Source organism: Ciona robusta, chromosome 3, assembly GCF_009617815.1.
Source record: "Ciona robusta chromosome 3, ASM961781v2".
NCBI lineage: Eukaryota > Metazoa > Chordata > Ascidiacea > Phlebobranchia > Cionidae > Ciona > Ciona robusta.
The window spans coordinates 2,082,064-3,044,810 of record NC_143237.1 but is presented as its reverse complement, the minus strand read 5'-3'; the positions used below and the strand labels follow the sequence as shown (position 1 = coordinate 3,044,810).

General features: G+C 34.8%; 97 protein-coding genes, 16 long non-coding RNA genes and 111 other non-coding genes across 293 annotated transcripts; 168 read left to right on the top strand and 56 right to left on the bottom strand.

The window, feature by feature from the left end:
- The first annotated feature begins 21,274 nt into the window (after positions 1 to 21,274).
- LOC149737828 (uncharacterized) lies at positions 21,275 to 24,978 on the top strand. The gene is made up of 4 exons (XM_089873682.1): positions 21,275 to 21,656; positions 24,531 to 24,605; positions 24,684 to 24,758; positions 24,953 to 24,978. The coding sequence occupies exons 1-4, from the start codon at positions 21,401 to 21,403 to the stop codon at positions 24,976 to 24,978; spliced, it is 432 nt and encodes a 143-aa protein (XP_089729808.1). The 5' UTR covers positions 21,275 to 21,400.
- A 5-nt stretch (positions 24,979 to 24,983) lies between these two features.
- Positions 24,984 to 25,360, top strand: LOC149737827 (uncharacterized). The gene is made up of 2 exons (XR_016384678.1): positions 24,984 to 25,062; positions 25,137 to 25,360. It is a non-coding gene; the product is annotated as an uncharacterized LOC149737827 (long non-coding RNA).
- A 1,476-nt stretch (positions 25,361 to 26,836) lies between these two features.
- On the top strand, positions 26,837 to 27,354 carry LOC149737826 (uncharacterized). Its single transcript, XR_016384677.1, has 2 exons — positions 26,837 to 27,056; positions 27,131 to 27,354. It is a non-coding gene; the product is annotated as an uncharacterized LOC149737826 (long non-coding RNA).
- Positions 27,355 to 28,302: 948 nt separating this feature from the next.
- LOC149737825 (uncharacterized) lies at positions 28,303 to 29,158 on the top strand. Its single transcript, XR_016384705.1, has 3 exons — positions 28,303 to 28,711; positions 28,786 to 29,009; positions 29,084 to 29,158. It is a non-coding gene; the product is annotated as an uncharacterized LOC149737825 (long non-coding RNA).
- Positions 29,159 to 29,567: 409 nt separating this feature from the next.
- LOC149737824 (uncharacterized) lies at positions 29,568 to 29,798 on the top strand. Its single transcript, XR_016384531.1, has 2 exons — positions 29,568 to 29,644; positions 29,724 to 29,798. It is a non-coding gene; the product is annotated as an uncharacterized LOC149737824 (long non-coding RNA).
- Positions 29,799 to 30,391: 593 nt separating this feature from the next.
- LOC149737823 (uncharacterized) lies at positions 30,392 to 31,675 on the top strand. The gene is made up of 3 exons (XR_016384672.1): positions 30,392 to 31,062; positions 31,137 to 31,521; positions 31,601 to 31,675. It is a non-coding gene; the product is annotated as an uncharacterized LOC149737823 (long non-coding RNA).
- Positions 31,676 to 31,909: 234 nt separating this feature from the next.
- LOC149737822 (uncharacterized) lies at positions 31,910 to 32,579 on the top strand. The gene is made up of 2 exons (XR_016384674.1): positions 31,910 to 32,128; positions 32,203 to 32,579. It is a non-coding gene; the product is annotated as an uncharacterized LOC149737822 (long non-coding RNA).
- Positions 32,580 to 33,559: 980 nt separating this feature from the next.
- On the top strand, positions 33,560 to 33,934 carry LOC149737821 (uncharacterized). Its single transcript, XR_016384675.1, has 2 exons — positions 33,560 to 33,636; positions 33,711 to 33,934. It is a non-coding gene; the product is annotated as an uncharacterized LOC149737821 (long non-coding RNA).
- Positions 33,935 to 34,254: 320 nt separating this feature from the next.
- LOC149737820 (uncharacterized) lies at positions 34,255 to 34,542 on the top strand. Its single transcript, XR_016384676.1, has 2 exons — positions 34,255 to 34,393; positions 34,468 to 34,542. It is a non-coding gene; the product is annotated as an uncharacterized LOC149737820 (long non-coding RNA).
- Positions 34,543 to 35,867: 1,325 nt separating this feature from the next.
- LOC149737819 (adhesion G protein-coupled receptor G7-like) lies at positions 35,868 to 44,447 on the top strand. Its single transcript, XM_089875263.1, has 18 exons — positions 35,868 to 35,955; positions 36,073 to 36,126; positions 36,742 to 36,870; positions 37,032 to 37,154; positions 37,811 to 37,899; positions 38,125 to 38,298; positions 38,565 to 38,647; positions 38,988 to 39,100; positions 39,398 to 39,553; positions 39,823 to 40,010; positions 40,136 to 40,279; positions 40,524 to 40,642; positions 41,006 to 41,228; positions 41,637 to 41,773; positions 41,903 to 42,032; positions 42,381 to 42,540; positions 42,841 to 42,955; positions 44,308 to 44,447. Exons 9-18 carry the CDS (start codon positions 39,505 to 39,507, stop codon positions 44,417 to 44,419), a joined length of 1,377 nt encoding a protein of 458 aa, XP_089731389.1. The 5' UTR covers positions 35,868 to 35,955; positions 36,073 to 36,126; positions 36,742 to 36,870; positions 37,032 to 37,154; positions 37,811 to 37,899; positions 38,125 to 38,298; positions 38,565 to 38,647; positions 38,988 to 39,100; positions 39,398 to 39,504; the 3' UTR covers positions 44,420 to 44,447.
- Positions 40,524 to 49,082, bottom strand: LOC149737818 (uncharacterized). 2 transcript variants are annotated; one of them, XM_089875273.1, is made up of 8 exons: positions 47,905 to 49,082; positions 47,626 to 47,748; positions 47,128 to 47,166; positions 45,696 to 47,052; positions 45,504 to 45,616; positions 44,878 to 44,969; positions 41,608 to 44,431; positions 40,524 to 41,238 (listed from the first exon to the last, which is right to left on the bottom strand). In XM_089875273.1, the coding sequence occupies exons 1-4, from the start codon at positions 48,356 to 48,358 to the stop codon at positions 46,976 to 46,978; spliced, it is 693 nt and encodes a 230-aa protein (XP_089731399.1). In that variant the 5' UTR covers positions 48,359 to 49,082; the 3' UTR covers positions 40,524 to 41,238; positions 41,608 to 44,431; positions 44,878 to 44,969; positions 45,504 to 45,616; positions 45,696 to 46,975. The 2 variants fall into 2 exon arrangements, with proteins under 2 accessions (XP_089731399.1, XP_089731400.1); XM_089875274.1 differs by having other exon boundaries at positions 42,374 to 44,431.
- A 3,234-nt stretch (positions 49,083 to 52,316) lies between these two features.
- Positions 52,317 to 57,901, bottom strand: LOC149737817 (alpha-tectorin-like). 2 transcript variants are annotated; one of them, XM_089875270.1, is made up of 8 exons: positions 57,451 to 57,901; positions 57,128 to 57,242; positions 56,875 to 57,047; positions 56,583 to 56,687; positions 56,355 to 56,514; positions 55,350 to 55,589; positions 52,741 to 54,497; positions 52,317 to 52,439 (listed from the first exon to the last, which is right to left on the bottom strand). In XM_089875270.1, the coding sequence occupies exons 1-7, from the start codon at positions 57,670 to 57,672 to the stop codon at positions 54,424 to 54,426; spliced, it is 1,089 nt and encodes a 362-aa protein (XP_089731396.1). In that variant the 5' UTR covers positions 57,673 to 57,901; the 3' UTR covers positions 52,317 to 52,439; positions 52,741 to 54,423. The 2 variants fall into 2 exon arrangements, with proteins under 2 accessions (XP_089731396.1, XP_089731398.1); XM_089875272.1 differs by having other exon boundaries at positions 55,365 to 55,589.
- Positions 57,902 to 58,043: 142 nt separating this feature from the next.
- LOC149737816 (inhibitor of apoptosis protein-like) lies at positions 58,044 to 60,746 on the bottom strand. 2 transcript variants are annotated; one of them, XM_089875277.1, is made up of 4 exons: positions 60,326 to 60,746; positions 60,101 to 60,268; positions 59,002 to 59,114; positions 58,044 to 58,832 (listed from the first exon to the last, which is right to left on the bottom strand). In XM_089875277.1, exons 1-4 carry the CDS (start codon positions 60,331 to 60,333, stop codon positions 58,744 to 58,746), a joined length of 378 nt encoding a protein of 125 aa, XP_089731403.1. In that variant the 5' UTR covers positions 60,334 to 60,746; the 3' UTR covers positions 58,044 to 58,743. The 2 variants fall into 2 exon arrangements, with proteins under 2 accessions (XP_089731403.1, XP_089731402.1); XM_089875276.1 differs by having other exon boundaries at positions 60,101 to 60,746.
- An 841-nt stretch (positions 60,747 to 61,587) lies between these two features.
- On the top strand, positions 61,588 to 63,873 carry LOC149737815 (marginal zone B- and B1-cell-specific protein-like). Its single transcript, XM_089875275.1, has 3 exons — positions 61,588 to 61,868; positions 62,655 to 62,866; positions 63,325 to 63,873. Exons 1-3 carry the CDS (start codon positions 61,644 to 61,646, stop codon positions 63,494 to 63,496), a joined length of 609 nt encoding a protein of 202 aa, XP_089731401.1. The 5' UTR covers positions 61,588 to 61,643; the 3' UTR covers positions 63,497 to 63,873.
- Positions 63,477 to 67,053, bottom strand: LOC149737814 (proton-coupled folate transporter-like). The gene is made up of 7 exons (XM_089875269.1): positions 66,813 to 67,053; positions 66,192 to 66,532; positions 65,810 to 65,931; positions 65,356 to 65,544; positions 64,707 to 64,873; positions 64,147 to 64,387; positions 63,477 to 63,650 (listed from the first exon to the last, which is right to left on the bottom strand). The coding sequence occupies exons 1-7, from the start codon at positions 67,051 to 67,053 to the stop codon at positions 63,584 to 63,586; spliced, it is 1,368 nt and encodes a 455-aa protein (XP_089731395.1). The 3' UTR covers positions 63,477 to 63,583.
- A 35-nt stretch (positions 67,054 to 67,088) lies between these two features.
- Positions 67,089 to 73,908, bottom strand: LOC149737813 (proton-coupled folate transporter-like). The gene is made up of 8 exons (XM_089875268.1): positions 73,781 to 73,908; positions 72,869 to 73,141; positions 72,130 to 72,470; positions 71,352 to 71,470; positions 70,486 to 70,674; positions 69,768 to 69,934; positions 68,933 to 69,173; positions 67,089 to 68,110 (listed from the first exon to the last, which is right to left on the bottom strand). The coding sequence occupies exons 2-8, from the start codon at positions 73,116 to 73,118 to the stop codon at positions 68,035 to 68,037; spliced, it is 1,383 nt and encodes a 460-aa protein (XP_089731394.1). The 5' UTR covers positions 73,119 to 73,141; positions 73,781 to 73,908; the 3' UTR covers positions 67,089 to 68,034.
- A 275-nt stretch (positions 73,909 to 74,183) lies between these two features.
- On the bottom strand, positions 74,184 to 79,117 carry LOC149737812 (uncharacterized). Of its 2 annotated transcripts, XM_089875266.1 has the most exons (9): positions 78,536 to 79,117; positions 77,997 to 78,219; positions 77,110 to 77,217; positions 76,446 to 76,530; positions 76,156 to 76,321; positions 75,905 to 76,103; positions 75,438 to 75,580; positions 74,930 to 75,053; positions 74,184 to 74,619 (listed from the first exon to the last, which is right to left on the bottom strand). In XM_089875266.1, exons 1-8 carry the CDS (start codon positions 79,006 to 79,008, stop codon positions 74,936 to 74,938), a joined length of 1,515 nt encoding a protein of 504 aa, XP_089731392.1. In that variant the 5' UTR covers positions 79,009 to 79,117; the 3' UTR covers positions 74,184 to 74,619; positions 74,930 to 74,935. The 2 variants fall into 2 exon arrangements, with proteins under 2 accessions (XP_089731392.1, XP_089731393.1); XM_089875267.1 differs by lacking the exon at positions 74,184 to 74,619 and having other exon boundaries at positions 74,929 to 75,053.
- Positions 79,118 to 79,761: 644 nt separating this feature from the next.
- LOC149737811 (uncharacterized) lies at positions 79,762 to 85,257 on the bottom strand. The gene is made up of 9 exons (XM_089875265.1): positions 83,663 to 85,257; positions 83,109 to 83,331; positions 82,909 to 83,016; positions 82,674 to 82,758; positions 82,261 to 82,426; positions 81,623 to 81,821; positions 80,940 to 81,082; positions 80,051 to 80,174; positions 79,762 to 79,912 (listed from the first exon to the last, which is right to left on the bottom strand). Exons 1-8 carry the CDS (start codon positions 84,163 to 84,165, stop codon positions 80,057 to 80,059), a joined length of 1,545 nt encoding a protein of 514 aa, XP_089731391.1. The 5' UTR covers positions 84,166 to 85,257; the 3' UTR covers positions 79,762 to 79,912; positions 80,051 to 80,056.
- A 142-nt stretch (positions 85,258 to 85,399) lies between these two features.
- Positions 85,400 to 106,393, bottom strand: LOC149737808 (adhesion G protein-coupled receptor G7-like). Of its 6 annotated transcripts, none has more exons than XM_089875256.1 (44): positions 106,233 to 106,393; positions 105,808 to 105,974; positions 105,530 to 105,585; positions 105,119 to 105,218; positions 104,535 to 104,687; positions 104,041 to 104,165; positions 103,885 to 103,958; positions 103,014 to 103,222; positions 102,660 to 102,721; positions 102,208 to 102,301; positions 101,410 to 101,568; positions 101,076 to 101,203; positions 100,676 to 100,752; positions 100,419 to 100,445; positions 99,819 to 99,854; positions 99,728 to 99,763; positions 99,196 to 99,249; positions 99,027 to 99,080; positions 98,779 to 98,814; positions 98,529 to 98,576; positions 98,062 to 98,100; positions 97,749 to 97,781; positions 97,448 to 97,480; positions 97,184 to 97,216; positions 97,027 to 97,101; positions 96,878 to 96,952; positions 96,058 to 96,099; positions 95,782 to 95,823; positions 95,198 to 95,326; positions 94,401 to 94,523; positions 93,075 to 93,163; positions 92,680 to 92,853; positions 92,146 to 92,228; positions 91,755 to 91,867; positions 90,685 to 90,840; positions 90,096 to 90,283; positions 89,555 to 89,698; positions 88,922 to 89,040; positions 88,467 to 88,689; positions 87,483 to 87,619; positions 87,228 to 87,357; positions 86,836 to 86,995; positions 86,398 to 86,509; positions 85,400 to 85,856 (listed from the first exon to the last, which is right to left on the bottom strand). In XM_089875256.1, the coding sequence occupies exons 1-44, from the start codon at positions 106,285 to 106,287 to the stop codon at positions 85,733 to 85,735; spliced, it is 4,326 nt and encodes a 1,441-aa protein (XP_089731382.1). In that variant the 5' UTR covers positions 106,288 to 106,393; the 3' UTR covers positions 85,400 to 85,732. The 6 variants fall into 6 exon arrangements, with proteins under 6 accessions (XP_089731382.1, XP_089731385.1, XP_089731387.1 ...); XM_089875259.1 differs by having other exon boundaries at positions 103,050 to 103,222; positions 106,233 to 106,392; XM_089875261.1 differs by lacking the exon at positions 95,782 to 95,823.
- LOC149737810 (uncharacterized) lies at positions 88,430 to 89,040 on the top strand. Its single transcript, XR_016384673.1, has 2 exons — positions 88,430 to 88,539; positions 88,870 to 89,040. It is a non-coding gene; the product is annotated as an uncharacterized LOC149737810 (long non-coding RNA).
- On the top strand, positions 95,190 to 101,181 carry LOC149737809 (uncharacterized). Its single transcript, XR_016384670.1, has 3 exons — positions 95,190 to 95,329; positions 100,724 to 100,855; positions 101,047 to 101,181. It is a non-coding gene; the product is annotated as an uncharacterized LOC149737809 (long non-coding RNA).
- Positions 106,394 to 109,116: 2,723 nt separating the features above from the next.
- LOC149737807 (brother of CDO-like) lies at positions 109,117 to 119,189 on the top strand. Its single transcript, XM_089874599.1, has 12 exons — positions 109,117 to 109,303; positions 109,615 to 109,691; positions 110,027 to 110,149; positions 110,407 to 110,602; positions 111,426 to 111,500; positions 112,182 to 112,294; positions 113,699 to 113,795; positions 114,421 to 114,599; positions 115,168 to 115,332; positions 116,325 to 116,475; positions 117,056 to 117,266; positions 118,197 to 119,189. Exons 1-12 carry the CDS (start codon positions 109,243 to 109,245, stop codon positions 118,636 to 118,638), a joined length of 1,890 nt encoding a protein of 629 aa, XP_089730725.1. The 5' UTR covers positions 109,117 to 109,242; the 3' UTR covers positions 118,639 to 119,189.
- Positions 119,190 to 119,660: 471 nt separating this feature from the next.
- Positions 119,661 to 136,172, top strand: LOC149737806 (tenascin-N-like). Its single transcript, XM_089874596.1, has 28 exons — positions 119,661 to 119,818; positions 119,988 to 120,097; positions 120,326 to 120,491; positions 121,551 to 121,673; positions 122,396 to 122,536; positions 123,105 to 123,276; positions 123,750 to 123,841; positions 124,270 to 124,318; positions 124,392 to 124,458; positions 124,853 to 124,986; positions 125,050 to 125,081; positions 125,494 to 125,616; positions 125,983 to 126,110; positions 126,583 to 126,741; positions 127,217 to 127,319; positions 128,065 to 128,200; positions 128,748 to 128,875; positions 129,091 to 129,258; positions 129,864 to 129,956; positions 130,609 to 130,682; positions 131,021 to 131,114; positions 131,698 to 131,899; positions 132,257 to 132,438; positions 132,930 to 133,044; positions 133,973 to 134,091; positions 134,463 to 134,604; positions 135,057 to 135,188; positions 135,903 to 136,172. The coding sequence occupies exons 1-28, from the start codon at positions 119,752 to 119,754 to the stop codon at positions 136,006 to 136,008; spliced, it is 3,357 nt and encodes a 1,118-aa protein (XP_089730722.1). The 5' UTR covers positions 119,661 to 119,751; the 3' UTR covers positions 136,009 to 136,172.
- A 2,747-nt stretch (positions 136,173 to 138,919) lies between these two features.
- On the bottom strand, positions 138,920 to 268,454 carry LOC149737708 (lactadherin-like). Of its 2 annotated transcripts, XM_089874617.1 has the most exons (6): positions 268,437 to 268,454; positions 141,422 to 141,679; positions 140,829 to 140,876; positions 140,291 to 140,446; positions 139,353 to 139,528; positions 138,920 to 139,188 (listed from the first exon to the last, which is right to left on the bottom strand). In XM_089874617.1, the coding sequence occupies exons 2-6, from the start codon at positions 141,654 to 141,656 to the stop codon at positions 139,051 to 139,053; spliced, it is 753 nt and encodes a 250-aa protein (XP_089730743.1). In that variant the 5' UTR covers positions 141,657 to 141,679; positions 268,437 to 268,454; the 3' UTR covers positions 138,920 to 139,050. The 2 variants fall into 2 exon arrangements, with proteins under 2 accessions (XP_089730743.1, XP_089730742.1); XM_089874616.1 differs by lacking the exon at positions 268,437 to 268,454 and having other exon boundaries at positions 141,422 to 142,094.
- LOC149737805 (proteasome activator complex subunit 4-like) lies at positions 144,635 to 152,235 on the top strand. The gene is made up of 5 exons (XM_089874592.1): positions 144,635 to 146,399; positions 146,761 to 147,298; positions 147,539 to 147,730; positions 148,131 to 150,103; positions 150,205 to 152,235. The coding sequence occupies exons 1-5, from the start codon at positions 144,732 to 144,734 to the stop codon at positions 151,573 to 151,575; spliced, it is 5,742 nt and encodes a 1,913-aa protein (XP_089730718.1). The 5' UTR covers positions 144,635 to 144,731; the 3' UTR covers positions 151,576 to 152,235.
- On the bottom strand, positions 152,846 to 158,686 carry LOC149737804 (uncharacterized). The gene is made up of 12 exons (XM_089874604.1): positions 158,529 to 158,686; positions 157,986 to 158,078; positions 157,376 to 157,465; positions 156,663 to 156,743; positions 156,242 to 156,385; positions 155,706 to 155,777; positions 155,393 to 155,455; positions 155,007 to 155,081; positions 154,589 to 154,651; positions 154,178 to 154,264; positions 154,027 to 154,113; positions 152,846 to 153,568 (listed from the first exon to the last, which is right to left on the bottom strand). The coding sequence occupies exons 1-12, from the start codon at positions 158,611 to 158,613 to the stop codon at positions 153,450 to 153,452; spliced, it is 1,059 nt and encodes a 352-aa protein (XP_089730730.1). The 5' UTR covers positions 158,614 to 158,686; the 3' UTR covers positions 152,846 to 153,449.
- On the top strand, positions 160,795 to 165,653 carry LOC149737803 (uncharacterized). The gene is made up of 4 exons (XM_089874603.1): positions 160,795 to 162,067; positions 162,238 to 162,353; positions 164,540 to 164,721; positions 165,012 to 165,653. The coding sequence occupies exons 1-4, from the start codon at positions 161,418 to 161,420 to the stop codon at positions 165,420 to 165,422; spliced, it is 1,359 nt and encodes a 452-aa protein (XP_089730729.1). The 5' UTR covers positions 160,795 to 161,417; the 3' UTR covers positions 165,423 to 165,653.
- Positions 166,442 to 167,449, bottom strand: LOC149737802 (uncharacterized). Its single transcript, XR_016384608.1, has 2 exons — positions 167,150 to 167,449; positions 166,442 to 166,574 (listed from the first exon to the last, which is right to left on the bottom strand). It is a non-coding gene; the product is annotated as an uncharacterized LOC149737802 (long non-coding RNA).
- LOC149737709 (glutathione S-transferase theta-1-like) lies at positions 167,852 to 268,454 on the bottom strand. Its single transcript, XM_089874619.1, has 6 exons — positions 268,437 to 268,454; positions 170,346 to 170,476; positions 170,140 to 170,227; positions 169,203 to 169,319; positions 168,551 to 168,687; positions 167,852 to 168,237 (listed from the first exon to the last, which is right to left on the bottom strand). Exons 2-6 carry the CDS (start codon positions 170,455 to 170,457, stop codon positions 168,041 to 168,043), a joined length of 651 nt encoding a protein of 216 aa, XP_089730745.1. The 5' UTR covers positions 170,458 to 170,476; positions 268,437 to 268,454; the 3' UTR covers positions 167,852 to 168,040.
- On the top strand, positions 171,069 to 178,365 carry LOC149737801 (peptidyl-prolyl cis-trans isomerase FKBP8-like). The gene is made up of 8 exons (XM_089874600.1): positions 171,069 to 172,118; positions 172,347 to 172,516; positions 174,436 to 174,577; positions 175,222 to 175,377; positions 175,801 to 175,982; positions 176,582 to 176,668; positions 177,197 to 177,322; positions 177,649 to 178,365. Exons 1-8 carry the CDS (start codon positions 171,215 to 171,217, stop codon positions 177,730 to 177,732), a joined length of 1,851 nt encoding a protein of 616 aa, XP_089730726.1. The 5' UTR covers positions 171,069 to 171,214; the 3' UTR covers positions 177,733 to 178,365.
- On the top strand, positions 178,377 to 182,525 carry LOC149737800 (epoxide hydrolase 1-like). Its single transcript, XM_089874606.1, has 7 exons — positions 178,377 to 178,542; positions 178,691 to 178,817; positions 179,289 to 179,383; positions 179,820 to 180,009; positions 180,745 to 180,980; positions 181,215 to 181,336; positions 181,892 to 182,525. The coding sequence occupies exons 1-7, from the start codon at positions 178,377 to 178,379 to the stop codon at positions 182,006 to 182,008; spliced, it is 1,053 nt and encodes a 350-aa protein (XP_089730732.1). The 3' UTR covers positions 182,009 to 182,525.
- LOC149737799 (putative methyltransferase-like protein 24) lies at positions 182,961 to 188,928 on the top strand. Of its 3 annotated transcripts, XM_089874612.1 has the most exons (8): positions 182,961 to 183,925; positions 184,202 to 184,339; positions 184,703 to 184,732; positions 185,256 to 185,326; positions 185,800 to 186,004; positions 186,394 to 186,507; positions 187,372 to 187,466; positions 187,904 to 188,928. In XM_089874612.1, the coding sequence occupies exons 2-8, from the start codon at positions 184,231 to 184,233 to the stop codon at positions 188,225 to 188,227; spliced, it is 948 nt and encodes a 315-aa protein (XP_089730738.1). In that variant the 5' UTR covers positions 182,961 to 183,925; positions 184,202 to 184,230; the 3' UTR covers positions 188,228 to 188,928. The 3 variants fall into 3 exon arrangements, with proteins under 3 accessions (XP_089730738.1, XP_089730739.1, XP_089730737.1); XM_089874613.1 differs by lacking the exon at positions 184,202 to 184,339 and having other exon boundaries at positions 182,966 to 183,925; XM_089874611.1 differs by lacking the exon at positions 182,961 to 183,925 and having other exon boundaries at positions 183,939 to 184,339.
- Positions 189,777 to 192,392, bottom strand: LOC149737798 (putative monocarboxylate transporter 5). Of its 2 annotated transcripts, XM_089874615.1 has the most exons (6): positions 192,277 to 192,392; positions 191,713 to 191,865; positions 191,519 to 191,658; positions 191,180 to 191,444; positions 190,774 to 190,890; positions 189,777 to 190,381 (listed from the first exon to the last, which is right to left on the bottom strand). In XM_089874615.1, exons 1-6 carry the CDS (start codon positions 192,284 to 192,286, stop codon positions 190,176 to 190,178), a joined length of 891 nt encoding a protein of 296 aa, XP_089730741.1. In that variant the 5' UTR covers positions 192,287 to 192,392; the 3' UTR covers positions 189,777 to 190,175. The 2 variants fall into 2 exon arrangements, with proteins under 2 accessions (XP_089730741.1, XP_089730740.1); XM_089874614.1 differs by having other exon boundaries at positions 191,519 to 191,865.
- Positions 194,297 to 197,866, bottom strand: LOC149737797 (1,4-alpha-glucan-branching enzyme-like). Of its 2 annotated transcripts, none has more exons than XM_089874597.1 (15): positions 197,660 to 197,866; positions 197,435 to 197,601; positions 197,256 to 197,365; positions 197,056 to 197,187; positions 196,766 to 196,992; positions 196,485 to 196,694; positions 196,310 to 196,428; positions 196,110 to 196,249; positions 195,951 to 196,049; positions 195,752 to 195,862; positions 195,502 to 195,664; positions 195,230 to 195,414; positions 195,040 to 195,170; positions 194,832 to 194,949; positions 194,297 to 194,764 (listed from the first exon to the last, which is right to left on the bottom strand). In XM_089874597.1, the coding sequence occupies exons 1-15, from the start codon at positions 197,773 to 197,775 to the stop codon at positions 194,435 to 194,437; spliced, it is 2,358 nt and encodes a 785-aa protein (XP_089730723.1). In that variant the 5' UTR covers positions 197,776 to 197,866; the 3' UTR covers positions 194,297 to 194,434. The 2 variants fall into 2 exon arrangements, with proteins under 2 accessions (XP_089730723.1, XP_089730724.1); XM_089874598.1 differs by having other exon boundaries at positions 196,110 to 196,246; positions 197,660 to 197,865.
- On the top strand, positions 201,121 to 207,226 carry LOC149737796 (epoxide hydrolase 4-like). 2 transcript variants are annotated; one of them, XM_089874608.1, is made up of 7 exons: positions 201,135 to 202,349; positions 202,505 to 202,631; positions 203,191 to 203,285; positions 203,445 to 203,634; positions 203,879 to 204,087; positions 204,464 to 204,585; positions 204,948 to 207,226. In XM_089874608.1, exons 1-7 carry the CDS (start codon positions 202,184 to 202,186, stop codon positions 205,056 to 205,058), a joined length of 1,020 nt encoding a protein of 339 aa, XP_089730734.1. In that variant the 5' UTR covers positions 201,135 to 202,183; the 3' UTR covers positions 205,059 to 207,226. The 2 variants fall into 2 exon arrangements, with proteins under 2 accessions (XP_089730735.1, XP_089730734.1); XM_089874609.1 differs by lacking the exons at positions 204,464 to 204,585; positions 204,948 to 207,226 and adding an exon at positions 204,341 to 204,455 and having other exon boundaries at positions 201,121 to 202,349.
- Positions 204,464 to 212,719, top strand: LOC149737795 (dynein light chain Tctex-type 5-like). Of its 2 annotated transcripts, none has more exons than XM_089874621.1 (4): positions 204,464 to 204,585; positions 211,217 to 211,327; positions 211,714 to 211,814; positions 212,249 to 212,719. In XM_089874621.1, exons 2-4 carry the CDS (start codon positions 211,246 to 211,248, stop codon positions 212,570 to 212,572), a joined length of 507 nt encoding a protein of 168 aa, XP_089730747.1. In that variant the 5' UTR covers positions 204,464 to 204,585; positions 211,217 to 211,245; the 3' UTR covers positions 212,573 to 212,719. The 2 variants fall into 2 exon arrangements, with proteins under 2 accessions (XP_089730747.1, XP_089730746.1); XM_089874620.1 differs by having other exon boundaries at positions 211,711 to 211,814.
- Positions 213,412 to 214,390, top strand: LOC149737794 (intraflagellar transport protein 20 homolog). The gene has a single exon (XM_089874622.1). The coding sequence runs from the start codon at positions 213,665 to 213,667 to the stop codon at positions 214,061 to 214,063; it is 399 nt and encodes a 132-aa protein (XP_089730748.1). The 5' UTR covers positions 213,412 to 213,664; the 3' UTR covers positions 214,064 to 214,390.
- LOC149737793 (MFS-type transporter SLC18B1-like) lies at positions 214,427 to 221,126 on the top strand. Of its 2 annotated transcripts, XM_089874601.1 has the most exons (11): positions 214,427 to 214,864; positions 214,964 to 215,098; positions 215,412 to 215,507; positions 216,232 to 216,305; positions 216,861 to 217,074; positions 217,733 to 217,823; positions 218,150 to 218,289; positions 219,120 to 219,217; positions 219,502 to 219,702; positions 220,322 to 220,493; positions 220,633 to 221,126. In XM_089874601.1, the coding sequence occupies exons 1-11, from the start codon at positions 214,427 to 214,429 to the stop codon at positions 220,759 to 220,761; spliced, it is 1,788 nt and encodes a 595-aa protein (XP_089730727.1). In that variant the 3' UTR covers positions 220,762 to 221,126. The 2 variants fall into 2 exon arrangements, with proteins under 2 accessions (XP_089730727.1, XP_089730728.1); XM_089874602.1 differs by lacking the exon at positions 220,322 to 220,493.
- LOC149737792 (microfibril-associated glycoprotein 4-like) lies at positions 221,715 to 226,317 on the bottom strand. Its single transcript, XM_089874610.1, has 6 exons — positions 225,104 to 226,317; positions 224,524 to 224,796; positions 223,923 to 224,080; positions 223,451 to 223,547; positions 223,295 to 223,391; positions 221,715 to 223,155 (listed from the first exon to the last, which is right to left on the bottom strand). The coding sequence occupies exons 1-6, from the start codon at positions 225,153 to 225,155 to the stop codon at positions 222,855 to 222,857; spliced, it is 978 nt and encodes a 325-aa protein (XP_089730736.1). The 5' UTR covers positions 225,156 to 226,317; the 3' UTR covers positions 221,715 to 222,854.
- Positions 227,324 to 229,575, top strand: LOC149737791 (beta-1,3-galactosyltransferase 5-like). The gene is made up of 4 exons (XM_089874607.1): positions 227,324 to 227,683; positions 227,999 to 228,141; positions 228,229 to 228,454; positions 228,649 to 229,575. Exons 1-4 carry the CDS (start codon positions 227,589 to 227,591, stop codon positions 229,208 to 229,210), a joined length of 1,026 nt encoding a protein of 341 aa, XP_089730733.1. The 5' UTR covers positions 227,324 to 227,588; the 3' UTR covers positions 229,211 to 229,575.
- LOC149737790 (beta-1,3-galactosyltransferase 5-like) lies at positions 230,214 to 232,447 on the bottom strand. The gene is made up of 4 exons (XM_089873675.1): positions 232,350 to 232,447; positions 231,764 to 231,906; positions 230,957 to 231,221; positions 230,214 to 230,834 (listed from the first exon to the last, which is right to left on the bottom strand). The coding sequence occupies exons 1-4, from the start codon at positions 232,445 to 232,447 to the stop codon at positions 230,387 to 230,389; spliced, it is 954 nt and encodes a 317-aa protein (XP_089729801.1). The 3' UTR covers positions 230,214 to 230,386.
- On the top strand, positions 233,908 to 234,021 carry LOC149737789 (U5 spliceosomal RNA). Its single transcript, XR_016384778.1, has one exon. It is a non-coding gene; the product is annotated as a U5 spliceosomal RNA (small nuclear RNA).
- Positions 235,694 to 235,808, top strand: LOC149737788 (U5 spliceosomal RNA). Its single transcript, XR_016384754.1, has one exon. It is a non-coding gene; the product is annotated as a U5 spliceosomal RNA (small nuclear RNA).
- LOC149737787 (U5 spliceosomal RNA) lies at positions 236,109 to 236,223 on the top strand. The gene has a single exon (XR_016384779.1). It is a non-coding gene; the product is annotated as a U5 spliceosomal RNA (small nuclear RNA).
- On the top strand, positions 236,524 to 236,638 carry LOC149737786 (U5 spliceosomal RNA). The gene has a single exon (XR_016384782.1). It is a non-coding gene; the product is annotated as a U5 spliceosomal RNA (small nuclear RNA).
- On the top strand, positions 236,943 to 237,057 carry LOC149737785 (U5 spliceosomal RNA). Its single transcript, XR_016384740.1, has one exon. It is a non-coding gene; the product is annotated as a U5 spliceosomal RNA (small nuclear RNA).
- On the top strand, positions 237,358 to 237,472 carry LOC149737784 (U5 spliceosomal RNA). Its single transcript, XR_016384731.1, has one exon. It is a non-coding gene; the product is annotated as a U5 spliceosomal RNA (small nuclear RNA).
- LOC149737783 (U5 spliceosomal RNA) lies at positions 237,773 to 237,887 on the top strand. The gene has a single exon (XR_016384781.1). It is a non-coding gene; the product is annotated as a U5 spliceosomal RNA (small nuclear RNA).
- LOC149737782 (U5 spliceosomal RNA) lies at positions 238,189 to 238,302 on the top strand. The gene has a single exon (XR_016384777.1). It is a non-coding gene; the product is annotated as a U5 spliceosomal RNA (small nuclear RNA).
- On the top strand, positions 238,596 to 238,709 carry LOC149737781 (U5 spliceosomal RNA). Its single transcript, XR_016384783.1, has one exon. It is a non-coding gene; the product is annotated as a U5 spliceosomal RNA (small nuclear RNA).
- On the top strand, positions 239,204 to 239,318 carry LOC149737780 (U5 spliceosomal RNA). The gene has a single exon (XR_016384786.1). It is a non-coding gene; the product is annotated as a U5 spliceosomal RNA (small nuclear RNA).
- LOC149737779 (U5 spliceosomal RNA) lies at positions 239,618 to 239,732 on the top strand. The gene has a single exon (XR_016384792.1). It is a non-coding gene; the product is annotated as a U5 spliceosomal RNA (small nuclear RNA).
- On the top strand, positions 240,033 to 240,147 carry LOC149737778 (U5 spliceosomal RNA). Its single transcript, XR_016384827.1, has one exon. It is a non-coding gene; the product is annotated as a U5 spliceosomal RNA (small nuclear RNA).
- On the top strand, positions 240,447 to 240,561 carry LOC149737777 (U5 spliceosomal RNA). The gene has a single exon (XR_016384729.1). It is a non-coding gene; the product is annotated as a U5 spliceosomal RNA (small nuclear RNA).
- LOC149737776 (U5 spliceosomal RNA) lies at positions 240,850 to 240,964 on the top strand. Its single transcript, XR_016384749.1, has one exon. It is a non-coding gene; the product is annotated as a U5 spliceosomal RNA (small nuclear RNA).
- LOC149737775 (U5 spliceosomal RNA) lies at positions 241,269 to 241,383 on the top strand. The gene has a single exon (XR_016384825.1). It is a non-coding gene; the product is annotated as a U5 spliceosomal RNA (small nuclear RNA).
- Positions 241,684 to 241,798, top strand: LOC149737774 (U5 spliceosomal RNA). The gene has a single exon (XR_016384767.1). It is a non-coding gene; the product is annotated as a U5 spliceosomal RNA (small nuclear RNA).
- Positions 242,100 to 242,214, top strand: LOC149737773 (U5 spliceosomal RNA). Its single transcript, XR_016384762.1, has one exon. It is a non-coding gene; the product is annotated as a U5 spliceosomal RNA (small nuclear RNA).
- On the top strand, positions 242,504 to 242,618 carry LOC149737772 (U5 spliceosomal RNA). Its single transcript, XR_016384728.1, has one exon. It is a non-coding gene; the product is annotated as a U5 spliceosomal RNA (small nuclear RNA).
- Positions 242,906 to 243,018, top strand: LOC149737771 (U5 spliceosomal RNA). Its single transcript, XR_016384789.1, has one exon. It is a non-coding gene; the product is annotated as a U5 spliceosomal RNA (small nuclear RNA).
- LOC149737770 (U5 spliceosomal RNA) lies at positions 243,326 to 243,440 on the top strand. The gene has a single exon (XR_016384824.1). It is a non-coding gene; the product is annotated as a U5 spliceosomal RNA (small nuclear RNA).
- LOC149737769 (U5 spliceosomal RNA) lies at positions 243,738 to 243,850 on the top strand. The gene has a single exon (XR_016384780.1). It is a non-coding gene; the product is annotated as a U5 spliceosomal RNA (small nuclear RNA).
- LOC149737768 (U5 spliceosomal RNA) lies at positions 244,151 to 244,265 on the top strand. Its single transcript, XR_016384823.1, has one exon. It is a non-coding gene; the product is annotated as a U5 spliceosomal RNA (small nuclear RNA).
- LOC149737767 (U5 spliceosomal RNA) lies at positions 244,503 to 244,617 on the top strand. The gene has a single exon (XR_016384727.1). It is a non-coding gene; the product is annotated as a U5 spliceosomal RNA (small nuclear RNA).
- Positions 244,892 to 245,005, top strand: LOC149737766 (U5 spliceosomal RNA). Its single transcript, XR_016384765.1, has one exon. It is a non-coding gene; the product is annotated as a U5 spliceosomal RNA (small nuclear RNA).
- LOC149737765 (U5 spliceosomal RNA) lies at positions 245,303 to 245,417 on the top strand. Its single transcript, XR_016384822.1, has one exon. It is a non-coding gene; the product is annotated as a U5 spliceosomal RNA (small nuclear RNA).
- LOC149737764 (U5 spliceosomal RNA) lies at positions 245,714 to 245,826 on the top strand. Its single transcript, XR_016384791.1, has one exon. It is a non-coding gene; the product is annotated as a U5 spliceosomal RNA (small nuclear RNA).
- LOC149737763 (U5 spliceosomal RNA) lies at positions 246,123 to 246,237 on the top strand. Its single transcript, XR_016384821.1, has one exon. It is a non-coding gene; the product is annotated as a U5 spliceosomal RNA (small nuclear RNA).
- Positions 246,539 to 246,653, top strand: LOC149737762 (U5 spliceosomal RNA). Its single transcript, XR_016384726.1, has one exon. It is a non-coding gene; the product is annotated as a U5 spliceosomal RNA (small nuclear RNA).
- Positions 246,946 to 247,060, top strand: LOC149737761 (U5 spliceosomal RNA). Its single transcript, XR_016384748.1, has one exon. It is a non-coding gene; the product is annotated as a U5 spliceosomal RNA (small nuclear RNA).
- On the top strand, positions 247,363 to 247,476 carry LOC149737760 (U5 spliceosomal RNA). Its single transcript, XR_016384790.1, has one exon. It is a non-coding gene; the product is annotated as a U5 spliceosomal RNA (small nuclear RNA).
- On the top strand, positions 247,778 to 247,892 carry LOC149737759 (U5 spliceosomal RNA). Its single transcript, XR_016384725.1, has one exon. It is a non-coding gene; the product is annotated as a U5 spliceosomal RNA (small nuclear RNA).
- LOC149737758 (U5 spliceosomal RNA) lies at positions 248,185 to 248,299 on the top strand. The gene has a single exon (XR_016384751.1). It is a non-coding gene; the product is annotated as a U5 spliceosomal RNA (small nuclear RNA).
- LOC149737757 (U5 spliceosomal RNA) lies at positions 248,607 to 248,721 on the top strand. The gene has a single exon (XR_016384820.1). It is a non-coding gene; the product is annotated as a U5 spliceosomal RNA (small nuclear RNA).
- LOC149737756 (U5 spliceosomal RNA) lies at positions 249,023 to 249,137 on the top strand. Its single transcript, XR_016384842.1, has one exon. It is a non-coding gene; the product is annotated as a U5 spliceosomal RNA (small nuclear RNA).
- LOC149737755 (U5 spliceosomal RNA) lies at positions 249,430 to 249,544 on the top strand. Its single transcript, XR_016384747.1, has one exon. It is a non-coding gene; the product is annotated as a U5 spliceosomal RNA (small nuclear RNA).
- LOC149737754 (U5 spliceosomal RNA) lies at positions 249,849 to 249,963 on the top strand. Its single transcript, XR_016384819.1, has one exon. It is a non-coding gene; the product is annotated as a U5 spliceosomal RNA (small nuclear RNA).
- LOC149737753 (U5 spliceosomal RNA) lies at positions 250,263 to 250,377 on the top strand. The gene has a single exon (XR_016384766.1). It is a non-coding gene; the product is annotated as a U5 spliceosomal RNA (small nuclear RNA).
- Positions 250,678 to 250,789, top strand: LOC149737752 (U5 spliceosomal RNA). The gene has a single exon (XR_016384794.1). It is a non-coding gene; the product is annotated as a U5 spliceosomal RNA (small nuclear RNA).
- LOC149737751 (U5 spliceosomal RNA) lies at positions 251,091 to 251,205 on the top strand. Its single transcript, XR_016384775.1, has one exon. It is a non-coding gene; the product is annotated as a U5 spliceosomal RNA (small nuclear RNA).
- Positions 251,512 to 251,626, top strand: LOC149737750 (U5 spliceosomal RNA). The gene has a single exon (XR_016384841.1). It is a non-coding gene; the product is annotated as a U5 spliceosomal RNA (small nuclear RNA).
- On the top strand, positions 251,931 to 252,045 carry LOC149737749 (U5 spliceosomal RNA). The gene has a single exon (XR_016384761.1). It is a non-coding gene; the product is annotated as a U5 spliceosomal RNA (small nuclear RNA).
- Positions 252,347 to 252,461, top strand: LOC149737748 (U5 spliceosomal RNA). The gene has a single exon (XR_016384763.1). It is a non-coding gene; the product is annotated as a U5 spliceosomal RNA (small nuclear RNA).
- On the top strand, positions 252,768 to 252,882 carry LOC149737747 (U5 spliceosomal RNA). Its single transcript, XR_016384840.1, has one exon. It is a non-coding gene; the product is annotated as a U5 spliceosomal RNA (small nuclear RNA).
- On the top strand, positions 253,187 to 253,301 carry LOC149737746 (U5 spliceosomal RNA). Its single transcript, XR_016384760.1, has one exon. It is a non-coding gene; the product is annotated as a U5 spliceosomal RNA (small nuclear RNA).
- On the top strand, positions 253,603 to 253,717 carry LOC149737745 (U5 spliceosomal RNA). The gene has a single exon (XR_016384776.1). It is a non-coding gene; the product is annotated as a U5 spliceosomal RNA (small nuclear RNA).
- Positions 254,011 to 254,125, top strand: LOC149737744 (U5 spliceosomal RNA). The gene has a single exon (XR_016384757.1). It is a non-coding gene; the product is annotated as a U5 spliceosomal RNA (small nuclear RNA).
- LOC149737743 (U5 spliceosomal RNA) lies at positions 254,430 to 254,544 on the top strand. Its single transcript, XR_016384818.1, has one exon. It is a non-coding gene; the product is annotated as a U5 spliceosomal RNA (small nuclear RNA).
- Positions 254,845 to 254,959, top strand: LOC149737742 (U5 spliceosomal RNA). Its single transcript, XR_016384746.1, has one exon. It is a non-coding gene; the product is annotated as a U5 spliceosomal RNA (small nuclear RNA).
- On the top strand, positions 255,260 to 255,374 carry LOC149737741 (U5 spliceosomal RNA). The gene has a single exon (XR_016384735.1). It is a non-coding gene; the product is annotated as a U5 spliceosomal RNA (small nuclear RNA).
- LOC149737740 (U5 spliceosomal RNA) lies at positions 255,679 to 255,793 on the top strand. Its single transcript, XR_016384737.1, has one exon. It is a non-coding gene; the product is annotated as a U5 spliceosomal RNA (small nuclear RNA).
- On the top strand, positions 256,094 to 256,208 carry LOC149737739 (U5 spliceosomal RNA). Its single transcript, XR_016384839.1, has one exon. It is a non-coding gene; the product is annotated as a U5 spliceosomal RNA (small nuclear RNA).
- LOC149737738 (U5 spliceosomal RNA) lies at positions 256,516 to 256,630 on the top strand. The gene has a single exon (XR_016384772.1). It is a non-coding gene; the product is annotated as a U5 spliceosomal RNA (small nuclear RNA).
- LOC149737737 (U5 spliceosomal RNA) lies at positions 256,931 to 257,045 on the top strand. The gene has a single exon (XR_016384838.1). It is a non-coding gene; the product is annotated as a U5 spliceosomal RNA (small nuclear RNA).
- On the top strand, positions 257,350 to 257,463 carry LOC149737736 (U5 spliceosomal RNA). The gene has a single exon (XR_016384793.1). It is a non-coding gene; the product is annotated as a U5 spliceosomal RNA (small nuclear RNA).
- LOC149737735 (U5 spliceosomal RNA) lies at positions 257,764 to 257,878 on the top strand. The gene has a single exon (XR_016384733.1). It is a non-coding gene; the product is annotated as a U5 spliceosomal RNA (small nuclear RNA).
- LOC149737734 (U5 spliceosomal RNA) lies at positions 258,184 to 258,298 on the top strand. Its single transcript, XR_016384773.1, has one exon. It is a non-coding gene; the product is annotated as a U5 spliceosomal RNA (small nuclear RNA).
- On the top strand, positions 258,599 to 258,713 carry LOC149737733 (U5 spliceosomal RNA). The gene has a single exon (XR_016384803.1). It is a non-coding gene; the product is annotated as a U5 spliceosomal RNA (small nuclear RNA).
- On the top strand, positions 259,020 to 259,134 carry LOC149737732 (U5 spliceosomal RNA). Its single transcript, XR_016384817.1, has one exon. It is a non-coding gene; the product is annotated as a U5 spliceosomal RNA (small nuclear RNA).
- LOC149737731 (U5 spliceosomal RNA) lies at positions 259,435 to 259,549 on the top strand. Its single transcript, XR_016384774.1, has one exon. It is a non-coding gene; the product is annotated as a U5 spliceosomal RNA (small nuclear RNA).
- On the top strand, positions 259,776 to 259,890 carry LOC149737730 (U5 spliceosomal RNA). Its single transcript, XR_016384768.1, has one exon. It is a non-coding gene; the product is annotated as a U5 spliceosomal RNA (small nuclear RNA).
- LOC149737729 (U5 spliceosomal RNA) lies at positions 260,191 to 260,305 on the top strand. Its single transcript, XR_016384785.1, has one exon. It is a non-coding gene; the product is annotated as a U5 spliceosomal RNA (small nuclear RNA).
- Positions 260,545 to 260,659, top strand: LOC149737728 (U5 spliceosomal RNA). Its single transcript, XR_016384807.1, has one exon. It is a non-coding gene; the product is annotated as a U5 spliceosomal RNA (small nuclear RNA).
- LOC149737727 (U5 spliceosomal RNA) lies at positions 260,961 to 261,075 on the top strand. Its single transcript, XR_016384770.1, has one exon. It is a non-coding gene; the product is annotated as a U5 spliceosomal RNA (small nuclear RNA).
- LOC149737726 (U5 spliceosomal RNA) lies at positions 261,376 to 261,490 on the top strand. Its single transcript, XR_016384758.1, has one exon. It is a non-coding gene; the product is annotated as a U5 spliceosomal RNA (small nuclear RNA).
- LOC149737725 (U5 spliceosomal RNA) lies at positions 261,791 to 261,905 on the top strand. The gene has a single exon (XR_016384836.1). It is a non-coding gene; the product is annotated as a U5 spliceosomal RNA (small nuclear RNA).
- On the top strand, positions 262,198 to 262,312 carry LOC149737724 (U5 spliceosomal RNA). The gene has a single exon (XR_016384835.1). It is a non-coding gene; the product is annotated as a U5 spliceosomal RNA (small nuclear RNA).
- On the top strand, positions 262,617 to 262,731 carry LOC149737723 (U5 spliceosomal RNA). The gene has a single exon (XR_016384813.1). It is a non-coding gene; the product is annotated as a U5 spliceosomal RNA (small nuclear RNA).
- On the top strand, positions 263,032 to 263,146 carry LOC149737722 (U5 spliceosomal RNA). Its single transcript, XR_016384834.1, has one exon. It is a non-coding gene; the product is annotated as a U5 spliceosomal RNA (small nuclear RNA).
- LOC149737721 (U5 spliceosomal RNA) lies at positions 263,453 to 263,567 on the top strand. The gene has a single exon (XR_016384833.1). It is a non-coding gene; the product is annotated as a U5 spliceosomal RNA (small nuclear RNA).
- On the top strand, positions 263,875 to 263,989 carry LOC149737720 (U5 spliceosomal RNA). The gene has a single exon (XR_016384771.1). It is a non-coding gene; the product is annotated as a U5 spliceosomal RNA (small nuclear RNA).
- Positions 264,290 to 264,404, top strand: LOC149737719 (U5 spliceosomal RNA). The gene has a single exon (XR_016384743.1). It is a non-coding gene; the product is annotated as a U5 spliceosomal RNA (small nuclear RNA).
- Positions 264,710 to 264,824, top strand: LOC149737718 (U5 spliceosomal RNA). The gene has a single exon (XR_016384750.1). It is a non-coding gene; the product is annotated as a U5 spliceosomal RNA (small nuclear RNA).
- Positions 265,125 to 265,239, top strand: LOC149737717 (U5 spliceosomal RNA). Its single transcript, XR_016384732.1, has one exon. It is a non-coding gene; the product is annotated as a U5 spliceosomal RNA (small nuclear RNA).
- Positions 265,547 to 265,661, top strand: LOC149737716 (U5 spliceosomal RNA). The gene has a single exon (XR_016384788.1). It is a non-coding gene; the product is annotated as a U5 spliceosomal RNA (small nuclear RNA).
- On the top strand, positions 265,962 to 266,076 carry LOC149737715 (U5 spliceosomal RNA). Its single transcript, XR_016384802.1, has one exon. It is a non-coding gene; the product is annotated as a U5 spliceosomal RNA (small nuclear RNA).
- Positions 266,383 to 266,497, top strand: LOC149737714 (U5 spliceosomal RNA). Its single transcript, XR_016384816.1, has one exon. It is a non-coding gene; the product is annotated as a U5 spliceosomal RNA (small nuclear RNA).
- LOC149737713 (U5 spliceosomal RNA) lies at positions 266,798 to 266,912 on the top strand. The gene has a single exon (XR_016384815.1). It is a non-coding gene; the product is annotated as a U5 spliceosomal RNA (small nuclear RNA).
- Positions 267,139 to 267,253, top strand: LOC149737712 (U5 spliceosomal RNA). The gene has a single exon (XR_016384806.1). It is a non-coding gene; the product is annotated as a U5 spliceosomal RNA (small nuclear RNA).
- On the top strand, positions 267,554 to 267,668 carry LOC149737711 (U5 spliceosomal RNA). The gene has a single exon (XR_016384784.1). It is a non-coding gene; the product is annotated as a U5 spliceosomal RNA (small nuclear RNA).
- LOC149737710 (U5 spliceosomal RNA) lies at positions 267,908 to 268,022 on the top strand. Its single transcript, XR_016384804.1, has one exon. It is a non-coding gene; the product is annotated as a U5 spliceosomal RNA (small nuclear RNA).
- Positions 268,455 to 268,666: 212 nt separating the features above from the next.
- LOC149737707 (uncharacterized) lies at positions 268,667 to 273,710 on the bottom strand. Of its 2 annotated transcripts, none has more exons than XM_089874595.1 (2): positions 273,422 to 273,710; positions 268,667 to 273,030 (listed from the first exon to the last, which is right to left on the bottom strand). In XM_089874595.1, exons 1-2 carry the CDS (start codon positions 273,453 to 273,455, stop codon positions 268,748 to 268,750), a joined length of 4,317 nt encoding a protein of 1,438 aa, XP_089730721.1. In that variant the 5' UTR covers positions 273,456 to 273,710; the 3' UTR covers positions 268,667 to 268,747. The 2 variants fall into 2 exon arrangements, with proteins under 2 accessions (XP_089730721.1, XP_089730720.1); XM_089874594.1 differs by lacking the exon at positions 273,422 to 273,710 and having other exon boundaries at positions 268,667 to 272,733; positions 272,869 to 273,380.
- A 2,103-nt stretch (positions 273,711 to 275,813) lies between these two features.
- LOC149737706 (U5 spliceosomal RNA) lies at positions 275,814 to 275,928 on the top strand. Its single transcript, XR_016384769.1, has one exon. It is a non-coding gene; the product is annotated as a U5 spliceosomal RNA (small nuclear RNA).
- A 301-nt stretch (positions 275,929 to 276,229) lies between these two features.
- Positions 276,230 to 276,344, top strand: LOC149737705 (U5 spliceosomal RNA). Its single transcript, XR_016384812.1, has one exon. It is a non-coding gene; the product is annotated as a U5 spliceosomal RNA (small nuclear RNA).
- A 300-nt stretch (positions 276,345 to 276,644) lies between these two features.
- On the top strand, positions 276,645 to 276,759 carry LOC149737704 (U5 spliceosomal RNA). Its single transcript, XR_016384753.1, has one exon. It is a non-coding gene; the product is annotated as a U5 spliceosomal RNA (small nuclear RNA).
- Positions 276,760 to 277,065: 306 nt separating this feature from the next.
- Positions 277,066 to 277,180, top strand: LOC149737703 (U5 spliceosomal RNA). Its single transcript, XR_016384808.1, has one exon. It is a non-coding gene; the product is annotated as a U5 spliceosomal RNA (small nuclear RNA).
- Positions 277,181 to 277,484: 304 nt separating this feature from the next.
- On the top strand, positions 277,485 to 277,599 carry LOC149737702 (U5 spliceosomal RNA). The gene has a single exon (XR_016384759.1). It is a non-coding gene; the product is annotated as a U5 spliceosomal RNA (small nuclear RNA).
- A 301-nt stretch (positions 277,600 to 277,900) lies between these two features.
- LOC149737701 (U5 spliceosomal RNA) lies at positions 277,901 to 278,015 on the top strand. Its single transcript, XR_016384832.1, has one exon. It is a non-coding gene; the product is annotated as a U5 spliceosomal RNA (small nuclear RNA).
- A 293-nt stretch (positions 278,016 to 278,308) lies between these two features.
- Positions 278,309 to 278,423, top strand: LOC149737700 (U5 spliceosomal RNA). The gene has a single exon (XR_016384756.1). It is a non-coding gene; the product is annotated as a U5 spliceosomal RNA (small nuclear RNA).
- Positions 278,424 to 278,727: 304 nt separating this feature from the next.
- Positions 278,728 to 278,842, top strand: LOC149737699 (U5 spliceosomal RNA). Its single transcript, XR_016384814.1, has one exon. It is a non-coding gene; the product is annotated as a U5 spliceosomal RNA (small nuclear RNA).
- A 301-nt stretch (positions 278,843 to 279,143) lies between these two features.
- On the top strand, positions 279,144 to 279,258 carry LOC149737698 (U5 spliceosomal RNA). The gene has a single exon (XR_016384745.1). It is a non-coding gene; the product is annotated as a U5 spliceosomal RNA (small nuclear RNA).
- A 301-nt stretch (positions 279,259 to 279,559) lies between these two features.
- On the top strand, positions 279,560 to 279,674 carry LOC149737697 (U5 spliceosomal RNA). The gene has a single exon (XR_016384744.1). It is a non-coding gene; the product is annotated as a U5 spliceosomal RNA (small nuclear RNA).
- Positions 279,675 to 279,979: 305 nt separating this feature from the next.
- Positions 279,980 to 280,094, top strand: LOC149737696 (U5 spliceosomal RNA). Its single transcript, XR_016384736.1, has one exon. It is a non-coding gene; the product is annotated as a U5 spliceosomal RNA (small nuclear RNA).
- A 300-nt stretch (positions 280,095 to 280,394) lies between these two features.
- Positions 280,395 to 280,509, top strand: LOC149737695 (U5 spliceosomal RNA). Its single transcript, XR_016384831.1, has one exon. It is a non-coding gene; the product is annotated as a U5 spliceosomal RNA (small nuclear RNA).
- Positions 280,510 to 280,814: 305 nt separating this feature from the next.
- On the top strand, positions 280,815 to 280,929 carry LOC149737694 (U5 spliceosomal RNA). Its single transcript, XR_016384830.1, has one exon. It is a non-coding gene; the product is annotated as a U5 spliceosomal RNA (small nuclear RNA).
- A 303-nt stretch (positions 280,930 to 281,232) lies between these two features.
- LOC149737693 (U5 spliceosomal RNA) lies at positions 281,233 to 281,347 on the top strand. The gene has a single exon (XR_016384810.1). It is a non-coding gene; the product is annotated as a U5 spliceosomal RNA (small nuclear RNA).
- A 304-nt stretch (positions 281,348 to 281,651) lies between these two features.
- LOC149737692 (U5 spliceosomal RNA) lies at positions 281,652 to 281,766 on the top strand. The gene has a single exon (XR_016384734.1). It is a non-coding gene; the product is annotated as a U5 spliceosomal RNA (small nuclear RNA).
- A 303-nt stretch (positions 281,767 to 282,069) lies between these two features.
- LOC149737691 (U5 spliceosomal RNA) lies at positions 282,070 to 282,184 on the top strand. The gene has a single exon (XR_016384811.1). It is a non-coding gene; the product is annotated as a U5 spliceosomal RNA (small nuclear RNA).
- A 303-nt stretch (positions 282,185 to 282,487) lies between these two features.
- On the top strand, positions 282,488 to 282,602 carry LOC149737690 (U5 spliceosomal RNA). The gene has a single exon (XR_016384741.1). It is a non-coding gene; the product is annotated as a U5 spliceosomal RNA (small nuclear RNA).
- Positions 282,603 to 282,906: 304 nt separating this feature from the next.
- Positions 282,907 to 283,020, top strand: LOC149737689 (U5 spliceosomal RNA). The gene has a single exon (XR_016384797.1). It is a non-coding gene; the product is annotated as a U5 spliceosomal RNA (small nuclear RNA).
- A 306-nt stretch (positions 283,021 to 283,326) lies between these two features.
- LOC149737688 (U5 spliceosomal RNA) lies at positions 283,327 to 283,441 on the top strand. Its single transcript, XR_016384739.1, has one exon. It is a non-coding gene; the product is annotated as a U5 spliceosomal RNA (small nuclear RNA).
- Positions 283,442 to 283,747: 306 nt separating this feature from the next.
- LOC149737687 (U5 spliceosomal RNA) lies at positions 283,748 to 283,862 on the top strand. The gene has a single exon (XR_016384752.1). It is a non-coding gene; the product is annotated as a U5 spliceosomal RNA (small nuclear RNA).
- A 306-nt stretch (positions 283,863 to 284,168) lies between these two features.
- On the top strand, positions 284,169 to 284,283 carry LOC149737686 (U5 spliceosomal RNA). The gene has a single exon (XR_016384730.1). It is a non-coding gene; the product is annotated as a U5 spliceosomal RNA (small nuclear RNA).
- A 303-nt stretch (positions 284,284 to 284,586) lies between these two features.
- Positions 284,587 to 284,700, top strand: LOC149737685 (U5 spliceosomal RNA). The gene has a single exon (XR_016384809.1). It is a non-coding gene; the product is annotated as a U5 spliceosomal RNA (small nuclear RNA).
- A 305-nt stretch (positions 284,701 to 285,005) lies between these two features.
- Positions 285,006 to 285,118, top strand: LOC149737684 (U5 spliceosomal RNA). Its single transcript, XR_016384755.1, has one exon. It is a non-coding gene; the product is annotated as a U5 spliceosomal RNA (small nuclear RNA).
- Positions 285,119 to 285,424: 306 nt separating this feature from the next.
- Positions 285,425 to 285,539, top strand: LOC149737683 (U5 spliceosomal RNA). Its single transcript, XR_016384826.1, has one exon. It is a non-coding gene; the product is annotated as a U5 spliceosomal RNA (small nuclear RNA).
- Positions 285,540 to 285,845: 306 nt separating this feature from the next.
- LOC149737682 (U5 spliceosomal RNA) lies at positions 285,846 to 285,960 on the top strand. Its single transcript, XR_016384837.1, has one exon. It is a non-coding gene; the product is annotated as a U5 spliceosomal RNA (small nuclear RNA).
- A 305-nt stretch (positions 285,961 to 286,265) lies between these two features.
- On the top strand, positions 286,266 to 286,380 carry LOC149737681 (U5 spliceosomal RNA). The gene has a single exon (XR_016384829.1). It is a non-coding gene; the product is annotated as a U5 spliceosomal RNA (small nuclear RNA).
- Positions 286,381 to 286,680: 300 nt separating this feature from the next.
- Positions 286,681 to 286,795, top strand: LOC149737680 (U5 spliceosomal RNA). Its single transcript, XR_016384828.1, has one exon. It is a non-coding gene; the product is annotated as a U5 spliceosomal RNA (small nuclear RNA).
- A 303-nt stretch (positions 286,796 to 287,098) lies between these two features.
- On the top strand, positions 287,099 to 287,213 carry LOC149737679 (U5 spliceosomal RNA). Its single transcript, XR_016384742.1, has one exon. It is a non-coding gene; the product is annotated as a U5 spliceosomal RNA (small nuclear RNA).
- Positions 287,214 to 287,518: 305 nt separating this feature from the next.
- On the top strand, positions 287,519 to 287,633 carry LOC149737678 (U5 spliceosomal RNA). The gene has a single exon (XR_016384738.1). It is a non-coding gene; the product is annotated as a U5 spliceosomal RNA (small nuclear RNA).
- Positions 287,634 to 287,934: 301 nt separating this feature from the next.
- Positions 287,935 to 288,048, top strand: LOC149737677 (U5 spliceosomal RNA). Its single transcript, XR_016384787.1, has one exon. It is a non-coding gene; the product is annotated as a U5 spliceosomal RNA (small nuclear RNA).
- Positions 288,049 to 289,216: 1,168 nt separating this feature from the next.
- On the top strand, positions 289,217 to 296,511 carry LOC149737676 (solute carrier family 23 member 2-like). Its single transcript, XM_089873708.1, has 13 exons — positions 289,217 to 289,362; positions 290,021 to 290,143; positions 290,535 to 290,701; positions 290,991 to 291,174; positions 292,061 to 292,242; positions 292,650 to 292,773; positions 293,331 to 293,467; positions 293,746 to 293,913; positions 294,214 to 294,334; positions 294,714 to 294,886; positions 295,155 to 295,336; positions 295,851 to 295,968; positions 296,053 to 296,511. The coding sequence occupies exons 1-13, from the start codon at positions 289,297 to 289,299 to the stop codon at positions 296,108 to 296,110; spliced, it is 1,803 nt and encodes a 600-aa protein (XP_089729834.1). The 5' UTR covers positions 289,217 to 289,296; the 3' UTR covers positions 296,111 to 296,511.
- A 1,825-nt stretch (positions 296,512 to 298,336) lies between these two features.
- Positions 298,337 to 301,330, top strand: LOC149737675 (acetoacetyl-CoA synthetase-like). Its single transcript, XM_089873554.1, has one exon. It carries the CDS (start codon positions 298,766 to 298,768, stop codon positions 300,794 to 300,796), a length of 2,031 nt encoding a protein of 676 aa, XP_089729680.1. The 5' UTR covers positions 298,337 to 298,765; the 3' UTR covers positions 300,797 to 301,330.
- Positions 301,331 to 301,335: 5 nt separating this feature from the next.
- LOC149737674 (DNA-directed RNA polymerase I subunit RPA49-like) lies at positions 301,336 to 302,981 on the bottom strand. The gene has a single exon (XM_089873559.1). The coding sequence runs from the start codon at positions 302,844 to 302,846 to the stop codon at positions 301,623 to 301,625; it is 1,224 nt and encodes a 407-aa protein (XP_089729685.1). The 5' UTR covers positions 302,847 to 302,981; the 3' UTR covers positions 301,336 to 301,622.
- A 179-nt stretch (positions 302,982 to 303,160) lies between these two features.
- On the top strand, positions 303,161 to 317,697 carry LOC149737673 (insulin-degrading enzyme-like). The gene is made up of 22 exons (XM_089873544.1): positions 303,161 to 303,443; positions 304,077 to 304,213; positions 304,587 to 304,690; positions 304,853 to 304,956; positions 305,516 to 305,685; positions 306,000 to 306,235; positions 306,880 to 306,969; positions 307,580 to 307,745; positions 308,062 to 308,184; positions 308,817 to 308,970; positions 309,547 to 309,772; positions 310,159 to 310,294; positions 310,939 to 311,030; positions 311,526 to 311,636; positions 312,126 to 312,339; positions 312,698 to 312,808; positions 313,604 to 313,760; positions 314,170 to 314,305; positions 314,721 to 314,868; positions 315,326 to 315,460; positions 316,698 to 316,759; positions 317,411 to 317,697. The coding sequence occupies exons 1-22, from the start codon at positions 303,298 to 303,300 to the stop codon at positions 317,504 to 317,506; spliced, it is 3,054 nt and encodes a 1,017-aa protein (XP_089729670.1). The 5' UTR covers positions 303,161 to 303,297; the 3' UTR covers positions 317,507 to 317,697.
- Positions 317,698 to 320,384: 2,687 nt separating this feature from the next.
- LOC149737671 (sugar phosphate exchanger 3-like) lies at positions 320,385 to 327,185 on the bottom strand. 2 transcript variants are annotated; one of them, XM_089873556.1, is made up of 12 exons: positions 326,992 to 327,185; positions 326,556 to 326,670; positions 326,037 to 326,129; positions 325,538 to 325,569; positions 325,215 to 325,266; positions 324,663 to 324,905; positions 324,188 to 324,323; positions 323,492 to 323,640; positions 322,880 to 323,021; positions 322,175 to 322,276; positions 321,414 to 321,679; positions 320,385 to 320,865 (listed from the first exon to the last, which is right to left on the bottom strand). In XM_089873556.1, exons 1-12 carry the CDS (start codon positions 327,036 to 327,038, stop codon positions 320,779 to 320,781), a joined length of 1,464 nt encoding a protein of 487 aa, XP_089729682.1. In that variant the 5' UTR covers positions 327,039 to 327,185; the 3' UTR covers positions 320,385 to 320,778. The 2 variants fall into 2 exon arrangements, with proteins under 2 accessions (XP_089729682.1, XP_089729683.1); XM_089873557.1 differs by lacking the exon at positions 326,037 to 326,129.
- On the top strand, positions 324,211 to 326,671 carry LOC149737672 (uncharacterized). The gene is made up of 2 exons (XR_016384520.1): positions 324,211 to 324,345; positions 325,179 to 326,671. It is a non-coding gene; the product is annotated as an uncharacterized LOC149737672 (long non-coding RNA).
- A 74-nt stretch (positions 327,186 to 327,259) lies between the features above and the next one.
- Positions 327,260 to 329,498, top strand: LOC149737670 (heat shock protein 70 B2-like). The gene has a single exon (XM_089873555.1). The coding sequence runs from the start codon at positions 327,398 to 327,400 to the stop codon at positions 329,279 to 329,281; it is 1,884 nt and encodes a 627-aa protein (XP_089729681.1). The 5' UTR covers positions 327,260 to 327,397; the 3' UTR covers positions 329,282 to 329,498.
- Positions 329,451 to 332,553, bottom strand: LOC149737669 (WD repeat-containing protein 36-like). The gene is made up of 2 exons (XM_089873545.1): positions 332,533 to 332,553; positions 329,451 to 332,378 (listed from the first exon to the last, which is right to left on the bottom strand). Exon 2 carries the CDS (start codon positions 332,358 to 332,360, stop codon positions 329,631 to 329,633), a length of 2,730 nt encoding a protein of 909 aa, XP_089729671.1. The 5' UTR covers positions 332,361 to 332,378; positions 332,533 to 332,553; the 3' UTR covers positions 329,451 to 329,630.
- A 1,311-nt stretch (positions 332,554 to 333,864) lies between these two features.
- Positions 333,865 to 336,560, bottom strand: LOC149737668 (dynein axonemal light chain 1). Its single transcript, XM_089873584.1, has 9 exons — positions 336,461 to 336,560; positions 335,972 to 336,047; positions 335,748 to 335,786; positions 335,530 to 335,639; positions 335,277 to 335,332; positions 335,006 to 335,061; positions 334,713 to 334,802; positions 334,296 to 334,386; positions 333,865 to 334,181 (listed from the first exon to the last, which is right to left on the bottom strand). Exons 2-9 carry the CDS (start codon positions 335,972 to 335,974, stop codon positions 334,054 to 334,056), a joined length of 573 nt encoding a protein of 190 aa, XP_089729710.1. The 5' UTR covers positions 335,975 to 336,047; positions 336,461 to 336,560; the 3' UTR covers positions 333,865 to 334,053.
- Positions 336,561 to 336,634: 74 nt separating this feature from the next.
- Positions 336,635 to 339,563, top strand: LOC149737667 (tubulin-folding cofactor B-like). Its single transcript, XM_089873570.1, has 5 exons — positions 336,635 to 336,776; positions 336,955 to 337,098; positions 337,600 to 337,693; positions 338,094 to 338,285; positions 338,677 to 339,563. Exons 1-5 carry the CDS (start codon positions 336,660 to 336,662, stop codon positions 338,868 to 338,870), a joined length of 741 nt encoding a protein of 246 aa, XP_089729696.1. The 5' UTR covers positions 336,635 to 336,659; the 3' UTR covers positions 338,871 to 339,563.
- An 18-nt stretch (positions 339,564 to 339,581) lies between these two features.
- Positions 339,582 to 347,827, top strand: LOC149737666 (exostosin-2-like). Its single transcript, XM_089873548.1, has 11 exons — positions 339,582 to 339,832; positions 340,366 to 340,533; positions 340,938 to 341,291; positions 341,624 to 341,753; positions 342,220 to 342,462; positions 343,087 to 343,270; positions 343,716 to 343,917; positions 344,362 to 344,458; positions 344,924 to 345,090; positions 345,896 to 346,081; positions 346,757 to 347,827. The coding sequence occupies exons 1-11, from the start codon at positions 339,585 to 339,587 to the stop codon at positions 346,893 to 346,895; spliced, it is 2,118 nt and encodes a 705-aa protein (XP_089729674.1). The 5' UTR covers positions 339,582 to 339,584; the 3' UTR covers positions 346,896 to 347,827.
- A 4,259-nt stretch (positions 347,828 to 352,086) lies between these two features.
- Positions 352,087 to 371,885, top strand: LOC149737665 (uncharacterized). Its single transcript, XM_089873540.1, has 23 exons — positions 352,087 to 353,742; positions 357,672 to 357,984; positions 358,880 to 359,031; positions 360,271 to 360,390; positions 360,832 to 360,993; positions 361,365 to 361,542; positions 361,988 to 362,100; positions 362,446 to 362,568; positions 363,213 to 363,389; positions 363,870 to 364,056; positions 364,486 to 364,628; positions 365,317 to 365,516; positions 365,894 to 366,014; positions 366,343 to 366,444; positions 366,652 to 366,764; positions 367,400 to 367,519; positions 367,760 to 367,892; positions 368,093 to 368,214; positions 368,321 to 368,489; positions 368,710 to 368,832; positions 369,683 to 369,790; positions 370,268 to 370,843; positions 371,103 to 371,885. The coding sequence occupies exons 1-23, from the start codon at positions 353,694 to 353,696 to the stop codon at positions 371,333 to 371,335; spliced, it is 3,837 nt and encodes a 1,278-aa protein (XP_089729666.1). The 5' UTR covers positions 352,087 to 353,693; the 3' UTR covers positions 371,336 to 371,885.
- Positions 371,886 to 375,186: 3,301 nt separating this feature from the next.
- LOC149737664 (uncharacterized) lies at positions 375,187 to 377,949 on the bottom strand. Its single transcript, XM_089873572.1, has 4 exons — positions 377,427 to 377,949; positions 377,077 to 377,226; positions 376,559 to 376,683; positions 375,187 to 376,205 (listed from the first exon to the last, which is right to left on the bottom strand). Exons 1-4 carry the CDS (start codon positions 377,586 to 377,588, stop codon positions 375,962 to 375,964), a joined length of 681 nt encoding a protein of 226 aa, XP_089729698.1. The 5' UTR covers positions 377,589 to 377,949; the 3' UTR covers positions 375,187 to 375,961.
- Positions 377,950 to 378,487: 538 nt separating this feature from the next.
- On the top strand, positions 378,488 to 382,022 carry LOC149737663 (uncharacterized). The gene is made up of 2 exons (XM_089873583.1): positions 378,488 to 379,525; positions 381,804 to 382,022. Exons 1-2 carry the CDS (start codon positions 379,129 to 379,131, stop codon positions 381,986 to 381,988), a joined length of 582 nt encoding a protein of 193 aa, XP_089729709.1. The 5' UTR covers positions 378,488 to 379,128; the 3' UTR covers positions 381,989 to 382,022.
- Positions 382,023 to 383,101: 1,079 nt separating this feature from the next.
- LOC149737662 (tubulin polyglutamylase TTLL5-like) lies at positions 383,102 to 404,051 on the bottom strand. 4 transcript variants are annotated; one of them, XM_089873535.1, is made up of 32 exons: positions 403,617 to 404,050; positions 403,218 to 403,333; positions 402,817 to 402,899; positions 402,331 to 402,437; positions 401,710 to 401,840; positions 400,297 to 400,379; positions 399,843 to 399,997; positions 399,428 to 399,529; positions 398,825 to 399,024; positions 398,211 to 398,292; positions 396,297 to 396,358; positions 395,855 to 395,919; positions 395,481 to 395,531; positions 394,537 to 394,769; positions 394,035 to 394,101; positions 393,421 to 393,556; positions 392,388 to 393,081; positions 392,084 to 392,207; positions 391,542 to 391,723; positions 390,827 to 391,021; positions 390,456 to 390,622; positions 389,663 to 389,884; positions 389,044 to 389,136; positions 388,539 to 388,691; positions 387,720 to 387,842; positions 387,095 to 387,243; positions 386,450 to 386,568; positions 385,897 to 385,973; positions 385,286 to 385,428; positions 384,707 to 384,924; positions 384,232 to 384,350; positions 383,102 to 383,811 (listed from the first exon to the last, which is right to left on the bottom strand). In XM_089873535.1, the coding sequence occupies exons 1-32, from the start codon at positions 403,718 to 403,720 to the stop codon at positions 383,759 to 383,761; spliced, it is 4,608 nt and encodes a 1,535-aa protein (XP_089729661.1). In that variant the 5' UTR covers positions 403,721 to 404,050; the 3' UTR covers positions 383,102 to 383,758. The 4 variants fall into 4 exon arrangements, with proteins under 4 accessions (XP_089729661.1, XP_089729663.1, XP_089729662.1 ...); XM_089873537.1 differs by lacking the exon at positions 388,539 to 388,691 and having other exon boundaries at positions 403,617 to 404,051; XM_089873536.1 differs by lacking the exon at positions 395,481 to 395,531.
- A 596-nt stretch (positions 404,052 to 404,647) lies between these two features.
- Positions 404,648 to 407,733, top strand: LOC149737661 (transmembrane emp24 domain-containing protein 10-like). Its single transcript, XM_089873574.1, has 5 exons — positions 404,648 to 404,866; positions 405,606 to 405,729; positions 406,084 to 406,151; positions 406,837 to 406,963; positions 407,181 to 407,733. The coding sequence occupies exons 1-5, from the start codon at positions 404,693 to 404,695 to the stop codon at positions 407,300 to 407,302; spliced, it is 615 nt and encodes a 204-aa protein (XP_089729700.1). The 5' UTR covers positions 404,648 to 404,692; the 3' UTR covers positions 407,303 to 407,733.
- Positions 407,734 to 408,080: 347 nt separating this feature from the next.
- Positions 408,081 to 421,220, bottom strand: LOC149737660 (uncharacterized). The gene is made up of 13 exons (XM_089873534.1): positions 420,355 to 421,220; positions 419,981 to 420,081; positions 418,755 to 418,824; positions 418,029 to 418,133; positions 417,334 to 417,426; positions 416,781 to 416,912; positions 416,156 to 416,185; positions 415,333 to 415,488; positions 413,994 to 414,234; positions 412,775 to 412,978; positions 412,153 to 412,369; positions 409,924 to 411,957; positions 408,081 to 409,192 (listed from the first exon to the last, which is right to left on the bottom strand). Exons 1-13 carry the CDS (start codon positions 421,123 to 421,125, stop codon positions 408,592 to 408,594), a joined length of 4,755 nt encoding a protein of 1,584 aa, XP_089729660.1. The 5' UTR covers positions 421,126 to 421,220; the 3' UTR covers positions 408,081 to 408,591.
- An 8,559-nt stretch (positions 421,221 to 429,779) lies between these two features.
- Trnaq-uug (transfer RNA glutamine (anticodon UUG)) lies at positions 429,780 to 429,851 on the bottom strand. The gene has a single exon. It is a non-coding gene; the product is annotated as a tRNA-Gln (tRNA).
- Positions 429,852 to 430,580: 729 nt separating this feature from the next.
- Positions 430,581 to 439,501, top strand: LOC149737658 (coiled-coil domain-containing protein 170-like). Its single transcript, XM_089873546.1, has 17 exons — positions 430,581 to 430,764; positions 431,006 to 431,076; positions 431,491 to 431,533; positions 431,992 to 432,093; positions 432,383 to 432,493; positions 432,851 to 432,996; positions 433,518 to 433,668; positions 433,991 to 434,176; positions 434,522 to 434,650; positions 434,875 to 434,967; positions 435,291 to 435,386; positions 435,662 to 435,862; positions 436,267 to 436,440; positions 436,910 to 437,152; positions 437,576 to 437,812; positions 438,195 to 438,364; positions 438,587 to 439,501. Exons 1-17 carry the CDS (start codon positions 430,645 to 430,647, stop codon positions 438,714 to 438,716), a joined length of 2,403 nt encoding a protein of 800 aa, XP_089729672.1. The 5' UTR covers positions 430,581 to 430,644; the 3' UTR covers positions 438,717 to 439,501.
- Positions 439,502 to 440,593: 1,092 nt separating this feature from the next.
- Positions 440,594 to 445,781, top strand: LOC149737657 (flotillin-1-like). The gene is made up of 6 exons (XM_089873558.1): positions 440,594 to 440,967; positions 441,121 to 441,274; positions 441,699 to 441,858; positions 442,291 to 442,492; positions 443,755 to 443,954; positions 444,533 to 445,781. The coding sequence occupies exons 1-6, from the start codon at positions 440,803 to 440,805 to the stop codon at positions 444,930 to 444,932; spliced, it is 1,281 nt and encodes a 426-aa protein (XP_089729684.1). The 5' UTR covers positions 440,594 to 440,802; the 3' UTR covers positions 444,933 to 445,781.
- Positions 445,782 to 446,750: 969 nt separating this feature from the next.
- Positions 446,751 to 447,614, top strand: LOC149737656 (large ribosomal subunit protein mL51-like). Its single transcript, XM_089873585.1, has one exon. The coding sequence runs from the start codon at positions 446,801 to 446,803 to the stop codon at positions 447,269 to 447,271; it is 471 nt and encodes a 156-aa protein (XP_089729711.1). The 5' UTR covers positions 446,751 to 446,800; the 3' UTR covers positions 447,272 to 447,614.
- On the top strand, positions 447,559 to 450,698 carry LOC149737655 (uncharacterized). 2 transcript variants are annotated; one of them, XM_089873561.1, is made up of 6 exons: positions 447,559 to 447,700; positions 447,851 to 447,935; positions 448,382 to 448,496; positions 449,053 to 449,119; positions 449,188 to 449,229; positions 449,751 to 450,698. In XM_089873561.1, the coding sequence occupies exons 1-6, from the start codon at positions 447,685 to 447,687 to the stop codon at positions 450,515 to 450,517; spliced, it is 1,092 nt and encodes a 363-aa protein (XP_089729687.1). In that variant the 5' UTR covers positions 447,559 to 447,684; the 3' UTR covers positions 450,518 to 450,698. The 2 variants fall into 2 exon arrangements, with proteins under 2 accessions (XP_089729687.1, XP_089729688.1); XM_089873562.1 differs by lacking the exon at positions 449,188 to 449,229.
- Positions 450,699 to 451,398: 700 nt separating this feature from the next.
- LOC149737652 (dnaJ homolog subfamily C member 17-like) lies at positions 451,399 to 485,296 on the top strand. 3 transcript variants are annotated; one of them, XM_089873567.1, is made up of 11 exons: positions 451,399 to 451,615; positions 451,738 to 451,807; positions 452,275 to 452,333; positions 452,394 to 452,481; positions 452,577 to 452,647; positions 453,080 to 453,158; positions 455,594 to 455,721; positions 456,007 to 456,084; positions 456,269 to 456,421; positions 473,243 to 473,336; positions 485,007 to 485,296. In XM_089873567.1, the coding sequence occupies exons 1-10, from the start codon at positions 451,529 to 451,531 to the stop codon at positions 473,285 to 473,287; spliced, it is 858 nt and encodes a 285-aa protein (XP_089729693.1). In that variant the 5' UTR covers positions 451,399 to 451,528; the 3' UTR covers positions 473,288 to 473,336; positions 485,007 to 485,296. The 3 variants fall into 3 exon arrangements, with proteins under 3 accessions (XP_089729693.1, XP_089729692.1, XP_089729691.1); XM_089873566.1 differs by lacking the exons at positions 473,243 to 473,336; positions 485,007 to 485,296 and adding an exon at positions 461,131 to 470,369; XM_089873565.1 differs by lacking the exon at positions 473,243 to 473,336 and having other exon boundaries at positions 451,401 to 451,615.
- On the bottom strand, positions 453,831 to 455,050 carry LOC149737654 (uncharacterized). Its single transcript, XM_089873569.1, has 2 exons — positions 454,271 to 455,050; positions 453,831 to 454,219 (listed from the first exon to the last, which is right to left on the bottom strand). Exons 1-2 carry the CDS (start codon positions 454,677 to 454,679, stop codon positions 453,837 to 453,839), a joined length of 792 nt encoding a protein of 263 aa, XP_089729695.1. The 5' UTR covers positions 454,680 to 455,050; the 3' UTR covers positions 453,831 to 453,836.
- On the bottom strand, positions 468,854 to 470,982 carry LOC149737653 (cdc42 effector protein 2-like). The gene is made up of 3 exons (XM_089873568.1): positions 470,490 to 470,982; positions 470,272 to 470,366; positions 468,854 to 470,097 (listed from the first exon to the last, which is right to left on the bottom strand). The coding sequence occupies exons 1-3, from the start codon at positions 470,679 to 470,681 to the stop codon at positions 469,569 to 469,571; spliced, it is 816 nt and encodes a 271-aa protein (XP_089729694.1). The 5' UTR covers positions 470,682 to 470,982; the 3' UTR covers positions 468,854 to 469,568.
- Positions 485,297 to 485,448: 152 nt separating the features above from the next.
- On the top strand, positions 485,449 to 494,366 carry LOC149737651 (adhesion G protein-coupled receptor L3-like). Of its 2 annotated transcripts, none has more exons than XR_016384517.1 (14): positions 485,449 to 486,639; positions 486,774 to 486,827; positions 487,343 to 487,393; positions 487,696 to 487,725; positions 488,114 to 488,206; positions 488,416 to 488,475; positions 488,722 to 488,796; positions 489,184 to 489,294; positions 489,771 to 490,537; positions 490,838 to 491,069; positions 491,316 to 491,512; positions 491,866 to 492,052; positions 492,313 to 492,499; positions 492,954 to 493,091. XR_016384517.1 is itself a non-coding variant. In XM_089873547.1 (14 exons), exons 1-14 carry the CDS (start codon positions 486,591 to 486,593, stop codon positions 493,175 to 493,177), a joined length of 2,256 nt encoding a protein of 751 aa, XP_089729673.1. In that variant the 5' UTR covers positions 485,449 to 486,590; the 3' UTR covers positions 493,178 to 494,366. The 2 variants fall into 2 exon arrangements, 1 of the variants encoding a protein (XP_089729673.1); XM_089873547.1 differs by having other exon boundaries at positions 491,866 to 491,991; positions 492,954 to 494,366.
- On the top strand, positions 494,227 to 519,121 carry LOC149737650 (protein retinal degeneration B-like). Of its 3 annotated transcripts, XM_089873541.1 has the most exons (30): positions 494,227 to 494,366; positions 494,733 to 494,865; positions 495,955 to 496,158; positions 496,598 to 496,773; positions 497,507 to 497,564; positions 497,754 to 497,923; positions 499,070 to 499,139; positions 499,654 to 499,725; positions 500,050 to 500,142; positions 502,350 to 502,439; positions 502,501 to 502,559; positions 504,565 to 504,666; positions 505,450 to 505,583; positions 508,096 to 508,279; positions 508,701 to 508,811; positions 508,960 to 509,220; positions 509,777 to 509,924; positions 510,590 to 510,758; positions 510,903 to 510,979; positions 511,366 to 511,485; positions 512,313 to 512,396; positions 513,224 to 513,372; positions 513,830 to 513,943; positions 514,823 to 514,963; positions 515,500 to 515,624; positions 516,172 to 516,321; positions 516,663 to 516,846; positions 517,106 to 517,234; positions 517,620 to 517,697; positions 518,056 to 519,121. In XM_089873541.1, the coding sequence occupies exons 1-30, from the start codon at positions 494,289 to 494,291 to the stop codon at positions 518,143 to 518,145; spliced, it is 3,753 nt and encodes a 1,250-aa protein (XP_089729667.1). In that variant the 5' UTR covers positions 494,227 to 494,288; the 3' UTR covers positions 518,146 to 519,121. The 3 variants fall into 3 exon arrangements, with proteins under 3 accessions (XP_089729667.1, XP_089729669.1, XP_089729668.1); XM_089873543.1 differs by lacking the exon at positions 508,960 to 509,220; XM_089873542.1 differs by lacking the exon at positions 512,313 to 512,396.
- A 524-nt stretch (positions 519,122 to 519,645) lies between these two features.
- On the top strand, positions 519,646 to 530,208 carry LOC149737649 (E3 SUMO-protein ligase PIAS3-like). Of its 4 annotated transcripts, none has more exons than XM_089873552.1 (13): positions 519,647 to 520,094; positions 520,532 to 520,666; positions 520,948 to 521,039; positions 521,988 to 522,112; positions 522,335 to 522,479; positions 523,006 to 523,069; positions 523,770 to 523,931; positions 524,549 to 524,728; positions 525,302 to 525,396; positions 526,311 to 526,501; positions 527,724 to 527,910; positions 528,236 to 528,309; positions 529,684 to 530,208. In XM_089873552.1, the coding sequence occupies exons 1-12, from the start codon at positions 520,056 to 520,058 to the stop codon at positions 528,294 to 528,296; spliced, it is 1,476 nt and encodes a 491-aa protein (XP_089729678.1). In that variant the 5' UTR covers positions 519,647 to 520,055; the 3' UTR covers positions 528,297 to 528,309; positions 529,684 to 530,208. The 4 variants fall into 4 exon arrangements, with proteins under 4 accessions (XP_089729679.1, XP_089729678.1, XP_089729675.1 ...); XM_089873549.1 differs by lacking the exon at positions 528,236 to 528,309 and adding an exon at positions 528,613 to 529,082 and having other exon boundaries at positions 519,649 to 520,094; XM_089873553.1 differs by lacking the exon at positions 520,532 to 520,666 and having other exon boundaries at positions 519,646 to 520,094.
- Positions 530,209 to 530,770: 562 nt separating this feature from the next.
- On the top strand, positions 530,771 to 553,059 carry LOC149737648 (integrator complex subunit 1-like). The gene is made up of 39 exons (XM_089873533.1): positions 530,771 to 531,195; positions 531,587 to 531,807; positions 532,583 to 532,853; positions 533,387 to 533,546; positions 533,773 to 534,013; positions 534,616 to 534,744; positions 535,156 to 535,303; positions 535,884 to 536,060; positions 536,406 to 536,503; positions 536,808 to 536,975; positions 537,325 to 537,524; positions 537,969 to 538,219; positions 538,812 to 538,918; positions 539,440 to 539,681; positions 540,221 to 540,347; positions 540,686 to 540,772; positions 541,061 to 541,206; positions 541,540 to 541,767; positions 542,057 to 542,264; positions 542,604 to 542,804; positions 542,984 to 543,178; positions 543,626 to 543,793; positions 544,159 to 544,336; positions 544,561 to 544,680; positions 544,798 to 544,919; positions 545,395 to 545,631; positions 546,174 to 546,285; positions 546,651 to 546,760; positions 547,133 to 547,257; positions 547,728 to 547,791; positions 548,159 to 548,328; positions 548,536 to 548,717; positions 549,402 to 549,550; positions 549,767 to 549,868; positions 550,269 to 550,448; positions 550,831 to 550,971; positions 551,472 to 551,675; positions 552,231 to 552,443; positions 552,547 to 553,059. The coding sequence occupies exons 1-39, from the start codon at positions 531,051 to 531,053 to the stop codon at positions 552,859 to 552,861; spliced, it is 6,642 nt and encodes a 2,213-aa protein (XP_089729659.1). The 5' UTR covers positions 530,771 to 531,050; the 3' UTR covers positions 552,862 to 553,059.
- A 459-nt stretch (positions 553,060 to 553,518) lies between these two features.
- On the top strand, positions 553,519 to 554,987 carry LOC149737647 (uncharacterized). The gene has a single exon (XM_089873564.1). The coding sequence runs from the start codon at positions 553,671 to 553,673 to the stop codon at positions 554,640 to 554,642; it is 972 nt and encodes a 323-aa protein (XP_089729690.1). The 5' UTR covers positions 553,519 to 553,670; the 3' UTR covers positions 554,643 to 554,987.
- A 454-nt stretch (positions 554,988 to 555,441) lies between these two features.
- LOC149737646 (trafficking protein particle complex subunit 4-like) lies at positions 555,442 to 556,582 on the bottom strand. The gene has a single exon (XM_089873573.1). The coding sequence runs from the start codon at positions 556,457 to 556,459 to the stop codon at positions 555,809 to 555,811; it is 651 nt and encodes a 216-aa protein (XP_089729699.1). The 5' UTR covers positions 556,460 to 556,582; the 3' UTR covers positions 555,442 to 555,808.
- A 133-nt stretch (positions 556,583 to 556,715) lies between these two features.
- Positions 556,716 to 562,347, top strand: LOC149737644 (uncharacterized). Its single transcript, XM_089873586.1, has 2 exons — positions 556,716 to 556,966; positions 557,194 to 562,347. The coding sequence occupies exon 2, from the start codon at positions 557,215 to 557,217 to the stop codon at positions 557,647 to 557,649; it is 435 nt and encodes a 144-aa protein (XP_089729712.1). The 5' UTR covers positions 556,716 to 556,966; positions 557,194 to 557,214; the 3' UTR covers positions 557,650 to 562,347.
- LOC149737645 (uncharacterized) lies at positions 559,535 to 560,505 on the bottom strand. Of its 2 annotated transcripts, XM_089873576.1 has the most exons (5): positions 560,370 to 560,505; positions 560,178 to 560,301; positions 559,863 to 559,977; positions 559,738 to 559,799; positions 559,535 to 559,675 (listed from the first exon to the last, which is right to left on the bottom strand). In XM_089873576.1, exons 1-5 carry the CDS (start codon positions 560,501 to 560,503, stop codon positions 559,586 to 559,588), a joined length of 525 nt encoding a protein of 174 aa, XP_089729702.1. In that variant the 5' UTR covers positions 560,504 to 560,505; the 3' UTR covers positions 559,535 to 559,585. The 2 variants fall into 2 exon arrangements, with proteins under 2 accessions (XP_089729702.1, XP_089729701.1); XM_089873575.1 differs by having other exon boundaries at positions 559,738 to 559,977.
- Positions 561,931 to 564,489, bottom strand: LOC149737643 (uncharacterized). Of its 5 annotated transcripts, none has more exons than XM_089873579.1 (4): positions 564,031 to 564,487; positions 563,747 to 563,793; positions 562,251 to 562,346; positions 561,931 to 562,113 (listed from the first exon to the last, which is right to left on the bottom strand). In XM_089873579.1, the coding sequence occupies exons 1-3, from the start codon at positions 564,368 to 564,370 to the stop codon at positions 562,317 to 562,319; spliced, it is 417 nt and encodes a 138-aa protein (XP_089729705.1). In that variant the 5' UTR covers positions 564,371 to 564,487; the 3' UTR covers positions 561,931 to 562,113; positions 562,251 to 562,316. The 5 variants fall into 5 exon arrangements, with proteins under 5 accessions (XP_089729705.1, XP_089729708.1, XP_089729707.1 ...); XM_089873582.1 differs by having other exon boundaries at positions 564,052 to 564,487; XM_089873581.1 differs by lacking the exon at positions 563,747 to 563,793 and having other exon boundaries at positions 564,031 to 564,485.
- A 905-nt stretch (positions 564,490 to 565,394) lies between these two features.
- On the bottom strand, positions 565,395 to 574,913 carry LOC149737642 (prestin-like). The gene is made up of 16 exons (XM_089873587.1): positions 574,497 to 574,913; positions 574,218 to 574,328; positions 573,598 to 573,770; positions 573,233 to 573,397; positions 572,702 to 572,881; positions 572,307 to 572,389; positions 571,644 to 571,791; positions 571,000 to 571,089; positions 570,287 to 570,388; positions 568,610 to 568,750; positions 568,058 to 568,192; positions 567,597 to 567,776; positions 566,967 to 567,057; positions 566,551 to 566,672; positions 566,111 to 566,165; positions 565,395 to 565,838 (listed from the first exon to the last, which is right to left on the bottom strand). The coding sequence occupies exons 1-16, from the start codon at positions 574,807 to 574,809 to the stop codon at positions 565,684 to 565,686; spliced, it is 2,244 nt and encodes a 747-aa protein (XP_089729713.1). The 5' UTR covers positions 574,810 to 574,913; the 3' UTR covers positions 565,395 to 565,683.
- A 1,787-nt stretch (positions 574,914 to 576,700) lies between these two features.
- On the bottom strand, positions 576,701 to 578,388 carry LOC149737641 (uncharacterized). Its single transcript, XR_016384519.1, has 2 exons — positions 576,822 to 578,388; positions 576,701 to 576,765 (listed from the first exon to the last, which is right to left on the bottom strand). It is a non-coding gene; the product is annotated as an uncharacterized LOC149737641 (long non-coding RNA).
- Positions 578,389 to 578,498: 110 nt separating this feature from the next.
- LOC149737640 (uncharacterized) lies at positions 578,499 to 581,289 on the top strand. Its single transcript, XM_089873560.1, has 2 exons — positions 578,499 to 578,610; positions 579,936 to 581,289. Exons 1-2 carry the CDS (start codon positions 578,574 to 578,576, stop codon positions 581,033 to 581,035), a joined length of 1,137 nt encoding a protein of 378 aa, XP_089729686.1. The 5' UTR covers positions 578,499 to 578,573; the 3' UTR covers positions 581,036 to 581,289.
- Positions 581,290 to 582,063: 774 nt separating this feature from the next.
- Positions 582,064 to 632,985, top strand: LOC149737639 (axonemal central pair apparatus protein HYDIN-like). Its single transcript, XM_089873532.1, has 92 exons — positions 582,064 to 582,310; positions 582,694 to 582,819; positions 583,218 to 583,337; positions 583,619 to 583,696; positions 584,100 to 584,356; positions 584,953 to 585,077; positions 585,457 to 585,658; positions 586,128 to 586,311; positions 586,683 to 586,901; positions 587,202 to 587,434; positions 587,907 to 588,049; positions 588,495 to 588,616; positions 588,914 to 589,072; positions 589,285 to 589,398; positions 590,113 to 590,277; positions 590,776 to 590,928; positions 591,251 to 591,354; positions 591,717 to 591,993; positions 592,484 to 592,596; positions 593,138 to 593,396; positions 593,700 to 593,888; positions 594,389 to 594,549; positions 594,874 to 595,141; positions 595,699 to 595,923; positions 596,315 to 596,415; positions 596,718 to 596,826; positions 597,335 to 597,550; positions 597,770 to 598,024; positions 598,441 to 598,589; positions 598,993 to 599,129; positions 599,608 to 599,744; positions 599,981 to 600,172; positions 600,642 to 600,791; positions 601,120 to 601,359; positions 601,970 to 602,135; positions 602,573 to 602,670; positions 602,958 to 603,036; positions 603,347 to 603,493; positions 603,957 to 604,057; positions 605,041 to 605,179; positions 605,561 to 605,694; positions 605,974 to 606,114; positions 606,528 to 606,711; positions 607,131 to 607,272; positions 607,372 to 607,514; positions 607,835 to 608,012; positions 608,310 to 608,545; positions 608,865 to 609,055; positions 609,396 to 609,551; positions 609,915 to 610,141; positions 610,525 to 610,746; positions 611,263 to 611,553; positions 611,858 to 612,017; positions 612,445 to 612,603; positions 612,812 to 613,024; positions 613,276 to 613,475; positions 613,865 to 613,967; positions 614,396 to 614,524; positions 614,669 to 614,794; positions 615,077 to 615,188; positions 615,875 to 616,041; positions 616,499 to 616,669; positions 617,059 to 617,169; positions 617,550 to 617,723; positions 618,072 to 618,284; positions 618,801 to 618,954; positions 619,539 to 619,708; positions 620,167 to 620,455; positions 620,813 to 620,925; positions 621,351 to 621,446; positions 621,891 to 622,051; positions 622,366 to 622,503; positions 622,776 to 622,943; positions 623,234 to 623,458; positions 623,869 to 624,007; positions 624,340 to 624,505; positions 625,019 to 625,166; positions 625,489 to 625,696; positions 626,015 to 626,260; positions 626,528 to 626,697; positions 627,001 to 627,199; positions 627,521 to 627,790; positions 628,269 to 628,441; positions 628,618 to 628,672; positions 628,986 to 629,150; positions 629,515 to 629,724; positions 630,142 to 630,305; positions 630,739 to 630,889; positions 631,154 to 631,384; positions 631,734 to 631,958; positions 632,159 to 632,443; positions 632,687 to 632,985. The coding sequence occupies exons 1-92, from the start codon at positions 582,152 to 582,154 to the stop codon at positions 632,891 to 632,893; spliced, it is 15,780 nt and encodes a 5,259-aa protein (XP_089729658.1). The 5' UTR covers positions 582,064 to 582,151; the 3' UTR covers positions 632,894 to 632,985.
- Positions 632,986 to 649,427: 16,442 nt separating this feature from the next.
- LOC149737637 (dynein beta chain, ciliary-like) lies at positions 649,428 to 701,572 on the bottom strand. Its single transcript, XM_089875429.1, has 87 exons — positions 701,363 to 701,572; positions 700,961 to 701,163; positions 700,675 to 700,793; positions 700,202 to 700,395; positions 699,683 to 699,854; positions 699,425 to 699,524; positions 699,040 to 699,125; positions 698,600 to 698,725; positions 698,204 to 698,347; positions 697,632 to 697,721; positions 697,218 to 697,385; positions 696,779 to 696,895; positions 696,261 to 696,410; positions 695,612 to 695,751; positions 695,404 to 695,472; positions 695,007 to 695,133; positions 694,336 to 694,482; positions 693,697 to 693,805; positions 693,297 to 693,400; positions 692,816 to 692,956; positions 692,356 to 692,493; positions 691,805 to 691,993; positions 691,329 to 691,466; positions 690,768 to 690,884; positions 690,459 to 690,602; positions 689,878 to 690,081; positions 689,362 to 689,478; positions 688,859 to 689,089; positions 688,172 to 688,315; positions 687,565 to 687,723; positions 687,181 to 687,303; positions 686,896 to 687,018; positions 686,272 to 686,497; positions 685,738 to 685,823; positions 685,191 to 685,322; positions 684,727 to 684,879; positions 684,300 to 684,464; positions 683,638 to 683,838; positions 683,082 to 683,242; positions 682,326 to 682,587; positions 681,400 to 681,546; positions 680,571 to 680,813; positions 680,095 to 680,250; positions 679,555 to 679,671; positions 678,986 to 679,246; positions 678,153 to 678,305; positions 677,666 to 677,812; positions 677,006 to 677,151; positions 676,415 to 676,574; positions 675,614 to 675,882; positions 675,245 to 675,322; positions 674,741 to 674,906; positions 674,094 to 674,294; positions 673,671 to 673,778; positions 673,066 to 673,203; positions 672,368 to 672,545; positions 671,723 to 671,892; positions 671,167 to 671,358; positions 670,657 to 670,800; positions 670,087 to 670,193; positions 669,460 to 669,604; positions 668,962 to 669,066; positions 668,581 to 668,736; positions 668,058 to 668,201; positions 667,619 to 667,741; positions 667,089 to 667,247; positions 666,351 to 666,533; positions 665,821 to 665,946; positions 665,243 to 665,475; positions 664,653 to 664,775; positions 664,195 to 664,282; positions 658,879 to 658,995; positions 658,406 to 658,550; positions 657,960 to 658,120; positions 657,146 to 657,316; positions 656,602 to 656,724; positions 656,027 to 656,220; positions 655,391 to 655,570; positions 654,810 to 654,906; positions 654,043 to 654,270; positions 653,376 to 653,567; positions 652,573 to 652,752; positions 652,206 to 652,388; positions 651,617 to 651,799; positions 650,856 to 650,999; positions 650,138 to 650,363; positions 649,428 to 649,816 (listed from the first exon to the last, which is right to left on the bottom strand). The coding sequence occupies exons 1-87, from the start codon at positions 701,383 to 701,385 to the stop codon at positions 649,569 to 649,571; spliced, it is 13,380 nt and encodes a 4,459-aa protein (XP_089731555.1). The 5' UTR covers positions 701,386 to 701,572; the 3' UTR covers positions 649,428 to 649,568.
- Positions 659,363 to 664,041, top strand: LOC149737638 (uncharacterized). 2 transcript variants are annotated; one of them, XM_089875430.1, is made up of 2 exons: positions 659,363 to 662,622; positions 662,683 to 664,041. In XM_089875430.1, the coding sequence occupies exons 1-2, from the start codon at positions 659,670 to 659,672 to the stop codon at positions 663,792 to 663,794; spliced, it is 4,065 nt and encodes a 1,354-aa protein (XP_089731556.1). In that variant the 5' UTR covers positions 659,363 to 659,669; the 3' UTR covers positions 663,795 to 664,041. The 2 variants fall into 2 exon arrangements, with proteins under 2 accessions (XP_089731556.1, XP_089731557.1); XM_089875431.1 differs by having other exon boundaries at positions 659,363 to 663,134; positions 663,577 to 664,041.
- Positions 701,573 to 702,164: 592 nt separating the features above from the next.
- On the bottom strand, positions 702,165 to 716,340 carry LOC149737636 (uncharacterized). 2 transcript variants are annotated; one of them, XM_089875432.1, is made up of 9 exons: positions 716,179 to 716,340; positions 714,783 to 714,874; positions 710,469 to 710,600; positions 709,538 to 709,708; positions 709,159 to 709,368; positions 706,155 to 706,259; positions 703,790 to 704,269; positions 703,333 to 703,701; positions 702,165 to 702,974 (listed from the first exon to the last, which is right to left on the bottom strand). In XM_089875432.1, the coding sequence occupies exons 3-9, from the start codon at positions 710,542 to 710,544 to the stop codon at positions 702,832 to 702,834; spliced, it is 1,554 nt and encodes a 517-aa protein (XP_089731558.1). In that variant the 5' UTR covers positions 710,545 to 710,600; positions 714,783 to 714,874; positions 716,179 to 716,340; the 3' UTR covers positions 702,165 to 702,831. The 2 variants fall into 2 exon arrangements, with proteins under 2 accessions (XP_089731558.1, XP_089731559.1); XM_089875433.1 differs by lacking the exons at positions 702,165 to 702,974; positions 703,333 to 703,701; positions 703,790 to 704,269; positions 706,155 to 706,259 and adding an exon at positions 706,971 to 708,515 and having other exon boundaries at positions 716,179 to 716,334.
- A 4,650-nt stretch (positions 716,341 to 720,990) lies between these two features.
- Positions 720,991 to 734,498, bottom strand: LOC149737635 (chromosome transmission fidelity protein 18 homolog). Of its 3 annotated transcripts, none has more exons than XM_089873835.1 (22): positions 734,277 to 734,498; positions 733,639 to 733,830; positions 733,036 to 733,147; positions 732,437 to 732,543; positions 731,712 to 731,848; positions 731,238 to 731,330; positions 730,626 to 730,841; positions 730,071 to 730,232; positions 729,563 to 729,693; positions 729,207 to 729,330; positions 728,572 to 728,693; positions 728,051 to 728,144; positions 727,533 to 727,657; positions 727,112 to 727,216; positions 726,641 to 726,773; positions 725,866 to 726,090; positions 725,415 to 725,564; positions 724,794 to 724,924; positions 724,321 to 724,471; positions 722,648 to 722,758; positions 722,362 to 722,425; positions 720,991 to 721,199 (listed from the first exon to the last, which is right to left on the bottom strand). In XM_089873835.1, the coding sequence occupies exons 1-22, from the start codon at positions 734,386 to 734,388 to the stop codon at positions 721,081 to 721,083; spliced, it is 2,916 nt and encodes a 971-aa protein (XP_089729961.1). In that variant the 5' UTR covers positions 734,389 to 734,498; the 3' UTR covers positions 720,991 to 721,080. The 3 variants fall into 3 exon arrangements, with proteins under 3 accessions (XP_089729961.1, XP_089729962.1, XP_089729960.1); XM_089873836.1 differs by having other exon boundaries at positions 731,712 to 731,851; positions 733,639 to 733,832; positions 734,288 to 734,498; XM_089873834.1 differs by having other exon boundaries at positions 731,712 to 731,851; positions 734,277 to 734,497.
- A 414-nt stretch (positions 734,499 to 734,912) lies between these two features.
- Positions 734,913 to 743,860, top strand: LOC149737634 (radial spoke head 10 homolog B-like). Its single transcript, XM_089873838.1, has 18 exons — positions 734,913 to 735,259; positions 735,596 to 735,723; positions 735,969 to 736,083; positions 736,536 to 736,736; positions 737,233 to 737,409; positions 738,405 to 738,552; positions 738,761 to 738,876; positions 739,164 to 739,350; positions 739,794 to 739,908; positions 740,120 to 740,348; positions 740,661 to 740,768; positions 740,932 to 741,038; positions 741,313 to 741,406; positions 741,460 to 741,526; positions 741,954 to 742,067; positions 742,455 to 742,653; positions 743,060 to 743,159; positions 743,620 to 743,860. Exons 1-18 carry the CDS (start codon positions 735,032 to 735,034, stop codon positions 743,716 to 743,718), a joined length of 2,532 nt encoding a protein of 843 aa, XP_089729964.1. The 5' UTR covers positions 734,913 to 735,031; the 3' UTR covers positions 743,719 to 743,860.
- Positions 743,848 to 746,160, bottom strand: LOC149737633 (type 1 phosphatidylinositol 4,5-bisphosphate 4-phosphatase-like). The gene has a single exon (XM_089873862.1). It carries the CDS (start codon positions 745,626 to 745,628, stop codon positions 744,822 to 744,824), a length of 807 nt encoding a protein of 268 aa, XP_089729988.1. The 5' UTR covers positions 745,629 to 746,160; the 3' UTR covers positions 743,848 to 744,821.
- A 1,552-nt stretch (positions 746,161 to 747,712) lies between these two features.
- LOC149737632 (sodium- and chloride-dependent GABA transporter 3-like) lies at positions 747,713 to 758,900 on the top strand. 2 transcript variants are annotated; one of them, XM_089873850.1, is made up of 13 exons: positions 747,713 to 747,943; positions 750,742 to 750,918; positions 751,526 to 751,657; positions 751,835 to 752,084; positions 752,340 to 752,472; positions 752,855 to 752,989; positions 753,784 to 753,887; positions 754,311 to 754,404; positions 754,668 to 754,811; positions 755,104 to 755,241; positions 755,426 to 755,641; positions 756,346 to 756,513; positions 757,586 to 758,900. In XM_089873850.1, exons 2-13 carry the CDS (start codon positions 750,777 to 750,779, stop codon positions 757,664 to 757,666), a joined length of 1,737 nt encoding a protein of 578 aa, XP_089729976.1. In that variant the 5' UTR covers positions 747,713 to 747,943; positions 750,742 to 750,776; the 3' UTR covers positions 757,667 to 758,900. The 2 variants fall into 2 exon arrangements, with proteins under 2 accessions (XP_089729976.1, XP_089729978.1); XM_089873852.1 differs by lacking the exon at positions 747,713 to 747,943 and adding an exon at positions 751,419 to 751,472 and having other exon boundaries at positions 750,780 to 750,918.
- A 611-nt stretch (positions 758,901 to 759,511) lies between these two features.
- LOC149737631 (uncharacterized) lies at positions 759,512 to 761,964 on the top strand. The gene is made up of 6 exons (XM_089873674.1): positions 759,512 to 759,924; positions 760,065 to 760,192; positions 760,448 to 760,557; positions 761,072 to 761,224; positions 761,495 to 761,639; positions 761,824 to 761,964. The coding sequence occupies exons 1-6, from the start codon at positions 759,872 to 759,874 to the stop codon at positions 761,916 to 761,918; spliced, it is 684 nt and encodes a 227-aa protein (XP_089729800.1). The 5' UTR covers positions 759,512 to 759,871; the 3' UTR covers positions 761,919 to 761,964.
- Positions 761,965 to 762,005: 41 nt separating this feature from the next.
- LOC149737630 (protein arginine N-methyltransferase 5-like) lies at positions 762,006 to 763,565 on the bottom strand. Its single transcript, XM_089873859.1, has one exon. It carries the CDS (start codon positions 763,480 to 763,482, stop codon positions 762,307 to 762,309), a length of 1,176 nt encoding a protein of 391 aa, XP_089729985.1. The 5' UTR covers positions 763,483 to 763,565; the 3' UTR covers positions 762,006 to 762,306.
- A 3,561-nt stretch (positions 763,566 to 767,126) lies between these two features.
- Positions 767,127 to 772,601, bottom strand: LOC149737629 (uncharacterized). Its single transcript, XM_089873817.1, has one exon. The coding sequence runs from the start codon at positions 771,040 to 771,042 to the stop codon at positions 767,521 to 767,523; it is 3,522 nt and encodes a 1,173-aa protein (XP_089729943.1). The 5' UTR covers positions 771,043 to 772,601; the 3' UTR covers positions 767,127 to 767,520.
- A 320-nt stretch (positions 772,602 to 772,921) lies between these two features.
- LOC149737628 (negative elongation factor D-like) lies at positions 772,922 to 781,367 on the bottom strand. Its single transcript, XM_089873849.1, has 15 exons — positions 781,229 to 781,367; positions 780,711 to 780,820; positions 780,233 to 780,342; positions 779,703 to 779,812; positions 778,658 to 778,765; positions 777,740 to 777,895; positions 777,209 to 777,339; positions 775,774 to 775,945; positions 775,085 to 775,216; positions 774,517 to 774,653; positions 774,084 to 774,198; positions 773,837 to 773,965; positions 773,667 to 773,774; positions 773,294 to 773,423; positions 772,922 to 773,130 (listed from the first exon to the last, which is right to left on the bottom strand). Exons 1-15 carry the CDS (start codon positions 781,280 to 781,282, stop codon positions 773,096 to 773,098), a joined length of 1,737 nt encoding a protein of 578 aa, XP_089729975.1. The 5' UTR covers positions 781,283 to 781,367; the 3' UTR covers positions 772,922 to 773,095.
- LOC149737627 (fasciculation and elongation protein zeta-2-like) lies at positions 781,292 to 784,137 on the bottom strand. Its single transcript, XM_089873857.1, has one exon. The coding sequence runs from the start codon at positions 784,026 to 784,028 to the stop codon at positions 782,775 to 782,777; it is 1,254 nt and encodes a 417-aa protein (XP_089729983.1). The 5' UTR covers positions 784,029 to 784,137; the 3' UTR covers positions 781,292 to 782,774.
- Positions 784,138 to 785,952: 1,815 nt separating this feature from the next.
- On the top strand, positions 785,953 to 798,419 carry LOC149737626 (N-acetylglucosamine-1-phosphotransferase subunits alpha/beta-like). 2 transcript variants are annotated; one of them, XM_089873815.1, is made up of 21 exons: positions 785,953 to 786,188; positions 786,530 to 786,939; positions 787,137 to 787,396; positions 787,724 to 787,907; positions 788,559 to 788,670; positions 788,902 to 789,042; positions 789,334 to 789,499; positions 789,932 to 790,056; positions 790,611 to 790,757; positions 791,139 to 791,258; positions 791,556 to 791,760; positions 792,795 to 793,224; positions 793,541 to 793,612; positions 794,205 to 794,435; positions 794,488 to 794,625; positions 794,679 to 794,757; positions 795,273 to 795,397; positions 795,804 to 795,912; positions 796,312 to 796,500; positions 796,729 to 796,862; positions 797,169 to 798,419. In XM_089873815.1, exons 1-21 carry the CDS (start codon positions 786,060 to 786,062, stop codon positions 797,479 to 797,481), a joined length of 3,819 nt encoding a protein of 1,272 aa, XP_089729941.1. In that variant the 5' UTR covers positions 785,953 to 786,059; the 3' UTR covers positions 797,482 to 798,419. The 2 variants fall into 2 exon arrangements, with proteins under 2 accessions (XP_089729941.1, XP_089729942.1); XM_089873816.1 differs by having other exon boundaries at positions 785,955 to 786,188; positions 792,798 to 793,224.
- Positions 798,420 to 798,527: 108 nt separating this feature from the next.
- Positions 798,528 to 808,449, top strand: LOC149737624 (uncharacterized). The gene is made up of 7 exons (XM_089873864.1): positions 798,528 to 798,621; positions 798,890 to 799,038; positions 799,378 to 799,489; positions 799,773 to 799,913; positions 801,284 to 801,426; positions 801,688 to 801,798; positions 802,042 to 808,449. Exons 1-7 carry the CDS (start codon positions 798,544 to 798,546, stop codon positions 802,238 to 802,240), a joined length of 933 nt encoding a protein of 310 aa, XP_089729990.1. The 5' UTR covers positions 798,528 to 798,543; the 3' UTR covers positions 802,241 to 808,449.
- On the bottom strand, positions 804,275 to 807,018 carry LOC149737625 (uncharacterized). The gene is made up of 3 exons (XM_089873858.1): positions 806,734 to 807,018; positions 806,463 to 806,558; positions 804,275 to 805,505 (listed from the first exon to the last, which is right to left on the bottom strand). The coding sequence occupies exons 1-3, from the start codon at positions 806,889 to 806,891 to the stop codon at positions 804,548 to 804,550; spliced, it is 1,212 nt and encodes a 403-aa protein (XP_089729984.1). The 5' UTR covers positions 806,892 to 807,018; the 3' UTR covers positions 804,275 to 804,547.
- LOC149737623 (uncharacterized) lies at positions 807,793 to 818,776 on the bottom strand. Of its 13 annotated transcripts, none has more exons than XM_089873822.1 (25): positions 818,582 to 818,776; positions 817,795 to 817,931; positions 817,376 to 817,536; positions 816,986 to 817,280; positions 816,704 to 816,816; positions 816,375 to 816,503; positions 816,134 to 816,280; positions 815,595 to 815,692; positions 815,182 to 815,308; positions 814,850 to 814,978; positions 814,032 to 814,199; positions 813,546 to 813,638; positions 813,453 to 813,490; positions 812,988 to 813,099; positions 812,708 to 812,791; positions 812,065 to 812,154; positions 811,639 to 811,740; positions 810,891 to 811,082; positions 810,540 to 810,674; positions 810,226 to 810,300; positions 809,872 to 809,958; positions 809,563 to 809,727; positions 809,279 to 809,335; positions 808,897 to 809,028; positions 807,793 to 808,714 (listed from the first exon to the last, which is right to left on the bottom strand). In XM_089873822.1, the coding sequence occupies exons 1-25, from the start codon at positions 818,674 to 818,676 to the stop codon at positions 808,661 to 808,663; spliced, it is 3,015 nt and encodes a 1,004-aa protein (XP_089729948.1). In that variant the 5' UTR covers positions 818,677 to 818,776; the 3' UTR covers positions 807,793 to 808,660. The 13 variants fall into 13 exon arrangements, with proteins under 13 accessions (XP_089729948.1, XP_089729944.1, XP_089729946.1 ...); XM_089873818.1 differs by having other exon boundaries at positions 807,793 to 808,717; positions 818,582 to 818,775; XM_089873820.1 differs by having other exon boundaries at positions 807,793 to 808,717; positions 813,453 to 813,487; positions 818,582 to 818,775.
- A 1,721-nt stretch (positions 818,777 to 820,497) lies between these two features.
- LOC149737622 (uncharacterized) lies at positions 820,498 to 821,992 on the bottom strand. Its single transcript, XR_016384548.1, has 3 exons — positions 821,813 to 821,992; positions 821,473 to 821,586; positions 820,498 to 820,759 (listed from the first exon to the last, which is right to left on the bottom strand). It is a non-coding gene; the product is annotated as an uncharacterized LOC149737622 (long non-coding RNA).
- A 2,247-nt stretch (positions 821,993 to 824,239) lies between these two features.
- Positions 824,240 to 832,124, bottom strand: LOC149737621 (uncharacterized). Its single transcript, XM_089873846.1, has 8 exons — positions 831,209 to 832,124; positions 830,740 to 830,865; positions 830,494 to 830,625; positions 830,027 to 830,178; positions 829,882 to 829,946; positions 826,619 to 826,669; positions 826,133 to 826,217; positions 824,240 to 825,968 (listed from the first exon to the last, which is right to left on the bottom strand). Exons 1-8 carry the CDS (start codon positions 832,031 to 832,033, stop codon positions 825,158 to 825,160), a joined length of 2,247 nt encoding a protein of 748 aa, XP_089729972.1. The 5' UTR covers positions 832,034 to 832,124; the 3' UTR covers positions 824,240 to 825,157.
- A 4,531-nt stretch (positions 832,125 to 836,655) lies between these two features.
- On the bottom strand, positions 836,656 to 843,865 carry LOC149737620 (organic cation transporter protein-like). Of its 3 annotated transcripts, none has more exons than XM_089873855.1 (14): positions 843,034 to 843,865; positions 842,470 to 842,628; positions 842,321 to 842,411; positions 842,102 to 842,248; positions 841,725 to 841,828; positions 841,247 to 841,401; positions 840,573 to 840,762; positions 839,993 to 840,116; positions 839,387 to 839,537; positions 838,771 to 838,944; positions 838,287 to 838,395; positions 837,913 to 838,012; positions 837,220 to 837,362; positions 836,656 to 837,063 (listed from the first exon to the last, which is right to left on the bottom strand). In XM_089873855.1, the coding sequence occupies exons 2-14, from the start codon at positions 842,625 to 842,627 to the stop codon at positions 837,003 to 837,005; spliced, it is 1,707 nt and encodes a 568-aa protein (XP_089729981.1). In that variant the 5' UTR covers position 842,628; positions 843,034 to 843,865; the 3' UTR covers positions 836,656 to 837,002. The 3 variants fall into 3 exon arrangements, with proteins under 3 accessions (XP_089729981.1, XP_089729980.1, XP_089729979.1); XM_089873854.1 differs by having other exon boundaries at positions 843,390 to 843,864; XM_089873853.1 differs by having other exon boundaries at positions 842,470 to 843,864.
- Positions 843,866 to 844,708: 843 nt separating this feature from the next.
- On the bottom strand, positions 844,709 to 861,624 carry LOC149737618 (echinoderm microtubule-associated protein-like 2). Of its 6 annotated transcripts, none has more exons than XM_089873840.1 (20): positions 861,407 to 861,624; positions 859,814 to 859,975; positions 859,334 to 859,478; positions 858,166 to 858,234; positions 857,529 to 857,690; positions 856,548 to 856,697; positions 856,031 to 856,100; positions 855,717 to 855,743; positions 854,424 to 854,528; positions 854,125 to 854,220; positions 853,863 to 853,997; positions 853,495 to 853,620; positions 853,036 to 853,155; positions 852,759 to 852,884; positions 852,214 to 852,336; positions 851,904 to 852,072; positions 851,278 to 851,463; positions 850,842 to 850,937; positions 850,131 to 850,261; positions 844,709 to 845,246 (listed from the first exon to the last, which is right to left on the bottom strand). In XM_089873840.1, the coding sequence occupies exons 1-20, from the start codon at positions 861,444 to 861,446 to the stop codon at positions 845,121 to 845,123; spliced, it is 2,364 nt and encodes a 787-aa protein (XP_089729966.1). In that variant the 5' UTR covers positions 861,447 to 861,624; the 3' UTR covers positions 844,709 to 845,120. The 6 variants fall into 6 exon arrangements, with proteins under 6 accessions (XP_089729966.1, XP_089729965.1, XP_089729967.1 ...); XM_089873839.1 differs by lacking the exon at positions 861,407 to 861,624 and adding an exon at positions 860,075 to 860,234; XM_089873841.1 differs by lacking the exons at positions 855,717 to 855,743; positions 861,407 to 861,624 and adding an exon at positions 860,075 to 860,234.
- On the top strand, positions 845,647 to 850,485 carry LOC149737619 (uncharacterized). Its single transcript, XM_089873856.1, has 9 exons — positions 845,647 to 846,277; positions 846,354 to 846,420; positions 846,725 to 846,779; positions 847,249 to 847,758; positions 848,050 to 848,160; positions 848,472 to 848,591; positions 848,872 to 848,954; positions 849,275 to 849,413; positions 849,788 to 850,485. The coding sequence occupies exons 1-9, from the start codon at positions 846,205 to 846,207 to the stop codon at positions 850,154 to 850,156; spliced, it is 1,527 nt and encodes a 508-aa protein (XP_089729982.1). The 5' UTR covers positions 845,647 to 846,204; the 3' UTR covers positions 850,157 to 850,485.
- A 945-nt stretch (positions 861,625 to 862,569) lies between the features above and the next one.
- On the top strand, positions 862,570 to 872,611 carry LOC149737617 (C-1-tetrahydrofolate synthase, cytoplasmic-like). Its single transcript, XM_089873837.1, has 17 exons — positions 862,570 to 862,728; positions 863,090 to 863,240; positions 863,659 to 863,870; positions 864,019 to 864,192; positions 864,847 to 864,975; positions 865,773 to 865,900; positions 866,365 to 866,573; positions 866,763 to 866,878; positions 867,173 to 867,260; positions 868,383 to 868,531; positions 868,834 to 869,058; positions 869,532 to 869,652; positions 869,908 to 870,060; positions 870,493 to 870,689; positions 871,165 to 871,352; positions 871,706 to 871,907; positions 872,175 to 872,611. Exons 1-17 carry the CDS (start codon positions 862,609 to 862,611, stop codon positions 872,415 to 872,417), a joined length of 2,805 nt encoding a protein of 934 aa, XP_089729963.1. The 5' UTR covers positions 862,570 to 862,608; the 3' UTR covers positions 872,418 to 872,611.
- Positions 872,612 to 872,919: 308 nt separating this feature from the next.
- Positions 872,920 to 907,172, bottom strand: LOC149737614 (acetyl-CoA carboxylase-like). 4 transcript variants are annotated; one of them, XM_089873811.1, is made up of 47 exons: positions 907,010 to 907,169; positions 897,756 to 898,575; positions 897,344 to 897,533; positions 896,722 to 896,970; positions 895,868 to 895,979; positions 895,321 to 895,529; positions 894,556 to 894,719; positions 894,095 to 894,251; positions 893,699 to 893,809; positions 893,244 to 893,395; positions 892,845 to 892,933; positions 892,272 to 892,416; positions 891,893 to 892,043; positions 891,302 to 891,405; positions 890,641 to 890,793; positions 890,064 to 890,138; positions 889,233 to 889,484; positions 888,778 to 888,886; positions 888,290 to 888,436; positions 887,887 to 888,107; positions 887,537 to 887,750; positions 887,026 to 887,187; positions 886,307 to 886,462; positions 885,765 to 885,883; positions 885,215 to 885,271; positions 884,263 to 884,418; positions 883,746 to 884,034; positions 883,226 to 883,321; positions 882,657 to 882,872; positions 882,138 to 882,271; positions 881,698 to 881,814; positions 881,197 to 881,308; positions 880,616 to 880,840; positions 880,219 to 880,293; positions 879,588 to 879,746; positions 878,931 to 879,083; positions 878,481 to 878,639; positions 877,927 to 878,055; positions 877,261 to 877,525; positions 876,660 to 876,871; positions 876,232 to 876,346; positions 875,734 to 875,878; positions 875,312 to 875,457; positions 874,786 to 874,940; positions 874,149 to 874,319; positions 873,732 to 873,869; positions 872,920 to 873,410 (listed from the first exon to the last, which is right to left on the bottom strand). In XM_089873811.1, exons 1-47 carry the CDS (start codon positions 907,053 to 907,055, stop codon positions 873,288 to 873,290), a joined length of 7,854 nt encoding a protein of 2,617 aa, XP_089729937.1. In that variant the 5' UTR covers positions 907,056 to 907,169; the 3' UTR covers positions 872,920 to 873,287. The 4 variants fall into 4 exon arrangements, with proteins under 4 accessions (XP_089729937.1, XP_089729939.1, XP_089729938.1 ...); XM_089873813.1 differs by lacking the exon at positions 897,756 to 898,575 and having other exon boundaries at positions 907,010 to 907,172; XM_089873812.1 differs by lacking the exon at positions 885,215 to 885,271.
- On the top strand, positions 899,337 to 903,756 carry LOC149737615 (uncharacterized). Its single transcript, XR_016384549.1, has 2 exons — positions 899,337 to 899,471; positions 902,857 to 903,756. It is a non-coding gene; the product is annotated as an uncharacterized LOC149737615 (long non-coding RNA).
- On the bottom strand, positions 899,576 to 902,854 carry LOC149737616 (uncharacterized). Of its 2 annotated transcripts, XM_089873847.1 has the most exons (3): positions 901,248 to 902,854; positions 900,940 to 901,014; positions 899,576 to 900,854 (listed from the first exon to the last, which is right to left on the bottom strand). In XM_089873847.1, exons 1-3 carry the CDS (start codon positions 902,335 to 902,337, stop codon positions 900,265 to 900,267), a joined length of 1,755 nt encoding a protein of 584 aa, XP_089729973.1. In that variant the 5' UTR covers positions 902,338 to 902,854; the 3' UTR covers positions 899,576 to 900,264. The 2 variants fall into 2 exon arrangements, with proteins under 2 accessions (XP_089729973.1, XP_089729974.1); XM_089873848.1 differs by having other exon boundaries at positions 899,576 to 901,014; positions 901,648 to 902,854.
- Positions 907,173 to 908,010: 838 nt separating the features above from the next.
- LOC149737613 (3 beta-hydroxysteroid dehydrogenase type 7-like) lies at positions 908,011 to 910,751 on the bottom strand. The gene is made up of 6 exons (XM_089873860.1): positions 910,574 to 910,751; positions 910,172 to 910,330; positions 909,581 to 909,804; positions 909,095 to 909,283; positions 908,587 to 908,799; positions 908,011 to 908,291 (listed from the first exon to the last, which is right to left on the bottom strand). Exons 1-6 carry the CDS (start codon positions 910,731 to 910,733, stop codon positions 908,118 to 908,120), a joined length of 1,119 nt encoding a protein of 372 aa, XP_089729986.1. The 5' UTR covers positions 910,734 to 910,751; the 3' UTR covers positions 908,011 to 908,117.
- A 563-nt stretch (positions 910,752 to 911,314) lies between these two features.
- LOC149737612 (3 beta-hydroxysteroid dehydrogenase type 7-like) lies at positions 911,315 to 914,539 on the bottom strand. Its single transcript, XM_089873861.1, has 6 exons — positions 914,255 to 914,539; positions 913,665 to 913,823; positions 913,142 to 913,365; positions 912,740 to 912,928; positions 912,219 to 912,431; positions 911,315 to 911,856 (listed from the first exon to the last, which is right to left on the bottom strand). Exons 1-6 carry the CDS (start codon positions 914,412 to 914,414, stop codon positions 911,695 to 911,697), a joined length of 1,107 nt encoding a protein of 368 aa, XP_089729987.1. The 5' UTR covers positions 914,415 to 914,539; the 3' UTR covers positions 911,315 to 911,694.
- A 1,456-nt stretch (positions 914,540 to 915,995) lies between these two features.
- LOC149737611 (elongation factor Tu, mitochondrial-like) lies at positions 915,996 to 922,506 on the bottom strand. Of its 3 annotated transcripts, none has more exons than XM_089874544.1 (11): positions 922,299 to 922,506; positions 922,105 to 922,151; positions 920,325 to 920,472; positions 920,085 to 920,251; positions 919,576 to 919,749; positions 919,105 to 919,197; positions 918,441 to 918,576; positions 918,013 to 918,111; positions 917,575 to 917,726; positions 916,932 to 917,051; positions 915,996 to 916,367 (listed from the first exon to the last, which is right to left on the bottom strand). In XM_089874544.1, the coding sequence occupies exons 1-11, from the start codon at positions 922,336 to 922,338 to the stop codon at positions 916,164 to 916,166; spliced, it is 1,380 nt and encodes a 459-aa protein (XP_089730670.1). In that variant the 5' UTR covers positions 922,339 to 922,506; the 3' UTR covers positions 915,996 to 916,163. The 3 variants fall into 3 exon arrangements, with proteins under 3 accessions (XP_089730670.1, XP_089730669.1, XP_089730671.1); XM_089874543.1 differs by having other exon boundaries at positions 920,325 to 920,487; positions 922,299 to 922,496; XM_089874545.1 differs by having other exon boundaries at positions 920,325 to 920,469; positions 922,299 to 922,495.
- Positions 922,507 to 925,407: 2,901 nt separating this feature from the next.
- LOC149737610 (uncharacterized) lies at positions 925,408 to 927,925 on the bottom strand. 2 transcript variants are annotated; one of them, XR_016384607.1, is made up of 5 exons: positions 927,271 to 927,925; positions 927,163 to 927,219; positions 927,038 to 927,096; positions 926,946 to 926,983; positions 925,408 to 926,802 (listed from the first exon to the last, which is right to left on the bottom strand). It is a non-coding gene; the product is annotated as an uncharacterized LOC149737610 (long non-coding RNA). The 2 variants fall into 2 exon arrangements; XR_016384606.1 differs by having other exon boundaries at positions 927,163 to 927,925.
- Positions 927,926 to 928,350: 425 nt separating this feature from the next.
- LOC149737609 (ARF GTPase-activating protein GIT2-like) lies at positions 928,351 to 943,009 on the bottom strand. Its single transcript, XM_089874537.1, has 17 exons — positions 942,800 to 943,009; positions 942,512 to 942,600; positions 941,434 to 941,591; positions 940,983 to 941,160; positions 940,088 to 940,313; positions 939,703 to 939,785; positions 938,555 to 938,727; positions 937,469 to 937,569; positions 936,599 to 936,706; positions 935,850 to 935,971; positions 934,533 to 934,734; positions 933,754 to 933,878; positions 933,261 to 933,418; positions 932,957 to 933,107; positions 930,171 to 930,290; positions 929,515 to 929,631; positions 928,351 to 929,157 (listed from the first exon to the last, which is right to left on the bottom strand). Exons 1-17 carry the CDS (start codon positions 942,855 to 942,857, stop codon positions 929,044 to 929,046), a joined length of 2,283 nt encoding a protein of 760 aa, XP_089730663.1. The 5' UTR covers positions 942,858 to 943,009; the 3' UTR covers positions 928,351 to 929,043.
- Positions 943,010 to 943,334: 325 nt separating this feature from the next.
- On the top strand, positions 943,335 to 944,793 carry LOC149737608 (NAD(P)H-hydrate epimerase-like). The gene has a single exon (XM_089874555.1). It carries the CDS (start codon positions 943,771 to 943,773, stop codon positions 944,632 to 944,634), a length of 864 nt encoding a protein of 287 aa, XP_089730681.1. The 5' UTR covers positions 943,335 to 943,770; the 3' UTR covers positions 944,635 to 944,793.
- LOC149737607 (ATP-dependent DNA helicase PIF1-like) lies at positions 944,634 to 946,991 on the bottom strand. Its single transcript, XM_089874541.1, has one exon. It carries the CDS (start codon positions 946,758 to 946,760, stop codon positions 944,910 to 944,912), a length of 1,851 nt encoding a protein of 616 aa, XP_089730667.1. The 5' UTR covers positions 946,761 to 946,991; the 3' UTR covers positions 944,634 to 944,909.
- Positions 946,992 to 948,164: 1,173 nt separating this feature from the next.
- On the bottom strand, positions 948,165 to 953,043 carry LOC149737606 (protein disulfide-isomerase A3-like). Its single transcript, XM_089874542.1, has 10 exons — positions 952,780 to 953,043; positions 952,265 to 952,352; positions 951,601 to 951,718; positions 951,382 to 951,492; positions 950,833 to 951,067; positions 950,351 to 950,476; positions 949,743 to 949,910; positions 949,287 to 949,518; positions 948,720 to 948,857; positions 948,165 to 948,446 (listed from the first exon to the last, which is right to left on the bottom strand). Exons 1-10 carry the CDS (start codon positions 952,920 to 952,922, stop codon positions 948,375 to 948,377), a joined length of 1,431 nt encoding a protein of 476 aa, XP_089730668.1. The 5' UTR covers positions 952,923 to 953,043; the 3' UTR covers positions 948,165 to 948,374.
- Positions 953,044 to 954,247: 1,204 nt separating this feature from the next.
- Positions 954,248 to 959,900, bottom strand: LOC149737605 (uncharacterized). 2 transcript variants are annotated; one of them, XM_089874550.1, is made up of 7 exons: positions 959,752 to 959,900; positions 959,166 to 959,239; positions 957,908 to 958,061; positions 957,407 to 957,534; positions 957,093 to 957,170; positions 955,683 to 956,223; positions 954,248 to 954,540 (listed from the first exon to the last, which is right to left on the bottom strand). In XM_089874550.1, exons 1-7 carry the CDS (start codon positions 959,772 to 959,774, stop codon positions 954,339 to 954,341), a joined length of 1,200 nt encoding a protein of 399 aa, XP_089730676.1. In that variant the 5' UTR covers positions 959,775 to 959,900; the 3' UTR covers positions 954,248 to 954,338. The 2 variants fall into 2 exon arrangements, with proteins under 2 accessions (XP_089730676.1, XP_089730677.1); XM_089874551.1 differs by lacking the exons at positions 959,166 to 959,239; positions 959,752 to 959,900 and having other exon boundaries at positions 957,908 to 958,092.
- Positions 959,901 to 962,747: the final 2,847 nt, after the last annotated feature.

The window sequence follows — 962,747 nt, the reverse complement described above, 5'->3', positions numbered from 1 at the left end:
TAACTGATTTGGTTAAACCAAAACTAGATACGAATAAAATTTGAACTTAATATTTCAGAAACAACAGCAGAGCCGACCACACCTGGATCTGATATTACTACTTCACTACCATTAAATGAAACGACCACAATAGGTAAGCAAAAATACCAAGTTTTATCTGATTTGGTGAAACTAAAACTGTATATGAACAAAGTTTGAACTAAATATTCCAGAAACAACAGCAGAGCCGACCACACCTGGATCTGATATTACTACTTCACTACCATTAAATGAAACAACCACAATAGGTGTGCAAAAATACCAAGTTTTAACTGATTTGATTAAGCCAAAACTAGATACGAATAAAATTTGAACTTAATATTTCAGAAACAACAGCAGAGCCGACCACACCTGGATCTGATATTACTACTTCACTACCATTAAATGAAACGACCACAATAGGTGAGCAAAAATACCAAGTTTTATCTGATTTGGTTAAACCAAAACTGTATATGAACAAAGTTTGAACTAAATATTCCAGAAACAACAGCAGAGCCGACCACACCTGGATCTGATATTACTACTTCACTACCATTAAATGAAACGACCACAATAGGTGAGCAAAATTACCAAGTTTTACATGATTTAAAAAAGCCAAAAATGTGTACCAATAAAATTTAAACTAAATATTCCAAAAACAACAGCAGAGCCGACCACACCTGGATCTGATATTACTACTTCACTACCATTAAACGAAACAACCACAATAGGTGAGAAAAAATACCAAGTTTTAACTGATTTGATTAAACCAAAACTAGATACGAATAAAATTTGAACTTAATATTTCAGAAACAACAGCAGAGCCGACCACACCTGGATCTGATATTACTACTTCACTACCATTAAATGAAACAACCACAATAGGTGAGCAAAAAATACCAAGTTTTAACTGATTTGGTTAAACCAAAAAAGTAGAACGAATAAAATTTGAACTTAATTTCAGAAACAACAGCAGAGCCGACCACACCTGGATCTGATATTACTACTTCACTACCATTAAATGAAACAACCACAATAGGTGAGCAAAAATACCAAGTTTTAACTGATTTGGTTAAACCAAAACTAGATGCGAATAAAATTTGAACTTAATATTTCAGAAACAACAGCAGAGCCGACCACACCTGGATCTGATATTACTACTTCACTACCATTAAATGAAACAACCACAATAGGTGAGCAAAAATACCAAGTTTTAACTGATTTGGTTAAACCAAAACTAGATACGAATAAAATTTGAACTTAATATTTCAGAAACAACAGCAGAGCCGACCACACCTGGATCTGATATTACTACTTCACTACCATTAAATGAAACAACCACAATAGGTGAGCAAAAATACCAAGTTTTAACTGATTTGGTTAAACCAAAACTAGATACGAATAAAATTTGAACTTAATATTTCAGAAACAACAGCAGAGCCGACCACACCTGGATCTGATATTACTACTTCACTACCATTAAATGAAACAACCACAATAGGTGAGCAAAAATACCAAGTTTTAACTGATTTGATTAAACCAAAACTAGATACGAATAAAATTTGAACTTAATATTTCAGAAACAACAGCAGAGCCGACCACACCTGGATCTGATATTACTACTTGAACTTAATATTTCAGAAACAACAGCAGAGCCGACCACACCTGGATCTGATATTACTACTTCACTACCATTAATGAAACACCACAATAGGTGAGAAAAATACCAAGTTTTAACTGATTTGGTTAAACCAAAACTAGAACGAATAAAATTTGAACTTAATTTTTCAGAAACAACAGCAGAGCCGACCACACCTGGATCTGATATTACTACTTCACTACCATTAAATGAAACAACCACAATAGGTGAGCAAAAATACCAAGTTTTAACTGATTTGGTTAAACCAAAACTAGATACGAATAAAATTTGAACTACTGAAACTAAATATTCAAAAACAACGGCAGAGCCGACCACACCTGGATGATATTACTACTTCACTACCATTAAATGAAACAACCACAATAGGTGAGCAAAAATACCAAGTTTTAACTGATTTGGTTAAACCAAAACTAGATACGAATAAAATGTGAACTTAATTTTTCAGAAACAACAGCAGAGCCGACCACACCTGGATCTGATATTACTACTTCACTACCATTAAATGAAACAACCACAATAGGTGAGCAAAAATACCAAGTTTTAACTGATTTGGTTAAACCAAAACTAGATATGAATAAAATTTAAACTAAATATTCCAAAAACAACAGCAGAGCCGACCACACCTGGATCTGATATTACTACTTCACTACCATTAAATGAAACAACCACAATAGGTGAGCAAAATTACCAAGTTTTACATGATTTAAAAAAGCCAAAAATGTGTACCAATAAAATTTAAACTAAATATTCAAAAACAGCAGAGCCGACCACACCTGGATCTAATATTACTACTTCACTACCATTAAATGAAACAACCACAATAGGTGCAAAAATACCAAGTTTTAACTGATTTGGTTAAACCAAAACTAGATACGAATAAAATTTGAACTTAATTTTTCAGAAACAACAGCAGAGCCGACCACACCTGGATCTGATATTACTACTTCACTACCATTAAATGAAACAACCACAATAGGTGAGCAAAAATACCAAGTTTTAACTGATTAGGTTAAACCAAAACTAGATACGAAGAAAATTTGAACTTAATTTTTCAGAAACAACAGCAGAGCCGACCACACCTGGATCTGATATTACTACTTCACTACCATTAAATGAAACAACCACAATAGGTGAGCAAAAATACCAAGTTTTTATATGATTTGGTTAAACCAAACTGTATACAAATAAAATTTGAATTAAATTTTCCAGAAACAACAGCAGAACCGACCACATCTGGATCTGATATTACTACTTCACTACCATTAAATGAAACAACCACAATAGGTGAGCAAAAATAGCAATTTTTAATATGATTTGGTTAAACCAAAACTGTATATGAATAAAATTTGAAAAAATATTCAGAAACAACAGCAGAGCCGACCACACTGGATCTGATATTACTACTTCACTACCATTAAATGAAACAACCACAATAGGTGAGCAAAAATACCAAGTTTTAACTGATTTGGTTAAACCAAAACTAGATACGAATAAAATTTGAACTTAATATTTCAGAAACAACAGCAGAGCCGACCACACCTGGATCTGATATTACTACTTCACTACCATTAAATGAAACGACCACAATAGGTAAGCAAAAATACCAAGTTTTATCTGATTTGGTGAAACTAAAACTGTATATGAACAAAGTTTGAACTAAATATTCCAGAAACAACAGCAGAGCCGACCACACCTGGATCTGATATTACTACTTCACTACCATTAAACGAAACAACCACAATAGGTGAGCAAAATACCAAGTTTTACATGATTTAAAAAAGCCAAAAATGTGTACCAATAAAATTTAAACTAAATATTCCAAAAACAACAGCAGAGCCGACCACACCTGGATCTGATATTACTACTTCACTACCATTAAATGAAACAACCACAATAGGTGAGAAAAATACCAAGTTTTAACTGATTTGATTAAACCAAAACTAGATACGAATAAAATTTGAACTTAATATTTCAGAAACAACAGCAGAGCCGACCACACCTGGATCTGATATTACTACTTCACTACCATTAAATGAAACAACCACAATAGGTGAGAAAAAATACCAAGTTTTAACTGATTTGGTTAAACCAAAAGTAGAAAGGAATAAAATTTGAACTTAATTTTTCAGAAACAACAGCAGAGCCGACCACACCTGGATCTGATATTACTACTTCACTACCATTAAATGAAACAACCACAATAGGTGAGCAAAAATACCAAGTTTTAACTGATTTGGTTAAACCAAAACTAGATACGAATAAAATTTGAACTTAATATTTCAGAAACAACAGCAGAGCCGACCACACCTGGATCTGATATTACTACTTCACTACCATTAAATGAAACGACCACAATAGGTGAGCAAAAATACCAAGTTTTAACTGATTTGATTAAACCAAAACTAGATACGAATAAAATTTGAACTTAATATTTCAGAAACAACAGCAGAGCCGACCACACCTGGATCTGATATTACTACTTCACTACCATTAAATGAAACGACCACAATAGGTGAGCAAAAATACCAAGTTTTAACTGATTTGGTTAAACCAAAACTAGATACGAATAAAATTTGAACTTAATATTTCAGAAACAACAGCAGAGCCGACCACACCTGGAACTGAAATTACTACTTCACTACCATTAAATGAAACGACCACAATAGGTGAGCAAAAATACCAAGTTTTAACTGATTTAAAAAAGCCAAAAATGTATACCAATAAAATTAAAACTAAATATTCCAGAAACAACAGCAGAGCCGACCACACCTGGATCTGATATTACTACTTCACTACCATTAAATGAAACAACCACAATAGGTGAGCAAAAATACCAAGTTTTAACTGATTTAAAAAAGCCAAAAATGTATACCAATAAAATTAAAACTAAATATTCAGAAACAACAGACCACACCTGGATCTGATATTACTACTTCACTACCATTAAATGAAACAACCACAATAGGTGAGCAAAAATACCAAGTTTTACTGATTTAAAAAAAAAAATGTATAAATAAAATTTGAACTTAATATTCAGAAACAACAGCAGAGCCGACCACACCTGGATCTGATATTACTACTTCACTACCATTAAATGAAACAACCACAATAGGTGAGCAAAAATACCAAGTTTTAAATGATTTAAAAAAGCTTAAAATGTATACGAATAAAATTTGAACTAAATATTCCAGAAACAACAGCACAGTCGACCACACCTGGATCTGATATTACTACTTCACTACCATTAATGAAACAACCACAATAGGTGAGCAAAAATACCAAGTTTTAACTGATTTGGTTAAACCAAAACTAGATACGAATAAAATTTGAACTTAATTTTCAGAAACAACAGCAGAGCCGACCACACCTGGATCTGATATTACTACTTCACTACCATTAAATGAAACAACCACAATAGGTGAGCAAAAATACCAAGTTTTAATGATTTAAAAAAAAATGTATACGAATAAAATTTGAACCTAATATTTCAGAAACAACAGCAGAGCCGACCACACCTGGATCTGATATTACTACTTCACTACCATTAAATGAAACAACCACAATAGGTGAGCAAAAATACCAAGTTTTAACTGTTAAACCAAAACTAGATACGAATAAAATTTGAACTTAATTTCAGAAACAACAGCAGAGCCGACCACACCTGGATCTGATATTACTACTTCACTACCATTAAATGAAACAACCACAATAGTGAGCAAAAACACCATTTTATATGATTTGGTTAAACCAAAACTGTACAAATAAAATTTGAACTTAATATTTCAGAAACAACAGCAGAGCCGACCACACCTGGATCTGATATTACTACTTCACTACCATTAAATGAAACAACCACAATAGGTGAGCAAAAATACCAAGTTTTAATGATTTGGTTAAACCAAAACTAGATACATAAAATTTGAACTTAATATTTCAGAAACAACAGCAGAGCCGACCACACCTGGATCTGATATTACTACTTCACTACCATTAAATGAAACAACCACAATAGGTGAGCAAAAATACCAAGTTTTAACTGATTTGGTTAAACCAAAACTAGATACGAATAAAATTTGAACTTAATTTCAGAAACAACAGCAGAGCCGACCACACCTGGATCTGATATTACTACTTCACTACCATTAAATGAAACAACCACAATAGGTGAGCAAAAACACCAAGTTTTAACTGATTAAACCAAAAGATACGAATAAAATTTGAACTTAATTTTCAGAAACAACAGCAGAGCCGACCACACCTGGATCTGATATTACTACTTCACTACCATTAAATGAAACAACCACAATAGGTGAGCAAAAATACCAAGTTTTAACTGATTTGGTTAAACCAAAACTAGATACGAATAAAATTTGAACTTAATATTTCAGAAACAACAGCAGAGCCGACCACACCTGGATCTGATATTACTACTTCACTACCATTAAATGAAACAACCACAATAGGTGAGCAAAAATACCAAGTTTTAATGATTTGTTAAAAACTAATACGAATAAAATTTGAACTTAATATTTCAGAAACAACAGCAGAGCCGACCACACCTGGATCTGATATTACTACTTCACTACCATTAAATGAAACGACCACAATAGGTGAGCAAAAATACCAAGTTTTAACTAATTTGGTTAAACCAAAACTAGATACGAATAATTTGAACTTAATTTTCAGAAACAACAGCAGAGCCGACCACACCTGGATCTGATATTACTACTTCACTACCATTAAATGAAACAACCACAATAGGTGAGCAAAAATACCAAGTTTTAACTGATTTGATTAAACCAAAACTAGATACGAATAAAATTTGAACTTAATTTTCAGAAACAACAGCAGAGCCGACCACACCTGGATCTGATATTACTACTTCACTACCATTAAATGAAACAACCACAATAGGTGAGCAAAAATACCAAGTTTTTAACTGATTTGGTTAAACCAAAACTAGATACGAATAAAATTGAACTTAATTTTCAGAAACAACAGCAGAGCCGACCACACCTGGATCTGATATTACTACTTCACTACCATTAAATGAAACAACCACAATAGGTGAGCAAAAACACCAAGTTTTTTATATGATTTGATTAAATCAAATCTCAATACAAATAAAATTTGAACTTAATATTTCAGAAACAACAGCAGAGCCGACCACACCTGGATCTGATATTACTACTTCACTACCATTAAATGAAACGACCACAATAGGTGAGCAAAAATACCAAGTTTTAACTGATTTGGTTAAACCAAAACTAGATACGAAAAAATTTGAACTTAATTTTTCAGAAACAACAGCAGAGCCGACCACACCTGGATCTGATATTACTACTTCACTACCATTAAATGAAACAACCACAATAGGTGAGCAAAAACACCAAGTTTTTTATATGATTTGGTTAAACCAAAACTAGATACGAATAAAATTTGAACTTAATTTTTCAGAAACAACAGCAGAGCCGACCACACCTGGATCTGATATTACTACTTCACTACCATTAAATGAAACAACCACAATAGGTGAGCAAAAATACCAAGTTTTAACTGATTTGGTTAAACCAAAACTGATACGAATAAAATTTGAACTAATATTTCAGAAACAACAGCAGAGCCGACCACACCTGGATCTGATATTACTACTTCACTACCATTAAATGAAACAACCACAAAGGTGAGCAAAAATACCAAGTTTTAACTGATTTGGTTAAACCAAAACTAGATACGAATAAAATTGAACTTAATATTTCAGAAACAACAGCAGAGCCGACCACACCTGGATCTGAATTACTACTTCACTACCATTAAATGAAACAACCACAATAGGTGAGCAAAAATACCAAGTTTTAACTGATTTGGTTAAACCAAAACTAGATACGAATAAAATTTGAACTTAATTTTCAGAAACAACAGCAGAGCCGACCACACCTGGATCTGATATTACTACTTCACTACCATTAAATGAAACAACCACAATAGGTGAGCAAAAATACCAAGTTTTAACTGATTAAACCAAAACTGTATACAATAAAATTGAACTTAAATTTCAGAAACAACAGCAGAGCCGACCACACCTGGATCTGATATTACTACTTCACTACCATTAAATGAAACAACCACAATAGGTGAGCAAAAACCAAGTTTTATATGATTTGGTTAAACCAAAACTAATACAAATAAAATTTGAACTTAATATTTCAGAAACAACAGCAGAGCCGACCACACCTGGATCTGATATTACTACTTCACTACCATTAAATGAAACAACCACAATAGGTGAGCAAAAATACCAAGTTTTAACTGATTTGGTTAAACCAAAACTAGATACGAATAAAATTTGAACTTAATTTTTCAGAAACAACAGCAGAGCCGACCACACCTGGATCTGATATTACTACTTCACTACCATTAAATGAAACAACCACAATAGGTGAGCAAAAATACCAAGTTTTAACTGTTAAACCAAAATGTATACAAATTGAACTAATTTCAGAAACAACAGCAGAGCCGACCACACCTGGATCTGATATTACTACTTCACTACCATTAAATGAAACAACCACAATAGGTGAGCAAAAATACCAAGTTTTAACTGATTTAAACCAAAAATGATACGAATAAAATTTGAACTTAAATTTCAGAAACAACAGCAGAGCCGACCACACCTGGATCTGATATTACTACTTCACTACCATTAAATGAAACAACCACAATAGGTGAGCAAAAATACCAAGTTTTAACTGATTTGGTTAAACCAAAACTAGATACGAATAAAATTTGAACTTAATTTTTCAGAAACAACAGCAGAGCCGACCACACCTGGATCTGATATTACTACTTCACTACCATTAAATGAACAACCCAATAGGTGAGCAAAAATACCAAGTTTTAACTGATTTGGTTAAACCAAAAAATGATAAATAAAATTTAACTTAAATATTTAAAACAACAGCAGAGCCGACCACACCTGGATCTGATATTACTACTTCACTACCATTAAATGAAACAACCACAATAGGTGAGCAAAAATACCAAGTTTTATGATTTGTTAAATCAAAACTGTACGAATAAAATTTGAACTTAATATTTCAGAAACAACAGCAGAGCCGACCACACCTGGATCTGATATTACTACTTCACTACCATTAAATGAAACAACCACAATAGGTGAGCAAAAATACCAAGTTTTAACTGATTAAACCAAAATGTATACGAATAAAATTTGAACTTAATATTTCAGAAACAACAGCAGAGCCGACCACACCTGGATCTGATATTACTACTTCACTACCATTAAATGAAACAACCACAATAGGTGAGCAAAAAACACCAAGTTTTATATGATTTGATTAAATCAAAACTATACAATAAAATTTGAACTTAATATTTCAGAAACAACAGCAGAGCCGACCACACCTGGATCTGATATTACTACTTCACTACCATTAAATGAAACGACCACAATAGGTGAGCAAAAATACCAAGTTTTAACTGATTTGGTTAAACCAAAACTAGATACGAATAAAATTTGAACTTAATTTTTCAGAAACAACAGCAGAGCCGACCACACCTGGATCTGATATTACTACTTCACTACCATTAAATGAAACGACCACAATAGGTGAGCAAAAATACCAAGTTTTAACTGATTTGGTTAAACCAAAACTAGATACGAAAAAATTTGAACTTAATATTTCAGAAACAACAGCAGAGCCGACCACACCTGGATCTGATATTACTACTTCACTACCATTAAATGAAACAACCACAATAGGTGAGCAAAAATACCAAGTTTTAACTGATTTAAAAAACTATACAATAAAATTTGAACTTAATATTCAGAAACAACAGCAGAGCCGACCACACCTGGATCTGATATTACTACTTCACTACCATTAAATGAAACAACCACAATAGGTGAGCAAAATACCAAGTTTTAATGATTTGGTTAAACCAAAACTATACAATAAATTTGAACTTAATATTTCAGAAACAACAGCAGAGCCGACCACACCTGGATCTGATATTACTACTTCACTACCATTAAATGAAACAACCACAATAGGTGAGCAAAAATACCAAGTTTTAACTGATTTGGTTAAACCAAAACTAGATACGAATAAAATTTGAACTTAATATTTCAGAAACAACAGCAGAGCCGACCACACCTGGATCTGATATTACTACTTCACTACCATTAAATGAAACAACCACAATAGGTGAGCAAAAATACCAAGTTTTAACTGATTTGGTTAAACCAAAACTAGATACGAATAAAATTGAACTTAATTTTCAGAAACAACAGCAGAGCCGACCACACCTGGATCTGATATTACTACTTCACTACCATTAAATGAAACAACCACAATAGGTGAGCAAAAATACCAAGTTTTGACTAATTAAACCAAAACTGTATACGAATAAAATTTGAACTAATATTTCAGAAACAACAGCAGAGCCGACCACACCTGGATCTGATATTACTACTTCACTACCATTAAATGAAACAACCACAATAGGTGAGCAAAAATACCAAGTTTTAACTGATTTGGTTAAACCAAAACTAGATACGAATAAAATTTGAACTTAATTTTCAGAAACAACAGCAGAGCCGACCACACCTGGATCTGATATTACTACTTCACTACCATTAAATGAAACAACCACAATAGGTGAGCAAAAACACCAAGTTTTTATGATTTGGTTAAACCAAAACTGTACAAATAAAATTTGAACTTAATATTCAGAAACAACAGCAGAGCCGACCACACCTGGATCTGATATTACTACTTCACTACCATTAAATGAAACAACCACAATAGGTGAGCAAAAATACCAAGTTTTAACTAATTTGGTTAAACCAAAACTAGATACGAATAAAATTTGAACTTAATTTTTCAGAAACAACAGCAGAGCCGACCACACCTGGATCTGATATTACTACTTCACTACCATTAAATGAAACAACCACAATAGGTGAGCAAAAATACCAAGTTTTAATGATTTAAACCAAAAATGATACAATAAAATTTGAACTTAATATTCAGAAACAACAGCAGAGCCGACCACACCTGGATCTGATATTCCTACTTCACTACCATTAAATGAAACAACCACAATAGGTGAGCAAAAACACCAAGTTTTAACTGATTTGATTAAACCAAAACTAGATACGAATAAAATTTGAACTTAATTTTTCAAAACAACAGCAGAGCCGACCACACCTGGATCTGATATTACTACTTCACTACCATTAAATGAAACAACCACAATAGGTGAGCAAAAATACCAAGTTTTAACTGATTTGGTTAAACCAAAACTAGATACGAATAAAACTTAATTTTTCAGAAACAACAGCAGAGCCGACCACACCTGGATCTGATATTACTACTTCACTACCATTAAATGAAACAACCACAATAGGTGAGCAAAAACACCAAGTTTTAACTGATTAAACCAAAATGTATACGAATAAAATTTGAACTAATATTTCAGAAACAACAGCAGAGCCGACCACACCTGGATCTGATATTACTACTTCACTACCATTAAATGAAACAACCACAATAGGTGAGCAAAAACACCAAGTTTTTTATATGATTTGATTAAATCAAATCTCAATACAAATAAAATTTGAACTTAATATTTCAGAAACAACAGCAGAGCCGACCACACCTGGAATCTGAATATTACTACTTCACTACCATTAAATGAAACAACCACAATAGGTGAGCAAAAATACCAAGTTTTAACTAATTTGGTTAAACCAAAACTAGATACGAATAAAATTGAACTTAATTTTCAGAAACAACAGCAGAGCCGACCACACCTGGATCTGATATTACTACTTCACTACCATTAAATGAAACGACCACAATAGGTGAGCAAAAATACCAAGTTTTAACTAATTTGGTTAAACCAAAACTAGATACGAATAAAATTTGAACTTAATTTTTCAGAAACAACAGCAGAGCCGACCACACCTGGATCTGATATTACTACTTCACTACCATTAAATGAAACAACCACAATAGGTGAGCAAAAATACCAAGTTTTAACTAATTTGGTTAAACCAAAACTAGATACGAACAAAATTTGAACTTAATTTTTCAGAAACAACAGCAGAGCCGACCACACCTGGATCTGATATTACTACTTCACTACCATTAAATGAAACAACCACAATAGGTGAGCAAAAACACCAAGTTTTATATGATTTGGTTAAACCAAAACTGTGTACAATAAAATTTGAACTTAATATTTCAGAAACAACAGCAGAGCCGACCACACCTGGATCTGATATTACTACTTCACTACCATTAAATGAAACAACCACAATAGGTGAGCAAAAATACCAAGTTTTAACTGATTTGGTTAAACCAAAACTAGATACGAATAAAATTTGAACTTAATATTTCAGAAACAACAGCAGAGCCGACCACACCTGGATCTGATATTACTACTTCACTACCATTAAATGAAACAACCACAATAGGTGAGCAAAAATACCAAGTTTTAACTGATTTGGTTAAACCAAAACTAGATACGAATAAAATGTGAACTTAATATTTCAGAAACAACAGCAGAGCCGACCACACCTGGAACTGAAATTACTACTTCACTACCATTAAATGAAACGACCACAATAGGTGAGCAAAAATACCAAGTTTTAACTGATTTGATTAAACCAAAACTAGATACGAATAAAATTTTAACTTAATTTTTCAGAAAGAACAGCAGAGCCGACCACACCTGGATCTGATATTACTACTTCACTACCATTAAATGAAACAACCACAATAGGTGAGCAAAAATACCAAGTTTTATATGATTTGTTAAATCAAAATTATACAAATAAAATTTGAACTTAATATTTCAGAAAAACAGCAGAGCCGACCACACCTGGATCTGATATTACTACTTCACTACCATTAAATGAAACAACCACAATAGGTGAGCAAAAATACCAAGTTTTAACTGATTTAAACCAAAAATGTATACAATGAAATTTGAACTAATATTCAGAAACAACAGCAGAGCCGACCACACCTGGATCTGATATTACTACTTCACTACCATTAAATGAAACAACCACAATAGGTGAGCAAAAATACCAAGTTTTAACTGATTTGGTTAAACCAAAACTAGATACGAATAAAATTTGAACTTAATTTTTCAGAAACAACAGCAGAGCCGACCACACCTGGATCTGATATTACTACTTCACTACCATTAAATGAAACAACCACAATAGGTGAGCAAAAATACCAAGTTTTAACTGATTTAAAAAACCAAAATGTATACAATAAATTTGAACTAATATTCAGAAACAACAGCAGAGCCGACCACACCTGGATCTGATATTTACTACTTCACTACCATTAAATGAAACAACCACAATAGGTGAGCAAAAATACCAAGTTTTAACTAATTTGGTTAAACCAAAACTAGATACGAATAAAATTTGAACTTAATTTTCAGAAACAACAGCAGAGCCGACCACACCTGGATCTGATATTACTACTTCACTACCATTAAATGAAACAACCACAATAGGTGAGCAAAAACACCAAGTTTTTATATGATTTGGTTAAACCAAAACTGTACAAATAAAATTTGAACTTAATTTTCAGAAACAACAGCAGAGCCGACCACACCTGGATCTGATATTACTACTTCACTACCATTAAATGAAACACCACAATAGGTGAGAAAATACCAAGTTATAACTGATTTGGTTAAACCAAAACTAGATACGAATAAAATTTGAACTTAATATTTCAGAAACAACAGCAGAGCCGACCACACCTGGATCTGATATTACTACTTCACTACCATTAAATGAAACAACCACAATAGGTGAGCAAAAATACCAAGTTTTTATATGATTTGATTAAACCAAAACTAATACGAATAAAATTTGAACTTAATATTTCAGAAACAACAGCAGAGCCGACCACACCTGGATCTGATATTACTACTTCACTACCATTAAATGAAACAACACAATAGGTGAGCAAAAATACCAAGTTTTAACTGATTTAAACCAAAAATGATACAATAAAATTTGAACTAAATTTCAGAAACAACAGCAGAGCCGACCACACCTGGATCTGATATTACTACTTCACTACCATTAAATGAAACAACCACAATAGGTGAGCAAAAACACCAAGTTTTACTGATTTGGTTAAACCAAAACTGTGTACAAATAAAATTTGAACTTAATTTCAGAAACAACAGCAGAGCCGACCACACCTGGATCTGATATTACTACTTCACTACCATTAAATGAAACACCACAATAGGTGAGAAAAAATACCAAGTTTTAACTAATTTGGTTAAACCAAAACTAGATACGAATAAAATTTGAACTTAATATTTCAGAAACAACAGCAGAGCCGACCACACCTGGATCTGATATTACTACTTCACTACCATTAAATGAAACAACCACAATAGGTGAGCAAAAACACCAAGTTTTATATGATTTGGTTAAATCAAAACTGTGTACAAAAAATTTGAACTTAATATTTCAGAAACAACAGCAGAGCCGACCACACCTGGATCTGATATTACTACTTCACTACCATTAAATGAAACAACCACAATAGGTGAGCAAAAATACCAAGTTTTAACTGATTTGTTAAACCAAAACTAGATACGAATAAAATTTGAACTTAATTTTTCAGAAACAACAGCAGAGCCGACCACACCTGGATCTGATATTACTACTTCACTACCATTAAATGAAACAACCACAATAGGTGAGCAAAAATACCAAGTTTTAACTGATTTGGTTAAACCAAAACTAGATACGAATAAAATGTGAACTTAATTTTTCAGAAACAACAGCAGAGCCGACCACACCTGGATCTGATATTACTACTTCACTACCATTAAATGAAACAACCACAATAGGTGAGCAAAAACACCAAGTTTGAGCTGATATAAAAAAGCCAAAAATGTATACGAATAAAATTTGAACCTAATATTTCAGAAACAACAGCAGAGCCGACCACACCTGGATCTGATATTACTACTTCACTACCATTAAATGAAACAACCACAATAGGTGAGCAAAAACACCAAGTTTTTTATATGATTTGATTAAATCAAATCTCAATACAAATAAAATTTGAACTTAATATTTCAGAAACAACAGCAGAGCCGACCACACCTGGAACTGAAATTACTACTTCACTACCATTAAATGAAACGACCACAATAGGTGAGCAAAAATACCAAGTTTTAACTGATTTGGTTAAACCAAAACTAGATACGAATAAAATTTGAACTTAATTTTTCAGAAACAACAGCAGAGCCGACCACACCTGGATCTGATATTACTACTTCACTACCATTAAATGAAACAACCACAATAGGTGAGCAAAAATACCAAGTTTTAACTGATTTGGTTAAACCAAAACTACAATAAAATTTGAACTTAATATTTCAGAAACAACAGCAGAGCCGACCACACCTGGATCTGATATTACTACTTCACTACCATTAAATGAAACAACCACAATAGGTGAGCAAAAATACCAAGTTTTAACTGATTTGGTTAAACCAAAACTAGATACGAATAAAATTTGAACTTAATTTTCAGAAACAACAGCAGAGCCGACCACACCTGGATCTGATATTACTACTTCACTACCATTAAATGAAACAACCACAATAGGTGAGCAAAAATACCAAGTTTTAACTGATTTGGTTAAACCAAAACACCTTAATATTTAATGAAATGAAATCTCAATACAAATAAAATTTGAACTTAATATTTCAGAAACAACAGCAGAGCCGACCACACCTGGAACTGAAATTACTACTTCACTACCATTAAATGAAACGACCACAATAGGTGAGCAAAAATACCAAGTTTTAACTTTGGTTAAACCAAAACTAGATACGAAAAAATTTGAACTTAATTTTTCAGAAACAACAGCAGAGCCGACCACACCTGGATCTGATATTACTACTTCACTACCATTAAATGAAACAACCACAATAGGTGAGCAAAAATACCAAGTTTTAACTGATTAAAAAAACCAAAATGTATACAATAAAATTTAAAACTAAATTTCAGAAACAACAGCAGAGCCGACCACACCTGGATCTGATATTACTACTTCACTACCATTAAATGAAACAACCACAATAGGTGAGCAAAAATACCAAGTTTTAACTGATTTAAAAAAGCCAAAAATGTATACCAATAAAATTAAAACTAAATTTCAGAAACAACAGCAGAGCCGACCACACCTGGATCTGATATTACTACTTCACTACCATTAAATGAAACAACCACAATAGGTGAGCAAAAATACCAAGTTTTAACTGATTTGGTTAAACCAAAACTAGATACGAATAAAATTTGAACTTAATTTTTCAGAAACAACAGCAGAGCCGACCACACCTGGATCTGATATTACTACTTCACTACCATTAAATGAGACAACCGCAATAGGTGAGCAAAAATACCAAGTTTTAACTGATTTGGTTAAACCAAAAAATGTTTTTAAATGAAATTTAATTTAATTTTCAAAACAACAGCAGAGCCGACCACACCTGGATCTGATATTACTACTTCACTACCATTAAATGAAACAACCACAATAGGTGAGCAAAAATACCAAGTTTTTTATATGATTTGGTTAAATCAAAACTGTGTACAAATAAAATTTGAACTTAATATTTCAGAAACAACAGCAGAGCCGACCACACCTGGATCTGATATTACTACTTCACTACCATTAAATAAACAACCACAATAGGTGAGCAAAAACACCAAGTTTTGACTGATTAAACCAAAAATGTATGAATAAAATTTGAACTTAATATTTCAGAAACAACAGCAGAGCCGACCACACCTGGATCTGATATTACTACTTCACTACCATTAAATGAAACAACCACAATAGGTGTGCAAAAACACCAAGTTTTTAATATGATTTGATTAAATCAAATCTCAATACAAATAAAATTTGAACTTAATATTTCAGAAACAACAGCAGAGCCGACCACACCTGGAACTGAAATTACTACTTCACTACCATTAAATGAAACAACCACAATAGGTGAGCAAAAATACCAAGTTTTAACTAATTTGGTTAAACCAAAACTAGATACGAATAAAATTTGAACTTAATTTTTCAGAAACAACAGCAGAGCCGACCACACCTGGATCTGATATTACTACTTCACTACCATTAAATGAAACAACCACAATAGGTGAGCAAAAATACCAAGTTTTAACTAATTTGGTTAAACCAAAACTAGATACGAAAAAAATTTGAACTTAATATTTCAGAAACAACAGCAGAGCCGACCACACCTGGATCTGATATTACTACTTCACTACCATTAAATGAAACAACCACAATAGGTGAGCAAAAATACCAAGTTTTAACTGATTTTTAAACCAAAAATGTATACAATAAAATTTGAACTTAATATTCAGAAACAACAGCAGAGCCGACCACACCTGGATCTGATATTACTACTTCACTACCATTAAATGAAACAACCACAATAGGTGAGCAAAAACACCAAGTTTTTATATGATTTGGTTAAATCAAAACTGTACAAGAATAAAATTTGAACTTAATATTTCAGAAACAACAGCAGAGCCGACCACACCTGGATCTGATATTACTACTTCACTACCATTAAATGAAACAACCACAATAGGTGAGCAAAAATACCAAGTTTTAACTGATTTGGTTAAACCAAAACTAGATACGAATAAAATTTGAACTTAATATTTCAGAAACAACAGCAGAGCCGACCACACCTGGATCTGATATTACTACTTCACTACCATTAAATGAAACAACCACAATAGGTGAGCAAAAATACCAAGTTTTAACTGATTTGGTTAAACCAAAACTAGATACGAATAAAATTTGAACTTAATTTTTCAGAAACAACAGCAGAGCCGACCACACCTGGATCTGATATTACTACTTCACTACCATTAAATGAAACAACCACAATAGGTGAGCAAAAACACCAAGTTTCTAATTAAACCAAAAAGATACGAATAAAATTTGAACTTAATATTTCAGAAACAACAGCAGAGCCGACCACACCTGGATCTGATATTACTACTTCACTACCATTAAATGAAACAACCACAATAGGTGAGCAAAAACACCAAGTTTTTAACTGATTTGGTTAAACCAAAACTGTTACAATAAAATTTGAACTTAATATTCAGAAACAACAGCAGAGCCGACCACACCTGGATCTGATATTACTACTTCACTACCATTAAATGAAACAACCACAATAGGTGAGCAAAAACACCAAGTTTTTACTGATTTGGTTAAATCAAAACTGTGTACAAATAAAATTTGAACTTAATATTCAGAAACAACAGCAGAGCCGACCACACCTGGATCTGATATTACTACTTCACTACCATTAAATGAAACAACCACAATAGGTGAGCAAAAATACCAAGTTTTAACTGATTTGGTTAAACCAAAACTAGATACGAATAAAATTTGAACTTAATTTTTCAGAAACAACAGCAGAGCCGACCACACCTGGATCTGATATTACTACTTCACTACCATTAAATGAAACAACCACAATAGGTGAGCAAAAATACCAAGTTTTAAGTGATTTAAAAAACCAAAATGTATACCAATGAAATTAAAACTAAATATTCCAGAAACAACAGCAGAGCCGACCACACCTGGATCTGATATTCCTACTTCACTACCATTAAATGAAACAACCACAATAGGTGAGCAAAAATACCAAGTTTTAACTGATTTGATTAAACCAAAACTAGATACGAATAAAATTTGAACTTAATTTTTCAGAAACAACAGCAGAGCCGACCACACCTGGATCTGATATTACTACTTCACTACCATTAAATGAAACAACCACAATAGGTGAGCAAAAATACCAAGTTTTAACTGATTTGGTTAAACCAAACTAGATACGAATAAACTTAATTTTTCAGAAACAACAGCAGAGCCGACCACACCTGGATCTGATATTACTACTTCACTACCATTAAATAAAACAACCACAATAGGTGAGCAAAAACACCAAGTTTTGACTGATTAAACCAAAAATGTATACGAATAAAATTTGAACTTAATATTTCAGAAACAACAGCAGAGCCGACCACACCTGGATCTGATATTACTACTTCACTACCATTAAATGAAACAACCACAATAGGTGAGCAAAAACACCAAGTTTTTTATATGATTTGATTAAATCAAAACTCAATACAAATAAAATTTGAACTTAATATTTCAGAAACAACAGCAGAGCCGACCACACCTGGATCTGAAATTACTACTTCACTACCATTAAATGAAACAACCACAATAGGTGAGCAAAAATACCAAGTTTTAACTAATTTGGTTAAACCAAAACTAGATACGAATAAAATTGAACTTAATTTTCAGAAACAACAGCAGAGCCGACCACACCTGGATCTGATATTACTACTTCACTACCATTAAATGAAACGACCACAATAGGTGAGCAAAAATACCAAGTTTTAAACTGATTTGGTTAAACCAAAACTAGATACGAATAAAATTTGAACTTAATTTTTCAGAAACAACAGCAGAGCCGACCACACCTGGATCTGATATTACTACTTCACTACCATTAAATGAAACAACCACAATAGGTGAGCAAAAATACCAAGTTTTAAATTTGGTTAAACCAAAACTAGATACGAATAAAATTTGAACTTAATTTTTCAGAAACAACAGCAGAGCCGACCACACCTGGATCTGATATTACTACTTCACTACCATTAAATGAAACAACCACAATAGGTGAGCAAAAACACCAAGTTTTTTATATGATTTGGTTAAATCAAAACTGTGTACAAATAAAATTTGAACTTAATATTTCAGAAACAACAGCAGAGCCGACCACACCTGGATCTGATATTACTACTTCACTACCATTAAATGAAACAACCACAATAGGTGAGCAAAAATACCAAGTTTTAACTGATTTGGTTAAACCAAAACTAGATACGAATAAAATTTGAACTTAATATTTCAGAAACAACAGCAGAGCCGACCACACCTGGATCTGATATTACTACTTCACTACCATTAAATGAAACAACCACAATAGGTGAGCAAAAATACCAAGTTTTAACTGATTTGGTTAAACCAAAACTAGATACGAATAAAATGTGAACTTAATATTTCAGAAACAACAGCAGAGCCGACCACACCTGGAACTGAAATTACTACTTCACTACCATTAAATGAAACAACCACAATAGGTGAGCAAAAATACCAAGTTTTAACTGATTTGTTAAACCAAAACTAGATACGAATAAAATTTTAACTTAATTTTTCAGAAACAACAGCAGAGCCGACCACACCTGGATCTGATATTACTACTTCACTACCATTAAATGAAACAACCACAATAGGTGAGCAAAAACACCAAGTTTTTATATGATTTGTTAAATCAAAAAATACAAATAAAATTTGAACTTAATATTTCAGAAACAACAGCAGAGCCGACCACACCTGGATCTGATATTACTACTTCACTACCATTAAATGAAACAACCACAATAGGTGAGCAAAAATACCAAGTTTTAACTGATTTAAAAAAGCCAAAAATGTATAAATAAAATTAAAACTAATATTCCAGAAACAACAGCAGAGCCGACCACACCTGGATCTGATATTACTACTTCACTACCATTAAATGAAACAACCACAATAGGTGAGCAAAAATACCAAGTTTTAAGATTTGGTTAAACCAAAACTAGATACGAATAAAATTTGAACTTAATTTTTCAGAAACAACAGCAGAGCCGACCACACCTGGATCTGATATTACTACTTCACTACCATTAAATGAAACAACCACAATAGGTGAGCAAAAATACCAAGTTTTAACTGATTTAAACCAAAAATGATACAATAAAATTGAACTTAATATTTCAGAAACAACAGCAGAGCCGACCACACCTGGATCTGATTTACTACTTCACTACCATTAAATGAAACAACCACAATAGGTGAGCAAAAATACCAAGTTTTAACTGATTTGGTTAAACCAAAACTAGATACGAATAAAATTTGAACTTAATTTTTCAGAAACAACAGCAGAGCCGACCACACCTGGATCTGATATTACTACTTCACTACCATTAAATGAAACAACCACAATAGGTGAGCAAAAACACCAAGTTTTTTATATGATTTGGTTAAATCAAAACTGTGTACAAATAAAATTTGAACTTAATATTTCAGAAACAACAGCAGAGCCGACCACACCTGGATCTGATATTACTACTTCACTACCATTAAATGAAACTACCACAATAGGTGAGAAAAAATACCAAGTTTTAACTAATTTGGTTAAACCAAAACTAGATACGAATAAAATTTGAACTTAATATTTCAGAAACAACAGCAGAGCCGACCACACCTGGATCTGATATTACTACTTCACTACCATTAAATGAAACAACCACAATAGGTGAGCAAAAATACCAAGTTTTTTATATGATTTGATTAAATCAAATCTCAATACAAATAAAATTTGAACTTAATATTTCAGAAACAACAGCAGAGCCGACCACACCTGGATCTGATATTACTACTTCACTACCATTAAATGAAACAACCACAATAGGTGAGCAAAAATACCAAGTTTTAACTGATTTAAAAAAGCCAAAAATGTATACCAATGAAATTAAAACTAAATATTCCAGAAACAACAGCAGAGCCGACCACACCTGGATCTGATATTACTACTTCACTACCATTAAATGAAACAACCACAATAGGTGAGCAAAAACACCAAGTTTTTTATATGATTTGGTTAAATCAAAACTGTGTACAAATAAAATTTGAACTTAATATTTCAGAAACAACAGCAGAGCCGACCACACCTGGATCTGATATTACTACTTCACTACCATTAAATGAAACTACCACAATAGGTGAGAAAAAATACCAAGTTTTAACTAATTTGGTTAAACCAAAACTAGATACGAATAAAATTTGAACTTAATATTTCAGAAACAACAGCAGAGCCGACCACACCTGGATCTGATATTACTACTTCACTACCATTAAATGAAACAACCACAATAGGTGAGCAAAAACACCAAGTTTTATATGATTTGGTTAAACCAAAACTGTACAAAAAATTTGAACTTAATATTTCAGAAACAACAGCAGAGCCGACCACACCTGGATCTGATATTACTACTTCACTACCATTAAATGAAACAACCACAATAGGTGAGCAAAAATACCAAGTTTTAACTGATTTGATTAAACCAAAACTAGATACGAATAAAATTTGAACTTAATTTTTCAGAAACAACAGCAGAGCCGACCACACCTGGATCTGATATTACTACTTCACTACCATTAAATGAAACAACCACAATAGGTGAGCAAAAATACCAAGTTTTAACTGATTTGGTTAAACCAAAACTAGATACGAATAAAATTTGAACTTAATTTTTCAGAAACAACAGCAGAGCCGACCACACCTGGATCTGATATTACTACTTCACTACCATTAAATGAAACAACCACAATAGGTGAGCAAAAACACCAAGTTTGAGCTGATATAAAAAAGCCAAAAATGTATACGAATAAAATTTGAACCTAATATTTCAGAAACAACAGCAGAGCCGACCACACCTGGATCTGATATTACTACTTCACTACCATTAAATGAAACAACCACAATAGGTGTGCAAAAACACCAAGTTTTTTATATGATTTGATTAAATCAAATCTCAATACAAATAAAATTTGAACTTAATATTTCAGAAACAACAGCAGAGCCGACCACACCTGGAACTGAAATTACTACTTCACTACCATTAAATGAAACGACCACAATAGGTGAGCAAAAATACCAAGTTTTAACTAATTTGGTTAAACCAAAACTAGATACGAACAAAATTTGAACTTAATTTTTCAGAAACAACAGCAGAGCCGACCACACCTGGATCTGATATTACTACTTCACTACCATTAAATGAAACAACCACAATAGGTGAGCAAAAACACCAAGTTTTTTATATGATTTGGTTAAATCAAAACTGTGTACAAATAAAATTTGAACTTAATATTTCAGAAACAACAGCAGAGCCGACCACACCTGGATCTGATATTACTACTTCACTACCATTAAATGAAACAACCACAATAGGTGAGCAAAAATACCAAGTTTTAACTGATTTGGTTAAACCAAACTAGATACGAATAAAATTTGAACTTAATATTTCAGAAACAACAGCAGAGCCGACCACACCTGGATCTGATATTACTACTTCACTACCATTAAATGAAACAACCACAATAGGTGAGCAAAAATACCAAGTTTTAACTGATTTGGTTAAAACTAGATGTTAATATTTCTGAAATTGATTAAATCAAATCTCAATACAAATAAAATTTGAACTTAATATTTCAGAAACAACAGCAGAGCCGACCACACCTGGAACTGAAATTACTACTTCACTACCATTAAATGAAACGACCACAATAGGTGAGCAAAAATACCAAGTTTTAACTAATTTGGTTAAACCAAAACTAGATACGAACAAAATTTGAACTTAATTTTTCAGAAACAACAGCAGAGCCGACCACACCTGGATCTGATATTACTACTTCACTACCATTAAATGAAACAACCACAATAGGTGAGCAAAAATACCAAGTTTTAACTGATTTAAAAAAGCCAAAAAATGTATACAATGAAATTAAAACTAAATTTCAGAAACAACAGCAGAGCCGACCACACCTGGATCTGATATTACTACTTCACTACCATTAAATGAAACAACCACAATAGGTGAGCAAAAATACCAAGTTTTAACTGATTTAAAAAAGCCAAAAATGTATACCAATGAAATTAAAACTAAATGTTCCAGAAACAACAGCAGAGCCGACCACACCTGGATCTGATATTACTACTTCACTACCATTAAATGAAACAACCACAATAGGTGAGCAAAAATACCAAGTTTTAACTGATTTAAAAAAGCCAAAAATGTATACAATGAAATTAAAACTAAATTTCAGAAACAACAGCAGAGCCGACCACACCTGGATCTGATATTACTACTTCACTACCATTAAATGAAACAACCACAATAGGTGAGCAAAAATACCAAGTTTTAACTGATTGGTTAAACCAAAACTAGATACGAATAAAATTTGAACTTAATTTTTCAGAAACAACAGCAGAGCCGACCACACCTGGATCTGATATTACTACTTCACTACCATTAAATGAACAACCCAATAGGTGAGCAAAAATACCAAATTTTTTATATGATTTGGTTAAATCAAAACTGTGTTTTTAAATGAAATTTAATTTAAATATTCTTAAAAAACAGCAGAGCCGACCACACCTGGGATATTACTACTTCACTACCATTAAATGAAACAACCACAATAGGTGAGCAAAAACACCAAGTTTATTATGTGATTTGGTTAAATCAAAACTGTGTACAAATAAAATTTGAACTTAATATTTCAGAAACAACAGCAGAGCCGACCACACCTGGATCTGATATTACTACTTCACTACCATTAAATGAAACAACCACAATAGGTGAGCAAAAATACCAAGTTTTAACTGATTTAAAAAAGCCAAAAATGTATACCAATGAAATTAAAACTAAATTTCCAGAAACAACAGCAGAGCCGACCACACCTGGATCTGATATTACTACTCCACTACCATTAAATGAAACAACCACAATAGGTGAGCAAAAATACCAAGTTTTAACTGATTTGGTTAAACCAAACCTAGATACGAATAAAATTTGAACTTAATATTTTAGAAACAACAGCAGAGCCGACCACACCTGGATCTGATATTACTACTTCACTACCATTAAATGAAACAACCACAATAGGTGAGCAAAAATACCAAGTTTTAACTAATTTGGTTAAACCAAAACTAGATACGAATAAAATTTGAACTTAATATTTAGAAACAACAGCAGAGCCGACCACACCTGGATCTTCTAATACTACTTCACTACCATTAAATGAAACAACCACAATAGGTGAGCAAAAACACCAAGCTTTTTATATGATTTGGTTAAATCAAAACTGTGTACAAATAAAATTTGAACTTAATATTTCAGAAACAACAGCAGAGCCGACCACACCTGGATCTTCTAATACTACTTCACTACCATTAAATGAAACAACCACAATAGGTGAGCAAAAATACCAATTTTAATATAATTTGGGTAAGCAAAAACTGTATTAAATTTTAATTAAATATTGCAGATACAACAGCAGAGCCGACCACACCTGGATCTGCTAATACTACTTCACTACCATTAAATGAAACAACCACAATAGGTGAGCAAAAATATCATTTTTTAATATGATTTGGGTAAACCAAAACTGTATTAAATTTAAACTAAATATTCCAGAAACAACAGCAGAGCCCACCACACCTGGATCTTCTAATACTACTTCACTACCATTAAATGAAACAACCACAATGGGTGAGCAAAAATACAATTTTTTAATATGATTTGGTTTACCCAAAACTGTATTAAATTTTAATTAAATATTCCAGAAACAACAGCAGAGCCGACCACATCTGGATCTTCTAATACTACTTCACTACCATTAAATGAAACAACCACAATAGGTGAGCAAAAATACCAAGTTTTAACTGATTTAAAAAAGCCAAAAATGTATACCAATGAAATTAAAACTAAATGTTCCAGAAACAACAGCAGAGCCGACCACACCTGGATCTGATATTACTACTTCACTACCATTAAATGAAACAACCACAATAGGTGAGCAAAAATACCAAGTTTTAACTGATTAAAAAAGCCAAAAATGTATACCAATGAAATTAAAACTAAATGTTCCAGAAACAACAGCAGAGCCGACCACACCTGGATCTGATATTACTACTTCACTACCATTAAATGAAACAACCACAATAGGTGAGCAAAAATACCAAGTTTTAACTGATTTAAAAAAGCCAAAAATGTATACCAATGAAATTAAAACTAAATGTTCCAGAAACAACAGCAGAGCCGACCACACCTGGATCTGATATTACTACTTCACTACCATTAAATGAAACAACCACAATAGGTGAGCAAAAATACCAAGTTTTAACTGATTCGGTTAAACCAAAACTAGATACGAATAAAATTTGAACTTAATTTTTCAGAAACAACAGCAGAGCCGACCACACCTGGATCTGATATTACTACTTCACTACCATTAAATGAGACAACCGCAATAGGTGAGCAAAAATACCAAATTTTTTATATGATTTGGTTAAATCAAAACTGTGTTTTTAAATGAAATTTAATTTAAATATTCTTAAAAAAACAGCAGAGCCGACCACACCTGGATCGGATATTACTACTTCACTACCATTAAATGAAACAACCACAATAGGTGAGCAAAAATACCAAGTTTTTTATATGATTTGGTTAAATCAAAACTGTGTACAAATAAAATTTGAACTTAATATTTCAGAAACAACAGCAGAGCCGACCACACCTGGATCTGATATTACTACTTCACTACCATTAAATGAAACAACCACAATAGGTGAGCAAAAATACCAAGTTTTAACTGATTTAAAAAAGCCAAAAATGTATACCAATGAAATTAAAACTAAATGTTCCAGAAACAACAGCAGAGCCGACCACACCTGGATCTGATATTACTACTCCACTACCATTAAATGAAACAACCACAATAGGTGAGCAAAAATACCAAGTTTTAACTGATTTGGTTAAACCAAACCTAGATACGAATAAAATTTGAACTTAATATTTTAGAAACAACAGCAGAGCCGACCACACCTGGATCTGATATTACTACTTCACTACCATTAAATGAAACAACCACAATAGGTGAGCAAAAATACCAAGTTTTAACTAATTTGGTTAAACCAAAACTAGATACGAATAAAATTTGAACTTAATATTTTAGAAACAACAGCAGAGCCGACCACACCTGGATCTTCTAATACTACTTCACTACCATTAAATGAAACAACCACAATAGGTGAGCAAAAACACCAAGCTTTTTATATGATTTGGTTAAATCAAAACTGTGTACAAATAAAATTTGAACTTAATATTTCAGAAACAACAGCAGAGCCGACCACACCTGGATCTTCTAATACTACTTCACTACCATTAAATGAAACAACCACAATAGGTGAGCAAAAATACCAATTTTAAATATAATTTGGGTAAGCAAAAACTGTATTAAATTTTAATTAAATATTGCAGATACAACAGCAGAGCCGACCACACCTGGATCTGCTAATACTACTTCACTACCATTAAATGAAACAACCACAATAGGTGAGCAAAAATATCATTTTTTAATATGATTTGGGTAAACCAAAACTGTATTAAATTTAAACTAAATATTCCAGAAACAACAGCAGAGCCCACCACACCTGGATCTTCTAATACTACTTCACTACCATTAAATGAAACAACCACAATGGGTGAGCAAAAATACAATTTTTTAATATGATTTGGTTTACCCAAAACTGTATTAAATTTTAATTAAATATTCCAGAAACAACAGCAGAGCCGACCACATCTGGATCTTCTAATACTACTTCACTACCATTAAATGAAACAACCACAATAGGTGAGCAAAAATACCAATTTTTAATATGATTTGGTTAAACCAAAACTGTATTAAAACTGAACTTAATATTTCAGAAATAACAGCAGAACCCACCACACCTGGATCATCTAATACTACTTCACTACCATTAAATGAAACAACCACAATAGGTGAGCAAAACTACCAATTTTTATATGACTTGGTTAAATTAAAACTGTATAATATTAAATCTGAACCTAATATTCCAGAAACAACAGCAGAGCCGACCACACCGGGATCTGATATTACTACTTCACTACCATTAAATGAAACAACCACAATAGGTGAGCAAAAATACCAAGTTTTAACTGATTTGGTTAAACCAAAACTAGATACGAATAAAATTTGAACTTAATTTTTCAGAAACAACAGCAGAGCCGACCACACCTGGATCTTCTAATACTACTTCACTACCATTAAATGAAACGACCACAATAGGTGAGCAAAAATACCAAGTTTTAACTAATTTGGTTAAACTAAAACTAGATACGTATAAAATTTGAACTTAATATTCCAGAAACAACAGCAGAGCCGACCACACCGGGATCTGATATTACTACTTCACTAGCATTAAATGAAACAACCACAATAGGTGAGCAAAAATACTAAGTTTTAACTGATTTGGTTAAACCAAAACTTGATACGAATAAAATTTGAACTTAATTTTTCAGAAACAACAGCAGAGCCGACCACACCTGGATCTTCTAATACTTCTTCACTACCATTAAATGAAACAACCACAATAGGTGAGCAAAACTACCAATTTTTATATGACTTGGTTAAACCAAAACTATATTAAATTTAAACTAAATATTCCAGAAACAACAGCAGAGCCGACCACACCGGGATCTGATATTACTACTTCACTACCATTAAATGAAACAACCACAATAGGTGAGCAAAACTACCAATTTTTATATGACTTGGTTAAACCAAAACTGTATTAAATTTAAACTAAATATTTCAGAAACAACAGCAGAGCCGACCACACCTGGATCTTCTAATACTACTTCACTACCATTAAATGAAACAACCACAATAGGTGAGCAAAACTACCAATTTTTATATGACTTGGTTAAACCAAAACTGTATTAAATTTAAACTAAATATTCCAGAAACAACAGCAGAGCCGACCACACCTGGATCTTCTAATACTACTTCACTACCATTAAATGAAAAAACCACAATTGGTGAGCAAAAATACAAATTTTTAATATGATTTGGTTGAATCAAAACTGTATTAAATTTGAACTAAATATTTCAGAAATAACAGCAGAGCCGACCACACCTGGATCTGCTAATACTACTTCACTACCATTAAATGAAACAACCACAATAGGTGAGCAAAAATATCATTTTTTAATATGATTTGGGTAAACCAAAACTGTATTAAATTTAAACTAAATATTCCAGAAACAACAGCAGAGCCCACCACACCTGGATCTTCTAATACTACTTCACTACCATTAAATGAAACAACCACAATAGGTGAGCAAAAATATCATTTTTTAATATGATTTGGGTAAACCAAAACTGTATTAAATTTAAACTAAATATTCCAGAAACAACAGCAGAGCCCACCACACCTGGATCTTCTAATACTACTTCACTACCATTAAATGAAACAACCACAATTGGTGAGCAAAAATATAAATTTTTAATATGATTTGGTTGAATCAAAACTGTATTAAATTTGAACTTAATATTACAGAAATAACAGCAGAGCCGACCGCACCTGGATTTTCTAATACTACTTCACTACCATTAAATGAAACAACCACAATAGGTGAGCAAAAATATCATTTTTTAATCTCATTTGGTTAAACCAAATCTGTATTAAATTTAAACTAAATATTCAAGAAACAACAGCAGAGCCGCCCACACCTGGATCTTCTAATACTACTTCACTACCATTAAATGAAAAAACCACAATTGGTGAGCAAAAATTCAAATTTTTAATATGATTTGGTTGAATCAAAACTGTACTAAATTTGAACTAAATATTTCAGAAATAACAGCAGAGCCGACCACACCTGGATCTGCTAATACTACTTCACTACCATTAAATGAAACAACCACAATAGGTGAGCAAAAATATCATTTTTTAATATGATATTTTTTCAAAAACACCAAGTTTTTTATATGATTTGGTTAAATCAAAACTGTGTACAAATAAAATTTGAACTTAATATTTCAGAAACAACAGCAGAGCCGACCACACCTGGATCTGATATTACTACTCCACTACCATTAAATGAAACAACCACAATAGGTGAGCAAAAATACCAAGTTTTAACTGATTTGGTTAAACCAAACCTAGATACGAATAAAATTTGAACTTAATATTTTAGAAACAACAGCAGAGCCGACCACACCTGGATCTGATATTACTACTTCACTACCATTAAATGAAACAACCACAATAGGTGAGCAAAAACACCAAGCTTTTTATATGATTTGGTTAAATCAAAACTGTGTACAAATAAAATTTGAACTTAATATTTCAGAAACAACAGCAGAGCCGACCACACCTGGATCTTCTAATACTACTTCACTACCATTAAATGAAACAACCACAATAGGTGAGCCAAAATACCAATTTTAAATATAATTTGGGTAAGCAAAAACTGTATTAAATTTTAATTAAATATTGCAGATACAACAGCAGAGCCGACCACACCTGGATCTTCTAATACTACTTCACTACCATTAAATGAAACAACCACAATAGGTGAGCAAAACTACCAATTTTTAATATGATTTGGTTAAACCAAAACTGTATTAAAACTGAACTTAATATTTCAGAAATAACAGCAGAACCCACCACACCTGGATCATCTAATACTACTTCACTACCATTAAATGAAACAACCACAATAGGTGAGCAAAACTACCAATTTTTATATGACTTGGTTAAATTAAAACTGTATAATATTAAATCTGAACCTAATATATAAATTTTTAATATGATTTGGTTGAATCAAAACTGTATTAAATTTGAACTTAATATTACAGAAATAACAGCAGAGCCGACCGCACCTGGATTTTCTAATACTACTTCACTACCATTAAATGAAACAACCACAATAGGTGAGCAAAAATATCATTTTTTAATCTCATTTGGTTAAACCAAATCTGTATTAAATTTAAACTAAATATTCAAGAAACAACAGCAGAGCCCACCACACCTGGATCTTCTAATACTACTTCACTACCATTAAATGAAACAACCACAATAGGTGAGCAAAAACTACCAATTTTTAATATGAGTTGGTTAAACCAAAACTGTATTAAAACTGAACTTAATATTTCAGAAACAACAGCAGAACCCACCACACCTGGATCTTCTAATACTACTTCACTACCATTAAATGAAACAACCACAATAGGTGAGCAAAACTACCAATTTTTATATGACTTGGTTAAATGAAAACTGTATAATATTAAATCTGAACCTAATATTCCAGAAACAACAGCAGAGCCGACCACACCGCGATCTGATATTACTACTTCACTACCATTAAATGAAACAATCACAATAGGTGAGTAAAAATACTAAGTTTTAACTGATTTGGTTAAACCAAAACTATATTAAATTTAAACTAAATATTCCAGAAACAACAGCAGAGCCCACCACACCTGGATCTTCTAATACTACTTCACTACCATTAAATGAAACAAGCACAATTGGTGAGCAAAAATACAAATTTTTAATATGATTTGGTTGAATCAAAACTTTATTAAATTTGAACTAAATATTTCAGAAATAACAGCAGAGCCGACCACACCTGGATCTGATATTACTACTTCACTACCATTAAATGAAACAACCACAATAGGTGAGCAAAAATACCAAGTTTTAACTGATTTAAAAAAGCCAAAAATGTATACCAATGAAATTAAAACTAAATGTTCCAGAAACAACAGCAGAGCCGACCACACCTGGATCTGATATTACTACTTCACTACCATTAAATGAAAAAACCACAATAGGTGAGCAAAAACACCAAGTTTTTTATATGATTTGGTTAAATCAAAACTGTGTACAAATAAAATTTGAACTTAATATTTCAGAAACAACAGCAGAGCCGACCACACCTGGATCTGATATTACTACTCCACTACCATTAAATGAAACAACCACAATAGGTGAGCAAAAATACCAAGTTTTAACTGATTTGGTTAAACCAAACCTAGATACGAATAAAATTTGAACTTAATATTTTAGAAACAACAGCAGAGCCGACCACACCTGGATCTGATATTACTACTTCACTACCATTAAATGAAACAACCACAATAGGTGAGCAAAAACACCAAGCTTTTTATATGATTTGGTTAAATCAAAACTGTGTACAAATAAAATTTGAACTTAATATTTCAGAAACAACAGCAGAGCCGACCACACCTGGATCTTCTAATACTACTTCACTACCATTAAATGAAACAACCACAATAGGTGAGCCAAAATACCAATTTTAAATATAATTTGGGTAAGCAAAAACTGTATTAAATTTTAATTAAATATTGCAGATACAACAGCAGAGCCGACCACACCTGGATCTTCTAATACTACTTCACTACCATTAAATGAAACAACCACAATAGGTGAGCAAAACTACCAATTTTTATATGACTTGGTTAAACCAAAACTGTATTAAATTTAAACTAAATATTCCAGAAACAACAGCAGAGCCGACCACACCTGGATCTGCTAATACTACTTCACTACCATTAAATGAAACAACCACAATGGGTGAGCAAAAATACAATTTTTTAATATGATTTGGTTTACCCAAAACTGTATTAAATTTTAATTAAATATTCCAGAAACAACAGCAGAGCCGACCACATCTGGATCTTCTAATGCTACTTCACTACCATTAAATGAAACAACCACAATAGGTGAGCAAAAATACCAATTTTTAATATGATTTGGTTAAACCAAAACTGTATTAAAACTGAACTTAATATTTCAGAAATAACAGCAGAACCCACCACACCTGGATCATCTAATACTACTTCACTACCATTAAATGAAACAACCACAATAGGTGAGCAAAACTACCAATTTTTATATGACTTGGTTAAATTAAAACTGTATAATATTAAATCTGAACCTAATATTCCAGAAACAACAGCAGAGCCGACCACACCGGGATCTGATATTACTACTTCACTACCATTAAATGAAACAACCACAATAGGTGAGCAAAAATACCAAGTTTTAACTGATTTGGTTAAACCAAAACTAGATACGAATAAAATTTGAACTTAATTTTTCAGAAACAACAGCAGAGCCGACCACACCTGGATCTTCTAATACTACTTCACTACCATTAAATGAAACGACCACAATAGGTGAGCAAAAATACCAAGTTTTAACTAATTTGGTTAAACTAAAACTAGATACGAATAAAATTTGAACTTAATATTTCAGAAACAACAGCAGAGCCGACCACACCTGGATCTTCTAATACTACTTCACTACCATTAAATGAAACGACCACAATAGGTGAGCAAAAATACCAAGTTTTAACTAATTTGGTTAAACTAAAACTAGATACGAATAAAATTTGAACTTAATTTTTCAGAAACAACAGCAGAGCCGACCACACCTGGATCTTCTAATACTACTTCACTACCATTAAATGAAACAACCACAATAGGTGAGCAAAACTACCAATTTTTATATGACTTGGTTAAACCAAAACTATATTAAATTTAAACTAAATATTTCAGAAACAACAGCAGAGCCGACCACACCTGGATCTTCTAATACTACTTCACTACCATTAAATGAAAAAACCACAATTGGTGAGCAAAAATACAAATTTTTAATATGATTTGGTTGAATCAAAACTGTATTAAATTTGAACTAAATATTTCAGAAATAACAGCAGAGCCGACCACACCTGGATCTGCTAATACTACTTCACTACCATTAAATGAAACAACCACAATTGGTGAGCAAAAATATCATTTTTTAATATGATTTGGGTAAACCAAAACTGTATTAAATTTAAACTAAATATTCCAGAAACAACAGCAGAGCCCACCACACCTGGATCTTCTAATACTACTTCACTACCATTAAATGAAACAACCACAATAGGTGAGCAAAAATATCATTTTTTAATATGATTTGGGTAAACCAAAACTGTATTAAATTTTAACTAAATATTCCAGAAACAACAGCAGAGCCCACCACATCTGGATCTTCTAATACTACTTCACTACCATTAAATGAAACAACCACAATTGGTGAGCAAAAATATAAATTTTTAATATGATTTGGTTGAATCAAAACTGTATTAAATTTGAACTTAATATTACAGAAATAACAGCAGAGCCGACCGCACCTGGATTTTCTAATACTACTTCACTACCATTAAATGAAACAACCACAATAGGTGAGCAAAAATATCATTTTTTAATCTCATTTGGTTAAACCAAATCTGTATTAAATTTAAACTAAATATTCAAGAAACAACAGCAGAGCCCACCACACCTGGATCTTCTAATACTACTTCACTACCATTAAATGAAACAACCACAATAGGTGAGCAAAAACTACCAATTTTTAATATGAGTTGGTTAAACCAAAACTGTATTAAAACTGAACTTAATATTTCAGAAACAACAGCAGAACCCACCACACCTGGATCTTCTAATACTACTTCACTACCATTAAATGAAACAACCACAATAGGTGAGCAAAACTACCAATTTTTATATGACTTGGTTAAATGAAAACTGTATAATATTAAATCTGAACCTAATATTCCAGAAACAACAGCAGAGCCGACCACACCGCGATCTGATATTACTACTTCACTACCATTAAATGAAACAACCACAATAGGTGAGCAAAAACACCAAGTTTATTATGTGATTTGGTTAAATCAAAACTGTGTACAAATAAAATTTGAACTTAATATTTCAGAAACAACAGCAGAGCCCACCACACCTGGATCTTCTAATACTACTTCACTACCATTAAATGAAACAAGCACAATTGGTGAGCAAAAATACAAATTTTTAATATGATTTGGTTGAATCAAAACTTTATTAAATTTGAACTAAATATTTCAGAAATAACAGCAGAGCCGACCACACCTGGATTTTCTAATACTACTTCACCATCATTAAATGAAACAACCACAATAGGTGAGCAAAAATATCATTTTTTAATATGATTTGGTTAAACCAAAACTGTATTAAATTTAAACTAAATATTCCAGAAACAACAGCAGAGCCCACCACACCTGGATCTTCTAATACTACTTCACTACCATTAAATGAAACAACCACAATAGGTGAGCAAAAATACTAAGTTTTTACTGATTTGGTTAAACCAAAACTAGATACGAATAAAATTTGAACTTAATTTTTTAGAAACAACAGCAGAGCCGACCACACCTGGATCTGATATTACTACTTCACTACCATTAAATGAAACGACCACAATAGGTGAGCAAAAATACCAAGTTTTAACTGATTTGGTTAAACCAAAACTAGATACGAATAAAATTTGAACTTAATTTTTCAGAAACAACAGCAGAGCCGACCACACCTGGATCTGATATTACTACTTCACTACCATTAAATGAAACGACCACAATAGGTGTGAAAAAATACCTAGTTTGAACTGATTGGTTAAACCAAAACTAGATAGGAATAAAATTTGAACTTAATATTTCAGAAACAACAGCAGAGCCGAACACACCTGGATCTGATATTACTACTTCACTACCATTAGATAAAACGACCACAATAGGTGAGCAAAAATACCAAGTTTGAACTGATTTGGTTAAACTAAAACTAGATAGGAATAAAATTTGAACTTAATATTTCAGAAACAACAGCAGAGCCGACCACACCTGGATCTGATATTACTACTTCACTACCATTAAATGAAACAACCACAATAGGTGAGCAAAAATACCAAGTTTTAACTGATTTAAAAAAGCGAAAAGAAGGATACAAATAAAATTTGAACTTAATATTTCAGAAACAACAGCAGAGCCGACCACACCTGGATCTGATATTACTACTTCACTACCATTAAATGAAACAACCACAATAGGTGAGCAAAAATACCAAGTTTTAACTGATTTGGTTAAACTAAAACTAGATACGAATAAAATTTGAACTTAATATTTCAGAAACAACAGCAGAGCCGACCACACCTGGATCTGATATTACTACTTCACTACCATTAAATGAAACTACCACAATAGGTGAGAAAAAATACCAAGTTTTAACTGATTTGGTTAAACTAAAACTAGATAGGAATAAAATTTGAACTTAATATTTCAGAAACAACAGCAGAGCCGACCACACCTGGATCTGATATTACTACTTCACTACCATTAAATGAAACAACCACAATAGGTGAGAAAAAATACCAAGTTTTAAGAATCACAGCTTCTACTTTAATGTAACTTTATTATCAGGTTTTGTATTATTATTTTTTATTTAGGGCAATTTATTTATCTTTTATAGAAACTACTATCAGACCCAACACATCTAAAGCTACTGAAGCTACTACGTCAAAGCCAGATGAAATTATTACAACAAGTGAGAAAAATTTCTTTTGTTTTCATGTATTTTTCTTACTATATATTTACTTTTGTTAACATGAAATTTGTATGAAAATATAAAAGATGAAGTATTTACCAATAATTTCGACTTCAGAATCAACTGTTGTCCCAACCACTACCTTAAGCCCAGTTGAAACTACCCAACCAGGTGAGCTGTAATGCATTATAAAAATAAATTAGAAAATTAAAAGTTTATTCACTGCTCAAGAATGTCTGAAGCAATGTTATTTATTCTCGCATTGTGTGATGCTGAGGCACAGTGGTAAGCGCGTCTGTCTTTAACCCAGAGTTTATGGGTTCAAGGCTTGTTGCTTCTACTTTAGGGGCGTATGTGTCCATGGGCACGACACTTTACAACATTAGTGACCACTGGGTGGGACAACCCATTAGTGACCACTGGGTTGGAGCAATGGCCAATAAGTGTCTTGCCCAAGGACACACAATGGTAGCAGCGACGAGCTTCAACCCATTACCTCTGGGTTAGGAGCAGGCAATAATCACTTTTCCACGGCGCCGGACATGTCTTGCCCAAGGACAATTAAAGTGGCTACATACAACCAAAATAAGACCAGCATCAAGCCTATAATTCGGTATACTTTAGTTAATAGCCAAGCATTCTGACCAATATGTGCTATGATGCTTGTTGTTTTTTTGTAACCAATATGTGCTATGATGCTTGTTGATTTTTTGTAACTTACATAAGCTTTAGTTTTAAATATCACACGTAAATATTTTTTTTCATAAACGTTTTAACTTTTACCAGCATCATGTCTATCAACATGTGATGGTTGTGATGGTCCATGTAGCCGACCCTCCTCAACAGCTGAATGTGTTTGTCAATGTATTGCTGGATACATACCTAAGACACCGTCAGCACTTGGATGTCAACCAGGTGAAATTTTTGGCTCTTCCATACCCTGTTAAAAATTGAATATATTTGTTTAAATATTTCAAAATTTTAATTGCACCATTTTTAGAAGTTTATGTATATTGTTATGTAAATTGTGATTTTTAATGTGTCAGTGTCAGTATAATTTGAAATTTACTTTATAGTTGTCTGTGATACGGAGACATTACTCTACCCCTTTGAAAACTCTACTAATGTGACCTTCCCAGCTACACAAGCAGGTTTTACTGCTATCTCTAACAACAAGTGCCCGGTTAATTCATCAAATGGTAAGTGTGTAGGAAACAGGGTATCAGACATTAGTATTGCTTAAAACATAAACTTGCATGTCAGCAGCAATTATATATCCTATTTACACAAATCCCATATTTTAAAATTCTACAGTGCAGTCAGTGTTAATCTTACCATGTTTTAATTAAATCAATGAATTAATTTTTTTTTGTCACGTTAACGAAGATCAGGAAAGTTTACAAAAGCGAAAAACACGAGTAGTAATGGTAAAACAACAGTTGCTAAAACACGCTAATGGACAAAACAGATAAATTAATAATGTTTTGGATTGTCCGTCGCGGTGACAAAATGGTTGGCGCGCCTGCATGTAACTCAGAGGTAATGGGTTCGAGGCTCGTCACTGCTACCATTGTTTGTGGGCATATGTGTCCTTGGGCAAGACACTTAACGGCAATTGCTCCAACCCAGTGGTCACTAATGGGTTGTCCAAATTATCAATCATACATAAAAAAATCTCTCCAAAAAATAATGACCCACAAAGTAACATGCATGGTAACTCGTAAGCTGGCACGAGGTGTATGAACACCCGTGTTATAACGACTGTCGTTTTCCGGCCACGTAAGGATAAAGTACGTTACACTCATTTATTAAAGGCGTAACTATTACACCCTACATGTTCTATTTTATCTTCCAGTTGGAAAACCATACGGCAACAGAAAATGTTCTTTAAATGGAACCTGGGTAGTCCCAACGTGGCTAACATCCTGTGATAATGGAGTCGAGGTGAAAATTTACCTTTGTAAAATATTGTGTTATATTAAACAAAGTACCTACGTTTATTGTGAAAATAGGAAAGAATTTAAAAAATGTCAATTTTAAAATAAAACAAAAGCCATTTTATATAGAATTAAAAAAGTGTAAAAAATGATGCTATTAAATAACAGTTTTCATGCATTGTCGCCTATAAATCGTAACCGTCTTCTCCTTTAACCGCTTCTTAATTTACAGGAGATCTTGAATGGACTTCAAACAAATTCAATAGAAACTCATGAGCAGCGCCAACAAGTGGCGAACGATCTTGAAGTCATCACATCAGTTTCAGCGGATCTTACAACAACGGATGTCACTCAGACATCTCAAGCTCTGACAGAGATTGTCAACACAACTACACTTACTCCAGAGGTAAGGGAGAATTTGTTATATATGGGCCATTGCAAAGTGGTTATTCATCTGCCTTATGGGTTTAAGGCTCGTCAATGCTACCATTGTGGGCATAGCAAGATGGTTAATTGTGTGTGTATGTGTCCTTTTATAAAGAGCATCTAGTGTATAAGGAAAAGTAGTTATCTACATATACAGAGAATAAACATTCCATATACCAAATCATTTTCGAATATGTATCATAAACCTATGTAATATTATGTTTGATTTGATTTCTTCCTTTAAAGACATCGAGTTCAGTTGTAGCAACTGTTGGAAATTTACTTGAAGTTCCTGAAGATCAGTTACAACAGAGCGGTCAAACCCAAGAGTGAGTGTCATGTAACACATAAGATTGTGACATCATATACACTTACTTTAACAGAAACCAAGGCAAAGTGGTCATGGGTTTAGGGTTTGTCACTGCTACCGTTGTGTTCGTATGTGTCCTTGTACAAGACAGTTAACGGCAATTGCTCCAACCCAGTGGTTACTAACGGGTTGTCCAAATTATCAGCCATATATAAAAATATGAAATATCCTAAAAAATGATCACCTACAAAATAAGACACGAGGCAACTTGTAAGGTGACACGAGGTGTATGAAACAGAACACTTGTGTGATAACTAGGGATAAAGCAAATACACATACTTACACTTATTGTGGTTCAGGATCCTGGCAACATTGGATTTAGTTGGTGAGAAGGTGGAAGTGGCTGAGGGAGAGGAATATACAGAAGTAAGCGGCAGTGTTGCCATTGCTGTTGTACATCCTACTCAAGATGGTAAGCTTTAATTAAAACATAACATAGTTTTTAAATAAAAGTTCAAAATACGATAGAAGTATAGAATACAATTAATTAAGGCGGCTACACCAATGACACAACAAAAATTAACCCACAGTTGGTTGAAGTAAATTAAAACAGATTAGGGGGTAATAGAAAGAAAAGTGCGCGCAAAGAGACAAAGCGTACAATTACCAATATTTTTACAACACAATAATATTATAATAGCTATATATTTGTCTTTTCGATAACTGTAACGAAGTTTTTCCCAAATTTTTTCTTAATGCTCAATTACAGACGCAAACAGGGGTATAGGATATGGAGTAACAAATTTATCGATTAAAAATCTGAAAGGATTCAGATCTGACCAACTCGCAACATTTTTTGAGAAGCCTCATTCAAACATGACTTCATACATTACTGTACCTGGCTCTGCAACAAATGATCTAGCAGGTATATGTACTCTTGTTTATTGTTTTAAATATACCAAATTAGTTCAACGAACAAATTGATTGTGTGTGGTCTGTTTTTACATTAAAAAACACAGTAATATTTTAATACATTTACTTTACATTAATATAATACAATCATTAAAGCAGAAATTTATTTATGACAACACAAATTCTAGATTCACAGCGTTTTCTTGCTATGATAACTAACAACTCCACAACATGATCATAAAAATTCCATAGTATAATCTCATTATAATTTCCAAATTTCAGATCGAAGAATCAGTTTTTTGGCTTTTCCTGATGACAAATTGTTCCGTTCCAATTCTCCGAGTACATTTACTACGTTTAACAATGTCACTGTTAATTCTGATGCTGTGTTGTCGGCTACTGTGGTCAATGCAAGTGGACCTTTGAATAACCTTGATCCACCTGTTGAATTGGGTTTTAGTATCACTGAGGTAAATAATGCAAATATAATTGGGAGCTTTAGAGTTTGTCATGTGGTAAAAAATTTTAACACCTATTGTATTTTCTGCTAATACGATCTTGACGTCATTGCATTATTTTATTTGTTTCTCTGCAGGGTTTGATTGCAGGTAGAAGTGTTTGTGTTTATTGGGATGAAGTGACACTTACTTGGTCAGATGTGGGTTCTGTAATGACCAATTCCTCAAACACCACGTTGACTTGTACATTTAACCATCTCACCAACTTTGCAACTTTGTTTGTGAGTGTAAAGTACTGTACTTTAATTTTCAAAGATTGGGCATGTATTTAAAACAAAAAATGATATGCCAAAATTTTCAACATATTTTTAAAGCTACAGTGTATTTAATGTCTAGTTTTAGACTGTGGGTTCACTTGCAGAGAAATATTACTTAGATTTATAACACTAGTATCATAATAAATGTACCAAGTTATCACACATACACACCATGTAGACTGTTTGTTACCAAATTATTTACCAACAGTTGCCTGGAGATGATACCAGCATCAGTAATTCACATGTTCTTGATATCTTGACTGTGGTTGGTTGTTCCATCTCCGGTGCCTCTTGTCTCCTCCTCATTCTCATCTTCATCTTTGTTCCGTGAGTTTACAGTGTTGCCACTTTATTTTTCCCAGTGTTGCCATTTTTCACAGTTTTAGAATGAGAATATATGTTATTAAAAAACATGGGCAAAAAACATAATTTTTAATTATTTAGGCACTTTAACTTTAACAGAATTGACCAAGATTGTTTGCCAATATGTTCATTAAAACTATGTTTTAAACAGTATCATAATCACGTAATAATAAATGAGGGTATAAACAATTTTAAACATTGGAAGAGGTGCTGGTTTCAGTTAATTACAATCCAGCTAATTTGTGATCAGGATTACATCAGTTCAAAATAAAATACCTAGTTGATTTTTTTTTTAGGTTTAATATTATGTGATAATTCATTTTGCAGAAAAACCAGAACAAAGGGTCGTAAAAGAGCGGCCGTTCTTCTTCTTAATCTCGCGATCGCAATCCTTCTTCTTGATATTTTCCTCATTGTGAGCGAGCAAGAGATTGTGACATCATCGATGACATCATGCCTTGCTGTGTCAGTGCTTACCTACTTCTCCATGATGAGTGTTTTCACTTGGATGATGGTGGAAGGTTTCAGCATTGCTTCTGTTATTATGCTTGTAAGTTTTTCTAAATGAAGTAGGCTATGTATTAAATTCATTTTCTAATATATTATCTTTGTAAGTATTACTAAATTAGGTCTTTTGCTAAATCAAATTCATTCTCTAATGTATTATGCTTGTAAGTAGTACTAAATTAGTTCCTTGTATTGAATTGTTTAACGCTCGACATTGCTACCATTGTGGGCGAATGTGTCCTTGAGCAAGACACTTAACGACAATTGCTCCAACCCAGTGGTCACTAATGGGTTGTCCAAATTAACAGCAATACATAATTTTCCCATTGATACTAAAGAGATAGTCACATAGGTTACAAACCGGTAGTTGGGTATTGCATAATTAAAAAAATATCTATGAAAACTAAACCAAATTTTTGTACCTTGAACTAAGCAAGCATACTTGTTCCAGCCATTTAAAACTCGAGGAAAGTTATTTGGTAACTGGTTCATGATTGCTTCATGTTTGTGGGGTTGGTTGCTACCAGCGTTAGTTATCATGTTCACCACAATCTTTAACATTGATATGTACAAGAGAACAGATGGAGAGTAAGAAATTTTTTATATATTTTTATATATTTTGTTTTAATTTTTATTTTATGTATTTTACCAGGGTAAAATTGAAAAAATTTTATTGTGTTATATTTGTTAAAAAAGTGTAACAAACTCTTTCACCAGGTGTTACATTCAACCAGGCCTGGTGTTGTATGCTGTTCTTATACCAGCAGGCATAACACTTGGTGTAAATCTGATGTTGTATGTCTTCCTAACTTATAAAGTGACTTGTGCAAAACGACCTGTGTCAATGGTAAGCTGTCTTAAATACTGACAAGTCAAAAGCATATTGTGATACAGAACTCTTGTGTTTAAATATTTACACTAAATTAGGTATAAATTTGGGTGAACAGCCATGCTCTTTACATTTCTACTCTTTCTCAAACTTTTTATCCATAGCGTTGTTTTAACAACTTGATTCTCTTCGTTCTTTAAATAACATGGTCTGCGCTGTTGTTTTTTAAGAGATGTATAAAAACTATGTTATGATGCGGATATCTAACTTAACATAAAACTGAAAACATTCAATAGAAAAATGCATTAACTAAACACAGGTTAACAACTTCGTTTCTTTTAATAAACATTATGCATTACTTTTCAGGCTGGCAAGTCGAAAGGTTTACAAAAGAATTTGCTTTTCTCGTTAACTTTGTTCGTCACGCTTGGATTAACATGGATCTTTGGTTTCGTCATCATTCCAGGAAATGGGGATGCAAGTTTTGCTTTCTCCGTTTTATTCACTGTGTTCAACTCATTACAAGGTGGGGGAATTAAATAATTATCCTATAATTACATATAGTAGAGCCGTGGTATGCAATCTACAGAACACGATATTCTGGTGTCAAAGACTTTTAAGGAACAATATATGAAAACTTTAAGTCTTTATCTATTCATATACAATCAAATCTAATATATAGCCTTCTAGCTTTTTTGCTCATAAGTTATAGACAACAATATGAGGTATAATTTCATATTTTGCTGGAACTTTTATTTAAATAGCTTATCTACAATAAAAAAAAACACATATTAATTAATTTTTAAACATCATCTTTTTGACACAGGTTTCTTCCTGTTCTTGCTATATGTGGTTCGTCAGAAGTTTACTCGGTCGGCTATATCTGAACAAGTCCGAAAAATCTCAGCATTCGTAATTCCCACCACGTGGTCGACCAGCAGGTTCATTATATAAATTATACTAACATAAAAACACATAACATAATTGTTTATTTGTCTGTGAGAATACATGTGAGAGTACAACGAAAAACAAGTTAAGTAATAAAACAACAAGGATAAAACAACAAGGGAATTAGTAAAAAACAACAGTCGTTATATAAGCACATTTCTTATAAAATCTACTTGAATGAGCGTTTCAGATAAGACTCCATTGCTACAGTACTGTACAAGATAACTCTCATTGAGTTGTATTTAATTAAAACAAGTCGAATGAATGAAATTTATTTCCTCTCTTTGGTCAAGAGAGTTGATGAAAGCAAGAAGACGGGTAGTACCGATAAAAAAAACAGTTGTTAAAACATGCTGATAAAAGGAAAGTAACAGTAAAACAACAGCTGTTAAAACATTGATAAAAAAGAAAGAATGTTTCAGATAAAGGCGTGACTGTTACACCCTACAGACTATATAATGCGAAAATTAATTAATTGGAAGCAAATTGTGTAAAAATTAAGATGTAATTGGAAAAAAAAGTGTGCAACAACTAAAAATTAAAGTAACATGTATCAAACATACAAAAATATTGAGAATTTTTACGAAAAAATTAATAGAAAAAAACCAGGCCTGGATTTCAACTGAAACCATAATGGTATCACAGAAGCTAGGTCTATATAAAAAGCTTACTGAAACACAATTGATAGTTACAAAACGTTCTTAACCCAGATTGCAAAATACTGTTTTATCTGTATTAACCACAAAAATAAAAACAAATAAAACGCGCATCTTCAATGTCGGTAAAGGAGAGAGGTGATACACTTTCTCTCTTTCGCGACTCGTTCCCGTTTAGTTTACTATTATAGCCAATGAAATCAGGGCGTTTTATGTAGTTTTTCTTCGTTTTTTGGCTTAATTTAAGGTCATGGGGCAAAACAACTATTTTCTGATATATATGTTTCCAACAAACTGTTTGTTTGAATGTTTTTAATTAAATTTATTAAATAATAAAATTTCCTAAACAAGTGGTAAACTGTAAGCGTTAACCCACCAAATAACTAAACTGGCCTAATAAACTTGAATAGTTGGTGTACTTTTTGAAATAAACACCTAAAACTACTGTGCGCCTATCTTTTACAATGGAGACCAAGCGAAATGGGGACGGAGTTGGCGGTCACGTGAATAGAAAGAAGACTTTATCACGGTTTTGGGCAGTTGCGCGTTCTAGTCTTTTTTATTTCTGTGGTATTTACCCACAAATCCAGATGCTCTTAAAACTAATATGGAATTAAAACTGACAAAAAATTGAAATGCAATTCGTTCTATTCTACCTCAAAATAAGTTACCTTATTCTTGACATTTAGAACCTCGAGACCTAACGTCTCATATTCAACAACATTTTATGAAAATGATGGTTTTGATGATGAGATCAGAAACTGGAGAAGCGAGACATCCGTTATACAAAGTTCTCACTAAATGAGCTGTTCACTAAATAAAATGTATATGTGTTACACTGTTACATTATATGCACTGTTTGATCAACGATTTGTAACTTTTTTTAAACTTTTAATGACATTGTGTAAGTCACCTAAAGCTGTCTAGGAATTGTTGCTACAAAGGTTTCTTGCAATAAAAGATAGGCTACATTAAAACTCACCCAGAAATAATTGCAAAGCAGTCAATTTGACTGACAAACAAGAAATGGTGCAGTATCACTAAACATTCAAATTAATTTTCCTGTTGCCGATTTTCTTACTTATTTTTTACTGTGTTATTTAATTTGTGGCAATAATTCTCCCAAACATTAATATCCTAATTCTTTTCATATTGTCAGAAACCCGATTTGTTATTTAGTTTTTTTTTAACGGGGTCAGTCGACCGTGACAGTAGTAAAACCGTCAAATAAAATTAGACAAATTACAATACGTGCTTACTCGTTGGAGCTAAGCGCTCTTGTTGTTGAACTTTGCTATGACATTTTCCCCACGTCTCAGGGTGTTGTTTTGTATACTATCAGCATACTACTCTGAAAACGTTGTATAGCCTATTACATACTAAATCTATCACCCATATAGAATATACAGCCTTACTTACGCAAAATCACGTTGATGAATGTAACTTACTTTATCCTCGCGTGGCCGGAAAACGACATTCGTTATAACATGCCAGCTTACGAGTTACCATGTATGTTACTTTGTAGATATTTATTTAGTTTTTTTTTTATTTTTTTTATTTTTTTGTATGGCTGATATTTTGGACAACCCATTATAGTGACTACTGGGTTGGAGCATTTTCCGTTAAGTGTCTTGCCCAAGGACACATACTTACTTCCACTATGGTAGCAGCGACGAGCCTTGAACCCATTACCCTTGTTTACAGGCAGGCGCACTAACCACTTTGCCACGGCGCCGGACTATAAACTTTCATCTTGCTATGAGATCTTTTATACACAGGGGTGAAATATCGAAATAGTTTATAGTCAATAGTTACAAATAACGATTTAAACAAAACAGGTCGCAGACTGCCATTATATTGAATAAAACGCGTACATTTTACTTACTCTTTGTTGCATGCATCTGGTGAAGAAACCTCTCAAAGCTACTGTTTCTTCAATCCGCGATGCAGACCGAGAATGAGACAACGCTCTCTTATGTATGTTACTGGGGTGACACCCTTAGAAAAAAACAAAATATTAATTTAAAAAATACAAGTTGGTAACAGCGATTAATATTGCAGAAGTTTTTTACCCTACCATTTACAAGAACCAGTATCCCCGCGAAAATTACAATTCTCAACATGTTCAAGATATGTTCTTCGAATAACTTGTTGTGCCAAAACTTTCGATCTAACCAAGCCGCCTTATTTTTCTGCGGTTCCAACATTTAGCCCAGGGCAATTCGTATTTTGTACGAGAGGTTACACAAATCGCATATGTATATTATGAAACATGTCGCATATGTATATTATGAAAATAAATGAATATGGATTAAACAAATGTTCATTAAATACGTAATTGGCCATATAGATCAGCGCTCTTCAACCTTTTTTGGGTTGGTAAATCCCTAAAGTTGTTGCGACGAACTCATGCACCCCTGGTTGCTTTAACGTAAAACTAATGACGTCATCAAGGAGAAATGCGTACGCGGAGAAGTTCCCTGTTTAGTCAAAACCATCGCTAATCAAAAACATTATTACGAATAGGTGGTCTGCGGTTAAAGAGAAGACTAGTTTAATTCCCAGTTATGCAAGATATAGAATTCATATATATATTTATATATATAAATTATAAAGCAGCTCCGAATTGGCGTGAAAATAAGATAACACAAAAAACTAAGGACCAAACTGTAGAAAAGTGGCTGAATATGATAAAAGTGTTTAACTTTAACAAAAAAATACTCAATTTTTTTAAATAAGCTAATATATATTTTTATGCTAATATTTTTTGAAGTTTGTGATGATATAATACATGCGTGCCCAAAACGCGGCCCGCAAGAGCAAAATAAATGGCCCTCAGAAGACTTTAAAATACCGATAATATATATTTTTATGCTAAAATTTTTTAAAGTTTGTGTTGATATTTTGGTGCACCCAAGGGTACACCGTGCACACTGGTTGAACAGCACTGATAAAAGTCATTTTTTGGTCGACCAATTGGTTTTATCCTTGTTGTTGTTGTTTTTTTGCCATGCGCATGTTTTCATATGTCTTTCTTAATTCTCGATTTTACTCTCTAATATCTTTATTAGAATCAAATTATATTACAGTAAAGTGGGGGAAGATGGGACACCTTTTCATTCTAATTTCTCGTCCCATTTAGCAGTAAACAAAAAAAATTAAATGATTATAAAACCATATCCTGACAAAAATAAGAGAGAATATGTGCTTAAATGTTTTAACTCCCCCCACTCTAATATATGTTTGTTTAATTACCTTTTAAGCTTTAAGCCATCTACGTTATTTACATCTACTTTACCCCTACTATATATTTGTGGGTTATTAATTATAAAGCTTTTGAATTTATCGGGTATCTCATCACTGGATGTGAACGTGTGACGAGCCGATGGCCGACCTCTTTACTTTGCAATTATCCATATTTAGCTCGGACAGCCCTGTTAGGAATTAAATTAAATGATATAAAAATATGAAAATTTATATTAAAATTAACAAATGAAATGGTTTCTTACTTTGCTGACGACTTCCACCCACAAAGCCGGATGCAGAACCTGCAAAAAATAATATTTAAGAGTCTCCATTTGATAATGGATGAAAAAGATATTAAACGGTACACTTGGAGATAATTAAAGTAGCTTGTGGGAAATACACTGTAGCAATACTCAATTTGTGTCAAAAATATAAACTTCGATATACAATAGGGTGGGGAATGATGGGAAATATTTTCATTCTATTTTCTTGTCCCATTTGTATCCAAACACCCTGATCGTGCTTTAAACAATTAACAACCAAATGGGACGAGAGAATGGAATGAAAAGCTGTTTCATTTTCCCCCACCCTACTATATTTATTTTACGTATTGTAAATCAATAAAGTATGATGGTACAAATTCATGCGGTATCGCCAATAATTGTGATATTTTTATTTTTAAATTGGGCAATGTGTTAGGTAATTTACACCACCCTTTTATAGGGAATTTATTTAGTAAATAGTTCTATACAATTCAATACCTTTCGAAGATTCGTCTTTGCTGCCAATATTTATATGGTCCGCAGCTATAGCAGATTGCTCTACATTCGTATCTTTCATTGAAATGTGGGCTCCATCCGCAGTTATTTGTTCAATTGCAATTTCTGGAAATTTAAAATCTTGGTTATTCGTCAAAAAGTTGGACGTGTTATTAGATATAAAATATACAAGTAGATATATGGTATTTTTAAAATTTAGTTCCATTGCATTGATTTTTTCAAAAAAAGGTTGTTGTATTATAAGTGACTAAGTTAAAATACCTTGGCATGAATCTATTTTAAAATCCTTAGTCGAAAATTCTTCCGGGTTTTCTTTCATTATAGCCAATGTTTTCTTTTCTAATTCTTCAGAAAAGGAACCATTATTTAACTTTTCCCGAGCTTCCTTTATCAGATCTGGTTCGTCCGTCATAACGAAATTAGCACCACCAGCAACTTTATAGAAAGGCCCCGCAACATATCGAAGTTTGCGCAAAGCATAAAGAGTTGCCGTGAGCACGCCTCCAGCCAAAAATAAGCCTTTTAGATTGTCGCACTTGCTAAAAATCGCAGTTGTTAGCAGTAAAGCGTCACCACCGAGCTTAACAGTAAACTGCCCTTCTTCATTTACGCCCAAATCACAATTTAAATACTCCGACTTCAGCTGGATTCCAAGGGTGGAGGAACCAGGAACACCAGGAACAGTGCTTTTTGGATCAACTTTCGACATGGCCATTTCTCGCTTTTCAGTTTATTTGAAATAATTCCGTTCGTAAAAACTGCTAATACATGAAGTGTAGGATTAAACAAAAGAAAGTTTACAGAAAAATAGAATTCAAGTTGCACCGAGTACATAGTAGAGTGGGGAAAGATGGGACACATTTTCAATCTATTTTCTCGTCACATTTAGTGTTATTCAAAAAAACATTTAGATAACTATAAATTCGTTTCCTCACGACTTCCATAAACGAATATTATGTGCTAAAGGTGCTCCCTCTCCCCCACCCTACTATTTGTCGGCCATTTTAACTTTTCTCAGAGGCAAACATGAGTGAACGCAGTTTATATTCATTCGGCCTGCTTCAAATCATAACCTTATACCTATATATGTTAGCCTTTCTACTTTTTAGTATACTGAATACCTGCTTTCATTCAATATTATTCACTATGATTCTTATGCATTAAATGGTTTAAAAACACCCGGCAAGATTTTCAACATGTTTCAATCATAGGCAGTGACAAAACAAGTACCTTAACGGTGTGTATCTGTGTATAGACAACTAACACCTCACCTGACTATTACGTTTAATGCTTTCTGAATATGGAAAAGGAAATGGCGTACGTGTGTCATAATGATGCTTCATTGAATTCCTGCAATGTTTTATACTGATACACTAAGTGGGCGCATAGGCCGTATTATGCTGGTGACTGGATCTACCATTACTTGTATTGAAACTATTGTCATTAACAATATCAAAAAAGCGGATATAACACCTTGCCTCAGTGAAAGCTTTGTTTTGCGTTACAGACAGAAAAAAATGTTTTGCGTTACAGACTTATAACTGGCATATTAATCTTCTATTAAACTACCTTCCTTCAATAAATTCTGGTTCAAATACAAATGTAGACTACTCAAAAACGGTTCGGTTTTAAACAGAAACCTCATATCGTTACATTCAACTCAGTAAGGACTATTTATATATCAGAAAAAATTTGACTTCAGTTCCTCCTTGTGAGAATACTGTCGAATTATACTGTAATATTTGTTTTTGTATATTATTAAATAGGTACCCGGAAAAAGATATTCTATAAAAAATAATGCCCTAGTCCCGTCTTCCCTCACCCTACTATACATCAGATTTCAAAAAGTGACTTTGGTTCGACTTTAAACCTACATATAGTATTATGGGGGAAGATGGGACACTTTTAGCACCTAATAACCAAATATCCTGATCAAGTTTTAAACAGTTAAAGACGGTCTATGGAAGTTGTGAGGATACGGTTTTATAATTCTTTGAATGTTCTTTGTTTACTACCAAATTGGACGAGAAAATAGAATGAAAAAGGTGCCCCATTATTTCCCACCCTACTGTACAAGTTTTTCATTTTCGGTCCTAAATAAGTTCCTCTTTTTGTTTGAAAGGCTGACGCAATACAGCTGACGTAACCGTTACACCTGGTTAAAAATACAAACGGCAAGTTTTCGTAAAGTCGTGAAATGGTAACATATCATATTTCATCAACACAGTACACAAAGATGCCTCTACGCCAAGTAAATATTGGCGATGACGCAACAACGTAAGTTGAGTTCCGCTTTTCACTTACTGTAAATCGTAAGGGTGGAAAATTTTTCTAAAGAGTGGGAATTTCCACCTTCTTCGTTAGTTCCACCCTTAATGTTGTTATATTTTCACCTATTGACTTAACTGTCCGTCACACCCTGTTCTTATTAATAAGGTTGCAAATTCATCTCGCATGGTTTTAATTAAATTGTAGATTTTTAGATTTTACAAAATATGCGTTAGGATGGATTTAATTTAAACCTTGTTTTCTGGTCGTGATTTGAACAATTAACGAAGAGTGGCGGGGCTATATAGGCTGTATAGTTCTGTAAATATTCTTTGTTCACTACCAAATAGGATGAGAAAAGTGAATGAAAACACATCCCATCTTACCCCACCCTACTATATTTTTTCAACACTTTGTAACATGTCTTTGTAGCCGGGTATTTTAACTTTTACCATAACAAGTAATTGTAAGCACACCATTCACCAAGCCAACATGAAAAATAAGAAACTATAAACCATTTCTAGGTGTGTAAGATTAAACAAATGAGTAAATCAAAAAGTTCTAAAGTTTATTTTTTAGTGCAAGGCACTTTATTTTCCTAACCCTATCTAAACAATGCATAAAAGTAAAGCCTACGTTATTCCGATACAGCAATAGTAATATTAAAATCTAGACTGTTTCACAAAAAAATACAACTTGATTCTAATATAATAACGCTCATATAACATGCATACAAAATTCTGTTTACACCCTCTCCTAAAGTACAGGCCTTTCTGAATTACAACACCTGTAACTGCAATATAATTCCGTACGATCTGCTGTATTTCAGTTCTTGGTATTATAAATTTGACGGAACGTCCCTATTTATATTTTTTTTAGACAAAGACCTTATTGGGCGAAGTTCCTCTTTTGGTGTTTGGATATCGTTGCGCAGTGTTGCAACTCAAGTCAAGTGAACCGTGATTAGGGCGTAATTACCAAAGGGAAATATTGTACTGTGCATTTTTGACAACGCTGATTTTTTGCCAGCTTAAATATTTCTATTAAAAAAAATATTAATAAAATAAATTAATAATTGGGCACGGTGTTTCGTTTCATAGTGCAACCATTTTATTGAAAATGTTTTTTTAAACGTCAATGCCAACAGCAGCGTTTACTTGGAACCAAAAGCACTATGATTATTTAAACTTTCAAAACAAAATGGTGTATTAAAAACACTCGGCACAATAAGTATTGAAAAGTGGCCCATACATGTTAGTATACCGTAGTATATAAATATGTGCAGCTTTGCCCAGTGTATATGTAAATAAGGTTCTACAATGTACATTCTACAATCTACATGAATAGTTTAAGCGAGGGCCCGTTTGATTTGTTTTGCTCAAGGTTGACCTATGGTGGACTAGATTTGACAAACATTCTTTAGATATGCGTCAACATCCACCGTTGCTAGTTGCTAGGCAAACCTCTGGTGCTCTAGTGGGGTTAGTTAATAAAACTGATATACAAATTCGCTTTACTGAAAGAATATATTTTACCTAAGCTAAAGATAAAAACAAACGTAACAAAATACCAAAATCCTAATCATTTTTAGGAATTACATTAGATTTTCCCCAAACATAGATTTTTACTGTCTAAAAATCGAGTTTTTCAAGACAGGTGAACGAAAATTTCCATTTTAGAATTAATAAATTTTATTCCAAAAACATTAACTTTGTTCTAAAAACACTATTTTTAAGCAAAAACATTTTGTTCGAAAAATATCAATTTTGTTTAAAAAACATCATTTTTGTTCGGATAGAACAATATCTTTTTATTATACGATAACATTATATTTCGTTTGAAAACAAAAGTTTTCGTTCCCAAAAGAATATCTTTTGTTCCGAATATAGCCTACTATAGACATTTCTTTGATTAAAACATTGTTATAAAATCCTTATAATTTGCTTCAAAAACAGTTGATTCTTTCGAATGCAATTTGGAATGTCTAAAAATCGCGCCTTTTCCCAAAAAACATGTTTCGTTTTGGGATCATTAAACTTTGTTCCGACGACCAAAACTTTTTTTCGTTCTGATAACAATATATGTTGTACTAAAATTGATATAATTTTTTCCAAATGTAATATAGTAGAGTGGGGGACGTTGGGACACATTTTAACTCTATTTTCTTGTCCAATGTGGTAGTAAACAAGGAACTTCCAAAAATTATAAAACTATATGCTCAAGACTCCCTTATGCGCCGAAGGTGTCCCATCTTCCCCCATCCTACTATATATGTTTCCTCCATTACATTTATTATGAAAAACACTGTCCTAAATAACGCTTTACAAATTGTGTTACCGATTTACTCCGTCAACGCAATCCGTTTTGTTGGCTAACCATTTTCTTATTGACAATAAACATAAATATTAAGAGTATTCTTGTATTAAGTTGCATTGCTTAATCAGTACAGTTTTATTTTATGTACCTTATTCAAGGACTTCGTCTGGCATGATCTTTAGATTCTCGGGTAATTGATGCTTGAGAACCATCTATGCATATATGTTAAACAATTTTTTAAAAAAGGTTGAAGTGTGACGAAAATGAAAAATTAAAATATATAAATAATTTTTCCTTTAACAACATCTTATCTTTTGCTCTGTTAGCGGTATTCTGCAAATTACTGAGACCATAGTATATTGAAGTGTGGCGTAACTGTGCACTCATGCGAGAATAGTGGTCACGTGGTCTCGTTAGCTTACTATTACTTTAGTACTACGTTAAGACTGAAACGAAAACCGACTATCTATTCTTTAAATACATCCAAATAGGTTAGTTTTTTAATCTTCAAACCTTTTTTCGTTCTTTAAGAAAGTAACAAGCTTTGTAACAAGCAAGCTTTGGTCTATTTTCTCTTCCAATAAGTAGAATGATGAGAAGTCTTCGATCCATCTTTTGTTGCTGTTAATCAACTTGGAAATCTTATTAAACTACCACTCCATTTATACTGCTCTGTGTCTTATAGAATCTGTTAAGAAACCTATAGGCTTTATTACTTTGAAGTGGGGAGGGGCGCCTAAAGGAAGTTATGCTTTATTTTAATTAGATTGCTTCTTAAGCGCTTCTTTAACTACCCTTCAAGTCAATGCATCTAAATATCTGTAACATCAATGCAGCAGCAACATACAATTACTTGTGTTACTTATTTATTCGCTTCATATAAAATCAGGTACACACAGTAGCGTTAACACACAGTGCAACAATGGCGTCCGGTCATTACCATAAAGTCAAGCGAATGCTAAATCCTAGCGGTAACAGACCAGCCAACACGGGGCTAGCACCACGTCGCATGCCAAGATTGCGGCAAGAGACGTTGAATTTAATTAGGCGCGGGCAATCACCCACGGACTGAAACAAGGATTACTACGATTGTTACACTTGTAAGTTTGAGTATGCATTCTAATGAAGAAACGCCTAGGTTTCGGGTCTGAGATAAGGGCACATCCATATTAAATTACATTCGCGGGAGGAGTAGCTAACACATCCCCAATTAAATCCAATATCATTTAGTTACGATGCGAGTTTTCTAACGGTCTAACTATACACTATAGCAAAGGTATTTTTAGAGAAATCACGTGACTCGGTTTGCTAAAACTTTTAAAATAAAACGTAAAGACATCCCTTTTATTATTGAAAGAGCGCATCCGCAGCCATTAACGTCCCCCAAAAAAGTCGCTATACAAACACAAGGCATTAACTGTTTATCAGGAAATCAAATGAAATCGGCATATTCGCGAGATGATTAGCTGTACTGGCGGAAACTCAATCATTTATTTATCAGAAATATTAAGAAGTCATTTCAGTATTACGGGCTTGGTTTAATGGCTCTTACCTTGCACGTAATCTAGTATAGTGAACAACACTCTGATTTCAGGAAATACTCAAACATGGCTGTTCTATGCCAACTTTTAGCGATCCTCGTTTTGTGGCGATATCCTGTATCAACTATTTTTAATCTTCGCCACCAGAAGAGAAGAGAAAACCGGACCGTATTTAACAGCTCTTATTATTTTCTGCGCTGCGGCGCATGCGCCCTTTAGGGCCCGCCTAAATATATCTTAATATATAATATTATACGTATAGCTACGTGATAAATTGCTTAAACCATATAGATCTAATATCACTTTTGAAATAAATCACAAAACAGAAAGGAGAACTGCATATGTGGTTTTATTAGCGTGTGTTACGAAACAAGCAAGTTCGTTGACTAAAATATAGAATTCGTGGGTTTCGCACAGCTTATGTTTTTTCTATGGGTACTAAAATTAAAAAATATAGAATTAAGAAATATGACAGCAGCAGTAGGTGTCAAAGCTCTCCAATTTATTGCGAAAATGATTGACAGATTTTTTACACGTGGAGAAAATTTCTTCATATTCAAGTTCGCAACACCAAAGGTGAAAAGCAATTCCCTCACTTTAAACGTGTGTATTCGGCACATGCTTATTTATATACCCTGAAAATATTTGGCACTGGTCATGGAACGGTTGTTGTTGTCTCGTTTACTTGCGGTGTACTGACGATTCTTTGAAGGAACTTCGAAGGTAGTTCTAAATATTTGGCATAAAACATCAACAGTTGATAATTTTGTCTGCTTTTTTTAGTTTGTTAACTTTATTTCTTAAGTGTAAATTAAAACATGTACAGAGTGGGGTACGATGGGACATGTTTTTGATTTTTTTATAGTCCCATTTGAATAGTAAGCATATTTTATTTTCGCGATATAAATGGGAACATGTATATAGCGTGGGGTACGATGGGACGTGTTTTCGTTCTCTTTATAGTCTCATTTGGTGGAAACATAGAATATTCAAAGAATTATAACTATATTCTAACTATACTTTAAAATAGTGCTGTTAACGTTTAGAGAATATAGGATATATTATATGCTAACGGTATCCCACATTACCCCTTAGGATTATATAGTAGGGTGGGGAGATGGGACACCTTTTCATTCTATTTTAGTCTCATTTGGTAGTAAACAAAGATTTTTAAAACCGTATCCTTACGACTCTCATAGACTGTTGTTAATTGGTAAAAAACGATCAGGATATTTAAATATTTTGTGCTTAAATGTGTCCCATCTTACACCACAAGACTATATTACCAGCATGCGCGATGTAGGCAATTTAACAGTTTAAGGTTTGTAAGAAAAGCCCCACCCTAATTATAAATTGGTCAACTTTCAGTTCATGGTGGTACCCGACCGGTAACTAGTGCTCGACAACGTTAATTACTTGTTTCCCACAGCTAATTGCTTCTTCCTCGGCCCGTTAGTTGGGAGTGATTTAATGACACGGTAAAATTAACACTGGCGAGTCATTCGCGGCAAAACTTTCCGGACAAACCAGTTTGACCAAATTACACAAAATCTTTACCGATAAAACAGCTACTTTAATTACCGGTAACTCTCGTACAGAATTCGACCGACGAAAGCTCTCGCCATTCGTATTGATAGTAATCCGGGTCATAGCGACATTCAATCTTGATTGATACTCGATTGTCTTGGGTAGAGTATCCGGCCTTACAGAAGTAGAATACGTAGAACGACCATTGATCTTTGTATACAGTTCCAATGAAATTCCCGGCTCTGTAAACGTTTGCTTCTGAAGGTGGAGGGTTAATATCCCCGCATGGTGAACCTGGTTTGTAGTAAAGATCGTTTAACAGATTTTATAAGCACACTCCCGCGCGGATTAATTAGTGTAGTACTGTGGGGTAAGACGGTCGCCTTTATAATATCCAAAAATCCTGATCGTGTTTTAAACAATTGACAATGGTTGGTGGGAGTGGTGAGGGTATGGGTTTACATTTATTTAAATTTTCTTTGTTTACTACCAAATGTGACGAGAAAATAGAATGATAAGGTGTTCCATCTTCCCCCACCTAACTATTAAGTAACTCATGCGTATATACGTTTTCAGTTATCAACAAAATCTAACCCCATGCGTCATAAAGAAACGGATACTCGATTTGTGCCCGTAACCAATCAATATAACAGCTTAATTATTATAATGCAGATCAAAGTCGCTACATTACGCATAATTTTTAAACAAAATCATGAGGGTATATCGAGGTACCCATAAAGTACGGCTGTGTTTTTAAATGTCTTGGATATAAACCCCTATCCCATCGACGAAATAAGAATCAGAATGTGTTATAAAATACGGGAAGGACAGTAAACCAATACTTTGTTGAAAACGCGATATAAAGACACAGCTGTTTATTCATTAGAGCGACCACCGAGAGTTACCGTAATCATCACCTATTCTGGCAGCTGGAGATTACTATTCGGGTCACAAGGTGTAATTTACACGAATAGGTGACGAGATCCGCTAATTAAATTGGAAAAACTGACGTCGACTTAAAAACTCGTTTTCGAAAACCACCTGAAAGAAATTTCTCACCAAAGCTCGAACATTGCAAAGGCAAGTCGATTCTCCAGTAAAAGTTGCCTTGGACACCGACGTTCGACTTTGCCCACAGCCCTGCGACCTCTTCCGTTCCTGAACCCGGCAACTCACTTGAACAACTTAATACGCCCCCAGTCAGGACGAATTGGCCCGCCTAAACATTGAGAGTTCCGATAAAGAAGGGCTTAATTGGGCAGTAATAAGGTGGTGGCCTTGACTCACCCGCGCATAGTACTGTTCTGATTTTATCCACTGTAGGTGATCATACGCATACCTCACGTACGTTTTGTCGCCGTCCGTCGCAAGGGTAATTTGAAAACAATTAATCTAAAAGAAAAGAGCTTTAATTGAATGTGAATTTAACTTGCGCCTTTATCCTCGCGTGGCCGGAAAACAACAGTCGTTATAACACGGGTGTTCATACACTTCGCGCCAGCTTTCGAGTTGCCATGTATGTAACTTTGTGGTTGCTTAATTAGCGCCACAATATTGCAAAATGCACAAAACAACCTACCAATTCCCGAGATTGTGTTGTATTTGTACGGTACATAGGTATGAAGGTAACAACAAGTGCTCGCTGTGCTAAAAACTCGGAATTCCCGATGGCAACCCGAAAAGTTCTTTGAATTTCTATTTTTTCCTCTTCGCTTTGTGGCTCACGAAAGAAAAGTTTTCGAAAAGTCAAATCTAAAAATACAAAAGAAAATAGCTCGGAAATCACGCCTCGTCACTTCAAAAAGTAATTAACCAAATCTCTTACGTCATACCTCCGTATTCAGTAGCCAAAAGAAATGGTGCAAGTATGATGACGTCATTTTGGATTTGGTCCAAATGATGAGTAAGAACAGGTTGTCCAAAACTAATCGCACCGACTGTGTTTATCTACAAATACAAACAAACAAGCTAAAAAAACAATTAATGAAATTAATATACACTACATGACAAAAACTGTGGAAAGAAAACTCTATTTTTTTGTTTAGAATTTTTAGATGGTTATATTGATCAAGTTGAGAGAAATTATATATTTTATTTTCTTTAATATCCGTGCACCTATTTACAAATAACAAATGTATATTTCAATGTAACTCACGTATAGTTCATTGAACATCGCTCTTCCGTATACGTTAATTGAACTTGTTAAGTTAACCTTTACATATCCCCTGCTCCAATCTTCCAGGCTTAACCTGGAGTCGCCATACTTCGACCCGAAAGGCAGCAGTTTCTGACAAACCGATATCGCAATCAAGGCATGAAGTACAGTTACCATGTACAGTGACCGTGCTGTATCTGCGAAGTATCCTGCCATTTGCATCTCCCCTGATTGGCAAAAACAAGATGACCACTCACTTAATCACTGCCAGCCTCAAGTGCGAGACCCGCTTCAACCCAGCGCGACTTTTAGCTATATGACGGCGACTTCTCTTAAAATCTTTAATTCTAAGTCTGGACGCCCACGGAGCAACCATCACTTGAGGCGGATAAACCTTTTTGAAAAAAGCGTAACTTCTTTATTTAAAATTTTATCCCTGTGAAAGCGACTGATAATTGAATCTAAATGCAGACGATGCGAACTTAAATAAACCATATATATTGGAACTAATTTTAACAGTGCCGACATTACACCAAAAAAGTTTCAGCGTAAAACCATGTTTTTAAAACTGAAACGCGTACCATACATTAAAACAGTTTTTGTCATCTTTATTACGTCACCATAGTGCGAAATCTATAGGTACGAATGATTTAGGAAAGTTTAGATTAGAATTTGAAAGGGATTTTTAAAATGATTGCGTTACACTGAAGAGGTTATTACTGTCATTAGCCACTCACAAATTATATACTATAATAACAACATAATCTAAAGTCAAAACACGGATAAACAACACAACAAATATAAAAACATATAAACTAATTATGACCAAAAACAATACTCACTATAACACATATAAACAGACAACTTACTAATACGAATTTTACCGACAGTATATTTAGGCACAAGTAAACAAACGATAGGTTTTGATATGGCTGCAAAAATACTACGATCAAACGTACATGAATTAATTATTTGGTACAAGTGTCTCCGTAATAATTCTGTACAAGCAAATTAACAACTACAAACAGAAGTACAAACACGCGTATACAAAGCACCAACAAAAACAAACAGATACTAAAAGTTCATTCACTAAACTAGCTCTATAATATATAGAAAGACGAAGGACCAATAAAAATATATATAAGCAAATATTGCTAACATGAAGTGCTGTTACACTTATAATATCGTCCTTAAACGGACGTACAAATAAATTACGCTATGAAATACTTTCATAAGTCTTGCATCATTTGACGCAAGGATAACTTTCTACTGATAGTAAAAAGTAACTTTCTACTAATAGTAAAAAGTTTGCTGCTGAATGGGACCGTAATGTGAATTCACTGGAATGTCACTCTCGGCAATGCAGACCATTGTGTGGAACGCTGTATATAAAAAAAACAAATTTATTGGCAACTAATGCATAAATGAATATAAAGTCCGGTATTCTGATTAAAAATGTTGTTTAAAGTTCAAGCCAAAGTGTGAAACGCTGAATAATATTCAGGTAACGGAACCATATATGTTAGTCCGATTAAAATGTTTGAAATGTACCTCTCGTTTCACTTTGCTGCTCGCGTCTGATGCTGAAGTCACAATCTCTCGTGTGCCACCTAGGGGATGTAACACAATCGTCCACATTCCAATTCTCCTTTACAAAGTTGCACCTTTATTGAAAATTACATAATATCTTTGTCAAACAACGGTTAAGAAAGTATAAAAAAAGTAAACTGCCCTAAAAAAATAATAAGTCAGACGTGTTGCTTCAAATGGCGAGTTATAATTCGGAAAATTGCTTCCGCCGGTGTCGTAATATATTCGTTCCGATTGATATATTTGTACCGGGCGTTATTGCGCATGCGCCGAGACGCTACTGCGCATGCGCAACAACTCGAAACAAATACCATGACCACCCGGTCCAAATTTATTACGACCCTCCATTGAAAACGTTCCAGACAAGATGTTTACACGTTAAAACTTTAGTTTTTGATTTAAAGTCATCAGAACTGAGTTGGTATGTTATTTGTAGCCTAGAAAACGTTTATGCTAGTTCAATAAGCACATTTAACTTATAATTTACGGTGCTGATGAACCAAGGTGATTCTAGAATACAAAAATTATAGCGGCAACTTCCCATACCTTCTACGCGTGCTACTACCATAAAATTTGGGCACTATATTAACTAGACCCCAGCGGTACCGATTCTAAAACAAAATTTTTCTAATTAAAAAAAGATAATAATTAAAAAAATTAATATTGGTCATAATAAAACATATTTATGGATTTTTTACCGATCCAGCTTTGAATATGTTATAGAGCTACGTAACACCTAAAAATGAATCATAGCGACGCCAACAGTACAGATGGTAGAATATGTATTGTGATATTTTCCCCGGAACTTTTTTTAGTCGGTACGTATTTTATTAGCGCTCGTATTGTATTTGGTCCGAGCTACTGCGCATGCACAATAGCGCCCGGTACAAATATATTAATCGGAACGAATATATATCGACACCGGCTATTGAAGAAAGACATTGTTCTTCTAGTAGTTTGGTAAAGATTACATAGCAGATAGTATCAAACAAGTTTAAGTTAAATTTATTTTCCGAACCCATCGTCCAGCTATGTTGTAACATGTTTCAATCTAACTTACTTATAACACTTTACTCTATAAGCATGCCCTGTATAGTAGAAGCCGGCCCTTGCTAGATGACGTGGGTTGGCTGGAGAATCGGGTGGAAACCTCAAGAACGTGCTCATTCGGAAACTTTCATTTGACTTGTCCCCAACTATCTCTTCGTGAGCTGTACTGTCTTGTACGCTAAAATCAAACATTAAATTAAAATCAAGTACACACTTATGTAATAAGTTAACTTACGAATTCATCTTTTGTTTAACAATTTATCAGATGTTTGAGGTCAAATAACTAATGGGAACTCAACACAGAAAAAGCTCTACCTATAAAGCAAACCAGCAAAAATCTGAAAAGAACCGTTCACACTACCCGGTAAATAACCGTTCACACGACCAGGTAAAGTACCCCGTCAAGTTCCAGGTGGCAGGTGCAACGAAGAAAAAGTTAAACAAAGCATTGTTCGTCATGCCTGAAGTCGCGAGGTTTATTGGTAAGGTATATGCGTGACTTTGTATAAGCCAAAACTTGTTTTCAATTCGTTATGCGCCACTAATAACAGGAATATGAATTGAAAATAATATGATTTGTCTTAGATTTTGCCTATTCACACTTTAACTGCTAGACAATTTATTTTTATGTCGAACGTAAAGATGTAAAGTTATGATAATCATCATAATCAACCAATTATTTATCGAATAAATTGTTTTTCTACACGGAAATAAACCAAATAAATATCAACACGTGTCCTTAATACTGCAAATGTATATAAAACACGAAGTTACTGATTAACCAATGAAAGTGCGAGACAGTGATGGCGTCACGGGCTTTTATGCCCGCGGCGCTTTTCTTTGTAAACTATAAAAGCTGCAACAAACTTGTAAAATCTAATTCGACAGTTAAGCTATTGATGCAGTGAAAGGACAGTGTCGAAACTTACTTACGTGCGAGAAATAACGAATGTTTGCGTAAAGCTGAAAGATATGGCAACAATACATACATAGTACAGTTGATGTAATAAATAAAAGTTTCCTGAATCAAGAAAGTAAACATGCTTAACCAGCAAGGCACGTTGATTGATGCATTGATGACGTCATAGTGTGCCCGGAAAGACCGAGTGGCAATTTTCAGCACGTACCAGCAGACGCCGAGTTTATAAGGCGCAAAATGTACAGTGTATGCTTAAACAAAGTTACAGTCAGTACCTTGGTTATTAGTTATTTTAAAAATGGGTAAAGCTTTAAACCGAGGCGCTCAGAAACCGGTAAGCCAAGTTTCTGCTTGGCAGCAGAAGTTTCGTGATTCAGTTTTGTTAACAACGATCAGACTGTTTTGTAAATATAGTTGTTGGTGTTCTGCGGCAACAGCGTCGGATTTTAGTATGACCCATATATACAATACAGTATTTCATATCGTTATCGGAGTATTGTGTTACGTTAATTAACTATAACACATGTAATTTAATAAAAAGCAGTCAAAAAACGAGTTACTTTAAGAGGTACACATTAAATATATTCCCAAAACTAAATATAGAATTGTAGTTTTAAGGATTCTTTAAACAACTATGTATCTGTATTCGCTTTCCTTGATTATACTGAGCCTTTCAATGGGCGGGTTTTGCCAGATGGGCAAATCGAGTGTAACACAAGACGGTGATAGCAACTCGGGTAGTATTAGTATGGGACCACCTGATTTAAGTGACGAAGAATCTCAAGCAAATTATATGCCTGATATTCTTCGTTGTGAAGCTTGCACAGGGATTTCGGAAAGATTCGCCACCACACTACAGGTGACTGAAAAGATTGGTTTTAATCTCTTTGAAGTGACTAAAAAAACGTGTAAATATTAAACATAAAGTGTTGAGTTTTGGTAAAAAAGATCATAAACAAAATTCAGCATATCTTATATACTGAGACTCCAAAAACTAACGGGTTTATTCATATATAGTAAACCAAGTAAAGAATGGGGAAAGATGGGACACATTTGGCACATTTTATTGAAATATCTTGATCATGTTTTAAACATTTAACAACGGCCTATGGGAGTCGTGAGGATAGGATACGGTTTTATAATTTTTTGAATGTTCTTCGTATACTACCAAATGGGACAAGAAAATGGTATAAAAAGGTGTCCCATCTTCCCCACCGTACTATATCGCTATATCGTGGGGTGGGGTAATATGGGACATTTTAAAAGTGTTTTATACTGACACTATTTCATCATAAAATATATGTTACAGGATTTTTCGACAGTGTTCTAACGACTATATATATTATAAGAATCGTAATAACTAACACTTTCTCATCTTAACCCACGGTACTACATACAACATTACATGTCCTACTTTAAGTATATACAGTAGGGTATATAATTCTAAAATCCAACCTTCACGACACCCACAAACCGTTGTTAATTGTTTAAAACGCGATCCGGATATTTGAATATATTGTGCCAAAGGTGTCCCATCTTCCCCCACAGTTCTATAAATCGTGTACAGCACTGTAGTCTATCACTAAACTTCTGAACCAGTGTATTTATTAGCCGACAAACGTAGTGACTTGTCGTTACATCACAGAAAAATATCGACAAATCGAAAGCTGTCAAGTCTGGCAAGAAGGAACTGGGAGAGGAAAAATTGCTCGAAATATTTGAAGGAATTTGTTCCGATAAGGAATGGAACGGGTATGGGATCAAGGAGGTGAATGGAAAGAAGAGGATCGTTTATCCAGGCAGCGACGCGGAGGATGTACCAGGAATTATGCAAGGAGGGGGACCTTGGCCGAGAAGGTATAACGCTTGAAAGAGTTTGAGCTTTAGCCTTTGAGATATATGGTGTGACGGCAAAAAAAAATCCAAAAAATAATCACCCAGAAAGTAACACACACGGTAAATCGTACGCTGGTACGAGGTGTATGAACATCCGTGTTATAACGGCTGTCGTTTTTCGGCTACGCTAGGGTAAAGCTTACATTCGTCCATTCGTACTTATCCTGGCAGGGCGGAAAAACGATAGTCGTTATAACACGGATGTTCTGTTTCGTACACCGCGTGCCGGCTTATACGAGTTACCATGTATGGAACTTTGTGTTTTATTATTTTCTGTATGACCGAAAATTTAAACATTAGTGAACACTGGGTTTGAGCAATTGCCGCTAAGTGTTTTGCTCAAGGACAAATATGCCTATAATGGTAGCAGCGACGAGCCTTGAACCTGGGTGTTATTTAGTCTGCTTTTGTTTCAACAGACTTTCTGATATGTGCCACTCTTATCTGGGAGAATATGAGGAACATGAACTGTACACGACATACGTACAGAAGAAAACTAAAGGATTGAAAAAACTTTTATGTTCGAGCGTTTGCCGAAGCTCTTCAAAGTCATCGCATAAAAAGAAGAAACCAAGAAAAACGGAACTTTAATAAAATGCACCGAGTTTTAAATGTTAGACAAAAAACATAACATAGCAATCCACGTATCAGCAAACGATGTGTTGATATACACGGCATTTATATTTCTTCTGTTACGGTCTGATACGCCAACGATAATCGTGGTAAAGTTTTGACATAGACGAGCCTGGAAAATATGTTAACATTGCAATTAGTATATTCTGGGCAATAAAAACAGGATTACAGAAAATGCCATGAAAAGCATCACATGTGTTCGTTTCACATTGTAATCGTTTTTCAAACATTTACCGAAAGCAAACATTACGTAACTGCAAATATTGCTATCTTATATACAATTAACAGTCTATGCGAGACTATATAGTTATAATAATACACAAACACAAACCATACCAACTGTTGAGTTATATTGTTGAATAAAGGGGTATCTTAGGGTGGGGTAAGATTGGACCTGTTTTTATTATTTTTTTCGTCCAAACAGGTAATTGGTGGTAAACAAAGAATATTTACAGAATTATAAACAGTACAGTAGCCCCGAGACACTAAAAGACGGCTGTTAAAGGTTTATAACACGATCAGGAATTATACATTTTAAGTGCTAACGGTATCCCATCTTACCGGACAACGGACAAGTATTATAAAACTGTACTCAAACAGATTTTTACCTGAAAATTAAGAGCAGTGCTCCGCCAATAAATGCTCCGATTACGAATATTGCTCCTCGGAAACTGGCAACCGTTGCCGAATAAATCCCGTTAAAAATAAACGAAGCAATCAACAGCGAAATATTTTGAGCTGCCGCTATTGTGGCAAACACAGCTCCTTGTTCGTCATGCGTCACCATTCGTGACATCATACTACGTAAAACAGTGGCGGGAATCGTGTAAAAACAACCGAGAGCCAGACCTGTTAATTGTTTGATGTATTTTTAAGTATATAGTAGGGTGGGGAAAGATGGGGCATCTTTAGCATATAATATTATGGGGATACGGTTAAATAATTCATTGAATTTTCTTTCTTTACTGCCAAACGGGACGAGAACATAGAATAAAAAGGTGACCCATCTCCCCCCACCCTACTACACTTTTTTATTTGACCGTATATAGGCGATAATTTGGACAACCCAAAATATTTACGTTGGAAAAATGATTGTACAGTATCTTTCTCAAAGATACACACACATTATGGTACATTGTATCTAGAAAACTGATATTTTATGCATTACCTAAAAACAACGACCATGTATACTGAGAAACTGCGAAGGTTACCAAATTACATATGGATGACGTCATCCCCATGAAAAAAATCCACCAATCAGAAAGTCGAGCGTACAGAAGTTTAAACGCTACTAAACCAAAGATTGAAGTTGAAGAATGAATCATTTGACCGTATCTGGGTCGAAATATAAGTACAGATGTTAGGCTAAATTTTAGAAGTATAGTATGGGATGCCTATTGTGGCTGTATTCTATACTGTGTTTTTAGGCGGTACAAAGCATATAACAATGCATATGTGTGTATGCATATGTGCATTTGATTTTAAATATGCATGTGTTTGCTTTTAATTTTATAGCAAAGGCACAGATGCCTCCAACGTTGTAATAGAGCAGGGTGGGGTAACACGGGACAGATTTATATTTTCGTTCCCACCCCATTTGGTAGTAAACTAAGAATACATACAGAAATACATAAACGTAAACCTGCTACCATAAACAGCGATGTCAAAACACAATTAGGAAATATAGGATTTAGGTTTTAATAATATTTCATCTTACCCTGCAGTACTAACGTTTCAAAGTGACGCACTAGCAATTTGCAAACTTTCCCTCACAAATGACCTAGCTTGCTAAGTTTTAACCAAACTGAACACCTTACCCAATCAAGTTAGGCGACCAACAAAACGGCTCGCTGAGTTCGTATACTATACTGACGTCATCCAAACCAATATAAAGCACCATGTGCAAGAATAAACAGCCGAGAAGTGAGAGTAGAAAGTAGCACCTCTGCTTCTCCAGTGTAAGCATGCCCCATATGTTTAGGAATGGTCGCCAAGTGAACAATTCTCTAAAATTATGAAAAATTTTAAACTCTTTCAAGGTAAAATGCAATGGGTAAGATAGGACACATTTTCAGGAAAGATGAGACACCTTTTTAATTCTTTTCCCTATAGTAATAAACAAAGAACATTCAATGAAATATAAAACCGTCTTTTTACAACGCCCACGGACCGTTTTTAATTATTTAAAACACAAACGATATTTGCATATTATGTGCCAAAGGTGTCTGGTCTTCCCCCACCTTACTATGTAGCTAGTTCTGTATAAATCACCTGAAATCATGGCGTACATTTGTTGATCTTTCAATTGATCTGGATTCGGGCAGGAAAAATATAATGTACAAAAAAATGACAATTGAAAGTGCCAAGAGAAGCCACAAAGGTTCCTCAAATCCCTGAAAATTTAGTATGCGCATTAAACCAACAAATATGGTGCAATTTGTGCAACCAAAGACTTAAATTTTAAATCAAATAGTTTTAGCGTCGCTTTTTTGTTTGAAACCTGTCATAGGATGTAAAACCTTGATCGATTTGCGATGTGTAACCAACAACATATTGCATACAAGATACACTTTTAAAAGTTGACCCGAAATCTATATGTCCGAATTTCACACACCACAACAATTTAATAGTTTCTATTATAAATCAAAACTACCTGTGAACCAATCCAAATGCCTTCCGTAATTCCAGCTAACAAGCCAGCTAACCCCAGCATTGCTTCACCCACTGCAATTCTCAACGTCCGTTGTTCTGTTTTGCTAAGGTCGGATAAATACGCAAAACACACGGCGACCATTGCTGGAAAGTCGCCAGTCAACCCGCAAACCAGTCTCGCAGCAAGTAACCAGGCGATTGGTAGTTTCAAATTAACGACAATAATGTAAATTACGATCAGAAATATAAAACCACCATATATAAGAATCAATGGCATCGTCCGACCAACGACGTCTCCCCATGAACTCATAACAGCAGATGTGAAAAGGCTTGGAATTGTACCTGTTAAAAAATATATTTAAATTAAGAAAGATAGCCTACCGTACATATCTAATCAAATAATAACTTTAATTGGCTCTTCGATTAAGGTAGCGAAGATTTAGAAAAATTTTAAACGAAAAGACCGGATATATCGACAAAACAACAGTTGTTAAAACACACTTACATTTAAAAACATATTTACATTTAGTTGGAAAAAAATAAGAGAGGTCGCTACACCTAGCTAAATTAAAAGTTGTACATATTGGCTATAATACACATGATAAACTATTTCATTACCAACCTGCAACATTAAGGTAAAGAATCCATAAACTTGTTTCTGAAGATACTTTTTCTTCAAGTTTAACAACAGGATCTGATTCATTGAATTTATTACAAGTTTTATCATGGTCACCAAACAAACCATTGCTTTCTGCTACTTGCTGGTATATAAACTGCTGGGATATTGTTGAATAAAAATTGATAATGAACATGCCACTAAACAGCAGAGGTTCAACTGAAATTTCTTTCACAAAATTCCTCATTGTTATCTCATTTTCAACCTAAATGCCTATCAACGTCTGAAACAAAAAACAAACACTCAAAGTTTTTTTACTCAATGTACAAATGACAGGATACGAACTATGAAGTGCTGTAATGCATTATAACTCTGTTAATGATTAAATGTAGTTGCACTGTGTAAACAATATTTGCAGTAAAAGATAGTTAAATTATGGTCGACTAAATACTGAAACAGCTTTGACAGGGCTAAATTTCGAAGACCAAAACTTAAATTAGTTTAGAAAATGTTCTTTATATAATAGCTACTGGCTATAGAAAATGAGAAATTAAAATATAGTTTTATATCCTGCAACTAAATTTGAAATGTTTAGTTTTGGGGGTTGGGGTAGGTTTTAGCTGAAATTCAGACCTGGTTTTACAAATCAGAAAAACCCTATTACGAAATGCTTAAAACAAATTTTCTAGTTTCAATATTTACAATAAATAGTTTAATGTTGATTATTTGAATTTTTAACATCTTAATATCTTTTAGCATCTTATGGCAATATGTTTTATAAAACCTAAAAACACCAAAGTATCTTAAAACAGATAAAACTTAAGAAATATTTTAAAAGACAAGAAAAAAAAATTGAAATTAACATGCATAGTTAAAAAAAGGTCCCATAAAAAAATTATATCGAGGTATCATGAATGCCATGGCTGTAGAAGTAAATTTGTGTTGTGAATAGTGCAAAGTATTAGTTGTGAATATGGAACGCATTAGTTGTGAATATGTATGTATTTAAACTAAAGTAAATAATCTTTCAACGGCTCATCTGGTATAAAAATTTGTAGTTTGTTTCTTATGTTAAATAAACTTTAAGTGGCTCATCTGGTTAAAAAAAACAAAGTGTATTTCTGGCGTTTCGTCGGAATTACACTACGATTTTTTATACCAGATAAGCCACTTAAAGATTATTTACATTGTGCTTGGTAGCAGAACACAGAAAACAAAGTATTTAAAGTTAACAATTTTCTTCAACTTGTGAATATTCTGGTATCTTCAACTGCAATCGATCTTTTGTGTATTTGTAGACAAAACTGTTAAAATAAAATTGTTGTTTCAGTTGATTAAAATTTAATTATCTAAAGTTAAAGAAAATTGTATCTTATTAAGACCAATACCATAGATATAGAAAGTCATACAGTTTTGTGGCACAGTGGTAAGAGTGGCACAGGATACAGTTTGAGACTTGCCACTTACACCATTGTTAATATGTCGCAGGGCAGGACAACTGTCACTGCCCAGTCACCCGACAGGCAGAGATAAATAATTTTTCTTTGATTATTCATAACCAAACTAAAATATTAATCTAAAAAAGTTCTCCTGGCAAGTTTTTTTTTCGTTTTTTTATACAACATTCTTGAATAAAATGTAAAAACTTTGCAACACAAAACAAATTTTTTAGAAGAGCAAATTTAGAAAAAAAACATTTCTGGAAGAAACAGTTTATATAAGCAGGGACTGATTCTTAGTAAATAACTAAATATATACATTATGTTAAATTTAGTTTTGATATAGTAGGGTGGGGGAAGATGGGACACCTTTTCATTCTATTTTCTCGTCACATTTGGTAGTAAACAAAGAACATTTAAAGAATTTTAAAACTGTATCCCTACGACTTTCATATAGACCATTTTTCAAAACACGACCAAGATATTTAGAAATTATGTGTTAAAGGTGTCCCATCTTCCATCACCCTATTATACAATAAATTAATCCTATACCTTATCAAAACATTTATCACAAGCAAAACTATAAATTGTTAAGAATAAGTGTCCCCTTATATATTCTGTTGCTTATATAAAAAGTTTCTAAACATTTTATCACAAGCAAAACAATCAGTCATAAGTTTTTTGCACCTGAATATGATAAGAATAAAGACTGATATTCCAACTGCCACAAGAAACACAGTACCAGGGAAAAATGCGACTGTCTCTTTGTAAATTGTGTTGTACATAACTGAAGCGCTGAATTGGGAAATAGTTTGTGCACAAGCAACTAATGCAAATATTGAACCTTGCTCTTCAGGGTTGACTAACCGAGACAACATACTGCGTATTGCCGTTACAGGCATTGTGCAAAGTATACCAATTGAACAAGCTGTTAGAAAAAGAAATACAAGAGTTTTACACTAACTGGAATAAGGGCAAAACATATTAAAGATAAAAAATTGAATGAAAATATTTTGTTTTGCATTTCACTCCCAATTAACACAAATTTATGTACGTAACTTCTTATTTTATCCTTCCATGGCTGTAAAACGACAGTCGTTAAACACGGGTGTTTTGTTTCATACACCTCTTCCCTGCTCATGAGTTACCTAGTATATATATTATATGTTACTTTGTGGGGATTATTTTTTGGTGGATTTTTTTTATATGTGTGGCTGATAATTTGGACAACCCCTTAGATTATAGTGACCATTAGGTTAGAGCAATTGCCGTTAAGTATCTTGCCCAAGTGCACATACTCCCACAATGATAGCATTAACAAGCCTCGAACCCAGTACCTCTGGGTGGGAGGCAGGCGCGCTAACCAACTGTGCTACGGCGGTGGACAATGAAAATGTAATACTTATACATTTTATATTTTACTCAGTGTAGGTATGCAGGCATCTGTATAAAATTTTTAATGTAAAAATAAATTTAAAAATATCCAGTAGCTGTACGCCACTAATTAGTCTCTGTATTTTACCTAGATAGATATTCCATGATTGCTTAGCAAATGCCAGGATAAGAAATGAAGTTGTCATTGACACAACACCTATGAACACAAACCACCAATCACTACATCGATTATTCAGGAGTTTAAACGCAACGAGAGCGACTATGAAAGATCCGGCAGTGATCATGGAACCATACCTAGAATATTTCATATTTTATAATAATATGGGGGTTGTCTAGATTGTCACTCATACTATATAAAAAAAACTAATTATACACCCACGAATTAAAAAAACTTGGTAACTTGCAAGCTGGCACGAGGTGTATTAAACAGAACAACCGTATTATAACGATTGTCGTTTCCCAGCCATGCGAAGATAAAGCAAGTTACATTCATTCATAGTAGTTTGGAGTAGGATGGGATACATTAACACAAAATATTCTAAATTTCCTGATTGTGTTTCAAAAAATTAACAACGGCCTTTTAGAGTTGTTAGACTTAAGACTATGGTTATAAAATTCTTTAAATGTTCTAACGAAACCAGAAAATATGTCTCATCTTACCCCAACCTACTGTATTCTATAATATATATATATATACACAATTATAAACAGGCAACTAAAAAGGGCTAGTGCTGTAGCACATGTGAGAGCACTTCCCACTGTTAAGCGCAAATATATGAATATATATTGACCAATCAAACAATGACTGGTACAACTACCATTCATAAAAAGATTTTTTAGCTTACCCGATCTGGTCCGAAGTCCAACAAAATGGTGGGCTAAGCTCATACACCACTATGACATCACTATACCCATTATACAACACTAACACAAGAAAGAAACAGGACAAGACAGATAGAAGTTGCTTTCCTCGTTTTGCCTCGAGCGTTAACATTCTCCATAAACCAACAAATGGATTACAAGTAAAAAGTTTTCTGGAAACATAAAACATTTTTTTAGGAAAAAGTATGTTTAGATTAGGGTATTAATAAAAGACTAATGTCTACCATACAGTTTCTTATTTCATAAAAATGAACTCATATGAATTTGGGCCAATATTACTCAACTTTTAATGAGATATACTTATGTCATGGCATGCTTTAAAAATACTTAACCCCACAGCCACAGCTCATGCTTAATTAATTAAATATTAAAGATATAGTGAGGTGGGGGAAGACAGGACTTATCACATATTATCCAAATATCCTGATTGTGTTTTAAACAATCAACAACGGTTTATGGGATTTGTAAAGATATGGTTTTAAAATTCTTTAAATGTTTTTTGTTTACTACCAAATGGGATGAGAAAACAGAATAAAAGATGTCCCATCTTTCACAAACTACTGTATGTTTTATTATGGTGTCGTATTATATAAACAACCCTGTGAAAAGAAGTCTCTTCATACCCTCCAAAACAACTCGACCGACCAAACTAGATTTTAATTTAAGGATAATTTCAATAATGAGACATTAAAAGCAATTTTTATTTTAACCTCATTTAAAAAAAAATTATTTTATTTTGAACACCTCATTTTTTTAGGTTACATTATGTAAGTTTTACACAACCATACTATATATTACTATTACTAATATAAAGCATGGAGTAATATACTTTAAATCTTGGAAAAATGAAACATCATCTCTTTGTATTGATTCCGGTAGTAAAAAAAGTGTGTAAACGAATCCAAATATGGTAAGAGCGAATGGCAACCACAATGGCAACTCAAGCCCCTGGAAAATAAAACAAGTAATAATAATTCTACAGGTTAAAATGTACTATACTAAATATTTAAAATATATACTAAATATATATATATATTAAAGCAACCGAAGTGTTCAGTAACAGTTCTATTTTACTCAAGAGTCCGAAAAATCATACAAAATAAAACTAGTTTCACACTACAAACAAATATAGGTGTATTAGTATAAAATCCATTGAACATATATAGATAGATTAAGATATATATTATATTAGTATCAAACAACGGTTCTTGAACTTGATTAAACCCATGTTGAGGTGTGTTGGACAGAGAGATATTACTAGCTTAACACAATTCAGACTTAGACAAAATATTAAATAATTTCAATAGAAAGTTATCACGCTGCAATAAACTTGGGTGCTCAATAAATACTGTCAACGTGGCAAGTATCAACAAACTGTTAAGTGGTAGTTAGAAATTTGCTGAGCCATACTAAAAGATAACAAGACTAGTCAGCATAGTTTTCTCTTTAATAATTTTTTCGTTCGTTGTGAATTTGCTATTTGGTAAGCTACGAATCTCGTTAAAGCTCGGCGAACACAAGTTTTTACACTTTCAACACATCCCTAGTAGCAATTAACAACCAAAAGAATTCAAATTGTTGTATATTTTATATATACCTTTTCTTACCTGTTGTTTTACCCAAGCACCAGTTACATAGCTCCCAACCACACCCCCAATGCCAATAGAAGCTTCAGCTACTGCGAATCTTATTGTACGGCTCTGTGTTGAAGAGATATCGGCAACATACGCAAAACATGAAGCGAGTAAGGCAGTAAAGTCCCCACTTAAGCCACAAACCAATCTCCCAATGAGAAGAACATACAGTGGAAGTCGAAAGTGGAATACAGATATATAGATAGAGATCATCACAACTGCACCAAGGTAGACAGATATCATGGGCTTCCTTCTACCAACTGTGTCACCCCATGAGCCAATCAATGTAGCAGAAATTACTGATGGAACAACCCCTGCAAAATTAATTATTAAATATATATTATTTACTTCATTAGGTTAATGTTGCTGATAAAACTGAAGTCAAGCGCATAGAGATGGTTAGAGCAGTTGTTCTTAACCTCCATATCTCTTTCCTGCTGGTCCGCCAAACATATTACAATTTACTTTGCTTTGCAGATACTCCAATTGAACCACATAATAAAATTAGGCTAAATTATCAAAAAAATAGCAGCAAAGTTTTCACCATTTTTAAGTAAATAAATACCTTACTGTAAAAAAACAAAAATATACAGCAGATACAAAGTCGAGAGATTTTTTGAGAGCTAAGTTTGTCATTTAAAACTAAAACAACATATTTACTTATTTAATATTAGATGCCCCAAACAGATTCTTTATTCTATGATTTTCTTACCGGCAACATTTAAGTACAAAACCCATAGACTTGTTTCTGCTGAAACTTTTTTCTCCAATTGTGCACGAGGGTCAGTAGAGTTCAATGAGCATTGATTGTATTTTCCTGTTGCGTTAATAAGTCCGTAATCAAACGAGAATCGTTTGTAAATATATTGCTGAGAAATCATGGTATACATGGTAATAAACATCATTGAAGAAAATAATAAAGGTTCTACGGTAACACGTGGCAAGCCATTACCACACTGCATGTTGGGGTTTGGAAAAGGAACACCTGAAAAGTATATGAATATAATAAAAGTACTGTGGGGTAGGATGGAACACCTTTGGCACATATAATATCCAAATATTTCGATAAACTTTTAACCAATTAACAACAGTCTATGGCAGTCAGAAATATACAGTTTTATAATTCTTTAAATGTTCGTTGTTTATTACCAAATAGGACGGGAGAATTGTACAAAAAGGTGTACCGTCTTCCCCCACCTTACTATATTGGTTTTGATAGTATATATAATATATATATATATATGCAATTTTAACATTGGTATAAAATAAATACAAACATTTAAAGCCTGTTGGTACAATCTATAGTATCTATTCTGTAACTTATGCGTGGGAACTTTTACCCAAACTGTTAGCTGAACAAAAAAACGAGAATCAGTTCAACAAGCCACATTTCGCTTTGTTTAGCTGCAACTGGAACCAGCAGAATCAACGTGCACGTAGTAAGGAGAAACGCATGGAATCACTGATGCGGAAATTATAAAACATTACTCATAAAAATGTATTAAACAATTAACGAAATATTGGTTCTATGTTTTATGTATTTGAAACCTATACATTCCGACTATTGTTTCTATTTCGTTAGGTAGATTTTTTAAAGTGAATGTAATAAATAAATGTAACTTACTTTATCCTCGCGTGGCTGGAAAACGACAGTCGTTATCACACGGGTTTAACAGCACCTCGTGCCAACTTACGAGTTACCATGTATGTTACTTTGTGGGATAAGTGAGTTTAAAACTAAAACTTTTGGAAAGGCGCGTAAAAGTTAAACGCCAAACCTCTAAACAGTGCCGTATACAGACTCTGAGTAAGACTATACAATACTGAATACCAAGGTTGAAAGAGCATTATGGTAAGACTACTTATATTCTAATACGTAAATATAAAACTGCCGTTGTAGGCTCGGTCATCTCCAGTCTCGTGCAAACGACAACAGCTTCCTCAATGAAAACGAAGACAGATACGACATACGAGTAAATGTTTTTGGCAGTTTTATTTCTAACAGTGAAATTAATTTGGTCCATATATAGGATTAGCTACTCATTTTAATCTCACAAGCAGGGTATGCCAGGACCAAAGTTACTATGGAATGTGATAATGACGAAGATTCCTTTATTTAATCTCATAAACAGTCTCCATCGTCTCATTTGTTGTTCCATACGCTCATCGAAATTAAAGGAATCTTCGTCATTATCACATTCCATATAGTAACGTTGGTCCTGGCGGGATCGGCAAAATGTAACCGTTTATTTGTCGATAAACCGACATTATCACCCCGAATGACAATCACCAGTGAAGAAATCTCCAGACGCAAACAACGAGCCCAACATAAATAAATAAATACAAGATATTTCTATAAAGTTTCGTATGAAGCAAAACAATGGAGAAAAGCAGCGTAATTCTAAATACCACATTGTTCGTGAAGTGAAGCGTGGTTCTAAATACATCTGCCACGGTTGTTTCCTGTAAAAGCAACTCAATTTCATTTTCGTTCGCATCTTAGTAATATAATACTGCAGGCCCTAGCGTGGAGTCAACTAAAATTCCGTTAGTAACTGCATCCCATATTTCCTAAAGGTGCTTTAAATTTTTATCAACGCTCTTTTAGAGTCCCGGGCTACGGTTATATATTTAAGTAAATAATATTGTTTACTACCAAGTGGGACAAAAAAGGATCGAGAATTAAAATATGTCCCACCTTACCCCGCCTTACTATAAAACTTTTTATGTCTCTACGAAATGATTGTCAAATTAAATACGGTTTCGCTCAAACCTGATGTTAAGTGGGACTATCTTCTGTTCTAAGAACATCGCGTATTGCGGCTAATATTCCGTAAGTAGGTTCGCTGGCATTGCGTGTAAATAAAACTTCTTTCGACCAACTTGACATATCAGATCTGAAAACAAAAAAACATATTTTTACGCTAGATTCTAAAGTGCAATTTACCCTTAGGATGTGTTTTTTTAGATTACGTATAGCATAATCTAAGTTTTTACTTCTTTTCATATAAAACGGGTATTCTGTTTCACACACCTCGTGCTCACTTATTACAAATGAACACCCCTGGTTTGGAGCAATTAATTGCTGTTTAGTGTCTTGCTCAAGTATACACACCCTAGCACAATAATAGCAGCTTCGTGCCTCGAACCGACAACCCTTAACTATAAGAGACGTTGCAAAGCCTAATCACTTTGCCTACGCGCTGGAATGAAAGCATTTTTATCTGATATGCAAATGTAGAGTGTTTAAATTAATTTGTACACTTTAACAAAGTACATACGAAAGAAAGACTTTTGAAATTGTGGCGATATCCATCTCTATAGTCGACTGTATGTCGTCACGGTTGGATGATAACCAATCACATGACGAGAAATATTCGTCCAGATATTTTACCAAATCCGTGTCAACGAAAACTCGAAGGTGCTGTAGAAGTATTCACATTAGTGATAAATTAGATACGGTAACATGAGTTAAGGTGGGTCATGTTTTGATTCTCTTTTCTCGTCCCATTAGGTATAGTAAACAAAGAAATATTTACATATAAAATAATCTTATCCTCCAGACCCTAAAAAGCTTTAATAATTTTTAAAAAAACGATCAGGAAAATGGAATTTAGATGCTAACGCTATCCCATCTTATCATATACACAGGACTATATTTAAAAATAGTAGGCTATGATGTGTTTCAAATAAATTGTGGTGTTTACTCTTTTGACTTTATACACAGAATGTAAGTAACTGGACCTACGTAATTTTGACGTAAAATTTTAGAAACATTTTGAATAAATTCCGCTTCTGCTGGTGGTGATGCAATGTACACGTCACCACATCCGTACTGGGTGGTTTGATGTGCGATTGCTCGAGCGACATCTTGCGGTCGGAAAGATTGTATTTCTTTGCATAGCTTCATCCAGCGTGGTGTTGCCCAAGGATTGTCATGCAGGCATCTACATTTTAGTTGTTTAACATGAATCTTTACTTTGCACTATTGGTTTGCACCTTCTCATAAAATCGGGACGATCAAATCTCCAATGCACAAATAAGAATTGTCGTGTTTTAATGACGTCATCAACGTACTGTGACGCCATATGTCTTGTATGGCGAGGGTGAGGTGTATGACGTCTTATCTCCGAAAATAGATCAGTCGGAGTTATTTCACTTAAATCTAAAAATAGTATGAATAAAGCAAAACTATTTAAATAATTACACACGTCATAGCTGTTGTATACGCGTATGTTTTATGGTAACTAATCGTAGTTGAAAACATAGTATGAAAAAAATGACAGTACTTATTTTTTTGGGTGTCTTTTCTTTTGGTTTGAAATCGGTAATCAACAAACTTTTGTACGGTTCTGGGTAGAGAGCGCACGGATCCTGGTAAAAACATTAATGTCACACACAAAGTTACACCTCTGTACTTGTAACTGGTAAGCGGGTACGAATGTATAAGTCACCCGTGTTATGACTCCATACGTTGCCCTGTCACCCACGCGAAGATAAATAACTTTCATTCAGTTATATTCACATTTTACAATGTGAATGTATTTTTCTTCCGAGACATCAAAACAGATTTGTTTAACCTTAAGGCTGTCATCCCATGTTACAAATTGTGAATGAAGAAATGGATGAATATTATTTTATTCTCGCATGATGGAGCGATGACTGGTGATAAAACAAGGATATTCTGTTTCATTCACCTCTTATGCGCTTATTCGTTACCAGGCACGTATTGAAATTTAAGGTGGTTATTTGTTTGTTTTTTTTACTTTTTTTAATCAAAGAGAACAATTTAGACAACCCATAAACGAACCACTAGGCTAGAGCAGTTTGCGTTAGCTGTTCTAGCACACATACGTTCACCAAAGAATCTTAAACCCATTAGCCTATTTCTGGGTTACAAGCACTTGTGCTAACGCTCATGTCACATCACCGGTAACTTGTTTAAAAATTTACCTTGCTATCGTAAGCATTCAAAACTTCTTCCTTCGTTGCTTCCAGTTTAAAGTTATGTGGTTTTGTCAAATTCTTGCTCAAAGGAAACTTTGGCAATGCGTAAGCTTTCTGTGTATAAATATACAGAAAGTGTTAAAAATATAAAATATGCCGTTTTATCGTAATGTGTTTTTAAGCTTAAAAACACAGTATTATACAGTGCGTATTATTAATACAGATACCTGTATTTAAACTGTGTTGCAACGAAATTAATTTGGATAATAATAAAACTACAAAGAATATTGTACTGTTGGGTAAGATGGGACACTTTTAGCACATATTATCAAAATATCCTGATCGTGTTTTAAACAATTAATAGCCGTCTATTGAAGTCGTAAGGATACGGTTTTACAATTCTTTGTTTTTTTGTTTACTACCAATTGGAACGAAAAAAATAGAATGAACAGGTCTCCCATCTTCCCCCACCCCACCCCACCCTATATATTGCTGCGGGGTAAGATAGGACACTTTTAGTAGATATTATCAAAATATTCTCATCGTGTTATAAACAATTAACAACAGTCTATGAGAGTCGTGCTGAGGATACGGTTTTATAAATATTTCTTTGTTTACCTTTACCACAAAATGTAACAAAAATAAGGTGTACCATAACCCTCCAACCTACCATATATATAGTAGAGTGGGGGAAGATGGGACACCTTTAGCACGCAATATTCAAATATCCTGATCGTGTTTTAAACAATAACAACGGTCTATGGGAGTAGTGAGGAAACGGGTTTGTGATTCTGTGAATGTTCTTTGTTCACTACAAAATGGAACGAGAAAATAGAATAAAAAGGTGTCCCATCTTTCCCCAGCCCACTATATCCAAACATTAATTTTAGTACATTACGCTTAGTTGAGTGGTGGAATTCGTCAATTGTCATATTCAGCAATTTTTCGAACCCCCTGTATCTGTTTGGGGATAAGAATTTGACTCGAAACACGTCATTAATTCTGCCTTCACATGATTGGCGAAACTCATCGAGCATGACAAATGGAATAAGGCGACCCAAAGCATCAAGATCAACACGATGTGCGATGTTTATAACGTTCCCATTACGGTTTTGTCTGTTGTTTTGAAATACAATAAGGCACAGCATGATAATATAGAGTAAATCTATTGAAAATAGTAGGTGGCTAATACTGGGACACATATATTGCCTCCTACTTAAAAATTCTCTTATAATCAGATTTTCAGTGATACCATGAATTTGTGCTATTATTATTGGTATTTGGAAAAAACTTTATATAAACATAATATTGACATACGAGAAGTTGTCTAATGATTCGCCCACTGGGTGCTATTTTAGCAATGTGAAAGGAGGCGATGTGAATTTCGGGATGACTCTTAGTTTAACTTTTTATTACAAATCATTGATCTTACCTGTCAGTTTTGTGCTTGAACATTAGAGGCAAAACTAACGTCCTGTTCAGCATTATACAAAGAAATATTGCGTCTCTTAGACTTGACAGCTGATTGTTTGGTCCATTTTTCACAATCACGAATAGAAATCGGTCGTTTCTCAAACGAATCATTGGATTTTTATTTGAAGAACCAAAGTTAACTTTAACCGGGCAACTGTTTAACTTTGTACTTCTTGAAACATTGGAACTTGTGTTTTGTCGATGAACAGAATTGCCACCAATTAGTTGCAAGGGCAAATTTTTATAAACCGCAGAATGGTTAAATTTAAGGTTTCTTTGAAAAGTTCGTTTAAATTCCGCAACCCTGTTAACTGTTGCATTCGACATTGCGTAAAAGTGGCGATTTTCTTCAGAATTGTTGACTGTAAATTCCATCCATATAAAAACCAATGCTATTGCACTCATATAACCAAAACATTTCTTAAGCTCCATTTCCTTACAAACTTGCTGAACTAAAAAGCGATGCTATACCGTTACAAACTAAAAGAAAACTAAAAAATACATACTGGATTATTTTATAATAACAAATACAACACCTTTCATCTCACATCGCATAAAGTAACTTGAATAAAACAAATCCGAACTTAAAATAAAAAATAACCTGCTTCATACAAAATAGGCACTATATATATATAAGCACAAGCTTATAAATAATCGAAGTACATGGCCTAGGGATATCATCGAAAGTATATAACTTGGAATCATTTTTTTCTTAATTCGCTTCTATTTAAATTGCAAAAGCCTGAGGATGTTTCCTGTTTCACATTAAGTTAGTCATCCGGTGTGTCGATTAATATCCAAATTCAACGTCACAAATCAGAAACCGTATTTACTCAAGCGTGAACGAATGAATGATTTTTAATTAAATTTATGTTGTTGTGATATTGCAAAGCGAGTTAAAAAATAATTTTAAAAAAGTTTATGTTCTAAGCTTAAACAGCAGTTGCGCTTGCTATAGCTAAATTTAAAGTTGTGAAATATACTAATGGCTGTACACAGTATCCGGAATTCGTCCGTTTTGTTTGTTTTGTCCGGATTTCGCCCCCGCATGCGGAACTCGGTAATGGGCTTGCATACGAATTCATCGCAAGCGAATTCGCATACCTGTTACTGTGTACAGCCACCTTAAAAGTAAAGATCAAAAGCTTTGATTCGGCCGCATTGCGTTATTAAAAATAACTGATTTGTAGAAAATACAATTTAAATTATTCTAGTTATTTATTTCGTCGAACATACATCACACACAAATTTGTTTCTGATTAATTGAGACCAGTTATTTGATTCCAGTTTAGGTGACTATAGGTTTACGGAGAGAATTCCCGCTTATAGCAGCTTCCTATAAACGTAACACGGGATCAATTTATCATCTCCCACTCTTAATTGTACTTGTGGTAATATACATAGTTATTACTCTCAAACGCTAAAGGCGTTAAACTTTACAAACTTTATTCAGTGAAAGTAAAGCTTACCTAACCTGTTTTTAAGTGAGGTCGTCTTTCGATCTCAGAACGTCACGTACTAACTCAAGTATTCCGTGGTTTAGACAGCTAGGCTTACGTGAAAACACAACTTCTTTTGACCAGCTTGACATTCCAGATCTGGCGGTAAAGAATCTTTTCATTTTTTCTAAAGTTTCATTTAACTTAAAAAGCGCCATGCTGGTTTGTTTATTCATTTTATACGTTTCGTTTAAACGTTAACCCGAAAAAAACACATGATTGACCAAATATTGCAACCTGATTGAACTTGAATTTTTTACTAAATAATTCAGCAATGGACCTTACATAAAGAAGTGCCAAAGACACGTATATAAGACTTTAAAACACGTATGGTGATACGGTATAGCACGTCAGATGTTTTATATAATAGGGAGTTATATCGGTTAAAGACCACTGCTTAAAAATCACGTAGGTAATCACCGACCCCTACTGTACGGGAGTCTTCTTTACGCAGACTTTTGTTTCTATTAGTAAATTAAATTTAAAAATATTTAAACATAAATGACTCGCTGGTTTGTTTTATCGTTCAATATATAATAGGACGGGGTAGATGGGACACCTTTAGCACATAATATTCAAATATCATGATCGTATTTTAACAACGGTCTATGAGAGTCGCGAGAATATAGTTTTATAATTTTTTGAAAGTTCTTTGTTTACCACTAAATGGGACAAAAAATAAAAGTAAAAGGTGTCTTCCCCCACCCTACTTTATTTCTAAATCTTCGCTATATACCGTAATCGAAGAGAAAAACAAAGCTATTATTATTATTACAGTTTACGACAAGTTTGTGAAGAAGAATTTGTATTGCCCCTACATACTATAATTATAATGAGTAAAGTGAAATATATAAATATACGTACGAAAGAAAGATTTTTGAAATTGTGGCGATATCCATCTCTATAGTCGACTGTATGTCGTCACGGTTGGATGATAACCAATCACATGACGAGAAATATTCATCAAGATATTTTTCCAAATCCGTGTAGGTGAAAACTTGAAGGCGCTGTAAAACAGTATAGGAAGTTTTACAATTAAAAAGTATATACTAGATTACGGGATGACGAGACAAATTTTATTCTAATTTCTCGTCCCATTTGGTAGTATGAACAAAAACATTCAAAGAATTATAAAACCGTATCCTTTTATAGATCGTTGTTAACTGCTTAAAACATCAAAATATTTTAATACCATGTGCCAAAGATGTCCCGTATTTCCCCTTCATACTATATACAAATGTCTTAGTCAGTAATCCTTTGTTTGCATCAGACGTGCGGCTTTGGATGTTTATTAAATAGTGCGTGTGTTTTAATATGAATGAATGTACTTTATTCCCACTTGGCCGGAAAACGGCAGTCGTTATAACACGGGTGTTAATACACATTATGCCAGCTTACGAGTTACCATGCATGTTACTTTATGGGTGATTATGGCTGATAATTTGGACAACCCATTAGTGCCACGGCGCTGGACATGTGTTTATTAAATAGAACGTACGCATTAACACATTTAACTAGTCATATGTGAAGTAAGTAACTGCACCTACGTAAATTTGGCGTAAAATATTTGAAACATCTCGAATAAACCCAGCTTCCGTTGGTGGTGATGCAATGTACACGTCATCACATCCGTACTGGGCGGTTTGATTTGCGATCGCTCGAGCGACATCTTGCGGTCGGAAAGATTGTATTTCTTCGCACAGTTTCAAGCGAGCAGAGGTTGCCCAAGGCTCGTCTGCCAGGCATCTGTGTTAAATGCATTTAGTATAAGTATAGCACTGTGGGTAAGATGGGACACCTTTGGTGCATAATATCCAAAATCCTGATCGTGTTTAAAACAATTAACAACGGTCTATGAAAGTCGTGAGGATACGGTTTTAAATATAGTAGGGTGGGGGAAGATGGGACACATGTTCATTCTTTTTTCCCGCCCAATTTGGTAGTAAACAGGGAAAATTCAAAAAATTGTAAAACTGTACTTTCACAACTCCCTTGGACCGTTGTTAATTGTTTAAAACACGATCAGGATATTTAGATGTTATGTGCTAAAGGTGTCCCATCTTCCCCCACCCCACTACAATTTGTTGAATGTTTTTTTGTTTACTACTAAACAGGACGAGAAAAAAATAAAAAGGTTTCCCTTCTTCCCCATCGTACTATATACCATTGAACCATTAAAATGTACCTTCTCATCCAATCTGATCGGTCAAATCTCCAATGCACAGATAAGAATTGTCGAGTTTTAATGACGTCATCAATATATTGTGACGCCATCTGCTTTATATGTTGAGGATGACGCGTATGACGTATAATTTCCGAATACAGGGCAGCATAACTTGTATTAACAATATCTATAGAAATTGTATTTAATAATTTTTTTTTTTTGCTTACGTGGGTAGTAAAACAATCGTTAAATAAGGTTAGCGAGTCAGCATAATTATGGGTATGAGCAGTGTAGATTTAAAATATTATTTTTATGTGACTTCTCAGATGTTTCATTTGTCACCGTGGCAAACTACCCCACAGTATTATATGACTACTTTACGTGCTCAACATTGTCCCCCTCCCCCAACCCTATTATATAAAATATTTTAGTACTTAAGTTTTGAGGTGCTTTCTCTTGCGGTATAACTTCGTGAACGAGCAGATTTTTATACGGTTGTGGGTAGAGGGCGCATGGATTCTGGTGATAGAAAACTTCATTATAGAAGTATTAGAAACATTGGAAGTTTGGGTGGAAGAACTGAAGAAGCGCAGTTATTGACACAGAAAGAAATCGTAACAATATAAGAATGGTTTAATGCGGGCAGCTGCCGTTTTCTGTTGTGTTTACCTTGCTATTATAATACTTTAAAACCTCTTCCTTCGTTGCAGCCACATGAAATCGTTGTGTTTTTGTCAAGTTCTGTTTTAATGGAAACTTTGGCGTTGCGTAGACATCCTGCACACAAAATGACAATTAAGTGGAAATGCATTTCTGTAAGTTGGGGAAAACACAGAACTGTTTGTACTTCAAACTGGGATTCGACTTACCTTGCGATTGGTTGAGTCGTGGAATTCGTCAATTGTCATATTCAGCAATTCTTCGTACCCCCTGTATCTGTTTGGGGATAAGAATTTGACTCGAAAAACGTCATTAATTCTTCCATCACATGATTGGCGAAACTCATCGAGCGTGACGAACGGAATAAAGCGACCCAAAGCATCAAGATCAACACGATGTGCGATGTTTATAACGTTCCCATTCTCAACTTGTCTGTTGTGAAAACCAAATACTGTTAGCAAGTCAATGACAATATATATAGAATACTGTAGGGTAAGATGGGACACCTTTAGCACATAATATCCAAATGTCCTGATCGTGTTTTGAACAATTAACAACGGTCTATGGAAGTTGTGAAGATACGGTTTAATAATTCTTTGAATGTTCTTTGTTTACTACCAAATGGGACAACAAAATAGAATGAAACGGTGTTCCATCTTCCCCCACCCTAATATACCTACATATATGTACGCTTCTAAGCGTTTTGGCATCACCACAAAGTACGTGTAGCTTGATGCGTACGAGCTTCACTTGGTCATCTTACCTGTCAGATCTGTGCTTGAACATTAGAGGCAAAACTAACGTCCTGTTCAGCATTATACAAAGAAATATTGCGTCTCTTAGACTTGACAGCTGGTTGTTTGGTCCATTTTTCACAATCACGAAAAGAAATCGGTCGTTTCTCAAACGAATTATTGGATTTTTAGCTGAAGACCCGAAGTTAACTTTAACCGGGCAACTTTTCAGTGAAACATTGTCCGGAGTTTTCGGATGAGCTTTTTGAAGTGAAATAGTTCGTGATAAGCCAACAATGTGGATATGCAAATTTCTTGATACATGACGGTTTTTAGTAGCTGGTTTTAGCTTGCTTGCTTTGTGGGAAATTACATCCGACCGTGCATGAGACGTCCCTTTTACATTTAGTAAATTTCTTTTGCTCGGAATGTCCCCTAACAAACTGTCCTTAACAGTAACTAGCGTTATCAAACCGACGAAAAAAGCCCCCACGTATTTCCATTTTCTTCGACCTGTATTACACAACCACATTCCACCCTAAACCCTTACAAATTTCGTTAGTAGCAAAACACATAAAGATAAATCTTTCGCTATATATGAAAAGTAGCTTACAGACTCATTTAGGCAAATGCTATCTTTTAGTTAAAATAAATCTATTAAATTGTCGTCCAACATAAATCTGTATCATAGCAACCTAATGCCGTCAATTTTGTAACACGATAAAACATGCTGAGCTCCGTTACGTTATGCCTGAGGGTGTAAAAATGTACAATCAGTAGGTTCAATTACATTTATTTAAAACATTTGTATTATTTAAGTTGGTTGGTTAACAGCAAATGCTTTTTAATTTTAGTTAGTAGGTTCAGTTTTACTATAGATTTTTCTAATACGAAAATAGAAGACAACTAAACCGACGAGCTAAGTATATTAAAAGAAACACAGGATAATCCTCTTTAAAAGCCGCGCTTGTTCCGCTTCAGTTACTTTAATAAACATTGTTTGTTTATTTCATTTTTCAGCTACAGGCCGCGTAATAAACAGAGCTTATAAAAAAACAGCAAGGAGGAACTAATAAACAAGTTGTTTGATTATGCGGAATTAAATAGTTTGGAATCAGAATTAAATATTATTTTAGTAATGGGTACGAGTAAAGAATCCTTCGGTACGTTACAGATTAGGCTTAAGGAAGGTGTCATGTTATCGTAGTCATATAGATATACTGTGGCAGTGCTTTGACCATGGATATAATAATATAGTAGGGTATGGTAAAAAGGGAATATTTTTAAATGTTTTAATGGTTATAAAATTATACAATTATTATGTATTGGTTGTGACGTGTTTCATTTATCAAATGCTGGGTGGAGTGTTAACTGTTAACCTTTACCGGGAGAAACGGCAGCCCGGACTTTGGTTCATCATTTTTTACCAGGTTTGAAGTCCCCAGTGCAATTCATTCGGATCAAGGCTGTGTGTTCTAAAATCCATGTTGTTCTGGAAAATCAGCCACTCCAGATTGAGAAAACACGTGCAATTCCGTACCATTCTCATTCATCAGGTTATGTTTAGTCTTCTACAAACGTTTAGCATATGCGGTGTGGCACGAAAAGGAGCCTTGTTGTGGTGCCACGCCGGTGACCAGATCATAGAAGGATGTTACACCTTTTCTCCCGTATACCGTTTTTAATTGTTTTTTTACACGATTGGAATTTTTTGATCTTACGAGCTAAAGCTGTCCCATCTTACCCCATAGTAGTATAATACGATGTTCGAAGATTACGTCTACATTTATCACGATAATAAAATAATAAATTACGAGTACGCTTGATGTATGTTAGAAGTGCTACAAGGTACTAAACAGGTGGGCTTCTAAGTTTCAAATTTGTACATTCAACACCTTCGCTTCGCAGACCTTTTCCAATCTATTAATAGTAATCTGGTATTTTACATTGAGTAAGAATCTGTGCAGTCAATGCGTCAACTTGACGCAAAATCCGAAACTTCAGCAGAGTTTAACATGGATGGGATCAATGTTCTGCTTCATAGATTCGCATATATCAAGTTATAAACACCACTTTGTTGGATTTACAGTAAGGTCGACTTAGCGAGCTCCCTGCTGCACTACTGAAGCCTCGCTTCTCCAATTTTCGATTTCCTCTTCGAATGCATCGTTTTCATGAAATGACGTCGATGATGAAATGTGACGTGTTGAGGGCCGTGATGACCTGTTTAAAGTACATATTATTATATAAAAAATGCACCTTGTTTTATCATCACGGGGGAGGCAACGATAATAATTACAACACGGGGGTTTTGTTTTGCACGTCTCGTTTGGGGATTTTTTTTATTGTAGGGCTGACAATTTGGATAAAACCACCCATTCAAAATATATCTAAAGTAATGCGGGTTTGGAAATGAGATGTACCCATGTGTGGTGAATCCATATTTTAGCTTTATCTAAGATTGTTAAATTGTGTTATATCTTAGCTCTGTTAGTCTTCAAAACTTTTGCTGAATGAATGAGTGTAACTTACTTTATCCTTGCGTGGCCAAAAAACAACAGTCGTTATAACACGGGTGTTCATACACCTCGTGCCAGCTTACGAGTTACCAAGTATGTTACTTTGTGGGAGATTGATGAGTGTTCCAAATGATAATGGTCCAAATATAGCTTCAACCATTTTTCCAAAATCATCCAAGTTTCTACATTATCTCTACCTTTTCCCATATGACTTTTCCCAACCCCTTACATACAATGTTACTTACTGAGTTGTCCTGGTTGTTGGGATTGCATATGTTGAGATTCTGCGTGCTTGTTCAGATATGGCAGACCTAGTAAACTTCTGACGAACCACATACAGCAAGAACAGGAAGAAACCTGGGAATGTGTTTTCAAATTAATACACGTTGTGGGTAGATTGGTTACTATGCCTGCCTTTAACCATAGAGGTTATGCGTTCAAGACTTGCCACTGCTACCATTGTTGGCATATGTGTTCTCGGGTAAAACACTTAACAGTAATTGCTCCAATCTAGTGGCCATTAATGGGTTGTCCAAATTGTCAGCCATACATACTTTAGACCAAGGACACATTCACAATGGTAGCAATGATAAAATGTTGGACCCATACCCATTATTCGACTGTGTTAGTATTATTATGTGCATATCAAATGAAACTATGTTACATATCTTGTGTTCCCCAACCTTGTAATGAGTTAAACACAGTGAATAAAACGGAGAAAGCAAAACTTGCATCCCCATTTCCTGGAATGATGACGAAACCAAAGATCCATGTTAATCCAAGCGTGACAAACAAAGTTAACGAGAAAAGCAAATTTTTTTGTAAATCTTTCGACTTGCCAGCCTGAAAAGTAAAGCATTATGTTTAATAAAAACAGCAAAGTTGATATTGTCTGTATCCAAAATTAGCTTTTAAAGAATGAAGAGAAGAAAATCAACAGCAAAACGACAGTCTTTAAAACATGTTATGGATAAAGGGTGTTGGGAAAAGCATCAGTTATAAAGTGTGGCTGTTGAACCCAAGATTAGATAAACCAATAATTAAAAAATGATATTTGATACAAGTTTTAACTTACCATAAAGTTTGGTCGTTTTGCACAGGTCACTTTATAAGTTAGGAAGACATACAACATCAGATTTACACCAAGTGTTATGCCTGCTGGTATAAGAACAGCATACAACACTAGCCCTGGTTGAATGTAACACCTGGTGGAAAAGTTTGTTAAACTTATTTATGAAATATTAACACAACATTGTCTCAATTTTACCCTGGTTTGAACTAAAATACATAAAATAAAAATTAAAACAAAATATAAAAAAAAGTTTCTTACTCTCCATCTGTTCTCTTGTACATATCAATGTTAAAGATTGTGGTGAACATGATAACCAACGCTGGTAGCAACCAACCCCACAAACATGAAGCAATCATGAACCAGTTACCAAATAACTTTCCTCGAGTTTTAAATGGCTGGAAAAAAATAGTTACAAATGGTTAAGGGGGCAAACAAACAAAAATGAAAATTTGTATATGAATCTTCAGATCACATTTGAGCATTTCTGTCACTACACAAATTTTGATTTGTTTTATTGGTATGCCCTTTTAAGGTTTTATGAAAGTATTAACTCAACGCACAATTGTGCTGGGTGGTATTTGTACTGAATAAAAACACATAAGGCCACTTGTTTATCCTTGCATGCTGTGGGCTTACGAGTTACCATGTGATTTTTGGAGCAGTTAGCTCAAGCTCAAAGTGTCTTGCCCAAAAACACCTTTTAAAAATTGTGGCAGCTTCATGATATAAACGGAGTATTCTCTAGTTAACAGAGGAGCATTCTAACCATAATAGCAGAGTGTTGGTATACACGTATTTTAAAAAGTGTACAATTATCTAAACTACTGCCATATAGGCTACAACAAATAAGTCTGTACAAAGAACTGCTGAAATATTCAATAAAAAGTTTGTTAATTAAAATATATGGCATGTCTGTCCGCTAGGTGCAGCGACCATGCTTATTTTCCTCTAATTAAATGTAAATATGTTTTTAACTGCAAGCGTGTTTTAACAACTGTTGTTTTGTCGCTATATCCTGTCTTTTCGTTTAAAATATTTCTAAATCTTCGCTACCGTAATTGAAGAGACAAATCAAAGTTAATATTAACTACCTTCTGCAATATAAAGTACCAGAAAAAAATAATGCGAACCAGAAAATCTTGTGGTTAGAATAATAATGATAACAATAACATCAACAAAGTTTCAAAATATTTAAACTAATTTCAGAACTTTATTATTATGAAAAATTGTAGCAAAACTTACATAGATGATAATAGAAGCAATGCTGAAACCTTCCACCATCATCCAAGTGAAAACACTCATCATGGAGAAGTAGGTAAGCACTGACACAGCAAGGCATGATGTCATCGATGATGTCACAATCTCTTGCTCGCTCACAATGAGGAAAATATCAAGAAGAAGAATCGCAGTCGCGAGATTGGCAAGAAGAATAGCCCCCTTCTTACGACCTTTAAGACGTGTTTTTCTGTATGAAAATCGAGAAATATTTTAAGTGTTTGAGTTTAAACTATAGGGGCTTTTTATTACAAATGAATTTAAAACGTTTTCAGTCTTTGTCAATGCCGTTAAAGTACTTAAAAAATAAAAAAATGATTTTGCCCAGCTTAGCAAAGTTGATTTAATATCATATATTCTCAACCTACAGTTTTCAAATGGCAACACTGAAATATAATAAAGTGGCAACACTGTAAACTCACGGAACAAAGATGAAGATGAGAATGAGGAGGAGACAAGAGGCACCGGAGATGGAACAACCAACCACAGTCAAGATATCAAGAACATGTGAATTACTGATGCTGGTATCATCTCCAGGCAACTGTTGGTAAATAATTTGGTAATAAACAACAGTCTACATGGTGTGTATGTGTGATAACTTGGTACATTAGGTTTTGATGCTAGTGTTATAAATATAAGTAATAAATCTGTGTGGCTGAACCCACAGTCTAAAACTAGACGTTTAATACACTGTGGGTGTATAACCATTCTGAAAATTTTAGACATACCGTTTTTGCAATCATGCCTAATTCGATTAAAATACACTAAATTGACACTTACGTTTAAAGTGTACATATATTAAAATTTAAGGCAAAATTTGATAGCAAATAGGCTATTATTGTTGGAAAACCCTAAAAACCTTATTATGATTTCACACTTGATTCGATAACTACAATAAAGCAATGTTGTTTTGAAATATTTCAGTTTACTATTGCATGACATTGATCATAATGTATGAATACCTTATTCATGGTCAAATTATCTTAAATGATGATTAACTAAAACAACAGATACATAGATTATTAACTACAGGGTACTTCAAATTGTTTACTCACAAACAAAGTTGCAAAGTTGGTGAGATGGTTAAATGTACAAGTCAACGTGGTGTTTGAGGAATTGGTGATTACAGAACCCACATCTGACCAAGTAAGTGTCACTTCATCCCAATAAACACAAACACTTCTACCTGCAATCAAACCCTGCAGAGAAACAAATAAAATAATGCAATAGCGTCAAGATCGTATTAGCAGAATCTTTTTTACCACCTGACAAAAAAACAAAGCTCCTGACTATTTTCGTTAAATGAAAATGTAAACTATGCATCTACATATCATAATATTATACTTCTAAAAGAGGTGTCCTGCCTCTCTGACAGTATAACACAGTTTTTAGAATGTGTCCAGACTAAAAAAGAGGCCAGTCGCACTATAATACCAGTTTATCAAGATTGCGGCAAGCGACGGGGTAATTAAAGCATGAATAACCTAACCACGGTCAATTGCCTACACGTCCAATAATTAAGGCGTTTCATCAAACTAAGTGTGCAAAAAAATGTCATAACTTCAAAGCACTGCTAACTATATTTGTAGTAGTTACCGTAGTGGTTCCAAAACCCAATTCAACAGGTGGATCAAGGTTATTCAAAGGTCCATTTGCATTGACCACAGTAGCCGACAACACAGCATCAGAATTAACAGTGACATTGTTAAACATAGTAAACGTACTCGAAGAATTGGAACGGAACAATTTGTCATCTGGAAACGCAACAAAACTGATGCGACGATCTGAAATTAAAAAATTTAATTGTGATTTTAACAAAACGCATTATAATATTGGTTGAAAGGCATCAATAACCAGCAATAATGTTGTTTCAACAAAAAAAGTACTAATATTAAAAGTCTAAACTTGTGTGTGTAGAAGAGAAACTCCTTCGGTCTAAACTACAACTAACATAAAGCCTTTCCCTCAATGTTTAGGGTAATTTTGTAAGCAAAATAATAAGTAAATAATCTTTAAGCGGCTCATCTGGTATAAACATAGTGTATTACTGTTTCGTCTGCTATCCGGCAAGACTTGAAGTGAAGTAAAAAAATATTTACATTATGCCTGGTAGCCGAAGTAACAGAAAAAATAAGGAATTTGTAATGTTTTAACTAAATCAATACAATACATACACAGGGCATACCCGCAAGATTGCTTATTGCTGATCTAGGAATGGTGATAAATGAATTCATTGTAGTATTAGGAGCCGCAAGATATGTAGAAAGTTGGTCTGATCTGAATCCAACTTGATTTTGAATTGATAAAGGTGTTACTCCATAACCTATACCCATGTTTGCAGCTGCAATGAATAATACAGATTTATTTAAACAAGTCAGTAATATTTAAAACAAGCCAGATATATGCAAATTTCAACACACCAGAATGCTAGCCAAGGGATTTCTGCCGGACATATACAAGTTGGATAAATATTTAAAATCACTGAAATTTCAGCAGTTGCAAAACATTTTAAATCCAGATTACAATGAATGTCTTTGTTATCTGGAAAAACTTAGAGTTTCGTAACCTCTGGTATTAGAAATCCAGCCCTGATGTTAGTTTAACTTAATGTGTTCTGTTTTACCTTACCCCCACATTACGAGTTACCACGTATGTAGTTTTGTGTGTGATTATTTATGTTGGATTTTTTTCTTTATTTTTTACCATGTATAGTTTTTAGTTTAAACAACCACTGGGTTGGAGTAATTGGAGTTAATAGTCTTGTCCAAGGAAATACACACTCGCAAAGCATCACCAAGCCTTGAACCCATTACCTCTGGGCTGGAGGCAGGCGCGCTAACCACTTTGCCATGGCTCCGAATTGTTAATTTTAACATTTCAATAATTAGTCTACAACAACCGGCCGTGGCAAAGTGGTTAGCGGCCTGCCTGTAACCCGGAGGTAATGGGTTGAAGGCCTGTCGCTGCTACCATTGTGGGCGTATGTGTGCTTGGGCCAGACAATTAACGGCAATTGCTCCAACCCAGTGGTCACTAATGGGTTGTCCAAATTATCAGCCATGCATAAAAATAAAAAAAATAATTACCCACAAAGTAAAATACATGGTAACTCGTAATCTAGCACGAGGTGTATTAACACCCGTGTTATAACGACTGTCGTTTTCCAGCCTTGCGAGGATAAAGTAAGTTACATTCATTAAAAACTGACTAAAATATGTATCAGCAACAGTGTTTACAAATGGTGCCAAAGCTTACCTTGTTCAGTAGGTTGTACAACAGCAATGGCAACACTGCCGCTTACTTCTGTATATTCCTCTCCCTCATCCACTTCCACCTTCTCACCAACTGAATCCAATGTTGCCAGGATCCTGAACCACAATAAGTGTTAGTGTGTGTGTATGATACCATTGTGGGTATATGTGTCCTTGGGCAAGACACTTAGCAGCAATTTTTTCAACCTAGTGGTCACTAATGGGTTTTCTAAATTGTCACTTATACAAAAAAAAACATTCACCAACAAGTTAGCACGAGGTGTATGAAATAGAACACTCATGTTATAACAACTGTCGTTTTCCTGCCAGGCGAGGATAAAGCAAGTTACATTTATTCCGTTTATTCACAATGTTATGTAATACATGACACTCACTCTTGGGTTTGACCGCTCTGTTGTAACTGATCTTCAGGAACTTCAAGTAAATTTCCAACAGTTGCGACAACTGAACTCGATGTCTTTAAATGAAAATTTAATCAAGAAATTAAACATAAGATGGCATAGATTTATATACAACACATGTGCGGGATGGTTTAACTTTATGAAACCTACAAATCTCATGGAGATTGTAGGTAAAAGTGTCTTTACTAAAGACTAAGTACAAATAGATTAGGAGGAAAACATTAAATTAATATAATGACTCACGGGTTGTGAAAAGTCTGTAAAAAATGAGGAAATAGTAATTTGCAAATGTCGTGAAAAAAACTGAAAAGCTGTCAACCTTTATGTTAACTGCTGTAACAACCTGTCAATCAAGAGATAATGACCAATGCGTTTGTAACTTCACTATGTAATTTTTGTTATCTTTTTTGTAATGATGACAAAAAAAATGATGCAGTAAATTTTTTTGTCATCATTTTTGTATAAAAATTGGAGTAATACATTTTAATGTTACTAATTCTCCCTTACCTCTGGAGTAAGTGTAGTTGTGTTGACAATCTCTGTCAGAGCTTCAGATGTCTGAGTGACATCCGTTGTTGTAAGATCCGCTGAAACTGATGTGATGACTTCAAGATCGTTCGCCACTTGTTGGCGCTGCTCAGGAGTATTTATTGGACTATCACGAACATCATTCCAGATGTTCTGATAATTAAACAGGCGTTAATTTTTGAAAACGTAGAATTCTCTGAAAAATGTCAATATAATATAACAGGTATTTTTAAAATTACCATTATCCTTTAATATTTAAAAAAAAATACCATTATCCTTTCATAATAAAAAAATATTTAAAAACACATTTAAAAAATAATATGGCTTAATAGCATTGTTTCAATGAAATTAACTACTTTCCAAGGTATTATTACCTCAAGAGTAACACTACAACTTGTAAGCCAAGTAGGTGTTGCCCAGGTTCCATTTAAATAACATCTTCTGTTACCATATGGTTTTCCAGCTGGAAAATATTATAAATTTTAAGAATCTTATAAAAAAATTCGAATTTTTTTTAATTAAACATGATCTTATAAATTTCAAGAATCTTATAAAAAAAATTCTAAATTTTTTTAATTAAACATGATCTTATAAATTTCAAGAATCTTATAAAAAAAATTCAGATTTTTTTTAATTAAACATGATCTTATAAATTTCAATGACTGAAAGGAGTCTAATTAGCGAGTAAATAACATTTATAATCTAAATTGTTTATTAATAAAAGTTAATGAGTTGTATAATACAGTGATGTATTTGTTGTGATGGCGTATAGAGTACACTTTATATTATCATAACATTAGATAAAAATTAAACTATAACCTAATTAAAATAACTTACACAATATTGCTATGGTCGTGTAGCGGTTAGGTGTGCTCCGAGCACAGATGTTTAGAATATATAATAATCTAAATTTCACTTAATGTATAAAGACTGCCTGTTGTGTAAAGTTGCCAGTTGGACGGGAATCAATATTTTCCTTTGAATAATATAACAACACTGGCGCACAACAATGCATTATTATTATATTAAATATCTGTACTGTGCTTGAAGCACACCCAACCGCTACAGTGGCCAACTTTATTTTTGTTAGTGTGACTCTTTGCAATTTATAATATATTTTTATCTTATAATATTTTTAATCAAATTATAATATATATATGTGTCTTTTTAATAAAGCTATGCTCTCTTTTCTAGTAGGCCCGACTATTTACTTGAAAAGATTACATGAATGAATGAATGAATGAGTGTAACTTACTTTATCCTCGCGTGGCCGAAAAACGACAGTCGTTATCACACGGGTTTAACACCTCGTGCCAGCTTACGAGTTACCATGTATGTTACTTTGTAGGTAATTTTTTTTTTGGATTTTTTTTTATGTATTTCTGATAATTTAGACAACCCATTAGTAACCACTGGGTTGGAGCAATTGCCGTTAAGTGTCTTGCCCAAGGACACATACGCCCACAATGGTAGCAGCATCGAGCCTTGAACCCATTACCTCTGGGTTACAGGCAGGCGCGCTAACCACTATACCACGGCGCCGGGATAACATTACATAACACAAGAATATATAAGTTTTATGAAGAAGATAGCAGCTTTACATAGATAAGAAATTAAATAAACTGCTCCTGAAATGGAGGTTTATGTTTTAAATCAACACTAAAGTCTAATATTCCTAGTTCCCCTATATTAGTACTTACCATTTGAAGAATTAACTGGGCACTTGTTGTTAGAGATAGCAGTAAAACCTGCTTGCGTAGCTGGGAAGGTCACATTAGTAGAGTTGTCAAAGGGGTAGAGTAATGTCTCCTCATCACAGACAACTATAAAGTGAATTAAAATGTTTTAATGATACCAGAACTATAAATTGTGTAAAAATACAAACAGCTCTTAAATTCTTTTAATAAACCAATTCCTATGTGTTTTACTATAATAATCAAACAGTAAGAATGACATAAAATATATAGAATGACCGCTGGGGTATTCTGCAGTTACTGTAAAACTGAATGTTATATGACCGTTTCTGGTTTAAGTACTTAATGTATTTTATTGGTCTATAAAGTAGGTACACTGCGAACCAGGCACTGGAATTTTATTCAAGGCCCAGACATAATGAAAATGTATATATAGTTTAACGGCTGTAACTTCTACCACGAATTTTTCACACATTTTGTTTCACAACTTGACGTACTTGACAAAAAGGAATTTCTAGTTTACAGTAAATTGCTGCAAACAACAAGAATGTAAATGTAGCAGTTGGATTTAAGTAGAAATATAATTAATTGTTCATGCACTTGGTACCCATTAGGAGGTTTTTAATTTTTTTACAACAACAAAAAATAGCAGTAGTACATCAGACTAGCATATTATAAGGCATAAAAAACACAACCACTTAGAAATCTGCCTTTCTTACTTTGTTTTCTTTTTATCAACGCGCACGTAAGTACAAAAATAAATAAGTTCGGCCTAAAAATAACTTTAAACCAAATATTTTCACCTGGTTGACATCCAAGTGCTGATGGTATCTTAGGTATGTATCCAGCAATACATTGACAAACACATTCAGCTGTTGTGGAGGGTCGGCTACAGGGACCATCACAACCATCACATGTTGATAGACATGATGCTGGTAAAAGTTAACAAGTTTAAGAAAAAATGTTTACTTGAAATATTCAAAACTAAAGCTTAAGTAAATTACAAACGACCAACAAAAGCATCATCTCAGCACATAGTGGTCAAAACGCTTGACTATTAAACAGTGAAACTTAAAGAAGAAAAGTGGAAATTTAAACATAATATTAGAATATTGTGAGACACAAAATCTTATATCCTAAACTCATTTTTTCGTGTTTTTTTAAAGAAAGGATCTTCTGCTACAATTAACATGAGATTTTATTAAAACTAAGTTTTTTTTTCTGCCATGCTTTGTAAGGCATAACAATTTTGATAAAATCTATGTCTATATTTTTTAGGGTAGCAGTAACAGCTGAGTATTATGATTTATTTGTATTAATAAATTTTAAAAAAATTGTTTAAATTTTTTTGACTTTTTTCTTGGAAAATATTGAAAAATGAGTTCACCTGGTGTAGTTGTTACAACTGGTCTCAGTGTGGTGACCTCAACTGATATTGAAACAATAAAATTTAGCTTCTGATACAAATAATTTAATTGGATTTTATTAAACTAAGCTTTTTTTCTGCCATCCTTTGTAAAGTATAACAATTTTGATAAATCTATGTAGATATTTTTAGTGTAGCAATAACAGCCCAATAAAATAATTTATTTGTATTAACAAATTTTAACGATTTTTGGCTTAATAATTAACCTTTTTCTTGAAAATTAAAATATAATCCCACCTGATGTAGTTGTTACAACTGGTTTTGGCGTGGTGACCTCAACTGATATTAAAACAATAAAAGTTAGAGATTGGTTTTATAAAAAAATATTTATGTGAACATAGAATACACTAGTTGATGCTCATTTGTTGAGGTATGTAGTTGTTTCTGCATTGTTTTGTTTAAAATACATTTTAACAAAACTTAAAAATAACCACATCATAACTATTTGCTTACCAAATGCGGTAGCTTTATTTGAATGAATGAATGAATCTTACTTTATCCTACAGTCGTTATAACACAGGTGTTCATATGCCTCGTTCCAGCTTACGAGTTACCATGTATGTTACTTTGTAGGTGATTATTTTTTGGGGATTTGTGTTATATATTGCTGATAATTTGGAAAGCCCATTAGTGACCACTAGGTTGGAGCAACTGCCGTTAAGTGTCTTGCCCAAAGACACATACGCCCACAATGGTAGCAGCGACGAGGCTTGAACCAATAATTATATATATTATGTATCTAACTCATTACCTTTGGGTTACAGACAGGCGCGCTAACCACTTTGCCACGGCACCATTTTTGATAGTTGTATTTTAGTAGTAGTTAGTATATTAGCTTTGGTGTTTGTCATTGTTTATAAAATAGCTTTTATTTAGTACAAAAATGTTGTTGAGAATTTTTGCAAAATCATTTTTTTATTTTAATGGTAGTGAAGTAGTATTATCAAATCAATGTGTGGTCGGCTCTGCTGTTGTTTCTGGAATATTTAGTTTAAATTTTAATACAAAAAAATATCAGTTTTTAAAATTACCTTTAAAACTTGGTATTTTTGCTCACCTATTGTGGTTGTTTCATTTAATGGTAGTGAAGTAGTAATATCAGATCCAGGTGTGGTCGGCTCTGCTGTTGTTTCTGAAATATTTAATTCAAATTTAATACAGTTTTGGGTAAACCAAATCATATTAAAAATTGGTATTTTTGGTCACCTATTGTGGTTGTTTCATTTAATGGTAGTGAAGTAGTATTAGCAGATCCAGGTGTGGTCGGCTCTGCTGTTGTTTCTGAAATATTTTTGTTTATTTTTAAAAAGACTATTTTTTAATTAAAAAAAATTAAACTAAGTAATAATGGAAATTGAAAAACCTCTGTCTGTCGTGGTTTCACCCGAACCCAATTCTAAAACAAAAAAAAACAATAAAGATTTGAGGTTGATAACTATAGTGTTTTTGAATGTTTATATTCTGAAACAGCAAATATTAAGAAGCATAACCCTAGATAACTCATAGTTTAAGTAGAATTCAGTTGAAATTTTATCATACAACAATAGTAGCATGATATTATTTTACCCAAGCCCTAAAAATGTTACAAACTGTCCAACTTAAGAATAGAATTTAGATTTCTGCTCACCTGCTGTAGTTGTTTCAGCTGTTGTGGGCGAATCTGTTATTTTGGAGAGAGAAATAAATTAGGTGAAATTTTCAGTTTTGTAGTATTGTGGGGTAAGCTGTGACACCTTTAGAGCATAATATCCAAATATCCTGATCGTGCTTTAAAGAATTACCAATGGTTTATGGGAATTGTGAGGATATGGTTTTATAATTCTTTGAATGTTTTTTGTTTACTACAACATGGAACGTGTAAATACACTAAAAGGGCACGTCATCTTTGCCCACCATACTTTATATATAAAATAATCAAAAAGACAAACCTGTTACTGTAGTAGTTTCACCTGAACCTGAAGCTGAAACAATTATATTATGTGTTAGACTTTATGGAATTTAAACACGATCAACTGTAAATGTGTTTAAATATCATTGGTCTGAAGAATATATGTAATATGTGATCTGATTAATTTTAACATTAATTTTGGTTAATAAATGTATAAAAAGACATGTTAGTCTTACATGACAATGACTACTGGTATAAAAGGGACAATATAACATGAAACATGCGGTATTGATGGCAAAGGCCAATCTACAAAAGATTACAAAATGTTTCACTGATAAAAAACACAAACTTACACTCAAATAAATCCAGTATTTCTCGCCGGAACCTTACTTCTGAAAAATAACATAACATATCGCTTTTTAAGTATTTATAATGAATAGCATCAATAGTTAAAACAATAAGATAACTTTTAAAAATATATATAAAAATGAACATAACAATAAAAAGGCAAAATCTTATATAAATCAAGAATGAATGAAATTAAATTTTATCCTTCAGGGCTGGGCAACATTGCACATGCGTATCTAATTTCATACACCCTGTTAACTACAAGATACAACATTTGTAAATTTGTAGGTGATAACATTTTTGGGGTTTTTGTTTTATGTATGACTGAGAATTTGGACAACCCGTATTAACGGTTGGGTAAAGGCAATTGTCCATAAGTGTCCATGGAAACTTATTCAAACCAGTTTTGAGCTTTAAACCAATATACTTTGAAATACAGATAGAAATCTAGTAACCAATCCACAAAACTTACGCTCATTGTTTCTTCTGCGATCGTTGACAGAATCCCATTGCATATAACCTGATAACGCAAGAAGATTTAAATCATTTAATGTCACACATTCTGACAAATAGAAATTTTAACAAGGCAGCATTATACATCAATTAATTTTTTATATGTACAGAATTTAACATGTAAGTTTGCCTATCAGTTGAACTGTAAAATAATCAATAACAAGCAACAGCACAGAAATACATCAATATATGGTAATTAAAGTACCTACCTATGTTTTCTACTGGAAATATAGAGCTGGTGTAATCTAAATTGAGGAAAAGAATAGATAATTAAAATAATTTTTTCTGAATCTGAGAATAAACTGTTAAAATAATTTTATTTTAAAATTTCAATAACGCATATATATATATTGTAAATCACATCTTTACAAAATGGCCGCACAATTTTTCGGAATCACTGCACAGTAACGAGAAATCTACACTCCATTAAATTTACAGCTTAACAAATATGTACCACCTTGTAAATGTTCATTGTGTTCTCCTAAGTCAATGTTACTTTCAATAGCGATAACTGTAATAAAATGTCAGAATTTATTACAACTCTAGTTTTTGATTATTTTTACTGCCAACTGTTTAGTATTAAACATTTTAATTTAAATATAACAAAAAGAATAAAGAAAACTTACTTTTAATTTCTTTTGTTTCTGTTTCTTTCGCTTTTGTAATTTCTTCTCTTTTTACTTAAAAGAAGTTTAAATAATTAAAATTAGGTAAATTAGTAACATTTTTTTACTGTGTATGTATGATTAAAAACAGTTTGTAATACAGTATAAAAATAATACAGTTCATGACTGTTTGGGAATTTCAAAAAATGAACAAAACATGAAGTAGTAAACACATGAATCATTAAAGTGATCTTTGAACCTAGTACATTGATATGTACAATGCCTAACAACAGGTGCCGGTTATAACTGTAGGGAAACTGTACAGTTTTGATGATGAACAATAAATGTGTGGTGTGATTTTGATTTTTATGAAACACTTTTAAATGCATTTAGATGGTAAATAGCAGTTAATGTTGAGTAGTAATATATTGCGCATGTTTCTGACTGAAACACTTTGCTATTACATATACACAGATCCGCATATGGTGATAAAACATATAGACTGCAACGTCTCTTTTTAAAAAAACGTTATGATAAACAAGCATAAGCCTACCTGGAGTGCTCACTATGTGAGTTGCATTCCTGTAATCTAAAAATAGAAAAAAATATTAACGAGAAATGATTAAACGTAATTATGATAGTACCTGGTTGAGATGGAATCTTACGTTCAGTTGACTCATCTGAAAATAAATTTAGTAAAATATATTTTAAAAAAAAATCTATTTTTAATTTAGTAAAAATATATTTAAAATTAAATAACAAATATATATTTAGAAAATAAATTTAATAAAATATATTTAAAAAAATAAAATTTACTTTGTTTCATTTTATTTTGATTAAACATATACCACCATAGGTGTTGGCTTGGAACAAAGGAATAATATATTACATAACAGTCGCTATTTATTTCATTGTCATAAATCAATTTTATTTGGTTAATATATTTGCTTTGCTCAAATATTTTTCAAAACTAAAGGCTACATTTTTTTCGATAAGTCATCAGTGTATCAATATAGGACAATTTCATTTCCAAACAATTCAATTTTGAATGCTTTCTTATATTTTCTTATGATTATCGTTCTTATATCTACATCGCTTTATTTAATGTAACAAAACACTTTCGTTTTTAAATCTATATTTAGATACGGAAATCAAAGTAATTAAATGCAAATTAAAAACGGAATGAAATATAAAAGTTTGGTTTATCGAATATTGGTAAATAAACCAAAATGACTATTTCTTACCTATTTCTATATTCAAATCTTGCAAGGCTACAAAATTAAAAAAAATTATTAAGATTTTGTAATAATGCAAAAATAGGTGTTTTTGCAGCAACACATTTTGAATTTTTATGTTTTCTATATTTGTTATTATGTTTTCATTTTTTTATATACTTGGATTAATTATGGAAAATACAATTTTGATCCTAAAAATAGCATTGGGCATAGAGTAATAATAACCCTTGTTTCATACAATTTTTATGAACTACTATATTTCTTACAGTTTGTAATTGAACCAACAATTTTTGTAAGTGCTTCTTTCACTTCAGATTCCTGAATCAGACCAACGCCTGGATATCTGGAAAAAGGCAAATATTGGATTAAAGATGTTTGAAGACCAAGTAGCCTACCCAGTTCATTTAGCAAACAATATTTGACTTTGAACAAGCAAGCAAACATAAGTAAGGAAACTTTTACAGACGAACAATAGAGCGGTATTTACTCAAGTTTAATATTGTAACAAAAGTTGTTTCAGAAAATCAATTTTTTACCTCTATTAACCAACATATCCGCCTACAATGTAAAAAATGCACCAAAGCAATAAAAGGTGTGGTGACGATACATTACGTAATACATCCCGCATTTTGTTTAGGTTACAATATACCAACTTTCACTCAATACCTGGACAACAAGAAATATCCAACCAATGTTCTCCTGATTCTTCCACTGAACACAATCGTGTTTGTCAAGTAATAAGTGTTTTCGAATGTGACATCATAATGGCTGTCTATTGCTTCTGAATGCCAGTCCTGCAGCATAATTAACAATTTATCTCTTCTTCAAAACGATAGTGAAGATTATAAACAAAGAAAAAAAATTAACAGCAAACAAATAACTAAATCAGTCAAACAAAAATGGGGTGTTTTATCATTAAACATGTTTTTTTTTATATGTTTCCTCTACTGTCAAGTATCTTAAAAAACTAAAGATTTATGCAACTAATTTATTTTCATACCTTTGGGTTTGAAACTTGAAAATAAACTTCACATATACTTGGATGTATTCTGTCATATAAATGTGTGACATCATATGTGACATTAGAACCCATAACATCAAAGCAACCATGATATTCTGTGTATGATTCATTTCCATATACGTTTGCAAAGCTAGTGACCTGAGTTTGCAAACAATATGATTAGATCCATGCTTGCATTGTGGTAACTGTTATCACTCTAACACCGATAAGCTTTTCATGCAGTATGACAAACAATCAAACATGCTTGCTTTTCAATCGTGATCATTTTAAAATTAGATAATACAAACTTGGTATTTAGTGTGTCAACTGATGTATAGTACACCTTGTAAATGTTTTGAATTACACACCTTAAAAAAACTAAATTTATTTACAATATGGGAAACTTAAACTTAATCAACAATTTACACTAATCATGTTTAAATACTCATATTAGCAATATTTCATAATATATCTGTTTACTCAATTCATACATATAAAAAACGGAACCAATTTTTATTTATGAATTTATTTATGGCTACAGACTGTAGCCTACAGTTTTGGTGTTACTACCAACATAAGGCAAAGCAACAAGGTAAATCAAATCAATATTGGATGTCACATTAGTGAAAATTGTGTAGGGCAGTGTGTTGGTAACAAATGCATTAGTAACATAGAGACCATAATTAATCATTTATGGTCTTAGTACTTGGATAAATATTCCATAAACATTAAAGCATTTAAAATCAAATATCCTGTTTGTAGTTTTATACCAACTCAGCTTTATATTAAAAGACCAACCTTCATTGAATAAACATTATAATCAGGATTGTCAATCCACATCAAGGCAATGAATGGATGAGTTGCTCTGCTACCAACACAGAACTCAGGGTAGCTAAGATTCAAAATAGGTAATTAGTTAGAGAATTATCAATGTAATAGTTGTTCAGTATAGCTAAATGTACTAAACATATATATGATTCATAATTTGAACAAAAACAGTATGACAACATTTGTGAAATATAAATCAGTTGATCTTAATTCAATATTGAACACGTGATAATGAGACATTTATTACCCTGCGCCATGATATTGTTTATCAATTTTCTATAAAAATGTGATAAATTGTTTTATATTGGCAATTTATTACCAGTGAAACAAAATGAAAGTGATTTACTTTCCACATGAAAAGACATAAGGGTTGGCTGGGTCGCTATGGAAATAAATGAATAATATAGAATAAAATATTTTACCATTTATTTTGGTTGTAAAATAATATTCTCTGGGTGTTGTAAATGTCTTCAGAAGAAACAATCTGTAAAAGTAAAATACATTTATTTTTGAAAAACTTAGTTTGTTTGGGCTAAATAAAAGTAAACAAATAAAGTGAGATTAAAAATTTCACTAGTTTTTTAATGGGTGTAATATTCATATGTGCCAATATTATGCGAAATGAATTCATTTATATGAATTAAAGTAGACTGTTGGTGTTTGATGAAATTTACATGTTACCAAGTTTTACAAGTTACGAATATTAACCACTAATATCGAAAGTGGTTTCGCGGACGCGCAAGTCGTTCATCATTATGAGAGCACTCCATAAATACCCGCATACTTAGCAACAAATACAAAAGCAACTTTACTTTGTTTCCCCACGTCTCGTAAACAGCATTATCACTAGAACTGGATAAACCATTTTCACTATGTGGAAAAACCAAATGTGCGACATTATCTCTTATCTCTGGAGCAGTTTCTTCTTCAAACACTCGCAACAACGACGTGACGTAATCAGAGCCAGTGGACGATATTTCTGCAACTAAAAATGGGTAAGGCGTTATTCGTATGCATTGGTTGCGTACAGTATAATACTATAATATAAACCATTTCGTTAAATTAATTGTACTTTGAACTTTTTGTAAAGTCAACCGTAAGTAAATGGATTGCGAAATATTACAGCACAAATTAACGTGTTTATTTCAGATGGTGGCTGTTTAATATATATTTTCAGGACTAATTTCAGATTACTTTTTTACTTTAGTTAAAAGAGAAGGGTGGGGAGATAGGACACTTTTTCATTCTATTTTATCTTCCCATTTGGTAGTAAATAAAGAAAATTCAAAGAAATATAAAACCGTATTCTCACGACTCCCTTGGATCTTTGTTTTTTATGTTTAAAAAAAGATCGAGATATTTATATATTATGTGCTCAAGGTGTCTCGTCTCTCTCCACCCTACTTATATTTAAAAATCGAAAGATAATTCTTGCCACGTTGTTAATAAGTAGACATACGAATCGTATAAATGATTAACTAACTAGACACAAAACTTAACTCAATTTCGAAAAGATTAATGTGTCTTATGCAACTAAAATTAATGATCAACACTAGCAAACAATATTTACAAAATAAATTTCGTACCGGTACGTCACAATTAAACAACTAGAAATGCTACACGAAATGAAAGAATATTTATCCAAACCTTTGCTAAAGGAACGGACGGTTGGGACGATAAGATTATGTATGTCTGTCGTTTTTAATGGTTCTGCAGCGGATCTGTATAATTGAAATAAATAAATTAAGTCTTTGTTTTTTATCAAACTATATACAAAAAAAAGAATTATTGAATTTCACTCACTTCGATATTGGAATATAAACGAGCAGAGTGTCTTTTGGTTTCCCGCTTATTCTAGCTACATTTAAACTGAACGAATCGTTGTCACTTTTAGCTTCAACAACAAATTCGTAATCCGGTGTTTCGCTCTGATCAAAATTTCAAACATGTTATTTAGTACCGTGGGGTAAGATGGGACACCTTTAACACATAAAATAACAACGGTCTATATGGCAGTCTTCAGGATGCAGTTTTATAATTCTTTAAATGTTCTTTGTTAACTACCGAATAGGACGAGAGAACAGAATGAAAAAGGTGTCCCATCTCCCCCCAACCTACTATATCACAAATAACTGACGCCGAGTATAGAATATAAAGAATGCAAATAATTTCGCGATACCACTGACTCAGCAGTGGTCCTGGTGACGTTCAAGGTATTATAGATATTTGCACATTGCATTAATGGACCCAAAGGTTAACACAGGCGCATTATGTCATTACCAATAACGTCATCTTACTTTCTCTATCGTAAAGTAAATCTCACAAACGGTTGGATTGAAGTCGCTGTAGTACTCTATGACGTAATAATGGACTTTTGTTCGGTCAACAATAAGAACGCCGCTGTGTGTGATTGAATAGCCGCTCGCCAACGCGGTCGGGTAGCCGGATACCTGAATATGACGAAATAATGCAACTAACTAAATGAACATTTTACAAAAAAACTGCAAAACATAAAATATATTTTTTTTGAAAAACAAACAAATTAAAATGTCGTAAAGACAGGGGAATTCTGGAATCGTACACTGTTTGCCAAAGCAGAACTACGGGCAATTTATTTCTTTACCAATCTGCTACATTGGAAATAAATGTGTAAATAAACCTTGCGTAATTTGATTTCTAGTTAGTGCGAGACGCTCGTATAACATTTTTAGTTTTAAAAACTAGAACCCAAAAAAGGGGAAAAAAATATTTTTGGGATGGTGTGTAAGTTAACCTAAACAATTGAAACCGTTTTTAAATTCTCGGCCTTCTTCAAACACGCATTAAGTTTGTTTTAAAATCTATCTTTTATTAACTGACCTCTAGGATTTTATTAACTGACCTGCAGTCTGTAGTTGTGAAATTCGTCGTCTTGATTATCTATGGCCATCAATGCAATAAATGGATATGTAGATTTGCTCCCAAAAGCATAGTTCGGGTAACTGTAAAAAAGAGAATATATAGTACTGTGGGGTAAGATACCGTTAGCACCTAAGTCCAATATTTCATCATCTTATTTTTTAACAATGTTTCATTATCTTATTATTTTAAAAAATTAAACGGGAAAAAAAAAGAAAAATGTCCTATCTTGCCCCTCCTTTTAATAGGTGAAAATTTATACATATTTTAACACGACCGTTTATTGAATGGTGTTCATTGTTTACTATCAAATAGCAAATAAAATGAAAAGGTGTCTCATATTCCCCCACGCTACTAAACCATATATGGTTAAAATAATAAAATCATTAAAAACCTGTAAACCCGTCCGTATTCCATTGCTCCATTTAAATTTACCTCCGAAAATGATACCTAGAGAAGAAAAACAACACACTGCGAGGGGAGGAGAAAATAAAAGGAAAAAGTGTCACACTTCCCCCACCCTACTATACCAATTAAATTAGACCCAATGTAAAATTATATTTTACATCCGCCAATTATTGTTTTGTTCATGACAATACCTTATTATACTGTTAACATTGTGTATATTAGTTTATTATATGCTTGAGTATTATATGCGTTACATAGACCCACCTTGTTACTTTGAAAAGTCAAATGTAATCCGTCGTACATTGAATGACCTCCTGTTTTAACGTAATACCCAGTTCCATCGTATGGGTATTCATAAAACGTATTCCCCAAGTCCGTTTGCACCGCAGCGTCCAGCGCTGTTTCAAGGACTCTCCCAAATTCATACTTGCCTTTATAGAAATACTTAATGCATAGCAATATGGGGTAAGATGGGTTGCAGTCAGCACCAAAATCCCATATTTCCTAATGATGTTTTTTTAATTCAACACCGTGTTTTACAGTCGTGGGAAATAGTTATAGAATTCAGTATAAATATTTTTGTCCACTAACCAATGAGACGAGAAAGAGAATGATGAAAACAAGTCCCATCTTGCCCCACCTTACTATATTTATATTTTGTATAGTAAAAAACAGTTTAACAAGCTTACCTTGTATTCCTTGGATGACACCGACCAACAAAATTATACATACTTTGATATCCATGATTTTTTTATTAAACTATTTATTTTCGCAGATATTTCCGAAATACTAAAGTTTTATATGTATATGTTTAAATACAACCGACTGATGCTATAAGAGTATCCTGCAACTAAAATATAAAAAAAAAATTCAAAAGAAAAAAATATAAATGATTTGATTTTTTTGCTATAGTGGGGTGGGGGAAGATGGGACACCTTTAGCACAAAATATATAAATATCCTGATATTGTTTTAAACATTTAACAACGGTTTATGAAAGTCGCGAGGACAAGGTTTTATAATTCTTTGAATGTTTTCTGTTTACTCTCAAAATGTACGAGAAAATAGAATGAAAAGTGTCCCATCTTCCCCCATCCTACTATATATATATTGTATAAGTGACTCCATTCATTTAGAATGACTAAGAACCCTCACGTTACTTATATGTACCCCCTATATTGACATGTCGTTTCGAATAGCCAACAAAGTTAATGACCATAAGCACGTAGGCGTCATATGATATGGACAAACTCCTTAGTTGTATTTGTTTACCATTTTGTTGGTAAAATTGCGTATACAATTAAAGATTTAACGACAAACATGCATAGCTTTTTTAAATATGGAACGCGTCATTTTGCGTGTCATCCCTGCGCTTGTGAAATGGGTAAAAATATACCCGATAAAGACGCACTCCTATCGGTACAAGCATAAAGTAGCGCTCACTAGAAAATAATATTTCTTTTCCTAATCTGTACAATTTTTTCTGACCCTGTTCTCAAAGTGGCCGCAATAAAATGACAGGATTTGATTTTGAACATTTTAAATTACTTATGTTTTCAAAACATATTATGCAAAATTATGCACTGCTCTGCTGTCATTTCCTATCTGACAAGTTTAGACCATTAACACGCGTCAATGTTCAAACCATAAACAAACAATAATAACAATAACATCATCCGATTTGGTTCGAAAAATAAAAACTGCGTGTTAAAGCACAATGAGAGGCTATACATTATATTGTCGTTTACTGCCACGCCAAGTGCGGTGGTTCCCAACCAGTGATTCAAGAGAACATGTGCTTATCGTTTGGAATGTTTGCTCCATTTGCAACTGTTGACCCAATGACGCACCAATACCCCAGTATCGATTTTTAAATAATTTTACCGGTGCGCACAAATATATAGGCAAATGGCTCTTTTGCCCCAACTTGCGGCAAAATTAATCGAGAAAGCCGGTGTGGCGGAAATCTGGTTCCCATCGGCTACTGCGCATGCGCAGACACAATGCATTTTTATCAGAAATCTCTAAATCTGGTTCCCAGAAGTTTACTTGAATAACATGTTTTTAGATAGTTTATTCTATTTAATGTAAAAAAAGAAGGTTTGTCGCCCTTATTTGTTGTCAATGACGTGATATGGGCAGTAGTCATTGGTCATACGGCATTATGTATAATTTAAGTTAAAATACAGCATACATTTTTGTTAAGAAGATAAATATTTAAAAAGAATTAGGGTATAAAATACTTTGCATCTAACAACTGGTATTTTTAGTCGCAGCCAGCATAGTTTTGAATTCCTCATAAACAGTTTTTTTTAGCCTATGGGAACCAGATTTCTTGGGAACCATTTCCGCGACACCGGATAATATAGCACTTTTTCTAATGACAGCCTTAATAACTAAGGCTTAGTTATAGCCGTGCTTTTAATGAACTAAAAACTATGATAACTTGAGGGCAAAAAAATAAATCGTTTAACTGAAAAAACTCAGCAAACCAATTGATGTAATATATGCAAATACAAACATGGTAAAGTTTATGCATGTAAACAATTAAGCGGTGACGAACGTGTAATAGGCCCATATCATATATTAATAATCTGTAAATAAACAAAACAAATCATTAAATTTGCGGAAATGACGGTTGCTGAACAAAATAGAAAATTGAACAAAATAGAAAATTATGGTTTGTTGAAAATATAAATGATAACGTTGTTCATGGCATAGAGGTATGCGGCGCGGCTGCCTTTAGCCTAGAGGTTACGGTTCGAGGCTCGTCGCTGCCACCCTTGTTGCTGTGTGTGCATGGCGCCCTCTATAACGGGCGCCATGTGTGTGTGTGTCCGATATCGTGTTCTCTTTGTTAGCGCCCGGTACAGATATATCAGTCGAAAGAAATATAACACGACGACGTAGGTAATGACGAAACTTTTTTATTCAACTGCTATAGATATATTAGGACTGGGAAAGATGGGACTCTTTTTTGTTTATTTACTTGGTTGTAAACAAAAAACATTTAAAGAATCATAAAACCGTATCCTCGCGACTCCCATATGCCGTTGATAATTGTTTAAAACACGAACTGGATATTTGGATATCATGTGCTAAGTGTCCTGTTTTCTCCCACCCTACTGTCGTTTTCCGGCCACGCGAGGATACAGTAAGTTACATACATTCATTCAGTAGGTTGAGGTAAGATGGGAGATGTTTTCATTCTCAAAAAGGCTTTATGGGCTCACTATCCCATCTTACCCCTCGGTACTGTACCATTCGTGTATTGCGTATTTGCATATATTATACGTATTATAAATATAAAAGTAACAAAAAAACACTCCAAGAAAAGATTGAAAATCAATGAATATCCATCTGCAAAATAATTTCCACTTGGAGAGTGTGCATAAATACTTTTTTACTTGATTCCAAAGGTACCGAAAATGGACGATGCTACATCTCTCTGCAATACTGTGTGTATGATCTATTTTGGTCGGTTCGTAAATGTTGCGAGTTCCAAAGCGAATCGGTTTCCCGTTCAGGTTGCGTCATGGGTCATGAAATTAATGATTTCGCCTGAATTTTTGTTCACTGTAGTAATCGATATCACTTATTCTGTCTCTCAGGTAGCGGTACTACGTCTAACGTGTGAATAAAATGTAATTTTGAAATGTAAATTCTGCAATTTTTTTTCCAAGTCGAAACGACAAGCTCAATGCTTTGGGTTTTCGTGGCAGTGTTGCTTAGCGGTGTTGCAGCTATCAAAAACAGTTCAGGTAATGTAGAATGTAATTTTTGTTTAGATATCAATGATATTTATTATTTACATAATTTACTATTTGTTTTTATCTGTAAACGTGTTTTAACAACTGTTGTTTAATGTTTTGTCGCTATATCCTGTCTTTCCGTTTAAAATATTTCTAAATCTTCGCTACAATAATTGAAAAGACGAATAAAGTTATTTTTATTATTATTATTTACTATTCTTGCTTGATTAGCCAAATCACCCTCAAGTTTTTAAGAAGTTAATTTGGTTTTTGACTTCTTCTTAGTTTATAGCTATTATTCTCTATTGGTTCTTTTATAGATGTCGGTCGAGCTGGAACAGAAGGGAGCTTAAATGAAGGACCACAAGATTTTTTTGAAACTTCAAGTTATGTCTTGGTATGTTTGCACCTTTTCTTGTTAATATTTATTTTAAGCTTTGATATACAATCGGATCGACTTTATTATTGTCTGTAACATTTCCGTAGCTCCAGATCCTTAAAGCTGCATCTAGTAGTTTTAATTTCATCTAATAGTTTCAGTTTTAATCAAAACAATATTTACCCTCAAAGTTAGATATGTGGTAACTCATAAGCTGGCATGAGTTGTATAAAACAGAACACCCGTATTATAAACGCTGTCTTTGCCCAGCCATGCGTAAATAAAGCAAGTTACTTAAAAATATTTATTGCATTTATTAAAATATTTTTCTATAAAATTTCTATGTTGAACAGCTTGCCCCGTCTCCACCGATCATAACAAGTTCCTCTCGAACATCGGAACCAACCTCGTACTTGCTGTCATGGAAACCAAACCAAGATGAACATTTTACATCTTATAAAATACGATATATAAAAGTGGGTAACTACAAATGACTCTGTTTAGCTATCGGCAAATACAGTTTGTTTTATTATTAAAAGTATGGTGACTTAGATTGAATTATAAAACAGTATCCTTCCGACTGCCATAGACCGTTGTTAATTGTTTAAAACAGGATATTTGAATATTATGTGCTAAAGGTACTCTATTATACAATTTGATGAAATTGTTTTTTGTCCTTTAGTATTTCAAAGCACAAAATCCTAATTAAAACCAATCTTTGTTATTTAAACAGGACCAACATCTTAAAAACACCACCCTTAGTAAAAATGATGTTTCTATGTTATGGTACTACATCTCCGTCTCATCCAATTTAACGTCACGTTTATTAAACAACCTTGAACCATCAAGTTTGTACCAAGTTGAGATGGTTGGGGTAACGAACAACGCTACAAGCCAATTAGCGGTGTCATCATTTAGAACGGGATCTGGTAGGATATGATATGTTTTCAGTAACTGTAATCTGACTAATAGTTTATTTTTCATTTTTTAATTGTCGAAGACCTGGGATTTAGGCCAGATTTGGCCCATTACTCCAATAAACTGACTAATAGTTAGTAATGCAGCCAAAACAAATTATCTAGAGACATAGGCTATCCCAAAGGGACTCTATTTTTAAGGAACTCATTTTTATAACTAAAATTTAGGCCATATTCCCCCCTCCTACATACATCAAGAAAGTTGTCAACTGCTGATTTTATGTTTTTCTAATATTTTTTTTGTTTTCAGGGAAAATACGCTTCCCAAATACCCATGGATGGGTCACTATTTTTTGTAACAGTTATTTAAATATATATATATATTATATAAACTTTTTAAATCCAGTCCTATTAAAACTTTTAGTTTATTATGTTTCATTATGCATGTGGATCATTGTTTTGTTTATATAATTGCCTTTTTCTAAGCAGTACTTTTGATCCAGATAAATAAATATAGTAAGGTGGGGGAAGATAGGACACCTTTTTGTTCTATTTTTTTTGTTCCATTTGGTAGTAAACAAAGAACATTCAAAGAATTATATAAAAACGTTTCCTCACAACTGCTATAGACTGTTGTTAATTGTTTAAAATATAATCAAGACATGTAGATATCATGTGTTAAATGTGTTCCATCTTTCCCCACAGTACTATATTCATTCATATATATATATTACTATCACAAGATTTAAGAATTCTTGGTTAGCATTGCCGGTTCATACTTTTATTTCAAAAGTATTTGGTAATAATTGTATCAAAATTGACATAACCTTACCAGAAAAGCAACCAAGACTTCCCATCTTTACCAATTCAAATGTGGGGGTAAATAATCCAAAGCAAAACCAAAACTTAGGTAAGCATGTAAATAAACTATACTTCTATTGGTTAATTTTGTTATATATTATATATATACAAGGAATAGTAAAGCAAAACACCTTTTTAAAAACGTGTTTTCTGTTAGGTTCAGCAGTTTGTTGTAGTTTGAACAAAAATAAAAGTTAGTATAAAATCCCATGAGTACCCAATCATGTGGTAGGGAAAATAAAACACCCTCCCCAAAAATCCCTATAAAATTGTTTCAAATTGTATATATATATATTTGAATATATTGAGAGACATTTTATATCTTGTTAGACATGCTTTAGTTTAATTAGAAATGACTAAATCTCTTAAAACAAAAAACTAGTAATGGCATCTGTGTTTTCAGTTCAATTAAATAAGAAAGTTTTTAAACCAATAATTATTAGTAAAAGGTAGTTTTTATTTAAATAAAGGTTCAAAGGACCCCTACCACCTGGTATACGCCTATGATTTTTTTTAACACCATTTTTTTGTTTGCATTTGTTTGTATACACCGTACATACCTTTCATTATCATTGGACCTTTCATAGTTTAACCTACCCATATATATATTATTATGTAATATATACATCACATAATACATATATGTATTATTATGTAATATATATATGTATTATGTGATGTATATAGGATTTTTTGATTGTATTTATTTAATACTTTAACATTTTTTCAGGAAATCCTCCCGAATCTCCTTCCACACCCACGGTGACCGATCTTTCACCAACTTCCGTTTCACTCATGTGGTACCCTAGGTATAACGGGGGTTCACCTATCACAGAATATATAGTAAGTCGGGTTATTTATTATATTTAAATATGTTCTAAAAACACGAATTTACATTAATTTGTAAATATTGTGTTAAGGAAAACAGAACAAGTTTTCTCTTTAAAAACTCTTTAAAAGTAACGTATATCTTAATACCTATATAGTAAATAGGGTAATTGATAATATCAAGATATATATATTTTAAAAATGAATAATTTTCATTCTTTGTTGAAGCTAAATTTTTGTTGAAGCAGTTCAAAATAAATATTCATTATATCAAACAACTTTTTTAAAAAATTCCTATTTTTAATAACACATCACAGGAGATATAACAAGTGGGGTAGTTATTAATATTAAGATTAAGATATATATATGTTTTAAAACGAATAGTTTCCATTCTTTGTTAATGCTAAACTTATGTTTAAGCGATTCAAAATATATATGGACTTTTTAGACCAGTACAACCTTTTTAAAAAGTGGTTCTTTGTAATAAACACCTTTGATTTTATGTGATTTCATATTTAAAGCAGTAGAAAAAATGAAATACTACTCCTTATACCACTTGTTACAATGGTTTGCTTTGTAAATGTAACGAAAGCTGGAACAAGTTTTGCCCGGATTTTCTGGGTGGTGGTTCAATTATGTCCGCTACTATTTTGACTCCAAACACGGTGTACTTTATCAATTTCATGGGCGTTTCAAAACATTATAAAACCGTTTCGTACTGACTTGTACCGGTATGAATTCATTTTGTTATTTTTTCGTCGAACTCAAATACCATCCTGTTATTGGCGTTTGCCACACAGGTAGTTCTGATTTATTGGAAAAATTTGACAGAGTGATAGCTAATACCTTAAGGCTGTTGTGGCAGCACTTATCAACGCATCGGGTGGTTCTTGTTTTGACTTTAAACATGGACGGTCTAAAATTGCGTGCTGGAATCTTAATGCAAAACTGATTACCCCACTCTCAATATTGTTCACAATTGCATAGGTTTCTTACTTTGTTTGTGCATAAGTTTTTTACTGAATGTACCGATCTAGATTAAAAATAAGAAAAAATAAGAGCAATAGGCCTAATCAATAAGTCAATAATCAATCTCCAAATCATTTTTATTAAACTGTTTTATTTAATACTTAGTATAAATAAATAATAAATATATATTTTTTTCTTTACAAATTTGCATTATACCTTGACTGCTTGACAGTACATTTTTAAAGCTTTATGGTAAATTAAAAGTCCTATATTTCCGATCTTCTAGTTTAGAAAGTTTTTTTTTAATATTAAACGCTTTATGTACTATTAAACGCATTAGTGTTTATGTCAAAAATATCATTTCCCGCAAAAAAATTGTTTGCATTCTTATCCAGTAACACCAAATTTGTTGTTTTGTAATAAGTCAAACTTGTTGTTTTGTATTTTCAGATTGAGATAAAAAAAGTGCGAGCAGGAGGATGGGAGAAACTTAATGAGTTTATATCAGCTGATTCTACAACCTTTATGATTACTGGGTTGAAACGAGGTAACCTAGATCATGTTTCACAAAATTTACTTCTAATTTTCAGTCATTGTTACTTTTACAGTTGGTTTCTGTTTTGAGGTTATTTTTCTAACTGTAACTTTTTTGTTATAGTTTTCAGTATAAGCTATTCAATTGTTTTTAAACAAACACGTTTGGGGGCCTCGAGATCATATTAAAACATTTCTACCAATACACAAAATTTATATTTTGTTGGTGTGCCCATTTTGGAATAAAATATGGTTTTTATTTTAAAAATGGGATGCTAAAGCATATGATGTCAATTCTGCCTCAAAATTGTTGAGATAACATGTCGCCCCATGTCCCCATACACCGCTAATGTTGAGTGCCCCTCTGACTATAATGTATATATATATAATATACATATGCAGTAGGGTGGGGGTAGATGGGACACCTTTTACCTCTGTTTTCTTCATCTTGCCTATTTAGTACTCAACAAAGAACATTTAAAAAATTTATAAAACTATATCCTTACGACTCCCATAGATCGTTGTTAATTGTTTTAAACCTGATCAGAATATTTGGATATTATGTACTAAAGGTGCCCCGTCTTCCCCCACCCTACTATATATATATATATAAACTTTTTTAATAATATTTTTCCCAGGTGCTGCTTATAAGTTCCGGGTTACTTCAGTGAACACATATGGCAGATCTCGTCCATCGTCAAGCACTGACCCGCATTACACAGACTTTGGAAACCAGAGCCCAAAAATACTTATGTCTGCACCAGAAATCACAAGTGTGGTTTCCACCAATTGGAGCAATGTTCAAATTAATTGGAGTGTAAGTTACTAAGTTATAGTAAAAAATCGTTTAAGGGTTCATCTGGTATAAAAAAACCTAGTCTATTTCTCTATTTGATTCTATTTAAATAAGAGACCGACGATGCCATTTAGGTGAAATATATTTCTCTATTACTATTAATAGTTGGACTTGATTTTTGTTGGTTGCGTTTTCGTAGCACCGGATCATTACTGTACTTTACCATACAAGAATCGTTTAACTATATGAACATCAGATCAGGGTCAGATTCGCAGAATTTATTACCAGTCTATTTCCGGCGTTTTATCTACCGTAAACAACCTTTTAACCACTCATCTGGTATGAAAAAAGCTTAGTGTATTTCCTTGGCCATTGGTTCATAGACAACATTATTCTGTTTATTTTTTTTGGTAATATTAAAAAGAATATGTGTAATGTTGTAATATGTATATATATATATATATATTACACATGTTCTCTGTGAATTTTAAAGAGAATATGCATATTATTAATTTATAATAAATTTATACATATTTTTTCTGTAATTTTTTTTATATATATACAAATTAAACTATTAAACCTTTACTAGTATGATGAAGCCATGAGCAAGAAATTAAACGGATATCTCATACTATATTGGCCATCTGATCGTCGCAAGAGAAAACACAAGAAAAAAAGATTAAAAAATGCATTAGCGACGTCATATGAACTGACTTCACTTCAGTCTGGTGTTTTGTACAATGTTAAAATCCAGGTGGGTGGTCATTTTGCTGGATTTCTTGTGTTTTCATAATAAAACAATGTTAGCCAATCTTATTTTCTTGGAAACTTTGATGAACTATGACTACTGTTATTAAGGTCCATGAAACTCTTCGTTAAGCAGCTGCTTGTTATTATAGCGTTATTTGTTACTGTGGCAGAAAAATTGACGTACTTCTTGATTTGTTTATATTAGTCCTATTAAATTTATTCAAAAAATGCATTTGACACTATTGGGTATAATGTTGTATCTTTAAAAATGAGCATGTACCACCCTGCGACATAATTGCCCTGGCAAAAGGGCAATTATGTCGCAGGGTGGTACAAGGTGACTTTCTTAGACTGCGTAAATTTTTCTCTTTAAATTTTTTTGTTCCGGCATTTTCTGTATTTGTTTACAGCACAATAAATTTTTAAGGGCTTACATTTTACAAATTAGCACTAATGCAAAGCTTATACTATAAGCTGCAGCCATGCGCGCTTTACTTGATCTTGTATTTCCTCATTATAGGATTGAATTACATTATATGATACTTTGTTTGTTGTTTTTTGACCTGACTGGCTGTGTGCTGTCGCTTATTTAGTTTTATTTCTGGTAAAGTGGTGTAAATTCAAGGCTTGTCGTTGCTACCATTGTGGGCGTATCTGTCCTTAGGCAAGACAGAAATTGCTTTAACCCAGTGGTCACTAATGGGTTATACAAATTGTTAGCTATACATAAAACAAGTTACACACATGGTAATCCGTAAGCTGGCACGAGGTGTATGAAACAGAACACTCCTGTTATAACGACTGTACAGAACACTCATGTTATAACGACTGTACAGAACACTTATGTTATAACGACTGTACAGAACACTCATGTTATAACGACTGTCTTTTTTTGGCCATGTAAGAATAAACCAAGTTTGATTCATTTACTAACATAGTAACGTGTAGTTGGAACTTAGACCACATTGGTTGATGTTATTTTTATTTTTAAACCAGGCATACAATTCTCGTGGAAAATCCCCAGTTTCGAACCTTGTTGTATTTGAAATGCCGAACAATCACTCAAGCCCTCTAGTGGTGATGCAGGGAATTAGAAACGTCGATAATGATGAAGTTTCCGACCCTGGTCACGCGAAAAATCATTATGGTAAGTTATTTTCAAAATCGAATCTTAGTAAATTTACCAAAAAATGAAAAAAAATTAGTACTTTAGTCAACTCCAAGGTTGCACAAAATTAATTTCCTTCTGCGTAAACTTTTCGTAACTTCTCAAAATAATAGTTCTTTATAAGTATCTTGAGCAGACACTCTGATGTTTTAGAGAGAAAAAAAACGAGTTTCTTTATCATTGAAATTAAAAATTTGCTTACATCATACGCAGACATTGTGTATCCCTGGCCAACTCATAGTTGTAAATTGTTTACCCCATAACTTTTGGGCCCTTACCCCTGTAGTTACTAACCCCTACCTATTCCTTAACTCTACGGCATTATTTGTTCGCATACTATTGTTCACTTGTAATGAAAAAAATTTTGTATTCACTTATACCTCATATTATATCAATGTGGATCATTCCATACAACCTCTGAAACATTTTTTTTCTATGTTATGCAATCCTCTATTTTGTACATTTTAAAGTTTGTGTATGTTATTATGTTTTCTATTTTATATGTTATAAAGTTTGTCTATGTAATAAATCAAAATTTAAATTCCTTAACTTATTCCAGGTGATGATAGTTCAGATAACGACAACAAGAGTAATAATATAGTGGTAAAGCAGCAAATATCGCGCCGTGATACGGCATTCATGATCGCTGGTGGGGCTCTTGTGTTCGTGATAATTGCTCTTGCAGCATCAGGTATAATATACAGAAGGAGCATGACCAATATTAAGAAGTTTTTGGGCAGAAAACCAAGTAATGATAAAATAACAGCCAGGTAAGGAAAGGTTTCCTTTTTTATGTGCATAAACCTATGTTGTGCCTAGCAATTTTGGTTTTATTTTGTGTGAGTAAGGTCCTACAGGGCATGCCATGGGACCTGAGATTTGGGCTAGAGTTGCCTATTATCTCAACACCCAGGGTGTTATAGCATGGACCTTACTAGATGTTGAAGCCTGTCACTTCCAAAGGTGGAGATTTTTCTTTAAAAGCCTGGCCAAGGTTGGATGCTTGGTATGCTCCCATCTAGCCTTTACATCAATCAATCAATCAATGTAACTTACTTTATCCTCGCGTGGCCGGAAAACAACAGTCGTTATCACACGGGTTTAACACCTCATGCCAGCTTACGAGTTACCATGTATGTTACTTTGTAGGTGATTATTTTTTTTTGATTTTTCATTTTTTATGTATGGCTGATAATTTGGACAACCCATTAGTGACCACTGGGTTGGAGCAATTGTCGTTAAGTGTCTTGCCCAAGGACACATACGCCCACAATGGTAGCAGCGACGAGTTTTGAACCCATTACCTAATGGTTACATGCAGACGCGCATTTTATCAAGTCGATAGTTTAAGTTTTCCACTGTCTTAATAGTGGACACAAGGCTACTGTCCTAAAGGCCTTGTCAATAAATTGTATAGGTTATAGAATACAATAATAATTACTAAACATGTGTTGTACCCATTTGTTTATTTGCATTCTTGTATTAAATAGAAGTAAGCCAATCAGATGTGTAAAGTGTTTAATTTTATAATTAATCTCTTTTTTTATACATATAAGCTAAAACTATTTTTGTTTTTTTCATTTTTTTAAATTGTTAGGTTTTTTTTAAATGATTCAGTGGATTTTAAATTGTTCACTAGTTTTCTTACAAAACAAATAATATGTAGTAAAAAGTTAAACAAACCTTTAATATTTCTTTAGCAATGGTGCCACACCCAACGACGAGTATTCTGGTTTGAACGAGGGAAATCCCCCGTACTGTGAATGCAAGGAAGTAAGCGAACATGGATACGAACATCATCATGTTCATAGCGATCATATACTGTATTGCGACCACCAGGAGTGCTTTGCGAGCGCGCCCTTATGGTGGGTAAGGGGCGAGGAAAGGGGGGAGTTCTGCCATATCGTGCCAGCTAATGCCAAGCGGCAACCGCCGCCAAATCCTGCCGGTGGTGCCGAAGCCACACCACAGACTGCAATGGTCACAAGGACCTATGCTGGCAATATTGCAGGTGGATACCTCAGCCACCCCAGTCAGGGTGAAACTACCGAAATTATTGAATCGGTTGAAACTTCGTTGATCGACTCTGTACAGGCCCCACTTGCCACTGAAGAACCCCCTAATTTGACCCTAGATCAGTAAAGTTACACCTTCAAAGTTGCAATTTTAATATAGACCAAACATCCTGATCATATACAACATACTACTTTTTGTACAAAGTTTTTTTTTTTATTACATCATTTTTCACTTATATGCATTGTTACCACCAACCATACACACTTGCAGTAATAATGCATGCAGTATAAATACATTCTTAATCTCCCTCCCACTATTTACTGAACGTTGTACGCTAACCTCAACGTAAGTATTGTTTTTTTAGAACAGTGTGCTGTCTTCATAAATTTGATCATGTTTTTATTTTTGCCAAATCAAATTTTTTAGTACAAGTGCTTTACTTTTTTACCCGTTTTACTGCTCCCTTCTTTATTGTAGTATTTACACAAATAATTGGTACCACACTTTCCTATCAACTTATTGTTGCAATTGAACAGAATGTTTGTACATTGTCGTATTGCCTGCCATTCCTCCGTTTTGCGCCCAGTATTATCTTTCCGTATGGTGTCGCAAGGGAGCACTTTTTCACGTTGAACCAGTTACTAACAACATGATTTAAATAAATTCTGTTCTTATAATTGTCTGGTAACCTCGGTCAAGAAAAAAAATGAGTTTAGTTTTTTTGTCAACGTTACTTAAAATACTGTGTATGAACGTTATTTAGAAGCTATATTTGCCGATTACAAGTCATGGTACATTTATTGTTTGCGTGTCCGAAATCTAATCCACATTTTATGTAGAACTACCAAATAAACATATAGTATTGTAGAGTAAGACGGGACACCTTTGGCACATAACACCAAAATATCTTGATTGTGTTTTAAACAAATAACAACGGTGTATAAGAGGATACAGTTTTATAATTCTATGAATATTTTTAATTTACTGTCAAATAGGACGAGAAAAATTAATGAAACGATGTCCCATCTACCCCCACGTTACTATATATAACAACGAACCATAATTGCGATTGCACAAGCCAGTTTGGCGGAGTCTGGAAATTCGTCTTCGCATGACGTCATCATACTTGTTTCTCGCCGTATCCCGAGGCGTCCATGACGTGTTTTGTACGTTCACCAATCAGACGACAATCGTATTAAGAAATTTGTAGCTCGTTTGTATGTTGTAGTTGTATGTACCATGGACCGTGTTTTGTCTGCTTTAGTTTGGGTTTTGTTGATATCAGAAGCTTTTACACAAGGAATACGTAAGTGGGAGCATACAATATCGTAGTAACTAAATTTACGTGAGTTAAAACAACTAGGAAGTTTTTTTTTTTTAAGAAAATTGTTGAGAAAGATTAAGCCAACCATCGAATTCGACAGACGAGCGTATGAAATTAGCTCAATGTTTCTAAAAATCCTATTTTACCGCAGATCGACCACCGCTTGCCGCCCCCGTGAATGTTGTAGTTACCCCTAACTCGGTTACCCATACGTCAGTATGGCTGACTTGGGACGTTGTACCGAAAGCGGAAAGTTACACCGTAAGTTGTGGTTTATAGTTTGTCGTCTTAGACTTCGGTATTAAGGAAAGCAGATAAATACACCAGCCTTCCCCGAATCGATTTCGAATTTCGATTATCTATAGTCCCCAAACAGGGAAAGTACCACTGTAGAAATATTGCAAAATCTTTTTTACTTGATTTTAAAAAATAGTTTTTTTCACTTTTTCTGGCGTTAGTTGTTATTACTACTACCCCTAATTTTTTCAGGTTCGAGTTTCACCCATTAGTTTAACAGCAACGGGAACCGGTTCTGGAATCCGAGAGAAATTCACTCGAATTCGAGGTTTGCAACCCAACACTGAATACGAGTTCACCATACGAGCTGTACAAGGAAACAATGTTGGAATTGCAGCTTATATATCTCAGAGAACCGGTATGTTGCATATTCTGTGATGATAGTGAAGAATCCTCCCTCTATGTAACGCAATCTTTAACATACCAGGGAATTTTTATTACATGGGACTATACAAAGAAGACGGAAAATTTTTTCCGCTAGGGGCGGTAATTATTTAAATTAAAAAATACGGAAAAACGAACAAAACAGCACTACAAAGTGTTAATAAGTGTAAAACAAATTAATTAAATAATAAAAATACCTTTCTAAATACATAAAACATTAGTAAGAACATATTTCCCACATTAGGTCGGTTATATACGCTCTTTCGTTGTGTTTATTGTCGTCGAGTCTGTGGTGTAGCGGTTTGCGTGCGGTCGTAATCTCTCTTTGTTTCATTTTTACCGGGTTCGAGTCCCGCACAGTGGAATACTTTTTTTATATTTTTTTTCAAGTTTTTTTTGTTTGGCGAGTTTGGGGTTAGGAGTTGGGGGTTAGGGGTTAGGGGTTAGGGGTTTATATCTTATGTGTATAAACCGTGAAACTAACTGCTCCCCATAAAATAGAGAAACGAATTTGTCATCGCCTCCTAGCGGAAAAAAATTTCCGTCTTCTCTGTATAGCTCCATGTATTTTTATTAGTGCCAAACAGTTTATTCACTTTATAATATTCAAGTAATTTTTAATCTTTTTAAGTTATTTCTCACCATGTGTAATCATACATTAGATTTTTTGTTACATGAATAAACAGTAGCCACTGTTTTTACTCATAGAGCAATCTCACCTCAGATATCTTTCTATTACTAATTTTGCTATAGTAGATGGCTTGTTGCTTTCCCCCCCTTCTGAGTTACACAATGTTTATAAGATACCGAATGTTTAACTTTGTATATGTTATTTTTACTTTTTTCTGTGTGTATGGAAGAAATTTAACCATCCATGTGGGACCAGTTAGTATATTTTCCATTTTCAAACTCTCCCAAATATGATTTTGACTGTGTCTGTGTCCCTATATCCTGTCTTTTCTTTATTTCATTTCTTAATCTTCACTACCGTAATCGAGAGGCAAATAAAAGTTAATATTTTATTCCTTGTCAGCATTGCCTGCCCCAAGAAATGTGGTTGTCAACCAAACCACATTACAAGCGAACTCAATGACAGTAAGATGGTCTCCAGTTGTTGACGTGGACTATTATAAGATCTCTGTGGACCCTCCTATAGGTTGGCATTAGTCGTAATTATTTAGCATTTAAACAAACAAATTTGAGAAATAGCAGTTTTTTTTCTTTTGCATCAAAATTATTATACAGATTGTTTCTTATGCTCATTTCATTTCATTACATTCTGTTTTGTTTAAATTAATTATTTATAATGCATTTTTGTGAAAAATTTGAAGTATGTTAATTTTAAGCTACATATTTTCTACATATTTAACCACTTTTTTGTTATTTTGACTGATAATATTCATCGTTATCATTTTCAAAAAAGAAAAGTCCTTTATGTTAAAATATAAAGTGTATATTAATTTATGAGTAAATTCTTCTGGTAATGGTAAGATTATGTCTAAAAGCGTTTTATAAAAGACAAACATTTTTAATAACACAACGTAATTTTATTTATATCTTTAAATAAGATAGCGGAGATTATGTAACTTAAATTACGAAAAGGCAATCAACAGCAAAACATTAAAAAAAGTATATATTTAAACTTTTTTTTAGCTTTTTTTTGCTGAACTTCTTTACTTTACTTTTAATAACTTTGAATTTACATTTCAATAAATACAGGAATAAGTGGAATTTATAAAACATAAATAATTTAATAAAAAAATTACTTTTTTTTCCGAAAACAAAAGCAAAATTTATATTATTTAAATAAAGAAATTAGGAATCACAATCAAAATATTTTTTTTTAAATACCTTTACTTTATATTTTGATAAATACAGGAATAAGTGGAACGGGAACACGAAGATATTCAACAGAGATAACTTTGCAAGGAATGTCAGCTAATACTCAATATACTGTAATTATTGTACCTTATAATTATGTTGGGGAAGGAGCACGCGCTACAGTGACTCAATATACAAGTAAGACTGATGCTACAATACATTATTAGAGATATAGTAGGGTGGGGAATACGGGACACCTTTAGCACATAAAATCCAAATATTCTGATCGTGTTTTAAACAATTAACAACAGTCTATGGGAGTTATGAGAATACAGTTTTATAAGAAAATAATATGAATTGTCCCATCTCCCCTCAACCTACTATATATCATTATTTTTGTTCATTAATTTTATACCTCTGCCATTTACCTATATTTAATGGATGGCCTCGCCCAAATTAAGCAAAATCTGGCCCACCAGCCCAAACTATACAGTTATGGTTTCATTTAAAAAATTAACCAGATTTTTATAGCACCATAAAAACTTAAACTGTGACTGAAGTCATGTTAAATAAAATGAATGTAACTTACTTTATCCTCGGGCTGCCGGAAAACGACAGTCGTTAGGTGTTGATACACCTCGTGCCAGCTTACGAGTTACCATATATATTACTTTGTGGGTGTTCTTACTTTTTGTTACTTTGTGGGTGTTTTTGTTTTATATACATATTAACTAAACATTTTTTTATAAAATTTTTATAACGCCAGAAATGAGGCCACCCACCAGACTGGTTGTCAACCGGGCGACCGTGACATCATCAACCATCGGTTTCCATTGGCAACAAGTAGATGGAACTCTCGGTTACCGGATCCGGGTCAGTCCTCGAGTGCCAGATCTTGATCTGAATCAACTTATTCTTGAAACTGAATTTGTTCTTAGGTAAGAATGAGTGTGTGGGCACTTAACGGAAATTGCTCCATCCCAGTGGTCACTAATAGGTTTCCTAAATTATCAGCCGCAATTAAAAAAGAAAAAGAAATATAGTAATCAGCCACAAAGTAACATACTTGGTAATTTCTAAGCTGGCACGGCGTGTTTGAAACAGAACACTGGTGTTTAACGACTGTTGTTTTTCCGGCCACTCGAGAATAAAATGAAAAATTACAAAAAGCGGTATAACTTCCAAATGTTACCACCCAAGAATAAAAAAAATCTTTACATTGTTACATGGTAACTCCTAACGCTGGCACTGTTTGAAACAGAACACCCAAAAAATAAGAATAAAGTAAAAAAAATTACAGAAAATATAACTTTTAAAGTTACCACCCATAAATAAAAACGAAAATTATTCTTTTTATTGATTCCTATACACTAACATTTATTTTTAGGCTTAAATTAATTCATTTTATCAGGGGTCTGTCACCGGATATTCTTTACATAATTCAAGTTGCTGCAGTCAACATTGCTGGTGATAGTAGATACACCATGGTGTCCCAGAAAACTTGTAAGTCATGTTTAGACTGCTAACATTGTTGGCAGATGTGTTGCTCCAACTCAGTGTTCACTAATGGGTTGTTCAACTGTCAGCCCTACATAAAACAAGAATTAAAAAAATCCTTCAAAAAATAATACGCGATAACTTATAAGCTGGCACTAGGTGTATGAACATAATACTCGTGGTACATTCACTGTCGTTGCCCCGCCATGAGAGGTTAAATAAGTTATATTTATTCATATCGTTAGCACATAATATTCTTTATTTCCAAATCTATTTTGAACAATTAACAAAGCTATTTTGAAGTTGTAAGGATACGGTTATATAATTCTGTAAATATTCTTTGTTTACTACCAGTTAGGATGATAAAAAATATTAAAAACATCGACAATTAAACATGCTATGTTTTAAATATTAATAATTTTATTTATTTTCAGTGTCCATGTGTTTTGCTCAAGCCAACCAATATGAGGAACATACGTTTTCGTGGGTGTTTTAATGTGTTTCTTTAAAATTTATACAAATGTATATCTTTATTATATAAGATTTCTGCTTGCAGAGTAATTTGTCCAGCAGGGTGCGCCAGACACCGGAATAGTGTTTATGGAACTCGTATCTACACGCTGGTAATTTGCATTAATTTCCATGTTTTTTTTATTTAAGACAGATATACAATAATTCCTGTTTTGTGGATTCAACCCTAAATAGGTCGTCATATACTCTTATGATTCGGCTGGGCCACAACTAGTGTTTGTTTTTGTTTATTAAAACCAAATGATTTATTTTGCACTTAAAGAGCTAAATGATTTGTTTTGTATATAAACTTATGTAAAATGTAGTTTCAAAAATCGCGTTGTCATTTGTGTTTGTTTATGCCTCATATTTGACTCCATGCAAAATAGTCCGAAAACTACTAATTTATTACTTAAAGATATATATATATTTTTTTTTTCATTAATTTCAATTTACTGTATATGACATTCCTTATGACATCATAATCACACTCATGACATCATACAGGACTCGTACATATGCAGTGCAGCCATCCATGACGGTCGAATCGACAACGAACTCGGGGGCACGGTTATGGTTCGACGAACACTCGGAATAAACGATTTTGTGGGCACTTTAATGCACGGTATCGTCTCGCAAGAGTGAGTCAGGATTTTTTTAATTTTAAAAATGTCATTTTTCTAATTTTTCTGTTTGCATTTTAGTTATGGAAGTTATCATGATGCTTTTGTATTCGGTAAGTTTGTGATTTTCAAAGTTTATTTTGCAGTTTTTATTAAAATAAGTTGCATTTCTGCCATATTTTAATATATTCGTATTATATTAATGAATGAATGTAACTTATTTTATTCTCGCTTGGCCGGAAAACGACATCGTTATAACAGGGGTGGTCTGTTTCATACACCTAGTGCCAGCTTACGAGTTACCGTGTATGTTACTTTGTGGGTGAATATTAATATATATTTATAACAACAATATATATATTACTCTATACTTGGTTCTTGGTTACTTTTTTAATTACTAGATTGTCATTTTTGTCTTGAAAATTATTAAATGGTCACTCAAATAACATTAGGTAGATATTCTACACAATTTTTTTTTTTTAATTTTTTTTAGTTTTGTGATATATCATGAATTCACATTTCCAGCACTTCAACCTCCACAAAACATTCGAATCAAACCTGGATCCGTGAGTTCTGATTCGTTCATCGTACAATGGGACCTCGTTCGTGGGGCGGATGCTTACAGGGTCCGAACCTCACCCTCGGCAGGTTGGTGGGTAGAATTACTGATCCAGAAATTGAGCGCCAATGGCCAATTATTTTCTTAATGTGGTGGGGTTACTTTGTAGTATAAACATACCAAAAACGCAGCAAAATGATGATTTAAACTTTATTAGAAGTTTAACTTAATTAAAATAAATGGCTTGTCTGTCCGCTAGTTGTAGTGACAATGCTTATTTTTCTTTTAATTAAATTTAAATATGATTTAACTATATGCGTGTTTTAACAACTGCTGTTTATTCGCAATATTCTGTCTTTTGGTTTAAAATATTTCTAAATCTTTGCTACCATAATCGAAGAGACAAATACAGCTCTTATTATTATTTCTTGCTAACTCTATTTGTTACCCTACAGTTGGTGATGAAGGAAACATTGTTGAAACCGAAGTTCTTCTGCATTCAATGGCACCAAATGTAACTTATACTGTTCAAGTTGAAGCTGTGAATGAAAGAGAAACAAGTGAAGAAGGGGCAGTAACTCAGGTATTTATCAGCCACACATAAAAAAATGAAAAAATCACTTCAAAAAATAACCCACAAAGTAACATACTTAGTAACTCGTAAGCTGGCACGAGGTGTATGAAACAGAACACCCGTGTTTAACGACTGCAGTTTTCCGGCCACGCGAGAATAAAGCAAGTTACATTCATTCATAATACACAAAAAATAATTTTAAAAATACAAAAAATTAAGATAAATAGAGTGAAGTAAATATAAAATAACAGTCGTTGTGACTAACTACAGGGTTAAAAATGTTCACATCCTATTAGATAAAAACGTGAATGTAATACTCAACAAACAGACAGCTCTATTCAAAGATGAATTCTACAACATAATGTTATCATTGGAAAAAACTAAGCACAAAAACCTGTGGAAAGTAGCAAGGAGCAATTATTAATGTATAAACATTTTTGCAAGTTACAACCATATATTTATATTTTACATCATTTACCAGAGAACTGCCTTGCCCGGCACTGCACGAGTGACTGTCGATAACGTGGCACAAAATTCCTTTCTGGTGTCTTGGTTACCTGTACCAGGTGCATCCAGTTACCGAGTGAATGCATCGTTATACGAACGGTTGGTGTTCACGATACAGACAACCGCACATGAGGTAAATGATATCGTATTTTCGGCTAAACACTAAAGTTAGTCAGTCGCGGTTACCATTGATTACCCCTAAAATGCTACATTAGTTTGCTAAAATTAGTTATTAGTTTAGCACTGTGGGTTTGTGGCACACTGGTTACAGCGCTTTCTTCTAGACTAGGGGATACGGGTTCGAGTCTAGACGCTGCCACCATTATGTATGTATGTGTCTTTATGCAATGCAAAATATTTAACAGCAATTGCTCCAATCTAGTGATCCCATATGAATTATCTAATTCGTCAGCCATATCAAAAAATTAACCCCAAAAATGATCAACCACAAAGTTACATATGTGGTAACTCATAAGCAGGCATGGAGTGTATGAAACAGAACACCTGTGTTATAAAGATTATTGTTGCCACGCCACACAAAAATAAATAAATTACATTCATTTTTTTCAATATAAAATTAAATAAGATAAACTTAACTTTCTTCATAGGTGTTAATAAACAGCCTTGCAAGTGGTACAGTATACAATGTAACAGTTCAATCAATCAACCACATTAGCATTGGAAGTCCAACTACCATTCAGCAGTTTACTGGTAAGTAATATCATTTCAAAAATATATTTCTTTGATTGTATTATGGCTCGATGCTACCACTATTGTGAGTGGGGCAAGACACTTAATGGCAATTGCTCTAAGCTGGTGGCTCTTATGGTTTGTCTAAATTATCAGCCACACATAGAAACAATTAAAAAATCCAAAAAAATTATCATTTACAAAGTTACATACTTGGTAACTCGTAAGCTGGCACAAGGTGTTTGAAACAGAACACCTGTGTTAAAACGACTGTCGTTTTCCGCCCAGACAAGGATAAAGTAAGTTACATTCATTCAAATTCATTTGGTCATACATTACAAAAAAAAATCTAAAATAAATTACCACAAGTCCACAAATTACATATACGAGGTAACTTGTAAGTTGTTTAAAACAAAACACCCTGTTGAAACAACTGTTGTTCCCTAGCACGCAACGATAAATAAGTTGCATTCATATTTCATCTAATAATATATCTTGCTGAAAAATTTTGTTTATTTCTCCATGCACACTTTTTTCTCTTAGAAAACCAACTTGATAATAATTAAACATATATGGCTTGTTTGTCTGCTAGGTGTAGCGACCACGCTTTTTTTTCTTCCAATTAAATGTAAATATGTTTTTAACCGTAAGCGTATTTTAACAACTGTTGTTTTGTCGCTATATCTTTTCGGTTAAAATATTTCTAAATCCTCGCTACCGTAATCGGACAGAGAAACAAAGTTATTATTATTATTATATTATTCAGGTTTGGACGTTCCATCGAATCTAAGGGTTCTTTCTCTTGGATCAGATAACATGGTGATATCATGGTTACCTGTCAATGGGGCAGCATATTATTCAATATCTTATTCAAAGGATGTTTTGGACACATGTTGCATGACGTAAGTACTTAAACTTCTGGCTTTACTATATGTAACGTATTCATTGTAGTGTAACGTATTCTTTGTTGTGTCTGTGTGCGCTTTGAGTTGCATCTAGCGGACATCCGGGTTCTGCATAGTCTGGAATCTAAATAACCTTAGTTTTCTCGGTCATTATATTTTGGACACGCTAGCGAGCGGTCCGTTGTAAACCGCAGCCTAGAATACCGATATAATAAAAGCTCTGATTGTGACAAGTTAGTTACACCATATAGGCTTTTATTAATAATTTTTTGTCGGATTTTTACAAACAATAACAATAACATTATATTTGACCTGAAAATAAAAACATTTTTTTGAAACGAAATAAAAGCACAGCACTGTACTGTAATCCAAAATAAAAACAAAACACTGTTTTTGTTTACTAACTACACCATATCCCTGACAGTATTAGCGAACCTGCCTTTAAACTAGAGGTTACCGGTTTAAGGCTTGTGTCTGCTTTAAGATAAAACAAGATTCATACATTTAATATACTTAAAAAAATTTCTTGTGTCCGTTTTTACAGGAATCTTACAATTTATGAAAATCGTGTTTTACTTTCTGAATTGTTGCCGAACCAGTTATACGTGGTACAAATCACGGCTTCAAACCAATTCTCAACAAGCAGAAGGGCAATGCTGCGACAAGTAACAGGTATGATATGAAATGGTAATTTAATAAAGTAGTTTATGGGAAGAAGTAAAAAGTCAGGTTTAATTGAAAAGTGTGTGTTTAGAGTAATTTAAAGATTGTATGAATTTACTCTTCAATTACGGTAGCGATGATTTAAAAATATTTTAAACAAAAATACAGGATATAACGACATAACGTATTATAATCTTATAGTTTAACTTCTCCTTTCTACCCAGCTTTACCCCAACCTCCTAATCTTCGTGTTGTAAATGGATCTCTCACTCAAAACTCCGTCTTTCTGTCTTGGGACGAACTCCCGGATGTGCGGACATACATTATATCTGAGTTGAACGACACAAGACGTAGAAGTTTCAACACCAGCAGACATACCATCAAACTACAATGTAGGTACCATTGCGGGCGTATGTGTCCTTAGGCAAGACACTTAACGACAATTGCTTCAACCCAGTGGTAACTAATAGGTTGTCCAAATTATCAGCCACACATAAAATAAAAAAAATCACCCTAGAAAAAAATACCCACAAAGTAACATACTTGGTAACTCGTAAGCTGCCACCTGAGGATAAAGTAAGTTACATTCATACATTCAAGTTACCTACTACTTCTCCAATGTAACTTACATGAATAGAAAAATGTAAATGTATCAAATTTCATCACTTAGTTAAAACACTCGGACTGTGGATTTTGAGATTTAATTATGTTTTGCAGTTAATATTGTTAATTATTTATTTAGATATTGGTTAAAGATGTCTGACTTTTTTATTGTTAAATATTTGTTTTAAACTCGACTTTCTGTTTTTTTTGTTAATCCAACTAAAATAACCTGGAATCAAAAATGTTTTATAGCCACTGCGAAAAAGGTATGCATTTATTGGTTGTTCAACTTGTCTAATAAGTAACAATTTTTTATATCGAAATTACCAAGAAATTCCATATTTAAGTTTCTATATTGTGTTTGCTTGGTTTAATTATGAATATCTTTTCATAGCTTTGTATCCACGAAGGACATACAGGATTCAAGTAATTGGATATTCAATTCATCACATATCTGGTGACCCGTCTATTGTGGAATTCACCACACGTGAGTTAAATTATTGAAAGTTATTTATTTTTACATTAACTGTCGCTGGTATCTTTATCCTTTGGTAAGACACACCAAAAAAATGAATCACCTACAAAGTTACATTCGTGGTTACTCGTAAACTGGCACAAGGTGCATGAAACAGAACACCTGTGTTATAACGACAATAGTTTCCCAACATGCGAGGGAAATGAGTTACGTTCATTCAACCTATAATAAGGGTGAAAACTATTTTTTTCCATTGGCATTCCTACTATTTAAAAAGATAAGGTGACTGTATTAAATCCTAGTTATCCTACTATGCAAAGATACTATCATGCAATACCCTGCGCCGTGGCAGAGTGGTTAGCGCGTCTGCCTGTGACCCAGATGTTATGGGTTCAAGGCTCGACGCCACTACCATTGTCGGCGTATGTGTCCTTGGGCAAGACACTTAACGGCAATTGCTCCAACCCAGTGTTCACTAATGGGTTGGCAAAATTATCAGCCGTATATAAAAAAAATTACCTACAAAGTAACATACATGGTTACTCGTAAGCTGACACGAGGTGTATGAACACCAATGTTATAACGACTGTTACTTTTGGCCACGCGAGCATAAAGTTAAATTCATTCATTAAACATGAACTGATGAACATTGACCTCAATTTAGTTATTGAACCACCTGAGAACCTTAGAGTTGAAACAGCTAACAACAACAACCAAGTGAATGTCAAATGGAATCCGGTAAATATAATACCTGAGATTATGTAAACCAGTCTCATATTTAAGAAAGTGATTTGTATATAAGTCTAGGAGTTGTGTTTTATAGAATATTTTAACTTAATCACCCACAAACTAACATACATGGTAACTTGTAAGCTGGCACGAGGTGTATGAAACATAACACCCGAGTTATAACGACTGTCATTTTCCGGCCACATGACAATAAAGTAAGTTACATTCATTTGTTCATTCAACTGTTCCTCAATAAAAGTGTAAACCAAAAATTTATTTTAATGTTTTTCTGTTTTAAAAATGTATTTTAAAAATTCCATAATAGACATAAATATCCTATTACATAGGTTGTAGGTGCCACTTTATATCTTGTGACATGCAATCCATCGGAGGGGGTTATAGGTACAGGAGAGTTGTTGCAACGTAACGTTATTTTATCAGGTAATGTTTGAAGCAGAATTTGTAAATTTAATTTTGATTAAAAAGCAGTTGGCATAGTTCACAGCTTCACGTCATAGTTGCATGTTTTTTTTTAGCAAATAGCAAAAAGAAGACATTGATGTAGCTTATTTACCTTCGTGGATGGGTAAGGACAGTTATTATAACACGGGTGTTCTGTTTCTTACACCTCCTGCCAGCTTACGAGTTACCACCTATGTAACTTCTATGAGTGATTATTTTTTGATTTTTTGTTGTTGGTTGGTTGGACTTTAGATTGCCCATGAGGGCCCATTGCTTTAGGTTCATCTATCCTTCGGGCAAGAAACTGAACGACAATTGCTCCAACCCAGTAGTAACGGCAAATTGCTCCATGGGTTTTTCAAATTATCAGTCACACATAAAAAAAAAAAAAAATCCACAAGAAGTAATCCCCAAAAAATAACATACATGGTAACTCGTAAGCTGGCACGAGCTGTAAAAAAACGAACACCTGTGTTCAACTATTGCGTTTTCCAGCCATGCGAGGATAAAGTAATGTACATTTAGTACAATTCAATATTAAAAAGTTTTAATTTTTATTAAGGTTTGCAATTCCGTGTGTTGTACAATGTATCCGTAGCTGCCATGGTGGGGACAAAATCTGGTATGAAATCTTATGTGAGTTTTACTTTGGGTGTTTCTGTAATGGGCTTGGTTGCTGTACACAATGTGACAAGGACTTCAATGCTTCTGCAATGGAACCACGATGATATTGCTGTCACACGACTGCAGTATAATATGGCTGGGTGAGAATTAATAGTTGTATTTATATTGCAGTCAAAATATTTTCTGTTTCCTTTGTGTGTTTTGCATAGGAAAAGATACACTAACACCAAAGTCCTATGTCCTCTGTTAAATATTCAAGTGTTTAAAGAGACTACACACTAGTGCACTGTTTTTATTGTTTTCGTTTAAAAATTGTTTTGATTACACATACATTAGGAACCACTGTACTAGTTACCTGAAAACTACTCAAAAAATACGTTATATAAAACTGAAAACTACTTATAAGCTACTAACCTACTATACTTAATATATTTCATAAACTGCTTCATTTATTTTCATATAAAACAATTGAATTAAATTTATTCTCATGTTCGAAGTTCATCAAATCGTCTAAGTATTGCCAGCAACCGAAGTATGAGTGAAATTTCCATTCATGGAATGCAACCTTATACAAGGTATAACCTCGTCGTTACCTATGAACATCTTTTCACTTCACTGCACAACAATCAACAGAATCAAGAACCAATTTCTACTGCAGTCGTCACTAGAAATTTAAACGGTAAATTGCTCAATTTTGCTTAAACACAATAAAATTACAGCAAGCCCTATATTTAAAGTTTAAAGCAAAAGCATGTATTATCAACAAAAAAATTAAAAAATTTTTTGTAAGTACTAACAAATTGAGTATAATGTGATCATTTTTTACGTTTTTTTTGTGTTTTTAGGTCAATTTTTTCATTTAGTCATTTTTTTTTTATTCTTCATACACGGCACATTGATAGCATGCCTGTCTCTTACCGAGAGGTTATGGGTTCAAGACTCATCCCTGCTAACTGCTACCATTGTATGTGTATGCAAGACACTTAACAGCAATTGCTCCAACCCAGAGGTCCCCAATTTTTAGGCCATACATAAAAAATAATCACCCATAAAGTTACATACTCGGTAACTCTTAAGCAGGCACAAGGTCTATAAAACAGAACTCACATGTTTATAACTACTGTCGTTTTCCATCCACACGAGCATAAAGCAAGTTACATTCATACACAGATACATCAGATGAAGTAATTTTAATGTGGAACCAAGTACCCGGAGCTACAAGTTATTCCGTCACCTCCATACCTGGTTATAGAATCACTGGGTTGAGAAACTACACAGCCACCACGTAAGTTAGTAAATCCAGCTTTGGGTTTAAATTTTTGGAAATAGAAAACGCTGTACACTGACAGAAAACGCTGTATAATAGAAAAGGTTGGATTTAAAAGCAAGATAAAAAGAATAACAGTAAAAATATAGTTGTTAATGACATGCTAAAAAAAGAATATTTACTCCAAACGAAAAATGTCATTTATTGCCATAGTTAAGTGGTTTTAAATAGCTATATTAAAGTAACTGATATTTAAAGATATTACTAAAAGATACATTTAATGATAAAACATTTATGTTTGAAATGTAAATCCACTAATGCCCTTTTTGCATGGTAAAATGTTTATGCTGATAGCGATTCACATAAAGTCGTCATTTGGTAATTCGCCAACCCCGTTATTTTGCATGGTCATTTGTTTGTGCGCATATCAACATTGAGTTAGCTTATTTTAGCGCAATATTGCTAAATTAGGTTTATAATATAATTTCTGATATTTTATGATGCTATTACCCACTTAAAACTGTAAAAATAATACCCAAAAAAGATTAGGCTCTTAAAAGTGAAACTGTATTTCCACCATATTTTTCTTTACTCGCATAATGCGAGTAACAACCAACCTTCTACAGCAGATGACACGCTTATGACGTTATGTTTGTTCTTGCGAGTAAATATGCGAGTACTTACGCGCATAATAGTCACCATGTAAAAAGGGTATATCTATGGTCTATATTCTATGGTGTACAACATGAATGTTATTGGTAACCTTTTATGCTGTACTTCTCTCAAGAACCGAAATTAAAAAAAGGAAAAAAATTAAATCGATTTTTCTCCATTTATCCAATTACAAAATTACAGAGAATGTTATTGGTAACCTTTTATGTTTTCCTAGTCTCAAAAAAAAATTAGTTCCTTTTTTTTCTATTAAAACCAATTACAAAATTTACAGTGCAACATTAACTGGGTTTCGAAGAGGAACAAATTACATGATATCAGTAATAGCGTGGACTGAAGAAACCAGCATACAGTACTTACCTGCAACCGTTAGCATTGAAGGGATTGTACCAGGTTAATACATTCAATTTTTTTACGGTGAATGAATGAATGTAATTTACTTTATCCTCGCGTGGCCGAAAAACGACAGTCGTTAAGCACAGATGTTCTGTTTCATACACCTCGTGCCAGCTTACGAGTTACCAAGTATTTTACTTTTTTTACATTAACAATTTAAAACATTTTTTTTATTTTCATGGCTGCAATTACAGATTAACCAACCAGAATTATAAATCTAGGGAGAGTTTTTAGGTTCACTCAAAAAAGTTATATAAAAAGGTTAATCTAGAATGCTGTTTCACGCAACTGTACCTGTATATACTACAAACGCACTTATTTTTATAAATTGAAGTGGTCAGAATTTACAACTTTTCTATTTCTTTTAGATTACCCAGGACCTTCAGTTATAACGGTTGAACCAACGATTGATAATTACGAAAACAGTGCAACTGGTGATACTGTTTTTCCAACTGAAGTAAATCCTAATGGAAACAGTAACAACAACAACAATAATCAAGGACAGACAGGGTAGGAGGTTTTGCCAATACTTGTTAAAACTATTAAATTATCCCCAAAAAATAATCACCTATAAAGTAACATACATGGTAACTCGTAAGCTGGCACAAGGTGTACGAAACAGAACACCTGTGTTATAACGACTGTCGTTTTCCGACCACGCGAGGACGAAGTAAGTTACATTTAAATTAAGCAAGAAATTTTGTTATGAGTAATTCGAATGATTTAATATTAATTATCTGTTTCATATATTGAATGAATGTACCTTATTTTATCCTCACATGGCCAGAAAACGACAGTCGTTATAACACAAGTGTACTGTTTCATACATGTCGTTCCAGCTTAGGAGTTTCCATATATGCTACTTTGTGGGTGTTTATTTTTTTTGAAAATTAAAGAGAGGCAGGCGTGCCAGCTACTTTGCCACAGCGCCGGACACTTATTAATCAGTTTATATTTTGCAGAAATGAATCGGTGCAACAAAATAATGTGACCTGGATTGCAATACTTGTAGTTGTTGGGTTACTTTTCACTATGTTTGTTGTTCTTGTTACTGTTTGTATTTGTGCTGGAGAAAACAGAAAACCATTATTCAGGTTTGTAAAAGTGATGTAAATTTATCAATTTGTTTTGATAGTACTTGATTTTATTATTATATTTCATGAATCGCCGCCGCTACTGTACCACAGTTGGTTAGCGCCTGCCTGTAACCCAGAGGTAATGGGTTTAAGGCTAGACGGGCGTATCGCGTATGTGTCCTTGGGCAAGACACTTAACAGCAATTGCTTCAACCCAGTGGTTACTAACGGGTTGTCCAAATTATCAGCCACACATAAAAAACATGAAAAAAATCCAAAAATAGTTCAAGGCATGATGCTGCTGACTGTGTTAGTGTTTTATTCCTAGAACCAAACACACTAATCAGTAAAGTTGAAAACATGTGTATGAAATAAAATACCTGTATTAAAGCAACTTGCTCAGAAACATATTATATGAATGAATGTAACTTACTTCATCCTCGCGTGGCCGGAAAACGACAGTCGTTAAACACAGGTGTTCTGTTTCATACATCTCGTGCCAGCTTAAGGGTTACCAAGTATGTTACTTTGTGGTTGATTATTTTGGGAGGAGTTTTTTTTATGTGTGGCTGGTAATTTGGACAACCCATTAGTGACCACTGGGTTGGAGCAATTGCCGTTAAGTGTCTTGCCCAAGGACACATACGCCCACAATGGTAGCAGCGAAGAACCTTGAACTTGAGGATTATATGAGTGAAATACATCCATTCAAGTTTAAAACTTTGTTAATAGAAATTGTGGGTGCTGTTGGTGCTGCCGATGTGCCAGTGGAGTGAAATCTTGTTCATGTCGTGGTTGTTGCTGTGAGGATGATCAGTATCGAGGATCTTATTATTAATTGTAATTTATTATGTAGTAAATATGTTGTGCAAGCCAGTTTCACCATAACTGTGTAAAATAGAGTGTATTGTGCTGTTTTTACGCCTTATGTATTGCCAAGTACTTTTGGTGCATTGCAAATATTTGTTTTTTACGCGATAAATACAAAATATGTACGGAAAATGGGTGTTTTGTTGAAATCTTCCCATAAAAAGTAATAAATAAACCCATTGCTCTCTCGCGTAAAAGTTAGAGTTTGTTCTTAAGCTAATGGTAAGGTTTGCAAATAACGTATCAAAATATTTTTTTTGTAAAACGTTATTTTGTTTGCGTATTTTTACTTAGTTTAGCATAGCTATAAGCACAATTTAGTAGCAAAATTGTATTAAAGGTTAAGACAATGTAAAGCATTTTATAAATGTGTCGTTTAAATTTTGAAATAAAACTTAAGAGACGGGAGCTTTAATAAACGGGTATGCCTCGTTACAAAATAGTTAGTTTAAAATATTGGATCAAACGTTTGTAATAAAAAATAAAGCGCATAGGTACTGCTACGGTACAACCCGCGTTTTCGCTCTTGTAAACTTTCTCGCTCTTCGTTACCGAAAAAAAACAAAACAAAAATTTCGGTTTTAACAAGACAACTGTTCGATGAAAAAATATCTAGATCGCCACTAAAGTGCCAAAGAAATATACATACGTGGTAACTCGCCCGCGTTACAATTTCAGTAGCAAACATGAGAATCCTAAACGTTTGTAACTCGTTTCATCAGATTTAAACCTGGCGCACTTTGCTGTTGAAACGATTCATTAGCTTTATTAAATAAGGTTTAAACAAACTTAAAACGATTCATAGCAACCTAAAAGAAACAAAGAGTTAAAGTAGTTAAAGACAACTTAAACGCGCACTCGAACTTAACTGCAGTACAAATCTCAAGTAACACATGCAAATTGAGTAACGTGGCAAATTAAGAAATGCGGTAGAAACGTAGGAATGTTAATTAGGAGCGGCGCACTTAAAGCGGCGCGTAACAATAATAAGAGAGAAGGAATTTACTACAGCTGTTACCATGAGTTTTGCATTCAGCTAAATAATAAATAACCGTAAAAAATGGCACTTCGTATGCTTTTAACGCAAAAAATAGTACCTAGATGCCTCTTAGTTGCATTGTATGCATAAAACATGAAAGGTAATTTTAACCCAGGGGGTAGGCCTACGTATTAAATATACCTGTCAAAGTTTAAGCGGTAACATGTACCTCTTTTGTTGATGTCATTGTCTTCTACAAGGAGGTACATTTTTGTTTTAAGAGGGTACAGTTCATTATAATACAATCCTTGTTTACCGTTTATCGAGTTATAGATGTCGAAACATAATCGTTAAAGGTCAAGCTGAAGAATCAACAAACATGAACACGGTGGTAATTGTATAAGCGCTTATGTAACTTGAGATATTTCATATGGGTTTGTGCTTGTGGAGGGTTCGGTAAACAATTGTACCTTTATGAACGAGTGTGAAATGTTGTATTATAAGCCGTTGCTGGAAGAAAGAAGTATATACATTTTTGTAACCCGGATAAACTGAATAAATAGCTGTGTTTTGAAAGTACGGAATTCATTCAGTGCTTATACGTCCTAAGTTCACCTAGAGACACGCAATTATCTAGCAGGGTAAAGTTAATTATCTAGACATGGGAATAAAATAACTCTGGACAGTGGTACATAATAGTCAGTTTACTGAGATACGACAACATGTACGACGTACAAGCAACCACAAAAGATGCTCAGTCGAGCAAAGACCTCTTAGAAACCAAATACTACTGCAAGATTGAAGATCCGACTTTAAAGGTAAAAATTAAATAAATGCAAGCATATATAAAATTTGCATGTTGCAAAATTTGCATGTTGCAAAATTTGCAAAAGAATAATTCGTATGTTGGAATTAATATTTTAAAGTTAAGATCTCTGCTTTTTTTTTAGTTTTACCAGGAGATATAGTATGATGGTGTAAGCCGAGACACCTTTAGCACATTATAGTTTTATAATTATTTTAATGTTATTTGTTTACAACCATATATGGGACGAGAGAGTAGAAGAAAAGGGTTTCCCATCTTTCCCCACCTTACTGTATCTGTAGTAGGCCGTAATGCACATTTAAAAAAAACTGCAGAGATCTATAGTGTAAACTATTAATTTCTACACACGAATTATATTTTTTTGCAAATTTGCCGCATTTAATTCATTTTTACCTTAACGGTAACACGTAGCGACATTTTCAGGAGATTGAGGTGGTTATGGAGTTGGAAGCCAAGGGGAAACCAGAAGTAGGAATCTTCAATCGTTTCGTATTGTTGATTGACGTGAGCGGGAGTATGGATCATACTGCTGATGGACAATCTTGTACCTTACTGGACAGAATGAAGGTTTCCTTGTGCGCCTATTGGCGTTTAACGAATAACTTTATCTTTGTTTATAGAAATTCATCGAGTTGTTTATTAACAATGCAAGCGACACTTCTTGGATCGGAAGCGTAACGTTTTCCTCAACCGCAAATGTCATAATGGAACTCAAGCAAATGACGGCGGAAGCAAAGGTTAGTAGAGATATCTAAAGTCGCTTTCTGTTGAGTGGTATACGCAACGTTAATTGCATAGGTGTATATGCAAAAACAACAGTACAAAGTCTCACGACAGATGCTTGTACCAATATTAGCGTGGGCCTGTACACCGATGCATTAATTAAACTTACAGCGCATAATGTACTTGCTCTTGGTATCATGTGAACCGCTCAAGGGATTTTATAGCGTAACTGATTAAATCCGCGTTGTGACTGGTTAATTATGCTTTAGTTGAAGTTTCACCTTTTCTGAATATTATATCGATTTCGAATACAATGGTGCATTGGTGCGGACTTGATAATAACAACATATATGAATGCCTTGATACTGATGCTGTATTTACATTTATGAATGCTGTATTTACAAACTGTTGTACAGAGGGGCCTCGATAAATTAAAGTTGGCATTAATCATAAGTTGTCTCGGTCGTTCTTGAGAATGCAGTTTAACAAGTCAGGTATTCCAATCTTATTGTTGCCCATACTTGATAAGTAATATGCATGAGACGCACATAACGTCCAATGATTGGAGCAGGAAACATATTTGTAACGGACGTATTAATATCTCTATTTCCTTGGAATATCTAAAACACAAATTTATAAAATAAGGTTGTGATTTGGCTTACATTGTGTAGGCATTTCTTAAGTATAAAGTTGATATGTTTTAATACAAAGAGTATATAGATTTGGAATTGAAAGTATATTAGCTTATATGGAAATTCGTTTGCCAAGTTTTTTTAAAACTCACCAAGTCGTTCCCGTCACTGTTTTGAATGGTTTGAAAACTGGTTTGATTTATTCCATATGCGATTTTGTAACTTGTAACCCATTGCATAGCATGTCCGCCCGGTCTGCCTTGAGTCACAACTCCAGTTAAAACAGTTGGAGATTTAAGATCAACTTGAATCCAATTTCCGGAACTTACTAAAAACATTTTATTGTAAACAATGGTTGGGCATTTTCACAAAAAAGTAACCAAATAACTAAATATAACTCAAGACTTATTTTGGATAATTATAACACATATTTAACTCCTTTCTGCTGGCTTTAAATCGAAAACTTAAATTTCAACATTAAAACGTCGTGCTCGGATTGTTATATGGTATTTGTATTTAACGACCGGTGTCGTGATATATTTTCAACGAAAAAAAAAAAATTCAAAGATCGGTGTCGTAATATGTTTGTTCCGACAAAGAATTGGTATTATTCGATTATCAAATATTGTATCTTAAATGTGGATGGAAACTTATATTAACAGAAAATTTGAAACCCCAAGTTGAAACATTTTTATATAAACATTATTTTGCCACTTGTGTAATCTAATAAATTTAACCGGTTCTGCTAGTTTCGTTACCGCATAAACTGTTTATACAATTTTTAATCGGTATTACTGGCCATATTTCATACCACATTTAAAACATATTGACCGCTGCCTATTTTCCAATGTATACATCCAATGTATATTTTATTAGCAAAAACAAACTGTTTTTGAATGGCTATTTAAACTCGCAAACTCCAAATTTCGGCATTTTGAACATGATTCAGCGAGAAAATAAACACTTTATTATTACGCTTTTTACCTATTGAGAAGTACTTACTATAAATGGGGCCTCGTAAAAATAAATTTCAAAAATATCCCGCATTACCCCACGTCCGACTTTGCCCCACTATTACTATATTTCTTACAATTGCCAGATGCCCATGCTCCAATATGACCCCCTCTTGCAACATTATCCAATCTACCATGCTTTGGATGGTGCCGCTCTACGTCAAGTAGAGCAGATGCGGTGATGTCTTCATCTCTAACTCTCCTATCCTTCATTCCAACCGAGCAGTATGTTACTGTGAAACATATTATAAATTAGAAAGCATGAGCTGGTTCGGAGCTATTTGCCGGGCTGTTTCTTTGCTGCTATTTTACCCATAGCCATTTATCCCGACCCATAGCCGTTTATCCGGCCCATAGCCATTTATCCTGACCCATAGCCGTTTATCCGGCCCATAGCCATTTATCCCGACCCATAGCCATTTATCCGGCCCATAGCCATTTATTCTGAGCCATAGCCATTTATCCGGCCCATAGCCATTTATCCTGACCCATAGCCGTTTATCCCGGCCTTGACTATATTTCCGCTGGTCTACCCACCTACCCAACTGCTGTTTTTTTATAACCAAAGCGAAATAGTCAGTTACCGCCTGTGTTTGGTGTCAGCTTAAAACTTACGCTTATCAGTATGAGAATGTTGAAACTGCTTGAGTTCTAGGACCTCGCCTAAAACAATAAAAAAGTAAATAAAACACTTACCTATAGATAAATATTAAGTTGGCACTGCATCACAATAAATACAATAAACCGTCGTACCCATTATTTATGTTTTAATTAAAACTATATCCGGCGCCGTGTCATATAGTGGTTAGAGCGCCTGTCTGTAACACAGAGGTAATGGGTTCAAGGCTTGACGCTGCTACCATTGTGGGCGTATGTGTCCTTGGGCAAGACACTTAACAGCAATTACTCCAACCCAGTGGTCACTAATGAGTTGTCCAAATTATCAGCCATACATTAAAAAAGAAAAAAATCCTCAAAAAAATAATCACCCACAAAGTAACATACATGGTAACTCGTAAGCTGGTACGAGGTGTTAAACCCGTGTTATAACGACTGTCGTTTTCCAGCCACGCGAGGATAAAGTAAGTTACATTCATTCATTACATTACATTAAATTCTATTAATTTTTTAAAATGGAAATTGTATATCAATTTATATGAATACACACATTCTTTATGTAGATATACACCTTACACACTGCCACTTACGACTGAGTTCTCGCATTTCCTGACGAAGTTGAGACATTCCATCACAAACACACTGACCAGTTGGACCAACGTCACCCTTGTCACCTTTTCCTCCGGGAGGTCCTCTCTTACCTGGTCTGCCTGGGTTAGGATTTGTTGGAGGACGAAAACAAATCTCTTCAGGTTGTTGAGATTTAATTTCTCGAACATTGTGTAGAAGGAAACAGAACGTAAAAAAGAAAAACACTTTAAACATTTTAAAAGTTGGACAATATCCCTCTGTTGGAAACAAGAGCGACGGACTAAACACTAGAACGATTAAATATTACGTTACTTTATTACCATCGAATCAATACCGTCGGGAATGTTAATGGTATTTAGAGGCTTGCGCCAAGTCGTTTTTAGTGACGACATGGTTTAGAATATTAACCCATTATTTAAGTGTTAGGAGTCCCAACTTAAAACTTCGAGCCTGGAAACTATCGACTTGGTATTAAATGCGTTTGATTTGCTGCTAACTATAGTATTTGTTAACTCAGTTATTGTTAAACCGAAGTTTTGTATTGTAGGAATAACAGCAATATTTTCTACCTCCCAGAAACGGCTGATCAACTAATGATAAGAACACTCACTAACACTATGCGTTGCCCAAGCACTTTGTTTGGAACATTTTAATTAATATATCACGCTTTATTGTGTAACGTCTGTGTTTGTTCGGGGACGTCATTTATCTTACTTGAACGTGTTGGGGGCGGTGTCAATCGTAAATGATTGTTTGGTTGAGGTCGACTCCGAACGTTGTTAATCTTTTTTAAGTGCTTATTGACTGAACTGTCTTCTTGGTTGCTTAGACGCAGATCGATTAGACGTAGCAGTAAAAGAAAAACCACCCGCTCAACGGTTTTGACACCTTTATTGACACGAACAACGATGACGGAAAACAGGTCACGAGAATGCTTCTTGAAAATGCGTTCACCAAATGCGTAGTGTCCCTATATATTGGCACCCATTTCATAATCGTAACACACACAGTAAAACGACAATAAAACGCCCAGTGAGTTTGCCCCTTAGTGTGTGCAACGTTAGAAATTATACGAAGATAGACATAAAAAGAATCGGGAGTGTTTAAATTATAAATTTCCCATAAGTAAAATCATAAATTTCCCGATATTTTAATAAAAAAAATTATGAATGCATTCTACCAACTGCACGCTCACAAATAGTGACTTAAAACCACTTTGTTGGTTAATTTTGGTTTGTTTTTGATCGAGCTTAGTCATGATCGATCGTGACGGTAGAAGGGTTAATTAAAATTATGCAAATTATTATATTACGTGCTCACTCTTTAAAGCTATGCTCTCTGGGCAGCTTATAATTGTAATCCAGGGCTCGAATTGTATGTTTAATAACAACAGCGGAACTGTGAAACTACAAAATTCTGTGAACATTACAAGAATTTGTATCGCCAGTTGTTGCCTTGTATAAATAACTGTTTAACTCTGGTTTGAGGATAAGCGATTTATTCGGCAACTTCATATTTAACATCTGTGCGACGAAAATTAATTTATGTAAAAATCACTAACGCGCCCAACAAGAACAAACAACAATGAATCATCAGGAAAAATGTATATGACAATTAACGTGCCCAAAAACGCATTTAAGATAAGTAATGCCTATCAGAGTCGTATAAACACCGAGTAGTCCAACTGCCGTCTATGTGTGTCCAAAATAGAGCAAAAGTGGTGACTTTGACAATGGGTTTAAACGAACTTGTTAAGTTTTGTTTGTGTTTTCCTTTTGTGAGAAGGTGTAAAACAGCTTCTATTTACCTTACCAAACATTTTTTAGAAAAAATGTATAAATTTAACCGCATTAAATGACTAAAATGTCGCAAATCAACCGCTTCTAATTCTAATTTTTGACTTTTTTTGACACAGAAAACAAATAACACATGTTTTTTACATTTTTCAACCTTTAAATTTGCTTTTAGGCCCAAGTTTTTCTGTAATTTACCGAAAATCATACATTTTCCCTATACCTACTGTGTTATTTTGGACCCAAATTGCCGTTCAATTTGTGTTTTACGTAACAATGGGTTGGACTACTCGGTATTTCTATGGCTCTGATGCCTATTAATGCCTACGTCGCATGGGAATTAATATATTCTTCAATTTTGCTTGATAAAAATGAATCAGCTTTATTTCGTAACAGTTTCTAATTGTAACGTAGGTGAGTTTTTTTAGTATAAAAGCCGGTGCATAATAGTCAGCAGGTGCAGTTCCGGTTTGGACAGTTGAGTATTTTTACTGTAGCAGTGTAGTACCTTAATTACTGCAGTATTTTGAATAGATTTTAATGTAGAGGTTCTATGAATGTTTCTATAAATTATTTTTTTGTAGGCTGTTAGCTTACAATCTTTTGAATTTGATGCACTTTTATACCGTTTTAACTATATGTTTTAACAAAACCATAGCCATATAGGCCCATTGATTATGTTCGTAATCATATAACATTGTAATTTGTGATGTTATTAGGTTTATTAACAAGACTGTTAACATTTGTGTCCTCAAATTTCCACAGAAATACAGCTTACAATTGTGTGCCACAAATTACTCAGAATAAGAATTTTTAACATAAGACTCTTTAACAGATCATCACTCTCTTTTTTCACAAGTGGGCGTTCATTTTTTTAATATTATTTTCTGGGGACTGTAAAAAACGTCGTTTTGTGACATATAAAACGTGTATTGGTATAGTATTTCAATATTTTATAAAAAATCGTTTACTAACAGTTAGTTTTACAGTTTACACACATATGACTTTAACCCCTAACCCGTAACCCCTAACCCGTGCTAATCACACAAAAAAAACTTAAAAAAAAACGTATTGTAATGTGCGAGACTCGAACCTGGTAAGAACGAAACAAAGAGATTAAACGACGGCCTGCTAACCGTTACACCACAGAGCCGACGATAGTGAACAGAACGAAAGAGCGTATATAACCTACGTAATTTGGGAAAGATGTTCTTACTAGTGTTTTATATATTTATAAAGGTATTTTCAGTATTTAAGTAATTTGTTTTACACTTAGTACCAATTTAAAGTGTTTCTTTGTGTATTTTTTAAAAATAATAAAAAAAAATTAGCGCCCACTTGTGAAAAAAGAGAGTGATGATCTGTTAATGAGTCGTAACTGAATTTTTAACCTTTCATTACCTTGTTCTCCAATATTTAAAATTACAACTTATGTCATGAACAGATGTAAAATACTTTAAGCTAAAAATTTGAAATTAATTTCACATTTTAAAACTTGTGGTGTTGAAGGTTAAACATGGATACGGACTGTTCAATTGAGGAAAGAAATCTTGGTTTTGTTCCTCAACGAGAAAACGTTTATAACGACCATCTTCCCTATACCAATCAACACGATTTAGACACTGAGTCAAACACAGCTTTTAAAGTTGTGAAAACCAATCTGGTCAATGCAGTTTTGCTCAGGGATTTGAGGCCTGGAGTTACATACTGGACCAATAAACTGACAAGGTATATCAGACTTTATGGGCTCAAGTTTTCAAAGGAGGATCATATACTGTTGGTGAAGCTGTTCTATGAAATTCTTTCTATTCCTGAGTTGGAGTTCATTGTTGTTGATCATGTTTGTAGCATCCTTAAGAAACTGCTCAAAAAACGGGAACTTTTAGACAGAAATGACCTGGTATTGGAGTGGAGACCACTGCACAGAATATGTGAAAAGTATTTGTTTTCTAAAATGGAACCAATGGGCCTGGAGTGGTTTAGTGTAATGGATGGAAAACTTAGGGGTTTGGTAAGATGCTGCCGTAGTTATTTCCCTCCTAATGTTACTCAGGAAATGCTGGAAGAATGGAGACCATTGTTGTGTCTCTTTGATGTCACAATGGGCAAAGCTTCTCAGTTTCTTGATTGGTTTCTTCCGACTCTCACTTTCACTGAAGAGGAACGCAAAGTGTCGTGGATGTTGTGGAAAGATGAGTTTTTATCGCTATTTGAATCTGTGCGTAACGGACCAATGTGGGAACAACACTATGTCAAGTTATTTGCGAGACTGGCGCATAATAACATTGGGTATATTGACTGGGGTCCCTATGTTGAAGTTCTTTTCACTCGCTTGTTAAGAACCTTTCAACTGCCAGTGGGTAAGTTGCAACACACCACTGCACTTTCCAGTGGACTCCCATTTGAAGCTGCTGCTTCTTGGATAATATCCATGATGGGGGGCGAGAACACGAAAAAAGTTTTGCAAAACCTCAAGCTGCTGTTTGACTGCACAGAAACTTATTTCCACCCTTCTAATTATGGCAAATGGTCTCCTAACCTGCTTAATTTTATGTTCAGCCTGGCTGTCAAATTTGCTAACAGAATTCACAGAGAGAGATACAAGACCAAGTTCTGGGAACCTAAAATACCGGAATCACATTTAATCACAGATGACATTATTACCGAGTTCGTGATGATCTTAAAACCAGTCACGCTTATGTCACTCTACTCTAAACTTGCATCCATATCTTCACCACGAATCTTACAAATATTAGCATACCTCAGGCCTGAGTTAATAATGCCTTCACTTGTAGAAAAAACGTACGTAGCTCTAAACACGCTCACTGAACCACACCAAGTTCGTGCGTGCCTTTCCGCGCTTTCATTTTCTTTACAACCAGGGATCAAAGGTTACCCAGAGTGCCGACAACATGTCATACCGCTACTCTTCCAGTGCTTGCCTGGTTTAGACCCAAATGATCTTCCAAAATCTGCGGTGACATTTCAGTTCATTCACACCGTGATGACCCTCGTGCCTGCCATCGATTGCAGCTCCAGTGTTGACCGGTTCCCGTCGCTCACAGAGGAAGAACGAGAGCTGTGTTACGCAACAGCACAGTTTGAAGATTTTCTTCTTCAGTTTTTTGATCGTTGCTTTATATTATTGGAAGCTCTGAGTCAAGACAATGAACATCAAAGCCAGGTAAGTTGTAATATGAAACTATATCTATTCTGGACAGTTTAGCATAACCGTAATGTAACATTTCAGGATAGAATTGTGTGGGGTTATGAAAAATGGTGGAAATTAATTGTTTGTTTTTTGTTATCATGCAAAACATTTTTATGGCTTTACTATTTTTTTGGTTACTGCTGTCTGCCATCAAATAAAATACGCAATGTTGTTTGATTTCACAGAGACTTAATATTACGTAATATGCCTAATTGTGACGCAATACGCAAATACTAAATGGTTTGCATTATGCAATATAGGTTTAATTGGGTAATAGACAGAATGTCAATCTAGCTTTCATTAACTTTTATTGTTAAATTTTTAATACTTATAGTTACAAGATGGGGACCATAAATCCACTGAGGTTGAGAACGTATCCGAAATGTTGTTGGTGACTGCAACATCAATTGTCCTCCAACAAGCTTCCAAAGAAATCTACACCTTATGTTTGAAGAAGTTTTTCCAATTCTCGACCACTCATCTTTATGAAGGAAAGACAGCAAGGTCCTCCACTTCCACCATGATCGCTGCAGCTGCAAAAGTTCATCCGGAGATCTCGTTTCCGATCTTCATCCCACACTTTGTCTCTGAGATCATGAAGAGCTTTGAGGACAATCCGGAGTCGATAAAAGATGAGAAAGTTGACAAACAGGTGTTGTGGGATTTGACGATCCTATCTGAGCTGTGTCGTTGCGGTGCCGTTGAACTACTTGAATACAGACAGCAGTTATATGAAGTAGCACGGATGTGTCTTTCGATGAAATCTAGACAAGGTTATCTCTTGGGAGCAAAGATTTTGAACTTGTCTATCTGCGCATGGGTTTCCTTTCATACAAACGATCGGCGTAATGTGGGTTATGATCATGATCCAGGTAAAAATAAATTTATGAGAGGTACAATATAATATGCTCTAATATGTCAGTTTGTGTTTTGAAAAAATATGTTTTTCATCCTTTTTTTTACACTTTCTTTATATTTTTACCAGTAAAAGTATTTTTTTTTTCAGAGATTTATTTTGTAGCGAGCAAGTTTTGTAGAAAAATTCCTTCGTTTTCTTTGATTGGAAAATATAGCGATCAAAATAATATTAAAGTCTAAATTTTTTTCCGCAGAGGAAAATCTTGTGTTGCGTGAATGGGGAGCGACATCCAACCCGAGCAATATCGCCATCAAGTGGCATGTACCTTCGGAGGAAGAATTGGAGGCGGCGTTTTCTTGCGTGGAGGAATTTCTTCTTCCTCAGCTGGAGGAACTGCAGAAGTTTAACTTGGACCAAGCAGAGCTGGATAAAGACGAGTTGTTAGGTAAGTTAGTGTTGGCTTTTTTCATGGATTATTACAGTTTTTTACATGTGTTGAGTCTTGCATTGAACTAATTTTAATTTTATTGGCCTACTTGTTGTTGTTTTTATATGTTGCTTGGTGTTGGTTTTTCTTTTACGTTATGAGTTTTGCCTGGATTATAAGTATATAACTTTAGTTTAATACTTGTTTATAAGTGGTTATTTTAGGTTATGAGTTTTACATGGATTATAAGTATATAATTTTAGTTTAATACTTGTTTATAAGTGGTTATTTTAGGTTATGAGTTTTACATGGATTATGAGGAATTTTATTTTTATACTTGTTTATAAGTTGTTTTTTAAAGTTCTGATTTTTACATGGATTATAAAGTGATTATATTTTTATATTGTTTTTTTTTTAGGCAAATTGGAGATAATTAAAGATATTTTTTCTGGTTCATCTTACCTCATGCCCGTTGATACAAAGGACGTAGTCGATGTCCAACCTGATTCTCAAGTCTCGTTTAAAAGTTGGAAAGTCACGACGCTTGAAGCACTGCCAGCTTATCATGTTGTTGTTAACCGTGGTGACCGACAGAATTTACGGCATCGCATTTTCACAACCGTCCGTGAAACTTTGTTGAAGATCCGGCAGTCCAGGGAAGATGATGTGAAATCGATTTGCATGATTATCAATATCTATAGTCTGTGCGCAGTAATGCACGAGCTGCCGAAAGCTACATTTGATCACCAGTGGAAAGCATTCGTCGCGTATAAAGCAATGATAAGAGACCCTCTTCGTCAGGACAAAAAAAGGAGTCGAATTTCTCTGATTGACCGAGTTTCCCTGCAGCATATGATGCGACTGCTTGCTGTGGAACGTGCAGTGTATACACGGATGAATCACCAGATTATGATGGATCTTTTGGACTTATCAGTGTCTCACTACATGAAGGTGAGAGTAAATGCACAGGGTTTGTTCTTCCATGGACTTCTTCTACTGCCCACATTCACCTACAAGCACTACTTGCAACCGATCCTATCTGCTCTTGAGAACACTCCCCAGCACAACCACCAGCAATTAAAAGGTGGTTTGTATCTTTTACTTGGCAAGTCTAAAAGCCAGCAGTTTTTTGGTTGTTTCCAGCGCTGGGATGTGATGGAAAAAGTTTGGCCCGCACTTATATCCGCTCCTCACTCAGAAAAACCTTCAATCACTAAGATGTACATCAAGCTTGCCACCAAAATTCAAGCCAGTTTTAAAACTATTGCTATAGAAGCAAAGATGACAGAATCATGCACACAAGCCGCTCTCAATGTGATGAAATGGACATCCTCGGATGTTGCGGAGGTTGTTGCAGAAGGGGAAGAGTATGAGAAAAAGATGAACGCCATGAACCTTCAGCTTTATAACAGTCTCGTCAACAAACTAATCGAGATGTTTCACTCAAGTGAGTTGACGTGGAAGTACATGGAGCTGGTGACTGGGATGTTGTCTCTTATGCTCCGATATGATGTCCATCTTCCTTTGGAGGGGGTGGACTTGTTCGTGAAGCTCCTTGTGGATGACTCCCTCGCTCTCCGCGATCTTTCCATCGCGTGCGTCGCATCACTGATGAAGCAGATGAAGCGTGAGCATAAAGTTCGGAAGATGACTTGGGAAGAAATATCTGGCGTTGTAAGGGACTCTAAAAGTTTTGGAAAAGTTCCCGGTGACAGACCAGATAACTTGTGTGTACAATACAACATAGATGATCTCCCGGATACCAAGGAAAAGTTTGAGAAATTAAACTTCATTGATAAAACACATTGGGGATACTATTGCTGGCCAACAAAAGTTAAAATATATGCCCCTTTTAATGAGCAACCAAGTTTAGATCGTACAGACAACATGAGCGCTTCAGAACAAGCGGTTTATAATAAATTTACAGACCAAAGATTCGTGGAAAAATTCGTCAATTTTCTTTGCTTGGAAAACGAAAAGGGCAAAGATAAATTTGACCCAAAACGAGTAGATTTGTTCCGAGGGTTATTCCGAAACTTTGGTGATTCATTTCTTCCTTTGTTCAAAACTCATATACAACGCTTGGCTCTGGAAAAGAGGGAGAGCTACAACAGATGTTGCGCTGAAATTGTTGCCGGCATCGTGATGGGAAGCAAACATTGGGACTTCATGAGGTTGGAGAAGATGTGGATGTGGTTGATCCCTGCACTGCGGGATGCGGTCGCCAACATCAGTCCTGAAACAATGAGGGATTGGGACAAGGCGTTCGCAAACATGGTTCAAAATCGGGACCCACGTAGAATACATTGGTTGATCGATTTTCTTGTTAGTGAGCCCGCACAAGCAAGCACAAGTGCATTGGTAGAATCAAGCAAACTCTATGTCTTACAGGTAGGATTATTTACCAACACTTTTATTTTTATGATTTTTTTAAATTACCCTTTTTTTTAATTTTGAAAAAGGTATTTATTTTTAACACTTGCAACCCACAGGGAGGAATTCATCAGCAGGAATGGAGGGTCCCACAACTTCTTCAGAAGATTTTATCTATGGTTGAACCAATGATTGGTCATCCCTACAAATCTCTCAGAAACCGAATCGGTAGCGTGTTAGCGAGTGTCTTCCTCTTTGATTTAGAGGTGAGAGGAGAGAAGCAGCTTGTTTCTCGTACTCCTAGCGTGAGTGATTTCATGGATCGGATTCTGCCTCGTCTCGATATTCTGCTCTCGGAGGAAACTCCTCCGCTGAGCAACGTGTCATCTGAATCTTCTGCCGGATCATTTTCAGGTGAAGATTTAGAGGAGGAGATCAATTTATCTGCTCCCTTGGCTCCTGCTATCATTGAGCAGATACAGAGTGGATTAAGAGCGATGCTTCCTCCCGGATCACCCGTTCCTGAAATCTCGAGCATCCGTGATCAGTTGAACACCGATGCTTTGATGGGATCGAGTCCCCTTCTTCAGAAGTTTAAAAGAGCAATGAAAGAGAGTGGAAGTCCCAACATCCAGCTGGATGACTCTCTCACAATGTCCGTGGATGCAGATAGCGTGAAGAGTGAAGCGGTTCGAGTTTTTAAAACCGTGATGAAGTGGGTGGTCAGCGCTCAACGTAGCACTTTACAACCTTTCAAGACTCCTCTTCTTAAACTCCTTCCTCTGATCTGCAAGATGTATCCCGTGGATCGTCAAGGAGTGGATGAGGAGTTACATCGTAACATCCTCATGAGCATGTCGTGTATTGCGCAATGCATCGTTCCTCCCGAACATCTTGATCTCATCACTTCATCCATAGAAATGATATCAACGTCAAAATCATGGCACGCTCGTCACTCTATCCTTCCCTATATTCAAGTCTTTGTTTACAACAACTTATTCGAGGTGACAAAAAACGAAAGTTGTGTAAAAAGAATACGAGACGTCGTATTGCATTTGCTTGAGGATGAACGACTTGAAGTTTCGAAAATGTCGCTCGTAACGCTCAGCGGTCTACTACAGTGCCGCGTTATTCAAATGGACGACGAACTCTTGTCTTTAGCTTTCAAAAAATGCAAAACAAAGTTACAGAAAAAGTCGCCGACAACTGATTCTCAGAAATCAATCCTTCGTAGGCATGCAGGTGTTCTAATACTGAGTGCTTGTGTCCTATCTTCACCCTATACTGTCCCTGACTGGATGCCCAGGCTAGTAATGAAGCTGGCTGACCACTTGCATGACCCACAACCAATCCAAGGCTCCATAAAATCTACTTTATCCGATTTCCGTCGCACCCACCATGACAACTGGCATGACGACAAACAGAAATTCACCAGTGACGAACTGGCTATTCTAACAGACCTTTTGGTGTCCCCGTCTTATTACGCTTAAGTTATTTATTTAAGTCTTGTATTTTTATGATTTAAAAATAATATAGGCCAAATTTGGTCGACTACCTTATTCTTTAATTATTCAAGTGCAAATTTACTATGCTGTTCAGGCTGTACTGTATAAGTGATGGACAGTGAATTTACTGAAATTGGATGCAATTTTTCCTAAACAGATTTTTTTAACAATTCATTTTAGGAATTTGTTTAATGTTCTTGTTTTTTCGTGTGTGTTTTTCTGTAATTCTATTCACATAAACAAACAAGTTCCTTAAAAACGGAGATAAAATAAAAAGTTACCATCCACATTTATACACTGTGTTGATACATATTTAGTTTCTGTCTTCCATAAATTCTCCTAATTTATTGTAAAAATTAACCATTTACTTATAGTGTACCAACCATTTAAAAGACACACAGTATATTCTGAAATTGTCGTAATTGTTATTTCACCTGCGTGTTTTAACTTTATTAAAATGATCTTTTTCGCAAGCGTTGATATGCTCTTCAATGGTACTTTCGTTATTATCATATCCAAAAAAAATGTTGTTTTTTTTGTATGTAATGTTGAATCAATGAGTGAAACTTTTTGTTGTTGCGTGCTTAATAAGAGATTTGTGTAATGACAATTTTATTAAAAACGGATAGTTGTTTTTAGAATTTAGATACTGTCCGGTTTTTAACTTTAGAAGGTTTACTTTAGCTATTGGAAAAGTTGACCATCTGGTTTGAAAGTAAAGTTTAAACATCTCCCACAAAGTTACATACTTGGTAACTGATAGGCATGCTCTTGATATAAAGGAGCATACGTTGTATTATCAAGAGGGGTGCTAAAAACCACAGTCGTTATAACACGGGATTTCTGTTTCACACATCGTGTGCCAGCTCACGAATTACCACGCATGTAACTTTAATTTTGGATTTTTATGTATGGCTAACAATTTGGACACCCTATTAGTGACCACTGGACTGGAGCAATTGCCGTTGAGTGTTTCACCAAAAGACACATACGCCTACAATGATAGCAGCGACAAGCCTTGAACCTATTACCTTTCTGGTTGGAGGTATGTACGCTAACCAACTGTACCACGGCCCGTGAAGTTGCTTTGTCCCGCGACAATAAATCAGTGTAACATCTTTCCTATGTTTATGAGCCGACATAAAACTAAAATATAGTTCTAGAAACTAAAGTATAGTTCTAAGATTAGTTATTGCATGTGCGGATAGTTATTAACATGTTATGCGTGTGGGTTTCAAACTTTTGCTGAGAATAAAACCAGTCGTCTTTTCTACTGTAGCTATGGTTTTATTGTAGCGATAAGCACAGCGATTTTCTACAAAAATTCAGGTGGTGTTCCGGTTTGCAAATTACACTTTGGCTTTAAAAAAGCAATATAGGAAAATGATAAGTAGTATTGATGTTTTAATTTAAAATAAGGTCTTATAAAGCAAATAAGCGGGGCATTCTACGTCACAAAAGCCTAAAGCAGAACTATGAATAATAAGTGCGCGATGTGCCAGTGTAGTTAATTCGTGTTCAGTATTGTTTATAAGTTTTGGTAGTTTAAATCTATAGATGACATTAATTATTTTTTTTAGTGTTATAAAGCAAATGGTGCAGCTAATCAAAAGCAGGGTAATATAGTAGGGTGGGGGAAGATGGGACACATTTTCATTCCATTTTCTTGTCGCTTTGGTAGTAAACAAAGAAACTTTAAAGAATTATAAAACCGTATCCTCACGACTCCCATACACCGTTGTTAATTGTTTAAAACACGATATTTGGATATTATGTGCTAAAGATGTCTCACCCCCCCACCCTAGTATATTACAAGCAGCATACACGGCGCATGTTTAACCAGTATATTGGTCAGCAAACTACACCAGCATGATGCCGGACATAATATCGTTGACCAAAGAATCAACCGCACTAAGATTCTCTTCCTCCGGTGGAGGCGCCAACACCTCTTCTTCAACTATCTCCGCCTGACACATATCTGTAATAGAACGAATGAATGTAACTTACTTTATTTTCACGTGGCTGGAAAATTACAGTCGTTATAACACGGATGTTCATACACCTCATGTCAGCTTACGAGTTAGCTTATCGCATGTATATGGTAGTGTGGGGAAGATGGGACACCTTTTATTCTATTTCTCGTTTTATTTAATAGTAAACAAAGAACATTGAAAGAATCAATGAAATGTATCCTCACCAGACCGTTGTTAATTGTTTAAAACACGATCAGGATGTTTGGACAGTATGTGCTAAAGGTGTCTCATGTTCCCCCACAGTACTATATGTTACTGGTTAATATTTTTGTGGGGGTAGAATTGAAGTTGTCAGTCAGAAAGTAAGACTAGGATTACTAAAAAATAGTAGCACTGTTTGAACTAATACTGCTATAAAAGTTGTACATTTTAAAAACAATTTAAAATAGCATGTAAAACCTACCGGCCATGCTTTGTTCTATAAATGAAGAGAATATGGTCCATTGAGCTCGAGTAGTGGCGAAGTCCTGATTGTTGTTCATGTTACTCACTGCGGAAAAAAGTCATTACAGCTGTGTTTCTTTTTTAAATGTTACAGAAAATATTAAACTTACTCGTTTCTAAGCTATTCAGATTCATATCGATAAGAAGTCCTAACGTGGTCATAGCACTCGGCGAGCAGGACTGAACTTGTTGCAGCGCTGTTGGTTTAAATAAGAATGAATGAATGTAACGTACTTTATCTTTGTGTGGCCGGAAAATGACAGTCGTTAGAACATGGGTGTTCATACACCTTTTGCCGGCTTAAAAGTTACCATGTATGTTACTTTGTGGGTGATTTTTTTTTTGTATTTTCTTATGTAGCTGGTAATTTGCATAACCCCTTAGTGACAACTGGGTTGGAGCAATTGCCGTTAAGTGTTGTGCCCAAGCACACATACGCCCACAATGGTAGCAGTAATAGTAAAAGTGTACTCGCCATAGGAACGTTAAGATAGAATTTCGAATATAAGTTTTTAACTCACTATTTCCAAAGTGTGCGAACTGTTGGTCGACCCATTCATCGGTTTTGGGGTCGATTTTCACACCTATATGTTTTAAATTAAAAAGTTAAATTATACTTTGATTATATATATATTATAACGGGTGGGAGAAGATGAAACAACTTTAGCACATAATATGGAAATATTCTGACAGTGTTTTAAACAACTAACAACGTCTATGGTGGTCGTGAGGATACGGTTTTATAATTTTTTGAATGTTTGATCTAACGCCAAATTGGACGAGAAAATAGAATAAAAATGTGTTCACTTCTCCTATATCCTACTATTTATATTAATCAGATCATCAGTATATTTGGATATTATGTGCTAAAGGTGTCCCATTTTACTACACGAACAGCATACATATATAGTTCAATACAGAAGCGCTTTAGTTACTTACTTTTAAACACAAGGCGCACAAAATTCAAGTACTGGACCCTCCAAGACTCATGTTCAGCCATGGCAGCCTTTAACCCTGTTGCAAACGAATAAATGAATGTCACTTACTTTATCCTCGCGACAGTCGTTATAACACGGGTGTTCATACACCTCGTTTCCCAAGGAAATATACGCCTACCGTGGTAGCGGCGACGAGTCTTGAACCTATTACCTCTTGGTTACAGGCGGGCGCGCTAAACATTTTGCCACGGCGCCGGAAATAGACACAGTACCGTTGTTTTATAGCAAAAGCAAGGTAGAAACTTTAAAACAATTTAAAACTGATAATTCAGATTAAACCATTAAACAGTAACATACGATTAGCAGAAAAATCTATCAATATATAACCTGTTGCGTAATCTTCGACGAGGCTTAGAAATATGTCAAGATCGTCGCTGTTTTCCTTTAAAACTGAAAGTATATTTTTAGTTTCCGAATATGTTTACGTAGTATATATGTAGTAGGGTGGGGGGAAATAGGACACATTTTCATTCTATTTTCTCGTCCCATTTGATAGTAAACAAAGAATGTTGAAAGAATTATAAAACCGTATCCTTTTGTTTCCTATAGACCGTTGTTAATTGTTTAAAACACGGTCCGGATATTTGGGATATTATATGTGCTAAAGGTGTCCCATCTTCCCCATATTACTAAAACATACGATCTTCTGTGATGTCGAAGATAGACATCGCCCAATTCATGGTTTCTGTTCCATCGATTGCAAATTCGACATCTAAAAAGTAACATCCGTTATAGTTTATATAGCGCATACCAGTTACAAATCTCAAAACAAACCAGTAATTTTACGTGTATTTTTATGGTAGCCTAAAACAGAGAACAATTTTATAATTGGGGTAAAAAAACAAAAATCCATTTAATTTGGGTAGGAATTGGTAAAATATATATTTTTTTGATAAGGAAATAGAACACGGATTAGGTCTGTGTGTATTATAGCACTGAAGGGTATTAGGTTATGATGCAATGAATCGACCAACAACATGAGTTTGAAAGATCAGAGCCAGATCAACTAAGTTAAGAACATTTATAACCAGGCTATAACAGGGCGGGCATTCATTAATGAATGCTATAAATGAATGCTATAACAGGACGTTACTGAAATGTATGCTATTATGGTGCTATGACAGGGCATTCATTTATTTATTCATTCATTCGTTTATTCACATTAAAATGATGTACCAATTACGCTCTTCAGGGCAGTGACAGCGCGATCTTTGTCCGCAGATCCAGATGAAGATGAGGTTAATGCACTGAATATTGAACTGAAATCTAACGAGACTCCACCAGTAGAAGCAGCAGAAGCAGAATCAGGTACGATTTCAGCTGCAAAATGGTATTTAAGAGAAAAAATTTATTTAGTAATAGGGTGGGGGAGATAGAACACCTGTTCATTCTATTTTCTCGTAAAAAAAGAACATTTAAAGAATTATAAAACCGTGTTCTTACGACTCTCATAGACCGTTGCTAATGGTTTAAAACATGATCGAGTACAATATTTTGACTTTATTTATAAGGTAGTTATAATTTTACTCCTGTGTTGAGTTAAACACAAAGAAAATGCTGAAGAAACGTTTTTTTTATTTTAATTTTAAAAACTTACAAAGATAGGCATCAATGACTCGTGTACTCATGAGACATTGCACAACCGAAAAACCGTCAGCTTCAGCTGTAACCCCAGCACCTATCAGTAAAAAGAAAAGAAAAGTTAAAATAAAACCAAGGTTTTAACCCAGAATAATCATCGTAGGTATACGTTTTTCTTTTAATTTCCCATTAGTTGCATTCAATTTTGATAATTTTATCTGTGTACTAAACTATAGGGCTAGAATTTAGTATTTAACACCCCTTTGGAAGATTTACAGCCTTCCCATAGTATGGGGCATTTTATACTAAGGTTGCAATAAATTGAATTAAATGAGTGAATGTACCTTGCTTTCTACTCGCGTGCCGGGAAAACGACAGCCTTTGTAACGCGGATATTCTATTCTCATATACACCCATTTTTGTGTTGCTAACAACTTAAACAACCATTAGTGACCACTGGGTTTGAGCAATGGCCGTTAAGTGTCTTGACCAAGGAAACACACGCCCACAATGCGCAGTGACGAGCCTTGATCTCATATACTCTGAATCAGAGGCAGGCACGTTAACTATACTGTGCTGCGGCTTGCACGGTTGGGCAGAAACGGAATTAACTTCCGAAAGCTTTACTGGTCTAAGAAATGCAGCACTGAATATACTTAGATATAATTTTGGCAGTTTGTGTATAAGATTACTGGCTTTATTTAAAAGAGTAAGTATTATTCAACTTACAATCTGAACCGAAGTTCGCTTGTGCATATGCAAGAATTTTTGGAGTCTGTTCAGCACCAGTAGTCGTATTGCAAAAGGGAACACACAGTTCTGTAAAAGACGATAATAAAATCAACAACAACAAATTGCTATACAGTAAGTTGAGGTAGGATGGTAAATGTTTTTAATACTTTTTGTTGTCCTATTTAGTAGTAAACAAAGAGTCATTGAATTATGTAACCATATCCTCACGACCCTAAAAACATTTTTAATAAAACACGATTTGGAAATATAGAATGTCTTTTGCTAACATACGGTATCCATCTTAGGTTGGGGTAAGACATACTTTCAACCTTTTTTTCTCGTTTAATTTGGTTGTACACAAAGAATATTTAAATAATTATATAACTGCAGTTCCACGACACTTAAAGAGCTCTGGGATATAGTTTGCTGATGGTCTTACCGCACAAAACTATACTCTTATTGCAGGCATTATAGGGACAATTATTTTTTGCATGTGATATCATTAAACTATAGTTCGCCTGTATTGGTCAGTCGTATATAGACTACAACATAAGGCTGTAGACTCTAAAAAAATAAATTGAAATAAAACAATCGACATGCAAATTACTTTTTGCTTCAGAAGCGGTCTCAATGGCGCTCAAATCCGATCCGAGCCATTTTTGGTAAATTGTTCGAGCCGACGAAAAGCCGTAAATCTTTCCTGTTATAAAGTTATTTCCCATTAGTTGCATTAACAAACAACACTTTACTAATTTTTCAACTTTTAAAGAAAAACTCGCAGATGTAAAACACATAATCAATCTTTTATAGCGTCCCATGGTAAAAAAACGTATTTTCGACGTTTCGTCGCCATACGGCAAGTATTATAAGGAATGTCATATATGTAAATACATGTGTTTTTTTATGCCAGCTGAGCTCTAAAAGAATCTTTACAGGTTACAATATGCTTAGTAGCAGAGTAAAATACTTAATCTGAATCATTTATAGTAGAGTATAGGGGAATATGGGACACCTTTTCATTCTGTTTTCTCGTCCCATTTGATAGCAAACTGCTTTGTGTCGTGAAGTAATTAGACAACACACTATTAGAAGTTTAATTTTTGCTTATCAAATTTTCTACTAAATTGCCCTAGCCGATTTTAAAACTTACCCAACTGTGCGAACTTGGCGCTGTTGGCATTTACAGACCCACATAGTAGCAACACTGAGGCAAAGAGAATGCCTCGAGAAAACATTTTCTAACTTTGTAAAATTTAAAATTGACAAAAATCACTAAGACCTGTAAAAACTAGTTTTGACTTAAGCGTTTTTTTCTACTAGCCTATACAAGAACCTGCTTGTCTGTCAAGTACAAGTCTAAAAGTGATCATGGGTTCGAATTACATCGTGTTAAATAATGAAATAATTTCGTAGCCTATATATAACGAATAACTGCCTATTCAAAGTTAAACAATTGTTCATTAACACAATACAACAGAATCTCGTGCTATAAGGTTGTCTGGGTCGTTGGAACTATTTTTACAATTTGCATGGCTACAAATTAGTTGGTTGCTATTCAACGCAGTTATGTCGCTTTTCTATGACGCGTATGTTTCTACTTGAGCGTGATAAATTGAATAGCAACCAATTACTTGGTATATTTGCTAGTTTCGCAACTGTAGGCTATTAACATTTAGTTAATTAATTGAATAATTGGAAATAATAGGGGTGTGAAAACTTTGAAAATATACTTGTTATTACAGATGACCTTATATGTGATATACAATACATTAACCTTTACCATACTTGCAAAATAACGGAAGCATTTTAGCAAATCCAGTGCATAGTTAGGTGTGGGACATCCCATTTGCTAGTAAACATAGACTATTTACAGAATTATGTAATTGTGGCCCCGCGACTCAAAAATTGAGTGGTTAATAGTTCAAATTACGATTAGGAATTATGGGTTGTAGGTGCTAACGCTATATCCTTTCATACGTCCCAGGACTGTGCCAATTTCTACCGAAAATGGCTAATATATTTAAATCCAGCAGTCCATATTCATATATAGTAGGGTGGAGGGGAAATAGGAGACATTTTCGTTCTATATTTTATCGTCCCATTTGGTAATAAACAAAGAACATTCAAACAATTATAAAACCGTATCCTCACGATTCCTGTAGACCATTTTTAATTGTTTAAAACACGACCAGGATATTTGGATAATATGTGCCAAAGCTGTCCCATATTACCCCACAGAGTACCGTACATTATAAATCTAATGGTTAGATGTGTGTTCAAAGAAAACGGGACGACGAATGGCGATAATTATACCTTTACATAACGTCGAACAATTTATACGATTTCCGAATTAAAATAGTTTGGTTTGCTTCGTTCCAAGTATAAAGAAGAGCTACCCCCTCAGGGCACGATGATGAAATAGATAAGCTGACGAACACTTACACAATCGACAGAGGATACCTAATTAATTAACCTAGTTTCCTATGTTGAAGGGTATTTGAAATAGCAGTTCAAGTATAGCTCTAGGTTTGACTTATTGTAAACACATATTTTGGAGGATTGTATGATCTTTAAAGTGGTTTCGTGTATATATTCACCAATATATAGATAACTTTGAATGCGGTTTAACAGCGATATCATATATCATATATGTATATGTATAATATATACTAGGATAGGGAAAGACGGGACATCATTTTCACATAATGTCAAAATATCCTGATTGTGTTTTAGACAATTGACAGCGGTCTATAAGGAGTCGTAGGGATACGGTTTTATAATTTTTTTGTTTGTTCTTTGCTAATATACCACCGGGGATGGAAAATAGAACGAAAATGTGCCCATCTCCCTGCACCTTACTATATATAAATAGATTTACCAAGTGTATATTTCGTATATTTGCGTACCGAGTAATTAAATTTAGTAGTAACTCTTTTTACGAACATGCTGAGGCTATAAAATTTCTAAAACATTTTCCTATGAATTATAATGAAAAAATATTGATTTTGGGAATATATAAGAAAAAGAAGCTTTGTGTCTCTGTTTTATGTTTTATGCCTAAAAATCGTCAAAATTGCAATCACGTTGCTTTTTAGCGTTTCCCGCCTTGGGCAATGAGTCGTTGGTGTTGTTGTTTAATTGCTTGTTCATGCATTCGTGCTAAACCAATTATAAGCTTAGCGTCACCGTGAAAGTTGAACATGCGTCGTACACGATAGTAACGCGTATACAAGTGTATGTTTGTTTACGTACAAGCTTCTAGGGGCGGTGACATTAGTTGTTTATATCCGCCAATTCAAAACGAAAATGTCGCCGCCAGGTATGCAAAGCAGGAAGTGCGTCAACTGTTTTACTGCATTTCGGAAGGTACGAGTTTAATGGGGAACAGCGCGGCTGGCATTTAAATGGTCATTACTGCAATTATCATTGCGGGGTGCTGTACCTGGCAGGCGTTAAAACACGTGCATGACTACTAACAGCTAATAAATGTATCATCAATCTGCGCCGTCGCGATTGTCTCGCAATTTGCCCGCGGTAATGATTGTAGGACTACACAGACAACCATGAGACAGCGAAGACCTCAATGTGGATTGAGTCATGTTTGCTAGGGTTTCTCCAGGCTATGTGATTTTAATCAAGATGATGAACTTTGCTGATCGGGGTTTTACTGGAAACCTTTTAACAGAGGAAAGTTTCAGTATATGCTATGCGTACATTATGTGTATTTATATGTCAATATATAGTAGGATGGGGGGAGATGGCACGCCTGTTCATTCTTGTTTTTTGTCCTTTTTATAGTAAACAAAGAAAATTCAGGGAATTATAAAACCGGATCGTCACGATTCCTATAGACCGCTGGTAATTGTTTAAAACTCGATCCGGATATTTGGATATTGTGTGCTAAAGGTGTCCCATCTTTCCCCACCCTACTATATAAACTATTTTTTTATGTTTTTGTTATACTAACTTTTTTGACAGGCGTTGCTAGTTTGTTAGTGGAGTGGTGTTGGATGTTTAAAAATTCGATCAAGGAACCAAAATGGCGATGTCGAAGTGCTGCTTCTTTTTCTTACTCCTCATCGTGCTGGCGGCGTTAGGTGGGGGGGTTGGAATCGTTATCTGGGTTATGAACAAAAATACAAAAGTAGAAAATCAGGAGGTAGCTACAACTCCTGCTCCTGATAACTTTAGTGGGAGCAGGGAAGAGTGCGAGAACTGGTTACGAAACCCAGCGGGGACTTCGGTCAGGTTTACTGGTGTACTTGGTCGCAGTAGCCTCGCTACAAGAACCACCATGCTTGAAAGGAGCAGCGAAATAATTACGAGAAATGCCCACTGGTTGACCGGCGATGAAACAAAAGACGCGACAGCTCTACGTGGGATTCGTTTGGAGGCATGTGGGGGCAAAATACCGACAGTTGTAATTCGAATTCGGCCTACTGAAGGTCTTCAGTTGAACAATGGTATTTCGAACTGGGATTATTACAAGCCTACATCGCCGATTTCTACCTGGACAGAGTACGACGAAAAGTTGAATTCTTACCTGCGAGTCCTCGCTCCAATCCCCGCCGTTGTAGTTTTGGAACCCGATCTTTTAATGTATGCTTTCGATTCGGTAAACCAACAATATAGATGGAGGAACGCACAATATGAAGAAGAATTTCTAAAACGCGCTCGAAAAGTCATTGTGTAAGTAAATATATATGATTTACAATATATTTTATTGTACATAACTATTGTATTTTGGACAGTTTTAATAAAACACCTATGAGTGACCGCCATTTTATATTCATGACATTTTTAAACTGTAAAACGCGGCGCATACGCAGAACTTAAGTATGACGTCATCAATATTTCAGGAGAATGAACAAGGCTTGGGTTTATGTGGATGCTGGTAACGCTGGGTACCTTGGTAGCAGCACTGCAAATCTCGACCAAATGGCGACAACTTTACTTAGACTTCCAGGACTGCGCGGTAAAATGTTATATGCTAGTTTTAATTTTTTTTGTAAATTAGTGTTACATATCTAACCATTATAAACATGTATAGCACTTTGGGGTAGGATGGTACACTTTTGGCAAATAATATCCAAATATGCTGACGTATTTTGAACAAAAAAACAACAGTCTAATGGAGTCGTGGAGATATATAGTTTTTAATTCTTTGGCTGTTTTTTTTACCACCAAAGGGTATGAAAACGTGTATTGAAAAGGTGTATATAGTAAGCAGACTATTATGGTATCGCAAAATCGCGCAATCTCCAGCACCATCATATACTCATAGATTGCGATGTTCGACCTTTCACGCTCAAGTCTGCTGATTAAGTTATTGCCGATGACTCGCTTGGTAGGCGTTTATAGCATTGTATTGCACAAGTGTTAATCTATAGACAAACGTTTTTGTCTGTTTTATTTATATTTAAATAGTTCAAAAGGTGGATTCGGAATATCCTGATCATCTTTATAGTTTAATTCTTACAGTGTTTATCATTTATATACTCAAACAAACATAATATTCTATGTACACCAATATTAATGGTGGCCAGTAATGGCTGATCAACTTGGTAAGTAATTTAGGCTAAATTTCAGGCGTATGTGTATTGCAAGTACCATACGCATGTTATGGGACATATAACAGGCCATGTTTGGTTTAGTATCGTTTACACTTTTGAACCGTATTGTCACCAACATAATAATTCAAAACCAGTTACCTTAATCGTGTGAAATTCGTTCCACTGTACAATAAATGCTGCCGCTAATGACAAGTTGACAACGTCACAATAGAAGATTATGACATATTATTCTCATCCCTCAATGACGTCAGAATAAACAGCGCAGTGGTAATTACGCAATTTAAACGTAAAACGTCAGCTTAACGACGTGTACTAAAATTATACCGATACTGTTGAAACTAAATGCAAATGATCATATATGTATATATATAAATAATGTAGAGTGGGGGGAAGATGGGACACATTTTACACATATTATCCAAACGTCCTGATCGTGTTTTAAATTTATTACCAAATGGGTTGAGAAAATAATATGAAACGGTGTCCCATATCCCCCCACTCTACTATACGACTATAACACCATCAAAGCTCCAACACAGCTTTCGTAATTTGCTATATTGGCGTTTTTAAATCAATGTTGTATTTTAGTTGTTTTCTCTTAATAATAACCTGTTAAAATTCCCCAGTTTTAATCAGTTTAATAAGTTCTTGTCTTATATTTTTTTAGTTTACCTGCCCCTAAACCATAGCTTTATGGCTTTATAATAATATTCGCAGAGGCAGCTCTTTAGCATACGTCATTTAACACGAATATATAGGTCACTGGTCGAAATGAGGTAAATAGTAGCATTGGCAAGCGTTGTAGATAGATATCAGAATATAAACACATAACATATACAAGTCCTGAACGCCAGAACTTAGTGTGGCAAAAAGAACATCGTGTCTGGTTCATAAATCTAAATGGGTATAGTACTGTACAGTGATACAGCAATGTTTTTCATCAAGCAACATTCCGCGCAGGTGAATTTGTTCGTATCCAGTCATAATCTCATATTAAGCTTTGCGAACTACACGGTCCTTAGAGCTTAGTAATGAAAGGTTATGATAAACTCTCGAGTGATTTATTTTGGCTTTGAGCTTACGAATTGCCTTTAGCTATTTGCACTCGTGAAAGTGCATGCAAAAGAAATTAGGCAAGGCGGCACTTTATAAGGCCTTAAATATCGGTTACCTGCGAATTGCGTATTTCGGTGTGGGTTATAATAAATCTGAAAACAGCAGCTGAAGGCTGTACTTATTCATTTCGTTTCACATTAAATCACCAGTTACTTTATTGGAGTTTTTAATACATACGACATTATGCAGCTGGTATATACTGTTTTATTACAGTTTTATCCTATTATATATTTTATAATATGGTGGGGGAGACGGGACACCTTTAGCACATAACATTCAAATATTCTGATCCTGTTTCAAACAATTAACAACGGTCTATGTAAGTCGTAAGGATACGGTTTATAATTCTTTGAATGTTTTTTGTTTACTACCAAATGGGACGAGAAAATATAATGAAAAGGTGTCCTACACTACTAAATGTTATATAGCGTCACCAAATTATTTAAACTAATTTTAAACTTCCATACTATAGGCTTCTCGATTAACACAATGCATTTCATCAACCAAACTTACAATAATTTAATTGCGAGTCGACTGCACTGTCGTACGGGTCTTAACTTCGTAGTGGACACAAGTCGTAATCGAGGAGAATTTTCAACCAAGTCAATTCTTGAGATGGAAAGATGTTTGTTTGATCCACCGCATGTGCGAAAGGTATAAATCATCACCATATATAGTTCTGTGGGGTAAGACGGGACACTTATTATTCCATTATCTCGTCCAGTTTAGAAGTAAACAAGGAAAATTAAATTATTATAAAATCGCATGCTGACGACTCTATTATAGATCGTTGTTAATTGTTTAAAACATGATCAGGATATTTGGATAATATGTGGTGTCCCATCTTTCCCCACCCTATGCTATAGATTACTGTAGGTACTGGGCTGTTTTTAAAACGATTTTAGTACCATATATATCTATATCTTTATGTTAATTTTAAACAGGGGCAAATACCGTCTTGGGGTTGGGGATCAAAGACAGCGACACTAAGGACCAAACGATACGCCCAGCAACAACAAGTTGACAGAAATAACAACAACTTCCAACAAACTTCATCTCCAACTGCGACAAACTCGAATTCGAATCGGTTCCGAGTAAGAACCGTTGCCGAAGCATCTGAGATGTTACGATCTTTTCGATCTCGGCTACGACGTTGCGCAACGAAACCTAAATTCGCAGGAAACGATGCGAATTTGTGGCTTAAAACACCAGGAGAATCGGACGGCAGACTTTACCCTTACGGGACGTTCAGATCGTGTCTGCTTGAGCACGCACAAGGTTGCGACGACTCGTGTCAGATGAACCAGCAGCGAGACTCGAACCAAAGACCTCAGCAATGCCAATGCGATTCATAATAATTTTTCAGCATTTAACATCACTTCGCTTTGTGTTAGTTCGATTTATGTTGGCGGAAATGTAAATCAGTTCAGTTCGTATGTGTTGGGCCTTTATTATTGTGGTAAAACATCCACGGGCGTCTGAGGCTTGTATGTGGTTGATTGTTGTATTTCGTGCAGAGGAGCGAAAATCATGATAAAATCATTAAATCACGGATGTTTTACTAATACAACTATTTCACTAATACATATGTCATGGAGTCACATATTTAGCAACGGGTACCAATTGCGCTTTTTTGTCATGACTTTCCAATTTTTTAAGTAGAGAAGATAATGAAGTAATCAATTTATAGGTATTTCTAAACTATTTTTCAGATAGTGACTAAAGTGAGAATGCTGTCATTTATATGCCTGACACTTTAGTTTAGTGGATGGCCTTCTTTTATCGTTGAACAGTTGCTGTTGGTATTTGCCACATGCGCAAAGCACATCCAAGTTTCTAAACCCCACACACATTTAAGGTTGAAACCACATCAGTATATAGTATAGCGGAGTAAGATGGGACATTTTATTTTTCCATTTGGTAGTAAACAAAGAACGTTCAAGGAATTAAAAAACCGAAAAATGACAGGCAAAATTTATGTGTGGTAGTAGTTTACTTGCTACCTCGTCTTCCCTCGGTAACCTTCCGGCGCTTTTATTTCTGCTCCCCGCGCCGAGTAATTAACGCTTTTGTTGTGTCGTGTTGTGCGCTCAGGCGCATCAGTTAGTTTGGTTGGTACTGCAGTATAGTTACGTTGTATAGCGTTTACTTTAGATGTATTATATCGTTATTATATATGTTCGTAGGTATCCATCGTTTTAGATTGTTAAACCCAAATATAATAAGTTACTTTATCACAATATGAAATCCGAAAAAGCCTCTGGTAGTTGCGCACAGGCTCCACTACGGTTTCCGCAATTGTTTCGCGAGTGTATACGTGAACGCCGAAGTTCAAACTGGAACCTTTCGAACCAAATACTCAAAACACCGGCAGTTCTAAATTCTTGATGGTTTATTTTCAAATATTTGTTCACGAACATTGGTGCAACACAGAATTCGAAGATTACTCGAGTTTGTCCAGCAGTTGCTTCTCCTGTTCTGTACTCTCACCCACTGACTCATCTTGTCTGCATAAAAATGTAGAAAAGCTGAGTAACTAAAATCAATAATTTTAATAGTTTTAAGTTTTAACTCGATAGTATGTGATATAGTACTGTGGGGTAAGATGGGACACTTTTAGCACATAATATTCAAATATTCTGATCAAGTTTTTAAAATTAACAACAGTCTATGTTAGTCGTGACGATACGGTGTATAATTCTTTGAATGTTTTTTTTGTTTACTCCCAAATGGGACAAGAAAATAGAATGAAAAGATGTCCCATCTTTCCCACGCTACTATATAGTAGGGTGGGGGAAGATGGGACATATTTTTACTCCATTTTCTCGACGGATTTGGTAGTAAACAAGGAACATTCAAAGAATTATAAAATCGTATCCTCACGACTCCCATAGACCGCTGTTATTGTTTAAAACACGATCAGGATATTTGGATATTGTGTGCTAAAGGTGTCCCGTCTTCCTCCACCATACTATATATACGTTTTATAACCTTTTTATTCTAAAACACAAGTACCAATACAAGGTAAAGAATTGTATAAGACGATTACCGCATCAGATAGCCGGAACATCTTAAAACTTACGCGGTTTGATTCCAGCGGCGGCGGCGACGACGACGACGGCGGTGATGATGGTAGTGATAGTGGTGATGATGATGCCAGTGGCGGCGACGACGCCTACGACGACGAAAGAGCCATCCCGCCTCGGTTTCTAGAAGTATCTGAGAGACAAGCAGCAGTAGAAGCAACAACGCCAAGCGGTTCATCTTGGTTGATCTGACTCCAAATGAACAGTTGCCTGAACGTTTATTCCTAACTGCTGGCAAACACCAAGATTCTAATAATCTTTTCCGGTTGGATAATGCGAAGAACGGCCTGAATGGTTCCTCGAAGTCTATTATGTTGTTTTGAAGCAAATAATACTTTGGGAGGAGTCGCTAAATTGTCAGGAAACAAATCGCAGATGGTAGCGTACACTAATACTTATGTTTCAATAATTTCTTAACTATGAATGAAAGTTTGAATATAACTTACTTTATAGAATGTATCAACATGCAAGTTCAAAAATGCAACTGACAATGCATCTAAGGTTGGCCATCAAATACAATACAGGTGCTGGTGTCAATGTAACGTTTTCTCTTTTAGAGGTTTTAACAGACAAGGTTATGCTATGTTATGAAAGTTATAATATGCCCACATTATACATGCTGTATTCATTCATTTATTCATTCCATTTTTAATGCCTGCTTGCAGTACTCCGGTTTATAATATTATAAAACATATAAATATGGCATAAGTAATTTTATTTGCGAAAAATTGTAGCAGTTAAGTAAAAAAGAATTGCATATGTGTTTATTTTCATTGACAAGATTACAAAAAATTAACAACACATTGAACTAAAGCATTTCTGTGGGACAAATTGGAAGCACGTAACAATTAAAAAGTAATATACCAGTACTTAAATAGCAACAATATTTAAAGTTTATTCTGTACTCTGGCTGCACTGGCATTGAACACTGCATGTGCCTCATTAAAATGGGGCTGGGTGGCAGCTTTGGCACGCTGGAACCATTCGCGCAACTTCGGGTGGCCTTCAAAGATGTCTCTACCACTCATAGTTGGTTGCATTAGTTCACATATTGCAAATATGTCAGCGACTGTCAATTGATCACCTATGAGAAATGCAAGGAAATGACTATAACTTTATAAAAAATTATACATTGGATCAGATAAAGGTAACTCATAAATAGATATATTTCTTTTTTAAAAATCCTCAAAACTATATAAACATAAAATAAATCGTATATTTATAAGTTATAAGCACATTTAAACAGGTACAAAGATTTTATTTAAATAAAAGGCTGATGATGCTAGTAATTGACGAAATATTTAAATCTTTAATACACTATTAGTATCAGGGCATGGTTTTTGAACTGTTTAGCAGTTTTAATTTATTCTGAAATGTTGCTATTTATAGTTTCATACCGGCAATAAAGTCTTTGTCTTTAAGGAACATAGTTTCAAGTTGATGAAGCATTTTTTCCATATTTTCTACAGCGGTTTCTAATGGTTCCAATGGGATTTTTAGATTTTCAATGAGAAAAACTTTGGATGACAAAATTCTAGAAGCAAAGAATCCTAGATTTATATTGGGAAAAGCAATACAAAATAAGACAGAACATGCACTGTATTATTGCCAGCCAAAAATATAATCTAACATAGGAGTAATTTCTTCTACTGGGAATAAAAACATACTTGGAGTGAGAGACACCATCATACAGGTAGCAATGCATTAGTTAGAGTGCTCATATTAGTAACCATGCAGTAGTTAGAGTGCTTATATAGGAACATCATATAGGTTTTATTAGGTAGCAATGCAGAAATACAAAACTGTGGAACACCATAGTTTGCAAATTGCAATGCAGTAGTTAAAGTGCTCTTATAGTAACAAGAAATATTAACTTGCTGGCATCGTTATTGGGCCCTAGGAGGCATGGTTTTCATTAACTGTAATTGCTCCTCTTAGTGGTCAGACTGGTCACTAAATGAGTTTTCCAGATTGGCCATAAATAACAGGCCAACCAAGTCGTACAATCGGTAAGTCTTAAAAATTGAAAATAACAAACAGTTTATAAACCTTGTATTCACATGCTGCCATTCCAAATATTCATCAATCTTTGCTCGCAATTTTAGATTCTTTGGATACAAAGCTTCAGTTGGATAGCTACCAGCCAAATACCTAACCATGGCAATACTGTAACAACAAAAATTAATATGGTATTAAATATATGTATTATTTTAGTCTCTTTGATTACTAAAAACCAAGACATTATTTATGGCCTTATTGGTTATGCAATTTGAATAAAAAATGTCAATTATTTTTCTCAGTGTGGTTTGTAACTCTTGGGAAGTTTTTATTACATGTTTTAAAGTTTTAGATAGTATGCAACTCAATGTTTGTTGTTTTTTTTTACCTTGAACAGCTGAATTGGCTGAAATATTATTGTAAAAAATTTGTATTAGGTTTTTTGCCTAGTGCCCAGCACGTTTAATGGGAGCATTGTTATGCTTCAACAGACTATTTTTATAACTTTTAAATTAGTGGAACCACAGATACATAAACAATCTGTGGTATTGTTTTATGTAACTCTAGTGAATGAATGAATGAAGAATGAATGAATGTAACTTACTTTATCCTCGCGTGGCCGGAAAACGACAGTCGTTATCACACGGGTGTACACCTCGCGCCAGCTTACGAGTTACCAAGTATGTTACTTTGTGGGTGATTTTTTTTTTTTGGATATTTTTTTTCATTTTTATGTATGGCTGATAATTTGGACAACCCATTAGTGACCACTGGGTTGGAGCAATTGCCGTTAAGTGTCTTGCTCAAGGACGCATACGCCCACAATGGTAGCAGCGACGAGCCTTGAACCCATTACCTCTGGGTTAGAGGCAGGTGCGCTAACCACTACGCCACGGCGCCGGAAGTGTAACCTATAGTGTAACCTATTATAGAATATCAATACAATTTTATAGCATTTTTAAACATATCCAATAATACCAATGCTAACCTTTCAGTGAGGTAGAAATTGTCATCTTGTAACACAGGTACTTTTCGCAATGGAGTTATCTTTTTAAACCAATCTTGCCGATGTTCTCCTGTAAAGTTACAAATAATCAGTTTTAACTTAAATGTGATGAACTTGGGTCTATAAGACTCTATATATACCCTATATATATATATTATAAATGTATTTTATCATCCCCAAATAGTCACCTTTTCTAAGTGCAACAGGGTGAACCACAAAAGGAATTTTTGACATCTTCATAAACATGTCCAATGCTCTACATGGCTGTGACATGTAGTCTAAATAGAGTTTTAACACCATATTTGTTACGTGGTATATTCTGCATAAAAATAATCAAATGTTTTGTACATGGCAACATGAGTGACGACGTGACGATATTTTATAATTGTAGAACAGCAGAAAAAAACATGATAATTCTGACGTTATTCTACGCTCGTAATCGCTGCTTTGCAATTACCATTTACTCATTTGTCGTTACATTTCGTCAAAAAGCAATTTATTCGGTACCACTAGATCTTTTCACTTGCTAGCCTAGGTTGCAGTCTCTGCAAAACGACGTCGATGCATCCATACAGGCACTGTCTACCACATCTCTGGTATGCCGTGATACAGGTATATCACATTGCCACTGTGGTCAACACAGTGTGAGTTTAGCCGAATTGCAATAGCATTATTCGAAACGAACAGCCTGCGCTTCGCGTCAGGGGGCACTTTGCGTTGGGTATATAAAATATAAAACCCCACATAACACAGCCGCTCTCGCCTGTTCTCTAGGAAGAGACTGGATAATTGCAAAACGGTAGATGTTGTAATAATATGTCATAAAGTGTAAAGATCAACCCTATCTTTCAAATTGTCAGTGCATTTTAACCTTTGCACTGCACTCGCGTATTTACTTTGTAAACTTCTGACGCCACCTAGCGTAATTTATTACAGACCAAGACTCAGTAAATGTGCGACCTGTCAGTTGTTGTTGTTGAATTACCAAAGATTGCCTGCAAACACAGTGCACAATTTAAAGATCAACTGTAATTTACCCAAGGCACATAAAAGCACCATGGATTTAAAAGAAGAAAGGGCAAGTACTCTGCAACACAATATTAATGGGTGTGGTTTAAAAGTTGATAAATATGATACTGAATATGCAAACGGCCTAGAAGATGTCACCGAGAGTGACTCTGACGCTGAAGTAGAAAAGCGAGCTAACGACATTGTTAATGATGTGATTGACTCTGCATCTATGAGTCTGCTGAGTGGTGGAGACTTTTCTTTAGCCGGTTCATTGCCAGATGAGAAAGCGGTTTCATTGGACGATGTAAATGAATCATGTCATGACAGTGAGATTATTGTTAATGCTGAAAATCATCAAGACGAAATTGTAGAACATCAGTTAGAAGAAAATGTGAATGGTGGCAATGACGAAGAGGAATTAAATCAATCGAATTCAAATTCAATCAGTGTACTCCCCAGGAATAAAAATGAAATACAAACTTCTGAAGTGCCAAGTAAAGAACAGTCACCAAAAGAAGCTTTTATGGAAGATGAAAAAAGAAATTCTAATATTGGAGAAACAAACTCAAATAAAGATGAAGAAAATGTTCTGTGCAATGAAAAACAGGCTGCAAATGCCGATACTGCTGTGAAAAGTAATATTCGCGTTTCTTTTGATATACCATTCCAAGAATCTACAGAAACTACACAAGAAGAATGTGCAGACACGAAACAAGAAACATCTTTAGGCGAAAAGCAAGAAGTGTCTGCTGAAACGAAACAGATAGAATCTGCAGACGAAGTACAAGATGATTCTGCAGACGAAAAACAAGATGAATCTACAGACACAAAACAACAAGAATCTACGGTCACAAAACAAGAAGAATCTGCTGACTCAAAACTAGATGAGGAGTCATTGGATAATACTTCAAAAAATGATGAAAAGGAAGAAGAATGGTTGGACGTTCTAGGTAGGCTAATGTGTGTATTAGTTTATCTGGTTTGTGCTTTTTCGATAAAAAAAAACACATTATATATAAATATTATATCTAAAATTAAGACTTTTTTTGATCGCTATTGGAAAAAAATGGCATTCTGGGAAGAAGTTTTTTGAAAACTGAAAATGTTGGGTCTGGCTGATACAGTCTTGATAATATCACGATATATATATATATACATCTATTCGTTTTAATTTTTAGGTAATGGTCTGCTAAAGAAAAAGACAGTCACAAAGGGTCAAGGGCGTGACACAAGACCAGAAAGAGGTCAAGAGGTGACTTTGGATTTAGAAACTCGATCTTCTGATGGAACAATTCTGGAGGAAATGCATTCAATTACTTTTATTCTTGGAGACCATGAAGTGCCAGAGGTGAATGTTTATAATTAGCACCCATTTATTCATACCTTTTTTCAAGATATATATTTCGCAGGATTGTAAAAGTTGTAAATCCGGACGGTGATCGTTTAATTTTATTGAAAATCCGGACGTAATATATTTTACGTGCGTCTGTCACCCAAGCTACCAAATCTTGTTATAAAGCGTATTACTGACTATCACCACGACACCACAGTCTAGTGCGGGCGCCTGTGCGATAGAAACCGTTGTTAAAGCTACGATCTAATGTTTTATGTTCGTCACGTGTTCGTAATAATCAGCTAACGAAGTCGCTCGAGTAACAAACATTGCCGTGCTGCAATTTGACATTTTGCGATTGTTACGTCACACGTCTTATTGCAACATAACTATTAACTATGACGTTTCATTACGTAACAATCGGAAGGAATGGCCACTGCCCAACGAACCACGAGATCGAAACATCGTGTATGAGCGTCTTTTTACGCTCTGCGCAGGCGTAGGAAATAAAGAAAGACGCATGCGGTAGCATACATTCTACACCTAACAAACGAAGCAATCGTTGTGAATTTATTCTCGTGACGTAATGAAACTCTGGTTCTCGTGCGGTGCCAACGAACGATGTTTTTTGGCTTCTGTCCAAGCTCGACCGGGAAGATAATTTGTAATATCATATTACAATTTGCGTTGGTTCCAACTTACTGATAGCGTCGCTCCTCGCTCTTATATTTGCACCAATTAAAATTCACATAAACGCAATTTACCTGCATTTATTAAAGTTTAAACTATTCTTGGTTGCTTGCTTAAAATTATATCGGGATTAAAACAATTATACGAAATATAGAAGCACATAAACCACAATTGTTATCTAAAATTTTAATAGTTTATCAAAGGTATTATGACGTAATCATCGTTACATTTTTAATCCACGATGAACGTGCGTAAAACTTTTTATTTGTTTCTACCGATTTAGATACGTCGTTTTGATAAATGTAATATCATTTTAAATTCACAACATAAAGGTTCCATGTGACATGATTTGTGACAAAATTAGTATAGTAGGTGTTAGGAAAATGCATTTTTTTTAATGTTTGCACGAACCGTTTCGTCATTTTAGCTATTCGCCGTGTTCTCGCAATGTAACCGATGCGGTTAAAATAGAGCGCACGTTTATGTCGTCAAAAATTATGGAACAAAGAAACCAAAGAGTATATTGTCGGCCGAACGTAAGAAAGTTGATTTTAATATAAATCGGATTTATTTCTACAAAAAAAATCCGGACGTTTTTCGCCGATCCAGACGGTGACATTATCACTGAAAAAGGGGTATTTTTACAATCCTGGATATTTCGTAACAAAATTAGTGGTAAACGCTCATAGAGGCGATGGTATCTCCAATAAAAAGTTGTTTTATTAAAAGGTATATTATTTTCGAATGCGAAAATGCAGTAAACTGATACCTCACAACCTGAAGTAAACGCTATACCATTATAACTAATGCTGTTACGACTAAACAAACTGGTGCCTTGACGTACAACATGAAACAACAGAAAATTAATCACTTTGGCAATTTAAATGATGGTAATTGGTGCCGCTTTATTTAACTTTAAGGTTTTTTTTAAAGTTTTAAAACTTATATAGTAGAATAGGGGAAGATGGGACACCTTTAGCACATAATATCTAAATATCCTGTGTTTTGAAAAAATAACAACGGTCTATGGGAGTCATGAGAAAGATAAGAATAATATCCAGGATAGTTTTGTTTTATAGTTTTATAGTTCTTTGAATATTCTTTGTTTACTACCAAATGGGACGAGAAAATAGATTGAAAAGGTGTCCCATCTTCCCCCACCCTACTATATATATATATATATAGAGGATGGTTTAATATATATATTATATATATATACATTTATAACACAAGACAATTTGTAGAGTTTGGATATGACGATCAGTTTGATGGAACTTGGTGAGAAAAGTGAAATTACTTCCGACGCAAAGTATTGTTATGGCGATGAAGGGAAACCACCTAATATAGAACCAGGAATGGACCTCTGTTTCACTGTTATTCTACTTAGTAAGTTTGTACCACTTGGGGGTGTCGATTGTGTATGTATAATGCAATAGTTAAAATGTGTACTTCATGTTTATAACCTTGTTACTTAGTATAAGGGTATGGTGCTACAAAAAATGTTACAGACAAGAATTAAGTCCAAGCTCCAACCAATTGTATAGTAAATGATATATATTTCGCCCAATTGGCATTGTCTGTGTTTTATTCAAATAGAAAATAGAATCAGTATAAAATGTTGATTGTTGCCAGCCAGAATGTCTAAAACCGGATCTGTTTGGAACTTTAAGTTTTAATGACAAATGAATTAATTTATCACAATTTAGTTTAAACTAGCCTTCAACTATCAGAACATAGTTCTGTTAACCGAAAGTTTGTGTCAAGCTTCAACAACAGCGTCCAGCTTGGTTAGAACTGAAATCAGGTCCCAACTGACTCAAAAACTGCTGGTCATTGCCATTGGTCCCTTTATCAGTGACAGTGCTACAGTTATACTTGGCGTGTCATTGTGTACTTGGTGTGTCATTGTGTACCTTCACTTTGTGTAATTGTGTGCTGAGAACAAACTTAGGTACTTCGAGTGTACTTTAATCGGTGCGGCTTTCTGCTTGCAACGGGTTTCATTCATTAAAGTTTTTACTTTCACATAGACATTGATGAAGGGCCATACAACACCTCGGTGCCTGTTAGGAAGCGTCTTGATTGGGTTGATAAAAACCGTAACCGTGGTAACCAATTATATCTGAAGAAGAAATTCTTTGAGGCTTCAAATGTTTATTTAAAGTGTACGAGAGTTTTGCAGCAAGGTATGGTATTAAAATTAAAACATAGGGGGACTTATTTAGACCATGTTGAGTAGTTTAATGTATTATATATATATATATATATAATGTCTTTTTTTTATTCAGTATTAAAATAATTTTTTATGTTTTGTTTGATTGTTTGCTATGTGAGAATAACCATATAAATATTTCATATACATTGCTTACCAGGCAACAAATTAATAATAACAGACATGTCAAGTGTTTGACATAGAACAGAATGTGTGTGGTAATTTATAGCTAAGCAGTAAATGTTTATGAAAACAATTATAAGCTATACTTTTACCTCATAAAAACAGTGTTTTTACCGATTTTGTTCATGTATTGGAAATTTGGAATATATATATAATGGTGCACAATGTGGACACAGGATTTTGTTATTGATTTTTTGTGATGTTTTTACAACAGCTGCAAAGCAAGAGCAGCCGGACGATACAAAAGCTGAAATTGAAATGTTTAGTTTAAAATGTCACAACAACCTTGCTGCTTCATATATGATGCTTGAACAATGGAAAGAAGCGTTACAAGCTTGTCGTGTGGCTGAAGGGATTGACCCAAGAAATGTGAAAACATTATTTCGGAAAGCAAAGGTAGAAATTGTTCCTAAATGACAAATTACATGCGTATTACTCGTAGGCGCCAAACTTTTTAGAATGCAGGGAAGGCAGAGATACTTAGACGTGCATCTTTAGAATAAATTTGGTGCCAATGCTTACTGATTAAAGCCGGGTGAAAGTTTCAGTTTGGCCTGCCTACTCTACCACCTTAGCTCCCTAGGTTTGGCGTTGATGCTAATACTCCTGTCCTGGTATAAGGGACAAATATTTTGTTCATTGTTGTATCATGAGTGGATAGTGTATATAGCACACGTCATATGCCTTCCTTTGCATTGCTTCCTCTATTTTATCGAAAACCACAACACCAACACTCAGTAGTACTGTGATGTAACATACCACCCTTGTTGCGTCAAAGTTAATACTCATGGTGAAAATGAGTTTAAAATAAAATTTCATTTACTAATTTTATAAATACAAGTGAAAAAGCATATTTTTAAAATCCAATTAAAAGAATTCTGCTATTTTATTATATGGTTTCGCTCAATAAACATCATATCCCATTGTATATTATTACAAATAATTACAAGTGTCTATAAAATGAAATTGCTTTTACAATTTTTGTTATGTTAAAGGTACTACATCAGTTAGGAGACCTACAACGTGCTATAGGTGCATTAAAAATAGCTTCTCAGATAAATCCTGATGATAAATCAGTGCAGGTATGTGTGTATTTATTATTCATATGTATGTCTTGGTCCAAAAAGATCCCAAAATTCATTCATCATGATTCATGGCTCAATGGTTGGCCCCCTGCCTCTAACAGAGTTTGTGGGTTCAAGGCTCGTTGCTGCTACCGTTGTGGGCGTATGGGTCCTTGTCCTAAACATTTAATGGCAGTTGCTTCAACCCAGTGGTCACTATTGACTAAGTTGTCAGTCAAACAGAAAAACTATTAGGCACAAAGATAAATACATGGTACCTCGAAAGACACAAGGTGTATGAAGCAAAACACCAGTGTTGTAACAACTGATACTTTTCTGCCACACAAGGATAAAGTAAGTTACATTTATTCAAATAGATAATTGAAAATGACCCATCATTAAAATTACACTTGCATAAGTAAGTAAAAGAATGTATGAAAATGTTTTATATACCTTATTTTACTTTTTTGTTCTGAAAATATGAAATGTTATACCTGAATTCACTTATAAACAAACAGTATAATAACCTTTATCATTTCATGGCAGACGGAACTTTCAAAACTGACGAAAAAGCTTTCGGACCAAAAGTCTTCACAGAAGAAAATGTACCAACGTATGTTGGGTAATAACAGCCCACCCCCCAAACCTGAGGATAAACCATCATCATCATGGGTGGGTGCATATATTTATGTGGATATTATTACCTATTTTTTTAGTACCTTTGTTTTATTATTAGGTAAGCTTTTTACAGCAAAACAATTTTTTTTTTTAATTTTTTTTATTAAAGATTTAATGAAGAGAGAAAAATAGTTAATACTAAAGCAGATATATTTTGAGTTTAAAAAGTCAAGTTTCATAACATACATTAAAAAATAAAGGTCATTTAAAACATTCCATAAAAGAGTTTATTTATGTTTGTTAAATATATATGTACTTTACTTACTTAATAATCCACTGTTTAACCTAGTTTAGTAATTTTCTTTATTAACTATATACAGACAAGCACCGGACTTCTAGTGACTGGGTCACTGCTTGCAGTGGGTGGAGCTGTTTTACTTGGAGTCTTTCTTTCCCATAGATAAAACTATGCTTTAAAACAGCCGTTTTATTCTTTGGCTTTAATTGTTTATTTCACAGCAGTCTGTTCTTGTTTTCACCTAGCAAAATAGAACTCTAGCATAGTTACCACCATGCAGTGAATCATGTCACACCAGATGACTAAACCACAGATATTTCTTGCTTTTGATACCGTCCATACAAAGTAGTTTGGTTAACATACATTTGCGTAGTTTGCCTGCCTATTTGCATTCCGAATGCATAATAACACGCTTGTACATCGCGTCAGCAATCATATGTGTGAACTCCACTTTAATCTTGTTCTGAAGTCTTTATGTAACTCTTGCTAAATGTTTAATATTAGCAATGCGGAAAACTTGATTTGCTATTACTGTGAACCTCTTTTTGTTTTGTGTTATCGACCGTTTTCTTTAACTTGCAATTGTAAACTTTCTATCGAAACATAATTACTCTTTTTAATGAAACAATACAACCAAATGTAGGTGTTGTGATTGTGTAACAATAATATTTCATACCTTTTGTACAACATGTTCAACACTGATTGTTTTGTGTTTAAAATCACTGGGATTAAAATTAGATCTTTTGGTAAATATTTATTTCAACTAATTGTGTCCACTTGCTTTGTTAGTAGGAAATAAGGTTGTGTATTATGGCTGGTCTGTTGGTTAGATGGATTACTGGTGTGCTTTTCTTTGCAATTGGCTTTCTCTGGGCAGTCTTTGTGGTTGTTACAACTGTTGTCACAACTCTATTTGGAGGAAAGAAAGGGATAACAAGTTTCTTTGAAAAGAAAGACCACAGCAAACTTCCTGATGGTAAGTAATGAGAGCAGGTATTCTACTTTTCAAAGAAATTAACAGTTTGGTTTAAATGTTAACAAGTTTTTCTGAAAAGTGTGAATTACTTGCATAACTGTAATAAATAATTTATGCACACCTGTTTAAAATCTTGTTTCTCTTTTAGTTGCAAAGGCAGTTGATGTTCAACATGATTTTGTCCGCACAAAATCGGGCATGAAGTTTGAATATGTTCATGCTGGAGAAGCAGATAAACCTCTTATGCTGTGTATGCATGGCTTCCCAGAATGCTGGTAAGCTAAAATTTTTAATTTTGGCTTTCATAGCATATATAGACAGGCACGCTAACCACTTTGCCACAGCATTGGACTGATACTATGTTACATAACTTGCATGTACGTGATATGTTTAAAGTTTTATATTACACAACATGATATGACTCTTCAAAATGTGGATATGTCTTTAATTAGTCCTGCGCTGTAGCACAGTTGGTTAGCACGCTCGTTGTTGCTATCATTGTGGGCAAGATACTTAAGGGCAATTGTTCCAATACAGTGGTCACTAATGGATTGTTCAAATTATCAGCCACACAAGAAAAAAAACGTAAATAAATAATTACCCACAAAGTAACATACTTTTTAACTCATAAGCTGGTGCGAGGTGTATTAACACCTCTGTTATAACGACTGTTGTTTTCGGTCATCGAGGATAAGGAAGCTACATTCATTTATTCATTCAATTAAAAATTATCCCACCTTGCACAGGTATAGTTGGAGATATCTTATTGAAAAATTCCGTGACAGATACCACATAGTAGCTTTTCATTCTCGAGGGTATGGTAATTCAGATAAACCAAAAGGTGGATTATGGTATAGTGTTGTTTCTGTTTTACAAAAAAAATATTGGACAAATCACATTACAAAAAACTGTAAGGCAAAGAGATGAAGGACTAACAACTCTTGTTATTTGAACATTCATACCTATATTAAATATGCAATCTGCCCAATAGGGGCTTAAAATCAAAATACTTACCACCGTTTGTTCCACTTAAGCGACACGGTATGAATTGTCTACATTGTCGACCGAACACAAAAAATCCCTTTAAAAATAATGTAATAATGAGCACAAGGTGTGTGAAATAGAACACTAATGTAATAGCAAATGCTTGTTTCCCCGCTATGCAAGAATAAATAAGTTATGTATATTTTTTCTATTAAATTTGTGTAGCAGTGTGTAGTTGTGTAAAAATGTTTGTACTTTATGATTTAATATGTGTATATTGATATTCAACGCAGAAATTAATAAATATCACATGAATTATCTGGTAAACGACGTTGCTGAAATAATTGAAGCACTTGGCTACCCTCGTGCTACATTAGTTGCACATGACTGGGGTGGTGCCATTGCTTGGGAAGTACCAAAATACTTTCCTCATCTTGTTGATAAAGTGGTCATCATGAATGCTCCAAATACAACAGCAGCACGGTAAGTTTGCCCTATTTGTAAAATGGAAAAATACGAATACCTTGCAACTGTTTGATCAGAATTTGTATACTTTATATTGATGGTTTACCAATTCGCAAACATTTGTAATATACTGGAATTATTTAAATTTGCTATTCTCAAAGGAATGGTTCTACTTTTTTATTCAACTTTTTTGACATAATGTTAACATTTAAATGTCATAATTATTTTCTGGACAATTAATCATTTGTCATATATAGTCTCACAATTCCCTCAGACAGTAGTCACTTATTACTAACTTTGGAGGTTTCTTTGTAATCTTAGCTGACTACAGTATTTTTGCTTATCTTAATTAGTTCATTGTTTTAATCAATTTGACCATTGTTAGCATACTTATCATAGTGTGGCGTCGTGGCATATTTGGTTAGTGCATATGCCTCTAACTCAGAGGTAATTGTTTTCTGGCTTGTCGGCTAGGTGTCCTTGGGTAAGACACTTAACGACAATTGCTGTAACCCAGTGATCACTTATGGGTTGTCTAAATTGTCATCCAAACATTAACAAAGTTACAAAAAAACAATCAACCATAAAGTTACTTTCTTGTTAACTCATAAGCTGGCACAAGTTGTATCGTATGAAACAGACCCCCCTGTTATAACGACTGTTGTTTTCCGAAGATAAAGCCAGCTACACTCATTCATTCTTACATATCTTAAGAGATATAAAAAAAGTTATGTCATTTTTTATTTTTTATAGAAAAGGCATAGGATTTAGTCAATTCTTAAAGAGCTGGTACATATGCCTGTATCAGATGCCATATCTGCCTGAACTTTTGGTACAATCAAAAGACTTTGGATTGCTTGGAAGTGCTTTTAATGGAAAAAAGATGGGAATCAAAAATAAGTCGAACAAGTTAACTCGTGAAGAAATTGATGTCTATAAACATTACATAGGGAACAACATCTCGGGTCCATTAAACTACTACAGAGCAAGTTAGTTTACCAACATGATTTTATGTTATGTACACCACAGTAAAACTGAGTTACCTTTTTTAAGTGTGACATATTAAGGAGTTAAAATACATATGGCTATTTCCTAATACTTTAATTCCTAAAAACTTCAGGTATTTCTATAGATAAGACCTTTACCAAACCAAAGAAGAAATAACAGGAAAACTCATATATGCATATTTTTAAATGTTAAAAAATTGTGTCTATACTTTACAGTCAACCCAATATACCGTGGATTTGGTCTCAAAGCAAAAACTCGTAAGGTAGTTCACCCAGTATTGTTAATATGGGGTGATCAGGATGCTGCATTGGGCAAAGAACTTGCAGAACTTGCAAAGGTGGGCTTGTTTACAAAAATGAACCTTAAACCTATAAAACTCGGGAAAAAAATATATGACTGCATTGTCTGGCTGCGCTATTTTTGACACTACTGAGTCATTTTTATTTCCTCACCAGCATCAAACCAGACAAAGTATAGTTTGAAGTGGCAGGAAATCGCAACCCAGACAATATTACAATGATGACACAAAAACTAGAGCTTTTAGTCTGTTCATTCAGATATCCAACATGCTTGCACGGCTCAGTAGTGACACATCAGCCAATCAAGCCTAATTGGCTTGATTGTAAAACACTTTGAAATCTTTAATTTGATGTCAAATTATGCTATAAATCCCAAATTAAATATTCTACATTGTACTGTGCTATAAGTCTTAAGTCATGAGGTCTACATGCCCAGTTTTGGTGTTTGTAACTCATTGTTTTACAAATAGTAAATTGTTCCTGTTTTATGTTACAGATAAATTTTAATGGAAACAGTTTCTCGCTTTGTGTCTTGGCTTTTAAAACTAGAATATGTCTTAAACAAAAGTAGCCAATCTCAGTATTTATTTCAGGGTGGGGCAACTGACATTACCGTGGCCATGATTCCTGGTGCAAGTCATTGGGTTAACCAGGATGAACCAGAGAAAGTACATGAACAGATGGAAAAGTTTTTAATGCAGAATCAGTAGCCGTATCACTTATTTACACCAATGTTTACATGCATTAATCTGGAAAACTGTGTTTAACCAATTTTTTAAAACAGTTTTAAAGTAGATTTACTTATCGAGTACTGAATTTTAAGATATCTGTGAAACATCCAGATATAAACCAATATATTAATATATTCCTGAAACTCTTGTCAATGTAATTGACATGCCTTAATGCCTATATACCTAATAACATATATTATTCTCCAGCTGTTTCTAGAATTTTTAACATGCATATCATGCAAGCCCTTAATTAGTTATATAGCTTAAATGCCAATTATCTTCAAATCATATTTTGATTGTTTATTTTTAGTTGACTATGTCACTAGTAATTTATGCACTTGATAAATCACGTTTAAAGTCTTCAATACAGTTTTAATGTGCAGTAAATTTAGTGAGTCTAATTACTATTGCAAGAAGTAGTACATTTTGTAAACTACATGTTTGTTGACCATTGTTTTTTCTTCAATTTAATTATGCAATAAAATTATATACTGTGTGGGTGAATTAGTTTTCAGCATTAATTGTGCAGTTTGTAATCCTAGAGCTTATTCGGATATATTATTTAAAGGCATAGTTCTATTGAATCGAGGACAAGTTGCTACATTATTTCTGCTGTTGTCTCCATGTGCTGATATGTTTTTAATTTGGAGGAATAATGCATTTAAACCTAATATGTACCACAGATTGTAACCAAAGCTTTAAGCCAGTTTTGGATTCAGATGGACTAATCACATACTTGTTTACATGATCGGATTGGATTGGAATTCCATCTAAACATGTAACTAGGTTGACAGACAAGCAATCTTTTATAGTGTGTTCACAATCTGATCACTTACAAGGTGTATCGATTTCAAGTAAAACGCAACACGCGAGTACCTCGTAAACTGACTATAATCACGGCCTATAACGTATTTACCAGTAGACTCTCTTATCTGTGGTAAGCCAAAAATGCATTTTCTAATCAAGGTTTGTATAGAAAGGAGGAAATACAGCATGCACGTTCAACTGACTGTATATAATAAACTATACGAGCATTAGAATAGTTGTAACCTAACATAATGTACGGGCGGATGAATGTAACCATAGATGACTAAACATATGATGTAATTTATTTTATCCTCGCGTAGCCGAAAAACAGCGTTCGTTATAACACAGGTAGCCTATTCTGTATTATAGCCTACACCTCGCGTGGCTGATAATTTGGATCACCCATTAGTGACCAATGGATTAGAGCAGTTGCCGTTAACTGTTTTGCCCAAAGACACATACGCTCATAATGTTAGCAGCTAGAGTCTTGAAGCCATTACCTCTGGGTTAGAGGCAGGCGCGCTTGGTAATTATTATGTTGCATCTCGTGCTGCATGCTTCTTTGGATTATGCGCTCTCTCCGACGTGTTTGACTCTCTCGGCGTTGTTATGAGAGGTAATGTAACGTGTTGCTAAAGCAGTCAGTTTGTGAGAGGTCAAAGTAATAGCCAATCGGTCGTTAAAACGGGCGCTGGCAGATTTCTGTTATTTTAAAGTCTGCGGATATTTGTTTACTTTTTCATTTTTCTCTTGTTTCAGTCTAAAAGGTATATAGTTGTAAAAGACAGCATACTGTACCATTGTTTGTTCATAAATAATTCAGTAGTGTCTACATTTCCTAATCAAGGTTTGTGTAGAAAGGAGGAAATACAGCATGCACGTTCAACTGACTGTATATAATAAACTATGCGAGCATTAGAATAGTTGTAACCTAACACAATGTACGGGCGGATGAATGTAACCATAGATGCCTAAACATATGATGTAACCAGAGATACATAAACAATTATCTTGCATCTCGTGCTGCATGCTTCTTTGGATTATGCGCTCTCTCCGACGTGTTTGACTCTCTCGGCGTTGTTATGAGAGGTAATGTAACGTGTTGTTAAAGCAGTCAGTTTGTGAGAGGTCAAAGTAATAGCCAATCGGTCGTTAAAACGGGCGCTGGCAGATTTCTGTTATTTTACAGTCTGCGGATATTTGTTTACTTTTTCATTTTTCTCTTGTTTCAGTCTAAAAAGGTAGGCTATATAGTTGTAAAAGACAGCATACTGTACCATTGTTTGTTCATAAATAATTCAGTAGTGTCTACAATAGCACTATCTCGCAGGCCGCTCAAACAAACTATCTTTACATTTGCAACAGAGCAGTTCAAATCACTTACAGCTCAGTAAATGATGAGAATCTATAAGAGTTTCCCAGTGATCTGCATAATCATATTTATCATTATGTTTACTTATTATAACATCAGAACGTTGGAGTATGCACTTTTCAGAACCATAGGTAGGTTAATGTTACGCAACTCATTCGTTTACAAAAGGTGTACCTTTTCTTTAAAATACGAATTTGTGATTTTTCGCTTTGAAGCAAAGTCAGGGGATCGGTTCAATAGGTGTAAGCACTTAAGTTTGTTTTCAGGAAGAGAATTAGTTTAAATACAGGAACCCATACTGGCATCAAAAGGCATGCATTTCGTGCCGCACATACTTTGTATATAGGCCACTGTCACTACTTAGGACGAAAACACTGGCACGGCAACAGCTGGATACTTTCTTATACCACATACCCTTTGGGAATTCCCTGTATCGCTGTGTCTAATTTCTTGTGTTTTTATATTTACTAGCATAAATTTATTTTTGTTTGCAGAAGTGCTCACCGTCCACGAAAATTATAACGGTAGGTCATAAATACGATAACGCAAGTTCACCTATAGAGTATACTATACTAAACTAAACAAGTTTACAAACTTGGTAGACTCTGCCTCTGCTACTACTGTTGTAGTTAATTTTAAATTTATTACGCACACAGCGTGTTTTAATGATTTCTAAGAGTATTTAGATAGATTACATTCCGCCAAACGCCCGAACAGTACGATCATTCGTTGACCAAGAAATTTTGTAACGTGTAAAATTATTGATTTTAGTCGTTTCAAGATGACAACAAGAGAAAATGGAAAGCCCGCCGTTTCCCCGATATAAGGGCAAGGCGCGCGCTCAAGCGAGAAGTTTCATGACGTCACCGGTTAAAATACGAATTCCTATAACTCAAAAACGAAACCGTTTGAAACGAAAAAAATCGTACATTCAGTTCAGATTTCTCTAACTAGACACGCAATTATTATTATTAAATATGACTTTATTTCCGTATATACCAGTAAGCAGTAATCGCAATTAAAACTAATATACGATATTCCACTTAGTCGGAGTTATTGGCCATGCGCCTCCACAGGAGGAATCCGAAAGACTTTGGGAATTTGTTCACAAACTTCAGGTTTTAATCTTGAACTAATTTTTTGAACCATATACATTAAACAATTTTTTCTAGAAAAAAAACTATATAAAAAGAAAGGAATGCGCTGAAATGGGATTTTCATGTTTTTAACTGGCGGATTCATATGTAACTTCATAGTAGGGTGGGGGAAGACGGAACACCTTTAGCACATAATATTTAAATGTACTGGTTGAGTTTTAAACAGTTAAGAGCGGTCAGTTGGAGTCGTGAATATAATTCTTTGAATGTTTTCTTTTATTATCAAATGGAACGATAAAATAGAATAAAAAAGTGTCCCAGCTCCCCCCTATCCTACTATATGTCGTTTTGGATAGGAACGAACCATTACATATTTTTTTCGCCAAGTTTTCTAATTTGGTTTAGCAGGTTTATACAGCAAATATGTTTCAAACAAAATCACTAAAAGTTTTTGATGTGCTCATTTGCGCTTAATAACGTTAACCTTCTTTCAGTATCAATGTAAAAAATCCGCTCGAATTGGTGGAAATAGCCATAATGGAGACGGAAGTTACGAAATCTGTTTTGAAGATAAGTATTGGCCTCTTCAGTCAAGCTCGTCGCATAAATGTCTCGTCTATTCGTTTGGTATCGGTGGTGATATTAGTTTTGATGAAGCTTTGGCGAACAAAGGCTGCGAAGTTCACTCATTTGACCCAAGTATGAGAACATAATTTTCCTGTACATCATTTTAACAGCTTGATTCCAACCTAGAAGCTAGAATATACTAAAATTACGTGGTATGTGAATAATAAAATGTGATTTGATTTATTCTCGCAAGGTCGGAAAACGAAAATCGTTATATATATATACAGTGCTGGGTTGGGGTAAAGTGGTTCTTGTTTTCATTCATTTTTTTCTTTGCCCAAACAAAGAATATTTACATAACTATATAATCGTAGCGCCGTAGCTCTAAAAGAGCGTTGTTAATTGTTCAAAAAACGAACAGGAAATATGCTTTTTTTGTGTTAACGGTATCCCATCTTAACCCACCCTATACTACATATTCGTAACCGCTTCAATAGTTGTGAAACATATGTTGTACATAGGTACGGAGTGGGAAGATGGTCGAGTGTTTCCTTCGGGTGTAACCTTCCATAAGATTGGAATATCAGATAAGGATCTCGATGCAGATGAAAGCGGCTGGAAGATGAGAACACTTAGTAAGTATATCTATAACAACAGCTTATAAGATGTATATTGAAAAGTGAAAACAAATACCAGCGTCGGTATTTTTTTGCTTGTGTGCTGGTATGTTAGTCTTGTTTGCAAGGTATAACGTTTTATTATGTATATTAGGCTGGGGGGAGATGGGACACCTTTTTATTCTATTTTCATTTCCCATTTGCTAGTAAACACAGAAAATTTAAAGAATCATACAACCGTACCTTCACGCCTCCCGCACACCGTTGTTAACTGTTTAAAACACGATTAGGATATTTTGATATTTCCCGCTAAAGATGTTCCGTCTTTCCCCACCTTTATATATAGGATTATTGCATTTCTCCATTATATGTGAAATCACTGAAATGTGATGACTCATTAAACGTAACGGTGCAAGAGGCAGACCTGCTAATCACTATTACCCTTTTAGCATGGTAAAAAGTTAATGCAAATAACGATCCGCATTAACTCGTCATATGATAACTCGCTAACCCGCGTTATTTTGCATGGTCATTGGTTTATGCTCGTATTAACATTGAGTAAGCTTATTTTAGCGCGATATTAATAAATCTAGTTTATAAAATGAGTTTTAATACTTTATGGTGCTATTACCAACGAAAACCTATAAAATTAATACCCAAAAAAGATTAGGCTCTTAAAAGTGAAACTGTCTTTTCACATTACTTTTTGCATAATGCGAGTAACAACCAACCTCCTACAGCAGATGACACGCTTATGACGTTATGCGTGTTAACTTTGTTTTTGCGAGTAAATATGCGAGTACTTACGCGCATAAAAGTGACCATGCAACTATCCAGGTATTATCTTATAAATAAAGCGTTATCGTATGTTTTACTGTATAGAAACCATCTTGAAAGAGCTCGGACATTCCGGAAGAGTTTTGGATGTATTGAAAGTAGACACCGACGCTCCAGACGGGGGTGGCTTCGAAGACAGGGCAAGTTAAATTTGCTATTTGTTATTGTCGTATTGAGGTCTGTTTTGATGCCGCTTATCGCTGTCTGTTATAAAACCTTTCTTCGAATAGTTGTGTTTGTTTTTTGCTTTGAAAATTTCGGTATTTTTTATTCTCATATCTCTTAGCCTCATAGCTCTTAACTGATATTAGACGTTTAGTCACACTGTTTGTTCAAAATCAGTACGTCGAAAATGTATGGTACAGTTTAATTACACGATAAGATGTTTTAGGCGCTATAAATAAAAAAATGCCCATTTTTTGTATTTTATTGGTCTCTTCGTTTTATAAAACAATACGTATTTACGTATAATAAATGTACAAATGACGTCGTAGACTCGTAATTATCGTGTCCATTAACCAAAGCTATGCTCTCTTGTTGTATATACCAAACTGATTATGTGTTTTAATATACACAGCTAATGCAAGAGCTACTGGACACTGGCTTGCACAGCTGTGTTCGCCAACTTACAATGGAAATCCACATTCCTGGACCAATTTCACGACCGAAGTGGTTGAATAGATGCCGCACTGTGTATCAACAGATGATGCAAATGAACGATAAAGGATATAAAACGTTCAACGTGACGGACAATGTCAGATACTTACAAACGATTTTTAACGACCCTACAATAACCGGAGAGAAAAACGTGCGGCCGTATTTAGCATACGGAATAAACACGGCGCTGTGGGAAATTACGCAAGTTAACACCCAAGTGACAGATACATGCGTTGTAAAGTAAGGTGGTGGAAGATGGGACACCGTTTCATTCTATTTTCTCTTGCCAATTGGTAGTAAGAAAAATCATTCAAAGAATTATAAAACCGTTTCTTCAGGACTCCGATTGGCTAATTGTTTAAAACACGATCAGGATATTTGAATATTGTGTTCTAAAAGTGTCCCGTCTACTCCCACCTTGTTATATAACTTCATGTTTTTATCATGCACACAAGCCTGTTTTTACGAATGTGCCGTTTGTTTTGTAGATTCATTTTGGCCGAACATTTGTTCTTGTTGGACACGTTGGAGACATTTCTTGTCTCATATTTCCAAATATCTATCAGAGTTAATTTATGACGCATTATTAATTATACTTGTTCTCGTTCACACACAAGCCGACCTATTTGGCTGACCCATTCGTAACGTGTGAAACCGGAAGCATGTATAATCACTGCATTCGTAACGTGTGAAAACCGGAAGCAGGATCGCTACAGTATCGCATATACCATGTATACGTTGTTATTATCATATTAGAAGTTTAGCGCAGTAACGCCCTTTTGAGATATCGCAGTTTAAGTTACATATATATTCACTTGTACAAATTAACCGTGTTATTTATATATATATTCTATTTAAATAAGGGACTGAATAAGTAGTCATGCCAACTGCTGCAACTTATATTTACCGTCGCATACGAATTAACAATAAAGATATAATCAGATACTGTTCGAGTCATTGCAACACAGATTTAACACTGGCCGAGTCGTCCTTTATAATCGAGGCTAGATATTCCAAAAGGACAATTGGTATTAGACCCTACGAGACTAGGGATAGCGTTCAACCTACTGCGTCGGGAGACTCGCACGCCGTGACTATCGAAGCATCACATTCCGAGCGACACCTACTGAGGAACAACCTCAAGCGTTCAACTTAACCAACTAATTGCTTCAAAGTCACTAAACGATAATTTCTCTAGAAGTGGTACCTTTACGGAAGTACCGTTGCCCACTACCACATCAGTTGGATTCGTTTTCGGACGGGGAGCATCCACACGTATTTAAATTGTCTGGTGTCCTATTCTGTTTATCAATTAGTTGAACATAACGTTTATCCGTTTTATCGTAAATATATGCGACGAAAAAGTTACCTCGTTTTGTTTACCAGAGTCTTTGGCATTAAATATATAAGCGACGGTGTAAAATTTATAACGGTATGCCATAAATTTTGATCTATTTTAACATTTTTTTACCAATTGTGTAGGCCGCAATCTGAAACCACCCACTAACAATCTTATACCGCAGTTAGTTTTACAAGGAGAAAAGCTAAGAGAACATGAATAGTGAATACCGCTTATACAGATTCATTCGGCGCTCTCGATTCGCCAACCATCCGCGCTTGAGTACCTGCTACACTTGACCTTTCTGCGCCGCCTTAGAGTTGAAAAAATATCAACTATGTTTGGTTATCTCTGATGCATTTCTCTACACACATTTGAACTATACCTATTTTCTCTCCTTCTTTCAAAAACCTTCTTTATTAAAATCACATTGTATATTTGGGTATTCATTAAAAACAAACCTTTGAATATTTATCCGTTATCTGCATTATGTACGTTTCTCATTTTGTTATTGAACGTTTAAATATTAAGATAAACATCAGATATTTAAAATACATTGGTAGCAGCATGGGGCCTCAAACCGTGGATTGGAGGCGGCGTATTCACCATTAACGTGTCACAAAGCCAAGTTTTTTATTCTATTTTTTCGTCCCATTTAATAGTAAAGAACGATTATTTTAAAAATAATAAAAACCACATTCTTACGACTTCCATAGACCGTTATTAATTGTTCAAAACACGTTCAGAATATTTTGATATATAACTTGCAAAAGGTGTCCCGTCTTACCCCACTATAATAAACCATTGCAATTATTTTGTCACGAGAAGGTGTATATTTCGGTTCATATCTAGTCTACATAACATCTGTCACGTGGTCGTTCCGAATCACCGCATCCGACATAACTTCTAATTTTGGTGGAGAGTGACGTAGAACAATAGGGAGAATTAATGTGGTAAATGCACAAGCAAAAAAGAGTCCACCACACATATATAATGCGGAAACATAAGATCCGGTGACGTCGTATATTGCTCCTGATACAACCGGCCCAGTTACCATGCCTAAATTGCAAATATTAATTCAGTATACTATTTTATAATTATAATAGTATTGTAGTATAATTACAATAGTATTAGTATTGTAAGTATAAAATAGTACTGAATTAATAGCTAGAGTTAAGGTAGGGTAAGATGGAATGTATTTCTATTTCAATTGTTCTTCATATTTGGTAATAATCTAAACAAAAAAACATGCTGAGTTATAAAAATGTATACCCTCGCGTTTTTAAAATACCGTTATAAATTGTCAAAAACACGATCTAGAAATACGGGGCTTTATGTGCTACCGGCATCCCGTCTTACCCCCATATGATAATACTTGAGAGTATACAGTGTTCCGGTTTTGAAATATTTTTTTTTTGTTTTTGGTTAAAACGTTTACTATATATTGTTACCTATGGCCAGCGTAAGGTTTGCATATCCCCATACATCAATCCCCAGTTTATCTCCAAAGAATTGCATCGTGGAAGCAAACATTACAGATTGAAGCGCCGACGTAGTACACCCTATTACTGTTGTTGTAAAGAATTGTGTGAAACATTTAAACAACTAATGCTAAGTAGGTTGGGGCGTTAGGGTATCTTGTAATATGTTTTAATCCTTTTATCATCTCATTTGATAGTCAAGCGTTAAAACATGCAGTATTATTGGTATACCCATAAAGCATACAGCATAATAAATTTATATAACCATATCCCTATCACTACGAGTTAGAAAAACGTCAAATCATTAAACTCGATTGGAAAATATATAAGACATGTTATGTGTGGTATATTAATCTTATGCTTGAGAGTACCATACCTATTACATAAGCGTAGACGACTCCTAAATATTTCCACTGTGGCGTTAGCATTGTTACAAGGCCCGCGATTACTGAACAAACAACATAAACGGACGCAAGACTAAATCTTCTGCATGAATCTTCCCCAAACATTGAACCGTAAGCCATAATCTTTTCACCAATAATAGCGGCAAGTATTCTGCCAACAAAAGAGGCAACCCCGTATGCAGTTAATACCCAAGCTCCGGTTGCAGAAGGTATACCGATACTTTCCATGTAATCAATCTGCAAGAAACAATAAGCTAGTTAAAGTTTCGTCTTTACTAACCATAAGTAAAGTGTATTTAGAAAGCACTTACAAGAAAGACGCTGGGCAGGTAGTAGCTTACACTCCAGCATAAAGTTGCAAACAACCACAAATAGAAGGCGGGTGTTTTACACAAGGTTATGAACGCCTCGCATCTGTTTGACTTGGTGATCACTATCGTATCGGAATTTTCTAAAAAAAAACATATTAAAAAGAAATAGCAACTTGGCGTTTGTTTAAAGATACCTTCACGTGAAGATGTGCTTTCAATTGCGGGTTTAAATGTAGCTACGCATGGTAAGCCAACTACAAAAATGATTGATGCAAATATTTGAAACCTGTGCCGCCATCCAAGCTTTGTAACAATAACCTCGGATATGACATTAGATAATAAGGCTCCTGTAAAACACAAGCGTGCGGTTACCAATTGCTGGGGTATTTCACTCGCTTCCTGGTCTCGCTTTGATAGCATTTATTCGGTGCTTTATTCCTGCAGCGCGCGTCGAGTAATTAACGCTTTTGTTGCGTCGTGTTGTGCAGAGTCGTCAGTTTAGTATAGTCAACGTCGGTTCAGTTACTGTAGTAGTTATTTTGGTAAAGCGTTTACTTTAGATTAAGATGTGTTATCGTTTACTATTTGTTTGTAGATATCCATTATTTAAGTCAGGAAAAGCTAAATAAAATGTCAGTTTATCACAACTGGAAGCGGTATATAAATATGAGTTATTTAATGTTTTCCATAGCAATCGCATGGAACATAGCAAATAAGGCTAGTTAAATCTGTGTATATACATCATAACAACGTCTCACCGAACGACATCCCGCTTGAAGCAAGTCCAGTGGCAAGAGCCCGATTCTCGTTAGGAAAGTATGCGCCAAGCAAAACCGTGCCCGAGTTTATAATGAAGTTAAAGCTTATGCCAAATAAAATACTGCGAGAAAAGAAATATGGCAGATCAAAAGTTTTTAGAGCGGTTTAAAAGACGCTCATTAGGTCGTATATATTTACTTAATGTTTATTCTAACCTGTAGGTAAGAAACATCAAATACAGATTACGAACGAACGACGATGCTAGCAAAGCAGCTGAAGCTCCAATTACTCCAATCAACGCAACATATCGCGCACCAAGACGACTTTGAATGAGGATGTTGCTAACTGGTGAAATGCCACGGGCGAAACCAGCAACCAACGATCCAATCCACCCTTAAAGAACATGCTCGTATCAATCGAACCGAAAACTTCCCCAATACAGCAAAAAAAGAGTTTAACCAAGGTATCAAATAAAAAGTATATGTTTAATAACACTTCAATAAATATACTAAATACATAATATAAGACTATTTTAAGCGATTCGCAATCAGTCACTGTAAGAACGGGCTGTTTAAAACCATTGTTATTTTAGATTAATAAAATAAATTAATTAGGATAACACGTAAAAACTCGACAAGCATTTAAAATGAGCATCATATTTTTATGAATTTTAATTTACCGGATTCGAATCTAGTGGCATTGAATTCATGAGATAATGGTGATACGATGGTACCAAAACTTGCTACTTCTAGAGTAGGGGCTGCATTAAGAAAAAAGGCTGCCACTACTACGACCCAGCCCCATCTCTAAAAAGATAATTTTACAAAATTTTAAAATTAAAAAAATAAAAATTTTACAACTAACCATTTTTAGATTGTTTTTTACAAGTTGAAGCACAGAAGGTCTATGCTCGGTAACGTTTTGATCAGCTGCAATAAATTATAACAGTTTCGTTTAATCAAAACCCAGTCTGAAACCAAAATAATCATCACACTCACCCATGCTGGTGTTCGAAACACAATTTCAAGTTATAATCGATGTTGTTAATTTTACTTGTACATAGCCGGCCTGCGCTGTTATACCTAAAAATGCCACGACTCAAATTACTGTAACAAACGTTAAGCGACGCGTTCTAGTTGATCCATCAACGCGTTCATGCATATAGAAGCCTTTTTAAAACTAATATCTGTTCGTAGAAGAAATGTACTGACGTTTTGTTTACCAGGTTCGCTGTGGCTATAAAAATAAACAGACAGTAACTATATGAAAACATTTGCTTAATACACAGCACTCCGAGAAATATGTTTTTTTTTATGTTGAATATATTTCTGAAATAATTGAAGGTTTACCAACCACCGCACGCAAATAAGCGTTTTACCGCTTGTACACTATAGCTTATTGCTTTCTTAAAAGATATGGTCCTGGTTGCAACCGCAAAGCTGTTGTAATATCAATCGGAAATAAATTCAACCATGGCATTGGGTGTTTCTTTTTAATTTTAAAACAGCTTCGTGATTCACAATTGATCGTGAACCCAAAATGTCCAAGTATTATTCGACAGTTTTCTTACGGTCCAACAAAGCGCGCGGTAGGGATGATTATTGTTGTTAATTATTAAAATGGGATGTTGAACGAATATAACATTTTTTCAATGACAGATAGAAAGCATATAAATGCTCTTGGATTCATATTAAAACTGTCGAAATTTCTTGGTTTGCGAGTTTGAATCATCAAGTTATGGTATCGTAGTTTAATAAAGCATAGTAGGGTGGGGGGAAAGGGGACACCTTTAGCACATAATATCCAAAAATCCTGATCGTGTTTTAAACAATTACCAACGGTCTATGGTAGTCATGAGGATACGGTTTTATAATTATTTGAAATTTCTTTGTTTACTACCAAATGTGACGAGAGAATCGAATGCTAAGGTGTTAAGTGTACAGCTGAAAAAAGTAAGTTCTGCACTCAGCAAGAGTATATTGACTGTTTTACTTTATAACCCAAAGCAACAAGCATGAATAAATTAAACTTCGTTTATTGGACATTAATATTTATAAGGCATCGAACAATCAGAATTCCACAACAATACAACACAAATCTACACACAATAAGACACGTATTCCACAAAAAGAGTCTACAGGTTTGGTGCGAATGGTTCTACCAGTATTGCTGACGACTGTTGTATTCATGACCTCGGTTCTTGTATTCGTCGCTGTAAGATCTTTTGTTAAAATCTTGACCATATGCTCCACTGGTGAATTTGTTGTCGTATGCTCCAAATGAGGATCGGCTTTCGTCGTTATATTTGGAGGATTCACTGTGGCGTTCGAGATCAAATCGAACATTACGGCTGCAGCCAGAAATTGAGTCATTTTGGCCTGGGCCGTAGTAAGAAGTGCAAGCGTTGTTGCTACTGTTGACGTAGTTGCTTCTGTGTGCAAGGTTGGAAAGAGAAAGCACCAAAGCTGATCTTGAAGGCAAGTAGATCTAAAAGTTAAGCAAACGATTTAAAAAAAGTTCTAGGGTTCAAAACACTTTGTTAATATAAACTTGCCATCATTGAATTAGGGAAGTTGTCGTAATGACCCGTCTTGGCATGGAATTCAATATTGGATTGGTTTCTGCTGTGACCACCAAAGCAACGACCATCAGAATCCAACACAATTTTATAGCTGAAAATATTCAAGTTTGGAATAATATCCGGTTAAAGACATTGCTTGTATGTATGCATGTAAATATAAAAGATTTGCGCATTCGTCTACCTTCCAAATCGTTCCACTGGGATTCTGTAATCTGGGTAACTCTTCGTTGGGTGAAAGTTAAACGCGAAAATAAGTCCAGCACGTTCGAACACAAACACCTTGTCACTTTCCTCTGCTCGAGTTACTACAGCCTATTATGTGGAAGTTGTTATACATCAGATTAATGAAGATTTCGTTTGAAATAATGTACCTGATTAGATTTTAACCACCCATATCGCTCTTCTGTCTTGTTCATAGCTCGGTCGAATCGGTTTAGAAACTTGTATCTAAGTTGTTGGTTGTCAGCTAGATGAAACTGTCTTCGAGCGAGTTGGTAGCTGTCATTATTTGAAGGGGAAGGGAGCTCAACCCAGTCAGGATGGCCAAACTCATTCCCTATGGAAATGTATCACAATAAGAGATACATAAACAACTTTTAAAACGCATAGTTATAACAAAGGCAAACAAGTTTACATAACTCACCAATAAAGTTAAGAAATCCTTGTCCGGCAAATGCGTGGGTAAATAACCGAGTCATCTTATACAGACTCAACCCACGATCTAAACATGGGGTCAACTGTTGTGATTCCGACATTGACGAATCTCCGATCAATTTACGACTCATTGTCATTCGACCAACTTCGTTCTGAGAATTACAAGAAGTCGATTAAAACAATCAATGTGAGATGGAACACTCTAAAAATCATCTCGTGATACATCTTTTCCAACAAACCTGTTCGTGATGTTCTGTGAACATGATTCGTTTTTCTTCGACTCGATTTTCTCTGATTATTTGTCTGATAAAATGCATATTCCAATCTTCGTCTCGCGTATCATTGAATAACTGTAAACATGAATTTTGCTTGATAACAACTGTCACGTAACAATGAATATACTAATTTTAGTAAGATGCGTAGCTGGTATGAACAAACCTTTGCCCATACGTTTGCAGCATCCTTAGAAAGCCTGTAGTCGAATCCAAGTCCTCCTTCGCTTACGGGTCTGCAAAGAGCTGGCATACCTGGTACATCCTGTAATTGAACAAGTTAGGAATCTTCACCAATCACAAGGTGATATTAAGGTGCTTTTACCTCAGCAATGGTGATCACGTTCGGGTAGAAATTGTGAAGCATATCGTTCATTAACATGATGTAGGCCAAACCGTCAGTTTTCATTTGCATTCCGAAGTATTGGGAGTCTTGATTATCTCGGAGAGAAAATCGTTGATCTGCTGGGAAAAAAAACTTAAAAATAGAAACTTTGTTTCATTGAACGTACAACCCATACATACCATATCTGGACGAGTCGTGGAAGATCATTGATGACAATCCGTTGAATCGGAAGCCATCGACGTGATATTCGTTGACGTAATAACGTAATTGCGACATAAGGAATCGAAGAGTTTCCCATCTGCAAGTTTATAATAAATGTACATGCAAATATTTATTTTTAAAACTATCGCATACTTTTTATAATCGAAAATTCGGGTATCATGTTCGTTGTTGAAACCCCTAGCTCCCTCTTCAAAGAAGCAAGCCTCAGTTCCATCAAACATGTTCAATCCATCCAGAACGTTCTTGGATGCTTCTCCGTGCATGACGTCAACCATCACATAGATACCCATTCCATGAGCAGTTTGGACAAGTTTTTTGAATTCTTCAGGTGTTCCGTACCGACTGAAATGTTACGGCCGTTAATTAACTGCTATGATTTGCTTATAAGTCGGTTAGATGGTCGCTGATATTACCTGGAGGTGGCAAAATAATTAGTGACTTGGTATCCCCAACTTGGGTAGTAGGAATGTTCGATCACAGCCATAAGAAGAAGCGAGTTGTATCCCTGATCCCGAATGCGAGGAAGAACGTTTGTTGTGAAGTGACGGTAAGTGGAAACTTCACAACGATCGGATGCAATTCCAATGTGTGCTTCGTAGATACGAAGACGATCCGGTTTGTTTGGTCGTGTATGAGTAAACTGCAAAGCAAAACCGTAAGAACAAGAAATATAATCGTACACGTTGTTGTAATGACATCAGACCTGTACTTGTTGCGACGAAGGAGGATTCCAGAACCTCCATTGAAATCCTTGGTTGCCCCCACGCTGAACAACATACTTTGCCCATGGAGAAATTCGTTCGATTCGTTGGTTGTCTTTCGTTTCAATAACGATCTGTACAGAATTTCATACATAATACCAGCAGTTTTCAACATAGGTTTCACAATTACTTTTAAACTTACCTTAAGCTCACTGCAGTGACGAATAGCACAAGATCCGTCTCGGTTTGGAGGAATAAAGAGTTCCCATTTACCGAACCCGATCTCCCGATATTGAACAAGATTCCAGTTATCTGTCAAATGATTTCAATTGGAAGTCTGACTTTTTCTTTACAAGCTACTAAGCAAAAAACGAGTCTTACTAAATTCTCCTTTTAGATAAACAGCTCTCGCATTCGGAATCCATTCCATGCATCTTACTCCTCCGTCTCCCGTCATTATCACTCCGAACTCCTTGTGTCCTTGAGTAAATCGCTCCGTACCCTCCTTCCTTTCAATCGACATCTTTGTCTTCTCGAACATTCCATATCTTCAACAAAAAGTTGTTATACCGGCATATAAACCGATTTGTTATCTATCACACTTACCTTGCCTGAATGTCGCCTTCGTACATTCGTAGCTGAGGGTAGCTACGAAAGAGATTCTCAATAGCGGAAATTCTGAACTGATGCATAACTTGGTTGTTGTAGCTTGAGCATTCCATTATGATAAGAAGCAGAATTGTCTTGAGGGTGAAGATGCTTTGATTGAAGTTTGAACTGAATGATGATGTTGTATTGTTTCGGCCCACCCTTTTATACTCGATATTGTCTAATCTCTTTACAATTAAACCCTTGGGAATTGCTTGAACCGGAAAGTTTCAAATTACTTTCCTGCAACTACGCCCCACTAGTCTAATTGCGATTTTGTAATCCTTTATCATTTTAATCCGATAAATAGGAAACAAACGGGTTTAAGCGTGGGAGTGTTATTACGTGTAAGGCATTATTGGTTAACTTTTTTAATGTTATCGTATAGTAAACATATTACAATGGGTATATAGTAGGGTGGGGCAAGATGGGACATCTTTGGCACATAACATACAAATATTCGATCGTTTTTTTACCAATTAACAATGATCTGTGGAAATCGTGGGGATATGGGTTTATACTTCTTCGATGTTCTTTGTTTACTACCCAAAGGGACGAGAAAATAATAAAATGAAACGGTGTCCCTTCTTCTCCCCTTACTCTAATGAAAGCAGCATATAACAGCAATGTAAGGTTTAAGAAGCTTCAAAGCGTAATTACTTAAACGGCCGATGCAGAAACAAATGTATAACATACGTGTACCGCTAGATAAAATTATCAATGGTCAACTGTAAGTCTTTAAATTGTGTACATGACTACAGTCTAAATATTTTTATAATGAATCGTATATGCCACAAGTTATATAAAAATATACACAGTAGTAAAAGCGGACCGTGCCACGATATTGAACACAAGAGATCACAGATCTAATGAATGAGCACGTTTAAACTAATTAGCATAATATAGTAGAGTCGGGGAAGATGGGGCACCTTTAACACATAATATCCAAATAGCCTGATCGTGTTTTAAACAATTAACAACGGTCTGTGGAAGTTGTGAAGATACGGTTTTATAATTCATTAAATGTTCTTTGGTTACTACTAAATCAAAAGAGAAAACAAAATGAAAAGGTGTCCCATCTACCCCCAACCTGCTATATTAATTAATCCTTTTACTACAACGGTCGACTGGGCTCGATCAAAAACAAATCTGAAGTAACAAACAAAACGGGTTCTAGTCGACATTGGTGACTGTGGAGCAGTAGGCAGAATGTATTTATACATGTATTATAACTAATGAACGTTATGATTATGAGGATTGAGTGATTGGTAGAGAATATGTGTAAATACGCTTTGTACAACTCCTGTACCATGCGTTTACTGTAAACTTACACTAGTTAACATTGTCGTCGCTTGAAAACGTTTGTTTTCATAAATTTTGACAAACCGTAATCACGCAGTAATCAGGTAATGTTAGAAGTTAATATTAATCATATGATGTTGAATTAAAAATTATGGTTTAATTACGATTAATGATAATACGGTATAAGAGTAATGCATTTAATGCGTCCCCACTTAAATGCTAATAGTTTGATTCAGTCGTGAATCGTTGTGTGGATTTCTTATCTTATATAACACGTGCCGTCGTTCCCCGCCAAATTCCAGACAGTGTTTTCGCTAAATGTAAAGTGCATGAGGAAAGTAATCGTTAATTAATCGCTCATCGTGCGGTTATAAATCTAAAAATTCAGTCCAAAAGTTATAAATATATATTATGATTTGATTTAAATCAAGAGATCAAAGAAAAATGCTAGAATTAGGAATTGAGATAAGTGCGGAAAATAGTCTCGCAAAAAACAACAACAACAACAACAACAACAAGAACAACTGTTCAAAGAAAAGAGATCTATATGATCACTAACGTGCTCAATAAGTTCACGCTATAGGCCAATTAAAGTGGAGCATAATTTAATATGAAAGATTAATTAGTAAGTTCCAATTTGACAATCTTTGAGCGGAATGATGACAGCGGGGATTTTTAATAAGTTTTCAAATTATTAGAGCATAATGACAACAGCGGATGTAAAAGTACATTTTAAGCCAGATAAGATTTGTGTAACAAAAACAATGTCTGGTAATTAAAACTTCCTTCCCATTTAATTCATAAGGATTAAAGAGATCAGACACCCTGGTCTATAAAAAGGCAGACCGAAACAATACGACATCATCATTCAATTCAGGCTTGGGTCAACAAAGCATCTTCAGCTTTAAAGACAACTTTGCTTCTTATCATAATGGATTGCTCAAGCTACAACAACCAAGTTATGCATCAGTGCAGAGTTCCCGCCACCCTTAGCTTCAACTGTACAAAGGGGACATTTAGGCAAGGTAGGTGTGACAGATAATAACTTGTGTTGTATGTCGGTATAACAACGTTTTGTTTAAGATATAGTACAATGGGGGAAGATAGGACACTTAAGCACATATTTCCAAATATTTCCAAAATCAAAATAGATGACGGTTTTTGGTTAATACCACGAATTAGTACTATCATTCCTTTATTAATTGACACCAATTTAATAAAAAATAATAAATCACACGAGGACTTATTTAACTATCCGCACAACAAGTGAAATTTTACAAATTCGAAAACACACAGGATAAGATGGGACAGTTTGAAATCATTGTTAATTTTGATTATTAGGTGTATTTATTTATAGAAATATACGTAAATAACACGAAATAATGCTGTACGCTTTGAAAAGTAAGTCAAAACATTCTTTTTCTTGCCCTACTGCTATAGTTTTTAACATGTTACCTATACATTATATTATTGCATAACAATTGGTACAAAATATTATCTTTTTATTATATCAGTATCTTATAGTTGAAAACCCCCTGAGGTATAAATTACTAAATTAAAAGCAAATCTTTTAAAGTTTGGCAATGAAAACATACAAAACAATGTGGGGGAAGATGGGACTCTAAATTGAAATATATTTACATTAGCAGTATTCTACAACTTGTAGTTAACCTACCGAGTTTAACAAGCTGTGCTAGTTTCTTTGCCATGTAAACTTTATATATATACCGTTTAACTGATATTTTTTGTTGTTTTTTTATCTCAAATTAAAGTCATATTGACCACTGCCTGTTTTCTTTATGCTTATATCTCAGTGTTTTTTTACAAAACTAAAACTAGTTTTATGAGACGGTTGTTTTATGAAGCTATGAAACTAGTTTAATCGTTCGCACACGCAAACTAAAAAAAATCATTGGCTTTACTATGATTTAGCGGGCATTAAAAAATAGCACCTTACTATTTCGCATTTTTTTTACCTGTTCAAAGTATACTGTTTCTATTTTACATATTTTTTTAATATTTAAAAACAGTAATGAGCTTTGACGGGCGTTTTATAAGGTCGTGATAATACTGTCGAATAATTCTGTAACCTTATTTTCCTGATTATCATTACATGGGGGTCTGTAAAAAGAAAATTAAAAAATAGTCTCGTCTGACAAAGTGTCCCATCTTCCCCCACCCTACTATATGAAATGTTCGAGAAGACTGTAAGATGTCAATTGAAAAGAAGGAGAGTTTGGAGCGATTTACTCAAGATCCCCGGAAGAAGATGGAGGAGTAAGATCCCTGGAATGGATTCCAAACGCAAGAACTATTTATCTTAAAGCAGATTCAGTAAGATCTGGTATTATCTCAATGACACAGTCGTCTAATGAAAATCACTTGACAGATAACTGGAATCATGTTCAAATATTTGTGTCAAATAACGATTGTCAACGGCTGTCAGTTCTTGGTATAAACTTGTGGGTCTATAAATAAATAATAGACCGACCAAAAATACTGATGTTTTTTGGCAGTTATACAGAAAAAAAAGAACGACCTACAAAGTTACATACGTGGTAAGCGGGCCCAAGCTGCATGAAACAGATTATCCGTGTTATAACGCCTGTCGTCTTATCTCCATGGAAAGATAAAACAAGTTAAGTTTATTTATTCAACTTACTTTATGAAGTTGTATAATATACGTACCCTTTCATTAAATCTCTGCTCTTTTGTTAAATGTTAGCGCGGGACTCATTTGGTTTGCGCCCCAGCCTCCAGGATGTATGCAGTACAATTCGATAACAATATTTTCCGAATGGTCATTTATTTTACACAAACATAGTGAAATTGCAAATACACTAAAACGTTACAGTTGAATTTTATTTCGGTATGAGCACGGGGCATTGTCGGAGTTTTGTTTGCTTAGCATGCACCGACTGTTCCGCATTTTTGGCCAATCATTCCTCAGATTTGTATAAGTTGCCTAAACTTCCTATCTACCTATTACTTCCGTTATCTAATTGGTCAGCAGACTTCGCCGCCAACTCTGCCACTTTATGCGGCTTTAATTACGTACCGCTCGCACTGTTGTCTTTTTAATGTACTTTCCTACTTTCTTGTTTAGTTCTATTTGCCACGTTACTCCTTTTGCTGCTTGCAAGTAAAGTACTGTAAAGTACATTTCAGCAGAAAAGAATCATGAGCAACAGGGTCTTAGACATTTTTCTTGGTCTGTGCTATTATGCGGTTGGTTGTTTCTGGGCTAGCATTGTGGTCCCAGTGGTCACCGTTTACACCCTATTAGGGGGAAAACAACGAGTTAACAAGTTTTTTACGAAGGGAGATCATTCTAAATTACCCGAAGGTAATAAATAATATTTGTTATTATTATTTTAAACATGGATCGTTTGTTTGTATAAGTGTGATGCCATGTAATCGCAAAGTTCATAAATTCTTGTTATATATGTATATTGAATTATACAAATGTTTGAACTTGGAACTGTTTTTGATTTCATTTAGTCGCCAGCTGTGTCAAGGTTAATCATGATTTCATTCAAACTGAATCTGGAAACAAATTTCATTATGTTCACCTTGGAGAAAAAGATAAACCGCTGATGATCATTCTTCATGGATTCCCGGACTGTTGGTAAGTTATAAGCCGTTTTACCAAACTTTTTGTGATACACACATAAATGAATGAATATTACCTATTTATCCTTACGTGGGGAGACAAAGACAGTCATTATAACGAGGGTGTTTTATTATACATCTCATGCTTGCTCTGTGTATTTGAACAGATTGTCCTTAACTTTTTGGGATACATATACCCTTTTAGTTATCCGGCACCCCAATATTTCATAATGAGTTTTCTGATTAACAGGCCTTAGCAGGGTAGTTCGATCATTTGTTGTTAACATTATGTTACCATAAACGGCAAACTAATTTAAACTGATTGAGCGATACCAATTTATATTACTACTTTAGTGGTATAATATTAAATAGGTTTTTAAAATGATCTTTTTTAAAGAAGGATAATATTTTTAGTTGTGTGATGACATGCTCTTCAATTCCCCTTGGGAGTCGGTGGTCACAGACTCACAGAAGTGATATTTATTAGACAACTATTTCATATAGCTATGGTTAAAGGTTATGTTTCAAAATGAGTTTGTTACACCATAGTCGTTTTATGAACTTTTTAATTGCAGGTATACATGGAGGCACATGATGAAGCAGTATAGTGATCGTTATTATGTTGTTCTATTTGAGATGAGAGGATATGGTGATTCTTGCAAACCGGAAGGTATAAAGCCCAAATCAATGTTAAACTGTTGATATTATCATCTAATGAAGAAAAGTAATGAAGAAAGTTTTTTTTCAGGAATTTTATACACACTTTTTTAAAAAAAGCAAGAAAATTATATTTTTTGAACATGCTAACTCAAATTAATTTTTATTTCAGGAATTAATAAGTATCACATGGATTATTTGGTAAACGACGTTGCTGAAATAATTGAAGCACTGGGCTTTCCTCGTGCTACATTAGTTGCGCATGACTGGGGTGGTGCCATTGCTTGGGAAGTACCAAAATACTTTCCTCATCTTGTTGATAAAGTGATCATCATGAATGCTCCAGTTTTCAGTGCATTAGTGTAAGATATGAAATAAAACGTAACAGTTAAAAATAGTAATTAAATACCAAAACATATAAACTGCATCAAGTGAAATACTGACAGTTTAACTATTAATTTTGTACAACCTTGTGATAAAATATCGTTTTGCAGAAAATGCTTGTCTCGGAATCCCATCCAGTTCTTAAAGAGCTGGTACATACTGACAGTTAAACCATTACTTTTACACAACTTTGTGGTAAAAATGTAAAATATCATATTGCAGAAAATGCTTGTCTCAGAATCCCATCCAGTTCTTAAAGAGCTGGTACATATTCTTGTTCCAAATCCCTTGGATTCCAGAGCTCTTGATAAAGTCTAATGATTATGGTGTCTTGAAAGATACACAGAAGAACCTGACTTCTGAAGAGGTGAATGTTTTTAAGCATTGTGTTGGAAGGAACATCACGTATCCGATCAACTACTACAGAGGAAGTAAGATCGAATAAACAACAGCTCAAGATCAAACATGCCTACAATTGTAGCAATTCTTACTGTTTAGTGCATAGCAAAAAAAAATATATATCAATAATTTTGTTTTTGCAATTTTCACTAAAGCAGGTATATGTTTGCAAGGGTGTATTTTATGATCATCCTTTTTAATATCCCTAATTGTCAGTATTTAATACGGCTGTATTTTTTGATACTATCTATAGTTTTCTGTTGTATAGGCTATTGGTTTTTTTAGGAAATCCTATTTACCAAGGCCTAGGACTTCCACAGAAATGTAAGCAAGTAACTTCCTATTATTGTTTTTTTTTAGAAAATCACATACAATTTTCTGTTGTATAGGCTATTGTTTGTTTTTTAGGAAATCCTATTTACCAAGGCTTAGGACTTCCACAGAAGTGTAAGCAAGTAACACAACCTCTTCTCCTAATATGGGGTGATAAGGATACAGCCTTGGATAAAATACTGGTCCCATATTGTAAGGTAAGTAAATTTTTGTTCCTCAACATTTTTCTGAAGTCAAAGGTGTATGGAGCCAGATGTGTGTGAAAACGTAAATTTGGAAAAGTATTTAAATTATTTATCTTGAGAGAAAATTGGCTGTTATTGCTATATATATTTATTCTGAAACATATTTACAACAGAATATATACTAAATTGGAGAGTAGGCCTACCAAAATGTACCTATGGCCATGTTTTTAAAGTCTGTGCTGCATGGATAGGCCGAGTACAATAATCTGTAATATTAAGTCAAATTCTATATAACATCTAATTCAAGTAGAGCAGTATTCACAATATAGTCATAAAAGACGAATGGATATTGGTTTAATAGTATAAACATTTAGGAGCATGCAACCAACATGAAAGTTTGCATGGTAGAAGGAGCAACACATTGGGTAATGCAGGATGAACCAGATATAGTTTATAATGAGATGGACAAGTTTCTGAATATTTAAACCTTGTTGTGTGCTTACGTACTGCATGTGTGATTTAGTTAATGGCAGATCTTTTTGCTTCTTTGTTTAGTGCGGTCATTCTGCATGGTGTAAGTGCAATACACACACATTTAGTATATAAGCATTATACATTGTTATGTTATATTTAATTTTCAATGATTTTAATCTTGTTGCATAATTATACGATGTAGCTATGCTATGCAGAAAACAATATTGTTTTTTACTTGACTAATCAATTTAGATTTAGTTTAAAAAGTGTTATATGGAGATTTCATTTTGCTTTAAATCATATTTGCATCAAAGATTGCTTGAATTTCATTCAATAATGTCTCATAATGTTTTATTTTTTCCGAATAGTTAAATAACAGAAATGTTAAGATTGCGGTTTTTGTTGTAGCCAGATATAAATTTGTGAAGCACAAAAATAATGGTAAAACTATAAATGGTAATTTGTTGTAAAATAATATTACCCTGATATCTTTGGACTCAAAACTTTTCTATACATTTTACCCTAAAAATTTTCTTAAAAAGTCTATTAGAAGTTCGGTAGAAAAACATAGGAAACAAGATGATGGTATTTCTTAGTTGCGAATATTATATATATTTTATATTTAACAAAGTATATTTACTTATCTTAGTTTGATTAAGAAATGGAATGATAATTTCACGTTCCCCGTAAAACTGTTAATGAGGCTCTTATGGACTTGCGAAAAATTAATTTGTTGGACAATGTTTATAATATCCATATTAAACGAGACTATTTATACAATGTATGAAACTTGTAAGCGATAAATCAGTCAGATAGGTTAACCTGTTAGCTGTTACTCTGTTGGCTATTTGGTTCAGGTGTAAAATGCTACTCTGTTTCTTTTTACGACTGCAGCACTGGGTTTATGCAAATAGTAGTGGGCTTAAGATTCTAATGTAGGAATAAGTTTTACATATTAAGCAGTACCACAGCATGATCAAAAGTAAAACTTTGTCATATTCCTTGTTGCTATGTGTACATATCACAATATGAGATTAACAGCTCCTGTTTATTTATATACAAAGATTTTTATGAATGTGCATTTACTTCTACAGTGTAACATGGCTTGAATGAATAGGTGCTTCAGTGTATAGATGTAACAAAGCATCAAGGTAAATAAAACAACAATTTAAATAGATGACAAAAATATATATTTACTGCACAGTTAATAGTGGTTGAAGAATCTCACATGTCATAGAATTTTTAATACATTGGTATTTAATACCCTCTAAAAATCTGCACCCAATTTACATGTGGATTTTACAAGCGTACCACCAAGTTTGAAGCACTTTTCCTTATTATTAATGGAACAATGTTACAGTTATTCTGCATAGACAAAATAAAATAATAAAACTGAGTAAAATGACATTACCAAGAAAAATAGAATGGTACCGTTAGCTATGCTACTGTCGCTACTGTCGATACAAGAGTAATATGTATGTAGCAATGTTTAGATCTTTTGTGCTACCATTACATCATCTTTGCCAGTGTCTTTTTTAGAGTGGACATCTGCATCATAAACATCACTTTCATCCTCTTCAGAAGGAACTACTTTTAACTTTGGATTTCCTGATTTCTTTTCACCTACCAGGGGCTTGGATAGATTTTCATTTGCCGCTTGTTCTTTCAAAGATACTACTTTTTTTTCTTCGATTCCATCTTTTGGCTTATTTTGCTCAGTGGTTGCTTTTTCGGCCACTTTTGTTTTTACCTGAACACTAGCTTTGATTCCCTTCTCTGGTAGAATTTCTTTTATCTCTGACACTTCTGTGTCCTTGCTATCTTTTTCAACAGATTCTTTTGCTGTTTTTGGTTGGCCTAATGGTTCAGGATGGTCATTTTTTTCAGGCAATTTGTTTTGTGTTGCTTCAAGACCAAGGGCTGTATCAGCAGGTTTACCGGTTTTGGTTTTATCAGAATCTGGATTTGCCACTTTGGGCTTCTCAGTGCTATGATCAGATTTAAATATGTTTGATGTATTAGCTACATTGTAAGATTCTTTTTTCACATTTTCAGCATTTAAGTTTGATTCACTTGATTCTGGAGATAGACCAGTGCTCTCTAGGGGCTCAACATTCTTAATACCTTGCAGTCCTAAAGATAATGCATCTTCTTTTAAAGCAGGGTTTCCTTTCTCCAATGGTTCAACATTTTCACTTGGTTGCAAAGTTTTACCCTAAACACAAAATAAAATTTAGCTAACCTAGTTATTTTGCACGTGTATCTTCCCTATCAATTGCCAAATTATTATTCTGTTGGCCACAAATCACAAACGATACATATTATGCGTTTTTTAAATTAACTTTTATCACTGCCTATTAGTACGTAAATAATGTTTATTTAAATAACCCAGAAAACAAAAGTTTTTAAGGGGTAACGATATTAATGTATGCTGGCATACCACGATGTGTACTGCACTTTACAATACTGAATAGGCATCTTTATTACTTAGTCTTAGATATATTAAATTGTGCAATTAATCCCATTTATAGAGCTCTGCTCTATTGTTTTAGTTTGTACTGAATTTAAACCTTTTTGACATAATGGTCAAACATCACGTGATAAACCAGTGTATAACATTATTGCACTATAGGGTATTCAAATATGACGATACAGAACAAAACTGTAACAATAACATATTGATATCCTGATGTGTGATTTTATCGACAGGTTAACCTATTGTACTGTTAAAACATCCTGTGCGCTGCATGCACTGGATCATGTTTCATACAGACAGGGTTTAGCATTGGTATAATAATGCAATTTTGTAATAATATATAGGATATAGACATCAATCAATAAGCTGTATTATACTAAGCAAAACACGTTCTCTAAAATGTACTATTTTGCTCTCAAAGAAACTAACATTCATATAATCTAAATTCCATAGAATATTAAAGTTTAGCCTCCTAAAAAAACTTACATTTTTTTCAAAGGTATCCACTTTTAACACCATTTCATGAAGTTGTTGCTTTAGTTCCGCATTTGTATTTCGTAATTCTTCCAATTCGCTTTCCTTTTCAGCTACTGCTTGCTGCAACTCAGTTATTTTGGATTCCTTTTCGACTCTGTATTAGTAAAATTTAGAATTTAAAAATAATGCCCAATAAAAGTACCTATTCTATATGTGAGGCTTACAAAGAGGAATTTTGGCCAGAATTGATGGGAGTTTTGGTCAGTGGTCACAATAGTCAGATTTTCATATTTTTATTATTCAGTATTTAAATTAATAAAAACTAAAAAGCAAGGATTTGAGAGCAAATCAATTTGTTTACTTTAAACAAACTATCATACTCTATAAACTGATTTTAATTTCTTACAAATGTTTGTGTGCATCATCTCTTTGTATTCCCATCTCCAGTTTATTTGTTTGCAAAGATTTCTGAAATTCAATTAAAATAACATTTTACAGTTGAACTTGCAAGTAATATTGCATTTATAAATCACAAAAATTTAACAACTTGTTGGTTCACAATGTAATTTTTAGCTGAAATGCAACAATAAGCACACAGTTAAAATCAAGGCTTACAGAGCATGGCAGCTACAATGCATATCTGTTTTTTTAAATGTTTTTTATGTACACCACAGATGTGAACACCAATAAATTTAACAACATATAAAATAAATAGGCATTTGGAATACTTCAGCATTGTTTATGAAAATGCTTCCTCTGTAAACCTATTTAAAGATTTTACTTGTGCACATGAGAAATATATGTGTGATACTTTATCAGAAAACAGCATATCTCTAGACAAGTATAAAAATGAAACTATAGACTACCCAACAGTGTGATATCATTACTATTCCACTAAAACATTACCGTTAAAGCTGAGCAATCATTCAAATCAGAAGTCAGTTTAGATTTCTTGTTCATAATTTCGATGTTTTCTACTTTTTTACTGTTAAGTTCCTCAAAAATAATATTTTTGTTGGAACTACATGTCTGAAAAGTCTTTAGTGTTTGCCTATATTTCTCTTCCATATCATCAGCTCTTTCCTGGATGAGAATGAATAAATTTAACTATTTATCCCATCTTGTGCACCATCACCATGTATATAAATAACTTTGTGGGTAAATATTTTTGTTGGTATAGATCAGTGATTCTTAAAACTTTTTGTATGCTTTACTCATTCAACAAAGATGCTTATCAGATTTACCCCCAACATGTAGTATGATGCTTATTTATTCAAATAAATTTACCCAAGTTTAATAAATGCCGGTATAGATCAACCTATCTGTGGCTACTGCACACTATAAATGTCTTGCCCAAGGAGAAATAAAGTACTGCATTTATATTTATGCATGTTTTAAAACTGAAACTGTTAGGGAATCAAGGATTGCTAAAACCTTTGAAAAGCTCTGATTTAGCTTACAAGTTGTAACAAAAGGGTTGGATCCATAAAAGGTAATCACCTTCATGCTAACTGAGGCTTGTTTGTAGCTAAGTGCAATTAGCAATGCAATGCACATTGAAAGGAACAGGAAAATCATTATCCGACCACCTTGCCTTCCATTGCGAACTGTGAAACAAACAAATAACAGCTTAAGTTTCATTACTAAACTTACTAACAAAAGTAAAAATATATTACCAACAGCCATCGAAAAAGGTTAATATCACCAAGATTTAAAATAAATAATTACCTTTATCTCCGTAATGCACCATGTTATTCATTGCAAATATATTATGGGCAACCAAAAGTTACGTCTTGTAAAAAGTATCTGTAATAAAATAAACGTTCATGATATAAACTAACTCATTCCATTACCATTATGCCTACTGAGTTGTTGTGAAAACATAAATAAATTTCAACTGACATATATCTGATTTGTTGTGTTCTATCTACTTGCTACTACATAAGTATTATTACGTTCCTTAGGACGTACACCGGCATATGCAGTCAATCGTGACCAATACGTCAACGTCATTCGCATGATTTTAGCACCCCGAAAGTTAATTATTATTATTTTGTTACTGTTTTAAAGTAATATTTTGCGTAAATCGACGTATACGGATAGCTTACTATTGTACGTATTTATTTAACTTGCCTTAACATAGGGAGGGGTACACCATCTAAACGGACTAACCAATGCACGATTCCAGTTAAAGTTAATATAGTACTATGGGGGAGATGAGATACCGTTAGAACACTATGTCCAAATATACTGATCGTGTTTTAAACAGGTAACAACGGTCTATGGGAGTAGAGAGGATACGGTTTTATAATGCTTTGAACGTTCTTTGTTTACTCCCAATGAAAATGTGTCCCATCTTCTCTCAACCTGCTGCTTTTAAATACCGAGTGGGCTATATTTTATTTTGCTTTGTTTCCGTACCGTTCACTTAAAAGCAATCTTCCACGTTGAAAATGCAATGATTGGTTGTACTGTATTGGAGAATAGCTACACTATATGTGAGTTCACCCTTGTTGTGTCGATAAATACATTTATAACACTTTAGCAGCGTTGCGCGTCCATTTTGTCGCAGAAAGTTTATAGAAACCAATGACGTTTTCAAGGATATGGTTAGATCCATAATCATTCCTTCCCGATTCTGAGTATCAATTGAATGAATACACATGATACCGCAGCGGTTTTATCCCCATAGGCCCATCAATAAAACAATTGTCTTTCCCAACAAAAGATTCAATGGGACAAAACATCCGTAACTAAGATACGACCACCATTGAAAAACTTCACTGGAGGTGTAAAGCCTCAACGCTTTTCATATTTCAATTTTGATTAACTTTTCGCTGTCAAATTAGTTTATCTAGTAAAGTTCAAACCCAGATAACTCGAATGTTTTCGCACGTGCGCCCAACATTTATTGTAGGTCTTATGTGCCTAAAATCACTTTTCTCTACAAAGGCTCGTATAAGAAGAACGTGATAGTTGCACTGCAGACAGATTTAGGCATGTCGAGAGCATGGTAATAAAGAATAACCAATATTTTTATTGATATTTCGATCAAAAGTTAAAGATTTCAGCCGTTTCGCTACAGGTGTTGCTTTTATAGAACAGAGCATATATGCGCAGACCAAGAATAATATTTTGTAAACCAATATTTATTGACTGAAATGCCTCTTAACTGCATTTTTATATCTCCCAATTCTAAAATCATATCTTTTTAAGGTATTTGTTTCATTACTGAAAGATACAAAATGAGCAAAGCTAGAAAGGTGAAGCTTGAAAAATCGAAGGGCAAACTGCTTGTGCCCTCCGATAATTCGCCAATGGACGATGGTAAGTTCCTTTTCTTAGTTATTTATGAGACGAAGCTAGTGGTTACAGCTTATTTGAGATGGTAAATGTTTACATAGCCGGTCTGTCAACACGTCAACTTCAAATACAAATATTGAATAGCCTCGATCATTGCGTATAGAGAATGGCGATAGTAACTGTATGGCCACAGTCCAAAGACATAACATCACATAAACTATGAAATAATGATTAACCTTTGCTCGTTTTCATTTGTTAGTTGTAGATTCCTATGTGCAACATGCCTTAATTTAAAATGGCGTTTTAGTATAATCACGCATATATTCTGCTTGGTTTATATAGTTTTTGAATATAATAGATTTAATAAATCGTACAGGTATTTTCGTAACAAAGTTATTACCCAACAGTAGCCATTGAGGAATTAAGATCTCAACAAGCAGCCAGCGAAGCGTCATTTTCGATTCATCCGAAAAAGGTGCAGTACGAAAATACGTACAGGATGGATCCAGAGGTAAGCGAAAATTATATAGATGTATAACATTTTCTTGGGGTCAATAATTTACCCGTATAAACGTGTTTTAACGAATGACGTTTTGTCGCCTTATTCCTGCCATTTCGTTACTTCGTATAGTATAGGGTGGGGAAAGATGGGACACCTTTTCGTTATATTTTCTCGACCAATTTGGTAATAAACAAAGAACGCATGCAAAGAATTAGGAAACCGTATCTTCACGACTTCTAAAGACCGTTGGTAATTGTTTAAAACACGATCATAGTATTTGTATATCATGTGCTAAAAGTTTCCCATCTTTCCACAGTACCCTATTATTTTTTGGAGACTAACATACAAACAAAAGACAAAAAAATATTATAATTATCATTCATATATAGGACTTTCACGTCTAGGTTGTTGAACTTATTATTTTTCTTTTTTATAAAACGCAGGATAGATTTAAGCCGTACGAGATTGAAGGAACTGCTATGAACATATTAAAAAGTCATCTTGGTGAAAGTGCTTATGACCCAGAAATGTGCCGCAATGAATCTCTTGCCATCGCGGCCAAAATATCCGAAGCTCTCAAAGCGAAAAACTACAAGCGATACAAGCACGTTGTGGTGGTCAGTATTGGTAGCCTGAAAGAACGTCCTGGTGTGTATCTTGGCAGTCGCTGTTTATGGAACGACAAGACAGACTCGTTTGCAACAGTACGATACCAAAACACGTCGTTGTATGCCATTGCCATGGTATATGGTCTCTACTATGAATAGTTGGTTTTCCATATGCGTGATGTTTTTATCTTGAAAGCCATATCTCCTGTAGTCGTTTACTTGTGAGCTCCTATATTTTTTATTTCTCTTTTGTATGTCTTCAGTGTTGCAGCATTGTTATGTGAAATTAAAAGAAGCTCAATTTTATGCTCTTAAAGTGTAAACGATGAAAGAATAAGTTAAGCATTATATAGGAAAGTAGTGGTGGTGACGTCACACTCGCTTGCTCTACTTAGTGTTAACAAAGCCATAAAATACCCGTTATAAATGAATAAATGTAACCTATATTTATCCTCGCATGACAGACGATTTTATACACAAGGGATTTTTTTAGTTTAATGTACATGACTAACAATTTGTATACCTATTGGAGGGTTGGAGCAATTGTTGTTAAGTGTCTTGCACAACACATACGCCCGCAATGGTAGCAGCGACGAGCCTTGAATTTGTAATGCCTGTGTTATGGAAAGGCCCCCTATCCGCTGTGCTACGGTGCCAAATGCTGATTAGACTCTTAATTTAATATTATGTTTATACCATTTAATGACCGCTAATTCACCCAGTGGTACATGTACTGGCTTGGTGGCCAACGTTTGCGATTGGCGGCTAGCGTAGATAATAAACATACAACGACTGACTTTATTAACCATTTATATAGAAGTGAAGTTTCACTTGGAAGCACGCCAGAGATATAGTTTATAACAGAGGACCCTGGTTTATAATATGTCGGTGACCAAACATAAAAATAATAAAAACTATTGAAGCCAACGAAGCGTAACATACCAAGCGAACAAAAAAGTTGAGGTGGTAAATAAACAAAATTGAAATTACACCATCGCACCGAAACATGCCGGACGTTAAATGTGCATGTGCTTTAGCTTCGTAGCCTTTAGATTACTGTTCAATGAGGTAAATGGACGCTTTGGTGGCTATACGGTTCTACAGCTGGTCAACTGCTGTCACCGCCACGCAGTGACAGGTCGACTGAATCTGAGCTTTAGAGATTAAACAATAACTGTATATTGTCACTTTAACCTATATTGTTAATAGCAGGTCTTAAATTGTCGTTACTTATTAATTAAAAGCTGGATCATGATTTCCGAAGATATTTTGGAGAAGGCAGGGCTTCATTTTGACGAAGTTAACAAGCTCAGAGTCTTAAAACCAGAGACTAATCAGCAGACATCTGAACTGAAAGAGGAATGCCACGAATTCGTCTCGAAAATCGACCAGTTTCAAAAACTTGTTGGTAGCTTCATAGAAATGACCGACGCAATCGCAAAAGATGTTGAAAATGAGAAAATGAAAGCCATCGGTTCTCGTAACATGCTCAAGTCAATTGCCAAGCAGAGGGAATCCCAGCAACAACAGTTGAAAGCACTCATAGCGGAGAAGAAAACACAACTTGAGCGATTGAATGTGCAACACCAGTCTCTAAGAAAACAAGAGGCTGAACAAGTTGAATTCATTGACCAATTCTCAACTTCTTAATTTTGGTTTTTATTCTGAATTTCTCCTTTAAAAATGGAAGTTCCTAAAGCAAATTTATTGTACTATATTCTGAAATAGTAATTTCTTGTTTTTGTTGGTGCTTATTTTGGTTGCAATGAAAATTAAACTATTTTGTTAGTAGTAGATGTATAAGCAAAACATAGAACTATTATTCAATATTCACAATATTTTGTCTGTAATACGTCTATGTTTTAAACTTTAAAATGTTTATATATTATACAAAGTACAGAAATCAGAAAATGTTTAGTGCTTATTAAAATAATAATTGTCATTACTATGTATTTAATTTTGTATATATTTTTGTAGTGATGTTGTACAGAGTAGCTCCTTGATGTAAAAAACATGCCTGAAAACATTGATAATCAAGCAGATACTTCTGTCGATGTTTCACATTGCTCATCCGAGTGTGACCATCAAAACCCTTCATTGGATTCTGTTGATATACGATTTTCTGGTTCAAAAACCTTTGATATTCCTAACAACACAACATCAAATTCCTTATCTGATCATGGACAACAGTCTGAATCAAATCCTGATCAACAATATAACATACGAGGCGTTCTGCCGTTATATCGACGGTCAAATTCTGTTTCAATGGCTCCGCCAAGTCATGCAGATATAAGGGAAAGAACTTCAAAGAGTTTTTCAGTGAATGCTGATAACCCAACGTCATATGGGTCGTTTGAACACAATCAGTTTGTATCAAATCTCGTGCAACCTTGCGATGTAGACGATATATTTGATGATGATCCCTGCACTAATTTAATAGAGAGAGATAAGGTAGTGTGTGATACTGACTGTGTGTATTAAAGTAATATATTATTATACATAGCTTTTAAATGCTTTTATTTTAACATATTGTCGTTTGTTTATTTTTAGGATCCAGATGATGTGGTGGAGAAATTATATTGGGGATACACAAAACGTCAGTTAAAAGTTTTTGTTTCACTAGTGTTACTGTCATTAAATGACATCATGGGCTACTCTGCAATTGCTCCATTTTTTCCTGTGGTGGTAAGTGTAACTTAAAGGGCCATTCCAAATCATATGAATACTATGCATTATAAATTCAGTGTATATTTTGCTGACTGGAATCTATTACCTTCAATATCTTGGCTACAGAATCATACTGTTGAAGTAACTCAAATTAAATAATTGTAAAAGTTTAAAGTTCTTACTAAATTCTAGTAACACTCTCAGCTTTTAATGTAAAATGCAGTTAAATATGTCCTGCTCAACAGTTATAAATTTCTTACAGGCAAAAGCAAATGTGTGAATTAGATTTTATGTAATAAAGCCCTTTATATATATATATTTATTTTTTTAGGCCGCACAAAAAGGTCTTACCTCAGTTCAAGTTGGGTTAATATTCTCATCATATTCGATCACTGGAATCTTCTTTTCTTTTGTTACTGGAATTGTAGTATGTTATCTTTGGTTGGCATTAATCATAGTTTATATTAAAAAGATGTTATATAGCTTTTGGCACATAGTTGTTGCTACATCAGGTATAATGTCGTTGCTACATAAGGTATAATTAGGGATGCACATTACAGAATAATTAGGTATTCTAGGATATCCTAGAATACTTTAATTCGAATCTAGAATTCCGAATCTAGAATTTCGAATCTTTTTATATTTATAGGAAAAAAAAATTTTACCCACAAAAGTCAGTTTATTGACCCTTTCATAACAGCCTTGTTGGATCTTGAGTTGTAAAATGATCAAAAATTGTACTATTGGGTAGTTTTTGCGTCATGAAACGTATAGCAGGCTATGAAAAGACGTTACGAAACGTTTACTCTCGAAAGTCCCACAAACACAAAAATATTTTTTTTCAAAATTAATAAGTTTCAAAAATTGTTAATATAGTATATGAGATGATGTGTAATGACGTCATTAAATAGAATACCGAATCCCGTAAATAGATTCGAATACAAAAGGATTCGAATCTCATGGATTCGAAATTCTGTAATGTGCATCCCTAGGTATAATGTCGGAAATAAACACTAAAGTTGTGTGTTGATTATTATAAGAAATATGTGTATTGAATTTCAAAACCTGCAACTTTAATAATAATTTAATATTTTATATTAAGACTAAAATGGCCACATCCATAGTATAAACATCTCTTTTACATTATACAGTTAGTTCGTGTTGGTGCCAAGTTTTGTGTTATTGCTGGAATGTTCTGGAATGCTGGAGCAATCCTCTGCTTTGGGTAAACACATATTTTTACACATACACAATACACTAACAGCTATCATTTCCTGTGATCATTAATTTTTAGCCAAATGTAGGCTTACATTCCATACTTGGTATTAAAGATCTAATTGAATAAAATTTTGGCTTGAAATTAAATAAATCTGGTCAGTGTTATAAAACCGTATTTTTAGCGAGTTTTCTGTCAACATTTTATATAAAGCAATATAACGCTTCTAGTACATTTTATTTGGTAAGATTTGGCATCCAGTAAGCTGTATGCTGACTATATTGGTCCATGTAACGAACACATCTTCCCACTCAGTACTACGTGTTTTGTTTATCTGCTATTTATGAGTTCTACGTAATGAAAAACATGTGAACCACTTCCTGTTACCAAGCATTCCACCACTTATAACAATCTTGCACTTACAGCTTTCATTTTAGTAGTGATAATGTGCTTGAGGTAAAAATGTAGTCCAATTGAAAGGGTTAATGTCAATATATATCACACTGAGCACTATGTTAATTCAATCAGTGTACTTCCCTTGTTTATTAATGTATCTTTCACCAGGCTGTTGGGAAATGTCGATGCCACTTCATTCCTCATACTTTCCATTATAAGCAGAGGCTTAATGGGTCTTGGTAGCGGCGCGGCCTTCACTGCCATGTTTGCCATTGTATTCCAGGAGTTTTCCGAGCGATCAATAACCGTGTTGAGTTTATCTGAAGCTTTAGTTGGCGTTGGTGGTATGTTAGGACCAGTGGTTGGAGGAGTTCTTTATACCGTAAGTTAAATTAACATAGACCCTTAAATTTACTGTGTCGTTGATATACTAAGAAAAGTTTTGTAAGAATGAGTTGGTACACGAGGAATGACCTTGTGTTTAGGCCATGGTTGGGCTACTACTAAGAGAAAAAAAGTTGTTCTTTGTACACAGATATCATGTCTTTTTAACACAAATCTGGGGTGGCATTGTTAAAATTCGATTACCTGCTTAGTCTTAGTTATCAAACATTAGAAACTTCTGGATTAATTCAGTAAACGCATTAAACTGTTGCTGATCTTTTTATATAGACACCCAACATCAGCTTAAAAGCTGGTATTCAGTTCAAACATGGTGTTAAAACATAAGGATGTCACCCTATTTTATTGCTTGTATGCCATGGCATAGTGGTTAGCGCACCTGCCTGTAACCCAGAGGTAACGGCAATTGCTCCAACCTAGTGGTCACTAATGGGTTGTCTAAATTATTAGCCAAACACAATAAAATGAAAAAATCCCAAAAAAATAATCACCCACAAAGTAACATACATGGTAACTCATAAGCTGGCACGAGGTGTTAAACCCGTGTGATAACGACTGTTGTTTTCCCGCCACGTGAGGATAAAGTAAGTTACATTCATTCATTTATTCATTTATGTGTAAACATGATGTTTTAACAGGCAGGAGGATATATAACTCCATTCTTAGTACTTGGTGGAACACAAATATTACTGATGTTTGTGTGTTGGTATACTCTACCCCATGTACCAGGTGAAAATAATCTTTATTTTGTGTTTTAAATACGCGCCATCAAGCACTTAGAAATTAGCACCCACAAAATAACATTTATAATTTAAAACAGTTGTTTCTCATTTTTAGTTGGTCTCATTTTGTGAACCCTAACACATTCAACATGTTGTATTAATGTATTCTTATACATACAGAGTCATTGGTCAATAAAAACTTAACTAATTTATCTTGAAAAAATGAGCAAGGATTTGATATTCTATAAATGTGTATTAATAAAAGGTTACAATCCATGCAGAAACACAGTAGTAATAAAATATTAATAATTATGAAAAAACTTTTAATTTCAGTCGAGCCTCAAATTTCATCTACGTCACCTATGTATTTGCTCCGTCACTCAAGTTCGCTGTTAGCGAGCCTTTGCATTGTTCTCGTTTTTACACTGAACAGTTTCCTTACTGCTACCTTTGCTGACTACCTTGATGCTGAGGTAAGGATAATTATTAGTTTGTTGATCTCCATTTTTAAGCTGACAAAATATGGAAATTGGGGTCAAAGGTTTATGTTCTGTATGGGTAAGGTCTTACTGTGAGGCATGCTAGACCTCCTTGGATTTAGGTCACAGTTGCCCATTATTCTACACTTAAAGGTTGGTCTAATAATTAGGGTATTGGGTAGAGATATTACTGGTTATGGGTTAGCAGTTAGGGCTTAGGAATTTTTAATTACAAGTGTTTAAATTGCTGTAAAAACATTACGTAGAAAAAGTCTGAAGGTGTATGAGATTCCAAATTCATTTTATTCAACAAACTAGTTTTAAGCTGTAAAAATCTTATGCAATAATTCATATTGGTAAAGATACCGAATTCCTTAACATTTATATTTGTTGAGAATATTATGCGAAGGCAATTATATTTTATCTCTTGACATGCAAATATCAATATATAAATTTGTGAATTGTCGCCACATTTTTCACATGTGTGTAGATGTGTTCAAATGGGTTGTTGACTTAGTCAGGTTTATCATGTCCATAGCATGTGATTCTCCATGTGAATTGAGTAAGCGCGTTAATTATGTCCTAGTGCAGCTTAAAACATCAATTTATTGATTGTGCATTATCGCTTAGCAAATATTGTGCAGCATAACAAATATAAGTAACCTGCTTTAGCATTTACCCATACCAAATTATCCCAACTTTTACACAATTTTCTGTGTTAAGTAGAAAGTAAATACTGTTAACCTACTTATAAAAACAATTGACATTAAATGCAGGTTTAATTTTAAAATAATCCTGTTTAACAAAATCTTTTCTTTCCCCAGTTCCACATGAGTGCTGCGATGATTGGAGTTGTTTCCTTTGCAGGCAGTGTCTGTTATGGAGGTCTATCACCTCTATGGGGTTACATAGCAGATAGATGGTAAAAAAATGTATTGTAATGAATTATCACCAATTTTTTTTTTAATTCTTTTGCTTCCATTGCTATAGTTTATTATAAGGAATTGAAAAAAATGATGTTTCATTCCTGACATCAAAATATTTTTTGTAAATTCTTTTTTAATATTAAATCATATAGTTGCTTTTTGGTCCTCTAAAAATTAGTCAAATAAAGAGCCATAAAAAAGGTCTTGCTTAAAACTTGCACAGCGTCCACAAAAAGTTCCCATATATATATTTATTTTCAATAAATTGTTCACTTTTCAGGAAAAATTCCTATTTGATGGAAGTTGGTGCTGTTGGGTTGACAATAGGAATGCTTCTTATTGGTCCAGCATCACTTCTTCGCCATTTATTTGGATGGAGCTCTCAACGTGAATGGTTGGTCTATGTAAGTGTGGTCATCAATGGGGTATTTTTCGGAGCTGCATTGATGCCAACGTTCAATGAGATGCTAATGGCGTGCAAGTATGTTACACTAGATAAACAGTTATTTTTGTACAGATTAGGAATTTATTTTTATTATAATATTAGTACACTGGCTTTACTGTTTTGTTGTGAAGTTTGGAAACTTCTGTAGATCTTAAGTTAGTTGCGTATTTGCATGACAGCAGTACATTTTAAATGACATGTGAGCTGGCTCTATGGTATTGGTTTGGTGTGGTTGTTTTTACTGCGATGCAGTGTCTCAAAGTTGATGTCAAGAATCAAGAGCATGAGTTGCAGACTTAATCCAAGATCCTCCACGAGATTTATCCAAGATTGCCTTGAGACTTAGTTCATGACTTGAGTTGGATGGAGTTGACTGGATTGTGTTGTGGAGGGAGTTGGTTGGACTGTGTGTCGCGGATGCAGTTGGGAACTGTATTGTCGATGGAGTCTGAAATAGAGCAGCACCGGTCGTCTAAAGGACTTAAATGGACTTCCCGGGTGCTGGGGTAATCGGCCAAATCTGGCCTAAATCCCCAGGTCCTTAAGGACCTTACCCATAAAGAATAGAATAGAATAACAGTCATCCATAAAGTTACATAATTTCAGATGTGTTTTTTAGTTTTTAAATAAAATGTTTTCTTATTGTTACACTCAGAGAGCTGCGTATACAAGAAAGTGAATTGGCGCAGTATGGGTTGGTATCTGGATTGTGGAACATGGCTTTTTCTATTGGTGACATTATTGGTCCAACAGTAGGTGGTCTACTTGTACAAACATTGACATTTAGTGATGCTGCAGCAGTTTTAGCACTCTGTTCACTAACTTTGGTAAGAAAATATTTTGAAGGACTTTTTCCTCCCAAAAAAAGATGAAATAAATTATAAATTTCGCTGTATAGGTCCAAAGTTAATATAATGTTAATTACGACCTACTATAACTTTATTCATGTTTTTATGTTATATACAGGCTTTTCTAAAGCTCACACAGCGTTTTTATCGATACAAAACGCGGCATAAACGTGAAGAGATTGCCGATGGATCTGAAAGCGAAGATGAAACCAAACCATTATTATCATCCAATCCTGTAATAAATTAATTGGGTGATCGTCACACAACATTTTCATGGCCATTCAAATCAGTGCAAATTAAAACTGCCAAGAGAATCCTTAATTCATAAGCACTTACATTATTGTTACAAGGTAGAGCTGCGCTTTGACGCATTTTGTTTTGATTTGTTTTCTTAAAAACGCTGGACAACGGCAATTCTGTATCATGACATTTCACTGTGGTTTACATTGTAGTGCAATAGCATGACTGCCCTTGAGTATTTAGCTGATCGTTTTCACTTGATTTTGTGTTTTACGGTACATATTTTCAGTTAATTTTTTTTAATTTCGTAATGCCGGAAAAGGTATTATTCTAACAAAATTTTCCGTTTCCTCAATAACACACTAATCTGTATGTGTTGTGATGATATTTCTTTGAATAAGGCAACATTCTTATTAAAGTGGAGAGAATGAAATTAGATAACATAAAAAAAAGAATAAGCAAGTGCTACTAGCAAACTTCTTTTTTGAACAAGTAAACAATGCGAAATGCGAACTATATTCTTTGCTTTACAAAATAGAACAATACTAACATATTCAACTGTAACAAATAAGCGATTAGGTTGTTTGTTTCATTAATGGTAATTATAGGCACAGCACAACTTTTGACGTAATCAGACATAGCGACGCCAACAGTCTGAATGGTAGAAAATTTTAAAATGGGTAAATTAAAGTTTAGTTGATGTGCCGCCGTCGGTATTTCACACTAAATGTACCAGACTCCTAGACGTGTCATAAGCACCAACAGGAAACAGTAGTTCGACTACTGAGTATACTAACATTGCTCATTTAGCACCTTTTAGGCTACTAGGTGCTAAATATATAATACGTATACGCGTATGCTTTGTTCTGGAGAGACAACTCGATTCCACATGTAAGCCAAAGCAACACATATAGCATGATACGAGTGTGTGATAAAGTTGTCCCATCTTTCCCACATCACTATATGATGTTTATATAAAAATTATGTTTAATATCATAGTATACTGAAGTGATAATATGGTATATAAGAGCGGTCCTTTCAATACAGCCCCATAAAATGATAATAGTTTGATACAGGTGTTGGGGTGCAGTGTACGTAGTTTAGCGGTCGCGCCCGCATCTCAAGTAACGACTCCATAACGCTAAGTCTACAACTCAGTTTATTATATACGCACAGACGAGCGACATCAGGCTAGGAACATGAGGACAGCAAGAGTATAAAAGAGCTCCCGCTCCCCTCCTGACACAGAAAATAGGAGGGCTGAAACATGTGCGCAAACACAAACCACGGAAGAGATAATTGACACCAAAGAATGGCAGGCTGTCATACTATTTCCTTATATATCTTTATGCATTATGTTAATTTTAATAAACTATAACATATATCTGTGCTCGAAACACACTCAATCGCTACACAGGCGTCAATCGTTGTGTGAATTCTTTATCTCACTAACACGTGTACTCCCAAATTCCTATATACAGTACAATCTATATTGTAACCGAATGTATGATTGAAAACGGTGGCCCAACAGTTTGGGCCCCCATATAACACAGCTGCTTTGTTTTACACACCTCGTGCCAGCTTGTAAGTTGGCACAAATGTAACTTTATGGGTCATTTTAATATTTAAATACAACTTCAAGGTATTTAAAGTTTCATGATTAACGTTTTCGTACTTTTATGTAAAGGTTAACAAATTATTAAGTGTTTGTAATAATGTTTATTTATTGTTTTGTTTAATTTATTTGATCAAAAGCTTAAATCCATGAGATAAATGGGTAAAATGTAAACAAAACCATTTAAATAAACAATATTAATGTTCTAATTGAAAGAAAGGTGTGCGTGAGGACACAACCCGTACAATGGGGAGTTTGCTTTAAATTGCTCTAAAGATTAGAGTATAATGGAAAAACAAAACCCCCAAAAAGAAACTCCATCAAAGTTTAAAATAAACTTTTCTTAGGGCACACTTATAAAAAAATTAAAAGAATATTAAAAACACACAGGCGTTTAAAAACACACAAACAATAAAAATATATATTCAACAAAAATATAAATATTTTTTATTCAGTGGTACACAAGCGGGCCATTAATATTCGTATTAATTTCTTGGTCGTATTTTCATCTCTATGAACCTTGCACCCCTGAATTCGTTGTTAAAATGATACCAACCAGCGTTCACTTGTCCGGAGCTACAGGGTGCGTACAAACCGTTCAAATTTGCAAGGGCACAATTATTGTACCACCAACCCCCGCGGTCCGTTTTGACGCATATTCCACCATTGCGGTCAAAAGTTTGAAATATTTGTCCGTTATGGTACGCCAGAGAGTCTCCAACATCGCCACTGTGTCCATTTACTTCTAGTCTATAATTAATAGACGAAGAATAAACACGAAACCTCCTATATTGAGGGAAATAGTGTAAATAGTAAAGTCAACGTTCAAAGATAATACCAAAACATTATTTTTCCTAACTCTTCGATTACGATAACGATAAGAATAAAAATTAAAACAAGATTGTTATGTGTTTGTATAACTTACGAATATTGAGCGTATTTTGTAACGTGGTTGCAGTCAGTAACATCAACTCTCAGATCATAGTTTTCGATGGTGGTCAGTTTATTCAGCGTCACTAAGCCTGTTAAAGTTAATTTATATGTAATGTAAGCTTTAGATGCCGTAAACATAATACGCAACCAAGCCAATGCTCTCCGTCTCTAGTTCCGAACCCAGCGGAGTAATTTGCCCAATTCCTTTCGAAATTCACCGATCCGTCTTTTCTGCGCTGAATAACCTATTAAGAAAAGAAATCCATAAATGTCCTACGCAAACTGTTCAGTGAGGCTAAGCATTATTGTATATCCTATACGTTTCGGAGAAGACGTAGTAAACAAAGATTATTAACAGAATTATTTAAGCGTATTCTTATAAATTTTAAAAAGCCCTAACGGTATCCATCCTATACCCTACAGCATTAAATTGTGTCATATTCCTCATGGAGCCGCAGACCTCCTTTCCATAGCATTCCTGTGTGCCTCCTGTACCTTTACCCCACACTAACCAACTATATTTCGCACCGAGCGCTTTTTTACAACTCTAAATATGAAGGTTAAGCCTGTTTTTAAGTGTTAAAGGAAAACAATATTTTACGAGGATTGGTTTGACTTACTGTCCATCCTCCCCCAGCAGTGTTCATATCACAGTAAACCTCAACGACAGTTGAGTCTTTCAATATAATTTGATATTTTCCGCTTGTTTTTAAACCAGAATCCAGAATAGCCTTGCAGTTCGGCTTGTTGGTTTTTGTAACACCTTCTTTGTCCAGTTCTTAAAAAAACGGAGATTAAATATGTACCTCATTTCGCGTTAGGGGAAAACGACTGATCTAATGACACGGATGTTCCGTTTCTAACACTCGTGCCCGCTGATGAGTTAACACGTATGAAACTTTGCGGGTGATTGTTTTTTTTTTCTGTGTGGCCGACATTTTAGACAACCCATTAGTCACCACAATGGTAGCAGCGACAAGCCATAAAATTATATAAACTCTGGTTAAACTGATGTTCACAGTATAGCACCAGCGTGTCCGTTACAACCTACAAACAATTTAATATAATAAACCATTCAATTCATCAACAATATAGTTTTGATTTTTATTAATTGAAAACAGTTACAGTTTTCGATTGAGTATATATTTTCGTATACTATAAATTAGTAAATAAAACTAAACAGTATGTTTGTCTAAATGTGACTGCTATAACTTCACTTACCATCCATGGAAACCCAATCCACGGTGATTGGAATTTCGTCCCAACCGGACTTCTGATCTGTACGTTCAAGCTGGACCAGTACACTGTACCGCTGTATATCTATTACTGTAACATTAAAGGTGTGTGGTAGTGAAGGATTCGTTGGTCGGGCAGTGGCTTTAACATGAACCGGTGTGGAAGTCAGACAGATTTGATACAAAACATTCACATATCTCTTTGGAGATTTCGAAAACTCATTTTTCTGAAAGCTTCCCCGGTTCACTTGAACAGATTCTGCAAGACAAAGAATTATAAACTTGTGTCCGTGGTTAAGAAATGACACCCATATACATATATATGTATAGTAGAGCGGGGGGAGACGGGACGCATTTAATACATAATAACCAAGTATCCTAATCGTATAATTCCTGAAAAGTTCTTTTTTACTGCCAAATGGGACGAGAAAATATAATGAAAAGGTGTCCTATCTTCTCCCAACCTACTAAAAATATAGCGCCTGTCGTTGCTCTGTCACGCCCGGTAGCAAATTTATTACCAGAACGCATTTGTTGTTGTAGTAGTGTATATAGCTTATACTTACCTAACATCGGTACAACTAATATTAAAAGCAGGGCTAAATAAATCCATTTCATCGTGTAGTGCTTGCTGTATATGCCAACGTTGTAATGTGAACACAACAAACAATTATTGTATACGTTTTATATATTGCTAAATGTTAATAAAAATAATTAAATAATAAAGCATCCGAGTATTACAATATAGTACTGTGGGGTAAGATGGGACACCTTTAGCACATAGTATTCAAAATTCCCGACCCTGTTTTAAACAATTAACAACGGTCTATGGGTGTCGTAGGGATGCGATTTTATAATTCTTAAAATGGGACAAGAAAATAGAAAAAGGTGTCTCATCTTCCCTAACCCTATACTATACCATTTCTTGCCAAACCCTGTTTTTAAATTATTGGCTGGCCTGTATATAACAACGAATTTATCCTACTAACCACAGATTACAGTTTCGAAATTGTTTGGTATTTATGTTGTCTACGTATTCTAACTGTATATGTGCCAGTTTTTCGACTATATTGGTTATGCTAGTTAACTTACCCGCTGTGTACCTTCTATTTAAAGAGACCAAATCCTACTAACATTACTCACGTTAATATGCAACACAACATTGATTCTTTACGTAAGATAAATATTTCCTATGAAGTCTCCGGAAATACGAGAGTCTTCCGGGTTCATAAGCCATATTCTGCTGTGCGCTATAAAAGGCTAAAATGAATGAATGCCCTTATATTAACCTCGCGTGTCCGGAAAATGACAGTCGTTATAACACAAGTGTTTAGAGTTACCAAGCATGTATGTAACTTGATGGGTGATTATTAATTTTGTGGATTTTTATTTTTTTATGTGTGGCTGATAATTTGGACAACGTTAAGTGTCTTGCACAAGGACACATACGCTTACAATGGTAGAAACGATAAGCCTCGACTCTTTATTTCCTCTAGTATAGAGGCAGACGCGCAAGTCAACTGTGCTACAGCGCTGGATTGTAAAATTAAATTAAAAACACAGTGCTGTCAAACTTTTATTGAGATGACTAAAGGAGGCTGTACACAGTATCCGGAATTCGACCGTTTTGTCCGGATTTTGCTGTCGCGTGCGGAACTCGGGAATGAGTTTGCATACGACTTCGCGCGCCGCACACTGTGTACAGCCGGGGAAGGAAATCATCATTTAGATCAATCAATGCAGCGCAAAACGGAAATTGTGTAATGGTGTACGTAATGTGTAAGGATGGGGTATAGGATACAACACTTTCTTTCTCATTTTCGTTTCAATTGGAAGTAAACAAAGAATATTTACAGAATTATATAACCGTATCCCCGCAACTGTAAAGGGGCGTTGTTTATAGTTCCCATTGAATAAATACGATTGCTGGTTGGGCTGCATGACTCGTGTTGAACCGACTTCATATGCAGGCTTCAGCGGCTTACTATGTCTACTGTAGTACTAATTGCTTTTATAACCAAAAACTCAACAGTTCACGATATCTTGCTATATTTTATTCTATTATCTTATACACAAGCACACGATACAGTACCGGGCGAAAGATTACTTGATGGCCGGGCAAGGGCTCTTAAGAACCCGTCATGAACCTAGACTGATCTCGAGGTCCCAGGGCAGATAATGGCGTTAGTTGGGTTGTTCTCGTTATTGCTGAGTAGTTCTCGTGAATTATATATCAGACAGAATCACGTGACAGCAGTGTGACGTCATGCGATAAAATGATAGAAACGATTTGGGCCTGTCGGCGGCTGAACGGGATTCTATTAACTTCGTTCAATGAGGTTTGTTTCCATGAGAATATAGTCTCCCATGAATTAAAGTCGTATCCGCAGTGTTGACATTGATTAACGAAGTATTGTGATTGTGTAATGTGACGACACTTTAAGCGTCAGTTGCAACATGTTAATTGTTCAAAACCCAATCAGGTATTTTATATGTGCTAACAGTATCCTATCTTATCCCACAGTACCACAAGTCTGTATTATACTTCAGAAAGCCAATAACGCAAATATCAACTCTATACACATAAATGGTCAAAATGTTTATAACTTGTACATAGTGCCGATGTCTACCATTTAGTGAGTTTTTTTTATTATAGGACTATTCAATTATACAAGCGAGGGTCGGGTATATAAACCAAAGTTAGTATAGATGTAAACCAGCTTCATTATGGTATGTTATAAACCGGCTACATTGTGACATGTTATAAACCGGCTACATTGTTTAAACACATATGAGTTGCGAGTGCAACAATACCTTTTTGTCAGTTTCCTGTAAGACGTGCTGTTCCGAGGTGTTGTGACTTAGCCTATATGTGTGACTATAACTGTTAATCGTAGGTTTTATTTCGTTGCGATTAAACTGTGTTGTTATTGTAAAACGTAAATGAAGGTGCGTGTATTTTATTTGTAATTTTCCGCTAATTTGGAAACGTCACATGCTCTTACGCAGAACAATAATGTTTAAGCTTTACGCTTTGGTTTATATACTAGAATGCATAAGCCTAAAAAGAAAGATGCAATATTGCTCGCTGTCATTTCTTTAGTTGTTGTCAATATAGTTTACGTGCAGAAATACATCAATGGAAAGTGAGTACAGTTAAGATAAGTTATACATTTTAATGGATTTTTAAACTGTCAGCGACTTGGGTTTTTATCTATATGTTTAAATCGTTGTCATAACTAGCAAAATAGGTACATGAGGTTACATAACACCATTTATAAGGAATGCACTTATACTAAACGTTTTATTGAAATATCCGATCTAGTTTTACTTTGTACGTTTAGCAATGTTGCAGTGTTTAAAATCTGCGGTGAAATTAACACGGTCTTTATACGCATAATCCCAACTTGTGTAGAACTGAAATAACAGAAGAAGTTATATGTTGGTAAACGTTTTTATAGATCGGAAAATAAAACGACACCATTCGTTTCTCATCAAACTACCACACCACCAGTTAACGAGCAACAGAACAAACCAGGTTATAACTTCATTGTGCAGCCGAATCTAACAAGAAACTGTGAAACAAAATGTCCGGATTATCAAGGTAGAAAAATTATCTTTAAAACTAGGTCTATTTATAATCGGTGATTGTTCTTCATCTTTCTCAATAAAACTGCTTTATTTTTACCAGATCAAAACCACTGTCGAATTTTCATTTTTGTAAAATCCTTGTATTTGGGAATCCACAAAAGAAACATGATCCGAAGTACGTGGGCATCTGTAAGATACATTGAAGGTTGTGCTTTCATGACTATATTTGTTATGGGCAACCCTTTAAATGACACGAAGGCGGCAGTAAAGCAAGAAATGTTGGTTCACTCGGATATTTTGCAATATGATGGACCTGACGATTACAGGTGTGTCATCAGCACAGCAATTCTGTTTCTTATGCGTTGACCTAACTGTACTCGTGAATGAATACTTCTGTATAGCATCTTTAGTTTGTTTAGGTTTGCGGCGAGTACGGTCGCGTATTTTGTTGTTTTTACTAAGTCAAACACAATATTTTCCAAACAAAGTACCAACACTTTACAATATTTTAACTTGGCAGAAATATTACGACTAAAACCCTCGCCGGTATGCACTGGGCAACAGCAAATTTAAAATCCGAAGACATCTACATTTCAGCTGATGATGATATTGTGATAGACATCAATAAACTTCAGAGGGCAATTCAACAGTTCAATGAAACCAGAGCGGCTAATTTGTGGCCGGAATTTCCCATTATATGTGGACTCCGCTTAATGAAAGGATTTCTGCCACATAGGTTTACCAAAAGCAAATGGTTCATTTCAATCGATAAGTACAAATGGCCTTCCTACCCAAACTTTTGCTTGGGCGGGATGTACGCTACCAGTATTAGTGTGGTCTCGCAGCTGCTGGAAATAGCTCAATCCACCAGACCTCTGCACTTAGACGATGTGTGGATAACTGGCATACTTCGTTTAAAACTCGGGTTGCCCGACACGATGTTAGTTGCTCCTGACCACAGTTTATCCGTGCATTTGGAAGGGTTTTCTGGAATGAATGCAGAGCAATCATTAACAAAAGTTCGTCAATATTGGACACCAATTTTCAACTCACTTACGAACGAAACTTGCTTTTGCAAATAAAGGTTCAAAGTCGATAACTCAGTGTGGTGTGTGTTGCAGTATGCAATGGCTTGCCTAATGTATGAGCGCATGCAATTTTTCACTAAAAAAAAAATGTTTGAAAAAAACTGTGAGTAAAGTCAAACTTTGAAACAGTTCGATGCTTCATAATGTACCTGCTTATACTGTTAATATGTATAATCGCGATTTAAATCGGTATTTTGTTTTAAAAGTATATTTATATATATATATATTATGGTAAGATATTGGTTAAAAGTTGTAAGGATTGATTTGTTCTGTGTATCTCATAAATTACGAGAACTATTGTTCGAGGAAAAAGGATCCACATGACTAATACGTGCTCAATAAAAAGTATACAACTCCAACCATGTGGTAAACTTACACCTATTACTTTTTCGTCGCCTCGTTCATATAATGATAGATGTTTGACTCCAATACAACTATAAAACGCGACCAGCAACATATCGGAACGTAACCAGCTATCGGGTGTTTATATACATTGGTCGGTTCCGCATTGCCAGAGAGGCAATGTAATGATCGATTAGCGAACCAATACTAATATAATCAAGCAGTTTTTCTTCAGTTGGGTATTGCTATATGATCTTATCTATGTAAATAAACGAGCTACAAGAGAATTTAAGTAAAGTTTACCCCCGCATTATTGTAGTATAGTAGTATACGTTTAATTGGAAATACAGATATTGGTGTGAAAATAGTCATCTTAAAAATTATAAAATATAAGTTTACGCACGTAATTAACAGTTCCTGTAAGTATATCCAAACTGTTTAAAACAATTAGGCCTCATAAGAGAATGAGACTAAATTACATTGGAAAAATAAGATGCACAATTGTGAATTGATAATGTTAAATTAAACAAATGATAATTACCTAGAAACAGGAGAGCTAAGCTCTAATGAATAGGCACGGTTAAACGGTTCCATTTTAACCGCCTGTTTTTAAATTACTAAAATAGCACAAATAGTGTACAGATCGCGACGCAACTCCCCGTGTGTTTTAGTATATTTATTGCAAGTGTTTAGCTGAAAAAATGTTTCAAATATGATTAAGTATATTGAGCTATAACGACGAAAAGAAAAAGAAAAAGAACAACAGTTTGCCGAAAAAATATATGACCACCACATACCCAATATAGTCTGTGCACAACTTTGTAACTATCAATTGCAAAAGCAAGTCTCTTTCGGAAGTGAATTAAAAATCGGTGCCCATTGGCGACGAACTACTTCTAACGATCGCTCTGCATTCATTCCAGAAAACCCTCCCAAGTGCACGGATAAACTTTGGTTAGGAGCAATTAACATCGTGTCGGGCAACCCTAGTTTTAAACGAAGTATGCCAGTTATCCACACATCGTCTAAGTGCAGAGGTCTGGTGGATTGTGCTGTTTCCAGCAGCTGCGAGACCACACTAATACTGGTAGTGTACATCCCGCCCAAGCAAAAGTTTGGGTAGGAAGGCCATTTGTACTTATCGATCGAAATAAACCATTTGCTGTTGGGTGACCTGTGTGGCAGAAATCCTTTAATTATAGTCGTAATATTCCTGCCAAGTAAGGGTTTTAGTCGTAATATTCCTGCCAAGTTAAACCATTGTAAAGTGTTTGTACTTTTTTAGGAAAATAGTGTGTTGACTTAGTAAAAATAACAAAATACGCGACTGTACTCGCCGCAAACCTAAACAAACTGAAGATGCTATACAGAAGTATTCATTCACGAGTACAGTTAGGTCAACGCATAAGAAACAGAATTGCTGTGCTGATGACACACCTGTAATCGTCAGGTCCATCATATTGCAAAATATCCGAGTGAACCAACATTTCTTGCTTTACTGCCGCCTTCGTGTCATTTAAAGGGTTGCCCATAACAAACGTAGTCATGAAAGCACAACCTTCAATGTAGCTTACAGATGCCCACGTATTTCGGATCATGTTTCTTTTGTGGACCCCCGAATAAGAAGATTTTACGAAAATGAAAACCCGACAGTGATTTTTGTCTGGTAAAAGTAAAAGTATGTTGTTATACAAAATAAAACGTATTCGTTTCGTAATCCAGTTGCTGTTTATGTTTACTTATGACAAGGACTTCTGGCCTAGCTGAGCTCGCACACAAGCCAAATGCTTGTATGTTTATAAGGTTTAAATCAGCGCACGAGTGTACTAGTTTCGCGAATCATTTCGGGCCCACATAACGTAACGGCTCGCTTCTTGTCTTCTGTATGGATGTTTTGTAATTATCACTCGCTACAACTACAATGCAGTGCTTATTAATCACACTATTCTGCAATGAAAATATCATTTTTGTTTCGCAAGCTGTGAACCAAAGTTTTTTTTAAAAAAACAAGGTTTGTGACGTTTTTAAGAAGTTGGTAGGTATAACCCCTACTCAATATGACAAGGACATAATACGTTACACTGGTTGGGTTATCTTTCCCATAAAGTGTGTTGTGTCTGCTGTGCAGTTGTGATTTTACAGAACTACCACCCCTTCTGTTTATAAATAAAAGTAACAACTATGATTTAGAGATAGTTTTCTTACTTTGATAGTCTGGACATTTCTTTTCACATTTTCTTGTTGGATTCGGCTGCACAATAAAGTTATAACCTGGTTTGTTCTGTTGCTCGTTAACTGGTGGTGTGGTAGTTTGATGAGAAACGAATGGTGTCGTTTTATTTATCGACCTATAAGAACATTTAGCAACATATAACTTATTTCGTTATATGGTAGGATAGGGGACGATGGGACACCTTTGCATTCTAATAAACGAAGAACATTTAAGGAATTATAAAACCGTATCCCCATGACTTTCTTATAGACCGTTGTTAATTGTTTAAAACACGACCAGGGTAATTTGATTTTATATACTAAAGGTGTCCCATCTTTTCCACCCTATTATATTAAATTTACACTTATTGGGAATATGATACCCGTAAGACCACATAGATTCTACCGCAGATTTGAAACTTTGCTATACTGCTATAAAAAAAAATAAAAAAAAACCCATTCGGTTCTTCTGCTTAGTAAAACAACTTAAATATGTATAAAGCCCAACCCAATAACAACGGTTTATATTAATCACGCGATATGTATAATTATTGATAATGTAGCACAACTATATACTCACTTATTTTTACCAATGTATTTCTGCAAGTAAATTATGTGGACCACAACTAAACAAATAACGATGAGCAATATTGCATTGGTGTTTCTAGGCCCGACCATTGTAGCATACAAACCTAGCGTCACCTCAAACATTGGTGTTCTGCTTAATTTGTGAGGCAATTAGCAGAACTGTACTAACAATAATCGACTAAGTATGAACAATCAACGTCTATTTTGTTCGAAACGAAATAAAATCTGTAATTAACAGTTATGTGGCATAATACCTTAGCGCACAGCGATTTCATACAGTATAAGTAACTGATACTCGCAACAATAGATGTTCTAGAACAGCAAATCCGGCGCTTATACATCACTGACTTGTTCTACACTTTATTAGTATTCACATGATTCTAATACGAAACAGGCACCGGCATTTATATAAACGTTGAGTGCACGCGGTAAAAGATATAGTAGGGTGGGAGAAGATGGGACACTTTTAGCACACAATATCCAAATATCATGATTGTGTTTTAAATTACTACCAACGGTTTATTGGATTCGTGAAGATACGGTTTATAATTCTCTTCATTTACTACTAAATGACACGAGAAAACGGTATGAACTGGTGTCTTACCTCTCCCCACTCTACTTTACATTGAAATTGTAACCTTAAATAACTTGCATAGTGCCCATTTTTACTGTTATTAGTCTATACTATAAACTAACAATGGTTTAATTCTGTCACACAATTTCTGCTTTGCGCTACGATGATTTAACCTATTGATGATTCTCAATCATTAAATAATATTAATACAAATTTGACCGCACTTTGTTGTGAAATCTATTTTAACATATGCAAGCACCGTTTCCGGCCTTAAAATTAAAAAGTAAAGTACGTTGAGATAAGATTGACCATGTTTCTGTTTGGTAGTAAACAAAGAATATTTACAGAATAATATAATGGTATTAAAAGTAAGCTGGTGTGTGAAACAGAACATCCGCGGTATAACCACTGTCATTTTCCATCCATGCGTATACAAAGCAATCAAGTTACAGTCATTCATTATAAAAATATCAGTAGGAATTCGTGGCGCGCGACTTAAGGTGGCTGTACACAGTATCCGGCATGCGAACTCGCCTGCAAAGTCGTATGCAAACCCATTACCGAGTTCAGCATGCGGCAGCAAAATCCGGACAAAACGGACAAAATTCCACTTTCCGTAACTTCGGGGTGGAAAAGGGATAGGGCTGACATTTTCTGCTCATCATGCATAAGCTCTTTTTACTTTGGCTTCTCTTCAGTGCATGATGGTGTTGAACAATTGGTAAAACTTCCAACCAATTTCGTGAACCGCATGACGATATCAAACTACGTTTATGACCGACCTTTTAAAACAATATGTAATGTAACATGCCAACCCATTCAAGAATATCTCTCTTGTTCAAAATATTTTCTGTAATTTAGTCTTTATCAATGCGTTAAACGAATACGTTTTGGATTCGTTGATTGTGCGCATGGATTGTACCATAAACTTTAGGTTTTTTTCTAAAGATACCAGATGCCGAAGTACGTTTGATTGTTACTCTGGCTTCTCTTCAACGCATGATTCTTTCGCCTTTTACTAAAGAACTCCGTGGAGGGGAGCATTTCAATGAGTCTTTGACTGTTTTTCCACACCTGACTTTGGTCAGGACTATTTACTGTTAACTAATTGTATACATTTGGTATCGCACAATGGGTAGAACTTACAACCAACTTTATAACCGCGTGACGGTATCATATTATCATCGTTTATGACCGACATTTTTAATGAATATATAATGTAACATGCCTACTCAGTCAAGAACAGCTCTCTTGTTTAAAATATTTTCTGTAATTTAGTCTTTATCAATGCGTTAAACGAATACGTTTTGGATTCGTTGATTGTGCCATGGCCTACTCAATACACGGCCTAGGAATACACCGAAACTGCTCAGAAAATAAGAGGCCTATTGACGCGAATAATGCCCATTATAATACATTGTTACGTCACGGTTTTATAAATGGATTTCCTTCATTTTGAATGCAGTTTGCAGTTGTTGGTAGGTTCAATACCAGTTCTAGGTTGTTTTAACTTACAGTTTATCACAGAACGTGTCGCAGGGATACTTTCTTGTTTAGTTAAAATCATACCAGACATATAAAGCAGCGCAAAAGGTTTATTAGTATATAAATATCAGTTTATTAAGCATAAAGAGGGACGAGCAATCAGATTCAGTTTACCAACACAGAAAACCTACGTTTTGATTATATTTAATTTAGTAGACAGGCATTTGGCAAGTTTTATAATGCAGCACACCTTTATAATTTTATTTAGATTAAATTCTAAGCCACCAGAATTATTAAGCAAGCTATTTAAGCATGGTCAATAGGTGTTCCGTAGTTGGATAAAAATATTTGGATAAGGGTACCACTACCATCTTTGCATGTTTAGATCATGAAGAAGTGGCAAGAAGATCTTCAATCAGTAACATCATCAATATATTCTTTAACAACAAACAGACATGTGTAAATAATTGTGTCAGGAAGGAACACTAGTGAAATTTAAACAGCGACAAAGGTCTAAAGTTAGACACAACACTTAAGTACGAAGGGAGGCTATCGTGAGTTTGTTTGTATACAGTCTCAATTTATGATGTGCTGTATGACCCATTTTTGGACCTCGAGGCAGAGCCTCTGTCCTGCTTTAACAAAAAAACCTCGAGTACAAAATGGGTTATGAGCAGCTGGACAGATCACGGCATAAGCACCTTTAGACAAAAGGCTAATGCTTGTGTTTATCCAATATCCTATATTGTTTTTAAGGACCGGTTTTAAAAGTCCACAACGAACATATCAATTAACTTACTTGTTGTTACTGCGGTGTTCTTTTGCTAGATATATATAGGCTTTCTTAAAAAACTTCTGTTTTAAGCGAAATACTATTTTCACTCAGCGACTGAGCCAAACTAAACTGTCGGTAAAACTTACTTGTATGCCGCACGTGGTTAAAAGTAACTCCTATCTGTTCAGTCATGCTTAAACATTTATGAAAAATATAAGATGTTGATAAAATAACCCGAAAAATAAGGTAATTTAACCGGGAATGGTAAATAAACTGTTATTTGATGCAAAAACTACAGCCAGACAGCAAAATCCATTCATAAAACCATGACGTAACAATGTATTATAATGGGCATTATTCGCGTCAATAGGCCTCTTATTTTCTGAGCAGTTTCGGTGTATTCCTAGGCCGTGTATTGAGTAGGCCATGATTGTGCGCATGGATTGTACCATAAACTTTAGGTTTTTTCTAAAGATACCAGATGCCGAATTACGTTTGGCTGTTACTCTGGCTTCTCTTCAGCTTATGATTCTTTCGCCTTTTACTAAAGAATTCCGTGGAGGGGAGCATTTCAATGAGTCTTTGACTATTTTTCCACCTCTGACTTTGGTCAGGATAATTTACTGTTAACTAATTGTATACATTTGGTATCGCACAATGGGTAAAACTTCCAACCAACTACATAACCGTGTGACGATATCAAACTATCCTCGTTGATGACCGACCTTTCAAAAGAATATATAATGTAACATGCCAACTCATTCAAGAAAAGCTCTCTTGTTCAAACATTTCTTGTAATTTAGTCTTTATCAACGCCTTCAACGAATACGTATTGGATTCGTTTATTGTGCACTTGGATTGTACCATAAACTTTAGTTTTTTTCTAAAGATACCAGATGCCGAATTACGTTTAAATGTCACTCTGGCTTCTCTTTAGCGCATGATTCTTTCGCCTTTTACTAAAAAATTCCGTGGAGGGGAGCATTTCAATGAGTCTTTGACTATTTTTCCACGCCTGAATTTGGTCAGGATTATTTACTGTTAACTAATTGTATACATTTGGTATCGCACAATGGGTAAAACTTACAACCAACTTCATAACCGCGTGACGGTATCATATTATCATCGTTTATGACCGACATTTTGAATGAATATATAATGTAACATGCCTACTCAGTCAAGAATAGCTCTCTTGCTCAAACATTTTTTGTAATTTAGTCTTGATCAATGCCTTCATCGAATACGTGTTGGATACGTTGATTGTGCGTTTGGATTGTACCATAAACTTTAGTTTTTTTCTAAAGATACCAGATGCCGAATTACGTTTGAATGTTACTCTGGCTTCTCTTCAGCGCATGTTTCTTTCGCCTTTTACTAAAGAATTCCGTAGAGGGGAGCATTTCAATGAGTCTTTGAATATTTTTCCACACCTGAATTTGGTCAGGATTATTACTGTAAACAAATTGTATACATTTGGTGTTGCACGTTTGTTAAATCCTCTTTTAGCCAATTTTGTGAACCGCATGACAATATCAAACTATTATCGTTTATGACCGACCTTTTAAAAGAATATGTAATGTAACATGCAAACTCATTCAAGAATATCTCTCTTGTTCAAAAAAAATTCTGTAATTTAGTCTTTATCAATGCGGTAAACGAATACGTTTTGGATTCGTTGATTGTATGCTTGGATTGTACCATAAACTTTAGTTTTTTTCTAAAGATACCAGATGCCGAATTACGTTTGATTGTTACTCTGGCTTCTCTTTAGCGCATGATTCTTTCGCCTTTTACTAAAGAATTCCGTGGAGGGGAGCATTTCAATGAGTCTTTGACTATTTTTCCACGCCTGACTTTGGTCAGGATTATTTACTGTTAACTAATTGTATACATTTGGTATCGCACAGTGGGTAAAACTTCCAAACAACCTTGTAACCGCGTGACGATATCAAACTTTTCTCGTTGATGACCGACCTTTTAAAAGAATATATAATGTAACATGCCAGCTCATTCAAGAAAAGCACACTTGTTCAAACATTTCTTGTAATTTAGTTTTTATCAATGCCTTTAACGAATACGTATTGGATTCGTTGATTGTGCGCTTTGATCGTACCATGAACTTTAGTTTTTTTTTAAAGATACCAGATGCCGAATTACGTTTGATTGTTACTCTGGCTTCTCTTCAGCGCATGATTCTTTCGCCTTTTACTAAAGAATTCCGTGGAGGGGAGCATTTCAATGAGTCTTTGAATATTTTTCCACACCTGACTTTGGTCAGGATTATTTACTGTTAACAAATTGTATACATTTGGTATCGCACAATGGGTAGAACTTAAAACCAACTTCATAACCGCGTGACGGTATCAAATTATCATCGTTTATGACCGACATTTTGAATGAATATATAATGTAACATGCCTACTCAGTCAAGAATAGCTCTCTTGTTCAAACATTTTTTGTAATTTAGTCTTGATCAATGCCTTCATCGAATACGTGTTGGATACGTTGATTGTGCGTTTGGATTGTACCATAAACTTTAGTTTTTTTCTAAAGATACCAGATGCCGAATTACGTTTGAATGTTACTCTGGCTTCTCTTCAGCGCATGATTCTTTCGCCTTTTACTAAAGATTTTCGTGGAGGGGAACATTTCAATGAGTCTTTGACTATTTTTCCACGCCTGAATTTGGTCAGGTTTATTTACTGTTAACTAATTGTATACATTTGGTATCGCACAATGGGTAAAACTTCCAAACAACCTTATAACCGCGTGACGATATCAAACTTTCCTCGTTGATGACCGACCTTTTAAAAGAATATATAATGTAACATACCATCTCATTCAAGAAAAGCACTCTTGTTAAAACATTTCTTGTAATTTAGTCTTTATCAATGCCTTTAACGAATACGTATTAGATTCGTTGATTGTGCGCTTTGATTGTACCATGAACTTTATTTTTTTTTCTAAAGATACCAGATGCCGAATTACGTTTGAATGTTACTCTGGCTTCTCTTCAGCGCATGATTCTTTCGCCTTTTACTAAAGAATTCCGTGGAGGGAGCATTTCAATGAGTCTTTGAATATTTTTCCACACCTGACTTTGGTCAGGATTATTACTGTAAACAAATTGTATACATTTGGTGTTGCACGTTTGTTAAAACCTCTTTTAGCCAATTTTGTGAACCGCATGACGATATCAAACTATCATCACATTTTGAATGAATATATAATGTAACATGCCTACTCAGTCAAGAATAGCTCTCTTGTTCAAACATTTTTTTGTAATTTAGTCTTGATCAATGCCTTCATCGAATACGTGTTGGATACGTTGATTGTGCGTTTGGATTGTACCATAAACTTTAGTTTTTTTCTAAAGATACCAGATGCCGAATTACGTTTGAATGTTACTCTGGCTTCTATTCAGCGCATGATTCTTTCGCCTTTTACTAAAGAATTCCGTGGACGGAGCATTTCAATGAGTCTTTGAATATTTTTCCACACCTGACTTTGGTCAGGATCATTGCTGTAAACAAATTGTATACACTTGGTGTTGCACGTTTGTTAAATCCTCTTTTAGCCAATTTGGTGAACCGCATCATGACGATATCAAACTATCATCGTTTATGACCGACCTTTTAAAAGAATATGTAATGTAACATGCCAACTCATTCAAGAATATCTCTCTTGTTCAAAATATTTTCTGTAATTTAGTCTTTATCAATGCGTTAAACGAATACGTTTTGGACGTTTGTTAAATCCTCTTTTAGCCAATTTGGTGAACCGCATCATGACGATATCAAACTATCATCGTTTATGACCGACCTTTTAAAAGAATATGTAATTAACATGCCAACTCATTCAAGAATATCTCTCTTGTTCAAAATATTTTCTGTAATTTAGTCTTTATCAATGCGTTAAACGAATACGTTTTGGATTCGTTGATTGTATGCTTGGATTGTACCATAAACTTTAGTTTTTTTCTAAAGATACCATGCCGAATTACGTTTGATTGTTACTCTGGCTTCTCTTCAGCGCATGATTCTTTCGCCTTTTACTAAAGAATTCCGTGGAGGGGAGCATTTCAATGAGTCTTTGACTATTTTTCCACGCCTGACTTTGGTCAGGTTTATTTACTGTTAACTAATTGTATACATTTGGTATCGCACAGTGGGTAAAACTTCCAAACAACCTTGTAACCGCGTGACGATATCAAACTTTTCTCGTTGATGACCGACCTTTTAAAAGAATATATAATGTAACATGCCAGCTCATTCAAGAAAAGCACACTTGTTCAAACATTTCTTGTAATTTAGTTTTTATCAATGCCTTAACGAATACGTATTGGATTCGTTGATTGTGCGCTTTGATCGTACCATGAACTTTAGTTTTTTTTTAAAGATACCAGATGCCGAATTACGTTTGATTGTTACTCTGGCTTCTCTTCAGCGCATGATTCTTTCGCCTTTTACTAAAGAATTCAGTGGAGGAGAGCATTTCAATGATTCTTTGAATATTTTTCCACACCTGACTTTGGTCAGGATTATTTACTGTTAACAAATTGTATACATTTGGTATCGCACAATGGGTAGAACTTAAACCAACTTCATAACCGCGTGACGGTATCAAATTATCATCGTTTATGACCGACATTTTGAATGAATATATAATGTAACATGCCTACTCAGTCAAGAATAGCTCTCTTGTTCAAACATTTTTTGTAATTTAGTCTTGATCAATGCCTTCATCGAATACGTGTTGGATACGTTGATTGTGCGTTTGGATTGTACCATAAACTTTAGTTTTTTTCTAAAGATACCAGATGCCGAATTAACGTTTGATTGTTACTCTGGCTTCTCTTCAGCGCATGATTCTTTCGCCTTTTACTAAAGAATTCCGTGGAGGGGAGCATTTCAATGAGTCTTTGACTATTTTTCCACGCCTGACTTTGGTCAGGATTATTTACTGTTAACTAATTGTATACATTTGGTATCGCACAATGGGTAAAACTTCCAAACAACCTTGTAACCGCGTGACGATATCAAACTTTTCTCGTTGATGACCGACCTTTTAAAAGAATATATAATGTAACATGCCAGCTCATTCAAGAAAAGCACACTTGTTCAAACATTTCTTGTAATTTAGTTTTTATCAATGCCTTTAACGAATACGTATTGGATTCGTTGATTGTGCGCTTTGATTGTACCATGAACTTTAGTTTTTTTCTAAAGATACCAGATCCGAATTACGTTTGAATGTTACTCTGGCTTCTCTTCAGCGCATGATTCTTTCGCCTTTTACTAAAGAATTCCGTGGAGGGGAGCATTTCAATGAGTCTTTGAATATTTTTCCACACCTGACTTTGGTCAGGATTATTACTGTTAACAAATTGTATACATTTGGTGTCGCACGTTTGTTAAATCTTTTTAGCCAATTTTGTGAACCGCATGACGATATCAAACATCATCACATTTTGAATGAATATATAATGTAACATGCCTACTCAGTCAAGAATAGCTCTCTTGTTCAAACATTTTTGTAATTTAGTCTTGATCAATGCCTTCATCGAATACGTGTTGGATACGTTGATTGTGCGTTTGGATTGTACCATAAACTTTAGTTTTTTTCTAAAGATACCAGATGCCGAATTACGTTTGAATGTTACTCTGGCTTCTATTCACCGCATGATTCTTTCGCCTTTTACTAAAGAATTCCGTGGACGGGAGCATTTCAATGAGTCTTTGAATATTTTTCCACACCTGACTTTGGTCAGGATCATTGCTGTAAACAAATTGTATACACTTTGGTGTTGCACGTTTGTTAAATCCTCTTTTAGCCAATTTTGTGAACCGCATGACGATATCAAACTATCATCGTTTATGACCGACCTTTTAAAAGAATATGTAATGTAACATGCCAACTCATTCAAGAATATCTCTCTTGTTCAAAATATTTCTGTAATTTAGTCTTTATCAATGCGTTAAACGAATACGTTTTGGATTCGTTGATTGTATGCTTGGATTGTACCATAAACTTTAGTTTTTTTCTAAAGATACCATATGCCGAATTACGTTTGATTGTTACTCTGGCTTCTCTTCAGCGCATGATTCTTTCGCCTTTTACTAAAGAATTCCGTGGAGGGGAGCATTTCAATGAGTCTTTGACTATTTTTCCACGCCTGACTTTGGTCAGGATTATTTACTGTTAACTAATTGTATACATTTGGTATCGCACAGTGGGTAAAACTTCCAAACAACCTTGTAACCGCGTGACGATATCAAACTTTTCTCGTTGATGACCGACCTTTTAAAAGAATATATAATGTAACATGCCAACTCATTCAAGAAAAGCACACTTGTTCAAACATTTCTTGTAATTTAGTTTTTATCAATGCCTTTAACGAATACGTATTGGATTCGTTGATTGTGCGCTTTGATCGTACCATGAACTTTAGTTTTTTTTTAAAGATACCAGATGCCGAATTACGTTTGATTGTTACTCTGGCTTCTCTTCAGCGCATGATTCTTTCGCCTTTTACTAAAGAATTCAGTGGAGGGGAGCATTTCAATGAGTCTCTGAATATTTTTCCACACCTGACTTTGGTCAGGATTATTTACTGTTAACAAATTGTATACATTTGGTATCGCACAATGGGTAGAACTTAAAAACCAACTTCATAACCGCGTGACGGTATCAAATTATCATCGTTTATGACCGACATTTTGAATGAATATATAATGTAACATGCCTACTCAGTCAAGAATAGCTCTCTTGTTCAAACATTTTTTGTAATTTAGTCTTGATCAATGCCTTCATCGAATACGTGTTGGATACGTTGATTGTGCGTTTGGATTGTACCATAAACTTTAGTTTTTTTCTAAAGATACCAGATGCCGAATTACGTTTGAATGTTACTCTGGCTTCTCTTCAGCGCATGATTCTTTCGCCTTTTACTAAAGATTTCCGTGGAGGGGAACATTTCAATGAGTCTTTGACTATTTTTCCACGCCTGAATTTGGTCAGGTTTATTTACTGTTAACTAATTGTATACATTTGGTATCGCACAATGGGTAAAACTTCCAAACAACCTTATAACCGCGTGACGATATCAAACTTTCCTCGTTGATGACCGACCTTTTAAAAGTATATAATAACATACCATCTCATTCAAGAAATTTTGTTAAAACATTTCTTGTAATTTAGTCTTTATCAATGCCTTTAACGAATACGTATTATTCGTTGATTGTGCGCTTTGATTGTACCATGAACTTTAGTTTTTTTTTAAAGATACCAGATGCCGAATTACGTTTGAATGTTACTCTGGCTTCTCTTCAGCGCATGATTCTTTCGCCTTTTACTAAAGAATTCCGTGGAGGGGAGCATTTCAATGAGTCTTTGAATATTTTTCCACACCTGACTTTGGTCAGGATTATTACTGTAAACAAATTGTATACATTTGGTGTTGCACGTTTGTTAAAACCTCTTTTAGCCAATTTTGTGAACGGCATGACGATATCAAACTATCATCACATTTTGAATGAATATATAATGTAACATGCCTACTCATCAAGAATAGCTCTCTTCAAACATTTTTGTAATTTAGTCTTGATCAATGCCTTCATCGAATACGTGTTGGATACGTTGATTGTGCGTTTGATTGTACCATAAACTTTAGTTTTTTTTCTAAAGATACCAGATGCCGAATTACGTTTGAATGTTACTCTGGCTTCTATTCAGCGCATGATTCTTTCGCCTTTTACTAAAGAATTCCGTGGACGGGCATTTCAATGAGTCTTTGAATATTTTTCCACACCTGACTTTGGTCAGGATCATTGCTGTAAACAAATTGTATACACTTGGTGTTGCACGTTTGTTAAATCCTCTTTTAGCCAATTTTGTGAACCGCATCATGACGATATCAAACTATCATCGTTTATGACCGACCTTTTAAAAGAATATGTAATGTAACATGCCAACTCATTCAAGAATATCTCTCTTGTTCAAAATATTTTCTGTAATTTAGTCTTTATCAATGCGTTAAACGAATACGTTTTGGATTCGTTGATTGTATGCTTGGATTGTACCATAAACTTTAGTTTTTTTCTAAAGATACCAGATGCCGAATTACGTTTGATTGTTACTCTGGCTTCTCTTCAGCGCATGATTCTTTCGCCTTTTACTAAAGAATTCCGTGGAGGGGAGCATTTCAATGAGTCTTTGACTATTTTTCCACGCCTGACTTTGGTCAGGATTTACTGTTAACTAATTGTATACATTTGGTATCGCACAGTGGGTAAAACTTCCAAACAACCTTGTAACCGCGTGACGATATCAAACTTTTCTCGTTGATGACCGACCTTTTAAAAGAATATATAATGTAACATGCCAGCTCATTCAAGAAAAGCACACTTGTTCAAACATTTCTTGTAATTTAGTTTTTATCAATGCCTTTAACGAATACGTATTGGATTCGTTGATTGTGCGCTTTGATCGTACCATGAACTTTAGTTTTTTTTTAAAGATACCAGATGCCGAATTACGTTTGATTGTTACTCTGGCTTCTCTTCAGCGCATGATTCTTTCGCCTTTTACTAAAGAATTCCGTGGAGGAGCATTTCAATGAGTCTTTGAATATTTTTCCACACCTGACTTTGGTCAGGATTATTTACTGTTAACAAATTGTATACATTTGGTATCGCACAATGGGTAGAACTTAAAACCAACTTCATAACCGCGTGACGGTATCAAATTATCATCGTTTATGACCGACATTTTGAATGAATATATAATGTAACATGCCTACTCAGTCAAGAATAGCTCTCTTGTTCAAACATTTTTTGTAATTTAGTCTTGATCAATGCCTTCATCGAATACGTGTTGGATACGTTGATTGTGCGTTTGGATTGTACCATAAACTTTAGTTTTTTTCTAAAGATACCAGATGCCGAATTACGTTTGATTGTTACTCTGGCTTCTCTTCAGCGCATGATTCTTTCGCCTTTTACTAAAGAATTCCGTGGAGGGGAGCATTTCAATGAGTCTTTGACTATTTTTCCACGCCTGACTTTGGTCAGGATTATTTACTGTTAACTAATTGTATACATTTGGTATCGCACAATGGGTAAAACTCAAACAACCTTGTAACCGCGTGACGCCATCATTCAAGAAAAGCTCTCTTGTTCAAACATTTCTGTAATTTAGTTTTATCAATGCCTTTAACGAATACGTATTGGATTCGTTGATTGTGCGCTTTGGATTGTACCATAACTTTAGTTTTTTTCTAAAGATACCAGATGCCGAATTACGTTTGAATGTTACTCTGGCTTCTCTTCAGCGCATGATTCTTTCGCCTTTTACTAAAGAATTCCGTGGAGGGGAGCATTTCAATGAGTCTTTGAATATTTTTCCACACCTGACTTTGGTCAGGATTATTACTGTTAACAAATTGTATACATTTGGTGTTCGCACGTTGTAAAACCTCCAATTTTGTAACCGCTGACGATATCAAACTATCATGACCATTTTAGAATATATAATGTAACATGCCACTCATTCAAGAAAGCTCTCTTGTTCAAACATTTTTGTAATTTAGTTTATCAATGCCTTTAACGAATACGTATTGGATTCGTTGATTGTGCGTTTGATTGTACCATGAACTTTAGTTTTTTTCTAAAGATACCAGATGCCGAATTACGTTTGAATGTTACTCTGGCTTCTATTCACGCATGATTCTTTCGCCTTTTACTAAAGAATTCCGTGGAGGGGAGCATTTCAATGAGTCTTTGAATATTTTTCCACACCTGACTTTGGTCAGGATTTACTGTAAACAAATTGTATACATTTGGTGTTGCACGTTTGTTAAATCCTCTTTAGCCAATTTGTGAACCGCATGACGATATCAAACTATCATCGTTTATGACCGACCTTTTAAAAGAATATGTAATGTAACATGCCAACTCATTCAAGAATATCTCTCTTGTTCAAAATTTCTGTAATTTAGTCTTTATCAATGCGTTAAACGAATACGTTTTGGATTCGTTGATTGTATGCTTGGATTGTACCATAAACTTTAGTTTTTTTCTAAAGATACCAGATGCCGAATTACGTTTGATTGTTACTCTGGCTTCTCTTCAGCGCATGATTCTTTCGCCTTTTACTAAAGAATTCCGTGGAGGGGAGCATTTCAATGAGTCTTTGACTATTTTTCCACGCCTGACTTTGGTCAGGATTATTTACTGTTAACTAATTGTATACATTTGGTATCGCACGTGGGTAAAACTTCCAAACAACCTTGTAACCGCGTGACGATATCAAACTTTTCTCGTTTGATGACCGACCTTTTAAAAGAATATATAATGTAACATGCCAACTCATTCAAGAAAAGCACACTTGTTCAAACATTTCTTGTAATTTAGTTTTATCAATGCCTTTAACGAATACGTTTGGATTCGTTGATTGTGCGCTTTGATGTACCATGAACTTTAGTTTTTTTTAAAGATACCAGATGCCGAATTACGTTTGATTGTTACTCTGGCTTCTCTTCAGCGCATGATTCTTTCGCCTTTTACTAAAGAATTCGTGGAGGGGAGCATTTCAATGAGTCTTGAATATTTTTCCACACCTGACTTTGGTCAGGATTATTTACTGTTAACAAATTGTATACATTTGGTATCGCACAATGGGTAAACTTAAAACCAACTTATAACCGCGTGACGTATCAAATTATCATCGTTTATGACCGACATTTTGAATGAATATATAATGTAACATGCCTACTCAGTCAAGAATAGCTCTCTTGTTCAAACATTTTTGTAATTTAGTCTTGATCAATGCCTTCATCGAATACGTGTTGGATACGTTGATTGTGCGTTTGGATTGTACCATAAACTTTAGTTTTTTTCTAAAGATACCAGATGCCGAATTACGTTTGATTGTTACTCTGGCTTCTCTTCAGCGCATGATTCTTTCGCCTTTTACTAAAGAATTCCGTGGAGGGGAGCATTTCAATGAGTCTTTGACTATTTTTCCACGCCTGACTTTGGTCAGGATTATTTACTGTTAACTAATTGTATACATTTGGTATCGCACAATGGGTAAAACTTCCAAACAACCTTGTAACCGCGTGACGATATCAAACTTTTCTCGTTGATGACCGACCTTTTAAAAGAATATATAATGTAACATGCCAGCTCATTCAAGAAAAGCACACTTGTTCAAACATTTCTTGTAATTTAGTTTTTATCAATGCCTTTAACGAATACGTATTGGATTCGTTGATTGTGCGCTTTGATTGTACCATGAACTTTAGTTTTTTTTCTAAAGATACCAGATGCCGAATTACGTTTGAATGTTACTCTGGCTTCTCTTCAGCGCATGATTCTTTCGCCTTTTACTAAAGAATTCCGTGGAGGGGAGCATTTCAATGAGTCTTTGAATATTTTTCCACACCTGACTTTGGTCAGGATTATTACTGTTAACAAATTGTATACATTTGGTGTTGCACGTTTGTTAAATCCTCTTTTAGCCAATTTTGTGAACCGCATGACGATATCAAACTATCATCACATTTTGAATGAATATATAATGTAACATGCCTACTCAGTCAAGAATAGCTCTCTTGTTCAAACATTTTTTGTAATTTAGTCTTGATCAATGCCTTCATCGAATACGTGTTGGATACGTTGATTGTGCGTTTGGATTGTACCATAAACTTTAGTTTTTTTCTAAAGATACCAGATGCCGAATTACGTTTGAATGTTACTCTGGCTTCTATTCACCGCATGATTCTTTCGCCTTTTACTAAAGAATTCCGTGGACGGGAGCATTTCAATGAGTCTTTGAATATTTTTCCACACCTGACTTTGGTCAGGATCATTGCTGTAAACAAATTGTATACACTTGGTGTTGCACGTTTGTTAAATCCTCTTTTAGCCAATTTTGAACCGCATGACGATATCAAACTATCATCGTTTATGACCGACCTTTTAAAAGAATATGTAATGTAACATGCCAACTCATTCAAGAATATCTCTCTTGTTCAAAATATTTTCTGTAATTTAGTCTTTATCAATGCGTTAAACGAATACGTTTTGGATTCGTTGATTGTATGCTTGGATTGTACCATAAACTTTAGTTTTTTTCTAAAGATACCATATGCCGAATTACGTTTGAATGTTACTCTGGCTTCTCTTCAGCGCATGATTCTTTCGCCTTTTACTAAAGATTCCGTGGAGGGGAACATTTCAATGAGTCTTTGACTATTTTTCCACGCCTGAATTTGGTCAGGTTTATTTACTGTTAACTAATTGTATACATTTGGTATCGCACAATGGGTAAAACTTCCAAACAACCTTATAACCGCGTGACGATATCAAACTTTCCTCGTTGATGACCGACCTTTTAAAAGAATATATAATGTAACATACCATCTCATTCAAGAAAAGCACTCTTGTTAAAACATTTCTTGTAATTTAGTCTTTATCAATGCCTTTAACGAATACGTATTAGATTCGTTGATTGTGCGCTTTGATTGTACCATGAACTTTATTTTTTTTTCTAAAGATACCAGATGCCGAATTACGTTTGAATGTTACTCTGGCTTCTCTTCAGCGCATGATTCTTTCGCCTTTTACTAAAGAATTCCGTGGAGGGGAGCATTTCAATGAGTCTTTGAATATTTTTCCACACCTGACTTTGGTCAGGATTATTACTGTAAACAAATTGTATACATTTGGTGTTGCACGTTTGTTAAAACCTCTTTTAGCCAATTTTGTGAACCGCATGACGATATCAAACTATCATCACATTTTGAATGAATATATAATGTAACATGCCTACTCAGTCAAGAATAGCTCTCTTGTTCAAACATTTTTTGTAATTTAGTCTTGATCAATGCCTTCATCGAATACGTGTTGGATACGTTGATTGTGCGTTTGGATTGTACCATAAACTTTAGTTTTTTTCTAAAGATACCAGATGCCGAATTACGTTTGAATGTTACTCTGGCTTCTATTCAGCGCATGATTCTTTCGCCTTTTACTAAAGAATTCCGTGGACGGGAGCATTTCAATGAGTCTTTGAATATTTTTCCACACCTGACTTTGGTCAGGATCATTGCTGTAAACAAATTGTATACACTTGGTGTTGCACGTTTGTTAAATCCTCTTTTAGCCAATTTGGTGAACCGCATCATGACGATATCAAACTATCATCGTTTATGACCGACCTTTTAAAAGAATATGTAATGTAACATGCCAACTCATTCAAGAATATCTCTCTTGTTCAAAATATTTTCTGTAATTTAGTCTTTATCAATGCGTTAAACGAATACGTTTTGGATTCGTTGATTGTATGCTTGGATTGTACCATAAACTTTAGTTTTTTTCTAAAGATACCAGATGCCGAATTACGTTTGATTGTTACTCTGGCTTCTCTTCAGCGCATGATTCTTTCGCCTTTTACTAAAGAATTCCGTGGAGGGGAGCATTTCAATGAGTCTTTGACTATTTTTCCACGCCTGACTTTGGTCAGGATTATTTACTGTTAACTAATTGTATACATTTGGTATCGCACAATGGGTAAAACTTCCAAACAACCTTGTAACCGCGTGACGATATCAAACTTTTCTCGTTGATGACCGACCTTTTAAAAGAATATATAATGTAACATGCCAGCTCATTCAAGAAAAGCACACTTGTTCAAACATTTCTTGTAATTTAGTTTTTATCAATGCCTTTAACGAATACGTATTGGATTCGTTGATTGTGCGCTTTGATTGTACCATGAACTTTAGTTTTTTTTCTAAAGATACCAGATGCCGAATTACGTTTGAATGTTACTCTGGCTTCTCTTCAGCGCATGATTCTTTCGCCTTTTACTAAAGAATTCCGTGGAGGGGAGCATTTCAATGAGTCTTTGAATATTTTTCCACACCTGACTTTGGTCAGGATTATTACTGTTAACAAATTGTATACATTTGGTGTTGCACGTTTGTTAAATCCTCTTTTAGCCAATTTTGTGAACCGCATGACGATATCAAACTATCATCACATTTTGAATGAATATATAATGTAACATGCCTACTCAGTCAAGAATAGCTCTCTTGTTCAAACATTTTTTGTAATTTAGTCTTGATCAATGCCTTCATCGAATACGTGTTGGATACGTTGATTGTGCGTTTGGATTGTACCATAAACTTTAGTTTTTTTCTAAAGATACCAGATGCCGAATTACGTTTGAATGTTACTCTGGCTTCTATTCACCGCATGATTCTTTCGCCTTTTACTAAAGAATTCCGTGGACGGGAGCATTTCAATGAGTCTTTGAATATTTTTCCACACCTGACTTTGGTCAGGATCATTGCTGTAAACAAATTGTATACACTTGGTGTTGCACGTTTGTTAAATCCTCTTTTAGCCAATTTGGTGAACCGCATCATGACGATATCAAACTATCATCGTTTATGACCGACCTTTTAAAAGAATATGTAATGTAACATGCCAACTCATTCAAGAATATCTCTCTTGTTCAAAATATTTTCTGTAATTTAGTCTTTATCAATGCGTTAAACGAATACGTTTGGATTCGTTGATTGTGCTTGGATTGTACCATAAACTTTAGTTTTTTTCTAAAGATACCATATGCCGAATTACGTTTGATTGTTACTCTGGCTTCTCTTCAGCGCATGATTCTTTCGCCTTTTACTAAAGAATTCCGTGGAGGGGAGCATTTCAATGAGTCTTTGACTATTTTTCCACGCCTGACTTTGGTCAGGATTATTTACTGTTAACTAATTGTATACATTTGGTATCGCACAGTGGGTAAAACTTCCAAACAACCTTGTAACCGCGTGACGATATCAAACTTTTCTCGTTGATGACCGACCTTTTAAAAGAATATATAATGTAACATGCCAACTCATTCAAGAAAAGCACACTTGTTCAAACATTTCTTGTAATTTCGTTTTTATCAATGCCTTTAACGAATACGTATTGGATTCGTTGATTGTGCGCTTTGATGTACCATGAACTTTAGTTTTTTTTTAAAGATACCAGATGCCGAATTACGTTTGATTGTTACTCTGGCTTCTCTTCAGCGCATGATTCTTTCGCCTTTTACTAAAGAATTCAGTGGAGGGGAGCATTTCAATGAGTCTCTGAATATTTTTCCACACCTGACTTTGGTCAGGATTATTTACTGTTAACAAATTGTATACATTTGGTATCGCACAATGGGTAGAACTTAAAACCAACTTCATAACCGCGTGACGGTATCAAATTATCATCGTTTATGACCGACATTTTGAATGAATATATAATGTAACATGCCTACTCAGTCAAGAATAGCTCTCTTGTTCAAACATTTTTTGTAATTTAGTCTTGATCAATGCCTACATCGAATACGTGTTGGATACGTTGATTGTGCGTTTGGATTGTACCATAAACTTTAGTTTTTTTCTAAAGATACCAGATGCCGAATTACGTTTGAATGTTACTCTGGCTTCTCTTCAGCGCATGATTCTTTCGCCTTTTACTAAAGATTCCGTGGAGGGGACATTTCAATGAGTCTTTGACTATTTTTCCACGCCTGATTTGGTCAGGTTTATTTACTGTTAACTAATTGTATACATTTGGTATCGCACAATGGGTAAAACTTCCAAACAACCTTATAACCGCGTGACGATATCAAACTTTCCTCGTTTATGACCGACCTTTTAAAAGAATATATAATGTAACATACCATCTCATTCAAGAAAAGCACTCTTGTTAAAACATTTCTTGTAATTTAGTCTTTATCAATGCCTTTAACGAATACGTATTGGATTCGTTGATTGTGCGCTTTGATTGTACCATGAACTTTAGTTTTTTTTCTAAAGATACCAGATGCCAAATTACGTTTGATTGTTACTCTGGCTTCTCTTCAACGCATGATTCTTTCGCCTTTTACTAAAGAATTCCGTGGAGGGGAGCATTTCAATGAGTCTTTGACTATTTTTCCACACCTGACTTTGGTCAGGATTATTACTGTAAACAAATTGTATACATTTGGTGTTGCACGTTTGTTAAAACCTCTTTTAGCCAATTTTGTGAACCGCATGACGATATCAAACTATCATCGTTTATGACCGATCTTTTAAAAGAATATGTAATGTAACATGCAAACTCATTCAAGAATATCTCTCTTGTTCAAAATATTTTCTGTAATTTAGTCTTATCAATGCGTTAAACGAATACGTTTTGGATTCGTTGATTGTGCACATGGATTGTACCATGAACTTTAGTTTTTTTTTTCTAAAGATACCAGATGCCGAATTACGTTTGAATTTTACTCTGGCTTCTCTTCAGCGCATGATTCTTTCGCCTTTTACTAAAGAATTCCGTGGAGGGGAGCATTTCAATGAGTCTTTGAATATTTTTCCACACCTGACTTTGGTCAGGATCATTGCTGTAAACAAATTGTATACACTTGGTGTTGCACGTTTGTTAAATCCTCTTTTAGCCAATTTGGTGAACCGCATGACGATATCAAACTATCATCGTTTATGACCGACCTTTTAAAAGAATATGTAATGCAACATGCCAACTCATTCAAGAATATCTCTCTTGTTCAAAATATTTTCTGTAATTTAGTCTTTATCAATGCCTTCATCGAATACGTGTTGGATACGTTGATTGTGCGTTTGGATTGTACCATAAACTTTAGTTTTTTTCTAAAGATACCAGATGCCGAATTACGTTTGAATGTTACTCTGGCTTCTCTTCAGCGCATGATTCTTTCGCCTTTTACTAAAGATTTCCGTGGAGGGGAACATTTCAATGAGTCTTTGACTATTTTTCCACGCCTGAATTTGGTCAGGTTTATTTACTGTTAACTAATTGTATACATTTGGTATCGCACAATGGGTAAAACTTCCAAACAACCTTATAACCGCGTGACGATATCAAACTTTCCTCGTTGATGACCGACCTTTTAAAAGAATATATAATGTAACATACCATCTCATTCAAGAAAAGCACTCTTGTTAAAACATTTCTTGTAATTTAGTCTTTATCAATGCCTTTAACGAATACGTATTGGATTCGTTGATTGTGCGCTTTGATTGTACCATGAACTTTAGTTTTTTTTCTAAAGATACCAGATGCCAAATTACGTTTGATTGTTACTCTGGCTTCTCTTCAACGCATGATTCTTTCGCCTTTTACTAAAGAATTCCGTGGAGGGGAGCATTTCAATGAGTCTTTGACTATTTTTCCACACCTGACTTTGGTCAGGATTATTACTGTAAACAAATTGTATACATTTGGTGTTGCACGTTTGTTAAAACCTCTTTTAGCCAATTTTGTGAACCGCATGACGATATCAAACTATCATCGTTTATGACCGATCTTTTAAAAGAATATGTAATGTAACATGCAAACTCATTCAAGAATATCTCTCTTGTTCAAAATATTTTCTGTAATTTAGTCTTATCAATGCGTTAAACGAATACGTTTTGGATTCGTTGATTGTGCACATGGATTGTACCATGAACTTTAGTTTTTTTTTTCTAAAGATACCAGATGCCGAATTACGTTTGAATTTTACTCTGGCTTCTCTTCAGCGCATGATTCTTTCGCCTTTTACTAAAGAATTCCGTGGAGGGGAGCATTTCAATGAGTCTTTGAATATTTTTCCACACCTGACTTTGGTCAGGATCATTGCTGTAAACAAATTGTATACACTTGGTGTTGCACGTTTGTTAAATCCTCTTTTAGCCAATTTGGTGAACCGCATGACGATATCAAACTATCATCGTTTATGACCGACCTTTTAAAAGAATATGTAATGCAACATGCCAACTCATTCAAGAATATCTCTCTTGTTCAAAATATTTTCTGTAATTTAGTCTTTATCAATGCGTTAAACGAATACGTTTTGGATTCGTTGATTGTATGCTTGGATTGTACCATAAACTTTAGTTTTTTTCTAAAGATACCAGATGCCGAATTACGTTTGAATGTTACTCTGGCTTCTCTTCAGCGCATGATTCTTTCGCCTTTTACTAAAGATTTCCGTGGAGGGGAACATTTCAATGAGTCTTTGACTATTTTTCCACGCCTGAATTTGGTCAGGTTTATTTACTGTTAACTAATTGTATACATTTGGTATCGCACAATGGGTAAAACTTCCAAACAACCTTATAACCGCGTGACGATATCAAACTTTCCTCGTTGATGACCGACCTTTTAAAAGAATATATAATGTAACATACCATCTCATTCAAGAAAAGCACTCTTGTTAAAACATTTCTTGTAATTTAGTCTTTATCAATGCCTTTAACGAATCCGTATTGGATTCGTTGATTGTGCGCTTTGATTGTACCATGAACTTTAGTTTTTTTTCTAAAGATACCAGATGCCGAATTACGTTTGAAAGTTACTCTGGCTTCTATTCACCGCATGATTCTTTCGCCTTTTACTAAAGAATTCCGTGGACGGGAGCATTTCAATGAGTCTTTGAATATTTTTCCACAGCTGACTTTGGTCAGGATTATTACTGTTAACAAATTGTATACATTTGGTGTTGCACGTTTGTTAAATCCTCTTTTAGCCAATTTTGTGAACCGCATGACGATATCAAACTATCATCACATTTTGAATGAATATATAATGTAACATGCCTACTCAGTCCAGAATAGCTCTCTTGTTCAAACATTTTTTTGTAATTTAGTCTTGATCAATGCCTTCATCGAATACGTGTTGGATACGTTGATTGTGCGTTTGAATTGTACCATAAACTTTAGTTTTTTTCTAAAGATACCAGATGCCGAATTACGTTTGAATGTTACTCTGGCTTCTCTTCAGCGCATGATTCTTTCGCCTTTTACTAAAGAATTCCGTGGACGGGAGCATTTCAATGAGTCTTTGAATATTTTTCCACACCTGACTTTGGTCAGGATCATTGCTGTAAACAAATTGTATACACTTGGTGTTGCACGTTTGTTAAATCCTCTTTTAGCCAATTTGGTGAACCGCATGACGATATCAAACTATCATCGTTTATGACCGACCTTTTAATAGAATATGTAATGTAACATGCCAACTCATTCAAGAATATCTCTCTTGTTCAAAATATTTTCTGTAATTTAGTCTTTATCAATGCGTTAAACGAATACGTTTTGGATTCGTTGATTGTATGCTTGGATTGTACCATAAACTTTAGTTTTTTTCTAAAGATACCAGATGCCGAATTACGTTTGATTGTTACTCTGGCTTCTCTTCAGCGCATGATTCTTTCGCCTTTTACTAAAGAATTCCGTGGAGGGGAGCATTTCAATGAGTCTTTGACTATTTTTCCACGCCTGACTTTGGTCAGGATTATTTACTGTTAACTAATTGTATACATTTGGTATCGCACAATGGGTAAAACTTCCAAACAACCTTGTAACCGCGTGACGATATCAAACTTTCCTCGTTGATGACCGACCTTTTAAAAGAATATATAATGTAACATGCCAACTCATTCAAAAAAAGCACACTTGTTCAAACATTTCTTGTAATTTAGTTTTTATCAATGCCTTTAACGAATACGTATTGGATTCGTTGATTGTGCGCTTTGATCGTACCATGAACTTTAGTTTTTTTTTAAAGATACCAGATGCCGAATTACGTTTGATTGTTACTCTGGCTTCTCTTCAGTGCATGATTCTTTCGCCTTTTACTAAAGAATTCCGTGGAGGGGAGCACTTCAATGAGTCTTTGACTATTTTTCCACGCCTGAATTTGGTCAGGATTATTTACTGTTAACTAATTGTATACATTTGGTATCGCACAATGGGTAAAACTTCCAAACAACCTTATAACCGCGTGACGATATCAAACTTTCCTCGTTGATGACCGACCTTTTAAAAGAATATATAATGTAACATACCAACTCATTCAAGAAAAGCACTTTTGTTAAAACATTTCTTGTAATTTAGTCTTTATCAATGCCTTTAACGAATACGTATTGGATTCGTTGATTGTGCGCTTTGATTGTACCATGAACTTTAGTTTTTTTTTAAAGATACCAGATGCCGAATTACGTTTGATTGTTACTCTGGTTTCTCTTCAACGCATGATTCTTTCGCCTTTTACTAAAGAATTCCGTGGAGGGGAGCATTTCAATGAGTCTATGACTATTTTTCCACACCTGACTTTGGTCAGGATTATTACTGTAAACAAATTGTATACATTTGGTGTTGCACGTTTGTTAAAACCTCTTTTAGCCAATTTTGTGAACCGCATGACGATATCAAACTATCATCGTTTATGACCGACCTTTTAAAAGAATATGTAATATAACATGCAAACTCATTCAAGAATATCTCTCTTGTTCAAACATTTCTTGTAATTTAGTCTATATCAATGCCTTCATCGAATACGTATTGGATTCGTTGATTGTGCGCTTTGATTGTACCATGAACTTTAGTTTTTTTTCTAAAGATACCAGATGCCGAATTACGTTTGATTGTTGCTCTGGCTTCTCTTCAGCGCATGATTCTTTCGCCTTTTACTAAAGAATTCCGTGGAGGGGAGCATTTTAATGAGTCTTTGACTATTTTTCCACACCTGACTTTGGTCAGGATTATTTACTGTTAACAAATTGTATACATTTGGTATCGCACAATGGGTAGAACTTAAAACCAACTTCATAACCGCGTGACGGTATCAAATTATCATCGTTTATGACCGACATTTTGAATGAATATATAATGTAACATGCCTACTCAGTCAAGAATAGCTCTCTTGTTCAAACATTTTTTGTAATTTAGTCTTGATCAATGCCTTCATCGAATACGTGTTGGATACGTTGATTGTGCGTTTGGATTGTACCATAAACTTTAGTTTTTTTCTAAAGATACCAGATGCCGAATTACGTTTGAATGTTACTCTGGCTTCTCTTCAGCGCATGATTCTTTCGCCTTTTACTAAAGAATTCCGTGGAGGGGAGCATTTCAATGAGTCTTTGAATATTTTTCCACACCTGACTTTGGTCAGGATTATTACTGTAAACAAATTGTATACATTTGGTGTTGCACGTTTGTTAAATCCTCTTTTAGCCAATTTTGTGAACCGCATGACGATATCAAACTATCATCGTTTATGACCGACCTTTTAAAAGAATATGTAATGTAACATGCAAACTCATTCAAGAATATCTCTCTTGTTCAAAATATTTTCTGTAATTTAGTCTTATCAATGCGTTAAACGAATACGTTTTGGATTCGTTGATTGTGCACATGGATTGTACCATGAACTTTAGTTTTTTTTTTTCTAAAGATACCAGATGCCAAATTACGTTTGATTGCTACTCTGGCTTTTCTTCAGCGCATGATTCTTTCGCCTTTTACTAAAGAATTCCGTGGAGGGGAGCATTTCAATGAGTCTTTGATTATATTTCCACACCTGACTTTGGTCAGGATTATTTACTGTTAACAAATTGTATACATTTGGTATTGCACAATGGGTAGAACTTACAACCAACTTCATAACCGCGCGACGGTATCAAATTATCATCGTTTATGACCGACATTTTGAATGAATATATAATGTAACATGCCTACTCAGTCAAGAATAGCTCTCTTGTTCAAACATTTTTTGTAATTTAGTCTTGATCAATGCCTTCATCGAATACGGGTTGGATACGTTGATTGTGCGTTTGGATTGTACCATAAACTTTAGTTTTTTTCTAAAGATACCAGATGCCGAATTACGTTTGAATGTTACTCTGGCTTCTCTTCAGCGCATGATTCTTTCGCCTTTTACTAAAGAATTCCGTGGAGGGGAGCATTTCAATGAGTCTTTGAATATTTTTCCACACCTGACTTTGGTCAGGATTATTAATGTAAACAAATTGTATACATTTGGTGTTGCACGTTTGTTAAATCTTCTTTTAGCCAATTTTGTGAACCGCATGACGATATCAAACTATCATCGTTTATGACCGACCTTTTAAAAGAATATGTAATGTAACATGCAAACTCATTCAAGAATATCTCTCTTGTTCAAAATATTTTCTGTAATTTAGTCTTATCAATGCGTTAAACGAATACGTTTTTGATTCGTTGATTGTGCACATGGATTGTACCATGAACTTTAGTTTTTTTTCTAAAGATACCAGATGCCGAATTACGTTTGATTGCTACTCTGGGTCTCTTCAGCGCATGATTCTTTCGCCTTTTACTAAAGAATTCCGTGGAGGGGAGCATTTCATTGAGTCTTTGATTATATTTCCACACCTGACTTTGGTCAGGATTAGTTACTGTTAACAAATTGTATACATTTGGTATTGCACAATGGGTAGAACTTACAACCAACTTCATAACCGCGCGACGGTATCAAATTATCATCGTTTATGACCGACATTTTGAATGAATATATAATGTAACATGCCTACTCAGTCAAGAATAGCTCTCTTGTTCAAACATTTTTTGTAATTTAGTCTTGATCAATGCCTACATCGAATACGTGTTGGATACGTTGATTGTGCGTTTGGATTGTACCATAAACTTTAGTTTTTTTCTAAAGATACCAGATGCCGAATTACGTTTGAATGTTACTCTGGCTTCTCTTCAGCGCACGATTCTTTCGCCTTTTACTAAAGAATTCCGTGGAGGGGAGCATTTCAATGAGTCTTTGAATATTTTTCCACACCTGACTTTGGTCAGGATTATTACTGTAAACAAATTGTATACATTTGGTGTTGCACGTTTGTTAAATCCTCTTTTAGCCAATTTTGTGAACCGCATGACGATATCAAACTATTAACGTTTATGACCGACCTTTTAAAAGAATATGTAATGTAACATGCAAACTCATTCAAGAATATCTCTCTTGTTCAAAAAAATTCTGTAATTTAGTCTTTATCAATGCGTTAAACGAATACGTTTTGGATTCGTTGATTGTGCACCTGGATTGTACCATGAAATTTAGTTTTTTTTTCTAAAGATACCAGATGCCGAATTACGTTTGATTGCTACTCTGGCTTCTCTTCAGCGCATGATTCTTTCGCCTTTTACTAAAGAATTCCGTGAAGGGGAGCATTTCAATGAGTCTTTGATTATATTTCCACACCTGACTTTGGTCAGAATTATTTACTGTTAACAAATTGTATACATTTGGTATTGCACAATGGGTAGAACTTACAACCAACTTCATAACCGCGCGACGGTATCAAATTATCATCGTTTATGACCGACATTTTGAATGAATATATAATGTAACATGCCTACTCAGTCAAGAATAGCTCTCTTGTTCAAACACTTTTTGTAATTTAGTCTTGATCAATGCCTTCATCGAATACGTGTTGGATACGTTGATTGTGCGTTTGGATTGTACCATAAACTTTAGTTTTTTTCTAAAGATACCAGATGCCGAATTACGTTTGAATGTTACTCTGGCTTCTCTTCAGCGTATGATTCTTTCGCCTTTTACTAAAGAATTCCGTGGAGGGGAGCATTTCAATGAGTCTTTGACTATTTTTCCACGCCTGACTTTGGTCAGGATTATTTACTGTTAACTAATTGTATACATTTGGTGTTGCACGTTTGTTAAATCCTCTTTTAGCCAATTTTGTGAACCGCATGACGATATCAAACTATTATCGTTTATGACCGAGCTTTTAAAAGAATATGTAATGTAACATGCCAACTCATTCAAGAATATCTCTCTTGTTCAAAATACTTTCTGTAATTTAGTCTTTATCAATGCGTTAAACGAATACATTTTGGATTCGTTGATTGTGCGTTTGGATTGTACCATAAACTTTAGGTTTTTTTCTAAAGATACCAGATGCCGAATTACGTTTGATTGTTACTCTGGCTTCTCTTCAGCGCATGATTCTTTCGCCTTTTACTAAAGAATTCCGTGGAGGGGAGCATTTCAATGAGTCTTTGACTATTTTTCCACGCCTGACTTTGGTCAGGATTATTTAGTGTTAACTAATTGTATACATTTGGTATCGCACAATGGGTAAAACTTCGAAACAACCTTATAACCGCGTGACGATATCAAACTTTCCTCGTTGATGACCGACCTTTTAAAAGAATATATAATGTAACATGCCAACTCATTCAAGTAAAGCACACTTGTTCAAACATTTCTTGTAATTTAGTCTTTATCAATGCCTTTAACGAATACGTATTGGATTCGTTAATTGTGCGCTTTAATCGTACCATGAACTTTAGTTTTTTTTTAAAGATACCAGATGCCGAATTACGTTTGATTGTTACTCTGGCTTCTCTTGAGCGCATGATTCTTTCGCCTTTTACTAAAGAATTCCGTGGAGGGGAGCATTTCAATGAGTCTTTGACTATTTTTCCACGCCTGACTTTGGTCAGGATTATTTACTGTTAACTAATTATCAAACTTTCCTCGTTGATGACCGACCTTTTAAAAGAATATATAATGTAACATGCCAACTCATTCAAGAAAAGCTCTCTTGTTCAAACATTTCTTGTAATTTAGTTTGTATCAATGCCTTCATCGAATACGTATTGGATTCGTTGATTGTACCATGAACTTTAGTTTTTTTTCTAAAGATACCAGATGCCGAATTACGTTTGATTGTTACTCTGGCTTCTCTTCAGCGCATGATTCTTTCGGCTTTTACTAAAGAATTCCGTGGAGGGGAGCATTTCAATGAGTCTTTGACTATTTTTCCACACCTGACTTTGGTCAGGATTATTTACTGTTAACAAATTGTATACATTTGGTATCGCACAATGGGTAGAACTTAAAACCAACTTCATAACCGCGTGACGGTATCAAATTATCATCGTTTTTGACCGACATTTTGAATGAATATATAATGTAACATGCTTACTCAGTCAAGAATAGCTCTCTTGTTCAAACATTTTTTGTAATTTAGTCTTGATCAATGCCTTCATCGAATACGTGTTGGATACGTTGATTGTGCGTTTGGATTGTACCATAAACTTTAGTTTTTTTCTAAAGATACCAGATGCCGAATTACGTTTGAATGCTACTCTGGCTTCTCTTCAGCGCATGATTCTTTCGCCTTTTACTAAAGAATTGCGTGGAAGGGAGCATTTCAATGAGTCTTTGAATATTTTTCCACACCTGACTTTGGTCAGGATTATTTAATGTTCACTAATTATCAAACTTTCCTCGTTGATGACCGACCTTTTAAAAGAATATATAATGTAACATGCCAACTCATTCAAGAAAAGCTCTCTGGTTCAAACATTTCTTGTAATTTAGTCTTTATCAATGCCTTCATCGAATACGCATTGGATTCGTTGATTGTGCGCTTTGATTGTACCATGAACTTTAGTTTTTTTTCTAAAGATACCAGATGCCGAATTACGTTTGATTGTTACTCTGGCTTCTCTTCAGCGCATGATTCTTTCGCCTTTTACTAAAGAATTCCGTGGAGGGGAGCATTTCAATGAGTCTTTGACTATTTTTCCACACCTGACTTTGGTCAGGATTATTTACTGTTAACTAATTGTATACATTTGGTATCGCACAATGGGTAAAACTTCCAAACAACCTTATAACCGCTTGACGATATCAAACTATCCTCGTTGATGACCGACCTTTTAAAAGAATATATAATGTAACATGCCAACTCATTCAAGAAAAGCTCTCTTGTTCAAACATTTCTTGTAATTTAGTTTGTATCAATGCCTTCATCGAATACGTTTTGGATTCGTTGATTGTGCGCTTTGATTGTACCATGAACTTTAGTTTTTTTTCTAAAGAAACCAGATGCCGAATTACGTTTGATTGTTACTCTGGCTTCTCTTCAGCGCATGATTCTTTCGCCTTTTACTAAAGAATTCCGTGGAGGCGAGCATTTCAATGAGTCTTTGACTATTTTTCCACGCCTGACTTTGGTCAGGTTTATTTACTGTAAACTAATTGTATACATTTGGTATCGCACAATGGGTAAAACTTCCAAACAACCTTATAACCGCGTGACGATATCAAACTTTCCTCGTTGATGACCGACCTTTTAAAAGAATATATAATGTAACATGCCTACTCAGTCAAGAATAGCTCTCTTGTTCAAACATTTTTTGTAATTTAGTCTTGATCAATGCCTTCATCGAATACGTGTTGGATACGTTGATTGTGCGTTTGGATTGTACCATAAACTTTAGTTTTTTTCTAAAGATACCAGATGCCGAATTACGTTGGAATGCTACTCTGGCTTCTCTTCAGCGCATGATTCTTTCGCCTTTTACTAAAGAATTCCGTGGAGGGGAGCATTTCAATGATTCTTTGACTATTTTTCCACACCTGACTTTGGTCAGGATTATTTACTGTTAACAAATTGTATACATTTGGTATCGCACAATGGGTAGAACTTAAAACCAACTTCATAACCGCGTGACGGTATCAAATTATCATCGTTTATGACCGACATTTTGAATGAATATATAATGTAACATGCCTACTCAGTCAAGAATAGCTCTCTTGTTCAAACATTTTTTGTAATTTAGTCTTGATCAATGCCTTCATCGAATACGTGTTGGATACGTTGATTGTGCGTTTGGATTGTACCATAAACTTTAGTTTTTTTCTAAAGATACCAGATGCCGAATTACGTTTGAATGTTACTCTGGCTTCTCTTCAGCGCATGATTCTTTCGCCTTTTACTAAAGAATTCCGTGGAGGGGAGCATTTCAATGAGTCTTTGAATATTTTTCCACACCTGACTTTGGTCAGGATTATTACTGTAAACAAATTGTATACATTTGGTGTTGCACGTTTGTTAAAACCTCTTTTAGCCAATTTTGTGAACCGCATGACGATATCAAACTATCATCACATTTTGAATGAATATATAATGTAACATGCCTACTCAGTCAAGAATAGCTCTCTTGTTCAAACATTTTTTGTAATTTAGTCTTGATCAATGCCTTCATCGAATACGTGTTGGATACGTTGATTGTGCGTTTGGATTGTACCATAAACTTTAGTTTTTTTCTAAAGATACCAGATGCCGAATTACGTTTGAATGTTACTCTGGCTTCTCTTCAGCGCATGATTCTTTCGCCTTTTACTAAAGAATTCCGTGGAGGGGAGCATTTCAATGAGTCTTTGAATATTTTTCCACACCTGACTTTGGTCAGGATCATTGCTGTAAACAAATTGTATACACTTGGTGTTGCACGTTTGTTAAATCCTCTTTTAGCCAATTTGGTGAACCGCATGACGATATCAAACTATCATCGTTTATGACCGACCTTTTAAAAGAATATGTAATGTAACATGCCAACTCATTCAAGAATATCTCTCTTGTTCAAAATATTTTCTGTAATTTAGTCTTTATCAATGCGTTAAACGAATACGTTTTGGATTCGTTGATTGTATGCTTGGATTGTACCATAAACTTTAGTTTTTTTCTAAAGATACCAGATGCCGGATTACGTTTGATTGTTACTCTGGCTTCTCTTCAGCGCATGATTCTTTCGCCTTTTACTAAAGAATTCCGTGGAGGGGAGCACTTCAATGAGTCTTTGACTATTTTTCCACACCTGACTTTGGTCAGGATTATTTACTGTTAACAAATTGTATACATTTGGTATCGCACAATGGGTAGAACTTAAAACCAACTTCATAACCGCGTGACGGTATCAAATTATCATCGTTTATGACCGACATTTTGAATGAATATATAATGTAACATGCCTACTCAGTCAAGAATAGCTCTCTTGTTCAAACATTTTTTGTAATTTAGTCTTGATCAATGCCTTCATCGAATACGTGTTGGATACGTTGATTTTGCGTTTGGATTGTACCATAAACTTTAGTTTTTTTCTAAAGATACCAGATGCCGAATTACGTTTGAATCTTACTCTGGCTTCTCTTCAGCGCATGATTCTTTCGCCTTTTACTAAAGAATTCCGTGGAGGGGAGCATTTCAATGAGTCTTTGAATATTTTTCCACACCTGACTTTGGTCAGGATTATTACTGTAAACAAATTGTATACATTTGGTGTTGCATGTTTGTTAAATCCTCCTTTAGCCAATTTTGTGAACCGCATGACGATATCAAACTATCATCGTTTATGACCGATCTTTTAAAAGAATATGTAATGTAACATGCAAACTCATTCAAGAATATCTCTCTTGTTCAAAATATTTTCTGTAATTTAGTCTTATCAATGCGTTAAACGAATACGTTTTGGATTCGTTGATTGTGCACATGGATTGTACCATGAACTTTAGTTTTTTTTTTCTAAAGATACCAGATGCCGAATTACGTCTGAATTTTACTCTGGCTTCTCTTCAGCGCATGATTCTTTCGCCTTTTACTAAAGAATTCCGTGGAGGGGAGCATTTCAATGAGTCTTTGAATATTTTTCCACACCTGACTTTGGTCAGGATCATTGCTGTAAACAAATTGTATACACTTGGTGTTGCACGTTTGTTAAATCCTCTTTTAGCCAATTTGGTGAACCGCATGACGATATCAAACTATCATCGTTTATGACCGACCTTTTAAAAGAATATGTAATGTAACATGCAAACTCATTCAAGAATATCTCTCTTGTTCAAAATATTTTCTGTAATTTAGTCTTATCAATGCGTTAAACGAATACGTTTTGGATTCGTTGATTGTGCACATGGATTGTAACATGAACTTTAGTTTTTTTTTTTCTAAAGATACCAGATGCCAAATTACGTTTGATTGCTACTCTGGCTTTTCTTCAGCGCATGATTCTTTCGCCTTTTACTAAAGAATTCCGTGGAGGGGAGCATTTCAATGAGTCTTTGATTATATTTCCACACCTGACTTTGGTCAGGATTATTTACTGTTAACAAATTGTATACATTTGGTATTGCACAATGGGTAGAACTTACAACCAACTTCATAACCGCGCGACGGTATCAAATTATCATCGTTTATGACCGATATTTTGAATGAATATATAATGTAACATGCCTACTCAGTCAAGAATAGCTCTCTTGTTCAAACATTTTTTGTAATTTAGTCTTGATCAATGCCTTCATCGAATACGTGTTGGATACGTTGATTGTGCGTTTGGATTGTACCATAAACTTTAGTTTTTTTCTAAAGATACCAGATGCCGAATTACGTTTGAATGTTACTTTGGCTTCTCTTCAGCGCATGATTCTTTCGCCTTTTACTAAAGAATTCCGTGGAGGGGAGCATTTCAATGAGTCTTTGAATATTTTTCCACACCTGACTTTGGTCAGGATTATTACTGTAAACAAATTGTATACATTTGGTGTTGCACGTTTGTTAAATCTTCTTTTAGCCAATTTTGTGAACCGCATGACGATATCAAACTATCATCGTTTATGACCGACCTTTTAAAAGAATATGTAATGTAACATGCAAACTCATTCAAGAATATCTCTCTTGTTCAAAATATTTTCTGTAATTTAGTCTTATCAATGCGTTAAACGAATACGTTTTTGATTCGTTGATTGTGCACATGGATTGTACCATGAACTTTAGGTTTTTTTTCTAAAGATACCAGATGCCGAATTACGTTTGATTGCTACTCTGGCTTCTCTTCAGCGCATGATTCTTTCGCCTTTTACTAAAGAATTCCGTGGAGGGGAGCATTTCATTGAGTCTTTGATTATATTTCCACACCTGACTTTGGTCAGGATTAGTTACTGTTAACAAATTGTATACATTTGGTATTGCACAATGGGTAGAACTTACAACCAACTTCATAACCGCGCGACGGTATCAAATTATCATCGTTTATGACCGACATTTTGAATGAATATATAATGTAACATGCCTACTCAGTCAAGAATAGCTCTCTTGTTCAAACATTTTTTGTAATTTAGTCTTGATCAATGCCTACATCGAATACGTGTTGGATACGTTGATTGTGCGTTTGGATTGTACCATAAACTTTAGTTTTTTTCTAAAGATACCAGATGCCGAATTACGTTTGAATGTTACTCTGGCTTCTCTTCAGCGCACGATTCTTTCGCCTTTTACTAAAGAATTCCGTGGAGGGGAGCATTTCAATGAGTCTTTGAATATTTTTCCACACCTGACTTTGGTCAGGATTATTACTGTAAACAAATTGTATACATTTGGTGTTGCACGTTTGTTAAATCCTCTTTTAGCCAATTTTGTGAACCGCATGACGATATCAAACTATTAACGTTTATGACCGACCTTTTAAAAGAATATGTAATGTAACATGCAAACTCATTCAAGAATATCTCTCTTGTTCAAAAAAAATTCTGTAATTTAGTCTTTATCAATGCGTTAAACGAATACGTTTTGGATTCGTTGATTGTGCACCTGGATTGTACCATGAAATTTAGTTTTTTTTTTCTAAAGATACCAGATGCCGAATTACGTTTGATTGCTACTCTGGCTTCTCTTCAGCGCATGATTCTTTCGCCTTTTACTAAAGAATTCCCTGAAGGGGAGCATTTCAATGAGTCTTTGATTATATTTCCACACCTGACTTTGGTCAGAATTATTTACTGTTAACAAATTGTATACATTTGGTATTGCACAATGGGTAGAACTTACAACCAACTTCATAACCGCGCGACGGTATCAAATTATCATCGTTTATGACCGACATTTTGAATGAATATATAATGTAACATGCCTACTCAGTCAAGAATAGCTCTCTTGTTCAAACACTTTTTGTAATTTAGTCTTGATCAATGCCTTCATCGAATACTTGTTGGATACGTTGATTGTGCGTTTGGATTGTACCATAAACTTTAGTTTTTTTCTAAAGATACCAGATGCCGAATTACGTTTGAATGTTACTCTGGCTTCTCTTCAGCGTATGATTCTTTCGCCTTTTACTAAAGAATTCCGTGGAGGGGAGCATTTCAATGAGTCTTTGACTATTTTTCCACGCCTGACTTTGGTCAGGATTATTTACTGTTAACTAATTGTATACATTTGGTGTTGCACGTTTGTTAAATCCTCTTTTAGCCAATTTTGTGAACCGCATGACGATATCAAACTATTATCGTTTATGACCGAGCTTTTAAAAGAATATGTAATGTAACATGCCAACTCATTCAAGAATATCTCTCTTGTTCAAAATACTTTCTGTAATTTAGTCTTTATCAATGCGTTAAACGAATACATTTTGGATTCGTTGATTGTGCGCATGGATTGTACCATAAACTTTAGGTTTTTTTTTAAAGATACCAGATGCCGAATTACGTTTGATTGTTACTCTGGCTTCTCTTCAGCGCATGATTCTTTCGCCTTTTACTAAAGAATTCCGTGGAGGGGAGCATTTCAATGAGTCTTTGACTATTTTTCCACGCCTGACTTTGGTCAGGATTATTTAGTGTTAACTAATTGTATACATTTGGTATCGCACAATGGGTAAAACTTCGAAACAACCTTATAACCGCGTGACGATATCAAACTTTCCTCGTTGATGACCGACCTTTTAAAAGAATATATAATGTAACATGCCAACTCATTCAAGTAAAGCACACTTGTTCAAACATTTCTTGTAATTTAGTCTTTATCAATGCCTTTAACGAATACGTATTGGATTCGTTAATTGTGCGCTTTAATCGTACCATGAACTTTAGTTTTTTTTTAAAGATACCAGATGCCGAATTACGTTTGATTGTTACTCTGGCTTCTCTTCAGCGCATGATTCTTTCGCCTTTTACTAAAGAATTCCGTGGAGGGGAGCATTTCAATGAGTCTTTGACTATTTTTCCACGCCTGACTTTGGTCAGGATTATTTACTGTTAACTAATTATCAAACTTTCCTCGTTGATGACCGACCTTTTAAAAGAATATATAATGTAACATGCCAACTCATTCAAGAAAAGCTCTCTTGTTCAAACATTTCTTGTAATTTAGTTTGTATCAATGCCTTCATCGAATACGTATTGGATTCGTTGATTGTACCATGAACTTTAGTTTTTTTTCTAAAGATACCAGATGCCGAATTACGTTTGATTGTTACTCTGGCTTCTCTTCAGCGCATGATTCTTTCGCCTTTTACTAAAGAATTCCGTGGAGGGGAGCATTTCAATGAGTCTTTGACTATTTTTCCACACCTGACTTTGGTCAGGATTATTTACTGTTAACAAATTGTATACATTTGGTATCGCACAATGGGTAGAACTTAAAACCAACTTCATAACCGCGTGACGGTATCAAATTATCATCGTTTTTGACCGACATTTTGAATGAATATATAATGTAACATGCTTACTCAGTCAAGAATAGCTCTCTTGTTCAAACATTTTTTGTAATTTAGTCTTGATCAATGCCTTCATCGAATACGTGTTGGATACGTTGATTGTGCGTTTGGATTGTACCATAAACTTTAGTTTTTTTCTAAAGATACCAGATGCCGAATTACGTTTGAATGCTACTCTGGCTTCTCTTCAGCGCATGATTCTTTCGCCTTTTACTAAAGAATTGCGTGGAAGGGAGCATTTCAATGAGTCTTTGAATATTTTTCCACACCTGACTTTGGTCAGGATTATTTACTGTTCACTAATTATCAAACTTTCCTCGTTGATGACCGACCTTTTAAAAGAATATATAATGTAACATGCCAACTCATTCAAGAAAAGCTCTCTGGTTCAAACATTTCTTGTAATTTAGTCTATATCAATGCCTTCATCGAATACGCATTGGATTCGTTGATTGTGCGCTTTGATTGTACCATGAACTTTAGTTTTTTTTCTAAAGATACCAGATGCCGAATTACGTTTGATTGTTACTCTGGCTTCTCTTCAGCGCATGATTCTTTCGCCTTTTACTAAAGAATTCCGTGGAGGGGAGCATTTCAATGAGTCTTTGACTATTTTTCCACACCTGACTTTGGTCAGGATTATTTACTGTTAACTAATTGTATACATTTGGTGTTATAGCTGCCTTTTCGTCGGGCGTGGCCCACTTGTCCCGAGGCAGTATATAACTGAAACTATTCGATTGGGTGTAGACGTGACCGTGTGTCCCGTCTGAACTTCTCTCTGTGCTTACAACGCGTCCTTTATCAGTAGAGCACTACCAGCCTTCCAAACTGTCTTAAGGTTTATTGTGTGAAGTAGAGGAACGGTACACTTTACGGGACGGTACTCTTTAGGATACGGGACGGTACTCTTTAGGATACGGGACGGTACTCTTTAGGATACGGGACGGTACTCTTTAGGATACGGGACGGTTAAACAGGGTGAGAGGACAGGGCCACTCCAGGTGTTACATATAGTTACAAATAAATACAAATTTCACTTACATGTAGTAACCTTATTCAAATAGAATCCTTCGTTAGGGTTAAACACTATAATTAATACAAACATTAACGGTGAAATATATACGAACGGATGGATTACGTCCGATCCGCATTCGGTTACTGGAAAAGAGGAACAAAAAGGGCAAACGAACAAGGCCACGTTTCTTGAAACTAAAAACAATAGAAATAACAGAAAGAATAGGAGCCGGGGATTCTACACTCCCCCCAAATTGCTAAGTCATAAAACGAACAATTTAAACACAAAATCCACGGCGCACATTCGCACGTGGTAACAATAAATGTCTAGAAACGCGAACGCGCTTCTTAGGTGGTCGTCACTTCGGTCGGCATCGTCGCCGGGTCATCATCCTCCCTTCTCGGGACTCGAACATCATCGTCGTCGTCGTCGGCGGGAGCTATCATGCATAGCTTATGGATCGGCCTTCGCATCTCGAGGCCGCGGGCCCGCACAGATACTGTGCGAACGATTCCATGAGCGTCGGGGTAAACCTCACAAATTTTGCCTATGGACCATTGTGAGCGTGGGGTCGAGTTATCGACCAACAGGACAATATCTTTGGATTTAAAGTTCTTTTGACGTAGGTGCCATTTCTGGCGGGCAATGATTGTACGTAAGTACTCGCGGGACCACCGAACCCAGAACTGTTCGGCCAGGTACTGTACATAGCGCCATCGCTTGCGGGCGTAACAGTCTTTCTCGCGGGTAAGTGTCGGTGGTAGGTCAGCGGTTGGCTTCACGCGGAGCAGATGGTTCGGGGTCAAAGGTAATTCACTATCACAATCGATAGTGACCGGGGTGAGAGGACGTGAGTTCAGTATCGCCTCGGCTTCCAGCAGTAGGGTCTGTAGTCCGTCGTCTGTCAGCGGACGTTGAGCGGAAAGGGAGAGCAAGACGCGGCGGACCGACCGGATCATTCTTTCCCATGCGCCGCCCATGTGGCTAGCACATGGCGGGTTGAAGCTCCACTGTATGTCTTTCTGTCGAAGAAAACTGTTAATTTGGGCTTGGTTCCATTCCTGCATTGCTTCGCGCAGGAGCCTTTCAGCGCCAACTAAGTTGGTGCCGTTGTCTGAGTAAATATACATGGGAGCGCCTCGGCGGGCTATGAAGCGCCGCAGCGCATTGATCATCGCGTCAGCAGTTAAATCTTTCGCCAGCTCCAGGTGAACGGCGCGGGTAGTCATACACGTGAAGAGACAGCCATAACGTTTAACAGAACTTCTTCCCTGGCGGACCATAATAGGTCCAAAGTAGTCCACTCCGGTGTATGAGAACGGCGGGGCTTCCACTTGCAGTCTTGGTGACGGCAACGAGGACATCAGTTGTTCGGCAGGTTTCGCATACCTGCGGCGACACGGTACACAGTTGTTCAGGACTCGACGGACAGCAGCGGTAGACTTCATGACGAAGAAGCGTTGACTCAACAGGTTCAGGGTATGATTTAACCCAGAATGGCCGGCAGCAGAATGATGGTAGGTGATGATCAAATCCGTAAGATGAGAGGTATGCGGCAGGATAGCTGGGTGACGTGCCTCGTACCCAATGGGCGCCCTTTCCAGTCGGCCACCCACCCGGAGCACACCATCTGAAACAAACGGGTCAAGCTTGAAGACGGGCGACTTTCTACCTGGCTTAAGGGGATTCTTGTCACTTGCGACGCCAAGCATCCACTGAGCATAATTCTGCCTCTGTACATACTTAATAAGTTCAGTTTCGGAGTACTGGAGTTCAGCGACGGACAACGGGCTTGATTCAAATTTCGGGTCCAGCTTCTGGGCACGTTTGCGTAAAAAGCGTTTGACCCTAAGTAGCCAGGCTGTGGCGACCTTGAGGCGGTAAAGACTAGAGAATTGAGATAGCAGCGCGTCAGTAGCGGGTATTGTCACTTGTAACGAGAAAACAGTTGCAGTTTTCTTATCGAATTGCTTTATGTCATGGTCAGACATTTCCTTTTTCGCGAAGGCGTTCGGCCAGTTTTCGGGATCCAAAGTAAGAAAGTCGGGGCCGGAAAACCAGAGGCGTGTCTTCAAGAGTGCGTCGCCACTTGCGCCTCTCGACGCGTAATCAGCAGGGTTTGATTGGGTGGGAACGTGTTTCCAGTTGCTGGTGCACGTATTCTCAGAAATCATAGCAAGACGACGTGAAACGAACAGAGGGAAACGTCGCCGTTCGTTGAATAAGCTCTGCAGTACAACAGCCGAATCGGACCAAAAGATCGAAGGACGCAAATCCAGGCCAAGTTCTCTTCTCAGCATCTGATCCATATTGACGGCGGTGACGGCAGCCATCAGTTCCATGCGGGGAATAGACACTTCGTTCTGAGGTGCCAAGCGGGACTTTCCCATAACGAAAGTGCAGTTCACATTCTGATTGCGGTCGACGGTGCGCAGATAACAAACCGCGCCATACGCGATTTTCGAAGCATCTGCGAAAAAGTGCAGCTGGGAGCGTTGCATATTATCGTACGCTTGCAGACCAAAACTTCTGGAGATGACGATGTCGCGCAGTCGCGGCAAACTAGCAAGCCATTTTTCCCAACGCTTTAGTTCCGGTTCGGGTACTGGTTCGTCCCACTCGAGCTCCTGTTGACACAAATTACGGTAAATAAGTCTCGCTTCTAGAACGATAGGGGCAACAAATCCTAACGGGTCGAATAGGGAGTTCATAGTGGATAACATTCCACGACGAGTGCGGGGTTTCATAGGTAATGCGACCGTGAACATAAACTCGTCTGTGTTCACGCTCCAGTTTATACCAAGTACCCGTTCATGAAGTTGATCGTCAAGGGTACGGACTTGTAGAGATTTCGAGCGTTCTTCTTCTGGGATTGAGTCGATGACTTCCTTGGAGTTCGACAGCCACTTGGTCAGGCGAAATCCAGCTTTAGCCAAAATACTTCGCATATCCTTAGCCATGCGTATACCGGCCTCCGCGTTCGGGACCGAGACCAGGCAGTCGTCGACATAAAAGTTACGCTCAACCGCTGTTGCAACGCTGGGGTCGTACTCACCACCGAAATCCACTGCGGCTTGTCGTAGGCAAAATGAAGCGCAGCTAGGCGAGGACGTGGCTCCGAACAAGTGTACCTTCATGCGATGACATCGGGGTTCAAGTGTCAGGTCTCCGTTCGGCCACCACCAAAATCTTAAGCTATCACGGTCTCGGGGAGTGACGCGTACCTGGTGAAACATCGCCTCGATGTCCGCTACCAGAGCGATAGGTTCCCGACGAAACCTCGTAAGTACACCAACCAGGCTGTTCACCAAATCGGGGCCTTGCATAAGAACCTGGTTAATAGAAATACCTTGATGTTTGGCTGCACAATCAAACACAACGCGCAGCTTGTCTGGTTTGCGGGGATTGATGACGGGATGATGGGGAAGGTACCAGGCTCTGCGATCAGTGTCGATCTCTTCTTCTGGCGTAACTTCTGCGTAGCCCTTCGCAATCATGGTGGATATCTGGTTGACGTACTTCATCTTCATGTCGGGGTTGCAGGTGAGTCTCTTCTTCAGACCGCTCAATCGTCGCTTCGCCATCATGCGGCTATCTGGAAGAATCTGGTAGTCGTGACGCCAGGGCAGGGGCAATTCGTAATGGTTATCTGTAAACTTAACTGAATCTTTCATCAGCCGGTAGGTTCTTCTATCCTCTACGGACAGGGACGCTCCGAGAGCCGATTCATCGGGGTTCGTATCGGCGGTAAACGGATGCAAGTCGCTCTCGTCTTTCAAGAACATCACGTGGGCGGCACGGAGGACTTCCGTGTCTTCGGCCTTAATAGAAATAAAGTTAGAACAAGCAAAGCTGGCAGTTGTGGCGTCAAATGATGGACCCAACAGGGACCATCCCAGGGGCGTCTTAATTGCATCCGGGCATTGGCCGGAACCGCTTCGTGACGACTCGACGCGGAATGCCTGTGGTACGTCGGCGCCAATCAATATCTTCACCGTGCCATTCTTTACATGGCGTAGTTCGACGTCTCGTAAGTAGTTGTGGCGTCTCATCAATCTGGAACTAGGAACAATATTAGGCTTAATCGGAATTGTATCGACAGCCACCACACTAGGCAGCTGCATCCATTCTCCGCCGTCAAGTGACCGGACGGATAAGGTCAGTGAAGTAGTGTCCAAGGACTTCGCTGATGTTAGTGTCTGAAGGGTGAGGCGCCTCGGTGTGCCGGTGGCGTTCAGCTCGTCAACGAGGGATTGCTCACAGAAGGTCGTGGTCGATCCTTGATCCAGGAACGCGTATGTGTTAAGTTCTCGATCCTTAAATCGCACCTTGACTGGAACAACGTTAAGAAACACAGCGGAGGCATTAACACTGGCGCTATATTCGGTTGAGGGGGTAATTTTCTTTGGTTGTTTAACATGCAGCTCCTTGAGCCTCGGGTTATGTAATAGCGTGTGGTGATAGATACCTGAACATCCTGGGGCGTCGCAATATACCGGACTTCTGCAGTGACGGACACTATGCGATTCCTGGAAGCACCTGAAGCATATCTTCTTCGAGCGCACAAAATCCCATCGCTCATCTAGGGACTGAGATTTGAACTTTCCACAGGAGTCTAGCGGGTGGCAACCTTTACAAAGAAAACAAACGTTAGTGGCTTTAAATGTCGGTCTAGACTCCGGATTGGCGGTGCTGCATGCCATTGCTCTGGTTCTTCTATTCGCGGTACGGTTAGAAGACGGGTGTATCGCTCTCCCAAATATCGAATTCGCAAGGGTACTCTGAAGGCAGACAAACTCGGATAAATCGGTGAACTTAGCGCGGTTACCGGTTCTGCGTTCCACGTCGACAGACCACTCAATCCATTTCTCGTGCAGGACTGGGGGCAGTTTGCGGATCACGGACAGCATCACCTCCATCGAATCGACACTGGATGATTGCTTCACATCATGGAGTGAGGTACAACACTTGTCCATCAGAACCGACAATTTCTTTAATCCTACATTATCAAATTCGTTTACCTTGGATGCATCCTTTAAATGCTCTTCGCAACATCGGGCGATAACGTGTGGTTGGCCGTACTCTTCGTGAAGCGTGTTCCAGGCGGTGCGGTAGCCAATATGAGGCGGTTTCGACGTAAGATGACTTATCTTTTCTCGGACGTTTTGCTCGCAATGCTGTATAAGATACAATAATCTCAAATCGTCACCTTGTGTCTTCTTGGTGATGTGGGTGTCGAACTGTCGCACAAAGGTCCAATATCCCATGGGGTCGCCGCTAAACTTCTCGATAACGGGTCGTGGTAGGAAGCGTTCTCCCACGTCAGTTGTTTGGTATTGTTGACGATTGTGGTTGTGTTCGTACTCCTTCTGTGTTCGCAGCACCGGTCGGGGGGACAGGTCGACTTCTGTAAGGGGAGTCGCTTCGAAGGAAGGCAGAGGCGGATTGTAGGGTTCAGGGAAACGTGGTGACGGCGATATCGGGATCGGGAACGTGGGAGGCCGGGGTTCTCGGCGCACGTCAGCTACAAAGCCAGCCGTAGGGTTTGGAGCCGTTCGCAGGGAGAAGGGATTAACGCGAGTGGGGGCTTGATGCAACGGGTTGGCGTGATCTTGCATGGGAGACGGGGAAAGGCCTACCTGGGCGGGGGTTTCGTGCACAACGCCAGGGGGCATTGTCAGGGGTTCGCTTCGGGAAAGTCGAGCGGTGTCGGCAATGGGACGTGGAGGGGCAGCGGAAACTGGCGAACTAAGGGCGGTGCGCATGGATGGTGCTGGCGGGGCGTCATCTTCGTCTCTCCATGCGTTGTCGGCAGCTTCAGCCATTTCCAATTGTCTCTGCTTGTCATTTAGGGATCGTAGGGCTTCCTCTTCGATTTCGCGTTGTTCTTCTTGCGCTTCACGTGCTTTTCGATCAGCATCTTCTTGCGCTTCACGTGATTTTCTTTCGGCATCTTCTTGCGCTTCACGTGCTTTTCTTTCGGCATCTTCTTGCGCTTCACGTGCTTTTCGATCAGCACGTTCTCGGGTACGTTGACGGGTTTCGTGCAGCTTCTGCTCTTCATGTTCCTTCGCTAGAATAGCTAATCTCAGGTTAACGCGACTCTTACGTCGTTCGCTACGTCGAGAACTAGTGGTGGAGCCACCGTAAGATTGTTCTGAACGTCGCTCTGCAGGTAAAGTTTCTCGGGGCTGATCAGTCTTCCTTAGCCATTCCTGGACGTGAACGTCGAACTCTTCCTTTTGATTTCGCAAGTCAGACAGGCGTACGTCTGTACCTTCTAACGGGACGGCGGGGGTAGAGGCACAGGCGTTCATTAAGACTTCGAAATCATTGTCAATAACGGGAAGCAGTTCAATCAGAGGTCCTTTTCCTTCGGGGGATATCATTAACTTTTCAGCAGCAACATATTTCTGATTCAGGCTTTTCAGGGCATCAGAATAAACAACACCTTCTGACGTCATAATGAGACGTGTTGCAATATACCAACAAACAGTAATAAATTCTTGAAATGTCAATGAACAGGCAAATGTCCAACCTGTTTAACGATGTTATAGCTGCCTTTTCGTCGGGCGTGGCCCACTTGTCCCGAGGCAGTATATAACTGAAACTATTCGATTGGGTGTAGACGTGACCGTGTGTCCCGTCTGAACTTCTCTCTGTGCTTACAACGCGTCCTTTATCAGTAGAGCACTACCAGCCTTCCAAACTGTCTTAAGGTTTATTGTGTGAAGTAGAGGAACGGTACACTTTACGGGACGGTACTCTTTAGGATACGGGACGGTACTCTTTAGGATACGGGACGGTACTCTTTAGGATACGGGACGGTACTCTTTAGGATACGGGACGGTTAAACAGGGTGAGAGGACAGGGCCACTCCAGGTGTTACATATAGTTACAAATAAATACAAATTTCACTTACATGTAGTAACCTTATTCAAATAGAATCCTTCGTTAGGGTTAAACACTATAATTAATACAAACATTAACGGTGAAATATATACGAACGGATGGATTACGTCCGATCCGCATTCGGTTACTGGAAAAGAGGAACCAAAAGGGCAAACGAACAAGGCCACGTTTCTTGAAACTAAAAACAATAGAAATAACAGAAAGAATAGGAGCCGGGGATTCTACATTTGGTATCGCACAATGGGTAAAACTTCCAAACAACCTTATAACCGCTTGACGATATCAAACTATCCTCGTTGATGACCGACCTTTTAAAAGAATATATAATGTAACATGCCAACTCATTCAAGAAAAGCTCTCTTGTTCAAACATTTCTTGTAATTTAGTTTGTATCAATGCCTTCATCGAATACGTTTTGGATTCGTTGATTGTGCGCTTTGATTGTACCATGAACTTTAGTTTTTTTTCTAAAGATACCAGATGCCGAATTACGTTTGATTGTTACTCTGGCTTCTCTTCAGCGCATGATTCTTTCGCCTTTTACTAAAGAATTCCGTGGAGGCGAGCATTTCAATGAGTCTTTGACTATTTTTCCACGCCTGACTTTGGTCAGGTTTATTTACTGTTAACTAATTGTATACATTTGGTATCGCACAATGGGTAAAACTTCCAAACAACCTTATAACCGCGTGACGATATCAAACTTTCCTCGTTGATGACCGACCTTTTAAAAGAATATATAATGTAACATGCCTACTCAGTCAAGAATATCTCTCTTGTTCAAAATATTTTCTGTAATTTAGTCTTTATCAATGCGTTAAACGAATACGTTTTGGATTCGTTGATTGTATGCTTGGATTGTACCATAAACTTTAGTTTTTTTCTAAAGATACCAGATGCCGAATTACGTTTGATTGTTACTCTGGCTTCTCTTCAGCGCATGATTCTTTCGCCTTTTACTAAAGAATTCCGTGGAGGGGAGCACTTCAATGAGTCTTTGACTATTTTTCCACACCTGACTTTGGTCAGGATTATTTACTGTTAACAAATTGTACACATTTGGTATCGCACAATGGGTAGAACTTAAAACCAACTTCATAACCGCGTGACGGTATCAAATTATCATCGTTTATGACCGACATTTTGAATGAATATATAATGTAACATGCCTACTCAGTCAAGAATAGCTCTCTTGTTCAAACATTTTTTGTAATTTAGTCTTGATCAATGCCTTCATCGAATACGTGTTGGATACGTTGATTTTGCGTTTGGATTGTACCATAAACTTTAGTTTTTTTCTAAAGATACCAGATGCCGAATTACGTTTGAATCTTACTCTGGCTTCTCTTCAGCGCATGATTCTTTCGCCTTTTACTAAAGAATTCCGTGGAGGGGAGCATTTCAATGCGTCTTTGAATATTTTTCCACACCTGACTTTGGTCAGGATTATTACTGTAAACAAATTGTATACATTTGGTGTTGCATGTTTGTTAAATCCTCCTTTAGCCAATTTTGTGAACCGCATGACGATATCAAACTATCATCGTTTATGACCGATCTTTTAAAAGAATATGTAATGTAACATGCAAACTCATTCAAGAATATCTCTCTTGTTCAAAATATTTTCTGTAATTTAGTCTTATCAATGCGTTAAACGAATACGTTTTGGATTCGTTGATTGTGCACATGGATTGTACCATGAACTTTAGTTTTTTTTTTCTAAAGATACCAGATGCCGAATTACGTCTGAATTTTACTCTGGCTTCTCTTCAGCGCATGATTCTTTCGCCTTTTACTAAAGAATTCCGTGGAGGGGAGCATTTTAATGAGTCTTTGAATATTTTTCCACACCTGACTTTGGTCAGGATCATTGCTGTAAACAAATTGTATACACTTGGTGTTGCACGTTTGTTAAATCCTCTTTTAGCCAATTTGGTGAACCGCATGACGATATCAAACTATCATCGTTTATGACCGACCTTTTAAAAGAATATGTAATGCAACATGCCAACTCATTCAAGAATATCTCTCTTGTTCAAAATATTTTCTGTAATTTAGTCTTTATCAATGCGTTAAACGAATACGTTTTGGATTCGTTGATTGTATGCTTGGATTGTACCATAAACTTTAGTTTTTTTCTAAAGATACCAGATGCCGAATAACGTTTGAATGTTACTCTGGCTTCTCTTCAGCGCATGATTCTTTCGCCTTTTACTAAAGATTTCCGTGGAGGGGAACATTTCAATGAGTCTTTGACTATTTTTCCACGCCTGAATTTGGTCAGGTTTATTTACTGTTAACTAATTGTAAACATTTGGTATCGCACAATGGGTAAAACTTCCAAACAACCTTATAACCGCGTGACGATATCAAACTTTCCTCGTTGATGACCGACCTTTTAAAAGAATATATATTGTAACATACCATCTCATTCAAGAAAAGCACTCTTGTTAAAACATTTCTTGTAATTTAGTCTTTATCAATGCCTTTAACGAATACGTATTGGATTCGTTGATTGTGCGCTTTGATTGTACCATGAACTTTAGTTTTTTTTCTAAAGATACCAGATGCCGAATTACGTTTGAATGTTACTCTGGCTTCTCTTCAGCGCATGATTCTTTCGCCTTTTACTAAAGAATTCCGTGGAGGGGAGCATTTCAATGAGTCTTTGAATATTTTTCCACACCTGACTTTGGTCAGGATTATTACTGTTAACAAATTGTATACATTTGGTGTTGCACGTTTGTTAAATCCTCTTTTAGCCAATTTTGTGAACCGCATGACGATATCAAACTATCATCACATTTTGAATGAATATATAATGTAACATGCCTACTCAGTCCAGAATAGCTCTCTTGTTCAAACATTTTTTTGTAATTTAGTCTTGATCAATGCCTTCATCGAATACGTGTTGGATACGTTGATTGTGCGTTTGAATTGTACCATAAACTTTAGTTTTTTTCTAAAGATACCAGATGCCGAATTACGTTTGAATGTTACTCTGGCTTCTCTTCAGCGCATGATTCTTTCGCCTTTTACTAAAGAATTCCGTGGACGGGAGCATTTCAATGAGTCTTTGAATATTTTTCCACACCTGACTTTGGTCAGGATCATTGCTGTAAACAAATTGTATACACTTGGTGTTGCACGTTTGTTAAATCCTCTTTTAGCCAATTTGGTGAACCGCATGACGATATCAAACTATCATCGTTTATGACCGACCTTTTAATAGAATATGTAATGTAACATGCCAACTCATTCAAGAATATCTCTCTTGTTCAAAATATTTTCTGTAATTTAGTCTTTATCAATGCGTTAAACGAATACGTTTTGGATTCGTTGATTGTATGCTTGGATTGTACCATAAACTTTAGTTTTTTTCTAAAGATACCAGATGCCGAATTACGTTTGATTGTTACTCTGGCTTCTCTTCAGCGCATGATTCTTTCGCCTTTTACTAAAGAATTCCGTGGAGGGGAGCATTTCAATGAGTCTTTGACTATTTTTCCACGCCTGACTTTGGTCAGGATTATTTACTGTTAACTAATTGTATACATTTGGTATCGCACAATGGGTAAAACTTCCAAACAACCTTGTAACCGCGTGACGATATCAAACTTTCCTCGTTGATGACCGACCTTTTAAAAGAATATATAATGTAACATGCCAACTCATTCAAAAAAAGCACACTTGTTCAAACATTTCTTGTAATTTAGTTTTTTATCAATGCCTTTAACGAATACGTATTGGATTCGTTGATTGTGCGCTTTGATCGTACCATGAACTTTAGTTTTTTTTTAAAGATACCAGATGCCGAATTACGTTTGATTGTTACTCTGGCTTCTCTTCAGTGCATGATTCTTTCGCCTTTTACTAAAGAATTCCGTGGAGGGGAGCATTTCAATGAGTCTTTGACTATTTTTCCACGCCTGAATTTGGTCAGGATTATTTACTGTTAACTAATTGTATACATTTGGTATCGCACAATGGGTAAAACTTCCAAACAACCTTATAACCGCGTGACGATATCAAACTTTCCTCGTTGATGACCGACCTTTTAAAAGAATATATAATGTAACATACCAACTTATTCAAGAAAAGCACTTTTGTTAAAACATTTCTTGTAATTTAGTCTTTATCAATGCCTTTAACGAATACGTATTGGATTCGTTGATTGTGCGCTTTGATTGTACCATGAACTTTAGTTTTTTTTTTAAAGATACCAGATGCCGAATTACGTTTGATTGTTACTCTGGTTTCTCTTTAACGCATGATTCTTTCGCCTTTTACTAAAGAATTCCGTGGAGGGGAGCATTTCAATGAGTCTTTGAATATTTTTCCACACCTGACTTTGGTCAGGATTATTACTGTAAACAAATTGTATACATTTGGTGTTGCACGTTTGTTAAATCCTCTTTTAGCCAATTTTGTGAACCGCATGACGATATCAAACTATTAACGTTTATGACCGACCTTTTAAAAGAATATGTAATGTAACATGCAAACTCATTCAAGAATATCTCTCTTGTTCAAACATTTTTTTGTAATTTAGTCTATATCAATGCCTTCATCGAATACGTATTGGATTCGTTGATTGTGCGATTTGATTGTACCATGAACTTTAGTTTTTTTTCTAAAGATACCAGATGCCGAATTACGTTTGATTGTTGCTCTGGCTTCTCTTCAGCGCATGATTCTTTCGCCTTTTACTAAAGAATTCCGTGGAGGGGAGCATTTTAATGAGTCTTTGACTATTTTTCCACACCTGACTTTGGTCAGGATTATTTACTGTTAACAAATTGTATACATTTGGTATCGCACAATGGGTAGAACTTAAAACCAACTTCATAACCGCGTGACGGTATCAAATTATCATCGTTTATGACCGACATTTTGAATGAATATATAATGTAACATGCCTACTCAGTCAAGAATAGCTCTCTTGTTCAAACATTTTTTGTAATTTAGTCTTGATCAATGCCTTCATCGAATACGTGTTGGATACGTTGATTGTGCGTTTGGATTGTACCATAAACTTTAGTTTTTTTCTAAAGATACCAGATGCCGAATTACGTTTGAATGTTACTCTGGCTTCTCTTCAGCGCATGATTCTTTCGCCTTTTACTAAAGAATTCCGTGGAGGGGAGCATTTCAATGAGTCTTTGAATATTTTTCCACACCTGACTTTGGTCAGGATTATTACTGTAAACAAATTGTATACATTTGGTGTTGCACGTTTGTTAAATCCTCTTTTAGCCAATTTTGTGAACCGCATGACGATATCAAACTATCATCGTTTATGACCGACCTTTTAAAAGAATATGTAATGTAACATGCAAACTCATTCAAGAATATCTCTCTTGTTCAAAATATTTTCTGTAATTTAGTCTTTATCAATGCGTTAAACGAATACGTTTTGGATTCGTTGATTGTGCGCATGGATTGTACCATAAACTTTAGGTTTTTTTCTAAAGATACCAGATGCCGAATTACGTTTGATTGTTACTCTGGCTTCTTTTCAGCGCATGATTCTTTCGCCTTTTACTAAAGAATTCCGTGGAGGGGAGCATTTCAATGAGTCTTTGACTATTTTTGCACACCTGACTTAGGTCAGGATTATTTACTGTAAACTAATTGTATACTTTTGGATCTGTAAAATGGTTAAAACCACTTTTAAACAATTTCGTAAACCGCGTAATTGTATTCAACTATCCTCATTTATGACGGACGTTTTGAATGAATACATAATGTAACGTGCCGTTTTTTTATAAAATGGCTGTCTTGTTCCAATACCTTTTCTGATTTCGACTTATTAATGCCTTTAACAAATACGCATTTGGTTCGTTGATTGTACGCTTGAATTGTACCATAAACTTTAGTTTTTTTCTAAAGATACCAGATGCCGAATTACGTTTGATTGTTACTCTGGCTTCTCTTCAGCGCATGATTCTTTCGCCTTTTACTAAAGAATTCCGTGGAGGGAAGCATTTCAATGAGTCTTTGACTATTTTTCCACACCTGACTTTGGTCAGGATTATTCCTGTAAACAAATTGTATACATTTAGTGTTGCACGTTTGTTAAAACCTCTTTTAGCCAATTTTGTGAACCACATGACGATATCAAACTATCCTCGTTGATGACCGACCTTTTATAGAATATATAATGTAACATGCCAACTCATTCAAGAAAAGCTCTCTTGTTCAAACATTTCTTGTAATTTAGTCTTTATCAATGCCTTCAACGAATACGTATTGGATTCGTTGACTGTGCGCTAGGATTGTACCATGAAGTTTAGTTTTTTTCTAAAGAGACCAGATGCCGAATTACGTTTGATTGTTATACTCTGGCTTCTCTTCAGCTTATGATTCTTTCGCCTTTTACTAAAGAATTCCGTGGAGGGGAGCATTTCAAAGAGTCTTTGACTATTTTTGCACACCTGACTTAGGTCAGGATTATTTACTGTAAACTAATTGTATACATTTGGAGCTGCAAAATGGTTAAAACCACTTTTAAACAATTTCGTAAACCGCGTAATTGTATTCAACTATCCTCATTTATGCCCGACGTTTTGAATGAATACATAATGTAACGTGCCGTTTTTTTATAAAATGGCTGTCTTGTTCCAATACCTTTTCTGATTTCGACTTATTAATGCCTTTAACAAATACGCATTGGGTTCGTTGATTGTACGCTTGGAATGTACCATAAACTTTAGTTTTTTTCTAAAGATACCAGATGCCGAATTACGTATGATTGATACTCTGGCTTCTCTTCAGCGCATGATTCTTTCGCCTTTTACTAAAGAATTCCGTGGAGGGGAGCATTTCATTGAGTCTTTGATTATTTTTCCACACCTGACTTTGGTCAGGATTATTACTGTAAACAAATTGTATACATTTGGTGTTGCACGTTTGTTAACTCCTCTTTTAGCCAATTTTGTGAACCGCATGACGATATCAAACTATCATCGTTTATGACCGACCTTTTAAAAGAATATGTAATGTAACATGCCAACTCATTCAAGAATATCTCTCTTGTTCAAAATGTTTTCTGTAATTTAGTCTTTATCAATGCGTTAAACGAATACGTTTTGGATTCGTTGATTGTACGCTTGGATTGTACCATAAACTTTAGTTTTTTTCTAAAGATACCAGATGCCGAATTACGTTTGATGTTACTCTGGCTTCTCTTCAGCGCATGATTCTTTCGCCTTTTACTAAAGAATTCCGTGGAGGGGAGCATTTCAATGAGTCTTTCACTATTTTTCCACACCTGACTTTGGTCAGGATTATTACTGTAAACAAATTGTATACATTTGGTGTTGCACGTTTGTTAAAACCTCTTTTAGCCAATTTTGTGAACCGCATGACGGTATTAAACTATCATCGTTTATGACCGACCTTTTAAAAGAATATGTAATGTAACATGCCAACTCATTCAAGAATATCTCTCTTGTTCAAAATATTTTCTGTAATTTAGTCTTTATCAATGCGTTAAACGAATACGTTTTGGATTCGTTGATTGTACGCTTGGATTGTACCATAAACTTTAGTTTTTTTCTAAAGATACCAGATGCCGAATTACGTTTGATTGTTACTCTGGCTTCTCTTCAGCGCATGATTCTTTCGCCTTTTACTAAAGGATTCCGTGGAGGGGAGCATTTCAATGAGTCTTTGATTATTTTTTCGCACCTGATTTTGATCAGGATTATTACTGTAAACAAATTGTATACATTTGTTGTTGCACGTTTGTTAAAACCTCTTTTAGCCAATTTTGTGAATCGCATGACGATATCAAACTATCATCGTTTATTACCGACCTTTTAAAAGAATATGTAATGTAACATGCCAACTCATTCAAGAATATCTCTCTTGTTCAAAATATTTTCTGCAATTTAGTCTTTATCAATGCGTTAAACGAATACGTTTTGGATTCGTTGATTGTGCGCATGGATCGTACCATAAACTTTAGGTTTTTTTCTAAAGATACCAGATGCCGAATTACGTTTGATTGTTACTCTGGCTTCTCTTCAGCGCATGATTCTTTCGCCTTTTACTAAAGAATTCCGTGGAGGGGAGCATTTCAATGAGTCTTTCACTATTTTTCCACAGCTGACTTTGTTCAGGATTATTACTGTAAACAAATTGTATACATTTGGTGTTGCACGTTTGTTAAAACCTCTTTTAGTCAATTTTGTGAACCGCATGACGATATCAAACTATCATCGTTTATGACCGACCTTTTAAAAGAATATGTAATGTAACATGCCAACTCATTCAAGAATATCTCTCTTGTTCAAAATATTTTCTTGTAATTTAGTCTTTATCAATGCGTTAAACGAATACGTTTTGGATTCGTTGATTGTACGCTTGGATTGTACCATAAACTTTAGTTTTTTTTCTAAAGATACCAGATCCCGAATTACGTTTGATTGTTACTCTGGCTTCTCTTCAGCGCATGATTCTTTCGCCTTTTACTAAAGAATTCCGTGGAGGGGAGCATTTCAATGAGTCTTTCACTATTTTTCCACACCTGACTTTGATCAGGATTATTACTGTAAACAAATTGTATACATTTTGTGTTGCACGTTTGTTAAAACCTCATTTAGTCAATTTTGTGAACCGCATGACGATATCAAACTATCATCGTTTATGACCGACCTTTTAAAAGAATATGTAATGTAACATGCCAACTTATTCAAGAATATCTCTCTTGTTCAAAATGTTTTTCTTGTAATTTAGTCTTTATCAATGCGTTAAACGAATACGTTTTGGATTCGTTGATTGTACTCTTGGATTGTACCATAAACTTTAGTTTTTTTCTAAAGATACCAGATGTCGAATTACGTTTGATTGTTACTCTGGCTTCTCTTCAGCGCATGATTCTTTCGCCTTTTACTAAAGAATTCCGTGGAGGGGAGCATTTCAATGAGTCTTTCACTATTTTTCCACACCTGACTTTGGTCAGGATTATTACTGTAACAAATTGTATACATTTGGTGTTGCACGTTTGTTAAAACCTCTTTTAGCCAATTTTGTGAACCGCATGACGATATCAAACTATCATCGTTTATGACCGACCTTTTAAAAGAATATGTAATGTAACATGCCAACTCATTCAAGAATATCTCTCTTGTTCAAAATGTTTTCTGTAATTTAGTCTTTATCAATGCGTTAAACGAATACGTTTTGGATTCGTTGATTGTACGCTTGGATTGTACCATAAACTTTAGTTTTTTTCTAAAGATACCAGATGCCGAATTACGTTTGATTGTTACTCTGGCTTCTCTTCAGCGCATGATTCTTTCGCCTTTTACTAAAGGATTCCGTGGAGGGGAGCTTTTCAATGAGTCTTTGATTATTTTTTCGCACCTGATTTTGATCAGGATTATTACTGTAAACAAATTGTATACATTTGTTGTTGCACGTTTGTTAAAACCTCTTTTAGCCAATTTTGTGAATCGCATGACGATATCAAACTATCATCGTTTATTACCGACCTTTTAAAAGAATATGTAATGTAACATGCCAACTCATTCAAGAATATCTCTCTTGTTCAAAATATTTTCTGCAATTTAGTCTTTATCAATGCGTTAAACGAATACGTTTTGAATTCGTTGATTGTACGCTTGGATTGTACCATAAACTTTAGTTTTTTTCTAAAGATACCAGATGCCGAATTACGTTTGATTGTTACTCTGGCTTCTCTTCAGCGCATGATTCTTTCGCCTTTTACTAAAGAATTCCGTGGAGGGGAGCATTTCAATGAGTCTGACTATTTTTCCACACCTGACTTTGTTCAGGATTATTACTGTAAACAAATTGTATACATTTGGTGTTGCACGTTTGTTAAAACCTCTTTTAGTCAATTTTGTGAACCGCATGACGATATCAAACTATCATCGTTTATGACCGACCTTTTAAAAGAATATGTAATGTAACATGCCAACTCATTCAAGAATATCTCTCTTGTTCAAAATATTTTCTTGTAATTTAGTCTTTATCAATGCGTTAAACGAATACGTTTTGGATTCGTTGATTGTACGCTTGGATTGTACCATAAACTTTAGTTTTTTTTCTAAAGATACCAGATCCCGAATTACGTTTGATTGTTACTCTGGCTTCTCTTCAGCGCATGATTCTTTCGCCTTTTACTAAAGAATTCCGTGGAGGGGAGCATTTCAATGAGTCTTTCACTATTTTTCCACACCTGACTTTGGTCAGGTTTATTACTGTAAACAAAGTGTATACATTTGGTGTTGCACGTTTGTTAAAACCTCATTTAGTCAATTTTGTGAACCGCATGACGATATCAAACTATCATCGTTTATGACCGACCTTTTAAAAGAATATGTAATGTAACATGCCAACTTATTCAAGAATATCTCTCTTGTTCAAAATGTTTTTCTTGTAATTTAGTCTTTATCAATGCGTTAAACGAATACGTTTTGGATTCGTTGATTGTACTCTTGGATTGTACCATAAACTTTAGTTTTTTTCTAAAGATACCAGATGCCGAATTACGTTTGATTGTTACTCTGGCTTCTCTTCAGCGCATGATTCTTTCGCCTTTTACTAAAGAATTCCGTGGAGGGGAGCATTTCAATGAGTCTTTCACTATTTTTCCACACCTGACTTTGGTCAGGATTATTCCTGTAAACAAATTGTATACATTTGGTGTTGCACGTTTGTTAAAACCTCTTTTAGCCAATTTTGTGAACCGCATGACGATATCAAACTATCATCGTTTATGACCGACCTTTTAAAAGAATATGTAATGTAACATGCCAACTCATTCAAGAATATCTCTCTTGTCCAAAATATTTTCTGCAATTTAGTCTTTATCAATGCGTTAAACGAATACGTTTTTGATTCGTTGATTGTGCGCATGGATCGTACCATAAACTTTAGGTTTTTTTCTAAAGATACCAGATGCCGAATTACGTTTGTTTGTTACTCTGGCTTCTCTTCAGCGCATGATTCTTTCGCCTTTTACTAAAGAATTCCGTGGAGGGGAGCATTTCAATGAGTCTTTGATTATTTTTCCACACCTGACTTTGGTCAGGATTGTTTACTGTTAACTAATTGTATACATTTGGTATCGCACAATGGGTAAACCTTACAACCAACTTTATAACCGCGTGACGGTATTATATTATCATCGTTTATGACCGACATTTTGAATGAGTATATAATGTAACATGCCTACCCAGTCAAGAATAGCTCTCTTGTTCAAACATTTTTTGTGATTTAGTCTTGATCAATGCCTTCATCGAATACGTGTTGGATACGTTGATTGTGCGTTTGGATTGTACCATAAACTTTAGTTTTTTTCTAAAGATATCAGATGCCGAATTACGTTTGATTGTTACTCTGGCTTCTCTTCAGCGCATGATTCTTTCGCCTTTTACTAAAGAATTCCGTGAAGGGGAGCATTTCAATGAGTCTTTGATTATTTTTCCACACCTGACTTTGGTCAGGATTATTTACTGTAAACTAATTGTATACATTTGGAGCTGCAAATTGGTTAAAAACACTTTTAAACAATTTCGTAAACCGCGTAATTGTATTCAACTATCCTCGTTTATGCCCGACGTTTTGAATGAATACATAATATAACGTGCCGTTTTTTTATAAAATGGCTATCTTGTTCCAATACCTTTTCTGATTTCGACTTATTAATGCCTTTAACAAATACGCATTGGGTTCGTTGATTTTACGCTTGGATCGTACCATAAACTTTAGTTTTTTTCTAAAGATACCAGATGCCGAATTACGTTTGATTGTTACTCTGGCTTCTCTTCAGCGCACGATTCTTTCGCCTTTTACTAAAGAATACCGTGGAGGGGAGCATTTCAATGAGTCTTTGATTATTTTTCCACACCTGACTTTGGTCAGGATTATTACTGTAAACAAATTGTATACATTTAGTGTTGCACGTTTGTTAAAACCTCTTTTAGCCAATTTTGTGAACCGCATGACGATATCAAACTATCATCGTTCATGACCGACATTTTAAAAGAATATGTAATGTAACATGCCAACTCATTCAAGAATATCTCTCTTGTTCAAAATATTTTCTGTAATTTAGTCTTTATCAATGCGTTAAACGAATACGTTTTGGATTCGTTGATTGTGCGCATGGATTGTACCATAAACTTTAGGTTTTTTTCTAAAGATACCAGATGCCGAATTACGTTTGATTGTTACTCCGGCTTCTCTTCAGCGCATGATTCTTTCGCCTTTTACTAAAGAATTCCGTGGAGGGGAGCATTTCAGTGAGTCTTTGACTATTTTTCCACACTTGACTTTAGTCAAGATTATTTACTGTTAACAAATTGTATACATTTGGTATCGCACAATGGGTAAAACTTCCAACCAACTTCATAACCGCGTGACGATATCAAACTATCATCGTTGATGACCGACCTTTTAAAAGAATATATAATGTAACATGCCAACTCACTCAAGAAAAGCTCTCTTGTTCAAACATTTCTTGTAATTTTGTCTTTATCAATGCCTTCATCGAATACGTATTGGATTCGTTGATTGTGTGCTTGGATTGTACCATGAACTTTAGGTTTTTTTCTAAAGATACCAAATGCCGAATTACGTTTGATTGTTACTCTGGCTTCTCTTCAGCGCATGATTCTTTCGCCTTTTACTAAAGAATTCCGTGGAGGGGAGCATTTCAATAAGTCCTTGACTATTTTTCGGCACCTGACAATAATTAGCAAATCATTTTGAAGCGTAGTTTTTATGTTCGTAAACCAGATGTGGAATTACCAGCCAAAGCAATGCACTTAAGGTAGCATAAGAAAAAAATATATTTTATTGCTCACTTGTAATTCTTCGTATTTGTTTCTCGCTTTTTTTTTAATCGCCCTTTACCTTTGTTTACTTTTTCAGTAAACGGGATGCATGAGTTCGTCACACACTTTTTTGGTACGGTAAACCAAATAAAGGTTGAAGAGCACTCATGTATAGGTAAATGGGAAAGTCATTTTGACGCATATATGAGCATTACAGAAACTTTTATAACCTACTTACTGGTATAAATATATGTGCATCTAAAACCGCAGCAAAGAAGTGGTTTAGACGTGAAACCAGCATACATTATTTTACGCGATACCGCTATAGTTGTATAGTAATCGTGAAAAGTTTAAGAATACGAATTAAGTGCAACGTTTACATTATGTCATTATTCCCTGCATATACCACCGTGTTAACCGCAGGGTCTTGTAGGTAATTATTATTTTGATGCCGATTGTGTGACTTGCCACGACTTGCATGATTGCGCTTCCTATAAGTTTCTTTGCGCTATACTGGATCGCTTTGTTATTTTGTTGAGTGGTCGTTTTTTATACACCTTTTGTGCCAGTTTACGGCTAACGTTTGTGAGATTCATATTGTGTGGTTAGTACAACGTATTATTAAAAAAGTCAGTATGTCAAGTCAGAGCAATGAGCCGTTTAGACAAGGAGTGAGACAGTTTGTTACAGTAGTACAATTTTTTAAACATGCATGGACTTGATTATCAATAATACTTTATGTTTTAGGCTTCTCCTTTTAAAGAGTAATATCTACAAAAATTAGCGAATAGAGATTCTCAGATGTGATAAAAACGAAACAGCTTCTAAAAAAATTAGCCTGAAATAGAAATTGAGTAAAAAATGTTCTTGCCCTAAGCAATCTTGAGCATTATCGCACGGTTGATTTTTTCACTCCAGCGAATCGCGATATTGACACGCGTTATTTCAAAAGCTGTTTCGTTATTTGGAAAAATGGTGGGGTAGGCTACCTTTAAATCACAATTTAAGCATTTTATCAATATACGAATTTTGATATTTCGTTGGCATGCCCCTTCAACTCTATAAGAAGTTGCGCAATCATGTAATCTTGCGCCCTTTTAAACCACTGCAGGTTTCTCAAAGCAATATTACTTTGTTGACTTTGTGTAGAAACTTAAACAAGTGTGCGCAAAATGTCGGAGCTACAAACATTTATAGATCCGGAGTCGGGAAGTTGTAAAAGCAGAGAAGTTGACCAGGTAAGAATTACTTCATGCAAACATATCGATTCTGACTCGAAAATATAACTTACCAGCATGTTCAGTTGCTGGCTTAATATCGTTAGTTTTCAAACCTATAGCTGGATGCTTGAGAAAAATAAAACGACTTATTTTAATAATAAGCCATTTTTACAAATGTTCAAAAAAGTCACCTAAAACTTAGGTGACATGGCCTGTCACGCTCTAGGACCTCAAAGAATTTAATAATATTTCCAGCCATAAATGTTTATAACGAAGGGCCGCTCTCATCCAAACCATAAATGTTAGTAATAAAGGCCGCGCTCGACGTTATTACTGGAACACAATTTCCGACACTCTGCAATTTTATTTTTAAAAAATCGAGGATTTTCTGCTTCGTTATGTCAAAATTTTCAAATTTAAATTTCTCACAAACAAAGATTTTGTACAGTAATTAACGAGGGGAAAGATGGGACACCTTTTCATTTTATTTTGTCGTCCCATTTGGTAGTAAATAAAGAACATTCAAACGTTATGAAACCATATTCGCACTACTCCCGTATATAATTATTTGTTTTAAAACACAATCAGGATACTTGGATGTTATGTACCAAAGGTGTCCCTTCTTTTTCCATCCTACTATAATAGGAATATTCTAACATGCGTTACGCTTAAATAGCCAGATGATAACACGAACAAGAAAGCAGACACCCCCGCAGATGAAAAGCAATCGTCGTCGGGTTTGTTGTATGGATTGAACGATGTACCTCCATGGTATCTTTGCATAGCCTTTGGTTTACAGGTACATAAAATAATGTGCACAGCAATACAGTGTTGTATAACCCACAGAGTTTTCGTGACACAACATGAGCATAATTTATTGGTATCCAATATCAAACGACAATTTCTCCAACACAGTGGTCCCATATGGATTGTCTAAATTGTCAGCCATAGAATAAAAAAAACAACCCATTGAAGTATTTCTTACAAAGCTACATGCGTTGTAACTCGCAAGCGGGCCCAAGGTGTATGAAACAGAACACCTGTGTTATATAATGACTGCTGTTGCTCCGCCAGGCACGCGAAGATAAGTCAGACCTTATTGTTTTTTTACACAAACGAAAGGATTTTAAGGCAGTTTAAATATTTTACTCCAATTAAAGTTACACATTTATAACATCTGTGCCACCCAGCACTATCTGGTCGCTATCGGATCCTTAATTGGAATTCCAATGATGTTGGCTTCCAAGTTATGCATCCCAGATGATGGAGAGGGGGACCTGGGACGAGCCAACTTGATCAGCGCAACGTTTGTCGTGTCAGGGGCTTGCACGTTGATTCAAACCACAATAGGAAACAGGTAACGTCAATTTTTATTTATATAAAGCACACGTATGTTCCGTTATATTTTTTGCTAAAAGAGTGCGAGTCTCCGATGATTATCTGGCAGTTGGTAAGGTCAACTGTCTATTTTCGTGTGGTGGCGCACGAACAGGCCTAAACACGTGTGTTCTGTTTTACACCCCCCATACGCTCACAGTGGGTTAGAGGCACCCATCTATACATTGTGCCACGGCGCCGGGAATTTAAATCGAAGAGAACAGATCATGACAACGATCTTTACCATGCACGTTTATCAACTATCGCAGACTTCCAATCATGCAAGGAATCTCAATCGCGTTTCTTCCGCCAACTCTTGTGATCTTGTCACTTCCGCATAACCAATGCCCTCCAGCGCTACCTGACGGCTACATGAATACAAATGTGACTCTGTACAACGACAGCGGTCTCATCATCGACGGGCAAGAAGTTTGGCATCGCAGAATAAGAGAGGTTAGAATGTATATTAGGTTGGGGTAAGATGGGACATGTTTCATTCCCTTTTCGGTCCAATTTGGCAATAAACAAAGAAAATTTACCGAATTATATATTTATAAACTTGCGAACCATAAAGGCCATTGTTATTTGTTTAAATTAAAACGTGATCAGAAAAAAAGAGCATTGTTAATTTTTTTAAAACATTATCAGAAAATATGGGTTTTAGGTAATAACGGCATCCCATCTTACCCTACAGTACTTATGATTTTAAGGACACTCGTATACTGATTTTTTTGTTGAGGTAAAAGTTGTAATCTGTCAGTTAGTTTAGGTTCGATTGTGTTTCTTCTTCTTATTACTAGTCCTGTTATTTCGCGTTCCTTATCCCCATTTTATTTACGCACGACTTGTTTTCTGTACTTGTTCAACGTTTCCGTGTGTTCTTTGCCGCTAGCCTGATTGCTGCGTGTTACTTGCTGCGCACTGCGCGCTTTCCTCCTAGTTTTGGATATATCGGGCAGTTCTCGTTGTACTGTGTTGGCTGAAGGTTGTTGATTGTGAGCGAACTGTGGCATTGCGTCGTTATCAAGCAGTTGTTGTTTATGTTGTGAAACGGCTAAGGGTATCTTCTAATGTAACTTTTTAGACTGCTTTATTAAATTTCATGTTTTTTCTATATAGTTGAGTCGTATTTAGTGCAGCCTATAGCGGACTTCAAGAGTAAGGCCCCGCAATTGGCTGTTACAGCAGCGTTGCTGACCAAACCACATTTATAAGCGTATAACAGTAAAAAAACATAGGATTAACATTACCACTTTACCTGCACGGTGCTCGACTTTGCCAGGTTTATAACTTGATTAACTGAATAAGTCTTGAAAATATATTTTGTTTTCACAATTAGGTTCAAGGAGCTATCGTAATTGGTGCGTTTTTTGAATTTCTTCTCGGGGCCACAGGGGCAGTTGGGTTTCTTATGAGATTTATTGGTCCTTTGACGATCGTTCCTACTGTTACATTGATTGGGTTGGACCTGTTTACAACTGCGGCGCGTTGTGCAGAAGTTCAATGGGGAGTCGCTTTTTTGTAAGTTTAAACTAACTATTTTTACGCACACTTTTCTGCTAATCACATCTTTATTCGATTTATTTAAATATAGCTTAATATGAATTAAATTATGCTGCAAAGTGAGTTAAGCAGCCACGCTACTATCTAGAACTTTTATTTAGGTATAGTTTTTACCTGCACCGTGTGTATAACGACTGTCGTTTTGTTGCTAATTCGTCCCTTCTCCTTTTTTTGTTGTATTAATTAACCTGATGGTCGCTACTTTACCCAAATAGATAATTTAAAATTATGTTATAAAATGTACTCAAAATAATGAAAAACGAGCAGTTATTCCTATGCTGCTATGTGTCAAGTCTTTGTCGTTTCAGCTGCCTGCATACATTTAATGCTACGTATTTTATACATATAGTGTTATATTTCTTCAGCACTATTACGGTGTTGACTCTATGCTCTCAGTATTTGAAAAAAGTTGAAGTTCCTTTCCCGAAGTTTAGTTTTCGACGTCGAAAATGGTACATAGAAAAAAGTGGCATTTTTAGAATGTTTCCTGTAAGTTTTTTGTGTGAAAAATCTAGCTTCATCTACGCGCATGCTTAAAATAACAGTAGTATAGCAGGGTGGTGGGAAATGGGACACCTTTTAACTCTATTTTCTCGTCCCATTTAGAAAAACATAGAGCATTTAAAGAATTATAAAACTACACCCTCACGATTCCCACATACCGTTGATAATTGTTTAAAACACGATCAGGATATTTGGGTATTATGCGCTAAAAGTGTCTCATCTTCCCCCACCCTACTATTTTGGGTATTATGCGCTAAAGGTGTCCAATCTTCCCCACCCTACTATATGCATAATGTATATGATTAGCCTGCACCAACACTCTATGTCATGCGTATAACAAGTAATTTTGTAGCTTAACCGCAGTGATCATCAGGCGAATGATTACTCCGCCATGACTTGTAATAGAAACACCCATGTTATAACTCGACAGACCGCATAGGGTGTTGCACACCATGCGTATAAAAGGGGAAAACCATTTCATAGCTAAACAGTGAGCAGGGGGTATATTAATAAGTATACGTCCTATGTTTTTTCTCATCCAGGTTCTGATTGCCTTGTTATCAGCGTGGTTACTTTGCTTCATACTGACCGTCACCGATGTATTTCCCAACGACCCATCCAAACCGTACTACAAAGCACGAACAGATTTACGAGCAAATGTTATATATAATAGCCCATGGTAAGCATCTATGTTAGTATTGGTGTTTTTGTTGTTTACCTGTTTAAAAGAATGATAAAACCATATCCTAGCGGCACCCATAAACCATTATTATTTTTTAAAACACCATCAGGATATTTTGATACTGTGGGCTAACGGTGCCATTTTATCCTACTATGTACAATAAAATAAACTCACAATAAGTTGAAATCAATAGAACAAACTTAACTGTAATGGGAAAAAGTTTACATTAAGATGAAGAGATTTTCGTTCTAACACTGATCACTTAACCGTTTTAGGTTTCGCTTTCCCTACCCGGGGCAGTGGGGTTTACCTATTGTGACAATTGGAGGTGTCATTGGGATGTTAGCTGCGATAATATCCAGCACTATTGAATCTATTGGTGATTACCACGCGTGTGCTCGCTTAGCTGATGTACCACCACCCCCAAGTCATGCCTTGAACAGGTTAGGCAAAAGTATATTTTATTCTCCCGACGTATATTGTGTTCGACGCCCAGTATGGGCTACCATTGTCGTGTATGTGTATAAAGGACTCTTAAACCGGTTTTGCTCTACTCCAGTAGTCACTATACTGTTCTGTAGTTTTTAATCTATACGAAAAAATCAACAAACTAAATCTTCGCAGTTGTATATACGTGGTAAACTTGCAAGCGGTCTCCAGGCTTATGGAACGAAACACTCCTGTTATAACGACTGTCGTTGCACCGTCACACGAGAATAAAAATTATATTTAATTATTTTCAGAGGAATAATGATGGAAGGAATTGGAGTTATGCTAGCAGGTCTTCTCGGAACCGGATCCGGGACAACCTCTTTCAGTCAAAATGTTGCGGCAATTGGGATAACTCGTGTAGGAAGCAGAAGAGTAAGTTTACGCAGCTAACTGGCTGGCATTCTCATGTATACTACCTTTTTATATATGAATGGATGTGATTTATTTTTCCTTGCATTGGAATAACGTCCGGTACTTTCTTGATTGCTAACCTGTATAAACCGTTAGCCGATGACCAAATCCTTACACACGCCTTATATAAAGAAGCAAATAAAAGTAAGTTGTTTATCTTTGTGTGGCGGGTAATGGCATTCGTTTAATCACGGCGGGTGTTTTGTTTCATACACCTGGTGCCCGCTTACGTTTCAGCACGTATGTAACCCATAAGAGACCACTGGGTTCGAGCAATTTCATTCATTCGGTGATCCATAATCTATATCGTTTGCTCAATATGACTATACTTATAATTTAGGTCCTTCAAACGGCTGGCATCATGTTCATGTTTCTTGGATACTTCAGCAAGTTCGGAAGTATATTCGTCACTTTACCTGATCCTGTTATTGGAGGCATGTTCTTCGCCATGTTTGGAATGATATCCGCTGTTGGGTTGTCTAATCTGAAATACGTTGACCTCGACTCGAACAGGTGAGCAATTCAACTAGGTTAAAAACGAATGAAGAGATTATTGTAAGTTGCTTTATTCTCGTGTACATCGGGAAAAGTCGCAGGTATAACAGAAAGTTCGGTAGCTGTAACAATATGCAATCAGAACTACAATTCTCGTGTCCAATTCCATTGTAAATAACGTAATAGTTTCATACACATCAACTGTACTTTAGAGGAACAATTTTACCAGTCTTCATATTGGAACCCTTATTAGATGTGGTTTGTAACATATTAAAACCGTACGTAGAAACATCTTTGTCATTGGAGTCTCTCTATTCACGGGATTGGCTATGGCGAATTGGACGAAAGCAAATTCTTCCGCAATAAAAACTGGAGTCACCGAAATTGATCAGATATTTACAATCATACTGTCATCTGCTATGTTGGTAGGAGGGGTGGTTGGGTTTTTCCTGGACAACACTTTGCCTGGTAAAATATTATGAATTTTATTCATCTCTTTAAATACGAAAACTAGATTGATTATAAAACAACGAAGAAAATAGAATTGGTAGCAAAAATGCATGTTATAAAATATCACGACGGGTAAAAAAATGAAAAAAAAGTTTAAAACAAGCGTGGCTGCTAAACTGTAAAATAGAGAGACACAATACAATAGAAATTAACTCATAGTTGTATTTAATTAAAAAAAAACTATCCAGACATTTATATTCCTATTCCTGCATGGTTTAAGTTCCTAGTTTACTCTTGTATAGTATAGGGTGGAGAAGACGGGCACCTTTGGCACTTAATATCTAAATATCCTGATGTTATTTAAACAGTTAACAACGGTATGTGAAAGTCGTGAGAATTGTGTACGATACTTTAAAATGTTCTTTGTCCACTGCCAAATGGGTCGGGAAAATATAATAAAAATGTGTCCCATCTTCCCCCACCCTACTATAAAAACTGATTCTTAATTATGACAGTCTCTACACTTATAAAGGTACTGAATCCGAGCGTGGATTGAAAGCCTATAATGTCAAAGAGAATGAACATGGGTCGAGCTACCAATCGAAAATAGATGAAAGTTACAACCTTCCTTTCCCGACGACGTGCTGCAGGTTTGTAAAGTGAAATTGTGCCTTTGCCTAAAGTAATCGTGGGGTACAGAATCTGTAGTATTTTCCCAAATTCATTTTTTACAGATTTGCCCGCTACTTTCCATTTATGCCTAACTACAAGAGCAATACAGAAAAATCTTAATTGAAACATGGAAATGAGAAGACAAGTTTATAAATAACATTGGTTCCAATGACCGGGTAGACTAATTCTCTGCTAAAATAAACAACCAAACGCCTAATCCTCCAGTCTTCCTAAACTTTTATCACTAATTCAGTAGGCTATATTTGGTGGGGAAAGATGAGACAACTTTCATTCTGTTTTCTCATCCTATATGGTAGTAAACAATAAGTATCATTCAACAAATTATAAAACCATATCCTCACGACTCCCATAGACCGTTGGTAATTGTTTAAAACACCATCAGGATGCTTCAATATTATGTGCCAAAGGTGTCTTCGTCTTACCCCACCTTACCATATACATTTTATGTAATTTACAGTAATCCATTAAACAATGCGTTAAAAAAAAACAAAAAAAGAAAAGATTTATGGTTTCTAGTTGCATGAAGGGCAGTTAATGTAAAAGTGATAATAATGACTTGGCAATAGAAGATCGAGGTCCAATAATATATATTAAGATGGTTCAGAGAAAATTATTAGAGAGGCCTCAAAGTTTTGCCAATGTTGAAAGAGTCTCGATTTTTTTGCAACACATATAGTAGGGTGGGGGAAGATGGGACACTTTGTCAGACAAGACTTTTTTTAATTTTCTTTTTACGGACCCCCATTTAATGATAATCAGGAAAATGAGGTTGCAGAATTATTCGACAGTATTATCACGACTCTATAAAACGCCCGTCAAAGCCGATTACTTTTTTTAAATATTAAAAAAAAAAAGTGCGAACGAATAACCTAGTTTCATAGCTTCATAAAAGCATGAAGAAAATGGGCAGGGGTCAATATGACTTTAATTTGAGATAAAAACAACAACAAAAATATCGGTTTAACGTTATATATATGGAGTTTACATGGCAAAGAAACTAACACAGCCTGTTAAACTCGGTAGGTTAACTACAAGTTGCAGAATACTGCTAATGTAAATATATTTCAATTTAGAGTCCCATCTTCCCCCACATTGTAATTTTGTATGTTTTCATTGCCAAACTTTGAAAGATTTGCTTTTAATTTAGTAATTTATACCTCAGGGGGTTTTCAACTATAAGAAAATGATATAATAAAAAGATAATACAATTTTAAAAATATATTCGAAATTTGTTCATTTGCACTTGGTATTAATTTATAAGAAGTGGCATGTGCCAAAAACAGAGTAGTAATACCCAATTTGTAGCAAAAATAAAAACTCTATCAATAGTTATTAACAATTTTCTGTTATTACAAGTTTATATACATTTTTGGATACACTATTTATCCATTGATGTTCGAACATTACCCATTGTCGTTCAAACAATACCAATTGTTATGCAATGTTAAAAACTATAGCAGTAGGGCAAGAAAAATAATGTTTAGGCTTAATTTTTAAAGCGTATAGTATTATTTTGTGGTATTTACGTATTTTTTATTTATAAATACACTTAATAATCAAAAATAACAATGATGTTAAACTGTCCCATCTTATCCTGTGTGTTTTCAAATTTGTAAAATTTCACCTGCTGTGCGGATCGCTAAATAACTCCTCGTGTGTTTTATTATATTTTATTAAATTGGTGCCAATTAATAAAGGAATGATAGTACTAATTCGTGGTATTACCCAAAAACCGTCATCTATTTTGATTTTGGAAATATTTGGCAATATGTGCTTAAGTGTCCCATCTTCCCCTATTGTACTATAAATTTACAGCAGTTAATTTGCACTTAAAAAGTTAATATACAATAAGAAACTATAAAAAGATTAGACCTTTGTGGCGAGAGTGACGTAATGGTTTGTAGCAAGTTAGGTGTATAAGTAAGTGAAACTATGCAAGGGGCCAAATTAATGGAGTTTAGATAAACTCAGGGAAAACAAAACATCACGTCGTGCCATCGGCTGTTTACGAGAGAGGGATACTAAGCGTGCACTTTATAAAAAGAACTTTTTGAACCAAAGCTACCTCTGTTAAATAACTAAAATATCACAGTATACTCAATCCTTTGGTAACAGAGATCAAATTACCCACGTTTTTAAAATTTCTGGTGTCCAAACTTGTTTTTGCGCCCGAGTTTTCCTTCAATTTACCGAAAAATACGTACTTTCCCTACATCTATTGTGTTTTGGACACATAATCTTTGCTCTTGAGTTTTCTGCGGTTTTGATTTGATCTGCAGTAAGAGACACAGTAGAAAATCATTGTTATAAAACAAAAAGAGGTGATGTGAGGTAACAATAAACTTACGAATTTGGCAACTTTTTATTATCTTTATAGTAATACCATGCCCTTTCATTAAAGCTAAGCACTCTTGTTACACGACCGTTTCCACAGCAGGAAGTGACAATCGTGAGTCGTCTTGTGTCGGTCGTGTACGTAATAAACAACAAATATACGATTTCCTACAGTCTACCAAACATACATAAACAAGAGGAAAATTATTTATGTACATTAGTTTGTGGTTTGTTTGTATATACATGTTTATGTAAGAGTGTTAATTTCTATGAAGAAACAATGGAATAGGATATGTATTTACATTTATGGCGATTTTTTATATATTGCCTTGGTATGTAATCATATATTCATTCTTTCATACAATAAAATTAACTGTTTTATGAAGGTATTTGTCTATAATCTAGCAATAAACGTATAATATGGGGCCAATTAAACAAGATAGTGAAAAGGCATTAAATAGAGTAATGTGGACCCCAGACTTCAGTGTAAAGGACAACAATATGATCAACTTTATGCAAAGAATAAACAAGAAGTACAATTTAGCACTGCAAAGTTACGACCAATTGTGGGAATGGTCAACCAAAAATTATGCAGAGTTCTGGGGGGAGGTGTGGGATATTATGGAAATACTACATTCTACTGGGTATGTTGAAGTTGTGGATGTGACGAAAAAGATTACTGACAACCCAGAATGGTTCTCTGGTGCAAGATTAAATTATGCTGAGAATATGTTACGATATGATGATGATAAAGTGGCAATACTATCTGCTGGTGAAGGAAGAAATATTGAAAGTTTATCATACAAAGAGTTGCGCATTAAAGTTGCACTGTATTCATCAGCACTGCGTAAACTAGGGATTGAGAGGGGAGATAGAGTAGTGGGGTACATACCTAACTGCACTGATGCCGTGGTAATTATGCTGGCAGCTGCAAGTATTGGCGCAATATGGAGTAGTACATCACCTGATTTTGGAGTTTCTGGAGTTTTAGATCGGTTTCAGCAAATCAAACCAAAAATTATATTTTCAGTGGATGCAGTTCGATATAACAATAAAATTCATACGCATTTGGATAAACTGCGACAAGTGGTTAATGGTCTATCAGATCTACAGTCTGTAGTTGTGATTCCTTTCGTTAATAACATGGAAAGTGTTAACATAGATGACATACCAAAAAGTATGATGCTATCCTCTTTTCTTCAGATTGGGTCAACAACTGATAGGTTGCAGTTTGAGCAACTTCCTTTTAACCACCCACTGTTTATTATGTACTCATCTGGCACCACAGGACCTCCAAAATGTATGGTTCATTCAGCAGGAGGGACTTTAATCCAACACATGAAGGAACACATGTTACATGGTAACATGATGCGATCTGATAAAATATTGTATTACACCACCACAGGATGGATGATGTGGAATTGGCTGGTTGGTGCTTTATCATCCGGTGCAACCATTGTTCTCTATGATGGTTCACCATTTCAACCAAAAGCTAATGTCATGTTTGACTTAATAGATAGTTTGAAAATAACCATTTTAGGAACCAGCGCAAAGTGTTTAGATGTGATGGAAAAGTACAAGCTGGAGCCAATGAAAACTCATAATTTAAGTACCTTGCACACTGTTCTCTGCACAGGTTCACCCTTAGCTGGCCACCAATATGATTATGTTTACAATAATATCAAGGACGATGTTTTATTAGGCTCAATAACTGGAGGAACAGATATTATTTCATGTTTTATCGGACAAAACTGGACAGTGCCTGTTCATAGGGGTGAATTACAGTCAGCTAATCTTGGTATGAGCGTTGCTTGCTTTCTAGAAGATGAAGAGGGTAATGCGATTCAGGTTTATGATAAACCAGCAGAGCTAGTGTGCACTGTTCCATTCCCGTGCATGCCTACTTGCTTTTGGAATGATGATTCAGGAGAATTGTATAGAAATGCATACTTCAGTAAATTACCTGGTGTGTGGTGTCATGGTGATTATTGTATGCAGAATTCACAAACCAATGGCTTTGTTATGCTAGGTAGAAGTGATGCCACACTGAATCCTAATGGAGTTAGATTTGGAACTTCTGAGTTATACTCCGTAATTGAATCTCGGTTTAAAGAAGAAATAAATGATTCTGTTGCAGCTGCTTACCGCAAATACACAAAAGACAGCACAAGTTACACAGAGAATGTCATCTTGTTTTTAAAGATGGCAGATGGTTTTTCACTTGATATGAAGTTGGAAAATGAAATACGCCAGCAAATTCGTGCCCAATTAACCCCACGCCATGTCCCAGCTATTCTAATGCAAGTACAAGATATCCCATATACAATCAGTGGAAAGAAAGTAGAAATGGCAGTCACACAAATTCTAGCGGGTATGGATGTCAAACATAAAGGAGCTTTCAAAAATCCAGAAGCTTTGGAGTTATATAAGAACATAGTAATACCCAGCTAACTTTTTACATGTTTAATTTCAAGTTTAACTTTTATTTTAGTAGACCTAGTCGGTTGCTGAACGTATTATACACATTGCTTCATTATCATTATAAAGAGGAAGTAATAACAAATACAAATATAATGTCACAACAGTAGAGTAATTAATCCAAGCACTAACACATGTAAACAGGGTTGTTTGCACAAATCCAAAGTAAACAACTGTAGCTTTTATGATTAGCCATTATACACAACTGCATATTATTTTCGTAGTTTGATTTTTGAAGATATTACTTTAGTTCTAATTGTTGTAAAGACCAAAATGTCACAGATTTCAAATATAATTTTTAGCTGTGTTTCTATTTTATGCAATTAATTTTTACTCTGTTCTAGAAGTTCGAGTTCATTTTTTGTGTTAGCAACTGTGTGAATTTTATAACGAAGCATTATATTTATACGTTTCACTATTATGGCATAGTCTTAGGACTACTTAAAAATGCTTAAGAGCTACTGCTTGTTTTGTATCTTAAATTATTGTTTATTTATTTACAGAAAACTCAGTAAGATAGAACCTTGTTTATTTGGATGTTAAAAATCTGGTGTTTGATTCGAAGACAATGAAAAAACAATTAATAATGATTCACAATTTGGCCTTCCAAGACAGTTCCAAAAAGAGAACATACATTTTACATTGAATGAAAGTTATGAAACAAGTTAATTTAAACGTAATATTCTATTCTATAATAACATAAGATATACTGAATGCAGTATGACTGACCTCTTAACGTATATATTAAACAAAAACAATGGCAGTTAATAGTAAAATAAGGATTCTGTTTCCCCATGTGCTAATGGCCTTGTCCTCTGCCCTTAAAAGCAGTATTTGGAAACTGTAAAGGCAATTTCAGGATAACACTTGTACGTTTAAAGCCATTCTTAGATAACAAGTTTACATTTCCACCTAGTGCTCGAACATGGGTTGATAATTTTTTTTGTGAAATTGAAAAAGCCTCCTTAATCATGTCCCCATCAGTGCTAAAGGAATCCATATGCCAGGCCAGCACAATAGCATAAGCCAACACCTTATCTTTCATTCGGGTAGGCATTTTTCGATTTCTGTTACAACCATCCAAAAAGAATTCAGAGAGTACCCAGTCTCGAACTGGTTCAGCTAGATCAGTAAATACTGTCTTTGCACGATATTCACTTGATTTTACTTTATACAATCTGATGAGACACACCATGAGTTGTAAGCAGCAAGCATACTCGGTGTGAATTTGAGAGTTTTGCACGATTGCAAGTGCAGGATTCTTCGCATGTTCAACAATAAATCGAGATCCCAACCCTTCCCCTTGATTTTTCCATTCTGTAATTTCTGCTCCCGTTGGGTGAATAAATTTTTGAGCTTCCTCAATCAAGCAGCGACTTACATGATCAGGGAAGATATTTGTTAACGGGTAAACATCTTCTACGGTCTCTGCAGTTTTACAACATGGAATTATCATTGTGTCCAAAGCACCTTCTTCATCTAAAAGTAAAGAGGTGTCCGCATTTTCCATGATTGCTTCAACTGCAGTTTGAACAGCATCGGTGCTGTCTTTTACTTTGTTTCTTAATCTCGTTACCATCGCACGTTTTCTTCTGTGGCTTCCAAACACTTCAGTCAGGTCATCTTGCCTCTCGATAAAGCTACGTTCATCTTGCTCGAGCTGTTTTTCTGTCATCTCTCTTTCTTCATCAATATCGATGTCCTCACTTCCAATAATGGGTCTCAATTTAAAATACTCAGTTTCAAAAATCTTACCCACTTGTTTTTTTTCGTCAACTTCCATAAGAACATATCTTGATGCAGTTGGATTGGCATGCCTATCTTCATAATTGTTTCCAACATATTTTAAATGTGATCCTTGCACAACGAGCACTTTGTTGTTTTTGAATTTTGGGTTCTGCAAACGTTTATCCGCATATAGAGAGCATTGAAACTCTGAATCAGGTTTGGGTGTGCCATTGCTGAACTCTACAAGAGTTTTTGTACTAGATTTATTATCATATTTCAGTATAATTTCACTCATTCTGTCTGGGGGAACAAACTTTATAAGTTTTTTTAAAAGAAACACATTTTTGTAGCATTTTTTTAATATTGCATAAATATTTTATATTTTCAATTATGCATAAGTATTAATATAGCAAAGGCAATATGCAGCTAAGAGTTGTGTCTTGTGTGTTATAATGACTACACTGGCACTGATGCAAACTTTACAGTATAATACAATGACTGGTTTGTAATTGCTGTGTCAATATGGGTTGTAGTAAACTCAAATTAAAACAATTTGTAAACATTTTAAAACAACGCGTTCAATTTCTTTAAATGTAAGTTGAATTTTCTACCAAACTCGTAGAAAACACGTGCGTCGCACTGCACTCTACTTTATGGAAAGCACCGTCATAGTTTGGTCACGTGTCTAAACGCTGACTAACGGTAGGTTACTAAGAGTCATCACTTTTCGCCAGCGATCGGCGTGAATGTTGTGCAGTACAATATTTAGGAAAATATTAAGAATAAACTGCCGTTCTTACATTGTAACCACAACTTACACCATGGCCCCAACAAATCCAAGTAAAGGAAGGAAGCTGAAGTTGGTTTCGCGACGATTAGACGACATTCTAAGGTAAGCATAATAGCATATTAACGCATTTAAATTCGGTTTTGAATGAAAATGCATCATGCTAACTGGAATATTTTGTAGGTTGATAATTATGTAATGTATATGTACGACGTTACAGTAGTTAAAATGCTGGTCTTTAACCAAAACAAAATATATATTTTAGAGGCTGATGCTGCCATTATTTTAAGTGTGTGTTCTTCTGCAAGATGTTCGACAAAAATTGCTCCAATCTAGTGGTCACTAATAGGTTTTCCAAATTATCAACCATACAAAAATTAACATAACTTCAGAGGCTACTAAAAAAATGCCCAGCGCCATGGCAAAGGGGTTAATGTACCCGCTTCTCTCCCAGAGGCCATGGGTTCAAGGCTCATCGCTGCTACCATTGTTGGTGTATTTTGTCCTTGGGCAAGACATTTAACGGCAATTGCTCCAACCCAGTGGTCGCTAAGGTGTTGTCCAAATTATCAGCCACACATAAAAAATACCTAAAAAGTAATTACCCTCAAAGTAACATACTTAGTAACTCGTAAGGGAGTTGTATTAAACAGGACACATGATTATAAAGACTTTCGTTTTCCAGCTTTTCAGAATAAAGTATGTTACATTTATTCAAATAATAGCACATTTATGCAGTGTCCATGATGGAATTGTGAAATCGGATTCAGATAAACGTGAATACCGTGGTCTACAATTAAACAATGGGTTAAAAATAATGCTGATTAGCGATCCAAAAACCGATAAATCTGCTGCTTCTATGGATGTTAATGTTGGTAAGTTGAATTTAAAGGTAATAAACAGCAGTCTGATGCAGTGGCACAATGGTTAGCTCACCTGCCTCTTGTGAAGAGTTTATGTGTTAAGGTTTGCCAATGCTACCATTGTGGGCGTATGTGTCCTTAGGCAAGACACCTAACAACAATTGCTCTAACCCAGTCACTAATGGGTTATCCAAATTAACAATTGAAACTAAAATCAATTGCAAAGCTAAAAACGTGATAACTCTTAAGGTAGCACGAGGTATATAAAACAGAACACCTGTGATATAACGACTGTCATTGCCCTGTTTTGATTAAACTTCTTCACTCACAAGTTTTTTGTTTTATTTTAACATTTTCGTTAAACAACGTATTATCACAAACCCAGGTAGTTTATCCGACCCAAAAGAATTGGAAGGACTCGCTCACTTCTGTGAACACATGTTGTTTCTTGGAACCGAGAAATATCCTGATGAAGATGAATATAGCAAAGTAATTAAGATATATTTTCAAGTTTTAACCATTATAATGTTTATTAAATTTTTACTTTGTTTTTCTTCAAATTGTTAACGTTTTAATTTAGAATTTTTATACATTCGTCTAATTTTTGTTATGAGCTTTAGTTTCTGTTTTAAATTTATTTTTTCCCATCAGTTTCTGAGTCAACATGCAGGAAACTCCAATGCATATACATCAGATGATCATACAAACTATTACTTTGATGTGGGACATAAACATCTGAAAGAAATACTGGACAGGTACCATGAGCGTAAAGTTATGGGTGTGTGGAATACTGGAATGACATGTTATGCCCATTTTTTTTTATACAAGGATCACAATAAATGTTTTGCACATCAGTTTTACACATTTATAGCGGTTTTTAATCAGAGGTTTTACTCTGCTATTAGTTGTCTACAAACAAGCAGATCCAAAGTATATTGCATTCACCAGATGTCCAGATTAGTCAGTAAAGTTGCTATATATTGCATAATTTGCATTCACCACATTATTTGATGAAGACATAAGTGTAACTGTATTTTAACAAAGTAACACCCTATTTTACTTAAAATTTAAAAACATGTTGCTTTAATTCTAAAAACTTTAAATATAAAAAGGAATACTATGTAATAAGTAATTCATCGTTTTTTTTCTTTAACAGTGACTTCATTCATGTTGTTTATTATTTATAAAAGAATGAATATTTTGTATAAATTATTAAACAGTTTGATTATTTATTCATCACTTGTTTATCAATATTTGTGTCACATTAAATCACAACACAACTTTCTACTTAAAGTAAAATATTAATTTTTTCAGATTTTCTCAATTCTTCATCTGCCCTCTCTTTGACGCGAGTTGCACGGACCGTGAAATGAACGCGGTGCACTCGGAGCACGAGAAAAACGTGATGTCTGATGGGTGGAGACTTCAGAGACTTGATAAAGCAACAGCTAACCCTAACCATCCATATTCACAGTTTGGCACTGGTAATTAATAATTATCTCTTGTATTGTCTTCTAAATATATTTTATAGTGAAATAACAGTATTTCTAAAAAAGTTAACATAAAGTATTTTACATGTTACTGTAATATTATTAGACCACTGAAAATGAGGTTGTTCAGTGTTTATAAATAGATATTTATCCATAACGTGTTTAACCACTTTCATTTTGCAGTTAATTTCCGTCTTTTTATTTTGCTAACTATTGTTGTCTCTGTTATAACATTCAAAAGAAAGGTGTATTAAACTTTTGACACGCTATTATCAGTTATATACATAAGAAAGTTTTATTTTCCACAGGTAACAAAGAGACCCTTGACTCTGAGCCTAAAAAAAAAGACATTTGTGTTCGTGATGAACTGCTTAAGTTTCATGACTCAATGTACTCAGCAAATATTATGGCCCTTGCTGTGTTGGGGCGAGAGTCATTAGATGAACTGACAGATATGGTTACGCCCATGTTTTCTTCTATTAAAAACAAACAACTAACTGTGGAGACTTACACTGAATCACCATACACTGAGAAAGAACTAAAGGTATGTAGTTTTCAACCACCTGTATCGTTTTGTTGGATACGTTTTGTTGAATTGAGGGCCTACCCTGACTATTTTTGCACCACATTCATCCTTAAATTATTTGTAAACATTTGTATCATTTTTTTCAAATGTTGCATGTCCTATTATCCCTGCCTCCCCTAAAATAGTTTGGCAGCTATGTATTGGTATAAATATTCTTTTATGACCACTGAACCAGTGTAGTAAGCTCATAGTAAAGGTATTTTTTACATTTGTTTATGGTTTACAAATATTTGCGTTTATAGCTGTTTAGCATTTCATAATATCGTATGTCATCTTGTGTTTGTCAGTGGTTTCTAAGTGTGTGTTACAGGATACACTACCCACCAGTTTAATAGCAGAAATTGGCAGGATATAGCTAAACTATTAATGCTTTAACTTAACACACTGTTTTTCGATTACGATTTAGTGTCATTTTTAAAATTGGCTATGTCTAGTACATCACAAAGCCTTTAAAATGTTGTACAATAAAAACTGTCTTTCAAATGCTTACATAAATTTGTATTTGTGTGAAATACAGATTCTGAAATTTGGTCACTAAATTGTTTCCATTACATAATAAATACTGTAGCTTAAAAAGCATTGACTTAATACCTCTTACACAGGTCTGCATGAAAGTGGTTCCAGTTAAAGATGTTAGAAACCTTGTGCTAACGTTCCCAATTCCTGATCTCACTGAACATTACCAATCCAATGTAAGATAACTTACAACATTTGAATGCGGTTGTGAATTACTGTTTGGCAATTTTGTTGTCCAAAAGAAAGTAAAAAATAATTTTTGACAAAAGTTAAAACTATGCATAACCTAGCTTGGCTGTTTAAATATGTGTTATATATTTAAGGATCTGGTACTGTTTTATATTTGTGTTACTGAAAGAATATTGTTGAAACATACCAGAAATACCACTGATTCAGAAAATTGTATTTGTTTAAGAGACTGATGATGCTAGATTTCTCAAAATATATAAATCTGTGTAATATTGCTAGTTGTATTGTGTTTTTATTTATTGCTGATTTTTTTTACATTTTACTCGGGTGACATTCTTAAAATGCAGTAACATCCAAAGTCAGACATACCAAACCTTTTTGAATTATATGGAAATTACAATACTTACGCCTTACCTGTTTGTATACATATTCAACAACATGGTGAAAGCTGTATTGTGCTTGAAAGGGGGCTAAACAATAAAAAACAATTAAAATATGTTTTTGCTAAAGTTAAGCTGAAATGTTACCCCATGCACCCCTTTACCCATACATTTTACATACTTACCCTATTTAATTCGAAACATATTTAATTAACAGCCGGGTTCTTACCTTGGTCACCTGATCGGGCACGAGGGGCCGGGAAGTTTGTTGTCTGAGTTAAAATCAAGGGGTTGGGTGAATTCCCTGATGGCGGGTGAAAAAGGGGGGGCTCGTGGGTTCGACTTCTTCATAATTCAAGTTGATTTAACTAAAGAAGGAATGGGTGAGTTGTTTGCTTGGGTTTGGTAAAAGTAAAATATTCTTGTATTGGCTATTTTGGTATTTAAAGTTAAAAACATAGTTTGTTTTCTTAATGTCAGATTTCCTGATAACTTGCCAGATGGCAGATTATTTACATTATGCCTGGTAGCTGAAATAACAGAATACAATGATAATATATTGTAAACCCTACAAAATATAGGTATAAAAGGTGTAAAGTAACAGATATACAGATGAAATGTAGACACCTCATTATTTAAGTTTTCTGTCAACTTGTAAAAGCTTTTTTAACTTTGAGTTATTGTATCTCTTGTTTTCAGCACATGTGGATGACATAGTAGTTTGTATGTACCAATATATTGATATGTTAAAAACAAGTGGAACACCCTCGTGGATATTTCAAGAAATTAAAGATCTCAACAACATGAGCTTTAAATTTAAAGGTGAATTACTTAAATGTTAAATATTGTTAAAAATGTGATTTTTGTGTGTCGTTTTCATAATTGTCAATTAGTTATTAATATTGTTAAATATTATTGTGTCATTAGACATTGAATTTATTATTCTATTCTATGTGGGTAAGGTCCCACAATGTGACACGCAGACACGCCATGAGTCCTAGGATTTAGGCCAGGATTGGCCCATTCCCCTATTTGATTCATTAACTAAACTAAGAGGATAAATATTGATATATTAGAATAAATAATGAAATACAGCACCACTATTTACTCTAAGTGCTTTGCATATCGATACACAGTTCTTAAATCAAACAGGAAAAAGGAAATAATTCTTAGTACTTGTGTCTTGTGTCTTGTGTGGTTATCCACATCTCACAGCTTATGTATTGGAGAACTTTAGACCGTAGCTGCACTAAACACTGTTCAAATTAGACACATGCAAATTTCTCTAACATTTATTTAACGTTCATCCAACAATTTAAATTTATTTGTGTGTATTTAAATTTTACAAAAAAAAATGATCTAATATGAAACGTTTTTGGACTTTTTGTAAAGAGTTTTTGAATTTTTTTGGACTCTAGTTTTATTGTAAAGAATACCTTGTACATTGTTTTTAGACAAAGAAAAGCCAACTTCATGTGTGCAGAACTGCAGTGAGTCGATGCATTACTTTCCAATGGAAGACGTATTATCAGCAGGTCACCTCGTGAAGGAATTCCGACCAGACCTTGTTGAAGATCTCCTTGCAAGGCTTAACCCCGATAATATGAGGTGGGGGATTGATGTTTCAATCAGTGGTGCAGCCAGGGTGGTCACCTTTCCCTTTTAAATAAAATTATAAAAATAAAAATAAATATTTAAACTTTTTTTTTTTTTTTTTGTGTGGCTATGCCACTAATTGCACCCATTGTTTTTTTTTGCATAAATATTACCAAGTCTTATAAAGTTACTGATTACATGAGAAAAACCTATTCCGCCCGTCTTTGTATCGTCATCCATCAATCCATGTTATCCTTTTTTTAATGTTCCCTTATATTCCTCTTACTTAGTTATGTTTTAACTGCATGGATTAATTGGAACATTTAGCCTTAGCTAATACAATGAGTGCGGTTTCAAGTGCAAGGGTGCTAACTTATTAATTATGAGTTTTAAAAAGTTAAAAATGCATACTTTTTTGGTGTTTTAACTTCCTGACTTTTACCTAAATAAACATTTTAAAATGTTTTCCAATTTTTTTTTTTAACACAGATTTTTGCTCATGTACTTTTTCCCTTGCAACCCATAACAGCTGAATCATAATACATATATATCACATAACCAACAACATAATTTTAATTTTCACCACAGAATAACCCTTGTATCGAAATCCTACAAAGATGAAGTTGACGTCACCGAGAGGTGGTACGGAGCAAAATACAACCTCACCCCCATCTCCGAGGATCTTCTCAACAATTGTCGCAAAGTAACCCCCTCATCCAAGTTCCATCTCCCACCCCCCAATGAATTCATTCCAACCGACTTCACGATTGCCCCCCTTCCACAAGGGAGTTCCCCTATACCAGAACTGATAAAGGTATCTCGTATCTGTTGCGGTTAACAAAAAAAAGTGTTTGATATTTTTTGGGGATGTTTTTTGCATTTTGGCATTTCTTTAATGGCAAAATTAAGATACGAATAATGTAAGTCAATATAAAAAAAATAAATGTTAATAAACTTTGGCTCATTGCAATGATCATCTGGTGCCATGGCTCCGATTAAGCACCTGTATCGTAACTGCAGGATACTGGGTTTGATGCTTGAAACTGACATCATGATCTAAATTGGTTGTAGGAAATTGTAGCACTTTTAATGTGTTAAACCAAAACTGTAATTTTCCCTATTTAAAATTGGCACAACACATCACTACAAATCTTTTTATTAATTCAAAAATGACTATTTTTATTTTAACCCTCTCCACAGAGAAACCAGTTATCGCATGTTTGGTTCAAACAAGATGATAAATTCAAACTCCCTAAAGCTTGCATATTATTTGAGTTGTTCAGTCCAGTGGCTTACTCATTTCCCCAGCATTGTAACATGGTGTATATGTTTACTGGTATGTCTACTTTTACATTGAATGTTTTAATAACTAACATAATAAAAATCTATTGAATTGTTTATCATAATTTTTTGCTACCCGCTAGCCGCTACCCACATAATGTATTTTTCAAGAAGACTTTCCAATATATTTTATTAAAGAGTTATATTATTCTGTCAATATAACCCTGACAAAATCTCGCAGCAAAGCAAAAATGCCAATGGTTTTTAATAAAGTCTATGTCTATTATTTGCCTAAAAATTAGTTCGTAAAATTGATGTTTTATATGTAAATACCTGAATGGTAAATTTCACTCAATATTATGCTGTATAAATGTAATAAACAAAAATTTAAAAATTTACAGGGTAGGCTGCCAATATTAACATGCTGAAATATATAGTAGGGTGGGGGAAGATGGGACACCTTTAGCACATAATTTCTAAATATCCTGATCGTGTTTTAAACAAATAACAACGGTCTAAGGGAGTCGTGAATGCACAGTTTTATAGTTGTTTGAATTTTTTTTGTTTAATACTAAATTGGACGGGAAAATAGAATGAACAGGTGTCCCATCTTCCCCCACCCTACTATATATATATATTTGTTTTAAAAATTTCCTTATATTTGAAATACAAACGTTTTACGTGTATTTTTCGAAACAGAGTTGTTTAAGGATGCATTGAATGAATACGCATATGCTGCTGAACTTGCTGGATTGAGTTATAAGTTTAGCAACAGTGTCTATGGTATTCATGTGAGTATGGTTTTCTTATATTTATCATATTAATTATGGTTAGCAAATATTTGTCATATTATAATGCATAAGTTCTTAAACTTTCACATAATATTTTTGGGCAAAAACTTTGTCTCTTACAGACAGATTTTATGTCTGGCAAAGACATTTTATGTCCTGGACGAATATTTTTATGTCAGAAATTCTAAAGAACATTTGGACTCGAGATATTGTAAAATGACTATTATAATATTATAAACATATATTATATATAGTAGGGTGAGGGAAGATGAGTCACCTTTAGCACACATTATCCAAACATCCTGATCATGTTTTGAACAATTAACAACGGTCTGTAGGAGTCATGAGGATACGGTTTTTTAATTATCTAAATCTTTGTTCACTACCAGTACCAAATGAGATGAGAAAACACAATAAAAAGTGTCCCATCTTCCCCCACTATATATATATATATCTTTTTATATAATTTCTTTGAACAAATTTTCTGTTTCCCAGTTGACCATTAAAGGTTACAACAACACGCAACGAGTTTTACTCGAGAAGATTTTGACGAAAATGACAACTTTCAGTGTTGACCAGAAAAGATTCCACGTTATCAAAGAATTGGTGAGCAGTGTTGCCAGAACCCCTTTGTTTAACTTAGTCATCATGTGGGAGCGATAATATAGATAACTATTGCAACAATTTACACAATCAGTCACAGATATTAAAGCAGTCATATCGTAGTTGATTTTATGTCACAAATTTTTTTAAATCAACCACAAACCATCGCTAATTTGGCGTGTTTTATATTTACTACTGTCTGTCGTGCTTCCGAACACCACCATCCGTTTTTGGTCATGATAAAGCATGCATTCCACGCCCCAAGTGGAAACCAAGATGGCCCCATTGTTTTTAAACAATAAATGTGTTTACTTCCTAAAACAGTGTTGATATTTTCACTAAAAATCTAAAGAATCCTCTAACATCTAAAGAATATATATGATTCGTTAAAAATAATAAAAAAAAACTTTAATATCATTATTTTATGTTATTACAATTCTGCACTCTCTAGTTAAAACTTAACATTCTTATGCAAAGTTTATTTATTCACAGTACACAAGGTCACTTAAGAACTTCAAGGCTGACCAACCGTACCAGCATGCATCCTACTTCAGCCATGTAGTCAAGTCCGAGAAGGCTTGGACCAAGGATGAACTGAGTGCAGAACTCGTCAACCTGACTTCAGAGATGCTGCAAGAATTCATTCCAAAGTTTATGAAGAGATTGCATGTACAGATGCTTATGCATGGGAACCTCACAAAAGCTGGTGAGCTGTTCTCATGTTAATATACTGCAGGATAAGGTGTAAATCTATTTCAAGTTTAGCGTTAAGCTTATTTATTATACTAAACTAACAAAAGTTATAAATTTACCAAATATTTTTTATATATTAAGTTGTCTGGTGCCGTGGTTAGGCGCTTACATAGTAACGAAAGGATAATGAATTCGATGCTTAAATAAACGTATATGCCCTTGGCCAATACTCTTAGCAGTAGTTACTCCAACCCAGTGGTTGTAGCATCCTAGGTGTCCGGGTAACAGGCCAACTCTGACATAACATTGTAAAAATTGCTCATTAATTTTAGCATATTATCCAAAAACGTCACATATTCTTTTATTTACAGAGGCACTAAAGATATCTGAAACAGTTGAAGAGATATTACAACACAAAGCATTGACTGAACCACTATTGCCAACTGAGCTGCAGAAACATAGACAATTTAAAATACCCAACGGTAAGCATCTGTAATCTTCGTGAATTTACTAAATAAGTAAGCTAGATGTACTTTAATTTTTTGTAACTAATTTAAATATTTTATATTCTATTCTGTGTTCAGAATAATTGTTACATATTTTTCCTCATATGATGGCCAAAATAAGTTTTATTATGGCTGCCTCATTTCATACAACTCGTGCCTGCTTACAAGTTATCAATTATACAACTTTGTGGGTAAATATTTTTTAAAACAATTTTTGTATGGATGACAATTTGGACACCTTATTCCTTGCTGGTGGTGGGTGAAGCAACTACTGTTAGGTGTCTTACCTTTAAACAAATACTTCTCTAATGTTGCCATTCCCAAACTTTACACCATGTGTCTGTGAATAAAGCGACATGCGATCTAACCACTGCAGTAGCTAGCCAATGTATTCGCGTAGCCAAAGTTGGCAAATATCTAAAATACAAACTGGAAAAAAGCCTTATCCATATATAACCAATAAAATTATTCTGTCATGCTAGAATTTCTGTGGCTTGGTTAGTTTGGGCATGCTTGGTACAAAAATACACAGTGTTTGGGCATGCATTATACAAAAATACACAGTGTTTGAGCATGCGTTGTACAAAAATACACAGTGTTTGGGCATGCGAGTACAAAAATGCCGTAACAGAGCAATTTAATTGATTAAAAGGGGGGTGGCTGCATACCAATTTGTGTTTGAAAAATACACAAACAGTTTCGATCACAATTGTCAAATACCGCGTAATGTACATCTCAAATATACATCCATCAATGTTATAAATTCCCCAGGTAGTTCATATGTGTTCCAATATAAAAACCAAGTTCGAAAGATCTCATCTATGCTGGTTTACTTACAAGTTGGTCTACAGAACACAACAGATAACATGTTGTTGCAACTATTGGCACAAGTTATATCGGAACCTTGTTTCAATATACTACGTACAAGGTGGGTAGGAACTATTCCACATGAATACTGTCGCAGCCAGGGGTTTCAGCAATTGCTAACCCCCATTTTAAAAATAGTTGCAAATTGAAACATCCCCTCTTATCTATTTTTTTAGATTAAAACTCACTCTGGAAATTTTTTTTCTGGCAATGCTATGCTTATAGGCATAATGTCATAGGTTTCTGGCCACATTACCCTAGTTTTTAAGAAGTATTGTTCCATGTTTTAGCACCCTAGTTTTGAGCCTAAAAGAGTTTTTAACAAACAAGCAGAGCCAAAGTACAACATCTTTTGTTCTACTGTTACTTCCCGTCTTTTAGCTTTTGTAAACTTTTCCTATCTTCGTTATGGTGACCGAAGAGACAAAATAAATTTCATTTATTCATACCAACAAATTATTTTGTTCCAGAGAGCAGTTAGGTTACATTGTGTTCAGTAGTGTTGATCGTGGTAATGGAGTTCAAGGTCTAAGAATCATTATCCAATCTGAGCGAACACCTAGTTATTTGGAAGGAAGAGCTGAGGCTTTCATTGAACACGTTGGGGTGAGTTCTAAATTGTGGTGTTGCTGAAGGGTACAGTGGTACAAATAAATGCTTTTAAAGGGAAGGGCCAAAAAATGTTTTACAATTTTTTTTTAATTGTAACATTGGTGCCTTCTTATACACCAGACACACATGATGTAATCATGCACCTCATGCTCACTGTTGAGTTTTTTTTATGTTAAAATGAATTCAAAGATTTTAAATTTTTTATGATTTAAAAATTTTTAAATGAATTTTAATGGTTTTAAATTTTTCAGGATTTTAAATTTTTAAAATGAATTTTAATGGTTTTATTAAATTTATCATTTTTTGTCTTAAAATGAATTACAATGATTTTAATTTTTTTAAATGGGTTTCAATAATTTAAAATTTATCACCAAACCATTAACTTGTAAACGTTTGATCTTTACAACAGGATCACCTTAATGAGATGAGTGAAGCTGAGTTCCAAAAACACGTTTCTTCACTTGCTGCACAAATATTGGAGAAACCAAAGAAATTGGGGACGGAAACATTAAAGTATTGGTCGGAACTTTTGTCGGAACAATTGTTTTTTAAAAGAGGTGACTTCAATTTAGATGTAGTTTGTTATAGTATAAAAAAAGGATATTTTTTTGTTTGAATATGTTACCGTTTGTCCTGGCCCTTTTTTTTAAAAAAAAAAGAGGTAAATTAAATTTAGATGTAATTTTGTTGTAGTAGATGAAAAGACAATTTTACTGCTAAAAGTAATAATGTATTACTGTTGCCAATTTGCCATGGCACTTGTCATTGCACTATTTGCTCGGCGTCATAGCTGTTTTCCTTTTAACAAACAGTTACCATTGAGTTGCCCAAATTGTCCGTCATGTGGTATGTACAAACTAATCATAATCTTTCAATCTATATTTTATATTTATTTATATGAAACTTATACCTAATTATTTTTATTACCTTTAAAACTTCAGCTTTGTGGTTGTGTAGAAAAAAATACAAAACTGGTACCATTTAAAAAAAATTAAATTTTTTCTTTAAAAACAGATGAGGTTGAAGCCGAACATTTAAAAACTTTGACCAAACCGATGTTACAAGATTTCTATAAACAGTACATCCATGTTTCAGCACCAGAGCGTTCCAAACTAACTGTTCATGTGCTCGGGAAAAATTTAGATAGTTGTAAGTTTTATTTTTTGTGTATTTCTATGTGGGTGATCTCTTACAGCAAGGCAGGCCATAGATATAGGCCAAAGTGAGGTCATTACCCTGCCACCCAGGGTGCTATCACTAATTTAATGACCACTGGGTTGGATTACAACAATGTATGTTAAGTCAAGTGTCTTGCCTTTAGACATATACGCCATAAATGGTAGTATCGAGCTTTGAACCTGGTATCCTTCGGTTACAACGCATTGCCATTGAGCTAGAGTCCAAAGAGAAAAAATTGTTTGTTTATTTTTATGGATTTGTTGTCTTGGTTAATTTTCATGATTAAACAGTTTTGGTTTTTTAAATTGTGAGTTTACAATCAGATTCACAATCTGTGTTTTTACATACCACTTGTAGTATGTTACTAAGTTATGAGCAAAATTTGGGTATGTTGACCCATTACTCCGACACCTAGGGTGCCATAACCCATTCAATACCTGATTGATTTAATTATAACAATGTATGTTAACAAACTTAACACTTTCGGTGCTGCGTTAATTTTGAGCAGTTATACACTTGGTGCCACAATAATTTTGGATTTAAGTAAATGTAAATGTTAACCTATTGATTTTTTATAGTTGTACAACTACTAATTGATAAAAAAAACGCAACGAATAATAACGCGCAACAGAGTCAATTTGTTTGCAAGAATTTGATCTCTTGAATCAGGCGTGCCCAACCCGTCGACCGCGGTCTACTAGTAGTCCGCGAACCTATCTCAGGTCAACCGTGACGGGTGTAATAAAAAAATGGCGTAGGTCAAAAAAGCAAATCAGGAGCAGCAGAGAGGTATTTTCCTGCAAAAATACAACTACGCTCCGCTAAATATGACGTGTGACGCAACAATTGTATGTGTGACGTTTTTCGTTTGTTGCATATTAAAAACATTTCAATTAGTTTTGGTCATTGAAATTTGTGTAGTAATTAAAGTAGAGTTTTGTTGCTGATAAATTAAAACCATGAGCATAGCTTATTGAACCGGTGCAGTTGCTTACAAGGGATAAACGCATACAAGAGATATTCCGGCATACGTTGACGCTAGCTGGTAGACCGCGTGCAGTGGGTTAGTTGAAAAGTAGATCAAGGGTCAAAAAAGGTTGGACACGCCTGTCGTAAATTAAGTAGGTTTATAACTACTAATAATTAAAACGCAATAGTAATTAATAAGGAACATTATAATAATAATAAACATGAAATTAACCTACAGGTCCAACTCAAGCAGAGCCAACATGTCAAGGTGATTTGCTTCCATGTCCAAAACTTCCAGAAGTAAGTTTAGACATGTTTTACATTATATATTAGCATCACATTGTATGATGCCGCTGCCAAACATATTTAAATTTGAAAAAGGATCTACAGGAAAAGTCGCTATTTTAGGATGAAACTTTTAAAAATTCCCAGAATTTTTTTTGGGGGGGGGGATTAATCAATATAAACTATAAAACAATAACATTCAAAGGGGATTTTGAACTACTTTAGAAAATTAGGCTTTTTTCTTTGCATTTTATCGCCTTGTTAAAAATCTTTGCCGCCTAATTTTTAAAAATTCTAAATTAAAAAAAACTTATTGGTTACAATCAGGATCTGGTGCTACGAAATACATAACAGACAAAAATCAAGCAATATTTGTTGGTCTTGATCTTTAGCAGTTACTTATACTGACTGTATTTCTTTACACAAGAATCGTCCTGTCTATGAGCACCAGACCAGGGACAGATTCACAGTATTTATTACAGTTACCATGTATTGTTTTATGGACTTGATTTTTCTCAGTCACGTATTTTGTGACACCAGATCCTGACTGTATTTCTTTACACAAGAATCATCCTACTCTATAAGCACCAAATAAGGGTCAGATTCGCAAAATTTATTACAGTTACCAATTCCTCACACCTCACGTATTATTTATTTAATCCACAGTCAACATTGATATCCGATGTAAACCAATTCAAACAAAGTCTTGAGTTATACCCACGGGTACGACCATATTTGGACATCAACGAGGCTAAACTATAATAATTGTGATTCATGTTGTTGTGAAGACACAGAATGAGGTCTTAAGATTTCTATGTTTGTCGGCTATTATTTCTATGTTGTGCTTTATTTGTCCGCTGCTGTAATTACCTGTATAACTTTGAAGACCAATGAATATGAAATTTTTGTTCCTCGTTTTTCAATGTTGCTCAGATTAAATGGTTTTAGGAAAATTGTTTGTTTGTTTTAATTATCTGTTGGTAATAAAATTAAACAACAAAAAAATTGTATATGTTTTTACTATGCAACTGTAGTTTATTATTGCTGCATATATTCTGTGAAATTTTCATGGCCGATAAATTAAAAGAGATATGAATGACATAACATTTAACCATGCAACATATATCGGTACTGAACTCGTTCGAAAAACCTGTAGGAATTTGTGTCGTGGTTTTGCACTCAAAATACGAGTGTTAAAGTAACTCGGTATTTTTGTTGACTGGCTATATTTTGTGCGGTTATGGGAAACCTGCTTGCGTGTTAGACCAGCCATGGAAACTGCTAGCTAGAAAATTTAAAGTTCGGAGCTGCCACTATGATACAGCACTGTGGGGTAAGATGGGATACCGTTAGCACACAATATCCAATACTTCCTCAATTTAAAAAAAATTAACAACGCTCCATTTCTATATGGTTATATCAGTTTGTAAATATTCTTTGTTTAATACAAAATGGTACATGAAAGGGGGTTGAAAACATGGACTATCTTCCCGGGTACAAACTATATCGACTGTGTGCTTATACTAAAAAAGTAGTGGGAAGATGGACACACTCATTCTATTTTCTTGTCCAATATGGAGTAGTAAACAAAGAACATTAAAAAAATATAAAGCCGTGTTCTCATGACTATTGTTAATTCTTCAAAGCACGATCGGGATATTTGAATATTATGTGCTAAAGGTGTCCCGTCTTCCCCCACCCTACTATATATCTTGAAAATAGCGTAAAAGTTAGTATGCTCCGAGGCTTTCAAAATCGCCTCCACGTGCGTGAAATATATATGACTTGAGTCCCGCCAATGATTTAAATTGCCTCCATCGATGTGCTAAACACTAAAGGCCACATTTATGTTAATGCCACGTTTTTGTAGCGTAACGAAAATTCAAAAGGCGTTAGATTTCCTACGCTTGTAGCATTCCTGCTGGCAATTATTATTCTACTTGCGCGTCGGATTTGTTTTCAAACGAGTTTGCCGCTGGCTCATTTATTTAGAGTCAGTACTGTATGCTGAGTGTGCGTGGCGAATATTTTGGAAAACCTAAGAGGCGTACTGAGTTGTATTTAGCGTTTGTTAAGGTTATGGGAAGAGTTTTTGCTGTGTAGCACATGCAGTAACGATGTGTTATGACAGTGTTTATTTGCAGAATAACAGTGTGCATATGTAAGGTGATAAAAATAGTTCAATTGTTTTGTTAGGCATAATTCTAAAATAGGTCTTCTGGCATTTTAATTACATTACATTACGAAGTCATTCTATGCATATAGTCCTCATTAAATTGAATATCACCTATAGACTGTACATGAATGAATGTATGTAACTTGCTTTATCCTCGCGCGGAAAACGACAGTCGTTATAACACGGGTGTGCACTTCGTGCCAGCTTAAGAGTTACCAAGTATATGTTACTTTGTAGGTTATTATTTTTTGGAGAGTTTTTTTTTTTGTATGGCTAATAATTTGGACAACCCATTAGTGACCACTGGGTTAGAGCAATTGCCGTTAAGTGTCTTGCCCAAGGACACATACGCCCACAATGGTAGCAGCGAGAAGCCTTGAATCCACTACCTCTAGCTGAAAATATATAAACACTGACCGTGTTCCTGCGCGGAGTTGGCTACGTCCCACTGCCAAGCTCTGCGTCTTCGACCCCAAAGCCCTTGTGGGTCTCTGGAGGCTTCGCACCAACCAACAACAAGGCGAAAATTGCAAGAGCGACGATAAGATACGTGTTCATCTTAAACGAAGGTAAAGTTAAACCTTTTAAATGCATGGCTGGATTTGTAGGATTAGAGCTTTACTAACTATGAGTTTGTTCAAATAGAAAACCGTCGCCATGACACAGTCGTTATAGGCGCTGCTTAAAATCAAGAATCTGAACGATTCGGTTATATAAAACTTTGATAATAACTTGTAACTTTGATAATAGCTCGTAAGTGGGCAAATTAGCAGTCGTGACGGGGATAGATAAGTTAATTCAATTTTAAGTAATACAGTTTAAAATGTATAGTGACTATATATTCAAGTGGGGAAGATGGGACAGCTTTTCATTCTATTTTCTTGTCCCATTCGGTCGTAAACAAAGAACATACAAAGAATTATAAAACCATATCCTCACGACTCCAATAGACCGTTGTTAATTGTTTAAAACACGATCAGGATATATGTATTAAAGGTGTCCCGTCTTCCGCCACCCTACTTTATGACGTCGATAGTAATTCGTAAGTTAACAAGAGGTGTATGAAACATATCACCCGTGTTATGACAGCTGTCGTCCTAGGATAAATAAGTTAATTCAAATCTAAGTAACGGAGTAATGTAAAGCAACTACAACAAGCATTTTGGTGAAAATAATTGTCGAGCTGAAAAATCTAAAACTCCAATGTATATACTAAAATAGGACTACAGTATTACCTTTCAAGGTTCGCGTTGTAGGAATAATAAGACGATAAAGCTTTAACGAGTATATGCATATATCGTGTTGTGAACTTTTTTCTTTCGCTACACAGCAGGCTACCCTGTCCCACACGCTAGCACGTTGGCATGTAGGCATACGCCCCGCACGTTTTTTATCGGAGGTTTTATTCTTTATCACCATTTTCCGCGATTGAATCCAAATAGCCGAACTAACCAGGCAGCGATGTGGTAGAATTAATATTGGCATCGTGTAGTAAATGAATCTTCATTACTATAAAATTTTAAAACTACAAAAGTTAAAAAAAAATATTCGGTTGGGGTAAAATTGTTCATGTTTACATTTTCTTTTATCGTCCCATTTGATAGTAAACAAAGAATACTTACGTGAATAATATAACCATATCCCCACGACTTCAAAAATAGCGTTGTTGTTTAAAAAAGATTAGGAAATACGGAATATTGTCTGCTAACGGTGGTATCCATTTTACCCCACAGTATTATAGTTTTACAGAACTTGTAAAACAAGAATTAAAAAAAAGAGAATAAGTAAAAACAGCATGGAAGTAAAACAACATAAGGAACATTGCACATTAAATTTAAAACTTCATGAAGAAACTAATTCAACTTGATGTCAATCTTGTCTTTAACCATAATGTTTTCACATCATTTGCAATCATAGGAATCAAACAAATTAATGCAAGAATTATCTGAAATAGAATTGAATGAATGTAACTCATTTATTCTCACGGAACGGAGCAACCACAGTCGTTGTAACACAGGTGTTCTGTTTCATACAACTTGTGTCTGCTGCCAAGTAACCACATATGCAACTTTTAAGGGATTTTTTTGATATAACGCTTATAATTTGGACAACCCATAGGAGACCACATATTAAACAGATATTGAAAAAAAAAACTAGAATGTATACAATACCCCGCATATATATATATAGGGTTTCACAATTTTGATAACGTGTTCTTTTAGCAAGACACGAATAATCATTTCAAACAGTCAGCTATATACTTGCAACCAAGCACAAGGTTTATGAAATAATGTTACAACTCCAAAACTTGCCTTGCCACACAATGTTAAAGGAAACATGCGAACCAAAAAACTTAAAAATATGGATAGAGATGCTCAAATGTGATCTAAAGGTACCACCAAAGTTTTAAAAATACAAAACAGCTCCTAAATTTTGATTTTTCGTTTGTATGTCCTTTTAATTATCTAGCTAACGAAACAAAAACATACTCACCATTATTATAAATGAATAAAACACCCAATCCCAACCCAAATTTGTTTGTATCACAGCAACAAGATATTGTCCAACTGCCGCAAAAATAGAGCTGGTGCCATCTAATATCCCAGTAACAGTTGCAAGTGCGTCAACATTCTGACCAACTGCAGGCTGCTTTCCAAGTTCCGCAGTAACAGCTGAGCTTATAATATTAGAAGCACCACCAACAAAGATTCCAATTAATGACATCAAAACACTGTTGATTGCCACATTATTTGGGGAGCCTAAAAAAATTAAAACGGTGTGTATGAAAATAGAGTACTGTAGAGTAAGATGGGACACCTTTAGCATATAATATCCAAATATCCAGATCTTTAAACAAAAAATATGTTTTTAAATAACAACGCTCCATGGGAGTTGTGAGTGCGCGGCTTTAAAATTCTTTAATTTTTTTTGTTTACTATTACTACCAAATAGGATAAAAAGTAGAATGAAAAGGTGTCCCATCCTCCCCAACCTATTATAATGACATATATAAAGAAACATCAATTTTTAACACTTTTCAGCTTCTTTTCATTCAATATTTTTTTTACATTTGTCATCTCTAAATTCAATTTTATAAAAACGGAAGAAAAGTTGTAGGAAACGCAAATGTTAAAAATCATAGTCATGTTTGAAACTGTGACAGATTCCCCCCTAAATGTTTAAGCAAAAATTTCAGTTTAAAATTAACCATGCATTTAATAAGTATATAGTTTACTTTTGCATGCATAACTTACGTTCATACCCCCACACAGTAAATGGAGCAACCACCAACATTCCCACCAATACAGGAGCTCGATTCTCAAATCTATCAGTTATTACTCCAAACACAATTCCACCTGAAAACAAACAAACCTATGATATTGCATTGATTTATTGGACGGAAGATGTTCTATTGCAAATTCAAGGTGAACATTGCAGTTAAATGCAACTTACTTTATCCTAGCAAAGAGAAAAAACAACGGTCCTTACTCGCTATAACACGAACGTTCTGTTTTATACACCTTGTGCTAGCTTATGAGTTACCACGTATGTTACTTTGTGGGTGATTATTTTTTCTGTATGGCTAAGAGTTTCTTTTTTAGTGGCCACTGGGTTGGAGAAATTGGTGTTAAATGTCTTGCTCAAAGACACATACACACACAACAATAGCAGCAGAGAGCCTTGAACCCACGTGCCACAGCGCTGGACAAGTTAAGTTAAGATAGGCAAGTAAAACAGTACGTGTATATATATCACATATCCTAAAACTAAATTTTTTTTACAAAGAGTTTATTCTTAATCTTGGATATTTTATCTCTTGCCTACATTTTTTTATTTTAAAGGGGAAATTTTTTTTCTAACAATGCATGGAACAACATGATAAAAACTGTTTGGCGAAAAATGCCAATAGTTGAAAATTAAAAAAAGTCTGGGGTAAAACATTATAGTTCTAGGCTCACCTATTATACCACCCACATCATACCATGTAGACACATCATCTGCCTTGCTGTCATCCCATTTAAAGTTGTTTGTAAGATAGTAAGGGAGCCAGAAGAAAAATGCGTAGTTGACAAGCTTGAGGCAGCCATAAGCAAGCGAATACTGAAACAAAAACAAAAATTTAATTATTATTTGTGACTATTATATATCATATGACTATTAGTTATGTTTTTGAATATTGTACAAAATTTGGGTAATTTTGTTAAAATGCAGATATATTTATAGTCATCAAACATAGGGTTCCTCATTGATTAATGTAGTGAATAGATTATACTTTGGCTCGGATTGTTTGTTATAGACACCTAACAGCAGGGTTAAAGCTTAAGATTTTATCTGGGGTAAAAATACATAACGTCACCTCTCTTTTAATACAACTTGTCTCCCTGGGTCCCCTTCAAAACATTTCAATAAAACAGACAAAATTGATATAATACACCTTTGCTGCTATTGCCTCTTTTTCACTTTTAAAAGTCTGACATCTATGCTTACTTGGCAAAAATCTTGAAAAATTGATAAAAAAAATATATTTTAAACTCTTCAAATTTTAAGAAGAAACTGTTGAAAAAGCTTACTGGTATAACACCGGGCAGAAGTATTGCACGAAAGAAACCAATTGGTTTTGTTTCATTCTCATTTTTATCACTGTCTTCCTCATTAACAGATGGATTACTCCCCACTACAAGTGGTTCGTCATCTGAAATAATCTCTCGAATCGATGCCACTATAATTTAAAAGGTTGGTAATTAATTTAATATGTTAATACAATAAGATATTATAGAAATTTGAATTTATTTATGATCACACACAAAAGCTCCTATTAGCAAATGAATTATTCTTAAGATAAAAAATAAATTTGTATCATTACACAACCAGCCAATCAACGACATCACGCAAAAAAAAGGAATTTTTACAATTTAAAAAAAACGAAGGAATGCATCAATGGTAACTAACACACGCTATGTAACTTAAATTGGAAACAAACTAAAACACACTCTGATCAAAACAAACATGTTTGAAAGTAAAATTTCCAGCAGCTATGTGGAGAAATAAAATAGTTTTGTCTGACATGTGACAATCTAAGTTAATCATTAAAATACCATAAACCTGCATATGCTTTGGCACAGTTAAGTATATTATAAACAAAAAATTATTATATATATATATGTATATATTATTAATGCACATAATTTTTATTCCTTTTGAGAACAAAGGCTTTTGGCTATTAAATAAATGAACTAAAATAACTGAACAAAAACTATACAACTAACCTGATTCATCTGGTTTGATTTCGGGTTCAATTTTATTTGGGTCACTCAAGCCAATTTCAGTTGGAGAGCTGACAAGTCCAAAGAAAACAATAAACCCTGTACAGAATAATGGGACAGATGTGACCAAAAAGGCTTGCTGGAAAAATAAAAGAAAAGAGGTGAGTTTTGGTTGAAATTAATGTGTCCTATTAAAAACTAAGTTACGAATATCACAATGACGAGGTCTTTGTTTTAGAATATTTAGTCATTTAACAATATTCTAAACTTTCTCAATCAAGGTGTAAAATAGGGTGTTTCAGATAAAAAATGAAAGTTTTGATAAAAAAATATATTGCGCCCCAAGCCGCATTGAAAATTCCACACTTATTATTTTATGGTTGCGCCAATAACGCATGGGTAGAAATATTAACGAGTGAACAATAATTGCTAGCGGCTTTGTAGTCTACTTCTTTTAACTTCTATTATCACAACACACCTCATAACCATAATCTATAACTTGAGAAGCAAGCAGAGTTCCGATTATATTGCCAACGGAAGCACAAGAACTCCATAAACCAAATACTAAACCACGGGACGATTTACCGAACCAGTTCCCCATCACAGCCACGACACTAGGCCATCCACAGGACTGAGCTAATCCATTTAGACCCCATATAACAATGTAAAACGCTTTGTTGTAAAAATGCACCCACTGGGTCAAAGTTCCGAATGTAAAAACCTAAAAATTAAAGCAGACTAGTTAATTCTTATTTGTTGACTATATTCACTGTTACAAATATGCAAAATAATTTTTAATGATTGTTTTATTGAGAAGTGGAGAACTTTTAGGGTCATGGCAAATTCAGATTTTTTTTAATTCGTTAGCACACCAATTTTTAGAACCGTATACAACACTTGTCAAATTTTTTTGATTTATTATTGTTAAACTAGTAATATTTTTACAGCACAACAGTTTAAAAGGATTACAGGTAATATAATATAATTTTTACAGCGCAATACACTAAAATGATGAATACAAGACACTCACCAGAATTCCTGACAACCACATGCCAACAGCTAACACTTTTCTCAACTCAAACCTAAACAGCGAAAACAGACAAGTGTAAGTCATTTTTTTAATAATAACAGAAGGAAATTTGTAAGAATGCAAATAATAAAAACTACTGTTTGGTTTAAAAATGTGACAATACACGTATAAAAAGTGATCAAGTTATTTGGTATTTTTTTATATTATATTGGTAAGGTCCTTCAAAAACCTAGGATTTAGGCCAGATTCAGCCCACTACACTACTTGGCCCACATGTTGGTATATGCAACATCACCTTTTTATATAAAGTTAAAATACGATACCTGTCGCCAATTATTCCACTGAAGTACAAGCCCTGTAGATAACAAACAGTAAGTAAGCAAACCAAACTACCCTATATATTTAATAAATTGTTGTGCTTCTTTTTAGTAGCTAGGTCAAAAATAGGAAGGAAATTCTTTAAAAGAATTAAAACACTCTGCTTAACCTCTTTGATTTTTTTTATATCATATGAGTTTGAAGTCCTTTTTACGTTTAAGACCCCTACTTATTTTTTCAACTGGGCCGTTGTGTATATATTAATAGTAGGTTGGGGTAAATTGGTTCTTGTTTCTGTTTTCTTTCATCCTCCAATTTAATAATGAATGAAAAATATTTACATAATTAAACAACTACGTTAGCAAAAAATCAGTGTTAATTGTGAAAAACTTGATTAACAAAGTATGAGATACTACATACTAACAGTATTCAACTTACAAAACAATACTGTATATTATGTTTATTCAAAACAACTGCTTCTGTTTTAAGTACTGCATAGCTTACCACAGCGTAACAGAACATGAAGACAGTATCAAGCAACCCTAAAAATGGTTTGGCATCGTCATAACTTTCGAACAAATTATGTGATGACCATGTCTGCATAAAATGCATTATTTTTGTGAATAAATCAGCAACCCAAAATTAAAAGACAATTAAACAGACTGCAGAAACATAGATTAAATATTTCTGCAAAGGTGGGCTCCAAAGACACGCCAGGTTTTAGTCCAGAATTGCCCCATCATCCAAACACAAGCCTTGTGGATATGACGCCATCATTACCATCCATGGTGAATGCATTTAACTTATTTATATTCTTATGTTATACACCTTGTATCTGCTTGTATGTAACTTTGTAGGGGATTTGATTTTCAATGTATTGTTTACAATTTAGACAACTATTAAGAAGGGACCAATGAGTTAAGGCACCTATATATACCGTCACATGTCAGAAACCCAAAAGCTTATACAGTAATAATTAATAAATATATACCAACTAAATAAGTGTAAATTGGTAATATGCACCTTGTTTGGCGATGGACACGGCCATGTTAAGTTGCATGGTGTGGGTGTCCATTCTTTTGATATATCATCTTTAACATTGCTAAAGGTTTTTCTTGTAGCATGAAACCAGACATAACTGAAATAATAAATTAGCTGAAGTGTTTTGGTTTTATTAAAATTAAAATATTTAACAAGAAAATTGTCATTACGCTGCATTTCAACACAACAGAAATCAAATTATAGATCCTATACCTATATGTATCAATGTAGGTTAAGAGGTGTACATATACATATTTTACATGTATAAAACCTATAAATAAATAAATAAATAAAGTAGTTTTGGCAAGAAAACTTCCGTATACCACATAGTTTGCAGTCGTTCGTCGTTTATGTTAATATGTATAAAAAGTACAATATATATGTTCTGCAATTAGGCAGGATTGCCAATTTCACCTACCAAAAGAATGTGAGGATAAATACAGCGACATGATGACTTGTTAGCATTATGTTTGTATTGTATTATGTTTATCTACATGATGGTATCTAATGCTGCAGGAATATAACGCACAAACATTACAAAATAAACGGGAATCAGCTGATATTGATTGAATCGTCGGGAAACTTCGCGAAGCTTCGCGCAATTTCGTGTTCTAAAAATAGGTGGCGCGCGTCAACGCTTCTCGAATATGCGCGAAGGTTCTCCATTTATCTTCGTGCGTATATAAGGAGACAGCTCACAGCAGACGGCATTCTATCTAGAAAAACGAAGCGAAACTTAAAGAAAGAAAACTTCTTAAAGAAGATATAATATTATTGTAAAGTTATTGTTACAATACTATAAAGATATTCAGAAGATTACAAGAATGTCAACAGCAGTAGGAATCGATCTGGGAACAACGTATTCATGCGTCGGCGTCTTCCGCCATGGCAAAGTCGAGATTATTGCCAACGACCAAGGTAATAGAACTACACCAAGCTATGTCGCATTCAACGAAACAGAAAGGTTGATCGGTGATGGGGCCAAAGACCAAGTTGCCAGAAATCCCGAAAATTCAATTTTTGACGCAAAGAGATTGATTGGAAGAAATTACAACGATCCAGCTGTACAGAAGGATAAAGAACACTGGCCTTTCAAGGTAGTAAATAAGAATGGAAAACCATTTCTTCAAGCGGAATATCAAGGCGACGTGAAGACGTTTTCGCCCGAGGAAATCAGTGCAATGGTTCTTACTAAGATGAAGGACACTGCGGAAGCATACCTCGGTGAAAATGTAAAGGACGCGGTTATAACAGTACCTGCTTACTTCAACGACTCACAACGACAAGCAACAAAAGACGCTGGCATCATCGCAGGACTGAACGTACTCAGAGTGATAAACGAACCCACAGCAGCGGCATTGGCGTACGGACTCGATAAGAACTTGGCTGGCGAGAAAAAGGTTTTAATTTTCGATCTTGGCGGCGGAACCTTCGATGTCTCTGTGCTCACCATCGACGAAGGATCAATTTTTGAAGTTCTTTCAACTGCTGGGGACACCCATCTTGGCGGAGAGGACTTCGATAACCGAATGGTGAAGCATTTCACTGAAGAGTTCAAGCGAAAACACAAAAAGGACATCTCAAAGAGTAACAGGGCAATTAGAAGATTACGGACGGCGTGCGAGCGAGCTAAGCGAGTCCTCTCAACCTCGACAGAAGCTGCTGTCGAGTTGGATTCTCTATACGAAGGAATTGATTTCTACAGTAAAATCTCAAGAGCAAGATTCGAAGAACTGTGCTCCGATCTCTTCCGTTCCTGTCTTGACCCTGTCGAAAAAGCTCTAAGAGATGCTAAGCTAGATAAAGCGAAGATCGATGAAGTTGTTCTTGTCGGAGGGTCAACCAGGATCCCGAGGGTGCAAAAGTTACTCAGTGATTTCTTCAACGGGAAGAATCTTAACAAATCAATCAACCCTGACGAAGCAGTTGCCTACGGTGCTGCGGTGCAGGCGGCAGTGCTTACAGGCAACTCCGGCGTGAAAGATGTATTGTTGGTCGACGTTGCACCTCTATCGTTGGGAATTGAGACAGCTGGCGAGATGATGACAAAGCTGGTGGAACGAAACACAAGAATCCCACACAATACTTCACAGGTGTTCACCACGTACGCTGATAATCAACCTGCCGTCACAATTCAAGTTTACGAAGGCGAACGAGCACAGACGAAACATAACAATCTGCTCGGAACATTTAACCTCACTGGGATAGCACCAGCACCAAGAGGTGTGCCAAAGATCAAAGTTTCGTTTGACATCGACGCAAATGGAATCTTGCAAGTCTCCGCCAAGAACGAAAGCACGGGAAAGGCGAACCAGATCACGATCAACAAAGGCCGCTTGTCGAAGGCAGATATAGAAACTATGCTGGCTGATGCTGAGAAATACAAAGAAGAAGACAATAAACAGATGGAAAGACACAAGGCCAAAAACGAACTGGAGTCCTACATGTACGGTTGCAAAAACGCTGCCGAAGAGGCCGGTGAAAAATTGTCTTCTGCGGATAAAGATCAAGTCACACAAATTTGTGACGACACGCAGAAATGGCTGGATGGAAATTCTCTTGCAGAAAAGGAAGAGTTTGAAGAGCGCCTAAATGAACTAAAAAAGGTTTGCTCGCCCTTAATGAGCAAGATTCACGCATCGGCTGAAGGGCACCAGCAGAATGGCCAAGGAAAACCTGACGGCCCAGTGATCGACGAAATGGACTAGATGGCTTAATCTCTTTTTTCTATTCTACTCAACTTTTGTTTGTACATATTCACACATTTAACTCAGATCCAACCGTTCACTATTTTTTCTATTCTACTTGACTTTGTTTGTATATATTTATATATAAAATTTCTGTCTTACCATTGAAACTTCTTTATCATGCAATATGTTTCCTGTAGTGTTCGTGTATTTTCAAATACATTATTTACCACAAACATTTAATGCTTTTTGAATAGCCATGACAAGATGAAAAACTTAGGAAGAAAGGCACCAAAATATTTGTATGACTAAAACAAAACAGTTGTTATGTAAAAGTACATAAAATATTTAATGAAAGACAGAATTAGATTTAAATTCCAGCAGATTTTATAAAATTTGTTACACACATCGCTTGGTTTAATAAGTATGAAATTTCTTTTCGGTCTTCTTCTTGCCTCTTAAGGATTCGTTCTAGTTTAGACTCTACCCCAGGTATTGAGGCAAGTGTGTCGGCATGAATTTTTAAAAACAGTCCGAAATAGGCTTGGATTGCCTCAAAATCGCGTCGAGAAATAAAAATTTCTTCAACGAAATCTAAAAAGATCTCAAGTAAAGCATTTGAACCACCACAAAAGGGGTCTAATGAGCGTAACGCAGTGTCTATGGCGGATGGACCTTGTTTTTTTAGGTATTCCAAAGCTGAGCTGTAATTTTCAATTGAACTGCAATTGTTTAAAATGGCTGCAAATTCTGAAAAGTTCTCGATAGATTTTAGTGATGTGATCTTCGAAGAATCGGTGTCTTTTACATCCGGATCAGTAATAAAGCTTGGGACGAGTGCAGAAGCTGTTGGGAGAAAGAATGGAGCAGATTTAGGGACTTTTGGGGCTTCTTTCGGCTTGTTTCTTTGCTTTATAACATCAAGTTGAAGAAGATTTGCCCATCGTGACTGAGGGAGACAAGCAAGGGTGATTAGATCACTTTCAAGTTGTTCACACTTTATGTCTTCATTTGCTTGCTTTTCTTCATCAGGAGTTTCCGCAACCTCTGAAACAGGGAGAGGAATTGTGAGGGGGAGATCCACCGCATCATCTGGCTCATAGTCCAATGGCAATGGCTGAAGTGAAATATGAGAATACAAAGATCTATTTGACCAAATATAAACACCAAGATCATCTACATGGGATGTTGCCAGCATGTCACAGTTGGGAGACAAAGTTAAACTGGTGACTGCATTATCAACGGCAAAGCAGTCTATAAGAGTAGCAGATGGTAAATCCCACGTTCTTACTGTGCAATCACTGGATGCAGTGATCAGCCATCTTGCATCACTGCTCCAACATAGATCATTAATCACACCAGTATGGTGAGTAAAGTTTCGTACAACTTTTCTTGTATCAATATCAACCACTTTGACGGAAAAATCATTACATGCAACCGCTACCATTCCACTGTCTCTGTGCAAGTTAATTTGCGAAGGAACACAATCCAACTCCAATTTATCCAGAATCGTGTTCTCCTTAAATCTCCAAAACTTAAAACATTTTTCGTTTCCAGCAGTCACAGTTATTTGGTTCAGAGCATCCACAGCCACCCCAATCACAGATGCAGAATGTGCTTTGTGTGCTTTGTCACCAGCAGTTTTCCCTAAACTTTTATCAACATAAGTGCCACGATGAATACCAGATTGTATGTTGTACATATCAAGGTGACCGGTGCTATATCCAATCAGAGTAAAATTCCCACAAGCTGTAAGCGCTACGCTTGTAACATGGTGATTTTTAAACGACACCAACTTCTTTTCACCTTTTCCAGCAGTTTTAAACCTGTCATGAAGGAACTTATGAGACCCCATGCGACTGCACTTGACGTTCCAACTTGTGGCAAGTGGGTGCCGGTAGTGAACAGCTACAAGTCCATCCCATTGACTTTCTCTTGCCCGTTCAACACAAAACTCAACTACAGGAGGCAGTTTCTTGTCATCAATTCGAATACCCTTCTTCTTTGCTTGTGCTCGATTCATTGAAGCTTGGCCGAAGTTTTTATCTTTACTGCTATGTACACATGAAAATAATCGAATTGTTGAGTCATAACCTGATGAAATAACAGATGTCTCATCGTGAAAACGAACTTTGACTGGGGGACCATAATGGCCCGATCTCTCCCTCAATAAACGCCCCATACCATCCTCTGTATCAAAGGCCCAGATTTTAATAGTATTATCCGCAGCATTTGTCACCATTAAAGGCTGTGATGGAATGAACGTCAAACCAGCAACACTAGCAGCATGAGCATTAGACATTAACCCTTTCAGGATCTTTTCCTCCAAATCCCACAAGCAAATATGACCCGATACTGTCCCAGTAGCCATAGTGCTTGAACCATCAGTCAAAAAGCTTATGCAAGTAACTGGTCCATAGTCTTGCATAAACTTCATTAAAACATCTCCAGTTTTTAAGTTAAGTAACAAGATATCACCTGTTTCTGTTCCCACCCCTATAATATCCACTGCAGAACTTTGCTCAAGGCATGTGATACGGGAGTCTTTCCAAGGTCCAAACTCATACAGCATTTTATTCCTTGAAACATTCCACAACTGCAACAATCCTTGCTTACTACCAAACAAAACCTTGTTCACATAAGTACTTGGATGAACCAAGGTAGTTATTTCAAACACGGATGATAAAAATTCTATGTTAAGATATTGTTCACCAGTTTGTACATGCCATATCTTGACACAATTTGACTTATCAACTGAAATGAGGTGCTTGCCTAAAGGATGTATCAAATGTACATCACTTGTGTGGCCTTCAAGTGTATATTTGATCTGAGTATTGTATTCAAATACTCTCACTACATTCTGACATCCAGTGTAAACAAGGAATGAATCAGCAGCAATACATTCAATATCTTGTGGGTGACTGTTGCTAACGTAACATATTCCCAATTTTGAGCAGTTGTAGGTGTGGAAAACTTTCCCAACAGGTACAATCACATAGAAGTCATTCAATCTTCTGTGTAGTCGTATAACATGTCCAATATGAGAAGAATGTAATCCTAAGGCTTTAAAACCCTCGAATATTTTGGATTGATTTCCCATATTACATTTGAAAAACACCTGAAACATAGAATTGTTTCATCATAATCTAGATGACCAAGGCGAAAGCATAAATATAGAAAAAATGGGGTAGTATAAGGAACAATCTATTATGACGCTACAGATTTGCCAATACGTTACGAGCTACAGAGGAGGATTCTTTACTAGCACCTACATTTTTTGCTGCCCAACATATTTTCATAAATTTACTACAGTTTAAAACAGTAGCAAGTTTAACACGTAGTGCCGTAGATGTTTACTGTAATTGCATTGCCATGTGCGATTTTGGTACACAGTAAATCGGATGATCGGAAGGTCGATTAGGTAAAAGCTTGTTGTTTTGGGTTTAAAAAGGAAACTAAAAGGGAAAGGAATGTATTTCTGGGTAATTAGGTATCTATGGTAATATCAAATTTAATATATTTCTAAAAAGCGTTAATCGTTAGTCATAATTGGTCGACTTGAGTGTCAAACGGAAATACACAGGGGATTATAAACTTGAATTTTACTTATGGCGCGAATATACCACACCGAAAACAGAAGTTGGATAAAAGAGCTGAAATAGAAAATGGATTATTGAAGTATATTAAGTCAAAGATAGCATATTGTCATGATCGTGGTTATTATTTTGCATAAGTCTTATACCTTACTTTAATAAAATGGTTTATAATTTCTTTTCTAAAGGTATAGGGTGAAATAATTGAGCTTTTTGAACAGTACATAAGGTGATGCAGAACATAAACATTTCACAAAGTGAGTTTATAGATGACTACTCTAATACAGTATATCTCAATAGTTGCTAAACCCCAAATTGCATTTGGCTAGTAACCAAACCTTTGTTTAAATGTTCTAAACCCTACATTTTTTAGTTTTTTTTTTAAAAAACTTATGAACTCCCATCTTGTTTAATTCATCCAATGATGAGTTTGAACTTGAATTTTTTTGTCTATTTTTATATCTCAATTTTTATTATCTTGCTCTTAAACCTATTACTGGATCAGTGGATCATAATTTTGTGGTCATTTTCTATGCCACAATTAACAACCTTCTCGTTTCCGTGTCTAGTAATGACTACGGGGGTATAACAGAAGCTGTTTGAATCTTTTTGAATACATTTCTTTTCATCAGGGCTATTCTCTCATTAAAATATTATTATAACCCATTTAATTATTATAACCCGTGCTTTTACTCTTTGAACACTACTTTAATGTTAATTTACTTTCAAAATTAAATTATGCTTTAGTCACTTTAGTGACTAGTCTATAATTGGTAAGTATAGATGGATTTTACAGGAAAATCTTCACTTTTAACCATAACATTTAAACCAGTGTTCAGTTTTGGTGATTTTGAAGTGATCTTTATTACCTAGTTTAAATCTTAAATGACTTAGATGTGCCAATGTTAAACTTCAATATGCCATCCTTTGGTTTCAAGTTAACTTGGAAAGGACTGTGTTATGTTAATTAAACATTGTTTAATTTTTGTTTTAGACTCTAGAAGCCAAGTGTTAAGCTGGTGCATTTATTAAAAAGTAATAACAAAAGTTACAGAATAATGGATAATCCAATACAGTGGTTCAGAAAACAAAACATTAAAATCAACAAAAACACTCATCAGATTAAAAATAACCAATAGAAAATGCGGTTTAATAAATAAACCTTGAAATTATTTCGTCAAATATTTCTCATATATTGACTTAATCTTCCTCTTCTTCATCGTTCTTGATAATTGGGGTCCCATCTAGTTTTTTTAAGGCTTTGAGTGACTTTGTTACTCTGTCTTGCCAGTCTCCCTCTGCCGAATGTTTTTCTTCTAAAGGATTGCCTATAATATTAAAATACAACTGAATTAATGTGATTGCAAATTGAGACAACATTGACTTCTAGATTACATATAAAATTGTACACCACATGGCAATATGAAAGGTTAATAATTTACCAACAAATACAAGTTCCATGAGCACTGGTAGCTCCTGTAGTTTGTTGAATTCGCCCCAGTCTTTTACTTGGTTGTTGCTCATAAGAAGTACCTGTTGAAATGACGCATATAACTTCATATGGCGTAAATGTTTATTTAAAGTAGGACAGATGATATGCAATACTAAAAAATTGCTGCATGACATTAGGACACTAACTTAAGGGTGCTTCTAAAATGCACACTGCTCGTTTTGCCTATACTGAACACACTGCCTCGACTGACAGAGGTACCGCTAACTGAGGTAACTAACTAAACTAACTAAAAAATTTGTAGAAGCAATATCTATTCACATTAGGTATGTAACTGCCTATCTTAACAGTATTTCACAGTTTGTTGATATGTCAAAACATACACTCAATGCTTTTAATTAATACAAACCTTGAGCTTCTTTAAAACATGAATTCCTTTTAACTTCTCAATAGAATTGTAGGAGATCCATAATTCTTCTAGTGAATCACCTACTGCTTCCTATATCAAATAATACTAAGTTTAATAAAACTGAAATAACTAGTGAGGTTTTTAAAATAAAAAAAAATCAGCCACACCATATATTAAATTCAAAGTGCAAAACTCTGTATCTAAGTTGCAATATTCAGTGGATGCATATTTACAAGCACAATAGTCAGAATAATGCATTTTAGACATTCACGCTAAAATTAGGTTTAACTTACCAAACCATTTAAGTTCTTAATGTTGTTTCTTCCAAGAGATAAAATTTTGAGGTTTTCTGTGTAAAATAATACAATACTTGTGAAGTTGTGATCATTGTCAAAAATGTATCAGAAATGAAAATATCAAATCATGCTTGTATGGGAAATGCAATTTCAAACGGGTACGGTATATTTATATATTTATATATCATAGTAAACATTGCATATGTAAGTTACATGTGCAATGTTTAATGTAACTAGTCCTTTAGTAATATAATTTAGTAATTCTTACTTAGTCCATTCAGGTTGGCAATCTTTTCGATACAGTTTGTTGAGAGTGAAAGTTTTCTGCCAAAATTTAAAAAAAATATGAATGTAAAATACTAACAGATATCAACTATTTTTTGCATTATTATATGTATGAACAAACAACAGTAGTTTTTATGTTGATTCTAAGCAGTGGACAAACAGTTCGGTCGGTCAGTATAAGACCAAAAATCAAATTAACAAGTTCATAGCTGTAAAATAGGGCAATAATTACATACTCGCAAACTGTTAAAGTAGATAATGAAGCATCCATCTTTTCTATTGGAGGTAACATCTGATATAACTTCACTTCTTTGGCTTCAGCCGCTTTTTCAGAATTTTTTTCTTCCTGAAAGTAGCATTAAGTTGATAATAAGAAAATTTTCTGTGGCTCTTAGTAGTTCTGTCAAAACATATATACTTAAAAGGAAAACATGAATGTGGACATAGTACATACCCATTTTGATAAAGCTTCTTTGATGCTGGTTCCCTTTGACTGTAAAAATAAATTAAAGCCTAAGGTCAGTACCGTTTATTGAAAGTAAAACATGAATGGGTTAGTTAATTTAATTCTTTTGTTGCTATATGGGCCACTGCTTTGCAAAACTTAAACGACGAGTTTGTTGAAAATGAAATAATATAACGGGTTAAAGATAGTGGAAAACTGTTGCTTAGACCTACCATGTTCGATTATTTGCGTCCAAATGTTAAAAATTGGTAAAATTCTGTCTAATCGGTGAAATTGAGTCTTTTAAATCTAAAAAAATAAACTTCAGAGAAAACCGCCGGCTTTCACGTTGTTATGGAAACATTCGGTGCTGTTAAATCCAATGACGGGAACTACACGTAGTAAAAAAATGTTTGACAAATTAAACTCGCTTCTCGGCTTATGCAAATAATAACTACATATATACACATTAAATGCAGTTAAGATTGATTTATTGGTTATTAGCCATAAAACTTTGTTTTGGTACGAGAAATAAAGTTGTGCATGAAGTAACAACTAGCATTTTTCCAGAATCGTGTTTAACTTTAAGTAGCACCTTCAAGTTTCTGAAAACGTTGTCTATCGTACAAAAGCTGTGGTAATGTAGGCTTAACCCTTAAAATAATGGTATAAAAAGCTATTGAGCGACATTTCTCCCAAGAAATCATTGGCCGTTTGCTTACGTTAGGGGCGCCACAAAACCAAAACCGCTGCTTTCGTTCTTCAGTTCAATCAGTGAGCTTTCGTCTTGTTTCGAAACGGAAGTGCGCAGTAGTATTGATAGATCCCATTTACCAGTTATGTGTCTCCAGATAACACGGTAGTTTTATGCGTAGTGTTATATATTATCCAGATATTTTAACTTAAGCATTGAACGTACCTATGAACATGCCGGATATCCATACACCAAGTATTGTCCGTGTTACAGTTAGTAATTCACTGACGTCTTTCGTCAGCGAACGAAGATTTGACCGCGGTTTACCTATCCCTGAAATAAAGGTTAGTAAGTTTAACAATTTATTTGATTAAATACCTTAAACCAACTCTTAAGATATGTAAGCTTAATATTACTGCATATAGTGTAACTGTGTAGTTGGTTGTCCTTAACAGTAGTGAAGATTTATTACTGTATTGCCTATATATAGTTATTTATATTTTAAATGGTTGTATTTTCTAGGGCAAGTTAGAGTTAATGACAGGATGTATGTCTCAATCCATGCAACTTGAGGTTTACTCCAAGGAAGATAAACTGTTGTTTAAAATCGGTGACACAGAAGAATTGTTGGGATCATTCGCGATAGATGATGGAATGAGAATCCATGTAAACAGATGAGCCTAATTTATTTCATATTTTTGTGTGATACCAGGAGAGTCATTAGTCTACTGGTTGAATTATCGAATATATATATATATGATTATATCATTTGTATTACTAAACTGCTTTATGTTAATATATTGACCATGCAAAGATACATGTGAATTAAGAAAAGTTAAACTTGACGAAACCAAATTAATAGGATTTTCTCATATTTATATCTATATATATAGGCTATGGATACTCTTCTCTTTTTCATATCCAGTGTATAGTTACAATTGAACAATTTGTCATAAATGAAAACCAATAGTATAATGGAATATTTAAATATTATTTCTTGGCGACCACAAAAAGTATAACACCAGTGTCGTATTTCATGAGTTATATTTATATTAGATTAAATCCTTATCTGATTTTTAATAATGAGTTTGGTAGTTCATATTGTTTAGGTATCTTATGCTAATTTTGTCCAATTCCAAGATTCCAACTAACTTGTTACAATCACAGGTTATTGATACAAATCCACAACAAACTGACTTCACTGATGTTTCCCAGTGTGAGAAATACAACATGCCAGATGAAAATTACAACTCGAAGAGAGGTAAATCTTGATTTAAAACATTCTTGAAAGTAATCAGCCTACTAGATAGATAGCTAATATAAATGCTATATATATATTATCTTTAATTTAAATGTAATTATGAACATAGGCATAATGTTGGGGGTGTCTAGGGTGACACGTCTTCCCTAACTTTTGAAACCGGAGTGACACCATATGTTTAGGAAACCAAGTTTTCTACTCCACTATTAAGTGTCTTTACAAACAAGCAGAGCGTAATTAATTCAACTCTTTAATTAATGAGGTTCCTAAGTCATACAACAATAAGTGTAACTGCATTTTCGCTGTGTTAACCCGGATTTTGTGCAAAATTTAAAAATCATTACTTCTATAACGTAAGTATAAACATTTTGCAAAATAAACATTCAAACAAATTCTTCAGACACAGTTCGATCTTTCTTGAAGAACAACAAAAAGGGAAGATTTGATCCGAAGAACATGGAGCAGAGCAAGTTGATGAAGGAGAAGTTGTTGCAAGAGGAAGAGGAAGCAATGCAGAAGATCCACGTTGGAGACCGATGTGAGGTATCAACACCTGGTCAACTTGTAAGGAGGGGGTGTGTCAAATTTATTGGTAAGGTTAAAAGATTTTAACACAAAAATTTAACATATGGTGATAACAAAATATTAATTTTGTTTTTCTGTGCCTTTATACTAGTTTGTGTTCTGGCAGTTCTGCTAGTGACCATTTATTTATATAGCTTGTATTTTAAAACATTTCGTGAGTGATTCTTATTTTACTAACTAGTAAGTAGGCCTACATTTTAGTTTTAATAAACATACAACGTGAGCTTGTTGTATCGTATGACTAAAAAACAGATAAGTTGGTGATAATATATAGGCTATCTATTTAAATACCCATCACAATATTTTAACATTTTTCTAAATATTTCTGTTAAAATAATTGAAAAAATAATATTTTTGGTTTAAATTTAATTAAGCCTTACACAATATTTACCATCTAGGGTACACGGAGTTCAAACCAAACCTTTGGGTTGGGGTGGCATACGATGAACCCCATGGTAAAAATGATGGTTCTGTTGAGGGGAAACGTTACTTCACATGCGACCCCAAATATGGGGCGTTTGTCCGACCCAAAGTCGTACAAGTTGGAGATTTTCCTGAACTTGATATTTTTGATGGTGATGATGAAATGTGAAAAGCATTATTTTCGACGATACACTTAAAGTGAAAATGCTGCAAAATATCAAAACGCATCTAATTTTTATCGAAAAGAAGGTTAAATTTAGGGGGGGAAATAGTTCCCTTTTGTAAACTATAGGCATGAAATAACCATGCTTCATTGAACCATAAATTTGTTTTTTTGCGTGTCATATAAAAAAATTATTTAAAAATACAGCTCGAACCTTTTTGTAAATTCCTGAATGCACCCCTGTCTGTATTTACCAGTGTGGTCAATACATTACAAAATAAGTGTGTAAGTAAGTTAATATAAGTTAAAGTGTAATTACAACGGTCTCTTTAATGGTTATTGTATTTTTGTGATTTAAAGCTTTTCTCTAAACTGGTGCTTTTTATTATTGTATTTAACACTGTTTAAACAAGTGTTTTTCTTCATGTTATATAATTGTTACTGTTATATGTATCATATTATCAACCTTTTTGTTTGTACTGTTCCATACTGTGTCACTTGCTTGGTTTCTTTCCAAATTCATTCTTTTAAATTGTACATATCTAAACATAATGGTAATAGTTTGTCTGGAAAAACAATAATATCCTGGTTTCCTCGATTTTTTTAGTACTTTTGTAAAGACTAAAAACTGATACAGTGCCATCTATTTCACATAGGTTTAATTTAATTAATTTGTAATTTTGTTTCTTATCCCTTTAGGTTGTGAGAAGAGTTAGGAAAATGTCTGTTAAGTTAAAGCCTGTTCATCATAAAGTAATTTTAGTTCTACTTCTTTTATCTGGTGTCGCCCTAATTTTTAAATTCAATTGGAACTATCAGTCAAAATCAAGGGAAGAATTTCGTATGGAAACACTGCACATCAACTCTGCTCATGATTTACCTGTCACACAAATTTCATTAGATGGTATCCAGCCCAGTGACAAAGCAGATCTGAATTGCAAAATGTACAATTGCTTTGATATTTACCGGTAAGTTTTATTTGTTTGTTTTAATAAATGTTAGTGATCACCAAAAAGGAATTGGAATCCTGTGAATTTGTATAACGTTTCACTAGTATGTGTCCCTCTACATAAAAAATAAATGTTGTTTACATTCGCATTTGCGTTATTTAGAAAAGATATTGTTCACAAGTCACAATGGAAAAATCTGGAATCTGGTAATGTTCATGAGAGAGCCCAAATTCGTTATTGCTTCATTTCTAAACAAACAATTAAATAAATCGTTGCAATAAAAGACATATGCAGCAAAAATTAACTTTTTAATGCTTTAGCTTAACTATACTACAGTTTATGTGTATCCTTACATACAAATAAATGTTTTTATAAACGGAACTTTGTTATCCGCAAAAAGTCTTTGAAATTATTCACAAGAAAGCCAAAATTCCGACATTGCTTTATTTTTAAACAAATATTTCAAAAGTTAAATAAAAATCATTGCTTCAAACAACACTTTAAAAATTTAAAGTTTACATTCTTTGCCTAAACTATTCTTTACTATCCAGATGTGGATCTGATGAAAATCATCCAAACAAGATGAAAGTCTTCCTTCATCCGTTATCTCAATACACAGATGAATCTGGTGCTTCAATCACTCCTACATTATCCAAGGAATTTGTTGAAATGTATTACGCAATTGCACAAAGTGATTATTATACTGGAGATCCTGATAAGTGAGTACCAAGTTACTAATATTAATATATGATGCATTTAGTATAGTAGGGTGGGGGAAAAGGGGAAATGTTTATCACATAATATCCGAATATCCTGACCGTGTTTTAATCAATTAACAGCAGTTTAATATGGTACTCCTGAGGTTTTGTAATTCTCCGAATGTTCTTTGTTTAAAATGGGACAATAAAATAGAATAAAAAGATGTCCAATCTTCTTTCATCGAACTATATATTAGTATTAGTTAAATATGATTGAAATAACGTTTTGTTTTACTGTTTAAAATTGGATAAATTATCATATCTTTATGTATGTATAAAAGTGTAACTCGTAATATATAGAAATATCGAATATATATAACTATAACTATAAATGATAAATAAAATATATATATTATTTTCCACAGTGCTTGCATATTCATTCCACCTGTTGATATGCTTAACCAAAACCGTTTAAACGTACAAAAAGTTGGACAATTACTGACCAAACTCCCGCATTGGACCCGTGGAACCAACAACCTTATATTTAACTTTTTACCCGGCAATTCCCCGGACTACAGCACAGCTATAGAGGTCCCACATAATAAAGCAATAATTGCTGGCGGTGGTTTTTCGCACTGGACGTATAGGTCAACATTTGATGTTAGTATCCCAGTGTACAGCCCATTGGTGAAAGGTGTTAAACTGCAGCAGGAAACTGATGGTTTAATTAGAAAGTGGCTTCTAATATCTTCACAAACTAATATACATCCTGAGTTCAGGTAAATAGAAATAAAAATTTCACAATTTACAATAGACACTGGTTCAGCTAGGGGGGTTCCTTGGGTTGCACACCCCTTTCCCTAAAAACAAAAAACAAAAAAATTCCAAACCATTTATTTTTTCTTGCTGAGCCACTTTACCATATTGTTATATGCATGTAGCTTAATATAGAACTCAGTTTTACCGTTTATAAAAACTTTTTTTTTGCCAGGCATTTAAAAAAACATAAGCCCTGTTCACATCTGTGGTTGCAATAGGAATGGATAGATTCCGCCCCCAAATAAAATCAAGTTTTTCCGCTCCTTTTAAATATTAAACTTTTACATAACAGACAAGAATTAGAAACCCTCGCATCTTCAAGTTCGGACTTCCTCCTCCTCGATAAATGTAGGAATGTTCCAGAGGATGTTCCTCTTCAACTTACAAGATGCAAGAATGACGAACAAAAGAAATATCCGGAGGTAAAAAATTTTTCTGGAAAAACTTTTTTTTACAACATTGGGAAATATGTGTAAAGTTTTTTTTACTGGTTGTGTGTTTACCGATTTTTTTGTTATAATTCATGACCTTTCTTTATAATTTGTAATAAATCATAATATTTTAATGCAAACCCGTCAGTGCTGGAATGCAGCACACAGTTGGCCAATTATCACAGAGTAACATAAATCATTCTTTTATCACCAAAAATAGAAAAAGTTAAAATATCCAAAAAATATTCACCTACACTTACATATGTGTAACTTGTAAGAGGGCATTGGGTGAAACCGTGTATGTATATGTAACATCCATATTATAGTCGCCGTTGATACCAAGCCATGGATAAATAAGTTACATTTATCTATTCATTCTTTTGTTTAAAACTGATCAAACATTGAAATTTAATATAATATAAAGTGCAATTTTCACATTATTTTTTCTATCTTTCAGATTTTACAAGAAGGAACATTTTGTCTCCTTCTTCCTACATCCCGTCTCGGACAGAGTGCTCTCATGGAGTCGATGCAAGCGGGATGTATTCCTGTCTTCGCTTGCGATACCTACATCCTCCCATTCTCTGAAGTCCTTGACTGGAGCAGAGCATCCGTTCTTATCAGGGAAGATTCTCTTCCGGACATCATGAACATTTTAAGGAGGATCCCGCATGAACAAGTTGTGCTGATGAAGAAACAGGTAGATAGATTTAAAATGAGCTATATATAGTACTGTGGGGTAAGATAGGACACTTTTAGCACATATAGTAGGGTGGGGAAGTGAGACAAATTTAGCACATAATATCCAAATATCCTGATCGTGTTTAAAACAATCAACAACGGTCTATGAGAGTGGTGAGGATGCGGTTTTATAAATCTTGGAATGTTTTTTGTTTACTACTATGAGACGAGACCTTCCCCCATCCTACTATACAATTAAAAATCGGATAAAAAAGTAGGTAAATGCCTCTGTAATAAACCTCGTAAATTTAAATCTTATCTAGTGCTTAAGAGTAGAAAGACTGTTGTGTTATGAAGTAGTAAGCATCTGGTGCTTAGAAATTTTGTAACAGACAAAAAAATAAAGTTGAACTATCTTTGTGTAAGGAAATACACTTAAGTCAGGGTCTGGTGCTATGAAATACATAACTGATAAAAAATCAATACATGCTTCCCATGTTTATTTAACACTGGTGTTTTGCCAAACAGTATTTTGTTCTTTTTATTTTTATTTGCAATATGTCAGGGTAAGCCTGCATACCCTGTCACCCCAAGTTTGGTGCCTATACACATACTCATCATTTCATGAACAAATTACATCCAGGTTGAGTTCTTGTACACAAGTTACTTCACGAACATCCCAGCCATCACCATGACGACTCTACAAATCATAAACGACCGTGTTTTTCCTCACGTGGCGACTACTTACGAAAAATGGAATAATCCTCCATCATCAAACAGCGTTCAATCTCCACTATTCCTCCCACTAATATCACCCAAAGAAGACGGTAAGTTTTCTTTATATAATGATAAAAAAAAACATCTACACAAAAGAAAAGTTGTAATGGTAAAAAACTGGTAAAAAAACATTTAAACATACGAAAAGTTGTAATAGTAAAAGATGTGTAATGGTAAAAAACGTATAAACGTACAATAAGTTGGACAATTACTGACGAAACTCCCACATTGGACCCGTGGAACCAACAACCTTATATTTAACTTTTTACCCAGAAATTCCCTGGACCACAGCACAGCCATAGAGGTTCCACATAATAAAGCCATAATTGCTGGGGGTGGTTTTTCGCACCGGACATATAGGTTTTTTGTTGACCATATATAAAAATAATTTACCCCACAGGACAAAACAGATAGAGGGACCTTACGAAACGTTACAAAATTTGAAATAAAGAATTATTTTTACTAAAAATAAATATTTTTACCATTTTTACATAGGGTTTACAGCCGTGATATTAGCTTACGATCGTGTGTTGAGTTTATTTCAACTGATAAAGTCCATTGACAAAGTTCCAAGTTTACGGATGATATTAGTTGTTTGGAACAACCAGCATAAGGCATTCCCTGCAAGAAACGAATGGCCCATTATTGAACATGAGTGGAAAGTCATTCAAACAAGCTCAAATGAATTAAGTAACAGGTTGTTGAACTTGTATCTGAAATTCTCAATCCGTGTGTGTCATTTTAAAATTAAAAAAAATATGATCAGAAAAATGTACATTTTAAAAAAATTTAAAATACCAAATCGAATAATTAAAGGGTAGTGCTAAATTAAATATATGTTAGGTTTCTATACAAGTTTAAGGCTCGTTGCTGTTACCCTTGTAGTTATGTCCTTGGGCAAGACCCTTGGTAGTAATTCTTGTATATCAGTGGTTCGTTTAGGACAGTACGTTTTTCAAATTGTCAGTCTTACAGAAAAAATTAATAAATAAGCACGCACAAAGTTACATATGTGGTACGAAACAGAACATTCTTATAGCGACTATCGCTGCCCTGCCACGTTAGGATAAATAAGTCAAATTCATTAAAAAATATTTTTTGGTAAAGTTTGTGGATTTGTTTACCAAAAATAACTTTCTAGGTTCTTCCCCTATAATGAGATAAAGACGGAGGGTGTTCTTGCGATCGATGATGACATCATAATGCTCACTACAGATGAAATCGAGTTTGGTTTCCAGGTTTGAATATTTTAATATTTTGTGAGACCAAGGTTGCATAATATGTTTTAAAAACACAGTTTTGCACCATAAAACAGCTTTACCCTGCTGTTAGGTGTCCATACCACCAAGCAAGGGGCCAAAGTGTTTTGCATTTGCCACATTAATCAATGAGGTTCTCTATGTTGCCCACTATGAGTGTAACTGCATATTAACAGTCTCACCCCAGATTTTACCCCAAGTATGTATACAAACAAGCAGGCCCAAAGGTATATTGCATTTGGCACTTTAATCAATGGGGTTCCTTATTTTTTCCCACTTTTAGTGTAACTGCATATTAGCTATGTCACCCCACATTTTACTAAAAATAAGAATCAAAAACTTAAAAAAGAAAAAATTATATATATTTCTTAATTGTTTTTTTTAATGAAAATTTAAACAAAAACATGGCCTGTAGTTATCGTTAATATATCATCACATTGATAGGTATGGAGAGAATTTAACGATCGAATCGTTGGTTTTCCACCAAGACTTCATATTTGGGGTGATGACGGGAAAATGAGATATGTTTCTGATTGGACGAATGATATTTCTATTGTGCTCACTGGTGCTGCGTTCTACCACAACTATTATAACTACCTCTATACTTACAAGTATGTATATGTTGTATAACTTACCCCAGACTTACAAGTATGTATATGTTCTATTTACTATTTAGTCGTGGGTTTGGTTAGTTTATTTTCATGTAAGCAAATGTAAACAGATTTTTTTTCAGTCATAGGCAACTCGCTTTTGTAAATGCAAGGGAGGCAGTGATAGTTTAACACACAAACAATCTTGTGAAATTAATTTTACCTCTGGTTGTTATGTTAACTGTTTAATGTAATGCAAAATAATTCAGGGGTTTAGAGCCTGTGCTCACCGTTAAAGTTAATGTTAATACAGTTTATTAACTTTTATATCTTCATGGTGGGGAATTTAAACCACACATTATCGTCTAATATTCACATAGTTTAATTGCTGTGTCTACTGCATTATACACTAGGGCACAGTGGTTAGGACACTTGACTTTAGAGGAAATGGGTTCTAGGCTGGTTGCTGCTATAATTGTGGTTGTATGTTTCCATGGGCAAGACACTTAATGACAGTTGCTTCAACCCAGTGGCCTTTTTTGGGTTGTTCAAATTGCCAGCCATACATAAAAAGAAAAAATTCTTAAAAAGTCACCCACTAAGTTGCATATCTGGTAAAGTCATGTAAGTTGGCATGTGTTTTATGAAACAGAAAACCTGTTTCATAACAACTGCTGTTACTCTGCCATGCAAGGATTAATAAGGTACATTCAAATTACAATTCAATGTATTTGTAAGCATTCTAAGTAGTTTTTGCCAACCAATTGATGGCCAGCTTTTGTAATACATTGTAACCTGTAACAATTGAAATTATTTTCGTTTTTAGGATGCCAGGTGGTATAAAAGACTGGGTTGACAACCACATGAATTGTGAAGATATTGCCATGAATTTTCTCGTTAGTAACTATTCAGGAAAAGCACCCATTAAAGTTACTCCTCGTAAGAAATTCAAGTGTGCTGAATGCGCCACTGGGGGTAGCCTTTCACTCGATGAAACACACATGGTGGAAAGGTGGGGGAATGTTATTTCTATGTGAAATTTAATTCTAGTGAACTTCTAACTTAATAACAACTGTTTTTCTGATATTGATAGTTGTAAGTTTTTATGAACATTGCCTCCGTTTACTGTGAGGTATTACTGGTTTTAACATAAATAAACTCTAGTCCGGCTCATTGGTTAGCCACCTGTATCGTAATGGGACAATATATTTGGTTTGATGCTGTCGCTTAAACTGATAAGTGTATGCCGCCTTGGAAAAATACGTAGCGGGCATTGCTTAAACCAAGTGGTCACTAATAGATTTTAGCATCCTGGATGTTAGGGTAAAGAACCAACCCTGGCCTAAATATCAGTCCCGTGGCATACCATACTGTAGGACCTCACCCACATAAAATAGAATATGACATAACCTGTATGTAAGAGTTAGGGTAAAGAGCCAACCCTGGCCTAAATATCAGTCCCATGGCATACCATGCTGTAAGATCTCACCCACATAGAATAGAAAAGGACATAACTTGTATGTAATGTACATATAAATTAGACATAAAATGCTTTAACTTCTTATCTAGTGCAAACATTTTATAGTTCTAGTAACTTTTATAAACCTTTACCTGTTTAACTCTTAAGTAGTTGCAGCAATTACTGGTAACATTGTTTGATGTCTAAACTTAACTTCCTTTCTCCCAGGTCTACTTGTATGAACCACTTTGCTTCAATATATGGTGTTTCGTCTCTCAAGGCAATAAACTTCCGTGCAGACCCCGTACTTTTTATGGACAAACTTCCGGAAAAGCGAAAACATTATCCTGATATTGGCTCACTTTGATTTGAGCCGGAATTCTATTTTTATGAATTTATAATCGTGCTGGTTACTGTTAGAGAACGACTGGCGATTTTGAAGCGCTTAAAATGTTGAAAAATGTGTCCGGGAGATGTCGCAAGAGATCCACGCGTCTTATATCATGTTCTCGTCAAATAACGTTGAATTTCGTCCGATTTTGCCAAATTTCGTGCTATTTTTTCTTCACTCGAACCGCAATCCACTTGCATGTTACGTCATAGTATTAATTATTCTTTTTTTGTTATTTCTATTGCGTGCTACGTATTTTCTGGTCAAATGAGATCTTAAGCCAAAATTGACTACCTAGAAATAATGAATGTAATATATTTTTTCGGTTCTAAACATCTCGCTGTATATTTTTGAGTGCTATTTTTAACTTTTTTTCCAAAATTGCGTATTTTTTCCTTGCCTTTCAATGGTACGAAGCAATGGTGTTAATTGTATCTTTTTGACATTTTTCTGTAACTGCCATCCTTCTGTAATTTTCTTTCCAGCATCAAACCAACTTAACTTATCAATTCAACTGTTTATTACTGCAAAAAATATTTGCTACTTTCTACAGGTCCTCTAAATGCCTCATTGAGGCTTAACGTTATACAAATTTACTACTATGGTTGCTATATACAGTATATTGCCGTGTTTAAATTCTATTATCCAAATTTAATTGTGCTTAAAACTCTATTAGCAATTTTGCTTTCTTTTTACTTCTCAATAGCCTCAAACTATTTTTGTAGCATTTTCCAAACTGATGAAGCTACCATATATATAATACGCTCGTTACGTGGTACGATGTATTATACCGTATAGCGAAACGATGTCTTATCATTATTTTCGCTAAAATTGTTAAAAATCTTTTCGTTGTTACAGCACTGTCACTCAGTATTACTACGTTTTGCAAACAATTTAGAAAAACGAAATATTGGAGTGATTTGTGTTTTCACAGCTGTAGAGAAGACGGGATACGAGAAGTGTTGTTATTGTTGTTATGAGTAACAGCTTAAATATTACTCTGTCGGTTTTAATGGCGAAAATCTTTTTGTTTCGTCTGCATATGTTGGAGCATGTGTATTGAAGATAATATCGAAATAGTTACCACACTTGGTTGTAAAACATAATTAATTTCATGGAATAGCATTGCCTTAAGTTTAACATTTGTACGGGAACTTTAAAAATTGATTTTAAAAAGGTGTCGCAACATGCCCACGTCCCATCATACCTCACCCTACCCTAAAACGTGTTTTGTTTTTTTCATCATCTTCATCAGTATATTTTATTAAAAAAAAAACATTTTTATCAGTATATTTTATAAGGTTAACAACTGCGTTGGCCTTTATTAAAACTTGGTATTTTTTTACTTCCGCAGTTTACCTTTTTTCCTATATAAAGGTTCGGTGTATAGTAGGGTGGGGTATAGATAGGAAATGTTTTCACTCTATTTTTTTCCATTTGGTAGTAAACAAAAAACATTCAAAGCAATATAAAACCGTATCCTCACGACTCCTATGGACCATTGTTAATAGTTTAAAACATGATCAGGATATTTAGATAATATGTGCTAAATGTGTTTCGTCTTCCCCCACTGTACTGTATAACTTCGAAAATCCGTTCCAAGCGATCGTTATTATAAGCTTACAGCCACACAACTTGCTTATTATTGGTCACGCCTCTACACGAAGTGTGAACGTTGGTTAAGATTCAAGCATTAGAGAGCAGATTATAAAGCTTATAGATGGCGATTATAACGTGCAGGGATAATGCAATCTCACTTACATTTTCTGAACAGCTTTATTAATCCTCGAACACGGATTATTTCAACCCCGCTATTAAGAAGGTGGCAATATAAGAACTGTTACAATGTGTTAACTGTTTCTGTTTTCGCTGTATACCGCTGTGATTTTACTCTATCGTAAAATTCGTTTTGCTGTGAATTATAAGAACTACTTTAAGTTGTATAACATAGAGGGAATTGGGGAATATGGGACACTATTTCATTGTATTTTCTGGTCCCACTTGGTAGTAAACAAAAAACATTTAAAGAATTATAAAACCGTATACTCACGAATATTTTGCAACATATATTATGCACTGTTAAAGCTGCTACAACCATTTTTGTTTAACACGCAAGCGGTTCGTGGAATAAAAGAGAACATGTCACGAAAAATGCATCTAAGATACATTTCCACGTTTAGTTGTTGTGGTTAGTAGTATATCCACGTCCCAACGATTATATATGCATAGTGTATCTTACCGCACACCCTGTTATTTATTCCATACATCAACAACGGGTAATGATACCCCTTTTGGGGATTTGTAATTATGCACTCGCCTTTTAATTATTGATAAGTCATAACGGTTGGTTTTATCTATACATGCCAGCCATTACAGGGCAGCACTTTGCCCCATGGCCGACGCGTCGGCAATTTTCTCATTCGAGACATCGTCTGCTTCGTGTGTGTATACAAACCTGTATATGCCAAACTAGGTTCATAGGGCCTATAGCTTTCGTTGGTGTTTATATATTGTGTTGTTTATCAAGTTGTATAACTGTTCCTACTTGATAAGTTATAACTGTTATCTCAGCTAGGTTGATTGCCGAAAGTTCAGTAAACAGACTTACAGGATCATGCTATAGTATTGTAGAATTTAGTTTTGTCTGGCCAGTTGTATTTCGTATAAGTGGCAAAGAGTTTTGCAGACGTGTTTTTAAATAGATTCATTTCTCAATTCTTTTGTCTGTGTTGTGAATTTTTCTTTCGAGGAAAAGATTTTTGCGCGCTCGATTTTAAACGCGTAATTAATTAAAGCTTCGCAACACAACAAGGCTGTTGCCGTATTTGGACTTGCGATTGGACAGTTGCTTATGTAGAGGTTACAGGTCATTGGTCAAAGGTTTAAATATTTTCAAAGCCCGGACCAAAGGCGTTAATGCCCAATGGAATATCCACACGGGTGCTTGATTGATATTGTTACGAACGACATATCTTGGTATTGTATATGCGACCCTGGACAAGATGTGTTAATCTTTGAAATGTTTTAATTCTAACCACAAGTTTAAATTAATCGATATTACGACGGTGAAATGGTCCTGGTTTAATATATTGAATTATAATATTGATGGCACCAAGCATGCAGACAGGTATATAGACTTTATTCTCGTAAATTCTAACTGTGTGTACATATTTTTTATTTGTCGTGTCGTTTCGTTATATTTATATAGTTTTACCCATGAGAAAAATAAGTTGAATTTTATAAAATAGCGTACTTTGAGCGCAAATTAGTGATGGGGAATGGCTATACAAACACAATTAAGCTATACTTAACTACGACATTAGTATGTCGGTAGTTGGACGTTTATTTGGACAACGTCCTAAAATCCCATGCGTTTCATGTAAATTGATTGTATATATATGAGAAAAAATCAAAGGAAAAATGAAAAGGGAAGTTAGGATCATAGCTTTAGTAAGTTAGTTATAGTTAACTTGTGTTGCAATAGTAACAGATTTTCGATTTGTTTCGGTCGTATGGAAATGTGTGGGTCGTGTTACATTCTGTCTTCGTAGAAAAGCGCTGATTGGAATGATGGATTGTCTTGCGCCATCTCTAAATTCTACGGTTCGTGGCGCAATTTTAGATTGATGACGTCAGGCATGTAAACAAGAATCTTATTTTGAGAAATTTAGTACTGTGGGGTAAGATAAATTCTGCTAGCACAACTGTTACATATTTTTTAATCGTGTTTTAAGATTTAACAACACCGTTTCGTGAGGATATGCTAATATAATTTTGTATTCTTTGTCTACCACCAAAAGGGACGAGAAAAGAGAATCAAACCATATTATATATATTTATTTATACATATATATTAAAGTTCACAAAAAAGCTTGGAATGATACTTTTTAATTTATTATTCCCTAAGTCGAACTTTTTTTCGCATTCTTTGGTTCCGCATATTATTTCGTTTTCTTTACGTTCTAAAAGCACGTGTACAAGACCTATAGCGCGTTGATTACAGATTTCGACGAGCTCATGCGGCAGGTGTTGCTAGGAGAGCGCTCTCCCATCGGCAACTGGCGAGTGATGAAAAACGCGCCGTCTCGAAACGCGAGAGGTAACGTAATCTGCTGCAGACTTGAGGAAAAGGTGTTCGACAGATGCGAGGTTCCCACAGGAGTTCCGATTGCCGTTTACTGAAGATATGATTGAGATATATATAAAGCAGTTAACCTTTTAAGGCGCAAGTTACAGTACAGTGTATTAGAATCTCTTTCACATATTTTTAGTGAAATTTAGACTTGCTTTTAGAGTTACAATATGTCAGGCGTAAAAAAGCGACATACGTTGCAGTTTCTAAGCAAATTTGTAGCAGGTATAATTGTAGTAGAGTTTGACGCAGATTATGTTAGTTTAAGTTACTTTGGTGTAAGTTGCAACGTTTTAGTTTTCGTTCCCAATAGAGAGAGACCTGTGATATGTTATGGCTTGCTACGTATTAGGAAGCCGTTAAACGGCCCGTGGCTGTGTCGTGTTATTATTTGCGTGTTTGACATTCGTTTGTGTAGTGCTCAGTTTGACATTAAACGATCGGCGCATGTTTTAGCTTACAGTCGTACAAATAAATGCGTATGGCCGACATCTTTCGTATGATTGAATTGTTTTATGGAAGTTTATAATAACGGTAATCCTTTAGCTGGTGGCCACCTGAAATTTTGGTTTCAAAATGTTCTATAGCCCTCACTGATACCTGCTGTCTAATTTTTTTTTCAAAAAAGTCGGGCGTTCGTGTCGAAAATTAACTTTAAAAATGCGCAAAAACATGCTTCGTCACCGTAATTCGTCTGATTTGCGTAAGGTTAACGATTTATTACGTCACAATCGCGGTCTGTTACGTCACAATAGTGGTATATTACATACGTTATAGCCTTGTTTTTCCCCACTGTTTTAACGTAGGAATCAAACGTAACAATACGCATTCTATGACGTAATAATCCAACCTTGGTTTAATTCCTAACGGCTGATGTGGAAAATACGGTGACGCAGCACGATTTCGCGCACTTTCAAAGTTAATTTTCGACACGAACGCCCAAGTTTTTTCAAAAAAAATTATACAATGAGTATCAGTGAGACCTAAGGAACATTTTGAAACCAAAATTTCAGGTGGCCACCAGCTAAAGGATTACCTATAATAACTGTACGATGTATTGTTATAGTACAGTGTCGGGCAAGATGGATACCGGTATGGTATATAATTCTATAGATACTCTTTATTTACTAGCAAGTGCCAAGTGGGACCTAACATGTGACTGAAAACATTGACCATTTTAACCCAACCTATACTGTACATCGTACAACATTCGTATAACTTGCGTGCGAAGTTGCTGCCTAATTTCGCCATATCGTAGTCATTTACGCAGCAAAATCAGTATTTATGACGTATAATGAGGATTAATGTCGTCACAAGAAATCTTGCGAAATCTGCGCAGACGAGAAATTCTTCTGGCGTCGTTTAATTGAATTCGCGTGGCGCGGCGTTGCTGGAATTAAATTGGCGAACGAAGGGATTAATTATTCATACATATGCGTCGGGCATGATCTTCGAAAGTTGCCGGGTTACCCCACTATATTGATTGCTATACATGAAAGGACCAAAAGGCCAATTGAAAATAATAGGGCGATATTAGCTGACCGTATCCACGTGTGTCGAGTATCGAATGCGTGGCCGCCAAAAACGTGCTGTGAATGTAAACGGCGTATACTGTATAGTCATAAACATAGACAGTCAAAGCGGTATAGGGTAATTCTAGTACAGTGTTTTGAAAAAGGATTTGACGTTCAAGGGGTAAATTTAAAAACATTGTCGGGAAGTAATAAGCTACCTGACGATACAATTTATTCCGCTACGGTTTTAAGTTACGGAATAAATAAATAAATGTCTTAACTGTGGCGTAGTTACGGTTGAATTGAAGTTGTACTTAATTCGTGACCGCTTTTGGATTGCATGGATATCCAATAAGCAAAAAGCATTCACATAAAATTTTACTTTAAATTTTACCAATATCCAAAACTGTAATTATCAAAAAGGCACTCATAAGTTTGGTTTATGGAATGGTCTACTTTGCGCGGACTTATGTAAATAAGATACAATTCAGTCAAGACTTGTTCAAAAGCTTCTGATAATGGCAAAGCAAATGTTTAAATAAAGTTTCCCATAAGTCGTATACAGCTATATAGTAAAGCAATCACTTTAAAGCCTATACGACTTATATACCCGCCTCTACGTATAAATACCATGCTTTGAATGATTTGTCAACAATACACTCTCAACGGACAAGTTTGTTCGTTCACAATGTAACATTCCGTGGTCTTATCGCTTTAACTAATCGATATTAATATTCGTATCGTACAGTCCTGTATCATATTTACCTTTGTATAAGAGTGCTTAAAACTGTATATTCATTCAATGATAGCAGTTATGTGCAATTAGTTGTTCAAGTTTTGTCAGTTCAGCGCATTTAAAACACTTACGTTTTCAGTCGTATATTATACCATCAGTAGAAACAGATTGCCTTAACTTGAGTTATTTTGTAGGTGGTTAAAATTTAATTTATTTTTTAGCAAATTAAATCACATCATTTTATCACATATTTCAGGTCTTACCGGTAGGAATTTTTGACAAGAAAGAGCGACTAAGTGATGTTTTAATGCTTAATCGGGCCTCTCGGGCAAAAGAAGTGACATTACCCAGTAATTAAGCTTCAAGGTTAGGCAGGACGGAATGTTATAAAGATGACGATCATGTACTTTATAATCGTAACATCAGCAATTATAATTTGCGGTAAGTAAAAGTTTGATTGATATTAAATTGATCTATGCCACGTTACAACAACTTTATTGATTTTGTGGCGCTTTATTTAAACATATTATGACGAAAATTTTGCCTAAAATGTCTATCGTCTGTCTATTAAGTAAATAATGCTTATTGGCACGTTCGTGTAAAACTGGGGATTTTCTAAAGTAACTGAGTTATGACTTGTACTGTGCGTATATATGTTTGGGTGAGACGGTCCATGTTTTAACTTTTTATCGTCACCAAAACACACCAGGTTCAAAGGACCCACAAAGTTATATATAATGGGTGGGGGAAGATGGGACACCTTTTCATTTTATTTTCTGGTCCCGTTTGTTAGTAAACAAAAAACATTCAAAGAATTATAAAATTAACCGTATCTTCATGAATTCCATGAGTCGTTGGTAATTGTTTAAAACATGATAAGATTATTTGGATATTATGGGCTAAATGTGTTCCGTCTTCCCCACCCTACTATGGAGTAGGGTGGGGTCAAATAGGACATGTTTTCGTTAACTTTACTCGTCCCATTAGTAAACAAAGAATATTAACAGACTTATATAACCGTAGCTCTTCTAAGAGAGCGTTGTTAATTGTTAAAAACTCGATTAGGAAATATGAGATATTATATGTGGTAACGGTATCCATATTACCCCACGGTACTATATATACCACATTGTTGCTCGCTATATAAGAGTACTTGCAGATTATCAGTTTTTTTTAAACCAGACTGGGCATGTCTTGGTAAATATATTTATTTTACCACTTCGAATGACGTACGGCGTCGCTTTTTAGTATTGATGTGAAATTTCTAAACGTGTTTAAATATTTAACAATCAATGTTGCCCAGTATTGTCCATAATATTTTAAAGCGCTGCTTATTTCGATGTGTGTATAAAGTGTATTACGCAGTGAGTAGGCAGCTTATGAATGAATGAATGTAACTTACTGCTGGCGTGGCCGGTAAACGACAGTCGTTATAACACCTCGTGCCAGCTTACAAGTTACCGAGTATTTTGCTTTTTGGGTGTCGGTATAAAGGTTCCCTCCTTTTCAAACAAAACCCATTACCCTGATTATAGCAATTCAGCATGATTTGTTATTACTTTACAACATAAATTGTGGGCAGTAGGCGATAAAAACGCTAACTCGGCAGCGAGCATGGAGTCATTCAAAACGATTAAATAACGATTATTTCCACTATAGCGAATAATGTCAACTTTTTGATACGGAAAACAGAGAGCATGTACCAGACTAGACATAGATGCTAAACTGTTGTGTTTCGTTGGAAAAGTGAATTATTTCACTTCGCGTCTGTCAATATCAATTATATTGCTGCTGTCACTGCAACAGATTGTATTTTATATTCCCCAAAGCCCACTCAAGTTATTGACAGCAATTACGGGGAGAATTGTAATTATAAGCATGGACAGCTACCTGTCCGACCGTGTCAAGGCGACGGATTTAAAACTGACTCAAGTTTTCCATAACGATCTGTAGAAGTCGATTTGTGGCATTAGAAAACGGAACCCGAGATTTTATTTCTTTAAAAAGCGAAACGTAATTGAAAAGGAACAAAAATAAATTATCGTTGCCTTTACTAATCGGGCGTAATCTACCAAGGTTTTCCACGCAAATATGTTTTAAAACAATCAGAAACCAATTTTCGACTCGCCACGATTAGAAGCCGTATTCTCGCTTCCTTATCTTCGTATTTTGTAAACATGGGCCATGTCAACTTTCCCTTTAGCCTCAAGTGCGCGATTGAGTTTCTCGCTTTTCGCACCATCGATGCCAGACGTTTACGTAATAGGATCATATACCAGAACGTCTAGTTAGCACACACGTACAATACATTAACGGCCATTTGCCGCGACCATTTCTTCCACAGCATATGGTGAGTGTAAAAGGAAAACATATGTCCCGTGTTATTGAAACGTCGTCGTTTTTCAATCATTGCCAAGGTATAATCACATCAACATCGCCTGATTTTTAATGAATCTAAACCTATTACAAGCGTGTATTTTGATGCTTAATGCAATCGATTTTTTCAGAATTTCCGCCCTGAATAATTTAAAACAGAACGACTGTGACCTGAAAATGAACTTGTCTGGAATGCTAATTTAGCAAAATGTCCCGAAAAGTCCTTTTATAAAGTGTTCATGCACTCGTAAATACGACACGTATAAACAGTAGGCCATTTGTTCGTATTTATGCAACCGTAACAGCTTCCGTTTTGGATATTTTTAAACATTTCGTAACCAACACATGAATACATTTATTTATTGGTCCTTAGATAAGCAAGTCAACCGTCTAACCTTGTTTCATGTTTAATTTAATCAGCATTTTTAACACAAATATCCTGACTGTGTTTTAAACAACTACAACGGTCTATGGGAGTCGTGAGGATACGGTTTTATAATTTTAAACGTTTTTTGTTTACTACCAAAAAATGAAAAATGTCTCCTGAAATAAAACCATGAAACAAAAACATAAAGCTATCTGTACCCAAACAACTTTTGCAGTAAATTAAGTTCCCAGCAGCAGGACCGGTAGAAATATTTCACGCATGCGCAATTAGATTTTCCCAGAAGCTTCTCACTGGGTCGTATTTCTCGAGCTATTGTTATCAAGCTTACCCCTAACCCTGTTACCCATGGGGTCTATGGGGCGTCACGTTGCAGTTACACAAGCGACACCACATGCACTTAAATGTTCAAAGAGCCCAAACGCAAGGGACAATGGCCACGGCGTCACACATCAGTCAAACAACAATGGGGTAAACGAGGTCATAACGCGCAGTTCAACACGAAACACCGGCCTTAGTTTACGTTTAACTAGTTCAAATACAGAAGCTATTTTTAAACATTTTTTTCAATTTACTGACAGCTCACTTTGAATGCAGTACTAATTAAATGCATTAAAAACCACACAGAAAATATTTTCTACAGATATTTATTCCCTGACCCTAATTTTTGAATTTATTGTTTCCTATTTTTAAACTTATTGTTATGAATTATTTGTGTCATTTGTTACGGAAAACCAGACCCATATTTTACGGAAAACGAGTTGATTATCTGTCTAGTTTCATCGACCAGTTCAAAGAAAATGAGTTTCATTTCAAAATAGTTGAGATAAAAATCTATAATTGTTATCGTATTTCAACCTTGCGATATCTTAATAACATTGGAAATCAATTTCGTTATGTTTTCTAAACGCGTTTTAATCCCGAGGCTCGATATAATGAAACAATACGTTATATTTTGCTGATTCATGGAGTCCCATGGACAAAAACGAAAACAAATTACTTGTAATGCTGTTCCATCTTCACCCACCCTACTACACGTTATATTTTGCTGATGTACAAGACAAAATGGAAACGATTCTCTTGTAATATTTCAAATCCTATTTAGTTGAAATCGGAAAAAAAAAATCTTCAGCCGATTAAAATTTGCAAGACTCTCGGTTTTACATTTTCGTTTTGAATTTAATCGTAGATTAAATAATCGGAGATTTAAATTGGGTAACTCAGTCAGACAGAAAGAGAAATTAATTGCGCGTTAATATGAACATATGGTTTACGAGTCGGTGAACAAGTTGATTTAACACCGGAACATTAATATTATCAAAGTACTTGGTGATGTCATCATGTTTAATGATGTGCGTCCAAAACTAAGAAATGCTGCCAAGATTGTGGGTATTTATTTAGCTAGTAACCAGTAGAAAGTTTGGCTTAAACATATTAGTTAGGTCTTACTACTGGTGCTGAGTATGTAATTCCATTTTATAACTGCGCGCACTTTTGATTCCATAGCATTTTATTCTAAAAAAACGCGAAATTTAAGCCGGGAGTTTTAGTTTTATTTTAATGTGTTTTTTTCTGAAATATAATTTTAATTCGTATTTTATTTTCCAAGTTCAAGCAAACCTGAACGTCACATCCGGGTTCGATTCTCCAATGACTTTTGACCCTGATTCGAACTTTACCCTCCGCTGTCGATTCCGTAGCGACTCTGACGTCACGATCAGCTGGTTAAGAGACGGTGACGTCATTGCGGTTGGCTTGAATAATGGGAGTGAGACTGACGAAGCAACGGGGGTTGGTGGGGCAAGAATTGGGGGCGATTTCACCCCGTTATCGATCTATAAATATACCCCAAGTACCTCGACAGAGACAAAGACATCTCGAAGTGTTGGACGATCAAATGACGACGACACACGTCACAATAGGTTTGATTACTGTCGGGATTTCTCGTGTTTTTAATTTTATTGCAATCTGATGTAAAAAATATTTGTGGTGAATCACACCCAACTCGTGCGATCAACAATTCATTTATTTCCTTCAAAAAAAAAGCTTTTTACATCACAACATCTTCAGATTACGTCCTAGTGCGTCAATTTAGGAATATCTATTAATCCAAATAAATAATTGATTATAAAAAACGTAATGGTTTAACTTGACCATGAACTTAAATTGACAAAACTTTGATTTTATGACATCTGTTTTATTTCAAAAATTCCATATACTTCATAGTTTTATACCGTTTAGGTTGGGGTAAAATGGTTCACGTTTTCATTTTCTATTATCGTCCCATTTAATAAACTAGAACAGTGCTCTTCAACCGGTGTGCACGGTGCACCCCAGCGTGCACCAAAATATGCCAGAGGTGCACCAGTGCAAAATGGTATACAAGGATGCATCACAAACTTCAACAATTTTTAGCAATAATATTTAGTTTTAAACTTTTTAACCAATTTAGCCACTTTCCTATAGTTTTTTATATGAATTCTATATCTTGCATCACTGGGAATTGTGAAACGTCATTAGTTTTACGTTAAAGCAATCAGGGGTGCATGAGTTCGCCGCAACAACTTTAGGGGTTCACCAACCCATAAAAGTTTGTAGAGCACCGAACTAGAATATTGACAGAATTAATAACCTGTATCCTCATTCCTTATAGTACCAAAGTAGCTCTTCCATAGACCGTTGTTACTGTTTAAAACACGATAAGAATATTTTAATATTATGTCCTAAAGTGTCCTATCTTACCCCATAGTATTATACATTTAGTTTCATTACATGTAGTTCCACATGTATTCATACTAATAATATCTTTTGTTGTAGAGTGTCCTCCGTGATCTTCCGGGAGGATGGGGATCAAGTTGGAGAATTAAGAGTGGTAGGGAGCAATTTAGAAGACGGAGGAATCATCACTTGCTCTGCTTCCAATGCCAGAGGAGAAAGAGTAGAACATGCTGGAAGAATTGTAATAAAAGGTAACAATTTATATTTTATTTAGTTGGTCGTTAATTGTAGGATTTAAAAATGGATTTAAACTTTAGTAGGGTGGGGGAAGATGGAACACTTTTTTATTCCCTTTTCTTGGCCCATTTGTTAGTAAACAAAGAATATTCAAAAAATTATAAAACCGTGCTCTTACGACTCCCATAGGCCGTTGTTAATTGTTTAAAACATTATCAGGATATTTGGATACCTTGTGCTAAAGGTGTCCCGTTTCCCCCCATTCTACTATATATATTTGTAAGTTCAACACATTTGTCAGACTTTTAATCTTTTCCGGTTGTTGTGAAAAATTAGAATTGTGTTTTTTACAATTATTATAACTTTTTCAGTCATAGGGAGACGATCATGAAATTGTGTTGTTAATCTTTTGTTTACCACCATATAGATGATGTGTGAAAACATGAGCCACTTTACCCCACCCTACTAGCATATATCATGCCTTAAAGGCTTAAAATCATACATTTCACCATTCGTCCTGTCATGCGCGTTTCACGTTAAATAAGTCTTATTTATTATTTACCCCGCAGTAAAATCAATTACATTATAAAATATTCACGACTCGCTTTTGTGCATGATATGCATCCAGCTCATAAAATAATGCAGCACGTATTATTTATTGTCGCCTAGCTGTCGTACATATATACATATATGGAATTGTATGGAACTGTATGGAACCATGAACCATAACAAAAGTATTAATGAATTCTCAGCAGTCTTTATATTAACACCAAGACACTGATTATGTTTTAAAGAGTTTAACACACGGGAACATAGTTTGCTGGTATAATAAATATCAGCCAATAATTTTTCCCGAATTTACCAGCTTGGTTTATAATATCTAAAATGGCAATAAAATAATTTTAAAATTTTGAATGAATGAAGTCGTTATAACATGTGTGTTCTGGTACACCTCGTGCACACTTTATACATATAGTAGAGTGGGGGAGATGGAACACCTTTTCATCCCATTTTCTTGTCCCATTTGGTAGTAAACAAAGAGCATTCAAAGAATTATTAAACCGTATCTTCACGACTTCTACAGACTGTTGTTAATTGTTTAAAACACGGATATTTGTATATTATGTGCTAAATGTGTTCCGTCTTCCCACACTCCACTATATATGTAACTTTGAAGGGTATTTATTTAAACCTGATATATTGTGTTTATACTCCTAATACTTTCATGTACATTAACATTTATAACGTCTTAGGTCCGATGTCAATTCGTCAGCTTCCCCCAAGAGAAGTACTTTCCGGATCTGACGTCACGATCACGTGCTCTGTACTCGGTTCCGCATCATGGCGTTCGATCACGTGGTTTAAACGCACGGGTAAATAAACCATTTTAAATTTTACTTTACTTTGTTGAGTTTGTTAATGTTAAAAAATACCCCTACGTAAATTATTTTTAAATGTATATGGCATTGGCAGCATGAACACCTTTTCATTCTATTTTCTCGTCTCATTTGCTAATAAACAAAGAACATTAAAATAATTATAAAACCGTTTCCCAGCGACTCTCATAGACTGTTGTTAATTGTTTAAAACACGATCAGCATATTTGGATATTATGTGCTAAAGGTGTCCTGTCCTTTATCACCCTATACTATATAATGGGCTCTCCCAAAAATAAGACACTCTTATACGTCCAAAAATGTTTTTTTTAATTTATACCGTGTACAGTATAAACCCTATCAGTTAACTTGTAATTCACGCCATGACCAATATAGATAACACATTAGTTAAAGAGCCTAAAGTTCATATTATTACAGGGCTTCATCGGACACCCCTAATTTTCACAAACCGTATTCAATCACTTGGAACCTCATTACACATACGTGACGTACAAGTAACAGATCAGGGAAAGTACCAATGCCAGGTTGAGGGTCATGACAAGGTCAAAGCGACGATGACGACAGAGTTATCTGTTCTTGGTAAGTTCTGAGACACATAAGAGTTTTTAGGGTATAGTGACCAACCTGGGTTTTCTGTTTCATTTGTTGCACCACAAAGTGTTAAAAACGATGAAAATAAATTAGTTTTAATTGGTTAATGTTTTACTGGGTACAGTTTGAGATTTCCTGGTCTACAGTAATGTTTCTTGTAATGTAATTTTCGGTATGCATATGGGCAATGTATTGTTAGTTTTTTACTCACATAAACCCAGTAGAACACTATTTTAATACTGTATATATAAAACAAACTCCCGCGTTGAAGCAACTTTGTGTTGTGACTGTTGTTGCTCTGTCACACGAGAATAAATGGCTTGCATTCTTTCATTTAACTTAATCTGTTTTCATTTCAGAACTCCCAGTCATTGGTCCGATAGTTCTTAACCAAGAAGCTTATAAGGTCAATGACCTTGTAATTATGACGTGCTCGGTGAAGAAAGACAATGAACCAATCAGATTCGAATGGGTGAAAAACGGTCAGCCTATCACAACAGAGGATTCGGGTGTGCAAATTTTTCCGCTTGGACGAAGGTAAAATTTAGTAACTATTAAAACTTAAGAAATAAAGAAAATTAAAAGGCGTATACATTTATTTGTATTTTATCACGTTGAACTTGGGGCACTTTAGTTGTGTGCGATGTAAAATCATCTTTTTATTTATCGATTCATCCCTATTTATGGTGAAAGTATAAATATACCTTATGAATGCATGCCTATAACTGTAAATGTATATGCCTTGAATCGTAAACTGATGGTTAGTAAGTAACTAATGTTTATCTAAATCCACAAAAATGAGTGTTTTCAAGGGTAAATACAAAGGGCAAAGACAGTAATATGTGTGCTTATACAGCAGTGTCCCACGAATTCTGCACTGTACAGCACATATTTACGCATTATCTTTTTGGCTACTGGTAAAAACTTATACCTAATGATTATATTGTTGTAAAAGTGGTAAATATTCTGTTTATATCTTTAGGATTTCAAGCTTGGTAATCGAACAAGTAAGTTTGAAAATGGCGGGAAACTATTCATGCGTGACGAGCAACCGTGCTGGTTCCGCATCAGAACACACCAAATTAATAGTCAGAGGTACCTTATTTGCATAAATAAATTTACATACTTAACAATATTTTATTTTAGTACTGTGGGGTAAGATGGGACACTTTTAGAAAATATTATCCAAATATCCTGATCGTGTTTTCAACAATTAACAACGGTCTATGAAAGTCCTGAGAATACGATTTTGTAATTCTTTGAATGTTCTTAGTTTACTACCAAATGGGAGGAGAAAATGAAATAAAAAGGTGTTCCATCTTTCCCCATCGTACTATATTAGAAAACAACATACGATTTTTTAGGTGTTTTAAAAATACTGATTGTATGTGTTATTTTGTTCATTTTGCATTTATATAACTCTACACCTCAAACTTTCAGAACCACCTTCGATTCTAAGCCTAAAATTGCCCGCTACTGTCGCGCTGTATAGTGACGTCACAATGTCGTGCGTCGTAAGAGGATTTCCATTGCCCAAAGTTACGTGGTATAAGTACAACGTGGGTAAGTAAACGTCATAAATCTCATTCTTACGTCATAATTCTTGAACATAATTAGAAGTGTCGAAAACACGGAATTAAATCTTTAGTGCTTTGATGTCTTTATATGGATGTGTGACAATTACGATTTTTCTCTTTTCTTTAATAACATGCGTGTCAAGTGCTTTAAATCACGGGTTCATTTAACAAATTATGAATTACCTGATCAAACGTTAATAATTTTGCAAGTATGGTAGTTTTGGAAAAGACGGGACACCTTTAGCACATAATAATTAAATATCCTGATCGTGTTTTAAACAATTAACAGCGGTTTATGGGGTTGTGATGATACGGTTTTATAACTCTTTGAATGTCCTTTATTTACTACTAAATGAGGAGGAAAATATAAAGAATAGAAGTCCTATCTTCCCCCATCATGATTTTATATCTTTAAAATCCCATTTGGTGGTATACAAGAATATTTACCAAAATTTATAACCTCTCCATCGCGACGTTATAATGTTATTGTTTAGAACACAACTATAAAATATGGGACATTATGTGCTAATAATATACAACTTACCCCGCAGTACTATATTATTGACCAAAATTTACATATAGGAAAATTTTTCTAAATGGGCCTTAAAGATGCAACTTTTTATTCAACAGACGTATCGGGTAAGGTTTTCGTGCCTACCAGCAACATGACACGGAATGTAACTTCGTTAAAATTGACGAGTTACCTCACGTTGAGAAACGTCAGTTACGACGATGATGGTTTGTACGAATGCTTTGCCAATAACATGGCTGGGGTCGATCATAATATGATTTCTATGAAAGCACACGGTGAGTGAAACTTATAACATCTTTATGAGATAGAAAGAATTTGTCTTAATTTTATTGCAAACTGTATTATAATTAGTTACAATTTTTTGACCGTTTAATTGTGTTTTTGAGGTAAATGTTTATCAGGCTATGCTTTTTATTCGTTTTTATTAATAATGCACAACAAATTTCGCCATACTTTTACTATAGTAGGGTGGGGGAAGATGGAACACCTTTAGCACACAATATATCCAAATATCATGGTCACAATTATCAACGATGTTTTAAACAATTACCAACAGTTTATTAGAGTCGTGAAGAAACGGTTTTATAACTATTTGAATTTTCTTTATTTACTTCTAAATTGCACGAGAAAATAGAATGAACAGGTGTCCCATCTTACCCCAACCTACTATATTAAAAAAATTTACTAAATTTTATTCCCACATTAGCTATAACTTATATATCACTGTTGTTTAATCACGCTCTTTATTTTTACAGCACCAGCAAGAATTTCCAACTTTAGCAATTTGGTGGAAATAGGCTCAGGCCAGCCTGTCTCGTTACGTTGCGCCACACGTGGTGATGGAAGTTTGAATATCACGTGGTACAAGGATGGAAATCTGATTGGTTTAACCAAAAACGCGCGAATTTGGACGACAGTCCGAAACTCAGTTACCAAAACAGGGTATGATAAAACATTATAAAAAGAAATTATGTTATATATTAATTTATTCGGGTAGAAATTTTTGTTAGGATCTTGCTGCTGTTGCCAGTTTGTGATTAATTTTATCCTATAGCCCAGTTTTGACCCCTAAGTCGTAATCTGCACCACATTTAACGTGATTTTGCAATACTGTCGACGAAGCGACAATGTGATAGCTTGTAGCCCATAAGGCATAGCAGCTTCGAACCTCGTCGCTGTCACCATTGTGGCCGTGTGACCTTGGGCAAGAAGCTTAACGGCAATTACATCAGGCCACTTAGGGGTTGTCTTTTGGTTGTTAGAACCCTAACCGAACACCCATATTACAATCACTGTCGTTTTTGTTTCCGTGCCAGCACTACACGGGTATAAATAAATTGCATTCGTATTCAAAATTTCTGCTTTTCACAGAACTCATAACACAAGAAAATTGAACAAAAGCGTCAGCCATTTCCACTTTTCTGTAACGTCACAACAAGACGCAGGTCTATACACTTGTCTTGTTAAAAATAAATTCGGTGAACACTCCATGACGTCACGATTAATAGTACACGGTAAGTTTATTTTTCTTCGCATTACATAATACGATATATATGGTAGATTAGGATATATATTGTTGTATACCTATGAAATATGTATGTTGTTGTGTAAATAAGACCAATTTTTACACTACTATTACGTCTGTTTTTGTGTTTGTTCTTGCTTACATACAAACTTATATCGAAAAGCATAATCTGTTCTATATCTTTGATTTAGGAATTAGTTGGCCGGATGTGAATATTAAGCATATGATATACTAGTTAAAAAAATGCCCCCCCCCCCTCCAAAAAAAAATTAATAAAAATAAAAACAAATAAAAAATAGTCACTTTCTATTTGTAGCACATGTTAGTTTGCTTTACGTTGTCCTAGTGTTCTGGAATTTCTTAACATAGTGTCGGGTGCAGACATAATTAAACGCTCATTAAATATTCATTACGAACGAAGTGTGTGCATTATAAGTAGATTGCTGTGCCTTCAACTGAACTAAGTATATGGGTTTCTATATGTGTGTTTTCTATTTTACCCATAACGTGTTTTAACGACTGTCGTTTTGATTTCAATTCCCTTCTCTTGGCTGTTTTAATTGCATTATCTTAGCTACTGTATACGAAAAAAGATAAATTAAATATATGTTTAAAAAAAAAACTGAAAACGACGTAATTCTACACCTTACATTGTGACGTCATTATCCCTTCCCCAGGTATACCCGACCCCCCTAGTGACGTCACAATCGTGGAACGCGGCAGCAACTTTCTTCGTTTCTTGATTTTCCAACCGAACAACACCGGTGGACTGCCTGTGACGTCATACATTCTGGAATACAAAGCACTACGTCACGATGACGTAGAAGAGACGGTGGTTCAACACGAAATCAAATTGTCAAGCGACAGGAATTTAGAGGTAATTTATTTTATGACTTATTCCGTTATTCGTTCCGCTTTTCTTTAAAAATAAAAATTTATTTCAGTGTATTTGGAACCAAGTTGTATTAGAAAGTTTATAAAAAACTTAGTGGGGAAAAAATGATGCAATTTATTTCATTATCGCCTAAAATACCTTATTTATCCTACTTATAAAAACTATAACCCGCATAGCGTTATTACCGGGCATTTTACCGCATAATTTATTACCGTTGCTGTCATCATATTTACTTGAATCTTTTGCTTGAATCTTTATTTGAAAAAAAATTACATAATAATAAGTTATCTGAAATATTTCTCCCTTTTGTGCTAAAATAAATTTGCTTTAATTATAAGAACGAAATGTTTATTTTTCAGTTTCAACCTTACCACGTGGATGCGCTAGAGTGCGGGAGCTGGTACGAGTTCAACGTCACTTCCGTCAACCCGGTTGGTGAAAGTCACGTGTTCACCTTATTAGGAAGAACGATTGGCGAAGGTAAAATTATTATTCTTGTTTGTTTTTTTCGGCAAATCTTGAAAAAAAGTTTTGCTGTGTTAGATTGGGGTAAGATGGTTCGTGATTTCTTTCTCTTTTCTTGTCCCATTAAACAAAACTTTTTGCAGAACTAAATTACCCTATCCTCACGACTTTAAAATAGCGTTGTTGTTAACTGTAAAAAGCATGAATGAGAAACATGGGGTATTACGTGCTAACAGTATTCATCTTACCCCCAATACAATATTCTTAATGGCCTTCAAACGATATAATTTTCCCAATCGTCTTCTTTTTTGTTCATGTCGTTATAAATTTTACATTTTTTCAGCCCCAGTAATAGCATCCGTCAAAGACCTGGTGACATCTGTCAATCAAACTTCAATGATGGTTGACCTTTCAACCTGGCATAACGGTGGTTGTCCAATCACAGGCAAGTAATACATGTTACTTATATTTCATAACAATTTAATTTCTGTTTTTTTTTTCTAAAAAAATAGGGGTTCCAATAATTAGTACCACAATTTAAAATTATTTCGCTTGTTCACTAACAAATGCGACGAAAAAAATAAAATGAAAAGGTCTCCCATCTCCCCCCACCCTACTATACAACATGTTACTCTTCTTTTTTGTCTCACAGGTATAACCTTGGAATATTCGGGTGACGTCAGAAGCGTCAATTATTCGCGGACAATGAATAAAACAAAGATCATTGTTTCGTCACTTCGTAAACTTCCCCTGCACGATTTGCACGTAAGTGGGGGCTTCAATTTGTATTGTTTTTAAACTTGATTCACTTTTAACCAATATTTAACCCATATTTAACCCAGCATATCTCTGCGTATATTCTACACTAACTCTATGGGTGATTGCCAACTGGCCAAATTTGGCCTAAATCCTTTAGGTTCCCTTTGACAAGGTTATTGCCCATATAGAATAGAATTCCACCCTGAGTGTTGGGGCAATTGGTCGAATCTGATCCAAATCATAGGTCTTCTGATAGGAATCTTGCCCATATACAATAGACTGGAATTCCATACTGAAAGTGCTACATTATTAAAGGATGGATTCGATTCTCTATGTGTGAGGGCTTATGATTTGGGCCAGAGTTGATCCATAAAACCAAACATCTAGCCTGTATACTTATGGATTGTTGTGTGTGCTACTTTATTAAAAACTTATTTAGGTTACCATTTAATCTACTGTCTGTTGATTAAATAAATAAAAGTAACTTATTTATCCTTGTGTGACGGGACAACGACAGTCTTTATAACACGGGTGTTCTGTTTCATATACCTTGTGCCCACTTATAAATTACCACGTATATATCTTTGTAGGTGATTTTTTTTTAAATATTGTTTTGTAAAAAAACCTTTATTACATCACAGCCGGGCACGTGGTACAAGCTTCGTATTTCTTCATGTAACGTAGTTGGGTGCAATGACGTCACACATAGCGTTGCGACGCTTGACGCAGCTGGGATGACGTTGGCAGATGTAACGTTGAAGGTAATGAACACGATTTTTACTTTTGAGCTTGTTGGCGTGTACCACAGTGGTTAGCGCCCGCCTCTATCACAGAGGTTGTGTGTTCGAAGCTCGACGCTGCTATAACGTTGTTGGCGTGTGTGTCCTTAAAGACACTTCACGGAAATTGCTTTGTTACCTATATGAATTATTATTTGTTTTCAGATTTTTAATACTAAAGCCTGATATTGTTTCCATTTTAACTTTTATACATGAACATAGGGTGGGAAAGGAGGCCTTCTGCTACATTACGTTGTACCGATGGTGATTGGGTTTGGATTGGTGATTTTACTTCTTCTTATTCTTCTACGTTATCGGTATAAACAACAAATGAAGAAGCACCGACGTATGAAAGGTGATATATATATGTATATACAAATAACGAATTGATATTGTTTCTTGTATGTGCTAACGTAATTATATCGACACGACTCCCATAGACCGTTGTTAATTGTTTAAAACACGGTCAGGATACTTTGATATTATGTGCTAAAGATGTCCCGTCTTACCCCGCCCTACTTTATATTTTTTCAACTTTTCTATCTTCTCTTACAGAAGCGCAGAAAATGGCGGATAGTTTACTCGGCTCAAATTCCAAACAAGATCCTCCTTCATCCAAGCGTGACCGAAACTATGACCACGTGACACCTCTCGATTTCGGACAAGAAGGCGAAGACGTAAGAGCTGAACCAATTTTTAACGCGATAGCTCATGGCGTCATAGATTTTATGACGTCACATCATGTTTTTTAATGACGTCACTAACCGGTTATGACGTAAACAGGATGTCTTTCTACCGCCATCACAACCGACGAACAACAATCTACGACGAGCAACACGAAGCGCAGAAAATCTTTCCCCAAATCGACGGAAATACGAGAAAGTACGTCATAAGAGTGACGTCACACGACGAGAAGAGTTGAAGCCCTTCTTGGCCGATGACGTACACACGGGTAAGTTTGGTTTGTATAGAATATGATTTTAAATAACATTAACTTTGATAATCATCAACAAAGTTACATGCGTATAGCAACTTATAAGCTGGCATAAGGTGTATGAAACATAACACCCGTGTAATAACGACTATCGTTGCCCCGCCATGCGAGGATAAATACGTTGAAAAAAGTTAAATTCATCCATTTGTTCATATTAACCATTTGTTTTTTTTATCAGTTCCTCCCAACCTAAATAAACGGAGATTGCTCTCATACAATGGCGATTTCTCTGCAAGCGATACTTGGTCATACAAATCTAATAAACAATCGTCAAGTTCCAATGCTTCACATAACAACACAGGTAAATACAAAACATATTGTCTTTATTTTCAATATAAAGTTTTAAAAACAAACACGCGCTCGGTTGAATTTATTGTCTTAAAAAGCTCCGCCGTGGCACAGTTGGTTAGCGCGCATGCCTCTAACCCAGAAGTTTACGGATTCAAGGCTCATCACTGCGACCATTGTGAACGTATACACATATATGTGTCTTTGTGCAAGACACTTAATGACAATTGCTCTAACTAAGTGGCCACTAATAGGTTTTTCTAAATTGTTAGCCATTCATAAGGAATATGAAATAAAAAAAAACAATTACCCACAAAGTTATATTCGTGGTATAATTCGTAAGCTGGCACGAGGTGTGTGAAACAAAATACCAGTGTTATAACGACTGTCGTTTTCCGGCCACGCGAGGATATAAAGTAAGTTACATTTATTCATGTGATCTAAAGTACTTATAAACTATTTCCAAAACACCAACGTACCTTATTATCTTAAGCAAAACAAATGATGCTACCTTGTTTTGCATACGATTAAACTGTTTCCATATCATGAATAATAAATTAAACAGTAAATTAAACAGTATAATATAAATATTTCAGTATCTACTATCTATTGAAGTAGGGTGGTGAAGATGAAACACCTTTTCATTCTATTTTCTCGTCCCATTTTGTAGTAAACAAAGAACAATCGAAGAATTATAAAACCATAGCCTACCTCCACACGGCTCCCCAATATATAACGTTGTTAATTGTTTAAAACACGATCAGGGTATTTGGATATTATGTGCTAAAGGTGGCCCGTCTTCCCCCGTCCTACTATAGAAAAAAAAATTATTGCAAAATGTTTTAATAAATTACTTTTTTTAGGAAACAAAAATCGTGAAAGTATTCTAAGTATGTCGGAAACCGACGAAGAAGTTGCGAAAGTTTTTGAGAGAGATAATCAACAAAACGAAGCAGATAACTCCAATAAAGGTAGTTAGAAAATACATGCCAACCTACATATGTATTATTTATACTTTGGGGCAAGATGGATATCGTTATCAAATCATATCTCATATTTCCTAATCAAGATTTTAACAATTAGGAATTCCCTTTAAATTTGTGAGGATATATATAGTTTTATATTTATTTTGCTTTTTACCAAAAAAGTTGATAAAAGAGAATGTAAACATGTACCATCTTACCTCAACCTAATATATGGTTATTTGACCAAAACGGTTTAAGAATTTAATTATATCTTGTTCAAGCATAGACCTCGCTACTATCTATTGCAGTTGGCACGAGGTGTATAAAACAAAAAAAACAACCGTGTTATAACGACTGTCGTTTTCCGGCCACGCAATAGGATAAAGCAGGTTACATTAAGTTACCATATTAAATGCGAACAAACTACAAAAAAACTAACCTTTAAAATATATGGAAAACGCTAAATTACTATCTTTTTTCCAGGTAACATCCCAATAGTTGATTTCCAAAGCACGGCAGTAGATCCACCAATCCCAATGCCACGTTGTAAACCTCCAAATATTTCCGAAAATTTGAACGACGGTCGGCCAATGAGAAAGTCTGACACCGAAGTCCCAACTTTAAATCAACCAATCGAAACGCGCCGTGCACGACCTGTCTTGCGCCCTCTACTGGGGACACATGGCGGCCAGAATGCACGCAACTACAGCTGTGAATCACTGCCTTCATGGAAAGGCGTTTTCCTCGACCAGCAGCAGCGAAACCGGGTCAACTCTGACAACACAGTGCTCTCGGATAAAAACCCAATCTGGTTCGACCACAAACACAAACCGCTTCTTGGTTCCGTCAGATTAATATCGGGAAACACTGGAAAGCGAACACGGCCAGTGATTCCGCAAATGCAGACAAAAATCAAAACCAATAGTGCATTGCCCGCGTATAAAGATGTGGTCAACACTGGCATTGCTATCACTCCAAAGCAGCCTCCGTGTATAATTACGTCACACGATATGACGTCACGAGACAACATTCCACACGACATTGCATTTACTTACCGTGGTGAGTACCTGCATTTAAAAACCTCTTAACTTAATGTTTTATTTGCTTTCATCGTCCAACTTGGTAGTAAATTAACACCATAAAAAGCGCATTAAACGTATGTTAATACAAGCTATGAAAAAATATACGATATACGGGGCGTATGGAAAAGAACACCCGTGTTATAACAACTGACATTGCCCCGTCACGCGTAGATAAATAAGTTACATTCAATCATTCATTTAATTGTGTGTAATGATTTTTTTTATTTTCACCACAGATCGTAACAACCGTATTATGATCGGTCCACCTCCAGCTTACTGCAGGACCTCACTCCCTACACCGCCGGACAGCAGTCCGGACGAAGGGGAAAAATATTCTTCCAAGCCAATGTCATTGCGGCTCCCACAAGCTTTCAGCAGCGTGGATTCCATTAACTCGCGCCTTGATGCGCTTTGCGACTCGCCACTGACACCTGGCGGGAGTGAAGATCGGTTTTCGACTCTCGTATAACGGACAGTTGAAATATCACTTGTATAGGAGGGTAGGGGAGGATGGGACACCTTTTTTTTATTTTCTCATTTCTCGAAAAAAAGAACATTCAAAGAATTATGAAATTGTATTTTCACGACTACCATAGATCGTTAATTGTTTAAAACGCTATTAGGATATCTGGATATTATGTGCCAAAGGTGTCCCATCTCTCCCCACTCTACTTCATAAACATTGACTAAAACTGATGCATGGCATTCATAACACAATAGCACATTAATACAAACACACATATATATATATGTGTGTGTGTGATGTCCATATAAAAGAATAATATTATTCTTAGCAAAATCGCCCACACATAAATCCTTGTAATAATATCAATTCAATCTTGCATGTTCATCGTGTCGATGAAAACCGTGTTTTTTTATTTTGTTCAATCGTTTTTTTTTTTACCTCCGTTCTGTTTGACGATCCTATTTCATTTCTTTCTCTTCGTTTATTTTCCTTCCGTTCCACTGCTGTGTTCAATCACTGAAAATGAAGTTACCATGTTCATGAACCTGAGAAACAGCTTGTTATACAGTGTTAGGTCATTTATAGCCAGAAAGTATTGTTTTCGTGTACATACACCTGAAACGACAGACGATCAGAGGGTAAAGTTTGGTGTAGCGCTATGAATATAATGAATATAACCTATGGCCATAAGCAAACTGACAAATGGTAATTATAAATTAAGAAATCACCCACAAAGTAACATACGTGGTAACTCGTAATCTGGCACGAGGTGTATGAAACAGAACATCCGTGTTTATAACGGCTGTCGTTTTCCGCCACGCGAGGATAAAGTAAGTTTCCTTCATTCAAGAAATGCCATTTTTCGTTCGTCACGGATATATAGTACTGTGGGTATGATAGATACTGTTGGCACCAAAATCACGTATTTCCTGATTGTGATTTAAATAATTACCATTGCTATTTTAGTCGAGGCCACGGTTATCTAATTAGGCAAAATATTAAGAAACGAAAAAAAACTTATCCTAATTACCCAACCCCACTATTTTTGTCCGCAAAAATGCATTGCCCAGACACTATAATGAAAAACGAATCTAACTCGACAGTAAGCACGGGGTGGTATAACTCGCTAGGATAATATTAAACATTTTTTTAGTAATTGACAAACATACCTTATTTTCAGACCTAACATTTGACAAGCATTTCCAATTTTAAATCTCTAATTATGGGAAACGCAAACTTTTTAATTTTTGGCGGAAAAATTCCCACAATTTTGATTTTCCCGCTAATTATACCACGTGACTAACGCCTCGCACCAGCTGATTACTTCTCCCCGCTTTTCGTTGATTGGCTGGTTTGCAAAGCGTGGCATTTGCACCACGTCCCAGTTCAGATACAGTTGGTTCACACCAGGTTACAAGTTGGAAGGTTTAAACAAGAGTTCTCGCAAGACTTAAGTTAAGTATTAGTAGATTATAGCTGACTATAAAGCATTGAATGAATGTTTTTTTCATAGTATATTACTAACTACTTTATTACACTAATATAGCCTACCGCTATATTAAAATTTTGATTAGTTATTTTAACCAAGTTTTGTGCCTTGCGAGCAAAACTAACATTATTTTAAATTGTTTTTAACTCCGCATGATTTCAGGAATCGCGATGTTTCTTTATTATGGTATTATAAACGTCACTCGCGACATTACGTCACAATCACTGCGTTCGTTACGTCACAATCGCCTTGCTGGCTTACAGATTTCGCGTTACCATTACGTCATGTTTCGTCATCGCTCTACAATTTGCGCTTGCCACTTCACAATGCGATTTGTTCTACGCGTGCGTTTCGTGTTTTTTTTCATGGGGCCCCATGCGCGCTTTGCATCGACGCAAGGCACATTACTTGCATACTCTAATTAAATTTGCGGTATTAGCGCGAAGCAAGATGATCAAAGAACTGGTAACGTATAAATTACAATTGACATTGTTACGTACATAAGCTTTTTTCTAGAAACATCGATGATGTGACGTCACGAAGTGGTGATGACGCAACAGAAGAACCCACTTCGTAAGTTCATTGTTTCGTCACAAACGTTTATCCAAATAAAGTCAGTTTTAAGATGTTGGACATTTTTAGAACACGGTATGTGACGTCACAGAGGATCAAGCCGACCATGACGGTAGAGAAGAACGAAAGTAATTATGACGTAATAATATATAGTACACTGTGGGGAAAGATGAATCACCTTTAGCACATTTTCTCCAACTATCCTGATCATGTTTTAAACGATTATTGTGGGGTACAGTTTTATATTTCGTTGAATGTTCTTTGTTTATTACCAAACGTGACGAGTAAATAGAATGAAAAGGTGTCCCATCTTACTCCACCCTACTATTTACAATATCTAACGTTTATATTGTTACAGAAAAGTCAGCGAATAAAGCTGCCGAGGAAAAGCGCAAGGTATTTTATTTTATTTAATTGTCATTGTCTTATATTAGTGTATTGCCGAACAAAAATAAATTTAGTTATTTTAAATATTAAAATCTAACAAAATTAATTAAAGTTTGAATTTGTAACAAGGAAATATAAATCTGTTACGTAACTATAAGCTTATTTTTTTACAGACGAAGAACAAAGACGAAGACGCCAATAAGGATACCGGTTTGAGGTGTTTGTAGGCCTAAGTGTGTATAGGTTTAATTATGTTAGCGGCGGTAAACCCGCGAAGAAAGAAGATCAAAAACGAAGACGCCGATAACGGTTATCGGTTTCAGGTGCTTAGGTTTATTGTGTAAGTATAATTGTGTATGGCTGTATGCGAATATGTGTTATAGCTGGTATACACTTTAACTGTGTTGTCAGCCATTTTTTTGTTGGATCTAACCTTGCCAGCTATGTCCTCTAAGCACTTTTCAGTGCTTCTACATGTCTTTGAAATAAATGCATAGGAATTGTTGCAACATTCTTACTGGATTACTAGATTCTTTCGGCGGTTTTATAATTGTCTCGGTTTGCTTTGCGAGAACTGTCTTGGTACACATATACTCGAGTATAATATAAACGGGCATTATAATATACATCCATTTAACTTTCCTCATATTTTATGTATTTCAAATTTAGCTGCAAATGTTCCTGCCCCGGTAAAAGTCTTGTACGTTACCATGACGTCACGTTGCGTAATTGTGATGATGGCCACGTCACAATTTCTCAACGTCACGTTGATACGTTGGGTCAGCATCGTCTTGACCCTGCGTTCGGTGCGGTTATTCCACGGTCGGCTTAGTTAAGTTACAGCTGCGGGTTTGTTACGTATAGACGTCGCCGCCTTGCGGTTCGTAACAGCCACAGTATGTCGTAACGGTCAATGCGGTGCGTAACAGCCGGACGTTATTATATTGTGTGAATATATAACTAGAGTATCGCGGTACCAAGATGTTTTCTCGATAGGCCGGGCCTTTGTTGACTTCGAGCCCTTGCAGGTGGGTGCTCGGTGGCGTGCGCACTACAGGTATTTTCTGTACGATTGTTGTACCTTTTCAAATGTCGGTATTTCATTGATCATGTTTCGCTTCTTAAATATGCCTGTTGGTGTAATTGAGCTTGTGTTTATCGCTGTTTAGGTTAATGTTGCGCAGTATTACTTTTGTCATCGGTTTCTTTTCCTTGCAAGGTCTATCCAACAAGGGTTTCTCACCAGAGTAGAAACCCACTACCATTGGCTGGGGGCTTGTCGTGCCGTAGTGGCTTTCCACCAACGCCAGCCACATAAATATGAATTTTAATCTTGTTTTTTATTTTCCAGATATATACAACTGCTAGACGCTTGGACTTTTAATTTAATTATAAAAAATAAAACAGTCTCCATATACGAGCGTGTTACATTCTGTTATTGTTTGTTGTATTGCCAATATTTCTGTGCACAAATTAGTTTCTCGCTTATTGACGTCCTCCACCGGTATAAGCTTCTATTTTACCATTGCCGACAGGCTGTTTTAAGGGAATGAAATTGGTGTTGTTAATTTGAATTGCCTCTAACCCAGAGTTATTGTATTCGAAGCTCGATGCTGCTACCATTGTGGGCGCGTCTTCGGACAAGACACTAAACGACAATTGCGCCAACCCAGTGGTCATTAAGGAGTTGTCTAAAACCCCAGCGGATTTGTCTAAACCGTCACCTATATAAATACATTACAAAAATGATGTAATACAAAACTAATCACTAAAAAGTCCTATTTTGTGGTAACTCGTATACGGGAATAAGGTTGTGTGAAGTAGTGGTCCCACCCTAGGTGTTACAACAACTATTGTTGCTCCGCCACGTACAGATAATAAAATGCATTTTTTCATTCATTTATAAATATATATATATCGCTGGCGCAACCTACAAAACAATTTAAAATAACAAAAAAAGTTACTGAATGTATAGAACACCAGCACAATGTAATTGGATTGCTGCAAATTTACACTTTATTGCCTTAATGGGACTTTTTACCCCAATAACACACGTTCGCTTATTGCACGCTTCTGCGCAGTATAGACCCTGGAAGTGAATTAAACTAAAACACAATTTTAATAACTCTGGACTTGACGTTATACTTGGATTAATTATTCGCAAAATATTTTACACATAATTAAAGTTTGTGGCTTGCACGATTCACTGCTGATCGAAAATCCTTGTATACTACAGGAACACAGCCGTCTATGACTTTAGCCTGCGCAAAAACCGCTTCATTGGTGAGACTGTCACGATATGAGCGTAGGTCTATCTTCTTTAAAAGCTTCCAACCCCACCGACGAGTTACTTTTATAATTTTCTCTGTTAGCGCAAATGCAATAATGACATCGAACCCGAGACCCTCCGCTTTTTCAGTTGTGCTAAAACAAAATAAATAAGTATAGTATGTTGGGGGAGGATGGGATACCTTTTCATTATTTTTTCTCGTCCCATTTGGTTGTAAACAAAACACATTCAAATAATTATGAAACCGTATCCTTACGACTCCCATAGACGGTTGTTAATTGTTTAAAACACTATATCAGGATATTTGGATACTTTGTGCTAAATAGGTGTCCCGTCTTCGCCCACCCTACTGTATTTCTAAAATATCATTCAGCTGGTTCCTGTAAATGTATCTTGAAGCATATGGGATATGCCTGTTTTTAAAATAAGCTATTACAAAAAAAGTAAAACTATAAACCATATTTCAGAGTCTTTAAAAATTGTTTACCGTCGTATGAACTCAGTCGCTAATCCACGGTTTGAATATTTTGGCGAAACAACTGTCAGATCATCCAGGAAAATGTTAGATGTTCCGAATTCTTTTGTGAGAGTGGATTCCGTCCATTCAGCAAACTAAACATACACGTTTATAAGCATTCGCGCCTGCCTCGAATACCACATAGGTTACGGAGTCAGGGCTCGCCGCTGCTACCATTGCGGGCACATGTGTAATTAAGCAAGACTTTTAACAGCAATCGCTTCAACCCAGTGCTCGTAATACTTGTCTAAATTGTCGAACATGCAATCTCTTTTAATTGCTACCGTTTTTTGCACAGTAACTACTATAACTACTGGGGTGATTGGTCAACTCTTGCCTAAATCCCAGTTCCCAAAGCATGGCGTGTCACACTGTGGTACCTCAGCACCCACGTGAAATTAAAATTCACACTACACTATTCATTTATTCAGTTCTCGACAGTCCACATCACATCATATCTTACAATGTTACAAGCTAATTCTCCTTACTCGAAAAAGGAAGGCGGCTTTATGCTTTGAATTGGCCACGGCATCTTCTGTATATGAACAGTCAGAAAAACGTTTGCACATTGAAAGACCACATATTTCATTTGTCCCACTGATGACAGCTGCTGTACTCAGACAATGGGGCAGGGTTTCCTATTATAATAAAACTAATTATTGAAATAAACGTACGAAGGCTGTATCACAAACTAAAACCAAAAACATTCTGTAATCTGTAACTTACATGACAAGCCACTGTACACACATTGAAACGGACCAGTCTTGGCTATAAACTTTGATTACCAAACGTCGGTAAATAAACTGACACAACAAACATGTAGAAGGAGTTTACAAACCTCTGCTTCTCCTTTAGCGTAAGCATATGTTTCTTCTTCGGTGAAAGCAAGACACTGCGACATTGGTTCATTCGGGACATAATACAATGCTAAAAATTCAGCAACAATATCAATATCGTCCGTAGTTAATGGACGAAACGAAATAGATAACTTGCTATTCATTCTGCTCAAGTGCCCTTTAGTAAAACATCCGCTTAAATGTTTAATATTACTACGCAGCAGCTGAAGTCAAGTTACTTATTGACAAACTGCTGGATTATCTTTTTTCACAGAAATTACAACCCGCCTGTGTTATACGTGCTGGTGTTTGTACGGTACATGTGTAAGCCTTCTATTTGAAGGCTGAGGTAAATAAAAGAGGCATAAACCCGATTGTGTATCCAATAGTTAAAATGTAACCTAATAGCAAATCTTTATTAACTGGATTTATGGTATAGCAGGGTGGGGTAAGATGGGACAGCTTTAGCACAAAATATCCAAATATCTTAATCGTATTTTAAACAATTAACAGTGGTTTATGAGATTCATGATACTGTTTTATAAATTTTTGAATGTTCTTTGTTTACTACCAAATGGAATGAGAAAATAGAATGAACAGGTGTCTCTTCTTCTTCCACCCTGCTATATAAGCTTAAATTAATGGTTATTTGAGCGAAAGCACTCGTCTTCCGTGCTATTAGGTTACCTCTTCATCTCTGTATAAATTTTAAGGCAAACTTCCTCTTTGATAATCGGTTTTCATTTTTATGGATTTTCCAGAGTCCGTATATAAACATGTTTATATCCAGACTCTGGGATTTTCCTTCTCCTTTTTGGAAGATTTTCGTTTTAATTTCACAGAAATGTTCGAGACACAAAGTTGATTTTTGTGCGATCTGCACTGTGCTTAAATAAAAAATGTGCCTACTTAAACATACAACCGCCACTGGTGTTAAACCCCCAAAAAATACATTTTAAAAGTTAGAAAAAATAGCTCCCCTCGGATTAAAAATACTCTTAGTTCCACCTAACGGAAACAAGATTAATTCTTCTGCTATCAACTTGTATTATTATTATCAGATATCAGATATTCACTGTGCACGCTTTTGTTAAGTGAGAAACATGAACCCAGTTGTAATAACTTTATTACGAACTTACGCGCCTGTTTTATTATTGCCAATAACTGGAACTATCGGATTTATCGGTTATAAACTAGAATGGTGGATGAAAGATGGAAAAGACCAAGCAAATGATAAAGTCAGTGTTTTGGAACAAAGGGAGAATCGACGCTTACAACAACTGCTACAACCCACACCACCAGAACCAGTTGTTAAAGATGGCAAGAAACAAACTATTTTTGACAAAAAAACTTGATTTCAAAATTTCTGTTGTTGCAGGTAGAAAAAATGTTGTTACGTTCATAGGTTCATTTACCTTTTTTTACACAGTTGTATAACTTGTATTCATGCTTTGTACAGGCTATGATATAGACTATTATAGACTATGCAAGCGCCCAATTCGGCTGTTACTTTAACTCAAATCTTTTTGGTTCTTCCAAGCATAATAATTGTTTTAAATCGACAGTAGCGTGTCTTAATAAATTGTGTCCTATTTTAAAGTACAACTCCAAAATTTAGGGCTGTATCACTTGAGGTGAAAAAAAACATTCGGTGTTCATTTAGCATAAAAGTATGTGATTTAAATTATATATGTAAACTTTAAAATGGGTGAAAACAAAGGACTGTTTCAAATAAAAGCAGAGGCACGGGTAAAAAAGCTGGAAACACTGCAAAAAAACGAGGCAACACTGCTGCCTAGGAAGTTCAGACTGGTAACAAAACAATCAGCAATTCCAGCATTTTTGGGGGCAGTTGTATGGACTGTAGCTGGATACTATGCTTATTCAGCATGGAAAAAAAGCGAAGAAACTGAAGAATTTATTGTCAGGCCTGTAGAAGAGAAACCAGCTAATGCGAAGCCACCAACACGAATTCCGTATTGGACACCCCTTACTATGGAAGAAAGAGGATATAAATACTTTGGCGATGGAAACAGTTTAGCCGATGCTCGGAAGTTAAGCAAGACAGAAGATACGGTGGTGTCAGTTAATGAAGAATATGGTGAGAAGTCTTTATTTTCTGAGTGATTGACTGTCTTAATCTTGTGTTCGGAAATTAATTTTGTGTTTGCAACTTTTGTTGTTTAAAGTTGGCCAAAGTTTTTACCTTAACATGAACCAGAGGTAATGGTTTTAAAGCCGGTCGTTGCTACCGTTGTGGAAGTATGTGCCCTTAGGCTAGACACTTAACGGCAATCGTTCCAACTCAGTGGTCACTAATGGGTTGTCCAAATTATAAGCCATACATAAAAAATAAATAAGTAGGTAATCACCTACAATGTAACATATTTGGATATACTCGCAAGCTGCACAAAGTTATGGAACAGAACATTCGTGTTATAGCAACTGTTATTTTCCGGCCATGTGAGGATAAAGCAAATTACATTTATTCAACATTTTAAAATATTAGAATTTTGTTTTAAAATTATTCAGTTTGTGAATTATATTTTGATTTGTTGTCTATGTTTTTGCTTATAATTCATAAATCCCCCTAGGCCTTTAGTAAGTAGTCAATTTTTAGGGATCCAAATTTGATTCTCTCATGCAGTGGCCGACTATTTTGAGTTTGTAACACCAAAAAAATTATATATATTAATTATTGACAGCATTACTTGCATTAGCATTTTAAAAATAGTTTAGTAGCGATTTCTGTTTAAGACTATAGGTGTACTGTTATAGGTGCCTGGGGTTTCACTTTTAAACCGGGGTAACATCATATGTTCTAGCACCCCAGTGTTACACAGTAAAGCTTTCACTCTGCTTATAGGTGTCTATATAATTTACTATAAAAGCCTAACCACTATATTTAAGACAAAATATTATTGTACTGTCTTGCAGCCAAAACAGCAGTAAACTTTAGGGACATAATTTTACGATATAGTAGGGTGGGGGAAGATGGGGCACCTTTTTCATTCTATTTTCTTGTAAACAAAGAATATTAAAAGAAATATAAAACCGTATCCGCAGGACCATAGGCGCCGATTCTTTTAAATTGCAGAAGAGGCCACGTTTATGATGACGTCATTCGTTTTGCAGAAATTAGGAAAATACGGTATACGCGAGTTTTTTTCACTCGCGCCAAAACACGATTAAGCTATACTTTCCATGGCAGCAGTAACAATAACGGCGACTATTAAAGTTTGCCAAAGCTGCTGACTATCGTTCATGCGGGTATGAAACTGGCAAAATCACACAGTCAAACTCGTTCGTCGTTCTTTGAAGGACGTTGTTCCTACGATACGCACACGAACATTAATGACGCCTCAAGAAACATCAATGCTGTTGATTATTACATAGGTCTTAATTTTGTACAGATCTAGTGTTTGAGGGGTTTTTAACATAGGCTTTGCCTGTCAATCGTTACTTTCGATGACGTATTAATTTTACGAGCAGCTAAAGTTTGTTCCAAAATATGTAGCAAGCACCTATGTCTGCAGATAGCTGTTAAAGTACTTAATTGAATCCAAGGACATCCGCCACGCACAAAGATTAAACCGTTAAGTTAAAGCTTTAATGTGTTTAATACAGACCAATGTATGTGTTATTTGTTTTATTTTAATACAGTCGTTGTATAACCGTATTTTTAAAGGCGCTAGCCATATACTCATAGCAAGCTGTTTTAAGTATAAAACTAACGTATGTTCACTTTTCGTTAAAGTTTTAATAAACAGTCTCCACCGTAAACGTACACTCTTCAGTTTGCTTTCTCTTGGATTGCTAATAATGAACGCGTCAAACCGTATTATGACGTCAATAATCGACGCATCATATAATAATATGACGCAAATAATCAGCGTGTGAATCGCTACTATGTCGTAACAAAGCGTTATGCGTGGACGCGTGGTTGAGAAAAACATTACAGAAAATGATCGTTGTTACGCCAATCGATGGCGTAATAACTCAGAACGTTTGAATATATAGTTCTTTAGCTATTTGCGGGCTTAAAACGACTAGTTCTTTAATTTTAAACGGGTTTTATTAATAAAATGCAGTTATACGCAGCAGGTGCTGCACCGTCTGCATAATATCCAGAGTAGGCCGGCCTCGTCTGCACCATATAAAACGGCGCCCATGCGCAGGACTCCCATAGACTGTTGGTAATTGTTTAAAACCTGATCAGGATATTTAGATATTACCTGCTTAAAGTGTCCTATCTTCCCCCACTCTATTATACATACATTAGCACCTGTGGCTATGTCCTATTACAATGTTATTAAAAGAAATTGTTTTTTTCTTCCTAGTCTTAACCATTAAAACTGTTATATTTCAAATTTTACCAGAACGAATTGAAGTGATGAAGCTTTCAAAATATGGTTGGTACGTTTGGTCATATCCCTTTGATGTTGTTGAGAGAGACAAAGATGGAAACTTTCTTTACAATGATGACGGCAACCCAATATTGGTGCCAACTACTTTAGAAAAAATAGGAATTTCTATTCGAGAAAAATTCAAGCTTTTCTTTTAAATTTCTATTATCAAATAAAAAAAACAAAAATTTACTTAGAAGATTCATGTTTGAGCAGACATTTATGCAGAATTTAAATGTTTTTTATTTAACATTCGATAGTCATGACTAGTGGGGCAGCCAGGGGGAGTTTAGGGTGTCGCGACCCCTGCTCACCTTTTAAAAAAAATAATAATAATTAAAAAAAAAATTAAAAATATGTTTGTTTTTTTTCTGGCTGCGCCACTGTTCATGACAAACATAGTAGGCAAGATAGGCAGGCCCACCCTTAAGATTTCTTCTACACTACATTAAAAGTAAACATTAAAACGAAATGTGTTTCATAGGAATTTGCATCAAAGCATTCTTGCGTACCCTGCATTTTTAAAAGTTTGGCGCATATGGTCATTCGACAATCTTTATTTGTTTATTATTAAGAGACAATGAGCGATTGAAAACGTGCATCTGTAATTCTGAATGTTGAGTAGTATGCTTATCTCTTGATATATAAGTTAGTCTTTCGGTGTCGCTCTGGTTAACGCATTTTTTTTAGTTGGAGGACTAAATCTTATGTATACTAAGTTTTGGTTGAGGGATTAAAAAGTAAAATTTAAATTAGGCAGCGTCAGGAGACGAGAATGTCATCCCTAGCCTTGTTAGAATTCAGGTTTAAGTGAGCACCAGTCATTAAATAAAACTGGTAAGAAGCAGAACACGGTGGACATCATGTGTGTGCATTATATCCTAAGGACACCAGACTTAGTGTGCATTATATCCTAAGGACACCAGAAGAGGTAGCTGATTGGTTAGAGTTCTCACTTTAAAATTGTAGAAAACTGGATTAACTTAACTAATTTAATAGGCTCCTACTTTAGTTGTTGTGTGTGCAGAAGTTGCTGTAACCAAGTAGCCCCTTTTAGGTTGTCCAAACAAAGCCTAAACTGTCAGCCATTTATTAAATATAATAAACACAATGTACAATCACCCACAAGTTATATATATGTGTGAAGCAGAATACCTGTGTTGTAACGACTGTCATTGCCTTATTATGCGCGGAGAAATAAGTTTCATTAATTAGGATTTGTCGTTGGTCAATTTCTGGTAATTTCATTAATTTTAAAATAACACAACATATTTTGTGATAAAATTTAATTACTGGAATGAAAAACAGTGTCTCACAGTAACGAGATTTGAAGATTCTAGACTTTGCTACAAACAGCTAGAAAGTATTTACAACTTTTTGCCAAATAAAGCAAGTGGGACAAGGAAAGTATAAAGCTACTCATAAGCATTGGGAGTGCTAGGGTTCGTAAAAAGTTTTCGGACGGTGCACATTTGACTCAAATGTGAAAATTACATCTATTAGTATTATAAAAGCTACTATTGTATTACAATAACAGTGTTAAACTAGGTTTGGTGTAACAGCATATCAATTTGGCTTTAAACACACAAACTTTATAAAGGAATTCAAGTGCTACAAACCGTTGCAGATATTTTTAAGAATTAGTTATTCAACGTTTGTTGTGTAAATTCAAGGGATATTAAAATCTAATAAACTGTGAAATCTAAATTTAGTTTAAAATATTTTTTTTCTAAGTTCAAAAAAGGTAATGAATATAGAAATATCCTAAATGCAGGATTGCCGATTATACGTTTAAATCATAATTTTGTAAAAAAATTTTCTGACCGAATGAGATTGGTATACTTATACCGAATGCTTAAGTTGCATTGGACTCAGTTTTCAGAATAACAACTTCTAATTTAAATTTTAAAACAGAAATCTAGAATATATTATTTCCATGCTGGTTGTTTTGGTTCAATAATATGCCCAGGTTCTTTATTTTCTACAAAATAACAAGTGTAAAGTTAAATAGAATTCGTTTTTTTGTCAGTATTTAAACTATTAAACAGCATCATAATGAAGGCAAAATGAGTGAAGTAGAAAGAATGTCTCAGTTTCAGAAGCAACAACTTGGGTTTTACATTATTCCAAATATTAACAATGATATTGCAACAAACTGTTCATATTAGTTGCTTAAATTTGCTTACTAATATAACCTAATTGCTCCAACCAAGTGGTCCCTTTTGGGTTGTTTAATTTGTCAGCCTTTTAATAAAAACAAAGTTACAATTGTGGCAATTCATAAGTGGGAACGAGGTTTGTGAAACAGAACACCCATGTTATAATGACTGTTGTTGACACGCAAATATAAACAAGTTGTTGTTGACACGCAAATATAAACAAAACATTTATTCAAACAAACCTGTAGGAACAGCTTTCATTGGCCTTCTATCTCCATCATAAAGTTTGGTTGACCCAGTATTTGAATCATACATTAAACTGTTGTAGTAGTTTCCAGAACCACCAACTCGATTCGGAATTCTAGAAATATTTGGGTAAATCATTTTAAAGGCAAGCCTATATGTAATAAATGGTTTGTTTATACTTCTATTCATCAGGTTTATACAGTGATTATGGAGTTTCATTATTCACAGTCTTACAATTCCATTCTTCGTGGATGTACAGCATGGGACCTAAGATTTAGGGTACAGTTAACCCATTACCCTGACATCCACATTGCCACAACCCATTTAATGACTACGAAGTTGGAGCATTGTCTGTGTCATATTTAAGAACGCATACACATTTGAGTACCAAACCTTTCCTTCGCCCCAATTAGAAAAGGGTTTTTGAGTCAGTGCAAACCTTACTAAAAAAATAGAAAAAAGTAAACATACCTTGGGTTTGTGAGGGGTTTTCTCAATGAAATATTTCTATCCCCTAGTCTGGGTCGTTCTGGGGGCCTTGGGGCTGGTGGGGGTCGCATTAACCTTAGTGACTGGGGGTGGTTGGATAAAGGGGGTTTATCGGAGTTTGCATGTGTGTCAGGAAGCTTTCCTATTGGCTGATGATTCTGTATGACTGGATCAGTCTGGTGTGAGACTATGCTGTGAGCCTAAAAAGTAAAAAAAAGCGTTTTTTTTTAAATTAACAACATAACTCATTTTATAAATTTGAATCAATTTGAATGAAAGGCCGGTGATTTTATTTTAGTTGAAATGTGTATCTCTTATCATACGCAATTTCTTGCACTTGTTATTTGTCTGTTCTGTATTTTTTAGCACTTAATCCGGACTTTAATATCATACATACACAGTTACGTACATAATGTTTTCTATTTTCTAAATTGGAAACAGTGCTATAACTGTAAAACCAAACTTAATTAAGTTAAGTATCATTATCCTATTTCCTTTTGTAGTGTAAACCTTTTATACTAAAGTAATATAATTTCCTTATATTTTAAAACATATCCTCACTGGTTTGCTTTCTTTCTGTTGTTTCTTTTTCTTACTTGGTTGTGGACACTTCCATTGTTTGGAAGGTAACTCGCCACATTCAAACAAATCATTTATATCTCGCAATAAACTACGACTTTCCGATTGAACTTCATTTTCCATTCCTGGTAAGACTAACTTTTCATATTTCTAATATTAATTTTTTAGCCTAGTAAACATATTATTAAACAGAAACTTCTAAGCTGTAAAATAGCTGTAAATATTACATTTTCATTCCTGGTTAAATCTAACTTTAATATTCACAATATTTTATAAAAAATCATTTCTTGTTTTTTTTAGCCTAGTAAACATTCTATTAAATAGAAATTTCTAAGCTGTAAGGTGGTTATAAATGTCTTGCCACTAGGGTACCTTCAGCTTAGAGCTCACTGAGGTAACTTTTTTTAGATCAGCTACAGCACATGTATTGGTGATATGAATGATATCCATTTATCATAATAGGTATTTCTGATCGTGTATTTACTATATCCTTTTTTTAGTCTATGTATTAGTGTATTTACATGTGTTTATTTTTAGTGAATGCCTGACTGTATATTTACTATTTTACTTTGTTTATATATTACTATAATTACTCTGTTTTTGCTGATTTCTGGTGTCCCATATCTGCTTTGCATTCTTTCTCATATCAACATTCCCTGAACCTTGAAACCTGCAACCTAGATCTCATGATTTTCTGCATTTACGGTAATGGGTGCTAGTGAAGAGTCCACTTCTACTTTTTGCTAACCATCAATCCCCTTCTACTAACCCCCTATACCTCCTACCTACCAACCCCTAACACTTCCCACCAGCCTAATTTGTAACATACCAGAGGATTCTCCAATAGTGCCATGTTCTAATTCTATCTACAGTTCTGTATTACTACACAATTAAAACTCGTTTAAACATACACCTTACAACCAAATAAACTCTGACAAGGTTCTGTTTTATACACCTCCTGCCAGCTTGTGAGTTACCAAGTATGTTACTTTGTAGGCGATTATTTTTTGTTTTTTTTCATGTGTGGCTGATAATTTGGACAACCCATTAATGACCACTGGGTTGGAGCAATTGCTGTTAAATGTCTTGTCCAAGAACACATACGCCCACAATGGTAACAGCTTTCGGAGTCCTTTTTCCTCAAACCTGTTATCTGTGTAACTATCCCCACAACCTTGAACTAAAGCTTTGATTAGAGTTGTTTTAATCATCTGCTGCCCTGCACTCATGGCTTCTTGCTCTCCTATACCCCATAACTGAAGTACCTGAGATTAAAGTGATATCTGATTGTCAGACTTCATTAAAACTTAGACTTCAATTAGCAAATTGCATACGAAGTCTAACTTTTGGGTGTGGTTATAGGCTTTTGTAAAATTTAAAAACATTTTCTTAATTGTAAAAAAAGTTTTTAAAAGTTGGAACCACTGTTTTAGGGTACAGTTTAAAGTAGCAGCTAAGAATTTATTTTAAGCCCTATACAACAGTTCAGAACACCAATGGAACCAGTCATATATCTCACAGCTGTTGTATGTATACCATAGACTATTAGTTATTACACCAGTGAAATTAGTTCCGTATTCCACAGTTGTTGTATAATTATTGTAGGTTATTACACCAGTGAAATTAGTTCCATATTCCACAGATGTTTTATATATACCATAGTTATCACACCAGTAAAATTAGTTCTATATTTCAAAGTTGTTGAATGTAAACCATAGATTATTACACCAGTTGAATCAGTTGCACAATGTAATGAAAACAGGGCGTGCTTATCAAGTTGGCTCTGTTTACCTGGGCAACCATAGCTTGGTGTTTAGCACGGCTTTGTTGCAACAATTCTTTACTTTGTTGAGCGAGTATATGAGGGTGTTTGGTGAGTATGTTATTTCTATCTTGGCCATCGGATAAGTTGGCCGTGCTCATCGACTTAGTTGGATGAACTGAAAGAAAATTTTATTTAAATACAAGAGTTTCAGATTATATTTCGGCATAATCCCATTCTGTCCTGTCCACCATGGGGGCACAGTGGTTGCCTAAGGCTTGTCGCTACCATTGTGGGTACATGTGTCTTTGGGCAAGACACTTAACAAAAATTGCTCCAACCCAGTGGTCCCTAATGGGTTTTATAAATTCAAAAAAAACAATCACACGTATGTTTTGTTTTATACACTTCGTGTCCACCAACGAGTTACCATGTATGTTACTTTGTAGGGGATTTTTTATTTTTAAATGTATTGCTGACAATGTAATGAACTTAGACAACCCACTGGGTTGGAGAAATTGCTGTTTAGTGTATTTAAAAAGGACACAGACATCCACAATGGTAGCGACAAGCCTTGAACCGGTAACCTTTACTATAAGCTGGTCACTAACATAAAGCTATGCCGCAGGACCAATATGGGACATATCATCAAACCTGAATCATGGTCCCACACACCAGGGTCAACCATGCTTTGTACTGATGGATCTACATGGGCAAGATCCGATAAACTTGATGCTCGTTGGTTGGTTTGTAGTTGACGGTGAAGACTATCGCTGCCTGTGGAGTTTTATGATATGGTTTATGTGCTTCACTGTGTAAAGTACACGTTAAAAACTAGTCTTGAATTAGGATTCAGTGGTTAGGCACTTGCATTGTAATTGAAGGATACTAAGTTCGATGTTACAATATGGTTTATGTGCTTCACTAGGTAAAGTACATGGTAAAAACTAGCATTTAGTCAGGGATAGTGGTCATCTATTGTAATCAAAAGATACTGAGTTCAATGCTCCATACTGGTACTGGTACTAATGTGTATGTAATTGGCAGGACAATAAGTTGATTTTGCTTAAAAGCCAGCGGTCACTAATAGGTTGTAGTACCCTGGGTTTTAGGGTAATAGACTAACTTTGGCCTAAGCCTAAGGTCCTATAGTGTGTCAGCTGTTGGACCTCACCCATGTAGAATATTAGAATTATTGTGTGTCAGTTTAAAAGAGCAAGCCGTGGTTATTGCTCAATATCCAATCATGACGTAGTATGGAGAGAAAAAACGGGGTAAAACATTTTTATACAAAACAAATTTGACTTTTTAACCACTCTTGTTTCCCCTAAATCCCTTAAATCCCTAAAAAAAAGATACAATTTTTTCGAATAGGACAGCGGTTGAAACATTCTTGCTTGCACCATTAGTGTATTGGCTTGTTTTCTAATGAGAAAACTATAACGATATAACAAACTGGGCAAAGTGACTCACTAAGTTGGTGAGGTCGCTTCATATTAGCGAGAGATAATGTTGATAAATGCTGAGTAAGTGAAGTTAATTGAACCGATGACGCGGAATATTGGCGAGCAGCTTGTCGCTCCGACAATCTTTGCAAAGCATCAGCAATTGCTTCTTCATTTACAGCTGTGTTTGTTTTAATTAGGAAATTCAAGTAATATTGCAAAAAATGTATGAAAAAAGTGTATTTATTTAATTAAGGTTATATTGCAAAAATGCGTTTGTTTGAATTAATGTAATTAAAAAAATGACAGTAAAATGGCAAAAAAATTATGAATTCTACGTTTTGCTATCATTGCCAATTCAAGTGTATACGAAAAAACAATTTCTACACAATTTTTTTACATAAAATTTTAGAAGAAACATAAAATTTATTTACATAAAATTTTTCTACTGAAGGTATAAATAACACAGTGCATGAGGTTGTGAAATTAAAAGTAATTATTTTGCATTTACCATTCACAGCACAAACACTCACCAGTCTGATAATGGATGCTGCTTCCAAGCAACCTACTTGCAGCAGACATTGGTCGGTTTGTAGTTGACGGGTTACTGAATAATGAACTTGTACCTAAGGTGGGAATACAGGGGTTATACATTAACTGAAGTATAAATCAAATATATATTTTGAATTATTTTATGTAGGTGAGGTCCTGCAGTGTGACATGTCATGGGATCTGTTTTTTAAGTTAATTATGTTTTTTTGGAAAACAAATGATAAAAATATTTTTTTTAAATGACAGGTCTCACATGTTACACACATAAAGCTGATTTAAATAAAAAAATTCACTTTATAAATCAGCATTGGGCATAGAGCATCTAGGATATACCTTAGTGTTTGTCTTTGATATATGTATTAAACAACTTAAAATTCTAAAATGGTTAGCGCGTCTGCCTCTAACCCGGAGTTAATGAGTTCAAAGCTCAGTCCTAGCATTGTGGGCGTATGTGTCAAAAAAAATGTTACATACATAATACCTAGTAAGGTGACACGAGGTGAATGAAACAGAACACTTGTGTTATTATGACCGTCATTTCATGGCAGGCGAGGATAAAGGAAATTACATTCCTTCGTATCACACACTAAAGATATTTACTTGAAGTGGAAGGTGAGAAGGTTTTAGCGCTTGCTGGTCTCCGTTGGATTGCTTTTGATGTTGGAGGTGTGAGTTTTGAACTGTAGATGTAAGCTGCTTGTTGTATGGAACTCATACCATGGGGGGGTTGGTGGTAAGATGGGATGCGAGATAAAGATGACGAAGAAGAGGATTTGGTCAAACGAAAGGATGTTGGACTTGATGACAGCTGTTGGTCAAAACCTGGAGGTTTTTAGATTTTTATTTTTTTAATTGTTCGAATAATTTACTGTTGTAAGTATTTCTTTTCCAAGGGGTAAATGAGCTGTACTGTATTTTAGCATTTTGCTGTGTGAATGACCCCCTGAAAAACGAAATGTTTGTACACAAACAAATACAGGAATAACTATTTTAAAAAATTATTTAATATCCTACAAGTGTAATATTCCTACATTGTATAATGTAGAACTAATCTTACAAATTATATCTGTGTTTTTTCTAGGTTATGGTTTAATGTGTTGTTTCTTTGCAACAGTATAGGACAGTTTGAACACTGCATGTATGTATGAAAGAGAGTACCCTTGTAAATGAAACAGAACACCCATGTTATAATGACTGTCATTTTGGGTCACGCGAGGATAAAGTAAGTTACATTCATTCGTATTTTCGTATAACAAACTAAAGATATATTTACTTGATTGCACTGCACATGCTTGGATTATTAATTACTTTGTTTGGTAACGTTTTTGTACGTAAAAAGATAAAAACAATTAATTATTGGGTGTTGGTAAAAAACAATTTGTTGGAATCTTACTTTCTTTGTGTTCTTCAGATTGTGAAGAATATGTCCTCACGGTGGCGTAAGGGAGGCGCTCCAAACTTGGAACCCTGGATCGTAGTTGTCGTGGTGTTGCCACTCCCATGGTTACTGGTTGTCGCGGCTCATTGAAGTCATGGCTTGAAGTCACAGCTTTCTCTCCTCTGCCAAGCATTTGTTAATTTAAAAAACTGGAATTCTTTTTTCTTTTATGTAAAAAAAGTAGAAAAAACAATTCCTAAAATAAGAAAGAGGCATAAAGTAAGATTTCTGGTGTAAAAATGATCTCCAAAAAAAGAAGAATTTTGGTGTAAAAAATCAAAAAACAACCAACGAAGTAAAACCTTATAACAAAGATTCTCACACACCTCGTAGCAGCAGATTTTGGTTTGCTTGCTCCTAGAAACACAGAAGCTGATTTATTCTTGTGAGTGTAAGTTGTGAGAACTTCTTCTAATTCCATCTCTGTGGCGCTGCTTACAAACGAACGAAAGTCCAGGTTGGGAATATCGGGAGATTTTCCTGATTGGGGTTTTAATGATGAACCACCATCATTGTCAAGCCTGAAAATATTTGTTTTTTAAAGAGTGATTATTACTAGTTTATTTGTTAGTGCATTGTTATGCTACTGCAAACTTTGGAAACCCTTAGTTCAGTGGTATGGCACTTGTTTTGTAACCAAAGGATACCAGTATATACAGATACTGATAACCTTAGGCAAGATACTTAACAAAATTGCTCTAACCAGTGGTCACTAACGGGTTGTAGCACCCTTGGTGTTGTGGTAATGGGCTAACTTGGCCTAAATCTCAGGTCTCATGGCATGCCACGTTGTGGTACCTCACCCGCTTAGAATATCCTATTAAAAACCTTGAAACAAAATATGACCTAGGGTAAACGGAAGACCAAAAAATAGTTAAAGTCTTACCAGACATATTATAAAAATAGTAGAAATTGCATTTACCAAAAAGGATTAAGTTTTATGGCAATTGATTTTTTGTTAGTTTTATAAATACTGACTTTTTAGAATGAAAGTATTCCTGTTAAGATTGGCACCCACCCTCCTTTGTAAAACCAACTTACCCCAGATGAAACTTATGCTCCATGGTGTCGGTTTCCTTGTTATAAATATGAACAAAGTCCCCGAGTTGCTTCGCTAAGATTCGTTTACGATCAGAGAGAGCAAGACGACGACTAGGAACAACGACTGAGAATGATTGTCGTAAATTTCCTGCTGCTCGCTTTAAGAATCGTAGAACTAACTCCTGTAAGGGTAAACAGGGTTAAAATAGAGGTAGGGACTCATAGACTTATGGCTTGTGATTTTGTTCATATTTTTGTGAATTACCCAGGCACATATATCCGGCGCCAAAGTTTGTTCAGCGCTGTAGCAAAGTGGTTAACGCACTTGCCTTTAACCCAAGTTACGGGTTAACTTATCAGCCAATGAAAAAAATCCTCAAAAAATAATCACCAAATATGTAACATTTATGGTAACTCATAAGCTGGCACGAGGTATATGAAACAGACACCCGAATAATAACAGGTGTTGTTTTTCGGCCTCGCGAAGATAAACCAAGTCCCATTCATTCATTCATACAAGTAATTTTTAAATAATACAATACCATTTGTTCTTCTTGTTTAACAACAGTTTCCGAAGATTCTTGATTATTTCCCTCTGATTCAATCATCAGTCGATGTTGAACTCGAGATAAATAAGCTGAGAATGCTTGTCGTGCTTGGACTTTGCTATAAGGGACAATTGTATTTAATTTTTTTAAAGGTATATTCTATGTATATATATATATATATATATATATATATATACATATCTATCTGATTTTTTGTTGAGGACCTGTGGTTTAGGCCAAATAAAACACCTTACACCAAGACTGCTGGTATGCTGCTCACTCCAATACCAAATCTCACCTCAAATTTCCTCCTGATTTAAGAGATTGCAAGACACTCACGCCTTTCCTGTTTCTTCCATTTATTATCGGCTTTTGGGCGACATTTGCGACTAATTTCTTCTTCGGCTGCGACTTTTTCGAGCTTACAGCGTTTGACTCATTTTCTGACGCTGAATCGGCCGAAGACGTTTCTTGGTCCCCTGATTTCGAATCCGTCATCGATTCCGTGGATTTTGAAGTCACTGAGTTTTGTTCCTGAGATTTTGAGGCAACTGCTGCATCATGAAGTTTCTTCAGTTTAAGCGTGGCACTGCTGGTTTCATTGGAACCACTAGACTTGTACATATACACTCTATGGGTGGGAGCTTGCCGGGATTTTTTGTCGCCACTTTCATCAACAGATTTAACATTGGATGACGATTTTAGACTTTTGTTCGTTGAAGTCTCAGAAGTTTTACTTTTCTCTGCCTTGCTCTCATCTTTTTTATCCCCATCCAATTTATCAACTTCTTTCTGTCTGCTTTTCAAACGGGTCCCACTTTCCGGGGTCCCGGATCTGACTCGAGCCTTTGTGTCCGGAGTTGGGACCCGAGATCTCACTGATGTCTTTGTTTTGCTCCTCACTGGTTTTACATCCACATCTGAGTCCTCTTCTCCTGACGAGGATCGCTGACGCTCAAGACGACCTTGGGTCAGTGGTTTGTTATCGATTCCTGTAAATAAGCAGTCAGTAACAAAAATCAGTTCTTTTCAGTTTTATTTTATTTTATGAAACATACCTACAACTAAAACACATGCAATTTTACACATAGGCTTATTTTATGGTTGAGTTAACAGAACAACATTGGTCTAAATTCCAGATCCCCTTGCATGCCTTTCCGTAGGATTTTATCAACAACTATTTGTTGCTTCCAGGCATATTATTACATGAATGTTCTAGAAATAATTTGTTTTGTTTGTGATCCTAAATGATCTAGAGTTTTTTTCCCTTATAGATTATACAAAAAAAGTGTTACACTCTATATACAAAACTGAAAAAAACATTAACCTACCAACTGGTGTGTCTTTCTGTTTGACCTTCCTGTGTGTTTGAGTCGGTCGTTTCCTCTTATATGATTCCAAGGAGAGAAGTTTCCTCTCATATTGCATTATTCGATCCGTGATAAGATGGCGTCTGCTTTCCAACATCTGGTTGTAAACAAAAGGTTAAGTTTCAACTGCTACGAAACAATAATTGCGAAAGTTATTGTTACGAACGTTAATGTTGCGAAAGTTATTGTTACGAAAATAAGTCAAACTGCGATATATATGGAGCACATTCCTTTAATACATACAAAAATCGCCTGTGTGTTGAGGTAATAGGCCAAATCTTGCCTAAAATAGGCCAAATCTTGCCTAAAAGTTTATGACTGATGCAACTAAGAATTAGTGTTGTATAAGTGTTGATTTGGCTTTAATGTTTATTGCATTGTCAGGACCCAATACATTATATCACATACTATTTATGTAGCGTTAATTTAAAACATCTTGTTAGGCACAAAAAAAAAGTTAAAAAACTTAGAAAAATCTTCAGTTGTTAACTAATTATAAATGGACACTGCCAATATTAAAACTGTAACTAAGACAATGTATAATGGTAATAAAGCAACAAAAATTATAATTATACCTGATTAGCTGTTACACTTCTCATACGGGCTACTGCAGAGGTATAAGCTCCAGTCTTTGCTTTCGCCCTAAAATTTTATTAAAATATTTTTATTACAACTTGTTTATTAGCATTACAAACTGTTTATTTTGCATTGAATACATGTATATAAAATCGAGTTTTTTATAACATTTTCAAGTGATATGCATAGTAATACTGCATAAAAGTCACTAAATTATCCCAGTAATCATAGGATACTGGGTTCGAGTCCCAACACATTGTGCTTTCATGTCAAATTATAAAAATCTAAATAAATTAAAAGGCCAACAAGCGATTGTTTACTTTCATCAAGCCTGAGTATTATTGTTAAAGATCTTTATGTAGTCTAACCAGTTGGAACAAATTTTTAATAATAATGTTTATAATAAATTTTTAAAAGGGCCAAATATTTTGCTCTATTGCTCAAGTCTGATGAGTCCCTTCTATGTATTAAGGTTTTCATAATTATATAGCTTTGAATTACCGATCAGGAAACAACTTCTGTGCCAGCATAAGGTTCATGTTTGATTTATACTCCAAGAATGATCCGTACAACTCCCATGTCTCAGCTGTTGGAAATATACGAACAAAACTTCCTCTTCTTTGGTATTGTTCTTTCACCATCTTTAACACTCTCGCCTCTTCTATAGAAAGTCCTCCTTTAGCTCCAGGAGCTCCATCTTTGGTCCCAGCGGAAGCGGGCCTTTTGTTTTGAACCTGTGTGAGTGAGTTTGTAAGATTTATTTAACCTTGAAATGTGCATAAATTATAATATATAAGGTATATCTTTTAACGTGTCCTCTGGTATAAAAAAACATAGTATATTTCGGACGTTTTGTAATATATAAGGTAAAATCTGGTAAAAAACGAAATGTCAAAAATACACCGTACACCGACAAAACGTCGAAACTACATCACGTTTTTTGTACTAGATGAGGTGTCACAATTATACTTAAAATGATAATTCTCACTAGCAATTTTAAATAATTTGTAAAACCACAGGCTAAATCTACAAAGTGAAGGACAACCACACGTCCACACATGCATACACCAACTACAAGGTTACTAAGTAATATTATTGCACAAACAACACCAAGAAAATAAATACAGCCATAAGTGTGGTATTTTTTTATTTTTTTTTTACAAAATCTGGGTTGACATTGCTAAAATGGGGAACCTCATTGATTAATGTACAAATGCATATACTTTGGCTCTTAAAACATATGGTGTATTCCTGTTTCAGAATTTGGGGTGATATGTCACCCCATGCACTCCTATCGTTACGCTGAAATACACAACATATACGGTTGTTTATTATTTTCGTGATGAGGTTTCACTCAACCACTATATTACACCATTTCAGATGTTAATATTGAATACAAAACTTTAACACTCATCGTACAATGTTAGTGTTGCACACACTCTTACCCCTGGAATTACAGTGTTTCCAGATATTGTTTTCGAAGCAGAATACGGTCGCTTTTAAACAAAAATAAAACTATAAAGAAATCAGTACAAAAATACATCAAATCCTCTAACAGCAAAACATTTATCTATTACACTGACTATTAAATAGGACATTTTAAGTTGTTCCAGTAGGTAAAAGGTCTTTTAAGGCCCATTACAAATTTAACAAAGTAGTAATAAATGAACTATATCACACAAATTTTACACCCAGCTTAGGAGCTCTTACACTTTATAAACAATGTCAGAACTTTGAACAAATCCAAATATGGTATGTATTAATTTACAAAAAAATAATGAAACTTTTTTGCTATAATTCTAATATAAAAAATACAAACTTTAACTCGGAGAAATTCTTGTTTCTTTGCTTTGCTTCTCGTCATTGGATCAACACATAGAAATCCTAAAAGTAAAAAAAATATTTAAATCATTTTGTTACCCTGGTTACTTTAGCCCAGTAACCTTTAAATAATTAAACACAACTTATTTATCCTCGCATGGCCAGCATTATTATAACACAGGTGTTTTGTTCCACCGACCTCGTGCACGCTTACGAGTTTCCATGAATCTAACTTTGTAGGTAATTAATTTTTTTTAAAGGGGGGTATGTGTTTTTATGTATGGCTGACAATTTGGACAACATTGGTGGCCACTGGGTTGGAGAAACTGGCAATTATTTTCTTTCCCAAGAACACATACGTCCACAATGGTAGCAGCAACCACCCACAGGTTACTGCGTTGACTAACTCGCAAATTACTCAAATGTAAACATAAAATCACCTGCCAAGCTAAAGAAGTCAGCCACCATACTGGACTTGATTTTCAGATCCAAAGGCGCATCACTGTAAAATAGAAGATTGAATATTGATATCAACTTAAAGTCCTTTCAAGTTAGTATTTTTTTTGCTTTAGTATTAGCATTCAATTTTACCAAAAACTTACTGAACTATTTTTGGAACAAATTAAAACAAATATTGCCCAATTGTGCTTAGTTTTCATGTAATATTTAAGCAAATTTAATTTCAAATATGGAACATACGCTTATTTTTGCTATGTAATATATTTGTTATTTTAAACATATTTGTCAATAAGTCATTAAAATTAAAAGTCACATTATTGACATTTTTTACATTTTAACATTTTTTAAAACTCAGAAACACAAATTACATGAAGTGTCATTCCAAATAATGGTAATATGATGTGATAAAGTAGATTGTGACATCACAGACAATTCAATAGAACAGAATAATGGTATTAACTCTATCTAGCGTTAGGGATACAATAGTGAAAAGGCTTTGTTAGGGTGTATTAATGTAAAGAATTGTATGCTATGTAAGTGTTAGGCACACATAGCCCCATTTACACTGTCAGCATGGTGATAAGTTGTATAAATACTCAGTTTTGTACCATATGTATAAAGAGTACACCCATTTAAATACTTATGACCAATATTTTAATAAATTTTGCCCCAAATTTTTACAACAAATGTTTTTTGAAATCCATTTAAATGATAAATTTAAAGGTTGTTAAATATGTTTTGGGTTTAATTCCTGATCATAGAAAACTAGTTGTTGTATATTAAGTGTTTTTGTAAAAGCTAATAATATTTATGTATACATAGATGAAAATAATTAAACATAAATGGCTGGTTTGTCTGCTAGGTGTAGTGACCACTTTATTTTTAAATATGTTTTTAACTGTAAGCGTGTTTTAAAAACTGTTGTTTTGTCGCTATATCCTGTTCTAAATATTTCTAAATCTTAGCTACCACAATTGCACAGACAAATAAAGTTATTATTGTTTATATTAATATCAAGAAGTTTGGTACATGAAAACTTCGAGCCTTTATTTAATTTCAAAATATAATATTAGTTTAACTAAAAGCAGTTTAACCAGTAGTTATATTGTTAGCAGGTCAGGAATTCATTGAATGGTAAAGTAGATCGGGTGACTTTAAAACTACAAAGACACAAAACTCAATTAAATAGTTTGAAGAACGCATTGTCCCGAAATTTTCTTTCATCAAAGTGTTGCCCATTATTAAATGCTAACTGTTTTAAGCTCATTTCTTTACCGCACTGAGAAACAATGAAACAAAAGCAAAAGTTTTCAAGTGGGGAATTACAAAGGCTTAATTGGTTGCTTTAAACTTGACAAGACTTAAAGTAATTGATTTTTAGAACAAAGAAATGACATTGTAAGTATAACAGATTAACTCTACAAGACCAAAGCAGGTTTTATTGGTTTGTTTTATCTATAGGTCCAGTAAAACCACTCAAGGCCTGTCTTAAACCAAAATGCTATTAACATTGATAAGTGGTAATTTTCTATACTTCTGTGTTGTGGCACAATATTACAGAAAAAACATTACAATTCTTTTTAAAGCAGCCGCAAAATTTCTGATTTACATATTTTTTTAAAGCAGCCTAAAAATTAAAATTCGATTGTAAAATCAAAAATGTGCGTTTTATTCAGTTGACACAAGCCTCAATTAAAAATATTCCTTTTTTAAATTGAATTTACATAGCAACAGTTAACAAATTTATACTGTACAACTTTGTTCAAAGCACCCATAAAATTTTATAAAATTTATGATTAAGATGTAAAACTAAGAAATTCCCGTGTTTAATCTTTGAACACTAACCTTAATTAAAAAAGCTAATTTTTAAATTTAATTTACAAAGCAACAGTTACCATGCCAGTGAAGGTGAAAGATTGCCTTCCAGAATCCACGGTTTAAGATTCTCATCAATCAAAATGTCAAAGCCATATAACTCTATTGGAAGAACAAATAAAGAAATAAGACAACCTTAACATTGAATGTGGGAACTAATATTAAAATATTGAAGTAGCTCAACTAGTGGACATTGTTATATGTGGGGGTTGGGATATTTACTCAAAGCCATAAACCTAAATAAAGTAAATTTCAATATTATTTAACCTAACCCATGATTTTAAAAAAGGCCTCAGGGTTATAAGTGCAACACAATTTGTTTTGATTTTTTTGACATTTAGAGTTAAATATTTTAACACACTAATGCGGAAGCACTTGGGAAAAAATCTCGGCCATGAAAGATTTAGAAAAACAATATGAAAATAATCTTTACAGAAATTACACGAAATTGCTTTTACAGTAATATCTAAGGAGCAATATAGCAAAAAAACATTTATGAGGCAAAATAGAGTAATGGGCTAACTTTTAAATTTCAGGTTCAATAGCATGATACAATGTAGGACCTCACCTTCATAGAAAAGAGGCAAACTTAATGGGAAGTAATTTTTTTACCATAAATATTATGAAACCTCACCTATACAATTCTCCCGATGTGGTACAAACATCCGACATGCGGTGGCGATAGGGAGCTCAGCAGCGAGAATTGATTTAATAATAACGGCTTCAATCCTCATCATAAGAAGTGAGGTGTCAATACCTTCCTGTTTCAAGTATCGCAACATCGCACTCATGCTCCATTTGTTCCCATAATCCTCCACTTCTGGGTCCTCGCATCTGTGAAGAAGACGTTAAGATCACCTTTTTTTTATTGATAGATTTTATCTTGTTCTGTGTACAACATTTTTAGGATTTTATTTAGAAAAAAAGAAGGTCTTTTGTGTTGAAAATTTTTTTGAAAAAGTTGTTCATGCTATTAATGTTAAGGCTATTGGTCTACTATAGGTTTCAGAACTATTCTATTCTATGTAAATGAGGTTCTTTTTAGAGGACTTTCGCCCATAACCTCAGCACACTGACTGCTTTTAAGTACGAATGAATGAAAGTAACTTATTTATCCTCACGCGATAGGGCAATGGTTGGATTATTTTTTTTTGTATAAAAATAAACAAATAAAATTGTTTTTCTCCGAATTTAATATAGAAAATTTGAACTTTATTTAATAAGTAACAAACCATACCTGACATAATCATGACTCTTTTTATTGATGGAATAATTGGTGAGATGCATCATCTGGTTCTTTAAATGTCGATTCGTCTTTTCATATTTAACTGTGGCAAACCTAAACATAGGAAGAACTTAATAAACAGATACATATGAGCTTGTAATATTCTATACTGTAGCAATAAAAACCTACATTTTTGCAAAACCAGCAAATCAATAGTAAAGCATTGACTACCCAAATACAATTGACTAACTAAATAGCATTCAATGTTTTTAAACGCTTTGTAGGCAAATCAAATGGCAACTCATTTTTTCATCAATCAACTATTTTTTCTATTCCACTTGGATGAAGCTCTATGGCCTATGGTATGGTATGACAAGGCTTCTGATTAAAACCAGAGTTGTCTCATTTCCCCAAACAACTTATTTACCTGGTCAGTCCTTCTTCAAACATATAGATGAGCAATGGGTCATAGGAGGTGATGGCAACGTAAACACGAACATCGAATTTAAACCCGTCAATCAAGAGAGGATTGCTTACGTATTTACAAACCATGATGTTGTCTTCTAGCGGAACTTGGTTTGGCTAAAACATTATTGTTCTAAAGTTAAAAAAACGCTGACTTGAAGTTTGGCAAATTTTTTTATGGACAGGTTGTTTAGAGATATGGATAAGAAAAAAGTTATTTTTCAACACTTTATTCTTTATTGTTTATATATAGATGATCGTTTTTTCATCACGTATAAAATAAAATACAGAAACCCTATAACTATATTCCACAAAAAAAATTTCTAACATTCACTTTATAATCTATATTTTAGAAAAAATTCTTATATTTAAAAAAATGTTTAGTGAAAAATGTTAAGCAAAAGTAACAAACTGACATTATTAATGAGATAAATTCCCCTTCCTCTTGATGAAGCAATTGGTTTAACAATCCAAGATCCTTTCTCTTTCATATAAGTGGCTGAAAGTATATGATGGTAATGGTGGGGTTGAAATAATAAGTGCTATATGGCTATGCCACTAATGGTACACCAGTCATTACTCATTATACCAGAATGTACCACACAGAAAATCTCATTTTTAAAGTCTTTTTTGTGCAATTGTTTCAATGAGGTCAACCAAGAACTACACACAAGTGCAAATTACAATTTATGCCCCACAATTAAAGATTTTATGAAATTTAGTTTTACTAGAGACACAAACAGTCATGAAATGTGTCTACACATAAAACCTGCATAAAAATTAACAAAACAATTTTACACCAATTATTTCACATAGGTTTCAAGCGATTTCTAAGAAAAATATCAGTAAAAAAATATTCTGTTTACAACTAAACAATTAACACAAAAACTATAATAGAAACGCTTGTTGAAGGTCGTGTACAAAACAAACACAACAATGAGCAGGTTAAAGATCATTGTGTTCTCATTGTGAGGTGAAAACAGATTATTGTTCTGTCACAGATTGAATGTAACCATAAAAGATTGTAGTAGCCTACCCATTACAATGTGGATAAAGACTTGGGATGTAAAAAATAATTCATTATCATATAGTCATTTACTTTGATGACATGTAATGTGAGAGGACTTTACAGGCTCGGCTGTGTATATCAGCTACACTGGAGTGTCTGCATTTAGCATTTGGCCTAGTTTAACATATAAGAAAATCAAATATAACGAATACATATAATTTTTTAGCAGCTCATTTGGTATAAAACATTGTGTATTTCAACATTTCACATTCCCTAATAAAGTCTTGCAGGATGGTAGACGAAGCGTCAAAAATACACAATGTTTTATACCAGATAAGCCGCTAAAAATTTATTTACATTATGCCTGATGGCAGAAGTAACAGAATATAACCAATAAAGTTGGCAATGTATCTGCTTTGTTTGCATATTATTTAACTAATTAGATAACATACTAGAATATATAACAGAGTAGATGTTTCTGTGTTAAAACACAATATGATAAATCTATGTCTTTTGGGGAAAAAAGTGGGTTTAAACACCAGAACACAACACACATAATACCAACTATTCAATCACCTTATATAATAATTAGTGGTAAGGTGGGACCAGGACACCTTTAGCAAATATTATCAAAATATCCTGATCCTGTTTTAAACAATTAACAATGGCCTATAGAAGTCGTTGGGATACTGTTTTTTATTTCTTTAAATTTTCTTTGTTTACTACCAAATGGGACAAGAAAATGGAATAAAAAGGTGACCCATCTTCCCCACCCTACTTTACAATAAAAATACTAAGTATAAATAATAAAAATACTCACAGCAAAACTCCTGGTATTCTGAAGGCATCAAATAACTTTGTGGAATAAAATCAAAATGTTTGAATCCTTTTGTATGAGCCATACGCTCAATATTCTTGTACAACCGATCTTTGCGTGTTATCTCATATGATCTGAAATAATTTAGTATTAATTTAACAGAATTAAATTGATCAACACAGTAAACACCACTGTATGGTAATGAACCAAAAACTGAGTGTTATGGCATATGACAATTTTTGTGCATTTTTTTAATCACAGATACACCAAATATAGATGAAACAATATATTAATGTGAAGCAGAGTATTTTGCAATGGCAATGGGCCATGGGCATAGGCAGAGAACTTTAAAAAAAGATTATTGTAAAACATTTGGCCCATTATACTAAAAGCTGTGACTTTTTATTTCCGTTTTTTTTGTTTAACCGCTCTTTCTACTGGCCGTTTTACTCTGTATGGTTTAATTTTTTATTTACGTTCGCAACATAAAGTTGCAGTTAACTAAAACACATTTTTGTGCAAAATAAATATAATTTGGGTTCTAAATGAACCAATGCTGTACAATACAAATATATAGTTGTTAAAAACTTTATACTTCTAACTGCAGTTTAAAAACATTCTAACCTTGGAAAATGGTTAACTTTTTGAAAATCTTGTAAACTTCTCAGTGAGAATGGTTTAAGGTGCGCACCTGTCCACATTAAGTTGAAATCAGCACTGTTTGGGTGAACCTGCAATTTAAAAAGGATTAAAATGAATGAATGTAACTTGCTTTATCCTGGTGTCCGAAAACGACACTCGTTATAACAGGGGTGTTTTGTTTCATACGCCTTGTGCCAGCTTACGAGTTACCACAAATGTAACTTTCTGGGTTATTGTTTTTTTTAGATTATTTTTATGTATGGCTGACAATTTGGGACAACCCATTAGTGATCACTGGGTTGGAGCAATTGTTTTGGCCTTAAACTCATAGCCTTAAACTCATAACCTCTTAGTTAGAGGCGTGCACACTAACCAAATGTGCTATGCCGCCACATAAATAGGCATTGCCATGACTTAAATATTAAACCTTAAGAAACTACGATTTCATAAATGAATAATTATGGTTACCTCATGAAATCCATATGCTGATAAAACAGATCGCACAAGTTTGCTCTCAGTTTTCACCATCTTGTACGCCAGGTGGTATTTCTCTGCATGAAATAACTTGGTAACACAAAGGTGTTTTAGTTTTAAGGGTCAAAGCAAGACAGATATTGAAAAATCCTACATTACGTAATGTGTTGTTTAAACAGACCCAGACTAATGGCTACATATACAAGCCTCAACCACTTTGAAATCAGAGAAGGCAGAGGTAGTTAGTTGCACAATTCTGTGAACCAAATCTCACTCAGTGGTTCTAATGTGAACTAATAAATGCAGTGCAAATTTAACCTCAGGGTTGCCTGCTTACTGTTTAAGGCAGCATTGATACCTGTGACTACACTTTTATGAACAAACAGCATTATTACCTCCAATGCTTTTAAGCTTCTTGTCCCTATTAATCAGCGACTCTGGTCGAAACATAATCAACGGACATCTCTTTGACCCACTGCTTGTTGTTGTCCATAGCAATGATGAATTTTCCCTGAAATAATAGGAAATGTAAATACAAGAAAAATAAACAAAACCCCTGAATGATCAGCACATGTATTCAGTACATGTAACATGCAACGTGGCGCCAAACCAGGGTGGGCAAGAATGGAAGGGTGGGCAAGCTTACCCTGGACTTTTTCGCATACAATAAACATTAGAACCAAAAAATTAGATTTGTTTTTATAGAAAGCGTGTCTAACCACCTCTGCCTTCCATGTGTCTTATAAAGTTCTGCACCTATGTGCAGGTTAAATTATAATGGTTTTAAATCTCACGTTATTTTTTGATTATCCTCATTTTCTTCTTCTTCATCCTCCTCGGATGTGGATGGAGTGATCGACCCCGAATAATCCGATGTCACTTCAGATGTACCAGGCATATTTACTGACTTAAAAAAACAAATCAACTACTATCCACTGTGGTATAAAGTTATAAACAAGACTTTGAAACACTTTTAATCTTCATGAAATGAATCTATAAATACATGTTTGACTGCTACAAAGATACACTTTTCCTCAGCACTGCTCTATAGTGTGGGTATGTTCGATACGGGTACACAATAACAGATGTAGTGTCTTGGTTAATGTTCAATTTGATTATTGTTTGAACTTGCCGGACTGGAAGCTGCTGTAGCAACGGTAGTGTTGCCATCTTAAACAAAACTATAACTCATCGTTTTGTGTTGTCCATCCGAGTGACATTGTGGGTAATTTAAATTTGAAAAAACGTATCAATATTGTCGTAATATCAAAGATTTTAAGAACTTGACAAAATTGATACCATTCTACATTAAAAACTGCTTTTAAAGTTCTAGAAAAGGCGCAAAGTCTATATTCCATTATTTTTGCGCTTTTTTCAAGTTTAAGCTTTTATTAGATTATTTCTGCATATTTTATTGGCATTTATCTAATATAAATACTATAACTAACACTATTTGCATGTCAAAACCACCTTAGCTTATACAGTTTAGATTGGAATCGTCAGACGTCACGTTTTAACTACAACGGAAACACTGCGATAAATTAAACGTGCATCACTGCAGATACTAAAATCTGATTGGCTGTTGAAATCTTATGCGCCACGTTACTATGAAATTTTCTGGTCAGTTTGCTAAATGTCAGTTAACGTTTTGTACTATTTAGACGTTGACATAGTTGTAAAAACTGTTTAAGTATTTAAATTATCAAATATATGTAACTTTTTATCTTTTTTGTGATAAATCGTTTTTCTCCAGGTTGTAAAATTTGAATTAAACGTAAATAAACTTATTTTTATATGTTCATGTATTTAATACTTGTGTATACTTCTAAACGATTTATTATTTATAATTTAGCAGTACCCAATAGTCACTATGAATTTGTACATACTGTTTGGCACCTTGCTTCTCATAAAGGGGGCTTATTCAATTTATTTTGAATTGCCAATGGACACCGAGAAATGTTTACGAGAAGAAATACACAAAGATGTTTTGGTCACTGGTGACTATGACGTCAGCACTCAACCATCGGTTAAAGTTAGTTTGAAGGTAAATACGTTGCATCTTTATCTTAGAACTTCGAAGTAGCACATTTATGTGGTTCATTAAATGTCTTAAATTTACAAACTTAAGTTATTTCTATTTAAATAAGAGACTGACGCGAAATATATCCCTTATATTATACTGTTGGTTGGACTTAATTTTTGTCTGTTACATATTTTATAGCGCTGGATCCTGACAAAATTAAACCTATTCACTTTCCTCACAGAAAGCTTTATTATAGGTCTATTAATGTATAAAAATGTACGAAACCAAACCCAAAATAATGTTTCGCTAACTAATGTAAAAACACCAAGCCCGTATTCGATTGTACAGTATTGGATGAAAAAACAAAAAAAAAATTGTGCAAATAAAAGAAAACACAACGCATCTTTTTTAAATTCCCTTTATTTATATTTCTGTTCGTTGTGATAAATTCGTTGGCACGTAATGAATCATAGCATCCGCCAATTATCCAGTGGCCAATGTTTCTGATTTAATAATTTATAGCAAGAATTGTAAAACTTTTAAAAATTGAATGCATTTCTGTGTGCTTTTCCATTTGATAACAACATAGCTTTAAAGTTTACTTGTTAGGCCTAACTTTGCCTGAGTGTTTGATGAACATAAACTTTTATGACTCCAGCCTATCACTACGAACATGCGTGAAAAACAATCATTTCATTTTTTTCAAATATAAATCAAAAAGAACAAACAATAATCATTAATCACTTCTTATATTTCACAGGTAACAGATACAAACGGTCACATATTGTACCAGAAAGATGAAGCAACTCAGGGTAAATTTGCGTTCACCACAGATGATTATGACATGTTCCAAATTTGCTTCACCAGCAAAGCTGATTTCAAAGGTTAATTAACACAGATTTATTTTAGTTTTGTGTGTGATGACTTTGGGTTTATCTTATTTTTCAGTGTATTATCTCATTGTTTAAAACTTTTATTGCTAAGTTGCTGAGGCTACTAAACAGGCAATAATGACATAAAAAGCAAGTACATTTTGTGACGTACTTCATGGAAACTAAAGGGGCAGCCATTTGCAAATTTGTAAATAAAGTTTATGTTACCCTATTTAGTAATTTTGGATTTTCTACCGCCAAGTAGGTTGTACTTAGTAGAAGTTTGTTTGTGCCACAAGCACTTTACCATAAGTATTTTGATATAATAGTATGAATAATTATATAACCAACAATTATTTCCTGCAGGTAAAATGCCACCACAAGAAGTTAAATTGCTGCTAAAACGTGGAGTTGAAGCAAAGAATTATGATGAGGTAAGACAAGGAACAGATGCATCTGATTAGGAAGGAAGTAATACTTAACTCCTAATCCACAAGCAAGATATTATCTAATCTTGTGGAAAGGCTAAAGTTTTTTTCTATGAAAAAAAATAATATTATAAGATAATTAAGTATTTAACAATAGTAGACAATTATAGATAGAGTTATAAGAAAAGTTTTATTGAAGTCAATTTTCCTATGAATATTATTAAATGTTTTTGAATCCTGGTTCTGTTTTCTTGCAGTGGCCACAAATACATTTTATCATTTTGTTAAAAAACTCTTTACTGTAAATTTAGATTTTATCATTTTTGCAGTTTCTTTTGTAAAATATCTATTAAGTTGTTAATTGAATAATTTGGTTAGATGAAGTCATGCTTACAGTCTAATACGTTCATTATTATAATCATGTTTTTCTTTAAGGGTATCTTACCATAACCTAGATACTGTTAGTGTTTAGTTATTTGAACCTGAGGTGTAAAATTTAGTGTGTAAAAAGTGTAAAATTTAAGCACCAATTAAATAATTGAATAAATGTTTCTTGCTTTATCCTTGCATGGCTGAAAAAACAACAGTCTTTATAACACTGGTATTCATGTACCGCTTACGAGTTTATCATGTATGTTATTTTGTGTGGGATTATTTGTTTGCATTTTACATTTTGATGTACAACTTATAGCTTGCTAAAACTGAGAAACTGAAGCCACTTGAAGTTGAATTACGAAGGTTGGAAGATTTATCGGAATCAATCGTGCAAGCGTTCGCTTACATGAAGAAACGTGAAGAAGAGATGAGAAATACAAACGGTAACTTTAATTTATACTTGTCTTACTTTCAAATAAATATCAGGAATGTAAATTTATTTCTATAAATTTTACAAAAATGTTTTTTTTATTCACTGGGAAACTATGGGTGTTCTCATTATTAGTTGGTGTGTGAGTTCACTGAGTTGGCATAGTTTAATAAATTCATAATGCCAGCCTCGTTGAAAAATTTACATTAAGCTACATTTCTCACCTACAGAATCAACGAACTCCCGAGTTCTTTACTTCAGCATGTTTTCAATGCTTTGCTTGATTGGATTGGCCACTTGGCAAGTCCTTTACCTCAGAAAGTTCTTCAAGTCAAAGAAGCTCATTGAATAAATCAATTTCTTCCAATTTTAACCGTTATTGTGCACGGGAATCTGGTGTTGCACGTACACCAAAGCTTTAACGGTGGTTAGGTATACGATTAATGCATTTTCGCTGGAAAAATATTTATTTTGCAGCACTGTAAACAACACTGCTCCTACAGTTTTTTTTAAATTGCAAAAATACCACTTTTTAAATTGCAAAAAAACACCACCTTTTAAATTGCAAAAAAACACTAAAATTTTTTGAAAATATCTCAAAATAGTTCTGCCGTACAAAGCAAATACCGGAATTTTCATTTATTTTTTTCCTGTATATTTATGTTGTTTAATTTTGGCAAACGGGAATTTAGTTGTGCAGTAATTTTGTTCACTGAACTTTAAATATTTTTGTAGATTTGTGTTTTACGTGGTATAGGAAATAATAACAAGAAAAAAGAACAATTTGTTTAAAGGTTTTTACCAATCATACTTTTCACGTTGAAAGTGTTATGAAATTTTAAACTTTTTCTTTGTTGGTGTTGCAGAGAAAAGTAATCTTTTATGTTGTCTTTGGCCAGATAATATTTTAGGGGTGCAGATTGGATATTCAGATATATTTTTTATTCTAGGTAGGCCTATTTAGTTATTTGAGGAGTTTTATATGTATTTTTTGTCTTACCAGTGCTGAGGAAAGTTGCTGATTTGTAAGAGTGAGTAAACCGCTATTGATATCAAGTTTCTACCTTACTTGGGGAGTTGGTAAATATTTTCTGCTGTCTTTTGGACAAACTATTACATAAACATCATACTTGATAACATGCAGATTGCAAGTTTATTATTTCTGTTAGACAGTATGGAAAAACAGGTAACTGTCCATAAGCACGACATTCTAGTGTGGTGAATAACCATAATACTGATTATGCACAGAATGGCATCAGAAGAAATTGAGTGAACCAACCATGATAAAATGAAAGTAGAGGAATTATTGCTAATATGGGAGGATAAGAGAGAACATTACCATTGCAGAAACAAATAATAAGGCATGAAACTTTCTAAAGATTGAAACCAAATAAGTTAGCAGTAATAAACTTGCAAGCATAACTTGTGTACAGTAACACATAATATTGCAGTGAATAAGTCTAGATTATGTTCTTTCATTTAAGAACAACGTTCGTTACAATTGTCTATGCGGTTGAACATAGTAAAAGTAGCAATGCCTTTGAAAGGTGAAAGCTGCTTAACTTGAGGGTAGAATAAGAAAAGTAAGGTTAGGTATCTACAGTAAATGGAACATAATTAAAAACTTGGTAAACGAAACATTTACTCAGTCGTTTCTATTTTTCGGCAAAACATAGAAATAAAATCAACAGAATCTGATTCTTCTGGAGTGTTTTTTGAAGCTTGTTTTTGGGGTGAGTATTTGGATGTATAACGATGTGAGTAATATTCGGTTGGTGTGGAACGAATTTTCGAGGTGTTTGATAAGCGAAGGGTGGTTCGTGATGTTGTGCTCGTTGTTGTTGGAGTTGTCAAAGTTATTGAAGTAGCAACAGCATGTGATATGGTCGTATTGGTTACTGTTGAAGAATCCGTCATTTCTTTTTCAGCTACAGTTTCAGTGTCAATTTTTTCTGGAGATATTTTAGTTTTGGTCTCACTGACAATCTTCACAGTTTTATTTTCAGTACAAGGGAGATCGCATGAGTCTGTCTGAGAATCAAGCTTGGAAGGTGGGACTTCGGAATATCTTTCTTTATTGGCTGGTATATGATTATGGGATGTTTTAGCAGGGCTGGAATGATGGATAGGTTGATGAGATGTCATGGTTGTTGTGGTCGTGGTAGATTTGGTCAAATTCTGTGTTGTAGTGTTTTGTTCGAACTTGTTTTTTAGCTCTGTGGTTGGTTTGAAACCAGTATACCTATAAAAATGTTGAATGATTATCTTAATAAAAATGTATTTTTTTGCAATAAATTAAAAGTATATTGGTATAATAAACCGTTAGCAACTTAATGCAATAAATTTTGACAAAACACTTTTTTTCCGCTACCATTGTGGGCATATGTGTTCTTGGTCAAGACACTTAATGGCAATTGCTTAAACCCAGCGGTCACTAATGGGTTGTCCAAATTGACATACAGAAAAAAAATTTACCCAAAAAGTTACATGAATGAATGAATGAATGAATGTAACTTACTTTATCCTCGCGTGGCCGGAAAACGACAGTCGTTATCACACGGGTTTAACACCTCGTGCCAGCTTACGAGTTACCATGTATGTTACTTTGTGGGTGGGTGATTATTTTTTTTTGGGGGATTTTTTCATTTTCTTATGTATGGCTGATAATATAGACAACCCATTAGTGACCACTGGGTTGAAGCAATTGTCGTTAAGTGTCTTGCCCAAGGACACATACGCCCACAATGGTAGCACCGACGAGCCTTGAACCCATTTCCTAATGGTTACAGGCAAGCGCGCTAACCACTACGCCACGGCGCCGGACATATATATACTGCCACGGCGCCGGACATATATAACTCATAAGCTGACATGAGGTGTATGAAACAGAACATCTGTGTTATACCGACTGTCATTTCCAACCAAGCGAGAATAAAGCAAGTTACATACATTTATTTAAAATCAAAAGCTTACCTAAATTTGTTTAGATGTTTTCCTGCTCCGACAGATTTACTTCTTTGTTGTTGTTTTGTTGGGCTTGCCAAATGATTAAATTGTGAAGTAAGTTTTGCTACAATGTTTGGCGTTGTTGATTCCACTGATGATTGCCGATTTCCCCTCGCACGATGGCGACCTCGAGTTTTTGGCGCGTTTAAGATAGGGGTTGTTGTTTTTGCATCCACAGGGATGGGGGTTGTTACTTTTGTGTTTGCAGTATCTTCTTTGCTTGTCACTTTATCCATAGATAGTGTATTAGCTTGAAATTCCTTATTTTTAGCTGAAATGTCATTTAAGACTGGGCTTTCCATTGCTGCTTTGTCAGTTTCAGTTTCATCAATGACAGTGTCTTTTAGTTTAGAGTTTATCTCTTCAGAAATAGAACGTTTTACAATTTTTTCTTTGTTTTCTTTTTTGTTTCTTTGTTGGGAGGTTTCTGACTTGGAAGATTCTTTGCCAGATAAAATAGAGCTCTCGTCCTGTGTGCTGGTGTCAGTATGAACAGGATGCTCTGTTTCCAGATCCTTCCAAACATGATCAACTTGCTCTGAAAGCTTGTCAGTCATGATGTTCTTGTTTTCAGGAATATGGCCAACTTTTTGGGACAAAAACGCTTTGGAATCCAGTGGACTAGATAACCTACGATTAGATGCATAAGATGGATCAGTTTTTGAGTTGGAAGCGCCAAATGCTTCTGAATCATCAAGGAGCAAATTCCGACTTCTTCTTGTACAGGATCCATGATCTTGAGAGTAGGACCTCCACAGAAGAGTAGGCATTGTTTTGATCAGCTTCACTTCAGATTTCTCTTCAAAAATATCATCTCCACTGCTGCTGCTGGTGGTGAAGTCGAGTGGAAGGCTTGCTGTGGTGAGAGAGGAAAACCGACTGTTTCGCATGGAGTCAAGATCCAAACTTCGAATCGTTGATCTTCGGAAACGAACTTTTTGCTCAGGAGGATGGAATGAAGTAACTAGTGGCGGAGATTGTGGAGATTTTTGCTTTTCCGGTACAGTTTCGTTGGTTTCTCTCCACTTAGTGAAAAATGGATTTTCTGAAATGTTGTTTTTCTGTGGAGATTTTACAGAAAATCCTGGTGTGTTTGGAGAGGTGGGTGACAAACTGCTTTTATATGAAATACTCGGTGATGGAGTTATTGGAGATCTGGCTCCTAAACTTTGATCGTTTATGCTAACTCTATGTTGAGTTATCATATTTTTCACTCTTCCCTGAGGGATAGCAAGCCCGTCAACACCAAGTATTCGTTTTGATATCCTACGATCTCTAATCTCCTTCAAGCGTTCAAAATACTTTCTCCGGTTTTGGTTCGCACTATTGCTTCTGTATAAACTATCTCCTGCCTGTGACCGCTGTTGCGTGCAGTCATGTGACTCCTCCACGCTTGGGTTTGGTTTATCATCACTAAACAACATTTCACTCGCTTCAGCATTCGATGCTTTCCGATGAATCAAATGATTTGCATCAACGCTGAAATTATCACATGCACCATCACTTATCCTCCGCATCTTTATCTCCTCATCCTGCTGCTCTTGTTTAAAACTTGTCTCCGTATCGCTCTTATGCATCACCTGCATCGCTGGTTGAGTCTCGGTTCGATTCAAATTAGACCGCATCGGGCGAGTGGTAGCTCTTCTTCTCATCTTCTCTGTCCATGAAGATGAGAAGTCCTCATTTTCTGAACTCTCAGATGATGTGAGGACTTTATTCTGTGTCTTATGGACACTCAGTGGTACAGCAGTGCTTGAGATAGGGGGAGGGGGATCAACATCAGCTACTGGAGGTTCCTGATTCTTAAACCTCTCAAAAACTGCCTCCACAATCTGGATGTCCCAACTCACACTCTCTCTACTATTCTCCACACTGAAGTTGAGGAACTCATCCAAGTCATCCGGATCAAGCTCCGTCTTCCCTTCTGCTGCTTCATCTATTTTGATGCTTAATCTCTTCTCAACAAATGTAATTGGTTGACTCGTTCGACGCTTGTGTCTCCTATAATGGAACAAAGTAAGCTAAATAAACCAATACATATTATAGCTAGGCACAATAAGTCAAGCAGCAAATTGCCGCCATAGAATTTGGTGAAAGGGAAAAAGCTTGGTGAGCTTATTGTTACAAGTTGCGCTTGAATGAGCTTTATTTTGAAACAAACAAACTGTCGAGTATTAAGTTACTTCAGGAGCTTACCTATATATAACTGAGTCTTTATATTTTGGGGTCGGTTCAGCTTTTTTTGTCAGTGCAGGTTTGGGTTTTGGGGGCACAGGGGGTGAGTCATGTTTGGACCCACCAAGACGTGGGACAGGGAACGAAAAGCGGGGTTTGTTAGAACCTGACGGGGTGTTGGGAACTGAATCGGAACTGAAATCATCGCTCATTGTGACTTCATCGCGACGTTTTAATGCTGAAGATAAAAATATAAAAATTAATAAATTAATTGGAATTTAAGGTCCTTTTGTATGTCATCTTGTAAAAGTTAACGTTCTTAGAAAAATCTATTTTAAGTTAATTTTAAAAACATTAAGTTATTTAAAAAAAAAATAACTTAATGGTATTTTTATAAACATCAAGTTATTTTTGAAAAAAATGAGTCCCACACTCAGTGTCTGACTCAGCTCAGTGGTTAAAGCGCTCGCATTGTAATTAAAGGTCACCAAAATAACCACAAAGTTACTGTGGTAACTTGTATGCGGGCACGAGGTGGATGAAGTAGAAAACCAGATGTTTTAACAGCTGCCTGTGCCCACGAGGATAGGAAAGTGTCATTCATTATAAGAAAATAAACTTCAAAATAGAAATTAAACCTCACCTTTCAGATGAAGCGATTTCTTTGAAGATGAGTCTGATCTTCTCCTTGTTTTAGGAGGGAAAACCCCTATTCCGAGACCAGAAGATGAGATAGTACTTCCGAATCTTGACAATGTTGCTTTTGTTTTGTTTTCATCCATAGAAATGTTACTGAAGCGAGAATTTTTAGTGGGTTGCCATTCATTTGTTTGAACCCCATCTTCACCTGTGAGTATTTAATAATTAACCGTTTTGTATTATATTTATATTTAATTAAAGTATTTTGTACTCTACATGGTCCTTAATGATGGCATGCCAAGGGGCCTCACAGTTAGTTCATTACCTCAACTCCCAGGGTGCTAACAACCATATAATGACCACTAGGTTGAAGCAATATGTGCTAAGTGTCTTGACTAAGGACGTATACGCCAAACAATATCACCAAACTACTATGCCATGGTATTGGACCCTATATTGTATTGGAAAAAGCAGTCAAATGACATTAGATTGTTAAAATGTAGAACTATCCTTGCATTCTTTACATCCATTAAAAAATTCCTGAATATTAAATGTACTTCCAGTTTTCTGGGAAATATTTAAAAAGCTTTGCCAAATATTTTAAGCAAACAGGCGAACCATAAGCACCTGCCAAGTTATATTCTTTACCCATTGTTATGTAAGCTTATTTGAATATGGCATTCATAATATTTGTATAAACAGCCAGTATAAGTAAGCCACAGCATAATAGCACCCAGGCATTTCAATTGTGTTGGTGGTTTATGAAAATTCCAATGGCTTACTGTCTTGGTAAAGTTTGTAAACAGTTTACTTCAGTTTGCAAAACACAGGTTAAGATTTACTAGCTTTGACTGACAGGTTTAAACCCCATGTTGAAAGTACTTGTCTGTTTTCTTCACTTGACAACTGAATTAGATCAGTTGACAAATGAACAAATAAGTCATATACCAAGAATGTTCTATTTTTAGCTTTGAAAATTGTAGAAAACATAAAAATAGTGCTGCTAGGACAAAAACACATTTTTGCAGCCCATTTTTAAAGCAAGATTTTTTCCTGTATCTTTTTTCGGCAGAATTTTTATATATTTTACCAAATTTATTTCTTATAATATTGTTAAAACTAAGCGTTTCAACACAGTTTTGTTTAATGCAAATACATTTCGGATAGAACCTAATACAAATAATGATAATATTCAATTGCTGTTTTAAGATAAATGCCTTTACCTGGTGATAAACTCAGTATAGATCTTTGTGCATGTATTGGAATTGCTGCGTGATGGTTCTTTATAATAAGTCGCTTTATATTATGGGTCCACAACTTCTTTTCATCAGCCGAGCGAGCAGTAAGGGTGTATTGCAACTTCCGTTGCTGCCCATGGTTATGGGGGGAGTAGTTATCAAATGGGAGAATGAGGAATCTTAGAGGATTGTTTTGAATGCTTTCCAACAACATTAAGTCAGAACACTGTAAGATAACGAGAGGTTTAATATAAAGAAACTGTTTCTAAATAAAATGTAGCCCACAAAAGAAATAAGAAACACACTAAATGATTAATATGCTCAGGTGCTTCTATGACACTGAGAGAGGTTTAAATTAATGGGTTTTATTTAAATAAGGGACTGACAGTCCCTTTTAGGCGAAATATATTTCTTATGTTGTACAATTTGTTGGACTTGATTTTTGTCGGTTACGTATTTCATAGCACAAGATCCCTAATAGGAAGTAACTCGTTTCTGATTAAAATGTAGCTTTCAATAGAAAATTGAAAAAAAATATACTAAAATAATTATATGCTCCTATGCTTCTGTAACATAAACTATAAGCAATGAAACAGAAACAGAAACATTTAAATTCCCTTTTATGTTCTTTGTTTTACCTGTTGGTCATTTTAAAGGGTTAGATAAAATTTAGATAAAATAAATCTTTATCACTCAACCAGAATTAAAAGTAGTTTAATTTGGAGCAAGTAGTTGTTTAAAGTGAATTTAAACACTTGACTCAAGTAGTTTAAATCAAATCAAGACAAAAGAATAAGTGGTTTTATATTTGACTACACATTTATTGTATACTATTGTACATTAAGTTAGTTCAAGGGTTTGAAGTCTTTGTATTGTAACTGAAAGGGTGGCCCCTTATTATTGTTAAGTGCGGTATAACTGTTTAATTGATTGAGCTACTTTCTTTTGAATTAGTTCTCATTATACCCTATCATTTAATACACAATAGCTGCGGAAATTTTAATTTTTATTGTTAATGTTTACGTCAAGAATAATTATTCATATTGATTTCCTTTTTATCAAATCATAGCACATGAGTGTTCATACAACGTGTCATGCTATTTCCACCAATCGCAAATATAAATTAATTAATATTTTACAACACATTCATACAGTTATGTGGTTAATGTGTTTGTTACATTTAGGAAAGTTGAAAATTAATCCAATCTACTATAACTATTAACAAAACTGTCAAACTTCAGAAAGATTCGCAACTAAAGTGTTTGTATTATGATATAATCACAGTGATAAATACCGTGATATAAACATATGAAAACATTCTTACCATGATATGAACTTTGCAGACAAGGAAACCGTCCTCTCTCCTCTTTGTGATGAGGATCATCTTGTCAAAGAGAAAAGTCAACCTCTCATTCTTTGCACCTTGCAATTTCAGTTGGCCCTCCATAGCTAACTCTCCGTAGGTCGTAAGATCATCTCCCTTCGAAGAAATATTGGTGAAGGTTTGCACGCGTGTGGCATCAGTCAACAAATTATTGTGGTAACTCTGCTGGTGGTTTAAATAAGACCCACGCAAAGTTCGACACGAACTGAAGACTGATGTGGTAAAATTTTATCTTGAAATTTAAACTATGTATCCCACAACATAACATTTAAAAGAAAAATATGTTTTTAACTAAATAAAACTAAATGAAAAATAATAAACTAAAATGAAAAATATTGAATTATTAAACAACCAACAGACAACGAACGAAGGATATATTTTTTCATTTATAACTATTGTTTAATTATAACTATTGTTTAAACAATTATAGAATAGAAAGTCAAACCATTAATTAATAATTCAAATCCGAAAAGGAAATTATTTGTGATTGTTCAAACAATTCTGACTCATGACATTACAATGGTTAAGCAAAAACCCAGTAGCTCTGCTTTAAAAAGAAAGATAATAAAATCGACTATCTTTGTTTACTCATATGTTCAGAGTAAGATTGTTATGAATAATCCAATTCAAGAGCTCTGTGCGGCTACCGGTTGTTTCTGTAATCATGTAATTCAAGAGGGAAAAACTTGAAATGCTTGAAACTTAAGCACACTTATGATATAAGCAGTCGTTGAAAACATTTCATATTTCTATGTTCTCTTACCCTCCAATTTGTGAGCAGACTTTGGATTTCCTGCAAATGAAATATTTTGCATTAATTTTATATATTTGGGCAGAAGTGAATACTTTATTTAAAATTTTGAACTAGAACGTTCAATGCAACGAAATTTCCTAAATTATATTTTTTAGTTTGATTTGTAAAACTTTTTTGTTAGTTTTTGTTTTGCAATACTTTACACCAAATTGGCAAAGATTTTTAAGTTCTAATGCAAAAGCATAACAAATGCTACAAGGCATAAGCAAGGTTACAGTAAAGGCAAATACAGTACAGGCTTGTGGCAGTAAATATGTCAAGTAGGATCGACAAGCAGGAATTTTGGAACACGTCATTGTAGGATTGTGTTATGTGTCAATGTTATTCAAGCATTACATATCGAGAGCACGGATTCCTTTACCCAAATCTAACAATGAAACAAAATATTTCCCTTTATATTTAAGACTGCATGAAACATGGATTAGGTAAGTTTTTACATTTCAATGAAAAAATCAAACAAATTTGACCAAAGGCTTTGTATTTTGAAATTAGCTGCCAAGGAAGAATGAAAACAAGGAATCTTTTGATGTTTACCCAAGTTTGTTAGTTTTCTTTAAATAAACTTTAACCGCACCTGTACATGAACTGCATCTTCATGTTTTCGCTTCATTTCATTTATATGATGCGCGATGTACGTCATTGTGCTTAACGCACGCTCTATGATGTCATAACCTTCCAGATCCTTCTTACAGTATTTGACGAGCTCCTGTGAAGGTTGACACGGTTGGTTTCAACTTAATCCACTTAAAATTTGGCATTAACTTATGTGACACTAAATGAACTGAGACGGGCATCTACATCATGTAATTTTACTCTCAACGTCGTTTGCCGCAGACTAATCGCTTACAAGTATCAGTGTAACAATTTAAGTTGCATCAATCAAGTTATGTAACACAGTGTGGGTAATAAACAAAACTTACATATTGGTACCTTGTTTACTCTTCACAGATTATAAGTCATAAACCACAATATATGAGGCAGTTTTTATTTATAACAGATGAGGTAATGAAAACTGTTAGTGATTATGATGGTGTCCAATTATTAAATACAGTTTTTGGTGAAAAACATGTTTTTTGATAAACAAATAGGTATATTGGTATTCAATACAATTATTTTGTTTAACCTACTTGTAATATAAGATGGTACTTAAGAATTCGTTGTACTGGCTTTAATAAATAGGATCCTAATGGTAAACTATGACGAAGAGAATCCTGTTGATTCTGTAGAAACAGAAAACAGTTTTTAATTTGTCCGATATGTTTAACTAGTACAAATTGTATTTATAGTTTTATAGTCAATTTTTTATAAAAATCAGAATTAACTATAAAATTAAATCACCCAGAATAACAAATATTAAATTTGTTCATTACCTTTTTAATGTATATATAACAGGGTGGGGGGAGATGGGGCACCTTTAGCACATAATATCCAAATTTTCTGATCGTGTTTTAAACAAATGACAATGGTCTATGGGAGTTGTGAGTATATGGTTTATAATTCTTTAAATTTTTATTGTTAACTATCAAGGGAGCGAAAAAATGGAACAAAAAGGTGTGCCATGTTCCCCCACAATACTATATTTGTTTTGTTTTTTTTTGTATAGCCCATATACAGCCCAGTTAAATATATATTTCAATTTATTTATGTATTTTTAATTGAATATACAAGTATAAAATTGAATAACCCAAAATAAATATTTTAGATTTCTTCTTTAGAATAATAGTTTTTTTGGATATACATTATATATATATACATATATTTATATAATTTAAAAAACATATAATTTTAATTTCGGGTATGTTTCATTCAATATCCAAAATACCTTGAAGAAGTCAGCCAGGGTTGGAATCTTCATACATCTTGTTAGCATGGCTACTGACCCCGGATATGAAGTGCAGTATTCAGTATACGAGGTGAATGAAACATCCTGGTAATTAAATACTATTGGTAAACTAGGGGGTGAGGTGACTCAGTGCAGTTTATGTGAGAAATAGTTTCTGCTTTAAAAATGTAACAGATGGAATGTATTTAAGTGTCATGTGAGGTTGAAATTCGTTGTCTCAAATATTTGCCATACTTTTGCTTGCTTTAGGAGTTTTGGGTTGGAATTTGAAATATTTTAAAAAGGGTTTCTGTGTTTTTCATAGTTATAGGCTGTATTAAAACGTTTGAATTTTTTGAATTAAATGTGTTAATTAAACAGAGCGAAATTTTGGGGGCTTTCTGGTACTTTCTCCTAAACCCTCAACAAACAAGCATGACTGCAGTCATATGCTATATAAGGCATGAGGAATATTTAACTTTTTGTTTACCACTACCCCCATAACCTTTGTTTGACATTCTAAACTTAGTAAGCACACAAAATGTTGCAACGTGTAATAAATTGGTGCTTATCATATTGTTTAATGTGTGCACTACCATTTAAAATTTGCATTTAATATTAAAACACGTTAATAAGCAGTTAAGTGAAACCAAATTCAATTTAAATCATTTTTTGGTATATAGAAAGCACATTTATAAGTACATGTATTTATTTTGTTGTTTTTACCTCAGATACAAAACAAGCAGCAATCTTCACAGGATTCCTTTCACAGTTCTCAATGTATGACAAAAAGCCCCTGCAAATTAGAAGCATTATTTTCTGATCATAACTCAACAATAGGTAACTGTATATGTATTTACCATTTAATACAGTTTTTGTTCAAAATCAAGTGTTTGGGTTAAAGAAAAAGTTACATTTATATCTTTGTAATAATATTTTTTGTCGAAAATCAAATGTTTTTGCAAAAAATATTTTATTAAATCAGTGTGAACAGCTGCGGGTTAAAATAAATAAAATCTACAAAGAACGGAGACAAAAAATACACAAAATGGTCTTTAACCCAACAATTGAATGTAATAACCATATCAACCATTGTGCGTTATGTTTGATAATCTGAGATCAATAAGTCAATGCACGCAAGCAGCGATCGCTAATTCAACAAACTACCTTCCTATGAAGTGTTGACTTAACAAACGTGTCTAGACAATAGCAAACGATGGTCCAACACGAATGCCCCATTTACCAACACAAAATAAATATGATCAAGCCAGGATAACATAATAAATTAAACTAATTTTCAGGGGCCCTATTTTAATGTGATATTAAATGTTTTTAATTGAATTTAGAACAGTATTAAGCTGTATTTGAAAAATCTGTTACAGACTGCTCACTAAACGGTTTAAATAACAGCAGTACCACATCAATTAAAGTTTAATTAGGGATGAATAACACACATTTTAGAGAACTTTTGCTCAATTTACCATTAAAATATTGGGTTCATTTAAAATTAAATAAGTTGTACTTTTAATTCTGTGGTATATATGGCTTTTTTAGTTTCAAATAAAAAAAATTGTATTTAAATATAATTTTTTTAATTTTCTATGTTGGGAGGTTAGCTCAATGTTAAACTTAGCATTATTCGAATGAATCTCGTGCCGGTTTGTTTTGACATGAGTTGTGCGTCAGACAACCTCCCTTTACTTACCTCCTGCAGCCTTTTTCATGGAAACAACAAACCACAAAGTTCGTGTAAGCACCCGCTGGTAAACTCTGATATTATTAGCACTCGCCGTGTAATTATGGCTCCCTAACCGTTTATTTATTTTTTCAGATCAACGTTAAAATACCACCCACTTTTCTGGATGGAAAAATGTTTAAGCAATTTATCTGATAAATCAGGTGAGTGGTTTTTAAGTGGTGAAACATAACAAATATAAAAAGGCAATACAAACCTGTTGAAGACATAAATATCTTTAATGTTTCCAAACAAAACCTCAACGTCAGCAGCAGAAATGGGAAGTTCAGGTGTATTCTTTATGGCAAGAATGTAACCCTAATGTGAATAAACAGAAATTTAATTTAAAGCAATAAAATTTAACAAAAAATTGTTTTCCTTTGAATAAAATTTTAATTAAAACTATAACATCAAGCATGGTGTGGTTAGTATTTTGCACAATCCAAAACTTAATTAAATTTTTCTAAGCAATAAAACAGTAAAAAGAGTGCGCTACACTCAACTGCATACTTAACATTTTAAGCCAAAAGTTTACAAGTGTTTTGTTTAACTTTAGTGGTTTTTATGAGATGAAAATACATTCAATCTTACCGCCAAGACATCTTCAAGTGCCCGGACAAACATTCTCTCAGTTTCAATGAGTTCTAAGATGATTCGGTCCACGTAGGTAAGATGAGGGTCAGCCAGCATTGCCATTGTGGAAACGGGGGAAAGATGGTCCACTTCCCTCAGTTTCTTATTAATGTCTCTCACTGATACAGTGTTGGGTTTCGTAGTAGGAGGATTGAAGCGCGTATTTCGAGGAAGAGTTAAATGCTTGCTCACTCCATTTTCTTTCTTTAATGTCTTTGGAGGCAGCTCCGGTGCTTCATCATCACTACCTTCCTCCTCCTCTCGTACAGAGTCATGGAGCCGGAATGTCTGAGATGTTTTTCTTGGAACAACTTCTCGCACATCAGGGAGAAGCTCAAACGTCCCGTGTCGGTACGAGGTGACTTGTCCATTCTCACCTGTGCTTGCGCTGCTGAAATAATCGCTTCCTCTTGATGTTCGGGAGGAAAGAGTTGAAGTGACGGAGCTTAAACTCATCGGACGACCACTATCTCTCGATCTTACATCACAGGAGTCGTCGGGGGTCTCGGATGTCGTTGTGGGTGAAGCAGGGGGGGAGGGGAAGCAGTTGGTTACAATCACATCAGCGTTGTGAAGGTAAACCCTGCACCCTGTACTAGGTTGCTCTGGATTTGAACCACGTTTAAAATTATAATCATTCTGGGTCGAACCAGTACTTGTAACTTTATCAGAGATCTCAGATTCACTTCTGGTTCTTACACGGTTTGTTGTAGGAGCTGTGGAGAGCATCTGACCAAATAACTTCGCATTAATCCTTGAATGGTTTTCAGTTTTTTATAGAATTCGACAACTACGATCTAAACCTTTAACAAAACATAGCCTACGTTTAAAGATATCGTCCCATATTTAAAAAATGTAAACAAAATTAGTTTCTCTGCAGGGAATTCCCCAAACTCAAATCGAATTATATTTCTAAATAAACTGAATCGTTAATTGATGTGGTTCAAATAAAATCTAATTTAGAATATTTTCTATATATAGGTAAAAATTATCAATAAAATAATCAGTTATAAATTTACGTCTTAATTGGCTGACACGATTTAGACCAATTATCATTCTAAACATACTTTTTCGGTCACATCACTTCGTACAGAATCCTCAAGAGTAAAATTAAATCTACCGCTAGCAGGAAGGATATCGTATAAAATATCTGATTACGTCATTCTGTTCTCCAAACTAGCACGCCACTAAAGAATCCCGTTTTAATAACTCGGCTTTCGGTATTGCAAATGTCTAGACTGGTAAACAACGGCGAGTATGAATTAGCAAACACCGTCCAGCAGGTGCGGTACTAATAGCGCACATAATAAATCCTCGTCTGCCAGCGAACAGCGCTAACCCGACCGAACTAGCGTACTAAATGACGCACTCAACTACGATAATAAAACCTTCACAGAACTCCTTTTTCTCGCGTGTTAACCTCGCACTTCGTAACGCTTCGATGCTGAGTATGACTCTCAAGCATAACTTGCGTGACCATACGTATTAAGCAGATAATACAAATCGGGAGACACTAAAACTTTAATCCTAATGTCGTTTATATGCTGAAGGTATCTCGTATATGCTTGATCTGAACGACTAGGTGCATTTCCGCTTTGGTTTTCGAGAAACCTGTGTTTACTGTCTCGGGTTTAACCATGTCACCTGAGCTGTATAAAACAAAGCTAATAGCCACAAACGCCAGTCTGTCTGGTTCATTTAAGAGAAAAATTACCGTCTGCCGCTTCCTGGGCCGTTTGTTCATTAACTTCATAGATCCTTTACTTACGCCATTAAACGTTCGTGCTGTCATATTAACAAAGGCATCACTTATCGTCCAGTCGTGTGACGCCGTGGCACACTGTCTCAATTCATACAAACTCACTTTTAATTGACGTATTACTACGTACATAGTGACGCTAAGTTTCATTGGTATCGTGAAACAAACAACAACAGAACATAACCAAACCATATTTGAAACTTTAAAATGACCCGAGGCAACCGAAAACTTAATTTTTGGAATTGGTAATTTACAAATTTGTCGGTAATAATCTGATCAAAGATCGGGTTTTTACCACCAGTCATAACTTGCACTGAATCAGTCGAAATTACCGATAAATCCAAATAAGCTAAAAATTACGTCATACATCCTGAACAAGCTAATAATTCGAAGTTGAAGCTTACGTAACTAGGCGTATTGTTTGCTTTGCAATAAATCTAATTGTCAACTTGTGTTACGTTTTATCATCGTGCGAAAGTAAGCGGACTGGAACGTTGCGTTTGAAGTTTTATTCGGCTATGTTAAATACTGCGAATAAATAATCTAATAAAACGTAAAGGAATTTTCAATTTGGAGATTTTAGGATTTTTTAATTATTTTTGTGGGAGATTTTTAAACAAAGTGTGTAATGTTAGATGTTACAAAGCTTTTGATAAACGCTTTTAAAAAAACATATTGCATACTACATATATAATATATAACATTACATACCAGACTAGTATTAATCAAACCTTTTACATTTACTAATTACATCCATAATGATCAATGGTAGGTTTATCTAACGTCCTTAACAAGTGATATCCCGTGGTTGGATGATTGCTAAATAAGCGGGTATCGTAGTTACCCTCACAACTATTATATAAGGTACGTAAGCCCTATGGCTTAAAATCTATGATGCAAGAAGTCGAAATTGTCACGTTTATTATTACGGGATAGAAAACGATCTCTTATAGAAACGACAGCTTTCGGCAACTTGTTTAGACTTATGTAACACATTTGTTTCACCTCGAATCATTCTTTATCATTTTCTTGTTTTGTTAAAATAGTTTTACACCATACCAAACAAAAAACAACCGTCAATTTGAGTAATTACCAAAACCTAGCAACCCTGAACTTAAAATACCTACAGGAAATATTATATTGTTTCTCATGTTTACCAAGCGTACCACGAAGGTTCTTTACTTGAAATGTAAACTGTAAACCGGATAGCATGCAGGAACAAACACGCATATCATATAAGCATTTCTGACTTAAAAACTATCCGGGATTCGAACGATTTTGGCAGAAAGTTGGCAGCTTAGAGGTAAATGCAAACTACCGTGTCAATACTTTGACTTGACTATTCACATAGCCTACATTGTGAAAGCTAAACTAGAAAGCGGTTATACGGGTTATTCTTCCATTGTTCATATTTCCTCTGAGGTGGAAGTCCAAACCGTCCAATTATTTTTCCGAATATCTTTAGGTTACAAAAAGCAAAAGGTGAAAACCTTTGGTTCTGTTGAAATGTACACCAACCACTTCCTATTTAAACACAACCTAGCAAAAGGTCTTACGTGTGATATATTGACTGTACACTTATTTATGCCTATATTTTATTTTTTAGATCAGTATTGGCATTAACCAATTCCCATTCGCTAATTTGGCCAATTTTAACGACAGTTTAAATCTCGTTATATTTTTATCATCATACACTATTTTGACAGGTTGAAATGTAAACGTTGCGCGAATTTACGACGTAATATAAATTTAACAGTCGAGGAAACTATTATACAAGCTTATATTTCATCGCTAAACACACCCAGTTTACGAGTGCGGGTTTTTGGGCTGTTTACGAAGAAAATGATTTAAATCCGGGAATTTAATCGTTGTTTTTTTTAGCTTTTATTACGTTTGTTTTGGAATGACTAATTTGCGTTTTACATTATTTCCTAGAACGCCTGAGATGACTAGAATTGTTTTAACGTGTATTTTTCAGCGTAGTTTAATGTTGCGGAGCGACAAAGTTTAAGTTTTGATTGTTGATATTCGAGATATGATTATGACGTGATAGTCGCGCCATAGGTGTAGTATTCGCCATGCACACGCGCGTTCTCCCAAAGGCACCACAGTTGTTCTGTGAAACCCCGCGAGTCCAAGTGCTTGTCCCGAAAACAAGTTGGCAGTCGGCAGCTGAAACTCACGTTTTCAAACACTTGATAAGCATCTAACAGGTGATCGTTGCATCCTTCCCCGGGGCTCTGTTACGTCACCGAATTTGAAAATTAAGGTAATTAGGAACTGAGGGGAATTAATTAAGTTTAGGGAGTTTTAGCTCTACTTTACTTGGGCGTGGTTGTGAAATATGTTAATAGCCAAGGGAACAGGACCCGGAGGTATGCTATAGCGAAGCTATTGATAGGTATAATTAGATATTAGCTAAATCCTGACTCAAAGGCCACTAAATTCGCTTGGTCGGCATGTAAAGCACATTGTTACCACATACAAACACGTTAGCATCGGTGGGGATTACACTGTTGGTTTGCGACCCGAAGTCTAAAGGGCGGGCACATAACAGGGCGTGAGGTTCGGTGCTTGGGAGCAATCGAACACAAGTTTACAACCCTACTTCACACTGTAGGGCACTTATACGGGCGACACTTATTATGACAGCACAATGCTCTTTGTGAAGTATATCGGCCCAGTTTCGGTCATAGATGCCGATTGTACAAAGAAACAAACCCCGGTTTTGTTGCTCAAATAACCGACGTTTTTTAACTTCACAAAACGACGTAAAATGACGTCACACGGGTATAAAAGCCACAACGTACGAAAAGAAACATTTGTAATTTTACCTCCACGCTAATTGAGAACAGGCTACTAATTGTTTACGGCTCGCTAATCCGCAATTACAGTTTAACGTTCACTCGGCATTTCTCGCTTTGCAAGGTTTTGAATAATTAAATAATTATGGGTCGGAGCTAGACCGAGTGTAACAAGTAAACTGCACGGTATACCAGCCCACTGCATTGTGGCACACTATATATATATATAATTATTATCAATTCAAATTTGGGCATGTAAGGCAAGCCCAAAGTTTCGGGTTACTGGATTTTGACATGGCTTGCCTCATGTGCGTGATAATATTATTGGGCGCAAAGGCGGGGAAATAAATTCCAGCATTGGGTTACTGGCGTCTGCTTGAGAAGTAATTTCGCGCAATAAAAGTCAATTTTCTCCACTCGAGATAGACTGATTCGGAAAAGCTTGATGTAAATGCGATAAAAGTCTGTTTTGTACCATCGTCTTAGTACAGGTTACGTCATGGCCATACAGACCACTTAAAACCAGCTAAAACTTTCGTAAAAAACGCACTTAAAATCTAGGTCAGCGGATGCTTTTAAAACTTGGACCCCAGTCAGTTGTAATTCACAAAAATCACACTGGCGCTACAATAAACAGACTAAGCTGTCATAAGTTGAACAGTTTACACTCGAAAGTGTACACAGAAGGATTTACCTTGACGGAATGTTGAAGATTACGTTTCCGCTTTTCCGCCGAAACTTTAGATTTCATAGAAAGACGTTTCCCTTTCGGAACAAAGAAACATTAACTCAACGATACGGTCCGACTCATTGGTATTAAGAGAATGTCCGACCACAACGACCACGCCACTGCCTGTTCTCCCCTGACTGCTACTGAACAGTGAACCTCGCTGTCTATTTACAATTCCTTGCCAAAGGAAGAGATATTGTCTGGGCAATATCTATAGTGTTTACTAACTTAATATTATTTATTTCGGCTCCCTTTTCTGACTCCCAGGCGTGAAATTAGCAGGGTTATATAACTTTTGCTCCCCTAAACTATTTCTAGCTGAATCAATATTTTGACAGGTTACTAGAAGGCCACCAACATGGCGAACCTCAAGGAGCAGAAAACAACCGCCTTCCCCTATAATATATTATTCAATTTGTCCACGGCAGTTAGCCCTAAACTAATAACAAATAGATGCCGATATGAGCTTTCAATTTGCTCCGGTAAATGCATTAAACCGGTCATTATCATTAAGCGGTACTTGGGCGCAAGTGCCCAAACCAATTCGTCAGTGGTTTGTTGTGATAAGCAGCCAAGCAATTTTCACAACTCCCTAGTAATCTCTGCTTATTTTAACGCACAACTATTCGATGTATTTTAAACGAGGTGGTTCGTAAGGTTACTTTACGATTAATCCTCTACCAAGAACAGATTTTTTCTGGTAAAACGTCCGAGCGGTCAGCAACATTCGCCTTAGGGCTTAACAAAGAATTCAAGTACCGACAGATGTCTTCGAAAACCGCACTTGTTGTAAAACAATACTTCTTCTGACGTAACAAAACAACTACGAGGGTTTAATTATAGCGTGATAATTAAAAGTATGGAAATTTTAACCACCTGCGAGCCCTCGTCTTCGCGCTGCATCAAATTCAAATCTTCGTTTCAAATTAACTTTAAAAATTCCACTTGCGCAACCCTGCCTTGAAGTTCAACTTTTTCTGCCTTTTGTAATCTGGTGGAATGTCTTGCAATCAAGAGCGGAGGTGTTCGCTTTCAAATCTTCCTGAGTATCATGGCTTGACGTAGCGGCTAGAACCTCTATTGACGTGCACGACAGCAGTTAGCAGATAGAGAGTGCCAGTGCTGACCAATATTTTTTGTACTTTTACAAAAACATTCCATTTTATGCAACATTATATAAATGAAATGGTTTAAAAACGAATTGATTTATAGTTTTATGGTAATTTGTTTAGAAAATTCAATATTTTTTATTGTGCAGCACTGGTTACGACATGGGCCATCTACCCGTCACGCAACGAATAGCTCTTGGTTTCCTATTTCCACCTGTACTGCAAGTTGGTCGAAATACAGAAGAAAGCTGCTAACCAGCGTACTCGAGGTGGCGGTTTAATTGCCTCGCAGCCAAGAAACCGGTGTTGTCAAGTCTCGATTAAAATGAGCTTCGCCAGACGTGGATAGAATGCGAAGAACGCGTCGAAAATTGGCGGAAAATTAACTCTGAATTGACGAATTCCGCCGTCAATCTCACTGACTCTGCTAAATAAAAGCAGGTGTCGTAAAATGGCCGTCATGGCTGGTTGAATACACCCGTGTGCGTGACAGTTTAACCTCGTATTACCTCTGGTAAATAAGCCCGGGTGTATTGAACCGCGCGTCGTACGAAACTTGCCTTTGTGGACATGGCTATGTTTCATTGTTGTTGGTACGTCGCCAACCCACCCGTTCATCTCGGTTTGTTGAAATAGTCACATTTTTATCAGTTTTGATGATGTATGTTTCCTGCGGTAAGGAAACCGTGTGTCGGAATCAGCTGTGTACTGTACACAAATATCCTCTCGACATAGAAGCACCTTACGGCACCAATGGCTACTCCACTCTGCAGGTGGGTGAGTGAGTGGGTGAAACGCAGTGGTGAAGTTAAAATTGCGTCCGGGATGTCTCCCAAAAACAGGCCATGGTCCAGCGACGAACAGGAATGCATGGGCCGTCGGTGATTTGTCAAAACCTATTATCAGATTCGGATCGCAGGTCCGATGACTTTCGTGTCGGGCGGAAAATATTTACATCAAAATAACGAAGCTTTGTTGATAAGCTTGAAGGCGAGCACGTTCTTTTCATGGGTGTTTCTTACGCATTGAAAGTCAATCAGCGTGTCTTCTATTCGAGGTGAATTAAATAATGATGCGCTCGCCCTTTCGAGGTTAAGGCTCCACCACTGCCAGCACCTGTGTGTTAATTGACCGCAAGTTGTAATGGATTCAAGGTTGTGTTAAAATAGAACGCAGTCGTGGTTTGTAGCGTTCACCCTTCGTGCAACGATAGCTCTATTTTCATACAGTGAATTTAAAGGTCTTAGGTCAAATACCACTGAACGCAAATTTTAAGTCGAGTCACCGGACAACTTGTTTATCCACAAACACTACTGAAATACTTCGCAGTCATGTTCTGAAAAACCGACTTGCACGGTTGTTTATATCGTCCACGTGTTGCAAGCAAACTGTTTAAAACTTTAAACCTCTGGGCTTGATTTTCATAAACCCCGCGCCCTAACTGTAACAACAGCGAAAAGTTATGTGACCCGTAAATGAATGTGGCAGCTTAAAATCTCGCTTCGGCGTAAAGTTGCGCAGTGAGCTTGCTGAACGTTACATTTTAAACAGGGCAAATGTGACTTATGCAACGTGAAAGGGTTTATACTACCTTATATTCATTATAGTATAGTGACGGAACATCGGACACCTTTCCATTATATTTTCTCGTCCCATTTGGTAGTAAACAAAAAAAAAACATTAAAAGAATTATAAAACCCTAACCTCACGACTCCCGCCGTTGTTAATCGTTTAAAACACGATCAGGATATTTGGATAGTATTTGCTAAATGTGTCCCGTCTTACCCCACCCTACTGTATATAAAACTTTTCGCATTTTTTCGCATGTGGTTTTATGTAGCGGCTACCATTCCGTGAGAAGGCTCGCCTGACGCAATAGTTGACTCGTAGTGTTGAGAATAGACGACAGCCGCCCACCCCAAACCACTAATGTGCAAACATTGCTATCAACACAATCTTCCGAGTGCGTTGGAACATGCTATTAAAATAGCATTAGCGTACCACTGTGCGGTTCTTTGGTGTGGGTGTTTGTTTACATGTAAAAACACGTCACCACTTTCCTATATTACGAGAATCGAAAACAACGATGTAAAATGTGTTTTTGGGAAGCCTGCCAAAATATAGCGATGAAAATTGTTTTTCACCTTTGCGAGTTATGATTCAGCTTGCCTCTCGCTATAGGCAATAAAATGACGCATACGCAATTTTTTTTTCAGTCGATTCAGCGGGTTGGTATATGCTATAAATCACACTAGATTTTTAATACGAAAATATTTTTCAATAGCCTATATCTTAAATAATGATTACTAAAGTGTTTTTTTTTTCTGTTTTTAGGCGGAGTGGTATGTATTGATTAACGAAAACTGGTATGCATTGATATAGCGCTTATACGAACTTATTTTATACAGCAAGGTGGGGGAACATGTTGGGGTCACCCTTTCATTCTCTTTTCTTGCCCATTTAGTAGTAAACAAAGAAGATTCAAAGAATTATAAAACCGTGTTCTTACGACTCTCATAGACCGTCGTTGATTGTTTAATACACGATCAGGATATGTGGATATTATGTGCTAATGGCGTGTTATCTTCTACCACCCTTCTATAAATACATTCGTACTTAAGTTGTTTACAATACGACAATCGTAGGAAATACGTATCATCTACGGTTGATCGAGTTCTGCGTATTTTGATTCTTTATTCCGGGCTTAGCGACAGCGGTCTAAACGTTCAATCAAAAATGTGCACACGAACAAAACACTGCGTCGAAATAACAACATAAAAGACAACATAAGCCGAAAGAATCTTGTTTACCGAGAAAAACCGAGCGTCGGCGAGACAGCGTTTTCAAAACCTATGGTGCAACGTATTTTATGAGGTATTCCATTTCCTGGTTTAATAAACAACATTTTTGGGATTTCGAATTTAACAATTGCTTTGAATATTAAAAATACCAAAGAAAAAAAAACATTATTGAAAAGGTAGAGGTCCCGCCGAGATTTGAACTCGGATTGCTGGATTCAAAGTCCAGAGTGATAACCGTTACACCACGGGACCGACGCTCCAAACCATGCGAAACGTATCATCTCAACAGAGACGCACTACTGACATTGGACAAAACTAGATTGTGTTGGGTAGTTATGAAGTTATGCAATCAATTGTTTACTGCAATTTATTTCTTTTGTTATTTATTTATCGAGTTTATATGTTTTTGTCGAAGCAGTGTATGTTGTTAAACTTTATCTAAAAAAGTCCAAAATACTAAACACAAACGAAAACGTTGTTGGTCTTTAGTGGCTTCACTTTCACAAAAGTTTGAGTGCTTTTCAACAGGCCTTGAACCTCTGTGTTTCAACAACTGATGCGGTGTAATCGAAAAAAGCTAAAACCACAAATTTAACCAAGCAAGCTCCCCGAAAGCGTGAGAGGGATCACGTGACAGCGTCAAGATTACTATTAAGCGGCGTCGTATATTGCTTAGCAACGTGGATTGTTTTGCGACATCGCGTTTTTTTCGACATCGCGTAATTTGTTTCAATATTTACGATCTGTTGCGATGGTACAGCGTTAGGTAGACCTAAAGCAAGCCGGTTTTACTGGTATATTACATGAAATACATCGGACAGTTTATCATTAGAGATGGTTAGAATATAGCTTTAGTTTAATTTGTAATCCATAGTATTACCATTTAGCTTAATGTCTGTGGTTTTTAATCGTTACCATATAAAGTGGGACTCTCTCACTTTAGTACTATTTTTTGGTCTAAAGTCTTTCTATAATTTTAACATTTATATATCTTCATTATAGAGATAAGTTGGTTCGTTTTGAGAGAATCAGCAACATTGAAAAAATGAATTCGTTACCAAGACTGGGACGTCATGATAACTTGATTGACGTCAATGAAAACCTCGGATTAACTTCTTTATCTTACAACCCAACGTCATACTCACCAACACGAGTTGTTTCAGAGGTTTGAAATAACCAAATTCATAGTCGAGATAACTATTTTTAGGTTTTCATATTTCCTACGCCGTGGCACAGTGTTTGGCACAGATGGCCACAATTTATGGGTGCGACGCTCGATGCTGCTATTATTGCAGGCATGCGTGTCTTTGGGCAACAAACTTAACGGCAAATTGCTTCAACCTAGTAGTCACTAATGGGTTCTAAATTGTCAGCCATACATTAAAAAAATATTCAATATTTTTCAGCTTCAAGAACAATTGAAATCATACAAAAGAGAGTTGGCACGAAAAGATGAATTGATAAATGAACTTTCAACGTAAGTTTATTTAGAACACAGATCAAGCATCCTTCTTGCGGAATATTAAAGTTAAATATTTGAAACAATTAGACAGCTCTACATAGAAACATAAAAATAAGAAAGACAGTACTATCGTACTGGCATAGTGACACAGTGGTCAGATATTAGTCACCTCTTTACCTAAAATGCTGAGTTTAAATCTGAATGTGATGAATCCAAGTTTTTGCTAAATATAAAAAAAGCAAAAGCTAAATCAGGAGTAATGCTTAATATTTACTTAACGGAAAATAACATCTATTCATTTATTCATTCCTAAAATAAATAAAAAAAATCCCAGGTTATAAAAGTATTAGGAATAATAGACAAAAATAATAGGATTTTTAACTTTATGTTGAAAAAGGAAAGTTTAAGGATGTCATTATTTGTTTGCAGATCTCCAAGGATAACTCACATACACCACCCACCACCAGTGAAGGTAAAAAGATAAGTTACAAAACAAAGCATAAGAATAAATAATGTCGTTATGCTGATTGATGGCATTCATTCTTTAATAATAATTAAACTACATGACAACGTTTTTAATCCTTTAAATTTGTTTTTATACATTGTAAGAAAAACTTACGGGTATACGATGGCGTAATGTTTTGGCGTATACTGTAAATGTTTCTTTACCTAATGGTTGACAAGTTGAATTATTTTGATTATCTGTACAGTAGGGTAGGGGGAAGATGGGACACCTTTTAGCTATATTTTTTGGTCCGATTTAGTAGTAAATAAAGAACATTCAAGGAATTATAAAACTATAACCTTCCGACTTCCATAGACCATTGTTAATTGTTTAAAACACGATCAGGATATTGGGATATTATGTGCTTAAGGTGTCCCATCTTCCCCCACTCTACTATATGTGTTATATTTAGTATTTACCCACAGTTGGAGTGCCCACAATATCGAACAGACACAACGTTCAATTCAGATTCGGCCACTGTAGAGTTGGCTGGAGCAAAAATCAAAATTGAGAATTTGTCTGCTGAGGTAAGTCAAACGTGTTAGGTAAGAATTTTACAAACTCAGAATTATAAATATGAGTTTAAATTTAAAAACATAAACTATATTTGTGAATGATTTTTGAATTACCATATGTATATTAGTACAGTTATTACTTGAAGAATCTAGTTTTATTTTTTTGAGGTTTATTGTATGCACATAACATGATGTGAAAATTGTTATAAGAAGGGGCTCAAGGACAAAAATGAAATTGTTTCCTCTTGAATAAAAAACACAATTTTAAAACATTGATTTTAATTTTTAAATGTGTTAATAGAATCATGATTTGCGGTCACGCATGGATTTAAAAGACAACCATGTTAGAGAACTCAAATCAAGGCTGGAAATTGCTAAGGAAAACTCAGCCAAGCAAGATGTTATGCTGCAGGTGAGATGATTTAAACATTATGAAAATCAATAGGTCACTAGTATTCTGTATCAAGAAACATTACTGATGTTAATAATAATAATATATACTAATACATATAATTTTTCTCTTTGTTTTTGGTAGCGAAGATGTATAAACATTTTAAACGAAAAGACAGGATATAGCGACAAAACAACAGTTGTTAAAACACGCTTACAGTTGAAAACGTATTTATATTTCGTTGGATTGTTTTCTTCCATTGTGACTCCAATTGTCAATTAAATTTTATTTATTTTATTTCAACTGTTTTCTTCCATTTTAATCTCAATTGTCAATTCAGTTTAGTTTATTCAATTCTACATTATTTTTTACGAACAGTCGTTGCGAGATCGTTTATTTTCTGCTGAAAATCAAACTGGTGAATTGGAACAAGTAAGCACGAGGGGAAGCGCAACAATCCAATCTCTACAAAAGCAAAACAGGGAGGCACAAGATAGAATTGTGGAGTTGGAAGCTAGATTAAGGTAAATGTTGATATATCAATCTAAATATTTAACTAATTGTGGCTTAAACAAAATTTAAACCACAATTATTCTCCAGGGACGCGGGGTAGCCTATTTACTGCATTTCTCTTTATTCTGTAAACAAGAATTGTTTCATAAATATTATTCATTTTCGTAAATTTTTTGCTAAGCTAATTGACAAAATTGTAGACAGTTATCTTTAAAGCTTTATAGTTCAACCCGGTATTGATGTTTGAATATTTCCCCATTTGTTGATTTAACAGCTCTGGAATTTGAACTCTGTATGTGTTAGTTTTGAAAGTGATGTGGTGGTTCTGTTTAAGTTCCATTTTGAATTTATAGTAGACCTATCTTAATAATGTTGTATAAAACAGTTTCCTTACGAGTTCCGACTCCCATAGACTATTGTTAATTGTTTAAAACACAATCAGGATATTTGGATATTCTGTGCTAAATGTGTCCCGTCCATCCCTACCCTACTATATGTTAAGTTTTATGTTCTCACTTCTGTCCATACACAGGAACCATGTCCTGAATAAGGAAGAATCTGAACAATCAGCTGAAACTTCTCAACGCTCATTCCATGATGCGGTTGCAAGGATGGGAGATGCAATTAATGTTGATACAGAAGGAGGGCACATGGATGGGGCAGTAGAAGCCATAGTGGAAAAGGTGGGAACATTGAATTAATTTTTTTTTTTATAATCCTGAAATAAAAAAAACGACATAATTTTTATGGTTGTAGCAGAATATGAATACAGAAGTTTGCAATTTAGTAACATGGTTTGTCCAATTTGGTTATGCTTGTCTTGAATCAATGAATGCAACTATTGGATGCGGTGGGGCAACATCAGTAGTTATAGCACAGATATAATATTTTATACACCTGGCGCCAGCTTACAAGTTACCGTGTATTTTACTTTGTGGGTGATTATTTGTTTGCGATTTTTTAACTTTTAATTTGTTTTACCATTGTAAAATTTTAATTCTTTAGGCCAAAGCAATGTGTCAGGACAATCTGCTTCTTCAAAGCAAACTCCAAACCATGGAAGATGCATTGAATGCTCACACATTAGAAACCAAAGCAAGTCGTGAAACAATAATGAGGTTGGTGTCAGAAGTTGGAAAAGAACAAAAAAGTGTTTCGGAGAATACAAATCAACTCACTAAGCTACAGAGGGTAAGTTTTGATATTATGCTTTCTGTTTAATATAATCCGTGAATTCATTTATGCGAATTTCGATTAAATAAATAAATGTCACTTACTTTTCCTTGCGTGGGGAAAAAATATCAGATGTGAAAAAGTGTGTTATTTTATACATGCTTAATATGTTTTCTTTCAAGACAATCTGTGTGTGCCCACCGGGTTGGAGCAATAGCCATTAAATAACTTAAATATTTGGTTTTGTCATTTAATTTGTAAAAATGGCTGTTAAGTAATTAAATAATTTGGTTAAATTTAACTTGTAGCAATAGTTTACATACCTACAGCACATAACATCCATGCACTATTTTTCCTTTCCAGGACTTAGATGATGCAAATTACAGCAAAGAAGGATTGGAAAGAGAAAACGAAATGTTAAAGGAGAGAATTGCAGCCAATGATAAAACATGGGCGTCATCTAGGGATGAACTTTCACAAACTAATACAAAAGTAAAAAGTTTACTTCATTCTTTATCATTGGAAATTGAAATAACCAAAACCCATATCTTACTGTTGCACAAAAACACAAAATATCAATATAAACTAAAATGCATCAAAACACACACATACATCACTGTGAAATCGTTTTAAAATAAATATGGTTCCCAAATGTTTACATGGGACATCTACCAAACTTATCTATACACACTAATGTTACATTGTCTATTGTTTAGATCACAATGCTAACTGATGATGTAAAGAGATTGGAATATGAAAGGAATTTGGCAAACAATGAATTCCAAACCTTTAGGAGTTCCATGGCTAAGGTAAATGACTGTGCAGTTTTGTAAACGTATGTATTACTAGTTAGTACCAACAATACAGAAAAAAAAATATATGTACTGGATACAAAGAACGTCACTGTGTTCTTGAGCAGGACACCTAACGGCAATTGCCTTAACCCAGTGGTCCCTAATGGGTTGTCCAAATTATCAGCCATGCATAAAAAATGAAAAATATCCCAAAATAAATGATCACCCACAAATCAACATACATGGTAACTCTTAAGCTGGCACGAGGTATACAAACACCTGTTATTCACTGATATATTCTGTTATGTCTTGTAAAAAAACGTTTTGTTTTGTTTCAGATTCTCAGTGATCCTTATGTTGAGGTTGAACCAAGAGAAGATGCAATTAAGGATAGAATCAAAGAAATGGTTTCAAGTGAACATGAGAAGAAAGCTGTAAGAGAATTCAGCAATATTATAACAAACTTTTAACTTGTTTAAACATACAGCAAAATCAAAACAAAGCAAAATATTATTTATTGGTAATGTATACAATTTTTTTTAAATATGCACAGTGTACATCAATAGGTCTTTTTAAAGTCTGGTTTCAATAAATTATTACCTTATAAGTAACACATGGATTGTTTTTAAGTAGTTTATAAAGAAAAATAGTTTTAAAAAAAACTGTTTTTTAAAGAAACATAGTTTTATAATACAATGCTTTGTTTTAGCATATTGATGTTCTGGAACAAAAAGTCACTGATATGAACAAGGAACTTGAGAGACAGTGTGAGTTGCATCATGAAACTGTTAGAAGAGCAAAGAAAGCAGAAACCTTCACTTATCAGAATGAAAATCGTCTTCGAGATTTGGAGGGCGAGCTTGCTTCTACTGAAGTGTTGAGAGATACATTAAGAAATGAGAAAAACAGGGTAATTATAAACATAGTTTATTACCAAGAGGGATTAATGGTTAAATTAGAGAAACTATCCTTGGCCGAGCTGTCAAGAAAAGATCTTTCATCTTTTATTATTATCCCGTTAAAAGGGGCAATTGCCAAGATATGTTTTATGCATAATATTTTATTTTCAAGCCTATAGGCTACTGTATCAAAAATCTGTAAAAAGTAATTCTATGTTGAATGCTTATTCGCTTATTCGCTTAAATATTATAGTTATAAAAACTAAAGATACCTTTTTTGTAAACTTACTAAACAAACTCAGTTTAATAACTTATAAAATACTATTCTGCATGTAATAACATACACTATTTTGCTAAATGTTCCAAGCACTAAAAGTAAATTATTATTAACTTAGAAGCCATTTTATATTTCCAGTATTTGAAGTTTTTGGAGCAAATGGCTCAAGCAATGCACATGGAAGATGTGGCAGTTGATCTTGGGTATGATCTCAACACTGATGTTTTAATAGCAAGAGCTCATCAATTACAAAGGTTGGAATCTGAAACAGTTGTTGAAAAAACATCCAATAATCATGTCCTAAGGAGAAAGGTGAGTTGGAATATAAATTTGTGGAGTTTAGTAGGTTGGGGAAGATGGATACAGTTAGCACATAATATGCCACATTTCCTAATCGTATTTTTATCAATCAATTACGCTATTTTGGAGTTGTGGAGAGTATATAATTCTGTAAATGTTCTATGTTTACCATAAAATGGGATGATAAAAGAGAATGAAAACATGGACCATCTTACTCAACCAACTGTATTTTTTATTTAAGATGATGATAAACAACATATTAAAAACAATTTTTAATAAATTAAATTATAAATGTCGGTGGTAGTTTAAACAATTAAAGATAAATTCACCACAAAGTTTTTTTTTGGTCATTTGTAAAAGGCACGAGGTGAATGTAACCTATAACCTATATAACGATTGTTATTACCCAACATGCGAGATTCAAGCTTTGTTTTTACATGTTATGAAATTGTACAACCTATTTAATATGTTGTAAACTTAGGTGAAAGAATTGAAAGAGCAAGTGAAGAGCAAAGAGCTTCACATGGAGTTGCTCCGGAAGAAGATTGCTCAGCAGGATGAGAGGGAACAAACAAGATCAGGTCTTGCTCTTGATCGAGATGATGCCATCGTCACTGTACAGAAACTACAGAGGAAAGTTGAGAGGTTACAACATGCATTGGGGGATGAGAGAGTGAAAGTAACACAACTTAAAGCTCAACTTGCAGAAACCAATGAGTTGAAGGTGGGGTGGTATAACTATGGTTATATAGTTTAAGTAGGGGTTATATAGTTCAGTAAAGTAGAAACTGGTTTAATGTTTTACTTTTTTCATATTTCATCTATGTGGTATTTTCAGTAGATTAAAAATCAATAAAACTTTGCTGCCAACACTTTTTTCATATCTCATCTATGTGGTATTTTCAGTAAATTAAAAATCAATAAAACTTTGCTGCTTACAAGAGCTCTTCTGTTATATATTTGAGTACTGATGCTCGATGTCCCATGCAGTTCGTCATTATCAGGGTGAAAGACACTCTTGTCTTGTGCTGTTGAGTATCTTACACCTTGATAAAGATAACCTCTATAGAACATTGAAGTATTGGTACACAAATAAAAAAGATGTTTTACAAACCCTTTGAAATAAACTTTGTTGCTGTCTTACTAGGCTGTCACGCTTGAACAAAGACGTCGGATTGATGAATTGGTGACAAGTGTAGGCAAGTTGTCGACTTCTAAGGATCGACAACGACAAAAACTTTCTAGTTTGAAGCAGAATTTGAAGATGACAGGAGAAGATGCGAATTTGAATCATGAAAGACTAAGGACACAACTTGATGCTGTGACAAATGATAACAAATCAACTAAAACTGCTCTTGATGAAGTTACAAGGAGAGAAAAGCAGGTAGGTTACATCATTTCAATGTTTGACTTTATGTATGACTATTATACATTGCTTATACAGTAGCGTACATTATATCATAGCATGTATTGCATGTTGTATACAAATTGTCTTAAGCTGTCGAAAATTTTATATAAAGTAGGTTGGTGCGAACTATTTCAGGTCTTTATTCTGTCTTACCATCCAATTTGTATTAAACAAAATTTTTTTACACAATCATATGATCGTGTCCTCAGGACTCTATAAGAGTGTTGTTAATTGTTAAAAGCACAGTTAGGAAATATGGGACATTTTATGCTAGCAATATCCAACTTACCCCATAGTGGTATAGTGGTTTGTTTTGTCTATTTATTAACTTTTAAGGCTAACTATGTTTATCCATTAGCTGGTAGATTTCCGTGAGGTGGTAGCTCGTATGCTTGGACTGGATGTTACCTCACTTGCAATTCCTGATTATGAGATTATTTCAAGACTTGAAAAATTGATCAGGAATCACCATATTGGAACCGCAGCTACTGCAACTTTGGAGCGATCGTTTGAAGCTCTGGATCCAAGGTTTGTTAATTATTTTGTGCAATTTTTAAAGCTATTCTGACAAATAACAATTTGAGTGCTAACATTTTAATGTTATAGTCAGATATTAAATTGGGTAATTAATACTGTATAAAAACACACTTTCCTAGAAAAGCATTGCAATTTAGCATGTATTATACACATGTAATATTTAATAATAAGCATACATTATACAAAAATTGACTGTAATGCGGAAAATTGCAGATTCCGACAAGGTTACACAGAGGTCGATTACACAAGGTCAAGGTCGCCGCATTATGAAAATCGAGCGAGAAGTCCAAGTCCACGACGCCATCATCATCGGTCACGATCTCCTTCCCCACGTAGATATTGATGCAAGAATAATTCAAGAGCGATAAGAAGCATTGTTACTTAGGAATGAGATTGATTGCTACTGAAACACCACATGCGATCCTAGATTTAGACTTTTTAACTACTTGGAAATATCGTTTCTTTGAATTATTGTACGTTAATGTCAAATATTTTAGTGATTTTACTTTTATATTGAAGTCTACTTAAAAAAGAATATGGTAATATCAACACAGAATGTCAAATTTGTTATATTAATATCTAGGGTAGAAATATAAGTTAACTGAGATAACTAAGCAATTAAACTTATCACAGTCTGGGTTTCAAATATTTATTACTAAAAGCATTCTCGAAGCTTTTGTAATAGTGTTCCGGTTAGGTACCAGCTGAATTCCAGTTGTGCATATAATAATTACACACAGAAACCCTTTTTCAATTTGCACATGTGATAATTCTATTAAACTATCATTCAATGTCATTATACACATCTAGCATAACCCATGCAGTATATCACTTGCATACAGCAAACAGTTAACTTATAGTTACATTTTCAAGTCACATCAAGTACGTGTGTTTTCATGTTGAACAAATCTTGTTTCCCAATATTTTTAATGATGTTTTTGTATGAATTGGTTTACCAACCTCAACTATTATAGTGCCTATATTGTGTTGGAATGTGCATGAGTGCCTATTTGTTTTAGTTAAACTGTAAAAGTGTAGTCACTTTAGCACTTAGTTTGTTTTGTGATGTAATTTTATTCCGCATTATTAGATCATAATTAAATAAAAATCAAGTAAATTTGTGTTGAATACTGAAGCATTAGATTAGACCAAAAATCTTAATAACATCTGCTATTTCAATTGCTAGTTTATGTTCACGATATAAATACAGAAAAGTTGCAAAAAAAACATGTACAGCAGAAAGATTGTAAGGGAGATTTAAGTGATTTAATGGCTTGAAAATACTCCTAATACTTTTATGGGACTGATACTGTGGTATATGATAAATATGTCATTGGATAAAATCTGTAGTAACTGATATTGTTCAACCGTGTGTGTCTTTTTACGACACCCATATCAGAGTCGGTATATAAACAGTCCGTATGTGTTTATATACGGACTCTGTCCATATAATAAGTTTTGATTCGATTATTTCGGTTTATATCAAATTATAAACGATACGTTGATACAGATAAAAATAAGTAAAAAATGATTTTGAAGTGAATTCTTGTTTATCATGTTTCTATTACGGTGTAAGTCAGTTCCCTATTTGGGAGACTGTTTGTGTTTTATCGGGGGTGTGAACCGCAGGATTGTAACGCACGTAAACACATGACTCTCGTGATTTAAATTTTTTAGTATTATTCCACGGGATCAACAGAAAAAGTTTGCGGCTGAAATTCTTATATTAGCTACTTACCTAGCATTTTTAGGTAGTGTTAACTTTGAAAATAAACAAGTTTTAGTTTAATTTTTGTTGATGCAGTTGCTGTTTGGGTTAATTTAGGATATGTAATGTACCTGTTATTTTATAATGGTAATCTATATATTTCAATGTTCTGTAATTTAACAGTTAACAATTACCAGAGATGATTATATATTTTATAAAAAAATGTTTATTTGCACTTTTGCAATAAAGTTTTGCTTTGATGATGCATAGTTTTGAAAGTATACATATCACTTAACATATTATGTTCCACTTCTTTAATAGCTTTGATATTTTATACTTATATATTTACATTTCACATTAGTAAAAAAGGTTAATGGAAAGTGTTAATTAAAATAAAGACCTTCTGTATGGTTTTTCTTTGGTAATTTGTTTGTTTCATTGTTAGCAATAAAGGTGTAGTGTCACATCCATTTCCTATTTATTTTGTTGTCTTTTGAATGTTGTTTTGTTCGTTGTTCTGTCTTTTGATTATTGTTTCATTATTTTCGATCACAGTAGGCCTAACACATTAATGGGCACACTGTAAATAGTAAACCTCCGAAACTTTTTTGCTGTGTCTCAGTGGTAAGGCGGTCCATTAAGGATGTTTTCAAACCCTAAATAGTTTACACTTCTATTCACAGATTATTTTTTGTATCATACATAAAGTAAAATAATTAAAATGGGTTTTGAAACGTGTGGACCAAATGAAGCCATGGTTGTGTCTGGTTGTATGCATAGTCGACCACTTATGGTTCCTGGTGGCCGGGTTTGGAAGTGGCCGGTGGTTCAACGACTTCAGAGAATATCGCTTAACACAATGACATTGAAGATTCATTCTACAGAGGTAAACAAATGAATATAACTTGCAATATCTTTGCGTGGCTGGTAAACAACAGTCGCTATAACACGGGTGTTCATACACCTCGTGCCAGCTTATGAGTTACCATGTGTCCATGTATGTTACTTTGTGGGTGAATATTTTTTGGGATTTTTTCAGGTGAACACATTAAAGGGTGTGCCCATCTCATGCATTGGGGTTGCCCAGGTTAAAATCCAGGGGCAAAATCAAGATATGCTTGCCAATGCATGCATGCAGTTCCTTGGTAAGACTGAGCAGGAGATTCACAACATTGCTCTTGAAACCCTTGAAGGTGAGCAAAATTTTTCAGAATTTTATTTCAGTTTTAATATACTAGTGCAGCGTTTCTAACAGAAATCGAAAAATCATTTACAGTTCAATTTTTTTGATCTACATGTAATGCAGTCTTTGAAAACAAAATATACAGTCTTTTATTGTGTTGTAGTGGGTGTTTTTTTTCATTTACTTCTTATATAATTTGCCCAGTATGAAAATTACAAATATCCCTAAGCTCCAAACTTTTTAAAATGTAGGGGTGTCTCGTGTCTGGGATAATTAAATGCCTATTACTGTTAAACAAATCTTAACCAATTGGTTCCAATGTTTACTAATTACTGCAGTGCAGAAAACTTTAATGTACGCCTGCCTGCCCCGCCACCCAAGGTTTGGCGCCTTTGGCTATACAAGTTTCTGTAAAAATTTTGCGTTACACTTAGGTCATCAGAGAGCAATCATGGGCAACATGACAGTGGAAGAAATCTACCAAGATCGAAAAAAGTTTGCAAAAAATGTGTTTGAAGTTGCATCATCTGATCTTATTCAGATGGGCATTACAGTAGTGTCGTACACTCTAAAGGATGTTACTGATAATGAAGGGTAATTACTAATTAGATGTGTAGTTATATATTTTTGTACTATTGTACATTACCAATGTACCACAGTAAGAGATAGTAGCTTTTTTTTGCCGCAAATGCCATTAATTTTCAATGAAGCGAAAAAGTAATTCCATGATTTTGTTAAGTTTCTTACTAGTTTCCTACATCCAAATAATGCATTTAGGTAATTGGATAAAACATGGTCTGTACTATCAGAAACATGTGGATCTTCATTGATTAATGTGCCGAGTACTGTATTATTTGGCCCTTGTTATTGGCTGTTTGTATAGACTAGTAATTAACTGCAGGGTCAGTAAGTTCTGTATTAGGATAAAAAACTGGAGTGCTAAAACACCTCATATCATGTCTATTATAATAGTTATGGTGACCCCAGGCCCAAGCATCCTTAATGTGACGCCTATGTATACCACAGATATCTTTCTGCACTTGGTCAAACACGAACTGCTCAAGTTCAGAGAGATGCAAAGATTGGAGAGGCAGAGTCGAGGAGGGATGCCGGGATCAAGGAAGCGATTGCCAACCAAGATCGTATGAAGGTTCGTTACGAGAATGACACGGAGATCGCAAAAGCAAAGAGAGATTATGATCTTAAGAAAGCTGCTTATGATATTGAGGTAAGGTTTGATGCTTGTATTTATGTTGTTGATTTTCCCCATTTAAATTACACAGTAGTCCATTACCTTAGCTTGCAATTAGTAATTGGGTTATTGTGAATTTTTATTATTATTATTATATATATACATATATTGCTGATGTTGCATTTGCCACACATTTTGTGAGTAAACAAATAACTAAGCTTAAATTCTTAACATATTTTATACAAATAGTTGTTTGCGCGTGATATATGGCCTATGTAAGTTATATTTTTTGCTTGACCAGATATTAGGCAACGAACATCTGACTTGTTCCTATTTTAAAGTTCTCTGCTTTGTTTGTTTTCCTCATGTTTAATTTATTTGTAATGGAAATCCTGAATGTGTGGTTTCTACGTTTACAAATGTATATATAAATAAAAATATATATACAATATATATTAAAAATATATAAAATATATAAATATATATAAATATTTCAATTGCATGTTACAATGCAAAATTTCTATAAAACGCAAAATTCTTGGACATTTGTTCACTTTTACATGTTGTATGCTTTGTATATTATTTACATAGAATAATTAATAATATTATTAATGCATGGCTTTTGTGCAATAGAACACTAGGAAATAAATGATAATCACTTCCTTATCAGTCAGTTAATTAATAATTACTGCTGTAGTTGGTTTGCTAGAAAGAATATATCCTGTTCACTGTATACATTATAATATAAAATATATCCATCTATATAATATTTGTTTATGTCTATATATTTTGCTTGCTAACATGTATTTGGATTAATACTATAACATAACAATCAGTATATAAATCTTTCAAGATTTATATAATTCAAATTTTCAACTATTAAAACTGATAAATAAAACATCCTTTACAATAAAACTATGTATTAATTAATGCCCTAGCCAATGTTATCTCATAACGAATTTCAAATTGAAGTTTTAAAAACACTTTTCACTAGGCCTATCCCGCAAACCTTACGCCCTAATTGTTGGATATGCTAAGTATTTGTAAATTGGTTTTATATTTTTTGATTAGAATAAAACGCCTAGATCATTAGTTGTTCTATTTAAATATTGCTGACAATGAAACCTTATGCACATATTTAATCATAGAAACCTAATATGTGTATTTTGCTTTTTTGTGCATATGTATGCCCTTGAATCGATTAAAGTTAATTGAATTTTAAGTATCAATCAAAGGTAAAAATTTTTTTTTAAGAATGACACTATAGGTATTCAATACAAAACAAATTGTCAATTTAGGTTCATACTAAAAAAGCCGAATCTGAGCTTGCTTACGATCTTCAAGCTGCAATTTCAAAGCAATCGATCAAAGAAGCAGAGATGCAGATCAAGGTTGAAGAAAGATCCAAACAAATTCAAGTCCAGGAGCAAGAGATTCTGAGGAGAGAGAAAGAATTGGAAGCTCAAGTGAAGAAACCGGCTGAAGCTGAAAAATACAGGCAAGAAAAGTTGTGAAATTAGTGTTTTATTTGGTGTTCTTTAATCAAGTTATAATTGTTTAATGCAGTTTATTACTAAATATGTGTTAAATGTAATTGTTATCATTTCTTTATTTTGTCATGGAAAAAATATTACAAATGGGATTATGAAAGTTTATTTGTTTATGAAATTCATTTTTCTTTGATAAGTTTCTGTATATATTATGATATTTAACATTCATGGATCAACAAGTTTTTTTAATCTTTTTTTATGTGTGCATTTATTTAGGCTTATGATTCAAACATTCGACCAAAGGTCACAGTCTAAAACATGGTCATATCATATCTAAAATATAGCTGAATGATTTTTTCAACTCGGTGTCCTGCATCCACTTAAATTTCAACATCTAAACGTAGAAGTAAACTTTATACTTGTTTTTACATTGTGTATACTTTTTCTTTGAACTAATGAAAAACTTCTAACCTGGTAAAATTTGAATTAGTGTGTTCATGCAAATAAATAGGGTTAAATGTTTTAAACACAGAAGCCACACCTGTGATTGTACTTTGATGTTACATATTAACTCAATACATATTAGATTGGAGACCATTGCTGAAGCAGAAAGAAACAAAGTTGTTCTTGAAGCAGAAGCTGAAGCCGAATCTATCAGAATGAAGGGAGAAGCTCAAGCTTTTGCTATCGAGGCTCGTGCTAAGGCTGAAGCTGAACAGATGGTCAAGAAAGCTGATGCGTGGAAAGATTACCAGGAGGCTGCTATGGTTGATATGGTTCTGAGCACTCTGCCCAAGGTTGCGGCAGAGGTGGCCGCTCCTATTGCTACAACAAGGAAGATCACTATGGTATCTTCTGGCAAGGGAGAAATTGGAGCAGCTAAGTTGTCAGGAGAGGTGTTGGATGTGGTTGCTAAGCTGCCAGAAATGATCGAGAAGCTTACTGGTGTAAATATGTCCAAAGCTATGAAAATAAAGGGACATTAAGCATCTTCCTATGTAAACATAACTAAGATGGAGATGTTAACCTTTGCATTAAAATGTTGCTTGATACGTTAATACAGGCTTTATAAACATATTCTTCACCTAATGTTACTTATACTACTAACAAGTGTTGTTGGAAAATAACATTTTCTACTTTTGGAACTGAAAGGGCACTTGAATTTGTGTCATTAGTAGAAGCCAAATTAAACCTTATGTACATTAAACAAACTTACAACAGACAGTAGCCTGGTAAATTCATTTGCATGTTTGTAATATTTATGTAATCTGATACAGAATTATGCCTGGTGACATCACCTTCATTTTAATGTCTTGAATTTCTTTGTTAGGTGTTTTCTTTTTATGGTTTTTAAATCGAAATTAAAGTCTTATGAGCAGAAGATGTAATGTGGTGCCTTATAAACAAAACTGCAAATTACATCCATGATAGTTATAAGTGTACACTTTACAAAACCTTTGTTTTTACTATTTTACACTCATAGTCTCACTATTTCTCCTACTCAGCGAATATGTATTACCGCAGTAGTTAAAAACCAAGTTACCGAAACCATGCTTTAGGTACGGTTAAACTCTTTAAGTAATATTCATGCATGCATATGTATATTGCATTTGTTGTATCAAAAGTGTGACTTAAAATGTTTAGCTGGTGCTTTTTTGGCCGTATGTACTTTACCAAACAACCATATAAAATTTGTGGTTGTAACTGAATCAATAATTATGATTTATTTTAGAACAAAAATATGGAGAAATTTTTGAACTGAATTTTTGTTTCCTATTGTTTATATTTGTAGCCAGAATAAATCCTCAAGTTGTAAATAAAAGTAAATAACATGATTTGTGTTTTGTAAATTTTACAGTAAGGGGTATTATTGGTAATGGCAGTACATGTAAGGTTTCATGAATAAGATGTCAGAAAACGTGTTAAAATATGTGATGTTCACTTGACCACAGATACAATATAATAATATATGTGTTCATCTCGTGTGATTTCTATTTTTATTAACAGGTGGTAATAATAGAAAACGTAAAAAAATCGTTTACGAATCGGGGGCGAACATTTCAAATTCTGCTCGAGGGCAAGATTAGCGTTGTTGGATTCAGATAGTTCGACAGTTTTAATGAGTTTCATGCTTACCATTAGCGTTATTACACCTCCTATCAGTATAAATTACTACAACGTTCGTTTTAACGTAGTTTTGTTTACACTTTAGACTACAATACAGGTGTTGAGGGGCATGTCTAAAACCTTGAAAACCTGACTGCCCTGAATTGCCTGAATTTTAATTCAGTGTTGCCAGATTATTTTCGTATTTTTTAATACGTTTGCAAAAGCGGCCCTGACTTTCGTGATTGCAAATAAAAGCAGCCCTGAACTTTCGTAATTGTGTGTATATATACATCCCTGAATTTCGTTATAGTATGTATATTCAGCCCTGAATTTCGTTATAGTATGTATATACATCCCTGAATTTCGTGAATATACATACTATAACGAAATTCAGGGCTGTATATACATACTATAGCGAAATTCAGGGCTGAATATATACATACTATAACGAAAGTCAGGGCAGTATATATACACAATCACGAAATTCAGGGATGTATATACATACTATAACGAAATTCAGGGCTGAATATACATACTATAACGAAATTCAGGGATGTATATATACACACAATTACGAAAGTTCAGGGCTGCTTTTATTTGCAATCACGAAAGTCAGGGCCGCTTTCGCAAACGTATTAAAAAATACGAAAATAATCTGGCAACACTGAATTAAAATTCAGGCAATTCAGGGCAGTCAGGTTTTCAGGGTTTTAGACATGCCCGGTGTTGAGCCAGCGTAACCCGAATGTCTTGTTTGAAACTTACATCAAGAATCATACTGCAACCTCTTGGTTGGTTATACAATCCTGTAAACCAGTTATCAAGTACACTAACTTTAAACTCTACTTCAAGACGTTTTAAAAAACGCTGGATAAACACTGACCAATGGCCGAAAGCGAAGGTAAACGGAGAAACGAAAACATGGATGCCGAATGTTCCACTTACAAAGGTTGAGGACGATTTGTCAAGGGAAAAAGCTTATTTTGGAATGTATGACTACCTAGCTGTTCTGGGAAACGATGTTACCTTGACACCAAAACTATTTTGCAAAGGACCGGGTTATGTAAGGGCAACAAATCAAAGAGAACTTTTCATGTTGTTAAAGAAAAGGTCCATGCTTGGCCACCATATGCATATTGAAGATATGAATGCAATGCAAAAGAGGATTAAATATTTAATGAAACTTGAAAACAGAGTTAAAAAGTCCAGAGGTTGAAAGGGCAATTATCTAAACTGATGACTATAAAATAAATTAATGTATGTTCCACATAAACTTCCTATTTGTATTGAAAACTTACTTTTGAAATTATTCCTGTAAATTTAACACTAATGTAATGTAACAATGGCCTCCCACTTCAGTTAATAACCTTGAATGTTCAGTACCTAAACCTGCTTGAGTTCTGTACCAATATTCCATGTGTTAACTGTTAACCATTAACTGTCAAAATCACATGCTGTGTATCTATAGTCTATACATCTACAGAGTACAAGTATCCTGCTGTGAAAGTGCAAAATCAACACCTAATGACTACTTCTTTCCACACTTTGTAGCTAATAAAGTGATTTGCATTAGTATATAACGTACTGTAAGAAGTAATTTGTTCATTGAAGATACAACAAGTCAAAACTATGTCTGATCCAACAGGTATGTTTTATCAGCCTGTTTTAATTCTTAGCGTTAAAAGTTTTGCGACATGTTTGAAAATTTAAATTGGCTTATTAACATTGTTATATTATACTTATCAACTTATGTATCTGCTTAATAGTCAATATTAAACTATATCTTATATTGCAGTCAGCACATGGACAGGTTTCTTTAAAGACGCCGGCATACCATCAGGATTGGATATGAAATATGCGATATTATTTTGTGACCACAGGTAAGTGTGTCACAAATCTATTATGTAAACTTTGTTCTTAAAATGGTATGTCTAAGTCTTAATTCAGCTATGTAAATACAGCGGTCGAATCTTGTCTACCGACTAAATTATACATGGCTTTTTTTTAGTGGCAGGTAACCATAGTGACCCCAACCAACAAACATTAATCGATAGACGAGGAGAATACCACCTCAGTTTTACCTCTTTGTAAATAATTTGACTCATTTACAAATGTTTTACCTTTACTCAAAACTGAAAGTTGGTTTGTTTAAAACTAATATTGTCATTACTCATTTATTCCTGTTTAGTAAACTTTTCATTAGGTGTAATATTCAAGATATCTTACAAGTCACAACCCGTGGTTTTAATATAGACAACTAAATCATAATGTTTTATACTGAATACTATGTTAATATAGTTTGTAAATGAAAGTTACTTTGCTCCAGGATACAGAAAGAAATCTTGGGGGATTTGAATCGTGAATATTTGTTAGAAATGGGAATAAAAGCAATGGGAGATGTTATTGCAATATTGAAGCAAGCTAAACTTGTATCAGATGAGGTAAATAGTAAATACATTTTACTGTATAATATAGTAGGGTGGGGGAAGATGGGACACCCTTTCATTCTCCTTTCTCGTCGCATTTGATAGTAAACAAAGAACATTTAAAGAAATATAAAACCGTATTTCCAGGACTCCTATAGGCCGTTGTAAAATGTTTAAAACCTGTTCAGGACATTTGGATATTACGTGTTAAAGGTGTCCCATCTTCCCCCATCCTACTATATATAAAAACTAACACGGACAGCATAGCTTCATTTTTAAAAACTAATGTTTTAACATAATACAGTTTTAAAGAATAAGTATTTAGGTGAACTAAAGCATTTTTATATCCATAATATTTACCTGTTTTTGTTTACATAATTAGGTATTCATATAACATCTAAATTTTAAAAATAAGTGGAATTATGTTGAACATTGTTGTGCTGAACTAGCATGTGTAGAAGTGCTCATATAATAATATATACATTACATTTTTGTTAATTTTGTATTTGTTATAAACTGCATTTTGCATACCAAACTCTACTTTAACAAAATATTGTTTCATAAACACAAGGTAACAAGGGAAAAGACCACTAATCTTATCAGACCAACCAATGGCCATCGATCAAACCACATGGACAGTAAGTTTTGTTCTAAATTTTATTAAGACTGTCAAAAAAACTCTTTTTCAGAAAACATTATTTTTCAGCTTTAACAGTTGCTGCTAAAATTGACTCAGTTGTGCACAGTGGTAAGTGTTTGTAAAATGCTCTTTGTTAATGTGGGTCAAAACGCAAGAATCACAACAGTTATTTCTTACTAAAATATGTTTTGTTTGTTTTTTTCTGCACGCATATACCACTCCAAATTTGAATAGGTACTTGAGCACATATAGCTTGTACCGGATGTGATTCATTAGGAAACTGATAACTAACAGGATGTGGAATTATAATTTATTTTAAATTAAAATATTTTTTGCTCTCAGTTCTAGACATATAAATACATTTTTATTTGTCTTATAAGTGAAGCATACGAGTGTTGGTAACTTTTTTGTAAGCACTAATCTATGGATGATAATTAAAACAACCTGTAAGAGACTTCTGGGTTGAAACAATTGCCGTAAAGTGTCCTTTCCGAGGTCACACAACGCTTTCATTATCGAGCCTCGAACCTCTACATCTGGTCAAAAGGCAGGCTATATCCACTTTGCCAAAATAAACTATTTCTTAAACATCAACAGGTAAATTTTCACAGTAAAGGTTTATGTTACAGCCGACACATCAAAATCAGTGTTCCAGCGTCTTGGAGAAGATGCTCCAACTCCGGAAGATTCAGCTGGAGTATTTCGTCGATTGGGAGAGCCTGTTGTCTCAACAACTGATGATACCACTGAAGAAAAATTAAGATCAATCAAGAAAACGGTAAATGATACACAGAAATTAAAAACTGGGAAGAGAAAAAGTGTCTTAGATAGACTTGGGCCACCTTCTGATGAAGCACCAGTGAAGAAAATGGTGAAAACAGCTGGGAAAAATCAACCTAATATTGTCGTCACTTCGTCAAATTCTGTGAAAAAGAAAGTTAGAGTGCAACGAGTCAGTGATGTTACTTCAAGTGAAGATTCCGTACGGATGAAACCTAAAACTGTTGTGCGAATGAAGCCACTGCCGAAATCTGTGAGCACATTGAAGCAGAAAGTTATCATGAAGAGAGTTACTAATCAACCAGCCATAAAAAGGAAATCTAACGTGATGGACAGACTTGGTGGTAAAGTAAGCAGCACAATGGTTAAACCAGGTGTCAAGTCACTTACAAAGTCCAACCTTCGTATGAGAATGGACAGAATGGAGAGAAGCAAAGTCGCAACAAAGAGCATGAAACAGTTGCCCCGACTAAGATCTGACATGATGAGAATTAAACAACCCACAAGGTTTTCAAAACCCATCTCAAGTAACACTGTATCAAGCACTACTTCTGCGGGAATCTTTCGTGGTAAAGGTGCAGTATCGCACAGTGTATTTGACAGGTTGGGAAAATGAAATAATCAACAATTTTAAATTTGCACATATGCTTGCATATCAGTTGCTATTGATTTTAATAGTCCCTGACTGCCTGTTGATTACATCTTAGCGCTGCTCTTGTCGTGCTTGTCATATGTGTATATCTCGTAGCAACATAGATGTACATATGCAGGTTAAATAAATTATTTTACACGTTGGAGTATTGAGTTTTTGTTGATAGTCAAAACAGTTGAAATCTTATGTAGTGTAGGTAGTACAGGTCAGAGCCATAGAAATACCGAGTAGTCCAACCCATTGTTACGTAAAACACAAATTGAACGGCAATTTGGGTCCAAAATAACACAGTAGGTATAGGGAAAATGTATGTTTTTCGGTAAATTACAGAAAAACTTGGGCCTAAAAACAAATTTAAAGGTTGAAAAATGTAAAAAACATGTGTTATTTGTTTTCTGTGTCAAAAAAAGTCAAAAATTAGAATTAGAAGCGGTTGATTTGCGACATTTTAGTCATTTAATGCGGCTAAATTTATACATTTTTTCTAAAAAATGTTTGGTAAGGTAAATAGAAGCTGTTTTACACCTTCTCACAAAAGGAAAACACAAACAAAACTTAACAAGTTCGTTTAAACCCATTGTCAAAGTCACCACTTTTGCTCTATTTTGGACACACATAGACGGCAGTTGGACTACTCGGTGTTTATATGACTCTGGTACAGGTAAGTAGTGCGCATTCTTAGACCACGTTAGGTCGGTTGCCAGCGCTCTTACTATATGCTAATGGATTTATTTTTAATAATAAAGTTAAGACTGCAACACAATACCTTTGTATTGGGTCGTATCCTTCACTCGATTGTTTTTTGCTCCCCATCAAAAGTTGACAATATATATAGATATAGACAGGGGAACTCCCGAGTAAAAGATTTTCTTATCGCGAAGCAACGTAAAGAAAACGATTTTGATCATTTTTTTTAATTCAAAGGTAAGTCAGCACACGTTATTATCGTTTTTGTAATAATTCGGTAGTTAAAAGATGACGAACAATAAAAAGAAAGATGATATAATGAAATTAGACCTCTACAAACTCCTGGAGATTGCAGAAGATGTTACCCCGAAACAGGTTTGTTATTTTAATATTTAACACGGATTGTTTAAAATCAAATACCTCGTATTCATTGTAATTGTGACCTTGCTTTATTAAATATATAAATACAGTTTAAAACTCACGTTATAATTTTTTAGATTAAAAAAGCTTACAGAGCAAAAGCATTGAAATGTCATCCAGATAAAAATCCAGACAACCCAAAAGCAGGTATGGTTATTAATATTAGGTATATATTACTTTATGTAATGTGGCATTTGCTTAGAACGTTTTTATGTATTGTGATATTTGCTTAGAATTTAAATAAAATATAATGAGAAGGTTGTGTTAACAGTAAACAATCGCACTTGTATGTCATTTCGAAATAAATTCCTTAAATTAGAGACCTACCGATATTATTTTTTCTGCTAAAGTGATACTGTTATTCTAGTTGTTAGACAAAAAGAGGCTGGTGACTCTCGACATTATTAAACCATGATGCATGTAATGTGTAAACCGCAACATTAGTAAACTATTATTCACTGCAATATGAATGCTAAACTACGACTATATCACCTTATATTTTGTTTTACCAATTCTACATGCTAGAAAGTTGACTGCGCATTTTGTCCTATAGAAAATAAACTTTAAGAAATTTGCTTGTTGGTTTTTTATTTATGCTTGATTGAATGTTTCAGCGGAAACATTTCATCAATTGTCACAAGCTTTGGAAATTCTGTCAGATGTTGGAGCAAGGGTATGAATATAACTATAGAATTTGTACTTATATGAAGATCTGTTTGGTTTTGTATTACAGGCTGCTTACGATCATGTTTTACGGGCAAGGAGAGCGGCAAAAGAGAGAACCCAACATCTTGATGCTAAACGAAGGAAAGTAAAAGAAGGTAATAAGTTGTAAAACATCAAACTTAAATAAATCCTATTCTATAATATCTTATGTAAAATTGCTCCTGTTTTACATTATATTTTATTAACTTAGATTTAGAAGCAAGAGAACAAGCTGCGGATCAGATAGAGAAGAAACAAGCAAAAACCAATCTGAAGCATGAGGTGCAAAATAATTTATTTTCCATGTCAAATTTTATATATATATATACTTTTTTTAAGAAACTAGCTAACTAATCTGAAGCATGAGTTTTAATCAGCAGCACATCTTTTATGTTCTACAAATGTGTATTTTTTTTTAGGTTGTATTATTTATACATAAAACAAATATATTCTTAATCTTTCAATTAAAGAAAAATTTAAAAGTTGTATTATTTATAGATTTATATTTTTGTTTTATGAGTAATGAATACAACTTCGTCTTCATATTTTACCTTAATCTTAATGCAGTATTTGGTTTACCCAACTTTTAAATTTTCTTTCATAAGAATAAAACTGAAATATTGAGAATATATTTGTTTTATGAATATAACATCATATTTTTACCTGAATGCATTGTCTGGTTTACTTACAAATTTATAAATTTTTGTTTATAAGATTGAAAGATTAAGAGATGAAGGATCAAGAATATTGGAAGAGGAACAACGTTATATGAGAGAACAAATGAAAAAAGAAGGTAAGTTGTACAGTTTTAGTTTTGTGGGCTTTTATGTTTTGTTCAGGCACAGTGGATAGCGCTTGCCTTTAGCCCAAAGGTTATGGGTTAAAGGCTGAACGCTGCTACCATTGTGGTTGTAAAAGTCTCCACCCAGTGGTTCATTATCGGCCATTTTTATTGTCATTTATATAATAACACAAAATTACCCACAAAGTTACTTACATGGTGTATAAAACAGAACACCTGTGTTATACCGACTGACATTTCCCCGCAACACAGGAGGTTAAAATTGTCAAATTTATTTAGTGTGTTGACTGAACAAAATAATCTTTTATTACATTCATGCATTTAATGCATTTATTTGTGATGTAATGACCTGGACTTTTATTTTATACAAGCATTTGTTTTCATTTATCACTCATCAAAGTTATAACAGGTTTGAAGTGATGAAATAAACGGTAATAAGAAAAAGTTTAAAATTATTAAAAGCAAAATCTTAAGTTACACTTATGCAGTAGGTTAGAAAATAAAGCAAGTTATAAATTTACAAATAAAAAATTGTACACAATTAGTTGATTCGCCTTTTACCTTTAGGAATACACAGTTAGGTTAGGTAATTTTGGTTATGTAGTGTTATGCACAAAAACAATATGTACACGGTACACCATGTGTAACATATATTTATTTGTGTTTGTTTTACACTTGCTCTTGGTAATTGAATTGTCCCATGTTGTATGTCATATTGTTTGCCCCCTGATTCACTGGTGTCATGGAAACTGCTGTAGCTGTCATTGCAGTTACATTTTCTGAAGGACTAATACTGTATAACACTGCCTGTTGGGTCCTGTTTTGTTCCTTTGCCTTTTTGTTATTTTTTTTCGCGCTTTGGCGAGCAACCTCACCCCCGGTCATTGTGGCGGCTCCGGCAGCCATCATTGCTGCCCCCGCTGGCCATGTAACCATTGCAACACAAAAGAACGGCATGGTTGCTAGGCCGATTGCAATAAGAGCGATCCCACCAAGCATTTCAAGCACACCAACCACACATAAACCTGTGCAACACAACTCATCTCGTGTGGCTGTGAAAATAAACTGTTTCAAATTTACTAAAGCGAATAAAGAAAACTCACCTTTACTCTTTGCTTTATCTCTTTCTTCTTGTATTTCTTCATTTGTTCGTTGATTTTGTGCAAGAAATATTTGTTGATTGTGGTGTGTTGCTGCGACAGGAGGAGTTGTAATATTGGATGCCACCATTTGGGGGTTGACTGGTTTTATATTTATTGCCATGCTGTGAGTTGGTGGTTGTTTTGCTTCGTTTAACAACCCCTGTTGCTGCATGCCACCTTGGTATGACAACCCCTGTTGCTGCATGCCACCTTGGTATGACAACCCCTGTTGCTGCATGCCACCTTGGTATGACAACCTATGTTGCTGTACGCCACTGTGTTGCAACAACCCTCCTTGACTTGGTGACAAATAAACAGGAACAAGTTTCATCTCAGCACCTGTGTAAGGTGGAGGAGCTGGAACTGCCATTTTGTCTTCTCTAACTTTTTAAGTTAACTTTAAAATCGATCGACATTTGAAAAAACATCTACCATGTCTATGTTTCAACAAAACGAATTAGATTTTAACTTAAAATACATGATCGGGTAAGCAGTAACGCAATATTTGTTTCTTACCACAATCTGCACACGAATAGTGAAGCTTTCCAATGACGTCGTGCTTTACTGTGCTCAAGTTCAGTGATGCATGAAATAAGTTGTTCATCTTACTCTGTATGGAATTTTGTTTTCTTTATCTTCTTGTGTTTATGCACAAACTTCAAGCAGTGTTTCCAGATACTTTTCTTATAAAAACTAACTGTAACTGAAACATTATAGTAAATTATACTCAACAAAAAAAAATATTAATCCATCAAAGTGAACAACACTGACTGTTTGTTATGTTAAATTTTTTCACACGTTTTACTTTCACACTTGTGTTTGATTAACTTTAAAAAAACTTATATACAAGTCATAACAGGTGTGACGAAAATTACTTAAAAGTTGATACATAACATTTTATTGTTGTTACGCAGGTACCTTTTTATTTCCCATGTATTTTTTATTCATCGCATGTTTTAATGGCTTGCTTTTATGTTAGTTCTTGTCTATTGGTTGTTTTCAATTAATATAATTCATTAATTTCTTATCATAGGATAACTTAATTCACATATGTTGTTAATTAAAGTATGTAGCAAACTAAATTAAGTTCAAATATACAATTCGTTGGGACTTCATTTTTGTTTCCAACATATTGAATAGCACTTAATCTTGGCTGTTATTTTTTAAGAGAATGGTTCAACTTCATCACCACTTGGTCGTGGCCAGATTTATGTAATTCACCATACACATATTGTTATTAATTAAAAATCACACACTTCACATTAATGTAACTTTATTTTACAGAGAGCACTCTTATACATAATGACCAACCAAAGGAACCTGCCCGCCTCAAGTTAAAATGGAGGTCGCTCAAAGAAGATGAAAACAATGGTGGTTATAACGAAGATATGTTAAAGAAAATGTTTTCCAAAGTATGTTTTTGTTATGAAACTTGTATTATTATTTTGTACATGATCAAAAAGCCAAACGTTGTAAAAAATGTATTGTTTGTATTAATATTTTATATTTTCAAGCATCCATTTGATCCAGCATAACTCTTTGTACTTAGATCGTACTGTTCTGTTTTTTAGCTTTAACATGGTTGTATGCGGGGTGAGACCAAATTGGTTAAGTCTGCAGTGTTACATGTAAGGTCATATTATACCTTCCTATATTAGGTTTTTCCTACATCTTGTAAATCAAATGTTCTTGTACAGTATTGCAATGTAAACGGATTGATTTTATCAAAGAAGAAAGGAAGTGCCATCATCGAACTGGCTGATGCAAAAGCTGCGGTAATATACCTTGTTTATTAATTTATATTTTTTTACTTTAAACTAATACTTATAAGTTTTTTAGCACTTCATGGTTGCTGTTAACATAAATACACATACTCTAAATTGCCGCACAATGTGTGACAGTGACATTCATTTATACAATAATAAATATGTTTTTTTTTATTTAAATATTTTTAAACAGGAACTAGCAAAATCAGTCGAACTCGGATTGCCAAGTAACCAACTTCGAATATCTTGGTTAAGTGGAAAACCAAATACAGCGCCACCTAGCGAACTTCCGAAGCATTTCTCTGACCCACCAGGTGGCATGGGAGGGGCAACTGCCAGTTATAAGGTGAAGTGTATTTGTGGGTCTGTGGGAAAATATACTGCATGAGTTTCACATACAGATATATAAGCTGAAATTAATTACAAAAAGTGTTATTTATAAGTATGTTTAGTTAATTAAATAGGCAGGTTTTGTTACGAAATATCAACAATTCTGTAAAAAGGAATCAATTCTTAATATACCTTGGGGTAACAGTAATATGTTGTGTTTTTACCTGTGGCTGTCTTAATAAGATTTAAACTGAAAATGAAATTGGTTATACACTGCATGGATAGTGTGTTATCTGTAGTTTTGGATTCTTTTTATATATTTTGAGGTTATCATGTTTATTATGAAGTAGATGCAGCTTTGTTCATGATTTAGTAAGATATTTCTTTTCTTTTATGGGAAATATCTTGATGTGGCATATAATGTGATTTGAAGTAAGCTTTATTTGACTTTTCGTTGTTTGGTTATATTTAAATTCTCCTAATTAAACATGTGCAGGGCAGATTTGGGTTAGTTTAGCATATTGTGTATTTTGATATTCGATATTAATCAACATTCTGTATCTAAGCAGATAAGATTTATTGCTGCAAACTGAAGATGTGAGATTTGGCAGTGTTGGATTCAAACAGGTTATTTATCAGGAGAAAATAAAATTAAATGCAGAAATCAAGACAAAGATGCATTATGCAGTGAAAAGTCAGAGTCTCGAAGGCCATGTTATTTTGACAGATATTATGATCATAGAAAAAAAATCGTATTTTAGTTTGTAGTCTAAATTGTTAAATTTTGGTTGATTCTTTGACCATACAAAAAGTTGATATTACGATCATAACAAATTGACCGATATTACGATCATGGAAAAAATGGTATTTTAGTTTGTAGTCTATAAATTGTTATGTTTCGGTCGTTTTATTATCTGGGCGAGGTCTTGGCAGGGTGAAAGTTAATGCGGGCTTTACTAATCCTATAATGGGGTTGGGGCATCCCCAATCCGTATTTGGCTTGCTTCTGCTTGCGTGGACTTGCTCTCAGCAGTATACTGGTAATTTGACTTCGGCACGCAACTCGTTGTTGCTGTCGCGTTCCGCAAGGGTGGCCATGTGTGACCAGTGGAAAATTACCGCAATAGTGCACGAGAGAGGCGACACAAAATGCATGCAAAAGTTGCGAGCGCAAATATTTTTGTAAGTAATCCAATTTCAGGATTAAAAACAACAACAGTTGTGAGAGGACCATAAAGCCAAAAGCGTCGTTTGTGTTATCCGTATCAACTATGCGAAATGTGATTCACTGCAACGAGTGGTAAATTACATTTTAATTGCTATGTCGACATTTTTACGCAGACATCTGTAATTATCCAGTTTCTGCGAAAATTTACACATTTGTCAGATACATAACATAAATCATACAAATATGAATTGAATGCTAATACAGCAGCTTAACTTTTTTTATATAAACACTAAGCTATCTTTAACCAATGCTTTCGTAGTTATTTTTGCAACCTGATAACTTATCCGATTTTCTCACTTAGCAAGTGCACATGGATTCTTTATACAATTTTCATCTCTTGACAGTTGAATGTTTCTCGCACATTGCGGAAACACGTGCCATAACAACCGAATAAGAGTGCTTCCTAGGCCTGCCATGTTTTGAACATACCTGTCGACTTAAATTGTTCACTTTTCTGTCAGCTTGTTTTGGAATTTAATTGCGGTAACACGACAAAGCAGTAGCAGCTGTGTGCTTGAATTTAGATTCAAAACTAGTCAGTTTAGTTGCGAAATGCTCAAATAAGGCCATCTAAGTGATGTTATTGCAGTCGCAATCAGTTTGATTCTAATCTTGTTTGCCGCTAGCCGCTGTTGCGATTTTAAGTGCGTGTTATTTTTAACTGAACTTGTCCAATTTCAATGTATGTTCAGAACATTGAGTCATTTAATTGCACGGTTTTACGCGAGTATTCGTCGGTGGGACTTTTTCTGAAGTGTTTATTGCGGTTTCGACTGTGCAAAGGTCCAACACGAAGCGCAATCTATGTTTTTTGAACTCCTTCAAATTGAATCTGATTTTTTGGGGAACTTTTACGAATGTAATAATCGACCATATTTTTGCTGTAAACCGTGTTAAATTGACAATTAAAGTAAACATTACAGTTGGCAGTATGTAAAAGTAGCAAATTCGTTTCTGCAATTTCCATTCTCCTTACACTATTATCACATTCAACTTAAGAAGTTTATTCAGTCTTTGATTACAACAGTTGTATTCTCAGTTAACATATTATTGACCTCTGTTTTGATTGACAAAGTAAGAAGATTTATATCCGTTGTAAACAAGTAGTATTAGTGTCTGTGAATCATGCATAGGGAAACCACATTTTGGACCCTGGTAATTCTAGGCGTACGTTTTCGAAATAAAAACGCGCAAAAAAGGTTTAGATGCCTATGTGTGTCCCTTATACTCCTGTAACTGGTCTCGGCCACCCAAATTTCGTCCTTTTCGGCCACTGGATAATTGTTGCAACCTAAACTGGCCACCACTACTCGTAGCACCTATTGGAGTTTACACAGTAAACAACAAGTCTCTAAATTCGGACAGGTGTCCGAATCTGTTGTGTCAATTGGCCCACGCTTTTAAACTTTACCAGTTTAAACCTAAATTCTGGGATTTTAAAATAGACAGACCCTGTTTGGTTTAAACAAAATAAATTAAAGCCTAAATTAGTTGATGTATTTTCATTACCGCGTATATATCCAGCCTGCGCAAAGAAAATTATCAGGAGAAAAGCCGATTCTAATTTAGTTTGTCAAAGTTTACGGTGTCGAATTATCGTTCGAACTCGTGAAGACCACAGACTGATAACGTCCGTCAGCATTTAGAAAATGTGTTTACTATTTATGCATTCCAAAATTGTGTGGACCTCATGCAAACCATACGTCCTTGGTTCCAAAAACAGATGCTTTAGCCTTTAATAAAATTCGTACAGTACTGTGGGGTAAAATAGGACACCTTTGGCGCATAAAATCCAAATATCTTGATCGGTTTTAAATAATTAGCAATGGTCCATGAGAGTCTTCAGGATACGATTTTATAATTCTCTGAATGTTTTTGTTTACTTCAAAATGGAACGAGAAAATATAATGAAAATGTGTCCCGTCTTCCCCACCCTCCTATATATTTACTTTCGTTGGAAACGACTTAAAAGTTTTTTTGGATCATCATAAGCTGTGGTCGGTTTCCTATTGCCACTACAAATGACTTCATAGATATGGCACGTTATCTAAGTTGCCGTGTCTGTTCTGGTAAAATTGGTAGCGTCCCTTTTAGGTATCGTGACTAATAACATACCGAACACATTTACCCTAAAAACACCATAAATATGAAACACACCTTAATTTATTCCAAAGTAAAACCGTGCACTATTACAGTAATAAAATTCATATTGATAAACATTACAGAAGTGTTTGTTACATAAGTTCACGGACCATGTGTTTATTCGTTAGGAGTTGAATTTTATACCTGTTTGTTTATACACGTACTTCGTATGCGTTGTGCCGGCCGCGTGACAAGTCTTGGAAAGTATACGCTCGTCTACCTACATTGTAGTGATATACATAGGAATTTTAATCCTTTCTCGTTGACAGCGCATTAATTACAAGAATGAAGTTTGTAAACTATGTTCGTGTTAAACCGACCGCCACCTGCGTGAAAAATTAAATTGGCCAACTTTATTAACACGAATTGCCAATCATCTCTTAAAACTATCGTCTTTAAAAACACACCGATATAGTAGCAGCTGGTGTTATTTAATTATCTTTCGTTAATTTTTATAACTTCCTGTAGTAAAGCACCAATGTTTGGAGTTTAAATGCAGAGATATTCAAGGTAATTTACTTGGGATATCTGTTTTAAACGATTTAATGAAACACGAATTTTGGAACATAGTACTAACACCTTGTGTTTGATGTGTGAAAATTATGGTGAATCGTCGTGTTTCGGTAACTAGTATACGATTTTCTTTGATATTTAACTAATAGGTGTCATCGTACTATTATATCGGTAGCAATTGCCGAGTGTAAAATTACCAAGTTGTTAATTATGAGTTTGCAGCTACCTTTCCCATTAATGAGGTTTTATACCACACCCTATACAAACCATAAATGCAACATGTAAAAATTGATAGCGTATTGGTTTAAATATTGTGGGTAACTACACTAGTTAGAATTTAAGATAATTTGAAAATCATAACTTTTAATAAACCGTACTTATTAGAAGTTGTTATAGTTATGTTACTATGCAACACTTTTGACGTGTGGAAACATATCACATGCGTGTATATTACAGTGGGGGAAGACGGGACAGCTTTTACACTATATTTATATGTATTATGTGCTAAAGGTGTCCCATCTTCTCCTACCTTACTGTATCTTAAAAGTAATCTGTGTTTGTGTTATTTGCGATAAAATATTGATTCCTTTTGAAAATATTCCCATCGGAGCATAATTTTACTATCACGCCAAAATATGGGCCGCGCATATAAAATATATATTGACGAACGTAGCGAAATACTTTCGTGTTTACTACACCACCCAAATCACATATTAGAATCAATCACGTACAAAATACCACGTATACTACCATGCTTCCTTTCCCAGCCAAACACCCCCAGTTCCCACAGTAAGACTGTTTATTGTTTATCTGTCAAAGGGAAATGTTTCCAATATTTTCAGCTGCGAAGACCAAACAAATGTAAAAAGGAAGCAACTCGAGGTCACCACTAGATTCTTAACATTATACGGTGTTTTCTCTTTAAATCAAATATTCACTTATTTACTGGTGTATGTAGCCCGAGATTTTAATTCTAAATTTTGTTCTGAATTTGTTTAAAAATGAGTAGTATTTTCGCATGTTTTTTTTTGTTTTTTTTTTTGTCTAGAAAGTATTTCGCCGCTTAACGACATATATACCATATATTTTAGGTCGATATAAGTTATACCAAAAAATCTTACTCCATTTCTCAACCGTTGCACAGTTTGTGACTTTTGCTGCATTTGCCGATACTGTGTTTTAAAACAGTAAACTTTAAAAATTATTAACTTAACTTTGTAACCTTTGACCTTTTCATTGACCCGTGATGTCACGAGTATATGTTATTTCTGTGGAATGTGGGCGTGTCTGTTACGCATCGATGAACATATGTTTGTTATGTAATTTTATGCCATAATTAATAAATTGTTCTATTCCTGTACCAGTCAAGCTAAAATTATATCACATTTAATCCTCAATGACGAGCGTTTATGTTTTAAGTACATTTACATCACCTCAAATTTGGTCCTAGTTTATCTGCTACTGCAAAGTTCTAAATCCAGCAGCCATCGCCGTATAAACCACATTGGATTGTCGTAAAGCCGTCGTAAGAGCGGTTTACAAGAGGGGAAGTTAGCTACTTATCCATCATTGTCTTTTGCCCCTTTCTGCCGTTTTGAAGCTCGGTGGCTTTTATCATTGTTCGTAAATCCCGCCTCTCAAAGTTCGATTTATTTCCATTAACGACTTTCAGTATTTTGCTTTTCCGCACGATCTCCTTTTTTTCCATCGCCAATAATATTTGTGACGTCACAATGCGCGTTGTGCCCCTGAAAGTACCCCCTATCTTACCACATTGACGTCACGAAGGCCTGGAATATGTCACGTCGTTATGGGCAACTAGAAACGATCGTAACTCAGAGTCAACTTTAACACGTCAACCTTGATTTGCTTATCTTTTTTTATCAAAACAGAATTTCAAATAAAACTCATACATCAAAAAAAAAATCGTACCTGAGTTGTACTGACTATTTTAATTCACCGACTTACAACTGCGTTGTGACCCCGGCGTATTTCTGTATTTTTTTAGGAAAAAAAATGTGCTTGGTACCATAAAAACGAGTTAACGTTGGCTGTATACTCGCTATATAAAATATAGTTGGTCGGGGGAAGATGGGACATCTCTACCACACAATATCCAACCTGATCGTTTTTTAAACAATTAACAACGGTCTACGAGAGTCGTGAGGATACGGTTTTATAATCATTTGATTGTTTTTTGTTTACCATTTAATGGGTCGAGAAAGTAGAATGAAAAGGTGTCCCATCTTACCCCACCATGCTATATGTGTTTGTACGTGACACAACATCTAATGAACTTAGACTTACCATACCAGTTGTGATCAGTTCGGTATTTTTTTTACATGTCGTCCTGTTATCTATGATTTTATTCGAGCTTTCGCCAGAAATGCGGAAACCGAAAAAAAGGATTTTCTCTTCAGAAACTTTCTGTGACGTCACAAAACTCATTCTGCGGTCACCAATCGCTGGGGTGGAAATATTTTTAAAAATCTTAACGACCACGACGCACGAAAAAATACCTTGACTCAACTTCTAACCCGTTAATTGTATTGACCCAACATATTATATTCTTTTATTTGTAACATTGGCGTTTTAATGTTTGCACGATGCTTGGGTCTAACGAAAATAGAACTCTTAACTTTAACTCCTTTCGGTTCATTTTCTCAGTACAAGTTCTCGTAAACGCTCAAATACCAATTGTCGTAAAACGATATTTCGGTTTAACAGGACGCAGTTATGAGGTATATGTTTCCTCAATCGATTAACTTTAAATTATCGGCTCAGATAAAATGAGATTTGAAACTTGATCGTCCTGCCAAAATTTTTATGAAGTAAAATACGTGGCACAGATTCGGATGACAGTTTAAGGCTAATTCATTTTGTGGTATTGTCCCGTTTTTGCGATGTTTTTGTTTATTTTATGATCTCTATTTTGAAGCTTCTTAGACACGGTCCGTTGCCCCCAATTGTTCGTCACCACTTCACAACGCCTTTTGTTCCGTCATAACCACCAAATTTTCATTTTCCCCTTGATTGACGTCACACTTCGAGATTGTCTATGACGCCACTGTTTGTCAACAATTACGCACACGCTAACACAAATCTTCTGAATTTTTTATTAACAATTGTTGTTTTAGTGAAAACGAATTTTGGCGTTTTCGCTATTCATGCGCACGCCGTTCAAGACAGCATGTTGTCGAATGAATTACGTTGAATATTTAATTCAGGTGACTTCGACTAAATCGTTCGCCTTACACGGAACTCATTCTTAATTTATATCATAAAGGGGAAGCAACGTCTTTCGTTGCTCTAGTTTAATTTTTAAGGATTAGGGAATGAACTTATTATGTAAACCACACCATTGTAAGTTCCCTTTTTATTTTTTCGTCTCATTTGGTAGTAAACAAAGAAAATTAAAAGAATTATAAAACTGTTTCCTCACGACTTCCACAGACCGTTGTTAGTTGTATAAAACACGGTATTTAGACATTATATGCTTAATGTGTCCTGTGTTCCCCCAGTCTACTTAATATTCCGTATTTCCTAACAGTGTTAAGTCGTAAGGATTCTTTGTTTACTAACAAATGGGCAAATAAAAGAAAAAACATCAGAAAATTTAATAAAAAGTGTCCCATCTTTCCCCACCCTACTAAATGTTTTGTAAAACTTGTTCACACTGAAGCCAGTTTACCATGCACTAACTCTCATACACACACTATTGCCCACACATAACTATTACGTACATCCTGGTTAAGATTTCGGATTATATTAAAGTATCTATGCTTTCAAGACCATTCACCAGTGGTTAATTAAGTAGTCGATAAAAGCCTATTTTCCAACATTACCCACAAACCACTCCCCAACTGCAAAATCCGTTAACGGCACCCAACAGTCAAAATTGCTACATTAGTATGTCACTTCTGTTTGTAATCTGGTATGTAGGGGTTTAACATATATCTCATAATTTACTTTAATATGGGAAATATTTGGTTAGGTGTTGTATATATTATAAAACACTCTGTAAAGTAAGCTAATGAATATAGCATACTCAAACATATACTTAATTGTAGCTTTATAAATGCATCCTTTTAACCAATGCTGAACCAAATTAGCTACATTCAAAAATTCCGCGCATAGTTTTTACCCGCCAAAATACTGAGTGTTGGGGAAAATAGTAAAGCCGAGATATTTTGCAGTATGTGCTAATGTCGGCCTTGCACGCTATATGCCTTACTGTTGAATCTTTGAAAGGTCTCGGGGCAAATTTTGAAACTTAATGCTATAATCGTTTTAAACTTTAAAACTTATGGGCTTTCTAAATATCCATATCGATATGTGTTCAAAGATTTTCTTCAAAACACCATGCGCACTGGACAGTGGCGCAGATTTTACATCTTACATTCAGGCTTTCTAATTTTAAAATAACTTAGAATAGACGATAGGGATAGGGTGGCCCATGTTTTCATTCTGTTTTATCTTCTCATTTAGTAGTAAACAAAGAAATAAATAGTAGGATGGAGGAAGATGGGATACCTTTGACACATAATAGCAAAATATCTTGATCATGTTTTAAACAATTAACAACAGTCTTTGGAAGTCGTAAGGATATGGTTTTATAATTCTTTGAAAGTTTTTTGTTTACTACCAAATTGGACGAGAAAATAAAATGAAAATGTGTCCCATCTTCCCCCACTCTACTATATAAACGTATCCTTACGACTAAATTGTAAAAAATAGATTTGAAATATGTCATATTGTGGGCTAACGGTATCCCATATTACCCCACAGTACCACATTTTAATCAGTAGGATATATTTGTATTGAGTGCTTTGTGCTTAAACTAGAAGTTTTGTTAATATTGTAAAAATGTAACAGAACAATGGTTTGAACCAAGTTCGTATCTGCGTTTCCAAGTATAGTCCTTGATTATACCTTTTCATGGTTTAAACCACTTTGACCTGTAATAACCCCGTATTTCCTTTGTTTTACGTTGCGACCAAGTTCAGGATATCGAAACGTCACACACAGGTCATAAACTATGACCTTTCAACCCGTTCGCATGGTAACAAAGATTGATAAGATGACCTGTGGCATAACCTTGTACCTGATAACAATATCAACTGAACGAACAATCTTTTCTCGTCCCATTCAGTAACAAAGAACATTTAAAAAAATATAAAACCGTATCCTCACGACTCCCATAGACCGTTGTTAATTGTTTAAAACACGATGAGGCTATTTGGATATTATGTGCTAAAGGTGTCCCGTCTTTTCCAAGACTACCATACTTGCAAAATTATTAACGTTTGATCAGGTAATTCATAATTTGTACCAAGGTGATGATATTTGGAACCAGGCAGCTACCCTACGTTCCACATTGTGTATACCCTGATAATGTATTGACAAAACAGTTTAAAAATAGTTTTTATTATTTTACGATTCTTAATGTGTTTACTTGAAGGTTGGTATTTTTGGTTTAACTTTTATTTTAAATTAGATTTAGTGAGATCATTGTGTTTTGGGTAGAATCCGTACCCGTCACCCTTGACCCTTAAATCGGATTTATTTTGCTTGTTTGTGCCATAGTTACGTCATAATCGCCTCTGAAATTTAGCACCTGTTAAAATACCAGCACCTGAGCATTTAAAATATCCCGAACTGTAGCACACTTTGATAGCAGGCCGATTTTCCGCTCAAACCAGCGTGCGAAAAAAGGCTCGGCATAGACGCCGCGACAACTGGTGAAATGTCAATACCGCTTTTCTTTTTTACTGAATATCAATACATTTTGACTGATAGTTCATACATTTTCAGAAACTTGTAATAGACGTTAATTTAGTTTGAACTTTAAAGCGACTGTTTTTGTTAGGAATTTCAGGCTGGGCGTTTAATAATGAAAGGATTTGTATCAGTTTGCATCATTTGTGTTGGAAATTAGATTTCCATCTTCTCCTGTCTTTATCTTTTCATAACATCACAAACCCCAAAAATTTGATACCCACGTTTCGGGAATTTGCCATATCCATATTCATGCGTATTTGAGGTTAATGCGTTTGTGTTCAAGCTTCAGAACTCATCAAAACAAGGGCGTCTCCTAAAGCCAAACTGATATTTACATTTAAAACCTGATCCCGCACTTCTTCCAAAAAGAAAGAGCCAACGAGCTGTTGTATAAGAAACTGGCAACTGTTGCCAAATGCTCTATCACGGTTTAGTCGACGTTTCTGATAGATTAGGTTCAAGATATGACAATCAATCACAAAATGAGTTGTTTTCAATGCTTTTGGAGAATTTCATTCCATTCATTTATATTTTTCCGACCTTATCACATTTCTGATGTGTACGCTGGGTAGTTTAACCTAAAAATTATTCTAAACAGTTTAAAAAGCGGAAGATTTTGACATATAAGCAGTTTACAGCATTACTTCCTAAATTAAAAAATGTGACGGTGTCTTTTAATTACAATACAGTGTTCAGTGCATGTACTACGTGATTTCGCCAATGTACGCCACGCCTTTCCACTACCATCTAGATTGTTTTTATTAAGCTCCATGGTACAAGAGTTTTGAGGGTAAACATTTGCCCTCACACGTCACAGGTGTGGCTATTACTCTTCTAAGTGGGCGCAGTTTACAGTAACCAACATTAAATAACCCATAACATCGGGTTCTTGGGTCTGTGGGTTGCTTAGTGACCCATGTGAAAGTAAATTTGGGATATCCCCCATTTACTGACCACCCTGTTTAAAGTAATATGTGGCTGATTTTCTGCAATTAACTTATTTGCACTATAAACAGTATCATTTTGATCTTGCATATTACAAATTTTCAAACAGCTAAAATCCACCGTAAAAATGTCGTTTTGGTCTTATTCCACAAAATTCACCAATAGATAAGTTTCGTAATTGTTTTAAAATACCCTCGTTTCGTGCGTAGCGAAATTTAAACGCTCTTTGTTTACATAACATAACAAGCCACGTTACTTTTACACGGCCCCAAAAAATTAGTTTTCTAATTACCCTCGAAAAAATGTGGCCTGGTTGCTTTGGAGTAATATATGACGTTGTTGGGCAACTGTTGTTTAACAATGAAGCAATTGTTTTCATAATCTCGGTGCCGGTACTTTGATTGACGTTTAGGTATTGTACTGAATAGTAAAACAGGAACTTATTTTACCTATATTTTGCTTGTGTGATTTTTTTTATCATAAAACACAAATTTAAACAAACGCGAGGTATCGATTGTAGTATTTTACGCGCTATATTAAAAGCTTTGTCGGTTACTTTAAATTGGCACGTTGTTACTGTAAAAACAGAACGAGTTTTCGTATTATGTGACAACAGAGCTGTTAAACGCATGTTAGCTGCACCAAATTTACTATTTCCATCGATATGTGTGGTCTTTTTATCCCCAAAGCCCTCAAATCCAAGTTTTGCTATAAAACCTTTGCTTCCCTAAGCCCAGCACCTGAAACAAAGGTATAAGAGGTGGTGACTTTTACGTCGTACTTTTGCTACCGTCTGTCTGCTCTGAATGACTTATTTCCTCTGCTAAACAATGCCCAGGACAAGTTTAGGTACTGTTGGTATTATTTGCGTGGTATATGATTGATACTCTAATACACGGGTTAAGCCCTGTGATACGGTTGACTTATGAAAGTACTTTTACTCCTTCTATCCTTAAATTCGAATATCCACTTGCACGTCTGTTAGTAATATGCGCAGAAACCGTCTTTGTGTACCGAAAAGCTACTTTTAATGTGTATTAACAGTTTGTGAGATTGGAAAAGTTTTAACAAAAAATACCTGACATAGTTGCTAAAGTCCCATTCTAAGTTCTGTTAGACCCAGGTTTACCCCAAGCCACACGGCTTTGTATTGCCCATTCTGTAAAGTTCACTTTAGGTCGTTGACCGTAAGGATAATCATCGCGTACACGGTACTTTAAAGTAGATATTTGGCATACACTGATTTTATGGTAGTACTTTAAAATGTATTGATGATTTTGTCCCCGTTTTTTAGTCAACATGGTTGTTTTGGAGGTTTTTAGGTAATTTGGTGATTTAGTTTCGGCCGCGGGCCAATTTTAATACGTCACGATCCATCAAAACAACATTCCTCCCGTTTCAGTTTTTAGGGGAGTTGAGTGTTTTCACTCGCACCTTTTAATGAATTCATTAGGAGCTTTACGACTGCGTTAAAAGAGCAGCGGTTCCACTATCCACGCTTTTTAAACTATCTCTGCCTTGCCTAACTTGGGTTTAAACACAACTGACGTGTGCTTACACTGCAATGTCAACAGACCGTAATTAGTCCACTTAACGCGATTGCCATGTTGCACTTGCTTCCAGTTTAGAAATATTGACGTAAGAATGGCTATTATGCGGAAACATACTCAACTGAGTTAGGATGATACCCCAAGGTCTATGAGGTCCCTTTTTACAAGATTATGTGCAAACAATAGGGGTGTTGTGACTCACAATCTTGTCTACCGAACCGTGGTCTCAATCTTAAAAAAATGTTAAGAATGATTTACACTTCAGCTTGTCTCATGCAACACCACTACATTACAAGCAATGCGTTTATTTGGTAATAGGCGAATATTCAGTTACGAAATATACACACACATCGTCACTGCATTTAAAAATCTCGGCCGCGCGATGGAATTCCCTCACATGAGCAGATATGTCTGGCGTATTAAGTGTCGCAGCTGCGCTCACTTTGTAGGAAAGAATTAATCCGCGCGAATAAGCATGCGCGTCTGAACGCCATGATTCTGATATTGCACATCGAACGAAAATCATTTACAAAACTAAGGTACCATGCAGGCAAAGCAAAAGGTAGGGTGTATAATATATCCTTGTCTTTATTGTTTGAGAACATAAATTAGGTGGGGTTGCAACAAAAAAAATCAGCACAATATGTCCTTGCAAATTTTTAGTTAATTTTTTTATCAAGTTACACCTCACCATGAGTTTACATATAGGGGGAGAACTGACACCCCATACACCCTGCGAATTGCGCCTCAGAAGTTTATGAACAGCGGACTGCGACTGCGGTCAATGAAAGTAAAGTAATACGGTTATCAATATTTCAACGTCAATTTTTAGAACCAAATCGGCGTGTTAGTGGTTCGTTAAAGTAAGAAACGATTATAATGCGTACGCTGTCCTTATCCTCACGGTCTCGTGCGAGACTTTGCACGCTTGGGTGGATACAGCGACTGTTTCCAGCCCTACACCTCAGCGACTGCATATTATGTCAAGTTGTTGTTGGGTAAGGTTATAATTCCACTCTGTCGAACACGCCCATTACATCGTCCATAAGTGAACAGCCCAAGTCCACATTCCAACCGTCTAACACTGATGAGGTATCAAGGCGTGCATTGTATCCAAGGAGACCGCCGGGTTTCTGCGTGTACACATCAGAAGACCTTCGCAGTTCGCTGTGCTTGTCTACTGACCCGAGTCCGTTCGGCTCTTCATCCATAATCCTGCGGGGTTTCGGTGGCCCGTTTCCCGTGCCGTTTGGCGTAGAGGCCGGGGTAGTGTTGATACCGTCTCCATAGCTTCGGCTGTGAGATTTGCCGTTTGAAATACAGTTGTTGTTCATGGTTTTCTTTCCTTTGGCTTTGCTGGCAATGCTGCCTCTGCTGTGCACTGGAGAAGTATCTGTAGACTCGCTACCGTGGGGTAACAGAGGCAAGGAAAACGCACTTTGCAAGATAGGTGACTCAGCTGGCCCATATCCGTCATACGACTGTGCAGATACTGATTTTACGTCAGCAGGTCTCCCATTTTCATCAGGAACACTGAATAAACAAACATAGATATAAGTATTCTGTAAAAACCCTACAAACTTCTTCCCAGGCTTGAAAAGTACAACCAACTGAGGTTTAATAACATAGCATTAAATCGGCATAACAATCCCCTTTTGGTTAAAACAGCATAAATTACAAGCAAAATATTATGTTTTGTACAATTACCTGTAATTACGAGACTTGTTCGTTCCTTTTCTTCCTAAACTTGATGTTCGTTTCGTATCAGTTCCATCATTTGCTTTGTCGATCTCGGTCTGGTTCTGTGATTAAGGATAGTATTGAAACAAGGAAATATCAAACAAACTGCTAATCAGAACTTTTTAGGTTTCTCTTGTCTGTGGTACAGTATCAAGCTGTTGAAAAGACTGAAGTTAAAATCCTACCTGCAAAAAAGTAGTATCTCCAAACATGTCGTCAGCTCCCCTTCCAACGTGAGCCATATGTCGAAAATCTCCCAACGGCGGGGAAATCATCTCTGTCGATAACAGCTCCCGTAATTTCTTGCCTCCCTTGCTGTTACCGTACCCGTTTTTGCCCGCGCCTGCCTTCAGGTAGATCGGTGCTTTGGCAGGCATGATGTAGTTGTTCTTTTTCCTGCTCACAGAGGTCTTGGTGAACGCTAACAATGTGCTCGCCAGTTTGATTGCTCTGTGTTCCTCTTTGAAGCAAAGAAATTCAAAGGATGTTACGCAGTCTTTTCAAGTGTCGTGTATTTCCGGGACTTCTTTGATGCTTGAATAGGCGATAAACTATTTGCCACCAATTTGTATCACAGCTCTACTTTCAAAAGTGTGAATATTTTAATTCAAATCCAAGGCTCTATTGCTCAACAAGTAACAGCTTACTTCTGTAAAATGAAACATAAAATTCAATACAAAAGCTTAAATCGGTTTACTTTTGCCTCAGCGCAATATTTTCGCTCTCCTGTTTACGCATTACCGATGACGTGAGATTAAACAACACTGAAGCGTCCTGAGCTTAAACCCGCCAGTTCTACACTGAAAGATGCGCCGGCGGCCACATAACACTGATGATGCGCAGAAAAAAATAGCCTTCTTTGTCTGTCGCTCTGCTAAGCTGCAGCTCACTGTCGTTTTAACGTTGACCAGTTTCTAAGGCCTCGGGACATTTACAAACCACTGTACTCTACAAGGTTATATTTAGCACCCTTACCGATAGTTGAATAAAACAACTGACAAGCATGGCATCCATTTAGAGGTTTATTGCGGTTACCAATGCACTTTACGTACATCACTACAAGCATTCATGGACCATAAACTACCATCTAACTCTTACTGCGCTAATGAAATAGTTCAACAGTCTTCAACAAAACACTTCCTTCTGCTTCTCGCGTAATGAGAAACTAACTTGAAATGAACAGACAATGAATATCGAGCTTTCTGTTGAGAAGTGTTCTTGAATACCGACATACCATATTAGATGAAACGTTTTCAAGTGACTAACACGTTAGTTAGACGTTACAGCTTTTAAAACGAGGGTAGAATCCATCAAATAATGTCCCCACACGTCACTATATCGCACTAAGTACAATAAGCTTTAAACCCAAAGTTTCTAAACCCTCCAAATCATCACAGTACACTATATGAAGATAGCAACACGGCAACGTTATTTAATACCAAACTGAACTTTTTTTCGCATGTACTTCCTGTAAAGACGAGCCTTGTTTATTTGCAAACTTCCAAGTGAACAGGCAACAAAAAGCAGCCGACAATCTAATTCAAGTCGGAACTACCAAGGAATGATAAGCTTTATTTGCTAACTTTGTCCCGAAGAGGAAATGGCTCTGATTTCATATCATGACGTCACCTTATTTACCTGTCTCTCTTGTTTAAAGGAAGTCTGCTCACGACCAATGATATGGCACGTTTTAATTAGACAAGTCCCTAATATTCCATTTAAATCAAACAAGGTCGTCTTTGTACAAGTGAAACATTGGAGACTTAGAACTCTGAATGTCACGTCTTACGTACACATTGTCTTCTACGCGCACAAGTGTATATGAGTTAAGACCCGCATTGACGTAAGTGCGAGACGATAATACTTAAGTCATTTAATTACGTGCCTACGTACACAGCTCTTATACAATTTAATCTACAGGAAGCTTACCCCACGCTCTTAGTTGATAATACGCGACTGACAAATAGTTCTTTAGCGGTAGATATACTATGCTTTCTGACATTCATAAATGCGTTTGAGTGCATTTTCTTTCGGCCATAAAATGTACGGTAATTAAAACAACGAAGCTTTTGTTACTGAACAAGCAATCTTTAACTGTCAATGTCGACAAGGGCGTTATCTATCTCCTCATAATAACGACTGTGACGCAAAACAGGTTACCCAGAAATGGCACTGTGGCGCAATAACCATCGTAAACAAAACGGTTTATCGCTTTCGTGTTACCACCCAGATACAAATCCTTCACTGACACAACATATTGTTTCATCTTTCCGGCCAATATTCATAATACGAGACGCGACACACTTTGCATTAGTCCGTATTGCAAACATATTTGTACAGAACAGATTCTGGCCTATTTCTAGTACGAACAAACAACAATCCAGACCAACTCAATTCAGAATAATATTCAAAGCGTTATGCGAAACAACTAAAGCAACTTGAATAGAGTTAATTGTTTCCATACTGAGAACGGGAAGTTAGTTCCCAAGAGAGAATACGTAATCGAATTCACGCTCGCCAAATCTATATTCGAACCATGACGTCATAGTCAATATCGCGTTCAAGGCTGCATTGAAAATGTTTTGATGAAGGAGCGCAATATTTCGTTGTAAAATCCCTTTACTGAACATTTTCACCGTTCATTTGTCCTAATTAGGTTCTGCATTAATTATGTAGCTAATGTTTTTATGCCCTTGGGAAATACATAAAACCAGCTAAACTCGTACACTCGCTGTACCATTCTAGTGATTCCAATTTCACATAAGTTCACTTGATAGCCTACTGTATACAATCCCACGAAAAACATATTCGCTTGAATGGATTTGATTGCCACATTTCCTCTACTTCTGTGATAAATTTAGCCTTCCATGTGTCTGTCATGCTTTAATACTAGCACTATACTGTCAGGTTTTCAACAGTCTTCTTGTTTACTCCACAGCTATGTGGTTTCTGTGATGTCTACTGCCAATTCATCTCTCTCTAATGTCTACAGTCGTACAATATTAATTTGCACTGAAATATAGTAGGACGGGGTAAGATGATTCTCGTTTTCATTCTCTTTTGAGGTCTCATTTAGTTTTTCATCCCATTTATCCCACCTTACTATATATAAATCTTCAAAATTCAGTTGTTACTAATTCCATTAACAAATCATTCCAGTATGATATATTCGAACACCGATATTTTGCTATTAACTTCTAGGTTTGTCAATTGTTAAACATCGCTTTGTTTGGGATAATGTCATGTTGTTGGAGACTTATATTCATTTTAGCATACTGTAAAGTCTACCTTGTTATCCGCGCCACCCACTCAACCTATGAAACCTAATACCCTAGCCATGCCAATCCCACTGCTAAGGTTACTGTCTGGCTCTTTGATATTTCAGCACTTTCACTATCAGGGTGGGACCTTAACCGGGTATCTTGAAACCTAATGCTTCAGCCACGACCGCGGTTGAAATAACTCAAGTCAGCTCTAAAATCCTGCTAGCCCAAAACAGCTTTAGTATCGAGACAGCGGACGCCATGGCGTGCTTGCAGGCTTACCAGTGTCTTATCTTGAACGTATACAATCGTTACCGCAAGCACTGCGATTGGATTATAAAAGCACCTGAGTTTACACATCGTAAATCGCTGCTTTATAAACGCAAATCTATCTCCGTTTCGGATTGAGCATTTTCTATTTAGGAGACGATCTGCTTTAAATTGAACCGACTGGTGACTGCTATAAATTTAACTGGTATGCGCTGCAGCTTTAAAGACAATTTAAAATTGTGCACCCTTCGTTGCTCTACTGTCAGCTGACTTACCACGGTCGTAAATAATTAATCATTCAACAGACTTTGGCTTTCGCTTCGTCATCTAATTTCAATGATTACTTTGAACCCGGTTTGGCCCATTCGTCGATAAAGCCTTGTTTGCTGTATACGTATTTACCAACTCCGCTAATTACAAGGTTATATCATTCACAATTTACGCACAATATTGCTTATGCGTACTTTCAACACGTAACTTCCCAGACGCGCCGAGTTCATCAAAACCACATTATTGAACATACAAACCTTCAGCATTTAAATTCAAGTTGGCAAACAGAAACTTGATACAACTTAAACAACACTGAATTCACTATTCTTTCATCGATACCGTCCGCACCTCGCCTCAGCGACGCGTCACTGGTTTCCGATGGCAACAGCTTCACCCAGGTGCGAGCCTCTACCTAGGTTTCCCACCAAATAAGGTGTTTTACCCACAACCCATGCATGTTACCCCCAACCCCCTGTTACAACCAGCCTACTCCGATGTCAAGACTTTCTCACCACACCCGGTCAAGCGTGAGAACGACGCCCAGTTTTAAGATTCCAGACACATTGTCATGCAAATGCTTATAGCGGGAGTTTATACAAACATCGCAATTACTGTCAACCAGCACCGTTGAAATATGTGGTACAATAGCTTAAAGCTGAATTTGCGTTTGTTATTCCAAAGTCTTAGTCGACACGTGTCGTCTAAAGCCCTAGGCGTAAGGAAACTTGTATGCGACCACATCGACTCTAATGGTTCAAAGCGCAAACCACTCCAGAAAGCACGGCTTTTCAAAACTTTAAACCATTACCTTTTCTGCTCTATGAAAAGCAAAGACTTTGCGAAAATGTTTTGCACGGTATCTGATTACCTACTAGCTACTCATGACCCTTCGGAGCAATGCTACGTGTTGGCAACATGTTAAACCCGTTTTAGGATAATATGAAGACTTCAAGTCTGCGATATGTTCGTCATTACTGACCTGAGGGTCAAGCTCACCACGTGTAGATAAATTGAACAGGTACACCGCCACCGCCACTTAATTCAAGTGTATAAACGCCACGCTGCCACTTGTTTCACAAGCGCATTGAACCAATGTGCCCGCTTGACCTTTGCTTACTTCAGTCTACAGAGCTGTTACACGAGCACGAATATCTGCAAAAAGCTGCAAGTTGCAAATCACGAAATCACGAAATCGACCGGCTTTGGCTGAGTAAATGGCAAGTGTTTACCCATTGCAATGCAATTCCGCGCAATGAACGTAACAGGCAAAAATTATTTTTCAAAATGATGTCGAACAACATAAATCAACAACAATTCGATTGCTTACAAACCGCAAACAACGATCCTTAATTAAATGAAACCGATGAAGGAAGTTATCAGTAAAATCGATTTATTTAACCGAGCAATATCACAAATATTTACTCTATGCTGTTTTGATGGTGGCGCCTAACAGCTGAGGCTAGCAGATGTGGCTGTTTATCTCGCTAAGCCAGCAAGACTGCAAACATAAATTTGCTAACTCTTTCACTTTCACACTGCCATAGTACTGTTTATTGCTTCCATGATGTTTACTTGTGCCGCTCAAAGTATACATAATTTGCAAGACCTGCTAGAACAGCTAGATGCAACTTAAATAAGCACCCTTTCTACTGTAACCACATTCGACCTTACAATGATGCAGCAGGGTGCAGTGTTGGTTAAAAGCAGTCAGCGTTCTTCCCTCGTTTCTTTGTACAACAATTGAAATCGAGAACAACAAGTTCACTTTCGGCTATTGTGACGTAATAATAGCTTTGTTCGAGATAACCGCACTGATTCTGGGCGCCAGTCTTGAAACTTGATTGTCTAAAATTCCAGATTATCAATGTACTGTTACGTCTTGAAAGAAATTCCTATTAACTTAAAATTTCAGCCAAAATGTGTTTCACTGTTATTTGATACTAGAGGTTGGTAGAGTGTACACATTGGTGCAATTTAATAGCAACTCATTAACACAGGCCCCATTAAGTTGTTAATATTTAACAGGAATCGACCATGGTCCTTTACAGTCTACAACGCTCTAAGCCATCTGTAGTCTAGTTAATTCATGCGGAACAATTGCAATTGTTGGAAAACAAAGCAAGCAATTGTACCTTGCTTGTGTAGAAACTACAGTTATTTAGTCTGCGACTTCACCCTCGATATATTGTGCGGTTCACACGGGTTTAGCTTAATCAGACTTATTATTCTCGTAAATTACATCGGTAAGAGTGATGTATAACTCTTTGGTTTTCAACCGAATTTAAAAACAATAACAATCTGTCTGTATCGGCGATAACCTTGTACAGATAGTCAATTAAATCGCCCGATGTTCATAAATTTCCATAAAGGTTTCGTGCTAAACAAACAAGATAGAAACAGAAAGTACATAATCCAGTAGTTCCTAAGACCGAAATCGGCCCTGTACCCTCAGTTTTAGAGTAGACAAGTTAATTTTCCTTCCAGAAAAATTGGAGAAATGATATAGCCTAAACGCTCCACGGCCTAAAAAATAACAACTGATTTTAACAAAACGTCAATCTTTTATTGGCTCAAGGTCGATAAAGATAATACGTTATAATTGTTGATTCAAGGCGCCCTTTTCTTCTGGCGTTTATTATGAATGAACCCATATAGCTAGCCCGGTTAGAGAAATCAATTTACCCCATCACGGCATCACTTAATATACCAGGATAAGATAAACAACCATGTGATGTTTTTTTTTAACTATGTAATGAAACACGAAACCCTATAATACAAACAGAGGCAGCTCACCATAAGCACGGTAAAGGTTAGTGTTACTCAATTTTGCCTCGTACTATCCTTTGCCTTTTAATAGCTCCACCTAACTGTAAGTTTCATAAACATTTTTAGACCTATTTTCTTTCTTGGCAATCTCAAAACAAACAAATACCAAACAAATCAACTGTGTCCATATAACCACAACGAACGCCCAGCCTACTAACAACCAAGTACATAACAAGAATGACAACTTCCGATACTTTTCCTGTCAACATTTTGTAAAAAGGAAACATAAAGAGAAGTCTGAACTGAACAACACACTACGCTGTAAACAGGACCTCCAGTTCTGGCTGTCACGGAAAACTAGCATATGATATTCTATTCGAGTCCAAATTCCCGCCTACAGTTGCTATAACAAAAACTTTTACCAGCAAACACAGTCGACACACCTACAAACGTCGGGGTTGTCGTCGCTGTAGAGTTAACTACGAGTAACAAAATTGTGGTTCTTACTAACAGGTGTGGCTTTTACTGTTCCGTACTCGAGGGGATTGTCATTAAACGGACAAATCTCAAGGGAAAAGTTACGTTTAGTCTGCGCTATTAGGCATTTCTTTGCCTCATGCTGTGGCTGCCACAGAGAAACGTTTATTCAAAAAAGGCCGCGAAAAATATCCTGTTGAACGTAACAATTGCCTTTGATGACGCAGCTGCCCGGTCAACCAGCTTAGCAAACAGAAAGGCAACACTAGATAATTGCACAGTCAGTGATATTATCCTATTTTCCTGTTTAAAGTTGCGATAATCGGTCTTAGCCATGTGAAAACCGGCGATAGGCATACGTCAGGATATCACAAGTAGTACGTTGCCAAAACGATCTTACATCATGCTCCAATTTGACCCTTTCTTCGTTTACAGTTCTTACTCGCACAGTGAACTAAATCAAATGATCTTAAATAATTCAGTTTTGAAATATTTCGTTATGAAAATCGTTTTTACGCACTGCTGAGCCTAAAATAGAAAATTCAATTTCCTGGTGCATTGAAACTTGTAACCGTGCACGAGTCACAAGACTAACTAACATTCATAATTGTGCTGTAACTATAGTAACTGAAGTAAATGTCTACATACGTGGAAGCAACTTATGAATATAACGTTGACACGTCACTTGGTTTCTACTTGTTAGCAGCGTTAACTTGTCTAAATACGTCAGCAAATATTACAAATCCAGTATATAACTTAGTATTGTTGTTTACGGTCTTTGTTTCTTGACGCTTTTTTTAGGTTTGTCCGCAGTTTATTTTGTGAACAACAAAACTTACGAGTAGTTATGTTAAAACAGCCTAAACCTAAATATCTTGTTTTTTTGTTAAAATTGCGTTCGCACAGGTCTAAAATATATAGAAAACACGGGATATAAAACGAATTTGTTTTATATTACGAATTCTGCAACATATCGCGCTTTTTACTTTGACATAAAATTTTGGTTTTTGAAACGACTGACACGACACTGTACTTCCGTGTGAAAGAGAACTCACGAGACAAACATATAAGTTCGATGTAAGACAACCATTACACATGTTACTTTCGTATACAATGTTTCTTATACAGAATCAATATGCCTACTGCACAAAAATAGCAATGACCGCTTGCGAAACTAACTAAAAACGTGTTTATAATAAATAACAACCAAACACGAGTAAATAACAAGTATTTGTTAAATGTTACGCACCTATTTTCACACAACTCTACCTTATAACTCATACTTGTACTGGTAGCTTTATACCACATGTTAAACTGTACAACTACATAACCATATGCTCCAATATGTTTCAACCTTTCGTTTCCAAAATGTTCTCGATGTAATCATTGTTGCGTCACAACCAATGTTTCCGGTGCATGGTTACTGCCCAATTAAGGTTTCTGTGATGTAACAATACCAATCTCGTGGTTCAATGGCCTTATGACCAATTAGTTCATTCTATAAAAGGAAAACCCTAATTCAGCGATACTTAGCTTAAAGCTTTTATCCGAGAATTTCCTATTTTAACCGGTCAATGCTTTTTGAAGCAAATACGGAAAAATTTTTCTACTACGCAGTGCTATATAAACTCTCTGTGCTGTTTTGCTTGTATCTTTACTACAAAGCGAACTTTTGTAATATAACAACACATACCTTTAGAAGCAGTTACAGTATATATATTTTGTCATACGTAAAATAATAGAATATGTACCAAAAGTTTCCAAGAAAATATTTGCCGAAATGTTCGGATTGGTTTGTCTTATTTCCTGGTACCATTTTGACGTCATTATTTACGCTATGAACGCTATTGTATATCGTTTATCGTTACTGGTGTCTCGTTGGTTTTGAAAATTCCGTAACGGTTATGTTTATGTACCGTATACACACCCAATGTATTTACCTAATGTCTAATTTTCGAATCTTTTTAACCTGACTTTTTCAGCGAATTTAGACATTATTACCTTGTTTGCAGTACATGGTATAGTTTACTGTTACTTTCACGCTAATTTGTCGCGTTTTTATTTACGGACCTATATGATACTCGGTAATAGAGTATGTCCGAACAGAACTATAAATAACTCAGTTTAACATTCTAAGGTAGTTGCAGCATGAACTATGAGACCAAGTCCTGTCCTTTTATGTTTGATCAACAGACTAAGTCACCGCGATCTCGGGTTATTTCTCGATAATCGTGTTATTACGTCATTCGTCTCGTTATTCACGTTTATTTTTGCCGATTAAATTTCGTTTTCCGCAAAACCACGCTTTCGCTAACATCATTCATTCAGTTCCCAGATACAATGAATTAATTCATGCTCTGTTAAGGCGTAAAACCCGACAATTTTACGTGGTCTTTGCCCGACAATTTAATTGGATTATTATCATAACGTCATGGGCACTTTTTCGGTGTCCGTTGTGGTTAAGTGACTTGAACAGGTTATGTCATCTAACCTTGCTTAATTAACAGGTATTAGGACTTTATCTGAAAGTGTAAAATTAAAGTTTTGGTTCTGCCGGTTTTCGTGGTAAAGATTTACAAATACCGTACTAACAAATTCTTAAAATAACTTGTACCGTTTTTCCACACTGTTTTTATGCTAAACTTGCAGCTCAATACTTCGTTTTTCCATTCTCTAAAGAGTCTAAATTATTAAAAGAAACTTCATTCTTTCCGATCGTGCATATTTTGACGCCATATACCTACGTAGAAAAGAACAATCGTTGCCGTCATAGAAATAGTATATGCGGTATAGATATTAGAATCTGTATGGTTGCTGTGACGTAATAATCGTAAAAGTTAATCTACAATGACCTTTTCGGTAACGACAAATAGATGTATCAATAACACACGAATCACCTATTTAGTTTACTTAACACGGTGTATGGGTGTTTGATGCATCATAACAAACAACTTATTGTCTACATCTTGGTTAGATTTTTCGTAATGATTTTTTGCGGTCAACTAATTAGTCATGAAGGGTATTTGAAGTTGGTTGTTACGAAGTTTTTCTGTAAAAATCAATTGTTTTTGTTTGTGGTTAGGGTTGTATAAGTGTTGTTCTGTATGTAATTGTTTAGGAATTGTTTTTGGAAACTTCAATTTTTTATGGTAGGTGCAGTGGGGTAAGACGGTTGTACCGTTAGCATATAAACATGGCATTTTATAATCGTGTTTTTAACCACTAACAACGGACGTGAGGATAAGGTTAAATAATCCTTTCAATATACCGTTTGTTTACTTTAAATGGCGTAAAAATAATGAAACTGTGATGTTCTTACCTAATACAATCAAAATACTATATACAATCAAAATGTCTTTCACGTCAATTTAAAGTCGACCATTCCTAGTACTCTCGAGATCCTAAATACCCACTAACCACAAACCCTTTATTTTGATGGCTTGGGTGCGATCTACGTTAATCACTCAACATTTATATCGTTTGTTTTTAAAATCGGCAATCAACATCTTACCCCACTCTACTATACACATGCCTCATGCGCAAAAATATTATCTGTGAAATCGCTTTGAGGGACATAAAAATGAAAAAAATAAAAAATTCTAGACAACTTGGGCGTGCTTATAAGTGATTTTTATTTTAATTGCATTTACCCAAGTATTTTACTATCTCAGTTTACACAGGCGGTATTGGCTTGTCTAGGAACGATGAAAGAGAAATTAAATCGACCGTGTCTCTTCGTTTCCTATCAGCTCAATTGCTGGCACTGATTGACGTTATAATAACTATAAGGGACAGCATTTGTGAGATTAATAGACGATCTAAACTACCGACCGTTTCTTTTATCAGATTAACATAAATACTAAAGAATCTCGGTTCAAAATATATCTTAAACAACGTAGAAGTTTCAGTGGCAAAATGTATTTGATTTTGTTCTTATTTCAAAACTTGGTTTAACAGCTTTAATTACGTTGGAGACATCGCTTATTTTTATATCAAGGTTTATAAAACATTCTCAGTAGCCATTACATACTTTTTTTCTATATCTTAAATTAAAAACTAGTTTTGATTAGTTTGTGTCACTTGTACGTCATCACTCGGTCATCCTTCATTGACCAATCAGAATGCAGTAAGAGTGGATGACCACTGGTGACGTCACGAACAGGTGTACAGCGCTATCCCAACCTACATCATCGTCGAGACATGCCCGTCTTTTTGTTGTTCATCGGGCAGGTCTTAGTTGTGTCTACATTTCAAGGTCTCTGGTTTTAAAAGCTGTTACACTTTGCGAAAATAGGAATATTCCAAGCTTCCGTATTTTAAGTTATTTGTGTTTGAAAAAAGTTTTTCACATTATTGATATTTTTATTTTTAACTAGTTTTATGTGGTAGGGTGGGGGTAGATGGGACACTTTTTAAAAATAATATCCAAGTATCCTGATCGTGTTTTAAACAATTAACAACGGTCTATGGGAGTTGCGAGGGTACGGTTTTATAATTTTTTGATATTCTTTGTTTACTACTAAATGGGACGAAAAATAGAATAAAAAGGTGTCTTACCTTCCCCACCCTACTATACGATACTCGAACTGCTACCCACTTAATAAAATTACAACGGCATTTTTTAGCTTAGATTTTAAAGTGTTTGACTTAATTTGGCCATTCGGGAAAATGCTATAAGATGGTATAAAGTAATCCTGGAAATGTAATCATATGTGTACGAAATACCAGACGCCGTTAAAATAATTTTACGAACCGCTGCGCCTAAATAGGTGTACGAAACACGAATTACGAGGGAGCTTTATATTTCGAGCCTAAGTTAGATTAAAATATCTCGCTGTCTGAATCTAATCTCGGGTCACTGCCATTGTATTTCGACGCGGTCTCGTTTCCAATGAATGGCTTGTTTATGACGTAACAGTGACGCATGTCCTGTCGGATTCCAGAATTGAATTTCAGTACTTTCCGCTAGAGCGATTTACACTATAGGTGTTTTCACTTCGATTGCTGAACTCGTGATATGTTTGTTAAGACGATGTCTTGTTTAATTGACCTGTATAAATGTGTCTTGCTTTTTCGGTATACTAGGGTGGGAAAAACGGGACATTTTTAGCACATAATATTCAAATCCTGATTGTCTGTTCAATAATTAACAACGATCTATGAGAGTCGCCAGGATACGATTTTATCATTCTTTGAATGTTCTTCGTGGTTTACCACAAAATATAAAAGAAAACAGAATAAAACTGTGGCCCATCTTACCCCACCCTACTATATTACCTATTACGATCTAAAACCTATACATGACGTATTAATTATTGTAAGATTAAGAAATCCTATTGAAAATGATGCGGATTACTGTAAACAGTGTTATTGTACAGAATGTCATTGAAAATATGACGTAACTTTTGGGTTAACTTTGTACAAGTCACTCCCAGTAACAAATTGGGATATACAAACTAGATATTATGAGTTATGTTGATCTTTGTGTGTGAGATTGCCTGCTTTATTTAAAAACAAGCCTGGCTATTGTTCCTAGGTGGTCATAAACACATATGTTGCTTCTATTGTTCTCAAGTCATTCTAGTAACCGAAACTTATTTGTTTTGTACCGTGTTTGTGGCCACAGCAGTTTTATTATTGTATAGCATTGTTTTTATCATAGGATAATAGAATGATGCCACAACATAGTCTACTTTGTTATTATTTTCAAGAATTCCATTCTTATGTAAAGATGTACTATACGAATTACTTTATATATTCAAATTGTATTATATTGTGGCCCGAAAGGTTAGGTGTTCATTACCATTGCACTAAAACAACCAAAATTGCTTTAAATATTTATGTTTTCTGTGTTGCGGTTTTTATTCTGTTTTCGCTGTATGAATTAATTCGCCCCTGTCAATCATTTTACGTCATAATCCACACGCTATTTCGGCTTCCGCGCTATTTTTACGTCACATTGGAGTAGGTGCGTATTCAAATGTCTTCATTCAAATCAAAACAACAACTTGAACTCGATACGCAGTCAAGCGAAACCAATGACATTGTGTCGAAACAATGCATTTTTCAGTTGCATTCTCGACAGTCAGAACTAAATTCGCCAAAACACAAATCTCGGTAAAAATATTAAATGAAATACTGTACTATAATATATGTATATGGAGGTATATATCGCGAATTACACATTGTATTAAATAAAGGGATTAATTCGGTTACAATATCATTTAATCCGCATACTACTTGACCCTTAACCCGAAATCTTAACCCGTAACCCGAATAATAATAAATCAAAACCGCACAGTCAATAAACAATACTTTTAATCCGAATATTGAGTAATGGAAATACCACAGCTGGTACATTAAATCTTCGACCTTGGATATCGCCTTATAAAAAAGAATGTTGGCAATATTTTTCTAGTAGCATTATCTAATGTTGAATCTTAACTGCGTTTTGATATTTAACGATCATTTTCACAGTCCGAAAATTAGTTATTTGGCGATGTACTTTTCGCTCGTGTCATATTCCATTTACATTTGTTTGATGCATTAAGAAAACACCCATACCATATTTTAGATATAATCCGTACTCTGCAAGTCGCTAAAGGTTATCATAAGTTATGATTTTGTAACCCAAGCCTAGGGTAGCGCTATATAAGACAGATTAAATGTACATCATGTACCTTGTCACGCGCGCATAGCCTTATTTTAACTAAAGTCCATAGAAATCATTTCTATGAATTTTGATTTTAACGACCTGATTACATGTTTTGGCAGCCACGCGTACGCTTTAACGTGTGCTATGTATAGATTAAAGTGCATTCAGGGTAAAGCAAAATGCATGTTTCCCTGTTTTATTCTTCCCAGGTACAAGATGTGTTAAACCGTTAGGTGTGTCCACTGTTTTGAGTAACATGATTCTCAAGTTGTAACTCGTTTACTTACCGTACAAGAAGTTGAAATTCTGTATTGTGTTACGAATTGTCGTTGATTTAAATTTATTTTAATCTCGATTGGACATGAGCCCAATGTGGTTAAGCAAAGACATGGACGTTAAGTGAACTTGTGCCAAGTTTAACCATCACTTATTTATTTACTGCATCTAATGCGGTCGAACGTACAGCAGACGCGGAAACCAGGGATAATAAACAGATGTCTGACTTTTACGGAAAACTTTCAGCCAGATACATTTGACATCAATTTATTTCATATGAGGATAAATGCGGTGTAATTTAACGATCGGCAGGTGTGCTTTAATCACTGGTGGATTTTTGTTTGATTTTTATAGATAAAGAACGCGCGAATTGAATCAATTTTTAAACCGAATACGCGAAGAACCTTTTTTAATCTATGTTTTTTTTGTTACCTAGCTGTATAAAACTAAGCATAACATACTATTATGCAGGTTACGGTTTTCATAATAGACAAAAGTAGTAGCGTTTCACCCTATGTCCGGTTCAATGTAAATTAATGTTAATGTTTTATATAAACGTCCCTATAATTAGTTTCACCTTATCGTGGCATAGCTATTCCGTGTCTGTCATTGTAATGCCTGGAAGAAACTACTGGGTTACTGATTTAATCCAACTTAAATTTGTTGTGGCAGTGGGACTGCATATGGCTGGAATGCAATAAATTAAAAACGTTTTTTCGTCACAGTCAGCTTCCACTAGTACCTCTGCGGCGCCGTCTAGCAGTAGTAATTTCGGAACAAGTGACGATTTTGAGGAAATGGTTCTTCGAAAGCTAAGAAAAGCTCAAAGAGTGAAAAACCAGATATTGACTGAAGAAAACGGATGAAAATACTTTCTAGAACCCAGCGTAACTTTATCGCAATGGCCAGTCTCGTGCCGTGGAAGAGTCGGAGTATTTTATCTAATATTTTATGTTTTAATTATTACGTGTGCATTCTATACAATAAACCATTTTATAAACCCGTATTTGCAAAACTTGAGTCACTATTTTACTGCTCATGGAAAGGTGTCCCATCTTCCCGCAATCTACTATGTACCACGCGTAAGCAAGCATAGGCCAACGTCGTCTTGGCAACCGATTCCGCTGCATGCGACAGTTGCGATGTTGTATATTTCGCTGCTAGAATTCGGAGACGCACCAGTCACCAACTGCATATTTTCGTCGCTTGAATTTTAAACCAACCACTGTACATTTTTTAAACCATCCGCTTCTCATCTAAAATACGTCGTGTGACGTATTTTAGAAATCAGGCTCGAGGTGTATGAAACCGAACAACCTTGTGGTAACGACTTTTGCCGCCACGCGCGGAGATTACCAACGTAACCATTATTCGTACAGTCTTAGCTTTGATCTTATTTGCGTTAGGTTATAGGCTACTATCCGTTTAAAATGACTTGATGCATGCAGGTACAATGCAGCTTTGCAGTTGAATTGACCGAACCAGTCTAAAGTCGTGTAAACTGTAGATAATTATTAGTACTCGCGCGTGTTTTATATTTGTTTGTCGTTGTTTGGCAGATTTTGTTTTATGATTTGCCAGCAGTTTTTGTCAAGTCTAACTTTTTTATTTGCACAAGACCATGCTGGTCTCAAACATTCAAAAAAGTGTATTTGGGGTATTTTGGAAAACTATAGTCGCAATTTATACCTACAGGGTGGCCGTTCCTAATATATGTCGATTAATTGTGGTTTCATGAAATAATATGACAACAATAAAACTAAACTCAAGTTAACAATACAATTTAAAGAACACGGCTGTAGAATAATACGACCACTAACACCAAATACGACGATTTCATTATCATAATTACGCGGCTGTACCATGAATATTGTATGAACGATCTCATTATTGGGATAAGCAACAATAGCTGTGTCATTTCCTAGCTTTAAGTATATGTATGCGAGGAAGCGCAGTCGCAATAAATTGCTCCAGCGATTCTATGCGGTGGCTGCTAGCGTAGAACTTAAATGGAATAAAAATAATTTGTTTACCAGTTGGAGCAGTTTATAGTACTGTGGGGAAAAATGGGATACCGTTAGCACCTAAACTCCCATATTTGTTATCGTATTTTTAACAATTACCTTTATACTTGTGATTACATTTCATGAGTATTTTAAGTGAATATATTCTGTAAATAAAAACTCAAATAGTAAAACCAGAATAGATTTAACACGGGTGTTTCGAGGGTTAAAATAAGATATCTTAAATACGTTTTAGGTACATTTTAAACAGGCATAGGTCGGTGATAAAGATACAAACCTGCGAGGATGAGATTTGTATTTTTAATAATTGTCGTTCTACGTGTTAGTTGTCAAGGTAATAGTTTGATTATTTGTTTACTCATACAAGTACATTAAAATCAGCCAACCCCGTTAATTGAACCAAGCCAAACTGACCCGATTAAGCTAGTTTGACTGTATTGTTATTAACCACAATGTTATTCATTGCAGGTTGCACCGTGTTGCGATGCTGGGGTACAGATACAAGTAAAGATCTGGATTGCTGTAAGTTTGTTGTTCACATTCATAGCCTATATAGGTCAAGCACTCACTTATTACAGGATATATTTAACAAAGTTAACGCGTACGTGCCTGGCGTATGGATGTTTATATGTTAAAGTTTTTGTCAGAAACTAGGGCTTATAAAATATTTAATCGGGATTTTCCTAAAGCATTAGTTTCGACCGGGTTTTTCGTTACGATTTTTTGTAATATCTGTAAAATATATACAAGGATGGGGGAAGACGGGACTCATTTTAATGCAGAAATTAATATGTAAATGCCCTAATTGTGTTTTAAACATTTTAAAATGGTCTATAGGAGGCCGTAAGAATACGGTTTTATAATTCTTAGAATGTTTTTAGTTTAATACGAAGTGGGACGAGAAAATGGATTGAAAAGAGCCCATGTTTCCCCACTCTTATACACATTAACGTTCCTTAATTAGCCGAACTTACTAAATGACTGGGGTATATATGTTCAAATTACTTTGTTTCTTTTTGTTAAATTCTGCTTTACAGGCTTGGGAGAATACAATGATACACTCCTGACATGTACTACCATTGGGATATGTAAGTTATGTGGATTTGCAGAATCAATAAACCTAACTATATGAAAAATACAAATTACAACGCATACTGCATAATGTTTATTTTTATGAATGTTTTTTGTTTACTACCAAATGGGACGAGAAAATGGAACGAAAAGGTGTCCCATCTTCCCCCACCCTACTATATCTTGCATATTTTGACTAAAGAATGTTGTTTGTAAAAATCTCAAATGTACCAAAATAGTGTTGTTTGTTTATACTAGCACACATGAGTGTATAGTAAGCCATAAACACAAACGAGATTTAACAATGTAATTTTCTTAGGGGATTCCGATAAGATCCATCTCCCAACAAGTAAGCAGCCCCTACTTATGGTCCGCATGCAAAATTTATCACTTCGTATAATTATTAAAACTAAGAAATGGTTGAGACTAAAATGTATATACCAAATGTAAGATAAGAAACATAATTAGTTTTTGCATAGGACCGCATCGTTTGTCTTGTTAACTATGGAGTTTTATTTTTTTTCTTGTAACAGCATGCCTACTTGTACTATTTGCGATGTGCATTATCACATGATTACTGTCCTATAAGCACCAATCGTGTCGAAATGGCAATATCACGGACATGGTTTGTACAGTACAAAAAGTAATAATTTGACACCTTAATTATCTTTTTTGAAAACCTCGTTTTGATCGAACGAATGCTGTTTCATGCCGAATGTTTTGCTTTGTATCTCTAGTATCACCAAGCACATGTTTCTACACAACGAACTGTATTACGGCTTGGTTCGATCATTCGCAAGGATATTTCGTTGTCAAACTTCAACCACAGAGTTAGTCCATCTTGTAAAGTATAGTAAATTTAAAATTAGATACAAACTAACATTATGATTTAATTCTATAAACTTATGATTTATAAAAAAATAACTTGTATTGGAATTTATGTGCCAACAGTATCTCATCTTACCTAACAGTGTCTAATGTAACACGAAGTAGCCTTTATGTTTTATACGAATACATAACTGATGTACTAATGTTGCAGATGGAACATCAGTGCCCGTTACGGACAACTACAGTTTACATTTTCGTGGGTCGCAGAAATGTAAGTTTTGTAACATTTAGGTGTAAAACTTGAATGGAACTAAATAACCCTTTAGTGATGTAATGGCAAATATTTTACAAATATTTATCATATTTTAGTTTTGCAATCGGTTTTAAAATACCTTATTAATTAAATCCGTTTATCTATACTAAACAATAACGTTTTTGATTTGTTTTATCTCAAAATGCGTGTTTTAATGTGTTTTTTTTTGCAAGTGTAAATCGCAGCTTGTTTTAATGTCTGCAGGTTGTTCTGGTGTGGCTGCGAATATAAACCCACCCATCTGCAGATCACAACGTAATGCAACGACTGTTCCAACAGGTTTGTTGTTCTACCTTATTTTGAGAAACATTTGAAACACACTTGATAACCTATAGTATAAAGGGACTTAGAAATGGTGCTTTTCTTTGTGCGATAAAAGCCCTGGTACTGAAGAATAATTTTGATATCACTGAAACAGATATAGGAATAGGCTAGTCCGAACTTGTTCGGTGCCGTGGCTAGCGCTCCCGTCTCTCGCCCATGAGTTATAAGTGCAAAGTTCGACACTGCTACTCTTTACATATTTATATATGTATTAGTATATAGGTACTCGTAAGCGTGCAAGTGCTGAGGTGTGAAACAGAACAACCGTTTTTTAGCGACCGCCGGTGCCCCTCCTTGCGAGAATAAAGCATTTATTCGTTCAAATATACGCTGCATTTACAGATACAACACTTGGAAAGACAACAACGGCTGCCTTTACAACACCAACCAGTGGTATGGTAGATATCTTGACATCATCACCTACAACATACACCTATACCACTACATCAAAAGGTAAATGACAACAAATAAACGTAGTTTACATCGCTTTTATCTGCGTCGTTTATTTTTAGATGAATTATGGTACTTATTTATTATGACGCCCAAACAAGTTACCACGTATGTACCTTTGTGGGTAATAATATCCAAATATAGAAGCCGTTTAAAAAATATCCTTTAATCTGTAGGCTAATAGCTTGGATTATTTTTAAGATAATTAAACATTTTTATATGCGGTTGTCGCCTCGCCAGGTGTATATTACTGAAAGAGATCTTCTGGCAATTGTTTGTATTAAGATTTCATCTTTCATGCGGCTAAACAGGACCAACGTTTCGTCTGTAATATACAGCTGGGCATAATTAGGTTTTATTTTGTCTTGTCCAAAGACACATACAGAAATTTGGCAGACAAAACGTTATAGTCTTGATCACAAAACAAATCATTGCCAGAAAATCTATAATGTAGACGAATATTATGTATTTGTTTAAAGACGAAACTCCCAGCCCCGATAAAGAAAAGCTGAATACTACGTCAGTGAAGATTTACATCATCTTGCAGCAAATGGCGAAGGAATTTCAGTCTGAAGATTTCGTCAGTGTTCAGAACATCACTAAAAGCTTGGAAGAGTTAGAAAGCGCTGCTGCTGAATTTGCGTTTTCCATTACAAATGAATCTGCCTCTGCTATATATGGGGAAGTAGAAATTGGGGTAACTGTTTCAAACTCTTCCTCAAAAAGTTGTTTTAGAAACTCTACTTCCCACGAAGATTGTCTGCTTGGTTTCTCCAAGGTAGCTATTCCAAACATTGTGGTCGAAAACGGTCAACTTGGAAAGAACTCGACTTCTATATTGGTAGCAACACAATTTAGATTGCCAAATGTGATTCTTGAAAAACTTGAACCGAAATATGAAGAAAAAGGCACCGAATTGTTCCAAACCCAAAAGTTTGTCGATCACACCGGTAGCCAGTTATCCGCGTCTGTGTATGATAAAGCTACAAGGAAAAAACTGAGGTCTTCGCTGACGTACCTCATGAAAACGAAAGGATTTACATCTGGCCATGAAATTGGAAAACGGAGAGTCTCCTCTATAACGTATAGCTGCGAATACTATGACGTCATCCGGCAGCAGTTTTCCTCGACCGGATGTAGGCTGATGACGTCAGATGACGAAGATGTCACGTGTTTTTGCAACCACACAACAATATTTGCAGTTCTGCTTTCAGTCACAACATTTCAACCACCTCTAGCGGTTAAGGTTCGTGAAATGTTATGTTGGAAAAATAGTATAGGCCTAGTAGGTTAGGGTAAGATGGTCAATCTCTTTATTCTCTTGTATTGTCCCATATTTGGCAGTAAACCAAAAAAATATATAACAGTAACATCAAGACTCTAAAAGAGGGTTCTTATTTGTTGAAAACGCGATTATGAAATATGGGATATTATGTGCTAACTGTAACCATCTTACCTTACAATACTATCAGTATGTATGTTTATGTTTATCTCGATTTAGTTCTTGACTGATCTGTCGATCAACTCAACGCCTTACCATGTACAGGTGATATCATACGTTACGGAATCATTATCCGTCGTCTGCCTTATCTTTACACTGGTTGTGTTGGTTCAAGTTCGGAAACAGCTCCGCTCTGAACGTACCGTTGTGCAAATAAACCTCACAGCTTCCTTGCTGCTTCTTCATCTCTTAAACATCATTCACGAACTCGCATATCTTCACACCGTTTCGTGCACAGCTTTGACGTTTGCCTTGCACTTTTTCTTGCTGTCCTCTGGTAAGTGTATAGCTATAATAGATGTAATCTGTTCATCCCAGAGTGACAGGGCAACGACCGCCTTTATAACACGGCTGTCTGTTTCACACACCTTGAGTACGCTTAAAGTTACCGCCTATATAACTTTGCGTGTAATATTTTTCGGCGTTTTATGCATGGCTGACAATTTAGACAACATAAGCGATCCTCGAATCCGTGAAGTCTGAACTGAACAATGGCAGGTTTTTAACTGAATGCTCGGTACAGGTGCTTGGATGTCTCTGGAAGCTTTCACATTAGCGATGATGACATCTCATAAAGCTCTTTACTTCGATTCTGTAAGCAGAAAGAAACTTTACATATTTCGTGTTTTTCTTGGATGGGGAGCCCCTTTTATGGTTGCCATGGTTACTTTTGCAATCGGGATGTCGACCGGAAACTACGTGAAGAAAACGGAAGCTCAAGTAAGTTAGCAGCAGGATAAAGTTATCTTATTATGAAAGTATTATTTTACTACCAAATATAACGATGATTGAATAAAAACATGGACCGTCTTATTCCCACTTACACCTATATAGAAAAAAAGTAGGGAGTGTAGCGTAGAACATCTTTTTATACTTTCCTGTCGCATTTGGTAGTAAACAAAGAACAAGAATTATAAAATCGTATCCTCACGACGCCCAAATACCGTTGTTATTTGTTTAAAACAAGAACAGGATGTTTGGATATTATGTGCTAAAAGTGTCCCGTCTTCCTCCACCCTACTATATATAAATATAATATACATGTAAATTACGGCATATTAACTCCGTCCTAGATTCGAGGATTTGATGCAAACGAGTTCGATCGATGTTGGTTGACAAATAAAGGAGGGGTGTTGCTGGGAGCAGCTGTCATACCACTTGCTCTTATCTGCGTAGTTAATCTTGCCGTTGCAGTCAAGGTAATGCCAGTAAATTTGAACATATGTTGCGGTTTCTATATCGCATGTACAGTACTGTGGGGTAAGATCGATATATAAATAAGGACAATAAATGAGAATGAAAACATAAAGCATCGTACTCCAACTTATTCTATGTATATACCTTATATATATATGAGCCACTAGCGGATTATTTACATTATGTGTGCTGGTAGCAGAAGAAACAGGACACTTTATACCATTTCTACGCAATTAGATGCTGTTATTGCCTACTGGTTGTGTATTTCCAGCAGTGTTGCAACTTTAAAATATCCTCTGACAATTTTCTCCACTATTTAATAGGTTCTACTTTTCATCCACGAGAAAAGCAAGGAATCTTTAAAGTTTCTCCCGATGCCAGGTAAGGTAAACCCGACAGATCCAGCAAAGCTTACCAGGATAGATATGACCCATGTTAAAGCGGCATTAAAAGGATTCATCTTTTTATTCCCCGTTCTTGGGCTGCCGTGGATTCTAGGCTTTTTAACAGGTAAATAGCAGCTAGGAGTAAGATGGCTCATGTTTTCGTTTTCGATTGTCGCCCCATTTAGTATTAAACGAAGAATATTTATTATAGAACCGTATCCTCATGACTCTAAAAAGCGATGCCAATCTTTAAAAAGGGGCTTAGAAATCATGGTATATTATGTGCTAACGGTATCCATCCTGTCCAACAGTATATATGGTTAATTTGAAATTGGATATGCAAGTTTTTTTAAAAAAATCACATCCCCATCTCAAATTTCCAAGCTTGTTCATTTATATCCACACTTTCTGCTGGTAGCATATAAAATATAGGCCTACAGCTTGTCAAATCGAAGGCAATCTTGAATGGAAGTTTCAAACAATTTTGTGGAAAGTTTGCATTCCTTATGACAAAGTGTTGCAAAGAGTTCCTAATTAACTCATTTATGGTAGAAAGTAACCCGTTGTGTTTTTTTCAGGCATTGATTCTTATGAAGCTTCTGTTGCGTTTATGTATTTGAACGTCGTTTTGAATGGACTCCAAGGTGTCTTTCTGATGCTGATATATTGCGTAATTGGTAGTGATGTTCGCAAGGCATGGCTGAGGAAAATCAGCTGTGTGTTAAGAACCGAGGTTGGCAGCTCTACAGAGACGTCGGGCGGCGTCGTAGTTACAGCGCAAACTAGTTTGCCACGAACTTGAACTTCTTGATTGTAAAAGTTGTATGTGTAAGAATATTACAGACATGGTCGCTAAAAATAAATTTTACTCACACGATTTGCTTTAATGGTGCAAACAATATATTTGGTTACAAATACACTACTAAAGAATTTGTTTCATGTTATAACGAGTTTGTTTCATGTTATATTACGGTAATGTACGACGTTGTTTTTAAGTTTTGTCTTGTAGTGTCTCACATCTATTTTCCAGGTTATATGTTTCATTTAGTTCAGCTTACGATGTGTTTAAGCAACGCTTTTATGTCGCAGTGTTCTACCAGAAATGCATAAACGATATATCTCAACTAGTATAGTATCCCGTTTTATGTGTGGGGGTGATAAAACCATCCTAGCGTTGGTGGTTATTAAGATTTTACGCCGCGCAAGGGCGACGTTGAGCTAATGTTTTGAAAGTCTTTACAAGGAGAAAAGGGAAACGAGATAAGTAGACAACACAACACTGACATATTTACTCATAGTGTTTAGTGACGTTGTGTGGAGATGTTAATCATGTTTGCCAGTTGTTTCCTGCTTGTTATGTGTAGGGTATTTGGTTTAGTTTATTCATATGTTTGAATCATATACAAATACAATATGTTCAATATGCATTACCACTTTTAGGTGTACGCAGTCATTTTAGAATGTAAAGTGTTACGCATTGAATTATTTCCGATAATTTAAGTTCGTTTCTGGTAATTATAAATTTCGCGCTTGATTTAAACCGCTGTATTTCTTGGAAGTCTTCACTAAATGGCAGCTATTAAAAGCTTAACATTTATGTCACACATTAAGGCATGTCATTCCCTCGAGAAATTAATGTAATAAGAATAGATTGGCTGTAAATGGATCAAAACAGCTCCTGAAATGTCATTTAAAATCAAAATATGTCTACACAGAATAATTAATGATGTGTATTAAGTAGATTTCCTTCATTTTATGATTTTTTCCTTAATTGCAGCAGATTCTGTCGGATTTTGCAATTGTTCAGCAGTAGTACAACAAAATTCTTGTGCCACCAAACCTAGACAAATATAGTATGAAATGAAATTTTCTTGATAACTTTGTGTATTGGCATTGGAACTAAAAATATAATCATGTTGATTAAGGAATATAAGATTCCGATGCCACTCAGTGTACAGGAGTATAGGATTGCTCAACTTTATATGATACAAGTAAGATATATAGATTATATATATACCTACTTTTCACATAAAAAAGTACTTTATTTTTGCACAAAAAATAAAGTATTTTTTTTGCAATAGATAGATTGGCCTATGGTATTGGTTAAAAAATTATAATATATATATATTCATATATATATAAATAAATTAGTTGTATAATATATGAAAAGCTTTATTTCCCATTTTGTTAGTAAATATTCAGGTTAAATTTGCGAAAAATAAAAAAAAAATCTAAAAAATTTTTGATTTTTAAAACATCTTTTATAACCTTTAAGCTATATAACCATATGTTTAAATGAGTGGGCCTACTGTATACTTTCATATATATATATATATTATATATGTTTGTTATTTTAGAAAAAAAGTCGAGAAGAAAGTCAAGGCACTGAAAGCGGGGTTGAAATTATTCAAAATAAACCTTACAGTAATGGCCCTGGTGGGGACGGTCAATATACACAGAAGATCTATCACATAAGCAAACACATACCAGGTAACCAGGTATTAATAAAATGATGGTTTTATGACACTGAATATTGATTGACGTCAATATTTTTATTATGATCTGTTAATTTTATTCTTCTTTCACAAAATTGAAAATAATATGCATATAGTAGGGTGGCTGAAGGAGGGACGCCTTTAGTACATAATATCCAAATATCCTGATCGTGTTTTAAACAATTAACAACGGTCTATGGGAGTCTTGAGGATACAGTTTTATAATTCTTGGAATGTGTACTACCAAGTGGTATCAGAAAATAGAATGAATAGATGTCCCATACTCCTCTACCCTAATGTATATATAAAAAAAATAAATAGATTTTTTAAACCTACAAATTTTTCCCAATATGATTTTTTAAAGCATGTGATTCCTAGTAGCAATAACAGTGGAACAAATTGGGCTATTTTATTTTTGAAATATTGCAACGATTCCAGGTAATCGGTTTGACATTTGTTAAATACCAGGGTTTTCCGGTCATGATCCAATTGCTCAGTTTTAATAAATTTGCTTGAATCATTCCAATTTCCTGTATTTGTGTGCGGTGGATCTCTCTGTGCCTTAATTTAAACACAATGCTATAAATAGATTTAATTGCATTCGCTGTGGTTTACATGTGGCGCATATGAGTACTAATGGGGCAATTAATTGAATGTGTGGTTAGGGCATTGTATATTTGGCTAACCCTGCCAGAAGGGACATAATGTAGCTGCATTTGTTTATATATACATCAACCACACATTTTAACTGTGGAGTAATTATGGCGCCATGGCAGAGTGGTTAGCGGCTAGCGCGTCTGGCTTTAGCCCAGAGCTGAGAGGTAATGAGTACAAGGATTGCTGTTGTTACTTCTTGCTACCATTGCATGCGGCTGTGTGTGTCCTTTAGCAAGACACTTAACGGCCTTTACTTACAAAGTTACATACATGGTAACTCTTAAACAGCCATGACGCAAAAGACAGTTTGAAATAGAACACTCGTGTAAAATCGACTCTAATTACTCGCCTCCAAGGATAATAAGTTACATTCGTTCATATTTCATTCATACATGAATAAGTCCTAATCATTGTTTTACATTCTCAGGCTGGCTTGTTGCTATATTACCTAAGGATGCATTGATAGTAGAAGAAGAAGCTTGGAATGCTTATCCATACACAAGGACACGTTACACTTGCCCGTTCATTGAGAAATTCTCAATCGATATTGAAACTCGTTATTTTGATGATACAGGAGAGCAGGAAAATGTGTTTGATCTTCCAAATAGTGGTTTAAGAAGTAGAAGTGTGGGTGGGTTATATTATATTACTTAACTTACTTAATTATCAGTTTTTATTACATAGGCGAACGTCTTTTTCAATTTTTACAAAATCTAGAGTGATATTGTTACAGTTTCACTAATACATAGTTTTAAAGCATAGGGAACCTCATTGATTAATGTGAAGAGAAGAACCATTGATTAATGTGCTGTATATTCTAGCTCTGCTCTTTGCATAGATAGGCACCTAACAGCAAATTGAACAATGAACACTGTTTTAAATGTAAACCTAGGTTTTTATCCTTGTTTAAAAAACTATAGTTGTTTATAAATGATGGTGCATATTTTATATTTTGCCAAAAAGTGTTTTAAAAAAGTCACACTTATGTTTCTATAAATAATGGTTGTATTTTATATTCTACAAAAAAAGTTTTGCAAGAAATATATTTTAATATTTGTATTTGTTTTCAGATGAAATAGACATAGTGAATGAACAATCCAGTGATTACAAGAAAGAGGAAGACCCCCGTCACTATGTTTCCAAAGCAACAGGAAGAGGTCCCTTGTCTGATGATTGGCTAACGAATGCTAAGAAGTGCCCGCCTGAAAAACGAGGAAATTTCATGTGTGCATATAAGCAATGCAAGGTAGGTGAAGGTAGATTCAAAAAGAATAGAGTAAAAAAAAACTGTTTATACTACTGTGAAAAGTTTACTACTTTTTCTAAAAAGAAATTAAAAGTAAATTTGTTTTAAACGTAAATCAAAAAAATTAAATGTAAAGTGGAGGTCAACTTTTATTTTACTTTTTGGTCCTATTTGGTAGTAAACAAAGAACATTCAAGGAATTATAAAACCGTATTCTTATGACTCTCATAGACCGTTGTTAATTGTTTTAAACACAATCAGGGTGTTTAGATATTATGGGCTAAAAGTATCTCATCTTACCCCACAGTACAAAATTTTGTGTTGGCTCACATTTTACCAAATTGCATTATCATTTTTTGCAACAGACCATTTTCATAGTTGTATTAAAACTTGTAATGTATATGTATTTGCAGAGCTTCAATATATTATGTTCCGTAAACACTTTTATGACTTAGGTAACTTTGGTGGTAATTATAATATAGGTGCTTAAACATGTTGTAACTAAGTAGGGACTTAGCGCCTATGTAAAAACGCTTAACTTAATTGACAATATTTTGTAAAGTTTCAATCTCAGTTTGTTTAATAAATAAATCAAAATTTTTGGTACATAATCCAAACCAAAGAAGCAAAACTATTTTTTTCTTTTTTTAACAAAAAAATTAGTATATATATATATAATATTAAATATTTATAAATAAACATAACAGTTCAATTTTTTACCCTTTTATTTTAGGTGGAGTTCAAATACTGGGGAATGCAATCAAAAATAGAGAAATTTATTCATGACACAGGTATAATATAATATTAGTATAGAATTAGAATTACCTAACAATATTGTAAAAAAATGAGTATATATGTATATATATATTTTACCAAAAGTTCTGATCATTTTATATTTACTTTCATTCATTTTATTTTCGCTTAAATGATAATTGATGTAGACCAGTTTTCAATAACTTGCGACACAACTTTCTACTTAGGCTTACGGAAAGTGATGCTACGAGCTCACAAGCAAGCGTGGTGTTGGCAAGATGAGTGGTACGGACTAACCATTGATGATATACGGAAACTTGAAAAAGAAACTCAACTTGCACTTCAACTTAAGTTTGGTACCAATCCAGATATGGAAGATACGGAAAATACATTAACAGTAAGTTGTATTAACGTATATCTATGTTTGAGTTTTTATACACCGAGCTGTAGGTTCAGTTAATTTACTGAAAGCTCGTTTTCTGCTACCTTCGTTACCAGAATAAATAGCATTTATATATATAAAAATATATTTTTTTATATTTATGTAATTGTTGAAATATATATTTATTTCTAACTTTCTTTTTTATTATACGCATATATATATATATTTTAGCTTTACCACCAGGTATTAAATATTACTACGGAAATGATCTTCTGGCACAATAGGTTTTAACTTATAAATAAAGTTTAATAAAACCTGACATTTCGTCTGCCATGTAAGGAGACTGCGTCAAAGTCAAAATGTTAGTTTTCACGTAAAATCTAATTAAAAATTATTGTATCATCAGATTAGTTGCATAAAACCATATATTTGTCACATTGAGTTTTATTTGTAGAAACATTTTCTGAAGTGTGGTTTAATTAAACTATTGTGTTTGCTCTTGCTCACGTGCTGTCTATCAACAAGTTATAATGTATGGTAGTAAAATACTGTCTCATAAATCAGGCAAATGTACATTGTGTGTTCTTGACTTAGTTGTCCTGGAACGCCTTTCATAAATATTGGGATTATTTTTGTTACTCTTCAAATTTATTATACACTTATAACTTGTTGCTTCTGCATAAATCTTTCATGGTCACTGCCGGTAAATTTGTAGTGTAGTAGTGTACTCATAGAAACAAAAGCTGCAGTTTTTTTTATTGATTTTAAAGTAACAGTGTAACACAAATAAAAAAAAATGTAAACTTAAATAAACAAAAATGTTATATTGATTGAAAAAGTACATGTAAAAAATGTGTTTTTTTTACAGGCCTAATGTATGAAATATATAATGTGTACCCACTGCTCACAATGTTAATCTAGAAAAAAAACTTTGTTATTTTTAATTTATTCACACATTGTTTTACATAAATTGTATTTAAATAATCAAAACAACTAAGCACTTTCCATATTCTAACACAGGTTGAGATTTATATCAGTATCAGTTATTTTAATACAAACCCTGAAACTTATATCTGCACAAAATAATTTTTGTAACATTTTTTTTAAGATTATTCTAAATTTGATGTAACATTTTTTATAACATTATTCTTACATTTTCAGGATGGTGAAAATAAAGTTCAAAACAATGAAGACAATATTTCATCAAATTCAGTTACTTTAAGAAACACAAGTAAGTATTTGTTTATGTTTAATAAAAAAAATTTTTTTTCATCTTAGTTATTTTCTCATGTCATGAGTCATGCAGACTTTAAACCGGGTATTAATATATTAATTTTAAGTGAGTTTGACATGCATCCAATGCAGTGCTTCGAAATTGCTTAATGGCCTAAAAGTGGATCGCTATTAAATATGGTTTAGGGCAGGCCCCCCTACAGGGGTTAAAAAAGTATTTTTATAAAAACTGTTGTAAAAGTTGAATCATTTTTTATATGCTTACAAAAAATTTCACCTAACTTAGTTAATAAAAAAGCTATTAAATTTGATTTAGTACCCTACTACATTAAATCAAATCCTCTAAAAACTATTTATGTAAAAGTTAAATCAAAGTTAGGTAAATTTCAATTGCAAAAATTTGTATTTTAATCTTTAGTAATATTATTTATATACTAACGATTTCGGTCGTGCTATAAAAAGATCTTGCAGCACTGCCCCTAATGAGATCAAATCTTTTAATTTATTTCCAGCAAGGAGAAAAGTTTTGCACAAACAATCATCCAATATCTCTTCCCATTCGGTGCAGAGTAATCGTCTCGATGGTAAATATTTTATTGCCTCTTAAATTTAAGCTTGTTACTTTCCTATTAAATGTGTGTAGAAACAGAGTAGTTTCATCAGGTTTTTAATATAATCTTTTGCTGCTGTTGCTACAAAGGATATTATACTTACCCAAAGAATAATATTCAGGCAGAAGTTTTAATGTTGAATTTATAAAATCAATGTTTCATTCGCATAAGACTTGGCTCAAACAGGGTTATCACTTATCAGTTATGTAACATAATATTTTTGCTATTTCATATTATATTCAGGAACTAGATAGAATTATCTGATTTTGATTATAATATTACTGTTTTCCCCACTAGTCCCGAATAATATGCAAGAGATCGGCATTGAAGGAATACGAAGATATAGTTCCGATATTTCTTCTGATGAAGAAGAATTCTTTGATGCTCAAGGTAGATTTTCTTCTGTTTATTGTAGAGGATAAGGTTTAACCTATTTGAATTTCATTGTAATGCTTATGTATTATACTAAACTAACGAATTGCCAGAGTTACTGGGAAAGGAAAGGTGCACGCATTGCTGAAAATATATTGGGTTATAATTTAATTTTTTTGAAGATTTTTTATTTTTTGACGATTTTTTTTGTGTATTTTTTGAAGATTTTGGAATAAATAATATGAGAACAAGACGTTTGAACCTAAGTTTTCTAATATAATTCAAAAGTTTGTTTAATAATAAATATATTATGATCGAAACTCAATTGAGTGTTTAGTCTGAATTTCTGCACCTACAGATTTAGCACAAAGCATATTATGTTAATCGCATTGCCTTGCTATATGTCTTGACATTTAATATTGTAGCATGATAATGTCACAGTACATGGTTACGTTGCCTGCTGAACTTTAAATATCAGATTGGCGGTCTGTTCTTTATATAAACCATCTCGAAATAAATTTTATCTCAAGAATTATTTGTTTGTGTAGTTTCCCTTCACAATATTGACAGGTTTTCACTCATTGAAGTTTATTTTGACTCCTGTCTACCAAAAATACTTCTAAAACATATTTAAGTGTTTGTTTGTATGTCTGTGGGGGGTTGTGTACTTGTGTTTATTATTTGAACATAATATTTGTTGTTATTCAACTTATAGTTGTTTTTATTCTTTTGCAAAACATTTTCATTAGAGATGTAGTTATAAACACAAACGTTTGTTTATATTGTTCTGGTCAAGTTTTTATGCACTTGCCACTTTCTTTCAAATATTAAAATATTTTTTGGATAATGCGAACATTTATTGCTGGTCATGCTTCAAAATCAATTCTGTTTTTTACCTTCTGGATAAGGAAAGTAAATTTATTGCTGAGTCAGTAAAAACTAGTAGAAAACACTTTGAGTGGTCTCGCATAGAAACGAATGCATTTACCACTTCCCTGTCTATTTATAGCACCACGGTGCTCTATGTGCCATATACCTTGATGGCCCACGCAGGAAAACAGAGTAATCTACTTAGTCCTCCCAACATGAACTGTCAATCTTACTTTACATGTTATGTGATGAAACAAATTTTTGTGACCCTTCAAAAACAGAATTCAAAGTCCCTAATCCACTGGCTTGTTTATATGAAATCTGTTTTGAATTCCTTCAAGAAAAGCAATCTCTTAAAACCAGGTTTTCACTTCAAATGCCTTCTTAGGTATATAATACACTGTATAGATTAATCAGGACAGAGTACTGGTGTTGCAATGCAGACGCAAGTATTGATTCTGCCACAACCTATTGCAGCCTTACAACATCACAGGTTGTTGATTAAAATTGTAAAACAAAATGTAATCCACCACTTCAGACATTGCTTAAGATTATGCAAATTCCACATTTTAAACTGATTTGAATTTTCGTAACATGGTAGCACGTTAAAAATAGTTTTGAATATATTTGCTATAAATAGTTTCTTTTTTTGGCGTTACCAATATACATTATTTAAGGTCACAAAGTTTTTATTATTCATATCTCTTTAAATATTTATATAAATGCTGAAATCATGTTTTGCATCGGAACAGATTTATTTAAAAGTGTAACATACTAAATGCCATGCTGTACAAAAGTTTAATTTCGGTCCGGTTATACCTATATCATACATATATTATAATCTTGCCAGGCAAATGTATAATATTTTGACGCTGATTCTTTGCTGTCATTATTTATTGCTGTTTTTTTCGCACTTGAAGTTTGTTTTTTCATTACCGAAATTTTTTTACTATGTCCTCTTATCCAAATATTGGTGAATTATCTTTTTATTGGCATGTTGAGATATGCTTTTACAAAGTGGTCTGTTTGACAGACCATATGTATGATACGATTTTTGTCTCCAGCGTTTTGGTTTTCAAATTAAAACCATCTTCGATGATGTTACTTTTTTAATTACACAGTGTTTTAACTTTAAAGCAAATTGGTAAAAATGCTTCAAATTTTAACCCAACCCCCTAGTTTTACATATTGGAATATTAACACCTTAGTTTTACACAATAAACAAAAATTTTAACCTTTTTTACACATTGAAAAACTCCTCAAGTTTAAACATTATAATGTTAACCCCTTAGTTTTAAACATTAAACTGCTTACTCCCTAGATTCAAACATTTAAACATATTTTCCATTGTTTAGATGAGATTATGAATGAGGAATCGTTCAGATCATTATCAACCTGCAGATGGGGAAGTTCAATTGAAAACCTCGCTGAAGCTTCAACTGGAGGTTTGTGGATATTTTATGATGTCTATGTTGTTTTTATAACATTTCTGTGATGTTTATACAGATTCTCCGAGATCGCTGCTTCGTGACAACAGTTTGGATCATGAGATACTCGGTGAAACTGTGAGTATTGTTCGTGAAATATATGATAATATAATAAGGTTGGGGGAGATGGGACACTTTTTAATTCCGTTTTTTTTTTCCATTTGGTGTTAAACAAAGAACATTCAAAGAGTTATGAGAGTGATCCTTACGACTCCCATAAACCGTTGTTAATTGTTTAAAACAACAACCAACATATTTGGGTATTTATGTGCTAAAGGTGTCCCATCTTTCCCCACCCTACTATACATCATATGGTGTTATGTTATAAGTTAACTATTATCCCAATCAAGCATCCAAGACTTTTGCTTGTTTCCCTTTAATGTGTCACATCTGGATATTTGAATACTATTTTGCTTCCTTTGTTGATAGGCCTTGTTTTTTACAATTTTTACACAAACTGTGAAATAATTCGATGTACTTTTTCTGTGTATTTTTAAAAAACTTCCTCGGTTACTTTTTTTGTTATCAAAAAATATTGTTGATTATAGCTACACACAAAACAATGCCATGATGAAAAGTTCGGCTTTTTGTTGTACAAAATAGTTGGGTAATAGACCAGCCTCTCAAAAGTATTGATTTTGTTGATGAATTAATTATTATCATTGACAACTGACAGAAGTAAGAAGGAAATTTATTTTTTAATTTCTCAAGAATTCTAAATTTCCACACACTAAAAATGTGACCTAACTCTGCACCAAATAAATAGAGCTTTGTGTAAAAATGGCCTTACAGTAAGTTGTGCCATTTTAAAATCTTATTTTTTATTAATAAAACAAATTATGATACCGTAATTTTCTGCCATATTTGAATACAGAAAAACTTCGATGTAAATTTTTATTTTTGTAAAACTAAAAATTATTTTACATATAAACAAACTGTTTCTGCTAGGCATATTATCAATATAAAGTAGCTTTTCTAGTACTAATAATGAGATCGGCCAAGGTAAAACGTTCATTTGCAAAATTCCCAGAAAGCCTTTTTAGATTTAAAATCGTTTTATTTAGTCTGTTTAATTGTGCTGTGTGCCATGCAAACACATGTTATTAAAATAAATATTTAATAATTATTTTTAATAAATATTAGATTAGGTCTTCCCCTTAAGGGGGGGTGGTTGCATTTGCCAACATACGACAACAATAATACATCATCATGTAATATTTATCACAAGATTTATTGTGAGTTAAATATATATATACGACATTCACTCCTAAATTGTTTCATATTACTTAAATAAAAGTAACGTAATAACTTTCTTTTCGTGGCAGCATTGAGCTTTGAATCCAGTATCTACTTGTTAACAGCATTTTAATTGACTTTATGTGGTATAATGGGTTATAAACATAAGTCCTAAAGTTTTCTAAATGCAGGGGAGGCAGGGATAGTTAGACACATATTTCTTCAAAACAATTTGACTTTTCGGTTACTAGTAAACTGATTAATGCGGTGGTAAAAATTCCTGGGTAGGCCTGCCAACCCTGCCACCCCAGGGTAGGCGCCTATGGTTATAAATGTAATTACACTGATATGTGATGATAATGTATCCATGTAGCAATTAAATTAAATCATTACTTTTATCAAATAAAGAAAATGCGCCAGTTTTTATGAAATTATAAAATAAAATCTTATTATACATCTGTTCGGTATAACTATAGTTCAATTTCATTTTATCATTAGATTTATATGTAAACCTAACAACCTATTACCAGTTATTTAATGTGGCAAATTTAAAAATCTTAGATAACACTATGTAAAACTAGTTGAAAGTTGTTACTTTATTTCAAGTGTAAGCATGTAATTTAATGGAAATGCTTACAGTATACTATTTTGATATAAAGAAAAATATATTTTTTGTTAGTGCAATTTAAATGTGTTAATTCTACTGACCATTTATTTTATAAGCCTTTTTTATTTCCCAATTTTTAATTGTTATTTTTCGAATGTTAGGGTTTCAAAATTCCAATTTAAAAATACTTTTGTTTTACGATAGGCATTGTGATGACATATTGTTTTATTGTTTCCACAGTCATATTCTCCCTCGCCCTGTAAAGTGAGTGTCCTCTTATTAGTATTACATGGAGGAAATGGCCTGGAAGCTTCAAACCAAGGTCTACATTCTTCCAAACAGGTAATAACGCTACTGTTGGAAGTCTTTATCTTTTACAAGAGTATTTAATTGTTGGTCAATACAAGTATTTATCTGTTAGCTTAACTGTTTAATGTTTACAGCATATCATGCACAATTTAGCTGAAGTATATTTTCAACAACTTTCCCATCACCACAACAAATAGAAATAATTTATGCAATAACATAAATATAGTATAAAACACACACTGGTTGTGGCAGACACAGAATATTAAAAGTAGAAACACGGAATGTTGAGCTTTACCAGTAATTATAAGCTTTAACACTTCTATCAAAAACCACAAGCGCAAGATTTCTTGTGCACATTTCATACAGATCAATGCACTGCCCTTTTTGGATCATTCGTATTCAGACTGTCTAAGGCCTACCAATAGATAATTTAAAGTAAAACAGTTGTTTTGGCATATATAGTAAACCAGTAAACCAGTAATAGTTGTTTCCTTTGGTTTAATGTAACAATTGTCAAAAAAGACCTATTTTGTTTTAGGTATAACGTATTGCATTTAGAAAATATTATTCATTTGTGTTTTATGCAACAAGATTAATTTAAAACATTCTACAAAAACATTATTATAACAGCACTGGTGTGACTGGGTTTGTTAGCTGTATCACACATTGTTGAACTTAAAACAGTTCAATTGATTCATCACGAACGAATTGTTGCTTTGCTTTTATTATAACAAGTTATCCCACATATGTATGTTTTTAGTTTGTTTATGAAAATTAGCTTTCAATATGATTCAACCATGTTATTTATTTTTTTAGAGTGACGTACATACTTTACAAAGTACTTTAGAAGTGGTTATGAAGTCACATTATAAATCAGCATTTGGACATCTTGCTGTACGTCTCGTATCTTGCCCCGTTATATGCAACGAGGCTTACCATCTCTTGCAAAGGTAAAAAAAATTGTCAAAAAAGTTTTAAAAGTTATGCTGTAATATGGAAGCATAGTTTTATTCTTTGTGTGCCACCATGGATCAGTTGTAAGACCTTTGCATTTTAACCAAAGGTTACTGGGATCAATACCTGATGCTGCCACCCTTTTGTACCCATGTAGTAAACGGACATTATTTATTGCTTCAACCCAGTAGTGACTTGTGGGTTGCCCCTAAAACACTCTTTATAGTTATACATGTGGTAACTAGTAACCAGGCACAAAGTGTTACAATAAGACACCTATTTATAACAACTATGGATGCCCCGCCACACAAGAATGATTAGGTGCCATTTATCAGATAATGTAGACTACTTTTCTACACATAAAATTAGGGATGTGCTGAAGTTGAAAAAGCTCGGGTTCGCCGAGCGCCGAGCTTCAACGAAAAGCTCGGCACGAGCCCGAGCCCGAGCACCTATGACGTCATCAAGGAGAAAGGCGTACGAGAATGCGTTCCTATTCAGCCGAAAAGCGCCGCTAATCAAAATAATACAGAACACGTGGTTTGCGGTTAAAGACGCGTCTCGCTTTTCATAATTCCTACTGTTGCAAAATGTAAAATTCATACAAAAAAATATTTAATTAAAAAATTATTTATAACTGTTACAGCCAGTGGCACAACTAGCAAGTTTCTACGCATGTTCATCTTGGATAATGTAACGATTATTTACGTCAGAATAAACCTTTACGATCGTTACATCACAAACGAGATTGTTGGAAAACAATCGTGTTTTATTTGCTTCCATACGATCTGTAGTTTGTGTATAATTTTTGTTTCTGATGATTAGTTTAATGCAGGTAAATCGCCATTATGTGAATTTTAATTGGTGCAAATATAAGAGCGAGGAGCGACGCTATCAGTAAATTGGAACCAACATAAATTGTAATATGATATTACAAAGTATCGTCCCGGTCGAGCTTGGACAGAAGCCAAAAAAACATCGTTTGATGGCACCGCACGAGAACCAGAGTTTCATTACATCATTTTTCACGAGAATAAATTCACAACGATTGCTTCGTTTGTTACGTGTGGAATGTATGCTACCGCATGCGTCTTCCTTTATTTCATACGCCGGCGCAGAGTGTAAAAATGTGACGTTGATACACGATGTTTTGATCTCGTGGTTGGTTGGGCTGCCCAACTTGGGCAGTGGGCACATTCCTCCCGATTGTTATATTATAAAACGTCATAATTAATAGTTACGTTGCGATAGGACACGTGACGTAACAATTGAATGAAAAATTGTTCTAATTCCAAGCGAAGGAATGTTATATTGAATGCAACGCGTGTGTGTGCGTCTTAGCACTTACTGGCTGCGTGCTTGTCTGCGGTAAAGGTGGCTTAGGGGTTGCAAAACCCTGTGGTTGCAAAACCGTGGTTGCAGCAATTTATATTATTTCATTATAAAAAAGTTTAAGAGTTTTTGGCTATTTATTTAAAATGTGATACGAAAACATTGGGCGCTCGTGTAATTCGACACCTGCTGTAATTCGATACGGGCAAATTCGCTGACGTTGCGATTCGTTACTTGCGAGAGAGCAAATTCACAACGAACGAAAAATAATTAAAGAGAAAGCTACGCTGACTAGTCTCGTTATCTCTTAGTAGCTTCACTTTTTTCATTTTTAATATTTTTCGCTCTCGCGTGCAACATTATAGCATAAGGCTCGGCGCTCGGCCCAGTTTTCAGCCGAGCGCCGAGCTTCAAAAAAGGAGACGCTCGGGCACGAGCTTTTGAGTTCGGGCTCGGCTCGGCACATCCCTACATAAAATTATGGATGTGGTATGCCATTGAGAAAAAAGGGATTTTCTAAAATAAATTCTAGTTGTTACTCTTATAAACCGTTGCTGCCAGACATAGTATTAGTGTACAACATCTATTCTTTTGACAATTTATTTATTTTTAGACGATATATTTGTCATTTTAGTAACCTATTCAGGTTGCCTTCATTTTTTTGTTATACGAAAATAGACTTTAAAAAAAACGACTGATTAATATTACGAGTGTCATTACTGCTGTAATAGTACTCTGTGTAGGCTATTCATTTAAATTAAAAATAAAATCGTTTTTTTTTAAATATGATTGTAATCTAATCTCAATGCTGCTAACATTGTGAACATGTGTGTTCTTGGGCAAGACACTTATTGTTAATTGCTCTATAATCCAGTGGTCACTAATAGGAGTTCACATTATCAGCCATACAATAAAAACAATTACTCGTTAAGGATCTCATGCTAAGAAAACGTAACAGATAAAAATCAAGTCCAACCAGTGATATAATAGAAGACATATATTTTGCCTAAATGGCATCGTCAGGCTCCTATTCAAATAGAATCCTTATTAAGTCATTTTTACATATGTAGTAACTTATGTTTACAATGAAAACTTCAAGTTATGACTGTCGACGCCCCGGCATGTAAAGTTAATTAATAACATTCATTTATTATGTAACAATGCATTTTATGACAGTTTGAATCCATCAAGTCATGACAACAATATCTCGAACAAGCACACAATCTCAAGTTCGTTGTTATCTTTATTTGGAACTTCTACCCCAAGATATAAAGAAATAATTCGTCTCCTGTCATGCTCATGCAACTTCGTTTACAATAACTTTATTTTAAGCCAGGAAGGCAAAGGCTTCAATGGACAGGTATGTTTCCTATTGATTTTAAGTAATAGCCTTCCATACTTGTGCTATGTATTATGCATCATCATTAATGGCAATGCTGAATAATTTCAATGACATTTTGGTTAAAAGCATTTCTAATCTCAGTGAAAGCCTTGTCTGCTCCATGGCAACCAACAGACATTTAAGTCTGACCTTAATAGGCTGTAAAATTTAAATAGAGCAATAATACTCCGCAAATTACTTTTTATTGTTTGTTCAAAACAGTCTCAAAGCTGTATTTTGAGATTTATTTATGTTTGCAGATTACTTTAAAATTTTTATAAAGTGATATACTTTCAACAGTGTATAGGTTTTGTTTTACTTTTTAACAGAAATTTTTTGTCAATGTCCAGTGTAACTACATGGTCATGGTCTTAGTTAACAAGTTGTGCTATTGTTTCAGGTTTGTATTATAAGTGACACCATTGGCAGTGTATTGGCATATGACTTGCTTTGTAACTTCGCTGCTACAGAAGCCACAAGCAGACGTGGAAGTTCATTAAGTTATCATGAGGTAAGCTTCTACCTTCTTTACATGCATGGTAATGGTGTGTTTATGTGGATCTAATAATTTGTGGATAAGTTCCTTTTTATTAATGCATGGGTTGCTTGGTTATTTCTTGCGTTTGAAATTTTTTCGTACGAATTCCTGGCAAATTTAGGAAGAAGACGACCACAGTTATATTGCCATGTCGGGGCCACCCTCCTCACCCAGCTTACGGGTTTCGGGGCCCCAGAAGTGGGACATACCCCAATCTAACCCTATTATGCTAAATCGGCGTGGTTCGGCACTGCCAAGCTTGGGTGGCGACTCAAAAACTCTTGACACTTTTGCTGCTTGCGCAAAAACCAACATGCTTATGACGCCAACAGCATCGCTTACATACAGAAGAATGAGTGATAACAATTGCCTTGACAATCAGGTATTACTTTAAACTTCACAGAGCAAGTTCAAACTTCATAAACCAAACTCTTTAATTAAGACTATAACTGTAAGCACTAAGCTACTTATTTAGAGTTTTTGAAATTTATTTGAAATTTTATGATAATTCATCAAAAATAGTTTTGCTTGGTATCAGTAATTAAACCGGTAAAATTCCATACTCTTTAAATAACCTACTATCTTGTCCATTTTTGATATGTGGGCAATTCTGGTCTGCTTTCCACGCTCTCTGGTGTCTCCACCTATACAAAATACAATGGTATATTCTGAACTATACTTAAAAATTAATTTTAGGAAGTTTTATTTTAAATAATTTAGTGCTTGTGGGTTTTAGTAACTTTGTTTTGACTAATTTGTTTATGTTATTAAATATGCATGTTACGTGTAGATTACTTGTTTTTTTATTTAAAAAAACTAATCAATTTTATGAGTGTGATCACTGTGACAGTACTGTGTGTAGGCTTATATTCATTACAAATTTTTCCTGTTAAAAAATAAAAAAAATAATATAAAATTGTTTTTATTCAAATTTAAAGTCTCCGCTAAGCTACCAGCGCTCGGTATCGCATTTGGGAAACTCCCTGCCCCGCCAGTCACCCCCACGTCAGGCATCGGAACCAATCGAACCCCAAATCACCGGCCAAACAAAACTTGAGTTTGAAGTCTCAGATTTCTTCATGTTAGGTAAGATATGAATGAATGCAACTTATTTACCCTCGCATAGCAGGGCAACTCGATCATTACAACATGGATGTTATGTTGCAAACACCCTAGCTCATGTTACCATGTATGTAACTTTGTGAGTGGTTATTTTTTTGGATTTTATTTTTTTTTGTATTACCAAAATTTGACAAACCATTTTTTTGCCAGATATGTTGATATCTAAATATAACAGTTAAGGTTAACAGGGCATTCCAGCAAAAAACTAAAATGCGTATATAGATGGAAATGATAAAATGTGATTTAAAGGTACCACCAAACTTTAAAAATAAGAAACAGCCTCTGGAAATGATGAGTCGAACCGCTGGAGTGAAAAATAAGGCCGTGTGACATTGTATTCCTTTTTATTACTCAAGCGGTATTATTTCACTCATTTTTTGTAGAGGCTGTTTTGTGTTTGGAAACTTTGCTGGTTTCCTTAATTCACATTTGAGCATCTTTATGCATATACAAATTTTAACTTTTTATTTTTATGCCCCATTAAATGGTCTGGTGTCATGGCTCCACGGTCTGTTGTTTATCATAACCAAAGAACACCAGTTTCGGTGCTCAATAGTATGGATACTAATAAGCGTCTGTGTACTTTATGAACCAATATGTTGGCATGTCAAAATATTCTTTCATTCAAGGCTCCCCCCTTGGCTTGGTGCTGGCTATGCGACAATTCAGTGAAACCCACGACAATAAGATTTCTATGGCCAACACTAATGTGTTACGACCAAACTGCCGACATGTTTACAACCTCTTCTACTCTGCTGATCCTTCTTCTGCAAGAATTGAACCTTTACTTGATTCAAGGTAGTCGATTGCTATATTTGTTTATTTCAACATAAATTTACCCCAAAAGTGATGAAATTTGTTGACAATATTTATTCAAATTTGTCAAAGTAGATTTTCACACTTGATTCAGTTTTAACTAGAATTAAATTAAATGTTGTTTAGATTTTCTCAACATTCTCCTGCCAATGTATCCAAGTATCATCTCTTCCCACTTGGTGATGGACAATCTAATACATTAAGTAAGAGAGTTAATATAGTCTACTCCCATAGTTCAATGGTTAGGCACTTAAATCATGACCACAATTCTGTATGGGTGAGGTCTTTGATGACCAGATTTTGGCCAAATGTGCCACATTACATCAAAGTAACCCTAAGATACTGGGTTCTATGCCCAATACTCATAGGCGTATATGTCCTTGGGCAAGACACTGTTGGCAGATTTAAGCTAGTGGTCACTAATGGGTTGTAGCACCCTGGGCTTCGAAGTAATGTGCCAACGATGGACTAAATCTTAAGCCTTATGACATGCCGCGCTGAAGGACCTCACCCATATAAAATGAAACTATCTGTATCCAGTGTTAGTAATGTTAAGTCTTATAAGCAAAAACTGACTTGTCATATTCAGGTGATATATTATTGACGAGTCCCGAGTTCATGGGGTCAATCGATACGGGTCGTCGATCAAGCGAATGGAGCATCGGTTCCGCTTCACTGGATCCTCAGTTATCTGGCAATCTCGCTAAAAGTAAGTTGTGATGTCACAATGCTGGTTGTGATGGTGGGTTTAAGTGACTTTCGTTTAAAAATATGCATTGTTTGGGATTTACTTGCATTGCTGGTGACATATTACACTTAAAGTGTAGAACATGACAGTCATATATAAAAATGGACATTAGTGGGTGACACCCTTTATTTTACATACTTCCAATAAACATTTATAATGTCCTGAGAATACTTGGACATTTTCTAATCTTCTCTAAATAGTATCTGGTGAACAAACATATTTTATTTCAAGCTACTTTATATGTAAAAAGAAAGTTTTTATATTTTTTTACCACATCATATATTCCTTACTTTACATGGAAAAATATCATTTCAACCTGCTTTATCAAGCATATTTCCACATTTTGGGTTATTTTTGGCGTGCGTTTCTTGCACGGGGTTATATTATAGCATGCGTTTTTGCACGTTCATTTCTCATGGCTTTGATTATTCATTGATTGTTTTCAAACACATGTAATGCTGCTACATGTAATGCAGATTACTCTGCAAGAAATCAATATTTATAATCACTGTGTGAGCTGTTGCAGCGTTAGGCATTAATCTAAATTGCTTTCTGTCAAATATGCAAAACAGCAAGCAATTTAATGCGATAACATGAACAATTTTCATTGTCTTAAGAAATTATGTTTAACCTTGCAATTTTTTTTATTTTTTTGAGAGTTTTACGCAACATTATAATAATAATTGAATTTATTTGCATTGCTGGTATTATTATAAATAAGTAAAAAGTTTTTTGCAATCTGATTTTCAATCTTCATAATAATCATTGTGCTGTTGCATGACATAAAGGACACGCTGTGCATGACTCATCATTTATCATTGATGATGATGCAGTTTTCAAACTTGAACCCCTTAAAGATGGCAACAACAAAGGTAAAATCATTCATTATATCAAGCATGAAGTTCCATCAGCAAACTTTTTCTATACAGCAGAGTTTTAAAGCTGTTTGGTAATTTAAACGCCGCAAATTTTTACAAAATTTTGCTAATTTATAAATTTTACAACATTATCAAACAGAGTTTGTTTAGGCATTTGATTTTTTCATAATTAAGCATTTGATTTACAACTGAGTTGCGCTGATCATTGTCGGAATCCCACTGTTGCTGCTATCCTTTTTTACTTGTGTGAAAATTTATCTACATTTTTTTATCTACGGTTGTAAAATCAGTATTCAGTATATTACTTCAAGAACAATATGGGTGTGGTCACTAAATTCCCTGACAGTCATCAGAAAGTTTAGTTTAAAGATCCAAATGTTAATTCATTTGTGTATTATTTACAAAATTTTAGTGTTATACATGCACAACTAGTTTTTATGTTTAATGTCCAATTTGGCTTTTAGCAAGTGTTGTAAAACTATTTAAGTTAAAGAACTTTACATTGTAACCATAAACATCACCTTAAATTTGTTAACAAAATCTGGGCTGACATTGGTAAAATACTGCTAATTGGTTATTGTTATGAATACAATACACTTGGGCTTAGCTTGTTTTCATAGACCTTTAACAGAGGATAAAAGGCTAGTTTATATTTTAAACTGGAATGCTGAAACATAATAACACTCCTGTTTTAAAAGTTGGGTTCGCATGTCACTCCATGCACCCCTAACATTACGCCTATTCTACCATAATTGTAGCTTTCGCTTAGTGTCACAAAACATTAACATATTAATAAAACAACCCAACCATGCGATCCTCAGTTGCTAACCATTGGTGGGGAGACAAGAGAGTTGATTTTTCTCTCTTCTGTCCTGAAGTCCTCTCAGGATTTCCTTCTGCTTCTCTTCCGTACCTCTTCCACTCAAGCTTCTGGGAGTCAGTGGATGTGGCTGCTTTTCTTTTACGTCAGGTAAGTTGTATTTAAGATTTAACTCATTACTCACTGCTCAGATTATCTTATATAATATTCCATCTTATTAAGATGAATAGTAAATTATTTTCACAAAAAAAACAAAAAAAAAGATTTTACAAAAATCCAAAAAATGATTTCACAAAAATCATGTTTTAGTTATTTAACTTTCATTATATAATAATAATTGTTCAAACATATTCACTAAATGTGACAATTAAACTTCTACAGCTTAAAACATTATGCTAATTTGTTTACGATGTGAAAATAATAAAAGGCTAAAATATATTAATACAAATATAAGTTACTTTGTTAATAGAGGAGAGTTGCTTGTTTTAAAGTGATACAGTAGCCATTAATTAAAAATGAATGACTTTAAACCTACCTGAATTTAGAAGCTGGTTTATTGTTTATGTATCCTGTTCTTGCTGTGTTGAATATTTTTACCCCGTTGCAGATATTTCAATACGATAACTCACATTATCAGATGAACAACAAAACTGAGATACAATTTAGTCAAACATTTCCAACTGAGAAGTGGTTAAGAAAGAGAACTAATGTCAAATTAAGAGTAAGAAATATCTATTGGAATTATATATTTGTCCATGTAAAAATATGTTTAGTACATTACTTTATTAAATGTCTGGTTTAGTTAGAAAAAAATCATTTTAAAAATGTGGCTGAATATATACAAAAAAAATTGAGTGGGTCAATTGAGGACAGTACCAGCTGAAATACTGAAAACAAATTAACTAGATAACAAAAAATTGGTATGCCCACACCAAAAAGTATAAAGTCTACAATACAATTTAAAAGAAGAGTATTTTTGTTTTACTGCGTTTTGTACCCCATATAGTTTCTTTATAGGACAAATAATCAATTTTGTTTAGTGAGGTGTAGATATTCAAAGATGGACTGTAGTTTATATACAAAAAAAATTTTATACCTTGTACTTTGACCTCAAGCATTTTATGAAAATATCAAATATGTTTTAAAACAATGCACCTATTTCCAACAACAAAGAACAATGCACCTATTTCCCCACAGTTTACAACAACCTGATGTAAAAAATTTTTCAGTTTCCGATTTTTCAAGTGACTGCCGTTGTGCGTTTTTGCCCTCTCACCGTCTCTTCCTTACAGTGCCCTTATCACGTTAATATCGCCTTTTTCTCACCCTTTCCTGCTTTTCGCTTGTTGTAACTGTTGCGTTTCATTCCCTGATGAAGTCTCCCCGTATGGCAGACGAAACGTTGGAAATACACTATACATTTTTTTTATACCAGATGAGCCACTGATATATTGTTTGTACTATGCCTGGTAGCAGAAGTAACAGAATGTTTTAAAACTACTCGCAACGATGGTTCTAATTTTTGCTAAACTTAATAAAGTAAATATATTTAATTTGTCCAAATTGCTTTTCGAAATTTTTTATGATTTTTTCTTTCCAGAATTTAACAGCCAATCACAGATGCCGGGACAGCGTCGCGCTTGAGAACACACCGCAAGTGCTTGTGGGTAGATTCATGTACGGACCTCTTGATATGGTGACGCTGACTGGAGAGAAAATAGACATTTATATTCTTACACCAGTATGTAGTTTATGTTGATTATTCTTTTATTCTAACATTTTAAATAAGACACACCACATTTGCATTATAACTATGATTTGTTTTGTTATATTTCGAAAATAATCTATAGGCTATATTTTTGAGGTTTTCCTTTTTACAATTTAAAAAACATAAGTACACCACATTTGCATTATGTATTTTGTTCCTTTTCTAGAATAAATCATGAGCTGAAGTGTTTTTACCAAAAAAAGCAGATTCAAAATATTTACAAAAGTGGGAAACACCTTTTGATTAAATGAGTATTGTTAAAAACAAGGGCCCACATTTCTTCATGGCCCATATTATTCAGATTTAGTTAAGAATTATAGGTTAAATAAATTGTTGGAAAAAAAAAAAGATCTCTTATTCCCTCAAAAAATCTTTTACGTAGTTCCACATGTGGTAACTCATAAGCGGGAGTGGGGTGCACGCCGTGTATGAAACATAGCAACCATTTATAACGACTGTTTTAGTACTGTGGCTTGTCCTACCGTATTTAAGTCCATATATCCTTATAGCCGCCATCATCTGAGTGGGTTTACATGGACACAGAGATATGCACGGGGCATGGGAAGGTTACGTACACAATACCAGATTCAAAATCATTAACACAAGGTCTATACCCAGTCAAGATGATTGTCAGGTAAGAATAAGAATTGTTTTTTACTTTAGCTATTCCAATGGATTGTATAGTTACAAAAAATATATATTTGTTTTATTCAGGGTGTGTTTTACATTTTGTTCTTTGTTAAGTTACAGTGTATGTGTTAATTACCATTGGCGCATTCCTTCCTTTTTCATTTTGTAAAATTTTTATGTTTTGGTGCTGTTGATTGGTTGAATATGTGGGTGTAATATCATAAATTATTTTTATTAAGAATAAACCAGTTGCTTGTAGGAGTAAATGTGTGGTCATAACGCATAACGAGTCATAAATATAAACCAAGAAGGACATATCATTTTTGTCATATTTTTTTATCAGCCTTGTTGAGAATTCTATTACATATTATATTATTTTTACATTAAACATGTTATGATTCAAAAGGATGTAAAAAAATCATTATAAATTTAAAGCAATTGTTTATTCTTAATTGATACCTGCTGAAATGTAATACAATATTCTTTTAAACTACTTAGTAACTTTTATAAACATATAAACCAGCATAAATAAAACGAATATTATTTTCCAGAGGTGACCACACATCAGCAGACAGCAACTTAGCTGTCCTACCACAGAACACAGAGTGTGTTATATTCAGCATAGATGGTTCGTTCACTGCAAGTGTTTCAATCATGGGTTCCGACCCAAAAGTTCGTCCTGGAGCCGTGGATGTGGTCAGGTATTCATATTATTCCTAGATTTTTATTCTGTTACTTTTGTTATTTCCCTATTAATATTATAATTTGTAATATTTCAATATTATTTTTGCATTATGTATATCATATTATTGCTAAGTGAGGTCCTACAGCATGGGACCTAAGATTTAGGCTAAAGTTGGTCCGTATATGCCTATCAGTATCAGTGTCAAGCATTGAATCCGGTATCCTTTGGTTATAGTGCAAGCCCCTATCCCACTAATCAGCTAAACTATAGAACAACTATATAATGACCAAATTATTACTTATACAAACAAAAAACAATCACCCACAAATTGCCTACTTACTAAAAACCTTCTCACAGATTGTGGCAAGATCTTGGCTACCTTATCATCTATGTTACTGGTCGTCCAGACATGCAGAAGCACAGGGTGGTCACTTGGTTGTCTCAGCATAACTTTCCTCATGGGATGGTTTGGTTTGGAGATGGGATTTCAAAAGATCCACTCAAACAAAAGACGATATTGCTAAAAAATTTAAAAGCAGATGTAAGATTTGCTGTGTGGTTTATGGTTATTATAATTATGTAAATTAAGTGAATTAGCAAATGATGTGGGTTGGTGAGCGTTTGAACAAAACTTGCTTGGTCTTTTATTTTATGCCAAAAAAATACTGTCTACATTACTTCATGTAAAGAATTACAGCTACAAATCTTGTGACCTCATTAACAGATAATATATATACATATATATATATATATATATATTGGTCTTTTATATAAAATGATGTTCTTTGTTTGTTTTTCAGAATAAACTTATATATGCTGCTGGTTACGGGTCAAGCAAAGATATTGCTGTTTATTCCCAACTCGGTATCGAACCTGACAGAATATTCATTGTTGGAAAAGTTTCCAAGAAACAAGCAAACCAATCAACTGTAAGTAGAACTAGTTTAAACTTGTGAAAAAACACTTGATTTTACTAACGCTGTTAAAAAGTGGTTAGCATGCCTACTTTTACCCCAGGAAATACAGGTTAGAATACACGCTTACAAAATTATATACATGGTAGCTTGTAAATGGACATAAAGTATATGCAATAGAACACCCATATTATAAAGAACCTCATAAATCGGCACGCAAGAAAGTTACATTCATTTATTCATTTTTTTATTATTTGTAAATATCCCGAAATGTTCCAGGTAATTTCCTAAACCAACTAAATTGTACAGAGTTATGTAAAATTGGCTTATATAATGTCACTTGTTATACTATTACATTAACATGTTGGGTTATTCATTAACTTCTATGTTTAATATTCAGTGGCTTAATGGAGGATACTCGGTGCATCTAGATAAGCTTTCTGTTGGTGGATTGAAACCTGGTAAAGTAAATGCACAGGTAAGACTAAATACAAACTTGCAATGTTTACACGCTTTGAAAAAAATGTTTTTAAACAAGTTTGAATTTGCGTTAATATTGATTTGTTCATATTTGGTTATATTCTATGTGTTTGAGGTCCTATAGTTTTGCATGCCATTGGACCTAAGATTTAGGCCAAAATCGGCCTATTACCTTGACTGGTTGGGTGCAACAACCCGTTGTAGTAGCTACTGGATTAGAAAAACAGTTGTCTTACTCCTATCAGTGTCTGGCATCGACCCCGGTATCCTTTGATTATAATGCAAGCACCTAACCCCTGATCCAGCCCTTTGTTAGAGTTGCCAGTCAATCTCTTTAACCAAATTATTTGTTACAGATGTTGCTAAAAAATGATTGTTTTGGGTTGCCGGGGCAACCAATAAATAAGCGCAGCCACTCGATGAAGAGAAGGACAGGAACTCGATAGTCGGTTCGATCATGAGTGATTTTCATTATCATCACATTTACTTATTTCTATTTTTTATTATACAAAAAACCAACCACTTCCAAACTTCGTTGCTATAATTCATATAATGCTTTAGTTTAGTTTCTTTACAGTTGGAAAAATTGACAGATTTTTAACAAATTGGAACAGATCACCTGTCATCTTAAGAGTTTAGCTAATGTTAAATCACTAATTTTACATCAGTGTTTATTATTTGTTTTATTTTTACACAGAATTCTAATTTATAAAATACTGTATGAACTAAGAATCATTCAAAGTTTTATTGTTTGTTCATGACTGAGTGACATAGTATTACCTTCCCAAGACAGTCTCACTGTTCACTGCAAAATCTTTTTATTTACATTTTAAAGGAGATTGACTCGTCTAAATTCTTTACCTTTTACATACAAAATTCTACGGTTATAAGAATTTCAGGTTTGATTTGTATTTTATTTACTAAACATTGCTAACTAAGTAATTGCACAAATCTTCAAGCTTGAAAGACGAGTTCCATTGCACGTTTCGTTACTGATGTCCCTAGCTGTGTTCATTCACTGCACAGTTTTTAGAAATCCGCTATTGCTTCATGCCTATTAAAACTTTTTTGTGACCTTTAATATATTTTAAATGCTTAACAGATCTATTATGTGAAACAACCGCTGTTTTGGTTTATCATCAAAGTGATTATTCTAAATTGTTTCCTTGTTATTACACAACTCGTTAATGATTTATAGTGCAGACAGTCATTCACACTCGTGCAAATGTAGTGTATTTGAAATGGTATTAACTGTATTTAGCACTTGCTTCTGCATCGTGGAATTGTTTGTAAGTAACGTACTGGCTTATTTCATCAGAAGGCCGTGCAATAAATTCCTTTTTTTTATTTCTTTGTTGTGTAACTGTACAGATTTCATGCCATATGATATTCATTATCAATAAATATTTTATTATTTATTTAGATATGTTTAGTTTATAGACTGTTTTTAACTTTGGTTTAAACTTAAAGTTTCGTTTAGTGTGATTACAGAGAGATGTGCAGACATGAATACTTCAGGGGGGGGGAGCTAATTTGCATAACACAAGTGGGCTGGTTATCAGTTACTTAATATAAGTAATGTTTAGTTGATCAGGTACAATTACAAAATAATAGTTACAGAAATTATTACCCCACTAAACAGGTAAAATTGCATGCCAAGTGCCAGGATAAGAGAAAGTGACCCTTAAGTGAGCAGTGTTAAATTGCATAAAACTTTTTTTCTGTAGTTCAGAAAATGTGTTTTCTTGTTCGTGTACCAATATTGGTATAACTTTTATGGTTTGAACATCAAAATGTATAAATATTAAGTTATTTTGACTATATAATCTTTGGCAATTGCGCTAAAAAAACGATTTGCATTTTTTGATCACAGGAACTACCTCTTATGGGATCTAGTTATTTCGACAGCAGCGGAACAAGCTTAAATAAAGAAAGTAAAGTTACCGGACTAGATACTAGATAGGTTCTATTTAGGTTAATTTAACCACTTTGCTTTTCTGATTTTTGGTGAATTTTAAGGATTATATTCAGATTCTAAAGACCAGCCACCCTTTTATCAATAAACGAAACTTTTTGGGCAATTTTTTTCGCAGTTAGTCCGATGTATTTATGCAAACTAGTGTGTGATTGTTTCGAATTTTGTTTCTCGACAATTTAATCTTTTGTTTGGGTTTCGCTCTTATTTTTGGTAAACAATTAATAATTTCAGACGCGATTTATCGTCTTAAACCGTGTAAAGTGATTTTATGTTCTTTATTTTGGTGGAAAGTAGCAGTTTATCTGATATATGTTGATTGCAACCAACTGAATACAAATCAAGTGGTTGAAAGTGAATATTCAACTTCTGAATACAAACATGGCGTCTGCCCAACTTGATGTGGACCATGAATTAAAGGTGTGTATTAGATCATTATGTTTTTTGTTTATGTTTGGGGTTATCTCTCTGCACCATTTTATTTTTTGCACTTTTCAGTTGCACAATTTTAAGTTCTGTGTTTGTATATATAAATATTGGTTTATTTTTTAAATGTTTAAGTTTTAAATATCGGTATGCCTTTTTTTCTTTATATGGATTTTGTGTTAGCAATATTGTGCAGGTTTTGTTTCTGTAAATGTTAAAAAATAAGTTGATATAACTTTTATCTAGTCTTATTTAAAACATGATCTAAACCTAACTATCAAAATATCTTGTGCAAATATAACCATTCCCCCAGTAGCCTACATTAAATTCAATTTTCATTTAGCATTTGAAAAATTTCTCTTAATCTCTTTGTATGGGTTTGCTTTGGCGTAAACTTTCCCACGCTAATAGGCAGTTCTGTGTTTTTTCAGAACATGGTGTTGAGTTTCCGTGTTTCTGAGTTGCAAGTTCTCCTTGGCCATGCAGGGAGGAACAAAAGTGGTCGGAAACATGAATTAATGAGCCGAGCATTACAATTAATTCGATCATCAGGCAGCAACAAACTAGTAGGAGAATGTATTAATCTTTAAAAAAAATGGATTAAGCTGATTTAAATGTGAAGGATGTTTTATCACGCATTGTACTGCTCAACTGTCTGTTTTTTATTACACTTTTGTAAGATTTTGTAACTGGTGTAGTAAATAAGTTCATTTAGATGTTTGTTTTTCTTAGCAATGTAATTCTAGCTTTATTTTTATTTCATGTTTTGCACCGTTCACATCACTTCTATTGTTTTATGATTTTTCGTGATCCTTGGTTCAGAAATAATTTGTTTATATTTCTTCAGATTCAATCCACAATCCATGATCTTTATGGCAAGAGGCACGCCCTAAGCAACAACAATTCACAACCAAACACAGTGGAAAGTCCCCATCAAAGGTAAACTCAATGCACTCGTGCGAACCCGAATCTTTTGTAAAAGTCCCGAATAAACAGAAACACTATTCGCACGAACCAGAATAGATTCGCGTGCGATGCGGCAACTTCACGGTCTCTTGCATCACGTTCACGTATGTTGTTGAGCTACTAAGAGTTGGCACTTTTATCCACTTAATGCAGAGCGCTAACTTGTTCATAAACGTAGACTCATACGTATACCTAATTCAACTCGTTCGTAACAATGTAACGTATTAAACTAGGTCAAAGCGTCGGATCATGCATACACCGCAAGTCATGTTTATCAGGCGCGTGTAACGTCGAGGTTACTTTAGGTCACTTACGCATTTTTTTGAAAGTTAACATAAAAAATACACAAATAAACCGCATTAGCTGATAAATATAATGTTTGTTTATCGGAGGGGAGGTAACATTTATTTAAAAACAATTACAAATTAACCAATTAATCAATTACAAGTTCACTAAGAACTAGTTAATAGTAATTGAGCCTGTAGTTTGATTTTTATTCGCTATATCAGATTTTTTGGTTTTATTTCGTCAAGTTTTTAGGTGCATTAAAATCTCGGTTTTCGGCAACTGTAATTTACAAAATTTCGGTATCAGTTTGAATAAAGCAATTTCGGTCGGCTCTACTCTAGGTGTTGCAATAATTAAAACTGTCACAAATGCTTTGTATCAACCAAAGTGCTATTATGGGAATTCGCCGGTGAATCCCGCGTGCTGTGGTGAAATCACGAAAGCAACCTGTTGCGTCGACGAGTTGAGCATCGATATAAACTTATATTTCATGTGCGTAATAAGTAAAGTAATGTCTAAATGTTTGATAAAGCTTGAAAACATAGTTATAATAAACTGAAAAAGAAAATGTAATTTTTTATCTCCGTATAAAATAATGTATAAAACGGCAGAATATTATTCCATCTCTCTTAGTATGACAGTTCGTGACGTTCCTCATCCAAAGCCAGTCAACCCACCTCAAGCCGCTCCTATTGTACAATTCAAACCTTCACCGTTCTACAAACAGATTAGTGAAGTTCTACAACCAAGTTGTATAAGTAAGTAACAGTTAAACTTAATCATGTTATAAATATGCAAAGCTACTACTTGTACTCTTTGTTTATCTACACTTAATGCTTATATTAGCAGTAACAATTTCAGGATAGGCTACTGTATAAGTGTGTCAGCATACAAAATACAGTACGTTTCTTATTATTTCCTCAATGTAAAACAAAGTTCATTTTTTTGTCTGTTCTTTTAATACTAACCCTGCCTTACAGCGAACAGCAAGAGCAAAATGGCTCACAGCAAAAACTTCACTTTTCTGTTGACTCACCATCAGCGCGAAGTTCTATGCAAAGATAGAGTTCAAGTACAAAGTATGATCCGGCAAAGCCCAAAGAACCACACTCAAATTCAGCTCAGGTAAAATGTTGTTTCGATTGTTTTTTTTTTGCATCTATGTTTTCACTGGCCCTAAATGTCCTTTCGGTCAAACCTTTGTTTTATGTTTTACTTTTTATTAAGGTTTTGTTCTTATTCCTAACACATACCTTTTAAAACTTAAGTCTCTTGATTGCGAACAAACCAACCATTATACTTTTTGCATATATATTTATATAAGTTATTTTGCCATTTTTACGGATTACATTGGCATGGTGAATTTGAAATTCAACATTGCCAATTAGCGAGTAATTAACTTTAAATCCTTATTCAAAAAAATTAGTTGGTTAAGACTAAAGAGTAAATACAGTTGTGTGTGTGTACATAGTACATTGTTGCGCAACACATACATTCTGTGCTTTACAATATAATATGTATTTACTATTTACATTTCATCTTTATGAGTCAGCTTATAATATTTTATGCCCATTCATAAGATCCTATTTGTTTTGTTTATATTCCTTGAAATAGAAAATCAGTGCGTTAACGTATTGTTTATTTTAAACAGGTTCTGTAAGCTAGAAACATCATGTGAGCAACCTGATGCACTACCACCACATCTAACGGTGAAGGTACGTATCATATATCTGTGTTATGTACAACTAAATCATTTAAAAGTAATGATAATTAATATATAAGTTAATGTGACTATTAGGCCAACTCTGGGCTCTGGCTTATTTATCCGCTGTAAATAAACACTTTACAAAAAAATTAAAAATTGCACAACATAATTGAATCTCAAAATGTACATATTTGAGTAAAAAATAAACTTTAATAAAAACTTTTTTCTGGCTGCGTTAATGTATAACACTATAAAAACGTAGAGGTTTTAATTTTTTTTGCAATAAAAGTAAACTTTGGTGGTGTAATCATTTATCGCTTTCTAATATAAGTCCTTGGGTTTGAGTAACTCTTAGTAAATTGAACCACACTCGTGCAATACTCTTGTTCTAGCTGGTGAGGCTGATTCTTAACTTTTCCAAGAATTGTTTGAATACTCATAACTGAAACATAAAAACTTGTTTCTTTCCTTATATTAAGCTTGATATTTGTTCATGATGTTAAGTTTCCATTTAGTTTAAAATATATTTAAGTTGTGTCCCTACTCAATCATGGTACTTTCGTTATATGCCTTAGTGATTTTCCCCTTTTTTCTTTTTTGTATAGGCACCTGTGTTTTTCCTAACCTAACCTAACCTGTTATTGTGCTGTAAGGAATTACTGAGAAAATGTCAACAAACTTGGTATTAAACTTAACATATACATCAATAGGTCAACAATGTATCTGTTGTTCTTCCGAATTTCATCCCACCAACAAAAGCTGGTATGGAACCCCGACGTCCGAATCGTCCACTAAACATCACCAACTTATGTCGACATTCATCTAGTGGTCAAAACACGTTAGAAGTTCGCTATTCCTCCAGTGACCATGAGGTAAGGATATATTTGTTTGAAATAGTATATATTTTGTATAATAGGTTGGGAGAAGACACCTTAAATACATAATATCTAAATATCCTGGTCGTGTTTTAACAATTAACAAAGTTTATGGGAGTCGTTAGAATACAGTTTTATAATTCTTTGAATGTTCTTTGTTTAGTATCAAATGGGATGAGAAAATTGATTGAAAAGGTGTCTCATCTTCCCCCACTCTACTATTTATTGCTTGTTTTTCATGCGAGATTAGAAAATATATTTTAGGTTTATATGCATTTATTGGTTTGTATAGTTAAATTTAGTAAGAGTCCCCACCTCATAATCTGCCTGGTTCAAAACCTCAATGCTGCTGCCATGCCAGGATAAATAAATGTCATTTGATAGCTTATGATTATACTATGCATCTTTAACTTAGGGAAAAAACGAATTGTGTTTCAGAGTATTTAAAACAGTATGGAAATGTGTTCCTTTTTTAAATCGAAAAAATTTGCGTAATATATTTTGTATGCATTACTGTTTGACATGTCACAGTCACAAGAAGCATTACTGTTTGACATGTCACAGTCCTAACTATACTATATCTAATAGATATCTATGTTATTCTTTACCCATAGGAGTACTGTGTCACTGTGAATGTGGTGAAACAACTTTTTGCTGAAGACCTTCTACAAAAACTTAAATCACAGCCAGTATTAAGTGCAGCCACAACAAGATATCGAATCAAGGAAAAGCTTAAGCGGGATTTAGATTCCGATGTTTCAACAACAAACCTCAAACTTTCCCTTCGTTGCCCAGTAAGTAAAATCATAGGCACCTAACATGGGTATGCAATAATGCAAGGTGTACCCTGAAAATAAATCAGACCCATGAGTAAGAAGAATAAATGCATAAACAATTTAATAGCCTATCTTACAAACATGTCCTAAAATAAACACTATACAGTAGTGATAGTGCAACGATCAGTTTATTTCGTAAAAAAACTAATAATGTGACAAGAAAAAAATGTTCATGTTTTTGCTGGCATAAACTTTTAGTATTTAAAACTTATGGGTAGTTTGGCTTTTTAATAATTAGACGAATATTGTAAAAAAAGTTGTGATTGGTTTATTTTTGATGTTTGGTAAAAACTATTAGAGCGGCAACACGTGATTAATCTATTTTTCCACCTGAAACCACTGTTTTATGACCAAGTGTATTGGTAGTTTCTATTCTACATGGGTGAAAATGTAATTTCTTTTAGTGAGGCATGTCAAGGGATAATTAAATTTTAAAGAAAGTCACTGAAAGCCAAGGTTTTAAAGCCTCATTGGACATTTAGAGTATGAGTGTTTATACTGTTGGTATATTTTAATTTGTTTTATTCACAGCTCGGTAAAATGAGGATTTTGACTCCAATACGCGGTTGCAAGTGTACGCATATTCAATGTTTTGATGCCTTGTTGTATATTAGGATGAATGAAAGGTAAGAATATGGTGTATTAGTGTATTTTAAGTACAGATAATTACTGTTATTGACTTGGGATCAAATCAGTAAAGCTTGGTGGAAATTAAATGCACACCCTGTTAAGCATATGATATAGATATGCTTGAACAGGACAGAGAAAATATGTACAAAGCGTTGAAAGCAAAACATATGTTTGATGGAAACAGAAGTTAAGACCAACTTCAATTAAAGACACTGTAGTCTTATTTAGAATTCTCAAACCATAAGAAAACTATTTCTTAAATAAATTTGTCATTTTTTTTATTTAAAAATGCTTGCACAATTATCCATACCCCATTTAATGTGAATATTTACCCCGTTTAAAAAATGCTTCTAGCTATACTAGATATAAAAAAAGTAGTGTAAATGTTTCTTCACTTGTATAGTTGTATTGTATTCTCTGTGGTAAGGTGCTACAGCATGGCACGCCATGGGTTCAGAGATTTAGGCCAGGGTTGGCCCATTTACCCTGATAAAAGGTCCTAAGGTGCTTCAAGCATATGTGACCATTGGCAGTATAAAAACCAGCACGGATAGCAACAATAAAACGTGTTAACTGTAGGTGTATTTAAAGTAGGTTTGTACTTTTATTTAAGAAGATTTTGGGGGTAAAATGCTATTTTAATTAAAAAGTCCAGAGGTTGCTGCAACCCTTGCAAAAATGTCAGAATAGGCTTGCATATTCTGTACGATATAAATTCCACTGACCACTGGGTTTAAGTAATGTCCAAGTGTCTTGCTGCAGGACATAAACGACATCAATGGTATCAGTAATGAGCATTGAACCTGGTATCGTTTGGTAACAATGCAAGCGGCCATCCACTAAGCCATAGCATGGGGTTAATACACTTGTACTAGTATATCCTCATGTAACTCAACCCCTACAATAATAGGAAGCCGACCTGGTCGTGTCCTGTGTGCGACAAACTCGCTGAGTTTACATCTCTCGTTATCGATGGACTGTTCATAGAGATCTTAAACGAATCAGATTCCGATGAAATTGATTTTACTGATGACGGAAATTGGAACTCTAGTAAAAATGTCACCGAAACTTTAATAGTTGGGACACCTATTAAACCAATTGGTAAATATTTATATGTGGTTACTTTTTTATATAGTACCGTTGGGTAAGATGGGACACCTTTAGCACATATTGTCCAAATATCGGTCTATGTGGGTCAATGCGGTTTTATAATTCTTTGAATGCTCTTTGTTTACTACTAAATTTAACGAGTAAATAAAACAAAGAGGTGTCCCATCTTCTCCCACCCTACTATACTTGTTTTAATTATCATATATTTAAAATGTTTGTAAATTTTTTGATAGTTGACAGTTTAACTACACAGGCAGCTTTTTATTTTATTTTAGAAACTTAAATAATATAATACATTTAAAAGGATAATTTTAATTGTAATATTGAATAAAAATAGACCCAGCAAAAACACAGATGTTTCATTCAATTATTATCTTTAAGCTGACGAAGCAAAGAAAAGTCAGGCGTGAACAAAAGCTTTTGCTTTTTTTAGAAATAATTGCTTTGTTTTGTATTACACATATATGTTAATGAACTGTGTCAGGAATTGGGTTTATTGTTAATTTATGTTGCATAGTCATTTTTCAATGTATCACTGCTGTTCTGTTTAACTAACATTATGCCAGTTGTAGCCAAGAAAAGAAAGATGGAAAAGATTAATCCAAATAAAGAAAAGTATAAAGAAGGAGAAAGGCCGTGCAAGAGATTAGGTGCATTTCTTATTTACTGTTCTAGTAAATGCAAATGTTTACAAGCTACAATATGCAAACAGTGTTTCTACTGACCTTTACAGCACAGCTGCAGTTTAGTCACTGTATTAAGAACTTATATTATCAGTTTTAGTTTTCTTATTTAAAACTCCAGGTGTAGTTATTCCTTATAGGCAACAGAAACATATTTTTTATGTTGGTTATCTTATTGGTCATTTAATAACATTGTATTCAATATGGGTGACGCCTTATGGCAGTATACAAGGGATATAGGCAAGGTTTGGCCCATTACCTATGATATTAGCACATTACTCAAGTAACTAAATTATATTCTTGTTTAACAAGGGTGAAATACTGTAATGTCATACCATGGGAGCTAAAACTTAGGTCTGAGTTTGATTATTACCTTGGTACCAAAGGTGCTACAACCCATTAGTAATCACAATGTCCGCCAAGTGTCTGTACCTGGTATCCTTAGCATACAATGCAAGCACTTTGCACCTTAGCCATAATACCATACCATTTAACTAACAACCCTTTAAATATCAAACTTTTGCTCCCAGCTCTTGACCTGAGTCGCACTGCTCCGAAAATAAAACCCGCATCCGAGAAGAAGAGATCGGAGCCGGATGTGATCGACCTCACCTGCGATTCGTCGGATGACGATTCGCCGATTGAAGTTGCTTCGTCCAATCAAAACTCAGGATCCGAGAATGTGCTTGATGACATCACAATGTCTGTTTCATCATCGTAAGTTTTTTAAAATATTTTTCAGCTTAATTTTTTGTTGTTAATTTAAACAAATTTTAATAACAAGTGTTCAGAAATGGATCTAAATATATTTAATGGTACAAAAAACAATAAAAGTTGTTTAGTTGAGAACTATTTTTACTTTACTGCATAAAACACTGATTTTTTGGACAGTTTTGATAAAAACATAAAATCCTGTAATTGTATATATGGCACAATTTTCTCGATATTTTATAGTTTGTTGACGCTGTCTGAATTTTCCAACCTGTGTTAAGTTACATCTGTTTAAAATATCCTACTTTCGCCAAATCTTATTTTGATTCAGCGCCGCTCACGATAAACTGGCCAAAACATTTGGACATTCGGTGGCAATTCCAAATATTTGAATCTTTGACTCAGGTTTAATCTTTACACGGTTGTTGTGTTTAAAACACAAGGGTTTTTCTGCACGATTCACAAGTTAAAATAACCTACTTATTTTGTTCTTTGTTGTTTTACACACACCACACTTTGTTGCAGTGAAAGACACTTTGTTGAAAAATGAACAGTTTCAAAATACAATACTCAATACAGTTTTAATTTAAAACTTCCCACATTAAACAATACAACTGGAATTGCTATTTCAAATGGCTGTCAATTTCTCAGGGTGTTTTTCATGTTTTATTATTTCACAATTTGAAGTTGTGCACTCACTTTTACCAGGCCGGCTGATGTTGGGAGTCCCAATGTTGCTCCAAGATTGCTTGATGTGCCGCTCACTAAGTACACAAGAAAGAGCCCCTCAACCCACAGGGATTACCACCATACTACCGCCACCCCACCCCGACTCCATTCACCCTACTACAGGCCGGTGAATTCCCCCAGTTGGGAGTCAAAGTATACCCCCACCATTTCACCCCGAAGAAATACCCCACCCAATCCCAGGCCCCTAATCCACCACCATTCACCAGTGAACCAATTAAATGGTTCGGTTATGACCCCGCCACCTTTACCTTCACCTTCACCCCTAGTTAGCGGGGCTTCTCCCCCTGTGGCCAGCACCTGGCGAACCAGTTTACCTGGCGAGCGGGGCATGGGGTTAAACGGTTATAGTACACCCCCTGTTTCATCACTAGTTGGATCATTGAATGACCACTCCCTAAACATGGGCTTCCCTCCTTTCTCAGCTTTCGGTATGTTTTATCATTTTTGCACATTTTATGCACCTCATTTTCACTAACACCCCAAGGTTACAGGTGCAGTTTATTTATAACAGCTCAGCCCAGTATATTAATTAGCAAGTTTAAAGTTTAAAGTAAGCTTCAAAGGCCCTAGTTAATAAGCAGTTATTAAAAGTAAGTCATCAGTTTGTTATTTACAGGTTTGGTATTTAAAGTGCTATTTTTTAAGAAGTTTATATCAATACAATGTATTTCAGGTGATTCCAATGACTCAGTTCACTTTAAGTGTAAACATCAGTAAGGTGAATTAGATGAGGTGCAGTTATCTATTTGTTTTGCGAATTTCATTTACTTATTTAATCATTTTAATCTTTAATGGTATTTTTATCATGTTTAAAATCGAGACTCAATTTTAAAACCAAGAGCTTCAATAACTAAAAGTTGATTCCAATCAAAACTATATTTTTTTAATCAGGGTTTCAGTGTCGTAACTGCTTTAACTTATCAGACTGTTTAATGTGTATTCAGCTAAAATCCACTATGCTTTTGATAAAAAAGTCAACTTTTAAGCTGTAAAGCAACCATTGCCTTTTTCTAACATTCTGTTTTCTAGATATCCTCAATCAACAATACCGACATCATCAGTTTCCACTCTTGTTTCCCCCTGGCGTTGGTAGTGGTCTCACTCCATATGATTTATTTCCTCCCAGAATTCCTCACACAGCAAATATTCCAGAACGGTCAAGAACTGATTATCGGGAAGAAGATTATCCTGACATAGTTATTGAATAAGTAGTGAAATTAAGTTTGTGCTTTTTGCAGTTTTGGTGCATTTGGTTTTATGAAAAGATTAGATTCTTTTCTGAAATAGTCCAATTTAAATCTCCTTCTTGCAAGACTGCACAATTTTATATTAAATTCTGCCGTAGTCACCGGTGGTGTTTGTATTTATATTTTTCTTTACTATTCCGTTAAATGCAATGCTAATTTAAAATGTGATGCTGTTGTTTTGTGAATTAATGACTTAGTTCATCATTACCGTTCTTCTTTCTTAAACTTTTATAGCTATTCCTCTTTTGACAACATTGTCAGTTTTTCGTTGAGTACAAACCATTCTATTACAACACTGGGGAGCATTGAGGAGCCTATTTCTGACTAACATTTTTAAAATGTTTTATAACTTCATTCACAAATAGAAAATTAAGTTTGCTTTTGTAGTAGTCCTTGATGTGAAATACCAGTTGGTGAGCAAATTGCATTTTATGCTGCCGGTAGTATGGGTTGCATGTTTATTTTTGATAGGCCATGTATGGTTTTGTACACATATATTTATTTATGTCTATGGTTTGATTCGCAGCAAATACTGTATGCTTTGTTGTTTACTGTAGGTCTATAAAAATACAAATATTAAAATCCGCGCGGTGGCGGTAGAGCTGCAGAACGCTCTGCCGTGTTTTGAAGAAATTCAAGTGCAGCAGAATTAAACTCTAAACCGGTTTGTATGTAGTTTCTCGTCCGTGTAGCCAATAATAAGTCACGTTTTAATGAAAGGATTGGTGCTAATGAAAAATCCTTATTTGCTAACCCCTAAATACTTCTACTAACCACCAACCTCTAACATTTTCCACCAGCCTCCACGTTTTACCTAGGACCCCTATTCTGCTATGTACCGGAGGATTCTTAACTAGTGGCTATTGATTGTAGAGCCACTACGGAATAACACCATGTATCAAATATAAATTGTGTTTTTTTTTTAACTGGGCACCTGAGCCATCGTGTTGTATTATCGACTCAACTCAAGTGCATACTACCGTTCTGGCAATAGTACTAATGCAAACCTGTACATCTTGTGTGATGAATAGTTATGTTCGTTAGAATTGTTTCAAAATCTCTACACTAAGCTTCCTAATTAAACAGAGACAGCATAGAGCAGTAATATTATTTACCATTACCCTACTATATTACATCATACATGTTGGTATGAAGAAAGGTATAGTTGGAAGTAAAAGACCAAGGGTGGGGCAAGTCACCAGGCCAGGACAACCAACTGATTTCATTGCCTTGGGATCCAAGCAAAAGCAAGAACATTTTCGACCGCATTCAACTGATAATGGATCTCACAGTAGTAAGTGCTGATTTGTTGTTTACACGTACCTACAGAATTCTGCACAGAAACCAAAACCATAGTCCAAATTTTACCTAAATGTGCTGGTAAATAATCCTTCCCCATTGTTATATGCTAACCCCCAACTACTAACCCATATCACTACTAACCTCCTATATCCCCTAACTAAAAATTCCTAACTGCTAACCTCTTACACTTCCCACCAGCCTAGGTTCCCTTACTGTTACTACCATTGTGTGCTTATGTTTCCATGGGCAATGCACTTTATATAACATTTCTTCTATACAGTAAAACACCTATAATAATAACCCATGGGATAACTGTGCCCTACAAGAACAAATAATCAACAGATTCATTCAACGATATCTAACATTCTCTCATTGTTCTTCAGATAAATATTACCCTTTGCCACCAGCGAAGAAAATCAAGGTCCAAGCTCAAGAAACTTCTCATTTCCACCCAATAACCCCACATGGGAGGTTAGCTGCTGAAGCCCAGTCTCGTATGTCGCCTACAATACCTGAGCCCACTGGTGTTTGCTTAGACTGTCCCTCAGTGGAGCTTGTACACCAGGTTATGAAGCACGTTGATGTTTATCCAAGTCAAGCAGAGGTGAGCAGTTTGTGGCTTTATGGGTTAATTTAATATTAGTTAACCTTGTAGTTTATAACACTTAGCAGTTAGCATGTCGGGTGCCATGACTGGTTAGTAGCTTGCATCATATATAGTGGTTAGTAGCTTGCGTCATATATAGTGGTTAGTAGCTTGCGTCATATATAGTGGTTAGTAGCTTGCGACGCTTGCGTCATATATAAAAATACTGAGTTTGATTCTCGCTTCTGGTACTTTACAGAATACCGATAACTGATTGACATATGTGTCCTTTAGCAAGACACTCCAAAGACATAGCCCCAATCCAGTTGTCACTAATGGGTTGTAGCACACAGGGTGTCAGGGTAGTGGTCCTACTCTGGTTTAAATTTCAGGTCCTATAGCTGTAAAACCCCACACGTAGCTGCAGGTCCCATAACTGTAGAACCCCACCATTATTGAATAGAACACTTCACTTGTGTTATTTCTTTGCAATGTATGGTCACACAGTTGTTTTGTGTGATACCAATTACTAAACCAGAAGAATTTGTATAACAATAATACACCTGTGTTTTTACAACTGTGTTTCCATTTTCACTCTTTCTTTTTCACTAACTATCATTTATTCTTTTTTTACTAGATCATAACATTGACATGCATTATTTGCATGTACTATCCATCATTTTATATTGCAGCTTAAAAGAGCCCATGTAATAAAACAGGGTAATGCACAAATGCAGTATTGTATTCTGTATAGGCCTACCAAAATAACAAGTTTTCTCATTAATTCCGACAGGCTTTCCTTTGTGGAGCGATTCAATCTTTACGAGTTAATCGAATAAAACCCGATCACACAACTGTGTTATCACTTCTCACACTTGCTAAGCAAAGGCCAGATATATTTAACAACAAATCTGTTGTTGAAAGTTTGGCAAGCCTTCTTAAGAAAGACATTGGGTTGGAGTATGTCAAGTCAAAACACAACAACATAGTGGCAATCATTGCCTCTAGTATACTAATGGAAGTTCTTGACCAAGAAGAGAACTGGCCTCTGTTAATTGTTAGAGGTGTGTTTCATTTCTTGTTTAGCATATAAAAACTAGTTTTATTTTATTTTTTTATCACTGTTTTAATGCAAAGTTTTTGTGTGCCATACTACATACACTGTTAGTTGATATATATATATATATATATATATACATATATATATACTTTCTGTTTTCCTCTTTGTTTGTTTACTTGGAAATGTTTAAACAGATCAGTTATTGATGGGGTACAAACAATATACTAACAATTTTACCATTAAGAACAGGTCACCCCAAGTTTTGAGACCGGTGTGAAATCATATTATGTTTAAATAGGCAACCCAGGTTTAAATTAAAAAAAAACAACATTTATCCTGCTTTTGAGTGTCTATACAAACAAGCAGATCCAAGGTTCTTTATGTTTTAGACAATAGGTGTTTTAAACATCCTAGATTTTTTTCCCGGATTTTGTTCAAAATTTAAAAAATTTTGTTAAACAATCTAGAATTTGTTTGGTCACCACCTTTTTGGGTGGTTAAAAATGTTAAAACTGATGCCCATTCTTACCTTCACAGTGTTCTTGGATGACTCACTGGGTGAACGAATATGGGTGGACCATGTTCATTGCCAGCAGTTCGTCCACACAATAGTCGCTGCTTATGGAACCAAACCTAACCCAACACTTGAAGGCGACGTGGAGATGAAAGAATTTCCAAAAGAACCTCCAGTTTTGAGGTAAAAGTTAGTTTCTTGCCTAAAAAATATCAGCTATCGAAAATTTATTCCGGATATATTATAATTAGTAATTTGTACCATATATACATAGGCTGTATTTATAATTTTTTTAATTATTTTTATTATTTAATATTTTATCTGAAGAAATATTAAAATTACAAGTTTTTATTATGTCATACAAATTAACATTTTCCAATCATTTTATGTTCTTATTCATAAATCTTAGGTTTGAAGATAAAGTAGATTCAATCCACCAAATTACAATTGAACTTTTGCGTGATCGCCTTACAAGAAGACAGGGTGAACTGGGGAATACCCCGGGTCAAGCTGGTGGGACCCCTAATGCAGTGGGGAAAACCCTGATTCGAACCCTGACTTCCGTGTGTGGTTTACAGGAAGTACGACTAATGTCGATTCAGAAACTTGAAATGTGGCTTCAAAATCCAAAGTTGATTAAACCAGCACAGGTAAATATTACAACAGTACTAGATGTTATAATAATTTCAAGGCACTGTCTCAGTCTGAATGTCACTATGAAGTTTGAAAGTTCATCTGAGGAAGTCATAAATTTAAATTTATAACTGTAGCTTTACAGTTGTCATAAAATTTCATTAGATAGCTTTTTATTAGATTTTACTTAAAAACACTCACATGGTAACTTTTCCCCTTTTAAACTCTGAGTTTATATGGCTGCTGTCTATATTGTATTAGTAAGTTTTGTAAACATGTATATATTAGACAAAACAACTCTTATTATATATATTTGAAGAGTCAGATGTGCCACAGTGATGTACCCTCTAGCCGAGAGGTTATGGCCCAACACTGCTACCATTGTGAGCATGTGGTTTCTAGGGCAAGATATGGCAATTGCTCCAACCAAGTGTATCCTATGCATTGTCCAAATGTACATCTATACATTAAAAATTGAACAAAATTTTTTGTATGTGGTAACTCGTAAGCAGGCACAATTTTATTAAAACAGAACACCCATGTTATAGCCATCGTTGTTGCCCAGCCACACAGAAATAAATAAGTTACATTCATTTATTCATTTATATCTAATCTACAGGACTTACTGTTGGCAATATGTGTGAACTGCAACACTCATTCACAAGAAGATGTTGATGTCATCGGTCACATGACAAAAATGAGGTTAAAATCAAAACTTCTTCTTAACCATTACACACTGTGTATCAAGGTGATTAACTTAATGGATAAATTAGAGGTGTATATATTTATTTATTTGGAGGTATATATATTTTTTATTTTTTTATACAACAGTGTATTTTTTTACATATATTTTTCTGTATATAGAATTATTCAGGGAATACATTAGCAGTAGTTAATAGTAAACTGATATATTATATATATCATTTAATATATTGCATTATATAATTTATTATATATAATGTATATAATTAATTGTTTACTAAGCTTGAGGTACATTGTTTATTAAAAGCTTAAAACTTGATTTAAATTTGGGATTTAAATTTATTAATGCTCAATAGGCCTTCTAAAGTATAAGATATACATGCAGCATTAAAGTGTATCAAATTTAACAGATTAACATTAAGATTTTAAATCATATTTTATCATTGTTGTTTCTTAGGAATTGATCGAGGCACACCCTGACAACTTAAAGACAATGTTCAGCTACGTTCTTTACAATGAATTATCCAACGCACGTAACCCTAGCAATATGGCTGTTGTTGTCTCAACTCTGCAGTATTATCCGGAATCTGCAGCTAAAACTTTGGGTTGGTTTGAAAAATATTTTTATTTAATTTTTATTTTAACTATTTAATGGCCTTTTTTTAAACTCTTTCAACCTATTTTATGTAGATAAGGTTCTACAGCATGTTTAATCAAAGGACCTAAGACTTAGGCAAAAGTTTGCTCATTATCCCGAGTCCTGGCACCCAGAGTGCTATAAATAACCCATTAGTGAGCACTAGTTTGAAACAATGTCCCTCAAGTGTCTAGCTTAAAAACACTTACACATATTAGTATTAGTATATTTAGGTCGCAGATGATTGTCAAGTTAGGTATGCACTTAGTGTCCTTTCTCTACATTGCAAGCAAATACCCACTGAGCCATATCACTGGTCACTTTAAACCCTTCACTATTCAATATGTTAATGTTTAATGAAAAGTAAAAACTGAATAAAGGTCGTTCAAGGTCGCACCAAATAACAACACTTCTTGATCCAATGCATGTGATATTGGAATGTCACTCTGGCACATAAACTTAGCTCATATAGGAGCAATCTTATTGAAGAAAGGCTATCTGATAATATAAAATTAAATATCAACATTTAATGGTAGATATTTCCACAGCTTCAGTTTGTCAAGACCTCCTTCTTCAACACGAGGATTACCTTCGTGCTGTGCGTGGTTTGCTGCGTGAGATTGTACGTTCAGTGAAGCATGACATGCAGTTCCCTGCATTAGCATTAGGTTTGATGCAAGAACCAGACATGGAAAAGTTCTCAGCATTGGACCAACCTCATAAAGGTCATGTATTCTTATATTTCACTGTGAATAACACCAAGACCCATATTTTATTATATTAATATATATATATATATATATATAAGTAAGTAGCTTTTCTGGTATAAACGTAAATTCTTTTAGCCAGATTTAAGACGAAACAATGGTATAATATTAAAATTAACGTTTTTACCAAAAGAGATTTACTTATATATAATCTTATATTGCGTGCTAGCAAAAACAGCCGAATGATTATATTTTTAACAGAAACTGGAGCTTTTTTAAATAAAACTGTTTATTTTTCAAATAATAAATTACAGGTTATCATTTTAATATACATGGCCCCCATAATTGTCCATTTTTTCACAGATCGTTTTATATCATCTACATGTGACCTGGTATGTTTGACAATGTTACTGAGTATCACACCTCACGCCAAGGAAGTTATTGCTTATATAAATGGAAAGGTAACAATATTTTCACTATTATTACAAATTGAACTGCATTTAATTTGGAAACTTTATATTGTTAATTGTATTAAAATTCCTTGTCTAAACTTAGAGCCTATATATATATATATATATATAAATGTATATTATTTAAAATTATTTACTGAACATTTGACATTATATATTTTTTATAATTTTTTCGTCTCATTTATTAGTAAACAAAGAACATTCAAAGAAATATAAAACCGTATCCTCACAACTCACATAGACTGTTGCTAGTTGTTTAAAACATGAAAGTTTTGAAAAAATTATGATTTTTCAGAAAAAGGCACTTGAAGGTCAAATGTCTGATGCTGAGATAGTCTATGCTCAGTCCAAAGAAACCCTCGCTAAAATCCAACACAATGCATTATGGTGGGCACATGCTGTGGTTGTACCTCGACTAGCACCTCGAATTTCAGCACAGGAGTTTATACAACTGCTGCAAAAGGTATGTTATCAATTTTTTGTGTTCCCTTTAAAAAATGTGGTAAATTATTTTATAAGGATATCAACTGTAAAATCCTTTGCTCTTATAAAAACATTGGTACTTCTGTTAAAAGTTTATCATTTTTTAGACATAACACAGTGGTTTTTGCGCCTGCATCAAATTCTCCCAAAATAATCACCTACAAATTTACATAAGTAACTTGTAAGCCGGCAAGAGGTGTATGAAACAAAACACTGTTATATTGACTCTAACGAGTCAACAATTGCCATTCGGACATTCCCCACCACGCGAGTATAAACAAGCTAAAAACACGTTCACTTGTTTTATGATTTATTTTTCATCTACCAAGTTCTTGTTTCTGAAACCACCTGATACTTACCACACACGAGATAACTGGCCACCAGAATCAGAACGAACATCCTTAGTTAAGATGTGTCACGACTGTTCAGTGTTGGAAGGTTCCATACTCAGACTGGCAGCCATTGGGTTGTCCACTGACCACCCACTTGTACCAGCTGAAGCGTTGGATATGATCGGACAACTTGTAAGGTAGGGATAAGTGTATTGCTGTGTTGGATGTTTATCTGGCATATGTGTCAGGTGCCGTGGCTTGGGGGTTGGGCGCTTCCATCATAACCAGAAATTGCCCCAACTTAGTGGTCGCTAATGGGTTGTAGCACCCTAGGTGTTGGGGTAATGGTTTGCATACATGTTTGCCATGATGTCAAAATCTTGCCCAAATCCTAGGTCCTCAAGTAAGGAGCAAACCCATATAGAATAGCATACAATTACACCAAATATACCCATAAACATATTTTATGCTGTATAGAGAGCAAATACCGATCACGCTAAATCCTAGGTTCTTAAAAAAGGTCAAACTTCTAGAAAACAAAATGGAATAACACCACACATATCCATAAAAGAATTTAACGCTGTATAGAAGGCACATACCTATAACCCTCCAAAAATCTTCCTAAATCCTCCCCTCCACAGACGAGCAGGAAGCATCGCTCGCCCGGACTTCAACTCTCTCATCACTGAGAGAAGCGATGTGATTGATACAATCCTCGCTCTATGTCATTACCACCATCCAGGGAACATTCGTCTCCCAGAAGATTACACCCCACCCTCACTAGCAATATCCCAGTTATATTGGTCAGCTCTTCAAACTTTGTTGATAATCCTCGCATTCAATCCGTCTACTGTTGGTCACCAGGCATGGACACAATATCCCATGCTTAAAGGTAGGGTTGTATGGATATAGGAAAACAGAATTGGATTTATGTTGCATACAACGGTGTCTGAGTAATGGGCCAAATTTGGCCTCAATTTTGAAGGGCCAAATTTGGCCTCAATTTTAGGTCCTTGAACAAAGACCTTACCCATATAGAAGAGAATGCATTATACATTTTTTTTTAAATATAAACAAATGGGTTTTAGAAGAGTGGATACGTGTTATTGTAACTTATTCAATTTAATAATCTTAAAAAGTAAAATGGTGTCAAAATAAAAAAATTGAATTTGATAAATATCAGATTTTTTTCTAATTATATAACAATCACAATGCATTGCTTACATAGATTCTAATATATGGGTACTGTTATACAAACCCTGTATTTTAATCTAGTAATATTTTCAGTGTTATATAACAATTAACAATCCCAATGTATTGCTTACATAGATTCTAATATATGGGTACTGTTATACAAACCCTGTATTTTAATCTAGTAATATTTTCAGTGTTATATAACAATTAACAATCACAATGCTTACATAGATTTTAATATATGGGTAATATTATACAAACTCTCTATAATAATCTGATAACGTTTTCAGTGTTCATGGAAATGTCAATCGTAAATCGATTCTCGTATCCCCCGGTAACTGTTGTCGATAGCGATTTAAGAAGTCAGATGACGGGGAAAGAATTACAAATGTCACTCGTAAGTTTAATTTAAATAAGGATACACAATGCTGTGTTCATTGTGCATGCCTTTTATCTATAAATGGTTTATGTTGGTTTTTGTATGTGTTTAAAACAACATAGGATTTTTTTTGTATTTTTCTGTCTGATTTAGGTTTAATTTTATTTACAGTTTTATTGTCAATAAATGTTTCTACCAAAACTTTGTTTTCAATTATCGAATAATAGTTAAGAATTTTAGGTGGGGTGCTACATTAATCAATAAGTACCCTATGTTTAACGACTATAGATTTAACTGCATTTTTACAATGTCACTCCAGATTTTTCTAAAAATTGAAAAAATGTGACCCCTTTGTCAATGATTCTTACTTTTTTTGGTTATTTAAGGACTAATATGTTTTCACATTTTAACCTACTTCTTTTCAAAATTCTTTTATATATGGCCAAGGTCCTTGTTGAAAGCCTTCAATTTACACAAAATTTGACCCATTTTTTTCCTTCATAAATAAATAAATAAAAACTAAAACCAAAAAATTCTAGGTTGAAAAAAGTGAAGTTCTTGAATTTGAAAGCCACCTCGCCGCTGCCACGACCAGGTTAGTTGTCACTGAAGAGACAAGCCTTCTACTGTCACAACTCATTGCAATGGACCCACAAGGTCACCCCCGACGACCCCCTGATCGGGTGTTGGAGCAACTTAGTGCATTGTCTCAACGAATGCAACTCGGGGTCCTACTTTGTCAATCAAGACAACCAGATTTTCTACTGGAAATAATCAACAGGTATGAATCAGCTGTTGTGATGAGTCAGCTGTTTCATGTGATGATGTAATATGACTAGAAATGCGAACATATATTAGTTCATACAGAGTTTTATAGAACAGTGCTTCCTGATCATTTTTCAAAAAAACTAAATTTTAGACATAAATTATTCATTAATTTTGGCAACACAATGTTTTTAAACATTTTGTAACTTGACGGGGCAATGACAGCTGTTATAACACGGTGGATCTGTTTACAGCTTGTGCCTGCTTACCAGTTACCACGTATATATATAACTTTGTAAATGATTAGTTTTTGGGCAACATAGAGCTCTGAACCCATATTCTCTTAATTAGCGGCAAACGTACTATTCAATATGCCAGCAATCTGATAGACAATCTGATCAAAATCTAAATATATAAACACTTTGAGATGTAATTATTCATTCCTATTAATGAGAAGCTCCATTTCGACACAAACACCAATAGTTTGATTGTCCAGGGTATTTGGAAAGATACTGTTCACTTACATATGACTTACCAATATGTATGTATTTCAAGGCATGAGGAAAACCAATCCATGACGTGGCTTCCTGAGCTTGTGGCTTCCACCAAAGGTCAAGTAGGTTTGCTACCCGTGCAGTGTCTGTGTGAGTTTCTACTTGTACAAGATAGTGAGTCGGAAAAGGTAAGAAAATTGTTTTATTGTAACCTAAAAAAATAAAAATTAAATTGTGTTGGTGGAAAAAATGTGTATTGTAACCTAAAATAAAATTATAAAATTCCGCGAAAAAAAATCATTTTATATCCTAAAATTAAAACTGTGTAAACGCATTTGTGTTGTTGGGTGAAAAATAACATTTCTTTAAAAAAAAAACAACTATTTTTATATATTTTAAGGCAACTTATTTCTTTAAAACTTTGCTCCTACATTCATAAACATAAAAGTTCCATATTCCATAAGCAGTAACGAAGTCCCCCTTAGCACCTTACATCAACCCTAACTATATAATTTTTCTTCCCCAGTTACTAAGTGGGGGAATACACATCGATGAGTTGGTCATTCAACTTCGGAAAATTATCACCAGTGATAATTATGAAGATTCTTTACAGGTTTGTGCAGAAAGATTTTGTAAACCAGAAAAAAAACATTTTTCTTGGATCAATTATTTAGCTATATATATGATTGGTTTATCCCTGAAAAGTTAAATAAATAAAATTTTATCGTGTTCGCAGCAATTTACTTATAATTTTTCTACACTGTACAGGACAAAGTAACTTTGCATCTGTAAAAAGCCAGAAACCAATATATGACATCACTTTACACGGTCATGACCTGACCCCCACCCACCTTTTTTATGTCTGTGTGCTGCTGACATTACCCCTATTATTAATACACAGGTGGTTCAATATTTCTTGAAGCGATTATCGTCGCCACAAAAACTTACCCGGAGTCGATCACGTTACGCTCTGTCGCTCGTGTTGTCCGAGATAAATGAGGGAAAAGAAGGTTTAAATTCAAGAGAGAAAAGCGAGAATAACTTTAGGTATTTACGTGAATTTGTTTTCTAAAAATCTAGATTTCTTACAAAATATTATCTTTAATTTTAATAAAACATTTATACTTGATTAGTGATGTTTTTTTTCAGATTTTAACACTGTCTAATTTTACTTTCACCGTCACTGGAAATCTTTTAAACACTACTCATATTTTTTTCAATTATTAATATATATGAATATGTTCATACTGATTATTTTTCTTTTTTTAATTTTTTATGTTGCAGATTATCATTCTATCTTTGGAAAATTTCATTTTTACAAACATATTTTTCTACTTAATTTTAAACGCATAAAACATCACTAAATCATATCCCCCACAGCTGGTTGTTAAATGACCTCCCACAACTCCCACATTATATGACGGTGATTCGAAGTCACGCCATCGACGCCGTTCGTAATGCTGCGCTGGTTGAATCGTTCCCATCATGCATTGCGGCGTACGTCGCGTATTTATGTCACGATCTAACGCAGTACGCGAGCGATGATGTTGAAATAATGGAATCTTCATCTAAAGCTGCAAGGATGTCTGCTCATCTACTGATAGATAGGTTGGTGGTTGTTTAAATTAGTTATGTTTGGTTAGAGTTTCTTAAACAGGGCTGTGGCTCTGTTTGGGAGTCAAGATTTTTTTTGAGGGGTAACATTTTAGCTTCTGCTCCTGAAATTCGATTACAATAAATGTCAATAAAAATATGTAAACTATTTTTTCATATTTCCTGTTTTCATCAAGAATTCGTTATTTTTAGACTTTTTTCCCAAATTTACATTAATTTTATGTTGCAAAGTAGAATAAAACCATAACTGTATTTTTTTTTAAGAAATGTTACGTTGTTGCAGACGTACGGTCGTTGAATCAGCGTTAAAACTCACTCGACACCAGGTGTCTCCATCGAGCAGCGAGAGCACAGCCAGTAGTCTCATGTCAGCCTTGCTCCAAATATTTTTGACCCACGTGACAATTGCCATGGCACACGAGGCACAGAGACAAGCCGCGGCAGGTGAAGACGGCACCAACCGAATGCCGTGGAGTGATGTGCAAGATGAGGTGTGTTGAATAAAAATTAATATGGCTTTTAATTTATAGATTTAGCCTTTTTCTTTTTTTAAATTCCTTTTTTTAGTTTTGGTGCTATTTTTATTAAATACATAAATTTCTTATTTCTGTGCCATATATTTCATGCTTTCAGTAATTTAGCCTTTTATAGCAATTAATATTCTATTTTTTTGTAAGGTTTGCTGCTATTTGTTTTAAACACATAAATTTACCATTGGTTTAAAAAAGTTATCTACTAACTCCCCCGCAAAAAATAATGTTCTTCCATGTAATGATCAATCCAAATTACCTCAAATTCAACTTAAAATACGAAGAAAAAAATTCCTACAGGTTTATGTAAGGTGGCCAGGTCAATACAAAGCAGCTACATTACATATCATCATACCACAAGCAAGTATAGTGTTGCTTGGATACGGAGCGCCTTCACAACTCTCGTTCACGTCAAGAGATCTCCGGCTCCCTCATGTGGATCTGGTGTATAACGAGTTGATGGGTTTATGGTTCACTGAAGAAGGATACGTTTTACCACAGGTGGTTTTACTATATTTTCGTGTTAAATATGTTTTGTCTAAATGATTTTTTTTAAATATATATTTTATAAAGTTAAATTTTTGATTAAGTTCTGTTCAGTTGGTATTTTAAACTGTAAGAAAATTATTTCAATAAATTTAAAGTAATTTTTGTTTAATTTCACTATTTTACATTTTCAGGCTTTCTTAATGGACACACAAGAGGAAGCGTTGCTTCTTCCTGATTGGTTGAAGTTGAAGATGTTAAGGTCGAAGGTCACGCCATTGTCACAACGTTTAAGATTTGCTGCAGTTCGTGATTTAACAGTTCAACAACTTGTATTCTTTGTTCAGTCATTTGGAGTTCCTGTTGAAGCCATGGATTTATTACTAAGGGTGAGTTGTGGCTAGGTGCTTGGATTATAACCCAATGGTACCGGGTGCTCGATACTGATATGCGTATGTCTATCTTTACTTGGGCAAATGTTGATAGGTGTATGTGTCTTAGGTTATGCGCTTGCATCGTAACCGTGGTTACTGGGTTCGATGTTTTACACTGGTACGGATAAATCAATCAGGCATATGTGTTCGGGCAAGACGCTCAGAAGACATTGCTCCAACCCAGTGCTTACTAAATGGGTTGTGGCAGCCTGGGTGTAGGGGTTATTTGTTAACCCTGGCCTAAATCTCAAGTCCCATGTAAAACCTTACCCACATTTTTAAAATTTGCCATAATTTAAAAAAAAACTGTGCTCAAAGCACAGTCAACCACTACAAACCTATATTTTTTGTGATAAATTAAAATTGTACTTTTGAAATTAAAATTGTACCACTTTTTTTCAGGTTCTAGATTCCCAATGTGATTTAAACCGTGAAGCAATCCTAGCTGCCACACGAGGCAATACAGAGTACATGTCACGCTTGTTGGACGTACAGAAGTTACGAGGTTGTAAGGCGGGTGGAAACTTTGCTGCACTGCTTAAATCTCAACTACCTGATCAAGGAAACCAAGTATGTGTTGAACTTATTTAATATAAATATAAAAATAACTGTAGACTACTGCACAGTAATTGGTCAAATCCTGCCTAAATCCCAGGTCCCTGACAAGGACCTCACTCCTGTAGAATCGAACACAAAAAAATACTTTTTTAAATAAGTTGTATCAGTGTTGGGGAAGTTGGTCAAATCTAGTCAAAATTCCAGGTCCTTTACAAAAACCTCATTCTCATAGAATAGAACACAGATTAGACTTTCACTCTGGGTGTTGAAATAATTGGTCAAATCTGACCTAAACCCTAGATCTAGAATCAACAGCATAGAATAGAAACTTAGTAGTTTCTCAATTATCCCAATGTAAGCCCCTTTATATTCAACAGGCAACAAAGTCTATCCCATCCACATCCCATGATGTGATTGACCTCATCAGTGATAATGACGAAGCAATGGATGTTTCTGTACCCGCACCCAGTGGTAGAAGACGAGGAAAGGACGGAATATTTGCCGAAAATATTCAAAGCATGGAAAGATCACTTGAGATGATGTTTTCATCCAAAGGTAAAAAATTCACAAAAAAAAAATATAAATAAATAAAACTATTTCTTTTAGTTTTATTTGTTTATTATTTTTCTACATAAATAATAATTATTATCGGGATTTAAGGGTTCGAAATATAGTTTTACCAGAAAATTTACCAGAAATAAAACCATTTTTGATTCTGGTGCTAAAATATAACTGACAAAATAAAGTTACAGTTATTTCCCATATTGTTTATTCCACAGGAAAAAGTGTTGTTATTTGGAGGGAGCTTCTACAAGCTTTCAATCAAACAAAAACCGGAGGAGACCAGAATAAACCGGTTTTGCTATGTGTGCAAGCATTACATAACTTGATATTAACAGGTAGGTGGAACCAACTCTGGCTTTAATTACCATAGCTCGCCCATGTAGGCCATCTCTATATACAATAGTATAAAAAAATTGTAATTGGGTTTAAAATGATAAAAAAAATTTAATTAGATTTTGTGACGAAATTGATCAACTTTCCATCTCGAGCGACGAGTTTGTTACGCATGGTCGACCGTGCATTACGTTCCTGTCAACGGAAATTTGATCAGAATATTCAAAACAAATTTTCTCAGGTAAGAATATGAGTTGACCAAACTTTAGACATACTGTGAATTAAATCTAAATTTCCGATTCCATTGTTTACTGATTAATGCAGTGTTGAAAATTCCGGGGCTGGCCTGCCTACCTTACCACCCCAGGTTTGCTGCTTAAGGTTGTAACATCACATAGGTTTTTACTAATGCTTATTTATACATTGTGTCATATGTCACTTCAATTGTTACCACTTCACTTGTAAATGTACATACATTGCACCTTGCACGAGTCGCTAGGTGTAGCGACCACACTTATTTTCTTCCAATTAAATGTAAATATATTTTAACTGCAAGCGTGTTTTGCCAACTGTTGTTTTGTCACCATGTCCTGTCTTTTCTTTTAAAAAATATTTTTAAATCTTCCCTTACATAATTGAAAAGACAAATACAGTTATTACTTTTGTAAGTCACACAAATTGTTGTGCCCATTTTTAACCCACTATATTATCCATAGCTTGTCAACATAGTCTCACAAAATCTTGGGGTTGAAAAAAAGGAAGGAAAGGTAAACCCCCTTTACAGCTTTGTGACATCATGGAAGCCATTGTCAGGGTCACAGAGACTCGGGGTTCAAAGGTCACCGTCGGTGGAAAACAGTGAAAATTTAAGGCAATCTGATTGGTCAAAACTGGAGGAGTTTTTGCGAGATCAAATTACTTTGCTTGATAAAGATGAAGGAATCAAAGCTAAGGTAACTTTGAATTAAAACTTTGTCATGAATGATATTAGTGCATTTTGTAGCCACCAGGTGTATCATAAGTGTGAATGGTTTTTATAACTACATGTGTCCATAAACACAACAAAATCATGTCATTTTAAAACAATAGTAATATAGTATTATGTAACAATTAACTCATTTTTATATTATAACAGTCTGATAGTTTTACAGTTAATTTGTATTAAGTTTATCAAAAAAGCTCTTGTTACCAAATAGGCTAACTCTGTCCTATATGTTAGGCCCTATGGCCTACAGCACATGATGGCACTTGGGATTTAAGTATTACCCGAGTACCAAGGGTGAAACCCATTATAGTGACCACTGTGTTAGAGCAATGTTTCTTATGTGACTCGTCCAAAGACATATTTGTCTACCAGTATCGACACCAGTGGTGAGCTTTGAACCCTGTGTCCTTTGGCTAAGCCCTGACGCCAGCAATATCCTAGGTCACTTTGCGTTATAAAATCCTATATAAACCTTATATAATGGAATAAAGTTGATTGCCATACACACAGGTTGGACTTGTGGCACAAATATTGCTTGAGGAAATTTCCCACCGAAGGATCTTGGTTGGACGTGGTAGAGCAGACACCGATGATGTTTGTTTCACCAGCATTGGGACAACAGGTAGGTTTAATTATACGTGACGAACCTTGGGTGGTAGGGTGGACATGCTTACCCTGCATTGTTTGCACAATCAGTAAACTTTCAGTGAAAAGTTCAATATTGTTGCACAAAATATTTAACACAAGGGAGGAAGGGATAATTAGACACATAATTTTATAAAAACAGATTTCGCCCTATTGGTTTTAATGTTTGCTGACTAATCTAGTGTCGAAAAATCTCAGGTTGCCATGCATATCTTACCACCCCAGGTTTGCCGTCTATAATTTATGACACAGTTTGCTGTAGTTGTTTTACATTATTTCATAAGAAATGTTGAATAAGGTAAAAACCAGGTTTGGTGCTCATATATATATATTTTATCCAAGGTTTATTGGTGGATTGGTTGCAACTTCTTGATCCCGAACTTCTCGCGCACTCTCCTACTTTACAACGGAAACTTTTGTTCGAGTCAGGAAAGAATGACTCAGCAGGAAGTGTAAGTTTGTTGAGAAATTTACTCGCTTTGTTCTTTTTTGCTGAGTCATCATGTTATTTTCTAGATTTATTCTTAAATGTATTCTAATAAAGTTTAATCTCAGAAAATATTTTGTTCTTATTTTTAAAACCCTTTTTTTTTTAATTTGTCTGATTTTTTTATAATAACCTATGAAATTCCAACAGCAGTCAAAATGTTAAAATAAATTTCATGTTTTATATACAAAATTAACACATAAAAAGATATTATACATTTTGCCTGATAGCAGAAGTAACAGAACAGAAAAGCTATTTAAAAAAATATATATTTTTGAAATATTTTACAAAATATATAATTTTTTTTTAATTTTTTTACAAAATTATTTTCTTGTAGTCGTTAATGTTCGACCAAGCGTATCTTCTCTCTCTCCTCGCTGAGCATTGTAACTGGGAAACCATCCATAGTGCCATCAAGTGGTTGTTATCTGATGCAACTCCTGACCCAACGTCAAGGAATACGTGAGTTAATAAATTTGAATATAAACTTCGTAAATATAGAAACTTTCAACATTTTTTAAAGTTTGAATATAGGAAAAAAATACAACCATTATTAAAAAAGTTCTAAAATGAAACTGTGACTCTAAGTTGTATTTTCAAGCCCCAAATACAGTCTGGTGCTGTAGCTCAGTGGTTATTAGTTGTAGTTGTATCCGCTGGATTAGAAGCTCACTTGTTGCTGATACTTCACTGGTTACTTAAAATTCTACTGGCTTACTAGTTAGGCACTTGTATTATAACATTATAAAAAAGGAAATAGCATACCAACCTTTATATTGGAGAAATTTGATGATTACCTGGCTTAGACATAGAATGCTAAAAGTGCCTTTAATATTGGCGCCAAACGGCTTTTGTTAAATTAAATGTTGAAAGGAAGTATCATTGGTTTCTTAACCAAGTAAATCATCTATGATTATGATTATTCTTTGCAGGAAATCCACAATTGATCCAAAGACTGCGTTAGATTTTTTATGGGTAGTCATTCAAACACCAAAGGTGAGTAGTGTTTATCGGTTACCTTTGTAGGGTAGGGTTATATGTGTTACAATTATATATGTTATAGTTATGCAAATGCTTAATTTTTATTCAAAGGAAAAGTTTATTTTAGTTTTTTTTTAGTGGTTGACTTGAAATTGCCACGGTAGTTTTTCTATTATTTTCTTTCTAACTGTTTGATATGTAAAAAATGTTCATTTTAAAGTATGATAAATTAATGTGTATTGTTTATCCTCCCGAGCAACCTTCGTTTAACGACTGTGATTTACCCCATATGTAACTTTGTTTGTGATTTTTGGATTTTCCAATTTTGGGATTTTTTTCTTATTAAGATTTTTTCCCATAACTTGTTATAAACCCTCCATAGATATGGCAAGGACGAGAAAACAAAAGTACGAGCGTAAACGAGTCTGTTTTGAGTCTAACTATCGACCAATTTTGCCGACTCATCACTTACATGGTTGCCACGGAAGCAAGCATGAAATCCGACCAATCAAATTCAACGACGTATTTAAACTTATTCAGTGTTTATTTCAGGTAAAAATAAATATTCATATCTTTAAAATTTTTGATTAATTTTTCCTTTAAATCATTCATTTTTTTTCTAAAATAGTGATGTTTTTTTTCCCAAAATTTGTCAAAAAGTCATTAATTTTTTTCATAAAATAGGTGGTTTTTAAAATAAGTCAGGTTTCTAAAAACATTTTTTTTTTAATTTTAAATTTCTTTTTTTTTATTTTCAAGTAAATTTTCTCAATCTGCTTCGAACGTGGACCACATCGTAAGCTTCATGTTAAACAAAGTTAAATCCGATGAAAGTATCTTTACTCCCATCTGGTGGCAACTTATAGCGCAGATGTACGTCCTACAACCACATGCGGAGGTGTGGAACAACATGGTGGACCCCGGAACAAATATTAAACAAGGTTTATATTATTGCTGTATAATAAAGAGTTTTATCAAAAACAATAAATAGTTTAACTAAAAATAAATAAAAATAGTAAATGTTTTGTTTAACTCAAAATAAAAAAATGTTTAGATTTTTATTTAAAACCGACTATTTTTAAAAAATAATAAAAGGTTTATTTTTTACTGTTGGCGCATATTTGTTCATATTCCTAGAAATTGCATATAATATTGTAAAGGTATATTGCTCATATTATGTGATAAAATACCAATATGGTAAAAATTGTTCACTTTGTATTTTTTAATATTCTTTTCTCTTCTTTTTCGTTCACATAGAATACATTACGATATAACATGGCGCGCCATGTGACCTAAGATTTAGGCCAACATTGGTCATTACCCTGACACTCGCATATCCGTATCAGAGTTGAGCATCGAACTTGGTATCCTTTTACGATGCAAACACCGAACCACTAAGATGTGGAACTGCACAGATTTTGTAGTAAAATCTATCTTAATCATTTTTCTAAAACATCTGTTTGGAAAGTTATCTTGCTAACCTGCATTGATTTTTGAGTTTTTTTCCAACTATAATGTGCATTATTTTTTGGGTTATGTTTAAACATTTTATCACATAATAAATTCACTATCCATGGAAAACCTAATATCCATAACAAACTTAAAACACATGGAAAATTTTACAGACAAGAAATTATCAGATCCTGAGATTGAAAGTTTGTGTGATGCGGTCGCCATGGTAAACGTCGGTTCAAACTGTCGCACTGATGCCCTCGTGTGTTCCTTGCTGAACAGACTCGGATATGTTCGTTCAAGCGCGTCTAATGATTCACAGGTAAAATGCTATTTCTATCTTGTCATGTTATGATTTTTAGATAATGTTTTCGGGTTAATGTAAAGTTAATGTAATTTTTTATACATTAAAAAAAGATTCAACTATTATCCATTATGTTTTGAATTTAAACGTAGTTTACATTTTTCATAATAGCTACATTTTCATAATAGCTAAAACTCAAGTATATATATTATTTTTTTAAATTTAATTTAATAGTTTGGAGCAAGCATGGTGTTGTCGAGCATAGATTCTGCATACGATGCAAGTCTTATATTGATGAAGATAGCAGGGTCACGACCTTTGCTTGTTCTACGACAGGTATTTATATATTCACACAAAATTTTTGTTTGCTTATTTGTAAAAAATAAACTTAAGTTTTAGTTAAATAATGGTATAAAAAGTAACGCGTATTTTCTCTCAACTAACAGTTTTCTGTTTTTAGCCAAAGTTTTAATATCTTGTAGGAAATTTCATGTATTGTCGCTGAACTTTTTTTTAATTAAAGGGTTCGTTCTCATAACTTTTTTCTAACGCTGTTTTGTTTTTTGAAACTAGTTGTACCTATAGACCACATTTGAGCATCTTTACTTATATACAAATTTTAATTTTTCGTTATTACCCCTTTAAACCTTTATTTAATACAGGAATATAAATAAAAATAAAAAATAGAAACTTTAATTTTATTAAATTATCGTTTTTCCACCCCCTTTACCTCTAGCTCCCTCTAATGTCCTCGATGCTCCGAGGGCGAACACGTCACGAATTCAGCGAGTTTAAAGTCCTCCACCACCTCCCACTGATGCTCAACACAGTGATCCTCCTGAGGATGACCTCCCCGCTTCTCTTCCGATCCTCACATAACAAACATACAACGGAAATAATGACCATGTTTTGGCAGGTTGGTAATTTATGGGCAAAATGGGCAAAAACTACCAAAATAATTTGCAAAAAATGTTCTGGCAGGTTGGTTAAACGTATGTTATATTTTGTAGGGTAAAATGTGCAAAAATAACCATGTTTAGGCAGTTAAAACATATAATATATTGTATTGGGTAAAATGGGCCAAATCTATATTAAATCGCAGGTTTTTAACAACCTATACAAAATAGAAAGAATGTGAACTCAAAAAAGGCAACTAATTTGGTGCTGTCACTGTTGAGTAAGATGAATACCATTAGCTCATAAAAAACATAATATTCTATATTTCCTATTTGTAATTATAATATGCAATATTTTCAACCCCAGTTTAAAAACATTTATACAATATTTTAATATTTCAGATGTTGAAGCAATATTGCCATCGTGCACGTAGACAGATGATGACCGTGTTGGTGAAAACTTTATCATTAACTCATCAATATCTTAACCATCAACCAACTCAAGCTGTGGCTCTACTTTCAAAACATTCGCAAACATTACAGGTAGCTAATATATGTGTGATGATTCGATGCCTTGGCGCTGTGTTGCTATATCTTACTAGTTTGTGTGGCCTAAGTGGTAAGCACGCCTGCCTCTATACAAGAGGTTAGGGGTTCAAGGCTCGTCACTGCTACCATTTTGAGCGTAGGTTTCCTGGGGCAAGAAACTGAACGGCAAATTGTTAGTTGTAACATCCAAGTGGAACTTTATGGGCTATCTAATTTATCAGCCATACATTAAAATAAATAACATACATTGTAAATCGTAAACAGACTCAAGGTGTATCAAACAGAACCCCTGTGTTATAACTACTGTTGTTGCCCCGCCACGCAAGAATAAAAAATAGTCCTCCTGTTCAACTATTTTTTTATTTTGTCATATATTTTTTCTTCAGAATATATAAAAAATGCAACGAGAAATTTTAGATGATAAGAAATTCATCTAAAACTTTCCCTTAAAAAATATTTTTGACTTTGTTCAACTAATTATTTTCTTTGTGCAGTCGTTGATAAAAACGTATCATGATCAAGATCACATTCTCCCATCTCTCTCCTCCTTCCAATCTGCTGCCATGTCTTCATGGACGGAGGGATCATCCGATGCAGTGAGATCATTCTACATCCCGCATCTTCTGTGTCCGGAACAACCAATCTCCGCTTATCTTGAGTTAATTGGGAAGAACCAGGACCTTGAGAATCAGTTGTTGGTGAGATTAGTTTTTATTTAGACAAATGACAATTATACTGATCTGACTATAGCAGGCATTGATTTCTACAGTGTTGGTAATAAAGTGCTGCTAATTAGAAAATTTGCGTTGCATTTTGACTGTATTGTCTCTTAACTGGCCGGTTTATGTAATTCCAACAAAATTGTGTTATGTACAATTTACTGTATATAGTACTGTACAAAGCATGTGCTTTCTGTATTTCTATTTAAATAGGAAGGTTTTTCAATAATAATTCTGAATAAGAAAACATAAATGTCACATTTGGCAAACTCATGCCCAACCTGGTATACAATTGAAATCGCTTTACTGGCGCCATGTTCACATTGTTTTAGACTTAATTTGCGTTTGCGTGTTTGTTGGTTTATTTTGAATGTTTGTTCATTTAGTTGGTTTGTTAATTGAATGGTTGCTACATGTTAATTTAATTTTCAGTTTGCTGCATGATTTAGTTTCTAAGCTACATCTAATGACATATATGTCTATATACTAAGAAAAAAAAGACAAAATTAAAAAAAAAACAAATTTCTTCCTTAGGTGCTGCATGATTTTGATGAGTCATCAAAACGTAAAATTGATGATGTCACTCCCTTTCTTTCGGATCTGCGTCGTATTTTCTGCAAAGGGCGCGACCCAGTGGCAAGAAAACTTGCACTCGCTGCCACCCTCCGTCATGCGAGAAGCCACCCTGAAACAACACGAAACAAAATCCTTGAAGATTTTATTTCATGTTTAAAACAACATAACAAGGTATGGTGTAGGTTTGGACACTAATTTTCTGTGGTGATAAGTTTTTTAAAGTTTAGGCAATAATTTTATCAATATTCTCTAAATCCTATTTTATTGGATTTAGTGCCTAGACAAAGAAAGTGACAAAGTTCATTTGACGACTTCCTTTCCAAACTCCGTTCTTTCGTCGATATCGTACGAGAATGATGTCGTTGCCCGTGATGTCATCAATTTCCTTCCAGACTTAACAGTTTTGTGTCGTGAGGAAGCGCCACGAATTCTTGGCGCTGCATTTGATGCCGCTGTTCGGGACTCCTCTGGTGCAAAATCAGGGGATAATATCGCAAACAAGAGTGAAAGTTTCATTATAGCAAGATCAATGTGGTTGCTTTGTGGGTTGGCTGAAACAGAAATGCTTCCAACTGCTGGTCCATCCTAATCATAACCGTGTTTCTTTTTCTCATTTAAATTAGTTCATTCTTTACAATTATGAAACAGATCACTCAAAGATGCAAAGTATTGGCCTTTTATTTGGTTTGTTGACCAACAGTGCCATTCCATTTGTTTTGTTCGCACAACTGTTCTGTTTCTGTTTTACATGTTCCTTTTCTCGAATACAATGTGCTACCAGAGTAAACTGAAGTGTTTATGCTACAGTTTGGAAGGTTTATATATAAATAGGTATGCCAAGTTTGTATTAAAATTTTGTCTGTATAACTGTAATAACTTCGCAACATCCTGTCATTCGTGCGAAATACTAGTCGTGGTTGACTCACCGATATAATATAAACTGTGGGTTGACTCCATTTTCCACCCCGCGGATAGCTAAACGGCGAAACAGTTAGCGCCCTCTATATAGAAGGCGCCATTATCGCAAAGCGAGATTTCATTTTTTTACTTTTGTAACAAAGTTGTCTGTTGTAATATTTAGATTTATTTAGATCAGTGTGGTAGCAGTAACTGGAACAGCTGGCCACAAAAACTACTAAACAATTAATAAAACCTTAAAGAAGAGCCTATAGGGCTTGCTTTTAAATTGTAGGTTACCTGGCTGCATTTATGTTTGATCTATTGTATTTTGAAAGTAATTTCGCAGTCTCTGCGTTTATTTGCACCATTTTTTGTTATTGTATTAGACCAGTACTTGAAAGTTAGACACCTTATTGCTTATACTATTGTTATTTAGTAAAAACGAATTCTATTGCAGTGGTTATACTTAAAGGGTTAAGGTTTACCTGTTATACATTAATGTCTCCCAAAAAAACGAAAAAATCCAACAAACCGGTTGCAAACAAAAAGTGGAGTCCTGTAACTGAAGTTAAACAAGAAATCGTTGAAGCACTTCCTTTTCCTGCTGAAGAGAACAAAGACGAAGAAAATACTAACAAGTTAAGAAAAACACGCTCGCACACCCGCAAGGAAAATGGATTACCGAAATTGATTTGCTCCATTTGTAATAAAACTTTCCAGTCACAGAAAAGACTGGCAAACCATATGAAACTACATGATGAAGATGACCAATTCAGTTGCGAAATTAGTTTCACAGATTTGTGTGTGATGGAATTAACAGAACCGGAAACTGCAGAAACAAACGAAGGAGAGGGAATGAAAGCTGAAGTAGAAGTTACTGTAGATGACACTGTGCCAATATTTAAACCTGAAAAGATCAAAATGTTTAGAACAATTGATTATCGTGGACGTCCAAAGGGCAAAGAAATGAAAACTTGCCCAACTTGTGGTAAAACATTTGAATCAACGGCCAAAACAAAGCAACATATGCGACGAGTGCATGCAGAAGTTAAGAATTTTCAATGCAAAGATTGTGACAAAAAATTTTGTACAAGAAGCAATTTATGTTCACACATGCTCGTACATTCAGGGGAAAGAGCTTACCAATGCGCTTCTTGCAATCATGCATTTAAAACGCGTCTAGCATTAAAGCGCCATTTTCTAACTCACACTGGCGAGAGGCCGTACAAATGTCCATATTGTGATAAAACATTTCGACTGTCTTCTACACTAATTCGACACAGAGATGCTCATGTTAAAGAAAAGAAATACAGCTGCGATATTTGTGGAAAGAATTTTCATCAGAAAGTGAATTTAAAACAACATCTTCTCATACACACTGGAGAGAAACCTTTCAGTTGCAAATTTTGCAGCAAATCTTTTACACAAGGATCCAATTTGAAATCTCATGTTTATAAAATGCATAGCTAAGAATTTTCTTATGGTCAAAATCCCATAACTGGTTTCATTCTGTTGTCTGTGTAATTTCAAAAACTACTAATCATATTTAAGTTAACAAATTTTCAGGCATCATGTTGTTTTTGTTGATACTTTTTTTTCATACAATTAGTATGTAACATTAAATTAAAAATATGTTGTCAATTTATCATCTCTAAAATAATTCCCTTACCTGGTATACATTGTTGTAAAGTTATTAGATGGCATTTATGTTACTATGTATTGTTACATGCATGGTTTGAGTTATCTTCAGTGAATTGTAATGACGTGTAAAATGTTCGGTTATTATGTAGTTAGACATATACTTCTACACCATGACTTGGTTGTCTCAATACATTCTCCATTCAAAAAAATGAATATGATGGATCAGAAAGGTCATTCATAACAATCTGGGAAGTTGAACTGTTAAGGTTGAAGAGTTGAATAGAAACTAATGCAAAGCAGGCTAGTAGGCAGTAGGAAATGTGTTAACTTGGTGTGTAACCTTTTACAGGATTCAGTAAACAATATAGTTTTTCATATTCTGCAAGTAAAATACAGAGTGTTCAGAAAGTTACTGATCAAATATTTTTTATAATTACTGATTGTGGGGTTTGGAAAAATAAATAAAAAGGGACCAAGTCAGTATTGATGATAACGGAGGTCACTTTCAACATCATTTGTAATTGTCGTTCATATTTATCTCCTGAATTCTACACTGAAACTGGTCAAATTAAGCAAAAAAGTTTCTACTTTTGTTGCATATACAGGCAAATGCAGTGATAAGCTGAGCTAACATGAACCTAATGATTTTATTAAGATTTTAACTCCCTGGAAAGTTACCAAAAATTAGCGAATAGTTATCATGTTTAGTTCAATAACTTGAATTTTTAGCATTTGCTTGAGAGTTGCAGGCAAAGTTACATTGCATATTCTCAAGTTAAACATTAATCAGGAAATAATATTAAAACAAATGATAAATGATAAAAAATCAATAACTTTAACTATGGATTCTCCATGTGTTGTAAAAAAGTTCAAATGATGCCTATTAAGCAATTTCCATGTTGTACCTGTATAAATATTAGTGGTACATGCTTAAAATATGTTTGGTTAAGTGAAAAGTATAAATTTATTGCACAGCTGTATCGGTACAAATAAGTTTAAATAGCAGATCCAACTTTTTCTGTTTGTTCAATTGCTGCAACTACCTGGGAATCAAAAAGCTCGGTTCGAATTGGCATTTCAAGTGAATAAAATGGGTTTTTAAGAGCATAGTCTGAATAGATGGTGTATAATCTTGCCAGTAAACTGTCAACTCCAACCTGCTTGGGGTCAGAAATTACAATAAACTTCACCCCAGTAACAGTTTGATGGCAGTGCAGTGTAAATGAGTCAGTTTCAAGCTTCTGGATGCCAGAGCTGCCACTTTCAGGCGATAACTGGACACTGATGGCGTACAATGAGTGGAACATACTTGCCATCATGATTTTTTGATTAGACGACAGTTTTGGTCGTCCGAAACGTATGTTTAAAGGGTAATTCTTCTCATTTTCTATGAACTCCATCACGTCTGAACCATCTTGAAGCTTTCTTCCATTTGCTGGTTTTCCATTTACTGATAAAATAACGTGGCCAACTTTTATGCCGTCTTGTTGCCCGAAAACGACAGTGACATAATCAGTTTGTAGCTCAAGTTTTAAATCCAACGGATAGCTGAAAGTCTTCTCTAATTCGATTGACGTTTTCTGGTGGTCATATTGGAAAACCAGGCCACCAGCTTTATTGACCACATACACGGAAAAGACAGTCATATTATTATTGGAAAATCGTCATTTTAAAATAAACACAAAAATCAAAAACATTAATAAACAGAGTTGTGCTATTTGCGTGGCAAGACACGGATTGACACCAGTGCCCCCAATGTTTGTGATACAAAGCCATCGAAAACATTTCTATGACTCTGATAAGATAATGATGTTTATTAATTTGACAGTCACAATAGTTTTTAATATTGATTATCTATTACTGTATGTGTAGTAGTACTTAAAATCAGAGTCTGTTTATATACGGACTCTGCTTAAAATGCATGCATTACACGGAGTTCTGGTCTTACACATTGATTTTGGTACAAGTTTTCTCAAATGTATCAACCCGCATTCTCGCCTTACGTGCCCCAGGTCCGAATGTGAAGTCGGCGCGTTTTCTCTTCACGACGCTCCTTTTGTAACGCGTGAGCATAGTACACTAACAGTTAGTATACTACGGTGTATGTTAGTGATTGATCCAGAAGGTTCTATTAGGTTGCGAAGCTAAAGCGGGTGAGTAAACGGCTGATTTCATATTTTATCATACTGTGATATATAGTTGGGTGGGAGAAGATGGCACACCTTTAGCACATAATATTCTGATCAAGTTTTAATCAATTCGAAACGGCCTATATGAGTCATGAGGAAACGGTTTTATAATTCTTTGAAGGTTCTTTTTTACTACCAAATACGACGAGAAAATAGAATAAATAGGTGTCCCATCCTCCCCCACTCAACAGGGGTCGAAAGCTAAAGTGGCCATGTCCCCTGGCCACCCTCTACCAACATGGACATGGCCAGCTACCAACATGGACATGGCCAGCTACCAACATGGACATGGCCAACTACCAACATGGACATGGCCAGCTACCAACATGGACATGGCCATCTACCAACTTGGACATGGCCAACTACCAACATGGACATGGCCAGCTACCAACACGGACATGGCCAACTACCAACATGGACATGGCCAGCTACCAACATGGACATGGCCAACTACCAACATGGACATGGCCAGCTACCAACATGGACATGGCCAGCTACCAACATGGACATGGCCATCTACCAACTTGGACATGGCCATCTACCAACATGGTAAGGCTGGCCATCCACCAAAATGGCACGGGGGCCCGACTACCAAACTGGCGAGGAACCAAATTGCAAACTTGGGACCAAATAGTTCTCAGAGATAGGCTATGCCAATCTTAGAGATATTAATATATAACACTATATATGGTATATAAGTATCTCTCTGATGTCAATATAGTGAAGTAGGCTATATGCAAATGTTAAGTGAGTAGTAAAAAGAACAATGAGGTATTTTTTATATCAGTGTAGTTAAAGACGGGAATAGTTATTTATTTATATTTATTTTGTTGTTTTTTTAGTTCATTGGATCAGTGTACAAACCGAAATCATACCAAAACAAGATAAACACTTTAAACCCCCAATGGTTTGTGGTGTGTTTTAAAGTTAGCATACATTTAAGAATTTGGGTTAAACACTTTACATGTTGTACCAGGACCCTCTGACAAGACTTTGATAGAATGTAGTATATTGTGATTTAGTCTTTTTTTTATAGAATGTAGTATAATGTGAGTTAGCCTTCAAGAATGCAGTATAATGTGAGTTAGTTTCAATTATGGGCGCCATGGAGGGGCAGGGTAGACAAGTCTACCTTAAAGTTTTCTGCACTGCAATAATCTGTAAACATTGGCATTATTTTGTTTTAAAAGAATGGGTGCAAGTGAAGAATCTTCCCCCAACCTTATTTGCTAACCACTAACTACTAACCCCTATAACCACTAACTCCCTATCCATCAACACCTAACCCCCTAACTTAGGGGTTAGTGGTTAGCAAATAAGGTGGTGGGAGATTCTTTACTAGCACCAAAGAATACATGTCTAAATATCCCTGCCTTTCTACTTTCTAAAAAGTTTGGCGGGAATGGTTTTTAATGTCATTTGTCAAAAATGTCAAAAAGCTGTTCTTTTAATTATAGGAACATTGTTTACAAAAAGTTGATTGGCAACTGATTTGTTTATTACAGTTTAAATAGGCTATAAGTTCTGAAGGATATATTTAAATTTTTAGATCTCATTTTATATTCTATTCGCTCCTAAGCATATTATGTTGCTATGATCAACTTAACTTACACGTTCTGGATATGTAACTACGCTGCAATAAAATAAAACAACACAATATTGTTTACATTTTTTTAAGTTCATTGTAAATAGCAGGCAGTGCAAAACAACACAATATTGTTTACATTTTTTTAAGTTCATTGTAAATAGCAGGCAGTGCATGAAATTTATCATTAAAATCATATTCAATAAAATATTGCGGAAAATCACAGATGTACTGTGACAACGTTCTGGAAATAATGGATTGTTTCTCATCATTTAAACTGCAAAAAAAATGTAGAATGTGAGCTAAACAAACCAGAATATCTACTGTGGTAAATTGGTCTATTTCATACTAATACTACAGAACGATTTACAAATTTGCCAATTGGGAAAAAGTTTTTATACCTCAATAGTGCACTTGTTTCAGGACTATGGTTGGCTGAATCGACTTGAAGTTTTGCAAACCAGGTATTAAAGTCTTTTTCGGTTCCACATTTAATGCCAGTTTGGCTTGTTTTCTCAAGAGCGTCTATGATTTTTCCCTTTTCTGAACTTAATTTTATTGCAATTTGAAATTTGTCTTCAAACTCTGAAAGAAAATATTCATAAAAATCTTATATTAATAATAACTATATTTGTCCCTTCGATTGCAGCAGTGAAGATTAAAAAATATTTAAAACAAAAAGACAAGATATAAGGGCAAAACAACAGTTGTTAAAACCTGCTTATAAGGTTAAAAACATATTTACATTTAATTGGAAGAACAAAAGCATGGTTGTTACACCTGGATAAATCTCTAAATAGCCGATTTTTTTAGTTATGGTTGAAACAGCTGTATATATACATTCGTTGTAAGATGTTTATGAATAGCATCAGTGTATAACTTGCATATATGCTTTCATTTGATTTTTATGTGCTCAAACGATTACCTTTATTTGATAAATGATTCAGCTGTTGACTTTTTATTTCATATTCTGTATGACAAATGCAAACAGGACATTTTCATTCTTCTATTTTGACATGTTCGAAAGATTTTTTCGGAACATTAATGCACTTCCGGTGATACCACCGGAAACATATGTCACATCCAATCTAAAATATAATTTATTAATATTTAAATATAATGAAATCTGAAGAAAAATATGTTAACTCACCCAAGGTGATTGAGTTACTTCCTGTGATCTACCACACACACTGCACAGGGTTTTCAGGTCATCTAATGAAACATACACCCCAAAATAAATTTTTATTAGATTTATAACAATATTAACTCTTTTACCTGAGTTTTGTAAAATTTTTACAGCAATACTGTATCTTAAATTTATTATTTTTTTGTTGTCGAAATGTATCCTCTTTCTTATTTTCTTCTTATTGCTTAACAAAGCTCCGGCAATCTGTACAATCAAAACAAAGGAAAGCAGTAAATAATAAATTTCAATAGCCAACATAGTCAACACTGGTAAAACAAACAAAAAAATACTCTGTAAGATGTCTGTAAAAAAACAAACAAACAAATTAAAAATTCATATTATATTCTACCAAAAGTTGTACTAAGCACAATTTAATAAACAAAAATATGGTTTAATTTATTTACCTTCAACACAAATATCCCACAGCTAGAAGAGTCTGTTTGTTTTGGATGGGTTAATTTGCCCTGTGTCCATTTTGTGCTTAAAAGCTGATCGTCAAATTTGTTGTTGCGAATTTTGAGGTAATTTCTGTTTAAGGCAACAGAAATTTTATAAATGCTAAGGTTAATCAGCAGTAACCATATCTATTTATTTACCTGAATTTTGCGATTACATCAGTGATGCAGTTTTGAAAGGGTTCCACTAAAAACATTGTTTTTGTTGGCAAATGAATGTACTGCAAGGAATATAAAATCACATTTACAAACTGATGTAATATTAACTGAAACATTATTGTTTTTATAAAAAAAAAATTGTTTTGGAATAGTTTACATGGAATAGTTTAAGTGTAATATCATGGAACGACAAAGCCGCTGCAGAACAAGTGTTGCTGTTTTTTAACTAAAAACGACTTGCGACATCAGAAACCGTTTTTTGCTAAACCTTGGATATTTTCTTTATAATTAGCATACACAACTAGCTTTATGAGACTAAATTAAACTGTGCAAAATATATCTAAGCTTCTTTATAACCCTCTGAAACTAGTTTTATCGTTCATGGTCTCAAACTGAAAAGTTTCATCGGCTTTATTATATATGATTTAGCAGTCATTTAAATTAGCACCTTGCAATTTTGCTTTTTTTACCTGTAAAAAAAGTTTTTTTTAATAAACAACAAATGAAAGTCCGTAAAAAAAATCCCACCCGACAAAGTGTCTTATATTCCCCTACCCTACAAAATCTCCTGTCATAACACTAAATTTTCTGCTGTGTTATGCCCCATATAATATTATAGTACAATGGGGAAAGATGGGACACTTAAGCACATATTGCCAAACATTTTCAAAATCAAAATAGATGACGTTTTTTTGGTAATACCACGAATTAGTACTATCATTACTTTATTAATTGACAACAATTTAATAAAACATAATAATACACACGAGGAGTTATTCAGCGAGCCGCACAACAAGTTAATTTTACACACAGGATAAGATGGGACAGTTTAAAATCATTAAATTGTTAAATTTAATTATTAAGTGCATTTATAAATAGGAATATACGTAAATAACACGAAATAATACTGCATGCTTTGAAAATTAAGTCTAACTCTAAACATTCCTTTTCTTGCCCTACTGCTATAGTTTTTAACACGTTACCTGTACAATATATTATTGCATATAACAATTGATATTGTTTGAATGACAATGGGTAATGTTCGAATTTCAATGGATAAATATTGTATCCTACAAATGTATATGAACTTGTAATAACAGAAAATTTATTATAGTGGAGTGGGGGAAATGGGACACCTTGAGCATATATTGTCCAAATATCTTAATGGTGTTTTAATTAATTAACAACGGTCTATGGGAATCGTAAGAATACGATTTTTATATTCTTTTAATGTTATTTGTTTCACTACTAAACAAAACAAGAGTGTCCCATCTTGCCCCACCCTGCTATATTCAAAATGATTATAAAATTTAGACTCTATAACGTTTATAATTGCAAATACCGTTTTGTTTTTTAACAGAAACAACAAATATTTTTAAAAGAAAAAATACAGCGGGTAAAGAGAAAACATTAGTATCAAATATATTTTTCAGCAGCTGTTTTGTTGTTTAAAACCTGCAAGCATTTATATTAATGTACTATTTTCCTTTAAAATTTAATAACAGACAGTTATTAATAGCACCAGTGTATGAGATGTGACTCATAGAGGCAACCAAACATTTTTATTATAACTTTGACTCGACGTTGATTGATTATTTTCACACTCAGTACGAAAAAGACAAACAGGACATTTCTATTGTTCTATTGTGACAACATGTTTGAAGGAGTTTTCACGAACATTGATGCACTTGCTGAAATACCATTAGAAATCTGCCTCAGATCCAATCTAAAATATAATTTATTAGATTTTAGAAAATATATATAATAAAACTGTGGTGTAAGATGGAATAGTGTAAGCACCAAAAACCCATGTTTTTTGGTTGTATTTTTAAAGGTAACAGCACTCCAAACATAGTCTTTTACCTGGTTTCGTAAAATGTTCACACTATAATACGGTGTTTCAATTTGGTGTAAAAGTTTCTTTCTTGTTTACTTCTTGGTGTTTAGCAAAACTTCTTTCTGTAAAAAGCAAGGCAAAAGTAGAAAATGGCAATAAACAAATTTCAATAACTAAACACTAACAAATAATAAGTTTACTGTATAACATACCAAATAAAAAAAATTTTTTTTTTAAACAAATGCGTTAATCCGGATTCCGGAGAAATTATAATATAGTTCTGCTTTCAGCATAGTTTCACTATGCTTGATTTTAAATTTGGTAAACAATCTGATCCATTTATTTGGCATGTTAAACTGGAAGCCATAAGAAACGACTAGTCATAATTCTAGGTGCCACGGCAGATCTTTAGTGCCACGGCTTCTAAATTTTAGCGCCGCTACTTTTAAATTCAAGGTGCCACGACAAATATTTAGCTGCGGCTTTAGTGCCACGGCTTCTAAATTTTAGCGCCACAATTTTAAATCCCAGGTGCCACGACAGATGTTTAGCCGCGGCTTTAGTGCCACGGCTTCTAAACTTTAGCGCCGCAATTTTTAAATCCCAGGTGCCAAGACAGATATTTAGCTGCGGCTTTAGTAAATCCCAGGTGCCAAGACAGATATTTAGCTGCGGCTTTAGTAAATCCAAGGTGCCACGACAGATATTTAGTACTGAGGCGTATCTTATATTTATTATAGCACCTTACGCGACCAAACCATATACAAAACTGCGGTTCACCTCCACAAACTTGTCACACCCAAAAAGAGAGAAGGAAACGTGGCGAGCACATGACAAACACGTCACACACAGGAGTACACACGCGCGTTACAACAACAATAATAATAATACGGCGCCTTCTTTGCCTCGAGCGAGCTCGAGTTGGCGTGCAGGAAATACACTACAGCACGTTACATGTGGAACCACAACACCAAACAGCGCTACAGTACCATGGTTTTTAAGCTTTGCGCTGTGGCCTCTAAATTCCAGGTGCCACGACAGATATTTAGCTGCCGCTTTAGTGCCACGGCTTCTAAATTTTAGCACCGCGGCATCTTGAAAAATGGAAGTCATAGCTTCCAAACATTCTTTGTGGCACCTGGAACTCAATAGCTGTCGCCTCTATGGCTTCTAAAACATTCACCGTGTCACCCGAAGTTTTGGCCTCTTTGAGCTATGGCTCTATATTCATTGTGGCAACTGGAATTTACACTGCAGCTTCTATATATACCGATTTAATGTTATAAGGCGCAGAGATAAAAAGTTTAATCCCTTTTCCTGAATTGCGACATTTGGTTTACATTGCACAAGGCTAGCATTTAACCTAAAAACAAACAGGTAATTTACATACATCACGCAAAATACCTGAAGGTAATAGTAACTAACCCTTGACTGCCAACCCCTTACTAAACTAAGTCCTATATAGCCATCACTAACTCCTAACCAAGAACTTTAAAAGTACCAGCTTCTAACACAGACTAACCTGTATCGTATCGGAGCATGCTTTACTTGTGTCCTTTTTGATATCCTCTAAACAAACAACACATTAACTAAACAAACAACCCATACCAAAATATAAAATAAACATAAGTAGGGCAAACGCGGTAAATACTATGCAGAGACTCTTAGCGATTAAATACTTTTGGGGAGGATCGATTTTTTTGTAACTAATATTTCATAGTTTCATAAGCAGTTCTGCATATTCGCCTCAGTTAACTACACAGGTATAGAAACATAATAAACTTTTCATAAATCTTGATTTTCTACCTTTACTTTGAATATTTTTACCGGGCCAGGGGTTGCTCTTTGGTTCCGCGATAGTTTGGTAGATGGCCATGTCCAGGTTGGTAAATGGCCATGTCCAGTTTGGTAGATGGCCATGTCCAAGTTGGTAGATGGCCATGTCCATGTTGGTAGCTGGCCATGTCCATGTTGGTAGTTGGCCATGTCCATGTTGGTAGCTGGCCATGTCCATGTTGGTAGTTGGCCATGTGCATGTTGGTAGCTGGCCATGTCCATGTTGGTAGCTGGCCATGTCCATGTTGGTAGTTGGCCATGTCCATGTTGGTAGCTGGCCATGTCCATGTTGGTAGTTGGCCATGTCCATGTTGGTAGCTGGCCATGTCCATGTTGGTAGCTGGCCATGTCCATGTTGGTAGAGGGTGGCCAGGGGACATGGACACTTTAGCTTCCGACCCCGTCTCCCCCCACTCTACTATATCTCTACGAACATTGATTGTGTCTGCATTTCGCTACGACAAATACGCTGCATAAAGGTGGCTGTACACAGTATCCGGCGTGCGAATTTGCTTACGAAGTCGTATGCAAACCCATTACCGAGTTCCGCATGCGGCAGGGAAATCCGTACAAAACAGACAAAACGGACGAATTCCGGATACTGTGTACACCCACCTTAAATAGGGTTTTATCATTGAAAGGCCTGAAGCAGTCTATAACTAAACTGTGAAATGAGCTTCAGGACCATAAGACAAGTATGTAGTAGGGCGGAGGAAGAAGGGTCACCTTTAGCACATATAATATTCAAAGGTCTTGATCGTGTTTTAAGAAATTATTTAAACAATTACATTTTTTTTTAAAAAGCTTTAAATGTTTTTATAGTTTACGACCAAGTGAGACGAGAAAATAGAATGAAAAGGTGTCCCATGTTTCTCTACCTTACTAAATAGTTTATAACGGTCTAGAAAACGACAACTTATGAGTTCATGTGAGTAAAACAAGTTTAATGTTATCTTGTCTACTTCTAATTACTTTTTGAGCCTAAATTATATTGTAATCTGCGTGTATAAATCCCTTTTTATCGTCGGCTATATATGAGTTCTGCTCGCGCCCTTCCTGATCATCTATATGTTTACCTTTAGAATATTTAGAACACAGGCTAATAATTACCAGCCCTTCTCGTTTATAACCAACCGAGCTTTGTTACGCTTAGGTTAGGGGATAATTTTAAACGACCTAATTTATATTCTGCTCGGACGTGCGTTTTGTAGAAATTTGTTGTCACCGAAGCACAAGAGTGAGATTTGATTGGTCAAAGAAAGAGGATGACTGATGGGGTACCAGACTGCGTATAAAAAAGCACTCTACCACAAATAAGTTTTACCTGTCGTTTATTTTGGTTTGATGGAGGTTAATGTATTATTGTCCGAGTTGTCGTTTTACATTGTTATGATTTAGAAAACGTAATCATTCGTAACAACAGTTTATCATCTTGTAGGATAGCGTTAAATATAACTTGACACATATAGTTAGGTAAGACAACGTCTATATGAAATTATTAAATGGCACAGTTCAGTAAAGTGTATCACTTCCGTTTCTCGCAACACAAGATATAAACTTTCGCAAACTCAACAACAGAACAAAATTCCAAAGGCATTCAAAGCATTGATAGCTAAATGGAATCTAGAGTCTAGTTGTTTTATTATTTGAGTCGTGATTAGTTTTTAATGACGCTCTTGAGTGCCACCACGTGACTGCGTCATGCACTGATACAAAAATGACGTCATCACCAAATTTTGACAAAAATCCGCCGACTGTAAGAATGTGGAAGACTTCGCCTGGAATAGATTACGGATTTAGTTGCTTTAGCTTAGTAATTCGGCCAGTTCAATGTGTTTACAAGATGTTACATCGATAATACATAAAAACAAAAAAATCTTGCCAGAGCAATATTGCCCACAAAATTTACATACGTGGTAACTCGTAATCCAGCACGAGGTGTTTAATGGTACAACCGTGGTATAACGACTGCCCAGCGACGCGAAGGTAAATAAGTTACATTCATTCATTCAAAAGTATTTTACTTAAAAAAAAAGAATAGGCAACTTACTGCAGACGTTAGCAAGAAGCATTTTTATCTCCAATGTCTCGTAATCTTCAAACATCTAAAAACGGCATAACACATCATCAAAGCTTATAAAAACATTTTCGCCAGGACGCAAAAAATTGCAATGAGGTGGGTTAACAGGTTTGTGTATAAATAATAGGATTGGGAAAATAGGACACATTTTCATTCTATTTTGTCTTCCCATCAGGTAGTAAACATAAACTATTAAAGAATTAAAAAAACGTATCTTCACGACTCTCATGAAACGTTGTTAATTGTTTAAAACACGATGAGGATATTTGGACATTATGTGCTAAAAGTGACATTCTTGTCCCACGGAATATGTAAGAAATGCTACGTGTTTGCGCGAATCAATTAACGTGGTATAAGTTGTTATTATTTATCTATACATATGATGCTGTTGTTCATATTCTTCGTCTTACCTTTATTAAAAATTTTACACCCGGGCCGTCCATAAAGTTTATTTGGCCACAGTCAATCACAATACATTTCACTCGTACTGATTTCGTTCTTTCTGCCTCCGCAACAGCGGCACCTAATCCATCTGTGTGAAAATAAGGATGAGACTTTATACACGATTTCGTAATATCGTTTATGTGTTACAAATTTCAAACAAAGTTTGGTATTAAATGAATGTAACTTATTTAGACTTGCATGGCGGGAAAATAATTCATACACCCAATCTTAGCTTACGAGTTACCATATATGTAACTTTGTAAATTTTTTTTGTGTGTGTGGTGGGGGTTCTTTTTTATATAATGTTAGCTGACAATTTAGACAATCTATAAGATTACTGTTTTGGAACATTTTTCAGATTGTTTTTATATAATCCAATTACTTCTACTGAGATCTTGACTGCCCATTTCTATGTCCATCTCACTAGTTGAATTGTTTTCACTGATTTCGATCACGCTGATGTTTTCCATAATCTGCATGGGATATTTTACTTCAGTTTAATGTGGTAGCGTAAGGTTTTTGTATGAAGTGGCACAGTATAAGTCTGAGTTGCCCTAAAGTTTTGGGTTATTTGTATTAGATAGGAATGAGTGCCATTAATAATCTTTTTATTATTTAACATTTGCTTTCATGTAGTTTGCTGTGAATTCACGAGAGGACCCTTCTTGCCGTATTTTACCTTTACCGATAATTGGTCTTCGTCGCGCGTGTAACGTTTTCGACCGAACCGGTATTGAACAAAACCGACAGCTCTCGTTGTGCAGCTAACATAGTGGTATTGCGGTAAAACTTTGTTAGAACTTCGTGTTAAATGTTGACATGCCTTTTTATGGCATCTACTTTTATGTATACGTTATTACATTACTAATTAAGAAAGCCTACATAAAACCTGGTCTTTATAGCTGTAGGTTCAGAGTATCTGGATACTAGTTGCTATATATGGGCCCCATCTTTCCCCACCCATATACAAACAACTTGAAAAGTTTAGTATGAGCTAAGTCTACAAACATACCTCCTTTTGCATTTCTAATATTGCTTTCTTCCTAATCATATCAAGCTTCTTTTTCCTTGTTAAATCCTTGGCAAGGTCGACTCCGCTACATCTTGTAAGGGCTCGTGCGAAAAATTGCTTGTTAGCGTAATGTAAAGCTCCTCTGAATGCAAGAACAACAACTTCCTTGTTCTCGTTCTCCTACAATATATGTTGCCATGTTTTAAATACAAATTATTTTGATTGTGTAAATCAACAGGCTTGCCGGTAAACTCTCCAACTCAGTAGTCCCTTATAAGTTGTCTGATTTTTCAGTCACATATTACAAAAAAATGAAAAAATGAATACCCTTACGTCTTACATAAGTGGTAACTCATATATTCCCCAAGAGGTGTATATGAAACAGAACACCCGTGTTTTGACGACTGTCATTGCCCTGCTGCGCGAGGATAAACAAGTTACATTCATTCAAATAGAGTTACCGAGTTTGGAAACGATCCAGCTTTTCTGTACACTTCCGTATCTTTAACTTGAGTTATTTTTTCCGCTGCTACAATTTGTGTTCTAATGACAACCGCAAAAAGAGACATCAATATCCCAACTACCAAACCTGCTGTCTGTAACAAGATAAAATGATCTTATTATCAAACCAATACCTCTGACTCTTGGCCGAAACACAGTATTATTCTACTATATATATTAGGGTGGGGGAAGATGGGACACCTTTTCATTCTATTTTCTCGTCTTATTTGGAGAAAACAAAGAACATTTAAGAAATATATATGGGACTCCCATTCACCGTTGTTAATTGTTTAAAACACGGCCAAGATATTTGGATAATATGTGCTAAAGGTGTCATGTATTTTTGCACTCTACTGCACAACCAATACCTATAACTACAACAGTTTTTATCTTGGCAGAAACACACTACATTATTCTATACCATGTAATGTCAAGATTTGTCTGTGTACTTTAAAGGCTACAATCTCTTGGTAAAATATACGTTCTATCTTCTATATTAACTTAATGCTTACCACATCCAAAAATACGGTCGCCAACATTGTAACTATCCAAACCAATGCATCAAGTTTACTGATTCTCCACATCGGCGGTAAATCCAAAGCTTGCTTAAGCATTCCTTTGATTGCTACGACCACGATAGATGCTAGACAAGCCTGTGTAAAATAACACCATATTATCCCTTGCTACTGTTAGATTTTCAGCAGACAGGAATGGAACGACTTGGAATTAATGGGAACTAAAGTCAAAGTTTATAATGTCTGTTCTATGTGACGTCACACCAGCCGTGGCGTCATTAGTGCAAATATAAGTGAGGACTCGAAAAGGATACCATATTTATTTAAAAAGAAAATTTAGGTTGTAGATTTAGATCAGTAAGGCTTATACCTGCACACCAATAATAAAATTTGACTTCAGTTCCCGATTAGGTGTTTAGGGCGTTTTCCAAGTCAATTCGCGTATCATATATGTTTTGCCCAACGTTAGTAAGACCGTTAGTAAGATGTGTTTTCGGCACTGGCTTAATTTACTAGGATTAGGCGTACTATCAAGGTTTCCCGTCTTTTATGCTTCTGGACTGATTGCTGCGTGGCGGGCGCTTTCTGTTTCTTGCTTACATGTTTGAGCCCTATGGATACAGCTATAGTTCTCGTTGGACTGTTTCTCGGTATGGTTGTATTAGAGACCGCTCTTATGTGAATGAAAGTCGTCAAGTTAATGCGTAAGTGTTTAGCTTCGTTTATTATAATATATATTTATATTCTATTGTCGCCAACCTAGTTGATACTATCTGTATGTGCATTTGTTATTAAACTAAAGTTTTGGTCCGGCGTCGTGGCTCAGTGGTGTAGGCGTCTGCATCGAGAACCGAAGGGCCCCGGTTCGATGCTCGACGGCGGTACTAATACTGATCGGCGTATGTGTCCTTGGGCAAGACACTTAACGGACATTGCTCCAACCCAGCGGTCACTTATGGGTTGTCCAAATTACAGTCATACACAGGAAAAAACAAACAATTACCCACAAAGTTGCATATATGTGGTGACTCGCTGCCCAGACGAGGATAAACCTTCTGTGGAAGTGCGTCCGGTTGTGACGTTGTGAGTACGAGTGTAGTTCTCGAATGATGTTCGCGAATCGTGTGAGAACGAGTTCGCAGAAATAGTCCGCAGATGGAGTCCTATATATACGGGTCAAGAATCGGGACAAAAAACGGAACTTGGTCGGACCGGAGAACGAGTTCGCAGAAATAGTCCGCAGATGGAGTCCTACGGGTCAAGAATCGGGACAAAAAACGGGACTTGGTCGGAACGGAGAACGAGTTCGCAGAAATAGTCTGCAGATGGAGTCCTATATATACGGGTCAAGAATCGGGACAAAAAACGGGACTTGATCGGAACACTGGAGTCGGAACATGAAAACAAGAACTTCACTACCGCGAGCACGTCACTTCCGGACGTACAAGGGTGTTGGGGTAATGGGCCAAGTCTGGCCTAAATCCCAGGTCCTCACAGACCTCACCCATACAGAATAGAATAGAATAGAAACTAAAGTTTAATTTTGTCCATGCCTTTTAATGGGACTGCGGCAGACAAACTGTTGTATTGGTCGTTAAGGCAACGTTTAAGACCAAAATCAATGCGTTTGGTGCAAGAGGTTAAGTAGGAATATATATCATAAACCTTACGTACCTTTGGTATTGTCCGAAATATTGGTCCAATCCATAAAAGAACGAGCATCATTATAAATCCTGATACCAAACTAACAATCTGCGTTTTACCTCCGCTTTCCGCCTGTAAATATTTATGTACAGTTGTTTAAACTTATTGCGACACGGTAGTTTATATTATAGTAGGGTGGGGGAAGACTGGCCACCAGCATTAGCATTTCATATCCAAATATCATGATCGTGTTTTAAACAATTAACGGTCTATATGAGTCGTGAGGATACATTTTTGTAATTCTTCAAATGTTTTTTTTATTTACTATCAACTGGGTCGAGAAAAAATAATGAAATAGTGTTTCATCTCCCCCCGTCCTATAGTATATATTTAGAGTAATTGCATTATAGTAGTTGGGGTAAGACGGTTCATGTCTTCTTAGTCTTTTATCGTTTTTGGTAGTAAACAAAGATTAGATTTAGTAATAGACGGAGAATGTTCACATAATTGTCTAACCGTATTCTAACGAACCTAAAAGAGCGTTGTCAATTGTTAAAAGCACAATTAGGAAATAGTATTTAGGGGTATCCATTTTACTATACAGTATACTATAAAAATACTTTGCTAAAATTCAATATATGTGTTCATTCTACTCCCATTATTACAACAATACCCTATTACAGTCCACAGAGTTAAATACATTTGTTTTCATATATATGCCTATCTGATAATGTTTATCCAACCTGCACGCAACTTCTTGACATTGATGGGAAAGCGGGAAAACAGGAGAAAAAAGAAGCGATGATATTTGTAGCTCCCAATGCGAATAGTTCCTATATATAAGTGGTAAGCATTTGATTTGACTTTTTATTTGTAAGTTTCAACAATAGTGTTTGCTCGGCGCTGTAGAACACTTGTTTGCGCGCCTATTGCTGCCTCCAGAGACCAGAGGTAACGGGTTCGAGACTTGATATTGTTTTGGGGCAAGTCACATAACGACAGATGCCTCAACCCATTGGTCATGATGGTTATCTAAACCACCATTAATACATTACAAAAACACTACCTAATTCAAACAGAAAAATTGTCAACAAAGTTACACATGTGGTAACCTGTACGCGGCCAAGTTGTGTATTAAACAAAACGCCCGTTTTATAAATACAAAACCAGTCGTTGCTGCGCCACGCGAAAGTAAACGAGTTACATTTATTCATTTATCTATTCGTATATGTGGCTTATATAAAACGCTCAGATCTAAAACCGAATACGTTTTTACCAAATGTCATTACTTTGATTACCTTTACTATACCATTATTTACTGCTGAAAAATTTGTTCCATATAACATTAGGTTTATAATAGACATAGTGGTTAGTTATGTTAGGTCACCTGATTTGGCCTGACTCTATATCCAAATGCTTCTCCAAATATGTTGCCGATTGTCATAGCTACTGTATAGCCGACTATCGCAAGCGGAATTGCGGTTCCAGCCATCTGGGATAGTTTATCTGCTTCTGGGGGTCTTGGGATGGGAATTCTCAGAAAATATTCATAATTTTTTATATACAAGATATAGACTGGTTTTACCTTACTTTATTAAACTTGCATTAGCATTATCTCAGCACGGTAATTCTTTATTTTACACTACACAATATTTATTTCTTTTCTCCGGTCACGATAACGAAAAACGGAAGAGTTTACAAAAGATTAGTAATAAAAAATAAATAAATAACGTTTTGAATAAAAAGCGTGACCCTAATTTGGATGCATGGTGTTAGTTTAATAATACCTAGCTTTAAAATGAACTATATACAGTAAAAGAGAAACCGCTTCTTACCCCCGATAGACCGTTATTAATTGTTTAAAACACGATCAGGATATTTTGATATTATGTGCTAAAGGTGTCTCATCTTCCCCCACCCTACTATACATATATATGCTTGTGAGTTTTGAAAAGACGTAGCCTAAATTGGCCCCAGCTTATAGCCTATACTATAGTCGTGGGATCATTCTTCACAAAGCTAAAGGATTTGAGATACAAAATCAGCTTACCCGCTAGGAATATTTCCGATAATTTGCACGTTGAAATTTTCATATAAATTTGCGGCATAAGATACTCCAGTACCAACAATAACCTATAAGGAAGGAATATGCTTTATATTTTTCTGCATTTATTCACGTATACAACATTGGTGCAGCTTTCAGCTTCATGATTGACCGACCACAGTTAGCATAAACCGTATATAGAATAGAGAATATATAATATAGATACAAAAAACATGGTCCGGATTTTGAATCTCTTCAACATTCTATTTGGTAGTAAAGCAAGAATATTGACAGAGTTAAAACCGTATCTTCAAGCGATTAGAGGAAAATCTTAGCGGCGCACTAGCGTTAGGCTATAATCACTGTACTTTTCAATCCTTGATAACAAAACTATAATTTACCACTATGACTTCACCGGGTATGGGAATCCCAAACGGCAATTTCTTTTTATATCTTGCGTTTATTTCTTTTACAACAAGAAGAAACGTAATGCAAATAGCAGATATAACGACGGTGGCTGCAACTTGTGTTCTGCCGTCATCGTCAAGCGTCGTCAGGTTCACAATTACATCTCTTATTACCTTTATAATAAATGGAAAAAATTAGGATGTTTGGTATCAGAAAATATTGGCTTTTTAGGTATTGGCACATAACTTTATCATTAAATTATCAAATATCAAATTTTCGACTTGTGTATATTATATACTACAACCACCAGATTTCCATCCTTCGCACGTTAAAGTTAGTAATTTTGAGAGACGAGAAATTGAAAAGATACTTTGAAAAGTGACAAACTTTTACCCCAATCGTTACGCGAGAACAAAACTTTCCAAACAAAACTTCGTTATCCCTAACAATTTTTGCCATTTCGGAAAGTTATTTCGTTATTCGTGAAAACGGTTTAAAAAGCCAAAATGCATTGGTGTTCCTACCCATACTATGTTCAATGCACCAGAATAACTTCCAGCAGAAACGCCAAACAACCCTTTAAGTTGTGACGTGAACGCTTGCACAGCGTTACCGAATATAAAACCACTGGTCATCGGCTCAGAAAAGTAAGTGACGATGAAACCAAACTTTACTATGCTCATGCACGCCTATGGAGAAATGTAGTGAAAGACGTTAGTTGGGTAAAAGTTTTGTCCAGCGTCGTGGTACAGCGGTTAAAGTGCGTCTATGTCATTGGGCAAGACACTTAAACGACAATTGCTCCAACCCAGTGGTTCCTTATGGGTTGACCAAATTTTTAGCCATAAATTAAAAAAAAATAATAAATACTACTTTACGTGCAACCCACCAAGAATATACCAGCTATCATTCCTGTAGCTGTACCGAGCAGTATTCGTTCATCGTAAACCACATTCCATAATATGTCTTGTTCCTCCTGGGTGCTGTTAGCGGCAACTAGCGGATCAGGAACAGCAGTCGATACAGCATTACCGACCATTAGACTTGTAATCGTAAAACAACCTGAAATACAACAGTATACTGTAAACTTACTATGAATGAATAAAATCTACTTTATTCTCGCGGGGCCGGACAACGACAGTTATAACACAGGGTATCATACAGCTCGTGCAGTCTAACGAATTACCATGTATTTAACTTCGTGGGTGATTACTATTTTCTTGTGTCTGATCATTTGGACAGCAGCTCAATAGTGACCACTGGGTTGGAGCAGTTGGCGTGCAAGTGTCCTGTCCGAATACACATACGCCCACAGCGGTAGGAGCGACAAGCCTTAAACCCGACCATTTAACCACGGCGCCGGACAAAACTATTGCCTACTAACTAAAATAACAAATTAAAACCATGAATGTAACTTATTTACCCTCGTGCGCTGGGGCAATGACAGTCGTTAAAACACAGGCGTTCTGTTTCATCTACTCATACATTAGGTTACCAACAAATCCTTACCTATCGATAGATGTCTTGATGTCCCAAATATTGTGTAAAGGATCCCAGGAAAGAATGAAGTATACATCCCATATATTGGATGCTGTCCGGCTAACAACGCGTACGACATACCTGCATTTAATTATAGTTGTAAACTAACAATTTCAATTCAAAAACGATCTAACATATATTTTATGCCTATTTTACGTACTTCTATGACAGTAACCCATGAAATGTTAATATCCGCTATTACGTGCACGTGTATATAGTTAGCAAACTTATTCATAATTTTTTTCTCACCTTGAGGTATCTGCATAAACCCAACAGTAACTCCTGCAATAATATCAGTGACCAAGTATCTTCTTGGTTTATAATGAGAAAGCCAGGTAAAAATAGGAAGCAAATCTGTCACAAATTTTCTCGCAGAGTAAAGTGGTCGTTCAGCTTTCTTATGATAATATTCACTCGATTTCCTTTTGATTCTTTCAAAAGTCAGCTCTTTTGGAATCACCGGTTCCAAAAGAAAGTTCTCTTGGAAATTTTTGTCGGTGTAAATCGGTCTGTTTATCACCACCCTGCAATTGATCGCCTCTTGGCGTTTTTTTCCAGTCATTATATAACCTATAAACTCTATTTTGTGTTATAGCTTTATATCTATTGCTAGAATAAAAGTAGCCATTAATTGTTGCGTATATCTCTGAGCTAAAGACCGCACATAAGGCTACCCATCATCATTTGTCACGTATGTTATTGCTGCAATCTTTTGGTCATTTTAAGACAGGCTATAGTTTAAATATCGTTGATAGGTTTAACCGATCACGCCTTGGGGCATGTATAATTTCTAGGGTTGTTTCTTATTGTTTTATACCCCCGTTGTGTGTAAAGTTAATGATTTCTATTGTGATTCAATGTTTCGATGTTGATTCGCATTCTTCACTTCGTGCGTCATGACTGTTCAAAGTCCTTCCAAACAGTTTCGAGAAATAGAAAAAAAGATCTCGGGCAAATAAAAAGCAGTGCCACTTATTTGCAGCCGATATTTTGAAATCTGCAAAGTCAGAGCTTGCAATGCAATCAGGTCAGGTCATCTCCAAGAAATCTCACCCCTGTCAATACACATTGGGGTCCGTATACATCTCAAATATAATGTAAAAAATTATATTTCATTCGCCGGTATAAGCTATAAGATATTTGGCCTTGTTAAAGTTTGTTCATTTAACCCACAATGACCCGGCGACCTCACGCTAATTTGTTTGCTGTCTACCCCCTCAAGCCCAATCAGATGCAGCCTAATTGAAGTGTTTTTCACTAATCAGATTCGACCTTTTGGTACCATTGCGAAAATATTGACATACAAATATTACAATCTGGATAGATTAGATATATATACCAAGCTAAACAAGATTTAATAATTAACTTGGCGAACGAATCACGTATATACACTGCAGCCAAGTATAAGTCGATGTAGCCTAATATAAAGAAACCTAATACATGTTTCAACTAATACTTGGCTATATTGTTTCTGTCGTGCAGACTTCCCGCGCTTCCTCGAAATATTTTAAAGAGTTAATCAAAACAAACTTGTGTATTGTTCTAATATGCAATGCTTCACGAAATATTTTGCTGCATTTCAAAGTTTTTTTTGTAATCCTGTTTACGAATTAGATTTAATTCAAAGTTCTCACTGCATTTTAGCATATGATATTCACGCATCAACCGTTAAGCTGGTTTATTTCATACAATTTCATGCTCATATACATTTTGGTACACTTTTCTATTTTATTTCACAAATATTACAGTAACATTACAGTCATGCTCTTTAATTCTTTTCTTTTACTTGACCACATCTCGAATGCAGAAACATGGTTGTGCTCAAGAGTTCTTGATCATTTTCCTGTGAAGTGTACCGAGATGGTCCTTATATAGCCCATAGAGTCTAATTCGTTGACCCTATCACGCTTAGAACCATGGTGTTTACGCATGACCGTCGCAAAAACACGTTGTCTGAGTCATGCTCAGTTGAGTCTTTTCAGAAAGCTACAAATGCTTTGCCGCGAGGTGGCGGTAGTGTGTTGGTCACGGCTGAATCTACAACTTGGCTTTAACTCTGCAGAACAGTAGTGTTGTGTGCTTAAATTGTTTTATTTTAGCCACCGCTTGAGTTTATTATAATCAATTAAAAACCATTGGACTTTCAGTAGTACCCTTGGTGTTACAGTTCCTGTTCGTGTTATTATGGACGTGTAGCACGAGGCTGGTCTTATATACCCCGTGTGGTCTCTTTGTTTAAAGCGATCACGCTCTGAACCATACTGTTTGCGTGTGAGCGCCGAAACACGTGTTAAAGTGGCTGGGTTAAAAAAACCAACCCTGAATTTCCTAGAAGTCATCGTTACATTCTTGAAACTTTATAATGTTTGCTGACTCACAAATGCAACGTCACGTACATTTACACAGTTTAAAATTTGAAACTTTGGGTGTAAGCATAATCATAAAATACCAGCAAAGAGAGTGTTGACCGCCGGATATTGTTTATTCGTGGTTGTTGTAACTGGTCAATGAATGTAACCTATTTATCCTTGGCATGGCAAAGCACATTACAGTCGATGAATGAATGAATGTAACTTACTTTATCCTCGCGTGGCCGGAAAACGACAGTCGTTATCACACGGGTTTAACACCTTGTGCCAGCTTACGAGTTGCCATGTATGTTACTTTGTGGGTGATTATTTTTTTTGGATTTTTTCATTTTTTTTATGTATGGCTGATAATTTGGACAACCCATTAGTGACCACTGGGTTGAAGCAATTGTCGTTAAGTGTCTTGCCCAAGGACACATACGCCCACAATGGTAGCAGCGACGAGCCTTGAACCCATTACCTAATGGTTACAGGCAGGCGCGCTAACCACCACGCCACGGCGCCGGACGATATAACACGGATGTTCTGTATGATTCACCACGTGCTCGCTGACGAGTTACCATGTACGCAACTTTGTGGATAATATAATGCATAAGTGGACACCAGGTTGGAGCAATTTTCATTATCTATTTGGCCCAAAACCATAAACGCTCCCAATAATATGACAGCGTCGAAGCTTGAACTCGTATTGTCTTGGCAGGCGCTGGCGTGCCACAGCGTCAAAACTTTGGTAACCTGACATAACCACTAGTTCCACGGCGTAGAATGAAAATGTCCAATTTCAAAATTTAATTTTAATCAAACGCAGCAAATAAATACAAAAACTTTTTCTATATATAGGGGAGACCGGGGATGGTTCGGACGTTTTTTTGAAAATTGCTAATAATTTTTTTTATATGCGTCACATGAATTTAAATGTTAGTTTGTTGTAAAGGGTGATCCTTTGCCGAAAAAGGGTAGGAGAGTCGCTTGCCAAAGCATACTAGAAATGCATGTAAAAGGTCAAATTCCTAAGGCTCCCAAGTGTCCGATGTTGCCCCGGTACTGGGGTAACATCGGACATGACCGGGGTCACCTCGGACAGTATACGTCTTTTTGGTTTTATTCGACACCGTTGGTAAAAACGACAAACGAAATAATAACGAATCATCTAATATATAAATCAACTAGGCTAAGCTGGTACTTTAGCGCATATTAAAACAGGAAAGGTTGATGAGAAATCTTAATCCTTAATAGTCACCTGTCTGTACGAGTTTCATCTTCAATAACTGCAAAAATAGCTTTTTTCATTCGGTTGCCTGATGCTCTCCTGCTGTCGTCTTTCTTTTAAACGTTCTTACTATTTTTTATGATCTAAAACTATTGTGAGCATACAATCTAATACACCTTACCAACCCGGGCATGTTGTCCGACGTATCCCCAGACACGTGGTGACATAAAAAAAGCAAAAACATAGCCGCCTGTTTACCTCCTGCTCAAAATCTACGTTTGCTTATTGAAGTGTTGCTTCTAAACTACGACTTCCACCGCAAAAGAATTACTTTCGGCTATCAGCAACCGAACTATACCCTTACAACCAAAAACTTAAAAAGTAGATATTTCTGTTAAACTAACTTTTTTTATTTTAACTAATCGGTTGAACTGCGCATGCCCCCAAACATTATGCTGCTTTGTATTGGAAGCAATAAGATTTGTTAATAATGATATCACAATGCTCTATTGTGACGTCATGTACATGGTCCGAACTATCCCCGCGTCCGAAGTATCCCCGGTCTCCCTATATCAATTTTTGATTTTTAATATTTCTGTCAAAAAACATGTTCGTGTTTAGGGGAATTACCAACTATGCATTTTTTTTCTTTTTACTGACTTTTTTCCTCTGCTGTAGACGTGTGAAGGGCTCGGTTGTTAAGGTGTTTATGGCTGCTGTTGTTACAACAGAACAGCAAAACTAACTATGGAAGAAAATGAAACGACCAAATCAACGATAATTTGTAAGTGTCCTTATCATAAAATAGCAACCTAGCCTATATAGCTATTGTTATTTTTACCTTTCTTTATAAAACAAACTTGTAAATGGTGCTACAGGTGAGAATTTCCATGGTATATACCTGGTAATCTTTACATGGGACTATACAAAGAAGACGGAAAAATTTTTCCGCTAGAGGCGGTAATTATTTAAAATTAAAAAATACGAAAAAACGAACAAAACAGCACTACAAAGTGTTAATAAGTGTAAAACAAATTAATTAAATAATAAAAATACCTTTCCAAATACATAAAACACTAGTAAGAACATATTTCCCACATTAGGTCGGTTATATACGCTCTTTCGTTGTGTTAACTGTCGTCGAGTCTGTGGTGTAGCGGTTTGCGTGCGGTCGTAAACTCTCTTTGTTTCATTTTTACCGGGTTCGAGTCCCGCACAATGGAATACTTTTTTTATCTTTTTTTTTCAAGTTTTTTTTTTGTTTGACGAGTTTGGGGTTAGGAGTGGGAGGTTAGGGGTTAGGGGTTAGGGGTTAGGGGTTTATATCTTATGTGTATAAACCGTGAAACTAACTGCTCCCCATAAAATAGAGAAACGAATTTGTCATCGCCTCCTAGCGGAAAATTTTTTCCGTCTTCTCTGTATAGCTCCATGTGTAATCTTTTAGCTGGTACTGGTAATCACATTCACTGATTAGTAATTTTTGGCCCCTAGGCCTCCCTGATACTCACTGTGTATTTTTTTGGCAAAAATATTGGTTATTTGTGTCGAAAATTGACTTTAAAATGAAGGAAACACAGGTGTTGTTACAATAGCTTTATGTTACGTATAATACTGTATCACTACCATATAAGCTTGCAATTCAGACCATTTTTTTGTTATAATAAGTGACTAAAAATGATAGCAAAGGTGCACAGCCTTAATATAAAAAAAAAAAACAGAAACAAATTTTCTCTACGCATTAAGGTGCATATCTAACAGATAACCATGACACAACAAAGTACTTTGTTTTTAACTAAAGCTAGGTAAAAAGTATTTGGGGAATATGGCATAAGAATCTTACTTTTGTTTAATTCATGAGACGTATCACAATACCATGGTAACCAAAATATTTGACTATGGTGTCAAATTAAACATGATAAAAAAATAAACAGCAAACTCTATACAGTGGTAAGCAAGTTGAAAGATTAATTGCAAATATCACTTTACTGCTTTTCTCAGTAGTTAATGGGGTTTGGTTACCATGCCATACCTTAATTTTGGTCTGCTAACAATGTTTTTAAAGTCGTAATATGTACCCTATTATATATTTACTTATTACTTCTTTAGCATTGAAAGAAACAAGAACCCTACTTACTAAAACTGGTGAAGATTTAACAAGCAAATTTGGGGAATCTTTTCAAGAGTCTAGGGATGCCTTGGAAACATCTGTTGAAGATGATAAAAATTTAAACAGCATTGATCCGACAACGACATCTGTAACGCATAATCTTGAAGGCATGAACAATAATGAACATAGAAATGATGTAATTATAAAAGAAGAGGTACCACAATCGTTTAGTCAAATTCAACAGCTGCTAAGTAGTTTCACTTATCAGCAAAACAGTTTTAAACAGACTTTGAAGGAATACCAATGCACAGTTTGTGAAAGCCGGCTATCCTCCTCAAGAAATCTGAAACGACACATGACAATTCACTCCGATGAGAAGCCTCATACTTGCCATCAATGTGGTAAAGCATTTGCACGGACCGAGTATCTTTCTGCACATAGAGCAACTCATATGAAGGAGAAAATGTTCAAATGTTTGCTGTGTGACAAATCTTATACACAGTCTGGAACTCTAGCTGCTCATATGAATCTCCATGACAGAAACAATCCTTACAAATGCACTGTTTGTGATAAAGACTTCACAAGACCATCTGATGTTGTGCGACACATGCCTATTCATTGGAACAGGGGATGCTATGAGTGTGAAGCTTGTGGAGATGTCTTTTCTCGCTCTTCAGGTCTAAAGTTTCATATGTTAATGCACGATCCTAGTAACCCTTTAACTTGTATGTTATGTAAGAGCTCCTTTTTTGACGGGGAAAAATTTAAAGATCATACAAAACAACATGTACAACGTAGGCCTTACAAATGCTCAACATGTCGGATGGCTTTTTCAAAGAAGGAAAGTTTAGAAAAGCATGAGCCTGTACACACTGGTGACTCCAGCATGATTTCTCATAATTGTCCAACTTGCAACAAAGCTTGTGCCTTTTCTTCTGACTTGATACGGCATATGAGGGTACACACCAAAGAAAAACCATATTCTTGTCAAGTTTGCAATAAAACGTTCACAAGAGCTCATTCTAGGAATGTTCACATTCAAAATATGCACTGTAATAAAAACGTGGATAATAATAGCTTGAATGCAATGAATGTTTGATTTGTTTGTCTATTTATTATTATTTGAATGTTATTATTTGAATGTTCCATTATTTATATTGTGCTACGTCAACACCAGAATGGTGTTTATGCAAATTTGTGTTTTAAAATATTTTGGGTTTAACTCTTTTGTATATACTGTAAGTTGCCATAACGGAATATTTAGGTTCTTTTATTTTTGTGTTTTAGAGTTTTTGTATGTGTGATCTTATATGGATAAAACCAAAATACAGTAAATTTAATGCTGTATAAGAATTATTGCTTGGTCAGAAAGATTCAGGGTCTTAGTAGGACAATTTGACTTGCTTAGGTATATGCTTCCACGTTCTTACATTGCATGGTCTGCTAAATTGAAAGAGCTTACTTACGATCACTTAAAACTGACGCGGCGTTATCTAATTGCTTTGCCATGTCTGTGGTAATTATACTACCGAATGATTGACAGTGGGTATGAGGTAGGTCGCGATTGCCGATTACAGGATTGTTAAGTCATAGAAGTATCAATTAATTATCGTTGCAGTATAAGCAATGCCTTCCTAAAATGCAGAAAAAAAGCCGACGTGCTTCCTTGTTCCTGTGAAATTCCCTTGACGTTTTTGATTTGCGAGTGTAAGTCTTTGTCCATTTTGTCTCCACTACAAATGAAGTAAACAACAAATTGTATTCAAACCTTAACAAAATAATTGTCACGATGAATATAGTTTGATCATAGACAACTTATATTGGTTTGATCATAGTTTAATAATACAACTTCTTTATTAAACTATGGTTTGATCCAACTTTGGTTTGATCAATACCCTATTACGTGTTTTGGTGGAACATTGATACCCGCGAAGGTAACTATAACTTACCACAAGGGGCGCCAGCAGGAAGACATGGGTTGTCATGGAGACGTGGTTAAACTCAGTTTGTTTTTGATTTTTTTCGACGGCACTGTTGTTAATATATAAAAGAACAATATATCTAGTTGCTGAGAACGTTACTAAAATTAAATTTGCCTTTTTTTATTTATCTTTGAGTTAACTTTTATCTTTATAATATTTTAGCTTGTGTGATTAATTCTTCAGTAGCATACGCGATTGAATTTTCAAGCACAGTGGTTAAACAAGGACACAAAATGCCAAGTCCTGCGAAACCAGGGCTTGGTGCCACTGGGTTTATGGTGACCAAGAACATCAGTCAACTCAGTGATGAAATATTTAATAAGTTTGAGAGCAAAGTCACAGCTCCCAGGAACCCAAAACTAATTAGAACAACAGAGTTACCAAAGCAAAGGGTGAGAATTTATGTATCAAGCGGGTTGTTTGGGGCTTACCCTCTTTAAATTTTAAAAATTTGTCATAATTTGGCTAATTTAGAAAAAAATCTAAGATTTAAATTTGTTATAATTTGGCTGATTTGGAAAAAAATCTATACATTGATAATCATCCCTTGGCATATTAATGCCTTACTAAATAACAAGAAAACATTAGCTCAAAAATATATGACTTAATGTATGTTGAGATAGACCAGCCCATTTGACTTATGGGTAATGTATAAACCAATAAAGCCTAAGTTAAATCCTAAAGAATATGTTGCTTATACACCACAGTAACCTAGTGGAAAATGAAAAGTAAACATAAAACTTTATTCCACATTTTAATTAATTCAACAATGTAGATGACACCTTCAATGTACATGAGAGAAATGAACATGAATACCGAACAAAAACTTGCTGACACTCATGAGATGAGACTGCCTCGTGTGGTAGCATTACTTGACATGTCTGAAACAACCCATCAGAAGGTAAATTGATTTTATCAAATATTAACCACAAATAAATTAATTTAATCTAATCTTAATTTGAACCACCCAGTTTAACTAATTGGATTTTGGTGAACTGCTAAAATGTTATATACCTATAATATGCCCATTATTTTCAATTACATTTAAAAAAAAGTTTTTAAAAATTTAATATGTGTTCACTCTATGCTAGCTTTAACAGTCTTTTTATTATTTCGGCCCTTCGCCACTTTAACTGCTTTTTAGTACTTTCCATACATACATATGAATTTGTTGTTTATTTCAGCGGTAGTAATTTTATTGTTATTTTTTTTATTGTTTTAATTAGTATCATATTTCTTAATGTATTCCTAAAAACATTAAATTTTAAGTAATGTTATAACTTTAGTTTTAAATCCCAGGTTTCTTATGTTGATATTGAGGAAGCGATGTTTCAACCATTTCCATCTGAAATTTATTTTCAAAATTTTGAACCTTTTCAAACTTATGAGGTTCCCTTGCTTGTCAGGAATAATGACAAAGTAAGTTAGAGTTCAGCTACAACATTATGTAACAAATTTTTCCACTCGTATGTGTTTTTCAAAACATATGTGTTTTTGCACCCACCACTTATTACAAAAAACTTTTTTCATTTACTGTTCATTTGTTTGATTGGTAAATATGAGTTTATTTTATGTAATACCTGGATAACGTTCATATACCCCAAGGGCTTTCACTGTACTAGAAGTATGCCAAGTAGTAGTATTAAAAATAATTTAATATTGATGTTGGTTTATTTGAAAAATGAAATATTTTCCTAAAGGTTCCACGACTGGTAAAAGTTGTTCAGAATGATTCACCTTACTTTAAAATCATCAGCCCTGATGATGTCAGCCATAAGGTAAAATATAATTTAATGTTAAAGGAAAGCTACAGAGTATTGTCCTCCATAACTGAGTGATACCCAGTTTGAAGCTCACAAATGATAGTCTGATACCGATTCTGATATGTGCATGCATCTTTTGACAACTTTTTTTAGCAATTTGCATCTTTTGACAACTTACTTTTTAGCAATTTCTCCAACCCAGTTGTCCATTATGGGTTGTCTAAATTGTCGGGCATACAGAAAAACAATTACTCACAAAGTTGCACACAAGTTACATGGTAACTAGTAAGCAAGCACTATCGTTCTTTTGTTCTTTGCGAGAATATATATTTAACTTTCATGTTTTTCCACATGAAATATAATAGAACAGATCGCTGAAATTCATGTTTCTAAATAAAGCGTCCTATATGTTTTTAAGGTTGCTCCTGGCATGGCCTCCATCTTTAAAATCCAATTCACGCCTGAGATGAAAAAAGATTACCATCATGAGTTGATATGCATGACTGAGCGCGAGAAATTTATTGTACCCGTCTTTGGGATCGGAGCACGTGCGATTCTTGACTTTCCAGATGAAGTTAATTTTGGAGTGTGCCCAGTCAAGCATAACACACAGAAAGTTCTCTTTGTGCGAAATATAGGAAATAAAGAAGCAAAATGTTCATTTTTAGTTGATCCGTAAGTAGATTTAATAGTGTTTTTATTTTTTGTTTTGCACTTATGCCTGTACCTGTACTGTTGTTTCTAACCCTACTTTGTTGGTGTCTATAAAAGAAGAAAAATGTTAAAATTTATTCAAATACAAATTGCAATAACTCAAAAAAGAAACAGATTTTAAACAAAATAGTCTAGTTAGGCTGCAGCAGAAAAATATACATTATTTTATTTACCAATTTTACAGCAATCTATCTAAAGCAAACAAAACCATGAGTCAGAGGTATGTTTATGTCCCATCTCTAATAAATCTGACTACTGATTACGAAACCTTGGTATATATTACATAGGTGTAGTTGTGTTACTGTGTAGAACAGTAGAAACGATTTTAAAATCTGTTTTATAACACTTTGCAAGCTACAACATTTTCTGTTAATATCCTGCCCTGGTTTGAAAACTGGTACTAGTGTTTTATAATAGTTTTCATGAATTTTAAATGTTTTCCAATATTATTAAAAAAATTACAATATTTTCCAATATTATTGATAATTTTGCAATGTTTTTTAATATTTTTGCCAATTTTGCAATGTTTCTAATATTTTTAATAATTTTCCCAACAGACCGTTCTCAGTGTCAACTTCATCAGGATTGCTGGCAGTTGGTGACAGCATGCAGGTAACTGTGGAGTTTAAAGCAATGAAGGTTGGAGACCATCAAAAGGATTTGATCATAAGATACAACACAGGTTAATTTATTTCTGTTACAATACATAATATGTCTTTTAGTTATAAAATTGGGAATAGTTTTCATTTTATGACCTAAACTAAATATATCATATATAAGAGCCTTATAATAACATCTGTATGTCTTTGAGCAAGATACTTCACATTAATTACTCTAACTCAGTGGTCACTAATGGCTAGTCGAAGTTGTCAGTCATACATAAAAAAGTAAAATAAATAGGTAACCTCTAAAAAATAATCGCCCATAAAGTTACATATGTGAATGTGGTAACTTGTAAGCGGGCCTGAAGTGTATGAAACAAAAACCCAATAAGTTAGATTTATTCACTTATTTAACCTTTTATGTAAAGTGAACTTCTCTTTCTCACACTTTCTTTTCAGGTGAAGATGTCCATGTAGCTTTGTATGGGGCATCAGCAGACAGCAATGTGAGACTTGATAAGAATTCACTACGAATCGACAACACATTTATATTTATGGCCAACCAACGAACTGTGACCATCCACAACCGAAGTAATGTCCTCGTACATTATAAATGGTCACCATTCCCCACTCTGGAAGATGAAGAAATGCAAAAACAAAAGTAAACAGAATAATTCATTTGTTTTTGTGCTCCTTTTCATTTACTTCTTTTTTATCGTTAACCACTTTGTGTCAGCTCAGTATTATCCAATAATACATTCATCAAATTTTTTGGATATACAGCTGTGTTAACTCAATAGCAAACAAGTAAGCTTGAAAATATTGTTAATTTCTGTCGCAGTTGTAACTAGGTCCATAATAAATATTTTAAGAACTGGTCTTCTGGCAATGGACTGACATGCATTTTTTAATCCATCGTTTTATTTGCCATGCAGTGGAATGTTACCAAAAAAGGAGTTTAAAAAAATAGATTTTGCATAATTGTCTAAACTCCAAACCCTTTTTGATAAAACACCAACAATTTTTTTGTATAGCTAAAATAATTTTGAAAAAGCCAAAAAGATTATTTAGCTTGGTGTCTATGTTTTTATCAAAGTTATGAAAATAAACATAATCATCACATTTTCCAGATTTTGCTCCGAACTCACTGAGGAAGAAAACCAGGAGCAGGACAGATTCTTGGAGGAATGCATCGTTGATCCAACACTGAGAGATCGTCTTGCCATCCTCACGAGGACTTTTGATAACAGGAGGAACATCGTCAAAGATGACCCGCTTCTTTTCAATGATGATGTCTTCAAACTTTATCCTCTGGTGAGTTAAAAAGACATTTTCTATTCTTGTAAAACAGCAGTTCTATTACATTTATTTCTCATCTTTAAGGTTCATTTGTTTTAAACATTACGAAAGTTCCATTTGACTGCATTTTCTTTTAAATTGGTATTAACTTGATGTACAATTACTTATTGACAGCATAATACTATAACTGTGAAGTGTCGTTTCTGATACAACAGTAGGCGTATAAGTATGACTGTGGTAGGATCCAGCATTGAATCTAGTACCCACTTGGTAAAACTTTGAAGCTAGCTTGCTGACCACTGTGATTTGTGTCTGTTAATTTGGCTCAACTAGATTTAAATTTGCCATTAAATGCATTGAATATTGTGGTTCATTTATTTCTCTAGGAAGGAGACATCTGGCCCAACTCAACTGCAGAAGCCACCATTGTTTTCAAACCAACTGCAGCAAAAACTTACCAGCAAACAATCTTCTGTGATATAACTGGTCGTGAAACCAGACTCCCATTAAAAGTTAAAGGTTGTGGCATGGGACCAAAGCTACATTTATCATTTGATGTTATTGATATTGGAAATGTATTTGCAAGTTCATCACACACATATGAGGTAATTGTAAATTTTGCATGCTTTATTTATGGGGAATATAAACACCTATCAGGTTGAAATAAATTTAGAATGCTCAACACTTATTTTATAATTTGTGATCAAAAATGTGCTTTCATCATAAACCACATTAGAAATCAGAATAATCTAGAATCAATGTTCACAATTATTATAATTGGGTAAATACTTCAATTGTATGTAACAGCATAACAAAGCTGGCACAAGGTGTATGAACACCAGTGTTTTAACGACTGTCGTTTGCTGGCCACTCGAGGATTAAGTATGTTACATTCATGTATTCAGGCGATACTGGTGAACAAAGGGGATATTGACGCTATTTTCAACTTGGTACCTGAGCGAGAATCTTCTGTTTCACGCTTCAGCGAGTTTCGTTTCGAGCCCGTTGAAGGAATAGTGCTCCCTAGTGGTCACCAAGCGTTGGAGTTTACGTTTAGGTCCGAACGCCTCGGTTCTTTCCAACAAGATTTCTCCTTCAGTGTTGATGGCTCACCTGACCAAATCAAACTTACTGTTAAGTGAGTCAAACACTATTGTATGTATACATGTCAAGGGGAAACTAAAGTCAAATTTTATAATTGGTTTACAGATAGTCCTACTGACGATAACTTGAAAACGGTACTTTTAAACAAAACAATTGTAGGTCTACACTCAGCTCACGAATGACAATTTGTACACCAGTTTTTCCAGATCCACTTTAAAGTGCTTTTTATAGTTGCAACATAAAACACTCTATTATCGCTACACTGTCAAACACATTCGATTTGCCAGTTTTGTTTTTCAGAAAATTGCATACCTCTTCGTAACTAATACATTGGCTGCTAAATAATATATAATGATTGCACTGCCAAAACCATTTTAAAAGTACTGAATGATAATGCCTTGTTTATTAACAAAAAAAATGAAAAAAAAACATGGCATTGTGCAGATGGTAGTTTAACCAATTGGGGTGTTGAAGTTATCGAGTGTTAAACATTTTCATATTTGCAGAGGAAATGTGATTGGACCAACTTTTCACTTTGATGTTCCCAGACTTCGGTTTGGAACAGTTTCTTATGGCTTCAACCATACAAAGATCTGTACATTGGTCAACACTTCTCTCGTTCCAATGACCTTTGTGTTAAGAATACCAGGTAAATTTAAAGTTAAAACAACTACTTCAATTTTCCATTGCTCTGTATGGTTAATGTGTACCAGTAAAATCACCGACTTATAAATGCTAATTTAAATTATATATATCTTCTAATAATGACATAGGCTTCATAAGGCCGCTTACATATGAGAGATTGTCACCTATTTATTCTTTTATAATCTGGCTAGGTACAACACTGAAATTTATTTTTACACACTTCTGCTTACTTACAAGTTTCCTTGTGTGTGTAACTTTGTGGATAACTGTTTTTATGTATGTCTGGTAATTGGAAACCTAGTAGTGACTACTTGGTTTGAAAAATTGCTGTAATGTCTCTTAAACACATTTCTACAGTCTACATTGAGTTTACATAGTTGGTAACTTAAAATCGTGGAAGCGTTAATAAGTTACATTCATTCATTTGTTTATGTCTGTATTTCAACCAGGCGATGGCAAAGGTGAGCCAAGCATCTCAAGCTTAAGTTGTTTAGAAGACAACTTGTTTAATGAAATCGGTGCTTCGGCAAAAATTAACTCCCCACGAGAGTTCGATATTACACCTGTTCAGGTAAAAACACCAATGTTAAAGCTTATAGATTTTTAATTGGGTAAGAGTGTTTTAGCCACTGCTAATTTGTTGCTAATTTTGTTTTCGCTATTGTGCAGTTTTCTAATCTTTGCTAATGTAAAGAGACCTATTTTATTCCATATGAGTGAGGTTCTTTTGAGTCTCTAAGATTTAGGCCAAATTTGATCATTACCCATGATACTTGAAAGTCATGTTATGTAAAAATCTTGATGATAAACAACTGTCTAAATATATCTGAACTTCAGTTTTTAACTTTTAATCTTCCCATTAATTTAGGGAACCATTCGCCCTCAAAGTGAAGCTCGTATTCAAGTTACTTTATGTTCAAATACATTGAAAAGATACGATTGTCAACTTGTTGTCGATGTTAAAGGGGTTGGGAAGGAAATTTTATCTCTTCCTATTTCTGCAAAAAGTGTGGTGCCAAATATACAGGTATGATACTGATTGTTATGTGCTAGGCCAAATTATAGTTACATTGTTATCTGGTTTATATCATTATAAAAAACTATTAAAGACTGTGGTGCAACAGATACAGGTGTAATACTGTTTTTCTCTACTAGGCCAAATAATATTTACATTAGTATTATTACTTGAATATCCTTTTTTATCATATGTGGGAAAATAATTTACTTTGTTTATTCCAGGTACTTACACCACACCTGGATTTTGGTCGTTGTTTTATCAACCATCCTTACCAATTAAAAGCAAAACTTGTCAACGATACCGACCTTGCTGCTAAATACGATCTCGTTCCTCAGGTAAATGTATGAATGAATGAAATTTATTTCGTCTCTTCGGTCACGATAACGAAGAACAAGAGAGTTGACAAAAAGCGAAAAGACGGGTAGTAACGATAAAACAACAGTTGATAAAACACGCTTGTTGATAAAAAAGAAAGAAATAATGTTTTGGATAAAAGGCGTGACCGTTACACCCAACAGACGATACAATGTCAAAATTAAATAAATAACATTTAATTAAACATATTAAAGTTCTAATTGGAAGAAAAGTGTGCGTAAGGACACAACCCGTACAATGGAGGGAGTCGGCCTTATGTAGATACACTTTCTATGTTTTTTGACTGTTGGATTAAATTTCAAATAGGTTAGGCTGAGCCCAAGTAAGGTATTTTACTACGTAGATAAATTTTATGTTTCCAAATATTTGTTCCTGTTCACGTGTGTTTTGTTTTATACACCTATCCGATATTTTACTTACGCTTTTTTTGGTTTGACTGACAATTTGGATAACCTTTAAGAAGCCACTGGGTTGGAGCAATAAATATTATGTGTTTTATTTAAAGACATGTTCAAAAATGTTGTGGTATCAATCCTCAAACCTGGTTACTGATTATAAGGCCAGTCATTATATCATTGCATCAGTTTATTTAAAAAATAAAACGCATAACATTTTTTAATTTAAAAAAATTATTTTTTGAAATTTTAACTTTTTAGCATAAAATTTTATTCCAGGTTCGTGAAGAATTGACTACAGTGGTTTATGGGAGCTCAGCAACTAAAGGATTAATTGAACCTCATTCAGAAGTTAATGTTCCAATCCTCATTCAAGCTCAAGATGTTGATGACCAAGAAGTCACTGCTTATTTCTCAATATTTGGAAGTCCCGAACCACCTCTAGTATGTTTTTTAAATATTTTTTATTTTATGTGGGTGAGGTCATACATTGTGACATGCCATGAGAATTTTAGGCTAATTTGGTCTCATTAACCCCGCACCCAGATTGCTACAGCCCAAGAGTTATAATTTGGCAATGTCTGTTAATTGTCTTGCCCAAGAACAAGTACGCCATTAATAACCTTTGGTTACGATGCAATTGCCAAAACACAGGATTCCGATGCAGGATATTTTTTAAATGCCGCAAGAAAAATATATATATATATTATATTTTGTATTAAATCAGAGTTAAATTTTTATAGACTGTTTTAAATCTATGTCTTCGATAAATGATATATTTAGTTATACCCCATTTATGGTAGTTTATAAAAGGTTAGGAATTAAATATTTCAGTAACTTTTCCCTCCGTTGTTTTACATGATTTAATGTAAATGTATAACTGTTTGAAATAGATAGTTTAATATGTTTCCACTTAAGACTTACATATAATCCACATTACAGCCACTTCTAATAAGTTGTATTGGAGAAGGGCCTGTGGTTCACATAACACCTGAATCCATGAATTGGGGACAAACAGAAGTTCTTACTCCTTCTGTTAAAACTGTTGAACTTTCAAATGAATCCCTTATACCTGCCGACTTTATTGCACAAATGGTAAATATGTTTCAGTTTTGACTTATTTATTTAACTGCAATTATTGGTGTCTTTGTTTTGAAAAACAATGTATTTTTAGACGAATTAGGCCAGAGTTGACTCATTACCACCAGATAACTTTTAAATCTTTTTATTCAAATTTGAATATTTTTACATGTGCATGTTCGAACATGTTTCATATACCAAATATTATACAGCATACTAACTTAAACTTATAATTTTGTTGGGGAAATTTTTCTTATACTTTCATATGCAATTGCCAATATACTAATTTTATAACTAAACGACTCCAGTCAGTCCTAACCTATTATATTTTATACAGATGCGATCCGACTCAATTTGGAAAGTGGAACCAGAGCAAGGGACAGTTCCTCCTGAGTCTGTGCTTATTGTCAGTGTTACGGCTATGTTGGATGATTGTATACGGTAAGTTACCTTTGTAGATATGATTCTATAGTATGTGGGTCGAGTCGTGGGGGGCCATGGGACCTGAGATTTAAGCCACAGTTGGTCGATTCACCTGACACATAAGGAGCTACAATACTAGTAACCAGTGGGTTGAAGCAATGTCTGTTTGGTGTTTTGCCCAAAGACATTTTTTTGGTTTCTTGGAGAAACACATTTGCATATAAATACCAAACGACGAATCCGGTATCCTTTGGGTATGACGCAAGCGCCCAACCACTGAGCTGAATCACCAGACTGAAATTGCATATAATTATATTTGGTCATCACCTGCTACTTTAAAAGTTCTTTTCCACAATTCTACATCAAATTATAATCTCCAGGTTCACTGACAAGTTGACAGTGACAGTTATTAAAGGCCCAACAGTTACAATTCCTGTCCACGCATATGGGCATGGCACCACCATTGTCGCTGAACCACCTCTCACACCAGCTGTAAGCCTTGGACCTCACTTTGCCAAATCGAAATGCATTCGAAGATTCAGATTGACCAACAGAGGTCGTAGACATCAAGCATTAACATGGTCCACTGATGGGTTTGTAAAACCAAAATCGAAACGAGAGAATCATGCGGCGAATGCAAAAGACATGAAGTACAGGGTGAGAAAAATTGGTAGATGTAGTTTTAATTCATGGGTTGTGTTTCATAATGTATGATTTTTCCAATCTTGCTTGTTTCCTTGCCTACATGACCATAATCTTAGTTATATAAATTGCTGTGATCTTAAAAACCTATAACAAGTCCTATAATGGTTTGTATAAGTTATATAGAAACAAAATGAAACAATGTTGATTTACAAAGCATTTAAATATAGTGCTTTGGGTTCAGATGGTCCTTTTTAGAGTTAGGATTTTTCATTTTTTTTATTCTTTTTTTATTGTCAAATTTGGTAGAAAATAAACAAATATTTACAGAATAGTATACCAGTATCCTTATGAATTTAAAAAAGCAAAATTGAATGCTAAAAATACGATTAGGAAATATGGGGTATTATGTGCTAACAGTATCCGTCTTACCCCACAATACTTTATATTCTCAAATATTTAACAATTATGGAAAAAAGCTAAATTGTTGTTTATTGTTACACAGACAATGGCTGCCCCTCCTCCCCCACCAGAACCTGTGTTCCAACTTCGTCCAACAAGATTAGCATTGGAACCTGGACAAAGTGCTATGGTTACATTGGAAGGATATTGTGATGTGTAAGTTATGTTTGTAACTTACTCTATCCTTGCATGGTTGGAAAATGACAGTCGTTATAACACGGGTGTTCTATGCTTCATACACTCCGTGCCACCTTACAAGTTACCGCATATGATGCTGTTGAATTGCGTAATCTAAACTTGTTGTACAATTTATTTATAAAAAATATCTGAAAGTATTAGTAAATTTATGTTGCTGCTATTTTGCTACAGGCATAATGTGTTTTTAAAACTGAGCTTTTTTTAAAATGCTCAAAAATGTCATAGTTTTTACTAAGATCGTTTTTGAAAATTTTGTTTGCCATGAATATATCATGTATTTTTCTGCCGGAAAATCAGTATATGTATAGTATCATAGCCTTGATTTTAATTACCCATACCAAAAATGCAAAATATTTAAAAACCTAACTTAAAGATTCACATTTAATTACAGTTACTTCATATTTAATAAATCTTAAAAATACGTTTAATGACGCAAAAAATGCCAAACAGCTTAACCTTTGGTTAAAGTATGTTTATTTAAAACTCAACACATTCACAGGCCACGACAAGTATGTGAGACACTTCTATGCCACGCCATCATAGGAAAAGCAAACGGCAAGGAACGAATAATCCGCTCAGCCATCCGTGCAGACTTTATCTCTCCTGTTCTGGAATTATCCAAAGATAAAATTGAGTTTCGGGTTGACAAACGACCTGATGATGTCACAGCATTGACCCCAAAAACCAGAACCTTTGTGGCAAGAAATATTTCATCGCTTCCATTGACTTGTGTTCTGCATGTGGAGTATCCATTCCAGGTAAATGTTTTTAAACTGCTAGTTCATTTATTTGTGTCTTAATCTTTGCTATCGTTTTTAAAGAGATAACTTAAAATATGTGATGTCTTGAATAGGGGGTTACTGTTAAAAGGTGTGGCTATTGTGTTTTTATGAATGAACTTATACAGCAAGGCACAACCGGGGACTTAAGATTTAGACCAAAGTCGTTTTATTGATCCAATACCTAGTGTTTATTGGGTTTATATAGATTAGGCTACTTGGTTCACTGAATTAGTCAACGTTTTTCCCTTATTAAAACTAAAGAGCTATTCTTTTGTTCAGATATTGGATTTCTATGGCAGCCCACAATCACAGCTTGAAATAAATCTTGCAATCAGCCAAGAACTTGAAATCACAGTGAGGTTCGATCCTGCCTTTAAGGATGATCTTGTATCAAGGGTGGCGGAAGGAGAAGTCAAAATTTCTTACAAAGAACATCCACATATGGATTCAGTTAAACTCAAAGGAGAGGTAAGGTTGTCAGAAAATACTGGATACTGTGCTTATACTATTACCATTGTATAAGGTAGTCTTTGGGCTGGACACAATAGCAATTGTTTTGACTCAGTGGTTATTAACTGGTTATCCAAATTGTCAATCACACAGAAAAAAACTCCCACAAAGCTAGTAAGGAGGTAACTTGTAAAAAGCGTGTATAAAAATGAATAAACTACATTCATTCATGGCAAATATTTGGAGGCCTTCCTGTATTAGCAATTTTAAAGTGCTTGTAATACAGAACGCTAGTGAACAAGCTTTCAATACAAAATATCATGCAAAAAACTCCTTCTATTCTGTGTGGGTGAGGTCCAGCAGCGTGACATGTAATGTAACCTAAGATTTAAGCCAAAGTTGGCCCATTACCTCAACACCTAGGGTGCTACGACCTATTTGGGACCACTGGGTTGGGCATTGAACCCGGTGTCCTTCGGTTACTTTAAAATCGCCTAAACACAACATCAACTTTCCAGGTGAATTTCCCCAACCTTGATTTTGATAAATCAACCATTGACTTTGGATGTATATTGAATGACACTGAAGTAGCAAGATATGTAGATATAACAAACACAAGCCCGCTACCCGTGGCTTACAGATGGTCCTTTGTTGTCACTGAGGGAGAGCAAAATATACGGTGGGTGTTCATTATAATATTAATGGATTTTTTTTATTTTAAATACTTTGTAACATATTTATAATGTAAAAAAATGCAAACAAGTTCTGGTAGTTTTTAAATTTTTATAACATTACCTGATACTATGATTAAAGCTGGTCCCTGGACATTGATGTTAAATGTACTGCCTAAGCCCCAAGGACCCACTGCCACTATTGGTAGTAGCGCTAAACATCACACTCATAATCCCTGGCCTAAAAGTAGACATGCGAACCACTGTGCCACGGCACTGGCTCTGCTTCTAATTTCCCAATTGTTTTTTCATATCCTGAGCTTTTCTATTAGATACATTGGAGAAATAGCGAAACCTGCTGAACCTGAACCTCAAGTTAAGATTGAGGAACCTTTGCCTGAAGTTGTTGCTTTGGATGAACCAATTGTTGAACATGATGGTGTGTCTGGTGTCAAGTCATCTGTGGAAAAGCTACCCACTTCCCTCACTACTGGTCATGAGGAGCCAGCATTGAGCAAGAGCATTGAAGAGAATAAAAATGGGGAAAATGAGGAGAGTGAGATAAAAGTGGGAGAGAGTGCTGATCATGATGCAAGTCAGGTAAATTTAATCATATGGTTTGTATGTGTTTTAAGAATTAAAGTTTATTTTATAAGTGACATTTGGTATGGGAATTTTTTTTAAATTTACTTATGGGAAATATGATGTTTTATTAAAATTTTCAGTTTCAGCCAGAAACAACATAAAAATGTTATGATGTATTTAAACAATTTTTAAAACATCTGAATCTTTTGATACTTGCTACTGTGGATGTTTAAACCCAAGTAAAACCAAGTTTAATAAAATACTGAACCACAGTCAGTCACAGCGGACCTGTTCTAAATTTCTAAAACGCTAAAAGGGTAATATACTGAACTTATATAATTACAACATAATTAACTTGTGGTAGCAGGGTTTGCAGACTATTTGAAAAAAATTCTATACTGTAGTAATCAGGAAAACTATTAACCAATAAGTTAGATTTCCAAGAATGCGTCTTACTATCACTGCCTGCCCTGCATTCTTAAATTTGGCTTTTTTGACTTTTCCTATATAGAATAATATTAACTAAATTTACCATCCAAAATTTAACATGAACTTCATCATGTTGATCTTAGGAGGAGAATATTGATCTTCCTCCGAGCACGGAGTGGAGCAAGGAGGAGCTTGCACAGCATGATGAGGTCATCCAGCAAGCTCTGGAAGAAGAAAGAAGAAGAACAGCGAGCAGGATATCCTCAAGGAGTCAACCCTCGCATCCCTTCAATACAAGAGCAGCTGATCTTCCATTGTTACCATGGTTACAACCCGGTGCAAGTCATGTTCCTAATGGAGTGGAAGAGGTGGGAGGTTTATAAAATAATGTTTATGTGGGAAAACATTATAGTAGGTTGGGGTAAGATTGTTTATGTTTTTGAAGTGGTTCTATAGTACGTTGGGGAAAGGGGGTTTAAGTTTTCAATAGAATGTTATAGTAGGTTAGAGCAAGATAGTTTCTGTTTTTAAAGTAATATATAGTAGGTTGGGGTTAGCTGTTTCATTTTTGTTTCTTTTATATCGTCTTATTTGGAGTAAACGTAGTATTCATAGAATGTAAAAGCGTTGTTAATTGTTAAAAACATTGAAACATGGTATGACAATGATAACAATTGTGGCCAATATATGTGATGTTAAGTTTGTATTAAAACTCACCAAAAAATGCGTTCCAGCTTATTCATTAAAGTCATATTCCAGGTGTTTGATATCCTTCCATTATATGGAACACTTGAACCTGGTGAAACACAGCGTGTTACATTCACCTATTATGGACATGCTGATGTTAGTTGTAATGCAAGGTTTGTAATGTTTTGGAACAAATTATAAGAGTATGGTCTAATGGTGAGGCATGCCAATGGATCCAAGATGTATGCTAAAGTTGCTCCATTACCCTAATGTTAATTTAATTATAGATAAAATTGTAAAATATCAATTAAGTATTTTTTGTTATATCTGATATAAGTAAGGGGTTGGTCTATTAATTCAATTCAAGATTGAGTTGTAAAATATTAAATTAGCATTTTGTCATATAATATGTTAATTGTAAAATTGTAAAATACCAAAAAAGTTTCTTTGTCATATGTTTATGAATCAACCACAGAGCTGTATGTGAGGTGCAGGGAGGTCCAAAATATGACGTGAAACTTGAAGGGGAAGCTTCACTTATTGAATATAAATTCGACCGAGCAGATGTTGACTTTGGGAAAACTGTAAGTTGCAAAACCTTGAAGTTTTACTCTAAAATTTACAATGTATTTGTGTTAAACATGCAAATATATAAAGGAAAGTTTTATATGATGCTTATTCTAATTTTATTCAGATGGCATGGTTGTAGACTTCACACACCATGAGCACACTAAAAGTTACTCAAATAGCAAATAAAATATTCTTATATTATACACCTTGTTACAACATTTGGTTTATAGTTTTAGGGACAGTAAGTAAATAAAATTACCACACATTTTTAACTCTTTTAAATGTGCTAAACCTTCTGTTCATTAAACTCTGATATACCTTATTGGTCTTTATACATTTTCCTGGATATTAAATTAATCGAAAAATTATACTAAACACTAAGCTATACCTGAAAAATAATACCGAAAAATTACACCAGAAAAATTATAGTAAAGACAAAATTTTAGCTGAAAAATCAGACTGAAGCTTATCAAACCAAACACTTTTAGGATATTTACCATAAAACTGTTTCCTTTTCAACAGATGTTTGACCAAGTTGCAGTTGGGGAACTGAGATTGGAAAACACAGGAAGAGTTGGTTTTAACTTTGTTGGCTTGGCTGGACTTGGTAGATCAGGTCCATCCCCAGGGGTTCCAGTGCTTAAACCATCCTCTGGTCATGTTCCTGCATTCAGTGATACAACACTGCAGGTGCTTTACTTACCAGGGATTCCAGAGCAGTTTCACAAGTCATTTGAGGTGAATATTTATATAACATGTTTTTTAAAATGTGAATAGAACTATATATAGACATTGCTTGAAGCCAGTGGGGTGTAGCACCCTGGGTGTGAGGTATTGAGCCAATTCTGGCCTAAATCTCAAGTCTCATGGTGTACCTTGTTGTAAGCTCTCATCCACATTAAAATGGAACATTACAACATTATTTTCATCAAATAATTTCAAAATATTTTCACTCAGATTCAAGTTGCTCACTTTGAGCCCGCCATAATTAATGTTCTTGGTGAAGGAGTTTTCCCCCGTCTCGCCCTTGACTTGCCCCGATTTATTCCCGAAGACGAGCGTTACGCTTCATTGGTCAAAGAAGCCAAGGAAAATCTCGAACACGAGACAAACAAACAACCACCAGGGTCGCTACAGAGCAGATTATCTACACCAAGAAAGATAGCGAAAGAAAACGAGTTCGATCAAAATAACCAGTTCAATTCAACTGAGGTGATTTGAAATTAAATATTGAGTTTGTGAGTTTAGATTCTAGTTTAAACCATATTCCAATGTAAAAATGTTAGTTCATTTTATAAAGTATAACTTTTTTTGCTGTTACAAATATATGATGGAAACTGATTATGGCATCATACATATAAATTTACTATTATAAATTCTGTTATAATATTATTTTTCCCTAACAGTTGATTTTCTGTAAGTCTCTATTAGCTAATTACCCCTTGGCAAGCTTACATATTGGGCCAATGAGTTAGGGCTAAGCATGCCTTTTAATCAAATACTGTGTCTAGTCACCAGAAAACTAATAAAAACTGGTGATTGGACGCAGTATTTGGATAATAGACAAGCTTAGCCGTCAGCCGTAACTCTCTAGCCCAAAAGCAGCGTATGACTTAAACTGATCCCAGGATCTTCCATCTGATCTTGATATCCACATGGAGGTTGAACGACTCCTCCTCCGTGAGTTTGCATCCGAGAACCAACATTTCCTCGCTCCAGGAAGCGTCCCTGATCCATCCAGTGGCGGAAAAAGCAAAAAGAAAAAGAAATTTCCAAGGTTAGATTGTGGTTAAAAATGTTCATAGCTCAAGTGTAATATACTAATGTTGTTACCAAGTATAATTGAAATATTGATATCATAGCGAAAAACATAGACATACTAACATAGATTTAAATATACGATGTCTTGACAATGCTGCTTTTAATAAAAACTGTTATATTTTAAAGCTAGACACTTAAATAATCACCTTATAGTCCAAAGGAAATGTTAGGCTTTAAAAATAAAAAATCCTTTCAAACAAATTTCCCACAAAGTTACTTATGTGGCAACTAGTAAGTGGGAAGGAGGTGTATAAAACAGAACACCCATGTTATAATAACTGTCATTGCCACGCACCATAGATAAGATTCATTTATTCATTCACATTTAATCAAGTATGGTAAACAAATAAAATTTACAGAGTACGTCTGACCGATTATTTACTTGATTTTGGATACGTTGTCCTTGGTAATGTGAGGTCACACATCGTCAGGGCAACCAACACTTCACATTTCCCAATCTCGTTCTCTGCTGATCGAAGCAGTGTTTCCCATTCAGGTTTGTTTTATGTATGCAACACTAAAAGATAGGTCACGTGGTAAACACTAAAAAAATGGTTAGCTTGGTAAACACTAAAAAAATTGGTTAGCTTGGTAAACACTGAAAAATGGTTTACTTTGTTTAAATGGCAGGGTGCCAAATGAATTATATTTTTTTCAGTGAGTACTGTATTTTGTATCATTAGACAAAACAAACAGAAATTTCTCTAAACTAGTGATCGCTAATGGATGTTTAAATTTTCTGTCCAAAATACAATTTCTTGATAGGCCAAATATGTGGTAACTCATAGGGGTTTTAATGTGTATCGGTATCAAGCATTGAAATCCAATATTCTTTGGTTATGGTGCAAGCATCTGACCCTTGAGCTGCTGCACTGAAAACAAATTTTCTCGGGATAAATAAGTAACTTTCTTCAAATATCATTATTAAGCCATTATGTCATATTGTAAATACAACCACTAATTTACTTTAACAGGCTTCAGTGTTGAGTTGGATCGTGTGAAACAACTTCCTGGAGCTCCAGATCATGAAACAGTTGATTTTAAAGTGACCTTTGACCCAAGAGGAGCCAATATTGGAATTGGACCAATCGAAGCTGTGATACCTGTCAATGTAAGCTCACTTTTTATTCATAGCGTGTTTTAACAACTGTTGTTTTGTTTATGTAAGCATTGTGTTAAATTAAATTTATAAGCATTTTTTTTTTGAAATACTTGTTTGATGGACCGTACTTTCGAATGTCCCTGAAAATTTAAAGATTTTTTAAAAATGTGACTGGTTTTAAACAACATGACTTGAGCAGATGAAAATCTAAAAAATGAACTCTTTAATGTTCTTTTTTATAACAGATACTTGGTGGTCCACAAATATGCATGCGGCTACGAGCTCATGTTGCTGTGCCTGATCTCTCTGTTAGCAACGATGTTGTGGATTTTGAAGATGTTCAATGTGGCCAATGTAAAGTCGTTACTGTGCAACTACATAACGAGCAACATGTGAGATGTGAATGGACATCAATCAACTCAGACAGAAGGGACAATGTAAGAAATAACTCAGAACATTTTGTAAGTTTAAGGTCCTGTGGTTGGCCGGTTGTATCAAAACCAAAAAATGCTGGGTTTGATGTTTGATATTGATAAGGATTGGTTTTTGTGTTCTTGGACAAGACAATTGACAAACATTGCTCAAACCTAGTTGTCATAAATTGGTTCTAGCACCCTGGGTATTAATTTAAAGTAGCAATAGCAAGAGAATAGTATTACTGTTTATTACTAGTTTTTTCATGTAAACTGTTTAATGTGTCTAGATTACTATTATTTGTCAACTAATGATTAATATTTATTTAATAATAATCTCTCTCTAAAGTAAACAAAGTGGCAAAAACGTGTTACTCACATAAAAATTGATTGGGAATCCAGTTTAACAGAATGTGTATTTTAGTTGCCTTTGAATCAAATATACAAAGTATTTTTTCTAAAACCATTTAAATTTAGCTATAAATCTTTTTAGATTGACAAGCATGTTCCAATGCATTTGAGACGTAAACTACGTAAGGAAAACAAACCAAAACCAAACCACTTCGAAATGATGCCGTCCCATGGGTTTCTTGCACCTGGTCAAAGAATGAATGTCCAGATCAAGTTCATGCCAACAGAAGAGGTTAATTCAAATATTTCTTCATTAAATTTAAATTAGACCCAAGCACTCATCATTTTTTTATTATGTAATGTTTACATAATTTTTAATAAAGAAAACCTTTCTTATGCAAAGTCATGTCATATTTCCGGCCCTTTTACTATTTGGGTGTTATATTCAAGTTCTGTTTGTTTTCTATTTAACTTTTAGTGTTTTATAAAAAAATGTCATTTTACTGTTTTTTTTTTTGTTTGATTCTTGTATTCTTACCCCCATATTGATGAGACAAACACAAGTTGTACTTAAAATATGTTAATATTTTTGTGTTTATTTAAATTTTTCCATTTCTTAGCGGCACTACTCTCAAAGATTGCTCATCCACATCACCCAGGGGACTTCTCGGGTCTCCATCAGTGTCCGAGGTTCGGGGCTCGAACCCCAGCTTGACTTTGAACCCAACCTTGTTGAGTTTGGCCCCATATTACCCCATGGTGTGGGTGATGAAGTAGACGTGGTGGTTCGAAATCCAACCCCGTTTTCAGTTGAACTTTATTCACTCGACTTTGACAAGCAATACTTACATGAGGAAAAAGTAAAACAAAATAAATTACATTTTAACTTATTATACCATATATATATATATATATACTATATATATATATATATATATATATATATATATACTGTTGCTGTCAGGCTATGGTACACTTGTTTTGAATAACAGTTCTTATTATACTTTAGTAGGTATATAAGTAAAATAGTGTGTTGAACAAGTTATGAGGGGCTAATATGCTGTGTGCACCTGTGTCTGCTTACAACTTACGACATTTGCATTTTTTGAATAGGAATACTTTTTATTTGGGTATTGGGTATGTGACTTTTTATCATTCTGTACGGCTAATGATTTGGATAACCCATTGTTGATTAATATTTTGAAGCCATGACCGTTATGTGACTTGACGTAAGACACACATGCCCCCACTAAGTTAGCAGCGTTCAGTCTTGAACCTTGTAACTACTGTTTATGTGGCTTCAACCACTATGCCATGATCCCAGTAACATAGCTTAGTACAAATTTTGATAGAGAAAGCACAAAATATTTTTTTAACAAAACCATCTTCTTATCTTATCCTTATGCTGCAAAAGCTACTATATTAATTATTTTGCACATAATACTAAACAAATATAAACCCCTTTTCCAGATCCTACGTATGATGAAGGGATACGATGAACACAGCAATCTTCTTCTTCCTCCAAGAAGATGCGGGGAGGATTTACCTCCAGAACTTCTCGGTTTCTACCAGGAGCAAGAGGAGAAAATTGAAGCAGCAAAAATCAAATCAGAAACAGAGGTTTCAAAAACGGAAGGTTAGTTTATGTTTTGTGCCAACACCAAACAGTTAATAATGCCAAACTTTTAAAAATGCAGGGTTGGCTAGAATAGTTGGACTTGTATTTCCATTTCGTGCTAAAACTAACTTATTGGATCCTAGTGTTTATTCATTAATTTAGTGACATTTCCAGGGTAGTTTTTTGCCCACTTTGTTGTATCGCATATGTGTGTTAATACTCAGACCCTTTATATATGTTGCCACACACATAACTGTTATCTAGCAGCGTTTTTTAAACTATAGTTCATGTACCACTTATAGTTATCTTTCACATTGTATTTATTTTTGCACAGTTTGGAATAATTTTAATTTACTCTAGCTTACAATAACAAATCCGCAGCAAATAAATCATCAAATAAAAAAAATTGACACTGTGCAATAATTTTGTAAATGTAAAAGTTTTTTCTTTCACAGGCGATGAAACTGAAGATGACACAGCAGATGTTGATGTAGCACCATCTAGTGTTGGTGTTCCAGCTGATGAGTCAGCAATAATTAAGGAAGAGACCCAGGTTTGTTGACATAAAGTAAAATGCACTTGGAAATGCTAACAAACGGTTTTGCCCAAAATGCTTAATTACTCTGTTATTAATGAGAATGGAAGGAATGTATGGTATGCAAAATATATTTTTTTGTCTAGATCAGAGCTAGATTTACTGAATTTATCACTAATTAGCTACTGTTTAGAACAATGTGCAATTGTACAATTAAGAGTATGGTTAAAATATTATTTTACCCAAAAAGGACATCAGTTCAACTTTGTATAAATACTAAAAAACATTGTTAAACCCAACCACAGGATGAAATGGATTCTCCTCGTTCAAGTCAGAAGAAATGGGATGAGGAAGATGGCACCAAAGATGTGGACACAGAGAAAGGTTTGTGGAGGATGGTGTATATTTTTTTCTTTTAATTAAGTATAAATAGGTTTTTAACTGTAAGCATGTTTTAATAACTGTTGTTGTCAATATATACTGTCTTTTAGTTTTAAATATGTTTTATTCATTGCTACTTCAATCTTTGTGACAAATAAAGGTACTATATAATTATGTTTATGATTAAATATGTAACCTTATGTTCTATTTTTGGTCTTGTGCTAATACATTAAAACAGAAATAAAATATATAAAAAAAACAAAAACGGAAAAACGCTCCTGGCCACAATTAAAAAAAATATTGTTTTCTGTAGGAAGTATGGTTGGGGTTGGTGACCTTGAAATAACCCCGGTGTCGGCTGCCATTGCTCGCCATCTTGGTATTGACCTTTCACCTGAAGGTCGTGCAGCTCGTAACAGGCGTGGTATCGCTGTTATTGTACATGGACCCCCCACATCAGGTCAGCATATGGATTGATAAATGCCTTTTCTATAATCTCATATACTGTCTTCTTCCATTCACGTGTCAGGTCTTATAGCACCTTACACTATGAGACCTTAGATCAGCGGTTCCCAAACTAGGGTGCGCAGACCAATAGCTGTTTTCAGCGTGTTTCCATATTTGATAGTTTTTGCTTTTTTTCAAAATATTTGCAAAAAGTTCACCAGGCAAAGCCACTGAGCCACTGAGCCAGAATACAAAGTACAAACATCGAAAACAGAATTTACTTTGTTTTTCAAGTACTTGCTAGTAACAAATATAGAAGTCTTAAAATGTTAAGGATAGACAATATAAATAATTTTTAAAGATATAAATTAAGAAGTGTTAAAATTACTCTTGTATCTGTGTTATAATTTACAACAGTAACACATGCGGATTGTAGTTTTGATTGGTCTGTTATTAATGCTTTATTACTGTTGTAGGTAAAACAAACACATCTGTGCTTCTTGCTAAAACATATGGAGCAGCACGTCTTACAATTGATGGGATTATCATGGAAGCTATATCAAGTGGAACTTCACAGGTAAGATTAGAATAATGGATTCTGTATTCTGTACTATGTGTCCTTGGACAAAACACTTAACGACAAACCGTAATAATGTCTTGTCGTATGGTGGACGAGACGTCAGTCTTTTATTACAAAACAGACATTTTCCAGAAGTTTTTTTTACGCTTATTCTGTACTGATTTACTTTCTGTTTTATAGTTGAGGTTTTATTGTATTTGTGCTGAGCAGTGTTGCACAGTAATTAAACAGTTAGAAATCTACAGGCAGCAATGACAGCCAAAGCTTTTATCGAAAGCTGCCGAAGAATTGAATCAACTTCTTCAAAACAGTTTGGAGCTAGAGAATCACTTATTAAGACTGCAGTTAAACAATCAAAGGTATTAAAAAGTTGGGAAATATTTAGACAGTGTAATAAGCTTGTGCAGCAGGTTTAGCATTTTAAAATGAATATAAAAAACAGTTTAGTTTTTTATCTTGAGGTAGTAGAGCAGTTGAGATAATTTGAAAGTAAAGGCTTGAGATAAAAACGTAATAACAAATATTCCTAAAGGTTATGTGTAATGGAAAGTTTAAAACACAGTTGTCCTATTACAGATTATAATATTACAGAATGTATATTATGTATACATATGGCAAGTTATTTAAATATGTGATTTTTAATGTCACATTAGTTGAATAATTCATTATTAATCACCGTGTAAAGAAATACCTGTTTAGAATAAAAAATTAAGAATCTATTTGAGTAAAAGAATAATAATTCGAATTTTGGGCGAAATATATATTTTTATAATAAATTTTTACACGGAATGTTAATGGCAGTTTAAGAGATTGGTAATTCCATTTTATACTGAATATATATCAAACTAAATACAATTCGGTTGACTAGAATTATGACCACTCCTTATTTCATAACAATTAAACCTGAAAATCATTAGATGTTTATATCCATTACTTTTACCATAATGTTCTACTTATACTTTACTTAACGTTCAACTCAGGCTGGACTTCGTGCCCGTGAATTATGTGCAAACACCGCACGTGGGTTGAGAGAGGAGGAAGCAGATGGAACAAATATGCCGGGTGGTCTCAGTGTGGAGGCTGTAACCGCTCATACAGGAGCTGGACATTCTATTGCAGGTTTGTATATAATGTTTATGGGGAAATATGAAACCTATTGAAAACTGATAAATTTGGTTATTACACTCCTTTTATAAATAGCGTGTTTTAACAACTGTTGTTCTGCTGTTGATTTCTCTCTCTTTGTTTTTTAAATAACATGGTCTTCGATATTGTTTTCAAGAAGATAAATAATATTTTAAAATGCTGATCTAGTGTTCATAAAGTTGAAAAACTCTTGTTATGAAATAACAGTCACAATCAAGTGCTACGAAATACATAACGGACAAAAACCAATCCCAATGATTAGTGTACTATAATAGATATATATATTTTTTCTAAAAAGGCAACATCCATTTTATAAGGTTGGGATCTGCAACAAAATCTTTCCCCCTTACACAGGTACTGATAGCAAGATGGGAGGCACCTCCGTTATTTCTGGCCCTGCTAACAAGAAAACAAGTGTAGTGAGCAAGCAAGTACAAAGCAATGCAGGTGCAAAAGCTGCAACTGTTTCAGAACATACTGGATCTCATGTGAGTAGAATATATACATTATATATGGCAGGATGGGGGAAGACGAGAAACCTTTTGCACGTAATATCCGAATATCCTGATTTTGTTTCAAACAATTAACAACGGTCTATATGGGAGCCGTGATACGATTTTATAATTCCGTGAGTTTTTTTTGTTTATTTCTGATAAAACCTCGGAAATACACTACGTTTTTATACCAGATTGGCCGCAAAAAGATTGTTGCCTGGTATAAGAAGTAACAGAATACGAGATAAATATGTTTTTTTACATTCCCACCAGGTACCAAGCAGTCCCCCACCTCCAGTAGCCCCCATTGCTCGTAGATTAAGTGTCTCAGCATCTGTAGCTGGAGAGGAAGGATTAGTGAGTTGTGTTCTTCCTGAAGACTTGCTCGTTGAGATTATCTCGGAACGAATACAGGTTAGTGTTTGTGGTTTGTGACCTACACCATTGCTTAGTTGTTAGGCACTTACTTTGTAACTGAAAGGTGCCGTTTGTTGGATACTGATAATGTTTGATATTGATAAAGATTGGCATATGTGTTCTTCGACAAGGTGCTTAACAGACATTGCTCCAACCAAGTGATCACTAATGCGTTGTAACACACTGAGTGTTAGGGTTATGCGCTAACTCTGGTTTAAATCCCAGGTCTAATATCATGCCTTAGTATAGGTCCTCACCCACATGAAATAGAACACTGCTTATTAGAACCTAGTATCAAAACAAATAAGTCATTATATTGTAGACCTAATTCCAGATATGCTTTAATTTAGTGGCGTATTGATATTAATGTGCCTGTAGAGTTGTTTAGTAAAGTAAACTTTCCGTGACAGTTAAATGATTGCCACCAAGGCGTGGTGTTTGATGGGCTCGAGACACTCTTTAGTGGCAGCCATCAAGCCACGGCGCTTGCACTTCTTAAATCTATCAACAACAGAAAACATATCTACTTTGTATCTCAAAAACTTGACTACAATGTTGTTCGGGCAAGGCAGAGAGCAAAGGCAGAAGAAACAGGTGTGGTGTAGTTTATATTTAGTTTTGACTACTTTTATTTTGGTGTAGTGATTTTACCTTCACCTCATTTTTCAATAATTTCTTTTTTAATTGTATGCTTCCTGTATTCAATATGACAATACTGATATCTTCAATTTTGTTCTTGTTTTAAAATAAAATTGGCTTTAAAGCTGAAATTCTGTCACCATTGTGGGTATCTCTGTCTTTGGGCAAATATTTTACACAGAGGCGACAGTTTTTTTAAATGCAGGGAAGGCAGGGATAGATAGTTAGAAACACTACTGTGAAAATTGTCTGAATTGGTAGTATTGCCCCTTGATCAATGCAGAATATTCAAGAGTAGGCCTGCTTACCTTGCAACCCCATGTTTGGCGCCTAAGTTTTTTATATTGATGATTTACATTACATCTTCATCGCAGCAAAATCAGCAGAAGCAGAAGAAGAGCAAAGAAGAAATCGCTTGGAAGATATGGATGAAGATGAATATGATGCTCTTCCTGAGGAGGAAAAGGAAGCAATTGATCAAAAACGACTCGAAGCAAAGAGGTTGAGACTACGAAGGTATTTTCTACTTTGTTTTGTGTTGATGACATATTGGATAAAAATGTAAAAAAAATCTTGCTTTGGGTTGGTTTGAATTTAATTTTTTTTTATTTACAGAGAGGCAGAAGAGAGAAATGAGAGAGAAAGGTTGGAAAGAGAGAGAGTAGCACTTTTGGAGGAGAGAAGGTTGGAAGAGGAGAGTTCAAAGAAAAAAGGAAGAAAGAGTAAGAGAGAAGAAACTGGAAAAAGAAGTGTCTCTGGTTTGTATATTAAATGTACCTTAAACCTATTAACTTTTGGTGCCATAACCGAGATGAATTCGGAGAATTTAACAGTGTTCTCGTTTTTATGAAGTTCGAACAATTCTCAGAACTCAATAATAGTCAGGGTCAAGTGCCACGAAATACGTAACAGAGTTATGTATTTCATAGCATTTAATCCTAACTATCGGTAAGATAGTATATATTGCTTTATACTTTAAACATATACAGGTTTAGATATTTTAGTTATAATATATTTAATTAATCCAATTCTATTGTCAAAACCTCCACTAAAACCATTTATCAAAACATTTCGACAGGCAAACAAGCAGATGGTGTTCCATCCGGCCCACCAGGTGGAGCTAAAGATAAAGGCCAACCCCTCAAGACAGTTGCATCCGTGGCCATCGTCGGGCAGCAGTCGTTACATGACATTGACAAACGACCCGAATCAAGAGCAACGGAGAGACCAGAATCAATTGCTGATGATGGAAAAAAGTTGGTTGTTTAAAAGTTATTTAAAAGATATTTAACCTAACCCATGAGTTTAGCCAGGGTCGACCCATTACTCCAAAATCAAGACCATATTTATAAATATTATTGAATAAATAAATATGACTTATTAATTCATGGTGGAAAATGACAGTAGTTATAACACGGGTGTTCTGTTTCATACACCTCGAGCCCGCTTACAAGTTACGGCGTATATAAAAATTTGTGAATGGTTATTCTCCTGTATTGCCAACAATTGCAGTTTTTCCCTTAGCATTATAAATACTATTTCGTTCCCACCAGAACAAAGAAAGGCAAAAATCGTCCGGTCTCGGAAGACGGACTGAAAGAATCGATTGATGATGTTAAAGATGACCGAAGTGATGCGGAGAAGATGATGCAGCAGAGATTCAAGCTCTTTGATCTTTCTCTCAAGGACCTCAGCAATGTATTAGAGCACTGGGATCGAAGTCAACTCATCGTCAATCGATCTTCAACACCAGAGGGCGGTGTTTCACTTGCTGTTGGAGACGAGGATGGTATGTGTGAAAGTAGTTAACTGTTCATGCATGATTATGTTTTCGCAAGGTATATTATAAGTCTAAAATAAATATTTTTGCATTTTTTTATTTTCTAGGATTAACATTTCATCTTCTCCGCTTTAGTAGTTTCTGTCCTTTTACTCTGTGGTTACATGTAGAATATCTTTAGGTTCAACTCCCTAAAATGAGGATAATGAACCAAATCTAGTCCCACATATAGAATAGTATAAACTGTATAGGATACTGTGTTGACAACTTTTAGAATAAATTAAAATTTGTATGTTGTGTATATGGTTAAAATATTTGTGTGTTATAGGAGGTGGTGCGAATACTGCAACTTCTCGTGATAAGGCTCCTCCATCTGGAAAGAAAGGAAGCAAAAAGGAGAGAGAGAAGGAGAGATTGGAAAGAGAAAGGCAGGAAAAGGAGAGAGCTGAAAAAGAGAAAGCTGACCGGGAAAGAATTGAAAAAGAAAAAGCTGACAGAGAAAAACAAAGAATGGAAGAAGTAAATATGGCTAACCATCATATTTGTTTGTTCTGTTAAAAAATATCATTCACATTGTTGGTATTTCATTATATATTTGTATATATCTATGTTGCTACATTACTAGGGTGTTTATATGTTTTGCTTTAACTAATATATGATGTTATAACCTGACAATGAACATGAGGTAATAATCTCCCACAAAGTTACATATGTAGTAACTTGTTAACGGGCTTATGTTGTATAAAACAAAACACTCATGTTATAACAACCATCGTTGCCCCCACCAAGGATAAATAAGTTAAACCCATTTATTGATTCGTTCATTTATTCATAATTTTTATTGAGATGTCACTTCCAGGGAATTGAAGTTGATGGCCAAGGATCTGGTCAGTTTAATACAGCTGATGTGTTTGATGGAATAGGAGTCCCACATATTCAACTCGATGCAAACGACCCTGAGAATCCATGCTGTAAACAAATTCTCGAACTAGGGAAACTACCCACCGTTAATGATGTAAGCATTATGTTACCAGCTTTTTTTACTTCTTTAGTTTTTACTGCATTGTTTGGTAAGTTTGTTTCAGGAAACATAAGTTACATATCTGGTAACCCGAAACGGGCATGTTGTGTATGGAACAGATCACTCTGTGACTGTACCATAATTCATAAATAAATGAGTTAGATTTGTACCAACTCATTGACCCCACTTTATGTATTCAAAGCTTCATGTCGCTTTCATTTATCCATTCGTTTAATGTTTGTATTAAGTAGAATAAATTTGCTTAAGAAATATTTATTAGTTTAAAAAAACATAAGAAATATTTATTGGTTGATTAAAAAAAGCAAGTTACATTCATTCATTCATCCACTCATTCAGGTGTTAGATGGCTTGGGTCTTGGACCAAAAGGTCCCCCAATTCCCCCACCAGCCATGTTCTCCGTCATCCCATTCCCTGTAAAGAGGAAACCACCTAGTGGTGATAAAGCGCAACACTACGAGTTCGTTGCTTCGAGTCCAGATGACCCGAACATTGGGGTTGATGACCAAGCTTCCAAGGAACCAGAACCACCACCGGAGGAGCCAACACCGTCAGAAGTTACAAGGTGGTGAAATATTTAGATTGGGGGTCTAGGTGAAAAAGAAGTGGCTTATTAGATAATGTTTTAACTTTTTTTTTCTTATTCTTGCCGAGCCACTGGGTACAAAAACAGAGCCAAACTGCTGTTAGTGCATGCAGAATGTTGCAGAAATACAATAATTGAGCAAATAGTCTATGTACATACACCACACCTCTCTTTTATTGTTATGTGGGTAAGGTTCTTCTATGTGTGGCATGCTATGAAACCTGTGACTCGGAGTTGGCCTATTATGCCAACAGACATATGGTTTGTCATTTTTAAATTGTGACTAGAAAATATCGAAAAACAATTTCTGTTCTGATATGGTGTAACAAAATTTTTTTTAAAACATTAAAAAATCTTTAAAGGTCTGAATCTCGCAAAGAAGACCCCGCACCCCCGAGTAGAAAGGGTAAAAACGCCCGAACTGGAACAGGTCGTAAATCTTCACCCCGTCGCAGCAGACGTGGGTCGACTGATGGGGGTAAAATATCCCCCCCTATACCCATAACCCCGGGATCTGAAGCTGACCAAAGCAGCGTGATGGGAGAGTCTTCGGATTTTAAAGTTGTGAAATTAAGCCATTTTAGGTTGGTTTGTTATTTATGATTGTAGCTTGTTTTATGTCGGTACGTTTTACCTTTTTTTACAACTGCTCAAATTTAAAAAAAAATCAATGGTAAAGCTTTGAATCTCTGAATCTGTGTTTTACCCTTTGTTTTATTTAAGCATTTAATAAACTTTAGCTTTAACTACAAAAAGTAAAAGGAAAAAAAGTTTATTAAAAGTTAATAATTTTATGACCAAGTCAAATGGCAAACCACTTATTAGAAAAACCAATGGGTTAAGAAGCACTGTTAACTTTAACATATACTCTGTCCACGCTCATTTTATAATTCATGAGCCTTAGCATCATCTCCTAATTGTTTTCTTAAGAATAACAGTTTTTAATTAGTAGTAAATATCCTTTTTTAAAGTCTACATAATTAATAATTTTGACACTGGCAATCAATTTGTCCATTTAATCAAAAAATTTTAATCATTTAATGTAGCTTATTTGTTTTTGTTGTTTTGTTTTTTAAAATAACTAAAATACATCCACACAGATGGGTGGTACCTGCTTATGGGGAAACTATTCTTCGTGTTCGCTTCAGTTCTGAAGAGCTTGGTCAGTTCGACCAAACGCTCAACTTTGAGATTGTTGGGACTCGTCGGAGGTATCAGGTCTTCTGCAGAGGAGTTTGTTCCTTCCCCACCATCTGCAGGGAGCCAAGGATCGTGTTCCCGCATCGCAAGAAGACGAAACCACGTCCCGAGAAAACGGTAGCAAAGAAATATATCCTGCAGGAGGAAGTCTTTGAATTTGGTCCTTTGCTATGTGGAAAGACGAGAGAAAGGTTTATTTAACTACTTTAACTAATAAAACTAAACAATTTTTATGATTACAAATTTATGTAAAATTATATTGTCAATTTGTTTGGAAATTATTCTTTGTAATCAAAATACTTACATGGTTTTGCATAAGAAGAAAAATGTTAAGATAAAGATTATAAAAATTTAAAACCATTATCAATTTAAATACACTAAAACAGAACATCCGTGTTTTCCGGTCAGGCAAGAATAAAGCAAGTTAAATACATACAATGAATGTTAAATGTAAAACACCTTCAACCCACCTAATTCCTTCAATTATTAAACCAGATACAAGGAAGGTCGCTACCCTGAAAATATGGAGCAACTTACAATAATGAACACCTCACCCCTCCCAGCTAATATTAGCTTCTGTTTCCAACATGACAGCAATGCAACAACATTTCTGCTAGATCCTCCAAATATAAGTCTAGAACCAAATGAATCTAAAGTAAGTTGCAAAGTTTTCCTTTATTTGATCAAAATTATGCTTTTTTTAAGTTTATCAATCTTGGTTTATTATCTGGGAATTTTTTAAAAATATTGTTTTTTTGTTTTTAATATTATTAATATTATTTTTAGATTTTTTAAGTATTGTTTGTAAAAAAAACATATTTCATTTTCAGTTATAAACCACTGAATTATTTTTTTTGACTTATGTAGTCTTAATAATTTAATATAATAATAATAACTTCATTTGTCTTTTCATTTACAACAGCGGAGATTAAAAAAAAAAAAACTTTTAAAACAGAAAAGACAGGATGTAGCGACCAAACAACAGTTGTTAAAACACTGGTAAAAACATATTTACACCAAAAGCATGGTCGCTAATTTCTTAAATATTCCTATTTGATTTTAATTACCACATTACTGTGTAGGCATTATCAGTATGGGCATATCCAAAGACAGCCGGTCGATTCATGGATTGCATTGTATGTTGTGTGCGTGAAAACCCAGAACCCATTTGTTTTAATGTTGCTTGCCATGGAGTTCGACCTGAGCTTGAACTTGACCGAAAACATCTGCATTTTGATAAGGTTGGTTGTGCTCAAAAATGGCTTCCCTTATATGTATAAGGGATATGGGCCAGTGGATTACTCCGTTATATAAAGTCTCTACATTTTAAAAGTATTGTTGCATTAGTGATTTACCGTTTAAGTTTTCAAAACAAGAATTTTACACTCAGACAAGTGAGGACTATACTCTACACCAATTATAAAAACTAATTATTTTTGTCCTTGTTAGGTTCTCCTGCACAGGAAAGACACCCGTACATTATACCTCCGTAACAGCACCATGTTAGCTGTAGCATGGAAGGTGGCCGGCATGGAAAACATGGGAGATGATTTCTCACTGAACCAGGATGTTGGGGTGATTGAACCAAGATGTGAATTTGCGCTTCAACTTCATTTCCGAGCAACAAAAGCCATGAATTTGAAGAAGACAATCAGATTAGAGGTCAATGGATGATGCGTCGCTGTTTTAAATGTTTTTTTATCTTTTATTTAATATATAAAAAAATAAACTTAAATTATACTAATGTGCCTTCTGGTTAAACATTTTCAATTTTTTTTTTTAGACTTTTTTTAATTTTTTTTAAAAATATTTTTTAACTTTTTTCCATTTACTTTTATAGAAAAAATATTGAACCATAAAAGCAAGCTAAGGATACGCAAAATTCAACTTATAATCAAGCATATTTGTTACAGATATCAGATGTTGAAAACATCATGGGTTTGGTACAAACAGAAAACGTTCAAGTTACAGCTGAAGCTTATGATGTTGCTCTTGACATGAGTTTCCCCAAAGGTGCAGATGGTGGATTAGATTTTGGTACAATACGTGTCATGGATGAATCAAAACAAACATGCTCACTCAAGAATAAAGGAAAATATGAGATTGGATTTAAGTAAGTTGGATAGGATGATTTTTTTACATCATAGCTTCATTTCTGTTTGCATTGCTGTTTTTCTTAAATTGAAATATTAAGATGTGTAGTACATTTCCAGCGGTTAGAGCGCTCTTAACAAGAGGGTACTGGGTAAATGGTACTGCTACCACAAAAAAACTATTTTAAGTTCACCAATAACTCGTAAGCAGGAGTTCCTTAAAATAGGATTTAAGTTATAAAGTTGTTCTTCTATTTAAAATAAATATCTGACATTTATTCATTACAAAGCAATGCGAAAGCTTTTTATTGTACCAGTTAGATGAAGCAGGCTTCGTCTCACCATATGAATATGTAATCAATTGTAGTTAATATGAATGTGGTTTTAACATGATTTCTATTTCCTGAAGCTTCTTGTTTGAGAAACATGCCCCCAACTGCCCTCCAGTGGATGAGTTGTTCAGTGTTCTTCCTCAAAAAGGAACGCTGATTCCAAATGATCGTCCAACGCAGGTCAGACTATGTTTTTAATGAAACGTGTTAAAATGTAAACCTCTGAAATGAATTCTTGTGTAGTGTAATTGCCTATTTATTTACAAAACATGGTTGTTTTATTTTATCTCTAGGTTAAGATCGAATGTGTGTTAAATGCCATTTACACATTACCTTTTTATATTGTATCGTTTTTGTTTTGTGTGGTGCCTTTGATTAGTTGAGTGCATAATTTCCTAAATTTTGAAGTTTAAGAAGAAATAAGTTTTTTATGGGTTTATTATGACAGGACAGTTAACAAAATAGTAGCTACATTTCTCAAAGAAGAAAATGTACATGTACTATACTTTTTTATTAGTTTGTCATTTAAAACCTTAAGAAAATAAATTTTAAAGTCTTTGTTGCAAACAGTGAAATACAGATTATTTTTAAACATTCCCATTTAATAGGTTCAAGTAATATTTCGATCTCGAACTGAAGTTACAATTCGTGACGTTCCATTGTTGAAATGTCAAGTCATTGAACCAAACATTGGGGATGGAAAGGAAATAATTGCTTCGATTCCCATCAAATTGGCTGTAAGTATTTAGTGTGCCAGTTTCAGCTTTTTAGCATATTTTTTATCGGCCTTTTTACAGTCAAAATAACCTATTATGTTTCTGTTGTTATTACACTATTATTTTAAAACAACAGACCTTATCACAATATTTTTTTTTTCAAAGGTTCGAAGCTTGTTCACAAAGTATGTGATCTTCCCAAGCACTGACATTAACTTTGGTCCAATGGTCATCAATACAAAGAAGACAAGAACATTTACCATTGAAAATAAAGGAGAATTTGATTTCAAGGTAATCTATGTTTTTTATATTAAACTAATTTGACTTGACGGTGCTATCATTATGGCCGTTCTTAGGCAGGACACTTAACAACTCTTGTTCCAACCCAATCAATTATGGCTTATCTAGATTGTCATTAGACAATAAAAGTTAACGAAATCAAAAAATATGGCCTACAATGTCACATATAAGCTGGCATGACTGTATCATTCAGAACACCCATCTAATAATGACTATCGTTGACCTGCCACACTAGGATAAATAAATTCATTCACTCACTCCTATTACAAACAGTACACAATTGTGAAAATGATCCGGGAAGCCCCTAACGTGCGACCACGACCGATGGTTCTCGGTGGAAGACGAGCGAAGTCGAGAGATGGATCAAGCTCAAGTAGATCTGTTGGTATGTTTATATAATTTCTATGTTCTCATTTTTTTCAGCACATGCTTGAGTGGTTAGAGGCTTGCATTGTAACTGAGAAACACAGGGTTTGATGCTCAACTTAGTTTATTGTGTCAATGGTTAAGACATGTAAAGCCATTTGCTTCAACCCAGTGGTCACCAAAAAAATATATAAAAAACAATTGCCCACGCCATACTGAAAAACTAATACCCATAGAGTTTTAATATTCTTTCTTTTTTTGTTTCTATCCGATACTTTTACTCAAGTAGATTTTACCTACAGCGTCCCTTGTCTTTGTTGTTGTATTAATGTCTTTGTTGTTGTACGGAAAACGACAGTCGTTAGCACACAGGTTTAACACCTTGTGCCAGCTTACGAGTTACCATATGTATGTTACTTTGTGGGTGATTATTTTTTGAGAATTTTTTCATTTTTTTATGTGTGGCTGATAATTTGGACAACCCATTAGTGACCACTGGGTTGGAGCAATTGCCGTTAAGTGTCTTGCCCAAGGATACATACACCGACAATGGTAGCATAGTCGAGCCTTGAACCCACTATCTCTGGGTTACAGGCAGGCACACTAACCACTATACCACGGTGCCGAAAAATAATAAAACAACTGTTTAAAACCAAAGCGTTCTGATATAACCTTGCTATAACTAAAGTTGTATTTCTATTGTAGCTCGAGGGGGACGAGCAGCTTCAATCAGACAAGACATGGGATCAAACCAAACTCGTTTATTGGTCGGTACATTTACTGTGTACCCAGGATTTGGGACCATACTGCCTGGTGGTGTGCAAAATATTACTGTGGATAATGTGGCTGAAAACACAGGCAAATCTGAAGAGGTAAATACAAACAGCGTGTTATGAATACTTTCCATTTCATATAGAATAAACTTTTAATGTACATCCTTTACATATTATGCGGCTTTAATTTTAATTCTATCATCTGTGCATATGTTTTATCATATCGGGCATTAACGAATTTTTTTTTGTTTTTTTAATATGCACATCTGGTGATCTGATATTAGGCTTTTGCAACCCACTATGAGTTTATTCTTGTAGTTCTCTAAAGCAATACTGTTTTATTTATCTATTTCATTCTTATGATGTTATAGTGACAGATATTTTGCTGTTATTTCCCATCTTTTTCCCTATGTTGTTTAAACATTCTCTTTTTTTATTATATCAAAAGAATATGTTATGTATTTTACTCTAAACATATCTCTATGTTTATCGTTTCTAAAAAGTAAATGAAAATTATATTGTGTATCTTACCCCGAACATATTTCTATCCTTATAGTTTCTGTCGATCGACATCAGTGATAGAGATCCCGTAGACAACGCATCAGGTATTCCATATCGACTTCTTGCTGAAGGTTGTGTTCCAAGCATCAACACTGGTGATATTACATCAATATTTGAAGAACACAGAATTTGTAAGAATCTTCATGCTTTCTCTGACAGTCAGGAGGTGAGAAAATAAAGTTTTAAAAAGATTTATTGGAGTGCTTAATTTTATATGGAAGTATTTGTTACACATTACTTGTAAATTTCGATATGCTAAATCACTATTTAGGCAGTAGGTAAATACTGCGCCAATTTAAAAGTCAACTTTAATTTCATATCAAATTACATAGTAATTTGTTTTGTAAATTCGTTGTCTTTTACTGTAAGATATATGTATTAGGGATTTAACCGTCACACATTTACTCTTTCTAATATTTCTATCCTTAAAGCTTTTTAAGGTCACTGTTTTTCAGTTTATTCCATCTCTTTGCTGTATGACTGAAAAGATACATAAAAAACAAGTTTATAAAGTACTAAAAGTTACATTTTACACATTGTTTAAATATGTTCCAGTTCTTGGAAGGATCTGGAGTATATGGAGAGGAAGACGGAAAGTTTGTGTTTTGTAACGTGGTGGTTGGGAGAAAGTCATATGCGAGGTTCAAGATATCTAATACTAACAAGGTAGGATGATTCATTCAAGTCTGATTTCTCATTTACTATATATATCAAACCTAATATTAGTTGTATATATTTGCTGCCAGGCTCATTATAAGTTTGAAAGGTATCTTGTGGTAATTTTTATTTGTGACCATAAAGAGGCCAATGTTTCTACTATCATGCAACATGATCAGATTTTGTTATTAAGTTTTTTGTTCAAAGACACATTGTCAGCTCTTGTAAGATCACAATTAAAAATATGCCAAAATGTTTGACTGTGATTAATTTGTAAGTGATTTTCCACTATATATGAATTTAATTTAAATAAATGTTTTAGAAATTAAAGTAAATTTAATTTTCTTGGCACCAAGTTATAACAACTAAACTTCACTTATAATTTCTAGGTTGCAGTAGATGTATCAATAACAGTGAAAGCGTTATCGAACAAGGTAGCTGCTCGTATTCATGATATATTTGAGGTTGAACCATCTAAGATACAAATCCAACCTCACAACTTCATGTACGCCACGGTATCATTCTGCCCGCCTGCCATGAACTCATACTCTTGTAACTTTGAAGTAAGTCCAAAAAATTTAAAACAAAATGAATACTTTTCATTGAAATTTAAAAAAAAGTGATTTCTTTATATGTTTTGTTTGGTGCTTGTGTTCAAGAGTTAATATCAAGTGTTTGGAATTGGAAAAAATGTTCACATTATTCTGACAACCACCACTGAGTTGGAGTAATGTACGTTAGGTGTATTGCCAAAGGATACATACCATCAGTTTTGTATCAAGCAATAAATATGCCATCCTCCGGAATGAAAGCATCTAGCCACTTGGCCACAACTCCAGACTTTTGTTGAATATAAACTTTTCCGTAATTTTCCCTAATGATCATACTAATAATACTATGTATGTTGCCAGGCAAACGTGGATGGGTTACCAAGCAGTGTTGCCAAGGGTCGAAATTTATCCTTCGAGATAACTGGGGAGGGAAACCTTCCAAGAGTGACCGTGATGAGCCCTAAAGTTCGTAACAAGAGTGGTGAACCACTTCTTGTGTTTCAACGTTTGCTGTTGCAAAGAACTGAAAGTCTGCCTCTGGTGTTAAAAAATGAAGGAACTTTTCCAAGCAAGGTGATTTATTTGATTCTACATGGTCGAGGTGGTCCTACAGGGTAGCACTCTGTTGGAGCTAAGATTTAGGCCAGTTGGCTTATTACCCCAACACCCAGGATGCTACAACCGATTTATTGACGACTGGGTTGGACCGATGTCCACTAAATATCCTGGAAAAGGACGATAAGGCTATCAGATTTGGTTTTGTGTAAAAGACAACGGTTTTGTGTGAAAGTGTTGGTTTATTTTGCAGCTTATTTCAAGTATTCTAATTTTACATTAGTTCGTTATGCCGTAAGTTTACCAGACATTGTAACCACACAATTTCTGTAAATTTGTTTAAATCCAAAATTAATTGACATCTTCCTGATTTCTATTGTATTCAGTAAACCAATCTGTTCTGTTCACACGCTAGTTAAGCTTCTTCAATTATGGGCTGTCCAAAGTTAAATACCTTGAGGTGTATCAATACACTTGTCTTATATAACCACTATGAACAAGTGACATTCATTAAATGTATTTTTACATTCCCAGGTCAACATTACTCTTGAACAGCAGGTTATCCCTGATGATGATGATGCAAATGATGGGAAAGAATTCTCAGCTTACGTTCCTGACTTTGCTTACAAACTTACCTCTGTTGGTGAAACAAGGGCTGTGTTTCCAATGCATAATACAAGGGATACAAGTAAGTGTGTGAATGGTTTAGCATTTAGTTTCATGCTGAAGCAAAGAATAGTGTTCGATATAATGAGCCTTTTTTATTCTGTAAAATATGGGTGCGGTCCTAAAGTGTGGCATAGCATGGGAGATCTAGACAAGAGTTGGCTCAGTACCTCAGCACAGGGTGCTGATACATATTAGTGACCTTGGTTGGAGCAATGTCCGTGAAATGTCTTGCTAAAAGACATTTCAAATATGTGCACTAGGCCTACCTGCCTCCAGCCCAGAGGTTGCGGGTACGAGGCCTGATGCTGCTACTAATGTGTTGCCCCATCACACAAAAGAAATGTGTTATATTCACATATTCAATTTTAAGCATTTGTGAAGTAAAACTTTCCTAATCTTCATATGTTAATAATCATTTTATAGCTAGCTCATCTGGTATAAAACAATGTGGTGCATTTCTGACAGTCCGTCTGTCATTTGGCAAAACTGAGTCAGAGAATGTTATTAATGAGTGTGAATAAGCTGTCATAAGCTTTATTTATATTTTAATGAGCTTCCATAACCTTCCACATATATGTTAATAAGGTTCCATACCTTCTACAGGGAAATGGCCGTACACTGCAAGTGTTGTGTTAACTCCTGGTGAGGAAGCTCGCTTCAATGTTACCTTCACACCAATGATGTATCGGGTGTACAATGGACAAATAAAGATTTCAATTGTCGATAATTTGTTTGAGGAGCACAGGATACAACTATATGGTGAAGGGTTTAAGGTTGGTTGGCGTTTTTATTTATTGGTGAAGTCTCGTGGCATATCCTGTCGGGGGGGGGGGGGGGGGGGCTTTGTGTTTAACTGATTAAAATTTATCAAAACAGATTGCTTTGTCAATAGGGGGCTGTTAATATGTTATTCTGGAAGTTAAGGGGCTGGATGAATACTTAAATATAAGAGCTGATTTAAGCAGCTAAAGATACATTTTCTCTTACCAAAGTTGTATTAATATCTTGATATTAAATAATGTAATGGTGTATTGCCTTTTTACTATATTTCTTATGAGTTTTCATTTAATAACAAAAAAAAAAAAAAAAATACAAAGATACATACATGGTAACTCTTAACCAGGCACGAGTTGTATAAAACAAAACACTTATTCGATAACAACTGTCGTTTCCACGCCACGCGAGGATAAAATAAGTTACATTCAGGCATTTATTCCTAATAATCACACAGGATGATGTCACATTCGACAATCTCCATAGCGATGGTGACATGGCGTCCCTCGCCGGTGACGATGGAATCATTGACACTGATGGTTTACCGAAACAAATGACAGCTGAACCAAGTTCTGGGGGTTCAGGGGGCAGGGGAGAGTCCCTAATGTTTGGTGATTGCAACGTGGGGGTTGCGAAAGATCGTTCGTTCATGCTGACAAACCACTCACAAACTGATGCAGTTAGGTTCCAGTGGTCTGAACATGATAATGTGAAATTTGTTCCAACTGTTGGTCATATTCATCCAGGTTTGTTTTAGTTGTTTCTTCTTTGAGTGTTTTAATTGATTTTTCTGTCTATAAGATTAAACCTGTGAGTTTAGCAGCCACGCTTCTATTTATATCATTTTAGTAGTTTTTACTCCAGCGTGCTTTTAACAACGGGCGTTTTTCTGTTAATTCTCTTCTCTTTGTTGTTTAATTTATTTGATCTTCACTACTCTATTCCAAGATATAAATGCAATTTTTAATCATAAATATTTGAGTAATAAGTCTCCATCAAATTGCGATCTAAGACAAAAATGTCTGACTCGTGATAATAAAATGCGATGGCGATTACTTTATGTGATTCTTTTCAAAGTATAAAACACACATTTTATCATGCAGGTTGTTCAAAAGATATCACCGTCACTTTTAAAGCTGATCAACCAGTGGAGTTAAAGAAAACAATCATCAAATGTTCATTGGTCAAAATTAATTTCCCTGGACCAATCGAAACGGTGAGGAAAAATTTAAATTTTTACTTCAATAATTTATATGATAATGTTAAATAAATATATTTATGTGCTTAAAAAATGTTTTGTAAACGCTTCATACAGTTTTCTGTTATTTAATACATGTTTATACTTTTATTAAAGAGAGTAAGACTTCTGTTGTTGCTACTTTCTGGTAAAAAATATAAGTTTTATTTTATAACAATGTTTTATCCATCATAATATCAGTATGGTGTGTTGCCACATGGCAGATAAACCCTTGGTATTGTAACATTTATGTTTTTTATAATATTTTTTTTTCTCAAAGAGGTATTTATTTTACAGTATAAACTGGTATGTAGTTTTTAGTTTGACTTAAGAAATAACATTTTGTATGGGTTTAACTTAACATATATTTTGTTAACAAAATTTAACATTTGGACATTTTCCAGGTAACAGATTGGGATGATAGAATGAGAACAGTCAAGTGGGTTGATGTGGCTTCTCTTGATCCAAAGAAAGCTGGGAGCAGACCTGCTAAGAAAAAGGTGGGTGTGATCAATTAAATTAGTATATATTTAGGTTTAACAATTTAAAATGGTGGATGATTGAATGGCTTTTTTAGTCTTTGCGGTAACGGAAAGAAAATTAAAGAAAAAAAAACAGATAAGTTATGGTAAACCGACATGCAATATAACATGCTTATGGATATGGATAAACGGAAGTAAAAAAATTAGAAAACGGGCTTGACTGTTAAACCTTACGAATAGTATTTAACTTCTCTTAAAAATGTATGATTGGTTGGTCTATTTCACCTAAATTGGTTCTTATTTTTATATTGGAATTAGAACAGAACAACTTTATCATGTGTTATTGAATAATGAGATACTCAAATGCCAAATGTGTGATTTTCATACAAGACATATTTTAAAAGTTCTTTGAAAAACTACATCATCACTAAACAGGTATTTATTACAAAGTTTCTTTTACAGATAATTGAAACTGAAAAAGAGCCTGACCACCTGGTGGCGGAAGAGAGCTCGAGGTGTCTTGAATTGTTTGCATGGGCAAAAAGTGACCATGCCAAGTTAGATTGCGATACAACCTCTATTACGTTTAAAGACACGCTAATGTTCCAAGCAAGACTGTTTGAGTGAGTAGTCATTAATCTTATTATGGCCTTTGAATGCAAAATTTTAATGTTTAATGATTAAGTATCGCACATTGTAACACTATTATCATGAATCATTTATTGCGCGTGTAGGAGCAACTCAAGGAGTTATTACACAAGTGATGTTTAGATTTTTTTAATTTTTCCTTTTTAAAATTAATGTCTCTAGAAAAGCACATTTATGCACAAAATTGCTGTTTTATTATAAATCTAACTGGAGTGGTTTTTGTAACAACCTTTCTCATCATATTAATAGAACTTGTGCAGTTTTAAAATTGGATTGTTTTTTGTTTCAGATTTACAATGTGCAACACTGGTCAAGTAGCATTGCAATACGATTGGCAGTTAGTTATGGAAGCACTGTCTATACCTGGCACCACATCTTGCTCAACTGATTTGGATGGAAGGCCTTCAACTGCAAACCAATCATCAAGGTTTGCTATTTATAAAAAAGTTTAAAACGGGGAAAAAATAAATAAGTTATTGTAACCAAAGCATACCAGGTTCAATGCTCCACACTGATAGGCTTATGTGTCCTTGGGCAATACCCTTAACAGCTTTCTTTAGCCCAGTGCTCGCTAATGAACTGTAGCACCCTGGGTGTTGGGGTAATGTGCCAACTCTGGTTAATTCTCAGGTCTTATAGTGTTCCATGCTGTATGATCTTACCAACATAGAGTCTAAACTGATTTATTTTATCCACTAGGAGCGCTGGTGGGGATTCTTCGCTTCGCTCTCTTGTTACCGATGACGACGCAATGCCATTCTCTATATCTCCATCTTGTGGTAAAATTGCAGCTGGTTCGAAACAAGTATTTTTAGCCAGATTCTCACCGCACGAGGTCACTGAGTATCAAGCAAGATTGTTGTGCACGTGAGTGAAATTAATATGATTTCGATTATATATGTATAACACAGCAGCAGGTTTATAATGTAAATATATAAACAAAAGATATTTTTTTCCCTGTTTACATTACACATTTATTTAAACTTTGAATAAAAAGAATAGTTCAATTAAAAAATTGAGTATCATTGAAAAATGGCTTGCTATTAATAAATATATCTACAACTCAATTTGGGTAATGTGCCAAATCTGACCCAACTTTGGTATTTAAACAACATACCAACCACACTAGTATTAACTGATCCCCTCAACCTCTACAGGATCCCCAACCTCCCTGCCAGCATCCAAGAGCCTTCAATCAAACTCCGAGGAAGAAGTTTGATGCCATATTGTCACTTCGACCTCCCGGAGTCCGACTACCTGTCAAGCTCGCGCCGGAACCCCGAGCTGTCGGGGCCCGCTGGTGCACAGCCGGGCACAACACTGGATCCAAACACAAGGGTTATTGAGTTCAACTCTATTGGAGTAAATGTGAAAAATACATGGTATGAAGTGTGTAGTCATTTTAACACTTTTATTTAATGGATGAGTACCTGCAGCGGGCAAGGTATGAGACCTGAGATTTAGGCCAAAAGTTGGCCCGATACCCAGGGTGCTACAACCACTGGGTTAAAGCAATGTCTATTAGGTGTCTTGTCCAAGGACACATAGACCTATCAGTATCATTGTCCAGCATCAAATCTGAAATCCTTTGACTTCAATGCTAGAGCCTAACCACTGAACTATGGAACCAGACTAGTTTTAACATAATTTTAATAGGTTTTAAGTTTCTACTTTTGGGTAAGATACCATTATTACACAATATCCCATATTTCCTAACCCTGTTGTTATTATATATATATATATCCAAGCAAGATTATTTAAAACAAATATGCGATTTTGATTTTCTCCCTAGTAAATTCTGGATAATGAATCCAACCTCATCAACTTATTCGTTCCGATGGATTTGTGATGATGTCACAGATGCTCGTGTCGCTCCGAACTTCTCGTGTAAATTACTAGAAGGACAATTGATAAGTGGGAAGAAATTGGAGGTATATGATTTCTATTTTACTAGTTGTGTGATTTCTATTTTGTCTGGTATATGGTTTTGTTGGTTAATGTTTTGTGTAGAACTCTGAAGCAGTTTATAACATACAAAGCTTTATTGTAGTCTGTGTATAAATATTTTGAAGCTATTAAAAGAAGTATACTTGGTTGTTGAAAAACAGTGTTATGTTATTTTTGCTTTGGGAAAGATTTTAACGAAATTTCCTTATATATCAAATGATTTTTATTGATCAAAAATATTAAAACCTTTCATTTTGTATTAATCCATTTATCATTTAAAATAATATTTCTGATTTTTTTGTTTGTTTTATTTTAGATGTGTTTTGAGTTCCTCCCAAATTCACTGGATACAAAGGAATCTTTCTGGAAGTTTGTGATCCTGGAGCAAAACATCTCCATCCCATTCCTCCTTGTAGGACACACACATGAGCCGAAAGTATCTCTATCTGCATCTCACATCAACTTTAACGATCTGCTTGTCGGTATGTTTGGAGTGTATTCGATTAAACCATTCATTATTTACTCATTTTAGTTGGTGCTAAGACACGTGTAAAGCTAGCGGTTGCTGGCTCAGTGGTTTAGGCGACTGCATCGAAACCAAAGTGTCTCCGGTTCGATGCTCGACGACGATACTAAGCCGCGTATGTGTCCTTGGTCAAGACACTTTAACAGGCATTGCTCCAATTTAGCGGTCACTAATGGGTTGTCCAAATTGTAGGCCATAAAAGTCATACACAAAGTTGAAAAGTGTGGTAACTTGTAAGCCCCCGAGGAAAAAAATGGTGCTAACAATGCGCGTCTGGCCACAATGCAGTGTACCGATCACAGGAAGGACTTAAATACGCTTTCTGGGCCAAATGTGGCCCAAATACCAGGTCCTTGACAAGGACCTCACCCATAAAGAATAAAAAAATACTGTATTCAACCCTTAAACCGATACAGTTTAAAAAATGTTTTCAACGGCTTTATTATAAAATTTTATCCAATTTTTTTAGGTCGAACTGCTTCCCAACCAGTGTTGCTTGTCAACAATGAATCAATTGGATTTAATTATTATGTCATAGAAGAATCGTGTCATTCTGAAGCATACACGTCAAATCTGATCATTAACCCAACTCAAGGTTTTATTGGACCAAACTCAAAGTAAGATACCAAGTTCAGATACTGTATCGGTCAAAATAGTTAAAATTAAATAATTTTAAACCAGTGCCTCCCAATTTTATGAACACAGCTTTAGAGACAAATTTTTTCTCTGTTTTACAAAACTTTTTGCAAGAGTGCACCTAGATTTGGGTTGCATTAGAAAGTGCTGTTTGGACTAGTTTAAAACCTCTTTTAAATATATTAGTTTCATAATTCCAAACCTTAACCAAAAAAACTATTTATTTTATTTTGTAAATTCACAATCGGGAAACAAATTTTAAAATATTGTTTGTGAACAATCACTTTGGTTTTTTTCATTTAGAATCCCACTCGATGTGACGTTCACTGCAAAGTCAGCGGGTGACGCAAATTTCAATGCTACAATTTGTGTGGTTCGTAAAACCAACAACCTCATGCTCAACGTCAAAGCAAGTGGCCACACGATGTCAGCGAGTCTCTTGTGCGAAAATTCACAAGGTGCTAAGATCGAACTCTCACCTGCAGGTCTTAATGCAATCGATCTTGGAAATGTGAGTATCGGACCTTCGAAAAAGAATTCTATTTTGTAGTTTTTGTAAAAAATAGGTGAAAAAGGTCAGAAAAATGGGCGAAAAAAAATAATAAAAAAATGATACTGTAGCATGCTTAAAAATAAAATATAAGCGTAAAATGGTTGCTCAAAACTAGTAGCAAAGCTTAGGCTGTCGGTTATAACTACCAGGGCCTGCTGCTCTACACTCAACACAATTTATTTTATGCGATCTTATTTTTTAAACCTGAACAAATAAGTGCATTTTTAAATTATTCTTTGTGTTTCGTAGAAATATTTATTTTAATTTTTTCTTCAGGTTGAACTTCATGAAAAGGCTGTGCGACAGCTGCATTTAGTAAACAACGGCAAACATAATTTTAACTTCTCGTTCGGTTTGAAACAAAACGGAAAATCTTTCTCGCCAGAAAAATCGAAAAAGAAACACGTGATTGGGGTTTTCCCTGATACAGGAATGGTCCCAGCGGGCTCAAGAAAGAAATGTTTGTTAACTTTTCAACCAACAGCTTTGGGTTCAATTGCTCCCGTGGAAATGACAGCTAAGGTTTGTATTTAGTTTGTATTCATTCTAATATGTAAAGAATCTGATCCGGTTAAGTGTTTTGCCTACGAACATTTATGTCCATGATGTTGGATTCGTGTTACATACTATGTCATTATTGGTGAATCATACTACTCATGAATTATACAAGTTACTTTCACTTCTTTACAAATCTGCCATTACAGTAATTTTAACACTTTAATAAATTATTCAGTGTTCAAAACCTATAATCCTGCGTTTCGTATTTCACAATGTTTTATTGTTCAACAGGTCACTGATGGTCCCAACTACTTATGTCATGTGATCGGCAATGGAGTAAACCCTGGACTTGACTTTTCTTTTGATTCCCATGACTTTGGTGCATGCTTTATCTACAGAGCTGGAATGCCAATTAAAAGTGAAACATTGACAATAATTAATAAAGATACAAAAGAAATAAGGTAAGGCAAAGTTTTAAGGTTGTTCTGTTTATACAAAAATAACCGAGATAATGTGCCATATTTGACCTAAATCCAAGGTCCCCTGGCATGTGCCTTTGTAGCTCAGATAGACAAAAATGTAACTGAGACATTCTGTGTTCAGAAGTTCTTTGTATTCGACAAAACTAAACCCCCTGTTTTCAATACAAACTTTGGAAAAAAACATAGCATGTTCACATAATTTAATAGCCTAAACTAAACTGTAAACATACAATTAGTTCATTAAAAAGGCTTTACGTTGATTTTTCAACTCAAACCCCACAGTGTGGAATGTTTGTACCAAAGTACAAGCCATCTGGATGTTGCATTCTCAGCAACAGTGGTTGCACCAGGTGAAGAAACATCAGCAGTCTTTACCTTCTATCCAAGAGAGGTTGTAACTTATAATGAAACTGTGACATTCCAAGTCAATGGGTTGTCCAAACATGATGTTGTCATCAAAGGAAAAGGAACAGAAATGAGGGTAAACTTTTTGTAACTTTATAGTACTTAGTAGAATTCAAAGTGTAATATGGTTACTCTAGAATTACCTATATATCTTTCATTTTTTACTGTTGTTTGCCAAATAAATACATTCTACTATCCAAAAGTCAAGCTCTTTGTAAAATGTAGCACAAATCTCTTGTCCAAAGACAAGGCCCAAGACCTCAAATATACAAAATGGAACAGAAATACACCCAAAATTTTGAGTGTGATGCTGGTCAATATCGATAAAAATAAAGAGTAATGAAAATTAGTATTACCATAATAAAACTATGGAACTAATACCCATGTAACCTCTAAGGTTGAAGTTGCAAACCAGAAGCATAAGTTGGTGAAGTTTGGAGCGTTAAGAGTTGGTCAAGCTGTTAAACATATCATTCCTATCGTTAATCGCAGCCCCACACCCATTACCCTTAATTTGTCGGTCACCCCAGTCAGCCAACCCCTTCAAGACCCCACTGTGTTAAGGGTGGTTCCCCTTGACCCCATCACATTGCAGGGTAAAGGGGGTTCCCGGGATATTGAGGTTTATTTTACCCCGAAAACAAGAATTGCTTTGTTTACTGAAGAAGTAAGTTGTGTAATTTAATCAATTATTCAACTTTCTTTTATTTTTTCTTTGCGAATATTTCACAATATTTACATTTTGTTTTTAGTCAACTGCCTTGAACACCTTTTTGCTTTTGGTATTTTATTAGGTTAGTTTTGATAAAAAGTTATCGCACAGGAAATACTGCAAGGTTGCATATATATACAGATATTGGTATGGCTGCAATGTGTGTAGTAATGCTACATGCCCAGAAGTCAAAACTTACTAAAAAAAAACAAAAAAGCTTTTTACATACTTGGTGACTTATTTATATAAGATGTACAAGTTAGGACATTGGTGTTAAATATGTGTAGCTGTATTTTATCAATGTCAGACGAGATTTTACTCCAAGTTACAGGAAAACTTAAGGCCCATGCTATGTTACAGTTTTTCTGCACTAAACAAGATAAACATAAAACAAGTGACATTCATTGATTCACATAACAGTACAATTAAACAGATTATGATGGAATGTGCCGGAATGTCTCAACCTTTGTTCATCATCAGTGGAAGTTGTCAAGGCATAGAAATAACATTAGATCAAGATTCGATCCCGTTCGGGGGAGCAGTGATGCAACGCAGTCGTAGCGAACGCCGATTCATAATGCACAACGTTGGCGACATTGGAGCAGGGTATGACTCAGCACATTTTTAATATTTTTGGATAAGTTTATGTTCAAAATATATATTTTTACTGCAAATTACATTTTTTTTATTTTTAATTCTGTGTACTATTTTTTACATAATTTTGCACTAACTTATTTTTGCACTGAATCTATAAAGTTTTCTAATGATCATTTCCACAACAGGTTTAGATGGGAGGCAGATAAGTTTCATCCAGACTTTTCCATCACTCCAACACAGGTGCTTTGCTTTAATACAATCTTATTTTTTTGTTTTCAAAACATCTTCTGTGATGTTTGCATATCTGTTTTGAATGAAACTCAGATAAAACGCATTCCATCTTTAAAAATATTTCGTCAAAATATTAACCCTAATTTTAGTTTCTATGTCTTCACATGAACTCGTTTATCCAAGGCGACTGGCGTTTTACATTTACGTTCCTTTTTTCGCTTTTGTTAACTTTGGCAATCTTTATTATCATATAAAAAAGTCATTCATTTGCCCATTTAGTAAATAAAAAACGTTCCACCAGATTTAACCCCCATCTTTTCAGGGTTACATAAGCACCGGGATGGAGATTGCCTTCTCCGTTGCTTTCCATCCAACAAAACTTTGTCAAGATATTCGTTACGACGACCTTAAATGCCACATCGAGGGAGCGAAACCACTCAAGTTAACGTTGACGGGAATGTGTGTTGCAACTCCTGCTTTAAAAGAGGTTTGGTGATGTTGTTGTTGTTGGTGTAGAAACTTTTTTTCCTTTATTTTTTAATCATTTCGGCCAGGTTTATACAGATACATTAATATATATTTTATATTCTTTGGTGTTTAAAATTTTTAAATAAGGTTAAAAATTAACAAAAAGTTAAGTTCACGTAAGGGCGTTTTACCATTACAGAATGTAAAGTTTATTGGAAATAAGCTGTTAAAAATTTTCACTATGACTCACATGAAAATTTTATCTTCAATGTAACTCGCATGTAATTTTTTACAATTGATGGTTACCTTTCCCCAAATTTTCACATATGATGATTACTTTTTCACAAAATTTTCACATATGATGATTATTCACGTGATTCCAGGTGGTTGGGTTCAGTTGTCATGTGCGTGGCCGTGATGTTCGTAATGTGATCATCTCAAATCGAACCAACCAACGGTGGACGTTACACCCAGTTATTGATGGTGAATATTGGAGTGGGGCCGATATACTGGTCGTTGAACCTCAACAAAGTAAACAATATGAGATGATATTCAGACCAACTGTTATGACAATGGATGGCAAGAAACATCAGGTAGGATTTGTGAGAGTTTATATATTGAAACATACAGATTAGATATGTAGCCAAAGTCGTGATTAAGTCACGCGTACTGGCAAAAGAAACTCTAGTTTTTAATAAAATCAAAATTTGTTGGGTGCAACAGCCACGCTTTTTATTGACACTCTTCCCCACACTGTTTTTATCCATAGTGTCTTCTGTTTAATTTTTACTACATGATTCTAAATTTTGCTTTAATGTACAGTAGGCATGCGGCTAAATTCAAACTACCACAAATAGAACAGTAACAAAAACCTACCATAGATACAATAGAAATGAAAATTTCCAACAAATGTTTAACTATGTTTCTATAAAATTTTATAAACAAAAAATATTTTTTAAGTGCTTCATTATCTGTTAATGTAACCTTAAAAACGACCTAATTATTTCCAGGGTTCAGTGTTCTTTCCACTACCTGATGGTTTGGGTCTATTGTACAACCTGCAAGGACAAGCTGATCCTCCAAAACCTGTGTCGAGCATCAACCGAGATGTGCCGTGTAAAACTGCTTACGTTGAGCTGCTATCTGTTGCTAACTGGCTTCGAAAACCACAAAGGTTTGTTGCTTGTTGATTACTTAGTAGAGTTTACGCATGTTATTGGTAGGTTTACATTGGCAGGGTTGGTTTACTCTAATTTTGCTAGGCCCGTTTTCCTTGGTTGTAGTTTCACTAACCTAATATCGTTTTTATTTATCTCTTCGATAGCGAAAATCATGTTATTTAAAAAACGAAGACAAGGGAATTAACAGCAAAACAACAGTTGTTAAAACACGTCATAAATAAAAAGTTTGGGAAAAAATGTCAATTAAAAAGTGTGTTTATTGCACCTAAACAAGACTTTTACCACTAGGCCAGTTCATTACTTTAATTAACCCATGTATGGCTGGGAGGTTTTTACATACTTTACATTTTTCCTCTGTGCAAATTTTACTTTTAGCTTGTTTGTATATATATTTTTTAAATAACTAAAGTTAACATTTGACCCCAGGTTCAAGGCAACAGTAGAAATGATCAAACCGGACAAACTTGATGCAGGAACAACCTTGAAAGGTTTGGATTACATAGATGTTCCTGGATCTGTTAAACGAGATTACAAACTTCACTTTTATGCTCATAAAGAGGGAAATTTTGGTGCCAAGGTATTTGCTATTACCATATTTTTTATTCAATTAAAAAGTTAAGATTACGTTTTATAGATTATTTCACTTAATATGATAAAAAAGATTTTATTTAAAATATGTTTACTCACAAAATCCTTTAAATGCTTCTAAACAGACACATATTCTATAAAACATTACGAATTGCAGTATTTGTGTTAAAATTTCTGAAGTTGCCTGCCTCATGAAAATATTTAGTCCAACTTTATCAACTATATACTCCATACCCCCCCCCCCCACCCACAGGTAATCTTCAGGAATGAGAGGAGTGGTGAATACATCTTTTATTACGTCACACTGCGAGCGACATCAGCTGGTGTGATGTCAACAATAGAGCTTGAAACACCCGTTCGAAGAAGTGCGGTCCACACACTCAGGGTAGAGAACCCACTTGCTTATGCAGTAACCTTTCAAAGTGAATGCAAAGCACCAGATATCAATCTACCACCTCAGTTTGCTGTACCTGCTAACTCGGAGGTAATGTATTGGAAGTATAGTTTATAAAATGTGGAGACGTTTGGAAAGAAACAGTTATACTGACTTTTTTCAACTTATGACGCATTTTACTGCGCTTGCACCAAAGGCATTTAATTGTTAATGGCTTAGATTTATTTTCAAATAAACAGAAATTTAGAAATACCCAGCAATATTAAAAAAATGTTGGTTATTTGCCAAAAACCTTTTAGTCTGCCCTAAAACCAAGTTGGTTAAATAACACGGTAATTTTATCAAAATAAAGAAATTCAGATTTTCTAAAAAACATAATATTTACACTAATCTATATTACAAAACCATCTTTAAAACAATGTTAATTATAACATCACAGGGAACATGTATGTTTGAATATCAACCATTGAAAGTTGGTGAAGGAACGGGCAAGTTAGTTCTTACGAACAGTGAGCTTGGTTCGTATACATACGACCTTGTGTTACGAGCCACACCAGCAGCTCCTGAGAAAACATCATATTTTAAAACTGCTCTGGGCGGAAGTTATTCAGTGAATATCAAATTTCAAAATTACGCAAAGCAGAAATCTGATTACATTTGCAAGGTGGGTAGATTTCCTGTTTTGTAAAAGGAATTGTTTTTACGTTTTTGTTAAACTTTTTTTTTTGTTAAAAATTTAAGTTTTTATAAACAAAAAAAAGTTGTGTGCAAAAAACAAAAAACTTAAAATTATTTGTAAGGTAATGGAATTTTACAAAAATTAAATTATAGAAAAAATAATAAAAATCCTTTTTTCCATTCTAGATTGACAGTCCTGAGTGGAGTTGTGAGAAGAGCATCACTGCTGCTCCTGCATCCTCCGGAAGCGGAACCGAAGTCACGCTTGATGTCACGTACGAACCCATGGAGATTGGGGAATCCCGGGCTCGTTTATATGTGACATCACAGATAGGGGGCGAATATATCTTCCCACTAGAGGGCAAGTGTGGGCCACCCAAACCTCTTGGACCTTTCGTGGTGAGAAACAAATCAAATGTTTCGATTCCTTTCCGCAATGTCTTTCCAACAACAACTCATTTCACTTTCCAGGTTGGTTTTATTTTAGGTTAAAGTTAAGTTTTGTGATTGATTAATTTATTTTATTTATTAATAATAACTCAATTGTCTTTCTGAAGGTAATTAATTAGAAAAATATTAAAAAGCAAAGTTTTATCTATGATCTCACGTAACTTATGTTTATATTTGTATAATTTCAATTATGTTGTTTTATTCTATCTAATGTTACAAAATACATCAATAAACACTAAAATAATCGTTACTATGATGTCACAGATTGACAACCCGCTATTTTCGGTCAAACCCGCCGAATCAATTCGATCAAAGAAGACGCACAATATATCTGTGTCTTTCGAGGGTGGTCCTGCACCTGGTTCTGTTGTGACTGGAAAGTTAACTCTTTCATGTGTTCGTACGGCTCGTAACCCCACAACTTGGGTGTTTTACCTGAAGGGAATTACCCCAGAGCAAACCTTGCTGTGATAGCTTTTTGTAAATAGAATTTTGTTTCCGAAACATTCAAGAAAATTTATTTTTGTAAAGTTGAATTTTATATTAAAGTGTTTAGATCCTTATTGATGCTGTGGTATTGCGAAGTATTCATTTATTAAAAACACAAAGAAATAAAACAAACATTTTAAAAATCTTGTTTTTTTTGTGAAGTTTGTTCAATTTATCTTTATTAGGAAAATAAATATTGTTCGCAGTTTGTCAGGGCTTAGGGCGATTTAAGACAGTTTATGGCAGTTTGTTGTTTTTCATCCTTAATATTACATAACTCACCTGATCTCACATAACTTACCTATTTCATTCTGTTGTCATATTCTACCTAAAGATCAATGAACACTAAAATTGTTGTTACTGTGATGTCACAGATCGACATCCCATCGTTTTCGGTCAAACACGCCGAATCAATTCGATCAAAGAAGACGCACAATATATCTGTGTCTTTCGAGCGTGGTCCTGCACCTGGTTCTGTTGTGACTGGAAAGTTAAAATGTGTTCGCACGGCAATTAGTGCTCGAAGTTATTTTCACTTCATAAAAAAAGTGTGTTTTCCCTTTTGAGTAAAGTGTGGCGTTTGGCATATAGATCACAGTTCGCTGAAGTATACACAAAACAAAATGACGTCTCATTTGTTTCAACCTAAAGTTTCTTAGTAATATTACCGTTATGCGTATTAGTTTGTATAAATTATCAAACTTGGTCCACGTTAAAGTTTATACAGCGAAATTTAACTATCGTACCATTACCCAACTATTGTACCAATACCCATCTATCGTACCATTACCTAACTATCGTACCATTACCCAACTATCGTACCCTTACCCAACTATCGTACCATTACCTAACTATCGTACCAATACCTAACTATCGTAATTTACCCAACTATCGTACCATTACCCAACTACCGTACCATTACCCAACTACCGTACCATTACCTAAACTATCGTACCATTACCCAACTATCGTACCCTTACCCAACTATCGTACCATTACCCAACTATCGTACCATTACCCAACTATGGTACCATTACCCAACTACCGTACCATTACCCAACTACCGTACCATTACATAACTATCGTACCATTACTTAACTATTGTACCATTACCCAACTATCGTACCATTACCCACGTCGTACCATTACCCAACTATCGTACCATTACCCAACTATGGTACCATTACCCAACTATCGTACCATTACCCAACTATTGTACCAATACCCATCTATCGTACCATTACCTAACTATCGTACCATTACCCAACTATCGTACCCTTACCCAACTATCGTACCATTACCTAACTATCGTACCAATACCTAACTATCGTAATTTACCCAACTATCGTACCATTACCCAACTACCGTACCATTACCCAACTATCGTATCATTACCCAACTATCGTACCATTACCCAACTATCGTACCATTACCCAACTACCAATACCCAACTATCGTACCATTACCCAACTATCGTACCAATACCCAACTATCGTACCAATACACAACTATCGTACCAATACCCAACTATCGTACCATTACCCAACTATCGTACCATTACCCAACTATGGTACCATTACCCAACTACCGTACCATTACCCAACTACCGTACCATTACATAACTATCGTACCATTACTTAACTATTGTACCATTACCCAACTATCGTACCATTACCCACGTCGTACCATTACCCAACTATCGTACCATTACCCAACTACGGTACCATTACCCAACTATGGTACCATTACCTAACTATCGTACCATTACCTAACTATCGTACCATTACCCAACTATCGTACCAATACCCAACTATCGTACCATTACCCAACTATCGTACCAATACCCAACTATCGTACCAATACACAACTATCGTACCATTACCTAACTATCGTACCATTACCAAACTATCGTACCATTACCCAACTATCGTACCATTACCCAACTATCGTACCATTACCCAACCATCGTACCAATACCCAACTATCGTACCAATACCCAACTATGGTACCATTACCCAACTATCGTACCATTACCCAACTATCGTACCAATACCCAACTATCGTACCATTACACAACTATCGTACCAATACCCAACTATCGTACCAATACACAACTATCGTACCATTACCTAACTATCGTACCATTACCAAACTATCGTACCATTACCCAACTATCGTACCATTACCCAACTATCGTACCATTACCCAACCATCGTACCAATACCCAACTATCGTACCAATACCCAACTATCGTACCAATACACAACTATCGTACCATTACCCAACTACCGTACCATTACCTAACTATCGTACCATTACCTAACTATCGTACCATTACCCAACTATCGTACCATTACCTAACTGTCGTACCATTACCTAACTATCATACCATTACCTAACTATCGTACCATTACCTAACTATCATACCATTACCTAACTATCGTACCATTACCCAACTACCAATACCCAACTATCGTACCATTACCTAACTATCGTACCATTACCCAACTATCATACATTACCTAACTATCGTACCATTACCCAACTACCGTACCATTACCTAACTATCATACCATTACCTAACTATCGTACCATTACCTAACTATCGTACCATTACCCAACTACCATTACCCAACTACCAATACCCAACTATCGTACCATTACCCAACTACCAATACCCAACTATCGTACCATTACCTAACTATCGTACCATTACCCAACTATCGTACCATTACCCAACTACCAATACCTAACTATCGTACCATTACTTAACTATCGTACCATTACCCACGTCGTACCATTACCCAACTATCGTACCATTACCCAACTATGGTACCATTACCCAACTACCGTACCATTACCCAACTACCGTACCATTACATAACTATCGTACCATTACTTAACTATTGTACCATTACCCAACTATCGTACCATTACCCACGTCGTACCATTACCCAACTATCGTACCATTACCCAACTACGGTACCATTACCCAACTATGGTACCATTACCTAACTATCGTACCATTACCTAACTATCGTACCATTACCCAACTATCGTACCAATACCCAACTATCGTACCATTACCCAACTATCGTACCAATACCCAACTATCGTACCAATACACAACTATCGTACCAATACCCAACTATCGTACCATTACCCAACTATCGTACCATTACCCAACTATGGTACCATTACCCAACTACCGTACCATTACCCAACTACCGTACCATTACATAACTATCGTACCATTACTTAACTATTGTACCATTACCCAACTATCGTACCATTACCCACGTCGTACCATTACCCAACTATCGTACCATTACCCAACTACGGTACCATTACCCAACTATGGTACCATTACCTAACTATCGTACCATTACCTAACTATCGTACCATTACCCAACTATCGTACCAATACCCAACTATCGTACCATTACCCAACTATCGTACCAATACCCAACTATCGTACCAATACACAACTATCGTACCAATACCCAACTATCGTACCATTACCCAACTATCGTACCAATACCCAACTATCGTACCAATACACAACTATCGTACCATTACCCAACTACCGTACCATTACCTAACTATCGTACCATTACCTAACTATCGTACCATTACCCAACTATCGTACCATTACCTAACTGTCGTACCATTACCTAACTATCATACCATTACCTAACTATCGTACCATTACCTAACTATCATACCATTACCTAACTATCGTACCATTACCCAACTACCAATACCCAACTATCGTAGCATTACCTAACTATCGTACCATTACCCAACTATCGTACCATTACCCAACTATCGTACCAATACCCAACTATCGTACCAATACACAACTATCGTACCAATACCCAACTATCGTACCATTACCCAACTATCGTACCATTACCCAACTATGGTACCATTACCCAACTACCGTACCATTACCCAACTACCGTACCATTACATAACTATCGTACCATTACTTAACTATTGTACCATTACCCAACTATCGTACCATTACCCACGTCGTACCATTACCCAACTATCGTACCATTACCCAACTACGGTACCATTACCCAACTATGGTACCATTACCTAACTATCGTACCATTACCTAACTATCGTACCATTACCCAACTATCGTACCAATACCCAACTATCGTACCATTACCCAACTATCGTACCAATACCCAACTATCGTACCAATACACAACTATCGTACCAATACCCAACTATCGTACCATTACCCAACTATCGTACCAATACCCAACTATCGTACCAATACACAACTATCGTACCAATACCCAACTATCGTACCAATACACAACTATCGTACCATTACCCAACTACCGTACCATTACCAAACTATCGTACCATTCCCCAACTATCGTACCAATACCCAACTATCGTACCAATACACAACTATCGTACCATTACCCAACTACCGTACCATTACCTAACTATCGTACCATTACCTAACTATCGTACCATTACCCAACTATCGTACCATTACCTAACTGTCGTACCATTACCTAACTATCATACCATTACCTAACTATCGTACCATTACCTAACTATCATACCATTACCTAACTATCGTACCATTACCCAACTACCAATACCCAACTATCGTACCATTACCTAACTATCGTACCACTACCCAACTATCATACATTACCTAACTATCGTACCATTACCCAACTACCGTACCATTACCTAACTATCATACCATTACCTAACTATCGTACCATTACCTAACTATCGTACCAATACACAACTATCGTACCAATACCCAACTATCGTACCAATACACAACTATCGTACCATTACCCAACTACCGTACCATTACCAAACTATCGTACCATTCCCCAACTATCGTACCAATACCCAACTATCGTACCAATACACAACTATCGTACCATTACCCAACTACCGTACCATTACCTAACTATCGTACCATTACCTAACTATCGTACCATTACCCAACTATCGTACCATTACCTAACTGTCGTACCATTACCTAACTATCATACCATTACCTAACTATCGTACCATTACCTAACTATCATACCATTACCTAACTATCGTACCATTACCCAACTACCAATACCCAACTATCGTACCATTACCTAACTATCGTACCATTACCCAACTATCATACATTACCTAACTATCGTACCATTACCCAACTACCGTACCATTACCTAACTATCATACCATTACCTAACTATCGTACCATTACCTAACTATCGTACCATTACCCAACTACCATTACCCAACTACCAATACCCAACTATCGTACCATTACCCAACTACCAATACCCAACTATCGTACCATTACCTAACTATCGTACCATTACCCAACTATCGTACCATTACCCAACTACCAATACCTAACTATCGTACCATTACTTAACTATCGTACCATTACCCACGTCGTACCATTACCCAACTATCGTACCATTACCCAACTATGGTACCATTACCCAACTACCGTACCATTACCCAACTACCGTACCATTACATAACTATCGTACCATTACTTAACTATTGTACCATTACCCAACTATCGTACCATTACCCACGTCGTACCATTACCCAACTATCGTACCATTACCCAACTACGGTACCATTACCCAACTATGGTACCATTACCTAACTATCGTACCATTACCTAACTATCGTACCATTACCCAACTATCGTACCAATACCCAACTATCGTACCATTACCCAACTATCGTACCAATACCCAACTATCGTACCAATACACAACTATCGTACCAATACCCAACTATCGTACCATTACCCAACTATCGTACCATTACCCAACTATGGTACCATTACCCAACTACCGTACCATTACCCAACTACCGTACCATTACATAACTATCGTACCATTACTTAACTATTGTACCATTACCCAACTATCGTACCATTACCCACGTCGTACCATTACCCAACTATCGTACCATTACCCAACTACGGTACCATTACCCAACTATGGTACCATTACCTAACTATCGTACCATTACCTAACTATCGTACCATTACCCAACTATCGTACCAATACCCAACTATCGTACCATTACCCAACTATCGTACCAATACCCAACTATCGTACCAATACACAACTATCGTACCAATACCCAACTATCGTACCATTACCCAACTATCGTACCAATACCCAACTATCGTACCAATACACAACTATCGTACCATTACCTAACTATCGTACCATTACCTAACTATCGTACCATTACCTAACTGTCGTACCATTACCCAACTATCGTACCATTACCCAACTATCGTACCAATACCCAACTATCGTACCAATACACAACTATCGTACCATTACCTAACTATCGTACCAATACCCAACTATCGTACCAATACACAACTATCGTACCAATACCCAACTATCGTACCATTACCCAACTATCGTACCATTACCCAACTATCGTACCATTACCCAACTATCGTACCATTACCCAACTATCGTACCAATACCCAACTATCGTACCAATACACAACTTTCGTACCATTACCTAACTATCGTACCATTACCTAACTATCGTACCATTACCTAACTATCGTACCATTACCCAACTATCGTACCATTACCTAACTATCGTACCATTACCCAACTATCGTACCATTACCTAACTGTCGTACCATTACCTAACTATCATACCATTACCTAACTATCGTACCATTACCTAACTATCATACCATTACCTAACTATCGTACCATTACCCAACTACCAATACCCAACTATCGTACCATTACCTAACTATCGTACCATTACCCAACTATCGTACCATTACCCAACTATCGTACCAATACCCAACTATCGTACCAATACACAACTATCGTACCAATACCCAACTATCGTACCATTACCCAACTATCGTACCATTACCCAACTATGGTACCATTACCCAACTACCGTACCATTACCCAACTACCGTACCATTACATAACTATCGTACCATTACTTAACTATTGTACCATTACCCAACTATCGTACCATTACCCACGTCGTACCATTACCCAACTATCGTACCATTACCCAACTACGGTACCATTACCCAACTATGGTACCATTACCTAACTATCGTACCATTACCCAACTATCGTACCATTACCCAACTATCGTACCAATACCCAACTATCGTACCAATACACAACTATCGTACCAATACCCAACTATCGTACCATTACCCAACTATCGTACCAATACCCAACTATCGTACCAATACACAACTATCGTACCAATACCCAACTATCGTACCAATACACAACTATCGTACCATTACCCAACTACCGTACCATTACCAAACTATCGTACCATTCCCCAACTATCGTACCAATACCCAACTATCGTACCAATACACAACTATCGTACCATTACCCAACTACCGTACCATTACCTAACTATCGTACCATTACCTAACTATCGTACCATTACCCAACTATCGTACCATTACCTAACTGTCGTACCATTACCTAACTATCATACCATTACCTAACTATCGTACCATTACCTAACTATCATACCATTACCTAACTATCGTACCATTACCCAACTACCAATACCCAACTATCGTACCATTACCTAACTATCGTACCATTACCCAACTATCATACATTACCTAACTATCGTACCATTACCCAACTACCGTACCATTACCTAACTATCATACCATTACCTAACTATCGTACCATTACCTAACTATCGTACCATTACCCAACTACCATTACCCAACTACCAATACCCAACTATCGTACCATTACCCAACTACCAATACCCAACTATCGTACCATTACCTAACTATCGTACCATTACCCAACTATCGTACCATTACCCAACTACCAATACCTAACTATCGTACCATTACTTAACTATCGTACCATTACCCACGTCGTACCATTACCCAACTATCGTACCATTACCCAACTATGTACCATTACCCAACTACCGTACCATTACCCAACTACCGTACCATTACATAACTATCGTACCATTACTTAACTATTGTACCATTACCCAACTATCGTACCATTACCCACGTCGTACCATTACCCAACTATCGTACCATTACCCAACTACGGTACCATTACCCAACTATGTACCATTACCTAACTATCGTACCATTACCTAACTATCGTACCATTACCCAACTATCGTACCAATACCCAACTATCGTACCATTACCCAACTATCGTACCAATACCCAACTATCGTACCAATACACAACTATCGTACCAATACCCAACTATCGTACCAATACACAACTATCGTACCATTACCAACTACCGTACCATTACCTAACTATCGTACCATTACCTAACTATCGTACCATTACCCAACTATCGTACCATTACCTAACTGTCGTACCATTACCTAACTATCATACCATTACCTAACTATCGTACCATTACCTAACTATCATACCATTACCTAACTATCGTAACCATTACCCAACTACCAATACCCAACTATCGTACCATTACCTAACTATCGTACCATTACCCAACTATCATACATTACCTAACTATCGTACCATTACCCAACTACCGTACCATTACCTAACTATCATACATTACCTAACTATCGTACCATTACCTAACTATCGTACCATTACCCAACTACCATTACCCAACTACCAATACCCAACTATCGTACCATTACCTAACTATCGTACCATTACCCAACTATCATACCATTACCTAACTATCGTACCATTACCTAACTATCGTACCATTACCCAACTACCAATACCCAACTATCGTACCATTACCTAACTATCGTACCATTACCTAACTATCATACCATTACCTAACTATCGTACCATTACCTAACTATCGTACCATTACCCAACTACCAATACCCAACTATCGTACCATTACCTAACTATCGTACCATTACCCAACTATCATACATTACCTAACTATCGTACCATTACCCAACCATCGTACCATTACCTAACTATCATACCATTACCCAACTATCGTACCATTACCTAACTATCGTACCATTACCCAACTATCATACATTACCTAACTATCGTACCATTACCCAACCATCGTACCATTACCTAACTATCATACCATTACCCAACTATCGTACCATTACCTAACTATCATACCATTACCTAACTATCGTACCATTACCTAACTATCGTACCATTACCTAACTATCATACCATTACCTAACTATCGTACCATTACCTAACTATCGTACCATTACCCAACTACCAATACCCAACTATCGTACCATTACCTAACTATCGTACCATTACCAACTATCATACATTACCTAACTATCGTACCATTACCTAACTATCGTACATTACCCAACCATCGTACCATTACCTAACTATCGTACCATTACCTAACTATCATACATTACCTAACTATCGTACCATTACCTAACTATCATACATTACCTAACTATCGTACCATTACCCAACTATCGTACCATTACCCAACTATCGTACCATTACCCAACTATCGTACCATTACCCAACTATCGTACCATTACCCAACTATGGTACCATTACCCAACTATCGTACCATTACCTAACTATCATACCATTACCCAACTATCGTACCATTACCTAACTATCGTACCATTACCAACTATCGTACCATTACCTAACTATCGTACCATTACCTAACTATCGTACCATTACCCAACTATCGTACCATTACCTAACTATCGTACCATTACCTAACTATCGTACCATTACCTAATTATCGTACCATTACCCAACCATCGTACCATTACCCAACTATCGTACCATTACCCAACCATCGTACCAATACCCAACCATCGTACCATTACCTAACTATCGTACCATTACCCAACTATCGTACCATTACCCAACTATCGTACCATTACCCAACTATCGTACCATTACCCAACTATGGTACCATTACCCAACTATCGTACCATTACCTAACTATCATACCATTACCCAACTATCGTACCATTACCTAACTATCGTACCATTACCCAACTATCGTACCATTACCTAACTATCGTACCATTACCTAACTATCGTACCATTACCCAACTATCGTACCATTACCTAACTATCGTACCATTACCTAACTATCGTACCATTATCTAATTATCGTACCATTACCCAACCATCGTACCATTACCCAACTATCGTACCATTACCCAACCATCGTACCAATACCCAACCATCGTACCATTACCTAACTATCGTACCATTACCCAACTATCGTACCATTACCTAACTTTCGTACCATTACCCAACTATCGTACCATTACCCAACTACCAATACCCAACTATCGTACCATTACCTAACCATCGTACCATTACCCAACTATCGTACCATTACCTAACTATCGTACCATTACCTAACTATCGTACCATTACCCAACTATCGTACCATTACCTAACTATCGTACCATTACCTAACTATCGTACCATTATCTAATTATCGTACCATTACCCAACCATCGTACCATTACCCAACTATCGTACCATTACCCAACCATCGTACCAATACCCAACCATCGTACCATTACCTAACTATCGTACCATTACCCAACTATCGTACCATTACCTAACTTTCGTACCATTACCCAACTATCGTACCATTACCCAACTACCAATACCCAACTATCGTACCATTACCCAACTACCAATACCCAACTATCGTACCATTACCTAACTATCGTACCATTACCCAACTATCGTACCATTACCCAACTACCAATACCCAACTATCGTACCATTACCCAACTACCAATACCCAACTATCGTACCATTACCTAACTATCGTACCATTACCCAACTATCGTACCATTACCTAACTATAGTACCATTACCTAACTATCGTACCATTACCTAACTATAGTACCATTACCTAACTATCGTACCATTACCCAACTATCGTACCATTACCTAACTATCGTACCATTACCCAACTATCGTACCATTACCCAACTATCGTACCATTACCCAACTATCGTACCATTACCTAACTATAGTACCATTACCCAACTATCGTACCATTACCTAACTATCGTACCATTACCTAACTATCGTACCATTACCTAACTATCGTACCATTACCTAACTATAGTACCATTACCCAACTGTCGTACCATTACCCAACTATCGTACCATTACCTAACTATCGTACCATTACCTAACTATCGTACCATTACCTAACTATCGTACCATTACCCAACTATCGTACCATTACCTAACTATAGTACCATTACCCAACTGTCGTACCATTACCCAACTATCGTACCATTACCCAACTATCGTACCATTACCCAACTATCGTACCAATACCCAACTATCGTACCAATACACAACTATCGTACCATTACCTAACTATCGTACCATTACCTAACTATCGTACCATTACCTAACTATCGTACCATTACCCAACTATCGTACCATTACCTAACTATCGTACCATTACCCAACTATCGTACCATTACCTAACTGTCGTACCATTACCTAACTATCATACCATTACCTAACTATCGTACCATTACCTAACTATCATACCATTACCTAACTATCGTACCATTACCCAACTACCAATACCCAACTATCGTACCATTACCTAACTATCGTACCATTACCCAACTATCGTACCATTACCCAACTATCGTACCAATACCCAACTATCGTACCAATACACAACTATCGTACCAATACCCAACTATCGTACCATTACCCAACTATCGTACCATTACCCAACTATGGTACCATTACCCAACTACCGTACCATTACCCAACTACCGTACCATTACATAACTATCGTACCATTACTTAACTATGTACCATTACCCAACTATCGTACCATTACCCACGTCGTACCATTACCCAACTATCGTACCATTACCCAACTACGGTACCATTACCCAACTATGGTACCATTACCTAACTATCGTACCATTACCCAACTATCGTACCATTACCCAACTATCGTACCAATACCCAACTATCGTACCAATACACAACTATCGTACCAATACCCAACTATCGTACCATTACCCAACTATCGTACCAATACCCAACTATCGTACCAATACACAACTATCGTACCAATACCCAACTATCGTACCAATACACAACTATCGTACCATTACCCAACTACCGTACCATTACCAAACTATCGTACCATTCCCCAACTATCGTACCAATACCCAACTATCGTACCAATACACAACTATCGTACCATTACCCAACTACCGTACCATTACCTAACTATCGTACCATTACCTAACTATCGTACCATTACCCAACTATCGTACCATTACCTAACTGTCGTACCATTACCTAACTATCATACCATTACCTAACTATCGTACCATTACCTAACTATCATACCATTACCTAACTATCGTACCATTACCCAACTACCAATACCCAACTATCGTACCATTACCTAACTATCGTACCATTACCCAACTATCATACATTACCTAACTATCGTACCATTACCCAACTACCGTACCATTACCTAACTATCATACCATTACCTAACTATCGTACCATTACCTAACTATCGTACCATTACCCAACTACCATTACCCAACTACCAATACCCAACTATCGTACCATTACCCAACTACCAATACCCAACTATCGTACCATTACCTAACTATCGTACCATTACCCAACTATCGTACCATTACCCAACTACCAATACCTAACTATCGTACCATTACTTAACTATCGTACCATTACCCACGTCGTACCATTACCCAACTATCGTACCATTACCCAACTATGGTACCATTACCCAACTACCGTACCATTACCCAACTACCGTACCATTACATAACTATCGTACCATTACTTAACTATTGTACCATTACCCAACTATCGTACCATTACCCACGTCGTACCATTACCCAACTATCGTACCATTACCCAACTACGGTACCATTACCCAACTATGGTACCATTACCTAACTATCGTACCATTACCTAACTATCGTACCATTACCCAACTATCGTACCAATACCCAACTATCGTACCATTACCCAACTATCGTACCAATACCCAACTATCGTACCAATACACAACTATCGTACCAATACCCAACTATCGTACCAATACACAACTATCGTACCATTACCCAACTACCGTACCATTACCTAACTATCGTACCATTACCTAACTATCGTACCATTACCCAACTATCGTACCATTACCTAACTGTCGTACCATTACCTAACTATCATACCATTACCTAACTATCGTACCATTACCTAACTATCATACCATTACCTAACTATCGTACCATTACCCAACTACCAATACCCAACTATCGTACCATTACCTAACTATCGTACCATTACCCAACTATCATACATTACCTAACTATCGTACCATTACCCAACTACCGTACCATTACCTAACTATCATACCATTACCTAACTATCGTACCATTACCTAACTATCGTACCATTACCCAACTACCATTACCCAACTACCAATACCCAACTATCGTACCATTACCTAACTATCGTACCATTACCCAACTATCATACCATTACCTAACTATCGTACCATTACCTAACTATCGTACCATTACCCAACTACCAATACCCAACTATCGTACCATTACCTAACTATCGTACCATTACCTAACTATCATACCATTACCTAACTATCGTACCATTACCTAACTATCGTACCATTACCCAACTACCAATACCCAACTATCGTACCATTACCTAACTATCGTACCATTACCCAACTATCATACATTACCTAACTATCGTACCATTACCCAACCATCGTACCATTACCTAACTATCATACCATTACCCAACTATCGTACCATTACCTAACTATCGTACCATTACCCAACTATCATACATTACCTAACTATCGTACCATTACCCAACCATCGTACCATTACCTAACTATCATACCATTACCCAACTATCGTACCATTACCTAACTATCATACCATTACCTAACTATCGTACCATTACCTAACTATCGTACCATTACCTAACTATCATACCATTACCTAACTATCGTACCATTACCTAACTATCGTACCATTACCCAACTACCAATACCCAACTATCGTACCATTACCTAACTATCGTACCATTACCCAACTATCATACATTACCTAACTATCGTACCATTACCTAACTATCGTACCATTACCCAACCATCGTACCATTACCTAACTATCGTACCATTACCTAACTATCATACATTACCTAACTATCGTACCATTACCTAACTATCATACATTACCTAACTATCGTACCATTACCCAACTATCGTACCATTACCCAACTATCGTACCATTACCCAACTATCGTACCATTACCCAACTATCGTACCATTACCCAACTATGGTACCATTACCCAACTATCGTACCATTACCTAACTATCATACCATTACCCAACTATCGTACCATTACCTAACTATCGTACCATTACCCAACTATCGTACCATTACCTAACTATCGTACCATTACCTAACTATCGTACCATTACCCAACTATCGTACCATTACCTAACTATCGTACCATTACCTAACTATCGTACCATTACCTAATTATCGTACCATTACCCAACCATCGTACCATTACCCAACTATCGTACCATTACCCAACCATCGTACCAATACCCAACCATCGTACCATTACCTAACTATCGTACCATTACCCAACTATCGTACCATTACCCAACTATCGTACCATTACCCAACTATCGTACCATTACCCAACTATGGTACCATTACCCAACTATCGTACCATTACCTAACTATCATACCATTACCCAACTATCGTACCATTACCTAACTATCGTACCATTACCCAACTATCGTACCATTACCTAACTATCGTACCATTACCTAACTATCGTACCATTACCCAACTATCGTACCATTACCTAACTATCGTACCATTACCTAACTATCGTACCATTATCTAATTATCGTACCATTACCCAACCATCGTACCATTACCCAACTATCGTACCATTACCCAACCATCGTACCAATACCCAACCATCGTACCATTACCTAACTATCGTACCATTACCCAACTATCGTACCATTACCTAACTTTCGTACCATTACCCAACTATCGTACCATTACCCAACTACCAATACCCAACTATCGTACCATTACCTAACCATCGTACCATTACCCAACTATCGTACCATTACCTAACTATCGTACCATTACCTAACTATCGTACCATTACCCAACTATCGTACCATTACCTAACTATCGTACCATTACCTAACTATCGTACCATTATCTAATTATCGTACCATTACCCAACCATCGTACCATTACCCAACTATCGTACCATTACCCAACCATCGTACCAATACCCAACCATCGTACCATTACCTAACTATCGTACCATTACCCAACTATCGTACCATTACCTAACTTTCGTACCATTACCCAACTATCGTACCATTACCCAACTACCAATACCCAACTATCGTACCATTACCCAACTACCAATACCCAACTATCGTACCATTACCTAACTATCGTACCATTACCCAACTATCGTACCATTACCCAACTACCAATACCCAACTATCGTACCATTACCCAACTACCAATACCCAACTATCGTACCATTACCTAACTATCGTACCATTACCCAACTATCGTACCATTACCTAACTATAGTACCATTACCTAACTATCGTACCATTACCTAACTATAGTACCATTACCTAACTATCGTACCATTACCCAACTATCGTACCATTACCTAACTATCGTACCATTACCCAACTATCGTACCATTACCCAACTATCGTACCATTACCCAACTATCGTACCATTACCTAACTATAGTACCATTACCCAACTATCGTACCATTACCTAACTATCGTACCATTACCTAACTATCGTACCATTACCTAACTATCGTACCATTACCTAACTATAGTACCATTACCCAACTGTCGTACCATTACCCAACTATCGTACCATTACCTAACTATCGTACCATTACCTAACTATCGTACCATTACCTAACTATCGTACCATTACCCAACTATCGTACCATTACCTAACTATAGTACCATTACCCAACTGTCGTACCATTACCCAACTATCGTACCATTACCCAACTATCGTACCATTACCTAACTATCGTACCATTACCTAACTATCGTACCATTACCTAACTATCGTACCATTACCCAACTGTCGTACCATTACCCAACTATCGTACCATTACCCAACTATCGTACCATTACCATAGCGAACTTAAATGCTTATAAGTATTTAAGAAACTTATAACTTATAAGAACTTATAAGAAACTTATAAGTATTTAAGTTCGCTATGACCATTACCCAACTATGATGCCTGCTTAATACACGGCCCATGTTACACCTATTGCAACACATATAGTGTTCGAATAGCTAAATCATTTTATATCAGAATCGAGTTTAATAACAATATATTAAAGAAACACACTGACACTGATACATTGAAGCAAAATTTATTTGTTGCTTGAAGCGAATTGAACTTGAAATAAAAATAACACAGTGAAATTTAGCTGCAGTTGCTTGAAACTATAGTAGTGGAAATAAAACTAACAATAAAAAAACTTATTTTATTCATTTAAACTTGGAGCAGCAATGCTACACCAGCGAGGATCCATTTTGACGGTTTTTCCTTCGTTTTCAGGTTAAAGGTCCACACATAAGTTGGACCTCTGGACTTATTCTTATACACGGGACACTCGTAAATATTCTTTGTCTCCTGACGATCCACAGGGATAGCTTTAATGAACATTACAGGCATAGCTGGAGTTAATTCTTTGAGGCGAGATTCAGCCATTAACCCAGTTTGTACGTCCCATCGTGCCCCTGTGGGAAAGTGGGACATAATCATAATTAAATTTGACCTTTATTTTTGTAGTTGAAAGGAATGTTATTGGGATCTTTAATGTAAAGTGAAGTATAGTAGGGTGGGGTGATTAAGGACATTTTAAATATGATTTTTTTTTGTTACTGTAGTTAAAGGGAAAATTAAATGATACTATAACATTTAGTATAAAGTAACTTAATGTCTATTATTTATTCTCCTATTATTATAACGACTGTCGTTTTCCGGCCACGTGAGGATTACATTCAATTATTCATTCATGCTACAACTCGACAGATAGACATTGAGCATGAGGTCATTACCTTCCATGAACAATCCATGTATATACGAGCCTTCACGAGGTGGGCTGTTAAAATCCTCTTTATTTTTCTTAGTAGCATCGCATTGTAAACACATCTTATCAAGTGGCCACTCATTCTTCCTGGCCATGGATTGCATGATAGCTGTAAGGAATGACTGCGGATTGAACAAACCACCGAGCCAAACAACATTCGGAAGTTGGAAGTCTGTCGTCCAAGCCTCAAGTTCCTGTGTTATAAACAATAAGGTTGATGTTTATTGAGCACGTAGTTGGGTTATATGGGTCGCATAATTCTGGTTTATTACATGTACTACATTTCTTGGCTTGAATCAAATTACAATATTCTTAAGTATAGACTAAATGATCAGGTTTGTTGTGTAGGTTAGATTCAGAATACAAAAAAACAGTAAAATTTCATAAAAAGTAGCTTATAACAATTTTATACTCTAGGAAGTTGTATGCACATTGTATGCTTTTCTAAGTGGGTGAGGTCCTACATTCAGGCTGTCATAGGACGGGACATTTAGGTAGAATTTGGACCATTACCATGACACTCAAGGCGCTACATGCACCTATCAGTATCAGTATAGGTGCCAGTCATTAGGAACACGGTATCATTCGGTCACAACCCACCCGATTCCCGCTATGAACAGATAGAGGTACACATAGTGCTTAAAAATTCTGTCCATGCATTGTTACAATCATATCCACTCACTCACCTTTATCCTTATAAGTAAATCAGCAAACCATGCAGTGAGTCCATACATGGATGGGTAGGCCCGTTTGGTCCATGATTCAGGTACCGAGTCAAAGAACATGGCACTTTCTAATTCCTCCATGTCTGGTGTGATGGTTAGTTCACCCTGGGAGATTATTTGCACAGATAATTAAATGGATGAAACTTATTTTTATATCGTGTTAAAACAAATGTTCTGTTTTATACACAGCTCATGCTCACTTACTAGTGTATTTAACTTTATGGAATGATTATTTTTGTTTATTTTTTATACGGCAAAATATTAGACAACCCATTAGTGACCAATGGGTTGGAACAATTACCATTAAGTGTCTTGGCCAAGGACACACCTACACCAACTATTGTGACAGCATTGAGCATCGAACCCAATATCCTTTGATTACAATACAAGCGCTTCAACCAATGAACCACAACATTGCACACAAACAGTATGTGACATAAAAATATCTATTGAGCAAGCCATGGGTTGGGTGAAATGACTCTTAAGCTTATAATGTATTTCGTTAAAAGCAAACTGTTATGGAGCTCCCTATCATATTGAACCATGAAGCAGACCTCTGCCATGATTGTTTTGTTTTTGAGCTTAACTGTTGCAAATTGAAAATAAAATAACGCTATAATAAATAAAATATTATAATACATAGAGACAATATCTTTTTAACAAAATAATGTGTTAGTGTTTCTCAAATGCAGCAAAAAACCGCCAAGTAAACATAAACCAACCTTCAACCCAAGATCGAGTTGTTTAAGTGATTGACGTAGTTCCTTTGTCAATATATTCATCCGCTCGCATTCTTGGAAAGCCACCACTATATAAGGTGTTCTATCTTCCACCTTAGATAGTAACTCAATTATGTTGAATTCTTCAGGAAGTTTCTCCAATATTTCATCAAGTAATGCTTTAACCTGTAGGATGGGATTGAATTAAATTAGTGCTTGATTGAATCAAACTTTTCGGGAAAAGACCAAAAATATTAAGTAGCGCAAGTATTATCATAACTATTCATAAAGTTACACACATAATAACTCGAAAGGGAAGTTCTATTTATAAAATGATGATTAGTAACTAAGTAAATAAATATTCTGTTAAAAACCTGCAAAATTTTATTAAAACCTCTTGTACCGACAAGAGTTTTTAACTAAATAATAAAATAATATAGTTAAATTTTGGTGATCAGTTATTACACTAATTATGCCTAATTAAAACAGAATAAAATAAAAATTAGCAACAAAACAAGAATCAGATATAAAAAAAAACAATTTTTGTAAAAATTACAGTATTGTTTTGTAAAAATCACGATTGAGGACTAACTTTCTCTTCCCTAGTGATCCCTCCTGCTCCTGCTCCAGCTGCATCCTTCGGTTGCATCTCAAGTAAAGTCCGGAAGAGATTCTCGGACGTTGTAGTGAGGACTCCGATCTCAGCATTGGGATGTAATCCATAGAGGTAGGGACTTTCGGGAGGAAGAACCTCATCAATATATTCATGGTATCCCTGGTGATGTGGATGGTAATGATGAAGATTTGATGATAATTTTTATCTTTTTAATTTTTTAAAAATTTTTTTAATTAAAAAAAATGTTTAAAAAAGAATCGAAAGAATCCAATTTATAATTTCTTGATATACCTTTAGGGTGACAATAATTAGTCACAAAAAAAACATTTACAAAAATTGTCACCTTATAATCCATGTTGGGTGGCACGGGGTAGCCAGGTGCAAGCAACAACTCCCCTTCAAGTTGATCTGGATGCATATAGACTTCGAGGTAAGTACGACAAAGTTTCCGATCCCAGTCATCAGTGATGTGCCCTCCGTACATGATCTCACAGAAGAGATAACGAAGATCATTCCATGGAACCTGGAGTGGAAAATTTTAATAATTGATAGGAATTACGGAAAGAAAAAAAAAATCTTTTCTATTACAGTCTAAATGTCTTGCTAGTAGCTATATGACCTATGCCAACTTAGATAATGATATTTTTGGTGGGAAATATATTAAGTTATATGGAAAATGGAGTTTAGGGGGGGTAAAACCAGGTGGGGACTGTTAAGTAAAAGTGTGAAAATGCTGAATAAACCAAGAATACATGATATGTTCTTTCAAAAGTTTAATGCAGTTAATATTACGTGTTGTTCATTGGCAAGACACTAAACAGAAAAGTGAACCTAGTAATGACTAATGAAGTAATGGGGGTACAAATTTCTGAACAGAAAAAAGCATTTTCCCACAAACTTAAATATGTGGTTAGCGGACATGGGATGTATGGAAAGTACACATGTGTAATAACTACTAATTTTACACCATTATGTTATAATAAATAATCAATATTTGTTTATTTACAATAATTAAACAAAATATTCATTATATTCTACTACGATGAGGTCATTCAGTTCGGCACGCCATGAGAGCTGACATTGATTTTATAATTAGGCCATTACCGCAAAATATATACAAAACCAATATACAAACATTCCACCTACCTTACTATTAGCTTCCAGATAGTTGAACAACACATTAACAGATATGGTGAGATCACCAACATTGAATGGATACGGTCGATTCCAACCTTGCGGACCAAACTTCTTTCTTTCCGATAACACAGCATGGAAATAACATAACGACTGAAGCAGGGACTTGAACTCAGTTTCACGGCTACACATTTCAAGCGTTTCCTGAATAAAAAGCGAGTTTTTATAGAGTGTTTCACCAATTATTTAGTTTAAAAAACTTAAAAGCAAACATATACTTGAAAGTTGAGGAAAATAAATTAGCAAACTTGCAAAAATGAAACACAACCCCCAACGGAAAGATACAAAGTACTAAATGAATACAAGACTGTAGTGGTGCCAGTTGGTCATAAAATGGGGTGAAACATCACCCATGTTTCCCATATTTTAAAGTTCATGGCTTTCTTTTTAGAATCACTCAAAACCCATAAAAATGACCTTATTTAATTTAAAATTATTTATCTTAATACAAATTAAATGTAAAACACACTTATAAATTAAACAAGTCAATCCTCAAGTATACCAATGTGAAATTATCCAGAGCTTTATGCCAATAAGCACTATCTTATACAAGGTTTACTATCCTAATATACCCAGAATGTAACATATTTATAAATTAGGAAGTGACTTTTAAGTTTACCTGATTGAAATTATCCAGAGCTTTATGCAAATTAGCTTGCATCCCTGTGGGTGGTTCGTTTGTTATTTTGATGGAAGATTCAAGGATTCCTTGAGGTATGATGTGTGATTCACGTGTGGCTGCTGGTTCAGCTGATATATACACCCTGTATGAATCGTGACTACCGATGCTGTATTTCTCTATCTTCTTCTCAAGGGTGGAAAGCCACCTCGCAACAAGATGTACGTTCTGTAAAAAGAGAAATCTATATTAAGAGATATTGCATGCTTGGTGTTAGTAACTCTTGCTGTATATTTTGACTTCTCTGTATTGTAAGCCAAAAACTTTAAAAGATCCCTCTAAAAAGTTCATTATCTACAAAGTTACATATCTGGTAAGCGGGCATGAGGTGTATGTAACAGAAGATCTATGTTATAACGACTCTGTATTGTAAGCCAAAAACTTTAAAAGATCCCCCTAAAAAGTTCATTACCTACAAAGTTACATATCTGGTAAGCGGGCATGAGGTGTATGTAACAGAAGACCCATGTTATAACGACTGTTATTACCCGTCCAGACAAAGATAAATACGTTATATTTATTCATGGTTACGCAGGTTGTTTGTCTGTTACAGGAAAATGTTCAAGAGTGGTAAATCGAGATATGGATAATATACGCACACAACTTTAACAATTATATAAAATATAGACAGTAACATTGTATAATATATAACCCTTATATATAGTTATACATCATATATAGCATAAACATTAACAATATATGAATACCTGCAACACCACCCAATGGCCTTCCTTAGCAGCAAGGTCCAACGCTTGCTCAGCAACAATTTCTTGCCCTTGACCAAGTGATACATTATGGAAGTTCCTGTGTAAGCACTTGATTATTTCAACGGAAGTGACAACTTATGCAAAGCAAAAGGTCTACTCAAGTGAGTTAAACCATATTTATTAAAAAAAGTATAAATTTATCTCTAAGAGACAACTGTAGTAAATTCCGCTAATCTGACCCTGATCTGGTACTCATAGAGTTGAACCAATCTTATGTAAAAAACACAGTCAGGATCTGGTACAACGAAAACGTAACAGACGAAACTCAAATTTAATCGATTGTTTAATTAAAAATATCTAGCTGAGACACTGTGTTTAAGGTACCATGCTGCTACCATATATTTACATTTATGTTTCCTAGCCAAGTGTGTTGTCTAATTTGTCTGCCAAAAACCAAAAAAATTATAACAAACACTAAAAACATATGTGGTAACTGGTAGGTAGGCACAAGGTATATGAAATTTGTCCCCATCATGTGAGAATAAATAAGTTACCTCCATTTATAAAGCACATTCACATACTTGTTATCAATGGTAAATCCAAGCTTTGTCCCAATAGCTTCCACATCCTTGAGTGGATTAACACCCGGTGATAAAACAAAGAAGATTGGAGTTTCTGGTCCGCTCTCCTCGTATGACTTGGAAAACTCAACTGATCGGTTCTCAACATATTGTGTTCCAAGTTTCTCTTCAACAAAATTCCTGCAAAAACATTTTTTTAGGATTTTTAATTTTTTAAAGATTTCTCTTCATAGGTAACTGTACTAAATTCTGCGAATCTGACCCTGATCTGGTGCTCATAGAGGTGAACAATTTTTTTTGTGAAGAAATACACTAGGGATCTAGTGCTACAAAAACATAATAGACAAGATAAAACAACCAATTGTATAATAAAAGATAGCCTATATATTTGACCTTAAAAAGATATAACATACCGACTTTGTTTGTACCATTGTACCACTATATTTTCTAAAATAGCTCTACCCAAATTTATTTCAGTAGCTTTTTCAACTAGGTTCAGCGCAAAATACTACTTTGGTAAAGTGGTAAGTAGGAAAACCATACCAAAAAACTCGCTATTGGTAAACTAAGAAATGCCACTAAATACAGAATAACCGTTCTGAAGCAGCCACTATAATAAACCCACACATAACTCACTGTACAGCATAAGTCATCCTGTCTGGTCTTAATGCTCTCATCATACACAACTTTTGGAGGGTTGTTTTGTTCTTCCACTCCTGAGGAAACTTTTCTTTCTCCGGACACTCGCTCTCCGCAAACTTCTTCCATCTCTTCGCTGATCCCTCGATGTCACGATCGAGGTTACGGAAGTCCTCAAACTCCGAGAGGACCTGGGAGGAAGAGGAAGATTTTGAACTGACGCAACAGTTGTTAAATATTTGTATACAACCAAAACCAAGAAACTTATGCATATTAATTTTGTCTACTTCTATTAATATAAATAATAAATGTACTACTATACATATTAATAATAGTTTTGTGTACGTCTATATATATATGCATAATAAATATGTCTACTTCTAAGTTCTGCCCAACCAAAGTTCTGCATACACATAAAAATATAGAAACAAAACAAATATATTAAAATAATATGCAGAAATTTGGTTGGGCAAAAGTTAAAAGTACACAAACTTATTTAATATACAAATCAATGATTTTTTTATGTAAAAAATATGGCATTTTCACAACAATGGGGGTAGTATAACACATACCTTGATTCCACCCCATGAATAATTACTGAGGAAATCCACAGGACTTGACGAATCCATCTTCACTGGAAAGCGAAGAAGGAAATCCATCTCGGTGAGGTTGATCTCTTTGTTTGCGAGGAGGATCTAAACAAGATGTTTCGTTTAAATGAGGATCATTCAAATTTTGCAGAAACACAATTATTTGGATAAAAAACATAATCAGTATACAATTTTTGAATTACTTAATAATTGAAGTTTATATTTTGAAAGCTATTGCTTAAATATGGAGCAGAGATAGGTGTTAATACCTATATAATTTATCTATATACGCACAATGTTGATAGTTAAACATTTTAAAGTTAATAAACGAAATTAGCGACTACTATTTAGGATAGCATGTTATCAACTACTTGGAGCAATAGCTTTACAACACTGAACATTTTATCAGAAAACACTTTTTTATATAAAATACAATGACAATTTATTAAATTATACCAAATCTCATAAATTGTTTAAAAATTTTATTCATTCATTTGAAAATACCATGCAACAATAAAATAATTACCTGCAGGGCAACTTGTGCAGTGAAAGTTAATTTATCGCATTCAAACAACCCTCTTGTAGTATATTGGAACACACTGTATGTAGTTGTCTGGATGAGGTTTTGAACCCGGATCTTCAAATCATCTGAGGCCTCCGAACGCTCAATGGCTTTTGAGAACACAACATTGAATGCCTGGATGATGTATGTGGAAGTTACAGGTGTTTATGTGTATGTGAGATAATAAATATGAATGAATGTAACTAATTTACGCTCGTGTGGTGGGGCAATGACAGTGGTTATAACACAAGTGCTCTGTTTCATACACGTCGTGCCAGCTTACGAGTTTCCATGTATGTTACTTTGTGGGTATATTTCACATTTTTTTACATTATGAATATAACTTTGTAATGTTTTTTAAATAGATAGCGTTTTGGCTTGGGTAGGTATTTAATAAAATAAAAGAGATCGTTCTCATTTTCAGGACAAGCAAGATTTAAGTTAGTGTTGACAAAACATGTTGTGATGAATATGATAAATATATTTCAATAATTAACTAATGGTAAGAGCAACATAAACATGCAAGGCAACCAACATGTGTGTGCAACTATTAATGCTACTCTTACTTTACTTAAAAAACAAACAATTACTCAACAAATTGCATATTTTGGAATCAGGCAAATGGATAAATTTGTAATCTGGCAAATGGATAAAATATGGGATATAATTGTAAAATACAATAATATGAAGCATTACAATAACTTAAAGTTGTCCTACCATATGAAAACAAACTAACCTATCCCCCCCCCCCCCCCAAAAAAAACGACTTAAATTGTACCTTTAGTGAGAACTGATAGATAGGGTTAATGATGTTTAGATCATTAAGTATAAAGTATAGCAAGGCTGCTCTCAACGCAACAACACGATATCCCTCTCTTGCTTCGTTGATCTTTACTTCAGTGATCTTTGCTTCAGCTACCTTGATTTCAATCTCAGCAGCTAACAAACAAGATTGGTAGATTTATAATATGCCCAGCAACAATGGCATGTGTATTAGAAGTTTAGTGGTTGAAATGTTAGTAGTTTGTTTTATTTGTGGCTGACAATTTGACAACCCATTAGTGACCACTGGATTGGAGCAATTCCCGTTAAGTATTTTGCGCAAAAACACATACGCCCACAATGGTAACAGCGAAGAGCCTTGAACCCATTACCTTTGTGTTAACGGCAGGCGCTCTAACCACTGCCACGGCGCCAAGCATAATGATTGAAACAAACAACTACCTGTCTTCTTTGTTGTTTCCAGGTTTTCTACAAGCGCTGTGTCACCGAGGAAGTTTCCAGAAGCTGCCGATAATCTCGATAACAAGGAATCTTCAAGTCTTTTTAGGGTGATTTTGAAATCATTTTGTTGAACTGTAAGTTTTGCCTGTATGCAGAAACATATATGCGGTTATAAATTCTGTGAATCTAATCCTGATCTGGTGCTTATATTCATAAAGCAGGACAATTCTTGTTTAAAAAAATACAGTCATAATCCAATAATCCAAATTCTACTTTATGATTAATGGAATGAATGAATGCAGCGTATTTACCCTCGCGTGGCAGGGCAACAACAGTCATTATAACACGGGTGTTCTGTTTCATACTATTCTTTCCCGCTTACAAGTAACCACGTATGTTACTTTGTGGGTAATCATTTTTTTGACTTTTTGTTTCTTAATATGTCTGATAATTTAAACAATGAAAGTTGTGACCTTTAGTTCTTCAAGATCAGGTCTCTCACTCCTAACAACCTCAGCAAGAAGTTGTTCTTCCAATCCATCTTTGGTTACGGTGAAGTTGATCAGTGTACATTGTGCTTGCATCTCAGGCTGTGGGGTAAGGGGATGTGATTGTGTGTTAAAATAAAATCACTTTTATTGTAGTAATAAAAGTTTGTCACTCATTTAACCTGCATAGAGGCAGGTGCAAGGTGTATAAAATGAGCTAACCCACTAACTGAATTAATGACTAGAAATTGATATTTGCGTGGCATGGATAACAGTTGTAATATCACAGGTGTCTGTTTAATACATCTCATGTCTGCTTACGAGTTACCACATGTATAACTATTGTAGGTGATTGTATTTTGGAAAGTTTTCTTTTTAATTGTATGGTTGAGGGTTTGTACAACCCATGATGTACCACTGGGTTTGGGCAACTGGAAATAAGTGTTTTTCCTGAGAACATACATATTACCTGTTAATCTCTCATTACTTCTAAAACCATTTTGTTGTCCCCTAATAAAAAGTGTATATATGTTGTCCCCTTTAAGTTGTATGTTTGTGTCCCCTTTAAACTTCTTAACTTTGTCCCCATTGTTTTTTGTATATATGTTTTCCATGTTTTATTTTATGAGTATATAACCTAAGCTTTGTGGGGTTTTTGGATTCATTACAATTATGTGCTACTGGTGTCAACATCCTTTTGAACTGAGTGACCTTGAGACTTTCATGGTAGCAGAGGATGGTTGCAACTTTTAAGTACTCTATTTATTAAGTTAATAATGGCACTTTCAAGAAGATCTCCACCAAAATTTGTTGAAAATGATTGCTATGTAGAATGGAGAAGGAAGATATCAATGTGGCAGTTAGTCTCTGATGTTAAAAAATCTGAGCAAGCAATCATTGTAAATCTTTATGCCTTAGAGGGGCACGTCAAGGCTCAGAGGGCCATCTCAAGTTTATCAACTGAAGAGCTGCATTGTGATGGTGGATTGGATATTCTTCTAAACAAATTGGATGAGGCATTTAAAACAGAAAAAGTTGATGAAGCATACAGTGCCTATGTGAGGTTCAATACATTCTCAAGGTCATCTCTGTCTATCAATAACTACATACTTGAATTTGAACATTTGTATAGTAAAATATGTAGCCATGGGATGGAATTATCTGACGCAGTCTTAGCTTTCAAGTTAATGGATGGAGCCAATCTTAGTCATGGTGAACGCCAATTAGCACTCACGTTGGGTGCGGATTTAAAGCTCAAAACTATGAAGTCCTCTCTAAAAAGGGTTTTTGGGAATACTGAAGCTGTTTCATCAAATGTAAAGGAAGAAGTGTTTGAAAATCAATATATGAATAGGAAAAAGACTCCAGTGAATTGGAATAAAAAAGACACACAACGAAAACAGAATCCATGGAACAAGTTTGGAGAAATAACCCGATGCGTTATTTGTGAATCAAAAATGCACTGGGCAACTTCTTGTCCACATCGATCACGACAGGCAAATCTTGTGGAAAATGAAGAAGTTAATCTCATCCTGCTTCTTGAGGAAAAAGGAGAAGACAAAGTTTCGGAGACTCATGGTATATTAGACACGGCGTGCACAAAAACAGTATGTGGAAAGGTTTGGCTTAATAAATTTATCAATTCTATAAGCTTAAGTGAAAGGAAAAAGTTAAAGTTTTTTCCAAGCCACACCCTTTTTAAATTTGGGGATGGAAGAAAAGTAATTTCATTGAAGAGTGTTTTACTTCCAGCCTGCATTGCTGGTAAGCGCTGCCATATTAGTGCAGAGGTTGTTCCTGGGAATTTGCCACTTTTATTAAGTAAAACGTCACTCAAAAAAGCAGGTGCTCAACTAAATTTATCAAATGACACTGTGAGGTTATTCGGAAATGAAATCAAACTCAGTTTATCGAAAAACGGGCATTATTGTATTGATATATTACCAATAAAATCGGCTGACATTTACGACTGCGAGTCTGTTTTGGCTACAACTGATGAGCGTAACTCAATTATTAAATTACATAAACAATTTGGCCACGCGTCTGCTGAAAATTTGGAAAGACTACTGAAAAGTTCAGACAAACTGACACCAGAAAAATCAAAATTAATTCTGGATGTTGTACAATCATGCGATACATGCCAAAAACACAAAAAAACACCAGCAAGGCCTGTTGTTGGATTGTCTTGGGGGTCAGATTTTAACGAAACTGTCGCCATGGATTTACATGAACTAGAGCCCAATGTTTGGTACTTTCACATGATTGATACATTTACTCGTTTTAGCAACGCATCAGTAATTAGGTCGAAGAGTGCAAATGTTATTGTTAAAACCTTCATGGCTAATTGGATTAGTTTGTTTGGAGCTCCGCAGAAGGTTTTTAGCGATAATGGACGGGAGTTCAACAATGCTGTATTTCATGACATGTGTCACAACTTTAATATCACTGTGGTGACAACAGCATCCTATTCACCATGGAGTAATGGCCTTTGTGAGAGGCATAATCTCACTTTATCCAATATGGTAACAAAAATAAAATATGAAGAAAAATGCAGTTGGGAAACTGCAGTAGCGTGGAGTGTAAGTGCAAAGAATGCACTCGTAAACCGGTTTGGTTTTAGTTCTCACCAGCTTGTTTTTGGCAGAAATATTAATCTACCCACCACCCTTACTGACAAACAACCTGCACTTAATGGACAGGCTGAAAGTTTTGATGTTGGTGCACATCTATCTGCTCTACATGCAGCCAGGAGGGCATTCATTTCTGCCGAATCATCCGAGAAGATTCGAAGAGCTTTGAGTAGACAAACTCGTCAGACCGGTGACAAGTATAACATAGGTGAACTAGTATATTATAAACGTGATGATTCTCCATTGTGGAGAGGCCCAGTAAAGGTTTTGGGTCAAGATGGGGCAGTCATTTTTCTAAGACATGGTGGTCAATATGTAAAGGCACATAGCTGTAGAGTGTCAAGGATAAATGAACACAATAAAGTATATAATCCAATTTCCAAAGATACCACAGAAAAGCCTCCAATTGATCCGTCAATCCAAGAATCCAGCGATGATGAAAGTGATCATGAAGAAAGTGATCATGATGATCAACCAGAAGTTGTTCAACCGGCGCCACAATTAACAAGAACAATAGTACAACAACCACGACTGCGAGCTAATGATAAGGTTCAATTTGTCAATGTAGATGGGGTACAACAGAAAGTTACAATTTTAAGTAGAGCCGGTAAAGCCACAGGAAAGTATAAAAATTCTTACAACGTTGAATATGATTTGCCTAATGAGGTTCGTGGCAAACGTACATGGATTGATTTTTCGAAAGTAACCGGATTGGAACATGTTAATGATGAAACTAATGAACAAATTAATAATGAAACTACACCACAAACTGAAGAATCATTTGTAATAACCAGTGATATTTTTAGTGAAGCAAAAGAGAAAGAACTGTTAAGTTGGAGAGAAAATCAAGTGTTTCAAGAAGTAAAGAACCAAAACCAAAAGTGTGTATCTGTGCGTTGGGTTTGTACCATGAAGAAAAAAGGTGATGATATGGTACCCAAAGCAAGATTGGTTGCAAGAGGCTTCGAAGAGCAAAAACAAAATCTACAAAGAGAATCACCTACTTGTTCTAAAGAAGCTGTGAGAATAATGTTGAGCGTAGCAAAACAGATGAAATGGCGCATGAACAGCATTGATGTAAAGACAGCTTTCTTACAAGGTGAATTAGTTGATCGGGATATTTATTTGAAACCGCCCAATGAGGCCAATTGTCCACCAGATGTTGTTTGGAAGCTTCGCAAATGTGTATATGGGCTGGTCGATGCATCCCGTTTGTGGTATGAGAGAGTGCGACGTTTTATGATAGACGCTGGTGCGAAACCAAGTTCAGGAGATCAAGCAATGTTCATCTATCATATCAGTAATGTTCTACAAGGTATGATGTGTGTTTATGTGGATGATATACTGTGGATAGGTAATGATCAATTTAAAACACTCGTGATTGAAAAACTATATAAAACATTTACCATTGGATCGGAAAGCAGCGAAAAATTTAAATATATCGGCTTAGAAATGAAAGAGACGATAGGACATATAACAGTAGATCAATCCTCTTACATAAAGTTGTTGGAACCTATTAATATTAGCGGTTGTCGTCGTGGCAACATGAATAGTGACGTCACAGCTGTTGAAAAGGAGTTGCTTCAAAGGAAAATTGGCCAACTTTTATGGGTAAGCTCACACACTAGACCGGATATATCGTTTGATGTCTGTGTTTTGGCTACAAATTTTAACAAAGCAACTGTAAAAGATATTGTACACTGCAACAAAGTTATTAGAAAGTTACATAACGAAGATCTGAAAATTAAGTTTATGTCTTTAGGTGACGTAGAGAAATTAAAACTTGTTGTGTATTCTGATGCAGCATTTGCCAATTTACATGACGGTGGTAGCCAAGGTGCTTTCCTAATATTTCTTGTTGGAGAAAACAAAAAATGTAACATTTTGTCTTGGCAGTCGAAGAGAATTAAAAGAGTGATTCGAAGTACATTGGCAGCAGAAGCATCTGCAGCATGTGATGCAGTTGAGGCTGCATATTATTTGTCATATATGATTACAGAGTTGTTCTATGGAAAAGGACATGGAACAAAATTACCAATTCACGCCATTACAGACAACAGATCATTGTACGATGCAGTTCATTCCAGGAAGGGGGTTGCTGACAAACGACTGCGAATTGACATTGCAGTCCTTAAAGAAATGATGGAAACAAATAAACTTTTATCAATGGAATGGGTTGAATCGAAAAAACAACTGGCTGATGCATTGACCAAACAAGGCGTTTCATCTATACCGTTGTTTAACGTTTTACGCTATGCATGTTTAACTTAAAAAGAAAAAGAAAAAATACAATGAATTTGTTAATCTCTCATTACTTCTAAAACCATTTTGTTGTCCCCTAATAAAAAGTGTATATATGTTGTCCCCTTTAAGTTGTATGTTTGTGTCCCCTTTAAACTTCTTAACTTTGTCCCCATTGTTTTTTGTATATATGTTTTCCATGTTTTATTTTATGAGTATATAACCTAAGCTTTGTGGGGTTTTTGGATTCATTACAATTATGTGCTACTGGTGTCAACATCCTTTTGAACTGAGTGACCTTGAGACTTTCATTACCAACAGTTGTATCAGCGTCAAGGCTCAAACCTAGAAGATTACAAGGCAAATGGTCCAACCAGTAAACCACAGCACCAATAGAAAGTTTACATAAAGACTAATATAATCCACTTACCTGATAATGTGGGTTGGCCAGCTTAGTATGAAGGATGAGTCTAAATGATGGATGATATTCCACTTCCTTGTCCCCAATCTTAATATATCTGCAACAAATAAATGGGAACAATAACATTTTATTCCAATACTATTTAAACTTTATTGGTGATTGTTATTTTTTGTATGGTTGACAATTTAGACAACCAATTAGTGACCACTGGGTTGGGGTAATTACTAATTAGTGTCTTTCCCAAGAACACACACACATTTGTAGCAGCATTGAAATTTAAATAAACCATTTAAGTGACTACTGGGTTGGAGCAAATATAGTTATCTGTCTTGCCCAAGGGCAAAATCACCCAAAACTGTAGCAGGTACGAGCTTTTAATCCATAACCTCTAGGAGTCAGGTAGAATAACCACTTCTTCAGACTTCGAACATTTAAAATAAATGTAATTCATTCCAACAAATGCTAACCTTCCTTTCTTGATAGTATTCCTCCCAAGTAAAGGTTCCAGCACAGGATCCACACTTTCCTCAACATTCTCAATAAACACAGTGTCACCATTAGACACACCCATCTCTATCACATCCAAATATCTGGAAAATAATATAACAACATTTGATGAAATAACATTCGCTAGAAATACTGTTTAATTTTATCCCTATTATTGTATATTTAGCTTATATTTTCACAGTTTATTTAGTGATTTTATAGTCTTTTTGAATATGATTTGTTCGTAGACCATGGATAAACACATTGAGCAAGCCAAATAATGATTGTAAAGACTTTCTTCCAGTATAATGTTATTGTAATTGGTTATTTATCCCAACTGATGTTTCTGCTACTCATTGTATATATAGTCTGTCTGTCCGTCAAGTTATAAACAAATCGTAAAAAAAGAGGGACTCCCTCAAAAAATTGCCAATATAATATTTTTGCTACCAAGTTATATAGCAGCAGTGAGTGACCCTATTATAGACACAACAACTTTTACTCATTCATTCAGTGTATAATAGGCTGTATTCGCCCTCTCTGCCCAAGTCTTTATATATTATTTTATTACCCTCTCTGTCCAAGTCTGACAATTTTAAGGTTTGCATATCTCTTCTTAATCCACTGTATGCCTTGTAACTGAGGATCAATGATGAGCGGCCATCTTTGACAGTTGGTGAGAATGGTGGCGTTCTCCGTGGACATCCGATCCGAGGGAAGACCTTCGTTATTCCACTCAGCGATGTCCGCATCATCTGTCAGCATTGATAGAGGATCTAAATCCTCTGTGGTTGGGATGGGAACCTGGGATAAAAGGATATGTACTGTTAGCAGTGGTTAGGCTAAAAAAATAAAGAAACAGTTTTAAAAAAAACAACTTTTTTATACTTTTTTAAAAGGGGAAGTGTCGCTACCACCAAAACCCCTCTGGCTGCGTCACTGATTGTATGAATATTGCTATTATTTATATTCTGATTCATGTGTGCGAAGTCCTACAATGACTGCTAGGCTGGAATGATTAAAGACTGCTGTTAAATGTCTTAATAAAGAATTCATGACACATATGCCTATCAGTATTGGTACCAGTATCGAGCATTGAACCCCGTATCTTGCAAGCCCAACCAATGAGCCATACTATATATACTTTACCTCTTGTCCCTTCATATAAGGAATCCAACATTGGTCCATAAACTCAATTCGATAATTTCTTGTGAAATATCCAACGTATGAAACAAACGCAGTTATGAGAAGGATGTCCCCACATAACATCTTCTCCTGTTAATGTGGGACCAAATGTTAACATGGATGTTGTAAAGTTTGGATTTTTGTTATTCACATGCAAATAGTTATTTCGTTTGATAATGTAATATATATATATTAAATTTAGCAGGTTACAGTGTAAAGGATTTCTGTAGAATGTAGATATCAAAACATTGCCTATATGTAGGATAGGGTAAGCTTATTCGAAAAACAAATTACATCCCATTCAGTGACTCTGGGTTAGAGTAATGTCTGCTAACTGTCTGGCTAAAAATACATACTTTCATTAATATCAGTATAAAGCATCCAACCCAGTTTCAATCGGTTTTGAAGCAAGCGCCTAAACCACTAAGCCATGGTGCCAAACTAAGATTATAACTTACATACCAATAAATTGTTATGGCATACAACACACATACCTGTTCCTTGAAACCACTAACAGCTTCGGCCCATCTAACATTCTCCGAAGCCAACCCCCCAACCAACCTATTGGCAAGGTTAATGGTTAATGTGGTTGATTCAGCTTCTTGTTGACATTTCAGTTTATCAGCAGTGGCTTTTTCAAACTTAGCCGTCAGTTCTGCTAAGTTAGCATCAAGTTGCTGTAAAAAAACAAAGAATATTTTTTCAAGTGGAATTTTTCATGTAACTAAGGAAGTACTTCACAAGTTGATGTTTTACAAAAAAAATGCTCAATATACACTAAAATACATTTACGCCTAAAGAAATGAGATACGGTGTATTTATTACATTTTAGTGGTTGGATAGTATAGAATACACTACATCGTTATCGTAGTATTACCCATAACGTAAATTGACTTCATACACCTTACTAAGGATAGCAAGTTTAATATGTGTTAAAGTAAATGAGTTACCACTAGGTTATATATAGGTAATTTAATGTATTTTTCAATGTTGACTGTTTAAGTTTTAATTCAGTACTTCCTTAACCCTGGGCTGTAACCCAAAAGTGGTGGCCATTTATTTGGTTAAGCCTTTTGACTGTTATAGTACATCATTTTGATGCATGCTTACAAAAAGTGTTCAAAGAGTAGTTCTGAAAATTGGGCTGCTAAATTTTTCCTAATAATTACTCCCTAATGTTTGAGTCAGGCCCCTAAAAGATTGAAACCAATGGTTTTATTAAATAAACTTACAGCAATCTTAGCTTTAATTCCAGTCAGTTTATCCTGTGCGGCAGCGAGGTCAGAATTGGCTTTAGCAAGTGCAAGACGTTTGGGTTCCACATCACAATATACTTCATAAAACTTGACAATGTTGATGCACCATGCACATAACCCTGCAGCAGCTGTTGACTGTGAAGGGTAGTAGGGTTAAGATTGAGATAAAGTGTTTGAATGAATGAATGTAACTTAATTATTCGGTGTTGCAGTGCAATTGCAGTAGTCATAAAAGAGTGTAATGCTTCATACACCTTGTGCTTGCAAGGTATAACATGCAGAGGCAAAGTATATTGCATTCTACATATTTATCAATAAAGTTTCCTATGTTTGACAACTATAAGTGTAACAACATTTAAGCAAAGTCATAAAAGAAAGTTTTAAAAGAATATCTCTGTCATGTAATACAAGTAGATTTGTGTAATACACACAATGAACATTAAAACATTTTTAAAGTTCTCTTCTAGAAAAAGTAGGCAAAATATTCCTAATCGTACAAAACTTACTTTAGCTTTTATGAAGTCATAATCAAACTCGGGATCATCCAAATATGGTCGTATTGCTTTCAAACTGTTCTCGTGAATATTTTCCTTGTCATAGTTGATCAGTTGCTCAAGAAAAGCATCAACCTGTATATGCATTGTGTTAAATAATGGCCCTACATATTATTGGTTAATTAGTCTATTTATCTAGTTAAACAAACAAATACATTATGTGTGTTTTTGTACTTCGTTTCATATTAGGAAACACAACTCAAAAAGAAATCAAGAATTTTAAAATTTGTTATCTTATATGTGTTATACAAAATAAAAAACAAAAAAAGAATTCAGAAAAACTGTATTTTTATTAAAAACTACCCACAATTTTTTATCAACCTTTTTAAAAACACAATTTATTAAAAACAAATTTGGCAACGGAAATAAAACTAACAATACAGTTTTATACCTTGGCCATCATAACTTTGGAAGCTTTCCAGCTTCTATCTTTAGCAACTTTTCCATTAGGAGAAAGCAACACCATCACACCAGCTGTTACATTCACTACGGCTGCTGGTGGCGATCCAAATGACTTTAACTCAGTCAAGTTGTTCTATATGAAAAAGAATGTTGAAGATAACATGGGTTACTAAATGGATATATGCTCTTTATATAATATCAATCAATTTAACATATCTACGAGTGACAGAGCAATGATAGTCGTTAAAACACAGGTGTTTTGTTCCATACACCTCGTCACAACTTACGAGTTACCACATATATAAAACATTTATGGAGATTTTTTAGGTATATATGGCTGACAATTTACACAACCCATTAGTGACTGCTGGGTTGGAGGTCTAGTGTCTTGCCAAAAGACACATATGCCCAGAATGGTAGCAGTGTAGAACCACAAAATAATTTTTTATGACTGAATGGCTAACATATTCATTCACAATAACTTTATTAGATTAAGTAATATCCATCCCTACCTTATTAAGTGTATTCAAAGCTTCTTGTGCAGCAGCCAACGCAGGTTCAGCTTTAGCAAGATCAGTTTCACAAGATTTTTGTTTCTCACCAACTTCCACGGCAAACACGGCAACTTTTGCTTCTTCTTTATCAGCGATGGCTTTTTCTTTGCTCACCTGTTGTGATTTCACGTTTGATAATATATAGCCGGTTGGGGTAAGATGGTACATGTTTTTTTTAATTCACAGGAAAATATTTAAGTATCTCCGTCTACATTGTTTTATTCTTTTATAACATCCCATTTGGTAGTAAAAAAATAATTTTTACCTAATTATATAAATGTTTTTTCACGACTTTTAAAAATTATTAAAAAATATACGGTACAATATGTGTTAGCTTACCTTTTCTGTTTCGATACCAACAACATGAATAAGTTTATCGGCATCTTCATTCTTCTGTTGGAGTTCAACTTCTTGTGAAGCAAGTTTAGCTTTCAAATCATCAACCTTTATATTAAAGTAGTTTAGAAGGTTGCAGGTTCAAGTACAACCACAGTAAGTTTTTAACCACAGTAATAAACCCATTTTATAGGTAAGTAAAAATACAAAAATGTTCATGCTATGTTTTGCATTTATAAACTGCGTATGTGTCCTATACAAGACACTTAACAGACATTGCTCCAACTTAGTGGTTAATAATAGTTTGGAGCACCCGAGGTGTTGGAATAATGCAACACTGTAGGATTTCACGAATACAGAATAGAAAGTGCGACATTTGCAATTGTACATGTAAACTATAAACATGATAATAAATATTTATCCATGCGCGACAGGGCAATGACAGTCACTACAATACAAGACACATCTCGTGCTCGCTTAGGTTACACATTCAGTATCTACCTGTGCAGCTGTGCTTTGTAGCTTAGTCAATCCATTCTCCAATCTTTCCATCTTAGCTTGCAGTTCCTTCCCTTTAACACCAAGCAAACTCTCATATAGTTTAATTTGCTCCAAGAAACTCTTTGGTGTTGTGTAGTTGTACCTCCTGTATATATTATGTGTGTATGAATGAATGAATATAACTTGCTTTATCCTCGTATGGCAAGGAAAATGGCAGTCGTTATAACACGGATGTTCTGTTTCATACACCATGTGAGTTTTTTCTTTATATATGGCTGATAAAAATATTAAAATGTCAAAGTGTTACCAGCTTTTCTAAATCCTCTAATACATTTGAGATTTTCCCATCTATAACTACACAATAAATTTCTTAATATCTCATACAAAGAGAGTACATATGTAGTACCATGGGGTAAGATAAGACACCTTTAGCACAGAATATTTAAATATCCCTATGGTGTTTTAAACAAAACAACGGTCTATGGACGTCGTGATGATACGGTTTTATAATTTTTTGGATATACTTTGTTTACTACTAAATGCGACGAAAAAAATAGAGTGAAAAGGTGTCCCATCTTCCCCCACCCTACTATATTATGAGCAGCATTTTGCACCATTAAATTTCACCTGTCATTTGCTAGATACATCTTGCTAGTTTGGTTGACACTTGTATGAACGTATGACATGAACTGACTGATAGATGGTTTAATATTTGGATCAATTCCTTCTATATCCTGTAAAATGTGATGGAAATATTAATAAAGCCATAAATGCTATGATAAACAAGTGATAAGATGTTTGTCATTATTTTATTTTTTAAATGTGACAACATCTACTTGGCAAGAAATGAATCAATTTTATGGGATATTTATTTATAGCTTATTCTAATGAATCCAGAACCTTGGAATATTGCTTGGAACACTCACAACATGGAGATACCGAATTTAGAGCCTAATATAAGGTCTATATTATAGTCCTTTGGCAAGATTGGTTTACAGTAGAGCCTAAGTTGACAGCCACAGTAAAAATATTCACCCACAAAGGTAAATAGGGGGTTAAAAGCGAGAATAAATAAATTACATCAATTCATATAAAAATGTGAAATGGCAAGAAGATTATACAATGCTGTGCAAAATAGGATTGAAACATTATTTTAAATGTGTTGGTGTTACTTATACAGACATATATTAGTTTTACCTGTAGGAAAGTATAACTGACAGATCTCAAAGCTTCTTCCGGCCATTCATGGAACCAATCTATCTGTGTACAGTTGACTACGGCTGGAAATTTACGACCACGAACTCTTAAAGTAGATCCAACAGGAGAGAAGCATAACACAACCTGTGTGTGGATGGTGTATGGAAATAAGTAAGCTTAGTAAGCAAGTACTGTTGTTAATACCAGGCATACACAAGATTAATTTCTTTCTGTGTAGCCTACCCTTGTTAAGATGGCAATAATATTCTGAAAGACACGTGTACATTTTAGACATTGTATATCCCTGGTTAATATTAATAAAAATACAATATACATATTTATGTAAAGCTGCGGGCACCCCATTTTTGTAATACATTTGTTCGGCACTGTGACAAAAAAAAATACTTTTAAATCTATAAAAATAAAAATAAAATTAAAAAAAACTGTGGCAAATTCAGCCTTATAACTCAACTAACACAAATATATTAATAAAACAACATTAAACTATACCTTAAGTTGCTTCCTAACTCGATCAATAAAAAACTTCCAGCAGTTTTCCCTCGTGTCCTCCATTCCTGCTCCCTTTACTTCGTTCCTCACTCCACTGATGACGTTTTCCACATCATCTTCTGGAAGCAGCTCAGGGATTTCCCCTGATGCGAGAAGATCGTTGACCAACACCAAGAACTTTTCATCAGGAACCTGTCGAAAAAAAAATTAGATTTAAAAATTAAAAAAAAAATAAACATATATATATATAATTTTTATTTTTGTGAGTGGATATTTATATAGTACTGACTGTGGAATAAGATGAATACTGTTAGAACATATTATTCAATATTTCGTTTTTTAAGTTTTTAACAAATAACAACGCCCTTTTAGATTTGTGAGGATATGATTATACAGTCAACCCCGCTTAATCGGACCACATCAGGACCAAGCCAAACTGGTCCGATTAAGCAGGGTTGACTGTATATACATTTCTTACTACCAAATGGGACAAAAAAGTGAATAAAAACATGGACCATCTTACCCCAACCACACAGTATTACCACAGCTTACTAACCTGAGCATCTGTAAGCAGGAACATTGTCCCAATATTTTTCAATCCAGCTTTCAAATATAAAGCAGCAAGATCAACTTTAAGATCAGGAATTCCATATCCTTTCCTTAATGTGATTTGGAAAACTTCCAAACCACTAATGTAAGCTGCAAGTCTGGATAAACTCTGTTTGCCTGTCATGTATAAACCATTAATGACCACTGGGAAAGACAGTTTTTCATAGCAAACACTGGAACAGTTACAAACATATTAACTTATAAGCAGGCACTGTTGTTGCCATTGACTTACAAAGTAACATACATGGTAACTCGTAGGCTGACACATGCTGTATGAACACCCATGTTATATCGACTGTCGGTTTCCACCCAGCAAGGATTCATTCCCCACATGAGGATAAGTAAGTGACATTCATTCATTTTTAACTTATATATACAAGTAGTCTGGGTATTGTAGACTTGTGGTGATGAGACAAATCCTGCCTTAATTCTAGCTCTACTTACAAGGACCTCACCCATATAGAATAGAACACAGAATAGATTTTTAAGTACTTCGGATATTGGAGTAATTGGCCAAATCTGGCCTAAATCCTAGGTCCCTTGACAAGGACCTTACCTATATATACCATCACAAATATAACACAATTTTCACCTGAACCACCAACTCCCACAAGAAGAGCATTTCCTCTGGGAGATTCGAGTATCCTGTTGATCCTCGCAACATGGGACATGGCATCTTCAAACAGGACGAGGTTCATCACTGCATTCACCTCATTATAAGCCTCCAAACCATCAACTAGTAGTTTGTTTAATGCATCCCATGTTGTTACCTGGTGTGGTGAAGCATTGGGTTAAAATTGAGGGCAATGGGTTCCAGGTTCAGGGCCCGATAAAGTTAATAATTATATTGGGGTAATGGGCCAAATCTGGCTTAAATCTTAGGTTCTTGACTAGGACCCCACCCACAAAGCTCATTTGCATAGTTTTTTGCATTTTTAAATGTTTAATCGTAAAGCAGTAAAGTATTTAGTGTACTGTGGAACTTTCACTAATTAATAATAATGGGGTGATGTGCCAATTGGTCTAAATTTAAAGTTCCACGGCTTGCCACTCTGTAGGATATCAACAAGTAGAAATGTTTCCACACACTAAAAAGCTAATTACTAGTGAAAGTTTTCGTTTCTCTTCTAAGACTTACATTTAAATATTAATGTAAACAAGTTTGTAGCAAACTAAATTTGTAGTAAATTATATTTGAATATCGACCTAAAGGGTCAACCTACAGGATAAAAAATACTGAGAAAAAATGCACTGGACTGCAATTAAACACACAATTTATAGCTAACATACCGGTAAATACTTGGGATCTCCTATACCAGCGGAGAAGTGACAATACAACAGAGGTTCAGCTGTCAATACTTCATCAGGAACGTCATCAAAAAATTTCTTTGCAAATTCAAGTTTATTCTTTTCAAATATTTCAATATCCTGTATATTAAGTTCATGGTTTAAATTAAGTCTAATTTAATGGGGGAAATGTATGTCTATAATTAGACATTATTAATTTGCACCACAATAGTTAAATAGATATCAATAAACAAACAATATTAGTTATTTAAAATGCACTACTAATTTGACATATAGGTATTTAAACAGGTCAAAGCTAAAGTGGACAATTTAGGGCAGAACAAGAAAGGCAAAGGTTATTGGCTAAGGTTTAGGGGCAGTAGCGCAGCCGGAAAAAAAAGGTTTTTTAAATTGTAGTTTTTAACGGGGTTTTAGCGGCTTATCTGGTAAAAAAGGAACTTTAGTGTATTTTTTCTTTGGAAATACACTAATTTTTATACCAGATGAGCCGTTAAAAGATTATTTACAATATGCCTGCTAGCAGAAGTAATGGAACATCACAAAGTTATAATGTAAAGTTACATATAGTGATGATATTGACATTTTACCTTTTTATCGATAAGTTTATCACAGTAAACCCTGGAAGCCTCATGCATCCATAACCTTACAAGGTCCGATATACACTTCACACAATCTGATGTGGAGAACAGAATACCCTGTGTGTAGGAAATCGCATTAACTATCAATTACTGTGCGTAAAAGTCAGGTAAAAATATGAAGGTATTTCTAAAGGATTTGAGATTTTTCCAAATTCTTTTGTAAATACAACATACAAAACATATAGAAAATGGAAAAATGAATTTTAGCGATGTCATTTTAGATTTGGCAAAAATTAAAAACAAAAATTTGTAGGTATACTTAACTAAAATTTAAAAGAAATAATTAAAAAAACTAAAAAGATTCACTTAAAGTTAGTATGCATGCAAATGACAATATTAAAACATTAGCCAAATACTAAAACACATGAAGACCTGAAAAATATTTGACAAATCCCGGAGGTTGAAAATATAATGGAACTTGATTGCAGTTGGTAGAAAAGTGCTGTTGATCTTTCCATGCAGTGCAAGTGCTGCATGAACAAGTGTGGTCGATACTTTCTGTACAGCAACAGGGAAGCCACCCATCTGTAAATGCTGGCTTAGGATGCTGCTGTAGATTACTTGAAGTGCATCCTGAGGAAATATGTTGCATTTACTGTTTATTTTTTTAGGAAATTTTCAAGGAAAGTTTTGAAAAAATTGTATTACAGCCCAGTGTTGCCGATGATTTTTTGAATTTTTTACAATTTTTTAAACATTTTTTAGGTTTTTTATTATTAGATAGTTAAATTTAGAGTTGGAACAACTGCCATCAATTGTCTTTCCAAGGACACATACTGTATGTGTGTGTCAAAAATGTAGCAGCATAAGGCCTTGAACCTGGTTTTCTTTGGTTACGATGCAAGCACTCCAAGAAAGTGGGTTGGGTAAATTAATGTGGACACAAACACCCACAATGATATCAAGCCTCTAACTCGTAACTTCTGGTCTAGAGAAAAGCGCGCTTACCACATGGCCCAGAACTGATAATGTAGTGTTGTAAGTTGGTAACTAAGTATATTACAATAAATTTCATTCACCTGTCCAGGGAAACTGACAGCAAACACACTGAAGTGCCGTTGTAACCTTGGATTGATGGTAAATGAGCCAGCTGTAGGGTTCATACATGCCACGTATTGTACATTGTTTATATCTTTCAATATCAACTTGGTACGATCATACCAATGGCTGTAATCCATGTGTTGCCTGTAATGAGAAGTTCATAATTAGTTACAGACTTTATATTATAATAAACTATATATATATTATATATATATATAGGATGCAAAAAAAGATGACAGCACTTTTAAATTTTGTTTTTAAACTATTGTTTCTAAATTTGGTACATCAAGACTAAAAAAACTTTTTCTTTGACTGAAAAAATTACTTTAACACTTTTTTCTAGCTAAAAAATTTGTTCTACAGTTTTTTTAAGCATTTTAACCTGATAATCAAACAGTATCTGACAGTATTGAATATTAGAAACAAAAAAGTAAAAATGCAGCAAAATCTTGAATTTTAAACAAAGGTATATACCATAATACCTTATAAGTGTATGGGGTTGTACTGTCCCATATGCATCTACTTCTGGCATGTTCATATCATCAATGAAATAAACCAACCTGGTGAAAACAACTTGTATTAACTTGATTTATAAATAATATATAATGACCCTACTTTTATATATACATACACACTTCCATGTTTAAAATAAACATTTGCACCAAAATCACACTTATTAAATTTAAACAGAATTGTGTAAGAAATAACAGATTTTATTATATATGGGTGAGGTCTTTCAGTGTGGCATTTCAATGGGTTCTAGGATTTGGTCCAGGATTGATGCATTACCCTCAAAAATATTTAACAAATAGTTTATACTTTAGAAAACAATTATAAAAATCTCAAATTACCGTTTTGACCCTGGAGGTCCGAAATTCCTCCCCGCTTTTTTCTCAAGTGGTTTCTCGAGCACTCCTTGCAACATCATTGATGTTGTGTAGAAGTTGAACGGAACGTTCGTGACCATGAAGTCTTCAGGAAGGGATGCGAGTTTATCCTGCACGAGGACCGTCTTTCCAGCTCCTGCGTTGCCCACCAACATCACTGGACGACGGATCTCCATCAGAAGATCCATGAAGTAACGGATACGACGAGTTTCAGCTGTTGGCACCATACATGCCTGAAGGAAAGGGAAAGGCATAGGCTTAATTTTTGGTGTGTATGGGCTTGGGGTTAGGCCACCCCAATTTAAAAAAAAAAAAATTAAAACAATATAATTATATAATTATAACAGGGGGACATACTGTTTTGGTGTTCCAGTTTTTCACCTTTCTACATATTTAACTTAATTGTTAAGTGTATACAAACAAGCAGGACCGAATTTTACAGTGTTTGCAACATTAATCAAAGTTTCCTATATTTCTCTTTAGGCCTCGTATTTAAATTTCTAGGTGACATCATTAAAATCGGTTACAATCATGGTCATCAAACATAGGGAACCATATTGATTAATGTGGCATATTCGTAATACTGTGGCTTTGTTTGTTTATATAGACACCTAGCACCAGTATAAGAGCTATTTTGGGTATAAAAATGAGGTGGTACAGCAGATAGTGTCATCCGGCATCCCCAAAATGTTTAATAGAATATCATAATAAAAACATAACCCCAGTGTTTCCAGTTCAAAATTATACCAATCACCCAGTATTGACCTGCAATGGTAGATCAGGATCCAGTTCGAATACGGGAACACTTTCTGACCATGGTAGAAACTTCTTTGTTTCGCTGTCAATGCAAAAATCGAACACAGTACCATTGCTTGGGAACTTGACTGTTTTAAACTCAGTGGTCCACCATTTACTAAACTCCACTCTGCATATAAATAAATGAATAAATTTAACTTGCTTTATCCTTGCATGACTGGAAAAAGACAGTCGTTATAACACAAGTGTACTGTTTCATACACCTCGTGCTAGCTTACGAGTTACCATGTATTCAACTTTATAGAGTTTTTTTCTCTAATGTAGAGCTAACAATTTTTGGATAACCCATTAGTGACCAGTAGCAGAGACCAGCCTTGAACCCATAACTTCTAGGTTACAGACAGGTGCGCCAAACATTGTGCCACAGTGCCAATTATATACAATTTAGTTAACGACTAAAAAATGAATTAAAAATTAGAAAAACTTAGGATATCATTGCTTTAAAATAAGGGTCGATAGCTATATAAGTAAACTTTGGTATAAACTACACTTAATACACAGCATTTTTTCCACAGTATTTAAATAGATAATTTTAATGACCTGTAATCAATCAGTTGATCTTGGAACATAGCCCCACCAAATGCCCATATACAAGCAAATACAAAATATAACTCGTATAATTCCTTTGGGCAATCTGCTGGTGTGTTATCTGGTGTAAGAAGCACTTCAAGTAAATAACACAACATCTGTGAAGAAGTATAGGCATTAGTAATATTGAATGAGGAGATATAAAAGCGTATGTTACACTGGCATGTTATAAAAAGACTCCGGTGTGCCGTAATTTTTTTTTAATTAACAATAAAAAATGTTATAAAAAAGTTTTTTTAAATGTTGCTGCGTCGCAAAGAAATCCCAAGCAACCAAGTGTTTTTGCCTTTTTGCATAAAAAAAGTTTAAAAATCTTAGCAATAAACCAATGTACTTAACAAAGCTCCAGTAATCAAAATAAACAGAAATAACTGAAGACTGGTGTATTAACAAAAACATGCTGTCAATAAAACATGAACTTGCCTACATATGTGCCTAACATGGGTATGCATATTGCATGGATAGGCTGAAATAAATATCGTTACCTTATGTGAATATTCTAGGCACACATAGTAACTGGTAAACTGGAAATAAGCTTCAATTAACAGCATGAACACTTATATGAGAAAAGAAATTCTGGTTTACCAAAGATAGGCACCTATGCTTTCCTACCTGTATTTTAGCACACTCTGGTATTGGAGTTATTGTTTTAAACCTTCCCCTCAATGTTTCAATACATGGTGGTATGTATTTGTCAAACAATATTGTCAGGTTGGCTTTCTCTGATTGAATTTCTCGCTTGTCAATCCATGATGTTACCTGTGTAGTGTGGTGGGTCATAATAAAGAAGTAAAATAATGATACAATATTAAAGCATGATATGTATGTTTTAACACGCTTTGCTTGATTTAAATAAAAAGTTTCTTGGCATTGACTACTACCATTGTGAGCTGTATCTTTGGACAAGACACTTAATGGCAATTGCCGCAAACCAGTGATTTTAAGTTGTTCGAATTATCAGCAAAAGAACACTTACAAAGTTACATAAATGGTAAATTGTAAGCGTGCACAAGGTGTATGAAACAGAACACTGTGTTACATCGACTGTTCTTGCCCAACCACGTGGGGGTAAATAGGTTACATTCATTCATGTACTTACCACTGGGTTCCACCCCAGATCAGCAGGATTCAAATACAAGATACCAGCCCTTGATACAGTGGCTGGGGTGGCAGTTCGTAAGTTACTGATCTCAAACAACAACCTCATTGAAGGTGTGAGTGGGATACGCTCATTGCTGGCTAATGTCAACACCTGTAATATAACATAAAGGTAAGATGAGTGGACGGATTCTACTTATCTTCCAGAGCACCCTAGGTGTTTTGGGGAATGAGCCATGACTAATTTTGGTGATATGAAGCACATAATAGATAAAAAATCAAGCCCAACAAACTGTATATAGGAGATATATATTTCACCTGACTGGCATCGTCGGGCTCTATTTGAATAGGAGACAATCACATTTAAGCTAAATATATATCTCTGATATTATACAATTCGTTAGCCTTGTATTTTGTCTGTTAGTTTTTTCGTAGCACCAGATCCTGACTGGAATTATTACAGAAGAATCGTCCTATTCTATGAGCACCAGAACTTAAAGTTAACAATTAAAATACAAGTTAAAGCTGACACATAAGGAAAATGCTTCTGAAAGGCTGGGTTAGGATTTATCATTATTATACCTACAAAAGTAAAAAATAGCTATTGCTTTTAATGTGTCTTACTGTCTTTTACTAATAAAGTGTAAAAAGCTATTGGGTTAAAATGTCTTTTATTATTAATACTGTAAAAAAGGATACAGCGTTAAAAAGTATAATGTTATTAAAAATGGAAAAAAGGCTATTGCATTAAAGTGTATTTTATTATTAAAAGTGAAAACAGCTGTTGCAGTGTATTATTTAGCCCTCTAAACCATGAACACATATTCCACCCACCTTATTATCGTCCATAACGGTATTCAATGATTCAATCCACATCGGGTCAATGTCACCATCCAATACAATCCATTTCGGTCCGTTATGTGTAACATTGGATAAATCCCTCATAACGGTTGAAAACAACCCATCTTTCCATTCCCTTGTAGCTGGGTTGATGATACCAAATAACTCATCATTGGTGACAGCTTTGGGATTAAGATCAACCCATATCGGTCTACGCTTCATGTTCTGGTAGCATTTCATCAAGGATTTTAACACCTGGGATAAAAATGAATGAATGTAACTTACTTATCCTTGCGTGGCCGAAACGATAGTAGTTATAACACAGGTGTACTATTTCATATTGTTGTATAAATCAGGGAGGTTCCCCATGTTTGAGTGTAACTGTATTTTGTGAGTGTAACTGTACTAGCGAAGTTACCCGTATTTTGTCAAAAAGTTAGAAAAAAGTCACCCATATGCCTAAATAAAAAGTTGCTTCTATGTTACTTCTATGCCCATAAAAATGTTATTTCAATACCCACACTTCACCACTAAGGTACATGACTTGCATGCCAATAAATCACCTGTGTTTTCCCTGTCCCTGCATTACCAATAACAAACACAGAGTGTCGAACAAACAGAAGTTCATCAAGTTGAACCAACTTCAACACAAAGTTGTCTTCTGCTTGGAGTTTTAAATCCTACAACACAAAAGAAAGAATAAATGTAACTTATGTTTCCTCGAGTGACAAGTTATGGCAGGTTTGCCCTATGTCTACACCTCATGTCTGTTTACATCTCTAAATGTTTTAGAATATGTTTTTTTCAGTGCTTTTTAAATGCTGACAATTCAGACAACCCATTAGTTATCAGTGGTTGGAGCAATTATCTATAATTGTCTTGATCAATGAAACCCATAAAATACCCATAAAGGTGGAAGTATTAAACCTTAAACTTGGTGTCTTCTGCTTACAGGCAAAGACTCGTTATATAAAAACTGAGCATACGTTATTTACACCATACAGACATATACATACATAAGTGCAAAAGTAATACCACTTTACTTCATAACTGTATGAAAAAATGTAACTTGCTTGCCGTTTAGTGTGTATTGATGTACTTACATGCACAGCTTGCTTGCACATTTTCTCAAGGTCAAGATCCCGTTTACGAGGGACATCCAATGCAGGGAAGAGATCACCGATGAGTCCCATGAACACTGGCATGTCATCCGTCACGATCTTCGGAATATTGAAATCTCGAAGAGCTCGCATGAGAACCTGTGGGTATAAATATGAGAAATCAATGAAAAGTAATATGACTAAATGAAGGTAAATTATTTTTTCAGGCAATGACAGTCTTTACAACACAAGGGTTTTATAAACCTTGTTCCCGCTTATAAGTTATCGCATATGTAACAAAGTTTTTTTTGCTGTTTTTTTTTATGTATGGTTGATAATTTAGGCATCATGCAGCATAACCAACTTAATTTTTAAATTATCATTTAAAAAAATCAAGTAAACCAATTCCTATGACAATAAAACTGGACCTAAAGAACAAAATATATTTTTAACACACAATCAAATTAAATATATTTTACCTGTTCTTCCGGTCTAGTTTTGTCGCTTCTTTTAAGCGATCCAGCCACCACAAGAACTGACTTAATAGCCCGTAAACCCCAGTCATAATGGTCTTGCTTTGACAATAACTCCTTACACAGTGTGTATAAAGTAATGAATTTTCGTGCAAGAATTCGAGCTTCAAGGAAACCCTCAGCCACCAACATGATCTCACATATAAGTTCAAAGTCAGGAACAACCATAGCACAAGGTCTAAACAATGCCTGTGTAATGTTAGGCCTTGGTTAAATAACATAAGTCATTTCAGAAAAGACAATGTATATATTATGCTATGCATATTTAAACTTTATAACATGCCCACTACTACTATAGGAACAGCCTACAAATAAAACAGTACATAATAATATACTTTTGAATAAAACCATAGTATTTGATGTGAATAAAGAGATAATCAGTTTAAAACTAAGATGTGTCATACGTCAGTGTTTCTAAATCTGTCATTGTTTGTGCCCCTTTTCATAAACATGCAACAATTATGGCACCCTACTTCATCAATAAAACACCTAGATTTGTTTTGTTTTTTTTTGCTTTTTTATTCAGCACTTTGCAGCAATCACCTTTTAAAAAAGACCAAGAGCAAAGGCCTGTTTTAAAATGGTAGTCGGCATAGGCGCCAAACCGTAAAAATTACCACACCACATTAATCAGTAAACATTAGTAACCAGTTAGTTGGATTTTTACCAGAATACATGTTTAGCTATTCCTTGCCTCCCCGTATTTTTTAAAGTTTGATGCCTATGGTCCTCGCTAAAATAAAACAACAGTTTGACAGCAATACAAATCTCCAACCTTCAAATTTTCCGGCAATTCTGTTCTTCCTGCATAACCGGGGTTCATGGTGATGAAGATGCCAACTGTTGGGATGAGGGAGATCTCCTCTCCTTGGAAGATGAACCTCTTCTTCTTATATCGGATCGCATCTTGGATGGATTTCACCTGAAAATAAAACATAAGAGTTTTAATGTTGTGTAATTTTGACCTGACTTGTAATTTTGACTTTTAATGTTATGCAATTTGACCCTGTAATGTAATTTTGACCTAGTTTAAGCAGGCATTGAAGGAAACTTTTCATATTTGTTGTACACATACTCTTTACTGAGCTGAATCTACAAATTTAACTGTTTTAATAAAGTTGGTAGCGTCATCATTTATATTTGCACCAGTAATATCATGGCCCATGGCTCATGGGTGCTTTTAGTTACCAAGTACCTTGTAAAGGACACATACACAATGATGGCAGCACTGAGCCTAAATCCTGTATCCTCCAGTTACAAGGTAAAGGTTTACTCAATGTGCCATTTTCCATAGATGGGAACATGATAATTTTGTTATTTTTAAAATAAACTACATGTTCGTTTAACAGCCATGCATTTTAGGTGTCGCTCTTTTACATAATTTTTTAGTAATAGCATGTTTTAACTTTTGCTGTGCTGCTGATTTCTTTCGCATTGTTTTTTAATAATTTGATCATTGCTATCGTTTTCAAAGACATAGTAGGGTGGGGGAAGATAGGACACCTTTTTATTCTATTTTCTCGTACCATTTGGTGGTAAACAAAGAATTATAAAACTGTATTCTCACGACTCCATAGACTGTTTTAATTGTTTAAAACATAATCAGGATATTTGGATATTATGTGCTAAAGGTGTCTCATTTTCCCCCACCCAATTATATAAATAAAATTATTTTATGAATAAAATCGGTTATGTTATTACCTGCACGGCAACAACAGACAACACTTCTACTGAAATTCTGTTGAACTCGTCGAAACAGCCCCATGCCCCCGTCTGTGCCAAACCCTTGTAGATGTTTCCAATAGATTTGTAATCCATCTGTTCCGAGCAGTTAAACACATATACCATGATACCAAGGGAACGAGCGAGATCTTTTGTGGTTTCTGTTTTCCCTGTACCAGCTGGACCAGCAGGTGCACCACCCATAATTAAATGGAGAGATTGGGTCAAAGTGATGTAGCATCTGAAGGAACATGCGGGGTTAAAATTGGGTGAATTGGTTATAGATTTGAATATAGGGTGAGGTGTACTGGGTAAATAGAACCTAAAAAAAGTTCTACAAAAAAAAACTCTAATAAATGTGACATTAATTTTACAAAATTTCCCTAGGTTCCATATTTTTAAAATGCAGGGGAGACAGGAATAGGGGTTGTTAGATGTGCATTTCAAATTTAGTTCTGATATTTACTGATTAAGTATTTTCCTTTTGAGCCTATGAATATTTATAGTGCCAAGAATTGTAAAACCAAAAATGTACAGTAGTTACATTATAGCAATAGCAGTAAAAAGCATTCTGACATTTACTGATCTAGCGCTCCAGATTTTGATCTAATGAATATTTTTTTATGCTTTCGACTGAGAATTGTAAAAACAAAAACATGCAAGTTACATTATACCTAGCAGTAAACGACATTAAAACATAAAACTGCAAATCTTTCATAAAAATAATCACCAGACCTGTCAGTAAGTGGGGTGATCACAAGGCGTGGTGTATTACCAAGGTATTCATATGAATATAAGAACTGTGCATCACATATGTTAGCGTAACAATGTTTCTTCTCATCATCCCATCTGTGCCGAAGCTGGGATTGCCAAACAAACTCAGATGCGCTCTCAATCTGTGGAACAAGATTGATATTATCTCTATTGAATAGTACTGAAATTCAGTGAGATAACTAGAATAAATTTCGCGAATCTGACCCTGATCTGGTGCTCATAAAGTTAAACGATTCTTGTGTATCAGATTAAATTAGATTCAATTTAATAAAGGACTAACGATACCATTTAGTAGATAAAATCTTAGCTACCATGGCACGGTACACTATAGTATATCAACCACAAAGAGTAGGTTGTTTATTAAAACATGGCAAACTATATACTAACTATCCTAAGTTTGTTTTACTTTTAAAAGTTGCTGCTAGAAAATGAATTCTTAAATGAGGCATTTTAAAATAGGGAAACTACAATGTTTAACATTATAAACATATACAAATCAATGTGACTTCTACTCTACCTTCTGTTGTATGAGTTTAGCCACCACATCTCTAGCATGTACATCTATTGTACATATTGTCATAATCTTTTGTCTGTCATTATGTGTAAGGTTTCCTATGAGTTGTGTGATCAATGTATTCAGTTGGTTGACTTGTTTCTTAAAGTAATCCTTTAATGCATGCTCATAACCTTCCTCAAGACGAGCAAATGCAATTCCAACCTTGAAAAAAAGCAGGTGTCTTGTTTTATACATCATATGCCCGTTTTGAGTTTATAAGCTATTACAGTGTGTGTAATTTTTTTTTAAAACAATGACTTTTGTTTTTTGTTTTTTTACTGTTTGGCTGATAATTTGGACAACTAATTAATGACAGACCAGTAAAATTGTGAAATACAAATCAGTATGTTTCAGTTCATTTAAAGCATATTTCTTATCTTTTTAAAACAAGTGTTTTGAGAAGAATTTTTAATTTTTTAACTTAATCACTTGGTATTAAAAAAACTAAAATTAGAAAATTAAACTTTTTTTTGTTTTGGCATTGTAGTTCTACACAAAAACTGCATATCATATAAAGAAACATTACCAATTCTGCAGGTATTTAGCCAGCTCTTTACACCTTTTACACCAGATAGGCACACTAATCCAAACACCAACAAATCTAAAATCTTAAACCACATTACCTCAGTAGACCACCAGATTTGTGTGGTAGATAAAGCAACTTGTGCAGGGTAATCAAACAGCCATTGATCACGAGGTTTTTCCTCGTATGTTACCACGGATTCAGCGAGCTCGTTACGTACCGTTGCACGCATTGCATCCATCACTCGGTTCAACCAAAGTTCAACCTACATGAATGAAAAATTTAAGAATATTAAGATTTTTCAAAAATGTTGCAGGAAACGAAAAATATTTTTGATGAAAAATACATAAATAGTTGTATTCCTTTTAAAAAAAAAATAATAGAAGCAATAGGCATTGAAACATAATATATTATATTGTATGCAGTTTCTGGTATGAAAATAATCTTAATTTGAGGAAATTAAGAAAACCAGAATAAAAAAACGGCAAAAATGAGCTTAATCATCTCTCATGGATTAAATCATCTACCTGGCCAGTACATTGACATAAATCACCAAATGCGACATATTCATCTTCAGTGCTGTACATTCCAAGTGCTGCTTTAGATGGGTTGCCACTCTCATCTTCCTCAAACTTTAACTTAGACATGTTGTCAAATAACTTGGCCAAGTGACGGGATACCTGGGTAGGTAGATAGATGGTATATAACAAGGGAATGTATCTGTGGTAGAATTCGTATCATGTATACACTCATTCAGCAGGGGTGTTATTATTGTCTACTGACTAAACTAGTTGCTGCCTAAATTAAATTTTGCTGTTTTTGTTCGGCTGACTAAAATTTAGTCAGTGTATTTTCACATATAGTCAGCCAACTAAATTCCTGTGCATTAATTATTATGGAAGTTAGTCGGAAAAATTTATGATGAATGAATGGAACTTGCTTTATCCTCGTGTGGCGGAAAAAACGACAGCCTTTATGTTATGCTAATTACCTCAACTGGGTTGTTTCCATTAGAAAGAATATCAAGCAGATCACTTGAAGATACAAAGTAGAAACGTGGGAAGGCAAGACGTTTTGTTTCCAAATATTCAGCTAATGCTTTCTCACATAATGTCAGTTTACTCTGTAATGTATATGGGGTAAGATAGACATAATATCCCATATTTTCTATTTTAGCAAAATCATAATGCTGTTTTGGAGTCATGAGGATACTGTTATATAATTCTGTAAATATTCTTTGTTTACAACCAAATGGAACGGGAAACTAGAAAAAAAAACAAGGTCCATCTTACCCCAACTTGCTAAACAATCATTTCTAAGTTGACTCCTATAAACCTTTTTACATAAGAATCTACTTAATATTCTATATGGGTAAGGTTCAACAGGACATGTGTGATTTAGCCAGTGTTGCAACAAAAACCCAGAAATAAAAATTTAACACAGTTTTTCAATAAACTAGTTGTAAGTCTAATGCCTAAATATTTACAAAAGTCTGTATTCAACTATGATATTTGAATTAATATTAAAAGAAGCCAAACCTGCAAATCTTCTAATCTTTCATAAAGTCCTTTCTTGTTTGTTGCTTCAATTACATTGGGTGTAGTGATGGCATCAGCCATTATTTCTATGGATTATTTAAAATAAATATTTTATACCAGAAGAGGTAGGTTGTATAATCTATTGTTTCTCATACACAAACTATGTCAAGTTCTTGAAATACATTATTCAAAAAGGCAGGGTTTGTAAAACAAGATAGATATTTAAAGAAAATCATTTTCAATGGTATTACAACAATAACCTGGAAAATTTGAATTTTTTTGATGATAGTTTTCTTTGTTAAATTTGTCTTTAATAATCACTAAGATGGGCGATGGCAAATTATAAAACAGCTAGACTATACCATTAAACTGTTATATAATTTAGACAACCCATTAGTGATGACCACTGGGGTAGAACGTTAACCATTTAATGTCTTGCCCTGACACACACATGCACACAATTGTTCCAGTAACATTATAAACCTTTTAATCTATATTCCTCTGGTACAAATATCTAAAATAAATTACAAAAACCTTTAAAGTCAGTGTCAATTCCATCGAATCTCTTTGAATCTTCGGGAAGCTGAGCTCTGATGTCCTCCGAACCTATGAAGATGCTTTCGAGATGAGACCAGGTCCTCTGGACCTCCAACCATATAGTAAGCACTGAATCTGCAGTAGACAACTTCTGTACCCATCCAGATACTTCTTCTAGGAAGTGCGCGATGTATTTTGATGTCATCAAGTTTTGTAGTTGGACCTATAAGTGGTAAAGTTATTCAAAATGTAAACATATCTTGAAAATCTTTGGAAAATAATAGTTCCAATCAAATAATTGGGTAACATAATGTATTGTTCATTTTAATATTTCTCTAAAATATTTGTTTTATTAACTTTTCCAGTACAGTAAAGAAGATTAAGTTAATTAAAACAGGAAAGAGAAGGATATTATTAGCAGCAAAACAAGTTAAAAACACATTGGGTGGTAACTCTCTTAACTGTAATATTAAAATTAATAACTGCTAAAACTTTATAAAAAAAATGTAAAAACTTGCTTTTAAACAGTTAAAAATCGAATCAAATACATGTTTATTATAACAAACAGTTACAAAAATTGCTCCTAAAAAGTTGAAAATATAATCATATGCATGTATATACCTGATTATCCTCTAAAGTTTCCACCAATTCTTCATTACTTTTAATAAGTGGTGATTGTGTTCGTTGATGATATTCATATTCAAAGTCCATGGCTGCCCATGTTACATCAAGTTCACGCAAGGTCTGTAATCATGTTTGATGGAAATTAATAGGTGACATATTTTTATTTAAATTTAAAGTGAAAAAGACAATACAAAGACGAAAAACCTTTTCCCACAAGATGCATTGAAATATTTATATTTTTCACTACCTTGTATTAACAATAGTATGAATGTACAATCTAACCTTCTCCATTCCCATTTCCTTGACAGCTTTATCCACAATCTCACGAACTTCATCTTCAAAGTTATGAAGGTTTAGTTTAAGTAGATCGGCGAGTGTGGTTGTTTCATCCATCGTAAATCGAACCTGTGTAAGTAACACGTCATGTTATATATGAAGCTGTGTAAAATCTTTTAAACTTAACCCATATAACATATAGAACCCTTTACTTATAACCTATATAACATATAGAACCCATATGCCTATAACACAACTGTACTACTGCTTTTATCAAATTTGAGTTGGATCTTGAATGTAAAATATACATGCTAAAAAGGGGCAAAAAGGAGATTCAGTGCAGTAAACATATGTACAGCCATTGTAACAATATAATAAACAACACCCCACCTTAGCAGCTTGCATCAGTTCATGCCAATGTCGGTCACGAATAGCTGAGTTTTGCAGATCACCCACAGCCCTTAGTGAAGTGATCATATTCTTTACAAGTGAGTCTAATCCTCCAAATACATCCCAAGCTTTTGCTTCTTTATCCAGAGATCGAATGTCCTAAAGAAGACGATGGTTATTTCTGTTCTATAAAAGAAAATAAGGCAGCACCTCAAAATTTTTATTCAAAAACTCTTATAATCCAGTACCGTGACATAGGGTTAGAGTATTGTATTTGTACCAGAGGAATATAGTTTAAAAGGTTTATAATGTTACTGCAACAATTGGGTGCACGTATGTGTCAGGGCAAGACATTAAATGGTTAATGTTCTGCCCCAGTGGTCATTCACTACTGGGTTGTCAAATTGTCTTACTTGGGAATCAAAATCACCCAAAAAATCAATTACTCTCAGCAAGGTTACATATGTTTAAAAAAACACCAGGTTTATATCTGAAGCTACCCTGCAACATTAGGATCAATAAGTTACTTTTATTCATAAGACAGCTTATAACACTAGATTTTTACAGTTTTAAGTGGAAAACTGTACAGTTATTTTACAAACCACACCTTTGCAAATCGTTTACAGTCGATGTCCATCTGTTCAACATTGATATCCGCCCATAATGTTGTTTTCCAATCATCTGTGCTTGTTCGAACTAACTGTACAAGGTCCCATACCCCCTTGCATAAACCAACCTCTCTTCTACATGCCTGAAGTAAGTAGGGAAAATATAGGTGCAGTTTCATACATTGTATAAATTAGTGCAGTTTCATACATCGTTTATTTTGGTGCAGTTTCATACATTGTATAGATAGAAGCAGTTTAAGTGTGGTGTATTTGGGTTATGCTAATATGCTTCTCTGGCTTAAATCTAAGGTCCCATAGCGTGCCACACTGTAGGACCTTACACACATAGAATATAGGTTTGGCATGTGGTGTATGTAAGTATATAGACTTCACTTATGTCATGGCTATCCATACATTATACAGAAGATAGTACACCCTGTATATGGCTTGCTATAACCTTGATTGGTTTAAGTCACTGCTTTAATCTTTTTCATATTGAAAACATTAGGTGTAGATTAAGCACAGTTTAGAAGACACTATTTTTTAAAAATTACATTTGAATTAATTTTTTAAGCATACAAAAAAATAGTTTAACTACAATACAGTCCAAATGCTTTCTGAACCACTGTTGGTACAGTTATTTAAACACTAAACAGCCATACACATTTAAACAGTAAGACTTTTACCTTAAGTTGTTTATAATCTGGCACATTAACTTCAAACAAGCCAGCAGATTCATGCAGAGAAAACATCTCAGTTTCGAGGGTGAGAATATTTTCCTGCATCGTATCAAGGCAGGGGTAGGGGTCAGGGCAGTTGAACCGAAACACGGGTTCTTTACGAAATACTTCACGAAACTCATGTTGCTTCACATCAAAACTGGTGCATTTTCGACGGATTATGGAGACTTCGTTTGCCTGGCAATGGGTGAAGTTATGAACACTGTGTAATATACATAAATACATCTGGGGGCTTATAAAAGGAGGGGGCGCGGGAATAATGTTTTATGTGTATATTTTCTAAACAAAGACTGGTGGAGCCCTCCCTTTTAAATTCCTAGATATGCCCCTTAAGCGCCACCTAAAAACAGCCGGCCCATAAATACCCAGTATGCATAATGACACAGGCAAAGTAACATGAGGATTAAAATAAATTTTAAACAAATTCAAATTAATTGTTCCATATTAACCTGCAGTGGAGCAACAGCCTGTTTAACAGTAACTGACAACTTCTTAGTATTATTCCATTGCTCTGGTAACTCTTGCAGTTGTAGATGTACGTCCTCGGACATTTCTTGATCGTATAACTAAAAAAAAAATAGTTTTTTAAATCATATAAATAAAAAAATGTTATTCTACATGTCAGAGTTAAGGAAAAATAGGTAAAAAAGTGGTTATTTTAACAATTTTGCTTAGGTCAATTAGGGGAAACCTCTATTTTTATCTATACTATATGTAGCTGTTAGAAGTGCATAAAAAAGGATAATGTCAAACAACACATTGGTTCTGAAACTATAGTACGTGGAGTATGTAAAGTGTTTCTTATAGATAAAAGTAAAATGTTGTGTCTTGCCAAAGGACACATACCCAATGGTAGCACGGTCAAGCATTGAGCCGGTAACCTCTGACATACACTTACCATCGTGCCACAGTGCAAAAATTACACACAAGAATAAACCACAAACTACACCACTCATCCATCTAACCTTTAATAGTTCAATAGTTTGTTTGAGAGGTTCGAACATAACATCGGTTGCATCAGCGCGATCACGCACAGCCATTAAATGGCCCATACATTCCACCAAGCCATCATAATCACCTTCCTCTATCGTCTTACCCAACCCAAGGTCAGCCAGCTTGATGAAATCTTTCAAGTCCGAGAGACTGTTTTCAACATGGTTGATCAAATGCTGATGACGAAATGGAAGGATTACATATAAAATATAACCAGGCCGTAAGGCATTGCATTTTTAAAATTCTTAGTAAATTCTGGATTGAGATGGATAAAATTAAGATCAAATTACACTTGTGAACATAGGGATCCTTATTGATTAATGCAATATATAGTTTGTGTAGGCATATAACAGCAGTAAAAACTAGGCTGCTAAAACACATGATGTGACCTTTGTTTTAAAAGTTATTTACAAAAAATTAACTTTTTGGGTTAAATCTTGTGTTAGGCAGTTTTACAATGTTAAAAAAATTAAAATAATTGTTAAAACATTTTGAATATTGCTTATAACTCTATACAAAGAATATAAGTTTTCATTTTAAACCAATTTCTTGCCTCTTTAAACATGTAACTCCATCTCTTCACTGTGTTAAGCAATGCTTGTTTGAATGGTTTGATTTGAACCAAGAACCAACTATCAAATACTTGCGATGATGTCACGTTGCTTATCACTTGGTATAAGTTCTCATATGAATCAATCTGTTATAAGTATCATAAAATAAATGAATGAAGCTTATTTATCCCTGCCAACGGAGCAACAAAATTCGTTATAATTTTTGTTCTGTTTCATACACTTGTTTTCGCTTTTCGAGTTATCTTGTACAAAATGTTGTATGTCATTTGTAACTTTGTTTTTGAACTTACTTGTTCTTTAAACTGTGTAAGTGTAGGTGGTGTTTCAGGCACCCCTTCATCTGCATGCATTTCAACTTCCTCAGCAGTTAGTATGTGACCATATGTTAAAAATTGCTTCATGAATTCCTGTAGATAAAAATACCATAATAAATAAAACATTAGAATATAAATATATATTACACATCGACAGTGAGAGGTATGCAGTACCAGAAATCTGTATTTGTTAAGGGGCTAATGTAGCATTTTTAAAAACATTCCAATAGTTTTTTATAAAATTAATTTAAATGCAGTTTCAAAATCGTATGAAAATTATGAAAACAAAGTGACAAAATATTCTGTAATTTTAACAAGATATTAAACATAGTAATTCTGCCCATTATGTTATCCTTGTGTAAAAACTTATTTAAAATAAGCCATTAAAAACTCAAACTTACAACATAATATGCTAAAAATAACACACCTATATACTATATTATTTATGTGTTATAAATATAGTCCGCTAAAAATCAGTCATAACACAAGTATGCAATTAGAATCTAGAGTTTTCAATTTTTATTCACAACAACTTACACTGCGGTCATCTGTCCATAGACTTCCATACTCAAGGAAACCTTGTGAATAAGAAATTGCTTTGTCCATAACATCGTGCACACGGGTGGTGAGGTCACCTCTCATAGCAGCAAGCTCTGCCATATCATCCATATCAGCCTGTTGTTAGATTGGGAAAGAGTAAAATATATTTCGTGAAATAAAACATGTACCAATGTATATATACTATTTCTGCCAGGTAGTATATATTTATACGTATCTTGAATGTTTGAAAAAAAAATGTCTACGTACAATTCCGATCGTCTTCATCCAATAATAATAATAAATTGATAATAACTGTTCTTTGTCTCTTTATTTATAGTAGTAAAGCTTAAAAAAAGAGAGAGAGTACATCACAACAAAACAACAGACAAATTAGTTACAGTTAAAAACTAGTTACATTTGATTAGTGGAAAAGAGCATATCACTTAAAAAATAACAAAGAAAAACTCCCCAACCTTGTAATCTGCTTGGCCAACCTGGGGTGCCACACGAGGCACCAGAGTGCTCATCTTATAAACATCAACGAGAAGTCCTTCAATAAGAGCGAGGAATCCATCCGGTGCTCCTTCCATAAGTGAAGGACGGAACACCATGTCTGGTGATTGGAGTTCAAGCTCAGCAATGAATAAAGGTTGAACATCAGGCTGTAAGGATAGTGATGTGGAATAACATTAAAATAAATCGCATTTGGCAATATATATTATTGGCGCAGCTAGAAAAACAAAGAAGGGAAGGGTCCGTTAAGTGACCTGCCCAAAGACACATACATCCATTGGTAGCAGCTTTGATTTTTGAACACAGTATTCTTGGTTACAATGCAAGCAACTAACCACCACCATGGGGCTGAACTGGTTAATATCATAACTATTCCTTTAACAGTAAAAACTTGTCACAAATCAAATCAAGTGTGTCAACAAGATGGTTTTGGAAGTTAGTTTAGTGTCCAAAGACTACTTTCTACAAAACATTTTTAGTGAAATTTATATAAAACATAATTTTCCCTTACGTCTGTGTTTTCCATGAAATAATTAAGAGAGCAATAAATGCAGTTAAAGAATCCATCAATGACCATATCATCCAAGTAACTTATATATGCCTCCCATACTTCACTATTCTCATCAGCATTAAATAAAGCGAGATTTTCCTGAGAATACAAATACCATTGTTAAAATAGTTAGAACATATATATACAGAAGGTGCATAAAACTCTGTTTTTTAGTAAGTTTTAATAAAACTTTTGAGTCACCCCAACTTTGGAAACAGGGGTGTTATCACTCCCAGTTATAGGATTAAAATAGCTTTTATAACGCTGTTAGGTGTCTATACAAACAAGCAGAGTCAAAGTGTGTTGTTTTCGCCACATTTTAAGGTTATGGTTGACAACTATGTGCATCTTTTAGCAATGTCACCTTGGAAAATGTAAAAAACACTTCACATCGATGCACGCACTATATATTATGATTCACCTTCACACATTGATGAATAACTTCACCATCAGCAGCGATAGTCGCGTATCTCTTCGCGATCCGATCTTTCCGATCCTCCAAGTTCAAGATGGCGGCTACGTTACCAAGTTTCCTCTCAAATAACGGAGTTTCACTCCATGTCTGGAAAAAAAACATTTTAAAATTTCAACATAATAAAAAATTGTTTCAAGTTCAAAGTATAAGTTGTGCTTTATTTAATATAGCAATTAAGGCACTAGTTACATTTACAAAACCATAAAAGTATCAGACAAAAGCTTGGTGGCTAAACCCAATAGAACTGTTTGGTGAGAAAATTTACTGTTTTTTCCAAATTACAGTGTTTTGTGTAGTAGTTAACCCCACTAACTTAAATGGAATCCATTTTGCGGTGTTGACACAGGGATTAAAAAGCCCAGGGTTATATTCATAATGACTTACATTAATACACCCACAGTGTTATGGTATCCTAAAAACCACTTACCTTCATTATCTTATCTATCTTCTCAATGTTCATCTTTGTCTTCTGCACACGAACCTGTAGATCATTCACCATGTCTCTTGTGGATTGAATGTATTCCCATATACCTGGTGAATGAATGAGTGTCACCAATTTTCAATGGCAAGGTTTGACAACTCCAGTTGTAACATGGGTTATGGGTATTCTGCTTTATAGACCACATGCCCACTTACAATTTACCACATATGTCACTTTGTGTTTGCAGATAATAAATAATACAACCCGTTATTAACCACTCGTAGCAATTATTGTTAAATGTCTTGTTCAAAGACACATAAACCCACAACAGTAGCAGTATCAAGCATTGAACCCTGTACTCTCTAGTCATGTAACAATTTCTTAAACTAAACCATTATTACATTACCTTCTGATTTCCAGCATAGCTCCGTTTCAGCTTGTTGCAACACACTATCTATTTCTGCCAGTTGTCCTTCAACCAGAGGGTATTCAACATCAACCACTGAGTTTCTTACCTGGAAGTTAATTGGGAAATTTAAATAAAATTTGACAAATATGTTGAAATGACCTAGTTTCTACTTGTAGAGATTAACTCAGTTGGTCCACTACACATAAGTGAAAAATTACTGAAAAAAATTTTATATATATATACATACATATAAAAGGCACTTATTTATCCTAGCAAGGCGGGACAATGACAGTGGTTATAACACAAGTGTTTCATACACCTCCCATCTGACAAATATTTACTACTCCATATGTAACTGTTTGGAAGATTGTTTTTTCTGGTTAAGCTGACAATTCCGGGAAACCATTAGCGCTATACTTTGACAGTTATTGTATTGCTAAGGGTGAGATGCTGTAATGGTGGCAGTGACGAGCATTGAACCCGCCATACTTCAGTTATGATACAAGCAGAAGCAATCTAACCACTAAGCCATAGGATATAGCCCAAAGCACAATATTCTGATTGTTCTTATGATTTTCTTACTACTATGTTTAGAAAACAAGCATAAATGGCAGCAGTAGATTGTAGTGACCATACCTCATTATACCATGCCACAGTAAGATCAAGGTTGGCACAATATTTACGAAACATTTCATGAGTTTCATAAAGTTCGTTTGCAACATCAGGGATATCAAGACGGTTTAAGTATTTCATGTAGCGAACCTCACGCAGCACTGCTACAAGCTAAACAAATAAATATTAGGTTTAAAATATATACACTGCCTGAAATCAAATAACATTTAGCCAAAAAAATTAAAAGCTGAAAATGGCTATTGGTTTTAAACTTGTGTAAAAAATCTTGTAACAGCTTGTTAAAGGATGCTGCTGTGAATTTGTTTATAAAGTACTTTGCAGCTTGAACAGTTTTAAAACCATATAAATAAGCACATAGTTTTAAAAATAAAATCAAGTGCTAAGAAACATGTAACAACCAAAAATAAAGTTCAAGAATGGAATAATATGATTTGTGTTGGTTACGTTTTTGTAGCACTAGATCATTAGTATCATTACTATACAAGAATCGGTCAACTATATGAACATCAGATCAGGGTCGGATTCATTACCATTGGAATAATATTACAAGTCATTAGAATAATATGTCAAATATATATTTTGTCTAAAATGGCATCATTAGTCTGTTGTTCAAATAGAACCAAAATAATTCCCCCAAAACCATTAGTTATTACAGTTTTTAAATTAAAAATGACCTGTGGGTCAAAGTTGACGGATATCAGATGAGAATCTGGATTTCTTTTTAACAGTGGTTGGCCCAAGTTAAATTTACAAGCTTCTTCAACACCATTTGTCCACTGCTCAAATATTTTCATCTCATATCTGAAGAAAATATGGTTGTGAACTGTATGTGGATAATGTGGATTTTTAAGCTAGGGTCTATCTTGTTTTTGATTTTTTATTTTAAATCAGGTTTTTTTTAAAACTTTTAATAAAATTTTAGATGAGATTGGTAAAATGCATATTTTCATTCCTGTTTAACATTTACAGTGACATTTTACCCCAGACATTGACATACCCACAACAATATGCCTATGCTGTATCCTCCTGTAAAACTATATAAAACTATTTAAAATCAATAGAGTAACTTACTGTTTAATTAGTCGAACCATCTGTTCCTGTTTGTGGAAAACCAAATCACATTCAGCTGATTGGAAACACCTGAAAATCATAAGTCTATTTGTTTAAACTGAAACGTTTGAAATAAAGAAAATCGTAATATATATAAGCAGTTATGTTTGTCTCGAAAAGGAGAAGAAAGGTTTTTTGTTATTTTTCACCAATTAAATTCTCAACTTACGGATGGTTGATATGTTGTAGTAGTTCCATGGGCCATGTAATCCTCTCATGGAGTTCCTGTGCCCACTTTAACTGACCAGCTACTGGGGGTTGGTTCTTATGCACACATGGTTTCAATAGGTTTGGGATATCTTCACATGGCTGAAAACACATTTATATTCTGTTACTTTTGCTACCAGAGTACCAGGCATAATGTAAAAAAATATATAGTCCCTTTTCGGCCTCTGGCCAGACAGCTAGAAAAATCCCTATTTACCATTTAAAGATCTTTTCTGCAGCTTTAGCCTAAAGCTTGCATAGTTTTCAAGGCCTATTACAATAAGCTGGTGGGTTGGTGAGTTTTAATAAACATAAAATATCAAAGACTAATTAGGTATAAGAATAATGCATTACATTACAAATACAACTTCTATTTTATAAGTGTCCGGTCCTAAAGAGCAACAAGTCATTGGAGCTGGGATTCAAGCAAGAGCAAATCAAGAGAGTTACGAAAGAGGCCCCATTTGAAACATATCTATGTCAGACTAATGAAAAAACCATAAGTGCAATGCAATGAAGCATGGGTATTTCATGTCCTATTTTCACAAAAAGAGGGGCCAGACTTTCTAATCTCCCAAATAAGCCCCCAGTGACTGGAGCTTTTAACTTACTTGGTTAGCTGTAGCAATGACATGTTCATCGAATACTTGCTTGATCTTATCAAGACTTGTGTTGAAAAGACGAAGCAGTATAGGATACTTGTGGTCGAAATCTGCTTTGATGATCGGCCTCTCAAGTAAACTTCCAAAGATGTTCAACATCTAGAATTTTAAGACATAAATATGGTTGAAATTTGAAAAAGATTGGAATTGAAAAATGTTGTGTAAAAAAGCATACTTATTTAAGAAAAAACATATTTTAAGTTTAAGCACTTAGTATCCATGGACTACAGATTAGAATTGGATTGTAAATTTCTTAAATGAGCGTGGTACTATTACAGCAATTCGGTCATGCTAATTTCAATTGATAAAGTGTCACTTATGTATAAAGATACCGACAGGTGGTATAAAATGCCCAAAAACTGAAGAATACAGCTACCTTTTTCATACGGAACAAAAACAGTCGCGCAAAACAATAAATTTTTACTAAAATTTTTAACAAATATTTTTCAATCTTTTTCTCCACACACCTTACAAATAGAAGCCATTCCTGAACAATCATCAAAACCTTGGCAGATAATGTTGGCAAGTTGCCTCTCTAAGTCAGATAGGTTCTTTGTGAATGAATCAAAATCATCTTCAAATGCCTGGAGGGATCAAAATGAACATTATAAAATATAGTTGAATAAATAATTGAAGGATACATATTCATTCTTACCCAATGGGGCAATGATAGTCAGTATAACAAATATAATCCTTTTTGATTTTTCATACTTTTAACGTATGGCTAACAATTTAGACAACCTATAAGTGAACACTGGGTTAGACAATTGCCGTTAAGTTAAACTCTAGTCAAAAGACGAACCACACTGGTAGCAGCGTCAAGACTCGTACTCGTAACCTCTGGGCTATAGGCCGGCAAGCTACTTTCATATTCCGCTGAAGTAAAGTGTAACGAGCTATACTTACTGGATCCTCAGGGTCAAGGGGGTTGTACGTCCTTAGCTCAAATACTTTGTACAACTCCTGGAAAGCTTCAAATATATTAAGCACAAGTTGGCTGAGCACTCTGCCCTTCACTCCACCAAACTCAATCTTTTCAAGTTTCATAAACTCTTGGCTTCGTACGAAAAACTCCTAAAATTAAAAAAAAAATATTAAAGAAGAAATTTATACATTAGGTAGAGTCAAGTTTGCATAATTTATAACTGTACTAAAAACAATATAACTGTTTTGACCATATAACAAATAACAAATTCATTAAAATAATTTTAAAACTACCTTGAAACCCAAATTAACCAGATTTCCATAAAAATATGCATAAAAGTAATAAACATCAAAACTGTCTGTTAAAACACAAACACTAGCATCATATTATCTTACCATTACTATATCAAGTCTGTTAATGAAGTTATCCATCCTGGAAAACACCAACTCAGGGGCAAAACTCCAATGCTTCACTTTTGATTTGTCCTGAAGAAAATACATAAATGATAATTAACTGAAGATACTTGTATATATCAGAGTGGATCTGTTTCACCCAGGGGACTATTATTATTTTTGTTATTCTTTATGGGTGAGGTAAGGACCTGTGATTCCGGCCAGATTTGCTTATTTAAGTCCTTTGTGCGACCAGGGGAGCTGCTTTGACCACTGGGTTGGAACAATGTCCTTTAATTATCTTGACCAAGAATACAAACGTCGCCAATGGTATCACTGTATTAGTATACTTTGGTAAGGTGCAACATGCAAGTGTGTATAAAAACACACCACCCCTGTTGTAACGACTGTCGTTTTCTGACCCCATGTTGAAGTAAGTTATATTCATTTATTTATAATCTATTAATCTGTGTACTGTTTAGCACTATACAAACACAATAAAACAACTTGGCAGTGTTTACAGAACAAAAATGTTAACTGCTCAAATGAAATTTGAAGAAAATTAAACCACAAACCTCAAAGAAAGTGTCAAGGGTGGCCTTATGTTTATCAAAGCTTGCACGGAATGCATGCAATACTTCCAAAGCTACTTTAACTCGTTCAACAGATTCATCTAACTCTCCTTTCAATATATCTTCAGGTGATAAATAGTTGCAAGTCTAGAATGATTTAAAACTCATGATTTTACTGTCAAATAATCTAATTGTAAATAAAAAAACATATATTTTATTTGCCTCTTCGAAACATTAGATTAAAAGACAACGAAGAGAAGAGACTTAGCAACAAGAAACAGTCATCAAAATAAACATTTGTTTTAACTTTAATACATAAATGCAAATGTTAAAATTCTTCAAATAAAGAGGTATTAATTATTATTAGTAGCGCCAGTTACAAACAGAAATATACTTTACCATTTCAATGAGAAAGTTGCACATTTCCCTTAGAAGAACAATAATCCTTACTGGTGTGTTGTAATATTTAGATTGTGACCATATAAGGCAGACGACATGCATCAATGGAGCTAGCTTGGGTATGGCCTAGAAAATAATGAGTGCAAACATGCGTAATTTGACATTCTATCCATCATTATAACATAAATTGTTTTAACTGTTTGAATACAGTAGCAAAGATCAAATTAAATAAAACCATGAAAAAATATAGTTCGCGACAAAATAACAATCATTAAAAAAAGTATGCGTAAATTTATTTCAAAACAAGGTCATATAAAAGCATGGCTGCTAGACCCCCAAGGCTCAAACTCAATGCAGTTTAGAGTATTAGTTACCAAACAGTGCATGGTAGAATAAAACAGGTTTTTTAACAATTTGATAGAGTGGGAATAGTGGCATACCTCTGAAAAGTCAACTTGTTCAAAATCATCCAAAAAAGAACGAAGAGGTTTTAAATACATTTGGATGTCCCTTGCTTCACGTAGTGCTATGATATATATGTAAATGATCAGTGTATGATTTTACTTTAAAATATTGTGAGGTATCCCATCATAATGTAGTCATTGGAAAACATGACAAAAGTGGACAATGAGATAGAGCATGGACACCTAGCATGGGTATGCGTGCACACCTAAAAAAAACTTTGAGTACCACTAGCGCCAAAACAGACAAACAGTCACACACAGTCAGTAAGTGGGTGTATTTCATATTAGTATAAATTAAAAAAACAAGTTAGTAGAATGTTGATGCGCCAAAGTCAAATGAACTAGTATGACAATTTCTTACCAGCAACCACTTCAGTAAAGATGTCACGTAACGCAGGATAGTAACTGCTGTGAGAAAGTTCCAAGATGGCTGCCATCTTCTTTACTTTTGGAGTCTTAAGCTAAAAACATAAATGAAAGAATTTCAATGTAATAAACTTATATATCCTCGTGTGTGGGGACAAGCGAAAGAAACACGTTACACCCAACTCTATGAATACCATATCGAGTCAAATTCGCGGAGTTTATTAAAGTTAGTAACCCCATAGTTTCATTTTACCTGGTTGTAGATGCATTCTAAATTTGCACACTTTGCGTTCCAGAAATCTATCTCCACACTGGGGCCAGGATTTTTTCCTTCCAAAAGTGGTTGTGCTGATTCTTGCTTAAGCACATCACGTACTTGGTGACTCCAGTCAATAACAACAGTCTCGATAGCGTGTAGAAGTGCCCTGGTAACATAGCAGATAGTTACTAATAAATTCAACCAAAAACTCAACCCAAAATTATTCACTTACAAGTTATATATTTATGAGGCCAATGTGGTAGTTTGTATGTAGGCATGAGGACGAGGTGTATAAAACATAACACACATGTCACACGTGCAACTATGCAAGGGTGTATTCAGGGAACCCCTCTCTTAAAAAATTCTAAATATGGCCTTGCATATGTAAATATTTTATAACGACAGTTGTTGTCTACTTGTCTACACGTGAATAAATAAGACACATTTCATATTCTTTTCTACGAAATAATAGAGGGATTTTCGAGGGGGGTTTCCCCACATAATTCCACCTACCTCCTTTCTTCTGCCTTCGCATCGTCGACTTTTTCCGAACCAACAGGTAGCGGTAGAAGGGTTTTCCCCTTCACGTGACCAGCCACAACATAAACCTTGCTCTTCAGTTTGTGCACGTGACGTAGTACGTCATCAGACACAACTGCAGGCCACCGTTGGTGGTTGCCATCGTTCGAAAGTAAGTGTGATAGAAACTGCATGGGCAATTTGTTTGAGTTTGACGTCATTGGGGCAAATATAAGTTACGACAAATCGAAAATGGTACTGTTTTAAACAGATAATTGGATTTATATACGAATTAAACAAGGGCCACCTGTACACTAAATATAAAAGTTGACTTTGTTGAAATGTGGACAATATAGCGTTTCTAACTTTATCTGCCGTTGCGGTACGTGCGTCTGACAACTATTTTAAGCGTTTAACTTCTGGACAACAGTAACACTATAATAAGCCAGCAAAAAAGGTTATTCTACCTCGTCTACAAGTGGTGACATATGGTCGAGTGGAATTTGAGAAATATCTCCAACTATCAACTTTGAACGAACGTTATCTTTCGTGATGCCAACTTTCTCTTTTTTCACGAAGTAGGTTCCTTGAGGGAAACGAAAATATACATTTAAAAATGACGGTAAAATAAAGTAAACGTAAATCAGATTGTATAAAAGTGATTACGTACGATAAAACGCTACAGTTTCTAAATTTTTAGAAATGCTTTCAAATTTTGTTTAACCCCGAAAAATCATTTATAGTTAAATTCACCTTTTTGCTTTATAGAGGTGGGATATGAATAACTCGGAGAGAGTTGGCCCGCACCGGTGAGATAAATTAAAAGGCAGAAAACGTCAGTCTTGTCAAGAAATTCTTGAATTAATATTTTGGACTCTTCTTGGACTAACATCTTTACCCATTTGTCTTGTTTCAAGTTTAATGTCTTCAGCGTTTTTGACTGAAGGTAATCCCATCTAAAATATAAAGTAGAAATATGAATAAATTAGTGCTGTCCTTTATTATTATACGTCAATAAAAACAATACGCGTGAAAGAACTCGAAATATGCGTTTTTTAAATAGTGGTATTGCTATACTCGAAATTTTCAGCAAAAGTGTGTCGACCGAAAGGTTTCCCTGTAATCAATTGCAGTAGAAATGATTTGCACACTTACCGCGGGTCAGTGACTTCCGCCATCTTTTCCTTTATCTGTGCGTGGATTCTACCACCAGCACACCAGGGCTATAATTGCCCTTACTGAACTAATCGGCAGTTCTCAGCTACGGAAATGCTCCAGAATCTGAGATTTGACGGTTTCGGTTTAAATTTACCTGCTGCATTAATTAAATTTTTCTAATTGTCTAAATATTCTAAAGAACAAACAAAGATTATTACGTCATAATCCAACAATGTCTGACGTAATTTATAAATATTTTAAACAGAATTAACGTAACAAATCGTATACTATGCATAACAAGCAATAAAATCGCTTCTACAATCGTAAACAGCGCGTACTAAACTCCTCCTGCTTCGTTCACATAAAAGTACTCAATGCTGCAATTGCCTATACACGCTTTCCTTTAGGCAAGTTTATGGTAACGTTGCTTTCTGCTAATCCCTCGCTACTGATCACGCTTGTTGCACATTCGCTCAAGGAGAGCCCCTTCCAGATACAAGTGGTCTAGACCGCACTTTTGTTACTTGTTCATTAGCCCCATTTTAGATTACAATTGCAAAGAGAAACCGAATTCCCGGCTCCTCAGCTGTATCTGAAGTACAATGTTCCCATCACGTTCTAAAGTGTCACTTGAATGATGGAAAGTGTTCACTGGAATAGGTTTTACTTTTAATTTTACCCACTGTGTGTCATGAAGGCTTACATAGAAGTTCGTTTCGGAAAATTTGGGAATTTTTGTTCCAACTGCTGACTTGTACAAAACACATGACATTGCACAAAAAAAATTAAACTATATACGTACGGTTTCAATTGTATTGCACACAATGTAAAATCAAGGATGGTTTAAAATAATAATTAAAAGTAAAAATCGGTCAGGAACTTGATTTAGAAACCGGACGAATCAAAAATATACGCTATATAACTATTTCGGATGCAAAATTTCATTATATGAATTTAAATCTTACCAAAGAGTTTGATCTTACGTGATAGCAATATGATATGGCAAAAAGCCTAATGTGTACATTGGTGGGAGGTAGTAAGGTAAAATGTTGTGAAGTTCGGTCGTTACGATAAAAAAAGGTGGCTCAACCCAGTGCTTGCAATAAAGTTTCATTCGTCAATTGTACCTTGCAATATGCAATTTCTTAAAATGAGCAGAACGCACAATAAATTAACAGAAAAATAAAAATAAAAGGCATCACAGCTCACAGCATTATTGCATAGAGAATTAATTACATTTGCCTACTGGCATTGGCACCAAGAGACTTTAGGAACGTTAAAATGGTGCAGTTGAATAGGTAGTGTAAGTGCTGGGTGATCAGTATCCTAACTTAGTAACAGTATTTGCTGTACAGTGCATTGATCTTGAATGTCCTTTCCCTTGGACTGTCTATGTTTTCCCTGCTTTCTCGCAGGTGACGTTTACTGTGGCGTTATAGAGTCTGTGCAATCCTGCACTGGAACTACTATATGGACAAGATTTTGGCAACAAAAATCGATATTAAAAAGAAGATACAGCTTCTAAACATTGAAGAACAGGTGGACCTGTTTGCGCTGTTTCTTTTATAACACTCCATTCCAGGTTGGCATAATTTTTCACAAAACTGACCTAAAAATAAAATATAACCATTGTTAAGTGATTCTTACAATGGATTTTCGTGTATATCTCATTTATTCTTGGTGAAATGAAGATAAAAATAGTATGTAACACATAACTTAACTTTTTGACAATTACCATACTGCTAAAACATACTACATAAGCATTAAAACAAGTCACTGGCGTTACACATAGTACTAATATATATAGTAGTGTGGGGGGAGATGGGACACCTTTTCATTCAATTTCTCGTACCATTTGGTAGTAAACCGTTGTAATTGTTTAAAACAAGATCAGAATATCTGGATATTGTGTACTGGAAGTGTCCCATCTTAGCCCCCACCCTAATGTATGTCTTGAGTAAACTTACCAGTATATTCCAGTGGACACAAGCAGATGAAGCCGTAATCCTTTTGCAGTTTACACACGCCTTCGTTGATACAAACGTTTACTTCACAAGTTGAACTGTCAGCTCTTTCTGGCTTCAAATTTTCAGCAGAAGTATGGATGTTGTTAGTTGTCTCAACCAGTGGTACTTTATTAGAGGTTGATTCTATCTTTGACGTCACAGCAACTGACGTCATAGAAGTGGTTACATCACGTATACGTCCGAACCGAGGAAGATTTTTGCAGCCGAGTAGTTCATCGCTGTAATCGCCGCAATCGTTGTACCCATCACACCGATAGGTGGCGCTAATGCAGCGCCCGCTGACGCAACGAAACTCGTTCAAATCACATTCTAAAGGATCAAACGAAAACGTTTAACAACGTACGGGAATAAAACGTTTTATATCTATCCAAATAAAAAATCTTTTAGGGTTACTCACCACATCCTATTTCATCAGATCCGTCCGAACAATCGATGTAACCATCACACAGCAATGCCCGTGGCACGCAGTCGCCCCTGGTTGACCTGCACTCGTATTCAATCTCCGGAATACATTTCTCTGAAATCACCACGTCCGGCTTTGTAGCAATGTCGACGCGTGACGTTGAGGGTTCGGTTACGGCGTGAGTGGTCTGCGGTGACGTCACGTTTTCTGTGGTGACCTCATCAGTAAATCCCGCCGCTGTAGACTCGGCGACAGTTGGTGCCACCGTAACAGTTGAGGTGATGTCATCTGAAAATGTCGACGATACGTCAGGGGAGCTTGCGTTTACGCTGTCGTTGTTCGGTTTAGTGACGGTTGGCTGGTGAACAAGTAAAGTTGCAACGGTTGATTGAGTTTCCATCGTCGCTGTTCCGCTAAGTAAACCAGCGATCAGCAATACACTCGCTGACCCGATTGGCTTTGGCGTCGTGGCCACTGTAATGAAAAATGCACATTCAATATTTTTTAGAACTCTAATATAAAATCTCTGTCTTATAACGCTATATGTTAGTGTATCGCAGAGTATAATACATGTATGTTGTTCCCAAAAAGCAATTGGGTTTCATTGGTGTATATGGAATGCAAATTTGGTTTACAAACCTACAGACCAGACAAGTAGTCAAACTTATTAACAAGACAGTATTTTCAATTTTTAGAATTATCGGAAAGGTAAATTGTAAAACTCTATGTAGGACTAAAACATACTAAAATCGAAACCACGCAGAGTTATTCAAAGGCCCACAGACGTTTGCTGCAAATCCTTCCGCAGTCTTACGCTTGCTGTCTATGGTGGACGATTTGGTAATTGGTGCGGAAAGTAACGTGCAACAGACTACGTCATCAAGACGAACCCCACAGCTATTTTACCGAAAGATCAATTCTTCTGTAAGGCCTAAATTACTTTTTCTTAGTATCCACATCTACCACACCATATTGGTATGTACCTTTATCTAATCGCCACGATCTCTTACGTAGCATAGTTGTTCACCAGTGTACGAAATATGCGTGGTATAAATGTCGATAACGAATGATTGATGACCAAGTTTTTTGCACTCATACATTCACCATTGTTTTTACCGATTATGAGTTTGTTTTCCATACATACAGACAGCGGTGTTTAAACCACAGGACAATGAAAGGGGGTGTTATAACTATTAGAATTCAGTTCCTGACTCATTAAATTCAAGAGGAAAATTACACAACAAGTTACTCAGCTGGTTACGATGACATTTTGAAATGTTGGTGGTAAAATTTAAAAGGAACGCCACGTTGGGTTAGGCGAGCGAAAGTGTGTGGGTGGCGTCTATTCTTTGAAACCCAATAACGACACCAAACAAACGTATAACACACACATTTAAACAAAAAGACCGAAAATCGTATTGTTATGCCATTTTAAGAAAGGGTGGGGGAAGGTAACGCAGATTTATCATAAATTCCTATCTCTATGGGGCTTACGACATACAAACCGAAACCACCGAGCTACTACAAAAGGCGTTCTGTTTTAGCTCGGTGACGTAATGGGAAAACGCAGTGGTTGGTTCGGATTGAAAGACACTGAATACGCTACATCCGTGTAGCGGAGGGTTGACGTAACCTTGTTGAGTAGGGTTACTGGTAATTAATTTACTGTCTTGGATCCTAAAATACTCGTGCATTTCTCCAAATGTCCAAAATAAAACCATTTCGCAAGATCACGATGTGTCTGCTAGCCAGGGATGCACCCGAGTTATATTTGCCAGCGAGTTTTAATTTATCGCGCTACGTGAGGACTGACATTTGGCCTGAGGGTGCAAGTTATGTGGACTCGAACTTTCCACGCCAGCTGTGCTTAAACAAACTGGGAGTAAAGCGGCGAGACGTTTACATGGATAGACGGTGTACGTTGGCTATCTTATATTCGACAGTCCCCAATCCTGTTACTGCCACGATCAAAATAACCTTTTTTATGACGTTACAAACTACAGCAAAACATTAATCATTCAACAAAACAGAATGCAAAATTTACGAAATTTTTCTGTCGAGTTAAACTCTGACACTCCTATTTACAAATTCTCCGAGCGCGACATACTCAAATATTTGTGGCCGCTTATGGAATATCAACGCTAATACCTGCTCGCTATATTTAACAATGCAATCGCGTGTCTGAAATCGCAAACCAACTTATTAATGACCGCATAATAGGCCTCTATTCACGTGTCTGGGTTTGGTCAAATATTATTAATAGCTTTGCACTGCTAGGACAAAGCAGTAAGGTACAGTGCTTAAGGAATGACTATCTCTATGGCAGCTACCGGTGTTGTGTAAGAAATATAAAACAAACCTTTAGGCGCTGAGCTTGATTCCAACGTTGTGTTTGTTGGTTGCTTAGCAACGGTAGTAACGTCATTTGATTCCGTCGGCGCAGAATTTGTGGTGGAAAGTCGCTCTGAACAAAATTGACCAATAGTTTATTTTTCTATATTTTTAGCACTGTTCCTTTTTAATACAGTAACTAGAATTAATTGCCCATTTGTGTTTGCTAAAATTCCACGATATGTTTGGACGAAAAAGGCATACAAAGATGATTTTGCTGTTTATCTTTAGACGTCCTATTTTTGTACAAGTATATAGTAGGATGGGAAAAGATGGGACACCTTTTTATTTAGTTTTCTCGTCTCATTTGGTAGTAAACAAAGAAGATTTAAACTTTTTTATAAAACGGTAGCATCCTCACGTCTCTAAAAAAGCGTTGTTAATTGTTTAACATACGATTAGTGTATCTGGATAATAGGTGCTAAAAGTGTCCCATTTTCCCTCACTGTATATTTTTGTTATGTACTGTAATAGTGTGTGTGCGTGGGTAGCAATTCCAAACCTACTGCATATTGCACTATTACTCTGAATCAATTTGTCGGGCGCTTGACAAGTTACAAATTTTAACTTTTAACAGTAGGTCCTGTTTTCAGCTGTAAATTCCACAGTTAAAACAATATCGACTACTGTTTGTTTTGTAACTGTCAGTGACATTTGAGTCCCTATTTCTAAACGTGAAATCAAATGAGACGTAAAGCGCCTTTTAAGAACTCGATTGACTCCGTATATATATATAGTCAAATGTTTAGTGATGGCCGTTTAGTTTATAAAACACAACAAAAACTTGAAGAAAATATTTTTTTTATTAAAGAAAGAATAAAAACAACACAATGACAATAAACGTAACTGAGTATATATTAAAATGAAAAAGCTCCAAGGTTGCATAAGAGCAAGCACATTAATAAAACAGTCATGAAACTAAGACGTTTTTCATTCAGAAACATTACTAAAAGTTAATTAGCATACACACCAGGTGTATTCCTTATGGCAAGGTCAAAGCAGCATTTAAGATATTTACCAGCTTTCCAGTACTACAGTATTGAAGAAATAAAACACTTCACCATGTGCTATTTAAACACAGACATTTAAAATGCAGCTTAAATTATGTAAAAAAAAAACTAAAAAATACTGCGTGCCTGTCAAAAGTAAAACAAGAATAGAATGTTGACATATAAGGAGAGCAAGAAAAAACTTAAAAAATAGAAAGAAATAAAGATAGAAATAGTTGGAGGTATTGTGTTTTAATATTTAGTTCAGGCTTCTACTCCTTTACTGGAACCAGCAGCAGTTAACTATCCGTCCGCTTCTCGTTACTCGCGTGTGTCATCGACATTGTCATGCTGACTGTTGCTTAAATGTGTTCAAAGAACTAACTCGAGATTTATTCGAATCTTTGGTTCCTTTGATCGTTCGGAGGTGTTAGGTGAATCGTTCGCGGAAGACGAATGATCCGACCCGCCAATTTTAATGCTTAAATTAACATTGGAGTTGTCCAAATCAGAAGCTGCCAGTTTGGTCATCTGTCTCATGAGTTGGCCGAGCAAACCTTTTACCTTTTTCCTTTGTTTTCGTACTGAGGATTGACGAAGGGCATGTTTGCATGGTTTTGTGGTGGAGGTCGTTTCCACGTTTTCAACTGTGGCAGTTGTTGCAGTTGCAGTTGTAGTTGTTGCTGCTGTAGTTGTTGTAGTTGCTGCTGTTGTTGTTGTTTCTGTTGTCGATGTGGTAGCTGTTGTTGCTGGTATAATCGTCGACGTTTCAGCAGCAGGTACAAAACCCCCTTCCCCAGCTAACATTGCCACCATCATTGCTTCGGCCTCTTCGTTTGACAACGTAGATGGGTCTGGAGCATAATGTACAGACTCGGTTTCCCCCAACTCGACTGCTTGTTTGTCGTTAGGTCTTTGCTTGTACACAGCGTTAAATGAGTGTACAGAAAACTCTTGTATGGGCTTGATAGGAATCTTCACAATGGTCGGTTTCTTTTTAACCACAAGTGTAGGACGGTTGTGCGAAATTAAATCGGGGAACACTGGGGTTTCAGTGTTTCCAGTTTCAGGAACATCAGAGTTCAAGTTCGCGGTTTGCTCATTGCTGTATTCAGTGTGAGACGGTAGGGGGACCACTGGCTTCTTTTTTGCATAAAATATGTTGTTTTCTAATGGGTCTACAATGTCATTTGTGCTTGTACGAACTTCACTATCTGAAGTTCTAATCCTGGTAACTTCTTCTTCGTTGTTGGAATTCGTGGTGGAAGAACTGGGTCCAGACATTCTAATATCGTTGTCATAAGACGCCGAGTAAGAATGAAAATCAGGTCTAGCAGATCCTGAAAAAAAAACACAAGGTTTAAAAACGCGAATGCTTTAAAGAATTTCATGCAAAAATGAATACATGCTTAAATAAATGAAAGTGCGCAAACAGAATGAGCAAAAAAAAGGTGCTATGGCGGGACAAGTGACATGCTGCTCGTAGTCGCATTGGAAGAGTTTTGTCGAAAGCGAGGTTTTTAGTGATTAGGTTCGGTACGTAAGAGTTAGTGTTTTTAAGTCAAGCAACTGTCTCACCTTGGCAATTTCCTCGCTTGCTTCTCATGTTTAGACGGAAGGCGTTTCTTCGTTTGAACATCTTGCCTAACTTTACGAAACCCTGGCGTTCTAGTCTAGTATAACGTAACTATTCTGTTTATATCTAATCTATTCTTAACCGTGTCCGCATTAAAATACTGCTTTCGAGTGAATACGAATACCATACTATCTACATAATCAAATTCCGGTTTGTCTAGTCAACCTCCGCGCTTATTTCGTCCCGCCACAGAACAATTATAATTTAATTAATTAAAACTTTAATTCGTTCTTTACGATTGCACGTATGAAGTTGACATGGCAAGTACGAGTGGCAATGGTGATAAAAATGAATGCAGAATTAACATTGCAGCTATGTATGACAGTGAGAATGAGGTTACAAGTTACCGTGGCAGTTCATTTCGTCTTCCCCGCCAGGACAGTCGGCTCTTCCGTCACAGAGAGTCTCACTGACAAGGCAGAGTCCTGGGTAGCTAGGGCACTGGTAAGTTCCAGCCTCACAGTTCCCATAGTCAAAGTAATCTAATGGATCGGCAGTAGTTGGTGGGGCAGTATGGATCATGGGTGATGGCGATTCAGTTGTCGTTCGTCCGTAAACTAGAAACAAGTCACAGATTTAATACATTTTTCAAAAGTTGTAAAAAAAAAATTTCTAACTAGCAACAAAATATGTTAAAAAAACGTAACGCACATTTCTGCCAAAAGTTGGGTTATGCATACCAATATACGGTGTCAAAAATATACTGTATGAAAAGTTTTAACTTACTTTTGCAAATTTCCACGTTTTCATCCATTCCATCTAAGCAGTCTTCAAACCCATCGCACAAAAGTGAAATCTCAATGTAAATATGTTCACCGGGACAAATGTAACTCGGTGTATCGTTCTCTTCTAACTTATAATCATCAACGTAGTCGCTGTTGTAATCGTCGGTGTAGTCTGCAAATAATATTGACCAATAAGCAACAACGAACCAATGGATGTGTATCAGCTGTATCGAATAATTTAATCAAGTCTAGGCAGTTAGTAAAACGACTACATTTGATGCAACGGTGGCTAAGTTTGTGTTTATCAAGTACGCTTCACTATATCGGGCGTATGAAAGTATAGGGCTACAAAGTTGTATGCATTCTTTTAGAGTCTCATTTAGACTGTCGATTCCAAAATATACTACAGTGTGATATAAGATGGACCCCGTTAGCATATAATATCCCAAATTTCCAAATCGTGTCACATATACCCACGCTCTTTTATATAGTCGTGAGGATTCAGTTATATAATTCTGTAAATATTAATTGTTTACTACCAAATGGGATGAAAAAAAACAAAATAAAAACATGAACTATCTTACCCCAACCCATAATATATAGTTTTTTTAATGAATTTAGGTGTGATAAATGTAAAACTAAATATAAATTGTGAGTGATAAGTTTCAGAGAACTTTTAATATATTGCGCCTACACATTACATTGGTAAGATTTCTATGCAAACAGTAATTGCCTTTGCACGCATCAATGCAGATATATGTGGAACAGCGTGTGCCGTTGCACCTGCTAAAAGTTTCCCTTTTGTGGGAAATTGTTGGCTCTAATAGTTTCCTATCGCCGCCTATTTGTAAGGCAAATAAAAGAAAGTTCATATTTAATTTAATTCAGTAGATCGATTTCAAATTGCGCAACCGTAAATTGGCTTAACTTACCGTAAGCTGTACCTGCCAGCACGACTTGTAGGGATAATGAAAGCAGAATGAAGATTGGTAATCCGGTACAATGCATTTTTCTTGTGGTTAGTTTGTTTAATTAGCAGCTGTATTAGTCTTAAGCGGTGGTATCTGAAACAAAAGGAAAAAAATAATTTAAATTAACTATATCGGAGTCTTGATTCCAAAAAAAATATCAATTATCTTAACCTGACATTTGCCCTTGTGTGTTACCTCGTAGATCCCTGCATTATAACTAAGATACTGTCTTAACATCCATGATATTTCTAATCTAATTGATCAATTCCGTTTTTACATATATACGCGGGAAATGCGCGTGGTAAATTCCATATTACGCAGTCGTATATACGTCACCAGTATTCCCATGATGTCACTAAAACGACGTTACGCCATATGTACGTGTGATACCGGTATGCTCGGTACGCGACTGGCGGTTCTAATTTCGATACCTTTTATTCTGGCAAGCTTATTTCACGTGAACTCTCTTAACAAAGGTCGATGCTATTGAAATCTTATTTTCAATTGATCAAAGTGCGTCATACACGACATACACCCGAACCTGGTATATGCTGGAATAATGAACATATTTAACTCATATTCATTTGAAATAACGGCCTATTGAATTTAAAGCGATAATTGCCCTTTAAGAGCTCACGTCCATAACGCTTATTGCCTCTCCATCTTTGGAACTGACTCTGTACATAAAGTGGCTTCAACTAAAACCTATTTAAAATCTATCACTTTACTGAGAAGAGTCAAGTGCGAACATTGGCCGGGAAGTGGGTGACCGTTGAATCCGGCTTATCCACGCTGGCTGACTTACCAGATCGCTTATTAACTTTTTAACTCCATTACGTCCGTTATCAAGCTGACAACTGGCGCGAATGGAATCGTAACTCTATATATATTATAACTCAATCTACCGAGACGACGGGTTATCGAAGAAAAACATTCTTGTCTGGCACTCTCTCACCTAAGTGCCTTATAAGGAGTTAGTCTCTCGACTTAGTAAAAAGTAACTAACGTCGCTGCGAAGAGTGATACTGGAGTAACAATGACTCATTAAGCCGCGATAACCAAATGCTACGTAAAAAAATAGGCATTCGACTTCGTAAACGATATATTTAAGCAATATTTATGACATAATTCATCAAGGTGCAAAACATATACAGCGACTATATATAGAACTATATCTCTTTAATGATTAACTGATTCAAGTATCATTGTGTAATATCTCTTTGTTGTCTACATATCCAATGGCATTCGAGATATAATATTTCAATTAGGTATTATAACTACAAAACAATAATATGTATCTGATCTGCACGAATGATGTACTTGTACAGCTTTTAAAATATACACGTTTGTTTTGTAACGAGCTAGATTGAAAACGGATTCTCCCATCATTTGTAACGAGAAACCCTGCTTGATTTTAATCTCTAAACGTGTCCAGATTACTGGTAAGCTATTTTATCAACAGCAGTTTATACGATGTTTGTATTTGTTGCGGGATTAATCGCATAAACTATCAATATAAGCTCCTTATTAAACTGTGCTTGAAACATGATAGTGATACGAGAGAATAGCATGTGTAAAGTAACAGTTGCTTTATCATAAGGTCGAGTTTTTGCTGCTCTGTCGTTTGCACTATCAGTAAACCGTGACTGCTGTTGCTATTGCAACAACAGCAGCAGCAAAAATATTTCCAAAGCACTCGTGCAAAGTAATCATGCGATAGCAAAGAAATGTCAACAATACTTGAGCCTGTAATAAGCATAAAGGTAATTCGCACTTCGGCATAAAGCGTCCGCTGTTGCGTATTTATACCTCGTATTTCGATTACTTTAATGCAAACACATTTAACTGCATGGACAATAGGCTAACAGTTCGACTTTTTATTGACTCTACAATTAACTGGCATAACTTCAGGTCCTGTTTCCGGGCCCGGGGTTGTTTGTGATCGTTTGTGGCCCACCAGAAACCAAACAAGCCGTTGTACAAATTTGCCCAAGTTTGGAAATGTACGGTATTTTTTCGCGACCTCTTTACCAAATATACTTTGGCGACCTCGCGATTACATCTATGCTTCCAAAATGCGCGCGCAATTACGCGATGAAATCACTGGAAACAATAGATGTGATTGTGTCGTTGCAGTCGCCGTCGCTGGTAACGCACGTCCGCAAACAGCTCGGTAAAAACTAACTTACTCCGCCTGGATACGGGCGCCAATGTCTGGCGGAATTCTGTCACTTTTCCGGTCTCAAATGATTCAACGTCTAGCCTGAACTTCAACGGCTTGCTGCAGTGTTTCACGCGAATAAGATCAGACTTTTGACCTACAGCGAGAGGTGGGTGAACTAATACATTACTGAGGTTAACAACTTCGAGAACTTTGCAAAATAAATTCGGCAACACTTTTCAGCGTAAATAAGTAAAACACTGTACAACGTCGTTTACGAAGTTTAACTTAACAGCTGTGATTACCTGTACTCACGCCCACGCTTTGTCTATGTGCTCGCAAAACATCTATATACCAATTTTAAACCGAAAATATTTTTTGGTCGTCTAAGAATCCGGTTTGGATAGACAGGCATTCGTCGCGTGGTCGAATCAAACAGCCTTAAAATGAACCGTTCTCAATATTTATACGGCCTAAATATTTAGCGAGGTTTCAATGTTTACACAAGCTCTTTACGCCCCTTCACACACCCTGGCTGTCACAACTTTAACATCTAGCATGATATTAGGCGCCTTACTCCGTGTACCTCATTCAAACGTGTTGGCTTCGTATCTGAGAACCGCCGAAAGTATTTTACGCCCACTGCAACGTTTTAAATTAAGAGCAATTCAATCAAACGCCGGCCAAAGGCACAATTATAAAGCACATTTTCTGCGGCGTAAAATTAGCGCTTGTCGAGAAATTTACCAAGAAGCAGCATCTGCGTTAAAACGAAAATAGCAGCGGATTCTGTGGCTCGGTGTTCTGAAACTTTAAAGCAAGATTGATAGCAATGTGATCTGAACTGGAAATAGTTTTAGCTGAACCGATTTTTCCAGAATTAAATTGACTAAAAATGCTGGTTCGAATTTAAATTTGTTACGTGTTTTTAACATGATTAAAAATTTTCAACAACAGTTACAAAAACTACAACAGTGGAAAATTAAAAAAATTACCGGACGACGAATTCGGGCGACTTGTATTGCATATTCAACGTCGCAAACACGCATATACATACTGATAAGCTTTTTGTAACGCGTGTTATGTTCGGTTTAATTGACTTTCCTGTCACGGACCCGAGATACCCCGTTTGAGTGGCCACCTTAGATTCGACTTTTATGGAAAGTCTGAAATAAGGTTCCTGGAATTTGAGAAACGCAGATTCGCGCTTATCGGCTTCTTCTTAAAAGCGATGACATGTTTAATACGAAACCCGCCACATACCATCTACGGAATGCCGCTGGCCAAGTAAATGGGATTAGCAACTCAATTCAACCCCGCAAGCAGGAAGTTTTGTCGACGATTGGCAAGTTTGTGACTTTTTTCTTTGACTCCCATATGGCAAATATTTTATCACAATATTTAACATTGGCCGGTTAGAATGATTGCAGCTGCAACTTTTGTGCGCTGGAATGCCGGTTCTTTCTTTTCTCTGCCTTATTTTTGGGAGGTAAGTCAAATAAATGAGACGTTATGACAGACCACCACTGTGCAAATCACACGCTCGGATAATAAAACTAAAGCTGTTTAGAAATTCCCGGCAAAAAGCTTTTATAACGAGGGAATCAAATTCCACGCATTTTTTGGGACCGTGCGTTGGCCAAAATAAGATAGGCTGCACGCGAAGAGTATTTCTACGGAAATATTGGAGTGAAAAACACATCGGCGCAGACAGCGGCACTCAATATTATTTGACTAGACGTCTGGACAGCAGCGGGGGATATATTATGCTGTGGTACAATTACCCACCACAACCAGCGCAGCAGTTTTAATGCGCAATGAATCAGGCATACGACTATCGAACACAGCTGTAAAACAAAGCTTGTGGTGTATATTTTACCCCACAGAACGTTGGTACTTATTTTAATACCAAAAATACATTGAAATTCAATTATATCGGACTCCCAAAACAAGTCAGTCTTATTCGCAGCAGTTTTCCTCAGCAACTAAAATCCTCTATGCTGAAAATAGTACCACATATTCAGCTTGAGCTTGTAGGTTTGTGAACCTGGCATTTTCGAGGCCGATTTTAATCTTATATAAGCAGAACCGAAAAAAGCAAATTTACTCCTTACCACGTGACCGCGGTTCCAGTCATCTTACGGTTTCGAACTTGTTCTTCTTTTCACTGTGACGTCACACAAGGATTTTTTCACGGAAGTATGATCTAGGTTGATGGAAAATTACAAAAATTTTTTTTACAAAAAACTATACAGCAATATATAAATAATCAAGATTCTGGTTATTTTTAAGATAAAAATGTATAAATTAAACAATTTTACTCGCTTTAATGGGGTTATAATTGAGGTAACACGAAGTAATTGCCTGTATGCGGTCTCTCACGGACGCTTTCTGTTATACCTCTCAATAGTTTAACTATGGCAAACAAATTCGCGATGATTTTTGGAAATATGATTGTTATGTAATAATGCACCGTCATCATACGTCACAGACGTAAAACAAGACACGTTTATATTTATCGAGAATCAAAGAACAGTCACGAGTTACATGAATAGAATACATAACGTACCATTTTGATATTTTAAACTATAGACCTTTGCTGAGCATAAAACAAACAGTTATACTTTGAGTTTTTTTAAAGAAGAAGTTAAATCGCGTGCGAGAATTCTATTTGCTAGGAGAAGTTTATTCTTTTCTACCGTTGCGTCATATACGTCAAAAGAAATTCTCCTTAGCGGTTACCAGTAGCTGAATAACTAATTGTCATTGTCCTACACCACAGTAACGTGAGAATATTGTGTTTACTTATCTGCTAAACGTTCTTGAGAAGTGTCCCGCCTTTAACGAGAATGTAATAGCTATGATAACAAGTGACAGTAACCACGCCATTTGTTTTACACACCTATTCCGCTGATTAGGAAAACACACGAAACACAGGCAAGAATGTAACAATATTTGGACAAACATTTTTCGGAAATGAATAAAAGTAAACACTTGTGTCTTACGAAGACATACTTTCTTCGCGTTGATCTTGGTTAAGAATGTATGCGTTGGAATTCAGCAGTTCAAAGTACAAGAAGGGTTAAAATTAAATATCCGGTGAAATATACATTTACAGTCAAACACAGCTGCAAATCATTGTATCTTGGCTTAACAACGGATATTGCCAATGATACAAATAATCCTAATGTTTGTGAGATGGACTCGCTAAGACCGAATTAGTTGTTTTTTTTATATTGTTAACTTTATAGATAAACGTATTGAGATCCAAAGCTATAGAAATTATTTTACAAAATACAGTTTCTATGGCTTTGATGTAATCTATGTCATAGTACGCCTGATAAGATTATAAGTGATCTATACTGCATCAAAACCGAATGCGAATGTAATATACACTTATTTCGCAGCGTTCGACAGGTAACTATATAAAATAACCATAAAAACTCGCAATGTGCAAACATGCATTGTGTTTAAGCTAATATACAAACTATTCAGATATACAAAACTCACCAGACGTTTCTGTCATTTAAAAACATTTCCAACGTTGACGGTTTCCGTAAAAAGTTGGAAATCACCGGTTCGTTCTTTGAATGGAAAACAAGGTTCAAATCCTGACTCCGGTGTCTCCAAATGTGACGCAAAATGTCCCAAAACGTGGCCAGTGACAACAATTACTTTGTGGTTTGCGTCTGGAAACGAAAAATCGTGGTGAAAGTGTGGCATGGCTGCCATTTTGAAACGGTAGTTTCGTTGTTTACATGGGAAATATTGGTATTATCCATGGCTAATTTAAAGTCGTGTTGTTTTTGACAGATGTACATTTTGGTCTCTGCTAGGGAGAAGTTCGTTTTAACTAAACAGTGAAATTACATTAGAACTGATTTCACTGGTTTTTCCCAACGGGGTCACTGAATAAGGCAACCCTATCATCAATTATGTACTTTGGGGTAAATGGGATAGCGTTAGCACCCAATTCCCATATTTCCTAATCGTATTTTTAACATTTAACAACGCTCTATTATAGTGGCGGGGTTACGGTTATAATTCCGTAAATATTCTTTGTTTACTACCGAATGGGACAATAAAAGCGGATGAAAAATGTTCCATCTTACCCCTTCTTATTATATATGATGGCTATATATCGACACGGGAGAATTATATAAAGAAAGGATTAGGTTCAGCACAATTGGCGTAAAGAATAACGCTTTACGTTCGCGTTGATTGATAGAGGATGTATAGTAATAGGAAATACGTCAATTTACTGGGAGAATTCTACAACTAGTAATCCTATGCAAATAAAACTAGGAAAACACATTCTACGTTCATGTCAAAGGAATATTATGGTTGAAAAATATTTGGATCGGTGCTAGCTGAGTTATTAGTCATTTCTTGATTTACCGCGGAGAAACATGCGAGCAATAAAAAGGCCATGTTTGGGCCCAAATGAGATTTTTGTCCTGGGAGCGAAGTTTTAACAAAACACGTCAGTTGTTTATCTTTGAGGAAGCGTTAAATATGTCGTCATATAATAATGACCGGTACATAAGTAAGACTGACTCACAAAATGTCGGCGATCGCAAACACAAATGACGTCACACCTTTTCTTTCCAATTTCCGGTATCGGTTTTGAAATAAATATGACGTGAAAATCTTTTTGCGGTACATGGTAAACAATTTGAGCAAAACAATTTAAATTTTAAAGCATGCTGTACATATAGGGTAACGCTTACAGATTCCATATATATTTTATAATTTGAAAATATTGCAAATGTAGGTGTCTTGCTTACATAATTGCTTATTCGTTTGGCCTAAAATATTTTATACATTTATCATTTGATTTTATAAATACAATTGCTCAAGCCTATTATGTCCCAATAAGTTTACGCTACTGAGAAATCAAACCTATAGATAAAATGTGATGACGTCAACCCTAGTTCGGCGTACCAATAACTAAAATAAACATGTCAAAATCGTGGTACAAACAATTATTTCCAGTTTAAAATAAAAATCAAATACGACAACCAGTCATACGCCATTTTAAAGTTAGGCAAAAGCCATATATGGGCTTATATATGAAAGTTAAAATTGTAATATTTGTTCTTATTTTTGGGTGTATTAAATATAAAGTAGGGTAGGGGAAGACGGGACACCTTTTCATTCTATTTTCTCGTCTCATTTAGTGTAAACAAAAAACTCTTATTCAATTATAAAACCGTAGCCTCACGACTCCAATAGACCATTGTTAATTATTTAAAACACGATCAGGATATTTGGAATACTATGTGCTAAAGGTGTCCCGTCTTATTCCACCCTACCATATCTATACCACGTAGAAGACTCAACAAAAAAGGAACTTTTTTTTGAATTTACATTTTTACCCTATCGAGACCTCTGTAAAGAAAAACACATAGAAAAAACACAAACAACTCAAATTAAAATCCGGAAAAATCGGAATGTGTACTGAAACCCAGCGGTCGAAGGTCGCCACTTAATTGAGTTATTAACTGACATTTGAGTGTCTGCGTCATGACAACTCGATTGCCAGGAATGTCACGAACCCCCATTCACAACACCACAATAGCTTGGACACGAAATTAAGTAAACTTGTAGCATGGGAATTCGAATTGTGACGTCGTTGGGAAATAACTGTGACGTCATAGAGCCACTTAAAGATGTCCCTACAGCACCTGATTGGTGTTAGACAACTTATTTTCGAACATTTCAATTTATTATTAAAAATAGCGCATATTTTTGGTTTTGTCATAAAAACTGATGACCATTGGCTTTTATATGTATGGCTGTCAAAAGGGCTTAACAAATTTTCTCCGGTGTTCGACCATAAGTGATTTATATATAGTCTAACTTTAAGATTAATATCGTCGTGCGTCTCCACGTTCAGTAATAAATCCGAATTACGTCAAAATCTGACGCTCGGAAATCCCAGGAACAATGAAAAGGCAAATTGGGAGAAATATTTTATAAAACACATAATTTATGGTTTTTGCCTTTTATATTAACTACGAGTTTCTAAGAAAATAATTAATAAATCACCCGCAGTGAAAAATTTCGCCGCAAAATAACCACAAATATACAGTTTAAATATAACGTTGTTTCGCAAGTTTTATACTAAAACGTTGTACAGGCGTAGTTACCAGTTTACTATTACCATTTGTAATGATGTAATTTACCAAGTAAAATAAACAAACAGAATGTGTGACAACTTATCTGCGGTTTATTAGAGACACGACAAACGTTTTAGCGTAAACTATGCGCACCAGTCTTATCTAGTAAAGTATTCCAACATTGTAAGCGACACGTAATACACATGTTTACTTATATAGGTTAGGTTGGGGTAAGATGGATTTCGTTAGCGCATAATATACCGTATTTAATAACCGTGTTTAAAATAATTAACAACGACCTCATTAAGTCGGAAAGATACGGTTATTTAATTATGTTAAACTTTGTTACCTATACTAAAAAAAACGATACTTATTATAAATCGTTGTACAATAGAGCAAACAACGTGATGGAACGACTCCAATTTTAGTTATTTAAACGGTGTTCGTTCAGTTTATATGTTATGGGCGAGGCTTAACAATATTGTAATAAAAATATTTCACGATTTTTTTATACACCAGATATACAAGGTGTATTACATATGAGAAAATGATATACATGGTAGCAAATATAAAATATGTGTTATGTGTTGTGCAAACGTTTTAATGACACTGTATCAACTGACAAATATTTAAAATATCAAACATTTACGTCATAACGGTTTTATGTCTGTGTTATGGCGTTATTAATCATATAGTTTAACGTGTAAATAGTATTGTCAGCTTTTTAACTGCTGCTTGAATATTGGGTGGGGTAAGACGGGAAACCTTTAGCACAAAACATCCAAATATCCTAATCGCGTTTTAAACAATTGACAACGGTCTATTGGAGTCGTAAGAGTGTGGTTTTATTAATCTTTGAATGTTCTTTGTTTACTACGAAATGGGACGAGAAAATAGAATGAAAACGTGTCTCATCTTTTTCACCCTATAATACAAGTGTGCTACACATTACGTTTAAGTGTTGCCTGCTTTATAATTGCGGTTTAACTATTTCAACACCTGGAAAGTATAAATTTAATCCGATGGTGACAATCTCTGTTGGAATTTCAAGAACGCACGTCGTTACGTCAGAGAGTGGGAAAACGTCACAGTTACAAAAAACGTGTGCCTGCTACGCAAAGCAGCTGTGAATGCGCGTAAACATAAATCACCTTCAAGGATAATTTCAACTTCTCCCAACACTTCTCGTCAGTTTAGCAACTGACGCATAAATACCGCACAAGAGGTTAAAGGGACAAATATAGCGCTAAAACAACCATAGATATGCGCTACTGTAGAAGTTATGCGAGGTGCATAACACACACATTTTTTGAACGTCATTTCAGTACAACTTGAAAAGGAATTCGGTTTAATTTTTGTGCGATAAAATTAAATAAAAAAATGAGTTAATTATTTAAATAAACTACTAAAAGTTTTTTTTTTACGGAGGTTAACTTTTAATTGTTTTAACCATGGTGATGTGTATAGTAGGATGGGGTAAGATAGGACATGTTTTTATTTTCTCTTCTCAACCCATTTGGTAGTAAACAAACAATATTTACAGAATTGCATGAACGTATACCCACGGCTCTGATATAGTGTTGTTAATTGTTAAAAACGCGAACTGGAAATATTGGTTTTAGGTTTTAACAGTAACCCATAACCCAACAGTACTAAATTATGTTTTTAAGACCGCTAAAACCACATGTACATGTACTGTCTCGGGGCTTCTTAAAACCGCTATCATGTTGGTACAATGTGGCATGTACGCAAGGAGAATGTAGTTATGGTCACGAGAGTTCAAAAGGTTAACATAACGGTGATAAGCGAGAGTGAAATCGAATGCAACGCGTGTGTTAAGGGGAGAAACATCAAGTCCAGATATGGCTTGAAAACTAAGGGGTGGGGGTTGATTAATATATGCATAACACAACGCCTAATCATACACACACCCTGAAATTGTAGCCACCAAGTAAGTTCCTACTGTTTCGTGCTAAAATTAGACATTCTAAGATTACGGGAGCCGCCGGGTTACGGCTCGTTTAGTTTCAGGTGATAAGAAAGGAATGACATCGAACTGCAAGTGTGGAATGTAACGTGTATTTGAGAAATAATTTGATAGAATCTGATACAAGACTATTTGCTGGGGAAATATATATTCAAGATTTTTGGAATTTTTGAACCGATTTTTTTCCCGGAATGTACAAAAAAGAGAACAAAATCATGTGACATTAAATCTTTTAATATCGTTACGTCACCATTTAAAGTTTTCAAATATAGGAAAATTACGCAATATCACGGGTCCATTACGTCACAATAGGTCTTTGATGTAAATATTCCGCCTGACTGCGTTCGACAGTCCCTCATTATATTTATACCAAAGTTGGCTGCACCCGATGCCAGGGTCGGTGATTATTACTTTCTTGCTACCTGTTAATTGTTAGGAACAGTTTAAGGTGTGTGTGTATTGTATATAAGGGGCGGGAGAGGGGGGGGGGTACCTTATATTGTAAAGTGGGGGGAGATGGGACACCTTTTTTGTTTTGTTTTCTTGTCCCGTTAGGTAGTAATCAAAGAACATTCAAAGAATTGTAAAACCGTACTCTCACGACTTCCATAGACTGTTGTTAATTGTTAAAATGCGATCAGGATATTATGTGCTAAAGGTATCCTATCTTACCCCACCCTACTATACATACAAATCAAAAAGTTGCGTTAACGGGTTCCATACGATTACTATTTGTCAGATTTGCACCAAAAATAGCAGGGATTGGAGGTCCCCATTCCCGCCAGTAATGATGCGAATAATATAAATAGGAATCGTACGGCAACCCATACAACAAATGACAAAATATTTTAATTGTAAAAAAATGTTTTTTAAACCTAATTTAAGGAATTAATAACGCCCCTTTAAAGTTGCGAGGGTACGGTTATACAATTTTGTAAATATTTTTTTTCTTACTACTAAACGAGACGAGAAAAAGTAATAAAACATGGACCATCCTAGATTCTACACCAAAACCTACGAAATAAATAAAATGTAAAATTGAAACCAACATTTTATTTAAATCACGTGAGAAGTCCGCGTTATGCCAAATACGCCCTCCCACCGTTGAAAGTTAAATAGAATGAGTAAGAACTAAGAATGGAATTTATTTTCATCACACGCAATTTATTGTGTGAGTCAAGTCATTTACAAGTTACGAAATATCGAAACAATTTTCGGTAACTTGCGAAACCTGGAACGGTCCAAATAAATTGTGACAAAATCGATATAGTGCTGTGGGGTAGGACGGTACACCTTCAGCGCATAATATTCAAAAATCCTGATCGCGTTTTAAACAATTACCATAAGTCTGTGGGAGTCGTGAGGATACGGTTTTATAATTCTTTGAATGTTCTTTGTTTACTACCAAATAGGAAGAGATAATAGAATGAAAAGCTGTCCCATCTTTCCCCACTCTACTATATTATGTTGTAGAGAAAATGCAAGTTTTGTAAAAATATGTACGAATAGTCCATGCAAAATATTACATATAATTTAGACTTTTTTTTAGACGGTTGATAAAAAATGTAAAAAACGTCAACTTACTTTCTTTCTCGTTTTGTTTCACTTTTTTAACTTTTGTAAATCGACTGAAGAAATCGACGACCGGCTAAAAAATGTTAAAAAATCTTTACTTACAGATACTTAAAAAAAGTTTTCAAAAAAATGTTAAAAACGTTTATTTTATTAAATTATTTAAAATCGCAATAATTCATACTGGATGCAGATAAGATAATACAACATACAAGCATGCGCGATTCATTCAACCTAAAGCATGTCTTGTGACGTAGTACGACGTACTGTGACGTCATAACGCGGTTTCGAGACTTGCCTTATCAGGGGTGACGGTAGTACTTATGTTGTGAGATAGACGTTGCATATGGTTCGGTACAATTCCCGGTTTCTTGGTTGTTTTGTCGTCAACCTTCGCTTTCTTTGTTGTCTGTATAAGGCAAGAATATGTTAGGCAGTTATAAATGGGATAATTGTATTTGAACATGCCTTTATACTAAGTAAACTCCAATCTTTTTTCGGGGAACTAAATATTACGCATATATTAGCATTTTTTCAGAAACTTCGCGAACTTTTTGTAATATGAATATTTTAAAAAATGTAATGTGATTTTTAACTATATTAGGCGACCTAACTAAATTAAATGACCAACTTTTGTGTTAAGGCCCAGGAGCTGAGAAGCACTGGTTTATAGAAAAATAGTTTTTTTTTAACCGGTGTCGAATCTATTTCTGCTCATGGCCTGTTTTGTTATGCACCGATTGTAGCAAAACTGGTAAATGTAATGAGACGTATGAATGTGATACGTTATGTGATACGTATGTGATACGTTATTTTGTTATTCAATTAATATATCACGGGCCTATGATGTTTAGTGTCTAAATGGGGCCACGTACCAATAAAAGTTTCAAAACTTGGTTGGAAAATAAGGAAACATATATTGTAAACAGAGCAAATTCATCAGCGTTCATAGGGAAAATATGAAACGCTTATAAATATTCATTTATTAAGCGTATCTATACAGACAAGACAGATATGATGTTTTCTCCGAAATTAAAAAAATCGTTCGCCGTTCTGTTTAAAAGTTGTAAATTTGGTGCATTTATGCGCAGATTGTTATATGCCGTAAAAAGGGTTCTGGTGTGCTGCAAACTTCATAATGAATACTAACCGAAAGTTTTATATGTTGTTGTGTAAAATAGCAGTTTGTAAAATTTACTATGTCGAAAACATATCCTCTGAAATTCAAATTACCATATAACACTAACTGGAGGTCGGGAATCTTTTTTGCTTAAAGATGAAAAGCATAAAAGCTACATAAACTTCTGCTTAATAAGCAAATATTGTTAAAGACGACTAGATTCGCAGAATTATCTTGCTAAAAAAGTTTAGGCGAATGAAGTTGTTTTTCTCAACACGATTATACGAATGGATATTTTGTTACAAATAAAATGTTATTTTATGGAAAATCACAGAATAGTTTTATTTGCAACAACTGTGCAAAGTAACGCCACCATAGATTTATCTACGAGTCAAATGCCGTCACAAAACGAGCCGCATTTGACTCGCGAGCCATAGGATCCCGTCCTTCACCCTAAAGAGCTTGAGAATCCATGTTCTAAGGTGCAGAGTGAAACTAACGCACAAAATACGATATACCGGGCAAAGAACATGTTCGTTTTGTGTTATTCCCACATAAAAATCCAATTATACCAACTTTGGACACCATCCTACACAACACGCACACGACCCGCCCTACACGCACGACTTACACCTAATTACAAGGCTTCACACCTTCGCACGCGACATAATTATAGAACCTCGAATGCAGTGTGGACCATATACACACGACCCACCCAACGCCCCCTCAATTCGGCCAAAAATTAATTTGAAAAACAAACAGCTGAAATTAAAAACTGACATCGCCGAATCACGAAGTCAACTATTTTATTTGCTTTATGACGTTACAGAGTCAGTTCTCACGCGAAATACCTCAACCGTGTTGGCTTTCGTCATCATGCGTTCAGTACGTCGCATTCGTTCCGTTTCCACCTCCTTTGATATTATCTGCTTGATGGCGTAAGGGAGCTGCTTCTTAGCGCCCTCCTGCGGTTCCAGATAATGACAAACTTCCGCTACGTTCCTTTTTAACAAATAAGAATAGGCTTTAGTATATATAGTAATGTGAGGTAAGATGGATACCAATATCACTTGATATCCCATATTTCCTAGCTTACATGTTCTTGGGCCAACCTTTTAACGACAATTGCTTCTATACCCAACGGTTACTTCACAAAAGATGTGTCGTAATTTTTAGCCATACAGAAAAAATACAATCATCCACAAAGTAACATACACGGTAACTCATAATTTAGCAGGAGGTGTATGAACACCAATGATATAAAGACTGTCAATGCCCCCCACCATGCATGGATAAAATAAGTTACATTTATTCATCCACTTACGGTTCAAGAACATAGTTATATTGACCATCCTCGTTACGTTCTTGTATAAAAGTAAGGTTGTATGCGAGTAATGAACGAACCAAGTCTTGGAGTTGTAACTTTTCGTTAGCGCTGTACAACTGCATGTTTATCTGGAAGAAAAAAAAAAAATTATTTTCTGCACGCATATACCAACATATTAGTGATATACTGATATTTTGACATTAAACAGTAATTTCTAAGTGTCGGGCTCAGTAGTTACGCGCTTGCATTGTAACTAAAGGATACTAGGTTCAATGCTCGACGCTGCTACTATTGTAGGTGTATGTGACTTTGGGCAAGATACTTAACAGACATTGCTCCAACCCAGTGGTCACTAATATGAGGCTCTTTCTGGACCTATGCTGTGTCACACTGTAGGACCTCACCCCAGAAGTATAGAATAGAAGGGATTGCTCTAACCCAGTGGCCACCCATGGAGGTATTATAGTAATGTTCTATTTTATAGCCTTAAAGCCATTGTTTTTGGTATTTAGGCCAGAGTTGGTTATTATTTTCTACAAAATTATACACAGTGTATACAAAACCTGTTTAAAAATTTTACCCCAAAAATAGTTTTTTAAAAATCAGGACCAAACTTACCGGGCGAAAACTTGGCATCATGATGGCCAGTAGGTGGGGTAAGAGATCAAGCACGGAGGTCGCATGGGTTGTAAAACATCTGGTAGGTGGCGCCATATCAATGAACATGCTATCCAGTAAGTTCTCACTTTTTTGTAATTTTTTACGATTCTGAAAATGAGAGTTTAATTATAAAAATTGGTCTATATGGTTTACCGAGAATACTGACATAAACAAAAGGTGAAAACAGTGCTCAACAAGATTCAGAAGGTACTGGGTTTGTGGCTGAGTGCTGCCGCCATTGTTGGCATGTGTGTTAATTTAAAGCAATTTTCCATTTCTTATAATTTTTAATTCATAACAATTTTTGATTTTAATTATTATTTGTTCCTAATAGTTTTTGATTCCAAACAGTTTTTGTTTCTTTTATACAATTTTTATTTCAAATAATTTATTTGCATCTGCATCTCACCTCCTGCTCTGTTTGAGGGAATTGAATTCTTGGAGGAGCGATGCAAGCGAAGAGTAGATGGAAGAAGACGAAGAGGTACGGAGTATATCTCATGAGGACCCACTCCTGGATGGAGGAGATATGGAGGTTGATCTGATCCTGGAGGAGAAGCCACTCGTAAGCTTTGTTGATCGCAAGGATCCCGGAATCCTTGAACTTCATGAGGAGGAAGTTGTCGAATACTCCCTGTGGATGGGAGGGTCAAACTAGATTTTGGGGGTTTTTATTAGATGTAAAATTTTAAAAATTTAATTAAACAAAAAAATAGTTTTTTAAGAAAAGCTAGGAGAGAGTTATATATCTTACAGAAGAAAGTTTTTTTTTTAAGTAAAAATCGTTTTTATTTTATTAGTAAAAGAAAAATATTGGATTAAGCTATAGAAACTACACAATAAAGAAACAACCAAGAGGCTCCAGCATGGCATCTTAATTAAGATGAAATTTTTAAAAAAAAATTTAGGTTTAACCCGAATTTCGAGGGATGCCCAGTAATATTATACACAATCAAAAAACTTTTTATTTGGAAAAAAAATTTAACAAGCTGCTACATGAACTCAGGCCTGAGAAAGACTACATAATGCCTGTTCTTCATAACTTCTGCCACTGTTGTGTGTCTTTGGCAAACACTGAACAGCAAAAAAAACAAACTTGCACTAAGTCAAAAAATGTGGTAACTCGTTAGTGGGCACAAGGTGTATAAAATGTAACACTTTTAAAACTATTTCTTTCGAAGCACCTGCAAAGTTTTCTCATATTCTCCACATGAAGATACAATGTTTAAAATATGGTAAAAACGTGAAGAATATTGAGAAACTTTTTGTCCTTCCAACATTCGTTGTTGCACGGTCTGACTGTCTTGATCAATTTTTCTAAAAATAAAGTTAGTGAAACGTTTGTTGCATAAGCAAAAAATAAGTTTCAATTTTGAAAACAAAAGTACAGTAGATTTTTTTTAAAACAAAGTTAGAGAAACGACTTATTTCATTAGCAAAAAATAAGTTTAATTAAAAACAAAAAATATTAGTAAGGAAAAATTTATTATTATATCTGTTTCATTCATATTTAAAGCTTGTAATTACGGAACTTAAACCAAAAGCAAAGTAATAACCAATATTTATCCAGTATAATGCTTATTGTGTAAGAGGAATGGAGCTTTGTAGGTTACAGGTTACAAAAAAATCAGAAAATATAAATTCAATTGACAAACCTTTGGTTTTTAGGCAGTTGAAATATTTCGTTCCAAACATAAAATATTGATTTATGTTGATCTTTTTGTCCAATGTCAAGACTTTTTATCGTTTCTAGTTTAAGCCTGTTAATTTAAATGGTTGGTAAAGTTATAATTAAAAATAAAAAATAACCACACTCTATTTCTGTATCTTGAATACCGGTATTCACAAAAAGACATCTCGTGTGTGGAGTTTATTAAGCTGTGTTTAAGCGTAAACTACATATTATATATGACCAGAATATATTTTTTATATAAACCAGAATGTATTCTCTTACGCCCTTTTTCTTGATAACGTTATTACCGTTTATGTCAGAATTATATACAGAGTTAAACTTGTATCCTCCTAAATAGATAAACATTAAAACTTTGTTGCCCCAATCTATATAAAGCAACTAACTTGTTCTTTCCAGTTGATTGAACGAACTGAAGCGTATTAATACAAGTTCGAATGTCGTTTCCTGATTTATCGCACAGAGCAAGTAGACTCGTGAGGTCACAATCCATCTGTTGTACTCTGCACATCTGGAAGAATACGAGTTTAAATATAGGATTTTTTAAATCAGTTGATATTGCCAGGAAGATATTTGTCACTCTTAATATCAACCCTTTTTATATTGTTTAGTTCATCACAGTGTAAAAGTATAAGCGTCCCATAAATGTTAATGAAATGGAACCTCTTCAATTAAAAATAAGTAACGAAAGAATAAAACTAAACGTGGTTTTTCATTAGACAGTATATTCTGTGCTGTCGGTGTTATTGAAAAAAAACAACAACAATTATAAATACATTCATAGAAATATACCAACAGCATTCCGAAACACAAACAGACTTATAAATTTTAAACATAAATTTTATATACATATACAATTTTTTTTACGAAATAAATTTCCAAACATAATTATTATTCAGCTAACCTGACTTAGTCTTGATGCTAACATAGCAGATGTAGTTGGTGGGAATTGTAAAATATAACTTTGTTGTCTCAGTTGTCGTAATGCTGGTACATACCTTGTATACAAAGTATTTGAATGTGAGGATGAGTGATTGGGACAAATGTTTAGTTTAAAATTTTGTTTAAAGTCACTTAAGTCTGTGTGTTTGTTACAATTTGTAGGCATTAATATAGAAATGTATGTTACAATAAATAAATTTAAGTTATGATAATTATTAAAATAAAAAAAAGTATAATTAAAAATACAAAGGAATATTTTTTACAAGAAAAATACAAAAATGTCCTAAACAATTTTTTGCCACAAAAAAGTTTAAAATTTTTTTCTATTTGGGTGAGGTTCTACAGGAAGACATACTTGCTGTTTTTGGGGGTAATGAAATAAACTGTCCTAAATCCCAGGACTTCACCAATATAGAATAGAATGGAACACCAGGAAACTTGCAACTTAACTCAGAATTGGCCTAAATGTTGTAAACCACTTACAAGTCATTACAGATGCATATGATTGGGCGTAGAAGAAAACCACTTGATTTCTTTTTGTTCGTTTTCTTTTTTTCAGTTAATTTTCCTTTGTTGAAAGCATTCAGCAGAACATTGATTGCTGCCTGGTTTTTAAAGTAAAATATATTTAACCTTTGGCAAGTATTAGTTACACACAAGAATAAGAATTATACAACAAAAATAAAATACAAAGATTTGTATAGAAACAGAAACAGTTACTAAGCAAGCCTAAAAAACTGTGGTCAGGCACTAGGCAGGGTGTATTAACTGTTCTAAGCACAATGCAGTAAATTTTGTCCTGCTAGAGTATACACCCTAAATACAAAAATAACAAAATGTCTGATATAAGCAAAACAGTTATTAAAATGATGTCAATGTTAACTTTACTAAAGGAAGCTTTAGCTCCAGGTTTCCGAAATTTCAAAGGCTGCTAAGTAGCGGTGCAAAAAATTTTAAATTTTGTTTGATAAGGAAAAAAGTTTGTTTGGTTTTACACACGCTAATAAATGGAAAAAATTTAAATTAGGCTTTTACAACTACAGATGGGTTTCAAGACCCAAAATTTCTAGATCCAACTTTATATGACCATACACTGCATACAAATACACCATTATCACCTGTGGTGCTCCATCTATTTCATCTATGATCAAACAATTAGGTCGTTGGTCGGAACCAAGGACGGATTTCATTTGAGTCGTTTGTTCAAGTTTTTGTTTGAAAGTTTCAGCACTTCGATCATCACTGTGTGAAATGGTGGTTTATTGTGGTGTGAAAAAATTTAAAAAAAAGTATATAAAACTAAAAATTTTAAAATATGTATTCACTTTAGCAAAGAGACAAAGAGTGATACCAATATATAATTTTTTAAAGATCTTTCTTTACCACAACATAGGACGGTAAATAAAATGAAAAGGTGTCCCATCTTTCCCCACCCTTCTATATATAAAGATATACAATAAACATATAAATTTACCTTGCATTCATCTCCACCACATGATAACCAGCATGTTTAGCAATAATATGAGCAAGTGTGGTTTTCCCCAAGCCCGGAGGACCGCATAATAAAGCTGTTTTTAACTTGGGACGGTGGGAAGAGTCCAACTCCTAATCAAATGACTTGTTTACAAATTTTGATACAGTATTTAATATTGTCCAAAGTTTATACCTTTAAAATAGGTTTTACCTTGCTGTTATGTATCTATATAGAAAATCATGAGGCAATACATATGCATACGCCACAATAATAAACAAGGTTTATGTTTAACAGCTATAAATGTGACTGTATTTTAATATCACCAAAGATTTTACTCCGAATTAAAATATGATAAATGAATAAAACTAAATGATTTAGCCCTTAGCGTAACTGGGTATGCACTGGTAAATAATAATAACACACAATATAACATAAAAATAAAAAAACTTCTTAAACTTCTTGTTTAATGAAACTTAACATAAATGAAAATTAAAGTAATCTAAGTCACCTCATCTAATTCATTTGTTTCTTTCTTTTTAAATTTATTAAATTTTTCATATTTTTCATTCTTCGGGTGTTTTTCCTCTGCAGGTTTCTTGGGATGAAACTCACGACCAAAAACAACTTTATCCCAAAGTTTCAACCAACGTAGCAATGAACGATTCACTCCCTGTTTGTTAAGTGGACAAAAAACTAAATCAGAAAACGTACTTTTACTTATACAAACACGTATTTAAACTTTTTTAAGGTAGAAAATCAGTTCCTAGGAAATATATTTGGAAAAAAATAGTATATATAACAGATATAAAACGCCCTTTCACACACACTATCGGATATATTACATATCCTAGATCATGCCTGCTCTCGAGTTATAACACAATTGTCAAATATTAGAATGTACACAATAGTAAAATACACAGTGTACAGCCAGTACAGATTTACCTTTAAAAAATGAATTTCCAAAATAATAACAACTTACACAGCTTGAAACACATAAGCACAAAGTAAAAAGAATACAATACTTTATAACACATTTTCTAATTTTATAAATTCAATATTTTACCTCGTCACTCAACAGATGTGTGTATCGCGTCGGGGCAAATTTATTCACCCACAAACCATCCAAAGATTCCTCCCCACTGTATATACCCTCGTCTTCAACTGTCGAGGTTGATGAGTCAGCTAATATTTGATTAGTCAGCGAATTTGAAAACTGTAGCGATTGTGATCGAACTTCTTGAGTAATATGGTGAGATTGTGCGCGCGCATCGTGCTGGAACTGTTTAAGAAGTATTTTAATTCACTGTAACAACAATTTTAAACTGTACTGGAAGGGTTTGAAGAACGATTTTTCATTAAATGGGCGATTTTGACTTTTTAAAACAACTAAAACTTTTTGCCGAATAAGTATTTTTGATACCAATGTGGTTTCTGCCGAATATTTCTGGTGATTTGGTAAAATCTGAAATTCTTGGCATATCAAAACGTCTTTGTCGATTGTAAAATGCAACATAAATAGTTTAGATTTTAAAACTAGCCTAAAGCACAAAATATATATTTAAAAACAAGGAGGGTTTGTGGTCGTGGAGACCAACTGGCTGCCCTACTGGCTGTGGTGATGCGTGCGAGGCGAACCTAATGAACTGTAGCAGTAAAGCATGTTTTATTTCTCTACCTTCTCGTAGATTTTCTGTCGTAACTCAGCCATGGTGTATGGAAGAAGTTGTGTCGATCGTGTGGTTGTCATTAAGTCTCTTGTGCTGGTTACCTAGAATTAATGTCTTTAAATTGGACTTTGTAGGTAGGCACAAGGTGTATGAAATATAACTTACAAGTTATAACGACTGTCATTGCCCTGTGGTAAACAAGATATATTCACTCATTCATAATATTATGATGCTGTTTTTCCAAGTACTTATAATGTTAGTATTTTTGTAACATAGTGTAACAGATACCAACTTAATACTTTAACGGTGCTAAACAGAGACAAATTATGACAAGTTGGTATGAGTAACACCCTCAACAAAATAAATATTCAAATAAAAAATCAACAATCTCCATGTTTAAAATTAAAATTTAAAAAAAATTTACTAGAAAACAAGGATTTGTAGTAACAACTCAAAAATATCTTTGGTAATGTTAATCAAACCTGTGTTTGTGGTCTTAATCTCATGTAAACTCGATTTCCATCTGAAGAAGTAGCGGATATGAAGTCACTATGTATGGGTGGATGAATGAGGATATTCGTTAGTTGGATGTTTCGGCGGCTACCTGATTCAGTATCCGCTTCTGAGTAAAAACATTTGGTTAGTGGAAGAAAACGTTGTGGTTCAGTGCGTTTGCATCAAAACGAAAATATACCGTTTGCGTGACACTGACTGATACTGATAGGCCTGTTTGGTATGTTTCCTTGGGAAAGACACATAGGAGACTGTTGATCCAACCCAGTGGTTACCAAATGGGTTTTGAACTCTGGGTGTCTTAAAAACGGGCTAACTGTGGTCTAAAGCTAATGTCTTATGCCATTTCGTGTCATGCTGTGGGAACTTCGCCCACGTAAAATAGGAAGAATAGAAATATATTTAATTTATGCAAGGGGGGAATTGGTGTACAGAGCAACTTACCGATTTGAGGTTAAAACTCAAAATAACCTATGGCTATACTAACTTAACAAATATCGCAGACAAGACTTTCAATAATAATAGTAAACCCAAACCCTGTTTACTTTTTACAAAGCAGACAGTAGTGTAATGAACAAAAAAATAAAAATTAAAGTTTATAAATTACATGTACTTAAAATTTGAATTAATTAAAGATAAAAATACACAGAAACACTTTATTAACCATTTGATAAAAAACACAATGTTATTCTACCTTCATCAAGAAATTGTTTAGCTTCATATTTGCTTTGTTTATATCTTTGTATCTTTTCGATCATCTCTGGGGTGGCAAGACATTTCTTCCTTCGAATTTCCTCCTGTCTGTTTCAAACAACAAGAAAAAAATCAATAAAACAAGTATATATATATAATATATATATATATATATATATATACTTTTTAACCATTTTAGTGGTATATCATTTATTAGGCTATTCTTTTACACAAAATTGATTTTTCAATTTCGTACTTCCTAAAAGTGTCTTTAAGCGATAAACTTTATGGTAGGATATAACAAAAATAATAATATTAATAGAACTAAATTTCCAGTGGCCCTGCTTCAGATTTAGTAGAGACCAATAGAGAATGCAAGTCAATACCATTCCAACCTTTAAACTGTGTAGCATAAACAACATATATAAAGTGTAATAAGAAAAAAAAATTATATATATATATATGTTGTTATGTTTTTTAGATACATTTTTTTGCTGCTAATTCATACACTGTATAATGTAGAAACAACAAACAAGTATTACAATAAAATATTAAAAATATAAGATTTGATCGATTCAATTGAACATTAAAACACCCTACCTTTCTTTTTCTTTATCCCTATCTTCATCCAATGTGGTTGGCATACTTGGTTTTTTAAGATTTTTCTGTCTGTGTTCATTGGGTTCAATTCGAGGTCGTTTTCGCTCCTGAACTGCATAACAAAAACATGGCTTGGTTGTTTGAGTAATATATTACCAGTGTGTATACCCTTAGAAGCAACCGTCACCCGTTGGCTATTCCCCACCACAAGTTACTTAACAGTCAGTAGTTCAGTTATTTCTTATCGAACGGTCCCAAATTTGGTCTCATTTAAAAGAAAAAACAATTTCCTGCCATTTTTAGCAATCAAATGTATAGCAACATATTTTTTTTTAAATTGAGCAGTTTACCAAAGGGTTAAACAATCACGCGACCACAAGGTTAATCGAATTTGAAAACACAAAAAACACATAAAATTTAGACAGAAAAACACATAAAATTTAACAGCCACTAAGTAACATACTTGGTAACTCGTAAGCTGGCTTGAGGTGTATAAACAGAACATCCATGTTATAACAACGGTTGTTTTCCAGCCAGGCAAGGATAAAATAGGTTACATTACATTCATTTATTCATGATATCCTTAAAAATACATCAACTTACAAATAGGAAAGTTCTCTTTTTCGTCAATAACAAGATCATTTTCAAAATCAAGTTCTTCACTCTCCATATTTTCCTCATTCTCACCAGGAGAGAATAATTGTTTCCTCTTTGACGAAAGTTTTTTATTTACTTGAATATCTGGGAGTGTATCAGCAGCTGTTGATTCTTCCGTAGGAATAATTTTCTCATTATCTATACCAAAATATGAAGTAATATTTGTCACTGTCACATATTTTTCTTGTTGAAAGGGCAACATCACTTGTTATAACACGGGTGTCTTATTTCATACACCTCAGGCTGGCTTATGCGTTATGTGCATGAATATTAATTTAAGTACGCCCAGCGCTATGGCTCAGTGATAACATGCTTGCACCGTAACTGGAGGATATTTGGTTCAATGCTTAATGCTGATATCATTGATGGTGTATGTTTCCTTGAGCAAAACAGCTAGCAGACATTGCTCTAACAGTCTAACCCAGTAGTCGATAATGAATAGGTGTAATTTAAAGATAATGGCCGAACTCTGGCGCACATTTCACTATCTCAGGCCCCATGGCATGCCATATTCTCTGTACTGTCACATCCACAAAAAAGTAATGACTTTAATACTATATATACGCAAAAATAAAATTTGTTACCTGTTGGTGCTGTTGGTTGTTGAAAGCCATCTACCAACTCCAGCTCATCAGCGTATGCTGATTCAAAAAAATCATTTTCATCAAATCCAGCATCATAAACATTAAAGTCCATGTTTTGTTGACACGCGTTTTATGGTTTATAAAACGTCCGGTTGATAATTTTTATTTCGTGTAAACTCTGTTCTTGTAGAGATAGATTTCGCGCCAATCGTCGTCTTTCCATAAAAATCTTATGTTTTAAATTCTCAAATAAATACGATGTTTAATTAATCGTTTCAATACACTACAAAGTACAACTTTCTAATATTTATACACAGTATTGATTGAACTATTTTTTATTCATATAAAGCATAATAATGCTTTTGCTGAAATTTACATTATGCTTTTGTTAAAAATAGTTTAGTTTGGCAACACTGGTCGCCACGGAGCTTAGCGAAGCTAAAATTTGTTTTACTGTAATTTGTAAACAACATCAGGTTTCGATATTTGTGAATTTAAGCCTTTAAAATAACTAAAATTGTTTTTAAAATAAATTTCCTTTAAAATACAAATTAAAAATATGTAAATATATGGCTATAATCGCATTTTTCACCTGTTAACATTTACAAGAATATATCTAAACCTGACTAAATAGTTTTATCAAGTTTAAAATGCTAGCCTAACTCAAAGCAGTATTTTGCAGTTTGTTTTTATAATTTTTGTTGTGCTAACCCTCCAATTTTACCCCACATCCCACTGACACATTCCCATTGACCATGGATGCACTGGAGACAAAATCTGTGGCTGAAAGTGACACTGGACAAGTTTGTGGCGATCTTTTATCAGTCAGTGCCCCAAACTTTCCCCCTGCAGTGGCAGAGACTGATTATGATGAACCATCACTTTCCGATATCATTGTTGAAGGTTATAAAGGTAGCAGAGGAAGGAATGGACATTTTGAAGGATTTGGTGAAGCACAGTTTACTGGTGGACATAGTTATGAGGTAAATTTCTACCTCTAATATTTTGCTACTTCTTTGGAATAAGTGAAATATGTAACCCTTCATGCAAAATTTTGGGTTTCCCTAAAATCTGTACATTTAAAAATATCAGTGTGTAATTTGAAAAAAATCTGTACACAAGTCATTTGTAGATTGTAGTCAATGCTGGCATATTAAACCTTAATTAATTGGCACAAAAACTGCTGCAGATCTGTGAAACATATTATTTCAGACAAGAATCTACCTAAAAATATGTTCAAAACATTCTCATCACAAAAAGCAAATTTTCAATCTGAAAATATTCAGTTTATATCCCAAATAATATTCATCTCATTCCAGGGCACATTCTCACATGGAGTAATGCATGGGAAAGGCAAGTATGTGTGGTCAGATGGAATGCTTTATGATGGAGACATGAATAATAATCAAATCACTGGATACGGAAGATACGAATGGCCTGATAAAAGGTTAATGTGTTTTAATGCATTTAGAAATTGTAAGGTTTAATTTGTTTATTAAACCTGGTTTTAAAATATGGATTCATAGTATTGGTAATTAAATATATATATATATATTTTATATGTAAAAAGGTTACTGTAGTTATTTTTTATTATTAAAACATATGGAAAAATATCAAAATACATTTAACAGATTAACTGCTGTTTCTTATTACACAAACATTTAAATCTTTATTTAAATGTAATTTTTCTAGTTATTATGAGGGAGAAGTTCTGAATGGATTAAGGCATGGGGTGGGTGTGTTTAAGTCACCTCAACACAACGTTTCATATTCTGGACAGTGGTATCTTGGAAAGAGACATGGAAGGGTAAATATATTCTGGTAAAAATGCAAGCGGTGCCATAGCATATAAAGATGAATGTGAATGAATGAATGTAACTTGCTTTATCCTCGCCTGGCCATAAAACGACAGTCGGTATAACACAGGTGTTCAAGATACTTGTTAAAGGTTGATACTCCAACTATTTTGAATACGTGTGGCATTAGACAAGATACTTACCAGCAATTGCTCCAACTAAAGAGATATTAATTGGTTGTTTAAATTGTCAGCATTAGAGAAAAATGTATACCAAGAACAGTATGAAAATTTACATACTTACATAAGTCAGCACAAAGAGTATGAAATACACGCTATGTTGTATCTCTCATGCTATGATAAAGTGATTTCATTTCTTTTGGTAAAATAAATTAACTATGACAGTGTAAAGATATAGTGGGGCTGTCTTATAAAAAGATATTCTTAAACCTTTTCTCACACAGGGCATCATGCACTACAGCGAGCACTCGTGGTTCGAGGGTGATTGGGTAAACAACGCTCGTCATGGGTGGGGTGTACGTCGTTACAACACGGGTAACGTGTATGAGGGGCAATGGGTGAATGACAAGCGGCATGGGGAGGGAACTATGCGTTGGCTCACCTCGGATGAATCGTATTCAGGGGTGTGGGAGAATGGGGTACAGGTGGGTGGATGAAATATTTACTTTATTTTATCTCGTCTGTCCTGATAACAAAGATTGGAAAATTTTCAAAAAAGAAAAGACGAGAAGTAACAGTAAAATGAGAGTCTTTTTAATAGGTTACCAAACTTATTGAACAAAAGGCGCGACAGTTATTTATATATCGTAGTAAACAAATTTAATTAAACATCATTAGAGTGGGTGATGCTGTAATATGTAATTATTTTTGGGTGAAATTATACAGATTATATTAATTTTGATGCTTGTACAATTTATTTTAAGACAGTTAAACTTGAATTATCTGCATGCTTGCTACTACAGCCACACAAGCCAATATTACAATTTACACCCTACTTAAGCTCTTGCTTCTCATCTGTTTGTTGTTTTCCTGATATCTTATTAAAACTAAAAATTCAAATGCATTGCATTATGTATTCATAGGAGTAGAAGTGTTTGTTTTAGTAAACATTCTTGTCAAATATTATTTTCAATCTCACAGCATGGCGTGGGTACACATACATGGTACCTGCATCGTGTACCTGGTTCTCAATATCCACTTCGTAACGAATATGTTGGTGACTTCATTAATGGGCTGCGACATGGGCAGGGAAAGTTTTTCTTTGCAAGTGGGGCTGTGTATAATGGGGAATGGGAAAATAATAAGAAACATGGATGGGTAAGTCTAATAAATACTGTAAACCTGACCCTGATCTGGTGGTTACACTTTAGACTAGATCTAATTTAAAAAATTATAAATACTGTTAGGCCATTTGATAAAAGATGGAAAAAAAGAAAAACATTGTTTTGAAAACTTTTGTCATATTTTACCAAATCTGACCCCGATCTGGTGCTCAGAGTTAAACGAGTCTTGTGTAGAAAAAAAAGTAAGGTGTTCGTAGCACCAGATCCTTACCCTTGGGTGAGTTAATATAACACCCAGACTCAGTTATAACTAATTTATATCGGCAAAGTCATGTAGGTCTGCTAATGAGCATTTGATTTTATACATATATGCCAAAAGGCTTTTAATAGATATGTAGATGTGTTCAAGGCACCAATATAATAAAATTGAGTTTACACTTTTAACTAGTTTTAATTTGAAAAATTATTAATCACACCATTTGAGGTAAGAAAAAAACGAAAATCATTGTTTTGAAAAAAAAACAGTTGCTTATTTTTCTTTGTTCGATTTCTTATTCTCCTTCAGGTAAAAATCTATTGTTCTATGTAGACACCACAACACCATAACAGTTAAACAATTCAGTAAATTCCAGATCATATTACACACATCTCAAACATGTAATTCAAAACTTTAGTTCCGTGAAAGTGTGTTTGGTGTAGCTGTTTCATTTTATCTGTTTGACGTCAAACTGATACAACCGTGTTAGAGAGCAGGTGTATGTGGAGTCAGCTCGATTTTATGTTTATTTGCGTCACAGTTGTTGTTTGTTACACTTAGTGTTGCCAGATAATTTTTTAAATAAATTTGGTGTGTGGCAGTTCAGTTGTATATGCGCGGCCACAAAAAATATCATAAAACTAGACATGCTTAAATGATGATAATGAAATATAAATATTAGGACACTGAATTTATGCTGCTGAACTGTGAAACTTCTTAACTGCTGCAACAAAAAGTGAGTAGATTCTATAATGCATAACTCTAATTTACAGGGAAAGTTCATTTTCAAGAATGGTCGTGTTTTTGAGGGGCAATTTGAGAATGACCATATGGTTGATTATCCAGCATTTACTACAGATGGTACAGAGTCACCAGATTCATGTAATATTCGAACAAGGACTCCTATTGGCTGGGAGGAAGGTGGAAAAAGATTGGTCAAAATTTTAACACAAAATTAATCAAATTTTAAAAAAATAATGACTACAATTTTGATAAAAATTTAATTAAAACTTAAAAAAGATTGAATTAAAGTTTATTCATATTTGTGTCTTAAGAATAAATAGTGTTGTATGTAATAATAGCTAGGGTCTTTGTGTAATTGGTATGATGCTAAATAAGTTTGTTGCAGAGAAAGACATGGCAAAAGATGGGAGCGGAAATATGTTGGGACCAAGTCTTACACTCGACATTGAATATATTTTGGAAGATTTTGCTGAAGATTTAAGGAATGAGGAATTAAAACAGGTAAGAAACAAAACATTAACAGCGACACTTGTAGATAAACATTGCTTGCCTTTTATTTTACATGCTAATTAACTAAAACATTATTTAAAGTTTATAAGATAACTGTTGGACCATTGACTCGATATATAATATTTGTTTGTTTTTACTACCGAATGAATAAGAAAATAGAATAAAAAAGCTTTCCCCACCCCACCATATATTTACTTTTAATTAATATGAATGAATGATATTCCTAAATATATATTCCTAAATTGTATTACTAAATCAACAACTTTTTCAATGACAAGGTTACGTTCCTGATGCTTCGTAATGTGTCGGCTCTAAGGAGAGTCTACAGCTTCTATAGTGCGCTGGGGCATGACCGGTCACCTGACAACACCTTCGTAATGACGAGGTTTCAATTTTGGAGATTTCTTAAAGATTGTCGGATCCATCATCACAGTCAGACATTATCTTCCATGGACAGAGCTATTGGTAAGGACATTGTTCTGTTTCTATACAAATATTGTATAAATCTGTATTTACAAAATGGATCAGACAATTACTTTTATCTGTGTTGCAAAATATGGGAATATTATTTATCATTAGCCAATTTTCTGGTATAAAAATATCAAAGAGATTTGATTAAAATGAATGAATGCATGTAACTTATTTATTCTGACATGGTGGGGCAACAACAGTGTTATAACATGAGTGTACTGTTTCAAACATCTCGTGCAACTTTTTTAGTGTATGGCTGACAATTTAGACATTAAATAAAAAGCCAATGAGTTTTAGCAATTTCTGTTACATGTCTTACCCAAAGAAACATACGTCCACAACATGTAGCAGCATTAAACTTTACCAAATTCTCTATACCAAAAGACTAATATACTCAGCAGAATAAAATATTATTTAAGTGTTGTTTATTATTCTAGCAAGATGCCACGCAGCTGGAGATGTACACAACCCCATGGAAAAGTTGTTGCTTCGTGAATTCCTGAGCAGTTGTGTTATTCTCAGTTACTTTATATACAAAGACAAAGTAGCAATGTAAATTAAAGTTAAAATATTTAAAATATTATTTATATACCACTTTATACCTAATATTTTTTGAAAAAAATATGGGTATAAAAATATTACTTAATCCTTTTACATAGTAAAATAAAAATAAATTGTAATAGGTATAAGAGGTATAAAAATAATTTTAGCTATGAGTTTTTCCATAAGTAACATATCTCAGGGCATATTTTTGTATTTACAGTAAAACTGGCAAAGTTATTTCGAACTGCCTGCAGAACATACTTCAAAACCACATACTGAAGTATTCATGTCGTGTCGGCGGCCATTTTCTTTTTGAACCTCGCAGGGCGGTCAATGCGCTTGCTTACATGGATAGATGTTGGCAAATATACCAACGTGTGTGCACAAAACGTGTACAGCCACCTTATGATCTCACACTTCGCATGCGACAGTTTCTCTTTCTTTTGCAGGTACTTTGGTTTTTGTACAGCAGTGAAAAATATTATTTTTTTCCTTTTTCACAAATTCTCTAAATACAATTGTTGGCAATCGTAAATTAAAACTACTCTGTATTACATGTGTTTGCTGATTGTACATTGCATTGACATTTAAACGTTTTGCAAACGCTCAAGTTTAGCATAGTTTTATATAATTATATGCTGACTATTTTCGGTACAAACCTTTCTACTTCCCAGTAGTGGAGAAATTTAAGCCAGGTAAAAACCTCACCTGTACATAAATATATTTCGTGATTTTTAACAAACTTGATCTTTGACCTGCAGGATCTGAAGGTGATTGGTCGAAACCTGAGCACAGGAACAGTATTGCAGATTCTCTCAGCTGATGATCCAACTGTTACAGATGGTGACAGTTGCAACATGGAACTGGAGGTATGGATACACATTATCTACGTTTAATGCTTTATTAACTATTAAAAATAATGAAACTATTAAATATACAATTATTCTTGTCAAAAAAACAAATGTGACAGAAATTGCCAGTAATCTAAATTCAAAAAAAAAATGTTTTTTAAGTGAATAACCTTTCTTTCAGATGACTTTCTTGGAGTTTTTTGAAGCCTTGATTGGATGTGCCGTGCATTATGTTGCTGAACAAACTGTAGCTTCATCATCTTATATAAGTGAAGATCAAATACACAGGTGGTTTATATTTAACTTGGATTCAGATTGGGTTAAAACTTTGTGTTTCACAAAGTAAAGGTATATGAAAAACTGTAGTGGTAATATAACATGAAAACAAGTCAATTTCTTTTTCCCTCAACTATAAAAAATGTTACAAATTTTTACTCTCATATACATGTGTACAAATTCCTTACTTTATGACTGCATATAACATTATTAATACAATATGTCAAGATTTATAGTTGTATAAACAAGGCCATATGTAATAGGTGTTTAATATTTTTTAATACAGACTTTCCCGACCTGGTTCTTCTGTTTCTCAAGTAATATCTGAACCTGGCAACCATCAAGCCTCCTCTGTAATATCAGGATCTCATATTTCACAGGTATTCATACATCACTTCAGAGATTATGATGTAATAATTAAAATTTGTTGTAGGATGCACACACAGCAACAAATATGAGTTTATCAGATAATCAACTGAAACAGAATACTTCGAAGACAGGTTTGAAATTTCACACAAACTTGGTAACTTTATACACTCCTAAATTAAATACTACATACCAGTGGTTCATAAACTCCTGGTTCATGACCCAGAATTGTTGTCGTTCAGTAAATCTCATGACTTCTGTTGTAGAAGTTCATCATTATAATTGTATGCTTACTTTTTGTAAAATATTGTTTATAAAAATGGATCCAAATTTATTTATGCTTGTTGCAAATAGGTTGAGATGCACTAATATACACTTATAATCGTTATAAATTTTTCCTTATCTGCTAGCAACTTATGTTAATCTATTTATACCAATTCATTCGCCCAAATAAGTGTAAAGAATAAACATTTGGTAATGATAAATGTGAAAGAAATCTGCCATTTGTTTGTTAATAATGTTACATTACCTTTATCTCACCCAACATAATTTACCATCTAGGAGTTGTAAGCACTGGTGAGTTTCTACAAACACTCTCACAGATGTCCATTCATGATGAAACAAACCCTGCTGAACGTAGTTATGGAGATTCTGTTGTCAACCAATCACAAAGAGGTAGGCCTGCGTTTCTACATGATATAAAAAGGTTATGGTTTCTGGGAAGTGTTAAATTCATTAGCAAAGAGAACATGTTTTAATACATTTATATGATATCATATTTTATTAATGTCATGATACTATCCTATAAATTGAAAAGTTGTATTATCTGGTTTATATATAATGCTATATATAGTTTTTGAATGCTAAATTACATTTATATATATAAACTTGTTTCTGATTTGTGTTATTATTCATAGCAGGTTTTATCTCTCTGCCATTTTGTTGTTGCCCTTCTCTTTGTATATTTAATACATAAATCTTCACTATTTTTTTAAAGATAAATAAACTAAAATAAAAATGATAGATAAATAAAATATATTATCTTTTGTTTATGTTTCCCAGCCGAAAGTGAGGATGGAAGTTTGCATCGGCAACAAGAGAGCGAGTTCAACATCTGGAACAACCAACTTCACATTTTCTTCACCCAACATCTCTTCCCACCATGGCAGAGGCATGAGATGCTCAAAGATGCAGCTGCAAAGAACAGGATCGCTGAGGAGGAGAGGAAGAGGTTGAGGAGCATTGAAAAAGAAGTAGAGAGGTAAGAGACCAATTGAAAATAATGTTTGTTAATTATTGAATGTTGTAGTGCATGATGGATTATAAAAAGGAAATTTTCAACTTTATTGTAGACAAGTACATGTTTCTAAATGTAAGATTCAGTAAAATACTTCTGTTCATCGAATAATAAATTGCACATATCATGTGACTGTTATAAATTGTTTTGTAAGTTATAATTAAAAATACAATCCTCTGTAAACTGGGAGAAATAAGAAAATTGGAAAAAGGTCTAAATACAGCTCTACTGTACTAGTAAGATGTAGCAATTTTAAAAACTACTTTGTGTCATGCAATGAAAATGAATCAAATAAATCTACAAATCATTTTCCAAAAAATGTCATACCAACATATAGTTGACATACCTCATCATCATGTTCCATTAACAGGAGGAGGGAATTACAGAGCAGTCAAGAGGTAATGGAACAACCAGTAGAAGAACCTGAACCTGTTCCTACAGAACTTGAGATTCCTGATGAAGACACAGAAGTAGGGTGCCTAATTTGAATTTAAACTGACCCACACAGTGGTCGGCATGCCTGTCTCTAAGTTTATGAGTTTGAGGCTCCACGATTTTACCATTAGGGGCGTATGTGTCTTGGCAAGACACCCAACGGCATTTTCCCAACCCAGTTATCCCTTATATGTTATTTAAACTGTCATCTATACATTATAAAAATCATACAAAAATAATAACCTACACAGTTACTGAACTCATAAGCAGGTACAAGACGAATGATACCGACCACGCTTATATTATAACGTCTGTTGTAGCCCGCTACACTAAGATAAATAAGTTGGATGATCTATTAAAATCTGTAACCAACAAATCCATATTCTGTGATAAACCTGCTTTGAAGAGTAACTTTATCAGAAAGACTCTTTTTTGCAAAGTTTGCTGAAAAAAAACTATTGGAATAAAAAACACCATGTTTATACCTCACTGCAGGTTGCTGTGACAATATCTTCTGTCGACAATCCTACAACTAAGTCTTCCACCAGTGTTCGAAGTGCTGGGAGAAGTGGAAAGTCAAGAAAGAGGAAATAACTGACTGTGCTTTATGTCTGTATTATTTATAAGTGTGTTTTTATATTTCGAAGCTGTGTCAGTTGTAGTTATGATCGTAAAGTTGTATCTTGAAATGCCTGCATTGCACTTGTTGTTGCGAAATAAAGATTTATTCATGTTCTCATTGTGTTTATTGTTCTTTTTACACGATGCAATGATAGTTGTACATTACTGTATATTACATGTATGTAGCACTCGCACAAATTTAAAGAAAAGACTTCAATCTAAAAAGACTATTTTGGTATAATAATTCAAACAGCTTTATTTGAATTAAATGCAGTTTGATTGGGTAATAAGATTAATTTTACTCTTTTTGTGCAATGGCATTTACGTCAAAGTACAGCTTGCATTTATTAGCCTGGTTTTTAAATGAAATAAAAATGAACAATGCAATATTTATATTTAAACAGATTTTCAACAGCTACTGTTCCAAAGGTGTTTATGCTGAAAATCGATATTGAATTTAAATATGCTTAAGAATGACATATTAAAAATCTTAACGGAATAAACAGTCCCATGTTACTAGTTTACTTAAACAAAATACAAGTAACTGAAGAAGGCTTTTTTTACACTGTACTTAAACATAGTACATTTGTATGCTTTAGTACTTCTATAACATGAGATATATCAAGATTTCTATTTAAAGAATGATCAATTGCACATATAACACGACAAAGTGCTGGTTTAACCGGTTAAGTCAATCTCAAGTATTAGTAACTGTCAGAAATTGCTTCACAAGTTATAACTATAAATCTAATGTTCTGTAAAGTGAGGAAATAAGGAAAAAATGGCAAAAATGATCAAAAGAAACAGTATTGTACTGAGTAGGAAACAAATCTAACATTCTTTAGAAACAATTATAAACAATTTGGATACAACTTTTCCGTTTCAGAATACACACTTTGACAAATTGTTAGTTTTAATAAAAAAGAAAAAAAAAATTATTGTGGTGTTAACTGAAACTGGCCCCTGTAAATGACTACTATTGGCGGTACTACAACATAAACATGCTATTATTATATTCTCAAATTCGATGAGAAATGACAAAAGTCAATTAGTTTAGCACTTTTTCGGAAGAAGCTTTATGTGTAACGTAATTGCGATGGTCTTTCCAAATTACTGACTCTCATTCTTAAAAAGTGAATTGTGATAATAACCTCAACGAAGGAAATGAAATAAAGCAATCCCCACAAACCGTATTTGAGTACAACATCAAACTGTTGGTGGTATGTTACAATGTTAACAATTATAGCTATGCACAATGATATTAAACTAAGGATTCCAAAGCACTGAATTCTCTGCCGTCGATATTTGTTTCCAACCGAAGACGTTTTCTTGCATTGGGGACATTTTGCTCTTGTGCTAGATGGCCGGGTCCAATAGAATGGGTATAAACAGTGAGCACAGATGACGCGTCTACTTAAATTGCTTACTTCATCTGAAACAGGGTTTGGCACAACAGGTTTGAGGCTTATTACACGTTTGCAATCTGACCTCGGACATACGATTCTCTGTGAGCTAATTTTGCAAATAAGTAAACAGTTACATGGACAGCGAACATACTTCTTCTGTGCAGGCGGTGGTCGAATTGGTGTGGCTTCTCCACAAGCATAACATTTAATAACATGAAGGTGTAGCTTCCCTTCAACGTGTAGCAATGTCTGACACACCCTGCAGTTTATGACAGCCATTTGCATAACAGGAGATGTTTCATCAGAGGGCACGGATACAATGTTAGGGGCTGTGAAACTATATGGGGGTGGCTGCTCCGTCAAATCACCAGCAGCTTTTGCATAAGAAGGGGGGTTTACTGACGTGGATGCCCCTCCATTACTGACATTGTTTTGTGTAGAAAGCAGGCTTTCTGTTTCATCATTTTGTTCCAGCATATTCACAGTGGTGGTCACTACAGAAGCTTCACTTTAATACACTTAAGTTATGGTGTCATTTTCAGAGTCCAATGATAAAATTAAATATCTGGCAAAGAAAGTGTTGTAAAAAATCGTTGAAAATATGGATGTTTTAAGTACAGCACAGCAGATGTATAGAGAATAACAAGATTAAAAGCAATTCTCTGTTAAAAATTACATTTATTTATGCAATAAACTGAATGCTGCATCTATTTTTTAACGTACACACGCGTTTTACTATTAACATAAACTTAATAAGTATAAATCATGTTGTAAACTGACCTGCAGGTCTATCTAATACGAATTTTTGAACTTAACATAACGAAACAAAAGGTCCCGTGAGCTAGAAACAAATGTTTACATACAATTGAAGTCCTGAGGTCTGACGTCATAGATTGTGTGTCGTCATCGTCACGTGAGGTTTGTAACAACAATAAAATTTTATTTTCAAACCAATTTTAACAGGGTGCATTTACACTAGGAATGGCAGCAAATGTTCCAAATTACAATAAACTTGTCTATATATGAGTTACTTTTTTAGTGTAAACACATTTAAAGTTTAGCGTTTAAGTGGCAGAGTCGGGGTGTTACTAAGGCCTGACGTTGGCGCAGCTGAGCGGTTACTAAAGCACAGTTTACGTGCAGACTATGCTCTGGTGCCCCTGCCATTCTGAACTATGCGGCGTAACACTCTATGCAGAGAATCCTTTGCTTTGTGTCTCTGGTTGTAAAATCATAACTAGCCAAACAGTTTTGACTTTTAACATTAACACGGCCAATTAACAGTCGTTATTATATGACCTAGTATCAAGGAATTTTCTATACAGAATAGGTTGGGGTAAGATGGCCTATTTTTTTTTTTTTATTCTTTTATCGTTCTATTTAGTGGTAAACAATAAACGAAATCCAACCTAAAACTCAAAATAGTGCCGTAACTTGTTAAAAACATGATTAGGAAATATGAGATATAGCAGTGTGGGGAGGATGGGACACCTTTAGCACATAATATCCGAATGTCCCGACCGTGTTTTAAACAAGCAACACCAGTCTATAGGAACTGTAAGGATAAAGTTGTATAATCCTTTGAATTTTTTTGTTTACTACTAAATGGGACGGGAAAATAGAATGAAAAGGAGTCCTATCTTCCCCCACCCTACTATATGTTCTGCTATCGGTATCTTGCCCGAGAAGCACAGTACTATATTTAACTATTACCGCTGTTAACATTTTCATTGTAAGAAATATATATTATATATCTTTCTTTTATAAATTGTATGGCGAATAACAATTTCCAATACAACCCAATACACGACTGTCAACTAAATCAGGAATTTTCACACGAGAATTTAACTACCAGAAAGACACAACGTTTCAGTATCGAGTGTTCGCTTGTTGAAAACAAACATTCTGACAGGTGGCCTGTACAAAATCATGTATTAACCACATTTATGGGCCTGCACAAAATCATCTAGTGGCGACATCTGTAATGCACTGCGAATTATCAGCACCCAGTCTCAGCGAAATCCATGGGCTGTCTTTGTTGTTGCTCAAGTTTTACAAAACGGACACTTATGTATTATTATTATTCATATCCGTGCATTGAAATTTATGTAGCAAACCACCCTTTGTCCCAGATCACATTAGGAAGTCATATTATTGATTAGATTGTCGAATCATTTCACACATATGCGGTTAGTCGGTTAAGCTGGAATAAAGAAGCAACACATTTAAGCGAAATGTGTTTGACACTAAGACAGACTAAAATGTGCGACCAGCTAAAAACTAGGGAACATGTGCTGCGATGTTTATAGACTGTGGGGAAATGTGGGATGCCGTTAGCACCTAAACCCCATACTTCCTGATCGTGTTTTTTTACAAGTATAACAACGCTTTTTTTGAGTCGCGGGGCTACGGTTAGATGCAATTCTGTAAATAGTCTTGGTTTACTAAAATTTAAAACAAGAGGTGAAATATATCCCATCTTACCCCACCCTATAGGTTAAAATCTTGTTAATAACATAATCTGAGACCATTTAACCGGTGCAACTGAAACTAATCCATATAATCCGGTCAGTGGAAAATGTTCGGGTTTCGTAAATCTTTAATGAAGTACTTGCTGAAAGATGAGTAAAAGTATATTATGCGATTATGCGAGGACGACAATACGGGTCAAGTAAGGATGGAGGTTAAGTAATAAATAAAACCATTGTTTAATTTAAGAGGATATTCTGTCCCTGCAGTCACGGTAACGAAGATTAGAAAAGTTTACGAAATCGAAAATACGGGAAGTACAGGTAAAAACGACAGTTGCTTTAACAAGCTTCTATGGTGAAAAGTACCAAACTTATTCGATAAAATACGTGACCGTTACATTAGGACAGCTCCGCAAAGTCACAGCTTGGTTTAAAGTCTGGAAATCTTTCAAAACAGAAGGCATGAAAATTTTCGTTATTGGCAAGTGTGCGTGAATTTTCGTGTTTTATAATAACTGTAGAGTAGCAGATACTCATAAAACCCGACCGGTGGGTTAAAATTACTCGGTAATAAGTCAATCGTTAACACGTGTATATAGCCCGCGCCCATTTATAAGCTGACTTGCAAGTGGTGGAACGAAAGGGTCCAACAAGGAATGTACAAAGCTTATCTTCGTTATCAACAGGAATTAACGGCCCGTTGCATGTGGATTGCAATGTATATACATAAGTATTGAATAAATAAGGCGGTTAATGGTTCAGAAAGGGAGTACAACACCATGGAAAATCACTGGTATTATTTCAATTCGTATAAGGGATATATTGTACACAACAAAACAATTTTTAACATAGGCGTCAAACGCGTTCACACAGTCGAGATTGAATGGAATTTTCCAACAACTGGCCCTAATTTCCTGCATTATTGATGTGGTTATTGGCTTTCAATATACGCAGAGTCGGTTTGTTATGTTTTACATTTATAGAGCACACAACTGATATACATACATTAACCTTACGGCTGATATACCTGCAGTTAGACATATACGCCATTAGCGGTATAAATGATATAACTTATTCAGCACTCTCGTTTCTGACACAGATTTTTCCGTACACTCCTGCCTAAAACATATCATAAGGTGAGAGAAGATAGGGCACATTTTTCTTTATATTTTCTCGTCCCGTTTAGTATAATATAAACGAGAAACATTAAAAAAATTATAAAGCCGTATCCTCATGACTATCAAAGACCGCTATTAATGAGTTAAAAGACGGTCGGGTTATTTGGATATTAGGTGCTAAAGGTGTCCCATCTTCCCCACCATACTTTATGTAATTTTGTAGGTCACTTGAAGTTAAGCCGCACTAAAACCGTTTTACCACGGCGCCTACCGTACATTATAAAGCCTCTAACATTTCTTTTTTATTTAACAGTGAAAATGTACACCAGAATATAATCAGCTATTACAAAATCTTTTTTTTTTTTTTTATTAAATAAAAAAAAATAGTTTTTTTCAAACTTATTTACTCTAATTCAAGTATTTGCATAAACATGCCGACAAAACGACATGTTATTTACGTTTCAATGGTTTCACAAGTGCGTGCTGCAGCCATTTCTGAACATGATCGAAAATCAATATTATTAAAACAAAACGCTTCAAAAACAAAACCATATGTGCGGACAAAACCATATGTGCGGTGCGTCATACATGTATTTGTTTCAAACTCGATTCCGGAATCGGACGCCGGTCGCGCATTGACGATAAAAATGGCTGGGAGGGCTTGTTGCAGCATCAACCTGCGACCGGCTCTGTGGTGAATGGAAAAATACTGGTACACTATTCAGTAAAAATCATAGGCCTGTTCAACTTATATAAGAGCCCGCAAATTATAGGCCTGTTCATTGCTGTTTCGGTATACGAGGGATCAAACTAGGCTGCTGGATGACTTTTGATACACGTTCGAAGCTACCTCGCGTACGCCTTATTAAAAGTTAAGTTAATGTATAATCTTCTTTAGGTAGTACAAGGCTTCTTGCGCTCTATACTTAGGTTTGATTTAATAATTTATTTAAGAAATAGAAGCGTTGTATAGTTACTTTACTTGTGGTCGCTGTGATTATTAGAATCGTATTATAATAGACAGGACGAAACTACATCATTAAGATTGAGTTTTTGCGTCACGAAATGTAGTTTGTCAATTGTATAGTAGGTCGGGGAAAGATGAGACTAACTTTTTATTCTATTTTTCGTTTTATTTGGTAGTAAACAAAAAACATTCAACGAATTTAAAACCGTATCCTTACGACTCCCATTGTCCGTTGTTATTTGTTTAAAACATGATCAGGATGTTGGGGTATTTTATGCTAAAGGTGTCCCGTCTTCCCTACTCTAATTTTATAATCATCCGTAGTACTACACATAATGTTTGGATAAAAATACGACTCGTATGTATATTTTAACAAAGGAACACGCTACAAATACTGCTGTACGCGGTGTTGTGGACACGCCTTCGGGCACATCCACGAGAGATTTTATTTTCCTGCCGGCGACGCTAAATAACTCTGTTGTGTTCTTGGGTTTGTATTGAAATAGCGAATGAAACGCTGGAATAGCGAATAAAAACTAAGGCGAGCACACAGGTATATATAGGGCACTTAGTTGCAACATAGCGGCACAAATTAACACATAGCTACACAATTAACAATGAATTACGCTGACTGCGACACATGGCGCAAGGCAAATCACGTGACTAAGGCATGCAAGTGCGAACCACGCTGATTGCGGTACACTGCGCAGATCACGTGGCTACGGCATGGAAGTGCGCCCTTGTCGGGAGCATGCCCGGAGGCGTGTCCACAACAGCATGTAAAATAATGTAAATTCCGCAAAGCTATATACCAATTATTTTCACGTGTTAATATATCGATTAGCTTTTCCCGATTCATTTTGATCTCGTTTATAATTCAAGAGATAAATCAAAATTTATATTAGTTATGTTCAAACGCACTATGCGATTATTTGTCACATTTAGATGCATCGTTTGAACGTAGCAAAGAGACTGGAAAGCGATATTTTAACACGCATGACACACCCTAACCTTGACAACTTTATAATATCCAGGTTTAGCGTTTGACCTCGCTTTTTAATTTACAACTATGACGTCATCAGGACCTCAAAAGCTTTCGTGGCGGCAGACTTGGGGAAAACCGTTTGATTTTCTGTTCGCGGCTGCGGGCTACTGTGTAGGACTGGGTAATGTTTGGAGGTTTCCTTATCTTTGCTTCGAAAACGGTGGAGGTCAGTATTAGACCATCTATGAATGAATGTAACTTGCGAAAATTACACAGCGGGTACTAGGGTTACATAAAAAACTTTTTAAGAAAAGTCTGGCGTTCGTGTTAAAAAAATTAAATATATACACTGTACTTCGCATTAGTTGCTTCCCATGATTTATCATCAAGAGCCTGAATTTAAAATTCTGTTTTTCCATTATCTTGTTATTATATAGGTATAATATATTTCATCTTTTTGTCATTGTTGTCGTTTTTTCTTATGGTAAAATGCGATGATTTTTTACTCTACCGGTCTGATTTCACAAGATGGTTTCGGAGGCTGTTTCATTTTATGTTACTTTGGTAGTATACCTTTAGATCACATTTAAGTGTCTTCATTCGTATATGAATTAGCACTGATATAACTTATAAAGTATAACTTACTACACAAAACTTTTAAAGTTACAAATTAACTGCCAGTATTTAACTGGTTTAAAATGAACGATAATAAAAACTTTTGTGCAGAGGGATAATTGAACACCTCGTACATTGTGCATGTTGTGCAACGAGGACTTCGTGGTATAACTTCTGGTAACTTTAAGTTACGGCAAATCTAATATAATCTAACTTAGGTGCCTTCGTATTTGCATACATCATGTGCACATTACTTCTCGGGATACCAATGATTATTCTAGAAACTTCATTTGGTCAATTCTTTAGATCGGGCATCATGAAAACGTGGAGTAAGGTACCGTTATTCAAAGGTGAGAAAATCGTTGTTTAAAATTAGAGCGTTATTTTGTACAAAATGGTTTATAGTAGGGTGGGGAAGATGGGAAACATTTTTATTTCCATTTTTTGTCCCAAGATTAATAGACGTTTAGGAAATTTTGTACAAGAATTCAACACGAATGATTCTTTTAACATTTCCTTTCTTTCAGGAATCGCAATTGCGTGTTTGGTTTGCATATTCCATACTAACACATACTACATCGTGGTATTGGCTTGGGTTACCAAGTACTTGGTGTCAAGTTTTTCTTATACTCTACCATGGTCAGTATGTGGTAACCCATGGAACTCGGAAAATTGTGTTCAGTTTTTGAGTAGAAACACGACCAATAATGCAACGATGCATGCAAACGCCACGAATGCGGGGATAAACACAATCTCTGCGGCAGAAGAGTTCTGGACGTACGTATTAACTATAAACATAGATGAGTCACCACATGTTTGACTGTACTGTAAAATACACTCGAATATAGCTCATGTTGCGAAAGCGTCGGTCCGTGAGGCTTCATCTTGGTATAGCGTGCGTTGCTTTTACAATAAATTATACATTCAAATATATTTATCTATATTTGTGTTGCAGTAGCGCGTTAAAAAGCTTATTTAGAAAATCGTATTTTTTGCACTACATTCACTTTTTCATACCTGACTATTCTACAGCAAAGAAGTCCTGGGTAAATCGTCCGGTATTGATGACGTCGGAAACTTGAAGCCTGACTTGGTGCTTTACCTTGCTATATTATGGATGATAACTTACTTCGCAACATTCAAAGGAATAAAATGGTCAAGCAAGGTATTTGTCTCACATTTTTTACCCTGGCTCCTAATATTCAAGAGATACCCCGAAAACAACCCTTTTTTATGCAACCTACTCCGAATCATTGAGAAAATCTGTAGGTATACTATATGGTAGAGTGGGGTAAGACAGGAAAAGAGTGGGATAAGACACTTTATAGAATAATAACCCGGGTCCTCGGGGTTTAGAACTTTGGTGCCAACTGTATTCAATCTTACCCTACAGTACTATACATACCACCATGTATAATTTAAACAATTTAAATTTCTCGTCTAGCCTGTACTTTGGTCACTACATAAATTATCACAAAAAATAGGGTTGTGTATATAACAATGAAGCGCAAACACTAAATCATAAACTTCCCACCTTATACATACAGGTTGTATACGTGACGGCCACCCTTCCGATAATACTTATCCTTATTGTGCTAATACGAGGTTGTCTGTTGGAAGGCGCTGGTGATGGACTTTACTTCTATTTGGTGCCGAAACTACATAAGCTGGGGGAACTCGAGGTATACTGTACATCATGACTATTTTATACATACATATCCTACTGTCTGATGTATACACAAGCTTAGACATATTTTATAAAACCTGTCAAGACACTTTTCGACGTTGTTTTTAAATAAGAATTCCACGGTTGACTAGTCTGCATTGTAAAACGGTTAGTCTGAATACTTGCTAGTTTACTACGTGCGGCGTTCTAAATCAGTGTCAAAACGAGGGTGTTTCACTTGCCCTGAGCGGCATGATGGTTTAATAATTTTTTCGACACCGACTCTTATAAATTACATGTGTTATATGTAACCTACTTGTGGACCGTGACCAAGTTGAGGATACTTCGGTGGATTTTGCATTGGTACATCATGCTTATACATAAATATATATTAATAGTTTACATGGCTAATCCATATTTAAAGAATACTTGCCATTTTATCGATTGTTGTTTTGTCGGTACAAAGTTATGGCGTCCCAAATATACGAGTCAAAATACGAACAGTAACTTTATGTACAATGCGTTTTGTACCGGTACAGCTCGTTTGCATTCGCCACGCTATTATTTGTGTACAAACCGTATACATTTTATGTAAAATTAGTACTTTGGGGTAAGATGGGTTTAACAAGTTTTTTTTTATAGTCGTGTGGTTGCGGTTATTTATTTTTGTAAATATTCTTTGTTTACCACCAAATGTGACGAATAAAACAAATAAAACCATGTCCCATCTTACCCCACCCTACCACATATAGAATTAAAAACTTTACAACAATTATGGCTCCACTATATAACCCCCTACCCTTTATACAGGTATGGGTTAGCGCGGCCACACAAGTCGCTTTCTCCACAGGAATCGGCGTAGGAACCCTCGTGTTACTTGGTAGCTTCAATAACTACAATCATAACTTCTTCAGGTAAGCAACATATTTATATATATATATATGTGTTGGTCTAGTTAGGTGTATGCTGTGCTATAAGTGTAAAAGGGATCTTACGGCGTTTAGTAATGCCAGGTGTATGCTGTGTTATAAGTGTGAAGGGGATCTTACGGCGTTTAATAATATTAAAGGGCGACACACGGTAAGATATTATCTGACACAGCACGGTAAGACACGGGTTAGCTGTTAAGTGTCTTGTCCAAAGACACCTACGTTCCCAATGATTATAGTCTAGCTTCGAACCCGTACTTCCTATAGGCTATACAGACAGGCTCGCTAATCATTGTATTACATCTTTACATGATTTTGTGGACAATTGTAGGCATACCGAATTTACTTTATGCCAACATATATTAACGACAATCAGGGTCTTGAAAAATGTGTTTAATTTTTAACTAGGGATTCAATTTTGATCGGCGTGGTGAACGGGTTTTCAAGCTTTCTTAGCGGATTTGCCGTTTTCTCGGCTCTTGGTTTTATGGCAAACAAATTGGTAAGAATACTAATACGTATTATTTTCATACGTGCATTGTATTCCAGGCGTATTGAATCCAAATGGCACATGAATGTAACTCGCTTTATCCTCGAGTAGCCGCAAAATAAAAGTCGATATGACACGGATGTTAGCTTACGAGTCTAAAAGAACTTTGTTAATTGTAAGAGACACAATCCGAAAATAAGGGTTTTAGGTGTAGCAATATCCCAACCTTCCCCACAATACTATAACCCACTTTTAGTAAAACAATCTTTCCACAGGACACAACGGTGGAAAATGTTGCAAAATCTGGACCCGGTTTGATCTTTATTGCTTATCCACAAAGTATCTCCCTTCTTCCTTTTCCCCAAATATGGAGCTGCATATTCTTTGTTACGTTGCTTTTCCTTGGATTTGACTCCCAGGTTTTTAGATGCGTGGTTAGGCTATGATTGATATTACACAGAGTGTTAACATTTAATACTATGTTTGGTGAATGTAATGGCCATTACTTGACGTAATAAGAGCTCCTAATTGGTTTAATTTTTCTTTAATGTGTTCTTTTCTTTTTTGAAACTTTGGTGGTGCCTTTAAGTTACATAATTTACTTAATCTGTCGTTTTCTAATATTTTAAAATTGCAAAACTTCCAGATCCGTTTTTGTCATTTTTTTAGTGAAGTGAATAATTAAGTAAACATGAATATTATTTTTTAAAGTTCGTAGTCGAAGAATGCTTCGTTAACTTCTTCATCGATTCTTCACCAAAAATTCGCTCGATTCGTTGGCACAGAGAGATCGTTACCGCCCTCATGTGTTTTATTAAATTCCTCATTGGTTTATCGATGTTGACTGAGGTAAATATAGCATCCGTGTTTTACCCTTTATGTTATACAAATACATATTTTGAATAAAATTTTGCATTTTAGTCCTTATAACACACGGGGTGTTCTGTTTCATATACCTTGTGCCAGCTTCTAGCAACTACCACGCATGTAACTTCTTGGGCACGATAAATAACATTTATGTTTTGTTATGCAGGGTGGAATTTACGTGTTCGAGATTTACAATCGATACGCCGCTGCTGGTTGGTGCGTATTCCTTATATGTTTATGTGAAGCAATCGCTATTGCTTGGGTGTATGGACTCGATATACACTTCGAAGCAATGAAAGATATGCTGGGAAAATTCTTTGGTTCTTGGGCGAGAACTTGGTTATTGATAAGTTGGAAAATCATCTCACCGGTTGTGTGCGCGGTTAGTAAAAAAATGCTGCGGCAATGTAGTATTACATTATCTATAGTAGAGTGGGGGAAGATGGGACACCATTTCATGCTATTTTTTTTCTTCGTTTCATTTGATAGTAAACAAAAAACATTCAAACAATTATCAAACCGTATCTTCACGACTTCCATATGGATCGTTGTTAATTGAAAAACACGATCAAGATATTTGGAAAATATGTGCTAAAGGTGTCCCATCTTTTCCCACCCTACTATATATAGCACTGTTGGGTAGGATAGGACACCTTTAGCACATAATATTTAAACATCCTTATCATTAAACAGTTTTAAACAATTAACATCGGTCTATGGCAGTCGCTAGGAAACAGTATTTAGTTCTTTGAATGTTCTTTGTTTACTACCAAATTGGACGAGAAAATATAATGAAAAGGTGTCCCATCTTACCCCACCCTACTATACCATTACATTATCTCCATATTTATTTTGTATAAATGAAAGTGACATATTTATATTCGCGGGGTAGGGCAACAGTCGTTATAACACGGATGTTACGTTTCATACACACCGTGCCCGCTTTTTCTTTTACGTAGTTAGTGATTTAGCCAATTAAGGATCGCTGGGTTGAAGCAACTGTTTTAACGAAGGCTATATGCACTACCGTTTTTGACCAAGTTATAAATTCAATTATTTTTAATTTTTACATCTTTTCCATTTCAGGGCATCGTCTTGTTTTATTTATTCGGAGTCAAATCTTTAAAAGTTGGAGATTATGTTTACCCACTGTGGGCACAATGTGTTGCACATATTATGAGCCTTAGCTCGGTTATATTCATTCCTGGTTATGCTGTTTACATCAAGTTTAAAAGTGGGAAGTCCTTCGCAGAGGTATGTAACTTATTTATCACGTGCGTGGCGGAGCAATAACAGTCGTTATAAAACGGGTGTTCTGTTTTACACACCTCATGCCCGCATACGAGTTACCACGTCTATGCAACTTTGTGGGTAGTTTTTTTTTTAATTTTGTTAATTTTTGTTTTTATGCATGGCTAATAATTTAGACAACCTGTTCGTGATCAATGGGTTGGGAGCGTTTTCTGCCCAATTCCGATACGTGATTATATTTAATACCAAGTACACACTGTTATGTTTAAGTTACCGTATATACGTCCAGAAATGTACCACTGATACACAACGTGCTGTATTCTGTATTTATACACATATCATGCTTTCTCCCAATCCCAGTATATTACAAAAAAATGGCTTAAAATATAAGAAAATTTGATCCCTTATCGAGAAAGTATCATTACGCCTTGTTGGTTAATATGCACAATGTTCACATACCATATAAAGTAGCGCAGGTGCAAAATAACTCTTAAAGACTCTAGCATTGTTCTGCTCCCTTTTAATCTGTCGTTTTCCCACGTAGTATTCGGATTAATTACACAAAACAAAAATGCGATAAAAAATTTCGTAGTATTCACAAACCGCAATTACTAATCTCGGTTAACGTTAATGCTGTATGAGCATTTTATGAAGTTTATCAGTGAGGTTTACCTTTTCGTTACGGTTGATCATTATTTTTGAGCCGCGGCGCAATATTTATAGTTGGGTGGGGGAAGATAGGACACCTTTTATTCTGATTTCTCGTCACATTTGGTAGCTTGTTAATTGTTTAAAACACAACCAGGGTCTTTGGATACTATGTGCTAAAGATGTCCCACATCCCCCACAGGTCTCTATTTGTAAATATTCTTTGTTTATTACCAAACTGGACGAGAAAATAAAACAAAAGCATGTTCTATCTTACTCCACACTACGATACGGTGTATATTGTACAGCATTTACTTCTAGTTGCTTACCATGGACAACCTAATAAGCTTGCGTCGGTACCATACGTTGCTATAGTTCGGCAACAGAAATAACTTATTTAGCTTTATAATCCAAAATTATGTTGCAGTTACGAAGGGTGGTGGAATTTAAAGATAAAAAGAAGAAAATTTTCGACGACGAAGCTTGTATTCCGTTAGAAATGTCTTAAAATGTTCATATAATATCACCATGTTCTTTATCTTCTATAGTTGATTAATAATAAGCCGGAATCATTTAAATTCAAAATAGAATTCTGTTATTTCACGTCGTCGTTTTGAAACAGTTTTTAGACATTTAAAAGACGTGGTTTTAAAGTCATAGGTTAGAGTATAAAATGGAGATGAGATTTTTAAAATAGTTTTATTTATCTAGAAAAGAGTAAGCCTAACTTACTCCACCCTACTATATCAATAGGCTACATCTACAAATCGTACATATTAGGCTACGTAGCTTTTGTTAACGAGCTAAATAATCGACTTTTGAGTTTAACACAAAACACACCGCTTTAACATTTTATCATTGCTTTGTAAAAGTTATGTTTTGATGGTGCGACCCGAAAAGGCTTATACAAGTGTACCTCGCTTTGGTTTCAATATGTACAAAGCTACATGATATTCCATGAAACTTGTGACTTGCACCCCGATGCAAGGTTAAAATTACTATAGGATGCTTGGTGTGTTTCGCTTTTTATTACTACCGTCGTGTTGCCCGACGTCGGTGTTGTCTGGTGTTTTTTCAAAATAAGTTAAATCATCACTGATTTAATATGGTGTGTAATGGAATAGGCTCGTTTTGACAATATATGGCCAACAAACATACCGCATTTGTTTAACTGTGTACTGATTTTTGTTTTACTATCATGCTTCAATCTTCTTTTTTTCTCGTCCTATTCGGTAGTAAACAAAAGAAAAATCAAATAATAATATAACCGAACCCTCGCGACTCCTACAGATCGTTGTTATTTGTTTAAAACACGATCATGACATTTGGATATTTATATGTATATACTGAAGCGGTCCCGTCTTCCTCTACCCTATATTAGTATATTGTATATATATAGTAGTAAGTTATATATATATATTATATATAAATAGTTTGTGACTAAGAATAGCTGATTTCAAAGGGTATCTCCAAGTGGTACATCTTTCAATTACTCATACAATATATTCGATAATTAAACAGTTTCGGGTTTTGTCTTGTGCCGGTGTCGCAAAAAAATCGTTCCCCGAAAAAATCGTTCTCATTTTACAAACTGCGCATGCGCATGAAGTGGTGGTCACGTGATTGCCATTTTTCACAACATCGATGAAATATTTATTCCGCTTGCAAGATACACTTCATTTCATATGTGCAAAATGTTGTCAGGAATACCTATATTTATGTTTTTTCGTTGTTAACGTATTGAGTGTCATGGTATTCTCGCACTGCGGTAGATGTGAGATTTAGTTGGAGGTATAGGCACAGATTTCAGATTTTACGAGTGGTCTTTCTCATATGTGGTATAAGTCAGTAAGCTTTTTATTAGACCAAAACACTTATATTCCACGCCCGAACCTTACAATTAAACCCAAAATCCAATCCAGGCACAACCAAACCAATAAACAAACAATAAATCAACTGTTAACAAATTGAAAAGAAAATTGATGATTAATTAACAGTATTTACAGTCATATAAATAAATGCTACCAAATTTTACTTTGGTAATATAAACGTCACAATAAGAATTCATACTTACGCAACAAAGGTTTTTATGTTGTCATCAACTTTATTAATATTAAGCACATTTTACATGTACAGTCAGTCCCGTAGTTTATACACAATATGTTTCATAAGAGATAAAAGTATAATAAAAATAAAGATATAAAAATTCCATATAGTTGTATATACAACGGCGTATTTAGTTGGAGTGGAACTGTTTTCACGAATGTCGTCATCGAGGGTCGAAGGTCAATGGGAACGATTTTTGCCGGGGAACGATTTTTTTCTGACACCTGCATGCATCATAGAGGACGCTAACAGTGTACTATGATTGCACAACTCACGTTTATTTCATCACAGAAACTCGTGTCTACCGAATATGACGTCACAAAGCGAAATTGCTATTGGAGAAACAATAAAAAACGAGGGTGCATGGCGTCAAACAAGCTCGTTTTTTTTTTAATTAACTTCACTAAAAAGGCGCAAGCGCTGAGTTTAAAAGGGGCTGATTTGGCCAGATTTAAACAATTTCAACAACGCTCTAAGGGAGGACATACGGCTGCGAACATGACACACATTATTGTGAGCACTTTATCCAAGTTTACGAAAAACTTTTACGAAAGAGATACCGACGATATCAACTACATCTCCTTGTTACGTCAAAATTCAGAAAAAAATGACTGTGATTGTCGACTCCAGAAACAGCAATTTTAGAGAGGGCGTAAAAAGGTCGGTTTAGAAAATAAAATTAGTGTGAAAAGTTTTTATGAATTGCGCAACAGAAAAGTTTAAAGAAATAGAAAATTAATGCAATGTTTAAGAAAGTTTTTTGAGTGTTTTAAGAAACTTATTTCATTTCATTGTTTCAGTCCTGTGGTGATACCAAACGATTTGGAATCTTTAAAAAATTGGAAACATAAAATTCCAAATCAACCAGTTCTGTTTCAATGCAACTTCATAAAACCAAACAAGAAACGTTCTTCGTGTTCTTGCAAAGGTATGTGGTGTCATGTTATGAATGTATCTCATTTATACCCTTGCGTGTCAGGGCAATTTTAGAATGTGTAACATGTGTGTCACTTTCAATACAGCTCTTAAAATTCATACTGGTCCAATCGCCATGTCTTGCTCAAACAACTGTTTTTTTTTTGTAAAAGTTAAATTGAAGAAATGTTTTTTCCAAAAACATGCAATTGGAAGCAGAATAACCAAGTAAAACAGATGATTTATAACTTCGGTTTGCTTCACGCAGATTACATCGCATATGTGCCATTTTCACAACTACCGGTGCGATCTCAAATACTAGCTGCATTCAACCGTTGTGAAGATGCAGTAAAAAGAAGAAAAACGTTTAAACTGGCGGTCAGTTTATTTTTAGTAGACCACGATTTTACCTATACTCTACACATATAGAATGTCCATACATTTTAAGCCCATGATGTGACACATCGTAGGACTTTACCCAGATAAAAAACATACACATTATAGGATATACGTTTTAATTCTTGTCTGTCAGTTAAATGTTCAACTTGGTTGTGATTATATAAACTTTACTGTTAAGTGTATCAAACAACCGATATATGGTAGTATGGGGCATGTTTTTATTTATTTTTTAGTAAACAAAGAAAATTAGATAATTATTTTACCGTATCGTCACAACCAGAGTCCGTATATACGGACTCTGGTCACAACTTAAAAGAGCACTGTTAATTGCTACAAATACGATTTAGGTCCTGAAAGTATCCCATCTTACCACACAATACCATGCTATAGGTTTTGCACATTCCAAAATATTTACTGTTTAAAAAATTAAAACCACGGTACGTGTACATCAAAAATGCAAAATGTAATCCCTAATCTAGCAACCGTTTAACAGATTACTGTTGTATGTGGCATCAACGAGTCGAACCACGAAAGCGAATCCCCAATTTTAAGCGAAAGGAAAAGGAAAATTCCCCGTAAATTAAAGATCGTAATAACATCAAAACCAACGTCATTACATCCGTTTCGATTATCAAAGTTTAAAGCAGTAAGTGTCAGATAAAAAACTTAGATATTACCAACTTATACCAGTGGCATGTTTTTAAGCGAAGAGACACTGTTGTTTTGTAAACGTATTTTAAAATTACCCTACTTGTCACAGCACAACACCAAAACACAATACGCAACGAACAGTTTACGTTTTTTTGGTTTAATTCATTTGAAATTGAAACGACGTCAGTATTTTAAATTTATCTACTGTGCATGCGGTTTTCGTATCGTAATATCTATCACCAAAAATCGTTTTATTTCACCACAGAATACGTCATCCTGTGACGTCACAGTGAACATATGTGACGACATAAGCGTCACAGACATCAGCGATATGGACGTCACTATAAACATGTTCTTTGCGACGAAAAATGCGTCGAATCAACGAAGAAACGCGCAAGATAACAATATCGGTAAAATATTATATAAATATACACACACGTCATTGAAAATACTCAAAAAATAGCTTGCTTATTGAATAAACTAGTACTCTTTTTAGACGCATTTTTTCGCGGTTACCCTGACGATAACGATAAAAAATTCCATAGAGTATATAGACTATACTGTGGAACTTAACTTTAACATCGTTGCCCACAGACATATCATTCTTAAGTATGATTGACAGACCGCCATCCTACGAGGACTGTACATTCGGTTTCGAAACCGAAACTACATTACACCGTCGCATTTGAACTGAAGAAATTTATACGTAAAAACTGTACCAATATAGTGCTTTCGTACCCGATAAAAATTGCATGCAACAGTACAAACGCAAAATGTCTAAAAAAAAACGTTTTGTATTGAAGAAAAAAGATAAAACAACAGTCACTTTACAACAATTGCATAACTAATGTAAAAAATAAAATAAAAACAAACAGTAAATGTATAGTAGGATGGAGGAAGATGGGACACCTTTTCATTCTATTTTCTCGTACATTCTGGTAGCAAACAAAAAACATTCAAGGAATTATAAAACCTTGTCCTCGCGACTTTCATAGACCATTGTAATTGTTTAAAATACGATCAGAATATTTATATATTTCGTGCTAAAGGTGTCCCATCTTCCCCCACCCCAATATATCACAAGTGCAATTTGTGTTTGGAACCTTTTTCGTTAAAAACTTTGGTCACAGAATCATTTTTATCGTTGTATATTAACAACCATTCATACCACATTTCATACACTGGATTTCTTATTTTTATTAAATCATGATTCGCCTTTCTTGTACATTTTCTTGAAATTTTAACTGATTCGATTGGTTCCTTAATTTCTGATGAGTTACCCAAAGGGAAAAATGCAGCCTCCCAAAAATATGTGTTCTGAGACGAACCGTGCCGTGTATCAATGTAAATGTCCCTGTATAACTTGGCACGAAAATATCCAGCAAACCCGGTAACTTTAGCAACTGTACAGTCGGTTTTTGCTGTCGGTAGCTTAAAACTAGATGAGAGAATCCGTGACGGACAAGTACATTCGCAAGTGTACAATGTAATTAGGTCAGATAAGAATACTGTATCCGTTGGTAAGCCAAGCACACTTAAGTGTACAGGCTTACTTTTAAAATATTCCTCCAAACTTGGTGAATAAACAGCACAGGCGTAAGTTGTATATGAAGCAGGGATACTGATACAGCTAATTACGTTATTTTGGTCACGATATCCGAAAAGGCCAGTTGCTGCTAAAAGAATTTCAGATACGAATTCGTTGTCGCCGAAAGAACCAAATAGTTCAGATACAATGAGGCGGACAGGTTTCAAAACAGTCAATTCAGTTAAATCTGGCTCCAACCGTTTTTTAGCAGCAGCGCGCAAAATCTCATCTTCGTCGCGGATAACAACGGGTCGATAAACTTTTACCGCGGGGTTTCCAGCATATTTTTCCCGCAGTAACTTGTTCGCGGTGTTGTTAACTTCAATGACGTGTACCAAACCTTTCACATTGTTCTCACGAATCGCATCTAGGCAATAATCAACCAGCCTTCCCCGTCCAGCACCTAGGACCATTACATGCAGCTTGTCTTCAGAAAAACCGCCAAATTGCTGCTTAAAATCTTTCACGGCCGTCAACACGGCGTAAAAATAGAGAAAATATTTCGCCTTGTCTCTCTCCATTGCTTCGTATTCGATCACTGACCACGGCGGGAACAGTGGGTGCTGGTTTCGCGTCGGGGGAAGTACCCCGCGATCTTTGAGTTCGGTCTCATAATCTTCAATAAATATTTTTCTTGCTGCTTGCATGACGTCATCATCATCCATATTTTTTACACTTATCAAGCTTAAAAAGCTATTTCAGTTCTTAACCTACATTATAACAAATCTGTCGGAGAAAAATAGTTATTTTGTTATATATAGCTTGATGTAGTTACGTATATAATGAAAACAGATAACAGGTCACCGCTGTCTAAAAATTAAGCTTAAAAATTCTCTGCCTTGCCTCACTACTATAGTTTTTAACATCTTATCTACAGTATTTTATTGAATGAAGAATTGGTATTAATTTAAAAACAATAGGTATTATTGCAATATCAATCAATAAATATTACATATAACAACTGCAATTTACCTATAATAAAAAATGTATTATACCAAAGTGGGGCGAAATGGGACACAATATTAAAAGGTTTTTTTTATTAATAGCATTCTGCAACTTGTAGTGAACCTACCTAAATTACCGGGCTGTGCTGGTTTCTTGGCCAAGTCAACTTTAGAATTACAAATTAAAAATGGTATTCATTGAAAATAAATACCAGTTCGAAAATTAACCACTTTACTAAACAGTATAGTAGAGAAGATGGGACAGCTTTAACACATAATATCCAAATAGCCTGATCGTGTTTTAAACAATTAACAACGGTCTGTGGAAGTCGTGAAGATACGGTTTTATAATTCATTGTATGTTCTTTGTTTACTACCAAATGAAAAGGGAAAACTAAACGAAAAGGTGTCCCATCTTCCCCCACCCAACTGTATCAATTATTAAATGAATCCAACAGACATTAAAAAAATCATAATCACTGCAGTGTTTTAACCACAGAGCATAGACGAAAGGGCCTCAGGCTACGAAGTCAATACAAAGAAATTCGCCAAAATTCTAACTTGTTTACTGGGGCGACATTAACTTACCTTACCTGATAATAGTGCAAGCACGAATTTGAGACACATCGCTTGTCAATTAAATAAATATTTAAAGCATAAAATACGCATGCCATAGAAAAAGTAAACGTATTAATACATATTAATATTTGTTACGCGCTTAGACCTTATTCTAACTACAGTTAAATGTTTACTGTTGTAATAGTACTGTGGGGTAAGATGGGACGTCTTTAGCACGCAATATTCAAATATCCTGATCATGTTTCAAACAACTAACAACGGTATGTGGGAATCGTAAGAATAAGTTTTATAATTCTTTATACTACCAAATGTGACGAGAAGGCAGAATAAAAATGTGTCCTATCTCCCCCCCCCCCCCAGTACTATTTGATTTTAATTACCGACAGTGTAAGTGCTGTTCAAGGGGCTGCTCGATATTTAAACTGGATCTCTCATGGACAAGACGATCAATGTCTGGACTTTTTCGTTTACTGAACGACGTGAGAATGTCGACAAATAAAGAAACAAAAAACTAAGTAGGTATTCCTTTAGCATTTGCTTTAAAATGAACTTTAGGTCTTACTGATATCACTGTACAATCTCTGGCGTTCGTGCCGAAATTTTAACCTAAAATTGCGCGAAGAAAGGCTTGCGGCATCGACTTTTTCCATGCGATCAGTAATCAATTATACAAAGGTAAGAAAGTACATCACACGCATTCACTTTGTCTATTACTACACTCAATTTATAACAAAAAACGAGCGTTGCGTCATGATAATATGATAGATGTTCGCTAATGCATGGCGTAACATACAGTATTGTGACTACATAAAAACTAGTAAGGTAACGTAAACCTGGTGGATTCCAACGTCGGTGGATTCCGCTGGCAAAACAAGTGAGCGTGCATTTTAAAAACTTTTATGTTAAATAAAAAATATGGTGCATGCCGAGGGAATACCAACTTTTTGTCGTGGTACTTTTCCCTCGTAATTAAAAACTACATCGTCCGCAACCAAAACTAAATGTAAATATCTTCTACTTAATACGATATCCGTACTATTTCCTGTCTACTTTAAAACGCATTTTAAAAACCAATATATTGTATTTCCTGACACGTCACCCACAAGTTAAAGACGTTTGCGCTGCAGGAACACATAACATTTTATTTATATCTTGGAATACGGTACAATGCACCTTTTTGATAGCAAGGCATAATGGATAAGCCACCTGTTTCCGTTTCTAAACTGCCAACACCACAACCATGTCAACGTATGCATTAAACTTCAGATAGGCGTCAATTAAAAGGTGCAAATAAAGCATCTGAGCCATACATTGTACTATATAGTTTCTGTTACAATCATACCAATTTGAATTTCGTCCTGTTTGAGCCTAAATGGTCACAACTCGCAACATTCCTAAAAACTAATGATAAACAATCAAAAACATTCAAGTATTATAATAAATAAAAACATTCAACCACGTTTTAAAAATGTAAATATATATATTTTCCTTTACTCCTTAAAAACATTGCAACAATAAAATAAAGCAGTCTACTTGTAATTTAATTTACCCAGTGAGCACAACCAGCTTAAATTAGTTGTTCTATTTAACCCAGACAATATGGTGTGTTATGCAGCCATGATATTGCAAATACTTAACATTAAAATGTAAAAGTTAGTGCAAATTTTTGGCCCAAATATGGTAGCTGTACCTGTTTGCTAAAATCAGCTTTTTATTTACGCTTACTGATAACAATGGTAATTTCAGTCATGTTAGCGAAACAGTATTTAACAAAATGTTGTCTTTTTACTCTAAAAATATTAAGTTATGTTACAACATATAATAACAGCCTTGTATAACAACACACACCAATATTGTTTAACACTCAGATAATACACACTAAGTTATGTAACATGTTGTATTTCATTTATTATCCTCTCTAAAGCATAACTTCCTAATAGGTAGTTCCTATGAAACACAAAATTGCTAAATAAACTAAAACAGATCTTTAAATTGCTCTTGGTCCAATGACTATTAAGCTGAAAAGTTGTGTACCACCTATTTATCTATGAGCGGAAAGTTTTTAAAATTTTTGGTCAAATCTGGGATGACACGACTTCGTTAAAATACTGTAACACTCCCTGTCGTTAAATACAGAAACCTCATTCATTATTGTGGAAAATGTAATATATTAAAGCTCTGCTTAAACATCTGACAAAATGGAAAAAGCTAGTTTTAAGCCTACAACAGCGATCCTAAAACATATGTCACCAGTCTTTTAAAAGTTATGGGTGGACATCTCAAGCACCTAAAACATTACGCCTATGCCCTAAACATTATTTACATAAACGTAGAAAATTCCATTCTTTAAACGCCAAAAAACTAAAAACACAACACATAACCCTGGAGATGTTTGAGTTTAAAATAAACATGTTTAGTATGCAATGCTACCCTGATGCAAAAAAATAATACAAAAACATTATTTAAAATGCCCACAGTTTTGGCAATTCTAAGCAAACATGTTTAAATAGTTAAAACATTAGCACATTAAGCATAATACAGTTGCCTAAAAATTAAACAGAGTATAATATACATTTTTTAACACACCTAAAACCTTTATCTGAGCTTCTTTATATCTTAGGGAGCCAAAATCAAATTATTGGCAGATTTAACATCTAAGTTTGATTTTAGAAACATATCTAACAAATATCATGATTTTAGACAAAACACATAGCTGCTACTGTTATTCTAAACATAAGAAGCTCTGCTGACTAGTCTTTATACATTGCTTAGAAACCAAACAAACATAGGTTATCATTATTTGTGATTAACATTTTATCATAATACACAAAATTTACATTGAAAACAAATTTAGTTTATGTACATTTAACTTGATTTGCATCTAGACAAAATTGAAGCAAACATTAGATAATTACATAATTTCAAATGTGATGGAATTAACATACACAGACCATCTTGCATACTTGCTTTGTCTTCATAGTTTGCAGACATTGCTGTAATAACGATATTTACACAGATAGATTTAGATATTATTAATTTATAAGACTAACAGTTAAAAGTAAAACACTGTTGCCTTAACATTTGGCAGTGGGAAAAAATCTTGACACGGCAGAGAAATTAGCACAAAAAACAATTTAAAAAAATCCAAATGCTAAACCATGGCACTAGCTATATTGAAGTTTATTGTAGCTTCAGTTTTACATTACGATGAAGCAAAAATTTATTATGTCTTTGAGCAATAGCAGCTCGAGCAGGCTCAATATGTGGAAACGATATCACTCCATCGCCTGTGGGTTTGCCCCCTTGACTGTACATTAACTGTACAGAGTCTGGCAGGGGATCAAATCCCGAGAAAAATTCAAGCAAATCCTCTCTTGTGATATCATATGAAAGGTTACTCATTTTTACAGTTACTATTTGATTTGGGTTAACAGGAATACCCCTACCAGGGAGTGGAGGGCCGTTGTGGTGAGGGGGAAACATAAAGGGTTCGGGGACAGGGTGGGGTGGCAAGTCCCTTCGTAATAACTCTGGGAGGAATAACCTATCGTTGGGTGGGTAGTGTGGTCGGCGATCCAAAGGTGACAAAGGTGGTAGGGGCAACCCAGGTCCAAATTGCCTGTGTCTATCAAACAAATCTGGAGGGGGGCGGTCAAAATGGGGTAAACCTAGTGGGGGTCTATCATAAGGGTGTCTGTCGAATGGGGGTAAGCCACCAGGGGGTCTGTGGGGATCAATAGGGGGCGGTTGTTGGGGACCATGGGGAGGGTGTAATGGGTAATCTGTTACTTTGTTTATTTCTCGTTGTATATCCATTGGCATTGGGGCATTCATTTTCTTTGAAGTATCTGCACGACCCGCACCATTTAAATGGTTACCAGATATTGTGTCTTTTACTTTCTGATTGTGATTTTTTATTTTATCTAACATTTCCTGTTTTGACAAAGGCCAAACTTGAATAGAGTTGTTTAGAATTTTAACATTCGAGTCGAGATCTGTAGCTCTTATACAGTCTTCAGTGGACCTTAACTCAACACAGGCCTCGCCAATACAAAGTCCTGACTTATCCATTAAAACTGTCACTCCATCCTCAGAAAGTTCATGGTTCAACAAACAGTTCTTCACATCAGATGTAATGGTTCGTGAATGCAGGTTGCCAATACAGACACAAGTGAGATTGTTTTCTTTAATCTTTTTAGATAGAAGACCTTGTTCTTTTATGTTTGGAGTTACAGAAAACTGAGGAAACCAATGCTCTCCAGATATTCTATGATGAATTTCTTTCATTTGAGCAACACTACTCTGCCCAACTAATACATTACGACCCATCAGCCGCTGGTTATCCCTTAAAGCAGCTTTCACTGCATCGTCTGCATTAGAAAACTTTACAAAGATGTGACCAGAGCGCCTGCCACCTTTGTACACAAACTGTATACCATCATGTGAAATGAAAAAGTCAGAAAAGAATTTCCTGACAGCTTCTTCTGTACAGTTAAATGGAGAGTTGGCAATTCTTACCAAACAGGATTGTTTTATATCGGAAACTGATTTTTGTGGTTCATAAGATTGTTTTTTAACAGGTGAAAGTTTGGCAGACATTGGACTTTCATTCTGCTGTATTACATTTTCTGGGGATTGGCTGGGTGGAGCAGAAAGAGGTGTGGTAGATGAAGCTGGAGGTGGCGGGAGGCTGGGGGGTGGGGCATTGGTTTTTATATTGGCAGGAATCATTTCAACGGTTTGGTTGGGTTTTGTGATAGAAACAGGGATAACTGGTAAACCTGCTGGGAATGGGGGAGGAAAGCCAGCAGCTTGGAGGGTGTGGTTGGGTGGCATAAGAGGAGGTAACAATGGGTGGACTGGAACTTTATTGCTGGCAATTGGTGGCTGGGCGGATATTGGTTGGAAAGATGATGGTATCTGAGAAGGAAAAGGTAATGGAGGTGGTGGTACTGCTGGATCAAATTTAACTGGACCTAAAGCTGGAGATTCTATCACGCTACCAGAACCACCAAACCTGGTTGGTGTTGGTGTTGGTATTGAAGGTGGTACCGAAGATATAGAGGACTGTGATGTGGAAACATTGGCAGGAGGAGAATTATCTTCTTCAATATCCATCTCACCAACCCCTGCGGCATTCTCCTCTGGAGCATATTCAAGTTTCTCATCTTTTCCCACAGGAGGATAAACATAATCCTTGGTTGAGGATGGTTGTGGAACATACTCTTCAGGAATATATTCTTCAGGCACATATTCTTCAGGATTGTATTCTTCTGGAACATAATCTTCTTTAGCTTTGTGTTCTTCAGTATAAGAAGCAGGAGATGGAGACGAATGTTCTACTTTTGGAGGAAACTCTGTGTTTGCAAATTGGAACATCTTTTTCTCAAGATCTCGACGCTTCCGTTGTTCTTCCTCTTTCTGATGTTGACGTCTCAACCACTCATCCATCTCCTTTTGCTTCCGAGCATGCCGCTCCATCTTTTTCTTCCTATCCTCCTCTTCTTTAACGCGTTTCTGCTCCAGCTTTTTCTCCCGTTCCCGTTCTCTTTTATATTCCTCCTCACGTTTTGCGCTCATGTACTTTTTAAACTTGCGAATCTGATCGATCATGTTTTGTCTGCTGAGCCCGATCACACGAACCTGCTTTCCATCGATCATATCCCCATCTCTTACCAATGCATTCTTATAGTCAGCATATGCAGCAAACTCCACAAATGCTCGGCCTTTGCAAATCTTTCCATCATTCTCAATAAATAGCCCGCCATCCACGATATTTAACCCTGAGAAAAACCCCGACATGATATGATAATCAGCATTCTGTGGCAAGCCACGCACTTCAACACAGTTTTCATTTTTAAGCGGAGACAAAGCTCTTGAACGCTTGGGTGTGTTTTCACTGGAAGTTATGGTTTTGCTTCTTTTACGACTTTCACCAGGGCGAATCGTTTCACATGATTGTGTGCTAACCAATAACCATTGTCGCTCAGAAGAGGTTGTAATTCTTATAAATCTTCCACCAAGATATTTCCTGTCTTTCTGTAAGGCATCTTCTTTGTCAACAACTGTTTTGAACTTAATAAGACAAGTTCCGTTATTTCTTCCTTTCTCATCCAACATAAACCTGATTGCAGCTATGTGGGACGGAGCGAAAAAAATAACCAAATCATTATCATCAAGGTTATAAGGTATACCCTTCATTTCAATGAACACATCATTGCCCCCTAAACTTTCTGGGACCACTTGGGGGCTTGGCTGTTTGTTGTGTTGCTGATGTTGCCTGTGATTGTTTGCATTTGGAAAACCAGCAGCTGTGGACCGATGAGATAAATTAGTGATTGGAGGTTCAGGAGGTCGAAGCCCTCGTAATTCCTCACATATTCTCTGGCTGTGTTCGATCACTGTTTTCATCTCAGTGTGGCTGCTAAGCATTAATTTAATAGCTGTTGCTCTGACGTGTTGTCCGTCCCTCATCATTGCTTGTCTTGCATCCTCGTCAGTTGAGAAAAGGATAAAAGCTGTTCCATCAGTTCCTCCAATAATGTGGACTCCGCCATCCGGGATTCGAAGTCCGGAGAAAAACTGACGAATATCAAATGTACCAGCAGCCAGTGGTAAGTGTTTTAATCTTATTACAACACCAGTTGCCATTATTAGTTTGCTCTGCGTAAAAACATTAATTGGGACTTGAGCGGAAAACATAAGTCTATTAAAACAAGGCTAAAATAATAGGTTAAACAAAGGTCTATTACAAAAAGGCTAAAATAATAGCACGTATAACAAACAAAAATTACCCATAATTAAGGAATAACATTTTATTCGATTAAACAAGAATCATTCTGTTTCTAACTTAAGTAAACATAAAGCTATGTCATTTTAAGAAAACAGTGCACATGTAATCATTGTGATGCTAACAATGCTGTTTCATGTTATCAATGCTATGGGATAAAACAAAGCTACTTCTTCAGTTGTCAAACATTCAACAGTCTACATATGAAAATCAACAAAATTTAATAAAATAAATCACACACCACAAATAATTTGTTTTATCCCTTACTGGTACTCAGGGTTTGATTTTACTTGGAATCTAACATAAGCGCAATTAGGCTGTTTAGTGTTTACACATTAAAGTGGACTAGTGGTTACGTTTACATGAGTTACTGGAATAGGAATTAGAAACTGATACAAACTAAATTAACTATACCGGAACAGACATGATTGGGTTTTTTATTTCATACAAACATTTTTAGAAAACTACGTTTTATGTAGTTGTTGTGGACTTTATTTATTGTGCAACCTACTGTTTTGTGTTTTTAAAAGAACTGTTTTTGTCGTAAGCACGGCTAGAATAGCATAAAAATAGAAAAAACAAATAACATACGTGAAAGAACCACAACAAACACTGGTACGTCATATAACGTAAGTAATTATTATGTATAATACTATTTCATTTGTATAACATCACCATCAGTTACAGGTCCGGACAACAGCATGTGCAAGACAGTTATTTTGTGCTTTTAATAACAACTGGTCAGCAAAGTACATACATTTCCAGGCCGAATTAGAAATACCCTTTTTTGTGTACGCAATTAGTACATTGTTTAAATAAATGAGCTGCGTCTGACAAATTATGGCATGCATGACCAAAAGTTTGTAAACAAAATCATGAGCGCACCTGGCATATTAACCTTTTTCACTAAACTGGTTCAATTACTTCTAACTTTGTAATACATGCAAATCTAACTTTAAATAATTTGTTTTACTGAAATACTATTCCTATAGCGTCAAAGTTGGGGGATAGATTTAGTAGTCATGTGTACAAACTTTACACCAAATACTGATAACTTAAACAATATACTATACACACTACACACCTTGAAAATTTACAATCTACAACTTCTGGACTTCAAATGTACATTATTTTACAAATTACAGTACTGGGAATTCTAAATTGAAAACCTTTTTATAAACGTGTTTTTATATACAAGTTTAAGACAATGGCAATCCAAAGACCTGTTTTTAGTAAATTTGGAAACACAACACAGCAACAGCGTTTCCGGGGCAAAAAATATATCCGAAAGAATCTGAAATGAGTAGATCGTTGCTGGTCATTAAACTTTGAATATAAGTGAATATGGCTATGGTCTATATCGCTGACAGTATAAAACTATCAATAAGTAATGTAAATAATAAAAGAAATACACTAAAGTTGTTACACAAACAAAATCAGATTCTGAAAATGTAGAAAATGAAGGGCGGTGACCAGGTCGAATAGAAATAACATGTCAATTTTTGACAGATAGTAGACATAGGTACAGCATAAACCAAAGAGATTTTAATCAACCAAAGAGAGGCATAAACCAAAGCCATAGAACCATTGGGCAAAGAATGCGGATTCTAAGGCAAACTGATTATCGACAGCCCCTCATCAGGATTTGTCTTTAAATTAACGTATTTGCGCATATAAGCTTGGTCAAGCAGCAAATGTGGCATTAGTTCTAATGCACAGGCTCAAACCTAACACTTTTTCAATAAATTATCCTCACGGTAATCAAACCATTTTCAAACAAGAACAAGCACATATTTTTAAATTTTTATTAAACAGTTTTTAAACGCGCGAACTCTTTTATTTGACGGTTTCGACAATACATTCGTGTCAAATGCATCAATTGTATGCATTTCTATACAACCCTCCTTGGTGTAAAGACCTCTTGTCACAATGATGATATGTCACAGCTGAAATACCCTCTTGTCATCATGTAACCATTATAAAGTTAGTCTTGCAGTGAACTAAAAAGAAATAATAAATTGGTATATAATACCGTAATTAAGGTAAAATATGGGCACACAAAAACACAGAAAATGTACAAACTTAAACATTTTACCCATTTAACTGTTATCCTGTATACATATATTACATTAAACTCTTTCTCCTAGTTTAATTAAAACAAACCTATAAAGTCTGACACTGGATCATTGCCATCCTCATTTCTTAGAGAGCCAGTGATGCTTTCGTTTTCAATAATTGGCAAGAACATATGTACAAAGTCAGATGTGTATGGAGGACATATTATGTCCAGAACCTGCAAAGCAACATACATTTTACCATACTATTTCTTGCACACAGAAAGCATATATCTATTTTTAAAATTAAGATTCTGATGCAGGTTAACCTAATAGCATGGCTCAATTTTAAAGCCCAGAACTTTTAGAACAATAAGTCGGTCTTTTTCAACCTAATTGAACGATATTTAGATTCTGAGAAAAATCCAGCTATGTTTGGCTGTATGTTGAAACCCAACAAAAAGATATATAAACAGCCATACCTCAGTAACAAAATGTCGTATTAAAGAAACATCTGTGCCTTCTTTATCGCTGCAATCTCGAATATAAGATATCACTGGCAGAACACAACCTCTGCTCATGAGATGGACCTGTTACATAAAAAGTTAAATAGATAAAAACTGTCACTGTGATCATTATAAGCATCTCCTACCATTCTGTCCAGGACTGTTTTCTTCATTTCAAGCTGAATTAGAGTGTCAAGATTTGAGAATGCAAGTTCAAAAAGATTGATCAACAACTTCAATACATCTTGGTGAAGTAAAACATGGCATGAGACAATCTATAACAACATGGGAAGTTACTACAAATAATGAACGTGTCTTAGAAAGGTGTTTAACATGTGTGTACAGACACTGTAAGTACTTATCTACTTAATTTTTGTATTTAGTTTTTCTCACCTCATCTAACAAAGTTAAATGCAGAGGGGTATGGTCCATTTGCTTCTCAAAGTAAGTTGAATCGGAAACTATTTGTTCAATCCATTTCAACACTCCCGTGGCAACTACAGGATATCTAGTGTAGAAATATGAATGAATGTAACTTGCTTTATCCTCCCATGGCAAAGTCATGTATTACAGATATAATACAACAACCTGTATTACAGATATAATACAACACACTTGATAATACAACAATGTAAGCAATTAATGATAACACACTTGATTACACAATATTTATTTCTAATTATAGACCTTTTGCAAGCAACATAAATTACATGCTTTTGTTTCAGCATTTAACCTGCTTAAAATTATTGTCAGGGAATCTTCAAAAGCCACCATACACCATAAAAACACAAACAATATAAAATACTTTTATTATTTACTCTCCCACCTTATGCAGTGATACAAGGTCCCAATCTCTGACATTAATTCAAGCTGTCCTTTCCCCCCACACACAAGGTGATGAACTTTATCAATGGCTTGTGAAGTTTGTTGTAATTCATCACAGTTTATCTTTCTACGATCGCCCTGATATTACCACAGAGTTATGTAATGTATATGAGTGTAAGTTGAAGTCAGGAATTTACTATATGTCTATTGCATAGAAAATATACCTGTATTTACCCCTATTAACCATGGGTCTACTGCATGGAAAAAAATATATAACTGTATTGACTATAGGCCTATTACATGCATCATTTAATAATTACATGACTGTATGCTAAGACACCGATTAAATAAGATACTGCAAACCTAAGTTTTTAAAATTTCCAGTGAGTGATTAAGATACATCACTTTAGCAGGAAAAAATGTTAAACAATTTTTGTAGGTGTCAAATATTTCAACTGTTAGATTGTATCTAAAGTTTAGTTTTAATCAATTTTCTAGGTTGTTCAAGTATTAAGAATAGAATTATAAACAGGTATAATGATAACAAAATGACGCCAAATACAACTTACTCTGTATAGTTGTTCCGTAACACTTGCAGCATAAGCGAGTAGGAAGATATATTTGTGTTTATGATCAGGGTTGATCTTGGTTCCTTTGCTCGTGAACAAACTATCCACAAATAACTCAAGAAACAAAGGAAACTGAAAATGATATATTTATTTATTTATTACAACTATATATTTAGGGAATTTACTAGCTTAAGAACAGAAAAAAAAAACTTTTATATTTAGTAACAATATTTTTCAACTTCACAAGTCATAAAATTATGTTTGTTTTTTAATCAATATTGTTTTTCTGTACCATTTAAGTTAAAAAAAGTTGAAAACAGAAATAAAAATAAAAATTGAAAATGAGAAAGAGACCATATTATTTGAAATAAATAAACCTAAATTTAATTAAAATTAGAAAACAATATTGCCAATTGCAATTATTATATGCTGAATACAAATTCGAACTTGATTAGGCTATTTGTTTATATAGTGGGGTGGGGGAAGATGGGACACCTTTGGCACATAATATCTAAATCCTGATCATGTTTTGAACAATTACCAAAGGTTTAAGGGAGTTGTGAAAGCATAGTTTTATAATTTTTAATTTTCTTTGTTTACTACCAAATTGGACTGAAAAATAGAATGAACATGTGTCCCATCTTCCCCCACCATACTATAATAACAAAAGGAAACATTAACACCCTCACCCTTAACAACTTGACAGGGGGTGGATCATCAGAGCTATATAACTTATGCAGGATAGTGACATCTCCAGGGTTGAGTTGTGATTTGGATAACATGGACATTATACACTGTTGTGCACGAGGGTATGCAGTAGCGCCATCTAGTGCTAGCGTTATATGTGTCACATCATGACCCCTGGAAGAAATTGTTGGGAAAATAATTAAATGGGGTGAGACACGTAACTTTAGGGGTAAAATGTTATCCCTGCTTTTGAAACTAGGGGTAACAACATCGTATGGTATACATAGCATTCACCACAATAACCTCTTCTCGATGTTTGACAACTATTTAAACAATGTCCAGATATTGTTTAAAACATGTGATGATTTTAATGAGATATGATAGTATTACAAGATTTACTGGGGAACAACACATGAAGAAATAACATAATTTATTACTTTAAGTTAAATACAGACTGTTCGTAGTTTTGACACTTTAGTGTCAGTTTAGTAGGGTCTGATAAGTTGACAAGTTGTTAATCCGATTCTACCAATCCAGCCCTGGTTGTACTTTATTTTTTAATTCAAACAGTCTGTTATTCTGTCTAACTATTTCGGTTCATTAATAAAACATTTGGGCATGTACTTTGTTGACTCTGCCATGGAATAGAAATGTTAGCCTAAGTTACTCCAGACTCTATTATTTAATATTCTATAAACACAGACATTAATAATTATGTTTTAAATATGACCTTGTTTTAAATATTCTCTTAAAAAAGAAAAACTTTTAAAATTGCTACTACTAAGTTTCAGGGGCTTGGAACTTAAAAAGTCCACTGAAAAAAAGATTTAACTTTTTTAGATTAACATTCAATTTATTGATTAATCAATAAACTGGTCAATGCAATTACTGTGGAAGCACAATAAGCACAAGAGGAGAGTATGATGCTTTTCTGCATTAGATAGTAAAACCTTTTACCACTGGTTAACATCTTAAAGTATTAGCACAACTATTTTATTAAATATTAGAGGCAACAGGCAACCAAAATTATTATAGCCTTTTCTTCTCAAGTTTAAATAAAAATTTTTGACTCATTTAATGCATGTACCAATGTACATGAAAGTTTGTTTATAGAGATTTACAATTACTTTTTTTCACACTTTTATGAACAGCACATTGTCTGTGAATATATTTAAGTAACATGATAGCATTGCATGAATTGATTAATATGCAAATAAGGCGATCAATTGTAGTCTATTCACCTATACCAATTTCTGAAGAATGTCGTAATGGTCTATGAAGGTAGCATGTCAAAAGTGCAAAAGTATTTAGTTTGCTTCTAAGTTTCCATTATATACAGAATACAACGTCACCATGAGCATCAAACATTTTATATTGCAGGGGTGGCTAGATGCCCCTGCCACCCCAGGTTTGGCGCTTGTAATCAACATAACATACTTTTGTTTTGCATATTTTTGAATTTCCTGCGAGATCCTCCTAACCACAGTTCCTCCATTCTTGTTCTGAGCAAGTATTGCCATGACAACTTGTGTGTAGAGGTAGGTATGCTCAGCGTGGCAAACCATTTTCTGTTCAAGATAATTTTACTTTTAAGAAAACATTTCAGAAAGAGTGTTTTTAAAAATAAAAATAATTAATTTCTAACATAATTACAGCAAACACAATCGTTACCTCAAAATTTGATTAAAAATTGGACATTAACTGTATTAAAGATACTTAGACAAAACGTCAACAAAACATGTGCATAAACTATTGCAGGCATTAGCTATAAGCATTAGCTATATTGTATAGGCCCACATAGTATTATATAGAAAGTAACATTACTAAAGCAAATAAATTAAACCCTAATATCTTTAAACCGCATTACGTATCTCAGATTACTAAAACTAAACTTTAACTAAAAAAACATTTAAACAGAAATAAATCACTATTTTTTTATTTATAAGATTAAATTTAAAAAAAACTTACAGCAAACTCTGGAATATTTTGCTTCAATGCTTCTTCTGCCCCACCTTCCAATATGGTGGCAAGACATGTTCGTAAAACACGAGAGAAAACTTCAAGTTGTGTGCATGCTGTTGATACGTTGGTGATTTCTGCTTGGTAGCCAGCATCGGATATTAACTGCAGTGGAAAAGTGGATGAGATTCAAATATTTTTTACTACATATAACATTTTAACCATTTAATAAATAGGAATTAATTCACTGCATTAATTAAAAATGAACTACATTTTGAAAAGAGAAAACTACAATTTCATAGTTTAATACATTTTAAGATATTAATGGATAAAAATTCTTGGTATATTAGAAAAAAAAGGAAAAAAGAAAAAAAAAACTGAAGTGTATGCAACAAGTCAGATATTGAACACATGTTTTACAACATGCAGCACTTGAATTACTACACTGATTTACAACATGGATCAATATACAATAATCACTAACCCTTTCTACTGTGTGTGCAGTCTATGGTAATTTACTTACGGCATCATCATCACAATTTTATTTACAAACTCATGCTTGGAAATATTACAAACAATATGTGACACACAAGACGCCATGAGTCAAAATAAAAAGTAAACAGTGGTAAATCACGGTGTTGTTGTAGGAAGTTATAAAATAGATTTATGCTCACACTCAAGCCTACGGCAGTTGTCTCATTTTTTGCAGGTATTAGAACAAAAATGAAAAAAAAAAATTGTAGCAAAATGGAATACTCTCATTTCAACTGTGTAGCTTGGTGATAGAATCGCTAAGCCTATAACTATAACGGTATACACCATGCTTATACATCAAACTATTGTCAAAAAATACAATGTAATATGTCACGCAAGAGACATGTCTATTGGGCCAGCTTGCATTGTAAATCACAAGCCAATTCAACTTACTTTAATTGTGAAGTTTAACATGAGACAGTCAGGATATTCCTCAGCAAGTTTGTAAAACAGTTGTCTCCATTTTTGGTGGGCGATCATACTTTCCAACCATGATGGAGTCTGAATAACATTGCACAGTTTATTAACAAACAAAGATCAAGGTTATGATGTGTAAGCAAACATTCAGATTTAATGTCTTGTGTGATTTTGCTAAGTAGCTTGACAACGGAAATGGTGCAATAGCAAGTTATAGTTAAATTTATAGATGTATAATTAGTTATAGACATCACATCACACTAGGGGTAGCCGGGGTGGCATATTTTAAAAATTTTAAAATCAGGTGACATAGTTGTTTAATTTACAGTTTTACACCTTTGAACATGTTTTATCCGGCTGTCTGTACAAACAAGCAGGGCCAAACTGTAAAGTGTCCACCACATTAATTAATGAAGTTTCTATGTTTCAGTATGAATCTAAAGGCATTTTATCAAAGTCATCCAAGATTTTGTTAAAAATTTATTTTGAAAGCTGAAGCTCACTTATATACATTAGAATCAAACTGTGAAACTGATAATACAAAACAAAACACAAAAATCAACAAGAGCAACCATAGATTAGTATTAGCCACAAAGTTTTTCCATTGCCTTTCTACTTAAATAATTCATGACAGACATACATAATGCACATCGACTTTCAGGCTTAATAAAATTTTACGTAAAATTCAGAATAATTTTGCATCTTCGCAAATTAGCAATGCACTTGAATGCAAAGCTTTTAACCGATCGGAAAAGTTCATAATCAAAAAATAACAAAAAGGCTACCACAGTTCACTTGAATTTAATTCATTGAAAATTGTAGGATTTTAAACTGAAAGCCATTTCAGTTCTGAATATATATTTTTTGTTTTAATTTTAGTGGTTCCAAGACACTTAAACCTTTGCAATAGTTTCACTTTCATTGGTATCTGTACTTGATAACTCTAAAAGCTAAAATCTTACAAATACATCCCTACCATGCTCACTTAACATAAATAGTGAAGGAATAGACCATATCATACCTCTCCCTCCTCAGTGAATATTGTATCAGCTTTCTTTGGATCAAAATGCTTGAGAAGCAAATCTTTTAGATGATCTTCCACCAAATCCTGAACCTGAGTTGGCGCCAGACCTACATAGATAATACACTAATGACAGTAGCAATGATAATTGAAATGGTTACCAATTTTTATGCTATTCTCCGATTAAACCCTTTTGGTTCCATTTAAGGAAACAAAGAAAAGTTGGGTTCATTATTTAAAATGCTCTCTTTACAAACTACTATTAATTTAAGGTACTTGCAAAATTAAACTAGCAAAGATATTCAAATTAATGTATTAGTTTAATGGTGTGACCAGGCCGCCAGGCAGTAATAGACAGGATGACATATTATATGAATTCTTCTTTAAAAAAATCATTTGAATAATAGCAACTTTAGTGAGAAAACAAATTAGTATCATTCTAGTAATATACAAATAAAGAATATAATAAAACTTGGACAAACTGTTTTGCATTCTGTTAAAATTTCTGACAATTTATTAAATGTACCAACCACACATGATCAACCACTCAGCAAGAAGATTGACAGTTTGCGCAACAGCGGAATAATTTTCCGATAATAATTCCACAACTTTTTCTGGCATTCCTCCAGCTTGGAAGTAACTGTGTTAATTGATACCAAAGTGAATTAAAAAGTGACATTATGTAATTGTTGGATTTTATATATTGGTGTAGTAAGACAAAATACACACCAACTGAAATGGCATAAAAAAATAAAATAAAACCGGGTAAATTTAAAAATTTGAATTTTAAAATGACATCACAAACAAAACACAAAACTAATATTATAATAAAAGTTTTTTAAATTTAATCAATCAGCTTTTTAAATAAAAAAACCCAACATAGTAAATCCCCAATTAACCAGTATAGCTGGAAAAATATTATTAAAAATTTGGCCAATTACCCAAAAATGAATAACAACAATCTAAAGGTAAAGTAGTAATAATTATTATATATACATAACCAATTACCGTTTAAGACAAGTAAATATAGAAGGTTCCATGATGTAATCTTTACTTGACATCTCCATGACACAAGTATCCTTAATTGAAGTTCCTCCATCTTCAACATTTGAATCCATCTGTGGAATTATGATGTCATAAAACATAAATAGCTGAACGACAGTGGAAAATTGAATCAAGGTATTTATGAATAATTTAAAGATAGCAGAATTTAAAATTTATTAAAAAAATGACACTAATATTGTGTAGTTTATCACACATTTTGTAAAACATCGTATATGCTTTTAAATAAGCTTTTAAACAAAATAGACAATAGTGTGCTGCTGTGCAATAAGTCAATTAGAACATAGTTATTGCAAATAAAGGCAGCAATTTATACCAAACAAACAATCCTGCAAAACAAATTTGACTTAATTAGTTGTAAATTTAATGCTATCAAAAAATAATGGGACGGCAGACACACTGTGGCGCATGCGCTGGTAAAATAAAAAAACTTAAAACAAGTGAAATAATAAAAAAATACTTACAGAACTTGCTTGGTTCATGCTCCCTCCACCCCATGATCCTTCACTACCCTCCATACTTAACTATCTATAATACATAACCATAAATAAAAAGCCATGCATAAATATAATACCATTGCAAATATTATGTAAAATCAAAAGAAAAAATGACGGCAGTTAAATTTGGCTTAAAGGAGTTTCGTTCATTGGGAAAGTGAAAAATTTGCAAATTCAAGTAATATTGAAGTTTGAAAATAATCAAAACACATTGTGAAACATACTTAAAAGGATACATAGAACATTTCACACTGGTTTAAATATTTAAACATACACATGCTGTCTTAAAGTAGTACTAATACTTTTAACACTGCCTTTATATTCAGATAATTAAAATATCAAATTGTTCGAATCGAAATTTCACCTGTATTTGGGTTACTACTGTTCATAAAAAATGTTATACGGTAAAGTAAAAATTACAGAAATCAGAACACGTAAATTAAAACATTATAATACTGCAAGAAATCACAGCATAGTACCAACTGGTACCTTATTAAATGATAAAAATACAACAATTGTGAAATTAATCTTGTGTTACAGAAATAAGCTGTAAAAGAAACAATTAAAAGTCTGCTTTCGTACAAATCAAAAACAAGCATTACAGTGACACGGCAGGTGATAATATGAATGTGGCAAGACAAATATAGAAACAAAATATCTTTTCATTGGATAGGTGATGTTATTTTTAAGATTGTTTTACAGATTTTTTTGTTATTGTTCATAAATGTTTACTGTTTAAAAATGCTACAGAACTAAAAAGATTATTTGTGACAATAGGCTATTAGCTTTCATGTTGATGCAATAGTATTAAATTAAACCTACTACTGCATTATAAGCATTAGCATACATTGGCTGACATACGATGTTATTGATTATTGTTGTGTATGAAAACACTTCAAAACAAATTGTGAAAAAATGTTTTGTTTTTTGAGCTGCCATATTGTTATTGTACACAACATTAAAAAGCTTAACATTATATTGTATCTGACAGGTGTGTCCGCAGCAAAATATATACGTAGCTAATATAATGGTAATATGGCTGCTTCAGATGTGGTCAAATAAAAATTAAAAAAAAAGGTTGCTTTAGTGTAGGATAATGCTTCCACATGCAGTGTATGTACGAGGTGAAAAACTTAATTCATTATACATGAGTTGGTTACAATGCATTACCTGTAGCTAATGCTTCAGAAATAGATTCTAGTGATGATACTACTGCTGTCACATTATATTAAAAACTGCCAATTGAAATACTTTTACTAACTATGAAATGCTTATGGGAATGAAATTTCAAATAAGACTAGTTCAAATACTAATATTTATAAACAGTAGTAAAAAACTATTTTTAAAATTTGATGCTAGCTGTTGCTGAAACAAAATTTTGTTAATAAATAAGATGTTTCTAGGATCCAAATGCATTTGTTAAGAGAGGATACAGCTTGATGTTCAATCAAAGTGGTCAGAAAGCTTGCAGCCTTTAAGCAAATTCTCCATCAGCTTTACAAAGCCGTTCAATTCAAAGTTTTAATGTTCTTGAACCATTAGGTGCAGGACACAGAACTTTTAAAATATATGCTGTAAGTAGGGAGGGAACTTCATCACTATCTGATTTAATTGCATCTAAGATTTTAATCATGGCTTGTAAGTTTTCAAGGGTAGGTGTAGGACCACTGCTGCATGGAATAACAGATGTTAAGTACCGGCCAGCTGACACAGAATCTGTCGTCGCGCTTTTCCTTAAACGTCCAAACTTTTTAGGAGGTGCAGCGGCCACTTTTCGAAATTGCTCCTGTTTGTACTGCACTTCTAAGACACGAGAAATAAAACAGTTTTTCACCTCGTTTTCGTAGTTTAGTTCATCTCGTCGACCAAGTTCATGTAGTAAATCCGCGGATAGCATTTTTACCTGATCTTCTAAATCAGCATTAATATCATTTAACTCAGATAAGGTAAGCAGTTTCAACACAGATGCCCGGTCACTTTCCTCTTGACTGGATGGGGATCCAATTGATGGTCTTAATCCGGATGCAGGAAACGGCTCCTGAAACTCCCCATCTTCCAGAGAGGACTTGTCAAAAATGATCCCGGTTTCTTGTTGAATCTCATAATCCTCCACAGCATTCGCAACATCCGCATCATGCATGATCTCTTCCAACTCTTCTATTACTTCATCAGCAGTCTGCATCATCTTATTACTCTCCCCATAAGGAGGTTGGTAAACTGAACCCGATTCTTCAGTGTAAACATTGTATTCAATCATTCTATGAAAATCCATTTGTTTTTCCAACTCTGGATCTTCCGTTTCAGCTTTTACTTCCTTCTCATTTGAAGTAGCTTTTTCACCAGGCAAATCTAAGGCAGGAATATGAAGTTTTCTTACCAGCGATGTTTCCCAATTTAACGGTTGAACTAAACCGTAATTATCCGACAAACGTTTCCAAATATAGTCATCAGTTATCGTTTCCGCATTAAATGGCTTCACCGGATTTTCTTGAACTTTATTATTATTAGATGCATTAATCCTAAAACATGCTGCTAATTTCTCATCAAAAGTTTGAACAAGATCTTCCATACTGCTGTAGCTTAGCAACTCTGGGTCAGGAATAAAGTTATCAATACTATCCAGATTTTCACTGTTTCCAAAAGACATGTTTTGATTTTTTACGTCCTCCAATTGTTCTACATTGGTGGAACACATGTTTAATCTGGTTGGAGAAAAACTTGCAAAACTTTCCCATTCATCGTCTATCTGGGCAATCGGTGCAGCCATTTCAGCAAAACAACCAAACTATTCCCTAACCCAAAATGAAGATCTATAACATTTTAGGTAAAAGAGACCTTTAGTTCTTACTTAATAGCTTAGAGATAAATAAAAAACATTGTTTTTGTCACTCGAAACTCTTATGACAACATGGCCGACAGACAAAGTTGACAGAGGGCAAAACGCCAAAAATATCAAATTAAACAGACCAATACACTTAATTGCGCGTTTGGTATGGGCATGTCTATAACCCTGAAACCCTGACGACATACCTGCCGCTAATTGTATAGTGTTCTTTGCTGATACCCGCTGTGGAATTATTAAGCACGTAAGTGGTAATATATTTAAACAAACAAGGGAACTTGGGGGAGTTCCCGAAGTAAGGACCAAAATATTGAGGAATATATGCACCAATAATAAAAAGACAAAGATAGTACCATAGTTGGTATGATAGTACCAACGAGAGCAGAGACAATATTGAGACAAACATGCAACAAACACAACAGCTTAAACAGCTTAAACAGAAAGGGTACACGTTTGAAAACTAATCAACGGGAACATAGTCATTGAAACATCTATCACGCCCCCTACCTAGAGGTATAAACAATAAACATATCGCAGAGTAGGGGGAGCTAGGACACTTTTAGCACATAATATCCAAATATCCTGATCGTGTTTTAAACAATTACCAACGGTCTATGGGGGTAATAAGGATGCGATTTTACAATTCTTTGAATGTTCTTTGTTTACCACCAAATGGCACGAGAAATAGAGGGAAAAGGTGTCCCATCTTCTCCCATCCTACTATATTTCTAGTAGGCCGTGCATGAACAAATAAAATTTGGTTCAAATTTTGAAGTAAAATCATCTGCAAAGTACACCATATTGAATGATTCTCTTGTCGTATCTTTACAATATATATATAACGTCCAGATGTTAAGCACCGCCCAAATTGCGTCATGTTATACGAACCGCATTGACAGTGACCTACAACCGACCGTGGCATCACTGTGTCGGTAGTGATCTAAATATCTAGCGTAGCATCACTTGACACTTGGGACGATGTCCACCTAACAAAAAAATAAATTCTGATTGATTTGCCGTTTCCAGTGGGTATTTAGCACAATAACATCGTTTCCATTCTATATGCGGGTGAGATCTTACGGCTAGGCTTGAACCAGATATGGCCAGTTTAACGTTAAATATCAGCATCACCGAGTTATTTACGCCTTTTCTACTTTTTGTTCTTACTGATTTTGCTTAATATTGGGCGATATTTGCTCAGACACCGTAGCAAAGTGGTTAGCGCACCGGCTTCTAACCCAGAGGTAATGGGTTCAAGGCTCGTCGCTGCTTTGGGCCAGACTTAACGGCAATTCTCCAACCCAGTGGTCACTATAATGGGTTGTCCAATCAGCCAAACAAAGCATTATACATGGTAACCCGTAAGATGCTCTAAGGTCTACGACTGTTATTATCGATCAGCCACGCGAATATAAAGTAAGTTACGTTCATGCATATGTCCCATCTTACCCCACTGTAACAATAAAAAATGTAGGCGAACAATATGTCGCGTTGTGTAAATCGTTTCAATATATTGGTGCAGGATAAAGTACGTTACAATATGGCGTAAAAATAGTAAATTGTTTTAAAAGTAGACTCGCGTTGTAGAATAGTCGTAGCCTAATTACCATTTTGGCTTGTCGATATGGTAAATTTCTATGTCGCTGTGTCCAACGTCCATGTGTCGTGTTTTGAAAGTGCAGCGAATCGCTTGACAGACAAGATAGCGACGTTCGTACGTAATAACGTAGCGTCAGTATTACCTTACAGACTTGCCTGCAGAGCAATAAGCACCGCGATTTTTGCTTTCAAAAGCTTAGTTGTTTATTTCATAGCTAGCATTTTCCATAGCTTGAATATGTCTGTATGATGTGTTTTCTTTATTATTCTTAATATAATCACAGTATATAATTATAAACAATTGCAGAATCAAGTCTACGTAACGTTCCACCGTCTGCGGTGTATTACAATAATAAAATGTTGTGGCATACATTATGTAAATTAGTTCAGCGCCAAACTTATTCATGTTTATCACACAAGTTCGGCATTTACATGGCATATGCTGGTATCGTGATCGTTCTGTATTCAGTGTTTCATTTTGGAGAGGTACGTTTTGTGTTGTCACATATTGATACATATATATTAAATGTATGTTTTTACTTCTGTATTATAATTGGGGATATTGCAATACCTACTTAAATAGCCACATTATACAAAATAGTGCTGGTAAAGAATCCGTCTCCTACGTTGTTTGCTATCGACTAACCCCATATAACCCCTAACTACCAACCTCTTAACACTTTCCACCAGTCTAATCTATAACATGCCAGAGGATTCTTTACTAGTCCCCAAAAATCGGTTAATATTAGATTGCTAAAATGTCTATGCTTATTCTACTATAGGTAAACAAGTTTACTAACTCATATCCTATTTCCAAATATTTTTAGGAAGTTCTTGTGTGGAGTCGCAACAAATACGACGTTGCATTCAGCGCATACCATAATAACATTGCCTCAACATCATTTCAAAACAGACTCTGCTCCGAAGTTCCAATTGATATTGTTTATACTTGGGTTAACGGATCTGACCCAGAACTAATAAAACAATTAAATGAATTAAAAAGTAAAATGAGCTTAAATTTATCAAGTGAACAAAGTGGAATCCCAGCAGATATTACTTGTAATTTAAAAGACTGTATAAAACTACCGCTGTTATCTGTGCTTCCAATGATTAAAGATCTAACGTTAGAAATGGCAAAAGTCAAATATTCATCTGTCAAAAATCTACAGTCTGTATTTACACTTGATCTACCTAAAGAAGTTGTTCAAGCATCGGAAACACAAGCTTCAATGTTAAGGTACAGTATGCACTATTAACTAAATAAATTTGCTTTTCTGAAATGCATGTAAAGTCTGTGTAAATATAATTCTGTTTCTGTGTATTGGGATATTGGACCTCTGGCATATTTTCCAGATCCCGTAACGTGTCTCCCCATAAACCTCACCTATATAGAATAGTAACCACAATTTGAATTTCTTTTTTTTTTATTTTCAGGTTCAAGACAGTAGATGATGCTCGTACAATGCAAGTTAACAATAACAAGACAAATCATACAATGTTTCAAGCACATGTAACTTCAGATGCCTCAGCACCACATTCTATGAGGTTAACATCAGCTTTCATATTAACTTCAATCCCAAAACAGTTTAAAACTGAAGCAGAGGTGAAAGAAAATTTGCCACAACTTTTAAAGGACAAACTGAATTGGCTCCACTTCAGCAGCTCAAAGAACAGTGCATTTATTTGGCTCACAGGTTTGTGGGAATTCATTTCGATGGCTATGTTGATTTTTTTCGCAAGACTTAGTACAGAATAGTATACCAGGGATCGACTGTAATTTTCTCATATTCTATGTGTTTTTAAAAACTAAATGTAGTATGCCAGGTATGGACTTTAAAATGGGTAAATAATTTTTTGACATTTTTCTTGTGATTTTAAATCTAAATCTGTCATGTATGCCGTGGCAGTAAAAATGGAGTTAAATTTACCAATATTGCTATTAAATATTTATGCCGATTAGCAATTAATCATTTGTTCAGTATGGAGAAGCATTCAATAAACATGCTGACTGTTCAATACAGATTCAACACTGGTAGATGAATTTGCAAAGGAAAAAGGCAACGCTACTTTAAAGTTGGGATTTGTAATGGGATCGACATACAACAAAGTTGATGTGAAACTTGCGTATTTTGTTGGTCGAGTTGAACCACACGAAAGTGAAGATGTAATTTCAAAAAGTAGATTTGAAGATAATGAAGAACTCAGGTTTGAATGCTGATGCATTATTATGTTATTTTTAATTTTTTAGTAATTTTTAGTATTTTTTCTTGCAAACTCTTATTGCCAATATTTTGTGTTTTCGCTGGGTGCCAATTTGCGATCAATGCCAATAAAGGAATAAATCAAAATAGTTTGAAGTTGGATTTTATTATGTTTGGTGCCTACTGCCTCTAATCCCCCCCATTCTCTATTTGTGGATAATTCTGGTTTAGGAGTACTGATTTATGCCGTATAGACTGCCAATTTGCGATTGGTATCCAGAACAGAGTGCCAGGTCGACTTTGAATTTATTACATTGGACAAGAATATAAGACTGGCCTGAAATTTCTGCCTATTCTCCCTTTGTGGGTAATTCTAGTGTAGTTGTATTGATTTATACCCTTGTGACTTGGGTGTCTTACTGAGGATAGTTCAACAATGCTTTTATACCGTTTCAATTGCGCACCTTATACTAAAATACCTAGTATTTAGCCATGGCCCATAAACCTAGTTTTTATTGCATTTTCCTATTTCTCAATTTAAGTTCTTGCAGTTATAAGGTGCATTGGTACAAGAATAATGGATTTTCTTTAATTTGTAACATTACCTATATATATATATATATATATTTATCATTTTAAATGTAATATATTTTAGGTATTCCCTTCGTTCAGTTGAAAAATATGCACCTTGGGTTCGCCATATATACATTGTTACTAATGGACAAATACCATACTGGTTGAACATGGATGCACCTCGTGTAACGCTTGTAAGTGTTTGTAAACATGTTTAGGATTATCTTGACAATGTTTTGTTTACTAATACTGTAGTAAAAAAATATTCAAATTCAAATGTATTTTTTTGTTTTCATATACAGTTGGATTAAGGGTTTTATTTATACTCTGTAACTGAGTTAACAATGTTTTTATAGTATTAGGCTTTTTGTAACCACCATTTTTGTACTGATTTAACAATTTTTTAAGACTTATTGTTACACCAGGTAACCCATGAGGAAATCTTTGTTAACAAGAGTCATCTACCAACGTTCAGTTCACCAGCAATTGAAGCTCATATTCATAGAATACCTGGACTTGCTGATAAATTTATTTATCTCAACGATGATGTCATGTTTGGAAAAGAGGTTGGTTTTTACTATTTGTCTATACGTATACAAGGTGTTCGGAAAGTTACTGTAAAAAGGTCAAAGCCTGCATTGATGCTAACAGAGGTCACTTTCATCACACAGAAAAAAAATCACCCACAAAGTTATGTCGTAACTCAAAAGCTGGCACGAGGTGTATGAAACAAAACATCTGTGTTATTACGACTGTCATTTTCTGGCCACACGAGAATAAAGCAAGTTACATTCACTCAATATATATACTAAATATATATATATGAATATTTTTAACTCACACACATTACTGTTTAGGTTTGGCCTGATGATTTCTACACTCATGCTGATGGCCACAAAGTTTACCTTGCGTGGTCGGTACCTAACTGTGCAGAAGGTTGTGCCCCATCATGGATTACTGATGGATATTGTGACACTGCTTGTAATGTATCAGCATGTGAATGGGATGGTGGAGACTGCACTGGTGAGATGGCTTGTGGTTTATGGACTAAACTGTATATTTAGTTTGTATATTTAGTGCCAAGGGTTTTTTTCTCTGTGTAATTTTTTAAAGTTATGTGTGTAATTTTTCCAGTTAGATTTTATATCATAATGAATCTTGTTGTGTACTGCAATTAAATATGAGTGCATAATTTCTTTTTTTTATTACATTGTTGATTTGTTAATTCTTAAAAACCGTTTCTCTTCGTAAAGTGTTAGCAATCAGTATGACATCTTAAATACCTATATGAAAATGCTAAAAAAAAGTGACAAAAAAGTTTAAATATAAAAGTATAAAGTCTTGCAATACAAACAGTAATCTCTTTACTACCTAATTCTTGTTGTTTTGTTTTTTTCTGTTGAGAGTTTTTTTCTGTGTTGTAATCAAACGTAAAAATATTTTTTTTAAACCCAGGTAAGAATATAAAGCCTGGTGTTGGTGCTGCAAGTAACTTTGGTGCAAACTCATGGAGAAGTACCGTGTCTTATTGTAAACCTGGATGTTCCAATTCATGGATTGCAGATAGGTTTTGCGACCAGGTATGTAGAGTAAATAGTTTTGGTATTTTTGTAAGATATATATATAAGGTTATATGAAAAAAAATTTTTAGCCTCAAAACAACAGTCGTAAAGACACGCTACTGGTAAAAATTACTCCCGTAAAAGTGACAAAAAAAAGGTGATTGATAAACCCATTTGTGCACTTTTTAATGTAAATTTAACCAGTAAATATATATTTGTAGCAGTTTTTTTTTTTGACTTGACTATTATAACTCAAAACTTTTTTTGTTCTCATAATTTTGTTCCCAGCACCCCTTAACAGCATACAATAAATATGATATATATCCTCTATTGTTTGTATGAATGTGAAAATCAAACAAAACAACTTGACTGTTAGAAAAAAATACTCAGTTTATATATATATATATATACTTTACTCAGTTTATATATATACAGTAAAACATGCATCTTTTACTATTTTATAAAAATGCCAAAAGTGTAACACAAATTGACAGTAAAAAATAACTGACTGAATAATAACAACAAAAATACTTAAGTCTAATACTCTAATAAATCCATATGGATATTTTCAGGCATGTAATACTTATGAGTGTGGATTTGATGCTGCAGATTGTGGAATAAGTAACTTTGATAAAGCTTATAAAATACCAGGTTTAATAAATGAATCTGTATATCAAATTCCTGATGGTCAACATTTGGCTTATATTGACTTATCTAAGGTACGTACTACTACATCAGTGTTTCGTAACTTTTAGTGGTTCGTGGCGATCTATGCCATTTCGGTGGTTCCATCTATAAATTCACTCCTCTCTATGTGTATAGTGTACTAGTGTTTCATGTGTGTTTATTTCAGTAAAGTGTGTCTAAGTTTTGTATTCTTTTTTTAATAATAAACTTTATATATTGACTGTGGTTACTGACGTTTTACAATGTTGTACACTAGTCTGACTTTTGTTAATGTGACCAAAAATACAAAAAAACATAAATTTATTCATATAGTCAATCAGATTTTACTGAAATATTAAACAAACACATGGTAAAAATTCCATATAATTTTGCTTAAAACACGTTGTAACCCCACCACGTTTGAACTTTTGTAGAAATTTGCCAAAGTATCGTCAGCAAGTTATGAAAAAAATGTCAACCTACGAGCAGCAGCTGTTTCCAATAAGTTTCATGTTTTAACAATTATATTTGTGGTCAATGGAAATCAATCTGAGGTTTGCCTGGTTTGGTATCATATTAGATGTCTATGTGGTATGGTATTAGATGTCTATGTGGCGTGGTATCATGTTGGATGTCTATGTGGTATCATATTAGATGTCTATGTGGTGCGGTATCATATTAGATGTCTATGTCATGTTAGATGTCTATGGCGAATTGTTATGTACTTAGTAACCCGAAGGCAGCGTTTTACTATGTTTTACCTTTTGAACTTTCCTACCATTCAAGGATAAATAATCAATATTCATTAACTGATTTTCAATTTCTTAATATGCATTAATATAAAACAACAGGTTGCTTTCAATGTGAGTGGTACATCACCCACCACAGATGGTGGTGACGATAATGTTAAAGGGGACGACAGCTCAGAAACCATATCTTATCAATTTAAAGTTCGGGCGAACCCATCCAGCAAAAACTCCAACAACACAAACAACACAATCACTGAATCAACCTTGGATGGAGTTCGAACCACAACAGAAATTGTTGTCACTGAAGGTAAGATCGTTATGCTGTATATTAAGATATTTCAGCTGTTTGTTTTGAAAGTTGACCAACAATTTTGTGTCCAATGCCTTAAGATTGGATGCTGTATAAAATAATAGGTATTCAGGCGTTTTGTTTTGAAAGTCAACCAGAATTTTAGTGTCTAATGCCTTTCGTGATCTTTTATAGTTTTTGATCCATTTTTCGAAACACCCCTGGCCCCTTTCTCCCAATAAAAAGGCTTGTTTTACCATATTTACGTTTGTTTATTTAATTTTTAGCAATTAACCGCACAACAACAACAACAACAAAACCACTAGAAACCCTGGTTTAGTAGATCGAGCTTAATTTGCACAAGAATAAATAATTAACCGCAGTACACGCTACACGTATATACATTAAATGTCTCATATTGCTACAAGCATCATGTTTCTGTATCCTGTAATCTGTCTCTATGTTTAAACCACAAGTTTTGCATTTAACTGTTTAATGGAGATCATTGGCAATATGTCAATAGGTTTTAAGTGCAAATTATAAATATGTAAATTTATGAATGAATGTAACTTGCTTTATCCTTGCTTGCATGGGAAAATGACAATCGTTATAACTTCTGTTAACTACACCTAGTGCAAGCTTACGAGTTACCACATATGTAACTTTGTGTTTGATCGATTTTTCATTATGGCTACTACCTACTACAACCCATTAGTGACCAATTGGTTGGCTTAATCGTCGTAAAGCGTCTTTTCCAGGGAAAATTCCCATTAGTGACCAATTGGTTGGCTTAATCGCCGTAAAGCGTCTTTTCCAGGGAAAAATTCACTCATAAATAAACCGTTTTGTTTGCATTATTCTAAATTGCGAATAAAATGTTTCTTAATTTAAACAAACCAAAGGTGGTTTAGATCCCATATTAAGCTAAACCTCTAAGTTTTTTGTTGCATCCTGAAGGAATGAGGTCCTATGATGTGGCAAACCATGAAACCTATAATTCAGACCACAATAGCCCATTGCCTCAACCTTAATTATTTCTTTTATATTACCAGCAGCAGAAAATGTTGAATACGACAACATAATCGAATTACCCGAAGAATTTAAGCGACCGCAAATTTCTCGCCTTCAAAAGGAAGAAGCTCCGGATCTTCCAATATCGGAAGATGATCTCAACATCACTATCCTTCCAGAAGAAGTCCGGAAGACCTATTTAAAATACAAGGAAGAGTTATCTCTTGGTTATTTGACAAGAAAGGGTTATAACTCCAGTGTCTATCATATATTGTCACCATATTTTGAGCTGATACGTCAAAATTATGTGACCAAGCCACACAGCGAAGTAATTGCTGTCGATCAGCATGAAGTAACGACGGTACAACAAGATGATATCAATGTCAACGGACATTCTCATAATAGGGGAGATCCTGGTTTTGTATCAAACACTGAAAATAAACGGAAAAAGGTTGAAGTTGATCATTTAAGGTTTGTTGTTGTGTTGCATTTGTATGTTATCCCACTTCACCAGTATTTTTATAATATTTTTCGTTTGAAATAGTGATTGGTACTTCATAGGTTTCAATACTCTGTAAGTGTCTAAATGTGTATGTTTGTGTCCAATGACATCCATTTATAATTTATATGGTACAGGGTATACATGCCTATCCTGAGAATTTCGCGGATTACAGCAACCTCTGGTTTTTTGTTTGTAAAAGCAATACAAAGGACTTAACACTTAACATATTTTATTCTTGCAACTCCAGGAATTTTATAAATTTAACGTCACTTCGTGTTTTTATAGAAAAGACAGCGGTGTTTATGGTCGAGAAACTTTCAACAGAATTATTCAAAGAGTCGGAAAAGAAACTTCAAGGTAACATTTCTGTGTTTTAACGTAATATTCATTATTCGTGTGATGTTTCAGTGAATACAACATGTTTTGCAATATTGGTTTTCAACCCTAACATAGCCAATTATAGTGGTGGTGTTCTCTACTTTTTAACCCTAACATAGCGAATGCTGGTGGTGCTCTCTACTTTTTATGTGATTGTTAAGATAAAAATATGTTGGTATACAATATACAAATTAGTCTACTGTATATGGGTAATGCCCTATGAGTTTAGGCCATATTTGAACCATTGCCCCTAAACAATTTAGAAATACTGATATATCTTATTAACACAGTGTCGTTATGATAAGACTGTGCATCAGATGTAACTAAAAGAATAAAATATGTATATAACTAAATCCTTTTGGGGTAATGGATCAAATCTGACCCACAATTTTGGGCCGGTTGACCCAATACCCCAAAACGATTATTTGTATCTTATTATTTTAGTTACATCCTATGTACCACCATGTCACCCTGAGCTATAGGTCATTACTGTTATACAAAAACGGTTTAGTTACATTTTATGTACAACTATGGATACTACACCATATAAAAACAACAACAAAATTTTTAGAAAGCAAAATACAAGTAATGTTGAAAGCAAGAGTTCGTTAACGTCACGCAAGTTGTTGTCAATTGGTTCGTTGAAAGAACAGAGTGATAATGAAAGTCAAACCCTGGGTGAGATTTTACAGAATCAACCCCCTAATGTGGATGGATTTCTACCATGGGAGAATAAGAAGGAAATGGTCAAGTTTCAACAGCAGCTGGAAGAGAATGAAAGAAAAAAGGCAACAGAAGAGAGGTTGCCTTTTTTTGTTTTATTGTAAAAATGGTTTTTAATTTGAAATTTTCAGATACACAACTGTTTTTCGAAAGCGTAAACTTCTTGATACGTTTGGTGATTCCTTAAGATTTGTGAGTTTACTTTATAACAAGAAATATGGTTTCACTCAGCGTAAAGTACCAGCTCATATGCCGCATATGATTGACAAGTAAGTTATACATAAAGTGCCGTTGAATAGATGTTAATGATATTTTATCACAGAAACATCATGTATAACTTACAAAGTAATTATCCACATGAATATGATATGACGTCATCGCATAAACTGAGGCATTCGCAGGTATTTCTCTTCATTCTAGTTTTTTTTGCTTTTTCATAACCTTCCATAAATCCGGCACCATGGGTCAGTAGTTAAGTGCTTGCATTGCTTGCATTGTAACCAAAGGATACCAGGTTCGATGCTCGTTACAGATGGACAAATGTGTCCTTGGGAAAACGTCAAAACACTTATGGGACATTGCTCCAACACAGTGGTCACTAATGGGTTGTGGGACCAAGTGTTATGGGCCAACTCTGGCCCCATGGCGTGCCACACTGTAGAACCTCATTAACGTAGACCAGAACATATTACATAAGTTAGATCAGGAGTTTTTAAACATTTTAATGTAATCCTTTTTTCAGTGATTTATGTTTGCTGAAATTTAAAATTACATGATTTTAGAAAACTACCAACATAGAAGGATTATAATTATTTGCCACACATATTTTAATGAAATATCAAACCTATTTTTCGTATAGATCATAAGTGGGTAATTCTCTCAATAAAAAAAATAATTTTCATACATTTCATTCCAGGACATGCAATTTGCATTTTCATATTTCTATTACATCATGAGTGAGTTGAAACAATTTAATGTTTCGGAAATATTTGACGAGCTTGACACAGATCATTCGAAAGTTCTCTCTGATCGAGAAATTCGGTAAGTTTTTCATTTGTTTCAACTTTTTCTAGATTATTGTTCAAGCAGCTTGAAGAGTATTACAAATCTAACTCGTTTAGTTTGTTTGTGTTAAAAAAAATTATTGTAGCTGGTTCCTAGTTCATAGATAATTTAAAAAGAAGTGTTTTTTAGTTATTTACAAAATATCTTATGTAAAGAATACCAACCTCATTGTAAAATAAAATTTTCACAAATTTAGAAAAAAATAAAGAAAAAAAAATTAAAAATATTTTCTGTAAAGTACAATATTAGTTAAAATCTGCTTTGTTACAAAAATATACAGAGGAACTATTCTGTACAGTGTACATCATATTGAATTTTTTTAATATATTCCAAGTAACTAACATGGTCTTATCCATTATTTTTCATACGAATATATTGACAGATTATTGGCCACCCAAATATTTGACCTCCCACTTACATTAGATGAATTAACATCATTAGAATCAGCTTTTAAAAAGTGTGCGATGGATCTTTATGCTGGGCCTAACATGGTAAGTCGCATTTCAATTCAAACAAAAACTTTTATTTTACTTTTTTGTTATTTTTAGCGTTTGTTATTATTTTTAGCGTTTGTTATTTTTACATGTGATAATGACTGTTGTTTTTTACAAATACATTTCATCTTTTTGCTATCTATTAATGAAAGTCTTTAATCTATCTTTTTTTAAACAATGGAATTTCTTGTGTTCTTTTAGTTTTTATCATAAGAAAAATGTGTTTAAAATTTAAAGTTTGACTTCCCTTTTTATTTGTGATCTTAAATTTGCCGGAACTACAAACATGTTCCCCTGAAGCTGGCACGGGGTGTATGAAACAGAACACCCATGTTACAACGACTGTCGATTACAGTTTTATTCATATATTTAGTTTGGTTTATTTTTTTCTTCTAGAATTCATCTGAACACAACAGAAGTGTCACGTTTACTCAACCCGTTGATGGGTTAAGTTCATTGGCTGCTTCGGAAACTTATTATGACAAAGAGATGCCGCTGGTGACGAAAGAAATTGTTCTTTCTTGTGATTTTATTACAAACAAACTCAACAAAACTTACAGTGGAAGGAAGAAGTACAAATATGTTGTATGTCCTGGATTTGTATTTTATTCCATTTATTTAACATTTTCTGTAATATTTTAATTTTCTTATATTATTTTAATAAAAATTAGTTTTAAAACAGTTAAAATTCAAACAATTGAAGAAATCAAAAGGAGCTGAAAATAGTACTACTAATTTGTGTTTTCTGGACAACATCTCTAAATAATTTTAGTATATATTCAATTAAACCTTAACAATATATAAACATTGCAGCAATTGGATGAAACAGAAGTTTCGTTCAAGATGATACGTAGCAATGTATCGGTGGTGGTGGGACAACTTGATGATATAAGAAAACACCCAAAGAAGTTTATTTGTCTCAATGATAATATTGACCATACTTCCAAGTAAGTTCATCTATTTTATATGGGTGAGGTAGTTTCTAGGGTTTAAGCCAGGTTTGGTCCATTACCCAATGCACATAGCTAAAAAAGTCGTGTAACTTTGTGGGTGATTGTTTCTCTGAATACCTGATAATTTGGACAAGCCATGGGGGTAATGTCCATTAAGTGACTTGCCTAAGAACACAGAGCAATAAGTGTCGAGAATCAAACCCAGTACCATTTAGGGCCAAGGTCATTTAATTAAAAGCTGGCTGTTTATTTATGCTTAACAAAAAGAGGCTGAAATTTATATTTAAATTTTCCCAACAGAGGTGCTGAGACTGTGAAAGCTGTGTTACAAGATTTCTATGAGACTCTCTTCCCTACCCAATCACAGTTCGAACTCATGCATGATTATCGAAATCGTTTCATGAACATTCATGATTTGCGTGAGTGGAAACAGAATCACGAGCGAACTTTGTTCATCATGCATTCCATCTTAATCTTTCTTCTCTTCGCAATTATCATCTCATTCTTCTGGGATCAAATTTACCGCTTCTGGAGGCGACATCGGCATAAAGTTTTCCGGAGGGGTGTGTTAAAGGTTTGGAAGCTGAAGAACAAACCTCGTGACCCTGTGTAGTTAAACAAACCCAGGGTGACGCTGTGATGTGTTCGAAGATTGCTTCCCAAGTTTTCACTGGTTTGGTGTTGGTACTATTCTACGACATATGCAATTTTTATTCTTTTATTTATTTCTTACTTCATAAAGTGCTGCTGATGTTTCTAAGTCAGTCATACCACAGCAAAGTTTATTTTGTCAAACTTCGACAAAAACTAGTAACAACTAGACACGGTATAGCAAAAAATGTTTGCAGTTAATTTGACAAAAACTAAATACAATTTTCAATTTGTCAACAGTCAAAAATGATGAAAATTTGCCGAACGAAAGTTTCATATTACCCAGTTCTGAATTCAAGTATACTAGAATAAGGCAGTTACATACAATTTATGTTCAGATTGCAAAAAAATCGAATTGCTATGTTATATAAATTTAACAATCTGGTCGTAAAAATCCATCCCAGTTATTAAATACAATTTCATTATGTAGTTATTGCAACAAAACGAATAGATTTTGCAAAATTTGCCACTGTATTTATTTTGTATAATGGTATTTACAATTTAAGTCAATTTATTCTTAACACATAGTGGTTTATCTATAGCGTACTTGGTTCAGGTATGCGGTAACTCTGTGTGTTAACTTTCAATTCAGTTACTAAAACGTGGGCTAACCGGTTTGGTAGTATGGTACCAATATTTAGAATCAATTCGAAAATTAATTTCATTATTTTTCTACCTTTTTTACTAATTTTTGAAGATTAGTATTTGCTGTTCGTTTTTGAGTTCTACTACACTATAATAACATTAACTAACTTTGGAAGAAATTTAAAACAAGTGCAATATTTCTTCATTTGATTTTGTGATTTCTAGTGCCCGCTCACCAATTCCAATTGATTGTATTTTTCTTGTATTTTCTAAATGTTAAGCCAATGTGAACAATACATACATATACGACTTTAATGTGAACATTCGTTTACAAGTGCATTTGTATCAGTTTGTGAATTGAAAACGAATCGATTTCCTGTTCCGTTTACTGTTACTGGTTCATATACCTCAACACTGTTGAGATGACTATGTAACGATTATGTTGAAAAAGTTGGTTCGGTTACGTAAGCAGGTCTTTATCGTAACGCTGGTTGTATATGGAATGTTTCTGCTTAAGGTTGGTATTACATTAAGCATGGTCGACTATAGCGATATTTCTATTAGAAATATATTTCATACTAGAGTTATATCTATATCTGTACAGTAGGCCGTTTATTAGGTTAAAAGTTGTGGATAAAAATTTTGATTAAAATAATCACCCACAAAGTTACATACGTGGTAACTCGTAAGCGGACACAAAATGTTTGAAACGGAAAACCCGTGTTTTAGCGACTGTCGTTTTCCCGCCACGCGGGGATAAAGTAAGTTACACTCATTCTCTCAAGGTTGAAAATCGGTGCGACATTGGCGAAGTTGATGCAGTGTATACTTGGGTCAATGGATCAGATCCAAAGTTCTTGGCTTCACTTCAAATGTATGCTGATCATGGGACAAATGTTCGCAGTAAAAGATTCGCTGATCACGACCAGTTAAAGTAAAATTAATCCTAAAGTCTTTTTATTGGGTATAAAAATCATTATAAAATATTTTTTTGAGACTTGACGCTGCTATCATCGCGGGCGCATAGGTCCTTAGACAAGACACTGATCGGCAAACCCTGATGATGCCGCGCCGTATGGCAGTGATTATTGGTTCTTTATGATTACAAAGCAAACAAATGCTAGAAATTTTTTCTACAGTTTGAATACAGCGTGCGGTGGCAACAATATTTACGAATATATATATTTGATAAGTTTTCACCGAATGACTCTTTGCAAATTTGAAGGGTGTTTTAATCTCGTTTTGTTTTACTTTTATGTCAAAAATTAACCAGGTATTCGCTAAGATCGCTGCAATTATTCGCACCTTGGATAAGAAATATTTACATCGTCACCAATGGTCAAGTACCTGCCTGGTTGAACATAAGTCATCCAAATATCATTGTGGTAAGACAATGCTTTAAATGAAAAAAATATGTCTTTATTTTAGTTTGGCGGGACCACGACGTCGCTATAACACAGGTTACGCGTGTTGCTGTTGTTACTGCTGTAAATGTTGTAGCTTGACTCACCTAAACTTCATATTTACTAAATCGCGTTTTAAACAAGTAACACTTTATTCTTTGTTTACTACCAAATGGGACGAGTAAATGGAATAAAAACATGTACCATCTTACCTTACATGATTCTTCTTGCAGGATGTGCTGTTTACCCACCATTTTAACTTCAGGTAAAACACGATTCTCTGTTCCCACATGAAGAACATCTCCCGACATTTAGTTCACCGGCCATTGAAGTACATCTGCACAAGATTCCTAATCTATCTCCCTATTTTCTTTATTTCAATGATGACTTCATTCTGGGGTCTTCGGTAAGTATAGGATATTAATAACTTTATTAGAGATAGAGTATGGTGGGGGAAGACAGGATACCTTTTCATTTTAATTTTCCGTCCCAGTTGGTAGTAAACAAAAAGCATTCAAAGAAACACAAAACCGTAACCTTACAACTCTCTGTTGTTAATTGTTTTAAAACATGATCAGGATATTGGGATATTATGTGCTAAAGGTGTCCCGTCTTTCCCCAGTCTACTATACGTTATATACGTTGGTAACTGTTTAAAACATGATCAGGATATTGAAATATTATGTGCTAAAGGTGTCCCGTCTTACCCCACTTTACTATACGTTGTCGATTTTATCGGCCTGTTATGAAATGAGAGATAAAGAGCACAACGTTATAGTGTAACGAAAATTTCTCGTTAAGGTATATATATAGTTCAGACACCCTGCTTTACGGCCTACCGCTATACCTACTCTTAATCCCACTAATATTATAAATTGCTCTTTCATTAAAGGCGATAACAGCTGTAGCTACTACACGTTTAAAACGTGTTGAAACACAACTAAAAGAAAGCAGAGAATATAAAACAGTTGTACATAGTAACACGCCAGAGAGAGAACTAAACACGTTCTCGCTTTTGCAAGCGCCTGCGCCTCGGTATGCCTGCAGTCGCTAACGTGACGCAATATATACGTCCAATCAATAATTACGGGAGAAGGAATGTGAATAAAACAAAGTGACAGAAACACGTGAACGAACTCAAAACGCCGCATAACGGAAAAAGAAATACAAAACGAAGAAAACACATTAAAGGAATATAGTGAAGTGATTTTGACGTTACTATAGCATGGATAGTGAGGTAGTTTTAATTTTTCATTCTACCAACTTACATATAATTATAATGTCTTGATTTTGTGAGTGTGCTGGGAACACTTTCCAAATTAGACGACCCGATAATAATTAACCACTTGGTTGAATGAATGAATGAATGTAACTTACTTTATCCTCGCGTGGCCGGAAAACGACAGTCGTTATAACACGGGTTTAACACCTCGTGCCAGCTTACGAGTTACTATGTATGTTACTTTTTGGGTGATTATTTTATTTGATTTTTTAATGTGGGCTATAGCTGATAATTTAGACAACCCATTAGTGAGCACCGGGTCGGAGCAATTGCCGTTAAGTGTCTTGTTTAAAGACACATGCGCCCACAATGGTACAGCAACGAGCCTTAAACCGATTTTCTCTCGGTTACATGCAGGCGCGCTAACCACTTTGCCATGGCGCCGGACATAGCACATTAACTAATACCAAAATTAACAGTTATGGGACGGTTTCTCTCTGTGCATTTAGTAACTTTCCAGTCTGCCTTCATAACAACACATTCTTCATTAAAAGGTTTCAATAAACGACTTCATAACGAAGGATTGTGGTCAAAAAGTTTATTTTGCATCGAAGATTCCCCAGCATCGTAACCTGGATATAGAAGGCGGGGAAGCTCTTGTTTTGGGAAGAAAATTTGATCTTGAAGAAAATTCAAGGTAATTTTAACTGTGGACAAACGCCAATGTATAGCCTACTGACAGCTATTATAATTGCTCGATTTAAAAGTTATGAGTAACTGGTAATTGGTTACTTTTGGTATGTTATTGATTAAGCTTAGGTCGGCCATGTGGTAGTAGAAAGCCGAATAAAATTATGCCATTTTAATACGAGCTTGTTCACTCGTACTCAGCTCCCTTGTAAATTATAATTTTTGTATTTTGAAAATTTTAAAATATATATACTTTTTCGAAGAACAGAGCGGAAGATCCGTATATTGGGTCACTCCGGTTTACTGCGCACGTGTTCCACGTAATATACAATGCTGACGCCACCCACCAGATTTCACACATGCCCCACTTAATTAACCGGTAAGTTAAAATTAAATTTATTGCCCTTTCGTCAAGTAATATTTTCGTCAGTTAACCTTTAATACGTTGGTAGATTTTGCGAATATGAAAATGTCCGTAAAATAGCGTACAGGGACAAAGTGTCTCGCTGAACAAAATTTGTCACATTTGAGCCAATTAAATGTAAAGGTGTTCCTAACCTAACGTGCATAAAATTACTGTCAAATATAAATTATGCTTACAAGCACATTTGCTTTACCCCAGCAACACAATGAAGAAATTACAAAGCGAACTGCCATCTTTTTACCAGGAGACATCTTCACATCGCTTCAGACAAATCAACGACATTCAATTTGCATTAGCTTATTTCACTTACATAAAAGCCAAACATAACAATTATGGGGGAAAAATATTTCAACATCATCTTATGGCAAGAAATTTATTAAATATCAATCATATATAAGCTTTATGCTTTACTATATAATTTTAGGATGGGGAAAGATGGGACGCTTTATCCGACAAAATTATGTTAATTGTGTGTTTTATGGACCCCAAGAAACAGTTTTATTTGAACAGATAAAAAATGCTAATAGTAAGGGAATGCTAGTACCAATTCGTGGTATTAACCCAAAACCACCAGGTATTTTGAATTTAGAAATATTTGGCAATATGTGCTTACGTGTCTCATTTCCCCCACTTTTCTATATTGTATTGTTTTTTTTTACAATTTTCTTAAGTCAAAAAATTGTCACTTTATTGCAATTAAAGTTGGATCACTGTAAAATATAAGGGAATTTCTTCTTTATTTCATTTAATTTATCCAGAAAGACGCAGACATTGCTATGATATCAATCACCAACAATGTAGAAGAAGTTGCAACCTCGCTCCATCAACTCAACGGCAGCAAGTTTATCTGCATTAATGATAATATTAACTATGAAGACAGGTGGGTGGGTAACAGAATCAATATTAAAATATTACATTATAAAGCAAAACATGATACCCACTCTACTTAATAGAGATGTAGATAGATTATTGAAGTTACTGGAAGACTTCTATAAGAAGAGATATCCACATTCATCACAGTACGAGCTGTAATACAATTATATGCTGGTAAGTTAACTAACATAAATAATATTGTTAACACTAGCAGTGTTTACTTTGCTTAGCAGTGTTTACTTTGCAACCAGAGTTACATGGTTTAAACCCTTATGCTGCTATTATTGTGCGTGTATGTGTGACTGTTCTTGGTCAAGACACGTAACTGAAATTTCTCCAACCCAGTAGTTACTTACAGTAAATTAAAGTAGAGACTTGTGTCATAACGACTGCTGTTAACCCACCATGATAAATATTTATGTTCACCCATTTTTATAGGCACTAAGCAGGTAGAAATGGAATTTAGGTTACGTGACATAAATTTACCCAACTAAACTAAACATTTTAACAATCTTTTGTTGAGTTAATGCAATCATCCTAATTCACAACATAAAATTTGATAAAATTATCCGAAACAAAACATAAATTGAAGGAATGTAGCTTTACAATCATTAAATAACACATTTTTTAATTATCACTTAGAATGCAGTAACCAATAGATCAATTAAAACAACAAGGGGTAGAAATTAGAAGGATTATGACAGACGGCAATGTTATTGCTAACTAAATTGGATTAATGTCTTTTTAAAATATTATACTAATGAATTTAAACTAATTAAAAAGAGCGCAAGTATTTTAAGTTTAACAATTATGCTTTGATATTAAACAATATGACAAACAAGTTTCCTTACTGCAAAGGATGTCCCTCCTTCAGGTGTCAGACTCAACAGTAAGTTGATATCTTCTCAATTTCAAAACTGTGGAAGCAAGAAAATAATGAGATTTCAAATAAAACAAAGTGATTTTGACAAATTTATTAATCAATATAAGAATATGTTTCGATATTTGACAGGTTAGGTTTTTTGAAGTGGAAACTAATGCGACACGAATGCTAAGTAATAATAATATTTAGTGCGTTTTCAGAAACATGAGCCAAATGGACCCATCTTAAACTACTGGCCATATTGCGCATTTGTATTGAATTTCATGTAAACAAGCTTTTGAAATAAAATTGTCACCTTGTTTTTTGTGCGCGTTTCGGACACTTGTGAAGAATTTCTGCGTTGTACGATCGCATCGACGTGACATTTGTATTCAAATGTGCCGCAAACTTGCACGATGCAACTTTTGTTTCGCCGATAAAATATTATTATAACATAACAAGTATACAATGTACATACCACAGGTGTGGTTGCAATGGTAATTTATGTATATTGGTCAACTGATTGTTTTTTGGGTATCTTTATATTCTATCCTACATGATAAGACTGTTATCTAGGTTGCCAGGCAAGTAATGCTTATGGCAGCTTGACACCATTCACTGTTATACAAACATAAAACTTAATTCTTTATACAAAAGTTAAAATGGAATATTGGTTAAATAACAGCACGCAAGGTGTTAGGTGACAGCGAATTTAATAAAACTTAAATCCAGACGAACATTGCTTTATGTACATAATATTGACATCAGTTAGTTAAATTAGTCACGCAATTGTTTAGCGCCAATTACTATGTATTCTTGAGACTGCAGTTTATACAAAAATACAAAATCAGGGACACGAAATAAGAGAGAAGAACTTGTGTCGAAGTTAAAAACATTTTTTTTTATTTATAGTAACAATTAGTGTGGCAGTCATCTGAACATGGGTGGTAAAATGTTTAGCTGATCAGCTCAATAGTCACGGGCATGAGCATTTTGGCTGTACAGATCAGAGCTGTATGAGAACGAGGGTGAAGCTTTTGTCTCACCATATGAACCCAAGCCAAGGCTTGAGCTGTGTGGTTCATCTTTTACCGATGCTGCGGCTACAGCAGCTCTTCTCGCAATAAGAGCTCTTGTTAATGCGCTTGATGACTTTGCACTGCCAGCAGTTGGCAAGCTACGACTCAATGCCGATCCCGATGCTGGTGGGTGTGGCAGCCGTATTTTAACCATGGCGCGTTCACGGAGCAAGCTTAAATACTCCGGGGGTGGGGGTGGTAAGTTATAAGGATCAGGACATGCAATAAGACGCCTTTCATAAGGGTCAAGGATCTCTAAACGCCGTTTACGATCTAACAGCTCTAATAACTCCATTCTATCTTTAACAGGTGGTGGCAAAGCAGACTCAGAGCCAAACCCAGAATCCCCATTGGAACCATACCCATCATGCCCCATCCCATTACCCCGTTCCCTACCAAAGCCCCGAGCTATAGAAGGATAGTCTGGGCGTCCACGACCCATCATACCCCCTCGGCCTCCTCGTGGACCAAGCCCTCCCCGACTGCCGCCCCTCATACCAGAGCCAGGCGGACCCAAATCTCGAGTTTGATTTTTTGACATTTGTACTTTTAAAGGAATGCCTTTAAAATTGTGGCCATTCAATGCATGAATGGCAGCATCAGCAGCTGCATCTTCGATGTGAACAAAAGCGATTTTTCTGTCTTCCACAACGTCGCACTCCGCAACGTAACCGTATCGTGAAAATAAGTCGCGAAGTTCGCCCGAATACACCCCGTCTGGTAGATTGGCAACATGCAGCTTTGTGCAACCCGCTCGACGCGCCGATTTTGCGGTCGCCGAATTATCAACCATTGGCGCGTATCCGCCTCCGTATCCGAAACTGCCTCGCATGCCTCCTCTTCCGCCACTATAAATAAGGCTCGCCGTGTTAAGGAAACAAACAAGGCGAATGGCATGTTAAAAATTTTAAATTGCTTGATTTGTTATTGCTTGATGCACTGGATTGAATGTCAAATATCAAAGCATAATTGTTAAACTTAAAATACTTGCGCTCTTTTTAATTAATTTAAATTCATTAGTATAATATTTTAAAAAGACATTAATCCAATTTAGTTAGCAATAACAAACCATGTTTTGTACTGTTTAATATTAAATTTAAACGGCGCTAAATGGACCAGAACACCCTCGCATTGGTGCTATTTGTGTGTAGAATATAATTAATTATATTTACGGGAACAATATGTTGGAACAGCTTTATGCAGTTAACAGCAACAAATAAACTTTATTAAACTTAGCTAACACAATAAAAATGTAATGAGTATAACCGGTATGAATTAATAATTATTCGCGTACATTTTCTGCAGTCACAGCTGTTCAAACATTGCTGATAAACTGAACAAAGCTAATAATTGTAATACTAGAAGCCTTACAAATTTTGTGTAGCAGTTATCGCCGCATCAACATTACCTATTAGTATTATTAGAACATGTACAACCTTATACATACATCCCCATTTAGCTATTGCCAAGTCTATGCCAGATTGGAAAAACCACTTGCCCAGAGAATATTTCCTCCACAGTAACGTTTGTGTTTGGGGGAAAAGAGGCAATTTTCCTAACTCTTAACAAAATTTGAGGAAAAGTTGTTTGTGGTCAGTACTGGCATTATAAAAATCAACCCCCTAAAATTGTTAGACAAAAATCAGCTCCCAAAAAATGTTAAAAATCCTACAGGCAAAAAGCAACCTTCCCAATCTGGTATTTATCTTATGTGCATTTACCGTTTTTTTAAATATATTTCGAATTAGTTTAAACACTTGTTAACGCAAATTTCATTCTACAACATTACAAAGAATTATATTTACCGAAAACCACTCCCTCCCCTGTCTCGACCTCTTGATCCACTTTTACTTTTTTCAACATTGATTTGCTGACCTTTTACATCTCTCTTATCCAGGTTTCTGTAAATAAACGTATTCGAAAATAACTCACAATTCTGCTGAAAAATGGTCTTAAAAATGAATTTTAGAGAAATTTTGTATCACAAGACATCGAAAAAATGCAAACTTCAGATCAATTAAAATATACAAAAACGAAATGTTTAACCTAAAAATACTACGATAAAACAAAAAGTACTTGATTGCGTGTTCTGCTTCAGCATCGGTAGCAAGATGAACGAATCCGTAAGTTCCCAGGACATCACACTCTGTAACATTTCCGTACTGTTCAAACAAATCACGCATTTCCTCCGTCGTAACACCGTCGGCAATATTTCCAACAAATATCTTTACCATGGTTGTTATTTAATGTAACTAACCGCAAATAAATCCAAAAAATCGTTCTAACTTCTCAAAATTTTGAAAAAACGAAACGAAAGCGAAAAAAAAAATCTTCTCAGTGTTCTGTGAAATAATCGAGTGCGTCGATAGTAAATTTATTGCTGTTCATGCGGCAAGGTGTAGACTGTAGATGTTCATTTCGCCACGTTATGCAACCTATAGGTCTCGGATCTACATCCTATATGTGTTGTATATTCTGCACACATATAGATAAATGTCCATTATGTAACACTTATGTACTTCAGAAACATGTATTGGTTAAATGGAAAAGTAGATTACCCACTGGCAGAGTCTGGCCATTCACATAGTGCTCGTAGTTTATATATTGATTGGTTAACCATAGAAAATCTTACCATAAAGTTGACTGTGGTACAACATTCGAACTGTGTTTTAAGAGAACGGTTTGCATATAGCAGACGGCGAATTTACACTACACACCAGAGTGGACTTTTGTTACAAACGACAGCATGAGTAACAGGATGTGTTGCGAGTTGCGACCCGACCATCCGACATCAATTTTGGCCATCGATCGTTCGATACAAACGAAAAAAACTGTACACGGTCCTAGAATTTGTTACCCCCACCGTAAACAGTAAGGAAAAAGCCACAAAACCCCACCTACTCAACGGCGTTTATGTCATTGCTCTACCATTGAATCAGAGCTAACTGTACTATGGTCAGAGTCATTAAATCAACTCTGAATTATTATTTCCTGCTTTCCATACCCTTTCTTAGGGTTAACCCATGGTTATAAATATGCTATGCTGAACTTGCAACACAGGTTTCCAAAAACTGTATTGTAACCTGTCTAAATTCCAGATTCGTTTATGCGAAAGTACCAAATAAAACAATCATAGCCGTTGTGACTGTTTTTTTTATTTTGGTCCATATTGTCATTTCAGAATACATAACACCGTTAAAGAGTACGAATATATATGTAGGGCGATTACTCATTTTGGAGGGAAGCTAAACGTACTTTCTTTCTGAACCAAAAGAAGTTTTGGAATGGTGAAAAATTAAACAGCACAATTTTGCACAAGTATTGTGCTACACACCACTGTAAGCGTATAAACTGTACACAATATTATAAGCGAGGAATCGGAAACATTTCAAAATTTGTTTTATAGTGTTCGTCTCAATATTAGGAAGTATAACAAACACAACATACTCTATTTTAACTTCAATATTATTTTAACACTACAGCGGCAAATAGTAAACTTCTATTAGCACAAAGTATCACTTGGTGAAGTTTCAAATCTTGAAATATGTAGAATCTTAAATCCAAAAGGTCAACCATAAATCTAACTGCTTTTACAAACTATGCGCTACACGATTGCATACTAAATGCTTAAAGTTAAATTTACTAATTCCAATTTGTTACATAGATTGCACTTTAAATATTGGCAGATAGATAGAGCATCCATGATTTTTAGCGGCGCAAACGCTTCTGTCACACCCACGTACTGATCTTAGAAGTTAGGTAAAATAGGAAGAACTTCAGGAGCAGATCGCATAAGAAAAAAATCTTATTTATAATTAAGTTACCAATGCCAGGACAATTAGTTTTGAAGCTAGCATTGTTTGAAACTTTATATACAAAAGATCAGGTACTTTCCTAACGCTTTGGTTAACTTAAATCGATGGTTTTGGTAAAACTGAAATCAAGAATTAACCAAGAAGATTGTCAGTGTTTTTGTTAGCGACCTGTTTTTCTACAAGGGTATTTAATCTAAGTCACTTTCAGATGACGATGATGATGAACTGGATGAACCTTCCTTCTTCTGAAAGAAATATTTGTGTCGGCAATGCACAGAAAATACAACTAAAAGCATATTACACAGGTATCATTTTTTTACACAGCATTAAAACCGTAATGACTATATCAGGATCTATTTTAAAACAATTTATAAAAACATAAACTTTGAAGCGCAATGCTTTATGCAAAATTTTAAGGTTTTACCTTTTGCATAAGTTCCTTATTTTTCTCTCTTTCTTTACCAAGTTGTTCTTGTGTTTGTTTCAACACATTTTGTAATTTCCCAGCAGCAGCTCCTAAGTTCTTTGTGAGTGTTTTCTCTTTCTCCAGTCTCTCCTGTTATATTATATTAAAAATGTATCATTATTTATAAATAAAAAATATAACAGTAATAATATATAAATATATTAACACTTTCGCAACTGGAAACATGCATCAAAATAGTGCAAAAACAATTGCAAGAAACAATAAAGTAAACAGAAGTAAAAAAATATTTTTAAAATCTGTGAATTTATTAAAAACAAAAGATGATAACAAATTAAACATTGAAAAATCAAACAATGTAAGGCAGTTTAGGTTGTCTTGCCTTGAGTTTCGCAATCTCGTCAATGTGGCCGTTTTCTTGCACACTGCTGTCCCGTGACTGCATTCAAGAAAAACAAACTTAAAACGCATCCAGCAAACTTAAAGTGCAATTATATGTGATTATTTCAAACCATGCACGTTTGTTCATGCAATGTTGGCAGAATCTCTCGTATGCCATATTATGACACCAATCAGAGAAAGCTGTGCAACTCGTGTTTTATTAAACAAAATGACAAATGAACGTAAAGATGAACATGCAGGGTCCCCTCAACTTGCACTGGCTACCTGATCCTCGTGGGATGTGGATGCATTACTCTCGTCATGCTCAATGATGAGGAAGCCATGATCGTCCTCTGTTAGTTCCGCTTTGTTTATATCAATATCTGCGTCTTTGAGCGAGAGTGGGATAGGGGAAGAAGTATCCCGAGAGTCAGTGCCCGATTCACAAAGCTACATCATGTCATTGCATTGCATTACAGATGATTATGAGCATGTATATGAATAATTAAACGTTAAGCATGCTTACATGCCTGAATGACAACTATTAGTCACTAGCATTGGTGTTCTATCCATGCAAAACAAAGCACCACTCACCTCTTGTGTGTCGTTCACTTTCTCACTGGACAAAGAGGTTTCCAGTTCCCCACATTTCCTCAAACAAGTGTCCAATTCACTCTGCCTCTGTAAAGGAATAAATATTGTGATCAAAATTACCAAAAAATAATGCTGTTATTAATGCATGAGTAGAACACCATAGTAGTGACTAATAATTGTCATTCAGGCATGTAAAAGTCAGTAAATTAAAACTGCCCTTTGACTTAAAATTAAACTTCAAACAGAAGGTTTGAAAATTGTGGAGATATATAACAACAACAGATAATATTATTGGACTGCCATTTTTAACTTTTTCTGACACAGAAATACCTTGCTTTATAATATTTCTTTTACCTGTGCTACACATTCCTTCAAATTATCTCTTTCCTTCTCCATGTTAACAAGCATTTCAGTTTGTTCTTTTAATTCCTGGCAAAATAAATGGCAATAATAAATATTATGAAATTTAGATCATACATGCTGAACCTAATACAAATGGAATCTGTTTCTATTTTACAATTTCAACATAAAATTGTATCCAACTCTTAGTTTCACTTTTGCCAAAAAAATTGTTTTAATTTTTGTTCCATAAATTCGTTTATTTTAAGTTTTAAAATAAAATACAATTCTTACACACAATAAAACAAAAGAATAATATAATGACACACCTTGTTTGACTTAGAAAGCTGTTTCTCCAACTTTGAAACTTCTTCTTGTTTCTTGCTCTCCCACATAGCTGCTTGCTCCTGTTTATCTTTCTCAGACTTTTCGACACTTGATTGCAATTGATCAAGAATGCCCTCCTAATGCAAGCAAATGTAGTTGATCAAACACATGAAACATTGTTAAGTTAGCAGAAATCAAAAGAATGATAAGTATGCAGCAAAAATAAAGACTAGTTGGACAGTATTTAAAAAAAAAAAAAAAAAAAATGAAATAACATATTTAATATTTTATAAGAAATAAAAAAATGGAATAACATATTTAAGCTAACTCTAAGGGTCTCATATTTGTCTTACAGTATTCTTAAGGATCTCTTTAAACTGTAAAACTTCTTCACTCTTTCCTTTAATTTCTTGTTTTTGTTTATTTATCATTTCTTCGGTTTCCTTGTTCCTTTGGAGGGCAGCAGAGAGCGACTTCTCAAGAGCTCCCACTTGTGACTGGTATTTATCAACTTTATCGGCTTTGCCCTTCGCCTCTGATAGTTGCTGTTAAACAAGAACTTATTATTAGTCAAAATGTTGGACATTGCTTTACAGTTAAATTGAAAGTTATAAAGAAATGTTTCACTAATCAAGTTAACACTTTTAGGCTAGTATAGGGTACATACACAGCATAGATGTAACATTAGGGGTGTCTGTCACTCTTATCTTTGAAACAGGGGTGACGTCATGTATATTAGCCGTATTAGCACCTAAGTTTTTGCAACTAAAACAACTTTTACCTGCTGTTTTACGTGTCTATACAAACAAGGAAGACCAAATTATATTGCATTTACTGATCAATTAGGTTCGCTATGTTTGATTACTAGTATATAAACACTGTATTGGAGATAATGAGTAAAACGTATTTTAACAATGTCACCCTAAATATTACTGAAAATTCAAAAAAAACCTGCCCCCTATGATACCCAGAAACAGCATGATACCAAAGAGACAATGTGCCAATCCTTTTAACCTAGTACTCATGGCATACCAAGCTGCACGACCTCACCCATGTAGAATAGAAAAATAGCGCATAAATATTACACAGAAGGATTCAAACCTGTTTAAGATCTTGTAATTTATCTTCGTTATCAACAACTTCAGTAACAACGACACTCTCCGATGCTTTTACAAGGAAATTAGACAACCAACATTCAAAGTCCTGCAATATAAACATTAATTGATTGACGGATTGAATGAATGTAATTTACTTCCCGCAAATTTATTTAAATTTGAGCACAAATCACAACACAAAAATATCAAAACAGTAAGAAAGACAATATTCATTATTTGGTAAATCTACTGTATAGGGTAATATCTTTTGGGTTGTCTAAATTTTGAATAAATGTAAATTAACAACCAATCCAAAAAGTAATCACCCACGAAGTTATATTAATGGTAAGTTTTAATCAGGCGTATGAACCAGAAAGAAATATTAATTAAACACAAGTAACAGCATTAACAGTTACTGAAAATAATGTCTCACCTTTCCTTCTACTTTAACTGATGGGAAAGATTTCGAAAGTGATTTTTTCACTTGGTTTTCTGTGTCGAGCACTGCAGTATCTCGCTCGTCCTAAATATAAAAAAAGAAATAAATATTTAATATTTACTTCTACCAGAGGCAGATATTGATTTTTCGAATTAATTTACTTATGAAATAATGAAAAGTAAAATAATGATGCATATGCTAACATGCATGGATTAGCAAGCATTGCACTACATATTAATAATATAGATGCAATTGTACTTTATTTTACCGGTAAAAGACAACAGCTTCAGATTTTTAAAAATTATTCAATACTGTTCCTTTTTTAGAAAAATGATTTTAAATATTTTTTGGCCATTTTATTACAAGTAATAACAATATACTAATAATTTAATTTGATGCAAAATAACGAAACAACTAAAGCAACTAGACAATTATTTAACAAAAAGGTAAAACTAGCTGAAACATTATATATTTATAGTTTGGCAAAATTTCTTTTTAATTAAAACTTAAAACATAAAATAATGAATTTTTTTAAAGAAACAATAAACAAAATGATCATCTAAAAGCTAAAATGTGAACAAGTGATATTTTACTGCATATTATCCATCAAACATGCAACAAACATCAACATTAAGACCTTCGCAGCGGAACATTTTTCACGAGCAACTTTTTCTGCGGCAGCTACAGCCTCCATTGCTTTCCAATTCCTCTCTCGCAACTCCTGTACCAGCGCGCACCAAAAATATGAAAGCAAAATCACCCGACGGAAAAATACAAAAAAAATTGACAAAAACTATAAGCTTCGTAAAAAAAATTTTCCTGAGAAAAAATATCCCAAAAACAACACCACAGATTAAGCTACCAGCAGTGGTGTTAGTCCTCCCATGTTATACTAGTCCCACAAAGCTTGCACTTACATTGTTTTTCTTGTCAAGTTTTTCAACTTGGCTTGCAGCCTTCTGAGATTGCTCTGTCAGATCATCAAACCGCTTTTGAAGTTCAGACAATGCACCTTCTTTTTCTTTTAACCTAAATAATTTTTTTTTTATGTTATATATCAAGTCATCATTCTTGTAAAAGCTTTTCTTAGTATAATTTAGGTAAAAAAAAACTAATTAGCAGCATGTAAGTAACATTAACAAAGCTTCTTCGTGAGATCTCATATGTTGGTCTATGTTCATATTTCCCAAAGAAAAAGTTTGGAAAACACCAACTGTACTATTACTTTTATTGTGGGTTATAAAACATGCACAGCCAAAGTACATTTGCCAGGTTAATCAAGCAGGGTACTTATGCATACCAGCTTTGAAGGTAACTGTATATTAACATTGTCACCCCAGATTTGTTTAAAAGTTAAAAAGTAAAAACATAATGCTACTTACTGTTTTGTCACATTGGTTACTTCGTCACTTCTTCCCTGCTAATTAGCAAACATTAATAAAGTGAATCATGTTAGTTTAAAAAGAACTTCTTACCTTATATTTATTAACTTCTTCTGTAGCTTTGTTGAGTTGTTCAGTAAGCGATGTCGCTTTCAGGTTAAGTTGATTGTTTTGAGATTGAAGACGCTGAAAATAATGCGTTATTAATACATAGCAACACAATATTTAATGTATTGGGCCAAATCTCAAAAACAAAGCAAAATGTACAGCAATTACTTATTTCATATTATCATATAGCAATTAAAGTATTTTTTATGTTATTGACATGTATTTGTCAAACACAATGTATAAATCAACGTTATGTTAAATGATTGGTGACAACATTGTAAGCACAAAAAAACAAAACTAAAACATGTGGTGTAACATTTTAGCGGAGGGGTCAACACTCGGGAGATTATTTTTTACGATATGTTTGGCTACCTAATTAAAAACAGTGTAAAAAGTGTGGGGCACCATTTTGTGTGATTGACACTTTAGTTTAAAACCCTCAACCCATAAATCACGTTATGATTTATTTACCGCAAATTCATCAGCTGTGCTTTGTTCGTTTGCCTCCATAGCTGTGAGTCGATCTTCCAATGCTTGCTTCGTCTCTGCAAGACTTCCATACTCACTCTCTAGCGCAGACCGCTGGTCATTTTGCTCGGTAAGAAGAACCACTTGACTTATAAGTTGGGAGGATTTCGCCTGGTAGTTGGTTTAAATTGGAAAAACAACTTTAAACAACATCCAGTGTAAACAGATGTGAACACAAGCATTTTGATGGTTTTTACGTTTCATGCATTGAGCCAGTGGTTCTCAACATTAGTTTGACATAAATCAATCAAATACTTTTTAACAGAAATTGAAAAATGTTAACCTTTTGCAAAAAATAATAAGTTTTACAAACAGTTCAAAAATGAACAATGTGTTTATGTCAAAAAGTTAAAAACCACTTCATCAGGTTAACAATACTAACCTAAATCACCTACTAACTACAACTAATACATGCAGATTCTAAAGCATAGCAGAAATTAATCCATTAATAAAACTTAAACCAATGCGATTAGAAGTATTCACCAAATATAAATAAAGCATGTAAACTAAAGGTGTATGGATGATTTGTGGATGTAAGACTTGGTTTTAAACATTTGTGCGAAAGATGTCCAGTGTTAATGTAATGTAATTTGCTTTATCCTCGTGTGGCTGGAAAACGACAGTGGTTATAACTTGGGTGTTTATACACCTCATGCCAGCTTACGAGTTACCATGTATGTTACTTTGTGGGTGATTATTTTTTGGGGTGGGGTAGATTTATCCTTTTATTTTAATAAGGACCACTGCAACTTTGTGCATACCTGTGTGGACTGAAGATGGGTTTGAGCTTCCTGAAACTCAGACTCAAGCACTCCATACTTTCCTTCAGTGGCTTTAAGCTTTGCTGCCATGTCTTCTAATCGTTTGGTATATGACTGTTCAAGTTGTGCCTATGCAATTTCCTCCATCAAATTATATCCAGCATTAAACACCACAACCCATGATCAAGCAAATCACCCAAAAAATTAACAATTTTTAACTACAGTGGCCAGTTACCGTCTAACACCAAATGAAGGGGGGGAAATGAAATAAATTAAAAGGTGTTCTCTACCGCTCTTAGTGATCATGCATGTTGCTAAGCAACAACGGTCACCTGGTCTTGATAAGTTCCAGAATATTCTGCGATCTTTCTTTCCATCTCTACCCTTATTTGTTCATTTTCCTTGAGTTTAGCCTGGCAGGCAGAGACTTCATGCGCAAGACGGTCTTTCTCTGCGACCCTACACAACATTTTTTTAAGTAAAAAGCTCTACTGCTGAAGAAAAAGGAAAAAACAAGGTTTCTTCTATTAAAAAAGTAAAAAACAAAAATTATTGTGTTAAAAAATCGTTAAAAACAAAAAACATTGTCTTCTGGTAAAAACATTTCCAGTTAGGTGTTGCAAAAAAATGCAAAAAAATTATATCATATATTAACTTTCTTATAAAGAAAAATTGTTAACATTTTTCAAAACATTTTTTGTAAATGCTTTTTAATTTCTCTATAACAAATGTTCAAAAAACTAACTGTGAAGCATTTGCTTGAATTGTCATCTTCAAAATATCGTTTTCCTCTTTCATCTTCTGCAGAGCATCACCACTGCTGTTCACAGACTTCAACTTTTCCTATAAACAGAAAATTGTCATTAGAGTAAGCTATTCCAGTTTAATTACCAATGAAAATATTTTTGAGTTTCATGCATGTAAGTAAGAGTTTGCTGAAGTCGTAAAAGTTCGGTTTTAATATTATTATCATGGAGATTAGAGAACATATTTCTGTTTAGTCAAAAATTCCAAATAAATAAGATCATTTCGACACGTGGCAGTATAATAGCAATTGCATGCAGACTGGGGGTCAGCCATATTTTTAGCAGAATACTGAGTTACCTAAAAGAAAACACTCAATCACATTCCTACTTGATAAGCAAAAAAAAATATCATAAAATTTGCAAATGTTAAGTTTTTTAACATATATCATAGCGTTAAATCATTTTAAAAAACATTCTCATCAAGCAAATCTGCATGAAGGACTATTAAAAAATTACAAATTTAGTGAGGAAACTTCACCTGCATTACTGTGATCATCTTTTTATCTTCTTCCATTTGGGTTTTGGTGCGAGCCTGATATTCATCAAATGCTTTCATTGTTTTCAACAATTCTTCATCAGATTTTTGAACCTCACTTTTTTGTTGTAACTTAGCTTCCTGTAATGCCTGTGCACACGCACACAAAAAAAACGTTTAAAAAATAAACAAAATATGCATCAATGCAGTAAAACTGTAGTTTTTTTCCATAAAAAAAAGTTACCTGGTTCAGCTGCTGAATTTTTTGACTCTGCACTTTTGATTGAGAAACGGCATTCTGCATTTCCACAGATTTGCTCTCATATTTACGTTGCAGTTCAGCATATTGTTGCTTGCTTACATCGTTACCAGCCTGTAAACAATGACTCATCAATTATTATCATTAATAACAGAACAATTACTTCCGCAACCAACTTTAAATCCAAAATTAAACTTTATTTCTATAAATAGATATACATATTGTTTTTGTTACATTAATATACTGTGTATAACAAGGCAAAAGGTTTTTTATAATAATAAAATACTCTGTATAAGAATGCAGAAATGACTTACAGTTGCCCAATCCCCACTAGCACTTTGCAAGCGTTGATTCAATAATTCAACCAAATAATAAATAGTGGAGTCATCAATATCTGCTGACGAGACTGCTTGAATAATAGGGTGCTCTGAAAATAAGAAAACAAATGTAAAGATTTCAACCAAAAAAAAATGTAAAGATTCCAACCACAAAAAAATGTAAAGATTCCAATCCCATAAGTTAAATCTAAAGATAGCAATCCCTCTAAATAAATGTAAAGATTCCGAACACAGTTTTGACATGTCATTCATTCAAACCTTCTTGCTGTTTCCTTCCCTTCTTTTTCTTGGATTTCTGTTCTTGGTTTCCTGAATCGACAGATTTCACGTCTTCGCTGAAAGAGACTTTATGCTGTCTCGGTTTACGTGGCTCCTCAACTTTTGTTTCCTTGGCTGGCTCAGCGGACTTCTTGCTTGACTTTACTGCAGGTTTAGATTGCACATTATCAGCAACAGTTGGTTTTATAACTGGTTCCACTTTTTTCGCTTTTGGTTCAGGTTTTGGTTGTTTTTCCTTCACTGGTGCGCTGGACTGCTCAAGTTTGGCAACCTGCTATGGATTTGATCAATAAATGAATTTATTTCAATAACACCAGACTATGTCCGTGCAGTAAGACACATTGTTACAAAGTGATTATAAATCAATACCTTTGCTGGCGGGTCTGAAACAGGGGTTGTTGCTTTTACTTTCTTAGTTGGTTTTTCTTTCTTTGGTTTCTTCTGTTCGTCAGCAGCAACAGTGGTTGGAATACTTTGTACTGGATGAACAGTGGTTTGCTCTATCACTGGTTTCCCATTTTCGGTGTTGCCTAAGTTAATTTTAACAAAATGTTAACAAAGTTTTCACACCTATATAGTTAGAATTAAAACTTGGTAGGCTTAAAAAAAGGTGTATAATGATAAATTAGACAAAGACAGCAAAGTTTACTGCCACAATAAGTTATACATTCATTCTATTCTATATGAGTAAGTTCCTTGTCAAGCAGCTAGGATTAATTGGCGCATTATTCCAGACTAATATGTTATAGTTTTCCTATAAACATATATATTTATACATGTCACTATACCTTTCTTTTTTTTAATTTCGAATTTCTTTTTAAAGAACTCCCGCTTCTGCTTGCTCAAGCGTGACCTCTCTTTATCCTCCAGCTCTTTCTTCCTCCGTTGCTCGGCAACAACGTCTTCAAAACTCGTCTCTTTCATGCTGAATGTGTTCAATATTTTTATAAATGTTAACATTTCAATTTTTATAATTTTGACATAATTAACGTAGGTACACTATTAATTTTTTTATACATGTTAATAATTAAAATTTTCTAATTTTCACATGCTTAATACAGATATTAAATTGAAATTTTCATAATTTTTCCTGCTCATTGTAAAATTGAAGATACAATAATTAATATATATTTTTTTAGTTAATGTGGAAAGTTAAAAATATCATATAGTAATTGTAGATAGGCTTTTTATAAATGTTGAAGGTGGAATGTTTCATAATTTTACACAATTAATGTTGATATTCAATCCTTTTATAGTTAATATGGAAATTTGAAAATATCATATGCTAAATGTAGTAGATAGGTTATATAAAGATTTTCATAAAGTAAATAAAAATAATTGAAAAATTGAATAGTTTTATTGACTACAACATTACATAATATTCAGATTGAGAAGTTTATTGCAAGCGTGTATTTTTTTATTTTATGGATCGCAACGTTTTCATTCATATTTAATATAAATAGGTTAAAACGATTTCTTAACAGTCTGTTTTTAGATCGTGTGTCTTTAAAGATATTTACATTCACCTATCTTTAATATTGCAATGTATAAAACTAATTAACAGATAAATTATACCTGAAGAAAGAAATAGCTGCCATCAGCAATCCACCAACAACAACTGCCATTCCAAATCCAACCATTGACCACAAACCAGGATCCATAATTTCCATGTTTAAGTTTACTTGATAAATGTCTTGCACAAGAATCTACAATAACTGCCTGATTCTATTTTTATGAGTCAAAATACTGTAATATTAAGTTTAATATTAAATATAGATATATATTACTTGAAAAAATAACAATTTATACAGATACAAACATTTTATAACTGTTTATACAGAGACTAAGTTATACACCATGGCAAATCGTGCCTATCTGAATACAGCAAATTATACTCCGGTTAAATTTGCGTATAACAACCTTATATACATTATTAGTATGCGCTAATAAGTTTGCATAATTAAATCAGTATCCTACGATTCTACAAAAGTGTAGTCAAAGCAAAACCTAGACAACCAACCAGCTGACAACTCGCCGACATGCAAACTTTGTTCTGAATAGCAGAAGCGGCCGTCTCGTCGCGTTCGACGTCATAAAAATAACGGGGAAGTGCCATGTCAACAAGACCTACATACCCGGATGTGAAACGCGTAGGAGTTTTGCCACGTAACGTATCAGGGAATTTCCCAAAAAGGAAAGATCGGTATCGTGAAATTTGTAAAGTGTTGAACACCGAATCCAATATACAACAAGTACTAACTAGTTATATTACCTAATTTTACAAATAAATAGTACAGTTTTACGCCTAGAAGGGTCTAGGGGGATAAGGAATAAGAAATGAATGATGAACAAACGGGGACGTATCGATACGATACGGACTCTGATTTGTTATATTTGGCTAAGAAATATAGGCTAATCTTGAACCGAACAGTTGATTTTACTTTTGTTATAGATAAACATCATACAACAATTTGTTTTTTAATGCAAATCCATTTGACCTCTAGTGTTTCATTCGTTTCTATAGGGTTTTCAAATGTGTTCATTATCTTATAAACTGGTTTTGATGCTTACGAAGCGGCCAGATCAAAATTTTAATACAGGTTTTCTTTGGTGCTCTACAGGTTGTGGCTTTGTACATCTCATGCATGTATGTGAGTGATCAAGTAAAATTTCGATCACAGTACATAACAGTGACCACTAAGTTGACTTGTAACCATTACCGTTTGTTGTTTTGCCGAAGGCCATACACGCATACAATGGCAACACTATTAAGTTTCAAATCTAGTATCCCCTGGCCACGGATTCATTGTTTTTAATGACCACTGTAGGACCAACACTATTATATGGTGGTTACGAGCGTTGGCCCAATTCCCAACAATGAACGACACTGGCAATATATGCGGATAAAGACGCAGTCGAACTTTAGTATAGTAGGGTGGGGGAAGATGGGACATATTAACATTCTATTTTCTCAAACCATTTTAGTGGTATACAAAGAAAATTCTTATACGGTATATTTAGTGGTATACAAAGAACATTTTTATACGGTATAAAATGTGCTTACATTATAAAAGAAACAAAGTACGTTGGGTGGGTAAGGAAGCAGCATTACCTATATGGCTTTATCCAATAGCACGATGCTGTTAAAACATATAAGTTTCCTATTTCATACACATTTTGCCCGGGTATGAGTTACACAATATGCAACTTTGTGTGGTTGTTTTGCCATTTTATACGGCACCGGGCACTTTAGCCGGAGTGTCATACAGGGTATACGAACTTGCGACTGTGTAAGTTGTGGTTTAAGTCTAAGTTTTACAGTACTGTGGGGTAAGATGATATAGGCCTACCTTTATTTCGGTAAGATGAGATACTTACTATAGAGAGTACAGTTACTACATGTTCACGGTTTAAAACTTTTAGTTAACAAAATCTAATACCGCAAACTGCCCTTGCTACATTTTTACTCACCTATAACAAACCGGCAACAATTTCAATAGTGTAATTTAATTTGGGTACTAGATATAAACAAAACAATTGATTCTGTTACAGAGTGAATTCTAATTACGGCCAAATCTGGCCGAAATCGTATAGGTTCTCGAACAATGACCTTACTCATATATAGTATAAGTGAACAAGTTACATAATGGAACACAACGTAGCAAAATTATTCAACGAGAATTAAAACTGTTAATAAGGTTTAAACGATTGAAAGCCACGTCTGTTTAGCAAAGGTTGATTTCAAGGCGACCCCTGCAAAATAAAAAGCTCTTAATATAATTCAAAAGGATGATGATCAAATAATGTAGTAGGGTGGAGAAGATAGGACACCTTTTCATTCTATTTTCTCGTCACAATCGGTAGTAAACAAAGAAAATTCAAATAATTATAAAACTGTATCTTCACGACTTCTATAGGCCGTTGTTAATTGTTTAAAACACGATCAGGATATTTAGATATTGTGCTAAAGGCGTCTCATCTCCCCCACCCTTATATAGTAGGGGCCATGCTGATCAGTTAAAGACCTCTTAAATTAGTTTTGTAAGATAAAGATATTAGTACATCTATATAGTATACTATGGGTTAGATGGGACATTTTCACATAATATTCAAACATCATGATCGTGTTTTAAACTATTGACAACGGTATATTCTGGGAGTTACATAAGGATACGGTTTAATAGTTTGGATGTTCTACGTTTACCACCAAATGGGACGAGAAAATAGAAAGAAAAAAGAAAATAGAAAGAAAATCTTCTCGCGTTGCGGTTCAACAACAATCGTTATAAAAACGGGTGTTCTGTTCCACACACCTCGTGCCCGCTTACGAGTTAACATGTAACTTGGTGGGTGATATTTTTTAGATTGGGGCAGGCGCGCTAACCGTTGTGTCACCACGGTGAACAGAATTCGTGTTGCGATTAATACTCTTAGCCAAACTTTAAACAGCAGGTACTTGCACTTACTCGTTGCATCTTTGTGCATGCCTAAGAAGACAGTGGTTCGAAAACTGTCTGGTGCGAGGTTCTCCGTTGTATAGCCAGCATCCTCTCACTGGCATATACTCCAATGTGCATAACCTGAGAAAAATTGTAATTTAAATTGGTGCAACGTATTTGAACACTATATCGGTAAGTTTAGCAGCCACGGTTTTATTTAATTTTTTTACCACGATATAGTGTTTTAACGACTTCAGTTTTGCTGCTATAACTTTCCCCTCTTCGTTGTTTTAATTAATCTGATTTTGGTTACCGTATCCGAAGAGACAAATACAATTTTTGTTTTATGTTTTTATGTGCAACTCACCCCAGACAGTTAACCAGTCCATCTTCGTCTGGCTGAGACAGTGAAGCGGAATATGAATATCCCACCAACGAAACCACTAACAAACAGATAAGTAAAACTTTCATAGCGCAGATTTAATTTTGCAGTTTCAATATATAATACTTGCTCGTTCTGTTAAAATGTTAACAAATTATATAACATCAAGTACATAAGTATGCACAAGCAACTAATATATATTAAGTTAATACAAGCTGTTAAACCTATAACTTATCTAACTGGGCTTTAACCCTTCTCTATGCAGCACAGCAAATCTAAATCAACTTTCGAGTATAATCATATATGGTCGCTGTAGAACTTCCTTTTATACCAACACCTACAAATTATTTTCTCTCTACGCTCATTCGTCACCCCAAAACACGTCATAGAATCTCTGCTGAATTGCTCAACAACATGTTGACCTACGTCACCGACGTCAAACGGTTGATTAAGTTTCGTTTCTTTAAAAAATCTTTAAAACTTACAAAAACACCACTGCCTTAATTCTAAAGCAACTAACTGTATATGAACGATAAATTACTGAAACCGCTATCTTTGTTCTCGTTTTTCACCACTTCAAACATATCAACCAGCCTTGGACTTTGATTGTGGCTGTATAGGTTTTGCAACTAGAGCATTTTGTTATTTACATCAACCGTTAAGTAAATATTGACTACCAGAGGTTCCTGGGATATAAGGTCAATTAGCAGATAAGGTGACACGTAGGCTATCCGGTTAAACTGCTGACCAATTGCTGACTTAATGCGTTTGAAAACATTCACACGAAATCAGCACAGTCGATATTCGAAACATCAGAATAAATATAACGCTGTGTGACATTTCTGTTTGTTTGAAAAGTTAATGATTATACCAGGGGTGGTGCAACGGTGTACCGCCATAAATCATTTTACTTTGGTAATATAAAGTTTAATACTTTACATGGCAATAGTAATCATTAAAAGTTTTTATAATATTATTTTGCAACTTTGGTGTAATCCAACAAATTAAACTAGTTGTGTTAGTTTCTTTACCACGTAAACTTTTTAGGGTGGGGAAGATGGGACACCTTGGTATTCCATTTTCTTGTCCCCATTGGTAGTAAACAAGAACATTCAAAGAATTATAAAACTGTATTCTCACGACTTCCATATATACCGTTGTTAATTGTTTAAAACATGATCAGGATATTTGAATATTATGTGCTAAAGGTGTCCCATCTACCCCAACCCTACTGTATACAAATTTAAAACAGTAATATTGTGCTAACTGCAATCATGATTTAAATCAGATTGACCCCTGCTGCCTATTTTCTCATGTTAACGTAACTCAATTTTCTCACAGAACTCACTACTTTTATCAGACAAAACCAAACTGGTCAAAATATAAAAGCCAATTTTATTTAACTACGATATTAAATTGATGATTTAAACCCGCGAACCACAAAATTTCGGTGGTGTTAATATGAATTAGCAAGCGTTTAAGTTTAGCACCTTACTTTTACGCTGTTTCTATTTAAAAAATAATGTTTTTATTTAAACACCGATTTGTAATAAATTAAAACAGTATTCGGCTTTGGCGCGCGATTTAAATAATCGTGAGGATACTGTCGAATCACCCAGTAACATTTTTTGTTTATCATCAAATAGAAGCTCGTTTTTTAACATTAATTATAAAAGCGTCCCACTTTACCCCACCCTATTATATAGTTTTAAACCGGTCAGATATATTTTATTGCACAACGTTGTCATGTAAGTTTATCAAGTACACAACTTATCAGTTGAAAGCGAGTGTCTTATACCATTAGTGTTTTCCCAGAGGACATTCATACACACCAGTGTCCGTCGCTGATGTTCGTTCACGAGATCCGGTTACTCGACCTATATACCATTAATGTCGTCCACGAAACCATTATCTCAATCATTTACTTATATTGCAAGTTACCCAAGTACAAACTTGAATTCGATGCAAATGGCTTGCAATTTACACAATTCATTTGTTACTAATACAGCAATTACCGCTAATTGTATTGCAATTAAGACACACCTGCTTGCAGCGTTGGTCATGGGTATCATACGATTTTACTTCAAACAATCGGTGCAATACTGACATTCATATGCTAACCTTGTACAGGAAAATGTATATTAGTGAAATGAAATATGACACTGACCTTGTGCTTAGGCTGCTACTCATGTTGCTCCAGCGCAGTGATTACGGGCTTAGCGTTATTCCATTGTTGGCGTACGGAGCCTTTCAAGAAACCTAACTAATACCATCTTTGCTTAACTCTGTTTAAAACAAACAAACGAAAGAACCTTGGTTAAGAAAATCATACCGTATGTGACTAATTACTGCATGATCTTTTATACTAGACGTCCTGAGAAAAAACTTCACACACAGTAATTACGCACTCAGTCAAACTTGTCCGAAAAAACTTTTAATCAAATGTTCTGCTTGCAGTTGTAGCAGCATCATAGCTGCCTTTAAATTGAACCAAGAATTCGCATAAATAAATCAAGAACAGCATGCAAAAAGAGATGACTACTCCTGTGACGTAAACAAAACAATCCCGTACTGCATAATCCGTGAGGTGGCGCTAGAGGATCGTTGTCGGGCAAACCCGAATGAGTGAAACACCACTGTTGCGGCAATGGCCGCCTTGCATAGCTCTTTCGGTTTTCCAAAAGTGTTTGTGGGTGTGAACAACTATAAATGTAGATTGTGGAACAAATAGGGTCAAAATAAGGAAGACTTAAATAACACCACGAACACGTAACTCTCGAAGAAAGAAAAACAAAACAGAAGATTGTCCGGTTGGGGTAATGAGTTGCGTGCATTGGACACGACCGTTTGTACGTTCGCTCAAATGAACAATTGCGATCGAGCAGCTCTAAGTTTGTCAGGATTTTCAAACACACAGAATATGCAGCTGTGGCAAGCAAAAATGGAAACATACGCGAAAAATAAAATATGGCTGGCAGTTTCGGGGCTACAACAAAACTGCATCATTATTTGCATGGTACGAGCAGCTTACAGTTATAGACAGCGTCGTAACCTGAATTATGATTTGACGCTATGGATGATATGGTTAGTATGAATACACTTGTGATGAATCGGTACATAGGATAACTACATGTTGCTAAGCCTTCATGGCTTTGTCGTATGATTGCTCTTAATTCTACATGATTCCAATATGAGTGGAGGCAGGGATGTAATGGAGCAGCTTCAGTAACTTAATGTTTGATCCCTGAACGTTAGCCTGCACGTATGTAAGTTCGGTGTGCAGCCTTCGAGACAATCCCGAAAAGTTTACACAGAATACGCGCCAAAAAATTAAGGCTTTGATCGGAGGGAACGACCGCCGCTAGGAGAGCTAAAGAGCCCCGCAAGCCGGAGAAGTGATCCGGCAGCAAGTTTAATTTCTTCTTCTTCTTCATCACTTGCTCTTCCGCTGATCAGTCTCTTCCTGCTAAGAGCAGCATCTTGCCCAAGTAACTTGTGTCCGGATGACCTGGTATGGTAGTTGGACGGGTTGAAACGAAGACTTTTCGTTTGTGGAGAATCTTTCCCACTGTCAGCATCACTTATTTTCCTGGACCTTTTCACAGGAGTGCTCTTCTTGTTGACTTGCTTCACTCCCTCCTTTGCAATTCGAACCTTTAGCTTTTTATTCTTGGACTTGACTGACTTTTTCGTGCGCGATTTCCCCTGCAGAGATTTTCCAGACTTCGTACCTGGAGACTTTGACGTTTTCCGACTCTTCGAAACATCTTGAAGATCCTCTTTCAACTTCCTCTTTTTCCCTGACTTGTGGCGGAAGCTCTTCATGCTCCCGAATCCAGAATCGAAGAGACTTGGCTCTTCATTTTCGCTCTTCTCATCATCTGACCCTTCCACCTTGACATCTTCCATAACCACCATCATGTCATCAATGATGACGTCATCATCATCTTCCTCAAGCCCATCATCTTCAGTCTCGAACTCATACGCCGCATCCGGAGCAGATTTTTCGCTCTCAGGAGTGACGCAGCGGGTTACTTCATCTTTGGATTGAGTCCGGATGTAGGAATGATCTTCGGAGGGATCACGGATCACCAAAGTTTCCGACCCAACAGATTCCTCGCTGTCTAATCTCTGCCGATATCTAAAACAAAAGAGAAGAAAATAAATAAAGTAACAAAAAGTATATTTTTTTAGAAAAAAAAACTTTGAAAGATATGATAGTTTCAGTTATCCGTATGGTTCACAATTATAACAACTTTAAATATTACTGAACAACATTCAACCAACAGTGTATTGTCTTCTTACCCAACAGTGGCGTTCCAATCAGCATCACGGAAAATATCCTTTAAAGTATTTCTTATGTTGGATGGACGCTGGGTGGGCGACGAATCTGAAATTAATGATGAATGTATAAATTAATGACGGAATGTAACTTACTTTATCCTGGCGTGGTAAGCCAACGACAGTCGTTATAACACGAGTGTTCTGTTTCATGCACCTCATACCCGCTTTAAAGTTACCACATATATGTAATTTTGTAGGCATTATAATTATTTTGACAAAAAGTTTTTTTTTGTTATTCATAGCTGACGATTTAGACAACCGTTAAGTCTTGGCCAAGGACACACACGCCCACAATTGTAGCATCATTGAGCGTCGAACCCATAAACTCTGGGCTAGAAGCAGGAACTGTAACCATTTAAGAACTTTGTCCAAACATTGGAAACGTCATTTTACAATAAGAGTCACACGGCAAAACACATTCCGTCTAATTGCTTTTTGTTGGCTTACCGTTTCGTCGAAGTCCCATTAAATTAAGCGCTGCCGAGGCCATGTCCGGGTCTGTAGAAAAAACAAATGGTTTTACTCCTTCGGCTTTTGTTTCATGCCTCGTAAAGTTAAACATGGGTGTCTGGATTTGCTCATATATGTATTGTAGTTGCTTGCAAAAAACTCTAATGGGTTTTGTGCTTTTAAACATAGAACATAACATATGTTATAGCAATCTTTATAAAGTTTGCGAAACAACGTATTACGAAGTTGTTATAACGTGCTGCGTCAGGTTATTCGGATTGGCATATACAGTAGAATACAATAAAAAATCAACACGTATTATATATTTGTGCCTGATGTATTTATACACTACGGCGGCAATTTTGTTATCAAGGGATTAATGCGTAACCAACGAAGTCGAGCCGGGTGCTTGTAGTAGATACATGGAAACACTTAGTTGGCTAGTAACGTATCGACCCCGGGTTCGAGTACAATAAAACGAGGGTTAGTTTAAACCCGACACTTAAGCTGCTACTCCACTATTGTAGGAGCTGGGATAACAATAAATGGTAAACAGGCGCCAGACAAATGACTTGAGGGAACACACAAGGTTTGTCAATAGAATCTGAGGCGCAATTGGCTGTAGCGTTTTGGGCGGGAAACTGAAACACGTGTGTCGAATCGCAACGTCTTATATCCACAGGCCGAGAAATCCTCAAGGCTATTTTGAAGATTTAAAATTCGTTAAGATTATTCTTTAATGATATTTCAAAGTGTTGCACATATTTATTATTTGAGGATGTTTTAAAAAAGAGTTTAAATTAATTCATGATATCCTAAATAAGGAAATTTATAAGAGCAACATTAAGTTTACACTTATTCATTCAAGTGCATACGCCATTCGTAATTTAGTGCAGCTATCATTTGATATTAGACATCTGGTTCTTGTGCTTTGCGGTTAGAATTTTTATTAAACCTCCTGTAATAACAAATAGCGCTGGGAAAGCGTTGGATATGTTAAATACACTAACAAGTAACAGGGTATTAGTTGGTATCGTACAATACCAAACTAGCACAAATGTTAAAAAAATCTGGTTCGACTGTGATATAGCGATTAACAATAGGAATTAGAAACATGGGCGAATGAAGAACAACAATGTAGGTTGTGCGTATGGGATGTGAAACTGGTTCAATGCGGTTCAATGCAGTTTCGACTCTAATACGGCCTACACAAGGGCTGTATCATGGCTCGCAATAAACCGATTAACATGGCATTAGACGGCAATAGCGAACGCACAGCTTGATTCGGAGTTCGTTTAGTGGTCGCACAGCGGGTGGGCTATCACAAAAGTCAGGCGTCAGTATCGAAACTGTTTTAACACGAAAGCAGTTTTATGTATAGTAGGGTGAAGGAAGATTGGACACATTTAACTCTTTTCTTGTTTTATTCCGTAGTAAACAAAAAAATTTAAAGAATTATAAAACTGCATCCTCATGACTTCCATATACCTTTGTTAATTGTTTAAAACACGATCAAGATATTTGAATATTATGTGCTAAAGGTGTCCCGTCTTTCCTCACCCTGTATAATTATATATGAAACTCGATCAACAAGCGTACCGTTTTTTAAAGCTTTGGTAAAATCTTGGGAGTATTGGTAAATGCAGTTTAACCCACAGTTGCCAAATAAAAGGAACCGCATTGATTGATGTGGTGAATGCAGTATACTTTGACTCTACTTGTTTGTATAGACGCATAGCAGGTTTAAAGCTGTTTTAGAACTGGGGTGCTATATGATATCACATCTTTTCCTTAAAATATTCAATTTGCGAGCGGTAGTTATATTCTAATTGTTTTTTAATAGATTCGTGAACTGTTTGAAATTTTATAGGCATTCGTTATTCGATTTTAATTTTATCAAACCAACATATTAGTTTACCACAACCATATAGGTAGCCGGTCACAAAGTAGTACATGTAAATCCAATTTACAGTGAATTAAATTGTTTAATAAGTGAACGCGAAATCCAATAAGCAGCCAGCGATTCAAAAGGAAAGGAATCTTATCGTGAGGCATACGAACGTAGCAGGCACTGTTTATTATACGAAGCGAGGCACGGCTCGATACTTTACTGTTGCCACGCAACTGTTTAATCCCAAAGGACGCCAAATGTCGCAGTCAGCCATACAGGGACTTCGATATATTGACCGGCGAGTATAGCTATCGAATACTTGGTTAACGTTACGGGGTTGTGGCTTTACAATACGACGGTACATGCATTCTCTTTCAACGCTGTCTTTGTTCAAAATGACAATTTAATTATACCCAGTGCATGCTGTAGGACATTATTATACCGTGCGTCCTAATGATAAGATTTAAAATATTGTCCAAAGTTTAAAAATGTTGTCCAAAATATAAAGCATTCACTTATTATATTACTAAATGAAATTACTAATAATTTGATGCATGGAGATTTAGAAAGGTGATCGGTACCTTTAAATTACTGAGTAAACTGAATTAGTAAGTTAAGTGGTACAAGGTAAATTGGGTCAAGAAGTCATATATAGGGCCCTATGGCCTACACTGCATGGTCCAGCGCATAACTAAGTGTTTTGAGAATAAACAGAATTAAGACGGACATTCCAGTGATAATGGGGAGATATAAAATATGCGGCAACCGCTAAAAGAACTCGGGATAGATTTAATTCGTGGCGTTCAAAAGCACTTGGCACCAATGTAGCACTAGTTACAAGTCAACATATACGACAACAAAGCGATACTTCAATCAATGAAGAGTTTGCTTAAGGTACTTATACAGGACTGCCGCACACATGGCTACTACCACGTGCTGGATGCTGACATTTAATTGACTTGTCAATCACATAAGTTGAAACAATCGAAAATGAAATATCTTAGCGGTCCTAGTAGATTTAAAATATGGAAAATATTCCTACAGGCATTTTTATTTTTAAATACCAAAATACGTTTAATTTTCTGGACAAATGCATAGTGGGGTGCATAGTTCATAACACTCCAGTTTATTACTTGCAGTCATTGAACTTATGATGGCAGGGCACAAAGATTAACTATCGCTATAACATTACTCTCAATGAAACAGATGTTTACATTCCATGGCACTGCTTGTCACCACTTTTATTGTGCACCCACAAACATATACAGCTCAACCATTGTGAAGCTCTCTATGTAGAAAACTGCACTGTGAGCTATATTTCCCTTTTTATACTACACACTGTGAGTTATACTTTGCAAATATCACTTACCTGCCCATAATGTTGAGTCTGCTGGTGTATTTGGACTCCAAGAAGGCACTCTTCCAGTTTCAACACTAAAATACAAAGAATGTCAATCCAGGTCAATACAAAACTAGTTTATATTTAATCTCATGTCACCAGAGTGTTAACTTACCCTGGCAGAAGGTTGGCAAGATTGTTTAATGACAATGGTTGTCCTATGCCATTGGGGTGCAAATATGGATAAAAGGGACTCCGTTTTAAAGCTTGTACCAAGTTAGGTCTATATGCCGGGTCTATACACCACAACGAGCCTTTTACTGTTTCCTGAAAGAGAAAACATTACGTGTGAAATCTATGTTTATAGTGATCATATATAATTGTTACATAGGACATATATATATATATATATGATATAGCAAAAGTTTATAATGTCAAAAAGTTTCGATAAAAAGAGTTCTAAAATTGAACACATTCAAGCGGAACCTTTATGTAAAGTCACAAGCGTAAAATTGCCAACATGAGCTATCTAACCCAACCCTCAATTTTCTATTATATTAACACCCACTTATCTGTGTTTGACAATATGATTGCCATGTAACTGTGATTCAAACTTGTTATCATATATTTGAAACCTATTACCTTTCTTTTATTTGGAATTTCCGCTTTTTTGAAGCATCTGTTAAGCGATAAATTATGACGGATTGAATTCTTCCATCCAGAAGGGGCAGTTTTGAAGTAGGGGAAATGCTTACACACCCAAGAATAAATTTCCTGTGAAATCAAAATATTCAATATAAATTAGGTTTACAGACACTAATATAATAGACACAATGTAAACAGATAATCAGGATTTATGCTGACAGATATTGGTAAGAATAAAATTACCTTCACGGGAAGGCGTTTTTCAACCGAATCTTCAACTGCCATAAATATGAGACAACTGAATGAATAGGGAGGTTTACTCATTGGGTTATATTCGAATTCCGAAGCATTGTATCGACCTGGGGAACTCTGAAAATATAAAAATTTAGTTGGTATTAGTTTCAATGGAATCAGTACAAACATAGGTGATGTTTTTTAAATTTTAGTAAAACTTGCGGTAATATTACTAAAATACAGTTCCATTCATAGGTATCAAACATAGAGAACATAAATTGATTAATGTGAAAAATGCATATAATTCGGCTCTGCTTGTTTGTATAGACATCTAACATCTTAGATAATCTAGAATTAAAATGGGGGTGCTGAAACATAAGTTAACACCCTTGGCCTTGTTTTTAATGTTTGATTAACAGTACTTTTTAAATAAATATTGTACAAATTTAAATGAAATTAGTGCATAACCAGAACATACCCTTTCATTGACCCGAGATTTGGCGGTGAATATCGATTTGTTCAAATCCTGGTTGTCTTCACTTTCATCTCCACTGAGGCTGATTCCAGGATCATCAGGGTTACATTTTCTTATCGCTCGTATTAGGTCCGTGTTGTTCTCACTCAGCCATGAAAGACAAGTTAAATCATTGTCTTCTTGTTCCATGCCTGGCAAGCTTGGTAGTGAAGCAAGAGAAGAATCTAGGGGACCCGATTCGTTTGAACTGATCACGCTGTCTTTATCATCACAACCCATGCCTAAGTCGGATGAAACAGAATTCATGAATTTGTTCAGATCTCCATAGTCGTTGCTATCTCTCTGTGGTATGATGGGCATGGAGTTATGCGTTTCATTTCTCCTAGAGTGCAGCTGCATTGACGGTGCTATTTTATACGGTGAACGTTGGATTTTTCCCACTGTAGCAACACGTGGCGGTTGGTTGAAAGAAGTTGTTGGTTCTTGTTTAATAACTGAGGTCCGTGAAGAGGAGACTGCGATACGAAACGTTGTGTTCTTTGAATCTTTAGTTAAACTTGGAACACGAAGCGACTCTTCTTCATTCTTCTTGGCTAAACAAATGGGAATCACGATACGATTTCCTATTGTCTTGAAGATATCCGCCTTTGTGCTGTTTTTCAGCAAATCCAACAAGTTCGGCTTCTCCAATGCATTAGAATTGGGATTGACTGCAGCATTTGTCTGCACAGCAGTTGCACTTGGATATGATTGATTTACAACGGGTGGCATCTTCTTATTGTCTTCAGATGATGGTACAGATATATCATTGGTGTTTGGTGGCATCATATTGCTCAGTAAACATATTTCATAAACACATTATAACTACATTACAATTGATTGACAGATTATGATTTCTGTAAACATATTACAAGAAAAGGTAAATAAACTATTTCGGATATACACCTATTTTGGTCACAACACACAACTAATAAACATTTATAGTTTGACGTTGACCTTGCTTTTCACATCCGCCACTCAAAACCACTGTATTTACATTTTCTGAAGATAAGCAAACACAGTCACTCCCCTGATAACTAATCAACCAGTTGTACTAATAAGAGAAGAAAACTTTAATCAATTACTGCGGATAACAGCGCCTCGATCACATGCTGACGCGTATGTTGTTTGTCACTTTTAATTTAAAAGCCAAGCACACATATCCGCATAAACATGACGTTTAACCGACTGGCGCAACATTGAACCGCCAAGGGGCAACGCTGCAGTTTTAAAATCGCGGAACTGGGCAACCTGTTATGGGATCTCCATAGCAACGAAAAGCATTCAGTGCAACCCAATCGTGCGTACTTCCCCGAACGTCGTCTCGCGTAACCGACTTTAAAAAGTACACGAACGCCAAATCAGAAAATGCTTGAACCACACTAAAAAAACGTAGTAATCCACGGTCAAGCAGTATCGCACGATTTGTGGAAACGTTGTGTACTCGACACATCGTCCAGACGCAATTAATCGCACCCGCGTGTGAGACTTACATCATAAAGAAGAGATTACGGTCACAGGAAAGATTAACGGAATACACACAGTTTGACTAAAACACACGAAACGGGAAATATCTCAAATTGGAGTAAATACCAAGTCAGCGACCAAAAACAGTAAAAACATTATCACATATAACGTTTCTGAGGTTGAAATAAACAGTTCACCGCGTAATTAGATAAGCACGACTCACCTACTTAGAAGACCGTATAGCTTTATAGCGAATACAAAGTAATGAAATACCTAGATGTTTCTCTATAAACGTACTCACTGCCTGGAAATCTTTTAAAGCCTCCACACTAAAGTCAACCAAATTCTCTGTCCTGTTCAACAAAGTTGTTTTTCTTCTATCTTAGTGTGGAGAATTCGCTCTAAAGCGTCGATTCGTAAAAGCGGGAGACAAAAGTTTTGTAATGGATCTGGCAGAGCCTGGGGCGCAGGTCTGGTGGTTAAATTGCTAAAACAACGTAGATTCGATGAACCGGAGAACGATTCACCGTTACGCACCGAAGCTCACGACCCTCAGGCAAAAGTAAGAACTTTATTGCGAATTGTTCCTTTCGGCGCTTGTAAACAACTTGCCGATTATTTTGGAATATTTTCGCCGATAAGAGCATGTTGTTTCTCAATGATTATACCAACTGAGTTTCAAACCAATATACATAAATTAAAACTTAATATAAAAACAGTTACCGCTATACGTGTTATACTTGTTTTGTAAAACAGCTCGATACGCAAATAAATGCCAAAAGAGCTGTTTTATAAAACAAGTATAAAGTGTTACTGTTTAGAACCTGTTTAAAACTTCTTTAAAGCGTCTGACTAGCGTTTAGATAACAAAACAGATACGGTACATAATCATTCGTATTGTTTCATGCAGTCGAGTATGTTTATGCAAGACGGCGTCAGTGGTGCCTAGTTACTAATCCTACAATTAAATCCGAATTACGTCATTCTGTATTGAGTTTAATACCAGATAAGAAACTTTATATTTCATGGAGATTTTAAACGACACGATTTTTTTTGTCAAACACAATTTTAACTCGCAAGATTGTAAAAATATAAAACAATTTAAAACACATTTTATAGTTTATACGATCTTGACATAAGGCGTAAGCAATGACGTACTATCTATCACTTCAATATCTTTCGTAGCGAAAACTGTCTGAAATCTTTTGACGCGAACCGAAAAAAAAACTCGCATAGATACTAAGGCCTTGTTCTAGCGACAGATGTCGAACCAGACTGGCTTCTACTCGGCCTCTCTCTCAGCAAGCAAGGAAGCGTATTAAAGCTTATGCAGAAATGATGTCACGCGGTAGCCATGACGATTCAAATGAGTTGCCATGGTAACGTTTCCTGAAACCCAAGCTCGTACCAGCGAAGAGCAGGAAATGGCGTCACGTGACCATACATCGACTGCAGACGTGTTACACGAAACAGCGCGCATGTGCGAAAATAGCCACTGTGCTTGTGCGCCACGTCAGCGCGTCTTATTTAAAGAAACAAGACGTCTTAGTGGCGTGCGATAGTAACAACTGCAACGACTCTCACCACTGTATAAATAGATCTTAGTAATTAGCGCGTCATGACCACCGTGCATGTCGCTATGGGATACAAAGATGCGCGAGTGACAACGATGGATTATACCAAGCTCTAATGTAATTGATCTACCCTTGCTTTCTTAAGGCTCCCAAGCATGCTTTACATTTAATGTATCTCTGCATAATCATATACCAGGTTTACAGCTATTACAGAATATGTGACTAACACTATGATATTATGGGCATGTTATACAATATAAAATCACACATATAGTTACACAGTTAAATTTTATTGCAAACAAGTGAATTGAAGCTTTGTATTAAGCGGATATTGCTGAGCATAACACTCGCGTGTTTGCATATCTTCTCTCATGTAAGAATTTGCAAAGAGTATTTCATTGTGCTTAGTTTTCACAGGCCCTCCATACTATAGCCTACTTAACAAATGTTGACATATGATTACCCTCTGTCCTTCAATTCCTCAATTATCAGTTATGTAAATTTTAGAGCTGGGTAGTGCCTGGTATAATCATATACTAATATAACTAAACACTTAAACTGAGTATTAACCAAGCTTGATAAGGAATGTTTACCAGTTCATTTCTGACTCCTCATTCACATAGGAATAACTGTGCAAAGTGCATACAGCTCTCACGCATGAGATGTTATAAGTAATAAAATGTTTCTCAAACATAATTAGAACATAATTATTAATTATAGCTGTTAATGGCTAAGCGAATCAGGAAACCATAAATTAAACACAACCAAATGCACCAACTGCTCAAGTTAGTTTGCAATTAAATTATAAATCACTATGTGCGTAAATACAAACCTATATAAAACGCAAACAAAAATAGAAAAGCAACAATTCCCATGCCATATAAACTGCACTTTACACCTGCATGTCACAAACATTTGCATTAGCACCGCTTAACGCAATCACTGCATTATTGGAACTGCCATATTTAACATCAAAGCTCCTGTATGCAATAACCGCCATGCTTTGACACCATACTTATAATGATTAATATTCATCACAGCAAATATTGAGTGTCCTGTTTGTTTGACCAAATAACAAATCACTAGGCTTAATGAAATAATCTCTGATAAGAATCAAACAAATTAAGCATATTAGTGTATGAAAATTATAAATAGTTGTAGAATCTAAACATATAATACAATGACTTCAATATAAAATGAAATTCATTTAATACAAACTTACGATTTCTAAATATATATATGTTTAAACTTATTTGCTTATTATCCATAAATAACACAATTTTACCAAACCTAATTTTAACTCTCTTTTATACAATAAAAGATTTTTACAAAAATCTCATTTTAGTCTATGTTATCTGAATACAATCGGTTAGAATATCTTTCTAAATCATGTTCTTAAAAAATATGCATAAGCTGCTTTACTAAATTGTGTCTTATAGCAAACTTTTCTGTAGTAATTACAGTTGAACAAATTGTTTTAAAAATGGAATACAGAACATTTCAAACTTTTGAAGAGCAAATTTTAACCAAATTAAACACACGATTAAATATACACATGTTTAAAATAAGAAACTTAAACATTAATTAAAAGTAAGTGTAACCGGGTATGAAACAAATATTTACAATTGGCATGTTACTAAATACAACAGACCATATTTACAACACACAAAAACGCAATGCTTCCGCATTGTTAAGAACTCATGTTCAAGTAAATACACACTGAAACAAAATGCATTCCCTCAAAAACGTTTAAAAATATAAATTACAAATTCTTGATTATATGACCTTGGGCAAGATGTCCAATACACATATCTATAACACACATTCACTAATGGATTAACCAAAGCTGGTCTATATTAGCAACGTAGTAAAGAACAGACCAAAGTGGTTACAGTCAGCAATTTTTTAATTTTTAGCGTCCCAAATTTACGCTGAAAGTTAAGTGCCTAACGCAATAAGATAATTTATGAGTAAAACTAAAATGTCAGGTTAACATTTTTAAAGTATTTTTAAAACAAGGCAATATACTAGAACTATAAATAGCGAAATAGTCAAACAAATAAAAAGTAAAACATTTCTTACCAGTTCCTGTAACGACCTGACAACCAACCCACGCTTAGAAGGCAAGTGGCGGGTAACATAATGACGTCATTTACAATTTTATTTTTTGTTGTTTCTATGTTCGCAATTTTATTATGAAAGATAATAAGCAGTTTGGGATTCTTTTGATTTGTTTATCTCACGGCGATTAACTATCCTCATTAAACGAAAATATTCTCTTTAGCTTTTTTAAGTTTTGCCAATTTTAATCATTTTACCCTTTTCTCGTTTGCAATCATTGTTTTTGGCTATAAACGATTTTCCCAAGTGTCAAAGAGACTTTGATTTTAATAACGAATGACTGTGTTACATATAAATGTACATTACATGTTAATGCTATCACAATAATTATCAAGCATAAGGTTATGCGATAACTTGTACCAAAAGTAATTATCGTAACAGATTCGATGTCCGGGACCTTTACGATCATCATTCCATTTAACATTGGATAGTATTGGTAAATTTTCATGAACAAAAGTTAAATAGGTATGTAAAGTGCAAGTGACCATTTACACAGAAATTTTCAAAAAGTAAATCGACGTTTTTTGGTTATTTTGAAGTGATTGGTCAAGTGTCTTGGACGAGGCTTTTCTACACCTTTTTTTCTTTGTAAACCTTCATAGCTTTGTTATCCTGGTTCCTTTGATCCCGTTCGCATACTTTACGGTGTCCCTTGAACTAAAGAAATGCAAAATTAAAAGTGTATATTGTAGCATCGCGTATTATTGGGTATAATATCAGCGGATACTTGCATACAATATTAGTCTATAGGAAAACACTTGAAATATCGAAGACCGTATAGAGGGGTCATTTTAAATTAAATTAATAACTCACCGCGTTATATAGTTCAACAAGGTCATATTTTGTCGATAAAATATCTCAGCTTCGTCCAGTGACGTCAAACAAACAGCTTTCTCGGTTTCGGGGAAGAAAAGTGACGTCATAAACGCGAAAACAGAAAGAATTCCAAAAATTGTCTAAGCCAAAAAAGTGTGCGTAGTCAACAAAATATAATATAGTAGGGTGGGGGAAGATGGGACACCTTTAGCACATATTATCCAGATATTCTGATCGTGTTTTAAACAATTAACAACGGTCTATGAGAGTCATGAGGACATAGTTTCATATTTCTTTGAATGTTCTTTGTTTACTACTAAATGGGACGAAAAAATAGAGTTAAAAAGTGTCCCATCTTCCTCCATCCTACTGTATTATTACTTTTTAGAACAACTGGCATTAATTTTCGTATCTATACAGTTCGACGGTAGGCCATGGGACGACCTATATATGTACGGCGTCGAAACGTCGGTAAGCAAAAAAAGCCAAAAGAGCTGTTTTACAAAACAAGTGTAAAATATGCCTGGCAGCAATAGTAGGTATGTATATATATATATATATATATATAATATAGTAGGGTGAGCAATGATGAGACACTTTTTCAGTTTACTCTCTCGTGCTAAACGTGCCCCATCTTACCCCACCGTACTATATACAAAATAAATATTGTGGTGTAATATTAATACGCACCTGTATCAGCCAAGGAATACTGTTTTGTAACTCAAGTGTAAACGGAGTGACAACACCACCGACTCGTGCAGCCATTGAGCCCATTCCCACACCAGTTGCTCTGAAATTATAGAGGCAACGGTTTCAAATCCGGTTATACATGTAACTATTATATACATCAGACGTATATAAGCTGAACGAGGGGACATGGGGTACAGTGTGCTCATAATATCGCTATTTTCTCAATTCTCAATCGTGATTTTAACAATTATAACAAAGCTATTTTAGAGTCGTGGACATACGGTTATATTTTAATTCTGTAAATATTCTTTGTATTCTACCAAATATGACAATAAAAGAAACGGAAAAGATAGACCACCTTACAAAAAACATACCTAACTACAGTAGGGTAGATATCACTGGTAAGACTATAGATAATAGTGAACACTGATGTTGCTCCCATTTTGCCCATAACTGCAAGCACTACGCTTGTTGTCTCTAAAGCTGTAGAACAGAATGTGTAAAGTATATTCACCAAGTGCGTATGTACTTTCACCAAGGGCGTATATACTTTTATCATGCAACGCGACACTCAATGTTTTAGTAGATTTTAGAGAAAAATTAAAACAAAATATGTATTAAGCAATGTTTTCGTATTACTTTGGACTGTATCGAAAATAAAAAAATGTTTAACCAAACGCCCTAGTAATAAAATTCGTAAAAATAAATGAATGTGACTTATTTATTCTCGCATGGCGGGGAAATGACATTCGTTATAATACGATTGTTCTGTTTCACAAACCTCGTGCCCGCTTACGGGTTGCTACTTAATTAATTTGTATAAGCGTTTTTTTTCAGAAGTATACTTATATAGTTTACCTTGATTTCCATTTGCAAACTCGACACATACTGTCGATGCAAAACATGATATTGAACAAAATAGAAACGAAGCACATAGTAAGTTTCGTTTGCCCGTCCATGGAGCAAATAATATAAAGGCTGTACCCACAATCTCGATTGCTCCATTTATTCCAGCGTTCGTATAAGGGTCGCCTGCAATGTACAATACATTGTGACATATAAAGAATGAATGAATAAATGAAACCTATTTATTATTGCGCAAGACAACGACTGAACAGTAATAACTCGGGTGTTATGTTTCATACACCTTGTGTTACCACGTATGTAACTTACGTTGTTGATTATAATTCATAATGGACCATTGTGTTAGTAGAGGAATTCTCGTCAAGTGCATGTCTCCCAAGGTCACATGCGACGACAATGGTAGCAGCATCGAGCCTTAAATTTGCAACCTCTGGAATAGGGGAAGGCGCGGTAACCCCTCTGCCGCGGTACCAGATATAAGATTGGAAAAAGCAATTATTTTATTACGGTGTAGTAAGTGCTTTAGCAACGAGACTTCAGCATGTCTCTAACTATGTTGTTATATATAAACCCATTACAATGAATGATAGAATTGAGCGACTGTACCTACCTGACAGACTTCCAACGTTAAGTGCCAACCCATAAAACACAAGATTGGCAGTGAACCAACCAAACACAACCGCTAATGATATAATTCTCATGAGTGGACGTTTGAATAATTCGATGACGGAATACTTCTCACTTTCCATCGCATTTCTTTGCTAGATCACAAGAAAAACGATATTTATATTTTATACAAGACATAAAAGGCAAAAAAGGGTCCGCGTAGCACAGTTGCTACAATAGCGCTAGTATATGGACCAGGGAATACGGGTTCGTGGATTGATGATGACGCCAATGTGGGCGTATATATGTATCCGTGGGCAAGAAACCTAACAAAAACTGAAACGCAATAGTTCCTGCTGATAGGTTGGGTAAAAGTCAGTTAGACAAAAAAACTTTCTCTCCCAAAATTTACAATAAGTTACAGATGGGGTATAACTCGGTCATCTATACTGATGTATGAAACAGTATATACCCGTGTTATGAAACAGTATATTCCTGAAGTTGCGCCGCCACGAGAATTAATAAGCTACACTCATTTATCTATACATATATAAGTGTTACCAATAAAAATAAAATAAAAAGAATGGGCGAAAATAGTTTTAACTTTCACCTTTTCCTTTTCATCTTGGACCACCATCTCCCAGTCTTCATCCCTGACATGAAGAGAATTACTTTGAGCATATTTTTCCATAATTTGTCTCGCTGCATCACTTCGACCAACAGATAACAACCATCTGTAAAAATATTATTATAAATATTGCAGATATTTTGTTTTTGTTTTGCTTTAAAAAATAGTTATATATATAGTGGGGTTGGGGAGGATATAGGACATTTTTTCATTTTGTTTTCTCGACCAATTTGGTGGTAAACTAAGAACATTCAAAGAATTTTAAAACCGTATTCTCACGACTCCCATAAACTCTTGTTATTTGTTTAAAACACGGTCGGGATATTTAGATATTATGTGCTAAAGGTGTTCCATCTTCACCCACCGTACTATATATATATACCTATTTTTATTTATCCTGTCGACTTCGATAACAAAGAAGTAAGTTACATTCATACATATGCAGACGTATGAATGTGGCACGACATGAAAAAAAATAGCAACTAGTTAGGCAAAACGCCAACCCCAACCAAAGCTTTTACATGCTCTGAGCAGTAGCCTACACAATGAAATTTACATATACCTTGGCGATTCCGGCAAAATAAACCAAATCAGAATAAATGGAACACTTATGAGGCCAGTAATGAACATGAGGTTACTCCAAGTTCGAAGAGCGTAAGCGAAACCTGGCAGAGTTGCGTGGGCGATGTTGGCTGACTGAAACACGAACATACCAACAACAGTGCGATGATGTTTCGGACAGATTTCACTAGCTTGTGTGAAGGAATAAATATACGAGGAGTTAAACTTTTTAAGGATAAAATGAATTATATAATGTATAATGGATTAGAGTATTCATTTTAATTCTCTTTTTGTCGTATAAAGGAGGGGGGGAGATGAGACATCTTTTCATTCTATTTTCTCGTACCATTGGGTATTAAACAAAAAACATTCAAAGAAATATAGAACCGTATAACGTCACGATTTCCATAGACCGTTGTGAATTGTTTAAAACACGATCGGGGTATTTGGACATTATGTGATAAAGGTGTCCTATCTTACTTCACAGTAATATATATTGTTAGGTAGAAAACGAAGAATATTTAAAGAATTCTATAACCGTATTCTCAGAACTCTATAAACGAGTGATGATAGATGTTAAGAGACGATTGTATGTTAGTGGTATCCACCTTACCCCATATAGTATTATATATTTATAAATGTGGAAACTCTATAGTCATATATGGAAATACTTACTGTAAACAAACACCGAGATAAAACAAGCGATCGCCGACCCAGCTGATAATACACGAAGACACAAATATAGTTCGAAGTAGGGCGAAAAACATAAACTGATCCCAAATATAAGGTGACAAACACAAAACACCAACATCGCAAGTTTACGACCAAGCCTGTGTAAATAGCTTACCGTTACAAGAGAGCATAGCTTTAATGAATGAACACGGAAGTTAGAACGTAAAAAACAGACAGGCTTGCAAAAAAAGTTGTTCATGTAAAAAAATAAGTTTTACTTACGGTTAAAAACATTTGCTTTTACCTGTCTCCGTATACACGAAACAGTGCCAGAGCCATGCATACACTTATTAACAACTAAGATCTATTTTACGTGGTTGAGGACCATAGGATTTAGTTCAATTTTTGGACCCATTACTCAATTACGCTTATGCCTGCAAAAGTAAAGGCCCTTAACAACCATGATGACATAATAACTCACCAATCTCCCACAGGCCCATATGCAGCCGAACCAATAAAAAAACCAACAAAGAATAAACTATTTGCGATGGTGTCCAATATACTCCGGTCGCATACCAGATCCCACTAAAACAAAACAAAAGACTTCTTGTACACCAACATTTATATATTTTTGTCAGTCATATTTTATGCGCAATACCGCTTTACAGACACTATATGTCGTCTTCGTTATCGCAAAAGAAAAAAAAGCTACATAGTCTAGTTACTGTGAGTGTTTATAGAAACTAAATATAATAGGTTGTGATAAAAAACACTAATATGAAATACGGGATACTATATGCCAACGGTATCAATTTAAACCCACAGTAGCATATAAGATACCGGTTTAAATTGTTTCACCTGCGTCACTGTTGTCATAATGTAAACATCGGTATCGTAATGATAACCTTTATCGCATGGTATGACGTCATTGGTTGGCTGAATGCAAGTAAGATTGACATCACAACTCGTTAGATTCAAGTCGTACCTATGACACGTGTCGTATTTCTGGCAAAAATATATCGTGGTTAAAATGTTGTTACAGCATCGTATATTTGAATGGTAAAACTACTAAAATACCTGTTTTTCGTAATCATAAGGAATCGTATAATTTCGAATTTCCGCCTCAGATAAGCCGTAAGTTGGGTCTTCAAGGGGGGGTACAGCACACCTGTAACAAAATATTCATGTGTAGTGTTGCAAATCATACCATAGTATAGCGTGTGTACCTGAACACAGGCACAGCGCTCAGATATATACCACTCTGGTGAATATATGCCGTTGCATAGGAAAGATAGGCAGCTCCAATGCAAACTAATATCTGGTATCTTGTAAAACCACCAAGCTGTTCCTGTAGGTCGTCAAGATCTTTCGTTTTCTTATCCATTCTAATTACAAGTTCGCAACGTGTTATGGCATTAACTTATACACGATGCATTACAAGCTTTAACAAATGTTTTGTTAAGAGGAAGCCACAATGTTAGCTTAAGAGGTTAAACATTAACGTTTATGACCACGGAATGCGTTTTCTATGTTGAGATTTGCTGCAACAGTTAACAACGATGCAAAATCACTGAGTCACGAAATAAATACGGCAATTAAAAACAGATTCATCAAATTTACAAGCTACAGGGAAGTATGTTAAAAGCGACTACAATAACAACTTTCAAGAAGCATGCATCACACGTAGATATTATGCAATATTATGTCCTTTTTAGCATAATGATCCCACTTTTTTTACGAAAAATCAACTAAAAAAATAATGAAAGCGAAGGCAAGACATTTGTACATACAAAGTTCACCGAAACTTTTTGTCTCTTTTTCAGCCTCCATGGAATTTTTAAATGACCCCACGATGAACTCTAACAACTCGCACAGGTGTTAAGTAAACATCACACAATCTGGTATATATAGTAGGGTGGGGAAAGATGGGACACCTTTAGCACATAATGTCCAAATATCCTGATCATGTTTTAAACAATTAGCAACGGTCTATGGAAGTCGTGAGGATACGGTTTTAGAATTGTTTGTAGGATCTTTGTTTACTACCGAATAGGACGAGAAAATAGAATCAAAAGGTGTCCCATCTCCCCCCGACCTACTATATCTCCTATACGACCTATGGTCGGCTTATATACGTATACAATACCTGAAATCAATCAAAACAACGAAGGGAATTAACAGCAAAATGTCAGTCACGATGAAACAAAACGAATGTGTTGAAAGTCACAAATAATCCTTAACACCGATGTCTATATACGAAAACCTAACTCACATACTTTTAGGTTATAGATTTCTGCTCGAACTTTTTAAAACTGAATTGACTTTTAGCAACAGCTGTCTTTGTAAAACTGGTAATGAGCCATCACATATGCTAAGTTGCTAGACATAGAGACATAGACCTCATACTAAAGCATCACGAACGTCAAACAAAAACTAGAATCACAGTTCCGCTTCAATGTATCGACAACAAGAGTCGAAATCGGCGAAAAATGTTAATTGCTAGAGCGGCGGTGTGGCGATTAATTATAACGGTGGGAGTAAGTTTAGAGTGCAGAGTCCTATTTTGGTTGCCTGCAACGGGGCATAACTCAACTCTTGGGGAAGAAAAATGAATAAACTAGATTTTCAGCATGCGAAGTGGTGGGGTAATGAATCCTACAAGCGATGCTTATACGAGTATGATAAGAGTGATTTTATTGAACAAGGAATTGATAATGTTAGTAGTTTTAGATATTTAACATTAGTGTAGTATATTACCTCATTTATCCTTGCATGCTGACGGGACAACGCTTTTCGTTAAAACATGGGTGTTATGTTTCAAATACCTCGTGCTCGTTTACGCGTTACAGCTTTGTGACTTGCGAGTTTTTTGAAGTTTGTGGCTGACAAATTAGAACTCTCTATTAACGGACCACTGGGTTGGGGCAACTGCTACGAAGTGTCTTGGCCAAGGACACTTACGTCATCATCGTCTGTATGGTGTAACGGTCACGCCTTTTATCCTAAACATTATTTTTTTTATCAATAAGCGTGTTTTAACAACTGTTGTTTTACTGTAACTGCCTGTTTTTTCGCTTTTGTCCACTCTCTTGTTCTTCGTTACATCGGGACCGAAGAGACGAAATAAATTTCATTCATTCATGTAGCATCATAGATACCTTTTGTAAGGTATCTATGGTAGCATTGAGCCTTGAATCCATAATCTTATGGCCTAGACTACAGTCATATGCACTAACCACTTTGCCGGTTCCTCGAAAATCTTGTACACAACCCAAAAATGGTAAAATAAAAGCTGTCTATTGAACATTGATGGTAAAAGCTGTATAAAAGAAAGCGTGGCTGTTCAAAAATCGAACACTTATTTTAAAGAACAGATTTTATTGCAGAATTCTGTCTTGGTGAAGTCTTAGGGGTCTTAGGCTATTTGTAATGTACATACCAACAACATTCAGACAATATACAACAGAGGGTAATATTTCTGTATTACATAAATTTGTTACCACTCGGTTTAAAGTGAAGGTAAATGAAAAGGAACGTAATGGAATATATGGGAGTCTCAAACACAAACATAACACAATAATAAAATACCATAGACTTTGTATTATAATCCAAGAATTTGACATTAATTTCACTACATCACGTGCTAGCTATTTTTACGTCACAGTGCATAACTTATACGTGTTCTAGAGTCTACTCTACCAATTAAATTTATAGAGTGCAAATATTTTGTCAGGGGTTTTACACGAGTGAGCAGCTATAGTCGTATTTAAATATGTACAGTTATAGATGATATTACTGCATTAAGCATAATACGCAGCAATCAGCACATAACTTAGACAACATTGTAGATATTAGCGTATTATATTATTAAAGTTGGCTACACCACTTTCCACTGCATAGTGCTACAATCTTGTCCACCCGTAGATATCAAACGATCGTCGCCCGCCATGAATTGAACCGATGTCACGTGACTGCTGTGTCCACTGTAATTATGGCTGGAACTCTAGAAGAAAAACATGTCATTAATAGTTTGAGCAATTGTACTTAAACACTGAATTAAACTTAAAGACGGCCGGACCACGCTCATACAAGTTGGTTTTAAATGAAAGTTTATACCTAATAAATACTATCTGTGGGATTTTTTCTGTACTTCCAGCAAGTGTTGGGGAAGTAGACATGCCAAGTTTACCTACCATTGGAAAACAAGTTAAGTTGAGCAAATCAAAAATACAATTTGGTGGGTTGACTAAGAATATAATTTATTAAAAAATGTCACATTTAATAAGACCGTTGACTAAAGTGTCTACTGTCTTTTTTACTGAGTTTGCTGAAACAGTCAGTTACAACATTTATACAGCAAGGCTCCGTATTGTCACAGAGCAAAGTCTCTCGGCATTATCCTAATAATGCGGCTTCCTCATTAATGCGTTTGTGTGTTGGCATTGTTATATGTGGGATGGGAAACGTTCGTGTTGCGTCAGCTAGCAACTTTATACACGACACACAATCTTTATGCATATAGTAAAATTTAAACGAATTTTTTCCCTATAAACGAAATATTGTATTGTGACGTAAATTAAATCGAATTTACATACAAGTCGACTCGTAAGCTACCACCCATGTTACAACGACTGTCGTTGCCCGTCACGCGAGGATAACCAGGTTAGATTCATTCATTAACTGGTGCTGTATATTCTAGCAGCGGTCGAACCAACGCCCACGAAAACATCTTTTATAAACATGCGGTTAGTGCCGTGTGCACACGACCTCGCAAAGAACGGTTGAGCAGACACGCAGTGTATGAACCACCGCGTGCCTATCACTTTACAATGTAAGTGAAGCACCGCAGTGTGTTAGCGTGTGGTTTGTGTGTCTGAGCACGCGCCCTCATACTGTGTAGGTCTGTAGGATGTATAGCGCAGTATGCTAGACCACAGTGTACGTTTTGTAGCCAAGTAACAATGTCGTTGTTTGATATACTAGCGTTCAAATTGTGTCAGTGTGGATTGTATGAAACTGTACGGATACTGAAAGGTAAGGTGTGCTTTGTTACGTGTAATGTGTTTTGTTACACCAATATGAAGTTTTTGTTACGTCATTATCATTTTAGAAGAAGAAATCGAAAGTGACGTATTGGATATGATCACGGAAAACATGTTGTTTAAAATCGGGGTCAAGTGAGTTGTTCATAAACTTACGTATTGAGTGAATGAATTTAATCTATTTATACTCGCGTGGCGAGGCAACGGCAAAAAAACGGGTGTTCTGTTTCATACACCTCGTGCCCGCTTACGAGTTACCACGTGTGTAATGTTTCGCTGTACAGCAGATATTTATGCCAAAAATATTGGTCTATTTACTGTATGTAAGCTTCAACATTACGATTAACATGGTTGTCTTGTAACGCACTTGTTGGTTACAAAACATGCGGTGGTGCCCGTAATTAGAAGTTGCTGTGTATTAACATATTACATACTACAGACCACTTGGAGTTCGTCTACGTGTGTTGAAGTTAATATCCCAGCTACCACGCGAGGTGAGATATGTGGCTATTTTAACATTAATACTTCAATATATATAGTAGGATGGGGAAAGATGGGACACCTTTTTACTCTACTTTTTTGTCCCTTTTGATAGTAAACAAAGAACATTAAAAGAATTACAAAACCGTATCCCCACGCCTCCCGTATACCGTTGTTAATTGTTTAATACACGATCAGGATATTTGAAAATAATGTGCTAAAGATGTCCCATCTTCTCCCACAGTACTATATGTTGCACATACTCAATATTTTCTTTATTGCTTCAACCCGGTGCTTCCTTTTGGGTTGTCTGTCAGCCATACATTAAAATAATGATTCACTAAATTTATGACACAAAAAGTTACAAATGTGGTAACTTATCAGCGGGTATGAGGTGTGAGTAACAGAACACCCCTGCTATGACGAATGTCATTGCCTCACCACCTGAGAATAAATAAGATTCATATTCATTTATTTTAATAGATTAAGTTGGAGGTTCAAGAAAATGTTCCGACGGAAGTTATTGATGTCCCAACATCAAGCATGAGATTTGAGGAAGAGTCCTCCGGACACACAGATCAACTGAGGCAGGATATGATCTTCGAAACATCAACAGAACAAGGGAAGCAAATCAGCGAAGTGCCGGAAACGCATGTTGGAGCAATGAATAGATATATAAGTCATGATGAAGCAAGCATGAGTTCTTCTTCATGTGAAAATGATGAGTCACTGATGATCAATATAAACTCACACAGTCTCGTGAATGAATTACCGTCACCGATTCCGTACCCAAACTTTTCTATGTTTGTTTTACGAGCGGAAAAAGAAGGTTCAGTTTTATCTGTGCGCTCGCACATAATAAGGGAATGTGCGGTTTTCTATCTTGCTTTGGTTCCTAACCTATCCAAACATTACAGCCCAATCTGTAGAAGAATAATCCAGAGATTTCCACAGTTGATGGATAAAGTTTTCGTGCCAGGCAAACACAGATTTGTAGGTGAAATATTATCAAACTGTATGGTTCGTGGCTCAGTGGTTAAACATAGTAACTAAAAAAAACCGGATTCGATGCTTGCTGTTGCTACTGAAACTGTTGAAGCTGTATGTGTCGTTACATACACATAACAGACATTGCTCCACCTAGTCAGGGTATTGGACCAGAGTCTTCAAATTCTTGCCAAAACTTTAGGTCTCCTATGGCATATCATGCTGTGGGACCTCATCCACATAGAATAGAATCTTTAAATGTCACAATTTGTGATTTTATAACTGCTTTATTTGCAGATGAAGTTAAAAAAGGATTTAGCGCAAAGTGTTCGTAACCAACGGCGACCAGGTAGAAAGAATGCACCTCGTGGACGTGGTATGCATGGGAAAAACTTTCAGACTACAAAGGTTTGGTTGAAATAAGTCATATTACTTATATACAACGAGAAAATATGACTCCTATAGAATATCATATACAGTTATTGTCAAAGTTTGCATTTGTTTTCTAAAATTGTTCTTGTAGCATTTATTCTGTACTGATGTCCTACACAGGCGTTTTACCCAAAAAAATATCGAAAGAGCTATTTTTAGCAAACATAGAACATTACTGGAACTGTTTCACCCAATTTTACTCCACCATTGACAAAAAATATCTTTTAGTTATCTATGAATTTGCAGCAAGTTTTATAGAGACCCGAGTAAAACCTGGATATTTTCAGGTTGTAACAAGAGCTTTGTTGGATAAAGAGGTTGAGTCGTTTAAAATGTGGATGAAAGTTTCCAAACCTTCTGTGGGAGATGTGTTGAAGAAATACAAGATGTTGGGTTCATCAGATTGGGTAAGTAATATAGCATACATAGGCGTAATTTTTTCTTTTTAAATTTTATTTTCAAATTATCCCGTCTATGATGACATATATAGGTGCCAAAGTTTCAAAATGCAGGGAATGCAGAAACAGTTATACATGTTTTTTTATGAAATATATTTTATTGGTTGTGATGTTAACTGATTAATGTGGCCTAGGAAATTTCAGAGTTGACCACCATACTGCCCCTTGTTTGGCACCTATGATGATATGTTCTGTTGGTTTTCTTGTAACCATTTACTTGCATTCACAGATGGTGTACCAAGCAGGGTTGTTGCTTCAGATTCCAAACTTCATGGAATATATGGAAGATAGTTTGTGGAATCTTTTTAAAAGGTAAAAGCGTGGCATAGGGTCTCAAAAACTTTGAAGAGTATAGTAGTGACTGGATAATGAGACATCCTTTCTTATTTTTGTTGACAAATATCCAAGTGTGAGTGCTTAAAGGGGGTGTTGGTAACTAAACACAAGTACCTAGTGCAAGTTTGCTAACAAAGGAAGGTATGTAGTGCTCCACTGTAATTAAAACTGCTTTGGTTCTCAAAATGACAATCAAACTGTAAAATCTTTTTAACCCCACATAGTAAAAGGTGCTGCAGCAAAAGTTCTAACTTCTCACAAATTCACCTAATAAACCTGAACCTATACATACACAGTTTCCACAAATTAATGATGAACACAGTTGAAGATGAGACATATGATGATGATGAACAGACTGAACTTGACCGAGTGGCAATCCTTCAATTTATTGAACAACAAGTTGGGACAAAGTCAAGTATTCTGATCGAGGAAGGGGTCAGTAAACTAATGTTAAAACTTGTGTGTGAACAATAAAGGTTCAATTCATTTTTACAGTTGCAATTTTTGTAGATTTCATAACATTCAATTTTATTTTTTGTCATTATTAAAACTTTATAATTTTTATGTTTTTAGGGTGTTAAAATCATCTTTATTTTTGTATATTTACAACTTAAATTTTGTCATATATTGTTTTGTGACTAAAATGTTAAAAATTTTAACTAAAATTCATATTTTTTTTATTGCCGGTATACATTAATTTTTTAACTAAAATTAATATTTTTTTAATTGTCGTATATACATACAATTTTATTTATTTTCTTGTTGGTAAAACCTGTTGTTAAATCTTATAAATATTTTTTTGTTTTCAGACTGTTGTATCATCAAGCCCACAATATGTGATCACCAAGTCATGTGATGGTGGTATTAGCACAGCAAGGTTAATGTGTGATGGACAACCAATAGTAGTGGTTCAAGATCCATCTGTGTTCCTACTACTTACAATGTGGATATCTGTACACTGCGTGTTTAATATACCATATAGTAAATGCATGGTAAACCTAGCTCAACTGATAGAGAGCATAATACTAATGGGAAAAAATCAAACCTTCATATACGGCAATGAAGGTTTTGAGACACACCACATAAAATCGGAGAAAATGAAAGAGTTTTTATCGAAACTAAACCTCACAAACATGAATGTTACGGACTTACCCTTGGTTGTACCGCAGGATATTTGAATAAATGGACTTTCCCGAAGTCGTCACCTGAAGCGAGTAGTTTGCCTTCAGTAGAACGAGCTACGCTGTTAATGTCCGTTCCATCAGCCCCTTCAGGCCAAACACCTGCAGTTACAAATTTCATGAGAAAACTAAAAATCAAGGTGTTTTTCGATACAATTAAAAAATGTTTTTTTTTTTTCAGAAAACTAAAAACCAATGATTTTTTTATAGAATTTTGTTTTTCTCTTCTGTTTAAATATGTTTTTAGCCTTATCCAATATATGAGTTTTTCTTAAGTTTTTAAAATGTGTTCTACATGTAAATGTAATAAAGTTGCAATAGTACAAGTATTTGTTACAGTGTAAAGAAGCTAGTAGCAATACAGCTACATCTAATTACAATTGATTATAAATAATCAGATGACCATCCAGGTATTAATATTACGTGAAATATGCACAGTTATACAAATTATTCTGATTCTCTGAATATCAATGTTTATATTAAACAGTACAGCGCATATATAAAAGAATAAAAGTCTTTTGTAAACTCTCTTCACTTTAAACAATTTGTTTTTAAGGTCCAAAGTTCACTGTACAACTTATTTGAGTGTGTCGAGTAATAACTAACATGCATGAATGAACATACACGCTTAGACACATACACACACACACACATATATATGTATATAGTATATACAACCCACCCAACACAGTGAATCCTAACGTACAACTTTGTGTCGCCCACTCAATATCTCGCATAGAAGGAGCTGAAGTCATTTGTCGACAACTTTGAACATCCCCTGCGTTATTTCAGTTCATTATTTATATTCAATTTATCAACTAAAATATAACATTTAATTAAAATGAATTTCAGGCACAAACGTTGGCATGCCAGCTTCTAGCCAAGAGGTTATGGGTTCAAGGTTCATTGCTACCGTTGTGGGCATATATGTGCTTACGCAAGATAATTAGCGAACATTGTTCGAACCCAGTGGTCACTAAATTAGTTGTAGCACCCCGGGTGTTGGGGTAATGGACCAACTGTGGCCTAAATCTCAGGTCCCATGGCTTCTTGAGCAGGACTTTTCTAAGTAATAAAATACAACTAAATGAAAAATATCTTTATTCATAAAAACTTACAATACAAAAGCTCATAATCTCCAGAATTTGATTGGATATTTTGAGAATCAGCCGACCAATCAAAATGCGTGATATAACTGCTATGTCCGGATAACTTCCCATGTTTGTTATATTTCCTTCCGTCATCGCTTACATTGTAGATGTAGATCATGTTGTCATGGGAACCAATGGCTAAGAACTTGCCATCTGTGTAAGAGAATTATTTCATGAAGGAAGTATTATTCAAATGGGGTCTTGTGTAAGTGTATGTCAGAGGTAGGAAACCAATAGCACGCAGATCAAAGAAAGTTTTTTCTAGCATGATTGTTACATATAAAACTACTCTGTAATTTATCATTAAGTAACAATTTAGTTGTAACAATCAACTATTATTCATAACAATTGTGCTAGGAAATGCCAAAGCTATTTCAGTCGCTTGAACTGGTTTACCAAGCTATTTCTGTGAATCAAGTTGCTTTTTGATAGATTTACTTGTTAAGCAGAATATTATATTGCTGCCACAAAAAATACAATTAAAATACGTGGCATTCATGGCATCTAAGCCAAAAAGTTTCTAACCTTTTTTTATTATTTTTATATTAATTTTTTTTATTAAAAAGAATAAACTTTTTACATGTGAAACTGACCAGGTGAGAATTTGATGACATCATGTTGTTCGTTGCCATCAGTATGTACGGTAATTAACTCCAAGTTAGATGAGTCGAGTATCAACCATCGTCCTGTTGTCATGCCAACCGCGATGATGTTGTTGTCACATGGGTAGAAGGAAGCTGATTGGATACCATCATCGAATGTCTGAATTGGAAGGAGGGGGGTATTTTAAAGTTTAATGTATAAATGTTAATTATTTATTCTGGCACGGTGAGGCAACAGCAGTACTATATGCCCTTACTATATGTTTTTGAAACCTGTTAAAACAAATTATCATATCCTTACTTTAAACCATAATGAAGTATGGTTAGTAGCATCCCACATAACAAGTTGTTTGTCGTAAGCTCCTGTGAGGAATTGAGCTTTTGAAGGATGGACAGCAAGACACCAAAGTTCTTCAACATGGCCCTGATATTAAGGGCACATATGATTAGTTAAACATAATTTATTTAATTCAAGGAAATGCAAATATACAAGGTAAAAAATTTGGTTTTAACATTTTAATGTTAATAAAGAGAGACCCTGTTTGGGGGGACACAAATAAATTAACATATCATTATTTATATCTTCGAATCAAGATCAAATTTATTAAAACATCCAAGAAAATGATATTAGCAGCAAACGCACACGCTATAAGTAAACTATTTGGGGAAGATCATCAGATTTCTGGAATATTTTGTAAACAATAAATTTCCGCTTATAAATAATTAGGCCAATACGCACGTAAGAAATGCAATTTTTTTTCAGCGCGATTCCAAACAAGGGGTTATAAAAAAATTTGAAAAAGATTTAAAACCGCTAGAATTAAAAAAATATATAATGTCACTTACATGAACAATAGTTTGGAAGTCAGCCTCGAAGTCTCCAAGGAGAATCGAATTTTTCTTCGTCCCAACCAACAACTGACCTTTGTCGTTACTCGCTATTGTACGAACACTACCCGATTCTTCAGGTAACTGGAATATTGTGGGTTGGTTTATTTTTTGTTGAGTATTAATAATTAAATGGCAGTGGTTACAGCCCTTTTGATGCTAGCTGTAGTTGTGGCTATTAAATTAAATATATATATTATTACCAGCTTTGGATAATATGAAATATTATATAAACCTGTGTTTGTTTTACAGTTTGGAGATTTTCGCTCCACTTTTTGATGCCGCCATCTTTGCCCCCAGTAATAAATCCATCACGTATCGCGCATATACAGAACACAGGACCATCATGTGCACTCTGTGTTAACGAGTGCATTAGATATTATATATGAGTGGCTGGTTGGCCTGTTTCAAGATATGCAGACTAAATAAGAGACAGTATTAATTTTATTAAAATTGTTTAAAAAAAAAATGTTTCAAGCTTTAAAAATTTAGGTATAAAATACAAAGATTAAATAAAAAGGAGAAAAATTTTGATTCAACATACTTTGGCAATTTACAAGTTTAATAACAAGAAGAAGCATTTAAAAATTTCGTGGCAAGTTAGGGCAAAATCACACACAATACCTAACTAGCCAAACTTTTTTTAAATCAAATAAGGTTTTATTTTTAATAGCATATTATACAAGATAGATACCTCCAATATCTGGGCAATCTTTCTTCCCTTGGTCCACACTTGTACATTACCACTTGAATCACCAGATATAACATCTCCATTTGCTGTGAATCCAAGACACAAGATGTATTTTGGCTTTTCATGTCTCTGTGTTTCAATGTTTGGGGTTAAATTAAACATACAAAAAATTGTTGCATCAAGAGGTTTTCCTGGGTCGGCATTTCCCCTCTTTTAAAAAACAAAGAAACAGTCTCGTAAATAAAGCCCTTTTATTTATTTTTTTTGGATTAAACCCTCCCCCCCCTTTTTGGGGGGCTGTGCCACTGGTTATTTTAAACATTGATCAACAGAATATTGCATATATTATACACTTAACCTAGTAGACCAACCTCAAAAAGTCCTTGCTTCTTAACAAGTTGTCCACCTTCCAAGCTCCAGAAGTTGATGTGGTTTTTCCCACAGCTGACGATACTTCCTTGGATCTGAGGGTTGAACTCACACAGCAATACTTGGTCTTTAGAAGACTAAAAGATAACATTTCAGATTAGAATGAATGAATGTAACTTATTTATTACACACAACACAAGGACAGAATATACAACACAACTTTCTTTTTGGGATATAAGTTTCATAATGAACTTTAAAAATCACCTTGGCTTCAGTAATTTTCACTTCTTTCTGCCAATTCCACACAGATAGTACGTGATCATTGGATTCATCAACCACGCCTAACATTGCTCCACCATCCTGTTAAATAAATATAAATAAATAAAAAAACATAAAACTTTGTTGAACTCCTTCTGTAATTAAAATGTAATTTTTTTGTTACGCCATTTTATCTGTCATTGGGGCCTTTTTTCTACCAACAAAATTTTTAGATCAATTACCTAAAAGGTAGTATGTTGTTATTAGATGGAAATATTAAATGGAAAAACAATAAAGCAACTTACAGCCTTTGAGAAGCTGAGGCAAGCAACTGATCGATCAAATGAGTCAAGTACATGAAGAGTTGTGAGACTAACCGCATCCCAGATATGAACTTGTGGTAAACGGGGCTGGAATATAAGTTTATGTAGGTTAATAATAAGTCAAAAGAAAACCTTTATTTTAAAATGCTTATAGAAACAGTTTTGTTAATATACAGAACCGTGGTATTGGCCTACATAAAAAACTATAAAAAGTTGAAGGTCTAGTAAATATACAAAAAGATTTTAAACTTAAATATTTAAATACAAGAAAAACAAGTTTATCAATTATTATTTTTGAAACTGTGTTTAAAAATACTTTTATTCTACCACGCATATAATAGTAACTTGTTGGTAATTTATATGATACAGATCTACTACGGTATATGAAGCCACAATATGGATCAAGCAACTTCCATGCATTGCACAGCAAACATTGTTATAATCAATTATTCATGCTTAAGAAGATTAAATTTATAATACTTCTGCCAACTCTACTAGTTTATGTTAAAATATATACTTCAAATTTCAATAAAACAGGGAAGGGAGCAGTTTGTGGGTTTAATCTAGATTGATTTTTGAATAAAAACAGTTTATATATTATAGTTGGTATAGCCTATATACATTGTGGTATATATTGGACATTTTAACCTGAATCACTGAAGACTGTTTAGTTCTAAACTGATATATATGAAAATGAATACAAACGTGTGTTAATCAGTGATTTATGAACCTGGATATCTTAGATTCTTTAGTTTTAAATTTGACAGATTAGCTGAATTCACTTAATGCTACTAAACAAACAACGGAATTACTGGGTTTATGCACCAATTCATAATACACATGTTGGGCCAGTTAAAAGGGGGACCTAAAGTTTGCCTACCAATACTTCAAAAACCATCATTAGCAAATCAGGTTATACGTAGACAATATTAATTGCTATGTAACACAGTGTAAAATTTTTGTTCAATGGCAGCAAAGTTTTGTAAAGTAGTAATGATATAGTAGAGTGGGTGAAGGACACTTTCTTTATTCTATTTTCTCATACCATTTGGTGGTAAACAAAGAACATTCAAAGAATTATAAAACTGTATCCTCAGGCTATTTTGATATAATGTGCTATAGGTGTCCCCCACCCTACTATATTTTATATAAAACATAATTTTGATATATTATACACGTTAAATCACATCATGGTCCGTGAAATGTTACAACATTTTTTTAGTAAAGAGAGCAAGAGCAAGTGAACACTGTTGAGATTATTTTCAATATATTTACCTTTCTACAAGTTTTGTGTTTGAATTCCTTTTAAAAATTAAAGACAAGAATTCAAAAATTAAAGTTCTTGATTGTATAATGCTTGTATTAGTTAAATTAACTGAAATGATAAATCAAAATATTGGAAAACTTTATTTATTCTAATGTTATAAAAAATCTGAATATAAACAAAAAATTAAACAAATTATTGCCTAACTAAAATTTATAAAATTTAAAATAAAAATGTTTTTAGTATTTATAAAAACTTTGGCAAACTGTTGAATTTATTTACAGATTGTATATACAAGCATAAAGTTAGCTCGCTTTATATTTACCCTTCCATCAAGCTCAAGTCCCGCCACTTGACCTGTTGCTATCTTCAGTTTATCCGGGTGAATGGCTATGCTGGGATATTAAAATATTTTCAGTGTTTGGAAATCGAATGTGAATGATAAACTTATGCATAGTATTATCTATGTGACAATGTTGACCAACTTTAACATAAACTTATATTCATCTCTTAAATGCCCTCTTTCACATAGTATTTTTGAAATTGAAATCCACTAATTACTTGCAAATAAATGACACAAAAAACACCCCTAATATAACCACTGTTGTTGCCCAACCGCAGAAGGATAAATAATAAAAAGAATAAATAAATGTAACTTATTTTTATCCTTGTGTGTCCACAAAAGGGCTGGAAAAGTAGGCTGCATTCATTAACTCTTTCAGAATTATGATTTCTAAAAGGAATAGGGTATAGTCTATCTAATTATCCTGTATCTACCACAATGCATTATAAATGAAATTATGCTAACTAATCAAGTTTGTAACATAGCTTTATATAGTTACCATTTTACATCATCATTATGACCAAGATAATGACGTTGATATCCATCCTTGGGGTCATAGAGGACGACCACTGCAGCGACAAAATAAACAATTTCACCCGTTGGTAGCGAATAGAGGTTGGAGCGACAATCTCTTCCACGATATCCATACCTGGTAAAAAGATTTCATATTTATTTATTTTTTATATATATTTTTTGCTTAGTTATAGTTAGAATTTGTGATTACTGTCTTAATGAGCCTTGTCGTACGGCAGACGAAACATCGGAAATATACTACGTTTTATACCAGATGAGCTGGTGAAAGGTTATTAACAGTATGTTTGGTAACAGAAGTAACAGGATAAAAACACTAGTTTTTTTTAATAAATACACATAATATATCAACATTAGTTGAATAATACACATGATATTTTTAATCATGTTTCATGATTTATAAAAATGATGAATGTCCCACCATATGAATAATAAATGAATTAATTTCCGGTTATTTAAAATCATGAGCAAAGTCTGGTTTAACACAAAGCAAACAAATGAACAGTCGGTTAATACTATTATGCGGCAAACAGCCAAATAATATATCAGTTTTAGCTTCCTAAATTTTAATAATTATTGCATGCGTAAGACAGGCACACACATTAACCTAAAATCCTATTTAATAGATAAAGATTATTTAATTATAACAGTGGTTCTTAAACCTATGAAACAAATCAGTTTCTTAATTTACTAAATAAATGAAACTTTTTTTTTCCTAGCATGGAGGGGCTACGACAGTAGTTATGACACAGGTGTTCTGTTTCACAAACCTCATAGCTGCTTACAATTTCCACATATGTAATTTTGTGAGTGAAAAATACACTATTTCCAGTGAGGAAATGTAATACTTGGATGTATTAAGTCTAAGAACCACTGATTAGGCAAGATTGACTGTTACCAGCAGATGTAAATTGTACATATTGACAAAATAAAAAGTTGTTCAACTTACACCCATTCCAGTTTCAATTTATTATCAGGTAGTGCAGAAGATGAGTTGATGTTATATGATGTTTCTATGTCAGTTGGTTTATACAAAACAACTGGTCGTCCTTTTAAATGCATCCTCACTGAAGCATCTTCAGCATTGAATGTTGGTTGTTTGCCGTTTCCACTGAAAAAAAGAAACATTTTAGATTTAAAAATAAGTTGGCGGTATGTCTTAGTGGTTAGGACTAGGAGCTTTCATCAGAACCGAAAAATACCAGGTTCAATGCTCACATTGCTCAGTATAGTACTGAAAGGCATATGTGTCTTTGTACAAGTAACTGAAACAATAATCCAACTCAGCAGCCGCTATTGGATTGTAGCACTCTTTGTGTCGGGGTAATGAGCCAACTAAGTCTCGAGTGCAAAAGGGTGTCATGATGCAGGACCTCACCCACATAAATAGATTAGGTGTAAACAACAAATAACTATGCTTTGAATAGAGTCCAAAATGAAAAATGCCATGTTTACTCACAATTTAGAATGTACCAGCTTACTCCTATTTTGATGAAAGGCTACCAATTATATTAAATTGTATTTATCATCAAAACATATTATGATGAAAGTTTTACAAATTTATTTTACAAAACTGCTTTTCCAACCTTGATTTCTTTGAACGAAAACTTGATCTTTTATTATCTCGGTTTAACTGATCAGTAGAAGGAGCGCGCCTTAAATTAATTAAAAATAAATTAAATATTTCAACTTACCGATGTCTTGATGTCATCATTATGTTGGTAGGTACACTTAAAAAGTTTAGTATTAAGGTATTTGTCTAATTTTTAATAATACACTGTTTAAAGTACAGTTATAAAATTTGTTGTAAACTGCGGGAAATTTGTTTACTTTAGAATACTTTTATATTGTAGTTATATATTATAGAATTATAGATTCTATAATTATGGGAAAAAATGCAAAAATCGTTTAACGCTTAATATTTAAACTGTATAAAAACATACAATAGTAAATTTATATGCAATAACCACATATAACTACAAAGGTTAGCACATTAACAATATATTGATATAAATGTTTACTTTTTGTCATACACCTGATACTTATAATTTAAACCTCATTTAAAAGAGATATTTTATTCAGTAAACCACTTGTAACTAGTCATGACAAACTGACACTCATCATAACAGTATTCTACCAATTTCATACAAGTGCTCTGTCTGGTTCATAAATAATTAACCAATGATAATAACCATGGTAGCATTGTGTTGGTTTTCTATTTAGAGCAAACAGTTATAGTAACCCTTTAATATTGCAAAGCCAATTAGACAGATTGTTAAAATAGGTAAGTGCATGAGAGTTTAGCAGACCAACATACACAAACACATGTTGTTGCGCACACACACACAATCATGTACTCAAACTCATGCCCCCTGTGGTACACACACACACACACACAGACATACAAATTACCAAGCATACATAGTGCTCATCTAATGAGAAGGTTAAGTAAGTTCAACCAATTTCAATATTGATCAAATGAGTGGACACTGGACAGTCAGATAATTAAATTATAATTGATTACTCCTACAAGGGCAGCCTTTATTACAAATATTGGCATCTGTTACAAGTGGTATACCGGCATACCACATAATATTTTGGGGTTGAGTTTTGCATTTATTTAGGAGTGGCGCCAGCAAAAAAACAAAAAAAACAGTACTGTTCTTAATAAATATGGATGTTCACAAAAGGTTTGGGAACAGTGGCCCAATGTTTTGACGTATAGATATAATTGCAAAAACATGCACAGTTTACCTTAAATCACCAGAGTTTCCATTCATCTTATGACCGTCATCTTTGGAAGATGGGATTCGTTTTCGAAGACCGGGTGATGGGGGTCTAGCACGGGGTCGAGGGGAATTTTCAATGTGGGGGCGAGATGGGAGAGGGTGAAATGTATCTGGGGAAGATAGGACAATTGAAATTAAGCAGGATTTTTACCCATTTCATAAACCAACTCAATTTATTGATACATTCAGTCATTACAGCGGGCCTACCCACAGTAATTAAATATATAAATGATATTTGTTTAAAATACTTAATTTGTTATTTATAAATAAATGAAAAAGCTAATGGGATTCACAACTGGCTTCAAGTTTGGTAGAAAAGGTAAGCTATATATAAAGCACAAAAACAAATAAAGCAACATGGCCTATTTAACATTTTTTTTTAGTTAAACACAAAGACTATACATATATAACATAAATATATACAATATAAATATCTTCCACTTACTCTTCAAGGGAGATGGTTTCTTCATCCCTCCATAATGAGATGATGTTTCAACATCTTTTAATCTTCTGATCACGTCCGATAACGAAGATTTTAGAAGAGTTATCTCATCTTCCTGCAGCTCCACTCTTTGCTCCAATGCTCGGATCCTATCTTCATTTCCTCCTATGACATCACAAGAAAAGGGTATGACATCACAATAAAAGATTATTAAATCCTAATAAAAGCCTATGACATCCCAAAAGGATGTGTTATTTGACTTACTTTGATCACCTTGTTGACATGCAGCATCTGATTCAGCATCTGAGTCCATTATTATGATACAATTATTTTTATAACAGAATGGAATGCAATAATAAGGCACCAAACTAATGTCTTTATACTTAAATACAATTTATCACCAAGCTGTACCAGATGAAACAGGAAATATATGTTAGAAACCATAGGCATATACTACGCTCTAAAACTCACAAGTAAACTAAACCAAAATGAACTGTAAGAGGAAATATCTTTAAATTTAAACTTTTCTGTTGCTTAACTTTGAAATCATTGAATGTGGAAAACCAACAGCTGCTAATATTTAACTACACATCAATATACAATACAATGCCAACTGAGTGGAACTGAGATGTAATGGAAGGTCCACATGGAATTGTATGCCTGGGGGCTTTTCAATTAAAATGTAAACAGTGGAATACAATAGACTTTGTGAGTGGTTGACTATGCAAAAACTACTAGTCTGACACAAATAAATAATGAAACAATAATTTAAATATGTCATATTATTTGTAAAGCACAGACACATTTTGTAAAAAGATACAGATTGATATCAATTGGAAATGGATTTCTTTAAAAAACAAAAAAAAAATGATTTAAATATAAAATTATTCTGTTAACACTATTTTTGTTTAAATATCTTGATAACTGTAAACCCAGACGCCCAACATGTAAAGTAAACATTTAATTCAAATAAATCCATTTGATTTGTTTACTCTTAACACAAAATATGTTTGCACAGGACACAAGTGAATAGTGCCAGTGCATATTCAGTTCAATTCTTATTTGATCAAGAAAACCCTTGGGCACAAAACACGACCCTACAAAACGCTTTAATCAATTTGATAAATCCTAAATATTATTATGCTAGTACAAAACCAAACCTAAATAAAACTGAGTTGACTATACTACTGCTGTACTGCACCATACTCTTATTTTAAACATTATAGAATAGAGCCTATTAATCCTAAGCTACAGAGTACAGATCAACTGACCCAGTGGAACTATTCTATGACTTGCAATGCAGTTCGTTACTGCTGCATGACTACAGACAGGAAGCAATTCAACAATCATGAAATTACATGCGCTCAATCAAACACGTTTACAAAAACTGCATAAAATTGTTTCATTTAAAGATGAAAAAACATGTAACATGTAAAAAACATGTAAAAAAATAAGCTAAAAAACGAAATATATACATATATATATAAATAAATATTTATTTATACATAAATTGTAACACCTGTATACATATATGTATAAATAAATGTATACAGGTGTTACAATTTATTAAAAATAATCACTAAACTAATTAAGTACCTTCAAACATGTTAAACACATGATTTGATGGTCCATTCATCTCTGTTTTGTGAAGATATAAAGTTTCTCTGTGTGTCCGTACAACAAACTCAGGTGTCAACTTTCTTTTGTTGTGTGTTTAACAGGCATACACACGTATAACACTTGATACAATCTTGTAAAAAAAACAGAATACAGTTTGGTTTACCCTACATTCCTAAACAAAGCGCGATATAAATTGAAGCTACGTAACTAATAAGGCTACGGCGAACGGTCTGCTAAATACATTATCGCCAGGTTAATTATTCGCACGTTCTGTCTGATACCGCGTTTTAATATAACAACACCTCTAACCGTACAAAATGCGATTGATGTTTTGATTTTACCTTAAATGTAAAACAATAAAATCATACCAATAACAATTTACAAAACGGCGACGAAAACAAAGCGGATAGCGATGAGACATTTGATTCGTCAATCAAATTAATCGTCGAACCGCGAATCTCGTTTGCACATGGACTTCGTGCAAACAACCAGAACGTTTCAGAACAAATCAATATCGAGCGTTGGTGTAAGTAAACACAAATTGCCCAATTTGATACGTCGGTATTTTAGATGATATATACCAGACGTGCTATTTCGACGGGCCGCTACATACCTATTAATACACCGACTTTTGTTGGCTTATTTTGTTTTACTTTGGCACCATTTTAAATGCAATATATGAATCACACGTTGGAGTAGGTAAAAAAATGTGTGTTTTGTGGTTTTGTGGGCAAAGTGGTAAATTGTTCAATCATAAAATGCTATACTTATCTTGTGTGCAAGGTACGCAAATTAACACGTTTAAAGGCAGCACAAATAGCCATCGGGTAGGTTTAAACAGCATAATTGTACAGTACAGTCTAAACTCTAAATACACGACAAACTATCAAATATCCACGTGCCTAACAAAGTTTTAAATTTGGGAATTTCCCCTCAATGAATTGTTGACACAAAACGAATGAATTGCTTTGTCAGCAAATCTAAGAGGTTTTTGACTTCGTATGCAAGATGTAATTATGTTCTTGTAGCCCTGCCAAACTAGAATGCGTATAATTAAACAGGAAATTGCATTTTTGGTATGGTAGTGCAATAAACATTGTTTCAAAAACAGCTTAAAGATGTTTTTTTTTTAAGTTTTTTCTGTTGCATTTACAGGATATTCAATCAATTATATTAGAATGGCACAAATATTAGATGGCAAAAAATTGTCTGCAAAAATCAGGACAGATTTGGCAAGAAATGTTTCTGAAATGGGTGAAAAACTGGATGGATTTCAACCTGGTTTGGCAATTGTGCAGGTGCTGATCTCAAACTGTGCATATATAATAATACGATTTAAAGTGCTATTATTTTATATTCCATTGTTGGTTCACGTAATAAAAATCATATTTACTAAAATCATTTGAGGTTTTTATACATTTAACCCAAAATTTTTTTTTACAAAACAATCATTAATTTGGGAGTTTCCTAAACGGCATACAAGTACAGTAAATTGAAAGATAAATTTGCAAGTCCCCAGAAAATATATACGAAAATTCATTTAAAACAATTTTATCATCACAAGGTCACAGACTTAAAGACATTTAAAAAATCTTCTAAGCAAAAAATATAAATTTTCAATGTAGAATGTGATTAATCTTCTCGTGCATTCATCATCAGGTTGGAGCAAGGGAGGATTCAAACGTTTACATCCGGATGAAAATAAAAGCTGCCAAAGAAATCGGAATCGCGGCAAATCATTTCAAACTTCCACGATCTACAACTGAAGCAGAACTTGTGGAAAAAATTGAGAAGTTGAACTATGACAGTGGTGGGTGGTGTTCTGTACATCGATATCAGGGTAGAACATTGAACCTGGTATCCTTGGGTACATAAGTGGTATTGCATTTTTAATTGGGAAATATTTTAAGATTTTTAACTGGTAACAAACAAGTTAAAGTAATTGCTGTAAAAAATGGCTGTTTGTAATATTTATAAATCTCATAGATCTCTTGTTTACTTTAGTGTACATGAAGTTTGTTTTGATGATAAATAAATAAATTGAGGGCAAAGCCAAAGGCTACTTTGTTATTTTACATTCTAGCAATTAAATTGCACAAATATATCGAAAATTTACATTGCAAATTTACCAACAGAAAATTCAGTTTACATGCCCTTGCAGCATTGTATTAATAAATGGTATATCACACAAATTCAATAATTTGGTAAGTATCCGTGTTTATTTTCAGGTGTGCATGGAATAATCCTTCAACTACCAGTAGAGAGTGACTTTCCCATAGATGAGGATACTGCAATGAACTCAATACATCCAGATAAGGATGTGGATGGTCTGCATCATTTTAATGCAGGGAAATTAAGCAAAGGAATAATTGGTGATGATACATTTGTTCCATGCACTCCTCTGGGATGTTTGGAGCTTATCAAGCATACAGGAGTACAGGTGTGGTTTTGTTCATGTTAAATAGTACAATATACTATGCTGATTTGAATGCATAAATAGAAAAAATATAAAAAAAATTTGTGACTAAAAAGAAATAAGTTTCATGAATGAGAAAACAGTTATTTAAAACAGTTTGATGACCCGTTAGATTTCTGGCAAGCGAGCTGTTGTGATTGGTCGAAGCAGAATCGTTGGATCTCCCATAAGCGAATTACTCAAGTGGAACAACGCTACCGTCACAATGTGTCATTCAAAAACCGAGAATTTACAAGAAATTGTTTCAACGGCTGATATTTTGGTGGTGGCCATTCGCCAACCGCAGGTGAATATATATTTAGTTACTTGTTTTGTTGCTTAAAAGCTGTTTGATTTATTTAAATAGGCTGAAACATACAAAATGAAGTTTCCTGAAATGTTAGTTGGTTCGCCAATGCTCTTCTTTTATTTTATAATACTTTATTTATTCATTCATTCAATATTAAATACTCGGCAACATGCATTACCAATTGTCCCATGCTTTTAATTTCCAATAATTTTACTTCATGTAAACTTCTCATTCTATATACCTAACTTAGAGTGTTGCCACCTTTTACAACTACAGTGTCTATCTTTATATTTATACGATTTTACTCAGGTAGCTAAAATATTTATGAAGCAAAACACAGAGGCAATAACACAGCGTGCAAGGATATAAAATATACATTTATTTGTACCAAACCTTAGTTTTTTCAAATAGCCTTTTTTAATTGTGTTTAGGCATTATAACGAATGTTATTGCCACGCTGCTTAGGCAATCAAGTTTCATTCATTCGTTTTTTCAGTTGTGAACAAAATATTTTGACCTAATGTATTAAATTACTTATATTTATTTCTATATGCCATGTAAGGATAAATATGCTACATACATTTATTTATTCAACTGTGAACAAATTATTTTGACTCAAAGTATTGAATTGCTTGAATCATCTCCTTGTAGATGGTGAAGGGAGAGTGGGTCAAGCACGGAGCTATTGTGGTCGATTGTGGAATTAACCCAATTCCTGATTCAACCAAGAAAAGTGGGCAAGCATTGGTTGGGGATGTTTGTTATAGTGAAGTATCTAAGGTTTGTGGGGTTTTGGTGGCTTAGTATATTGTTGTGTTATGTTAACTTGCGTTGTAGAAATATTAGCATATTCATGCTTAGTATGGCTATGTTGTGTATAGGAAGTTTCATGTTACTTTGTTTGTTTTGTTTAACAGTGCAACTGTGTTAGTCAAATTATAATGAGATAAAAATTGTAAACACATTGTGAAGGATAAACAGGAAACAGGATTGACCTCTGTTAGTGAGATTAATTCTTAGTAGTGTGGTGTTGTGGTTTTGAGGCACAATCATTGTGTTTGCTGCTAGTATAATATATGATGCATAGGTTGAAGAAGGTAAGTTATATTGGGTAATTAGGAATAGTTTCCCAGTTTGTTCATGCCAAAATTTTACTTAAATGTAGAATATTTTGGTTGTTAAAGTTTAATAATAGTCAAGTAATGTAAGAAAAGCTTGTATGATGAATTTATGAATTGTCTGCTCACTACCGTTCCTTAAGATGGAAGATACGTTTGTGTTATATGTGGCACATTTTCTGTGAAAAATGGGATGACATGCAGTTACACACAGTTGTCAAACAGAGGAAACCTTATTGATTAATGAAGCGAATGCATTATATTTTTATTCTACTTGTTTGTATAGATACTTAACAACAGAGTAAAAGCTGTTTTAAACCTAAAACTGTGATTCTATTACATATTATGTGAACCCTGTTTTAAAAGTTGGGGTTCCATACATCGATACATGTCATATCAGGCCCCTAAAGTTACACAAATAACTTGTGTAATGTATGTTTCAACTTATGTATTGTATAGGTAGCATCATGGATCACACCCGTGCCTGGAGGTGTGGGTCCAATGACAGTAGCCATGCTGATGAGGAACACAGTGCATGCAGCACAGAAAGTTTTAGATAAACGACTTTCACCATCGTGGAATATAAGGTTTGATTATAATATTGCTGCTCGGATTATTTTTATTTAATAGTAAGTAAGAAGAAAGTAACTTAACAATGGTTTACTGTGACTTTAAGATATATTATGATGTGTTTGCTGGTCAAACTGGTTTGATTGTTAAATTAGCAATGGTAAGGAAAGTGGGTTTCTTGGCATATTTCTATGTTGTACATTTTCTTCGTATAAATGTAACTTATTCATTCCCGAATGGCTGACAATGAAAGTCATTATAACACAAGTGTTTTGTTTCTACACCTTGTTTTCATACACCCTGTTACAAATTACAATGTAGGTAACTTTGTTGGTGTTTTTTTTTATCTTTTTTGTTTAACTTTTGATGTATTACTGACAACTTAGACAACTTATAAGGGACCACCACCTTATGCCATTAACCAGTGTGGCACTATATCAGACATATAGATATCGTGTTATTATTTCATTTCCCTATTTAGGTACCTCCCCCTTAAACTTCTGGACCCAGTACCAAGTGACATAGAAATAGCAAAAAAGCAGAAACCCAAAGACATCAACGTATTAGCTGCCGAGATTGGTCTTTTGCATGAAGAGGTTAACTTGTATGGGAAGAAAAAAGCAAAAGTTTCACTAGATGTTTTAAACCGATTGAAAGACGTGGAGAATGGAAAATATGTTGTGGTCACTGGTGAGAATAATAACTTTTTTTGTCTTTTTAGTTTATATATATATATATAAACATAAAAAAAACATATTATATATATGTTTTTTAATTATATATGTGTTTTTTTCATAATCTAAAGAAATATTTTTAAAAACCAAAGGTTAGATAAAAAAGTGTGTTTTTTAAAAATATGTTTATGCCTTATGTTCACAGGTATAACACCCACACCACTAGGGGAGGGCAAGAGCACGACCACTATTGGCCTTGCACAAGCGTTGGGTTCGCAACTGAATAAAAATATTTTTGCTTGTGTTCGACAACCATCGCAGGTAAGTTACTTAATATGAAATCTTTAATGAGGATGTTTATTTATTATTGGCTTATCCATTGGGTTTATAATGCAATAGTAACAATATGGTTTTATAATGTTATACGTTTGTATTTTCATTTAAATTTAGACAACCCAATAGTTGCCACTTGGGAAGGTTGTGCAATTTAAAACAGAAATTTATCACATCATTTGTTTTGCTTTCTCAATAATTTTAAATTTTCTTGCTACTTTTCCAGGGGGGTTAAGTTTTTATTTATTTAATGAAACTAAATATTTAATTTTCCTTTTACAGGGTCCAACATTTGGAATAAAAGGTGGAGCAGCAGGTGGAGGATATTCACAAGTTATTCCAATGGATGAGTTTAATCTACATCTTACTGGTTTGTACAACATCTCAGTTATTTTTTATTGTGGGTGTTTTAACAAAAGTTTGCGGCATTATTATTTATCCTTGCAGAAACTCCGAGTTATGGATTTCTTATTTTATACGTTACTTTTCTGCTCTTAAGTTATTTGTTACTTTTAGGGGGTTTTAGAGTTATGCTTTTATATGTAGATTTGATTTTATTCTTGGCATCCAATAATTGGGTTCAACAGCCACGCTCTTTAACTGACGCTCTTTCCCGCACCTTTTACCCATAGCGTGTTTTAACGACTGTTGTTTTGCTGTTGATTCCCTTCTCTTCGTTCTTTAATTAACATGATCTTTGCTATCGACTTTAAAAAGATAAATAAAAAAATATGCAGTGTTATAAACGTTCTGCAATTTTAACTGCATTAATTTTGTTGTGTTTGGTATGTTTCCCCATAAACAAAAGCAGACATATTGCAGACATACTGATTGCAGACTTACAATATCTATAACTTGTTGATGAATTATATTGAAGTAAAATATTAACTGCACGTTATCAGCTAAATCTGCCCTCACTGCAGATTCAGCTGACACAAGATTATAATATTATCATGGTAAACAACATGAACTTCAAGTTATATACAGGACACATGAACGTTCTGTGTTAGGGTACACAAGAATGTATATTTGGAACAAAATTGTTTAATTTTAGATATATCTTATGATAAAGTTTCTTGTAACTTACCATTTAAATTAAACTATATCAACTGTCAAACAGGGTAAAGCTTTATCTTTGATGTTTTAGCTTTGTGGGTTCGCTAATACACATTAAGGGTTGTATATGAAATAAGCTAAAATTTTCTTTTTTTTGTAAAATTTACTGACAATGTATCTAAGTGGGTATAACGTTTGCATTGTAACCAAAGGACAAAGCTCAATGCTGCTGCTATGGCGTGTATGTGTTCTGGGCAAAACACTTAACAATATTTAGTTTAACCCAGTGCCCACTAATGGTTTTCCAAAGTTTCCGCAAAACAGAAAAAAATCATTCAAAAAGTTACATACTTGAAAATCTTGCGTTATAACTTTTAAAGTTGGCCTGTCAGGCGAGAATAAACAGCCGCCATTCATTCGTTCATTTGATTGACAGGTGACATTCATGCGATCACAGCAGCAAACAACCTTCTAGCTGCAGCAGTCGATGCTTGTATATTCCATGAATCAACACAGAAGGATGAAGCTCTTTATTCACGTCTTGTACCCAAGAAAAAGGGGATCAGAGAATTTTCAAAAATTCAGGTATTGTATATTATAGAGATGATTGAAGATCTAAAAATAACACCAAGTACCACCATTTTTGGTACTGTGTGGCTTGCCGTGGGATCTGAGATTTATGCCAGAGTTGGTATATTTCCGCTGACACCCAGGGTGCTACAACCCATCAGTGACCACTAGGATTGAGCAATAACCATTTAGTGTCTAACCCAGAACATATTTACTTACCAGTATCGAGCATTGAGCTCGGCATTCTTCGGTTACAATGAAATCACCAAACCACTAAACCACAATACCAACCAAACATTAACAAACCTCAACCTTAGATTCGAAGATTAGAGAAGTTAGGAATCACTGAGCGTGACCCGGACCAACTTACCCCAGAGGATCGAACCCGTTTCTCGCGACTCGACATCGACCCTGACCTGATCACATGGCAGCGGGTGATGGACACAAACGATCGATTCTTGAGGAAAATAACCATCGGACAATCACCAACTGAGAAAGGAAAAGAACGAACGGCTCAGTTTGATATCACAGTGGCTAGTGAGGTGGGTTTAATGATTTGGTATAAATTATTTGGCTTGTATAACCTTAATTTATACAAAAATGTACAATATTTTATATAAAAAGTTAAATAATATAAAAATAGCAATTCATTGAAAATGCTATAAATAAAAACAGTATTTTTATTCAAAAATTGTGTCTGTCTTTCGAATAGACCATCGGGGTTTAATTTAATATAATTTGGATGACTCTAATCAAGTCTGCCATATTTCATTCTTGAAAGTTTTAATTTTAATTATATACGAATAATTGCTGTGGCTCCATGGTAAAGCGAGGTGCACAAAGCAGAACAACCGTGTTATAATGACTGTTATTTTCACCACCACACAAGGATAAATAAGTATCAAGTTATATTGAGTCAATTATAATCTAACTTTGTGTTTTGTGTTACATGCATAAGGTATACATAATGAATGACCATGTTTTATAAACAATACATATATGATGTATATCCCAGGTTATGGCAGTCCTCGCACTAACCACCAGTATATCGGATATGAGAGAAAGGCTTGGCCACATGGTGGTAGCAACGAGTAGATCAGGTGATCCAGTGACAGCTGACGATATTGGAGTAACGGGTCAGTATTTCTTATTTAACAATATTAACTCTACTTGTCTCTTCAATTAGGTAGCAAAGAATTAAAAATATTTTAAACGAAAAGAGAAGATATAGGACAAAACAACAGTTGTTAAAAATATATTTAGTTTACTGCTATGGCGCAGTGGGGTTGATTGTGCTACCTTTGTTGGCATATGTGGAAAAATACATTAAGGTTTTCATATTATTACTATAGTAGTAAAAACTAAATCAGCCAATCTCTTACAATCTTTAGGTGCGTTGACCGTGTTAATGCGAGATGCAATTCAACCCAACCTGATGCAAACGTTGGAGGGAACTCCTGTGTTCGTGCACGCTGGTCCATTCGCCAACATCGCACACGGGAACTCATCCATACTTGCCGATAAAATTGCTCTTAAGTTAGCTGGTGAGGTTAAAGGGTTTCAATTTAACTTGGTTTGTTAGTTTATTTAATTTAGGGGGTTTGGAAAATAAAGAAATTGTGTTAATTTGTATTGGACCGTTTTTATCAGATTTTTTAGCTTTTATGGGTAGCTTATGTTTAATAATACGACACACTGTCACCGTTGCATAGCAGACTATACGCACATAACTATATAAAATGAATATTCTGTTATTTCTGCTACCAGGCATAATAAAAACAATCTTTTAACGGCTCATCTGGCAAAAAATGTAATTCCCTAATGAAGTTTTGCCAGATGGCTAACGAAACGTTGGAAAAACAGCAATACACTATGATTTAAACCAGATGTGCTGCTAAAAAACTGAAATAACAAAGGAAATAAAATGGAGTCAAGCGATGTACATAAAATATTCTTAACTTATTTTTATCAAATAGGTCCAGATGGTTACGTGGTAACTGAAGCAGGATTTGGTGCGGACATTGGAATGGAAAAGTTTTTCAACATCAAATGTCGAAGATCTGGTCTGCGTCCTCATGCTGTTGTGTTGGTGGCCACGATTCGTGCAATCAAAATGCACGGAGGAGGTCCTACTGTTGTGGCTGGGAAACCACTGGCAAGGGAATACTCTGAGGTGAATAAAATGGCACACTTTATATATATACACTGTAATATAGGTTCAATTTTTTTAGTAGAACATATTCAGTTAAAGAAAATTATTTTGTTATTTTTGGTCTTGTAAGAGAAACTTACTTTATTTTAAAGTAAATTTAATTGCAATCACTAGAAGCCAATCATCAAAATTTGCCAATATTGGCCATTTACAATTAAAACTCTGGAGATTTTCTCAATCGTGAATACGTTCTATGGCATATAACTTTGGTGATATGAATTAAAACAAATATTTGCTAATAGTGATTGGGTTTTATGACATACAATATTAATTATCAATATACTACTTGATTCAACTTACTTTAAATTTACAAGTTACAGTACGACCAATGTTTTACCTACAGTAAATATTTCTGGCTGGCATATCTTCATAATATGTTACAAACTTCAAATACTAATTATTCTGTTTCCTAAATTTCTAAATTTTGTACACCAAGGAACACCTAGAATTATTAGAAGCTGGTTTTTCAAATCCCCGCAAACAAATAGAAAATGCCGGATATTTTGGCGTGCCTGTTGTATTTGCGCTGAACAGGTTCGCAACAGACACAGATGCTGAGGTAGAAACCACGTTAAGACTCGCGCGGGAAAGTGGGGCAATTGATGCTGTTTGTGCATCGCATTGGTAAGGTTTAAAATTTTGCATGAATGAATATATTTCACAATCCTATCACGCATGGTGGGGCATCTTGAGAGATTAATTTACAACACAGGGTAATATTTTGTACACCTTGTTTCCGCATACGAGTTACACATATGTTTTGTTATTTTATGTTCGGATAATTTTTTTTATGTCTAACAAATTAGTGTCTAATGGGTTTAAGCAGTTGTCGTAAAGTGTCTTGCCCAAGACCACACACTCCCAATGGTGGTAGCATCAAGCCTTGGACCATGTCACACTTCTTTCTTTTGTTTTTGGGTTCCCAACAGACATTGAAAAATTGTATTAACATTATTTAACATTCATTATTTATTTAGGTCGCTTGGTGGTGTTGGAGCCGTTGATCTTGCAAAGTCTGTTGTCCAGGCAACAGAAGCACAAAGTGACTTCAAGTTTTTATACCCTCTTGAAATGGGAATATATGAGAAGATTGAAACAATTGCCAAGAAAATCTACGGAGCTGATGGAATTGAGTTGCTGCCTGAAGCTCAAGCTAAAGTTGAACTTTACACTAAACAGGTGAATATTGTGTGATGGTTGAATAATTAAATGTCCGTTGTAATGTCAATAACGTGCATGGAATGTTTGTGACCAACAAAAAAATTCTGTGATGAATATAAAACAAAAACAATTACCTACAAAATTTCATATATGTGGTAAAAAGACGAGGTGTATAAAACAGAACACTGTTTTCTAACAATTATCGTTACCCTGCCACGCGAGAATAATTAGGTTAAGTTCATTCAAAACTTTTGTAATAATCTTAACAACAACCAACATAACCAGGGTTTCAGCCACCTCCCGATATGCATGGCTAAGACACATCTCTCGCTTTCCCATAAACCCGAGCTGAAAGGATCTCCACGAGGATTCGTTCTTCCGATCCGAGACATCCGGGCAAGCGCGGGAGCAGGTTTCCTCTTCCCACTAGTGGGCACTATGAGCACAATGCCGGGGTTACCGACGAGACCCTGCTTCGTTGATATCGATATTGACCCAGACACGTTGGACGTAACTGGATTGTTTTAACCACTAGGTGTTGTTGGTGTTTGCTTTCTTCTATGTGATGAGTATCTTATTCTTGGAATCTGATCTTTAATTATAAAATAACGTACCCAACATCGTGTTCGCAATTATAAAAATTTACCCAAATTAAATTTCCTCCACACTCTGAACTGATTGCGTTTAATTCTAGTTCTATGCAATACATCATTTTGTGTTGACTCTGTTGAGCTGTTTGTTTAATCTTGTCAGTCAGATTGAACTGAAAGTATTGAATATAAGAATCCCAACAAAGAAAGCAAGACATCTTCAGTTCAATGTCGGCAGCACCCACAACTTTGGCCTAAATGTCATGTACCATAGGACAACACACTACAGAAACCCAATTATGTAGAATAGAGAAGGTTCAATCAAAGCTTGGTGTGAAAACTATTGATCAGTATTTCAAAACTAGAAACTCTAAACTGGTATTAAGATCTTGAGTCTTATACTCTGGTTACCATGCAAGCTGTTACTGCAAAAAAACTAATCATGATTTGATAGTTTTATTCTTACACAACAAAATAAAATTAGAATAAGTGTAACACATTTAATTAGATAGTTACGTGGTAAGTGACTAATACGAACTTTTATTTTGATGAGATTGCTAACAACTTGCATATTATTAATTAAGGCTTAGTTATTTAAAGCGCACTTGAAATTTAGTGCACAAGAATTAATGTCGTCATCGCAGCTGTATGCCACTTCTGACATCACAGTGGGTAAGTCACATGACCCATGTTCGGTCATGTGTAACTTGATAGGAAATAGTTCGAAACGAGAAAATCAAAAAGTAATTAGAAAACTTGCTTCGTACCAAACCCATTGTATTTAGGCATCTGCCACGTATGCATAGTATTAACTCTCCAGCGATTCTAAGACTTTTATAACTTCCTGTCGCTGCTCTGGTGACATCTGGTGGGCAAGTTGTACCACGGAGTGCATTGCAACTTCTGGACTGTTTTGTGACAAGATTCGAATCTGGAGGTGGAAAAAATGTAAAAACATATAATACTGACATTAATATCATCAAATATAAATGTCTGGTTGTTTATGAATAAGTTCGCAATTTGTTTTATCCATGAGCATGTTATAACAACTGTTGTTTTGTTATTGTAAATAAGTTCTGTACGTTTGTTTTATTCATTAGCAGTTTACAACCACTGTCGTGCTACCTTTGCTTGCCGTAATTGATTTTGTAAAAATGTTTGATCTTTGTGACCGAAGCGACAAAAAGGTCAAATATTCTTTCGTGATAACTAACTTAACAACAATAACAAAAAAAATGCCGTAATAAACCACCTGGTGGGAAACTGAGTCTCGTTGAAGAAGTTTAATATTTTCCTCCAACAATGAACTTCCTTCACTTCTCCCCTTAGATGAGGATAATTGTTCCGACAACCAAGCTACAACTGCTTTGTTGTCATCCCATAGATGTGCCTGTGGTGTTACAACATTATGAATAGGAAGTAAGAACATAATATTATGAATAGGGGCATAATATTAGTCATTACACTGACATTATAATCTTACATAAACAATAAACACAATAGTTATACGTAAACAAAACACCCCCCAGTCTTACAATAATTAAAAAAATTCTAGCTGCTACACATCGGTCTGCATTTTCTATTAAACAGATAAGCTCTGCTATAGAACCTCACCAATATAGAATAAAAAGTTATACTGTTTGCCATCAAACATTGAAATTAAACTTACTTTTACAGTTCCTTGATCCTCCACAAACCATCTGCGTAACATCACATCTATCTGAGCATTAGTAAGATCACGATTCGCGCCGTGGCATCGACTTTTAACATCATCTTGTAGAATAAGTCGTCTTAACTTCCAGTATAAGTAAGTACGTGAGGTCTTCCATTCGAGGATACCCTGTGTATAAAAAGGATCAATTTACATTCAATATTGGGTTAAAGCTCTTTTAAAATGACTGTAAAATTAGAAAAAAGAGACAAATATAAATTTGCAGAAGTTCGGTAAAGCTTCTTTCCATTTTGCTCATTTATTGGTAAATTTTCTTTCAGATAAAAAATAGTTGGCGAAGATAGGTTGGATGTTGGGAAGTGAGGTGAATGTCAAAGCTGCCTGTTGGTAATTGAAGTGCCACACTATGAAATAATATATAAAAAAAACAACAAATGTTAATTTAAAGCGGTGTTAACTGCAGTGTTGAAAAACAATCTCCGCAAAAATAAAAAAACAAACAATAAACTAAAAGTAAAGGATACAAAAACCCAAAATAGAATGGCAATTGTTTGACCCAAATGTGTTTCATTTGATACAGACGGCAATACAACATATTAAACACACAGACACAAAACAATGAACCATCACCCACCGAAATACATCCCTTGGCCAACATTCCGCCAGGTGTGTCGTGTAAGTCAGCAAACTTTACTGCCACCTGGTGGTACACTGGTTCAAGGTATAATTCTCGCTCTTTTAGTTTTGCTTCAATTTCTTTCTTTTCCTTCACGGTTAGTGATCGGTTTTCTGCCGAATGAATAAACTATTAACGCAATCTTTGTATTATTAATAATATCAACACATGGGTATGCATTCTTGAAAAAAATAATTTTGGAGAATTTTTTACCCCAAAAAATTATCTCCTACAAATAATATTGAGAACATAAAACCATTGTTTTTTCAAACTCCATTAAGTCAGGAGTAAACAATTATGCAAACAACTGAAATATTAATTCTCAGATACAAAATAAATCTTTCTAAATTACAAAAGAAATACACCTAAAACATTTATTCTCAAATATCCTTAAAAAAAACTTATTTTTGAATAAGCAAAAAATGATATAAATTTGTAATTCCTATAAAACAAAAACTGCAAATTATCATAATAATAAACCAACCAAGCTCCTGAGATAAAGCAGCAAACTGTCGATCACATCTTTTCATTGTTTTGATAATTTCTTTTCGTCGATATTTAATTTCCACAGTAGCTTCAGGTTCCAGTACACCACCTCTGGCCTCAGCATCAGCATATAACTCCATGTGGCTGGTTAGAAATAGAAAGTTTAACAATTTGTGATTATAATAACATCCATAATATATACCAATATGTACATATGTTTGGCATATGATAATTTTTTGCACAAAATTTAGGCAAAGTACATGATTTTATGTATACACCACATTAGCAAATTTGCATTGATTTCCTAAATTATAACTTTAAAATATAAGATTTCTTTTTATCCACATTATGCCTATCAAAATGAACAATATTTAAACAAAACGAAAACCTGAGGTGTATGAGTGTTTTTATATTACTTACGTAGAATTAATGGTTGGATCGACCACCACCCACGCCCCGCCCCTTAACTCAGCATAAGGTGGAATATAAACGATCACTGGTTGATGATATTTACGTAACGCATCAACTATGTAGGAACCAAACTTCAATACTTCATCATACATATCTGGAAATTAAAGGGGGTTTCATTGAGCCTGTTAATACATATCGTCAGGCGTTATGATATGGGTGTTCTGTTTCATACACCTCATGCCTAGTTTTGAGTTACCTTGTATGTAACTTTGGGGGTGTGCTTTTATTTGTTTTACATCAAGTGCTTTGCTCAAGCTAAGGGCAATAGTAGCAGCATTAAGCCTTGAACTCAGTAGCTTTTGGTCACGGGATTTGCCATATTGGAATTAGACAAAAGGCAGTGTTGTGGTAAAATATTCCATTGAATAATGCCATTATACAATACCATACAAGTGATCATGTATAGCTAATGTACATTATATATATTCAACGTATTATCCAACACACCTTTCATTCCACCAGAAAATCCTCTCCAGTTTGCAAACATAATAAGAGGAAGCCCCTCACGATCAAAGTCAAGAATTGCTTGCGCTGTTTTGAAAGCTGAGTCAGGATACCATACCTGTATGTGATGTATGATGGTAAGTGTGAATATAAGCATTATTTCTGGTAAATATTGGTCACACAATAGGTTTAATGTTACTTGAAAACAAATTGTTACAAATTATAATTTCATGTCAAAATTAAAAGTGGAAATTTAAAGTTGACAATCCCATTTGGTGTGTGTTATGATGTTATAATAAAACACAACTTGTGCTTCCTGGTTCCATGTGCGAATTTAAGTTTTACTTACTTTTCCTCTCAACAATAGGCTTATATTATAACCATTTATAGACCTACAATTCCAGCACACAACAACCCAATAACATTCTCACCTGTCCTGCTCTATGTAGTGTCTTCTCCTCACTTTCAATATCAGCGGGATCAGCCGGTACATCGACGGCTATTGACCTCGTTTCCACGGCAACCACACCCACCGGTACCCCACCCAGTCGAGCGCGACCGACGATCACCGTGTTTGCCCAACCGGAAAGTATTTCATCGAATGAACCTCGATCAAAGAATCCACTTCGCCAAGTGTCAGTGTCTGTAATCGGTTTCAAATTGAGTTTAAGTATATACTTTAATGAAGTCCGACTCATTGGTTAAATGCTTGCATTGTAATCCAGGGATACTGGGTGTCAGGGTAATAAGGTAACTGTGGCCCAAATTTTAAGTCCCATGCAAAGACCTCACTCATATATACTAGGAACTTAAATATAAGCTTCATGTGTAATTTTAACAACATTGAATGTAATATATTTAATTTATAAAAGGTATGTTTCAGTTAAAAAAAAACATGTTCTTTTCTATCAGCTTAAAAGAAAAATTAGTAATTTTAATAACAATTCCAAGTATTATATATAACTTCTCATAATTATGTTTTAAGTATGTTTTAGATGGAAAAAACTTTTTCCAGCATCAATAAAAACTTACCTGCATCGTTACAACCAGCGAGCATCCATCTTGGATCATAACTGGTTCTGGTCGGTTTAAACGAGATTTCGCGGTCGATTGGATCCTTAGGCACGATGATAGGAAGTGGTGAGTTTCGTGTTGAAGGTATATAAGACAACCACTTCAACATCACCACCATCCCTTCATAATCCCATGATACTGTTGCATGGCTTACACCATTGTTATGCATGATCTGTATACCACCAAGCTGGTTGTTGGAGTTATAAACCTCCCGTCCCAGCACCTGTGTTGGGTATATTACATGTTATTCTACATATGAGGGAGGTCAAAGAATTCAAACTGAGTTTGCCCATCACCCCACAATAACCCCAACAGTTATGTAAAAATTTTAAAGTTTATAAAAAAATATATAATATAATGAATAACAACCACGTTGCAACTGCACTATTTTACGCTTATTACAAAATAGGTCAAAATTAAAATAAAGTAAGTTTTTACGAAATGTAAAATGTGTTCTTAAAAATGCTTTTCTGCAAATAAGATTAACAGTATGTTATGATCATAAAGGTTTTAGAAATCACACTGTATAAACCCTTATACACAGGAGTTAGGTATATTGCTTTAATATTTGTAATTAAGTGAGTAATGCCATAAAAAACATTGCATTACAAACACACACAGTACCTTGTTTAATGCTTGATGACCAGTAAGTATGATGTATGAGTTATCTACTTGTATAACACGTTGACCCAACCTTACCAAGTAAGCTCCAATACCAACTGCTCTACATGTGACCAGGGATATTGTGACAATCTGTGTATTGGTTATTGTTGCATTTAGGGGGATACAATTTAATTTCCATTTTTAAACATAACTTATTAGCAATTATTGCAGCGTAACTAAAAAAACATTAAAAAAGAAACTGCAAAACACAGAGTGCAGTGCCTTTTTCATTATCTGTATCTCATTTAAACTAAACTACTAAACAGCTTAAGGGGATTTACATCTGGCTTTTACATATTGAGCCAATACTCATGTTACTGTATAATATAATAACTGTTGGCGAGTCTGTAGAATATATGAGATCTCGAGGCCAAGACAAATATTTTTGTGTGCCATTCATACAATCGTTAAAAATCGGCAAGTAAAATACATTTCCACACCATGTTTAAAAGTCATACATATTTTGATATAGATGGACTCTGTCCTGATCATATTCATGATCATATGAAACCTACCTCATCATATGCACGTGATGTTTCCCCAGCAATGGTTCCGCTCCATCTAAGACATCGAGATCCAAGCGCTTCATCTTTCCCGATGACATCACACACCTTATACCTAGATTCTCCGCCCTCTTCTATGTGTTGCGCAATCACTGAGTTGCTCGCACTTAACTGGAAACATTAGGTTGTTGTAATTAATACACACAGATATATAAACATTTTCTAATGAAGTGTTGCCGGATGGCAGACGAAACGTTGGAGGTATACTATGTTTTATACCAGATGAACCGCTGTTCTGTTTCATACACCTCATTCTTATTTAAGAGTTACAGCCTATGTAACTCTGTGACTGAAAATTTAAGAGTTATTATAACGCCATCATACATGCATTTATCAAAAGTCGTTTCTTTTTACAGTTATTTTGGTGAATATTTTAATTTAAATTTGTTACATATCCCCCACCTTTTTATAATCATGAGGAGTAAGATAAAGATACTTGACTCCCTTCTGTTCATCCTCGGGATCATTCCATGCAACACGGAAGAGATGACGAACTTCCTCAGCCAACCCGATCCTTGCTCCACTGTTCGCTGACAGGTAGATACGAGGGATTCCCTGATTGAAGAATATTGCGATAATAAATTGTACATCATAGGATTATTAGCTCCGAGGGTATAAACAAAAAACAATTCAATGTTTTGTTGGCCTATTGGCAGGCCTTATTCGGGTTGGACAGTTTATACAAAAATGGTATGGATACCACTATCTAGGTCCAAACCCTTTTTGTTGTTATCTTGGCCACAGATGTAGATGTAAAGAGTGTAAAAAAACATAAATTTGTTTTTTATTTGGGTGGGGAACTGCCCTTCTCACCCCTCCATTACCTACTGCTGACACCAGCACACAACAACACACAATACAGCAACATACAATACAACAACATACAACACACAAAACAACAACGTACAACAAACAATACAACAACACAAAATACAACAGTATACAACACACAATACAACAACATACAACACACAATACAACAACATACAACACACAATACAACAACGTACAACACACGATACAACAACACACAATAGAACAAGATACAACACACAATACCTCCATCCTTGCAAGTTCCGATGCTCGTTGATAAAGAAGATCTTCCTCCGGTCCAAACGAACCAATATTACAAGTGATGTCATTAGCAATGCAGATAACTTGTCTACCATCTTTATACTCAGGGGTGTACAATGTTAATCTCCATGACACCATACCAATCTATTAACACAAGGATAATTTATTGGTATGTAATGGGTATTCTATGTGGGCGAGGTGAGGTCCTACAGTGTGGCACGCCATGGGATTTGTGATTTAGGCCAGAGTTGGCCCATTACTCTGACACCCAGGGTGCTACAATTTATTGGTCACTACTGGGTTGAAGCAATTTCCACTAAGACTAGTCTTGCCCAAAGACATACCTGAATATCAGTATAACTGTTAAGCATTTTGAACTCCTTTACAATGCATTCGCTTAACCACTGAGCCACATTCCATGAATTAGCATGTAAACAACATTTTGATTATCCAGTGTGAACATTTTCCTCTAATATATTAATTTTACAAAAAAAATTGGATAGATAAAATGAAACAAATATTGGGCAGGAAAAATATCAGCACACAAGAATATGATGTTTTATTAATATGTGCATGAAATAATGAACAGGTAAAACAGTTTTATAATTAAATTCACCTCATTTTCACCAGGTTGTCTGTTAATGTTCACAAGTTGTCCTTGACCATCTAATACAAGTTCATCAGCTGATACCTTTTAATGGAATATATTATTATTAATACAAGTTTTTTTTATATCTTTCAACTTTTGAAAGTAGAGGTTAGTCGTTAGTGGTAACTCATATGCTGGAACAAGGTGTATGAAACAGAACACCTGTGTTATAACGACTGTCGTTTTTACAGCCACAGGATAAGGCAAGTTACATTCAATGCAATATATTAGTAATTTAAGGGCTTGAAGCCATAGAACACACGTCTTAAAAATGGGATCTGACCGACTGTTGTATTATAATGGAAATATTGTATACACACTATCACTTTTATGAAACTTCATGAAAGAAACAACAACAACATACTGGGTTCTCTGGAGATTTTACATCAGGATCTTCACTTTCAAGTGTCGTCCACATATCTTTCAATGCTTGTCTTATCATCTCCGGGAAATCATAAACATAAGTCGTCCCCATCTCTTGTGCCTTGAACCTCTTGGCTTGCAGTAAATCCTTGGTCACATACGGTGTGCTTGTAAGCATGGAGTGTAGAGGGCCAGGCTTGTTGATGTTGTATGCTTGGAACATTGTCTGGGGGGAAGATATACTTATACTACTGTCATCATATTATACCGACCACATCTAATTATAATAAACAGATAGGGTGGTTAAATCATCTGGTTTTAACATCATGCATATTACAGTAATGTAAATTTATACAATTTGTTAGGCTTGCCATAATAATAATTGTGTTAGCTGTAAGTAAACATGTGTTTTTATTAGATTTTTTAAAGATCACTTGCTCTTGGCATTGAAAATTCCTGTTTCGTAAATTTCTTTGTTTTTTACTGAAAAGTAAGAAAAAAAGAAAAAACATGAACCACCTTAACCCAACCTACAATTCAAACTAATTGTAGATTTTATAAAGATGATATAACACAACATACTTGTCCAGTGACAGGGTTGGTGACTTCCTTATAAAGACTGATATCGAGGTAATAACCTGACTCTTTTGTTAGGAAGATTCGGAAAGGTTGAGGTTCGCCATCGTCCTTTAATCTGTGGTGATAGAAACATAGAAACATTATAAAACACATAAATATTATACAAACCCAAAAGAATCACGCAAACATGAAAATATTATAAAAAAATGGAAATGTTATAATAACATAAAAACATTATACAAATAAAAAATATTATAGAACATGGCAACATCATACAAACATGGAAACAATATGTAACAAGATCTAAGAATAAGTAGGACACTCCTACGTTAGGAATATATTCTAACAGTGATTGCAATAAAAACTAACGAAGAACATCTGTCCATGAAACAATTAGCAACATGACAGATAATGTATAGTTAATAGTTTAACTTTAACCAATTGGATTTAATACTATGTAACACAATCTAAAACACTGATATATAATAATGGAGCTTAATTAACCTGATATTGACTTTAATTTCAGCTTGAAGAACTCTTAACTTCCATAATCGACTTCCATATCGAAGAACCATGGACCTTATAGATTCCTCAACACGCACAGGGTCAATCATTACATTCCTGTGCGACACATACGTGGATTAATTAATAATATGGTTTTCCGTACATATTGATATAAAAATATTAACTTTATTTATCTCTTCAATTTTGGTAGTGAGGATTATAAAATATTTCAAATAAAGACAGAATATATAGATGTGTAATATAGAGTATAGCAATGTTTTGCAGTTAATTGAACTGGTTTGTTGAACAACTTGATTAATAGAATAATGCAAGACAATTGCAGAAATGTAGCTGGTTTAAGAATACCTCAAAATTGTAGGTAATTCAAATATATCACATAACTGTAGGTAATTCAAAATTATCACAAAGTTTAAACTCACGGGACAAAGTTCATGAAGATATGATTACAATCTATCCTTGTATTCTCTGAAGCTGAGAAAGCAACTTCTAATTCATCCATGGCTTCAAGTAATAATCTCTCAGCCTCGTTGTGTAAGAATTCAAATGATGCTTCCTATTTATAGAATAAACAATAAATCTGGCTGACTTGGCTCTTCTTTAGATGTTCTTGGAATTTGGCTATTGTTTATTTATGTTATCGACAATATATCTGTACCTATTTATCAAGAGTGGAGCATTAATAAAGTTATAGACAACAGTCCCTTATTCGCTACAGTGTTATGTTGTATATAGATAAAATTATAATTTATATAGACTATTCATGCCTTATTATTTATAACAAATAAAAAAGAATATACATATATGTTCAATATAAAACTTTTAAAGCACTTGAATTAATTTTATGAACTTAACTTTTTTTGTTATTTGAATAATATTATCTTCGCTATCGTTTTTAAGAAATAAATACAATAATATGTTAAATCTGACATCATAATGACCTTTGTAACGAGATCGGAATGCCGGATAATCGCTCGGACGAAGAATCGATGATCCATGACTTCGGCTCCCTCCTCCACCTTAGCTGATCCGAGATAAAGATGGAGACGATGGTTGTTGGTGGGGATTGCTTTCAAATGGAAGTTGCGCATCCGGTTCAACTCAAGCTGGAACGCAAGAGCTGGCTCCAAGTGACGATAAATACGATCCTCATCAAACTGAAGAAAAGGAAAATAAAGGTTTGAGATCATAAGTTTTCTATGTGAGTGAAGACATACAGCGTCTTAGATTTAGGCCAGAGTTGAACCACTACCCCAGAACCCTGAGATTTAGGCCGGAGGAGGCCCATTATCTTGACAACCATGGTGCTACAACCCATTAGTGACCATTGAGTTTAAGCATTGTTTTAAACCGGAAAATTCAAATATAAAAACAACTGTGTCATATATATATATATGGGTTGTTAATATGTTTGTAATAAAATCCCAATGGAACGAAAAAATTATTAAATACTGGTAATGGGCAAGCCCATAAGAAATAAAACAAATACATTGCTGAGGTTGTTACTTACATAATCACGCGCACGGTATGTGAAATACTTTGGAACTTCTTTCCTCTCATGAACAAGGAACGTAATTCTTCGTAATCCAGTTTCAAACAATTCAACCTAAAGTATTAACATTATCATAATAATGTATTTAAACTAAACAAACTAACAGTGATATATTAATACAAGTTGCACTTAATGAACAAAAGAGTAAAGACTTGACGTGGTAAAAAAATCTGTGCAGGTTTATAAGCATATACGTTTAAAGCTTTAAAAATGTAATTAGTAGTGTTATTGTTATTTTGAACGTTACTCTTAAAGCAGCTCCTTCATTTTTAAGTTTAAACAGCTTTAATATATATATATAGAATTAACCTTAAAACTGTTCTTATATATATATGTACCCAATATTTTACCAGATAGTATCCACTAATATCCTCTACCTATTATCCGCAACCTAAATTTGGATGTTATCCTTATAACAGCTTATATTTTAAAATTTCTCAACATTTTACCAGCTAGTAATAACTATTTAATATCTCACCTTATGTTCTTTCACGAATTCATGGAATTGATTATTTAGCGTATCATCATCCGTTCTATGGCTGGTGGAGATTGCAACGTTTAATATATGAATGGGTTCATCACTGACACTGCATAAGGATGTGGAGTCCTCATCTTTTGAGCTCACCGAAGTAACGAGGCTGGCTGAGGATCCAAAGCTTCCCACGCATGATGACATCATGGCCGTGGTCGAGTTTGAACGATCGAAGAAGATGGGCGAATCAGGAGGGCTCGCGTTGTGGAAGCATTTCATGATGGATGAGAAGTGTCTGCGGGGGGGGGTAGTTGGTTATTTATATTCAATAATGTTTTAAACGACTGCCGTTTTGCTGCTGATTTAAATGGTATGATCTTAATTACCTTTTAAGGAACAAAAATGTATGTCATGTTTTGTAAGTGTATGTTATTACTTTACTCATGGACCACAATAAGATTTATATATAAGCTGTTTAAATAAAGCGATTTATCTTGATATAAATGTTCCACCAAGTACTCACAGTTTAAATGCATCAAAGTTACTGAAAGCTGCCATGATTCCCATCCTCTGGCATGGAGGTAAAGTGCTTGGGTCCATTGCATTCAATCCCTCGCCCACACTTGCTACTTTAGGTAGTGAGGAAGTGCTTGGGATCTGGTATTCACGCTGGTGTAAGCTGTGTGAGGGGTTATATGGTTAGACAAATACTATTTAACTGATTGAGTTTAATCTATAGGGGTAATGTTTTTTATTTTTTAGTAAAGTTGGGGTGATCTTATTAAAATACAGTTGCACTCAAAAGTTAACAAGCATAGGAAATCTTGAATAATGTGGTGAATGTAATATATTACAGGTATGCTTGTTTATATAAACACATATAAAACTTAGGTGTTAAAACATATATAATGTCTCATGTCACCCAGTTTCAAAAAGTACCCAACATTCCGCATATAGTTTGACCGTCGTAAATTAACAGCATTAACGACACAATTCGGCAAACTACATTTCATACACTTTTTTAAGGTTAGAATCAAAATGATTTTACTTTCAAAATAAGAATGAAAGTAATAAACACTGTTAGAATTGTGGGCCAAGGGTTAAAAAGTACCCAATGATTAGGCTATACATAAAATGTTAAGCTGTTGTAGCCATTGAAAGTGAATCATTTAAATAAAAATAGTTTATAATAATTTTATAATACATTGTACAAAGATGTATTAAAAACTGTTGTTACAGAACACCATCACCAAATTATTTAAACACAAGAAGCTGTTAAGCAAATATGTGCTTGTCACATCACATAGTTAAAAAAAGTCAATAATTTAATTATTTCACCCAATCAATAAATTAATTGCTGTTAAGAATTTTACTAAGCTACTGGACTAAGAATTAATTGCAATTATTTGATTTGCATTGCAACATTAATCATGTACCACCAGCACAGCAAACATCATGCTTTATTCTAATTTAACCTTTCCATGGATTTCTCCTCCTTTGATAAGATGGCACATGATGGGTTTTGCGGAAACCTTTAAAAACTTACATTCACTCAACTATCTATGTATGGTGTTGCCGTACGGCGTATGAATATAAGTGTGAAAAAGATCTTTGTTTGGTATTTGTCTTGTGGTCTTTTTAAAGGATCAATAAAAATATGATAATTTAAAGATCACAAAACAAACACCAGAAGATAGCTCTCATACTTATAATACAACTATCTACTTTAATTCTATTAGCCTAAGTGGCTATCTCCTCAGTAAAGCTTGTATTAATTAAGCTAGCGTGAACTGAAAAAGCATGTAAAGTTTTTAAATTTGATAACAATATACTACTAAGCAGCGTTGTATGTTCAGGTATATGCGAAAGGTATTATTAATACAAGCAAATATCATTAATACAAATGCATGTATGCAGCATTCCTTACAAAACTATACATGTACCCGCAGAATTATGCACACACTGAATACACCTGCATATTATAAAAAAGCCACCACAATTATGTGTTAAGCGTTTGTTACTCACCGATTAGGATGTGTGGTTGGTAGCATAAACTGGAACTCGAGAATACAATTTCCCTCCCCAATCTCATGGTGTTGGACACTGTTTAACTCGTATGCAATGTATGATCTTCGTACATATACCTGTTAATATAGTATGGTTGCATTATGCACACTCCTAAATAATAAACAAATCTAGTGAAAATCTGATATACACCTAATGCCTGATATAAGTATACCACATAGGCCTACCCTATTTATGATATAGTGTATTTGTCATTTTTAAAGCACCTGTAATGGCAAGACAAGTTTACTAAAATGAACAGTTGCTTTGTAGATAACAAAGTATCAAAACAAAACATTAATTTAAATACACAAGCTTCTGATGCCAGGCAGAAAGCATAGTTTAAGCGACAAATAAAAGTTATTATTTTATTATTATTTACCTATATTACAAAGCATTGTACCTTACATTGATAAACATAGAAGTCTCACATAGAAGTTTTTGTAAATGTCCAAAGGTAAAAGTTTGTATTTCACATACATAGATAAACATAGAATTCTCACCTCAAAAGCAGCCATCCTAACCACAGGGTTGGCATGGTAGAAGAAATCGGGTAAAACATCAAATATTGTGGTTTCCGATAAAATCAACTTCTTTAAATGCTCCGGACAAAACTCAGTTCCATAAGAACCAATGGATGACAGAAATATTGACTCAAGCTGAAAAATTGGGAAACATCAAGTTGACTGGACCATTGACTCTCAAACTGCTAGGTGTGTCACACCACCTTTCATGAGTGGAAATAAATTATGAGAATTTTTGACATGTATTAAATGGATTGCAAAAATAGGAGCTTTAATAAATGTGGTGTGCAGCAAAAACAGATACAGTAGATCAAATGTACTATGAACCTAAAAAGGTTGAGAACTGCTGATTAGGTGTATAGAAATTCAATTTGTCTAATAATTAAGTGCAAAAAAACACATGTCCTAAAGACACATTCTGATTGATAAAGCACAATCAAAGTGCTATTGATTACCATAATGACGTTTAATAAAATATAAAACACTGAAAAGTAGGAATTCATATTCCGCCAAACTAGCCTTGTAGCGTGCACCTAGTAATCTAACAACTTTTTATCGTTTAGTCGGTACAGCTGTCAGCAATAGTTAATTGGTTATGCGGTTTACTGAAGTTCGGGATGTGCTGTTGTTTGAAGAGAACCAACATTCATCCTTTTAGCTCGGTAAACCTTCATAAGTATTAGTTTAGTTCATCATACCTGGTTATGTCTTAGTTCATATGGGGGTTGATGGGCTGCAATTAACACTTGGCGAGCTTTCAACGCAACTTTTGAATTCTCTTGTTTGCTCAACAATGCTAGTTGTTCCAGAACAGTCGCCACATCTGGTGGTAGTGAATGGTCTCGTCCAGAAACACAACCCTGGTAAATGAAGTGTGGATGATTAGAATGTAGTTGGCCTTGCATAGTAGGGCTTTGACAATTGTTATAACATCATACACTTCATGCCTGCTTACGAGTTCCCTTGTATTTAACTTTGTAGGTAATAATTTTTGGATTTTTTTGACCTTTTTAGTTTGTAAAGTATGGCTGACAATTTAGACAATCCATAAGGAAAGGTCAAGGGACCATTCTGGGTTGGAACAAATATTCTTTGCACCACCATTATAACCCAACTCAAATATTTCGATTTTCCTACTAAACAACAATATATGCTAGACAGGGTCCATTAAATCTTAATATACAAATTAAAGGTACAACTTCAACTTACAATAAGTTCAATGATGAGGGAGTTTTTGTTCCCCACATTAGCATGCGATAAAATGTCTTCCACTACAGCTCGGACATTATCTTTCCTCTTGTCTCGTATTGCGACCACACTTTTGTCGAACGAACCATGTTGGAACTCTAGCTCCACCCGGTGATAATCAAGTACAAGTCCGAGAACAACGTTTTTCATGTGACCTCGAATTCCGTTGCGATATCTGGAAAGTTTGTAAAAAATAATTTCTGATAATAAAAAAAAAATTTTTTTTTTTTCTAAAGTTGTTGTTTACAAATACAACATGCATTACAAATTACAATCATATATATGTTACGGCCCCAGTTATTTTAACTTACTTGTTTACTACTTGTAATATGGGCTGGGTGTTCACAAAGAAAACATCTTGGTCCGATTTATTTGTGAGGGTTGCAGCGAATGCGTCAACTGTGCGTCGAATACGGGAACCAGGGAATTGTGACATCATAGAGGTGATATTGGACGCATAACTTGCCATCTCACGACGAATACTTTTCTCAACTTTGGCCGGTAATCGACCTGATATGTTGGTCATCACCTCCTGGAATAATGTTTTAATTTTTAGATACAAATTAAAAGATTTTATGAATATGATGAAAATAAGGATAAATAATCACTGTTTTACAAATGATCCCACTTTTATGTTGCAAATGATTAGTGTTCTATATATGGTGTTTTAACCACTGTTTCGCTGCGACGCAAGGATAAATAAGTTAAACAAACCTGTAGCTCCAATAATGGCAGAGATGGATCTTTAAGTGCACTCATCAACATCCGGACTGCTTCGTGCATCTTTTCCATAAATATTTCATGCGGATGACAAAGACCTTTCATAATGCAGGAAAGTCTTTTGTGTGCTACCTCGTAAATCTGGTGATGATAAAAGATAATTTGGGGCGGATAGTTCAAATATAGGGTAGAAATAGTATAAGCAGTGGTGCAGCCAGGTGGTTTCATAAGCCTCCTTAAAAAACACACAAAAATACTTGAAACATAAAAATGGGAGTTTAGGCGAAAAAGAAGTTTGTTTAAAAAAACATATTTTTGCTAAAACACCTCTTATGTTTTTCTGGCTGTGCCACTGAGTGTAAAGGCTCTTTTTATAAAGTTGGAATAAAATCTTCAAAATTCAATGAACCAAACTACATGAGTGTTTATAAAATAAACAAAGATTTCATAGAAAATTTGGGCATCGATTTCTTGTAACTAACCTTGTGCGATTTCTCTTTACTTGGAAGTTCCTCAGTACCTTGTAAGTTGAGAAGTTGACCTTGGAATAATTCAGCTCGACGTACGCATGAAGGATCATCAGGAGTTAGTCTGTGGAAATGTATTTAAATTTATATTCAATGATGATGTAATAATGTATTACATTCTTTAATCAATTAAGCTTTACAAATATACAAGAATTCCTTTTCAGAAAATGTTAAAATTTATTTTAAAACCCTGTTGAGCTGCAAGGTAGATAAAACATTGGTCAAATTAACAATATTTGTTAATTTTTATGCCAGAGGATTAGTTATAAATAAATATATTTACATTATTTGCAGAAACAGCAGCCAATATCAAAAGATTTGCTAAAAAACATAATTTCTAATTTAATTTTTTTTCTTATTACAAGTAATTTTAAAATACATTCATCCTAATATAAATGACAAGACATCACCTTGCTATGATGGATCCAGGTTCAAGTACAGCTCCTGCCCGCTTCACATAATGTATGTTTCCACTCTCAGGTGCAGTAAGTGACATAACCATCTTCATAACTTCTATCTCAGCATAAGTTTGCCCAGCAAACACATGAGCCCCATCTTCAACTATAAAGTTGATCAACTTGCCAGCTGATGGGCCTCGCAGTATGGAAGGGTCGTTCTCTTTCTCAAACACCGAGGTTTGGTTGTTGATTGTTACACGGTACCTAAAGTAAGATTATATGAAGTTATAAATATGGTAGGGGTGTACAGGCTTGGCTTGGTGTTGTGTAATGGGCCAACTCTGGTCTAAATCTTAGGTTACATAGGTGTATCATGTAGGACCTCACTCATATAGGATAGAATGTGCATATACAATGTTTGGTAAACTCTGGCCTAAATCAAGTCCTATGGCATGTCATGTTATGTAGGACCTCCCCAGATAGATTAGAGTGTTTTATGGCTGCCCCACCGGTAAGCTGGTTCACTTGTGGTAGTGGTAATAAGCCGTATGGGGTATTAGTATCATTACTAAGCTTTATTTCAATTTTTTCATATGCAAAAATACATTACATTTGCTTTGTTGTTTTGCTCAAGTATTATCACAAACAATAATGATTTGTAAACCAGTCACCGTAATGAGGTATTTGTCAACCAAATATCCTGTATTATTTCCGTCACACTAATGTGTGCATACGATGGAGTGTGTTTGGTTTCAGCAGGTTAAACCGGTTTAACTGCCGCCAATACCCACACTGCAGTCTACACCATGTTTAAATGTTACCACACAGCACATATATTAATACCTGTCAACTTCTTCTTTCATGTACGTAGTGCGACTTATACCATCCAATGACAGAAGCAATCCTCCATCACTTAAACTGGATAAGAAATAGAATGAATATTAATTACTAAATTCCTTAATGAACAGCAGATAGAATGAGTTAAATATTACCATTCATATTTATATATCTGGTAAGGCACTAAATACAAAGGTATAGAAAATGTTTCTCTGTTTAATGGTACATAAGTTACACACATCTGACATGGTAACTCGTAAGCGGGCACTGTTGTTTCCTACTTGCTTTGCCATGCGAGGATAAATAAGTTACATTTATTAATTCATACTTAGATATAAAAGTAGCTTGGGAGTTTGGGAAATAGGCCAGCTTTGGCCTAAATCAACGGTCTGGCATTTACCTCACCCATACAGAATAGCAATACAGGAACATATTGTACTTATGTAAGGTAATAATGTAATTAATTATTGATTATTCTCAAATAAAACCATATATATATACTTAATGGTTATTATTCCCATATAAAACCATGTGACATACTGAATAATACTAAAACTTGTGACGTATGTGTATTCTGACTCACCTATATACATCAACTTCCATGTTCCAATCATTACATTGTATGTAATAACTATTATCCGATGTCTTGGTGACCTTGAGTACATATTTAACACCTTGTGCTATCAACTCCACTGTCTCACTTGTGTGTAGACTTGTAGATGTGAGCACTTGGCCTCTGCATAGATGGTGAAATTAAAATATTTAAACATGCTTCCAAGTAATTAAAAAGTATTTTTTTTAATAAACAAAAAATATAAATACATATACATTTTAGAAAAGAAAAAGAAAAGAAAAGTATAACTCAAGCCAGGTTTTCAAATGCAGGAAGCAACTAAGATGTTGTTATTTGCAACCTTGAAATTTACTACCATATTACTTATTAAAAGGGCAAACATAAAATATCAAACTTTTTATACAAATGGAAATGTTCAAATGTGATTTTGTTGGTAAATTTAAAAGGTTGATGAGTGTCGTTTGTTTAATATTGATATACAAATACAAGTTTATACAAGGTCATATGTTTGATCTTCTAAAATTCTAGTAGGCACAAGTTGATGTTACATAACAACCCATGTTTCATTGTGTTGTGTGTGGCCCCTTTCATAGTTACCCAACCATACAATACATTAATTCATTCATTAATTAAATGTTTCACTTTATATTACAAAATTAATTAAATTTACCTTTCTAGTGAGTTGACATAAAAGTCAAATCTTGCTTTGTATTTTGAATCAGCAATGTGCAAAGCACAACATACCAAACCAACAGTCGTGCATGGTTGTTCAGACTGTAACAATAAGATGTGGTCAATATATTGTTTGTTTGGATATAAAGTCTAGTTTACATAATCACTTCACCCACGCACTTATTCAATACAATGTGCTGATTGAAACATTAATATGTCTGGTAAATATTTACAAATTCCCAGTCTGGCAACCTTCAACCTAGTATTTGTGGGCAGATAACATTAAACGTTGGCAGATTCATTCGAGTCGCCTTGAAAGGATAAGTAAACAGCATGATCAATCCAAAGGTTAGAAAAGTAATGGGTCAGCAAAAATCAGGTTTGTTTGGAAAATATCGGGTAGAACTCTGACAGCAGGTCATTTTTAAACACACAACATGTTGTGCAAGTCTGTTTACTTAGTTGTTCATGTTTAGCACAAGTAAACAAATAAGTACAAACTTATTTTTGATTTTACCTGTTAGATTGCTATAAAAAATACTATCACATACTTAAATGGTTAAGAAAAATTGATTTCTTTATTTTTTACCTTGACTTTATCAGCAATCAAAGCATCCAACCATGCTGTATCAATCTGGTTATGTTGAAAACAAGGGTCTTCCAACAATCTACCAAGATATTCAACTGTGGTGCGGAAGTCCCCACGAATAGAAAGTTCTTTTAATGCCATAACCATGTTTCTGTGGTTTGGGTAAAACAACAAAATATTCACATCATTGTATAACTGTATCCTCACAATTCTTCAAAACATTGTTAATTTTTAAACACACGATTAGAAAATATAGAAAGCTATTTGCTAACCGTATTAATATTACCCCACAGTACTAACTATTAATTACTAGTGAACACTTGATTTTAAAATTAAGCCAGTTTTCTTCAACAATGAAATAAATGAAAGTTAAACTCACGAAATTGCATATTCCCTGTTCTCTCCCCATGCAAAGCAGTGACCAAATTGTGAATCAGCAAATTCATGCAAACCCCCTGCTGCAGCTACACTGAAGTAACCCCACACGTTCTTATTGCTTCGAAAGTTTAATTCCTGCACGGTACCTGTGGATGTGAAACCAAGTTAAAAAGTGTTGAACAGGCCATGAACGAACCATAAACTAATAGAAAAGAAAATAATAGCAATGAAAAGTAAGTTCAATAAACGCCCCAGGTGTTTGATAATGGGCCAACTCCGGCATAAATCTTAGGTTCTTGACAAGGACCTCAGTCACCTCACCCACATAGAACATAATAATGTAGTCTGTTGAATAAACCATGATCGAGCTATAAACTGATAGAAAAGAAAATAAAAGCAATGAAAATTAAGTTAAATAAACAATGGTGTATGTGGTAACACCCTGGGTGTTTGGGTAATGGGCCAACTCCGGCTTAAATCTTAGGTTCTTGACAAGGACCTCACCCACATAGAATATAATGTAGTTTACGAATTATGCATGCCTACATCAATCAGATAACTAATGAAACCTCACCGGAGCTGGGTTTAAATCCTTCATCAGGATTCTCACTAGTGATCCTGGCAGCGATCACGTGACCATGAGGTTCAGGTTTATGTTGGGGCCTGGGTGGGAATAATGTTAACTGTGTATGTAAGTAATTGTAATGGTGCAGGTTATGTTACTTTACAAAACCTGATATATTTACTATCGAAGGAAACCATGGCAGATTGGGTAGACTCCACTGTCAAGTGGTCATTTAAAAGACATTTAATAGAATGATCGATATGAAAGTGATATAATAAAGCAATTACCACTAATTAATACGAAACTATACAACACACATGTGCAATTAATACTAACCAATACATAACCATACAAGATACAATATATGCCACAAATACTCATTTTATCAATAAATAATACTCAACATACTGTGTGAAGTCAATAGGGTTGGTGGACCATGGATCCTCCCCATATAATATACGGATGTCCCTCATACGATGGAGAGGTATCCCCATGGCAACCTGTAGTTGGGCGGCAGGAAGGTTCACGTCGGCAACCATCTCTGTGCACGGGTGCTCCACCTAGTGAGAATAAATTTTCATTTTTAAATTTGAATTTGGCAGATATATTGCTTGTTTAGTATATTTTAAAATTATTACTCTTTATTCTATGTGGGTGAGGTGTTACAGTCAGAGTGTGGCACGCACGTCAAAGGACTTAAGGTTTAGGCCAGAGTTATCACATTATCCGACACCCAATGTGGTACAACCCATGGTAGCACATGAAGCAACGAACCAGATATCATAGCGTCAGACATACAAAACAAATACTTTAATTGAAACACCAGTTCTAAAAATCCACAAGAAACAATAATGAATCCTAACCTGAAGTCTTGGGTTAAGTTCAAGGAAGTGATAACTTCCATCATCACTGAACAAATATTCCACTGTTCCTGCACTTACATAACCCACCATCTTAGCTAGAACAACTGCATCCTGTAAAGATAAAGCACTGTAAGTTGGAATTTATAGCAAACACATTGCACAAATAATTATCAGGTCAGTTTTACTAGAATTTTTGAAAATAATTATTCAGAAAATACAAATATATATTTCCTAAGTTAAATAATTATATTTCCAAAACAACACACAATTATACATATATATATGCTGTTGCTACCAGGTGTATTACATGTCTGGAAATCCAAATAAATATTGCCAAACGTTCTATTTAAAACTTAAATACATATTATTATCTATTCACGATCAGTTGATTAGCACCTTTTCCATTCTTGTCCACACTTCTTCACTAGTAACAGTGGTTGGAGCTTCTTCAATGATCTTCTGATGTCTTCTTTGAATGGAGCAATCTCTTCCAAACAATGAAATAGCATTCCCATATTGATCAGCAAGAACTTGGACTTCAAGATGGCGAGATCTGTAGTAAACAACTTGCCATATTATTAACTGCTATATAGGGTAACCAATCTTTAGGTGACGGTGTATAATATGGAATATTATATTTCATTAAATTAAATCAATGGGCAAAAAAGTATTGCCAGAGCAGAGACAAGATTAGTTGCTACTGTCTACCAAACAGGATATTACCTAGACAGTTATTAATTTTCATTTGGGTAAATTAACTTTTATTATCCATAATCCTTCTAACAGGCAATATCGTAAATCAAAATGTCATTTTCACAGCTGATGTCAACTAATTAATCTAATTATGCTGCCATTACTGTGTGGCAAGCTTCATAACGAATATTGGAGAACCAGGGACTTCTGATTGAACTTGTCTAAGAGCAGCTGGGAAATCTTCAGCATTTGCGACCTTCCTTATTCCCTTCCCACCCCCACCTTCTGAAGCTTTGATCATCACAGGATACCCAATCCTCTGTGCTGCCTATGGTGTATGGGTGATGTTAATGCTTCATATTACATCATTCAGTATGGCATGCAAAAAGTTAATCATAGGAAAGTAATAACATAAAATGTTAATGCCTATAGATGCATTGAAAATGGTATTGGCGTTACTTCAAATCATAATAGGCTTCATGTTTTTTAATTTTTAATAAAATTTGGGGTGACATTGCTAAAATAAAGTAAAATTACACCCATAGTAATCGAATAGTACAAGAGTAAAAAGCTGTGGGGCATAAAATTGAGTTGGTCAAACTTATGATGACATGTATCATACACAATAGATGTGAAATTAGAAATCTGTGTACTTCTAAATTTATCACATGTAAGATGTGACATTTGTATTGTATTGTGTTCCATTTCTTTCTATTCTATATGGGTGAGGAAAGGTCCCGTGGTAATGCAAATCCGAAATTTTCCATGCATAGTTAAGGCATGTGATTGTTGGTAACATCATGTATTAAATTTTAATCTATATGGGTAAGGTCTTGTGGTAAAGCATGTATTGAGGCCCGGAGGGCTAGAATTCAGGCTGGAGTTAACACATTAACACCAAGTACACAATTTACATCATACGTTCATACCTGCAGAGCATTCTCCACCCCTTGAACACAGCCTTGCATATAAATATCATCAGGGACAACAATAGGTGTAAATGTAGCTGTGGTATCTTCTTGTTCATTGTTTGCTTGGTTAGGTTGCGAAGTATAATCCACAGTTAAACCTGAACCACTCCATGGTAGTGTAGGAACACCAGCTGTTTGTGCCACGATCGAAGATGCTATTTTGTCACCTAGATGGAATACATTGGCTTTAAATACCATATAGGCTATACATTAATTGCTTATCATGTACGTTTAAATTAATTCTTTTCTAACAAATACTACATAATTCATATATAAAAATATATATTACATATTAAATTCAAATTGTATATATAATATATATATTATATTAAATATATCTATAACACACAATTTGAAAACTGTGACGAGAAAGTAATTTTAAAATATATTACAAGTGTACTTTTTATTCAAGTAATTTTGAAAAAAACAGTGGCTTTTATTTATTAGATATTTTTATATTTTATGTGATATTAATCTGCAAACTTTTCTATAAAGCAAAACTTACCGAGTGCCCACATAGCGGAAGCAGACGGTCCCAAAAATGCAATGTTGGCTTTACTTAACATTTCCGGCAACTTTGGATTTTCACTGGCATGTCCCCAACCAGCCCATACGGCCTGTTAATTATACAAACTCATGAGTGATATAAGTACGAAATAACACAGGTGTTAAGAGCATAATAGCTAGGTAGAGATACATTGTGGCATGGATAAGAATAGAATGTATAATCAAGTGCTAAGCCTCAATCTCACACCACAATTGAACAAGATCATATCGAAGGTTTTTTACAAATTACAGGTTTGTATTCGCATGTAACCACCAAAGCTGCGAAGTCACTTCCTTTCACACAGGTATGTATTCATTATTGTGTTGTCACACAGACACAGAGTGTGTGACACAGTGTTATGCTAGGTTGAATTCTACCTAGAATGTTAGGTTACTATAGGGCAAACAAATAGCGTGGGTGGTATCATTCATGTGTGAGTCATACACCATTCACAATAGCTACACCCTACAAGCACTCTTCGCCTCTTTGTATATATTTTTGTAAAAAGGTTGACCGTTATTCGTGACATTGAAGCATATAACATAAGGTGCCATATATTTATGCGGCTACTTTAATTTATGTATTAAACATCAAAGTTGTTAATACACAATTATACAGTTCATGTATATTGTAATAACATAGAAAGTCATAGATCAATAAATCAAGACCATTTTACTGGTGTGTAATAAAGACTTAAAATACTAGACTGTTAAAAAGTTCTTATTCCTTATTACGTTGAAATATGTGTTATATTCCCACAATTTCACCCACCATAAAATAAACAGATATAAATAATTGATATAACGACCAACCTGGACAGCTGTTCTTCGAGCCAAGTCAAGAATAAGTTCCACATTCGCATAATTATTATTGTTTGCACCACCAGGAACATGAACATAGCTGTCAGCCATCTTTATATATTCAGCATTCGCGTTTAAATCTTCGGGTGTAACCATGGCAACAAAATGAATAGTTTTCTCATTCCTAAACATTTCATACGCCCATCTTCGAATTGATCTCATGCACTTTACAGCCGCGATTCCATTATTTGCAAGGAGAATCTAAGTGAAGTTCAATATTAAATAGGAATAAATACCGCTATTTTGGATACCTGGGCAACAGAGGTTATAACAAAGACACGGTACCCTATTTTAAACACCTACATGCTTACGGGATAACTCAAATGCAACTTTGTGGGTAAAGGTGAATACTATTTTGGAATTTTTTTATGTATGGCTGACAATTTGGACAACACATAACGGACCACTAGATTGAAGCAATTGCTATTGAGTGTCTTGACCAATGACACATACAGTTCCATAATAGTAGCAGCATCGAGCATTAAACCTCTTATTCTTTGGCCATGCCATGATGGCACTTATAACTACTTTGCTTTTATCAACAGACAAAGTAAACCAGTGTTAAACAACTTACCTTTTCAATAACATTGTTTCCCCCTAGTATCTTAACCAGTTCTGGCATAGTAGCTGCAACACTACGGCTAGATCCCTTCCTTGATATTTGCTTACGCATTGGGTTCTTGTTAACACTGGGTAAGTTTGGGTTTGAACTCGAAGCAGTTGGCGAAGAAGCATTTTCACTTTGCTCAGGTGTTGATTCATTTCTGTGAAGTAGAAGATTTAATTAAATGCACAATACCATTTTTGAATTAACTACAGCGGGTGTTCTTGTTTTAAAGTTTTGGGGATTACTTTAAAACAAAGATTCAACAATAACAATAAGCCAAAACGATCCCCCATAAACAATGTACTATTATTATTGGTATAATGATTTTATCTAAAAAACTATTAGCATGTAGATAGGGACACATGGTCATATCACGCACTCATTATCAAAGCATTCAGCTTCCCAATATTCTTCTTCTACAATAGGTTGCATTGGGAGTGGCCAAGTCATGGATCTCCTAACACCACCGGATGATCTGGGAGATTTACGCCACCCTCTCCTTAATTGACTGTATTGTGTGTAGCGTTTCCTACAGCCACTACACTGGTATATAACTGTGTGATTCACTTCTTCATTTAAACTTTGAGTGCGTTTTTTCAGGTCCCCTTGTTTGGGACTATAAGTAAATACATTATGTATGTTTTGAGTAGCTTCAACAAGCGCTGCGCCACAGCGATTACACGTATGTCGTTTACGCCTCTTGTTTTTACGTATAAGTTGCGTAAGGCCGGCGCAAGGGTCATGCGGATCTGTTTCCACATGTTCGTTGTTGCCAGAACTACGCTCGGTGTTTACTCGTGCTAAGGTGGTTCCCCCAATAACGTTAAACGGCGCGTACGCCTCGGGTGCGTCTTGTGGTTTATTGCAGTTCGTCGATTGGTTTTCTAAACCAAATTCCAAGCGTGACGAAGAATTTGTGGTAGTTACGTCGTAATTAGTAAGAGGGTCGGTTGGTTGGTCAGTTCGTTTCGATACAGACTTAGGTTTCCCGATTGTATCACTCTTGGTTGAAGTTCTTCGCAGTCGAGACAGAATTGTTGCGGCAGCTGAACGGTCAAACTGAAAACATTTCCCGTTCTCGCCCTCTTTGCCGGCTTTATTCAACATCAACCACGAGAATGGAAAGGTGCTGGAACTTTGCGCTGTGGGTATCACCGATGCTGTCATTATTTCAACTGTTCGTATTTGCACTCTCTGAACTATAAACGTACTTTTTAATCATCTGTTCACACTAAAACACAATAACATTTCATGACAGCAGTAAAATGACGCAAATTAATACAGTTTCTGCCATTTTTGCGACAACAAATGTCAAAACACTTTAACAAATACCATTAACCAGACACGCGTGGCTAAACGTTGTCTGTCTCTGGACGAATGTCCTAAATTGAGATTTAGTTTCCTGACCTTTTTGTAATAACAAAAAAAAATTGCTAACAATTTAAAAAATACGTGATATGGCTTTATGTTTGCCTGTGCACGACTGTCGTATACCAAGATACGGATTCACGAAAATGACAACCGAGATGACGCAATCAATTTCTCGTTATGCTAAGTCCTGACACTATCTGAAATTAGACCACGGGCTGCCGAAAACAAATTGTCAAAAAAGCAAAAACAAACGTCATGCGCCGACCGCGTGCACGAGGCATGACGGTAAAGGCGTGAGAGACGGTAACTTAACATGACGCAATCGTTTCTAAGCCTAGATGGGCAGTTGCCGGCCAGTGGGCAGTCGGTAAATTAATTTTATTCTTAAATAAACAGGAATGCAACTAACACGGTCATTTTTACTGACATTACATAAATGGATAAAACATAAATCTAGTCAGTAAGCTACTAGCTTTCCACCGTATATCCCAATAGCAACCACAATAAGTTAGTTTAACTGACCTTCATGAGCAATATGCGGAACTTAACATCTGCAGGCTAACACACCAGGGACCAAATCGAGTAAACATAAAATCTGTCGGCAGATACTATTAGAATAGAACGAATGACGGCCATTCGATGCAGTACGTCTCGTGTCGTACCAGTATGATAGATACGTAGCTTTCACATGAATAGCACGTGATGACAGGCGGGCACTATTGATGTAACATGTACTGTAGGAGCTAGGGTTTAGCTCGAACGCGGCTGCAGTTTTAGCCGTATAAGGAATAAGCGACTGATGTCTATAACTTAATTAATGCTCTCCACTTGATGAATATATACAGATGTATTGACGATAACGCAAATCATAAACGATAGCCAGATTCCAACAACAACCAAAATAACAGCCACAGCAACCAGATAGAGCCAAAAAGATCCACAGAGACAGAGAGCCAGAGAGAGAGAGAGAGAGAGATTAAAAAACAGTTATGTTCAGTCGCTAACAAATAAAACATTGTTAATAGCTGAACACATAATAACTAAATCTTAAACAGTTACGCTAAATTGCGATGCTAACAGAACCATGCAAGAACCTATACTGAAACGCAGACTAGAGAGACGGCGTTCGCATAACGAAGACAGGAGAAAGGCAATAAATAAGCCAGTCAGACGGTGGCGCTAGACAGTCAGTAACATAGTAATTGTTGGAGTTAACATTCCGGCCCCAAAATAACGGAGTTTACAAACGTAGTTATTTTCAAAACTAACGACAACGATTACTACAAATGTCTACGGTGGATGGCATAATAGATCAAATCTGCTGGGTAAATAAGCAGCGCAAATAAGCTAAGAATCAAAAGGTGTAAGGTTAAAAACATACGTACAACAAAATTAAAAATGCAAAAAATAAACTAAACTAACTTAACATTAACGAGAATGCACATGAACTATATACAGGAAAATGCGTATCTCACAATTTTGTTTAGCCATTGGTATTGTGTCCCTATGGACGGGAATTAACAACGTTCCCATAAGAAGCGACGCGGGAGATGCTGGCATGGGGTCTCCCGCTCATCGCTCAACTTGCGTCTGAATGGCCGCAACCATCGAGCGGAACGACTATAGTTGCGATTCCTTTTATCGGTCACCGACCTCGTAGCAAAGGCGTTAGTTATATCTTTCTTTCTTAAGCCTGGTAACACATCGGCCAAAATGTTCTCCTCCTTTCTTAAACAACAAGAAATGCCATAAACTTTATGTTGATATACTCCCATCGGCCTTTGTCTGCGATGGACGTTGTACGAGAGTTCTCTAATCTTTCGTCGGTATTTTACTTCAACCTTAGGGTCGCGCACAATTCCTCCCCTAATTAAGTCTTTGGGCTCTTTCTTAGCCATATTGTGGTGATATTGCACAGTTTCAAGATAGTTTGTTTTCAGTGGTAACACGTTTCCGCCATCTTTATCTTCTTTAGCTTTTCTCGATTCTTTATTTTTGATCGACAGCGTTGGTTGATCGTCCGTAGCCATGATGTTTGTCTCACTCACGTTATAGGATCCGCAATCACGCAAATGATCCGACCGATCATGTGAAGTAACATCCGTAACTGTACAATAATTGATATGAGCCTTTGGTTCTGTATGGTTGCCACCGTATACGCTTTTCTTTAGCGTGCAGCCAAGTCTACTTACTCCTCCAGTAGCAATGTTGTGATCTGATCCACATAATAATTCCTGTGACTTCGGTATTGGTAAACTCGTAGAGGCCTGTCGAAAATGTAACAGAGTATGATGGGACATATTGCAAACTTGACAATGTAGATTACTCGGGCAAAATCCTGCATAATGCCCTGATGATAGACAACGGAAACATAGCCGTTTCTCCCGCGCAATGTCAAATCTTTCCCTTGAAGAGTGTGCGCAAAAGTGTTTACAATTATATATAAAATGTGAACCGTTGCAGAGTGTACACAAAGCACGAAAATCATTACAATGTTTACCAGTGGGTGAGCGTACTTCTGATGTTGTGTTGCTATTCAACTTTATAATTGGCCTATTTTCATTTCCACGACTTGAGCGTGATTCGCTTGGTTGCGGACACGCAGCGCATTCTGCTGCTATTCGACCGAATGGCGTGTTTATTGTCTTTGCAGCGCGATCCACGTGATCCATCATTTCTACAAATCCTATTAACGGTCTGTTCTTTAGGAACTGTGGACTGTGTAGTATATCATAATGAACGCTACTCGGTAGGCGTTTAAATATTCCTTCCAACAAATACGAATTTTCCAAATCGCTTTGGTAGCACCACGAGCTTAATGTATTATAGCAGTTGTTCATGTCCGACCATAAATTAAACAAAGCCTTAGAATCATTTTCAGCAACACGTGGACCACTTACCAATGCGTTGAGATGAGCTTTGACGATTTGATGTCGCTGTCCAAACTGGTCATACAAAATTGAAATGGCCTTTTCTAAACCCTTCTCAGCTGGCTTGATTACCACACACGATTTTATAGCTTCATAGGCCTCGCCAAAGCAAAGACTTCTTAAATAGTTCAACTTCGTGCTTGCGTCATTAACCCGGTTTCCAATGTTATCGTTAAACTCCGACATAAACGCGTTAAACTCGAGCACCTCTCCTCCAAACTTTGGAAGCTCGCGAGACGGTAGAGGCCCTCTCTCCAATGAATTAGCCATCATAATCAGGGCTCCAGATAGATCCGGTTGATTACTAGAACTGTGCGACTTTGTCGGCGATCCGATACTGCTCGGAGCGATATTTTTCTGCAACCCCTGAACATGGCGTAACTTTGATTTGATCATGTTCTCTTCTTCTTCTAGTAGCTTTCTCGTACGATTAATTTCAGCCTTACGGCGCTCAAGGACAGACAGATCGAATGCGTCATCATTCGATTTTTCACTTTTTTCTTTGTAAACGGGCCCAACTGGTTGCGAAAGATTCGGACGCGAAGTGAGTTGATTCTCATTAAGGATTTCCTCGAGCTCCTTACTCCAAATTGATTCTTGGTTTACAGAAACATTCTCATTTTCACATCCAAGGTCTATCAACGGATACGACTGGTTCATCCCGCCGACGTATAACTCACGGAGCCAATAACTGTTTTTTAATAATGTAGGAGCTAGGGTTTAGCTCGAACGCGGCTGCAGTTTTAGCCGTATAAGGAATAAGCGACTGATGTCTATAACTTAATTAATGCTCTCCACTTGATGAATATATACAGATGTATTGACGATAACGCAAATCATAAACGATAGCCAGATTCCAACAACAACCAAAATAACAGCCACAGCAACCAGATAGAGCCAAAAAGATCCACAGAGACAGAGAGCCAGAGAGAGAGAGAGAGAGATTAAAAAACAGTTATGTTCAGTCGCTAACAAATAAAACATTGTTAATAGCTGAACACATAATAACTAAATCTTAAACAGTTACGCTAAATTGCGATGCTAACAGAACCATGCAAGAACCTATACTGAAACGCAGACTAGAGAGACGGCGTTCGCATAACGAAGACAGGAGAAAGGCAATAAATAAGCCAGTCAGACGGTGGCGCTAGACAGTCAGTAACATAGTAATTGTTGGAGTTAACATGTACGTTGAGTCGATTTATAATTACGAGGCATACGGCTACTGCGTTTCACAAATACAGAAAGATACTAAATGCAAACTTTAAACTTTAGGGTGTGACAAACTTTAAACCGAACTTTCTACACAAACTAGGTCCAAAGTTAAACCTACCATACAGCTTCGTTAAGTCAAATCTCTGACAAGTTAAAATAAAGTCCAAAGTTCGAAAAATGTTGTTTTTTTGACATAAACCTTCGCAACTGACTTAAGACGTAAACAAGGCGTATGCTTGCGTCAGAATCTGCGCTTTTCGTTGTTATTTTCCACTGTTCGAAATAAATTTTCTCTGAAATATCGGTCACAGTGGAGTATAATTTCAATCAATTTATAAAATACAACACAAACGTACAAATTTCTGAGAATTTTTTAATTGAATGTAAATGAACTTACTTGACTTACCTATCTAACTATCGAGAAAATACGCGGTTTACATGCAGAAAGTTTAACACTAACCACTATAACCACACCTGGCAATTCTTATACGCCGCGCTTTAATAACTCAACTTCGGTTTGGATCTTTGCCGCTAATAGTAATGCCGAAACATTCGTGCAAGTACAGCGCAAAAGTAGCTCCGGTAATCTCGAGTGCAAAGGCCAGTGCGGTATTGCCGTTGTCAGAAAAAAATCGTTCCCCGGCAAAAATCGTTCCCATTGACCTTCGACCCTCGATGACGACATTCGTGAAAACAGTTCCACTCCAACTAAATACGCCGTTGTATATACAACTATATGGAATTTTTATATCTTTATTTTTATTATACTTTTATCTCTTATGAAACATATTGTGTATAAACTACGGGACTGACTGTACATGTAAAATGTGCTTAATATTAATAAAGTTGATGACAACATAAAAACCTTTGTTGCGTAAGTATGAATTCTTATTGTGACGTTTATATTACCAAAGTAAAATTTGGTAGCATTTATTTATATGACTGTAAATACTGTTAATTAATCATCAATTTTCTTTTCAATTTGTTAACAGTTGATTTATTGTTTGTTTATTGGTTTGGTTGTGCCTGGATTGGATTTTGGGTTTAATTGTAAGGTTCGGGCGTGGAATATAAGTGTTTTGGTCTAATAAAAAGCTTACTGACTTATACCACATATGAGAAAGACCACTCGTAAAATCTGAAATCTGTGCCTATACCTCCAACTAAATCTCACATCTACCGCAGTGCGAGAATACCATGACACTCAATACGTTAACAACGAAAAAACATAAATATAGGTATTCCTGACAACATTTTGCACATATGAAATGAAGTGTATCTTGCAAGCGGAATAAATATTTCATCGATGTTGTGAAAAATGGCAATCACGTGACCACCACTTCATGCGCATGCGCAGTTTGTAAAATGAGAACGATTTTTTCGGGGAACGATTTTTTTGCGACACCGTAAGCACTGCACGACTGCTAGCTGATTTAACTCGTGATAACCAGAAAAACGGTCATACCAAACCACAAGGAAAGGTAGCATGAAAACTTGACGTCTATTCGTATCTACCACGCAACTTTGTTTGTTTACTATACTTCAACAGTGCAGTTATAACACGACTATTGTAACATAGGTGGCTTGTGTATTTACAAACAACATTACTAAACCATAACAATTGTTAAGTCATACTCGATATTAAAGGATATTAAACCTAACTCCTTCCTGCAAATAAGCTGCATATAAACATAGCTAATAATATAGCCTGGAAATATAACACTAGGACACGTTAATTGTACATACACTGCAGGCTAGAAAAACTGCATCCGTTCTCACTGTAAATAGGCTTTATATAAACTTTATCCGAATTATAATCAGCAACTATTCATAAACTCTTGAGCCAATCGCATCAGACAGTTTTGAATTTTACTAACTGACCTTTAGTACACCCGATCGAATGGCTGGCGTCACGCCTGAGTGCACGCGGTGTGAACGCAAGTAACCTACGCGACTGGCCTCATGACATCGAACCATTATTTTGATACGTAACAACAGAATAAATAGGCTTTTGCTGCAACTCAATTACAATAAACTGGCTGAAACCCAATTTAATAATCCTGAAACCTTGAATTCGCCTTGAAACTGCCTTGAAGCCGCGCGTATGGGAACGAAAACTGTTGAACTTTGGTCTGGGTGAATGAAGGCCAAATTTTGATCGATAACATACGTATGAATAAACCATAAACCACATGCGCGACACCTCATGTGAGAGTCGTAAAATACAGTCATGAAATTGAAAAGCCCATGCGGACTGTAAGTTAACAAAAAAACAAATTATGATGTATGTTGCAATATACTTTATATATGTCATACACTAATCGAACATTTGCGCCGCTTCAAATATGGTTTTCCCCTAGTTGAAATCCTACCTCGATAAACAGTCTCGTATTGCCAAATCTGCTGTGTTGCTACAAAAATAATTATAAATTCAAAATAGCTTTATTATCTAAACTTTTGTATTGTAATGTTGTGTAGGTTACTATGGTACAAGTCATGTGACGTAATTATAATACAGTTTCCGACTTCAGTGTTCTTTTAATCGTTACATGGGGGGGGGATATTTAATTATGCTTATATGATAAGAACACAACACAGTCTAGTTTTGCATGGTTCGATTAATAAACGCAGTATGATTAATCACTCAGTGATAAACCATAACGCTGTATGACAATCGCAAATGGTGTGGTGTTACACAGGAAATTAAAAGGAAACCACACCAAGAAAACATTATGTTAAAATTAATTATTTCGGCGTTATAGGGCTTGATGGTATTTGTTTTTTTCTACCGTGCGGAACCAAAATCAATTGAAATCGAATTATGTCATAAAAGTTACTGCGTCTCGCTGTCGCGACCTTCGGACAGTGGTGCGAGTCGTCGAGCTACTGCATAAAATTAAATTGCGTTTCCGTAGCCTGGACCAATTTGTCCAGGAAACCTTGAAACTTTATGACCTTGGAATAACTAACGAGTAACTGCGTAAGCAAAACAGCTTGAGGTCAGTGGTTAAACTGAGTGGAGGTCGACGATGTATTTTGAAATCCTCCGGTAGATACATAGCGCCATCTACCGGTCACACAATTCGGGCAATACACGCGTAATATAAGTACATGAGATTTACGCCTACAAATGGATCTGTGGTTTTTAATAAACATGAAGGCTGGGTATAACACATGCTGGCCTGTTGCAAATATAAAACCTATATATGCATGTCTAAACAATAATAATAACATATCATAGTAAAAGTTATAATTTAGCAAATGCAAATAAATATACACACTTTATTAACATACATATTTAACTGTAATTTCAGTCGTCAGTGTATTTAATATGGAGGTATACAATACTGTAAACTATTGAAGTCTATTCACCTTGGTCATAACAGGTGGATCCTATAAAAGGCAGCAGAATAATGTAAAACTACAAACATTTGTCAAATAAACAACCTGTGTAGCATGTGTAACTTATTATCAATTAATTAATTTCCAATGCTAGGGCTGCAACATTTGGTAGGGCAACAAGGTACAGTCAACGATTGCAAGCAGATTATTGAAAAAAAATAAAGGAAACTTATGCACGCAAGACGCAAAGGTAGTGACAATCGGCATATAAAGTAACATAAATGGAAACTATGCAGTCAGCAAAAGTGAACTTCCTATAAAATTCATAAATAGGTTATTTATTTACATTTTGCAATGCTGTTTAAAGTACGACAATGCTGTTTGAGGTATGACACCACATACAATGCCTGTATGTATTTTTTTGTGAAAAAGATATTCTTGCCACAGAATGTCAGGAAAATAAATGTTTCAGTCAACTCTAACCAATTGACCATCACTAACAAATACTATAAAGATATTTTTGACCATAAATATATAATTGACATTTGACACTTAGTATCTTGATGTCAGCCCATTCAGTCATGCAACATACAAACACACAATAAATTTCATTTATCTCCACAAATACGATAGCGAGAATCAAAATTTAAAAATAAAAAGAGAATTTTGACAACAAAACAGCATTCATTAGTTACATTCTTTGTCCACAATAATCAACAAAAATAGCATAATTTGGTAACACTTAACAATAGAAATATAAAATAATTCATTTTACCTCGGAGTTGTTTCGTCTTCTTCAACAGTTTGTTTTTGATCATCATCTGTGTCAGAAGAGGATGACAAGGACCCCAAAGTAAACTGAACTGCAGCGTTATCCATCCTGCACTAAAACCATATGCTACTATAACTTCTGCCTATCATAATACATGTAAACACAGTTAGTGAGAGTTGAATAACTAAGACCAGTACCACATAATATATATTAATATACATCAATACATAGCCTATTCATTACTGCATCCACAAAAGGAACCTATTTCTCATAATCTTTTGCTATAGATAATATGAATAATTAAAAAACTTTACCCTGTATATTTTACACAAACAGAACAGCAAAACAAACCACTAAAGAACCTGTTTTAAGACTTTCGACTCATCATCATCCTTTTTTAACCTAATGTGTGTATTGTAGGCTAATATACCTATCTGTAACATTCAAAACTACATAACCTGTAATCTGGTACTTACCACTTTACCATACACCCACACATGTGCAACACGTACGGACAACGGACACTACATTACAATCAAACTATGACCGTTATGTCTATATTACAGACCATGAGCGCCAAAGTGCGGTTGTTGGACTTTGTACCCGACCAGTTTAAGTCAACAAGGCAGCTCAAATGTTTGGAATGTACACAAATCTGTAAGCAATTTTGAAGTACAAGGCTTTTATGGGTATTAACAGCACACGTGTACGCTGGATGGCACTTGATGTGGTGGATGCAACTAATTTGCACATATTTTTATTCTTCATCGGCGCCGGGCAACACAATGTATAGCGGGCACGAGGAGTGCACGAAAAGGACACCGGTGTTAGAACTGTCGTTGCCCCGCCACACGAAGATAAATAAACTACATTCATTTATTCATTTCTTATATAGAGCATATTAGCAAATTTGAGCACTGTAATGGCAAGCTTAACCGTTTGCAAAGCGTCCCAGTAAAAGTACACTTAGAATTGTAAATTTTCTCCGTGTTTGTATTAGGACGCAATTAAAAACACGCACAGTGGCGTTGGAACATTTTTTAGGTTGCATGCATAGCCTATAGCTTGTGTTAACCAATGTAGCAGCAAGATACTTCGATTTGGAGCATTATTACGACTCTTTGGTAAACGTTGGTTCAACAATACGTTCCATATCTTTCTTAGCCACTGCCAATGACTGTTCCCAACTGTATAGAGGTTTGTAACCAATGTGTTTCCGCAGTTTTTCATAACTGGTGGTAAAGTTTGTGTTAGATATCCTTATGACAGCTGGGTTCACAATCACCTGCGGAAAACAAAAAGGAATATAGCAGGGTGGGGGGAGATGAAACACCTTTAGCACATACTGTTCAAATATCCTGAACAACTAACGGTCTATGGTAGTCGTGAGGATATGGTTTCATATTTCTTTAAACGTTTTTTGTTCATATACTACCTAATAGGACGAGAAAATGGAATGAAAATGTGTCCCATCTTCCCCACTCCCTACTATATAACTGTTGCAATAGGTCTTACTGAAACAAAAATCAATCGCAATTTAAACATAACATTTTGACAATGTAAATATAAGTTGAATGAACCTTGATCTTTATTCCGAACCACGACATAAACTTGCTGGCGAATACGTTGATATAAGCAATGAGATACAACTTCCATATTGAGAAATAAGGTTCCGGCTTTGCCAACGTATACCCAAGGTGTTCACAAAATAAAAGGTTAAGTCTGCTGTAAGATAACTTTGGTGTATCGTCTCCGATAAAGTAAGCGTTTCCTCCAATCAGGTCCGGTTTCTCCTGCATAATTAGTGTTTATGATAATTTATATCTGATGCAGCGCATTTCACTACTCAAGTCGATACGGATTAGACTTGGACCAGGTACTCAATCTCACTGATTCCTTATTGGTTGTCAGTGAATCCCTTAAGGTTACACACGCGTGGTAACTTATAAGCGGGCACGAGGTTTATGCAACAAAGCAAAGTTCTTAAGGTTTCTAAGTTTGCTACCAAATAGAACGATAAAGGGGTATAAAATTATGTCCAATCTCCCCCTCTACAATGTATTATATATATAAATGAATTGTGTAAACCTGGATCTTTTTCGCAGCAACAATATGACCCCAAGCAACATTACCGAGGTATGGCCTTTCCTTTAGTGCGGTTGGTTCACAAACGGATCTTATGGCTTTCGATTTACCTAACCTAGACACTATAGCTTCTAACACTGGATCATTCTCACCATATATTCCCCCTGGTCGAAGCGCACAAGAGAAAAACTTCTAAAAGGGAGGAGATTTGTAAAAAGTCTGTTATACACGCTATGGCCATTTTAAATAGGAATTGAGATATATTTCGTAAAAAAACATAAAAAATCCATAGTAAATGATAGACATAATAGCCAAATATCCTTATCTTGTTTTTAACAATTAACAACGGTCCTTCGGAGTCGTGAGCACAGTTTTATAACTCTTTGAATGTTCTTTGTTTACTATATACCAAATAGAACAAGAAAATAGAATGAAAAGATGTCCTATCTTCTCCCACCCTTAAATCAGTTCTAACACGTACAACCATACCTTTCCATTTTCCAATGGTCGACCATTTGCAGCAACAACTCTTTTTTCAGCAGCATTTTTAGTAGTGGCGTAGTATATTGGAGGATTAAACTTATATGGAGTATCCTCGTTACCGTTAACGAACGAATCCATGTCCCAATTTGGTCCAACGGCGTCAATAGAGCTTGTGTAAACAAAGAACTCTACGTTTTGATCCAAGCACGCTTTTAGAACCACTTCGGTACCTGTAAAGAAATACACTCATGAAAATGCATTAGTTGCATTTTTGTAATCTTTTGGATCACGCGGATGGGCAACGACAGTCGTTATAACACCGGTGCTTTATTACACACACCTTGTGCACGCTCACGAGTTATCACGTATGTAACTTTGCAAGTGATTATTTTTTGTCGTTAAGTGTCTTGCCCAAGGACACATACCCCACAATAATAGCAGCGACAAGCCTTGCACCCATTATTTGACAGTTCTAACAAATGACACATACATGAGCAGTGCAAGTATACACTGCGATTATAGGTGTTGTCTTACATGTATGTCGAGTACCTGTTTATATTGCCCGGTTATAAAGTAATTTTTAGCTCTAATAATTACCTCTCACATTTGTATCCCAAAGTTTCGAATCCGGGACTTCCCCTGTGTAATCAACAATTGCCGCAGTGTGAATCACAACGTTAACTTGATTGACAGCTGACGCCATTGCTTCATAATCCGTGACGTCATTTTCGATCCATTCGGCCGTTATACCGGCACCTAAAACGTGCGTGTGTGTAATGCGACGGTAAATAAAGTAGAACATTATTAACTTCTTGCTTGACAAGGACACCAGCGTCGACCGACAGTATTAAACTGATATCCTTGAACAAGTATACGTATACATACATTCAAATAACTTAATGATTAACTTTAATCGCATAAACTCGCTATAGCATTCTAAATGATTCAGCTTGCAACAATCGTTAACATATTAAAAAATTCAACGAAAACTAACAATACCTTTGCAATATTCCTCTTGTTCATCTCTTGTTGTTTTACTGAATCGAAGATCGACAAGTTTTACTTTTTCCACATCGTCAATGTTGTTCTCACACAACACACGAACAACTCTTGAACCCAACCGGCCGGCAGCTCCACTTATCAAATATACTTTCCCCATTTAAGCTCAGCAGTAACAAGTAAACTATATATATAGCCTATATAAGAAACCTAAATGTAAAAAAACAAAATCAGATTAACTTCTTGTATATATACTAAATGAGTGAATGTAAAATATTCTTTCGCATGGCGGAACAATCATTATAACACGCGTATTTGCTAAATTACAAAACTCGCAAATTCAATGCTAAAAGCGAACGTTAAGTCTCGTAAGTGCGTAATAACTTCTTCAATAGCTCATAGCAATCTGTACCACAGCGTCACGCAAATTAACAGGAAATTGATTAATACCAGCATGCTTGTTCGTAGTTATATCTGATTCCAATGATGCAGTAAATCTCCAAATTTATCGAGCGATGTTATAATATAAATGCTAGCAAGTACAAATGATATACCCCGCTTAATGGAGTATATAGGCGGCAAAGTATCACGACAACACCATTAAAAATTCAGCTGTTTTGGGCGATGAAGTCGATTTAGCAAGACAAAATTGCACTGATAAAACAAAAAGTTAGAAAAGAACTTTTGCGTTGTACCTGTAAACTAAAAACATACAGGTTTTATAGCAATAAATTGTGGATCTTATATATAGTGCTACTTTATTGACAATTTGTTGCACAAAAAAACAGGAAAAATATCATACATATACCGAGCATATTTTTGTTTCCATTAAATAATACGTTTATATAATCAGCTTTATTAAAAGTATATTATTATTTTGTATATAGTACAACAAGATAAGATGGGACACCTTTAGCACATAATATTCAAATATCCTAATTGAGTTTCAAACAATTAACAACGGTCTATAGGAGTCGTGAGGATACGTTTTATTAACTCTTTCCCTTTTCTTTGTTTACTACAGAATAAGACAAGAAAATTATAAGAAAAGGTGTCCCATCTCCCCCAACCCTACTATAACATCATGTACGACGATTTCTTCTTTCTTCAACGACTGTTGTTTATCTTTGCGAGTCAACAATTCTTTCTATTTCCTTCTTCGTAGCTTCTAACGAGTGTTCCCAGCTAAAAAGTGGTTTGTAATCGAAATGTTTACGAAACTTGGCATCACTGGTTGTAAAGATGGTACTCGCCATTTTGATCATCTCTGAATTCAAAAGAATCTGCAATCCGGTATTCGAATTAATGGAAACAAGAATAAACGAATCTTATTTGCACACAACTGGTAAATATGAAACGTCATATACAGACCGCGAAAAGTCACTATGTTTCGTAATGCAGCAAACATAGCAACGTTTAGAAATTACGTGGAAATGAAAAAGTCGACGTAAGACATGGCCTTCTCAATACTAAAGTTCATAGAAATCACCAAAGTCCAACGTGATTTCTATGATCTTTGCTCAATACATGGGCAGGCCAGCATGCGTAAGGATAGATCTTATCTGTCCTCGAGTGCGGCGGTAACATAAGTCATTATAACAAAGAAAATAGGTGAAAAGTTCCTGACTATTAAATATTAACAAACCGGTATCTTGATTCCGAACCACGACATAAACTTTCTGGCAAATACATTGATATAAGCAATGAGATACAACATCCATATTGAGAAATAAGGTTCCGGCTTTGCCAACGTATACCCAAGGTGTTCACAAAATAAAAGATTAAGTCTGATGTAAGATAACTTTGGTGTATCGTCTCCGATGAAGTAAGCGTTTCCTCCAATCAGGTCCGGGGTTTCCTGCATGTTTAGCGTTTAAGTTAAGTATAGACCGTAACGGGGTTATATACGTAATGTAAGTCTACATGTTGGCCTATATAGTATTGTGGGGTATGGTAGGATACCGCCGTTAAAGCTCCTCAATCTTATATTTCCAGATCGTGTTTTAGACAACTAACAACACTCGTTTAAGAGTCGAGCGCCTATACGGTTATAAAACTCTGTATTATTTTTTTTTACTACCAAATGCGATGAGAAAGAAGAATAAAAACATGCTCCACCAGGCTTATATAAAAGAAATGAAATAACAACGTTCTAATATTATTAACCTGAATCTTTTTTGCCGCAACAAGATGAGCCCAAGCTACATTCCCAATGAATGCTCTCTCTTGCAAAGCAGTTGACGCAGTTATGGATTTTATCTGCGTGGTCTTTCCAATTCGTTTCATCATCTCTTTCAGCGTTGGATCATTTTCACCATACAAACCTCCAGGCCGAAGTGCACAAGTCCTAAGCACCTGAAAAGTATACAGGACGGAACTATTTTTTCTGAACATCCAATTATAACATAATTTTTTTTCTAAATTTTTGGTTTTACTTAAGATGGCATTACTGCCATACTAAAACCATATTACACCAAAGTGACTTAAGCTTACTATGCCAAAACGATACGCCGATAAAAGCACAGTGGTTACAATTATGCGATATTCCTGTGTATTCAGTGCACAAACCTTTTCATTTTTCAACGGTCGTCCATTAGCTTCCAATACTCGTTTCTCCGCTTCTGTCTTGGTGATTCCATAATAAATCACTGGTTTATGATTATAAGGAGTCTCTTCGTCGCCGTTCACAAACGAATCCATGTCAGAATTGGGTCCCACTGCTTCAATGGAGCTTGTATATACACAAAACCCAACGTTCTGGTCGAGACATGCTTTTAAAACAACTTCCGTTCCTGTTTAAAAAATAGAACCAATGGACTTGGAGCGTCATTGTAGTAAAGCGTGCACTTCTGCTTTACTGTTTTGTATGGGATATTTTTTTAATTATACAACTAAACATGGTTAAACTGTCAAGTAAATTAGAAAGAGACCAAAATTATCTAGGAGTATATTCCTATATAGCAGCTACAAATACCAATTTAAACCATTGGATTTTTTTAATTTACAGTGTTTGTTTTGGTGGATTTTTATGATAAACATGCTGTAAGAGATACTTGTCACTTCACTTATATGAAAGCTTTATAAACATTACCAGTTACGTTTGTTTCCCAGAGCGCCGAATCCGAGATTTCTCCAGTATAATCTATGCGCGAAGCTAGATGAAGCACAACGTCCACGTCATCACATGCTGACGTCATTGATTTGTAATCAGTGATGTCACTCTCGATCCATTCAGCCGATATACCAACACCTTCAAGATAAAAAATGTGAGTTTTGTTTAGTTCATAGGCTAATTTTATATATGCGTCAATTTACAACTGACATTACAGGTATTTTTAATGTATGGGTTACCATACTAGGTTTCTACCACGCGATTCAAATATTTCACAGGTTGTATTTCCCCTTAAAACTAAGTGCATACGCTGAAGTGGCATACACACACCAACGGCCTACTAGAGATAGCCGTGACACACCGCGGAAAGTCACCATGTTTTAACAGAAAGTTAAAATAGCAACGTTCAGCAATAACGTGGATATAACCAATCTACGAATGAATGTAACTTTACTTTCCTCTAATGGCGAGGACATAGGGCGAGGCAACGACAGTCGTTATAACACGGGTATTTTGTTTCTACCACGTACGTAACTTTGTATCAAACCAAAGCAAATATTAAACTTCACCTTTGCAATATTCCTCTTGTTCTTGTCTTGTTGTTTTACTGAATCGAAGATCGACAAGTTTTACTTTTTCCACATCGTCAATGTTGTTCTCACACAACACACGAACAAGTCTTGAACCCAACCTGCCAGCAGCTCCACTTATCAAATATACTTTCCCCATTATATGTTATACAAACTTAAACTTTACAGAGAGAGAGATATATAGTAGCACTGAGCAGGCAGGAAATACTTTGTTTTGACTTGACTCTAAAGCTCTGTGTACCTGTCGTATTAAATCAATAACACCTTAACACAAGTCATGACCGTATCGTTTATGAATACAAACATTTCACAGAAAGTAAATATTATCTGACTAAACACTCATACAGTAACACTGACCGTGGCGTTAATATTTAATAAATTTAGTCTTATATAACCAAGCAATATAACTCAATATACGTCTCCTTCCACTGCCTGCACGAATTTGATGTAACAACCGATAAACCAGCCTTCTTTCCGTCTACAAATACACCATGTTAGCCTTGTAGCAATGCGATTTCTTTGCTCGTAGTTTCTGTTACATTGCACGTTTGTTTTAAAGTGCGTCCTATCGTGCTGGTTAATCATTCAACGTTTTATTTGTTGCCGCAGGAATTGCTGCTTCTTCAATCAGCAAGTTTTTCTAAATGTAACTGTAGCCTACACCAGACTATGTTTTATTCGCTATACACTATAAATTCCTACTTGTATATGCAAGTCAACACATACCATGGGCAAACGAAAATTACGCTTTATATGTTGTGCACAACAAGGAAAAACATTAAAGTTTCCAAATCATTTCATTATTGGTTTAGTTCTGCGCAGATGTCATGTTTTGAATCAAAGCATGTGAATTTACTCATTTTACTTGTTAACATACGAAAGTAAACATTACTCGTATGTTTTACAATATCTACACAGATATTTTATTAAAAGGTTGCTGATTCGAAACATAGCTTGCTGCACTTGGCATGCCCTATGGAATAAATCATGCAAAGGAAATGCGGAAAATCCATTTGATTTTTGAAATATAGGCCCACAATAGTCGTTTACTTGTGTTTACGATGCAGTGAAAACAACTAATAGTTCGCATTTTAACCACACTGGAAATCTGGTGCAAGGCTGGATGATGCTGTTACCACTGTGAGAATATATGGCCCTATAGGCAAGAAAGTTGACACCATTTGCTCTAACTAACCCAATAAGGGTAGTTCAAATCAGGCATACAGAAAAATGATCACCGACAAAATAATACCTATTGTAAGGTGGGGAAAGATGGGACACCTTTTCATTCTATTTTTTCGTACAATGTGGTGGTAAACACAGAATATTCAAAGAATTATAAAACCGTATTCTCGCGACTGTCAGGATATTTGGACATTATGAGCTAAAGGTGTCCCATCTTTCCCCAACCTACTATAGTACTATACATACGGAACTTTGTGAGTGATTATTTTCCCTGTGTAACGTTTCGCCGACATCAAAGACAAACCATAAGAAACCACAAGAGTTGGAGCAAACCTGCCACGCTTGGCCTATGCAAATCTAAATTTCATTATAACCGATATCCTAATTGACTGTTACTTAAAATACATTTCATCATCATTCTACTTAAACTCTGATCAGAACCCCCTCGCTGCTTTAACCATTCCTTACGAAGACTTGTAGTGCACACACTGTAAAATGATTAAGACTTATTCACAAATTGCAACACAGCGAAATATAAAGTGAAACGAATATATTGTCAATGTGTGTTAAATTCACGGCGAATTTGGAGAAGTTTATTGGCCTTAAAAACAGGGAACAGTTTAGTTGCAGCCAAACGACTAAGTAACAATACGAACACAGATTTACAGAAGCGAGATGTTTCTCTAAATACAAATGGCTGAATTTAACTTTTCACTCTTTTTCCTCCAGTTTGAGGGTTGAAATAATCAGCATTGTCTTGCTTATCTGCTTCCGTGACGTCAGTGACTATACCGGTACCGATTGTGGTGTTTCCCCTCCTTAAAGTGAATCGATCACCTTTTAATATGACCATAGGCACACGCATGGTCAACCGCATGTTGCCTTGTTCTCCAGGCATTACCATTCTCTGGAATGGTAAAACATTAAGCTTTAAATGGAGTTACATTCATAGTTGTCAAACATAAGGAACCTCATTAATTAATGTTGCAAATGCAAAATATATTGCGGTTCTGCTTATTTGTGTAGACACCTTACACCAGTGTAAAACCATATTAAGCTGCAAAACTGTGATGCTAAAACACATACATTTTTACATGAAATGGCTTGCCTTGTTACGTAAGTACATATGGTTAATCACTGGGTCACTGCAGTATTTTGGTTTAACTGTGTCATTTTTTTACGAGATAAATTTGCAATGTTGCGGTGCTATTTATGGGTACTTGTAAGGCTTAAGAAAATTTCTTACATAGTGATATGTGGGTAAATTAAATGGCATAAGTAATTCAAGTTTGTATAGTATAGCTATATATAGAGGGGAGTTTGACTAGGCACAAAAATATTACTGTCATTGTTTAAAACCAATGTAGTTCTTTTCTGAATGTGAAATTGTAAAAACATGGCGTTAAACTATAGTATAAAATAATCATCAAATAACAAATGTAGTTTTAATCATGCAATGTTCGACCCCTACCTCTGATTCCTCCATCTCCGGTCTACAGGTACACCCCCATGTTTTAAAGAACATCATTTGTTCACTACCATGTGTAAGGGGTTTGTCTGCACCTCCCTCTTTGGAAGATAGAAGGTAAACCTGGCAAAGGTAAAAAGAAATGAATGATATAACTTGTTTATATACAATAGAAAAATGTTTTAAAATGTATATCAAATAACTAACTATCATACAGTTTCTCCCTTAACCAAAATTTTTACTTTAAAATCACAAAATTTTTCAACATATGACAGTTGTGGGTTAGACAAGACTGGTTCATACAACAAGTAAAAGGCCGTGATAGTTGGGAATAATTTTAATCTCCTAGGTATAGCAATCCAATCAAAATCAGACGGTTCTCAATTTTATTTATTGACAGTTAGGATAATTTAAACAATGCCGGTCACTTGTTGTAACCACCTGTGCTCAACAATCCAATCAAAATCAGATGGTTCTTAATTCTCATTCATTTGCTCATATCATTACAAACAGTGGCGGAGCTAGAAAAACAAAAATAGAGGGAAAAAAAGAATTTCCACGAAAACCCTTTTTTTCCATTTATTTAAACGGACTCGGAGACCCTACAGACTACACCACCGCTAACAAACACATGTTTCAAACCAACCGTAGCATTAAGACTTCTTGTTGGTTTGATTGAGCCGGCCTTCACAGCAACCATCCCTGTTCGTACTTCTTCTCGTTTGATACCTTTCGATAAAACTCCAGCTTGATCGCCAGCTTCTACTCGATCTAATGTTTTGTGGAACATTTCCATACCTGATGATGAAATTAAAGATTAAGAACTATGAATATCCTATAACATTCTATAATATTCTATTGTAAGCTTTAAGGCCAGGTAACTTGGGATTTAGACTGGAATGGTTATTAAATGACTAAAAACTTAATTTTGAAATCATTATTTATGTTCTATTTATAGAGCACATGCCACACATGTTCGATGTTCCCATATTATTAATTTTTGTCAAAAAGTTTTTGTTCTTTGCCAACATTATTATCTAAAAGAAAGTTTTTAAAATGAAAATTACACAAAATATACACTTACTTGAAATGGAACATTTTAATGATTTTCCGAAACCAATAATATCCAAGCTATCTCCTCTCTTCAACACTCCTTGCTTTAAACATCCAGTAATAACAGTACCTATACACACATTCAATTTATATACAATACATCATACAATGTGTACATTGTTATTTTAAAAAAAGTATATTTATTTATAAAAAAAAACATTAAAAAAACACAGAATGAATGAAGTAAAAAATCTTAAACAAAACACAGAATATTTCAATTTTTTGGGAAGCGAATAATTATTATAAAAAAAGATTCTACCACTGTTTGTACCGCCATATTGAGAGACGGTATCAGATATTATTTATTATATATAACATTTTATAGTTTAATATATGCCTGGTAGAGTGGTAGCAACAAACAGCATGCACACAACATTATACAAGGTACAAATAACTCACCTCTTCCAGGTATTCCATAAACATTATCGATAGGAAACACAGGTGGACTTGTCAGGTCACGAGGTGGTATTGGTACGGTGTCAATTGCCTCGCATAACTTGGCTATTGAGTCACGACCAATAGAAGGCTCTTTTTCCTGAAAATAGTTTACTTTCCTTATTTTTTTATGTTTTTTTTATTTTGTAAGTTGGTTGTAACTTGTAAATGCAACATGGGCTGCCTATATGATACAGCTGATTTGGCAAATTAAAAGCAATCTTGGTAATATGGAACCAACTACAAAACATAATGTAACCAAGGCCTTTTCTATTTTATAAGAGCGGGCTGAGGTCCTACAGCGTGACACATCATAGGATCTGAGATTTAGGCCAGAGTTGACCATTACCTTGACATAAGGACACCTATCGGTATCTGTATCTAGCATTGAATTTGCCTAACAATTAAGCCAATGGTCTATGGGCATCGTGAGGATACAGTTATATCATTCTTTAAATGTTTTTTTCCTAGTTGCGTACTACCAAATGGAACAAGAAAATAGAATGAAAAGATGTCCCATCTTACCCCACCCAGGGTGAGGGTGGGCCACCCTACTATATAATATGAAAAATTACAAATAGTCTTGTCAATGTAAAACTACAATCAGCATCACTTAAATAAAACCCACCTCTAATGAACACAAAGCAGATCCTGCAATGATAGTCGTGTTCTCTCCATCAAATCCATAACTTGTTAAAGTTTCTCGGATTTCCATCTCAACCTGTTTAATTAAAATTAAATCAATCAATGAATAAGCTGGATTATTTTAGTTTGAGTTTATGCTATACTAAACATTTGGAGGTGATAAAGATTATAAACAATTAAACTAAGTTAGTTTTTTTTCAATAATGAAATTGTAACTATAAAAGAAACAATGAAGTGTGCTAAATACTAAATAGTTTATTTTATATAAGTAAGGTGACAACAAATTCCTTTTGAATAAGGGACTGACTAAGCCATTTAAGCGTAACAAATCCCTTGTATTATAAAATTTGTTAGACTTTATTTTTGTCTGTTACGAATTTTGTAGCACCAAATCCTGAACATAGCATCAGTATTACTTTATTTTTAGACAAAAAAAAGGGAAAAAAGCACAAACCAGTTCAATCATTTCTTCATCAGCGGCATCAACTTTATTCATATAAACAACAAGGTTTTCAACTCCGATCTGTTTGGCCAGTAGGAGGTGCTCACGAGTCTGTGGCATTGTTCCGTCAGTTGCCGCAACAACCAATATTGCCGCATCCATGGATGAGGTGCCAGTGATCATGTTCTGTTAATGTTGGGTTCAATTGTTGGGTGAAATATAATATGTATATATATATATAATTTTAAGCACTTTTTCTCGAATACGGTAGAAAAGATGAACTTCATTAAAATAATGAAGGAGGGAATTAGTAACAAAACGACATTCCTCTAAAAAACCCTGCACACATGACAGTGCTAAAGTGCAATTACCTTTCTCATAACATTAGGAACCTCTTTTACTAATGTGGTGAATGCAACTTCCTTTTAAAAGCTGGGTGACATGACTTATTTTAAAAGCTTGGGTGACATGTTGATGTCACCCTAGGCACCCCTAATGTTACACTTATGTATTTCACCAACCTTGATGTAATCTGCATGACCTGGACAATCAACATGGCCAAAATGTCGATGTTCGGTTTCATATCCAACATGAGAGGCGTTGATTGTTATCCCTCTTGCTTGTTCCTCTGGTGCGTTGTCGATCTTTTCATACGAATAAAACTTAGCGCCTCCTTTTTCAGATAAATCTATGAAAGTGTGAAAAAGTTATGTAAGTCATTCATTTCCGGAAGCAGATCATAACAACAACAAACAATTTACATTTGGTAATCGCTGCTGTGAGAGTTGTTTTCCCATGATCCACATGACCGATAGTGCCGATATTCACGTGAATCTTTTCACGGTTGTGAGCAGTTTTAGCAGCGTAAAATCTCCCAATTTGAACTTGGAAACTTGAACTCTTGCCGTGCTTTAAAAACGCATGCTTATGACACAGTTAAAACAATAAAATAGAAGAAAGTTAGTTTGTCGCCTTTCCCCAAAAAGCATATTCAATCAGAGCATGAAATTTATCAACCAGGATTGTAAAAATACCCCCTTTTCAGTGATAATGTCACCGTCCGGATCGTCGAAAAACGTCCGGATTTTTTTAGTAGAATAAATCCTATTTATATTAAAATCAACTTTCTTACGTTCGGCCGACAATATACTCTTTGGTTTCTTGGTTCCGTAATTATTGACAACATAAACGTGCGCTCTATTTTAACCGCATCGGTTACATTGCGAGAACACGGCGAATAGCTAAAATGACGAAACGGTTCATGCAAACATTAAAAAAATGCATTTTCCTAACACCTACTATACTAATTTTGTCACAAATCATGTCACATGGAACCTTTATGTGGTGAATTTAAAATGATATTACATTTATTAAAACGACGTATCTAAATCGGTAGAAACAAATGAAAAGTTTTACGCACGTTCATCGTGGATTAAAAATGTAACGATGATTACGTCATAATACCTTTGATAAACTATTAAAATTTTAGATAACAATTGTGGTTTATGTGCTTCTATATTTCGTATAATTGTTTTAATCCCGATATAATTTTAAGCAAGCAACCAAGAATAGTTTAAACTTTAATAACTGCAGGTAAATTGCGTTTATGTGAATTTTAATTGGTGCAAATATTAGAGCGAGGAGCGACGCTATCAGTAAGTTGGAACCAACGCAAATTGTAATATGATATTACAAAGTAAAGTATCTTCCCGGCTGAGCTTGGACAGAAGCCAAAAAACATCGTTCGTTGGCACCGCACGAGAACCAGAGTTTCATTACGTCACTTGTCACGAGAATAAATTCACAACGATTGCTTCGTTTGTTAGGTGTAGAATGTATGCTACCGCATGCGTCTTTCTTTATTTCCTACGCCCGCGCAGATCGTAAAAATGTGACGCTCATACACGATGTTTCGATCTCGTGGTTCGTTGGGCAGTGGGCATTCCTCCCGATTGTTACGTAACGAAACGTCATAGTTAATAGTTATGTTGCAATAAGACATGTGACGTAACAATTAAGCGTAAAATGTCAAATTGCAGCATGGCAATGTTTGTTACTCGTGCGACTTCGTTAGCTGATTATTACGAACACGCGACGAACATAAAACATTAGATCGCAGCTTTAACAACGGTTTCTATCGCACAGGCGCCCGCACTAGACTGTGGTGTCGTGGTGATAGTCAGTAATACGCTTTATAACAAGATTTGGTAGCTTGGGTGACCGACGCACGTAAAACATATTACGTCCGGATTTTCAATAAAATTAAACGATCACCGCCCGGATTTACAACTTTTACAATCCTGTTATCAACTAGTGAATATTTTATATGATGTAATTAATATTGTCAAAATATAATAAACATAGCTGTTAAATAATGTGTAGCAGTACCAAATAACATAAAACTACAAAAACCTTCGGTTTAAGTAAAAAATCCACCTACTACGTAATATGTTATCAGTAAAAACCACTGGCATATTAAATTTTCGCTACAACGTCACTAACAGTTTTTTAATTAACAGTTATTCAGTTAATACTTAATACCTTGGCATATTTTCCAATATGGTAGATGGGTTTCAAGTTGTTTTTTCCTGGGAGTAATTGATGTAAGTTGTGTAAAATGTTACTTGCGAGCTAAAGCACATCCTACTATTTTTTATAATAAATGTAATAGTAATGAGTCTAATGTTATTGAATAGTTTGAAATAAAAAATCTTAAAATCTCAGATTATGCTTACCGGAGAGAAGAAACATTTGTTTTAATCCAATTGCCGCCATTTCCAAGCAGTAGTGTCAGATGTTTTATAATTTCAGATCCACAAGTATTGGGATTTTCGTGTTTGGCTGAATTTGTCACAAAATACTTCTTCGGAGCTAACTAACTAACTAACCAACTTGGTAGGAAGCAATTTACAGTTCGATTTCACGCATGTCGAAACTGTGAAATATGCTAAATCGGATTAGAGGTAGGTTATACAAAAAAAAGAAAATCCGTTTTTCCTTACTTTTAAAGTGTTTAAACTTATATAATATATAAATTATCACTGTTCAGGGCATGCAGTACCAAAATCTAGCGTGGAAACTATTAAAAATTATATTTTAAACTACTAACAAGGGAGTACAGCTTTAATGAATAAGCACGTAGTACAGTTGTTAGCGTTACTACTTTGAGGGTGGTATGCAGAAAGTATACTTAACTTTTTGCTTGATCTTAGTTTAGCTAAACGGAGATCATGCACAAAACTTAAGTGGTATGCAGAAAGTATAATCAGTGATTCTTAGCTGATCTATGTTTATCTTTTTCGTGTTTGTGACGTAACAATGGACGAGAGAATTTCTCTCGAAAATTACTCCACGAAGAAGGCAATTCTCGGTAAAAATGGCGACAAAAATGTTTAATAAAAGTCAAAATCGAATTTGTTATTGTTTTTATACCTTTAACAGAATAGTAATCAATATAAACAGTATAAATAGTATGGAAAGAGTAGCAGCAAGTCGGAGTAAGGTCAGTAAGCGGTTACCGAACTTTTGCGATCCGAAGCGCTTTTTTCTAAAAAGGCCCAGACTCCGTTAAAACCTATAAAAACGATCCAATACAATCTATTTGACATGAATTTACAGAAATTAATCTTATGTCGCGTTACCAACCCTAAAAACTACCAATTTGCATCGCCACCAGACACTTAAACAGCCAATTTCGCTGTTTAACTTTTTGACGATAATCGACAATCAAAAATCGGTAATTAACTTTGATTATACTTTCTGCATACCGTTTAAATCGTTGTTATGTCAACAATGAAATTTGATCTAAGATCAAAGTTGATTATACTTTCTGCATACCACCCTGAGTTTGATTAACCGTTTTATGCGGTTGTCAAAGCTCAAAACAAACTTGAAAGAAACAACAGAGTTGGTGTCTGTCGCCATTTTTGACCATGTAGCAGAGAATAGAATGAATTCAATAAAGGATTATTACTCACTAAGATATGTTCAATTTGGACTTTTTGGGATAACTATATACCTACATTCAATTACTTTGCATGTTTGCATGGTCTGACTTTTACTTTATTGATACAGCATTTACATTCACTGCCACCACATTTTGATGCACATTATTTCAGTGTTCAACATCGACTTGAGTACTATTACTTGGCAAGCCGTTGGCACACTTGTGTGTTTTGTTTGTTTAATTTCCTAACTTCCCATGTGCCGGCCCTAATAGAACTCTGTCTAACTAACTACTGTTTCCGTAGTTCACATTACTATTTTATATACCACACATTCTGCATGTCACTCATTTTTGTTCATATTTTAATTTTTTCATTTATTTAATTCTGCTTGCCTACTCTTCTTTTCAATACCTGTTTATATATCTTTTCTTATCCTTTCCATCGTATATCTTTTAAATTTTCTACTAAGCATACCCTAAACAGATTTACTTCCCACAAGGACTCTAAATTGCAGGTTCAAACCATCATCAAGAGGAACCCTTCACAAACTGGAGCTCCAGACATCTCAAGGATTAATATTCGAAATCGATAAACCCAACTCAATCTGTAACAAACCGGACGTTATACTCAACAAACATAACAATTTGCAACTAACCGGACATTATACTTGCTGACCATTTTCCTTTTTGCTTCTTATTTATTACTATTTTTATTTATTTGCTTTTTGTTTTGTTTTTTTAAGTTCTTATTCCAATGTTTGTTTATACTGTGATGTGTATTAATGTAAAGCACTTGTTTCTAAATTCTATATAAGTGTGCACTCGAAACTGTTTACTGTAAACTTTGGTGGAATTTCTTTTTGGGGGTTTTGTTTTTCCATCATGTTCCAATCTTTGGATCAATCTCCTTTAAGGCCTACTCCCCCATTGTACGGGTTGTGTCCTTACGCACACTTTTCTTCCAATTAGAACTTTAATATGTTTAATTAAATGTTATTTATTTAATTTTGACATTGTATCGTTTGTAGCGTGTAACGGTCACGCCTTTTATCCAAAACATTATTTCTTTTTTTAAAAATAAGCGTGTCTTAACAATTGTTGTTTTACCGTTACTACCCGTCTTTTCGCTTTTGTCAACTCTCTTGTTCTTCGTTATCGTGACCGAAGAGACGAAATAAATTTCATTCATTTATTCATTCAATTACCAAGGAGTTAAAAAAAACTTACCAAACAAACCAGTTAATGAATGAATGTAAACTACAATTGTTACGACACGAGTGTTCTGTTTCATACACCTCATGCCTACTTCAATTCGAGTTTCCTAGTATGTAACTCTGCGGGTATTGCTTTCTTATTGTGCTTTTTATATATAAAAAGACTAACAGTTTGGACAACCCATTAGTGGATATATGCCCACAATGGTTGCAGCGACGCGCCTTGAAACCGAAATCTCAGGTGACAGACAGGCTCGCTAACTAAGTGTGACACGGCGCCTTGTTGGTATGATAAAGCAGAAACTCACTTATATAACATAACGGAAAATCTTGTACAACTCCGGCAACATGTGTTGTAATGTTACCTTACACTTTAATCCTTGCCATCGCTTAACAACGATTTGTAAATTTGGACAAGCTTTAATAACATATATTCCCGCGTATTTTGCATAATTGCGAAAGCTTGACGACTAAACTGGCAATTACCCTTCTTCTATTTAGATTACTATAAGTAAGCCGGCTCCCAATGTCTATGGTCACGTAAGATACCTTTGTAAATGAACTAGTGATAACTGAACATGCGAATATGCAAGGATGTCATTGGAGGTATGAAGATCTGACTGACCTTACTTTTCGATGAAGTTTCTGACATCATACCACAAACGTAAACCCATGAAGAAGTAATGAAGTTCATTTAATATTTTATTTTGCAACAATACGAAATAATACAAAACAAGCTAAACTTGGACTTTTATTGAAGAAGCTTCTGAAAAATAGAAACATGATTAACATTTCATCATAGAGTTTGTGGCTGGCGTTGGTGGAAAGCCACTACGGCACGACAAGCCCCCAGCCAATGGTAGTGGGTTTCTACTCTGGTGAGAAACCCTTGCGGGATACTACTGTCCACGCAGGTTAAAGAAACCCCTAGACAAAAATAATACAACGACAAAGAAACCCCTAGACAAAAATAATACAACGACGCACATAGACAATGTGCACAACAAAGAACACACCAACAAAAAGACAAAAATAATAGAACGAGTGCAGCGACGTATACATGTGCCAAACATGCAATAAACATAACATCTCAATCATGCAAAAAAGGGGATGTAGTCAAAAAGTAATTAACGCGGACATAATCAATGAAACATTTACAGCCAAACCATGGTTCAAATCCTGAAAGATAATCATTTGCAGTGTACACCATATTGAATGTTCGACCGCAAGGAGCCGAAGCCAACAACAGCTCCGCATATCCCAATCAAAAAGTAAGTCGCCATGTTGGTACCGCGATACTCTCGTCATATCTTCACATAATATAATATAACGTCCGGATGTTACGCAACGCATCTACGTTACGAAACTGCGCCAGGTTGTTACGAACCACATTGACAGTGACCTAAAAACGATCGTAGCATCACTGTGCCGCGGTAGGAACACCATGCCGGTATAGTGACAAACTTTTAGCGTATAGCATCACTAGTGGCGACGTCAACGCAACAACCTTACCGTTAAGTAACTCAATTAAAACTGACGTAACCGCACCGAACGCAGGGTCAGGACAATGCTCTGGCCCCGTATCGACGTCGTAGCGAAATTGTAACCTGGCCATCGTCCCAATCGCGCTACATGACGTTTAATATAAAGTTAGTCACATGTAAAGTTTACCAGTAAACTAAATGAATTACTATTACATTTAAATTTACGCGAATATTATACTGCATGTAGATATATTACTCGAGTATTTGTGTACCAACATAGCGTTCTTACCAAGTGTTCAGGACAATGCAAAATCGCTGAAAGATTCGACCTTTGTAGACGAAGTACCCAATAGAGTGTACAACAACAAAATCTGATCCAGTAAGATGTTCGCCATAGTTTCGTTGCATATATTTCATAGACATGCAAAATGCACTATAGTAGTGACTGACTAAAAATAGCTGGCAACATTAGGCCCAGCAGAATAAGAATACAGCGCAGACAATTAAGACACACATACAACACACAACTCCTACGTATAATACTCAAACCTCAAACCGTGTATTCTTTATCGGCGCCTTTGTCTCTGTTCTGCGTCTGCAAAGGTAGGATAGTAATGTATTCGTATACAAACAGATTTCACTAATCCGGTTTCAAGTTTTTCCACATTTCAATTGATTCCAAAGTTTTACTAAATTATATCGTTTTACTAAATTATAAACAATAATAATATACAGTACCTTGCGCTTTTTTTCGGCAGCTTTATTCGCTGACTTTTCTGTAAAAACATAATCGTTAAATATTAATTTGTATATTATTACGTCATAATTACCTTCATTCTTCCTTTGTGCCATGGTCTGCTTTATCCTCTGTAACGTCACATACCATGTTCTGCAAAATAGAATTTAAAAACACCATTCAAAGCAAAAGAAGTTTGTGACGAAACAATAAACTTACTAAGCGGGTTCTTCTGTTTCGTCATCACCACTTTGTGACGTCACATCATCGATGTTTCTAGAAAAGAGCTTATGTAGGTAATAATGCCAATTGTGATTCATACTTTACCAATTCTTTGATCTTCATGCTTCGTGCTCATAGCGCAAATATAATTAGAATATACGAGTATAATGTGCCTTGCGTCGACGCACATGGGGCCCCATAAAAAAACTTCGCGAAACGTATGCGTACAGCAGTCGCGTGTTGTTTAGCTATGACGTAACGAAAGCGGCTTAAAGCGAAATTTAAACGATTGTGTCGGTTTGTGACGCAACAGAACGCAGCGATTGTGTTATTGCGAGTGACGTCGCGAGTGACGTGTAGTATCAGAGAACTGTCGCGATTAATGAAACAGAAAGTAATGAAAAAAACTAGTAATAAACGCAAGACACAAAACTTTTAGAATAATATTATTGTATATTATGCATTGTAATAATACTACTGTAAATAGTATAAAACTATATATGTTACATTAAATAGTATGACATACCATATATGAAACGAAACAATACTTAACTAAAGTCTTGCAAGAAATATTTTTGAATCCTTTCAGCTTGTAACCTGGTGTGAAACCAACTTCATCTGAACTGGAACGTAGTGGTAACTTGCTTTGTGAAGAAGAAGCGTTTTATGCGCGGAGCAACCAAGGCGCGGTGTAATCAGCTGGTGCGAGGCGTCAGTCACGTGAGCAATCTGACCTATCAGGGATTGGACAACTCTACTACATTGTGACGTAACAAAATAAGCTCACGATGATTCGAGATTTTTGAATGTCCTTTTTAAATTTCAACAAATGAGATATGTCGAAACATCATGGCAAAGTACAATATACCAAGAGAGCACAGCTTTAATGATTGGGCATGTATTATAATTATATTTACGTTAGCAACATTTTTTGGAAAAAAAATATAAAATTGCCTTTATTAAAATGTCACTAATTAGTTCCGTTTTTAAAGAAAATAAATTATCCATATTTTTTAAACTTTCCAACCTTTAAATTTGTTTCTTAGTTTTTTTTTCGAAATATATGTTTTTCGGTTATACCACAGTCTTAATCTGGTTAAAAATTGGCGGCAACTTGCCCAATACTAAACAATGGGTAGTTCTACTTTGATGTTCCACGGCTTCGGTTTAGACCAGAGCGACAAATTTGCTTGAATTGTGTTTATTTATCGCTATGTAGCGAACATGATACAAGTATGACAGAAAAATGGAAATATTTAAGCACAAAACCACAAAATTAACAACAGTAGGACTTTTAAAAGGTCATCAATTCAACATTGAAATCGCACCAAAAGTTTGGCGATGTTTGTTTCGAAGTGGCATTACTCAGCATGATACTACCATATGCACCAAGCTTACACTACAACATATACTTCTACCAATTGCAGAAACAGCATGACATGAAACTAATGGTTGATATTTCTTTACACAGAATAAGATGCTTGGATATACATTCTTCAAAGTACAAACCCAAATACTGTTCAAAAATAATTCAAAAAATTAAAAATAAATCAAAAAATAAAAGACAAGTTATTTTTTTAATAGATTGTTAACTGAAGTAATGATCACTGTTTACCAAGTAATTAATAGATGATTTCATTATTAAAAGAATGCAATTTTAAACAGATTTGCAATGGGACTGGGTTCGCGTAAGCACCGAATTAATGTTTGTTTTTTATGATGTGTAAAGTGTATAGATTTCGTGCATGACAGAAAGAAGATGATTGACAGGAAACAAAGAGACAATAACATCTGAATTCTGATTATATCGTCATAATTGCGAAACTACTTTTCGATGAACACCAAACAGTGAGAAATTTCAAATTTTGTATCGACCAATCAAGAAGAAGAATCTTGTGAGGTTTCCAGTGATTGGAGCTTGGTTATCATGGTAACAAGCTCTTTCTCAGCTTTAGCAATGTCATACGCATTCTTTATTATTTCCTCAGTTACCTAGAAATGAATGCCAGAAGTTTTACAAAACAAGTGAAATATGCCTGGTTGCAACAGTTTATACACTGCTGTTAAATACCATTGTATGGTAGGCCAACTTCAGTTATTTTAACACAGATGTCCTATGCTATTTACTTCATGCCTCCTAAGTTACACATACACCAACAATAGTGTTGGCATCAGTTCTTAAATCCTTAAGTTTCTGGTTACTTGACATGCAATCTAATCTAACCATTTTTTCGACATTGCACCTAATTTAAAATTTGAACAATAATTTTCAAGAAAACCCTAAAATAAGCAGTAAATCATTGATTTTTCTCAAAATACCAATACATTCTCTTAAAGTTGTTGTCCCACCTGTTTAGCATTAAATGCGATTCCTTGTTCTGCCACTTCTTTGCAACGATTGCGTAATTTTTCGGCCCCTCCACCCAGTTTAATTATCACATTTTTCATGTCAGGATCATTCAGGTCCTAAGTTAACAAGCGTTGTTATTAATAAACTATAAATAAACATTGTTTTTGTAACTTAAGTTCATAAAAGTTAACAAGCTTTGTTCAATTATGGTTACACATGAAAAATTGAACAAATTTTGCTTCATTTCATAATTTTAAAGCCGTATACATAAGTTAACAAGCAATATTATATCTAAAAAATGAATAAATTTTGTTTCTGTAAATAAAATCCCTTTCATTATAAAAGTATTATTATGTAGACAAATGTTAAAACACATTGCTGGGATATAAATAACTGTAATAAATTCCACAAATCTGGGCCTAAGCTAGTACTCATAAAGTTTGACTCATACATAATAACACATTTAGAAGCCAGTGCTATGAAATGCATAACAAAAATCAGGTACAAACGGGTTGTATAATAAAAAAGATATATATTTCAGCAAAATGGCATAATCTAGGGTGCTTATATTTTAATTCAGTAATAATGCAAACAATTTTAATGGGATTTAGGTACAATATTAACCCAATGTATGTTATAAACAAAGTTGACTAACCTCTGGGAACAAAGCAACAATTTCTTGAACTACAGTGAGAATATTCTCAGCACACACAGGGTAGCTTTCACTTTTGCCTTTCTGTGCGGCTTGTAACAGACTAGATATGTTCCTTGTTACCTGGGAAAAAGCGAAATTAACTAGTCTATACTGGATTTAGAAAATTGTAAGGGGACAAATAGATGGTTTAATAAGAAACCATGTGTTTTATAATAAGGGACACTGTAACTCTAGCCCAGGGGTTCCCAAACTTATGAAATCGCGGGCCAATATGTGAAATCATAATTATGCGACGGGCCGCCAAGCGAAGAAGGTTTTCCTCGCTATATTTGCGACGCGACGCGTATTGGCGAAAATGCGGTTATAACGAATACTGTTAGGTCAGGAAGTTTGACGAATATGCTGTTAATAAACAACGATTCTGGAATAGAATAAACTTCGTACTTGCAGAATAAAAGACAAAGTTTCACAGTTTTTTTTTTATTGAATCATGTCGTGAAAGCATGTTACCGATAGTTAAGAAATGAACGAATGAATGAACGAAAAACGAAAAGTAGGCTATTTATAGATCAATCATGCTTTTTACTTTTGACTTGTGCAGTTGGGATTTCTGTGAAATTATTTTTGTAAAACGAGGTTTCAATTTTGTACAATTAATTCTTAGCACAGCCCTCTGTTAATCTGGTACGAAGTTTTGATTTGTTGATATTCATCACGGAAAACGTCTGCTCACAGAGGTACGTGGATCCAAACAAACAAGCCATTTCTTTGGCATGTGTCAATAGCACGGGATAAGTATCATTGTTCAAGTTTTGATAAAACGTCAACAGCTCTTCGCTTTTGAATTTATCTTTTGCTGTTGTATTTTCCTGCAACTCAATTAATTCAAACTGGAATTTGGTGGGCATTGTTTCTACCGCACATTGAAATGGGTTTCTAAATAATTGAAACTCTGTACTACGGCTTCGAAAGTCATCAAATCTTCTCGAAAATTCATCCAGTAGACGCGTGATTGTTTCGCTATACTTAGTGTTAAAAAATAAATGTCTTGCAGCAGGATTCTCATCTGCAAATTTCGTACACATTGAAAGATTCAAAATATTTTCGTCAAGCAACTGGGATCTAACCAGAACTAACTTTCGTTCTGTTGCTCGGACGTCATCGATCAAGCTTGAAGCCAATTTGCCTTTGCCCTGGAGTTTTAAGTTTAAAGAATTCATTATGGCAGTAATGTCGACCAAAAACGCCAAGTCGCAAAGCCATTCATTTTCTTGAAGTTCGGGGATATCGTAGTTTTTTTCCTTGCAAAATTCAAAGATTTCTTGGCGCAAATGAAAAAATCTGCTTAGTGTTGCTCCTGTACTCAGCCATCGGACCGCGGTGAAATAAACAACATCTTCATGCTCTGAGTTAAGGCTTTCCAAAAACGATTTAAACTGGCGATGATTAAGTCCTCTACTGCGAATAAAATTGACTGATTTAATTACGACATCCATGATATTTTTCATTTGGAGAACTTTCAAAACTAGAGCCTCCTGGTGAATGATGCAATGGTAAGTAATTAATTCTTTGTTTGTTATTTCATTAAACTTGGATTTTAGAAGTGCTACGCAACCTGATCTTTTCCCGACCATAGAAGGAGCACCATCAGTAGTGACTCCCACTAGTTTATTCCAGTCAACGTTATGATGACAAAAGGCACTGCAAATAGCATCAAAGATATCGACACCACGAGTTTGCCCTTTTAAGCTTTGCAAAGACAACAATTCTTCGTGAACTTCAAATTTGTCTGTAATTCCGCGAATGAATATAAGTAGCTGTGCCGTATCGCTCAAGTCGGTGCTCTCATCCAATGCAATAGAAAAATGAGTAAAATTTTCGAGTAATTCATTCATTTGTAAATCAATATCATTACCAATATCTTCAATGCGCCGAGTTACTGTGTTGTTGGAAAGACTAATGTTCGCAAATTTACTTCTCTGTTCCGGACAAAGCAGCTTTACAACTTGAAGCATGCAGTCCCGTACAAACTCACCCTCGATAAAAGGGCGATTTCTTCGAGCAATATTATATGAAACAACATAACTGGCCATTACTGTCGCTTCACTTTCACTTGACATTTTCTTAAACATGTTTTTTTGACTTTTATAAGATGTTTCGAGTGATTTATATTTAGCAATCCTATCATCACCAACCAAATGTTTAAATTTTTCCAAATGCTTTGTTTCATAATGTCGTTTTAAGTTGTATTCTTTTAATACAGGAATAGCCTGCTTGCATACTAGGCATATGCATGCCTGGTCTTTTTGTACAAAGAAGTACGAATGTTGCCACTTTTCTAAAAACTGTCTGTTTTCACTCACTAGTTTTCGCTTCTTTTCGGCCATTTTTACAACGCGGTATAACCCATGTAAAACTCCTACCAGAGTAACGAGCGTGAAAGGTTGGTTGATGCTGTGACGGTCATAACTATTCTTGTGACGTAACAAAGGCAATGTAGATTATCAGATAAATTAATAAAATGATTTTAGAAGATTTTTTAAAGTAATACGTGCATTAGTGATCGTATCTACGTATATAAATCGGTAATTTTTTAAAGTCCTCTGCGGGCCATTTATTTTGCTCCCGTGGGACGCAGATGGCCCGCGGGCCGCCGTTTGGGAACCCCTGCTCTAGCCCCAATCACCATTATGTAATAAATTATTTACTGCTAATTTCCTAAGTGTTGCAATATTCTACACCAATACAAAAATCCTTTAGGATCTGTAACTTAGAAAATCTGTCACCGTTTCAGTTTTCCTAATAACTTCATCGTAACGTTGCAAATGTTCGGGTTTATGAGGCGTCCCTTCAACTTGTGCGGACGGGGATTCGGATTTCTCCGTTGCATGATTGTTGTTTTCGTTGATGTTTACATTTTGATCAACTGATGTATTCCTGATGCATTAAGAGGGTATTATTATTATTTAAAAGTTAAAAACTAAAATCCCGCCATTTTTATATATATTCATAGGATTCAAACAAAAAACATTCACTACAATTTTTCAGAATTTTCTAGACCTAAGAAAGAAATTTAAAATTATTTTTTACTTTTTATCCGTAGTTGCTTCCATAGAAGCGGGACTTGTTCTCTTTGACCCAGACTGCTCAGTACTGCCCCCTGGTGGACCTGAGTTATCATAATCACTCCCAACGCTGTTGTGAGGACTTTGATCACGAAGACGATGAGGTTTCTTCATGGAATCATCCTGTGGTAGAAACACAAGATACAATGCTTATGATTCTGGTACCATTGCCGGTATGGTTAATGCACAAAGTAACTATGCACTTTTATATTTATTAACATACATGATTACATGTTTTCAGTACAGAATCCAGGAGGTAAATAGGAATGACAATTATAAATGATGTTGAAAGTGACCCCCGTTAGCATCAATACAGACTTGGGCTCTTCTTATTTTGTTTTTAAACACATCAATCAGAAATTTAAAAATTATTAGAACACTGCACAGTGAATTTCTGAACACCCAGTATTGGGTGAATCGGTAAACAAAAATGAATTTTTAATATTTGACCAACTAACCACAGTTTTATCTTTGGTTGAAGTAACGAACTCAGGTTCAGGTTTAGCATGAGAGCCACCTAGTGTCTCGTGGATCGTCTGTCGACGTTGGCTTCCACTTGATGCTAACGATGACTGGCTACCAACTGTACAGGTATAAAGAAAGGTTAAAATGAGAATAAACTTAAAAAATTGGAAAAAACATTAAATTTTATTAATAATACACTGCTGTTGTTTTTACCAGCTTCCGTACATTATGTTTATATTAAAAAAATCTAATATACATAAAATGCAGTAAAAATAACATCCTTCAAAACAGGTAACTTCATTTATTGTGTTCCATACTGAATACTTGTATCTCAATCAGCAGTTTACACATGTCACCCCCGTTTCAAAAACTAGTGTGACATCATGACATGCCACCCCAGGTATCCGTAATGTTACGGCTATGGATATGAATACATTTGGTTTGTACATGTATGTAACTCATTTAAGCTCACGTTGCGGGGCAACAACAGTAGCACATTGTTTAGTTTCATATGGTTATTTATGGATATACATACTGATACACGAAACATTGTGTTATAAAATGAGGTGGGTCATAACTAAAGGTAAAAGAAAAAAAATATTCATATAAACAGTAATGCAAAGACGTGATTGTAGCACATTGTTTAGTTTCATTTGGTTGGATATATATACATACATGAAACATTATGGTATAAAATGGGAAGGTTATAATTAAAGAAGAAAATTATCCATATATAAACAGTTATGCAAAGACTTTAAAAAGTTAAACATACATGAATCGTTGTGATTGTAAGACGAGGTGGGTCGGGTGATGCTGTTAGCGCTTCCACTCCTGGGGCTAATGGTGGAAGATGGGGTGAAGGGGGGTTTGCTGTTGGGGGCTGTGTTAGGGGTGGGACGGAATGCGGAAGTATATTGGCCTGGCTGCGGCTTTTGTTTTAACAGTTCATAATTTTGCTTGGCAAGGTTTGTGACCTGTGAGGTAGGGTATTGGTTAGTTTAATGTGGTACCAAATTATCAATATACAACAAATAATTTTGATACAGTATGTTGTTTATGTTTGTTTTAAAACAACATTTCAGTTGTATTATTTTATTTAACCTATTTAACAAAATTAGGTGTTTTACTTATATAATATATATATTTTGTCACAGAAACCTTAGTTGAAGAATCTATCAAACTAATAGTGGGCATATGCTGCATACACACACAGTTTTAGTTTTGCTTTGTTGCATACAACGTTATTATTCAAGTTGGGTTTTGATTGATTCATATAAAGTGACCGAATAAGATATTTTGACATATTTAAATCCACCATTATGTAACATAACATCGCTAAAAGCATTCTTAGATAACAAGGAAACAGGACTTGATTTAACTTGACAGGAAACATTGAAACAGTTCATGAAACTAACACGGAAGTACGTGTCATACAGTAGCGGACATCAGAGGGAACATGGCAGGTGGTTATCCCCAAATAATTTTATTTTAAATTATCAAAAAATATTTTTTATAATTATATATTTTATTATATATATATATATACCCTTTTTTTATTAAAACTTAACTATTTTAATGCATTGAAAACGCAGTAATGATGATCAGTTCTTTGTTTAAGAAGGTTTGGTCAATTCAAATTATACTACACTAAAATATACCAATATAAAATGCGCTACCAAATAAAACAATTGAATATAGTCAGGGTAGGGTTTCCAAGCAACAATGTTAAACACCATTGCCAAGATATTCAGTCATAAATCATATGTAGTTTGTGGACATTAAACATACATAAGTGTCCATATACCATTAGAAAAACTCTTTACTAATTTTTAAATAATTACCAAGTACATGCTTAACTTGTTCATAAAATTTAGATCTCGGGCAATACACTTGTTTGTATAGACACCTAAACAGCGAGGTCAAGCTGCTTTAAGGGGTCGAAGGTGCTAAAAAATGTGATGTCACACCTGTTTCAAATGTTGGTGTAACATCTGACATGTCACTCGACCCCCCTTAATTGTATGCCTATCATTACGCTGCATATTTTGCTGACCAGCAGATTTTATATAAAGACACCAAATAACTTAACCTTTGTAGAAAGGTCTCTGTTTAATTCCATTAACTTTGTCACCGTCTCTTCTTTCTCTTGTAGTTTCTGTTTTACTTTAAGAAACTCTGACAGTGGAATGCTCACTTGTTGGTTGCCACGAACTGTAACGAAAAATTGTTTAAAATATAAAATGAAAGTAATGTTATACTATATAACTTTGCGTTGTGTTGTTATATTTCCTTTTATTCGTTTTAAGTAAAACCATTTAATATAAAATATTCAATAAATGTCATAAACATTGGCAGAAGATAATCATTGTTCTATGGACAATAACGCTTCAATAACTAAGTAAAATATTTGATAATACCTTCTTAGCACTGGGTTATTTTAATAAAAGAGACAGCGAAAATATTCATTTGACAAATACTAAATAGCTTGATCGTCAATATAGACATGCGGTTCTTAACCTTGGTTTAAACAAACTTAGAGGTTCAAAGGCCATGTGCTGGCTTATTATTTAAAGCCATTACTAAGCAAAAAACATATTGCATTAGGCCTATTCTATGCAATACATAACATCAGCTAAAATGTGTAAAATAATGTTTAATATTCAGAGCTCAACTTTTAAAAAGATTATTAAACCGCTGCATGTGACTATACATTAATTTCAAACTTTTAAATACACATATGTGGAGGCCTGCCCACCATGCCATCCCAGGTTTGGCGCCTAATACAGTGTGTAGCATTGTAGATATTTGTCAAAAATAACTTGGCAAAATGTCACCAACCTGCAGAGTTTTCAATAGATTGATAATCCAAGTTACCATCAGGAGGAAGATCATATATCGGGTCTTCGCTGCTTAAGGATCGTTGTAACAAATTATTGTTGCTTCCATCTGAGAGGAATTGTAATACAAACAATTTTATAACAACAATTTGTTTTAAACAATTATTTTGAGTTTTAAACTTTTTAGACAAAGGTGTGTGTCAGTGTGTGGTAAAAAAGTATTTTTGTTAAACCGAAACAATTGATTAAAACTAAAGACAATTGTGTCATATATATATATATAATATATATATGTGATACTGATATTATAGTTGTATTGAAACTGACCAAAAATCACTGCTTAGTGCTTATTATCTATATCACAATAGTATATACAATACTAAACTAAAACATATGTATAATATAGACAAAGGGATATTGTTACATCATGTGGCAAGAGCAAATTAACTAAGCCAGCTAACATATAAGTGCTTCAGATACATGTTAAATGACATCTGCTGCACTGTTTGTGGCAGATGTTTTTCGATTTTGCAAACTATGGTCCAACTAACTTTGCTATAACTTATACAGTAATGTTGGGTAAGATGGATATTGTTGGAACATAATTACCTATATTTCAGAAATGTGTTTTTAGCAATTAACAACTCTCTTTTTGAGTTGTAAGGATATGATTATATAATTCTGTAAACTTTGTTTACTACCAAATGGGACGTGAAAAGATAATGAAAACAAGAACCAGCTTACTCCAGCCTACTACACTAAATTATATATTACCGTGTAACTATTTTATTGGTTCACAAGAAACACAGACAGCACAAACTTATGTTAACACTACCATGTTCTTTAAAATAGTTAAAAATAAATAGATTACCATATAAGGATTGTCTTCGAATAATGTCACACAAGATGTCAGTAATGAGAACGAAGAATTCTTGCTGAGTAAACCTCGCAAGCTTTTGTCGACCTTGATTCCTGGAAGTTCGTAGAAAGGTTTCAACTATTCATTTAGTTTAATTCACTTTTTCTGTTTTTTTTTAGTATTTTAAAACAAGATTGAAAAAAGAATATAAATGTATTCGTTATAAATATATTTGTTTCGTTAGTTTTACCAATATTGTCTTACACAATAATATATGCTCTTACAGTAAGTCAATTGCATTATTTATTATGTTTTACAGCACTTGACAGTTATGATATAAAACTCATGCTTATAAAGCTCAAAATATTACAAAAAATATTTTCTTTGATTCAAAAATTAGTTTAATATAAATCATATACATTTAGACTACTTGAAAATTACTAGAACTGTAAGAAAGTTTGGAAAACGTTTATATATCCAATCATCTTTTGGACTGTTAACTGTATAGAATAGAATCCCTAAAGGAGGGCCTATCTATCAGCATATGTGCGTGTAGGTTGTCATATATATGAACTATATAAGTTTATATTTGGCTGGCTATACAGGATATGAATACATAACCACCAGACAGGAACTAAAAAGATGAAACAATCTTCAAAGTCTATATTTGTTCTCCCAAGTGCCAACATATATGGTGTTGATTAAAATAAACATTAAGTGAATATTGGGGTAAAATATTGAACATGACAGAGAACTAAAAGTTAAAACCTAATTAACAAATGAAATGTTGCTGACAGGTATAATAGAAAGTTAAAAACTTTATTAAAATTTCCTAGGTAATTAATTTTTAATATCTTTTTTAGGCTTTCTTTATTTAATAAATTATTGTACATTTGAGGTTAAGTTATATTGATTCAGTGTTGGGTATTAAGCAATTAGATCTATGTACATATATTTTATTTAAATTTGACCAAAAGATTTCAATAACTTCTTTCAAAACCAAGTTTGTCAAATTTTGAAATTTAAATAAAAAAATACACAGAGTACATTTTTCCAAGATTGTCAAATTGAAACTTTATGCCACTAGAACCCAGTTACCTGGTAGTTGAGTATTCTGGGTTAACAGTAAGGAAAGGTACAGCTACATGGTCTGCAGTAGGAGCTACTTTACCACCAGATTGTTTATGTTGTTGCCAGATCAACTCAGTTTCACGGCGGTCCACTTCATCATAAACATCCATTGCAAGTTCTTCAAATATCTGGTTGCTTAGCTACAGAGTGGAGATGAGGATGTTGTTATTGTTTTCAGTTTATTTGTTGGGCATGTTAGTAGTGGTCTTATAGATCTTTTTTGTTGTTGAGAATTTGTTGTTGCTGTTATTTGCAACATGATTATGGTATTATTGTTGTTTTGTGTATGTTTTACTTGTTGGGGATATTAGTGGCCTTGGCTTATAGAGCTTTTTTGTTAACCTAGTGCTGTTGTTTTCTATATTCAATATACTTTTCTGCATATCTTAATTACGTCCCTTGTTTAAGTTAATGTCTTTTTTTGTTTTGATAATAAAAAAGTTGGTGTTCATCTGATTTTTGTTCTATATGTGATAAATAAAAATTGAAATGTCTGGGCATTAATATACAATAGCATCAATACAGTTTCTCTTTTATCTCGCTCTAGGTAAACATAAAGATTCCTAAATATGGGAGAATATACATTTTAGAAAAACAGAACTTATTTGTTATTTTGCAATCAATAATTGATATGAAATGAAAATTGTATTGCTTTTTAACAATTTTTGCAACTATTAAAAAATGACAACCATAGCAGTAATTCATCAGGTAGTTGCAATCTCATTTTTTATTATATGTTTTCCAATGGTAAGTCACTAAGTTGCAAATAATTCACACTGTAGTATGATGTATGCATTTATGTGAAAACCATACACAGTGTCACCATTCAAGTGCGAATAGCATGTAATAAAATATACAATTGCTGACTTGGCTTATATAGTGTTTGCCTTTGAATAAGACTTATAAAAGGGTGCAGAAAATTTGATTTTTTAATTTGATATTTTAATATCTATTGACCTATATTATGTAGTGACACCTATTTGCCAAAAATCATAAAAAAAAATCTTGAAAACAAATGTCCTCACACTACACTTCTTACACATGTTAATGCTATAATAAATATAAAACAACTCTACAGTCTCTACTCCAAATAAAGTTTGAATTTATCAACTTACAGCTTGTAGGCGTTTTCTCCCATCTAAACCAACCCCATTGTCTCTTACTTTGGGCATGGCGTAATGATTACGGGTTTTATGATCTGTAATTATGACTCATTTTATTGGTGATGATGTCATACAATGTATTGTTACACGACAAGACAGACAACAGTGATGATTGAACTTGTGAATAAGTGGACACCAAGCACAAGGACTTTTATAGCTCTCTCTTTATAGTTTATACAAACACAGAGCGTTATTTGTACAGTTCAAATTGCAAAGTGGGAATAATAATTCATTAACAATAAAAAATTTACATGTAACCTCTTTAAAATTCCTTTACAATTTTATAGCAGAAATTACCTATTAAAATCTCAATACAGACTATTATGACATCACATACCTGGTTTTAATCCCCAAACAAAGTAGGATAGTCGGTCAGATAATTCATATTGAAGCTCAACAAGTCTGTCTGCAAGTTCAGTATGTCCTTCATTCCTTGCAAGATCTTCAGGTGGTAAACGATTGGAATCAAGGGCTGCTGGGTCGGCCCCATATGTAACCAGCAACTCACACTGTAAAGATTGGCCAGCTTTTGCAGCCACATGTAATGGGGTGTTGCCACGATCCTATATTGTAAAGATACGTTGAGTTTATGCGACCTATCTTTTAGAAAACCAGGGAGCCCCTTAAGTTATTTGTTATTACCTTAGTTTGGTGTGTTATGAGCCATTAACCTATTACTATGTGTAGTACCTAGATTATTCTCATAGGGTTTCATAGCCTACTTCAGGGCATGTATGCTCTGCATACATATTTTAGGCGCTTATGGTTAAGTTTACTTTTAAATGCTGATCATGCAATATGAGATCTTGAGATTGACTAATATGACATTACATTACATCTACATATAGGATTATATTTTATGTGAAATATAACTGACAAAGTAATATACAACTACACTATACAAAAGTGTAAGAAATATTTTATAATATGCAACATATAGAACATGATGTGCATATTATTTATGAAACCTGCTGTATACAGTAACAGCTTGATGAATAATGCATAACTACTGCATGACACTTCTTTTCTTCAAGTAAATATATTATTTCACTCGAATTATATCACTGTACATGCATAATGCAAACATATAATACTTAAATGTAATATATTATTAAACCATGAAACAAACCTGTATATGGAGGGAGCAAAAGTGCATGTTTTTTGTTTACAAGGGCAAAATAAAATAGCTTTGTTTCAGTAAATACATCACATATAAGAAACAATAAACATACCATGTGGAAATAATTGGCTTGAGCTCCTAGGGATAACAGACGGAGACTTGTGTCAAGATTGGCCGTCCTTACACTTGAATGCAGCTGTTTTCCTAGGTCATCATCATCCCTACGTGGTGGACGATGGACATACGCCAGTTGCTCGTATTTGGCACGAATGAATTCATTCTTTGTAGGACTGAGATAAAGGGGAGTATTTTAAGCAGTTGGCCTGATCAAAAGGTGACAAGGTGTTACTAAACTTTTATATTACGTCAGGTTTTCAATTTGTTTTGTGACACATCGTAATGTTTATACATAATAGCAATTTTTTTAAACTACTTTACACATAAATTTTTTTGTAATGGTAGTAAAGAAACTAATTTAATTAAAATGGTATAAAAAAAACTTTTTAAATCTTTGTAATCGCAGTTAACCAAACCACAGTTTTAACATATAATAGGCTACTCACTGGACTGAGTCAGATGGATTTGGTTTTCTCTTTCCACTTCTCATTTGTGCTGGGTCAAGCAATGAATGTTCCCATATTGAATTAGAACCAACCATTGCTAGTTGGTGAACCATATTTTGTTGGTTTGGATGCCAAGTACTTCTGTGCAGATGCTTAACCTGTGGGAGAAGTTTAATATTACAGTCCAAGCACTATGTTTATCCAAGCATTATTTTGTTGGGTACAGAGACTTTTTACAATGGGAACTGCAAAAGTAAACAAAGACAAAAAGCATGTTGATTATCAAACAAACTCTGGACGACCACATATTTTGTCAAATATTCTCTTGCATCATTGACATTATTGTCTGTCAAACAGTCTAAATTATAAGGATATAAAACTGTCAAATCAATCACAGACAAACCGCATTTAATTATGTTAATTAAGTCTACATTCAGTTTTGCAAGATTATAATTTTAGATTATATATATGTATATATGAATATATGATAAAGCAAGCTTTATCCTGGACAACCCTAATGCATTATGCAATCACAAACATCATAATTAGGAACAACACTTTCTTGCAAATACTTTAATAATCTACTCCATTTTATGCTTCTATACTGTTATGAATTGTTATTTATGACCATTAATATATTTTATTTAGTTTTGTTGGAGTGGTATTCTTGACTATAGTTAGTGGGTTATTATCGCTATGCTGACTAATTTAGTAGCTGTATATTCATGTTTAGTCCCCGGTTAAATTCTGTGCATGACTTATTACAGAAGTTGGGCGGTATAAATTGTTTTATTCGAGTGACTAAAAAGAAAAATCTAAATTAGGAAACAAACAGTTTGGTTGGTAGATAATAATACCAGTCCTTAATGTGGTTATGGAAAAAAACAATAAAAGAAATACTACATATAAACTACTACATAAGAGCTAAATTGAATATTTTAAGGACTTATTTTATACAATTATAATTAGTAGTTATGCTGTATGCCGCAGTAATGGAAAAATCAAAGGTATATAAAGGATTTTTATCATTTAGTAATGCACTGTGGCAATGGGGGAAATCAAAGGAAATTCTACGAACCTGTGAAACATGTCTCCCAAGGTTTCTATGGATACCAGCACAATCATTACACATGTAAACCCCACGATTAACTGAGGCCCAAACTGGATCTGTGAATAAAGTTTGTTTGAAAACCTGAGTTACACGTATGTTTTATTTTAAAACAATATTATGTGTTTCTTTGGAGCGTTTTTGAAATGTACAACAAAAAAACACTTTCAAAAAATGAATTAAAAAAAAATACAATAAATACATATACTAACATATAAAAAGATTATCTAGAATCATGAAATCTTTAATTTAACTCACCAGGAGCACTGCAATCTGCACATGTGTCCGCTGCCGTACGAAATTTCGGTTTCGACATTCTTCTTAAGAATTCATGTAATAATCACCAATTACAGCACCATAAGCAGATATAAACTACGATGACACTTCAAAGTTAATAATACTGAATAAATTAATACAATTTTATAACAAAGAACTTGTCTTTATTCGTTAGGCGACAAACAAAGTTTTGTTTCTTTTCCGGAAAGCAGTGTATCTCCTTTTTTGTCTTATCAAAGAATATTTAATTCTCAGTATGGAAGAGAGTTTGCCTAGTATGCCTACTACAGTTATTTTAATCTTTGGTTCGGTCATTTTAAACAGAAACATTATAAAAACAAATAATGCAATACATTTTTAATTTACCGTGTTAACTAAATACTTTTGAAATACAAATGAATATGACAGTTAATCGTTGTTTTTATACACTATAGTATACACTATAGCAGACAGCATAGGCGACAATGTGTTTAGATCAGGGACCAAGCGGTTAGCGTCTGGAAACAGTGATTGTGTCTTGCATTCGGAACTTGCCCAGCGCTGCAAATTACGCTTAATATTTTTTTTAATAGGCGAAGAGGTTGGTATTCTACGCCCAAGGATATTGGTTTTAATCTCTTTGCTTCGCCTTTGTACTTGCACTGCTAATAACAGGTTCCTGATGTGTGAAAGTTTACTTGGCTTTGTTTATTTTGGGGTTTAATCTAAAAAATACAGTAAGAGGTTTATCAGCTCCCCGAAATCGGTTGTTTTAAATATCGTCATGCATGAAAGGGTAAAACGATACGCTGTTGTGATTTTCCATTTTGTTGTGTTTACATTTTCTACAAGACGGAAATATCGGATTGAACACGGTTGTGACGCAAAGAACATATATATATATTTACTTTGTTGTGGCGTACTTGCGTGTGCAAACTTCTATTGCATTTCGGGACAATATCGTTAAAACGTCGATGAATATTTGCAATCGTTATTGTGTGTATCGTTCCCTCATCAACACATTGCTAATCCGTGCTACAACCACTTCAAACTTAGGCCTTGCTTCACAAAACCAAACCGTTTGCAAGAGTACTGATTTTTCGCAACACTGCTATAGCACTATGTCTACTAAATTTCCCAAACTAAAGTTTCTAAACCAGCAAGAGGCAATAAACATTGACCAGGAACTATTTAATGAATACAAATTCAGTGTGGATCAGCTTATGGAAATCGCTGGTTTAAGTTGTGCTCACGTCGTAGCTAATGCATATCCTCTATCATCAGGAAGTGGAAAAGTGTTAATTATTTGTGGACCAGGTAACAATGGCGGTGACGGCTTGGTTTGTGCTCGCCATTTATCTTTATTTGGATACGAGCCACACATTCTCTATCCCAAACGACCCAAGAAACCTTTATTTGAAGCCTTGACAACTCAATGCGAGAAAATGGGATTGCATTTTCTCACTGAAATGCCATCTGCCAAAGATATCACATTAAATTACAGATGTGTTGTGGATGCTATATTTGGCTTTAGCTTTAACAGCAAATCAGGAATACGAGCACCTTTCGATGACATCATTGCAACACTTGTGATTCTGGATAACCATCCGATCTGTAGTGTTGATATTCCATCAGGTTGGGACGTGGAAGGTGATGTGAAAGGAAATTCCCTAAAACCTGACTGTTTGATATCCTTAACAGCCCCAAAACTTTGTGCGAAACAATTCAAAGGAACTTTTCATTATATTGGGGGCAGATTTGTACCCAAAGCACTTGCTGAAAAGTATCAGCTCAATTTACCCGATTATCCTGGTACAGATAGTATTTTGAGACTATGAAAACTTACAACACTTTATTTGCATTTTGTGATCTGTGTAACATTATTTTGTTATTGCATACAGTGCATTCATCATGTTCCTGAAAATGCTTATGTATATCATTGCTACAAATAGTACACATAACAAGATAGAACTGTCAATAAAATACCATGATTCCAATGCAATGATCATTAAAATATTGGACAGCACATTTCAATTTCACAACATTAAAATAAACCTACTGGGCAGGCCATACAGATTGATCTAAATGCTGATAGAATTTAGCACAGTTAACATTACTCTGCAATACCGGTTGTGACATTATAGTATATAGCATGCTGTTCCTGTCGAATTCTGCGATAAAACCTGAGAACATGAACATTGGATCTCACACAGGAAGCTTGAAAATCTAAAACCCGCAGCCCTTCCAGATTTCTGGCTCTTGATAGTGCAACATAAGCTTGGCCACATTCAAACACACGAGATAATGACATCTCAACACAATCTAATGACATTCCTTGACTTTTGTGGATTGAAATTGCCCAAGCAAGCTTTAAAGGAATTTGCTTACGAACTACAATTAGATCACACACAACTTTTACAGTCCAGCATTCTAACTTAATAGTATGTTCATCACCATTTAGAAATCGAACAATTGGCAATGGTTGTTCTGATTTTGTAAATCCTGTTACAATTCCCCTCGCACCGTTAACCATCCCTTTACCAACGTTTAAGTTTTTATTCAGCATAACTTGAGCTCCTTTCTTTAGTGTTATTATCTTAGTATCAGGCAGCATCTTATCTATAATATCTGTGAAAGCAGTTGTACTATCTTGGGCTTCGTACACAATTCGGTCACTTGGCAGTTTTTCCAGTTGACTTTTATTACATAACTGCACATTTTCCTTATGTGTACAAAGTTGTGTCGCTAAAATTCCATTGTTTTCTGTTTTGTTCAGTTTTGTTGCTTTCAATACCTCTTCAATTTTTGCAGTACATCTTCCAATTCGAATATCCTGAAGCATTTGAATAAACTTTGTGTCTGTCTGCCGATATACATGTTTTAACTCCCAACAAACATCCACACAAGGTTGCCAAGATTTACTTTGAAAACAAAGTTTGACCGTTTCCTTTCCTTTTGACACTGGAGGTAGTTGAAAAAAGTCTCCACATAAAATCAATTGAATTCCACCAAATGGGTCCATTGATCCTCGGACAGCTCTCGCAACTGCTTCAATTTTATCGAAGAAGTCACCACTGATCATTGATATTTCATCAATAATCAAATGTCGACATGCTTTCCACTGCTTTACAACAGCAGGTCTGCTTTTTGCTAATTGAATGCAGTTTTCAATAGAAGCACTACCACTCCCTATACCAGCAAATGAGTGAAGGGTCACCCCACCTATGTGACATGCTGCAACACCAGTGCTTGCTGTGACTGCTGTTTGTCCTGGTGGTAATATACCTACAATGTGACGAAGTAGAAATGATTTTCCAGTTCCAGCACTTCCTGTAAAGAAAAGATTTCTACCTTGCTTGACAAGGTTTATAACCTTTTTCTGATCACTGTTAAGATTTTCTGTCTTTAAAGTCAACATTGTCTTTTTAGGAGGTGGTCCTGCATTTTTCATGGTCTGATTGTTCGTTGTTAATTCTAGTTTCCTCTTACGGTTTGTTCCATCTGCAAGTTTAGATGTAGCAATGGTTTGTCGCATTTTGTTCACTGAGGCAATATCTCCCTCATTTAATGGACTTATCTCATTTATTTGTGATGTCATAAGCAACTTCTTCCTGTCAGTGATCTTGTTGTGTTGCTGCTTAAAACGAGTCATCTTTACGGACAAAACTTTAAAGAATTGTCGCAAGTTTTTTGGTGGACAATTTGATAAAAGGAAACTAACATTATGATTTGTAAGAGTAATGGATCCTTTTCCTTCCTTCATAAACTTGCAGTGAATTTGAATATCATACAGCACAAACTTCGTTTCTTTCTTTGAACGTGTAAGGAGCAACACAATTTCTTTTTGTTCATTTCTCCATAACGTGAGGTTTCCATTTTTGATCGTTTCTCGTTTTACCACATTTTTGCTACCACTTATACTTTCAACACAAATATTGCATGTAATACTTGTATTCTCAGACATTGCTAATACTTTTAAACCACTGAAATTTAAACAACAAAAATGGGTCGAATTTTAAAACAAAAAGTACGCAAGCCGATTCGTAGCGTAACTACCGTTCACTTACTGACACCGGTAACAGATATGATTACCTTATTACTGCAATAAAAAATGCGGTGCTAGTGAAGAGTTTTTCCCCTACCTTATTTGCTAACCACTAACCCCTATAACCACTAACTACTAGCCCCTATAACCACCTAACCATCAACACCTAGACCTAACCACTAACACTTTCCACCAGCCTATTCTGTAATGTACCGGAAGATTCTTTACTAGTGCAAAAAATGCAATAAAACAACAAAAGTAAACATTTATTTCTCGTAAATTAAACAGTTGCGACTTATTATCTTAAACGCAACTGAACACAAAACTCAGCCTGCTTCCTATAATGACGTCAGTGGACCTTTAAACATTTGAATTCGTGCGTAAATAGAAATCTTAAATTATAATAATCTTTGGCGGGAAACGGAAGCCATTTTGAGCAAAAAATAACGTGGTTGGAAATACTTTTTGACAGATTAAACCACGTTGGGTTAATTAAACCAAAGTTAATGTTGATTAAACAAAAGAAAACTATCACCTGAATATTACGTGCTGTTTAAAAATGTTAGCAAAAGAAAGAAAACGTTTATTAATATGGTTTACTGAAGGCAGTTCGACATAGGAAGATATAATACTTAAACGTTGTAAATCTTACTGTTGATTTCTTTTAAAAATTGAAGGATGGTAAACAGTTACGTTTTAACAGTTACAGAACCGCACCTCACAACTCCCATATAACATAACACGATCAGGATATACTTTAAATGTGGGTAACTCAGTCGTATATATTCTACTAGTGTAACATAAGGTGGTCCAAGCGCCCTGCTTTAACAGCCGATCGACTGTAAGACCTACTTACAATCTCACTGATCATATGAAACACTTTTACTTAAATGCGTGTGATCACTACACGCGTATAAAACTATGTTCATAAACATTACTAAAAAGTAGAAGTAGTTGTTAGGATCAATCAATAATTGCAGAAGAACTAGGGACGGCATTCGCAATTCTTGTTTAGTTGCTAGAAAGCAGAATCAAGCGCTCGTAGCCTCGTGAGACACATTGAATCAGCACTAAAAATGCGGAATAGAGAGTTTCACTGACGTGGTAAACATTGACAACCCGTTAGGATTGACGAAATTATTTTTTACCTGGAGCTTGCGGAAGTTCACCACACTACAGCTCTAGTTTAACTACTAAGCATGTGGAGCTAAACTACGCCAAACAAAAAGTATAAAAATTCAAAACCGAACGTCCTTCAAACCCATATTAAATGTGCTTTGCAAAAAAGTATAATACAGCTAAAAACCTTACAGAAACTCAAAGTTTAAACAATTTCCGGATTTATTGCGAGAATTGGAACACAAGAAATTTTTTCTGAAACTTTGATTTTTTTGCATGATAAACGTGTGTAGGCTGAACAACGCATCTCATAAACAATATCAGAGCATTCTACGGCTAATTCCTCATACAAGTTTGCTGTGTACATCGGAAGTGCTTCATATTACTGCAAATATTTACAACCAGCTATGAAGATTACAATTCAGATTTTCCCTTGGATGCATTTTCCTTCAAGTACTTGCTGAAGTCTGCAACCTCTCGACCACCCTGGAAACAAAGAAATTAGTATCTTATAACACCAAAGAGTGTAATATTAAATTGCACTAAGATGCTTCCAAAATGCCCCGAAACAAAGAAATGGGTAAAACTCGACTAAAATCTTTGTGTCAGGTTTACCTAAATTACCTTATTAAAAGTTTGTTATATTCAGTAAACCGTGTTTAAATTCTGCCACCCCTAACCCCGAATAACTTTTTATTTAAGAATTGTTTAAGTGCACAAAAGACATGGCATCCATTTTATTCATATATATCAACTTACTTGATATTTGACTGGATTCTGCTTATTTCCCTTGGGTGCAAAGTATATGGTTGGAAATCCGGATACTTGGAACTGAGATGGAGAATCATTGGCTGTTGCGTCAATCTTAGCAATCACAATGTCATTGTTGTCCTTCATCTGTGGACATATATGGTGATTAGTAATAACTCATGTTAGTTAGGGTAATAGGCAAACTTTAGCTTAAGTCATCTGACATGCTTCACTTTAGGATCTTATTCTTACCCATATAAAATACAATACATTTTTATTTATTTAAATGCATTTATATATTAGAATATAGAATACCTACCAAAACCCCTTAAAGTAGGCAAACTTCAGCTTAACATCTGACATGCTTCACTTTAGGATATTACCCATATAGAATACAATACATTTTTATTTATTTAAATGCATTCATATATTAGAATATAGAATACCTACCAAAACCCCTTAAAGTTTTATTTTCCATGCACCTTTCATTTTAGCAATCTTATTACAATTTACATCCAGATTTTAATTTTAAAACTCCCTATTTCAAAATGTGGTGTATGTTAGCTATATATTTACCTTTTCACCAAGTTCATTCCATTTTGGTTCCAGAGACTTGCAGTGTCCGCACCATGGAGCATAAAACTCAATCAAGACATCTTTGCTCTCGTCCATCACTATTTCATCGAATGTTTTCCCAGTTACCACGGTGACGGGGCCATCATTATCTGCTGGTGGTTCCTCAGATTTGATGAATGGACTCAATTCACCGTTTGTGTAAGAAGTAAGGAAGGCAACAAAGTTGTCCTTGCTGTTGAAATAAAAAGTTTTAGTTGGCAAGTTTTGTGCTAGGATTTTGAACTATCTTGAACTAGGAACTAAAAGAAGTGCTTAACATTTGTTAAATTATTTGCTATATTCTAAGATTTTAGGCAAATACTACACCTGGTACACATACGTAAGTATTCCATTTCAACCTCTTAATGTTGAAATGTTCCTAACAGCTAGCAGCATGTTATAATAATTCTAATTCACCTGAAAGCATTGGGCATCACATATTTTCTATCTTGTGCATCAACAATCACGACAACTGGTGAAACATCTTCAGGCAAACCACTTTCTGGCAACAAACCAACAATGCCATCTTTGTTAGCAATGCCAAAAGTGAGTTGTTCCTTGAATTCTTTTCCAAACTTTACCACACTGTTTTGAAAACAATTGTTAGTTAAGCATTTAAAACGGTTTGTCTTTGTTAAAAGTGTACGCACTACAAAGACAGAATTTGTTAGCACAAAAAATGTCAAAAAATACAGGTTTTCAAGAAAAGCAAAAAGCATCTCCGAATTGGTAGGAAAATGGGATAATTTAGGATTTCTTGGTTTTTAAAGATTGTTTCAAGTTATATTGCATACCGTTAGGACTACTAACTTGAGTATTATCAGTTAGCAGATTGTACTAAATTTAAAATGCCAAACTGTTACTCTGTCACCATATTGTCAATGATTGCGCATTAATATTAGTTGTTGCACTCTTAACAGCTAACTTAAATTACTGTTTGGAATAAAAGATTTTAAATTAAACGTCAACCAATCCACGTTTACACTTCTTACATTCCTAAATACAACCAGAGAATAAACACTGACCGGTTTCTCCAGTAGTTCGATCCTTTAATATTCTTCACATAATCAACATCTGAACCGGCGAGAATAACAAGTGGTTTCTTGAACTTGCCATAATTGTCGGTGGTAAGAAGTCCACAACGACCAAGACTGAATCAAATAAGAGTTTTTATGTAAACAGAATAAAAGCTAAGCGCACAGTTTTCATTATTTGAATCCCCAATTCATTATTTAAATACAATGAGTGCAAAAGATAATTAAATAGAATGTGAAGTGTTAAAATTGGCGCAGACAGGAGATTTAGGGTCTTCTGGTTTTAAAACTAAACAACCAAATACAAATATATATACCTAACTTTAAGACTATATATATATCCATTTATCTAGTTTGGATAATGGTTATTTTACCATTACGCCTAGATTTACAAAGAATACTAAAAAGAAATTGTATACTGTTTGCCATCTTCCCATTTTTTTAGACGACACCCTTAAACATGAAATACTTACGCATTTTCGTTGAGGAAAGTTCTATAACCATCAACGGTTGGTTCTCCTGCTATAACCATGGTTGATTCTTCAAACTTGTTGGCCATGGCTTGTGGTCGGTACATCTTAACGGTGTCTTTCTCACCAGCAGCGTCCATTACGTCATCACTGGTGGTGTATGCAAACTTGTAATCGTCACGAAGGGTTTTCGCAACATTTTCAAAAGCAGTTGCCTTAGCTTTATCAGTGAAGTAACCTGGATATTAGGAAATTAAATTATACAGAATTAGTATAGGGAAGATATATTGAATGTGTATATTTTGATAGGCAGACATGTTACAGGCATTTGAAAGAGCTTTAAAAGCAGTTTACCTAGATTTATCTATAAAATAACTTTAATTTTAAGAAATTCAATTTATACAAAATTAGTTTAACGAGTTTAAGATATTTTAATGTGCAAATTTTAATACACAAATGTACATCATTTTTCAGTACAACTTAGGTAGATTTATTTTCCGTTAGATTTTCAAAGAAGCCAAAATCTCTAAAAATGTAACAGCATTTACTTACCAACAACTACTACAGAACTAGATTTCTGCAAGAGCTTGTCGTGTGCTGCTGCTGTTTCAATGAGAACTGCAGCTGGTGAAGCAGCTTTCTGCATGTACTTTACAATCCCATCTAAAAAAATAGCAAGTTATGAATCCAATGAAGTTTTCATAATAAGACAACTAACATGATTTCAACATGCATGAATTCCCATAACCAAAATATCTAGTAAAACAATACCTGCTTGACGTGGACCATCGTAATCTTTGGACAGCTTGCCATCGGCAAATAATTTCAATGTTGGATAACCGCTCACTCCGAACTTAGAGCAAGTTGCCGTGTTCTCAGTACAATCAACCTAACACCAAAAACCAAATAACCATCTACAACTACTATGGCACCAAGTAATATACATATTGTGTGTTGGAAGGGGCAAAATACACCTTAATGAATAATGGTTGTATCTACTCTATGTATGAATGTATGGAAGTGCAATCAATCAATGAGAAAGCATTGTTCCCTTCACCCTGCGCACCAATACATTGTGTGATGTTTGAATAACAACCTGTCTTTCTGCTTCCTGTATATCTCGCATCTTTTTTGCCAAACCGATATAGATACATAGATGGGAAACCATTTATCCCGTGTTGTTTGCATAGTTGTGTGTTGGCGGCGCAGTCAACCTAATAGACCACCCACATGCACTTTCACACGATAACACCATTATGTCACCTGACTTTCGGGTGCCCTTATATGGATAACTTTTCCCGAAACGAAATATCTTTAGAGTTGGGTAACCAGTGATTTTCAATTTTTGGCACACCGCTTTATTCTCTATACAATTAACCTTCAGTATAGGGGTGTATGGTAAACAACTAGGATATGTTATTTAATATAAAGTTACCTTTCCAATTCTGATTGGTGGATCATTTCTCTTCAACTTGGTTGCGGCAATGTCATATTCAGGTGCAAGTTTTTTACAGTGGCCACACCTGTATTTGAACAGTTGATAGATAAATAAAAGGAAATAGGTGGCAGCCAGAACCAAAATCTTGTAGAGAATAAACCAAATTAAACCACTATTTGTTTTAAAAATGCTGTGCACCATCGCAAATTAATCAACTTGTACATTTATTTTTGGAATATTATCATTGTGGGGTGATGGACACAAACTGTCTGCCAATGGTTATTCAATGAAACAAGAACTATACATGAAGCACACACATTAAAAAGGACACTTGATTGTTGGTCTATAATTCTAACACGCTATAATAATTGGACAAATAAAAACGGACTTTCTTAGTTGTTTGGGCCAAAACACGAACGTAACTTTGTCAGTAAAAAATCAATTCAGATACATGGGATTCTAACGTGTCTGTGGTTAACTAAAACTAAGATATACAGAATAAAGACACTTACCACGGGGCGTAGAATTCCATAAGAATAATTGAATGTTTGACAATTTCAGCATCGAAGTTGCTGTCGGTTAAAACGAGGACATCATCAGCAGCGCTAACGATAGCAACACATAAGGCCGACAACGCAATAAATAAGTGCTTCATCTTGAAAGTATTGTACCAACGTACTAACAAAATTTAAGACAAACCGGTGTAATGATCAAACTGCTAATATACGACTACTAAGCTTGAAATCTTCAAACCTATTGACGTGGGTACGCACGTGACGTATTTGTGTCTTGCATGTTGGCCGTCTCTGATTGGAGGAAAATCACCGGTTGCGTGATCACTAGAGCATGAGAGATTTGTAAATGCGACGTGTATATAAAGTTCTTGGGAGCTACTGCTTACCCTGACTCAACTGAGTCGAAATTTCATGTTAACACAGCGGAAGGAGCTATGATGCACTATCTGTTTGTCATTAGGGGCGAATTGTTATGCAGCATATCTCAATTGGTCTCATTGACGTTATATTTCCTTTTTATTTTTGCCGTTAAATTAAAAGTAACCATAACAAGAGAGCATAGCTCTAATGGATAGACACGTGAATTAAATAAAAATGCAATTTCTAGTAACGTATTTCATAAAGCGAAGGAATATATCTCTAATAGGCACTGATATAGCCAATGTAGTAGGGTGGGGAAAGATTTGACACCTTTTCATTCTAATTTCACGTCCCATTTGGTACTATCAGCAAAGAACATTTAAAGAATTATAACCGCATTATCACGAATCCCATTAAGCATAGACCGTTGTTAATTGTTTTTTAAAAAAATGATCAGGATATTTGAATATCATATGTGCTAAAGTTGTATCGTCTTCACCCACTCTACAATATTGGTAGCACCATTGCTTATTCAAGTGTATTCGCATTAATTTATAAAAGCACGTCGGTGCTATGACAAAGTGGTTAGCGCCTATGTCTCCGGTCCAGAGTACGAAGTTGGATGCTGCTACCGCTAAGGACGTTTGCCAACTTGGACTAGAGACGAAAAATATCGACATGGGCAACGAAGAATTAAACAAAGAATATTTACAGAATTATATAGTCGTTGCTTCGCGTCTCTGTTATGTTGTTAATTGGCTATATGGGTTTTAGGTGTTAAAGTTATCCCATCTTCTGCTACAGTACAATACTCATGGCGAACTAAAAAGTCCAGACTTTTTCTCACGTGAGGTACACGGCGTTGATACTGCTACCACTGTAGTGTGGGCGTGTGTGTCCTTGATCAAAACTCAACTACAAATGACCCAACCCAGTGGACCCTTAGGGTTGTTAAAATTGTCAGTTTTTAAAGAAAAAATAAATGCCCCAAAAGTTAAATACGTGGGAACTTAAACGGGCACGAGGTGTACGAAACCACAAAAAGAATGAATATATGCTTGTGCCAAAACTAGCACCACAGCACAAGCAACAACAACCACGCAAATTTATTTATTGCAGGTTTAATAAACTATTAAACAACGAAGTTTGCACAAGAGTGGCGGAAGCGCACAGATAAAATAAAAATGGGATAAAAATCAATTGGAAGCAGTTCTCCAGTCATTGTCGTGCAATCCAATCTTACAGCCGGGTGCATTCTTGTTGCATTTCAAGCAACACATCCAGTAACTTCTACCATATGGGATATCAGAGTAGTAACGCTTAGGATGGTAACAGCACATTGTAGTGTCTCCTCGAACAAACTGACGACGACATTGCTTGCATGGATCATCTATGTATCTAGAAAGATGACATCCATGAGTATTTAAATAATAAATTGGTTTAAAAAACATTCACCTACAAAGTTACAAACATGGTAACTCCCAACAACGAGGTGTATGAAACAAAACACCTTTAAGGTGGCATAATCAACTTGTTTGTGTGTAGTAGAGTGCACATATTGCTTAGCCGCAAAAGCATAATCAAATAACCAGAAACAGTTAATGAATATTCTTTTACCTTTCTAACCCAATAACATTACTCATGTTTTGTATATGAAACAGTTTACAATATAAACAACTCATAACACTTGTTTACAAATGTAAAGCTTTGTTTATATTTAAATGGGTGTGGTTACAATGTCAGGTGAAACTAACCAAGTCATGCTATTGCTAACTAATGTATAAAGATGGAAAAAATAGTCTATTGGACTTGCTTTTATCTGTTTTGAAGCACCAGATCCTTACTATATTTCTTAACACAAGAATTGTTGAACTCGTATGAGCACCATTTCAAGGTCAAATTTTGCAGGATTAATTACACATATATATTATTAGTTTTTTAACCAAAAAATTAGCTTTGGAAGAGCTGCAACTACATATATGCTTTTACACAATATCAACTTATATGCGGTACACAACAAACAATCATTACTAATCTGGGCAACCTAAGCCGCATTTTAATGCAAGGTTAATGGAGTTTTTAATTCCACATTTAAACTAATGGAGCTTAAAGTAGAGATTGATTTTAGTCAAAACAAACCACTGTTAAACAATGTTAAATAGCTCTATAATGATTTTGGAAATAGTTGATTGGTTGTTCATTTCCTTTAAACAAACTGACCATTTTTAAAAACATATTATTCGACAAAATATTTTGGCTCACTGAGAAAAGCTTTAACTTATAGTGCATCAGCTAACTGTGCCCCCTTAGAAAACATTTTTCCAAAAAATTTATTAATTTGTAAGGGTGCGATTTATTAAAGTTTAGAAGTAGTGATATCAATTTATTTTGCCCCTAATAATTTGAAATTTGGTCATAGTTTTGGTGCTTTAAACATTTTTTAATGCAGTTGTTGTGGTTTCAAAGTTTGTTATTTAATGTTTATGATTAAATAAATAATAATGTGAAAAATAATGATTGATTTTGTTATGTGAACAAACCTCTCATCGGTCATCCAGCGTGAATCACATCCTCTTATGTCGAATGTGTTTATTATAAACTTGAAGTCAGTGCAGCAACATTTCATCGCAGCTAAGCTACGTGTGTCAAGGTGGCTAAACACCTGGGATAGGATGTGGTCTGGTAGACGAAGCATCATACATGGTTGACGCTCGTAGTCCTGTCGGACTTGCGATGGGGTTGGGATGCGAAGGGATTGAAGGAAAGATGTTTCATCTTGATTTTCGCATCGGGAAAACACCTCGTCTGTATCGACAGGCTTCACAGCAGGAAGCATCAGTTTTTGAACTTTTCGACGCATTTTTTGGAAGCGCTCGCTTGGGACGCGTTTTAAGTTTCGCCCTGTGAGGACCTGGGGCCTTCCTGGGGGTTCTGGGGTCGAGGGTTTGGATGTGGGGTCCTCTTTGTGCTTGGTGGGGCTGGAAGTAGGTGTTGGGGGGTAAAAAGTTCCACCGGGGCATTTTTCAACACAGCTGCTGGTCGGTGGTGTGGGGTTTGTGGGTGGGACGCGATCACCTGCATCTGTTTAGAATATACAACATATTGATACAATATTTGTGCGTAGTAGGGTGGGGTATGATGGTCCATGTTTTGTTGTAGTATTTGATAGTAAACAAAGATTATTTGAAGAATTTTATAGCAACAAAACTCTAAAAGAACGTTATTAATAGTTAAAAATATGATTAGGAAATATGGGAAATTATGTGGTATCCATCTTACCCCACATCAGACACAACCTTTTGAAGTAGTAGGCCTATATGTACAAAACCATAACCAACACGAGTAGAAAATGTTACACGAATGGGCTTCTCATTAATAATTAACCTTAACTTGCTTGTATTACCCCCAGCCACAATTTTATGGACAGTGACAAACGCATAGTGCTATATAAATCAGTCAAACACAGATTAAGAGAAACTCATTTAAATAAACATAAATCCCTTTTAAGCAATAGAGAAAAAAATATTCCAGATCCCATATATTTTTTACCATTATTTATTAGATTGTTATAAAAATCAATTTAAAAGAGTTCGTCATGAGGATTATTGATTTGTCATAGACATAGATTTTATTACGGCTGTTTAGTGGATAAATAACGTAAAGATTGATCTTTAATGAAGGTTACAAAGATTAGACTATATTAAATTCTGTTACTTCTGCTACCACGCATAAGGTAAACAGTTTTTAGTGGCTCATTTGGTATAAAATACTGGGGAAATTCCGACAAAATAAACCATATTTTTATACCAGATAACTAGCTAAAAGATCCTAAAGCTATAATAAATTATTTTAATAAGACAGTACTGATATAAATGTCCATAATACAACACACACTGTACATACACAGGCGTAACTAGTTGTACAAAGTATTTATTCAATCAGAAGTTTACCTGGAGTAGAATTAGAGTTGGCACAGTTTTCAAAATGAAGCACCTTCTTATGAACATTTGATGATGATATTTTAAGGTCTAATCAAAAAAGAAAGTTCAAATTTATACAAAAACACAATTAATGATTGAATATAAAATATGGTTAAAGACCTAAACACCATAAATGGTTTTATATTTATGTTACAAGTTACAACATTTGGGACAGTATTTTTTGGCTGTGGCATAATTTACTACGTGTTACTAATTATAGAACACACATCATACCATAAGGATGGTAAATATTAGCATTATGACATCACACAAGATATCGTTACCTTTCGGCGAATTCTCATCACTAGGTGGGGTTGAATGAAGTGATGCATGACGTACCACCGTTGAACGATTTTGCGGCGTTACGGTTTGGTCTTCACTTGATTGATTGCTGAAACAATCTTTTGATCTTCTAAAAAATCAGAAGAATAGAGAAAAATTTGTTTAAGTAATTGTGGTATAATATTTATGACAATGTGTGGTTCTTTCCTTTTATTGGAGATTTTTTTGGATTATAAAACTGTATAAACAATCATAAATTATGAATATAACCAGGGCTTCATTTCAAACTAAGCTTACTGGAATAAATGCTTTTACTTATAATCTAAACGTAGTTTTATTTCTCAAAACTCTTGTCTATAAAATCAAGTTTTTACATAACCAAATGAACTATGATATATATAAAACTCAACTGAATATAAACCACCTAATACCAATAAAAAAACTGCGAACAAAGAGTATTTGGACAAAGAGTTTCTTTTTATCCATTTTTTGTTTACACTTACCGAAATTGAGATAGAAAATGTTTAACATAGCGTGGGAAGACTCTTTTCCTTTGTGAAGAATTAAACGAATGGAAGACTTCCGTGAAAATGTTGTTTTGTGAATTTGATTCAAGTTTCACTGAATTATCATTTTGATCACGGGATTCTCCTGACCCTGTATCATGAATCATAGTGATTATTCTCACGTATCATACAAGTTATCTGACTGTTAAAAAAAAACAGAACAAAAAAATTTAATTTGCAGTAGTAGTCTAGTTTAATTTGCAGTAGTAGTCTAGTAGAGGCACTACTTGTATAATTTGTTTGCTTATAGCCAAATAAACTAATAAAAGCAGTATTTTTAACCTTTGCAGTTTTTATACTGACTTACATTGTACATTGATTAGGCTACATGATAAAATATTAAACAATGATATGAAACCACTACTGACAACCAACACTCACCCACAGACACATACTAACATATACACACACATAGTAGTAGTACACATAACACATAACTAGCCTATATATCCTTAAATGCAAACATAGAAACAAGTAGTATGCTGCCTTACATTGAATGAGGTTAAATACATGGTTAGAATACAGAGTTTATTCGTATAAAGTTACAGGTATACAATCACTATACAAACTATATACATAGACATGGCCCATGGGTAAGTAGAGTATGGATACATCCTACTCTGGAATAAGTTATGAACTTATGACCTGGAATAAGTTAAGAACATAATGATAACCACATGATATGCATAGATGAGTACACATAGATAGTAACAGATAAATTGGTGACATTACATTACCTAAAAAGATAATAACATGGGATATGGTCTACAGAACACCCTGGTTTGTCAAAAGGTAGCCACATATTTGATATGTATAAAGATGCAACTTCAAAATTGCGTATTGTCAAATACATTAATGCTATGCTATCTGTTATAAATAGAGCAAACTATGATAAATATAAACCAAATAAGCAACAGCAGGTCTAAGAATGGCACTTGTTGCTATGGTTACTTTTTGTGGTGTATATATTCAAAATAAGGGATTGAAAAGCAGTTGACAGTTCGTACACTTAACATGAGCCATGACTGAGAATAATGAAATAATTACCTAAAGTGAATGAAGCATGGAAGTTGCCACCACATTACTAACAACAGTAACCTGATGATAGCTACACTAATCTTTCAACCTTACTATAATCAGTTCAAGTCAATACAAATGAAGACAAACAACAAGAAGTTTTTTTACTGGTACTCACATTTGTTTAGACTTTGTGTTATAAGAGCATGAACCAATTGAAACTCATTAAGTCCATCGTTGAGAGGGAAATTCCTGAAAATACAATACATATATAAACCTCTAATTGAGTGATAGAAAGTTAATGCCCCATATACTGGTATTAAAGGTATTCCACTTAACATGGATTGCACCACAGTTCGCAGCCTAAAATTATATGACTCATTCTCACACCAAGTTAATAAGGTTATTTAAACATCATTTGTCTGTCCTGGTTTATCAAACCTTAACATTTTGCAAATTACAACTTAAAAAATGTAAGATAAAGTTTTCCAAAATGTAACATTGTAAATAATCTTTTAGCGGCTCTTCTGGCATAAAAATTGTTGTTATGACTTTATTTCAGTCATTTTGTCTGTCATCCGGTAAGACTTCATCAGGGAATGTGATATTAATGTTTCTATATACATAGAAGCACAAACAGTGTTTTTTATGTGAGATTGTGAGTGTATACAGCTTTAAACTTATTTGCACACGAGTTGAATACAGGTGTTTCAAGTCATAGACACTATAGGTCAGAAATAAAAGTAAAAATCCCATTTACTTACGGATTTGCTTCATGTTGAACCATCCTTCGAGCAAAACATTTAAATAAAGAAATAACAACTTGAATTTAATCAAAAATACATGAAAACTGTGAGAGAAAATATAATGACTATAATTTTGAAATGGTATAACCAAATTTAATTTCTACACACAGGTGTGAATATTAAAGAACATAGAACAAAACATTAGTCTGAAAATTACCATATATATATTATAATATATTTTATATATATTAGGCTATTAAATATATGATACACCCTTACATCTAGATCTAACCCCAGACAATACTGTTGTCTGTAGCTTCAGCCACTTTAAAAGCAATGAAGCATAAATGGAAACAATGTGGGTTAAAGCAGACAAAAACGGGAAATTATAAGCCATGAGACACAATACACGGAAGTAAATATCTACAATAAAACTATGACGCAAATAATTTGGGATAAAGGCGAGCAATTTACTTGCTCTGTGAACTTCATGACAGAAGTCAGGGCAACATATACAACATGTGTAAACAGATAAGAAAATTACACCACTCACAATGTAACTCTACACACCATGGCATATTGTATAGTTATGACACAATAAATAATTAGGAGAAGTCACAATGTAGGTCTTAACCTTACTATGAGTGGCTTTCAAATTCAAACTAGGGTCCAGAATTTACAAAGTCAAACTTTACATTCACCCTTTATGATGGTAACTTGGAAAACACAATCAATTGATTTTCTTTTGGAAGCTTACTTTAATTGAGCATTTATATTTAAATGTTTCTGTAGTACTGGTGTGATACATGTCATAATGATTGACATTTGTCATCAATAAAGTTTAGTAGGGGTTACTTGATTATTTTATCCCGCATTATAAGGCCTCATTCCCTTTTTTGGACTGTATTATGTAGCGTAGGCTTGGCTATAACGTATTGAATTTTACCAAATTCTTTGCAGTTACTATTGACCTTATCCTACACAAACATCAATGTTATTTTAAGATGATTGTAAAATTGACAAGCTTTGTTAAAACTGACAAATGTGTTACAACAGACATTTGCTAGCACTAACAAGACTTAACTTAAGGTTAAAATGTAAAGTATTTTGCACCACCATACCATACAACTGTTACCAGCCATTTACATTCTCGACTGTCAGTTATCAACAAGACAGAGAGCAAACGAATAATTCCTGACATGCCAACTAAGATATTGTGATTTGTGACTAAGTGCTTAGACTTGGCTGTAAATACAAAGAGAGACAAATCCAGAATTACATAAGGGCAAAACCAAATTTTAATTTCACGTATTTGTTTTAATAATTTGCCCCTTGCCAATTTGATAGTTTTTGAAGAGTATTTTTTATTGGGAGTGCGACATTTTGTACTTGCATATAGCATGTAGATTATGAAACAATGGAACCTAAGATCTAGGACTGAGTTGGCTCATTTTTATCACCTTGACACCCAGGTAGGGATGCACATTACAGAATAATTAGGTATTCTAGGATATCCTAGAATACTTTATTTCGAATCTAGAATTCCGAATCTAGAATTTCGAATCTTTTTACATTTATAGGAAAAAATATTTTTACCCACATAAGTCAGTTTATTGAGTCTTTCATAATAGCCTTGTTTGATAATCAGCTGCAAAATGATCAAAAATTGTACTTTTGGGTAGTTTTTGCCCCATGAAACGTATAGCAGGCTATGAAAAGACGTTGCAAAACGTTTACTCTCGAAAGTCCCACAAACACAAAAATATCTTTTTTTCAAAAATATTAAGGTTTAAAAATTGTTAATATAGTGTATGAGATGACGCGTGATGATGTCATTAAACAGAATACCGAATCCCGTAATTAGATTCGAATACAAAAGGATTCGAATCTCATGGATTCGAAATTCTGTAATGTGCATCCCTACACCCAGGGTGCTACAACCATTTAAAGACCACTGATCAGCGATCGCTACAATTGTTTATATATACCAAGTGATTTATACTACCTCCTAGTTAAAATATTTACCAACTAAGAATGTTCAGTTTAGTTCTAGCAAACTACTACTATTCTGATTTTTCTTAGAAAATCATGTTATTAAGAGGAAGTTGTACAAAGAAAATTAAAATCTATTCATAGAATTAATTTAAATAATTTCCCTATTAAATAGTAATACTTAAATACTAAAACGCCAACAATTTCAAGACATTTAAACTTCAACGCTATCATTACAACGAACATGTTACAAAATACTAACAAAAAGCGAAGCACTTTGGCAATTTAGAAAACTATTTTATAGTAACTGTATTTTATAACCTATACACTGTAATAGCTTTTGAATAATATTAGGGTTCCATACTACAATGGCTGCTTAAAACAAAAATTTAATAATGATTCCAATTATATTCCACTTAGATATACTAACATAAGGATATACAGAATACAGGTCAAAGTTCAACATAAAATACAGGGTTTTAGTTTCCTGGGAATTTTAACCATGGGTAAAGTTATGAAAATGACAGCATAATCTAATTTTCCAATGATGGTTATTGATTGAGGTTGGAGCTATGCACTAAGTTTATTAAATTTTAATGCGCGTAGCATTGTACAGGTCATCATAGGTCAATAAAATTGTGCCTATGATGTTACCTACATACAATTTATTATAAAACAAGCTTTACATCATAGATTAGTGAATGTATTAAGAAATCCATTATGAAGCAAACTTTAATGTTACTACAGAATGAATAGGTTGGTGCTTGTCTTTTGCCAATACAAATTTGAAATTCATAGTGACAAGTTCAGACAACCCTGTATGAAATGTTTTTTTGCGTGAAGGATATTTTAACTTCTTAACATGTTAGTATTAAATTATATGGCTCTGATTTCATAGAGAAGTATTAATTACAAATAACCTGTGCATGTATTTTCTTGCGAATTAGCAAAACTGCTCTGATTTTTAAAATTATGGGAATTTTATAAAATCTCGGTGACAACTTAACAAAGTGTAAATACTT

Coding starts and splice junctions, on each gene's coding strand:
- LOC149737613 (XM_089873860.1), bottom strand. CDS start 910,733: ATGGGGAAAGTATATTTGATAAGTGGAGCTGCCGGCCGGTTGGGTTCA. Junction 909,284..909,580: donor GACCATTGGAAAATGGAAAG/GTATGGTTGTAC, acceptor CCTCCCTTTTAG/AAGTTTTTCTCTTGTGCGCT. Junction 908,800..909,094: donor TTGCTGCGAAAAAGATCCAG/GTTTACACAATT, acceptor CTAATTATGCAG/GAGAAACCGGACCTGATTGG.
- LOC149737642 (XM_089873587.1), bottom strand. CDS start 574,809: ATGACTGGAAAAAAACGCCAAGAGGCGATCAATTGCAGGGTGGTGATA. Junction 570,389..570,999: donor TGTCAAGAAGTTGCGTGCAG/GTTGGATAAACA, acceptor AAATATTTACAG/GCGGAAAGCGGAGGTAAAAC. Junction 566,673..566,966: donor CAGTCAAGATCTCAGTAGAA/GTAATTGGATTA, acceptor ATTTTCACACAG/ATGGATTAGGTGCCGCTGTT.
- LOC149737605 (XM_089874550.1), bottom strand. CDS start 959,774: ATGGTTCAACATGAAGCAAATCC. Junction 958,062..959,165: donor AACACAAAGTCTAAACAAAT/GTGAGTACCAGT, acceptor TTCATGATACAG/GGTCAGGAGAATCCCGTGAT. Junction 957,535..957,907: donor CATTTTCTATCTCAATTTCG/GTAAGTGTAAAC, acceptor CTGATTTTTTAG/AAGATCAAAAGATTGTTTCA.
- LOC149737631 (XM_089873674.1), top strand. CDS start 759,872: ATGACTGTGATTGTCGACTCCAGAAACAGCAATTTTAGAGAGGGCGTA. Junction 759,925..760,064: donor TTTAGAGAGGGCGTAAAAAG/GTCGGTTTAGAA, acceptor TCATTGTTTCAG/TCCTGTGGTGATACCAAACG. Junction 760,193..760,447: donor TTCTTCGTGTTCTTGCAAAG/GTATGTGGTGTC, acceptor TGCTTCACGCAG/ATTACATCGCATATGTGCCA.
- LOC149737612 (XM_089873861.1), bottom strand. CDS start 914,414: ATGGGGAAAGTATATTTGATAAGTGGAGCTGCTGGCAGGTTGGGTTCA. Junction 913,366..913,664: donor CTGGGAAACAAACGTAACTG/GTAATGTTTATA, acceptor TTTTTTAAACAG/GAACGGAAGTTGTTTTAAAA. Junction 912,929..913,141: donor GACCGTTGAAAAATGAAAAG/GTTTGTGCACTG, acceptor TATACTTTTCAG/GTGCTTAGGACTTGTGCACT.
- LOC149737639 (XM_089873532.1), top strand. CDS start 582,152: ATGCCAAGTCCTGCGAAACCAGGGCTTGGTGCCACTGGGTTTATGGTG. Junction 587,435..587,906: donor CAAATCAAACTTACTGTTAA/GTGAGTCAAACA, acceptor TCATATTTGCAG/AGGAAATGTGATTGGACCAA. Junction 597,551..597,769: donor AGTTTCACAAGTCATTTGAG/GTGAATATTTAT, acceptor ATTTTCACTCAG/ATTCAAGTTGCTCACTTTGA.
- LOC149737652 (XM_089873565.1), top strand. CDS start 451,529: ATGACGAACAATAAAAAGAAAGATGATATAATGAAATTAGACCTCTAC. Junction 455,722..456,006: donor TAAAGAAAATGTTTTCCAAA/GTATGTTTTTGT, acceptor GTTCTTGTACAG/TATTGCAATGTAAACGGATT. Junction 456,422..485,006: donor GGGCAACTGCCAGTTATAAG/GTGAAGTGTATT, acceptor TTTTCGTCACAG/TCAGCTTCCACTAGTACCTC.
- LOC149737635 (XM_089873834.1), bottom strand. CDS start 734,388: ATGGACTTTAATGTTTATGATGCTGGATTTGATGAAAATGATTTTTTT. Junction 729,331..729,562: donor GTGGTGGAGATGAATGCAAG/GTAAATTTATAT, acceptor CATTTCACACAG/TGATGATCGAAGTGCTGAAA. Junction 725,565..725,865: donor TCCCTCAAACAGAGCAGGAG/GTGAGATGCAGA, acceptor TCTCATTTTCAG/AATCGTAAAAAATTACAAAA.
- LOC149737624 (XM_089873864.1), top strand. CDS start 798,544: ATGTTGAAAAAGTTGGTTCGGTTACGTAAGCAGGTCTTTATCGTAACG. Junction 799,039..799,377: donor GCTGATCACGACCAGTTAAA/GTAAAATTAATC, acceptor AAAATTAACCAG/GTATTCGCTAAGATCGCTGC. Junction 801,799..802,041: donor ATGCCCCACTTAATTAACCG/GTAAGTTAAAAT, acceptor GCTTTACCCCAG/CAACACAATGAAGAAATTAC.
- LOC149737616 (XM_089873847.1), bottom strand. CDS start 902,337: ATGAACCAGTCGTATCCGTTGATAGACCTTGGATGTGAAAATGAGAAT. Junction 901,015..901,247: donor AGAAGTACGCTCACCCACTG/GTAAACATTGTA, acceptor CATTTTCGACAG/GCCTCTACGAGTTTACCAAT. Junction 900,855..900,939: donor ACAACATTGCTACTGGAGGA/GTAAGTAGACTT, acceptor ATTATTGTACAG/TTACGGATGTTACTTCACAT.
- LOC149737658 (XM_089873546.1), top strand. CDS start 430,645: ATGAATTCGTTACCAAGACTGGGACGTCATGATAACTTGATTGACGTC. Junction 432,494..432,850: donor AGCAAGATGTTATGCTGCAG/GTGAGATGATTT, acceptor TTTTACGAACAG/TCGTTGCGAGATCGTTTATT. Junction 434,177..434,521: donor AACTCACTAAGCTACAGAGG/GTAAGTTTTGAT, acceptor TTTCCTTTCCAG/GACTTAGATGATGCAAATTA.
- LOC149737811 (XM_089875265.1), bottom strand. CDS start 84,165: ATGTGGTTGTGTAATACAGGTCGAAGAAAATGGAAATACGTGGGGGCT. Junction 83,017..83,108: donor ACGACTCAACCAATCGCAAG/GTAAGTCGAATC, acceptor TTTTGTGTGCAG/GATGTCTACGCAACGCCAAA. Junction 81,083..81,622: donor ATATTTTACGCCAAATTTAC/GTAGGTGCAGTT, acceptor ACTGTTTTACAG/CGCCTTCAAGTTTTCACCTA.
- LOC149737660 (XM_089873534.1), bottom strand. CDS start 421,125: ATGCTCTCCACAGCTCCTACAACAAACCGTGTAAGAACCAGAAGTGAA. Junction 416,913..417,333: donor AGTACCATCTTATATTACAA/GTAGGTTAAACA, acceptor CAACCTTCACAG/GAGCTCGTCAAATACTGTAA. Junction 415,489..416,155: donor GTCTGCTCACAAATTGGAGG/GTAAGAGAACAT, acceptor ATTTCTTCGAAG/GGAGATGATCTTACGACCTA.
- LOC149737815 (XM_089875275.1), top strand. CDS start 61,644: ATGTATCTGTATTCGCTTTCCTTGATTATACTGAGCCTTTCAATGGGC. Junction 61,869..62,654: donor GATTCGCCACCACACTACAG/GTGACTGAAAAG, acceptor GTTACATCACAG/AAAAATATCGACAAATCGAA. Junction 62,867..63,324: donor GGGGGACCTTGGCCGAGAAG/GTATAACGCTTG, acceptor TTGTTTCAACAG/ACTTTCTGATATGTGCCACT.
- LOC149737614 (XM_089873811.1), bottom strand. CDS start 907,055: ATGATGATCAAAAACAAACTGTTGAAGAAGACGAAACAACTCCGAG. Junction 892,934..893,243: donor AACCCTATTGACTTCACACA/GTATGTTGAGTA, acceptor ATTCCCACCCAG/GCCCCAACATAAACCTGAAC. Junction 892,044..892,271: donor AACAGGGAATATGCAATTTC/GTGAGTTTAACT, acceptor CCCAAACCACAG/AAACATGGTTATGGCATTAA.
- LOC149737796 (XM_089874608.1), top strand. CDS start 202,184: ATGAGCAACAGGGTCTTAGACATTTTTCTTGGTCTGTGCTATTATGCG. Junction 202,350..202,504: donor TCATTCTAAATTACCCGAAG/GTAATAAATAAT, acceptor GATTTCATTTAG/TCGCCAGCTGTGTCAAGGTT. Junction 202,632..203,190: donor CATGGATTCCCGGACTGTTG/GTAAGTTATAAG, acceptor TTTTAATTGCAG/GTATACATGGAGGCACATGA.
- LOC149737707 (XM_089874594.1), bottom strand. CDS start 273,376: ATGGACAAGTGTTGTACCTCACTCCATGATGTGAAGCAATCATCCAGT. Junction 272,734..272,868: donor CGACGCCCCAGGATGTTCAG/GTATCTATCACC, acceptor ACGTTGTTCCAG/TCAAGGTGCGATTTAAGGAT.
- LOC149737673 (XM_089873544.1), top strand. CDS start 303,298: ATGTTGTGCAGTACAATATTTAGGAAAATATTAAGAATAAACTGCCGT. Junction 312,340..312,697: donor TGGGAACCTCACAAAAGCTG/GTGAGCTGTTCT, acceptor TTTTATTTACAG/AGGCACTAAAGATATCTGAA. Junction 313,761..314,169: donor TTCAATATACTACGTACAAG/GTGGGTAGGAAC, acceptor ATTTTGTTCCAG/AGAGCAGTTAGGTTACATTG.
- LOC149737655 (XM_089873561.1), top strand. Junction 448,497..449,052: donor CTAAACTTGTATCAGATGAG/GTAAATAGTAAA, acceptor CATAAACACAAG/GTAACAAGGGAAAAGACCAC. Junction 449,230..449,750: donor TGACTCAGTTGTGCACAGTG/GTAAGTGTTTGT, acceptor TTTATGTTACAG/CCGACACATCAAAATCAGTG.
- LOC149737664 (XM_089873572.1), bottom strand. CDS start 377,588: ATGAATAGCAAGTTATCTATTTCGTTTCGTCCATTAACTACGGACGAT. Junction 377,227..377,426: donor ACGCTAAAGGAGAAGCAGAG/GTTTGTAAACTC, acceptor TTATTATAATAG/GAAACCCTGCCCCATTGTCT. Junction 376,684..377,076: donor AAGCCGCCTTCCTTTTTCGA/GTAAGGAGAATT, acceptor GTGTATGTTTAG/TTTGCTGAATGGACGGAATC.
- LOC149737609 (XM_089874537.1), bottom strand. CDS start 942,857: ATGTCGAAACCGAAATTTCGTACGGCAGCGGACACATGTGCAGATTGC. Junction 941,592..942,511: donor TTGGGAGACATGTTTCACAG/GTTCGTAGAATT, acceptor CTTCTCCCACAG/GTTAAGCATCTGCACAGAAG. Junction 929,158..929,514: donor TCGCATTTAATGCTAAACAG/GTGGGACAACAA, acceptor ATTCATTTCTAG/GTAACTGAGGAAATAATAAA.
- LOC149737807 (XM_089874599.1), top strand. CDS start 109,243: ATGCTTTGGGTTTTCGTGGCAGTGTTGCTTAGCGGTGTTGCAGCTATC. Junction 109,304..109,614: donor AGCTATCAAAAACAGTTCAG/GTAATGTAGAAT, acceptor GTTCTTTTATAG/ATGTCGGTCGAGCTGGAACA. Junction 112,295..113,698: donor CACCTATCACAGAATATATA/GTAAGTCGGGTT, acceptor TTGTATTTTCAG/ATTGAGATAAAAAAAGTGCG.
- LOC149737657 (XM_089873558.1), top strand. CDS start 440,803: ATGGGTTTTGAAACGTGTGGACCAAATGAAGCCATGGTTGTGTCTGGT. Junction 441,275..441,698: donor TGCTCTTGAAACCCTTGAAG/GTGAGCAAAATT, acceptor CGTTACACTTAG/GTCATCAGAGAGCAATCATG. Junction 443,955..444,532: donor GCTGAAGCTGAAAAATACAG/GCAAGAAAAGTT, acceptor AATACATATTAG/ATTGGAGACCATTGCTGAAG.
- LOC149737650 (XM_089873541.1), top strand. CDS start 494,289: ATGTTGATTAAGGAATATAAGATTCCGATGCCACTCAGTGTACAGGAG. Junction 502,560..504,564: donor ATGAGATACTCGGTGAAACT/GTGAGTATTGTT, acceptor TTGTTTCCACAG/TCATATTCTCCCTCGCCCTG. Junction 510,980..511,365: donor TGGACAATCTAATACATTAA/GTAAGAGAGTTA, acceptor TGTCATATTCAG/GTGATATATTATTGACGAGT.
- LOC149737671 (XM_089873556.1), bottom strand. CDS start 327,038: ATGCTAACAAGTCATCATGTCGCTGTATTTATCCTCACATTCTTTTG. Junction 323,022..323,491: donor TTCTGCCCGGTGTTATACCA/GTAAGCTTTTTC, acceptor TTTTTGTTTCAG/TATTCGCTTGCTTATGGCTG. Junction 321,680..322,174: donor TACTGTGTGGGGGTATGAAC/GTAAGTTATGCA, acceptor TAATTTTTTTAG/GCTCCCCAAATAATGTGGCA.
- LOC149737805 (XM_089874592.1), top strand. CDS start 144,732: ATGGATACGGACTGTTCAATTGAGGAAAGAAATCTTGGTTTTGTTCCT. Junction 147,299..147,538: donor GGGTTATGATCATGATCCAG/GTAAAAATAAAT, acceptor TTTTTTCCGCAG/AGGAAAATCTTGTGTTGCGT. Junction 150,104..150,204: donor GCAAACTCTATGTCTTACAG/GTAGGATTATTT, acceptor TGCAACCCACAG/GGAGGAATTCATCAGCAGGA.
- LOC149737670 (XM_089873555.1), top strand. CDS start 327,398: ATGTCAACAGCAGTAGGAATCGATCTGGGAACAACGTATTCATGCGTC.
- LOC149737791 (XM_089874607.1), top strand. CDS start 227,589: ATGCATAAGCCTAAAAAGAAAGATGCAATATTGCTCGCTGTCATTTCT. Junction 227,684..227,998: donor CAGAAATACATCAATGGAAA/GTGAGTACAGTT, acceptor ACGTTTTTATAG/ATCGGAAAATAAAACGACAC. Junction 228,455..228,648: donor GATGGACCTGACGATTACAG/GTGTGTCATCAG, acceptor TTAACTTGGCAG/AAATATTACGACTAAAACCC.
- LOC149737804 (XM_089874604.1), bottom strand. CDS start 158,613: ATGTTTTCTCGAGGCATTCTCTTTGCCTCAGTGTTGCTACTATGTGGG. Junction 155,456..155,705: donor CTTCGACATCACAGAAGATC/GTATGTTTTAGT, acceptor ATATACTTTCAG/TTTTAAAGGAAAACAGCGAC. Junction 155,082..155,392: donor CGTCGAAGATTACGCAACAG/GTTATATATTGA, acceptor CGTTTGCAACAG/GGTTAAAGGCTGCCATGGCT.
- LOC149737708 (XM_089874617.1), bottom strand. CDS start 141,656: ATGTTTAAAGTGTTTTTCTTTTTTACGTTCTGTTTCCTTCTACACAAT. Junction 140,877..141,421: donor GGAAATGCGAGAACTCAGTC/GTAAGTGGCAGT, acceptor TTATTGTTTTAG/GCGAGGTCCTAGAACTCAAG. Junction 140,447..140,828: donor ACATTCTCATACTGATAAGC/GTAAGTTTTAAG, acceptor TATGTTTCACAG/TAACATACTGCTCGGTTGGA.
- LOC149737636 (XM_089875432.1), bottom strand. CDS start 710,544: ATGCATTGTACCGGATTACCAATCTTCATTCTGCTTTCATTATCCCTA. Junction 709,709..710,468: donor GCTGGCAGGTACAGCTTACG/GTAAGTTAAGCC, acceptor TATTATTTGCAG/ACTACACCGACGATTACAAC. Junction 706,260..709,158: donor AGACGAAATGAACTGCCACG/GTAACTTGTAAC, acceptor AATTTTGTTCAG/AGCGACTTTCCACCACAAAT.
- LOC149737675 (XM_089873554.1), top strand. CDS start 298,766: ATGGGGCCAATTAAACAAGATAGTGAAAAGGCATTAAATAGAGTAATG.
- LOC149737638 (XM_089875430.1), top strand. CDS start 659,670: ATGGCACTTTCAAGAAGATCTCCACCAAAATTTGTTGAAAATGATTGC. Junction 662,623..662,682: donor AAAGACAGCTTTCTTACAAG/GTGAATTAGTTG, acceptor ATTGTCCACCAG/ATGTTGTTTGGAAGCTTCGC.
- LOC149737629 (XM_089873817.1), bottom strand. CDS start 771,042: ATGTTTTCCGCTCAAGTCCCAATTAATGTTTTTACGCAGAGCAAACTA.
- LOC149737793 (XM_089874601.1), top strand. CDS start 214,427: ATGCCTGAAAACATTGATAATCAAGCAGATACTTCTGTCGATGTTTCA. Junction 214,865..214,963: donor ATTTAATAGAGAGAGATAAG/GTAGTGTGTGAT, acceptor GTTTATTTTTAG/GATCCAGATGATGTGGTGGA. Junction 219,703..220,321: donor GAGATGCTAATGGCGTGCAA/GTATGTTACACT, acceptor TGTTACACTCAG/AGAGCTGCGTATACAAGAAA.
- LOC149737800 (XM_089874606.1), top strand. CDS start 178,377: ATGGCTGGTCTGTTGGTTAGATGGATTACTGGTGTGCTTTTCTTTGCA. Junction 180,010..180,744: donor CCAAATACAACAGCAGCACG/GTAAGTTTGCCC, acceptor TATTTTTTATAG/AAAAGGCATAGGATTTAGTC. Junction 181,337..181,891: donor AACTTGCAGAACTTGCAAAG/GTGGGCTTGTTT, acceptor TATTTATTTCAG/GGTGGGGCAACTGACATTAC.
- LOC149737803 (XM_089874603.1), top strand. CDS start 161,418: ATGGCGATGTCGAAGTGCTGCTTCTTTTTCTTACTCCTCATCGTGCTG. Junction 162,068..162,237: donor CGCGCTCGAAAAGTCATTGT/GTAAGTAAATAT, acceptor TCAATATTTCAG/GAGAATGAACAAGGCTTGGG. Junction 162,354..164,539: donor TAGACTTCCAGGACTGCGCG/GTAAAATGTTAT, acceptor TCCATACTATAG/GCTTCTCGATTAACACAATG.
- LOC149737626 (XM_089873815.1), top strand. CDS start 786,060: ATGTTGTGGCATACATTATGTAAATTAGTTCAGCGCCAAACTTATTCA. Junction 790,057..790,610: donor CAGATAGGTTTTGCGACCAG/GTATGTAGAGTA, acceptor GGATATTTTCAG/GCATGTAATACTTATGAGTG. Junction 795,398..795,803: donor CTCTCTGATCGAGAAATTCG/GTAAGTTTTTCA, acceptor ATATATTGACAG/ATTATTGGCCACCCAAATAT.
- LOC149737618 (XM_089873839.1), bottom strand. CDS start 860,123: ATGGACTCAGATGCTGAATCAGATGCTGCATGTCAACAAGGTGATCAA. Junction 852,073..852,213: donor ATACTTCATTATGGTTTAAA/GTAAGGATATGA, acceptor CTTCCAATTCAG/ACATTCGATGATGGTATCCA. Junction 845,247..850,130: donor ATCCTGCGGTACAACCAAGG/GTAAGTCCGTAA, acceptor TTTTTCTTCTAG/AGTTCCAGCCATAATTACAG.
- LOC149737632 (XM_089873850.1), top strand. CDS start 750,777: ATGACGTCATCAGGACCTCAAAAGCTTTCGTGGCGGCAGACTTGGGGA. Junction 750,919..751,525: donor TTGCTTCGAAAACGGTGGAG/GTCAGTATTAGA, acceptor AATCTAACTTAG/GTGCCTTCGTATTTGCATAC. Junction 754,812..755,103: donor TCCTTGGATTTGACTCCCAG/GTTTTTAGATGC, acceptor TATTTTTTAAAG/TTCGTAGTCGAAGAATGCTT.
- LOC149737801 (XM_089874600.1), top strand. CDS start 171,215: ATGGATTTAAAAGAAGAAAGGGCAAGTACTCTGCAACACAATATTAAT. Junction 174,578..175,221: donor TTTCACTGTTATTCTACTTA/GTAAGTTTGTAC, acceptor ACTTTCACATAG/ACATTGATGAAGGGCCATAC. Junction 175,983..176,581: donor CATTATTTCGGAAAGCAAAG/GTAGAAATTGTT, acceptor GTTATGTTAAAG/GTACTACATCAGTTAGGAGA.
- LOC149737607 (XM_089874541.1), bottom strand. CDS start 946,760: ATGTCTGAGAATACAAGTATTACATGCAATATTTGTGTTGAAAGTATA.
- LOC149737814 (XM_089875269.1), bottom strand. CDS start 67,053: ATGAGGAATTTTGTGAAAGAAATTTCAGTTGAACCTCTGCTGTTTAGT. Junction 66,533..66,812: donor TCTTTACCTTAATGTTGCAG/GTTGGTAATGAA, acceptor ATTTTTTAACAG/GTACAATTCCAAGCCTTTTC. Junction 65,545..65,809: donor AATGTACGCCATGATTTCAG/GTGATTTATACA, acceptor TCATAATTTTAG/AGAATTGTTCACTTGGCGAC.
- LOC149737620 (XM_089873855.1), bottom strand. CDS start 842,627: ATGGATAAGAAAACGAAAGATCTTGACGACCTACAGGAACAGCTTGGT. Junction 840,117..840,572: donor ATTTTGCCGGAATCGCCAAG/GTATATGTAAAT, acceptor ATATTTTTACAG/ATGGTTGTTATCTGTTGGTC. Junction 838,013..838,286: donor ATCTACCCTACTGTAGTTAG/GTATGTTTTTTG, acceptor CTATAATTTCAG/AGCAACTGGTGTGGGAATGG.
- LOC149737819 (XM_089875263.1), top strand. CDS start 39,505: ATGACTTCATACATTACTGTACCTGGCTCTGCAACAAATGATCTAGCA. Junction 42,033..42,380: donor CAAAACGACCTGTGTCAATG/GTAAGCTGTCTT, acceptor ATTACTTTTCAG/GCTGGCAAGTCGAAAGGTTT. Junction 42,956..44,307: donor ACCACGTGGTCGACCAGCAG/GTTCATTATATA, acceptor CTTGACATTTAG/AACCTCGAGACCTAACGTCT.
- LOC149737790 (XM_089873675.1), bottom strand. CDS start 232,447: ATGGTCGGGCCTAGAAACACCAATGCAATATTGCTCATCGTTATTTGT. Junction 231,222..231,763: donor GAAATGTCCAGACTATCAAA/GTAAGAAAACTA, acceptor TACTTTTACCAG/ACAAAAATCACTGTCGGGTT. Junction 230,835..230,956: donor ATTCTGTTTCTTATGCGTTG/ACCTAACTGTAC, acceptor TTCCTAAAAAAG/TACAAACACTTTACAATGGT.
- LOC149737799 (XM_089874612.1), top strand. CDS start 184,231: ATGATGAGAATCTATAAGAGTTTCCCAGTGATCTGCATAATCATATTT. Junction 184,340..184,702: donor TGCACTTTTCAGAACCATAG/GTAGGTTAATGT, acceptor TTTTGTTTGCAG/AAGTGCTCACCGTCCACGAA. Junction 187,467..187,903: donor GGGGTGGCTTCGAAGACAGG/GCAAGTTAAATT, acceptor TAATATACACAG/CTAATGCAAGAGCTACTGGA.
- LOC149737795 (XM_089874620.1), top strand. CDS start 211,246: ATGAGCAAAGCTAGAAAGGTGAAGCTTGAAAAATCGAAGGGCAAACTG. Junction 211,328..211,710: donor TAATTCGCCAATGGACGATG/GTAAGTTCCTTT, acceptor ATTACCCAACAG/TAGCCATTGAGGAATTAAGA. Junction 211,815..212,248: donor CGTACAGGATGGATCCAGAG/GTAAGCGAAAAT, acceptor TATAAAACGCAG/GATAGATTTAAGCCGTACGA.
- LOC149737644 (XM_089873586.1), top strand. CDS start 557,215: ATGTCCCCTGGCCACCCTCTACCAACATGGACATGGCCAGCTACCAAC.
- LOC149737797 (XM_089874597.1), bottom strand. CDS start 197,775: ATGGAATGCTCAAGCTACAACAACCAAGTTATGCATCAGTTCAGAATT. Junction 196,050..196,109: donor ACGTGATCACCATTGCTGAG/GTAAAAGCACCT, acceptor GTTCAATTACAG/GATGTACCAGGTATGCCAGC. Junction 195,665..195,751: donor TCACAGAACATCACGAACAG/GTTTGTTGGAAA, acceptor TGTAATTCTCAG/AACGAAGTTGGTCGAATGAC.
- LOC149737798 (XM_089874614.1), bottom strand. Junction 190,891..191,179: donor CGTCTACGCTTATGTAATAG/GTATGGTACTCT, acceptor TTACAACAACAG/TAATAGGGTGTACTACGTCG. Junction 190,382..190,773: donor AAACCTTACGCTGGCCATAG/GTAACAATATAT, acceptor TTTGCAATTTAG/GCATGGTAACTGGGCCGGTT.
- LOC149737630 (XM_089873859.1), bottom strand. CDS start 763,482: ATGGATGATGATGACGTCATGCAAGCAGCAAGAAAAATATTTATTGAA.
- LOC149737808 (XM_089875256.1), bottom strand. CDS start 106,287: ATGGATATCAAAGTATGTATAATTTTGTTGGTCGGTGTCATCCAAGGA. Junction 104,688..105,118: donor TTCACAACTACAGACTGCAG/GTCAGTTAATAA, acceptor CGTCATATTCAG/GTATCCGGCTACCCGACCGC. Junction 86,996..87,227: donor CAAAACGACCAAACTTTATG/GTAAGTTAAAAC, acceptor TTTACTTTTCAG/GCTGGCAAGTCGAAAGATTT.
- LOC149737709 (XM_089874619.1), bottom strand. CDS start 170,457: ATGGTGTTAAAACTCTATTTAGACTACATGTCACAGCCATGTAGAGCA. Junction 170,228..170,345: donor CCCTGTTGCACTTAGAAAAG/GTGACTATTTGG, acceptor GTAACTTTACAG/GAGAACATCGGCAAGATTGG. Junction 168,238..168,550: donor AGACAAAGACTTTATTGCCG/GTATGAAACTAT, acceptor CATTTCTCATAG/GTGATCAATTGACAGTCGCT.
- LOC149737633 (XM_089873862.1), bottom strand. CDS start 745,628: ATGCTGGAACAAAATGATGAAACAGAAAGCCTGCTTTCTACACAAAAC.
- LOC149737676 (XM_089873708.1), top strand. CDS start 289,297: ATGTCGGAGCTACAAACATTTATAGATCCGGAGTCGGGAAGTTGTAAA. Junction 292,243..292,649: donor CAATGGGGAGTCGCTTTTTT/GTAAGTTTAAAC, acceptor ATATTTCTTCAG/CACTATTACGGTGTTGACTC. Junction 293,468..293,745: donor GTTATATATAATAGCCCATG/GTAAGCATCTAT, acceptor TAACCGTTTTAG/GTTTCGCTTTCCCTACCCGG.
- LOC149737817 (XM_089875270.1), bottom strand. CDS start 57,672: ATGCAAATGGCAGGATACTTCGCAGATACAGCACGGTCACTGTACATG. Junction 57,243..57,450: donor CGATGTTCAATGAACTATAC/GTGAGTTACATT, acceptor TTGTATTTGTAG/ATAAACACAGTCGGTGCGAT. Junction 57,048..57,127: donor TTTGGCTACTGAATACGGAG/GTATGACGTAAG, acceptor TTGTATTTTTAG/ATTTGACTTTTCGAAAACTT.
- LOC149737617 (XM_089873837.1), top strand. CDS start 862,609: ATGGCACAAATATTAGATGGCAAAAAATTGTCTGCAAAAATCAGGACA. Junction 870,061..870,492: donor AATTGCTCTTAAGTTAGCTG/GTGAGGTTAAAG, acceptor TTTATCAAATAG/GTCCAGATGGTTACGTGGTA. Junction 871,908..872,174: donor TTGAACTTTACACTAAACAG/GTGAATATTGTG, acceptor CAACATAACCAG/GGTTTCAGCCACCTCCCGAT.
- LOC149737637 (XM_089875429.1), bottom strand. CDS start 701,385: ATGGCGGAAGTCACTGACCCGCG. Junction 687,724..688,171: donor ACTGTAAACGATTTGCAAAG/GTGTGGTTTGTA, acceptor CGTCTTCTTTAG/GACATTCGATCTCTGGATAA. Junction 658,996..664,194: donor TGGCCAACCCACATTATCAG/GTAAGTGGATTA, acceptor CTTACCCCACAG/CCTGAGATGCAAGCACAATG.
- LOC149737647 (XM_089873564.1), top strand. CDS start 553,671: ATGTCTCCCAAAAAAACGAAAAAATCCAACAAACCGGTTGCAAACAAA.
- LOC149737792 (XM_089874610.1), bottom strand. CDS start 225,155: ATGAAATGGATTTATTTAGCCCTGCTTTTAATATTAGTTGTACCGATG. Junction 223,392..223,450: donor AGACGGAGAGCATTGGCTTG/GTTGCGTATTAT, acceptor TAACTTTAACAG/GCTTAGTGACGCTGAATAAA. Junction 223,156..223,294: donor ACAAAATACGCTCAATATTC/GTAAGTTATACA, acceptor CCCTCAATATAG/GAGGTTTCGTGTTTATTCTT.
- LOC149737640 (XM_089873560.1), top strand. CDS start 578,574: ATGGAAGAAAATGAAACGACCAAATCAACGATAATTT. Junction 578,611..579,935: donor GACCAAATCAACGATAATTT/GTAAGTGTCCTT, acceptor TTACTTCTTTAG/CATTGAAAGAAACAAGAACC.
- LOC149737812 (XM_089875266.1), bottom strand. CDS start 79,008: ATGGAGCTTAAGAAATGTTTTGGTTATATGAGTGCAATAGCATTGGTT. Junction 76,104..76,155: donor CGTCCCGATTTTATGAGAAG/GTGCAAACCAAT, acceptor ACTAAAATGTAG/ATGCCTGCATGACAATCCTT. Junction 75,581..75,904: donor AAATTTTACGTCAAAATTAC/GTAGGTCCAGTT, acceptor ATACTTCTACAG/CACCTTCGAGTTTTCGTTGA.
- LOC149737662 (XM_089873535.1), bottom strand. CDS start 403,720: ATGCCTGGTACATCTGAAGTGACATCGGATTATTCGGGGTCGATCACT. Junction 388,692..389,043: donor CAGCATCCATTATCAGACTG/GTGAGTGTTTGT, acceptor AAACAAACACAG/CTGTAAATGAAGAAGCAATT. Junction 385,974..386,449: donor GATAGTTACACAGATAACAG/GTTTGAGGAAAA, acceptor TCTAGGTTGCAG/GTTTCAAGGTTCAGGGAATG.
- LOC149737643 (XM_089873577.1), bottom strand. CDS start 564,414: ATGGACATGGCCAGCTACCAACATGGACATGGCCAGCTACCAACATGG. Junction 563,794..564,030: donor TAAAAATATTCAAAGTAAAG/GTAGAAAATCAA, acceptor TTGTTTGTTTAG/AGGATATCAAAAAGGACACA.
- LOC149737625 (XM_089873858.1), bottom strand. CDS start 806,891: ATGGTAAAGATATTTGTTGGAAATATTGCCGACGGTGTTACGACGGAG. Junction 806,559..806,733: donor GAAGCAGAACACGCAATCAA/GTACTTTTTGTT, acceptor GTTTATTTACAG/AAACCTGGATAAGAGAGATG. Junction 805,506..806,462: donor AGGGGAGGGAGTGGTTTTCG/GTAAATATAATT, acceptor CCTTATTTATAG/TGGCGGAAGAGGAGGCATGC.
- LOC149737669 (XM_089873545.1), bottom strand. CDS start 332,360: ATGGGAAATCAATCCAAAATATTCGAGGGTTTTAAAGCCTTAGGATTA.
- LOC149737818 (XM_089875273.1), bottom strand. CDS start 48,358: ATGGCCATGTCGAAAGTTGATCCAAAAAGCACTGTTCCTGGTGTTCCT. Junction 47,749..47,904: donor TAAAATAGATTCATGCCAAG/GTATTTTAACTT, acceptor TTAAATTTCCAG/AAATTGCAATTGAACAAATA. Junction 47,053..47,127: donor GGGTGGAAGTCGTCAGCAAA/GTAAGAAACCAT, acceptor AATTCCTAACAG/GGCTGTCCGAGCTAAATATG.
- LOC149737816 (XM_089875276.1), bottom strand. CDS start 60,282: ATGTTTGATTTTAGCGTACAAGACAGTACAGCTCACGAAGAGATAGTT. Junction 59,115..60,100: donor TATAGAGTAAAGTGTTATAA/GTAAGTTAGATT, acceptor TTTTCAATAAAG/GTGCAACTTTGTAAAGGAGA. Junction 58,833..59,001: donor GCAGCAAAGTGAAACGAGAG/GTACATTTCAAA, acceptor TTTTATATACAG/CGTTCCACACAATGGTCTGC.
- LOC149737654 (XM_089873569.1), bottom strand. CDS start 454,679: ATGGCAGTTCCAGCTCCTCCACCTTACACAGGTGCTGAGATGAAACTT. Junction 454,220..454,270: donor AGATAAAGCAAAGAGTAAAG/GTGAGTTTTCTT, acceptor TTATTTTCACAG/CCACACGAGATGAGTTGTGT.
- LOC149737828 (XM_089873682.1), top strand. CDS start 21,401: ATGAAATTAAAACTAAATATTCCAGAAACAACAGCAGAGCCGACCACA. Junction 21,657..24,530: donor AAATGAAACTACCACAATAG/GTGAGAAAAAAT, acceptor TTAATATTTTAG/AAACAACAGCAGAGCCGACC. Junction 24,606..24,683: donor AAATGAAACAACCACAATAG/GTGAGCAAAAAT, acceptor CTTAATATTTAG/AAACAACAGCAGAGCCGACC.
- LOC149737628 (XM_089873849.1), bottom strand. CDS start 781,282: ATGGAGGGTAGTGAAGGATCATGGGGTGGAGGGAGCATGAACCAAGCA. Junction 780,343..780,710: donor ATATTTACTTGTCTTAAACG/GTAATTGGTTAT, acceptor CAATTAACACAG/TTACTTCCAAGCTGGAGGAA. Junction 775,946..777,208: donor CAAAAATATGCAAAACAAAA/GTATGTTATGTT, acceptor AATTTCTTCCAG/GGGTCATGATGTGACACATA.
- LOC149737648 (XM_089873533.1), top strand. CDS start 531,051: ATGAAGAAAGGTATAGTTGGAAGTAAAAGACCAAGGGTGGGGCAAGTC. Junction 534,745..535,155: donor ATTACACACTGTGTATCAAG/GTGATTAACTTA, acceptor GTTGTTTCTTAG/GAATTGATCGAGGCACACCC. Junction 545,632..546,173: donor ATGAAGGAATCAAAGCTAAG/GTAACTTTGAAT, acceptor CCATACACACAG/GTTGGACTTGTGGCACAAAT.
- LOC149737608 (XM_089874555.1), top strand. CDS start 943,771: ATGAATATTTGCAATCGTTATTGTGTGTATCGTTCCCTCATCAACACA.
- LOC149737606 (XM_089874542.1), bottom strand. CDS start 952,922: ATGAAGCACTTATTTATTGCGTTGTCGGCCTTATGTGTTGCTATCGTT. Junction 951,068..951,381: donor TAGTTCTGTAGTAGTTGTTG/GTAAGTAAATGC, acceptor CCTAATATCCAG/GTTACTTCACTGATAAAGCT. Junction 950,477..950,832: donor ACTTTCCTCAACGAAAATGC/GTAAGTATTTCA, acceptor TATTTGATTCAG/TCTTGGTCGTTGTGGACTTC.
- LOC149737651 (XM_089873547.1), top strand. CDS start 486,591: ATGAGATTTGTATTTTTAATAATTGTCGTTCTACGTGTTAGTTGTCAA. Junction 488,207..488,415: donor TGTCAAACTTCAACCACAGA/GTTAGTCCATCT, acceptor CTAATGTTGCAG/ATGGAACATCAGTGCCCGTT. Junction 491,070..491,315: donor CTTTTTCTTGCTGTCCTCTG/GTAAGTGTATAG, acceptor TGCTCGGTACAG/GTGCTTGGATGTCTCTGGAA.
- LOC149737667 (XM_089873570.1), top strand. CDS start 336,660: ATGAACATGCCGGATATCCATACACCAAGTATTGTCCGTGTTACAGTT. Junction 336,777..336,954: donor TACCTATCCCTGAAATAAAG/GTTAGTAAGTTT, acceptor TGTATTTTCTAG/GGCAAGTTAGAGTTAATGAC. Junction 337,694..338,093: donor AAATTACAACTCGAAGAGAG/GTAAATCTTGAT, acceptor CAAATTCTTCAG/ACACAGTTCGATCTTTCTTG.
- LOC149737665 (XM_089873540.1), top strand. CDS start 353,694: ATGACGATCATGTACTTTATAATCGTAACATCAGCAATTATAATTTGC. Junction 363,390..363,869: donor GATTTCTATGAAAGCACACG/GTGAGTGAAACT, acceptor TTATTTTTACAG/CACCAGCAAGAATTTCCAAC. Junction 366,445..366,651: donor CGGTGGTTGTCCAATCACAG/GCAAGTAATACA, acceptor TTTGTCTCACAG/GTATAACCTTGGAATATTCG.
- LOC149737611 (XM_089874543.1), bottom strand. CDS start 922,338: ATGGCGGCAATTGGATTAAAACAAATGTTTCTTCTCTCCG. Junction 920,252..920,324: donor CACAGCAGCGATTACCAAAT/GTAAATTGTTTG, acceptor ACACTTTCATAG/ATTTATCTGAAAAAGGAGGC. Junction 917,052..917,574: donor CAAGAAGTCTTAATGCTACG/GTTGGTTTGAAA, acceptor TACCTTTGCCAG/GTTTACCTTCTATCTTCCAA.
- LOC149737646 (XM_089873573.1), bottom strand. CDS start 556,459: ATGACTGTCTTTTCCGTGTATGTGGTCAATAAAGCTGGTGGCCTGGTT.
- LOC149737634 (XM_089873838.1), top strand. CDS start 735,032: ATGGATGCACTGGAGACAAAATCTGTGGCTGAAAGTGACACTGGACAA. Junction 735,724..735,968: donor TACGAATGGCCTGATAAAAG/GTTAATGTGTTT, acceptor TAATTTTTCTAG/TTATTATGAGGGAGAAGTTC. Junction 738,553..738,760: donor TCCTATTGGCTGGGAGGAAG/GTGGAAAAAGAT, acceptor AGTTTGTTGCAG/AGAAAGACATGGCAAAAGAT.
- LOC149737619 (XM_089873856.1), top strand. CDS start 846,205: ATGTCGTTGTTTGATATACTAGCGTTCAAATTGTGTCAGTGTGGATTG. Junction 848,592..848,871: donor TGTTGGGTTCATCAGATTGG/GTAAGTAATATA, acceptor TTGCATTCACAG/ATGGTGTACCAAGCAGGGTT. Junction 849,414..849,787: donor GTATTCTGATCGAGGAAGGG/GTCAGTAAACTA, acceptor TTTTGTTTTCAG/ACTGTTGTATCATCAAGCCC.
- LOC149737656 (XM_089873585.1), top strand. CDS start 446,801: ATGTCTTGTTTGAAACTTACATCAAGAATCATACTGCAACCTCTTGGT.
- LOC149737653 (XM_089873568.1), bottom strand. CDS start 470,681: ATGCCTGCCAAAGCACCGATCTACCTGAAGGCAGGCGCGGGCAAAAAC. Junction 470,367..470,489: donor GAGATACTACTTTTTTGCAG/GTAGGATTTTAA, acceptor CCTTAATCACAG/AACCAGACCGAGATCGACAA. Junction 470,098..470,271: donor AACAAGTCTCGTAATTACAG/GTAATTGTACAA, acceptor TTGTTTATTCAG/TGTTCCTGATGAAAATGGGA.
- LOC149737645 (XM_089873575.1), bottom strand. CDS start 560,503: ATGTTTCAGTTAATATTACATCAGTTTGTAAATGTGATTTTATATTCC. Junction 560,302..560,369: donor GATGTAATCGCAAAATTCAG/GTAAATAAATAG, acceptor TGCCTTAAACAG/AAATTACCTCAAAATTCGCA. Junction 559,978..560,177: donor GTGGGATATTTGTGTTGAAG/GTAAATAAATTA, acceptor TTGATTGTACAG/ATTGCCGGAGCTTTGTTAAG.
- LOC149737674 (XM_089873559.1), bottom strand. CDS start 302,846: ATGAGTGAAATTATACTGAAATATGATAATAAATCTAGTACAAAAACT.
- LOC149737663 (XM_089873583.1), top strand. CDS start 379,129: ATGGGTGAAAACAAAGGACTGTTTCAAATAAAAGCAGAGGCACGGGTA. Junction 379,526..381,803: donor GTCAGTTAATGAAGAATATG/GTGAGAAGTCTT, acceptor AAATTTTACCAG/AACGAATTGAAGTGATGAAG.
- LOC149737668 (XM_089873584.1), bottom strand. Junction 335,333..335,529: donor TCTACTTTAACAGTTTGCGA/GTATGTAATTAT, acceptor AAATTTTGGCAG/AAAACTTTCACTCTCAACAA. Junction 334,182..334,295: donor CATGGAACTTGTATTTGTTG/GTAAATTATTAA, acceptor TTAATATTATAG/GCAATCCTTTAGAAGAAAAA.
- LOC149737623 (XM_089873818.1), bottom strand. CDS start 818,676: ATGGAAATTATGGATCCTGGTTTGTGGTCAATGGTTGGATTTGGAATG. Junction 812,792..812,987: donor AACTTGACAAGAAAAACAAT/GTAAGTGCAAGC, acceptor GCGCTGGTACAG/GAGTTGCGAGAGAGGAATTG. Junction 812,155..812,707: donor AAAAATGTTCCGCTGCGAAG/GTCTTAATGTTG, acceptor TTTTATATTTAG/GACGAGCGAGATACTGCAGT.
- LOC149737666 (XM_089873548.1), top strand. CDS start 339,585: ATGTCTGTTAAGTTAAAGCCTGTTCATCATAAAGTAATTTTAGTTCTA. Junction 340,534..340,937: donor TATACTGGAGATCCTGATAA/GTGAGTACCAAG, acceptor TATTTTCCACAG/TGCTTGCATATTCATTCCAC. Junction 346,082..346,756: donor GAAACACACATGGTGGAAAG/GTGGGGGAATGT, acceptor CCTTTCTCCCAG/GTCTACTTGTATGAACCACT.
- LOC149737649 (XM_089873549.1), top strand. CDS start 520,056: ATGGCGTCTGCCCAACTTGATGTGGACCATGAATTAAAG. Junction 521,040..521,987: donor GTGGAAAGTCCCCATCAAAG/GTAAACTCAATG, acceptor CATCTCTCTTAG/TATGACAGTTCGTGACGTTC. Junction 523,070..523,769: donor CACCACATCTAACGGTGAAG/GTACGTATCATA, acceptor ATACATCAATAG/GTCAACAATGTATCTGTTGT.
- LOC149737794 (XM_089874622.1), top strand. CDS start 213,665: ATGATTTCCGAAGATATTTTGGAGAAGGCAGGGCTTCATTTTGACGAA.
- LOC149737806 (XM_089874596.1), top strand. CDS start 119,752: ATGGACCGTGTTTTGTCTGCTTTAGTTTGGGTTTTGTTGATATCAGAA. Junction 121,674..122,395: donor CTCTGTGGACCCTCCTATAG/GTTGGCATTAGT, acceptor TGATAAATACAG/GAATAAGTGGAACGGGAACA. Junction 129,957..130,608: donor TATTGTGGAATTCACCACAC/GTGAGTTAAATT, acceptor ACCTCAATTTAG/TTATTGAACCACCTGAGAAC.
- LOC149737627 (XM_089873857.1), bottom strand. CDS start 784,028: ATGGCTGCACCGATTGCCCAGATAGACGATGAATGGGAAAGTTTTGCA.
- LOC149737661 (XM_089873574.1), top strand. CDS start 404,693: ATGAATTTGTACATACTGTTTGGCACCTTGCTTCTCATAAAGGGGGCT. Junction 404,867..405,605: donor CGGTTAAAGTTAGTTTGAAG/GTAAATACGTTG, acceptor TATATTTCACAG/GTAACAGATACAAACGGTCA. Junction 406,964..407,180: donor AGAGATGAGAAATACAAACG/GTAACTTTAATT, acceptor TCTCACCTACAG/AATCAACGAACTCCCGAGTT.
- LOC149737813 (XM_089875268.1), bottom strand. CDS start 73,118: ATGCAGTGTGGTAATGGCTTGCCACGTGTTACCGTAGAACCTTTATTA. Junction 70,675..71,351: donor TCATTTTTCCAAGATTTAAA/GTATATTACTCC, acceptor TTATGTTTCCAG/AAAACTTTTTACTTGTAATC. Junction 69,174..69,767: donor ATCATGGAATATCTATCTAG/GTAAAATACAGA, acceptor TTTTTCTAACAG/CTTGTTCAATTGGTATACTT.
- LOC149737621 (XM_089873846.1), bottom strand. CDS start 832,033: ATGATGCCACCAAACACCAATGATATATCTGTACCATCATCTGAAGAC. Junction 829,947..830,026: donor CTTGCCAACCTTCTGCCAGG/GTAAGTTAACAC, acceptor TTTGTATTTTAG/TGTTGAAACTGGAAGAGTGC. Junction 826,670..829,881: donor AGACTCAACATTATGGGCAG/GTAAGTGATATT, acceptor TTTTTTCTACAG/ACCCGGACATGGCCTCGGCA.